This window comes from Periplaneta americana, chromosome 12 (genome assembly GCF_040183065.1).
Source record: "Periplaneta americana isolate PAMFEO1 chromosome 12, P.americana_PAMFEO1_priV1, whole genome shotgun sequence".
NCBI lineage: Eukaryota > Metazoa > Arthropoda > Insecta > Blattodea > Blattidae > Periplaneta > Periplaneta americana.
In genome coordinates, this window is record NC_091128.1 from 65333867 (window position 1) to 66487299 (window position 1153433).

The window sequence follows — 1153433 nt, forward strand, 5'->3', positions numbered from 1 at the left end:
GGTACAGTTGGTCTCGGTGACTGTCGCAGATACGAGTGTTGAGAAATGTAATTCAAGTTCACGTGCACCGTTTCGTAATGTATCTGGTTGTATAATTAGCATATATTACAGTTCTTTATGTATTGAATAATTATAAAGGTACAGTATTACATTATTAATGATAGTATTTTAAGTTTAAAAATGGTGAATTGTGCTGTAGCGGACTGTTCGAATGACTCTCGTCACACTCACGAAATAATTTATCACTGTTTTCCGAAATATGTGCTTTTAACCAAAGAGTGGGAAAGCAAGTGTCATAGGCAGGACCAAGTGAATATTAAGTGTGCACGTATCTGTAGTGATCATTTCGAAAGTGTGACTGATTATGAAGATGATATGAAGAACAGGCTTTTGGGGGTAAAAGAAAGAAAAATATTGAAGAAAAGTGCGGTCCCATCTCTAAATATTCCAAGTTCCAAGGCTGCAAGTGACTCAAACCAAGACGATAGATATCAGAAGAGAAATATTCGAAAAGCTGCTCTTAATCACCTTCAGACATTGAATCCAAAGAAGTCGAGATTAGAACCTAGTACCGGCAGCTCTGAATACGTAAATATTGCACAGGGATCTGAAGAAAGGATTGTAGTGTCTGAAGTGCATTGTCTGAAGTGTGATGAACGCGGAAAACAAATTGATTTACTGAACAAAAAGGTAAATATTTTAGAATACAGTGTTAAAACTTGCAGTCAAACAATAAAATACTGAAAAACAAGGTTAGGAGATTAATGAGAAAAAAAGTAACTGTTCCTTATAGTATAAAGACAGAGCACAAATCTAGAATTATCAGTAAGAAGTGTTGTATTTTTCTTCGAGATATGGAAAATATTTTTACAGAAAATCAAATTCGGGCTGTAATTTATCAGAAGAAAAAAATTATTTGGTCTTCAGAGGATATATCTAGAGCAATTGTAATATGGGCAATTTCCAAAAATTCTTTCGATTTTTGGAGAGAAAGAATAGGTATTCCTCTTCCTTCTCCAGCGACTTTAAAGAGATGGTGCTCTGGATTCCAATGTTGCCCTGGAATTTTGCATAATGTTTTGCAGCTCATGTCCGACAATTCTGAAAATATTGCATCTTTGAGAAATCATGTGTCCTTAGTTTCGATGAGATGAGCATCGGCAGCCGCCTAAATTACCATCCTGGCATGGATAAGGTGTTTGGACCTCATTCTAAGGTTCAAGTAGTACTTGCTAGAGGATTGACAGCACCTTGTAAACAACCTGTGTACTATAATTTCGACACAACTATGAATAAGAAATTGCTGTTTGACATAATTGTACATATAGATAGAACTGGGATACTTGTATCAGCTATTGTTTCTGATTTGGGTGGGTGCAATTTGTTGTGGAAAGAGTTGGCAATATCACAAAAAACTCGACCTTCTGAAGCTCTGAGAAACCATTTGCTTGACACTGGATTAGTACTTAAAGATGGGACAGTTATAAATAAAAACTTGCTGATCGGAGTTCTAAATAAAGATGGAAAGGAAGTGAAATTATGTTACAAACTTAAGCCTGAGTTGCTCTTCCTTAAAGGAAATGAGAGACAAAAGGTTGGCCCGGCTAAAACTCTTTTCTCAAGAACAATTGCCAAAGCAATATCCTCTTTAACTGGAAATGAAAAGGAATCAGAATTTTTCAACTAATAGATTCATTCTGCGATATAATGAACAGCAATAGTCCCCATTCTTCATCATCTCATCCAATGAAGACCGCCTTTGATTTAAATTCTTGCATGTCAGTGCAGTTGCAAGTGCTTAGTGACGTGAAAGATGCAATATTTCATATGAGAGTTTTGGGTAAAAAACACTTACTGCCTTTCCAAAAGAGGATATTGGTGTCAATTAATTCCTTGCTGGGTCTACATGAAGATATTAAACGTAATGGATTGACATACATAATGACTTGCCACCTAACTCAGGATGTACTAGAAAGTTTCTTCAGCCGAATTAGAGGTCTCGGGCATTTTCACGACCATCCAACTCCAACAGACTTCATTTTCAGACTGATATGCCTCCTACTTTCTAACAAACTTCCCCTTCCATCTAATAAAACTAACGTTACTGAAGATAAGGATTATCAACTAAAACCATACTTAACAGCAGACAAGTTGCAATCTGCCTTCGGGATTGATGAGGTGAATATTATTGCCACTGAAAATAATGCAACATTGAATTCTTTACTCTCCGATGAAGATGATGAATTAAGGCCTATGGAAGGAATAGAAGATGCAAACCAAGAAGATCTGAAAAGCTGGGCAGAAAGTGAAGGTCTGAACTACATAGCACATAAAGTTAAAGAAAAAGATTCATCTTTAGGCCAGAAAACAAAAAACTTGGGCGGTGAAAACAACACTTGGGTGGGGATTTTGTATTACGGTGGATTAACTGAACCTTCCGAAGAGTGGAAAAAACTATACAAATGTTTGAAGTTGAGTTTAAAACCATGCACGGGAACTCCATTGACAAAGAGGAACAAGTGATACAACGTTTTAAAACATTGCTAGAAACTAAGTTTTGAAACGTGTGCTCCGAGGCTATCAAACTATATGCACGTGTGAGAACATTTGCCACCAATATGCATCCTTAACTATTACTTAGCAAAAGGTAAACATTTGTTCCATTATTTCCGTCTAATGTATTTAACTGATTATTTAAAACCCTTTCATTTCATGCACTTCCACCAGGAGTGAAATTATTGGTTATCGAAATAATAATAATAATAATAATAATAATAATAATAATAATAATAACAACAACAACATATAGTCATTCAGAGTTTTCTGTCCAAAGGCAGATCTTTCACTGCAAACCCAGCATTATCCAATTTCCCCTATTTTCCGCCTTCTTAGTCTCTTCCCTGTATCTTAATGCTATCATCTGATGTTTTCTTCTACCTCGAACTATTTTTCCTTTCAGTAAGCAGTTTCTTCTTAGCCAACGACTTAGACAATTTCGTTTTCTCTTCCTGATTAGTTTCAGCATTATTCTTCTTCATCCACTCTTTCTAGCACAGCTTCATTTCTTATTTTGTCTGTCCATTTAATACGCTCCATTACAGATATAATATAATATTCATTCCTTGATAGATTTTTGCCCAAGGGCAGGTTTTTAGGTGCAAACCCAGCAGTCACATATGTTTATAATATACTATAATTATAATATAATATAATATAATATAATATAATATAATATAATATTTAACAATATTAATATAATAATAGTCTAATTATCATTATCGTCATTGATGTGATGTTTTGGGGCATAGTTTCATTCCACAAATCCCATAGGCCTACTATTTTGAAATCTTGTCCATGTATGAATGAAGCCTCTCCTCGACCTGGGATATAACATTTAATCAGCAAGGAAACGTGACACGTGAAAGGAGATAAAAGTCTATTATAAAATATTTAAGAAAGAAGCTATAGCTCAACAGGCAGACGTAACCAAGACATCAGTTTGAAGAGCGACGAAATTGTTAAAATTGAAGTCTTTAAAGACAACTAGCGTTGATAAAATATTGAATTAAACAGGTCATGTGCCTAGGGTTCAATTTTCTAACTTGTTATTGGGGGTGTTCACGATGGTTGATTTTGTATTTGGTCGATAATTCCAGCACTCATTCTAACGGAGTTTTACGTTCTATTTGTGAGCGAAGGACTTTCTGTGTACCGTGATGACGTCACAGCGGCTGGGAGGACAGCATCACTTTCCGACTCGCTATGAGCCAGCCCTTCCTTCTATAGCCCTGGCATCACAGGGCCTTCGTATACTGGGGTGTGTTTGCAGTCGATTTCTGAACAATATAGGGAAGGGGTGGAAGTTACATAACTACTGTGCGGATTGAATAGGCAATAATATACATAAATAGATAAAACATATGAGTTTTTTAATTAAGTGCATGATTAATTAGAACATTAGACTGAAAGTCTACGTAGTTTGACAACAGCGCATTGCCGATTTACATAGTACGAATACAAACACGCGCTCGGTCTGAATATCAGCGTTCCGTCCCTTGGTCACCGCAGTAGGGCAATATTTTATGTGATTTGCAAGAAAAAAGTCCATTTTATTAAAAATCTGTAAAAGGATAAAACATTGCTTATTAGTTCCTCTAGTGATAAGAGTCAGTAGAATTTTTCAAGCTTTTAAAATCTACACAGTTATAACTAAACCGCGGGAGTGCGGGCCCTTTACCGTCAAGTTAAGTATGACTGGAGCGTTCCGTGGCGAGTGTAATGAACTCTCAGGTAAGCAACTCATTGTGCGTGCTTCAGAAGTACAGTCTTGAGTATATGAATTGCATACATACAATAATCATACATTTCGTACTTATGTAATTGATACGATGTCGACGGAATTTTGCAGTCCGTGCGCCAGACAAGTTAAATGCACCATGTTGGAATACCGCTCTTTAAGTTGTTTTGCTGCCTTAATAATATATGGAGCTGCATCAGTGACAAAAAGAAATACATTATTATATTTAAACCTTTCCGGCCATAAAAGACGCACAGCCTTATAAAAAAACTTGGACAATAGTTACATGGTTTACATTTTCCAGTTTCTCTGGAGTTAGCACAAATTTTTTTCCCTATACAGTTCTCGGAAAGTATACCGACCACCACATTTAACACATATTTACCACTGACGTCTGTAGACTCATCAACTGAAACCCATATATTTTCTGATCGTTCACGCTTTCTCGAATTTGGCAATCGTATTCTGGTACGAAATTGGTAAATATTTTTTATGTATTGTTGCTTCTCCTGGAATATGTTGATTTGTGTATTTTTCCAGAAATGATCTAAAGTGGGGATTGTCTAAAGTTCTGAATGGATTGTTTGTGTGTACCAACATGTCACATAAGTCTATATATTGAATCGTGACCGACTATTTGAACTCGATTAGTTCTTGTTTGAATTGCGTTCAACATTTTCCTTGTGTGATTTATTATTACAGTGTCTTTTAAATAGTACTTCTTAGTTCGTAATAATCTGAAATTACACATGACACATACAACACTTTCTCCTTCTATAATACTGTATATCGCGTCCGAATTGTTCCACTAAATTATTTACTATTGTACTTCGTTAACGAGTTGTTTTAGGCATTGTTATATGTGTCATTTCACACACGCAACTCTTCAGTATGACAGCTAAACACACTCTGAATGTTTCGGGTTCGATGCACGGAACAGTACGGCGAAAGGCGAGAGAGACTTACGTCATACTCTATACCAGTCTGCATAGTTAACTGCAATCGCCGTGTTAGGGCCCGCACTCCCGCGGTCTAGTTATAATACTTTACTCTGTGGGCCTATTTATTTGAGTTACAGTGCAGAGATGTTGGTAAAAGTATCGAAATTGCGTGTCTTTCTTTGAGAATTTTTATTTTGTTGCATTTACACAAGTAAATACGTATTGTTATTATCTCCTTGTTATCTACCCTTCTTAGCTTGTTCGTTGACACTGATCTACCCTCGAGTTACAATTTGTCATCACGGCATGAATTAAACTTCTGTTTGATGAAGCGGCATTTGACACAAGAATAGAGTAAAATATCTCCATTGTCTTTAAACATATAAATAAACACGAGAAGAAAGAGAAAATATTTTCTATGCATAATATTGGAAATACGCCACATTTAAGGACCTATTGAGTATTTAATTTTAATTGAGCTGGCATAATATATTGCTATATGTTTAAAATATGTATTCCAAAATCTTGAAGTATGTCCACTTTTCCACACATGCAACAATCTCATCATTATCATCATCCATCATAATCATCTTCACCACCACCATAATCATCATCATCATCATCATCATCATTATTACCATCCCTATCATCAATGTTATCATTGCCAGCTTCATCAGCATCGCCATCATCCACCATTCTGGAGAATAAGTTATGGTGCGCATAGTTAAATTTTCGTTCATTTGTAACTAATTCCTTTTTGTTAGAAAAAGGCTTCTTCATCGCTATGGTTTCTCCCTGAGATCATTCCTGTCCCGCAGTGAATGGTCAGACATGTAGATGATTCATAATTGTTGTTCCTAAAAAGATTGTTTCTTCTAAAACTCGTTTGTCTCCAATTCCACGAATTTTTCAGTGATCTTTCATAATACAAAAATATTGTAACTCAGTGTACAAAGTCTTGTAACGTTTATATTGGTATACATATACTTTGTAAACCGTATTTAGGTAGTTCCAGATAAACAATGTGCGCATGTGCAGTAGGCAATATATAGGAACACATGTTTAAACCTTCTTGCCTACCTACAAGACGATTCTCGATTATAATCTTTGCATTCTTAACTATCAAAATACAAATTATAATTATAATGTTTATACATGTTTTTCACAAAAATCGCTGCATCTAACAGTTACAATAGGAGTTCACTTCCGCCCTCACATAAGCCCGCCATCGGTCGCTATCATGAGCAAGATTAATCCAGTCTCTACCATCATATCCCACTTCCCTCAAATCTATTTTAATATTATCCCCCCATCTATGTCTGCCTCTCCAAAGGTCTTATTCCTTCCGGAATCCCAAGTAACACTCTATATCCATTTCTGGATTCGCCCATACGTGCTACATGTCCTGTCCATCTCAAAAGTCTGGATTTAATGTTCCTAATTATTTCAGGTGAAGAATGCAATGCGTGCAGTTCTGCGTTGTGTAACTTTCTCCATTCTCCTGTAACTTCATCCCTCTTAGCCCCAAATATTTTCCTAAGAATCTTATTCTCAAACACCCTTAACCTCTGTTCCTCTCTCAAAGTGAGAGTCCAAGTTTCACAACCATACAGAACAACCGGTAATATAACTGTTTTATAAATTCTAACTTTCAGATTTTTTGGCAGCAGACTAGATGACAAAAGCTTCTCAACCGAATAATAAGAGGCATTTAACATATTTATTCTTTATTTAATTTCCTCCCGAGTGTCTTTATATTTGTTACTGTTGTTCTCAAGATATTTGAATTTTTCCACCTCTTCGAAGCATAAATCTCCAATTTTTATATTTCCATTTCGTACAATATTCTGGTCACGAAACATAGGCCTTAATCATCTTTCCCTATCATTCGGAAATTCATGGAATGATATTGTTCCTCCACTCTTTTTTCTATTCGAAGTACACAATGGTACACAACAATACGTCATTTTGAATCACATCACAATAAACTCACATACCAGTAGAAAGAAGCACAATATTACTAAGTATAATCGTACAAGAAACCATACACACATTCCTCATCGAACCTTGGCAGACAGTGCCATCTGGCGGGAATTTCATATATATTCGATTACAGCTTTAACACAGAGATCAAGATGAATTGTCAAGGTCTGTAAAGGAGAAGCGAAGCGAGCATGAAGTCGGCTGTGGTACTCTACACAAATTTAACTTGCCTGCCGCTGGAGCGCTATTGTCGTGCCAGTTGTCAAATGTTGGCATGTTTTATACGTATGAGTTGCGCGACTGTATGTATTAGACTGTGGGATATAAGAAGTGAGGGATAGCGGAAGTGCAGGGAGTAGAATGACGCTTGCCCTGTTAGAGGGTGGCTTACTGGTAGGAACTTAACAGACGGGAAGCGGTACGGGCCATTGTCAGCTATTGAAGCTCTTCAGTCTTGGCCCCCGATACGAGGACTATTGAGAACAACTTTCGATTACTGATGCTCGGCAGACCAATAGCCCTCGATTCGATGACCGCCGAAGAGAGTTAAAGTTGCTCTCTGCTAAAGAGTTCCACTGAAAATGGCCCCCGATCGGTGTCCACAGAGAAGGGTCTTAAAGAAAACTGGTGGCCAAGGAAAGCGTGATTTAACAGGAGGGAATTGAAGGCGGATACATTGTAAAAAAGACTATCGAAGTGTTGAGGTGATCACTGGTGACCTGTTTTACTACTTCCAGTAGATTCCATATTTCGTTTTTCAGGTCTTCGATTCTTGAGGTTTCCTGATGCCTCGCAAACTCTCCCAAAATCACTATAAGTATTGCTCTGAGTCCTGGGACAATGTATGTTGTTTGCAAACTCAGTAACACGTATGCCTGCACAGAAGTAAGCAGCCACATTAAACACAATTAACAGCGCTTTTCACACGCTTATTGCATTTTTACAGGAAAGCAGAGGAGAGGGGAATCAATCTCATGTCGCAGATAATGAATGCTACGAAGCAGGCGGAAAAGAATATATGGAATAAAAGACTAAAAGAGACAGACGACATCTCACAAAAACGAAGGCTGAGGCGAAAGCTTGAAACAACAGAGGCAGAGGTGAAAGAACGTAACAAGGTGTGCTGAGGTAAACGACCGCAACAACGAAGGCTGTGGCAAATACAAGCAACAACGGAGGCTGAGGAGAAATCACGTACAACGAGTGGTGAGACGAAAGACTGCAACAACGTAGGCTGTCAGAAATGCACAGTATAACGGAGGCTAAGGCAACATTTCGAAACAAAGGAGGCTGAAGCAAACACAAACAATAACAGAGACTGAGATGAAAACACATCACAAAGATGCTGAGGCGAAAGCTCGCAACAATGGACGTTTAAGCAAACACAAGCAACAACAGAGACTGAGACGAAAACACATCACAATTGTGCTGAGGCGAAATCTCGCAACAATGAGGTTTAAGCAAACGCAAGCAACAACAGAGACTGAGATGAAAGCACATCACAATGGTGCTGAGGCGAAAGCTCGCAACAATGAGGTTTAAGCAAACGCAAGCAAGAACAGAGACTGAGGCGAAAGCACATCACAATGGTGCTTAGGCGAAAGCTCGCAACAATGAGGTTTAAGCAAACGCAAGCAACAACAGAGACTGAGGCGAAAGCACATCACAATGGTGCTGAGGCGAAAGCTCGCAAAAATGGACGTTTAAGCAAACACAAGCAACAACAGAGACTGAGACGAAAGCACATCACAATGGTGCTGAGGCGAAAGCTCGCAACAATGGAAGTTTAAGCAAACACAAGCAACAACAGAGACTGAGGCGAAAATACATCACAATGGTGCTGAGGCGAAAGCTCGCAACAATGGAGGTTTAAGCAAACCCAAGCAACAACACAGGCTGAGGCGAAAGTATGTCACTAATGGTGTTAAGGAGAAAGCGCGGCACAATGGAGGCAGATGTAAAAGCTCGCAACAAGGGATGCTGAGGCAAAAACTCACAACAACGGAAGCCGGGACGAAAGTTCGCGACAATGGTGGCTGAGACAGAAGTTCACAACTAAGGGCGCAAAAAAAAAGCTCGCAGCAACAGGGGCTGAGGGAAAAGCTCGCAACAACGGGGTCTGAGGTAAAAGGTCGCAACAATAGAGGCTGAGGCGAAGGCTCGTAATAACAAAGACAGAGGCAAAAGCTCACAAAAACGGAGGTTGTAGCAAACGCAAGCAACAACGGAGGCAGAGGTGAAAGTACGGTAGAGTGGATGATGAGGCGAAAGAGCGGCAAAATAGAGGCTGAGACTAAGCTCGTAACAACGGAGTCTGAGGCGAAAGATCGCAAAAAAGGAAGTTAAGGCGAAAGAAAGCAACAACGGTTGTTGAGGCGAAAAGGTCACAACAACGGGAGTTGAGGAAAAAGCTCGTAACAATGGTTGCTGAGGCTAAACGTCGCAACATCAGGGTTCAGGGGAAAGCACGCAAGATCTCGCAAGAACGGGGGCTGAGGCAAAAGCGCTCAACACAAAGGCTGACGCAAACGCAAGAAACGAGATTTGAGGAGAAAGCATGTTAAAACGAGTGATGAGATAAAAGTTCGCAACAACAGAGTCTGACACAAACGTACGCAACAACAGAGGCTGAGGCAAAGGCTGGAAACAGCAGAGACTGAGGTAAACGCAAGCAAAAACGGAGGCTGAGGTGAAAATAAGTCACAACTGTTCCTGAGATGAAAGCTCGCAACGAGAGATGGGGCAAAGCTCGCAATAACGAAGGCTGAAACAAACGCAATCAACAACCTAGGCTGAGACGAAAGTGCGTCACAATGGATGCTCAGGCGAAAGAGCGGCACAATGAAGGCTGAGGAAAAACCTCGCAACAACGGACGCTGAGACGAAAGCTTGCAACAACGGAGTTTCAGGCAAAAGCTCATAACAGAGGAGACTAAGACAAACGCAATGAACAACGGAGGTTGAGGCGAAGAAAGTCATATAAGACTTCTCAGGCGAAACGGAGGTTGAGGCAAAATCCCGCAACGGAGGCTCTTTCAAAACTTACAACAAACGAGGCAGATGCGAAAGCTCGCAACGACAGTCTCCAAGGTGAAAGCTCGCAGCAATGGACACTGGAGCAACAGGTCGCAATAAGAGGCGCTGAAGCAAAAGTGCGCAACAACGGAAACTCAGGCGAAAACATGCAACAACGGAGGATGAGGTGAAAGCACGTCACAGTATGGACTGAGGCTATAACACGGCACAACACCGACTCAGTTAAAAGCACGCCACAACTGGGGCTGAGCGAAAGTACTCCACAACTAATATTGAGGTGAAAACATGACAAATCTAAGTCTAAGGCGAAAGAACATCAGAACGGAATCTGGGACAAAAACACGACAAAACGGAGGGGAGGAGGAAGCACGCTACAATGGAGACTAAAGTGAAAGAACAGCAACAACGGAAACTCAGGCGAACACACGTTACAACGTATACTGAAGCGAAAACATGCAACAACGGAGGATGAGGTGAAAGCACGTCACAGTATGGACTGAGGCTATAACACGGCACAACACCGACTCAGTTAAAAGCACGCCACAACTGGGGCTGAGCGAAAGAACTCCACAACTAATATTGAGGTGAAAACATGACAAATCTAAGTCTAAGGCGAAAGAACATCAGAACGGAATCTGGGACAAAAAACACGACAAAACGGAGGGGAGGAGGAAGCACGCTACAATGGAGACTAAAGTGAAAGAACGGCAACAACGGAATCTCAAGCGAACACACGTTACAACGCATACTGAAGCGAAAACATGCAACAACGGAGGATGAGGTGGAAGCACGTCACAGTATGGACTGAGGCTATGACACGGCACAACACAGACTCGGTTAAAAGCACGCCACAACTGGGACTGAGCGAAAGCACTCCACAACTAATATTGAGGTGAAAACATGACAAATCTAAGTCTCAGGCGAAAGAACATCATAACGGAATCTGGGACAAAAACACGACAAAACGGAGGGGAGGAGGAAGCACGCTACAATGGAGACTAAAGTGAAAGAACGGCAGAAGGGAGGCTGATGTGAAATCACGTCACAAGGGTGGCTACGGCGAACAAAAGGTAGAATGGAGGCTGTGGCGAAAACACGCCATCACTGGGGAGTGGATAAAGCAAATATACGTCACAACGGGGGCTGAGAGTAAAAGAAAGAGATTAGGTGATGGCGAAAACATGTTATAAAGAAGAGTAAAGCTACACAACCCTAGGGCGAAGGCAAGTCACAAATGAGGTTGTGGAGAAAGCGCTCACAACGCTTGCTGAGGGCTGTGGCGGAAGAACACCAAGATGGCGGCTGATGGAAAGCACACGACAATTGAGGCTGAGGCTAAAGCACAACACAGCAGAGGCTGAGGCGAACGCAAGTCACAATAATGACTTAGTCGAAAGGACGGCAAAATTGAGACTGAGGCGACAGCGCGTAGAAACTTTGGCGGAGACGAAAGCATGTCATGACAATTGTTGAGGCAAATGCACGGCTCAACGTTTTGTATGACTAATGCACATAAAACCGTAGACTGAGGTGAAAGCAAGGCACAATATGGATAGGGGCGAAAGCAGGAGAAAACGGGGCCAGGTGAAAGCACGAAAATACGGAGCCTGAGGCTAAAGTACGTCACAACGGGAATGAGGTGAATGCACGCTAGAAAGGAGACTGAGCCGAAAGTATGCAAAACAAAGTTTGAGACGAGAGCACTTCACAATGGAGGCTGAGGTGAGAGCATGTGACAAGCGGGAGTAAGACGATAGTACGTCGCAACAGAGCGAAGGCAAAAATCATTGCAACGGAGCAATGCGATAGCACGTTACGAAAGGGGTTGACGGGGACTCACATCACTACGGAGGCTGAGACGGAGGCACATCAAAACGAAGACTAATGAGAAAGTACCCCACAAGAGAGGTTAAAGAGTAAACACATCACGACAGAGGCAATCTGAAGGAAAAGTACGTTACAAAGTGGGCTCAAACGAGAGCACGTCAAATGGAGGCTGAGGCAAAGTCACGCCAATGTGAGTTCTGATATAAGAGCACGACAAGCGAAAGCACACAACGGAAGCTGAGGCGAATGTAGTCCACAATTGGAGCTGAGACAACAACTCATCATAACAGAGGTTGAGGCGGGAGCACACCATAAAGTGAGTTGAGGTGAAAGCACAACTGTATGGAGGCTGAGGCGAAAAGACCCCACAATGGGGACTGAGGCGCAAGCACTCGAAAACGGAGGCTGATATGAAAATGTTTCACAACGACGGCTAAGAAGCAAGCACTCAATAATGGATGCTGAGGAGAAATCATACTTCGGAACGGTGGCTGAGGCGAAACTGCACCAGAACGGAGGTTGAGACGAAATCACGGCACAACGGAGGCCGATCGAAATAACGTCACAACTGGGGCTGAGAAGGAAGCATGGAAGAACGAAGGGTGAAGCGAAAGTACATCACAAGGGATGAAATGAAATAACGTCACAACGGAAGCTGAGGCGATTGCACGTGAAAACTGGAGGTGAAGCGAAAACAGGTCAGAACGAAGGCTCAGGTGGAAGATCGCCACAACTACGGATGAAGCAAAACACGTCAGAATGGATACTGAGGCGTAAGGACGTCCCAATGGAGGTTGAGGCGAAAGCACGAACACTGATGGCTAAGGATAAATCACGTCGCAACGAGATCTGACTAGAACGTATGTCAAAATGAGGATTGAGGAGAAAGATTGCCCCAAAGGAGGCGGAGACGAAAGTACGAGAGAACGGACTGTGAGGCGAAAGCACATCAAAACTGATGCTGGGACTAAAGCATACCACAGCGGAAGATAAATTGAAACCAAGTCACAAAACAGGCTGAATCGAAACACGTAACAAAGGAGGGTGAGGCAAAACGAGATCTCAGGCGAAACCATACCACAACAATAGCGGAGATGAAAACAAGCGCGGAGGCGGGGAAGATAGCGCGCCAAAACAGAGGATGAGACGAAAGCACGTCAAAACTGAGGCTGGAACTAGAGCATAGCACTGCGGAGGATGAGGTGAAAACACATCACATTGGAGGGTCAGGCGAAAGCACGACAAAATGGAAAGCGAGGCGAAATCGCGTCAGAAGAGGCTCATGCGAAAGCATATCACAACGGAATCAGTGAGGATAGCACGTTAAAAGCGAATATGAGGCGAGAAAACTCCACAACGGACGCTGAGGCGATACACGTCACAACGGAGGCTAAGGAGAAAGGGCGTCGGAAAGGAGGCAGAGGCGAAAGCACTCCGCAACGATGGCTGAGACAAAAGCACACCTCAAGGTGAAACACGTGACAATGGAGACTGAGGTGAAAGTATTACACAACGAAGGCATAGTGATAGCACTTCACAATGAAGACTGTGGGGATAGCACAGAACAAAGGAGGGCGAGACAAAAGCACCATCGGAGACTGAGAATAGAGGACGTCACTACTGAGGCTGAGGCGTAAGCACGCCACGATTTTGGCTGAGGCCGACGCACGCCATTACAATGGCTAAGGCGAACGTACGCTACAACGGGGCTGAAGCGAACTCACGTCACAACAGTAGCTAATTCTGGAGAACTTCACGACGGAGGCCGAGCGAAAATAGTCAACAACGCAGGCTGAGACATCTCAAAAGAGGTTGAGGGGAATGCATGCCACAACGTATTCTGAAGCGAGAGCGCATTTCAAAAGAGGCTGAGGGGAACGCGTGCCACAACGGATTCTGAATCTAAAGCACACCTCAAAAGAGGCTGAGAGGAACGTATGCCACAACTGCTTCTGAAGAAAAAGCACGTCAAAACGGAGGGTGAGATGATAGCATGTCACGACGGAGGTTGAGGAGAAAATTCGCCGCAACGGAGGGTGAAGCTACAGCACGCCACAATAAAGATTGAAACGGGAGCTCTTCAAGTCTATGAGAAACGTGTTGTTAAATTGCAATTACTGTACCGGTCCTCGTACAAAGTACATTGATACAAATTTATAACAGATAGCGATGTATGACTGTTTTGTTTTCAATCGGAGACTATTATGCGTTTAAATCAAGTATTAAAGTAATATTCCTTTCCTTAATCACGAGCTGTTATTTGTTTACTATAATTTATTATTATTATTATTATTATTAATATTATTATTATTATTATTATTATTATTATTATTATTCAAGCATAGTAAAGAGTATTATAATTTAATACGAGTAGAATAAACATTTTTAGTTACTGTTAATTTAGTTTATATCTCTAGTTACTGCTTATTTTATTAGTTACGTACAGTTTATTTACAATCACACAAGCAGTGGTACTACTGATAAGATAGAAAGAAGCATGACCTTCCACCACCGCGCCGCTATGTACAGCACAACTGTACAGCCCTAGTGCACGTCACCACAGAGTACTGCAGATACCTCAGCTATTCAGCTGTGTTCCCGTACGGGTAGGTATGTTTCAGTTCTGTATTGTCAAAGCGAGGAGTATTCCTTTCCAGCCCTGCTCTATTACAGTGAAATATTAACTGCCTTACTAAAATTGTATTGCACTAAATTAAATTTAATAAAGATAAAACATAAGCATAAAAGAATAAATATAGAAAACTACAAAAGAAACAAGAAAAAGACAAAAAGAAAATAGTGGAGGTGTACAGATCGCCACATTATTATTATTATTATTATTATTATTATTATTATTATTTACTGCTCGATAGTCATTTATATTATCATTATATTCCTATTTTCTTAAATCTCATATACAGACCACTAAGTTTGAGGGAGAAGGGCACTTCGCCTCTTTCTCGTTAGAGAGAAATGTGTAGCGAGAAAAATCAAAGATTGAAAACATGGATTCAAACGGACGTCCAAACACTGGAAGAGAGTCACGTCCGATGCGAAAACCTCGAACGAGTTTCTAGCTTTATCAAAGATGTTTGACATTTATTCTTTATGACGATTGAATGTAGAAAAAGATGAAGTAATAACACAGGTGGCGGTACATGTATTGGATTGTTTGTTTTTTTTTTTTTTTTGTCATTGAGGAAAGATGGCTGATAATAATTGCAGCGAGAAACTTGTCGAACTTATACGATGTCACCGATGAATATGAATCATAGAAGACCCTTTCAGGACGAGGAAAAGTTGGTTGAGATGTACAGCGAAGTAACAGCCGCCAACATTCGGTCTAGGGCAGCGTTGTCAGACACAGCCTAAACGGAGCGGAGCGCTCCACTATAACTCGTTGCGTGCTCCGGTGCTTCCACAGACATAAGCAAGTTCACGCTCCGACTGGACGTCTCTAGCTCCACAACCGGTTTCGGAGCTTACAACTCTGACACTACTGATCTAGGGGCAGAAGAAATCGGCGGATTTGGCGAACTCCTACTTCTCTACCCCGCCTCCTACACCCCTCAGAAGCTGCTTGGTGTATGGTCCTATCCCAAATAACTTTCTCCTCAATTCATACTTTTTCACTACAGGAAAACATAGAAAATAAATGAAATAATAACGTGATTTGTAGTAATTACAAATAGGGCCTACGTTCTTTACTCAATATTATCATTATGATATTTCGCAAGTTAAGCCATTTCACAAATATAATGAAGTGTCATTTAAACCTGATACAAATCAGATTTTTAGCATTACACAAATATTTTGTATTTATGTATTTTCAGAATATTGTGTTGAAATATTGAACACTAAATAATGTTTATGCAATATACTTACCAACTTTATAAATCACGATAAAATTAAAATTAAAATACAAAATATAAATTGGGCACTCAGCACTATTCTGATTCTATGCGGCGAGTTTCAATCGTCTTGTTTCTACGTCTCTATTATTGAACTCCATCAACAATTCAATACAAGAAGTGTTGAAATAGCATATATTTAATGAAAAAGTCGGCCTCGGTAGCGTACGTGGTATAGCGCTGGCCTTTAATGCTCGAGGTTGCGGGTTCGATCCCGGCCTAGGTCGATGATATTTAAGTGTGTTTAAATGCGACAGGCTCATGTCAGTAGATTTACTGGCATGTAAAAGAACTTCTACGGGAAAAAATTCCGGCACATCGGCGACGCTGATATAACTTCTGTAGTTGCGTGCGTTGTTAAATAAACCATAATTTAAATTTTTCAATGAAAAAATGTCGATAAAAAGTCGGCAGTCACAGTTATATCTACATAATTTAATGTATTATTGACAAGTTATTAAATAATATTTCATTTTATGATACTAATAATATTTTATTCCAAAACGTAATGTATTTTACCTAATTATAACTAACACTGGAGCTCCTGAAAATTTAGCAGTCAAGAATATGTAGCGACTACAATAGGCCTATAATACTTCATTTGACAAAGATATAATTAGCGTACAAATTAAGAAATTTACCTTATTCCGTGAACAATTTCTAAAAAAACTAAATTAACTTAATAATGGTCTTCAACAATCTAAATAATGAAAAAATGTTCCATTGTTAATGTCTTAAATAAACAACTTACTGTAGTATAAAATACAATGTTTTCTTTTTAATCCAATGCCACTAGGTTGTCATTTGACATTTCTCGTCTCTCCTGACAATGACTTATTTGTAATCCACTTCTGAGGTTGGGGCACTGGAAGGCGGAGTTACGCTGCTCTGATGATATTATGATAGGATGATTATGAAGTGCCAGGAGAGGTTTTAAAGATATAATTTTATTATGATGGGCGCATTAAGTACTGTACAGTATATTGAAGCTTTCGTCCGAACACTTAGTTTTCTATTCGAATTTCACTCTATTATTTTAATTATAGGCCTTGTAGTGGTATTATTGCTAAATATATATTGCAATAAAGGAACAGACAAAAAAAGGAATGGCAAGCCATAATCATTTTGACAAACCAGAAGAATAAGGGAAAATTTTTATACTGTAGGCCTAAGTAAAATTTAACAGTTCGAAATTGAAAAACTACTAAAGAAGAGCGAGTCACGAAGATATGTAAAGCACTTATTGTACTTATAGTAGTATATTTTCAAACCAGATATTACTGTTATGATTGCCAGTCCGTAAACATCCATATTCAATCTAGTGCTATTTGTAAGACATTCTGAAAATACATTCGTAACTTGTAAAATAAACAAAATTATATAAGTACTTCGGAAATGTGAGACAGTAAATTTCTTGAGGATCAGAAATACTCCAGTAAATCTTTCATCACAATATCAGACAATGAAAGGGGCCCAAATCTATTTGTTTTAAAAATTAACTTTTTTCTATAATAATGTACTACTTGAAAAGACGTATCTATTGAGTGGAAGAGAGTCCCTCAAACAAATTGGAAGCATGCTACGAGAATAATATAATGTCATTAAAAACCCCGGAAAAAACCTCAACCAGGTAACTTGCCGCGACCGGGAATCGAACCCGGGCAACCTGGTTTCGCAGCCAGACGCGCTGACCGTTAGTCCACAGGTGTGGACAAGTGATTGTTTAGTTAAATGAGGTTAGAATACGATAGATAACCAGGAAAGGGAAGGGTAAATAGAAAAAGAATGAGGGAAACAGAGGTGAGTGACGTAATAGAAAATTGACCAGGGTCATTTATATGTAATAGCCGGATGTTTAAAAAGCATAAGCAGAAAATTATGTATCCAAGGGAGTGATGGCACTGTATGCAGAAATGTGAAGGGCCATCACGACCGATGTAAACTGGTGGAATAAATATATCATTTATCATATCATATTTATAAAAGAATATCGTGATGGAAAGAATAATAATAATAATAATAATAATATAATAATAATAATCACCATCATAATAATAACAATAATAAATAAGAAAACGAATAATAAATAATAGTATTGATAATAATAATAATAATAATAATAATAATAATAATAATAATAATATTAATTATTATTATTATTATTATTATTATTATTATTATTATTACTATTATTATTATTATGTAGCCAACCTCTTGCAGATGAACTATCAGCTGGTTGTTCTGGTTGCTTGTTATCTTGTCTCACATTATGCGACGAATCATCACTGAAGAGTCACTAGTTTGACCTCTGCTAGGAACGTAGTCTGAGTCTTTATCAGCGTTGTCTGTACCTTTATTTTCATATAATTCGTCGATTTCGTCAATTTCACACAGATTACGGAGATCTTCATATTCTGATTCGTTATCAAACATAGTCATCATCACAATTTCTTATTGTCTCCAGAGGCTGCCATTGCGAAACTGAATTTTCGCCGACTTAAACAGCGCGCACTTGTCAAAACAACACACACTCAGAGAGCAATATTTTATTTTTAGATACCGTCAAAGGACCTGCCGAAGAGCCATAAACCACTCGTAGAAGTCGAAATGAAATCTGCTGTAAACTTTGCTGCAACAATAGAAATTTGAACCGCTTCTGGTGTGTAGCACTGCCGATCTGAAACTTGGCACCCGTCAAAATGACGGGCAATGGTGTTTCTAGTAGTAATTGCTTGTAACATTTTTCTGAAAGATCATAAAAGTTCAATACTTTCAGGAATCATTCATCACAAAGATAAAATAAAAGTCGTAAATCGTGGAAGTCGTAGGATGAAAAACTTTCGATTAAAAATAAAAGTCGTAAATCGTGGAAGTCGTAGGATGAAAAACTTTCGATTAATAATTATTTAAACCCGTGGTACCCGGCAGAATGACGGGTCCGGTCCTCCTAGTGTACTGTGTAACACAAAAAGAAATCGAAATGCAAGATTATCATTCAATTCTTTAATTTTATGAAACACTATAAGCGCCTACGATAAAAGAATATGAAGTGAATACCATGGAAAATGAAATATTTTTCTACTTTAGACGCAGATGTTTTATGAACTTGGGATAGTAATAAAAAATCAAAATTATTGGCAGCACTAAAATCAGTGAAATACACTTATACCTTGCTGAACTTACGGAAATAGGGTTATCCCATTCCCTTGTTCAGTATGGCACTTCACGTCTGATACCAAGGATATTTTTATCGTTATATAATAATTTAACTAGATTTGAACTAACAAACTGCAAAATTATTATCATGATGATGATATTAGCCTTGCATTCAATTGTCAGTAACATGGTTTTATACACATAAAATTAGGGAAACGTAATATTTGCCTTATGCCATGTAAGTAAAATGTACGGATCATTTCTGTAGCGTTATTATTTTTATTTTTATGGAGATGTCCACCGGAGTAGTGGACGAAACGTTTGGTTGTAACACCGACAGACCACGGCCCTCTAGCCCGGAAAATACGCATCCTATCAACGCCGGCCGTGAAAGCCTACATTCAGGCCCGATGCAGACTAGCGTCATAAAGACGCGTGTCCATTGGTTGACGCTGCGTCCCTGTGTCCACCCGTCCACACGTAGCGTCATAATGACGCATATTGTTCCGACTTTTGGAGTCTTTCAGAGATCCATGATGGAAGTGTACAGAAGAAAACGTGCTGTTTTTGCGTATTTAGTTTACAAAAACTAGTTGAAGCGCACAGAGAGGCGGTTTTGGGAACATCCATTGGTTGCCAAACGATTCCTTCAAGGTACTTTTACGACAATGTTCGCAGAATTGAGAGAAGATGATACAAAATTCTTCAATTATTTTCGAATGAGTATTAAATCATTAGATGAACTGGCATGTAAGATAAGTGACCTGATCAAAAGTGAAGATACTGTGATGAGACTAGCAATCCCTCCCTTAGAAATGTAAATTTTAAGGCAAGTTCACTCATTCAAAGTATATTGATATTGAAAATGAAATATGTTTAGTTTGGTATTATTAGGTTATATTTTCTAAGTTTTAAAGTATAAGTTTTAAAAGTATAAAAGTGAACTTTAGGGAAGACTTAAATAACTGACAAACAACGATATTGATTAGCTATCTAGCATTTGAATACATAATCTATCACTGAAACATTACAAAAAATAATACAATTACACTGCACTTACATGAACAACAATTAGGTCTAAGGAAACTGAAACAAGTCTACAGACTCTGTGGAGTCTTCTAGTGAGTGTGTTGAAATGTTGCTCATCGCAGGAGAACATTGAACAGAGAGGATACTGCCAGGGTACACGTGGCTGGTTTTGGGAAGGAAAATGCTGCTCCTGAGGAACATTGTGCTGTGTATGGGTTGCGGTATGAATAACAGACAGTCTTATTTTCTTGGGAAAGTCCAAAACTCCACTCCTAAAATCCAATTTTTGTTCAACATTAAAAGTACTAACGATTGCAATCAGAGACTAAAAAAAATACCTATCATCGTTAGGCTTAGGAGCAGGAACATTAGGGATTGGAGTCTTCATGAAATATATCATAGTATCCTCCAAATCCCTTCATCGCTTTGCTGGACTCTCAGAGAGGAAAGGTGTGTTAGCTGAGACATTGCTCACTTGAAACATCTGGGAATTTTTTAACCGCTTCAATAAATAATTCTACGTCGATTTCGCTGTCCATACTAAGCCGATAGACGCACGTGTGAATTGAACAACAGTCAACAATGAAGTGCCAGAACGCAGCAGCCAGCGGTGACGCTGCGTTTTGGCAGAACCCGCAACTAGAAAATTAACGCTGCGTCACCGCCGTCTATCTTTACCTGACGCTGCGTCCCGGGGACCACGTTTGTATGGGTCACTTTAGAACAATGTACTTCTAAACCGCGCATCAATGGGACAGCGTCCTTTTAACGCTAGTCTGCATCGGGCCTAAGATTACAATAAAAACATTGATGGCTTAGAAAATGTAGATGTAATATTTAAATTTAACTACAATAGTATTAGTACAAGACATAGAATGTAAAGACAAGAGAAACATTAAAAACAATTTAACAGTGTTCTAAACTGTGTCACGTGTTGATATCAGTTCACAAAAGGTATTCAAAATGGCTCCTATTCCATATCAAACAATGCATAACTCTGTCTTGAAAATTACTAATGTTTTCAGCAACACTGTTCGGTTGATCTGTCAATCGGTCATATAACCGCAGCTTTGAAATGCAATGAATAGAATATTATGTAACTTAATCCTTGGGCTGTTGACTACCTAAGGAAGTATGCGATGTGATCAGCACATTTACAGGAAAGACAATAAATACTAATAATTCTCTCAAGAGTGACCATACAGTAGCTCACGCTTCACATTCTTTACTTCGTGATGAGATACATAAAAAGATAGTCGAAATGTTAGTAGACACACGTTAAACTCATCGCAGTTCAACAGTTTGCTATAGCAACCATGGCTACCTCGAAAGTAAGTTTCAATTTATACTCACAAGGATGTAAAAGATAACACATAATCCTGGTTCAGACTTAAATACTCACTTCTTTATTTGTTTTTGAGTTTCCTTGACAGTAATATTTTCCATTTTCATTTGTTTTCATTTCAGTAGTTTGACCAAATTCGAAGCGTATAAATTTTATGTAAGTGTAATTATGACCTTAAATTAATTAGTGGAGATTTTTGTACCAGAACGTTAGTTATATAAAATTGTATACAATTGCACAAATATGGCAACTAATACTATTGAATAATTTCTATACAGTTACTCATTCACATGTTAATTTAAACATACAATAAATAGCAATGCAAGCTAAATATATCTGTACTGTACTGTTCAGAACGGTCATTCATCACAAGAAAAAACATAAAATTTCAATGTTAAATAAGCAATCAATGCTCATTTTCAATGTATTCACTTGTGACATGAGATTATGTTCATACAGAAGTAGTAATATTCTATTTAACGACACATTCAGCAGCAGAATTAGTTCAACGTCGAAAGTGAATATGGGCGAGAAATGGCTGATGAACATTTCCTCGAGCCATCTAACAAAGACAGGTTTTTTTTTTTTACGTACTGTAAGTCTACTACTTGGGGCACACATTTTTACTGTCTTAGTGAAGAAGACTAAGAGTTTTTTCGCCCTTCAAAATGCATCGTCCTCGGCCGATTTCGAGCCCTTGAAAACGTTCCTACAATATCTCACATTTCTGGTTAATGAGTTTCGAAAAATAATATTTTTCCAGTAAATGATATAAGGTGTAACTAAAAAGTATTGTTTCACATCTCATTAGTTCCTTTAATCAAACACGTCGAACTAAAAGTTCTAGGCCCCTCTCAGGAATCTTAACTCGTTAATTATTAATGTGTTCCATTACGATATAAATATGATCAGACATTCATATACTGAAGACAATAATTTTCACATCCACAAGAAAAAGATAAGTTCATAAGTTTTCGGACGATCATGCCTTTTTTTCCCTACTTAGGCCTATGATTGCTGTTTACATGCTTCGTAAGTTGACAATACCTCACGTTCTCTGGTTGTTATAGAAACAAAAAAAAAAAATCAGCGCTGTTATAATCACTTACATCACTAAACTACTATGCGGTAAGTAGAAACAAATGAAGGCTTTATTTATAAAAATACACATTTTCATATCTTCTTTTAGACTTTTCCGGTATTAACTTAAATCATCCTATCCGCCATGCTTCTTCAATCTCTTCATTCAGTAAATCATCAATCAATTATTTTTCCATAATCATTAAATGATTACAAAACGTCTAAACTCTTATATTGATCAGATTAATACAAATTTCATTACCAGATAAAACAATGACTATTTACACTGAAACAACATAACCTACATACTGTCTTGGCAACGACGTTTAAAAATTTTCTTATAGGACAAATTTTTACTTATGAAACAAATTTATGCCATATCCAAAATTAAAAATAAATTGATTTAAATGACGATTGTCCAAAAAATATTACTCAATAAACATGCGTTAAGTGCGTAACAGAATCTAAGAAACTGAATAAACAAGAATTGTTGTTTTTTTTTTTTCAAATTGTTTTTTTCGATTCTGTTATAATGCACTTACTACACTTGTACTGCAATATAGCTATTATTTACTTTTCCAGAAAACTATTTTGTAGAAGTAAATAAATATTCATGAGTTGTTTCCCTTTTATTTTTTTCACAAAGATTGCTGTTGTCTTCATCGCGATCTGTGCTCTGTCTTTTGCTGATATTCATCACGAAGAACCTCATCATGTAAGTAGTATGTAATTATAAGTAGCTCTAATTACATCAGTAAGACTTATGTAATTGAAAAAGAGAAATCCTTATTCGTCTAATTTTATTTGTTTCAATAGCATCATCCAAAGTACGAGTTCAAGTACGGAGTGAAGGATCCACACACTCACGACATCAAGGAACAAGCTGAGAAACGAGATGGCCACAAAGTCGAGGGTCACTACATGTTGGTGGAACCTGACGGAACTATCCGTACTGTACACTACAACGCCGACAAACACACCGGATTCCACGCTCATGTGCACAGAGCAGGTCACGCCATTCACCCCATCCATCACGAGAACAAGATGGAAACCCACCACCACAAATCTGAAGAAGCCAGCTCTGATCACAAAGCATCCAGCTACAGCAACTTACATCTACACTAATCATGTAATTTTTCCCACGCGCAAAATTTCTGTAATGTCTCTAAGAGTACCGATAAAGCAATTTTTACTTATAATTTCATAAGCCATAAATCTCAGTTCCGCCACTCTTCCAATTCTTTGTTTGTTATTTTTTTGGAATGTGTCTGGAGGAGATTTGTATATAGGCTAATAAAGGAGATCCAAAATAAATTTCGATACATGTTTCGTCTTGTCACTTAATTGTATAATATTCAGTTTCATAGTATGTATTCCTATTTTATTTCTTTCTTTTTTTATTTATTTATTACATGTAAATATAGTAGGCCTACGTATCAAGATTTGCAACCAAAGATGAAGATTTTATAGTGCATATTATATATATATATATATATATATATATATATACATATATATATATATATATATATATATATATATATATATATATATACACACACACACACGATATCTTAGGCCATTTCGAGTGAAAAAGTTCACATGAACATAGGTTCGTTTTCGAACGATGGCGGAGCTAGATGCATTTTTTTGGGGTAAAACGTCTCGCCCCAATGTGAATCATACGTTACCAAATGCTGCTGACGTGAGACGAGGCGTGAGACAAGGTCAAGGTCGCAATGAATGACGTAACATTGGAATCTGCATTGTGAAGGATGTAGATAAGAGGAAGAAACCTGGCGGTGGGGCATTACAAATGTCCAATCGCCTGCCCTTGTCTGATGTAATGACACAGAACCCGCAGATAACATAAATAGCCAACACTATCATCAATTCATAGCAGTCCAGTCAACTACCTACAGTACAGTAGTTATACAGGTACAGTTATCGGAAGTGTTAAGTTGTGTTTTTCAAGATGCCTTATAAATTTTCGACTACAGAATACGCCGATATCGTGTATGTTTATGGTTTGTGTGATGGAAGTTCCTTGCGTGCCGTCGCTGAATGTGAACGACGCTTTCCGAACAGAAGGGTACTATATCGAAGAGCACTTACTGTATGTGGGGTTGGATGAAAGACTTGTTATAGCAAAGGAAGGAGGAAACAAGAGAGGAGCTAATCGACCGTATTTTGCAAGCAGCATAGAGAACAATTACGTGCAACTCTCCCGCGCGATGAGCGCCTGAGCGCAACAGTGCATTGAAGCAGAAGGAGGTACCTTTGAAAATGTGCGAAAACATCGACCCCGACGTCTAGAATATTAGGTATGATTGCATACATGAATATAAACTTTAAATTTGTCCGTTATCTGTCTCTAAAAGCGAGTTAGTATAATGGAATTTTAGAAGTTTTTGTGAAATCAAAGAGCCATATCTCCGTAACCGTTCGAAAACGGACCTATATCCATATGAACTCTTTGACTTAGAATGACTTCAGAATTCACATCCTAAATTTTTTGCCTTTCCTCGTGAATCACTCTGTATATAAGCCTATGCATAGGCTATGTAAGGGATGAATGCATATTTCAGCTTTTTATAGGCAAACAGACAGATACACAGATAGGCAGGCAGACAGACAAGACAGACAGAAAGACAGGCAGACAGGCAGGCTGGCAGGCAGGCAGATAGGCAGATAGGTAGGTAGGTAGGTAGGTAGATAGGTAGATAGATAGATAGATAGATAGATAGATAGATAGATAGATAGATAGATAGATAGATAGATAGATAGATAGATAGATAGATAGATAGATAGATAGATAGATAGATAGATAGATAGATAGATAGATTAAAATGTACACAATAATAATAATAATAATGATAATAATAATAATAATAATAATAATAATAATAATAATAATACATGAGTTTATATAGTAGAATACATTTTGCTATTAGCTGTTAATTTAACACGAATTACGCAATAAAGTCATAAACAGAGATTTGAATAAAGAATACACAAAAATGAACGCTGCGGTAAACATATGATCATTAAATTAGAAGAAAATGCTACAGTACTTACATAATAACATTAAAAACACTATTGAAGTAAGTGTACGCAATAAAACTAAGAAACAAAAAAATAAAAATAAACACAGTGGAATACATTGTATTAAATATTTGCAACGCATTAGGTCTGACAACTCATCGTAAGATATATTCTAATTTATATTTAAAAGAAATCAAAGTTCGGCAGCCCTTGACTTCAGGCGGCAGAGAATTCCAGTGACGAGAAGTAGCAACAGTGAAAGATGAGGAATATAGAGATGATGTGTAAAATGGAATTTCTAGCGTGTTATGGTGTTGTGACCGAGTATTTAAGTTATGATAGTGAGAAAGATTGTGGTATAGAACAAATAAGTAATAGGGGGCAGAGGTGTGCAATGGAATGAAATGGAATTTATTTGAGGGGCATAGACGGCTCAGCACTGCGACCTATTGAGATCTATTGCGCTAACCCTCGATATGGAATGAGTTGCCACAGATCCCCTACGTGCATCGCCCTAAACATATGACTCCATTAACGACCGGTCCCTACAGCCGACAGAATCCATATACCATTCCCGCTTCGGCAAGTTTCCCCAAGGAGTTTCGCCTCGGACCGACAGGGGGACCTTGGGGAAACGACTTGATTACTGTAATGGAAATGTCTCAAATTATATAATTTTATTTTTCGCAGTTTTCTACAAGTGAAATAAGTTTTCCGTCTGCTATTTTGGCGCGACATTGAACATGGCACAACATAATAGGGATATCTTATGCGAAGTTTTACCGTTAGATGGCAGGAGCGTTCCGTGCGGCACAACGTGTTGTCATATGTCATATGCTACAGTTGATTACGTTCTCCTGCTTGTGCGTTTCAAATTATATTTATAATTATTTTGTATAACCTAGTATATTTTAATATAATTCAGTATTTTCTTACATCATAATTTAATTTAATTTACAATAAATAATAGCGTAAACTTGCATAATACTGAGCGATTCCCCTTATGACATGAATGGAGAAATCTGCAGTATGCAGAATATAGATACGAGTAAATTGAATATTCATGAACCTAAACAAGAACTTCGAGAACGAAGTGCAGGAAAAAAAAAATAAATAAAAACTTTGTCGAAGGTGAATATTACCTCTTTAATCATTAGTATTGTAAAAACAGGATATGCAGTCACCAATGTGTTTTTTTTTTATAGGGAAGGGACTATCGAGATTGAATTCCTCGTATTTTTTCTATAATTGCAGGAAGATAAAATGCAATGTTTGCTAAGATGATATAATATTATCGCAGTATTATCACGATTACTCCTGTGTTTTGTAGGTTAAGAACATACAGTTTTCAATACTATGTAGGATGAATTTGTAATAAAAATATGGTTTTAATAATTAGTCTACAGCACATCAAAAACATTATTCACTAAATGGATTTCACTATGGATCGTCCTGGATAATAAACATCCCGGTTAATCGAGAGTTTACTGCAGGCGTAAAATGCTGGCGTAAACTTCGGAGACTTCTAAAAGTACTGCATATAATCTAAGCTAACATAGCTTGCTGTCGAGGTTGCGTATGCTTTTATTAATTTTTCTTTCCCCTCCTCCAAAATGAAACTGTGGCCAGCAATTCCTTACTTGAAGTAGTTATTTTTGTTTAATAGCTAGCACTTTCGAGGCGCAATTTAATTAGTTAAATTTTTTAAGGCTTTGTGCATATATTAAGAATATTTCGGGACCTGAATGAAGACAAAAGACTTTCTCTGGTTTTGAAACATAGGAACACAATAAAAATTTGGCATTTTGAGTTGTTTTTAAGAGTATTTAATGTATTAATACACTACGTAAATCCTCAATGTTTATATACCGGAAAACAAATGCATACGCAAAGCGCATCCCTCAAAGTACATGCGCGTTATCTGTTGGTGCTAGTTCAGGATATCCCTATAGGAACAGTTGACCAATTAAAATTGATTTATTACAGAAGGTCATGATCGCACGCATCGGAAAAGTTGCTCATAGAAAAAAAGTGGACGGATTTGTCGAAGGCTCTGCCATCTCACAACTTGGATGATCCTGCCCCGAGTGTCTCGTCCGGTACATGGACATTGATGAATGGACGCATAAAACGTCTTTGTACGGACGTCAGAAGATTTGTTCAATCAAGGACGTTCTAAAACAAAATCATAACCAACCAGCCAACCATAACCAATACAAAGTTGGAAGAAATCTTGTTTGATCTGTAAATAGAGTGCTTACAATTCGTACTTAGCTTCTAATTATATAAAAGAAAATGTGGTAATTAGGATAGGTTATTTGGGCCACACACATTCCTACAGAAAGTATCTCTTTCCTGACAATTGAGGTCACCTCCTTCATGTATTGTATCCACGGAAATTCGCATTCATATTTGGGGTGAAGGTAATCGTAGTGTAAGTTCATTGTATTACAGATTTTTCAAGAAGTAGACAAAACTATTACTTCTGTCCCTAGCCTGTAAAGATTTTTCCCTCTGTTTCAGGTTACAAATGATGGAAGTATGTGTGGATAATGTAGAATCTGCTCTCAATGCCTATCATGGAGGAGCATCTCGATTAGAGTTGTGTGTAGCTTTGAGTGAGGGGGGTTTAACCCCCACTCCTGGATTGCTGAGAATGATTAAGTCAATTGTTACAATACCAGTGTTTGTAATGTTGCGGCCCCGTGGTGGCGATGACTTCGTATATTCATGTCAGGAAGTTGAGGTTATGAAATATGATGCAAGTATACTCAAAGAGTCGGGTGCAGATGGATTTGTGTTTGGTGCACTTACTCCATGTGGTGAAATAGACAAGAATGCATGCAGAGAAATCCTGGACATCGTATCACCTTTGCCCACTACATTCCATCGAGCATTTGATATATGTCATGATATCCAGGCATCATTGGCCACGATATTGGAGCTAGGATTTTCTCGAATATTGACTAGTGGACAGGAGTTAACTGCAGAGAAGGGAATACCGGTTTTAAAGAAATTAATTCTGGATGCGAATGAACGGATCACTATTATGCCTGGAGCTGGAATTACAAAATCCAATGTTGCAGATATCCTTAGACAGACAGGGGCCAGGGAATTCCATGCATCAGCCAAGGTTGCAAAGAAATCTACTGGTTCGTCCAAAAGATGCACCATGGGATTTAACAGCAATAAGGACAGTGTGTTTATCACATCAGTGGAGCTGGTTAGGGAAATGGTCAACATAGCCAATGAAATAAGGAAAAGCAGCAAATGGGAGATAAATGTGTGATTCAGAATGTGTGCTTATGTGTATGTACATTTGGAAATTTCTATTTATACTTAAACGTACTGTAGAGTTCTACATTTTTAAATATTTCATTTCATTCTTGCATTCCGTAGGTATATAAAAAAATAGATGTTAAGTAATACATAGGCCTAGTAAGCAATTAATTCAATATACAAGAAAATAGATCTGTTGCGAACAAGTGGATAATTCACACAGTGCAGCAGTACTGACTATGCTCGCCACTAGTCGCTGGGCTGTACCAAGCTATGTTAAAAGAGAAACGAAATGTTGCTTGTAAAATGCATGATTATATTTAAGAATTCACTGAACTAGTCAATTGCAAAATTTATAGAGTATAGCGGGAAATTTTTAATCACCATAAGAAAATGCACATTTTCGAAGATATCATAACACGTTATCATAGCAAAATGAAGGAGAAATATGATGTGGTCCAAGGAATATCGGTTAAATCGACTAATTTGAGAAACGAATATATTATTTCAAAGGGATAATGGACGTAACATTCACTTGTGTCATTTTTGCGCAATGCACTTGTCACTAATATATCCCTCGCCTAACTCTATATAACCTTGTCACTGGCAGTGGGCTTACTTATCACTAATATATCTCCTTATCAAACCCTATCTAACCTTGTCGCAAACAGTAGTGCTATCTCTCAGTAATATTGAAAACATTAACGAGAGAGAGAGACAGACAGACAGAAGACAAATTTCTGCTTGCAACAATGCCACAGGTAAACGTTATGCCCAAATGTTGGCGACATCATGTACTTAGTTGCAACAAATACCTTACTATAGTAAGGTATTTGGTTGCAATTTGCTCCCATCATAATGGCATGGTTGGAAGCTGCTGTAACCTAATTCTCCACTTAGCAATTAGTTCAATAGAAGGTAGGCCTCTAAGTCTAGAGAAATTTTGTTAAATCTATTTTAACCTAATTTCTCTTGGTCCTTCAAAGCTTTAAGATAATTATGTAGGTAGGTCTACTGCATTGAAGAACATAATGGGCCTTCATGAATACAACAGCTGAGGCTAACAAAGGGTAGATGGAGATCTGATTTGTGTTTTGTATTATAACTACGAATGTTTTGATTAGTACTAAATCTATCGTTGGTTTTTTTTTAAATAAAATATCACTTGAGACAATGTATTCACAAGCTAGGCCTAAGATCAGTATTTCTAAATTTTGGAAAACCTTTCTACATGGTATCACCTGTCATTATTACGCCTTCATTTAATGAAACAAAACTATGTTTAGCTTGAGATGAGTTGCTCCAGAATATTAATCCATAGGCCTATTTCATTATAGAATGAAAATATGCCTTAAGAGTGTTTATATTGCAAATAATGGCTGGGTCGCTGTCTAAGAAGGAACTGCCTACTGAAAAATGCACTGGTAGGAATGAACAGGATAAAAGTTCGGAACAGGAAGATATGAAATTGTAAAATACATGGGTTATATATGAGAAAAGAGAGAAGATTGAAAAAAGTTGGGTTTGCAATGAAGGACCTACCCTGGGACAGAAAACTATATATCAATGAATAAATGCATATTGCCAGTAGAACATAAGAATCTTAACATATAACTGGCAGAGCTCAATTTAGAAGTAATATAATCTATGCATGCTTTCTAATCAAGAATCTTTGTGCTTTAAATTCTTTTTGATAAGTCCCATTTAATGTAATGTTATAGGAAAACTAAGAGCACTTATGTATGTATGTATATATGTGTGTAACCCATCATTCTGATGCCAGAACATATGAAGTACCGGTACCCCCTGACAGAGATTTCACTACTTACAAGGAATTTAATTACACTTATTTGCCGACATGAGCAGAGGAACAAGTAGTAAGCTCATCACCTCAAACTCCACAGAAGAGAGCACTATTAGCTGTGTCTAAATTTGATTACACTGATTTTATTAAGTGCTACTTTATATGTGCTAAACCATTCATTCATTCATTGTATTTAACACTGTGTTAGAAGTGTTTATAAAATGATCATATTGTTTACATTTGTATTATCTACAGGTATGATTACCTGGGATGAATTGTTTATGGTGGAGGCTAAATCATTGCCGGTATCAGTAATATAATATTGCCAAACTTGGTGAGAATATCTGTGATTGATTTTCAGAATAAATTATTATGATATTCAATTCACAGTAGGCTGTGGCAGAAACATTTTAGAAATATCATTAACGCACTTTCAGTTTATAGATATGTGTTTCAATTTATTAAGGTATAGAAATTGAGGTTAAGAAAACATTTTAGTGGCTATAGAAGAACAACAATAATAATAAGAGAATAAGGTTCTTGGAAAATATTTGGGGCTAAAAGGGATGAAGTTACAGGAGAATGAAGAAAGTTACACAACGCAGAACTGCATGCATTGTATTCTTCACCTGACATAATTAGGAATATTAAATCCAGACGTTTGAGGTGGGCAGGGCATTTAGCACGCATAGCTCGACCAAGTTAAGTCTGCGAGCCGAGAGGGGAAGTTGGAGACAGTTCTGTAGTGAAAGGAGGCGGTAACGAGAGGAGACCAGTACAGTCTCATATCACAGCAAAGTTTTCCTGCTGCGCTTCAGTTCATAGAGCGATAACAATTTAAGACGCTTTGAAATAGACTGTACTTCTACTTCTGCTTGACAGTGAGGTTTGGCGTTCTGATTGGCAGGCGTGAGCATAGGAGAGAAAGTTGCTTGAGGGGGGAGGCTGAGAAGACAGTGTAACTGCTGCCTTTATCTGAAGGACAAAAAAATGCGTGCGCTCCGTAGTATATTTTAAACGATGTGCACATGTTGAAATCTGAGCATCAAGTGACCTATGTGGCAACTGTGTTTTGTCTCTACATTCCATCTCGATATCCTCACTCGCAGACTTGACTTGACAAGCTGTATGGGCAAATCCAGAAATGCATATAGAGTGTTAGCTGGGAGGCCAGAGAGAAAAAGACCTTTGGGGAGGCCAAGACGTAGATGGGAGGATAATATTAAAATGGATTTGAGGGAGGTGGGATATGATGATAGAGACTGGATTAATCTTGCACAGGATAGGGACCGATGGCGGGTTTATGAGAGGGCGGCAATGAACTTGCGGGTTTCTTAAAAGCCATTTGTAAGTAAGTAAGTAGAAGAATAACAAATTAAGATAGCATGGCAGCATTGTGTGATTGTTAAACAGATTGAAAATTACAATCCTCATAGAAAAGAAAGTTCAATGACCCTGTTAACTTTTGGAGGTACTGTAATTAGAACAAATACAGAAGAACAGAAATTTATAACTTGCAGAAGATATTGTTCCAGATCGCTGAAGGGACTACAGTAGTGTCTTAAGAGACAGCAGTTACATTATTAAATTTCTTATAAAATGGACTGCAGTTTGAATAAAAGTGGAATTATAATGTATGGAGAAATGTACAATTTATGTTCTCACTTGTTTATCACCATCATCGACATGCAAGTATTGGGCCTCATTGGCCCATTACAGTCTCCAGTCATCTTTTAGGCCTTTCAGGAAGTTGACAACCTCTTGGTGTATATAATAAGATTAATTTGGGAAATCTAAAGTTGTTCATTCTATAATCATTGAATTCTATAATCATGAATGCATTGTAGAATTGGTTCAACTTTCAGCTCCTGGAGGATGTCTTCATTTCTTCAGTGGTCTAAAAGTTTATATCCTGCTGTCTGTCTCATGAAATGCATTTCAGCAGATGTCAGTCATCCTTCATCTTGTTTATGCCTAACAGTATTATTACTCCTGGAGTGCCTTACTGTCTCTCCTTCAGCATAGAGCCTAAGAAAGCAGATAAATTACATACAAAACAGTTAAACACATTTTTATTTCGGATTTTTTCGTACTTAAACGAACCTGATCTCTACATGAACTGAAATTGTGCAGATTAAGTAGAAAATTTTGCACAGACTTTCATACAGCATACAAATGGGATTTATAATTAAGTCAGTTTTATTATGAAATCGAAAAGAATTACAACAAGAATTACAACTGGGTGACATACCATTATTCATATTTTACAACAGGCCTACATAGTACATAGGTGCTTGAAATTTAGAAATGGGAAATTTATATAAGCCTATAAGTTGACATGATACCGAAGATGATTTTCGTGTTAATAGTGATATAACACCAATTTTGCAATTTTCTCTATTACTACTAGAGGAAGCACATAGAAAGCTTGCCCAGTTGACTGATGTGCAGAGAACGATATTCGGTCCTCTTGTCGCCATGCTCGTTACAGGGCTGCTATGAATCACCTAATGCTGATTACAGGGTGCATTCGAAAGCGCGGTCTTGAGCTATTCGTATCGTGGAGTGTATTGTGCAGAGCGGGTAGAAGCCAGCGTGTGCATTATATTTTCTGCGTTTTATCCCTGATATCAGTAGTTTTGTGTAGTTCAAAGTGTGTTTGTTAAATAACAGAGTTCTATATAACATTCTATGTACTTAACAATGTCCCTGTTTCGCTCTAAATTAGGAAGTGCTAATAAAACGTTACATAGTCAAACTAGGGAATTATTTATAACGTTTATAAATTTATGAAGAACGAAACAGGCTCCGCTTGTAACATAAGGAGTATACACAGATTAAAATAAACTGACCATAGTACCCTAGTTATCGGAACATTTTAATAAAATCACATAGTATTAGTGTTTTATTACAACGTCAAATATAAATTATTACATGATTACATATTTCTTATAACATCTTTGTCATTTCATGCAGTGATTTTATGTGTAAAAAAATTCGTGCTTCTGTATTTTCAACAATGTTATGTTATTAGTTACTCTGCAACAAGGTTTAGGTTACGTTTCATGCGCTGTGATAAATCTCACTCGAAACATCAAGCCAGCAGACGACTGAGAACTGACAGTCGAATCGAAACGAGGTCGAGTGCACCCGAACATTTCTGAAAGTTCGCGCAGCTTTCCGTGGCAAGCTCTTCTTGTGTCACCTCTACCACTACTGCTATTGCTACTGCTTTACATTTGTGACATTTAGCATCCAATGCAGTGATATAGCCAAATAGAGTACATTGCATTGTACTGATTCTATCAAGGCTTCTTTGGCAAGCATACTTTCTGTAAATAAGGAATGTGACTGAATGAAAGCTTAGCAGTGACAAACTAACATGAAGTTGTGGATTCCTACTACCACGCAGTTGGTTCACCAGCACTTTAAAATACATGTTTTGAAGACCACAGTGCTTAAAATCAATATTAGGTTTGTAGTAAATTTACCTTCAACTATTGTTTTAATCATCTTCAATATCAACACCACCGCCATCACTGCCATATCTATTTTCACTGACACTGCCACTGCTGTTTTCAGCCTTGCAACTCTTGATGTTACTTTAGTCTCCATTACCATCACTATCATCACTGCCACTGACACATTACAACCAAACATTTAATTGTCTATAAAGGGACTGTATGCCTCATTAGTGATTAAATAGATTAAGAATAGTGTTTTTTAATCACATCACTTACATCTAATTCTTTGGCTGACTGAATGGTTTTTAGTCATTATAGTCGTTAGAAAAACTTTGATTCTTACATTGATATACCTGTTGTGGTTTTAATTAAATTGTGAATGTTTAGAAAATATAATAAATTAATATTGATGTAGACCCTTTTGTTTGATGTAGATTGAATCAACTGTTGGTGAAAATAATTTATGCCAGTAGCACACTTACTGTACACTATTTAATTTTCTGTGCTTTGAGTCCAATGCAACGATAGGATGGAAGCAACATTGGATGCTTGAGGGTAATGTTATGTTTAAATTCTTGAGAATACGATTGCTGTTTTGTGCTAGTAATGTAACATGAGTAATTAAAAATGAGATAAAAATAATTGTAGTACTGTGATAATTAAGCATGTTAGGCATTCCACAGGATCGGATGTTATACTTACAGAGCTTTTTTTATGAATAAATTATAATATTTGAATAACAGTTTCAATTCTGAAATGTATGGATAACAACCATTAACAATTTTCCTTTCCAATAATCCTTTGGTGCTGATAACATAATGCATTAAAGATAATATTTTATTGTGCTTCAAAATTTGTTTGAGGTGTAACAAATTCTGGATACTCTTATGAAAGACTGCCTTTTATAACAGATCTTCTGTGAGGTTTTTAAAAATTATGTGGTTTTTGATGAAGATAATATAATGATGTTTGATTCCCTAAAATGATTTTTTTGCTGCAAACTTTAGTTTTCGTGTTATCCCTATTCAGTGCTTTTGCTTCAGTAAAGTCTCATTTTACAAACCTATGGATTAACAATTGGCTCTCTTCTGACAAACGAAAAATTTTACAGTCTGTACAAAAGCAACCAAATGACCTGGAAATGTACAAAAACTTTCCCAGACATGTTCAAACATTTTTAACAAGAGCCAGAACAGGTCACATTGTCACTCAATTGTACCTACACTGATTTCACATTTCTGATAATCCTACTTGTCATTGGTGTAATAATCATGATGAAGATCTGGAACACATTCTTCTATACTGTCTATCCATAAACCACAAAAGAAGTAAATTAAAATCATCAGTACCAGTTGCAGAAGACACAGCCCTGCAGTATATATTGACTACACCCCAACTCTGGCTACTAGCAACAGGCATCTATAATGAACACCAAACAAAATACCCCTCATTTCTCGTGAAAAACAACAACTGAATAGACTATAGTGTACTTTATGTTGTCGGCAAACAGCTGGATACATTAAGAAGATTGATTGATTTAGTTTTCGTGCAGTAAATTGAAGAGTGTGTTCTCCAAATTCATTCAGTCCATTTGTATGAAATGACTAGGCTAGTTTTTTTTTTATCACTGGCCTAGGACTGAGCGAGTTTTCAAGTGACATGCACAATAACACAAACTTTTAAGACAAGGATTGGCTTTGTTTGTGAAGAAAAGAACCTTAAAATATAATGATAGAGGCCTCAGACATCATAAATCTTTAAAATGACCAAATGGACTGAGCAAGTTTTGGTATCATACTCAACAATTGAATAGCAACTCAGAACAAGTTTTAATTCGAATTATAACGTTGTTTTCGTTGTTACTAATCAAGGCACACTTTGGTAAACTTTCGTAAGTGTATAAAAATAACAGTTCCTGGAATCACTGATAACAGTTTAACGAAACTGTGAGAACAAGGAACTTCAACCATGGCAAATTTGCGAATCGTCAGTTTTGCATCTTTACCACAGAAACTTTCGCCGGATTATTACGGAGACTGATCACAGTAAATTTGCGAACGTATTATTATCAGATACATTTTAATTCAAGCAGGTTGGTAGTAGTATGCAACACGATAGTAACTTACTTTTTTTTTTTCTAATTAGGGAAGGCATCCACGGGATGAAGTTACAGGAGAATGGAGAAAGTTACACAACACAGAACTGCACGCATTGCATTTTTCACCTGACATAATTAGGAACTTGAAATCCAGACGTTTGAGATGGGCAGGGCATGTAGCACGTATGGGCGAATCCAGAAATGCATATAGTGTGTTAGTTGGGAGACCGGAGGGAAAAAGACCTTTAGGGAGGCCGAGACGTAGATGGGAGGTTAATATTAAAATGGATTTGAGGGAGGTGGGGTGTGATGATAGAGACTGGATTAATCTTGCACAGGATAGGGACCAATGGCGGGCTTATGTGAGGGCGGCAATGAACCTTCGGGTTCCTTAAAAGCCATTTGTAAGTAAGTAAGGGAAGGCATCCAGTTCACATTTTTTGCTCTAATTAGAGCAAGAAATCTTTTTATATTTGTTGTTCTGTGAGAAAGAAGGTAAACACATAAGGAACCCATGTGTTTCAAACTACCTTACATAATGTAATACCGTATTTTCTAGAATTAAAACGACCAGTACATTCTCTGAGATGTGTTTAATTATTTTGATTCGTGACTTCATAGGCAACAATTGCATTATTAATTTTTATGTCATTGTCATTCGAAATTGTGTATTGTCGCGATAGTCGTGATTGCTAATAATAAGAAAAGACTGAAGGGGGAAGAATATTTAACGTCTAAAGGAAAAACAGTACCTGCCAGACCAATGAACCATGCTCCTTTTTTAAACTGTCCGAATCACCAATGCTTTACCATTATTATGCCAGAGAAAAGAGAGCAGATTTACGAAGAATTTCTTGAGTTAGAAAACCTGGAACAACAGCTTCAGTTTGTTTTGAAAAATATTACACTTAATACTACAGCAAAAAAGACTACTGGTGGACCCTCAAAGAGGAAGAGCACTAAAGTTTATACTCTTAATTGCTATGGCGAAAATAAAGCTGTTTGTAGGGAATTCTTTCTGGCCACATTGAATATAACAGAAGGTCTTATAAGAGGTGCATTCAACAAACTTACACCATCAGGGTTTCTGCAAAAGGGTAAAAGAGGGAGAAAGCCATCTCCTCAAAAACATAATAATGATGATGAACAGTTCATTATAACTCATATTCTGTCCTTCCCATCCATGGAGTCACATTACTGTCGCAAGGCATCAGAGAACAAGTATCTAGATTCTTCACTCAACGTATCAACTATGCACAGCATGTACGAATCAAAGTGTGAGGAAGCTGGAAAGAAACCAGTTGGAAGGGAAAAGCACCGGCAAAGTTTTCTGGGATACAAGCTGCGTTTCTATAAGCTAAACAAAGAACTATGCAAGCGAAGTGTGGCACACAAAGAAATGTTACCTGAGACAAGCCAAAATTATGACGAAACACCTTACCTGAAGCATTTGGTAGGCAAAGAAGCTGCTCGTGTACACAGGAATGAAAACAAGGAAGCTGCCAAAAATGATTCTAAAGTAATCTCATTCAACTTTGATTTAAAACTGGTTTTTAAAACTCCCAAAGGAGCAGCTGGACCATTTTTCTATGTGAGAAAACTTGCCGTATACAATCTCTCCTTTTACAGTCTTAGGAATCAAGACGTGAACTGTTTTACTTGGGATGAGACAGAGGGTAGTATAGAAATCTCCACTTGCATCTACAGTGATGAGAACAGCTCGCGCAAATCCACGACCTTACAAAGTGTCAACCCTTCTGCATGACGATTTTGAAGACTTCAATAGCACCAAGTAATATTTTCAGTGGCTTAATTCCTCAAATGCAAGAGACAAAGTAAATTTCCGTGATGCAGTTTGGCTACAGTATCGAAAGAGACAAAAGATACAGTCTTCATAAAAGCTGACTATACAGCTCAGGACTTTCAAGAATTGACACTTGTGAGGAGAAAGGGCTGTCCACATTCATCACAATCTGTACATCCATACTCCACCAGATTCAACATCTCTGCTGCGAAGAAAAGAGATCTGATAAAATTATGCACAGATTTGCTCATTCCAAGAAATTGTCATGCCTTCTACGCAAATTTACCATCATCATCTGATGACTGTGATGTCTTACCTGTACCTGATGCGTTGGAAGAATCTCACTCTGACGAGTGATTGTGTTTTCCACTACAACTTAAGACATTTTCATGCCACATAAAAATATTTTTTGCACTTGTAATAATATTGTGTTATTGTTTTGGTTAAGAGTGAAATGTGTGTTGAATTTAAAGCTTTTATGTTTTTAATAGCTTTAATAAACGCAACAGTCTTAAAACAGATTCGCAAATTTACTATTACATGTACAGGTAACAATTGTATCTAAAACATCATTTGTCTCATTAGTAAAGTTGCGAATTTGCTTTTTAGGTGTAAGCACTCAAAATTGGTTATACAGTACTAAGAGATATCATTATAAAGAGGTCGAAAAAATAGTTTGCCTTGCATTGGTTTCAACTGAATAGCTATAAAACCTGATTTTTAATATGCAGTTAAAAGTGTTTTTTGTCCATACTGTAAAATTGTAATTTTGCAGTTTCGCAACTTTACCATTGGAACGACGATATGGTCTGCCTATAAACCACCAACTAGGAAAGTACTTTCTGATAAACTTTTGAATGAAGAATATGATGAAGTTAATAAAACCACCATCAGTGCCGACAAGTACTTCGTTTTCATCATAGATGGTTGGAAATATAAATCTAACAACAAGAAAAAAATATTGTAAATATTTCTCAAAAATTCATATGGATGTAGTGACAAACTTGAAAATGTTTTTTCTTGATACTTTTGACATGTCAGGTTCGTTAGAAATGGTTGAAGCACTCTGTAATGTGATCAATGAGTCAAGAAAGCTACTAAAGAAAGATACAATATGATTGACTGTTCATGGTACAGTTTCAAACAATGCCTGTAACATGATAGAAATGGGTAAAGATTATAGCATGTGGCATTTTGCTTGCATTGTCCATAACTGAAATCTTCTAGGTAAGGATCTTCTCCTAAAGGTCTTTCAAGCATCCTGATACTTGCATAGTAATAAATAAATAACTTTTTGTTTTTGTATTAAACAAAGAGCGGGGACTCGCATACAATTCATTCCCATTAATGTCATCATCATCATCATCATCTTCCTAACAAGTATTAGGCCAAGTGGCCTGTTACGGTCTCAAACTAGAATTTTCAGTCCATCTCTTCTTTGGACGGCCTAGAGATCTTTTGCCATATGGATGGTAATGAAACAGTGCTTTTGGAATTCTGTATCGATTCATTTGTTCGAGATGACCCTTCCACTGAAGTTGATATTTGCTGATGAACTGCATAATAGGTTCTATTTGAAGTTCTTGCATTATGTCCTCATTTTTTTTATGATCCCAGCGAGTATATCCAGCTGTTGCTCTCATAAACCTCATCTCACTTGCTGTTATTCTACTGACATATTTATTCTTCACAGTCCACGCTTCACTACCATAGCTTAATACTGGCTGTGCTAAGGTTTTATACAAGCCTATTCTTGTGTGTCTTTGTACTAGTGAAGATTTCATGATTTTATTAATGATCCCCATTGTTTTATTATATTTACATATTTTTTCAGCAATATCTACTTCATCATAAGGTGATAGTGTATAGCCAAGGTAAGTGAAGGTATTTACTCTTTCTATTATTTTATTATTCAAACAGATTTTGCTTGGTACAGGGAATTTCCCACAAAATGACATGATTTTCGATTTTTCAATATTAATTTCCATGTTATATTTTTCACTGACTATATTTAAATTGTGTACTGAATATTGTAAATCATCTTCAGTTGATGCCATGAGAACTAAATCATCAGCGAAAAGTAAAGCATCAAGCTGCAAATTTCGATTAATTGGAATAAATCCATGGCATGTCTGTCGCCAATCTTGAATGATTCTATTTATATATATATAATAAACAGAAGTGGTGAAAGCCCACAGCCTTGTCGTACTCCACTATAAATGGGTTGCCACTGTGAAAGTTTGTTACTTCGAATTGCTATGATGGTTGTTTTATATATATTGTAAATATTTTGTATAATCTGTTGAGGTACTTGATCATCTGCCAAAATCTGAAGTAATTTATTCCGATTAACTTTATCAAAAGCCTTTTTAAAGTCAATTAATGTATAAACAACTAAATAAACTAAAATCATTAGTATTTCGTCTAATGGCATTAGACTCATTGTGCACTAGCTTCTTATAATGCTGATTGAATTGTATGTATGCGGTATGTGGGGAGTCCATGTGAGGCTTTAAATAAATGAATTATAATGAAATACTATCCATATTTAATTGTTGAGTTATTTGAACTTTTTTCATTGCTAATTTTAAAAAAATTGTAGCACAATATTTCGAAGAGATCCACTCTTCGAAATGTTGTGCTACAATTTTTGAAAATTAGCAATGAAAAAAGTCCAACTCAACCATTAAACTATTCACCATTGCTCTCTCCTCCTTCACGTAGATCAATACTACTCATATTTTTTCGTTAAATGTCCCACTTTTCCCTTCAGAATTGTCTATATTTTCTTCTTGAGTTGGTGGGCGCCCACAAAAAGAATTTTACTGTTTGGAAAAAATAATTACAATTGTTCATTTTTGGGATATATTTGTTAAACAATAAGAGAATGCAGAACCTTGAGGTAATCCAAATGATGACCTTCTCTTATGGTCGTTGTGGAATTGAAGAGTGTATTTTCAAAGTGACGTAAAATCCAGTTTTTAAAAAATTCGAGCTAACATAGTTCTCGCATTCTAATAGGGTACAGCAGGGCTATTCCGCTCATTTCAACTTTTTGCCTTATAAAGTGACATAGAACCTTTTTTAAAAAATCTGTCAATGTGATACAATTAACTGTACTTTAATCAAGAATAAATTCCAATATGTAAAAAGTGGAAATTCGTTTACACAATCAATGTATTAAACAAACATCTCCAGAGTGCAGAAGTCACAATATGTAAAAATAGCGAGGCTATTCCGCTCAGTCAAGGGGCTATTCCGCCCAGTACATTTCAATGTCAAAATCACAAGTATTTACCACAAGTAATCATTTTTCGTCCTTTTACACCCACACACACTTCGTGAAAGCAAGTGGCACATTTCTAGCACTTTATCCATTCTCCCTTTTTGACCGATTCTGACGAATAAATTTCAGGCCGCAAAATCCACAAGGAGTGTTCTCATTATCATCTCCAATTTTAATAAGCTATAAGTCATCACCCGATTCATTTAATTGACGACGCTTCTTACTTGCATTGTCCTTGCTTCCTTTCACCATTTTTAGCCTACTTTTGTCCTTCGTTGCTTCGTAGTTTGCATCTGAAGTCAAATGTCTTGGTTCTGTTACTTTTTTTTACTTCTTTTTGGACATTCTTTTTGCTGGACTCGGAATGATTGTATTGAAAGGAGAAGTCTTCTGCTGGACGACGACGCAAGAGGATCCTGATGAAGGGGACTCAGGATTCAGCTGGGAAAATTGAGGATTCTCTGCAACTGAACATGATGACACACTGGAAGTTTCTGCCTGGAAATCAACTGAGGGAAGAAATTTTTCTTCGGGAACAGCTAAAGGGTTTAAAGGGAACAATCCAGTGTATTTAAATCCTTTAACACCATTTCCAACGATGGCAGCTTTACTCCATGCTGTGGAAACAGTTCTCCAAAGTTAAACTTGTTGATTGTGCCTTCTAGTGTCGAATGCATGTAATTTGTTGCAGCATGATAGTAGAAAACTTTCAATGGCTTGAAAACTGATCTGTCCAGCTGCTGATGAGTTCAGAGTGATATCACTATTCCTCTTCATAAACCTGGTAAACCAGTCTCTACCTGCAATCATTTTTTCCATGTCCCAGGGATGCATTATGTTATTCATCGTTGCATAAGTAAATGCTGCCGGCGAATATGTTCTGATGTGCAGCCAAAACCCCTTGCAGCTAAGTCTTTCAATCTAGTAGTGAAATCACACTCTTCTTCTGGACTAAATGCAGTTGGATGATCAGCTGGTCTATAAGGTTTCTTTTCTTCCATTAGAAAATCAAATTTTCAAATGTTTACTCGATCTTTAAATGTGGAATAAGGAAGTTTAAACAATGCAGCAGCTCCTCTCACACTTACGGTTCCGCTTAAAATAGTTTTTACTGCTAGATTCATATCTTCCTCGGACCATGTGGCGCTTGAATTTGTTCTTTTGTATGTACGGACCATCTGAAATGAACTAATAAAATATATTGTCTAGTATTTAGCATTAAAACACCAATTAAGCTAATTATTTTAGTGAGCGGAAATAGCCCCGCATTTACTAGGCGAAATAGTCCCAAAAGCAGACATTTCGAAAGACGCGCCAAATTAATACCTTTGTGAACAAAGCCAGCAATATTTGTGACTACACACACTGCATAACCTGTGCTCTTATAATAGTAACAATAAGTGTTAAAAATTCGCATTATTGTGCATGGTACATCTTAATTTGTAAGGTTGTATTCTTTAACTATGCAAAAAATTAATCACAGTTCGCTTACCTCTAGACTTTGTTCTTCTGTTCTCCCAACAATGGAACACAAAACACTTTTACTATAGACATGTACAGCGGCCAAGAGACAGAGGCTCATACTAAACGCAAAACAACCTTGACTCTGTGCGGAGGTCACGCGCTGTTGCAACAGTTCTTATTTTGGGCGGATTAGCCCCGTGAGTGGAAAAGCCCCGCTGTACCCTAGGTCTGTTAATATCGTACTAACAAACTGTGTTTTCAAAACGGTGTAAATCTCGTCTACTTATGACTTTGAAAGTTTGTGTTTATTTCCAAAATGTCATTATTGCTCCACTCTTTTATTTCCAATCTGCCTTATTTCCACTTGGCCAATAGGAGTGCTGCTTTTCTTAGTTGAGTGCATGCTGTATGTGGAATCCAGTGTTTGTATCGCTAAATATTGAGAATTACGGCAACTTTTGATGTGCTGGGTACTGATTGGGCCTTTTGAATTGGAAATACACCGTAAAATGCCATATTAAGTCAAAGATGGGCTTCAAAATCTCTCATTGAAGATCAAAATGAAGTTCGATGTAGGCAGGTGTGTTCCAAGCTTTTAGGCATGTGCAAGCATTGTCTACTGAAAAGAGGGAAAAAGTGGTCTCCATGAATGTGGTTGAATTGTCATTGGGTAACAAACTGAAAATGGAAAAAATAAATTATGTTCGATGACTCCTTTCCAAACTAGGTGTAGGACCAGATCACCCCTCTATGATTTTCTATAAAAAGATATTCAGTTTTGAAAGTACTGATGATAGCATGGAATCAGATTAATATTTTGATATTTTTTCACACTTGTTGTAAGATGTGTCACTATGTCAATTATATTTAGAAATAAAGCAGTACAGAAGTTTGAAAATTTTTACTTCTGTGATATTTATTACTAAATTAGTTTCATGTAGGGACATTTTCGCACATTTCAAAAATGATATTTCTCAGTTTACAATAATGTTTATCTAAAATAATAATCAGTATTTTATAATAAATTTACACACTATTTTCCATAATTTAAATTACGGAAAATATTACATATTATTTTAGTGCCAAAGTGTCCTAACTCCACAAGTCATGAACCCAGTTCCCGCCCTTACTAGCATCCACGATTTTTGTGACACAGTTATCACCAAATACATGCAGACCATAAAGCCATATGCTTAACTTCACAGATGTACATATCGTAAATATGAAGGGCCTATTTAAAAAGAGCGGTTTTCTGAAGTTTCTTTTTTGTTGGATGTAAGTCACTTTGGAAATACATTCTTCAATTTGTGTTGGAATTAATTTATTTATATTGGTCATTTGTTAATGACAAGAGTTTGAATACCGGTAGTCAATTTTTGTTATTCATGTCTAATAAAATCTGACTTAGTATAGTATCAATTGTGGTTACCATTGAAGTTTCATGTTTCATACATGCATGATGGCTCAATACTAGAATGTATTCCAGTTCACCTGTGTCATTCCAACAATTCTTCATCACCATCCATTATGAGTGTAATGTAGATACACCATCTGTAGTGATCGATAGTCTCTGACGAACAAAGTGTTTACACTTCTCGGCACTAGCAACATCTGTGAGCCTGCTGGTGGAGTCAGGGTGAATAATAACTTGTTTCACAGCCTCTAACTGTGAGTTCTGAAGAAGGTCGATAACAGACCGAAACATGTTAACCAGGTACAATAGAATTTAACACGAGAAAGACATATAATACACATTCAAAACTGACTATAAGTTGAACAAAATTAATCAACTACAAAATCAAGCTCTTAAATTGATTACAGGGGCTGTTGAAACAACACCAAGGCAATCAGTGCCATACAAATCTTAACTCAAAGCAAAAATATACAAGAGTTGCAAGAACAAGCATTAATTCAGTGGTGTATACTGGTTAAAGGGTTTGGGCTACCACTGACCCTATTATTACACAAAATATATTTTAAAATCCCTATAATAAAATTCCTTACATATTTATGTGAATTCCAGACGTCTTGATTGGGACGAAAATACGTTGATGACTTCGTCATTGAAATTACAGTTGGGCCACTTGCAAAGTTTCTGTAGAAATGACTTTTCAATGGACATCAGTGCCAAGCCGGATACACGTTCTTGTATCACTCTGTTTTTCTTTTACGTCCATGGACAAATTTAACTCAGGAGTTGGTCTTTCCATTTTCACAATTTCAACTTTCTCGTTGTTATGTACGACGGTTAAAAGGCCCTTTTAATAAACCTTTCATTACACAGTCATTTTCAACACAAACCTCTCCAGAAACTTGTTCTGCCATATTTTTCACAATATCACTTAATTGGGAAATTAAAAACTTAATAATTCACAATTAATATAACTCTTAGACACTCGAACAAATCACAGATTTAAAATAATGCACTGCAAGAACACAATCACATTCAGAGCTAGCGTACTAAGCGTATTGCTGCTTCGCGCCTGCGAAGAAACCGATCACGAGAGCGGCAACTCACGGCCTACACTGCACGATAGAAACAGTAGTGAGCGGGGGAGGGGGGGGGCAGTTGTGCGAAGGACAGCGTGCGCGAAACAGTCACAGGTACCTCACGTAGCAAGCGGTTTCTCCAGCTTGACAACTTGTTTCTTTTCGAGAGCAGAGAGCGCATATAAATCTAACAATTACTTTAATTTTAATTACTATGGTAAAACTAATAATACAAAATTATTACATTATGTTATATTATAAACTTATTCTTTTGTAATTTCCTTGGGCTACCGCCGGTAGCCCCGGTAGTCCGCAAAATACGCCCCTGCATTAATTCAATATGAGAAATTAATAAAACTACCAAATAACAACTGGAAGAATTTGAGATTTGAAAACAAACTGAAAACAAAGAAGTTTTATAAACATTATACAAGATATTAAAAACTACAGATTCTATTTGCAAAGTACCGGTAATATTTTTATTCCAAAAATACTCCTTCAAATATTACAAATAGATTACAATTTACACCTATTCGAAGAATTTAAAAAATCAGAAACAGATATTGACAAAATGAAACTTTTAGCCTTAGAAACTATCGAAACAAGATACCCTCATAATAAATGGCTTCATGGCTACTATATAGATGGCTCCCTCAAGTCAAGTAAAATATAAATAACAACAGGAGCAGGATGAACTTATCCACTTTTCTCATTTTATCCCAATCTGGGACGTAATACTACAAATTTTAATGGCAAATAACCGCAATTCACACATCCTTAACAAACCTTCTATATAGAATAAACAAATTTCAGGATGCCGTTATACTGTCAGATTCTTAAGCAGTTCTACTAGCCATTGCGAGTCTTTACTCACCAAAATCACAACAAATACAAGAATGCAGAAAAATGCTATACCATCTAAGAACATTAAAAGGAAATATTATACTTCAGTGGATTCCATTACATTGTGGTTTTATTGGGAATGAATCACTGACTTTTTGGCTAAGAAAGGCACAGAAATTGTACAAAAAACTCAATGAAGTTTATCCTACCATTATGTAAAACTGCTAATTAAGGGAAAATTTCAGTCAATGTCTATACAAAACTGCAAAAACAATGCTGAAGGTAAGAAATGAAAAATTCTTATATTTAATCGAGGAATTGTTCCTCAATTACCACGAAAATCTGCAGTTGTAATGTATCAATTAATTACTGGCCATAACTATCTGGCAGAACATCTACACAGGATTAGAATACTTAACTTTCCCTTTTGTGTGTTATGCAATTCTAATGAACCCATGACCTTAGAAAATTTAGGAAGATGTAGAACCCTAAAAAAAGAAGATTCAATACCTCAAAAATACTGGAGAGCAAGAGGACTGACTAATGGCTTTGTTACAACAACAACTTGTTAAGGATTGTGTCATTGTGCCGGTGGACAAAAAAAAAAAATACAAGAAATAATAGGTTGTAGATTATACTGTAACCTTTACAGAAAGTTGCTTGTTAGGTAAAAGACCTTCACATTCCAGATGAAAAGCTATTCTTGTAGCCATAATATTCTCAGAAATCTTTTATTGGAATTTTAAAAAATCGCTCCAGTATGATGAGAATGTATTTTGAAACACTATTTTCGTTATGTTAGAAGCCATTTAGTTAAGAACTATTGTTGGAAGGTGTACTGTATAGTAATTGCATAAGAGATTTCATGTGACCTAACAGTTGATTTGTTATTGACTTTTGTAAAATACCTATCAGAGATTTCTTGAAATTGAATTTTTACTGTAATAGGGTTATTAACATATGAACAGTTTTCAGCTTTAAATTGCCCTAGCACTTCCAGTGCTATTAATTTTTTAGGAAAATATACATATTGTAAATGTGTATTTCGGTGTATCGGAGTGATGTTGTTTAGTTAACTGCCTGAAGACAGGTTGGACAGTAGGGTAACCAGACGAAATTTTTCACATGTAATATTACAAAACTTAATATTGTAATAGTTAAAAATTTTGAAATAACAATGAAAATAAAAACAGGTAAGTTTCTGAAGTCCTGGAAAAATTCCTGTATTTTCCATGTTAATTTATTTCAGTTATACATTTTTCGTTTATACGTTTTCTCACTTATAAGATCATATTTTAAACCCCAAGAGGTACAAAACTTCATTTATACGTTCTAATTAAATTTTTCTCGAAATTAGGTGTGCTGTGAAAATGTAAAAACGGAAAAATACATATTTACTCCACCAAATATAATATGCACACCATTTTTTCCCCTAAAATCTCCCCACCCCCTCCCAAAAAAAACTGGCGAATATAATACACACCTGTGCTAAAAATCACTCAAGATTAAAATAAATATTATCAAGACAGGTTATAAAGGCACTCCTTTACCTCTAGCTGTGCTATACATCACATTCATCCTCATTTGCAGTATCAGAACTAGAAGTTCCAGTCAACAGGTCAGGGTTGGTGGTGTCAGAACATTGATTGACAATGACTAACTTCACACTACTCTTTCGTCAGTAATTATTGGTAAATTCTTCTGGTTTAATTAAAGACGCACAATTCTTAAGAGTTGTATTCATAAAATTTCATAATAAAAGAAATAACCTTATTAAGTCATTCTTGTAGTTTAAATTTTATTCTTACTAGTGGCCAAGTTCATTAGAAGTTCAAATAAAAATATTTCAGATTTATTTTCAATGAAGAATACCAGACATTTTGAAAGTTATTTGCTTCCATAATAATGAAAAATACACGCTCTGAATAGTTTTTTATGCAAAATACTTTTTTTTTAACTTATCCATCTTCAGTTAATGAGTTTCAATGTGAAAACGCAAGTAACAATACCAAGACGATCAGTGGATTTTTCATATGGGAGTAAAGCAGTAACTATTTCAAGTCATTGCGGTTGTAGATGAGAGTTAAGAAAATGTCAAGCTTACCATGATTTCGAACAATAGACATAGCATCTGATTGGGAGACTGCAAAATCTTGTACACCTCTTATTTTATCAGTAAATAATACATTTTGGTCTTTCCTTAGGAACTGTAATTTTTGCACTTCATCCAGACAATACTGGTCTAGCAAATATTGCTGGATTAACTTATGTGACTGTGAATGTGAGAAACAGCTACGAACAGCAATCTGAAATGATACAAACTGAAGTAAAGTCTTTCTAGAGGGCTTGTTTTGCTGGCATATGTCACTGTGTTACAATTGTAATTTATCAGGGAAGAGGAGGGGATATATTTAATCAGATCACAGTGAGGGCTTAATTTGGTCTTCCTTGTCTGCCATGCACAACATAACGGTACTTTGGTGGCTCACCATCTTCGGATACAAAAACACCTGCAGTGGCCTCTGCAGTAAGTTTATTGTATCACCGTTGATCTAACCCAGTATGATCAACGAAACTTAAATCTACAGGTCGCACGTTTTCTTCATTTGCCAATATTTGTCCTGCATTTTTGTAGAAAATAGCATAAAGATTGTTAGCAACAATATCTGAAAACGTTTGGAATGTATTATAGAGGATTTCACATTAAGAAAAAAAAACATTGAGCATATGGGGCTATTCCATCAAATGACTAATTGCCATAGAAACGTCTGCCTACCACATAGCTTGTACAATGTATTGGGCAAGGCCCATGAAATCAATTTTTTTTATATATATATTTTTTTTAATGTGGAATCCTCTATAGGTACCTGTAAGTGCTGGACATCATTTTGGCCATGTAAAACATTAGCATATGTTGAATCAATTATGTATAATTGGCCATAATCATCATCATCATCATTGGCTCGACAACCCATTGAGGGTCCTAGCCTTCCTCAGTATTTTATTCCAGCCATCTCTACTTCTGGCCTTGATTGTGAAGTCCTTATTACATTTGCCAGGTCTTGTCCATAAGGCAGTCCAGCATTCATTTTTACTTTGGAATTCGTAACAGTGGGTTTTTCTGGGATGGGGTTGTCAGCCCTAAGCCCAATCATCCAGCAATCCTGGGTGGCCGATGATTTTCTGTTAGGGTTTACTCCCTTAGCTGATAGTTCCCAATTATAACGTCAGAGGCTCGCTTTTTCGTCCTTGTATGCTTAGCTGTAAAATGTTTCCAGGCGTCACTATGAGGAAGTACATACATATGGCTTGGTAGGAATAAATGTCATTTCTCAAGCTTTTGAATAGCTCACAACAATTGGCGATAAGCTCGTAATGAATTGTTAATGGCGGAAGATCAGAGATGTAAGTTATTTATGTATTATCCTATATATTTTCAGCAGTATAGGCTGTTGTGAGGAATCTATTGCTGAAATGCGGAAAATGAGGCGACTGCTATATCAAAGTTGTAGAATCTTATATGCGCCCTTAATAGAATTGTTCATTGTAAATCATTAGCAGTTTCAGTGTTTCGTTTGTTGCTGCTTGCAGGAAATAAAGTAACTCAGCAAGAAGTGAAATGGCATGCTATTCTCCCTACAACAAAATTATATACAGTGAAACCTCTCCTTACGGACACCCCCAAGATACGGACACTCATCATATACGGACGGATTTTTATGTCCCAACTGAAATAATATAGAAATAATGATGAATTCAACTCTCATTTACGGACACTCTCAGACAGCTGTTTCACAGTCTTAAAGCTTGTTACCTTCTCACTGCAGACAGAACTTGAATTTCAAGACATAATGTGTTACAAAAATGTAAAATTTAGTTTTGAGAACTGTATAGAAATTCTTTAACATGAAAGAAGACAATAAGGGTCTCGTAGGCTACCGCTAGCGAGCCGGCTACCCCTTGTTAGCTGGAAGCGGTGGATAAACAAAATCATAAAATTTAACCTGTCTGATGGGTCCACGGTTTTCGCGATCGTGAAATTGTATTCAACACATGATAAGGTTAATAGGATTATTCTCTTCACTTCAATCAGTTGTACTGTTTCGAGAGACGTGGCACCTGAACATAAAGGTTAAGTTGAAAACTGTAAATTACAATACTGCATAACTGTAGACCTAGAATAAAATTGCCTTGCACAGTACTGTATTTTCCTTTTTCGGTCTTATCTACTGTAGTTCAAAGTTGCAAAGAATTTACTGTAGTACAGTAGACTGTATTTAGAATTAAACTACAGTAATACATTTCATTTAAAGCGTGAAGGGATACATAATGAATATTATAAATTTACTGTTGGAATGGGGAGCCACCTTCCCAATTAAGAACACCTCCCAGATGCTGACAGATTGTTATGTCCCTTCGATGTCCATTAATGAGAGGTTTCACTGTACTTGGCAGTGATCACAAATCTTATCAATTAAACCAAAGGAATATGAAATTAATTTTGATGTAGTTTAAAGACGCAGCTAAAATAGGAAGCATGACTCAATTACTAATGCCTTTTCCATAGTACTATACTAGTAGCTAGAAAAAATGAGAGAATCACACGTATAAATATCTACACTACACTGCCATTAAATATTGTACATGAAAAAGACCCACACCACACCATTTTAAAAATACCAGTATTTCATTTTTAATGACAATATTGTTATCTTAAGCTCTGTAGCATCATCATCATCATCATCATCATCATCATCATCATCATCATCATCATCATCATCATCATCATCATCATCATCATCATCATCACCATCTCCATATGCTTCCCAGTTAGGGCTGGGCAATATTTGAAATACATTTGTATTTTGTAATTTGTAAAGATTTTCGAAAGTATTTTGTATTTAAATACATAAAATTGATGTATTTTGTATTTCAAATACTCGATATACTTTCTTCTTCTTCTTCTTCTTCTTCTTCTTCTTCTTCTTCTTCTTCTTCTTCAAGTTTTGGATTTGGATTTGAAGAATGAACTTTTGTCTTATTTGCCTATCCATTTCAGATACTAGTTTCCTTGCCACAACTGATTTCCTTAATGCCATAAAGAAATCTCCAACAGCATTAAGGATCCATCTCCCAACACTTGCTAAATGTTCAGCATTATGGAATGTGTCTAGGAGACCCAAATCCTCAGAAATTATATCAGATTTCTTGAAATATTCATTAAAGTTTCCTTTGGCCAACTCGATGGAATTCTCTTTATGACTCAATCTCTCAAATATTGCAATTCAAACATGGGATTGCCAACCTTCAAAGATGTTGAGTTTCAGTACCTTGAAGAATATTGTGCAGATCTGAAACCCATTGCCGTAGCCCTTGATTTAATGAAAAATGAGAAGATATGCTATTTATGGTCAACTTTTGCCCACATTAATTTCCCTCAAAAATAGATTAAATATTCTGTTATCTAGTAATCTACGCCATCTATTTGCAAGTAACTTCAATCCTAATAAGTTCGCTTTCATCAAAATTTAAAGGTCCACACCTGTAGAGTAATGGTTAGTGCTTCTGGCCGTGAAACCAGGTGGCCTGGGTTCGATTCCCAGTTGGGGCAAGTTACCTGATTGAGATTTTTTCCGGAGTTTTCCCTCAACCTAATATGAGCAAATGCTGGGTAACTTTTGGTGCTGGACCCTGGACTCATTTCACCAGCATTATCACCTTCATCTCATTCAGACGCTAAATAACCTGAGATGTTGATAAAGCATCGTAAAATAACCTACTAAAAATAAAAAAATAAATCCAGATTAAAAGCGATGTTTGATCTGACTCCAGAAGCAAATTGAGCTATTATGGCAGCTTGCTTTCGCCCATAATTTAAGATAAGAAGGCTACCTGACACTGCCTCCCCAAATGATAAGAAGAGGATACAGAATATGTGTGTGAAATCAGCTGGGCAGTTCTCTGCTACACCTTTGGTCAGTTCAGACGATGAAAACAATTTTTATGTTTTCAACTCAATTACACAAGACTTTGGAAAGCAAAAAGAAAATAATTTGTCTACTGCGGAGTATGAGCTCATAAAACTCTTCAATGGCAAAGGGACAACCCTGTGCAATCTAGAGAATTACCCAACAGTGAAACAAGCTTTTATAAAGTACAAGACAAGTTTGTGTTCCTCTGCGCCTGTAGAAAGACTGTTCTATTTTGTAGGATTCATTCATTCACCAACAAGGGGATCCTTATCTGATGAACTTTTTGAGAAACTGTTTTTTTTTTTAAGGGAGCAGTAATTATTCATATGAAGCATAATTTCATTGCTGACTGGAAAAAGGAAGAATGTTCAGTTACAGTATTTATATAAAACTTCGAGATAAAAATACTTTTAATGTTAATATAATCTTTTTAGATTTTCAGTGATATTCTTATTTTTTTTATATATTTTATCGAGTATTTGAAATACAAATGTATTTTGGTTAATTTTTTAAAAGTATTTTGTATTTGTATTTCAAATACTATTCTTTGAAGTATTTTGTATTTGTATTTGAAATACTGGATGTCAGTATTTTGCCCAGCCCTGTTCCCAGTAGCAGTTTTGAGTTGTTGAATCTTTCTGTCTTTCTTCTGTTAGAGCAGAGGAATATTGTCCTCATCCATGATTGTGTCCATGTTTTGCATAGAATACCGGTACAGTGTGGAGATGTAAATATGGATAGTTTATACAGGTGGGCTGCCAAACAATCATTAGTTTATGTAGCTGTGCTGCCAAACAATCATTTCCTGCATGCAATCGAAAGAAGGCGATAGCTTCACTGCATTGGGACTGAGAAATGACGACAGTGTTGTTATGCAAATGTTTATTGAGTAGAACATGACTACCAGCCTAAATTATACATTTTGGATGTCGCCAAAATTAAATATGAACTTCAAGGGATCCGTGACATTGAAAAGGTTGGGAACCACCAGTCTGAAATAACTGTTACAGTCTACAAAAGTGTTCTTCCTGCATTCCAGTGATCTTATCCCTCTTGATTTGTACTTCAGATTTTCCCTACAAAATCTTGCTTTGGACATTCTGTTAATATGTTGAAGCTAGTTATTTTGATATTTATGCATGTATTTCAGCATTGGTTTAATTTCATATTTATGTAAAATGCTATTTCTTTTGTGATCACACCTACCCAGCTAATGAGCATATATGAACTTAATCGTCCACACCTGTGGAGTAACAGTCAGCGCGTCTGGCCGCGAAACCAGGTGGCCCGGGTTCGAATCCCGGTCGGGGCAAGTTACCTGGTTGAGGTTTTTTCCGGGGTTTTCCCTCAACCCAATACGAGCAAATGCCGGGTAACTTTCGGTGCTGGACCCCCGGACTCATTTCACCGGCATTATCACCTTCATATCATTCAGACGCTAAATAACCTAGATGCTGATACAGCGTTGTAAAATAACCCAATAAAATAAATGAACTTAATCTCTCTTTCTAAATAAATTATATTTATAGTAACATTGTTAAAGTTTGTAACAGTATATCATCTTATAGATAAAATTGAATTGAACAATTAAATTAATGCTTGGAATGTGATATGTTTGAACTGTTGACATCGTTTAATACGATCACATAAACAGTGGTAACTTTATTATGAATGTGACATCTTTGTATTTTAATTACAGGACAGTATCATTAATAAAATCATTAATTATGTTCACAATATCCCCAGAGTCTCAGCCTGCTGATGCCACCATCAGGAGCTATTGTAACACGTATGTATGTGAATGGACCTTTTGTATGCAGATCCTGTTCCATGTAGAAATGTTGCTTGTGGGGCGACAGCTGTAACAAAAAATACATATGTTTAAAGTTACCCCAGGAATGACTAGACATACCGGTATATATTAGATATATTACGGAGATAAGTGACAGCTATTCCATAACTGGTATAGAGCGGTCTCATGGATCTTAATATTCCAACATATATGCATACCATGTATTCATTCAAAACTTTCCACCTTTAATAATTTTAGATGTGCATGGTGTCCGATTTTGAAGAAAAATACGTCGATTTAGTTTTCGAGGGAGAAGTTCAAAACCATTACTAATTGAATTTTCTGAATTGATATTAGACCGTATTATGAAGATACTGTGCTATTACTATGTGTATTAGAAAACAATGTAAGATCTTTGAGTATTTATAAGTAGGCCGTGAATTTTTTCTTGTTATTCTGTTTCTGCTATAATTTGTTATAAATGATTTGTATTCTTGTATTCATTTTAACCTCTGTAATAGTATTATCGTTATTCATTAAATGATATGTTGAAGTACACATGCACTAAGAAAATAAGAGCAGTTCACTGTGCAGATTCGAAAAGGTTACCACATTTAACGCAACTATGCTGAGGGTTTCTATAGTTAATAACAAAGTTGAATGAGTACATTTTGCAGTTGATTTGACCTAGGAAGAAAACAAACATACATATACACACATACACAGACATACATAATATAAATGAATAGATCCTTGTTCTTATTCCAGAGCCACCACTGATCAGTGAACATTTTCGCGTTTAAAAAGCAGGCCCATATTACGCATGGGCCCAGACCCAGGGTAGTAAATTCTTAGGGATGACAAAATTTTGAAAAAATAAAAAAAAAAATGAGTTGAGAATAAATGTTCAATATTTTCCTACTTCGAGATGCCTGCTTTAGATGGTATCATATGTTGATTTGTTGCTACATGCCCCCCCCCCTTTTTTTCTTTTTACAATTTGACTACTATATGACATGTGATATTTGCGTAAGTTAGTTGAAGGGGGGGGGGGGTGTAAAATTTTTTCAGGCCCGTAGGCATAATATTACCTAAATACGGGACTGATAAAATGTGTTGGTATGAAATTCAGGAACAGAAACAAGTGTCGAATGGCATCCTGGTACTAGCCTGCACTAGCTCATGTGTTTCATTCTACTGTAATTCAAATTATTATTTTTCACTCTAACAACAATGTATCACTAAGCCTCAAGGCATTTACTCTATGTATTGTATCATGGTACTCTTTGTCAATGGCATATTGTAATGGTTACAGGAAGAAATAAATAAATAAATAAATAAATACTGATTATCAGTGGCGGCTCCTGAGTTATTAAATTGTAGGTTCACAATGGTAGGCCTATATGAATAATTATTCATTAATTATTATGAGAAGACTACTGTTTAAATGTTGTCCTTTTTTAATATAGCTTTAATTGCCGATAATTTAAGACAAATATTTACAAAATACTGGATTGAAAAGATCTGACACTAAATTTAAATAATAAATATGAAGATTACTACAGGGAAAAATCAAATTATTGTAGTAGCAATGAACAAAAGCTTGTAAGTTTCTGAAAACGTATTTTATAACTTGTTTTCTGTGAGTACCGGTAACTGCAGAAGGTGGATTGCGCCACTCATATTCCTGTAATCTGATCTTAAGTAATCTGCAATTTTATTTTAAGACAATCCTTTTTCAGAAGTTCATAAACACCTATATTACTTCTTCACATTCTAGGGATGAGTGAGAATATAAGAGAAAGATAGTGAAGGATAGATGGCAATTCAGTTAAAGCAGAAGAATAGGAAGTAATCAAGAAATACTTGGCAAATGAATGTATAAACTGTTAACCATAACACCTCTGAAACCTCCATTAATAATAATCAACAACAAGATAGCCCTACTGGAAGTTATATTATGCAAGAATGGGAAACAAAACTTTCTGACATACTATTAGATGGAACTAAAGATGATCTCGAAAGATTAACTGCTGATATGCTAACATTTTTTGTTAATCAAATAGCTAGGACCTGTTCACTCAGCAATTCGATACTTTAACTATCTTAAATCTAATAAACACAAAAGCTTGCATACTTATAAATCTTGTTGTAATCCACAAAGGACAACAAAGAGACAATGGGAAAAAAATAAAAGAAAATATGAGTTTGAGGTCGCTCAATACAATTTCTACAATCATAGATGCCGAGTTGCCCGAAAAATCTTCACAGAATCAAATAAGCAGTCATGAAAAATCCCATTTTCTTCCATTACAGAACATTTCACTAAAACACTTAGCAAAGGAAATAATCTACCTTCTTTTTCTGAGGAACCTTCTTATCATGACTTTCCTGAAGATATTATAATTAGTGAAGATGAAGTTCATAAGGCACTCTTTGGTATTAAAGTCGACACAGCTCCTGGTCCTGACAAAGTTATGGTTCGAGTCTTCAGACATCTCAAAACTATAAAATTTCTCATTTTGCTATCCAATGCCATGGTTAAATTTAATTACATACCTTAACAACTGAAAATGGCACGAACAATACTTATTTATAAAGAAGGTGATGCAAATAACATTAAGGAGTGGCAACCTATCACTATTTTTTCAGTGATTAGAAGAATTTTTGAACCACGTAGGACCAAGCAGATGCAAGAAGGAGAACCTACGACCTAGACTTAGGGACGAGAAACCAGGTCTCCACATGTACGCAGCGCCCCCCCCCCCTTCATCCGGACATCGGGCACGGTATCAAGGTCACTCTTTCGGACCTTATGAGGGCCAGTATTTAATATGAATACTCCCCTTCATACAGACCTCAACCGGATTGGACAACATAGGACCAATCAGATGCCAGAAGGAGAACCTACGACCTATCACAGCAAGTACTCCCCCCATCGAGGCTACTATATATATAAGAGCTGGCAGACTATTTCCTTATCCAACAACTGCTCTGAAGATGGCCACAACACAGCGGTCGAAACGTCAGCCAATAACACCAAGACAACGCGGTAGAAGCCCTGAAGCTTATCCACACACCAATTTATATCTTTGTTATACTTCGGTCATATTTACCAGTTAATATTTTACGTCCCATGTATTTAGCTTTATTTCAATCCATTCTCCAATATGGAATTTTAGGATGGGGAAATGCTTGTAATTCTAATCTCACTCCACTAATACTTATTCAGAAAAGAATAATTAAAATATGCCTTAATAAACCAATTGATTACTCATCCGAGCTTTTGTTCACTGATTTTAATGTTTTGAAAATTAAACATATTTATTATATTGCCTTATTAAACTTTATACATAAAAATCGTAATAAATTCAAATTGTATCATCATAAATATGGAACTAAAAGATCCGATTTTATACGACTAGAGGAACCAAAGTGTTTCACAAGCACAGCTCTTAGCCATGGTACCTACTTTGGTCCAAGGTTATATAATAAAATAATTGAAAAATACCCGAATTTAGAAAATTTTAGTTTCAGAAATTTCAAAAATAGCACTAGTAATATAATTGTTAAAGAATATATGTTGATTTAATATGTGTATGTATTTGTATGATTTAAATTGTTAAAATTGAAATTGTATTTTTAAAGTTGATTTATTCTTATAATTTTTTTTTTTCTTGACCGACTTTGTGTCAAATAATTATCTTTGTTTGTATTAAGTATGTTCAAAGATAAACCACACATGTTGGGCCAATTATACAGTGTTCATAGATTTGATAGGAAACGTAAAAAATTATATATTACAGTTATATGAACTTTAATAAATATAATATAATTATTAAAAAAATTAGTAAAAGTCAGACATGTTTCGGAGATGCTTCTCCATCTTCAGTGACTCCAGTCTCCTTTAAGCCAAGCAACAACGCGGTTCGATCACCTGAACCAGCCGTCGCACAGTGGTTCATTTTCTCAATTTCTTGGCCAAAACCTCTAGAGATGTTTGAATTAATTTGAACGTAAGAAAGTTGAAACAAATCGTAAAAGTAACATAATTAAGAATTAAATATCGAGTAAATTCACATAAATAGCTTTAGTAAATGCTATTCGGCGTGGATGATCATTTCATTGCTTCTTAGAGAATTCAAAGTTATAGTTTATATTATCTATATACATAAATCTATATATAATGTGTGTATAGTACAGTAATTTTTTCACTTGCTAGCATCATAGTCTGCGGAGATAAGGGAGTCATCTTCATCAGGGGCCTGAGTGGACACACCTAAATGTGTAGATGCATCTGGAGCTGACAGAAGTGATATTACATCTGCAGACAAATGCTTCAGTTTCTTCCTTGGGACTTTCAAGATTCTTTATGAAGTATAGTCCGATAATGCCTGCAAATCAGTTTCAGCAGACTTTTCTGTTATTTGAATGGCATTGGTATCGGGATAGCATGTCTTTTGTGCTTCTAGCACCGTTCTGTATTGCTGGAAAATGTAGGCGATGGATTTTTAGTCTCGGAACTAATCAGGTTATAATGGAATTTTGTTAATTTAACTTCAACTAGAATGGACAATGCTTTTACTCCAGATAAAGATATACAACGCTCTGAACTTAATTTATAAGCTTTTCTGCATGTTGACGTACTGATTTATGTTGAAAATTATACATCTTTTATTGCAGCAGCAGTAGTAACAATATCTCCTGCTTCACGAAGACTCATTTCTGTGGCATATGTGAGTTCTGAAGGACCTATGTTTTGTCTTAATCCCTGTGCTTTTCGTCTTTTATACCGTTCACCACTTTACTAAATTCTAGTAATGGATGCTCGACTCTCTTTTGCGTTTCAGTAATGCATATTGGAAAACTCGTAGATTTTCAAGCCATTTCTTAATGTGGTAGGAATCTTTCAACTATCCTATTTGACCGTTGCCACCTGGTTCTAAAATTATACATACTAGGTTCAAAAAGTTCCCGGAATTTGCTACTATCATAGAAACAACGTACCTTAAACACTATTCTACAGCATTCCCTTCAAAATAGTTGCCTTCCGCAACAACAAACTTTTGCCAACGCGTGTAGAGTTCCTGGAAGCAGGCTGGAAGCCATTTTGTGAAACCCGTCTTAGTGCTCTCGTCGCGTTTGCGATAACCTCTTCAGAATTGAATCTCCGTCCTTTCAGATGACTTTTCAGACGGGGAAACAGAAAGTAATCAGGTGGTGAGAGATCAGGAGAGTATGGTGGGTGATCCAAAGCAGTTATGTTGTGCCTGGCAAGAAAATTCTTTACAATAATTGCGCGATGAGCAGGTGCATTGTCATTCATAAGGAAACAGTTGTTTTCTACCCACTTTTCTGGACGTTTCCTTCTCACTGCGTCCCGGAGGCGACGGAGGATTTCTACGTACAATTCTTTCGTTACAGTACGACCTTCTGGAGTGAACTCATGGTGGATGAGACCCTGAGAGTCGAAGAAAACTTCCAACATAACTTTGCCTTTGTAAGTGTCCCTAGGAAATTTTTGCTTCCGAGGAGATGTTTTCGATTTCCACTCAGATGACTGTCGTTTAGGGACTGGGTCGTACAAGTAGCACCAAGTTTCATCATCAGAAATAATTTTGTTTAAGAAATCACCATCTTCATCAGCCATACTGATCATGTCCCCAGCAAGAGTCATTCTTGTTTCTTTCTGTTCTGCCGACAACATTTTCGGAACTAACTTCTGAGACACGTAATGCATGTTGAGATGCTTGTGAAGAACATTGTGTACACTTCCGACTGATATTCCGACCTTTGCTGCTATCTCTTTTATGGTTTTACGTCGGTCGTCCCTCACAACATTACGCACACGCTGAGCGATTGCTTCATTTGTTGCAGTTGTTGGTCGGCCGCTGCGTACGTCATCTTTGATGCTATCGCGGCCACCAGAAAAGCGTTTATGCCAGGCATACACTTGAGCTGCTTCGCCATATGCTTCTTCCAACAATCTTAATGTCTCTGCAGGAGTTTTGTGTATCAAAACACAGAACTTGATGTTTGTACGTTGCTCTGTGGACATAATTACAAAATGCGACGAACAAACAAAACACTATGATAAACAATTGCCTACAACTCAAAACCAACTATCGCCATTATCAACACACTTAAAGAAAATGACATCATGAATGTTACCAACAAAACAAATGTATAATATCCCTTGTTATATATTAATACGAAAAATGGTAGTAAAATTCCGGGAACTTTTTGAACCTAGTAGTATATTTAATGTTTTAACACATTCTTTAGTTCTTCGGATGATGTTGCAGGGGAATCGGTTATGATTCTAATGCGTTCTCTTAAATAATCATACTTTTCTTCAAAATTAGATGATGAACGTTCCTGTAGTATAGTAAACAATCCACGCCTAGTGAGGTTTATGTGATGACTTTCATATCCTGAAAGGAATTACAGAAATAATTCAAATTTTAATCACATTATGAAGGATTAATATATGACAACAATTTTTGTGGAAACGTATTTCATAGGTAAACAAAATGAAATAATCCACAAGAAAGCTAGAGGTTTACCTATTCTTCGACATTGGAACCAAGTCTCTCGACATATTTCTCCCATCGTATCACTTTTCAGTACACCTCGTTCATAAAACTCCGTTTTTTGGGCATATAGCCACCTGCGCACGACCGATTTAACTTCTTCATCTGAACCGAAGCGTTGTCCTCCTAGGAATTTCTTCAATGGCCCGAAGAGGTGAAAATCAGACGGTGCAAGGTCTGGACTGTAGGATAGATGATTGCCCCCTTAATGATGCCTCTGACATTGAGTGGTGTTGCAGCGGTCACCAGTCAGCCGGAACGTGCTTCGTCAGCGGACTTCTTCGAAGAACCTGCACCACCTGGAGATATTGCTATGGTCCAGACAATCAAATGTCATACACCTCCAATATTTCCCTGAGGATTTCACTCGAATTTTTTGTTTTTCTCAAAAAAACGGACCACACCTCGCTGCCCTTCACAAGTGAAAGATGGTAGAAAAGTGTCATTTTTATTAGTAGTTACAGCTTGTTTCGCCAGGGTGACATCCAATCGATTCATTACTGTATGTAATGCAAGCTTCAAACTAACTATCTGCCAAATTTGAACGTCCTAACCAAAATAGTATTCCGTTAAATAATTGTTCTGTGTTACCTTCCGATCCTTCCTTGCATTACAACGCAAAGACGCTGTGCGCACTTCAAAACTAAATTCGAGCTAGTGGGCCCAGTGGCAGTTGGGGGCAGACTTTCTTTATTGGTACATGAAAAGCATCCACATAGGTATGATTTGTAATGAGAAACTTGACAGGACCTCACAGGACCGATAACTTTTAACCTCCGTGAATCTGCCGCTTTCACATTTTCAACCACAATAAACGTGACTATATTATTTAATATCTAAATGCCGTTAGTTAATTAGGTAATAAATTAAAACTATGTTCAAATGTTCTACATACCTCCAGGAATCGAATCCATGCTTCAGATTTTAGTTTCACACTTGTACCACTTATTTATGACACTTCAAAAACGACCTTTCTTTCACCACGCAAACTCAGCAACTGCATTGTCCAAGAGAGACGCATTTTCAGCCATGTATTTACAAGCACAGGACTGGAGAGGGGAGATAAGATATACGATGTCTAAATGCCCTGTCCTTCCTCTTCAACTTAAGACAACAAACAATCCTCCCCTGTATGTTTCAGTTTTGGAGTTTTGGCCAGGAATTCGGGAAAATGAACCACTGTGCGTCGTAGTAAAGTCACTGAGGATGGAGAAGCATCTCCGAAACATGTCTGACTTTTACTAATTTTTTAAATAATTATATTATATTTATTAGTGTTCATATAACTGTTATATGTAATTTTTTACGTTTCCTGTTAAATATATGTTTAGATAACTCCCTAAGGACGAGTTTTTACTCCTTCAGGGAAGAATTAAGACTGTATTTTTGTACATGTTATTTTACTAACAATAAACAACAATTTAATAATTAACAGACAAGTGAAAGCTAGTATATTAATAATTCAGTTCAGTGGGACGAATGTACAAGGTGCAGCAAAGGAATCGGACGGTTTTAGAAGGCCGTTTACTGAGCAACATGTGGGGTTATGGATATTGATCGATAGTCGTTTGTTAGCATTTTTGATGCCATTTTGTGTAATCATGGAAGTATGGAGCTCGGAGCATTGTGCTTTCATTATCGAAACATTTTTCAAGAATGGTGAAAACCCAGCATGCTTTTCATCTCCAATTTAATGTTAACCGCCATTGAGCCGTTTCTGCTCACAATATCATATTGAGATGGATACAAAACTTTCGATTATCAGCATCAGCTTGCAAGAAGAAACCACCAGGACACGTTCGAAATGTACGAATGCCAGATAACAATGAACGAGTAAGAGTGGCTTTTACGATGAGTCCACATCGATCAGCTAGACGGCAGGTTATAGCACTGTGACTTTCAGAACGTTCTATGCGCCGAATATTGCATTCAGATCTTAAATTTCATCCATATAAACTTATGATTGCTCAGCAATTGAATGAGGGAGACTATGTCTAAAGCAGGACATTCGCCGAAAGAATGGTGGAAATTTTGGCTGACGAAGTTGTTATGTTCATGAGTGACGAGGCACATTTCCATTTAAATGGTTATGTTAATATGCAGAACTTTAGATACTGGGCCCCTGAAAATCCTAACGAACTACACGAGTGTCCGCTTCACTGTGCAAAGGTTACAGTTTGGTGTGCTGTGTCTAGATACTACATCATAGGCCCGTATTTTTTTTTTTTTTTTTTTTTTTTAGAAGAACGGAACAGTGTGACAGTGAATAGTCAACACTACGTCGAAATGCTGAGGACATTTTCTTCAACCAGAACTGCGTAGGCGTCTGCTTGGGATTGATAGACAAATTGTATGATTTCAGCAAGATGGTGCCATGGCTCATACTGCAGAAAATTCAATGACAGTTCTGTGCCGCATGTTTCCAGGGCACATCATTTCTCGGCGTGACAACATTCCCTGACCCCTCCGCTCGCCTGACCTTACTTTCTGCAACTACTTTTTGTAGGGTTACCTGAAGTCCAAAGTGTATGTAAACATGCCCCAAACAACTGATGACCTGAAGATTGCCATTGCCCAGGAAATCATTTCGGTGAAATTACAAATAACGGAATTATGCTATCAGTGCTTAAAAATTCAGTAAAAATGTTACAACTTAACACTTTGAGGGGGGGGGGGTTTGAACCCGATGGACTCCCCCCCCCCCCCCGTCTGTGCTCCCTTGACCACCAGTACTGATCACTATAGTAACATAATATGTACAGGACAAAAATAAATGACCTGGCCATTGAAAATTGCAATCAATTTGTCTGCCAACCATATACGTATTAAATGTGTCACTATTATTGTGGTCTAGAGATAGTGAGCGAGACTTGTGCTCTAAGGCTGCAAATGATTCAAATCCCACTTGGTTGAGTATTTTCCAAAGTTTTCCCAACTTTAATACAAAGGTCTGTTATCTGACTAATCTTGCTAAAATGCCATCTCGCTATCACCTATTCAATCAATATAATCACACAATTCATACAATGTTATTAAACAACATACTAAAAAAAAATATTAAATGTACACCTGTCTTACCAAGTAATGCTGATATAGGGTGTTGTTAGACATGTTTTTATATTGTAAACTACTTCCCATTTGTAATACAGTATTTATTCCTGAGTAATTTCTGAAAATGAGATGCAATGTTTCTTCGTTTTAATACTACACTACTGTCAGTGACTCAGGAGAAGACGAGAGTGGACTGAGGAGGAAGGGATGTGAACAGATAACATACGACAACACGTGCAATATTTGTACTGCAGTAAGCGGAAACATTAGGTCTCCTTCTGTTCAACTTAGCTTAAATTTCCATATGCATTGTTACTCATGTTTCCTGCACGAATAATAACCTGGGTACTGGAATGCTTATCTGAGCGATGTTTATAATAATCAACAGCGATAGTCAAGAAGGTCACATTCTTTCCGCTCGTCTTCTCCTGAGTAACGAACAGTACCTACTTCAATCACACAACTGCCAGAGAGGAGTACTTCAATCAATAAACTCAAATGTCAGTAAGTCTGTATGTGGTAATATACCGGTACCTTCTGAAGTGGGAGAAGAGTCTTCCATGATCTGGCACTCCAGTCCGTATTTGGTAGTTCTGTGGTTCCCTCGATATGTATAGAATCTGGAAAATTTCCTTTGAAGTGATTAGTATCAACTTCTATGCGTGTAATAGTACCATTGTGACCGAGTCGAAACACAGCCCACTCACAGCCCGGTACTTGGAGAATTCCATTTTCATCAGCTGTAATTAAAATTATTGTACATCTTGATTAGTCAGCTATGGAAAGGGAAAGGTGTCACATTTTATTCCCACTGGAAGAAAGGGAATGCATGGATTTCCAACAAGAAGGGTCTCCCCTGCAGCCAATGGACTGAAGCGATCAAAATGAGCTGCAACGTTATTCCAGTCAGAACCCTTGGTACTGCCCATTGCAGAAGATGCGATGAGCAAGAAACCTTAGCCATGTACTGGATTTTTGCCGGAAGGGAGAATTACTGAGAATTGACTGTCATAATAAAATTCGCTCCATGATTGCCAATGAACTTCGCTGGACTGATAAGTATGAGGTGTACGAGGAAATTGGGTGGCTTTCTGCTGACGGTTTAACTTGAAGAGCAGATATCATTATTATAGACCGAAAAAAAAATTTTGGACTCATTCTCGATCCCACAGTCCATTTTGAGAACAGCGAGGAACAACCTAGAGAAGTCTGCAAAGAAAAACGGGCAATTTATCTGCCATGCTGCAGCGATTTGGGGACCAAATATTACATCAAGACATGGGACATTATAGGAATTATGATTGGGGCTAGAGGCACAATCCCACGGGAGTCCTTAGAAGTCTTCCGAAAATTAAAAGTTCCTGACAGCACCCTGGACATGATATCCTCCACTGCACTGAAGTTATCGATTTGCTTAATTAATCATCACTTATATTCTTTATAAAATGTAATTTGTCTTGTAGCCTACCTAACTAGGGTTTCTATTAAAGAAAAAATTGAATTAAATATAAATATTCATTTAGAATTTATTAGGAGGCCAATTATTAAACCTGGTTGGGATGCCTATCAAATATATATATATATATATATATATATATATATATATATATATATATATATATATATATCTGTGTTTCTATCAATCGTCTCTAAACACACACCTTCATTTCAAACAGCAGAAATAACTGAAATGCTCTCTCAATTAATATCACTCAATAAAAGAATTGTATTCCAATGGATACCGTCCCATTGTGGAATCCTGGGAAACGAGAATGCGGATGCTTTAGCAAAGAAGGGCAGCACTGCTACTTACAGACCTGTTACTAAATCTACGTATTACTCTGTGAAGAGATTTATTAAATCTACATACTTAGACTTCAACAAACAAAATTTGATAACACAATCCCAAGGGAAAAAATGGAACTTTTCTGCATCAAAATCCACAGTTAATTCCCGATTTACCACGAAAATCGTCTGTAGCTGCATTTAGATTGGCAACAGGCCATGTTTGTTTGGCTAAACACTTGCATAGAATTGGAATATATCAGTCCCCTAACTGCCCATTGTGCAACTCAAACCAAGAAATGGATTCGGAACACCTCAAAATCTGTGCTTCATTGGCTGGTCATGATAATATCTTTGAAAAATATTGGAGTGCAAGAGGTCAAATGACTTTATTGTCAAACGCCTGGCATTAGAAAACAACAACATATATCTCTGTGTGTATGTATGTATGTATGTATGTATGTATGTATGTACACACACACACAGTCGAAACCAGTTATAATGGCTCTGAAGGGACCTCCCATTTATGGTTATTATAGCTGATAGTCGCACAAACCAAACTTTTATTTTTTTTTGCTAAACATTTCATATCTGTAAATTTTAGGTTGCACACTTACATAGTTAATGAACAGAATAGAGTTAAAACCTAAAAAAACGCAACAGAAATACAGTATTTACAATACAGTATTTGTGGAGAGGGACTAAAGAGGAATTTTTCTTCTAATGTATATACAATATGTACAGCAATAATATGCCAGCAAAATATAAAAACCTGTAATAAGTGAGGAAAGAAGTAGCAGCAATGTAAATTGTTCAATAATGTAGTACATACAAGGTCTTGGCTAATGAATGAGCTAAAATGTTGAGCATGTTTTAAACTTACTGTAAGTGCTGTATAGTGTAATAGTCATGAATGACACATCCTCGGTCCAGTTACTGTATTACAAAAATTACGTAATTAACAGTTCAAAAATGGAAATACAGTACTCCATATATAAATTATACGAAGGCCTGCACTTTCTCCTATTTTTATTTTTAAAATGTACAAATGTGATGTACTGTACCTTACACATTAGAAAAATCTAACACACATAATCACAAAACATCAATAACGAATACACTATTCCATTCTGCTATTTAGAAAAAATAACACATTATTGGAGTTTAATTTTGTGGTTTTCTACAATCACAGTGTTGTTCAGTTTTTTTTTTTAACCAGTTGCTTTAACTTTAAAATGCAATACAATAATGCACACTACTGTATACTGTCCTACTTAAAGTAATCAGTTGTCTTTGTTTGCTTTTTGCACTTAAGATGTGTGTAGGCCTACGCATTTTGTATTTGATGATGCATTCGTTTTAACACCTCATTATTGTCATTCATATTAAACTCTTCTTTGAAAATAAGACATTTTTGTAAAGTTATCTCTGCACTGAGAGCTTCGTTAAGTGATGGCACAACAAACTGTTCTTCTTGTTCGTTTTTATTTTCGTCAATCTTGTGTTAGCTTTGAATGTCAGCTACAATTTCTTCTTCACTCTATTTCCACACATATTACATATTCATGCTTCGTAGTGTAGTGTGTTATAAGCCTAATTCTGGTCGGATGAGATCTATAATATAATCTACTGATTTTATGAAAGTAAATGATCAGATATTTCAACCAACAACCATTTAGCTGATGGAGTGCCGCGAAAAGCCCAAATATGAAAATAAATTTGATACCGTAAAGTGGGGTGACTTTGAACGCCGAGGTGACTTTGAACAGTAATTTAGCGCCTTTCTAAATTAAATGCTGTACCCTATTGCGATAAAACTGAACTAGTTTATTGACAACTTAAACAGTTTTATCGCAATTGGGTACAGCATTTAATTTAGAAAGGTGCTAAATTACTGTTCAAAGTCACCTTGGCGTTCAAAGTCACCCCACTTTACGGTAACTTCAGTATTTAACATCGAAAAATTTAGGTATTACCTGATGTCTACAAATGAAGCCGAGTTATGTAAAACTGTAATTATTTTATCATGCAGGAGAGAATTAACTATCAAAATGCTATAGTCCCTGGCCTCCTACCGGAGTTGAGTTGAAAAAAATCTTGTATTTTTTTATATGTGACATAAAGACAGGCAAACAAAGATTAAACAAGATTTATCAAATAATGCTATTCTAGGCATTGTGTGCAAAATGATATCACCTTCTAATATACATGGCCTGTCAAGTCGTCGAGCCGTCTCCCATCCATCTCCCATGTTGATACCTCGACCTGATCGTATGATATTTCTTGGGTGGCCATAATGAGCATCACTATAGCCTACACACACACCACCATTGGCCATAGCAATAAGATCAATCAACTGAAAAGGAAATAAAAATACCGTAACACATTAGCTGATCTTCAGTGTTCATACTGATGAACAACATACTCTCTGTAATTGCGCAATAGAGACTCCAAATGAGGTTAGACAAATTAACGGGGAACAGAATGCTGTTTTTAAATGTAGTGAACTAGATTTAGTGTAATATATCCAAAGTGTTTAGTTACCGTAAAGTGGGGTGACTTTGAACGCCGAGGTGACTTTGAACAGTAATTTAGCACCCTTCTAAATTAAATGCTGTACCCTATTTCGAAAAAACTGAACTAATTTATTGACAACTAAAACAGTTTTTTCGCTGGGTACAGCATTTGATTTAGAAAGGAGCTAAATTACTGTTCAAAGTCACCTCAGCATTCAAAGTCACCCCACTTTACGGTATTTGTTTGAAATTTAAAGTTCACATCTCCATTATAATTGTTTTCGATTCTCTATACTTCGCTGTGTAGTGTGAAAAGAAAGTAGGTTACTATGGCAGTGGAAAAATTGTTTTCTAGAATTTCACGGAAATACACGTTTTCAGCAGCTGCAATATCGAAACAGTCTATAGTGGCATGCTGTCTGTCTGTTTACAGCAATTTCTCCTAAACTATTGGATGGATTTAGTTCATATCTACGAGTCACCACATCCAGGAATGTTGTAGATGAATGAATTATAATCATTTTATTAAAAAATAATAAGCCTGTATTTTAAATCAAACAGATAAAATGGCCATGAACTCTAACTTTATCCAAACAATCTTATTATTAGGCCTACGTAAAGATTACTTTTTGGTTTTCCTTGTATAATAGCAGTTGATTTAATATACTATGTCAACATATATGTCGAACATGGAGTAAGGCCACAAAGGGAAAAACATTGGAGGAGGGGGATTCGATCCTGTGCTATGGATTGAACTTCAGCGTAGCTCAGTGGTTAGAGCGCTTGGTATGTAGAATTAAGGACCTGAGTTCGATCCCCAGCGCCGTCAAGATCTCTTAAGAAACCGTGGATAATTGATTTAAAGGCGCACATTGTAAGGGATATATGAGACTAGGCCACACATAGGCCTATTCATTAATAATTTTTATGCTCGACCATGCCAAAATGTAGTAATTATACACCTGGTAGCAGTCCTTTAATGCATGTCATTAAAGTACACCTACTCATTAAAGTACAGGTGTTCAGCCAATGACAACTCAGCTTACAGGTGTTCAGCTTTGTACCGTTATAAAACCGCAAGTATCGATTATTCTCGGATATGCAATCGAAAGAGAATTAGCGAAAAGTCACGGAGGCTGGAAATCCAATACTGTCGCAGAAGGTTATGTTCTGTTACTATAATAATTAGCGTTAATTGTAAATAATATTAAAATAAATTCAATTTGTCATCTCGTTTTTCAATGTCGAATTCAATAATCAAGATTATAATATTATCAAGTTTAACGGGATTACGTCAAGGTCAATGACATTATTGTTCCTCGGAAAAAATCAATACTTTCGCGTCTGCGCACATCTCACAATTCACGACCTAGAACAAGGTCACTTCAGATCTTGTCAGATACAAATAAAATGTATACATCTGAATAATTTCAAGTTAGAAATATGGTCGAGCATAAAAAGTCGTATGAAACTCGCCTATAATGGTACCTAATTAAGAAGCTCGTATGAAAATTATGAAACTCGCTTGCACTCGTTTCATAAACATCCATACTCGATTCTTAATTACTATCATTATAGGCTCGTTGCATAATGTACTATTAATTTATGCTCAGACTTAAGTGATTTTGTTTGTAAAAGGCCATTAAGATCAGATGTTAGATTTTAACAATTCTCTATTTTTGTCAATTGAAATTTCATCAGTAAAATCAATGCCAAGGTATCAATACGTTCTTTTTTTATCTGTTACTGAATCAATTTTTGAACCCTGTTAAGTTGTAATTTTTCCCTGTGTCAACTTTCCTTTCCTTACTACTATAGCTTTACTTTTTGAAGGATTAATTGTTAAACCCAACTCTGCGAGACTGCTCTCTGCCAAATTAAGTATTGCATAATTTTCTTGTTTACTGATTAAAGTTATGTCATCAGCAAAAGCTAATGCAGATAAAGACGGCAGATTTTCTGCTAATTTGTGATTTCATGATCATTGATGTTTTGCAACACGTAATTTATAGCCAAATTGAATAACAATTGTGATAACAGTGAGCTTTGTATTATTCTACATTTAATAGGTATGGATTTGGTGGTCTTCAAATTAGCCTGTATTATTATTGATGGAAAATTATATATTTATTTTAATGAATTTTAAGAATAGCTATTACTGACTTAATCATGGTTGCTTCCCCTGCTTTGGAATAATGAATTGCAAATTTGGAAGCTATGTTATGCCACTGCGTCTGTCCCCTACACTTTTCAACTTCTATATCGACGAAGTCACTAGAGCCTGGTATGAAGACATATCAAAGTTTTTACCAAACAGTTATGCAGTAAACTGCCTGTTATTTGCTGACGATATAGCTATTATCACAAATTCAGAAGACAATTGAAGAGGCAGATTTCAAACTGGCCTAAGTCAAAATGACAAGTTATGAGAAAATGACAAAAATTGATGAAACAAACTTCCTACCCCTAGTGGCTGCATATTTTATTTAATTATGTAGTTGAATTTATTTCGATGTTTCTGTGAAGTATTTACAGTTACTCTGCTTGCTATATAGATTTAATGAACTTAGTGTTTTTGAAATGGATCTAAGTCAAGCCGTAGGAGAGTCTGGAAAATAAACTTACACAGGTATAGGCCTATGTGCTTGCAAATAATAAATTAAAACGTGAATGTCTAAAACATTTTAAGATGTACCAAATTTTGTCTGATTCTTTGCTTTCACATTTCCACATAAGCCATAGTTTCTTAACATTGAACTTGGGGGAGTGAGAAAGATAGCTTCTTGCACTATTTTCCCCTGCCATAATAGCTTTCCCAACACATATGCGATAAATACAATGTTCGAATCCAAGACGTGCACATTCCTTGTAGTTTACCTGCTACTCCTGCATCTTTCTGGTCTACTGTGACTTTGATTCATTAAATACCGGTACCGGTACCAACACAAAGCATTCATTTTCTTCCATCTGACTTGGGTGAACAATGATATCCTATTCAGACGTTGTTTTGTAACTGTAGATTTATTTTTTTTTATATTTTTTGCTATCATTTGTCAAATTACTGGCATTATAACTATGTGTTTCTTGATGAGAAAGTTTTTTTTCCTGTATCTGAAACTGAAAAGTTTCTCACAGCGATTAAAAGTACACCAGTCAAACTCATTTCATATTCTCTTACGTACCAGTACTCTTCAAGACTTTAAAACAACATCACTGTATTCTTCAATATTAATTTCATTCATATTTTGCGGATATCATGTGCGCCGTAGCTAACAGTGTAAGTGACATTAGTTTCATGTATAGTCTGTATTGCGTGTAGCACATGCATGCCGACTTAGGTCAGTTTGGAAACAATAAACAAAATACCGGTACTTAGGACAGTTTGGAATAAATTTGATATTTCTCACTGCATTTAATGTATGATTTATAGCATTATAAAATATATGTTTTAAGTTACACAACACAGAGCTGCACGCATTGTATACTTCACCTGACATAATTAGGACCATAAAATCCAGACGTTTGAGATGGGCAGGACATGTAGCATGTATGGGCGAATCCAGAAATGCATATAGAGTGTTAGTTGGGAGGCCGGAGGGCAAAAGACCTTTGGGGAGGCCGAGACGTAGATGGGAAGATAATATTAAAATGGATTTGAGGGAGGTAGGATATATGGTAGAGACTGGATTAATCTTGCTCAGGATAGAGACCAATGGCGGGCTTATGTGAGGGCGGCAATGAACCTCCTGGTTCCTTAAAAGCCAGTAAGTAAGTAAGTAAGTGAGCAAAATATATGTTTATGTCCCTTTGATAGAAGGTAAATAATAATTCTGAAGCTACTTTCAGTAAAAAAAAAAAAAAAAATCGACAACGAACTGTAAACCCAATAATAAACAAGCAATGAGCTCACATTAGAAGATGATATATTGGGATGCCACTCCACATAGCTGTGTAGGCCTAATTTCGACAGATGAGTTTGCAAATCTACAATTCAGCCGTTCAGAGCAAAAGTGGTGTAAGTCAAAATTAGGTAATGAGGTTTAAAGTAAAAATTCTGTAAAATACAGCGCAAAGTAGCAATTAATGTGTCCTTCTTGCTGTCCACTGACTACTAATAATTTAAATAAATTGAATATTAATTGTTACTTTGCGCTGTATTTTACAGAATGTTTACTTTAACCCTCATTACCTATTTTTGACTTCTGCTCTGAACGGCTCAATTAATGGAAATCACATTGAGCATCTTCTGTAGTGTTGATGAACAAGTAACCTTACTAATATCTTGAAAGATATTAATTTTAAGACCCATGTTTATTAGACTCCTCCTAGTTTTCATGAATACTACCTACCATCTCTCATAACAACGAATGCTTTTCTTTAATTCCCTGAATAACTGAGATTGACAAAGAATTTAAATAACTTCGATTTACAATGTAAATTTCACAGTTACTCCACTCGTACCATTTAATAGTCACTCTTAATGTAAGGTTGACTAAAAGTAAAGAATGGTTCAACATTATTGCAATAGATATATTTAATATTTGAAGACTTCGGGGGTAAATAATAATAACCCACATATACAAATTGCATACCGTACATCTTAAATTTTACTGCAAACACAATAGGACTACCGTATTTTTCAAGCAGCATAATCCAATCTTTGTTAACATAGTTAAATAATTATTTAACAAAATCAAAGTTAATGTGGCTTATAGAATGCTAACAACCAGAAAACTGTCAATCTCACTTTTGAGGGTTATCACTATTTATCCCCTAGGGCTTCAATTGTTCTATTTATACTTGAATACAGTAAAGAAGTTGCAAGTTAATCAGTGAGATATGTTTAACAGAAGGCCGAGCAATGGCCATTCCGTTAGCTTAATGAGATTCAAATTAATTTAAAAAATGATTGGTTGATTGGCAAACTTACTCGTGTTAAATTACATAAGCAACTGTGGCTTACAGCTGTTTCGGTGCTTTCACACCATCCTCAGAGCCTACTAGCCTCAGAGCCTAATTAAAAAAAAATTGGCTTATTGCTAATCTATTGTATAATATTAATGACTTTTTTTAATTCAATACCTACCTAACATTGTAGGTATTCTAATGTATTTATCTATGTATATTTTGACTTTACTTTGTTTATATCTCCAGAAAACTACAGTTGTTCTTGACAAAATTAATTGATGGACAGCCCCACTGCCAGTAAAAGGTTAGGTGAAGTTTGATGAGGAAACAGATTAGTGACAAGTGCTTCACATAAAAATATCACGCATGAATGTCAGGCTCATTATCTCTGTTTCTTTTTCATTCAATATCAGTAGGATAATTTACCAGGTAATGATCCACGTGAAATATAATAATTTTACTCAAAACCTTGGGTCTTTATTTGAATAAAAGGAAATAAATGAAATGGAATGGTGATTTATCCGAAATTGGCTTTTAACAAATTTTTAAAAATTAATTTTATTTCATAATTTGTTATGGCTCACCTTATCTGGACTCACGTCTTTCCAATTTGGTCTTGCTTCGCCATAAAGTCTGAATCTGGCAATTCCTCCATCAGGGTATATGTTCAGACGAACATGCGTCCAAGATTCCTTGTTGTCAACTGCATGAAAATTGTGGCGAGTGTCTTGGTATCCACCACAGAGTGATGTCATAGGAATTATTTCTTTCCAGTTCTGTTACAGAAGAATTTTATTTTGCATTGGTACGTTTGCTTTATTGTTATTACATATATTAGGTATAAAAGAAAGAAACAGATCAGTAAGCAAATGAATGAATGAGTAAATGAATAAATAAATAAATAAATAGGTAAGTAAATAAACAAACAAACGATTAAATTAATAAGTAACTGAACAAATCAATGAATGAGCAAATGAGCGAGTGAATAAATCACAGAAAGGAGCAAAGAAACTAATAATAATAATAATAATAATAATAATAATAATAATAATAATAATAATAATAATAATTTATTGTCAGAACAAAGATACATATTGGTTTTTTTATATAAAAACACTCTAACACCCCCAGAAAGAGTAAGTTACATACTCGTGCTTAGGGGGTAATCGACATAATGTTAAAACATTTTATTAAATACATAAAGAGTCTGGCAGCCGGGTAGCTCAGTTGGTAGAGCAGCTGGCTATGGACTGGAAGGTCCGAGGTTCGATCCCAGGTGGTGACAGGAATTTTTTCTCGTTGCCAAACTTTCAGAACGGCCCCAAGGTTCACTCAGCCTTCTATAAAATTGAGTACAAGGTCTTTCCCGGGGGTTAAAGGCGGTCAGAGCATGGTGCCGACCACACCATCTCATTCTAGTGCCGAGATCATGGAAAGCATGGGGCTCTACCTCCATGCACCCCAAGTGCCTTCATGGCATGTTACGGGGATACCTTTTTTTACCATAAATAGTCTAAATAAATCACGATGTTTGTTCCTAATCCATGCACAGTGTTCAAGCTATATGCCTTACACTGTTCATTGAAGAGGTGGATTCCAAAGTTTTTTTTTTTAAGGTAGCTTCGAATTATATATGCTGCATATATTTTGTAATGCAATAAATCATTCATTACATGCAGTGAGAAATATCAAATTTATTCCAAACTGTCCTAAGTATTCTGTTTATTGCTTCCGAACTGACCTAAGTTGGCAGCATGCATGCGCTACATTCAGTATGGATTGTACACAAAACTACTAGTATTTCATGAATCAAGGTCACAGTAGACTAGAAAACAGAGGGGGTAGCAGGAAAACTACAAGGAATGTGCACTTCTTAGATTCGATCATTCCATTTATTTTGAAACTTAAATGTTGAGGCAATCATTATGATCGAGAAAAATAGTACAAAAAGCTATCTTCCCTCCCCGAGTTCAGTGTTATGAAACTGTGGCTTATGTGTAAATGTGAAAAGAATGATACAGGACATAAAATCTTCTTCTTCTCAAAATATTTAAAACTGTTTTTGTCACGTTTTGATTTATTCTTTGCAAGTCCATACAGTACGAGTATACCTGTGTAAGTTTATTTTCCATTTTGAATCCAGCTGTAGTTAATAAAAAGTGGGTGCTTCTGCAAAAGGACAACGGACAATCATTTACTGCTCCAAGAATAGAAGAAAACCAAGAGTTAGAAGCATTTGGAACTCGCATTCGGCGTTCATCTCGAAATACACATTTAAATTATAGTCCGTTTTGGTTCATACTTTTCTTACAGAATAATTTTGGCAGACGGTATCATGCTTATTGTACTATGATATTAATTTATGCCCTTCTTTAGATAGGTTTCTTCATTCGTAATTGTTCAAGATTATGGTGTCTGAATAAACTATTTCTGAATTTTTTACTAAATTATTGAATCCGGTACGGTACCTAGATTTAAATATTACTCATAAATGCCACACAAATTGTAAGACTGCAACTTACTTCTGAACCAAGTTTAGACAATATCTTCAGCATTTCAGGAGTAGCAGCTCCACCCAGCTTGCTTTCTCGGTGAGGAATATGAGCTTCTTCTGAAAATAAACTAATTGTACATTTTCTTAAAACTGTTATAAAAAACTTCACATTTTACACTCTAAAATGTATCATATTGCATGAGAAACCACAGACATACAGAGCAGACTGCAATATTCTGTGCAGGCTCCCGAACAGATCATGGTTCACAAGCTGCATCATGGCGAGTGTTCAGCCAAATGTTGCAGACTGGTCTTTATAATGCAGTGACTGATGCAGGACTAATATGTTTGTACGATATGCTACACTAGCACGTCACTTTTGTTTCAAATGATTTATCCGCACATGGTCCTTCTTTATTTCTCACGTATGAATTAATAATAATATATTAATTTGATGCTGTGATTTAATTTTGCTCGTTAAAAATTTTCGTAAATGCTGACAGAATGAAGATGATGTAGAAGGTGTAACAAAATGAGGAAATGCATTGAAGAGACTCATTGTTGTACAAGTGGGGTTAGAAAATGGGTTTCTGCCAGGAGCACAGTTGGTTCACAGAGCTGGCAGATAAACGGGAGACTACCATGGATGGGTGAATTCAAGAAATTGATGATCTTCGAGGAAAAGGGTGTAACATAAAATTATTGAAATATGTGACTTAGGTCGAAAAAGTAATTTTGAAGCATTCATTTATAACCATAAATTATTAATAATTGATTAAATGACGATCTTACTCGTGTTAATTATGTAAGCATGTGCGGCTTACAGCTGTTTCGGTGCTTCTTGACACCATCTTCAGAGCCTTCTGTGTCTCGGCGTCATCTCAACTTCGCTGCCTGTTGTGTGGGTGCGTTCGTGTGATGAAGAGTTGTGTCAAATAGTGTGTGTGTTCTGAAATTGATGTGTGTGTTGCGTATTTGGTTAGGGTGTGTTTTAGTGTGTCTGTAGTGTACGAAAGATTCAATGTGGATTATCGGGGGCATAAATTATTGCATTCAATAAACTTCTATCCCTGAATAAACTTCTATCCCTGATTAGTCAAATGGTTCTGCTAGTAAATATAGGTCCAATAAAAAAATATGCCCTGAAATTATTTTTGTTTTTCCCGGAAAAATGAAGTGTAATTTTTTTGGTTACATTCTTATTCCAGAAAGATCTTCTATTTAAAAAAAATGTATTCAGAATCAAGTTCTGCCCAATTTGCTTGAAGAATCTGTCTTTGTAATGGACAACGTCCTGTACCACTACAAACAATTAGACAAACCATCTACCAAGTATGCCGTTAGAAGAGATATGGTCTCTTGGTTGCAAAGAGGGGTGGATTATAATGCCACTATAAGCAGGAGTGACCTTCAGGATTTATTAATACCGGTAGTCTGTTATACACAATATGTACTATTTGTAGCCATTTTTTATTTGTTCTGGATGCCTGGCTCGGGACCTCACAGAGTGAGGGTGACTGTGGAGTATTGGTGATGATCACGGTAAGGGAAAATGGGAGAACTCCGAAAAATCCTCACCCCCCTCTTTGTCTACCACAAATTCCTCCGTGATCCAAATGGGAATCAAAACCGGGTGCTACAGTTGAAAGCAGAGAGGCAAACCACTTTGCCATGGGCGAGATGAGCCTTGATAAGCCCTAGACAGACGAATACCGACTAGAGAAGCTTTTTCTAAGCACACGGTCATAGAGTTCTTAATTTACCTCCTTACAACTACGACCTCATTGCAACTGAGTTGATCTGGGATAAGGTGAAACACTACATTTGAGCACACAATGTGATTGGAGACATTACTATGTCTAACTTATAAATTTTGACAATGAAAAGCTTTGCTGTGATAGAGGATTGGAGTGGGTACTGCAGACATAGGCCTACCCATAGAAGGTCAGACGAATGAATGATGTCATTGGCGAAATAATTAATGAGTAATTTTGAACAACGATGATGATGATGATGATGATGATGATGATCATGATGACGACGATAATGACAATGACGATGGTAGTAACGGCGATATGGATTGTGGCTAATTATAAATTATAGTAATTAAATTGAAATAAGCTGCAAAATATTTCTATAAGAATATGTATTGGTACATAATAGTCTAAGTAATGTGTGTTGTTGTTTAGTCAACAGTCTGAAGACAGATCTGAACCTTAAAAGTGATACAAAAAGGTCACCACTTATGAGGCAATTAAGCCAGGAGATAATGGGTAGGGTGGCCAGTTCCTTTCCCCCTCCGTTGCATACATCACTGATTAGTAACATATTACACTAATCAGACTTCAGATGCGTACAAACAATTGTTCTTCCTCTGACACATATCGCCATGATGATGATGATGATGATGATGATGATGATGATGATGATGATGATGGCAATAATGGTGATATGGATTGTGCCTAATTATAAATTATAGTAATTAAATTGAAATAAGCTGCAAAATATTGCTATAAGAATAAGTACTGGTACTGATAATAGATATACATATCAGCTAGAACCTCAATCAGAGAACAGTAATGTATATAATATATAGAAATAGATGTAGTACTCTGCCATTGCCTACTCCCAGCCAGTATAAGAGAAGTGGAGGGTACACACGACTATATTTCAGAGAGGTGGAGGGTACATACGACTATATTTAAATGTTTAGGCCTACTCATTTCGTTATAATGGAAAATGTCGTTTTAACAAATTTCTAGGAATCCTGTCATCATTTTCGTTATAATGAAAGTTCGTTATACTGTAATATTGATCAATGCTACTTTTTACACATATGTCCTAACTGTATGTTTTACTTTGGAAAAAAGTCTAATTTTTTCTGAACTGAACATTTTATGATACTGGTAATTGATTCTTCTAGATAATTTACAATACAATTGCCCTTTTTGTCATATCCTCTAGCAATTTTTTTTGTCCAGCCAAAAATAGCATAAATCTTTAGCAACATTTACAGCTTCGGCAAGAGACTTTTGTTTTACTATCATTGTCACTGCAGGGTTCTCTACTGTAAAGGAACTTCGTTCAGTCGCTGACATTATGAAATTAAGTATCTTGTCACTTCTTCATCACACCATCTTCTTCTTGCATTACATTACTGACAATGTCCTCTTTTGTAACCTCCTTTTCAACAATCACTCCATTGTCGATATCAATGAAATCTTCTGGTTTCACGTCTGTAGGTGTGTTATTCTTCTTACATATCTGTCTCCAGAATTCTGGGTCCAGCTCTTCAATGTCTTCTTCAATCACTGACAAAATTCCGGACTTCCGCCAGCAATTCATTATAACCACTGAGGACAAGTTTCTTCATGCTGAAGTGAAATTTCCATGGCTTCCAAAATTGATATGTTGATGTTACCACCTCGTTGTAATGATCATATATAAATAGAGTCCAAGGGAAAAAGGGGGATGTCCACTGTCAGGCAAAATTCATATTTCCATTCGCTTATATACTTCATATGAAGTGTATTCATTCTACACTTAGAAAAGGGGAAGAAAGTTCTCAGTTACGAATAGCTGCTGGTTAAATTGTCAGTATTATATTTGGAATGATAGAGTTTCAAATTTTAAAACTGATTTCCTGAGAATTGTTTAAAAGTGGACATCCCCCTTTTTTCCCCTGGACTCTTTTATATTGTATCATAAGGGGAAAATTTTTATTTTCGTTGTGAAATTTTCGTTATATTGACGTTCATATTATTGAAATAATTTAATATGAAACCTTATGCAGGTAAGGAAGGGGAATACAATTTTTTTCGTTGTACTGACAAATTCGTTTAATTGGTGTTCGTTAAAACGACATTTGACTGTACAACGAAATCATCTTCTTCTCTGAAAAAGGAAGTATCGTGACAAGATACTTAATTTCATAATGTCAGTGACTGAACCAAGTTCCTTTACAGTAGAGAACCCTGCAGTGAAAAGACCAAAGTTTTCTGAAGAGTCCGTTTTCTGAGGGAGGAACATCCATGCTATGCCATTACATTGACGAGTGCATGCCACACTGAGAGTTCGAAAGATAATATAGGTACCTATGTAGTGAAAATAGTATGCACAATGTGTCCAGCTTATACATTTAGCATTACAAACATTTTATAACTTTCGTTCTATGAGATTCTGATCGAAAATATTTGTATGAATGATGATATCTACGACAATGTATGAAAATCATACCACAAGCACACCATGGCTTTCCATATCAATGACAACAATGATCAAAGCCATCATACAGTTCATTTGTGACCTAGACATGATGCTGCTGAATACTTGGTTGGAGGTCGATTACAGGCTAGACATCTGCTGCCACTGGTTGTGCACATATCGAAATTCCTTGAAAGTAATATAAAATGCAAGAGTTGCTGTATCAGACATCAGTTGTTTTAAATTAAATTATTATGGTCAGCCTACTTTGAAACATGTGCTCTCCTATTATGTTGAACTTTTATATGTATCTATTGCATTACCGCTGAGTTATCTCATTCGGTTTGAAGTTATTGTTTAGGAGACAATTGAAATTTATTGTTTAGTGAATCTGAAAGATTTGAAATGGAGAGAGATGTGCAAAATAAGCTTCTGCAAAAGATAATGTAATAAAGTTCTGAGGAAATGAATCCCTATATATATATATATATGTATAATCTTTCAGATTCACTAAACAATAAATTTCAATTGTCTCCTAAACAATAATTTCAAACCAAGCGAGGTGACTCAGCGGTAATGCAATAGATTCGCATTTGGGAGATCCTTGTTTCTTGTAGATTCTCATGGTTTCTCTCAGTCACAAAGACAGATGTCGGATTGAAAATTTACATACCTACCGTGATTTCTCATTACCTTAATCACCATTATCATAATAGGCCTAATTAATAAAATTGAAATCAGTTAAATGAATACAAACTCTATTTATATAACATAGGCCAATAGAAACAAAATATCAATAAAATTGTCTGATATACTGGTAACCGAAGATTTTACATACACGATATAACCTAGATGTTGAAGTGTGTATAAATAAACTTAAATAAATAAAAAAAAATAATTTTAATTGTGTCCAAAACAATATTCACGGCCTTCTTAATTATTAAATAAATTGTATTAACGAAACCGGAACCAATATTATCTCCATCTATACCTGTTTTTTTTCAAAGATGGGACCGAGCCCCTACCACGCCGTAGCGGAGAAGTGAGAAATATGTTCCCAAATTGAAGTAGCAGAAATCCGCCATTTGTTTGGTAGAAAACGCGCGAGATTTCGAAACCGCTATTTAAATATGTGTATTGCGTATCCTAAAGCAAAATGTTTTTGTGTAAAGGAACAATACTTCCTTTGCGAGATACCTTTAATACCGTGTTTCTGCTGTCAGCAGAGTTGCTAGGTTTTCTGCGAGGGAAATCGGAATATCAGAAGCTAACTTAAGACAGTAGTCTTATCAACATTTTACCATAAAATTTATAGCAGTTTTCTGCAAAATAGTGTTTGCGTGCTTTTTAATGTAATAGGCCCATTCCCCTCCGTGATAAACACTAAAGTACAAAGGACATACAGTACAATGAACATTATAATTTTTTCTTTTATTAACCACGAATATGTTTTAACCATTTGCTACTAAATTAACTTTGTAACCGTTACTGCAACAGTTTCACTATCTGACGATGAATCCATGTTTAAACATAGTTTACTAAATTTTAAAACACAGCAATTGTTTACACGATATCAAAACGCTATCTTTTTTGCCACTCAAAGCACTCAAAGTACACAATATTTAATAATTGTGAGAGCAGCGACCAGGGACCGAAACGGATTAATCAACAATGCGGTAGAACTAGGAGAAGTAGGTATTATTTTGCGAGTTTAGTTGCCTTACGGCAATCAGCTGGGCTACCTCACAGAATTACTAAATATCCGTGGTAACTTCTATGTTTACAATGTTACCATTTGAATCAATATATAGGCCTAAATAAAAATATCGGATAATAGGAAATACTGACATAATTTGTTTAAATAATAATCTGTAAAATCGGGTTTTTTTTTGTCAATCCCGACTCGCTTTAATCGGGACTCAACCAGGAAATTGGGAGAATCCCGCCTAAATTGGGATACCCGGAAAGCCTGGCTGTCAGACTTGTATCATTTTCGTAGGAACTCTGAATGCGATTATTCATAACCACGGTTAATAAAAGAATTAATGTCAACTTTTAAATTCAATCTATAGGTTAAACTGCTGCATGAAGTCAAAAAGCATTATTATTATTATTATTATTATTATTATTATTATTATTATTATTATTATTATTATTATTAGTAGTAGTAGTAGTAGTAGTAGTAGTAGTAATAGCAACAGCAGCAGCAGTAGTAGCATAAGAAAATGTTTAATTAATTCGTAAATAAGATAAGAATTACTTTCAATCAGTTATATTAAAAAAATGTTATAACTTATGCAGTTTCTGTAGCTTTAAATTCGGTGAATAATTATTCATGTATGCACTGAAAAAAGAACTGTTTGAAGAAAATGAATGATATGGAGTAGATGAAGGACACAATGTATATGGTAATAGCATAGTTTGAAAGGTAAAAACTATCTTCGAAATGAGTTGAACATACTGAATGATTCATTGTAGGGTAGAAAATCTCTCTGAGGATTGCACCTATCCACTTTCGGTTAAGAGAATCTTTACTCAGAGGAAACTTGAAGTATAAAGAGTCACATGACAAGTACAATAATTTGTCTTCTATGACATAATCTGGAGAAAAAATCGTCTTAGAAATGAAGGATTAACTAATCAGTGAAATATAACATTCCTTCCTACTTTATCTTTACATCCGTGTGCATTACTGCAATTAAAAGCAGCGCACGAAAGAACTATGCTTATTCAGCTCTAACAAACAAATGGCCGCCCGCCGGCTGTTCAATTTGGGAGCATAACACTAGCACCAGTGAGCGGTCTAGCGGTTATTTAGTAAGTCTATGGATGGGACATGACAGGAGCGTTGCGATCGGAAAAACAACTGAATGTCACATAGCATGGTAGGTCTGTCTGTTGCTATGATAACAACAATTGAGTTGCCAAACTTGCCGTTTCCACGTGGCGAGTACTTAATAGCTCTCTTGGCCACATTTATTGTGCACACAATGTTAGCATTGGTATGTTTCGTCTTTGATTTTCTATCGATTTTTGTATTATTTTCTTACCTTCACGTCAATTGTCAATGCATGCTTTAACGTCAGCCATACTAACGTCAATTGCTAGCTTCCATAAGCTGGCAGCGTGGTAGACCATATTGGCAACATAGCACTGTAGTTCAAAGTTCGGCCGCTTAACTGTCATGTCCCAGGTATAACCACAGTTTCAGTCATCTGTTTTCAGTATTCTCTTACGCTTATCTCTTCAAAATTAATTATACCATTTATTTGAATAAGAAATAAGAAAATGCGACATAGCATGAAACAAAAAAACTGTACCTACATAAAACTACGAAAGTGCTTATACCATACTCGTTTCGACACTCTGCTTCACTTTATGGGTAGGCCATAAACAACTTGCTCGTTCGGTAGAGTATCACTTTCTGTAGTAGTCACATAACTAACTATGGAGCGTGCACATATTGTTAGTGCTTTGATTTATTTAATGGAGTTCAAAATGTAATGAAAAGGAATTAATATCACTACATTTGCAAATGACTGTGGTTGCGCAAACCTGGAAACTGGTAAGAGGTATCAATGTCTACGAACTCACCTTCTGGAGAAAGATGAGCAGCTTGCAAGGAGAAACGCGGAGCGTAGTTTCCCGTGAAGAATGCTGTGTCCAATAGTATTCCATATAGCACACCTGGAACACCTGTTTATTTCTCATATTTACAAATAGGCTGACCAAATTATTATAGTCCAACAGGCGACATCGGCAATTTCAAGAAAAACCACAAACACTTATCTAGTCACTATCCGTTGAGATGTTCCAGAAATTACATGTAACAATAGATACAATATTATATAACTTTGCACACTAAAATTGTAGAGTATCTTAACTTTCTGAATTAAATGAATAAACACACATGAACTCTGGGTAATGTACCCAACACGTAGTTCTAATGTTCACCGCCTACGACTTTTTTTTTTTTTAAGTACCAGATCTCTTGGACCCTTGCCTTTTACAAAAATATGATTTTATAAATTGAAATGTAAATAGGTTTTGTTAAAGAGAATTGATTACTAAGACCGTCAAAGACGGAAGTATTTGTTTGAATTTATGTTATGTCTCTTAGTAAAGGGTTGGCATGATGAAGTAGCTTGTTCAACCTACGACGTTGGACGCTAATCATCTTATTTCAGCCCCCCGCCCCAGATGGTGCTGACCGCAGTTTCGCAGTGCTTAAAAATAAACCGCAGCCTGTCTTTTACAAATGAATCTTATTTCAACAATGAATAAATTTGAATATGTTTCGAATCGTTAAAGAGTATGCCGTATATAATTATGTCGAATGGTGATAGGTAGAAGATAGTATTTTTTGTGGGCCGATTTCTTCGACTTAGGTAGGTAGTGAACAGTAGTAACTCGAGTTTCGTAAATCACAACTACAAAATGAGTGAATTTGAACCGCGTAAAGAATTGAGTGGATCACAGGATAGAAAGAATGCTAAAGCAAAGCAAGAAAAAAATAGGGTGGTAATTGGAAAGTGTAAAAAGTTTCTTGCTACAGCATTGTTCAACAACAGAAAAAAATGAGGACCCCGACGCTGCTGCAGAACTAACGCAAACGAGTGAATGTAGACAGTGTAGTGATACCTACGGGTGACAGTAACAGTAAGTGTGACGATACCAATAATGACAGTGCATGTGATTTAAAAGGATATGAGAATAATGAGCTTATTAAACCAAATAATGATCCCGCTACTTAAATGGATTATAAACGATGCAACGCGAGACTACATTGTAAGGCATGAAGTAACACAAAATACTGATGAAAATTTTGAGTGCACAAGGCCACAGAAGGCCTACTCGGATACCGCCAGAAATCTATTGCGATCACTATTCAGCCGAACTTTAATTATTAATGGTGAAACGCGGTCTAGGTCGTGGTTAGTGTTTTCTAAAAGTAAATGCTCAGTTTATTTTGCTTCATGTAGGCTCTTCGGATAGACATCTGCTTTAGCAGCAGAAGGTTATAATGACTGGAAAAACGCAAACCAGTGTATGAAATAACACGAAAATTCCTAAGAACATACATGTGCAATCACAACAATGTTGGCTAGAAAAAATACGGCAGAAAGAATTGATAGGGCTTTGCTACTTCAAATAGAAAAAGAAATTATGTATGGGGGGGTTATAAAGCATATAGTAGCAACAGTAAAATCTCTAGCTATACGTGGTTTACCGTTTAGAAGCACAGATGAAACACTTGAACAATGCCGTTAGAACTGATTGCGCAGTTCGACACATTTCTCTCTGAGCATATAATGGTAGTGGCACAACATCGTATTTGTCTCACAAATTTGAGATGAGTTCATTAAAATAACGTTCCTGAAGATGGTAAATTTTATAATGAATGAAATAAAATCAGCTAAGTATTTCTCTATAATTAGATTGCACATACAGACCAATTCAGATCATCATTCGGTATTGAATGTAGGTTTGTGAAATTTCTGCCTAACTGTGGTCATAAGGCTGAAAACCTAACAACAGCCTTGATAGACACTTTGAATGATCTTGGTCTAGATATTAAAAATTGCCGTGGTCAGTCTTACGATAACGCTAGTAATATCTCAGGCATATACTCAAGTTCTTGAAACGCGAATTAAAGAGTTAAATCCCCTCGCTGTGTATGTTCCTTGCTCAGCTCATTCTCTCAATCTTGTTGGTTCTTCTGCTGTGGGATATTGTACTTTGGTGTTATTCAGGAGCTATAAAAATACTCAAATCTAAATATGCCATTTTTTCAAAACGTTCAAGGGGAATTCAAACCCGGTAACCCCCACTTGCGTACGCCCCTAGAGTTGGGTCACTGGCTGAGAAGAAACTATCTGCTGAAGGATGCACTGGAAGGAATGGTGAACTGGAGAAGAGTTCGGGTCAGAAGAAGATATCAGATGATAAAAGACATTAAAGTATATGAATCATATGCGGAGACAAAGAGGAAGGCAAAAAATAGGAAAGACTGGAGAATGCTGGATTTGCAGTGAAAGATTTCCCTTGAACAGGAAACTATGTATGAATGAATGAATGAATGAATGAATGAATGAATACTAAAACATACATTTTTTTTTTTTCAAATACCTAGTCTAATAATAGCCCAGTCATGGCCAGGAATTCTCTTGCGTCTGGTCTCCCAGCCGTCCATCCATTTCCCACACTCTGTGAACTCTCCCTCATGCCATTCTGGTTCTTCAGCCTGCAACAGTCACATGAGACATTCAGCATGTAAAATGAATAGAAATGAAATTAGGAATTAGGAGATATTTTATTTATAAACGGGTCATCACGCTAACAATCCGTATTCTACAGTTTTAACTTGAAACACTATCCTGCCCAGAATCGTAATACACCGTGTTCACAAGGTCCGTGAAATATTACAAACAGGTGTGTTTTCATAGCGAGTTGTAGTTGGTAGAGGCCTGATGGCCTTATCTCTACTAGGTTAAATAAATAAATATATACTACTATATTACATAGACATGCGCTTGAATGCTTATAAAATGAAAGCAGAATTTACCGAATTTTGATTTCTAATGCCATTTGTCGAAATCTCGCTGACGGCTACCTGCGGCTCCACGTACACACAAGTTCAAGATAGGGTAGATACAACCTGAGAAAGTATTTTAAATCCTTCAATTAGCTTGTAGTGAGTCCGTGGTGAGCGTGCAAAAAGCGTTTCGTGTTCTTCGTCATGTTCCACAGGAAGATGTACTGCCTCTTCGTTGAAGAACAGTTACTGGAATATCATTTTTGGACATGTTACACTTGCGGCTCATGTCAAACTAGCTACTGACAGCAGAAACTTCATCTTACAGCGCAAATCATCACGCACTCACACGCTGGCCACCCATGTCACCAGACTTGACCCCATGTGGCTTCTTCATGTGAACGTATGTAAAAGAAAAAGTTTACATATCGGGTCTGCGACGCCGCACCACAACTGCCATCGCCAGAATCATCCCTGGTAGGCCTATGTTGAGTCGGGTATGGAGTGAAATGACTGTAAGATATGTGTAGCATGTTACCAAATTTGGACACATTGAAAATTTTTAAGATGTGAACACATAATTCGGTGAGTACACCTTTCATTTCGTGGGCGTTTGTAATGTTTCGCGGACTTTGTGGACATGGTGTAATATTTTCTCTTCCTTGTTCTTCCTTTCTTCTTTCGTTCATTCATACAACTGTTTGGACGTTCTTTGTTCCACAACTTTAATTAGCTAGGTATTCTAGCATCCTATTTTCAATTCTACGTATGATACTTTCGTTAGCACTAATTTTCTTTTTAATTCCTTAATTTATTATACATTCTAATCTTGAGATTCTAGCACTCGCACTTCTACTGCTAGTAAATTAACGAGTGATTTATATAGAACTGACACATTTCTTTCTTTATTTATTCCAAAATGAATGACGCTAGCCACAATTTGTTATACCTCAAATGTAGAGTATCTTTGGGAGATTACTAACCTCTATAGCAAATGTTGAAAATTCCTTATTTATTCGGCTGGAAATTCACTTAATGACCAGTTTTTAACGTCAAATTAAGCAGGAGTTTTGATTCCCTGTCACGAGATGCGCAGATGTTTATTCTTTATTCCTTATTATTGGCAGCTGTTTTCGTCATTTTGTTTTAGTCACTGAAAATGCAGTACACATTAAATCAACGGCTCTTTCTTGTGAAGCAATAATGGATTACGAATTCAATTACAGCTACTCAAAGAGCATACCAGAGGGAATTTGGTGTTCGTAACCCCCCCCCCCCTCCGAAGAAACACAATACTGGGAGTGGTAAACAAATTGAAAACAATTGGATCTCTAAAAGAATAATAATTTTAATGACAATAAATATACAGAATAAAGAATAAGCATCTGCGTATCTCGTGACAGGAAATCAAAACTCCTGCTTAATTTAACGTTAAAAACTGGTAATTAAGTGAATTTCCAGCCGAATAAATAACGAATTTTCAATATTTGCTATAGAGGTTAGTAATCTCCCAAAGATACTCTACATTTTGAGATATAACAAATTGTGGCTAGCAACATTCGTTTTGAAATAAAGAAAGGAAGAAATGTGTCAGTTCTATATAAATCACTCTGTATAATAGGCGTATGAAATTTTTGAGTGGGACAGGATTGTTTCTAAGCATTGCAGCATAAGCCGGCTCATGTATTTCTCTCCAGTCACCAAGTTCGGAAAACATGTATCTCTTTGGTGATGGTGTGCCGTGCCTCAAACTGAGTCGTCTATTCCCCACTCTGGACTTGGCGCGTTCGTACCTGTATGTATATTATCTCTGACTTATCTAGAATCCACTACCCTGATTGTGAATCATCTACCAACCTGATGTACTGCGCTGAATATTAAGCAACTGCAAGATTTATAGAACTCAGTTTCAAGAAACTGTGGTTATTACATAGCGAATCACTGCAAATTTTCCTCCAGGAGGCCCATTTAAGGGGTTAGGTACAGCTTACAGCAGTAAAATTGTGAAAATATTCAACATTTTCCCTCCATTACTGTGCCTTGTACAATAATGAAAATTTGTATATGCAAAACACTGTCCTTCTGCTATATGAAAAAATTATTTTTACGATTAAAAAAAAAATTAATTATAATTTTTCTCCTCACTGTACAGTGATGAAGCGTTTTCCACATAACTAAAAAAACTATCAAATATTCTGTGATGAAATTTTTTGTGTGTAATTATGCATGTCATATCTGCAATATGATGCAAGATCACTTCTCTACCTTTGATAGATTGTCTGATAAAAAATAAATTCATTTATAAAATGGTCAAATATCAGTATTTTCTTCTAACACAAAAAAACATTGTTTAGTAAGGAATGTAGTTTAAAGAGCATGATATTGTAAACATAAGTTTCAGCAATAAAATAAAAGAGCGAGAACATGAAAAATTTAACAAGTTTATGAGTTATGAGGGAAACGCTTCATCACTGCACAGTAAACTGCCACCATTTTGAATTTTGAAAAAAAAAAATGTAAATATTTTTTTAAAATCATAATAGTACATTATGCAACGAGCCTATAATGATAGTAATTAAGAATCGAGTATGGATATTTATGAAACGAGCGCAAGCGAGTTTCATAATTTTCATACGAGCTTCTTAATTACCATTATAGGCGAGTTTCATACGACTTTTTATGCTCGACCATATTTATAACTTGAAATTACCGGTATTCAGATGTATACATTTTATTTGTAACTGACAAGATCGGAAGTGACCTTGTTCTAGATCGTGAATTGTGAGATGTGCGCAGACGCGAAAGTATTGATTTTTTCCGAGGAACAATAATGTCATTGACCTTGACGTAGTCCCGTTAAACTTGATGATATTATAATATTATAACCTTGATTATTGAATTCGACATTGAAAAACGAGATGACAAATTGAATTTATTTGAATATGATTTACAATTAACGCTAATTATTATAGTAACAGAACATAACCTTCTGCGACAGTATTGGATTTCCAGCCTCCGTGACTTTTCGCTAATTCTCTTTCGATTGCATATCCGAGAATAATCGATACTTGCGGTTTTATAACGGTACAAAGCTGACTTGTCATTGGCTGAACACATGTAAGCTGAGTTGTCATTGGCTGAAGACCTGTACTTTAATGAGTAGGTGTACTTTAATGACATGCATTAAAGGACTGCTACCAGATGTATAATTAGTACATTTCGGCATGGTCGAGCATAAAAATATTTTTTTCATACAGCAGAAGGACAGTGTTTTACACATATAAATTTTCATTATTGTACAAGATATAGTAATGGAGGAAACAAATGTTGAATATTTCCAAAAAATTTACTGCTGTAAGCTGTACCTAGCTCCTTAACGAAAATAATTGACAAGATACAAGGAAGTTGTCAGTTAATATAATAACACTGAACTATCTCTACAAGTTTAGTCTGCAATGTAACAGCGCTGCGTATTTCACAAAGTTTCAGCATGTTCCGAGATAGAGTGAAATTGTTGCTACATTGCCAAATGGAGTCTATCAGCGATAACTGTTACAAACTACGTGCTGTATTGGAATTCCTTGTTGCGGTAGAAGAATCAGTGTTGAATACTCGCAATCGTTCCTGTTAAGTCTACTGGAGGTTTGCAATTGACAGGAGCGCCGTTGGTCACTGGGTAAAAATATTGAAAGCTTCAGTGCTGATGCTGTCATTCGTGAAGACCTACGCATTACAAGCAGAAAACTGGCGCCCAAGCTTTCAGTCAGCAAAGAACGTGTGGAAGCAATTATCTATTCTCTCCGGTAGGCCTATTCAAAGATGTGTGCGAGATGGATTTCAAGACGTCTCACAGTCGAACACAAGTCTGAGAAAACAGAGATTAATTTGTTGTGATTCTTTGGCACGTTTTGAAGCTGCAGTAGTAGCCTTTTTTTATCAAAATCGTGATAGGTGATGAAATCCTGATCCATAAGTTTGAGCAGGGAACATCCATCGAATGACATCATCCTCAGTCTTCCCGAAAGAAAAAAAATTATATTAATTCCTTCATCTATAAAAGTCATTACCACTGCCTTTGTTTTTGTTGTAATTGTCGTTACCATCATGAGAAAACCTCGTAACTCCACTTTTTAAAACAGATTTTTATGTAATCTATATTGAAACACAGCAACTAATCGACTACGTGAATTTAATTACTGTAGATTGATTTGTAAGTCATTTATGATGAAAAACGGAAAACTCGTAACTCCTACATAGATTTCATGTGTGTGAAAAACTCGCAAATCCGCTAGGCAGCTATGATATTGTTGTTTCGATGGCGGGTTACAAATAAATGAATATGATTGGTTATTCGAAACCAATCGCATTCTGCTCCAATGAATTTCACATATTTCTTAATTTGATTGGCCTAGCTGTTGCACAGTTCAGAGAAAATTGTCTAATTATTTTCCTTTCGCTCAAAGTTTCATTCATAGTTGACACTCGCTGTTTCCGTGCAGGCTGGCATTTTACAAGAAAGGTGAATACAGTATTAGTTTTTAGTTATCATTTTATTCTGGCACGTCTTTAAAGAATGCAATTTAATAACTGCTGTATTCTTATGTCTTTCAAAACACACAAACACACACACAAATCAAAGTGTTTATTTCGGAAATCGACATACATACAATATAGACCTACATTTGGTTTTAATTTAGGATGTCGTGTGCTGAGAGAATTATTGTGGAAATGGTGTTACGAGAAGACATTCTACTGGAATTACCTATTAATTCTCGCAACCTTTTTACATACGCCTGTAAATTGGCAGAATGAAGTTCTATTCATTCAGTATTCTAGATAATGCTTCTATTACACTCTCTAAATTAGTTTGTATATGTATATGTTTTCTTTTTACATATTTACTGTATTTGTAATTGAATTTTGAATATTTGGACTGGGAGTCACAAAAGATCCCAGCTAGGGTGTGCGCTGCTTCCCGTTTTATTTCGTTTTGTTCATCTGAAGTTATTTAATTTAAATGCTGTTATGTCTAGCTCCAGGTGTTGCTACAATATGCAGCTGGTACTTAAATCTATTGTTGTAACGAACGCTGCTTCAATAACGTTCTGTGCTGGATACAGTTTCAGTCATAAGGAATACTTCATTGTATTCAATAAAAGAGAAAAATAACACGACAATAATATAAATAAATATAATACAAAAAGCTTGTATTATATTTATATTTTATTTTATTGTCGTGCTGTTTTTCAATATTGATCATCTTGTCTCGCAGTGGGATAAATTTATGTAAACACTTTTGGAGATTACTTTTGAAGTACTAAATGTTCTATTATACTTTTTGGCATCTGAGCCGTTTTCATTTGACTGCCCCTCATACGATGTCCTTAAATCCGAGAAAAAATTTAAAGACAGATGTCACTACAAGCATTCAGAGAAGCTAGTGCGCGTTCACTGTTGGAGTGTGATAAATTCTTTGAGGAAGCCCGAGAACGAATATTTTCAAAGTTCTGGGAAATTAACCCTGGCGAAGAGAAAGTGTATGTAAATACGTGTGAATGTTTATGCCATCTAGTAATACAAAAAGACGTCCACACCTGTGGAGTAACGGTTAGTGCGTCTGGCCGCAAAACCAGATGGCCCGGGTTCGATTCTCGGTCGGGGCAAGTTACCTGGTTGAGGTTTTTTCCGGGATTTTCCCTCAACCCAATATGAACAAATGGTGGGTAACTTTCCGTGCTGGACCCCGGACTTATTTCACCGGCATTATCACCTTTATCTCATTCAGACGCTAAATAACCTAAGGGCTAAGATGTTGATAAAGCGTCGTGAAATAACCTACTAAAATAAAAAAAAATACAAAAAGACTTAGAGGAAGGAAACAAGAAGACGAGAGCATTCTCATTTTTATTATTTAATGCTAGAAGACAAAAGATTACGTGTGTGTAAACAAATGTTAAAATTAAATTGTTCTGTTTAACGACGCTCACAACTGCCGAGGTTATATCAACGTCGCCTGTGTGCCGGAATTTTGTTCCGCAGGAGTTCTTTTACATGCCACTAAATCTAGTGATATGAGCCTGTCGCATTTAAGCATGCTTAAATGTCATCGACCTGGGCCGGGATTGAGCCCGCAACCTCGGGCACATAAACCCAGCGCTATACCGTCTTCGCCACCCAGGGAGACTGTAAATAAATGTTTCTGAACACTTTAAGCATAGGTGAATGGACAGCTTTGTCATGGAAAAAGAAACAAACATAAATTGTTTATGTTGAAGAAGAAGGAGAAGACGAATCCAGTAAATAAGATGTAGAAGGAAGAGAAACTATGCAGCCCATACAATCCAGAATTACTTTGTTTCAAGAAAAGAAGAATCATGTGATGATGTTTTTTAAAGAATTGCCCCATGGAGTCCCATTCTTGTAGGGCTAGGACATCTAAACTCTACCTAGAACCTGTATGAAATTCTAAGAAACATGTTTACAATTTCTACTACAATAACTGTTGCAATTAAAGAAACAATGAACTGGTGTCCTTAACATTGGTTTTGAATATTTATGATGACATGAACCTGGACATTGTGGAGCTTCTTTCAGGAAAAGGACGCCACTTTAACCAGAAAGACAGAATGTTCGATGAAACATCTCCAATAGCTGTCTCAATTTTATTTTCAATATTACTGGGAATATATTAGTCCTAATAGAGCTATAATATTATTTAAAATTTCATTATTCCGTGATCCAACACTACTCCGGTATCAATATTAAAAAAGATGCCTACTTCGTATAGCCCGCCACGCTACTGAAAATAATTAATGAGTTAGGTTCGCAGATATACGCAACCAAGCAAATAATATTTCACACAGGTGATGATGTTGGAATATAAATATGTATTTGTTTTGACAGCATACTGCAGTTCGTATTTTATAACTCAATTTAAAGTCAGGATTTCTGAAAAAAAAAAATGTAAATATCCTTCATACAAAATGAAAGCCGTATTGGGGATTCTAATTTAGTAATTTAACTGAATTACACATTATATTGAAGCACATACCTGGATTTACAAATTCCACGTGAAAGAGAAAAAATAATACAATTCACTGGCACTTAATGTGGCTTTCAACGATGCGCTCTCTATTGCGAATGAGAAGTGTGGATTCAACACTCTGAAAATAGTAGGCCTAATGTTTACGCTACCCTAAAACAATAAATATCCGGAAGATATATCGCGCAGTGTCTTTACAAGATACCTCGTACAGTGAGAGACATATATTCATAAAATATATAGTGAAATCAACAAGTCGAAAAATGAATTTTGTCCAGATAGACCCTACTGAGAGGTTCGTTTTGAATATACACTTAAGGTGTTCGAGTCAAAAAAGACCCGATTAGTTTTGCGTTCCTAATAAGTTATTCTTATAAAGAAGTCATTCTATTTTTATTTCTATATTGAAATTACATGCTCTATTTGTATTGTTGAAATTAACAATTATTATCCTTAGTTTTCTCTCATAGGGAATACAGAATGTTAAAATTTAAATTATGATGATCACACAATGCATTGTTTACAATTTATTACATGCAGCTTTACACGTGTATGTAAAATGATCCTTACACGTGAATTTATTACATTTAACACACTTCACTGAACTTGTGCTGTCTGTTTTTGCGCAAAGATGACATCTTCCCCTCTTCTTGCTTCCCGTGCAATATTCATTCGACGACGAAGGAACGGATGCATTTGGTGCTTGCATTCTTTCTGCAGCGTCTCTTGCAGCCTTACCTCTAGGAAGATAAGAACTCTCTTTATTTTTTCTTCAATGAGCAACTTACCGAGTGTTGCAAGGAAGCGTCTCCTTTTCTGTGGGGTATTTGGTTTCCATTCGGGATATATTGCCTTGAATAACGCATAAATGAGTTGTATGCAGAAATGTCAATTATATTCGAGAATAAAACAATAGGCCACCTCTTTGTCTTTCGTTTTACTGTATAGTTGACTACCATTTGGCCAATGTGTCCATAGCTTCTTTAGTATTGTTATAGTCCAAAATAATTTGAGATTTTCTTTTTGTGCCTTCACTGACTGTCTCATCATTGTGCAGAGTACTCTGTAGAACAACACATTTATTTTCTTTAGGAATGTATAATGCAAGCGTCGTGTCCTTTGTAAAAGCAAACGTTGGCGTGTAATTTGGGAGTCCCTTTGTTTCCAGTAATTTTTATAGAATGGAAGGCCTGTTTTCCGCATTTTTCCATAGTGATGATTCTCTTCAACAGCATTTGTCCCAATTCATAGGTGGTGAAAAAGATGTCACAAGTGGTTATATTCTTTCAGGTCACAAGATAAATACAGCACAACTCTTAGATCTTGATTCTTTTCAGAGACACTACCTGGTATTCTTCCAGTATATGGCTGAATATTCCATACATAATTAGTATCATTGTCACAGAATACCCAGAATTTTATACCGTATTTTGCCGGTTTAATCGGCATATACTGGCGAAATGGACAGTTTCCCCGAAATGCAATAAGTTGCTCGTTTACTGTGATGAACATTTTTGGACTACCTGGTATTCTTCCAGTATATGGCTGAATATTCCATACATAATTAGTATCATTGTCACAGAATACCCAGAATTTTATACCGTATTTTGTCGGTTTAATCGGCATATACTGGCGAAATGGACAGTTTCCCCGAAATGCAATAAGTTGCTCGTTTACTGTGATGAACATATTGAGATTGAATAATTTGGGCAATATCTGTACCCATTTCTCCCACAAGTCTCTAATATGTGTAAATTTTTCTTGTTAGCGTCTTCTTATTCGAGTTTCACGGTCATCAAATCGAATAACCCATGATATCATGAATTTCTTTAGTGACATCGTAGCTCTGAAAAAGGACGTCCTTTATATTCATTCCATAAACTCTCAGTAGAAACACTGTGTGGCTTATAGACTCCTGCTAGTAGTAATAGATCTATGTAAGCGTCTAAATCGACAGTATCCAGATTTCTCCATTCATTTCCATAGACATGTTTTCCTTCAGCATTAGAATGGTTCAATATAATATTTTCAATAAGTGGAGGGAAATACAATTTGAATGCAGAATATTCATTTGTGACGCGAGAAGTAGCATACCTTGTTGGACCTGATGGGAGGTGGATCACATTATGTGCAGCATGTTGTCCCAACTGAAGCACAGGTTCCGTTTTCCACTGAATTGATTTATCCTTCGAAAGCATGACACTGACACTGTTTTCTCTATGTTCTGAAATATTGTCTGTTTCTTCTCCTGAGGAAAATGGACTCTCTTCATTTTCCGAAGCAACCTCATCATTATCTGAAATGTCCACTAGTTCTTAAAATTCGTCATCTTGTAAGTAAGCCATGTCTTTCACAAAATACTAACAAACACAAACTTTCACACACCAGAGAACTAAAAAACTGCATAGTACCGTAAATATTTCAAACTTGACAGGACGGAAAATAAAGACGTGTTGTGCTCATAACAACCATGACTTCTACAACTGTCTATCGCTTATTACAACAGAGATTAAAAGTACATTGTTGTCAATTTGAATTTCAATTGCATTTTTAGTTAAATAATTCAAATGAAACATGATAATTAACACAGAGTCTAAAAAGATCCGAACAGTTCGAATGTTATTATTTTTACTGTTGCAAAACTAATTATTTAAGAAAATTATTTATTTATTTTTTTTAATATTTGAGGAGAAAAATTCGCTCCGGCGCCGGGGATCGAACCCGGGTCCTTGGTTCTACGTACTAAGCGCTCTGACCACTGAGCTACGCCGAATTCAATCTATAGCACTGGATCGAACCCCTCTCCTTCAATGTTTCCCTTTGTGGCCTGACTCCAAGTTAGGCATATATGTTGACGTATATGTCCAATGTCAACTGCCATTATATTAGGAGCGCATTCAGCTGAGTGACTTGTTTGACCGGGATTCCGCACGTAAGTGCACAGTAATCTGTACAAACATATGCACTGCAGCTATGAGAATATTATATATTTTATCAATTTGTCATACAGAATAATATCTGTAATATTGACGATTTTATTAATATTTGAGGAGAAAAATTCGCTCCGGCGTCGGGGATCGAACCCGGGTCCTTGGTTCTACGTACCAAGCGCTCTGTCCACTGAGCTACGCCGAATTCAATCTACAGCACAGGATCGAACCCCTCTCCTTCAATGTTTCCCTTTGTGGCCTGACTCCAAATATTAATTGTCAATATTACAGATATTATTCTGCATGACAAATTGAGAAATATAATATTCTTTTTTTTTTGTCAGAATATAATTTGATAAAAGACAGATAATGTCCTAGGAGGAAATGTGTGCAAAGAAGATATTTAAAGAATTACTGCCTAAGAAATTTTTCATTGGGTCAAAAAAGACCCGAACACCTTACGAAGGTTAAGAAAATAAGTACACTATGCGACGTAAGGGCATGCAATGTCTTGCATTAGAAGAAAACCATCGCCTATATATGGACCAAATGGCACCATATGATGGACCGAAACATTAATTTATGTACCTATGAGCTGTTAGATTTGCATCTATGAAAATCAACTCCGTACAAGCATTCATACACACTCCGGCTCAAACCATCACTTCACTATCTCCAAATGGCGACGTCTTGGAAATACAGCATTGCGAAAATCGTTTCCCTCTCCTTCTCCAAATTCTTACGCGTCCTTCAGCTGAACGAAGATTGATTGATATCGTTTGTAAACAGAACACAGCTCCACTGTTCATTTCTCCAGGCTCTATGAACCTGTGCAAAACGCAATCTTTCGCCGCTATGCATCCTGAGTAATATGGGACCAGTTGCAGGTTTAGCTGATATAAGTCCACTTGCTTTCAAACTTCTTCTAACTGTTTTGGCCGATATTGGACGTCCATGCATGCCAACAAACCGTTGGGCTACCATCGTAGCTAGCAGGTTGCGCTCTCTAAGAACTGATAACACCATGTGCCTGTCTTCATTTTGAGTTGTGCATCGCGGACGACCCGGACCTGATTTACTGGTGTATTCTTGTGTCTCTAAAATGTTTTAGGGGATCCTGAATGGTACTTCTAGGCATATTCATGACATCTGCGATGTAACGTACACTGCGTCCATCATCATTTAGAGCAATGGGTACAGCAATATCTTCGGGTCGCATTCTTTAAAACGATAAAGTGTGACTACCAACTTACACTCAAAACACTGACAACATGTGAAAATTAAATAAATAGCGACAATAAAGAAAAAAGCACAGAAACAAATTCTGTAGTAACTGAGACTTTCTACAAATAAATGGTGTATCTTATTATAATGGCTAACTTACACGAATCAATGGTAATGAAATGATGGATTACATTGCATGGCCTACTAAAACTCTGACTAACATACATGTAATTTTTCTTTTTATAAAACAAGTGTCCAGGTTTTTTTTGTCCCTGACTATGTTATAGAAAAATAATTATATAGGCCCTAATTGTATTTCAGCTCACAAAATGTCTTCATTAAAGATTTTGTCAATAAATATGAAATAAAATGATTCTAATTCACAGCTATGATTTTCAGACAATATAAATTATGTCAGGAAACACAATAGAACCTACTTTTGTGATCCTTTAACATAATATATTATCTGATTGCTCCGTATTTATTCAGTATCCAACACTGTAGCGGAATTTTGGCAGGTAGCGGACTTCGTGTTTCTGGAGTTGGGTACACTGGAGACGAATATTTCCGATACATGAACTACATTATATTGAGCCTGTAGGTCATAGGAGAAGGTGTTGTTCTGTAGAAACTTATCACAGACATAGAAGTAATTAACGGGTTTAATCCCAAAAATGTAGTCCCAGCGTCATGTCCGGATCGATGGAATGACCCAAAACGATTGTTGTCTGCTTGAGCGCTCTCTCAGCAACGAGCCGCTAGTATAGTTTCGTTGTGTTCTCAGGCAGGGTTGTCAGATTGGGCGATTTATCGCAATTTAAGCTACATAAGAGGGGCAATCAGCGAGTAATAAAATTGTGAAGTCGCCGAGTCGCCCTTTATGCTATGTTGAAAGTCGTAATGGCAAAATTAGGCTACATTTTATTTTCTATTACATGTTTACAAGTATTATTTATTAGTTTTTTGGAACACTTAAAAGCGGGAGTCATTGTTGTTCACTGTTGACAGTATCTTTGCAACATGCTTCTAATTCTCTTCACTTTTGTATTCTGTGACTATATTTTCCATTGTGACGTCATAATTTCATTACGCAGCAAATACGCCATTATCGTTCGTTTGTTTTATATATTTTTATTGCGGTAGTTCATTATTATTTTGCTAGTGCTAACTAATAATGTTAATGGAATGGTTGAAAGACACGGCAAATATGAGAAATATTGTCGCAACTGCCTGGAAGAATTTTCCTGAATTTAAAAATGAGTTTAAAGCCTTCACGTATGTGGGTGTTATTTATTATTGACAAGATGGTTTTATAGAATTATCACCAATTGCATTGCGTCAAATTACAAATCCGAAAAATTAAAGCCGATATAACTTATTCCTAAATAATGGGCATTTCTTTCAACATACAAGAACCCCTCGCATTAAAATTAAGGCGACTTTAGGCTATATGCAAGTCGCAAATCGGCGACTAGTACTCACCACAATCTGGCAACCCTGTTCTGTGGTTCCGTTTATTACCAATATTAAACTTGTTGAAAAATTCAAATAAACCTTTGAGCAACAGTAATAAATATAAATGACACTCGGAAGGAAATTAAACGCTGAATAAATATGAGACATGCCTATTATTATTCGGTGAAAAGCTTTTGTCATCCAGTCTGCTCAAAAAAGGTGAAAGTTAGAATTTATAAAACAGTTATATTACCGGTTGTTCTGTATGGTTGTGAAACTTGAACTGTCACTTTGAGAGAGAAACAGAGTTTGAGTGTTTGAGAATAAGGTGCTTAGGAAACTATTTGGGGCTAAGAGGGATGAAGTTACAGAAGAATGGAGAAAGATACACAACGCAGAACTGCATGCATTTTATTCTTCACCTGACATAATGGAAAATTAAATCCAAACACTTGAAATGGGTAGGGCATGTAGCACGTATAGGTGAATCCAGAAATGCATATTAGTGTTAGTGTTAGTTGCGAGGCCGTAGGTGGGAGGATAATATTAAAATGGATTTGATGGAGGTGGGATATGATGGTAGGAGACTGGATTAATCTTGTTCAGGATAGGGACCGATGACGAGCTTATGTGAGGGCGGCAGTGAACCTCCGGGTTCTCTAAAAGCTATAAGTAAGTAAAACTTGTTGAAACCAAAATAAATATAAAAAAGTCGGTGTCATTTTAAAATACAGTTATAGGATTAACCAAAGTCCGTATTTAGCAGGAAGGTTTGTTCTGTAATAATAATAATAATAATAATAATAATAATAATAATAATAATAATAATAATAATAATAATAATACTCCACATGGTAAACACGAGCTATTACTACATGAGTTACTAATGTGTCCGTATTTTAGCTTTCCAAATTACGATAACCAGATATAGGACGTCACATTGACAGGACACATATCAGTGCACGATTATGATTCGAGTTGAATAATCAAAGCTACTCTTAATTATATATAGCGTTCTGATTTGCCATATATACTTGTACAACAAATACAATTGAACTAAGAAGGCGTGAGAATTAATCAATAAATTTTATTCTCACACAAACAACAAATTGGATTGGATGATTATATGGTGGAGGGAACTCACCTTCAGCAGGTTATCTGCAACGGCGAACCAGTCGTCAGTTGCAAAGAGCACCCTACCGCCGTTCTGAAATCAATTAAATGAATAGTGAAAGTATAAATCGTTATTATATTTATGGAAATATGGATAATTCAACTGTGTTCATAAATCAGTCGTAAAACATTTATTTTGTACATAGCTTTAGTATTTTTTTTCTTTTACAAATGAAACGATATCCAAGGTTACAGAGATCTTGTAAATTCGTTGCATTGAAATACGTGAACGAGTTTATAAACATTAGAAATACAACCACTGTTACAATTTTATTCGTGTACAGACAAGTTCATATTATTCTGTAATCATTGATAGGAAAGTGGTGCTAAACTTTTGAGTTTTGCAACATGCGATGAAGTAGAAACATGTGATGTTTAGAAGGTGCCTGTCGGCTCCAACATCAGGTAAAGGAATGATTTGCTGGATTCGTTACCAAGAGATACTCTCCATAATCAGCTCTTGGCGACGGATACAACAGGTAAGTTATTTTCTTGCCGTCTATGGTGATGAAGCAGATATGTAACTTCTAAAGTTTGGACAATGTTTACATATATAAATCTATGACACGGTGCAAAACATAAAACAATAAAGTGCATCATGGTCTTATCACGAAAGTCTTCAGATAAGAGAATACCGGTAGGCCTACTGCTTTTTAATTGAAACTTGCAATTTTTTGTGTACTGAACTACCATTATGTTTGAAATCTGAAATTGACTTTAGGTTTTAAAAAGCAAAAGGAGGGACAAAATTTGGCAAGGACAATTTACCACAAAATAATTTCACTTAGTTTTTTAATATGCTCTACAGAAACGTTACAACTGATTTTAGAATATCATGGATTTCAGTTTTCGAGTCAATTACTTTGGAATATGTATGATAAGACTTTCTTGTGTTAAATTCTAACGTACCTTGTTTACATGTTACATCACAGCCATAACAAAATTACAAAACATATCCACATATGCAGAACACATCACAAATGCTAATCACATCCACAGATACATCAACACAGACATGGAAATGCTACACATCCAACCAAAAAGCCAGAAACTAAACACACTAGAACAATATGAAATATACAGACACACGAAAACACATCCCAAAGAAATTCTCAACACACAACTCAATTTCAGAACACACACACACACACACACACACACACACACACACACACAAACACACTCTACATTACACCACACGAACACACCCTCACAGGAAACAAAACAAGAGGCACCAAGACCAACAACGACCAGTTCTGAGGATGACCCATAAAAGGTCGAAACACGTAAACAAGGTACGTTAGAATTTATCACAAGAAAGTCTTATCATACATATTCCGAAGTGATACAGTGTTAAAAGTTGTGTAATCAAGATGTATAATCAATTACTTTGTATATTAGATATTATGTAATTATTTTCATATTTAATTCAAATATCTACAGTCACGTGAAGCCAAATCTTTTGAAATAGTCTATTTAAGATCTGTACAAAAATTCGACCTTTTTGTTATTATACATCTTTTATTTTATTTATTTTTTTTTTACATCTTGATTACACAACTTTTAACACTGTATCACTTCGGAATATGTATGGTAAGACTTTCCTGTGATAAATTTCAACGTACCTCGTTAACATGTTTCGACCTGTTTATGGGTCATCTTCAGAACTGGTCGTTGTTGGTCTTTGACTCTACACTATACCACAGGAACACACTCTCACAGGAAACAGAACAAGTGGCGCCAAGACCAACAACGACCAGTTTTTGTCATTGATAGTTTCTGAGTTATATCAATTTATAACGAGCAGGGTGAAAAAAAAAAACAAAACAAAAAAAAAACAATTTTCTGGGAAAAACACAAATAAAGATTCACTTGACATCAACTTTTATTTGAAGGGACAACCAGTGTTTGTTGTGGGCTTACTATAGTTAACTTTTTACATTTTCTGCCTTAATTTTTAGCGGTTCCTAATACTTTTCGTCCTTGAAGTTTTAAACTGAGTTACAAGTCTATCGTTCTGTTTGTCCCGCGCCGTGGTATCGCGGTGTAAGGCATTATGTCTAGAATTAGCGTTACTGAATGAGCTCTGATTCGAGTCCTCAAGGGGAAAGAAATTTTCGGTAAGTGTATGGGACCTGTGCTCACCCAGCATCGTAATGCATATGGGGAGCTACGCTAGGTAGCAAAATTTGGTTAGGAAAGCCAACTAAAATGGCTGGGGGGATCATCGATACCTTCATTCTAGTTGGATGATTGTCCACTTCTGCTTCGGTATGTGGACATGAGGTCAACAGCAGGTTGGTCGGTCTGGGTCCTTAAAGGGATGTAGCGCCATGATTTATATTTTTCTTCTTCTACATCACGGAATTAGGCCTTAGGCCTGTTTCCACATCAAGAGATCGAGTCTCCCCACCTTGTCATCGGACGCCCAACATTCCTTCTACCTTTAGGTTGGTAGTGGAGTAAAATCAGTGGAAGCCTGTAGGGTGGCATTCTTTCTATGTGTTGTAGCCAATTAGATCTTAGACTTTGAATTCTTTCTGTCAGGTTAAAAATATTTAATTCTGTTCTGATCTCTTCATTATATTTCTTGTCTAATAATGTACAGCCTGCTACTGAACGTAAGAACTTCATTTCAGCTGCCTCTATTCTTCTTTTATTTGATCTGTTAAGTGTCCAATTTTCGCAGGCGTATGTCAGCATTGGTACTGCCATTGTTTTATAAAATGCTAACTGTGTGGATTTTAGTGTTTTATTTTTCAACGTTCTTCTTATTATTCCACACATGTTATAAAATATATTTTATGCTCGACCATGCCGAAATGTAGTAATTATACACCTGGTAGCAGCCCTTTAATGGACTTCATTATAGTACACCTATTCATTAAAGTTCAGGTGTTCCACCAATCAGAAAACACCATTGTAGCAATATGAAAGCGCAAGTATCGATTATTCTCGGATATGCAATCGAAAGACAACTAGCGAAACGTCACGGAGGCTGGAAATCCAATACTGTCGCAGAAGGTTATGTTCTGTTACTATAATAATTAGCGTTAATTGTAAATAATATTCAAATAAATTCAATTTGTCATCTCGTTTTTCAATGTCTAAATCAATTTCAATGTTAAATCAAGATTAATCTTTATTTTACTCTCTAGAATATATCAAGGTCAGTGACATTTGTTTCTAGGAAAAAATCAATCCTTTCTCGTCTGCGCACATCTCACAATTTACGAGTATTGCACAAGGTCAGTTCCGCTCCCCAGTCAGATAAGAATAACATGAATACTTATGATTAATTTCAAGTTAGAAATATGGTCGAGCATAAAAAGTCGTATGAAACTTGCCTATAATGGTAATTAAGACGCTCGTATGAAAATTATGTAATTCGCTTGCGCTCGTTTCATAAATATACTCGCGTCTTAATTACTACCATTATAGGCTCGTTGCATAATGTACTATAATTTTATGTTTATATCGTTCTTTTGACAGTAAGATACGTTGAATCCTAGATAATTGCAGTTATTTACCTATTCTATTAATTTGTTATTAATCATTATTTTACATCTTTTATGATTTGTACCTTCGAAAGCCATTGCTTTGGTTTTCTTCTCAGAAATACTCATATTATATTCACTTGCGAGTTCATTCAATCTATGAGCAGCAACTTGTAATTCGTCCTCAGTGTTACTAAAAATTACTTGATCTTTTGCGAACAGTATAGTGTTCAAGACTTCGTCATCAATTTTAAAATGTGTATTGAGTTGTTCTTGACATTGTCTAATGACATTGTCAATATATATACTAAACAGCGCAGGGGACAGTGGATAGCCCTTGTTTAACTCCTTCGTTAGTTTTTATTTGTTTATTACTGATGTAATCTGTTTTTATTTTTATCTGTGTTCCGAAGTATGGACTCTGAATTACTTTTATTAGGTGATCTGGAAATCCTCTTTTATACATTATTTCCCATAATTTCTTTAGTGACACTTTATCAAAAGCTTTCTTGTAGTCGATGAGAAGCATATACGTTGGAAGATTAAATTCTCGTCTTTTTTTTGGATAATTTGTTTTAATATGAATATGTTATCCGAGCATGAACGACCTTTTCGAAATCCATTTTGTTGTTCTGTCAGCACATATTGATTTATTATGTTTAGGCGGCGAGTTATTATTTTAGCGAATATTTTATATGCTGCGTTCAGCAAGCAAATGCCTCTGTAGTTCTGGCAATCGTTTCTCTCACCTTTTTTAAAGATTGGGCATACTATTCTTCTTCTCCATTCGTCTGGGATTGTACAAGTCTTCCAATAGATATTAATTAATTCTAAAAATCTCATAGTTCAGTGTTTATGCCATCTGATCCTGAGGATTTTTTATTTCAAGTGCATTATCTCATTCGTTCATTTTAATGGGATCAATTTCTGCTAACGTACAGTAGTTAATGTTGTGTTAATGTCTTCTTCACCCACCTTCGTCCTTAGGCTGCGATAAAATGTAATCCAATTTTCCTCTGTAATATTATTTATTTCTGCTGTGTCTCTTTCTGTTGAGTTCAAGTGTTTCATTATTTTATATGCTACGTCTTGCGTTCCATGACAATCTTGCTCGATAGTGTTTATACAGTATAGTTGTCCCAGCTTTCACGTTTCAACTTCCTTGTTTCTCTTTTCACTATAGCAATCTGTGTTTGTATTCTATTTTATCCTCATCAGAATTTGTCTGAAGGTACTTTAAATATGCCTGCTTCTTAAAATTTATAATTTGTTTTATTTCTTCATTCCAGTATTGCAGTCCTCTCCTCTTTCTTTTTATGGATATCTGAAACCTTCCGTATTTAAACACCAGTTCTACTGATTTTCAATAATTGCAGAAAAGTTACGAATTCTTGTCATTAATTAGTTTTCTATTAAGTTTAAAGATGAAGTTCCCAGTGTCAGCGAATAAAGCTGTAACAGCCGTACTACCTTCTTCGTCCACATATTTGTGCTTATTTTCTTCATCTGCCTAACAAAAAAATAAATCTAGAAATAGACTTCGCGCTGAAAGTAATCTGAGACTTCATTTAACTTCTTTGGTTCCTGAGTTTATAGCTTTGTGCCATCGAAAGCAACCACATCCTTCTCATTGGATTTCATATGAGGAGGTGAGTAAATCTATAATGAAAACTCAGGTTAAGAGAGGAGTTTAAAATATTGAAAATACCCTGCAACTTAAACCCATATGAAATTCTGTCATTACACAAAACATTTTAATTATATCGATGAAGTAATTTTCAGTGTATATTTAATATAATTTGACTTTAATGGTAGGAAAATACGCTTTGATATTAACTTAAGTATTTAATTTCATTTTTATGCTTTAAATGTAAAATAAAATGTGTACTAATTTGAACTTATGTAGACTAGTTTTAATATTTGAAGAATTGTTGCGTTATTTTTGGAGGGAAATGCTAAGGTAAGCCTATTAACCTACAGCAATTTTAAGTTAATTTAAGGTTGTTAAATATAATTTATGTTAATATGGGGTTCGCACAATTCAGATCTTTGTGACAGGGTTTGTTAGTCCAAAATGTTTGGGAACCACTGTTTTAGGCTAAGCTCATGTGATAGTTTTTTTAAGTTGGTTATTTAACGACGCTGTGTCAACTACGAGGTTATTTAGCGTCGATGAGATTGGGGATAGCGAGATGGTATTTGGCGAGATGAGGCCGAGGATTCGCCATAGATTACCTGGCATTCACCTACGGTTGGGGAAAACCTCGGAAAAAAGGCAATCAGCAGGGACGACACTTTGTCCCAGTTCGCCACGAGGTTCACTGGTACTGGTGTATAGAGTACCTGTGTTTACTAGTTGATTGCAGCAGTCCAGCGACAGCACGCGACTGTTTGCTGGTATAGATCGGCGGAACGAAAATGCAACTTTTCTACAGGTTACCACTGTCATATAGTATGTATGCGGGTAGCATAGACTATGCCTTGATTAGTTACATGTTTACAATATTATTTTCACATATTTACAACACCATATAAAACAATGAATTACACACAAGTATTTGCAATCGAGTTGCGTACATTATACTGATACAAACTGTAGTCCGTTACAATATATAACAATGTGCTTTTTTAAGTGTGAAAAAGTGAAATTCCTTCTGTTTTCACTAAAAATATGCTTGTACTGCGAGAAAGTTCGCTCAATATAGCGCGATGTTATACATAGGTGCATCTCAAAAAGATTAACAATAGTTGCACTGTTTATTTTTCTAGTATTTCCGATGTCAAAAAATTTTATTTCCTGGTTCACTGGAGAACATCACTACTACAGCAACGTGAGCTACTTACCGTCCCGCAGCATCCGATGTCTCATCTACAGATACAAATACTTTGTTACTACCTATAGCTGTTCGAATGGGTTCAGAGTTTTTTCGTATATGCAGACAATTAATAAGTTGTACCGCATTGATGTTATACTAGGCAGTATTCTAGACGTGTATTTTTCTATAAACCGTTTAAAATGTGGATTTCTGAGCTTGTGTATTGGAATATTCGCCGATACCATCACAACCATCTTGCCATTAAGTGAAAACAGCACCCGAAGTACTGTAGGAACTGTAGGTAAGCCACTACAATGCAAAACAAGCAGGTAGCAGCGGAGAGCATTACAGGTTCGAATCCTAAACAAATCAAACGTACGTTCGTTCTCCGGCGCAGCACACACAGGTTGCCCTTTCCTGTCACACTGCAATACCTTTGAACCCATGGCCTCCGTGACGTCAAAATAGGCAAGCAACAACCAACCTAAAATCCGTTCACTCTGGGACAAAGTGTCGTCCCTGGCAATCAGCCCAAGCGCGGATAGAACCCGCGCCCGAGCGTAATCAGACCGGAAGGCAAGCACCTTAACCGACTGTGCCACGCGGCTATGTGATCGTAAACCGTACACTCACGAAGGAGGAGAAATTAAAGAAATTTTCAGCACGTCATGAAAATTAATTTTAAAATATTATTACTTTAGAAATGTATAGGAAAATTTTTTTCTTTCGATTTTAATAACAATAAGTGAAACACTTTCTCTCCTCCATTGTGAATTTGACTTCCCTGGGTATGGGCCTATGAGTGTAAGTCGTACATGCTCGAACATAAGTAATTAATTTAATTTAGTCTAATAAAGAATCTACGAAAATATCAGTGGTTATGAACTATTTACTTTATAAATCACATTGACTATTTATATACGTAAGAAGCTAACTCAATGGCGGTTTTATCGAATAAGCTGAGTTTTAGTTAATGAAACTGAGTTGGTTATTAATTACTTCCTACACAGGCCAAAATCACATTGACTATTCGTATACACAAAAAAAGCTAACTCAGTAGCGATTCTATCGGATAAACAAAATTATAAAATAATTTAAAGGAACTGGTTAGTAACTGCTTGCAGTATAACACATTGACTGTTAATATACGTGAGATACTAACCCAGTGGAAGTTCTGACGGGTAAGCCGGGAATCCGGACTCAGGGAAAACAGTCTTTTTAACTCAATATTTCTTTAAAATAAACTGTTAGCCTATCTGCACTAAAATATTTCTAGTATGTAGATTACGATATGTTATTTTATTAACAAGAAATAGTCTTCATTACTTAATTTATCTTCCCTTCAGGCATTCGACCTCTGGAAATGGGAATGACTTTGTATAGTAGCATCTGCATCATCACGGATGACCTGTGGTGCACTCTTACGGACGAATCAAATGAACCGTACTCCTACTACTAAACAGTTCTGCTGTATTGATAGCATTTTTGAACATTAATATGAATCCACTTTGAACTTGCATGAATGAGTACGATAAAGGCGTATTATGGGTTAATAATCCCTCATATTACGAGCTGATAATTGTGAATTTTAAGAAATAATTATATCTCTATTACAATAATTAATTCTGTCATTTTATTTCCTTTGATCAGCAAAATGAATGCCATATTTTGACTGACATTTTGAATCTGGTACATTTCTCAAGCTAAAAACTTATTTTCGTCTTCTTGATCTCTATTTTCTATTTCTTTCTACTTTTAATTAAAATTCCGTAAAAAATATGCAACAAACACGTGTCTAAGTAAATCAACATCGAGGGCATGTATACTAAGCTGGAATATTTCTGTCATTTTCGTTTATATAATCAGGTTGCATGAGGCAGTAGAGGAAGTGGACAGCTTCAAAAACTGAGGTGCATTATGAGCAGTAACATGAGCTGTTACCAGGAAGTGAAAAGGAGGATAGCAATGGCAAGGGAAGCTTTTATATATAATTTATTCCAAGAAATAGTCTGCCCAGGCATTCTGGGTTGCCAAAAACACAGAATAACACACATAGAAGAATAATAACGATTACAGTAAATAGATGAGTCAAATTGAAATGTGAACTTAGAGCTTAAATTTAAGAATTAATACATCTGTACATATATTGTAACAATCACACACTAACGGACAGAAAGGGAGGGATTATGATATTCCGTATAAATGAGTCTTCTGCGGACCTCTGGAAAAAGAACTAAGAAAGAGACTAGTGAAGTGCTTTATGTGAGTGTGGCATTGTATGGGGCAGAAACATGGACATTACGGCGAAGTGGAGAGAAACGACTAGAAGCATTTGAAATGTGGATAGGGAGAAGAATGGAACGTGTGAAATGGACAGACAGAATAAAAAACGAAGCTGTGTTGTAAAGAGTGGGTGAAGAAAGAATGACGCTGAAAGTGATCAGGAAGAGGAAATGGAATTGATTGGGTCACTGGCTGAGAAGAAACTACCTATTAAAGGATGCACTGGAAGGAATGGTGAACGGGAGAAAAGTTCGGGGCAGAAGAAGATATCAGATGATAGATGAAATTAAGATATGTAGCTCATATACGGAGACAAAGAGGAAGACAGAAAATAGGAAAGATTGGAAAATGCTGGGTTTGCAGTGAAAAACCTGGTGCACTTCGGTATTTCCGTTTTAAATCGAAACCGAAGTGTGCTGCAATATCTTGTAAATTCAAATTTTAACTTTACTGTTAAATTAACTTACAATTTTTTTCTAGGTTTAATTTGTAATTCAGTAAATATAAAATAATATTCTTTGTTCTTAACTTCCATGATACATTGTCTAGATTTCATTAATCATGTAATCTTATCGTACTTTGATTTTTATTGTAATTGTAGTTGTAAATTTAATATTAATTGTAATTTTATTCTTCATATTGTAGTTGTAATCCCCTGGTAGCGGGACAGAGAAGGTCTGACGGCCTTATCTCTGCCAGGTTAAATAAATAAGTACTAAAATACTAAATACTAAAATTTTGGTGTGCTGTGAGACTCATGATAGCACTTATTATTATTTGTCGTTTAAAAGTGTAACAGTGTTACGGTTAATAGTGATTTAATATTTATAAACAGTGAAATAGTGCATTTAGTAGTGAACAATACTTAACATTTATAACTAGGCCTTAATGCATAGGATGAAGATAAATGGTTCTAAAGGTAAATCTATAACATCTTGTAAAATCCGAGAGGAAACTAGACTAAACTAGGAATTCAATGGTGTTGTAATTCCGCAAGAACAATGTTCTATATACCTAGGAATATATTTGAACTCCAAATTTCTTGGGGAGAGAAGGTTCATAATGTTACAGGTAAAGCATGGAGGGTACTTCACTTTATTATAAGCTTGAAAAAGGCTAGCCCCAAATCGAGGGAAATAGCATATCTAACGTTAGTGCGATCGTTAATGGAATACGGAAATACATGTTGGGATCCCTATAGAATATATCAGATAAATTCTTTAGAAAGAATCCAGTATAGGCCAGCTGAATTTGTTAAAGGTAAAAGAGGACACGGGAATGATAAGAAAAAGAACTTAAATGGGAAACATTGGAAAACAGACGTAGAAAAACTAGAATAATATCATTGTATAGAGCACATCTAGGTCAAAAAGCATGGGTAGACATAACGGCTCGGTTAGAAAAGCCAACGTACTATGGTAGGAACGTTCGTGATTAAAAAATCTAATGTAGAAAACAGAAAACGGATGTAGGTAAATTCTCTTTTTTAAATCGAATAATAAATGATTGGAATGACCTACCTGTAGCGGTCTTTGAGGGCTGTCCTCCCTTTAAAGAGATTAAAAAATAACTTAAGTTGTGTATAAAGTGTACATTAAAAAAAGAAAAAAAGAAAAGAGATACGTTATATTACTTAAGATAACAGGTATTTACTTAGCCTGACGAGTTATTCCCTTGGTTTGAATTATAAATTTATTTAAAATAGCTTGTAAGGAATCTTAGACTAGAATTTTTTAGTTTAATATAGTTCTGTTTATAAGTATGATCCTACGGAACAATAAGGGTGTAATTGTTTTCTTATTTGAACTCTTGGGTTAGTGAAGCGAGGTGATTCAGTGACGTTACGGTTCACAGTAGCAGTGAATAGTTTCGATCAGTGATAATTTATAGCGTCAATGAAATGTGTTCTGTAGTACCAGTGAAATGTGCTCTGTAATGTCAGTGAAATGTGTTCTATAGTGTCATGAAATGTATTCTGTAGTGCCAGTGAAATGTGCACTATAGTGTCAGTGAAATGTGTTCTACAGTATCAGTGAAATGTGTTCTATAATGTCAGTGAAATGTGTTCTAAAGTACCAGTGAAATGTTTCAAAGTGCAAGAGCAGTGAGTGAAGTGAAAGGATATCAGTACTAATGTGAAACTTATATAGGGCCTATACATATATATAGGTTGTAATGAAAAATTCACTTATTAATTACGTTATTTTTTGTATTATTATTAATTGTAATTATTGTGTATTAATTGTATTATGTATTAATTTTTATTGTGTTTAATTAAGTTACCACTGCCACCAGATGTATGCCCACTTGCAGTGTAAAATAAAGACATGCATACAAGTGTAATGGTTAGGATTTATAACGACACACTTAGCGACAATTCGTAACAGCAATGTCTTGTCAGTATGTAAATTCTCCGAACTTGATTTGTTATGTATGTATTTATTTACACTGCAAGTGGGCAAGCACCCGGTGGCAGTGGTATACACAATATAAACAATACACAATAAAATTACAATACACAATACAATTATATACACAATACAATAAGAATACACAATTAATAATAAAACATAAAGTAACCTAATTTTACAGTACAACCTACATATGTATAGGCTCTACATAAGTTTCAATAGTCTTTCACTTTACTCTCATCTCACTCACTGTAGTGGCACTATGACGCATTTCACTGACACTTTAGGACACATTTCACTGACACTATAACACATTTCACTGATGCTATAGAACACTTTTCATTGACACTAGAAATTATCACTGATCGGAACTATTCACTGCACTGTAAAACCATAACTTCACTGACTCACCTCGCTTCACTGATACAACAGTTCAAATAAGGCAAATAATTACACCCTTATGCATACTTATAAACAGAACTACATTTAAGCTAAATATTTCTAGTCTAAGACCCTCTTACACGCTATTTTTTAAATAATTTACAATTCAAACCAAGGGAACTCGTCAGGCTAAATAAATACATGTCACCTTAAAAAAATTAAATGTTAAATGTCACCTTCATTTTAATTTACACTTTATACACAACTTTTCAAGTTATTCTTGAATCTCGTTAAGGAAGGACAGCCAACAAAGACCGGTGCAGGTAGGTCATTCCAATCATTTATAGTTCTATTTAAAAATGAGAATTTACCTACATCCGTTTTCTGTTTCCTACATTTGATTTTAAAATCATGATCGTTCCTACCATAGTACGTTGGCTTTTCTAACCGAGCCGTTATGTCTACTCATGCTTTCTGACCTAGATGTGCTCTTTACAATGATGTTATTCTAGTTTTCCTACGTCTGTTTTCCAATGTTTCCCATTTAAGTTCTTTTTCATATCATTCCCGTGTCCTCTTTTACCTTTAACAAATTCAGCTGGCTTATACTGGATTCTTTCTAAAGAATTTATCTGATATTCTATAGGGATCCCAACATGTAGTTCCGTATTCCATTAACGGTCGCACTAATGTTAGATATGCTATTTCCCTCGATTTGGGGCTAGCCTTTCTCAAGATTCTCATAATAAAGTGAAGTGCCCTCCATGCTTTACCCATAACATTATCAACATGCTCTCCCCAAGAAAGTTTGGAGTTTAAATACACTCCTAGGTATTTACAACATTGTTGTTGCGGAATTACAACATCACTGAATTCGTAATTAAGACTAGTTTCCTCTCTGGTTTTACAAAATGTTATAGATTTACTTTTAGAACCATTTATTTTCATCCTATGCATTAACGCCCAGTTATAAATTTTATTCAAGTCTGTTTGAATAGTATCCACATCTGAATTATTTCTAATCTTTCTATAGATAATGCAGTCGTCTGCAAATAGCCTCACATTTGATGTAATTTTCTGGCAGAAGTCATTTACGTATATTATAAAGAGTAATGGCCCCAGAACGCTGCCCTGTGTCACCCCTGAACTTACATTTCCAATTTCCGATATTTCATGACCTACTCTAACTCTCTGGGTTCTGCCTTTTAAGAATTTTTGGATCCGTAGCACCACTCTTTTATCTATTCCTAGCCTACTTAACTTATCTATTAATATGTCATGTGGCACCAAATCAAGTGCTTTCGGAAAATCAATCACAACTGCATCGATTCTTCCGCATCTATCTACCTCTTCAGCTAGATCTTGAACCAGCGACGTAATTTGACTATCACATGAGAAGCCTTCCCTAAAACCATGCTGGCGGTTGTAAAACCAGTCTTTCGCATTTAGAACACGACGAATATAATCCGATATCAAATGCTCCATCACTTTACATACGACAGATGTAAGGGTAAACGGTCTGTAGTTTCCGACATCTAATTTATTTCCACCTTTATGTATGGGTACCACTATAGCTGATTCCCAGCTGATTATGTGTGCGATGAATATTTACTCCTAAGTCTCTTTCGCCTTTGATTAAAAAAGTGTACGAATTATATTTTGGATGTAAAGTTGGTGATCTGAACAAAAGGTTGGCACCCTGTGTGTGTCGTAGCAGATGTTCCCGATATTTGAGATGTTAGTTAAGTGCTACTCATCCAATTCCGTTTGATGTTCCGGTGGTATGAAGAGAATAGAAGGACAGTGTATCGGACTATTATTTCTGTGATTCTCTTCCGATTCCTAAATATCGTAAACTTCCCCTGGACGAGAGAGTAGGCCACAGTTTGATGCATCTTTGATTTATTTCTCGTTCAGCTAGTGCTTCAATATCCCTTATCCTTTGTAAGATCCGTGTGGATAAATTCATACTGTTAAAAATATCAGATTATTCGAGACAAATAATGTTAGCAACTTTATTCAGAAATTTTTAATGAACTGTCCTTCACTACAGCATTTCAATGATTTTGCGATTTCCAAAGCAAAATCATGACTTGCATAGACTTCCCTTTGATTTGTTTCGTTATATTTTAGTACCGGAACTATTACTTGACTTTAGTTATTTTTTGTTTGTTTTGTTCTAATTGCTTCGCCCCGTCCAGCCCTATGAAAATACAATTATTTTTATCCTTATTTTCTACTGTTTACATTTCCGTATGCAATTACAGTGGATATGTTCATGCTTATCTATGATTTCTTGATAATCTTATGACGTGTCATAATGTTGATTGATGTTTGATTTATAAGTGCCTATTAGAATTTTAGAATACAAGAGGCGTCTACATTGTTACCACGTGCACAACTAATACTGTTCCTCATATTCTTCCTTAAACGCACGATTCCGAACAGATGTTCAAGGTTTTGAGAAAGAAGCAACCTCAATCTAAGCAGGCAACCCGCCACTGATAGATACCTGTGTACTGGAGTTGTAGGGGTGTTGGACGGAAGGGAGGGGGTGAAGCAAAGACAGTGTACTGCGCTGCCTCTGCGACGTCACTGTTGTTAGTGATCACGATGACATTTTTGCCGATCTCTAACATTCAGGAGAGCAGGAATCGAGCGTACTCTGGGTTAGGTGGACAAATACTGGACAGGCGTTACTCTTAATATGAGACAAGAGGAGTTCAATGATGGTCATTTTTGCCGATTCCTGCTTTAGAGGCTTCTGGCCACGGAGTTAAAGTGTTGCGATACGTACATCGTTATTACGAACTTATAGCCTTAATGTTACTAGGTATGATAACTCAAAATTTTTGGGTAGACTATGCCTCAAAAGCCTCTTTAAGAGCTTGGCCACTGTGGCAATAGATCAGGTCTCCACTGATGACGACAACACGTTTTATAGACTGAAGACAATTAGCCTACAGACAGCAAAATACAGTGAAACCTCTCCTTACGGGCACCCCCAAGATACGGACACTCCTCATATACGGACAGATTTTTATGTCCCAAATGAAATAATATAGAAATACTGATAAATTTAACTCTCGTTTATGGACACTCTCAGACACGGACATGGACAGCTGTTTCACAGTCCTAAAGCTTGCTTTACCTCCTGACTGCGGACAGAACTTGGATTTCAAGACCTAATATGTTACAAAAATGGAAAATTTAGCTTTGAGTACTATACAAAAATTCCTTAACATGAAAGAAGACAATAAGGGTCTCGTAAGCTACCACTAGCCCAGCCGGCTACTCCTTCTTAGCTGGAAGCGGTGGATAAACAAAATCATAGAATTTAACCTGTCTGATGGGTCCAAGGTTTCCGCGATCGTGAATTGTATTCGACACATGATAGGTTTAGTAGGATTATTCCCTTCACTTCAATCAGTTGTTCTGTTTCGAGAGACATGGCACCTGAACGTAAAGGTTAAGTTGATAACTGTAGATTACGGTACTGCATAAGCGTAGACCTAGAATAAAACTGCATGGCACTACTGTATTTTCATTTTTCGGTCTTATCTACTGTAGTTAAAAGTTACAAAGAATTTACTGTAGTATACTGGATTTAGAATTAAACTATAGTAATACATATCATTTAAAGCGTGAAGGGATGAAATAATGCATATTATAAATTTACTGTTAGATTGCGGAGCCTCCCTCCCAATAAAGGACACCTCCCAGATGCGGACAGATTGTGACGTCCCTTCGATGTCCGTAAATGAGAGGTTTCACTGTAGCCACTAAGAATTTGTAGGCGTAATAAGGAAACAGTGATACATACGAACTGCACTATGGTCAACATAATCTCTCATTTCACAAAGAACTGCCCTCTTATGGATAATAGCAGTTTTTAAATTACGTTTCTTTGAGGTGTGAGAGTATTGCTGAGATCATCTCTGTAGATATCGTATGCCATAGTGGTTTATTTCATTATATATTTTTTTTATTGGTGTTCATATTAATACAGTGGTTGGTGCAGTGTGAAGCAAAGCTTCCTGTCACGTCGCTTAGAAGCATTTCAGGATAAGTGGACTCTTCCTTAGTCCATGTGTGCAGAGAAGACATACAATATGAAAATATTTGCTGAGATAAACAGTTTCTTAAGGGGTTAGGTACAGCTTACAGCAGTAAAATTTTGGAAACATTCAACATGTTTTTTCCTCCATTACTGTATCATGTATAATAATGAAAATTAGTATGTATAAAACACTGTCCTTCTGCTATATGAGAAAAATATTTTCGTGATTAAAAAAAATTATCTAAGTTTATATATATTTTTTTTAAACTCAAAATGTGGCAGTTCACTGTGCAGTCAGTGATGAAGCGTTTCCCTCGTAACTCATAAACTTGTTAACTTTTTCATGTTCTCTCTCTTTTATTTATTGCTAAAACTCATGTTTACAATATTATGCTCTTTTAACTACATTCCATAATAAATAATATTTTTTTTTACTTCGTGTTAGAAGAAAATACTGATATTTGACCATTTTTAAAATGAATTTATTTTTTTATCAGACAATCTATTAAATGTAGAGAAGTGATTTCTCGTCATATTACAGATATGTCATGCAAAAAATGTACACAAAAATTTTCATCAGAGAATATTGGATAGTTTTTGAGTTGCGAGGGAATCGCTTCATCACTGCGCAGTGAACTGCCACCACTTTTAATTTTGAAAAAAAAAATATATATATATATAATTTTTTTAAATCGTGAAAATATTTTTTTCATATAACAGAAAGATAGTGTTTTACACGTACTAATTTTCATTACTGCACAAGATAAAGTAATGGAGGAAAAAATGTTGAATATTTCCAAAATTTTACTTCTGTAAGCTGTACCTAACCCCATAAGCCATACATTTATGAGTCAATCTTTTCCTACTTCCATTTAATGTGTACTTTCCATCTTATCTCTCTCTAGGAGACCAGATAATTATATAGATTGCAACCAAAGCTTATCTATCCTGTAAACATTACGATAAAATCTTCAAAGAACTTTTGAAATTGATTGAATTTTTTTATCATATTCACTGCTTCACTAGCAATCATTTTGTATTTCTATGAGATTCATGTTATACAATATAGAAAGGATTGGTCGTTTGGATTAAGAGCTTTTGAATGTTTCAAAACAATGACCAAGTAATGTAGACAACATTGTTGTTTGTTTACTGAACTATCCGAAGACAGGTTTCAACCTCACAAGTGACACCAGTAAGGCATCACTCACGAGGCAACTAAACCAAAAGACGATGGGTCAGGGTGACCAGTTAACATTACGATAATGCTGTTCCACCACAGAACGAATGCATATTCCATCAAAAATCAGGAACGATTGAAGCAAATAACACTGGAAAATAGTTTCACTTGCAGTTTTAACTGAATTTAGCAAGTGAAACTATAAAAAAAAATCATCATTTTTTATTCAAAAGTCCAGTGAGTTTCTAGCAAAATGAATTACCGAGATTTGTTTGTCAAGCTGGTGTTATCTTAATTTAAAAGTCTGAACAAAATCGACACAATACTTCTACACACCACTCCCTAACCTTAAATTATACAAATTTAATTTATACAGTTAGTCTTTTTTTCAACAGTGACAAAATTACTACGCTGCACATTCTCGACTTAATGTTAAACGATATATTGTTGTGGCAAAATAAATACTTATTATTATGACAATACAAAAACACATTCAAATAAAAATTATTTATTTATTTATTTATTTATTTATTTATTTATTTATTTATTTATTTATTTATTTATTTATTTATTTATTTATTTATTTATTTATTTATTTATTTTTGTTAAGTTTATTTAAACACGCTTTAACATCTGTGGTCATATCGCATGTGTAGGATCTTTGGGTAAATCAGTAGGCTTTGCTTTTTACTACTGTTGTCTTCCTGAGTAGCGTAGTCGGTATAGGACTGGCCTTCTTCTGTACTCGAGGTTACGGGCTCGATCCCGGCCCAGATCGATGAAATTTAAGTGTGTTTGAATGCAACAGACTCATGTCAGTAGATTTACTGGTATGTAAAAGAACTCCTGCGGGTCAAAATTCCCGCACACCGGTGATTCTGATATAACCTCTGCAGTTCCGAGCGTCGTTAAATAAACCATAATTTAAAACATTTAATTTTTTAATGTTACTACTGTTGAGTTCCTGTTTCTATTGTCGTGTGTTATAGATGGCTGTGTTCATGTAACTGATCTTAGATTTTGATTAATGTTTATGGTATTGGTGACTGAGCCGGTGATGTAAATTTCCAATCCGACATTTGCCTTTGTGATCGAGGGAAATAATGAAAAACCCCAGTCAAATTGGACGGTCATGCAGTTTGAACCCGGAACCTCCCGAATGAAAGTGAAAGGCGGTCGGTCCTGAAATAATATATACCAATATAAAATTCAAGGTAACTTCAAGACATCAAACGCTAAAAAGCTGTAAGTTTATTTCAAATGACTTTTGAATTATCTTACGAGTAATACACATCTATAGCACAAGAAGTAAAGAAATTGCAGTTCCAAAAGAAAAGTTTAAATTGCACCAATAACAGTATTTGAAACTACAGTCGTTTCCAAAAATAGAAATTACTCTTCTGTGCACAAGATTAAGTTTTGTGTGTTTATATATTATGAACAAGTTTCACGTAGTGCAAAATGGAGAAATAAGATGCTATAATAATTAATTTATAATTTTTACTTATAATATTATATTTTATAGTAACTTAGTAGCAGTAGTGGTGGTAGTAGTAGTAGTGGTGGTAGTAGTAGTAGTAGTGGTGGTAGTAGTAGTAGTAGTAGTAGTAGTAGTGGTGCTGGTAGTAGTAGTGGTAGTGGTAGTGGTCGTGGTAGTGGTAGTGGTAGCCTTGTATTTAAGGAAACCTTCAACTGTTGAGGTTCTTCAGGCTGGAAATTGTACGTTGGCAAAAATATCCGATGAATTTTGCCTAGAGCCCAGGGTGTTCGAGAACAAGATGCTTAGGAAAATATTTGGGACTAAGAGGGATGAAGTTACCGGAGAATGGAAAATGTTACACAACGCAGAACTGCACGCATTGTATTCTTCACCTAACATTAAATCCAGACGTTTGAGATGTGCAGGGCATCTAGCACGTATAAGCGAATCCAGAAATGCATAATATAGAGTGTTAGTTGGGAGACCTGAGGGAAAAAGACTTTTAGGGAAACCGAGACGTCGATGGGAGGATAATATTAAAATGGTTTAGAGGGAGATGGGATATGATGGTAGAGACTGGATTAATCTTGCCCAGGATAGGGACTGATGACGGGCCATTTGTAAGTAACCTAAGTAAGCCCTGTATTAGCGATAGAGTTCTTTTGCGTAGCACGGAAACCACAGCTTTACTTCTCTCTCGGAGGAATCCGTGTTAATGATTTAAAATTCATCGCCCTCGGTCATTTTCAACCTTCGAAATTAGGACCCAACGCTTCTACTGTGCTCCAGCCACGAGAAAGTCTTTGCGGAATGAAACGGAACGGGGTAATGCTGTGAATGAATGTTGATGTCATAAGATGTCATAAGGTCACACACGGGGGTACTCGTATCTCAATTGGCTCGCTCTCACAGCATAAACAATAACATTGTTACACACATATTTATACTACCCTAGTTACAAAATTAGATCACTGTTAATCTCCTGGTCTTTTAATCCCTCCATATAGGAAATAACATATGCAGGAGAGCGCATAGTTTTTAAACTGACGTTATAACGATAATATTATCTATCTACTTCGTTCCAATAGATGACGCAATAGTAAGCACATTCCTTTCATGGTTGATCTGGTTGGAGAACAGTAATGGTAAGCCCAAGACGCCGAAGACGACAGCTTTTGGGGAAAAAAGATATGAATTGAGACATTGTATTAATGTTGCAGTATTGTAATAGCGTGTATGCAAAGCACGAAAGACTGAATTCTTAACACAGCTTACTATTCAGAGTTTTTAAATAGTACCGCTAGTGACCTGATATATTAGTACTTACCCTTTCTGAAACTAGATCGTTCAATTCTGTAAATTTGGGCTGTTGTTTGACAAATGTCGGCTTCCTCTCAGCCATTCTCGAAGGTGGAAATAAAACAATATGTTCAGACTGAAAGACACTTACTCCTGCATATCGAGTTTATCAACTAAATATGATCACTTGTAGTAGCTTTAAAAGTGAAGTTTAACACGAACTAAGCTTCGCACACGGTATGAAGCACTGTTTATATAGCGATATGCCGTTTATCTGGCAGCACTTTCTTGACTCAGTGCCAAGTAGTTTGACCTGTTTCTCAACGCTTTCGATATCAGCTGTTAGCTTCCCACTTTTAGTAGTAATGTAATCATGCATAATTATATCGCTTCTCTGTTTGCTATAAATAGTATACATTTTTAAGATATAAATAATGCAAAAAATATTCGTATACCTATGAAAATGAATTACTTTTAGGGTTGAGATAATACAAACGCATCAAAACAATTGCTTTGTATGTTGAGCACAGCTTTAAATTAAATCATTTCAATACACAAGACACGCAAAAAGCAAAATTGCAAGCGAATATTCCTTAGAAGTGTGTTTAAAGTACTGGAAGGTCCATTAATGTTCCAAATTTAATAAGATTCAGAACTGTACTGCCTGAAAAGAGATGTTTTTTAATCAACTGTACAATAGTGGCACAAAAAAAAACCGGATCGACCCTTGTAGTTGATTTCAGAGCCTTCTTCACTCCAGAGCACGATAGACTGGTAACTAAGATTTTCGTGGTTCGAATCCTGCCTGGGAAGGAAACTTTTTCTTGTTCCTTATTCAAATTTATTCCCAATACCTTTCGATTGCTGGTAAAATTCATGTTCTGAGAATAATAAGTTAACTAAATAGTAAAATATCACTGCAATCGAAAAGTATTGGGAATAAATTTGAATGGGGAACAAAAAAAGTTTCCTTCCCAGGCAAGATTCGAACCACGAAAGTCTTAGTTACCAATCTAGCGTGCTCTGGAGTGAACAAGGTTCTGACATCAGCTACAAGGGTCGGTCCGGTTTTTTTTTGCCACGACTGTACAAAGACAGGTCTGGACTTCAGAAGCGACACAAACAAGGCATCACTCGTGAGGGAACTTGGCCAGGAGATAATGATAGAGTGGCCAGTTACTTTCCCTCTCAATTACGTACATCTTGACTAGTAACATATTGCATAATCAGACTTCAGATATACTCGTATAGGCCTACAAACAATTTTTGTTCCTCTGACATATCATCAAGTGAGATGTGCTGCCTAATAATAGCCTAAATGTACATAAGAACTAGAACTTCAGTCAGAGGTGTGGAAAGAGATATGAATACATGATTTTATTAAGTTTTAAACAATGTCTAGCACAGAGATGCGAAACTCGCAAGTAGGGGTAAGATGTACAGTACTGTTACCCATCCCACTGTAGACGATAAAGTGAACATCAATTTGTTGACATCTATCATGGAAACAAAGAGCTGGCTATGGAATACAGAACATTATAATAATAAATAGATACAGTCGCATAAAATTATTATTCGTGTTGGACATGTTCTGATACATTTTAGGTTTCACCAGTTTGTCAATATCGGGCTGAATATCTGAACATAACATCAATTAACACACCAAAATCATTTAATCTGTTGTGTATTTAGCTTTTAGTGATATTCATCTTGGAAAATAACTGTTCGATCGGATAGCTGTATTATTCTGCAAGTCAGTTAATTCTAATTGCAGTTCAGATGGAGCTTCAATAGAAGCAAATGTGAGAGGGCAGGTAAACTGTTGCACCTCTTTGTCAATAGACGTAACTTCTGCAAATTTCTTTTCAAATTCCGTGATAAGAGTTCAAAGTATGGTTTTATAATTTTGTAAGGAATGGGCATGTTATTTTATGAAACTAATAAAAAGAAACAGTGGTTTGATGAAGATTGTTGCATGGTAGAGAAAGAAGGAAACAGGCAAAATTGAAATTCTTACAGGATCCAGTTGAGGTGAATAGAGATAATTATTTCAATATAAGACGGGAAGCAAATCGTACGCTTAGGAATAAAAAGAGAGAATACTTGAAGGAAAAACTGAATGAGGTAGAAACAAATAGTAAGAATAAAAACATTAGAGATTTATATAAGGGCATAAAGGAATTCAAGAATGGATATCAGGCAAGGGTAAACGTGATCAAGGATGAGAATGGTGACTTGCTTGCAGACGCTCATTCAATCCCAATCCTGAACAGATGGAAAAACTATTTTGGACAACTACTAAATATACATAGGCCAAATAGAAATGATCGGGACGAAATTGAAATACAAACTGCTGAACCATTTATACCCGAACCCACACTTTCTGAAGTCGAAATTGCGATAGAAAATCTGAAAAATTATAAGTCTCCAGGTATCGATCAAATTCCAGCAGAATTAATACAAGAGGGTGGAAGCGCATTATCTAACGAAATTTATAAGCTTGTACTTGCTATTTGGGAAAAGGAAATTGTACCAGAACAATGGAAGGAGTCCATTATCGTACCTACTCTATCTTTAAGAAGGGGGACAAGACTAACTGTAGTAACTTTCGAGGAATATCACTTTTGTTGACGTCGTACAAAATTTTGTCCAATATTCTTTTGAGAAGATTAACTCCATATGTAGAGGAAATTATTGGGGATCATCAATGTGGTTTTAGGCGTAATAGGTCAATTATTGATCAGATATTTTGTATTCGACAGATAATGGAGAAAAAATGGGAGTATAAGGATACAGTGCATCAGTTATTCATAGATTTCAAAAAGGCATATGACTCGGTTAAGAGAGAAGTTTTATATGATATTCTTATTGAATTTGGTATTCCCAAGAAACTAGTTCGATTAATTAAAATGTGTTTCAGTAAAACGTACAGCAGAGTTCGTATAGGTCAGTTTCTGTCAGATGCGTTTCCAATTCACTGTGGGCTAAAGCAAGGAGATGCACTATCACCTTTACTTTTTAACTTTGCTCTAGAGTATGCCATTAGGAAAGTCCAGGATAACAGAGAGGGTTTGGAATTGAGCGGGTTACATCAGCTGCTTGTCTATGCGGATGACGTGAATATGTTAGGAGAAAATCCACAAACGATTAGGGAAAACACGGTAATTTTACTATCAGGATGCATGTCTAAAGGAAGGAGTTATGTAAAGAGGTATGTTACAAAACCATTATTTACACTTGAAATTATCACATATTTCTCGATCCCTCTAAGCGGGACACAGTGTATTAATTATGTTTTGTTTATAGCAGTGTAGTAATTTTGTATCATAGTGGTTGAGTGGAAGAGAAAGCCGAATGGCCTTAACTCTGCAAGTTACTATTATTATTATTATTATTATTATTATTATTATTATTATTATTGTTATTATTATTATTGTTATTATTGTTATTATTATTATTATTATTATTATTATTACTAAATCTGTCAAAAATACAAGATCGCAGATCCATTCAGGTGGCCATTTCTTTTATCATCGTTCCCTAAAAAGATGCAAATATGTTAGGAAACACTACACAACAATTTTATTACCAATACCTGAAAGTACGTCATGCTCTCCATAGTTTATATGATGAGATTTGTTAAAATATATTTTTATATTAAAGTGAGAAACATAATTCAATTGCGTCGAGAAGATAAAACACCTCATTTTATCGTTATCAACGGCAAAAATATAGTCGTCCTCCTAATCACTATGAAACATGCGACATCAGTTTGAAGAACTCATATTAACTACCTCCGCCACTGATAGTGTATAGATACGTACTGCGATGTCTTGCATTACATTGGGACGGGCGGCCGTCGAGCGTTATGGAAAGAGTAAAAGAGGGGAAATTATTCGTCTCTGGAGTCACAGTATCGCATCCCTGATCTAGCACAATAAAAAAATATGGAAACAAATAAATAAATTTTATGAAGTGATGGCAATTCTTTGGCGACTCATGGAGGCGAAAATATAATATTAAATGAAATGAATAAAAAATAAATTCAGTCAGCAGAGGTGGAGTTCTTACATTAAAAAGCGTTCAGATGCACGAATAGAACTGGATAGATTAATTTAAATGAAAAAAAAAAACTGAAAAGTGAAATAGCATCTTTTCGGTAATAAATTAACAATGTTGAAGTTGGGTACAAGCCAATAAATCCGAACACACGAATTCGATGTGACAGGTTTAGCCGCGTCTGTGGCTCAGCATTAGAGCGCATTTTAATTTCAATTAACAAGGAAATGTAGGCCTACTTTTATTTACAATACGTAACACTGGACCTGTAAAATTAACACCAATGACATGATGCAAATTATTAAAGAGGAAAAATATTATATTTTGTATGAAATTCAGAAATTGTCCTTTATTGAGTGTACATACATTATAAACACAGTACAGGAGATGCTACGACCAACACAAGAGAAATTTAATGACATAGTCTGGATTTATTCAAGAAGTAAAAATATTACAAAAATTATAGTATTAATCAATCAATCAATTAATCAATTTATATTTAGCCAAATATTCAAAGAGTGCATGGGAACTCAGGATATGCAACTACAGATATACAATAAATATATTTAAATTGGTAAAATAAAGTTAAAAGATACCAATAGAAACATAAACAATTCTTGAATATGTATGTGTATGTATTTTTTATTTTAGTAGGTTATTTTACGACGCCGTATCAACATCTTAGGTTATTTAGCGTCTGAATGAGATGAAGATGGTAATGTCAGTAAAGTGAGTCCGGGGTCCATCACCAGTAGTTATCCATCATTTGCTCATATTGGGTTGAGGAAAAACCCCGGAAAAAACTTCAACCAGGTGACTTGCCCCGACCGGGACTCGAACCCGGACCACCTGGTTTCGCTGCCACACGCGCTAACCGTTACTCCACAGGTGTGGACTGTATGTACGTACGTACGTATGTATGTACGTATGTATGTATGTATGTATGTACGTATGTATGTATGTATGTATGTATGTATGTATGTATGTATGTATGTATGTATGTATGTATGTATGTATTCTACATGCTTTGACCGATATTTGCCGAAGTCTGCACATTAAACCTTCACAGCCAGGAGAAAAACATAGGCTACTGTAAAATTGGACAAATGGATGTTAAATTGTTTAAAAATAAAAATAAATACGATCAAATATGCGTATATAATATTTTATTTTATTGGGTTTTTTACGACGCTGTATCAACATCTAGATTATTTAGCGTCTGAATGATATGAAGGTGATAATGCCGGTGAAATGAGTCCGGGGTCCAGCACCGAAAGTTACCCAGCATTTGCTCGTATTGGTTTGAGGGAAAACTCCGGAATAAACCTCAACCAGGTAACTTGCCCCGACCGGGATTCGAACTCGGCTCACTTGGTTTCGCAGCCCGACGCGCTGACCGTTACTCCACAGGTGTGGACTCTATAATATTGAAACAGCCTCTTCTACTGTCAATAAATTGTTGTTAATTTCTGTTAAATTCAACATAGACTTTCAAGCGGCCGTGGAAAAAATAATTTCAAATTAAATAATTTCGAGGAGTACAAGCAAGGACTGAGAAATTACTCTGAGAAATTTTTGGAACGCATGAATGATTTTGCTGCTGAAAATTATCCTCAATCTTAAAGATCCGCTGTTCTACAGTTGGTTCCCAAACAAAATATCAACAACGTGAGTTGGTTCCCCATGTTCAAATATCATCAACGTGAGTTGGTTCCCCATGTTCAAATATCATCAACGTGAGTTGGTTCCCCATATTCAAATATCCAAAGCTGTGATTTTGTAGCAGGCTGTGTGGGACATGGATGTCAATCGATCATTTAGCAGAGTAGTTGTTATTGCCTATAACGCCACCTATAATCGATCACGACCCGTGACTCCATCTACGCTGTGTGGGACATGGATGTTAATCGATCATGTAGCAGAGTAGTTGTTATTGCCTATAACGCCATCTATAATCGATCATGACCCGTGACTCCATCTACGCTGTGTGGGACATGGATGTTAATCGATCATGTAGCAGAGTAGTTGTTATTGCCTATAACGCCATCTATAATCGATCATGACCCGTGACTCCATGTACGCTGTGTGGGACATGGATGTTAATCGATCATAAGTTACAGTGGCAGTGGAAGTACAGGACAGCTGTATTGCACTTAATTATGGATTTTACTACTATGCTCAGTGAAAAGGGGAAAAAACTCTTAGTGATCAGTGATTACAAGTTCGGTTTTCAGAAAACATTATCTGGTGGTGTGGAAAGATATACTTGTGTTAAAAGAGGGTGTATGTGTTTCGTGAAACTTTCTGATTCAGATATTATAATGGAATTCAACGTAGAACATAACCACGACACGTGTGACACAGCAACTTTAAATCGTCAAAAGTTTAGCAACCAAGTGAAACGAAAAGCTGTGCAGCACTTACACGAACGTCCATGGAAAATTATTTGCCTTAAGCTAATGGAAGAAGATGATTTTCAGACTCTGACTAACAGTGACATGTGTAAGGTAAGGAATAATGTATACCCCATCCGCTTAATTTTAAGACCGAAATTACCCCAATCTTTAGTTGAACTACATTTGACAATGTCTTCGTACGACCTCTGCACTAATAAAAACGAACAGTTTTTGTTTATAAATGATTCCGAAAGAAACATTATTGCTTTTTCCTGTAAACCGAATTTAGAAGCTTTAAAGGGAATGACCACTATTTTCGTTGATGGTACATTCAAGGCGTGTCCTAAATTATTCAAACAACTTTTTACAGTGCATGGTGTGACAGATAATCATTACGTACCTTTGGTGTTCTTGCTACAAGATCAACTTGAGACGTCATATACTTACGCCTTCAATTCAATTAAACAATATGTAAATCCAGTTGTTGTTTATGCCGACTTCGATAAAGCAATCCAAAGTGGAATTTCAAACGTATTCCCTAATGCCAAACTGAAAGGTTGTAGGTTCCATCTTGTACAATCTTGGTGGAGGAAAATTCAGTCCTTAGGTTTGAGTGCAGAATTTAAAAGTAAGGAATCTGAAATTGGTCAGCTTCTAAAAACTATATTCGGACTGCCTTTATTGGCTCCTCAAGAAGTTGAAGATTGTTTTGTTAATGACTTAATGGCTGTCAAACCTATAGACGATCGATTAGACCAGTTCTTTGATTACCTCCTCCATACTTATATTACACCAACAAGTGAGCATCCACCTCCAAGTCCACACCTGTGGAGTAACGGTAACTTTCGGTGCTGGACCCCGGACTCATTTCATTCAGACGCTAAATAACCTAGATGTTGATACAGCGTCGTAAAATAAAATATTAAATAAAAAAATTCCACCTCCAATATGGGCTGAGTTTACTTGTTCCTTAGAGCAAACAACCAACTGTTGTGAATCTTTTCACAGTAAAATTAATGCGTATTTTTGTGCTCCACACCCAAATATATTTGCACTTGCAGATGCTTTGAAGGAGGTTCAGTGCGATACTTACATTAAGCTTAGGAGTAAAAGTAAATGTAGGCCTAAGATAATGCAACAAAAGGAAACTTTTGTGAAAGATTGGATGGAAAAGCTTTCTGATGGCAGTGTAAGTAGATATGCATTCCTGCGACACGTTTGTTTCAAATTTTTACCAGTACAGAAATAAAATTGTGAAGTTATTCGACGCAGCGTGTCCGCCAAGCACAAAACATTTTTAACCTACCTACTACTGTAGACAGTAGTTGACAGTCCTAAGTCTGTATAAAATGGGAAGGGAAATGTTTTGTCTCTTGATCTAGCGCGGGAACCAATTGCAGTACACAGGAGAAATCAACCTGGAACCAACTAGAGTATAGCTCTGGGACGAACTGGGAACTAATTCACAGATTTGGGAACCAATTCCAGTACAGCCAAGTATAACGACAAGGTCATTTAACTCCTCCATTGTATACACAGACTAATGCATCATGATTATATTGGATCGTGAATACTTTCGATACCTCGATATTCTTAATACTCGGAAATATCGACAGCGATCGATATTTTCGGGGGAAGGTCTCGATACATGTTCGATAATAAATTTTAGATAGTTTTTTCGCCTGTTTCAGCAAAGGATTACACTTTCATCGTGGGATAATGTGGTATAGGCTATCCATTTCTGTTTCGAGTTTTATAGAAATGTTTATTTTCTACAATTCAAAAATAATTTGTAACAAGTTTTAAAATAATTCTCACCCTGGTAAACCAAAAATTTCAGTAGGCCTAACTCAAGTCGTCGTAAATTCCTTAGTAGCATGCGTAAGATAATTTCTAAGAAAATAAATTTATTATAAATATGTTCTAATATTGCCACCGTCCATCTAGAATGACTCTGGTGAAGTACAAAATCTGTGAATGAATTACTGATGTCTAATTAAATTGACAAGGTTCTGTATTAATGTCGTGCAAAGTTCGAACATAAGAGTGGATATCAAGATATTACAAACTTTGTCCTATTCCATAATCATCGAACAATACGTAGAAGTAAAGCATGTAAACTAAAATAACCGAATTTATTAAAAACCGATAAGAGGCCTTATGTTCGATGTTTGCTGCATCTCTGTAAGATAGAAACTCGCTTTGCGTTTGTTCAATCTTTGCTCTTATGTTCGGTGCCTTTCTCCTTGTTTCTCCTTTCCTGCTCCTTTATGCTTTATGGTAGGCCTACGTACACGTTGGAGCAACGATAAATGATGAGAGAAATGATCTAGCGACGCTTTGGTATTATCAAAGAATCAAGTGTTCATATCGGAGCAATGAGGTCGCGGGAAGCGACCATTTTGTTTTATCAGTAGAAGATATTCTATGCATCCACTTAATGAAAGAAGATATATAGGAAATATCAGCTGCTAAGTTCAAGGTTAATGTAACTTAAATACGTACAAAATTCAACCAGTTTCTCATCCCGAAGATAGTATAAATTCGTTGTGTTGTGATTGATTCTTGTGATCACATAACATATGACGAATGATCAATTTGTCAATATCCACAATAATTAATTTAATAAGCCGAAATAATAATAAATCGATTAATATTCGGATATATTGATAACCACCGCTATTTATACAGGTTAATATTATCTTAATCAGAGATCATATAAACGACAACAGCGAAGAAAATGGAACTTTGGTTTCTCGTCGCTTTTATCGTGCATCTTCGCTTTTATCGTTACTCCAATATGCACACTTCAATGACAATGCACGCTTCAATTCTCTGTGATATAGCATCGCTGCTGCTTTTATCGTTTATCGTCGCTCCAACGTGTACGTACCCTTAGCTGCATAAGGGCGTCAGAGACATACTGTATCTTGCGAAGTTACGCATAGTAATGAGTACAGGTAATGTATGTTGTTATGGATATGATTGAACATTCTCAAGAGTATACGTATAAGTAAATCAAAATATCTCTTTAAAAACGCATGTGTTCATAGTACCGTCAACTATTCTGCAATATTCAAACATGAGAGAGGAAACGTTACAAATGTCGTCTTATTCCATATAAAAAAACTGATTGCAAGATATGTGCTCAAATTGAAACATGAAAGGATTGGAGAGGAGGGCAGCAAATATTTTCATAACGTCGTCGAACAAACAATCTATGTATATCGATCTTCGCCACACACTACAAAATGAACAGAACATAGTGTCTGTCATGCACGACTATAATGTGCAGTTTATTTATTAACATGTTGAATATTGTTGTTTGCTGTTTAGTCAACTGTCCGAAGATAGGTTTGAACCTCATAAGTAACGTATGATGAAGGATGGGTAGAACGAAGGAAATAATAATAATAATAATAATAATAATAATAATACTAATAATAATGTAGATGACATTATTGAGGATCATCAGTGTGGTTTTAGGCGTAATAGATCAACTACTGATCAGATATTTTGTATTCGACAGATAATGGAGCAAACATGGGAGTATAAGGGTACAGTGCATCAGTTATTCATAATGGTTCTCTGACTGGAGATTACTATTCAACATTACCAAGACAGAAGCTAAAATCTTCTCTTTAAGGCCTATTCATAATCCACTCCTTTGGTTCTTCTAAATGAACAAGTTACATGGCTCTCTAGTCAAGAAGCTGTCAAATATTTGGGAATATTATTAGACACGAAACTTACATGGAATGCCCATATAACTCGCACTGTTACACTAACCTCTTCTAGAATTCGAAAATTATACCCTTTGGTTAATAGACGTTCACAAATTGGATTGGACTGTTCAATGCTACTCTACACCTCGCTTGTACGACCTCTTTTAACTTATGCAGCGCCATTGTGGGGGACAGCAAATAAGACACACATGCATCGCCTACAAGTTCTCCAGAACAAGTTCCTGCGTGTTGCAACAAATGCCCCCTGGTTTGTAAGAAATCAACAACTGCATCAAGAATTGGGAATTCTTCCACTAGAACAGTACATCCATTCAATGTCAAAATCTTTCTTCAACAAACTTCCTGGTGTTCCTGGAGCTGTGACATATAACATTGGAGCAAGATCTTGTCAGCCATCTAGACTTAAAAGGAAACTCCCTCAAGACATCCTTCTTAGTGATACTGACGACTCTTCATAAATTTAACACAGAAAATCATCATATTTTTATTCACATAATTTACAAAAATGTTTAATTAATTAATTAATTAAAATTAATTAGAGGAGCCTTTAGATCCAACCTCTGCATGATATTCTGCATGTGATATTCCATAATTTAACACTGGTCTGTATAGCAAGTTTGCTGGTCGAACAATATTAAACATAAAAAAAAATAAAAAATAAAGTTATTCATAGATTTAAAAAAGGCATATGACTCGGTTAAGAGAGAAGTTTTATGATATTCTTATTGAATTTGGTATTCCCAAGAAACTAGTTCGATTAATTAAATTGTGTCTCAGTGAAACGTACGTACGTACAGATCAGTTTCTGTCAGATGCGTTTCCAATTCACTGTAGGCTAAAGCAAGGAGATGCACTATCACCTTTACTTTTTAACTTTCCTCTAAAGTATGCCATTAGGAAAGTCCAGGGTAGCACAGTGGTTTGGAATTGAACGGGTTACATCAGCTTCTTGTCTATGCAGATGACGTGAATATGTTAGGACAGTGGTCCTCAACTCAGAGCACTGTGTTGTCATCAAGTCTTGCTCGCTCGCCCGCGGAAAGTCGTAACAGGGCAAGTAAGACGTTCAGCGTCGGGACCACAATATGAATTTACTGCATAGGTTTATGATTGTTTTCTGATGAAAAAAGATACGGGCTGAATAGAAATAACTAAATAAACTATCTTAAGCAATTTGAAAAAAAAAAAAAAAAACATTGCACCTATTTTCAACAAAGTTAGAAGTTAATACATTTATAATTATTTTTAGAAAAGTAAAACACATTTCATGTTAATTATTCGGGTAATGCATGACAATTACTGTAAATGTGTAAACTGCTTCTGTTAAGGAAAATGTTGAACAAAACACATAAAAACCCTAGGAATAGTAATACAGAAATTAACGCCATTCAGTCCACTCAACACTGGCAATAGCACTGATTTTTCGGGATTTGTTTAATTCTCTTTTCCCTCAGAAATTTCTCAACGTTTGGAACTATTGTTTGTATAGTGCATCATAATATGACAGCACATTTTAAGTTGTTATCCGATACTTGGCTTCCATGACATGGCTTGTTCATCTTCATCATAGGAAAAAATTTACTGTTCGCACAGATATGTGAATCCGAAAATGGATGTCTGTACAATCGGGGAAATTTAAGACATGGAAATTTCATATAAAAGTCAGATAACTTCTTTTGTTTTGGTATTTGTCCTTCAATTCACTATCGTAAAGTAAATCAATAAGTTCTAATTACAAATAATAATTGAAAATCAAATTGAAAATTTTCCTAATCTTTAAATCTCGAATCAAATTCCTGGCGCAGATCGTCATGGTTTGTGAATGTATTCTTCGAAATCCAAAGTCTTAAGAAACTAGTGTGCCTATATCGTTATTAATTTTGAAAACTGTGCTGTAACTTATCCTTTCAGTTAAGCTAACGTTCCATAATTAGAGGTGGTTTCATATTAAACGCCTTCACTCTGTCATATAACTGTGTAATAATATTGTTGTTACCTTGTAGAAAACAATTTAAAGCATTCAGATAATTCCATTAAGAAGGCAAGTTCACAAATCCATTTTTTTTTTCATTTTTCACTTATGATACAGACTTTTCTTCTTCCTCCGTGAACGATGATGTTTCCTCCCTCAGTTCAAAGAACCTATTCAATAATTTGCCACGACTTAGTTACCATACTTTACTATAATATGACAGATCGCCATACTCGCTATTGCATTCATCAAGAAAGACTTAAATTGACAATGAGCGAGACTTTTCGATATAATTGTGTTGGTGGTTTTTCCAACTGGGCTACTTCTATAACACCATTTTGATTTGTTTTGCACATGAATTCTGTTGGTGTATAATGCATTGAATAGAAATAACTTCATGGGATACATTAACGCTTTTCACTTCATCCCTTAGATTCCTTATTACACCCGTTTTACTTCCAACTATGGAAGGAGCAACATTGGTTGCCAAGGATATAAGTTTATTCCAAGGAAGTCCGAAATAATTTCTACAGCCTCTACATGAAAATTTCGGAACCAGTAGTAGTAGTATCCTCTATGAGAACAATATATAAGAGCTCTCCTTAATCTGAAGGTTTTCAATAGCGCCTCTTACAAATATCACCAGTTGGGGATTATCGCTTACATAAGTATTTTCATCTACCGCCAAAGAACAACAAATGACAGACCGACAAATAATTACTAGTTGCACCTGAACGTCCTCGGCTAGACCTCGGATGGGATGCATCACGGTGGAAGGAGACAAACTGATAGATTCAAACTCCTGCACTTGAGAAACGTTCTTCAGTTGTAATAAAACATTGTTCAAATTTTCAATCTTTAGAAGGTTTATAATATCGTACTATTACAAGTGAAATTTTATAACTGAGTCGCACAGCCGATTTACTAACATTGTGATCTTAAACAACTTCTAGCTCACTTTCCTTCAATTGTTGAATTAACACGCTCTTCTCTTCGTATCTGCCATATTCGTTACTGTGAGTTGTATAATGCATCTGTAAATTGTATTTCTTCACTGAGGCCTACGTTTTGAAGTGTTTTCTGCTCATCACATCTCTTATTTGAATGGATGGCAAGAACCGCCTCTGTTCACTACAACGCAACGTCACAAACCGGTCCTCTGCCCGGTACAGTAAGCACGCATCAGCCAAGCATTGCCCGTGCCCGTTCATACGCGAGTTGATGATCACTGTGTTAGGAGAAAATCCACAAACGATTAGGGAAAATACGGGAATTTTACTTGAAGCAAGTAAAGAGATAGGTTTGGAAGTAAATCCCGAAAAGACAAAGTATATGATTATGTCTCGGGACGAGAATATTGTACGAAATGGAAATATAAAAATTGGAAATTTATCCTTTGAAGAGGTGCAAAAATTCAAGTACCTGGGAGCAACAGTAACATATAAAAATGATACTCGGGAGGAAATTAAAAACATAAAATATGGGAAATGCCTGTTATTATTCGGTTGAGAAGCTTTTATCGTACAGTCTGCTGTCAAAAAATCTAAAAGTTAGAATTTATAAAACAGTTATATTACCGGTTGTTCTTTATGGTTGTGAAACTTGGACTCTCACTTTGAGAGAGGAACATAAGTTAAGGGTGTTTGAGAATAAGGTGCTTAGAAAATATATGGGGCTAAGAGGGATGAAGTTACAGGAGAATGGAGAAAGTTACACAACACAGAACTGCAGGCATTGTATTCTTCACCTGACATAATTAGGAACATTAAATGCAGACGTTTGAGATGGGCAGGGCATGTAGCACGTATGGGCGAATCCAGAAATGCATATAGTGTGTTAGTTGGGAGGCCGGAGGGAAAAAGACCTTTGGGGAGGCCGAGACGTAGATGGGAAGACAATATTAAAAGGATCTGAGGGAGGTGGGATATGATGATAGAGAGTGGATTAATTTTGCTCAGGATAGGAACCAATGGCGGGCTAATGTGAGGGCAGCAATGAACCTCCGGGTTCCTTAAAACCAGTAAGTAATAATAATAATAATAATAATAATAATAACAATAATAATAACAATAATAATAATAATAATAATAATAATAATAATAATAATCTCATAAGTAACAACAGTAACGCATCACGAGATAACTAGGCCAGGAGATAATAGGGTAGAATGGCCAGTTTCTTTCCCCCTCCAATACATACATCGCCGATTAGCTATATATTCCACTAATCAGACTTCAGATGCATACAAACAGTTATTCTTCCTCTGACACATATCGTCAAGTGAGATTAATTGCCTGATAATAGATCAGCCAGAACCTCAATCAGAGACAATGTTGGATATTATAAACTCAAATAATGTGTAGTATGGAAATAGATATTTCGTTTATAAACTGGTTAGATGTACGAGTATAGTGATGTGTAGACTAATGTGAAAATGAAACTATTATTTTTATGCAATTATGGAATTTATTTTAGATTTTTTCATATTTTTCAACTTTCATCATCTGTATACAGTAGCTACACATTTATTGATTGTCATTTATTAGAATATTATGTGAAGCATGTATTAATATTTTCTGTCGGTAGTACGCGTAGTAAACACTGTCATTTATTTAAAAGTGTTATTGTGATTTACTTATGCGTACATTCCTGTTGACGTTTAATCATAATTTTGCGTAATAAAAATTATTTGTAGCCTACTTACAACTATATAAAAGTTCACAAGATTTTTTCCAAATCCTTACGCAGCTAAAGCCTGCAGGTTTAAGCGAACGTGACATACCTCCTTCCGCAAAGGGAATTTCGGCATATTTGAACAGAATATAGCGCCTATAATGCACGGCGCTATTCCGTATAATAAAAAAAAAAAGACTTCTCTGAACATAGGAATTTCTTTTCTCCTTCTTAAATAACATGAGACAAGTGAAAATATTTTAGTGAAGTGTAAAAAATTGTAATGCTCTGGATTATATTAATTTTTTGCTTTGTTATGTTTTCAATTTTCAGTTTTAAAGTTGTATTGAGTATTAGGGATGGGATAAACTGTTCTTTTTAAGAAACAGTTTCGATTGTAACTGTTTCATGAACGAAACTGTTCCAAAATAACGGTTTCAAAGAAACAGTTTCATGTTTACAGCATCAATGCCAACTGTTCCAAGTATTCCAACTGTTTCAACCTCTCATCTGCTTCGAGAACATGTTTCAAACCCCTTGAATAGTCTATAAATCAGCTGTTCAGTGTATTATGACGACGAAAGTCATTTTTCGTAGGTTACTGTTAAGGGCACAATAAATAACTACAATCAAAATGAATCGATTTTAGTAAAAATAACGCATATAACCCTAGGAGAGTTTAATAACGATGACATTAGCCAATGATATTTTTCGCGGTATATTAATAATTAACACTTTGTTAGGGCACCTGAACATATTCTCCATCAATGGACAGCTAATAATTAGGAGATTTATTAGGGAATTTGATTCGTACAATTTAATTTCGCGATCCTACATAGGCTACTGTTGCACGGAGGCCGTGTGGAACATGGATAATATTATATCTACTTTCGATTGAAGGTCAAAATAGCGCTACACGTGGCCTTTGCAGACAACAAAGAAGAGGAAAACGGTTTAGAAATTGAATTGTTTATCTCTTGGAACCATGTGGAACGTTCAAGTGATCACTGTTGCAGTGTAACTCTCTTTGGAACAGTTGGAATAGGTTATATCATGAAACTGTTTCATATCGAAACAGTTTCAATTGTGAAACAGTTTCAAATAAACCACAGTCTACTATATACAGTCGCGAAGCTCAATATGTACTAAAAATGCAAACATGGGTAGTTGCCCACCACTAGGATCGCTACTATCGCCTCATCATCGCAGATCTCTCTCTCCTAGTAGACGACAAAATATGTTACACTTTAGTTGTGTTCTTTTGGAAAAATTAACACCTTCCTTCCATTATTGAAATATTAAATGCATAAAGTTAATTTATTATTTTAATGAGGTATATTAAATTCCACCATAAACTCGAAGATACCTGCAAGAAATAGGTTAATATTATTTTTGTTTGTGCAAAACGAACTGAAATTTACTATAAACGCTTCTCATTCAAGATTATAGCAATAATTAACTATGAAACCAATAAATATTAATTTGCATTTCCCTTTACAACAATAATAATGGAAATATGAATTAATGGAGTAACTTACTTGTACCGGTACTTGTAGTGTAGGCTTACGTAGTTAAAGTGGGATGAGGTTAAGCAATAATAATCACACCAGAATTGGAAATAAAGCGTGATCAATAAATTTTATTGTAACAGACTTTTTCTACGTCTCTAGTAAAGTAACAAATAAAAATAACAACAAAATTAACAGCTATAATTAAAAGCATATCCTTTGAAAAAAAAAGTAGGTCTAAGCAATAATAATCCCACCAGAATTGAAAATAAAACGTGATCAATAAATTTCGTTAAAACAAACTTAATTTTTCTACGTCTCTAGTAAAATATTATTATTCCAATTGTTGTATTTTAGCCATTAACATTTTCATTACAACCAATAACGAACATTTCACAAGCATCAATGTGAAATACGCAACGAGCTAGCACTCGATGGAAATACGACACAGTCCAAAGTCGACCGTGGACAGTCTATTGTTTCTAGTTGCTAACCGCTTGGAGCGCTTTATCACGAGATTTGCAAAAAATCACCTCAAGCTTCGCGACTGTGTATAGTAGACTGTGAATAAACTGTTCCAGCTATTTTTACCCATCTCTATTGAGTATCGAGAAATTGTGGTATCGACCCATCTCTAATAAAGATGATTATGATAATGATGATGATAATAATAATAATAATATACATTTAATGATACATATGTAGGGCTTTGTATGTTTTAGAACTATTAAATTAAATTACGATTGATATCAAATATAATCTTTGTTAAGAAACATTTAGTTGTCGTGAAATGAGAATAACTGTAACGTAGTTCTGTAACCTCTAATAAAATGTAAATTCAACTGCACGAGATTGTGTGAAATGAAAAGCAGGAACTATCCTCAGATTGATATGCACTCATTCTATGAAATGCGGAAAATAGAAACTATATATCACACATCCTCATCACAGTGAACTCAGCTTCCGGTCTCATTATTTAAGAATGAATCATTATTTGAGAGAACAAACCGAGAGAAATGTGAGTGACCTGATGATTTATTCTGCTCATTTGCCTTGATTTTCTGTGTTTTAAAAGTCTCTATTGTCTCATTATGCCAAGAATAAATAAGTAATGTAATGCTGCCAAGGCCTTCTGTGCCCGAGGTTGCGGGTTCGATCCCGGCCCAGGTCGATGGCATTTAAGTGTGCTTAAATGCGGCAGGCTCAAGTCAGTACATTTACTGACATGTAAAAGAACTCCTGCGGAACAAAATTCCGGCACACTGGCGACTCGGCAGTTCCGAGCGTCGTTAAATAAGCCATAACTTAATTTAATGCTGCAAAAAATCCAGTTGGATTACTCTACAAAAATATACAGAATGCTTCTTTTTCCATACATGACCATTTTTTTAACTTTAATGTACGCTGAATTTGAGTGAAATTTTAGACAAAATATACACTCTTGTTAGAAATATCAGTAGACAACAAACCAGAAGTAATACGCACACTTGGTTCAGTGCCATCCCTATGTTTCTTGTCTCTCTTAACTACATATCTCTGAAACGAACTAATATTAAACTCTTTTAATGCTAATGCAATTATTTTATCACTTATTAGTAGTGTTGTGGGATTTAATCATTTAATCTAAGGAGATTATTCTGTCAACATCTTGACGACACATATTTTTATGTTGAGCAGCAGGATTTGAAGGAAACAATAATAAAAACAGCTGATGAAGTGCATGGAAAACGACCGAAATTAAAAAGAAATATAGATTAAGAATAGGGGTTTATGGAATGAACATATAGCAAATATTATGAAAGATAAAAAAGAAGCTTCTCTAAAGCATCTTAATTCCGGAGATATAGTAGATAAAATAGAATACATTAGAAGAAGGGCTATCACGAAAAGGGAAGTTAAAAAATTAAAGCAAGAAAGCTGGGATAAATAGTAATATTGAATACGATATACATGGTGCACAAACTAATCCATATAAGATCATGAAATTCTTGAATAAAGGAGAAAAGAATGCATCGCAAATAAACATCATATCTGAAGAACTTGGATCGATTACTATAAAAACTGTGTTGTAATAATAATGACATTTTACACTATACAGCAAAAAAGAATGTATTGAACATTAAGATCATGTAACGTGGGAAGAATTTACTGAGGCCCTAAACAGTGTCAAAATCTTAGGACACCAGGATCAGATGGGATAAATTTGGAATTATTGAAATATTCATCAACTAAATTGAAACTTAGATTATTGGACATCTTGAATATATGTTGGTTACAGGCAAAAATTCCAGAAGAATGGAAAAAGACTATAGCAATCCACATATTTAAGACAGGACAAAGACAAGGCTGTGATAATTATAGAGGCATAAGTCTCCTCAATTCAGCTTACAGTGTATGTAAAGATAATAACTACAAGGTTCAACGTCATTTCAGAAGCATTGCTTCAGGAAGAGCAGCTTGGCTTTAGAAGGGGCCGTTCATGTGCAAACTGTGTGTTTATAGTGCAACAAATTATTGAGAAAAGAAGAGAGTTCAATTTGAAAACTCACATCTTATTTATTGATTTTATTAAAGCACTAGCCGTACCCGTGCGCTCCGCTGCACCCATTAGAAATAAATATAAAGTAATTACATAATTAAAATAGGACATTGATCCAGAGAACATTCGTGTTTGATAGAAGGATAACTCGTTTATTATGTTACTTAATTTAAATTGTATTAAAAATTAAAATGCGATCATTTTGAAGCTATTTTAATCTTACCTGTCCTCGATTCACTCAGAAGTTACTGTAATAACCAGGGAACGGATTTATATGGACTAAAAATATATGAAATATGTAAATATATATGTAGTTATTTTTACCAAAATATGGAATTAAATATGGATTTTTACCAAAATATGGAATTAAATATGGACTTAAAATTATAAAAAAATGACTATGTACGTTAAATATTGGTACATTTTAATCAAACTAAACAAAAAATATAATGGACGTACCTTATCTTCCAATGTAGTTTCAACAAAACACAATTTTTATTGTCTGTTACCATAACAATAGGTTACAAACATTTCTTTCAAGTGCTGAAAAGTGAATCTTCTTCTATTGTCTCTGAGGATAGATTTATACTGACTAAAAGAGCGTTCGACGTCACAAGAAGTAACTGGTACATAATTCAATTTCACAATGTCTGCTGGGGATAAGTCCAAGTTAATCTTCACTGTTGATTCACCACTCATCACAGCAACAACCTTTTGTAGTTCTTCATATCCAGGGTTTTTTGAAAGTACAGTGTCCACCTTAGCTTTTACTGCATCTGCAACTTTACCTCTACCACGATTCAGTTGTTCCACAGTACTATTTATAATTTCAAAACTTTCAGATAGTGAAAGGTGCCTATTTTGGAGACTTTTGAGCGTTTTTATGATGCATGAAAATGTATGCTGAATGTGAGCTAAGTCATTCTTCACACTTATGTCACAGGTAACTGTTTTCGCAGTATCAATTGAGACTGCATCTTCAGAGTCCAATGCAAGGAGAACATTGTTAATAGAGTCTATATGTTCGGCATAATATTCAACTGCTTCTAGCCATGTACCCCATCTAGTTAAAATTGGCTTTGGTGGCAATGGAATTTCAGGGTACATTTCTTTCAACACGTTAACTCTACTGGGAGCTTTGAGAAATACTTTTTTCACTGATGAAATCAACAAATCTACTTTAGGGAAATTGTCTCTGACCACTTCTGCCACACGATGAAATGCATGCGCCACACAAGTAAAATGAGTCAATTTAGGATATACAACAGATAATGCTTGTCCAGCTTTGACCATATAAGGGGCAGCATCGCTAATAAAGAATAACACATTATCGTACATAATACCCTTTGGCCACAGGATACCCATAGCTTCGTTGAACAGTTTAACTATAGTTTTGTTATTGCACTTTTCTAGAACATCACAATGTAAAAGAATTCGTTCAGAATATTGTTCACTTAACAAACCGATAACTACATTACCAACAAGTCTACCTTCTTTGTCGGGAGTCTCATCAATGGAAACCCAAATTGAACTATCTTTAATTTCATCTCTTATCTTCTGTATTGTCTCATCGTAGATGGATGGAGCATACGTCTTCCTAAGTGTTGACTCATCCGGGATTGTATGTTGAGTATATTTTTCAAGGAATTCCCTGAAGACCTTATTCTTTAGTTTGTAGAGAGGAATATCAGCAGAGATGAGAGAACGGCACAGGTCGATGTTAAACTCAGATCTTACATTCGATGTTGTTGGTTGTGTTAAAAGCAATTGTCTCTGCTTGGAATTTAGTTGTTTGTTGGCCTGATGTTTACTAGTTGTAATGTGTTGTTGCACCAGGAACTTTTGTGTAGATGATACTGCACACTGACACAAATTACAAAATAATATTTTATTGTCAGTTGATAAACCATCTTCTTTAAATTCTGAAATGTAACTTGTTAGTTTTGATTTTAAATTGACTGAATGACGTACTTTTGGCATATTTACCGTCTTTATAGTATGATTTACAAAACTGAACCTATGTGTACTCTGACTGGCATTTAACTGTTGAGCTGCACAACTGAAGTCTGTTAAAAATTTTAAATTAAATTAATACAGTTTTGTAACTTACTTTCCCATTGTTGATAGGACTGCTAATTTTCAAATAACTCTGATGTTAAAGGGATTACTGAACATGTGTTTAAATCTCTATTGTTGAAATGCATTTTTAAAAGTTAATGGAATTTTGTTTTGTTTTATTGTTAAACCTAATATAATATGGACTGTTTTATATGAAATATGGAAAATATATGGAAATTAACGAAAATATGTACTAAACTCTAAAATATGGAAAAATATGGAAAATAAAAGTAGGATTTTTCAACCCTACACATTGTGAAACATAAAGATAATGCAAAATATAAATTATATTAGCTTTATAAGTAAATATGTATTTACATATAAATCCTTTCCCTGGACTAATAACATTATAGCATTATGTCCATCTAGAGAATCTACACTTTCCAATGGTGAAGTAATAATTAATTATAATAATAGGAAATGCGCACAAGTGTGCAGAGTAGTTAGTCTATACTGAGTTCAGTCACGGTTTTGGCATTCTTCTTGCAGTTCAGAACGTGGTAATAATTAATTATACAAATCGGTTAATTAGCTTCCGATATTACTTCATACAAACACAGAAACATTCTCTGTAGGCTACCATATGTTTCATAGCTTTCGAGTGTTGTTGTACAAGGCCCCTTATAGACGAAGTTATTTGTTTTTTATTTTATTACACTGCCTTAGATGGCGTTGTTATTGTAATTTTGAAACTCATTTATCTCATTAAATATCAGTCCTATCAAAATTTTGCATGGAATAAAACTTGTCGGAAATTATTTTTAAAGAAACTTTTGTTATGTAATATTTTTCATGAAAATTAATAATAAATGATATATTTCGATTTATTTAATTCAGGCCCCCTTATAACCCCCCTTTTAAATAAAATATTTTGAATACCATATAGCCTAAATACTAAGTTACAACGAACTTAATTTATATTCCAATTTTCATATAAATCGGTTCAGCCATTATCGCGTGAAAAAGTAACAAACATCCAGACAGACAGACAGACAGACAGACAGACAGACAGACAGACAGACAGACATACAAACAAAAATTAAAAAAAGCGATTTTTGGCTTCAGGGCGGTTAATTATATATGTTAGGACCAATTATTTTTGGAAAATCGAAAATTACCAGAACAATTTCGGCTACAGATTTATTATTAATATAGATTTGATAAGGTACTTAGAAGTAAATTGTGGTCTATACTGGAAAACAGTGTATATCCTGGTCATCTTATTAGAGTTATTCAGAGGTTTTATGATGATATTAGTATTAGCATTAACAAAGACAATGTGGTAAGTTCTAAGTCCCTTCTCATAAATCAAGGAGTGAGACATGGCTGTCCACTGTTCCCTGCTCATTTTAATATATACGTTGACGCAGCTATACGAAAATAGCAGGAAATTTTAAATACGCATTTTAAATTATGTGCCACAATATTGAATACTATATTATTCGCTGATGATCAGGTTTTATTTGCTCAAACGGAGAATAAACTTCAAATGGCTTCTCAACAGTTATACAGGGACATCATTTTATTTTTAATTCAATTTTCATTGTACCTGAGTTTTTGAATGTACTTCACTCCCACCCCTTCTACTAATGAAGTTCCAACTGTCCTCCACACAGAATCAAGGCCGCATATAGTAAACAGCACTGAGTTAGTGAGTATAGTACGTTCCAGAAATATGTTCGCATTTTACAGTGACGAAAGAGCTTTCAATATTGAATAATATTTTCGCACAGGTACTGTCCGTTTGCCTACGTCGCATCCCGGTTTCCTCCACCTGCTTCTGTTCGCCCCTCTGTAAAAGCTAGGTTGTCTTAGCTCTTTTCTGAAAACATTAATTTCTGTTAGGAATTGGACGTTTACGTAATATTATATAACTGTTTAAAATAACTTAAATAAAAGGGCCTCGTTAAGTAATTAACTGTCACGTGATTCCCCCCCCCCCTTTCTACGATCCTGCGGCATAACCACTTGGACGGACAGTAGATAGCATGTCTGAGTAATTTTATCTATGCGGGCTGGGCAGAAGTGAAGATTAAATTTACAGTACGTAAGGTACTCTTTTATAGAGTAGGTACAGAATTATTTCAACATGAGTTACTAGTACGAAGGACGAAACTGGTAATGGGATAGATACAATAGTCTATAGTGCGATAATATACACAAAAGAACTGAATCCTGTATTGAAATGAACGGCCACCATTTTCAAAACTGTGTTTAAATAGCCATATTATGATTATTTTTCAATTGAACTTCATTATTCTCTATATTGTACGCTAATGTGCTGTAGATAGTATAATATACACTGCATAATGAATACGTTCGCATGAATAACTCAGTTCGTGAGTAAAAGCACTTATTCTTAATACAGTACCGTATTTTGATTAAACAAAAACCTAACGAAAATTACCGAACTAAAAGTCGCGATATTTCCTAGTTTATGTAAATGGATGAACTACTTTTCTTCCCTCCTATACCTAGTAAAGTGATTTGTTTGTGTTTTACGCCAGTAACATCGAACTACAATAGTGGAAGGGGATAGCAAACTGTGTTTCCGGTTCTTTAAAGGTATAGCCAGGTTAATATTAAAAATGTTAGTAAAAATAAAATGATGTCTCTGTATAAAATTGCATAATTTGTTCATATCAAGCAATACAAGTAAAGAAGGTAAGCAACCAGTCAGATCAAAAATAATTATAAATAATGAACCTATAGAACAAGTTTCTAATTTTAATTACCTTATATGTGTACAATATACAGAACTGTGAGAAACGAAACCCGAATCGACACACAGCTCAAGTTTTATAAAGTGATGGTTGTCCCAATGCTAATGTATGTTTTGAGAGAATTAGGCACTAAATAGTTCTGACAGAAGGAAAATTGAAACAAGTGAAAATGAAGAAGCGTTGCTGGTCTTACTTTGCTTGATCAAGTGAAAAATGATGGAATTAGGAATAGCCTTAATTTATTTAACCTAATGAAAATTTATTTAAAATAAATTAACTGGTATGATCACATAATGCGAATGAATTCTAATAGAATAAGTAAAAAGATTCTACATTATAAACCAGAAGGTCATAGAGATGTTGGTCATCATAAAACCAGACGGAGAGAGTCTCTCTGAGCCCGGATAGGTCTTCGGGCCTACTATGTAGAAGACGATGATATTCTCCAGGCGCTTCTTGACTTTCCGCCAGACATTTCGCTTATTCCTGTAGCTCTCGATTATAAATCTCATGCCTATTTCCTCCAACCCTCTGCGTGATCTACCTCCTTTGTTAATTTTACTTAGCTTGCACTTTTGTATATTTTTTTAAACATTCATTTGTACTGCAAATTATTGTTACGCTTGTAATTTAAGTATCATACTCAGTCTCTATACATTATTTACCAACTTTTATATTACTCGAAGACTGTTCGTAAATATCTAAAAACCCGACTGTAACCTTATTTATTATGTTTGTAACTTCGATTTATCAATTAGTTGTTGTTTAGTCAACTGTCCGAATACATGTCTGAACCTCACAAGTGATACCAACAAGGAACCACTTATGAGGCATCTAGACCAGGATATAATGGGATAGGGTGGCCAGTTTCTTTCTCCCTCCATTGCACACCTTGCCGATTAGCTACATATTACACCAGTCATGTCCATTGATGCCCACAGGAGCAAGCGTGCGCTTTAGGTCCCAGAAGAGCCTGAGCGCTTTACAGCGGAAAGGAAAGAGACAGACGAAAGAGGTGGTATATGCCGCTTGGTCGAGCTATATTCGGTGATGGCCAGCACAGAATAGATAAAGGGAAGAGAACTTATTAAAACTGTATCCATGTTAATTTTTAGATTTGCCTGAGAAGTATAAGTGCATTATAAGAATGTAAGATTTAATTTTAATGCCCATTTTTCACAAGTTTGATTTTTTTAATCAAAAGAAATATTTTCTCAACTTTTCGTATAGAAAAGTGAAATTTTCAGGTATAGGCCTATTTATTTAGTAGCCTTACAGAATGTTTTCGTAAATATAATATACCGTATATTCGTATTACTGAAGATAGTGTATTGAAAATTTTGAAAATATTCGCATGGGAATTGTTTGTAAGGAAATTAATTTTAACAAAGCAACTACTATTACATCATAAACAAAAGATACGTGCCCATGTGTTGTAAAAATGTCAGCTGTATAGCTTCAGCAGATTTCGAGAAAATAATTTAATATTCTGATGATAGGAAGTTGCTCACAAATATCACCTTAAAAGCATAATGCGATAAGAGTTTTGTTATGTAATATAGTTACACATAAAACAGATACAGTACCTAGATAACTTTGCTTTGTACTGTAATATTGTTTTGATTAGCTTATTGATTACTTTTGTAAGGCTAAAGATACCATCAATATAAATTCCAACTTATCATGTCATACTCAATCTCTTTCTTTGGAATATCACTTTATTCATGAATGATGAGTTTCATACACTTAATACAGTATAATATTATAGGCACTACTATGGAATTTAAGTGAATATTCCTTCTTAACTCTCTATTATGTTATTAAGATTTAAAACACAAGTGCAATATTAAGAAATCAGTGTTAGTACTTTTGTTTTACAGACAATGTAGATAATATTAAACAGAAAGAAAAATAACGACATAAAATTTCACGTTCCGTTTGAAGTTTGTGCACCACTGTTTTCTTAATCCAACAGGTTGCTTATTCATATACACAACCCTTCCTCTTTCCATACTTAGCGCTTGCTGCCCGCGCACGACGTCAAGGTCAGAAAAATGCGCTTGCTTTGACATCACTGTATTACACTGTATCAATTAGTATATTGTATTTAATTTACATTCCATGACCAAACACTGTATCTTTGTAATGACAATTTTATTAAACTACTTACTCTTAAAAAAAGTTCTTCCCAAAGAAAATTAGAAACTATCTGGCAAGGACACCGTCTAATCGTCTAATCTGCGACTCCTCTCATTGAAGGATAGATGACATTCAAAAATCGATCAGGCAGCTGAAAGCTATTAACATTATTACAAGGATTTACAATTGACTGTATAGCGAATATTAACTCCCATTACACAACTACATGAAATTATAACGACCTTCACCACGATATCAGCCTAATACAATAGCAAACGGAAATGTACAGAATAAACAATTGAAATGGATAAAAAAAAGTTTTCATAAAATAATGCTGACATATCGCGTGTAACAGAATCATATTATTGTGTGTTATAACAATATAGAAAAAGCTTGGAATGTGAAATGTATGACGTTCAGCTGGCTGTGATGGGGAGAGGGAGAATTTGTTCAAATGTATTCTTATTACTTCTTATATTTAGTATTTTGTTCGCATTGGTGTGATAGAACATTAGAAATCATTCCAATTCATTATTTCAAAGTGATCTCTTTCCTTACGAATACTGTCCTTCTCGTTTTGAATACCGTTGCGCTCTATTACACGTGTGTGTTCGACCCGTCGGTGAGCTTCGATCGGTATAATTGTTTTTACACAACTATCATCTAATTAACACAAAAATTATATTTTGTGAAATTCGTATACCTACAAACATAATTTAATTACGCGGCTCATATTAATATAGTCTATCACAGTACCTTAATTTGATGCCAATAATTCAGTGGTGTAAGAAAGTATTCACATTTCATCAACATTTTAATTACTTTGAGTGGAACAAACAGCTATGAAGACTACTGGTAGTTACACAGGAGTTTTAGTGTCGTAAATATTTTGTAATACAACAGGTAAGAACACTTTACATGTGTATTATTACATAAATATAGGACAATTTCTATATTACGGATATAGATATGTCTTGTAAGTACTGTATCACTTTCCTCACTAAATTCTGTTTTTTGTTTTTTTTACGTAACCAATTTTGAGGTATTATCTAGAAGTTGTTCACCGCTGTGGAGTAACGGTTATAATGCCTGACTATGAAACGAGTAGGGTCCTGGTTGAGACAAGTTACCTGGTTGACGTTTTTTCCGGGGCTTTCCCTCAAACCATTAAGAACAAAATCTGGGTAACTTTCGGTGCTGGATCTTGGATTCATTTCGCTGACATTATCACCTTCATTTTATTCAGATGCTACTTAAATATAGCGGTTCCCGTACAATTTCCCGAATCCACATTCCCGATATCCATTGTACCTAAAAATCGTTTTCCTGAAATCAGAATTCCTGAATCCGAATTCCCACCTGACATTTTCCCGATATCTTTCATTTATATTTTCCCAAAGGGCAATGTCCCGAATGGTACTGAAAATAACATACAAATTAAATGATGAGCAGAAATGTATTGCCAGATAGGATATTTTAATCTGTGGAAGTGGTATATTTGCTGTATTGAGATTTACAAAGCGAAATTATAACCAAGTGTCCTCAGGTAGTGAAGACGTTTATTGCTGACATTGTAGTTTGGGTAGTTCTGAACTTTAAGTATAATTTTGCTCGTCTTTGAAGATGGGACCAGTTTCTCTTCGGCTGTAGGCCTACCCGTACGCGTCTAACTATTTCGAATTCTAGAATCATGGTACGAGTGTCGCTCTTCAGGCAGTGCGGTGTGAAAGCTTGATCGCGTTTTCCGAAAACTACTTGCAGGCGACTGTGATTGATAACCTTCCGACAGATTGCTTGTACCATGTTCGTTGTTTATAGTAATATCATACTGATTCCACAAATTGCATCTCATATTGTAGGGGCGCAGCTTGCCTTCTGCCACGAGCTCGCATCCCAGAGATGTGTGTAACATCGAAGTAATCAAATATAGGAAGTAAATGGCCACAGAGGCTAGTGCCAGAAGCATATGGGTTTAGTTTTCAAATTACGGTATCATAAGCTCCTCCCGAGCTTTTTCTGCACCAGGCGCGTGTGTATGACGAGATTCAACAAGCTCTTTCAACACTGTCACATTGTGAGGGGGACAGACGTTATTCCTCTTCCAGGCCCTTGTTTGGAATGTACCTTATTAGATTAAAATACCAGTGAATTTTATCTCCTGCATCATTTTATCTCCATCTACAAATAAACCTAAACACCGAACAGAATTTCTTTGCAACTCGACCTGATATAATAATAGCTCTGTCATGCTGAATTTAAAAAGATTCAATTGTCAACGAATGCCATAACATATTTCAGGAATTTTTAGACATAATGGGGAAAGTGAATACGAAATGAATTTCGGGTACGTGGCTTCGGGAACTTGCATACGGGAAAATGAGGGGGAACGAAACATAGCACTTGGTAAAGAGTCGTAAAATTAACCAAGAATATCTAGAAGTATTAACTTAGTTATAAAACGAAAAAAAATTCCTAATCATATTTTACGAACACAGACTTACGCACACACACACACACACTCTGAAATGTTACTGCTTGCTATGTGTTTTACGACTGCTAACTCAGATGTCGAAGGCGCACCGGATGGTTTGTTAGTGCTGTGAAAGCAGTAAATGACAAGTATCAAGATTATAATAACATAACAATAAGTATAATTGACTGAACGATTGACAACATAACAACGTACAAATTAATTTATGTGTGATTAACAAGATGCGTGTGATACAATGAAAATATTAAAGGACTATAATAAAGATTCAAATCTGTAAGTAATGGCTGCCACTCCTACCAATGGTCTTCATATAATATGATTCTACCAATAATGTTCTCTTCCAATAGAATGACATATAATACGATCGCGGAAACTAATCTTTTAAATTAACCTAAACACATTACGCTAGCTTGGTTTGACAAGTTTCTAACTGCAAAAACCATTAATCTGAGAAAATTGAGTTTAAAGTTTCATTATACTATAACCTTTTTATTTATGAATATTTTTTAAATAATTTTATATAGGTTCTTAGATATCAATGGAAAGTAGTTTTAATTAGTTCTCTTTAAAAAAATTCTTTTTAAATCATAGAATCTGAGGTAGCGAAAATGCAGTTAGAACCTTGTCACTTTAAATTTGACGCTTCAGGAAAGTTACAAAGGTGTAAGTGCACATAGAACCTTCTCAAACTAACTTTTTAATCACTATTCAAAAAATGTGTTAGTTACAACTCCAGATTATAGGGACAAAAAATTAAAACACCGTAAATCTATGATGAAAAAAGAACATTATGGTATCAACTATAAAATAATATTGGATTGTGACGACTATTTAAAAAAAAAATGTATTTAGTCTATACTGAGTGGGTCGCTGAGTAGTAACTTGTCTTGCAGAGCCATGAAAGGGATAGCTGCTTTGATGTCCTTTTTCAAATCTGAGAGTTCAATCTTCTTATTTTGGATTTTTGGTTTGATATTCAAAATACGTATTGATGCTGTGGAACAGGCTTGAACACTCCTCTGTGTTCATTAAGATTGATATTAGCAACTTCTTTTGTTCATCTATCTCATGGGTTAATTTGTATTTGATTTCATGATAAGGCCTATGTTTTTGTGAACTTCACAGTAGCTAGTTGGGAGAATAGAACAGTCTTGTAGGCCCTAATTTAATAGCTTTACAGTTGGTGAAAATTCCTTGATATCTTCTGCTCTCATTTGTATTACCCGATAAGAGTTACGACGGTTCACCTGCTTTAATAGTCTAATTAGATCTATTGGAGAGTAGCAGACTGCAGAAAATAATAGGTTCTATGAAACTCTGCTTGTTTTTTGTGAGTATCTTTTGGCTACGTTTATATTTCCATATTTCCTGACATTTTTGGTATATTTACAGTTTCTTATGAAACAGATTTTCCTCTCCTCTACGATTCACATAGTCTACACCTTACCTTCCTGATGTGCTTTCTTCCGCATATTACATTTCCACGATACTGGTTTGGCCATAACCTTCCGTACATTCTTTTTCTTTGGTATATTTTGAAATGGTTCACGATTTGTATTAGTTTCAATTCCAACCGTACTCCTTTTTTCTAATTCATTTTCATCAACATCCGTTTTAAAACTGTTTGTTGTAATGATACTTTTATATTCTGCTGTTGCTGTCGCACAATAAATATTCACGTTCGATGGTTGAGGAATAGATCTTCACATAATGTAGGATATTTTAGTTTTTTACGTCATGATGTCTTTTTTACTTTCTTCCTGTAATGTTTAAAACAACATTATAAGTTACTTACTTTATAGGCCCACAGACTTTCTGAATTTTATGTTCCTGTCAGTCAAGAAGTAACACATTTATAACCGTAACAGAAAATAGTAATAAAAATAATTTATTGAGCTCACTGTGTATACAAAATTTTAAATAACACCATTATAATATTATGTGATATGGTAAAAAGGGCTCAAATTTTATTAAGGTTACTCTAAAAGGAAACTAATTCCGGAATGTGATATATATGACAACAATGTCTAATGGATAACTATGACACTCATACAAATTTAATTCTTGCGAATATTGTTAACTGGTTCGATTTTTTGGACATACTGTAGTTACAGAAATAATTCAATTTATTACTTAGCAGTATTTTCATCACTACTGGTTGGTCTCTGTAGAAGTAGGTGGGACGAAATCATCTGAATCACTGTTCGAGAAAATATCTTGCTCGGATTTATTTTCACTCATGACTGTATTATAAGATTCAATTTAACAGAACATAAATAAAGTCACTTCAGTAAATTACTTATACGAGTATCCAACAATGAGTAGATAGCCAAGAATGTTTCAGTAACAGGAATGCGCTTTTAAACCGCCAACACTGCAGAACAAAAGCATGAGCTACGGTTTTGTAGTTACAATCTTGTCAAATTAAAAAAAAATAACCAATTTCATTGCAGATAGAACTATGGCATAGTACTAATTTCTTTGTTTGACAACAGATAACAATAAAAGTCAGTTTCCTATAAAGATCTGATTGAATGAAAGGTTATGAATACACAATCTCAATTTCACCGATTTTGTCAGTTAGAACCTTGTCAAACCAAGCTCGCGATTAGTCATGCATATTAGCCTTTATTATGTTTCATCGATCTTGACTTCTCGGCGTAGAATGCCATAACCTGTAAATACAGCTGTGGCGGAACGGAGTACAAGTAGAACTCGTCCAATCCTGGTTCGAGTCTTGGAAGTCACGCCCCTACGGTTTCATTGAATGTTTGCCATTCCCTGTAGTGTCTCATAGGACAAGTTAAATAATTGGAAATTTAACATTTTGACATATTAAATTATTCTTAATATAGGCCTATGTCACATCACTCCATTGACGAATATCATGATATCATACATTATACGTTTTTAAAACAATGCAAAATGTTGTGTTGTGTCGCATTACAATTAAATCTTCTCTCAGCGTGTTGTCAACTGGACGGAAATTCCGTCGAAACTAACGGAATTTCAACATAGCAGACGGGAAAAGAATGGCTTTGACGGGTGACGGATTTTCTGGCGTAAATTACGATTTACATCACCTTTTGACTTTTTTTGCTGCTGTAATTTTTATTGTTTAATTTTTGGGGCATTTTACTTTTTCTTTGAACAGCCATGCCCGTTCCGTACCATGTTATTTCTATTTGAATCAAGATTATTAAGTAAACTGCGTTAAAATTTGCTTTGCATATAGATAGACTAAAGGGGTCTTGTTAATTTTATTTATTTTTGGCGGATTTTGACGGATTTCCAGGTGTTAGACTGACGGGGATACAATTAATGTGTTGGCAACACTGTTTGAGTCTCTTCTTATTAGTGACAACTTCATTCCTCTTGCGGTATAGCACGAACCTAGCAATAATAGACCGTGGTCTATTGTTGCTATTGTCACGCCTGCCCACTCGATGGCTTCTGACGATGTCGTGAGGTTGGACGTCCTCACCGATCCCTTGTGCCACAACCATAACGATCTTGTTTGTGTCCTCTGTCGCTTCCTCCGCCACGCCAAATATTCGCAAGCACTGTCGACGTTGATACTGCTCGAGATCGTCAATTTTATACTGAAGCGCCTCAGTTTTCTTGTCACGAGTCTCTAGTGTTGACTTGAGATCACTAATAACTTTGTTGTTGTCCTCAATCGTCTTTTTCAGCTTCGCTACATCTGCGTTGGTGACACTTTCCCTGATGAGGTTGGTAAGGACTTGCAGGGTTGCGGCATCTTGTACAAAGATTGTTTCACTGCACGCTTAACACTTTCCTCCAAATCATCGATTTTTATACTTTTTTTCTGCGACATTATGATTCAGATAGTACCATAACAGCAAAACACAAAATAATGAATGAGTATACAGGGTGTTTAAAAAATACGGGGCATAATTTCAGGTATGTATTTCCCACATGTAGACAATCAAAATAGTTCATTACAACATGTGTCCGGAAATGCTTTATTTCTGAGTTATGGCCTTCACAACATTGAAATTCACCGGAACATTTTTCTTTCCGCAGGTCGTTGCCGTCAAAGGAGACATTAAGAGGGCACTCTGACAGTTCATTCCGAGGCGAAGGTTACATTCAGTGTTGTACAGTTCACACGAGATGGCATAACAAGTTTCCACAATCAGCATGTATGGGCGTATGAAAACCCACGTGCAACTGTTCCATCTCATCACCAGGTGCGGTTCTCCCTCAGCATGTGGGCCGGTATCATTGGTGATCGATTAGTTGGACCCCATGTACTTGTAAACAGACTTACGGTGCAGGCGTACACAAACTTCCTGGAAAACACCATACCTCATGTTTTAGAAGACACTCCACTGATCAATCGTCAACACATTCACTTCTTGCATGAAGGCGCTCCTGCACACTTCAGTCGTACGGCTCGCCGGTACTTGGATCGAAGGTTTCCTGATCGATGGATAGGTAGAGGTGGCCCAATTGCTTGGCCTCCACGCTCACCTGATCTGAACCCTCTCGATTTCTACTTGTGGGGCCATTTAAAATCATTGATTTATTCGTCTCTGCCTGATTTGGAATCCCTTCGGAATCGAATTGTGGCATGTTCTGAGGACATACGCAATACTCCTGGAGTTTGGGATCGTGTTCGCAGGTCAATGAGACATCGACGTGAGGTCTGTATTCAAGCAGGAGGAGGACATTTTGAACATCTTCTGTAATGACAACGACCTGCGGAAAGAAAAACGTTCCGGTGAATTTCAATGTTGCGAAGGCCACAACTCGGGAATGAAGCATTTCCGGACACATGTTGTAATGAACTATTTTGATTGTCTACATGTGGGAAATACATACCTGAAATTATGCCCCGTATTTTGAAACACTCTGTATAACACTACTGACATTCAGAACACCTACGGTCTTACTAATAAAAACTCTATATACAGACGTTTGACTGTCTTATGCTTATACAATGAGTAGCTCGTTTATAAGTCGTGTGTAAATTCCTTACTAATAATCACTACATACGTCGTGTATAACAGTATAACTGTTACACAGCAACGTCATAGTTTCGTCATTACTTCGTTACGAAAGGTAATAGAATATCTGAGGTTCTCTACTGGATCCGGTAGAGCGCTCTAGTGTGGCGTGTTAAATATCGATTGTACAACTGGCTCTAATCGATTACCACACTACATTTTGGTCAAAGAGTACAAGCTACAGCAATATTATTCTAATAATTCAATGATCTTTGGTTTGTTCTTCTGTGGTTACAAGGTAAACATCATCATAAAATGACAGTTGATACGAACAGCTGTTAAAGGGGCGGCCATTTTTTCGCTATATACAACGCTTAAACAAGGGGTTTCGTGTATATAACTACTGCAAAGCAATTCCCATTGTATAGTTACAGCCTGTTTATACGTCCATAGCTTATTCACGGTTTATTAGTAACGTTTTCTGTCTCAACTCTGCATAAGTCTCGTATAAAAACTATACACGGTTTATTAGTAAGACTGCTAGTGTAGAGTTGTAAACCGGGAGTGTTCGTGATGCGTCTATACACTATCCGCCATGACAGTACATACTGCTAATCGCGATTAACGACTGTAGTTTGTCATTAGTATAACGAAGATAATAGAACGAGTAAATGGTATAAAAACTTGCCTCCTGAATGCTCTGCATAGCTGTAACTGTACAAGCAGAAGAAAAAACAGAGAGGATGGATCATATTCCAGGTAAATTTTGTTGAGTTAAATGCACAGTTTTGTTGATAAAGACTGTGTGATGTATCTTGTCTCACTGTGACAAGAGAGAGAAAGATGATTTGTCTTACTTCGTCTGTGTTGTTATGGCGATGGTGGGAGTGGAGCGATGCCGTCCATCCATCCAGTGGCGGAAGGGACTAGTTGATACATTCTGTAGCGCAAAATAAAATTACAAAATATCTCTCTTCGTACTGTGTAGTTCCGTCATTGAGCTTGTCTTTCAAGAAATTGAGTTCCGGTAGCCTGTACAATAACAAGGTTTTGAAAGGAATCCTGAAAATTTACAACCCTCCTATAATCTCCACCCTCATTATAGTATAGACTAGTAGCATTTGTTGCCTGCGATAACTTGTAACAAAATTCAGCATAGCCTACAATATGTACGGTATTTTTTTTTTCTTGTAGGTTCGCTTCGGTAAATGAAGATAAATAAATAGTGAAGAATATTTAATGTTAAATATATATTCTTCCGAGTGCTTTCGGAATGAACAAAATTGTGTCCTACTCTTTCTTTCTGCTCCTTATGTCTTTTCTGCTTAGAAAAAAGGATGAGCTATGTCTTACAAAAAGAATTTCGGAGAGAAATGATAAAGTAAATAAATGGTTCACAAGAAATTGACTTAAAACCAAATACGAGTAAAGCCAATATAATTTCATTTAAGACTTTGCTAAGGCCTAATAATTTATTTATTTACTTATTTATTTATTTATTTATTTATTTATTTATTTATTTATTTATTTACTTATATTTGATGTGCTGTACAACAGCCAGTGGCCAATTACAGTTCAGCACAAAGAATATAACAAAAACATCAGTAATGATATAAATTACAATAAAAGTACAATGAAGTGATTAAATAATGGCAATTAAATAAATGATAATTACAAATGAAATAATGGAATCATATAATGACATTGGATGGACGGAATAAAATGGATGACTAAAATACTTAAATAATGACAATTAAAAGTAATCGTAATTGAAAATGAATGGAATCATGTAAGTGAATAAACAACAAAATAATATAAACGGTAACGAAAATAATAATAATAATAATAATAATAATAATAATAATAATAATAATAATACAGTATTAGAACAGTTTTTCGATACTGGCATCCAAAATTCTGCAAAATTCTTGCGTGTTTTTGTTGACAGCACATTGAACTCGAAATAACATAAAATACATTGTATTGTAAAAAAAATGACTGTCTTTGCTCAAATTACAAGCTTACAGGTAAAAAGGACTGTTTAATTCAGTTGCTTCCATTCTACAATATCTTACGGAATAATAATTTGAAAAATTGCAGAAACTATAAAAAAAAAAAATCTGAATTATAATGTGTTCATTTTATAGGCAGTCTTGCTGGTCGAATTAAAAAAAACTTATGAATATTAACATTTCCTTCAATATTAGACATAAAAATATCAAAACTCCCCTCATATAGGCTATTCCTGCTGGAATGGTGTCCACAATACATAGGAATAAAAGTGTACAGTAAACTGTCTCCTGAAACAAAACAATTAAACGAGAAACAATTTAAAACAAAAGTTAAAAAAAAAACTGGAGAACAACTGGATAATACGCATGGTAGAGGAAAGCCGATTACGCTGGCCACTAGTCACCGGGCCGTACAGAGCCGTGTGAAACAAAAGACAATCGAAATGGTGGTAGTGAAAATTGCGACTATAATCTTAAATATTTGACTCCACTAGTGAAGTCCAAGGTTTACGGAGTATAACGGCGGTCTTTTGAAAACACTGAAAGAAAATGCAAATGTAGTAAGATCTTATAGTAGGTTATCAGAAAGAAATAAAGGGAAGAAAACGTGTTGTTCAAGGGTTCAAGGAATATAATTGAAATGAACGAAAATAAACTTGCGGTTAATTTTCGCTAAAGCGTTAAGGACGTAAGTATGACCGCGTTGCCGTTTTATTTTTGCTCCAGAGAAAATATCTCGTCATATAAATTTTCGTATTACATACGAGTAATAAGTAAATGAAACAGTTCATGTGTAAAGTTAGATTGGCTGTGAGATGATAACTGCGCATGCAGAAACTTGGTTAATAAGAACGTAAACCTTCGTATATGCAAGATCTATAACCGGAGAAAGTAGGAAATAAGAAAAATAACAGTATCCTATGCTAACTTCAATATATTTTAAAATATTGATAACGAACAACATAATCATTCTAATGAGAATATATTTCAAAACACTTTTAAAGAACAACATAATCATAACGAGAATCTATTTCAAAATATTAATCGGCCTTGTCACTGTCGGTGTGTCTAATTTAAACTAATACTGTATATGCATCTGCTCATCAAACCCTACCTAAACTTGTCGCTAACAGTCAGTAATGTTCAGAACGAAGGAAGTAGAGAGAGAGAGAAAAAATGTCTCCTCCTAACGACGCCACAGGTCAACGTCATGCCCTTATGTTGGCGACAATGTGCATTTAGTTCTATTGGGTCGTAATCGTAATGGCACAGTTGAAAGCTACGGTAGCTACTTCTCCAGTTCAGCGAAAACTGGTTATAATTATTGGACAGAGTATATTACTCACTGATTAAACATCTTGAAGGTGAAAATAATAATATTGAAACGTTGCTTTGTGTTAACTTTATAGCCATATGTTTGCTTGTGTCTCATTTACTAGTTACTAAATAAGTATTCTTAAGTCTTCCTTTTAGAATAGCTCAAGTGTTTTAAATTCAGCGTTAGCCTTAGATTAAATCTAGTATGTATGTTCTGTATATGAGTTACTGGCACGTAAATTCACCAGAATTCTTCCAGTTTACCTGAACTGATTTATATAAATGAAAGACAATCATTCGCTGCGACTTTTACTTACCACCACCTTTGTTTTGGTTCCTTAAAATATGGCTGATGCGCTTTCAATTACCTTCAAATATGGCTGTGCAACAGCCGATCTATAGACTCTATTCTAGCTGGTTGTGGAGCCAGAACTTTCACTCGCTACGAATGAGGATTTGCTTTATCAGAAGAATGTGTGTCAGCCAAGCTTCATCGCGCACTTAGACGATTCTGCGTGCCAGATGCTACACAGAGGCAGATACATTACTTGCGCTTACAACAGATTTTTGTCTCATCCCTCGAGAACTGCCACATTGACACGGGCATGTTGTATCACTCATGCTGCCTGTACCTTAAACTCTGGCGGTTGGGGAGTCACTTTCTCCGCCACGCCTCCTCGAACCGCAATACAAGCCTGTTCCTGTATTACAGGGATGCAGAAGTCACTGAATTCCTTGCGCCACTACTGTTATCATCGTTTGAGAATTGGTTTCTTCTATGGCCACAAAAGTTAATTTTAAAATAGAAGCAAGTAAAAGTTTAAAAAGTTTTCTGACTTGCAATTTCATAGAAGTTGTATTGTTTTTTCTTTGTAATGACGAAAGTGTAGAAGAACAGTGTCTTAAAGAGACTTTAACTTAAGTAATGACATATATCAAAATATAATTAATTATTTATTCCGTCTTATGGCTTAAGCATTAAATTACATATGAAAGAAAAACATATAAAAGAAAAGCATTGATGTGTTACATCTTATTTAGTCTTAATACTAACGTTTTCGCCCTTTGTAGGACATCTTCAGGTACGAGTTATAACAAATATCATCTAAAATCAATTACAAAAACTTGCTTTACTTTTGGAAATAACATAAATAAAGTAAAAATATTACATAGTGACAATATTAATCATAGACAATAACATTAAAAGATCATGTCAAAATGTTAAAAACAAATTTAAAACGACGTGAGTTTGCATAGCTATGAAATAAAACTGAATACGTGATGTTGGCATACAAAGTAGATCTCAATACATACTTTCAACAAGTTATAGGCAACAGTACAATATATTTAGGACCACCATGTATTGAGATCTATTTTGTATGCCAACATCACGTATTCAGTTTTATTTCATAGCTATGCAAACTCACGTCGTTTTAAATTTGTTTTTAACATTTTAACATGATCTTTTAATGTTATTGTGGATGATTAATATTGTCACTATGTCATATTTTTACTTTAGTTATGTCATTTCCAAATGTAAAGCAAGTTTTTGTAATTGATTTTAGATGATATTTGTTATAACTCGTACCTAAAGATGCCCTACAATGGGCGAAAACGTTAGTATTAAGACTAAATAAGATGTAACACATCAATGTTTTTCTTTCATGTGTAAATTAATGCTTAAGCCATAAGACGGAATAAATCATTAATTATATTTTGATACTAGCCGTACCCGTGCGCTCCGCTGCACCCGTTAGAAATAAATATAAAGTAATTACATAATTAAAATAGGACATTTGATCCAGGGAACATTCGTGTTTGATAGAAGGATAAATCGTTTAATATGTTACTTAATTTAAATTGCATCCAAATAATTAAAATGCGATCATTTTGGTCCAGAGACCACTCATTGGTGCAATGACAATTCCTTTAACATGTTTCTAATTTTTATTACATGCAACCATAGTTTAATGAACATTGACATCATTTAGATTTAATGTGTATACTTTATTTTACTTGTTATAGGTTTCCATTGAATTATGGTAATAACTTAATTTTAACCCTTGTTTTCTACGAATTCAGTAAATGGCGTTTGTCCCACTATGGTTCTAAACTCTTCAAATAACTTAAATTATATTATATAATATTACATTACATATATTATTATATTATATTATATTATATTATATTATATTATATTATATTATATCAGAAGTTACTGTAATAACATTATAGCATTATGTCCATCTAGAGAAACTACACTTTCCAATGGTGAAATAATAATTAATTATACAAATCGGTTAATTTAGCTTCCGATATTACTTCATACAAACACAGAAACATTCTCTGTAGGCTATCTTTCATAACTTTCGATTGTTGCTGTCCAAGGCCACTTATAGACGAAGTAATTTGTTTTTTATTTCATTATACGGCCTTAGATGACAGTTATTTTAATTTTAAAACTCATTTATCTCATTAAATATCAGTCCTATCAAACTTTTTCAAGGAATTAAACTTATTGCAAATTATTTTTAAAGAAACTTTTGTTATGTAACATTTTTCACAAAAATGAATAATAATAATAAGCGAGATATTTCGATTTATTTAATTCAGGCCCCCTTATAACCCGCCTTTTAAATAATGTATTTTGAATGCCATATAGCCTAAAATCTAAGTTACAACGAACTTAATTTATATTCCAATTTTCATCGAAATCCGTTCATCTATTATCGCGTGAAAAGGTAACAAACATACAGACAGATATACAAACAAACATTTCAAAAAAGCGATTTTCGGTTTCAGGGTGGTTAATTATATATGTTAGGACCAATTATTTTTTGAAAATCGAAAATTACCAGAAAAATTTCGGCTACAGATTTATTATTAGCAGGGAAAGGATTTATATGTAAATACATATTTACTTATAAAGCTAATATAATTTATATTTTGCATTATCTTTATGTTTCACAATGTGTAGGGTTGAAAAATCCTACTTTTATTTTCCATATTTTTCCATATTTTAGAGTTTAGTACATATTTTCGTTAATTTCCATATATTTTCCATATGTCATATAAAACAGTCCATATTATATTAGGTTTAACAATAAAACAAAACAAAATTCCATTAACTTTTAAAAATACATTTCAACAATAGAGATTTAAACACATGTTCAGTAATCCCTTTAACATCAGAGTTATTTGAAAATTAGCAGTCCTATCAACAATGGGAAAGTAAGTTACAAAACTGTATTAATTTAATTTAAAATTTTTAACAGACTTCAGTTGTGCAGCTCAACAGTTAAATGCCAGTCAGAGTACACATAGGTTCAGTTTTGTAAATCATACTATAAAGACGGTAAATATGCCAAAAGTACGTCATTCAGTCAATTTAAAATCAAAACTAACAAGTTACATTTCAGAATTTAAAGAAGATGGTTTATCAACTGACAATAAAATATTATTTTGTAATTTGTGTCAGTGTGCAGTATCATCTACACAAAAGTTCCTGGTGCAACAACACATTACAACTAGTAAACATCAGGCCAACAAACAACTAAATTCCAAGCAGAGACAATTGTTTTTAACACAACCAACAACATCGAATGTAAGATCTGAGTTTAACATCGACCTGTGCCGTTCTCTCATCTCTGCTGATATTCCTCTCTACAAACTAAAGAATAAGGTCTTCAGGGAATTCCTTGAAAAATATACTCAACATACAATCCCGGATGAGTCAACACTTAGGAAGACGTATGCTCCATCCATCTACGATGAGACAATACAGAAGATAAGAGATGAAATTAAAGATAGTTCAATTTGGGTTTCCATTGATGAGACTCCCGACAAAGAAGGTAGACTTGTTGGTAATGTAGTTATCGGTTTGTTAAGTGAACAATATTCTGAACGAATTCTTTTACATTGTGATGTTCTAGAAAAGTGCAATAACAAAACTATAGTTAAACTGTTCAACGAAGCTATGGGTATCCTGTGGCCAAAGGGTATTATGTACGATAATGTGTTATTCTTTATTAGCGATGCTGCCCCTTATATGGTCAAAGCTGGACAAGCATTATCTGTTGTATATCCTAAATTGACTCATTTTACTTGTGTGGCGCATGCATTTCATCGTGTGGCAGAAGTGGTCAGAGACAATTTCCCTAAAGTAGATTTGTTGATTTCATCAGTGAAAAAAGTATTTCTCAAAGCTCCCAGTAGAGTTAACGTGTTGAAAGAAATGTACCCTGAAATTCCATTGCCACCAAAGCCAATTTTAACTAGATGGGGTACATGGCTAGAAGCAGTTGAATATTATGCCGAACATATAGACTCTATTAACAATGTTCTCCTTGCATTGGACTCTGAAGATGCAGTCTCAATTGATACTGCGAAAACAGTTACCTGTGACATAAGTGTGAAGAATGACTTAGCTCACATTCAGCATACATTTTCATGCATCATAAAAACGCTCAAAAGTCTCCAAAATAGGCACCTTTCACTATCTGAAAGTTTTGAAATTATAAATAGTACTGTGGAACAACTGAATCGTGGTAGAGGTAAAGTTGCAGATGCAGTAAGAGCTAAGGTGGACACTGTACTTTCAAAAAACCCTGGATATGAAGAACTACAAAAGGTTGTTGCTGTGATGAGTGGTGAATCAACAGTGAAGATTAACTTGGACTTATCCCCAGCAGACATTGTGAAATTGAATTATGTACCAGTTACTTCTTGTGACGTCGAACGCTCTTTTAGTCAGTATAAATCTATCCTCAGAGACAATAGAAGAAGATTCACTTTTCAGCACTTGAAAGAAATGTTTGTAACCTATTGTTATGGTAACAGACAATAAAAATTGTGTTTTGTTGAAACTACATTGGAAGATAAGGTACGTCCATTATATTTTTTGTTTAGTTTGATTAAAATGTACCAATATTTAACGTACATAGTCATTTTTTTTATAATTTTAAGTCCATATTTAATTCCATATTTTGGTAAAAATCCATATTTAATTCCATATTTTGGTAAAAATAACTACATATATATTTACATATTTCATATATTTTTAGTCCATATAAATCCGTTCCCTGATTATTAGTATAGATATAGATATAGATATGTCATTAACACGAGGCTTAGCTATTTCCCAACATGAATTGTAAATTAACTAAAGTAATTGTAAATTAAACGGAGATAGAACAAACTCGACTATCTGATGCACAGATGTTGAGAATTGGTTTGTACTATCTCCATCTAAACGAGATTTTTTATTGCTGAAAATTATCAAAAGTATATTTTTGTCACATATTCAGTTTTCTTTATATGCCCATAACAGATTTATAATAATCACTGTAGGCTGCGGATTTATATACTCTAAAAATCGAGAAGATATGCATGCAAATATGCTAAAAAAATAAGAAATTATGCATTAAAACTTGAAAATATGCAGTCACAAGTATTTTATTTTACAAAAATAAAGTAATGACTCAATAAGTTTGCATTAACATTAAACTTCATTGCTTATTGATATTACAACAAATTACAATATATTTCTCCAAGTTTCAGTTGTAAATCTCTTTCGGTTATCAGCAAGTATGTTCTTATGAACAGAGAATGTTCTTTCAACTTCTCATGAATTTAGGGGACAATACTTAAAAGCTGCTATTTCTTTAGGTGTGTAATTCTGAACAGTCTGGGGCTCACCTTGTAGAATTCCACTAATCTTTTTCACTATTTCCAAACCTGAATTTCGTACTTCAGTTTTCTTCATCTTCTCTGTCAGAATTCTCCCCAGTGACCCTGGTAATTTATTGAAAGATGTTGTGACAGTGTTCAACAAACTCACTGCAGCAGTCAGGTGAAGACCACGTTCCTCAAGTTTGGTCGTTGTTTCAGAAAGTGTCTTCATGTGTGCACCTATGTACGAAAGTTCACTTTGAATTCCTGCATCATCTGCTGCCAATATTGCTGAATTAATACAGGCCGCATCTTCTGGATTCCGTAAATGAAGCACCTAAGAACAAACATATAATAAATTAATTATGAAGAAAGTAAGGACCATTGTAGGCCTGCCTCCTAGTATTAAAATCTAGTATTTCAATATATTCAAGAAATTTATTATTGAAATTCAATAAAAATAAAATCTAGTAAACAAGGAAAATGTAAACTAAATAAAGTGTAGTGCATAAAAACCCTCACTATTTAGTTTATTTATACAATTTATCTATTTAAATTATAGAAATGTATTTACAGTGAAACTTGGATCTATGTATCAATGAAAAACACAAATATTTAAACTTAAGTTAGATAACTGGAAGACCCGAAAATAGGTGGCACGAGACCGTAACAGATCCACAAGGGTCTAGTACATGATGGCGAATGATGATGATGATGATGATGATGATGAAATTAGATAACTCAGAATACCAACCTTCTTAATATCTTCAATATGCAAACAGTAGTAGAATGCAGCATTGATCCAGATTCCCCATCTAATTAATATAGGCTCTGGTGGAAGGAGAATTTCTGGTAGTTCTTCTTTGAATAGTGCAGTCCTTGCCGGAGCCTTTACAAACACCTTTTTAACCGAAGAAATCAAATTTTTAGCCTTAGGATGCTGTGAACGAATCTCTTAACAGCATGATTTAGGTCGTGGACAATGCAAGTAATGTGGATCATTTTGGGGTAGAAAACTTGAAGTGCCCCCGCTGCTTTCAGCATATATGCTGCACTGTCCGTTAAGAATGCCAAGAATCACTCTTCATGTTCTTTGGTTGGCCAGAGTAAACCTAAAAACAAATTAAAATTTACACTCAAGTCATTCTTTGATATCTGTATTTTCTTCAGTCATTTTCAGGATAATATACTTACGCAATGCATCTCTCACTGTCCTTGCAATGATAGTATAATTGTTTTTTTTTTCTAAAACAGTGCAGATAATCAGATGAGGAGATCCAGCGTCTATGCAGTCCATTTTCCCCACAACTACATTAGCTACATACCTCCCACAGGAGTCTGTAGTTTTATCCAGGAAACCCAAATAAGTGAATCTCCTATGTCGTTTCTAATTTCTTGGAGGACCTAAAATATAATTTACTTTTAATAGTTATGAAAACAACTATTTTAAAGTACACATCAATTACATAAATGTTTTAAGCAATTAACTTTAATAAACATTATTAAATGACTGAACTTACTTTTTCATACAGTGGATCCAAGTAATTCTTTCTCAATGTGGACTCGCCAGGAATTTACCTTTTAGTGTATTTCTGCAAAAATCCGCGAAATAATGGATTGTCCAGTTTCCTCCAATGAAGCCATCCACAGGACTCAATCTAAGGGAATAGATCTTGATACTATAATCCGGTTTGAGAGGGATGCCCTGCAGGCACAGCACGCTGATGAGAAGAGATCCATTTATGAGTCCTGCATTCCGTACCTAAGTAAGAAATATAACATTTCCACTAGTCAGTGGAGTGTTTCTGGTCTTTTGTTTGGTGCATGTGGCACAGTTCCTAAATTCACATAGAATATTTTAAAAGCACTCGGACTCCGATTTTTTTAAATTAAAACATTTTATTGAATATTCAATCTAAATATTACATTACCATTTATATTTGGACCATTAATGGTTCTGTTGGGTTTGCCTTTCTCTGGATTTTTTTACTTAACAATTCCTGTATTTAGGCCTAATCTTTTTTTTTGTCTTTCTAATCAGTAGTGCTTTTATTCTGGACCTTTATGGTCACCCTCATTAAGAACAGAATATTTTGTTAAAAAATAAAACCCCTGATCCAATTTAAATCCTGTCCAAATCAAACGTCGTAAATTTTATTTGGATATTTAACGACGCTGTATCAACTACTAGATTATTTAGCGTCGATGAGATTGGTGATATCGAGATGATGTCGAGGATTTGCTATAGATTACCTTGCATTTACGTTACAATTGGAGAAACCTCGGAAAAAACCCAATCAGGTAATCAGCCCAAGCGGGGATCGAACCCGCGCCCGAACGCAACTTCAGACCGGCAGGCAAGCGCCTTAACCGACTGAGCCACGCCGGTGGCTTAAACGTCGTAAATTTCAAGCGCAATAATTAATAATAAGTCCCTAATAGAAACAACAACAAGAACCAAATTTCTTGGCTAACAAATAGGCCTAGATTATTGTGTTAAATTGGAAAAATCATATGAAATAAATTACCCCTAAACTAAATTCAGCATGTTTTGCTATTAGATCTATGAAAGAGATAGTTAATATCAATATCTTAGAACAATATACTTTGCATACTCTCACTCGGTACTGAGTTTTGAAATAATATTCTAAGATAGTAACAGTATATTCCTACTACAGAAAAGAGTAGTTAGAATAATAGTAGGTGCCAAAATCTAGGGAATCGTGTAGGACTACTTTCAAAAAACTACAATAATAATAATCGTGGCTTGTCAGTATATTTTTTCATTAATAAACTTCTTGGTATATAATTGTAATTGTGAACACTTTGTAACTAATTCAAGAGTTCACAGCATAAATACTGGTAAAAATGACTTTCTTACTCCATGGGCAAGTCTATCGTGCTATCAAAAAGGAGTGCGCTATATTGCAGTAACGATTTTTAATGGCGCCCCTAAGGATATAAAAAAAAATTAACTCAAACCATAAGATTATTTAGGACTAAATTAAAGAAGTTCGTAAATTTCTCACGCCTTTTTATTTTATAGGTGGAATTATGAAATTCAACAACGCTACATGGATATGTCTGTCATATTAGTATCGATACTATTGCCTTGTATTATACTAGTATATTGTACAACACTTATACATATATTTCAACTAGACTGTGACTATAATTAAGACTTCCCCCCCCCCTCGTTGTTGGTAACGCTTTATGATTGTGCTGACTGATGGAGTTACTTGTCAACATTATGACGCTCAAATTTACGTTCAGATTACTACCCAGCGACAGTCCTGATATATTGTATTTTATAGTTTTTGAAGATTGGCTAATTAATATTTACCATCATACAAATTTCTAGACTCTAAAAATCCAGGCAATTTTCCTTCTTCAAGAAAAATTCACCGAAAGCTGATCCCGGGAATCGAACTCGGGATCTCCAGATCTAGAAGCCTAAAACTAGAGGCCTAGAATCCAGCACGCTGACCAACAGACCACGGAGGCAGTCCTTTGTAATACTACAAAGATTTTTTTCCAAAATTATAGTGTGTACGTAATGCTTAACCAATATAAGCCTAACGTCATACAAGGACAGCTATAGGATATAAATATATTGCAAATAGGAATTTAAGTAATTTTACATTTAATGCACATTGTAATATTGTGCTTCACCATTTACATGTTCTAGATCAATAAACTGTATTTGATCTATAAGTTGAAATAAATAAATAAATAAATAAATAAATAAACAAACAAACAAATAAATAAACAAAAATCAGACAAACAAATTTATATATATATATATATATATATATATATATATATATATAAAACGGGCTCTTGTTCTTGACCCTACTATCCGTTTCGAAAGAAACCTAAATCAGGCCACCGAAGTTGATATTGAGAAGAAGTCTATATATGAACCTTGTCTGCCGTATCTTTCTCAAAAGTACAACGTCCCTCTTAAACAATGGTCTGTCATTGGTTTGCTGTTTGGCAGTAGAGGTTCTATTACAAAATTCACATGGAATTATCTTAAGAAACTTCACATTCCTTTTGATTATGTAATGTCTATTCTTATAAATATTATCAAGGATTCTCTTCAAATCTCTATTTCAATTAATCAACTTATATTTGCCTTCACCAATTAACTTTCTTTTTTCTTTAATATATCACATCACATTATATTGTACATGTTTGTTGTATTCAGGACCCTTATGGTCACTCAAATTCTTTGAGCTGATGTCTATAAATTTAGAAATTTATTATATATATATATATATATATATATATATATAGACACACACATAAATTGAGGTGAAGTTTTCAATGCATTGGCCATCAGTTTCATGCCAGATGGCTATTTTATTATTTAATGTACTCATTCGTAATGTTTACAGAAAGCACCAGGATAACATCCTGGCATACATTGAAGAAAACAAAATTATTTGTTTTACCTTGGCCCTCCAACGTTACTTAGCCCGATTAGCACATACATCACGTTCTGTAATTAGCAGGGAACGGATTTATATGGACTAAAAATATATGAAATATGTAAATATATATGTAGTTATTTTTACCAAAATATGGAATTAAATATGGATTTTTACCAAAATATGGAATTAAATATGGACTTAAAATTATAAAAAAATGACTATGTACGTTAAATATTGGTACATTTTAATCAAACTAAACAAAAAATATAATGGACGTACCTTATCTTCCAATGTAGTTTCAACAAAACACAATTTTTATTGTCTGTTACCATAACAATAGGTTACAAACATTTCTTTCAAGTGCTGAAAAGTGAATCTTCTTCTATTGTCTCTGAGGATAGATTTATACTGACTAAAAGAGCGTTCGACGTCACAAGAAGTAACTGGTACATAATTCAATTTCACAATGTCTGCTGGGGATAAGTCCAAGTTAATCTTCACTGTTGATTCACCACTCATCACAGCAACAACCTTTTGTAGTTCTTCATATCCAGGGTTTTTTGAAAGTACAGTGTCCACCTTAGCTCTTACTGCATCTGCAACTTTACCTCTACCACGATTCAGTTGTTCCACAGTACTATTTATAATTTCAAAACTTTCAGATAGTGAAAGGTGCCTATTTTGGAGACTTTTGAGCGTTTTTATGATGCATGAAAATGTATGCTGAATGTGAGCTAAGTCATTCTTCACACTTATGTCACAGGTAACTGTTTTCGCAGTATCAATTGAGACTGCATCTTCAGAGTCCAATGCAAGGAGAACATTGTTAATAGAGTCTATATGTTCGGCATAATATTCAACTGCTTCTAGCCATGTACCCCATCTAGTTAAAATTGGCTTTGGTGGCAATGGAATTTCAGGGTACATTTCTTTCAACACGTTAACTCTACTGGGAGCTTTGAGAAATACTTTTTTCACTGATGAAATCAACAAATCTACTTTAGGGAAATTGTCTCTGACCACTTCTGCCACACGATGAAATGCATGCGCCACACAAGTAAAATGAGTCAATTTAGGATATACAACAGATAATGCTTGTCCAGCTTTGACCATATAAGGGGCAGCATCGCTAATAAAGAATAACACATTATCGTACATAATACCCTTTGGCCACAGGATACCCATAGCTTCGTTGAACAGTTTAACTATAGTTTTGTTATTGCACTTTTCTAGAACATCACAATGTAAAAGAATTCGTTCAGAATATTGTTCACTTAACAAACCGATAACTACATTACCAACAAGTCTACCTTCTTTGTCGGGAGTCTCATCAATGGAAACCCAAATTGAACTATCTTTAATTTCATCTCTTATCTTCTGTATTGTCTCATCGTAGATGGATGGAGCATACGTCTTCCTAAGTGTTGACTCATCCGGGATTGTATGTTGAGTATATTTTTCAAGGAATTCCCTGAAGACCTTATTCTTTAGTTTGTAGAGAGGAATATCAGCAGAGATGAGAGAACGGCACAGGTCGATGTTAAACTCAGATCTTACATTCGATGTTGTTGGTTGTGTTAAAAGCAATTGTCTCTGCTTGGAATTTAGTTGTTTGTTGGCCTGATGTTTACTAGTTGTAATGTGTTGTTGCACCAGGAACTTTTGTGTAGATGATACTGCACACTGACACAAATTACAAAATAATATTTTATTGTCAGTTGATAAACCATCTTCTTTAAATTCTGAAATGTAACTTGTTAGTTTTGATTTTAAATTGACTGAATGACGTACTTTTGGCATATTTACCGTCTTTATAGTATGATTTACAAAACTGAACCTATGTGTACTCTGACTGGCATTTAACTGTTGAGCTGCACAACTGAAGTCTGTTAAAAATTTTAAATTAAATTAATACAGTTTTGTAACTTACTTTCCCATTGTTGATAGGACTGCTAATTTTCAAATAACTCTGATGTTAAAGGGATTACTGAACATGTGTTTAAATCTCTATTGTTGAAATGCATTTTTAAAAGTTAATGGAATTTTGTTTTGTTTTATTGTTAAACCTAATATAATATGGACTGTTTTATATGAAATATGGAAAATATATGGAAATTAACGAAAATATGTACTAAACTCTAAAATATGGAAAAATATGGAAAATAAAAGTAGGATTTTTCAACCCTACACATTGTGAAACATAAAGATAATGCAAAATATAAATTATATTAGCTTTATAAGTAAATATGTATTTACATATAAATCCTTTCCCTGGTAATTAGTAACGACAAATCGAAACGTTTCTGGACATGGGATCCTATATCAGAGTTGATAATGATCCTTATCATACCAGAAACTTTCTCACAAAGTCACAGAATTAACCCAAAAATTTGAAAAGTTATCATTTTATGAATAGACCTAATACATTATTATTTTTCTCTTGTAAATCACGTTAGAAGGTTTACTTGCGATTAAATTTTATGATAATGATGACGATGATAATAATACTAGTTATTATTATTATTATTATTATTATTATTATTATTATTATTATTATTCAGCTCGTTAGTGCAATTAATATTATTTCTATCTTTCATTTGGGAGATCAGGGTTCGATGCCAGGAGTCGGAAATCCTGACTTGAGACTTTCGTGGTTTGCCAAATTTCTCCAGGCATATCCCAGAATAATACGAATTTCAAGGGCCACGACCCGACTTCCTTCCAATTCTCATTACCTCTTCATTATCACTTCTCGTGTATCACCTTCCCGCCTCCCAGCGATAGGCCTGCCAAATGTCCGACGTGATATCGAATTGGTATGAACAGGCAATAATAATAATAATAATAATAATAATAATAATAATAATAATAATAATAATAATATATTATAAACATAATATAAATATTATTATAAACATAATATAAATATTATTATTATTATTATTTTTTATCACTGATTGAGGTTCTAGATTACGTATCTAGGTTGATGCATAAGGTCGTAGAGTCTTTGTTAGCCATGACAACACTGGTTTGTCTGGAGATTGTTTATAGTTTGTCATTTGTTATTTCTTATTCGGAGTGTTGTGCTTATAATACGTCTTGAATTTTGTGGATTTAAGGAAAATTTGTGCTACTTGTGGGCTGAAGAAGATGGAGTGTCGAGTAGAAAGAAACAAACTTTCAACATATTTTCTGTTTGAGTTTAATATAGGAGCAAAGGCAGAGGAGGCAATTCGAAACATTTGTGCATTGTACGGGGAGAATGCCTCGGTGATAGTACTGCAAGAAAATGGTTTTGTCGTTTCAACACACAACACCCCATACAAAAGTTAGTGTAAAAAGAGAGAGAGAGCCTTGTGCACAGTGACAGCACGATAGACTGGTAACTAAGACTTTCGTGGTTCGAATCCTGCCTGGGAAGGAAACTTTTTTTTGTTCCTTATTCAAATTTATTCCCAATACTTTTCGATTGCAGCGATATTTTACTACTTAATTAAATTATTATTCCCAGAACATGAATTTTACCAGCTTATTTCCTAATGGCTTTCGAAATGGGCTACGTCAGCAGTCAAAACTATAATTTCAATAGATTACTCGCTATCTTGTGAATGCGGGCGTGGCATGCGCAGTGGCTCATTTCGGGGACTTTGAATATTCCGTCGGTCCGGTTTTTTTTGTCACTACTGTACATCTACAGAAGATGATATGCATCTGGTGGGATAAAGAAGGCTTCGTGTACTACGAAGTGTTTCCCAGGAATGTAACCACAATTGCTGACATTTATTGCCGACAATTCAGACGAGTTGCGGCCGCAAACGAAGAAAAACTACCAGAAAGACTGCATCAAGTACTTCTGCAATACACAATGCACGTTCACACTCTGCTAATATGACGAAAACAGCTATCCAGGAGCATAGTTAGATGATGATTCCATATTCCCTATATTCTCCTGATCTTGCGTCCTCAGATTTCCACCTTTTCCGTTCCCTATCCAACAATCTTCTAGGGAATAGCTTTGATAGAAAAGGTGCTTTACAAACTTGGCTTGACGATTTCTTTAACTGCAAACCAGCAGATTTCTTGCAAAAACTACTCCAGCGTTAGAAGAGAGTGATGGGATCCGGCGTTTTCGTCATATATTTTTTGACACGCAGAATTTTCGTCACACATTACATTTTCGACACAGGCTTCATCGTCCAACATTACATTTTCGACACAGGCCTCATCGTCAAACATTACATTTTCGACACAGGTCTCATCGTCAAACATTACATTTTTGACACAGGTCTCATCGTCAAACATTACATTTTTGACACAGGCCTCATCGTCACACATTACATTTTAGACACAGGCTTCATCGTCACACATTACATTTTAGACGCAGGCCTCATCGTCACACATTAAATTTTAGACACAGGCTTCATCGTCCAACATTACATTTTAGACACGGGCTTCATCGTCCAACATTACATTTTAGACACACGCCCTATCCGTTAGAATGCAGAGAAGTTATTAATTTTGTCTAAAACCAACCTCTGTAAAGGGGCAGTTTCCCTTACACAAACTTAATCAGAGTTTGTACACAAAAAATATGTACTACCTGTATGTTCTATACAAAGTTTCATAACAATCCATTAGAATGCAGAGAAGTTATTTATTTTGTCTAAAACCACCCTCTGTAAAGGGACAGTTCTCCTTATACAAACATAGACGCAGTTTGTACACAAAATATATGTGCTACCTGTATGCTCTGTACAAAGTTTTATAATAATCCGTTAGAATGCAGAGAAATTATTAATTTTGTCTAAAACAACCCTCTGTAAAGAGGCAGTTTCCCTTACACAAACATAATCAGAGTTTGTACACAAAAAATGTGTGCTACCTGTATGCTCTGTACAAAGTTTCATAATAATCCGTTAGAATGCAGAGAAGTCATTAATTTTGTCTAGAACAACCCTCTGTAAAGAGGCAGTTTCCCTTATACAAACATAATCAGAGTTTGAACACAAAAAATGTGTGCTACCTGTATGCTCTGTACAAAGTTTCGTAATAATCCGTTAGAATGCTGAGAAGTTATTAATTTTGTCTAAAACCAACCTCTGTAAAGGAGCACTTTCCCTTATACAAAAATAGACGCAGTTTGTACACAAAATATATGTGCTACCTGTATGCTCTGTACAAAGTTTCATAACAATCCGTTAGAATGCAGAGAAGTTATTAACTTTGTCTAAAACCACCCTCTGTAAAGGGGCAGTTCCCCTTACACAAACATAATAATTTGTACACAAAAAAATGTGCTACCTATAAGCTCTGTACAATGTTTCATAACAATCCGTTAGAATGCAGAGAAGTTATTAATTTTGTCTAAAACCACCCTCTGTAAAGGGGCAGTTCCCCTTACAGAAACATAATAAGAATTTGTACACACAAAAAAAAATGTGCTACCTATGAGCTCTGTACAATGTTTCATAACAATCCGTTAGAATGCAGAGATATTAATTGTGTCCAGCTAGATTTGTGTTTTCGCACACTGTGTATCGTAACGGTACTTGACTACAGTCGAAAAATATAAGTACCTGTAAAATCGAAATGAACGATAATTTTACTGAAAATGAGTGAATACCACCAAACTCTAATGTACCGGTATCTGCAAGACGAGAAATCGGATTAAGCAAACCTATTTTCTAAATTCTATTTAGCTTCTTAGACTGAGCTATCTTGCTGATATAGTTTTCGAACACTTTGAATAGTAGCTTGTATGGCCAAAATCTTAACATAATAACTGCCAGATATAAAATCGACGCATTTATAAGGAAACCTGATTTCTTGAAGACATCGCTTGAAAAGAAATTGATTCATTCCAGTGCGTTAAAACTCGTTGAAAATTTTGGTATGTACTCGTACTCTGTGATATGACAAATTCTGAGTGTGTTTTTGTGAACGTGCAATTAAGTTTGCACTGCTTTAAATAAAAGCTTTTTCAATATTTGCAGGAAAGAAAGAGAAATAATTATGACAATCACAGATGGATAGGCAATCTGTTTTTAGACAGTTACGTTCAATTGGCTTTAAGTCCAAAAAATGTTAAGGAAGGACTCACTGAAATATGTATGAACTGACGGAATGTTGAAATTGTACTTTTTCGCAGAGCAAAAACCAGTTTTGGCTCTAAAGACTGCAAGAATACTTCAAACTTGCAGAAGATAGTATTCGCAAATTCCTGTTCATGCAAAATAAGTTTATAGTCTATCACTGCCATCAAAACAAAAGAGAGAAATTGAAAATAACAGTTTGTGAATATAGAGTTCAGATTTGTTTAACGTTGTTTATATTTCTAAATGCAACATAAATTCATGATAATAAGGCATATTTTGTCTTATTTTGTAAATCATCTCGTGACCTCTCAACTCTTTGCATGATCCCCACTTTGGGAACCACTAAGGTAGAGCAATGAACTGAGGCTCACATTTGAATATTAAATTCCATCTTTTTTGTCTTATTAGTAGAGTCCGGATTTTCATGCACTATCAATATATTAAAATATGCATGCATTCATCCACTATTAAATGACAAAAATGAAGTGAAAAAAAAATTTAAAATATGCACTATCAAAATTTAGTTCTACATTACGTTTCATTTTTTTTAACAACGTACTGCAACTAATTTCTCAAAATTATGTTCACTTAAGCTCGTGTGTTTGTCTGAAGCACGTTCTTGAGCGCAGAAAATGATCTTTTTAAGTTATTAGAAGTGAAAGGTGCATATTTAAGCGAAGAAATTTGTGACAAAACGAGATCGAATTTGTAAGTCTTCTGCATTTCCGCATGATCATGATCCCATCGGGAATAGAACCCGTAACCTTCCGAGTTTGCATAACGCCTTAACCGCGACGCTATAGCGCTCCAATATACAAACGTATTTACGTCTTTATTACAACAAACACATTAAATTACATCACAGTTCGTCTTTAAAAATTTCTTCCCCTATGTTCCTTTAAATCTTTTCTTGCTGTTTTAACAGGAGCTATAGCAACACTACACAATTCGACACAAAAGTATACTAAATCGCAATTTGCAAGCTTCTTTCTTTCTTTCTTTCTTTCTTTCTTTCTTTTAATATTTCGACTTCCGGCTTGTAACGAGCGGGAGTTGGGGATTGGAAATTCCAGTGTAACAAAGGGAGTTTTAATGGAAAGTCCAAAGATTAGTTGTTAAGTAGAATGCCATAAACTATATTATTACCAATAGCTTTTTAATTGATTTTTTTTCTTAATAGACAGATAATGTCGAAATACAAGATTCTACGAAGCAACACTCATAATAGTTATTTATGCAACAAGTGGATAATCTTGATGATCATGGCATGAGTGAATGTTGACTATTTTCACGAGTATTATATAAGATTATCCACAAGTTGGTTACAGAACTTTATGGCATCTTAGCATTATAAATTGTAGGAAAGAATTTATGAAGGAAATTCAATTCGGGGTCACATAGCTGACAAATTGTGTTGTTCATATGTTCGTATCGATTAGTTACGCCTGGCCTTGAGTAAAGAGTAATGGATGACCTTGCAGGTTGTGTTACAAATGCTTCTTTATTTTTGTGAATATAGTTTCTCTGAACAACATAACTGTTTTATGTGATATTACAAATTGTTAAAGATTGGAAATAAATGATGTTTTACCTTCTGCCCTGGATTTCATTTCTTGTTACACGGCGCGTAGAAGATATTCAGACGAGATGCACGCATCGCGATTCAAGCGTTCCGGTATTACGTCATAATAGTGAATACGTCATTGTTTTTATACGCACTCGTGCGGGAAATATCAAGCTCCGCAACAAAAATTTAAACCAAGCTCCGTAACAAAAAAAAAACCCCTGTCAACCTTGTATCAAAGTGCGCAACTATCTCCCCTCATCAGTTCCCCCACTCTTTCACATCAATACTAAGCAAATTCCTTTCACACTTCAGAGTGAACAAATTAGTAATGTCAATATTGTGTACTCTTTTCTAGACTTAGGACTGGCAGCATATGGCTTTATGTCGATCAATGCTGGCGGTTTAAAAATTACTTATTGCTGATGTTAAAAACAATCAGAACAAAACCATCGTAAGTCTATGAAAATGTCCTTCCTTACTTTTTGTAATGATATAAAGCTGTAAGTAATGTAGCCTTGTTATGTGCTTGCTATGGTAGATCTGTTGTAGTTCTTTAGTTCTTGTAGATATTGTTTTCTATTTCCATATTTAAGGTTACAATTTGGTTTGTAAGTGCTATTGCCTTTCATTTTAACACCAACATCTACCTGTACAGCTCGAAGAGCTTGAATACATAGACTCTACAAATGTATTCAGATGTGGACTAATAAAATGCTTCTTGAAATGTGTATGGAAAGATTCACATGTATTTGTGATGCTGTCACTATTGAAAGATTCTGATGCCCATAATGAGGGAGGAAAAGCTGAATTTGTGTGGCTGAAAAGATTTCTGTCCTGAATAATTTTGAAGGTCTGTCGAACAAATCTTCTTCGCCGGCTTTGCGTTTCGCGGCATTTGTAATCATCTGACGGCGTACAGTTACATGTTTTTCATGGTTGTGGTTTCCTTCTGTATTTAAGAGAATGTCGCCTTCAACAGTTATCACTATTTTGGCATTACACATTTTCATTACGCACTATACAAAATGAACAGTCGCCAGCTGTGGAGTGACTGTGCCATAACTTGATCAGTGCTGCGCGCGCACACGGAAAATAGTACTAGAGCTAGCACAGTAGGGGAGGGAAAAATGATGGGGGTAGTTGTGACCGCGAAGCATATTTGCGGAGTTTGAATTTATATTATCGGAGCTGGATAACACCGACTCGTGCCATAATAAGGCGATTATGAACGATATTCGATGTAGTAACAACCTGTTTATAATGTAGTAGTAGTAGTAGTAGTAGTAGTAGTAGTAGTAGTAGTAGTAGTAGTAGTAGTAGTATTTATTTATTTATTAATTTAACCTGGTAGAGATAAGGCCGTCAGGCCTTCTCTGCCCCTCTACCAGGAGATTCCAACTATAATATGAACAATAAAATTACAATTAGTATTAAATTTACAATTACAATTACAAATAAAATTACAATTAGTATTAAATTTACAATTACTATTACAATAAAAATCAAAGAACGAAAAGATTACCTCACTAATTAAAGCCAGATAATTTGTCATAGAAAAACAAAGAATATTTTATATTTTCTGAATTACAAATTAAACCTAGAATAACAAAATTGTATAAATGCTAGGATGACATAAAATACATTACTATGCGAGTTAACATAAAAGGTCAAAAATGTAATATAAAAGTCTAAATGTGCTATTAAATCCAAAAACTTCGAAACATGAATCATGCATGAATTTACTCCCCCCTCCAAACATGTACATATGCATGGAAAATGAATGCTGATTTGAAATCGGTGTCATAAAAGCAATATACAGGGTGTTTAAAAATACGGGGCATAATTTCAGGTATGTATTTCCCACATGTTGACAATCAAAATAGTTCATTACAACATGTGTCCGGAAATGCTTCATTTCCGAGTTATGGCCTTCACAACATTGAAATTCACCGGAACGTTTTTCTTTCCGCAGGTCGTTGTTATTACAGAAGATGTTCAAAATGTTCACCTCCTGCTTGAATACAGACCTCACATCGATGTCTCATTGACCTGCGAACACGATCCCAAACTCCAGGAGTATTGCGTATGTCTCAGAACATGCCACAATTCGATTCCGAAGGGATTCCAAATCAGGCACCGGAGACGAATAAACCAATGATTTTAAATGGCCCACAAGTAGAAATCGAGAGGGTTCAGATCAGGTGAGCATGGAGGCCAAGCAATTGGGCCACCTCTACCTATCCATCGATCAGGAAACCTTCGATCCAAGTACCGGCGAGCCATACGACTGAAGTGTGCAGGAGCGCCATCATGCAAGAAGTGAATGTGTTGACGATTGATCAGTGGAGTGTCTTCTAAAACATGAGGTATGGTGTTTTCCAGGAAGTTTGTGTACGCCTGCCCCGTAAGTCTGTTTACAAGTACATGGGGTCCAACTAATCGATCACCAATGATACCGGCCCATATGTTGAGGGAGAACCGCACCTGGTGATGAGATGGAAGAGTTCCACGTGGGTTTTCATACGCCCATACATGCTGATTGTGGAAACTTGTTATGCTATCTCGTGTGAACTGTGCTTCATCTGTAAATAATACTAAGGCAGGAAAGTTCGGATTTACACCACACTGCTGCAAGAACCACTGACAGAACCTAACTCGTGCAGGGTAATCTGCTGGTGACAGGGCCTGTACACGTTGCAAATGATAAGGATACAATTGATACTCTTTCAACAGTCTCCAGACAGTCGTATGAGGAACATTGACTTGCAACGCTACCCTTCGTGTGCTGATAGAAGGGCTCATGTTCACAGCCTCCAGGATCTCCTCCTGTACTTCTGGAGTTGTAGATCTTAGTCTTCCCCTTCCCAAACCAGGAGAGTTAAATTTTCCATACTCGCACAGACGGTAATAGAGACGTACAAATGTCTTCCGATCTGGACATTGTCGCTGTGGGTACCTCTCTTGGTACAAACGACGAGCCAGCGCAGCATTTCCGTCCGCCTTACCGTACATGAAGTCTATCTCTGTCAGCTCTTGATTTGAATACATGTCGCACATTCTAACGCCTACACAACACTGAATGTAACCTTCGCCTCGGAATGAACTGTCAGAGTGCCCTCTTAATGTCTCCTTTGACGGCAACGACCTGCGGAAAGAAAAACGTTCCGGTGAATTTCAATGTTGTGAAGGCCATAACTCGGAAATAAAGCATTTCCGGACACATGTTGTAATGAACTATTTTGATTGTCTACATGTGGGAAATACATACCTGAAATTATGCCCGCATTTTTGAAACACCCTGTATATGCAAAGTTTGAGAAGCGTAACAAGCTTGTATAAAAACATACATTAGTCCTAACCTCCTCCTTACCAACTTACAATCAAATGCAATGTAGAAATAAGTCTGTCACAAACATGGGACTTTCTCTCACAATGCGGGCCTCTCTGACCGTATACTAAACAGGACAGAGGCCAACCGCGATATGACTGGACAAGTACAAAAGTAGGGACAAGCACCCATTCCGTGGAAAGAAGATAAATTTATTCCATTGCCCACGACGAAAATCGAGCCACAGGCCGCTTGGCTGGGAAGCACATGTGCTGTCCACAGACTCAAACCGGCGGATACCAATTATAATGACTGTAATTTTTAACAAATAAACCTTACTAACTTGTTTGTGTAAGTATAAATAGTTTGAGGTTTAACGAAATTGTTAATATTAACTTATGTTAAGATACTCATAGGGTGCTATTCATAGACATTTCGCTAGCCCCGCTACGAGCGTGCTAAACTAGCCCCGACTTGAATAATTTCAAGGGAAAAATTGTTCCGGGGCCGGGTATCGATCCCGGGACCTCTGGTTGAACGTACCAGCGCTCTTTCCAAATGAGCTACCCGGGAACTCCACCCGACTCCGTCTCAACTTTTCCCTTTATATCCACTCAACTCGCGTGGGCTGACGAAACGCCAGAGACCCACATCGAGTGCACACAAGCTCTGTGTGACTTTGCCAGAGTAGGGACGAATTATTCATATCGCTAACATTGGTTTATGAATAGGCCTATGAAAAACGTTAGTTTCGCTGATCATCCACCGGAAGCCCGCGCTAAAAATGTCTATGAATACGCCCCTTATTGTAAAAAAAAAAAAAAAAAAAAAAAAAAAACCTGTATCTAAGAAAGTATATGAAATGTAAACGTATCGTTTATAATATAAACCCTACTTGTTTGAGGCTTAACGAAATTAATGGTATCTAAAAATCCTCTCATTTATTTTAAATCCCTTTTCTAGAAAAGTGTGCAATGTAAACGTAAGGCTTATGATTCTTTTTAGAAAATTCGGACGCACGAATCTCTGCGAGTGTTTGTTTCGTACAACCATGACATGGAGAAAGATGGGATTCCGGCCCTGCGTGAAAGTGACCTGCATGCAGTGTAGAGCAGTATCACAGTGCTTGAATGGCTGACGCTGTACTGAATGAGGTAGAAACAATAGTGCAAGTAATGCTCTAACGAACTCATTCAATGATGAACTATATAGTCGGGAATCCCGTCTCCATTGTTGTTCGTTTCTCACCGTGAGTCAACACCGGCATAGATAATAGCCCCTTTACTTGTCTGGTTTACATCTCTTACGCTGTGAGTTTGCGTCATGTTAACACGTGACCGCGGAGTTCCAAACGTTTCTTTATTGGAACGACACGGTATCTTTGTGTTTACCTTCATAAAAAGATATTGTTTCATTCTGCCTTTTACATGTTTTTCGCGTTTATATTAGTCTTTATTAAACACAAAATCGTGTACAATTTTTTTTAGCCATTTCTTATTTGTTCTGGAGGCCTGGCTCGGGACCTCGCAGAGTGAAGATGATTGTGGAGTATTGGTGGAATGATGATGATAATGGTGAGGGAAAAAGGGAGAACCCCGAGAGAAACCCCTCGCGTCTGTTTTGTCTACCACAAATTCCTTCGCCACTCAGGTTGGGATCAAACCCGGACCGCCATGGTGGAAAGCAGAGAGGCTATCCACTCCGTCATTGTCTTAGCGTTTATTACATACTGTAGCCTAAATGGCAGATGCCTCCGAGTGGAAGAAACGATTTCACTCCTTCCAGTCAACAAGCAAAGCAAGCAGATGAGTACAAACACTACCCCTACCAGGATCATAGCCAGAATTTATATTCGAGGAGGGGGGCAGGGGGTCCGAAATTTTGTGTGTTAAAATAGAATATATAGGCTAAATTTTCTATTATTAATATATATGTCAGTATGAAACGAGTGAAAGCCACCGGCGTAGCTCAGTCGGCAGAGACGTTTTCCTTCTGATCCGGAGCTGCGCTCCGGCGTTGGTTCCATTCCCGCTTGGGCTGATTATCTCGTTGGGTTTTTCCGAGGTTTACCTCAACCGTAAGGTGAACATCAGGTAATCTATGGCGAATCAGCCTCATATCGCCAAATACTATTTCGCTAACAATGACGTAATAGTTACTTACATAGACGCACAGTCAAGCTGCTGTGCTGTACAACATTGAATCAGTTCGTGCATCGTCATCATTGTGGAAGTTGTGGCATTTAACACGTGGTTATCATAGTGATTGTGAGTGTATCCAGTGTATAATACACACTGTATATTTGATGAATCTATCATAATGGTGCATTCTTGTGCGGCTTATAACTGCACACATCGCTCCAAGAGAGGTCACAGCATCACTTTTCATGCATAAATACCTATATTTACCGTATCTAATAGTTTGACGTTCAATTGACGAAGGAAATAAATAGCATTTCCATGTAGATTGAATTAAACGGATAGTTGCACAAATAACATGAGTCCTGTTTTTATGAAAATTGAGTTAGTGCTGTACAGCATGCGGGTGTAGTAGATGCATATCTTGATGCATAAATAACACGAGTCCTTGTATTTCAAACGGGTAAGCTTGCACATTCATTTTCATTTCTTTGCATAAGCAACAGTCCTCGAATCACGTTATTTATGCAACAAATGGGAGATGACACAAAGTACCTTTGTTTATGGCGCTGGCATCACTTCACACTTTCTTTTTTTTATATTATCAAATGTTAGTGTTACAGCCTTGCTTGATGTGTCCAAATGATTAACAAAATACAAAATGTCAAAGAAGAGACCTGTTCATATTTAGAGCAAGGTTTTCAACTTCAATATTCAGTTTCATACACCCATATCTGGAGCATTTGTGAAAAACATGGGCCAAACAGTTGCCTTTCACTAGGTTTCTTCTCCTTCAGCTTTTCAAAGACACTGTAGTGTTTGTCATTATTAACTGAGGCATTGTCTACTAAGTATGAAGACATTTTTGCAGCATTCAACTTATTGTCTTTTTTTCATTATATCATGAGTTATTACTTCAGAAAACTCGTCATAAATATTTAAATGGCCTGTTTTCATCCCTCCTTCTAAACTGAAGTTCTTCAGTAAAATAGGGACACATTATGTTACCTTTGTCACTTGCATCAGTTGCCACTGAGAAATAATGTCTTATTAACAGATTCAGTTGCTTGGTTGAAAACTGAACCTGGGCTAAGACATTCTGAAAAATTGCTGCAATCTTGCTCCTTCCTAGGGTCATTTCTGTAGCTATCTTAGAATTGTGAAAAACCTTATTTAGTTTGACTATGCAATCCAAGCTCCGGAAAGACTGGTGGTGCTTAACAGAGTGATACACCAATGTTAATTCTGATGCTACTGTTTCATCAGCAAGAGTTGAAGTAGTTGACTTCAAATACGAATCAATGCATCAACTAGAAACTACGGAACGTCTGTTCAGTTTATGTTTTTGGCTCTGCAAGTAATGGGTTATGTCATTTTTACTTTTGCCTGAACAATCAACATCACTTACTTACTTATTTACTTACTTACTGGCTTTTAAGGAACCCGAAGGTTCATTGCCGCCCTCACATAAGCGCGCCATTGGTCCCTATCCTGAGCAAGATCAATCCAGTTTCTATCATCATATCCCACTTCCCTCAAATCCATTTTTTATATTATCTTCACATCTACGTCTCGGCCTCCCTAAAGGTCTTTTTCCCTCCGGCCTCCCAACTAACACTCTATATGCATTTCTGGATTCCCCCATACGTGCTACATGCCCTGCCCATCTCAAACGTCTGGATTTAATGTTCCTAATTATGTCAGGTGAAGAATACAATGCGTGCAGTTCTATGTTGTGCAACTTTCTCCATTCTCCTGTAACTTCACCCCTCTTAGCCCCTAATATTTTCCTAAGCACATTATTCTCAAACACCGTTAATCTCTGTTCCTCTCTCAAAGTGAGAGTCCAAGTTTTACAACCATACAGAACAACCAGCAATATAACTGTTTTATAAATTCTAACTTTCAGATTTTTCGACAGCAGACTGGATGATAAAAGTTTCTCAACCGAATAATAACAGGCATTTCCCATATTTATTGTGTTTAATTTCCTCCCGAGTATCATTTATATTTGTTACTGTTGCTCCCATATATTTGAACTTCTCCACCTCTTCAAAAGATAAATTTCCAATTTTTATAGTTCCATTTCGTACAATATTCTGGTCGTGAGACATAATCATATACCGTAAGTTATTTTGTCTTTTCGGGATTTACTTCCAAACCTCTCTCTTTACTTGCTTCAAGTAAAATTCCCGTGTTTTCCCTAATCGTTTGTGGATTTTCTCCTAACATATTCACGTCATCCGCATAGACAAGCAGCTGATGTAAGCCGTTCAATTCCAAACTTTCTGTGTTATCCTAGACTTTCCTAATGGCATATTCTAGAGCAAAGTTAAAAAGTAAAGGTGATAGTGCATCTCCTTGCTTTAGCCCACAGTGAATTAGAAACTTTGACGCAAGCGATTTTCACATCATGTTATTAAAAAAACACTTTCTTATAAATGTTATAAATATAACGTTATCGATCAATTAATTTCTCATTAAAGTTCAATTTCAATCAAATCCGGACAAAAGTGCGCCCGAACAGAGCCCAGTCTGGACACCCGGACAAAGCTAATAAAAAGTAACCTGTCCGGGTTAAATCCGGACGTCTCTCACCGTATTAATATGAATTTATATTAATTTTAGGTTTAAAAATCCTATCTTGTAATAACAATATGAGTCCACAAAATTAAAAAAAAATGCTTAAAAATAGCAATAAGAAATATCATCCTGAATTTTATGTTTAATCTAGCCCAACATGGAAGGTTAATATTACACCAATTGAAGACACACATGCATTCACAATTAAGGTGAAAATTTGTTTTATGTCTCTCCTGTACTTTTTTGGACTAATGTTGTTTACGCAACTATCGATTCAATTATTCTGTCAGCGTATGGCAAGACAATTTTACACTAAAACTATTTCGATTAACACATTGGTGATATGTTTAGATATAATAGTTAGGGGCTTTATAATGATAAAAAACGTATTATTTCCAGCTTTCCCATAAGAAGAAGAACTACTATCGCAATGCCTGTCTGTCATTAAAAGAGATAATTGTATTCCAACAAATCTGTGATCTGAACATTTCACAGAAGACTGATTCTGGAAATGACATGCAAAAAAAAAAAAATAAATAAATATTGAAAGATGATGCAGTTCTCTTTTTAATTTTCTGAAACACCATATATTATGAAAGTCCATTGTTGAAACGAGTTAAATTTACAAAGGCCGAATTACCGTTGACTTAAGTTTATTCTTTAGAAGTATATTTGGTAACATTCCTTTCTTCATGGCATAATATTATTTTCTAGATAGAAAAAACCCAACTGGATTCTGAATAGAAATACTGAAACCTCAGAACCAGATAATGTATCTGTTATTACCAACTGTTCACACATCACTGATACTATTATTTAGGAACACAATTATATGCTTAGTCCTAAGGAATGATTGAGATTAATAAGAGACGAATTGTAGAAAAAGAATGAACGGATTAGGAGTTTGAAAAAAAAGGAATCCAGCTTGTAAAATAAAATGTGACAGACGCGGAGTTGTAATATCTAATTTAAAAGCTTGACGAAAGAACTGAAGGAAAAAAAATCCGATTAAAGAAAATTTCCATGACAATGTAAACAACAATTTTTCAGATCTGATGCTTGATTTAATAGAGAGAGCAACAATATCCCACAATAACAATAATAATAATAATAATAATAATAATAATAATAATAATAATAGAATACATTATTATTAGTATTATTATCATCTTCATTATTATTAAATTATTAGTATTAATTATTAAATTATTAGTATTAATAAAACCTTTGGGGAGACCGAGACGTAGATGGGAAGATAATATTAAAATGGATTTGAGGGAGGTGGGATATAATAATAGAGACTAGCTTAATCTTGCTCAGGATAGGGACCAATGGCGGGCTTATGTAGGGCGGCAATGTACCTCCGGGTTCCTTAAAAGCCAGTAAGTGAGTAAGTATTAATAAAATTCCAATTTAATAAATTTTGAAGAAATATTTTGTGGATTCAATAGAGCACCCAACAAAATACAGTTTTTACTTTTTAAAGGATAAATAGTAATCCAATAGGCCTAATTTTTTCCCAGAACGCTGACTCCTGTCCGTGTATGCAATCACTTTGTTCGTCACAATAACAGTATTTCATGAATATCAAGAGACTTGCTAGTTTCGACGAAAATAATACAATGTACAGTTACAGAGTATGTACTGTTCTTCATTCCCAGTGACGGCATCAGGAGCAGAGCAGGAGGGTAAGCATGGGCTGCGAACTGTAAAAATGTGCGGCATAAATAATCTCAAATTTTCTCTCTCATGCACATGCGCGCGCACTATACATCTGTTTATTATTATTATTATTATTATTATTATTATTATTATTATTGTCATCCAGTCTGCTCTCAAAAAACCTGAAAATTAGAATTTATAAAACAGTAATTATATTACCGGTTGATCTGTATGGTTGTGAATCTTGGACTCTCACTCTGAGAGAGGAACAGAGATTAAGAGTGTTCGACAATAAGGTGCGTAGGAAAATATTTGGGGCTTAGGGGAATGAAGTTACAGGGGAATGGAAGTTGCACAACGTAGAACTACACGCATCTTATTCCTCACCTGACATAATTGGGAATATTAAATCCAGACGTTTGAGATGGGCAGGGCATGTAGCACGTATGGCCGACCTGGGTGGCGCAAGTGGCAGAGGTACGGCGTATCTCTGTCGCTTGGTCCGAAGGTTGTGGGTTCGAGTACTGCCTCTGGCATGAGTGTTGTGTATGTACTAGCTTAAGAAAACGGACAACAGGAAAAAGAGAACCAAAAAAAAAAAAAAAAAAAAATCCAGAAATTCATAGCTATAGAGTATTAATTGGAAGCCCGTAAGGAAAAAGACCTTCGGGGAGGCTGAGACGTAGATGGGAAGATAATATAAATATGGATTAGAGGGAGGTGGGATATGACTGTAGAGACTGGATTAATCTTGCTCAGGATATGGACCTATGACGGTCATATGTGAGGGCGTCAATGAACCTCCGGATTCCTTAACAGCCATTATTATTACTACTATGACTATTACTTACCTGGGAATGTCTGTTGAGTTTCTGAATGTCAATTACCATGGGCAGCGTCAAATTTGTCGATCAGGTCCTCAGTGTCTTTACGATATCCTGCCATACAGCAAGGACTGCGAGATCGCTGAGACGTTCATGGCCCATTTTGCTCCGCAAGTAAGTTTTAATGCGAAGTAAACACGAAAATGCACATTCAAAGCCAGCACTAGATGTTGATATTTCGATAGATATTATAGAACGTTGGTGAATTTCATAAACTGCCAATTTATATTCCCGAAGGAAATTAACAAATTGAATATATTGTTTCTAGTGACATGTTCATTGTCATGACGTTCAATTGTTTCAGGGATTAGATTCACTTCCGCTTGCATACTTTGTTCATTACATCTTTAATGATGTACTAAGGGACGCACGGAGTAGTTGTCTCACATTCAACAAATTCTCAAATCCGGCTTGGAAACACATAATACCTTTAATGATTGAGCTATGTTCAGAAAATCTATGTTCCAATTCATTTACCATTCTATCAAGAATTAGAAGCAAGGCATGCGCATAGTAACCATCTTCTGACTCGAGTTTCTGTTTATGACAACGTTGTATACAGGGTGCACAAAAATGCCGTCCAATAATCACAGGCCGTGATAAAGGTGATCAAGACAATTAAAATAAGGATAGGAACCAACCCTCTAACTCACAATTTTTACCCCATGCCAAATGGGGTAGGCCCTAATGAACGTAATGTATCTGAAAAGTAGAATGGTAGAAGCTATGCCCTGTTTGTGAGGGAAAATCTGTCCGTCCTTCTGGAAGATATCCCTTACGCGACACGATGTAACATGTGATTTCAGCACGATAATGCATCTCCCCACTATTCTAATGATTCCCACCAGGAGTTGAATAGACTATATCCAAGTCGATGGATAGGTCAAGGAGGGCCTTATTTTGGGCCCCCGAAGTCGCCATACCTGAATCTACTGGACTACTTCCTTTGGCCCTCAAGGAGCTCGTGTACAGGGTGATCTCGGAGGACGAGGAAGATCGCATCGCTCGCCTGCATGCGGCCGTTACTACCGTCATAGGAGATGAGGTGCGCAGGGCAACCCAGGGGGTTGTGCGTCGAGACAGGAGATGCCTTGAGATAGATGTGGGCATTTTGAGTATATTTTGATGAAGAGTCCAGTTGTACATACTGTATTATCGTATATATCATACTGTAGAACTAAAAATCACTATTAAACTGCTTGCATTGATTTCGATAGTTTTGGTAATGTGCCCCATTTGACCGACAGATTCTTTGCGTTATCTCCGAAAGTATGGATCGCGGAACGTTGCTTCCTACACTTAAATTAATCAATATAATGTACTCTATCCTACAGTGCTGTTATTGGACGGCATTTTTCGTACACCCTGTATAAACAAATTTTTCCAAGTGCTCAGGCAGACGGCGTGACCTTCCACGTCTCTGCTGTCTTGAATTCTATTTTCTTCTTTCAGTGAACAAGCTTCTAGCCAATTTTTCTCAAAATCCTACCTACAATTTTGTAGGATCTTAAAGGTGCATCTACACGGTTCAACTTTTCTTTCAACTTTACGCATTCAAGCAAAGAATGCAAAATTGATATTTAATATTAATTAATATATGGTATGTACAAATACCCATACTGTTGCATGGGTTGATAATCGAGAAATGTGTGCCCATGTGTGCATAGGATTTGAGGTCATTTGGGGCAGTTGACGGCTAACATTTCCTGGTTCTCGTACAGGCGTTACTTAATACGGAGCTACGTATGGAAAAGTGAGTGCCAAACATGCCATCCCCATCCGACAACAGTGTCTTGACACATGGTGCAAAATGTCGATTTAATTATTTACACTTTCTGGAAATAAATGTTATTTGTCAGATCGTTATTTGAGAACTCAAATAGTGTTCAATTTGATTTAACTCTCGTTACCACATTTCCAATGAATATTGGAATGGAATGCACTTTCGGAAGGGGGACACTATGACCCAACATTGCGACCTTTCAAGATCTATTGCGCTAACCTTCAAGCTAGGCGCATTTCCAAGCCACACCGGCTGACTACATTAATGTTCGCTGCGTACCTAGGTTTCGAACAGACACTTATCCCTAGGTCAGTCCTCTCCGTGGGTCGCAAGCCGGCGTTCTTGGAATGTTATGGAATAATGACGGAATAGAGAAAAGCTGACTGAATGTAGATACACAATATGGGGAAACGGGAGAACCCCGAGAAAAACCTCTAACTGCGACCTTTTCCGCCATTAAGTGTGATTTTTCAATGAAGAATGCCAGGTCTGACCGGAACTCGAACACGGACAGCCTGCGTGACAGGCTGAAGGTCTGACTACTCAGCCTTCGCAAGGGTTTCCAATGGATATTGCAATAGACGTGAATCAGTGAAGGCTACAGGAAATACAACACGAAGAGAGATACAGTCCGCACTTCAGGAGAAGATCCGAGCAAGGAATGAGAGTTTTTCCCCTTTTCTTACAACCAACTCACCAACATGGAACCGGCCGGCCAATGACTGAACCTTGTTTGTCCCAGGCGGCCAATGACTCCATCCCCATCCACCTGCTCCTTCAGAGGAGCTGAGTTACTAGTTGACCCTCTCCTCTTACCCCGCAAGGAGCATACCCCCTGGCAGCTATCTTCTCGTGAAATTTGGACAGTACGTTTAGTTGATCTCTGGCCCACTGGCCATGCGCCAAGCCAAAGCACAACCACAATACGCGCAAGCAGAAAAACAATAGAAATGCAACGAACTGGCGAATTGATGTCAATGCAGTGCTGAGCAGTGGGGTGGGCTATGGTGGGCTTCGAAGCCCAGTGCGATGGGCTAGGAAGCGGCCGCATCAGGCAATGTTGATTGGTCTTGGGTGTTCTGGGCTGCTGACGTGCGAGGACTGGCAGTGCTATACTGTGGGCTATTCTTTTTTTTTTAATAATACGTTATTTTACGACGCTTTATCAACATCTTAGGTTATTTAGCGTCTGAATGAGATGAAGGTGATAATGCCGGTGAAATGAGTCCGGGGTCCATCACCGAAAGTTTCCTAGCTTTTGCTCATATTGGGCTGAGGGAAGACCCCGGAAAAAACCACAACCAGGTAACTTGTCCCGACCAGGAATCGAACCCGAGCCACCTGGCTTCGCGCCAGATGCGCTAACCGTTGCTCCACAGGTGCGGACTGGACTATTCTGTCGTAGCCTACTCTGTTTTGAACTTCTGTACCTGAACGTACGTGTTCGTGCTGCGCTCTTATTGCACAGTTTAAGCATTAAATTGTTTCATAATCACGAATAAAAACCCCGACGCGACTACAATTTTAATGACCAGCAGCTTAAATACGCGGAATTTCCGGAGTGGTTTTCCAAACACGACGAAACAGACTGGATTTTTGTAGGTTAAATCACTTAAGTTTTACTGTAAAAAATTACTCGATGAAAGCAGTGAAGCATCATGCTAAATTCAAACTCTCTCGTAAAAAAATACACGCTGCTTACTCGCAGCCGTGGCGGAAAATGCGACTCACGAGCACATTGTGGGTCGCAGTGCATTACTCTCGCTTCCTACCTACAACCCCCACCCTCTTACTCACTGGAGTCAAACTCCGTTCCATTTGTATTTGTCTCGGACCTGCGAGGGGCGTATCGTCGCAATATCTCTCTCGAAACCATGTATCTCTATAAAAAACGAAAGTTTCAAGTAGGATGGGAGGATGCATTCTTTTGCTTACAATATGATGAAAATATTAAATGTATGATTTGTTCACAAATATTACTAGGAAAACGGTTGTATAACATAAAAGGGCATTATAAGTTACTACATGTTACTGATGACCATTAAAAGGTTAAGTGTTATTATTATTATTATTATCATCTCTGTACGTCGATTCTTTTACAGCAGATGTACGAATAATGCGGTTAGATTTTCAATTTAAACTCACAGATTTACAATGTGATGTTAAATGAAAGCTAGATGTAAGGACTTGACAGATATTGAACTTTTCAAATCTTTGGAAAAAAATAAATATTTGAAGCTTCGTTCTTTCGCTTGCTCTGTTGAAGTCATGTTCGCTGTAACTTACGTTTGTGAAAAATTATTTTCAACAATGAAAATAGTGAAAATCAAATTTAGATCACGACTGACAGACAAATACCTTCGTGATCAACTACGAATGGCAGTAAGTGACATAATTCCTGATTTTGAAACTTTGTCGCAGAGACATTCTGAAGACAGTTAATTTTAGGTTGTGATAATGTGTCCTATGTTTTCTTGTTCATTTCTTTCTTCGTTACACGTCCTAAACATTAACTTCCCCTTCGGTTGTCCGCTTCCCTCCATAGGTGCTATGCACGTTGCAGCTTACACAGTGGCTCGGCGCACCATGGCCTTTTCGCCACGGCTGCTCTACATTATTAAAATATTTTGTGCCATCGGGAACCAGCCAAGAAGAAAAAGTGTCTTAACAGAATTGATACGTACCACGAAGTAAGTCATCATCAAAGTTGTCTCTCTCAAAATTTCGGAAATTCACAATTCACTTCTTTCTCAGTACTTATTTCAATATTTTAAATTATTACCCAAAATTCACTGTGGATGTACTAAAACTGAAGCACTGGTTGAAAATATTCTGGCCACTCACTCACTTCAAGAAGTTCTAAAAACTGTCTACACCACTCCTATTTCAGTAGCATGTGATGGATCAAATAAACGGAATTTAAAGTTATTCCAGATCGCTATTTGGAACTTCGATATAGAAATGGGAACTGTATCAACCATTTTTGGATTTTGATGAAGACGCCGGTGAAACTTCAAGTGAGATAGCCAGTAGACTCAACGAATCCATCGATAATGTTGGTCTCACGAGATCGCAAGTAGTCTTTTTGTGCGGAAAACTGCTGTGTTAATTATTATGGGGAAAACCAGCCAGTATTGGTAAAGTAATGAAGAAAATGTTTAAGGTGCTAAATCTGATTGCCGATTTTTGTCACATGTACGTACATGTACATTGTTCTTAACTGTAACAAGGCTAGATAGGATACATATTATTACTCATTTTATTATTCTTACATGTATGATTAAATTATTTTATATTAAAAATTACGAAGAATATAATTGCCAATTACTGTTTTTTTACATAATATTAATTGTTCGATCCCAGGTGGTGACAGGATTTTTTCTCGTTGCCAAACTTTCAGAACGGTCCCAAGGTTCACTCAGCCTTCTATAAAATTGAGTACCGGGTCTTTCCCGGGGGTAAAAGGCGGTTAGAGCGTGGTGCCGACCACACCACCTCATTCTAGTGCCGAGGCCATGGAAAGCATGGGGCTCTACCTCCATGCCCCCCAAGTGCCTTCATGGCATGTTACGGGGATACCTTTTACCTTTTTTTTTATTAATTGTTCATTTTGTTTCTTATTCTAAGGTCATGGATCATTGGCAGAAAGATAAGTTTGGTTATTACCCGACTGTACATGTTTGTTTGTTTTGCTGGTTTGTTGACGTTGAGAGCTGCGTCACTACTGTTCATTCGGTGTATATATAGTCCAAGCTCACACAACTTAAGAGTTTCGGTACGAACTTCTTATCTCTACTAATCACTTTTAAGAAATTATTTTCTGCATTTACAGATGATTTTATGATTTGTGATAGTTACATTTTTCGTGGCATTTAAATTTTACTACACTATTTTTCCCTTTTCTAAATTATAATACTGGATATTAAATAATATAACATATAATTAATTAAATATGTAAAAGAACACAAGTATAATGGGATTAACTGAATGAAAGAACAAAGAGATAATAGAAAATATACAACAATGTTAAATTAAATTAAATAATAAAAATGAGAATTAATGGCCGATAATAATCAGTACAATATACTCTAATGCAGCGTTTCTCAAACTATGGTCCGCGGACCACCGAAAGTTACCCAGCATTTCCTCATATTGGGTTGAGAGAAAACCACGGAAAAAACCTCAATTAGGTAACTTGTCCCGACCGGGAATCAAACCCGGTCCACAAGTGTGGACATGATTGTGATTGAGCCGGGATAAAATCACACCATATATTAAGTATACAGAGAAATAATTTATTACAGTTGTATGAACACTTTTTAATTATTAAAATTAATATAATCAGTTAAAAACCAGACATGTTTCGGAGGAATGCTCCTCCATCTTCAGTGGCAATACCACGACGCTGGATCTGATGTTCGACCGCGTATCGTGGCTTAAAGGAGACTTATGAACATTGTTGAATTTGTCCTTACTTGTGTATATTCAAATCACACCATATTTTTGGCATGTTTTTCAAATACCCTTTACTTTTTATTGTATTCAAGAATTTTAACAGGAAAAATCTATTAAAAATTCAACTGTTACCACTTGGATGACACTGAATTTCTACCATCAAACTCTCTAACAAAATGTTCCATCCCAAAATACTACTAAATACTCAATTTTAACATTAAAAGTGGTATAAAATGCTATTGAAGTGCCTAATTTTAAATTTTAAATTTGCTAAATCTGTCATGTCTAGCAATGATTGTCATAGTCGGATAGGTGTTCTGCATGGAATTTATGAATTTGATGCCGGTCACTCTATCTCAGCCCTGACAGCTAGGTTCCATTCTCAGACACAGGCTATCAGCATCGGAAACCCGTACTACCCCCAAGATTTCACCATAGCCAATTTTTAACTTAGGTACAGTGACATCATTCGTGAGTCAGCTTTCCTCGCGTCTGTCATTGGGCGTGAACGTGTCGCCGCCAGCCGGTACCTACGGTCATTCGAGTATCTTGCCTGTTCAGCGGTATTCAATCAGTTACACTGAATGGATAAGCTTACAGTTACATGATTATAGCGTCTTCCCCCTTTGTGAGATAATAGGTAATGTTTCTCTACAGTCAGTGTGATTAATTCAGCAGTGTATAGGCCTACAGTCTTTGTGACGAGGACATCAAAATGCCGCGTAAAAAATATTCTTGACAATTGTTCCTGTACGATACCTTTATCAAAACTGAATCAGATGGTAGAACAATAAGACTATTTCGAGGGGTGAATTCCCTGGCGCTAATGTTCCGAATACAGAAACTGGTAAAAGATATGCGAAAAATATGACAGAGTCAGGAACATTACTTGAAATTAAGCGAAACGTGAAACTCCGGGCTTTAACTTAGCAGAAACTAAAGGACTTAAATGAACGATTAGAACACACACCAAAAAGTCACTTATTGTCCATGAGACTGGAGTGCCGAAATCGCCAGCGTGAAGTGCCACAACATAACTTAAATTAAAGCCGTATAGATAAAACCAACTCAGTATACCAGCTTTTTGTTAGAAAAAAAAGGGCAGTAGAGTACATATTTGTCGCTGATTTTGCGACCAGTAAACGGCAGTGTAGTTGTGGTCAGCGATTAAAGTGGAAACGGGCAAACGAACAGATAATCTCACTGTATTACAGATAGATGAATGAATTGAATTGAATTTCTGGAGGAAAGCACTACGACCTTTTAAGATATATTGCGCTAACACTCACGTTAGATGCATTCTCAAACCCACACTGGCTGACTACATGAGTGTACCAGTCTCGGTTAGAATGCGTGCTTAGATACAAGATCAACTAATAAGAATATAAACCGATGCACCATCAACTTCCCTTGGCTACGAAACCGCAGTTAGTTGCCGCGTGTTTATTTTGCCATTATTCCTCTTCGGAGCAATTCGTCATACTATTCAGGAGGCAGGACTAGTTGATTTTTCGAAGCTGTATTATAAAATATTGTATAAATAGTTGCAATTTGTATTTATTCGTATACATATAAACGTAGGCCTCTTTACTAGTTATAATTTCTTGAAATAAGTAGTTATAGAAAGGAAAGAAATAAAAAAAAAAGAGAAAGAGAGCACCAAATTTCAGCTGGAAGAAAACGTCGCTTGAATTTTTCGGGGTGCCGGATAAGTTAATTCTTAATACGTGCAATTTTTTCCTGTGGTTTATACGTGCTGTAGTAACATTTTTTATCCTATTACCTGTATTTGTTTATTCCTCAGGTGTTAAATACAGGAAAACCTTATAATATTGTTTGAAAACAGACTGTTAATGTTTAAAGTCGCCAAACCGTACGTAGTTCAAAGGTCGTTAGATTTCTTATTATTAATGGATGAAGTTTTATTTTTGTCGCTAGAGGATCCTGAAAAATCGCTAAATCGCTATTTAAGCAATATAAAATTTCCTCAATAATCCTTTTTGTGTCAACATTATTTAATGTCATATCCTCTAATAAATCACCTTCCATGCCTCCAAATGCTACGATCTGGAGCAGTTATTATTATTTTTTGTCTTTACCGAATCCAGTCACTCATAAGTGGGCAAAACTCTCTCGTACTACATGCCGTTATTGTAGTCACGGTATTCCGTCATATAGCATTAGAGCATACCGTATCAAGAAACACTCTATTATACTCCATTTGGATCCACTGTCACGGTTAGCTACTGAGCCGCTAGCACTCATCGGTTATAATAGTAAATTCTCATGGTTAGCGTGGGTTAATTAGTAACCAGCTTGGTGTCACAGGGAAACAACATAATGCTTGGTTAACTAATATCTATTACTTATCCTAACCGAGATTGGTGCACTCGGCCATTAGATTCGCTGCGTACTCAGGTTTCGATCAGACAACAGGCCAGCCCTCTCTGTGTGTCGCCAGCCTGATTTCGGGGAATGTTATGGAATTATGCCCTAATGGAGAAATGATGACGAAAAGATCTAGATGCCTAATATGGGGAAACGGGAAAACTTCGAGAAAAAACTCAACTACCACCTTCTCTGCCACAAGACAGTGTCACCAGCACATAGATTATTATACAGTATGGACACTTCGCGTCGGTACCTTCGAAGTAGCAGGACTGATTTCAATGACCTTCAAACCAATTTAAGCGTGAGATTCTGTTTTCTCCCTGGAGTTGGCACTGATATCACACCAGCTAGCAGTCGACACAGCGGAAATATAACACATACAATTAATATATCTAGGTACATTATGTATTCAAATAAAATAAATTTGACCGATGAAATAGTAAATCCGTTATTATCTGCAAGTCTAGACTCTAGAGTTCTAAATAATGAGAGTTGAGACGTTGACCCCATCAAAAATTAAAATATGTAATGATTTGATAGCCAGAGAGGGTTTGGAATTGAACGGGTTACATCAGCTGCTTGTCTATGCGGATGACGTGAATATATAAGGAGAAAATCCACAAACGATTAGGAAAAACACGGGAATTTTACTTGAAGCAAGTAAGGAGGTAGGTTTGGAAGTCAATCCCGAAAAGGCAAAGTCTATGATTATGTCTCCTGACCAGAATATTATACGGAATGGAAATATAAAAATTGGAAATTTATTCTTTGAAGAGGTGGAACAATTAAAATACTTGGGAACAACAGTAACAAATATAAATGATACTCGGGAGGATATTAAACACAGAATAAATATGCGAAATGCCTGTTATTATTCGGTTGAGAAGCTTTTATCTTCCAGTCTGCTGTCGAAAAATCTGAAAGTTAGAATTTATAAAACAGTTATATTACCGGTTGTTCTTTATGGTTGTGAAACTTGGACTCTCACTTTGAGAGAGGAACATAGGTTAAGGGTATTTGAGAATAAGGTGCTTAGGAAAATATTTGGGGCTAAGAGGGATGAAGTTACAGGAGAATAGAGAAGTTACACAACACAGAACTGCACGCGTTGTATTCTTCACCTGACATAATTAGGAACATTAAAGTCAGACGTTTGAGATGGGCAGGGCATGTAGCACGTATGGGTGAATTCAGAAATGCATATAGATTGTTAGTTGGGAGGCCGGAGGGAAAGAGACCTTTAGGGAGGCCGAGACGTAGATGGGAAGATAATATTAAAATGGATTTGAGGGAGGTGGGATATGATGATAGAAACTGGATTAATCTTGCTCAGGATAGGGACATACGGCGGGCTTATGTGAGAGCGGCAATGAACCTCCCGGTTCTTTAAAAGCCAGTAAGTAAGTAAGTAATGATTTGATAGCGCTGAAAATGAGAAAACAAAACTCCTATGAGAAGGAAAACCATATGCCTATACATTGTATACATATATTAAACGAATCTGATACATAATTTTGTAATGTATTATATTATTTCATAATGTAATTTATTCTTTTCTTTTTCTTTTTCATTCTTTTATTTTATTCCATAGATCTTACATGAGCAATGAAGCTTTAAGATGTGGAACATGTCAACATTTTACAATATTACAATTACAATTTTTACAAATTTTTATAGTTTTACAATTTAGTAATTTTCTACAATTTTTACAATGTTGTACAATTTTTTTTTTTTTTTTTTTTTTTTTTTTTTTTTTTTTTTTTTTTTTTTTTTTACATTTTGGCGAGATGTAGTGAGATGAAATGAGGTCCGAGGATTCGCCAAAATATTACCCGACATTTGCCTTTTCGGTGGGGGAAACCTCGGAAAAACCCAACCAGGTAATCAAATCAAAGGGGGTAATCAATCAAAGGTGTTGATGCCAAGGACTCGCCATAGACCATCCGGCTTCAGTCCCACGGCTGTGGAAAACCTCGGAAGAAACCAAAGTCCAAAGGGGGATCCAACCCAAGCCCGAACGCAGCTCCGGAACAGCAGCCCAGCGAGTCTGCCGACTGAGCTACATCGATGGCTCTACTAAAAGTATACAATACATAGCCAATCAGATTATTAAATTTACAAACGCAAACGATCATTCATAAGTTGAGCTATATTATAATACAAAACAATTTAATTAAATTTAAGGTATAAACAATTCAACCAGTTGTGATATACAGAAATTGATAATACATATCATGCAATACTTCAAATTACAAACACAAACAATTTATCAGTAGAGCTATATAGATTACTATTCAATTTAAAGCATATACAATTCATCGGCCAAAACTATACAAATATATACAATACAAAGTAGCATACTTTCATTAAGCTATACAAATTTGTGCAATTAATATCAAGTAGATTAATTCAATTTATAATCATAAACAATTCATCAGTTGAGCTATACATATTACCATTCAATTTACAGTAGGTCTATATACAATTCATCAGTACAGCTACACTGACTAGTAATCATTTTAAGAACATATACAATTCATCAGCCAAACTATACAAACATATACAATCAAATTAGTTCAATTTACAAACTTATTTTCGTTAAGCTATACAATTCATATGAAGTAGATTAATTCAATTTATAAGCTTAAACAATTCATCAGTTGACGTATACAGTACATACAATTCATCAGTTATGCTAAACAAAAAATACAATACATAGTAAACAGATTAAGTCAATATAAAAACATATTTTAGTTGAGCTATATAAAATTGTACATGTCATTTAAGTAGAATAATTCAATTCACAAGCATAAACAATTCATCAATTGTGTAGAAGGTATGAGTATGTAGAAATTTGGTTAATTCTTTTCTGAACCTTTTCTCGTTGTTCTTCAAATCTTTAAGATTATTAGGCAGTGCATTGAAGACTGTTATACATGAATAGCGAACTCCTTTTTTATAACAGCTTAGACTAACAGAGGGTAGATGAAGATCTGATTTATGTCTTGTATTAAAATGATGAATGTCTTGATTAGTACTGAATTTATCTTGGTTCTTAATATACAGCATCATTAGGGAAAGAATGTATTCACAAGGTAAAGTCAAGATTTCTAAGTTTCGGAAAATATTTTTACATGAGGTCCTTTTATGCACACCGGCCATTATTCTTATAGCTTTCTTTTGTAAAACAAAAACGTGTTTAGCTTCAGACGAGTTACCCCAGAATATTAATCCATATTTCATTACAGAGTGAAAATATGCAAAGTATGACATTTTAAGTAAGTTTATATCACCAATAGTAGATAAGGATCTTAATGCATAACAGGCAGAGCTCAATTTACGAGTAATACATTCTATATGCGTTTTCCAGTTCAAGTGATTATCCAATTCTAAACCAAGAAACTTTGTGCTTATAGATTCTTTGAGATGAGTTCCATTTAATCGAATACTGTAGGAAACCTGAGCACTATTGTGTGTACTAAATTTGACTGCACTGGTTTTATCAACATTAAGTGCTAGTTTATTTGCATGGAACCATTCATTCATTAGATTCAGCACTGTATTAGAAGTGTTTATAAAATGATCGTATTGTTTGCTTGAAATAATTACACTTGTATCATCTGCAAATAAAATTACTTTAGATAAATTGTTTATGGTCAAGGCTAAATCATTAATATAAACTAGAAACAACAATGGACCTAAAATTGACCCCTGCGGAACACCATGTTTAATATTTCTAAATTCTGAATAAGCAACTTTATGACTATTTGGTACATTTATTTCTACTTTTTGTTTTCTATTTGATAAGTACGATGTAAACCAACCCAACATCTCATCTTTAATACCATAAAACTTCAATTTTTTTACTAATATACTATGGTCTACACAATCAAATGCTTTAGCCAAGTCACAAAAAATCCCACCTACATGTAGTTTCGAATTTAATGAATTTAGTATTTCATCCACCAAACTAAAAGCAGCATTCTCTGTCGATTTTTGTTTTCTAAATCCAAACTGTTCTAAAACTAATATATTGTTGGACTCCAGGTAATGATATAATCTATTATACATAACTTTCTCAAACACTTTTGAAAATGTTGTTAATAATGATATGGGTCTGTAATTAGCAATAGTACATTTATCTCCCTTTTTGTATATTGGTTTTACTATTGAATATTTGAGTCTTTCTGGAAAAATACCACATTGCATTGACAAATTGCATAGATAGCTTAACGGATGGGATAATATTTCAGAACAAGCTTTCAGAACTTTACTTGGAATTTCATCATATCCAGAGGAATATTTTGTTTTTAGTTGTTTTATCACATGCATGATTTCTGCTGCGGTAGTGGGAATAAATTTGAGACCTAAAAACTCAGTGTTAAATGCATCAGTTAGGTAACCAAGTGCAGCATCTTCTGGACAATCTTGAATGTTTAAGTTCTGAATAATATTTATATAGAAGTCATTAAAATGATTTGCAATTGATTTTGGGTTATCTATTTTACTATCATTGATTTTAATGCAAGTAATATTTTCACTCTTTGAATATCGATTAGTTTCATTTTTAATAATATCCCAAATAGTTTTAATCTTATTATCTGAATTTTGTATTTTTTCATTCAGATACATTTTCTTTGCATCTTTTATAACTTTTGTCAAAGTTTTACAGTAATTCTTGTAGTAATTAAGAACATGAGGATCATCACTATTCCTACTCATTAAATATAGATTCCTTTTTCTAGCACATGATATTTTAATTCCTTGAGTTATCCACATGTTTTTACTTTTACATTTTTTCACCACCTTGACTGGAAAACATTCATTGAAATAATTCGTAAATGTAGTGAAAAATGCATTAAATTTAGTATTAATATCAATGGTATCGGTACTATATACATTTTCCCAAGATTCATTTTGTAGACATGTATTTAAATGATGAAGAGATTCAGCATTTATAATCCTTTTTTTTATTTTTAGATTATGGTACATAAGATCATTAAAAATTATTATTACAACTAGTTTATCACTGAGAAATAAGGAAAAGCTGTTAATTTGAATTTATTTGAAGCAAAGCGTTAGTGGGTTATGCAATAAGGCAGGCAATGTTTGGATCCTGTGTCTCAACTCTTACATTCATCATTATTATCTTAGCGTGTGCTCGATTACACTAACCTCTAGCGCTCGAAAGTGGAACTAAACGCCGGCGCACAGAGAAACAAAACAGGAAAATTCGCTCAGTGTCCATTCTTAGGTAATCCCTATTCGCTGGTGTCACTATGGTAAAAAATTCCAGGCCTGACCGGATCTCGAATCTAGACCGCCTGCGTGATAGGCTGGAAGTCTGATCACTCAGCAACAGGAGAACAGATAAATGAAATGAGGTGATTAGTAGAATGCTGATGAATGATAGAGGGAACGGGACTACCCTCTGCAAATGGATGACCAGCTTCCTAGCGTCTGAGCCCCAGGCGCGGAACTATCAAACTTTTATTATAAAAATAATATCACTGCTGTGTATCGTGGAAACATTATGGACCCTTAATCTAATGTAACAGCTTGTCTCTTAAACTTCAATTCAAGTTGGGCGTTAGACTAAAGTCAGCGTTTCTCAAACTTTTTTGAAGTGCGGACCACTTTTTAAGAGCAGTTCTGCGGACCACCTTACTCTTGTTCCCTTCGAAAGCAAATTTATAATTTTTGTAGCATATTTTAATACCATATACTTATATTTTTAAAAAATAATTAATTAATTAAAATTAATTTAATTCAATTAATTTTATATTAGTATTAACTAATTAAGTTAATGTTAATAGAAGAAAATTCATTTTGTTTTCTTTATAATTTAAGGTATTAGAGTTTGGATAATCTTTAACTAATTAACTAAAAAAATAAATAAATATTGGTACTCGCATTAATGAGATGGATGAGCCTTCCGATTCTTGCACAGTTGTTCTTTGTATGGATGTATGTTGGTACGCTTAAGTCGGAGATCGTCACATACTCGAGTCGATTTGTTTTTATTAGAGTTAGTGATGAAAACTCTTTCTCACACAGATACGTAGAAGCAAACTAAATTATAATCTCTAAAGCACCATTGTACAGTTCACTGTATTCTCTTTTCACTTGTGATGAGGTCCAGAAATTAACCATACCTTCCGCTTGGAATTTCATTTTAAGTCCGGTCTCATTCGGAGTTCAATTAACTGTTCTCTTTCACTCAATGAAAGTTTATTTTCAATATCGCAATGAAAGTGATCAGGAACCCATGAAAATTCGTCATATTTACTTCGAAAATAAGTTTAAAATTGTGACTTCAGAGTTGTACACGGATATCATTTTATTTTTACTTCAATTTTTATTGTAGCTGAGTTTTTGAATGTATTTCACTCCCACCCCTTCTACTAATGAAGTTCAACCGTCCTCCACACAGATACAAGACCGCATATACAATCATAGTAGCCTTACGGTCGTAGTAAACAGTACGTTCCAAAAATATGTTCGCGTTTTCCAGTGACGAAAGAGCTTTCAATATTGTATCATTTTCCATTTGCCTACGTCGCATCCCGATTTCCCGCGCCTGCTTCTATTCGCCTCTCTGTAAATGCTAGTGGCTGGGCTGTCTTAGCTCTTTTCTGAGAACATTAATTTCTGTTAGGAATTGGACGTCTGCTTAATATTATACCCATACAATTATTTAAAATAACTTAAATAAAAGGGCCTCGTTAAGTAATTAACTGTCACGTGATTTCCTCCCTTTCTAAGACGCTGCGACGTAACCACTTAGATGGACAGTAGATAGCATGTCTGAGTAATTTTATCTTTTCGGATCGGGCAGAAGTGAAGATTGAATTTACAGTACATGATGTCTCTTTTATAGAGTAGGTACAGAATTATTTCAACATGAGTTACTGATACGAAGTACGAACCTGGTAATTGGAATTACGTACAATAGTCTATAGTGCGATAATATGCACATTAGAACTGAAGCCTGTATCGAAATGAACGGCCATCATTTTCCAAAATGTGTTTAAATATCCATATTATGATTATTTTTCAATTTAACTTCATTCTCTATAGTGTACGCTAATGTGATGTAGACAGTATAATATACACTGCATAATGACTACGTCCGCATGGAAAGCTCAGTTCGTGAGTAAAAACACACATTGTTAATACTGTACTGTATTTTGATTAAACAAACTCCTAATGAAAATTATATGATGAAAGCGTAATGGAACGGAGAAAAATTCTCTCCGGCGCCGGGACTTGAACCCGGGTTTTCAGCTCTACGTGCTGATGCTTTATCCACTAAGCCACACCGGATACAACCCCGGCGTCGAACAGAATTGTCTCTGATTGAGTTCCAACTCTTGGGTTCCCTCTAGTGGCCGCCCTCTACACTACGTCGTAGATGTCTATGAACATAGGACCGAAGTCCACACATGTGCTGAGGTGCACTCGTTATGAGTGACTAGTTGGCCGGGATCCGACGGAATAAGCGCCATCTTAAATCACTTCGTGATTTACGCATATCATATATTATTTCAATGTACCGAAGTACATATGATATTTCCATGCAGATATTCTGCGTCATCATACGATGAAAGAGTAATGGAACGGAGAAAAATTCTCTCCGGCGCCGGGACTTGAACCCGGGTTTTCAGCTCTACGGCGCTTATTCCGTCGGATCCCGGCCAACTAGTCACTCATAACGAGTGCACCTCAGCACATGTGTGGACTTCGGTCCTATGTTCATAGACATCTATGACGTAGTGCAGAGGGCGGCCACTAGAGGGGACCCAAGAGTTGGAACTCAATCAGAGACAATTCTGTTCGACGCCGGGGTTGTATCCGGTGTGGCTTAGTGGATAAAGCATCAGCACGTAGAGCTGAAAACCCGTGTTCAAGTCCCGGCGCCGGAGAGAATTTTTCTCCGTTCCATTACTCTTTCATCGTATGATGACGCAGAATATCTGCATGGAAATATCATATGTACTTCGGTACATTGAAATAATATATAACTAATGAAAATGATCAAACTCAAAATCGCGATATTTCCTAGTTAACGTAAATGGATGAACTACTTTTCTTCCCTCCTATACATAGTAAAGTGATTTGTTTGTTTATTACGCCAGTATCATCGAACTCCAGTCGTGGAAGGAAGTAGCAAACGGTGTTTCCTGTTCTTAATCGTTGACCCAAAGGTATAGCCAGGTTAATATTAGAAATGTTAGTAAAAATAAAATGATGTCTCTGTATTATTGGTGTACGACATATAGTACGGTACGTGACCATTTCAATGTGCAGACTGGGTGTCGGCAAAACTATTAAGAAAGTCATAAATACATGAAAAGATTCGGTACTTTGGTCCTCTGTTATGAATTCGGGTGGTCCCAGGCTGGGTTACAGGCGCCAGATGAGCTATAGTGTGATGCGCAATTTGTTTGAATTATATTTTTTCTTCTGTCTTTTTTGAAGGACCACAAGGGCAGACTTCCGCGGACCATAGTTTTAGAAACGCTGGACTAAAGTATTGAAATTTAGGTCATAGCCTAGCGCCATAGGATTATGAACTTGACTTTCAATTGTAACAGGAACAGATTTCATCCTTTGAGTGACTGTACTATCCCGGAATAACACCTACATAATGTGTAAACAAGTCGAGGTTCATTAGCGTGCAGAACAGATACTGTACCTCTACGCAGCAAGGACGTTCCTGAATACAAACCTACTAACAACTAGCTTTATTGAAAATTCCACGGTTCCTCGCAGGCAATAAGTCAGCAGCACCAAGGCCAGTATTCACACAATGGGTAGTACAGCGCCGCGAGCGAGCCAGCGACCAACCACGCAGAGCCACTTTCATTTCTTGTAGCTTCTTCTCCTCTACCTTCACCTCCTTCCAAACCTTCGCTGCCGATACAGGGTCACACTCACTCTTACCGGTCTCCTAGCATCGCAAGTTTGTTTTTCATTTGTTTGTTACGAGAAAAAAAACTTTCTGTCGTATCAGAGGTCAGGGGTTGTGAATTGTGAAGTGTGCTTTACTTTTTGCGACTGTTGTGAAAAAGATAAACAAGTGTTCGTGGAAGTTAGACGTTGTGGTGACCTGTCTAATGCTTCAGTGATCTTGGAATACCTAATTGAGATGACGACGTCCATGACGGAGAGGCAGCGAGCGATGTTCAGCTGGAGCGCGAGTATCACGTGAGTACTCGACCCCCGGGGAAACCAATACGTAGCCGACAGCAAATACGTATATCGAAAATCAGAATACCTTAACGCCCGTGTTCTAATTGATAAGAGTTCACAAATGTGTATCACTAAATTTTATGGTGTGTTTGTAAACGAGCTATAGTAGGCCTAATCCAGTGTCCTGTCCACTGAAGTTAATAGATGTAAAAATCCTTTATAAGAAACAATAGGTTATTTTTACTAAAGATTATTATTTTATTGGTCCTACAGAATATATCTGTTATGGTAACAATTAATATTAGAGGAGAAAAATTCGCTCCGGCACCGGGGATCGAACCCGGGTCCTTGGTTCTACGTACCAAACACGCTCACCCTTGAGCTACGCCGAAGGACTCGAGTTTGATCACCGGCGCCGGAGCGAATTTTTCTCCTCTAATATTAATAGAGTTATGGCCAGGGTTGTAGTAGTCCCAAACTTTACAGTGCCGGAGCTCTTTATGTTTTTTTTTTAATTTTTGGGGAAGGGGAAGGTTTGGATGCAAAACAAAAATAAGACAAAGAAAGAAATGCTATAAAGTAAGACTCTAAGGAGAATGCAAGGTAACACCAATCAATATCTACTCCATATAGCTTCTGAAGCTCAAGTAAACCGAAATGGTTACTGTAAGGGTGATCATTCTGCGCAATGTAATAAGCTGATCTAAGTTTCGCTTTTGTTGCTTCACGGTGGGCTGCACTCGTTTATTCGCCAACATTTTCAATTGATTGCTTTTCAGATATACGAATAATTTTTTGTGCTATATTATGGGCACGGTATTTCTTGTGTTCAGTGATTTTTTCCGTAGTGACTTAAGCTGATCTGATCTCTTCGATCCGTAGTAATTTACTGAATATGAGCGCCATTCATTAGATACAGAAATACACTCTTTTTTTTTTTTTTTAATGCACCTGATGTAGTCACTTCATGACACACTTTACAGCCTAGCTTACATTGCTTACATTCAATCAACGGATAAACTTCTTTTCTTTCTTGACCACGTCATATTTTCTTCATTCCATACATTCGGCCACTCACTTTGCAGGCCCCGACTGTTTGGCTTTCGCTATTTTGAACATTATGACGTTGAATATTCTTCGCAGTCATACTGGAACTGTATTTTCTATAACAGTAGACTATCTCTGGTTGAATTACTAGGTTCATCAAGTAGAAGCGACAGGTTTGAGATATCAACAATATCAGGAGAGGAAGCACTTGTAACTCCACTAGTAACAGCAATGACACGAGAAAAGAAAGAAGTATTTTTTTTGTCTATGTTTATTTTGTACCATATTTACTGAAGAGCAATAGAAAAAAACAAAAGTTTCAAGCAGTCTTTAGTCACATTATAGGCAGTAAATTAATTGTTTAAAATTCACTTCGTAAAATAACTGGGAAATAAACACAACACATTTCGGTAAGTAACACCATAGACAATCTCCTGTATCGTACAGACGCGAAAACTAACGAAATACGATACGAAACGAAACGAAAGTGAATTAGGAATGTGATCATTTCGCGCAGGCGCACTAAAGTTTAGTTTGGTGGTTGTCCTGTCACTGATTCTTCCCCCATTTCTCACCACACACCCCGTCTACGCTCCTAGCGGTCTCACGACCCTCTACTTCCGAACTTGTTCCGATTTTCTAAAGGAAGCACAGAAAATATAATCATTAAATATTCTGACTTTAACTAAGATATCGTTAGCTGGGAAAGTATTGTGATATCAAAATAGAGATTTTAAAATTCCAAATCAGTGCCGGAGCGGCGCTCCGCTCCGCTCCACCTCCACTACATCCCTGGTTATGGCTGAAGATAAGTGATTGCTGCCGTCACTATATATTTAATGTGTCAAGACTGGTAGATTTCAATAATAATAATAATAATAATAATAATAATAATAATAATAATAATAATAATCCCTCTGACTGAGGTTCTGGCTGATATGTAGGCCTACATCTATTATCAGGCAGTACAACTCACTTGACAATATGTGTCAGAGAAAGAACAATTGTTTGTATGAATCTGTAGTTTGCCTAGTGTAATATGTAGCTAGCCGCGATGTATGCAATGGAAGGGGAAAGGAACTAGCCAACCTAGCCATTATCTCCTGGCGTAGTGGCCTCATAAGTGGTGTCTTCTTGGTATCACTTGCGAGGTTCAGAGCTGTCTTCGTAGAGTTGACTAAATAATAATAATAATAATAATAATAATAATAATAATAATAATAATTAGTACTGAAATCTCCCTCGATAGTGTCTAAAGTCAGAATGATGATTGTCACAACAACAAATTTAAAGAAAGCAGGTTTTAATAGATGTAAAGATAAAAGAAGTTAGCAATAATACGAGTATATTGGTAATAAATATGTGAACACTTGTTATGCCAAAATCTAGATGAGGTCACTTGCTCATCTGCGATCCGTGCAGTGAAGTCTGTTTCAGAATCCATATGATTTTTCATTCTGTTATTTAACGACGCCGCTTTAAATAGGGCCACTAGGCTATTTAGCGTCGATGAATTGCTGATAGTGATATGATATTTGGTGAAATGAGGCCGAGGATTCGTCAGGGATTACCTTACATTAGCTTTACCGTTGGGGAGAACTTCGGAAGAAAATCAACCGGATAATCAGCCCAAGCGGGAATCGAACCCACGCCCGAGCGCATTGCTATATAAGGAAGCTAACGCGCTACAGCCTGACTTACACCGGCAGCTTCAGATGATGATGGTCATAATAATACAGGGACATCATTTTATTTTTACTAACATTTTTAATATTAACCTGGCTATACCTTTGGATTAATGGTTCAGAGCCGGAAACACCGTTTGCTACCCCCTTCCACGATTGAAGTTCGATGATTCTGGCGTAAAATACAAACAAATCACTTTACTAAGTATAGGAGGGAAGAAAAGTAGTTCATCCATTTACGTAAACTAGGAGATATCGCAATTTTGAGTTTGATAATCTTCATTAGGTTTTTGTTTAATCAAAATACAGTACAGTTTTAACAATACGTGTTTTTACTCACGAACTGAGTTATCCATGCGAACGTATTCATTATGCAGTGTATATTATACTGTCTATAGCATATTAGCGTACAATATAGAGAATGAAGTTAAATTGGAAAATAATCATAATATGGATATTTAAACACATTTTTGTAAATGGTGGCCGTTCAATTAGATACAGGCTTCAGTTCTTTTGTGCATATTATCGCACTATAGACTATTGCATCTAATTCCAATTACCAGTTTCGTCCTTCGTACTAGTAACTCATGTTGAAATAATTCTATATAAAAGAATACCTTACGTACTGTAAATTCAATCTTCACCTCTGTCCGACCCGCACAGATAACATTACTCAGACATGCTATTTACTGTCCGTCCAAGTGGTTATGTCGCAGGATCGTAGAAAGGGGGGAAATCACGTGACAGTTAATTACTTTTATTCAAGTTATTTTAAACAGTTGCGGGTGAGGGAAATCGGGATGCGACGTAGGCAAACGGACGACAGTACCTGTGCGAAAATATGATTCAATATTGAAAGCTCTTTCGTCAATGGAAAACGCGAACATATTTCTGGAACGTACTATGCTGACTAACTCAATACTGTTTGTGTTTACTACGACTTTAAGGCGACTTTGACTGTATACACTTGGTTCTGTGAGGAGAACAGTTGGAAGTTTACTAGCAGAAAGGGTGGAAGTGAAGTACATTAAAAAACTCAGGAACCATAAAAATTTAAGTAAAACTAAAATGATGTCCCTGTAGAAGTAATTAGTGTTTTAGCCTATTTAACGAAACTTTTAAATGCAGAGATTACTTAGCGTCGAAATTCAATGCAGGGGAGAAAAGGCCGACAAGTTTTGCGTGAGACGGGATTCCTTTACGTTCCATAGATCTAGGACACGGGATTGGCAGCTGAATTCCCTCCTGAAAGAAGTTATGCTTAGGATTTATTGCCTTTTAAAATCCCTTTCTTCTGCGGTTTGATCCAGCGGACCTCGGATCCAACAGCCCACATTGTAGCCGCTAAACCACCAGTATAGTGCAGGGCTATAGAAGGATAGCCCTGAGTATAGTGAGGGTCACATAAGAACAGTTCCTAAACAGCAAATATTGCCGTCTTGTCAGTGTTGCCAACTGTTACCAGATATCACACGATCCTACGTACTAAATTACTTATGTACTTACCGTACTTTATGTTGGAAGGTTATTCTAAACAATTCAATATTTTGTAACATATTTTCATAGGCAAACTATACGAGAAAGGGATCAACATGTCAAGTATTTTGTCTGGCAAATACGAAATTCATTGGTTTGACTAAACAATTGGCTCAGGAAACCTAACCTAAAAATGTATTTTGTTTGACCACATGAAATTATTAGTACTAACTTCGAAAACTTACCTGACTATAGTCTTGAATTATAACCATAACGCAACACATAAAATAACTAATATGTATTAATATTAATAGCCTACTGATATTAATTAATTATTAGTATGTTCAAATTTCACTGGCGGCCGGGTAGCTCAGTTGATAGAGCAGCTGGCTACGGACTGGAAGGTCCGGGGATCGATCCCAGGTGGTGACAGGATTTTTTCTCGTTGCCAAACTTTCAGAACGGTTCACTCAGCCTCCTATAAAACTGAGTACCGGGTCTTTCCCGGGGGTAAAAGGCGGTCAGAGCGTGGTGCCGACCATACCACCTCATTCTAGTGCCGAGGTCATGGAAAGCATGGGGCTCTACCTCCATGCCCCCCAAGTGCCTTCATGGCATGTTACGGGGATACCTTTACCATTTTTACCTTCTTCAAATTTCACTAGCTTCCAGTTACCGGCTCAGAAATATAGTACAATTTTAATTTCATGGAACTCCAGTAGCGAGAAATATTGTCGATATTTGTCTCAGCTGCCAACATACCAGTTACAAAATCACTACCATTTGTAGTAGACTATTTATTAGTATCGAAATTGGAAACGAAGTTGGCAAAAGAAAATTCAACCTGCAAACTAGAAAATCACCACAATCCCACAATCCACTAGCATATGTAATAATAGGGGAAAATGGTTAGGTTTCACCCTTAGGGTTTGAAGTAAGCTGATCCGGACTATACGACACGATAATAATACACAGTGAGATAGGTAGCTTTGAACCTAGATCACATCCTTTAATCTGTATTCACAAGATCATTACATTGATGTACATGTAGAATAAAAAATTGAGTTGATATAAGTTCTTACAGTATGTATTGGGGCACGGGGTAGCGTCGCGGTCACGGTGTAACGCTCCAAAGCGGAATGTCAGGGGTTCGATTTCCGATGGTAACATGGATTTTTCCCGTGGATCCAATTCTTCAGACCGCTCTACAGCCATTGGACTTCACTCACTCTCTAACAGAAATGAGTACCAGAGTGATTCCTTGGGGTTAAAGACACCACCATGTTCGGCTGACATCCCTACTGATACGCAATGGCGATAGTCTCATTAGGTGTGGTGGGAGCCTTAACATCCCGCCACCCTAAAGGCCTTTCGGGATAGGTGGCTATATTCGTCTGTATTATGTTTAAAATGATGGTACTGAAAAATAACTGTCAGAATATTAGAGATAGCGAAGTATAATTAATGAAATAACACTTCGTTTGATAACATTATTATTATTATTATTATTATTATTATCACTATTATCATTATTATTACAAAAAAAATCGCGCATTTTTTGCAAGCAGTTTGGTCTAGGACAAACTCTTGTTATTGAAGTATCTCTGTCTGCAGTGAAGGGATCCATAAAAATTCTAAGAAGCCATCTTTACGCTTAAATAGACTGACCTCTTTCCTATGGCGATCTGCTCACTTAAGTTGGGTACTGCAACTAGTGCTGAATAGATGACAGCGATCATCTCATAACAAATAGATACTATGAAGATTTGCTGTTTCTTCTCTAATTAATGACGATTTGTTTAACCGTTTTCAATTATTTATACTGTATTATTCTGTTATTTCTTTTTCTTCTTCACTGTTTTCTTTTTTTTTTAATTATAATTGTTTACCTACCATTTATTTATTAAAAAATACAATTTTATGGTAAGCTTTGTCTTGTAGCAGTCTCCACTTTGAAAAAACTGAGTAAATAAGGGTCGTATTCATATACATTCTTAGCGCGGGCTTCCGGTGGATGATCAGCGAACTAACGTTTTTCGTATTCATAAACCAGTGTTAGCGATATGATATGATATGAATCCCGTACAAGTCGATAGCCGGGGCTAGTTTAGCACGCTCGTAGCGCGGGCTAGCGAAATGTTTATGAATAGCACCCTAAAAGCTTATTCAAAACAATACCATACACTATTGTAATCGCTATTTCTACAGCTTAATTCAATACGATTACAGTTAATGCTAACAAGGAATCATCATTATTATGGACCGTACTTTGTCCCATGACGCTACAAGATTAAGTACTACTGCAGTTTCAGTATTGTGGATGGTGCGCGTGCATCTAGCAAGCGAAGTACTTGACTGACGGCTCACGCGACTCTTGTTTCGTAAAGTTAAGTGGAACAACACATGGATCACTTTAACAATAATATTATACCTATTTACAATTTATATTATTTACACTATGTACATTAATGATTAATCTTGCACAGGATAGGGACCGATGGCGGGCTTATGTGAGGGTGGCAATGAACTTCCGGGTTCTTTAAAAGCCATTTGTAAGTAATAATTATAGACTGCAATAAATGGGCCTGATACAGTATATATGTGAATGTAGGATTTAGGTCTTCTTTTTAACTAACTTCTTTGCTGATTATTTTAACTACGTTGTGCAGGTGTCCAGTAATAGGAGTATACTATTTTGGAGCTTAATTGAGGGGTTGGGTGCAAGAAAGGCACTTCTCTCAAATGCAAGTTATGAGGAAATTGATGTTGAAAATTCAAACCGTAATAATGTTATCTATGCACGCCTTTACATTTTGGGTACTCCTCATCTCTATGATCACAGTATTGAACTACAACTTGGTGATAATATGCATAACAGATCAGAGAACACACTAAAGCGTTTTACTCAAAAAGGCCACATCCTCTAAAATGCCCTCAATTATGGAAGTGCTGAACATTCTTTCGATGACTTCCTGTAGTGTTTTGAAATAGGTGTCGTTCCTGTAGCTGGTGTTATGACTGGCGTGACGCGTTTCACTTATTATTATTATTATTATTATTATTATTATTATTATTATTATTCCACAATAGATTCTCGTACAAAAATACATCTTCATTTGAAGGAGTTTTAACTTTGTATGTATTGACATAGCTGCTGTTGAAAGTGAAATTTGATCACGTTAGTCATCCATGTCTAGCCGGTCATAACAATCCCAATGACTTACTTATACATGCTCTGACTGCTGTTGTGGAATGACGGAGTTGATGCACAAGCCAAAATTGGCTAGAGAGAGTAAATGGTACAATTTCTATCTGCTATGTTTTCACTACGCAATGTCTCATAAGCATTTATTCGAATTAAATACGTAAAAACTATTTGTTATCCCTAAAGCTCATTTAATATAAATATTTTGATTTAAAAATGACAGTACGAAGCTAAAATATCGCTGAACCCAAGTGGAATTTGTGTTGGAAGTACAAAGCAGATGATAATTGGACAGACTTTCTTAGTGTCTTTTTCTCCCAATCATTATATCACCAATTTTATTATTTTCCTTCATGGTCTCGTTCTCGCTGTCCTTTAAGAACGTGTCCGGCCTTACCAGACAGGTACAGCACGTAGTGAGAGAGACAGATGGAAGATAGATACATACAGTAGGTGGGTAGGTTAACAACAGTTAAACACAATGAGAATAAAAAATGAGCTAAGAAATGATGTTGCAGAGTCATTATGTTTTTGTTATATATTTCCTACTTCCTCCTACTCGTGAATAGTAAAGCCAGGGCCGTCGTAGAGGCCGCTCAAGACTTTATATAGAGACTATAATGAAACAGTCGTATTCGTAATTCGTGTTACAATTTCACTTCGTAACAAAATTTAACTTTTTTTTTTCTTTTTTTTTTTTTTTGCGCTGGGCATGTGATACATGTTTTCTATATAATTTGAGCCTCTTGAATACGAATATGACAATAAAAACAGTTGTTGGTTACGGTTTACGGTTTTACGGTTTTTGACAAATTTTCGAATTTATATCTATTCGGAATATGTATGGTAAGACTTTCCTGTGTTAAATTTCAACGTACCTCGTTTACATGTTTCGATCTATTTATGGGTCATCTTCAGAACTGGTCGTTGTTGGTCTTGGCGCCACTTGTTCTGTTTCCTGTGAGGGTGTGTTCCTGTGGTATAGTGTAGAGTCAAAGAGCGTGTGTGTTTTGAAGTTGAGTTGTGTGTTGAGAATTTCGTTGGGGTGTGTTTTTGTGTGTCTGTATATTTCATATTGTTCTAGTGTGTTTAGTTTCTGGCTTTTTGGTTGGATGTGTAGTATTTCCATGTCTGTGTTGATGTCTCTGTGGGTGTGGTTAGCATTTGTGATGTGTTTTGCATATGTGGAGGTGTTTTGTAATTTTGCTATGGCTGTTGTGTGTTCTTTGTAACGTGTTTGAAACGATCTGCCTGTCTATCCTATGTAGAAGTTGTTGCAGGTGTTACATTTGAGTTTGTATACGCCTGTGTGGTTGTATTTGTTTGTTTGTTTGTGTTGTTTGTGTGTTGAGATGTTTTTTTAGAGTGTTATTTGTTCTGTATGCGATGTTGTAATTTAATTTCTTGAATGAGGTTGCAATTTTGTGTGTTTTTGTTTTCGTATGTTAGTGTGATGTATTTTTTGTGTTCTTGTGTTTGTGTTGTATTCTTATGTTTTTGTGATTATGTTTTGCGCCAAGACCAACAACGACCAGTTCTGAAGATGACCCATAAATAGGTCGAAACATGTAAACGAGGTACGTTGAAATTTAACACAGGAAAGTCTTACCATACATATTCCGAAGTGATGCAGTGTTAAAAGTTGTGTAATCAAGATGCATTATATCTATTCATAATACTGCTTTATATAATGACAATAAGGTTAAATATTCACTGTTCAGAAGATTACAGCTTTCTTTTTCTGCATTTTCTTTTACACTGGGCGTCAGCTACATCACGAGCTAAAGTCCAACAATCGCCTGCTAGTATATTAGTACTCCACTGTCCTTGGTATCTTTTTTCCTTAGTTGAAATTTCTTGATGAAAGCGCTCAAGATGAGAATGAAGGAAGTGAATTTTACAACCCATAGTTTCATATGCCAACAGTAAATTTTTCACTAGGTCTTCTTAGCTCTCACTCCTGCGGTTACCCGGAAAATTTAATATAACCTCCTTGATTGCAATCCAGGCGGCTCTCTCTTTTCCTTTCAACAAAGATTCAAAGTTCTTCATTATTTGTCTAATTTCTGGTCCGTTGAAAACTCCCTCTTTTATTTTCGAGTCACTAATAGCAGGAAATTTTTCCTGGATATGTTTAAATGCTTCAGTTTTATGATTCATACCTTTAACAAAATTCTTTATTAACCCTAGCTTAATGTGCGAAGGGAGTAAAATTACTTTACTTCGAAGTACAAGGAGTTGATGTATAATATTTTTCTTCCCTGGCTCTAGTGATTATCGTTTTATTTTATAATGCTTATCTCGAGCGCGACTGTCCCATTCGCACAGAAAGCAGCGAAATTTTGTTTAGCCTAATTGCATTCCAAGAAGCAATGCTACAACCTTCAAATCCGCACATATAAACCATTCGTACTATGTATATTACCATTACAGCACACTTTAAAGAAATACATGCCTTACACAGAATACTAACACCACGGAAATTTCCTGGTAAACTGAAGCGATTTCATCGGCGAACCTGTTTCTTCCTCTCCAAATGGAACTAAAAAGGGCAATAAAATAATTTTCGCTTTTAGAAGTGGTTTTGACAGGGTGGTCTGTTGCAAAATATAAACTACAGTAATGTAATTAAAACCCACAGTGAAAAAATACACATCTCAAGTAAAATCAGGTATTCTCGAGCGAATACATACCCTGAATCTGTTTCACTCCCTCCAAATAGACTCGTAAAAGAGCAATAAAATAATTTCCGTTTCTACAAGTGGTTCTAACATGGTGGCCTACTTGTACTAATATTGTTTTCACATAATGGGTCGCCATATTTGTAAAACACACGAAATACGGTGATTTTTTAAATAAAATGCATAGAAAATTAATTATATTGTGCATCTCGAAAACCCGAACTGATGAAACATTTTGCTTGTTATTTTTTAATTCAGAAGGTCGAAATTAGTAAGAATTTGTTAGTTTTTTGTCTGACGCAAAATGACTGTTGATCAATGTTTCTTTGCCCTATTATATAAATTCATCGTACTGTTAAATTTCATTCATGGAAATCACTATTAAATTCAATCGACTCTTTTATTGTAAGTAACATTGCAGTAAAGTATTTTATCTTATTTTTTACCTGATGTAAGATAAATTCCAGATGAAAATTAGTACGTAAAGTTATGTTTAAAAATAGGCCGCCTAAGTTTGTTCAGCCCTTCGGCGCTTTTGACGAGGTTCAATACTGAAATTAATAAACAGCGCATGAATTCAACAATTAATGCACGAAGAAAGAAAAATTGGCGAACTTTCTATAGCGCCGGTACTAACTGCCTTCGGGGTAGTAAATGGTAATGATTTTCTGCAGAGATGCAGGAACAAAGAAAACATTGGGAGGCTCAGTAACTGAAAATTGAAATTTAAAAAAATTATAAGAGTTATCCGTCAAAACACATTACATTTTATATAGAGTGCACTGCATATGGTGACTTCGGCAACGAAGAATGTGCTTTAAAACTCCATCAATATCTCTATACCGCAGAAATAAAATTACATAAATGTAATGAAAATGTGCTGAAAAGGATTGCACTGGTTATTCACTGAATGACCTGGATCGATTTCCATAGTACAGATAGCCCATCCGTATGTTAAAATCGGCAGCACTTTGAAGACAACAACCGCCAGGATCGCCACCCGTCCGCCGTAAACGAACACGAGATGGCAGTACAGTCACTAATGCAACTCAAATGGGAATTATGACGCGACTCCTTATGTAACAACTAGATGGCAGCATAGTAAACCTGACAAAACTTGTTAACTTCAAAGCTTATAAGGCAGAGCTGTCTGGGTATATATGATCTAGGCCATAGTACAGTTGCTCTGGAGGAACATATTGTATATAGAAAATCAGAAACAAACAGTGAGAAGGTAAACTGCTTATAAGGTAGAGAAACAGAACAAAGAAAAACAAGCCTCATAACATAGGCCTATTCTTCAAAACTCAGTTTGATGAAGAACAAGCTATTGAAATAAACATCAAGAAATCTACAGTTAATCGTCTGCTTCAAATTGAAAACGCATCAGTTCTACATTATGATCTGCTTACTTCCTTTAAGACGATGTAGGAAACTTATTTCAGAAGCGAATGTTTGCCTGCGGATTTCCTTGTGCATTATGAATTCGTCAGCCACATCATCAAGATTCATTTCATTAGCAAGATGTTGATATATCCCCCTTCAGGATAATGCAAAAACGTAACATGGACGCACTTAAGATACATCTAAGTTTAAGCCTACACGTAACAAAATAGTGTTAAATGTTCACTGTAAAACATTCAAAATTGCAATCTTTGAACAGAAAGTAATGCTTAATTACCTTATTTATTGAATTATCATATGTTGATGACAAGTTAAAGTTGCTACGGCATTGAGACGTGTTTGTTCCATTGTTCAGGTACATTGCTGGTATAACTTCAGACACCTTAGCGAGGAAAATGATCTCTCTGCCCTACATGTAGTGGTTGGTATTGTCGAAAATAATCGAATGAACTTGACGAGTTCCGGTAACATAGAAGATGGTCTGTGGATAAGCTTCGGGGTTTCTACCGCGTTGTCTTGGTGTTGGTGGCTGACGTTTCGACCGCTGTGTTGTAGTCATCTTCAGAGCAGTTGGATAAGGAAATAGTCTGCGAGCTCATGTCGTAGCTCCTATGATAATAAATCAAACGCACTGTAATTCAGCAAATAATTGAGCGGCAAATAACGTCCTCGTGTGCTTTCTGCGAACGCCAACGAAAGAGTCAAAATGGCGGGTGATTATATTAAGTATTTATCGAGCCTTAAGTAATGAAAAACGTCTTCATCAGCAAATCACAAGACGCACGTTTAAATGTAGCCAACCTGCAACGCGATTGGCTGCCGGAAATTAGAGCGACGGGACTATAGTATCAGTGCTGATGCTGCTACAATACTGATGATGATGATGATGATGATGATGATGATGATGCCTCTACTGTTATTGTTGTTGATGTAAATGAAGACGTTCTTGTAGACATAATATTGTTAATTCACAAAAATTTTTTGTGCTACAGAAAAAATGCAATGTTCATGTAATTTATTATTACTATAAACCCATCAGTTTTCATAGCTTGGATATTACTTTTCAACTGGTAAAGATCACAAATCACGTCATCTGCCAACCGCTTGATAAATGCTCTTCATCTTTCACCTCTACTTATTTTCGTCTTTATTCTGGTTCTTTACGTTTATATTTACATTCGGAGGACAAATATGATGACTGAGCTGTGAGTTTAGGTGTTTTCCTAGACACTACAAGAAATCTACCGTCACTTCGAAGCTGCTCCATCTTCTCGCATAATGTTGTACCCAAGTGATTGGTGCACATGACAGTGGTAGCACTGCACAGTGGGCCAGAATTCAAATCTAGCAGGAAAATATTGAATTTTTTTTATGTTTTAAATGACGTTTTCTCGCTATATAGTCTCGAAGTACTAAAACTGATCTTCATAAATCTGTATGCCATCAATTTATACCGAGCGAAATGGCAACAGGGCTGGCTGCTAAAAGTCGCTAAGTGTAAGAACCCGAGCGCCAGACGGTTTATGGCGGTAGTGATGTGAGGGTGATCTGTGTGTTGTTGATGTGGAGAAAAGTGTCTTTCTCTGATGGAAGTTTTAACAGAAGGTTCGTACTTCCTATTTCCATTATTCATACTTTAATTGTATACGTGAAATATTACCAGGGATGGGTTAAACATAGCTTTAAAATATTGCGGAATTATGTCTTTACTTCATTTTAAATTAGAGATACAAAAAATGTTGCACCAGGTGTCACCTTAAAATCTACATCAGATTATAAAGCAATCCTTACAGTTTATTACAAAAGTTAAGATTTGCTTGCGTTTGCTTGCCTTTTCCTTATATTTGCGTTTGCTTGCCTTTTCCTTATATTTGCGTTTTTATTTCAGAGGTAGATCCCCATATCCAGTCCACTGTGACTCGGATGGACTTAAACGAGGTGTTGACTACTAAAAAAGGGTCTACTCAAACTCTCACTGATTTCGTAGTGACAAAATTAGAAATACAACATTGTTCCAAGGATATTATACGGTGTGTCGAAAAAGTTGTGCGCACATTTAGAAGTAATTCAGAAAAACGCTTGAAACAGTGCTCCAGGAAAAAGGACAGGTTTTTGCGTAAAGATTCGGAATGGTTAGTGAAATCAATGGACCACAGACATCCTCCTCCCTTCCCTCTACTTTTCCCACATGCCTGGCCGATTACTCCAGTCTCTTTCTTCTCTCCATTAATAAATTATTGTCAATATTTTAGTAAAACCTGAAACTTTTAAAAGGGGAATTAAATACACTGTAAATTCACAGGACTAACGGCTTCAAAACTGGATACCTGGTTCAAATAAAGTGCACTGGTACAAAATTTAATTGGAGGCATGAGATAATTACTCTGCTTGCCATTAAAATTTCACTTTAATTTATGTGTCCCCAATTTAAAAAAAAGGACATCAAATTTCCCCAAAGAGTTCTACAGTAAGTAAAAACTCGCCAAATGTCCAAGGATTTAATTCTATCCGTTTCAGGAGTAGGTAGACCTCAAAAATTGTTTGAAGAAGGTGGCATGAAAACAAGAGTTAAACATGTAGGGTACGGTCTCTGAAAGATAAGCGTTCTCAAAGTGAATTAGTTCTAGCTACTCAATTGTCTTTGCGGGGTTCAGGGAAAAGAGATGCAACATACGTTCTACAACAAATCACCACAAATTACTCCAAAAAGAGCATCAAAGTATACGATAGCCTATAATAAGTCTCCAACTTTACCAAGACCATATACACCAGAGAAAGCATTACAATTTTTAATATATAACGTCACCAAACGTAAATACAATGTGCAGTGTTACCTATAGGTTTGCCCAAGCCCAAGAAGCTAACATTAAAGTATTAGAAAGTACTGTGAAGATTATTCAAGAAAATTTTCACGAATTCAAACAATGTAGGATATCTTAAATCATCTTCTTGTAACTCCTGATCCTATCATATCAAGTATTTATCCGTTTTAAGAAAATAAGAATTCCTTTCCCGTTGAAGTGCGACAAATATTGAAGGAACCCCATACTTACAGTACAAGTGAAGACGTGCGTGTGACAAGAGGGAAGGATGATGAAGCGGACGAAGAGCAGCTGCAGCTGGAAGAGGAGGAGAAAGAGAAAGAGGAAGGAAGATAAGGAGGACGATAATGCAGACGATGACTCCTCCTATTAGAGAATATTGGAAACTATAAGTTCACGAAAAGAACAAGTGATATAATTAAGTACCTAGTAGGCTCCATGAAAATAATTATTCAAACTCGCACTCATAGCTCATTACTACGGATAACAATTCCATACTGGCTTATTATTATTCCATAAGCTCTTAGAAATCATTATTTAGTAAAACAGAATCCTTCAAAATTATATTCCATACTTATTTAATTTTTCCCGCTAGATTTGAATTCTGGCCCACTGTGCACTGGGCTGAACATTGTCCCTGTGATTGGAACGTAACCATTGTTGCCTTCTTCTGTGGGAGTCTTTTGGATAAGAAAACACATAACCGTCGGTTGCAGTGTTATAGTTTGACCTATAGCAAGGAACACAGCACTTTCGAGGAATGGTCATAATTTAATGAAAATAACTACGGTAGTGTTCACATAGCACATTTTCTTAAGAACTAATTAACACTACAAAGTATCAACATTCATAAATTTTGCGACCGTTTACTGTTAAATCAGTAATCACTAATCTTAACGCATTGGTTTCATTCAAACTGAAGTCGCCCTGGGTGGCGCAGGCGGTATAGCGCTAGCCTTCTGTGCCCGAGGTTGCGGGTTCGATCCCGACCTAAGTCGATGGCATTTAAGTGTGCTTAATAAAACATGGTTTAATTAAAATTTAAATTTCAAACTGAATCAGCGCAACGTAACTGCCTAAGAAGATGACGTCATTCTATGTTTACAACGCTGCTTCTCCCCGTCTTCGACTAATGCAACAACTCTTGCTGCATCAGTGACACTTAATAACATTTACACGAAGCACAATGCAGTTACAGTTTATCAAGCTTTAAATTCTGTGCAAGATGCTTCTCTTGCTTGTGAAACTTTCAAAAGATATCACTAAGATAATCTGCGGTTTACACTCTGAAACCGTAGTATTTTGTTTTCTCCTTTGAACATTGTTGTCAGAACATCCATTGTTGAATTAAGATATGACAAATTAATTACTACAATGTGATATGAAGATAAATTCATGCTTCATAAACAATCTTAAAGCCTCGTTCACACTTTTCAAGTAACTTGAATTCAAGTCACTTGAAAAGACGAACTTGAAAAGTTTGAACTATGTTTCAAGTTGACTTGAAATCAATTAACGGCTTGGATTCAAGTTTCAAGTGAAGTTGGATCCCTTTCTACTTTTTACTTGACTTGAAAGGACACTTGAAAAGCGTGAACGTCACTTGATAATTTGAATTCAAAGAGAAAAGAGCGGGAATTTAAATTAACAGCTGTTTTAAGAGCGTTAAATTAACAGCTGATTGTTTTTCAGTGCTACTGGGAACGTAAAAATAATAGGAAACAGCAGTAAGTGAAATAATGACCAAATATTTCAGTTTCTGAAGTTGTATAAAATTCACGAAGGTCTGGGGATTATAGAAACTGCAAAGTTTCGTAATAGAAATGCAAAGGAAGCTGCAAAGAAAGGAAGAGTTCATTTAAGAATTGAACAGCAGAGATTTTAACGTGGACACAGATGAGATAACCTATGAAAAATAATAAAAAACCATTAAACTGTTGATAGAAAAGAAGTGAGGTAGATATGAGGGATTAAGAAGAGAAGAGCGTTGCTTGAAGGGATGACATTTATCGCCGAAACTGGCATGGTTCAATGTGGTTGATAGATTTTTGTGGGGGAACTGTAACAGCTTCAAGATAATCATTTTCAATTATGGTAAATCAGACTCGCTTATATTATATTACATTTGCGATAAGAATTATTAAATCTACTTGAAGATTTCACTCATTCTATTTGTAATGGTCAATGGTCGTGTATTTCTCTTACTAATCTAATTCCTAACCCATACTGAACAACGCGTTTTCCATTTCTTCAATGTATTTATCATTTCCCTGGCACGGAGACTTGCTACTACAGAAATTCCTAATTGCACAACATCCATGGACGCCATTTTATCCTACTTGAAAACAAAATAACTTGAATGTGTCTGAACGGCGACTTGAATTCAGGTACTTGAAATCACGTGACTTGAATTCAAGTTACTTGAAAAATGTGAACGACGCTTAAGGATAATGTAGAATTTTCAAGTGTCTCGTTTATTTTACCTCTCAGTGTAGGTGAAATATGAAAAATAATGAATTTCTAAACTGAAATTAATAAATGTGATTCTGGTACCCTATACAGGAATATGAAGGCCATCATTACATAAATATGAAACAAGTTGATGACAATAAATTTCATATTCGTATTCATATTACGTTTTTGTAATCGGTTTAAGATAAAAAAACTGCATTTCAGTAGATTATCAAAATGCTAACGTATGAAAAGTTAGGGTATGTACAATCACATAAGAATTCCTCTATTTCACGCTTTGACTTCGCAGCTCGTCGTCGTGTTGATTCTGTTGTCCGTCCCACCACATTTTAGCAGCAACGCACACACATCACGGAACTTCAAACAGGGCACAATCCTCAGAGGAATGGAAGTCCTTGTAGTTCCGATTTAAAGACCGTATGTCCACACCTGTGGAGTAACGGTCAGCGCGTCTGGCCGCGAAACCAGGTGGCCCGGGTTCGATTCCCGGTCGGGACAAGTTACCTGGTTGAGGTTTTCCCTCAACCCAATATGAGCAAATGCTGGGTAGCTTTCGGTGTTGGACCCCGGACTCATTTCACCGGAATTATCACCTTCATTTCATTCAGACGCTAAATAACCTAAGATGTTGATAAAGCGTCGTAAAATAACCTACTAAAATAAAAAAGACCGTAGTTTATTATTGAAAGTGTGAGTTTTCCTAAATAATTTTTGGAGAACTCAAATTTATTATTAATATCGTTTCTCGGTTCTAAGATTTAAATCTTTTCGAATGTAAAATTCACTGAGTTTTTCTGTTTGATAGGCTATATCAATCCTATGTAGCAAAGGACTACTGACTAGCCTAAGTAGAGGATAGCATAGTTGTTAATTGTTACAGTATTTAGACTCGAAAATAACTGAATACACAGCCTGAACAAAAACATTTGCAGTAAACAACATGAGACATGCATATTAATAACCTGACATCCACTAAGAAATATGTATTCATGACGTCATTTCATGGACGTTATGATGGTTTCGAAAAAATATATGTTGCAATCTGCTAGTGATGACAAACTGCTTTTCTCGATATTTAGAAACACGTTGAAGAGCGTGAATATGAGAACGAAAGGACGATGCCATTATATATGCTTGACTTTCTTCAAGGCACAATCTCCTGACGCGGTCACGGCTACATGGATACTTAATACTGCTTAAGTTTTAAGCAAATTCATACAAAGAATAATTACAATGTGTAATATTACTTCTGTTGAATTTTTCAGCTAACCCTACAGTTGATTTTGACACTGTGCCTAAGATCGTTCTTTGAGCAATAGACGAGACTCGTACATAATAAAATCCACCCGATATTTATCGAAGTCGTCGAGCTGGGTCTTAGCTGTCCTAGGAGTTTCAGTATTAGGAGAGCTGAAAATGACGGTGAAATGTACTCTTCAGGGTGTATGTATTATTCTTCGCATCGTACTAACTTGAACGTTTGCTGTTTACTTTACATGTTTCTGGATTGTACTATGCTTGATATTTCTCACTTCCCTCTTTCCCTTTGCTCTATAAATGTGTATTTGTATATACCAAGTCGCTTCTTTTGTTTGACTACTCTTGTCTCAGAGGAATGTGGAATTATTTCTCCACTAGCCGTACCCGTGCGCTCCGCTGCACCCGTTAGAAATAAATATAAAGTAATTATATGATTAAAATAGGACATTTGATCCAGGGAACATTCGTGTTTGATACAAGGATAAATCGTTTAATATGTTACTTAATTTAAATTGTATTTAAATAATTAAAATGCGATCATTTTGGTCCAGAGACCACTCATTTGGTGCAATGACAATTCCTTTAACATGTTTCTTAACTTTTATTACACGCAACCATAGTTTAATGAACATTGACATAATTTAGATTTAATGTGTATACTTTATTTTACTTGCTATATGTTTCCATTGAATTATGGTAATAACTTAATTTTAACCCTTGTTTTCTACATATTCAGTAAATGGCGCTTGGCCCACTAAGGTTCTCAACCCTTCAAATAACTTAAATTATATTATATTATATTATATTATATTATATTATATTATATTATATTATATTATATTAAACTTTTACAATAGCGCAACATAATCTGCTTGAGTCATTACCCAATTTTTTTGCATTGCATTTAATGCATATGTATTTTATGTATTTTAACACGATTCAATTGAGCATAGTTAAAATGTGGATTATAAAATAATGGAATGCTAAGCTAACATATTATTACTGCATACTAAATCAATACACTCTCGTTATTCGTTAATTCTCTGAGATAAACATTATTTTAAGAAATATAGGAAACGAATATACAGAATAGCCTATTAAGTTTTCTGTGCATAAGAAGCTATTTTAATCTTACCTGTTCTCAATTCACTCAGACGTTACTGTAATAACATTATAGCATTATGTCCATCTAGAGAAACTTCACTTTTCAATGGTGAAATAATAATTAATTATACAAATCGGTTAATTTAGCTTCCGATATTACTTCATACAAACACAGAAACATTCTCTGTAGGCTATGTTTCATAGCTTTCGATTGTTGTTGTCCAAGGCCTCTTATAGACGAAGTCATTTGTTTTTTATTTCATTACACCGCCTTAGATGGCAGTTATTTTAATTTTAAAACTCATTTATTTCATTAAATATCAGTCCTATCAAAATTTTTCAAATAATAAAACTTATCGGAAATAATGTTTAAAGAAACTTTTGTTATGTAACATTTTTCACAAAAATCAATAATAAGCGAGATATTTCGATTTACTTAATTCAGGCCCCCTTATAACCCCCCTTTTAAATAATGTATTTTGAATGCCATATAGCCTAAAATCTAAGTTACAACGAACTTAATTGATATTCCAATTTTCATCGAAATCCGTTCAGGTAACAAACATCTAGACAGACAGACATACAAACAAAAATTAAAAAAAAAAGCTATGTTCTGTTTCAGGGTGGTTAATTATATATGTTAGGACCAATTATTTTTAAAAATCGAAAATTACCAGAAAAATTTCGGCTACAGATTTATTATTAGTATAGATATAAATAGTTTATTTGTAGCTAATTAATAAAGCACAAAAACACTACAGTGAAGCTCCACAAATAGACACTCACTCTCGTATACTTCACGATACAAGGTAAGTCAACACACCCTGTCCAGCGCTGCACAGGGCTAACCGGTTGAACCAGTGCAGTAGTGTGCAGATACTCGTACACGTTGGCAGCAAGGCAGGGAACAGAAAATGTGTACCTATATTGAAGCAGAAGTTACAAATATTGGAAAGGTTTTAAAAAGGTGAATCAATCAGAGCCATCGCTCAAGAATTTGACATTTCGATCAGAACAGTGATAAAACAAAATTCATCTAAATACGAGCCATTTTGTAGTGATTATAAGAAGCTTTGTTATTATCAGTTAATTGTATGATGAAAACACAGCTTATTTTGTGTAATTTCCTAAATTTAATCAATAAGGATGATTTATGTTCTCTCTTGAAGGGTATACACCATTTTAAAATAATTTAATACGCAAACACAACTATTACAAGAAATGCTCAATAAGTTTTTGTAGCTTTATTCTTTTCAGCTCTAAGCAACAATAATAATCCAGGTTGGCAGGCGACGATAGAAAAGATAAGATGCGAAAACAAATGAATGAGGTGTATAAACAATTGAATACTCTTTCATATTTAAGTATAAGAATATAGGGGTGCCGTTTGAAACTTCAAAGGGGGAGGGGTGGGTGGGAAGTGAAATCTAAAATGCAATTAAGCCTGGTTTAAGACTTCCCCTTCAATATCTAAATTTACGTGTTTTTTGTAAAAAAATTGAATTTAATTTAATTAACTAGTTATGTAGAGTGGGAAGTTTTGAAATGAAAACCCTGTATGTAGATACATTTAGAGAGTATTTCCTCCGGATGTTTGTTTTATGTTTCAGATGTATCACGTACAGTATATATTATACTTAATCACGGATTTGTTTTGTTATATATTTTGCATATACTTCAATATATTATTTAAAATTATGTACGTTAATTATTTATGTTTCGGTCCGCACGCCATAAAAACATTGTACAGCCCTTACGTTTACCAATGTCCGCAGTACCCTGTAGAAAGACAAAGTTCGAACCTCGTCTCGCACATGGACCATTGCTGTGTCTATTTGTGGAGTTCCACTGTATATCCAATTAATCTTCATAAAGCAATGACAGAATGAGCAGAAATCGGTGTCACAAGGAAGACTAACACTTTCTCCTTATAGCTACGCTGTGTCTTGCGCAATGCAGTTCATTATGTTGTTTCTATTGACATACTTGCTTATAGCTTATTTTCTACAACTATCATTTATTCTCCATTGAAGTAAGATATTTCATTTTCTGTATTACACACTTAAGGTGCACTTAATAGCCTATATATATTTCACCTAGGAGTTTAAAAGGACAATAGAGATGCCTTCAGCAGAATTAATATGGTTTCTTGTGCCCTAACGGTAGCCATGTTTATTAGCACCAGTCAGGAGGCAGTTGCATCAGAACAGATTGAGTGATGAGTAAAGAAGCTTGAGTTGGTTACGAATTGGAGTGTTTCAAAAGGAAATAATGAGTATCTGTTGTGTAGGTGTAATAATAATAGAATATTACCGGAATTGAAAGAGGGGAGTTGCCTTTCGCACAATAGCGTAACTAAGAAAGCAAGGACTCCTCCCACACCGCAAAAATTTCCATTGGGCCTCTTATCATATCCATCCAAGCCCAAAGTTGTCGTATTGCTGTGTTAACAGTGTATCTTTCGCAATTACACTCATGCCAAATTATTTCGGTGGTCAATTTGAACTCACCAAATAGTAATAACGGTCTGGTGTCACAATTTTCCAAAGCACCGTTGCTTCGTCGACAGGAAATAACTCGCGACTTGTCTAACGTCAAATTTCCTGATTCTTCACTTTCAATAGCGAGAACAGAAATGAACCCAGTCTCATCTGCAACGTTGTACTACGCAGGTTAAGTCTTTACGAGTTTCAGCTTACTGAATGAGCGCTCGCCAGTTGCTGTAGTGACTGGTAAAGTAAGGAAAAGTTGTAGAACTTTATACGGATAAGAACACTGCTGACAATAAAGTTTTATTTTTGCCTATTTTGCCTTTTTCCTCTTTGCTGCCTTACTTACTTACGGACTTTTAAGGAACCCGGAGGTTCATTGCCGCCCTCACATAAGCCCACCATTGGTCCCTATCCTGAGCAAGACCAATCCAGTTTCTATCATCATATCCCACCTCCCTCAAATCCAATTTAATATTATCTTCCCATCTACGTCTCGGCCTTCCCAAAGGTCTTTTTCCCTCCGGCCTCCCAACTAATACTCTATATGTATTTCTGGATTCACCCATACGTGCTACATGCCCTGCCCATCTCAAACATCTGGATTTAATGTTCCTAATTATGTCAGGTGAAGAATACAATGCGTGCAGTTCTGTGTTGTGTAACTTTCTCCATTCTCCTGTAACTTCATCCCTTTTAGCTCCAAATATTTTCTTAAGAATTTTATTCTCAAACACCCTTAATCTGTGTTCCTCTCTCAAAGTGAGAGTCCAAGTTTCACAACCATAAAGAACAACCGGTAATATAACTGTTTTATAAATTCTAACTTTCAGATTTTTTGACAGCAGACTGGATGATAGAAGCTTCTCAACCGAATAATAACAGGCATTCCCCATATTTATTCAGTGTTTAATTTCCTCCCGAGTATCATTTATATTTGTTACTGTTGCTCCCAGATATTTGAACTTCTCCACCTCTTCAAAAGATAAATTTCCAATTTTTATATTTCTATTTCGTACAATATTCTTGTCACGAGACATAATCATATAGCCTACTTTGTCTTTTCGGGATTTACTTCCAAACCTATCGCTTTACTTTCTTCAAGTGAAATTCTCGTATTTTTCCTAATCGTTTGTGGATTTTCTCCTAACATATACACGTCATCCGCATAGACAAGCAGCTGACGTAACCCTCTCTGTTATCCTGGACTTTCCTAATGGCATATTCTAGAGCAAAGTTAAAAAGTAAAGGTGATAGTGCATCTCCTTGCTTTAGCCCACAGTGAATTCGAAACGCATCTGACAGAAACTGACCCATACGGACTCTGCTGTTCGTTTCATTGAGACACATTTTAATTAATCGAACTAGTTTCTTGGGAATACCAAATTCAATAAGAATATTATATAAAACTTCTCTCTTAACCGAGTCATATGTCTATTTCGTATTATTATGCCTTTTCTGCTTTTTTTTTTGTAACTATTTTCTTTTGCATTTTTTCTGCAATAAAATTGTAGTGTAGTGCTTGTTTGGCAGGAATTATAAGTAATTGCTTGTTTCAACGCAGCTGTTGTAAATATGGTTTAATGGATTTAATTTTATAAAGGAAATGTACTAACACTGTGTTCATGTTTAAGTAGGTCGCTATCTGACCGTCGTAAATTTTTATTGAGATGCCGATTTAAAACATTATTGAGGAAGAATCTGGTGGCATCCTTTGTTACACTTAAGAAATGGATAGGCTCTCCTTTCACAATATGTTCATTGTTAATACGAGTACAAAAATATTGAGAAGAAAAGCCAGTTGTTAATAAATGTCTTGCAGTTATTCAGTTCACTATTTGAAACCATGTCGAAGACAAGTGAGCATTTGTATACCAAAGTGACGACGTTTGTTGAAGAGTTTGGAAGTCAGCAGATGGAACAATATTTTACTGTGCATAGTGTGTGAAAAGTCTGTAACCACGAGAAGTATTTTGTGACATAACATACTATTGCAACAGCTAAAGATGTTTCTGCTGTAGTGAAGAGCCTAACTAGAAGAAAGTGTGTACTCTAACTTCGGCTTTAACGAATAAGCAAACAGTTTTTTCAATAGATTAAAATTTGTGTAAAACATTTCTAGAAGCAGGGATCCCTTTTTGGAAATTGGAAAACAAATCTTTGAGCACATTTTTGGAGAAAAGCACTGAACCCATACTTACAAAAAATTATGTGCTTGATTGTTATAAAGACGTGATTGAAAACATTTGACATCGTGTTGGGGGAAGAAAATATGGGTCTCCATCGACGAGACAACGGATGTAGTTGACAGGCATATAGCCAACATAAACATCGGAACCATGGACTGTACAGATGATGAAGAGGGCTGTACTTCATTCCTTATAATTTCTGAGGAACTGAAAAATACCAATAACATAATAACTCAGTCATTTATTACAGCCTTGAATATGCTTTTCCGGAGGAAATTCGATATAATGATGTTCTCCTACTTCTTACAGACGGCGTATCATACATGGAAAAACTGCTAGAAATAAAAAAAAATGTTTTTCCAACAATTGGCTTGTACATTGCTTTCATCGTGTTGCTGAGGAGGTGCGCAGTTTCGTCTCTAATACCAAGAAGATTTTCCTTTAAGCTCCATACCGTGTCCAGACATTCAAAGAGCTCGACCAGATCTACACAACCAATCCTAACGGAATGGGGAACGTGGATTATTGCTGTTTCGGATTATGCAACGAACTTCAAGACAGTGGACGAAGTTATCAATTCATTTTCTCAAGATAATTCTGTTTCTATTCGTCATGCCAAAGACTTTTCAGTGCAGCGGAAATTCAAAACGACCTCGCCTTTATCGCTGCCCTTTATGCAAAGTTAGCTGTTATTATCAGTCTTGAAGAAAGAAAACTACCGTTGAGTACATCTCGAAGATTGTGGAAGAGGCAGTAAAATTGATCCAGGCAGTTTTAGGCAAGATAGGAAATGCAATGAGTGACGACTGCAATAGAGTAATGTTTGCCGATCCAGACATAAAAACAATAAAAAGGATAGCCAAGATTCTCATTGGTCAAAATGGAGATGGATCCTTTGATCATTGCTTGTTTCAAGTATGTTCCAATTACCACAGTGGACGTTGAACGTTCTTTTTCTGTTCTGAAAACTGAATTATCTGACAAACGACAGAATATCAATTTGATAATTTGAAAAAAAAAAAAAAGCCTTGTGGTTATATGCAACAAATGATAAACGGCATTAAAAGAGTGAATCCAGTATTCTTGTGATTTTTGGTTGCTAATAATATTGTTGTTAAAAAATGTAAATGGTTGTTTTCACTGCCTATATTATATTAGCATTTTATAGCAATATATATTTAGGTACATGATTATACATTTAATCAATGGTATCGTGAAAACGAAATAATTTGAGATAAAGTGTAACAGTATTCTAGGACGGAAATTCACGTGTCCCTAATACGAACGATCTTCAGAACTCATTCAACATCATTATACACATAAGGATACAATTTGAAGATTTGTGTGCGGATAAATTATATTAAAAAAGAAAGTAAAAGTTTAAAATATGACCTGTCAATAATAGGTTTAAAATGCAAAATTAAGTTTCAAATATAGCGATAAATATTCCTATTCCACAACTTGATAACCTTCCAGTTTGTCGCTAAGGGACACAAACTAGATGGATCACAACAGCAGAGGCAGATTACTACGTTGTAAGTCAATATTTACCTGCCTCTGCGGTGGCTGAGTGGTCAGAAATTCAGCTGTCACGCAGGCGGTCCGAGTTGGAGTCCCGGTCAGACCTAGAATTTTTTATTGAAAAATCCATAGTGGCATTTGTGGCGGACAAGGTCGCAGTTGGAGTTTTTCTCGGAGTTCTTCCTTTTCCCCATATTAGTTAGGCATCTACATCATTCGGTCAACATTTCTCCATTTCGTCATCATTCCATAGCATTCCCCGAACGCCGTCTGGCGACGTAAGGAGAGGACTAGCCTATGGACGAGTGGAGTTGCCTGCTCGAAACTTGAGTACCCAACGAACCTTTGTGTAGTCAGCCGGTGTGGGTTTGGAAATGTGCCTAGTTTAAGGGTTAGTCCAATAGATCATGAAAGGTCGCAGTGCTGGATTGTGGTGCTCCCTCAAGAAATTCCATTCCATTTCAAGTCAATATTTAATTAGATCAATGTACTGTATATCTACTATGACCTATGTATTGTACTGTTTGTCAATAGTGATTCAATACAGTAACGACCTCAGAAGGTTTATATAAGATGTGCAGATTTCTATGTGAGGACGTGAAGGGATCGTTGAGAGTTAGGCCAACCACGTGTGCAGTAATTGCGTGAGATAAATACCACTCAAATGCACGTAAATCCTACGATTGTGCCTTACAGTTCGGATTAGCAGTTAACTTTTTGTATGTAAGCTTTCCTTCATAATGAGTACGAATTTCAAAGGGAGATGTCATCACAGCGACAGAAATGCGCTTCAAAGAATGAACAACTGAATATATAATCCATCCTTATATACCTAAAAATGCAGAGAAAAAACTCGCAGAATCACGTTAATATAATGAATCGAACAAGAATCCCTAGACAAATCCTGCATTATTACACTTCATGGCAGAATATCTATAGGACGACCGGCTAAACGATGGATTGAGCTCGCAACAGAGCATATGGTCTAAACCAATAGTGGGCATTCCTGCGGCATTGCCGCAGTGACGTCAGACCTCAGCGAAGCATCAAACTTATCCCCTATCTTCCCCTTCCCCCACTCCATGAAAATACTGCGCGTGTATGTGGCGGATTATACTGGACTGCTGTACTTCGGAGCTTCATTAGTGACACAATGTCTTTCGCAGAATCATATGAATCGAGAGGATATCACACGTACAAGAAAGGCGGTTCTTTCATTTCTCATATTTAGGATTAGTTACAAAGAATAAATATGGGAAATGCGTGTTATTATTCGGTTGAGAAGCTTTTATCATCCAGTCTGCTGTCAAAAAATCTGAAAGTTAGAATTTATAAAACAGTTATAGGCTATTACCGGTTCTTCTGTATGGTTGTGAAACTTGGACTCTCACTCTGAGAGAGAAACATAGGTTAAGGGTGTTTGAGAATAAGGTGCTTAGGAAAATATTTGGGGCTAAGCGGGATGAAGTTACAGGAGAATGGAGAAAGTTACACAACGCAGAACTGCATGCACTGTATTCTTCACCTGACATAATTAGGAACATTAAATCCAGACGTTTGAGATGGGCAGGGCATGTAGCACGTATGGGCGAATCCAGAAATGCATATAGAGTGTTAGTTGCGAGACCGGAGGGGAAAAGACGTTTAGGGAGGCCGAGACGTAGATGGGAGGATAATATTAAAATGGATTTGAGGGAGGTGGGATATGATGATAGAGACTGGATTAATCTTGCACAGGATAGGGACCGATGGCGGGCTTATGTGAGGGCGGCAATGAACCTTCGGGTTCCTTAAAAGCCATTTGTAAGTAAGTAAGTAAGGATTAGTTACTAATATTCAGGACGCGAACTTAAATATGTACATTCTTAAAATAGATCACCTGTTATACGAGTTCAAAGAACACAGATTCAGTGATTTTCAAAGGATGGAGAAGGATTTCAACATTTTTGCCACCCCTTTTCATGTTTAAATTGAAAATGTTATCTTAGTATTGCAGTTAGAGGTACTGGATTTGCAGAATGATGGCTTCTTGAAAGCAGAATGTGAAGGTCAACTGGGTGCTAAAATTTTTTAAAAGATGTCCAGTACTACATATCCACTGCTTAGACAGTTTGCTTAAAAATAATGAGTACCGTCATTTCCCATAACTATGGTCCTGGAACATAATTATTGTCCACGATACAACTATTCAAATTTTATACTACATAACGTAGTACCTCGTTTATCTATAGGTATTCTGGCTGTACTGTAGTTTGAAGTCAAGTCACTGCAGCTATCTACGAACGGTCTATGTTACTTCTACAATGATTTTTGAATGGTTGTATCGTGTACCATAGTTGTGTTCCAGGACCATAGTTATGGGAAATGACGGTATGTATTCATCAACCTACCAGTGCGAACAGCTATTTTCTAAAATGAAATTTATAAAGTCCAGCCACAGATCCCGCTTAAGCGATGCTCATCTCCTTGCGCAACTGAAAATAGCATGCACAGATATAAATCCCAATTTCCAAGTAATTGCATTGATAAATGATTAATTAAATATCACGTGAATGGACTATTCTAATTGCATATATTAGGTAGGAGTGTAGTGGCGCAACTGTCTGTAAATCCGTCACTGCACTGTAGAGTGCAACCCCTCCCACAGTATGTAGTTGCCATTTAAATCCTGTCTTGTGTGTTGCGTTCATTTTGCTCGCCACTGGTCTAAACAAAGCCTACATAGCACCGCGTGATGGTGATGATGATGTTGGTGATGATGATGAAGGTTATTATTATTATTATTATTATTATTATTATTATTATTATTATTATTATTATTACCGAAGGAATGGTGAACTGTCAGAAAAGAAAACGGGAGTACGCAGAAACCTTTGGCCAAGCAAAGTTTTTTTTTTCATTAGAAATTTGATTCTCCTGGATTCGGATCTGAGTTATCAGAATGCAAAGCCGAGCACTAACCGTTAGGCTAACAGCGCGCCCAGATTTGCAACGATTAACGACTGTTAATAACTTAAGCGTTTAGCTTAGAATAATCACCGCTCAATCACTTCACATTCCAAACTCTGTACCCCAGTATTTGCAGTCTATCTGCCAAAAAAAATGATCCTCAAACACCATAAATAGATTAATTATAATTGCTAAACTGAGTGGTCGGAAATATATATCTGTTACTAGTTGAGAGCCTGCAACGATCACTATTAGGGCATTTAGAGGGCATATTTCTCAGGGAATTCTTTGTTTGCTATTCGTCCTCTTCATCCTTATGGTGACCTACTTCTGTTGCTTTGTAATTCGCTGCACTGTTAGATGAGCAATATGAGGTCAGCACAACTCCAGCCGGGCTACACCGGACGTCACACTGACGTGCATTGAAGTGCCGAACGTGCTTTCCATGAAACGTCAAAGCTTCGCGTCTTGTTATTCCGTACCACGCCTAGGAAATACCATGTCCGGAGCTTTCAGATTACTTGTGCAGAAGTTCTTTAAGTATTCTCAGAACGAATTGCTGAGCCAAATGCATTGTGATAAGTATTCTTTTTACTGCCTTATCGTACAAGGAGAAAGCATTCAGAGGCTTCACGTCATACTTTTATCGGCATTCTTATACCTAGAAACATAATTGTTTCCAGCAGCCCTGATACCGAAAAATTTGTTTCGAGCAATGCGGTCTGTCTGCTTGTGTAGGGACAATGATTCCTCTTAAATTATTGGACAGACTTTCATCGCATTCAGTATCCACGAATCAATTCAACGGGAATAGTGCACTCTCAATATAATCATTTTTACATAAAAATTAATGCATGTTCGTTGGAATGGAAAACACATATAATTAATTTACTTGAAATCGACTCTAACGATTTGCGATTATATGAGTAATTTAATTTGCTACATACTAGTAAGATGAAGCAATAAGGATAATGGGTAATAAGAGTAAAGCTTAAGTACTTTCTCAAGGTTTATACTTATGAGTATGAGCACTTCCTGTGATTATATACTCGTAACCACTAGAACATACCTACTCATTTTCGTAAGGATAAAGACATTCTACCTAACGTGAATATATACTAATCTCTACAGCCTTCTTGTTTAAAAGTTAGTATATACTCGTGTTACCTATCCTCTTTGACCACATTGCACTGTGATGCTCAGTTTTTTTTATAGACTTTCACATGCTATCGGCTGTAGTGGTTTGTGTTTTGCTTTTTGTAAATTTTGATGATGGATAAATAAATAAATGAAATATATTTAATTAATTAATTAAATAAATAAATAATTAACAATTAAATAAATTAAATTAATGAATAAATTAAATAATTAAATAAATAAAATATGTAAATTAATTAAATAAGTAAATAAATAAAATATGTAAATTAATTAAATAAGTAAATAAATAAAAGAAATTTAATAATTAATTTAATTAATTAATTAAATAAATAAGTTAATAAATAAATACATTAAATAAATAGATATACTAAATAAATAATTAAATAAATGAATAAATAAATTAATTAAATAAATAAGTAAATAAAATAAATAAATGAAATAAGTAAATTAAATAAATAAATTAATTGAATAAATTAAATAAGTAAATAAATAAATGAATAAATAAATAAATAAACATGAAAGAGAGAGTGAATCAGATAAGTGACGTTAATAAAACAGGAAACAAGAAAATAGTACTGGGAAATAGTCATTACGGGATGTTGGATAGAGGTTACAATCCATTTCTAGAATTCCAGTTATGCTAATTCTATTATTGCATTCTGCAATTCAAATTTTACAAAATAAATTGTAATTGCTAATTATATTTAACAATACAATTTAACCTTATAATTTGATAGCCATTCATATTTTTATAGGTTATGTTTTTTATTAATAACAAATACGTGTTTAACCTTTTCCACATTTACTTTTGTGAAGCGTTAAAGGGTTCTGAAGTTCACGTCTTTTTCTATATTTTTCCATGAGGCACTACATCGTTCATAAATTCTGCCATTTCCTTTATTCAACTTTAAACTGAACACAAATCAACAAATACTCAGAATTGAGCCTGCTACAAACCATACTCAGAATAACATGAGAATGAACTTATAAATATGAGAATATACTAGCTTTTATTCTTATCAATCATGAGTATATATTCTGTACAAGATGGATGCTTGAGTGTATTCTACTATGCTTCCATGTTATAAGTATGTAATCAAAAATGAGTAGGTACTCAAATGTTTTTATTCTTATTAACAAGAGTATTTACTAAAAAAAAACCCAGTATATACTATATACTCATGTTTATTCTTACCACGGATAGTCTTTCATTTTGTTAAGTTTACTTATACACCCTTTAACATCTGTAGTCATATCGCGTGTGTAGGATATTTGGGTAGCTATATCAGTAGACCGTTTTTACAATTTGTTTAGTTCCTGTTTCTATTACTGTGTGTTATAGATGGCTTATGTTCGTGTAGGCTACCTAACTGATTTGAGATTTTTTAAATATTTATGATATTACTGATTCAGGCTGTGATGAAATTTACAATCCGGAATTTGTATTTGTGATTGAAGGAAACCATGAAAAACTCAATTCAGATTGACAGACCATGGAGTTTTAAACCGAGGTCTCCCTCGGTATAATTTGTAGCCATCATGTTCCCAAAAAATCTTATATCAGAAGAATTAATTATATTATTTATATTACTGTGCCTCCTATCTAAAACTCTTCAGATAAAAAACTTTAGACTAAAGGATTTTTATCCTAATTTCTTTCTAAAATTTACGTAATTCTGTTACGCAAATATAATTATCAAAACATACTTTAGTTTCCTCTAAAGTATTAATTACTCGTTATATCTACATAATTATAACCGCAACTGAGAACTTCTTCATATATATATTTTTTTCAGAACTATATGAACGCTAGTCGTCATAAATATAACAAGGAAAAGACACCAAAATGCAATAATTAAATTTGCATCCGAAAGGTCGGGAAAAGAAACATTTAGGCCTAAGTACCAAGCATACAGTCAGAATTCGTTCCCTGCCGAAAAGCTAGGCAAATGGAATTTGAGTCACCTTTGCATTGGAGGAATAGCGACCTGCACATCTCAGTCTTTTGTAAACGTCTATTCTACTTTGTATCAGACTTGGAATCCACAAATTATTTTGAAACGAGTAATTTATTCCCGAGTAACGCAATCAGAATCACATTGCGAAAGAGTAGCCTAATGCATTTTCATATGTTTATCTATTTAATGCCGTCTTTCGTTAAAGCAAACTAATAATAGGAGCGATTGTGGAATCATCCATTCATCTATTTAAGCCGTAAAATTTATAAAGTAAGGCACATTTATTTTTTGAATTATGAAGATTGCAGTGCGCCGTTGCGGCTTCCCAACCAACTTATGCGTGGTTCGATTCCCGGCGTGGACAATAGAAGATATATCTTCCGTCCACGAGACTAGGTGTTTGTTCCTTGCCATGTGCTGTCCTGTGTTGTCTCAACGGTGGCCCTTCGTTATGCTGACCACACAAGGATGTTCCGCAATGTGAGTCTATCAAATGTTGGTCCATAGCTATATACCCTGCCCTACACCGAACACTGCTTGTGACATCACAGGAAAAATAATAAAAGAAAGGAGACACACAAACATTTATATCAAAAGTGAACTTGCAATTTGCCTGCAATTAATCCAATCTAGGTCCGCTAGAAATGCCACCGAATAGCTAGCTGTGCCTGCACGTGATGCTAATGGTCGTCTGAACAAAACCTGCATATTAATTCAATACATGCATATTTTCTTTAAATGGATTACGGTATAGATTGTATATTCTATTGTCATTAATATTATATACAAAAAGTATTTTTGAAAGAGAAAAAAGCTTTTAATCACAGTACCGGTGTCATACTTGGTAAGACTTCGTTTCTTCGTTTCACAGTTATTTTACCAATATTTCTCAATGGCGAAATAATCCTTAAAAAATTGAAATAATTTTGTGATTGAAAACAACTATAGATGAAGAGGCGAGACCTGGCGTGTGAGCTGTGCGACAAGGAAAAAAATTAACAGTCAGAAGGAGAATTTGTTTCATGATGATTAATATTATACAAGTCTTCAGTCATGGAAGCTGATCTCTGATTAAAGCCTATCTTCCGCCTCCATATCCATTGGTGATACAGCAACGGTACGTGGTAAGGTCACAGGATAGGTCTTGCTTCCTCTACTGTACTTGGAAAGAAGTTTCGAGAGATGTTTGCAATTCATGATTTTTCTCATGAACATAGCCATGAATGTATTTTTTTTTATGTAGATTTGTTTTAGTAGTTAACAGTTTGAACAGTAAAGTAAGCTCAAACAGAGAGCGAAACTCGTTATCCTTGGAATTTACTTCGTTTGTAGGTGAGAAGGTTGTCTTTTTAGGTGGGTAACAAACAGGCCTTTGAAAGTGCTTGAAAGAACGACCTACGTTAGACGGGGAGTTCAAGGGTACCTGAAGACAAAAACTTCATAACATTCAGTAGATTGATTTCTGGAGTTTAGAGTTGAAACACTCTGAATGACACTTAATAAATCTCTGACAATCCAAAGATGCAAGCTCCTCGTCCCTGCCTCTAATGAATCTGTGTGTTGTGGACTAGTGGCAGTGCTTAGCGATTGGCTATAGCACTCTTCATGAATTGTGTTCCTTTCGACTTTCCTTTCAGATTATTAATGGAGAAAAATTCGCTCTGGCGCAGGGGATCGAACCTGGGTCCTCGGTTCTACGCACCGAGCGCTCTAACCACTGAGCTACGCCAAAGCTCAATCCACAGCACCGGATCGAATCTTTCTCCTTTGGTGTTTTCCCTCAGTGGTCTTACTCCATGTTCGATATATAGGCTACTAGTGGCTTGTGCAGCAATTGCTGCAAACTAAGTCCATAAAAAGTTCAAATAAAAATTGTTCAGATTTATTTTCAATGAAGAATACCAGACATTTTTGTTTCCATAATAGTGAAAGATACTCTCTCTGAATGTTTTTTTTTTTTTTTTTTGCCAAATACTTTTCCTTGAACCTATCCGTCTTCAGTTCTTGAGTTTCAATGCGAAATCGCTAGTAACAATGTCAGGATGATCAGTGGGTTTTTCATGTGGGAGTAATGCAGCAGCTATTTCGGGTCATTGCGGATTGTATGTGAAAGTTAATAAAATGTAAGGTTTGTCATGCTTTGAACAAAAGACTTAGCATCTAGGTATAGCTGCTGCATGTTTCGTGAACTACCCTGAAATGTAGAGGGCAGAATCACTTTTTCCCCACTAAGAGATCTTGCTGAGGTGATCAAGAGACTACAAAATCTTGTAGGCCTCTTATTTTATCAATAAGTAATACCTTTTGATCTTTTCTTATGAATTGTAATTTTTGCGCTTCTTCCAGACAATACTGATCTATCAAATACTGCTGGATTAATTTGTGTAACAATGAATGTTATTTCGTATATTTTCTGTAATATAGGCTGCTGTGAGGAATTTATTGCTGAGCTGTGGAAAATGAGGCGAATGATATGTCAAGAGTTGTAGAATGTTATATGCGCCCTAAATAAAATTGTCCGTCGTAAATCGTTAGCAGTTTCAGTGTTTCATTTGTTGCTGGTTGCGGGAAATAAACTTATTCATCACGGTAGCAAGAAGTGAAATGGCATGCTATTTTCCCTACAACAAAATATGCTTGGCCTAATCAATTAAACCAAAGAAATATGAAATTAATTTTGATGTAGTTTAAAGACGCAGCTAAAATAGGAAGCATGACTCAATTACTACCAAGGAAAGTTAGAGAATCAGACATATAAATATCTATATCACACTGCCATTACATATATGAAAAGGACCCACACCACTTGATTAATAATTGTAAAAGTTTTTCATTTTAATAACAATATTGTTGCCTTACGTAAGTTTGATAGTTTTCAATAACATAAGTTTATATAGGCCTATAGCCGTTACTCAGTAAATTATAGAAATGAAGATCTAATATAAAATATTCATTCTCTGCGTCTACTTACATAAAGCCCCAAAAGGTTTCACTTTCATATATCAGTATAGCATTAAGTGTTGCATTAACTATAATAATATTTCATTTTTAATAGTAATAATGTCATCAAACATTCTTAAGTTTTGTAGTTCTTAATATCCAATACACAGCTGTACTCGGAAAACTACAGACCAGAGAAATAGCCTTCGTGTAATAGCCTATTGTTTATTGTAGTGTGTTTTGTTTTATTCTGAAATGCAACACGGCCGACTTGATGCTCGCTTCGCTTAAGGAAGCGAACATCAAGTCGGCCGTGAATGCAATTAATTAGTTCTCAAAACTGACGAAAGATGGATTTTGGAAAAAAGGAAAATGATGTAGGAAAATTGACATTTCACTGAAAACTACTATTTTTCCGAAAAACTTTGGGTTCCAAGCTTCAAAATGAGGGGTCATTTATTAAAATCCGTTCAACCGTTTTCCCGTAATTTCCATTACCAGTATGTTGACACATATGAAGTGACATCAACAACTTTTTCCTTGCATTTTTTTCTATGTCCTGATTGTACCTATGCAGTGTAAAATATTCCCATGGCAACTAAACTTACCATTAAGCAAAGTCAGCATGGCATAGTCAAAAAACAAGGTACAATGAAAATGTAAGGAAAAAGTTTTTGATATCACTGTATTAAGTCAAATGTCATCAGTCATACAAGGACCGCACTCATTTGAGTGACTTAGTGACTGGGATTCCTCAGTATACATATGCACTATTGACAAATAATCTATGTAAATATTATTTTTTTTGGTCCTACAGAATTATCTGTTACGGTTACCACAGTAGGTCTATATGTCAACAGTGCATATACTGTGACATCCCGGCCACCAAATCACACAAATTAGTGTGCACCTTGTATGATGATACCAAAGGAGAAAGATTCGATCCGGTGTTGTGGATTGAGCCTCGGCGTAGCTCAGTGGTTAGAACGCTCGGCGCGTAAAATAGAGGACCAGGGTTCGCTCCCCGGTGTCGGAGCGAATTTTTCTCCATTGATAATCAATGATAGCTATAACAGATAATTCTGTAGAACCAAAAAATTAATCTTGACTATCCCGAAATTCAGTGTTATCTAAGTCCTTTCAGCGTAGGTGGGTGACGAATAGCCAACAAGTCTGGAGTTCACATCCATGTTCCATCATTCCAAGAGGCAAGAGCTCCTTCCAGGACTTAGAGATCGCGATACATTTATTTATAGATTTCTTTTCCTTTTCTTTCTGTCCTGTCACTGTCATAAGTTAATATTGTGCAGTTATGAATCTCTTTATCAAGTAATTTTTTTTTTTTTTCGTTTTCCATTTTCATTTACTGCAATTAAAAACTTCATACAGTTTGTTTATGTTCGTTTAGAAAAAGAAAATCGTGTCAAATGATTATGCGTCCTATGTTCCTAATTCGTACAAATAATTTTATAATCATGAACCGATCTCAAAAAAACCAACTGTGCATGATTATGAGGAGTTTAGTTGCAAAATCAGATACATCACTAAAACATAATTTTTCAATATGAAGGAAAAACGTTTACAAAGAACCAAGGATTTGCAACCAATACTATTCTTTCATCACACAAATCCATGTGATGTGTCTGGCTTTGGCGCATAACAGTGCTATAGCAGTTGTAGAATCATATGAACATCAACTCATTTTCGAAAAAAAGTGATGTATCTGAGTTTGCAACTACACGCCTCATATATCAGTCAGTGGTGCCTCAAAATCTTGATGTATTTCCTTGTACATAAAAAGAGATGTTGCGAGAGATTATTTAACTTGGCTGACGACTAAGAAATACATACATTTTTTATTTTACTGCATTACACTGAACAGTATTTAATTTTATATTAAAGAACAAAAAATTGTCTACTGGATTGGTTAGGTATCGTAATACATAAATATCGATATTTTATAAGTGTATTTGTTACTAACGATATCAGTTAAAATGTTGGACGTTTTGTCTATTCTTTTACTTTACTTAGGATATACTTGTATACTCTAACAATGTAGGCTAAACTGTTTATTATTAAATTTGTATATCATTTAAGCTATAATTGATAGGTCATTAGTGTAAACTGACGTTCTTGTCTTCTTGCTTTAGAAAGCTAATTGCAATAATACTGTAAGTATACAACTGCGTACAAGTTCCTCCTTATAGTTTTTTCTTTTAAAACGCGGCGTAGGTGACCATTTACTTGCACAAACTATAGAAACGACGTACCGTATATTGTATTTTACTTACGGACCAAGTGTGCTAGGTCAAAATAAATACCCGAAGGTAGGTGGAAGTTTACAACTGAAAGACGGTTAATGATGCGAGTAATGTTATTTCTTGGAATTGAATACTTTTCTTAATCCACATGCACCTGACATTGCCCATTAAATGTTTGTGAAACTGTCAAAGAACAGCTTTCAGTGGCTTATCAGTTCACTTTCAAAGATTGTGTGTGATATTTGGTTATTTAGTGTATTCAGTGTTGAATATTTGTGAACTTCAGTTGCAAGTATGGCTTATGAACCGTTGCGTGGGAAACTTAGTGAAAGTTTCTAATTTCAATTAAACAATTGTGAAAAGGTGACGGAGAGGAAAACAGTTTTTTTAAGAAATGCGTAAAATCGTTTGGTTATAGTGAAAGTAGTCTTCAATATCATCTTAAACATGTCCATCCCTTCCACGTGGATCTACGTCTACTATGTTGCTAATGCCAGTTCATTTTGTCAGTCAACTTTGGAGTATCTAATAATGAAGCCTGTATGCGATATAGGCCTACATAAATGAAATTAAATTTTTTATAAATACGTGTCCTTTTGTTAATAGGATATGGCATTACTATAAAATCATAGGCCTATTAGATTTTTAAAATCTATAAACACTGTTCAAAATCGATTAAAACGCGATTAGCCGTTCGATTAATCGATTAAATGCATCCGATCACATTTTTAGTCGATCGACAGCTCTACTGTTTATCGCTGCGCCCCTTTCGTAATATATTGTCCATGTCGTAGATTACCGCATCACAACTTCAGGCAGAATGTCGACCATCTCTTGACCGTCCCGAATTTCGACGCTGAATTTCTTCTGCACTTGGAAGTGTCGTAAAATTAAATACAGTGAAACTTCCCTTAACAGACACTTCCCAATAGCGGACTCCTCTCAATAGCGGACATTTTAAAATTCCCCTGCAAAATAACATTGGCTCTTATGATAAAATTCTTCCAAATAGCGGATATTCTCAATAACGGACGCGGACACTGAAATGTATCTCCCAACAACAATTAAAACTTCCAAATAACGGACAGCGTGAAAGAAAAAAAGAAAAATACGGTTGTAAATTAAGCGAAATTCTAACGGAATTCTTTGTAACAATCATTATGGTCCATTTGAACGTTCTTGTACTTATTGAAGGTAAGCAGCACAGTTGTTAGTTGTGATACTGTACGTGAGCAGTCCGTACTTTCTTAGTTTGTCAAGTTGAGTGTTCGGAAGTACAGTCACATTAAATGTGTCACAAAAACGTAAACGTTTGTCACCAAATGAGAAAGTGGATATTGTAAAGCATAATGAGAAGGAGAAATTATGTGTTCGTGAGCTGGCCACAAAGTTTAATGTGAGAAAAACTCAGGTTAGTGAAATTTTGAAAAACAAGGATGTTATTTTAAAATCATACACTGAGAATGCAATTCTAGATTTCTTTGTGTAAGGTGAAGTGGTACAGTGACTGTTGTTGATTTCATTTACAAAATATTTACTGGTACGATTTCTCTCTGGATGAATACTGTAAACAATCTCACTGTCTACTGTACTATACTGTAAAATATAGTGTTGAATATGTATGAGAAATTTTAATATAGACCTACTGTATACATACTAACGATTTTCTAATTAGCGGACACTTCTCAATAGCGGACATTTAATTTTTCCCCGGCAGTGTCCGCTATTGGGAAGTTTCACTGTACTATTATTATTACCACCCCATACTACTACTATAATCACTAATAAAACTATGAGTACTAATATTACTATTACTGCTACTAGTACATTACGGAAATAATTTTTACATGAAAACTTTCAAGCGGCTCTATAAAACAGATGTAAAAAAAAACATCAAGATGGAGCTGTTAGGTTGAGATAGTACGTATAATATCCTCATTAAGATTTAATTCATGGAATAGACGTACAGTATTTCATACGTCGTATTTAAAAGTCTTTGAAAGTCCCTAATTCTCTATTAATGACACGTTACCTAAGTCCTCAAGTATTTCTGGGAAAGTGTAATATTGAAATGTATTTATTTTTTCTTGTAACACCTACAACGGATGAAAGTAGCCACAACAGGCACCAGTATGTGGTAACTCAATAACGATGCTTTATTTGTTCCTTGAGCAAACTCTGTGAAATATTTCAGTATTTGTTATTTTGATTTGACTCACACTTTGTACTTGAAATAATTAGTTGTAATTAGCTATGATTTGACGAACACAGACGAAGTACGCCTAAAGCATCGTTTATAAATATTTACCTACCTAAGGACATATATTGCGTTTCCACTGATGAAAGGCGGTAGGTAATGTTTAATTTAATATTTTAAATGCAAATTAATTTTTTAAGCTTTCCATTGTGCTTGTAATTCGCAGTTGCTAAGTGAACGATGTGTGCCAAGTGAACAAACACGAAGCGTTTCTGATGGGTTTTTCTGCCAACAAATCGGTGTTAAACTCTCTGCGTCACACTCGACTCAACTTTTTCTTTCAGCTGAAGTAATAATGTGATAATGTATACTTTTGTCAATATCATATGCAGCTCAAGCTTTCCAAGTTCGCCGCAGGGCTACCTATAGGGATATCCTGAACTAGCACCAATAGATAGCGCGCGTGTACTTTGAGGGATGCGCTTTGCGTGTGCATTTGTTTTCCGGTATGTAAACATTGAGGATTTACTTAGTGTATTAGTACATTAAATACTCTTAAAAAAAACCTCAAAATGTCAAATTTTTGTCGTATTTCTATATGTAAAAACCAGGGAAAGCCTTTTGTCTTCATTCAGGTCCCGAAATATTCTGAATATATGCTTTAAACCTTAAAAATTTAACTAATTAAATTGCGCCTCGAAAGTGCTAGCTATTAAATAAAAGTAACTACTTCAAGTAAGGAATTGCTGGCTACAGTTTCATTTTGGAAGAGGGAAAAGAAAAATTAATGAAAACATACGCAACCTCGACAGCAAGCTATGTGAGCTTAGATTATATTCAGTACTTCTTGGAGTCTCCGAAGTTTACGCCAGCATTTTACGCCTGCAGTATACTCTCGATTAACTGGGATGTTTATTATCCAAGACGATCCATAGTGAAATCTATTTCGTGAATAATATTTTAATGTGCTGTAGACTAATTATTAAAACTATGTTTTACTTCAAATTTTCAAAATCGTCCTCCATAATATTCAAAACTGCATGTTCTTAACCTACAAAACACAGGAATAATCGTGATACTACTGCGATCATATTATATTATCTTATCAAACATTGCATTTGATCTTTCTGCAACTAGAGAAAAAAATAGGAGGAATTCAATCTCGATAGTCCCTTCCCTATAAAAAAACACATTGGTGGCTGCAAATCCTGTTTTTAGCGTACGGTACTTACAATACTAATGATTGAAGAGGTAATATTCACCTTCGACAAAGTTCCTGCATTATTTATTTATTTTTTATTCGTGCACCTCGTTCTCAAAGTTCTCATTTAGGTTCATGAATATTCAATTTACTCGTAACTATATTCTGCATATTGCAGATTTCCCCATCCGTCTCTTAAGGAGAATCGCCCAGTATTATACAAGTTCACGCTATTATTTATTGTAAATTAAATTAAATTATGAGGTAAGAAATTACTGAATTACATTAAATTATACTAGGTTATACAAAATAATTATAAATATAATTTTGACACGCACAGAAAACCAACAAATGGGAGAACTATAGCATATGACATAATATAGCCCTACAACATGTTGTGCCGCATGGAACGCTCCTGCCATCTAACGGTAAAACTTCGCATAAGATATCCCTATTGAACGTGTATTGTGCAAGGTCTTCAACAGAATATATAAAATTTTACGTTTTTGAGCAATAGGCTTATTTACATGCGTTTTGGAGATAATGAGATTATGTTTGAGGTGTGGCTCAGTAAGAACAGGGATTCTTGTGCACCTTGTTGCCATAAATTACTCATGCTCAGTCCTTAAAACGCCTCTTTATTACGTTTCCGTTTCTTGTAGGAATGTAGAACTTGCAAATACGTTACTTCCCTTGAAACAGGAAGTTTAATGTGAGTTGTCCCTTTTTATCACAGTTCTAATATTTGGTCGTGGTTATATAATACGCAGGCTTGACAATTAATAGAGAATTTAGTTGCGAGTTCAAATTCCGCCTCTGAGCGTTAAATTGTTACTGTGTTACTTCAGACGAAGACCTCCCTAAGTGCTGATTTCACATCGAGAAATTCCAGTTATGCGGGTGTCCACTGTAAAAGATGAAGTTGCCTGAAAGAAGAGAAGTCGTTTCTCGTGTTTTATCGGTGAAATTTTATTTTCAATAATACAGTACCGATAGTTTTTTTTTAATAAATTAAGTAATGAATATGTATTTCATCATCATCATCATCATCATCATCATCATCATCATCATCATCATCATCATCATCATCATCATCATTACAACCTCGGCAGGTAACAGAGTGATTTGTATAAAACTAACACATTGCTTTCTTTATTTATTTCAACAAGGATGATGCTAACCACAATTTGTTATACTAAAGTATAGAATGTATTTGGAGATTATTAACCTCTCTATAAAATGCTGAAAATATTCTCCCTCCTGCTCAAGGCACAAGTCAACACGTAAAGATAAACCAATAAGGATAAATGAGTGACCTCTTGCCGTTTGTTTCGGGCATTCAGTGTGCAAAATCCTGGCATATTGTCCATCACACGTTCAGATCTTCACAGAAGAATAATGGTTCCATTTTTTATGTAATAAATTACGCAAAATTATATATATATATATATGTTATACTTCGTTTTTATCGTCGGCCTGGTTGGCGCAGTTGGTATAGCGCTGGTCTTCTATGCCCGAGGTTGCGGGTTCGATTCCGGGCCAGGTCTATGCCATTTAAGTGTGCTTAAATGCGACAGGCTCGTGTCAGTAGATTTACTGCCATGTAAAAGAACTCCTGCGGGACAAATTTCCGGTACTTCCGGCGACGCTAATATAACCTCGGCAGTTGCGAGCGTCGTTAAATAAAACGTAACATTAACATTATCATTTTTACCTCCCTGTTAATATTCTAAGATTAATTTATTTATCCTTTTGTAATCTGTATTACGTTATGGCGTTGTTGGTTGGGACAGTGTTTCTAAATCGGTAAGAAAGCCGCTGGATTTACTACAAAAGAGAATAATCAAAATTTGTCTGAAAAAGTCTATTGATTACCCTACTAAACTTCTTTATTTGGATTCTAACGTTTCTAAATTGGGGCAGATATATAAATATATATTATTAACTTTCTTGCATAAGAACAAGAAAAATTTCAACACATATTGACATAATTATAACATGAGAAGAAACATATTATTTCATTTTACAGAATCCGAAAGTTCTACGGCTGTTGGTATGAAACATGGCTTCAACTATGGCTTAAAACTATACAACAAATCAATTTCTCAGTACCCTGTTTTAGCTAATATAAGTCCGATTAAATTTAAACTTAAAATTAAAGAAATTATTGAGGGAACTTAACATAGAGTTAGATTGCTAAATATTAGTGTTATTTACTCGTGAATATTTGTTATAAACTTTTTCGCAATTGTTATTCTTCTTTATCATATAATCTCTTGTTTTTATAATCTGTGCTACTTTATTGCTTATATTAATTGTTGATTTTGTCTTCTTCTTCTTTCTGCTTATCTGCAGTGCGGTTTTGAACTCCCGACCACGGGCGTTTGCTCATACGGGGGCAAATTCTTTAATTTATATTTTTGTTTTTTGTATATAATAGATTTTTAATGTATCTTTGTTTCTATTTCATTTAATATGTATTTTTGTGGTTTTCCTATTGTAATAAATGTATATTTAAATACAATATTTAAAATAAAAAATTAATTTTAAATTTTCGCGGCTAAGTCAACTCACAGAATACACACTTTTGAGCCGAGCACCTGTGCACCCAGCGAAAATCGGAGTTTGGTGCACAATCTCCGCACAGAGAACGGTGGGACCAATTTTTTTTTCGACCAGACTGTGAGCATTGCAGAATACCGTCAAATTTTCATGCAGTTTGTTGAGCAACTGAACGATGTAGAGCTGGGTCAAGGATATTAGGCGCCACATTCCATACATCAAACGAATGGAGCTAATTGAAAGTTTCTTTCACGACCGGATAATTTCCATCGACATCTCCGCATTTGACAACATTGGACTTCTTCCTATAGGGTTACTTAAAGGACAGAATTTATGTCACATGCTCCCAGGCATTGGACCATTTGAAACAGAGAATTATACACGACGAGTTTTTTTAGTAGGTCATTTAACGACGCTGTATCAACTACTCAGTTATTTAGAATCAATGGGATTGGTGATAGTGAGATGTTATTTGGCGAAATGAGGCCGAGAATTTGCCATAGATAATCTGACATCCGCCTCACAGTTGGGAAAAACCTCGGAAGAAACCCAACCAGGTAATCAGCCCAAGCGGGAATTGAATCGACGCCCGAGCGCAACTCCGTACTGACAGGCAAGTGCCTCAGCCGACTTAGCTACGCCAGTGGCTCCGTGTTTTCTTCATCGTATACAAGTCTAAATATTTTTCTAGAAACTCCTCAGATGGAATCTTAAGTCCCTCATACAATGCATTAAGGTTCCTGGTAGTATTATATTTCTTATCTTTCTCACTATTACGTTCACCATACTGGAAGCTCTTTACATCGAGGCTGTCGTTACGAGAATTTTTTCCAATAGTTGGGTACGTTGAAAAAATTATCATTGTCCCATTTGTCTTCTGGTTTCCCAATATCGAACCAATTCAGAAATGTTGCATAACAATGGGTAAAGACTACGGTGACTTCTGTACATTTCCTCCTGTTTATCACACACTGTGCAGTAGGATTCGGGTAAGATGCCGATCCGATGGAGGTGCTTCGCCAAACAGTCGTGACCAACATTCAGGCGAAAGGCTGCTACAGCATTCTTTCTGGGCTGATCGGGTACACTGGAGAGTTCTCGTTACGAGAATGACAAGAAGTATTTCACAGAGATTTTGTAACTCGCAGTACCCCACGTCAGCTTACACGTTTTTTGTCAATGGACTTTCATCTGCTTTGGGTGTTCCTTTATCAAGCATGGACTTGATAAAAATATTGAAGGAATTTATTTCTGCGAGTACATCTTTCACACTAAGTTGCCACAACTATTTCTCACTTCGGTGTCTTGTAAGTCTAGAATGTGTGAAAATGCCTTGCAGATATCGTGATGCCAATTGATTTGCCTTTTCGAATCTCTCTTCGATTTCTTTGATTACACTCTCACGTTATTCCTTCATTCTTTTGAATGTTTTCTTCGCTTCTTAACCAGCAATTAGTTACACTTCAGGTCCGAACTTCTCTATTACTTCGCACCGAACTATTCGCAGGTCACTATTGAGGTATCTACACTGTTTTCCAATATCCTTCAAGTGCAATTTTGTTGTAAATAATTACGGGAATGACTTTTGGCCAGTCCTTTTTCAAAGCATTGCTAAGGTATGAGAATGTTCTAAAGTATGAGAATCACATGCCAGATGATTAGGAAAGTCACTTTTTTTTTATTTCCAGGGAGATGCAAGATCTGTCCCTTCCTTGTGAATGTGCTCAGAAGTCATTAAATTGATTTCAAGTTTCTCAAGATAGCATTCACTATTATGTAGTGGCACAAATATCTCACTTCAATACATTCTGGAATCTTGATAATTGAATCGTTCATTACTGCTTGAATTTCACGCAAAATATTTTCCTTCTTAGGTGGTCTGCTAAACAGTTTGTAAATTTCTTTCAAAACAGAGAAAACCTTTTGACATTTTGGTGCTTATTCCTGCAGGAAGTTGATCACAGGGACAAGATGTGTGCTTTTCAGTGTATGCAGAGAACTTCTTTGTTTGCCTTTTCTGAAAGCTTCTATCTCATGCCTCCGATATTCCCAGCCATATTGGAAGCATCATCAAATCTAAAGCAATGAAATTGTCATCATATAAATCAAGATTAATCAGTTCGTTGCCAATAACGTCTGGAATAGTTTTTGCCTTTCCATTAGGGATTTTGATTATTGCTAAGCACCTACTTTTATACTTGGGCTATATCTTCCAGCGACATAAAGTAGTTTCCTGTCTAAATTTATTTGAAATTTGATCTAACCTCAAAGCAAGGAGGATAATATGAACACATTATTTCATAAAGTGATATTTCCATTTTGTTTCATTGCGACTCGGTGTTTCTGACGTATTTGTATAATATGAAACATCCTGTTGTCAAGGGCACACGTAGAAGAGTGCAGATTTTTATCATATATTTATAATTTCACAGGGACTTTGACAGTATCCAAGTTAATTAAGGAAATACGTAAATGTAAATGAGAGCTTGAAAATGTTTCTACTGTATGTAAAGCAATCATAAGTAACTGCTTGATAACAAGATAGAGAGGCTTGGCAGAGCCGTGGTGAGGTCAGTATCTCATAATAATGAGCTAACTCAGTGTTTTTCAAACAATTTGAAAGTAAGAAGTAAATTAAAGAATTCTGCAGAGAAACATAAACTACTAAGCTGCCATGACATGCACTTCCATAAAAATTGATAGCCTACTGATAAAGTCTCAAGTAGGGGAAAGTAGCCATCGATGCACGACCTAACGATTTCTTATTTTATCTAACAAAGGCAGTGCCTTGAAATTCCGCTCATAGGCTTGAAGTATTACATAACTGATAAAGTAGGATAAAATAAAGTTTCAGGGCTGTATCCTATTTATATCTGTTTACGGATTAGCTCATTTAAAATTCGGCTATTGGTTCAATGAAGGCGACAGGGTTCTATGCATGGACCACCATGTTCCCATGAATGGACCAAAAGAAAAATTTTAAGAATATCTAAAAATAATATTAACAAAAGAAAAATAATAACAATGAAGAAACATAGAATTGATTAATGAATGTTGAACTTACTTTTAATCCAATTGTAATCGTATTTTGAAACTGAAAATCATGAAAAATATAGTCCTTGTCATTTCAATATTTTAAAGTTTTAGGCTATTTCAAATTAGCTAATATAGTAGTTAAAAATATTAGCATACAACCTTAAATATTATAATGATGTGATTTTACATATAAAATTATTTTCTGGAGTCTGAGATTATTCTTATATATACCTACATACAAATGGCTTTTAAGGAACCCGAAGGTTCATTGCCGCCCTCACATAAGCCCGCCATCGGTCCCTATCCTGTGCAAGATTAATCCAGTCCCTATCATCATATCCCACCTCCCTCAAATCCATTTTAATATTATCCTCCCATCTACGTCTCGACCTCCCCAAAAGTCTTTTTCTCTCCGGTCTCCCAACTAACACTCTATATGCATTCCTGGATTCGCCCATACGTGCTACATTCTTATACTGTAGATAAAATAGTCTTCCTTTTCCAGACACACACGGCACACAAAGTATTTCTTTTGACTTCGCCTAACATTTGTACAAGCTTCATGTACCCATTTCCTGCAAGACATAATATATGTACACTGAATCATATTTTCCTCGATGGTTTCTTCACATATGAAACAAAACCAGGAGTCCTGGTTTTGATTAGTTTCCATGAATGATCCATTTTAAAATGCAGTCCATTCATGGGAACTCCAGCTGGTCCATCCATAGCGACTTCGCCATTTTATAATGACACTTCAAGAGGCTGAAGAGGTTATATAACATTTATGAATATACAACTAAAAAAGAAGCAGGCAGAACACTGCTTCCAGCTATATATGTCATTTCATTACTTAATGCCATTAAGCCAATCTACTCTGTGCTTAAAGTTACTTTAAAATTATAGTGAAAATAACAAAAACGTATCTGAGCTTCTTGTTCAGCCCACATGATTGCTGCCGCCACCAAAGACAACTCAGGAGTGACATACACAGGGGAGAACTTTGAGGTGACGTTTCACGCATACGCAGTCAATATAACCAATAATATGGCAACGGCCCATTGAAAGCAACGGTTCATCGATGGCTACTCTACCCTACATGACTTGATTTAATTGATGTATTCAAAGTCATTCAGTTAACATGACTTGCTATGTATTCACGAATAAAATTGATACTGACTATAAGAATGTCACATTGCGTCCCACAACAGCACATTTCAGCAACCACTAGTAGTCCGTAGAACATACGAGGAACTCGAGAATATTTGATCGAAGGAGCCAGATTGCAGGTGAAGGTGGAATAAGCTGTCCCGCATTTAGGCCATTGATATGGCCCATTGTACTACCTGCAAATTTTTATGTAAATTTTCGCAGCAGCTCTCTAATTCGGGAATGGGGGAAAAGTTATTTTAGGTAGCGTAACTCTTCGACTTCCTTTCTGAATGAAGCCATGCTGTAGTATATTCTATAGATTTGTATCGGCCTTAGAAGCCATTGCGCTCAATTGGGATGCAACCCGCAAAACTTGGATCCAAATGGCAAGCGTCGCAATGGAGGACGACTGAGTACTGAAATAATAGACTATTTTGTTCTTCATTCTGTCAGAGCATTATGAACTTCGTATGTAATAATGAATTGCATTGTCGCGAATAACGCATAATGAGAAAAAATTAATGTAAGATATGGCTTTTGAAGTACCTACTTTAATGGTTCTGTGAAGATAAGGACATGGACGTGATCAACTTAAATATGTTTTTTACACAAAACAAAATCAAACTCGTGCAATATACAGTAGCCTATATCCTTTTCTGAATCTAAGTTATTGTGTGATATTTTTTCATGTATGTGTTACGCATACAATTTGTGGTTTTTCGCATTAGCAATAAATACGAACTGTCACTAATACATGTCACATTTAGTATTTTCATTTTCCGCAAGTTATAGGTAAATAACTAAATTTAGTACATTTCAATTTGCAACAAAATGCAAATTTGCTTGAAAATGCGATGTAAATTTTTGCGAAATAAACGATAAATTGTAAAGGAAAAGGTTTATTTGAATAAATTTGTGATTTTCTACCCAAAAATATGTAGTTTTTAATTTTTGCAATGATAATAATTCTATGAAAAATTTTATTTTAAATTATGGTTTATTGAACGACGCTCGCAACTGCTGAGGTTATATCAGCGTCGCTGGTGTGCCGGAATTTTGTCCCGCACGAGTTCTTTTACATGCCAGTAAATCTACTGACATGAGCCTGTCGCATTTAAGCACACTTAAATGTCATCGACTGGGCCGCGATCGAACCACCCGCAGCCTCAAGTATTCAAGCATAGAAGGCTAGCGCTGTACCGATGACGCTACCCAGCCCGACTAATAATTCTATGAATAGCAGTTGTGTGTGGAAAGATAGGTACATGTTTAGTTTGCTGAAACTTCAAGTCAATTATTTCAGTAAAATTTGGTAAATTGATTACTATGTTAGAGGTATCGTCTTATCCAATCATGCCCAGTGCTGGCAATTCTAGCTTTTAAACGGGGTGCAAGAATGACGTAGAATATCTTATAAGCGTGTGCCTGCCAGTGGCGTAGCATGAAATTTTGAGCAGGGGAAGCTAACTCAAGTTGTCTTTCATGCAATATGAGAAAACGTATTACAAAAATATAGTCTTAAAATAAATAGTAGTCAATTTCAGGTCAGCAGTCGAAGATTGGTTGGAACATCGTAAGTAACACCAATAAGGCATGACCTCAAATGATACGTAGTAAAATATGATTTTACGGTTCACACATATCTCTTAACAAATAGACACGTATACGTGTAACATTAGCTCACTCCTTGTCATACTTAGAGAAATCACAATATTAGTATCATTACGTAAGTATGCGTCTGTCTTTTGGTTGTGTCCTTCATTGACAGCAAGGGAGTCGGTAATTTGTTTTTTAGATCACACTTTTGTTCGTAAGTCAGTCTTGATAATAGAATTGTCCTAACAATTCAAGTAAATTGGTGTCAGGAACTGTTATTTCAATCATTATTTATTATATCAACCACAGTGCACACTAACACTTCAACTGAACACAACTGAAGAAAAGGGATAACTCGGAAACTACTTATTTTAAATGTTAAAGCTAGCTTCTTGCGAGCCTTGCGACTAGGGTAGTTTAGTTAGAAAGGGATGTAAAATTTGCGGGGTGGATTACACAGAAGAAACCAGTCTGCTTGGAAGCTGGTGTGTGTAGGCTTCTTGTTTACTGCTGCATCACAAATCATCCTGAGCTGCCGCATCACAATATTTAACGCGTAAATATAAATTCTATTAAAATTAATAAATAATTTTCTCCATAAACTGCAGGTTTATTATGAAATTATTATTAACTGGGGAAGCTAAGCTTTTTAGCTTACATTGACGCTACGCCACTGATGCCTGCATGCGATTCTGAGATGCTATGTCACTGTCGCACCTCGTTTAAAGGTTAGAATTTCTCGCTCTGGTCATGACTTTTATCCATATGGATTGACTTTTAGTATTACGTTCAGATTTGAAAAGGGTGTCAATGGACTGCTTCCAGCACATATAGACGATATTATGGATGAATGTGTTAAAGAAAATACTAAAGCTGAGGTTATGTTACAGTCTAAGTCTTGCATGCAAAACTGTCTAGCAAAACTTTACTTACACACTGTACTATGAACAAGACAAGCGTTTACTTCAAGAAAATGAGCAAGCCCTTTAATCTGAAATTGCAGGGCAAAATATTACGTTTGTTAACAGTCACTTCTAAGCGTTAAATATTTATTATTATAGTTTGACACCAGGTGAATTTCTGGAGAGGGAATTGAACCCTCTCATATGAAGCTGTGTTTAAACATAAAAAATGACAAAAACATTGACTGAGTTCAAATGTTAATGGCTAAATTTCTCCATAATACTCCGGTAATACCTTAGTTACATACTAGATGGCGTTTGAGGCAATGAGCTTACCACTTGTTCCTCTGCCCCTGTAGGAAAATAAGTGTAACATCTTTATTTGTTAAGTTTATTTATACATGCTTTAACATAATTATGTGGTCAAATCGCGTGTGCAGAATGTTTGGGAGTATCAGAAGGCCGTTATTATATATATATATATATATATATATATATATATATATATATATATATATATTTTTACTATAGTTGAGTTCCTGTTTTTATTGTCGTGTTTTATATATGGCTTGTATTCATGTAACTAATTTTAGATTTACATTAATTTTGAAGTGATAATGAATCATGATATGGAAACTTCCAATGCGACATTTGCCTTTGTGACTAAAGGAAACCATAAAAAACAGTCAGGTTTACCGAACACTGGGTTTGAACGCGGTATCTCCCGAATGCGACTCTAAAATGTTATCGTCTCAGTTACTCGGTAACTTCCTTTCTCGCAAACTTACGTATAAACTGTCCTCGATTGCGCTGCTTGTACCTCAGTAGGCAATGTGTGCTACATTTTGATCAGAAAGGAAAAACAGCAAACGAAGAACAATAAGTAAAACAGAAGACTGTAGCGATTTACATTTGTCTGTTCCATTTGGTAATATGAACAATAGCCAATGGCATAACTCAGGCGTTTGCCTGCTGATCCGGAGATTGTGTTCGAGCATGGGTTAGATTCCTTCTTGGATTTACTCGTGTTGTGTTTTTTTTTTCCGAGGTTTACCCCAACCATAAAGCGAATGTCAAGTAATCCATGAGGAATGTTTTTAGACAATATGACTGAAATATAAAGTATTTTGAATGTACTTTGCGTAAAGTTTCCTTAACATGTAATATGAAATCTCGCTCAAGGTAGTGACATTGTTATAAATACGTAATTCGTCCGCTCTTAGTGAACTAGTTATATCATACATCAATATGTTCTTACTCATTTTCATGGTAGAATTTCATGTAAATACCGTTTGTAGATAAATAGACGTGACTATGTTCAGGCACTAAAAGGAATGAAGTAACGGTTTTCTTATGGTTTAAAATTACGTTATTATCATATATCTGAATGTAAATGAAGAGACAGAACTAACTAGTCATCTTAATTCTTTCATTGCGTCGGTTACAGCCGGGATTCGAATTAATATAATATATTATTCAGATACAGAAATGTGTTCTGTAAATTACTATTTCTGGAAAAATGTGATAATATGGAAATACGTTTTTAAACTCAAGTTGTACACAATAGTTCAGTGACCCTAGGGATCAGCTGGGAATTTTACGTAATAATTATGATTTGATTTTTGTGCAATCTTCTACGTTCGCAACACAGTTTAATAATTAATCCGTCATTTAACAGCCACTCATTAAACTAGAGTCTGACCAGCTTGCTCTGTGAGCTGTGCAATGGACCATAAGTATGCTAACTTTCGTTTTCTCCGCTTTCCCATAAATTGCATCTGACTGTTGTTACAATCATATTTTCGATTTTCAATATTTTTTTTTTTTTAGTATAAAGCACCGTATATACAATTTTGTTACTGTGATTCCAATGTCACGTAATCGGAGCTTCCGCCATTTAACCATGCATGAGTGATTACATTTGACGAAAGCATCAAACTGTATCTTCAAATATCATAGACCACTGACGTGTCCTAGGGTAGATAACCAACGGCATTTTTGCTCCGACGCGTGGGTCCGAATCGCGCCAATGCTCATTACTTGTATGTATGTATTTATTCATACTGCAATGGGTATATACCCGGTGGGAGTGGTAACTAATTACACTCAATAATGACAATAATAAACTTATTAATTAAAATACAATAATAATAATACTAATAATTAATACTAACAATAATTTATAATAATAATAATAATAATAATAATAATAATAATAATAGCGAAAATCCTAAATTAAATGAAACGATCACTTAAAATAACATTTGAAATAAATCTAATTTGTATCTTAAAACTAAGATGGAACTAAAACCCACGAGTATGATATGTTCATATCTGCACAAGTACCTTTCAACATTACACTCATTTCGCTGTCAACTCACTCACTGCACTGGAACTACGACACATTTAACTGATTCTATCCTGATTTCACTAACACTTCAAAAACATTTCACTGTTCAAATACTTTGCACTGCCACTATAAACTATAAAGCTTCACTGACAAGAATACGTTTCATTACACTACACACTTCACTGACACAACACACTTCACTGACACAACATAATTCTTCACTGATACAACACTTCAATAACAACATATCATTTATACCCTTTAAATACTGTGTATAATTGCTGTCTATTAGTAAAGTCCTTAAGCCTATTTTTAAATACATTTTTGGTTGTTGGTAAAGCCTTTAGTAAGTCTGCAGGTAAAGCATTCCAGTCCCTGATAGTACGATTGAGAAAAGAAAACTTTCCAGTGTCCGTTCTCTGCCTTCTTTCCCTCAATTTATAAGAGTGGTCGTTCCTTGAAGAGTAATTTGGCGGCTGCAACCTATTTTTATTTCTCTCCAGGCAGGCTCACCTATGTATGTTTTGAACAGTCCGCATAATCGAATTCGCGTTCTCCTGTCCGTGAGTGTGTCCCATTTTAATGGTGAATTTTTCCGACAACATTTGAGAGCCCGTTTTTTAATCTTTTCCAGTGTCTTAATATGTTCTAATCCCAACATGCAGCACCATATTCCAATACTGGACGTACTAGTGATGTATATGCAATCTCTTTGGATTTATCAGAGCCTTTTCTTAGTACCCTCATCACAAAGTGTAACGCTCTCCATGCTTTTCCCGCTGTGTCTGTAACGTGTTCCCCCCAGCCGAGATCGCTGCTAAATGTTATTCCGAGGTATTTACATTGCTTGGTTTGATTTATTTCGGCTTTTTCCCCAACTGTAAAACAAATATTTGAACTCATCTCTCCAAATATCATTTCGCCATCATCAATTCCATCAGCGCTAGATAACGGCTCAGTTGATAAAGTACTGTTAAATAACCGGTTAAATCATCATCATCATCATCATCATCAGCAGCAGCAGCAGCAACAGACTTTAAAATATTGGGATCTTTTGCACTTATCAGCTTCTCTTTCTTTAGGATTATGAATCAATATTTAATGTGCACAAATTGCGAGACTTTCTTAGCATGTGGTCAGCATGACGTTTAAGATAGAATAAGCTAAACATAAGAAATTGGACACACATCCAGTGGTATATAACTTCACTTTTTAACTGGGATTCGAAGCCGGATATATGAGATTGTGTACCAGCGGTGCCCACTTGGAACCCGTGGGTGAATTTCCCCTTAAACCAGTAGTGTCAGAGTTGTAAGCTCCGAAACCGGTTGTGGTGCTAGAGACGTCCAGTCGGAGCGTGAACTTGCTTATGTCTGTGGAAGCACCGGAGCACGCAACGAGTTATAGTGGAGCGCTCCGCTCCGTTTAGGCTGTGTTTGACAACGCTGCCTTAAACCGTAGTTTCGTCCGTCCCACCGCACAAGACAACTAGTGAGCTGCACTCATGATCGTATTTCTAAATGAAAAAAAAGTGATGAACGTAAATGAGTGGCAGTCTCGTCTTCAGCATCAAGACATAACTTTTATATTGAATGGGAAGAAGAATACTTCTGCATTGTAGATTACAATAGCAGGCCTATTAAGTGTCTTATATGCAATAAACATTTATTACGTGTCTCCCGTTATAACATTGCAGAAGTCCGCCGGTATGGATTAATGGTTATCACGCCTGACAGCGAAACTCTCGAGCCCGGGTTCAAATCCTGGTTAAGACAAGTTACCTGGTTGAGGTTTTTTTCCGGGATTTTCCCTCAGTCCATTAAGAGCAAATGCTGGGTGACCTTCGGTACTGGACCCTGGACTCATCTCGCTAGTATTATCACCTTCATCTCACTCAGACGCTAGATAACCATAGCAGGTGATAAAGCGTAGTAGGAAAACTAGAATAACATCATCGTATAGCTAGAGCACATCTAGGTCAGAAAGCATAACGGCTCGGTTAGAGAAGCCAATGTACTATGGTAGGAACGATCATGACTTTAAAATCAAATGTAGGAAACAGAAAACGGATGTAGGTGATTCCTCATTTTTAAATCGAACTATAAATGATTGGAATTACCTACGTGCAGCGGTCTTTGAGGGCTGTCCTTCCTTAAGGAGATTCAAAAATAACTAAAAAAAGTTGTGTATAAAGTGTAAATTAAAAAAAAAAAGAGATACGTTACATTACTTAAGATGACATGTATTTACTTAGCCTGACGAGTTATTTCCTTGGTTTGAATTGTAAATTAGTTTAAAATAGCATGTAAGGGGGTGTTAGACTAGAAATGTTTAGTTTAATGTAGTTCTGTCTATACGTATGATTCTACGGAACAATAAGGGTGTAACTGTTTGTCTTATTTGAACTGTTGTATCAATGAAGCGAGGTGAGTTAGTGACGTTATGGTTTGCAGTGGCAGTGAATAGTTTCGATCAGTGATAACTTATAATGTGAATTAAATATGTTCTGTAGTGTCAATGAAATGTGTTCTATAGTGTCAGTGAAACGTGTTCTAAAGTGTCAATGAAATGAGTCATAGTGCCAGTGCAGTGAGTGAGATGAGAGTGAAGTGAAAAATTATTATCAGTACCGGTAAAAATGTGAAACTTATGTAGGACCTATACATATGTAGGTTGTAATGGGAAATTAGGTTCACTTATTAATCAGGTTATTTCATGTATGTATGTATGTATGTATGTATGTATGTATGTATGTATGTATGTATGTATGTATGTATGTATGTATGTATGTATGTGTGTGTGTATGTATTCTTTCTTTCTTTACCTTAGTTTAACCTCTCCCTTTTAGGTTCATTTATACGACCCACGCCGCACGGGCCATACAGCCCAGGGACCTGTCGGGAGACGATTTAATGTATTGGATCACATACATACAGTAGAACTTGGTTATAACGACATGCAAGGGACCTTAAAAATTATGTTGTTATAAACGAGTGTCGTAGTAACCGAGATTCACATTATGAATCTAGTGAGGTGGAAAATGAAAAATAACAAACTTAATTAGACTTATTTTGGATTTATTTATTGACTTTTAAGCCTACTATGAACATAATAAAATACACGTAGGCCTACAATTATAAATACTGTATTCTGTATTAAAACAGTTTGTTCAGTACTCACCAAACTACTTTACTCACGAAACTAGTTTACATAGAAGTGAAGTAATCAGTCATTTTACTCTGTTGTCTTCTACTTGCCCAATACACACTTTCTAGGGCTAAATTACGTTCTATGTTCACAATTTCAGTTGCAATTTCACTATTCCCTTCCCTAGCTTCATAGAACATCTTCATAATTCTAATGACTTCTAAAGCGTCACTCACTTCTTTTAGTGGCGATACCGCGTTAAAATGCGTGTACTTAGTGAAAACTTCCTGTCGAAACTGATCTAATACAGCATGAATTCAGGGAGGCTACAATGGGGTGGGGAATCTGTCTGCATTCCAGAGGTCTATGACAGAAGGAGACTGTAAAGAATTTGTCAGGGTCAGATTTCAACAAAATATTTCTTAAAATACTTTGGTTCTTAGAAAATCTTATTCCAACTGAGGTTGAAAATTACGTTATATGCGAGGTAGACGCATATGCGTTTGTCGTATTAAGCAAGATAGGGAAGCATATGTCTTATGGGGAATTAGTTGGGACCACAGAATATTTGACGTTATAGGCGAGGTGTCTCACAAAACGAGGTCGCTATAAGCAAGTTCTACTGTACTTTTTTGACCACAGAAGGACATGGAGGGCCTCCCCGGATGAGGGATCAGCTCAATGCCAGGGCCACCTCCGATAAACATTTTAAGACAGTACACAGCATTCACTCACGCATATGAAAGGATTAAGGGAAGGATCGCCATCCATGGCCGGACTTTCAAGAGGTACAATCCCGGCATTTGCCTGGAAATAACAGAGGAAACCATGAAAAACCCCAGTTAGGACTGCCGGCCCCTGGGATCGAACCCATGTATTATTATTAACTGTAATGATTGTGCATTTTTTAAAATATTGTGTATTAATTGTATTGTGTATTAATTTTTATTGTGTGTAATTAAGTTATCATTGACACCGGGTGTTTGCCCACTTACATTGTAAATAAATACATATATGCAATGTAAAGTATCCAATTAAAGAAAAAGCATTGGAAAGCATTTCAATAAATACCACCATAATGACTATGGTAAAAATATTCTTACAGGTATGTAAACAATAACGTTAAACTGTAAATTGCTAGTGTCTGCATTATGAGGTTAATCTACTTCGTAATAGTTGTATTATTGTTCAGAATTATTTATTTTCAGGCGAAGCCAGATCACAGAAACTTAATTTTAAAACACAAGATTATTATGGTCTTAATATTGAGAGTGTTGTCGAGCTTTCCTACTGAATTGCGAAACTTATTGGAAAACTATATTATGAAGCCATTTAATAAAGGAGTCTGCTTGATATAGGTCGCGCCAGGGATTTTGGCAGATGGATTTTCTTAATGTGAACTGGAGAGCGAGTTCCACACCGCTGCAAGATCGGCTGTTATCTCTGTCGCAGTGGAATGGGTAGGACATAAGAGTAAACATGCACGCCCGAGTATTTATGCATTCTGGACAGTCACCTCCAAAAACTAAACAAATATTACAGTAGTCTATATGTGTCTTTGGTATTCCCAAGAAACTTGTTCGATTAATTAAAATGTGTCTCAATGAAACTTACAGCAGAGTCCGTATAGGCCAGTTTCTATCTGATGCTTTTCCAATTCACTGCGGGCTAAAGCAAGGAGATGCACTATCACCTTTACTTTTTAACTTCGCTCTAGAATATGCCATTAGGAAAGTTCAGGATAACAGAGAGGGTTTGGAATTGAACGGATTACATCAGCTTTTTGTCTATGCGGATGACTTGGATATGTTAGGAAAAACTCCACGAACGATTAGGGAAAACAGGGAAATTTTACTTGAAGCAAATAAAGCGATAGGTATGCCCTAATTTAGTAGATATGTTTAAATGTGCAAGTCTTTCGCGAAACACTATAACAAGCGTATCGAATAATTGGGTGTGATTTGGAAAATCAATTATTATCTTTTCATAAATCAAGAATGACAACTGCAACCCGCAGATCCCCCACTGAAAGAAATTAGTGGAGACGTTTTTAAACATAAAACGTGCATGGACGCGTCGTTCTCTTGCAGTGAGTAGGAGGAGGTGAGTCCACCCTCTCCTCTTCTGACAGTGTTTGTTCGCCCATGTTGTATACTATCATTAAAAGTACAGCTGAGACAAATATATATAGATCATTATTATGTTACTGCTAGTGTGATGAATAGATTATTGTGCATAATCACGGTGCAAGTAGACTGAATTTTAGCGAAGATCCTGGATTGACCTTCTACAAGGAATTACAATCAACGCCAGCAGCTAGGGAAGACCATGATGAACCCAATGCGAACTGTAATTGTGTTGATCTTGAACCTCCTGTAGAGCATGTGTAGAAATTCCCCAAAAGAACAGAATATTGGTTAAAGTCTGGAAAGGACTTTCTTTGTTACTCATTTTAAAAATGTATCCAAAATTAGTTCTGTATTCTTCTGAAAATTTCAGCAGCAGTAATTTTGTATTGTATGAAAATAATATGTATAATTTACAATGATAACAACTATCTGTGTATTTTTATTGGTAATCATAAAATTAGATCTTTATTCATGTAAAAATTTCAGCAGGCAAACTTAAAAAAATTATATTTTTCAGTAATTTTGTAAAATATGAAAATAATAATGTGTATAATTTGAATATAATTTGAACTGATAACCGTATTCTTTGTTCAATATTTTACAATACTAGTAAGTTCAAAATTAATATCTACTCACATCACGATTAAGTGCAAAATAAGTTATAGGCCTACACGCGTTTATTGGTTAGAAAAATATACATGACTTATGCACGTCTTATTATGTGTGAAACTATACCACCGTTTAACATATCTATAAGCACTTTTGTTAATGAAACTCTAAAAGTTTAAAATATAAACGATAAGTGCCTACTTATGGTCCCGCGCCGTGGCGTAGTGGTCTAAGGCATCCTGCCTAGGACTCGCTTTACGGAATGCGCGCTGGTTCGAGTCTTCATGGGGGAAGAAATTTCCTCATGAAATTTCGGCCAGAGTATGGGACTGGTGCCTATCCAGCATCGTGATGCACTTGGGAAGCTACGATAGGTAGCGAAATCCGGTTGCGAAAGCCAGCTATAACGGCTGGGAGGATCATCGTGCTAACCACACGATACCTCCATTCTGGTTGTATGATCGTCCACCTCTGCTTCGGTATGTGGGCGTATGGCCAGCAGCCCGCTGGTCGGTCTAGGCCCTTCATGGGCTGTAGCGCCACTGATTATTATTATTACGTACAGTACTTATGAAGTTACTGCAGGTTCAAAATAAGAAAGAAAATATATGATGCGTTATAGTGTCGAATCAATTGTAGGAGTACTTGCAAACACTTTTGTGCGAGTTCGTGCGTATTTGCTTGGTTTCCGCACAAAACCAATCCGCGGAAAGTCTAAAATTCCACATTCAGTATTCCCAACCTAACACACATAACAATTTCCCTCTTCTTACCGCTTAAGTGACATATTGATTTTACTGCTTTAGGCTTTTAACATATTATTTTTAGAGACGTTCAATATAGTAATAATTATAAATTGGAAACTTACCACTGCAATTTCACCTAAATTGCATTATTAATTATTGTTTTTAAATATTTGCAAAAATTAAGTAAACTCTACAACTTCACTAAAGTTACTGCATTCGTGAAGTAACATTAAGGAAGCCGTGAAAAAATCAACAAGATTCCAGACTCATCATAGACTGGGGGAAAAAAAGACAGACGTATATCACGGCCTGCTGGAGTATAGTATATACAGAAAACATTTTAAAGCAACAATGTTGAAGATATATATTTTTGTTTTGCTAATTTGCCGTCATTGAACAGAAACCAACTAATTAGAAATTCCTCTTTCAGGTATGTAATAAACGATCTTCGCACAAAATAATGTACGATACACGAGCGGTATGTTTTCTTTCAATTCTCGGAAATTAAAAAAGCTCAACTACGTTTCGCTTTTTCAAACTTTTCCTCGAACGTGAAAACTTCAACATACCGCTCTTGTAACGCATATTACTATTTTAAAACAAGACAACGTAAATTTCCTTCAATTGTTAACTCCGTTTGTGTACTAGAAAAATGTCAGTTTCATGTATGATTAAGTGCCTCTGGTGTTCTGTCTAGTACAATACATCAGGCGTGATCGCCCCAAAATCGAATATTCGGTCTGATGTTCAACTTAACCGGTCATATCTAAACCGGTTGTAAGAGGTATTTTGCAACTCTCTGTCTCACACAGCGACAGAGCGGATATTGGTCAACATGTAGAATGCGATTTAATGCGCCTCTGAAAAACTCTCACCTAAATTATTTGTCCTCTGCGGGTTTTCCAAGCCCAAGCAAGGGATTGATGTAACGCTGTGTTGACCTTCCCAGTCGAAGTAGTGGCTCGCTGCTAGGTCACGGCTGAGCTAACAGGCCGCGGAGAGAAATTGAAAGTACACGTTGAATTGCAGGAGGGAGAGAAGCTGTATTCCAGGTCAAGTGTCTGTCTTCTCTTTGTTACCGTCACGGCATTGGGCCTCCCTTTCTCTTTAGGAAATACAGAATGTAATTGCAAAAACTTAGTGCAAGTTATCGCAGGATATAAGATTTAGAATTCAGAATTATGGGAATAAAACCGCATGCTTGTGCAGTGCCATGAAAAACAATGTTGGCATATAATGTGCCTTCATGTAGATAGCGTGAGTTGCAATAAATGCGTACTTTTGCCAAAAAATATGTCTCCTTTCAGACAGCCGGCGAACGTTTGTGCCGACAAGCATCTTCATGCTTTATGTCATCAAGTGGAACCGACAAGCCTGCGGTGTTTGGTCAAAACATGGTAACTTCAAACCTGTATTGAGATATAAGCATTTTTATTTTCACTTTTCCTATACAAATAATAATTCTAGTTTACATACAAATATCAATGAACATAACATAAGATTAGATGGAGATATCAGGGCTATACCAAACGAAACAAACGAAAGAGAACTGTTTCTATAGAGCTGCACTTTCAGCTAAAAAAAGCCAAATATTCTGACCAAACACCACAGAATTAACAGAGCATTTTTTTTTCTTATTTTAAAATCGATTATTTAATGGCGCTGTATCAATTGCGCGATTATTTGGCATCAATCTAATTGGTGATGGTGAATTGGTATTTTGACGAGATAAGTCCAAGAATTCTCCATGCGATTCATTCATTCATTCATTCATTCATTCATTCATTCATTCATTCATTCATTCATTCATTCATTCATTCAGTGTTCTGCCCAAGAACAGGTCTTTCACTGCAAATCCACCTTTCTCCAATCTTTCCTATTTTCTGCCTTCTTCTTTACCTCCTCATTATGATCTATATATCTTAATGTCGTCTATCATCTGATATCTTCTGCCCCTAATTTTTCTTCCGTTCACCATTCCTTTCAGTGCATTTTTCAGTAGGCAGATTCTTCTCAAGTAGTGACCCAACCATTTCCTTTTCCTTTTCCTGATCAGTTTCAGCATCATTCTTTCTTCACCCAATCTTTCCAACACAATTTCATTTCTTATTCTGTCTGTTCATTTTACACGCTCCGTTTTTCTCAATGTCCACATTTCAAATGCTTCTATTCGCTTCTCTTCACTTCGTCGTAATGTCCATGTTTCTGCCTCATACAATGCCACACTCCATACAAAGCACTTCACTAGTCTCTGATTACCAAACACTATCTGCTTACAGTTAGGAAGAATCTAAAAAAAAAAAAAAAAAAAAAAAAAAAAAAAAAAAAAAAAAAAAAAAAACAGGTACCTACTGTTCTCCAACCAGGAGATAAACCGTGAGAGGAATGTGCTTACTATTGTGTCATCTATTGGAGCGAAGTAGTTAGATAATATTAGAGTTATAACGTCAGTTTAAAAATCATGCGCTCTCCTGCATATGTTATTTCCTGTATGGAGGCATTAACAGACCAGGAGATTAACCGCGCTCTAATTTTGTAACTAGGGTAGTATAAAAATGTGTATATCAGTGTTATTGTTTGTGCTGTGAGAGCTAGCCAATAGAGATACAAGTACCCACGTGTGTGACCTTATGGCATCCTATGACATCAACATTCATTCACAGCATCACCCCGCTCCCTCTCATTCCCTGGAGACTTTCTCGTGGTTGGAGTACAGTAGGGCTAATGACCCAATCGGAACTGGAATCCACTCCCGAGCGTAGCTTATAAAGAAGGGCCCAGCTCGCTCCGCGGCCATCCGCTTGTTATTTTTTGCAACTGGCGTCGATGAATTCATTGGAATGAGAGTTTAATTATAAATTGATCTGAGATAATGGTTCATGCTGATGTCTCCAGACGTGCTCATTTCTTTCTGGGCTCTGTGAACTCCAACAATGCACGTCTGACGAGGGAAAACCTTAACAAATTGAGATATACCGATGAAGCGAAGTCTGATTTTGACATGGTGGAGCTACGGTGGTAAATTTTGTCTGGCAGAATTCTTGTATCTGTCCTTAATCTACGAAACCAGATTTGAATTTAGGGCATTCATATTATATATACCCAATATATATATATATATATATATATATATATATATATACACAGTATATACAGTATATATAGGTGGAAAGATAAAAAAGCACGAAAAAATGTTTTTTTATAGACCAGTGTTGTTATTATTATTATTATTATTATTATTATTTTAATCAGCACCACAATCATCGTTGTCATCTAAGTCTGGTCTTAGTAGCAATATTATGTTTCTGAAATAGTCGAACAGAGAGTCTTCCTTTAGGTATTCTGTTTTAAGACCTAGTCTCATTGGTATAATAATTATACAATATTGGTATATAATTATAAAATTATTTTAATTAATAATCAAGTCTGTTATTGAACCAATTGAAAATGCTTAATTTTGACCTCATGTCGTTATTTCAAGAGTGGTCGACATTTCGCTACCAACCAATTTCTCCAAGAAATTTCTATTCGTTTCTGTTGCTGCCTTGTAACAATTTTCTCACAGTTTTCATTTTATAACCAATCTGAGTTCTTGATTTTCCATACAGTATTCCTTTCATCGAGTCATGGACAGAAAAAATTAATAACTTTTTTATCCCATTGTGCGTTCTGTAGGCCTATATGTTTCAAGGCTTTATAACATGATAATAGCTAAATTCCCAAACATACTATTTGCTAATGCTTCTTATTTTAAAAACTCAATTTAAAAATTGCTGTTTAGAGAGAAAATTTAAAGATCAATTCTTGTGATATCTGTGTTTTTCTTCTTCTTTTCCTTTTTTTTTTTACTCTTATTTACTAAAATGTCTTAACATTATGTGGAATGCCCCTGAGCACCAATATGTAACTTACTCTTTCTGGGGGGGGGGTGATAGAGTTTTTATATGAAAAGCAATATGTCTCTCCGCTCTGGCAATAAAGTATTATTATTATTATTATTATTATTATTATTAGTATTATTATTATTATTATTATTATTATTATTATTATTATTATTATTATTATTCTATGTGATGATTCTCCAAGTCAGACAGGTGACATGGGTGACGTTCATTAATCCGATTCTAGTAGGTGGACCATTTTACCTCAGCCCTGACCGAGCCAGGTCCTATCCTCAGGCAAGTACCTGCCTGATAAGAACCAGGGCCCTGAGCCCCAAGCCCTTCTATATCATTATTCGAAACCCTTGTTACCCCCTCCCCAAGATCTGTTTCCAGCCTATGCTTCACAATTGCAGGTTATAAATGAAATTAGGAGATGGACAGTGTTAATAAAATGAAAGGAGGAACGGGAGTACCTCGAGAAAAATATTGCAACGTCGGCTTTATCGACTAGATATTCAATAACGATATAACAGAGGATCGAACCTGGTCTGCCTGGTTGTAAGACCAGCACACTACTGTACTCCAACCACGAGAAAGTCTCTACGGAATGAGACGAAGCGGGGTAATGCTGTGAATGAATGTTGATGTTATAAGGACACACACGTGGGTACTCGTGTCTCTATTGGCTAGCTCTCACAGGACAAACCATAGCATTCATACACACATATTTGTACTACACTGGTTACAAAATTATATCACTGTTAATCTCCTGGTCTTTTAATCACTCCATACAGGAAATAACATATGCAGGAGAGCGCATGGTTTTTAAACTGACGTTATAACGGTAATATTATCTATCTACTTCGCTCCAATAGATGACGCAATAGTAAGCACATTCCTTTCACGGTTAATCTCCTGGTTGGAGAACAGTAGCGTTTGAGCCATAGAGCATAGATATTTAAAGAATGCTTCCTCATTTGATGCATCAATAATATATTTTTTGCACGATAGTGTGTTTTCTCGTCGTTACAGCAAACGGCCGTCACGACTGAAAGTTGATTTTACTAAATTCAGAGTTGCCAATCTTGTTAAGTATGGTGAAATATTACAAATAACTGCTCTAGAGTTGTAGTGAAAACCACTGCCTTCTATGTATGCTACAATCCTACAATGCATGTAAAATTCATACTCAAAAGGCAGTGTTAATTAATATACATTAACTTATACGAAACAAATCACTGCATTTGAAATGTAGCCTACTGAACTTTATTTAAACAATTCAAACTTCACTTAACAAAAAAAAATAATAATAATAATAATAAAATAAAAAGTAATAATTATTCCAATTGGACAGGAAATATTACAAGTACCTGAATCATTTTTACTTCTTCAGATTGAAATTGATGGTGAAGTTTGTACGTTGACCAGACTGCTAAACTTCAGTCAGCTGTTCATAGTGTAATGTGCGTACTGTTTATTAAGATTTTTTAAAGTATTATTTTCAAAATATATAGTATCGTGCAAAAAAATCTGTACAATACACGTTTGTGAAGTGCATTACAAAATCTCGGAAGTTGAAAAACTCTCTCTGTTCGTTTTTCAAACTTTTCCTCGATTTTGTTAAAAGTACTTTCCAACCTTGTATCGTAATATACTATTATAATGCAATTTAATTAAATTTCCGGTACAGAGAATAATATAAAGACGTTAATGAGAGGAAATTTTAAACAAATACACTTTTGCGTAATATTTAACATGCCACCCAAGGTCTCCGCAAAAAAAATAAAGTAAACTCATTTCTTTCCTAACACATCGCATACTGCAATAAAGTATGGATATTATTTGTTGATACAATATCAGCACACATCTTACAAAAGAACTGTTACAAACTGTCTCCGTTTATATAACAACAAACCACTTTCACATGATGTGAAAATACCAAAAGTATGTCAAGGCTCTTGGCAGTTCCTTTAAAATTTGTGGTAGAGAAAGCCTTGCTGAGTAAGATTATCTTGATTACTCCATTTTGTGTCCCTAATTCACTATTGCTTTATTATTTGTATATCTTCTTGTTGACGTCGAATAACATTTATTATAGTAATTGGTCATTAAATACGAAACAATTTCAGACTCAAGTAGCAAGCATGAATGTATATACTGAATACCGTGGATGAGGTCACTGTCCCGGGACGTTATTCCTTGTGGTATTATAAGCCTGCTTCGACAATAAATTTAATATAGCACTGATTTCTATTAATGGTCATAGCACGCAACGATTAACCGACACAGTACGGCACGGATGTCAAAGCAGCTGCATTGCGTGCTCTCAAGAATCAGCACATAAGGCATATGTACACCTTTACATACAAAAAAGTTTGTTTTGCATAATTTTGCTCTGTAAAATTTTTTATACAATTGAGAATGATACCAGAAAGAGAATAAAGTGAACAGATCCCTTGAAATTATACGATAAAAGAGTAATGGGAGAAAAATTCTCTCCGGCGCCGGGATTTGAATCCGGGTTTTCAGCTCTACGTGCTGATGCTTTATCCACTAAGCCACACCGGATACAACTCTGACGCCGGTTAGAATCGTCTCAGATTAAGCTCCAACTCTTGGGTTCCCTCTAGCCGCCCTCTGCACTACGTCATAGATGTCTATGAACGCAGGACCGAAGTCCACACATGTGCTGAGGTGCACTCGATATGAGTGACTAGTTAGCCGGGATCCGACGGAATGAGCGCCGTCTTAAATCACGAAGTGATTTACGCACGTAGAGCTGAAAACTCGGGTTCAAATCCCGGCGCCGGAGAGAATTTTTCTCCGTTCCATTACTCTTTCATCGTATGATGACGCAAAATATCTGCATGGAAATATCATATGTACTTCGGTACATTAAAATAATATACCTTAAAATTATGTCTAAATTGTTATAAAAATTATTTTGTTTATAATTTTGACATACAGTAGAACCCCGATTATGAGATACCATATTAACCGATTGACGGATTATCCGACTGACTTTCGCTCACTCTTTTTTCTTCTATAGAAACATATGAAGTACTACTGCACGTTATATTAGTACGTATTTTTTCTATAGAGTGTTATTACAAGGCTTTACACTTCCAGTTTGGTCTACTGTTCCAGTTGCCGTACTATACAACTTCTATATAAAATGTATTCCATGAGTGTCAAAAGAAAACTTTTGTGATAAGTATCGAAAAATGCATATAAATGAGTGGTTTGAGGAAAGAGAAACTGTGGCTCATCTAGCATCAGAATACGGAACTGATGTTACAACTGTGTGCGATTTAATAAAAATCAAGGATAAAGTGTCTAGAGTATGTAAACCTACATGAGACCTCTACTATTCTTATCTTTCTACTTACAGCCATTACAAGATGTTTCCTTGCCCCTTAAAAACACGTCCTTGACAATCGAACTTAAATTAGTGAACTTCTGATCCACTCCCTAACGTGTTAAACACAAGACTACGGAGGAAATTAGGATACTTAAAGAATTATTCACTTCATTTTACGAAAATATTTTATGGTGCGGATTATCCGATTTTTTCGATTAATCGTTCAGTCCACCCCCTTCATTATCACGGATAATAGAGGTTCTACTGTACAACTTGAAACATGATATCTCATGCAGTTTTTAAGATAGAGCCATATTTTTTTGACTGTGTTATAGCTAAAACTATTCTTTAGTGCCTGACATAGAGCTATTCTTTATTTTCATTTACATTAATTAAATATTAGCATATATATAACTTATACTAATATTTTATGTTGCATAAATCATGTAAACATCCAAAGATAATTTTAATTATTAACTATATTAATGTTATTTTACACATTGTCAGGCACTAGGGGACATTTCAAGCTTCAAAATGACACCAATATCTTCTTGATATCACCATATTTGGCTGAGATATCATGTTTAAAAGAATTAAATATTCTAAAATTACTACTTACAGGAAATGAGCCACAAACTTTTAGAGCCTAGAAGACTCAATCATCACATGTCACCCCTTAAGCAGCTTCATGTCTGTCCAGTTTCAGCTTCTTTCTGCCTCTCAAATACCTCCTCCTTGTTTTAACTTCAGGTGTTGAATGTTTTTTTTTTTGGCATGTTTGTCCTTATTTTCCATTGATGCAACAAATCCTGCGATGGTTCGGGTTAGCACAACATCTTGATTGATGGATATGAGTGCTCTCCGTTCGGATTATCCTGTTGTGAAAACCTACCCTTCAATGTAGAATTATAGAGAGAACTTACTGTATGATACACTCTTAAAGAGAGGTAGGAAATGGTGGACTCTTCATCGACCTTAGTTTAGTATTTCTTTATAGAACCTCCATAAGAACTTCCTGTAGTCATTAGTGCTGCAATGCTTGATTGTAGTAGTAGTAGTAGTAGTAGTAGCAGTAGCAGTAGCAGTAGCAGAAGGTCCTTTCACTACCTGGTGGTGGAGCATAGGACACCAATGAGAGATCTCCATCGGACACGAATGGCAGCAATAGCCTTGACCTCATTCCACACTCTTCCGGTGTTCTCAACCTCTTCTCCCACAGATCAGTTTCTTTAATCATCTTTAATTTAAGAGAATGTAGGTGATTGGCCCTAATTCCCCGAGTATTCTGGCAGGGTTTGGATACCTGCACGCTTGCTTCGTTGGTCTGCAAGCAGTGTTTAGGCATTTCCTCCTAAATACAGTTAAGTGTTATGGTTATACCGCCAATACTCGGTCGCCAGAACCTCGTTAGTCGTAAAAAGGGCCCAGAAGGTGAGGTTGGCAATTGGGAAAGAGAGGCTATAACTTGCGCTTCATTCCTCCTTGGGCCCAAATGCTTGATTGTGCATTTCGGTATTCTTCCATCCGTCGTTTAGTTCATTCCACTGTAATATCTGCAATGCTTGGGAAAAGTGGCATAAGTCAATTTTCACAATATTTCTTTTATTAGTTTATTGACAACTTAAGGAACATCTGCACGCTTGGGAAAAGATAGTAAATATTTCTCCCGTTAGAATAATGCACACAGGAAAAAATCAAATTGACATAAACCAGTGTGATCTAATAGTGCTTGAGAAAAGTGCTTCAAGTCTACGTTAATCATTTTTCTCATGTTTCTTTTGATTCAATTGCTCACCTGAGTGTTCCATGGTGACATAATTACCCAGCAGTCTCGTAATTGTTTTTGAATAGTCTGGTGATTAGAAAGAGAATTGTACATATATTAGAGAGCTACAGAATAGAGCTTACAACCAATCAGAGAGCATTCGACAAGGTACAGCATCCAACCGAATGTTCGAATTTTAACCGGCTGCAACTAATGTTTTGCAGGCTAGACAGAACACTGACATTTTATGAGTACACAAACGGAGTAACAATTGAAGAAAATTTACCACGTGTAATTTAAAAAATGTATTTCTTAATATAGGCCTACAATTGATTGCATACTTTATTACACTTAAGGCCCATTCACAATGAAAATGAAACATAACGTAAGCAATAACTTAAGAATGTAAACGTTACGGTAAAATCACATCATTCATGATGGGGACATTACCATAACCGCAAAGATACTTGGTAACCATGGAAACATAACAACGACGCCATTTCCTCATATTCTTTCGTATACTTCAGCGCTCCACGACTGTGTACTGTTTGCAAATCACATAAGCATAAGCATGAAAGTTTGGAGTTCGCAAACTTTCATGTTAACGTCTAACGGCAATGTTAATATCATTGTGAATGATCCCACTTGATATCCTGGCCGCAATGTTCTGTGTTTATGTTAGGTTATGTTTAATTTTCATTGTGAATGGGCCTTTATCTTCGTAACAGATGAACAAATGGACACCAGTAACAACAAAGAAATAAGTGTAATGCATAATATGGAATCTGGTGCGTAAAGAAATGCAAGAATGGAACAAAATACATAGAAGAGAAAATACGAGTAAGTACATATGTACATTCTATTGTAACGTTTACACTTTAAACTCAAAATGCAAACCTCTAAAACAGTAGTTGTTAATGCCTTTTATGCTCGACCATGCCGAAATGTAGTAATTATACACCTGGTAGCAGTCCTTTAATGCATGTCATTAAAGTACAGGTGTTTTCAGCCAATGACAACTCAGCTTACAGGTGTTCAGCCAATGGCAAGTCAGCTTTGTACCGTTATAAAACCGCAAGTATCGATTATTCTCGGATATGCAATCGAAAGAGAATTAGCGAAAAGTCACGGAGGCTGGAAATCCAATACTGTCGCAGAAGGTTATGTTCTGTTACTATAATAATAAGCGTTAATTTTAAATAATATTCAAATAAATTCAATTTGTCATCTCGTTTTTCAATGTCGAATTCAATAATCAAGGTTATATTAAGTTTAACGGGATTACATCAAGGTCAGTGACATTATTGTTTCTCGGAAAAAATCAATACTTTCGCGTCTGCGCACATCTCACAATTCACGACCTAGAACAAGGTCACTTTCGATCTTGTCAGATACAAATAAAATGTATACATCTGAATAATTTCAAGTTAGAAATATGGTCGAGCACAAAAAAGTCGTATGAAACTCGCCTATAATGGTAATTAAGAAGCTCATATGAAAATTATGAAACTCGCTTGCGCTCGTTTCATAAACATCCATACTCGCTTCTTAATTATTATCATTATAGGCTCGTTGCATAATGTGCTATTAATTATCTAAGCAGATGCATTATTTCATTAATAAACCATAATTAAGAAGATATGTTTTGCTTTTGACGATACCAACTGTAATACCTGAATGAATGAATGAATGAATTAATTAATTAATTAATAGATTAATGAATGATTAAACCGATCAGTGAATCAATGAATCATTCAATGAATCCATGGATGAATCAACCAAGGAGTCGATGGATGGATGGATGGATGGATTGATTGATTGATTGATGATTGATTGATTGTGGTGACAGCAGAAGAATTATTAATTAAATGGTAGGCATACACAATGATAATCGCGTCCTTGCAAGGGCTCTTGGAACTACTACATGGCGCAATGTGGTCTGCCTTTGTCGTCCACCCACAAAGAGAGAAACATCTCGAATATTTGATAAACCGTACATGAGACATTCCGCGAAACGGAAGAGTTTTGCATACTGACTACAGCACCAGGTGTTCAATAGCAATATATAATTTATATTTTTCGTAACCGGTTGTGGACAACTCTAGTGTATACATTTCTTTAATTATATAAGAGTCCAGAGTTCGTGTGCTATAATTCCATGTTATATTAAATACTTAAATCAAATGTTGAGTTCTTGATCGATAACATTGTTTCTGTTCAGTTGTTGTTAAAAATTCTGTATTAATAGTAATGTAAACTCCAGTAAGAAGACTACTGTAATGTTATTGGACTAGTCAAAGAGACATATGTCTGTGCTCCAAATGACGTAAGACATGTATTTTGACATTAACAATATTAATTTTCAGATTTTTATTATTATAATGTAAGTACACTCATGATCAAAATAAACAGTGAAGAGAAATAAAAGAAATAAGCCTTTATGTATTCTTAGGACAGTTTTTGCCATCTTCTGTAAAATTAACATTTTTGACTTGTGCCACTTTTCCCGAGCACTACAGATATTTGCTTCAACTTCAGCCCCGAAGCCGAGACGAGTGTAATCTCTCACTACGCGTTGCACATCGAGCATTACATATTTCTCTTTTTCGCAGCGTGAATAGCTATTATTACCATTACTATTGTGTGAATGAAAATTCTATGTAAAAAACATTTTTTTCAAAATGAGTTTTCTCCATCTCAGTATTGTTTTCTTGAAGTGGAAATATCCGGTCTGCTCGGACCAACGCTTCCTTTTTAACATCATATTAAGATGGGAGAGTCGACCTGGTTGGAGAGTTGGTATAGCGCTGGCCTTCTATGCCTAAGGTTGCGAGTTCGATCCCGGGCGAGGTCGATGGCATTTAAGTGTGCTTAAATGCGACAGGCTCATGTCAGTATGTTTACTGGAATGTAAAAGAACTCCTGCGGGACAAAATTCCGGCACATCCGGCGACGCTGATATGACCTCTGCAGTTGCGAGCGTCGTTAAATAAAACATAACATTTAACATTTAAGATGGGAGAAAATTTGTTTTGTTACATTATCGTTGCAGAATTGAATTTAGCTTTCATATAATGTAGAAAAAAATGCTACACGTTCAAATCTTCGAGAATGGAAAATTCACGTTCCCGAAACGTGCTCCTTTATATTGTTGTTGTTGTTGTTGTTGTTGGCTAGCCTGTCCTGCCCTCTGGCAGTTCTTATCCTAGGCTATATGCTATATATAATTTAATATTCCATTGTAGGTTATAGATCAGGTCTGGGCGTACGTAACTCGATTGAGTTACTGCAGACCACTCGTTAACTTCCCACACCTTCCCCGGCTGAGACAGTGTTTTGTGCAGTACGAGTAGACAGGAAAGTCAGTGACGGATTTATGAGGCGGGCATAATACCTTTTACGAACTTTCGGCTCTTGCTGGTCGCATAAATTTCATCACTGATGCACAGAGCCTTTCTCTGCGTTTGTTTATAAGGCAGTGTAAGAAAAACGGACATGGGCGGGGATTTCGCCGTCCCTTTCACTTCCCCTCTTATGCCCATGGCTGAAATAGATATTTCCCTGGGCACGAAATTACAATTAAACTATGAAAGAAAGATCATTTTCCATAACAACATTTTATCAAATTTCATATTAACAGGAATTATCCACCGAAACTGAACGAAATAGAGACAAAATATTTGAGTGGTCTAATAGCAAACTGATCAATCTCCAATTTTGTATGTTTTGAGATACTAGCCAAAAACTGTGTTGAGTATAGTGGATACTTTTTCTGATCCTTGGAAATGTTATTTTTGCTTGTTAAAAGATATTTTAAACCTAAATACAGAGCTACAGGCAAATGTATTGCTCACTTGAAAATTAAGTTTAAATTTTGAGGATTGCCGTTTTTGCTGCTTAATAATGGAGATTTCCACTTTGCTGTGACAATGAGAACTTCAAAAATGTTTTACTACAATATCCGTTACAATTTTCAATTATTGAATATGTTTAACTCATTCCTAACACTTCGATATGTTTTTTTTCTTCACACCACTACGTCGTCAATTTTTCCATTTGCTCTGTCGAACAGTAATCTGCATTAGGAAGTCTATCTTCGGCTTCAGTTTCTGAGAACAGATTATTGTAGTACTGGAGGCAGTTAATACTGGACCAGTTTTCTCCGTAATGCTTAATCAATAAATTTGTTATATCTTTCTTTTTTTTTTTTTTTTTGCACCTTTAATAATTTTTATTACCTGAGATACAAGTGCATTCACTCCTTTGTTTTTCTCATTAACTGAGACGAAAGTTCCTATATCAATTTTGTATTGTGGTTCACCTCTTACCAAGGCACTAATATCTATTTTAGTTTTCTTTATGGAAAATTTGGAAATGACATGATGCAGTTCCTGGAGACACTGATACTTCCATCTTTGATAATGTTCAAAATGTTTATTATAGGCCTAATATTTATCACAGTCCTGATTTATTATAATATTTATTATAATTCACAAAAAAGCAGAAACATAAATATCATGCATCTACCAATTGGCGCCATAAATCAATTGACTCCTATAACAAGGTACTGATACCACTCCATGGTAGATTGTGTTAGGGAATGCCGTCCTTGCTTCATAATACTACTGGAGACTGCCACGTTTGCCATGTAAATTTTAAAGGTTAATTCTGCAGTGCTTGAAAAAAGTGACACAAGTCAGTTTCCACAAACCTTTTTTGATAATTTATTGACAACTTACGGAACATCTGCTCGCTTGGAAAAAATACCTACGTATTCCTCCCATTACAATAATTCATACAGAAAAAAATCAAATCGACATAAACCAGTGTAAGTTGTCAATAAATTATCAAAAAAGGTTTGTGGAAACTGACTTATGTCACTTTTCCCAAGCACTGCAGAATTAAAAGGGGAGAAAATCAGATTGGCACATAACCACTCAAGATTTTAATAGAAAACGCATTCAACTTTCATTGTGTACTATTAGCTCAATTTTCATCAAAAGTGGAGATTGCCGGGTTTGCTATTAGATCCCTCATTTAATGGATATGAAAAGTAATGAACAGAAAGGGGAGAGACGAGAGATTATGAAGTACAGTACCTATATGTGGATTTTTATTTATTTTAGTAGGTTATTTTACGACGCTTTATCAACAGCTTAAGTTATATTGCGTCTGAATGAGATGAAGGTGATAATGCCGGTGAAATGTGTCCGGGGTCCAGCACCGATAGTTACCCAGCATTTGCGCGTAATGAGTTTAGGGAAAACCCCAGAAAAGCCTCAACCAGATAACTTGCCCCGACCGGGAATCGAACCCGGGCCACCTGGTTTCGTGGCCAGACATGCTAACCGTTACTCCACAGGACCTATATGTGGGTAAAAGCGAAGCTATGGACATATATTTTGTGGACGAAATACTTATTATGAGTTTATTTCATTAAACGGAATGACCGTGGATGTGAAGAACTGGTCAAATTGTCTGCTGAACGTATTGCTTTTCCGTATCGTGCTGACATAGACAATTTATTCCATATAGATCTACTGTACAGTAAAACCTTGGATTACAAGCATAATTCGTTTCGAAAACGTGCGATTTTCTCCATAAAAAATGCAAACTCAGGTTAATTCTTTTCACAGTCTTTTATTCATACAAAATACAGTATAATTTTGGTGAAATTCAATACAATAGTGCAACACAAATCATTTTAATGTATTTTGTTTTTTGAGTGTCTTTCACCTGTTTTACTACTTACTAAACTTCTTGAACATTAAAAAAAAAATATTTTCACTATCACTAACGGAATCACTTGTGACTGCTTGACTGACTGGAATCTTTTGCTTTGACTAAGAATCTATCCAATGACACCTGCTTTTGCCTCGTTTTGAGGATTTTGCGGAAATGTGACATTGCGTTGTCGTTAAACAGATTTATCACACGCACTGCTACATCCTTATCAGGGTGGTGAATTTGAACAAAATTTTGTACTGCTTCTCACTTTGTACACACCTCTTTAATTCATTTGAAGCGAGGAATTCGTCCTCTCTTTTCTCCTCTTCCTCCTCAGACGTGATCTTCGCAGCTTCTCCGTGCTTCACAACACTGTGGATGCCACTCCTCTTCTTAAAGTTATCAAACCACCCCCTACTCGCCTTGAAGGTTAGGTCTTCTGTCGACGTATCTGGCAGTTTACTTACGAGGTCGTTGTACAGGGCTTTTGCCTTCTCGCAGATGAAGTTCTCGGTCACAGTATCACCCGCTAGTTGTTTCTCATTTATCCACTCGAGAAGCATCTTTTCTACATCTTCCAAAACAGGTGGCCGTTGCTTGGATATCCTCGTCACCCCTCTTGCCGTATCTAGTTTCTTTATTTCTTCTTTCTTCTTTAATATTGTGCAAATCGTCGAAGTAGATTTGTTGTAATACTTCGCAAGGGCGACCACTCGCATTCCCCGTTCGTACTTCTCGATGATTTCCTTCTTAACTTCCACTCTAATGGTATTTTTCATACCATACTTCTTTTCAATTTTTCTCTTTGGCGGAGCCATTCTATAAGTAGAGGAGTATGGGTACAGTGAGACACAAAATATTAAGACATATGTATGCAAGTGATAATTGAAGTATTTTTAAAATCAAGTGCAATAGAAATAGACATTAAAACATAGAGAATAATAATACGTAAACAAAAATGTTAATAGATAAAGAACATAATATACAATAAGTGTTTGTCAAAAAATGCAAATGTCTCACTGTTCCCATTCAGGAGGGTACAGTGAGACACCACAGTGTCTATTAACAGACATTGAAATGATTTACAGTTATTTCAAAAGAAAACAAAAACTTGCTGTCTCTTTATCTTGACATGTTCTGTAGGCTTATTTAGAATCATTTTGATGTCTGACTTCGAAACCATTGACACATCTGGAACATTTGGAAAAGTGAATTTTCCATGACATTCCAAACTTTTGTGAAAAAATGAAATGAATTTTTGGTGACAACAAAGCTTATGATATAAGAATTTAATGTAATTCTTTATTATTTTTTAGCATTTTCTTAAATTTTGTGAATAATTTTTTATTTATGAAACTATTAAAATGTAATGTATCCATTATTTTAAGCTACAGTTCCTAAATTGGTTACTGGTATGTTCATTTTTAATGTTAGTTACTGGTAAATGTAATATAATTACAGTTTGATTTTGCAAATCATTGGTAAATGGGAAGAGTGAGACGTCTCAGTGTACTCTTCAATGGCATGTCTCACTGTTCCCTTTACGCATAGTTAGTTAAAAAATGACGCCATCACTTCAAAATTAAAACAAGAAAGACGAAACTTTGCCAAAAAGTCCCCATTAACACAACTTTCCATAATTGAAGCGTCGGCTGGAACAACGTTGTAAGTTACAAAATTTTCATTCGGCGTGTTTCCGTGTAATAATGTTGTATGTCATGTTACCTTGCCATACTCTTTGGCTTGCAAAACATAATCTCAAATACCATAGTATTAAGTAACAAAACATTCATATTTATATCTCATTTGTATATTCAATATAACCTTCATTAAACAGAAGCCAAAATTTTACTTCTAGAGTGAAAAATTACGAATTATTTTTTCATCACTCACCTTTATATCTAGAATCAAATCGAGTATGAAAATACTGTTACTTTACTCATGCAACATACAACTCCACTGTTACCAACATCTCAACATCAAAATTTAGCATCTAATAAAAAATGTCTCACTGTTCTCCCTGTCTCACTGTACCCACTTCTCCCCTACGGATACTTAACAATGTCACTACAAATGAACACAGTGCACAGATTATAAAAAAAAGACACTTCAAGCAAATTCAGTACACGCAGTTACAAAAAGCAGTGACAGCAAACGTGCCGACTTTGTATCCGAATGAAGCAGGTTCGCTCCTCATTGACTGAGACAGAGAACGCGACGATATCCCACGGTCCCGCTGAGCTGTGCGGTTGAATGAAAGTCGTGATCACGTGACGCACGGCAAGCGAAGCAAGTTACAGTACTACGTATACAAATCGTGCTGCTCGTATTACATGACGTCGCTCGTTTATCAAACAAAAATCTCCTCATTGTTCGCTCGTTTTGCAAAACACTCGCAAACCAAGTTACTCGTAGGGCCTATATATGGGTTATAATAGAAAATCAGATTAACTTATTAATAGAGACGAGAATTCCATGCAAATGCATGTTGTATAGGAACATAGAACATAGCTCAAACTTAGTACTTATCCATTTCATTACTTTCCGGTTACAAATATGTGTACTTTTTCCGTGCATATTTGCATGTTTTGGCCTTCTTGGGGATAAAAAATATGCATAATGCATATTTAAGCAATTGTTAGCTTAATAATGCATATAATATACATTATATTCGTTTAAATGCATGTTTTAAGGGTTTTGAGTGGACATCTCAGTTTCTCGATTTTTATGTCCCTTATTTTAGCTTCAGAAATCAGGAATGAAGAAGAAAAAAGCTAAATAACAGAAAAATGAAATAAAATGTTAAGATTTTCACAATAAGATATTAGAGGACCTTTTCCTGGACGGAAGTTCACTTTTACAATACTTTACCGAGGACCCTTTATACATTGCGTGTCATAAATGGATTTATTACGGTGGATATTTTGAGAATAGAAGAGAGGAAACATAGGGGGTTCAAGGAAAATGCCAATAAATAATCTAGGTCAAAAGCACCGTCTTTAAGGGAGGTTGTAAATTTTCTCCCTTTTCCAGTACTAATAGCAATTTACATTCTTTTAAAATTGGAATCATTCGCTAAACTGTGTTTGCAATGTGTGAACCTCGTAAGTGGTTAATGTGTTTGTTTATTCTATTTGCGTTTGTTAATGTGGTTCTAATATACTCCCAATTAAAGATTCCAAAAGTGTACTCTTTGCACAGGGGATTAAAGGAAAGGATTTTTTTTAGATCAGATGGGGATGTTGTATATCGCGATTGTTGCAGTAAAGAGTTTAAGCAATGCTATTCTGTTTCCGAATATTTTATATGACAGTTGTTCTTTGTAAAAAATTACAAAACTTATTTAAAATAATTAATTAAATTACGATGTCCGTTTTCAAATCGTATCTAGGTAACCATAAGGTCTATTATAATTTCAGATGAAATGTAGTAAAAAATTCAATTCCACCAGCTTGTCGCATCTGCTTCACATATTGCAAGAATGCAAGAAAGGAAAGAGTCTGCAAAGAATTCCATAGATCCCTCAGTTATGCCCGTGGGAAAGTGGATGTATTGGCGAAAACTAACTGGACAGGGTCATAAATGCTAACCCGGACGACGGATTATTTTGTTGAGTGAAGGTTATTTGTGGCAAATAATTGAATGAAAAATTTGACCTGACACTGTCATAAATATGTTGATTCAAGTTTAAACCCATAGAGGTCACATTCTCTATCTACAAAAACACATTAACTTACAAGCGCAGGAACATCGCAGAAACCAATTTAGAAATGTTGTTAGGTCGTTAACTATTAAAAGAAAATTGAAGTGAAATAACATTTGGGACAAACATGAAAGTGCATATGTCTTCATAAACCTATTGATTTTCCATCTCAAGAATTGTTTTTAGACTTTAATGTACTTAACGCAAGGCAAGTTCATTATATTGTATTAATAAAATTCATACATAAAAATCGAAATAATTTTGAATTGTATTCTCATAGTTATGGAACAAAAAGTATGAATTCTTTAAGATTGTTTGAACCAAATTCCAACACTGTTACAGTATTTAATCATAGTAGTAATTTAGGCCCAAGAATATATAACAAATTTATATTTAAATATCCTAATCTTGTCAATTTTAATAGTTCTAATATTAAATTTAAAAACTCATGTATTGATTTTATAAAAATTGAAAATTTTTAAATTTAAATTTATATATTCTAATTGCATAGTAGACATAAGACAAATTATATTGTATACTTATTAATTTCAATTCAGGAATCCGCCCCTGAGCACGAGTTCTACTCTTTCAGGGGCGAGCTAAAGTTTTTCTGTATATATTATATTTTATGTTACAATTGTTAGCAAAATAAATAAATAATAAATAATAAAAATAATAATATTTTAATATATTTTTCGCTTGATCGTGCATATTTCATAGTTTGATAGTGCATGAATGCATGCATATTTTGGGATTTTATAGTGCATGAAACTCTCGTCTTTACTTACTAATTAGGTTATTTTATATATTTATTATTAATGTAATTATTGTGTATTATTTGTATTTTTGTATTATTTTTATTGTGTTTAATTAAGTTACCACTGCCACCGGGTGTTTGCCCACATGCAGTGTAAATAAACACATACAATCCAAGGTTTTACTATACCTGAAAGATTAATTAACTTAATTATTTATCAAATATTGTTACTAAATTCTACATAAGATCAATACTAATGATGACAAAATGAAATACAGCTGGAAAGATTAGCTCTTAATAATATTTGGAGGGGACGCCACAGAAACAATTCCCTACTTTATATTCCCCACAAGAACCGATGTCAGTCATTATCCATGGATTTTTTTAACGGGTGAATAGTGTGGTTAAAATTTTTCATAATGAAGAGCTGAGTTCTTGGAATATACGAGGCGCATCCAGAAAGTAAGTTTCCCTATTTTTTTTTTAAAGAACACACACTTTCAGGAAAACATTTATTGACAACAGGTACAGCAATGTTTCAGCTATTTTTCAACATAGCCACCATCAGAATTGAGACACTTGTCGTATCGTGGGATCAACTTTTGTATCCCTCTGTCGTAGAACTCTGCCGGCTGTGAATGGAACCAGCGTGTGACAGACGTCTTCAACTCTTCGTCGTTGCTAAAACGCTCACCGGAGGACAGGAATTTCTTGAAGTGCAAGAAAACGTGAAACTCGCTGGGAACAAGTCAGTACTGTAGGGTGGATGATGAAACAACTCCCAGTGACAATCTCATGCAACAAGGATCGCGATATCTGCGGAAAATGGCTGCTCAGCTCCGTAATCGTAAAACGACGGTTCTCCATGATGTACTGCCGCACCAGCTCAACACGATCATCATTGATAAGGGACGGTCGCCCACTGCGCTCTTCATCATGGACACTTTGACGACCTTCGGAAAACTGCCTACACCAGCGACGCACCATCTGCTTACTCATGATGTTCGGCCCATAGACCTGACAGAGCTGCCGATGAATTTCAATTGGCGCAATGCATTGTGCATTAAAGAACTTTATCACCGACCGAACCTCGCAGGCGGCGGGAGAAGGAATAAGAGCTTCCATTTCGGACCACTGCTGCCACGCTACTGGCACCAGGCGGGACCTGTCCGGCTGGTATATGACTGATACGTCATAGACCTGTTACGCATGCGCAATTGACACGGCTAATTACGTGTACTTTCAAGGGAGAAAAATCGGGAAACTTACTTTCTGGATACGCCTCGTATGATGCTAATCATTATGATATTGCGTTTTAAATTATTTCACTCGATTCAAAGTAGAGTCCTTCTTTTGAAGCACGAATTTTTTAAAATAATATTCTATGCCAATGATGTCAAAGCAAGCGCATTTTTCTGACCTTGACGTCGTGCGCGGGCAGCAAGCGCTAAGTATGGAAGGAGGAAGGGTTGTGTATATAAATAACCAACCTATTGGATTAAGAAAACAGTGGTGCACAAACTTCAAACGGAACGTGAAATTTTATGTCGTTATTTTTATATAGCTTCTTTCTGTTTGATATTATCTATATTGTTTGTAAAATAAAAGTACTAACACTGATTTCTTAATATTGCACTTGTGTTTTAAATCTTAATAATATAATAGAGAGTTAAGAAGGAATATTCACTTAAATTCCATAGTAGTTTAATATTATACTGTATTAAGTGGATGAAACACATCATTCATAAAGAAAGTGATATTCCAAAGAAAGAGATTGAGTATGACATGATAAGTTGGAATTTATATTTATGGTATCTTTAGCCTTACAAAAGTAATCAATAAACTAATCAAAACAGTATTACAGTACAAAGCAAAGTTACCCAGGTACTGTATCTGTTTTAAGTGCAACTAATATTACATAACAAAACTCTTATCGCATTATGCTTTTAAGGTGATATTTGTGAGCAACTTCCTATCATCAGAATATTAAATTATTTTCTCGAAATCTGCTGAAGCTATACAGCTGACATTTTTACAACACATGGGCACGTATCTTTTGCTTATGATGTAACAGTAGTTGCTTTGTTAATTCATTTCCTTACAAACAATTTCCATGCGAATATTTTCAAAATTTTCAATACACTATCTTCAGTAATACGTATATACGGTAGACTATATTAGATTTACGAAAACATTCTGTAAGGCTACTAAATAAATAGGCCTATATCTGAAAATTTCACTTTTCTATACGAAAAGATGAGAAAATATTTCTTTTGAATAAAAAAATCAAACTTGTGAAAAATGGGCATTAAAATTAAAATTTACATTCTTATAATGCACTTATACTTCGCAGGCAAATCTAAAAATTAACATGGATACAGTTTTAATAAGTTCTCTTCCCCTTATCTATTGAATCAGCGCTGGCCATCCCTGAATATAGCTCGACCAAGCAGCATATACTACCTCTTTCGTCTGTCTCTTTCCTTTCCGCTGTAAAGCGCTCAGGCTCTCCTGGGCTCTAAAGCGCGCGCTTGCTGCTGTGGGCATCAATTGACATGCCTGTTCTATGGAGATGCAATAGTGAAAAATATTTTTATACTCGTATTTAGCTCCTCGATGGGATTTGATGTAGGCTGCACCATTATGCAGAGCCTGCCTCCTGACTTCACAGCGTCCTCGTTGCCAAAAACCGATGCGACGTTAGCCGATGAACTTTTTCCGTCTTGAAGTCGCATACTATCTTAACTTGCAGTAGAATCTCGAAGCCTATTCTTGGGTGTATGCCTCGCATCATGTAAAAATGTTCATACAGCACAGAAAAGCACTTGTCTGATTTCGAAATTTTAACACGTTCGTCATATGTAAACACATTCTTCGAAATAAAAAAAAAAGTAAACTGCCTCAGCTCACAATAAAAGTGAGGGGAAATAAGGAGTGGTCGGCGGCAGATGGCTTCGCTGTGCAGAAACCACAATGAACAGGTTTACATGCGCAGGAACTATTCCGGGTAGCCGAAGATCGTGACGTTTAAACATCGTGATCGCCAACTTTCATTAAGAATACGGCATTATCAGAAGAAAAAGAAGCTGCATTTACTCGTAAATTCATCAGACGTGTAAACATTGCTCGCATGCATCTTATCTTTAATTTTTCCGCGGAAATATAGATTGAATGAATTTTAATCTTGAGACCAAGGAGGCCGTAATACTCGACCAATCACAGGATAATAGAATTTTCCCTTAACTTGTGTATAAAAAAACATTCATTGATTCTAGTTCACGTTAACACTTTGTTTAAAACTTAAAATTGTATTAGTCGACACGTTAAAAGTGTTAAAATTTAAAATGGGATATGTACCTTAGACAGGCGGCCCGCTTCGACTCCGGTACTGCGTCATCTTCACTGTCCTACGAACTACTACAGTAGGACACTGAAGATGACGCAGCACCGGCGTCGAAACGGACCGTCTGTCGAAGGTACATAGCCTATTTTAAATTTTAACACTTTTAACGTATCGACTAATACAATTTTAAGTTAAAAAAACATTAACTGTGTGAGACTGAGTTGACCTGCACTGACTAGATCTGATTTCTCTTTTACACTTTGGAGAACGAAATCAATATATCATTAACAAATTTTTGATAATTCACAGCATTCTTATACAGGGACATCATTTTATTTTTACTTCAATTTTTTTTGTACCTGCGTTTTTTTAATGTACTTCACTCCCACCCCCTCTACTAGTAAACTTCCAACCCTCCACCACACAGAACCGAGGCCGCGTATGCAGTGCTGAGTTAGTGAGTATAGTACGTTCCAGAAATATGTTCGCGTTTTCCAGTGACGAAAGATCTTTCAATATTGAATCATATTTTCGCACAGGTACTGTCGTCCGTTTGCCTACGTCGCATCTCGGTTTCCCCCACCTGCTTCTGTTCGCCCCTCTGTAAAGTCCAGTAGCTGGGCTGTCTTAGCTCTTTTCTGAAAACATTAATTTCTGTTAGGAATTGGACGTCTTCTTAATATTATACAACTGTAATAAATAAAAGGGCCTCGTTGAGTAATTAACTGTCACGTGATTTCCCACCTCCCCTTTCTACGACCCTGCGACAAAACCATTTGAACGGACAGTAGATAGCATTTCTGAGTAATTCTATCTTTTCGGATCGGGCAGAAGTGAAGATTAAATTTACAGTACGTAAGGTACTCTTTTATAGAGCAGGTATAGAATTATTTCAATATGAGTTACTCGTACGAAGGACGAAACTGGTAATTGGAATTAGGTACAATAGTCTGTAGTGCGATAATATGCACAAAATAACTGAAGCCTGTATCGAAATGAACGGCCACCATTTTCTAAAATGTGTTTAAATATCCATATTATGATTATTTTTTTCTATTTAACTTCATTCTCTATATTGTACGCTAATGTGCTGTAACAGTACAATATACACTTCATGATTAATACGTCCGAATGGATAGCTCAATTCGTGAGTAAAAACACTAAGTGTTAATACAGTACTATACTTTGATTAAACAAAAACCTAATGAAAATTATCAAACTTAAAATTGCGATATTTCCTAGTTTACATAAATGGATGAACTACTTTTCTTCCCTCCTATACTTAGTAACGTGATTTGTATTTTACGCCAGCATCAACGAACTCCAGTCTTGGAATGGGGAGCAAGCGGTGTTTCCGGTTCTAGACCTTTAATCCAAAGATATAGGCAGGTCAATATTAAAAATGTTAGTAAAAATAAAATGATGTCCCTGTACAATACCTGTCCGATTGTTCTGCGCGCACTGATTACATACACAGGATTCCGATTTCGACATGTAGAAGGGAATATCGTGTTGTTAATAGGTTTATTTGAGGTTATCTGTCATTATTTTCAAAGATTTGCCTTTTTAAGAGTAAAAGTAGGTTTTTAATATATTATTTTGTTAGCTATAATGTTTATATATATTCTTAAACCGTGGTGTCTCGAATTATTTTTGTATTTTTCAAATTTGTCATTGTAGTTTCACAACACTTCTAAAGCGTCCTGTAAGATTTCATTTCAATTGATTCCATTTTGACAGATCATTTGAAGGTAAACATCACAAGGAAACCTGACTCACTACATTAGGGGATCAACGTATCTCGCCGCACAAACAGAGGAGCAGAGCCGTATAATTCATGCAGTGCAGGCGTGATATATGAAGGACTACTTGCGAAACAATTAGAAAGTGTAAGTGAAAGGGGTGTTCGACTCTGGAATGCAGTTGATAGTGTCTCCACTCTTTGGCTTGCAAGTCAGATAATGCAATGTTCCTCATCCTTTTCTGTAAGGTACCCCTTAAAGGCTGGTTCACAATAAACCGGGAACGGGAACGACAACGAGAACGAGAACGGAAAGAATGTTAAAATAAATGTATTCAAATGTGAGCATTCACCGAAAAAGTGAACTTTCGCGAAAATGTGATAATATAGTATTTAGTAAAACTTCGTGTACCCTCGCAATGCCATCTTCAACGGAAAACATAAACGCAAAAACATTTTACTGGGCAATGATATGTATGCAAAACTATTCTTACTTTTCGTGGGAATTTTCTAGCTTTTAAAAGCCCCCATGTACAGTACAGTATAGCAGGGCACTTAATGATGGAGAATAGGAGAGGCCGGCTCATTGTTCAAGGATTTATTGTAAACACATGCTACGCGTGATTTAAATCTTTGAAGCAAGTTCTCAGATTCAAGTATTTCCGTCATTCCTTTTGTTTTCCTTTCTTGTCTGCTGTGTCGAAAGATATTTCTGTGTGCCTCTTTCGGTTATTTAACGCTTCCGAAATCTGACATATCGAAGAATCCTTTGCTGCCGCAACTCGTTCTTGTGCGTCCTGAATGTTTGTTATGAATCTTTGGGAACATAATTCGACACAATTCATACCTAATACGTGAAATTGTCTGGCGTTGTGGAGTGAAGGTTAGCACGCGTGACCTACAACAAGCGGACCCGGGTTCAAATCTTGGTTGGGGCAAATTACCTGGTTGAGGTTTTTTTCCGCAGTTTTCCTAGCAAATGTTGGGTAACTTTCGGCGTTGGACCCTGGACTCATTTTGCTGTCATTATCATCTTCATTTCATTCAGATGCTATATAACTATAGCAGTTGAAAAAGCGTCGTAAAATAACCAATAAAAGAAACAAAGTGTTTTTTTATTTAATTATAAATAGGAAAAGTGCTTCAATAATAATTATTGTTATGTAAAAACAACCCAAATTAAGTTTAGATTTTTGCTGAAACACTGTACAGTGTTAAAAATGGAGGTCTTACGAAAATGTAAGGATAGTTATGAAGATAAAAGTTTGCTTAATGGGAAACGTGACGCTTTTTCGTGAAATAATGTTATTCAATCTTAGTCTAACTGCACTTACAGCAACAATTAAGGTATATTCTGGGTGTAAACGATTTCGTACCTTACGTTTAATATCAGTCATATGTGAAGCCTGCACTTCCGCAAATATATTGAGACAAAGAGGATAAGGTCCGTCAAAATGTTGCACTGGCAACACACAGTCTTAATCTCTAATCAGTATAATGCATTATCAACGTCATGGACAAAAATTGTATCGCTTCAGTCTCTCCACGTACTCTCGGGGGTACGCCTACCACTGGTTGAGAAACATCTAGATCAGAGGTCTCCAAAAAGCGTATCGTCATTTGTGCTCTCGATTCTGCCCGCCGAACACAGTGTGCTGTAAGGCTAGAGAAGGGGAGAGACTCGTACCTCAACAGACGGGAGCGATCAATGGGGGATCGCGGCAACGGTCTGCTTATGTTTACAAATAATATCATCAAAAGAATAAGAAATATCATACGTTTGTATATTATTTTGACAGACTATGAAGCTGGAGCCCCGTCTGTTGCTATAGACACAAACCATTGCAAATTCAACCTCTTCTGTTCTATGGTGCCTTTCAGTGCCTGGAAAAGATCTTCTCCAGTTGTATTTTGTAATTTCATCTAGAAGACATTCGGACACAGTAAAATGTTCATTAACTCCTCGGATGAAAATGGCTAGGTGAGCTTTGTCATTTCTATCTGTGCTTTCGTCCAATGCAAGTGAGTAAGCTACAAACTGGTTAATTGTGGTTTCGACTTCAGATTCAATTACATTCACAATCTTGAAATCCCTTCTCTGAACTGTAATTATTGGAAACAATTTAATTTTCTTAAACTTTGACTTTGTTCTGGACACAGTATTTTAGTAACGTCCTGTATGCATTATTTTACAAATGATGCTTCTGTAAAGGGCTTCATTGGTTTTCCAATGTTCCAAGCTAGAACATAGCTAGCAAGAAGCTTTTTCTGTTTAAGACTGAGGACACGTGTGTGATTTGTTTTTGTATTTTCTTGTTTTATATTTATCAAAATATTTGTGGGCCTACGCATTTCACCCAAAATGAAATGAAAAACATATGTTTGTCATGCGGAACTGAGTGTAAACGTATTGTAATATACTGATTATTGCGTATAACCAGTTATACAGATAGACCCAAAATAGGTTATTTTCACATGTCCAACATGCCTGTAATTGTATGATATTCTTTCTGGAGAGTCTAGTATTGTCGTCGCATGTTGAATTTTAACACACCCTTAAGAATGTTTGAACAAATTAAGCATTTCACATTCTCCCCACTAACACAAAAAAATTTCTCTTCCTATTCATCCTTGAATGTACTACGTCCATGATTAGAAGACATTGTGAAACGGTGGAACACTCCGATCAACACAATGATAATAGCAGTCCGCCACTGCTCTTCGTTTGTGCATAAACATTGAGTACAGTACAGGTGGGGATGGGTGAGGCGGAGCGCGCTCATTACGTACCGGCTTCGGTTCCGTTCAGGGGCTTACTCGCGAGTAGGCTTTTGGAGACGTCTGATCTAGATAGTGCACCAGCATTGATGCCGGCGTGAGAGCTCTGTGGACGGATACTTTGATAAGGCTTCTGTTCCGTACCTGCAAGCAGAATTCTTTAGTCGATGATAAAAGAAACTTGAGATAAGACTCTGGGAGTTAAAGAGTTCTGATTTTACATTCCTATCATGGAAGGATACGTACGACGTACGTACGTAGATTAATTCGAAAAATCTCTCTCGTAACGCGTGTGCACTGATATGTTGCAATTGACTGATCTACAAAATTCTCGACTTCCTGTATGATGAAACAAATACAAACAAAAGCTGAAAATATTCATTTCAAGGTCAGGCAGTTAGGGGTGCCCCTGGAAAATAATATTCTTCAATGTTGCAAGCGGTTAAAAATGGATATCCTACACTGACTGTACAGACAAAACTGATTGAATGGAATTTAATCTGATTCATATACCCACGATACTCTTTAAGTATAGCAGCAGCAGCAGTTTAATTTACAAAACTTACCACAAGAGTGGCCTGCCTAAAATGACAAAGTACACTTACTTACTTACTTACTGGTTTTTAAGGAACCCGGAGGTTCATTGCCGCCCTCACATAAGCCCGCCATTGGTCCCTATCCTGAGCAAGATTAATCCAGTCTCTACCATCATATCCCGCCTCCCTCAAATCCATTTTAATATCATCTTCCCATCTACTTCTCGACCTACCTAAAGGTCTTTTTCCCACCGGCCTCCCAACTAACACTGTATATGCATTTCTGGATTCGTCCGTACGTGCTACATGGCCTGCCCATCTCAAACGTCTGGATGTAATGTTCCTAATTATGTCAGGTGAAGAATACAATGCGTGCAGCTCTGCGTTGTGTAACTTTCTCCATTCTCCTGTAACTTCATCCGTCTTCGCCCCAAATATTTTCCTAAGAACCTTATTCTCAAACACCCTTAATCTCTGTTCCGCTCTCAAAATGAGAGTCCAACTTTCACAGTCATACAGAACAACCGGTAATATAACTGTTTTATAAATTCTAACTTTCAGATTTTTTGACAGCAGACTAGATAACAAAAGCTTCTGAACCGAATAATAACAGACATTTCCCATATTTATTCTGCGTTTAATTTCCTCCCGAGTGCCATTTATATTTTTTACTGTTGCTCCAAGATATTTGAATTTTTTCACCTATTCGAAGGATAAATCTCCAATTTTTTAATAGTTCCATTTCGTACAATATTCTCGTCACGAGATATAATCATATACTTAGTCTTTTCGGGATTTACTTCCAACACTATTGCTTTACTTGCTTCAAGCAGAATTTCCGCGTTTTCCCTAATTGTTTGAGGATTTTCTCCTAACATATTCACGACATCCGCATAGACAAGATGCTGAAGTAACCCGTTCAATTCCAAACCCTCTGTGTTATTCTGAACTTTCCTGATGGCATATTCTAGAGCGAAGTTAAATAGTAATGGTGATAGTGCATCTCCCTGCTTTAGCCTACAGTGAATTGGAAAAGCATCAGATAGAAACTGGCCTATACGAACTCTGCTGTAAGTTTCACTAAGACACATTTTAATTAATCGAACTAGTTTACCTAACAAAATGTAATAATATTAAATAATTAAAAATGAGCATAAACATGAATTTATATATATATATATATATATATATATATATATATATATATATAACTGCAATTATGTGCTCTTCCTCTGTAGTTAAATACTGTCAGCCATGGGCATCGGTATCTCATTTGAGGATGGTGTGAACGGATCTTAACAGCATTTATCGTTCTGTGTTCTTATTCCCCTTTCCTCCCTAACCATAGTTCTTTACCAACTTTTAGGCGTGGGCAGATGATATATTCGATATCAGTGGTGGAATCGTTGTTTATCGAATAGTGTGTACGAGTTAAAAACTACTGTAACATGTATAATGGAAGAAGGACTTCTTTGGAAGTTTAGAACATGTTATACATTTTATGTTATAATAAAAAGTCCTATTGGACACTAGTATATTTAATATATGATATTACTACTTATGGCATAAAAAGAACATGCTTAATTAAAACGTACGAGAAATTAAAATATTGTTTGTACGCAACCTAATACCTTCGAAGGAAATTTATCAACATGACATTTGTGTAGAATGCTAAATATGATTATTTGAAGTTATTTTTGAGTCCAGAATGTGCAAATCTATTAAATGACCTTAAGGAACCCCATAATATTCCAGGGAATAAATGTAGACAACATGATGGAATATTATTGGTTAGTTATGTAATAATTTCTCCTGAACTCACTCGTGATCTAAAACAGTTCAGAGATGGAGAAAGAGTAAGAAGCTGTACGATTAAAGCTGCCAAATTAATCTGTCCAAGCAAAATAAAAAACTTCGAGAGTAGGCCTATTACGTTTTCAGATCCGTTCCTAACAATCCGCCACTGACCGCCTAAGCGATTACGATTATAGTGACGCAGTTACATTTTATACTTCCCATAATGTCCATGGCTGTTATATATGTTCACAATTACTGCCTGTTCTTCTCTCTGAACTCTTTTCAACTTGTCTCTTTTTCTTGCCATTTTTAAAATGCAGTTCTTACTTCTTCAGACGGAGTTAGGCCTTGGTTGTTTTGAACCGATGCACAGTGGGGTATTTGCATAACAAAATTGGCCAAAATTATTATTGTGTTCCAATCACATTTAACTGGGATAATATATGAAATTATGGTGTAATAAGGGGATTATGGCACTTGTAGAGAAATACAATATGTATTTTATGCTATTTATTGGTTTATCCAAATTCTTTATTTATTACTTGAGTCGCAGAAACTTCGAGGTTATATTGCGGCTAATGTGATTCCATATACAAACAGATCACAATCACAGAAAGAGTAACCCAATGTAATGATGTCGGGTGACCTCGGTGGCCAATAAATGACTCCACCGCGACCGATCCAACGTCCAGGATGCGTTCCATTGATATTACTACAACCTAATGTCGTTTTGGTTGGGTTTGCATATGAGTGCTGATGAAGGAATGAGATTGACGCCCGTGATTTTCAAACAGGTGTATGTCAGATTATGTTAAGGACAAGGCATTTGTTCTTAGAAACTCGTTTGTTTAGAATCACCAATATTATCATCCCTCACACAATATACTTTTCCTCCTGACTCACCCTGTATAATTAATATGCTAATATAATTTGCAAATAAGTTAACACTGATTATTTAATGTATGTAATTATGCAAGTATTTAAGATACTGATATAAAAACATGCAGGTGGTTTTTATGTCATATATATTTTAAACTTATTTTTGTAGCTGAGAATTTAGATCACTTTCACTTTATCAGATACTTTATTAATGATATTATTCTCATGATTTCTCATCAGAAGGCTCTTCAGCTTCACTTGCAGTTACTTCTTCATTTTGATCAGCAGAAATCATATAGAAGGTAGTAGAATTTTTGTGACTTACATTAAAATGGTTTCGTTCTCTTCCTCGGGGTTAGTATCATACTTGTGAGCAGAGAATCTGAGTTAAGCAGCAGCCTGTTAATTATATCTAGGTTACATGATTCTCTAGAAAACTTCCTGGCATAATATTCTGGTGGTAGGAACGGAAGTGCTTATTCCTTGCTTCAGCTGCTACTTCCTCTGACAGTTGCCCAATTCTTGAAAGAGCATTTTCAATTATAGTTGGGCCGTGAATTAAAATCTTGTGCATTGGGGGGTCATTGGATATCACGAATAGGCCTACAGCTAAACGTACAGTTTTGTTGTATCCGTGGTGTAAGCAGCGAATTTTTAATATCAACTTTATGACCCAATATATTTTGTAATACTTTTTTTTTTGTTGGCGATATAGTGACAACGTAGAATCTCAAAGGAAATTTTAATCTGTTTGAAAGAGTTTTTGCGTATTTATCGTGACTGACTGACCGTATCTTATAGTACAAATAATTATAATGTTTTAAATTACTGTATTTAGAACCTTAGGATACTCCAACTATTTTCATATTTACTTCAAGGAAAGACCAAAATAAGGTATACTTCCTCGTAAAGTCAGCGAGCCACATATAAATCGGGAAGAAACCTTTCACGTCTTACAATTTTTTTCACAATTCGATGGGGAACCTACACTTCCGTAAGTAATGCTGTTGTGTTGCACTCCAGGGGAGAGGGTGTCTGGATATGCAGTGCGGTCTGTGGTAATTTGTAATAGGTTCTCGGATAGCTCAACATAAAGAATATCTTTAATATCCGCGGAAACATCTATACAGATAGAAGGAAACTTGAGGAGCGACAAATAGCTGAATATTAATTTTGACTCTAGATTTCTCAGTTAGGAGAGGGTGCTTTCATGTGCAGTTAATCTACAAGGAAAGCTTCTCGTATGAATGAAGCCGCTTAGCAAAATGACTGAGTGTATAGTTCAATAGTTGTTCGACTTCGGTCAGGTTTGAACCCCCAAACTTCGGATCTTATAACAAGCATTGTGTGCTTTGTAACCACGCGAAAACATGTGATAATTATGCTATTTTAGTGAGAAGAATTTTTCTATGAAGATCAAAGCAACCACAGAAAACTGAACCCCGAATAACTTCATTGACAATCTAGTAATCTAGAATTACTGTCACGTATCTACTTCGTAGTCTATGTTTCCTTAAGGTGACAGCTGATGTAAGCACCATTATCGAAAAATATGCCTACTGTCTGATCTCTATAGAAACATTCGCTGATTAATGATCAGTAATTTCCTCATGCTTAACTTGAAGTACATTTAACTATGGGAAATTGTGTTTCTTTGTAAGTTAATGGTAGAATGAATTCAAAATACTTGTGGGAAATCACCCAACTCGATTCTCCGTGCAGCTGACTCTGATTAATGAAGAAAGGCAGTATGGTTATGTAATGTCGTTAAGAGAGTTTTTTTTTTTTTTCCTATTTTATGAAAATTATTCTAAGCACCATTGTACATCACTTACATAATAACGCTAATATTTAGTTCGGAAGGAAATACAATTATTAAAATTCCGTCGGAAGTATAGTTACATTTATTAGAGAGAAGTTATCCTGTTCCTATTTAACAAGAAGTCACTTCTCTTTATTCAATATTGAAGGTGAATTACGCAATTTTATTATTCTTTTAAAACAAATATTCAGTAAACTGCGCCAGGAAAAGAAAAGAAAAAAAAAAAAGCAATACTGTCAATCTTTTCGTTTGTCCTCATTTTCAATCCGTAAGTCATTTTTCACATAGTTTTAGCTTCTAGTACTAAATATTTCTGCCACATAATTACGGAGCAAAACTTTCTTTCCTCTTTTAAAACACAAAATGGTAGTTTAAGTAAAACAGTATGTTAGCTTCCTTGTACCTCCGAAAGTAAGATATGAATCTTTTACTGATTTTATATAACTGGTCTTTCGTTGTGCCTAGGATGGTGGCGTAGGTGGCTATAAGTCTAGCGGAGTGGATCGATTCCCGCAAGGGTATGTATGTATGTATGTATGTATGTATGTATGTATGTATGTATGTATGTATGTATGCGTATGTATGTATATATGTATGTATGTAGTCCACCGTTGTGGCTGAGGGGTTAGCGAGTCTAAATCCGAACCCAGCGGTCCCGGGTTCGATTCCCGGTGAGGACGAGTTGCCTGGGTGAGGTTCTTTCGGCGTTTTTCCCTCACTCCTATGGATGAATATCAGGTAACTTTATCAGGCGATTGGAACCCCATTCCTCCCCCATCATCCTTTCCTCATCATCCCGTTTCTGATTTTCAGATCACTGTACCAGCGGCCTCCCGAAGCTGCTGATTCTCTCGACCGGCCTCCGTGGAATGTAGTTCAGCGATGTTGGATGGCTTCTGCAATGGCACCCGAGACGGACCCCCTGGGGGAGAAGTTTCGCCTCGGATCGTGGGGGAATTTGCCGAAGCAGGAATGATATATGGATTCTGTCGGCTGTAGGGACCGGTCGTTAAGGGAGTCATGTGGTTAGGGCGGTGTGCGTAGGGGATCTGTGGATGCAACTCACTCCATGTCGAGGGTTAGCGCAATAGATCTCAATAGGTCGCAATGCTGGACCGTCCGTGCCCCCCTCAGTTAAATTCCATTCCATTCCATGTATGTATGTGTCGGTATGTATGTATGCATGTAATGTTATAATTATTAGCTAAATAAATAAATAAATAAATAAATAAATAAATAAATAAATAAATAAATGTATGTTGGATTCTTTATTTATTGATATTTGTGTCTCATATATCAGTATGGTCCATTACATTGAAGTAATAGTACATAGTGGTTACATAAATTTATAGTACTGTACTTTACATGAGATTTACAATTTGATTAAGGGCTTCAATGGTTGTAGAATCAGTTATTGCTTAAATACACTTTTTATTTGTAATATCTGCCTAGTTTAGGTTACGATGATTGTTTAGCAATATCGTTTTATTTATTTTGAGTATTATTAGAGTTTGCTAAATCTATAGATTTTACATATTTTGTGAAGCTTTTTAAATACTTTCTTTGTGAACTGATCAAATGCTGGAGGCCAGGTTTGACTTGTGCACATTACATCAGCTCGTAGGATTCTTCTTTCATTTTCTAGTTACATTTTAATATATTGTGATTGATTATCTGTTATTCTCGTAATCTGCAAGTGCACATTGGAGCTGGAATAATCTTGAATCTGTGGAGGTGCGACTTGGTCAAACCAAGACCTTCACCATACAAGTAAATTCGACCCCGATAGGCAACTTTAATCTTTCTTTTAACTGACGGGAAGAGTCGTTTGGTTATTAGCCTACTCTTTTTGTTGAGTTAGTCCACTGTCTTTACCATTTTATTGAGCTCTTCTCCTCTTAATATTGTATCTCTCGGTATTTTATAACAAACTATTTCCTCTTCTACTTCTTTGGCGGCTTGCTTAGCAGGACGGTCAGCCATTTCATTCCCCAGTATTCCGACATGGGTCTTCACCCACCTAAAGTGCACTATCCATTGCTGTCCCTCCAGTTCCTTTAATTCTTCCCTTATATAGACTGTTCTATGATTGGTGTTTATTCCTGTTCTGCAAACCATCCAATATTATTTTGCTATCGGTGTTAACCACTGCCATCTTTTCTGCTTCTTTTGTTATTTCCAGACTTTGAATGTACTCTAATACCTCTAGGATCGCTATCTGTTGTGTCTGATTGTTAGAACTTCTTCATGCAGTTTGTATTCAGATCAACGGATGACCATGTTATTCTTGATTATTACCGGAGCAGCTCCAATCTTCCTCCGATTTTGCTTTCATGCGTAAATATATCTATTATGTTAGCCATTTCCTTTGTAGGCGCTCTTGTGAGTGATTCTTCAGCTGGGTGTGACCAGTGAATCACCTCCAGAGGTGCATCATATTTGATGTTATTGTGGATGATTCTATAAGTTATTACATTTTCTTCTATGATTAGGCCAATTGGAAGAATTCCTATCATTACACATGAGGCGTCATATGCCAGTGTTCTGAATGCCTTGGCTGTTTGTATGTTAATTAGTCTCTGAACACGTTGATATTTCCTTAAGTTGTGTTGTTAATGTCTTGTCCCATATCGGTGCACCACATTGGTTCAATTTCACCCTCGTAGATGGTCTTTAATAATCGATGTTCTAGATCCCATTTCAACATACATCCATATCCAAAATTATTTACTTTTTATTATTTTGTTTACATTTTCCGAATATACAAAATAAACTTTAATTCAATTTTGAAATTAAATTAAACAATTGAGTAAGGGACAAACTAGAAATTAGCAACAAAACTAAAGGATGCGAAATACTCCCTACAGCTCTACACGAAATAAAATATTTCTTCCAACGATTTAGATTCTGGAAAAGTCCCCGTAACACTTATAGCGTTCCCTCGTTGAATGACAATACTAATTCTTTGGTGGAGGAAAGCCGTAGAGCGAGAGTCACCGTTAAGTGCTGATAAATACTTGCCGATATCAGAAGTTAACAACTTCGCCTCGGAACACCATGGGCCCATAGATTCTACGGCGAAAACGACAAAATTATATCTATCCAGAAGATCGAGATACTTATTGCGTTTAATTGTAACAGCAGATGCAGCGGCTGACCCAGCGAGTTTGGAAGTTTTGGGCAAATAAGAAGAAGCGAAGGTGTTATAACAAGTGGCATCCCATAAAAGTGATTTGCCTTTGGACCATGGTGTTAAAGTTAAGCCATCTGGACGTTTGCCATCGGAACGATTTATGCCAATGGGTTCTAGAATGGTAGGAAAACCAGCGGAAATTAGGGCCCTTTTAATGATGTTGTTAATCATGACATGAATTTCATGTTGAAGGTATACCGATAAGCTATCACAATTTGACTATAATTTTTGCTTATCATACAATTAAATGATTAAATTAATTAGTCATATTTTTCATTAACGTTTTCGGTACGTAAATTGTACCATCTTCAGATGTATGTATGCACAAAAACACTGATCATTTAAGTCTACGATACATGTACCCATAGGCTTGGTTAACAATTAGCATCATATACATACATCTGAAGATGGTACAATTTACGTACCGAAAACGTTAATGAAAAATATAACTAATTAATTTAATCATTTAATTGTATGATAAGCAAAGGCGGAATACACACACATAATTATAGTCAAAATAATCATGACATGTTTCAACATGTTTGTTATGGGAGTGCATTTCTCTGTGATGTAGCCTACATGCTTACCAAAATTTAATCTGCTATCGAAATAGATTTACCTAGGTATTTTAGTTCGGACACTTTCTCCAGATCAGGCCTGGGCGCTATTAACTCGATTGAGTCAGTGCAGATCACCCCTTAACTCCCCACTCCACATTCCTCGGCCGAGACAGTTATGATTTGGTACGGTACCAGCGGGCAGGAAGATGAGTGATGGATTGTATCAGCCTTTTAAGAACTTTCGGCTCTCGCTAGGCGCCTAAAAATTCATCACTGATGCACGAAGCCTTACTCTGCATTTGTTTATAAGGCGATGTAAGCGAAAAGGACATGGGCGAGGGTTTCGCAGACCATTTCACTTCCCCTCTTACGTCCAGGGCTGCTCCAGATGTTTATTGTTTAGGTAGAAGTTTAGTGTTCTGTGATCTCATGATCTTTTCTTTGACATCAATCATATTTTGGACTTGTTTTCATTGAATAGCGTTTTGTTCTCGCTTGCCCATTTTTCAGTTTCCTACAAGTCTGCGTTGGCATAATTATTTACATCCACCGTAGTTTTTCTTAGGTTAGGACCATTGAGTCGTCCGCGAAAACAATGACTGTTGTACAATAAGTGAAGTCCAAATTGAGCAGCGAATTATACAGTATATTCCAGAATCCTGGACCGCTGCAAGAAACTTGTGAACACTTCGTTGTCATAGGTCTGTGTATTTTAAAAGTGTTAGTTCCTAGAGCAGCAATTCTATTGCTAAAGTAGCTTTGTGCGAAATTAAAAAGTTCTTAGGACATTTCAGTTCTTTAAGATTCTGTAGAATGTCTGGCCACCAAGCCTCATCAAATGCTCCTCGGACGTTAAAGCTAAAGTCTGCAATAGTTATATTTTCACTAAGTTTTCTTGAATGATCTCCTAAGCCGCCATCACTGTTCTCTTTCTCAGATATGAAACAGTATTGATTTCTTTTCAAAACCAGCAGTACTAGTATGCACATGATGCAGGATTTTGTTAGTCATTCATTTGTCTAGTACTTTACTCGCCACATTCAGGAAGCTGACAGGTCGATATTTTGACTCGTCTTTAATCTCTTCTTTGTCATGCTATGTTGGATTTCTTCCATTGATGTGGAAAACATCCTTCTTTGAAGCATAGGCTCTATATTGTAGAGCTATACCTCAGTCAGAAATGATGAAAAAGCTTTGAAAACTTGAAGGAGTATCTCGCTTGTCAGTCCATCTTCCCTGGGTGCCTTTTTAATTAAATTGTTTTAAGGTAGGTACATAATATTTCTTCACAAGTGAAGAGTTTATCATTTCCAGTATCTAAGGACTCCTTTGTTAACTCTCTACTTATTCGTTTGTGACTTCACTGTTGTTTATCTTCTCGTCTTCGGGAGCGAGAGCATTTAACATGTGACTTATCGTGTTTTCTACATTCTCGGTGAAGATTCCGTATTATGTTTCGAGATATGTCGGCCAAGTCGTGCTTCTTGGTTTCCCAGACGCGATTTAATAAAATTGTATCTCGTGGATTGGCCCTTCAATTGAGGAGCAGTATTTTTGCCAGGATTTAAATTCTTCTTTTTCCATTCTGATTAGTATAATCGATTTCCTTCCATGTATTGATTTTGGCTCGCTCCTTACTTCCTTATTGTTCCGAATTCGTTGGTATCTTCGTCGTAGGGCATTTTGTTTCCCGTAGTAGGCCTATTTGTAGTTCTGTGGACCACTTGAAGCGGTTCTATATGTCATTTGTTTTTTACCTCTTGAGTTTCTAAAAGCTATATTGCATGCGGTTGTTATAAACTAGAAACAATCCTGTATTAATGTTTCAGTTTTGTATTGTTTACTTTTTTCTTATAATCTCGTCCACGCCTGAAATACGCCTGAAAATGTCTGAGAATCACACGCGCTGACCACTGAGCCACAGCTGTGAAACAGAAGTCTTAAGATAAGTAAATTATGCAGAACTAAATAAATTACATGCAATATTCCGCAGACAAAGATTACTTTTGAATAAAAGGAATTCTCACTCTCTACCACGCTTTAATTCTATTACGCAACAGTGAACGCATTCCACCTATCATATCGACCCACTACCCTGTCAAATATTAAACTGCACCGGACCGTGACATTCAATACTTCGTTGTATCTCACTGACCTTGAATTTCCAGACGGCGTTTTTTACAGCAATAACAAACATGTCTCAAACTCTGTGTTCATTTTACTCCCATGGAGCATTACTAGCTGAAAAGGTTGTGTCCATTCCGTAGAACCGGGTTCAGGTCCGGAATATCAAAGTGGAATTTGTGATGGACAAGAAAGGTTAGAAGTCAGGCTTTTTAAGGGCTAGATTCTTTTTTTTCGGCATTTCTCCATTATTCATTGTGATCAATATGATGTAATCATGCAATATTGACCCATATGCAGCGTGCATCATATGATGGAAAAATATTCACAATCTCAGTGCGGATTTTAATTGTAATTCATTTTGGTTAGTTTTATAATTTGGGTTTCATTTATTAATGTTTATTAACATTAATATAATTATAATTCTTAAAAATATGTTTTATTGGTATGTCATTATGAACTAAAATTATACAACTTATTTTGCATAGTATCTTTGAACATAAGTAACGAGAAAACAAATCTTCAACGACTGAATTTACATTTTCGGAGGTATTACAGACATGGCGCAGGAAGTTTCTTAATGGTCACCAGATCTACGACAATGTTGGCCTATACTCTCTACCATTCACCCTTGTGCTACCCTTGATTTCGATTTCCCTCACGTTCATCCCGGTCTGCTCGAACCCCAGTTATTCTTTCTAACCTTTTTGCTGCCGAAAATTCGCGAATTAATTAGGTTGGTCCCGCATCGCTAGAGATTACCCGTTTCCCCGCTCTCTTCGCCGAAAAGTCGCGAAACTCTGCTTTGATGATTCCTCGCCTCACGAGACCTAACCTAAGAAAATGTATTTTGTTTGACTACATGAAATTATTAGTACTAACTCCGAAAACTTACCTGACTATAGTCTTGAATTATAACCACAACGCAACACATAAAATAACTATTACGTATTAATATTAATACTGATATTAATTAATTATTAGTATGTTCATATTTCACTAGCTTCCAGTAACCGGCTCAGAAATCTAGTACAATTTTAATTTCATGGAATTCAAGTACCAAGAAATATTGTTGATATTTGTCTCAGCTGCCAATATACCAGTTACAAAATCACTACCATTTGTAATATTTGTTAATATCGAAATTGGAAACGAAGTTGGCAAAAGAAAATTCAACCTGCAAACTATAAAATCACCACAATCCACTAGCATATGTAGTAATGGGGGAAAAATGGTTAGGTTACGGCAGGCATGCCAATTGATGCCCACAGGAGCAAGCGCGCGCTTTAGAGCCCAGGAGAGCCTGAGCGCTTTACAGCGGAAAGGAAAGAGACAGACGAAAGAGGTGGTATATGCCGCTTGGTCGAGCTGTATTCAGGGATGGCCAGCACTGATTCAATAGATAAAGGGAAGAGGATGTATTAAAACTGTATCCATGTTAATTTTTAGATTTGCCTGAGAAGTATAAGTGCATTATAAGAATGTAAGTTTTAATTTTAATGCCCATTTTTCACAAGTTTGATTTTTTTATTCAAAAGAATTCTCATCTTTTCGTATAGAAAAGTGAAATTTTCAGATATAGGCCTATTTATTTAATAGCCTTACAGAATGTTTTCGTAAATCTAATATACCGTGCATACGTATTACTGAAGATAATGTATTGAAAATTTCGAAAATATTCGCTTGGAAATTGTTTGTAAGGAAATGAATTAACAAAGCAACTACTGTTACATCATAAGCAAAAGATACGTGCCCATGTGTTGTAAAAATGTCAGCTGTATAGCTTCAGCAGATTTCGAGAAAATAATTTAATATTCTGATGATAGGAAGTTGCTCACAAATATCACCTTAAAAGCATAATGCGATAAGAGTTTTGTTATGTAATATTAGTTACACTTAAAACAGATACAGTACCTGGGTAACTTTGCTTTGTACTGTAATATTGTTTTGATTAGTTTATTGATTACTTTTGTAAGGCTAAAGATACCATCAGTATAAATTCCAACTTATCATGTCATACTCAATCTCTTTCTTTGGAATACCACTTTCTTTATGAATGATGTGTTTCGTCCACTTAATACAGTATAATATTATACTACTATGGAATTTAGGTGAATATTCCTCCTTAACTCTCTATTATGTTATTAAGATTTAAAATACAAGTGCAATATTAAGAAATCAGTGTTAGTACTTTTGTTTTACAGATAATATAGATAATATTAAACAGAAAGAAGCCATATAAAAATAACGATATAAAATTTCACATTACGTTTGAAGTTTGTGCACCACTGTTTTCTTAATCCAACAGGTTGCTTATTCATACACACAGCCCTTCCTCTTTCCATACTTAGCGCTTGCTGCCCGCGCACGACGTCAAGGTCAGGAAAATGCTCTTGCTTTGACATCACTGGGTTACGGTATGAAGTAAGGTGACCTGGACTATAGCCTGTTCTCGCTGTCGAAAAGTCGCGAAACTAGCATCTTTAGTTCTCTCGATTGCGAGAACTAACCTCTAACCCAGATTCCATCTCTCTGACGATTTCCTCTTCAGGCACCACCTTTACCTCTGTCTTCTTTCGCAGGAATCCTACCACACTGCCGTTGTAACTTCCCACATCGAAGTGTCAGGACGAAGTTCAAAATTAAACATTTCTGTTGTTATATCTGTTTCAATAAATATTTCCATGAAATTGTGCTTTTTTCTATAAACGGCCCCAGGGAAAATCACTTTCTGGACGGCCTCGTAATTTTGGTCGAGTGGCCAAAATTTGTATAAGCACTTCTTTTGACATTATTAACATGATGGAAGAAAAAAATTTAACTGCCGTATCTGCCCCCATCAGAACGTTTGCTTGTAAGACTATTGTGTGTCCATCCCTAGTCACGTTGTGCGTGATGCCTAAAACAATTTATAAATGGCTGAGTCAGACACTCTGTATGTTAGTGAAGTGCTGCCAGCATTATCTTTAGAAAAACACTGAGGTTATGAAACTCAAACTGAGAAATATTAAATGTACTGACTTCAACAGTGACCATGTTACAAACATTTGGCTGGTACACGTGTCCAGATACAGCAATGTGGGAATAGAAATGTCTCGTTACCCGTTATTGTTCGTAATAGTTGACAATAAATATGGGGAATCGAATCAGCTTCTCTCACATGCAGGTACATTGGTATTTCTGTTGCATAGAAGGACTTCAATACTAGGTCGTTAATATTTTCCCGAAAATTCAACGGATTGCACTGGTAACAGATTGATATCTACAAGACGTGTTTGTACATTCTCTGTCTAGTAGTTAATGGTCAGTGTAATATAGCGTATTTAGTATTAATTGCTACTGATTTGTTGAGAAGATTTACTATACAATAGACCAGCCTGTGACTCACGAGCACATTGTGGCTCGCAATGATAGCTGTGCATTGCTCTTGCTTCCTACCTCCCACAACCCCCACCCTCTCACTCACTGGAGTCAAATTCCGTTCCATTTGTATTTGTCTTTGACCTGCGAGTGGCGTATCGTCGCAATGTCTCTCTCGAAACCATGTACCTCTACAAAAACGAAAGTTTCAAGTAGGATGGAAGGACGCATTTTTTTGCTGCCAATATGATGCGAATATTAAATGTATGATTTGTTCACAAGTATTACGAGGAAAACGGCTGTATAACATAGAACGGCATTATACTACATGTCACTGATGAAATATTAAAAGGTTGTGTTGTTATTATTATTATTATTATTATTATTATTATTATTATTATTATCTCCGTACTTCGTACGTCAATCCTTTTTCAGCAGATGTACGAATAATACGGTTAGATCTTCAATTTAAACTCACAGATTTACAGTATGATGTTAAATGAAAGCTAAATGTAAGAACTTGATAAATGTTGAACTTTTCAAATCTTTGCAAATAAATAAATAAATAAATAAATAAATAAATAAATAAATAAATAAATAAATAAATAAATAAATAAATAAATAAATATCCGAAGCTTCTTTCTTTCGCTTGCTCTGTTGAATCCATGTTCGCTACAACTTACGTTTGTGGAAAAATTATTTTCAACAATGAAAATAGTAAAAACCAAATTTAGATCACGACTGACAGACGAATATCTTCGTGATCAACTACGACTGGCAGTAAGTGACATAATTCCTGATTTTGAAACTCTGTCGCAGAGACATTCCGAAGACAGTTAATTTTAGGTTGTGATAATGTATCCTATGTTTCTTCATTACACGTACTAAACATTAGTTTGTAGCCTTGTACTATATAAAATTATATTTAAGTGCTTGAGATAAGGAAGATGAAAATTCGTTACTAATTCAGACAGTTGCTTCACTTCCCCTCCGGGTGTCCGTCTCCCTCTATAGGTGCTATGCACGTTGCAGGTTACACAGTGGCTCGGCGCACGATCACATTTTCGCCACGACTGCAATAGACACACAAAATATGCGTTCGCCTGGTGTCATTATGAATTATAACTTTCTTAGACACGCCCCTGAAAGTGTGTAGCACTCAAACTGAAATATCCTGCATATCCTGAGGTGATTCAAGTCATCGCCCTCAAACTCCCTCTCCTTCATAATGTTGCACCCCTCTTGCGTGACTTTGGAGTTGTTCATATCTCATTCTTAAAACGCGGAAGTCTTGAGTAGCTGCGCATTACGAGGACCGAGATCCGCGCAGGCAACTTTATCCTCAGTAGCGCGCCGTCCCGCCCCTGGCACCGTCGCGTAGTAGTCTTTCAGTGCGCCTCATGTGTAGTAAATTAGACCCACAACTTTATATATCGAATACGTAGTGTAGATACTGACTCTTATGAATATCATTTATCCTTATTGTCGTTTGCCTAAATAACTTCGCTGGACGTAGTGACTTCAGAAATTGTTCTACAGTTTACAGCTCTTCAAAAGAAATTGTGCCTATTTTGAGCGCTCGTTTGTACATCAACTGGAGTGTGTTGCTTCCAATTGCCTTGTCTTTATTACTAAGAATCTTAAATTAGTTGAGTGGATATGTGAGTATTATATTGCAGTGTAGGCCTGCATACTAGCTTTACCTGATCTATACTTTCAACAGGCTTTTATGCGTGCAGTTTTATTTCACTCGTTAGAAATGAAGAGGATCTGATACGTCTCAGTGACTCCAGAACGTGAGGGCAACGCGGCGTTCTATTATTATTAGACACATACCATATTGAACTACGTTTGAATAGGTTCTCTAATTTTTTATTCAAGTGTGTACAGTAGTGGCAAAAAAATCGGACCGACCCTTGTAGCTGATTTCAGAGCCTTGTTCACTCCAGAGCCACGATATACTGGTACAGGCCAGTTACTTTATGGTGACAGTTCTGGCCTGGCGACGCAGTGATTTGGGCGAGTTCACTGCTTGTTCGAAGGGGTGTTCATTTTAGTCTTCCCCTGGCTGCGTTAGCGGTCACATCTCTGGAGCATTAGTGTGGACGTACTACACCACCACCTCTTGTTTATTGCAATTTAGTGTGTTTGTTACGTACATTTCATTTAGTTACTTAAATAATTGTAGTGCTTCTGTTTTGTGTTGTTTAGTGTGTAGTATTTATTGTCTAGATTCACTGCTATTTTCTGTTTGTGAAAATGCTGCCTGTTAGAAGCAAACTGAAAGGTCGGGTATTGCATTCGCAGTCGCGAGAAGTCGTGAGCAACGTGTGGCGCTTTATGAAGATAGCGTCGGAAGAAAAACCGTAACAAATGTTGAAAAACTTCTAGCAGAGGTTACCGCCGTGTCTGAGAGCAGTGTTAGCCAAATAATAAGGGAGACTAAAGACATTGATTCCTAGGTTTCAGCTTCCTTTAGTGCTCCAAGTAAAGAAAGATATCAATCGGCTCCAAAATCAACTGTGGACATCTTTAATGAAGCTGTCGTAAGACGAACCATAGCTTGAGTTCTATATTTCACAGAAACAGCGGCCCACACTTAAAAAAAAAATATGTATTATTGAAATTGAGAGACTATCGACTTTGAGGAAAGTTATTTTAAAATTAGGATTTCACTGGGAAATAAAAACACAAAATAATCGACAAATTCTGGTGGAGCATCACAGCATTAGGGCCAAAATGTGCAGAATTTGGGGAAAATAAAAAAGTACAGAGAAGAAGGCCGCCCCATCATTTACATGGACTATGATGATGATGATGATGATGTTGATGATGATGATGATGATAAAGGTAACAGTGAAGCACTTACGAACATTACCGGTATTTCCGTATGAGTATATTTCATTGTTATTTAGTGATTAACTGTTAAATATAATGATTCGATTGCTGCTCATTGTATTTCCACATTAGTTTACTTCTTTTGTGTTTATTAGTGACTATTGTTCCGGAATATGAAGTGAACACAGTGACAGGAGCTCAAAATTATGCAGACGCCGCAACGTGCGAGAGAGCAACGTGAGACTTCATTTCTAATATGACTGTATTTCCCTCCCTCCATCCACAAATCGCTCGCTTCGGCTCGGATCGGTCTCCCTCCCACATTCGAACCTTCTCCTCTCTCGCGTCGACGAGCTGTCACCATAAAGTAACTGGGCTGTAACTAAGACTTTCCAATCCTGCCTGGGAAGGAAACTGTTTTTGTTCCTTATTCAAATTTATTCCCAGTACTTTTCGATTGCAGTGATATTTTACTACTTAATTAACTTATTATTCCCAGAACATAAATTTTACCAGCTTATTTTCTAACGGCTTTCGAAATGGTCTACGTCAGCAGTCGAAACTACAACAATTTCAATAGATTACTCGCTATCTTGTGAATGCGGGCGTGGCATGCGCAGTGGCTCATTTCGGGGACTTTGATTATTCCGTCGGTCCGGTTTTATTTGCCACTACTCTACATATATAGCTACTTTCGTGTCATTGGAGGCATTGTGTTAATAGAACGTAATAGAATATATATTTTTTACTTGGTAATTTAACGACAATGTATCAACTACGGTACTGAGTTATTTTGCATCGATGGAATTGGTGATAACTACATGAGGCCGAGGATTCGCTATAGACTACCTGACATTCGCCTCACTCTTGGAGAAAATCTCGAGAAAAACCCAGCCAGGTAATAAGCCCAAACGGGAATCGAACTCAAGCTCGACCGCAGCTCCGGTTCAGCAAGCAAACGCGCTAAAGCCTGAGCTACGCCAGTGGCTAATATAAATTTGCATACTATTCATATACAAGTAACACAGGTACTGATAAATCTCGACTGAACCTAGCAAGAGTGAACACTACCAAATCGTGCAGTTACAGCAAACGGTGGTCTGCTTATGACGCGTGTATTTTTAATTGGCTTATTTTACGACGTTTTATCAATTGTAATGGTTATCTATCATCTGAGTGAGATGAAGGTGGTAATGGCAGCGAAATGAGTCCAAGGTCCAGCGCCGAAAGTTACCTAGCATTTGCTCTTAATGGGTCGAGGGGAAACCTCGGAAAAAACCTCAACCAGGTAACTTGTCTCAAGCAGGATTTCAACCCAGGCCCTCTCGTTTAACAATTGGGCATGCCAAACGTTAACTAACCGTTATTCTACGGCGTTGGACATGACGCGTGTTTTCGCAGGAACAAATAATAATGGTCGTTATTAAACATGAATGTGTATCTCTTTAATTCAATTTTTAATTGTTGTAGAGACCTAGCCAGGGACCTCGTAGAATGAGGGTGTTTGTTGGGTATTTGTAGAACGATTATGATAATGGCGAGGAAAAACGGGAGAATCCAGAGAAAATCCCCTCCAGTAGCCTTGTTCACCACAAATTTCTTCGTGACCCATATGGGGATCGAACTCAGATCGCCACGAGGCCTATACGAGATTTCGCAGGAACTAGGAGGCCACCATATTTTCATTCTTCAAAAGATTCTCGCAAATTATGAACATATTCTAGAGAGAGTTATTTATGTTTAAAAAATTAATTTTGTAACATTTAGAATAATATTTGCACAAAAAATTTCTAAAATTTACACAGTTTATGATGAACTATTAAACTATTAGAGTACCGGTAGTAGGCTAAGTCTATGAAGATACATGCCCTAATCATATTATTATATTTAATATTCATATGTAATTGAATTTCACCAGCACCGGAATAAATAAGAGATTGCAAATGATTATTGCACAAATAATTTATTTTAAAAGACTATATGCGACAAGGTCTCGCGCCGTGGCGTTGTGGTCTAAGGCATCCTGCCTAGGATTCGCGTTACGGGATGCGCGCTGGTTCGAGTCCTCATGGGGGAAGAAATTTTCTCATGAAATTTCGACCAGTGCATGGGACCAGTGCCCACCCAGCATCATGATGCACTTGGGGAGCTACGATAGGTAGCGAAATCCGGTTGCGAAAGCCAGCTATAACGGCTGGGGGGATCATCGTGCTAACCACACGATACCTCCATTCTGGTTGGATGATCGTCCACCTCTGCTTCGGCATGTGGGCGTGAGGCCAGCAGCCGGCTGGTCGGTATGGGTCCTTCACGGACTGGAGCGACACGGATTATTATTTTTTATGCGACAAGGTAAATAATACTTCCATTTTATCGTAGGCAGTTCGTGCGATATGGCCATTAAGATAAAGAATTCACACTGAAAAGCAGGCAAGTGAGAATGCTGGTTAGAGTTCCTACTGAAACATAGCAAACGCTGAGGAGGTAAATTAGCTTTTGTTTTACAAAACAAACTTCACCATTTTATTCGCTTCTGGCCAGTCCCACTTAGGGAATGAAAATTGGATGTAGTTCATTACATGTGATAGTTTTTTCTGAATTTTAACTTTCGTCAATTAATACTTTCCATCAGTTATGTAATATATACATATATACAGTATATATATATATATATATATATATATATATATATATATATATATACTTTTTACAGCACTTATGTATTATTAAATCAAAATAACCGTAAGAGCGATAAAATTGGCACAAATGACCATTCTGCTATACACTTTTTGTCATAGAAGACTTCATATTCAATTTTATTAGCACACATGATAGAATAGAACCAGTCGCGTACCAACAATTACACCCCTGATCCCAAAATCATTTTTTGGTTGCCTTGCCTCTTTAACAAAGAGACACATCAAGCTGCCCTTTTTATAACAGAGTTGTAAGACGAGGAAGAAAGGGAACTAAAAAAATTGCTTTAAAATAAAAGTCAGAATGTAAGGCCCCCCCCCTAATAAGGCATGTCTCACTTTGCTACTCAGCATAATTCATTGCAACGAATATAGCCATAGTTTATGTGCCCTAGGTTGCGGGTTCGATCCCGGCCCAGATCGATGGCTATATTCAATTCCGGAATTTTGTCCTGCAGGACTTCTTTTTCATGCCAGTAAATCTACTGTCATGAGCCTGTCGCATTTAAGCACATTTAAATGTCATCGACCTGGGCCAGGATTGAACCCGGAACTCGAGCACAGAAGACCTCTCATTACATTTCTCGGCATTATTTTCCTTTGATATTGGCAGCAACACTGTGTCCGTAAAATGTTCAGGCCATTCACCTTCCTCATACATTTCGTTGCATAATGACAGAATTTTCCCATTTGTATACATATATTCACTATATATTAGCTGTCGTCAGCAAGTCAAAAGAAGGATAGCAATGGCGAAGAAGTTTTTAATAGAAAATGATGATTTTCTGCGGACCTTTGGAAAAATAACTTTGTATTGAAAATTTCATTGAATGCTGCTGAAACATGACATTGGGACGAAGTGAAAATAAAGGAGAATTTGAAACGAGGTTATGGAGATAAAGGAAGCGTATGAAATAGAGAGACGGGATAAGAAATTAAGGTGTCCTACAAAGAGTGGATGAAGAAAGAATAATGCTGAAAATGATCAGGAAGGGAAAAGAAAGTTGGCTGGGTCACTGGCTGAGAAGAAACTATCTACTGAAGGATGCACTGGAAGGAATGGTGAACGAGATAAAAATTTGGGGCAGAAGAAGATATCAGATGATTGGAGGTTTATGGGTTTGCAGTGAAGGACTTGCCATTTGGTTGGAAAACAATTAATGAATTACTACATACATACATACATAAATATACAGAATGTCCCATTTACCTTGTGCATCTGAAATAACTTTCAAGTATGGACTGTACTTGAATATATATATATATATATATATATATATATATATATATATATATAATAAATTTCTAAATTTATAGACATCAGCTCAAAGAATTTGAGTGACCACAAGGGCCCTGAATACAATAAACATGTACAATATAATGTGATGTTATACATTAAAGAAAAAAGAAAGATAGTTGGTGAAGGCAAATATAAGTTCATTAATTAAATAGAGATGATGATGTAATATTTGAAGAGAATCCTTGATAATATTTATAAGAATAGACATTGCATAATCAAAAGGAATGTGAAGTTCCTTAAGATAATTCCATGTGAATTTTGTAATAGAACCTCTACTGCCAAACAGCAAACCAATGACGGACCATTGTTTAAGAGGGACGTTGTACTTTTGAGAAAGATAAGGCAGACAAGGTTCATATATAGACTTTTTCTCTATATCAACTTCGGTGGCCTGATTTAGGTTTCTTTCGAAACGGATAGTAGGGTCAAGAACAAGAGCCCGTTTTAAACGTCCGTTGATAGCAATAATGTCTGCCCGTCTAAAAGAACCATCTGATGATACACAATGCACTTCCTCATGAATCTCCCAATTTAAAGTTTTTAACGATGTCGCCAAAGCATGTCGTACACGATGATGTCTAGCATTGATCAGCAGCTCGCCTTTGGGGCATTGTCCAAGCACGTGTCCAAGTGTTTCAAGTGATGACGGCAGCGGGTTGTGCTTAGAGTTCTGCCCGGTATTGCGCGAACCGCCGAAATACACAATTCCCGCCGACTGCGTCATGTTGTCCACAGAATATATTCTGGTCGGTGGCTTGATCGTTTTGGACCGGAACAGTGGCCTGCGCGTTCTCTGAACCTTTCGCCACGACCTCTCCTTTGGGGAACGATAAAGAACATTGTATACCAGAACATCTCCACAACATGAGAAGATATGCAGCCACCGGCGTATCTCGGTTGGCTAAGGCTCTTACCTGCCGATCCGAAGTTGCGCTCGGGCGCGGGTTCGATTTCCGCTTGGGCTGATTACCTGGTTGGATTTTCCCGAGGACTTCCCCAAACATAAAGCAAATGTCAGGTAATCTATGGCGAACCCTCGGCCTCATCTTGCCAAATATCTTCTCGCTGTCACCAATCCCATCGACGCTAAATAACCTCGTAGTTGATACAGCGTCGTTAAATAACGGAGTAAAAAATGAGAAGACATGCAGGAACATATAATACAGACTTGTGCGTCTATTCAGCCGACAACAATTCAGTTAGCAATACAGTCTTCCAGGAAACGCCTTCGATTGTGTCTTGATGTGAATGGTCACCACTTGGAACATCTTCTGTGACTGTAAAGCAGGTACTATGTTGATAAAGTGTCAGGTTTCAGTTCTGTTATTTGGACGGACATTATAGGTACGATTTCTTAGTATTAATCTGGAACAATTAAACGGAAAGGAAGGTCATTACGGTAGTTTTATTGTTGCTTAGAGCGACATTTGATTTGATATCATTTATGGTTGGCAATTTACAGTACAGAATGCTGTGTACAAGCCTTCCTGCTCATTTAGAATTATTACTTTCGAAGTACGTTATTTCTTGACACAGAAAGATCTAAAGATATATTTTTGAATTCGTCTGAAAGAGTGTAATTAATGTAAAATGAAAGAAATTATGTGATGTTTTCTGAAAAAAAAAAAATGATAATGTCACTTTTATCTTATGCAAAGAAGCAGTTACATGAAAATAATCTTCATACTTATTTTAGCCCCTTGTTGTAAAATAACTTCCAAACAAATATTTTCACTACCAGATAAATGGCACACTCTGTATATACCCATACATATGTATATATATGTACACTTAACAATGAAATATTTCCATACAAACCACTTAATATAAACGTTTTGGAAACATGCCGTCGGAAATTTTCATCTCTTTATCAAACTTATACAGGCGGAAATCACGAACGGCAGTCACTTCATTAATAAATTGCTCACATCCTGAGTAATTGGCTTTGATGCTCTTCTCAAAATAATCTTAAACTATGCGAGTAAAAATATTGTGATTTAGTTATTTTGTATAATGATTAACGATTTTTGTATGAGCAAATTTTAGAATAATCCGAAATGTTTGTTTTTGTTTCTCACTTAATGCTTTTTTTTAGAATTTAGGATTGTTAATACTCACGTTAAAACTGCATCTGCACTCCGGGAAGATGGTGGTAGTCGGTGATCCTATAGAAGTGGCCACAATAAATTAATTATTGTTGCTGGTGGACATTTTCTCCTCTCCCTCTTCCGGCTTGCATTCTTTTCAGCCGAATGGTGGCTGTTGGAAATCAAGACCTGACATTGTGGAGGGACGACACAATTTATGAATACAAGTGCTAATGCAATTTCCATGTTTAAGGATGCAGGCAGTGGTAAAACGATTTCGTTCATAGCACTGACATTTCTCTCACAGTCGCTTGTTGAGATGGAAATTGCAGCAGCGACTTTGAAAAGAGGATTTAGGTCTTCAGGAACTTTCTTGCCTTCATCAAATTTATAAACACGTGAACCACGAGTGCCAGTCATTTCATCCAATCGAAACAACTCGCATAACCAAATAATTTGATTGTCTCCATATTGTATGTCTGCTTTACCAAATTTCCCTATTGGCAAGTTGTGAGTGTTGAGAACTCTGATATTTTCAATTAAATCTCATTGACTGCGTGGTTTTTTTTCAACGTGACGTGTATTTTAAGAGCTAGATGTTATCATGCGATATTCCAAATTATTTGCTAGATTCCTGAATTTCTGGAAAGCACTGAAGGCTTTCATTGCAGAATGACTGTCAGAAATTAGTACTCCTTGATACTGTTTTTAATCAATCACGTCGAATGTACTTGTTATTTAGCTTCTGGATCAGAAGCCGTAAGATCCTGCAATTACTCTAATTGTAATTTTTGTGGCTTTGTGAACTTGTATGAGTGATATGTCACTGTTTTGCAATGCCATTGGCAGCTGTCCGATTTCATCCAAACATCCGATCCATTGCGTTTAAGCTCTTGATGAAATACACTTTTTAAAGCCTCAGTATTTTGCTCTCTCTGGTCACTTGTGGAATCATTTGAGCATCTATTGAGGTGTTAATAGATTGCGGGTTAGTTATTTATAGCCGCAGTATTAATGTACTACTAGTATTTGATGCCACTCATCGTACTGATAACATTCTTCCAATATTAAGTTTCCAGTGAAATTGCTGCCTGCTCAAACCCATTTGATTTTTTGCTAACCGGTGATACAAGGGAGTATGCCTGTAGTTTATATAAAAATATGTACAAATGCCTGAAAACTCTTAAGAACACTCCAGACACTTGCCGACAATATAATTTTATTACACATGCCCCATCAGATGCAGATTTCTGCGTTGGACCTCGGGCTCATTTCGCCATCATAATTACATTTTCCCTCTTTCATCATCGTCTCCGTTCATTTCCCATATTCGGGCTTGCGTCCGATATAGAGTCGGACTCCGTGGTATGTGGTCATTAGGTGCTGGAGATAGTGCTATATAGCCTTGACTCTCCCCTGGACTCATGGTAATCCGTAGGACCAGGATTGAGGGACCGCGCGGAAAGGCAAAAAATTCTCTAGACCATAGGGAAGTTCGGAGGAGGCCCGCAAGGGGGAATCTGTAGCGCAGGAGGCCTTACCGCATGCAAATCATTCCGTTTCAGGTAGTATAATGGGCCCTCCAAGCGGCAGTCTCCATTCCGTGCCCCTACCCTCAAAGTGGGACTAATAGAATAGATACCGTAATCTATATTATAATAAATATAAACATATGCTTACATTTTCTTACACATAAATCAGTGTCCTCGTATTCTGGAGTTCTGAGTTGCTTTCACGCGGATATTTTAACTAGTAATTGATTTTTCACTGCACGAAGTCAAAATGTCTCACATCTCCGCTACGCTCTTCGGTGCATTACTTTCTAATTTAAAACTCTCTGGTGTTGTGTTCTCTTTCTACAGCGAGAAATGTGGTATCTTGCACTAGAATATAAGTGAATAATTCAAGATTTCGTTTTCAATTTCCGTTTTATCAGCGCCTGGAACAGTTAAGTGTTTCATTGGAGAGTCCGGCTGCATTATAGAATCGCTTGCCGTGATCATGGATAACAAAGCTGCCTACGAAATTTCGAAAGGGGAAGAGAATGTTGCATATGAAATTTCGGAAGAGGAAGGGAATGTTGCCTATGAAATTTCGGAAGAGGAAGGGAATGTTGCGTATGAAATTTCCGAGGAGAAAAACGAAATCGAATCATTTCGCAACAATAACTCTCCTGTCCAGTCTCATCCGGAGCCCCTGTTGGTCAGGTACGTTGCATGCCAAAATCTTACACTACCTTCTTAAATTCTATTAGGAAGAGGATAAGTGAATGCTTAAGTTCAACGGCGAGATGAACATAATATTAAATTGAAAATTCGTCATTACTTCATTAGAACCTTCATACAATTGTTAGTTTTCTTAAAAGAAGCAGAATAGTAAGCCTACTCGTGAAATACCAAGCCAGATTAGAACATTCGTGAACAAAAATTATGTCATGTTTGTCCGAAATATATATATATATATATACATATACATACATACATAATATGTTCAATTTTTATATCTCACAGATATGGTATCAAAATTTGGAGCGAGTCTTGATGGGAGTCCACCTGTATATAGGCAACAATTTCGCACGACTCGACTGTCCACAAGTAGCATATTGCAGGTCTTTTCTTTTACTGCATATGCGCAGTGTGTTGTAAGCGGAACTCAGCCTATAGGGTAAACGTTGGTAATTTCATGGCAGTGGTTATTTCGTGACGCTTTTTCTTTGCTCTGTCGTGAACTAGCCAATGGTGTTACGAAATTCAAATTTCCGCCAAGGGATTGCATATGTTGTCCGGTTTTTCAGAAACATACAGCTACGTTTTGTGTGACTATTGTAGCTGCTTCAGTGAGCTTTTATGTTTGGAGAGAGCAAGTTAACGTCGACTTCTCAGTCGTACAAATTTTGTGGATGTTTGTAATTACATTACAGGCTTATTACTAAAGGTAAGCATATGATATTTGGTACAACGATTTATTATATCTTAATGAAATTTTAGGAAATGTTTTTGAAATTTTAGATACAGCTGTAGTCGCCATATAGGCTTAGCTTTACTGATAGAAATCTTAGCTGTTTGAGGCGAAATTTTGTTGAGCATTAAGCGTTACATTTTATACTATTTTAAAAACTGTATTACAATACGAATTGTAGAAATCTGAAGATAAGATGTGATAACGAAAAAGAAAAGAGGGACGCAATGGGTTCAGTGTAGCTTCTGTTTGATTTGTTATCATGCTAAGTGCCAATGATAAGTGCTAGTTGATTTACTTGCAAGAATTGTGACAGAAGATGAAATATGGCTCCACCATTTTGGACTGGAGTCAGAGGCAGACAATGGAGTGGCATCATGCAAATTCACCAAAGAAATAGAAATTCAAAAGTGCACCTTCGGCAGGAAAAGTTATGGCTACTGTGTTTTTCGATTCAGAAGGACTCTTGCTTATGGACATCATGCCACACGGAACAACCATTAATTCTGACGCGTATGTGGCAACTCTCAAGAAACTTCAAGCTCGACTGAGTCGTGTTCGACAACATCGGGAGAAGCAGGATGTTCTGCTATTGCACGACAACGTACAGCCATAATATGTAAGTCACAAGAGCACAGACCAGATCAGAAAATTCGGATAGACAACACTGAAACATCCGCCTTACAGTCCTGAACTGGAACTGTGCGATTACCATCTCTTTGGTAACGCGGAACGAGGTTACAAGATGACTCCCTTATGCACGCTGCTAAAGAGTGGCTGAGACGTGTTGGTCCAGACTTTTACCGTGCTGGTCTACAGGCCCTCGTTCCTAGGTTACCTAAGGCAGTTGAAAGGGACGGGGATTATGTGGAAAAGTGACATTTTGTTCCCGAAGAATGTATCTACATTCCATGAAAATAGCAAAGCTGTAGGATAAAAATATAATTTTTAAACAAATGTTATGCATTACTTTTGGAGTTACCCTAGTAATATAGGCTATAGTACAGTCTGTAATAAAAGTGTTCATCCTTTCAGGCCAAAGAAGATCCATTTTCGATTTCAATGTTTACTTTGATTTAATTCTTATTATGTGTTGATATGTATTTCTATGTTTTCTTGCTATGAATATTAGACGGAATTACTATGTTTGAAGTCTTGTAACAATAAATGAGAATTTCATTTGACTTTAATGAATTTTTCCACATTTCTTCTACCTCTTACGAAATTATCAATGTAATATCACGCAATTACCAAGGTTACCACGAAATAACCAACCTTTTAGCTTAAGTTGTAAAAGTGATTTTTGGCACTTGTTCAAGAACGTGTCCAATCTTTTATGTCTTCAGATTTGTACAGAAAATTATCGTCTTTTAGATGAAAAAATCGGAATAAGGATAAATTTACACATTTGCATTTTAAATTAATTTTCATGAAATTATCAGAAAATTACCAATGTTTACCCTACAATAAGAGAGCTCCAAAATTTATTTCCGTATCTGTACGTCTTTTCTCATTTTATATAAAGTGTGTTCCTGAATCGACGTTCACTTCTTGAAGTTATATCTTGTAGTTATGTATAGCACGCCTGTAATGTTGGTTGCATGTTACAAGGGTTTAATGGGTGATATTCAGTTACGATTTGTGGCTCTTTCAGTGTAGTGTTATGTGTTCGTCAAAATAAGTTGTGAAAAATACGACTAATGACATGTTGTTAAATTTTGTCGAATTTAATGAATGCGGTGCTTGCAACAGGCAATGCAAATGGTTTCTTACTATATTGACAGTCCATAGAATTACTAATGTCACATCCCTAATGTTTAATCTTTATTCTAATTCTATCTCGTAAAAATTAATTAATTTGAAAAGTTGCACCCGCCTCGGTTTTCCGCTTATTTCCAGTATGTTGCGATGAGACTGGTTACCGATTGAAGAGCCAGTGTCATGGGGTCTGAATGTGGAGGTATCTGTGGTGGTTTAATTTGGAGTTCTAGTAAACCGGGTATGTGTCGTGTGTGTTCTCTGTTTGCGTAGTTTAGTACGGTAAGATTTTTCCTGATTGTCCTGATAAAAAGTAAAATAGTAGGGATGTGACAATACCATGTAAAGCCCCTATACGCGATAAAAATTAAAAGTGGGTTTCACAGTAACTTGACACTGTATTAATGTTTTGACAAAACAAAGTCATATTTTATTGTCTTAATAAGCTTACTGTACTATTGCCGATACATTATATTAGTAAATTAATATGCATTTTTCGTTGGACCTTCCGTCTCTCGCTCTACTTTCACTTTACATTCAGGTTAGTAAACAATGGCGTACCATTACGTATAACACAGACCTCAATATTTTCGTTATTTTTCCCTCGAGTTCGGTTTACTTTCCCTCGGTGCGTATGCAGTGGTAAAGACGCCGCTCTGTATCCAGGTGTACCCGCCATAGATTCTGTGGTGTCACAATACGACAAGCAGCGATGATTCGTCTTCGGAGGACCGCAATGTTTTGTGGCCTGTTGCTGTAGACCTGTACTTTTACATGTCCCCATAGATAAAATATACGGGTATGAGTTCCGGTGAACGAGAGGGCCAGCATACAGGCCCTCCGCGGCCAATCCACCTTCGCGGATAGGTAAGATGGCGAAAAGCTTGTACCACGAGATATTACGATGTACCGAAGTACATATGATATTTCAGTACAGAAATTCTGCGTCATATATGATGATGGAAGAGTGGAACAGATAAAAAGTCTCTCCGGTACCGGGATTTGAACCCGGGTTTTAGCTCTACGTGCTGACGCTCTATCCACTAAGCCACTGTTACACTCCTCCATTATCATATGATGACGCAGAATTTCTGCACTGAAATATCATATGTACTTCGGTACCTCATAATATGATATGCGGAAAATAATCACTTTGTGATTTAGACGGCGCTTATTCCGTCGGATCCCGGCCATTTAGTCACTCATAACGAGTGCACCTCTGCACATGTATGGACATTGTGCCAACTGTCACACATCTATGACGTAGTGCATGAGGGTAGGCCACTAGAGGGAACCCAAGAGGTGGAACTTTAACTGAGAATATTCGATCCGATATCGAGATGGGAATCCGGTGTGGCTTAGTGGATAGAGCGTCACACGTAGAGCTGAAAACCCTGGTTCAAATCCCGGTGCCGGAGAGAATTTTTCTCTGTTTCACTCTTCCATCATCATATGTTGATGCAGAATTTCTTCACTGAAATATGATATGTACTTCGTAATATATGATATTCGGAAAATAATCACTTTGTGATTTAGACGACCTTTATTCCGTTGTGTGGACATTGTGTCAACTGTCATATATCTATGACGCAGTGTATGAGGGTAGGCCACTAGAGGGAACCCAAGAGGTGGAACTTAAACTGAGAGTATTCGATGCGACATCGAGCTGGGAATTCGGTGTGGCTTAGTGGATAGAGCGTTAGCACGTAGATCTGAAAAGCCGGGTTCAAATTCCGGTGCCGGAGAGAATTTTTCTCTGTTCCACTCTTCCATCATTATCTGTACTATGAGGTCATAATATGCCAGTGCGCCATCCATCTGTAGCCAGTGATGTGTTGCCAGCTGCAGCGGAACATCCTCTGAAAGATCACCGCCCATTAGACGAATGTGCAGGAAATCCAAGAAACGTTCTCCATTGAGATCGCCTTCCAGAAAGTCTGATCCAATAATATTGTACTGTATGATTCCCTGAAATACCACACCATAAATTCATTTTACATAGAATCTGAGTAAGATGCTCACGGAACCATCGAGGATTGCGATCTGCCCAGTACACCATGTTGTGCCGGTTTACGGCGCCAGTATTGGTGAAGATACTTTCACCTGACCAAAGAACTTGTGCGGATGAAAGACAGCGTATCATCGCATTGCAGTAGGTAATTCTGGTTTGAAAGTCATTTTCTGCTAACGTTTGAACCAAATTAACTTTGTGTGAGTGCCACTTCTGTCTTTGGAGTATTCGGTGAATGGAAGTCTTGCTGATTCCTAAATGGACTGCCGCTTGTCTGATGCTCACGTGGGAGTTTTCGTGAAATTCAGGTAGAATATTTTCCTGGCGCCCATCACCAATCCTAGGCGGATTGGTGCACGGACTGGTCGTAGAGTTCCGTACATCTTCAGTCTCACAATAGTGCAAACGACGTCAAGGCAAACGACCAACGTCGCGGAAACCGTTGTCGAGATATAGGTTCGTGCAGTAGAAAGATTTCCTCCGACCTCACCAACTATTTCTACCGTCGCTGTGTATTCTTCGTCTGTGTACGTCTTCATTACGTTATTGTTATAAGACGCTCTCGTACTAGAGTACCATCGCTTTTAAACCGGACGGGAATTTTCTTGGAACGTATTCTTCTAGACTGGTGGTTCCCAAATTGGGGGTCGTATAAAGAACTGAGTAGTGTCGCGAGGTTATTTATAAAATGAAACAAAAAACGCCTTATTAACACATACTTATTGCGTGTTCAAAAAAAAATGAACAATATTCAACATAATAAAAAAGTTTCATTATTTATAAGGCAAATTCAGCTAATTTCACAGTACGTCTAATTTCGCAGTATCTCATATATTAATTAATTGTGCAGTTGTCCGCGTTTGTTTGAGCTTACAAAAATACGGATAAATGCCAGAACCTGTCGGGGATGTTTCATGAAGGAAGATCCTATTGCAACGCATTCTCGCGAAAGTTATACAACTATCTGCTTTAATAGGTGTGTGTTTGCTCAGATAGAGTGAGTAAATTTGCAGTGTTGTGTTTCTGGACGTTTTATCGTCGAGATATTCAGAACTGTAAGTATGAAACAGTGATTAATGAATTGTCCACATTCTTATGATTAATTTGAACCCTTGCTTGTTGTTTTATCTGAAATAGTTTGTTCGTAATGTGCTTTTCCCGGTAGATTCGAACTTCTTTTAAGAAGCGTTATGGGCTAAGTATGCGCCAGGCAGAAAATCTGTCCTACCATAGAGTAACAGCCTCAACTCGCTCGAATTTGAACGATTTTTATGATGTGCTATGGAGTGTGTATGAGAAGGCAGAACTGAGTAACAAGCCTAATCTCATTTGGAATTTAGATGAAACAGAGTTTTTATTGGTGACCAAACCTAACAAAATTGTGTCCCCAAAAGGAGCAAAGTCTCTCTACCTTCAAACAATGGCAGAGAAAGGAGAAACAACAATAATTGTCTTAACAGCGGAAACGGATTCGGATTAGGCCTAATTAGTTCTCATAATATTTTTTTCTATCTGTAGCATAATTAAATGTTTAATGCAGATATGTGTTAGATACATTTATTAATTTACAATTGATATGCAAGCTTTTTCCTGTTACTAATGTTAATAATTCAAGCCTAGTTGTTCTATATTTATTGCCTAGTTTGCTAATGTGTGTTCAGTTCATGTGTGTAAACATGTACTGATGTTTAGATTACATTAAAACATGTTTTGAGCTAAAAAGAGTATTCTTGAAAATTTCACAAGTATTACTGCGAAATTACCCGAGCAGTGCTGCGAAGTTACAAGAGTTCCTGAAACACACATATGATCTCATGTTTTAGATGGAGCTATTTCCCTGTTGGAATACACTTAAAAAATAAATTTTTTATACTAACCAATACAATTATATCTAGTGATTGACTGCTGCATGAAGGAAATTTTTTCAAGCATTTTTGGTTATAATCATAGACAGAAAACCTTAATCCTGCGAAATTAGCCGAGTTTGCCTTACCTACACTAAAGTAAAAAATAATTTTATTAATACGATGAATGTGCCTCTTGTTCCGAGAGTATCTTTCCAATTTGGACTCTGTATTCGATACACACATAATGATATCACTTTCAAGTTCAATGAGATTTCTCGCTTTTGTTTTGATAGTAATCATAGACGAAGGTTTGTGGGGTTAAGCACCCTACCAGTTCCGTAGGGAAGATCGCATACAGAAGACTCGCCCAAAGTCGGTCGCACATTAAAAAAGTTTGGGAACCACTGTTCTAGAATAATACGACAATGTTACTCGAAACTCCTAGAAATAGGACATAATTAAGTAGGTATATACGACTGGATCACTGGCTGAGAAGAAACTGCCTACTGAAGAATGCACTGGAAGGAATAGCAAACAGGAGAAGAGACAGAACAGAAGAAATACCATATGTCTATCACCTGGTTTCTTTTTCCGTCCCGAACTCTCCTCCCGTTCACCATTCCTTCTAGTGCATCCGTCAGTATTAAATTCCATTAATTTGAAAGTTACTATACATTAATATAAGAAGTTTGAAATTGTAACGTTCAATTTATCACTTGGCAAACGCTCGGAAGCACAGTAATTTAATTAATTATTCATTGAGTGTTCTTGTATTTCCCGGTTTAATGCAAGAAAATGTGTGTAATTGAAGCGGTAGTGCCAATACAAGTTTTTTTCAACATATCATGAAATACTTTAATCTTTGAATCGTAAGATACATGCCGCTTTTAATTTAGTGAATTTAAAATAAATTAAAAGGAAGTACAACCATCTTGTTTATTTTTTTTTATTTTATTGGGTTATTTTACGACGCTGTATCAACATCTAGGTTATTTAGCGTCTGAATGAAATGAAGGTGATAATGCCGGTGAAATGAGTCCGGGTTCCAACACCGAAATTACCCAGCATTTGTTCATATTGGGTTGAGGGAAAACCCCGAAAAAACCTCAACCAGGTAACTTGCCCCGACCGGGATTCGAACCCGGGCTACCTGGTTTCGCGCCCAGACGCACTGACCATTACTCCACAGGTGTGGACACCATCTTATCAGATAACGTTGTATGTGAACATTCTTACTAGCTCACTGCTTCTGATCATGAAATGTATTGCAGCTGGAGATGTGATACTTGAAACCGCAAAAGTTATATTAAATTTTTCCTCGCGCAACCTGCGTTGACTATTGGGTAGGTACACGTCCAGGTATGTTGAATTGTATCAGGTTTGGGGTGAATTGAGAAACACGTCCTTTAAACTCTATGTGTTTACGAGTATATACAGCGACTCTTTCAATTGCAGTCTCGTCCATCAGTGACTGTGTGGTGTGGTATTCGAGATGATACTCTTCTTGGTTCGTACATTCTTCGTGAAACAATGAATTCGGTGAAGTACGTGCACATGCAAGAAAATTTTGTTCATCTCATTCTTACAACCTGGGATGATGTGAACAATGTCCATTTTATGCAAGATGACGCGTCACCCCATTTTGCATTGCTTTCACGAGAATGGCTTGGCAATACTTTTCCAGGCCGCGTCATCGGACGTAGCGGAAATGTTGAGTGGCCACCAAGAAACCCAGACTTGACCCCCTTGGATTTCTTTCTCTGAGGGTACTTGAAAGAGAAAGTGTATGCCAGAAAACCATGTGATTTGGACACTTTGAAAACAGTAATTAGGGAGGAGTGTGTGCGCGTGCCAAGAGATATGTTCCAACGTGTTGTCGGGGACATTGGACCCCGTCTGCAACAGTGTGTTACTAACGCTGGTGCCTACGTTGGAATATGAAATGGCAACGTCCATAGTACATTATATAATTGAAAACAACCGTATAACTTCATTATTGACAGGTCTATAGTGTAAAGAAAATAGGACATAATTGTGGATCACTCTGTAAATAGAATATTAATAAAACTATATATATAAAATTATGTATATAGGCTATATAGATATATAGAATAATTAATAAAACAATCAATAAATCATCATATGACTGTGAGATAAGATACCCGCCGTAATCTGAAATAGTTAATATTGAAGTAGTCTTACTTATTTACGATAACAAAAATAAATGCTTAGGGATTTAACATTTTCCATGACATTTGTACATGAGTTCGTTCATCAACTCATATTTTGAAACGAATATGTACTTCCATGTTAAAATATAAAAGTAAATGTAGCAATATTTCCTGAGACTGTAAGAAATAAGTGAATTTTTTAGGCTGTTTTCAATTATAGTATTATTATAGTTGGTTTCATTGTACAGTTGAATAATATACATTTTATGTTGTTTTTTTTATTTTCTTACGACTTATTAAACAATCATACGCAGAATTAACGGTCATATTTGTTAGTGATATATGATTTTGTTACATAGTTACATAGTACTGAATTTTTGTTGCTCAAATTTATGTAAGCTTATAAGGAATACAACATACAATGAGTGAAAGAAGTATTTTGAGATACAAATTTCACTGGCCCATTTTCTGCTCTTCTTTCCATATGGATGTTACATTTATATTTTTTTTATGTTCACTTAGACAATACCTTGTAGCCTATATTTTCTGTCTTCTTAACTCGCAATACTTTTACTTCATCACGCAAGATTTTGCATTCAAATTTCCGTAGAGTTTTCACCTCAGATGTTTGAAGAATTTATGTACATACTTGTTTATGGCGACGCGACGATAGGCCTAATGTAGCAATGATAGAAAAAAATAATTTAAGAGTTTGAAGTAGCCAGTAGCACCATCTCTTATCTGCAATTTTCAAGAGAAATCTAACAGGATCCGTAGGATGTTGAACCCGAACTCCTTTCATGAGAACCTATCAGCCAACTGTGCTCGGCATACTTGATAGAGGGATATTAAGATTAAACAATGTTATGCTGTTTAATGTGATATTGCAGTAACAACACGCGAAAGATTATAATGTATAAGATTATTCACTTTCAGAAACTGTGACGACTGATGTGCAGTACATGCACTTCAACTTAAAATTGAAACTTCTGCTGATTTCTTCATAACGTACACAGAATTGAATAGGTTAAGTTGTATTTTCTTTTATTTCTTCATTATGCGAGCTACTTAAGCAGAAAATATAATCATGTTGCAAAAAACTGACTTCGAGATTTTCAAGAAAATGCTTTTAATATCTATGGAAAAAGTAAACAAAAATCTTTCGACTTGCTTCCCCACTCTATCCGTTGATGTACAATCTTTCCTTACATGTTACTGAACAGATTGATTACATACACAACACACTCCAGTTGGCGCCGGCATAGTACAGGCGATAGCGCATTTGCCTGCTGATCAGGAGGTGCGCCTGAGCATGGATTCGAATCCCTCTTAGCCCCATTACCTACTTGGATTTTTTCCGATGTTTTCGCAACTCTAAGGCGAATGTCTACGTGATTCATGTCGAATCATCGGCCTCATCTCTCTATCATCAAATTACTTTCACGTTAAATAATCTAGTAGTTTATTCAACGTTGTTAAATAACTGGCCAAAAGTCTTTTCTGCAGCAACACTAACAACGGCTATATTAATTTTCTTTATCTTTTGTTCTATCCTGAGCTCAGTACCTGTTCGGATACGAAACATCTACCATGTATTGGTCGGGAAGGCTCTCATCCTAATGTGGGAGTGATGAGTAAAAATGCGCAGATATTAGAAACAATAGGTCTTTAAAACTGTCAGGTTCAAAGCTATAGGCCTACTTGTCATTAGCAGAATCATTATTATTCAGTGGGAAGTTAAATTTACTTGCAACGAAATAAGGCAAATCTACCTCAGTTTTATTTGAGCAGACATGTGCTTCCGGTATCCATATTGGCTGAAGACATTATTATACCATAATGGATAAGCAGTGAGATAAAAGTACAGTGTAATTGGAAACTAATACAATGACAGAACAATTTATTCCAACTTTTCACGGAAGCAAAAGTAGGCTACGTAATGAACAATCCTGTCATTGAAAAAACAGATTTTGGAAATTCCTGAATCTGTACTCGTATGTACATTTTTAAACATTTTTGTTCCTAAAATTTATTAAACAGAATTTTTTGTATTGAATGTAATGTTGTTGATCGATTAATATATTTATATTTATATTTTAATATATTTAACCGATTAACTATTTGAATTTATCGATTAATCGAGTTTTGATCGATTTGAAAAAGTGTTTTAATATACTGTAATACACTTATTGTTAAATTTAACTTGTGTTCGGTAACAAGCATAAGTATTAAATGTTATATATCTGTATATATTGTATCGTTATATTACAAAACAACTATTTTAATTAGGCTACTTACGAAAATATTTATTATGAGGCTTATAATTTATTGTGTCAATTTCTCCGGGAAGTTTTGAGACAAACATAAATAACAAAAAGTATGAAGACTCACCCAGTTAATACTGCTTCATCTATGATTTTAAAGATGTGAGTGCATTCACATGCTCCGAATTAAGTGCCTCTCTACGTTTAATAACAATGTTTCCTGCATCGCTAAACACGAAAAAAAAAAACTTTTTTTTCTGTCAAATACTTCTCCAAGATCGTGCACTTTAAATCCAAGCGTTTCACCGAGTTTACCTCTCAATTTCTCATATGACATAATAGAGTTTACACTTTTCACAAACCACAGAAAACTGATTTTTTTTCTTTATCAAACCAAACACACAACCTTCATATACAAACTCAGTACAGAAACTGCAACTGCAAAATTGCAGCTGTCGAAACAGAAGACTGGCCCCTATTGTAATCGAATTACCAGATTTTAGAAAGAGAAGAAGGTAGTTACACTCTCACTTGCACACAGTGTAGATATGGCTATTTTATAAGGGATGAGGGGGACGAATCCCAGAAGTATGTATTTCATATGCAAGGAAGATGAGCTGACAACAAGGTGGAAGTTTTCTTGGAAAACCATGAAACTTAATAAGAGATTCGCATTGTGTTTCAACTTTCAATACAGGTAGACTAGGTCACTGTCCTCATATCTCCATCTGTTTCTGAAATGTCTGTGCAAAACTTTTCCCTGAGCTACCTGGTTTACAGTTAGAAAATAACAGTAATTTTGTGCCTTTAAGTAAGCAATTTCCGAGAGAGAAATATTGTCGGAATTTTTAGTATGAGTTTGTATTAACAAAATAATAATTAATATCAACTACAACCGATTCATTTTAATCGACTCGATTATTCGATTAAATATTTTTGCTCGATTAATCTTACAACAGAAATTCATCGATTAATCGGTTAAATCCCACAACACTAATTAAATGTGTACGAAGAGCGAGATTGTTTGCGCCAGATCATGTATTCAACCTTTCGCAGTTACTTATCAGCTCCATCGCAAGGAGAAGCGACTCTACGTCTGTCGGTCAGCGTCTTTACGAGAGTCTTTCTACCTATTTTTCCTGATGATGGAACAGAAACGTTGTATATTTCCGTACATGGAAAACTGTGTAAAGACACTAATAATCTTGAACTATATTAAAGTCAATGAAATTCTTAAATCGTACATTCTATAACACTATTTATTTACAAAATATGCGCATAATAATAACAATAACAATGTAACTTAGTAATATAACAATAAAAGTAATACAGTAATACCCCCCAACCCAAACCGGATAAACTCGTAGCCTATATCGTTCAACCCGGGCAGGTGTTCTTAAGAAATGAAATTTTATACAGACAATTTTAAACTACTCGTAATTTCTATATTCACGCTAGGCAAGGTTTATCTTACGTTTTGCATATGAGTATTGTAGTTTTTATTTTACAGCTGCGATGAACGACATCGCACCCTCTACATTGGTAAAACTATCAAGATAATTTTCTGCGACAGCAAAAAGTTGTGGATGGTATAAATGAGGCTGGATACTCTGATGTTGCATCTCAAGACGACAGTGTGATAGGCTATCCGATTACCGAAAATGAATTTAATTGAAATTAAACAGTGCTTGAATTGTGTGATAAATTTTGTTCAACAAAGTAAATTTCTGTAAACTACTACAACATCGGGCATTTGAAGGAGATGTGTGACAAATCACAAGAGAAAATAGAGAGTTCTCTAACCACAGAAAGAAAAGATTTATAACTCGTAATGTCAACACAAATATTGTACACTTAGCGGCAAAAAGAATGGGCCGGCCGACAATTTCTAAGTTCCAGAGACATAACATTGCGCATGCTCGTCTCGTCAAAGCCATACATAATTATGAGCAGACAGCGGATTTTCGGTCCCGATACTGAACGTTAGATGTACAGTTGTCAAAAGAAAAAGTGGCCGCTCTCTAGACATAAAGTTCCCTTCGGGTATCTCCACTACAATTCGGAGACAGGCGATGTTACATGTTGTTGGACCTCGTGGCCTGATATCTACAGTCAGAATGAAAGTTCTTGCGTGTTAATGTGTAGCGTAGTGGTAGCGTTTCGGGCAAGTGTTCGTAAGGTCGTACGTTCGAACACAACTTCATGCTTTTTATGTTTTTTTTTCTTTTTTTTTTTTTTAGGAGATAGAGACAATATAATTGCTCATGTTCATTTCATGACTGTTCTAGTAATTAACATCAGGCTCATGAATGTATTATGCCATTACTTTGTCATTATTTATTATGACATTATGGCTGCAAATGGAAAGAAAGATTATATTCTCAACAAAAATATCTTTCGTGGCATAAACTAAACAAACTTACAGGCGTCTGCCTTAAAAAATTAAATCAATCAAAAGTTAAAAAAAAAAACAAAAACAGGCAAAAAACAAAAAGCCACGATTCAATATTTAGTCCATCTTCCTCCCATCTCTATCACATCTTGCAGTCGAGTGGGCATGGAATCGACTAGTGTTTTCAAATACCGACTGTTCTCAGCCATGGCATCCCAGGCATCCTGGACGAGCTTCCACAAATCATCAGGGCGTCTTGGAGGGAGATTGGGCAAATTTTTTCACATATGCTTCTTTACTTGTGCCCACATATTCTCCAAAGGGTTCAAGTCCGGAGAGCGACGAGGCCAGTCTATCATTTCGATGTCTCCTCGCAAACCAGTCCCGAATCAATTGAGATGTGTGAACTGGATCATTATCCTGCTGAAACTGAAGAATTCCAGCAGGATATAAAAACCTAGCATGAAGAACCTTATAGCTTTCCAGCAACCGTTGACATTTGTGCTGGTTAAATTTCCCGCGAATATAATGGATTGTGCCCACTCCACGATGAGAAATCCACCCCCAACATGACACAGATACTCTAACACTGCGGGTACGAATGGCAGCGTATCTGTGGTCGAATTGGGTACGAAATACAAGAGTGGGTCCTTCCTTTGTAGTATAAAAGGTGACTTCTTCAGAAAAGATTACTCTTTTCCAATCCCGATCACCATTTCCCACTGCAAAGACTAAACGCTCCTCTATATGCCCTTCCTTATGAACGTCCCTAGGAATAGCAAGTCGAGATCTCGAATTGGCGGCCCTTAAACGATTTCTCACGGTCTGATCCTGGCAAGGGAAATTAACAACTGCCTTCAAAGTAGAAGCGGTATGAAAGGGATTGCTTTCAAGCCCTGTCACTAATCTGGCGTCCTGTTGTGGTGTTGAAATTTTCCTTCTCCCACTCCAGCTTTTCGGCAAAAAATTGCCGAGCGTTGATAATTTTGCACCCATCTCCGGGCTATCCTTTCTGAAACGTTGAAATGCCTACTTATCTCGGATGCCGAAAAATCAAGATGAATCACAGCCCGTATTATACTTTCTTTCGTTCCTGCACCTCTTTGTGGAGTCATGTCAGTCAAAGTCGCAGGCAGAAATGGCGTCGTGGTTTCCTCAGACAATTAGCCTCTACCTAGGTCTTAAAATAACAGCAAAACATTCATTATATTAAAAATATATATTCTTCAATTAGGAAATAATATTATAAATACTTGTTAGAGTCTTATTAATAACTATATCATTTTCAAACATAAAGTCCACAAAGTTAAGAAGAATATAATTATTTTATAATCTCAACCTCATTTTCATAATTTGTTTTCGAAAGATCTGCCGAGAAATACCATACGATTATCAAATACTGAACTGATGTCCTTTGAATCTCTACTGCTCTCTGACATGAAAGAGAAGAACACCTTCTCCGATAGGGTTACATAACATTTTGTGTCATCGGAGCTGCGCAGTATTTCACATTCAAATAACTCATCAACTTTAAGAAATCCTATAGGATTTAATAATTTATGATAAAGCAGTATACCTATAGCACCCTACTTTTTAGGATTTAAACGTTATGGTTTGCATATTTTAACGAATTCGACAATAATCCTGGGAACAAATGGCTTAATCACGTAACGACAATATAGTGAACTACGTATTAGTATTTGTCAAAGTCTTTTCATTTTAGGAGTACTTGCAATAACATGAAACCAGAATCTATTAAACTGATAAGCTATATAAGGACAAAGTAAACTGAGTAAAATGTATTCGTCAGTTAAATGTTATCAGATTATTAATTGTTTTTCTTTTTTTCTTTACAGGTAAGTGTCCGTTTAATCAACATCTCGATCCGGTACGACTTCGACGTAGAATTGACTGCGTGCAGGTAGAGAATATATGGTTGACCTTCCTCATGAATGTATGTACACAAAGGTCGGCATTTCGTGACTCGCGAGTCAACCGCTTAATACACAAGCAGGGCGGAGGGCAAGGCATGATCTCCCTCCCCTTAGCCATCACTTGTTCATTCAACGGTAATCAGTCTGAGTATCCTCCCCTCCTATCTTCCTCTTTGCTGTGTATTGCAAGCTGCATTTTATATGACACAATCTTTGCCAGTCACTGACGTACAGTAATGTATTGCAGGAATTTCTGCTAAATACTTGTGCACTAGTTTACCACTTTTTCATCATTAGCCTATTTATTCGAATCAGTGAGGAAAAACGGAGGGAAATAAAAGTTGCACGAGTGCGTATTCTTCCAGGTATTCTTCCTGTATTGGAGGGTTAATCATAATACCGTCGTTTACAAGCAAAACACATTAAGTTAAAAAAAAAAATTTACTTCTTAGAAAAATACATATATAGGCTAATGTACACTTAGCGGCAAAAAGAATGGGCCGGCCGACAATTTCTGAGTTCCAGAGACATAACATTGCGCATGCTCGTCTCGTCAAAGCCGTAGTTCACCAGGTAACACATAATTAAACCATTTAAATTTGCTGTATTTTGTTTAAGAGTCTAAAATATGTAATAAAATCGAATGGCGGGTTGATCAGGGCCCTTGAAGAGTGAAATAATAATAAAATGGATAAATACAAAATCAACCGGAGCGAATGTGAACAGGAAAACCACGTATTATGCCGAAGCGATATTAACAGTCACAGTAGCGTAAGTCGTTACGGCATTAGTCTATTGAACAAATTGGTAGTAGTAACTCAAGGTTCGAATCTCCGCCAATATTACTTTTTTATTACAAATTTGCCATCATATGTGTCTCGCAAAGCTATAATTATGTGGCGATATCTCCTAGAATGTGCCCAAACTCTAACAAATAATAAACCTCCCTCTCTCTTTCAAGCAATACTGCTATCTGTTAATACAACGTTCTGTCTCATCATTACGCTTGAAGATGGCACAGAAACAATAACTCATTGCCCTGGTTCGTATAGGTTATTCTGCGTATGCTACTCTCCGACAGGACTTTGATTGGAGAAATGTCATTTTCTCCGACGAGGTAATTGTCTCCAATAGCAATGATAGTACTGCCCTAGTTTATTGTATGAATGACCACCGATACGCTTCGCGTGAGGGTCGCGTGTTGGGGGTGGATGTCATACGATGGGGCAGGACTTCTGGAACGCATCCACGGGCGGTTTACGGCAGAAGTCTACGAACACATTTTGGCAAATGTAATGATCCCTTCCGCCCGAAAACGATTTTCAGAAGGAGCACTTTTCTTCCAGCAGGATAATCATCCGATACACACCGCAAACCGGATTCAAAGATGGTTTACGAGGAGACGTGATGTCGACTCCGTCGACTGGCCTCCAAATTCACCAGATATCAATCCGATTCAAAATTTGTGGGCTGCAGTCAAAAGGATCCTACGCTCTAATTGGGCAGAAGAACCACCCGTTCGGACAGATGAGGAATTGTGGGAGAGAATTCTTAATGCGTGGGAGGAGACGGCCAAGAATTTAGATCTGTTCCATAATGTTGTGGACTCCATGCCGCGCAGAATGAGGGCAGTTGTTGACGCAGGTGGTTTGTGGACGAGATACTAGTCCCCACCACAGGCCTTGTTTTGTTAATATATTAAAATTTGTTTTTTTTTGTTAATTTAATTATTTATGTGTGTTTGATATGCGTCCGGTTTTTTAGGGCGTGAAACAAGTATTTTTGTTTATACAGACCAGGTCTCACCTATTAATAGCCCACAGGTGATGGGTAATAATATTTTTACAAGGCAGGCATAACGAAGTTTGTTAACAAATGCCATTTCACATTTAAACTAATAAATTAAGTAAAAGTTAAAATAAAAAATAATAATTTACCTTACCGGGAGGTGAACTCACAACCCCTGGTACAGATATCAAACTTCTTACCACTGGGCCACACACTGTTCGTAAGGTTTATTACATTATAGACGGACGACTTTCAATGAAGAGACACCACAGCAATGCCTTGCAGTGGGTTACGTTTACACGAGTGAACCGCGCGATAGAACTTGGCATTTCTATCGACCAAGAGTCGGCCCATTCTTTTTGCCGCTAAGTGTAAGTCAGTTGCAGAGAGGTCATTGAATTCATTGCTACGCTCCCCCCGTAAGCCAAGGGACAAGACGTCTGTAGGGACCAAAATCCGCTGTCTGCTTATAAGGCGATCTAATATTTTATTATATTGTAATTGTTTTTATTTACGAATTTTCCTCTCTTTTATCTATATTATGAAGCGGGCTTTGGCTAATCCGAACAATTCTGAGCTCCAATTTTTCCAAATTAACGGGACTTTACCGTAATAATGATAGTAAGATAATGATATTCATTCATTCATTCATTCATTCATAGCGTCCTGCCCAAGGACAAGTCTTTTACTGCAAACCAACATTATTCATTCTTTCCTATTTTCTGCCTTCCTCTTAGTCTCCACATATGATCCATATATTTTAATGTCGTCTATCATCATCATCATTATCATCATCATCATCTTCTTCTTCTTCTTCTTCTTCTTCTTCTTCTTCTTCTTCTTCAGTATTTTGCGTTTTAAAAATATTAATATTAATATTAATATTAAATATTTAATCTAGAAACGCATATGGCATTCATTGACTTTAAAAAGGCTTTTGATAAAGTTAATCGGAATAAATTACTTCAGATTTTGGCAGATGATCAAGTGCCTCAACAGATTATACAAAATATTTACAATATTTATATAAAACAACCATCATAGCAATTCGAAGCAACAATAGACTTTCACAGTGGCGACCCATTTATAGTGGAGTACGACAAGGCTGTGGCCTTTCACCACTTCTGTTTATTATATATATAAATAAAATCATTCAAGATTGGCGACAGACACGCCATGGATTTATTCCAATTAATCGAAATTTGAAGCTTGATGCTTTACTTTTCGCTGATGATTTAGTTCTCATGGCATCAACTGAAGATGATTTACAATATTCAGTACACAATTTAAATATGGTCAGTGAAAAATATAACATGGAAATTAATATTGAAAAATCGAAAATCATGTCATTTTGTGGGAAATTCCCAGTACCAAATAAAATCTGTTTGAATAATAAAATAATAGAAAGAGTAAATACCTTCACTTACCTTATCTATACACTATAACCTTATGATGAAGTAGATATTGCTGAAAAAATATGTAAATATAATAAAACAATGGGGATCATTAATAAAATCATGAAACCTTCACTAGTACAAAGACACACAAGAATAGGCTTGTATAAAACCTTAGCACAGCCAGTATTAAGCTATGGTAGTGAAGCGTGGACTGTGAAGAATAAAGATGTCAGTAGAATAACAGCAAGTGAGATGAGGTTCACGAGAGCAACAGCTGGATATACTCGCTGGGATCATAAAAAAAATCAGGACATAATGCAATAACTTCAAGTACAACCCATTATACAGTTCATCAGCAAATATCAACTTCAGTGGAAGGGTCATCTCGAACGAATGAATCGCTGCAGAATTCCAAAAGCACTGTTTCATTACCATCCGCATGGAAAAAGATCTCTGGGTCGTCCGAAGAAGAGATGGACTGAAAATTCTAGTTTGAGACCGTAACAGGCCACTTGGCCTAATACTTGTTAGGAAGATGATGATGATGATGATGATGATGATGATGAAAAATATTAGGCCTATGTGAAAGCACGAAGCTCCGTCATAGTATTAATCAAGCATAAATAGTGGTGAGATTATTGTAAACTGATGAGAATTTGTTGTTCATGTTGAGAATTTGCAAATCCTTGGGTGAATGGTTTGTTCGTTTATTTTTGAGGTTTGAGGCAAAAAATTGAATTATTTAGTTGTATTAGTTCAGGTTTACGAATCTATTATTGTCGTTATTGTGACATTCTGATAGGCCTTGTTTGATGTTAGCTTTCAATTTGTGCAGCTCGGAAATCTATTTCGTTCGGTATTGAACAGGAAGATTTTTACATGCAGAATAACCTTTACATGGAGTCAATGACTTCACATTTTCATTAGTTGGATGTCGCTCTCAGAATTTTTTCCGTCTATAGTCCATCGTCCTTGTCCCGAGGTAAGTATGATAATGTCCAAAGTAGGCCCTACCCATTCCGACACCCAGAATTTGTTAATTACAGAGAAAGTGAAAATAATAATAGGAGAATTACGTGTTAATTTACTACATGGTAATATCCAAGTTTGATACAAGATTGAGGTTCCGTCAATGTATTGATCTTCCAACTAAATTCGTGCCAATCGTTTAAATAGCCTACTATGTTAATATTTCACCATGTCATTTCCACACTAAAATAGGACAGAAGAATATTAAATTACATCTACAACTTGAGGAAGTTAACCGAAATTAGTAGGTATGGGATAGTGAACTCTGTCCTATGAAAATTTAACGATCAAGCATCGTTAGACAGGGAATTGTGAGATCGGACATGGGCGAAGTCGTGTCAATTGAGAGCTAGGTTAACAACTAACATTACGATTTTGAAGTTATTGCACTAATTCAAGAGTAGTGCCTTCAAAATGAACATCTTAGAAGACAACTGCTTTATTGCAGAAGTGTAATGTGTTTTTATTAATACATTGGAGATGAGTCCTAAATCCGATGTAACTTTGTTCATTCCTGTAATAAACGGTCGATACTTGTATAATGACAGTTGATTTAATATAAAATGTCAACATACATGTCGAACTTGGAGTCAGGCCACAAAGGGAAAAACACTGGAGGAGAGGGATTCGATCCGGTGTTGTGGATTGAACTTCGGCGTAGCTCAATGGTTAGCGCTTGGTACGTAGAGCTAAAGACCCGGGTTCGATCCCCGTCGCCGGAGCGAATTTTTCTCTTCTAATGAGCGTATTCCGAATCTCACCGGTGAGCAATCCGATGGCATCACGATGTTCCGAATTCCACCGATGACGTCATTGATGCTCCACCGGTGTCGCACCGGTGCCATCAACTTGCAGAGGTGGTGGCAGTCTCCATCAGCCGCCATCAGTGAATCTGATTGGTTCTTGTATAGGGCGGGAATTAGCAGACGAATGACATCGTGCACTGTTGTGTCATGGCGGTGTGTTCTGCTTTAGTTCTGCTGTATTGTTTGTAATGAGCACAACGTAAAAACAATATGTTAATGGCTTATGAGCGAACATGTCAGCGGACCAGTTATTACTATCGGTTCAAGAAATAAGTTGTTTATGATCTCTTTTCTTTGAACGAGATTGCAGTACGGAAATTTCGCAAAATTTTGCTAGCGTAGCACAGATAACCACTTACACAGTTGCCATGACAGCATCGATTCTTCCAGCAGTTTTGTTCCTTATTTTCGTTGCAACGTGACGTCATTGATGCCACCGGACCGGTGAGATTCGGAATACGCTGAATGTCAGTTGTCACCATAAGAGATGTATTCTGTAGGACCAAAAAATTAATCTTTACGTAGATGGAAGTTATCTAAGCACAGTTTATACTTCCCTTATTAGACTTCTTTACCCACACACATTCAATTCTAATTATGCCATCTAAACTAAATAACTCCACTGTTGAAAATTGAAATTAGCAGTTTATCTGTTCTAATCTTATCTAATCTAACCTGACTGCAATGTTCTGCAGTGTACTCTATCTGCTCTCTCATGACCTTGACCATTGTGGTCCATGGTTATCAGGTTTGACATTAGGTCCCGGATTTAAATCTGGTCGAGGAAGATGGATTTTCAAAGGTTATAAAAGTTGTTAAATCGTTTTCTTGGGATAGGGAGTAAATATGGAGGTCATATGTCGTATATTTATGGCACTTAAAAAAACTCTGTCCCTCACTGAGAGTGCTCCAAGAGAAATTTACTGCTCATTTCTCTCCCACGTTAAAATGTTGAGAGGCCCATATGAATGGCATGCGTGGGGTTCTCCCACTCTCCACCTGCAAACCAAATAGCATCAGATAACTACCAATGTCACACCAGTACAGTCAATAACCTTGAATATGGTCGACAAACAGGAAATAGTTTACGATTTACAAAGGACTCCAATTCCGAGTACAGAAATATTTTTCTGTACTGATATCACAGAAACCGAAGTAAGTCCGGCAAGAAAGCGTATTACCTCTAAAGCTGAAGGTGTGGATAATATTAGTATTACATTTTTGAAGAAAATATTGGGCGTAATACTGTCGACATTAACACATAGGCCTATATATATATTCAATGCCTCGCTCATAAACTCTACCTACCCGAACCTCTGAAACAAGCCTTTATCCGTCCTATCACCAAAATTAAAACCTCGTTATGGGCAAATAATTTCCGTCCTATTAGTATCTTACTTGCTCTATCAAAAGCTCTGGAACGTATTGTTTGCAAACAACTAATGAACTACTAACCGAACATGCCTTACTTGACGAATATCAATCCGGACTCAGAAATGGATATAGTATTACTACAGCACTATTACAAATTAATGCGGATATGCGTGAAGCAACAGATGAACCTAAATTAACACTACTGACATTACTCGACTTCAATAAAGCATTTGATATAATAGACACAGAACTACTGTTATTTAAATTAAGACTTCAGAATCTTTCTGAAACTTCCGTTGCTTGGTTTGAATCCCACCTTCACGAACGTCAACAATGTGTCATTCCAAGCAATTATTATCCTTCGAAATTACCTGTCGTGAAGTCTGGAATTCCCCAAGGATTGGTGCTCGGTGTTTTACCCTTCATGATTTATATTAATAACATAACTGAAATAATAGACCTAAAGCACTGCAGTTACCATATAAAGAGTACAGGGGAAAAACAATCAGTCACAATTATTCTCTTAAGGGTGATGTCGTCTTCTAATTCAGTGTATTACTGCAAAATTTATTGCTATTCCAAATGAAAGAGTAGGAAATTATAACTCTGACCGTGGTGATAATTCTCCTTTACCAGTTTTTATAAGAAAAAAATTAAAGTTTGCACTAATATACTGGATTAGATGATGATCAGCGATAAGAAGTTCGTACCGAAACTGTTTTAAGGTGTGTAATCTTGGACTATATATCTACCGAATGAACAGTAGTGACATAACTCTCAACGTCAACAAACCAGCAAAACAAACATGTACAGTCGAATAGTAACCAAACTTATCTTTGTGCCAATGATCCATGGCCTTAGAATAAGAAAGAAAATAGACAATTAACAATGTATAGAAAAGAAAAACAATAATTGACAATTTCATTCTTCGTAATTTTCAATATAAAATAATTTACCCATACCCACATATAAAAATAACAAACAAATACGTAATAATATATATTGAGTCTTGTTACCATTAATAATAATAATAATAATAATAATAATAATAATAATAATAATAGTAATGCATACTTTCCAACACTAGTTCGATTAATTAAAATGTGTCTCAGTGAAACGTACAGCAGAGTTCGTATAGGTCAGTTTCTGTCAGATGCGTTTCCAATTCACTGTGGGCTAAAACAAGGAGATGCAGTATCACCTTTACTTTTTAATTTTGCTCTAGAGTGTGCCATTAGGAAAGTCCAGGATAACAGAGAGTGTTTGGAATTGAACGGGTTACATCAGCTGCTTGTCTATGCGGATGACGTGACTGTGTTAGGAGAAAATCCACAAACGATTAGGGAAAACACGGAAATTTCACTGGAAGCAAGTAAAGAGATAGGTTTGGAAGTAAATCCCGAAAAGACAAAGTATATGATTATGTCTCCTGACGGGAATATTGTACCAAATGGAAATATGAAAATTAGAAATTTATCTTTTGAAGAGGTGCAGAAGTTCAAATATCTTGGAGCAACAGTAACAAATATAAATGATACTCGGGAGGAAATTAAACACAGAATAAATATGGGAAATGCCTGTTATTATACGGTTGAGAAGCTTTTATCATTCAGTCTGCTGTCAAAGAATCTGAAAGTTAGAATTTATAAAACAGTTATATTACCGGTTGTTCTTTATGATTGTGAATCTTGGACTCTCACTTTGAGAGAGGAACATAGGTTAAGAGTGTTTGAGAATAAGGTGCTTAGTAAAATATTTGGGGCTAAGAGGGATGAAGTTACAGGAGAATGGAGAAAGTTACACAACACAGAACTGCACGCATTGTATTCTTTACCTGACATAATTAGGAACATTAAATCCAGACGTTTGAGATGGGCAGGGCATGTAGCACGTATGGGCGAATCTAGAAATGCATATAGAGTGTTAGTTGGGAGGCCGGAGAGAAAAGGACCTTTAGGGAGGCCGAGACGTAGATGGGAAAATAATATTAAAATGGGTTTGAGGGAGGTGGGATATGATGATAGAGAATGGATTAATCTTGCTCAGGATAAGAACCAATGGCGGGCTTAGGCTATGTGAGAGCGGCAGTGAAACTCCGGGTTCCTTAAAAGCCCGTAAGTAAGTAAGTAATGCATACTTTCAGTTTATCAAAATTATAATTTTATTTGTTCAGAAAAATTATATTTGTACTCTGAAAATGTTCGTTCTACGTCACACGGCGTTAACTGGAGCAAATATGAAGTATGACATAGTAATCTTTACTGTATCACCAAGTGAACAACAGATTTGTGAATCTGATAGTGCATTTCGAATGTTACATCGCATTAATCCCATAATTCGTACCAAGAACACTTTTCAGTTTTGCTTTAATGACTGTTGGGACTTCGGCGGATTTATATATATATATATATATATATATATATAGATTTGAAGCGTCCAATTCCAAATCTGTCTAAATCCATTTAAGAAAAAAATTGAGATAATGGCAGTTTCGTCATCTACCTAAATGTCTCTAGCAATTTTCTAATGAATGTTGTGCCTAAATTCCCTCTTTCCTTCCATAAATAAGCTTCAAATCTGACGAACACTGCAAACAATTATCAGTTTTTGGCATTTCCTGAAAATTGTTAAGAATGGATGTAGACAATTTTGGAATTGGAGGCTTCATATATATATTTGAACAATAATTAATTATTCTTCCACATCTCTCGGCTTCAGTCATTTCTGTATATTATGTATATTTTTAGTCAAATTTTGAAGTAGAATGTTTCTCTTGATTGATGTAGTCCCCATACAAAGTAAAATATTCATATAAATATTTCGTACCACAGTGTCCCTGACATAATATTCGTTATTTACATTACGTATAGGTCCTACACATTACATAATTTTCAGGTAATATACAGGGTGTATCAAAATGTAAGGTCAATCCTTAAGGAGGTGATTCAGGACCTTATTTGCAATAAAAAATCTTAATGTACTTTTTCAATATTCATCCCCGTTTCCGAGTTACACGAATATCACGTACCGTATCTGTCCCCATTTGATTCCACATCTAATGGACCTGTCTGCTTGAGAGAAGGTAGGCTAATTGTCAGTTGTCTAGAGCAGATGCTCAAAATGTCTCCCTTTCGCACGAACATATGCTTCAGCACGCCGTGTGACCTCTCGCTGCACATTGTGGTGTATCTCCATTACAGCCATGTTAATCTTTGCAACGAGCTCCTCCCTGCTTGCTACCTCCGTTTGGTACACTTTCTCCTTCATGCAGCCCCAGAGAATGAAGTCCAATGGTATTAGGTCTGGGAACCGGGCTGGCCAGGCAATGGGAGCACCCCTTCCAATCCATCTACCTCGAAAATGGTGATCTAATCATTGGCATACTGCAAGTCTGAAATGTGCTGGAGCATCGTCTAGTTGATACCATAGTTGCCTGACCATACGGAGATAGCAAGCAGGGAAGATCTCGTTGCAAAGATTAACACGGCTGCAATGGAGATACATCGGCACGGATTGGATAATGGATAATGTGCAGCGAGAGGTCAGACGACGTACTGAAGCGTGTGTTAGTGCAAGAGGGGGACATTTTGATTATCTGCTCTAGACAACTGACAATTAGCCTACCTTCTCTCAAGCAGACAGGTCTATTAGGTGTGGAATCAAATGGGGATAGATACGGTACGTGATATTCGTGTAACTCGGAAACGGGGATGAATTTTGAAAAAGTGTATTAGGATTCTTTTTGTTGCAAATAAAGTCCTTAATCAACCCCGTAAGACTTGACCTGACCTTTTGATACACCCTGTATTTCTGCACTTGCTGATAGGCTTGTATGATTACCAGTAAATCTTGAAGTATTGCATTCAACTTCGTATGATTGGAAAATTTAAATTCTGTCATGTTAAAAACCGCTCACTAAACTGCACAATTACACTGCAAATGTTAGCACGTGTTAAAACTGCTTCTCCAGAGTGCATATTGCTGTAATGTAGTTACGAAAGTCATCCATCTACGTATACTTGAAGATCTATTGTGAGTTGTTTATGTCATCAGAGTATAGTATACACAGAAAACAACTAGCGTAATGGAGCCGAGATTATCTATATGCGTGGCTGCACACAACCTAAAATCTTTGTTTTGGTACGAACTTCCTACCTTTAATGATGACATCATCCTTATGAGAATTGTGACTTTCATTGTTTTTCTGCTATACTCTTCATATGTATGCTGACGGTTTCCAGATTTATTTGTATTCTCATCTGACGAAACTAGTGACGCAGTAAATAAAGTAAACGAAGACTGGAATTCGATTTCACTATGGGTACACATATTTGGACTAAGGTTAAATTCAGATTAATCGCATGCAATCGTAATGAGACATAATCCTCTATTAATATTTGATGAGAAACATTCGCTCCGGCGCCGGGGATCGAACCCGGGTCCTTGCCATTATATTAGGAGCGCACTCAGTTGAGTGACTTGTTTGGCCGGGATTCCGCAGTTCACATTGGACATATACGTCAACATATATGCCTAACTTGGAGTCAGGCCAAAAGGGAAACATTCAAGGAGGAAGGTTCGGTCCGGTGCTGTGGACTGAATTCGGCGTAGCTCAGTGGTCAGAGCGCTTGGTACGTAGAACCAAGGACCCGGGTTCGATCCCCGGCGCTGGAGCGAATTTTTCTCCTCAAATATAAATTGTCAATATTACAGATATTATTCTGTAGGACAAATTAATAAAAATATCTTTAATATTCTCATAGCTGCAGTGCATATTTCTGTACAGATGACTGTGCACTTAACTGCGGAATCCCGGCCAAACAAGTCACTCAACTGAGTGCGCTCCTAATATAATGGCAGCTGGCATTGGACATATACGTCAACATATATGCCTAACTTGGAGTCAGGCCAAAAGGGAAACATTCAAGGAGGAAGGTTCGGTCCGGTGCTGTGGATTGAATTCGGCGTAGCTCAGTTGTCAGAGCGCTTGGTACGTAGAATCAAGGACCGGATTCGATCCCCGGCGCCGGAGCGAATTTTTCTCCTCAAATATTAATTGTCAATATTACAGATATTATTCTGTAGGACAAATTAATAAACATATCTTTAATATAATCCTCTATGTATCACTCTTGATAGTAGTAGGCCTACTATACCACATAAAATTAAATGAGATTTTTATTACAAAAAATGAAAGAGTTAAAAACCTGATATTTTTATGGATAGCAATCTGAATTGAAACACTAAGGTAACACACGCTTCCAAAAAGTATTTTCCCTACTTCACTCCTTGTATCATATGAAAGACTTTCCACCATTTAGTCTAAAAATAATCTTATTCAGACGCTTGTAATGATGCCCCATTTCGATTATATTATTGTGAGTGCTTACTAACTAACTTCTCACTCTCAGTTGAGAGACTACAACGTGTTCATAATGTGTGCATACGATTCATCTGGAATACTCGTAAATTTAACCATATAACGCCTTCCCTCCAATTACTTTGATTTGTGCAAAGGAACGAAGAACAATACATTCACTGTCTCTTCTATTTTAGAATCATGCATACTTCTACTCCAAATTATCTGATTTCGCGCTTTCAATTTCTTACAGATCTTCGAAACCAGCATCAAGCACTTCTTTCTCTCCCTCTTAACAGAACTTCTTTATAGGCCTACTCATCCTCCTACACTGTAGAAATACTTCGCCTCTGGAATTCGTTACCCAGTGACGTCAGGGATTGCCGGATACTATGACAATTCAAAATTAAATTGGAAACAATTTGTCTTGCTCCATAGTTTTTAAGTATTTCTAGATGTGTTTTAAGTTCGTTAATTAACTAAGATATAGGCCTAGCTAATTACGATAATTAATCATTCATTTAAAGTTTGTGTCACTGTAACCCTATATAGGCCTATATTTTTGTGTGGCTTTACTTTGTTTATAGAGTGATTTTTTTCTATTATTGTATTTGTATTTCTGGTGGTGTGGGAAGAAAGGCCTAATGACCTTAACTACACCAGAATAAATAAATAAATAAATGAATAAATAAATAAATAAATGAATAAATAAATAAATAATGTCTATCCTATGTCCATATTTGGACTTCTTTCAACCCGACGTTAGACGAACGCATCCATCTAAGACAATATGGAATATCACATAGGCAAAGGAAGAACATTCATAGACTATTCTGGGGGAGACTCGAATCGACAGCCATGTCTTCCATGGTAAGGTAAACGTTAAAACAGCGCTGCTTAGCCGTTTCGTGCACATCGGTAGTCAAATACAAATCAGCACTCGAAGGGGGCAAATACGTCACACACCCAGTAAAATACTGCTGTAAGTCGAAAATCACGTATAACTTTTGTAAATTATAAATTATATCCAATGCTGTTTTACTAGTTGAAAGTATGAAATTATAATAATAAAATAATAAATTATGAAAGATTTTGGTAGCTATTCATTAAAATATTTTGTGCGAGATCGTGCGTATTTGCTTGTTTTCCGCACAGAACCAATACGTGGTAAGTGTGAAATACCACATTCAGTATTCCCAACGTAACACACATAACAATTTCCCCTCTTCTTACCGCTTAAGCGCGACATTCATTTTACTGCTTTAGGCTTTTAACATATTATTTTTAGAGACGTTTAACATAGTAATAATTATAAATTGGAAACTTACCACTGCAATTTCACCTAAATTGCAATGTTAATTATTGTTTTTAAATATTTGCAAAAATTAAGTAAAGTCTACTACTCCACGAAACTTATTGCATTCCTGATACAAGTAACATTAAGGAAGCCGTGAAAAAATCAACAAGATTCCAGATGTCGATGTTATTACTGCAATATGTTATATAAATAATATTGTTAAAATATTAAGATGAAAAATAAATCATTACATAACCTTGCCGTTTGTTTTAAGTTCGCATTTATAGACTGGGGGGAAAAAAAAAGACAGACGTATATCACGGCCTGCTGGAGTATAGTAAACACAGAAAACATTTTATAGCAACAATGTTGAAGAAAGATATTTTGGTTTTCCGAAGTTGGCGTCATTAAACAGAAACCAAGATGGAGATTTCATTGCAACTAATTAGAAATTCATCTTTCAGGTATGTAATAAACGATCTTCGCACAAAATAATGTACGATACACGAGCGGTATGTTTGTTTTCATGTTTTCGGAAATTAAAAAAGCTCAACTGCGTTTCGCTTTTCCAATCTTTTCCTCGACCATGAAAACGTCAACATACCGCTCTTGTAATGTATATTACTATTACAGCAGTGTTTTACTAGGAAATAGCATAATATCTTTACAAATCACAATTTACGAGTTGCGACACTATTTTACTGGGAGTGCGACATATTAAGTGCCATTCGGTCCTTGTTCGTGTTTACAATAGAAATCCTTTGACTAGGTACTTCTAATGTTTGAACACAGAAGTACATACGTACGATTAAATTATGCTCAATGCTCCTGCCAGTTCAGTAAGGTTGAATCAATGTTTGTGATGTTGGACACTAATGATTTTATCTTCAGAGTCATCGAGACTTGTTCCAGCGGAATAACGCTTGAAGAAGCCGTAAGAGTACGTTTCCTCGCTTGAGAGAGTTGGTTCATCACTTCGATACTAGATGGCAGAAGACATATCGTCTCGACTATGTAATGTAGGAACGCACCGCTTGACGTCACATGTAACAACCTACATAAAATTAGTGTATCTGTTAGCAATCAGTTCTCTATGTAAAAATAATTTTTAAATTAAGAAAACATTTTTATGTCCACTCATAAAACATTGATTTCTATTTATATCTGTACAGTATAACCTCTGATTGAGGATCTGGCTGGCAGTATATCTCACTAACTTGTCGATTATGTTCCAGAAAAGGAACAATATTGCTGGATATATGTCAAGTCTGATTATTAGCCAGAGATGAAAACGAGGTGGGTGTCACTTTTGAGATTTCAAACAGTCTTCGGACTGTTAACTAAATATACATAGGCCCACACATATAAATTATGAACATTATTGTAAAACTAATTATTTATAAATATTAACGGAAATTCAGGTTTCAGTCATCCTTGATATCTTTCGAACTTCCCTGCTTAATCCTCGGAAGGACTTTCTGGGCAAACAGTTTTTACGAGAAAACAGTTGCGGGAAAACTGAAAAGACAAAACATGTAGGCCTACACAGCAACTAACGCTTCATTGAGTGGAGATGCGAAGTAAGGACAGCAATAGATAGAGTTTTTTTTCAAGCATTTTATAACAATTTTCATTTCAACTTTTTAATTTACAACTAATACCGAATAAAGAGTATGTATCACAATCCAAAAAGTATTATATATTGTACCTTTCAAATTTCATGGACGGAAGGTTTTGACCGTAAGATAAGTATGCCCATCGCTTGGCACTACTTCATTTATTAAAAGAGAGAGAGTAGGAACGATTAAAGAGGTACACGCCTGACAAAATATCTACCTGCCATTCTATGTAAATATATTTCAAAAAACTATTTTAAAAATAATTGTACAATCATAAACGTTAACACTACATATTTTATGTTCCGATTTGTTGAATACAGCAAAGCCATGTGAAGCAGTTGTCCTTGTGGTCAAACGGGTTCTCTGAGGTAAATGCTAAGATATTCCAAAGTTTTTGTAGCATCTACTTTACTGAGGCCCTCTGAATGCTAGTTTAGGTTCTCAAGAATGTTAAGATGTAGTCTTGAAGCCGTGAAGACTTTATCTTTCACGATATTATATGTTGTTATGTTTGAGATGAGAGCAGACTTGTTATCGCTAGAGGGAATAGTTTGTTAGATTCAAAATCCCAGGGAAGAAAATGCTATTTCAATACCTAGAACGAACATTTTTAATAGAAGAATTATTTTACGACTAATAACGGAAAATGTTGCTGTTATTTCAAGAGAATTTCCCATGGCAATATAATTATTGTAATAATAGTGCACATATTCTTCGATAATGAAAATGTAAGTTATGACCTTGTGTACAGAAGCTGTGCAGAAGCAATGACGAGAAACGAGCTACGTGCATTTCTTCAAGGCGGTTACGCACATCTATTAAGTTTTATATGTGTATATAAACAATTAGGGATGCGTCCATATAATGCAATAGTGGCAAAAAAAGAAAAAAAAAAACCGGACCGACCCTTGTAGTTGATTTCAGAGTCTTGTTCACTCACAGTACGATAGACTGGTAACTAAGACTTTCGTGGTTCGAATTCTGCCTGGGAAGGAAACTTTTTTTTTTTGTTCCTTATTGAAATTTATTCCCACTGCTTTTCGATTGCAGCGATATTTTACTACTTAATTAACTTATTATTCCCAGAACATGAATTTTACCAGAAATCGAAAAGTATTGGGAATAAATTTGAATAAGGAACAAAAAAAAGTTTCCTTCCCAGGCAGGATTCGAAACACTAAAGTCTTAGTTACAAACTCTATTGTGCTCTGGAGTGAACAAGGCTCTGAAATCACCTACAAGGGTCGGTCCGGTTTTTTTTGCCACTACTATACATGTTCTATTATGACTTATCTCAGATGCTTCCATATCCACACTGATTAACCATAGAAACTTAAACTTGTTAGATGTTTAATTTCGATAATGCTCGTTTTTAAGTTTCACGATCTAGGCCTCAAGTCGTTTCACATAGGTATTCACCGAAATATGTTTCATCGTCCCTAATAATTATGAAATATTTTTTTATCATACTATCTGCTTCTTGATCTAATTTACTGTGCAAAAATTAATAAATAGAATTTGACAGTCTATTAACCGAAAACATACTAATCTGTAAGAGAAAGCATACTCAGACAAGCAGTGACCAGAGCATCGGTATGAAGGCAACCAGATATCTTTTGTTTTGATTTTTAGTACTCTGACGCTCGGGATTAAGTTAAGTCACTTGAAATTTAACGGTCAGTCACCGGCAGATATCTGCACATTAGGGTTAAGGCATGAATGAACAGTTTATCATTGGCGTTGCAAATGCTATACTGTAATCAAAATATTCTTTGGCTGTTTTTTCGGACAATGTCACAATTCGACAAATTCATTAATATGCTATCAAGATCATGTAACACAAGACGCTTGGGAGTATTCCCTATCAACATCTGCCTAATCGCTGTATATTTTTGTAATATAAGATGACGATATGACAGACCCCAAATCTTTCCTAAGAAATGTGTGATATGTTGTTCAGTGCTGGTGCCGTGAAGTGATTCTTCACATTTTTATCAAAACAGGTAACACAGGGGCTTTCTCCGGGAAGCTCCGGTTCCCCTGTGGCATCCCAACAAATCTTTATAATCATCCCATCGCGGGTGTAGTGTAGACCAGCCTCCTATTGCCCACACCGGGGAATAACTCTATCCGCAAATTGGTCTACATAACTAGCTTCATATGGGTGAATAATTCAAGTACCCGCCATTGGTTAACAAATGTTTTTTCTTACTAATTTGTTTAACAATAAAGCCAGCAAAGTATACAATCACATTTTCAAAATATTCTGACATTGAGAATAATGTAAGAATGAGGGATTTGTAAATATTGCCTACAGCTGAAAGTTCAAAAGAGCCATATCTTCTCTGATTCTCAAAAGACTGAGGATCATTATTAGAAATAATCGTTTGTGTTCCCAAAACATGGTGTAGTGCTAACCTCCGCGAGAGTGTTCAAATTTGTACAGCACACTAGCGAAAATTTTGTGTCTAGATATACAGAGTGTTTCAGAAATAAATACCGAATTTTTTAGGGATGATAAGTTAGGTCTGGTTATTCATTTTAAGAATAGGAACCTGGTGTCCCTGATGAGTCGCTTTTATTCTACGGCAGCCGTGTCGAAAATGTGACTCACGAGCACATTGTGGCTGGCAATGATAGTTATGCGCTTCCTACCTCCCACAACCCCCATCCTCTTACTCACTGGATTCAAACTCCGTTCCATTTGTATTTGTCTCTGACCTGCGAGTGGCGTATCGTCGCAATGTCTCCCTCGAAACCATGAACCTCTACAAAAACGAAAGTTTTAAGTAGGATGGAAGGACGCATTTTTTTGCTGCCAATATGAGGAGAATATTAAGTGTATGATTTGTTCACAAGTATTACGAGGAAAACGGTTGTATAACATAAAACGGCATTATGCTACATGTTACTGATGAAACATTAAAAGGTTAAATATTATTATTATTATTATTATTATTATTATTATTATTATTATTATCATCAATCATCATCTCTGTACGTCGATTATTTTCAGCAGATGTACGTATAATGCGGTTAGATCTTCAATTTAAACTCACAGATTTACAATGTGATATCAAATGAAAGCTAGATGTAAGGACTTGACAAATGTTGAACTTTTCAAATCTTTGCCAAAAAATAAATATCCGAAGCTTCGTTCTTTCGCTTGCTCTTTTGAAGCCATGTTCGCTACAACTTACGTTTGTGAAAAATTATTTTCAAGAATGAAAATAGTAAAAACCAAATTTAGATCACGACTGACAGACAAATACCTTCGTGATCAACTATGACTGGCAGTAAGTGACATAATTCCTGATTTTGAAACTCTGTCGCAGATACATTCTGAAGACAGTTAATTTTAGGTTGTGATAATTTGTCCTATGTTTTATTGTTCATTTCTTTCTTTGTTACACGTATTAAACATTAGTTTGTAGCCTTGTACTGTATAAAATTATATTTAAGTGGTTGACGTAAGGAAAATGAAAATCCGTTAATACATCGGACAGTTGCTTGACTTCCCCTTCGGGTGTCCGCCCCCCTCCATAGATGCTATGCACGTTACACGTTACACAGTGGCTCGGCGCACGATCGCATTTTCGCCACGGCTGTTCTACGGGATACCGAAGTTGGCATAACGTACCCTGGGGGATAGGCAGCCAGAGGCGCTTTGGAATGAAAAAGAGAACAATACGTACAGAGTTGGCTACTTTTTAACATCCCACAATGGTATGGGGTTCGAAGCACAGGATGTCTGCTTTGGTTAAGAAGAGAACACATGAGAGGTGAAGCTCAGTTTTATTCAGTTTACATGAATGTTTCCGTTTTCGTGAACAAAGTCAGTATCATGAACGCTCCAGTACAACAGCGGAATACTTTTTATCCCTGTTGTTGTTTAGTCAACTGTCCGAAGACAGGTCTGAACCTCACAAGTGATACCAAGAAGCAGTGGCGGCTGATTGACAGAGGAACTGAGGCCGGGCCTCAGTCACTTGGCTTAACTGAAATCAAATTTTGTGTTTTTATATAATATATTAGTTATTTGAATGAAGCATATATCGCTGTAGAAGTATTTGAAAACTTTGTAGTGTATATAGACCTGTTTTGCAGTAACATTTGTTCCTGAGGCCAGGATCGCTCGTGCCGAGTCTGGCTTCTGCATTTCGTATGTTTTCGGAGGCTTTGAGGTTGGGCTTGAAAAGCTGTAGCTGAGACACAATTCGTCTGGCCTCGTGACCTGGTCAACTTTCACTCCTACCATCCATGGACCGGTCTTAAGGGTAAAAGGGTGGGGATAGCGGTTGTGACTTGTCTTCCTAAATAGGCCATAAATAACATAAAAATTCCCGCTCTTTGGCAGGCAGAGACCCACACTGTTCTCTCTCCTTATGTCTCAGTTTATGACTTAAGCGAGGGTGTTGTACTGTTGTACTTCGTAGTACAGTAGTGAGTGTGGTTCATTGTTGTTATGCGTTTCGGGAAAATATAAACACAAATGCGAGAAATAATGATTATATAGTTAATTCATTGTTAGAGTGTCCTTTTTCGAGAAGCAATAATATTGACAGAAAGGAAGTTTTAAAATAATGAGATAGCTTACCGAGATACCTACGATATCGCTGACAATTTTTCTGACAGATAATCTTAAACGCGAGTTTCTATTGCATCATTGTATGGGAAACATAAATGGTTAAGTGGTAATGTAGTGCAAAATAAAGGAGAATTTCAACATATACTTCTTCAGCTGAGGATAATATGTGTTGTTTCATCACACTCAAACAATCACTGAAACGAACTCACAGCTTAACTTATTTGGTGAGTGACATTATTACTTACTTACTTACTGGCTTTTAAGGAACCCGGAGGTTCATTGCCGCCCTCACATAAGCCCGCCATTGGTCCCTATCCTGAGCAAGATCAATCCAGTCTCTACCATCATATCCCACCTCCCTCAAATCCATTTTAATATTATCTTCCCATCTACGTCTCGACCTCCCTAAAGGTCTTTTTCCCTCCGGCCTCCCAGCTAACACTCTATACGCATTTCTGGATTCGCCCATACGTGCTACATGCCCTGCCCATCTCAGACGTCTGGATTTAATGTTCCTAATTATGTCAGTTGAAGAATACAATGCATGCAGTTCTGTGTTGTGTAACTTTTTCCATTCTCCTGTAACTTCATCCCTCTTAGTCCCAAATATTTTCCTAAGCACCTTATTCTCAAACACCCTTAACCTATGTTCTTCTCTCAAAGTGAGAGTCCAAGTTTCACAACCATACAGAACAACCGGTATTATAACTGTTTTATAAATTCTAACTTTCAGATTTTTCGACAGCAGACTGGATGATAAAAGTTTCTCAACCGAATAATAACAGGCATTTCCCATATTTATTCTGTGTTTAATTTCCTCCCGAGTATCATTTATATTTGTTACTGTTGCTCCCAGATATTTGAACTTCTCCACCACTTCAAAAGATAAATTTCCAATTTTTATATTTCCATTTCGTACAATATTCTCGTCACGAGACATAATCATATACTTTGTCTTTTGGGGATTTACTTCCAAACCTATCTCTTTACTTGCTTCCAGTAAAATTCCCGTGTTTTCCCTAATCGTTTGTGGATTTTCTCCTAACATATTCACGTCATCCGCATAGACAAGAAGCTGATGTAACCCGTTCAATTCCAAACCCTCTCTGTTATCCTGGACTTTCCTAATGGCATACTCTAGAGTGACATTATTATTTTTCATTAATAATAATAATAATAATAATAATAATACAGTAATAATGATATTAATAATACAGCAATAATAATTAATATCATGAATAAACATTTCCTATCGGAGGCACTTAAACTATGTAGTTGCATCTGGCCTCATCCAGAATTTCGATCACCGGCCGCTACTGCCAAGAAGGCACCACTTATGAAGCAACTAGGCCAGGAGGTAATGGAATAGGGTGGCCAGTTCCTTTCCCCCTCCATTGCATACATCGCCAACTAGCTACATATTACACTAGTCAGACTTCAGTTCCATATAAACAATTATTTTTCCTCTGGCATATATCATCAAGTGAGATGTACAACCTGACAATTTAGTTATCAGCCAGAACCTCAGAGGATATTTATCCTTGTGTAGTCATAAGATTCCGAATGTTATGGAAAATGTCAACAGCTTGAACTAGAGGCAAGTGTTACAGAACAGACAACAACTAATTCAATGAAGTAAACGGTAATATTTTGTGGGCGTCAAAATATTCGTCGTTAGACGACATTTGGCATACGTTCATTTTATATAAAATATGTAATTATCCTAAAATATGTAGTAATGTGCGAAAATGTCAAAATATATAGTATTAAAATTAAATATAATGATCTTTATAGCCTAATTCGCCAACATTTTCAGTTTTTAGACATACATATGAAGCTAAAAATTTCTAATCACATAAAAATCCGGACCTTAGTTATGACTTAAATAACCTGCATCCTTTACCTGGAGTATCTTATTTAATTGCGAGCTGTGATAGCTTAGAAATCTTTTAAGTATAGTTTTCCTTTTTGAATTTTCGCGATGTACAGTACTTAAAGCCAATGAACGTTCTCTACAGACTAAATGAAATTTCTTTCTTCATCGTTTTCCTGTACACTTACTCGTACACATATACAGTATAAGTTACATACAATATTTATATAACTTTCTACAAGGAAATATTTCTTTTTCCTTTCTTCTTCTTCAAAACACATATAAAGTCAGTTGACCCATTCCGGAACCAAGAGATACATTTATTGGAACTGCTCGAGGGGGCCATGATAGGTTTCCCTGCCGTGGTAGACAATAAAACCGCATCCTTTTTACATAATCATGTAATTACTGTTATTACTATTGGATTTCTTTCAGAATTCATTCAGTTTCTTAATCGGAGTAATATATATTCACTTCTTAATCTGTCTTATAATGAGACTTCCGATAGAAATACGAAAAACCTCGTCTCTCATGTCTCAACTCCCCTTACAGCTAGATTTCGTAATATCCAGATTTCACTACCGGAATGCAGAGCAGTTTGTGAAATAGCATTATGCTTATTAGTACTAAGGCCATTAACGTATAATACCATTACACTTGTAACAAAATAACTAATTCATATGCTTATAATAGTAGCTTTCATTTGCAGACTGTTGTTAATGGCCAATGATAACTACAGGTTACAAATTAAAACTATGATTTACGGCAAATATTATTCTGCGCATATTTAGAAATTAGTCAGTCCTAATCTCTCAATGTTTTTATTGTTTGATTTCACATTTTATAGCCTTTAATATCAATGATTAACTGGAATTGAACTTCAGTAAAAGCTATGATAAAATAATGACGGGGCTTATTGATACAGGTGCAGAAGATCTCGTAATGAGATTTATGTCTAGAACATCAGGTTGTTACGGTCTGTGGAATCTGAATCATTGTGGGTGATTACACTTTTTTACTTCACCGTAACAATTTTCGAGTTTCAGGAATTCGATTTGATACCTTAAGTACAAAATTATAGAAAAGACACTTCTGCGAATTAATTTACAGAAAGTGACAAAACTATTTCGTAAGACTTGTTGCAATTGCTATTTCTGAGGTAGTAGGAGGAAAATGGTTGTTTGAAAGTTTACTATTGACTTTATAGGCTACTGTTGCTCTCTCTGGGCTTCGACAAAGTCAAGCGTTCTTCTTTTTTACGTAGAAGCATTTTAGTTCTGTCTGTTTTTTTTTTAATTTCAAGATAATTAATTCATCATTCTACTTAGAGTGCGTATGACATCTCGTCGTTCTCTGGGATTGTAGTTCATTGTTAACGTAGGGAGTATCTTTGTTGGCATTCTTAAAATGTTTGAATAACATCCCTCGTTTGTTTTATATTCTCTGTATTAAGTGTTGCTTATTAATACATTCAGTTATATTAGTTATTAATCAGGGAAAGGATTTATATGTAAATACATATTTACTTATAAAGCTAATATAATTTATATTTTGCATTATCTTTATGTTTCACAATGTGTAGGGTTGAAAAATCCTACTTTTATTTTCCATATTTTTCCATATTTTAGAGTTTAGTACATATTTTCGTTAATTTCCATATATTTTCCATATTTCATATAAAACAGTCCATATTATATTAGGTTTAACAATAAAACAAAACAAAATTCCATTAACTTTTAAAAATACATTTCAACAATAGAGATTTAAACACATGTTCAGTAATCCCTTTAACATCAGAGTTATTTGAAAATTAGCAGTCCTATCAACAATGGGAAAGTAAGTTACAAAACTGTATTAATTTAATTTAAAATTTTTAACAGACTTCAGTTGTGCAGCTCAACAGTTAAATGCCAGTCAGAGTACACATAGGTTCAGTTTTGTAAATCATACTATAAAGACGGTAAATATGCCAAAAGTACGTCATTCAGTCAATTTAAAATCAAAACTAACAAGTTACATTTCAGAATTTAAAGAAGATGGTTTATCAACTGACAATAAAATATTATTTTGTAATTTGTGTCAGTGTGCAGTATCATCTACACAAAAGTTCCTGGTGCAACAACACATTACAACTAGTAAACATCAGGCCAACAAACAACTAAATTCCAAGCAGAGACAATTGTTTTTAACACAACCAACAACATCGAATGTAAGATCTGAGTTTAACATCGACCTGTGCCGTTCTCTCATCTCTGCTGATATTCCTCTCTACAAACTAAAGAATAAGGTCTTCAGGGAATTCCTTGAAAAATATACTCAACATACAATCCCGGATGAGTCAACACTTAGGAAGACGTATGCTCCATCCATCTACGATGAGACAATACAGAAGATAAGAGATGAAATTAAAGATAGTTCAATTTGGGTTTCCATTGATGAGACTCCCGACAAAGAAGGTAGACTTGTTGGTAATGTAGTTATCGGTTTGTTAAGTGAACAATATTCTGAACGAATTCTTTTACATTGTGATGTTCTAGAAAAGTGCAATAACAAAACTATAGTTAAACTGTTCAACGAAGCTATGGGTATCCTGTGGCCAAAGGGTATTATGTACGATAATGTGTTATTCTTTATTAGCGATGCTGCCCCTTATATGGTCAAAGCTGGACAAGCATTATCTGTTGTATATCCTAAATTGACTCATTTTACTTGTGTGGCGCATGCATTTCATCGTGTGGCAGAAGTGGTCAGAGACAATTTCCCTAAAGTAGATTTGTTGATTTCATCAGTGAAAAAAGTATTTCTCAAAGCTCCCAGTAGAGTTAACGTGTTGAAAGAAATGTACCCTGAAATTCCATTGCCACCAAAGCCAATTTTAACTAGATGGGGTACATGGCTAGAAGCAGTTGAATATTATGCCGAACATATAGACTCTATTAACAATGTTCTCCTTGCATTGGACTCTGAAGATGCAGTCTCAATTGATACTGCGAAAACAGTTACCTGTGACATAAGTGTGAAGAATGACTTAGCTCACATTCAGCATACATTTTCATGCATCATAAAAACGCTCAAAAGTCTCCAAAATAGGCACCTTTCACTATCTGAAAGTTTTGAAATTATAAATAGTACTGTGGAACAACTGAATCGTGGTAGAGGTAAAGTTGCAGATGCAGTAAGAGCTAAGGTGGACACTGTACTTTCAAAAAACCCTGGATATGAAGAACTACAAAAGGTTGTTGCTGTGATGAGTGGTGAATCAACAGTGAAGATTAACTTGGACTTATCCCCAGCAGACATTGTGAAATTGAATTATGTACCAGTTACTTCTTGTGACGTCGAACGCTCTTTTAGTCAGTATAAATCTATCCTCAGAGACAATAGAAGAAGATTCACTTTTCAGCACTTGAAAGAAATGTTTGTAACCTATTGTTATGGTAACAGACAATAAAAATTGTGTTTTGTTGAAACTACATTGGAAGATAAGGTACGTCCATTATATTTTTTGTTTAGTTTGATTAAAATGTACCAATATTTAACGTACATAGTCATTTTTTTATAATTTTAAGTCCATATTTAATTCCATATTTTGGTAAAAATCCATATTTAATTCCATATTTTGGTAAAAATAACTACATATATATTTACATATTTCATATATTTTTAGTCCATATAAATCCGTTCCCTGGTTATTATATTATATTACTTATTATATTATTTGATCTAGAAGAGTGTATCCAAACTCACCTATGCTGGTTTTATTTAATTTTATTTTATATGTTCGATTCAATTTGTAACTGAAGTTACTTAGGCCAGATTGTTATAGTTATCATCTTTGAGAATTGTTACGCGTGCTTTTCAAGTAATTTATATCTTCCTATGTATTTTCAAACATAGATGCACTATACTGAGGTGCAATATACGTAGGGGAGAGTGGGGCAAGACGGGGGATTTAGTGTTTGGAGGCTTATAATTAAAAGAAAAACACGTTGAATTAACCTCAGAAAGATATATGTGTATTGTTAGACTTTTAAGTACAAAATTAAGAACAACTTAACGGTACATTTTGCTTAGATAATTTAAAAAAATATTTTTCTAAGGAGTGGTAAAATTTCATCTTTCCCCACCAGATGGAGTAAGGTGGGGTTATTCTTGGCACAGTGCACAAAGATGAACGATCTCATCGTCTTCATCCATCTCGCCTACACAAGAACTGTGAGCCCATTTGTGACACTTCCAACATTGGCTCCATCCTTCAGCCGACTCGGAGTACAAATATCAGCAATATAGGCATTCAGCATCAGAAGTATCAGATGAAGAAGAAGATGAATGTGATCTTTGGCTCTTGCGTTTAGTTCCCAGGCTCAGATCAACTGATTTCTTAAGTGTACTTTTGCGATTAATTTGCTTTTCTTTTGTGGCTAGGCCTACAGTGGGCGTAGGAGTAAAAATAGTGTTTTTCTGCACCTTGTCCTTCTTTCGTCATTCTCTCTGAGCCTTTATGTCGATTTCTATTTGCAATTCATTTTTATATGTTGAGCTTACATCCACAGGCTGTAACACACCTCTTCAACCAAGAAAAAATATTTCGGTCTGCATCCATCCAATTCGGCGGTATTCAGCCTTTGCTCCGGGTAGGAAGTCTTTCATCAGTTGATTATTTGAACGGACTCGAGGGAATTTAAAATTAGGTGGCATGCATGTCCCCACGGCATTAAAACATAGGCTACTTCAATAGTGAACGTGTTCCTTCTCTCTGCGGTTGTCACGACTCCAGCTTGCTTCCTACCCTTTAAAAAAAGTGTTTTAACTACGGTATGTTTTGGCACAATCGTAACTCCTTTTAATCACAGTTGTATATTCTGTGAGACTTTAAAGAAGTCTGCTGTTTTTTTTGATAACCCATTTCTCCCGCACAACTGAATCAACGAAAAAGTTCATTGATTCTGGTGACCATTTCTCTCTATTTGTCTTCTGTTTGTAGGTTCTAACCACCCCAATCTATCTGTAAAGAAAAGTAATCGCCTTTGAGAAATATATTGTAAACATGGAGCAAGATGAGGTATTGCCCCAACATGCCCCTTCGCAAAAACTCGTCTTACCTTATCCTCGCCATTTTAAATCAACCCTGCCGATACTAAGTTAAGGTTTAGTAAATATTAATTGTTACACTGGTGAACACATCTATAAAATCTACAATTTCAAGTACTACATGACTTTAAAAAAGAAATGAAAAATAATTACCTCAGCACCACTTGAATATCCACGTAAATATATAATACCCAGACGTAAAACCACAGAACTTCGAATTCATATCATCTGACTGCATTCAAGTAGCTGAAAATGGCTGCTAATCAGGGGCGGCCGGTACTTATGTGCTCATGTGCTACAGCATATAATAGAAGTAAGAGAGAAAAATATGTTTTGTTTTAAAAACCTCAAAAATATTTCTTTAATTGAAATAGTCACAGTATGTTTCCATTCCATATTATTAAAGCATTGGAATCGTCCTCCTTGACACGTTTCATCATTCACCCTCCATTGTAGTGCGAGATGTGCTAAGCACAGGAAAGATGTCGACATGGAGAAATGCGCGTGGTTTAGTTATCCTTTTCACTTCCCCGCAAGCACCGAAAACCTCTTCAAACTGCTGTCCCTTCTGTGCTCACCAAAGATAGCCAGAACAGAATAGCCAACTTATGTATTTAGTACCTAAAACTTCATTTATTAAAAATGTATTGAAATATGAAACATTTATTTTTCTATTAGAAATGTCATTTTTACCCATCCTTTTCAATTCTTCCAGTTCATAAACTTAGACATATATCCAGGTCGATGGCATTAAGTGTGCTTAAATGCGACAGGCTCATGTGAGTAGATTTACTGGTATGTAAAAGAACTCCTGCGAGACAAAATTCCGGCACACGGGCGACGCTGATATAAGCTCGGCAGTTGCGAGCGTCGTTAAATAAAACATAGCATTTTTCAATACTAAGGTGATAGAAAAGTTGGCTAACAGGAAGGAGAATGGACTTTAATTCTGGTTATTAGGATGAGTGCTGTTATTATTATTATTATTATTATTATTATTATTGTTGTTGTTGTTGTTGTAGCACATACGTTTAAAAAGTCACGAACCGCCACTGCTGCTAATGCTGTCAACTTCGTTATCTTTGTCAACTCTAATCTGTCCCAACAGGTAGCACTACCAATTGGGCCTATGGCTTGAATACCTCATCTTTCCCCGCTACCCCGACATGCTCCACCCTCCCCTACTTTTTTTTATTGGTTTTGAACATCACTTCGTCACAATTCCAACTCATCATGTCTCCATACAGTTCCAATAGCTGACAACTAAATTCTATATCTCTAAGAAGAAACGAATATCCGTACTTTTTAGACCGTTGCTCCAGTCGAGATGCCATTTTAACTGGTAGCTACTACCGGATTGATAGTGGAAAGTATCACTGACAGTAACGGTGTTGCCAATTGATTGAAATGACTACTTTCTAAACATATTCCACCAGTGTGGTTTCAATTTTTAGTGTCACTAGAGCCATGTAAACTTATTTTTGGATCGTTCATCGTACCTTTTCGAAGTTCACGGCACTGATAATCTTCAAAATAAATCACCTTCGACATTGATAGACTCGGGGATGAAGTGATGTTACACAAATGAAGTACCTATTTTGTAACAAATTGCGTAGGCAGGGTCATACTCATAAAATAATAGCTCACGTCAGATTGGAAGAATCGCATTCAAATGAACTAGAAGGAAACGGCGTAGCTCAATCTCCGGGATGTCCCGGGCGGCCGAGGCTCTCGTTGACTTCCTCTCGTTACGTAAGACGCGGCAACTGGCCCATTCCTCACTTTCACTAACCTCGAAGAAAGCGCTCGGCCTGCTCGTAATTGCATGCCCTTGCAGCCGGCAGCTCTCGTGCATCAGCGGCAGACGAAGGAGTAACGTACTGCGTCTGTCTCGGAAGAATGATTATTATTTATTCTGTGGTTCCGTTGTGTAACACGAGCGCAGTTCTGTGGAAATGTTCTATAATTTCACTCTTCAGCAGTTACAGCATGGCATAGCAAATTATTTCCATAATCCCTCTTACTGAAGTAATCCGTCACGACATGAAATGTAAATTATAGTGCATATAACATCATCATCATCATCATCATCATCATCATCATTGCCGTCGTCGTTATTGTCGTCGTCATCTTCCTCTTTGTCGTCTTCCGTCTTTCGTTTCTTTTTCGTAAGATATTTTGCGAGACAGAATCAAATGAAGTACCTATTTACAGCAGTATTCTACCGTCACAATAAATGGCAATATTAGGCAAAGTACTGGTAATATAAGAATTTATTTTTCCTTCTTATGAGCTCATCGGCGGCTTCGTTGTGGTATACGGAAACTCTGGATCTCATGATTAAGACAACTGTAAGTTTATTAGGTAAACTAAGAAGAAGAAAGCAACATAAGTAAATAAATCAGTAAATAAAGTAATAAAAGAAGTAAATTTATTAAAAAGGAATAAAAATAAATCTAGATATTACATGAGACACAAAATAAAAGGGAGACAATACCATTTGTTGTACACTGCCATGGAGTAGCCATTATCACATCTGATCGTAAAATGAGCGGGCCCGTGTTCAAATCCTAGTTAGGATAGTTTACCTGGTTGAGGTTTTCTCTGAGGTTTTCCCTCAACCAATTGAAGCAGAATTGCACAATAATTTTCGGCGTTGGACCTCGGGCTCATTTCGCCACCATTAATTACAATTCGCCTCTTTCATCATCATCATCATCATCATCATCATCATCATCATCATCATCATCATCATCATCATCTCCGTTTCTTTCCTAGATTTCGGGCTTGTTCCGATGTAGAATCGGCTGCCACCGAACTTGGACCCCGTGGATGCGTGGTCATTCGTTGCTGGTGGTAGTGCTCGTGGGACAGTGGTGAGGCTACGTGGAAAGGTAAAGGGATCGTGTATAGTCTTAGAAAAAATTTTTGTCGCACAGATACTTTATAAGTCCCAGAAATGAGGCAGTGCATATGATCAAACATACAACGGAACAAAACTAATTTTGTTTCCTCAACTAGCCTTTCTCTTGTGAATCAGGTCGCTCGTCCTCTGATCATGCGCACTGCCTCCTTTCTGACACTTATAAAGTATATCTGTGCGACAAAACTTTATCCTAAGACTGTACGAGTAGGCTGTAGGGGAGTAGGGAAGTTCGGAAGCAGCCCGCAGGGGGATCTATAGCGCGCGGGCCCTTGGAGCATGCCGACCATTCCATACCGGGTAGCACAATGGGTCCACTGGAGCGGCCTGCGTGCGAAACAGAGATAATTACTATAAATGAATATTCAAATGTCTCATTTTGTTTTCACAGAATATTTTCTCAAATAATTTTCCATTCAATGACGAAGAAAAGTGCTGGACAAGGATGTGGACTATTACGAATTTTATATGCCTTATACACAGGATGTAACTGCACTGTACTGACAAACTTTAAGGACGAGTTTGGATGAAATATCTTAATGTTTTACATACGAAACTGATGGGCAGTGAAGCTTCATTACCATATTATTGGAAAGAGTAATGGGTCGTATTAATGGCCAATAGAACAATGTAACTTCACTATTGTGTATTTAATTATCACAAGGCACGTTATTTCCAGTAGATGTTGAAAATTCTGACCACGAACATAGCGATAAAATAGGCCTATACAGTGTCACAACGTGACTGTCGTACTAGCTCTAGTGTCCCAATTGTGACTAGCACCTCTCCTTAAGTTGCAGTTTTACGAGCAGCAAGGTGAACCTAGCTTTTAATAGGCAACTGTTGTAGTCTTACGTCAAACTTTTGTTATATTCCCATAAAAGAAATCCTCCACCACCGATCCATTGACATTAAAAATGTTCATTGATGTGATTCCTAAACATAAAGCTATAAGGCATGTGGTAATCATAACGTTGTTGTAAGACAAGTGTGTATACATTAAGAGGTACTGTATACTATTTAACAAATCCTATTCACCTCCCCAGGATATTTTGTTGTCGCACCAGAAATAAATTTCAACAAAATCCTAAGATCAGTATGCCCTCTAGCTTTAAATTCTAAACACTGATATAATTAGTACATCTGTTTCCTCCCATACAATGGAAATACAACTTTCTGCCCCACTTGCGGACTGACATACGTAAGTTCAAGCTAATATTCATCGTATTAACTTGTACGCATAGTGTGGTTAAAATTGTACTGCCACATACGTAATTATGTCCTTATGGAGTTGTTAAAATTTGTATTGTCACATAAGTAATAATGCGTTGTTGAAATATTAACTTCTGAACATGCTAAAACATTCGGAATGGGATAGTTAGCTGTAAATAAATGCATTTGGAGTATTACAATAACCGACTGCAGAGACATACTCTGAGGTAGATGAATATATTAGATAGATCACCTTTCTCGAAGTCATCGATGAAGGACTTCAGTTTACTGACCTTCCTAATAAATCGACAACTTAATTTTTGCGGACTCCTTCGTAGAAGAATGTACAGAGTGATTTATATAGAACTGACACATTTCTTTCTTTAATTATTCTGTTGGAAATTCATTCAATGACCCAATTTTAGCACCAAATTAAGCAGAATGTTCTGGAGTTTCGATTCCTTGTAACTAGATGCGCAGATGTTTATGTTTTATTCCTATTGTTGGCAGCACTGACCCAATTTTAGCACCAAATTAAGCAGAACGTACTAGAGTTTCGATTCCTTGTCACTAGATGCGCAGATGCTTATGGTTTATTCCTATTGTTGGCAGCTGTTTTCGACATTTTGTGTCAACGTGAAAATGCAGAACACATTAAATCAACATCTCTTCCTTGTGAAGCAATACTGGATTACGAATTCAATTACAGCTACTCAAAGGGCATACCAGAGAGAATTTGGTGTTCGCAATCCTCCCAAAAGAAACACAATACTGGGACTGGTAAACAAATTGAAAACAACTGGATCTCTGGTGAGTGAAAAGAGCAAGCCGTTCGTCTAGGCTTCCCACGGTTGTTGTTGACGTAAGAGCACGACTGGAGCAGTCACCCAAAAAATCATTAAGACGTTTGTCGCAGGAGACAGGGTACACCTATTCAATGTGTCAGAGAGCTGCGAAAAGTGCAGGTCTAAAACCATATAGGGTTACGGTTGTTCATCAGCTACAGGAACCAGATAAGGATAAAAGATTGAATTATTGTCGTTGGTTTCAGACGTTCATTATGCAAAATCCTGCCATATTGTCCATCACATGGTTCACAGATGAAGCACGGTTCCATTTATCCGGTTATGTGAACTCACAGAACTCACGCTATTGGGCCATCGAAAATCCACATGTCATCCATGAAGCACCTATGCACCCGGTTAAAATCGGAGTTTGGTGCGCAATATCCGCACAGAGAATAGTGGGGCCAATTTTTTTAACCAGACTGTGAACACTGCAGAGTACCGACTGATTTTCATGGAGTTTGTTGAGCAACTGGACGATGTAGAGCTGAGTCAAGGATATTTTCAGCAAGATGGCGCTATATGCCATACATCAAATGAATCCATGGAACTAATTGCAAGTTTCTTTGACGACCGAATAATTTCCAGGAACCTGTGGCCACCGAGATCTCCGGATTTAACAACGCCGGATTTCTTTCTATGGGGTTACTTAAAAGACAGGGTTTACGCCACACGTCCCCAGACATTGGACGATCTGAAGCACAACATCACACAGGAGATTCAAGCAATTGACAACAGAGTCCTCCAACGAGTGGCCAGTAACATGGAACGACGCGTTGAGTTGTGCCTTATGCAGGATGGAGGACATTTTCAACATTTGCTATAGAGGTAAATAATCTCCCAAAATTCCTCTACATTTTAGGTATAATAAGTTGTCGCTAACACAATTTGTTTTGAAACATTTAATGAAAGAAATGTGTCAGTTCTATATAAATCACTCTGTATATTATTTTTGTCTTTGTGTCCGCCGAAATCTTCTTTAATCATTCTGTAAAACTACAAATATATGTATGGACTACATTAAGGTAATGAATTGATCTTTGCATGAAAACATGTGTAAGCCTTCGTAGTTTTATCCGTAGAAGCACATTTTTTACCCATTAACTGGTGGAAGTATTTTAATCTTGAACTATATAAATTGCATTATTAATTAAAATTAAAAATTAATAATTAAATTATAATTAATAATATAATAATTGAAATTAATAATCAAATTATTATAATAAATTAATAATTAAAATATGCCTTAATAAACCAATTGATTACTCATCCGAGCTTTTGTTCACTGATTTTAATGTTTTGAAAATTAAACAGATTTATTAAACTTCGTACATAAAAATCGTAATAAATTCAAATTGTATCATCATAAATATGGAACTAAAAGATCCGATTTTATACGACTAGAAGAACCGAAGTGTTTCACAAGCACAGCTCTTAGCCATGGTACCTACTTTGGTCCAAGGTTATATAATAAAATAATTGAAAAATACCCAAATTTGGAAAATTTTAGTATCAGAAATTTAAAAAATAGCGTTAGGAATTTAATTGTTAAAGAATATAAGTTGATTTAATATGTGTATGTATTTGTATGATTTAAATTGTTAAAATTGAAATTGTATTTTTAAAGTTAATTTATTCTTATAATTTTTTTTTCTTGACCCACTTTGTATCAAATAATTATCTTTGTTTGTGTTAAGTATGTGTTAGATAACTCCCTGAGCACGAGTTTTTACTCCTTCAGGGAAGAATTAAGACTATTTTTGTAGGCCTACATGTTATTTTACTAACACTAAACAACAACAACAATAAACAATTACAAAATGTAACTAGTTTATGGCAGAAATTAAATGTTTACAATTGAAGCGATGCAACTCACAGAATATCGGTGACACTGTAGTCCACAGGTCGGCGAATGTAGCGCATTTAGAACTTGTAGTACACGACTCCTCAACCCCCACACTCTAGTTCACCTGTACCACCGGTAGGGTTTGTTGATGTGCTTCAATTACTCGCGTAGTTACCAGCGGCGGCTTAATAAGAAATAATGTTTCTTTCAAAGGCAATAAGTGAATAGAAGAAGGTGAGGAAATATTATTTCCGTAGGGATAGGGAAGAACATTTTTGTGAGGGCGATGAAGGAAAGAACATGAGATGCTTGCTGTGCCTAAAAGTGTTACTGGCTTGCTAAATATAAGAAGTGTGCAACTGCATCGTGCGCATAGTTATATTAAATGTAGGCCCGGTTTCTTCAACCTTTGTTATAATGCACCTAACATAGCGTTAATTAACTGTAAGTTAAAAGTATGAATCGCTGTTAAAAATATTGCGTTTCTTCGACTTTACATTTCACATTTTAACATTCTGTTTGTTAACTCTCTGTTAGGACCAGAGATTCTAGAGTTTAACCATAACCTATAACCAAGTATAGGCTCACTTCTGTTTTCTGAACTCTGACAATTGCGATTCTCGCTTGTTTCCGTTGTTTGATTCAAAGAGAATAGAAGTCTTTCTATTCTCTCAGGTTTGATTTCTGCTTCTTTCCTCGTCGTATCACAATAGCGTGGAGCGGCGTATTGGTATTACTATTATGAAATGGAGAACACTGGAACAAAAAGAAATCTTGGGACTAATTTCTCTTCTGTCGAAAGAAACCTTCTGCTGGAAATTATTTCCCAGTATAAACCAATTAATGAGAATAAACAAACAAACGGATCTAAGTTGAAAGCGAAAAGTGAGATTTGGCAGAAAATAGCCTATACCTTTGTATGAACTTCTGGTCTGTCAAATCACAGAAATCATCCGCTCTGTTTATGTATTCATGAATATCATTTTCTAAATAATGCAGCTATATAAGTTCAGCATCTAACGCACCAGCCATATTGGATATTTCTATGCTAACAGAGAATTAAATGATTTAACTGCATGAAATTGGGCAGTTAAATTAACATAGGTTTTAACAGCCTGTTAGTACTAACAGTAGTTAAAGAAATGCTTCAACTGTTAAGTTTACAGTTAAAATGGAATAACACACTGTTATAATTTAACAAAGGTTGAAGAAACCGGGCCTAAGAGTTTTAACTTTTTAAGGTTAAATTAATTAAAATCAATTTCAATAACTTTCTCTTAAACATGCAGCTCTTATATATATATATTACGCACCTATACATACTAATTTCGACATAAATTTGATTATAACGATAATATAAGTTCCAGACTTCCTCTCTTGACAACAACTGAGCAGGAATTCATGAAATACAACATTTATGAAGCGAGATTTGATGTTGTGTGGGAAATTGTTAAAGCAAAAAACCGTAAACGCAAGGAGAACTTATTAAAACTACCTAATTAAAATAGCACAACGTGTATGTAAGCGAGAAAATACGAATTTTTTAATAGATCACCATCATTATTAAAAATTATATGCTACAATTTCTGGTGAGCTCTTTATTTTAAAATATTCTTTGTTTGCATAAATTTGAGTTTTTAATCCCTATTGTTTATAATTTAAATAAACTAGTTCCGTTTTGATTAAGGATATCAATGAGTGCTGTGATCACTGTAGAACGGCTAAATGTAGCCTATAAACTGATTTAAAGTCATACCAGAGGAACTTGAATATGGAAATTGTTTTCTTCAACTGATTGTTCTCTCAAGGACGGATAGATTTATGCCGAGCAAAGGGAAATCTTGACATCGATCATAGCAAAGCTCAATATTATTCCCTAATAGGATTATGATGAAATAGAGATCTTGATACGGGGTTGATCAATTTATAGAATTCTCCAGCCAGAACTTTTTTAAGTCTACGGACTCTATGAATTACTTTCTCTCTTTGTGGAGTTCTTCTCAAACTTATATTCCCATCATCTCTCTTGCTTCCGGCCAGGAAGAGTGGGAATGGTCGCACACGTCATTACAAGGAAAGTAATTACTGATATAATTAAACTGCTTCTGAGGGCATCAATTATGAGGTTTCCTACCTCAATATAAGTAAACACATTTTTGTTTTACATTTTTCCTACCAGAACTTAAATTAATAATTCGATACGTGTTCTGCAAATATTATTGAAATTAGAAATTATGAGTAGTTTACATTGATTATCATGGAAAATATCAGCTCGTTTTAAGAAATATCTTAAAGAAAAGAATGAATTTATTATGACATGTATTCACGAGAATAAACTAGGATGGCTGGAATATACGCTACCCTGTCTTCAAGTTTTTGTCTTATTATAATATTGTATTCGTCACCGTGAAGAACAGAGGTCGTCTTGGTCACTTCAAATTCTGAGTTTTTTTATGATTTGAGACTTTCATGGCGATCAAGGCAGTACAAGTCTTTGCACCATGTCTTAGATTTAGAGACATCCAACGTTTCGGAGCTACATGTCGGATTCATCACCAGGAAAGGTTGGAAGAGCGCAAGTGGGTAAACCATCTGTGGAATCCGTTACTAGGCTACGCTATTCTCCAAGACTATATGTCCAGTGTAATGCGGGATGCTGTTAAATAGCTATAATGTGTACACAGGATCTTGTAACTTATTTTGTTGTTTATTGAGATTCATAAAAAAATGTTCTATTTGCATTTAACGTGAGCTTATTGCCTGTTAATCGTTGTGCAGGTCTTTCATATGTTTTATTATTTTTTTTTGCTGCAGTCAAGGAGTACAATGCTGGTGTCATCAGCAAATAATACTGTTCTGGCTTTGGGAAGATCATTTGTATAAAGAAGAAATAATACTGGACCGAGAATTGACCCCAGTTACTTAGGTATGGTGTAAACCGTTCTCCTGTCGACTCCTTATACAAAAATTCTGTCGTTTCATAATTAATATTTCATAACGAATCACATCAAATGCTTTACTAAGGCATGAACTACACTGGCGACATTTTGCTAGCGAAATGTTCTGCACGTGCTGTTGATTTGCAGCAGCGTCTTAGCTATATTGTTGGGTCGATTCGCGAACGACTAATTATAAAGAATCGTAAGTTTACAAGAATTAGTCCTGTAATAACAGAATTTAAAGGAATAATATTTAAGCAGTGATCTACGAGACGGTTTCGGCTAACTTCAATAAAAAAATACACGAAGGGGAAAGTCAAATCGGTATAAATCTTCATTGCCAACAGAATTCTTTTCATCATACTGTCGTCATTTTATTAAACAAATTAATAATAATAATAATAATAATAATAATAATAATAATAATAATTTATTTTAGCTGGCAGAGTTAAGGCCGTAAGGCCTTCTCTTCCACTCAACCAGCAAAAAGTGTATATACATATGCATGAACTTACAAAGAATCCAACAATTTGATTTAGATGAGAGTTACATGTATACAAAAGTTATTTACAAATTAAACAACAAATTACTATGAACTATTAATTAAACACTGAAATAAACTGTGTAGCAGAATTAAACTAAAATACATAGAATGTTAATATATTTCAAATAATATTAGATAATAGAAAGAGATTATTACGAGACAATTAAAATACAGCACAATCAGGATGATGTCTAAAGAAAAAAGTAACAATGTAGTCAGTGATAGTTTAAATCAGTATGATTGGAGTGAAATACTAATAAGGTTATCTTTTAAGCTGTTCTTAAAGGTGTTTATTGTCTTGCAGCCCCTAATACTTTGTGACAAGGAATTCCATTGACGCGAGGTGGATATTGTAAAAGATGATGAATAACAAGATGTTCTATGAAGAGGTATACTTAGCGTGCCACAGATAAGTGATCTGGTATTTACGTCGTGGTTAGAGTATAGATAAGAGAAACGAGACGAAAGGTAATTTGGTGTTGAAGTGTGCAGAATTCGAAAGAGTAAAGACAAAGAGTGTAAAGTTCTACGTTCTTTAAGTCGGAACCACGAGAGACTTGCGAAGGACGGTGATATGTGATTATACCGTCGGATGTTGCACACGTATCTGACGCACATATTCTGAGCTCGCTGTAACTTGACTGACAATTCAGAACTTAGGTCACTTAACAAAACGTCACAATAATCGAAGTGCGGCGTTACTAGGGTTTGCACTAGGGTAAGTTTTAGTTGCTGGGGCAAGAAGTTTCTCAAGCGACTCAAACAGTGAATGGAGGAACAGATTTTTTTTATCGTTTCTTTAACTTGAAAATTCCAACTTAGATTATTATCAAAAAAGAAGCCAAGATTTTTTTACGACAGATGAATAAGGGATTAGCGTGTTGTTAAGGGTAACAACTGAAAGATTACTGTTATTAAGGGAGTTAACTAAACGCTTATGTCCAATAATTATGGCTTGAGTCTTACTTGGATTAAGTGCGAGTCCGAAATTGGCCGCCCAAGTGGAGACAGTGGCTAGGTCACAATTTAACTTGTCAATCGATTCATTGATCGTATTGGGTCTGGAATGTATGTAAAGTTGTAGGTCGTCGGCATAGAGGTGATATCGGCAATACTGTAAGTTATTTGATACGTCATTAATGTAGACAGAGAAAAGTAGTGGTCCTAATACGGAGCCCTGCGGCACTCCCGCCTTTGTGCATCTCCATTGGGAGAATTGATTATCAAGTAGAGGAATTGCTATTTTTATGTGATATATATGATTTTTTTTTCATTTTGACGCTCCCAAATATTAATAATACAATTAACTAAGTATTAATAATGTGCCGTAAAACTATGCTACTACAGTCCTAGAGCTAAAAAAATAGTCCATATTTTGGACATAATGTGTCAGTCTTTATGATTGTTAGTACACGTTCATTCATAGTCTACCTTAAAAGATCAGAGATTTAATTAATAAGTACTGCAATAAATCTCTTCCATTTATTGTTGAGGAACCGCTTTTTAGGCTATGATTCAGTAGCTTTACGATAATTAAAACTCTATTTTTATGCTTTTGAAGACATTCTGTAAATCAGAAAGGTTATTTTATTTAAATAGGAATCACATAAATATTCTCATAAATTAGCCTATTATTGTATACTTCAGTACAGAATTGAATTATTCTCAAACGATGTGTCTTGGCGTTGAATTTTGTCTCTTAAAATGTTAGCGAGTACATCAAAGGCAGTAACTGATACCCTATTATAATTAAAAATCTGCCTTCTAAGTTCTGAAAGTAAATTATGGAAATGGCCATCTTGATTTCTGTTTTGTAAAATTGGATGTATCCAAAACTTCCTAATTTTTCTACACGTCTTCCTTCTCTTAAAAAGAAGAAACAATAACAAAGCTTCTTCCATTTTTGAATCTTACGTACACCACTTTTAACACTTGAATATAATTAATTGATGAACTAGTGGACTTACTCGTGTTAAATATGTAATATTTGTCCGGCTTACAGCTGTTTCAGTGCATCACGCACCATCATCAGAGCCTACTAGATCGCGGCGTCATCTCGAACTTCTCTGCCTGTTAGGAGGGTGTGTTTTATTGTTATCCAACACATTCCAACAATAAAACACACCCTCCTAACAGGCAGAGAAGTTCGAGATGACGCCGCGATCTAGTAGGCTCTGATGATGGTGCGTGATGCACTGAAACAGCTGTAAGCCGGACGAATATTACATATTTAACACGAGTAAGTCCACTAGTTCATCAATTAAAGCTTCTTCTTCACATTCATACCGATAATTAAATTTTTTGCAGTCGAAATGGACGACACGATGCGGTAAGCACAACTGCAAATGCTGTTGGGTTGGATGGCAGCATACAGTCAAAAATAAGTCGGAAAAATTGCAACCCAACCTCGACTGCAAAATATCGCTAGTGTATTTCAGGCCTAAGGTCTAAAAAATTCCGACTACTTACTCTTTGTTGTCTTTATCGTTTAGAATAGATTCTGGTCCACTGCTGTGAAGTAGGTCTAATGGTTAGTATGCCTGACCGTGTAACGAGCGGGCCCAGGTTCAAATCCTGGTTGGGACAATTTACCTGGCTGAGGTTTTTCCGGGGTTTTCCATCAACCAATTAAGATCAAATTCTGGGTAACTTTCGGCGCTGGACCTGGATTCATTTCGCTATCATCTTCGTCTCACTCAGTTGATTCAGACGCTTGATAACCTTAGCAGTTTATAACCAATTAAAAGAAGAATGGATTTCGTAAACATTTTTAATTGGCTATTTTACAACGCTTTATGAACTGCGAGAGTTATGTAGCATCTGAGTGGAATAAAGTTGATGATGCCGGCGATATGAGTCAGGGTCCACCGCCGAATGTTACCCAGGATTCTGTGAAGTTGAGAATGACATTGTTATTTCCTTTACCTTCATGGAAACCAACTTGTGAAGTACAAATTGCGTCACTACCGTACGTTCAAGGAATGGTACTAATCGGTTATAAATAACTTTTTCAAGTATTTTGGAAAATACCGATGGAAGGACAAATAATTGGTCTATAGTTTGCAGTGCATTGTTTCTTTACATAATTTTTGGAGATTTGACGGACTTTTGATACTTTAAATTTTTTAGGAAATTTATTTGAGGTCAAGGATGAATATATGAGCTAGTGGAGTTATCAGAAGAGAGGCACGACTTTTTATAATTATATCGGGTAATTAATCAATTTCCACAAGCCAAATTATTTTTCTGACTCTTAATAAAATTATTTTCTGTACTTCTTCCTGAGATACTAGGATTAGGAAGATAATGAAGTTTATGTTTTTGATAAATTTGAAAAAAAGATTTATTTAACAATTCAGAAACAATTTAGGAATATTGTTAATTGTGTGATTCTTGTTTAGTAATACAATATTATTGTTTGTGTTGTCTGAGTTTCTCCTTGTCTCTGTTTTTTACCATTTCCCTAACAGCTTTTCCTCGGGCATTTGCGATAGAGTCTCTTTTGAATTTAAATTTTGTCTCATAAATAACATTCTTCATATTATCAATTGTTATGTATGGTTGTGAAATTGGACTCTCAGGTTCAGGGTGTTCGAGAATAAGGTGCTTAGGACAATATTTGGGGCTAAGAGGATGAAATTACAGGACAATGGAGAAAGCTAAGTACACAACGGAGAACTGCACGCATTGCATTTTTCACCTAACACAATGAGGAACATTAAATTCAGATGTTTGAGATGGGCAGAGCATATAGCACGTATGGGTAAATCTAGAAATGCACATAGAGTGTTAGTTGGAAGACTTGAGGGGAAAAGAACTTTGGGGAGGCCGAGATGTAGCTGGGAGGATAATGGATTTGAGGGAGGAGGGATATGATTGTAGACACTGGATTAATGTGCTCAGGATAGGGACCGATGGCGGGCTTATGTGAGGGCGGCAATGAACCTCCGGGTTCCTTAAAAGGCATTTGTAAGTAAGTGAATAACTTTCTTCAGTATATAAGGTCTATGATCTATAGTATTGTTTTAGGTTATCATTGAAATTTGACAGAGTTGATACAGTTATCTTTTCCTTATGCAAGATGTAATTATTTCTCTTGTTATCTATTTTTTTGTGTTCATACATACATTGGATTTTTTTTTACTGGAAATGCTATGTTGAAATAATGTTACGAAGTTTATGAATTCTACGACTATCACGTCAACTTCTGATTTATTTATTACATTAAACAAATTTTCTTCTCCGAATTTTCTTTTAAAATACTGCATATTTTCCGCATTAAATGACCTATTATAGTTTACCATTTTATTAATTCTGAATTCCAGATTTTCATATACTTGTATATGAAAGGAAAACTGCACTGTGGTCTCAGATCCCTATCTTTAATTTCTCTGATGTATACGAAAAGCGGTCTCTGTCAACAAAATTATTTGATCAAAGACATCATTTCTCCCTGTGATATGAAGGGTATTGTCAGTTTGCAGTAAGTATTTAAGTTCGATAACCCTCTGACTTACGCATATTTTTTTCTGTTTAGATCTTGTCTTAGGTATATCTTTAACTTTCTGTTGTACTAACATTATATGATCATGTATTTCCTTTTTATCCTCTCGTAGTCCACACCTGTGGAGTAACGGTCAGCGCGTCTGGCCGCGAAACTAGGTAGCCCGGGTTCGATTCCCGGTCGGGGCAAGTTGCCTGATTGAGGTTTTTTCCGAGGTTTTCCCTCAACCCTATATGAGAAAATGCTGGGTAACTTTCGGTGTTGGACCCCGGACTCATTTCACCGCCATTATCACCATCTCATTCAGACGCTAAATAACCTAGATTTTGATAAAGCGTCGTAAAATAACCTACTAAAATAAAAAAAAACCTCTGGTTGGGTGGAAGAGAAGGCCTCACGGTCTTAACTCTGCCAGGAAAAATAAAGCATTATTATTATTATTATTATTATTATTATTATTATTATTATTATTATTATTACCGTATGAGAACTGAGATCGTTACAGATTACGTCGCACTCGAGGAAGTTTATCCTTTCGAACTATCCTACTGCATATTTACGTTCTCTGTTATAGTTCAGAAGGCTCTACGCATGGCACATTAAAAGAAACGTTTGTTAATAAAGTTCAAAGACAAATACTTCATAAAGCAAAAGTCTGGATACAACAAACAAATAGGACTGAAGTTTCTGAAATACATTCGCTCAGATCAGTACTGTAGTAGGTGATTCATCTGTAGGCCAAGGAAGAAACGAAACATTATCGAAACGGGATAAGCATCAAAGACGTCATGGAAATAATGAATAAAACAAAACAGCTCGGAAGCAGTATGTGTTCAGAATTCCTGAAGACCCTACCAAATGAACTGCTTAAATGACGACCTCATAAGCTCTGAATGAGCAATGAATGATTAATGATAGAAAAGGCATAGTCTACGGCCTCATTAATATGATGAGGATGACAATTTTATCTGGAATTTGGGAGGTAGGAGGAAAAGATCAAGCAATGAATTGTAAATATTTTGAGGAAGAGGGCGAATATTGTCGTTTCACCATCATGTGTTGCTTAACTCCGAGTGCAGAAGTCTTATTCAGTCATGACATAGTGCTTTGTTCGGACCTGATTCGTCATCTACGTCACTGCAGCTTCTCACTGCATCCCCTCTTAACAATAAGAGTTCTGTTCCCATTGTCACATAGAATGCTCTCCGGTGACGTCACTACTGCAGCCTGGACCACAGAACTACTTTCACTATTGCGTTGCTTGGTTTTTATGTGTGTCGGCATTCTTGGCAGTGAAATGGCCAGTGGCAGAGAGATATGGCGCATCTCAACTCATACGGGCTGTTGAATACCACGCTGTTATCTCGTCAGGATATATAAAGTATTAAGAAGACCAGTATTAACATATGGTGCTGAGACTTTGACATTATCGACATCTGATGAAAGGCAACTTGGCATATTTGAAAGGATGATCTTCAGGCAGATATTTTTGGGTCAGTGGAGAAAATGGGGTCTGGAGAAGGCGATATAACCATGAATTATATAAGTTATACAATGAACCAGACAGTGTTAAATGTATGAAAAAAAAAAAAACAGAAGGCTGGAGTGGGCAGGAGATGTACTTCGTGCCAATGACAAAATGATGAAGAGGATATTTAAGGCAATGCCAGAAGGGACCAGGAAAGTTGGAAGACCTAAGTTAAGATGAGAAGAAGGAGTGAGAGAGGATGTAAAGATAATTAGAATTAATAACTGGAGGAGTTCGGCACTAAATAGGGAAGAATGGGCAAAACCTCTTCAGAAAGCCAAGACCCACAAAGGGCTGTCATGCCAGTGATGATCTGTAATATTACTCACAATATTCTACGTTTACGGCAATTACCGAAAAATTCCTATTGAGTTGGCATATGGAACTAAAATATTCGTTAGGTTCAATAAGTTGTGACTCAGGTTTAAATATCTCAAGCTATAAATACAGCAGAGTCAGGGCCGTTTCCGGCAGGAAAATGAACATTTATTTCTCGTCTATGAACTCGATGTATGTTCTTGCTCTTGCTCTTGTATATATAAAAAGTTAGCTTAAGTCGTGCGCAATACTGAACACACGAGTGCAGAGAAAAACAAGAAAAAGAAAATGATGATGTTGATAATGACAGTGATCATGTTTCAGACATCTTGAATTGGCAAATTGATCTGAATTTCAGGACCGAACAGTATTTTCTATTATTATGAAAAGATTAAAATGAAAATAGCTAATGTGAATTAACAGAAAACGTCCTCATTGGGGCAGATAAAAAATTAATTCTTTTTTCTTCCATCATGTTAATAATGTCAAAATAAGTGCTTATATAAATGTTGGTCACTCGAGCGCAATTGTTGATGGACGTCCAGAAAGTAAGTTTCCTTGGGCCTTCGCATTATTAACATGGTGAAATAAAAAAAAATTATCTTGTAAGACGTTTGTGGAGCTGACGTAACTACTGTCCATCCGCGTAGTTATGTTCCAAGGTCGTCGAAACGAGAGAAATCACGTGACAGTTACTTAACGGGGTCCTTATCTTTAAATTATTTCACACAATAATTGTGTTACGTAGACTTCCAATTCCGTACATCAAATATTTTCAGGAAAGAGCCTAACAACCCAGTCACTAGCATTTACAGAGGGGCTAGCAGCAAAGGGTGAGGGAAACCGGAATGCGTCATAACCACTGGGACGGACAGTACTTATTGCATGTGTAGTTTAACAAACCTTTGCCTGTGGTGTTAATAAAGCAGATGTTTTCATAACATATGTATCAGCCCTTGAATTGTCACAATTCTCTGTGTTTTAAATTGGTTATTTTACGACGCTGTATCAACTGCTATGATTATCTAGCGTCGGAGTGAGTTGAAAGTGATAATGCCAGGGAAATGAGTCCAGGTTTCAACGCCGAAAATTACCCAGGATTTACTCCTAATGGGTTGAGGGAAAACCCCGAAAAAAACCTCAACCAGGTAACTTATTCCAGCAAGGATTTGAATCCGGGCTCGCTATTTGCACGGTCAGGCATGCTAACCGTTACTACACAGCGGTAGACAATTCTCTGTGGTCTCTGCTTTGCAAGCCATATGAGGAAAGTAGAGCTATGTGTCCTATGACGTAGATCTGCATTACTGAAAAGAACCCTGTCCTTGAAATAGGACCGTAGGCAAAATTTATCGGCCACTTCTCATACACGTTTAATATCGACGATGAACAACTTCTGCAATTAAAGGCGTTGTTAAACAAAACACTGTTACAGTTGCCTTGTATTATTCGATGAAAACCACACTAGAACCAATGCACAAATATATAGGCCTCTTTATTACTTTTTTTTTGTAGCATTTAGTTACGAATGTGCATAAATAATAACATACTAAAAATATGTCATTATCACAAATTTGAAGATGTGAATAAACATAAAAGATACGATTCATATTTAAGTTATTGGAAAGATTGTATCTGTCCATCTTCCAATGTCTACTCAACTCTAAGAAAATTAGCGTTTAAATAATTATGAGGAATACATAGTGTATAGCAGTGGTCGGCAAAGATGACGTCATATGAAATACAGCCCATAAAACACAGCAACGGGGAAAGTGGAAGGAGGGAGGTATAAGAGGAGAAGTCGCGGAACAACTTTACTATGCAAGTTTTGCGTGCGCAGAAACGAACAGTGAACATGTTCAAACTAATGAAAATCATAATTACGTTTATGCCAATTATATATATATATATATATATACTTTTTTATTGGTTATTTAACGACGCTGTATCAACTACGAGGTTATTTAGCGTCGATGGAATTGGTGATAGCGATATGATATTTGGCGAGATGAGGCCGAGGATTCGCCATAGATTATCTGATATTTACCTTACGATTGGGGAAAATCTCGGAAAAAACCCAACCAGGTAATCAGCCCAAGCGGGAATCGAACCCGCGCCCGACCTCAACTTCGGATCGGCAGGCAAGTGCCTTAACCGACCGAGCTACGTCGATGGCTCTATATATATATATATATATATATATATATATATATATATATATGTGTGTGTGTGTGTGTGTGTGTGTGTGTGTGTGTGTGTGTGTGTGTTCATTTCTAATTAATTTTTGTATAATTTCATTTTTTCTGTTATTTTACACACAATTTAAATAATAAGATGGATGTGTATGCTAATTAACTCATTAAAATTTGGAGTCAAGCTACATGTAGCGAATTGTAACTGAGCAACGAGATGTTCGTGTGTCTAGTTTTTTTTTTTATTTTACAACTTATTTTGTCGTGTTTACTCGAATGTAGCGTAATTTTGAATAATCAAGTGATGACTAAGGGGAGGGAGATCATTGCTTACCTCTCCACCCTGCTTGTGTGCTCGGCGAGACAAGAAATGCGGACCATTGATGTATAGTGTTTGTTTGAATATACTGATTTGGCATAGTATTCTCTCATCTGCAGCGAAACCTTCATGGCTTGTAAGGTTAATAATAATAATAATAATAATAATAATAATAATAATAATAATAATAACAATTATTATTATTATTATTATTATTATTATTATTATTATTATTATTATTATTATTATTATGGCAGATTAATAATACATAGTCTTACTGATAAACCGTGTATAGTTTTTATACGAGACTTATGCAGAGTTGAGACAGAAAACGTTACTAATAAAAGCGTGAATAAGCTATGGACGTATAAACAGGCTGTAACTATACAATGGGAATTGCTTTGCAGTAGTTATATACACGAAACCCCTTGTTTAAGCGTTGTATATAGCAAAAAAGTGGCCGCCCCTCTAACAGCTGTTCGTATCGACTGTCATTTTATGATGATGGTTACCTTGTAACCACAGAAGAACAAACCAAAGATCATAGAATTATTAGAATAATATTGCTGTACCTTGTATTCTTTGACCAAAATGTAGTGTGGTAATCGATTAGAGCCAGTTGTACTATCGATATTTAACACGCCACACTAGAGCGCTCTACCGGATGCAATAGAGAACCTCAGATATTCTATTACCTTGCGTAACGAAGTAATGACGAAACTATGTCGTAGCTTTGTAACAGTTATACTGTTATACACGACGTATGTAGTGATTATTAGTAAGGAATTTACACACGACTTATAAACGAGCTACTCATTGTATAAGTATAAGACAGTTAAACGTCTGTATATAGAGTTGTTATTAGTAAGACCGATAGTGTGTAGTAGCCAGTAATAGGGCCTAGACACAATTCATTTATAAGAAGTTCTGCTTCTGAAAAATATATTTAAAAGACCGTATGATGCAGCCTGATTTAGTCGTATTATACTGCTGAGTTCTCTTCTATTACACTTTTCAGACAAGAGAGATGATAACGATTAACTTACAAATATGAGAGAAAACAATCATTATCCAAAGAAGATTTTTTTTTAAGAATTCGTTTCATTCCGTAACACTAAACAATACGGGAGACTCGGTTAATTCCGCAATATTAAGAAGTAAATATATAATATTTTTATCAAAATGTTTATTGAAAAATATTATCAATTTATGTAGACATGGACGAAACCTTTCATTACCAAATGAGATAAAGAGATCTATTAAGATGCAATTATATTTACTTGTACATACATTAGAGTTGAAAAAGAACAACTCGGGTAATTCCGCAACAGTCCACATTAGGACTTGGCTAATTCCGCAGTAGTAAATAATTATGAAATATATTATGTGAGTAACACAGAAGGAACAAGTTATATGTAACAATGCTCACTTTCTTCACAGCTGTGTAGCAAAACACGAAAAACAGCTAACTTTGGATGTTTCACTGTATTGCCGACAGAGGTGTCGACCAATATCCTTAATTTTTTTCTATAGCACTGCAGAGGACATGCCTCCTGTTGACAGCCTCTCAAAACTTACGTTCACGCTGTTGTAAAGCCGAGGTAAAATCATATATGCACTACTGCGGAATTATCCGTACTGCGGAATTAACCGAGTTTCCCCTACTGCAAAAAAAATACGAAATAAGAAGTGAAGCTATGATAGAGTAACTGAAGAAAGAATAATTCTGAAATTGATCAGGAAGCGAAAAAGAAATTGACTGAGTCACTGGCTAAGAAGAAACTGCCTACTGAAGAATGTACTGGAAAGAATGATGAACGGGAAAAAAATTCGAGAAAGAGGAAGATAACATTTTAGATACATGGATCATATGCGGAGACGAAGAGGAAGAAATAAAATAGGGAAGCTTTAAGAATGCTGGATTTGCAGTGAAGAACGTACCCTTCCGCAGGAAAACTTTGAATACTGCAAACATTTTCTTCAGTCGATTGAAACAATGATATGAATAAATTTTGTTTCTCTTTTCTATTACTTAACCGACGAACTGAAACGTCAAACAATAAGCATGAATTGTTTCTGAGAACTTACATTATCGTTTGCACTAGTCAACTACCTACAATATCCGGGGCTTTGTTAAGTTTCTTATTCTACAGAGTCTACTTGAATTGAGTAAAGTATTGCACAGTAATAATTCTTAGTACTTCATTGACAGATCGTACAAATACACCCGGCTTCCTAGAAATCATTTTGGCTCACCTCCAAGTCGAAGCAGGGCACAACCGACACTTTGGAATTTCTGAATGCAGACGAAGGGGAAACAGCGTGGATTCAGAGTCGTCTGTGATCTGCAAGGTGACTTAAGAAAGTAGAGGAAAAAAATACCAGCTTGATATGAGATTAGAGACTTTTTAACAAAAGAACAAATCATATAAAGCAGAGGTCGGTAATACTCGTATGATGACAGGGGTTGTGACGTCATTGAATGCAACACGCTATACTCAAGGAACAGCAGAGAGTGGCGGAATATAAAAATGTCGCATTCTTTAAGCTTTGCTAAAGTGTTCATAATTTATAATATCTGTCGTCGACATGCGAAAGGGGACACGTCCAAAATAACAAAGTGTTGGGGGGAAAAAAAAAAAAAAAAAATGTTCATGAATCCTGAATGTATGTTTCCATAGTGATCTAATTAGGAAAAATACTACTAGGTTCAAAAAGTTCCCGGAATTTTACTACCATTTTTCGTATTAATATATAACAAGGGATATTATACATTTGTTTTGTTGGTAACATTCATGATGTCATTTTCTTTAAGTGTGTTGATAATGGCGATAGTTGGTTTTGAGTTGTAGGCAATTGTTTATCATAGTGTTTTGTTTGTTCGTCGCATTTTGTAATTATGTCCACAGAGCAACGTACAAACATCAAGTTCTGTGTTTTGATACACAAAACTCCTGCAGAGACATTAAGATTGTTGGAAGAAGCATATGGCGAAGCAGCTCAAGTGTATGCCTGGCATAAACGCTTTTCTGGTGGCCGCGATAGCATCAAAGATGACGTACGCAGCGGCCGACCAACAACTGCAACAAATGAAGCAATCGCTCAGCGTGTGCGTAATGTTGTGAGGGACGACCGACGTAAAACCATAAAAGAGATAGCAGCAAAGGTCGGAATATCAGTCGGAAGTGTACACAATGTTCTTCACAAGCATCTCAACATGCATTACATGTCTCAGAAGTTAGTTCCGAAAATGTTGTCGGCAGAACAGAAAGAAACAAGAATGACTCTTGCTGGGGACATGATCAGTATGGCTGATGAAGATGGTGATTTCTTAAACAAAATTATTGCTGGTGATGAAACTTGGTACTACTTGTACGACCCAGTCCCTAAACGGCAGTCATCTGAGTGGAAATCGAAAACATCTCCTCGGAAGCAAAAATTTCCTAGGGACACTTCCAAAGGCAAAGTTATGTTGGAAGTTTTCTTCGACTCTCAGGGTCTCATCCACCATGAGTTCATTCCAGAAGGTCGTACTGTAACGAAAGAATTGTACGTAGAAATCTTCCGTCGCCTCCTGGACGCAGTGAGAAGGAAACGTCCAGAAAAGTGGGTAGAAAACAACTGGTTCCTTATGCATGACAATGCACCTGCTCATCGCGCAATTATTGTAAAGAATTTTCTTGCCAGGCACAACATAACTGCTTTGGATCACCCACCATACTCTCCTGATCTCTCACCACCTGATTACTTCCTGTTTCCCCGTCTGAAAAGTCATCTGAAAGGACGGAGATTCAATGCTGAAGAGGTTATCGCAAACGCGACGAGAGCACTAAGACGGGTTTCACAAAATGGCTTCCAGCCTGCTTCCAGGAACTCTACACGCGTTGGCAAAAGTGTGTTGTTGCGGAAGGCAACTATTTTGAAGGGAATACTGTGGAATAGTGTTTAAGGTACGTTGTTTCTATGATAATAGCAAATTCCGGGAACTTTTTGAACCTAGTATGTATATGAACAATTTAATTTGTTAACTTAAGTTAGTTATAGTTTTTGCGATTTTTAAACGCTTTGTGATTTTGTACATGTCCCATTTTGCAAATCGGCGACAGATATAATATGAATATTTACGTTGAAGAACAATGTTCTTTAATTTTACCTGAACTTTTATCCTCCCACCTTGTCATTTCTCAAACGGCTACTTATAATGGAACAAGTAAGTTTTCATCTTTTAAGCGGAATCTTTATCTATATTTTACAATTTGAAGTTTTGAATAGGATTGTTCACAAATATATATTGAGGCAAACAGAGCTACTGTGATATCGTCGGGCAATCAATCCACCTGTGAAGTTTTCGTGTAGGAAGTCACGAACATCTGAGTGCGAATTGTGCCGGCACACCATCTTGCTGAAACCATATCCGATCCATAACTCCAGTTCCGGTCAGTTGCGATATTAACCAAGTTCAAAACATTTCCAGTTAGGCCCTTCAAAAAATATCATCCAATTTATAACTTTCAACATCATAACTAGACAGCGGGAAAAAAGTCATTCGGATATGAAGGTAACTACAACGCGACTAATTTGTCTCTTCAGAGAGTTGTTATTTACGTAAGAACAGTAGGTACACTAGGTTATTTTACGACGCTCTATCAACAGCTTAGGTTATTTAGCGTCTGAGTGAGATGAAGGTGATAATGCCGGTGAAATGAGTCCGGGGTCCAGCACCGAAAGTTACCCAACATTTTCTCATATTGGGTTGAGGGAAAACCCCGGAAAAAACCTCAACCAGGTAACTTGCCCCGACCGGGAATCGAACCCGGGCCACCTGGTTTCGCGGCCAGACGCGCTAACCGTTACTCCACAGGTGTGGACCCGGAGGAAATCTAATTGACACACGGAATAATCACTGAATATTGGATGTACGTTGATATATCTATTGTAATGGCATATTTTGTGTACTTTCCTATGAACCCTTTAAAGTGAGATTGTTAAGCGTTTTGAATGGAATATTGCAACTTATCATCATTCGATACAAATCATGGCAAAAGTCATATTTCATATTGAGGCGGAATTTGAACTTGAACCCTTATTTTCTTCTAACATACGAGCAACAGTTTTCTGTGTTTCTGTGTATGACAGTGATGTTCTATCGATTGTTTTGTTATCTTTTTTAATGCACACATACATAACTGACACTTAATTGTTTCATCAGTATCACTACTAAAAATGTGGACACCATATTCGTGTATTAAAGAATATATTCTACATATTTTAACATCTGTCTTCGGCATTATGATCACTTCACTGAACACAAATGAAGAATATGTTTACGTATCTCAATATTCTCTCTTCACGTACGGAAGAGAACGCAGAGTGGCAGTTGTTTTAGGTGTTCGCGTGATGCTCTCTGCGGACGGTACCTGTTGTACCTACTTGGGATGCCTGCACACCTCATGCCATAGTCTATACGAGCTATTCCATCTCAAATCGACCGAAATATAGAGAAAATTGACCTTACATTTCTAAATACAATGAAACTTTTTTTTTACGTAGGGAACTGTGATGCAATGCTTTGTGCAAAGTTTGAGGCATCAGAACTTCATACTGTTTAAATTTAAAATATTTAAATTTATCGTATTTTCATAAAATTTGCAACTTTAAACTGTTGTAGCTCCGAAACCCTTTCACCCAATGATCAAAATCATGGTTTATTTAGATGCTGAGAAATTAAAGTCTATATTGACATATAAACTGATTTTCTTACTTTTTGTGGAAATGGAGAAATTTAGAGTTTTCCTCATTAAGACGTCTTTGCCAAGGAAAAAATATTTTTAAAATATATGGTTAGATTCCGCATTGAAAGTACAAATAAAGAAAATAAATAGTACGCGCGTGAACTAACCAGCTGACTGTGAGACGGGAGCTAGCCGAGACAAGCAAGGTCAGGAGACAAATACGTGATGTTTCGTCTAGTAGCACATAGCTGGGCTAGCTTTATCACAAGTTTTCATAAACAGAGGAGTAAAATGACTCCCAACGCCAGCTTATCTTCAGCTCTCGGACATTGCGTGCGGTACTGCGCCGTTCAAGTCTAAGCGTGTGAAAATAATGTATTTAATACCCTCGAAACTTATTGCCGTACCACTAAGCAAACAATGCCGAATTCCTGTTAATAATGCAAGGTTTTTTCTCTATATTTTTTTTACATTTTTACAAATTAGCAAAAACCCTAAAAGTAAGTAAAATCAGATTATCTGTCTCTCTGTGTACAATAAATTAAGGATTACTTCTTAACATAACCTACCAAATGTCAGCTTCAAAATGAGCTCTCGTTCAATGTTCTGCAGTAAACGGTTCCAGAGTTGTGAGCGCTGAAAGAAGCTTGTTTTTATAAAATACGCTAAATTTGTCGCTCAATAATGCTAAAACCGTATGACTTTCGATAGTATATTTTTGAAAATGCACTCTCCTCAGCACCTTGTATAAATAGGGAAAAAATTAGAGTATAAAAAATGCGAGGTTTTTTACAATCGATTTCATATGGAATAGCCCATACGTACAATATTTGTAAGCCGTAAACATAACTTTTATTTGACTTTTTTTTCCGCTGTCTAATCATAACATAATGTGGATTGTATTCCTACTCCAATGTGGCGTATGACGTCCCTCTGCTCATAAAAGTACAATGTGTTTTGCTGTGCTGCGGTAAATCGCACAATCATCTGTAAATATGACATGTCCTCGAGATAAAGCTGTATGAAACAGCTGAAGCAATGAATCACATTTCGCTACTTTTATTCTGTCAGCGTCGCTTACTCTATTGACAAAATCAGGTCGAAAACAATAACAATAAGCCTTCCTTCATTTGACAACTCATTGTTGAACGTGCTTTCGGCATGCTTTGGCTCATTGTGCGTCCTGTATATGCGATGATTGTCCAAGTCCTAGAGGTGGCCTGGGCACCATTTGTGAATCCGATGCCGACAATCGGGCAATCCTGCCTTAATCCTGATAAAGGCAGGTTGCATCCTCAGACGAGTATTGGTAAGCCGAAATGTCCGGAAATTGCAAGCCTTTCCCATATCAGCATCGTAAATAAGGGTGCGTCAGAAAGAACGGATGGATTTCAAACTATCGATACGCAACGAGGAGAGAGATATAGTGAGGGGGACCACGACTGTTGGGTCAGCCATAGAATGCAGTTTCAGTTGAGAATATGGTGTTGGTCTGTTGTACAACGTGCTTTCATCGTAGAGACATTTTTGAAAAATGAAGAGTCTGTGATCGCCACTCAGCATTTCGACATCGGATGTCACGCTAGGATTCCAACTCGGAATACAATTTTGCGGTGGGTGGCTTCATTTCGTATCACAGGTTCAACATTAAAGAAGAAATCACCTGGACGAAATTCTATTGCACTGAGATTGTCCGAGGCTATGGTAAGATCTCGCGCCTTGCGACTTCTTTCTTTGGGACCATTTGAAGGCGTAAGCTTGTAAACATCGATCACATACACTGGACGAACTGAAGACAGCGATTCGCGAAGAAATCGTGGCAATTGCACCAGCTATGACTGTGAAAGTGATGGCGAACATCAGAAAACGCCTCGATGCCTGTATTGAAAGCCAAGGACATCATATGGATAATGTTGTTTTCCATAAATAAACTGCATGTATTGGTGAATATGTTGATAACAATAAATTTTTGATTTGATGAATCTTTACAATTTTCTTGCCATGTGAAATCCATCCGTTCTTTCTGACGCACCCTGTACAACTGTTCCCAATGCTCCACCCCAGTTTACTTTTAACTATTGAAATTTATAAGCGAAATGGGAGGGAAGTGAAGAGTGTTGGTGGAAACGCATATAGCTACACCGAAAAAACAGTGCAACGTCTGCTTTGTCCACCGGAAATTCGTCTCGACCTGGCCGGAGATCGAACCCAGACCACCTGAATGGAAAGCTAGCGCGCTATTGGATGAGTGGAACAGAGAAAAATTCTCTCCGGCACCGGGATTTGAACCCGGGTTTTCAGCTCTATGTGCTGACGCTCTATCCACTAAGCCACACCGGATTCCCATCCCGATGTCCGATTGAATCCTCTCAGTTTAAGTTCCACCTTTTGGGTTCCCTCTAGTTGCCTACCCTCATGCATTGCGTCATAGATGTATGACAGTGGCACAATGTCCACACATGTGCAGAGGTGCACTCGTTATGAGTGACTAAGTGGCCTGGATCCGACGGAATAAGCGCCGTCTTAAATCACTATGTGATTATTTTTCGCATATCATAATTATTATGATGTACCGAAGTACATTGTGCCACTTTCATACTGTGAGGATTCAATCCTCCGTCGGGATGGGAATCCGGTGTGGCCTAGTGGATAGAGCGTGAGCACATGCTGTAGAGCTGAAAACCCGGGTTCAAATCCCGGTGCCGGAGAGAATTTTTCTCTGTTCCACTCTTCCATCATCATATGATGACGCAGAATTTCTGCACGGAAATATCATATGTACTTCGGGACATCATAATGATACAGCACGCTATTGCTTGAGCTACTCGAATACGACTCAAAATTGTGGTGCTCGCTTCCGTGTTGATTTACGAGGTGATTGCTGGTGGATTCGGGAACTCCAGCACATGAATCTCTTAAATGATTGACCACTTCGAGGTTTGCCTTTGACTCTGTTACAACTAAAGGCCCACTCTCCCTAGCTAACATTTTTTTTCTATTGATGGAACTTCCGGAATCTCAGTTGGAATGTGTCACAATTTGTTGCGTTTTCTACATGGTGTGCGATTTTTCGTGGATCCAAACATTAGCAACTAAGAACTCTATAGTAAAAAAACTGCCGCCTTACGATCGCTGAATGGAATGAAATGGAATTTCGGGAGGTGAGGCACTATGAACCAGCACTGCGACCTTTCGTGATCTGTTGCGCTAACCCTCAAGCTAGGCGCATTCCCAAACCTACATATACCTTGACCAAAACTACTTCCGACTTGACAACTTACAGAGAAGGAGGAGCAGTGTTGTCATGTTGCCCATCTTTCGTGTAAGCGAGCGCGCTGCCGATAGAGTGCAGTAATGAACGGCTGACATGAACACATATTTTTAACCAATTTGTTGAACACTAGGCATTAAAATTGGCGTACATTATTATTTTTATTAGTCTATTATTATAAGTAGTAGTAGTGGTAGTAGTCTTCAATGTAATACCGTTAGAAAAGCGTCGAAAGGACTGTAAACTGTAAAAACTGGTTTAAATTTAATACGAAGCCTTTACTGTTATGAGCGCCGGTATTCTTCAATGTAATATTGTTAGAAAGACGTTGAAAAAATTGTAAACTGTAAAAATATTTATGATTAAAAATCTACACGGCCTTTTTCTTTTCCTATATCGATAACAGCGCTCTTATTAATTTTAACACAAGCAGCAGTTCTCATTACGACTTGCGCCAAAGGTAAATGAGGCCCGCCATTATCTTTTTCCCTCTCAAAATACTCTCTTACATTACACACCATCTCTCGATTGACTCTTTAACGAAGCACCTTGTCCAATATTCTTTGTTCTCCGTCTGTCTTTCCTTCCTTCCGACATTGCACAAGTCACCTGTTTAGAAAATCTCGCAGAAACTAGAAAACGTACACTAGCCACACACTCCACCAATGACAACGAAGATAATACGTGTAATATAATTTAAACACAATAATTATCGAGGCACTAAACAATAATACAACTAAACAGCATTTTTAATTCACACAAAGCACGCGCTAACCAGCCAACTCAAAGTCATTCCGGGCACTGTATTCATCACTAGTCCGTGGTATTCACACCTGAAACTTGTAAACAAAGACACGGCAACACCGTCCCTTTACCGTGGTTACGCGTCTCTCGTGATTGGTTGATTTGAATGGTTGCCATGGCAACATGCTAAAGGCGTCATTTGTCAGGTCGGAAGTAGTTTTGGACCGACCATAGGCTGAGTACATTAAGGTTCGCTGAGTACCCAGGTTTCGTCTCTAGGCCAGCACCTTGCGTGCGTCGCCAGCCGGCGTTCGGGCAATGCTATGGTATGTTGACGAAATAATGTAGATGCCTAAAATATGTGGAAACGGGCGAACTCCGAGTAAACCCTCCACCTTGTCCGCCGCAAGTGTCACTGTGGATTTTTCAATGAAAAATCCCAGGCCTGACCGGGATTCGAACCCGGTCCGTCTGCGTGACAGGCTGAAGGTCTGATCACCGCAAGGGACTCTTAAAGCCTTGATTTTTTTTTTAACCTCGCATGTGTTGGTTCAGAAAATCCAAGGCTTAAGCCTTGCAGCGCCATTCCGAAGACGGTACGCAGCGCCGGTCTCGCACCTCGCATGCGTCTGTTTTTAAAACCCAAGCCTTTAGTTAGGCCTATATTACTGGCACGATGTTACATCATCAGTGACTACTACAAACTGTTTGTTTTGTTCTTATTCTTGTCATAACATGCTGTCACCAGATGGTAATCCAGGTATTTATAAGTTATATTAATGATAACATCTATGCAAGTCATGGTAGTACGTTCATGGCACACTTCGTAGAACACTCACACAATTCATGAAAATACTGTGCAGGTCTAGAAATTTGAAGCTGGTGTCAATAATTATGTTGCATAGAATCGTCGTTGAGTAGAGCCAGTGGACAAGTGTTTGAGGAGGAAGTTACAGCCGGTCTGAAGAAAGTGAAAGTGCAGGAAGTATCGCTGCTACTATCACTGGCATACAGTTCACACGAAAACATAGGACTGCTGCCTATACTTCCAAACGTTTTTAATTCTTACTCTTGTGCTGTAGAATTGGAATGCAATTTGTGTTTGCTAGTAGATGAAAGTAGCCAGTGATTGTAACGTTGATATATCTGCAGATAATACAAAGACAATGATTTTATATATTTATATAAGTAATGTGAGAGAATCCTTCACTCTACAAAAGCTATTAGTTAAGGAGTAACCAAATTATTAATCTGTTAAATAGTTAAGTAAACAAGTGAAACGATAAATTGAATAATAATAGTAAAGTATTTAGGAATAGTAAATATATTGAATAGTGAAATTATTATTATTATTATTATTATTATTATTATTATTCCATGTATTGTGGGGTCCCTATCACCACGGCATGGCGCGTCCTCAGGTTGCGGATCGAGGAGACGGCCTCCAGATATGGAGGGTAGCTGTGAATATATTGAATAAGCAGTCGCGGACAGCCGATGAGGGGTAGTCCTCCAGCTTGAGGGTTGGGCGAAGGGCTAACAACCCATCACCGTAAAAAACAGCTTGTTACGAAACCTCAAAATAAGCCTCGGAATGGGACTGATTCTCTGGCACGACCACAGCAAAGGAATAAGGTTATGAGATTTGCTACTTAGAATGTTACAAGTCCATATAGAACAGGAGGAGTAACATTAGTAGCAAAAGAACTAACTAGATATAGAATAGACTTCGTGGGAGCAGAGGAGGTTAGGTTAGATGGAAATGACATATCACAAATAGGAGATTACTTGTATTATGGGGAAGGAAACGATAATCACCAATTAGGAACAGGATTCTTTATCCATAAAAGAATGAATCAGCAGTAAAAAAGGTCGAATTTATGAGTGATAGGTTATCGTATTTAGTACTTAAGGGTAGATGGTGCGATATCGTAGTCATAAATGTTCACGCCCCTACAAAAGAGAAAGACGACCATATAAAGGATAGCTTCTATGAGAAATTGGAACACTTTTGAGGAGTTACCTAGATATCACATGAAAATTTTATTGGGAGATTTCAATGCTGAAGTAGGACAGGAGGATATTTTTAAACCGACTATTGGAAAAGAGAGCCTACACGTAATTAGTTATGATAATGGAGTTAGGTTAGTCAACTTTGCCACATCAAAAAATTTAATTGTCAAAAGTACAACATTCCCCCATAAGGATACATATAAATATACTTCGACTTCTCCACATGGATTGACACATAACCAGATAGATCACATCTTGATAGATAAAAGAAGACATACTAGTACAGTAGACATTCGAACCTTCAGGGGGGCAGACTGTAATTCTGACCATTCTTTGGTAATTGGAGAACAAACAGAAAGACTATTTATATTTGATATGGGAATGACAAATTTAAACTGGACTGCATCAAATTCGCCATGTCCAGACAAGATTGATGAGAAATAAATAAATAAATAAATAAATAAATAAATAAATAAATTTATATAATTCAAATTGTTCATAAAGGTGGTGTTATATGTAGATTAATTGACCATACAATTTATGGTATAATAATTATGTTTTAATGTCGTTATTTAGTGTACCTATATATTTATTCATGCATTGCGGTTACCTACCATTCTAGCTGTTGGAACCGAGATCCGCGGTCGAGAGCTATGGATTATAAAGGATGGTAAAATCTATAGTAACTGTTTCCGTAAGGAAAGTAAATTTAGGAGGCCCATATCGTAGATTTGCAGCAAGTAAAAGTTTCCTTTTTTAAATAGAAACCAATTTAATGGTCATTTCTTGGTCATGTTGTTAAATAAAATGCGATTACTGTCCTAATCAAACAAACTATTTCTATACTACGATGGCTAATGACAACCACGGACAGAAGTGAGTATTTTTAACCACAGTAATGTGATCGTGGTTTTTGAAGTTATGAACAGAGAATTGACAGCCAATTCAGTTTTTACCGGTTTCGTTTGGATTCAGTATATCATTCTGCATATGAGTCTCAGAAAATTGAAGTGGGATTTGTAGTTGATAAAGATGATGTTTGAGAAAATTTTTTCTCGATACTTCATTTTGTCATTAAAATTTTTCACCAATTCTCCACTATCCCTCATTATCACCGCTCCATAAGAACGCATGTACCTCGGAGTAACCGCTGCACATTATCCCCCAGCACATATATTTATTTCTATTAAGTCACATTAGATGGAACAGATTACGGAATGAATATAACTTACTGTAATTCTAAAGTATAATCGAATTAGACGAAATGAGATTGTTAAGAAACTTTTATGAATGATCACATACGAAGTGATAGAATTAGAGAGCAACTCAATATATTCAACTTAAACAATAGGATCTTATAAAACAAATAAAACTGATTCCATCACTGACGACAAACTAAAAACCAAGTAATACACTATCACCCAAAGGAAGACATAGGAAGACGCAGACGTCGCTGGGACGCTGACCTGTGAGACGAAACAGATCTAAGTGAACTGTCTTGGTAGTTGATGATGGTGATGATTTTTAAAGAATGAATTAGTATGTTTGTGACATAGTGATAGTTCAGCTTCTGGAATCTGCATTATATCGATGTCGATCATCTCAAATAAAAAGTAGGCCTATTTTCCATAGACATAAAGCTCGAAGTTTTACTGTGATTCGTAATGCTATAGAGGTGAGGCAGTGACTCAAGACATATCCATGCGCGGTTTCTGACATTAAGATCAGCTCTACATTTGCTGTTGTGGAACTAATCTTTCAAGAAAAAACATAAAAAGAAAGTAGATGTTGTGTTATATAACGGTTGAGTAAGTGAAGTGAGTGTTAAACTCGTGGTTGGACTGTGCTCCAGTGGGTTTTTCCTGTGCTACTGTGTATGATTAAACACAGAGATGCATTCCAGAAGATGAAAACAGTGACTTATAATAATAAATTATAATTAGGCCGCGGACCTTTAGGAAAAACCTTATTATTCTATTGATTAAGTGTAACTTTGGGATTTGGTATTTATACGTTTCATGAACATTCATGCGCAAAAATGCTATTTGAAAGTACCTACAACATCCTATTTTGACGTATATACCTATTTTTTATCTATTTCAAACTAGAGAGCGAAATTTTAATCCCCATCCGTTTGTGAAATTCCATTTAAAGAAATCTAAGTTCTAGTTGTAAGAACTATAACAATTGACTTCTCTCTCTCTCTTTTATATATATATATATATATATATATATATATATATATATACATAGGCTACACACCCTACAGTTCCAGTACCATTATAAATAAACATTGCTCAGACACGAAATGACATAGAGCAATACAGTTTTTTGCAACATGTTCTACATCTCTCAAAGTTTTGTTTTCACCCTTTTCGCAGATTTTAATTAAACAACAATGACGACACCAATGGAGAAGACCCAATGTATGTGGAGGTATGCTGAATGTAAATCACCAATAACCGTTGAGTGACAATTCCGCCGGCAATGGGAAGAAATCCTTCATCCAAATCCACTATAATGAGAGGGTCACGAACTTTCAACAGACTGGTAGTGTTAAGAAGTTGCCGCGGAGTGGACGCCCAGTTTTGACTCAACTGTCGACAATGTGGGTAGTTTGCAACTTAGGCTCGAAGATGTAGCCGCTTATGGAGGTCCTTATGAATGGTTGATTTGGGTATGTGCAGTTCCCGTGAAGCAGGACGGATCGACTTCTGAGGGCTGCGTTGAAGTGCAATTTGCACATTGTCGACGGTTTGTTGATTCACAACTGATCGTCCATTCCTTATCAAGTCCTTAACACTACCAGTCTGTTGAAAGTTCCTGGCCCCATCTCATTATGGTGGATTTGGATGGAAGATTTGTTCGATATTGCCGGCGGAATTGTTGCTGAACGGTTATTGGTGACTTACACTCAGCGTACCACCACACATGTTGGGCCTTCTCCACTGGTGTCGTCATTGTCGTTTAATTAATATCTGCAAAAAGAATGAAAACAAAACCTTACGAATTTCATCTTATTTTGAATATTCCGATAAGCTAATTATAATATAATGAAATTTCAACTGAACCGTCTATGCTTATCTTGTATTATAAATATAATTTTATTAATTAGTTACATTAACGTTTTCGGTACTGGGGTGTACCATCATCAGATGTATACGTGATACTATATGTAAACCTAGCCAATGGATGCATGTGTTGTAGTCTTGAATAATATGTATGTATGAACATAAAATGTTATACCCATGATCAATTGTAGTAGTTATATAAATACAATAAAACACTTATATGCTATTAATTAGATAAAACAGGCAATTAAAATCAATTATTTAAAACAGTGATCATTGCTGCTATGGCGTTCGACGTTATCTAGAATTACATTATATTATAAATTAATATTTGTTGTTGTGATAGTTCAAATGGGACAATCAGTTTTTAAGATCATCATTACGTTGATTTGTTGCACTATAATGTTAAGTATGTGTAAAATTAAGCCTTGAAATTTCCTTTCGTAATGGGTTATTTAACTTATTGTTCGTTGTTGTACACACACATGATACTGAAGCACTTGTAAAATTAAAACATGGCGTGGAGTGCACTTACAATATGAGTCTCTGCGCGTAAATTAACTATTTTACCTTGCAATGTTTTGAAGTTACAATTTTCTTTGAATGTTGGTTGTCACTTCCCGGATTCCAGTCTAATTGATTTTAATTGCTTGTTTTATCTAATTAATAGCATTTTTATAAGTGTTTTATTGTATTTATATAACTACTACAATTGATCATGGGTAGTCTATAACATTGTATGTTCATACATACATATTATTCAAGACTACAACACTTGCATCCATTGGCTAGGTTTACATATAGTATCACGTATAACTTACATCTGATGATGGTACACTCCAGTACCGAAAACGTTAATGTAACTAATTAATAAAATTATATTTATAATACAAGATAAGCATAGACGGTTCAGTTGAAATGTCATTATATTAAAACCTTAGGAGATAGAGAACATGTTGAAAAAAAATCGTATTGCTCTAGAGCATGTGGTTTATTAGCAATGTTTAATTATAATGGTACTGGAACTTTATGGACACGGTGTATATATACATCTACAGTATATGTGTGGAGGAGGCTTATATTATTGACTGTTTGAACTCTTTACTGACAACAATGGGCGCAACCAACAATAATTTAAATACGCTAAGGACTTACAATTCAGCATCCAACTGTATGTGACAGTCTTTTCTTTAGTTGAGTTCAGTTTTCAAGTCCGTGCAGTGGTGACAATGCCAAAAGTAGCGAATTACAACGCAAGCCGTATGAGGCACTGGCTTAAAGAATTACCGAACTTTTCGACAGATGGAAAAATTATATTCTGCCAAGCATGTAACTAGGAGGTTAGTTGTTATGTTCCATTTTCTTCGTAGTTATTCTTTTACTTTATTTCACAGCTACGATTTTCTTTTCACGACATTATTAGATGAATGCGTTAGGCAAATATCAAGCAGATGATATTACTTTCAAATTATCTTAATTCATTTTTAAAAACGTACTCAACGGATATACTATAAATACATTTGAATATATTTCTAATCAAATTGAGCAGCTATGTATGCAGCATTTAATACGTACAGCTTTAATGGTACGTGGAAATCACGTCGTGAGTTCAAATATCGCCAAGATGTTTATTCGTTGTTAATGTAATATTATAAAATGTGTTGTGTTGTATTAGTGAAGGCCAGGAACCAGGATAAATACAAATAATAGAATTTCACCATGTGCGCGTTTGATATAGGTCGAAAATAGTCTAAAAATGTGGATCAAGGGCATGAAAACCTAAGATATTTACATTGTCGATAGCATACGAGAATGCAACACTTTGTGTAATGTACACCGTGGTTACAAAGTATTGGACAATTTCAGAAGGCTATATTTTCACCAATATTGAACATAAATACATGATCTTATCGCCATTTTAAAGAGGGAAGTTTGAAGTATTATACTCACCTTAGATATACTCTATGTGAGCCCACGTGTAATACGGCAGACGTCCAGGCGGTGATCCAATTCTTGCCAAACCCTCTCAAGTATGTGTTGTGTGACGTTCTTGATTGCTGTGTTAATGCGCCTTCTCAATTCGGCCAACGTCGCTGGAAGTGAAGGTATGGAAACATTGTCCTTGACGAAAGCACACAGAAAGAAATCACAATACTGAAATCCGGTGAGCGGGGTGGCTATGTGCAGAAGGTGCTGTCTGCATCCGTTGCGCGACCAATTCATCGTCCTGATAGATGTTGGCAGATAATAAAAGTTATTTTTTTCTTCCACCATGTTAATAATGTCAAAACATGTGCTTATTGAAATTTTGGCCACTCGAGCGCAATTAGGAGGGCTGAGAAGAAAATACGTTTTCGTGAGGCAGTTTACAGAAAGAAAACAATTAAATGCAACGATTTATTGGAACATATACAGAAATTGTTGAGCTATGTTCCAACATATTCCCCAGCGGAATTGAGACAATTGTCGTACTGTGCCTTGTGTCGTAGAATTCTGCCGCCTGGGATCGGAACCAGTGTGACAATCATCTGCACCTCTCTGTTGATCCCACGGTATAACAAATGTTTCAAACTGGATGGGGAATATGTTGAAAAATAGCTAAAATTGCTCTATATTTATGCCAATAAATCTTTCCATGAAATTGTGTTTTCTTTCTGTAAACAGCCCCATGGAAACTTACTTTCTGGACAGCTCTCGTCATTTAGCTCGAGTGACCAAAATTTGTATAAGCACTTGTGTTGACATTATTAACAACGGTGGAAGGAAAAAATCAAATTTTTTCTTTGCCCCTCATAAGAATGTTTGCTTGTTAGCCAAGCAACTTCAGATCTAGGCTCTTGGGACAGGAATGTAACACATCATTAAAGTGATTCTAATGTGATATTGTTGGCACAAGGGATTTGTTGAAATAACAGAATAGTCTTACCTCTGAAGGCAATTACTGTATCACATACTGTATTACCTTCCTCGAAGAAGCGCACACTCTCAGCAACGGAGAATGGTTCGCTATGTTGTACCAGGATCCAAGCAGGCTCAGAGCGCGGTAACAATGATATTCATATCTTGTGAAGAACCTGAGGTAACGTAAGACGATCTGGAGTAGGCACTTCACGTTCGATACGCATGGCGTAATTTAGATCCTTTTGCAAATCCTAACGTCAAAATTACATGTTTTATTTCAAAGTTCCGCTTAACGTATTCTTTACGAACCGCCGCATTGTCCTTGTACTTACAATACATATAATGAAGTACCTACCATTCTTTCTCGGTGACAAAACGAACAAATAGTCATCTGTCCAATATTTATACTCGAGATTATCATGGTCAATTTTCCTCTTTTTTCTCCCTTTCTTTCTCTCTCTCGTGTAGCCTATGAAGGAGGGACCCGAAGGCTTGCACTGCAGCATAAGACTTATTCTTACTGAGCGACATTCATTATAAATAAGTAAAGAGGGGCATCATACTAACTATTCCGTTTCGCTTTGTGATTACTAATCTTTCAACTGAAATAGGTTTGGAATGAATGGGGCCGTCTATTGCTTATATTATAATGTAGTATTAATGTATTATATTTTATTTGATGATCGTTTTCGGCATATTTATGCCATCTTGAGATCTTAAAAAAGTTGTCTATATACATGCTTAATATTATGCACATTGGTTGAATGCAATACATAACTAACAAACAACGAAAACATAATTACACTATTTTTACGGCGATCTGTTGATTGTACAATGTCACTTCATAATATGTTAAAACACAAACACTGGATGAATGGAACAGATTAAAACAGATCTATAAAACATGAGCATTACACATTAGCAGATAACACTTGATAAAATTCATATAAGACGAATGTCGGTATTGTCATTCACTTTGTTAACATGATCTGATAAAACAAATAAAACAATTAGATATCTGTGCTTGTGGTGAATTATGTTGTGAAGTTTTCTGGCGTTAACAGTCAAATTGGAGTACTATGATGTTAATATTAGATATCAGCTTGCTATGGACGTATAATAACAGTTTTTCAAGTTGTCACTTCTCGAAGTTCAGTTAGCCGGACATGGTGCAATAGTTGGTGTTGCTATGATGGTGTGTTCGGTCCTGTGGCTCGGCTCTCCATCATCTTTATGACAAAACTCTTAAAAATGCTGTTATGTTCTCTGGACTAAAACATTTATTATTCCCATCGCAGAAAACAATTATATCCGAATGAAAATAGTGTTAAATGAATATCTTCTTATTGTTATGTAAGGCTATCTTAAATAGACGTAATCATTTGTTTTCATTTCATTAGACCTATTAGTCTGGGGCGGCGCTGATAAAACACATTGTTATTATGAAACTCGTGTATCTCGTTAAATATAATAATAATAATAATAATAATAATAATAATAATAATAATAATAATAACAATAACAATAATGGTAATAATAATAATACTTCTTTATTTATACTGGCAGAGTTAAGGCCATAGGGCCTTCTCTTACACCCTACCAGGTCACGAAGTATTCAAGCAGTTAAAATTTAACGTTCTCTTACACCCTACCAGGTCACAAAGTATTCAAGCAGTTAAAATTTAACAAAAAAGTTACAGAACAGAATACTAACATAGTACAAAGAGAAATAATAATAGCATAATAAAATCGACACTAAACAACATCAAATTAATACCATAATAGAAAGAAAAAGAAAGTAAAATACATTGGAATATAGCAAAAGCAACTCATTTAGCACGAATGGTTAATATGGAAAACGTAAGGAAGAATATAACAAAATAGAATATAATAAAATAATAAAAAAGAAAAAAAGAAAGAAAATTAAATAAAATTCACAATAAAAGGCTATGATAATAAATTCGTCAGCTGATAAAGGGAACAAAAAGGGGAAGGGAAGGAAAATAAATATATAGCCTATATTTTTACATAACTATCGCAGAGAAAAGGGCTTGTAACTGAAAGGAATCTGAGTTGAAAAAGTGAAATTTTAATTTATTTTTGAAACTAGACAATGTCCGACAGTCTCTGACATGTTGTGGTAGAGAGTTCCAGAGATGAGCTGCAGAGACGGTGAAAGATGAAGAGTAGAAGGATGTTCTGTGTTTAGGAATGGAGAGTGTGATATGGTGTTGTGAGCGAGTATCTATTTCGTGATATGAGGACAAATGTTGAAAACGAATAGCTAAGTAGCTAGGGTTAGAGTTTTGAAGAATATTGAAGAGTAAAGTGAGGAGTGAATACTTCTTCGCTCTTTGAGACGAACCCAGGACAGCATATTTACAGTGAAGGTGTGATACGGTCAGATCTACGGACGTTGCAAATAAATCGAACACATGCATTATGAACACGATGTAGTCTGTCTGTCAATTTCATGTTAAGGTCAGTGTAGAGAGTGTCACATTAATCAAAATGAAGTATCAAGAGCGAATGCACTAAATTCTTCTTGAGAAGCAACGGAAGGAAATTTCGAATTCTTTTTAGTGCGTGAATTTTCATAAAAATTATTTTACATATGTGTGTGATTTGAGTATTCCAACTTAAGTTATTGTCCATATAAATTCCTAGATTTTTTACTCTCTATCACTGTAAGGGATAATAGTTTCATTCATCAATCCTATCAAAATTTTACGTACAATAAAACCCATTGAAAGGTGTTTTAAAGAAGCTTTTATATGTAAAATTTTTCACAAAAAATCAATAATATGCGAGATATTTCGATTTATTTAATTCAGGCCCCCTTATAACCTCCCTTTTAAATGAAGTATTTTGAATGCTATATAGACTAAAATCTAAGTTAGAACGAACTTAATTTATATTCCAATTTTCATAGAAATCGGTTAAGCCATTATCGCGTGAAAAGGTAACAAACATCCAGAGAGACAGACAGACAGACAGACAGAGATACAAATAAAAATTTCAAAAATGCTATTTTTGGTCTCGGGATAGTTAATTATACATGTTAAGATTAATTATTTTTGGAAAAGCGAAAATTACCGGACAATTTCTGGTTACAGATTTATTATTAATAGTCTATAGATTACTTGATATGTCAAACATTTATTGAAAGCATTTGTTTATTTATTTATTTATTTATTTATTTATTTATTTATTTATGTCTATAACAGGGCAAAGCCCCAATTACAATATACAGTACAGATTTGTTAAAAAAAAAACACAGCATTGTTTACACTTATATAATATTTCATTCCATTTGCGAAGATATGTTGTCCTAATAATTTAAATCTGTAGCAATGGATTTTTGTGTACAGTTAACACATCTAGTTTATAAATAAATGTTATAATAGGGTACAGAAGGCGCACATACATTTTTAGAGAAGTCATAGTTATATTAATATAAACATTGAGCTTTTAAGGTTTAAACAGAATTCCTATATTACGTATAAACATTTATGTTCATGTCATAGATTACAATGATATCCATGTAAAAAGAATAAGCAGATAATATCGTCCCTCTTGTGCAAAACTTGGAGGGGATGCAAAACCGCATTAAATAAACACAGAAACATTTTGTTCCCACTTTATTGGATTAGTCTGATCGAGGTGGCACTGTCTTATAAAACACATAAACACATTGTTACTTTATTAGTTATCAATATAGAAAGAATCAAGCGGGTCAACTCATAGCAATGTTTATACACATACAGACTCCAGTAAACCCTAAAATTACAACAAAAGTTTATGAAAACGTAGCTAATTATCTAACCAATGACACCAAGAAACTTCAAACATGCCAGAAATAGAATGCAGGTACAATATAATCTAATGAAAACTTAAAACTATGCAATGTAATGATAATAATCAATTCTACTACAACAAAATATTGATTTCAATTCACCTATATACGTATAAATCACAACAGTTGTTAAACAAACGTATAATTTAGAAATACAAATTGTGTGTGGAGAGTTCCATCTAAAATTAAAAAATGTCTCATTGATAACGTATACCTAAAAAAATTAGTGTTCACGAAAAATATAAAATGGTGTAAGCAATAATCAATCAAACTTCACAAAATAAGGAATGAAGATCAAGACTCACCTTTATGACCGTTTCCTACTTACAATAGTTAGCAGTATCGGCGACTTAATTGAAACCACCTTCTTCATTGCTGACAATGTAATGAAATTCGTGAGCATTACTTACTATATTTATTTGTCTGCAGCCATACCGTGGTGGCATTGAAAATAGTATATAGACAATATGGAATCATAGCCTGAACACGTATCGCTGGCATTCGGCTTTTTGTTTTTTTTTTTTTTGTTTTTTTTTTTTTTTTTTTTTTAATGCAAGTGCAATAAAACTTCACTCTCAGATCCATAGGATATTATGGTGTCAATTATAAAGTTAACAATTTCTCGTGGATAGATTTAAACATTTATATATTTCCATCATAGAATATTATGTGCGTATAAAAATAGTGTTAAATGAATAGCGTCCGTTTGTTGCTGTGTAAGGCCCTTTATAGATGAAGTCATTTGTTTTCATTTCATTACAGCCTGTTTGAGGCGACAATGACATAAAAAGCACTGTTATTTTAAAACTCATTTATCTCATTAAATATCAGTCCTATCAAAATTTTTTGTAGAATAAAACTTATCGGAAATCATTTTTAAAGAAACTTTCGTTATGTAACTTTTTTCACGAAAATCAATAATAACAGAGATATTTCGATTCATTTAATTCAGGCCTCCTTATAACACCTCTTTTAAATAACGCATTTTAAACGCCATATAGCCTAAAATCTAAGATAGAACGAACTTAATTTATATTCCAATTTTAATATAAATCGGTTCAGCCATTACCGCGTGAAAAGATAACAAACATCGAGACAGACAGATAGACAGACATACAAACAAAAATTCCAAAAAAAAGAAGAGATTTTTGGTTTCAGAATGATTAATTATATATGTTAACACCAATTATTTTTGGAAAAGCGAAAATTACCAGAAAAATTTCGGTTACCGATTTATTATTAGTATAGATAAGGAATTATCAGATGAAATGAAATAGAAACAGAATTGAAACTGCCGAAACATCTGAATAATACAAAATGCTTAGAGACTTGCATCTTACAAAAATTAGTAGGCCTGCAGAATTGTTAGGATCGCGATTGAAAAAAGATTACTTTCTCCCGTACTACATTTTCGTGGTACAGACATAGAAGGGGCAGAGATTATACCTTTCTTTTCTAAAACTGGTGAACTTGTTTTCCGCAACAACATAGGGTATAATTAATTGGCCTTGAATACAATCCTGCTGATTGGAGATTTTTTGTAGATAGTTCTATATGAAGTCTTAAACCAGCTCTAGTTAATAATGGTAATTTACTTCCTTCTATGCCGTTTCAATATTCTGTCCGCTTAAAAGAAACAACTTGAACGACAACTTGAAATTAGACAAGCTTAAATGTGAACATCTTGTGGCTAGTAATATATCCAATGACTATAAAATATTTTAAGAAATTCTCCTTGGTCAGCAAAATGGTTTCACTAAGTTCCTCTGTTTCTTTTGTAAATGGAATAGTAGATAACGTTCTCAACACTGGGAAACAAGAGATCGACTTCCAAAATCAGATTTTGTACAAAAGGGAGAAAGTTCCTGTGCATCCATACTATATTTTTTAGTCGGTTATGGAACGACTCTGCATTAACTACTCGGTTATTTTGAGTCGATGGAATTGATGATAGCGAGATGTTATTTGGCGAGATGAGGCCGAGGATTCGCCCCTTTACTGGTAAGACGTTATGTGTGTGTTTTGTTGACCTGACGTGGACTTTTCTATTGTAGATTTTGTCAAAAGATGATGTTTGAAAAAATTCAAGACGCTTACTCACATACTCTGGATGATTGGTTGATAAATGCCTTTCAAGCTTTGATGTTTTCATGCTTGCGTTGGCTAACGCACTGAGGTATTGGATTCTCTTCAGTACCCGAAAACAGAAAGCCATCATAGTCATATTTACGGAAACAAGGTTTTTTTTCGCTTTTTCACGTTGCCTTTACAACCAGAACTTGACTATGGCTCACCAACATTAAATTACTTGGAGCACTGGATATGTAAGGTTCCCCGTCATTATTTGGCTGCTCTCTTTTACGCAACGATTCAGTCTTAAATCACCTTTCCATATTGACACAAAATCACAAGTACAAGAAAGTCAACAAGAGCCTATTGAGGAAAAATTTAATTTTATTAGCAGTAAAGTTTTATTCTCTATTATTAGAATTAAATTTCAAGCTGACTAAAATTTATTGTTGACTTTTGTCAATTAGAATTACATAATATAAATACACTGCTACCGATCTCAATTAAATTAAAAAGCGCGAATGGACCTATACCTTTCACTGTTGCAATTGTGCTGTATTAGTTTTGTTTTCAGTCCCGCAGACAGATTCACTACTCCCATGTTCCCTGCAAGCTGAGAAATTAATTGAATATTGATAATGATACGAATAACTTTTCAAAAAGTTTCTTAAAATGTTTACTAGGCCTAACGGGTCGTTTCGCGACCCACCAAAACATCGCCAGCGAGCCACAAGTGTGTAGCGATCCATAGTTTGGGAACCGCTGAAGTAGTGATATGAGTAAGGCTGATATATGACTCAAGAAAGGAAATCTGATCTACGCTCTTTGCTACAGCGTTTTAACCATGATAAAGGGCAAAATGTACCTCGAAATTGAGGTTTAATTTAGTCTGGTTTCTATTACGCTTCTTAGGACTTGTCTGATCTCTGCTATGGTTTTCATCTAATTTTGTGTTTTTGGAAATTACTTTATTTCATCTAATTTTGTGTTTTTGGAAATTACTTTATTTCGCGTAACTACATCATCTGAATGATTAGGATTTTTTATGTACCGGTACTCTAATTTTTGTTCTCTGAATCATAACTAAACATTTGTCGGGTCATATGTGGCCAATGGCCCTTCTATTGGGTGTCATTCGACAGTATGTCTCTGGAATCGGTCAGTATGGAATTCTTTGGTGAAGTATGGCCTCCCATGATACGCAGGCTATTTCCTGCAGCTAGAAGTTTCCTCCTCAAATTCGGAGAGCCCTGACTGCTTAAGTCTGGTTTATAAAGCAAACATAAAATGCAATACCTTCATTTACTTATAGATATTGTTGTTGCAAATTATGCCTCAAAATTTCGTAAAAGGTTGCAGTCCACGCAGCAAAGATCATCTTTGAAAAATGAGCCTCTCGACCTCGGTATTCTATAGCAAGTACTACGTCCAAACTTTCAAGATTTTTAAAATTTTTTATTGGGTTATTTTACGAAGCTGTATCAACATCTCAGGTTATTTAGAGTCTGAATGAAATGAAAGTGATAATGCCGGTGAAATGAGTCCGGGGTCCATCACCGAAAGTAGTTCCAAGTTGCTGCCAAAGACTTCGCTATTGCGAAAGCATACTTACTACACCTGTAACAAGTTTGGTCAATTTGATCATAGTACTGTACCTATTTCTTGGACGTAAAGCTGCAAGCCATGAGTTCTTTCTGTTGATTCAATCCTTCCGGCATCATTACGGCCCTGGGGTTCACTCTGCCTTTAACAGAAATGAGTACCAATGGTATTTTCCTAAGGGAAAAGTGGTGGGCACATAGGACTGACATCCCTACTGCCATTAGTGCCGATTGTCTAACCTCCCGCCAACCTGTGGACCTAAATAGCTTGTGATGGGCACTATTTTACCTTTCGCTGTATTACAAAACTAGAACTTTCAATAGTAATGTAATTTCAATAAGATTAAAATGAACTTACTTTTTATTTTCTTCTTTGCATACAAAATTATTCTTTCTCATTCAGTGTCAATTTGATATGTTTACTTGAAAGCAAATAACACACTCCTTTTTCGCTCTCTCGATGTTCTTCAGGTTGATGAATGAAATTCATAATAATACTAATGAAGGGTGTGTGGAACCTAATACTGATGAAAGAAAATTTGAGTGAGACTAACCGAGGCCGAAAAAATTTGAGATTCCCTACTGATGGTGTTAGAAAATAGTAATAATTATGTTTCTAATACCATTCTTATTGCTCTAATCTCTAATGTATACTTATTGTTTTTGCATTATTACGAAAGAAATAAACATCTTAAGAAAGGAATACATCATTCTATGGCTTTGGTCACAGTGGATGCGTTTTCTGGCGAACTATCAATTCTGATGAACACTTGAAAACAAACAACAGAATATTTCTGGGAGTTGTTAAACTAAACTTCTTCTGCCCGTATTCTTCTGCGGATGCTTTGTTTCTTCGTCCGAATTCTGCAAATTACTGAAATGAACTTTGAAAAATTAATCAATTTGATATATCTGTCGTCGATTTACAAATGAGGACACGTCCAAAATAACGAAGTGTTGGACAATTGAAAAAACTATAAGTTAACAAATTGAAATGTTCATATATTTTTATGATTACGTCACTATAGGTACATACATTCAGGATCCATGAACATTTTAATTTTTTATGTTTGTGATAGTTTTTTTGCGATTTCTCTGCACTTTGTCATTTTGGACATACCGTATCCCCTTTTGCAAATGGACAACAGATATGATATAATTAATTCATTCATTCATTCATAATGTTCTGCCCAAGGGCAGATTTTTCACTGCAAACTCAGCTTTCTCAAATCTTTCTCTTTTCTGCCTTCCTATAAGTCTCCGCAAGCGATCCATGGATCTTAAGGTTGTCTATCATTTCATATCTTCTTCTGCTTCGAACTTTTCTACCGTTCACCATTCTTCCCGGCGTATCCTTCAGTAGGCAGTTTCTTCTTAGCTAGTGACCCAGCCAATTCCTTTTTCTCTTCCTAATCAGTTGCATCGTTGTTCTTTCACTCATTTCCAACTGGCCAACCTGTGACGAAGCGTTTTTCCTTTCTCGGAGCAGAGCAAATGGAGCACGTGAGTGAGGGCAATGTTGTGTCTCCATCCCTTCCACTGCCACTCCTCCTACTTTGCTCTTTTTTCATTTATTTTTTATTTTATTAGGTTATTTTACGACGCTTTATCAACAGCTTAGGTTATTTAGCGTCTGAATGAGATGAAGGTGATAATGCCGGTGAAATGGGTCCGGGGTCCAACACCGAAAGTTACCCAGCATTTGCTCATATTGGGTTGAGAGAAAACCCCGGAAAAAACCTCAACCAGGTAACTTGCCCCGACCGGGAATCGAACCCGGGCCACCTGGTTTCGCGGCTAGACGCTCTAACCGTTACTCCACAGGTGTGGACTACTTTACTCTTACAGCTATATTTCCCCTCTCAAGAAAATCGAGAGCAGAGACGTGTGACGTCACAGTCAGCAATATAAATGTCTGATATAATATGAGGAAAAAAAAATACCACAACAGAGACGCATTTAAAGCAGTGGGAAAAAAATAGTCAAAAAATGGTTCCTAGTCGACTTCTGTAAATTTTTTGGCCTGCATAAAATTATTTTAAGAGATCTAACAATTGCAAACTCAAAGGATCAATAGCTATTTTCAGCATCATACGGTACATATGGACCATGACTTTAATTCACACCTTCTTGACGTTACTTCGTATATTATTATGTGTTTCAATCTATTTCAATTTGTTGTTTTTCACTCTATAACACAAATATGTTTCATTATTCCTCAAGGCATTTAATCTATATATTTTATTGTATCATGGTACTTTTTGTCAATGGCAACCTGTAGTGGTTACTGGAAGGAATAAATACACATGTACAGTACATTTAAATTATATAATTTAGAATGTCAGATAATGATTTATGTTATAGTGTATGATTCATGTGATACGAAATATCGTTGTAGCATTAATAGGGTAAATGAACAACGCCTAAAACCTGCACATTCCGCATCAGACCACATTATGCGATGGTCTGTGCATTCTTCCCCTACCTGGAGGGAGTAAATCGGCTTGGAGGGGCGCGTGACAGGGTTCTACCTCACAGGACACTTGAATGAATTAAACTTAAAACTGCAAGAGAAAGGATTTCCAACATTAATGACGTGGTGAAAGCATTTGAACTGATCATTTAATTATAGAAAACACAAATAAAATATCTTATTATTATTCATTTTCCCAATTTTCTGTGACTAAATGCAGGAATGGACGTTCAGAAATACATAAACATTTTGAATAGCTTGAAAAATTAGCTCGATAATAGATTCCATGTCGTGGAGGCACTGAAATTAAAATTGGTCTTTTTCACTACGCTATACCCTGCAAAGCCTTTCTCCCGATTTTCAACTGGGATTAATCGCAATGTAATTCATAACTTTAAAAAAACATAAGTAATGATAGGTCTGAATTTTACAAGGCTTTTAACCGAGCACGTTACCAACAATGTTATAGATTTGCAGCAGAAATTATTTCTATATTTTCCAGGACTTATATTTCTGAACAATTTTCTTTCCTGATAAAGCAAATAAATCGGGATCGAAAGCTCGACTTTGAGACAAAAAATCTCTTCTCTACAGTCAGACTTTCTACAGCTAATAAAATTGTGCCACATATTGAGAAAATAATATCTTCGAAAGTATAAACTGTGCCTGATAACGAAGCATCTTCACCCAAATAAATACTGCGTTCTAAATATGTAATGTCTGTTTCCACAATACCTTCAAATTTACAGCAACAAAATTGTTAGACATTAAATTTTACATTTTTCTAAGAAAATAATGTTAATTTTAGTTCAATTAGTAATTAAAAATTTTCTGTTTTGTTCATTGTTATTAAAGTAATGTGTAATTTAAGAAATATGATTCTGCGGTTAATTAATTTTAGACTCCATATTTTCTCAATGTGTACTTTTATAGTACATTTTTATTATGTAAATTTAAATACTAAGCTTAATTTCTATTAATTTTAAAGGCATGATGGGACCGATAAGCTAATATACTATTAGTGACAATTAAAATTTATTTCATGTGCCGTCTATGCTTATCCTTATTTAACAAGTATATTGGTTATACAATATTTTATTACATAATATATCAATTGAACGTTTTCGGCTCTATGGAGCCATCATCAGAAAACAAGTAAGCCCATATGTATGATATAAGTACACAGTATATTGTCGTACAAGTAAACTCAATTAATATTAATTAACATGCTTCTGTGTAAAATCGATGTTTGTATGGCAATAATTACATTATAAATGCAAAGCGGCTATGTAGGCCGTATTAGAGTATATATTTGTATTTATAATGTAATTATTGCCATACAATCATCGATTTTACACAGAAGCATGTTAATTAATATTAATTGAGTTTACTTGTACGGCAATATACTGTGTACTTATATCATACATATGGGCTTACTTGTTTTCTGATGATGGCTCCATAGAGCCGAAAACGTTCAATTGATATATTATGTAATAAAATATTGCATAACCAATATACTTGTTAAATAAGGGTAAGCATAGACGGCACATGAAATAAATTTTAATTGTCACTAATATTAATTTATAATGCCATAGAGCATGAAAATGATTTAAGTATAAATATTTCACAATGTACGTTATGTGAATGGGTGTATATTTCCTTTAAAATTTATGTACTAATGGTCCCAATAATGCTTGACAAACGATGAAAGAGTATTAATTTAAAATAATCTTATTATTAACGCTAAATTAAAATACTGTGTTCAATTTTTGTTTTGAGATCACAGCAATATTAAAGTTTATATTTTTTTCAATTGTTGTATAAATATTTTATATAAATATTGACAATAATTATTTTCTTTGCGTTTGCTAAGTGTTCAATTTATTTCGAAACTTGAAGCGCAGAATAGACTGTTGAACACCCCTGCAGCTAGGAAGTCAGAGAACACCGTGTAAGCAATCTGCACAAACTGGAGTTCCCGCGCACATAGCTGCACATTCAGTGTCTCATTTCTGGCATGACCAGGTTACATGAATTTAACTAATATAATGTTCATTTTAAAATTTTGTACTGAACTTAATTCCAACTATAGGACAGAAAAAATAGCTTTTCCATGTTTCTCTCACTGCACTCGCTGTAACGACTGTCGAGTCTTGACACACATTCATGTTGTTCTGTTTTGTTCAATAAATTATGAAATTGCACAGAATACAGACACGGTGTACTATTGAGTACGTTTGCAGTTCTGTTTCTAAATCTACATTTCACGACTAAGTGAACTCTGGACACGCTAATTGAAAATTCATTTCTTCGTCTGTAAGATCCCGTCTGGAGTCAGTTATGGTTTTAATAAGTATGGCTTCATATCATCTAAGGGAAAGGGAAATCTGTGGAAGGAATGTTTTCCTAGTTGCCATATTAAAAGTATGACCGTTTGAGCATTTATAAACGGAATTAAGGCCTTCAGTCATAGTTAATGTCGTCACAGGTATGACTCGCTACGGATAACTAATCGTACTTGTTGGTTGTGCGATATATATATATATATATATATATATATATATGGTCACAGGTTGTAACTCATCGCACTCTTCTATTCATCACACGTGCTTATTTATCATTACCGAAGCAGAGGAAATCAGGCGAACATACTATTAGAAACAATTAATACCAAACATTAATTTGGTAGTACTGCGGTGATCAAGGATTTTGTGTAATGCATGTTTTTATTAATTTTAGAAGAAATTTCTTGCTAGGTTGTGAGCGGCCGCTCGAAGATTGATCCGAATTTTATGGCCTTCATTGCAATATTTATACCTCTGATTATTCGATATATCCTATTGTCGAAGTTTATGTACTTTTTTCCTTCGTTTGTGAATAGAGTTGCAATTACCGCATCTCAGATCGCTAAATTGTGTCATTTCTTTGTGTTCGATGTTTCGTGAATATAAATGCCTGAAGTATAACTTTTTTAGACCCCATCAGTTGTTATGAACAGCATATTTCCATAACTGTGACTACGTACTACAATAAAGCTACGGGATATAGTTGCTATTGTCCCATTTTCATGAACAACAAATTTCCATATCTGTGACTACGTACTACAATGAAGCCACGGGATATAGTTGCCATTGTACCATTCTCATGAATAACAGATTTTCGTAACTGTAACTATGTACTGCAATGAAGCCACGGGGTATAGTTGCCATCGTACCACTCTCATGAATAGGAGATTTCCATAACTATGGCTACGTACTACAATGAAATCAAGGGATATAGTTGCCATTGTACCATTCTAAGTACTACAATGAAGCCACGGGATATAGCTGCATTGTACCATTCTCATGAACAGGAGATTTCCATAACTATGGCTACGTACTACAATGAAATCACGGGATATAGTTGCCATTGTACCATTCTAAGTACTACAATGAAGCCACGGGATATAGTTGCATTGTACCATTCTCATGAACAGGAGATTTTCTTAACTATGGCTATGTACTACAATAAAGCCACGGGATATAGTTGCCATTGTACCATTCTAAATACTACAATGAAGCCACGGAATATAGTTGCATTGTACCATTCTCATGAACAGGAGACTTTCATAACTATGGCTACGTACTACAATGAAATCAAGGGATATAGTTGCCATTGTACCATTCTATGTACTACAATGAAGCCACGGGATATAGTTGCATTGTACCATTCTCATGAACAGCAGATTTCCATAACTATGGCTACGTACTACAATGAAATCAAGGGATATAGTTGCATTGTACCATTCTCATGAACAGGAGATTTTCATAACTATGGCTACGTACCACAATGAAATCACGGGATATAGTTGCATTGTACCATTCTCATGAATAGGAGATTTTCATAACTATGGCTACGTACTACAATGAAATCACGGGATATAGTTGCATTGTACCATTCTCATGAACAGGATATTTTCATAACTATGGCTCGTACTACAATGAAATCACGGGATATAGTTGCATTGTACCATTCTCATGAACAGGAGATTTCCATAACTATGACTACGTACTACAATGAAATCACGGGATATAGTTGCCATTGTACCATTCTCATGAACAGCAGATTTCTATAACTGTGACTACGTACTACACTGAAATCACGGGATATAGTTGCATTGTACCATTCTCATGAACAGCAGATTTCCATAACTATGACTGCGTACTAAAATGAAATCACGGGATATAGTTGCCATTGTACCATTCTCATGAAAGCAGATTTCCATAACTATGGCTACGTACTACAATGAAATCACGGGATATAGTTGCATTGTACCATTCTCATGAACAGCAGATTTTCATAACTATGACTACGTACTACAATGAAATCACGGGATATAGTTGCCATTGTACCATTCTCATGGACAGCAGATTTATATAACTGTGACTGCGTACTACAATGAAATCACGGGATATAGTTACCATTGTCCCATTGTTATGAACAGCAGATTTCCATAAATGTGATTGCGTACTACAAAATAATAACTTCTCTCTTAGCTAGAAAATTTTCACAAAATGCAGCATATTAGTTATAAGTACCATATTTGTATTGTGTACGAAGTCTGGTTACGTTTGGATAAAACAAAACTACCCCTTTATAGAGGTGGAGCTGTAGAAAATAATAATTTTTCTCCAATCTAGGAAATTTTTACAAAATACAATATATTAGTTACAAGTACCATACTAGTTGTTTTGTTTACAAAGTCTAATTACATTTGGATAAGGAAAACTATTACCCGTTTATAGAGGATGAAGGTATGGAAAAATAACTTGTCTTCTCTCTAGCAAATTTTCACAAAATACAGTACAGTATGTTAGTTGCAAATACCATACTCGTTTTGTGTACTAAGTCTGGTTACGTTTTTATAAGGAAAACTATCCCATTATAGCGGTGAATCTATAGAAAAATAATAATAATATCTCTGCAATTTAACAATTTGTCATGAAACTTTGTAAACTCGTAGCATACTTGTTTTGTGTGCGAAGTGTGGTTACATTTGGATAAGGAAAACTACCCTTTATGGCGGTGATTGATTGGTATGCTTCGGTTACTTTCGTTGTCCTTCGAGGACTTGTGGCAGCCATATATTTTCACAAAAAAAAAAAAAACTTTTTCTCTCTTACTTTTTTTTCAGAGTTTATGAAATTGGTGAACGACATTTCTTACAGTTATGGAGAGAAATTCCTTCCACCTTGAAAACAGTTCTCCAAGTTAAGTTTTTTAATAACGAAAGATAATAACGAGTCATTGGTCTCGATGCTATCACTTAACGCTTCAAAGAGTACTCGTCACGTAAGATAGCGCCTCTGTAAAAATTAAATTTACACTTCATTAGCACCTAGTAGCACGACCTGACTTAAAAACTTAAATTTACAATATGTCCTTAATATGGTGTCCTAAAAATTACAATTCTCACTGTTGCCCTTCATGTTTAAAAGTTTACACAAGCAATTATTAAGTTAAAATTATAACAAAATGAATGTCTACAATAAAATATTTTAAAGCTATATATTTTTTCATTTTATTTTTACTAACATTTCTAATATTAACCTGGCTATACCTTTGGATCAACGGTTGCTACCCCCTTCCACGACTGGATTTCGATGATACTGGCGATCACTTTACTAGGTATATGAGGGAAGAAAAGTACGTAGTTCATCCATTTACGTAAACTAGGAAATATCACGCTTTTGAGTTTGATAATTGTCATTAGGTTTTTGTTTAATCAAAATACAGCACAGTATTAACAATGACTGCTTTTACTCACGAACTGAGCTGTCCATGCGGACGTATTCCTGTTGAAATAATTCTTTACCTACTCTATAAAAGAGTACCTTACGTACTGTAAATTCAATCTTCACTTCTGCTCGATCCGAAAAGATAAAATTACTCAGATGCTATCTACTATCCGTCCAAGTGGTTATGTCGTAGGATCGTAGAAAGGGGGGAAATCAATCACATGATAGTTAATTACTTAACGAGGCCCTTTTATGTAAGTTATTTTAAACAGCTGTATGGATATAATATTACGTAGACGTCCAATTCCTAAAAGAAATTAATGTTCTCAGAAAAGAGCTAAGATAGCCCAGCCACTAGCCTTTACAGAGAGGCGAATAGAAGGTGGTGGGGTAAACCGGAATGCGACGTGGGCAAATGGACGACAGTACCTGTGTGAAAATGATGCAATATTGAAATCTCTTTCGTCATTGGAAAACGCGAACATATTTCTGGAACGTACTGTTTACAATGACCGTAAGGCTACTATGATTGTATATGCGGTCTTGGTTCTGTGTAGAGGACGGTTGAACTTCATTAATATAAGGGGTGGGAGTGAAGTACATTAAAAAAACTCGGGTGCAATAAAAATTGAAGTAAAAATAAAATGATGACTCTGTACATGCCTTCGCATCTCCAACTTTAGTTTCCATTTCAGAAGTCTACCTTCTACTCACAAACAAACAATTTACAACCATTTACTATTTCGCTTTATTACCGACTGGACGAAATCCGACAGAGTCAGTTCCGATACGCTTAACTTCTGGAGCTAGATTAAATATAGACAAGACCTTTCCAGGAGTATCAAACATACTGTGACATACCGTAAGTATTACTTGAGACCTCTGATGTCTGAAATTGTGAGAATATTTATTGTACTTAATGTTTTAAATTTTTTCAGCTAGATTTGCCATCCGTCCCACTGTGGATTGTCATGAACAGCAAATCTTCATGACTGTGTCCATGTACCTACTACATACAATGAAGTCATAGGACATACTTTCCACTGTCCAATTAATTTGTCTTATGGTTTTCTATCATGAACTAGGAGAATAAGTTTAAAAATCAGTTAAATGCTTCACCATTCGGTGTATGTAACTGTTTTCTGCTGCCACTCATAAGTGGATGACACATAAGCCATTGCCAGGAGAGAAGACCAAAATGTTGAAAGAAAATCTAGTGACACTGGAAATATATATGACAGCATCCAGTCCTCTTGAGTGTACATAATAGAGTAATTATCATTGTTGTTGCATGCTAAACCATGTTACACATTTTCGGCTTTAATTCGAAGGTAAGTTAACAAGCTAAATATTTAATCTCTGGAGTTAGTATCGGAGTAGAATTTGATAATTTGTCAAGTAGTCAACACATCTCTTTCACAAACATTTTAAGGAAGGAGTAGATATTTTCGGAACAGTTAATAGCGAGCCACGATACATTCCGTAGGAGACCCAGAAACCCGGAAATTGTTGTCTAATTAGCACACATAGACATGTTCCTGCTTCTCTGTCGTACTGGTAGGGACCTGAAACCGGTCCCCATGACTGCATAAAACACAGTTTCCACATCAACAATCGGAGTAACGATATCTTTTTATGAATATTTTCCTCATGTTATGCACGGAATCCAAAACCTTCCTAACCACACTCAAGGACTGTAATTTTTTTTCAACTTGGATGACGTCTAGATATGTTATGTAAAGGACAGCTCGCTATGTTTCATTTACGAAATTTTATGCACCAACAAAAGGTTTGGGTTTTAAACAACAAGCATAAACACGTGGAAGGTTTAGGACTGTGTATATTTCGGATAAGTGTAGGAAAATTATTCTTGGCCATGAACTAAAACATACTTAGGAAAATTTTGTATGCTTTAATATTTTATCTCTTGTTTTGAATTGTATGTTTACTTAGTGAACTTAAAATCTACTGAAGTACAGTGGTCCACACTGAAAATGGAACGCCTGAAAAGTTAAGTATCTTTATACACATGAACAAGAGAATTGTTAAAAGAAGCAAAGTCAGCGAATGAACATTTAGATCTTTGTAAAGATGCGTTGCAAACAGTCTAGGAATAGCAGTCAACATACCGTGTTGGAATCCATTACACCAGTGGTTCCCAAAGTGGGAGTCGGGAAAAGAGCTGAGGATGTTGCGAGATTATTTAAGAATAAAACCAAAAAAACGATTTATTAACACAAATTTACGTTGCATTTAGAAACATGAATATAAACAACGTAGAACATAAAAATAAAAATAAGGATTTTAAGTAAGTATAAAGTAAAAATAATTAGTGCAATAAATGTGTTGTTTATTTTTTGAGAAAGTAGATTCTGAAGTCTGAGCTCTGTATTCACAAACATTTTCTACTTCTTGTTTTTGTTTTGATGGTAACTATTGACTAGAAACCTATTTTACATGAAAACGAATTTGCAAATACTATAAAAAAATTAAGAACTGCTTTTGCAAGCTCGACGAATTCTTGCATTCTTATGATGCAAAACTGGTCTACGCCTTTTGGAATTACTGCTAGTTGAAGGTAATTGCCACAAGCCCGACTAAGTATCCATCTGTGACTCGTAATTCTTTTGCTTTTTTTTTTTCAGAAAATATTAAAGCAAACCGTTGTTTAAAATTTTTCAAATTTAATTGTATATCCACAAAAACATACCCAGTATTTGTTGTATCGTACGGTACATAGCTAAATTTTCAACCATTTTTATAACGCACTGGAATTAATCAAATTATTTTTGTCAAGTGATGTCTACCAGAAAATCTAGTTTCCTTATAAATTCGTCTATTTTGTCTCTGACTTTTATTGTTAACATTTTGGCCTTGCAAGCTAGTCTTCAAAGTGTGTAAGTTAAGTGTTCACGGAAAATATAAGCAAGGTAGGCTTGTCTAAGAAGCCAAAGAGAATCTTTAAATAAATTAGATTGGCATATTCCGATTTCTTGCCTTGAAAGTGCATTAGATGAGTAAACATATTACGGTTTTCAATTTTAGAGAAATTTGTATTTTTCGATTGGGGTTAAGTGCCGAAATGGTAGTGGAGGATGGTCGCAAACGAATGTCTCGCCCAAAAGTTGGTCGCTTCTTCAAAACGTTTGTGAACCACTGCATTACACTACACTATTACACCTATCATTTTCACAAATTTTCGAATACGCTATTTTTTCTCCGTTGTTCATTGTGTTATATTTTAAGGAATTTATTAAAACACAATTGGCTTCTTTAGAGACATCATTATGTAAAAATAACGGGCTAAACTGAACTTCTCCTTGATTACTTGCATTTCTGCATTAAGGCGAACACATGTGTCTATGCGTTGCCATGTGTGAAAGAGTAATGGTTAAATGGGTTGTCGTCTACACCTGTGGAGTAACGGTCAGTGCGTCTGGCCGCGAAACCAGGTGGCCCGGGTTCGATTCCCGGTCGGGGCAAGTTACCTGGTTGAGGTTTTTCCGGGGTTTTCCCTCAGCCCAAGATGAGCAAATGCTGGGTAACTTTCGGTGCTGGACCCCGGACTCATTTCACCGGCATTATCACCTTCATCTCATTCAGACGCTAAATAACCTAAGCTGTTGATAAAGCGTCGTAAAATAACCTACTAAAATAAAATAAAATGGTTGTCATACAGTAACTAGGCCTCCCACTCCAAACAGATATTGGTTTGTGTACTTTATGACGTCCCTTAATGGTTTCTGCTTTTCACTTGTGGTTTTTATTTTATTGGGTTATTTTACGACGCTGTATCAACATCTTGGTTATTTAGCGTCTGAATGATATGAAGGTGATAATGCCGGTGAAATGAGTCCGGGGTCCAGCACCGAAAGTTACCCAGCATTTGCTCGTATTGGGTTGAGGGAAAACTCCGGAAAAAACCTCAACAAGGTAACTTGCCCCGACCGGGATTCGAACCCGGGCCACCTGGTTTCACAGTCAGACGCACTGACCGTTACTCCACAGGTGTGGACTTCACTTGTGGTAGGGAAGATGATTAACGTTTCATTGCAGAACAAACATGAGGAATGAGAAAGAAAAATAAGGGGATAGCTATAGAAATAACGATAGTTTATCGACTGTATGTTGATTTAAAAAAAAATTAAAATACCCATGTTTTTATTTAATAGGGGATTGTGGATACAGGAGGAGAAACGTAACCAATATTATGAATATAATTAGTAATAAAAGATCTCTACTTTAAAGTCTTAAAATGTGTCATAACTAGACTTCGTGGAATTGCCACGAGAATCGTAAGGTTTACTACGCACGCAGTATAGACTGTATGAGAAGGGGACGTGCAACGGATGGAGTATGCCTCTAATGTAAACACTGAGCAGTATACTGCGGTTACAATAAAACCTGTATCCTGCATTCAAGAAATATAATGAATGATCATTGAAGTAGGAAATGTCTAAACATATAAATATACACAATTATTTTGTAGTGAGATATATTAACTCTTAAAATTTAATGTAGGAATATACTCACATCATCCTTGAATATGTGCATTGCAGTGAAGAGTTACGTACATTTTGAGCGACTGCAAAGTGAACCTCCTCCGATGGTCACTCAAACAGTTTTTATATTGGCAAATGTACGTTCAACATCACACGATGTAATAGGTGCATATTTGAAGAACGGGAAGTCACTACTTTTTAGTACACCAACTTCAGACGTCTTATCGTGACCTGATAGTACATAATTTATAATACGAAGTTGTGAATAGGCAGAATTATTAGCAATAACGTTTCTCAACTTATATTTTACTTTTTCTGAAATTAGTAAATTGTTATTTTGGATAACGGTTTGTGATACTTTTTACAATATATTAAGGGATTCTGAGAGTTGTAATTTAGACGATTCTAACAGGGTGATGCTTTTGGACACAATTTTAAAATTAGAATCAATGAACAGAATATCTTCCAATAGCTGTTCAGAACGCAGCTGCAACAGCGGAACTGTCTGTGCTATACAATGCATCAATTATCTCCATTATTTTGCCGTAATATTCTGCATAATAATTAACAGCATCAACCACGTTTTCCAACGGTTCAAGACTGGCTGCGGGGGTAAGGGTATTCCAGCGGCAATTGTTTGGAACAGCAACACTCTCATTGTAGTATGTTTGATTTAATACTTGTCTGCACTGAACAACCACAGTAATGCAAAAACAAGTGCTTACTTAGGTATACATTAGCTGTAGTTCCTCTATCTATTTGGACCGGTCACAACTCTTAATATGAACTGCTTATAATACGAGACCGGGCGGTCGCTCACCTCTTCTATACTACCGTACATCGGCAACCTGATTGCATGCTGCGTGAGGCAATTCAACGAAGTCTAGTCATAACCCTTCCTTTATACATCTATTTTTATTCAAAGTGTCATACATAACCTAATGCAACAATAAACTATCAATTTTAAAAACTAATTAATGCAAGTGAAACAATATGGATATATTTATGGATCTATCTATTATTCCCCCTTTACGGGAGAGCACAGACGGGATAGTCTTCGCACGCAGGCCGCTTCGGGTGGGCTCATTGTACTGCCCGGAATGGAATGGTATGCATGCCATAAGGCCCTCCGCCTCCCCTATAGCCTACATGACTTTACCTTTCCACGTAGGCATCACCGCGGTTCAACCCCATATTTATGTGTACGATATGTGAAGGGACTGAAAAATAAATACAATTAGACCTATTTCAGTGCAAATAGTAGGATAGTCGGTTTATATATTTTACAATATATGCAATGAAGGAGGAAAGAAACTTGCCACCTTACCACATTATCTCCAGTCTTAGTTGCCTCATGAGCGATGCCTTTTTGGTGTCACTTATGAGGTTCAGACCTATCTTCGGGCAGTTGACTAAAGTTTGTGATATAAAACAAATTAGATGCAGGAGTCAATGCGACGACGTTAATAATTTAATGTAGCTGAAAGTGTTTGAAGTAGATATACAGGCTGGAAGTGAAATAATCCTGCAGATTGAAAGGGATGATAAGGTACACTCAATGAATAGAAAATCTATATTACGTTTTGTGATTAAATGCACGGTTAATCGGAAAATTAAGTTGGAAGTTTCAGCAGTCTGGCAACATCGCGCTAACATAATACAGATGCAAGAAGTCAAGGAATTCAGGTATCTCTCCCTAGGTGAACTACATCCCATCTTCCTCTCGGCCTACAATGTTGCAAGTTGGTCATGCATAATTTTAGTTCTACAGACACTCGTCATCTGTGTTAAAGGATTGGACCCAGGGTTGCCAGATAAAGGAGAAGCAGCTGTCGTACCAACTTATGAAAAAAATAGTACTTGAGCATAAAATCTTCGTACATTCATCATTTTACTATTTTTATAGGTAGCGCGCACAAATGTATTTCACATAACACCCAAGAAAGTAGTTCACAGGCATATATATATATATATATATATATTAGGATATATATATATATATATATATATATATATATATATATTAGACTATATATAATTAGGAATATCACTATTTATTGTTCACATCCACAATGACTTTCAACATTCAAACAAATCAGCATCCATTTCTTCATCCAATAAAAAATAGCCTATTACTAATTTATAGTTTATATCCACAATGACACTTAGCATTCAAATTATCATTTCTTCGTCGACACTGTCATCTCCGTAAAGCATACATGATGACGCTTGATCGGAAACAACATTATTATATTGAAAGCTAGCAGAAACTTTACCTTTGACTGGCGCGACGGCAGATATTTAATATCAAGGAATGCGGCAGCTGATGATTAGGCCTACATCAAATTAATTCACCTGCAATCGACTCAAACCCGATACCGCTAAAATATCGGGGCGTTTAGACATCTTAATTCTACTACGGTACTATTTCAATGATGAAATCCTTCCACTGTTGAACATACAATGAAGTTAGCAGATTTCTGAACTTGTAGGCTATTACTGTATTTTATATAACCGTATCTCGTACAATTAGTCAAAATATTCGTATGCGTACGAGTCTAGGATAACAGAGAGGGTTTGGAATTGAACGGGTTACATCAGCTTCTTGTCTATGCGGATGACGTGAATATGTTAGGAGAAAATCCACAAACGATTAGGGAAAACACGGGAATTTTACTGGAAGCAAGTAAAGAGATAGGTTTGGAAGTAAATCCCGAAAAGACAAAGTATATGATTATGTCTCGTGACCAGAATATTGTACGAAATGGAAATATAAAAATTGGAAATTTATCTTTTGAAGAGGTGGAGAAGTTCAAATATCTGGGAACAACAGTAACAAATATAAATGATACTCGGGAGGAAATTAAACACAGAATAAATGTGGGAAATGCCCGTTATTATTCGGTTGAGAAACTTTTATCATCCAGTCTGCTGTCGAAAAATCTGAAAGTTAGAATTTATAAAACAGTTATATTACCGGTTGTTCTGTATGGTTGTGAAACTTGGACTCTCACTTTCAGAGAGGAACAGAGACTACGGGTTTTTGAGAATAAGATTCTTAGGATAATATCTGGGGCTAAGAGGGATGAAGTTACAGGAGAATGGAGAAAGTTACACAACACAACTGCACGCATTGTATTCTTCACCTGACATAATTAGAAACATTAAATCCAGACGTTTGAGATGGGCAGGGCATGTAGCACGTATGGGCGAATCCAGAAATGCATATAGAGTGTTAGTTGGGAGGCCGGAGGGAAAAAGACCTTTAGGGAGGCCGAGACATAGATGGGAAGATAATATTAAAATGGATTTGAGGGAGGTGGGATATGATGATAGAGAATAGATTAATTTTGCTGAGGATAGGGACCAATGGCGGGCTTATGTGAGGGCGGCAATGAACCTCCGGGTTCCTTAAAAGCCAGTAAGTAAGTAAGTAAGTAAGTAAGTAAGTAAGTAAGTAAGTAAGCAAGTAAGTAAGTATGCGTACGACTATTTTCGTACGTATGGCAACCCTGATTGGATCCTTCATCCCGTTCGGCATAGATTGTATTTGTAAGGATAGTGAGTCATCATTAGACATTTTCAGGCTGTGGGGTTCCCTGTAAGTCAAGTTTTCCCCATGACACAGGGGCATCGCTTCACATAACACAGATTAAACGCATGGCAAGAATCCAAGGACCGTTCTCAATGAAAGGAACATGAATTTCCTTCCTTAACGGAAATCGATGCCTGAAACTCTGTATTTGTACTGGAAAACTACGGACTGAATTGATGTTTTATTGGATAGTTAGTATTGTCTAGATTATATATCAACAATTGACTCGATATTTACCTGTACTTGATATCAAGACACATTATCACTAGTTACAGTAGCATGCATATTATCCCTTTATTTGCGCTCCTGTTGAGTAATTTATAATTACATCCTTGAGAGAAACTACTACAGTCATTGGTAGGTAGATGTGACATTGAAATAAAAACTGTCCTATGAAATTTACATATGTAATTATTTTAATAGGCAAAAACGATGCGGAGTGAGACCTTGAAACTGTTGATACTCCACAACACGTGAAAATCTAAACGACATGATTGATAGGAAGTTGTACTTATTTCTTCATCATACAATGGGGAAATGATTTTCACGAGGACAAAGGCAGACATTACAAACGTTTAAATGATGTCTTCACAACCTATGACTTCTCTATCGCTGTCGCGCAACGGATTTTCTTTGCTTTATTATATTTATATTGTATATCCAATTATGAAAACATGTATTCTTTGTATGGAAGCCGCTAATTGGAAATCGAATTGGCTGAAAGAGCTGGAACGAGAAATAAACAGATTAGGTCTAAATTGGCTATGGAGAGAACTAGGGTCTATAAACACGAAAACGATTGGAAGAATAGTGAAAGAGACGGCAAACGAAATTTCGAGGCAAGATATTTTTAGTAATATTAAAGACCTAGGATCACTGAAATACTATAGGGAGGTTAAACAGTTTTGGGAACAGGAAGAATATATTAGACTAAATTCAAGGGAAGAGAGAACAGGAATGGCATGGTGGAGATTAGGTATCTGGAGGCTCAAGAATAAGAGAGGGAACGTAGAGAAGGATAAATGTGCTTTGTATGGACTAGCGGAAGACGCAATGCATATTGCGTTAAAGTGTCAGGTAACGAATGATTTCAGACACAGTTGGATGGATCAAAAATTTCTACAAATAAACGCTATAGTTGCTTATAAAAAATGAATGGTCCCCATAATGCCAGCAGTCTGCATAAATTAGGAAAATTTCTTTTTAGAGTTAAAATTAGATGGGAAGAGAAAGTCAAAGTTCTAACGGATATGGAATTATAAATGTTGAGTAGTCGGACACGATAGGAAACTACGAAAAGTAGTCAATGAAGTTAACAGAATAATTTTTAAGAGATTGAGTATAGACGTGAAAAAGCTAAAGTAAGAGTTTTAAATATAAGAGCTATACTTATTATTAGTTTATTATTATTATTACTATTATTATTATTATTATTATTATTATTATTATTATTATTATTATTATTAGGGTGTACAGAGGATACTTATAGGTTCAATATGTAGTTGTTCTTGTAATGTTTGTGTAGAGAGTGATGGAGGATTAAGAACTGGAACACATCTAATCCGCCATGACGTGAACAAAGATTGATGAAATAAAAAAAATAAAAAATAAAAATAAATAAAAATATTATATATCAAAGACCAGCTTGGCGTGAAGCTGTGAGAAGTTGGTTTCCAGGACATGCGACGGGTAGGCTGTTCGACCTAATTCGACAGTTTTGACGTTCGAGGTATCGGGAAACAAACTTATTGCTCAGAACTCACAACTGTAGAAACATGATTGTACTGGAGAAAATTCCAACACCGTATTTCATCAGCTGAATATGACGGTGGTGGCACTTCGCTGAATGCAGAAATAATAATGCAGTTTAATGTATTCTGACATATTTTATAGGGTTAAAACATTCTAATTCATTTATTGATTTGTTTCTCCTCATCAAGGAATATGCACAAATTCGATGTGTTCGGGTAAAGGGGGTGAAATCATTTTTTGTGCAAATGGAGTCTTGTTCCCCAGGTGAATACACAGTTAAATTCTAAAAGTGGGTGTGCAAAAACAAAAGAATACTAGTAATTGTTGTTGATGTTTAGTCAGCTGTCCGAAGACAGGTCTGAACCTCATAAGTGACACCAAGAAGACACCACTTACGAGGCAACTAGGCCAGAAGATAATGGGATAGGGTGGCCAGTTCCTTTCCCCCCTCCATTACATACATCGCCGACTAGCTACATATTACACTAGTCAGATGTATACAATCAATTGTTCTTCCTCTGACACATATCGTCAAGTGAGATGTACTGTCTGTTAATAGATGTACTGTACATATCACCCAGAACCTCAGTCAGAGGATATTAGTATTTGATGTGTTTTATTTGTGTAGAAAATTATATGCAATAAGGGTCCTAAGTTTAATTTTCGTTTGAATCGATGATTGCAAAAAGCACATGAGTCGCCAATTCTTAAATTTACAGGAGAAGCAATAAACTAATTTGTATTCATATTGCTGCTTCGAGGATAACCTGCTCAGTCTATGTAGCCTAATACAAATAACCATTCGTATTAGATGAGTTCATTGTAGTTAATGTATTTCACTAATGTAGAGAGAAATTTGAATTAATAAGTTTGTGACTCATGTGGTTTTTGCACTAATCAATTGAACTGAATATTTGCTTTTAAATAAACATTGCCTTTTTAATGCATACTAAAGTATTTGACATAGCAAAACTAAAGTTATATACTTAATGTAATTTGTTAATGTAATTATTATTATATTATAATGAATACAAATCTCAAACATTAAGAAATCTGTGGTTTTTTTAGTCCTTATTGGCAGAAATATGTGTTTTTTTTAGTCCTTATTGGCAGAAATCTGTGTTCAAACTTGATCAGTACCTTCTCATAATATTTTATCACCCTCCTCTTCTTCTTCATCATCTACCGACGGCCATTGTTTTAGGTCGTAATACCATGGCTGGAACTCATGAGGGATGTATGAGACAAGTTTTTCAATATCTTGAAGTTTGGACTTCTTGATGGGTACCTTTCCTAACGGATTTGATTTCCCGACAGCAAAAATGGTATTGGGCTTATTGAACTTTAAAGTATGTGAAGATATGCCATCGATATAGCGTTGTACAACAACAGTGTCCTTGTTCTCTGCTTCATATTTGAAGGTCATAAACTCAGATGGTGCAAATGAAATCTTCGAATGTCTTGGAACTTCTTTTCCATGTGATTAATTGGAAAGACATCTCCGCTTATAATGAATGAGCTGGCCAACAGGCTTTGAAGTCGAATATATCTTCAGCTGCCAGATTTTCAACTGAAAGTTTTGTGCATGTTCCTTCAATGATTGTTTTGTATTCTCCAGGAACGTAGATCCTATCATGCTTCTTCACTTCTTCCTGATGACATCGAAATCTCTGTCATTAGGCAGGAATGAATGTCCACGTTGTGGAAAGTAGTGAATTATTTCATCAATCTTTCAGTATGAGTTAGAGAGAGAAAGAATCTGATGACAGTATGATTCTTGTTCTGCCCTTGGCAACCGTCTGAAAAAAAAAAAAAAACATGCAGAATTCGTACTGTTTCAGGCACACATGTTTCTATGTATTTCAGAACCATTGAACACACCTCATTTGCACCCTTCTTGGCTTCTCCTTCATGGTATTTGAAGAATTTAGAATCATCAGTCTTCAGATTATGAATTCCAAAACAGTAAACTCATAATTGCCTCAAACAGAAGACATCTGGGAGTGGCAGATGCGGAAGAGGCATATTTTGCATGAAGTCGAAAGTTATCGCCGTAGTGTCATCCCTTTCCTTGCAAATGTTTGAAACTTCTGTAAGTACTGGCAACGTGATGGCTGAAAAAGTTTGCTATTAAATCGCTGCAAGTTCATAATACTCGTTGAGTACAAAAACAGCATGAGTAATTGGCTCATGTGCCTTTGGTCTCACTTACCTATATGAGAGCTTGATATTCTAGCAAAGACTAATCAGACTCATGCGCCTTTTACACCATATGTGTAACTACCTTCTACGAGTAGGATTTCGACTTTAACTCAATTTCGTAAAAATGTTGACTCGTGTTGTTTTTGCAATCATCAATTCATTTATCTCAAAACTCATTTTATGACTTATCTCCCTTTACCCAAACACTACGGCATTTTATTACTCGTTAATATTTACAAGCGAATCGCCTAAAATCAAACTGCACTTTATAGAAATATTTGATTTTTCAAGCAAGACGAAAAACTAATGCAGGTTGACTCCAAACGGTAATTTTACTACTAAAGTTAAGTCAGTTAAATTCCATTTGACTCCAAACGAGCAGTTTATCACATTCCCTGCAAAATTCTGCACTGAAACATATATATACACACATACCGGGCTTGACTTCTATGTTCTTCTATAAATCAGAAGGTCACAGAGGACATTCAAATTGTATATCACAATTTGTGTAAAAGAACAAAAAATATGGCGACTAAGCAAATAGGCCTACCAACGGACATAAGGATTCCATTTGTGCGTAAGGGATTTCCATGTCTCCATGTCATCTCCAGTCTTTAACTTATACTTATTAAATATAAATACACTCCTCAGCTATAGGGGATTGGGATTAATCATATGCATGAACTGGGAATGTTACACGTTAATTATCTAAAATGCGTCTAGAATATAGATACTTAAAATTCATAATTACCTTATGTATACATTTTCATGCATTCACATTTTTTCTTATATCCGTATGTATATACACAAGGACATAAATGTGAATTCTATCCCTTCCAGATTTTGTAAGCTTGCTAATGAATAAAATAGCTGTGTATGAGGTTTTATCAACAGTAATGACACTAGAGGATTCGATTTATCTAGAGAAAATCAAAACTCAAGTGGGATTTAATTGACTATAACACGATTAGAAGAAAGTATGTAAAGATTAGAAGAAATAAAGTACTCTAATACAATAAAATATTAATTGACTTACTAAAATTCTATTTCATTAGTGTTAGCTTCACCAAAACGTTTGAACGGAGCCGCCATTTCCAGTTGACTATCTATGCGATAAACAAATGACAATCGCAAAGCATGTTTTGTAGTACCGTAAAGAATTTACAGTTTGAAATATTGAAAAAAAAAAAAAAACAAAACAAAACAAAACAAATAGGTCTAGTAGGTAGATGGTAAAAACAAAGAAAGTGTATAAAGATTAGAAAAAATAAAGAACTATAATACAATAAAATAGATATTAATTGACTTATTAAAATTCTATTTCACTAATGTTAGCTTCACCAAAACGTTTGAACAGAGCCGCCATTTTCAATTGACTATCTATGCGGGAAACAAATGACGATCGCTAGGCATGTTTCATAGTACGGTAAAGCATTTGAAGTTTGAAATGTTGGCAAACAAAAAAACAAATCTAGGGAAGTGATAAAAACAAACAAATGCTAGGAAAAATGATAAAACAGGCAAATGCTAGGGAAGTGATAAAATTGTAGCGATTGACAACCATGATTGGTTGAAACACGTCCTTTCGTATCGTTTTATTGGTCAAAAGTAGTAGGCCTATGACGTAGTTAAAAGTGTAATAATCCGAAAGATTCTATTGTTCCCCGCTATTTTCTTTCCAATTTATTCAATACACCAATATTGACCCTCTGCGGTGGCTGAATGGTCAGATCTTCAGACTGTCACGCAGGCGGTCCGGGTTCGATTCCCGCTCAGATCTGGGAAAAATCCATAGTGACACTTGTGGCGGACAAGGTCGCAGTTGGGGATTTTCCCGTTTTTCCCCAAATTAGACATTTACATCATTCCGTCATCATTTCTCCACTTCGTTATCATTCCGTAGCGTTCTCCGAACGCCGGCCGGCGACGCATGAAGGGTGCTGGCCTGGGGACGAGTGGGGTTGCCTGCTCGAAATGTGAGCACATAGATAACCTTAGTGTGGTCGGCCGGTGTGGGTTTGGGAATGCGTCACCAGAGGGCTAGCGCAATAGATCTGGGCCATAGCGCCTCCCTCCGTCAAATTCAATTCAATTCAATTCAATTCAATACACCAATTCATAAAAATGCAAGTTGCAAGAGGAGAAAAATGCAACTCGGCTGGCATGTTATCTTCTCATTATCCCATAATGGTATCCGCAGTCAAAAACTTAAATAACTTAATAATAATACGAGTAATAATAACAATAATAATAATCATAATAATAATAATAATATTATTATTATTATTATAATTATTATTATTATTATTACAAAAGTTTTCGTTGGTGGAAAAGTCATTTTAAATTATTCTGCTATTTTACAATTCATTTGTACCCAATTTTTTTAATATCTTTTTCAAAATGATCAATGTATCTCAATGATGTCATGATTAACCTCGTGTTCTTTCCGTCTGGTATTCTCGTCACATGTTCAAATCAATTATGGTATCTTTATTAAATTTTAATGCCATATCTCGATTTTACGCAGTCTTTTTTATTCCTTAATTTCTAGTCGATCGAGCTCTTGATGCTTCCAAATAATGTTACCATTTTGAACACTCTTACTTTGTTTTTTTGAAATCTATACTACACGACTTGGGTACTATATCATATAACTCGGTATAAGAATGTATAATACGCCACTTTGACATTTTGAAAGATACTCTGTAGATAAGGAGATCGTCAAAGATTACGTGCTACATTTTAGTACAGTACTAGAAGACTCAATCTACGTGATTTTTAATCTGTAAACCTATATAGAGTATAAACCTGGTGTGATGAAGCTTGTGATTGAATAGCACAGTGATTTCAACTGATGCCCATAGGAGCAAGCTCGCGCTTTAGAGCCCAGGAGAGCCTGAGCGCTTTACATCGGAAAGTAAAGAGACAGACGAAAGAGGTAGTCTATGCCGCTTGGTTGAGCTACATACAGGGATGGCCAGCACTGATTCAATGGATAAAGGGAAGAGAACTTATTAAAACTGTATCTATGTTAATTTTTAGATTTGTCTGAGAAGTATAAGTGCATTATAAGAATGTAAGTTTTAATTTTAATGCTCATTTTTCACAATGTTGCTTTTTTATTCAAAATGAATATTTTCTCAACTTTTTTACAGAAAAGTGAAATCTTCAGATATGTTTGTTTAGTAGCCTTACAGGTACTAAAACAATGTTTTCGTAAATCTAATATATCGTAAATACGTATTACTAAAGATAGTGTATTAAAATGTTTGAAAATATTCGCATGGAAAATGTTTGTAAGGAAATGAATTAACAAACCAAATACTGTTACATCACAAACAAAAGATATGTGCATATATGTTGGTAAAACGTGAGCTCTATAGCTTCAGAACATTTCGAGATAATTTAATATTCTGATGATAGGAAGTTGCTCACCAGTATCACCTAAAAGCATAATGCGATAAGAGTTTTATTATGTAATATTAGTTACAGTTAAAACATATACGTAGGCAACTTTGCTTTGTACTATAATATTGAATTGATTACTTTTATAAGGCTAAAGATACCATCAATATCAATTTCAACTTATGTCATATTCAGTGTCTTTCTTTGGGATAACACTTTTTTTATGAATGATGTGTGTAATTCACTTAGTACAGTATAGTTGTAGTTATTATGGAATTTGTGTGAATATTCCTTATTTACTCTTTATTATGTTATTAACGTTTAAAACACAACTGCAATATTAGGCTAAGAAATAGGTGTTAGTACTTCTGTTTTACACACAATATAGAAAATAACAAATATAAAGAAGCCATGTAAAAATAACGACATAAAATTTCACGTTCCGTTTGAAGTTTGTGCACCACTGTTTTCTTAATCCAACAGGCTGCTTATTCCTCCTAGCATACCTAGCGCTTGATGTCCGCGCACGACGTCAAGGTCAGAAAAATGCGCTTGCTTTGACATCACTGAAATAGGACTTTGATTTGGATGAGAGCGGAGGCACTATTACTGAATGTTATATTTCATAATACTGTATTTTCAGAGTTGTATGTTGTTATCCGAAGTACCTTAAACATTTACTTCAATATGACCACAATGATGAGCAATTTCTTTTTTCTGTCCGGAATTATTTCACGCGAAGTCCAACTCGATTTGACAGATGTTATAGTGTATGTGGATGACTTCCTTCGTCAAGATTGTCAAGAAGATTAATAGCTATTTCCCAATTCCCTCTATAGAATTGAAGGCTGTTTCCCCTTCCCCTCTGCCGCAGCCCTACCTGTCACGTGTCGTGAAGGCCATGCGCGTGTGAGGCAGACAAGCTTCTGGGAGCAAGGTTGATAGCCTTGATCTCTCGATGACTCTACACATGCTCTCGTTTTTATTTGTTCACATATTACCTGTTGCTCTTGTCATTCGATGCTTCGGTACATCATCGATTTATCATAATCTTTAGTAGTAGTAGTAGTAGTAGACAACAGTATTTCCATACTTATTTACTTTACTTACTTACGGCTTTTAAGGAACCCGCAGGTTCATTGTCGCCCTCACATAAGCCCGCAATCGATCCCTATCCTGTGTAAGATTAATCCAGTCTCTCTCATCATATCCCACCTCCCTCAAATCCATTTTAATATTATTCTCAGGGGCGAATCTAGCTACTTGGCGCCTCTATGCAGAGAAAAATATTTCCGCCTCTCATTTCGACATGAATGTACCATCAAGTAACCAATATCATCAATACCATACCTGAATAATAATAATAATAATAATAATAATAATAATAATAAATACATGCATATTGAACTCACCAAAGTCAAGTCAGCGAATGAGCGGTCTAGGTTGAAAATTTGTCGATCACATCTTCATAGTCTAGTTGCTGTGTAATGTCATAATTCATGGAGAGGACGGCAATGCTGCTGACTCGATCTTGCGACATGGATGGTCGTAATTAATTCTTGAGTCTTTTGGGGAGTGAAAAAGAGCGATCCGCCGAACAACTTTATTGGTAGCAGCGGTTGACAAGAATATCCGTAATGCAATTGAATCGGTTGTCTGAAAAACTACACATATCCTTCGCTTTAGCTATGGACATGTGTAGTTTCTCAAACAACCGATTCAATTTATATATTAGGAAAGAGTTCTTGAATGTGATTTTCAAGCAACACTCTATAGGCCAACAATGTACTTAAGGAGGATACTTTTATTTCGTTGCTCTTAATAGGTATATTTGCTTTAAAATGAATAATCTCATCACTAAAAAATTCTTCCAAGTCGTCTTTGTAATGCTCTTGCAATTTTCTAGCACATTTTAATAGTTCAGTGGTCTCGTCCAGCCATATTACTTAAGAACTCAAATCTGCTATAAAACTTTTCCAATGATTTTTTCCTTTTCTCCTATTTATATATATATATATATATATATATATATATCAGTCTGTCTCTAACAGCCAGAAATATAGTCACCCGAAAATCTTCTTTTCCTTCAAAAGTAGTATCAAACTCGGCTGTTTCGTCCACTTTCAGTTTTTTTACAACTGTAAACAAAGTGGCCGCACTCGTGAACAGCGAATATTTTCTAAATCCACTTCAGATCACGATGATATTACATGATGCATGCGCTTGTAGAAGCAGTTTTAGAACTATGGAGTCGATCGATATCTGCGTCTCGTAGAGCAGTGGTATAGTGCTCACTTAGTGATGACAAGGTTGTGAGTTTAAGCAATCTTCAAGTTATAGTTTTATTATATTACCGTTCTTTAGCGATATAAATAATGTTCAAGTTATCATTTGTATTCTGCTATCTTTCTTTAGCGACATAAATAATATTCAAGTTATCATTTGTATTCTGCTATCTTTCTTTAGCGATATAAATAATATTTAAGTTATTCGTTATTTAGCGATATAGGTAAATGATATTCAAGTTATCATTTATGTTCTGTTACCGTTCTTTAACGATACAAATAATACAAATTTAATATTAGATTTGGAACAATACAGTTGCATAATACTAGTGTTAGTTGTTTCTTTTTATATTATTACATTATACTACCCTGAAACACAATAAAATTGAAAGGAATAGCGAGGATTTGAACCCGAGATATTAACATCTAAATTCCGACGTTCTTCCGACTGATCTACGAAGGCACAAATAGAGAAGCATATACGAAAAAAATTGGCCCAATCCCCCTCCAAGACGTCCTGATCATTTGTGGAAGCTCGTCCAGGATGCATGGGATGCCATGGCTGAGAACAGTCGCTATTTGAAAATACTAGTCTATTCCATGCCACTCTACTGCAAGATGTGATCGAGATGGGATGAAAAAAAAATGTAATGTTTTATTTAACGACGCTCGCAACTGCAGAGGTTATATCAGCGACGCCGGATGTGCCGGAATTTTGTCCCGCAGGAGTTCTTTTACATGCCAGTAAATCTACTGACATGAGCTTGTCACATTTAAGCACACTTAAATGCCATCGACCTGGCCCGGGATCGAACCCACAACCTTGGGCATAGAAGGCCAGCGCTATACCAACTTGCCAACCAGGGCGACGAGATGGGATGAAGATGGACAAAATATTGAATCGTGGCTTCTTTTTTTAAAATGTTTAATTGTTTGAATTCTCTAAGGCAGACGCTAGTAAGTTTGTTTTGTTTATGTTACGAAAGATATTTTTGTTGAGAGTAAAATCTTTCTTTCTTTCTTTCTTTCTTTCTTTCTTTCTTTCTTTCTTTCTTTCCATTTGAAGCCATAATGTCATAATAGATTATGATAAAGTCATGGCATAATACATTCATGAGCCTGATGTTAATTACTAAAACAGTCATAAAACAGACATGAGCAATTCTATTTTCTCTGTCTGTTAAAAAACAAAAAAAGAAACCTAAGCACTGGGTTGTTTTCGAACGCAACAATACCAGCCCGGAACGCTGCCATTACACTCTAACAGTAACACGCAGAACATATTAATTATAACCAGGGAAAGGATTTATATGTAAATACATATTTACTTATAAAGCTAATATAATTTATATTTTGCATTATCTTTATGTTTCACAATGTGTAGGGTTGAAAAATCCTACTTTTATTTTCCATATTTTTCCATATTTTAGAGTTTAGTACATATTTTCGTTAATTTCCATATATTTTCCATATTTCATATAAAACAGTCCATATTATATTAGGTTTAACAATAAAACAAAACAAAATTCCATTAACTTTTAAAAATACATTTCAACAATAGAGATTTAAACACATGTTCAGTAATCCCTTTAACATCAGAGTTATTTGAAAATTAGCAGTCCTATCAACAATGGGAAAGTAAGTTACAAAACTGTATTAATTTAATTTAAAATTTTTAACAGACTTCAGTTGTGCAGCTCAACAGTTAAATGCCAGTCAGAGTACACATAGGTTCAGTTTTGTAAATCATACTATAAAGACGGTAAATATGCCAAAAGTACGTCATTCAGTCAATTTAAAATCAAAACTAACAAGTTACATTTCAGAATTTAAAGAAGATGGTTTATCAACTGACAATAAAATATTATTTTGTAATTTGTGTCAGTGTGCAGTATCATCTACACAAAAGTTCCTGGTGCAACAACACATTACAACTAGTAAACATCAGGCCAACAAACAACTAAATTCCAAGCAGAGACAATTGTTTTTAACACAACCAACAACATCGAATGTAAGATCTGAGTTTAACATCGACCTGTGCCGTTCTCTCATCTCTGCTGATATTCCTCTCTACAAACTAAAGAATAAGGTCTTCAGGGAATTCCTTGAAAAATATACTCAACATACAATCCCGGATGAGTCAACACTTAGGAAGACGTATGCTCCATCCATCTACGATGAGACAATACAGAAGATAAGAGATGAAATTAAAGATAGTTCAATTTGGGTTTCCATTGATGAGACTCCCGACAAAGAAGGTAGACTTGTTGGTAATGTAGTTATCGGTTTGTTAAGTGAACAATATTCTGAACGAATTCTTTTACATTGTGATGTTCTAGAAAAGTGCAATAACAAAACTATAGTTAAACTGTTCAACGAAGCTATGGGTATCCTGTGGCCAAAGGGTATTATGTACGATAATGTGTTATTCTTTATTAGCGATGCTGCCCCTTATATGGTCAAAGCTGGACAAGCATTATCTGTTGTATATCCTAAATTGACTCATTTTACTTGTGTGGCGCATGCATTTCATCGTGTGGCAGAAGTGGTCAGAGACAATTTCCCTAAAGTAGATTTGTTGATTTCATCAGTGAAAAAAGTATTTCTCAAAGCTCCCAGTAGAGTTAACGTGTTGAAAGAAATGTACCCTGAAATTCCATTGCCACCAAAGCCAATTTTAACTAGATGGGGTACATGGCTAGAAGCAGTTGAATATTATGCCGAACATATAGACTCTATTAACAATGTTCTCCTTGCATTGGACTCTGAAGATGCAGTCTCAATTGATACTGCGAAAACAGTTACCTGTGACATAAGTGTGAAGAATGACTTAGCTCACATTCAGCATACATTTTCATGCATCATAAAAACGCTCAAAAGTCTCCAAAATAGGCACCTTTCACTATCTGAAAGTTTTGAAATTATAAATAGTACTGTGGAACAACTGAATCGTGGTAGAGGTAAAGTTGCAGATGCAGTAAGAGCTAAGGTGGACACTGTACTTTCAAAAAACCCTGGATATGAAGAACTACAAAAGGTTGTTGCTGTGATGAGTGGTGAATCAACAGTGAAGATTAACTTGGACTTATCCCCAGCAGACATTGTGAAATTGAATTATGTACCAGTTACTTCTTGTGACGTCGAACGCTCTTTTAGTCAGTATAAATCTATCCTCAGAGACAATAGAAGAAGATTCACTTTTCAGCACTTGAAAGAAATGTTTGTAACCTATTGTTATGGTAACAGACAATAAAAATTGTGTTTTGTTGAAACTACATTGGAAGATAAGGTACGTCCATTATATTTTTTGTTTAGTTTGATTAAAATGTACCAATATTTAACGTACATAGTCATTTTTTTATAATTTTAAGTCCATATTTAATTCCATATTTTGGTAAAAATCCATATTTAATTCCATATTTTGGTAAAAATAACTACATATATATTTACATATTTCATATATTTTTAGTCCATATAAATCCGTTCCCTGATTATAACTGTAGATATCAGGCAATGTGGACCAACAACATGTAACATCTCCTGTCTCCGAATTGTAGCGAGATACCCGAAGGGAACTTAGCTTCTAGAGAGCGGCCACTTTTTCTTTCGACAGCTGTACATATTTATCTTGCTCTTTTCGATGTCAGCGTTTTCATAATATGTGTCATACATAGAATAATTCTCTCGAACGTACACGTTTATTACAGTCCCAATATCGATATCAACACTTTGCAACAATTTAATTCTAGCATTAAATCATTCCAAGATCGCTGACCAAATGTTGTCATTACCGCAGTTTCCAGACTTTGTAGACTACTCCACATTCCAGTCGCCTCGCACCTTAGTGAAGTCTTTTGAGATCCGTCATTTAGAATAACTTCCAAATCTGGTAAGCTATTATTTCTGCCCAATTTACATTGAGACTGTAGCAGGCATCATGACGACCTGACCAGCGTGTTTCTGAAGGCCGTTTTACGGAGACTGGACTATTTAATTGTGATTGCAAAACACTACTATCTATATTGAACACCAGACGTCACGGTGAATTCTGATGAATATTATGGAGAGGAAGATACAGGCGGTTTACTTGATAATCTTTTAGGTGAAAGGCAGAAGAATTATCTAACTGTGATGAAGATAGTGATGTGACAAAGAAAGTTAGAAGAAATAAGAAAATTTAAAGAAAAATTTTACTTTGAAGAATCGAAAGAGGTCTGAGTCTAAGAATGAAGATGAGATGAGGACAAATAGTTCAATTTCGTGCTCCCACAAAATACAGAAGGAAAGCGTAACCAAGAAGAAAACAATCAAACTGACACGAAAACCAACTTCATAGGTACATGATCAACATCCCCCTTCTAACAATACAGCAGCATTTTTCCTGAAGCTGACTACACGTTTTAGAGAGGAAAATAGCCTACAGAATTATTTGAAGTATTCTTTGACTGTAACGTTATTGATTTTTTTTTTGTAACAGAAACCCAACGTTATGCTTTATTTCTAAATGTACAAGGTTTGCAAATAACAGCTGAAGAAATGAAGTCCTTAATAGGAATTCTTCTCTTGAATGGCTACAGTTTTGTACCTAGCAGATATTACCAGTAAAGTGCTCTGGACACGCAATGAATTAGTTTACAATTGCATGTGGTGTGATCGATTTGAAAAAATTGTGCTATTTGTCCATTGTGCCGATAATACTAAATTTTAGATCGGCCAAACAAAATGTGTAAGCTCCGACCTCTGGTAAATCTGATAAAGGAGAGATTTATGAAAAATTACATTCTGGCATAATGTATGAATTTTGATGAATGTATGATTCCCTATAGACGTCATCCTGCAAACATTTCATCAGGAGAAAGTTTCGGCTTCAATTATGGTGCCTAAACATTGTTTATGGGTATATCTAATATCTTTTGAAATGTACCAAGGAAGAGGGTAAGTGCAAATGATCACTTTGAATTTGATTATATTAAATGTGCAGCACTTATCGTTGAAATGCTCGACAATTTGCCACATGATATGAAGAGCCTACCCTTCCGACTGTACATACTTTGATAACCTGCGAGGACTGGCTGGCTGGCTGGCTGGCTGTCCTCGTGTACTCAAGCAATGCATTAAGAGTGAAGTGGGACTCTGTAAAATGTTTTGAAAAATGATATATAAATCTTAGGAAGTGCAACTAAACCAAGGAGCATTGAGGTGCGAACCCTTGGTATTTGTAAAAGCTTGCTCCATTGCCCTGTTATTATCATACAAGAAATAAAATAATAAAAGATATTGAATGGTGTAGCCTAGTGATGTTTTTCTGTCATTCCAATGAATAAAACTTAAAATGATGAAATGTGAAGACAAGAAATCTTGCTCCCGTATCTGCCTAGCAGTATCGTATGAAAGTAGATGATTTTAAACAAAACCGAGTTTAATTACATAATAAGGACGTAAGTTTGAACAAATGTTGAAAAAGTTACAAAAATCGCCACATGTCAGAAAACCAGGCAGATTAGGGTTAATTTACTATGCCAATATTCGACGGCATTGTTAAGCCTTTCTTCCTCACTCAAGACTGCTTCCTACACATTCCATAACCATGTTTACGGTGTTGTAATTGTAGATGGGAAACACAAAATGTATGTATTCTAAAATGATCGAAAAGTTATGGACATAAAAGGTGAGGACAAAATGTATGGTTGGACGTAAATTGTATGGACGAATCGGTTGTGGACAAGAAAACATGGACGAAAGTGAGTGGATGAAAGGTAATGGACGAAATAAATTGTGGACAAAAGGTAATGGACGAAAGCCCCGCAAACCTTTTGTTTTCTAGCAAATCTCTTCTATTTAACACACAAATTTTGGAATTATGTGTCTCATCTTCTTTTCTATAATTCTAGTATTTTTACTGCAATCTTCTTACATTTCAAAGAAATCTCTATTTTAAGCGTAGGATCTCACGTGATAGTGAGTTGTAATTTATTTCTCTAGAAGGATTGTTTAAAGTTTTAAGGCTGTGTGATTTGTTTTCTGGCAAACATGATGAGATACGTGATGAGAAGAGTGGGTATAGAGTGAGTTTTCTTGTAACGCATTATTTTTACAATTCGTCATTTTTATTTCATCATTATTTAATTATCTTTTTGTCCCCATCTTAGCTATTCTCTCAGCCTCTGCATAAACGGATCGTTAAATAAAGAATTAGCATTAAATATACGCATGACTATACTTTAGAATTACGAGTTGGTTGCGAAAAACACACACATACACACACAAATACATACATTGCGCAATTCTATCCTTTGCTGCAGTTGAGGCACTAGCTTTCCTAGCTGGAAACCTAGCGGAGCTGGGTTCGGTTCCTGCTATGAAAATAGAATAGGCCACATATATCCCTCCTACAATACAATGGATATGTTTCTTGCCATCTGTTTATTTAAACTGTCGTCGTTCTCGGCGGTTTGGTGGTTGGATCAGAGGTTCGCGGGATCGAATACAGCTCAGGACGCTGCATTATTTAGGAGGATCAAATCCTTGTATGACTCTCTGGGAAGGAAATGAAGTTGAGCAACTATATAGCAGATGCACGGCGCGTAAAAGAATCCTGTCATTGATATACGACTTCAGCTAAATATATCAGCCATTTCTCGCCGGCGCGGCGTTGGATTTCGACGTTGAGTAACCTCTGCAGTTGTACGCTTCTTTAAATAAAATACCAGTCGTACTACTAATTCAAACCGTAGCCTTACATCATGCCCTCTACGTGATCAGAAACTTCTGCTATTTGTAAATATTGCTTGTTTATAGTTCTTACACAAATGAGGACAAAACGAGTCAAAGAACACACTTCTTGAAAACGTGATGATGATGGCGATGATGAGGACGACGACGATGATAATAATAATAATAATAATAATAATTATTATTATTATTATTATTACCTGCAGGTAGAAGAAATGTCGGCAGGCCACGGATGAGATGGTCGGATCAGTTTTCTCGAAGACGGTACGAGCCACAAGGCTTATGCCGTGATGAAGATGATGATGATGGTTATTATTATTATTATTATTATTATTATTACTATTATTCTTATTATTAATATTATAGTGTAGATAATTTTTCCATTTTCTTTATGTTGAATAAATTATTACAAAGGTTTTATCTTTCCATTTTAATAACGGAACTCGAGTACACTAAGCTTGTCTTTTGGGCTTCCGAGACATTTTTAGTGTGACTAAATTTTTTTCATGAAATCTTCGTGAGTTTCAACAGCTCTATATTTCAAATGTAAAGCACAAATAAATGTGCAATATGTCGTGCATTCTAACAAAGATTTTTGCTAGAAGTCAAAATCGACTGGTAATTATGCCTATAAAATACTGTAATTCCAAAGTTAAATGTTTATACAAGTTAATCTTCTTATGTAGGCCTAAGAAGCTTAAAAAATGATTCATAAAATAAAGTAGTGGCTCTTGTATGTAACAGTGATGAAGTTATATTGCTTGGCCTGATCTGCTACTTTATCACTATTAATACAAGTCCTAAAATAGAACTTATTGTATGTAATAGTTTAGGATGTATACTTATTTGACTATTTCGTTTATATGACGTCATTCCATTTTCGACCAATGAAGTGTAATGAAATTTTGAATTCCAACCAATCACACTTTGCGATCATTTTTGCAGCTAGATTTATCGCTATCAATTTATCGCATGGACGTTCTTTTGTTTAGTCGTTGTAGCCAACTGTTTCCCCGTAAATTGATGATCATGAATACATTAAGATGCAACTACACGGTTAAACTGTTCTTTCAACTTTAAAGCAATGAATGCAAGATTGATATTTAATATTAATTAATATATTTACGCAGTGAAGACGACGTTCAAAACTGCGCACCATGTAGACACAAAATCTTCATGCATCTTAATTGAACGTACTTTTTAAACTTGATTCTTTCAATATTCTTCCCAGATTGCACGCATAGCCGATTGGAATATTGAACTGTGTAGATCCAGTTTTAGTTCCGTTACACACTACAGCGAGAATGCGTTTGTCGAGCTATAAAAAATGCTTTCCTGTAGCACGAGTAAAGGTCGATATAAGGCACAGCTGACATTGGTCCTGCTCCCACAGGTAACTTAACCTGTAATTGTAGCCTATAAAATTTGTATTTTGTGAATGAAATTAAACAGTTAATAGAAAGTCAGATGTTCAAATTTATGTAACATCATCGCATATCAAACCCAAAGACCTTGTATAGTAATATATACAAGATCTTTGATCAAACTGCCTTCCGTATGGAGTAATAAAATTCGTGTTTTAATTATCTATACAGAGATGGCTTCACTGTGTAGCAACATGTCTCGCTGTGAATACATAAGTATTGCTATACAATTATTCATTTAATTAATGTATTAATCAGGTTATTTTAATTATATTATAAAATTGTATATTAAACTACGATTTCAGCAAATAACGCAAATGTGTTTATGTTATAATAATAAGAGAAAAGTGCAGTGCATGTAATTAACATTGTTAAACCTGTATTTCGCTTTTCGCAATTGGCATTACTGAATAATAACATCGAATTTCTTTATTGCAGTAATCGATATTCATCTGTTTCAAATTCACAATGCCTGAATAGGTTAAGTATTCGTAAATATATAATTATTAACATTTTGTGATCGAATTTTAGGGATATATTATTCAAATTTTTGTTTTATTCACGAAATAGTCCTAATAAATGTCACTCGAGGTCTGAGATTTCCCAGATAAATCTCAGACCTCTCGTGACATTACTACAGATAACTTTTGCTTGGCTAAAATCATTATTTCAGGATTTTATCAAATGCGGATATTGTCATGCAGGTTGCTAATCAAGCAGATCTACAATGAAACAGGTGGACAGACGAAGTAATTGACTGACTGCAAAAATTACAGTGAAGTAAATGAATTTATGCCAGGATAGAATAATGTACCGGTATGTATGTTTAGTCAACAGTCTGAAGACTGGTAGGAACCTCGTCAGTGACATCAATAAGGAATTACTCATAAGGAAACTAAGCCAGGATATAATGGGTTAGAGTGGCAAGTTCCTTTCTCCTTCCATTGCATAGAACGTTGGCTAGTAACATATAACTAAATTAAATTCTTACTATCACAACTTATAATATTCTTTTGGTATTCATTATTAGCAAACTTCGTACTTTCGACAACTTGGTCACTTAGAGAGCACTATTCATATACTACAAACTACAGCATCTAGTTTATCGAATATGACGTAAGCATTTCCATGACAACCGAATGATGTCAATGTTATTTTCGTTCCACAAAATCCTTTAATTTTTTCCATGCATATTAGGTCAAATATAGACGTTACGCGTTAAAAATGTGAGAAATGAATTTTAGTTAACATTAAAAGAGAATAGCCTATTCTTATAATTTTAGTGGGTCATTACATCACTACATTTTGTTATTTATTTTCTATGGTAAATGAACAAGAACGGGTGACTGCGCAGCAACCCCAGTTGTAATGTGGTACGTGGAAATAAAATAATTAATTTTGGTGTAAATTAATTAAATTACGAATTTAGAAAGGAGATGTACCTACGAGTACTTACTTACTTACTGGCTTTTAAGGAACCCGGAAGTTCATTGTCGCTCTCACATAAGCCCGCCATCGGTCCCTATCCTGAGCAAGTTTAATCCAGTCTCTATCATCATATCCCACCTCCCTCAAATCCATTTTAATATTGTCTTCCCATCTACGTCTCGGTCTCCCCAAAGGTCGTTTTCCCCTCCGGCCTCTCAACTAACACTCTATATGCATTTCTGGATTCGCTCATACGTGCTACATGCCCTGCCCATCTCAAACGTCTGGATTTAATGTTCCTAATTACGTATGTCGGGTGAAGAATACAATGCGTGGAGTTCTGTGTTGTGTAACTTCTACTGTAACTTCATCCTTCTTAGCCCCAAATATTTTCCTAAGCACCTTATTCTCAGACATCCTTAACCTATGTTCCTCTCTCAAAGTGAGAGTCCAAGTTTCACAACCATAAAGAATAACCGGTAATATAACTGTTTTATAAATTCTAACTTTCAGATTATTTGACAACAGACTGGATGATAAAAGCTTCTGAACCGAATAATAACAGGCATTTCCCATATTTATTCTGTGTTTAATTTCCTCCCGAATATCACTCATTCCGAGGCTTATTTGAAGGTTTCGTAACAAGCTGTTTTTTACGATAATGGGTTGTTAGCCCATCGCCCAACCCCCAAGCCGGAGGACCATCCCTCATCGGCAGTCCGCGACTGGTTATTCAATATATTCACAGCTACCCTCCAAATCTGGAGGCCGTCTCCTCGATCCGCAACCTGAGGACGCGCCATGCCGTGGTGATAGGGACCCATGATACATTATGTACCTACCTAGAAAAAACAATTACAGCACGGTTGGAGAAGTTTCTGTAGACAGAAATATTTCTGAAGCAATATAGGGGAATATATGAATGAGTTTCTGAAAACAAAACTAAATAAATTAGGGCGGAATTGTAGAGAAGGCCAGGCAAGTCTCTTTTCCAATCACCAAGATCATTTAAAATACTGCTGCATAATCATTTATTTGTATCTACACAAAATGCGATTTGTCAGAAAACTGCAGTCAGACAACAAATCACGTCGACAGAAATTTCTGCATAAATGTAGTATCTTATCAACATTAAATATTTATTTCTTTCAAACATCTTGTTCTTGGAGAAGCCACATTCCACCTGTGAGGGCCAGTCATCAGTGGTAGTGTTTGGATTTCAACACTCAAAATAGACACTTTAAACTTGAACACATCCGAAATAACCTGAAATTGAACGTCTTGTGTGGTTTGATGGACGAGACTTTCTTCTTCTGGAAAGGAACAGTAGTGGCGCCGCGTACTTTGACGTGCTGGGACAGTTCATTTATCTTCAAATAACGTATCTGTAACCTAACGTATTCTATGAATGAGATGGGACTCCCCATATTGGAGTCTGCCAGTTCGAATCTCTTTAGATCAACTTTCTGGTCAACACCTTCATCCAGTATCACGCACTGGATTTATTTTTGTTGACCGTGTGTACGTGTCCAAAGTGCTTAACCTTCCGACTTTACGAGCTCGCATCTGTTATATTATTGCTATGATAATAATTAACATACTGGAAAGTTCATGGCACGAAATTTATTTAGAATGGATGTTATCAGTGCCGTTAAAAGGTTTTATGTAGAGATATAAGCCAATAAAAACCAATATGAAATATATTATACAATCCGCAGTATTCGATGGCAATAAAGATGTCAGACAAACTGTTACTCCCAATTGAATTAGGACATTTTGTGCAGTTAGCCGGCATGCCATCTGCCGCTAGTTATACATAATATATTTATATTTTTTTCATCCGCGAAATACTGTAGTGTTAACACATTGAACACATTAGTTAAATTCCCACAATTTTACATAATCAAACTGTTACTCCCAATTGAATTAGGACACTTTGTGCAGTTAACCGGCATGCCATCTGCCGCTAGTTATACATAATATATTTATATTTTTTTCCATCCACGAAATACTGTAGTGTTAACACATTGAACACATTAGTTAAATTCCCGCAATTTTACATCATACTATTTGAGTGGTGGGGTGTGATTTGAAGACCCCTGTTTTTTTTTTTTTTTTTTGGTGTAACAGGTTTGTTGCTGGTCCCGACTGTGACCATAATTCTAAATTACAGCTCCGAGAAATCACAATCTCCGTCCGATATGTGACTCATAGCAATGGCGACCGTTGTACGTACGTGTATTTGACAGCTCCTGAGTCCAGACAACTGCAAGTCATAAGATTAACTAGAAGGACAACATAACTGGATCGAATTAATTTTCGTTCCACTCAAAAAGTTAACTTCGACAACACTTTGATGCTCACGCTACAATGCGCTCGCTATACTCTTCCACGAGTGATTCACTTAATCATTCAATAGACATTCTTGGACGAAAATTCGCACCCACACATCGCGATAACACAGCTCAGAGCATGTTTGTTTTATACTCGCCTCCTTAATTAGTAGCCCTGTTGTTGATATACATAGCTACTGTATATAAATTCACAGAAGAGCGATAAACATAAGCAACTGTCGGATCGTAGTGAGAAACATACACAATCGCCTAGAATCATTGAAATACAAAATTCACACTGTGACAAAATCACTGTTATCTGTCACAGTTCGGACCTATAACGGAAAAACGCTATCACACCCCACCTCTATATAATTCTCGAGAAAAATGGTTAACACGACAGAGTTACGTTCGAAGTGCATTTCACGATATTTATAATATTTGTTTTATTTCTTCTCTAAGATGGAAGTGGTTTTCTTAGTTTAATTTTGTTCCCTGTTTCTCTTAAGCAGACACCTGGCAGTATCGTAATCAATATTTTCTTCCTGATATCGGTGAATGTGAATTGGTGTTCAAGCTTGACTGCTCGATTATCTACCGAATGTTTTACGAATTATTGTAGGCTGTGTACTGTTTTTAAGTGCTCGCAGTACTTCACGAAGTAGAACAGATTGTTGCAGCGATGACACTTTTGTAAAACATGAAATAATAGTTCGTGGAGAAGATAGATAATAATTTATAACACATAGTATCTTTCTTAAAAATATATCACCTCCAGAATAACGAGCGGCCGTTGAATTTCCAAGATCCACTTTTGTGCACGCACAGTTTCGAGAATTTGCAAATCAAGTAAGGACTTGTGCAAGATAAAAATGTGCCCTTATTCAGGTCTTTAAAGGTGCTGATGACTGTGATAATTCGTAACGTGCCGTCTTGTTGAAAATGAACACTTTTCGAAAAATTACTACGACAAAGAATTTTCTAATTTATATTGTATTATTGAAGTATCTCAAAGCTAACAAATTTCTTGCACTGTTTACAAACACCATGCTTCATTTTAATCATGATCCAAAATTCATTAATCATTTCGTACAATTTTAAGACGTGAAGGAGACGACGTGAATGATTTAAAACATTGGAGGCCAATTAGGTACTATTTACTCCGTCATCCGAAGAGTCATTGAAAGAGCCCTTGATACTAAGTTTCTAACTTATATTGTTTTAAATGATCATGAAAGAGGTTTTATTAATATACAGTGTCTGGAACTCATACAATGCATCCTTAACAAATGGCTGTCTTCAATCATCTAAGCTTAATAAGAAGGACGTGTTTTTGGACTTGTCTAAAGCCTTTGATTCTGTTGACTACGAACATATTCTTCGATCCCTTCAAATATCTGGCGTGCCACAGAACCTTTTCAGACTTATTGGTTTCCTATTAACTAATAATGCAATTCAAATAGAAACAAACCACACAGAAACCAAACCAAGAGGCGTAAAACCAGGCGTTGCTCAAGGATCTCCGTTGTCTCCAATAATAAAATTTTCAATTTGGCTCTGAATTGCGTTCTAGAAAATGTAACAAATCATGAAATTGGTAAACAATATGGTTTTACACTTTTCAATGATTTGGCTCTCGTTGGAAGAGATGAAGAGTCAATAACAACTCTCATTGATTTGGCTGAAGGTAAATTAGACGAACAAGGCCTTGAAATTAACGCTATTAAAAGCAGGTGTATAATTCTCAAAAATGGTATTTTAACTAAAGAAGCTCTTATTGCACTTCACGGATCAACTACACATAGGCTAGTACAGGAATAATTGGATTCTTGGGAGTTGATTTTCGCGACAAAATTTACTTAGATAAAAAGAAAATTATAACAAATTTAACACGTGATCTTAACGATCTTACGCAAACTCCATTACTAAAACCTGGTCAAAAATTGAAGATTATGAATATGTATGAGTTGGGCTCATCTACCCTTTGCAATGTGCTCCACTTAATCAGCTCCTAACAGCTTCCTTAAAGATCTAGATAAGGTAATTCTAAGTGCTGTCAAAGAAATTATATTTGTACCTGATGATACACCTAACGACATGCTATATGCTTCTAAAAAGTATGTGGCCTAGGCATTTTAACATCTGTAAACGAATCTCACAAGTCAGTGATGATTATTTCCTTTGATCAAGAATCTTGAAGAGGAGAGGAAAACTGCTCTCGAACGCATGAAAATGCCTGAAACAAGCGTAATACCTCGAACTACTGGAAGATATTTACGGGATGAATTGCGAAAGAGAACGTTTGAGTCTTGATGTCAGTTACCTCATAAGGGGAAGGTGTAGTCATCTACGAAGAATGTCCAAGAGCCAATTCATTGGTCAGCATAAAAAGAATTTGCCATCTTCGTAACACATTAAAGCAATCAAGATGTCCTGCTACCTTACTGCAGTACGCCCGTTCCTGGAAGGGCGTTCAACACGACCCGTTACAGTCAACCTGGCTGTAAAGAGACAGAAACCTTCGGCCACGTGTTGGGCTTTTGTCGTAAAGGAGAGTTATTGCGTAACTACAGGCATTATAGCGTCTTCTTGTCTTCTTCGGAAGAAGGGTTGGGAAGTTCATGAAGAGGACCACTGCACTTCTGAAGATGACTCTCACAGAAAAGCGGATATAATAGAATTAAACAGGCAACACCAAAAGGTCCAACTATACGCATGGAGAGAAATCTCAACCAAGCTCATCAGGTTGATCGTGAAAAGAGGAACATTTATGAGTCTTATATTCCGTACCTTAGTGCCAAGTATAATATCTCTCTCTTCAATTGTTCAGTAACAGATTTAATTTTTGGTCATCGTGGTTATTTACGAAAATTTACATAGGCCTATAATTTTTTTAATAACTATCAATACCAACTTTTAAATAAAAAAATCAGCATCCAAATTCTTAAAGATCCCCTGCAGATTATAGACTTTCATTTATACTATTCAGAAGGTCTTAATTAAGAATATGCCATATGCTCATTTTAACTGAAATCTTTCATTTATAGTTAAGTTTAATTTTAATGATTATCTTTTTAGATTTTATTTGATAATTAATATCAACGGTGCTTAATTATTACAATTTATTTTTATAAGAATATTAATCTTTAATTCATTATATTATTGCTCTTAATTTCCGTATCCTCGTCATCCTTAATTAAGACCAGACGATTATTTTTTTTTCTAACTTAAATGTATCATTCATGAAATATTGTTATGAAGTGTACAAAAACTAATAGACCTATAAACAATAATTGAAACGAAAGCATACCAATGTAAATTATACAAGAGAGTAATTTTATTAATATAACAATATGAACCTAAACAGGAGTATTTAATAATATTTACTTAGCGCAAAGTTATAAGAGTCGGTTAGAGTCATAACTAACATGCTCCAAAAAAAAATGAAAATTAAGATACCGTTAAATTCCCATGCGGTTATCTGCGTAGAACACGATTCAGAGGTTAATTTTTCACATTTCTTACATGACGCTTATGTAAACAGGCGACAAACTTCCCGGTTTCTGTCAAAAGTCTCATTATCCACTGGATCTTGTGAGTTCTGTTGTATAGCGCTTCTCGACCAATCATCGATCAGTATTTCCCTCCCGCTTCTCCACTTCTAGTTGTGTAGAATAGGGTTGTGGATGAGTATCTTGCCTGTGTCTTGTCTTGTTTTATAAATATCAGTGAATTTAGCGGCTGTAATTGAGCATTTTGTAAGCGTAATATTATGAAAGAGAACGTATTACCAGTTCGAGAGAGAGGACGAGCACGGAAATGTGTAGCAGCTGCAGAAATAACGAAAAGAAACCAGGCCAAATTAGCAAGGTTAATATTCGTTTCTGATTCTGCTTGGCTCATATTGATGTATTGGTAAATTAAGCAGAGCCTAGTCTTTTATCAAAATTATAATATATTCAAGTTCTACATGTACAGTATATCATTGGTGGTGCCGTGAATAATAATCAACTAGACAATACTGAACATATGTGCGAATTGATGGAAGCAGATTTTAGTCTTGTGATATAAAGGAACGTTGTAACGAAAATTTGAGTTTCAATAAAATTTACAATCAGTATTTCTTTTATAGGTTGTAAATTGAGGGATCAACTCAAATAAGGGGAGAACCAGCTTTTCTAAGAAAATATAGTTTTCTCGTCTCTAGAATGTTGTGTCATAATTCCAATAACTCTGGCAATATCTTAGCCCACTGGAATTTAAATTTTCACAATAAATTCTCAGACTGTTCTAAGAATACTTAATTTCCCTATTCCAAGATTTGTAACTTATCCTTCTCTCTGATTGGACCCCTCAATTTATATTGTACTACTGTATATTATTTTGTAAAATGTACTCAAATGAAAAATTTAATAATTGGACACCTATTCTTTTACGGTGAATTTTAAAATATGCTTGAGTTAGTCTTTTTGTGTAATATTTTAATTTGTTACCGTCAAATCCCACATGATCTCAGCTGGTCCCTTTCTAAACTGAGATGTTCCAAACGGAGGACTCTCAGAACACTCATGATCAAAAGGTTATTGTCAAAACTCGTATGATTCATAATTTAAAGCTAAATAACTTTTACGCCTGTATAAATAAATACGGTTACAAATCTGAATAGTAGTTTTTAATCATTGCTCTTTCATTTATTAACCTTCATTGTGAAGTAGCCTAAATGGACTCCAAGTATTACAAATGTGTTTTCCCTCATTTGTTAAAATTTTCATTTTTGGAACATGTGAATAATGACTCTAACCGACTCATAAGCGGAATGAAATAGGTAACAACTGTCGTCAGATCCTAACCTCGTTCCTTTCTTCATTGAAGTGAAATCAGAAAGCGGTGTTCATGTGTCACAATACTTTGAAAATTGCAGACTTGCAGCCAGATATTAATTCATAACTACTGCGGACTCCGCTCAACACCGAAGGGGATTTGACATATTTGTACTATAAGAGAAAGCTCTTCGTTTTTGTTGGAGGTTGTAACTGCGTAATTATTTCAATAAAGGTTAATTTGTGTTAAAATCATGTCGTAAATAGACACTGATTAAAGTTTCTTGTTATTTTATCACAGAAAATATCACAAGCGTGATATTTAATAAAAGTGGTTCATGAATACAAACAATAAACAAATAATTACTAAAATAAAGGTATAACACATAGTTACTATTTGCTTACAACGTATTATATTTCATTCGTAAATAAAGAATGATAATATTTATTTACAAATACGACTAGAGCCTTCTAGTGTCCACTAGTGTTACTACACATGCATACATAAATAGGTCTTTTCAATGATGAAATTTGTTTAAACAAAAGCCGCCCTAAATAAGAGTTCGATAGATCGGCCTACTAATCAATTCATAAAGAATAATAAGTAAACAAAACAATTTTGTGACATTTGGAAAGAAAAAGAAAAAAAACATTAAGATAAGAAAACGTAGGAAATCATTTACAATAAAAATTTTGTTGGGTACAAATGATTACTAATTATAGCTAAGGATTATTTTAACATGTGAGATCCTATGGCATCAATCGTTGCATCAGAAATTTTATATTGTTTAAGTTGATTTAAAGTTTCACGTGGGATCGTGCCACGGGCACCGAACATGAGCCCAAAAACTGTCCAATGTGTAATGTGGTATTGTGCTCCAAGATGCTGACAACAAGGCTCATATATGACTTGTTTTTCACGACACACCTCTTGTGGCTGTTGCTCATGCATCTCAAAACGGATTGTGGGATCAAGAATGACACCCTTATCCTTCTGCCGATCAATTATGATGATATCAGTCCGTCTAGTAGAGCCATCAGAAGAGACGCAACCAACCTCCTCATAAACATTTAATTTTCAACATAATTAAGTTTCGTCTGCAACTTTTTATGTATCTGTACCTCCTTTCCTCTGATTTTACGGAAGTATGGAAATCCTTAACCCTTAAATTGACAATGTAACCTATAGGATACAACCGGTTAACAGGCCATATATACTATAATTGTAATAGAACAATAGAAAAAAAATTGGTAGGAAAATTAAAATTTCACAATACTATAATATTGTACAACATATAAAAGTATGGACATTGCGATAGTTGTTTTCTTTACGGTCCGATAAGGTTTAATAAACTAGTGTGAGAAATGAAGCTTTGCCAAGTTAAGGGTTAAGAAGAACCATGGTGCACTATTCAAATTGTACATAGGCGAAAGATCATGAGCCTATTATCTCGGTACCAGGTCATACAATGAATGGAAAAGAAGGCCTATGATTAATGCAGAGCGTTCGCTGCGGATCTGGGCCAAATCGCAGTCTGCTGATGCCACGCCACCTCAAGACCGTGCTATGCGCGTGTATGTCGCTCAGTTTAGTTCCGTAGTTGCCTTAGGGATGTCAAAGCGCCTGCACTCTGTGCTCTCAGGAACCCGCATAACATTTTTTTAAGAACGATGATTGCACTTATTCTTGCTGAAAAGTGAATCTTGTTGGATTTGTATTGCTTGTAGTATGAGCACGCAGTGCAGGCGCTTTGACATCCGTGCTTAAGCGAACGGTGTGCAGTGTGCAAGTGTCTTGACGATCAAGACGTGTCGTTGTTTATAGCGTTAGTCTTTCAAATGTAATTTCAGCATGTTTGCATTAATTTAGAGTGTTGCACCATTAAAATGCCACCGAAAAGTTAACACTAGAACAAAAAATTTTTATGTATGACGTCATGTGAAAACCGACTTATATTCAGACGTGAGTTGATAATTTAAAGAGAAATCCCCTTATATTCCAGTTCTAAGTAGAGAAACAGGCAAATTTATTTCTAATTTAAGGGAAATTGGAATAGCTAAGCGCTAGAATTTCTGAGCCAAAACGGAGGGTTCGAAAAAAAAAAACAATAACTCGATGAAATAGGTACGTCATTGAAACGATCTGTAAAGAAGAATAACAATATTTTAATAAACATTCCCCAACAACCAGAACTGTTAATACAATAGTGTTCAAATCTAATAAAACAAACATAAACGAATCGCCGCTCAGTTATGACTCGTACACCCGCAGTGTTGCTCAGGATGGCTTGATCTTGGCTGGGTCTGCCTTCTTCTTGGAGCTCTTCGCTCTCGTCTTGAAGATCGCAGAGTCGAGGTGGTTATACGGCATGTCACACCAGTCCACGCTCTGTGTGAGTGTGTTATTCACATCAGATTGGAGCAGATGCGGTGCGATCAACACGAACATTTGCTCAGCCCACGGTGTTAGGTCCATGGGCGTGAATTTGAACTGCCACTGGGGGAGACCCTGGTGTACCAGCATCATGCGGAAGTACTGCGTGAAGTCTGCAGCCAGGTAGTGCCACTCGAAACTTCATGTCCAGCAGCCAGATCTTGGGGTCCTCTCGTTTTAGATCGGATTCGCACTCGCTCTTGTCCATGTACACCAGACACAGCTTTCCGATGCCTTGGCAAGCGTCCAGTTCGAAGTAAGTACAGCTACCAAAATTTTAACACTGCAACTAGTTCACCGCTGTGAAGTAATGATCAGTACGTTTGGCCGTAAAATGAGCAGGCCCGGTTCGAATACTATTTGGGTTTTTTTCCGGGATTTCCCCTCGACCAAATGAAGCAGAATTGCTGGGTAACTTACAGCGTTGGACGTCGGTCTCATTCCGCCGTCATTAATTCACATATCATCATCATCATCATCATCCATACCATAGTCCGGGTTCAGTTCACGATGCAGCGTGCTGTACTTATATAAGAAGGCGGCCAATCGGCTACCGAATCATTCACGGAATAGGAGTGGTAAACACAATAAGCCTCAAGCTGCTGTGTAAGTAAGAGAAGGAAAACAACTGAAATTTTATAGAATGGCTATAATCCATGAATGTTATTATTACTGACGCACGAACATTTGGGAAAGTCGATAAATTTATGTCGGACCATAGGATCTGTGCCCCTTCAGAGCTGTCGTCGTTCTTGGAAAAGTTAACGTCTGTACTCACTCCATTCCACCCGCTTTCCTCCCACCACGTTAAACAGCAGGCCACGAACCTCGCCGAATAGGGATGTTGCAAAATTTCCGTCAAACGGTGTCATAAATAACTGGTCCTCCATGCTACAATATTATTTCTTTCAATCAAAATACATCTTGTATTTCTATATTTTTAAACCTAAATCCCATGTCTCGAATCACTTTCCGTAATTTTTCTCTCCAACGTTGGAAATTATTACTTCTCACGCAAGCTTCAGTAATTTCTTCAATGTTGAAACTTCTTTCTAAACGGTATAAAATTCTTGTATCTTTCTTCTTAAAATACATAGGTTCATATCATCTACAATAATTGAAAGTTCCCTTGGTCTGTTCTTCTCTGGTGATTCTAGCTTTTCATCTCCTGCACAGACTCCCTCTCTCCTGATTTTCTTTATTAGGAGTTCTGACTTGTTTATATAAATTACATAAAATGTTGTATTATTAGTATTAGTTAAGTAAGTAATTTTAATACATAATCAATTGAAATAAAATAAGCCTCACCTGTGATAGCAGCTGCTCTTTTCGTTGCCTGATTTATAGGAAACAGATATTGACCTGTTTGTTTCTTTTCATCGCAAAATGCTATTACGTACTTGCTTAATAATATTTCTTTCGCCACTTCGTGCTACAGTATTCATGTAGAGTTGACAACACTGGACTGCAAGTGCAAATATTGTAAACTGTCCCGCAAGAAGGCCAAAATTGTGAATAGTGGGGGAGAGAAAGGGAGAGAGATAGGAATGCAGGGAGAGAAATGAATTACCGAGGCTGAGAAGGAATTAGGGTTCAGTTCGCATATCTTACGGGGGCACAGATCCGATGGTCCGACTACAGAACTTCGTTGCCAGTATTGTTGGTTCACATCTAATAGTAACACTAGCGCAACGAGGGGGGTTTTGGGGGTTACCCCCACCCCAGAAAGAAAACAAACGAAATGCTGTTGAAGCTCTACAACATTATGGTAATGACTTACTTCCAGTAATACACAACCCGTTCATAATAATGACAACTCTTCCTGTAACTACTCGTACTTCTGAAAGGTAGGCTAATTCTCATCACTAAGAAGACGTAGACCAATCTTAGGGTTAGCATAGCGGAGGAGCGCCTTATATTATGAGAATATTTCTATGAATGAAAATGATGTGCTCAAGGAACTATCTAAGAAACGTAGAAGATTAAAATACACTGTGATCGGCTTAAAAATATATTAAAATAAATATGGCCATCGGTCATTTCGTCGCACTTCAATTTTTTTGTTTCAACACATAAATATTTTTCATTTCGTCGCTTGGCAACACTGTAATGAAAAATTAAATCTGTGTTCACCTATTTTTGGTATACGATGCTTCTCAAGTACTGTATACAGGATATCTAGAAGTATAACGTTTATACTAATGCAAGATGAAGAGTTTCTTACGTGTTCGAGAATTCGACCGCTCTTATTTCGAGCACCTTATCGACTTTTTCTGGACCGTATTACAAGTTTAAAATGGAAATTCTGTCATAAATAACGCCAGAACTCTATCAAACAACCAGACCTGTGTAAGTTATCTTGATACTTCTTTAGTTGCATAAAATACGATTTCGTCACGTTTCGAAACAAAAGTAACTAGACACACAGCACTTTGGTATGGTTGCTCATGTTTGTTTGTCCACGGTGTTTGTGATCTGAAGATAAACACACAAATATGACATAACACTTGCAGGCAACTTTGATGTAGTAACACAAATAAAACAATCATACGTTTTATTAACATAATATTGCGTTTATATGGTATGAATTCAGTTTAAGTAACATAATGTTATAGACTAGTTCTTGTACTTTTATGGCCGTGAGATACTGTATGTGATGAACTAAATTTCTGTATATAGGCTACTGATTTGTCCATAATGCTTTTCACGCGACTTAGTTCATACGTCTCTTCTTCTTCGTGGCTACAATATTTTATCTGGGTGCATGTAATATTTAAATTACCATAACTAACAGTAACTGAGTCTTAACTTCACAAATAGGCAATGTTGCTTAGGCGCGAATGGCTCCTGCTGTTCTGAACGGGTAAGAAGCTGGAACTCTCACCAACTAAGTCTTATGAAAAGGGATATACTGCTCATGTTCCTTAGCTAATTTCGCTCCGCGATGTTTTTTTTTTCTTTCTTAGCTTCTTCTAATCATCACAATATTCTTCTTCTTAAGATATGTAATTCAGTTCATGTACGTCAAAATCATCATTAACCAAAGCGTAAAAAAAATGTCTCTTTCCTGTGAAACTTCTTTGTGCTTAAAAATAACTAGCTGTTAAATGTTATGCAAAGTAGGAATAAACATGTTAATTTTATTTAAGCATTTGAGTATTTATTTTTTTTGAAACAATAAACAAATTAATGATCAGAGTCAGAACCGTTGGATGACGCGACATTCATGGAACGTCTGTTTATCAGAAGGAGTCACAGAACTTTTTGAATAAACACTTCAATAAAAAAAAAAGTATGTTTAGTCAGAGATGCGAAAACTGGTTAGGACCTCATAAATGACACCAATAAGCCATCACTCTTGAGGCCTCTAAAGAGTAGATAATGGGGTAGAGTGACCCGTTCCCTCTCTCCTCCATTGCATATATCGCTGACTAGTAACATATTACACTAATCAGATTTCAAATGTATACAAAATTGTTCTTCTTTTATACTTATCGTCAAGTGAGATGTAAAAAGTGTTATGTTTTATTTAACGACGCTCGCAACTGCCGAGGTTATATCAGCGTCGCCGGTGTGCCGGAATTTTTGTCCCGCAGGAGTTGTTTTACATACCAGTAAATCTACAGACATGAGCCTGTCGTATTTAAGCATACTTAAATACAATCGAACTGGTCCGGGAACGATCGTAATCTCTGGTATAGAAGGCCAGCGCTATACCAACTGAGCCAATCAGGGTGAGATGTAGGCCTACTGCCTGATAATAGATGCCTTGGTGCCTTGGTGGGGATGCGTTTATGATCGGTAATGTTAAGCTTATGTCAAATATGGTGTGCATTCTGAAATTTAGTTGTGTCTTGAGGATGTGTTGTGTATGGTTTTGTATATAGGATATATAGGCCTGTCGTTTTGTTCTAGTGCGTTCACTTTATGTATCATTGCACTTAATTTTTTTTCGTAATTAATATCATCTATACTTTTGAAATAACTGCTATCCACTAAGTTTATAAAGGTTTATTTATTTTCTCTTTAATTCTGAGTTCATGTCACGACTGTTCTGCTGAAAATGGTATGCACTTTGTTCATACATTGAATAACCATTTCTGCTGCCATTATTGGTCACTCCGCAGACATGTGTACTGTACTTCCGACGTGTTCCTAGAGTGACCAGATTCGCAAAGATAAAAAAGAGAATACAAAGCTTCAAAAAGGAGGAAATTGTTCGAAAAATGAGGGCAGAAAATATACTTAGATTTAGGCGGAGGTCTATATTATACTTTAAATTACGTCAATATTTATTTTATTACAAAATATTTGCAGTACAGATTTAAAGCTTATATCATACTTAAAAGTACATTAATATTTATTTTATTACAAAATAATTATGAAAAAAATCTTAATAATAATGATTTTGCAGTTACGAAGCTACATATGAGGTTTTTCATGGTTTCCTCAGTTATTTCCAGGCAAATGCTGGGATTGTACCTCTTGAAAGTCCGGCCATGGACGGCGTTCCTTCCCTTAATCCTTTCATATGTGTGAGTGAATGCTGTGTAATGTCTTAAATGTTTGTGTTGTATCGGAGGTGGCCCTGGCATTGAGCTGATCCCTCGTCCGGGGAAGCCCTCCATGTACTTGTGTGGTCGAAAAAGTATGTATGTGATCCACAGTTTCATTCGTCTTCCGACAGGTCGCGGCCCTGTAAGGCCGTGTGGCGTGGGTCGTGTAAATGAACCTAAAAGGGAGAGGTTAAACTCAGGGAAAGAAAGAAAGAGAGAGAAAGAAAGAAGCTACATATGAAAGTTAAGGAAATTAATAATAATTATTAATGAGGACAGAAAATATCTATTTACATTCGCACCTCGATTTCTCGATTTACTAGCTACCTCTGAGCAATGACCATAACAAGGAGGAGTAAAGAGAGTTATGATCGTTGGCAAAGAGTATATTCCGTCGATGCTGCTGCCACCTACAGGCAAATTACTTGAAAAATGCGTCGAATCAAAATATCAGGCATACAAGTTACGAAAAGGACATTTCTTGTTTTTTTTTTTAAATCTGCCCGGATCCTGGACAAAGGCCTAAAAAGAAGGGCATGTTCGGACAAAAAGACAACGTCTAGCCACCCTACGTTTTCTCATCTACCAGTCGTCCGACGATATGATCACATATCACCGTCCTTCGCAAGTCTTTCGTGGCTCCGACTTAAAGAACGCAGAACTTTACACTCTTTGTCTTTACTCTTTCGAATTCTGCACACCTCAACACCAAATTGCCTTTCGTGTCGTTTCTCTTATCTATACTCTAACCACGACGTAAATACCAGATCACTTATCTGTGGCACGCTAAGTATACCTCTCCTTAGAACATCTTGTTATTCATCATCTTTTACAGTATCCACCTCGCGTCAATGGAATTCCTTGTCACAAAGTATTAGGGCTGCAAGACAATAAACACCTTTAAAAACAGCTTAAAAGATAACCTTATTAGCATTTCACACCAATCATACTGATTTAAACTATCACTGACTACAATGTAACTTCTTTCTTTAGACATCATCCTGATAGTGCTGTATTTTCAAAATTGTCTCATAATAATCTCTTTCTGTTATCTAATTTTATTTGAAATATATTTTAACATTCTATGTATTTTAGCTTAATTCTGCTACACAGTTTATTTCAGTGTTTAATTAATAGTTCATAGTATTTTGTTGTTTAATTCGTAAATAACTCTTGTATACATGTAACTCTCATCTAAATAAAATTGTTGAATTCTTTGTAAGTTCATGCATATGTATATATACTTTTTGCTGGTTGCGTGGAAGAGAAGGCCTTACGGCCTTAACTCTGCCAGCTAAAATAAATTATTATTATTATTATTATTATTATTATTATTATTATTATTATTATTATTATTATTATTATTATTATATAGTATATATCAGTGTTAGAGCTCATGAGTACCTTTTCATACATCTAGTGTAGTCTGCTGACAAGTTCACCGTGCACAACTATAGATTCGCATCAGTATCTACATCATTGTTTATAGTGGAAGTGAGAAAAAATCCTAATAATTATGATCGAGGACACCACTGTAAAACATAATCATGTTGGCCTCCTCCGAGGTTTTAAACTTGGGACTACCGAAATGCGAGTCTGTTATTCGACCACTGGTATATTTAGCTCAACGATCATTAGGTTTCTTAATGTGCTTGCTATTTTAATTTATAATGTGTGTTGAAACTTAATACGTAAGTTTTTTGAAGTGGATTTGTCAACACTAAGGTGTTGTCAAATACAATTTAAAAAGTGTGTACATTACTGGTGACGAAGGTGAGACTCTCCCTGGCGAGAAAATGACTTTACAGGCGAGGTGTAGAACTCTTGAGAACAGTCAAGGCGTATTGCTTATGACGCAATGATCTTCGAAAAGGAGAAAATTCAGACTATCGAATATTCACACAGAAGCTAATTATTCGGCGGTCTGTTTAAATTGAAATAAAAGTAATGTTTGTACGAAAAGAAGAAAAGGAGAGGAACCCAGGCAACACCCAAACGACGGAAAGTTACTCTTATAATATAATGCAGACGAGGAGAATCATGCATCTTTAGCCGAAGATTGTATGTGTGCGTGTGTGCGCGTTTTTTCCCCCCTTGCTGCAACATTCCCCATTACAAAAGTAATATTACATGTTTTAGTTTTCTTTTAGCTGTATGTTCTATCTTAGCAGGGGTGGTTAAAGTTTATTCACTTTCGAAGTTGGAAGTGATTGATTTATTTAATGTTGGTAGTGTTTTTTTAATCCTTCTCTAATTTATGGATATATATTGTTACTTTGTTACTTTTATATGAAGTTATAAGATATCTTGGCATTACTTTTAATGATGAAATAAAATTTAATGCGGCGCAACTAATTGAAAAACTGACAAAAAATATTAATCAGCTGGTCACTTCACCCTTACTCATGCCTGATCAAAAGATAAATATATTAAATCAATATATCTGGCCTCAGTTGGTTTACCCCTTCCAATGTGCTCCTTTAAAAGATCTTAAAGTGAAATTTCTATCTGATATTGACCAATTAATTCGCAGCGCTGTTAAGGAAATAATTAACATTCCTACTGACACCCCGGATGCTATGTTGTATGCACAAGAAGATTGCGAGGTTTAGGAGTAATTGAAGCCCAGTGGGAAGCTTACCTTCAGCACTTAAATATTTGTCAAAGACTTTTACACGTTGACAACCCTCATGTAGCAGCCACTCGAAATCTTCCAAACGAAATTGAACATTGCATCAAACAATTACCAATTACCTTTGATTGCTCTGAACGTTTTTCTTCTCAAAAACTAAGAAAAGCATTGCGTGAAGATTCTTTTCATCAATGGAGCAAATTGAAAAGTAAAGGTTAGGGAGTTGTTTTCTATTCTCACTGGAAGAAAGGTAATTCGTGGATCTCAACCAAAAAGGGACTTTCGAGCAGTCAGTGGACGCAAGCCATTAAGATGAACTGTAATACAATACCTGTACGTACTCTCCTTGGTAGAACTCTTGACTCAACCCGTTGCAGAAGATGCGACGAGCAAGAAACGCTTCCTCACATCTTGGGTTTCTGCCATCATGGAGAATTGCTCCGAATCAACAGACATAATACGGTTCGTTCTCTCATCGCAGCTTCAATCCGTCAGAATGCTTCCTATGAGGTTTGTGAGGAGGTTGGTTGCGTCCCTTCTGATGGCTCTACTAGACGGGCTATCATCATAATTGATCGGCAGAAGGATAAGGGTGTCATTCTTGATCCCACAATCCGTTTTGAGATGCACGAGCAACAGCCACAAGAGGTGTGTCGTGAAATACAAGTCATCTATGAGCCTTGTTGTCAGCATCTTGGAGCACAATACCACATTACACATTGGACAGTTTTTGGGCTCATGTTCGGTGACCGTGGCACGATCCCACGTGAAACTTTAAATCAACTTAAACAATACAAAATTTCTGATGCAACGATTGATGCCATAGGATCTCACGTGTTAAAATCATCCTTAGCTATAATTAGTAATCATTTGTTCCCAACAAAATTTTTATTGTAAATGATTTCCTACGTTTTCTTATCTTAATGTTTTTTCTTTTTCTTTTCAAGTGTCACAGAATTGTTTTGTTTACTTATTATTCTTTATGAATTGATTAGTAGGCCGATCTATGGAACCCTTATTTAGGGCGGCTTTTGTTTATACGAATTATTATTATATATATGTATGTCTAATCCCCCCCAAAAAATAAAAGTAAAACTAAAACATATTTACATTAGTTATCATTTTATATATATATATATATATATATATATATATATATATATATATATATATATATATATATATACTGTATAATACTTATATGCAAGTGTGATATTGAGTTCTTCTGTATGTATGTATGTATGTATGTATGTATGTATGTATGTATGTATGTATGTACGTACGCACGCACGCACGCACGTATGTATGTATGTGTGTATATTTTTAATTAAATAACATGCTCCATTACAGAGTAATACTAGATGTTTTTAGGATTTTCCCTTTCCTATGATAAATATACATTTGGAATTGTAATTGTGAATACGCCCAATTTAGTCTACTTTGCCTATTTACAATGATCATACCTAAGCAAAATACAGAATTATTATAAATACATACCTAAAAAAATTAATAAAGAAAAGCTATAGATGCATAATATGAATATATTACAATTGTGAGTATTTAAAAGAAAAAAGACAAATGGTTAAGGCGAGGTATAAATATTTACATTTTATAAAAGGTTGAATGATAAGTACGTATATATAACCCAACAATAGATGCATTCCTACAATTGTTCAGTCTATTGAGTTGATGAAAGTGATGTGTGTGTGTGTGTGCGCGCGCGTGTGTGTATGTAGCTATGTGTGAGCACATATGTGCTTGTGAGCATGTTTATTGTTGGCTTATATATGCTACAATATATGTAATACTTAATGTACTCTTTTTACGACTTTTTTCCAATTATATCATTAGGCAGACTTTTTATGAGTATTCACGAAATGATCACCAGGACCTCGAACCGTCGGCTGAAGTATAACAACGTATTATATCGTTAATAAAAAAAAACTGTCCTATAGGCATAATTTGGACATCTTGAAGGTTGTAGTTTAAAAACACAGGAGGTAAATAGTAAGTAATGTGAGAAAAAATGATAAACAGAAGAAGTATGAAGTACTGCAGGATTAGAATTAAGAATGTACCTGACGTTTATGGTACACTACCTCATTAAGTGGAAGTCGGGTGTTATGCAAACAGTACATGACAGAGTTCAGCCGGTTTCACGTGCTCTTATTTCAGATGACGTTGCTAAACGTTGCAATCTATGGCACTTAGTTACACAATTCTGTGCACGGTATTCTTCATCAGTTCTCTCTCTTTTCCGAGCACTGCACGATTCTCAAGTCCAGGTGTTTTCTGTTATGCAATAGAGACAATATCTTCTTGACTTTTATTTCAGATCATTAAATTTCTTTGACTATGTTTTGTAAAATAAATCTAGCCTTACTTCGTATTGATTACGTGCTCACATTCTTGTTATTTGGTGTAGGCCTAATTGATAATAAATTACATTATATAATTAGATAATTGAGATAAATCCTATAACCTATCTAATACTTTGCCCTTTTCTCCTGTGTCGATTTCCGTTGTAATTCACTGACTGGCTCACAGGGAGCGTTTTTATTCGTCTAATCTGAACCATGTCGTCGACGATAATACGATGACTCCAACACAAACGAAATGAAATTGAGAACGAAGATAACCATCATCTGCCATAAAGGATTGAATTCTTTTGGCCCCTTTGACTCTCGCTCTTGTCATATATTTGTTTTGTAAATATGTACGTATTCTTTACGGTTTTACTCGCACTTAATTATGCACATAACTGGACATAAGATTAAAAAATATTTTATGTATAATTTATAATTGCAACAAATAATATTGTAGTGATATATTTTTCCCCTTATAAATTCTATATTCAATTTATTCAAACTTTACTTTTATGTGGTATTAGTTATTATGAGTAAATTGGCTTTTATATTAAACATGAACTTACTATTATACTGTATAGCACTTATTGGGTCGTTGTGCACCTTACGAGTATGTCTGCGGGGATTGTTCTAAGTCCAAAGGGTAGTCTGTGTGCCATTTGTGAATCTGCAACACAATTCAGTCACTGGGAACTTGCTTCGAAGAAATATTTTGTAATTAATTGGTTTTAATTTTTTTAATTAGGTATTTGATTTCTAATTTTGAGCCATTTCTTGTAATACCTCCTTATTGCCAATTGTTGTTACTAAATAATTGATTTAAATCGTAAATTTTAAGTAATCTCTTAGTATAGCAATTTATTGCTTCTCAAATAATGTGTTTAATAGCTATTTTATTTTTATTTGTATATATTTCTTCCTATAACCATTAAAGGTTGCCATTGATAAAGAGTACCATGATACAATAAATATAGAGAAATGTATTGAGGCTTTATGAAACATATTTTTGTTGATACAGTGAAAAATAACAAATTGAAATAGATTGAAACACAAAATAATATACGAAGTAATGTCAAGAAGATGTGAAAAAGTCATGGTCCATGTATATAATGCCTGAAAAGAGCTATTGATCCTTTGCGTGTTTGTTTTTAAAATAATGTGTTTAATCTGTAACTACAGTCAGTGTATTGTTATTAGTATCTCTTTGTTGTTACCTATTGCTTTAAAAAGAATGTGTTTAACATGTAATTTTAAGTCAAATTTTCTACTATTCCTTTACTGTTTACATTTGTTTTTAAATCTTTTGTATTGCCCCTACTATTATATATTCCCCCTTCAAGAATTTCGTTATTCGTTAGTTGTAAGTCATTACTTGTCTTATTATTTGTTCCTGGAAAACGTATGTAACTTGTAACCGTAAATCATTCTTGTAATATCCCTTTATTACTCTTAACTGTATTAATTTGAAAGTGAAAGTCAAACTTTGTTATATTAATGTACTATTAATTATCTTTTTAGTTCGTGTATTTACTCTGAAACGGTTAGACATTCATGTATATCTTTTGCATTGATTATTCCTCAAACATCTCATTAATCTTTAACAGGATCAATTTTTCATTAAGGTGCATTCTTCTACATACGGTAATTCATGTGAATTGTAACTGTGACCACTATTTTATATTATAACTTTACTATTGTTTATTGGTTTTAAAATATGTATTTTGATGCCAACTATAACTCTAATATACCTCAGGGTGAAATAGGGCTTATTAAATTGGATAATAAAAAAAATACAGTCGGGCTACCCGAAACTAGAAGCAGAAGCCATTATCCCTCTTGTGGCTCGAAAAAAAAAATTACGGAAGTTTGTTTTATAAAATTCTGGACAAAGTAGAGCAACAAATGAACACAAGATTTCACAACTACAATAAATTGACATTTTTCATCTCGTTGGACAGAACAAAATACGCCACACATTCAAAACATTTCCAAATGAGGCATTTCAAAATCTGATGCAAGCGTATGGTCACTATTTCGATGAAGTTTGATCGAAAATTGGATTAAGACACTTCCTTCAGAACTAAGTAACAAGTCCCTCATAATACCTACTCCTCTTTACGTCCACAAACATTGGAAACGCCATGCCTCAACTCTTGACATTGATTTCACCTGCCACAACCGTTTCCTTAGAAAGACAGTTTTCTACTTTCAAGAGGATAAAAAATTATTCCAGAAATCGAACAGGACAACTACCACATATCAAATATTGAACTGATCCTTTGAATCTCAACTTCTCTCTGTCATGAAAGAGAAAAACACCTTCTCTGATAGAGTTACATAACATTTTGTGTCACCGGAGCTGCGCAGTATTTCACGTTCAAATAACTCATTAACTTTAAGAAATCCTATAGGATTTAATGATTTATGGTAAAGCAGTATACCTATAGCATCCTACTTTTTAGGATTTATGGTTTGCATATTTTCACGAATTCGACAAGAATCCTGGGAACAAATGGCTTAATCACATAGGGCCGTATTCATAGACATTTTTAGCGCGGGCTTTCGGTGGACTATCAGCGTTTTTCGTTAGCGATAGGATACGATTTGAATTCTGTACTAGTAACCAGTGGATAGCCGGGGCTAGCTTAGTACGCTCGTAGCGCGTGCTGCGAAATGTCTATGAATAGCACCCATAAAGACGATATAGTGGACTACGTATTATTATTTATCAAAGTCTTTTCATTTTAGGAGTACTAGCAATAACATGAAACCAGAATCTATTAAACTGATAAACTACATAAGGACAAAGTAAACTGAGTAAAATGTATTTGTCAGTTAAGGTATGTATTAACGTTTTGGAGGAAAATCTACATTTTTTAACCAACCTTTTTAAGATATTTATCAGACAACATATGAAAGTAGACTAACATAACCATATATCAGAAACTTCAATTTCACTTTTTGATTCCTTAAAAAAATAATTAATTAAAAATTATTCTATTTCTTCAAAATGCCATATATTTTCTAAAAATTACTCAATTTTGAAATTTCTTTCACTGAGTTATTGCTGTTTATGCGTACAATGTTCTGTACTAGGCTTTTGCAGCAAACATTATTACAAAGAAAATTTTAGTCATAAAAACGCCATTTCAAACGTTAATACATACCTTAAATGTTATCCGATTATTAATTGTTTTTCTTTTTTTCTTTACAGGTAAGTGTCCGTTTAATCAACATCACGATCCGGTACGACTTCGACGTAGAATTGACTGCGTGCAGGTAGAGAATAAATGGTTGACCTTCCTCATGAATGTATGTACACAAAGGTCGGCATTTCGTTACTCGCGAGTCAACCCCTTAGTACACAAGCAGGGCAGAGGGTAAGGCATGGTCTCCCTCCCCTTAGCCATCACTTGATCATTCAACGGTAATCAGTCTGAGTATCCTCCCCTCCTATCTTCCTCTTTGCTGTGTATTGCAGGCTGTATTTTATATGACACAATCTTTGCCGATCACTGATGTACAGTAATGTATTGCAGAAATTTCTGCTAAGTACTTGTGCACTAGTTTACCACTTTTTCATCATTAACCTATTTATTCGAATCAGTGAGGAAAAACGGAGGGAAATAAAAGTTGGACGAAAGCGTATTCTTCCAAGTATTGGAGGGTTAATCATAATACCGTCGCTTACAAGCAAAACACATTAAATTAAAAAAAAAATACTTCTGAGAAAAATACATATATAGGCTAATGTACATAATGTATGTGTATAAACTTAGAGTTTGAAAATTAAATACACATAAAGAGAAACAACTTACTAAAAATAATATTTTGAGGGTTCATTTTTGTCAACAAATTTCAAACGCCTTTATCTCAGAAATAATATTTTTTTACTTAATGTGTTTTGCTTGTAAGCTTGTAATAGGCTAAATCATAGCTATGGAATAACGGAGTAAGCAAGACTACTCGCAAGCCTGTATACAGCAGAAATAGTAATATGCGTTACAAGAGCGGTATGTTGAAGTTTTCATGTTCGAGGAAAAGTTTGAAAAAGCGAAACGTAGTTGATCTTTTTTAATTTCCAAGAATTGAAAGAAAACATACCGCTCGTGTATCGTACATTATTTTGTGCGAAGATCGTTTATTACATACCTGAAAGAGGAATTTCTAATTAGTTGCAATGAAATCTCCATCTTGGTTTATGTTCAGTGACGGCAAATTTGCAAAAAAAAAAAAAAAATCTATCTTCAACATTGTTGCTTTAAAATGTTTTCTGTGTTTACTATACTCCAGCAGGCCGTGATATACGTCTGTCTTTTTTTTCCCCCCAGTCTATAAATGCGAACTTAAAACAAACGGTAAGGTTATGTAATGATTTATTTTTCATTTTAATATTTTAACAATACTATTTATATAACATATTGCAGTAATAACATCGGGAAGTTTAATTTTGCCGATCAAAGTAGCCGCCATGATGAGTCTGGAATCTTGTTGATTTCTTCACGGCTTCCTTAATGTTACTTGCATCACGAATGCAGTAACTTTAGTGGAGTTGTAGAGTTTACTTAATTTTTGCAAATATTTAAAAACATTAATTAACAGTGCAATTTAGGTGAAATTGCAGTGGTAAGTTTCCAATTTATAATTATTACTATATTGAACGTCTCTAAAAATAATATGTTAAAAGCCTAAAGCAATAAAATCAATATGTCACTTAATCGGTAAGAAGAGGGAAATTGTTATGTGTGTTAGGTTGGGAATACTGAATGTGGAATTTTAGACTTTCCGCGGATTGGTTTTGTGCGGAAACCAAGCAAATACGCACGATCTCGCACAAAAGTAACCAAACAGTGGTGGTAAGCAAAACTACTAGGAACTCTGGTGTACATATCCTCAAAGATACTGTAGGCCTAATGAAACAGTGACAATACAGTAGATTAATAGTGCGAGCAAGATTACTCGAAAAGCAGACACAGCTTAAAAATAATTAAACGTGGTAGAAATATTACCGGTTCTTCTGTATGGTGGTGAAACTTGGACACTCACTTTGAGCGAGGAACAAAGGTTATGGGTGTTTCAGAATAAGGTGCTTAGGAAAATATTTGGGGCTGAGAGGGGTCAAGTTACAGGAGAATGGAGAAGGTTACATAACGATTAACTGCATGCATTTTATTCTTCACGTGACATAATTAGGAACATTAAATCCAGACGTTTGAGATGGGCAGGGCATGTAGTACATATGGGCGAATCCAGGAATAAATATAGAGTATTAGTTGGGAGGCAGGAGGAATTAAAACCTTTGGAGAGACTGACACGTAGATGGGAGGATAATATTAAAATGGATTTGAGGGAGGTGGGATATGATGATAGAGACTGGATTAATCTTACTCAGACTAGGGTCCGATGTCGGGTTTATGTGAGGGCGGCAATGAACTTCCGGGTTCCTTAAAAGCCACAAGTGTGTATGTATGTATTTATTCACACTGCAAATGGGTATATACCCGGTGGCAGTGGTAACTAATTACACTGAATAATGCCAATTAATAATAAACACAACTAATAAAAAACAATAATAATAATAATAATAATAATAATAATAATAATAATAATAATAACAAGGAGCATCCTAAAATTAAAATGAAGCATGGCCACTTAAAATAACATTTAAAGAAAATCTAATTTGCATCTTAACCCTAAGCTCGAACTAAGACCCACGAGTCTGACAGGTTCATATCTGCACAAGTACCTTTCGGCACTACACTTATTTCGCTGTCAACTCACTCACTGCACTGATTCTACCTGATTTCACTAACACTTCTAACCATTTCACTGTTCGAATACTTTGCACAGCCACTTCACTGACACCAACACACTTCACTTACACAATAGACTTCACTGACACTACACACTTCACTGACACAACACACTTCCTCACTGATAGAACACTTCAAATAACGATATATCAATTACACCCTTTAACTAGTGTGTATAATATACTACCGGCTATTAGTAAAGTCCTTAAGCCTATTTTAAATACATTTTAAGTAAGTAAATAATAGATTAAAAGGGTGCGAAAACATGTACACAGCCGGGAAGGAAATGAAATAGTTGTATAAATATATTAACAGTTCGAACAATATTACTCGAAAACATGTACACAGCTAAAAGAAACACTGAAATAGTCGTAATAGATTAGTAGGAGGAACAATACTACTCGAATACAAGTACACAGCAGCAGAAATTGTGCAACAATATTGGTACTGGTAAGCCTGTACACAATCACAGAAATAATGGAGCAATCTGAACACAGTTCAGAATAATTAAATTGTGGGGGCACTGTAAAGCGGGTCACAGAATTAATGAAATAGTGCTAGTAATTGATTACTAGAGTAAGCAACACTGCCAGAAACGAGTACACAGTCGCGGAGATAAAGAAATAATTGTATTATAGGTCAATAATCTAAGCAAAATTACTTCGAAAATCTGTACACAACCGCTTTTTCACCACAAACTTCACACAGTTCCAAAATCAAATTCTACTCTCTGACAGAGCTGCGTTATCAAGGATTTTATCTTGGCTTGGTTCGGATTCATACAATTCCTTTGTCTCTTGGGTGTCTTATGCTTCATACAGTTTTTGGATTATAGCTAAAAGTGATTTTTATTTAAGATTTTATTATTATTTATTTTAAATTTAAATATACAGAATAAAGAATATATAATCACAAACAAACAAGAGAATACAAATATAATATAAACAATATTAAAAAAAGGAGATAAAGTAGTATTAACAAAATTTGAGACCGAATGAGCAGCGCTCGTGTTCGGTCCCAGTTCAGATATATTAATAGGCCTATAAGAGAATATAAAATAAAATAAAATAGGAAATAGAATGAAATTACAGTTACAGAAATTATATAATACAATATTAATATAAGGGAAATATAGAAAATAAAAAAATAATAATAAAAATAAGTAAGTAAAATAAAATAGGAACTAAAATTTGAATTACAGTTTAAATTACAGCGGCAATGGAATTATATAATATAATATTAACACTAGAGAAGAATAATATCGCACGTGAAAAGTAGGACTATATATATATATATATATATATATATATATATACACATATACATATATTTTTTTTTTTTCAAAATTATAGAATACAAATATAATATAGGTTAATTCATACACATAAGCTATGAATTTATTTAATCAAATTGAAGATATTAACACGTTTCTAATTTTCTTGTTATATGTCAGTGAGTTACATGTAATTTAGTTAAAGCATTGTACAACCGAGGACCAAAATTAATGCTATGCTTTAGACCAGCAGATGTGAGACATTTAGGTTCTACTAATGTTGAATTAATATTTCGTCTTGTGTCATAATTATGTGTCTGTAATACAAACTTATTACGATTTTTATGATAAAATTTTAACAGCGTATACTTATAAATTTGTTCAATATTAAATACATTAAATTCAGAATAAATTAATTTAGTTGGATAATCGAAACGTTTCTTCAAACAAATTTTAATTATTAGTTTTTATAGTAAGTTTAACGGACTAAGATTAATTTTTGTACTTCCACCCCAAACAATTATACCATATTGAATGATAGACTGAATAATGGCCAAATAAACATTTCGTAGAACTTTAATGGGTGAATAGCATCAAAGATTAACGAATTTATAAATTGTTTTACGAAGCCTCTTACAAAGATAAGTAATGTGACGAGGCCATTTTAAATTCTGATCAATAATGATACCCAGATATTTGACATACGTGGCTTCTTTCAATGGTGGATATTTACAACTTTTGGGATCTAAACAATTTTCACTGTGTATATTTTCTATCCATATTTTTAATTACTTGCCTCAATTATACAATAAATATTCAATTCTCACATTACTTCATCATTCATCAATTCGTAGAGTTTAGCGCATCCTGTTACTGATCTAAGATGCGTCATGCTTACGCTTGTAATTTTTCTTGTCGACGACCCACTTTTCATCAACATAATTTAAAGCAAGCACAGCAATTACTTTCTACAACTTCAATTGTACTCACTTTCTTATTCCATTACGTAAATTTTAAGAAAATATACAACATATTTATATACCGTACTTACAGTTTCGTTCGCAGAGTTCATCAGTATTAGCTGTTGGTTTGTTTTTATCTGCATTCACTCAGTAGGGATCAAGACTGTGAAGTTAGATTATACCGCATTATATATATTGCCAACACGGTGAATACTGATGAGTTCCATTTTGCGACAGTAAAAATATTATGTGCAGGAAGCGAGTGCGATAGGTATTGCAGTAAATTTCGTCCACCTTACTTACTTACAAATGGCTTTTAAGGAACCCTCAGATTCATTGTCGCCCTTACATCAGGTCGCCATAGGTCCCTATCCTTTGCAAGATTAATCCAGTCTCTATCATCATATCCTACATACCTCAAATCCATTTTAATATTATCTTCCCATCTACGTCTCGGCCTCCCCAAAAGTCTTTTTCCCTCCGGTTTCTCAACTAACATTCTATATGCATTTCTGGATTCGTCCATAAGTGCTACATGCCCTGCCCATCTCAAACGTCTGCATTTAATATTCCTAATTATGTCAGGTGAAGAATACAATGCGTGCAGTTCTGCGTAGTGTACCTTTCTCCATTCTCCTGTAACTTCATCCCTCTTAGCCCCAAATATTTTCCTAAGAAGAACCTTATTCTCAAACACCCTTAATCTCTGTTCCTCTCTCAAAGTGAGGGTCCAAATTTCACAACCATACAGGAAAATCGGTAATATACAGTAACTGTTTTATAAGTTCTAACTTTCAGATTTGTTGACAACAGACTAGATAATGAAAGCTTTTCAACAGAATAATAACAAGCATTTCCCATATTTATTCTGTGTTTAATTTTCTCCCGAGTGTCATTTGTATTTGTTGCTGTTGCTCCAAGATATTCTAATTTTTCCACCTATTCGAAGGATAAATCTCCAATTTTTATATTTCCATTTCGTACAATATTCTGGTCACGAGATATAACCATATACTTTGTCTTTTCGGGATTTACTTCCAAACCTATCGCTTTACTTGCTTCAAGTGTAATTTCCGTGTTTTCCGTAATCGTTTGTAGATTTTCTTCTAACATATTGACGTCATCCGCATAGACAAGAAGCTGATGTAACCCGTTCAATTCCAAACCCCCTCCGTTATCCTGAAGTTTCCTAATGGCATATTTTAGAGCGAAGTTGAAAAGTAAAGATGATAGTGCATCTCCTTGCTTTAGCTCGCAGTGAATTGGAAAAACATGAGATAGAAACTGGCCTATACGGACTCTGCTGTAAGTTTCACTGAGACACATTTTAATTATTCGAACTAGTTTCTTGGGAATACTAAATTCAATAAGAATATTATATAAAACTTCTCTCTTACCGAGTCATATGCCTTTTTGAAGTCTATGAGTAACTGATGTACTCTAACCTTATACTTCCATATTTTGTCCAATATCTGTTGAATACAAGAAATCTGATCAATAGTCGATCTATTACGCCAAAACTGTTCTGATGATTCCCAATAATTTCATCTATGTACGAAGTAATCTTCTCAAAAGAATATTGGACAGAATTTTGTACGACGTCAACAAAAGTGATATTCCTCGAAAATTACCACAGGTAGTCTTGTCCCCCTCCTTAAAAATAGGTACAATTATGGACTCCTTCCATTGTTCTGGTACAATTTCCTTTTCCCAAATAGCAAGTACAAGTTTATAAATTTCGCTAGATAATGCGCTTCTACCCTCTTGTATTAATCCTGCTGGAAATTTTGTCGTCCAAAGTTGTATAAATATAACTATGCTAGTAACATTATTGTAGCAAGGTCTTTCTCGCACGAATTCCATTATTTCGTACATTGAATCATCAACTGAAGTGTACGAGAATTGTTTCCTTTGTTCTGCAGCACTATTTTTTATTTTCAATCTACGAAGGAAGTGGAACAAGACATGCATTACAATCAGTCCACGTATTGTATATACAATCTCTGAGACTAGTGAAACCTCTAAAAACAGATGTTACATGCAATCTGTAATGGTCACTAGATATTTGTCATTCTCCGTTCACCAACGGATCTCGCCAACTGGATTGATAGTCGCACGAATATTGACCAGAGAAATCATACTTGCGGTTCGTCAACCCTATTTAGTATGAGCTTAGCTCGTATGATATTCTGTGTTAAATTTATGAATGAGATGAAATTATATAAATGGTGGAAAGGAAATATGAATGGAAGAGTATTGATGGAGTAAAATTATTTGAATAGTTGAAGTACCGATAAACGAAAAAACCTTTCAAAAAATCTTCATGCGGCGGATTGTAATTATAGGCATGTATCGTCGTCAGTTAATGCTGAGGATCAAATGAACTTCGTGAAACAATGACTCCCACATATTAGCATTGACCAACCAATTGAAAAAAAATTACAAATCACTCTTAGTTTCATTCGGAGTGGATTTTCAAAATATTTTAAGGCAGATATTTAAGTCATATTACTGTCAATAGAAATAAGGAAGAGAAGCAAATAATAGAAAGTGAGTTACTCTGACTTTTCTATTATCCAATATATGTTTCAGTCTGTTGAGTTAACATCTTAATGAGTCATTCAATTTCTGATGAGTCATGTCGAGGAAGTTACATGATTTATTGTATATTCATGACGCAATTCTTGTGGCATATAATTTACTTCTGGCTTCCTATTTCTTCATGTATAATGAAGACTATAATCCAAAAAAAAAAAAAAAATACTCATAATGATCAACATTATCAGAAGCTCAAATTTTCGTAACAATGCGAGAGGAAAGTAATTTTACGTTATTGTGCGTTATTTTACCGGCATTTATTTAGGTACTTTCATGAATTATTATTGTCACTTTAAATAAATGAACGTTGAAATAAAGGAAAAAAAAAACTGAAATTGTAATCTTCCCGAGCTCACGAGTTAAATAAGTAATGAAATGCGGTAGCTGTTACGTGGCTCAAATGGAAAGGAAAGTATAACTAATTTCGGAAGACTAGGGTCAGAGAGTCTGTTCTCTTCGAGTGGTGCATCAAGACGGTGCTGGAGAAGATATTCTCGCGGTATTCCCGTTTCTTTTACCATCAGTTCACAATATTTCTATTCACTATCAATATACCATGAAACGGATTGGCAGTATCGTAGTAACACTGCGATGTGGTCCAGATCCAGTGATCGGTAGCGTATGGAACGAATAACCTATCCATCGGTAGCACTCATGGACTTGTCCCAATGAATTACTGATAATCACGCATATATATGGAAAGAGCAAAATGTAGCAGCTTATATAAACTTATAATTAGACGGTGGATGCGGGATGACTTATCGTTGAATGTAGGTGCACATTTACTATATGTTCCATTTTTTTTCAATCAGACTATTGGCTCAACAGGTTTTAAACGTAAAAAGACGACGTCAACTTGCTACTGTATCTCTGTACAGTCAGAAGGAAAAGAAAAATAACGTACTGTAGCAGTGTAGCACATACCTTGCAAGTTCATCATTGATGCAATTACCAGCGTTGCAGTAAACGACGATATATTCTCGTAAGTTGTCGAAGCTGAATCGTCTTCGCCTATGGCTTAAACAGTTTTTGTATCGAGAGAATTTCTGAAGAAAAACTCTAAAATGGGGATCATTCAATTTCTTTAGAGGAATATTTGCACTGAGCATCATGTTGCACGTGTCGTTTAGACCCGCACAACTAAATGATGATGATGACGATGATGATGATGATGATGATGATGATGATGGTTCCTCAGATTTCATTTCAACGCATTTCCTGTGCGATGTACTGTTGCAATGATTCTCTATAGCCTGAGTTGTTGTGGTTTATATTTCAATTTTAGATACATTACACACGATATTGTCTTCGTTAATACATAAAATGTCACTCTCATATTTCTTAATTGCATTTCGTATCTCTAAGCGAATTTAACATTTTGACTTCGACATTATGAATGGATCAGCACTACACTATTCAACTCGTACTAAATACTTGAGCAGGATAACACAACTGCACACATTGCGTTGCAATGTCGACCGGGGTTCCTTCGTTACGTATGCTATTGTACTCGCCAGGTACACAAAAGACGGACGGCGCGGCACGTGCCATATATTCCGATAAGAAACAACTTCACTTTTCCATAAATCATCCCGCATCCACTGTCTACTTATAAGGTAAAGGTTCCAAATATGAGACCCATTTTATTAAACTCTGATATCTACGGAACTAAGAGTTCAAAATAATAACTGAAATGTCTTTACAACTAATAAGTTATTAATCTTTCATATATTTTAGTTCAAAATAACACAAACAATTAATTTTGAAAGTTATTTGAATAGAAGTTGAACTTTGCAAATCTTAATATTCTAAAGTGTTGCTTCTAATATGAGACCCTTCAATTTTTCCTCTTCTTTACGCACTGAGGGCACACAAATGTTTTGTCACTAGCTCCACAGTACTCGTGAGCCCAGCGATAACACACAGTGCACTGTACCCACTGTTCCCCATGCACATCAGCTGAAAACATCCTGCCACAAAATAAACACTCTGCGTCGTTGTCTTCACCATCAGAAGAGTCTGAGTATTTTGGGTCAGATTCTTCTTCGCTGGTTTCTTCTTGGTCTGGTCACGTCGCCTTCTTTTTCTTTCTGGCCGCACCGTTTCCCTTTCCATTTACAGCTCCATCTCCTGATTTCTTCTTTCCTCTGATCTTTACCTGACTTTCGAGCAGAGAAGCTTTGTATGGAGAGGAGGTAACCACACTTGCAGAACCTCTTCTACTTGATGATGCTGCTGGTTGGATACGTGGTAGAGGTCTGATGTCAGATGGAGCCACCCCAGCTTGACATACTGTAGATTCTACAGCATCATCTGTATTAGGTGGTGTAGTGCCATTTTCTTCTTGAAGTGGTTCATCTCTATGGGCAGGGAAATCCTGATCTCTAAAAATGTTTTTATTTAAAGGATAGAGACCTGTTTTCTGAAAGCATTAACAGATGTTTCCATGGTTGCAGCTCTGTTGTAGGCTGTACAAAATAGTCCTGCGACCACAAATGGAGTGACACCTCTGTCAGGGTGATTTCGCAACCAAGTTTCAATTTCTGCTGCACAGTAGGTCTTCAGAGGCTTCATAAAGCAAACATTGAGGGATTGCATTCGGTGGGAACTATGCGGTGGCAAGCAAATTATGATTATGTGATTTTCCCTAGCCTTGTTGATCAAATCAATGTTCCTCGTATGGGAGTAATGTCCATCAAGCACAAGGAGGACAGGATCTTCAGCAGTTGGTTTAGTGAAGTTAATAAAATGATCAAACCACATTGTAAACAAATCTGCCTGTATCCACCCGCTAGGATGGCAACCCCAAATGGCCCCAGCTGGTGCACCGTCCATTAATTCCATTTTCATATTCTTCCTAGGCCACACAATAAGCGGAGGCACATAGGTTCCCACTGCATTCGATCGTTGTCAGTGCTCCTCTTTCACCAGAAGTCAACGTCGCTTTCTGCTTCTTACCTTTCAGTGACAAAACTTTTTCTGTTTTGTGTTGGACAACGGTAATGTCAGTTTCAACTACGTTGAATAGACGATGCGGCTGACCACTAATTTTGAGAAATTCAGCCTCGTACAAATTAAAGAATGTAGCTACGCTCTCAGGGTTGAAACCCTTCACTCGAGCTTGGGAAATACCTTGCGGGACCCGAACGCACAATTGCGGGTGACGCCTCAGAAAACCTGCTAGCCACTTTTTCCCTGCTGATCCTGTTTTCTCAGAAAAAGGATGCTTAATTCCATTTCTAATAGTCAGCTGGACTGCCATTATTTTTACATCTGTTCTCCTTAACCCATAAAATCTGTTATCCATCTCCAAACAATATAAATAAAGCTCTCTTTCTAATGTTTCTCCTAATACCGGTTTACGGCCCATTGAGACATTGACCAAATCGTCAATAGGTTTATCCTTCGCTCTAACATATCTTTCAAGCGTGCCCTTAGGGACACCAAATTGTCTAACTGCCAGTTTGTACCCCAGTTCTCCAGCTCGTACACATTTCGCTGCACGGGCCATTTTTTCCTTATCCCACGTTTTCCTTCTCTTAGAGTTAGATTCATTCTGCATCTAAAATGAATATTAAATATGTTGAATTAAAATTAAATTATTAATATTTATAATTAAAATACCTTGTTAAATAATATTAAAAGTATGAGTTTGGAATTTCAACAATGTAATTTACATTTTTATTAGCATTAATGTATTTTATATTATTCATTTGAAACTAAAATTAATATAATAATTATTTCAATTATCATAATTTTAATTGATTGGTGTTAAATTTATATTAATATTTAGTAACTCTGTAAATTTAGTAATGGGATTAATTCTAACTTATTATTTCACCAAACAATAAGTAAATATATTTACCAATTTTAACAGTTTGATTAAAAATGCAATTAACTTACATTTAATTGTTATAACTGTTTAATATTTATTAAACTCCATGATTTTATTAAAAATACTCTACTTTTAGCAACAAACGCAATGCTAATTAAATTTGCAATAATTTTATTAATGTTTCAAAAGCATTTTAAAGACACAAGTTGGCCTGCAAAATTTGCACAAAGGTCTCCTAATATGAGACAGGTCTCATATTTGGGAACCCCTGGTATCTCATAATAGGAGAACCTAGCAGACATTACTAAATAGTCCTCTGGGGATAACGAATATGGTAGAATATTTTTTTTCACTGACTAGTTTGTACAGTATTGTTATATAAATAAAATACCATGCAACAATTAAGAAATAAACATACCTTTTCTTGAAATAATTACTTGCTAAATGATTCTTCTGAAAAATTTTGCACTAGCTATATTACAATAACTTCACTCAACACGTGTCAGCAGTCCAGAACTTAATGGCGGCTTCACAGATACTCATTCGCATAGAGAACACCTATTTTCATCAAATTCCACCAGAATACAGCACATACTGGACGAGAAAATGAAGGGTCTCATATTAGGAGAGGTCTCATAATCGGAGCCTTTACCTTAATGTACGTAGTGCTTTTTGTATCACAGTTTTACTCCTGGTTGAGTGTTAGAGAAGGTCGTATGGCCTTAAATCTGCCAGGATAAATAAACGATTATTATTATTATTATTATTATTATTATTGTTATTATTATTATTATTATTATTATTATTATTATTATATGTTGCAAGTATTTTGAAAAGGAACTTATATTTCTGTAAATGTCTTTATTAGATGTATATATGACTATGTGACCATAGGATTATGTTGTACAGTACCATGCTACGTATGGTACTTCCCTTATTATGCTACACTCTTAATTATACATAATTAACACAAGCTTATTATATCCTTTTTTTTTTTAGTTTGAGTCTGTGAGTGGGTAGGCTTACATGCTGGATAGGAATAGGCGCAGTGCTGTACTGGGTGTTCAGTTCAAAATGTGTCATGGCTCGTTGTATGTCGTCATGTGGCTATCCGATGAGCCTAGAGAATTCAATCTTCCTACACTTCCGCAAAGGCGTATTACCTAAATACGAGAGAAGTTGCCTAGCAAGTACGGCGTTCATTCTGAAGATTACTTACCGATACGTACGGTAACGCCAGTAGTGCCAAGAATGTGAAATGTTTGGAAACACGTACTGAAGAGAGTTTTTTTTCTTACTGTCGGGATATGGGGAGAGGGTTAAGACGATTACTTACGTATTTGTTGACATTAACTTGGACGGTCAACATGGACACAGAGTATTTTGATTTGTGTTGTGTAATGTTGCCGTACGCAATCGATGATAACAAATACCCTGCGTACGACTTTCCCGCGCAAAACACAGTTCGAAAGAGGTTATGGTAGCACACAGACTTTACAGACCGCCATCTGTTGCTACGACATTCAAGTTATACCGTACACGTTCTCAAGTTCAGATTGAACGCCTTGATTAACTTCTCTGACATAAAAGCTGAAACTCGCTTCAAATCGCTGACTCACAACAGTGACGCCATGACACACTTTGAAATGAACACCCAGTAGTTGGATCGGAACGCAGGTGCAGTAAAAATAAAATAAGGATCCCAGTAATTCAATAGACATTGGAAATATTAAAAAATAATTCTGAGGGACTAAGAGCCAAGATGACTCATGGGCTTCCAACTAACCCACACTAGCATAACTACTACTAGTGCCGCTAATACTACTTATACTACTACTATTATTACTAAGTCGAAATATTACAAATACGTCATTTTGAGTCGAGAAATACCGGAACAAATTGAGAGAACTTGACAATATGTCACGATCATGTTAATAATCCATGGATTCTAAATATAAGGACATAATTTTATTTTTACTTCAATTTTTATTGTACCTGAGTTTTTGAATGTACTTCACTCCCACCCCTTCTACTAATGAAGTTCAACCGTCCTCCACACAGATCCAAGAACGCATATACAGTCATAGTAGCCTTACGGCAGTGGTTGCCAAACACCATGAAATTGTGACGTAATGAAATGCAACCCGCACACCACTATCGCAGGGAGGGGGTGGAGTGGGTATCTCCTCAGGTAATGCAGTGAATAACAGTGCAGAGACGGACTATGACCAAAAAACGAAAGGAATATAATATTCTTCTACTTATTAACTATACACACTTTTTTCCATGTTAATTTTTTATCCTCCTATTAATTATTTTTGTATTATTAATAAAATAACATAAATTTATTTTCTTATTTAACATAGAAAGTACGTGTACTTTACATCAGCAGTAATTTGAAATTAAAACGTTGAAGTATTTTACTCCGATTAAGACATAGAAGCCAATACTTTTTATTGTTTGTTTATTAATGAAATATACAAATTACACTACATACGTCGAAAAAGAAAGTGGAAGTATTTTACCCCGATTAAGACATAGAAGCATTACTTTTTATTGTTCGCGTATTATTCAAGTTACAGGTAAGGGCGTGGTAGTCTTCATAACAAGAAAAATAATGACAACGTACATTGTTCTTTTATACTTAATTTAAAATTTTACAACAAATTAATTATCTCATATTTTTGTCATCTGCACAAAATAAATACTTTTCCTTCCATGCTCCTTAAAATTAAGTTTTTACTTACTATCTGTTTTCGAAAAGACATCGAAACATATTATCCTACACACTTGTAACATTACATGCGTACGTCCGCTGCTGATAAATGTCTTACTTATATCGAAGTGATGGCTGTAAACAGAGGGTGGGGATATGATGTCATGGTTACGCTTGAGTGGAGACAGGGGCATGTGTCGCGACACAGCTTTTGGCGATCACTGCCTTATGGTCATAGTGAACAGTATGTTCCAAAAATATGTTCTCGTTTTCCAGTGACGAAAGATCTTTCAATATTGCATCATTTTCCATTTGCCTACGTCGCATCTCGGTTTCCGCCACCTGGTTCTATTCGCCTCTCTGTAAATGCTACTGGCTGGGCTGTCTTAGCTCTTTTCTGAGAACATTAATTTCTGTTAGGAATTGGACGTCTACGTAATATTATACCCATACAATTGTAAAATAACTTAAGTAATTAACTGTCACGTGATTTCGTCCCTTTCTACGACGCTGCGACGTAACCACTTTGACGGACAGTATATAGCATGTCTGAGTAATTTTATCTGTTCGGACCGGGTAGAAGTGAAGATTGAATTTACAGTACGTAAGGTCTCTTTTATAGAGTAGGTACAGAATTATTTCAACATGAATTACTGATACGAAGTACCGAACCTGGTAATTGGAATTACGTACAATAGTCTATAGTGCGATAATGTGCCTGTATCGAAATGAACGGCCACCAGTTTCAAAAATGTGTTTAAATATCCATATTATGATTATTTTTCAATTTAACTTCATTCTCTATAGTGTACGCTAATGTGCTGTAGACAGTATAATGTACACTGTATAATGAATACGTCCGCATGGAAAGCTCAGTTCGTGGATAAAAACACTCATTGTTAATACTGTACTGTATGTATTTTGATTAAACAAAAGCATAAAGAAAATGATCAAACTCAAAATCGCGATATTTCCTACTTTACGTAAATGGATGAACTACTTTTCTTCCCTCCTATACCTAGTAAAGTGATTTGTTTGTATATTACGCCAGTATCATCGAACTCCAGTCGTGGAAGGGGGTAGCAAACTGTGTTTCCGGTTCTTAATCGTTGATCCAAAGGTATTGACAGGTTAATATTAGAAATGTTAGTAAAAATAAAATGATGTCCCTGTTTAAGTTACGGTCACAATTTTTACCAAGGATAGCTGTGTGAGGATATTGGTATCTAATAAAAATTACTAATTTAATGAATATAACAACTAAGCTCTACATGGTCACTAAATTTTACGTAGTAGCCCACACTTCTTCTTCCGTAACTGGTATTGTTTGTGAACGTTCGTTCGTGGTTAGCGTTGTCCAAAACCACATTCATTCATTCATAGTGTTTTGCCTAACGGCAGTCCTTCACTGCAAACCCAGCTTTCTCCAGTCTTTCCTATTTTCTGCCTTCCTCTTTGTTTCCTCGTATGATTCATATAGGCTATCTCAATGTTGTCTATCATCTGATATCTTCTTCTGCCCCGAACTCTTCTCCCGCTCACCATTCCTTCCAGTGCATCCTTCAGTAGACAATTTATTCTCAATTAGTGACCCAGTCAATTCCTTTTCCTCTTTCTGATCAGTTTCAACATCATTCTTTCTTCATTCACTCTTTCCAACACAGCTTCGTTTCTTATTCTGTCTGTCCATTTCACACTCTCCATCATTTTCCATATCCACATTTCAACTACTTCTAGTCACTTCTCTTCATTTCGTCGTAATGTCGCTGTTTTTGCCCCATGTAATGCTACACTCCACCCAAAGCACTTCACTAGTCTCCTTCTCAGTTCTTTTTCCAGAGGTCCGCAGAAGATGCTCCTTTTCTATTAAAAGTTTCCTTTGTCATAGCTATCCTCCTTTTGACTTCCTGGCTGCAGCTCATGTTACTGCTTATAGTACATCCCAAGTATTTGATGCTGTCCACTTGTTCTACTGCATCTTTTCAAATTCGCAAGTTTACCGTCTTTACTTTTTTCCTATGACCATGGTCTTCGTTTTGTTGGCATGTATCTTCATTCCACACTGCTCACAGCTCTCATTTAGCTTCAGTAGCATATCTCTTAGTTAGTAGCATCTCCTCTTCTGCTAACAACACCATATCATCAACAAAACTACATGGTCTCTTAATTTTCATATGTGAATTTGTTAATAAATTGTAGAATTTGATTACGGCATAGTTCCTAATGTATAAAGTTGATTAAAACGTTACTGGCGAAAGAAACTGAAAACATAGCCAATCATAAGCAAAGAAGAAAATATGATCTCTATAGAACAACACTTATCAAATTTATGCAAATCTAGCTTTCAGGTAAAGCTCCCTGTAAAGCAGACTTTAAAAATTTCAAGGGAAAAATTCGTTAGTGTAAATTCCTTTCATTGAGCACAGGAATTTAATTTCAGCTCCTATAGTTTAACTTTTATTCCCCTTCCTTGTGTTTCACCATTTTCACGTGATAGCCTCTCAAAATAGAACGTTTTTGGTCTTTAGACAAGGTTGCCCTTTATCTTCTTCCCTGTTGAACATCTACTTGGAGGATTTGGTGAAAAACTGTTCTCAAAACATGGGAGGAGTAAAAGTAGGAGGAAGAAGAATAAAGTGCATAAGATTTGCTGATGATATAGAATTGTTAGCAGAAGAGGAGATGATACTAACTAAGATATATGTTACTGAAGATACATGACAGCTGTGAGCAGTATGCAATGAAGATATGTGCAAACAAGACAAGAAGGTAAACTTGCGAATTCTAAATGAGGCAGTAGAGCAAGTGAACAGCTTCACATACTTGGGATGTCCTACAAGCAGTATCATGAGCTGCAGCTAGGAAGTCAAAAGGAGGATAGCAATGGCAAAAGAAGTTTTAATAGAAAAAGGAGCATCTTCTGCGGACCTCTGGAAAAAAAAAAAAAAACTAAGGAAGATATTAGTGAAGTGCTTTGTTTGGAGTGTGCCATTGTATAGGGGCAGAAACGTGAAACGAAGTGAAGAGAAACGAACAACCATTTGAAATGTGGATATGGAGAAGAATGGAGTGTGTGAAGTGGACAGACAATAATAAATGGAGTTGTGTTGGAAAGAGTGGGTAAAGAAAGAATGATGCTGAAACTGATCACAAAGAGAAAAAGGAATTGCATGGGTCACTTGCTGAGAAGAAACTGCCTACTGAAGGATGCACTGAAAGGAATGGTGAACGGGAGAAAAGTTCGGAACAGACGAAGATATCAGATGAAAGACGACATTAAGATATGTGGATCATGTGGTAACTAAGAGGAAGGCAGAAAATAGGAAAGATTGGAGAATGCTGGATTTGCAGTAAAAGACCTGCCCATGGGCAAAACTCTTCTGTATGTATGTATGTATGTATGTATGTATGTATGTATGTATGTACGTACGTACGTACGTACATATGTATGTATTTTATTTTAGTAGGTTATTTTACGACGCTTTATCAACATCTTAGGTTATTTAGCGTCTGAATGAGATGAAGGTGATAATGCCGGTGAAATGAGTTCGGGGTCCAGTACCGAAAGTTACCCAGCATTTGCTCCTATTGGGTTGAGGGAAAACCCCGGAAAAAACCTCAACCAGGTATCTTGTCCCGACCAGGAATCGAACCCTGGCCACCTGGTTTCGCGGCAAGACGCGCTAGCCGTTACTGCATAGGTGTGGACTGTATGTATGTATGTATGTATTTTTTATTTTAGTAGGTTATTTTACGACGCTTTATCAACAGCTTAGGTTATTTAGCGTCTGAATGAGATGAAGGTGATAATGCCGGTGAAATGAGTTCGGGGTCCAACACCGGAAGTTACCCAGCATTTGCTCATATTGGTTTGAGGGAAAACCCTGGGAAAAAACCTGAACCAGGTAACTTTCCCCAACTGGGAATCGAATCGAACCCGGGCCACCTGATTTCGCGGCCAGACGTGCTAACCGTTACTCCACAGGCGTGTACTGTATGTATGTATATATGTATGTATATATGTATGTATGTGTGTATGTATGTATGTGTGTATGTATGTATGTATGTATGTATGTATGTATGTATGTATGTATGTATGTATGTATGTACAGTATGTATGATACCAGTGTTCGAAAAAAAAAATTTCAGACATTTAGGATGTGACAGTAAATTTTATTTTATTTTTTTAAATGACACCCTATATTAAAATATACATATACCGAATCTCTATTAAATTTTACATCAGAATGCGTAGAAATTTTACCCATTCACTTGTTTAATGCTTTTTAACTAACGGTATTTATTAAACTTTTTTCGTGAACTTCGAACTTGAGACAAATAAGTATGAAAAATCATGTTGAGTAGGCCATACAACCAAAAAACACTATGACTAACCGAACTTAACCACAGATGCTCATATGAGAATCATTCACAGCCAAACAATGTCCCAGTCTGTCACGAAAATAGTCTATTATAGATATGAGATGGAACAGATCGTTATAAAAGTGTGAGAAAGACAATGGATCGTTTCCGTGATAGACTGGGACATTGTTTGGCTGTCAATGATTCTCATTTTGAGCATCTCTTGTCAGGTTTGGTTAGTGATTACTCACCATAATTTTACATACCCATTTGTCTCAAGTTTGAAGTCCATGAAATACTTTCTACACAGTCATATGTAAAATGTAATGGAGATTCGGAATATATACATTTTAACATAGTCTGCCGAGTTAGCTCTGTGGTAGCGTGTCTGCCTCAGACTAGCCGGCTCTGGTTCGATTCCCGGTGGGGTCAGAAATTTGCATGTAAAATTTCTACCTCGGGACTAGGAGAGACGGCGGTGAGGAACTTTTAATCACTAGATTGTGCATCAATATGCCTGGGTTAAATTCTAAATCTTTCCGCAGTGCATATGAAGACAAGGCATAATTATGTCACTGTTGATAGTGATTCGTCCATCGGACGGGGACGTTAAACCTGGCGGCCTCCTTGGTACTATTCGACAGGAGTAGGCTACGTGCCGGCACCAGGTTTCCTTTTCTCCCTTCCGTCATCATCATCATCACTCATTCCAGACACTACACTTACACTCACCCTAGTACATGATGTAACTCTTCACAAATACACATCACGTACAGTGTGGCCCGCCGAAGTGGTGTACAACTAGAAAATGGGTCAAAGTCCTGCCATCTATCCGGAATATGCGGAACCCGAATGACGTAAAGTGAAGTGGGTAGGCATTGGATACATACATACATTTTAATATTGGGTGCCATTTAAAAATGAAGTTTACTGTCGCACACAGTATGTCTGAATAACGTTTTTCGAACACTGGTATCATATTGAATGATTTTATCTCCAACAGCTTTCATATAAAGTTTTTTTTTTTTGTGAAATTAAAATGTAAGAATTTATTCACAATATTCCATACTTACTGTTCACTCTGTATATAAAGCACTATATTGTAACAAAGTTGACAGTTAATATATCCACACAGAATTTCTGTAAGTGTAAATTCTTGTAGTAAAAAAGGAGTACAGAAGAATACGAAGCCAGGAAGAGGCAAAGAAGAAATTACTCTCTTATAGGGCAAATACATTTCATTACAGTCTATTTTCACAAAAAGGTTCTCTTTAAGCATGTGAAACTTCCTTTATTTCGATATTATGTTATCTGAAGTAACGTAATAATTTTCAGAAATGAAAGAACAAAATTAGGCTATTGTGATTGAGATTGTTGAGAAGAGACAAGCTCTCAGGCATGCCCCATTCTGGGATTCTACACTGTTAGTTCGAAGAGGTTACTAGTGAAATAATGACTGTGGAAGACTATCTCCATGTGAAGTGCACTTTCTGAATGCTGAATGGATGACGGGCAAGCTGGGAGTTGAATTATAAACCTCTGTTACGTAAGAAGTGAGCATCTTGTTCCGGTTTTCTGGTTGTGCGTCCTGTTTTACAGCTTTCATTCTTAATTTCCCTTCCATGCGAGACATTTCCGCACCTCCTACCTGGGGTTCGTTAGATAACGGTCACATCGGGATTCCAGTTCCTTGCATTGAGTGAGTCGTAGAGAGTTGTATTATTGTTATAATTAGACTTCGAAATTGAGGTCCCATTCGGAGCCATAACTGAAAATAGAGTATTTGCTGGAAGTGGGGAAGAGGCTAAGGCTTGTTTACTTTTTCCGTCTTCTATCCACCGTGCTGTCAGTTTAGGTATGCTTGACGTTGAAGGTTTCGTACGTACTAGCACTGAAGCTGGGACATTTGGAACAATGTAAAGTAATTGCGATGTCGAAAAAGAAATGCAATTGTAAATTTTTTTTTAATATACGCCATTAACTTTCTTCTATCATCATCATCATCATCATCATCATCATCATCATCATCATCATCATCATCCAAACAAATATAAGGCTCGAGGCCTGTTACGGCCTCATTGAGTCGTTCTTGGTTCACTATTTTTTTTCGACGGCTCAAAGATCTCTTTCCCTGGGGACGATATTGAATCATGGCGTTTGGAATTCTATTATGATTCATTCGTTGGACATGGTTTTCCTACTGCTAACTTTCTTCCATAAGAAAATAAAATAAAAACTTACAAGGAGAGGCAAAATGCATCACAACTGCTGGCAAAAAAAGTGTGACTTTGATTATGGACTAAAAATTGATAACATGATTTTGATATATATGTAAATTATTAAGAAATTAAACATGTATGAATTGAAATCAAAAATGAAAGAGATACAGTATGCAGGATACGTAATAGAAATTAGGATTAGTATATGCCTAATATTTTAAATAAATATCTTGTGATTTGGTGATACTTCTGTTATTTGTTTGATTTTAGGGGAGAATGGTCCACCTTGAGACAGGAAAATTTGTTAATTTTTTTTACATTAATGTTTGCAGTGGATATTGACATTTATCTTTGAAAATTGTTCGAGCATTATTATATTTTATAATTTATATTAAAAATTTGTGCTAATGATAATGATTTTCAGATTGCAAGCTGATTTGTACAAAGTGGCAAAATGTCTCGTAGTGGACCATGGTGTTCCACCTTGAGACAGTGACAGTTCCACAATGAGACACTATTTTCTGATAGATTAATATAATTATGATATCAAAGAAGTGACATATATATGACTTCTACAAACATTAGATGAGTATATATAGGCTACAGACTCAGTTTATGTGTGAGAGAGTCATTGGATGTTACCAGCAAACTCGATGCTGCCTTTTTGTCTGACCACAAGTTGATGGGTTTGGCAAAATCATTGTAATTTCAGTTTTATTAATAATTGCTTCATCTGGCACTTCTGGAAAAATGAAACTGTTTCCTATTTTAGCACTTCTCCTTGGAAATGAATTATTGTAATTCTTAGTGCTACGAGAGAGCACTTTTCCAATATGAAATAAATTTTTCTCATTAACTTGAAATTTTACAAGAACAAAGTCATTCATATCTGCTTCTTGGGTTGTTGGTCCATTGGTGATAGAGAATGTTCAATTTCGAAGTCACTTCCAGAAGATGAATGGTCAGAATTTGCTACATCTATCTCTTCAGAAGGATCAGATATCTTCTGTACAGCTTTTTTTCTTCTTCATTACATTCTTCTTTTTCTGTTTTAATTCTTTCTCTGTCTCCTTTCCAGCTCTTGTTGTTATGGAAGTTTTCTTAAGATAGCATGCCTGTGTCTGGAATAACGATCACATCTAACTGCTGCCCTATAAATGCTGATGTTTTTTTCTAGAACAAGTTTTACAGCACATTTCACACTTTCGACTGTCAAGGACCTTTATGTATTTTAATTTTACGATTTTTAGCCGTTTCGGAAATATCAAATACGTAATTATACTTACATTTACCGTATTAACGTGGTCCACAATGAGACAGCAATTTAGTAGTGTCTCACTCTGCCCCACATTACTTCCTACAATGTAACAGGTCGTAGTAAATTTCCTAAGACAATTTAGGTGCTTCTAATTACGGTAATTTGTAGTAAATGAATATGTACTTGACCTGAAATAAATGACATTTTTCTTACCTGACTGAACAGACAACTAGACATTTCACTTGCTGAGGCAAAAAATTTACATACATACTGGAAAATGGCGAAATGTTTACTGAGACGAATATGTCGAAGGAGATAGATTTGATATCTTAAAAACTACTGTTTAGTGGTTCATGTAGGCTGCCACAAGTGTGAGGCACTTGTCGGCTAAACCATTCATATTTTATAGGGAATGTCTCATTGTGGACCACTCTCCCCTGCTCTATTTTATTGTCAAGTTAACCTACAAAACTTTCATTTTTATTTCTTACTGATATTAAGTTCTTAATAAATACAATATTTGATTGTTTCATTTTAAATATATAGTAATATTATATTTGTTTCTTCGTAACAATTTATTAAGCTATGGAATCCTACTGTATGCTCAATTTTCCCTCCGACCAAGATTTTTACTCATACGGGACTGAAATTTATAGCAAACAGAACATAATATTGTTTGTAAATGTTTATAAAATTGTTGTGTCTTTTATAGTAATGTTATTATTTTGAAACAAGTTAATTTCTGTGATTTATACTTTACAATTCAAGGGATGAGAGCCATAGTGGGCCAAGCATTATTTTCATAAATCTGAGAAAAATTGAGGTAAAGTTAAATACATAAAATAATTCGTTGAATGCATATTAATAAGTAATTATTAATTTAATATATAAAAAGATATTGATGAAATTATATATATGACATAAAAAGGAAAAACATATATTTTGTCCTAATTATAACATCATGAAATTACACATATTTCAAAGTCTTGGAGTTGGCCCACTATGGCACTACATTTATCTTGTCTAAAAATTTGATAGTGGGCCATCTCCAAAAGCTGTCTCAGTGCTACTTTTCCATTTTAAATAGGTTCGACGTCATATAGATGGGTTCTATTCGCACACTCCATATTTGAAGGGAAGATTTAGTTTATGGAGAGTAAGTAATATATCAGTTCGTAATAATTAAAGTAGGTATTTCAATTAAGAACATTATTTAATAAGACCTCCACAACTGAATATATTGTAACAGTTGACATTGTCTCATATTTAAGAGTACTGTATATGAACGAACACGAAATGTAATAATAATAATATATATTTTATCAAAAGAGTTTCACTAGAACTACTATTTTTCCTGCATAATCTTAATATTTGCATATCACATACAAATTCCCCCAACTAATATTTCATACCTTACGTGTCATTGGACGTCAGCAAAATGAACTAATACATAACTTGTAACAAAAATTATATTTATCTCTGTCACAGGTAAACAACAGGATAGGCACCGTCGCTGAAGAAGCCCCAAATTGCATTCAAATACAGAAAGAGTTTACTGAGATCAGTAATATGAGGTGGTGAAGTTCCTTTGCTTTACGAAATTATGTCAGAAAAAATAACAGAACTGTAGCCTTTATAAACGTATCATGAAGAAACACCGAACACTAAAAAAACAGAAACTAGTCTGATCTCTTCTAAAAAATTACATAATAATTTCTGTGACTAACGCTTACTGCAGGCCTATGTTGAAAATATCTCTTCTGCCTACAGTTATTTTTTTCAGCTCAGATAACTAATAAATTAAGCTCTTGCTCTGTGATAGAAGTTTCGATATCTTATTTTAAATATAATGATCGATAAAACTTGATAGGTATGCAATGAATGCACTTATTTTCCTCTTCGCATAGCTGTATGGTAATTTAGATGATTATTACAGAACCGCGCCTGACTCGCGGATAATTATTATATTCGAAACTAGAGCGGTATTGTACGACAAACGCAATACTCACAATTTAACTCTTACTTTCACCGGTACCGTTTGTAAACTCATTACGTGAATGAACCGCTGACATGAACAGTGTTTTGTCTAGTTTCTATGACTAAAATCTCCGTTGCATTTCAGCTCGAATAAATCCTAACAGCCTGCCATAAAGAAAATAGAAAAAAAAAAAAAAAAAGAAGAGATTAATACATTTGACAGAGTCCATATATTTCAAATAAATACATTTGTCAAAGAGAATCCATGTCATTCACAATAATAGCCCACACTAATTTATTATTATTATTATTATTATTATTATTATTATTATTATTATTATTATTATTATTATTATGATCATCATCATCATCATTCAGACTCCAAAATTTACAACATTTACAAATAACTCTATTGGACCTAATGTATGTTAGGGTTGTATTTAAAATTACTTATAAACTAAGCATAATATATAACAAATCACATAATTTTTACAATCTTTTAAAAATATGACAAGTGTAACTGAGAAAATGTTTACAACAGCAAGGCTTAACAAATATTTTAAAAGAGGAGGACAGTAGAGAAGCAGCTATAGAACTAACACGCATAGCTATGCAGAAATTTAATGAGATAGGCCTCGAAGTAAACCCAAGAAAATGTGTTGGCATTCGTACTGAGAAAGGAGAACTTGTAGAAGAACCCTTGGAACTAGATGTTAATTGTCGGATAAGAGTATTGAAACACGGAGAATCAATTAAGTATCTCGGCATCACGTTTAATGATTCCCTCAATTTTGACTCTGAAGGTACAATTCAGAATCTACACAAAAAACTCGATTTACTGGCTTCTACACCCTTATTGAAATGTGAACAAAAATTTCTGGTTTTAAACACATCTATTTGGACATCGTTGATTTATCCCTTCCAGACCGCGGAGCCGAACAAAATCCCAATTAAGTTTCTTCAAGACAGTAATAAACTTATCAGAAGTGCCCTCAAACAAATTCTACAGCTCCCAACGGATACGCCAGACCATATGATTTATTCAGATATGAAATGTAAAGGTCTTGGTCTCTTCAAAGCAGAGTGGGAAGCCCATCTTCAGCACGCCAATACTTGTCGCGTCCTCGCACTGTCAGCCAATCCCTACGTCTTAGCCACTCGAAAGCTCTTTACTGAAAGCACCGAATGCGTCAAATCTCTGCAGTTAACCGAGACATCCGATGTAATTAAAGACCCACGAACCAGTTTGTATGACGCTCGACGTATGAGGAAAAAAACTGCGAGAAAAGGAATTAGAGTCATTAGCTAACCTACCTCAGAAAGGTCGTGGCGTAGAGCTATACAGCGAGTTTATTCCGGCGAATTCCCGGATACGACATCGTGAAGGCCTAACCTCTAGCGAGTGGCGCGAAGCTATTAAAATGTCTGCACACGTGTCTTCCGTACGTTCCCTTCTGGGCAGGACTCGGGACAACATCCTCTGTCGGCGATGCCACAGAGAGCCAGAAACACCTGCATATGTCCTGGGCTCTTGTCCGCACGGTGAAGTACTCCGTAACTCACGACACCACAGAATTCGTTCGATGATCGCCGAACATTTTAGATCAATAAAATTTCAAGTGTTCGAAGAAGTTCACGGACTGGCAGACAATGGCAGTACAAGAAGAATAGAAATGATTGCCATCCCACCCAATAACAACAATGGCTACATCATCGATCCCACCGTTAGATTTGAAAAACAAAAGAGCCAACCTGAAGATGTAAATAGGGGAAAAAAAACGACATCTATGTACGTACCGTTCCATATTTCATGGACAAATACGGTCTACGACAGATTGAAGTAATAGGCCTTATGGCTGGAGCGCGCGGAACTATTCCCGGTTTCTTCTTCCAGACCTGGCAACGTTTCGGCCTACAGAGGAAGGCAATTGATGATATCGTTCTTGCAGCTCTGAGAGGATCAATATTTATACTCCGAAACCATCTCTACGGTCAACAGTGATCTTCAAATAATTAATTAGTACCTAATTATTTATTCAGTCATTTCTTGTCATTGTTGTAAGACTCCATTAAACTTAAACATATGTATATTATTTATACTTTCAACTGCCTATTGCACAATATGCTCTGTCTTTGTGGCAGCCTGTTAATACAGGGAGCTGTTATCGCTTAGATAAATGAATAAATGTTACATTCATATAAATCATCATCATGATCAAGTATATATTGTAAATTCGAGTACATTTTTTTTGCGCCCAAAGTTTATTACACTTTTATTTTGTTCCTCTATGCTATTCTGTCTTCCCAGTATATATTATCTTCTAAATCTTTTCCTCTCAGCCACCTCCTAATATCACCCATTAAGGTGGTTGTGGCACGATCTCTCTTTCCTCTTCCAAGTGGCAACCAATCTAGAATCTTTCTCGGTAGCCGCTGATCTGACATTCGTCGATCATTCTCATACCATCTAAGTGCTTTTATCTCACGAAATATAAAATTAAATTTCCAACTTTAATTTATTTTCTTAATGCCTCATAATTTCTAATTTTTTCGATTTAGAATATTTTTAGAATGTGATGTTAATTTATATCTTTCTGTCCACAAAATTAGGCACTCAAATAGAAGATGATGAACAGTGTATAATGCTTCGTTACATTTGCACAGATAATCATTTTCGTTGTTATATGAAATCTTTGAAAATAGAAACCAAATTTACCATGACCTGACAGAAATTGATTAACAATGTAGTTTGGTGTCAGTAATTTAAATTATATTTAAACCCAACTGAAAACGTGGGGGAAAACAGTTATTTTGTTAATGACTCCGATGTACTATCTCTCCAATGGTCACCCCACTTCTTTATCATGTTCCTTCTTCGTTGTTGTTTCACGAATGAGAAAGGACACTTGGAATAGGCACAGTCTAACCTAGAGGATACTGCTTCCTTGGCAAGCTGGTCAGCCCTTTCGTTGCCGGTGGTTCCAGTGTGCCCTCGTATCCATGTCAAGACGTGTTCTGAGTGATTCCTAATGGTAGTTCTAATGCTGAGATTGGATTTAAGTTGAATTTGTCATTTTATCGAACTAAGCGCTGCTTGTGAGTCACTTAACACTTTCTCAGATTAATATCCTACACTAATTTATTATTATTGAATCTCCAGTGACTGAATGACTATGTGTGTGACGAAATGCGTGTCTTGTGACTATGACTCACTCTTTGGCGCCAATGTGTTTTATTTATTGGAATACACCACGTTACTGTAGTTTTCTTCTTTGTTTTTGCGACGGTCGTATGTGTATGTCGCTGGATTAATGGAGAAACATTGAAATGAAGACAGGATAAGATGAAAGATGAACTTATAGTCCAATATCGTATTTATCTATAACAAATTAAACCTCTGTTCCCCTGAATTTGAAGTCGGTTCTCCGATAAGGAAAGCAGATATACTGACTATTCTGTTAATGGTGCGCCATGACTCTACATTTTGTTAAGTAAAAGTTGACCTACTGAACACTGTTTACTGTGTTGCGAGTGTTTGTTTCAGTGCCCTGCAGACAAATTACATGAGGTATAAATTTTAATTACTAGGAATAGAGTTTCACATGACCATGGAACTGTCTGTTTTCATATATTATGACAAGTAATTGCTAACACAAAACGTTTCAAGGAAGGATTTTATTACATTTATGCCTTTCCCTTCGAAGATATGAAAACAACATGATCTCGAGAATCCTAGTTAATTCAAAATATAGAATACTTTTATTTTATTTCAGGAAACTGCACAAGTCGTAAGAATACTGATATTTCATTTCAATCAAACGAAATGTTGCAATACCAAGTTAGTTAACATTAAGAAATTAGAAATATGAAGAATGAAAAGTATACTTAATGTCTCTGTTTCATTATGTTATACATATTATGGGTTTTCTGTCTCTAAATTCTCTGATAAAATCTTTACTTAGGTCAAATATTATCTTTGCCACGAGTTGCAAAAAATTACGCGAACTTTGAAATCAGTTTGAAAAGTGACACCCAACGTATCTGTTATAGCATAGCATACGAACAGAAGTTTGTTATTTTAAATGCGGAGTATTATAAGAAAATCCGTGGAAGAAGTGTCGTGTACCTTCAGTCCACTAGTTAACGTTTTGCCCAACATATGGCAGTAAGATGATCGAACTCATGTATATCACTTTGTCCCTCAATATATACAACATTTAGGTATGCTCAGTGCACTTACTTCACCTTTCGTAAATTTGTTACTTAGATCACTGCGGTTCTAAAAGTCTCAATTCTGCCACAAAAATTATCATCACTATTAAAAACATTACCAAATTAGTACTCTATAATTTTCCCTTAAGTATTGCAGAACTTTCGGTTTCGCAGAAAAACCTTTGTTCATTATCAATCGGTCAACCAATCAAGTAATTTTCAGTAATTTGGTAAAATTAAATACAATAGAAAATGACAATGTCCACAATTAACAAAAATTAACACCAAAAATGTCCGCTGTGGAGCAATGGTTAGCTTGCCTGGTTGGGACAAGTTAGCCGGTTGAGGTTTTTTCCGGGTTTTCCCTCCACCCATTAAGACCAAATACTGGGTAACTTTCGGCACTGGACCCTGGACTCACTTCGCTGACAACGACATCGCGTAACAGTGTAATAATGGCGAATATTGAAGAAAATAGTCAAGCAGTAGTAAACCTTGAAGGAAACATTGAAGAGATCTTCAAGAAGTTGGAAACTCTACAGAAGGAAAACGACCTAATGAAAAGTAAGATGAAATATCTAGAAGAAGATCAGAGGCGAAAGAACTTAATACTTTTTGGAATCGAGGAAAAGAAGAAGGAACAGGCATTGAAGACATACGAGACTGTAATGAAAGTGTGCTGAGATTGGTTCAGGATTGATGTGAGTGATGGACAAATAAAAGAAGCGTACAGGCTCGGGAAAAATGTAAATAGATCTATTTTAGTTTTAATTCTCAAGTATATTGGCAAAAGAAAAAAATTTGAACAAACTAAAGTACTTAAAAAACTCAAATATTAGACTGGAACATGATTTAGAATATGAAGTAAGATGCAGGAGAAGAATATTGATTCCTTTTATGAAGGCTGCAAGGAAAAAGGTCATTTCGCTAGATTAGGCTATACGGAGACAAATTAAAGGTAAATGGGGAGATGTTTGACGTGGAAATCGGTTTGGAAAATTTTAACCATACAGAGATAGGGACAATAAAAGAGGAGATAAGGAACATTATAGTAAAACATACAATGGGAGAACTATTTGGAAAACTAGTAAATGGAGAGGTCGTCACATAAGAAAGAATAGCAAGCGATGGAATGAATCACTCAGCGAATCACATGAACAGGAAGAGAGACCAGCGATCAGAGTAATGCATAGCGCAGCAACATCAGCTGACGAGGATGTCAACAAGCGATTAAAGAAGAAACAGACTTGCACTAAAATAATGATGACGGCATCAGGTGTACAGGGGAGAACAGAAGAACGGCATACAGGAACTGAGAACAGCAAAAAGAGTTCAGTGAATCCAGTTGGAAGAACAAATATGGGTCAGCAATTACAAAAGGGATCGAGAGATGAAGAAGAAACTAGATAAGAAGTCAAGATTCTGCAAGAACTGGAAGGGATGGAGTAACATTTGCGACACCGAATAGAGGTAGATCAGTGGGAAGAAGTAAGGGACAGAAAAGTTGTAACTTAAGAGGTTGGTGCATGAGTGACAAAACATAGGAAAGTGATAAAGTGGAAATGGTGATGGTAACAGAAAAGACGGTAAGGCAAGGGAATAACAGTGAAAAAGGAAAAGATACAAATAATAACCAGGGAGTGATAATATGAAAGTAGTGATACAACTACAGTATAATAAAGAAAGTGGGAATAGAAATGTAATGAAACTGTAGAAACTACTTCGCCTGAAAATATACAGATTAGATTAATGGGAATAAGTGGTCAGTGAACGTTAGTGATTCAAGTGAATAGGTAAGTTGACAACTATGGAAGAGTTCAACTTAATATAAACAATGTTGGGAACAATTAATAAGGAATTAAGAGAAGTGATTGTTTAGTTAAATGGGATTAGTAAGAATAAGATAGATAACTGGGAACAGGAGGAGTAAGTAGAAAAAGAAGGGAGGGAACGAGAGGTGAGAGATGTGATAGAAAAGTGATCAGGGTCATTTATATGTAGGCCTAATAGCGGATGTTTAAAAAAGCGTAAGCAGAATATCTATCCAAGGGAATGATGCACTGTATGCAGAAAATATATCATATCATATGATATATCATATCATATCATGTCATATCATATCATATCATGTTATATATTTTTAAGAATTAAGGAGAGACAGTCCTGTTTAATAATTCTGTAAGTGGGTGTGCAATTAAATCTTTAATTTTAATTAACTTTAATTAAATCTTTAATTAAATTAAACATTCTTCAGAAAGTTGGAAGATGAGTGATAGATATCCAAACTATTCGAAGATTTAAATTGTAAAACTAAGTTAACTATGTAATTAGGATTCACAAATTGCCAGTTGAAATTTGCTTTTTGTTTGTTATTCATTTTCGATAACAATTATTCGTTAGCTGTCATTTGACCAATTTTGGAATATCAATCATGGCGTAAGCCATCCTCCAAAAGATTTCTCTTGAATGTAATATAAAAGATGTCCTTACATTGTACTTGGTTTGTTTTAATTTATTTTTATAAATGTTATTGATTTCTAATAGCACTCAGAATAGGATTTAAATTTAGTTTCAGTTTGTTAGACCAAAAATCTCAAGGTCTTAAGTTCATTTGTGAACCATTTTAAATTATCACAGGTCTTCATGTTACTAACTTGAATGCGTTTAGTATCCTTGATAAAACATAAATTAAATAGTGTCGTAAAATATTTAAAAAAATGCTTAAAAACATCATATACGTAGGTTCAAATTCAATAAGTAATTTTCCCAAATTATTATTCCTAGACAACTAAGAAAGACAAAAATAATTAGTAAAATAAAAGCAATAAATAAACCAAAAAGTCCTTAAACGCAATAGTAGTTTACAGTATAGAGGAGTAAAATTAGATTTTAACTGCGAGTGGAAAGTTTAGCGCCCGAGGCGAAGCAACTCTGCATCGGGCTCCCCTCCATTGCATACATCGCCGATTAGCTACATGTTACACTGATCAGACTTCAGATGTATACAAACTCTGACACATATCGTCAAGTGAGATGTAGTTTTCTGCCTGATATTATAGTACTTATCAGCCAGAACCTCAGAGATATATAAGGTAAAAAACAATTAATTTGACTATTGCACTTTCGCTATGTCACACTACTTTTGACCAATAAAACGGTACTAAAGGACGTGTTTCAACCAATCATGGCTGTTTACAGCTACAATTTTATCACTTCCCTAGCATGTTTGTTTTTATCACTTCCCTAGCATTTGTTTGCTTTTACCACTTCCCTAACATTATTTCTTTGTTTGCCAACATTTGAAAATGCAAATTCTTTACCTACTATAAAGCATGCTTTGCGATCGTCATTTGTTTCCCGCATAGTCAACTGAAAGTGGCGGCTCCACTCAAACGTTTTGGTGAAGCTAACATTAGTGAAATAGAATTTTAGTAAGTCAATTGAAAGGCTCAGAGCCAAAGGCGACTAACCCAAAATTACAAAATGAGTAAATAAGAGTTGATATTAAGAGGATCCTGACAAAAATGATTGGTTTCACAATTTATTTTAATTGGTCTACATTGAATAAATACAAAAGAATATCATGAATCTATAACAAAGATGTATAGTTTTGAATAAATAATTAATAATCAACAATACAAAATTGTGGGTTGGTCGCCTTTTGCTCTGATCCCTTCAATTAATACCTATTTTATTGTATTAGACTACTTTACTTTTCTAATCTTTAATCGTGTAATAGTAAATTAAATCCCACTCGAGTTTTGATGATTTCTAGATATATCAAAACCTATATTGAGATTACTGTTGATAATATAATTGTGCCTGTGTCCCCCCCCCCAGAAAGTAGCTTCTCAAATCTGGACTAAATATTTGATATACACAGTGATATCATTTTAAAGTTCAAGGAGATTTGTTGCTTTTGTTTTGATGGCAATCATAGACGAGAGCTTATTTTGCATAATTTTTATTTTTTAAGTTGCTTATTTAACGACGCTGTATCAAATACGAGGTTATTTAGCGTCGATGAGATTGATGATAGCGAGATGGTATTTGGTGAGATGAGGTCGAGAATTCGCCATAGATTACCTGGAATTCACCTTACGGTTGGGGAAAACTTCGGAAAAAACCCAACCAGGTAATCAGCCCAAACGGGAGTCGAACCCGCGCCCGAGCGCAACTTCAGACCGGCAGGCAAGCGCCTTAACCGGCTGAGCCACGCCGGTGTCTTTATTTTGCATAAATACGAGGTTGCAAATGTTATAAAAAAAAACTTCAGAACTTCTTTCGTAAGTTCGATAGATAACTGGCCTATGTTCTTCGTAAACAGAATTCACGCCCGAAGTGTGTCGTGCCTTCAAGAAGTTTGGGAACCACTGCTCTACTCCGATTTTCTATGTGTATTATTTAAGTAGGCCTACCAGTATGGATTAAATTTTTCATCCTGTACCTATGCAAATATAATCAGATAGGCCTGTAAATATCATTGCACATTTTACCTATTTCCACAACAAAATCTTCGCAGCATTTTATGTACTTCCTGTTCAGTTGTCGTCAGTGGACGAAAGCATGAGGCGACCACTTGTAGTCTTTGGATTATTTTACATTCTGTACTCATCGTGTGCTCATCCTTAGTTGGACGGTAGAGCGTCGGCTTTTCACGCCACAATCCCCAGATCAATGCCAGGTAGTATGAGGAAAAACACGGTATATGGCGAATACTTTAATTCAGATATAACTCCAACAGGCTTCCTCATCGATCAATTATTGTGACATTACAAATTGTTCCGATGAATTATTTGGCTAGAGTGCTGAATTCAAGAACGAGTTGAGGAAATAAATGAGCGTAAGGTATATAGATCTACCCACACGTTAACATAGGTAGTACTTTGTTATTGATACTAGGTCCTGATGAAATTTCTGATGGATGATTAGACATCCATAAAGGACGCAGTATCATGCTACTTGAAAGGGCAGGGTGCTAGTTATACGTAGTCTACTAGTGGTGTTTGATAGCGACAAACATTCATAAACGATACAGCATCATATTACTCGTGTTTACACGGTAATTGGAATAGCATTACAACACACATGAAATTTTATTTTATTTTAAATCCACCACCAACAGAAGCAGGCTTCCAATTACAGGTGGCTTACACAGATGTATACACAAAATACATAATAAGAGAGAAAAAAATAACAAAACAAACAACACAAACAAAAGAAAGAAAATACATAATAGTAATAGATGATAGAATATTATAATATTACAGTTAATATAATGCCAAATGTCAATATAATGATGCAAAAATATTTTAAAACTTGAGTAAAAACATTATAATACACTTCTTCATATGTTAAATATCTAAGGAAATACAATGCTTTTTAATATTGTATGAAATTTTTCAATTGTTAAACTGAAATCCAATTGAGAACCACAGTTTAAAGACAGAGAGTTGTAAGTATTACACATAACAAACAATGGAGAGTTCTTCAAGAAAACAGCCTAAAAATGTCCCGTTAAAGGCAAAGTCCTCCTCCTATAGAGGGAGAGCTCTATTTGTCTCACGCGGTGAGCTACTCCGCGTCTAAAACACATCGGGTCATACGAGTATTCATTCAGCACGGCGGTCGACTCACAGCTGCATTACACATTACACGTAACATCACAGTGCGATACTCGTACTATGGATAGGCCTATACGACACGGCGATGAACTCACAAGTGAATTGACATTGTTCTTTGTGCCATAACCACAAGTCACATTGGCATCTAGTGATGCGACTACACATTTTGGGTGCCATACGATACATGACATGCGGCATCTCGTAATACCATCGATTGATTTTGACAAAAAAGAATTTTTGCCAAAACTTACGCCCCAACCCTCGTATATATATTCAGTGTGTCCGCAAAAACATTCCGGGGTTATAAACTGCTATAGCGTCGCTGTCAGTTGTCGGATTTATACGAAACTGATATCATTAGAAAGAGAAACTCACAAATTGTTGTGTGCTCCACGTGTCACGCTGCAGACATCAAGACGATATTCCCATTCATGCCCCACACGTTCCAACATATCTATAGGGATGGACTCGATGGCGGCAGTGATACGAAGTTGGAGCTCTGCAGATTTTGGGGTAGTGGAGGTATATAGACAAGAATATTTATGTGACCCCATAAAAAGAAGTCACAGACGGTCAAGTCAGGCGACCTCGGAGGCCAGCTACAGAAGAATCTTGGTTCCCAGCGCGCCCAATCCTTCTTCCTGCTAGTTGTTGATTTAGAACATTCCATACATCAAGATGCCAATGAGGAGGTGCTCCATCTTGTTGAAAAAGATATTAGTTGCCTTCGGCTTCCAATTGTGGAAACAGCCTCTCAGGAAGCATATCAAGATAACTCATACCGGTGACAGTGCTCTCTTGAAAGAAAAATGGGCCATACACTTTTCGTTTCAAAACGCCACAAAACACAATTAGCTTAGAGGAGTCATGTTCAACCTCCAAAATAAAATTTGGATTCTCACTTCCCCAAATCCTAACATTGTGCTTGTTTACTTTTCCATTGACGTGAAACGTTGCCTCGTCGCTAAAAACGAATTTGGCTGAAAGGTCTTCATCATCTGCCATTAGTTCAATAAATTTTCACCGTGTCATTTTGCATGGTCATCAGGTTTCAACTTATGTACTAATATTGCCGTTTGTAGGGGTGAAATCGCAGACGAAAACATAGGACCTTGGAAATGGTAGATTTAGAAATGTTTAACTGCAAACTAGCTCTACGCACAGACTTCCGAGGACTATGTACAAACGCCTCCCGCACCTGTTCTACAATTTCCGCACTGACAGGCCGTTTCCCTAAATGGCCTTTCCTTTTATCACATACTCATCCATGCTCTACAAAATCTCTACACCATTTCAGAATCGTGTTGTCGCTAGGTGCCTCATGAAGAAAATTCCGTCTGAAAGCACGCTGTATTCTTACTACACTCCGAGTACTATGATATTCCAATACAAACCAACCACGTTCCTGTAGATTCGCCATAACCTAAGTAACCCTCTAAATGCTGCAGAATTCACACAGACTTGAACATTTAACATTCAGATCATTTAACACAATTTGTTTATATCCAACAATGCCTTAATGACAAGCTAAATAGCGGAAACGGCCTTTTTTTTTTCTTTCTTCTTGTGCTGTCATCTGTTGTTTCGGTCAATTATCAATTATGATTTTCCATTCTTTGAGCTGTTCTTTCTAATGACACTGGTATGAATTTCGTAAAACACATAGTGACAGAATTATAGCAGTTTATAACCCCGGAATGTTTTTGCGAACGCACTATATATATATATATAATAATATTTTGGGTATTTGACCAATTATAGAAGCCGCAAATGCATACGTTTAAAAAGATAAACCGATAAACCGTGAACAAAATGAAACATGATGCTGAAAAAAAGACAAAGATTGAAGAAGGTTGAAAATTTCACCTGCGTTTTTATTTGTCGAAATGTTGGCTGTGTAATTTCATAAGAAAGGGCAGTTCCTACACTTCGTGAAATATTAACAGAATTTGAAAAGGTGTATGAAGGTTCTTAATGAGAAACAACCTAAGGGAATTATTGGAAAACATAGGATTCCGTTTCCAGATACTTAACAAGAAACAGATGAATGTAGAGTCAGCGAGGATATTTCCAGACAATGAGTCTAGAAAACCGGCAGGCCATAGAATTAATTATCTTTTAGGACGAGAGTTGGTTATGACACACACGGCGTCCCAAGAAAGATTGGGACAATGGAAGTTGCTCGTGTGCTTTCAATGCACCAGTTTATCGTGGGATACGAATAAAATTACGGTATTACATGCCAGTAGTAGTGAATGTCTGGTTCCAAATTGTTTGGTTCTTGCATCTAGGAATATAGGTGACTCTAAAGCAGATTCACATGACGAAATTAATTCTGTAATTTTCGACGACCCTATAAATTATATTAGAAAGTTCTGTTGACTACTTCGTGTGTAATTTCTCTTGAAAAAAAGTGTCTTTCAATATAAATAAGCTGCATAAATATATAATTTCAGGCGGTTCTTTCTAGAACTTGCCTTATCCACTATTAAGTAATTTTTCAGGAAAAGCGAAAAATGCATAATTCCTGTAAGCTTGAGTCAGACTTCCTGAATATTTTAGTAACAGTTCAAACCAAGATCAAGAGGACTACCAAGCAGGAAAATATAAATATTATCAACAGAACCCTAGTTATTCAACTTTATATTTCAGATAAGACTAGTTTTGAGGCAACACAAGAGGAAATAAGTCGTATTAATTTACATAACTTCATTGAAAATGCCACTAATAAAGCAAAAATTAAAACGTCTTGACCCTTTTTTTTAGCCTTATGAATATTCTACCTTGAAAATCACAAGGTGTAAGTCATATTATTTTACATAAATTTATTCAGAACACAAGAAGAAAAAATTAACACATTTTGGCTTATTTAACCCCAATCAATATTGGGGCTTGCAGACCACAATTTATTTTACGTGGTTTTTTATTTTTCAGAACACTATGTAAACAACATACATTTGAAAAAAAGATAGTAACTTAAGTTATGGTAATACAGTACAAAATATAGGTAATATTCTTCAATTACTCAAATCCATAAAATAATATAAATAATTTTGTGACAATACCATAGAAACACTCTAAAACACAAGTTTGAAAAACAATAAAAAGCATTACTATAACAGAGAATTAATGAAAATTACAAGCATCCAAGTCGAAACGGTTTATGTTATACCCAAATTATCTCCAACCCCCTATACAATTGTTAGGCTCATAATCTGTATATCTGAATTACTCTTTTACATCTGATTCCTCCTCTTCACAATCTAAAAAAAAAAAAAGAAAAAAACAACAACAATTTTCTCTCCTTTAAGGTAAATTTGCAGATTAACGGTTATGAAAAAGTTCCTATGAAAGATAAGCTACTCATTCTTTTCCCTCTGTACCCCAAAATCATTTTCTAGTAAATTATTCACATTTAAATCCTTCACTTTGGCAGATTTTAGAACTACTTCTGGCAATTCTACAGAACGCCTGTTCATGTCTTGCAGACTATTTTTCTTTCATTTTTTTTTTTTTTTTCATTACCGATTTCCCCACACCGATGTCTGTAATACAGTGATGTTATCCCCTAACTATCACACTTTCCTGTGCACCTATACTAATAACTAGACAGTGGATGCGGGATGACTGAAGGAAAAGTGAAGTAGTTTCGTATCAGAGTATATGGCACGTGCCGCGCCGTCCGTCTTTTGTGTACCTGGCAAGTACAGCAGCGTACAAAACGAATGAACCCCGATCTGTTCATAGTAACACTGCAACGCAATGTGTGCAGTTGTGTTATCCTGCTCAAGTATATAGTACGCGTTGAATATGTAGTGCTGATCCATTCATAATGTCGAAGGCAAAACATTCAATTCGCTCAGAGATACTAAATGCAATTACGAAGTATGAGAGTGACATTTTATGTATTAACGAAGACTATATCGTGTGTAATGTATGTAAAATTGAAATAAAAACCAGAACAACTCAGGCTATAGAGAAACATTGCAACAGTACATCGCACAGGAAATGCGTTGAAATGAAATCTGAGGAACCATCATCATCATCATCATCATCATCATCATCATTTAGTTATTCGGGTCTAACGACACGTGCAATATGATGCTCAGTACAAATATTCCTCTAAAGAAATTGAGTGATCTCAATTTTAGAGGTTTTCTTCAGAAATTCTCTCGATACAAAAACTGTTTAAGCGATAGGAGAAGACGATTCAGCTTCGACAACTTTCGTCGTTTACTGCAACGCTGGTAATTGCATCAATGATGACGAGGGCTGAACCTTGCAAGGTATGTACTAAAGTACGTTATTTTTCTTTTCCTTCTTACTGTACGGAGATACAGTAGCATGTTGACGCCGTCTGTTTACGTTTAAAACCTGTTCAGCCAATGGTCTCAATGAAAGAAATGTAACATATAGTAAAAGTGCACTTACATTCAACGATAAGTCATCCCGCATCCACTGTCTACTAATAACTAATAAGGAATCGTTTCGCAGGTGAAAATTTGAAATGCCACGATGCAAGGTTTTATCAGCATATTCTCAGCAGCCAATTTTCATTTATCCTAAATTGAAGATTTTAACATCTTTGAAAAATAATTCCTCATTTGATGTATTGCTTCCTTACCTCCTTTTCCTTCTGATTCATTTTCCAGGAATCTGGATCCCTTGTCCGTGCGTCATCCTCCTTTACCTTTGACATTAGGAGTAATATTCTGTTATCCTCTAAAATAATATTAATTATGAACTGGTAGATATATTACTGATTCAGTTCCCAATCATATTACACGAAAAGGCTTTCAAATAAGAACAATGATTGTGATCCACCGTAGACGTAGACACAAACTGCGAAAAAAATGTGATGTCATATCATGTGCCGAAAAGTCTCTTATTTAGTGGTTGATTGTACCCGCATTAGGCGAGTTATGAAATTACAAATAGGGTAAACATTGGTAATTTCGTGATAATTTCATGAAAACCAATTTAAAATGCAAGTGTGTAAATATATCCTTATTCCGATTTTTTCATCTAAAAGACGATAACTTGCTGTACAAACCTGGAGACATAAAAGATTGGATACGTTCTTGAATATGTGCCAAAAACCACTTTTACAACTTAAGCTGAAAGGTTGGTTATTTCGTGATAACTTTGGTAATTTCGTGATATTGCATTGATAATTTCGTGAGAGGTAGAAGAATTGTGGAAAAATTCATTAAAGTCAAATGAAATTCTCATTTATTGTTACAAGACTTCAAACACGGCAATTCCGTCTAATATTCATACCAAGAAAACACAGAAATACATATCAACACATAATAAGAATGAAATCAAAGTAAAAATTGAAAGTGAAAAGGGATCTTCTTTGCCCTGAAAGGGTGAACACTTTTATTACGGACTTTAATATAGCCTATATTACTAGGGTAACTCCAAAAGTAATGCATAACGTTTGTTTAAAAATTATATTTTTATCCTACAGCTTTGCTATTTTCACAGAATGTAGATGCATCCTTCAGGAACAAAATGTCACTTTTCCACATAATCCCCCTCCCTTTCAACTGTCTTACGTAACCTAGGAACGAAGGCTTGTAGACCAGCACGGTAAAAGTCTGGACCAACACGTTTGAGCCACTCTTTAGCAGCGTGCACAAGGGAGTCATCTTCTAACCTCGTTCCGCGAAGGGATCCTTCGGTTTACCAAAGAGATGGTAATCGCACGGTGCCAGTTCAGGACTGTAAGGCGGATGTTTCAGTGTTGTCTATCCGAATTTTCTGATCTGATCTGTGGTCTTGTGACTGACATATGGCCGTGCGTTGTCGTGAAATATCAGAACATCCTGCTTCTCCCGATGTCGTCGAACACGACTCAGTCGAACTAGAAGTTTCTTGAGATTTGCAACATACCCGTCAGAATTAATGGTGGTTCCGTGTGGTATGATGTCCACAAGCAAGAGTCCTTCTGAATCAAAAAACACAGTAGCCATAACGTTTCCTGCTGAAGGTGTACTTTTGAATTTCTATTTCTTTGGTGAATTTGCATGATGCCACTCCATTGTCTGCCTCTGTCTCCGGTCCAAAATGGTGGAGCCATGTTCCATCTTCTGTCACAATTCTTACAAGTCATCTAGCACTTATCATTGACACTTAGCATGATAACAAATCAAACAGAAGCTATACTGTACCCATTGCGTCTCAGTTTTCTTTTTTGTTATCACATCTTGTCTTCAGATTTCTAAAATTTCTATTGTAATAAATTTTATACTATTTTAAAAATTGTAACACTTAATGCTCAACAAAATTTCGCATCAAACAGCTAAGATTTCTATCAGTAAATTTAAGCCTATATGGCGACTACAGAAGTTTCTAAAATTCCAAAAACATTTCCTAAAATTTCATGAAGATGCAATAAATCTTTGTACCAAATATCATATGCTTTCCTTTAGTAATAAGCCTGTAATGTAATTACAAACATCCACAAAATTTGTACGCCTGAGAAGTCGACGCAAACTTGCTCTCTCCGAACATAAAATCTCACTGAAGCAACTACAATAGTCACACAAAGCTTAGTTGTATGTTTCTGGAAACTGGACAACATATGCAATCCCTTGGCGGAAATTTGAATCTCGTAACAGTCTTGGTTAGTTCACAAAAGAGCAAAGAAAAAGTATCACGAAATAACCACTGCCACGAAATTATCAATGTTTACCCTACGATGGATAAGGTAAGTTACGGAATAACAGTATAATTTTCATTACAGATTCCTAATGGAAAAAAGAAGATTTAACACAATTGCTTACGATAGAATTATTACACATCTAACAAAGAAAACCAGGGTACCACTAATTTGGTTAAGGCAAGTTTTGGAAAGAACCGCCTCGTTTTATCCTTTTATTATGTACTAATTATTTATTCAGCCTTCTCCTTCTTCTTTACTTTCCCGAAGGGCATGACACAGCCTCGAACTGGCGTTATAGACCCTGAAGTGCTGACGTCAATCGCAACTGGTTTCAATCTGTAATTTGTAACTTATTTATTTTTTCCTTGCCAGTGTGTTCACCCTATCGTGACGTCAAACTCGGCATAACAACTCCAACTCTATGCTTTTATTAACTTGTTCTTCAGATGTTTCAACTTTGATGAGCACGATGCCGTTGTTGTTCTGCGGTGTCAACAATGAAGATCTTGACTCTTTCTTCCGAATAATTTAATTGCTTATTTGAGAGACACATATCACATTAATCAACTGTTGTCTCGTCTCGTGCGAATTATATACCAATCAGTACGGACACTGTGTAGATAAAAGCAGGTTTTAACTACCATTCACGCAATGCAATGAGAACCGATTACACGTGTCAACAAATTTAAGCTTTATTTTCATAACATTAATGAAACACGCTGATGTTACATAATTCGCACGTACTGAGACTACAAAATTCGTAATACGTCACGTTTTGTACTGTAAACATGCTCTTTTGTTTGAAAAAAAAAAACAAGCGTTCTTATCCACAAATTATATTGATATCATTTCTTGTATGTAAATCCCCAAAGGCAACTACGGTATGATGAAAACTGTTAAATTAAACAAAACTGGCTATTAAAACGTTTAAAGGTGCAAATAAATTAACATAAAGCCTCTATCACATGCTTCATAAAATAGTAAAAAATATATTAAAACTTACTTAAGTTTTCATCATAAGAACTGGAATCTTCCCCTTTCAAAAACCACGAATAATGGTCCCACTTACTTACAAATAGCTTTTAGAGAACCAGGAGGTTCATTGCGGCCCTCACTTAAGTCCGCCATCGGTCCCTATCCTGAGCAAGATTAATCCAGTCCCTAGCATCATATCCCTCCACCTCAAATACATTTTAATATTATACTCCCATCTACGTCTCTGCCACCTCAAAGGTTTTTATCCCCCCGATCTTCCAACTAACACTCTGTATGCATTTCTGGATTTTTCCCTTGAAATTATTCAAAATCTGCTTCACAGGGAGCTTCACCTGAAAGACTAGATTTGCATACCTTATTCTCAGTTACCCTTAACCTCTGTTCTCCCGACGGGAGAGGGGGCTTACACCTCAGACCGTTGAGGAGACGGGAGAGAGAGGGGCTTATAACTCAGGCTGTTAGAGAGGGGAAATGTGGAAAGGCTGTTGGCGTGGAATGGTACAGGGATTTGGAAGGATGGCGGGACTGGAAGTCAGGGTGTTAGCAGTTAGGTCGGTTCGACGTAGGGAGGTCGGTGGGCTTGCAACTCATCACAGGGGCGCATAATAAACCTTAGGTCGCGGTGCATAGGGATGTTCCTCTCACTCCGTCATAGAGATAGAGAGAAAAAAAGTAAGCAGATATTTAGTTGCTATCTCATTTTCTTAGGATAGGTCAGACTTATTCGAAAGAGTAAAATGTACATGTTTTGTGCACACTCAGTTTCTTTATGGATTTAGATCAGCATTAGCTACTATTTTGAGTAGAAAAGGGCGCTCATGCAGTGACAATATTTTTAGTATAAAAAAAATTAGAGAAACGACGAGAAGTCAATCTAGAAACGCACGTAGCTTTCGTTGACTTCGATAAAGCTTTTGATTGTGTAGAACGATCCAAATTATGAAAAATAATGTACAATAAAGGTTATCCTCTGCATTTGATAGAAATAATAAAATGCCTCTACACAGATACAAAGATAATAATAAACACAGGAACATTGAAAACAGAAGAAATAAGAAAAATCAAGGACTCAGACAAGGTTGTAGCCTATCACCTAGTCTCTTCAACATATATCTAGATGACTTAATTAAAGAATGAAAAATGGAGGTGAATCCAGCTATAAAGATTAGTAAAGATACATTTTTAAATGTTCTAATGTTTGCCGATGATGTAACATTAATACAAGATAGTGAAGAAAAAATTGCAATATGCCATTCACAAACTACACCTACTAGGAAAAGAAAACTATAATTTGAGCATATCAACTCATAAAACTAAAGTAATGGCCCATAGTGGTAAATTTCCAATTCGTACAAAAATAATAGTTGATAATAAGCCCATAGAACAAGTATCTCATTTTGATTATTTAGGTTGTAATATAACTTATGATGTAGATAGAGATATTGACAACAAAATAAGCAAATTCCAGTGGACATGCGGAACAATAAATAGAACACTAACAAATAAAACCAGAAAGGAAACAAAACTAAAGTTCTATAAAACTATGGCGGTGCCCGTGTTGACATATGGAAGCGAATCATGGATAATTAAAGAACGAGATAAAAGTAAATTACAGGCTGCAGAGATGAGGTTTCTTCGCAGAGTAAAGGGATGTACAAGAAGGGATCGGATAAGAAATGAGGATATACTTAAGGAATTAGATATATACAACATAAACGAAAAAGTTGAAGATTATAAAGACAAGTGGAAAGAACACCTGTCTCGAATGGATAATGAAAGAATTCCAGCACTGATACAACAGTACCAACCTAAAGGCAAAAGAGATGTCGGACGTCCTAGGAAGAGGTGGAACTGAATAAAATGTGAATACGGAACAGGCACTAAGCCTAAACCACGAAGTGAAGATGATGATGATGATGATTTTTAAAACTGATTGGATAATAATGCTTAATATCCTGCCTAACCTTATCTTTTTACTAATACCGGGTATTTTACTGTTCGTCATTCACCCAAATGGAGCTAGTTGTGTAAATCAATTTACGGACAGAGTCGTTGCCCAGCGTGCACCATAAGAGGGTGGTCTACACTACATCCACGTTGAGATGAGATGATGATGAAGAACTGTTGGGATGCCACAGGGGAACCCTTGTGTTACCTGGGCCATGGACTTGCCCATCACAAGTTATAAATCGGAGGTACGTCGGGGATCGAACCCAGGACCACGTGATTATAATTCCAACGCTCTAGTCACTAGACTACCGTGGAAGCACTTCTATCTTGCCTAACTAGAAAATTATGTATTCTTACTAATACTGTTCAGTTCATTAAATATTGTAAATATTTAGGTGTAAATTTGTCGCAAATTCTTAGGAAATACAAAATAGAAGAAAATTTGTTTTTCCTAAACAGAAACGAAGACATATGGATTAATTTTAGCGTTGCCACCTTACCTTGAAAAAGAAGTGGGGAGAGATGCATCGAATGGCTTGTGGTAGAAATATGTGATTTGCGGCATGTAAAAGCCCTTGAGGCATGATAGGTGCCTCTCGTCAAAATTAATACTGAATTGTCGCCCAAAGATAAATTTTGACCCAGTTACAAGACAGTTTTGTTAAATAATACGATACCAAATATCACGAGCATTTGTAATTATAATATATTGACTATTCTTAGTGTTGTGTGATTTGTTCCACAGTGATGGATTATTGTATGATACGAGAAGGAAGTCTGGAGGTAGTTACATAAAGAATAAATCATGCACGCACACATACATTTGAACATCATTATATATTCTCACTACATAATTACGTACGTACTCTTATTAAACGCTATATGGTATACAGATGGTGTAAGTATATTTTCTCAAATTTGAATGTTATAAGTGTTTGAAACACATTTAAATCTATTAATTGTTGAGAGAGTGAATATCCATCAGTAATTTGTAATCCGCCTCTGCACAACGCTTTCGCACTGTAAACTGGCAGTAGTACCACAGTCTACTATATACAGTCACGAAGCTTGAGTTTTGAGGGTGCTAGAAACAATAGACTGTGACGGTACTATTTTGCATTGCCTGTAATGAGGCGATGTTAGCGATCCTAGTGGTGAGCAACTATCTAATGTTTGCATATTTACTACGTATTGAGCTTCGTGACTGTATATACTGGACTGTGGTAGTACTGTATTTCGTGAGCGAGGGCCGTTCTCCGCTGTTCCACGAAGCGTTTAGTAGCCCGGCGCTGCTAGTAGATGGTTTTACTGCATATTGAGCCCGGTTCAGACGGTGCGTGTTTCTGTGATGGATTCCCAAGGTGGCTGCGCTGATGGCTAGCCTGCGTGCTCACTTGCTGGAAGTAATGCGCTCTGGTGGCTGCTTTGGTGGCTAGGTTTCTGGATTTCGAGGGTAGGTTCCTTGCTATTTTTCGTGATGGTTTGCAGGCTGGAACCAAAGATGATGATATAGTATCACCACTGAAACCATGTTGCCATGTTCATTGTTTTCCAACTAAACCTGTTTTTTCTATATTCTTTAGTTTCTAAGAAACAGCAATTAAATATCGGACTTTGGCTGTTTTTCACTTATGGCTTAAGTACCTTATTACGACATTTACTACTGTTAATGTAGGACTTCAGTTGTTTTCAACTCACAGTTTAGTTTCTTTTTGACCATGAGTGTTGGCAACAGATGAAACAGTAGATGATTTTCCAATTTGAACTGTGGAAAGAGCCAGCTCCGTGAGAACAACAACCATCACGTAGCCAACACTGGATCCCGCATTGTATCCACCACGGCACCCAACTTGCTAGCCAGCAAGGGAACAGCAAGAAAACAAGCACCGTCTGAACCGGGCTTTATACTGTCCACCAAGATAGATTCTCGAGCAGGTCAGTCTTTTACCACATAACATTATGCTGTTGTTCGACTGTCTCGTAAACTTAAGAAATAATAGAACTTAGTAAACCCCGTCTGCAATCTAAACAACAAAGATATTACAGTTAGTAAAAAGTCACACAGAGTTAGTGTGCACTCAGTGATGGTTGCTTGACGGTTGTCAGCCCACTTTGAAGTCTGTGGATATAGAGGGATATATTGGATCGGTGTGTAGTAGAGTTCCTGGGTAGCTCAGTTGGTAGAGCGTTGGTACGTTTAACCAAAGGTCCCGGGTTCGATACTCGGCGACAAAACAATTTTTCCCTTGAAATTATTCAAATCAAGTTCACAGGGAGTTATACCTGAAAGCCTGATTTGCACAATACACGTCACTGTTCGTTAACAGAAAACCACAATTTAAGTCACACACAGAGTTAAGCCTGGTTCAGACGGTGCTAGTTTCTATGATGGATTCCAAGGTGACTGCTCTGATGGCTGCCCTGCGTGCTCACTTGCTGACTCCCGTGTTGGCTACGGTGACGGTAGTAGTTCACACGGAGCTGGCTCTTTTCACAGTTCAAATTGGAAAATCATCTGCTGTTTCATCTGTTGCCAACACTCATGGTCAAAAAGAAACTATACCGTAAGTGGAAAACAACTAAAATCCTACATTAACAGTAGTAAATGTTGTAATAAAGTAAGTAAGCCATAAGTGCAAAACAGCTAAAGTCCGATAGTTATTTGTTGTTTCTTAGAAACTAAAGAATATAGAAAAAAACAGGTTTAGTTGGAAATCAACGAACATGGCGTCATGGTTTCAGTGGTGATATTATATCATCAGCTTTGGTTCCAGCCTGCGAACCATCACGAAAAATAGCAAGGAACCTACCCTCGAAATCCAGCAAGCTAGCCATCAAAAGAGCCACCAGAGCGCATTACTTCCGGCAAGTGAGCACGCAGGCTACCCATCACCGCAGCCACCTTGGAATCCATCACAGAAACACGCACCGTCTGAACCTGGCTTTAGTGTACACTCAGTATTGGTTGCTTGACGGTTGTTAGCCCACTTTGAGGTCTGTGGATATAGAGGGATAAATTGGATCGGTGTCTGGTAGAGTTCCCGAGTAGCTCAGCTGGTAGAGCGTTGGTACGTTTAATCAAAGTTCCCGGTTGGATACCCGGCCCCGGAACAATATTTTCCACGAAATTATTCAACAAAGATATTACTTTGAAATCACCACAAATGAGCCAACCAGCGTTGTTCCTTATAATTTATTGTTTTAGTAACAATCGTCACATTTTCACCATAGCCACTTCATTTGAATGGAAAGTTTTATATTCGTGTCCCACTTTTGATGTCTCTATCAATAGTCTCCATTCTTCTGGACTGTATTGAATTTATAATTCATCCATCAACTTGTTCCCATTTTCGTAGCACAAACAGAATATTCCATTGAAAAATAACTTATCAGCTTATCGCTTCGTATATGAGCGCCAAAATCTTATATATTTTGCTAATAAGTTCCACTGCTGCAATTTAAAAGCTAATAGTTCCACCTATTGTTTGGAAAGAATTCAATCTCTAAATAGCTTGTTAAGGTCTGAGTGCCGTATCAGATGTGGTTTGTTATCATGTGGGAATAAAGATGTAATCAGCAGATGCTGAAGGATAGCCTGCTGAATAGAAGTTCTAATATAGCCAACCATTATACCATTATTTTATCCATAGTTTTACTTGAACATCCTCCTGTTTTAGTAATGCAGAAGAGTAACCAAAGATTGTTAGGTTTTCGCCAAACCACTGGAATAATAGAAGACTCATTGTCGTTTTCCCCCTCAACTACTCTATTAACACGGTACATAACGTGTGGCGACCAACCTTCATTCTGTTCACCTACACGACAATCGAAGTAGGAAATAAGATATACGCCATTTTTACTTTTTCTGCTATTGATTCGGGTTCTAATATTAAAGTACCGATAGGCTATAAATTGATCATAAACATAACAAAACTATTTACAGAATTTTGAGACAATCGACTTTTCTGATCTATTGTTGCACATTGCAAATTAATAGTAACAAACACGCACCTTACACAATCAATGCTAACTGCTAAAATGTTCATTTCCTGTCTCAAAAGATAATAACAACTTCATTTTCCTTTCCCATTATCGGTGATCTCTGTGCAGCCGCATGATGAGTAGGCCTAATAAAACAAAAAACACCTTGGATGGTAACACTCATCCGACCTATGAAAAGCCGTATTTTAAAATAAGGAAAGTGCTATATAATTGTGTTAAAGAAAGGAGTCGGGTTCGTTGTATGTCGGTTTTAAGACTTTTATGCTATTCACTGTCTATGATATGAGAATACGAGTATTTTCAAGAACGTAAAAGTGGGGAAAGAGAGTTTTAGTTAACCAAGGACCAAAGTGACAACAACTGGTAAAAACTATCCGACGTATTTGGAATATTATGCTCCAAAGTCAAGAATACGCTTAGAAGAAAGTGTGAATTCTCTCCTAGATATGACTGACGTAATGCAAAAGAATACGGTATGTAAAATCCATGAAACCGTAACCAGATACAAACTACATTATGAAGATTCAGACCTGGACATGTCAGATGAATAAAAATAATATTAATGAACTAGAAATTTTCCATATTTGTACTAAAGCTGTACTGATTACACTTCTTAATTTACTTAAAAAATCAGTGTAATAAAAATGGTCTGAGACAAAGGAATTAGTGACAAGATAACATTTTCTTCGCTACGAATTTTACTTGTATTGGCAGAAATTTATCCATATGATATTGTGGCGGCAGGCCGGAATATTCTGGCCGCGTAGGGGAATTGCGCACGGGAAGGAAGGTGCGGGTAGACGAGACTCAAGCTTCGGCGGGCGTTGTGGCGCGGCGCGGAACAAGGAGAAAGAAGACTACGGGACAGCGCGGCGGAGAAACGTCTGGAAACAGATTATTGTGGAAGTTCAGAAATTTCGCGACGCAGAACATTCTAGACGTTCGTGGTAAATAAATAAGACCGTGAGTTGGCGACGGAAGTTAGTTAATTAGTCAGCTGCGACAGAGCTAGTTAGTCTTGAACAGCGGAGACGTATCCAGAGGATCTGAGTTCGAGGTGCAGTGAACTTGAGTGAGTCCGTAACTGTGGCAGCGTCCAGACGAGTGCGGCGCATCCGGAAGTCTTGTGTTCGAAGTGCAGTGAACTGTATCTGGAAGTCTTGGGTTCGAGGTGCAGTGAACTTGAGTAGGTGCGCAACTATGGCAGCGCCCAGGCGAGTGCGACGTATCCGGAAGTCTTGGGTTCGACGTGCAGTGAACTTTAGTGAATGAGCTAGAGGAACTAGTCAAGGCTAACGAACTGTGAACTGAGAACTGACAGTTTTGTTATGTACATAGTGCTTTGTGAACATTAGTTGAAATTCGGAGTACTTTGTTGTTCTTCTCAATAATACACGTGAATTGTCATTGTCGTTCTGTGGAGTGCAATAACGATTACTGTGTTGCAGTGTTGAGTGGAATACCCATTGTTGACGGGTGTGTGGTTAAAGTTAGAAATATTGTTGTATAAAAGTTACAATATGATATAATAGTTATTAGTCAAATAACATCTATCTTGTTATGGTGTACCTTCACATTACTGTATTTAGGAAACACCATAACTCATCATTACATTATCTGCCATCTCATTACGTTTTCTCATCATCTACTTATCTCTCCTCCGTTCTTATTGTTAAAATAATGAATTTTTCTACTTAACAGATCAAACACCACTTTTGTTCTCAACTATCACCTCCTTTACTGAAACTCACTGAAACAAAACACATTACATTAACACTATTGTGCTTGACTCTTTACTACATTCACACTATTTCCCTTAAATCTTTACTATATTAACACTATTTCCCTTAAATCTTTACTATATTAACAATATTTCCCTTTACTCTTGTTACATTTATGGCCAATTGCAGAAACTTTAATCATATATCATATAGGATATATGTCTTACATACAAACTCTGATTACGTTGGTATAGGGGGAAATATCCCTTACAGAGGGCGGTGCAATTAGACAAAGTTAGTAACTTTCTCCTATCTAACTACACAGTAGTTACATTTAGGATATATTCTTATTACCTATGTCGTCACACTCATCCCTTTCTTATCTCATGTACTAGTATACCCATTTTTTTCCCTTAGTTCATCCCTTAACACTTTCCATATCTCTGGATCAATATTTTCAGAACTATTCACTTCTACCATATTTCTGTCTTTATTGTTATTGGTATTATCTTCAACATTGTTACTAATTTTTTCCATTTTGTTTGTACTGTACTCACAATTTCTGGACTTCCTTCTTCACTTATACTTGAGGAATCTTGTCTTCCACTCAACACGCCCTTTTTACCCGCCTTAGTCCCCTCTTTAACGTGTTCCGATTCGTTTATCAGCTTCTGATCTCCACGCATCTCTTTCCTAGCACTCTTGCACCCATGTTCCTTATGTCACTCTTGTTATTCTTCTTCGTGTGTGTCGCTCTTATTGCTGATGTTCTCAACAGAGTCATACGCGTCATACCTCGAGTCTTGTTTCTGCTTGCAAACTTGTTTGCATTTCTTCGTTCAATAACCTTTGGTGTAATTCCAGTCATTCAAGCCTCATCTCCCGTTTCCATAATATGTTCTGAAACAACCTTTTATCTAGCCTCAGAAGCTGTCAATATTTTTTTCATCCATTCTTCTTCCTCTCCACCGATTAAATTTATGTTTCCTTCTATTGATTGCTTAACTAATTCTTTCTTCTGTACCACTGTCTTGTTCTTACTCATCACTCTGGTCTGTTCGCTGTATTCTTGTCTACTTTTCGTGTAGACTGTATTCCGAATTCTGGATGATCTTCATTTTCCAAACAATACTCCAATTGTAAAATTTTCCATTTACTTTCAACTTATTTTCATACTTACTTACTTACTTACTTACTTACTGGCTTTCAAGGAACCCTGAGGTTCATTGCCACCCTCACATAAGTCCGCCATTGGTCCCTATCCTGAGCAAGATTAATCCAGCCTCTATCATCATATCTCACCTTCCTCAAATCCATTTTAATATTATCTTCCCATCTACGTCTCGGCCTCCCTAAAGGTTTTTTTCCCTCCGGCCTCCCAACTAACACTCTATATGCATTTCTGGATTCGCCCATACGTGCTACATGCCCTGCCCATCTCAAACGTCTGGATTTAATGTTCCTAATTATGTCAGGTGAAGAATACAATGCGTGCAGTTCTGCGTTGTGTAACTTTCTCCATTCTCATGTAACTTCATCCCTCTTAGCCACAAATATTTTCCTAAGTACCTTATTCTCAAACACCCTTAACTTATGTTCCTCTCTCAAAGTGAGAGTCCAAGTTTCACAACCATAAAGAACAACCGGTAATATAAATGTTTTATAAATTCCAACTTTCAAATTTTTTGACAGCAGACTGGATGATAAAAGTTTCTCAACCGAATAATAACAGGCATTTCCCATATTTATTCTGTGTTTAATTTCTTCCCGAGTATCATTTATATTTGTTACTGTTGCTCCCAGATATTTGAATTTCTCCACTTCTTCAAAAGATAAATTTCCAATTTTTATATTTCCATTTCGTACAATATTCTCGTCACGAGACATAATCATATACTTTGTCTTTTCGGGATTTACTTCCAAACCTATCGCTTTACTTGCTTCAAGTAAAATTTCCGTGTTTTCCCTAATCGTTTGTGGATTTTCTCCTAACATATTCACGTCATCCGTATAGACAGGCAGCTGATGTAACCCGTTCAATTCCAAACCCTCTCTGTTATCTTGGACTTTCCTAATGGCATACTCTAGAGCAAAGTTAAAAAGTAAAGGAGACAGTGCATCTCTTTGCTTCAGCCCACAGTGAATTGGAAACGCATCTGCCCATGGGCAGATCTTATACTGCAAATCCAGCATTCTCCAATCTTTCCTATTTTCTGCCTTCCTCTTAGTTACCACATATGATCCACATATCTTAATGTCGTCTTTCATCTGATATCTTCGTTTGTTCCGAATTGTAGAATTTGATTACGGCATAGTTCCTAATGTATAAAGTTAAATGAGTATGTTGAAGTGATTAAATAAGAGAGAAGTTCGTATATGTCCAGTGTCCGGTGCTGTGGATTGAATTCACGTAGCTCAGTGGTCAGAGCGCTTGGTACGTAGAACCAAGGACCCGGGTTCGATCCCCGGCGCCGGAGCGAATTTTTCTCCCCAAATATTAATTGTCAATATCACAGATATTATTCTGTAGGACAAATTAATAAAATTAATTTATAATATACTCATAGCTGCAGGGCATATATTTGTACAGATTGCTGTGCACGTAACTGCGGAATCCCGGCCAAACAAGTCACTCAGTTAAGTGCGCTCCTAATATAATGGCAGTTGACACTGGACATATACGTCAACATATATGCCTAACTTGGTGTCAGGCCACAAAGGGAAACATTGAAGGAGGATGATTCGGTCCGGTGCTGTGGATTGAATTCGGCGTAGCTCAATGGTCAGAGGCTTGGTACGTAGAACCAAGGACCCGGGTTCGATCCCCGGCGCCGGAGCGAATTTTTCTCCTCAAATATTAATTGTAAATGATCCCTGGTATAGTCAGTCTCGTCTTCTAAATTGAGACATTCATCCTGCCTGTGTTTGTCCGTACTTTGCTAAGACATTATGAGTATGACAAATATCGGGATGGGCCCTGAGATATCGGCCACGGACCTACTATACAGTCTTAGAAAAAAGTTTTGTCGCACATATATAAGGACTTATAAAGTTAAGTCTCAGAAAGGAGACAGTGGGCATGACCAGAGAAGAAGCGACCTGGTTCACAAGAGAAGGACAAGAGAAATTAGTTTTGTTTCGTTCTATATCTCATCATGAGTACTCCCTCCTTTCTTGGACTTATAAAGTATCTGTACGACAAACTTTTTTCTAAGACTGTACATATTCTCCCATAAAAGAAAGTACCTCCATTTCCCTAATTTTAAAGGTTCACTTTCTGAGAATAATAATAATAATAATAATAATAATAATAGTAATAATTTATTATTATTTATGTATTTGTTTGTTTATTCTAGCGAAGTCAAGGTCATCAGGCATTCTCTTCCACTTAGCCAGAAACAAAAGAAGCAGTAATACAAGTTAATGATTTCAGACTAATATTTAAGGAACACTAAAAAATGATATAGACCCTAGTCATACAAGCACAAATTGAGTAAAATAATGCAAACATACTAAATAATAATTACAAAAGAAGTTACACTCAATGAATATGCAAGTGGTAAGTGAACAAATATTATGAATTACAAGAATTACAAATTCAAATCTAAATTATAACTATACAACACTGAAGAAAATTACATATATACACACATACACACAAAGGAGAATTAAACATGAATGAGGAAGAAAGAAGACATTTTCAGAAAAATGAGTAAAATATGTACTAAAAAATTTGTAGGATTACAATGTATATTTATAATTCAGTGATAAAATACATACTATATCCATGATAAGATAAAGGAACGGGAAAATTAAATCTGAAGCTAGGAGTTACGTGGCTTAGTACTTGTCACGTGTTTAAATAATTTACTTTTAAATTGCAGTATCGTTCGACAGTTCCTGAGGGAGCTGGATAGGGAGTTTCAATGGGGAATGGAGTCTTGGCGTTATCTTCCTTCGCAAGTTTCTTACAGAGCTGTGGTCCAACTTCCAGCCCACGCAGAGTTCTAGTGAGGATTTTCATATTCATCACTGGCTGTTTCCTTCTACGCATTTTAGCTGAAATTATACCTGTGTGCACTGCAGAACGTACAGCGTTATAATTTGATATTTGAAGCAGTGATTTTTCTAATGGAACGGAAACGAACTTGTTCCGTAAAATACCCACGACTTTCAGTTCATCAACTTACTTCCGAGAACGCTTAATGTCACACGCTGTTATGTAACAGTTTCCTGCAAGTTCCTCTATTAGAAAGTTAATTGTTTCGTGTCGTGACGTTTAGGCTACATTTGAATTCTTGTTTCCCACTGCCATCTGTTTTTTATAAACAATTACGTATTTGCTTCGAATGTTTAATATGGTAAGGCAATGGTGTCTATTTTGCATACCTGCACCATAAACCCCATGGTTGTTATGAAAGTGCAGTGTTCGTTCGGCAGAGAGATAATAAATTTATGTTAATAAAAGGGTTACATCTTTTCTAAATCGGGATATAGTTTCCTAAAAATCAGATATTTTTTCAAAGAATTGAGTCATTACCAAATTTAAGAGTTTATTATGTTATGTATCGTAGACTGTCTATTCTAAGTCCTATCAATGCTAGTTTACCGCATTAAGTTACTGGAGTTTCAAGACTTCGAGATGTAATTAGTTAATTCAGGGATTTTTCACTGGCAATGTTAAAATGGTTTTCTACGGGGATGTCATATTCAAAGAATGATCGAAGTATATTTTTATTTCGGTTTTGTTCACAAATGTTTCGAGATTTTTCCGGAAATCCATGTTTACAATATATTTGATATTTTGGCGACTTTCGGCATTGCATTTGTCTGTTTCTCCTATAGCACTGGGCGTATGCCGTCTTTACTTAGAAGGTATCTAAAAATTTTCGTTCGGAAATTATGCTCATGGATTAGGCCTATATCTATTTTACGAAGTAAAAAGATACTTTATTTAAAAGTTTAAAGTGCGAATTAATAAAAATTACTTTAACGATATTCTCATTTGTTGTTTAAATCATTGACAAATTTACAACAAATATATTAGTTTAAGATGTTTTCGGTACGCTCTATTTCCTATTTACTTCTGAAAACAGAAGCTCAACTTTGTGTAACTAGTACGCTAAATATTAGGAGCGCAATGGCGATTAATACCGTGGTTAAAGTACAGGTATTGATCGAATAAAGACTAACTTTATAAATTCTTTCTGGCGTTCAGTGGTGATTAAATAGTTGCTTCCGGAACACTATTCTGTTTTCAGTAACAAAAGGATTTTCACCGAAGCACCATGTGTTTGTGCTCTCCCAGCCACCCCGTCGCTTTTCAGCCTTGTTTCATAACTCTGTACTTTCTTTCCTCACCGATTCTTCTCTTTCTTACGTTTTGAGTACGTAAAGATAACGTCTATAATATGGGGGAAAAAATGCGAAAATTAATAATGATAGTAGGGGAGAGTGGTCCACCTTGAGACAGCAAAAAATTTGTTAATTTTTTTTACATTAACATTTGCAGTGGATATTGACATTTATCTATGAACAATGTTTGATCATTATTACATTTTATAATTTATCTTAAAAATTTGTGCTAATGATAATGATTTTCAGATTACAAGCTAATTTGTACAAAGTGGCAAAATGTCTCGTAGTGGACCATGGTGTTCCACCTTGAGACAGTGACAGTTCCACAATGAGACACTATTTTCTGATGAATTAATATAATTATGATATCAAAGAAGTGACATATATATATATATATATATATATATATATATATATATATAACTTCTACAAACACGAGATGAGTATATATATGCTACATAGTTTATGTGTGAGGGAGTCATTGAATGTTACCAGCAAACTCGATGCTGCCTTTTTGTCTGACCACAAGTTGGTGGCTTTGGCAAAATCATTGTAATTTCAGTTTTATTAACCATTGCTTCATCTGGCACTTCTGAAAAAATGAAACCGTTCCCTATTTTTAGCACTTTTCCTTGGAAATGAAACATTGTAATTCTTAGTGCTACGAGAGAGCACTTTTCCAACATAAAATAAATTTTTCTCATTAACATGAAATTTTAAAAGAACAAAGTCATTCATATCTGCTTATTGGGTTGTTGGTCCTTTGGTGACAGAGAATGTTCAACTTCGAAGTCACTTCCAGAAGATGAATGGTCAGAATTTGCTACATCTATCTCTTCAGAGGGATCAGATATCTTCTGTGAAACTTTTTTTCTTCTTCATTACATTCTTTTTCTGTTTTAATTCTTTCTCTGTCTCTTTTCCAGCTCTTGTTTTTATGGGAGTTTCCTGTGTCTGGAATGACAATCATTTGTAACTGCTGCCCTATAAATGCTGATGTTTTTTCTAGAACAAGTTTTACAGCACATTTCACACTTTCGACTGTCAAGGACCCTTTATGCATTTTAATTTTACGATTTTCAGCTGTTTCTGAAACATCAAATTCGTAATTATACATAGTTTTACCGTATTAACGTGGTCCACAATGAGACAGCAATTTAGTAGTGTCTCACTCTGCCCCACATTACTTCTTGCAATGTAACAGGTCGTAGTAAACTTCCTAAGACAAGTTAGGTGCTTCTAATTACGGTAATTTGTAGTAAATGAATATGTACTTGACCTGAAATAAATCTCATTTGTCTTATCTAACTGAACAGACAACTAGACACTTCAATTGCTGAGGTAAAATATTTACATACACACTGGAAAATGGCGAAGTGTTTGCTAAGACGAGTATGTCGAAGGTGATCGAGTCGATATCTTCAAAACTGCTGCCTAGTAGTTAATGTAGGCTGCCACAAGTTGAGATATTTGTCGGCTAAACCAATCATATTTTATAGGGGATGTCTCATTGTGGAACATGTCTCATTGTGGACCAATCTCCCCTATACCACTGCAACTAAACGACATCTGTGAGTAGTACAGGATGAAGATAAATGCAAACAAAAAGAAGGTAATGGTTATCGGAAGAAAAATAAAGAAGGTAAATTTGTGGTTGGAGCACATGCCAAGAATTTCCGTTTGGTTCAGGAAGAAACATGGCAATATGTTCCGCGCATTCTATTATTTCCACTTTCTTTCCGTGTTGTAGCTGGACCAATGGGCTCATTTAGCTGGACATTCGCGATAGTGAGGCTTTGTGTGTTTTGTTTGTGTTTCTGTGTGTTTATAGTTTCAACGATTCTTAATAAAAATGGCATCTGTAAGTAGTGAGATGTGTGTAACTGAAAGAAGAAAGGGAGTAAAATGTGTTATTTATATACACTTGAGAGAATAAAGGAATGTAGAATGAAAAGTCAAACTTACGTAAATTACGAGGGAGAGTAAAAAATTAATCTTAATAATTGTTTTATTAATTGAATATGTACAATAAGACTACAAGCACTTTATCACTTTTCTACATAGTCCCCACTACGTTCAATGCAAGTGTTCCTGTTATGCTATGTTGAGAAGTGATGAAGTGTTTGTAGTCTTATTGTACATATTCAATTAATAAAACAATTATTAAGGTTATACTTTTTTACTCTCCCTCGTAGAAAGGTGACACAGACCGAAAGAACGAGGTTATGATCGCAGACAAGCAACATGTATTATTGCGTCATTACTGAGCTAACAGTTTTTAATACAATTTTAAATATAATATATGGGTTTATTACTGTCAAAGTTACTTATCAAGAACAATCATTCAAGTCATTAAATTATGACATAAGGTGATACATAGTGAAAGACGAACGTTTTCGTCATAAGTACGGCATCTTCAGGTCTCATGGCGACGGAAACACATGATGAACACTTATATCTCTGGTATGTAAGCAATCATTGGAGAATTTGTCTGGACAAACAAAGTTAAAATGATAACCAATACAAACATATATGGTTATGGACGCATGCGTGACAACAAAATCTAAAATAACCAAGTCCACAGCAGTAAAAATGATAAACAATATGTTGGTGGTTAAAATGTTCAATAATATAAAATAATTAGGCAGTCTTCAAATGCGTGTGGTCATGGATTACAATGTAGTGGAAGATACTGTGCTATACAACTCGCTCGTGTTGCTATGTAATAAGCGGTGTAGGAATTCAAAGTCCTGTAATCACAATATAGGAAAATGTAACTTTAAAAATTGAAAGTTAAAAAGTGAATGTTGACTATGAAATGGTGAATTTTAATATTTACACGAAATTAGATGTGAGAAGTGTTGACCTAGCCGCAATCTCGCAGCAACACGACTGAGCTTTACTGAAGGCGTAGACTTTAAAGAAAACTAAATACCAGGCCTAATGTATCATCAAGAATTTATTTCTTTACAATTTTGTAAAGCGGGTTATTTAAATTAGACAATTGCTCATTAAGTAAATGCGTGTTATTATTATAATGTGTATATAGTACAGTAATCCTCAGTGGTGTTCATGTATTTATTATTATTAACTGTTTTTAAAAATTACAGGGTGTCACCTATATTCGTGAGTTCATGGTTGTGATTAATTAAATGTGTAGCAAACTTAGATTTGTTCCTATTGTGCTTAAAGTCTGCTACATGCTCACTAGGCTATAACGTGTCCGAAAATGTATTTTAGTTTTTCCTATGTACTTACTGGAACAATTTTTACAATGTAATAAATATATTCCATTATTAGAAAATTTGTTATGGTTTTGCAGACTATTAGAAATAATGTTATTAACTTTATTATTTGTCCTGAAAGCTATGTTATTTTTTCTTTTTCAAAGAAATTACTTAATTTGTAAGAAATATTGCCGAAGAATATCATGGGTTTCCAAATATTTCTCTTATTCTTTTGCTCAATTCCTATTAGTGTGGTATTTGCTTTAGTTTCTGTTTTGAGTTTATTTTTTCGTTTTCGAATCAAATTGCTTATAATATTCTTTTCCTAAACAGTTGTTTGTGATAATTGTAAGCTGTACTTATATTCTATTTTATAATCCTTATTATTTAACGATATATTAAGCAAACGGTCAATTAAAAAACAGAAGTTGCAAATTTTATACGTATACGGGTGATTGGAGTTGAACTGAATAGAATGGCTTGTAGTGGTGGGTTTTCTAAAAATGTTGTAACGTAAAGTACAGTCCGTATTTCACGAGAAGATCCGAGCAAGGAATGTGAGCTTTTCCCCCACTCTTATAACCTATCCCTGACACGGTACCGGCCGGCCATTGACTGAGCCTTGTTTGTAACACCCGGCCAATGACATCACTCCCATCCACCTGCTCCTTCAAGAACGCGGAGTTACTGGCTTACTCATTCCTCTTACCCCGCAAGGACTATACCCCCCTCGCAGGGATCCTCTAGTGAAATGTGGACAGTAGAGCCCTTTGAAGTAATGTTTAAGTCTATAAAATGTATTAGCCTATTGTGTCCGGCTTCACAAGTATGCAAGTTATTAAAACTATCCAAGATTTTATCGTGTATTGCATTATTATTGTTATAAAAAAGTCAGAGTATCGTCAACATATCGGGCGTAAAACTATATTAAACTGTGCAATGAAATCAGGTATCGTGTTTACTTTCCAAGTCCTGTAAAAAGACTTCAAGTAAGAGACCAGAGAGTGCGTCACCCGTTGCTAAGCTCTTTGTTTGCTGATATATCTTATCGTGGAAGGAAAAATAATTTTGCTTTAATGTGACCAAAAGTACATTCACAATTTGCTTTATAATGTTATCATCGGTGTTTATTTCTTTCATTTTATCCTTTATGATATGTATAGTTTCACTAATGGGTATGTTGAAATAAAAACTTTCAACTTTGGTGTGCTTGTTTGGCTTTACTGATTTTAGAGCATTGATAAGATGTAGAGAGTTATTTAGGGTATATCTATGTCCAAGTTGTATTGCTTTTTTCAAAAAGGTATGCAAAATTTGTTATTAATTTTATGATTAGAGGCTTTGATACTCTTAACCACAGGTCTCATCGAAAGTTCACTTTCATGAGTTTTAGGGAGAGTTTTCAAAACTGGGATAGGATACAGAGATTTTGTACTATGTATTTATATGTGGTATTATGTGGAATAATTTCCGTAGCTGACTTAATTACATGTTTTATTTGTTTCTGGAAGGTCTCAGTGGGATCATTTTTAAGTTCAGGAATATCGCTTTTCTTCATTAAAACTATAGCATTGTTCTTATCCGCTTTAACTTGTACGATATTATTCACTTTTAACTTTCTTCGCAGTTTTTTAATTTTGTTGAGGTCAGATTTAGCTTGTCGAATTTGTGTTTTAGTCGTAGGGTTATTAATATAATTCTCAATTATCTTGGCTGTTATGTTATCTCAAATATTCTTTACTTTGGTGTGTGCTATTTCGAATTGTAGACTCAGTTTCAATGCTTATATCATCAAGAAATAACCGGTATCTAACATAATAACATTGTTAATCTCACAAACCTTGAGATTACACAAGAAGGAACACAAATTTTGAATAAGGGATACAAACACAATTATGTCATACATGATGTTAGTAGGGTCATTGATGATATAATCAAAAACATTCGTATTTCACTACGTATTCCTTATGTCATAGGCTAATTTAATGACTTGAATGATTATTCTTGATAAGTACTTTGACGGTAATAAACCCATACATATTTAAATTGTATTAATTGATCTTATCGGACCCAACATGCCTTTGAAATTGCTAATAGTTTTTGTTATACGATTCATATTATTAATAGCTCTGCTCCATTGTTGCAGATGCAAAAGAAAATGCTTGACTAGTCAAATTAGCTGTGACATCTAAGTTCCTGAGTTTTGGGACAAATAATGAGCAAAATGGTTATTTGCAGAACCAAATGGAAGTGTGTGCCGACGCAACAAAACGTCCAAGGTTATCGGAAGACAACGCAGGTTTAAAGCGAAAACCTAAAGATCATACATACAAATATTGGTTGTCTGGCTCTGCAGGCAGTATTCAAGTATGTAAGTCTGCATATTTATCTGCCTGGAGTGTATCTGATGACAGAATTCGAAGACTAACAGGCCTGTTAGCTTCCGGTAAATTACCAAAAGTTTGGAAAACTTCAATCTGCCATTGCGGTACCTGCTGTTGTGATAGTATTAGGTGTTAAAGTCTACATGAACTGTTTCTCTGCTAATGAAGTACATTACATACATGAAGAGTACAAATAATTGGCATCGTATCAATGTGAAAAAATTGTGGACATTTTTTTATTCGGAACGGTCACAATTGAAAGTTACATATTAGTTTTATTGGAAATTATTCAATGGAAATTATAATTTAAAATTTGGTCATCCTCAAGTAAATATATGGTGTTTGTATGATCAATTTGTGAACAACTGACAGTGAAAATAGAAAATTATAGCTTAAATGACAACGCAAAACGTGTAGCAGTAATTGAACAGATAGTTCACAAAAGAAGAGCTGACATTTTTTTTTAGACAATGTGAAGATTATGTGCCGAGAACGTGAACATGTTGCTGGAATTTGCATTGATGACATGCAAAACTTGATGCTCCCAGTTATTCATATTCAAGAGACATTTTATTTGCGCCAGCTTATTTTTAATGTCTTCAAGATACATAGTTTAAAATTCAGCAAGGCCATATTCTATTCATACGATGAAAGAATAGCTAAAAAGAACCCCAATCGAGTCTGTCCATTCATCCTCAATTAGATCGGTGAATATGTTACCAGAGACATTTGACATTTCTATATTTTCTCCGATGGCTTCGCTGCAAACAATGAAAATCACTTTGTCATTCGGCTGATGTTCACATTGGTAGCGACAGGAAGATTTGATTCAGTACACCAATATTTTCATATCAGAGAGCACAGCTTCTTGCCTTGCGACAGAGACTTCTGTGTAGTAAAGAAAATTTTGAGGAAAACTGACAAATTATCGTGAAATCACAAGGAAGAAAAGTACCGAGAGAGATGAAACAGAATTTTTTAATATTGGAATTCATGGAGTTTTCCTGTAGTAAACATTCTTCCGGTGCGGTCAAACCTCGAAATTTCGGTGATGGATTGCAGGAACATACTTTCCGACTTGCAGAATTAGACCCCATTCTAGATTTTCCATTAAAACCAACTTTTCCTTCTGAAGTGTCAATGCTTAGTGACAAGAGGATGGCCGATTTGAAAAAAACTTTGAGACTTACCTATCTCACTCAACAGAAATTCAAACATTTCATGGCAATTTGTACTCAAGATCCACTTATGTGAATAAAGGAAAGTAACTGAGACTTCTTTGAACTGAATTTGAAAGTTATACTCGTTTGTTAATAAAATGTGCTGCCTTATACAAATTGTAATTCCATTTGCTGTACAAACACCTTATGTTGAACAGTTTTAATACACAATATCCAAGGGAGAAAAAACTGCAGGATACCTGAAACCTTGCATAAAACATGTGATTTCTATCTAGTTTACCTATATTCAAGAGGGTTCCCTTTTGATATTTCTTGTGAAGACTGACTGGCAATTTTTTTTCTTCTGAAAAATCACAGTGATTGGACGTGAGGAGTCTCTCCATCAAGAGATTCATTTATTTTACGACCTGTCTAATAAATAACTTTAGCAGAAAGATTAAGATGAAGGCCAAACAGAAAGCCTCAATGACTATCAAAGTTTATTATTACAGGTAATTCATATTCGCAACTTTATGTTGCTATGATATATTGCTAATCTGCATATCTAAATTAAAACTAGAAATTTCCGATAATGCAAGTATATTATGAGTAATACAACGTTACAGTTTGTAATAGCTCATCACGCGAACGGCTAGAATGTCAGATTTTAAATCTAAAGGCCATAATTCAAATCGCGGCAAGTGCAAGTGAATGTTGTGGCATTTTTTAGCAAACTTGTACGGGAGTCTCTCGTTTTCCCGCCATCATGCCACATATTATTACCCAATACTCAATAGAATTGTATATACAAGACGCCTGTAAATTGTAGTAGTGCATAATATCGCATCTGTAAAGCCAGGCCTAGTTGCTGCAGAGGCTTACGAAGTAGACCGTAACATGTGACGAGAAAACAGCGTTTTGATGACTATCAGAGTTTGTTTTATGAATCTATAACCCATAGCCACCATCACACTGCTAAAAGTTGTTCTCTCGCGTTAAATGGATGACACGAGGAAAAAATGATAAATGGGGAAACATACATGATTACGCGATTTCGATTTTTTTTTAAGAAATTTCGGTACTAATGAATTATAGTATATAGAATTGTATTAGTGGGTTGTGCAGCTGAAGCTGCAATGTTATACACTGACTTGTCCAATAGGTAAACAATGAGTTTATATTATATTTACTTTTAGGCTTAATAATTCGATCAGGAAGAACCCACTTCACTAATATTCTGTGAATTCATTCTTAGTCTGATAGCATATCGCAATGCGAAATGTTTGATATTATGCAGAGGGCTCTGAATATTTGAATATGGATTGTTATACACTGAAGTAAAGGCGCATTTGAATCTTAATAATCTTAAAAATATCAGTAATTGTTTACTACATATAAAGAAATAACATCATTAGCACCATATTTTGGTGAAGTAGAATCATACTGGGAATAAATTCAACATGTAGCAGTGAATCTGGTCTTGAATTTCGAAATACTGTTACCATTATCGGGAATCTGAGTTCGGCATAATCAGAATAAAGCAAATTAATTCTCTAAGTTCTAAGTTCAAAGGGAACTAAACCATTACGATGTTTTCTCTGCCACTAAATGTTGTACCTGACAATGATCACAAACGTTATCCATTGGGCCTAAGGTATGAGAGAAAATGTCATTTTATCTATTATCACAGTGTACGTATAGCTTAACTGTTCTTTATTGGCACCATCCACTGTAAGTAAAAACATACGACGACGAAAATATTGATTCCTCACAATTACATTACGGTACACTCGTCGCGTCTCAGAGAAATGTTAAATGTTATGTTTTATTTAACGACGCTTGCAACTGCAGAGGTTATATCAGCGTCGCCGGATGTACCGGAATTTTGTCTCGCAGGAGTTCTTTTATATGCCAGTAAATCTACTGACATGAGCCTGTCGCATTCAAGCACACTTAAATGCCATCGACCTGGCCCGGGATCGAACCCGCAACCTTGGGCCGTCTCCGAGATCTGCTTATAGTAAGCATACCTATGCTTTATCAACTTATCAATATAACACAATGTAACAAACTTGTTGTTTTCACTTCATCTATCGATGCTCTACCAGACCTGTTAAACAAAATTTTGTCACGTATACAATCTTGGTAGTCTATTGTAGAATATCATTTTCCGGAGCTGTTGATTTCTATCGTCAAAATCACGTTTCATATGCTTGGAACTGCTATATGGATACTACTTGATGGAAAAACTACATGTAATCGAAATTGATTCGTCAAAGAATATCAGAATTCCAGGTTGAGAGTCAATATGTAATCTTTAAGTTTAGTGGATATATACGCAAAAACATTTAAGAGAATATGTTCATGAAAAAAGTAATATGAAAATATATTAAATTGTTCACATAAACAGAACTCGCCGAACAAATTAATGAGCCACCGGCGTAGCTCAGACGGTACCGTATCTGTTTGCTGGTCCGGGGTTGCATTCGGGCGGTGTTCGTTTCCCGCTTGGGCTCATAACCTGTTTGGGTTTTCCGAGGTTTTCCCCAAACGTAAGACGAATGTCAAGTACGCTACGGCGAATCCTCGATCTCATCTCGCCAAATACCATTTGGCTATTACTAATTCCATCAATGTTAAATAACCCATTAGTTGGTACAGCGTCATTAAATAAGCAAGTAAAAGAAAAGAAAAAAATATTACTGCATGGCTTCCTGCATTAAACATATATATATATATATATATATATATATATATATATATATATATATATAATTCTAGCAGTTAAAAACCCGTGAGCTTATAACGAACAAAGCCCTTAGTTCAGAGACCCGAAGTCAGCACCCTGTCACGGATTACAAAAAAAGAGCTTGTCCAGAATTCTTACCGAAATTGTAGCTGAATGGGGAAGTTGTTTGAAGTTTTATTAATTTTTCCACAATCGAATCATGGGAACGTAAGCTTTCAAATGAGTGGCAAACCATCACAATCGAAGTTTTCATGAGCTCACAATTTCGTTAACCCTTTCTAACCCAAATTAAATTTACAAGCAATCCATGTTGAAACAAATAGCCGTATTAGGACCAATTCAGTGACCAAGTTACGGGAGTGGCAACATTTGAAACAAAACTATATTGATGAAAATGTATTGAAATAGAAGTTATCCAGCAAAATTTACCTTCATATGTAACACACAAGTATATAAATGCTATAAAGTTAATTTTTGCCATATGGTATCTATAGGTAAGAAAGGGTTAACGGGAATCGGGGTTAAAGAATTGAATATATACTTGTATATAGAGTGAACCGTAAGTATCGTCATTACTTTCAGGGGCTATTCTTTGAGATATTACAAACAAAGCAGTTTAATACAATTTTGGTCGTTTTTGCTTCCTTTTTCGAGAAAAATAATTTTTATATGAAACATTTCATAGCGTATTTTGGAAAGCTACTGAATTAATTGTCAATTTGCTTAGACAATTTAAGAGAACCGTGTATTATGATAATAAATGATGGAATAAATTTTAGTTTTATCCTTTAAAATGTGCAGTAATTTGATCTGAACAAATGGAACTTTTCGTTCTGAAAAGAAATGTTAAAATATTACATTTATCTGGATCAGATTTCTGCATATTTAAAGGACAAAACTAAAATTCTTTCAATAATTCATTATCATAATTATCATTATCATAATACCGTGCTCTCCTAAATAGACTGAGCATATTGGGAATTAAATAAATGGCTTTCCCAAAACACGTTATAAAATGCTTCATATAAAAGAATTTTTTATCTCGAAAAGAAAACAAAAAATGAGAAAACTACTTTTGTTCGAAATTATCTCAAATAATAACCCCTTAAATTAATTACATTAGTTACGGTTCACTCTGTATAGGGCCTATACTATACAGGGTCCTTTGAAGCACTCACATCGCCTCTTTTTATTTAAAACTACATGACAGTGAAAAAAAAATCGTTACTAAACCAAAAATGACCGTTTGAATCGATTCCATTTTCCAGGACAAACCGGAAGTAGGAGTTACTGGGGTCAACTTTGAATTTTAAAGTAAGAAATTAGGTCGTGTAAGATATCTTTAGATAGGACTTTTAAAAAGAAACAACTTAAAAAAAATTCTTTCCTAACTTTTATTTTTTATTCACAATAAAAGAACTATAGTAATATATAAATATGAGGAATACTCATTCTCACACAACAGTTTTCATAAGTGCTCAAAATGTCCATCACTCTGTGCTAAACAACGCTGTGATCTCTTTCTTACATCCTGAAAGTCACGCTGTTATATAATGAGAAAAGACCGAGCTGGATTTATTTGAGTCTGTCATCATTCAACATCTGTTCATATGCCGACACTGCTCTATTGGAGATTGTTCAGTGTCAGGATGCAAGAATAGTTCTGGCCCTATTCTACAATAATACATTACAAAATACTGTACATTATAAAGTATGTGTGTGTGTATCCAATGCCCACCCACTTCACTTGCGTGATTCGGGTTCCGCATATTGCGGATAGATGGCAGAACTGTGACCCATTTTCTAGTTGTACACCACTTCGGCGGATCACACTGTACATTATGTATATCTGTGGAGAGTTACGTCGTATACTAGGGTGAGTGTATGTGTAAGTGTAGTGTCTGGAATGAGTGATGATGATGATGAAGATGAAAAGGAGAGAAGGGAAAACCCGGTGCCGGCACGTAGCCCACTCCTGTCGAATAGCACCAAGAGGGCCGCCAGGCTTAACGTCCTCATCCGACGGACGGATCACTATCGACAATGACATATGCCTTCTCTTCATATCCATGCGGAGAGATTTGGAATTTAACCCAGGCATATTGGTGCACAATCTAGTGATTAGAAGTTGTGCACCGCCATCTCTCCTAGTCCCGAGATAGAAATTTTACATGAACATTTCTGGCCCCGCCGGGAATCGAACCCGGGTCGGCATTATAAAGTATGGGGTTGTATCTTTTTGTTTCTCAAAATTAAGTAAAACACCATACATCATTAGTAAATGTGTACAAGTGATGTCATAATAATGATGACTTGTATACAATGTTATGTTTATCTTCCTCAATTTTAATATCGTCTGCTTAGAATGTAAACCTGCTAAGTATCAAAAAGGAAATTTTACAAGGGAAGCAAAACACTGAGTTTAAATTAACTCTGAAACTACGACCAAATCCAAAGTACAGGTGTTATTTGTACATGTACTTCGGATTTGGTAATAAAGTTTCAGAGTTAATTTAAACTCAGTTTTTTGCTCCCCTTGTAAAATGTTCTATTTGGTAGTTAGCAGGTTTACATTCTAAGTCGACAGTATCGTATTTAAGGAACTGTGAAAAAAGCAATGTTACTAAAATATTTTTTCTTAACTTTGTTTTTAATTTTATATTACCTTGTAATTCTGATAGTTTACATCGTGATGTAAGTCATACATCACGGTTTACACCGTATTTTTAATAATGTAATGTGAGAATTTTTTTTGTTTCTCAAAGCAATCCTAGATTTTAGTTCAAAATGAGTTGTAGGTGACGTTTCACAGTAGAGACATGTAGGTTCAGTCCATGGTGCTCCTCTAGATCATCCCTAATTTGTCGAGCCGATTTTCGTGAATCAGCAACCGACTGCTTACAAAGCATTCCGTCCTCACTCACTGTTGTTTTTCGAGGACGACCAGATCTTGGCCGTCGACTCCACACACTTGTGAGTTGTGATATTCCAAAATCTTTAGCAACGCTGGACTGCGATTTTCCCTTCTTCAAAGCGTTTAAAACAGCTTGTCTCACATCCACAGAGCATTCCTTTTGTTTTGGCATTTTTGCAGTTGCCTGTACAAATAAACAAGCACTATCTTAAACACCTATATTTACTGCATACCATGCCACCAAATCAAACCACAATAGTAATATACGTTACAAGAGCGGTATGTTGACGTTTTCATGTTCGAGGAAAAGATTGAAAAAGCGAAACGTAGTTGAGCTTTTTTAATTTCCGAGAACATGAAAACAAACATACCGCTCGTGTATCGTACATTATTTTGTGCGAAGATCGTTTATACATACCTGAAAGACGAATTTCTAATTAGTTGCAATGAAATCTCCATCTTGGTTTCTGTTTAATGACGGCAACTTCGGAAAACCAAAATATCTTTCTTGAACATTGTTGCTATAAAATGTTTTCTGTGTTTACTATACTCCAGCAGGCCGTGATATAAGTCTGTCTTTTTTTCCCCCAGTCTATGAATGCGAACTTAAAACAAACGGTAAGGTTATGCAATGATTTATTTTTCATTTTAATATTTTAACAATATTATTTATATAACATATTGCAGTAATAACATCGGCATCTGGAATCTTGTTGATTTTTTCAAGGCTTCCTTAATGTTACTTGTATCAGGAATGCAATAAGTTTCGTGGAGTAGTAGACTTTACTTAATTTTTGCAAATATTTAAAAACAATAATTAACAGTGCAATTTAGGTGAAATTGCAGTGGTAAGTTTCCAATTTATAATTATTACTATGTTAAACGTCTCTAAAAATAATATGTTAAAAGCCTAAAGCAGTAAAATGAATGTGGCGCTTAAGCGGTAAGAAGAGGGAAATTGTTATGTGTGTTACGTTGGGAATACTGAATGTGGTATTTCACACTTACCGCGTATTGGTTCTGTGCGGAAAACAAGCAAATACGCACGATCTCGCACAAAACACTTATGAGCTAATGGAATATACACTTTATAATGCTATTCTATGAACTTTCCTGTTTCCTAGATACGTAACCACAGCAACTTAACGCTACTCATAGAACGACAAAGCTGTGTGTTTTGCGTTGTTGGATTCAAACAGTACTGACAACATAAAAACCTTAACTACAAATACTTTGCGATATATAGCCTATAGTCGACGTGGTTGGCGAGTTGGTATAGCGCTGGCCTTCTATGCCCAAAGTTGCGGGTTCGATCCCGGGACAGGTCGATGACATTTAAGTGTGCTTAAATGCGACAGGCTCATGTCAGTAGATTTACTGACATGTAAAAGAACTCCTGCGGGACAAAATTCCGGCACATCCGGCGATGCTGATATAACCTTTGCAGTTGCGAGCGTCGTTAAATAAAACAAATTATTAAAAAACAAATTATTATGTGTATGTATGTATGTATATATATATATATATATATATATATATATATATATATATATACTACCGGTCAGAAGTTTTCGATCAACTATGAAAACAACTATATACTTTATTTCAATGTACAAATATATCGGAAAAACTGAATAGATCATCAAAATAAATATTTTATCTCTCTAGCATTATGATATGATAGAATATTCAAAACGAAATACCTGTTTGAACCACAAATCCATCATAGTTGTGATAGTTGATCGAAAACTTTTGACCGGTAAGCTAGTATATACACACTTATTTACAGCCATTTAAACATGTAAATGTAGTAGACATTGTCAAATACAAGATAAATAGGACCTGTATAATTGCAACAATAATTATACATTCTTCATATTGAGGTAAAATAGTCTTCAATATTATATATTTATTTATTCATTAACTTGTTTTTACTTTTTTCCCTAATAAGTTTGAAGCTTAAAAATCTAATAATATTTTGTGAAACATAAAATAATTTTTTAAAAATATCTATAACGCTGCTTACTCCTTTTCTTGAATAATTGTTATGCTTAGTTGAATAGTTTTGCACTGACTAAATGTATTGAACTCATCCATTAAGGAACTTAAAATATACAAAGACGGTTCAGTTAAATTTAAAAAGAAAGTGTTGTCGAAACACTACATAAATGAACCTCTAAACATGTGTCTTTTGCATCTTTATCATATGTAACCGTGTAAAGGAAAAGACATCTAGACATTCCCCGATGTCAGAATCTCTGTACTGCATGAATGGAATTGTAATATCGCAGGATTTCCCCGAATACAAATACAGTAGGCCTACTTGTCTTTTATTTTTCAGAGAAGTAAACTATGAATGGCGGAAAGTAAGTCGCTGAACTTGGCACTCAAGTTTCGAGACATTTCAAACTTTTTTATGACGTGACATTTTACGTTTATCATACCAATAATTATTACAAACATATGTTTGGAGATCCCTTTTATCAGTTTTGTCATCTTTGGCACCATTCACCAACAATAATTACTTAAAATCAGCTAGAATCACACTACTTGTGTAATTTGGCTACGTTTCAGACAAAAAACAAACGCAGAACAAAGCACATAGTTTCCCTGGGAAAAATACAGAATGGACGCATCAAAGATATGATGATATTAGAGGATAAATAAGTAGAAAGTGCAGTTGATCGAAAACCACATTTTTAGTGTCTGACTTAAGTTCATAATACCTGGTGGTTACCACACTCTCCACTGGAGCTGAAGTTCGAGGATTCAAGCTCCTGAGGCTGCCCCAAGTGCTCGCAAATGTCTCGTGTCATCGCCAATAGTTTTTAATTCTGGTGGGATTTTATTAAATTTCGTGTGAAAGTAACGCTATTGAGTTATCATCAATTTTGTGGAATGAAATTCTAACACAAAAACGCTCGTTCAACTCCTGTGGCCATTTCTGTAACTGCAGCTCCTTTGGCAGCAGATGGCAGAGGTACGTCATGCCGCACACTTGGCACTTCAAATGGAGCTTGAAGAGTAGTTTCTGTTATAGCCGGTGCGTTCAATTAATATCCAGACAGGAGGCTTTGTGCTGGTTATATTTCTTTGTACGCATCAGTACTTGTACAGTAATATCCAGAGATGTTGTCACATTTTCGTGCGAAAGATAATTCTTGGTTACAAATTGTTATACCTCCATCCACAATAAATACATTTTAAGTTATAAGATTACCTTTAATTAAAACTGAAACGAAAATTACTAACCTTTTTTTGTTGTTATCAATCAACTCCAGATACAACATTGGTTTTTACTGCACGTGGAGTAGATATGAAAACGTCAATACAATATTACAATTTTGCTAACACATCATTGACAGACATATGTTACAGCTTCTTGTGATTGGAGCGGAATCTGAACAGGACTAATCAATAAACAAACTCTTATATCTTATTCTTCAAAAGAAAGCGCCCTCTGTGACATCGGCTATTAAACGGACATCGATACTATATATGATATCTTGCAATCGTAGCGTGGTTTGATCATAAAATCAATTATGAAATCAGAGAATTCATTTAGATAATACATTGTGTCTTTTTCGCATACAATATCAGTAAATTACTACATTTTTATATACTTCACACTGTACAATTTTCTCTATTCCAATTTCACAGGTGCTTTCATTGTTTCGTGAACATGCCTGAATTACCTTTTGGGGTGAAATAATATCTGAGCTGTTTTGACTAATCTGCAAGTTTCAATTTTTATAGAATTTTTGTCCATTTCTTGCAATATGTCATAACTTTGTCATAAACTAAATTTATTTTCAAATCATTTCTATCATTTCATTTAAATGTTATCCATTTTTTTTTCATTTGAAACACTTAAAATATTTACAGTCATTGATTGTAATGTGTAGGAACTCGTAAAGCAAGTAGGTCTACTCATTTGTTTTAAAGATTTGTAGTGGTACTTACATTTTTTTCATTTTTAATTCCAGACTTCAATTAGATCTAAAGTATCTAAATGCTTTCTACTTAATGTGAAAATCAGAAGTAGATATTCCGGACGTGAGATAGCCATGGCGACTAAAAATTTTTATATGACTCCTGAGTTTTCTTATTGAGTTCAAAATTTTTTTAAGAATTCGATTTCTTTTATGTCACTACGAATAATACATATGTTAACAAAAGTGGTTGTAGGAAGAAATTCGGATGTGATTTTTAAATTAATATCGTTACATTTGGTACGCATCTCAAGATATTGTCCTACATTGTTTCAGAATGTCTCTGAGAGCGTGTGTTTGCATTGCATAGATATTCAATATTGTTTAATATATTTCAATAAATGCATCTTTGTCTTAGCTCGAATGGTTTTTTCATTGCATGTGTGGGCAAAATGTGGTGGCTCCTCAAAATAAAAGGGCTGGCTCCTGATAATTTTTTTATTTTGTCTATCCCTGGTAAAAATTATCTTGTATTGAATGTAAGCTGCCTTTAAATAATACTTTATTATCGTTGTTATTAAATTCAAGTGGTATTTTGTATATGAGTATTATTCCTGTTGTTCACCGACTTAAACACACAAGCACGCGAATAAACACAATGTAAAAACACAATACCGGAGCATGAGGGAACAAAGGAACACAGCTGAATTGTTGACTGGCATCTTGCCCTCCATATCAAGCCAACATAGAATGATCGATGTACACCTAACATGTATTCAAAGTAACCAAACGCAGGAGTCTAGTAATAATGCAGTTTTAAATACTTGCTTTTAACATTTTTTTTCTAAAATGTAACAATTCCTATGATGATTGATCGGTGGAGCGGAGAGAAATTCTTTCTGGCACCGGGATTCGAACCCGGGTTTTCAACTCTACGTGCTGACGCTGTATCCATTAAGCCAAACCGGATTCCAATTCCGATGCCGGATTGAATCCTCTCAGTTTGAGCATATCATAACGCAGAATTTCTGCATGGAAATATCATATGTACTTCGGTACATCGCTATAATAGCCTTTGATATGCGTATATAATCACTTAGTGTTTTAAGACGGCGCTCATTCCGTCGGATCCCGGCCACTTAGTCACTCGTAATGAGTGCACCTCTGGACATTAGTGTGTTGGACATTGTGCCACGGTCACACGTCTGTGACACAGTGCATGAGGGTTGGTCATTAAAGGGAAACTAAGAGGTGGAGCTTAAACTGAGAGGATTCAAGCCGGCATTGGAATTGGAATCCGGTGTGGCTTACAAGGAGAGGACACGCTCTGTAAATCACCGAATTAAATAAGATTGTGTGAGATGAAAGTACAAGACGTACTGTTTAAAGTCATGCCTGGTATGGGTGGCCAATGACCCCTCGTTATGGAAATATTGGCTATTGTTTGTGACATACTTCCGTTAGGTGCGTAATAGGGAAGCATTAGACTGTGTAAAAGCGTAGTTTATATGGTTGGATGTTGAGTTGTTATCCAGGCAACCTGAGTTCGAATCTTAACTGGCCCTATATTTTTTTTCTTTTAATAATGATTAATAGTGTGATCACAGTTATCTATTTACATATATCATATTTCTCAATGTATTGAACGCTTCATCATGTTTTAAACAAATTACTAATTAACTAACATTGTATTGTAAAGGATAAACAAGGAAATATTGCTCACGTAGGCAGGTCACTGGTGTCTGTTCTATTTCTATTCCACTTCATTTTGTACATGATTCATTACGATAAATGTCATAAAAACACAAAAAACATATATATTTCCTGCACCATGCACAGCAAATGAAAGAAGGTTGTACTATGTAGTTGAGACGTCAGCTTTCCTGATGAAGAATGTGTTACACATATATTTCCGAATTTAGAAGTGAGTTTATCTATTTGACGTTGCACTCTTGGGCCAAATTGTCCTTTTGGTTCTAATAATAATAATAATAATAATAATAATAATAATAATAATAATAATAATAATAATAATAATAATAATAATATCAAGTTTAAAAAATGAGAAGACATTAGGATTCGAACTGGGGTTGCCTGGATAACAACAAAAAAAAAAAATCGAAAAAAAATCGAAAGAGAATTGGGAGGACAAATTTAAAAGGTATGCAAAACGCGTCCTTGCAAGGGGTTGGGGGCTGTACAAAACTAAGTATGTGAGCTCCAAGCCTGTTGGCCACTAGTCTCACTCCGGGTTACGCTGCTCCACTGAAGGAGCTCTAGAAAATTTTGAAGGGGGAGCCGAAATTGGACGTAACCTCTTAGGTACCACATACGCGATGGGGACTGAGATTTGATCAAGTGATCACGCAACGGCGCGAGGAGGAGATGGCTGGTGTTTGCCGTTAGGATGGCGAGACGCTGTCATCTGTTGTTCGATGACAAAGCATGTGAAGGCCGTCGGAAGAAGCGCCGTGAAATCTAAATCTGCAATTTGAGAGGTCCCTGTCCTTTCAAATTGCGACTAATTGAGTGACCGCGTATATTTAAAAGACAATTTATAGGTTCTGAACTAGGGCATACGTCGTTTATATTAAAGGGGGATATATATGGGGAAGGGCATATAGGTCCGTGGCCCATTTCTTATAGGGCTCATCCCGACATTTGTCTTACGCCTTAGGAAAACCACGAAATACCTTAGGCAGGATGAGTTGTCTCATATATAAGAGACTAGCCAATTTGGCTATTATGTAGGAGGTGATTGTTGTCATGAGCCTTGTTGAATCGTCTCAATTTTGAGACCAGCCATTTGGCTATATGATGGCTCAATTACGAAGAGGGGGGAGAGATGTAATTGTTAATTAATTTAGAGTAATTAGGGAGATTCATGGGAATATGAGTGCAGGTAACAACTCAGCATCCAACCATATGAGCTACGCTGTTACGTAGTTTAACGCTTCCCTATTAGGTACCTAACGGAAGTATGTTACAAACAATAGCCAATATTTCCAAAACGAAGGGTCATTGGCCACCCATACCAGGTATGACTTTAAACAGTACATCTCACACAATCTTATTTAATTGGGTGATAAACAGAGCGTGTCCTCTCCTTGTTAGTGGATAAAGCGGCAGCATGTAGACCTGAAAACTCGGGTTTGAATCCCGATGCCAGAGAGAATTTTTTCCGCTCTACCGATCCTTCATCATAGGATAAAGCAGAATTCCTGCATGGAAATATCATATGTACTTCGATATAAATTCTTGCCTGTTATTATCTACATGCTTTTTCTTTCTCTAAAATACATATTGAAAGTCTGGTATACTTTACATATTGAGATTATAACAAGGTTTGTGTAATTTATTCCACATTGCCTAGACATAAGTACTGGGTGTTCAGTTCAAAATGTGTCTTGGCTCGCTGTATGCCGTCATGTGGCTAGCTGATGAGCCTAGGGAATTCAATCTTCCTACACTTCCGCAGCTCAGGTGTATAATCTAAGAGGCAGAGAAGTTGGCTAGCAAGTACGGCGTTCATTCTGAAGAGTACGTGCCGATACGTACGGTAACGCCGGTAGTGGCAGGAATGTGAACTGTTTGGAAATACGTACTGTCGGGATATGGGGAGAGGGTTAAGACGATTACTTACGTATTTGTTGACATTAACTTCGACGGTCAACATGGACACGGAGCATTTGATTTGTGTTGTGGAATGTTACCGTACGCAACCGATGATAACAAATACCCTGCGTACGACTTGCCGGCGCAAAACACAGTTCGAAAGAGGTTATGGTAGCACACAGACCGTACAGACCGCCATCTGTTGCTACGACGTTCAAGTTATACCGTACACGTTCTCAAGTTCAGATTGAAGAACGCCTTAAATAATAGGCAAATTCTCTGACATATAAACTGAAACTCGCTTCAAATCGGTGACCCAACAACAGTGACGTCATGACACACTTTGAAATGAACACCCAGTATATTGTTTCGTTATTTACCAGTCAACTCACAGTAGTAATGTAAAATGTAACACGCACACTCATAATAGCGTTATCATCGATTACATGTATTTGTTACACATGGTAATGTAATGTATATTTTGGTTCGCCCTATTATAGAATAAAAACAAGCTGTCGATTGACAACCTATGTCGACATAACAGACTCGCCAAGCAACTCGTCTCATTAACTCTTGGTACAAGGCTGTTGTGTTTCTTTGGCGACGAAATGAGAGATGTAGTAATTGCATTGGAGAATTTTGCACAAGAACTTGTACCCACTTGCGTCATGCGTGCAAGCAGGACCTTGAAAAAGAGACTGCTATTGAGAACATGCCAGTGCTTCTAAAACTTATTAGTTCATGGAAAATATGTCCAGCAATTAAATTTCCTTCTTTGGCTGTAGAACGTAAGGTAAATGCATCAATAGTTAACATCTTAAGGAACAAAAATTAATAAATTACATTGCTGACGAGTCTATTTCTTAATTTAACAAAGTATTATGATTCTTGAGTGTTTTATTGTTGGGTATTGAAATGAGAAATTATGTACTATTATATTCTAGCGCCAATAAAAATGATAACGTGAATTGCAATACTTGTTTACTTCCGGAATATAGTCATTTCACTTAACCTTTGATATTTCACTTAACATTTTATATCTGTACGTTTTTTGTAGTTGGTTATTTAACGACGCTGTCTCAACTACTAGATTATTTAGCGTCGAGAGAATTGGTGATACATGGTATTTGGCCAGATGAGGCTGAGAACTCGCCTTAGATTACTTGAAATCCGCCTTACGGTTGGGGAAAACCTCTGAAAAACCCTACTAGGTAATCAGCCCTAGCGGGAATCGAACTCACGCCCGAACGCAACTCCGGATCAAAAGGTAAGTACCTCTACCAACTGATCTACGCTGATAGCCTATATCTGTATGTTACGAAACACGTTTTCGCTATGCAATCTCTTTTATCTTGCAACGTTCTTATATTCTTCCTGTGTATTGTAGTTTATGTGTCCATTCACAGCCTCCTTCATTTATCAAGCCGTCGAAGTTGTACCAATATACAGAAAAGAATTTCGATCAGATTATAATAACTATCGCCCAATATCTACACTAATGTTTGAGGAATTTGCAACACCAAGAAGGATACATGTGACTGAAATGAAATTGATACCACAGATTAGGTACATGACAATACACAAATGATTAGAATTACAGAACTGGACCTGGTCTGTGACCGTGAGATTTCATTATGGTATGAAGCCTCCATGCGCTGCAATCAGAGCCTCCAAGGCCCGATTGTATAAAACTCCCTGACTAAAGATCGACTTTGATCGAAGATCGAAAAGTGAACCGAGTTCAGACACTTCTTCTATTGTATAAAACTTTTCTGCGATCAAATTACCATGGTTCAAATGCAATCTAAGTTCACGTAAAAAGGATTTGGCAACATCGCATAAACAGGTGAAATACGTGATGCGCGGACCATGTTATACAGGTTTGTTCAGTGTTGCCAATCTAGCGACTTTAACTCTTTTTCAACAATAATTTCTTTTAACTTTTATATTGCTTAAATAGGGATTTAGTGACCTTTTTAGCACCCCATAGTGACAAAATTTAATCTTTCTTTGTCGATAATAAGAAATCTAGCGACTTTACAACTACTTTTTGGCGACTTTCCGTATTACACTCTGTTGGAGACACTGGTTTTTTTGTGCAATGTAAATAATGGCGGACAATAAGAAGAAGGTTGACTGTTCTCCAAGTTGTTATCATGTTATGGTGTTTGATACTGCTAAACATAATAAAGCTTTATAAAACGACAATTTTCGTTTAGTAATACAGTTAATTGAACATTTATGAATGTACCTATCATATCCATTAATAATTAATGGTTGTTATAGACATAATATAATTATAGGTTATGTTATTTGATACTGCTGAATCTGATAGAGCCTTATAAAATATAAGAATGTTTGTGTATTAAGGCAAGAAATTGAAAGAAATATATATAAATGTACCTAACATATCTATTAATATTAATAATAATGGATATTTTATTTGCACAATCTGTCACTCGTATATTTCAAACAGAAAAGAAATAACTGAACTTGGATCATTTAACTTAATCGGAGAAATTTCTTCAGTCAAAGTTGACTTTAGTTTGAGACAAATTAGACTTTATACAACACAAAATTCCAAGTTCAGCTGAAACAAGGATCAATTTAACCTCTGATCTAAGATTAAATGGTTTATACAATCGGCCCTAAGCGTCGTGGCATGGAATCAAAGAGGGCCTGGATATGTTCCTGGGGAATCTCCCTCCACGCAATTTGTGTGCGAGTCCACAAAGCGTCAAGAGTGGTTGCTGGAGGACCATGACGAACAAGTTGCCGAACAACCATATCCCAGACATGTTCGATGGGCGACATGTCTGGCGAACGTGCAGGCCAGGGAAGCAGTAAATACCTGTCGTTCTTCGAAGAAGGCTTTCACTGTCCTCGCCACATGTGGCTGGGCATTCTCCTGCTGAAAAATATGGCATATGGAGTTGCCTGAAGAAGGGGCAGTACCTAGGGCTCTACAACTTTCCTAATGTAGCAGTTGCTGTTCAGATTGCCCTGAATAAGTAGGAGACAAGATCGCCTAATGTATCCAATGGCGTCCCAAATCACCAAAATAGGCGTTTGTCCGCTGTGCCGCTCAACAATGCAGGCTCTCAGATTGAGTTCACCACGGTAGCGTCTAACACGTATGGGGCAATTATTGTAGGGCAAGTTGAAGCGGGACTCGTCCGAAAACATTACATTTTGCCACTCAGCACGTCAGTGACGGCGTTCATGTGCCCATTGCAGTTTGAGGTGTTGGTGGTTTCTGGACAATGGAAGCCGACGCAATGGCATGCGAGCCACTAGACCAGCCCTCAAAAGACGGCGACGAACCGTTGACGCAGACGGTCTGCACCCGTTACAGTACTACAACGTCGACTGAACACTGTACGAGCCGAAATGTCAAGGTATGACAAACCTTCCCGGAGACCAACCATTCTGCACCATTCGCTATATCCACGGCAGAAGTAGTCATCTGTATATCTATGCAGACGACACTGCCCTCTTGGCGATGGGCAAAACCTACACGGGTTTTGAATGTACGGCCTCGGAGGTAGTTAGAAATGAGGCGTACCATTCCATCTGGGACTCCCATGCCCAGTAACTTAACGAGGAGTCCCTCATGCCAAACCTTGTCGAATGCTCGCTCGATGTCCAGGTAAGCTGCAGCTACGACACGCAGCTTACCTGGACAGAAAGTCTGGACATTCTGGATAGAAAGTCGTAGGTTTCAGTAAGAGCGAGGCTTGAAGACATACCACCACCACCACCCACACTTTTCGGACAAGAAATGCAGTGGATGAACCAAATTAAATATTTAGGGATCATTATGAACTCTCATCTCACCTTCCGAGATCACATCCAATCCCTTCTTCGTAAGGCCAACGGGCTGATAGTTAGACACTATCCCATTCTGGCGGCCTTAACTCCTGACAACCTGGGGGTGGGACTTACCATGTATAAGGGCCTCATTCGCTCTGTCATTACCTATGCCGCACCCGCATGGGGGTTTGCGGCAGTGTCCCATCTCCGTAAACTCCAAGTTATCCAAAACCTGGTGATTCGACTCATTACTCATCTCCCCCGAGTCGCCTCGAGAAGGAAGTTCCATGATGAACTAGACTTGCCAACCATTGACGAGTTCATTGCTCGACTGGCTAGGAACCTGTATGCGGAAGCTCGTGCTAACCCCAACCCGCTCATATCTGGCCTCGGCCAGTATGATCCTAGGTTACGGCGTAGACACCAGACAGGTCCATTAGCTATACTCTTGAGACAGGAGGACAGGGAGGCAGGCGTTACTCTCAGGTTTTGGTAGTCACGACTAACTCCATGAGACTCCTTGGATAGTGCAACCGCTTTGAAATGACCTTGTCTTAACTGGGCTAAACAAAATCCCTCCCTGACAATATCTTCATTTGTTGATCGATGGAACTATCATAGAACCAATTGGCTAGCATATATCCATCGATTCATAGAGTCATTCAACCTAAGAGCCAGCTGGCTAGTCTCTGAAATTGAGACAACTCGTCCTGCCTAAGGTTTTTCCGTGGTTTTCCTAAGGCGCTAAGACAAATGTCGGGATGAGCCCTAAAGGAAATGGGCCACGGACCTGCATTCATATCCCCATGACCCCTTACTTACTCTAAATTAATCAGTAATTACATCTATCATAAATACATAAATCAATCGACCTATTACCTAAAAGCTAAATTGGCTAGTCTCTTATATTGAGACAACTCCTCCGGCCTAAGGTATTTCCGTGGTTTTCCTAAGGCGTTAAGACAAATGTCGGGATGAGCCCTAAGAGAAATGGGCCACGGACCTATATGCCCTTCCCCATAAATTCTCCTTTTTTCTAACAAACAATGCCCTAGTTCAGAGTCTATAAAATTACGAAATACATGTGCAACGGCACTCATGTAGTCGCAAAGCGAAATGACAGGGAATCTTTCAATTTGCAGATTCAGAATTCACGGCGTCTCTCCTGGCGGTCTTCACCTGCATTGTCATCGAACAACAGACGACAGAGTCTTCTCGACTCCTCCTGCACTGCGAAATGACATAGTTCATTTCAATGTGCAGATTTACACCAGCCATCTCCTCCTCGTCCCGTCCCGTGATCATATTGATCACATTTCCGTCCCTCTCGCGTATGTGGTACCTAAGAGGTTACGTCCATTTCGGTTTTCCCCTTCAAAATTTTCTAGAGCTCCTTCAGTGGAGAAGCGTAACCCGGAGTGAGACTAGTGGCCAACAGGCTTGGAGCTCACATATTTAGTTTCTTGCAGCCCCGAATCCCTTGCAAGGACGCGTTTTGCGTACCTTTTAAATTTGTCCTCCCAATTCTCCTCTCTTTTTCGATTTCGATTCCAGACACTACTTCCCTGAAGATGGCTGCAGAGATAGCAGTTGAAAGCTTGGTACATTCCAAAATTTTAACTCGGCTGATATCCCGCGAAAACATATTAGCAGATTTTTTGTATTCGATAAATATTGGAGAAAAAAATGGAAGTATAAGAGTACAGTACATCAGTTATTCATAGGTTTGAAAAAGGCATATGACTCATTTAGGATAGACGTTTTATATAACATTCTTATTGAATTTTGTATTCCCAAGAAACTAGTTCGATTAATTAAAATGTGCCTCAGTGAAACTTACAGCAGAGTCCGTACAGGCCAGCTTCTGTCTGATGCGTTTCCAATTCACTGTGGGCTAAAGCAGGGAGATGCATTATCACCTTTACTTTTTAACTTCGCTCTAGAATATGCTATTAGGAAAGTTCAGAATAACAGAGAGGCATTGGAATTGAACGGGTTACATCGGCTTCTTCTCTATGCGAATGACGTGACTATGTTAGGAGAAGATTCACAAACGATGAGGGAAAACACGGAAATTTTAATTGAAGCAAGTAAAGCGATAGGTTTGGAAGTAAAGAGACAAAGTATATGATTATGTCTCGTGACCAGAATATTGTCCGAAATGGAAATATAAAAATTTGTGATTTATCCTTCGAAGAGGTGGAAAAATTCATATATCTTGGAGCAAAGGTAACAAATATAAAATACACTTGGGAGGAAATTAAACGCAGAATAAATATGGGAAATGCGTGTTATTATTTGGTTGAGAAGCTTTTGTCATCTAGTCTGCAGTCAAAATATCTTAAAGTCAGAATTTATAAAACACTTATATTACCTGTTGTTATGTATGATTGTGATACTTGGACTCTCACTTTGAGAAAGGAACAGAGATTAAGGGTGTTTGAGAATAAGGTTCTTAGAAAAATATTTGGGGCTAAGAGGGATGAAGTTACAGGAGAATGGAGAAAGTTACACAACGCAGAACTGCACGCACTGTATTCTTCACCTGACATAATTAGGAACATTAAATCAAGACGTTTGAGATGGGCAGGGCATGTAGCACATATGAGCGAATCCAAAAAATGTATATAGAGTGTTAATTGGGAGGTCGGAGGGAATAAGACCTTTGAGGAGCCCGAGACGTAGATGGGAGGATAATAATAAAATGGATTTGAGGGAGATGGGATATGATGATATAGACTGGATTAATCTTGCACAGGATAGGGACCGATGGCGGGCTTATGTGAGGGCGGCAATGAACCTCCGGGTTCCTTAAAAGCCATTTGTAAGCATGTACATTCAGACATTTCAGATGGACAGGACATGTAGCACGTATGTGTGATTCCAGAAATCCATATACTGTAACTTACGGTGTTAGTTGGAAGACCTGAGGGAAAAATACTTTGGGGAGGCCGAGACGTAGGTGGGAGGATAATATTAAAATGGATTTCAGAGAGGACAGATATGATTATAGGGTCTGGATTAATCTTGCTCAGGATAGAGACGATGGTGGGCTTTTGGATGGCGGCAATGAACTCACGCTTCTCTAAAAGCCATTTGTAAGTAAGTATTCATTGCATTACAAAGGTTGTTTTTTATTTGCACATATTCTTGAAAATGTTCCGTTTTCTCATTTTATATATAACTAGCTTCTAGTTTTAATAAACTTGTTAAACTTTTCGGAAATCTTGGAAACTCAACTTTAGACAATGAAAAGGAATTGTCTTTACTAAGGTTTCCTCCTCCATAAAGATGTATCTTTACATAGCGTCACTTAAATGAATCGATGAACTTCTTAGCCAAATATCTGCCGGGGTTAATTTAAAATACCTGTAGATCAGTCATCGAAAAGAAAAGATTACACCATGTGACTTACGTTCAACTGTTTCTAATTGATATATATATATATATTTTTTTTTTTAAACAAAAATACATTCACAACATTTCATGGCGTGTGTTTCATCAATGTCATTCCATCAGCAGTGGTGGTAATCAGGCTTTGTAGACAAACCTAGAGCAAAACAAGTGACGATAAATTAGTATTTTTTTTATTGTATCATGAGATGTGAATTAACTGTCTGATCTGCCAACTCTGAAATGGTTACAAATAAATAAAACTGACAAAGGACTTTCTTGCTCTAAATGTCGCCCGGAATCAATTTCTCACCGGTTGACCTTACCTTTTGATCATCCTGTGTATATATAAATGTTTAGGTGTGCTCACTGGGAAGCAAGCTACATAGTTGACAATGTGGAAAACACGGAATTTCTAAGTTAATGTCTGCAACTTTTAGTGACTGTCCTTGAGCTTTATTTTAATGCGGTCATTACTAATGCTGGTCGCATGAAATTGCAGTTGCTTAAAATCGAAAGGCATGTTAGTGGGTATAATAGAAATAAGTTGGATAAAACATCTCCTTTCGTTTTGATAGTTAATATTGTCACTTCTATTATGTTTTGCATGATTTTTTTCACACCAATTTCTGTTCCAGTGCATAAGTGTGGTGGGTCAATATTTCACAATAGTATAGTATTGGTGATTCAATATTAATTATTGGACTGCGTAAAGATACTTATTGAAAGAATTTTCTAGATTTTGGTCTTCATTATACATCAACATTATTTAATTTCGTCCACACCTGTGGAGTAACGGTTGGCACGTCTAGCCGCGAAACCAGGTGCCCCGGGTTCGATTCCCGGTTGGGACAAGTTACCTGGTTGAGGGTTTTTCTGGGGTTTTCCTTCAACACAATATGAGCAAATGCTGGGTAACTTTCGGTGTTGGACCCCGGACTCGTTTCACGGGCATTATCACCTTCATCTCATTCAGACACTAAATAACCTTAGATGTTGACAAAGCGTCGTAAAATAACCTACTAAAAAAATAAATAATTATTTAATTTCGTGTTATTTTCTCCACGCCCTCGTTAAAGGCGTTGTTGAATACAACAGACAATAATAAAGAACAATTGACTGTAGAACATTGCATTTTAATATTATACATGAATGTTTTATCGTATTTATTTTTTATCCTTTTAATTAATTTAACGTACTTTTGTCCGATTTTAATGTAACCTACGTTCTTCTCCTGGTTATGAGGGTTAAATGTGCAAACTTCGGCAAATATCGGTCAAAACATATGGATTTGTATACAGTACATACATACATACATACATGCATGCATGCATACATGCATACATACATACATACATACATACATACATACATACATACATACATACATACATACATACATACATACATACATACATACATACATACATACATACATACATACATACAAAGTCACTTTGACTTTTATATATAAGGAGATATGTAGTACCATATATATAATGTTTAGAATATTTAAAATACATTAAAATGAATTGTATAGACATGAAAATGTCTCATTGACAACTCAGAACTATATCAGCATGTGGGTCACCATGTAAAGCAACGTCTTGGTCGTGCCGGAAAGACCTCAGTGATCTTGGTCGGAGACAACGTCACAAGGAATAGCCTGCGCAATAGAGGACGAGTTTTTGCAACCAAAGGGTTCCACATGTAAATATTCCCGCACTCATTGTTATGTGCAGCGTGAGACATGATGCATGTCCATGAATAAACAATAACCGAGACATTTATGGTGACGTATAAAACAGAGGCTTGCAGGCAGGTTGGCTTTGAGAACCGGAGCGCGATGAATCCTTGCACATCGGCCCTATGCACATCTTATACAGCATATTATGCTACTAATCTTCCAGTACGACAGGTGGAATGGGTGGCATTCGTGAACCCGATACTAATAGGAGGACCATCCTTACTCTGCCCTGAGAGAGACAGGTCCCATCTCCAGAAGATTACCTGATAAACCCTAGGGCCCGAGCCAGGTTCCATTCCGAAACGAGTGGCCTACCTGACAAATTCCAGAGTTTAGAGCCCCATGTCCTTAAATCCTATATCAGGACTTCAGACTAATTTTAACAATTGAACGTGAAGTGTGGGAAGATGGAGTCTTAGTGGAATGAAATAGGGAAACGGAGTACTCCGAGAGAAACATCTACAACATCATTAACAATTCATAGTTTTTTGCCCAATGGCAGGTCTTTCACTGGAAACAAAGCATTCTCCAAACTTTCCCATTATCTGTCTTCTTCTTAATCTCCACATACGACCTCTAGAAAAAAGAACTAAGGAAAAGGCTAGTGAAGAGCTTTTGTGCTGAGTGTGACACTGTATGTGACAAAAACATGGACATTACGACGAAATGAAGAGAAATGACCAGAAGCACTTGTAATGTGGATATGGAGAAGACTGAAATGTGTGGAATGGACAGACAGAATAAGAAATGAAGCTGTCCTAGAAAAAGTGGGTGAAGAAAGAGTAATGATGAAATTGCTCAGAAAAAGAAAAAGACATTAACTGGCTAATAAGAAACTGCCTACTGAAGGATGCACTGGAAGGAATGGTGAACTGGAAAAAGTTCGGGCAGAAGAATATATCAAATGACAGAGAACATTAATAGAAGCGAAGATTGGAGAAAAATTGTGATTGAGGCCAAAAACCTTCGCTACAGTGATTGATTGGTTGATTAATACAGGTGCGAAGAAGAAGTTGGAAAATAGGAAGGATTGGAGAATGCTGGTTCGCAGTGAAAGATCTCTCCTTGGGCGGAAAAGTATGAATAGGTGAATATATGTAGTCTAATTTACTCATTGGTTTGCAATTTATTATTTTTGGAATGAAAGCTAATATAATTTTATCTGTATTGAAAATTCTCAGGCTGATTGTTTTTATTGCTCTGTCTCTCTACTTTTACTATTAAAGAGAAGAGATAATTTTATTATACGCTGGTGGTCAATGCTTCAGTTTTTTTTTTCGAAGCTCAGTGGGCAGAGCGCTGGCTTACAACGAATTCGGACTCGAGTTTAAATCACTTCGATGAAGCTGCATTTGTGGTGGACTATGCCGAGATTGTGAGGGTTTCTTTTCGAGGTGCTTTCGTCTTCCCTTTTCATTCCACAATTGGACCGCATGCTACAGAAAAGAACCAACCCACATATATAATGAGGAATATCATTATAGAATTGGTTCTCCTTCAACTCAAACCAATCTGCTGTCGCCAAAAGTCACTCCATAGCAATTTTCTCTGCATGCTCCGTCAAACCCCATCCAACCAACATTCTTCTGGTCTATCTCTTCCTCTTGTTCCTTCCGCTGTTCAATTCAGTATCTTCTCAGTATATTCCAACAACCAAGACTCTATATCGTTTTAAAGTATTCTTTCCGGCTTCGTAAGTTTGAGTCTCTTAGCAATTAAACATTTGAACGCAGAATGAGGAGCTGGTCCATCCCTACAACCTCCAACCTGGAGGACCGGATAATTTTTGATGAAGAATTTCTTCCTCTAGCCTTTAGTGGTCCAACAATGAGCTACAAGGCAGCAGTTGCTAGTTTTGGTCCGTCCTGGGTATTTCATTTCCCCGGTACCACCCATATTTGGGAGCCACTCTCCTATTCGCCAACTGGAGAGGCGCCCGATGGGAGACTAGCAACCTCACATGGGGAGGAAAGTATATACCTAATATATAATATCGCAATAGTGAAATAATTCCAAGGATCCATATTTCAGTCATTCATCTATCACGTCCTATACATTATGCTTTTGGTTTAATATGGAGTTATATTAGGCTAATTGTGAATTTATTACCTACGTTTGACTTTAAAATTCATTCATTCATTCATTCATTCATTCATTCATTCATTCATTCATTCATTCATTCATTCATTCATTCATTCATTCATTTAAGCTGGTGGAGTTGAGGCCATCAGGCCTTCTCTACCATACCACTAGAATGCAAATATACATATAAAAACATAAATAGAGAGAGAATAAGGAAATAAGAAATAGAAATAAAGTGGATTTTTCTTAATTTAGTTATCATGTAGGTAGGTTCCTTTCTGCAAAACGTGGTCCAATTGCACTTTTAATATCATATTCGTTTCGAAAAACGTGGTCACTAATGTTTGTGCGGCGCTAAAGCAGCCGTCCGTCATAGTGGATTTTCTTTGGGGTTTGTCCAAAAATCAATCAGATGGCGGTAGTGCTGGATTGTAGACGACTCACAGAGGAACCGGGCCCCATGACTAAATGAATCTTTGAGGTACGGCAGGTCCTGAACAAAGGTATGCTATTTAGGACTTTTCAGTTGGAAAGGAATGTGTGCTGCAGCGGAGTGTGCAGCTGGCTTAGTTGGATGCACAAAAATCCTACCTGGGCTGAAGTGCTTAGGAACGCTCTGTAATTTTCAATTACAGTACTCGCTTCCTCTTCCACCGCGCCGATGAAGAGGTTTTACCAAGAGAATGACACTGGATTCTATCTAAAACTAACTTCCTCGCTTGTTCCCAGTTCACACCACAGTCATGGAGGGAGGTTCTGATGTATAATTATCAATAACAAGCAAATAAATAATAAAACTTTCGCTTTATACTTAATAGTCCCACGCCATAGCCACTCAGTCTAATGCCTTACACTAGTGAAATGGAATGAGCACTGGTTTAAGTCCACAACAGGGAAGGCATTTTCTCATGAAATTTTGGCCGATTTATTGGATGCGTCCACTCAGCATCGTGATCAATTTTGGGACGTACTGTGAGTAGCGAAAATCAGTACCAGACTTGGCAATTAACGTTCCACAAACAACTCGCATTATGAGTTCGAAGGGGCTATTATAAATACTGCCGTGTTGCCCACACCAACAGTATCTTGCAGTTTTATGCATTGAGGCTAATTTCATTATTATGCCGAAACATTTCAGGTAGATGGGCTACAGGAATAGTATAATGATAATGAAGTTCGTTGAGTAAAAAATGATTTACTTGTATTACTGGCTTTAGCTTTTGTCTCCGTCGCTGACGTCGATTCGACGATTTGAAGGAAGAAGCCTGCCATGGAATGTTAAGCGTTTTTGATTGCTTCAACTTAAATTATGTTTCAGGCAGAAGAGCTCAGGGAATGAACAGTGCAAAGTCTCCCAGCTAACCACTTATCCTCTGGATCTAAATGACTTCACAATACCTAGTCAACATCATACCATTAACCCATTTCAGCAGGTAGTTGGCAGGCACCATCCCAGTTTCTATTCAGCTTTAAAAACAGATTCTGAAACAATGGTATGAAAGTTCAGAATGTGTAGGAACGTAGGCCTGTGAAAGCAATGCAAAAAAGAAATGTACAGCTGTTTAGGAGAGGATTAAACCATAGTATTATAATATCAAACGCACAAAATAAGAGGAGTGTCGATAGATTACCTTCGCCACTTTTGACAGAATTTCACTTTGTAGAGCCTCATTGTGCAAACTTGAAACTCCATTGATTATTATAAAGCCCATTTACTTATATACGATTTTTATTGATATTTAAAATTATTTGCAATTCGGAATCATTGAGCTTCGAATGAAATGTTTTCGTAATTTGGTTTTTGGAACATTTAAATTAGGATTACCACTATTTTGGGAAAAATAGATTCGTCAAAACGTACAGCAATCGATTACTATTCCTATTTCTTCATTATTTAGTGTTATTTTCGTCTTGCGTTGAATTAGTTGTGCGTTGACTGTAGGAAAAATATTTCCCCAGAGAAGATATAGCTGTCCGTGACCCGGAGGTTGGATCATTTGCCTAAATGTTATTAATAACAATGGCGAATGTTTAATATAATTTGTCAACACAACTCTTTGATTATTGCTTTTGCGAGGTACTCGAAAATTCTACAGTTTTTGTGGTTCCATTTTCAAGATATTTTTCTCCTTCATTTCCTAACACAAAGTATCTGGTTTTCTACATTATAAAATCCCTTCTCATTACTTTTCAGTTTTCTTGATATATACCTGATATCAGATTCATTTCAACCATAAGAATCTCATCGATAGCGAATGTTACCGTATATAGTACGTCATCACCAATCAATACAATCAATATACTCATCTTGTAGCATTTTTCTTTTCCAGGGATTTATTATCGCTTTAGATAGATTTTAAACAAAGCCGGAGGGAGTGAACGTTCGTGACGAAGATGTTTTGTCTCTGTCAATTCTTCTGAGATATTTTCACAAAACCTATTCTACTTTTTCAATTTTCGTACAGCATTATTGGATACTATTTATATTTACTCTCTGTGGATACTGCTTCGTTCTATACTAATCCATTACTTATTTAGTGGGATGGTGTTTCCACCTATTAGAATAATGAACTGTCCTCCACATTTCATCTTCTTTTCGACTGGTAGTTTCATTATGAAGACCCCATATATGCGGTATCTTCTCGTTTTATACCATTTTGTTTTTATTCTGTTACATAATTTTTCAGTCTAAATTGTATTATTCTCCCGTAAAGTCTGACATATATTAATGACAATAATGCCTCGATAGTTTTGACACTCAGACCTTTTTACTCATTTGTAAATGGAAGTAGTAAATGCGTATTTTCATTCACGGGAAACTGTATCTACTTTCAGGCACTTATTAAATACCTATGTCGTTCTTTATTTCAAGTCACTTGGCTCCTCTTTGTTAGGTACTGGAAAATTCCAAGGACCGAGTGATTCAGTACTTCTCTTGGTTTGAGAACTTTCACTTCTTTGGCGTCAAGTTCTCCTATGAACTACTGTATTTTTATTTTAGTAGGTTATTTTACGACGCTTTATCAACAGCTTAGGTTATTTAGCGTCTGAATGAGATGAAGGTGATAATGCCAGTGAAATGAGTCCAGGGTCCAGCACCGAAAGTTACCCAGCATTTGCTCATATTGGGTTGAGGGAAAACCCCGGAAAAAACCTCAACCAGGTAACTTGCCCCTACCGGGAATCGAACCCGGGCCACCTGGTTGAACTACTGTATGAAGAGATTTTTAATAAAATAGCTTTGGGGGGGGGCAATCTATTAAAATTGTGAACACCGTCCTTTGAAAAGGCAAGATCACTAAGAAGGCTAAAACCATGATCTTCAAAACATCAAAAGTATCGTCCAGAGTATGTGTACATATGGATCGGAAACATAGGTGCTCACCAAAACATTATATTTGAAATGACTCCCTTTGGAAATAGAATTCTGAAGTAAGAGTAATGCATGGCGTAGTACAGTACAGCACGGCGTAGTATAGTACTGAAAGGCGTAATACTGTAGTGTACAGCATAGTACAGTATTGCACAGCATAGTACAGTACTGTACAGTTGTCAAAAAAAAAAAAAGTGGCCGCACTCGTGAACAGCGAATATTTTCAAAGTCCACTTCGGGTCGCGGCGATGTTACACGATGCATGTGCTTGTACAAGCAGTTCCGGAACTATGAAACTCTTCCATATCTGCGCCTCGTAGACCAGCGGTAGAGTGCTTGTTTAATGATTCAAAGGTCGTGGGTTCGGGTCTTCTTCAAGTTTTCATTTTATTTTTTAATCGTTCTTTAGCGATGTAAATGATATTCAAATTATCATTTATATCCAGTTATCGTTCTTTATGGATATCACGTTATTTATATTTTGTTATCGTTCTTTAGAGATATGAATAAAATTCAAGTCATCATTTGTATTCTGTTATCGTTTTATAACGATATGAATAATAATTATTATTGTATCTCCAATGGGAGTTAGCCCTATTTTGCATATGTATGTTAGGGCTATAGTTTTATACACAAAAAACATAAGCATAAAGAGAAATGGAAAAGAAAATTAAATTAGCTTACGCGATGTAAACAAAACATAAACAATCCGTAAATTAGGCATTGCGATTGCAAAACAAATATCAGGTATCAATTTGAAACATACAAAAACATTAACAACACACATACGTAACACTTCTATAACACAAATATGCAGCTTTCCGTACCATACAACATAAATTAATACACAATAGTCACACAAACACAATCAAACTATAATTACGACATTGCGACGACATCAAGCATCCCATAACTGACTCACATACATAACAAATCAAGCATCCGTTGCAACAGATACACTTCAACATAGTAACCACACTTTTAAAAGTTACAAATTTGGCTCCTAGAAGAATAAATAGGACACTGTTACTAATTACTATTCTTCTACAATTTCTTAAATACATCTGTAATAAATCTGTGAAATTCCGATATGAATAATAATAATATTCACGATTTTTATATTGTTATCGTTCTTTAGCGATATAAATAATATTCAAGTTATCATTTATATTCTGTTTTCCTTCATTAGCATTATAAAATAATATTAAAGTTATTTATATTGTTATTGTTCTTTCGCAATATAAATAATCTGTATTTTATGTAAGTAATTATTATAACACAAATAACCATCTTTCTTTGTAAAACAGGTTATTTTATTTAGATAATTAAGTACGTATTATATAATATCTTATATTAATTAAACAAACCGATATTTATCATTTATATTCTGTTATCGTTCTTTAGTGATACTGTATAAATAATATTCAAGTTATTTATATTGTAATCGTTCTTTAGCGATATAAATAACATAAATTTAATATTAGGTTTGGAAAAATCCAGTTGCATAATACTGGTATTAGTTTTTCTTTTTGTATTATTACATTATACTATCTTGAACCACAATAAAATGAAAAGGAGTAACGTGGAATTGAACCTGAGACGTTGACATCTAAATTCCGACATTCGTCCGCTGAGCTACGAGGGCAAAAGTGTGGAAACATTTTCGGAAAAATCAGCCCAGTCACACTCTAAGATTTTCTGATGATTCGTAGAAGCTAGTCCAGGATGCGGGGGGCAAAGGCTAATTGAGATTTCCCGGTCTCTGATCGGGTCAAACATCCTGATAGAATTAATATTTAACCCTTGCCGTGACTTTCGGTGAAGTCCGGAGGGCAAAATTAGTCAAATCCACTCTCCTCATCTCCACGCTTGGGCCCCCTGGAGTTTAATAAGATGCGAAAGAGATAATGGTGTGCGGAAAGCAACGGGATGTTACCGCATTTAGGCCTATCCTTCCCAAGAAAAACTGCAAACATGAACAAAGGAAGCTTTTAATAGAAGAAGAAGGATCTTCTGCGGACCTCTGGAAAAAGAACTAAGGAAGAGACTAGTGAAGTGCTTTGTGTGGAGTGTGTGAAAGAACATGGACATTACGACGAATTTAAGATAAACGAATTGAAGCATTTGAAATGTGGATGTGGAGAAGAACGGTGCGTGTGAAGTGGACAGACAGAATAAGAAATAAAATTGTGTTTGAAAAAGTGAGTGAAGAAAGAATGATGCTGAAACTGATTAGAAAGAGAAAAAGGAATTGGTTGGGTCTCTGGTTGAAAAGAATAATAGACGACATTAGGATATGTGTATCATATGCGGAGACTAAGAGGAAGGCAGAAAATAGGAAAGATTGGAGATTGCTGGGTTTGCAATGAAAGACGTGCCCATGGACAGAACACTTATGTATATTCAGAATGCCTGGAATATATTGTCTAAGAACAGTCGCTATTTGCAAAGACTAGTCAATTCATGCCCACTCGACTGCAAGATGATCGAGATAAGAGGAAGATAGACTAAATATTGAATTGTGGCTTTTTGTTTTGTTTTTTGAACGCTTAATTGTTTGAATGTTTTAAGGCCGACGCCAGTAAATTTGGTTTGTTTATGCCACGAAAGATATTTTATTGAGAATAAAATCTTTTTTCTTTCCATTTGCAGCCACAATATCATAATGATAAAGTCATGGCATAATATATTAATGAACCTGATGTTAATTACTAAAATAATCGTAAAAGAGAAAGGAGCCATTATGTATAGTTTGTCTCTCTCAAAAACAGAACAAAAAAGAACATAAAAAGCACGAGTTTGTAGTCGAACGCAGGACCTCATGAATAAGAGGCCTGAACGCTACCATTATGCTATCGAATAACACACAGTATACTTCAATTATAACTGTAGATATCAGGCAACGTGGTCCAACAACATGTAACATCGCCTGTCTCCGAATTGTAGCGAAGATACCCGAAGGGAACTTTGTTTCAGGAGAGCGGCCACTTTTTCTTTTGACAGCTGTACAGCGTAGTACAGTACTGCAACAGGTACAGCAATGTGTCATCTATTTTTAAACATAGCCACCATCAGAATTGAGACACTTGTCGTATCGTGGGATAAACTTTTGTATCCCTCTGTCGTAGAACTCTGTCGCCTGTGAATGGAACCGGTGTGTGACAGACATCTTCAGCTCTTCGTCGTTGCCAAAACGCTTACCGGAGGACAGGAATTTCTTGAGGTGCAAGAAAACAACTCCCAGCCAAATTCCGTCAAAACAGCTGCTGTGCGCGGAGCCGTATGTGGACGAGCATTGTCATGGAGGAGCACAAGACCTGCAGTAAGCATTCCACGCCTCTTGTTTTGAATGGCACGTCGCAATTTTCGCAGTGTTTCACAGTAACGGCCAGCGTTCACTGTTTCACCTCTTGGAAGGAAGTCAATGAGCAGAGTGCCCTTCCTGTCCCAGAACACCTTGCACATTACTTTCCGTACCGACAGCGTCTGTCTGAATTTCGTCCTGACCGGAGATCCACTATGCCGCCAATGCATTGACTACTGCTTGGTTTCCGGGATGTGAAGTGCGAAATCCAAGTCTCATCGCCCGTGACGATCCTGTCGAGGAACTCGTCGCCGTTATCGTGATACCGTTGCAGAAATGTCAGTGCTGCTCGTAAACGTTGCATTTTGTGTTCGGGTGTCAGGTTTTCGGCACCCACCTGGCACACACTTTTTTTAACAGCAGGTGCTTAGTGACAATCTCATGCAACAAGGATCGCGATATCTGCGGAAAATGGCTGCTCAGCTCCGTAATCGTGAAGCGACGGTTCTCCATGATGCACTGCCGGACCAGCTCAACACAATCATCATTGATGAGGGACGGTCGCCTACTGCGCTCTTCATCATGGACACTTTGACGACCTTCGGAAAACTGCTGCCTACACCAGCGACGCACCATCTGCTTATTTATGATGTTCGGCCCATAGACCTGACAGAGCTGCCGATTAATTTCAATTGGCGCAATGCTTTGTGCATTAAAGAACTTTATCACCGACCGAACCTCGCAGGCGGCGGGAGAAGGAATAAGAGCTTCCATTTCGGACCACTGCTGCCACGCTACTGGCACCAGGCGGGACCTGTCCGGCTGGCATATGATTGATACGTCATAGATCTGTTACGCATGCGCAATTGACACGGCTAATTACGTTTACTTTCAAGGGGAAAAAATCGGGAAACTTACTTTCTGGATGCGCCTCGTACATACGTACGTACATACATACATAGGTACATACATATATACGTTACTCTTGTTCATCCATTTATTCAGTTACTTTTAGTAGGTTATTTTACGATGGTATATCAACATCTTGGGTTATTTAGCGTCTGAATGAGATGAAGGTGATATTGCCGGTGAAATGAGTCCGGGGTTTACCACCGAAAGTTACCCAGCATTTGCTCATATTTGGTTGAGAGAAAACCCCGCAAAAAATCTCAACCAGGTAACTTACCCGACCGGGAATCGAACCCGGGCCACCTGATTTCGCGGCCAGACGCGCTAACCGTTACTTTACAGGTGTGCACTTATTTCAGTTATCAACTTGCGTGTATTTGTATTAGTTTCTTCTTTTCTTTCTTCCTATTTCTATTTGACCTTTCGTCCTGCACCTCAGTCTTTCAGCATACAAATACAATTCACTATCTCAATTTACCAATCACAGTGTCACAAACTGACTCTCTTCTTTCAGCGACCACAATAACAAAGTCTTTGCATATCGAGTCTCAGTGCAGTCGCACTCACACGTCGAAGTCAAGAACATATAATTAAATTAATATTTGACGAGGAGAAAGTGTATCGCTCAACTTGCCATACTTATGCTGTCCTGTCGAGGCTCGCTGAGAAAATTTCGTTGTCTGTTCTTTGCTATAGGATGCTGCAACACTTTGTTAATATCTGTATGCGTTATATATACAAGTGAAACTGCCCATTGCAGATTTGGAAAAATATTTAGACGTTATTATGTAACAAAATGTCGGCTGACAGAGTTGGTGGGTATGTGTTAAATGAAAATACCTTATGTTGTTGTTTTACAGAATCTTCTTAATTTAATAATTGAAGAGCGAGAATGATATACCCTAAGTGACACAGACAAGATATAGCAGGAAAGCATATTGAAAGTTGAGAGTCCAATGCTATTAGGTGCATTTTCATACTTTCTTCAGCATTTTTTCAGTAAATGTTATAATATTTTACTAGTATCTTCCCCATATGTATAAGAAATGAATGCGCACAAGAAACTATTTTTGTTAAAAGTATGGGCGAATCCAGAAATGCATATAGAGTGTTAGTTGGGAGCCCGGAGGGAAAAAGACCTTTAGGGAGACCGAGACGTAGATGGGAGGATAATATTAAAATGGATTTGAAGAAAGTGGGATATGATGAATAGAGAATGGATTAATCTTGCTCAGGATAGGGACCAATGGCGGGCTTATGTGAGGGCGGCAATGAACCTCCGAGTTGCTTAAATGCCAGTAAGTAAGTGTCTTTGACTATCTCATTCTCACCCCTTCATATCATTATTAAAAGGAAACTTGTTTTTCAAATTTAACAGACGAATTTTTATGGAAGGTACTAGTTTCAGCATAGAAAGTTATGTGCATTAGGGAGGACCTTAAATATGTGGCCGAAAAACATTCTGAACTCCCTATACTTGTTCATTTAGTGAGATAATAATTTCTTTAAAATACTGCGTTAATCTGACAATAGCAAGACGTGCCACAATCGCCCTCAAATATTGTTTTTTTTTTCATTCGTTTGTACCATTCCATGTTTTATTGACTATACTTTCTTTGGTTTTCATTCATGCCTTCTCATTCAGTCTAGACAACTTCAATAGAGGGAGCTCGAACATATACGCACACATTCATACAAAGTGGCGTAATGAAAAAAACAGTATAAGCTAAAAGCGAAAAGGTTTTTTGAGTGAATCAGCTTTTTATTATAGGGAAATAAAAGTGGGACTAATTTATTTATTTATTTACTTACAGTGGAACCTCTATTATCCGTGGTAATGAAGGGGGTGGGCTGAACGGTTAATCGAAAATATCGGATAATCCGTACCATAAAAGTTTATCGTAAATTTAGTGAACAATATTTACACTTTCGTAATTCCTTTCGTAGTTTTGCAGGTGTTGCGTTTAATATGCTAGATAGTGGATCAGAAGTTCACTAATTGAAGTCTGATTATCAACGACGGGTTTTTAAGGGGCAAGGAAACTCTTTGTAATGGCTGTCTGTGAAAAGATTTCAGCATTGGAGATCTCGTGTTATAGATTTACGTACTTTCTACACTCCAATCTCGTATGCTGATGCGAGATGAGCCACGGTTTATCTTTCCCCAACCACTCAATTATTTACACTTTTTTTTTTCGATTCTTAGCACAATAAGTGTTCGTTTGATACCCGTAGAAAATATTTCATATAGAAGTTATACAATACGCCAATTCGAACAATAGACCATACTGTGTAAGGGAAAAGGCTTGTAATAACCCTGTCTAGAAAGAAAAATAACGTGCTAATACAATGTGCAATACTTCATATATTTCTGCAGCAAAAAAAGCGAGAGAAACACAGACGGTTAATCCAGCAATCGGTTAATAGGGTGACGGAAAATCGAGATTCTACTGTATTTATTTATTTATCTATCTATCTATTCATTTATTTATTTATTTACATTAAGATCTTTGATAAAGTATATTATTACAATGTACCGAAGTACATATGATATTTCCGTGCGTCCACGCCTGTGGAGTAACGGTCAGCGCGTCTGGCCGCGAAACCAGGTGGCCCGGGTTCGAATCCTGGTCGGGGCAAGTTACCTGGTTGACGTTTTTCCGGGGTTTTCCCTCAACCCAATACGAGCAAATGCTGGGTAACTTTCGGTTCTGGACCCCGGATTCATTTCACCGGCATTACCACCTTCATTTCACTCAGACGCTAAATAACCTGAGATGTTGATACAGCGTCGTAAAACAACCCAATAAAATAGTAGAGTTGAAAACCCGGGTTCGAATTCCGGTGCCGGAGAGAATTTTTCTCCGCTCCACCCCATCCTTCATCATTTGATAAAGTAGAGTTCTTTACGTCTAAATATCGACATCTATATTTGGAAACTACTGAAGAATTAGCTGCTTTTCCTCTTTATTTTAGTCTATATTCGATTGTATTCTTGCATGTTTAACTTTACGTTCTGCAACATAATTAAATACATCCAGTCTGTTTACTTTTTCTAAACCTTCCTTGAAATTGTCATCGCTTTCGCAGAGTGAAAGATTATTTTCAGTGAATGATATTAAAATTGAAAATCTTTCGAAAAATGTCTTTGTCTCCTTAGGTACAAATATTTCAAACGCTCTGTCAAGAAAAGTATTCACTTATTTTGGATGGGAGATTACCTACTTAGAAGGTTCGTCCGGACTTTCAGTAGCATTCGGGTTTCTACCATCAGTTTTATAGTCTCTGTTGGAATGTTAGTATCAAAAAAAAAAAAAGCGAATGTTGTATTTCAGATGCTCATGATGTTCATGATGAAATTGCATCTTTTTTCTAGTAAGCCAGAAACATAGCTGCTTTAGTATTTATGTGTTATGTGATAAACTGAGTGTTTTAAGACATAGTTGTTAAGGCATTTTTTTTTTGCATTTTTTGCCTGAGTTGAAACATTTTTAGGCATTTTCATTTAATTTTGACCATAAATCCCCATTATTAATGTAAAATGATGTCTATTACCTTTTATATTTTCTTTACATATTTTGTCCATTAATACTCCTTAATTTGTATAATATTTTAATGGTTTTTCTACACAAATATTGTCATTTTAACGTAGTACACCCCACGTAATGGATCAGTCCAACCACCCCTTCAATATAGACTCCTCTATACCTGCTAATTCCAGATAAGAGTGGGCTTGTGGTAGACTACACGAAAACTAAAAGTAAAGTAAATCCATGGTGCTACAGCCCATGAAGGGCCAAGATCGACCAGCCGACTGCTGACCTCACGTCCACATGCCGACGCAGAGGTGAACGATCATACATGGAAACTATATCAGATAAAATAATTAATTAAAGTGTACTACTTAGAAAAAAAAATTATGTAAAATTTAATTTAATTACTAGTCTAAATATTAAATAGTACAACCTCTTTTCTTACTAAGGCAATTATTGCGACATTTTTAAGGGCATTTTTTAAAGATTTTTAGGTCATAAATGCATTGTTTTTAGGACATTTCTTCATGATTTATGGGTCAGCAAAATCCTAGCCCTATTCATTACCATAGATGAGTACAACATTTCTGCATATCCACATCGCTAATAGTTTCGTTCATAGTTCTGTATGCATATAGGTAGGCTATAGCTCACGAACAAATTCCAAATTTTGGCAAGAAGCTTCTGCAGCAACTGGTGATCGAATCCATGCCTTAATGCACAGACAACAAAGAAATATACACACGTCACGAATGCCTATAGCTTCAGCAGGCGATAAAGGGACCTCATGAGGAACAAACTTACTGTATTTTTCCTTCCCCATTCATCTAGCATCATAAAATGCTCGGGGAGATCTGAATGATATTCCTCGTGGAAGAATTCTGTCGAGGAAAAATCATAAGCTCTAGAACAGTGGTCGTCAGCACTCGCTGAAATGTGCAATGGGTACGCGGTGCCGTCCCGTGTGCAATGTCGTGCAACAGGGAGAGATAGAGAGCACACCCGCTAGCAGCTACGAGAGCACTATAGTGCACTGCGTTTTCCGCGGGTAAGAGAGGCTAGCCCCAGCGTGCTCTGTGCTGACGACCCCTGCTCTAGAAGTTCTAGATAATTCTCTCTCAGTTGCTGCTCTTGCAGACATTATGTTGCGAACTGAATTAGCTCATTATTCGGTACCTAATCCTTCTTCTATAAATGCATCGCTGATGTCAGGACTGAAATTTTATTTAATTAATTTAGATCAGGACTTCTGTAATTTTTAAATAGAGTAATATCTGAACCGATTGATTTTGTAATCGAAGCGAATACGTCTCTCAAAACTATTTCATGAATGTGATGTCTACAAGGTAAATATAAGATATCTCTGTCTAACCTTTCTTAAAGAATAACGCAAGCGTCTTGTAAACGTCCAAATTTCGAGGGTGTTGTGTCGCAAAAAATGCTTGCATTTTAGCCACATATTCTTCTAATATCTTGAACACTGCATCAACCTGCTCTTTTTCCACTACTATACCTGAAAAAATACTGTGTATCCCCAGAAGTTGCTCCACGTTCCCTCTGGTTATTATTACTACCAGTCTCTCTCAAGTACATGTATTTATGTCATTTTTATATTTGCTATTGTTCTTATATTGGTTGAGTGCAAGAGAAGGCTTTATGGCCCTCTGCCAGTAGAAATAAATAAATACATAAATAAATAAATAAATAAATAAATAAATAAATAAATAAATAAATAAATAAATAAGTAAATAAATAGATAAATAAATAAATAAATAAGTAAATAAATAGATAAATAAATAAATAAATAAGTAAGTAGATAAATAAATAGATAAATAAATAAATAAGTAAATAAGTAAATAAATATATAAATAAATAAATAAGTAAATAAATAGATAAATAGATAGATAAATAAATAAATAAATAAGTAAATAAATAAATAAGTAAATAAGTAAGTAAATAAATAAATAGACAAATAAGTAAATAAGTAATTAAATAAATAAATAGATAAATAAATAAGTAAATAAGTAAGTAAATAAATAAGTGAATAAGTAAATAAATAAATAAATAGATAAATAAATAAATAGATAAGTAAATAAATAAATAAGTAAATAAATAGATAAATAAATAAATACGTAAATAAATAAATAGATAAATAAATAAATAAATAAGTAAATAAATAAATAGATAAATAAATAAATAAGTAAATAAGTAAGTAAATGAATAAATAGATAAATAAATAGATAAATAAATAAATAAAGAAATAAGTAAATAAATAAATAAATATTTGGTTCGTGTCTGAGCGCTGATAGAAGTTTTCCATCCGAGTGCACCTAATTCACTTTCAAAAAATTTATTTCGCAACTCTGAATCAAGTTCATTATACAGATGCTAGAGACAACGACGTATCGAGGTTCGATTAATAATAATCAAACCATTCATATCACGATTAAGCGTCTCTGCATTCGCTTATATAATGTGAAAAGGATCTCGGTCACTCACTTTACATTACTGTCGAATGCTGAGACAAGTTTTTGTGTAGTCACTTGTTTCTGTACTCTTTGTTCCACAGTTTCTAGCACATTGCTACTGTTGCCACCACAAGGATGGTCTAAATTAAGTCGGGCATATTACTTGGTCTGGTAAGTACGCCTAATTGGCTGGCTGTATGAAATGAAAATGGTTGCAAAGAAATGACGTCTTCTAAAATTATATATATTCATGTGAAGGGTGCGGCAAAACATCTTTCCTAATTTTTAAAGATTAAATAAAGAACAGATGGATCAAAATAAGGAAATTGTATTAATATGAATTGTATCTAAACAGTGGGAAATTTAGGTTTACATGCGTTGCCATAGCGATATCAAATGACATGCGCAAAACAACAAGAATTGAGTAGGACACTGAATACACGGAATTGACATTCAATTAGTGCAAATTTTAATCTGTAACGAATTCCAACTACGCCGTGGACGGGTGAAAAACGTGCTTACGCTGTGGTATCGTTTCTGGTAAGTGGTAATTCCGTTGTCGCTGCTCAGATGATTCCCGGACGCTTAATTTCTTCACGTGGGGACGTCCTCTGGCCAGCACGATCACCAGACCTTGCACCCTGCGATTTTTTCTATGAGGGCATCTTAAGGCTGAGGTGTTCAAACATCGGCCGAAGACTTTGCCAGACCTAAGAAATGCAATACAGGAAGAAATTGGTCTTATTCCTCAAGAAATGCTAGTTAGAGTGATTCAGAATTTCCGAAGTCGCATTCAACAATGCATTGATAGTGAAGGACACCACTTGAGAGACACGTTATTCAAAAAATGAAAAATTCCCACTGTTAAGATACCATTCATATTAATAAAGTTTCCTTATTTTGATCCATCTGTTTTTTATTTAAACTTTAAATTAGGGAGGATGTTTTGCCGCAGCCTTTATCTCAAAGCACATGCATTTAATTTATTTTCGTGTTATATTTTTTTTAGTAAATAAAATTGGGATATGAACTGTTATTTTTAGCACAAATGTGGTTATTATTATTGCTATTATTATTATTATTATTATTATTATTTATATTTCATATCAAGGACTGGGATGCTTTACCTGCAGACTTACTAAAGGCTTTACCAATAACCAAAAATGTATTTAATAATAGACTTAAGAATTTTACTAATAGACGATAGTATATTATACACACTAACACACTATTTAAAGGGTTTAATTGATGTTTCGTTATTTGAAGTATTATTTCAGTGAAGAAGTGTGAAATGTGTTGTGTCAGTGAAGCGTGTTGTCTAAGTGTAGTGTGTTTGTGTCAATGAAGTTTTATAGTTTGTAGTGGTAGTGCAAAGTATTTGAACAATGAAATGTTTTTTAAGTGTTAGTGAAATCAGCATAGTATCAGTGAAACGTGTCGTAGTTCCATTGCAGTGAGTGAGTTGACAGCGAAATAAGTATAGTGCTGAAAAAGGTACTTGTGCATGTATGAACATATCATACTTGTGGTTTTAGTTCGAAACTTAGGGTTAAGATACAAACCAGATTTACTTTAAATGTTGTTTTAAGTTTTCGTGCTTCATTTAATTTAGGATGCTCATTATTATTATTATTATTATTATTATTATTATTATTATTATTATTATTATTTTGTATTTGTTATTATTTGTGTTTATTATTAATTGTCATTATTGAGTGTAATTGGTTATCACTGCCACCGGGTATTTACCCATTTGCAGTGTGAATAAATACACAGACATACATAAACATAATGTCTCGCAGTAAACGTTCTATACAGTTTTCTACAGCAGCTGAGACCATTGGTGCTTCGTCAATGACAATAAAAGATGCTTCACGTAAAACTGTTGCTTTTTTTCAGAGTTAGCCTTACTGGAAGACTCTGACGAGGATGTTACATGAACGGGATAATTCTGTACCTCAGAGCGAAATGGATGGAAATCACAAAAATATAACTTTTCAGGAAAGCAAAACCCCAAAGCAAGTAAATGAAGAGCATTATTCCTTCCATCCTTTGATATCTGGATTTAAAGAGAATACGGATTTTGTACACTTCCATCTTTCTATAGCTGATTGAGGAAGAAATATTGATCAAACTGATGTGATTATGTCAAAATCAGTAAAACTGGACTTCCAATCTTTTCGCTCTGAGATACAGAATTGATGGAGTGTAGTTCCTTCATCCAGGAGTAGAGCAGGTATACAATTCAAAGCAGATGCCAATGCGATATGACCCTCGCCCAAAAAGAAACTCAAAGGACATGAATGAACGAAAGTCTTGCTACATCCTCCTGGGGCTTCTAAGAAGAATATATATTCCAAAGTGGTGTACTCTATAGTAGAACCCCGATTATCCGTCACTCTATTAACTAATTGTCGGATTATCCGACTACGTTTCTCTCACTTTTTTTCTTTTGCTACAGAAACATATGAAATACTACTGTACGATATATTAGTATTGGTACGTATTTTTCTAGAAAGTGTTATTACAAAGCCTTGACACTTACACAGTGTAGTATACTATTCGAGTCGCCGCGCCGTACTGTACAACTTCTGTATAAATATTCTATGACCGTTGTGTTAAGAACCGAAAAAAGTGCAAATAATTGAGTGGTTTGGGAAAAGAGAAAAACTGTGGCTCCTCTCGCATCAAAATACAAGTTTGGTGTTACAATTGTGCGCGATTTAATAAAAATCAACAAAAAATTGTGTAAAGTATATAAATCTACAACACGACACCTGTACTATTCCTATCTTTCCGCTGACAGCTATTATTAAGGAATTTCCTAGCCCCTTAAAAATCCGTCGTTGGCAACCAGACTTATATGAGTGAACTTCTGATTCACTACCTGGCGTGTTAAACACATTATCACGGAGGAAATTAAGGAAGTACAAGTTATTCACTTAATTTACGAAAATGTTTTATGGTACGGATTATCCCATTTTTTCAGTTAACCGTTCAGTCCACACCCTTCGTTACCATGGATAATAGAGGTTCTATTGTATTTCAAAAAATTCTTGGCCGCCGTGATCGTTCAATAATAGGTATTGATCACTTGCTCATCGTCACTTATAAATTCTTGGAAAACATCTGTCATGTCCATGTGTATAGCGGGAAATACCATCTTGCACTGTTGAGCCTTGAACTGCAGTTTAAACGGCAGAATATTGCCGATCAAGTTAAACTCAAGTTAACTCAGGATTAACTGGTAGTTAGGGTTTATAATACGAAGGAGAACGAAAAAATTCAGTTTAAACTGAACGTAAGGCCTCAACGTCGTTTATAATACCGACCATCAAATCTGTTATACTTTGCTCAAAAACATGACGGTCTCTCTTCCTGGAATTGGTAAACCCTCATAAACCCCCATCCTCTCCTCAACCCTTAGCGCACTGCAGAAATACAGTATGACAATGACTTCAAGAATTGGCAACTCACTATTTATCCCTTGCACGTTCCTACAGTTAAGTGGTGAAAGGTGTGAGGGAAGGCTGTCATAATTTGGAGCAATGTATATTATTTGTTTCTCCAGCTATGGCGCTATATTACTATTTACTACTAATTTTTTCTCTTAATTTACATTGTTGTAGATATTAACACCACGAATAGTCTCCTCATTCACCTCGTATACAGGCTCGTTAAGCAGCAAAGTACTGGGTACTGGAAGACTGACTCCCTTGCACTCGAAACAATTAGCTCTCAGAATGTGATCTTTATGTTGTAAAGCCGCACTTTTAGCTACATATCCATGGAGCCTTTTCATATCTTCCATCATAGGAATTTTTAAATTCATTCACGTTGGCTCACATAAGTAGAAAACATTTTTCGCAGTTGATGCGGCATGTGCGTGCTCAGCATTTCCTTCTAGAAATTGTGCCTCTTAGTATCTTCCTGAAGTGGTCCACGTACAAGTGTTGTTTTTATGTTTGATAAGTTATACTATTGTAGCTGCACATATCTACAAAAGATGTAGCCCTAGCTCTATTAACATGAAACAGTAACATGCGAATGTGAATTCGGTTATAGTCGTTTTGAGCAACATCGTAGATAAAGAGTAGCATAGTGGTTAGCTTTACTAGCAGAATTATTTAATATGATTATGAAAGCAGTGAATGTACAAATGGAGTAGTATTAGTGTGACTTATAGAGTTGAGAGAGAATTTAATTTTATAAGAAATAGTTGCATGAAAAATGTATTAGAATAGCGGAAGTGCTTATAATAGCCTATCATTTTGTAAGTTTGTTTGTATTTGTATTTATTGGAGATGGCGGATTAAGAATTGGATTGGATCTAATTCGCTATGACCGTGTTTATGAATGATAAAAATCCCATAAATCCATAATCCATATAGGAAACTAGAAGAGTCAATCGAAGAAGAAGAATAAAAGTACAGTAATAAAAGTACGTCTGCTCATAGTTTAAAAATTATTTTTCACATACTTGGCAATATACTGTACCACTTCTTCATTAGTAGGTAAACATGTATCCCCCTCTCCCTGTCCGTCCCGGTCCGTAGGGCCACATCTCTGTAAGTATCGTGATTTGCTGTCTGGTGCCATCTATCGACTCAGCTACACAATACTCAGTTCCGACGGAGTATGTTACGAAACTCTTGAAAGAATCTCCCTTCCCCCGAGAGTTTTGTAGCCTCATTAGATCGATGATATCTGTATACAAGCCACGGTATTACATCCTGCTGCAGCCTCCATTGACTTGAAGATCGCATTCTGCAGTTATCGCGAAATTTGATGCTATCTATCGATTCAACTACTCATCACCAGGCTTCGAGACTTTGGACCCGATACAATAAGTTTACTATGCATGCACTTTAGGTTGTTGACTCGCTGCAGGTAGATAGAGATGTGTTGACGTAACAACGTTGCTGTTTAGAGTAGGGTACGGTAGTATGGGAAAACACACATATGTGCACTCTTAAAGTAAATATACATTGGCCTACACAATGATAATGTCAAAAGAATGTGAAAAACATTTATTCTCCGTCTTTTATAAGCATTTGTGTTTAATTATACACAGTGTTAATGGTGGAAATGAGCATGTAGCAATTTTAATTTTTTCATTTATCTTATTGGTCGTCTTTAGGAAATGCAGTTACAGTACCGAATTGCAATGTACCTACTACAAGATACATTCTCAGTGTCTCAAACGTAAATCTTTTTCGGTTATCTGCCAAAGTTTGTACTGTAGAAAGCTGCGCTCTACGTCGCATGACGTGATAGGAGCAAAACGAAAAAAGCTAACATCATTGCAGTCTCTAAGAGACAGTTCTTTATTCTCGGGTGACTCTATGTCCACTAATTTGCTGTTTATGTTACACAATGTTCCATATCCGTTATTTTTGCATAAAATTTATTTCCTCTTCTATTTTACACGTTCTGTAACCGGTGTACTTGATGTCTCATTAATTCTCTGCATCAGTTTCTAAATTAATTTGAGGGCTTCCGGAATCTCTTGCTCTGACTTTTATAACCGTGTAATAGTTTCAGACACAGTTTGTATGAAAACCAAATTATTCGTCAGAACCTTCAAATCCAGAGGGTTTTCCTTTGCGTATTTGTTGGCATTCATTCTACAGTACCCCCACCCATTGTACGCTTTACCACTATACTCAGTACGCCGTTATGCTGATTTCCCACTGAACTGCTCTATTGGGTCCGAAGTCTCGAAGCCTACTCATCACCCAGCTCCGATGGACTCCTCTGCGAAAGGTCCTCCGTCCCCCTAGAACTTCTGCAGCTTTTTCAGGTCGTATGAAGTCACTTTATTACATCCTGCTGGATTCTCTGTCGACCTGAAACTATTGAAAGATGATAGATGAAGCTTAAACTAATGAAGGGGAAATGAGTCCGAGGTCCAACGCCGAAAGTTGGTTGAGGGGAAAAACTTCGGGAAAAAAAACTCGAAATAGGTTATTTGTCTCAACTAAGATTTCAACCCGGGCCCGCACATTACATAGTCAGACATGCTAACCGCTACTCCACAGCGATGGAACAATAAAGGATTGCCGAGGCTACTACCATGACCAAAAGTAGACGTTTTCTAAACAGTTTCGGCTTTTCTGAACACTGTGAAATAATTTTTTTACCCGCTTTTCAAAATTGTACAGAAATAATTCCGGTTTATCCACTAGGTTTGCCAGGTACATAGTTTTCTTTATTTGCTAGGTGCATCTCTCTGTAAAGCTCAGTCGTGTTGCTGCATCATTGGAATCAGGTCAGCCTCTCCTCAACTATTTTGTAAGTACCTTTAACCACGCTTTCAAAATTAATATTCTCTTCTTAGTTCTCAATTTAATAAATTCTCTTACATTACCCCAGTATACTTTTACAGGGCTTTGATTTCATACATCCATAAAACAGCAGCACGAGCGACCTACATACTGTAGCAAGTTTCTTTATTGTAGAAACTTCTTCTGCCTGTATTTGAAGATTGTTATGCTTTTATTCTACTTCTTTGTACACTTATCAATTAGTACAGTGTTAATTACGTATTCTATGTTCTTCACAGTGTTAAATTCATGCCACATGTATATTTTTAATGGCTTATGTTCAAACTGCCTACCACACCTGTTTTTAAACTTTTTAACGATTGTTTCACCTGAATATTTTAAGTGTTCATCATGCGTTATTGTGTTCTCCTTTAATATGACCTGAAGATGCTATGGTTATGGTGAAAACGTTTGTCAAAAACTTTTATACACCATTTCATATAATATCATAATTGTTCAACGTGTGTACTATTGATAAGTAATTTGACTGTAATAAACCTACACATATTTCATATTTAACTATGAAATAAAGTTACTTTAACACATTATTATTATTATTATTATTATTATTATTATTATTATTATTATTATTATTATTATTATTATTATTATTATTATTAAGTCTTATAAGCTATGAAAGCTCTCGGCTTCAAGTTTACAATATAGTGCCATTGCATCCTGTCTTGACAAACAATTTTTCAACTTTGTCACATGTATGAGGTAAAATAAATTTATCGGACGTTTCATGGCCTACAATATCCGTGTTCAATTTTGAATGGAGTTTCACCACGTCATAGGTTTGTTTATCTAGCCCAGGCATGTCAATTGATGCCCATAGGAACAAGCGCGCGCTTTAGAGCTCAAGAAAGCCTGAGCGCTTTACAGCGGAAAGGAAAGAGACAGTATATGCCGCTTGGTCGAGCTATATTCAGGGATGGCCAGCACTGATTCAGTAGATAAAGGGAAGAGAACTTATTAAAACTGTATCCATGTTAATTTTTAGATTTGTCTGAGAAGTATAAGTGTACTATAAGATTGTCATTTTTAATTTTAATGCTCATTTTTTACAAGTTTGAGTTTCTTATTCAAAAGAAATATTTTCTCAACTTCGTTTTATAGAAAAATGAAATTTTCAGATATAGGCCTATTTATTTAGTAGACTTAATATTACTGAAGATAGTGTATTGAAATTTTTGAAAATATTCGCATGGAAATTGTTTGTAAGGAAATGAATTAACAAAGCAACTACTGTTACATCATAAACAAAAAATACGTGCCCATGTGTTGTAAAAATGTCAGCTCTATAGCTTCAGCATATTTCGAGAAAATAATTTAATATTCCGATGATAGGAAGTTGCTCACCAATATCACCTTAAAAGCATAATGCGATAAGAGTTTTGTTATAGAATGTTAGTTACCCTTAAAACATATACAAGATCTAGGTAACTTTGTTTTGTACTGTAATATTGTTTCGATTGGTTTATTGATTACTTTTATAAGGCTAAAGGTACCACCAATATCAATTCCAACTTATGTCATACTCAATCTCTTTTTTTTGGGATATCACTTTCTTTATCTATGATATGTTTCATCCATTTAGTACAGTATAGTTGTACTACTATGAAATTTATGTGAATATTCCTTCTTAACTCATTATAATATTATTAACATTTAAAACACAACTGCAATATTAAGAAATTGGTATTAGTGCTTTCGTTTTACAGACAATATAGATAATATCAAACAGAAAGAAGCCATATAAAAATAATGACATAAAATTTCATGTTCCGTCTGAAGTTTGCACAACACTGTTTTCTTAATCCAACAGGCTGCTTATTCATATACACAACCCCTCCTCTTTCCATACTTAGCGCTTGATGCCCTCGCACGACGTCAAGGTCAGAAAATTGCGCTTGCTTTTCCATCACTGACCTAGCCTAACCAAAGACAGACGATTTTACTGATGTAATAATTTGTCGTACTTTCGAAAGTCTGAGTTTCGCCACAACGGATATTTTCCTAACATTTTAGATCTAGTCTCTGCTTCACTTTTCTTCGCGTAAAGAAATTTATTCCAAAAACAAATGTTACATTAATCCGAATAGTTGGCGTGCTTGTAAAACCTTGTAACTGTATTTGAAAACATTGAATAGAAGAACAAAATAACTTCTATTTCTTTTTATACTTCAGCTAACAACTGTTATGCATTTATTTATAAAATATAGAAACATCTGAAGATTTACGAAATGTTATCAGCAGACGCACTTTGAAATTACACACAATTTGAACAGTCGGAAAAAAATTGGACTCACGAGGTTTTAGAAAGAAGTCCACGATAATTATTCCTAAATTGTTTCTTGAAACATAAGGTTTGGACGTGACAATGAATTAATCATAAAGAAATTACCGAGATTAGTTGTGAGCTAGGATGTTGAACTTCAAGCAGAACGGTAAGCAAGCACAACCCCATCCATTGCGATGTCTGTAGGAGATTGTGTGGAGTTACAACCGTGTGGCGTGTGGAAAGGCAATCCACTCCGTCCTCCAGAGAATCGCAATCAAAGTCAGTTCCCATAATTTGTTCATGTGCAATTGGTTATGGTTCGTATACTTTCCTATGTTACTCAACAATGCTATAAATGAAATTTATATACTCGTAACTGTCTTATAACTCAAGTGACGCAAATGTTTCCCAATAATGGACCGTTTTCATTTTATATAAGACAAAGCAATCTCTTATACGATGTGCAACACGTAACATAATAATAATAATAATAATAATAATAATAATAATAATAATAATAATAATAATAATAATAATAGCTGCTTGTCTATGCGGATGACGTGAATATATTAGGAGAAAATCCACAAACGATTAGGGAAAACACGGGAATTTTACTTGAAGCAAATAAAGATTAGGTTTGGAAGTCAATCCCGAAAAGACAAAGTATATGATTATGTCTCGTGACAAGAATATTGTACGAAATGTAAATATAAAAATTGGAATTTTATCTTTTGAAGAGGCGGAAAAATTCAAATACCTGAGAGCAACAGTAACAAATATAAATGATACTCGGGAGGAAATTAAACACAGAATAAATATTGGAAATGCCTGTTATTATTCGGTTATCCAGTCTGCTGTCAAAAAATCTGAAAGTTAGAATTTATAAAACAGTTATATTACCGGTTGTTCTTTATGGTTGTGAAATTTGGACTCTCACTTTGTGAGAGGAACATAGGTTAGGCCTAAGGGTGTTTGAGAATAAGGTGGTTAGGAAAATATTTGGGGCTAAGAGGGATGAAGTTGCAGGAGAATGGAGAAAGTTACACAACATAGAACTGTACGCATTGTATTCTTCACCTGATGTAATTAGGAACATTAAATCCAGACGTTCGAGATGGGCAGGGCATGTAGCACGTATGAGCGAATCCAGAAATACATATAGAGTGTTAGTTGGGACGCCGGAGGGAAAAAGACTTTTGAGGAGGCCGAGACGTAGATGGGAAGATAATATTAAGGGATTAATGGATTTGAGGGAGGTGGGATATGATGATAGAGAATGGATTAATCTTGCTCAGGGTAGGGACCAATGGCGGGCTTATGTGAGGGGGGGCAATGAACCTCCGGGTTCCTTAAAAGCCAGTAAGTATTATTATTATTATTATTATTATTATTATTATTATTATTATTATTATTGGTGTACGCATAACTGTTCAATTTGTTCCTTTCCTTATAATGATACATCAGGCCACGTTCTCCTTTCCATTAATTCTTCACCAAAATGTGTTTTGCACAATTATTACGATAATCTGTTACCATATTAATAAGTTAATGCAGCGACATGAAAAATTTTGAATACAAGTCTGGAGACAAATTAAATCGGAAAATAACTAGATCAATTGTCTTATACCAAGTCCAAGTGTCTGGACATTAAGTTTAATAAATAATAATATATTCCCGGACGAATAGCGGGAATTTAGACGATCAGTGAACTTCATTATACCTAAGTATAATAGGAACAACGTAATATTTCTACTCATTGTGCTAGATCGAAAAAAGTCACAGTTTTTCCTAAGAAAAATCTTTACGTGCCAATGTCAGTCAACAGAAATCGGCTGCGTTCGTCCCAAGTCACGTGACTCGTCCGTGTTTCGATGTTGATACCCCTCAGTTGCCTTTTGCGCAGATATACACGCTATCTATATTATACTAATTTTATGGTCTGTACCTCCTTTTCAATTCAATCAAACACAAAATAATATAATCTAGAGAATGATCTGGGAAACTTCAATTCCCCATCCGAAATTTCAGGTTATTCACCTGTTATTGATGTCCAGTGGCGGATCTAGATGCTTAAGACTTATTCGCAGAAACTCCTATATTTCGCATTTTATCGCGGATTAGAAAACCACCGTAAGGTATGCAATTTCCTGTCTAAGGCACAATTACGTGATTACGTAGCATTTGGAAACTTTTCGCATTTATCGCGACTGCGAAAATCTACCATCTCTAATAATTAACAACAAATATTCTTGGGGTCAAAAGACTCCAGAGAAGTACCACGAAATTATGTAGACCAGCTAAGTTGTGAGGGTTAATACGTTGTAAAATTTCAACTAAATTCGCTTTATTATTATCTATCTTTATCGCCATCTGAGACAGTTTCGCAATGACCTCTAACTCCACTAGATCTTGAAAGGATAAGTTGAGTTCTTTCAGTTTGAAAAATATATCTGTAATATAAGATAATGTGGCCAACCAAATTCTCATCTGTACAAGTACCTACATATTGAATAGACTTACTGATGTATATTATTCAAAATATATACCAAATTTACAGTTTTTTAATACTACTGAAATTCATAAAAAGGAAGTAAAAAATATACCAAACTGCACAAGTAATTCATACTTATACAATTATTTTCTTCATTTTTTGGACAAAAAAGTATTTTTTTTGCCCATTTCTTTAGAGCATGAAAAATAATGCTTCCAAAAAAATCAGTATGCCGAAATAAGATATTGAAAATTTTTACCCTTCAATTGAAGCATTAATAGCAAAAACCGAACAAGTCCAAAATACAGCATTAATTTTTCAGAAAACGAAAAGTATTCTCCCTAACGTTTCTCATACAATACAGTTAATAAATCTGACCTATTTTATATAGTTATTTTATATATCTACGAACTTAGGGGGGGAAAAAATTGGGCATAGGTCTATTCACTTCTTATAGAAAATTTTATATGTAGGCTACACACATTAAATGAAGAAAAGCATATGAAATTATTCATATTGTCATCTGTTTCAACATACAAATAAATACTTTTTAAGTGTTTTATTAAATTAAAAACGTAATGTTGGAATTATTTTCTGATTGTTATGTTTATATTTTTATCTTTCTAAATTTGTGTCCTTCAGTTTTTAAATTCTTAGAACGTCAGGTACTATAATGAATCCTATAGATTCAAAATCCCGAGGGAATTTTCAACCTAATAATGACTTTTAACACACCTTTTGCTTTAAATTTAGTGGCTTTTTTAATTCAAACTATATAAATCATTAGAATTCATTCTCAGCAAGCAGTACGTGGGCTTAATTCAGTTCTGAACAATATTATGGTCTTTAGGGGGTTTTGAATCTAGAGGTTTCATATCAAATACCGAAAAATAATTGTTCTAATATCACTACAAATTATGATCACAAGCAAACATTCTGATGGAGGCAAATAAAATAGTGATTTTTTTTTTCTTTCATCATGTCAATAATGTCAAAAGTAGTGCTTATACAAATTTTGGCTACTCTACCGCAATTACGATGGCCGTAAAAAATAAGTTCGCCAGGGGCCGTTAACAGAAAAAAACACAATTTGATCGGAAAAATTTATTGGAACAGACACAGGAATTGTTGAGCTATTTTTCAACATATTCCCCACCAGAATTGAGATATTTGTCATATCATGGGCTCGACAGAGAGGTGCAGACGGCTGTCAGACGCTGGTTTCGATCCCAGACGGCTGACTTCTACGACACAAGGATACAAAAATTGATCCTATAGTATGACAAATATCTCAAATTCCAGTGAGGGATATGTTGACAAATAGCGCAACAATTGCTGTATCTGTTTCAATAAATATTTCCATGCAATTTTGCTATTTTTCTGTAAATGGCCCCAGGGAAAATCACTTTCTGGAAGGCCTCGTAATTGCGGTCGAGTGGCCAAAATTTGTATAAGCACTTCTTTTGACCTCATTAACATGGTGAAAGAAAAAAAAAAACTCTTTTATCTGCCTCTATCAGAATGTTTGCTTGTCAGTCAAAGTTAAAGGTGAAGAACATATAAATTATGTTGGAAAACTGATTCCAAGACATGTGAAAACAGATAATAATAATAATAATAATAATAATAATAATAATAATAATAATAATATAATACTAGGTACGGTAGCTTGTTGACTATTTTCAGCCTGTTGTGGGCTATCTTCAGAACTGAGTGGTCCTGGTTTTCGCGCCTTCTGTTTGCGTTTCCTGTGGGGGTGTGTTTGTGTAGTGTAATGGGGAGTCAAACAGGAAACGCAAACAGAAGGCATGAAAACATGTACTACCCAGTTCTGAAGATAGCCCACAACAGCCTGAAACTAGTCAACAAGGTACCGTACCTAGTATTTAACACTCGAAAGCGATCAACTACATATCCCGAGACGATATAGTATTAAAAGGTGTGTAATCAAGATGTACAGTATGTTTCTATTTATTAAATTAATTGCAAATAAATTATTCTCTTTGTTTCAGGTAAGTGGAATAATCGCATCATGGATTTGTATTTACCAGGAGTCATTCAAAGAGGTTTGAGGGAAGTATAAACATATATTAAATCCATCATTCGAGTATGCTAATCAGTACATATTCTTGAGCTCCTAAATTTACTAAAATGAATACTCCATTGACTATATCTTCTAAGCAGGGATGTGAAGTATACGCATTATATATACATTTATTGTAAGCATACAATAACGACTCCCCGCAATCGTGGACTGCCAGCAATGGACAGAGTACATACAAAAGCATAGAAGTTACATAATAATGATTATTGCTAATTCATATGAGGTTTAAACCTGGGCCCCCTAAAGAACATAATACAGTTTATTAGGTGTAGCGCGTGTACATTACGGTTGAGAGCGTAGTTCACAACGTTGTTATTTAGTCAACTGTCCGAAGACAGGTCTGAACCTCATCAGTAGACTTCGTGGAATTGTCACGAGAATCGAAAGGTTTACTGCGCACGCGGTATAGACTGTACGAGAAGGGGGCGTACAAAGGATGGAGTATGTCTCTGATATAAACACTGAGCAGTATACTGCGGTTACAATAAAACCTGTACCATGCATTCAAGAAATATAATGAATGATCATTGAAGTAGGAAATGTCAAACATGTAAATACACAATTATTTTATAGTGAGATATATTAACTCAAAATTTAATGTAAGATACTCACATCATCCTCGAATATGTGCATTGCAGTGAAAAGTTACGTACATTTTGAGCGACTGCAAAGTAACCTCCTCCGATAGTCACTTAAATAGTTTTTAATTTGGGAAAATGTACGTTCAACATCACGCGATGTAGTAGGTGCATATTTGAGGAACGGGAAGTCACTACTTTTTAGTACACCAACTTCAGACGTCTTGTCGTGACCTGATGGTACATCATTTACAGTACGAAGTTGTGAATAGGCAGAATTTTTAGCAATAATGTTTCTGAACTTACATTTCATTTTTTTCTGAAATTAGTGAATTGTTATTTTGGATAACGGTTTGTGATACTTTATCCACTATATTAAGGGCTTCTGAGAGTTGTAGTTTAGACGATTCTAACAGGATGATGGTTTTGGACACGATTTTAAAATTAGAATCATTGAACAGAATATATTCCAATAGCTGTTAAGAAGGCAATGATTTTACAGCTGCAACAGCGGAACTGTCTGTGCTATCCAATGCATCAATTACCTCCATTATTTTGCCGTATTGTTCTGCATAATAATTAACAGCATCCAACCACGTTCCCCAACGGGTCAAGACTGGCTGCGGGGTAAGGGTATTCCAGGGAAAATTATTTGGAACAGCAACACTCTCATCGTAGTATGTTTGATTGAATTCTTGTCTGCACTGGACAAATGTTAAGCTTTGACTATTCCAACCACAGTAATGCAAAAACAAGTGCTCACTTAGGTATACATTAGCTGTAGCCTCTCCATCTATTTGGACGGGTCACAACTCTTAACATGAACTGCTTATACTACGAGACCGGGCGGTCGCTCACCTCCTCTATACTACCGTACATCGGCAACCTGATTGCATACTGCGTGTGGCAATTCAACGAAGTCTACTCATCAGTGACACCAATAAGGTATCACTCATGAGGCAAATAAGCCAGGAGACAATGGAGTAGGTTGACCAGTTTCTTTCCCACTCCATTGCAAATATCTCGCTTCACAACATTACGAACTTTAAATCTTCCAGTCTTTTCTAATTATACCTAAAGGAGGCAAATAGTCTCCTAATTATCTACGCGCAGAACATATCTGCAAGTATAGATTTTTCCTACGGCGGTTGTCAAAAATGCCTGCGCTTAAATTCGTTTTGTCTTCTTTAAAGGTTTCTGTAATTGGACATAATATACATTGCTTCCCACACCACAGCGAGGTAACCAGAAATAACTGATATCAGACGGTATGAGGCATTATTAAAAAAACAGTCCCAGTCATTTTAATGAAATTGAGTTAAGGGCACGTTTGCTACTATTTGAAATGTTTATAGACTCCAAAAACGACCCATGTTAAGTGCAATAGCCACAAAGACAAACATCAATATTGTACGAAAACACCTGATATGTGTTGTTCTTTTTATTCTATATTGTTCTCCTGAAAAATATCAATTCTGACAAGGGGTATTTTTGTACTAATGTCTAGTATCAATACTATTTTATAGTGAATAGACTGTAGTTCCTTATAAGACTAGTCTCATTATTGTAAATGTAACAGTTACATACATGCATGCATGCATGCATACATACATACATACATACATACATACATACATACATACATACATACATACATACATACATACATACATACATACATACATACATACATATAAATGCAGCATATATTTCGAGAGAAATAAGTAAATGCCAAAAACAAAATCAACTGATCTTCAAATTAGATTGTAAACTTTGAATTGTTATAGATGATTGTAAATAATTGTAATATTATAAGAGAGCTCAGTGCATGTAGTATTACTCAGTGTAATGGAACATGCCGTTTTTAATAAATACAAAAAACATACATACATACATACATACATACATATAAATGCAGCATATATTTCGAGAGAAATAAGTAAATGCCAAAAACAAAATCAACTGATCTTCAAATTAGATTGTAAACTTTGAATTGTTATAGATGATTGTAAATAATTGTAATATTACAAGAGAGCTCAGTGCATGTAGTATTACTCAGTGTAATGGAACATGCCGTTTTTAATAAATACAAAAAAACATACATACATACATACATACATACATACATACATACACACATACATACATACATACATACATACATACATACATACATACATACATACATACATACATACATACTTACATATGTAGGCGGTCAGCGCGTCTGGCCGCGAAACCAGGTGGCCCGGGTTCGATTCCCGGTTGGGACAAGTTACTTGGTTGAGGTTTTTTCCGGGGTTTTCCCTCAACCCAAGATGAGCAAATGCTGGGTAACTTTCGGTGCTGGACCCCGGATTCATTTCACCGGCATTATTACCTTCATCTCATTCAGACGCTAAATAACCTAAGCGTCGTAAAATAACCTACTAAAGTAAAGTAAGTACATACGTAGGTACATAGGCCTACATGCATATGTATGTTGAAAACTCGTGTCGCGCCATTTTGGGTTGTTTATCCAATTTATCCTAGAAGCGCTTGTCGTCTAGGATTGATGTTAGTGCTTATCACACATACTATTGGAATCGAATTTACTGATTCAACGTGGCATAGAACAATATAATTTTCAGAGCTGCAATACTTAGAACGGCTTCCTTTAGAGGGGTGAAAGAACTCTTTTCGCGAATAAAGAGGTCTCTGTGTAACATTTCCGACTGTCATTTCCGACTGTCATTTCCCTCTCAAGATTCCTTCTTCGCTCAAATAGATGCATGTTAGACTGCAGCAATCTGAGATACTCGAATACAAATAACAGCCGGATGTTGCTATATTTCTCAAGACTTCCAGAATGTCGGTAAAACTTGAAAAGCACTTGATATCCAACCACAAACAAGAAACTAAGGTTAGTCTACTAGATGTTTGGCCAGATCCTACAAAGAGTACTAAATAGATGGCTTAACAGCCAATATTAACGAAGAAGTTCTCAAGGGAAGAGAATACTAGAAATTTTAAATTCCTTATGTTTTCATTGAAACTTACAATTTTTGTGTGCTGAACAACCGTACGACTAAAATCTAAATTTGAGTATTAGGTTTTTAAAAAAATCAAAAAGGGGTTCAAATTTGGCAATTAGTTTGCCATTTGTAACTATTTGCAAAAATTGTTATACGGTAACTCAGTTAGTTTATTAAATATTTGAGAAGTTCTTTTACTCTTAGATTCACAAAACGATTTACTACAAAATGGCTTTACTTGATTTTTAATATGATTTACAGAAACATTATAACTGATTTAGAATGGCATGGATTTCAGTTTTCGTGTCCACTACTTAGCATTTTATTAATTAGTTTCATATTCAATTTAAATATCCAAATTCTGCAGAGGCCAAATCTTTTTAAATAGTCTGTTTAAGATGTGTACAAAATTTGAATTTCCTATCATTAATATTTTTTGAGTTAGTCTATATCAATTTATAGTGAGCACGATGACCAAAAAAAAAGCAGTTTACGGAAAACAAATCTAGAATCACTTGATATATACTTTCAATTGCAGGGAGAGGCAATGATTGTCCTGGGCTTACTATATTTACTATCATTTTACATTTTCTGCCTCATTTTTTGAGCAGTTCCTCACAGTTTTCATATGATAAACATCCAAATAGATGAGACAGCAGAGTATTACCAAGTCGTCAAAAGAAGCAGAAACCAACATGACCACGAGAACAGGAATCAGATTGACCATGATATGGAGTTAAAACATTGGCAGTATCCAGCTGACCACGTAAAAATCAGAGAAGGAAAAGAGGACAACGAATATAATACAATTAAAATCTTCACAGATGGGAGCAAAGGTGAACTCGGTGTTGAAGCAGGAATACCTATATTCAAAGAAGGCAACCTCGAGGAAGCGCTAAAATACAGGCTGAATGGCAAATGTTCCAACAATCAGGCTGAACAACTAGCCATATTAAAAGCTATTCAACATGTACAGACTCTGGAAAGTCAACAGCAAGCAATTTCAATATTTACAGACAGCAGGATAACATTAGACTCCCTTAGAAACCAAACAAATCATACGCATCTTATAGAAGAAATCAGTAGAGAAGTAAAGGAAGCGGAGAGGAAGAACTGGAAAATAGAATTCAACTGGATTAAGGCCCACGCTGGACACGAGGGGAATGAATTAGCAGATCAACTTGCGAAGGAGGCAGCACGCTCCGAGAATATTCAAGAGAGCTACAGCAAGACACCAAAAAGTGCAGTGAAAGGTGAAATACACAATATCAGTTTAGTGAAGTGGCAAAACAAATGGGACCACACAGCAAAAGGACAAATCACAAAATCTTTCTTCCCAAATATAAACGATCGGTTAAAATTGAAATTAACATAACCCCAAACTTCACAACTATAATAACAGGGAACGGAAATATAAAATCTTATCTACGTAAATATAAAATTATAGATAGCCCATTATGTCCATGCAACAATGACGAACAAACGATATAGATAGATCATTTGTTATACAATTGTAAATTATTTGAGAGCGAAAGAGATATTCTGAAAGCGGCAGTTCTAAAGACTGAAAACTGGCCAGTGAATGAAGACAAACTAGTGCACAAATACCATAAGAACTTGATCAAATTTACGAACGGTCTTACTAATAAAAACTCTATATACAGACGTTTAACTGTCTTATACTTATACAGTGAGTAGCTCGTTTATAAGTCGTTTGTAAATTCCTTACTAATAATCACTACATACGTCGTGTATAACAGTATAACTGTTACACAGCTACGTCATAGTTTCGTCATTACTTCGTTACGAAAGGTAATAGAATATCAGAGGTTCTCTACTGCATCCGGTAGAGCGCTCTAGTGTGGCGTGTTAAATATCGATAGTACAACTGGCTCTAATCGATTACCACACTACATTTTGGTCAAAGAGTACAAGCTACAGCAATATTATTCTAATAATTCTATGATCTTTGGTTTGTTCTTCTGTGGTTACAAGGCATCATCATAAAATGACAGTCGATACGAACTGCTGTTAAAGGGGCGGCCATTTTTTCCCTATATACAACGCTTAAACAAGGGATTTCGTGTATATAACTACTGCAAAGCAATTCCCATTGTATAGTTACAGCCTGTTTATACGTCCATAGCTTATTCACGGTTTATTAGTAACGTTTTCTGTGTCAACTCTGCATAAGTCTCGTATAAAAACTATACACGGTTTATTAGTAAGACTATAACAATATACAATTTGACAAATTACAATGAAAGAAAAGTACATAATTCATCCATCTATGTTGCTTATAAAGTAACTCTTAGAACAATATAAAGTAATTATATGAACATAGTTTAAGGTAAACCAATGCATGTAGTATTACTCCACAGTAATGGAGCATGCAGTCTGTTAAAAAAAAAAATTACAAATCCTGTTTGCTAATCCTTCCCATGATGTGTAACGAACTATAATAGCCTATATGTACAAATGCACTACAAAACAGAAAACTGCACTAACTGCAATCAATATAATACACACCACTTACATATTATTTCAAATTCAAATTTTCAAATTTATTTACAATTTACATTTGAATTGAATACATATGAATAGATACCCGAAATGAGCATATGCTCGTGCTCGGATGTGTTTTTAGACAATATGATAACTATTTCTATCAAGCTGTAACAACCACATTTCTACACTTTAGATCAAAACAATTTTCAAGCATGTTTGACATAAAGCAGTGGATCCCCCTTTTGTGGATCGCCAAGAAGAAGACCGATTACCGTCAGAGACGCCCTGTCGGCGGTCAGTCAGATACGATTCCATCCAGCTCATAGTACTGTCGGAATGATGTATAGTCTTTAAATTGGCTAAGAGCAATTCGATATCCACAGAATTAAAAGCATTACTCAGGTCGAGGAGGCATCAAGCCGTCTCCTCTCCTCTGTACATTGCATTTCGAATACCTTCAGTTACATTAAGTACGGCCGTAACTGTGCTATGGCCTGATCTGAATCCTGATTGAAGTCTGTCTAAAAGTGCACATTCGTTCAGATAGTCCGTCAGGATTAAAATCATAAAATATATTTGGGTATTACAGTAAAATCTCAAGAAAGTATATTCTTTGTTTGAATATCAGCCAAGATTATAAATAACGTACACCATAAACCTTCTGTTAACACAACGTGGATGCGAAGTGTAAAATATACCATGATAATTAATTTAATTTATTTGCAAATGTAATGGTGGAAAAATAGGATCCTTCTAGACTTTTATTCGATTTAGCAATAGTTTCGATATGAAATTATGCTATAAATTAATCATTATTGGCATATTGGGTTTATATTTTATATTTGAAAGGGTTTTCGGGCACATATTTAGGAGTATTTGCCGAAGTGCAGTAGCTGCAACACAAATTACCAAAACACGTGACCACACGAAACGTGCAGCACAGTTTAAAACCGGTATATGTAATTCTCCTTCTTATGAAAGATGTAAAGAGAAGGGAGAACCTACGTCACATGCAAGTCTGCAAAAACTGACGAGGCGTAGTTGCCTTAGGAATTGACGACTAGAATTAGGAAAAACAAAAAAACAAGGACTTTAGAGAACCTTCATCAGGAGCTCAGTTTTGACGTCATGCACACTTTGCAGAGAAGGATATAGACAATGATTCTAGGTTGATTGTAGAATTTTCTCAATAGAATTAGGGCAAAATACTTTACTCACGCAATGAACCTCTTTTTTGATCATTGAAAATATAGGTTTTGCTGGTTTTTCTAAAGCTAGTCCTCAGGAACCATATGTTTGACCTTAGATTGTTAGTTAGGATTTATTATACTACACTCTTTTAAAATATAGATTATCAGTATAGTAAGCAACCTATTTCTTCCTCATCTATAGATTGACAAATCGAACTGAAACCCTGACCCTGAAACCTTAGTACGTGAGCGCTGGCTGTCTTGGGGAGGAGCAAGTGAAGAAGCATGAGGGTAAGGGAGAGAGCACTATGCACTATGTACTTGCAGGTCCACTCACAGTTTGTCAAACCTGCTAACAAAAGCATTAAAAGGTTGACTAATTGCCTGCAATGCTAGCATAATGGAACCTTCCTAGCCAACAGTCGAGGCAAAAATGAAGAATCCGTTATTATGGTAATACTGGAGAGTGGTTCTTCTATTGGTCGCGATGCCCACACATATGCCCTCTCAGATATTTAGGTGGTGATTGGTGACTGAATGACGAGGAGCGAGGGAGAAAGAAGAAAGAAAGAGAGAGAGATTCCAGAAGTTGGCGTGTTTTACGGGGTTTCTCTTGAAGTTGTCAAACTATATATCCATTTTTTTCACCACCACTGCTACGAGTTACTACTATTACGACGACGACTACTACTACTACTACTACTACTACTACTACTACTACTACTACTACTACTGCTAATAATAATAATAATAATAATACTGAACAACTAAATTTTACGAAACTCATACCCCAATATTAAATTAGCCCTTTCTTATATATTTCATGGTTCTAAACACAAAATATGACAATGGTAATCAAAAATTTGAGTACGGTTTATAATACAATAATAGATTTAATTTATTTTACCTTATGAAGTCCAGGATAACAGAGAGGGTTACATCAGCTGCTTGTCTATGCGGATGACGTGAATATGTTAGGAGAAAATCCACAAACGATTAGGGAAAACACTGGAATTTTACTGGAAGCAAGCAAAGAGATAGGTTTGGAAGTAAATCCCGAAAAGACAAAGTATATGATTATGTCTCGTGACCAGAATATTGAACGAAATGGAAAAATAAAAATTGGAAATTTAACTTTTGAAGAGGTGGAAAAATTCAAATATCTGGAAGCAACAGTAACAAATATAAATGATACTCGGGAGGAAATTAAACACAGAATAAATATGGGAAATGCCTGTTATTATTCGGTTGAGAAACTTTTATCATCGAAAAATCTGAAAGTTATAATTTATAAAACAGTTATATTACCGGTTATTCTGTATGGTTGTGAAATTTGGACTCTCACTCTGAGAGAGGAACAGAGATTAAGGGTGTTTGAGAATAAGGTTCTTAGGAAAATATTTGTGGCTAAGAGGGATGAAGTTACAAGAGAATGGAGAAAGTTACACAACACAGAACTGCACGCATTGTATTCTTCACCTGACATACCGTAATTAGGAACATTAAATCCAGACGTTTGAGATGGGCAGGGCATGTACACGTATGGGCGAATCCAGAAATGCATATAGAGTGTTAGTTGGGAGGCCGGAGAGAAAAAGACCTTTAGGGAGGCCGAGACGTAGATGGGAAGATAATATTAAAATGGATTTGAGGGAGGTGGGATATGATGATAGAGAATGGATTAATTTTGCTCAGGATAGGGACCAGTGGCGGGCTTATGTGAGGCGGCAATGAACCTCCGGGTTCCTTAAAAGCCAGTAAGTAAGTAAGTAAGTAAGTATGAAGTTAAGACCGTAAAAGCCACATTTATTTCTGTAAGTCCTTGTTGATCGAAAAATATATATTAGAGAATACTATTAATATACACTACCGGTCAAAAGTTTTCGATCAGCTATGAAAACAACTATATACTTTATTTCAATGTACAAACACATCGGAAAAACTAAATAGACCAACAAAATAAATATTTTCTCTCTCTAGCATTAGGCCTATGATATGATAGAATATTCAAAACGAAATCCCTGTTTGAACCACAAATCCATAGTTGTGATAGGTGATCGAAACCAATACTAACTGCATACTCATGCATTCCGCATCTCCTTGATAGCTGATATGCACCATGTCTAATGTCTCATATGACCTCCTCATGCTATTTAGTGTCTAGTGCTACTGTTCCGTATACTGACATACGCAACTTCAGGCACATAAACTGTAGCGCATCACTAGAATTCTCTCCATTCTATAACTAAAAGGACTTAAAGAAATATACAAGAAACACTGTTATTAAATGTACAAATTTCTTGTAAGAACTGCAATGTAATGACATTCCTAGGACAACCTTAAGTGAGATATAGAATTCTAATTATTGAAGACATATTTCAACAAGTCAACGTAACCAGGTATGTAGAGTATCATAATACTGTATATCGGAAGAAGAGTTAAAAGGCATTTAGATTAAGTTTAATAGAAGTTGGACATTTTAAACAGGGCTGGGCAGCAAGAGCGGATTCTACTCTCTCACGGGGAGCCATATGATTTCTCTTTATCCCCTTTCTTCCCCGCCGAACACCGCGCAGCGTTGATTTAGTGACGGATGAATATTAAGCGTCCCCGTTTAGAGTCTGGATGCGCTCCCGATGCCCAGCCTCTTTTTTAAGTTAAGCTTGAAACTAAATAATAGATAGATAGATAGCTTTATTGATATTGTTCACAAAAGTACAAAACTTAATAATTTAACAAAAGATCTATATACAAATGTAGTTCTACATAATAAATATACAATTTCCTAAACTAATTAATCTATCGCAAATCTCAATACTTTTATTGGTTCAAACTTGCACTTACGTCTTGTTTTAGTGCATGTTTAAACCAATCGTGATAATCCTTAAGACTTTAAACCTTAATTATTTGCTCCTTTTTCAAAAATCTAATTGTAATATTTAGGTCTTATTTTACATAATAATTTATTATTCCAATTAGATGATCAGATGTCGACATACTGTAAGTTATGAACCTGAAATAGCTGAATCGGTACATTCCATAACTAAATAATAGACTAGGAACTAGAATACACTGATGAGTCTTACACTGATATTTACAGACTTAATTTGCACTAGAAGGAAACAAAATGAAGACAAATTAGCTTCACTTTGTGGAACGATATGAGTAAAAGGAACATTGCATTCATGCAGGAGATTTAGGGAACTCCGATATTGGATTAAGTCAATAAATATAAATTAAACTAACTAAAACAATTTGACGAATGAGTAAGTAAATAATCCCTAAGAAATATTATTTTATAAGCCAAGAAGGACGAAAAAATTGACAAGATATTTGAAGGAACAGCAGACGATATTCGTTTGGACACCGGGGCAGTACAAATAGTTCTAATACGTAAAAGAGAAATGTGATGACAAATGTGAATCATACATACAACAGATTCTTTTTTGTGTATTAGTCAGTTTCTAAACTTCTATTTATTAATGGACTGAAATAGCCGTCATTTAGTTAAATCATACAATAACAATCTTTTCGACTACCTGGTAGTCATCCCTAGGTGAAAGAAGAGTACATGATTACATAGTGAACACATTGATCTTAATAAGTAATGACATGTTTACTACCAACTATATTTGTAATTAAAATTAAAAGTTAAATTTAAAAACAATTAAATATAAGATTAGACATCTGTATAAAAGTTGTATATCAATATAGAAAGATTTGATCTTACACGTTAACACCCAACACCCAATATGGTAGTGACAAATAATACAATTGTATATTACATTAATATTTTCTTTGCAATGTTTTGGATGGTGTAACATATTTCGTTGCAACTAATATTATATTGTTATGAAGAGCTTAATTTACAATGGTGTGATGTACTGTATGTACAGTATAAGAAGCTAGATCGATCGTTCCAAGTTCATGAGTATTTTTGCCGATGTAAGTTGCGGTGTGAAATGCTGTGGTGCGGTCAAGCTCTACTTTGTTTAGGTAGCCTATAGCACTCATGGCCGTGTGCACCATTCTCGATCATCTAGCCCGTTTATCAGCAATCACGGAAACATGGTTAAATTTTGACAATGATCAAGTTACAGGTGCGGTGCACCGACATTTTCCCTCGATCAACTCAGTACCGTCAGCTGATGGTACGCTCACTTGAAAAGAATCATCTGAGCGCTAGGTTACCGCGTATAAAACAGCGAACGAACGCACTCTGTCAATTATCGCTTCGTTTTTGTTTGTAGGACTGTTTCAAAAATCCTCGCAGTTTTCAAATAACAAGTTTCAATGATCATGGAAGAAAAAAAGAAAAGAGCACCCAACTTCTCACAGTTCGAAGTGGGAATTCTTTTAGAACTCGTCAGCATTTCTTCATCCATATTAGAGAATAAAAGTACTGACGGAAGTTCTCTAAGAGAAAAACAGGCTACCTGGTTGGATTTAACCTCACAATTCAACATGAGTTATACTTACGTGTTTACATAATTCCCCATAATTTGTAACGTAATTTATACAATGGTTATTTCATATTATTGATAATAATTGGGAAAATTTCAGTATACGAATACCTCACTGACAATAATCTTGAAATAGGCTACTAAAAAGAGCAGATTTTTATGTGTTTGTCGAATGCTCATCATCTTGCTTACGAAAAGACACATTTCAGTGCTAATAATTTATTTGGGAAAATTTCAGTATACGGATACTTCGCTAACAATTATTTTTAAATAATAATTTTAAAAAAAGCAATTCGTCTGTGTATGTCGAATACGCTTCGTCATGCATACGAAAAGGAAGTTTTTAGTGCAATTTATTTTGTGTGCACAAGGTTGGAATTTTGGAGTAAGAGGGAAAGGAAAGTATCCTTGTTCTGAATTTTATCCATTTATTTTGTGTTCACAAGGTTGGAATTTTGGAGTAAGAGAGAAAGGAAGATATCCGTGTAATTTCTCTTAATTCAAGCGTAAATAGCCTAATTGTCCAAAACGTCATGTAGGTCCTAATAGTTTCAAACGGCAAATCTATAGCTAATAAGTGATAATCTCGCATTCTACAAAATGGTCATTTAGTTTTACTATATTATTACCGGCATAGAATAACTACTTTATTACTATGTTAACAAAATTGGACAGTTAGGCCTAAATAATATTTTGTCCTCAAGTAAAGTCCCGATCTTCCAAAGCAGAAACATATATAAATAGTATATTTTGAGAAAAAAAAAACATTTTTATTATTCATCTACAAACTTACTCTTTCTACAATAACACCAATTCTGTTATTTCCGCATTGATTTGCGTGTTGAAGATACATCATTTCATCTTCAATTCCATCAAGTACGTCAAATCGTGCCGCCATTTTGGTTTTCTCGACTTGACCATGTTCAATCCAAGATAATCGGTCCCACACCCGTGATCAAATTTGATCATCATCAACTCGCTTGTTTAACTTTGATCGAGATTGATACTCCGCAAATTGGCGTTGAAGATGGTCAAGTGCCGACTTAACCATCGTCAAATTTTAATCGAGAATGGTGCACACGGGCATCAGTCTATAAACGTATATGTTTATTAATTGACTAAAATAGTCATCATTTAGTTCAATCATTGTATTGTATTGTATTGTATTGTATTGTATTTATTAACATTCCATGGTATTCATACATTGCTTACAGCTAGAATATGGAACAAGTCAAAAAACTTTATACTATTATAAAGTCTTAATTTATAGTCACAATCTGGATGAAATATATACAGACGAGATTTACAGTATACTGCAGTCTACTACTACAACACATAGTTTTAGTATCAATTTCATAAAGTGTTATTGAAGGTCATGAAATCACTTACAGAATAGAAGGCGTGAGAAATTAGGTACTTCTTTAATTTGGCCCTAAATAATTTTATGTTTTGAGTTTCATTTCTTACAGCGGTAGGGAGGCTATTAAGAACTTTTACTGCCATAAAAACGCACCCCTTTTTGATAGCACGGTAGACTTGCCGATGGAATATGAAAGTCATTTTTTGACGTGTATTTATGCTATGAACTGTTGAATTAGTTATAAAGTTTTCACGATTACAAACGAAGAAGATTATTAATAAAAAGATATACTGACAAGCCATGGGCATTATTTGTAGTTTTTTGGCACCTATTATTATTCTAATTACTCTTTTTTGTAATAGAAATATACTGTTACTATCTGTGGAATTTCCCGAGAATATTATTCCAAAACTCTTTACCGAGTGGAAGTATGCAAAGTATATATTATTTTTAAAGTATTGATATTTACTATCTTTTGCATAGATCTAATAGCAAAACAAGCTGAATTTAGTTTGGGGGTAATTTCTTTAATATGGTTTTTCCAATTTAACACATTATCGATTTTTAAGCCAAGAAATTTGGTTGTTGTTGTTTCTATAGACATATGGTAATGACAAACGTTTTCGGCTATCTGGTAGTCATCCTCAGGTCTAAGAAAAGTAGGCTACATGATTACATTGTGAACACATTGATCTTATCGCTTAAGAAGTAAATATCCGCAAAAGTTAAAAGTAGACAGTATAACTGATTATGTTAAATGTCAGAAAAAATATTTCAACACATACAAAGAATGGACCCACATCACATTCCAAAAATAGTTCTATACTACAAAGTTAGGGGCAAGAGAGACTTGGAAGACCACGGCAATGATGGAAAGACCAGGAACATTTTCAAGTTTTTACGAAACAGTCTTGGAGGACCTAATATTCTGATTGGTTCATGATGATTATGATGATGAATCAATAGATAAGTGTATAGACTGATTGTTATTCGAAAAATCGAAACTTATCGGAAAACATGTCACTAAAGTTAAATGTGAATTAGCTATATTTTGAAACGAACTGATACATCTTCATCATTACGGCATTCGGCCATGGCAGACTCACTTCTAGGGAAACATCTGAAGGAGCAAGACCGCCGCGCAATACAATACAGGACAAGTACTTTGCAAGAATCACATACGTAGTAGACCTACCTATGGAAAGAAAATAAAACTTGAAATCCCTGCCGAAAATCGAACCTGGAATCGCGGTACTTGTAGGTACAAACTCAACCGCTTCAGATAAAACGGAATACATGAATGTTTAACACTTGTACAGTAAATACATTTAGTGAGTAATCCAGTATAAAATCAGAAACTTTCTTTGTGATCAGTACCTACCGAGCGTGATTGTTAAACATGAAAATGAGATTTATATTTACGTGTATTTAATCGAATATGTGTTATAAACTTTTGCAAGGCCTCGTTTTTTATATTATTTGAGTCTTAATGAACTTTTCTTCTAATTTTAACATTCATGATCCTGTTACTAAGTTCTACTTCATAGATGATATTTCAGTCCTAGTTTAATATTCCTAAAAATTGTATCTCATTGTCCGTGTAGAGCAGTCTTGCCATGGTGACTAGTAATTTCGAGCGAGAGCTCTTTTATGGCCACTGCGCGCGCGTGGAACTCTTTTATCTGTAAACATTGCTAAAGGATGTACAGATCTTAGAACACAGCGCATCATGACGGAACGGAAGCGCTTAAAGCTTTCAAGGAAGAGTGGAAGATACAATATTTATGCTTCGGACATGGTGATGAAGTCCAGTGTTTGTTGTGTAAAAAATATATAATTTGCAAAAAAGCAACATAAAACGGCATTATGAGACGCAACTTGAAAAAAAATATAGGCATTATTCAGGAGAAGAGAGAAATAAATTGATTTCGGAATTGACATTTTTTTATTTTATTGGGTTATTTTACGACGCTGTATCAACATCTAGGTTATTTAGCGTCTGAATGATATGAAGGTGATAATGCCTGTGAAATGAGTCCGGGGTCCAGCACCGAAAGTTACCCAGCATTTGCTCGTATTGGGTTGAGGGAAAACCCCGGAAAAAACCTCAACGAGGTAACTTGCCCCGACCGGGATTCGAACCCGGGCCACCTGGTTTCGCAGCCAGACGCGCTGACCGTTACTCCACAGGTGTGGACCGGAATTGACATCGAAGGTAAATTAATTTACATTTGGGTCTGTAGATTGCATAGATTCCTTTTATTTCTTTATTTTAAATGTATTGTTGATGTTTTATTCGTTGCTTGTTTCTGGATATATACTTTTATTAGACTACGTGTTTCTTTAATTTAGAAATAATATTTTATCTTTGATTGCACTTTAACTTATACTACGAGTATTACTAAGCTCAAAAAGCTAATTCACTTTTATTCCAATAACAATTTTCAGGATTTTGAGCAAATATGAACTAAACATTTTGAAAACTTTGATGCAAGGAGTTTTTTTAGTAACGTCAATATAAAATATACTCAAAAATATAATTTCAAAACTATTAGACCTAATTGCACCAAATTTTGTACAGATGATATTATTATAGATTTGTTTGTATAGTTTAAATTTCACAAATTTTGGCCGAAAAATCATACATATCCCCTTAAATGATTGACCCCAAAAATTACGATGGCTCTCAATATCTTAATTTAATCAATTTGTTTTTTCGTGTTACGTGCATCTCACAAATCGCTCTAAGAAAACTCATTACATAATCACGACTGGAGAGTAAGGACTACATTTTACAATCACACAATCAATATACTCTATTTCAATCAATATTGTCATTATTTTTTCAACAAATACTCAAAAGTACTTGGAGATCACACACGTCGAGCAGGTAGATCCTATTAGTTTCTCCTAACCAATGAAGTGAAGTATTTACATAATAAATAATTGCTTTTAACAAGAAAATGGTTTACATATAATTAACTTTTCCTATTTCTCTTTTTGTTCCTAAAAAACCCTTCCCGTTGCGATTCGTTTATATATGTACATGTATATTAAATAACTTAGTAATTAGCCCTATTACATAGCCAGAAATGTAGTAACGCAAGTTATTGTAATAATTGCTACCATTATTTGCTGCATGTGCATGTACATCCCTGATGTCTACGTTATGACGCTATGTAATGGATGCGCTATGCGCTCGTGATCAAGGTCGAGCTCTTCTACCATGATTGGGAGCTAATATCGTCTCATCCCTGGTGTAGAGAGTCAGCCGTTTAGTCAGGTATTCTTCGATATGTGTCGCTACTGCCAATCTGAAGCAAACTCGCCGAAAACTGTTAAGAAGACAGGTTGAAACATCATAACTGACGCCAATAAGGCACCACTCATAAGGCAACTAAACCAGGAGATCCTGGAGTAGGATAGCTAGTTCCTTTCCTCTTCCCTTGCATACTTTGCTGATTAGTTACATGTTACACTAATCAGACTTCAGATGTATACAAATAATTGTTTTTCCTCTGACACATTTCATCAAGTGAGATGTACTGCGTAAATAGATGTACAGATACGGAATTAAAATTTGGAGCGAGTCTTGATGGGAGTCACCTATAATATAATAATAATAATAATAATAATAATAATAATAATAATAATAATCCGTGGCGCTATAGCCCGTGAAGGGCCTAGACCGACCAGCCGACTTCTGGCCTCACGCCAACATGCCGAAGCAGAGGTGGACGATCATCCAACCAGAATGGAGGTATCGTGTGGTTAGCACGATGATCCCCCCAGCCGTTATAGCTGGCATTCGCAACCGGATTTCGCTACCTATCGTAGCTCCCCAAGTGCATCACGATGCTGGGTGGGCACCGATCCCATACAATGGCCGAAATTTCATGAGAAAATTTCTTCCCGCATGAGGACTCGAACCAGCGCGCATTCCGTAACGCGAGTCCTAGGCAGGATGCCTTAGACCACGACGCCACGGCGCGGGCCGGAGTCACCTATATGTAGGCATAAATTTCTTATGACTATCCACAAGTACTATATATACACAGGGGTTCTTGTTTACTGCACATGTTGTAAGCGAAATCATCTATTAATTCGAGAAAAATTCGTTCCGGCACTGGGAATCGAACCCGGGACCTCTCAGCTCTGCGCGCTCTTTCCAATTGAGCTATTCTCGGGACACGATCCACGGTACCGGCCGAACTCTTCTCATTGTAATGAGAGGTCCCGGGTTCGATTCCCGGTGCCGGAACAACTTTTTCTCGAATTAATTAATTAATCGATATGCACATTGACTACTTCATAGTAGTCGTGATAATATTTAAAAAAAATGAGGATGGCGAGACCTCATATATATGAATATGTGATGTATTGTAAGCGAAACTTATACAATAAGGGAGCTCCACATTTTATTTCTGTAGCTCTACATATCAGCCAGAACCTCAATCAGAGGTAACATTTAGAATTAATAAATGTATTGTTTCATAAAATAAACAGAAGACTATGTCCTTATTCCTTAAATGCGATGTGGAAAAATTCAACTACGTTTGGATATAAGGGTCACAGAATTTATTGACGATTCAGAGGTTATGCGGTGTCCATCCAACATATTATAGCCTAGCCAAGGACGCCTTGAGCCCGCACTTGTCAAGGTTAGTTAGTTGGGCCAGAAAAACTACTCATGTACGTCACATAGTGCATAGGTGAAACTGTGTTGCTATAAAAAGCGTACAGAGTTATCACCTTGATCTGGAGGGGGGAGTTCATTTGCATAATGTATAGTCATTAATAGTCTGTCAGTAATTTACAGCAAAAACCAATAGAATTAAAGCCTTGTAATAAAAGTAACATTAACTCGTGTGTAAAAACAATGTGCGATTACAACATTACATATTGGATATTGTTTCAGATGACTCTTAAACTTAACCTCTGATTGAAATAGAATAACATAAAAATGAGTGAGGATGTTATAGCTCAAGAATGTTGTTTATGAAGATTTAGGATAACGTGTTGAGATGCAGACTCATCTCAAATAATACTACAAGCTATATTTTAATATACGTACCGGTAGTCAGATATATCCACTTGCCATGTGTGTTTTTCCTGTATATACGATAATAATCAGTATAGATTGCATATATTTTCTCATTACGTTACTACAGTTACTCTTGAATGAAAAAAACAGGACAAACTGATTCAAAAAGTAGGACAAAAGTAGGACGAAAGAATTCGTAGATGTCCAATTCCTTAGGAATTTTCTAGATTCAAAAGTCAAATTTAAGCTGCAAAATTAATATTACTCGTTAATTTGCGTAAGCATATATTAAATAATTATGTAGGGTAAACATTGGTAATTTCGTGGCAGTGGTTATTTCGTGATACTTTTTCTGTGCCCTTTCGTGAACTAACCAATGGTGTTACGAGATTCAAATTTCCGCCAAGGGATTGCATATGTTGTCCAGTTTCCAGAAACATACAGCTACGCTTTGTGTGAATATTGTAGCTGCTTCAGTGAGCTTTTATGTTTGGATAGAGCAAGTTAACGTCGACTTCTCAGGCGTACAAATTTTGTGGATGTTTGTAATTCCATTACGGGCTTATTACTAAAGGTAAGCATATGATATTTGGTACAAACATTTATTATATCTTAATGAAATTTTAGGAAATGTTTTTGGAATTTTAGATACAGCTGTAGTCGCTATATAGGCTTAGCTTTACTGATAGAAATCTTAGCTGTTTGAGGTGAAATTTTGTTGAGCATTAAACGTTACATTTTAAAAACTGTATTACAATACGAATTTTAGAAATCTGAAGATAAGATGTGATAACAAAAAAGAAAAGGGGGACGCAATGGGTTCAGTGTAGCTTCTGTTTGATTTGTTATCATGCTAAGTGTCAATGATAAGTGCTAGATGACTTACTTGCAAGAATTGTGACAGAAGATGAAACATGGCTCCACCATTTTGGACCGGAGACAGAGGCAGACAATGGAGTGGCATCATGCAAATTCACCAAAGAAACAGAAATTTAAAAGTGCACCTTCGGCAGGAAAAGTTATGGCTACTGTGTTTTTCGATTCAGAAGGACTCTTGCTTGTGGACATCATGCCACACGGAACCACCATTAATTCTGACGCGTATGTAGTAACTCTCAAGAAACTTCAAGCTCAACTAAGTCGTGTTCGATGACATCGGGAGAAGCAGGATGTTCTGCTATTGCACGACAACGCACAGCCATATGTCAGTCACAAGGCCACAGACCAGATCAGAAAATTCGGATAGACAATACTGAAACATCCGCCTTACAGTCCTGAACTGGCACCGTGCGATTATCATCTCTTTGGTAAACTGAAGGATCCCTTCGCGGAACGAGGTTAGAAGATGACTCCCTTATGCACGCTGCTAAAGAGTGGCTCAGACGTGTTGGTTCAGACTTTTACCGTGCTGGTCTACAGGCCCTCGTTCCTAGGTTACTTAAGGCAGTTGAAAGGGACGGGGATTATGTGGAAAAGTGATATTTTGTTCCTAAAGGATGTATCTACATTCTGTGAAAATAGCAAAGCTGTAGGATAAAAATATAATTTTTAAACAAATGTTATGCATTACTTTTGGAGTTACCATAGTAATATAGGCTATACTAAAAGTCCGTAATAAAAGTGTTCACCCTCTCAGGGAAAAGAAGATCCCCTTTCAATTTCAATTTTTACTCTTGTTTCATTCTTATTATGTGTTGATATGTATTTCTATGTTTTCTTGCTATGAATATTAGACGGAATTACTATGTTTGAAGTTTTGTAACAATAAATGAGAATTTCATTTGACTTTAATGAATTTTTCCACAATTCTTCTATCTCTCACGAAATTATCAATGTAATATCACGGAATTACCAAGTTTATCACGAAATAACTAACCTTTTAGCTTAAGTTGTAAAAGTGGTTTTTGGCACTTGTTCAAGAACGCGACCAATCTTTTATGTCTCCAGATTTGTACAGCAAATGATCGTCTTTAGATGAAAAAATCGGAATAAGGATATATTTACACATTTGCATTTTAAATTAATTTTCATGAAAGTATCACGAAATTACCAATGTTTACCCTATGCAATGAGCGTAAATCATTAAAATACAGTTTAAGCAAAAAAAAAAAAAATCAATTGCAATACAACTTAAATTTTAGTGCCAGAACTGTATACAGAAACATAAAAAATACCTAACTTTTTAAACCAGATTTTTACATGTAGGCCTAATTACAAAACTACTTCACTGACAATATATTTGCTGACATGACTGAAACAATGGCCTTCACTACACTCCGAAGAATAATTTAGCATGTTTACAGTTTTACTGATACTGATTTTAAGGTGAAAAATTAAAACTGAAATTGGCTGAAACTCTTGTTAGTGACGGTGCCGCAGAACATGTTAGATACTGTTTATGCACGCTGATTGACTGATTTTATTAACAAAGCGTGGTCGGCCATGTTTTTATTCGTGGCTTTATTCTAACGGGAATATTGACCAGTTACGTTAAGACTTGGACCACTATTGTATCGTTGAAATGAGTTCAGTCTCTGAATAAAATATTTGGACGAAAAACTGAAGTTTTATTCGCAGTTCAGAATTATATTTTGAAATGTAATTATCATTGAAAATGAGATGATTGGGACATTTTCATAAAAATATTTTAACAGATCTTGACAACAGACCTTGAAAATAAGGGGATGTCGTGCTAAATACGGACGTTTGGTAACCCAATATATTACTCAAGAAGGAAAATTATGAAAAGCTGTAAATGCAAGTTTTCTGTGTAAGAAATCAATTTCACATCCCAGCCAGTAATGAACAGCAGGACATCTCAGATGCCTCATTGCTTAAGCGCGATCTCATCATTGCATGACCTCAGGTTCGATCCCCGATGCTGCACATTGGTCTAATTCTTACTTTTACGGGGACATTTCAACCTGCTCAAATTGTAAAACACTGACTTAGAAATATAGCCAGATAGTAGCTCAGCACTTCTATGTGTCTGTTAACAGAACCAGCGGAAATGGAAAACGATAACAACACGTTTAAAACAGGGCAAAATATACACAGCCCTCCGTCGCTGATTGCCAGCGCTTTCGGTAGGTTGTTTGTGTTCTCATATAGCGAGTGTTTACTGTGGTATATTGTGATTATTTGAGTGTTAGCATAGCTGCTGGATGTTCAGGTAAGCTATGTACCATTTTTATCAACATCCTTTTATTCTATCAGTATAAAAGAATTCATTTTTGAATGAAGAGAGGAAATGAATCTCAGTAAGTTTAGAACTAAATTCAACAGGATGAGACAAAACTAACTCCTCTTTCTTTCGGGCTAAAAATTGTTTAGCATTGTTCATTACACCCATATCTATGTAATAAGATCTCTCGCAATGTGCGTGGGTTGCTAGGTACTAGTCAAACAGTGATGCGAATGGACATGTTTGAATTTCTTTCCAACCGATGTCTTCTTTCTCGAGCAAATACTGTTGTTGTAAAAAAGCAAATGGTGGACTTGATAACATAAAAAGTGCCGGAAATTATGGACGAGGGGAGTTCCAGTAAAATGTCCTTTTCTTACAAAATCTTAAATCGTTGGAGTGAAAACTGCAGAAATAAGCAAAGTTTTTTAAACGTAATTTCGAGTGGCTTAAAGAAGAAATAAATGTGGAAAGCCATCACCAACCACCTACAGGAAGAAAGAGGACTTCCATGCATCGAGCGAAAGAACGAAGAGAAGACGAACGAAAAATTTAGTAGGTAGCCACAGTCCTGAGGAAAGTGCATTTGCTACTCAAATTAGTTTCAATATAAAAGGGAAACGAAATGTTGCACATGTAATTAAAATATATCATTATAAATTGTTAAAACCTAGTGTTTTGAAAGAAACTAAGGATATAAACAAGAGATTCGCACGTTCAGCGAAAAACAAGAATATTCCGTGTTTATCAAGAATATCTGGCATTCAGTCCTATACAAAGAGCTAAAATAGTAAAATAAATCAAATTAGTACATTTGTTAAAAGTATAATTACAATGTAAATTAAATAAAAAATAAAACATTAAGCTTTTTGTGCTTCAAAAAAACGAATGTCCCCGTAATAGTGAAGAATAGACCACTGTGTGCTGAGAGGAATGATACTTAAGATGGAATAGAGAAGGGACAGGGTTGTCTATTCTTTCAACAGCACAAATTTCATTCCACTAAGAGCCTCCATTCCAACCTAGTCTTTCGTCCATATTATTTCATTAAATAAATTTGGCTTCAGGGAGAATGTACGAGTTTCGGTGATGCCGAGTAGAAGCGATAGCCAATTACTTCCCTATAAGTGCTCATTCCTAGGACAACCTGGCTCAACCCCTGGTGATTTCTGCTGGTGGATTAGGGATGTGACTAATACTGTGAGAGACAAAAAGTTGCGTCCCTTGAGGAGGGATGACTGATGTATAGGGTCCGGATTTTTATGTAGTTACATATTATATTCCTTTCAATCTAACTGTATATAAATATCAAATCTTTGCGAATCTTGCAATTACCATTAATATATTAAAATTTGATACTACATATTTTTGCATATTTACCCCACATTACATATTATGGCTTGGTATTACATAAATCTACATATTTTAGGATTTTATTCATTTTTACTTCTTTAAAAGGAAAAAGAAAACTTCTGCGGGAGAAGTTTACAATTTGAAATATATAGATTTAAAAAGCTGTTTTACCTACCCGAGAAAGAATATATTTCGAGACGAAACATAACATCTTAGTTCCAGGAAGTAGAAGAGGCACTCACCCCTTACTCACCCCTCACTGTAAATATGAGTGAACAAAAGGCAACTTTCCACTGTAAATATGAGTGAACAAAAGGCAATCTTCCACTGTAAATATGAGTGAATAAAAGGCAACTTTCCACTGTAAATATGAGTGAACAAAAGGCAATCTTCCACTTTAAATATGAGTGAACAAAAGGCAATCTTCCACTGTAAATATGAGTGAACAAAATGCAACTTTCCACTGTAAATATGAGTGAACAAAAGGCAATCTTCCACTGTAAATATGAGTGAACAAAAGGCAATCTTCCACTGTAAATATGAGTGAACAAAAGGCAACTTTCCACTGTAAATATGAGTGAACAAAATGCAATCTTCCACTGTAAATATGAGTGAACAAAATGCAACTTTCCACTGTAAATATGAGTGAACAAAAGGCAATCTTCCACTGTAAATATGAGTGAACAAAAGGCAACTTTCCACTGTAAATATGAGTGAACAAAAGGCAACCTTTCTCATACAACTACTTTGTATGTAAAAATCAAGAAAGGAATAATCTCATACGCATAAGCGGACGACATAGTAGTAGGGTCTAAAGACCTTACAAAGTTACAAGAAACAGTAAACATCATGGTAAAATGGTGCAATAGAAACAAATTTGATATAAATGTGAACAAGACAGAATTGATGATATTCAGAAACGGTGGAAGAGCACCAAAAACAGTAGAAATCGTCATTAAGAACAGAAAATTAAAAATTGTACCAGACTATAAATATTTAAGCTTAACAATATAAACCAGCGCAGATATTGATATTAAATACTTTCATGATTTTACATATTTCGGTACCATATTCAGCCTATTTTTATTACATAAATATGTACATAATTCACACCTTGATATTACATAAAAATCCGGTCCCTGTGATGTAGGCTGATGTAGACCTCTGACAAGAGAAATTTGCTGTGTACCCTTTTGATATCTGTGAAATTCCACAGGTTATGTCGGACGAGTATGGGAGTCGCAGTGTTCGGGTAGCGATGTGTGTTTCGTAGTGAACAATAGGGGTGTGTCTGTGTCCATATCATCTCTAGTGCATGGTCTACATACAGATGGACATTCGCTAACACACACACGAGCATGCTCGTGCTACTGTAGAAGACGCCATTGCCTTAAGAAAATGAACATTGAGCATCATATTATCAGCGAATGTGTGATGGCAACAGCAGTTCAACACATAAACTTGTAGGAAAAATACAAGTAGATACATTATAGTGTTGTAAAATGTCGTTTGCCTTCAATAGTGTAATGTCAACCGTGAAAACAAAAGTGAAACCTGGTTTGTTTAATTGCTGACTCAAATCGAAGGTCACATCTTCTACAAAGTTGATTGACAAACAAATACATGTTTTTCTATTATAAAGAATACGAGAGTTTTCACGGATAAATGACTGGTAGCTACTTAATATGAACAAAATTTCTGTCCAGTAGTTTAGAATAAATTGCTGTACACAGATGAGCGCACGGATAGATACACAAACCAAACAATAAAAATCACTGGTAGTACATTTTTGCTGCATCGCAATACATTATCTGTACTTACACTTACTTGCTGCAATGGCAGATTAATAGCAGATAATTATAGAACGACAAGTTAAATTGAACCGCAGACCAGACGTAAATTATTGTTTCCTGTAGATGTCTGACTTTAATTATTCAGCAATTCTACGACATTTCAAATGAGACAGATGCCAACGAATACTCGGTCCCATCTTTCTTACGACTCCGCTCTATTCGGTGACTCACATAGTCGCCTCACCATCATTGTGTAGTACGTTTTATTTAAAATATTCATTGTATTATTGCAGACATAACCTATCCGAGAAAAACTAGTCTTTTTGCACTATAAGAAGTGGAAGATGATCCTTTTCTTTATTGCAAAAAGGCACTGTCTGGTTAAAACACACGTATTTACTTTTATTATTTATTAAGAAAGTTGATACTGAGAGAAAAACAATGAAAACAACCAGGTTTATCTAATATGTCTGGGGCACTGTTTATTTGCAATTATAAAATAGCATGTTGCAGGTGATGGCGTAACAGCAGCCCTGACGTCGATGCTGCGCATGTAGAAAAGGAACACTAAACAGTACTGGAGCAGGAACACTAAACTGTGCTTGTCATAGTTTTCATTTTTAATTAATATTTCTAAGGAATGGCCAGAATTAAATCATACCTGTTCGAACCCAGAAGGAATCTAGTGTACAAATGCCAGAAGTCATTATATCCATTGCTCTACAGGATGTTTCCGAGGTAGTGTTACAAACTTTCAGGGATGATGGGGAAGTGCACATATATCAATTTGAGATAAGGAACCATGGTCTGGAAATGACCGAGTCAAAAGTTACAAGCAAAAATAGTTGTGTGGAAATGAAATAATTCTGTACCTCTGTGCACCTTATTTACGTGTATTTATCTGTACATCTTACACATACTGGATTCATCTGGCGTTGTTTACGTTGTCTACTTACAGTATTCCATTCAGTGCACTGTCTGAGGGGTGGGGACAGGAAACTACACTAAAGCAATGCAGACAGCGTAATGCGTAACGGACATGGTCGGTCCTGATATGCACGTCTGTAGACAGCAGTGTATGTGTACAAGTTGCAGTGTCCAGTCGATCAGTCCTAGTGAAATGGAGGCGTACACGAGAGCGGAATATTCAAACCTGATTTCGAATACGGATGAGCCAATGCAAACAGTGGACAAGCTCACAGATTGTATCGGGACAAGTACCCACGTAGGAGACATCCGGCCCATACCATCTTTCCACGACTGTTCCAAATGTTAAAGGAAGGACGGCACGTGGTGCCAAATTACAATTCCATTTCCACACAACTATTTTTGCTTATAACTTTCGACTCAGTCATTTCCGGACTAGGATTCCTTATCTCAAATTGATGCATGTGCCCTTCGCCAACATCCTGAAAGTTTGTAACACCAGCCCGGAAACACCTGGATATGTTATGTATTTGCCGCTAAAATCAGGGCTGTCATATTGGCCATCACCAGCTATGGAAAGTCTGTTTTTACTTTCCATAATCTAAACCTGTTCGTCCCTTTTTCGTCTGCACACTCTTCTAATTAAAGGACGGATATATGTTTTTAGTAATATATAATACGGACTAGAGCAGTGGTATTCAATCTGTGGCACGCCTGTTTTCTCAAGAGGTACGTATTCATTTGATCCATTGACTACGCATGCAAAAATGCTGACATATCCTATTGGATTTGTGGGCTAAGACATCCTGTCTAGGACTCGCGTTACGGAATGCGCGTCAGTCCGAGTCCTCACGAGGAAGAAATTTTCTCATGAAATCTCGGTCAGTGTATAGGACCGGTGCCCACCCAGCATCTTGTTGCACTTTGGAAACTACGATAGGTAGCGAAATCTGGTTACGAGAGCCAGCTATAACGGCTGGGGGATCATCGTGCTAACCACACGATACCTCCATTCCGGTTGGATGACAGTCCACATCTGCTTCGGCATGTGGACGTGAGGCCAGCAGCCGGCTGGTCTGTCATGTTTCTTTATGGAATATCGTGCCTCGGATTATTTTATTAGATATGTTGATAAGTGTTGCAGTTTATATATTTTTATTGCGTTTTGTTATTGCTCATATAACTACAATGCAGTTTGGAATACGAAAGTTAAAAAAAAAAAATGTATTTTGGGGGTACCTAGCAAAAAAGGTTGAACACCACTGGACAACAGTGTCCCAGAATTGCTAAATTTATTGTTTCACTAAAACGTTTGAAAAGTAGAAACCCCTTCCATTCACATAATGAATGTAGCTAATCTTACCTCTGCGGTGACTGAATGATCAGACCTTCAGACTGTCACACAGACAGCTCGGTTCGATTCCCGGTCAGGTCTGGAATTTGTTCATTGAAAAAATCCATAGTGACACTTGTGACGAACAAGGTCGCATTTGGGGTTTTTCTCTGAGTTCTCCCGTTTTTTCCAAAATTAGACATTTATATCATTCCGTCACCATTTCTCCATTTCGTTATCATTCCGTAGCGTTCCCCGAACGCGGCCGGCGACGCGTGGAGGGGGGTTGGCCTAGGAACGAGTGGGGTTGCCTGCTCGAAACCTGAACCAGAGAACCTTAGTGTGGTCGGCCGGTGTGGGTTTGGGAATGCGTCACCAGAGGGCTAGCACAATAGATCTGAACAAGGTCGCAGTGCTGGGCCATAGTGCCCCCTCCATTAAATTCAATTCAATTCAAATCTCACAGACATTGAAGATTGTCCATTCAAGTTTTCTTGTGAACACCAAATATTTCTGTGACCTTCTGTGTACTCAGTTTCAGTACTAGACCCTAAACATGATGTCTTGCTTGAAAGTTTCACAGTTTACTTCATTTCATATAAAACCAAAAAGGTATAAGAGACATTCTCATATTACAAAAAGCTTTTTATATTTTTCACTCTTTCATTTTCGACAAACACATCGGTTTTTATTTCTACTTCGATTTTACCACTGTCACTGTCCGATAGTGCAGCCTAAATTATTTATTCTGTAATGCCATTGTTTCATTATAGTTCTCACTTTCAATTTGAAAATGTATATAGCCACCGGCGTAGCTCAGTCGGCCAAGGCGTTTGCCTGCCGATCCAGAGTTGCACTCGGACGCGGTTTCGATTCCCTCTTGGGCTGATTATCTGGTTGGGTTTTTCCGAGGTTTTCTCCAACCGTAAGGCAAATGTCAGGTAATCTATGGCGAATCCTCGGTCTCATCTCGCCAAATATCATCTCGCTATCAGAAATCCCATCGTCGCTAAATAACCTCGTAGTTTGTACAGCGTCGTTAAATAACCAAGTAAAAAAATGTGTATATATATATATATCATGTCACATTTCACACTGTATACAGATTTCTGAAAAATTGGTATAAAGTTGTGTTTCTTCGTTGTTTAATTCTTCTTCCTGATATTCATCTGGCTGAATGTCTTTTACGAAATTTTTGCAACTAACTTCACAACACTGAAAACTGGTAGAGTACTTGCTTCCAATTCCTGTATTGCTTTCTCGTGCTACTTTTTTCTTAGACAAGCAGTATCTTTTTACTTCCTTTTTGAATTACGAATCTATAATTATTATTATTTCTGGCTCCTTAAATACACAGGGAGAATTGCATTAGTTTTTTTTTAATTCTGCGTTCTTTAGTTTGAAGTAAACTGGATTTTTAGCGGTAGGATTTTTCATTCTCATCTCCAGTGAAATAAACACAGCGTACATGTGCACACTTGTGTGGAATGATCCTATTCAATCACTCATTATATAATTCCGGAGATTTTTCTCTATTCGCAAATTTATAAAGGCTTATAATAGCATTTTTCTGATAATGTTGAGAACGAATAGTAGACCTACAACCAAAAATACTACAAATCGTCATAATTATTGCAACAAACAAACAAATGCAATCTAACTACAGGCGCGAGGGCTCAGCTGACGTCATCGCCAGTGTCAAACGAATGTTCACAAAAGGATTCCTACAGAACGAATCGACCTACAACCCACAACAGTCGAATTTTATTTGCAGTTTTCTATGAGAGTATAATCTCTTTAATTTTAAAAATATGAAATTCAACCAGACAGGACCTTTAAGAATTTAAGCTTCCTTGCACTGATATACTTTAAACCAGTGGTTCCCAATTTTTTCGACTCGCGAACCCCTTTCACAAATATCTGAATTGAACGAATCCCATATTAATATAACTTAAATAATATTTAACAACAATAAATTAACTTAAATGTTCTGTAGTTACTGTAAATAGGCATACTTTAGGATTCCCTTCCACGCAACACGCTTAAAATATTTAAATTAGTTAGGTTTAAATAATTATACACTAAATTTATTTTACATATAAAACATTGAAACCGAAATTAAATAGCCAGGTTGCGTCCTATACAAGTATCCTGACGTGTCCCAGGGACCCGGGGTCTCACGCCCTTCCTGATCAGCCGACGATGTCAGGTGGGTCATCCTATCTCAGCTCCTGATAAGCCCCAGGGATCGGAGCCCCAAGCTCTTCCTGTATCAGCATCATAAGGTATCTGGGGGTATTAAGGCCCAGCATGTTATAAGGCCCACTACCTAGTTTTGCCATTAGTTATACACTTTTGCAAAAGAGAGCAACGGCTCTTAAGACCTATTTCTTCTTGCATTCTAGTGAGGTACAAAGAAATCAGATTCTCGTTCTTGTTTGTAGCTGACTGGTGGCAACAGGTTATGTGTGATTATTTCTGCTTTCATTATAAAATTCTGCAATATTTATGTTGATATTTAATCGTTTTACTGTGTGTTATTAATATAATATTAAATGTACGTTATTGCGTAAACATTAATAAGTTTGGGGCTACCGTGAAACTTTCGCTAATGAGCATATGAACACTCCATAAATTAAAATTGGCGCGAAGTAACAGGGCAGGAAATAAGGCCCATGAAATAAATACGTGGAAACGCCCACAAGTTCATAGAAGTTCCTGAACTATAAAGTTCAAGCTCTGAAGCACAATCTTTTTTGCAAGAAATGAAACAAACGAAAGACTGACAATTCCTAATACAGAAAGAGCATTGGATGAAGCATCAACTTCAGGATTTGTGAACCTCTTGTGAATGTTGGGTGCACGATGAATGTGTAGGTCTCACTGAGGAAAAAACTGAAGACTTTGTATGCCCAAATTGTGTTCACTACTTATATTCTTTATTATGGGCCTTATTATCTGTCATAGCAGGATATAAGGCCCAGTGACATGATGTTAATTTTCATTGCTCACAGCATTTATGTGTCTGTTTGAATAGTTATTTGAAGTAAAATATTATAGGATAAATATAAAAGTATGCTATTCCATTATTTAGAAATTGCTAAACGTCTCCATTTCAAAAAAAGAACGTTTTATTCCTTAGGTGGGCTTTATTATCTCCGGTTACCTTACTACCCCCAAACTCCACCCCATATTTTTTTACTATTGCAGATGAGAGATGAAAATGGGGGAGTGTGTTGGTGGAATGAGAGGGAAACGGGGAGTACTCCGAGAAGAACTCTCTGCAAAGTCGAGGATCGGACCCGGCCGTCTGGATGGAAGACCAGTGCGCTGTCACCTCAGCCACAGACGCCGCAAGGCAATTCCACAACTATATTCACAAGAGCTTTCCATCTTCTATGGTGCATACATTCCTTGAAATGTATTTAACTGTTGAAGTTATAAAATTACATCTAGAAATAGTTTGTTCATAAGTGCGTAATTTTAACAATTTTGGAACAAAATGATTAAAACATACCTGGGAAAATGTGAAAAACCATAAGGCTATATTTGACAGATGCCGGCTAGCTTTATCAAACTTGAGACATATGTAGACATTTTTTGTATTGAATATTGCACTAAACAACAATTAAGCTGATTATTCTATTAAGTTCCTCATATTATAATACTGTCATCCTCTGAGGAGTTTAGTGCTGAGAGGAATGCGGTTCCGACTAGCCTAGCGCGGTACTGGAGTGGGAGGGAACAGTGACAGGGCCAGTCTGGAAGGAAGTACAATCATACTGAAAACATTTCACTCGTATATAGAGTACCTAACACGTGCACACAGTCACACTACTACAAACTGAAGACTGCATATTTTTGGACGATTAATACTTTCGACTCCGCTCGGCTCGGCTTGGCTGTATCAACAAAAGAATCTACCTGCAACCATCCCCCCCGCACCGATGGCAAGAATACCTCAGGTCCCAGCACTAACCTCGTCGCAGGAAGACAGTAGTCGTGCTTACACACATTCATAAATATGTAACTATCTACAATAGCTCGTAAAATCGATTTTATCAACAGTAATCTCACTAGAGGTTTTGATTCATCTAGAGAAAATCAAAACTCGAGTGGGATTTAATTGACTATTACACGATTAGAAGAAAGTAGGCTATATAAATATTAGAAGTAACAAAGTGTACAATAAATTATTAATTGGCTTACGAAAATACAACTGTCTTCAAATGTATTATTGTACCATCTCAACATTACGCTAGATGGCAGTAGTGTTTTCTTGTTACCGGTATCAGTTGTGCCAACTATGGAATCATCATGGAACTCTGTAGACTGTTACTAGTCAAGAAGGCTTTGTTGATTCAGTTTCATTTTTATTAAAACATTTGCATTCCATTTCAATCATCCTGATCCCAGTAATCAACGTCACTTGACAGATGATTTTCAATAAATCTTAGTATTAAACAATCTCTGTTACGTGACTATCCATAATATATAGCAGAAGCTATAACAAACATAACCTAAATAATATAAACAAGTGTTAGAAAAGTTTTAATTAGGGATGATGAAATAAACAAGAAACGTTTTAATTAACGATGATGAAATAAAAAATAAACATGGATAATTTTAAAACAAACAATTATTGAAAGTACAATTTTCAAATTTGAATGTTTTGGTGGTTCAGTTGATGTTATATTGGACGTGTGCGTAAAAGAAGTGAACTCGTTGGTGTACATGGTGTATCCCTCAACTCATTCAGGATTTCCGAATGGCGCTCTTCATATATGACCAGTGATCTTTATTAATTCTTGTTCTTGAATGCCAAAATGCGAATCATATTTGAAAGTGATGTGCATCGACTGGAGTGGTTTGTAATTTTCTGTTTTTTGACGGCCAGACCAGTGCAGTTTGAAATGTTGGCAAACAAAGAAACAAATGCTAGGGTAGTCATAAAAATAAACAAATGCTAGGGACGCGATAAAATTAAACAAATGCTAGGGACGCGATAAAATTGTGCGATAAGCGGCCATGATTTGTTGAAAGACGTCCTTTCGTACCGTTTTATTGGTCAAAAGTAGTATGACGTAGTAAGAGTGTAATAATCACCGAAAACTAATCAGGTGTAGATAGTGTAATAAAAGTTCCAAATGAAGATTGTAAAAACTTGATTATTTTTTTTTAATATTATTATTCACAATTTTCACAGCTGTGCAGACCTAATTACTAAAATAATCACCAGCATAGCTCGGGTGGCAGCGTGTTTGCCTGCTGATCCGGAGCTGCGCGCTTGTGAGTTCAGTTCCCGTTTGGGTTGAATAGAATGTTTTTTCGGATTCTTTTCCTAACTTTAAGGTGAATGTCAGGTTATCGGTTATCCTTTGTTGCATCTTCGGCCTCATCTCGCCAAATACCATTTCACTGTAACCAATTACATCGACGCTAAATAGACTAGTACAGTAATTGACAGTTTGACACAGCGTCGATAATGCACTAAAAATAATTACTGAAGTAATGAACTTATGTTGATGTGGGTGTAGCAATAAATTCTTCGTTTCTTTAGGGAAATCTCTCCAAACCATTGTCAGTGAATGAGTACGAGGATATACTGAAGAAAAATGATTCCAGGTAAATTTAGGTTTTTGTTATTTGTGTAAAAGTAACAAATACGAAATGTATTTAATCGTGTATTTCATAGTTTCAGACAACACTGAGATAAATTTTCCATTGTAATTCACAACATATGATAGGTTAGTTCTTAATATACACGCATTTTAATTTTATTCTTGCGTAATGACCTTGGTTTTAGGTATTTCAATTGATTATTCAAGAAGCAAGAAGACATTTTTCCGTGACCTACTTCAATGATTGCCTAATGTATTTGTTCAAGTTAATAATTTGCGTAATTATTCAAGTCGTCTTAGACTTGATATATGACGGGCATTTCTGTTACTTGGAGTAGAGTTAAAAAAAACGATACCTATGTCTCGAAATAAAAAATAAATTATTTAATACAATTTCTCATGCGAACGAACATTACCTTGAAGCCACCAGTAACAAATAAATAAAAAAGGAAGAGTTTCACGTTTTATATTTCGGATGTTCGGCAGTAAAAACCGCTGTAATACTATGGTATCAAATAAATGATATATAATTGATCGCTCCCAGCGATCTGGGTTGCCATGTTTGCTTCTTAAACCAAGATACAGAAGAGGAGGTAAGGCATGTCCTGTGACCTTATCATGTGCCGGGGCTATAACATCAATGGGTATGGAGGGGGAAGATAGGTTTTAGTCTGAGATGAACTTCCGTGTTGGTGGATTCGTATAATATTAACAATCACGAAACGAATTCTCTTTATGATAGCTCATTCTTTCCCCTCTCGCACAGCTCGGATACAAGGGTACTTGGCTGAAGGCAATGGTTTTCCAGGCGGAGAGAATCCTATGTGTGGCTTCTAGCGGATGAGCAAACAATTTGATTTACTGTACCTATCTTGAAGACTCATTTCGTTATGAAAAAAAAAAAAAAAACAAAATAAATATTCTACAACCACATTCGCTTTTACTCAAGCCTCAACGGCACATACGTAACTAGATTAACGATTGACGACATTTTATAATGGACAGAAGATGTCATACTCTTGTATGAATTCCTCGATTTAAGATCTTGCTAGCCCACGGTATAGCCCTACTATATCTGTGGACGTATGGAGCTTTTTTGTACACGGATGTGTTTTGTTTGTAACAATTACGAGTCAATTTCTCTTGGACTTCGCACAGAAATATCATAAGTTGTATTATAAATAGCTACATTATTTTAAGTTTCCAAGGAAGGATAGCACAAGTTAATGGTTTATTCATAATTAACTTTAACTAATTTCTTCTTAAATATTTACTTTAGTTTTAAATATTATCATAAAAGAGAATGTTTCTTATGGCCCTAAATATATTTTAGGTCTATACGGAACATTGCCAATTACAAGAATATGCTTTAATTTTAAAATTTCTTTACATAATAGATTACAGAATTATATTTTTAGATTTTTTACATTTACTTAATTTACTGCGTAAATAGGCAATATCGAAAATACATTTCACAGGATCACACCCTAATTTATGTAAATCCCGAAAAGACGAAGTAAATGATTGTAACCAGACCATAGTACGAAATGGAAATATAAAAATCGGAAATTTATCCTTTGAGGAGGTGGAAAAATTCAAATATTTTGGAGAAATATAAATTATATTCGGGAGGAAATATATGGGAAATGTCTGTTATTATTCGGCTGAGAAGCTTTTCTCATCCAGTCTGCTCTCAAAAAGCTGAACGTTGGAATTTACAAAAGACTTTGAGGAAAGTTATTTTAAAATTAGCATTTCATTGGGGGGGGGGGGACATAAAGTAATCGGCAAATTCTGGTGGAGCATCTCAGCATTAGGGCCAAAATTTGCAGTATTTGAGGAAAATAAAGAAGTACAGAGAAGAAGGCCGCCCCATCATTTACATGGATGATGATGATGATGATGATGATGATGATGATGATGATGATGATGATGATGATGATAAAGGTAACAGTTAAGCACTTATGAACATTACTGATATTTCCGCATGAGTATATTTCATTGTTAATTAGTGATTAACTGTTAAATATAGTGATTCGATTGCTGCTCATTGTATTTCCACATTAGTTTACTTCTACTCGTATAGTGTTTATTATTGTTCCGAACTGCTGCTCATTGTATTTACACATTAGTGTTTATTAGTGACTATTGTTCCGGAGTATGAAGTGAACACAGTGACAGGAGCTCAAAATTATGCAGACGCCGCAACGTGCGAGAGAGCAACATGAGACTTCATTTTTACACGTACTCGATCTCAGATCACCTGCAGATTGAGTAGGTCTATACCTCATCATAATATTTCCCGATGCTTCTCATCATTCATCGTTTCATTTGCTTGTCATTGGAACTGCCTATCTCATAAAGGGCTGACAGACATTAACTACTTTCAGAAGCCGGTTGTCAGATAGTCTTTTTGCCTCTAGAATTTGTTCTTTCACAAATATAATTTTTGTAATAGGTATATAATTTTTATTTTTAATGTATGAACTATTTTCTATTACATTAATCATTCCTTTGATTCACACTGTTTTATTTAAAACTAAATTGTAATTGTTTGACTCTTAGAATAGAGCTATATATATCTTGATTTTGGTCTTATTGTTATTATTATTATTGTTATTATCCCTGTATTGATATTATTTTAATATTTGCTGTGTTCTCATAGTGGTTCAGTGAGTTGGAAGGCCTTATGGTCTTAACTCTGCCAGTAAAAATAAATAAATAAAGTTGAAAATCTAGAATAAGAATAACAATATAATTATTATATTTAATAATATTATTACTTTATGTTATAGTTATTAAGGGAGGAAATGGGTGAAAATTTAGTCGGTTTTCGAGAAAAAACATTTTCGATCTGTACAAAAATAATAAATAATTATTTGCCTTTCATTTCAATTTTATCAACAGTAATTTCACTAGATGTTTTGATTTATCTAGAGAAAATCAAAACTCGAGTGGGATTTAATTGACTATTACACGATTAGAAGAAAGTATATAAAGATTAGAAGTGACGAAGTACTCCAATACAATAAAATATTAATTGACTTACGAAAATACAACTGTCTTCAAATGTATTATTGTACCATCTCAACATTACAAATATTACGCTAGATGCATGCTAGATGGCAGTAGTGAGCAATGCCTTCGCGCCGAGAAGTTCTCGATCTATTATACACGATGGCAATGTTACTAGTCAAGAAGGCTTTGTTGATTCAGTTTCATTTTTATTAAAATGCAACATTCCACTTCAATTATCCGAATCCCAGTAGTCAACGTCACTTGGCAGATGATTTTCAATAAATCTTAATATTAAACAATCTCTCATACGTGACTATCCATAATATCATATAGCAGAAGCTATAACATAACCTAACTAATATACACAAGTGTTAGAAAAGTTTTAATTGACGACGATGACATAAAAAATAAACATGAATAATTTTAAAAAGAATAATTATTGAATGCACAATTTTCAAATTTGAATCTGGTTGGTGGTTCAATTGATCTTATATTGGACGTGTGCGTAATAGAAGTGGAACTCGTTGATTTAGGCCTACATGGTGTATTCAACTTATTCAGAATTCCCGAATGAATAATTTTAAAAGGAATAATTATTGAATGTACAATTTTCAAATTTGAATGTGGTTGGTGGTTCAATTGATGTTATATTGGACGTGTGCGTAATAGAAGTAGAACTCGTTGATTTAGGCCTACATGGTGAATTCAACTTATTTAGGATTTCCGAATGGTGCTCTTCATTTATTTGTAAATCGGATTTCAGAAGATGCATAGGTATGATCAGTGATTTTTATTAATTCTTGTTCATGAATGCCAATGCGAATCATATTTGAAACTGCTGTGCATCAACTGGAGTGGTTTGTAATTATATATATATATATATATATATATATATATATATATATATATATATATTTATATATATATATATTTTGGCGTCCAGACCAGCGCAGTTTCAAATGTGGGCAAACAAAGAAACAAATGCTAGGGACGCGATAAAATTAAACAAATGCTAGGGACGCGATAAAATTGTGCGATAAGCAGCCATGATTGGTTCAAATACGTCCTTTCGTACCGTTTTATTGGTCAAAAGTAGTATGACGTAGTAAGAGTGTAATAGTCAACAGTAATCTCACTAGAGGTTTTCATTTATCTAGAGAAAATCAACACTCGATTCAGATTTAATTGACTTAAGTGAAATTGGGAGAGGAGTACGTCAAGGATGTCCTTTATCACCTACCCTGTTCAACATCTACTTCGAGGATTTAGTGAAGAACTATTCTCAGAACATGGAAGGAGTAACAGCAGGAGGAAGAAGAATAAACTGGATAAGATTTGCTAATGATATGGCGTTGTTAGCAGAAGAGGAAATGATACTAAAAATATGCTACTGGAGCTAAATGACAGCTGTGAGCAGTATGGGATGAAGATAAATGCAAATAAGACGAAGAGCATGGTCATAGAAAGAAGAATACAGAAGATAAACTTGCGAATTCTAAATGAGGCAGTAGAGCAAGTGGACATTTTCAAATACTTGGGGTGTATTATAAGCTGTAACATGAGATGCTGCCAGGAAGTCAAAAGGAGGATAGCAATGGCCAAGGTAGCTTTTAATAGAAAAAAGAGCATTTTCTGCGGACCTCTTGAAAAAGAACTAAGGAAGAGACTAGTGAAGTGCTTTGTATGGAGTGTGGCATTGTATGGTGCAGAAACATTGATATTATGACGAAGTGAAGAGAAGGGAATAGAAGCTTTTGAAATGTGGATATGGAGAAGAATGGAACGTGTGAAGTGGACAGACAGAATAAGAAATGAAGCTGTGTTGGAAAGAGTAGTGAAGAAAGAATAATTCTGAAACTGATCAGGAAGAGGAAAAAGAATTGGATGGATCACTGGCTGAGAAGAAACTGCCTACTGAAGGATGCACTTTAAGGAATGGTGAACGGGAAAAGAGTTCGGGGTAGAACAAGGTATCAGATCATATTATGAGGAAACTAAGAGGAATGCAGGAAATAGGAAAGATTGGAGAAAGCTGGGTTTGCAGTGAAAGACCTGCCCTTGGACAGAACACTAAATGAAATGAACACTATTAGAAGAAAGCATATAAGGATTAGAAGAAATAAAGTACTCTAATACAATAACGTATTAATTGACTTAATAAAATTCTATTTCACTAATGTTAGCTTCACCGAAACATTTCAATGGAGCCGCATTTTCAGTTGACTGCCTATGATATAAACAAATGAAGATCGCAAAGCATGTTTTATAGTACCGTAAAGAATTTGCTGTTTGAAATGTTGGCAGACAAAGAAACAAATGGTAGGGAGGTGATAAAAACAAAAGAAAGTATATAAAGATTAGAAGAAATAAAATACTCTGATGCAATAAAAATAGATATTAATTGACTTACTAAAATTCTATTTCACTAATGTTACCTTTACCAAAACGTTTGAACTGAGCCGCCAATTTCAGTCGACAATCTATGCGGGAAACAAATGACGATAGAAAAACAGTTTTATAATAATGTAAAGAATTTGCAGTTTGAAATGTTGGCAAACAAAGAAACATATGCTAGGGAAGCGATGAAACCAAACAAATGCTAAGGAAGTGATAAAATTGTACGATAAGCAACTGTGATTTGTTGAAAGGCGTCCTTTCGTACCATTTTATTGGTCAAAAGTAGTATGACGTAGTAAAAGTGTAATAGTCGACATACTAGTCCTCAAAATCCATGCTTTAGTTATGTATTTCACAATTACAAACAGGTTCTCGTGACTGAAAATCGATATTTTAAAGACACCTACTTCTTTTTCTTCTGCATTTAGGCTACTCACATTCAAATAATAGAGACTCGCAACAAATTTCGTGCTAAGAATTTGAAATGTTTACTTTATGTTCTGAAAAGTCAGGTTATGAAAACTATACAGCAGTGGTCATCAGCACAGTGCACCCTCGAGCTAGCGTCTCTTACCCGCGGATAAGACATTGCACTATCGTGCACCCGTGGCTACTGACGGTATGCTTTCTCTCTCTCCCTTCTACACGACGGTGCATATTCCGAAACCTCCTTGCGTTTTATCCATTTCAGCGTAAGCTGACGATCACTGCTATAGTCTCTATTGGATGAAGCAAATATTTAAAAAATAAAATAAGTTATGCAGACACTAAAGTAATTATTTTTTAACTGATATTCAGGTCTGTAATACATTCGAAATTCGAATTTTGGCTTTGCTGTTAAATTATATAGCTGTCAAAGATTCTTTATTAATTCATTATTAGGCCTATCACTTTAATAAAGAGGTAGTTTTTTAAAACATATTTAATTCCATAGCATATAAATTAAAGGTCTGGAAAATTGTACAGCATTTTTAACACGCATATAATTTAACAACATTGACAAAATTTTAATTTTGAATGTATGAGTAACCTGAAAGGAATGTAATTCAAACAGTTTAAAATGTTTATTTTATTTTTTAGTGTCTGAATAGTGTATTTTATTTTTATAATTTTGAAAATATTGACTTCACCGTCACTCTAAAGAAAAGACTCTGTTGTCTTGTTAACCATATTTTTCAGAAATCAAGAAAAAATTTAAACTTCTTGACATTAGATCTGTTGGCCCCAATACTATGGATGTGAGTAAATGCATAAAAGTAAAACGCGTAAATGGCTTTAAAATATCCATTTTCAGTTACGAAAACCTATTTGTAATTGTGAAGTATAACTGAAGCGTAGATTTTGAGGATGATGATGTTGATAAAATTTTCACTAACATATAAATGAAAGATTGTTGATTATATTTTTCCAATAGAAACTATTTTTTTTTCGGACATGACCAAAATTGCACACATCTCCTCCTCCCTCAGAGTATACTTTCCACAGATCCATACTACCCTCACATTGCACACAGCCTCCTCCTGTGTAGCGCAATGTGTATCGAGTTGAGCAAGTATAGTTACAAGCGAATACAATAGAAAAATATCATTCTAAAAATATTTGTTTACAAAATATCATTAAAAATAGGAGAAAGCACAAAGAACATACAAAATCATATTGTACAATTATTAAGATCACCAAATTGTGAAAATAATTAGGAAAAGCCATGTCAATAATAATAATAATAATAATAATAATAATAATAATAATAATAATAATAATAATAATAATAATAATAATAATGTATATATTTATTCACACTGCAAATGGGTATATACCCGTTGGCAATGGTAACTAATTACACTCAATAATGAGAATTAATAAATACAACTAAAAACAATAATAATAATAATAATAATAATAACAATAATAATAACAAGGAGCATCCTAAATTAAAATGAACCATGGTCACTTAAAATAACATTTAAAATAAATCTAATTTGTATCTTAACCCTAAGCTCGAACTAAGACCTACGAGTCTGACAGGTTAATAATATCAGTAATATTATTATTATTATTATTATTATTATTATTATTATTATTATTATTATTATTATTCTGTCTGGCTTTTAATAACTACTTTATTCATGCACAAATAATTTTACTTCTGAATAGAACTCACAATTTAGACCAATGAATCTGTATACACTCAGGATTTTTTTTAAGTTTTTTTACGTTTACATACTTACAATTTTTCGTCACTTTATCACTGAAATTAAGAATAAAATGTTATCAATCATGAATTTTCTACTACGCTTAACATTGTCAAAGCAATCTTGTGTCATTGAACTGTTTAGAAATGCCGTCACTCTTCAAAGGGTAAAAGGGAGATTTGCTTTCAATAAAACTCTTTCAGCAGAAATATTGTTACATTTATCTCTTTTCAAAGACAATATAAGTTACTCGTACATACACTTTCCTCCACCAGAATTTGATCCAGCTACCGAAGCTTACCCTATCTAGTGCTAAATATGTCTGAAAACTGGACTATCTCTTTCATCCGAGGACAAAGAATTCCCCATTAACTCAGAGCTTATAAAAATTTAGGAATTCATGCTGGTTACAGGAATCGCCGACAAAGTGTTCACTGCCTTTAAAATAATTGAAGGGTTCAGAGCATAGTGGGCCAAGCGCCATTTATTAAAAACGGAGAAAGCAAGGGTTAAAGTTAAGTGATTACCATAGTTCAATGAATATTGACATATCATTTAGTTTTAATGTGTATACTTTATATTACTTGCTACATATTTCCATTGGATTATGGTAATAACTTTATTTTAACCCTTGTTTTCTACGGTTTTAATAAATGGCGCTTGGCACACTATGGTTCTCAACCCTTCAATTATTACTACTCATATGACTACTGCTGAGCCTGAGAGGTGATTAAGGGAAGGCATAGGTGAAATTACTAAATCTTATAGTTTTCAATCTATTGAGTTGAAATGTTTATCACATGCTACTTTCATATGTCAGTTACATTGTGCAAAATCTCTTTTATCTAGCTGTGATGGTTTTGGAGATATTGTAATTTTAATCAATTTAATTAATTAATATATAAATGGTTCCACACTTCGAAAATGAAAGAAAATCACGTTGAAAAAAATTCCTGCCATTTATTTCATCTTAGTAAGGAAACATGTCACATAATTTTATTCTGGTGTCCTTGGTCTTTGAGAAAAAAAAATAATTTTGGGTACAATTTTTTTTTTTTTTTTTTTTTTTCCACTTTTTATAGTTAAGGAATGGTGTCACACCTATTTTGCAGGGACAAGATATTGCGAGTTCCTTTTCCTTTTCTTCATGGCAGAGTTTCTTCTCGTTGATGATTAAAGAAGGAAGTTAGCATTATAGATACTAATGGAATTGGTGTTACGATGCTGCAGCTGGTTATACATAACATCCACATGAGGCATGATCTGACGGAAAAATTCTATCCAAAAGTTGAAGTCCTGATCGTTCAACACACGAGAAACCCTGTATTTGCTTGCACAGTGGAATGATTTCTGCCAATTTTAAATTTTTCAAACCATTCTGTCGGAATCCCTTTAATTTCAAAAACGATATTAACTAATCGACTATTAAAATTCCATATTATGTTTGATCCTCCAGGTATTCGTTTACAAACACAATCCAGTACAACTAAACGTGAGGATGACTTAGTAACAAAAATGAAGACACAGTGGCAAGACTGCTGAAAAAAATAGGAGCTTGTGATTGCTGCCCTTTCTTAGAATTAGATCTAGCTGATGTGCATAGCAATGCACAAAATTTGCATATTAGTATGATTGTTTAATAGCAATTCTCTGCACACTTCTCTTCTCCCCCTCATTATGTTCGCTTCGTTGAATGTTTGGGCGTGAGTTTTTCCTCACTAGCAAACATCACGGGCTGCACCAGCGTTGCCAACCTTCAAACACAAAATTATGGAATTGTAGTAAAAAAAGTATTGGATTTTCCACAAAATTATCGCAAACATACAACAACAACAATAATAATAATAATAATAATAATAATACACAAACATATACATACATACAAACATATATACATATATACACATACATACATACATACATACATACATACATACATACATACATACGTGTTCTCTTCAGGGATAGATCTCTCGCTGAAAACCCAGCATTCGGTAATCTTTCCTATTTTCTGCCTTCCTCTTAGTTTCCGCATATGATCCATACATTTTAATATCGTCTATCATCTGATATCTTCTTCTACCCCGTTCACCATTCCTTCCAGTGCATCCTTCAGTAGGCAGTTTCTTCTCAGCCAGTGACCCAGTCAATTCCTTTTTCTCTTTCTGATCAGTTTCAGAATCTTTCTTTCTTCACCCACTCTTTCCAACACAACTTCATTTCTTATTCTGTCTGCCCACTTCACACGCTCCATTCTTCTCCATATCCACATTTCAAATGCTTCTAGTCGTTTCTCTCCACTTCGTCGTAATGTACATGTTTCTGCCTCATACAATGCCACACTCCGTACAAAGCAGTTCACTAGTCTCTTCCTTAGTTATTTTTCCAGAGGTCTACAGAAGATGCTCCTTTTAATAATAATAATAATAATAATAATAATAATAATAATAATAATAAAGTCGTACTATGAAACGTTTATACAATACTAAATAAACTTTCAATCATTTCTCCCACAGAAGAAGTAAGACTTAACATCTACGAACAGGCTATTGTGATTAGCTGTTTAGCAAACTATGATTCAAGCTTACTACTGACTGGGGAAGAATCAGGGTTCTCCCCTGAATGTCTTGACTGAAAGGGGAACAGATTTAAAACTTTTATTCAGAGATTACCAAAAGAGTAAAATAAACTAAAATGTGTTTCATTAATGTGATAATTTCTTTCTATGGAAAGCAAACTGGAATGAATTCAGAGGAATGATATGACTAATAAAAATTATCGCATAATCATATAAATGTTATCGCATATATCACATCGGGTTAAAAATATCGCATACCGCGATATGATTGACATGAAGAGCTGAACTGAATGCAGACGATGCAGACATTGTAGACCAGTGGTCGTCAGCACTCGCTGAAATGCATAAAGTGCAAGGAGTGTAACGAAAAATGATCCGTCGTGCAGAAGGGATAGGGAGACAGCATACCCGCCAGCAGCCACGGTTGCACGCTAGTGCAATGTCTTATCCACGGGTAAGAGACGCTAGCCCGAGGGTGCACTGTGCTGATGACCGCTGTTGTAGACCCTGGCTTCCCAAATTTACAAGTCTTCTTTCCCACTTCTTTCTCTCAAATTATGCGCCCATATGCTACGGAAGGGAACAGTCCGAACCGTATATAGCTTGACAGTGTTGTAGATGAACGCAACTCTGTACATGACAGTGTTACAGCAGAATGCAAATAGAATAAAATGTACCACTCATGAGGGAACTAAGAGATAATCTAGTAGAGTGGCAAGTGCCCTTCCCTCTCCATTGCATAAATCGCTGACTAGTAATACAGGGACATCATTTTATTTTTACTTCAATTTTTATTGAACCTGAGTGTTTTAATGTACTTCACTCCCACCCCTTCTAATAATGAAGTTCAACCGTCCTCCACACAGATCCAAGACCGCATATACAGTCATACTGAATGTTCATTTCAAAGTGTGTCATAACGTCACTGTTGATGAGTCAGCGATTTGACGCGAGTTTCAGCTTTTATGTCAGAGAAGTTGCCTATTATTCAAGGCGTTCAATCTGAACTTGAGAACGTGTACGGTATAACTTGAAAGTCGTAGCAACGGATGGCGGTCTGTACGGTCTGTGTGCTACCATAACCTCTTTCAAACTATGTTTTGCGCGGCCAAGTCGTACGCAGGGTATTTGTTATCATCGTTTGCGTATGGCAACATTCCACAACACAAATCAAATGCTCCGCGTCCATGGTGACCGTCGAAATTATTGTCAACAAATACGTAAGTAATCGTCTTAACTCTCTCCCCATATCTCGACAGTAAGAAAAAAACTCACCTCAGTACATGTTTCGAAACAGTTGACATTCCTGCCACTACCAGCGTCACCGTACGTATCGGTAAGTAGTCTACTCTTCTGAATGAACGCCGTACTTGCTAGGCAACTTCTCTAACACGTAGGTAATACACCTCTGCGGAAGTGTAGGAAGATTGAATTCTCTAGGCTCATCGACTAGCCACATGACGGCATACAGACACATGAACACCCAGTAGTAGCCTTACGATCATAGTAAACAGAACGTTCCAAAAATATGTTCGAGTTTTCCAGTGACGAAAGACCTTTCAATATTGCATCATTTTCGCAAAGGTACTGTCGTCCATTTACCTACGTCGCATTCCGGTTTTCCCCACCTGCTTCTGTTCGCTTCTCTGTAAAGGCTAGTGGCTGGGCTGTCTTAGCTCTTTTCTGAGAACATCAATTTCTGTTAGGAATTGGACGTCTACGTAATATTATAATACAACTGTTTAAAATAAGTTAAATAAAAGGGCCTCGTTAAGTAATTAACTGTCACGTGATTTCCCCCCTTTCTACGATCCTGCGACATAACCACTTGGACGGACAATAGATAGCATGTAATTTTATCTTTTCGGATCGAGCAGAAGTGAAGATTGAATTTACAGTACGTAAGGTACTCTTTTACAGAGTAGGTACAGAATTATTTCAACATGAGTTACTAGTACGAAGGACGAAACTAGTAGTTGGAATTACACACATTAGAACTGAAGCCTGTATCGAAATGAACGGCCACCATTTTAAAAAATCTGTTTAAATATCCATATTATGATTATTTTTCAATTTAACTTCATTCTCTATAGTGTACAGTGTACACTAATGTGCTGTAGACAGTATAATATACACTTCATAATGAATACGTCCGCATGGACAGCTCAGTTCGTGAGTAAAAACACTCATTGTTAATACTGTACTGTATTTTATTTAAACAAAAACCTAATTAAAATTATAAAACTCAAAAGCGTGATATTTCCTAATTTACGTAAATGGATGAACTACTTTTCTTCCCTCCTATACTTAGCAAAGTGATTTGTTTGTATATTACGCTAGTATCATCGAACTCCAGTCGTGGAAGGGGGTAGCAAACGGTGTTCCCGGTTTTCAACCGTTGATCCAAAGGTATAGCCAGGTTAATATTAGAAATGTTAGTAAAAATAAAATGATGTCCCTGTATATTTCATTAATTAGACTTTACATGTATGCAAGCAATATTGTTTTCTCTCTGACACACATTAGAGCTCTTCACGGATTCCGGCCAAGCACACGTGCCAGGCTCGGGTTGAAATTTACTTATGCTTGTCGGCTTCGGGCCGGGCTTGGGCCTTAAAGAAACGCAAGCAATTTTTTTTTCGCGAATTATATCTTGATTGAAAATAATACGAAGACTTTAATGCTTGCACGATTAGATGTTCACCCGACACTCGTCCAGAACAGTTGACTACCGGTATCGTAAGTCAGTGGTTCCCAACTTTTTTTGACTGACGACATACTTTACTGAACGCTCACGATATCGCGACACACTTATTTGTTTTTAATAATAATAATAATAGTAATAATATAATAATAATAATAATAATAATAATAATAATAATCCATGTATTGTGGGTCCCTATCACCACGGCATGGCGCGTCCTCAGGTTGCAGATCGAGGAGACGCCTCCAATATGGAGGGTAGCTGTGAATATATTGAATAAGCAGTCGCGGACAGCCGATGAGGGATGATCCTCCAGCTTGGGGGTTGGGAGAAGGGCTAACGACCCATCACCGTAAAACTGCTGAGCCATTTGTACCCGAACCCACACTTTCTGAAGTCGAAATTGCGATAAAAAATTATAAGTCTTCAGGTATCGATCAAATTCCAGCAGAATTAATACAAGAGGGTGGAAGCGCATTATCTAACGAAATTTATAAGCTTGTACTTGCTATTTGGGAAAAGGAAATTATACCAGAACAATGGACGGAGTCCACAATCGTACCTGTCTTTAAGAAGGGGGACAAGACTAACTGTAACTTAGCAACTTTCGAGGAATATCATTTTTGTTGACGTCGTACAAAATTTTGTCCATTATTCTTTTGAGAAGATTAACTCCATATGTAGATGAAATTATTGGGGACCATCAGTGTGGTTTTAGGCGTAATAGATCAAGTATTGATCGGATATTTTGTATTCGACAGATAATGGAGAAAAAATGGCAGTATAAGGGTACACTGCATCAGTTATTCATAGATTTCAAAAAGGCATATGACTCGGTTAGGAGAGAAGTTTTATATGATATTCTTATTGAATTTGGTATTCCCAAGAAACTAGTTCGATTAATTAAAATGTGTCTCAGTGAAACGTACAGCAGGGTCCGTATAGGTCAATTTCTGTGAGATGCGTTTCCAATTCACTGTGGGCTAAAGCAAGGAGATGCACTATCTCGTTTGCTTTTTAACTTTGCTCTAGAGTATGCCATTAGGAAAGTCCAGCATAACAGAGAGTGTTTGGAATTAAACGGGTTTCATCAGCTGCTTGTTTATGCGGATGACGTAAATATATTAAGAGAAAATTCACAAACGATTAGGGAAAACACGGGAATTTTATTGGAAGCAAGTAAAGAGATAGGTTCGGAAGTAAATCCTGAAAAGACAAAGTGTTTGATTATGTCTCGTGACGAGAATATTGTACGAAATGGAAATATAAAAATTGGAAATTTATCTTTTGAAGAGGTAGAAAAATTGAAAAACCTGGGAGCAACAGTAACAAATATAAATGATACTCGGGAGGAAATTAAACGCAGAATAAATATGGGAAATGCCTCTTATTATTCGGTTGAGAAGCTTTTATCATCCAGTCTGCTGTCAAAAAATCTGAAAGTTAGAATTTATAAAACAGTTATATTACCGGTTGTTCTTTATGGTTGTGAAACTGGGACTCTCACTTTCAGAGAGGAACATAGGTTAAGGGTAGTTTGAGAATAAGGTGCTTAGGAAAATATTTGGGGCTAAGAGGGATGAAGTTACAGGAGAATGGAGAAAGTTATACAACGCAGAACTGGACGCATTGTATTCTTCACCTGACATAATTAGGAACATTAAATCCAGACATTTGAGATGGGGAGGGCATGTACCACGTATGGGCTAATCCAGAAATGCATATAGAGTGTTAGTTGGGAGAGCGGAAGGAAAAAGACCTTTGGTGAGGCCGAGACGTAGGTGGGAAGATAATATTAAAATGAATTTGAGTTAGGTGAGATATGATGATAGAGACTGGATTAATCTTGCTCAGGATAGTGACCAATGGCGGGCTTATGTGAGGGCGGCAATGAACCTCTGGATTCCTTAAAAGCCAGTAAGTAATAATAATAAAATAATAATAATAATAATAATAATATAATAACAACCAGTGTTTTTCCTCTGGAGAAAAAGGTGGTGGAACTCTGTGTAAAATATTTTATAGCGGACGGGTGATTACCGTTCATTGCACGGGAATGTTGTCGTCTTTAACCTTCTTTTCGTCCAACTAAGACTTTCAAGGTCCAAGTGGAATTCAAAGAAAAAGTAGCCTATATTAAAAACATAATTATTCACAAATATTTAGGTTTCATAATGAAAAGGCAACAAAAGGGTGCCGGAACGCCGTTCCAGCGCGTTCCGCCAGAAAAAAGCACTGATAACTTCTATGTAGTGTCGGACATCCAGTGTTGTAGATAGGTCGATGTTATTACGCAATCTAAAATTCTAAGAAACGAGAAGGAACTTGAGTGGCATTAGAAAAAAACAAAGGTATGTGTCAAAAATCCCAACCTAACTATACCGATACTAGATGTCTGATAAAAGTTTTTTTTATCGTTTTTGAAAACTCATCTATTTAAATGAAGTTTGAGCTTGGTGGGTTACACAAAGTTTCTCTATACGTGGCGTGGCCTTATGGGTTGACAGGTCAACACGTAAATAATAATCTTCAAGATGCAGCAGTCTATTCCTTCGTTTAGACTTCACTATTTTCATGGTATAAAATGCTGATGACGTTGAAAACGGCAGTTCTAAATTTCTTTTTGGTTTATTGGGCACCATCGACGGATTGGCAAAACATAAGACACTCTGGATTTTGTTTATATTCATCTCCACGCCGCATAAAACCATATTGCACGTATTCATCACTATATTTACGAAACGTAGTTATTGTTTAGTTCGACTTCGTATTTCGTAACGAAATTCTTAGGCCCGGCCCGATCTCAACCAGACCCGAATCTGACCCGAAACCCGAAAACTAGAAGATAAAGCAGAGGCCAGAGGTCACAGGGTTCAGGAACCGCTGCGAGATGTATCACTCCAATAGGAGCATGAGAAAGAGTGATCTCCCATTCTCCCAGGTAAAAGAAATAATAAATGCATTGCATTAAATTGTTAACAATAAAGAACCAAGAGTTACTCATATCATAAGGATTTGGAGAAGGTAAAAATTCTTCATAAAAGGACGAAATAGTAATATGCGTTACAAGAGCGGTATGTTGACGTTTTCATGTTGAGGAAAAGATTGAAAAAGCGAAACGTAGTTGAGCTTTTTTAATTTCCGAGAACATGAAAACAAACATACCGCTCGTGTATCGTACATTATTTTGTGCGAAGATCGTTTATTACATACCTGAAAGAGGAATTTCTAATTAGTTGCAATGAAATCTCCATCTTGGTTTCTGTTCAATGACGGCAACGTTGGAAAATAAATATATCTATCTTCAACATTGTTCCTATAAAATGTTTTCTGTGTTTATATACTGCAGCAGGCCGTGATATACGTCTGTCTTTTTTTCCCCCCAGTCTATAAATGCGAACTTAAAACAAACGGTAAGGTTATGTAATGATTTATTTTTCATTTTAATACTTTAAGAAAATTATTCATTTCTGCACATTAAAATTATAACAAAATTATTTATTTCTGCACATTAAAATTAATTGTCACATTTGTGCAGTTATTCAGAGTCACTGGAGCACCACCACCAGTTTTTTCTATTGTGAAACTTTTTTGCATGAATATTGATTTTCCAGTTTCCGTCGAAGTTGAAGCATTAGCACTATAGATGGCAGCATTTGTTGCAGAGTTTACTTAATTTTTGCAAATATTTAAAAACAATAATTAACAGTGCAATTTAGGTGAAATTGCAGTGGTAAGTTTCCAATTTATAATTATTACGATATTGAACGTCTTTAAAAATAATATGTTAAAAGCCTAAAGCAGTAAAATGAATATGACGCTTAAGCGGTAAGGATAGGGAAATTGTTATGTGTGTTTCGTTGGGAATACTGAATGTGGTATTTCACACTTAACCGCATATTGGTTTTGTGCGGAAAGCAAGCAAATGCGCACGATCTCGCACAATAGTAATATACGTTACAAGAGCGGTATGTTGACGTTTTCATGTTCGAGGAAAAGATTGAAAAAGTGAAACGTAGTTGAGCTTTTTTAATTTCCGAGAACATGAAAACAAACATACCGCTCGTGTATCGTACATTATTTTGTGCGAAGATCGTTTATTACATACCTGAAAGACGAATTTCTGATTATTTGCAATGAAATCTCCATCTTGGTTTCTGTTTAATGACGGCAACTTTAGAAAACAAAAATATCTATACTCCAGCAGGCCGTGATATACGTCTGTCTTTTTTTCCCCCAGTCTATAAATGCGAACTTAAAACAAACGGTAAGGTTATGTAATGATTTATTTTTCATTTTAATATTTTAACAATATTATTTATATAACATATTGCAGTAATAACATCGGCATCTGGAGTCCTGTTGATTTTTTCACGGCTTCCTTAATGTTACTTGTATCAGGAATGCAATAGCTTTCGTGGAGTAGAAGACTTTACTCAATTTTTGCAAATATTTAAAAACAATAATTAACAGTGCAATTTAGGTGAAATTGCAGTGGTAAGTTTCCAATTTATAATTATTACTATGTTAAACGTCTCTAAAAATAATATGTTAAAAGCCTAAAGCAGTAAAATGAATGTCGCGCTTAAGCGGTAAGAAGAGGGAATACTGAATGTGGTATTTCACACTTACCGCGTATTGGTTCTGTGCGGAAAACAAGCAAATACGCATGATCTCGCACAAAATATGTATTTTCGTAAACTTCCCCAGTCTCCTTATAACCATTTACAACAAACACTTCATCAGACGTACGTAATTTAATTACGAACGCCACATGCTTGGCCCTTCGGTATCCAGCACCGTCATACGTGATGTTGAGAACGGGCGCGGCCTTCTCTCAGTTTTATTTGAAATGCTGGAAAACTAACGCACGTCATAAGACGTTCTTGTGATGAAATCTAACTCAAGGAATAGTGGTCGAAGGAGTTTCATTGGCGCGGAGTGGGGGTAACTTGCAGACAACGCAAGGTAGATCTGTGTGTGGTTGCGGACCTGCTGCCAGTCTTCGCCATGCTGTCTTGCAGATGAGTATTATTGTCTCGTGCATTTCTGAGTGAACGACCAAGCCCTGTCTGGAGCGTGAAGAAGACGTGACTGAGATCATCGACCGTCCTGCTGTAAGAAGACGATATTTCAGAGATAGGACAAGCCTGGTTTGAAAGTCGGAAGAAAGGAAAAGTTGGAATTATAACTTCTTACAGCTTGAACGTATCAGAACTTCGTGCTTATATTAACGAAACTTTAGAAACGCATGTGACGTGACACATATTCGAACTGCTACACGTTCTCGCTAGTTTACTCACGAGTGTTAGTTTGTATGATTTCAGCAAGATTTTAGTTTATTTATCATTGCGTGTGTGCCATCCAAAGAAGGTTACGTTGCGTCTTGTTCTTATTTGTTTTCCTTGTTTAAGTTATGTGAAGACGTTTTGTAATAGCCTCTACCACATCATACTAAAGAGAAAGCTGTCTACCACGTAATATTACTCTGGCGGGCAGACAACGTCATACCAGCTGCTACCATTTGGTCTCTTCAGTATCGCTGGCTATACTTGCATTGACAGCATATTGTCGTTTATTGGTATAAATTCGTGATTATTCTATATTTTGTGACGCTAGTTCACGAATCTGTGACAGTCTGAAAAAAACAAAAGGACATCAATATATATCAGTTATATCGAGAATACCCAGAATTTCGATAAATGTGGGATTAGTTATCTTTAAATTACAAGTGATAATTCGGGAATAGCCATTAACGAACTGTGAAGTCTGTCTACTACTTGTAAGAAGTGAATTGTGTCTGTGCCTGTGATTGATATTGTTAACACTAATGACAAGCAATTTGAGATAACGCCGCCTACCTCCGTCACTACTTTGCTACCTGTATAGATCACGGATAATAACAACGCTACTGACGAGTCATCACTATGCTGTTGACGTAAGTACTAAACATTTTAACACATTTCATAAATTAGTTTGAGTAAGAGTATTCAGCTATGAAGGGAATATGCACAATCATTCGCTACAACACGACCGTTAAAATTATTGTGTATTGTAAAAATGCTTTGAGAGAAATTTTGATAGTATATAACTAATAAAACAAGTGTATTCTTTTAAGTATTCTATCATTTATTTTTTCTTTTCACTTACGGACATACAAAGCGTTCTCTCATCGTAATAATTTATATAATCTATTAAATTCCTTTTCATAAGTTCATCTTAGTAGATATGTAGTAGTATTTGTCACTGGTTGAAAAATTAATTGAAATGTATGCATATATTTGGTGATATACGAGTTTGTTCTCAGGGCCCCTATTGCCTAGATGATGTTTACTATATAATTACCAAATAAGTTCTATCATTTGTGTCGTATACTATTTTTAGACAGCCGTTCGTGCTGATATAGAGACAATTCCTATGACTTCTCCACTGCTGAAGTCTCTCGCATTGTAATAGTGAAACTTTAAAAATTAATACAATGAGGTGGTATAGCTTAGTAGTAGAGAATTCGACTGCAGATCGAGAGGTCCCTGGTTCAAAGTCAGATACCACTATTTTTATAAGTAACTTAAAAATAATGATTAATAAATTATTTCATACAAATATCAATAAAATTATTGTTAAAGCAATTTATTTAATTTTATACGTTAATCAAAAAGTCATTTTTTAAAGTAGGCCTGTTATTGTTCGAACCGATCGATCGATTGCGATTGCTGCCCTGTGTCATCTGGTGAGAAACATTTGACAATCGGAGGAAACAGTTGCAAGTTAATGTTAGAAGTTTTTTTCGCATTAGCGTTGAAAGTATTTTTCCCCACGCTACCACGTCTGCCTATCGTTAAAAGCTCTACTTTTAAGAATGACTATCTGAAAAAAAAAATAATGGCTCAGAGCTAGCGCGTCTGTCTTCCATCTTGGCGGCTCGGGTTCAATATCCGGCAAGGTCGTGATGGAATTTGTGTGAACAAAGCGGACATAGCAGAGGATTTTTCTTGGGCTACTCCCATGTTCATCCATCATTCCATCAAGTTTTGGGGACGGGTTTCCGATGCTCTACGGCCTTACTGCTTATGAGGTACCGGTACTTGTTTGAGGATAAGACCTGGTACTTTTTTTAGGGCTGAGGCAATATGACCCACCTGTCAGTATCAGATTCACTGGCCGCCCGGTTCACCTGTCGTATTTGGACAATTATTGCATATTGCATATAAAGCTCACAATAGGCCAAAGTGAATCTATGTATGGATGAGGAGGCGGGACCTGGAATGTGGCTGTGCGAGAGAGGAAAGAATGAGATATCAGAAAGAGGGTTTGTTTCGTGATGGTTAATATTAAACGAATCTACGAAATCGGAAGTTCATCTCAAGCTAAAAGCTATCTTCCCTCTCCATACCCATTGGTGATATATCTACGAGTCGGCTTGGGTGGCGTACTCTGTATAGCGTTGGCCTTATATGTTCGAGGTTGCGAGTTCGATCCCGGCTCAGGTCGATGGCATTTAATCTTGGAATGTAGGTTTTCACGGCCGGCGTCATCCTACTGATGATTTAAATGCGACAGGTTCATTTCAGTAGATTTACTGGCATGTGAAAGAACTCCCGGGACGAAATTCCGGCACGCTGGCGACGCTGATATAACCTCGGCAGTTGCGAGCATCGTTAAATGAAAAATAATTAAAAAATATATATATATCCACAGTACTGTTCGCGCAACTTATCTGGGCATCTAAAAGAGCGGGGTAGCGGGGTGTAGCGAGGTTGCTTGTAGCGGTAGCGTGGCAGGAGAGGGAAGGAGAGGGGCAGCGAGAGAGCACTAGGGAACCCAAGTGCCTAGATAAGTTGCGCGGACAATACATGATAAGGTCACAAGACAGTTCTTGCCTCCTCTACTGTACGAGGTTGCATCCTGGGTCCGGCCAAGAGTGGCTCTTCATCTCAGGCTATAGTTATTTTAGTAAATTCTGTAAAATCATTTCTCCCGGAAAATTTTTTTGGTAATATAGGACCGGTTTCTCTCGAAGACTGAAGTTATTTTATTTCCTGTTTGAAAGTCACGATTCCGAAAATAACGGTTTAGTAAAAATAAGCTATATCGATTTTTTTTACTGAATTTCAACTGGGCACAGTGTGGACTTCTGCGCCCAAGAAGATTCATTTTGAGAAATACAGCAATTGCTTATAATGGTTTGTTACAGTTCAAAACTACTTTAGACAATAGTTTCAAAATTATGTGGTGAACCACTTAGTATACTATATAATAAAATGACGTACCTATAGTATCGTTTAAAAGGTACAGCATGTAATTGCGTGTGTAGTATTGCTGATTGATTTTTGGTCTGCATGTTCTCGTAGTAATAACCACTCTGATCGTTAGTAGCCATAGAACAAGAGATGGTAGTATCACAGTCTAGTATATACAGTCGCGAAGCTCAATACGTAGTAAATATGCAAACAGTAGATAGTTGCTCACCACTAGGATCGCTAATATCGCCTCATTACAGGCAATGCAAAATAGTACCGTCACAGTCTATTGTTTCTAGCACCCTCAAAACTCAAGCTTCGTGACTGTATATAATAGACTGTGGTAGTATTGTGGGAGTTGCGGGTTCGAATCGCAGTCTTTTTTTTCTTTTCTACGTCTATAGTACAGTGAAGGTGTTTCTTGGATATTGAGGACACAGCAAGGAAACCAATAGATAGATACTGTATTTTATAACAGTGCCTCTGTCATATATGCGAAATGTTATCATTGGATGACAATTGTAAAAATTGAATTCTATTCTATTATCTAGTTTTCAGTCGTGTCGGTAGCTCATCTCTGAATAATGTGTGTGAATGTGAAAGACACTTAAAAATAAAGAGCGGGAAGGCAATAGCATCGGTAGGTTAATGTTTTCAATTAAGTGTGTAGGGCGGCTTTCTAAGCCTACAGTTGCGACTCTTCGACAGAGAAAGTTCAAGCAGACTGCGTTATTTTGATGCTGTAGAGCAGGTATGCTCAAAATTGTAAAAGCGCCGATTACACGGATGATGCTGCACTGCATAGCACACATGATGTACGAACTGGGCTCCGCAACTACATTGCAGCACCGCCTGTGGCATCGCTCTGTTACTCTTACAAATATGGATAATAAACTGAATTTGAAAAAGGAAAGAATATACACTGTAATATTCAGTTATTACATTGTGTATGATATTTAATATAGTTATGATATTATTATTATTATTATTATTATTATTATTATTATTATTATTATTATTATTATTATATCATAGAGAATGTTATTTTCATATTCCACAATATATTGCTGTCTGTTCAACATGTGGATTCTTTTCTGCAAGTAATCGGAAATCTATTTTCAACGAATTCACTCAATGCGCAGCTGGCTCAGAAGATGCTCATCTGTTAATCGGGATCTATGTTTGGATTTAACAACTTTCGTTCTCTAAAATAATTCTTCGCACACATGTCGAGGCGAAGGTAGCTAACATAGTCATCTTGGGATATTTCGTTTTGTTAATTTTTTAATACTTCTATGCTTGTCAAGTCATATTCTCTGCATTTAGTTCTGAATTCTACGTTACTTTGTAAATGAATCAACTCGTCCTGTAACTGCACTCTCACGGATTGTACTAAATTTACTATGAAAAGATTAACAAAAAGATTAATATAACTTTCCATACGTCTAAAATCACTAAATCTGTGTTCTGTGAATTCAAATTTGAGTTGTTCCAGTACAGAGATATAATTAACTATATTTTGTTCAGGCAACATACTGTACATCTCTTTACAAGTTCACCATCCATGAAGGGTTTTAGTGTCTTAGCTAATTCCCAACACACTACATAACTTGCTCCTAAACATAGACTCTACATTCTTCGACGCTCTTCAATGTTTGGCCTTTCTTTAAGTGCTTTCAATTCTTGAAACTGTAGTGCTTCTGAAAAATTATTTTATCATAACATGTATTTCTGTTGAAATAAAATCACCACAATAATAATAATAATAATAATAATAATAATAATAATAATAATAATAGTAACAGTAATAATAATAACAACGTTGGTATATGAATACATATTACAGAAAACAGCTTCCCTGTCACTTCGACATGTTCTGGATGGCAGAGCGTATAATGTAATTTTATGTTGCTCAGTAGTATTCCTGACAGTACCTTACAACATACTAAACACTTTACTGAACGTAAAACAATTAATAGTCTTTCTCCCACACTGTACGAAATGTTCGTTTGCTTACAGAAGATTTTGACTGTGTCATTGTCCCGCACTGTTCGTACGTTACTAAGTATTTGAACTGCCTTCCGCAGTCATCCGTCGAGTTTCGAACGAGGAACAGCACGCTCAACATTCGAAGGTTGCGATTACAGAACGTAATCGGGAGTCAGAGAATGAGCATACCTGCTGTACAGGCTAAATGATCATTATCCTTCAGGAAAGCGTGGCCTGGGCATCAAATTCTAAATGCGAAATCAGCAACATAGAAAGGTACATGTAAATAGTATGAAACAAGAGTTCAAAGAAACCGCACATGCTGCTTCTCAGTGAAGAGACTGTCGCTTTTTCCTAGAGAGATACAAAAGCCAGTTGCGTAGTAGTGAAGGAGTGTGAGAGGAGAGTTTCCTGAATTACGTTTTTAATCTTATGGTACTAAAAGCAACTAATTTGTTACTTTAAATTGTTATGCTAAATAACCATCAGATGTTTCACAGAATTTTGAGATATAGCTTAAAGCAGACGTTGGATTATTTTTTCGAAAGAATGAATGATACAAATAGTTACAAAATCCGGAAATGTCTTAATATTATATCATGAGAAAGTGTAGCCTACGCCAAATGTTTGTAGGTACCTGCATTTTGTCCGGGTCCCACCCCGGACGTGAGTTTTGTATATTTTCAACATATATTTTTTTCATTTTTTCTCAGCAAATATCAAAGATATCTGCATGAAATTTTTATGTAGATTTAAGTACAATATGTAAATAAATATTGAGAAGTGCATTCAAGTTGGAAAAGTAGTTTGATCACAATAAAAATGTTAATTTTCAATAAAAATTAAATAAAATTAAGAACAATGTCGCATTCAAGTACCAATATGTCTCGATATATTAATCACATAGGAGAATTTGTCATTTCATTGTATCAAGAATGAGGAGGAAATTATAATATGCCTAAAAATTACTAATACTAAGATCATTATAATATGGAAAATTAATTTAAAAATTTATTAAATTTTTTAATTTGTAATTATGATATTTCATTAATTAATTTTTCATGTATATTCATCTCAATAGTAATAACTTTTAGGCATTTTATAATTTTCTCCGCATTCTTGATTCAAGGAAATGATAAATTCTCCTATATGATTAATACATCCAGAGATATTGATACTTGAATGCGACATTGTTTTTAATTTAATTTTATTTTTTTAAATTTTTATTGTGATCAAACTACTTTCTCAACTTCAATATACTTTTCAATATTTATTCACTGTACTATTTTAAATCTACATAAAATTTCATGCAGATATCGTCGATATTTCCAAAGGAAAAAATTGAAAGTATATATGTTGAAAATCTAGAAAACTCACGTCCAAGTCTCATTAACATTAGTTCTGTGGAACTAAAAAGAAATATTTTCAAACTGACAAGATTGGAACAATGAACAATATACCTATTGTGTCTCATTCTATAAATTTCTTGTAGGTTACTGTACCTCGCTGTTAGTATATTTCTGAGAAGGACAGGAAGATCAAAATCATCATAAGTCTCGTGTTATGTTATGATGTATGTGAACAGAGTTAAATCTTCAGCAATGTGGAGTGGAACATTCCTGATAAGACACTATATTTTCTGTTTCGTATTAAAAAAATGATTAGATTACGGTAAAACAGAATAAATAATGGAAATTATTCAATTTTATAGGTATATTTTTTATCATTGTACGTATTATGCTGCATATAGCAAATTTAAAGTAACGCTATATTGAGTGACTATTTGCGAAATTTTCACGACCACATGTAGGCCTACTGTATTTCTTTAGCAATGTCACTATATCCAGGCTGTCAGAATTCTTTACTTTTTAGAATTCTCTACGCCAATAATATAATAAGTCAATAACACAAATTAATGAAGAGTGTTTTCAATTTATATCAAGTCTAATCTGAACTCTCAACTAAAAACCTGATGCGATGAGCAACCGAGGTAAGTAGGTATTGAAAACTGTCTAATAACCACCACGAGGTTCTCGTAGTAGCCTACAGTAAATCACTCTTGAGCAGATATAACTTCTTAAAGACTATAACATAATACATTCATTCTAGGCCACCGGCGTAGCTCAGTCTGTTAAGGCGCTTGCCTGCCGATCGGAAGTTGCGTTGGGGCGCGGGTTCGATCCCCGCTTGGGCTGATTACCTGGTTGGGTTTTTTCCGAGGTTTTCCCCAACCGTAATGTGAATACAAGGTAATCTATGGCGATTCCTCGGCCTCATCTCGCCAAATATCATCTCGCTATCACCAATCTCATCGACGCTAAATAACCTAGTAGTTGATACAGCGTCGTTAAATAACCAACTAAAATAAAATACATTCATTCTTCAAAGTAATTCATGAATTTACCTTCAAATTCCAACATTTTAAATTTAGAATAATTATCGACTCAACATAGTATTTATTAGTTCTATAGATAATGTCATTTCTAATGCAAATTTGGAGGTATGATGTGCATGTCGTTTAATTTTTTATTGTTTTTCACAAGGAGAATTCAAGAATAAGATTAGCTTGATTTTGGACCGTCTTAATCGCCGGGAAAGATCCGGAAATCAATCTTACAGAAGGCTGGGTAGACTTCGGGGCTGTACTAACGAGAATGCTCCCGTCGTGACCACTTGGGATTGAACCCCGGACCTTTCAGTCTCTAGTCAGTTGCAGTAGCAACTGAGCTACCGACCGGCACTTATTACTTTTAATTATTATATTTTATGTTTATTTCTTGATTAATTAATTGATTAGATACTTAATTTGAAGTTCGTCCTCAGAAAAATATGTGTGGGCCAATTCAGATAAAAGACACGTGAAATAGTAATATGCGTTACAAGAGCGGTATATTGAAGTTTTCATGTTCGAGGAAAAGTTTGAAAAAGCGAAACGTAGTTGAGCTTTTTTAATTTCCGAGAATTGAAAGAAAACATACCGCTCGTGTATCGTACATTATTTTGTGCGAAGATCGTTTATTACATACCTGAAAGAGGAATTTCTAATTAATTGCAATGAAATCTCCATCTTGGTTTCTGTTCAATGACGGCAAATTTTCAAAACAAAAATATTTATCTTCAACATTGTTGCTTTAAAATGTTTTCTGTGTTTACTATACTCTAGCAGGCCGTGATATACGTCTGTCTTTTTTTTTTCCCCCAGTTTATGATGAGTCTGGAATCTTGTTGATTTTTTCACGGCTTCCTTAATGTTACTTGCATCACGAATGCAGTAACTTTAGTGGAGTTGTAGAGTTTACTTAATTTTTGCAAATATTTAAAAACAATAATTAACAGTGCAATTTAGGTGAAATTGCAGTGGTAAGTTTCCAATTTATAATTATTACTATATTGAACGTCTCTAAAATAATATGTTAAAAGCCTAATGCAGTAAAATCAATATGTCACTTAAGCGGTAAGAAGAGGGAAATTGTTATGTCTGTTAGGTTGGGAATACTGAATGTGGAATTTTAGAGTTTCCGCGGATTGGTTTTGTGCAGAAACCAAGCAAATACGCACGATCTCGCACAAACGATTTTTTCGGTACGGTGGACCTAATACATGTATAGTATAGCTAGAAGGATGTTTCTAAATCGATTTGTATTATAATGTTACAATACTTAATTTTTACAGTTAATATAGCCTAATCAAAAGTAAAATTGAGGAACGTGAAAGTTACGTAGCGTAACCGTTTCTATGTTCCAATTAAGTGTAAGTCTTAATAAAGAATATTCTGTTACATCACACTCCTTGATATGTGCTGGTTAGTAAGCAGCTGAAGTCCCCACGTACAAGCCATGAAAACGCGGCGAGGCAGGAGTGTTGAACTTTCTTCTGAAGTGACCTCGGCGATTGAAGGAAGTTGGTGCTGCTGCAACGAGAAAGAGTTTTGCAAAGGAATCTTACTAGAGGACCGCATGGGTGTCAGAGCCGTTCGAAAGTTACAATCGCGAAGTAACATAACAGTTTAAGTACGTAGTTACTGAAGATAGAATTTCTCGATTATACATCTTGATTACACACCTTTTAACACTGTATCACTTCGGAATTTGTATGATAAGACTTTCTTGTGTTAAATTCAAGAAATTAAATTACAACATCGCATACAGAACAAATAACACTCTACAAAAAACATCTCAACACACAAACAACACAAACAAACAAATGCAACCACACAGGCGTATACAAACTCAAAACCTGCAACAACTTCTACATAGGGCAGACAGGCAGATCATTTCAAACACGTTACAAAGAACACATTCCAGCCATAACAAAATTACAAAACACCTCCACATATGCAGAACACATCACAAATGCTAACCACACCCACAGAGACATCAACACAGACATGGAAATACTACACATCCAACCAAAAAGCCAGAAACTAAACACACTAGAACAATATTAAATATACAGACACGCGAAAACACACCCCAACGAAATTCTCAACACACAATTCAATTTCAGAACACACTCTCATTGACTCTACATTATACCACACGAACACATTCTCACAGGAAACAAAACAAGATGCACCAAGACCAACAACGACCAGTTCTGAGGATGACCCATAAATAGATCGAAACATGTAAACAAGGTACAGTTACCCTTAAAAGGAATGAGACGACTCTTGGTCGTCGGAAGTTGAAGTTCTACGGCGTGGTTCACTCGATATCGACGTAACAATAAGTACCATGCAAATACAACAAGAATTGTTACAAGGACCACAACAAGGACAAGGACCAGAATAAGGATCACGCAGAAGATAGCCATTTAAGGCCAAGATTTCACAACATAGCTCGTCACAAAATATCATTGCTTCTCTGTACTGAATGGCAAATGCCTGCTATGGGATCTACATTCTGGACTGCTGCTGTTACTGTCTTGTCTCGGTAGCTCATATAGTAGCGTGTCGGTTCAACTGTATAACCGAAACGTGTCGTGTTCGATCCCAGGTAAAACTTTTTTTAATTGAGGTGTAATTAATTTGTTCAGAGTTCCTCGACTGTCTAATTTGTCGTAAAATACGGAATAATTTATGCCCAATTTCTGGGTCTTACAAGTGGGCTGAACCTCGTCAAAAAAATCTTACTTGGAAGTTAAAAGTATTCTCTCGGAACTTTTCCGTAAAAGTAAATTAAATTCACTCCTTGAAACTGGAAACCTTAGTCGTAGAATAATTTTCCCACCAGCATACAAGCTGACGTAGCACAATCATTGATATAAGTTTTGTACACAGAATTAGACTGAATTTCTGTTCGACAGAATCTATAATCAATGGCTTGTCTGAACATGATAAACAAATCCTAAGTGTTTCCAATGTCACTGAACAATTTCAAAATATTAATTTAATAACTAAAAAAGGGTCGTAAGTGCTGTATCTAGTGATTATTTACATTTATATCTACAAAATGAATCTTGGAAAAGCGTATATGATACTGGTACTACGATATTAAGAGTAAATGTTTTGTATTTTTCACTTAATTTCAGAACCACTTCAGTGGATGTTCTTCACTCAATGTTATGAAAAAATTCAAAAGTAAAAAAATGTAGATAAGACAGGGACTTAAAAATCTCATGCATTAAAAAGAAGAATCTATATGTAATGAGTTGCAATGTAATGATCCTCATGTTCTTAAATACTACAAGAAGTGCAGTGTAATTTATAAAAAATTATGAAAGATGGAAATAGCATACATTTTAATAGAAAAGTACAAAATTCAGATAATGCAGTTAAAGCTAATCGGAATATTATTAAAGTTAAACTTGTAGATATCCTAAGAAATAAAATATTTTTTCATTAAAACCAGTGATTATAAAGTAGAGGATCCCAAATCTATTGCAAATTCTTTTAACGTCTTATAGTATATAGTACAGAAATATTATTGACAACTTAAACATTCAAGATTTTACAAAATACACTGCAATTGGTTACTTAACAGATGCATTTAATAATTAGTATTAATATATGTAATTAGTCAATAACTGCAACAGTGCTTTTTCATTCAATCATAACATGAATAAAATTGAATGCACATTAAATTAAACACTATTGCAAACACGTGGATAAAATAGTTAAAATCAACTGAAGGAGTGAGAATGAAATAATCCAAAGCCACACTTTTAATAAAAATTGTTTTGTACGAGTGGTGTAAATGAATTCATTCGATTAACGTTTATAATATTATAACTTGTAATTTTGTATTGTCTGTGATCATTAACACTTAATCTGAGGAGTTTGTAAAACTCTATGTCAACGTTACTTAGCTATTTCAACGTTATTTATACAAAAAAAAAACGTTGATGTAGACTAAGAATCGAACTCGCTCTCTTCTACACAACATGCAAAAGTCTTAGCGTCTGAGCTATTGAAATGACACGAAAGCTTGCCTTTCTGTGCGGAGTGTCGATCTAGTCATGAAGGTCCATTGTCGATTTAACTACACGGATTATGTATATGTTTACCTTTTATTTACGTAATATTATCATATTTTTTGCAATTTTTGAAGTGAATTTCGGAACGATGCTAGGAACAAACCAAATAGCCTGCATTTAAGTAACTCAATATTCGTTATCTTGTGTATCAGTGCTCTGGTTTCCGATCATGCGCAGTGTCTTACATCCGAGACTTAGGAATTTTCAATCGACTCATTCTTTTCCAGGGAAACTTTACGTTAGAATTTAACACAAGAAAGTTTTATCATACAAATTCCGTAGAATTTCTCATGGGGTGTTCATGACAAAATAAGTAGGTGATTGCAAATTCATAGAGTATGACTTGCCTAATAACAAGCATATTTAATTTCTAAAAACTTAATAGTAGCTAGTAGGTGTGAATATAGAAGATACATCTGCGATACATTTGAAATAAATAACACAATATATAATTTCACAACAAAAATCCTGTAATTCTCCGTTTCTGCATTCAATAAAATTACTAAATGTTTTCCCTTTAAAATACTGTAAAGAGTGAGTAGCGACATCAAATAGATTATGTTTCCTAGAAATGTTTTCAGCACACTAAGTATCTGCGATGAGTTGATGGCATTCCATTGCATACTCGTATCAATAAATATTTCTTTGAAATTTGCATTATTCTTTCATGCGAAATCAATTTACTTAAACCAATAGTCCGTTCTATGTACCTTACTATGAGCAAACTTACTAATAACCTTCTAATTGAAATATGGAAATTCAGGGTTAAGTTCTTTCTTATAGAAGGTATTACTAATGCTGAGTCTTCCTGTAGTCATCGTTTTTCCAAGAAAAAGTATTTATTTCCTTCGGTGTAGACAAGCGGCCCGTGTGGCGTGGGTCGTATAAATGAACCTAAAAAGGAGAGGTTAAACTAAGGTAAAGAAAGAAAGAAGTGTAGACAAGCAACGATTATTGTCTGAAGATGTCTTAGGGATCGTAATGAACAGTTTTAATACGGCTTTAAGTAAACTGTAATATTGGTTTATTTCTAGAACTTAAATAAAATTACAGCCCAGACACAATGGTGATAGATTAACACGGAGCGCTGAAATGCGATAAGAATCGCACGTTACAATGACTATGTAAACTTTACAATGAAAAGGTTGCTAAGAACTAACTGAAGTTATAACCTGAGACCAAGTTAACGCAAAGCCCTGTTTGGCCGGGACAGTTTCGGTTTTCAGAGTCGTGTCCCTTTGTCCCCTCCAGATTCGGCCGGGACGCTTGGATGTTCCGGTTTTTGCAAGTCAAATGAAATAACCAATGATTTCAGATTGTAAATGAAATTGCTTAACTTTCAACACTAGTGAATAGTTATGAAGTGTAGGCAAGGTTAGCACGTTAGCATTAGGTTGAATCTTCTTCTTCTTCTTCTTCTTCTTCTTCTTCTTCTTCTCATTATACTAGGCCTGCAGCCTGTTCCATCCAGAAATTAGTAGTCTCTTCATCTCTTTTTCGGTTTTCCAGGCGATCTCTTTCCCTCCATAGGTAAACTGTCCTTTGCTACGCGTACAATTCTAGCCAATGCCATGCGGGATACATGTTGGTTCCATTCGTCAATCCACGCAGTTACCTGTTGCTTGGATATTTAACTGTCTTCTAATCTCTTCACTTTTAACCTTGTCCCTTCTAGTTTAATGCACGATTTCTCTTAAAATACTCATCTCATTTGTCTCTAAAATCCGTTTCATTCTAGAAGTATCCCATCTTGTCTCAGAAGCATAGGTCGATACTGGGCTATTAATGCTTTATAGATTCTTGTCTTAGTATCATTATTTAAGTATTTATTTTTTCAAATAATATCATCCATGTAGCCCACTATTCTCGCTGCTTTATTGGCCTGATGTACGACTTCATTCTGCAGTGCTTCCCAACTGGTTATGTCAACACCTAGATATGTTATTGCCATTACTTGTTTAATCATTTTCTTTTCTAAGTCTAACTTAATGTTAAGCGCAGTTTACTTATAATCATTAATTTGGTTTTCGTTAGTGATATTTTCATATTGTACTTTCGGCAACCAAGACAGAATCTATATAATAATCTCTGCAAGTCATCCTCAGTATCCGCCATCAAAACAACAACATCAGCGTAGCATACTACACTAAGGTTTTTATCACCCATTCTGTATCCGTCTTTAGGTCTGATGTATTTTATGATTTTTCATTATTAAATTGAACAGCAGTGGACTTAAGGAATCTCCTGACGGACTCCTCTTCTGATTGGTATTTGTTTTTTGACAATTTCTCGTCCACTTTTATCCTGTTAAAATTACTTGTCATAATTTCTTCTTCACTTTATTATTGTCATTATTAAGTGTAATTAGTTACCACTGCCACCGGGTATATACCCATTGCAGTGTGAATAAATACATTCATACCAGTAAAAATGTCACTAATAAGTAAAATCAACCCATTCGCCACATTATTCTCTTTTAAGATATTTAAAACATCTTTTAAGTTGCAGCTTATTAAAAACCTTTCCGAGGTCAATAAAATATAAAAATGCAGATTTATTGTATTCAATAGCTTTTTCTATTACCTGTTTAATTATAAAAATAGCATTTATACAAGATCTACACCTCCGAAATCCTTGTTGTTCATCTTGGAGACAAATTATTTCTGATAGCGTTTGATGGATTAATTTTGTTGTAATTTTCAATACAGTATTAAGTAAATTTATTGGTCTGTAATTTTCTGGTTTCTGTTTATCTCCCTTCTTGAAAACTGGAATCAAGATGCTAGTTTTCCAGTCTTCTGGCACTTTACTTTTTTTTTTTTTTTAATATTTGTGTAATTAATTTTATTATTTCTGATATAAGTTTATTCCCCACATATTTTATCATTTCATTAGTTATACTGTCCTCTCCTGGATATTTCCTATTCCTACGTTTCTTAATACTTGTCATAATTTCTTCTTCAGCGACTTCGAATATCATTTTAGGAGCATTACTATCAATATTATATACATAATGATTTTCTATATTATAGAGGTTTGTAAGATAATAGACCCGTGTACTTTCTTCAATTTTATTTGATATTACAAAATGCTTTACTTCCAATCTTTGATTCCTTATTGTTCTCCATATCTGTCGTTGAGTCATGGGTGAAAAAAGTCGTGTCATGACGTACCATTTCATGACATAACAATATTTCGCGCATTTCAAGTGAACCCAATTACACTAGTAAAATTCTATCTTGTTAGATATGCCACTCATGCATTCAATAATATAATATGACATTGCTTGATCGGTTTCAGAATCATAAGATTATTCGCCTTTTCATGACTCCTAAGTTGATACTCCTGTAAGTGTGGAAGCATAGAAGAAGCAAGAAGCAGTTATGGCCGCATGTAGAATAATATTTGTACATTATCGGAAAAATTACCTAGAGGGAGGGACTCTTGCGGTAGTTACTCATTTGGTCCCAACGTCGACTCTTACCTAAGGTAGAGGCATTAGAATGGAAGGATAATGTTGATTGCAGCGATGGCAAGTGGAAGTAGCTATTTGACGTAAGAGTGGCTTTCTGTTTTATGTATAAGTTTAAAGGTTTTAATGATGTGTGTAATAAATTTTTCTCGCGCTGAAAGTATTTAATTTCATCGAATGATATTCTTGAGCCTATCCTTGAGTACATCATTATTAATAAATAGGAAATATAGCAACATAGGAAATACATTTAGTGATTGGGAGAGCAAAATGAGAAGTGTGACAAGTGAAAGTAACGAACTGAGAGGGACGATATCAACAAAATTAAACAGAATCACCAGTGAGGAGCAACGTAAGAAAGAGAAGAGTAGTGACATAGTGATCGGAAGAGCGAAATGAGGAGTGTATGGGAAGAAACAATGAGGAAAGGTGTTTGGTGCGGTAGACGAGACAGAGAATTGGATTCTGGGAGAAGTAGGAAAATTAACTGAAGCAAATATTTGTGACACTGGGAATAGCATATTAAGTGCTTTGAAAGAGACTGAGAATATTGAGAGCAGAATACTAAGTGGTTGTGGAAGTGGCGATGAAAGAGACTGAGAATATTGGGAGTAGAACACTAAGTGGTTGTGGAAGTGGCGATGAAAGAGACTGTGAATATTGGGAGTAGAACACTAAGTGGTTGTGGAAGTGGCGATGAAAGAGACTGAGAATATTGGGAGTAGAACACTAAGTGGTTGTGGAAGTGGCGATGAAAGAGACTGAGAATACTGAGAGTAGAATACTAAGTGGTTGTGGAAGTGGCGATGAAAGAGACTAAGAATATTGAGAGCAGAATACTAAGTGGTTGTGGAAGTGGCGATGAAAGAGACTGAGAATATTGGGAGTAGAACACTAAGTGGTTGTGGAAGTGGCGATGAAAGAGACTGAGAATACTGAGAGTAGAATACTAAGTGGTTGTGGAAGTGGCGATGAAAGAGACTGAGAATATTGAGAGTAGAATACTAAGTGGTTGTGGAAGTGGCGATGAAAGAGGCTGAGAATACTGAGAGCAGAATACTAAGTGGTTGTGGAAGTGGCGATGAAAGAGACTGAGAATACTGAGAGCAGAATACTAAGTGGTTGTGGAAGTGGCGATGAAAGAGGCTGAGAATATTGAGAGCAGAATACTAAGTGGTTGTGGAAGTGGCGATGAAAGAGACTGAGAATATTGAGAGCAGAATACTAAGTGGTTGTGGAAGTGGCGATGAAAGAGACTGAGAATATTGAGAGCAGAATACTAAGTGGTTGTGGAAGTGGCGATGAAAGACACTGAGAATACTGAGAGCAGAATACTAAGTGGTTGTGGAAGTGGCGATGAAAGAGACTGAGAATACTGAGAGCAGAATACTAAGTGGTTGTGGAAGTGGCGATGAAAGAGGCTGAGAATATTGAGAGCAGAATACTAAGTGGTTGTGGAAGTGGCGATGAAAGAGACTGAGAATATTGAGAGCAGAATAGTAAGTGGTTGTGGAAGTGGCGATGAAAGAGACTGAGAATACTGAGAGCAGAATGCTAAGTGGTTGTGGAAGTGGCGATGAAAGAGACTGAGAATATTGAGAGTAGAATACTAAGTGGTTGTGGAAGTGGCGATGAAAGAGACTGAGAATATTGAGAGCAGAATACTAAGTGGTTGTGGAAGTGGCGATGAAAGAGACTGAGAATACTGAGAGCAGAATGCTAAGTGGTTGTGGAAGTGGCGATGAAAGAGACTGAGAATACTGAGAGCAGAATGCTAAGTGGTTGTGGAAGTGGCGATGAAAGAGACTGAGAATACTGAGAGTAAAATTCTAAGTGGTTGTGGAAGTGGCGATGAAAGAGACTGAGAATACTGAGAGCAGAATACTAAGTGGTTGTGGAAGTGGCGATGAAAGAGACTGAGAATACTGAGAGCAGAATACAAAGTGGTTGTGGAAGTGGCGATGAAAGAGGGTGAGAAAAGTGACAGAATAAATAAAGAGAATAAAGTGACAAGTGAGAGAAGTAAGTACAAATAATAATGCAAGGTGGACATTGGGACAAGGTACTAAAGAAGATAGGTACATAATAGTAAGCAAGGAGGGAATGATAAAAAAGATAAGAGAGGAAGGATAAAGAGGAACGGGTGAATAAATTAAACAATACAAAAATATTTAAAAGCTAAAGATGAAGTGGTTACTAGAATAAACATCTACGACAGTAAGTTATAGATACTGAATATGAATGATAGGAAGTGGGAGATAAAACTGTAGTAGAGCAGACAGTATAGAATAATATTAGGATAAGAACTGAAGTAGAGAGTGTAGATAATATTTAAAGGTTAAGGGATGGGAGTATAACGGACTAATTAAGGAGAAAATAGAAAGGTAAATTATCAAATGATAGATGAAGGAGAATACCACTAGATTGGAATAGCGGTAAAGGTGGAGAACTATAAGAGAAGATGTTTTAATGTAGTATGAGAATTGAATAAGGAAGTATTAAAATGAAACCAATATAATAGTAGGCTATATTACCATACAAGTTTGGGAAGTGCTTTTTACAAAATCAGAAAGAATAGTTATTAATATCTACAATAAGTAGATAGAACATAACAGAACAGAACATGTAATACAGAATAATACATCAGAGTACCGAATATAATTACTACAATAGAAATAGATATAAAATAATACATCAATATAAAAAGAGGATACAGTAATATTAACAGAATTTGAGGACCGAATGAGCAGGGCTCGAGGAAATGTTTTAAAAACGAGCAGAGCGAATTTTTCAATTTCGAAATTTTGTAATGCACTTCACAAACGTGTACTACATTCTTTGCACGATCATATTATTTTTTTTAAATTGCAAATACAATATATTTTGCATAGAAAATTTAGAGCAATATTATTCCAAAGCCTTCGCAAACTGCACTGTAATGGTAACTAAGCAACAATAAATGCACTGTAATGGTTCTATTTCAGTATAGTTTTATATTATGAAGAATGGTTTCCCTAGTAACAAGTTTCTGTGTGAGAATTATAACTTTCAAGGTCTAACAACAGTAGCTGTAAATACAACAAACACACGATCGTGCACTGTTACATTGGCACCATGTACAGAAATGTAAGGGTCACCACTATATGGAGCAACTGTGGATAATAAATATCCATATTCATATTCAGTAACTAGGAAATACTTTAAATTAGCATTTTGTAACGTATATTATGCTTTCTCTGCATTTATAGCCTTAGTAAGTTAAAGACAAAATTGGTATAGGTCTGACAAAGAATCAAACCAGCAACATTCAACGTGTCAATTGTCAGCTAACACCCTGATATATTTTAAATAGTTACCATAACCCTATCATATTATAATGTTGGAAACGATATGAATGACATTTTAAAGCAGAACTGTCATCTGTGAATGGATACTTGCCCACCTTCAACTTTTTAAATGGACAGCAGACCTTTCCATGGCCTTCCGAACTCCAGCAGGTAACTGGATGCAGTAGGCCTACATAACAACGGTTGTGTTTCCAATGTCACATTGTGTACTGTTTACTAAGTCTACAGTTGTAATTCAGTAATGTTGTTTAGAATTCATGCTCTGTTAAGCGTTTTTCAAATCTGCACTCCTGGTAAGAAATAAAACTCTTGAGTTCAAATTCTCCCACATCACTGTATTAGATGATACGAGTATAGTATTGAAATCGACACCGGGACATGATAAGAAAGCGTGGCAATGGATGTCACAAGGGTTACACACATTTTTTCATTCGTTTTGCAACGATTCATTTTCTTTATCTTATTGTGAATCATATACCTATTTATAGTTTATTTTGTTCAACCATTATTCAAAATACATAATATAGACTAAGTGAAATAATTTAATATGCGTCCAAGAAAGAACATGTAGTTTCTTTTTCTGGATTGCACACATGAGACATTTACAATTCCAAAGTATATAGGCTATGAAACCAAATGCATGCGTGTGCCGTAGCTTACAGTAAGAATTTTACCGTGGGGGTAAGTGAGCTTGCTAGCTATAAGTGAAAGCATAGCGTGGGAGGATAACTTCCCAGTCCAATTTTTTTCTTCCCCTGACTCGCAGGTAGGTTTTACGAGACAAAGAATGGCCTATAAAACGTTTTGCCTTTCATTTATACATTGTATCATATTAGTAATATACTTCCATGTAATTAAATTCGCACAAGTGTACTGCACATAAAATACTTGTACGTGTATTTTGATCTCCACTGATATTGTTTTTATATACACTTAAGTCGGCATTTAAAAGCAATGCAAATGTTAAAATTAAGTTAATTGTTTTTAATGAGACAATGAGTAAATTTCTATCATTTAGACTTTGTTTCAGTGGCTCCCCCAAACGTAAAATACGGGTTTAAAACTAATCGGTGCGGTGTTATTCTCTAAAAATTAAGGGATTTGTAGTTCTCCTTTACCTGTCTGTGTCTGGAGAGGATACAACTATGATTAAAGTGAAAATAATTTCTGTATTTAATAATTAATTTATCTCAGAAAAGGTTTTCTTTGGCACTGACTCCAACATCTAATTTTAAAGTTAATTTTATGCAACACGAAATGATCACGAAGAAGATTATCTGCCGAACCTTGAAGTGGATCGTCGTTGTGTACTTTTTATTTAAAATGAAGACCCGATAATTGTTACTACAATTTATTATATTTGAATCATTCTCGGGTAAATTGAGTCCTAGGTACTGAACATGATGAAAATGAGGCCGATGGTTTAGGATAAATCGCTATACACTGGCAGTAGCATGCACAGAACAACTTCCTCCGTATCAGGGATGTTACAACTTGTACTTTTCTTGAAAATCTCGATATATTTCATATAATAAGAAATTAGAGCAACTTTTCTTAATTCAACGCTAAAGGCTAACTCATATCCGGGTAGTGATTAGCACACTTAGCTCTCTTACTACTCGTTTACATAAGAGTGAACGTTGATGCACAATTTAACAGAGCAGATTGGTACACATTAACAGTGCGTAACTTTGTACAACTAATATCAACCATAAAAGTTTAACATGGAAGAAGTGATTCATACTTGAAGATCTGAGTAGGAGAAAAGTACGAGTATATGAGTGACACATTGGATAAATGGAAGGCACTCACTGGACATCAACGATTAATCCAAGGAAACTTGTAACAGAGATACCTACGACAGAAAACATTATTTCAGGAAGAATCCTGAAAACACAATAGATATTCTACAAATATTTATGTTGCCAATAAAGTTAAACAAATTTAATCCTTTGGTCTTCCGACCACTTCATCTTGCCGAATCAATGCTGGCTCAGTTTTCTGTATTAACTCGACAACTGTACTGAACCAGACCTGTTTACACAAGGAGAATAAGTGGTGAACTCCATCTCCAAATGAAATATTCGGTAGTGGTACAAGGAGAGTGGTGAAGTTATTATCCAGAAGTGTTAAGTACTCCACTGTTGATCTTCTCAACTACTATTATTACGGTGCCTGCAAAGACTAAACTACCGGCGCACAGTGAGGTATTTGCAGTGAAAAGTTGGCCAAATTTCCATTTTGCAAAATTTACCACTTCTCAACAACAACGCATGCCTATTACAATAAAGGGTCTACGAACTAAAATACAATGATATATTTGTGCCAGAGCTACGTGCCACGCTGAGCTATGAGTTTAAATTTAGCATTTCCTTAGAATCTCGTGTTATCTCTCGACGTGTTTGGAGTTTGCTCTACACAAACAGTTGTACTTTTTTATTTGAAATATACGAAGGTTTTGTTGTGGATATTTCAGAACGCGGTATGTTAATGACCCCTACATTACTTTTTTACAATAAATAATACTAAATTTTGATATATATATATATATATATATATATATATATATATGAGGCATAGAAATGCCAGAAATGTTTTGCTAGTTTGACTATTTCGTTATACTTCTAAGTTTTTCTAAGTGCTGAAGTTCACTTCAAATTAAAGTACACTTATCTGAGAAGATACCCCATACAAATGAATAGTCCACTGCAAGAATGATGGATGTCATTTGGAATACATTTTGCAGGAGAAGCAATTGAAAGTTTGAAATGCTTAGCGCTCATAGCTTAACTGTGATTTTCCGATCATTACTGGACAATGACTATCAGTGTTAATGCCATATAACTCTCTATGTACATTCTATATGTCTTAAGCTATGCATTGACAGTCTTGGTTCATTTTCGACAAGAAAGTGACATCCATCATTCTTGCAGTGGACTCTTCAAATGTAATCGCAGAATGCCGCATATGTATTTTTTTATAATTTTTTTCTCCAAGAAGTGGAATTTTCTGAAAAATACAAAAATGCAAATATTGATTAACTTTATTCCAGGCCCTCAGGTGCCACAATCACATGTCGAAACTATATTTACACTTTAATTGACGCCTCAGGGGGAGCAAATTTTGACAAAAAACTTGAATATATGGAAAAATATCTTCTTGATAAATATTGTAGGGATGACTATCAACAAAAAGATTTTAAGCATACACTATATTTGATAAAGCATCAATTCAAGGTTAGTTGGCTAGCAGTACATAAAAAGTCCATATAAAAATACAACCAATGTCTCAATGAAACAATTACTTTTGCCTGCATCTACAGGAAGTTTGAACAATTGTTGAGTTAAAATGTAATGTGACTATGTATTTAGTTATTTGTTTGTTTGCTTCTTCCTTTGTTTAAATGTTTATTTGTTTATTTATTTATAATCAAATAAATAACAAAATAAATAAATACAGTCACATTGCACATTCCCAATCGTTTATATCAGACACAGCCTTAGTTTTCATAGCTTGGTCAACATTTTCTTCTCATGTTAACCGACAATATCTTTACACCACATTGGTGCTGATTACCTTGCAGTTTTATGCCGCTTGTAAAGGCGCTAAATGCTAAGTCGAGTTGGGAAAACTTCAAACGTAAGTGCAACTAATGACTTCTGTTTTAAAATATATTGCTTTATAAATTGTTTATTAAAAACTCCAATTGAAATTTTACCACCGAAATGTCGTCCCGAATGCGAGATCTCTGTATGACAACTAGTGCTTTGAGATTTCCCGATCCCAAGTCTCTTCAATATATATATATATATGGATGAAATAATACGCCTTTGGTGTTAGGAGTACAAATTAGGAATTCAAATTTCAAGTTCCATAAGACTAAACACAGTTCTTTTCGCGTACGACCAAGTATTTTATTTTTATTTATTGGGTTATTTTACGACGCTGTATCAACATCTAGGTTATTTAGCGTCTGAATGATATGAAGGTGATAATGCCGGTGAAATGAGTCCGGGGTCCAGCACCGAAAGTTACCCAGCATTTGCTCGTATTGGGTTGAGGGAAAACCCCGTCAAAACCTCAACCAGGTAACTTGCCCCGACCGAGATTCGAACCCGGGCCACCTGGTTTCACAGCCAGACGCGCTGACCGTTACTCCACAGGTGTGGACCACGACCAAGTATTAGTTGCAAACTCCGAAGACAATTTACAAATGGGTATATTTAAACTAAATAAAATCATAGAAGAACATGGCATGAAGATTTCACCGGGGGGGGGGGGGGAAATAATGGCATTTGAAGGTACAAACCCAATCCGAAGCAAAATTGTTGTTGAAAAGGTGATTTTAGAACAAATAAATTCATTTTCATACTTACATACATACATACTCATTCATATCATACGAAGGAGAGAATGATGTAAGCAGAAAAATTAACAAATTTTTACAAATATTAGGACTGCTAAACCATACCCTAAAACCAAGTTTAGTACAGAAACATTCCAGAATAACGCTATATAAAACCCTTGCACTACCAAATCTCCTTTATGTAAGCGAAATTTGGGTTCTGAAACAAAGAGATATCAGCAGATTAAGAGCAGCTGAAATGACATACCCGAGACGAACTTCAGGATACACACTTCTGGACCACAAGAGGAACGACGATATACTGCAGGAACTCAACATGCAACCATTAGAAGAAAAAATTACAGAATACAGAAACAGATAGCTTGAACACATTTCTCGTATGGAAGCTGACCAGACACTCCAAGAAATGCTAAAATACCACCCTCAAGGACGACGACGACCTGGACGTCCACAGAAACGTCTATTGGATCCTGTATAGCTGGAACCGAAACAGGCCAACAATGGCCTAATTTCGTGCCTGGAATATGATGATGATGATTCATGATGATGATGATGATGATGATGATGATGATGTATAGGATGTCCCAGAACTTCGTAGATCGCTGCAACATGCAATAGAACGCAATGGAGCACATTTTCAGTAATTGTTCCGAAATTCATGTAAGATCCTCTCCATTTCTGTTAAGTACTTGTTCACAAGTTACGTCACACATTATTTGCCTGACTGTAGTGACATGATACGGCCATAGCTGGCCGAGAGACGCCAAGAGTACGGTCCCTTAGGTTTGGCTCGCTGTGTATAAACTATCCTTACAGACTGCACATCCCATTACCTGAAGTTTCTAATCTCACGTACAGTATTACGGAAAAAGGTAAAGTGCTATTGATTGCAAAATTGACTAGATACGTAGTAAATGTAGCCTACACGCCTTTTACGTAACAGTTCTCTATTGCCATATGGGGCGTTCATTATGCAGAAGCTACGCTATTAAAGAGTAATTCAAACAGAGTAAATTATGTTCCTAGTATAAAGTGTAGAAAATTACCTCTGCTTTAATATTGAATCTCGACGAAAATTTAAACATAGTTAACTGAGATTAATAATTCAGTCTCGACGAAAATTTAAACATAGTTAATTGAGATTGATAATTCAGTAAGTTTTTCTTACTATCGACATGTCATCTTTATTGATGACGGTATGTATCCTATGTGTTCTTTCTTTTAGGTTTTCCTTACTGTAGAAATTCAGTTCCCTAATTTGCATACTATGACCGTCGCTGTGGCTCAGTGGATAGCGCGTACGCTTCCCAATTAATCAGCCAGTGATTCGAGTCCCGGCGTGGGCGAAGATTCATTTCCATTACACTGTACTGTGTATTTGCCCCTTGCCATTTTCTTGTTCTGTAACTGCTCCACGGTGGCCCTGCAACGTGCTGACCATAAGGTCATGGAGTCTGGTCCCGGTTCAAGATAGGGCCTATATCTTCCCCTACACCACATTCACTTGTAAATCGCTACAAAAGGCGGGAGTGAAGCAAGATAAAGAAAGAAACTTTGGATACGACATCAGAGATTTATGAGTGCCTGTATTAATATTTTGCGTTTCCTTTAAAACGTTTTGTGGGTTTTATATCCTCTTTTAGAATAAGCTTAAAAATAAAGTATTCTCATAAATATATAATTCTTCTCAGAAGAATTATATATTATTCATATATATAAAAACTGAAGTTAGAATATGCCATTAGGAAAGTTCAGGAAAGCAGAGAGAGTTTGGAACTGGACGGGTTACATCTGCTGCTTATTTATGCGGCTGACGTGAATATATTAGGAGAAAATCCACAAACTATTATTATGGAAAGCACGGGAATATTACTTAAAGCAAGTAAGGAGATAGGTTTGGAAGTAAACCCCGAAAAAAAAAAACAAAGTATATGATTATGTCTCGTGACCAGAACATAGTACGAAATGGAAATATAAAAATTAAAAATTTACCCTTTGAAAAGGTGGAAAAATTAAAGTACCTTGGAGCAACAGTAACAAATATAAATGACAACTCGAGAGGAAAATAAACGCAGAATAAATATGGGAAATGCATGTTATTGCTCGGTTGAGAATCTTTTATCATCCAGTCAATTCTCAAAGAGTCTGAAAGTTAGAATTTATAAAACAATTATATTACCGGTTGTTCTGTATGGTTGTGAATCTTGAACTCTTCACTTTGAGAGAGGAACAGAGGTTAACGATAGAATAACTCTTCTCGGGTTCTCCCTGAAGAAGATGGCAGAGCTAGCCGTCGAAAGTTTGGGAGCAAATCTCCAACTCACCTGGCTGAGAACCCAAGAAGAGTTATTCTACATCAAACGCCGGGAAAGCCTCAAGTATACAGAGGTTAACGATATTCAAAAGTAAGATGCTTAGGAAAATATTTGGGGCTAAGGGGGTTGAAATTACAGGAGAATGGAGAAAATTACACAATGCAGAACTGCACGCATTGTATTCTTCACCTAACATAATTATGAACATTAAATCCAGACGTTTGAAATGGGCAGGGCATGTAGCACATATGGGTGAGTCTAGAAATGCATATAGAGTGTTAGTTGGAAGACCTGAGGGGAAAAGACCTTTGGGAAGACCAAGGCGTAGATGGGAGGATAATATGAAAATGGATTTGAGGGAAGTGGGATATAATGGTAGGGACGGGATTAATCTTTCTCAGGATAGGGACTGATGGCGGTCCTATGTGAGGGCGGCAATGAACTTCGGGTTCCTTAAAAGTCATTTGTATGTAAGTAAGTTAGTAAGTAAACTGAAGTAATAAACTACTATAGGCCTTTATACGGTGCCAGGTCTTTGGGTTTGCATCGTCAATGCCTTTAAATATAGTACACGGAGCAAATACCCTAAAATTTCGCACTATATTGATCACGGTGAAAGTCCTCATAATATTACAATAAATTGTATGTCCCTCTATTGAATAAAAATGTTATAGTTGTGTGTTCCAAATGCAACCAAGCACACGATTTTTAAAGTTACGCTTCTTATGTTCATGTTTTATTATTTTTTTAATGTAACCAGCACGTGACTAAATAAACTTCTACTCTTCATACTTCAGAAGTTCCAGCAGTACATTGTTGACATTGTCATGCAGTAGATGATTGTTACGTGAGGAAACGACGCTGAAACTCGACCTCAAACACGACAGAGACAGTGGAGAAAAATGATAGTGCAGACAGAACTGAACTCACTAGCGTCAGTTTAAATGTAAGGATACGTTTTGAATTCACTTGAAGAAGTGTAGTGCATACATTCGGCTCTATCCATTTAATTTCATAAAATTCTAGTTTGCAGTGAGATTATTTCCTTTCTGTCCCGCAGTCAACAATTCTTAGATCGCTGATTATGGCTAATAGGTTTAGGCCTATTCATTTGTACGTACACATTCTTGCCACTGTCATAAGAAGTTTCCGATCACATTGCGAATTTCTTATTGTAAATTGACCCTGCCTTCTGCAAAACACTGCATCGTCTGTTACCTACGTGGGGATTAATATTTGAGGAGAAAAATTCGCTCCGACGCCGGGGATCGAACCCGGGTCCTTGGTTGTACGTACCAAGCGCTCTGACCACTGAGCTACGCCGAATTCAATATTACAGACAATTCTGTATGACGAATTAATAAAAAAAATCTATAATATTCTCATAGCTAGCAGTGCATATGTCTGTACAGATTACTGTGCACTTAACTGCGGAATCCCGGCCAAATAAGTCACTCAGCTGAGTGCGCTCCTAGTATAATGGCAGTTGATATTGGACATATACGTCAACATATATGCCTAACATGGAGTCAGGCCATAAAGGGAAACATTGAAGGAGGAGAATTCGATCCGGTGCTGTGGATTGAATTCGGCGTAGTTCAGTGGTCAGAGCGCTTGGTACGCAGAACCAAGGACCCGGGTTCGATCCCAGACGCCGGAGCGAATTTTTCTCCTCAAATATTAATTGTCAATATTACAAATATTATTCTGTATGACAAATTAATAAAAAAAAATCTATAATACGTGGAGATTGCTTTTATAAACGCTGCCTTCGATATTTCTCAATATTTATACTTCGCAGAGGCTGAGACCAGAGCTACGCAGTGATTTTAGTAAAAGGATAGTAATTTTATGTTTATACATTACTGTATTGATCTAAATATATGTTCTTGCAAAATAAACAAAATCGAATGAAAATAAAGGCCACTATGCTACGGAAACATATAGTGGTCGACCTTTTTTCTTTTTAAATTGCCTGCCAAACCGTACAGTTGTCAGCATAAATTCAATATGCATATAAAGCATAATCATGTAATTAAAACTAATCCTAATGTTGTGATATACAAGAATATGCATAATAATCACGTTTTAAAAAGTTGAATAGCTACATTTATATAGGCCTAAGTAAATACCTGTTGATTGAAAAAAAATATATATATAATATACAAACATACATACGTAAGTGTTCTGCCCTAGGGTAGGCCTTTCACTACAAACCCAGTATTCTCCAATCTCTCCTATTTTCTGCCTTCGTCTTAGTCTCCGCATATGATCCATATATCTTAATGTCGTCTATCATCTGATACCTTCTTTTGCACCGAACTCTTCTCCCGTTCACCATTCCTTCCAGTGCATCATCCATCAGTAGGAAATTTCTTCTCAGCCAGTGACCCAACCAATTCCTTTTCTTCTTCCTGATTAGTTTCAGCATCGTTCTTTCTTCACCCACTCTTTCCAGCACAGCTTCATTTCTTATTCTGTCTGTCCAGTTCACACGCTTCACTCTTCTCTATTTCTTCTCTTTCTCTTCTTCTTCATTTCAAATGCTTCTAGTCGCTTCTCTTCACTTCGTCGTAATGTCCATGTTTCTGTCCCATACAATGCTACACTTCACACAAAGTACTTCACTAATCTCTTCCTTAGTTCTTTTTTTTTTAATTTATTGAGTATACCTGAACGAATAAATCTTATATCTGGGGGCTATAAAATAACAGATACATATAGCCTACTGTATGTTGTACAATATAATTTAACAAATCAAGAAAATACAATCTGTGAAAAAAATACAATATGACAATAATTCTTTGGTGAGCGGACAAAAAAAATTAAGTCACTCTATGCAAAATTTACAAAGATTTAAACAACTGCTCTAAATCCGAAAAGTGACATGTTTCGACTATTTCATGATTTTCTTTATTGTTGACGCCACTGGTTTAGACTTTCTGTTTTAGGAAACGGGTTTAATGAAGGAATATAAAATTACATTTTGTGATATAACATTTTAATGACTTAAGCCCTTTTGCCCGCCCACCGGAGAATTAAGAAAAGAAAATAAATAAGAACAGTAAGGTATCAGTAACATTAAAGTTTAGAAAGAAAGAAGAAAAAGTTTGAAACCATTCAATAAATAAACCAACCGAGAATTAAAATAAATAATCTTCCCTAAAATGTGTTTTTTTTTTTTTTTTTACATTTCTTAAAACACTGGAAATTTGGTAAAACTTTGTATTCTGAAGGAAGTTCGTTATAAGTTGTTATTAGAAAATGCTTAATCGCTTTCGTACCATAAGTTACTGAGCCATGCTGAGAAAAGAAAAATACATTTTCTTTTGTCTTGAAGAATAAGTATGTATTATATATTTTTATTAAACTGAAATATAATATTGCTATATATTTAATTGTTAATAACTTTATACATGAAAATATCAACACCTAATTTGATAATTAATTCAACTGGTAGAACGAAAGAAAATTTATATAGATATTTAATTGGAGTCAAATAATGAAAACCTAACAGGTTTCTTAAAGCTCTATTTTAAATAATTTGTAAAGGTCTCAAAGCAGTCTTCTTGTTATGTCCTCAAATAAATGACGTATACATTAAATGAAGGGCTGAGAGCCATAGTGGGCCAAGTGCCATTTTCATGAAAGTAAGAAAACTTGAGGTGAAGTTAAATAAAATAATTAATTGAATACATATTAATAAGTAATTATGAATTTAATATACCGTATAAAAAAACTATTGTTGAAATTATGTATGACATAAAAGGGAAAAAACATACACTACCGGTCAAAAGTTTTCGATCACCTATCACAACTATGGATTTGTGGTTAAAACAGGGATTTCGTTTTGAATATTCTATCATATCATAATGCTAGAGAGACAAAATATTTATTTTGTTGGTCTATTTGGTTATTCCGATGTGTTTGTACATTGAAATAAAGTATGTAGGTGTTTTCATAACTGATCGAAAACTTTTTACCGGTAGTGTATATTTTGCCCTAATTATAACATAATGAAATTACACGTATTCCAAAGTGTTGAAATTGGCCCAATATGGCACTACATTTATCTTATCAAAACAAAAATGTGCTAGTGAGCCACCTCCAAACGCTGTCTCAGTGCCTACTTTTACGTTTCTAAATTTTGGAAAAACTGCTTCTAGCTTATTTAGAGAATAACGAAATTTAATTTTTATTGGTTCAGCTGATTCGCATCTCGGCCATTTAATTTTCATCCATTGGACTTTGTTACATTCTGTAGTGTCTTTACACGCCAAAAAATTGCATCTGGCAATATCTTTGATATAAAGGAAGTCTGACTGTTCCATTTTATTTACAACAAAGCCTTTTTTTTCTACAGTGTTGCCATAACCCCACATAATCGTCTACGATAAAGAGATTTTTGGCTTTGCGTTTATCTGACTCAATAGGGCTGAAGTCCCTGTCATCAGGGAGGAAAGATGCCCAAATTCTAGAAATTTATGGTCTATTTCTTAAACTGTGAATGATGGACAATGAGGCTCAAAATGAAGTTAGGCTTATGTACTAGTTTCAATTTTGTCCTCCACACGTTATTTGATTATACTATTAAGTGGTTTGCTCCAGTATTTACAGTTTTAAGCTATGACAATAGATATGACCCCAATTCAGATCCCCCTCTGAGCAGTGTTTTCTCTCCACAAATAGCCTAACATCATGTTCACAGTTATGCACTCCAACGTTTCATATGCAAATTGAAGAACATCGTTTTGCATATCCGGATATTAGTGTCATTGTAAAAATAAAAATTAATGTTTACCATAGGTACACATAGGCTACTTTCGTAGAGATAACAATTTAAACTTGTTTTCTGTTTTGCCTTTTTTTTAAATGTAATTTTATAAATTGAATGAAAATTAATTTATTAATAATTCATTTTTTCATTTCATTATAAATTAATAGGCCTACATGCTCTAACGTAGTTAGGCAAAATTGTACAGTACACCACTAAATTAATGAAATTTTAATACATCTTGATTACACGACTTTTAACACTATATCACTTCGGAATATGTATTATATGTCTCAGATACAAGGTTTTCATATTAAAAGAGACAATTATTTGAATAGGTACCTTGTTTATGAATATACTGCAAGTATTATTTTTGAGGTTATGGTACGTACCTTTTTTAATAAAATATACGCGTGAATGCTGTTCATGACTATATTCTATATCAGCATATCCTCTCTGCCTCTTTATATTCATTATAGGAACCAATCTCGCAAGATCTGGATTTGCTGGTCAAAATTACTTATTGACGAGAATGTATCTTGCGTATGTGTGCTCGATCATTTTCATTATCCAAACGTTCGACACATCATAACCTACATTTGCAGTCTTTGTCAGTGTACATTTTCGCAGACACAGGATTTCCACTTGCATTTACATACTCTTGACCACTATTTATTTTTTTTTTCGTACATTCTTTTCTCACTCATCACAGTTTTCCACACGCTTCCTAGATTTCACCTTACTTGAGTTATTTTCTTTCACTTCTACATCAAGTCACGTGGCAAGAAGCAGCAACTTTCATTAGACGTTTGGACATAGCCCACTCTGCTTCTCAAAAGAACTGGCATTTGCTTGAGAGAGTATTTTTATTGCTTTAATTATTTCATATCTTGAGATATTTGGTCCAAATGACTCTATCTGTTGAGTAAGTTACGTGAGTCAGCAGGCAATCAAAACATGAGATAAGCTTCAAAATTCTGAAAATGGATTTGGCCCACTATGGCTCTCAGCCCTTCAATTCTGATAACACGAAATAGACCTAATGCACATAAGTTGACACGTAATAATTCAAATAAACAAGGAATAAAACAGGACTAAGACGTAGTTGTTCCAAAAAAAGTCAGTAGTATTAGACTACGGCTTTTAATGTAATGTGCTAACAACACTTGCTGTATAAATGCATTTTAAGGGAGTTTTATGTTGTGTATGATGGTTTGTTCAATGTCGTCTTATGATGCTCCATTCGACTCTATAGCCTGGGTTCCTGTGCTTATCATACGAACGAACCTGATCTCTGAACGTAGGAAAAAGAAGAGAAGGAGAGGGATAGGAAAATTACGTAAAGAAAAATTAGAAAGAGGAATAGATGTAACTATAAGAAATGAGCAGGTGTACGAAGAAAAGAAGTATGGAAAATAGCAGACGACCGAAAAAAAAATAAGAGAAGAAAATGAGGATGAAATCTAAAACGGAAAATGAGCAGAATAAGGAAAAGGGTTATATGACGAAAAAGGCGGAAGCTAGAGAAGGAAAGAACGAAATGAAAAGGAAAAGGAGGAAATAAACAGAATATGAAAGTGAGGGGGGAAAAGAGGACAAGAAAAGTAGGAAGAGAAGAAGGTTGAGGGGGGGAAAAAAAAGAAGAATGGGCAGTAGCAGAAAAATTACATTGAATGAAATACAGTCAGAAGAAATTTAGTGATGAAATAAAAAGGGGTGAAAGGAATATGAGGAAAATATGAAGAATGAAGAGTAAAAACTATAATGGTTCTCTTTTTATCTTGGTGCATGTAATATTTAAATTATGACCGCTAACTGAGACTCAATCTTAACATTACAACTAGGAATGTTGCTTGAGCGGGAATGGCTCATGTTGTTCTGGGCGGCTAAAAAGTCGCGCTCTCCATGAACTAAGTCGTGTGAAAAGGGATATAGGAAATGAAGAATGACAATGGTGTAGACTAGTGATCTGCAATGTTCGAACTTGAGAGAGGCAACCAAGACATTAAAAACTGTGTCTTATTTAATATGAAGAACTAATCGCTAGATCTGTGTTAAAATCCTTAAGCGGTTAAAACATGAGTGGAAGACAGCGAATATTTTATAACGAGGTGGAACAAACACGAGAGGCCTCTTTCTGCAGAGCGAACGTCGGCGAATATCGAACTTCACCATACTCGAAAACTTGAGCCGAACATAGCGCCTGCAATGCACGACACCAGTGTAGACACTATAGACCAGGCCTGCACAAGGTTTGCGCTCTCCGAGCCGGCTCACAGCTCATGAGCGGAATGCAGGTATTAGCTGCGCTCTGTATAAGGGTGGATTGGAAAATAAAAACAAAAGGAAGTACTATTACGAGTGCTTATGAAATGAATTCCCGTTTAGTGTTTGCAAAACTATCTTGGACTATTATTAATTAATAAAGAAATATTTATTTTACAGATGTAATAGAAATTCTATAGCTACTTAAATGTACAATTTCAGTTTGTTATATTTTTATTTATCAGTACATCACAACGAGGTTTTATGCTGTTGGCAGCTGAAAGGAACAGTAGCCTATTGTTCATAATGAAACATCAGTTGCAGATGTTCGATGTCTGCCTTTATTAAAGTTGATTATAGAAAACAGTTGCTCACAAATATAAATGTTGAGCCAAACATAGCAATAATTTTCACAGCCAGCCTGTGTAGTCGTGGATATTATTGCTAATGTTTAGTCTTGTAAAACTCAACTAGGCTAGTAGTATTATTCAAACGATCTTTAGCCCTTAGGTCACATTGAAGATCAATAAGTTCGAGCTGTAAATCGTTAAATGTTAAATGTTATGTTCCGTCTTTTAGATTCCTCCATACTGCACTGTAGCAGTAGGTAAGCAACGTGAAACAGTTACTGAGAATAGGCCTACACACTGCACTCCACAAGATAACTGAGTGGTCGTTTCCCTCTCCTCTACCTATAGCAAGTCTATGTCATTCTGACGTATCTTCCTCTCCGTTTCGGCGAGCGATAAACACCGCTCTCCCGCTCCGAAGGAGCGCGCGCGCTCGTTGAGCGCTGTTTGTGCAGGCCTGCTATAGAATAAAAATTAGAATGGAGGTAAGGGAAGTAGAAGACCAGAGAAGCGAGGAAAGATATTTGAACCGTGAAACGAGATGAAAGAAAGCGTTCGTAATAGGGAAGATATTGAAAACGAGGACAAGAAGAGTAGACGAGGGTGAAAGGAAAGAAGAAAAAGAATGAGTAGGAGATTGTGAAGACGAAATGGGATAACTAGAAGAAAGTAACTCCGACAAGAAGAGAAGCATCAAGGTGATGGAGGGGAGGAAGAAGAGAGAGGGAAATAAAATGGAGGAGAGGAGGAGGATAGAAATGAAAACAAGTTTCTGTGGATATGTGTATAAGTTAAGAATATAGGCATAGTTTACTGTATGTAAGTGAATGTCCTCAGTCTTGCTCTTGTCAGAAATAAAATTTAATAATATATTCGGAGGCGTGACGTCTGGCTACATTGTGCTCGCGCGACGGAGCGAGCCAACCGCACTTTCCCTTTCTTACGACTAGCGTGCAGTGTGAGTTCCATACTGCGGCTGCTCTTGGATCCATTGCGTAATTATGAGTTAAGCGAAAGTGACAAGTATTTTAATTGATCCGATCGTTAAGCGAATTAGGTTTGCGCTACTTTTCTACCAGCAGAGATTTAAGAAAATAAACGAAGGATTTAAATGAAGGGATTCCAAATAAAATTATATTTTGTACGTAAAGAGTGAGAAAAAACGAGTGATGTGAAGCCATAATATATTACAGCTGACGTCATCTCAGTACATTTCGGGCAAACTGCAGCATTCGTGTGGTAGGGCTAGCAAGGGAAACTGCAGCATCAATAGTCGAGGCGATTCGGACGACTCTCATGACATGTGTTGTAATAGAAATAGAAATTGGCTCTATGTCAAGCTACCATTGCTGTTAACGGAGAAGTGTTCATGTATAAAACCAGGAGTTTTGATATGTCAAAAATCCATTAAAAAATAAAGATATAATGTTACTTACTTTAAAGAGTCTTAACTACAATATAGATAAGCGCCTCGCATTAATGAGCGACAAATGTAATTTTGAAGAATGATCACTATATAAAACGACTGAACTCAAATATTTTCAGTAAGAAACATAAACAAACCTTGTCACGCAATATGTAACTTATATTTTATTATACCTACCCTCCGATTAAACACTACCACAGAAATTAATGTGACGGAAGAATATCGATATAATAAAAAACTGACAAGCAGCAACTGGATCTGATGGGGGCAGATAAAAAAGTTAATTTTTTTTCTTCCACCGTGTTAATAATGTCAAAAGAAGTGCTTATACAAATTTTGGCCACTCGACCGCAATTACGAGGCCGTCCAGAAAGTGATTTTCCCTGGGGCCGTTTATAGAAAAAAAAAGCACAATTTCATGGAAAGATTTACTGTACTCCAACCACGAGAAAGTCTTTGGGGAATGAGACGAAGCGGGATGATGCTGTGAATGAATGTTCATGTCATAAGGTCACACACGTGGGTACTCGTATCTCTATTGTCTAGCTCTCACAGCACAAACAATAACATTGATGCACACATATTGATACTACCCTAGTTATAAAATTAGATCACTGTTAATCTCCTGGTCTTTTTTTTTATCTCTCCATACAGGAAATAACATATGCAGGGGAGCGCATGGTTTTTAAACTGACGTTATAACGGTAATATTATCTATCTACTTCGTTCCAATAGATGACGCAATAGTAAGCACATTCCTTTCACGGTTGATCTCCTGGTTGGAGAACAGTATTGAAACAGATACAGCAATTGTTGCGCTATTTGCCAACATATCCCCCACTGGAAATGAGACAATTGTCATACCATGAGATCAATTTTTGTGTCGTAGAAGTCAGCCGCCTCAGACCGGAACCAGCGTTTGACTGCGTCTGCACCTCTCTCTGTCGATCCCACAATATGAGAAATGTCTCAATTCCCATGAAAAATATGTTGAAAAATAGCTCAACAAGCTGTGTCCGTTCCAATAAATTTGTCCAATGAAATTGTGTTTTTTCTTTCTGTTAACGGCCCCAGGCGAATTAATTTTTTACGGCCCTCGTAATTGCGTCGAGTGTCCAAAATTTGTATAAGCACTTCTTTTGACATTATTAACACGGTGGAAGAAAAAAATTAACTTTTTTTATCTGCCCCCATCAGAACGTTTGCTTGTGAGTAAATTTTGTTCCAATTTTGAATTTACGATCATGTTCTACTAGTACAATCATATACAGAGTGAACCGTCGTTAATTTAAAAGGTTTATTCTTTGAGATATTTCAAATAAAAAGTTTTAATATAATTTTGCCCATTTTTACGTCCTTTTGGAAAAAAAAAATGAAACATTTCATACAGTATTTTGGAAAAATTACTATTCAGCTAATTCCCGGTATGTTCAGTTAATTTAAGACATCAGTGTATTATGAAGATGAATGATTCAAAGAATTTTAGTTTTGTTTTTTTTAATGCGCAGAAATTTGATCTCACAAATGTAACTTTTCGTACTACAAAATAATTTAAAACTTGTTGCACTCTGACAACCCTGTAAAGGTTATTGAATACTCGACAGATGCAGCTCGCGTAATGCGAGAGATGGATGAGACAAAGAGAAATGTAAACATAGCACACACAATTGATTTTAAGGGAAATTTGATTTCCTGTAATGTAAGTTCATCGGTTACTACTTTAAAAATTGAAGTTGAAGGGAACTATTTCCAATTGGCTGAAGAAAATTCTTGTGGTACGATAAACGGAGATTTTTTTAATCATTAATTAGATTTGCATAACGTAAAACAAGCTTTTCATGTTGTCCGTGTTTACCGAATATTTAATTAAAATTAAATTGGAGAGTTTAAAAATAATATTTTTAATTTAGTTCGTTTAACGTAAAATAAGCATATCGTATTTTTATTTTTTCCTTTAGAGTTTTAAATATTTTAAAAGTTAGTTTTTATAACGCGACACAAGCGTCATTCTTGTTTACGTTACGTTCTCTAGAATATTCAATTGAAATGGGAGAGCAGAAATGTCTTAATCTTTTTAATTTATTTTGAAATAAGCGTATCTTATTGTCTGCATTCTCTGAAGATTTAATTAAAATTAGGTTGTACAGTTTATTTAAAATTTTCCAAGATTTTATTTAACGTGAAATGAACAATGTCCATTCTCTGCTCTCTAACACAGATCACACACAAAAATTAAACGTATTAACATCTATAGTTTTTCTTACAACTTTAAAAACAATGTACGTGGCAATGACCTTCAACTTGCCTGTTCAAAACAAGACAGGTGAAGGAGTTGTTCAGAGCAACACAACCTTATGTGCACTCCCTGCTGATTACATAGCGTTGCGATATCTCGTAATTCATGTATTTAAAATGCACATTTTTCTGGAAAACTATACAAAATGCAGCAAAATGGCATTTGACCTTTTTGTCACCCTTTACTAAAGGAATCATCCATCAGAATTAATGACATTACACAGAAGAAAGCTACAAAAATTAATAAAGTTGTTATTCTACTTTCCTGATTGGCTTCAAATGATGGTTGAACTGACAGAAACATTGCTTGCTAAAAGATGAAAACAAAATTCTTTACATTTTTAATTAAAAAATGCTTATCTAATTTCTGAAATATATTTTTATAGTAAGTTATAAATAAAAGCAGTCACAACTAGAACTTTCTGTATTTTAACCAATATTATTATTATTATTATTATTATTATTATTATTATTATTATTATTATTACACTCGAGGAAATTAAACGCAGAATAAATATCGGAAATGCCTGTTAATACGAGGTTGAGAAGCTTTTGTCATCTAGTCTGCTTTCAAAATAGCTGAGTATTAGAATTTATGAAACAGTTATATTACCGGTTGTTCTGTATGGTTGTGAAACTTGAGACTCTCACTTTGAGAGAGGAACAGAGATTAAGGTTGTTCGAGAATAAGGTGCTTAGAAAAATATTTGGAACTAAGAGGAATGAAGTTACAGGAGAATGGAGGAAGTTACACAACGCAGAACTGTACGCATTGTGTTCATCACCTAACATAATTAGGAACATTAAATCCACACTTTTGAGATGGGAAGAAAATGTCGCACGTATGGATAAATTCAAAAATGCATATTGAGTATTAGTGAAAGATCTTCGGCGAGACCGAGACGTAGAGGAAAGGATAATATTAAAATAGATTTTCGGGAGATAGGATATGATGGTAAAGACTGGATTAATCTTACTCAGGATAGGGACCGATGGCGGGCTTATTTGAGGACGGCAATGAACCTCCGGGTTTCTTTTAAAATCCACTGTATTATTACTACTATTATTATTATTATTATTATTATTATTATTATTATTATTATTATTATTATATCCAGGACATTTCTCTTTCAGTGGAAAACCAGCTTTCTCCAAACTTTTCTGTTTTCTGCCTCCCTCTTAGTCTCTGCGTATGATCCATATGTCTTAATGTCGTCTATTATCTGGTATCTTCTTCTGCTCCGAACTCCCATTCACTATTCCTTCCAGTGCATCCTTCAGTAAGCAATTTCTTCTCAGCCAGTGACCTAACCAATTCCTTTTGTTCTTTCTGATCAGTTTTAGCACCATTCTTTCTTCACTCAATCTTTTCAACACAGCTTCATTTCTTATTCTGTTTATCCATTTCACACTCTCCATTCTTCCCCATATCCAACATTTGAAGTGCTTCTAGTCGCTTCTCTTCACTTCGTTGTAATGTCCATGTTTCTGCCTCATAAAATGTCACACTACACACAAAGCACTTCACTAGTCTCTTCCTTATTTCTTTTTCCAGAGTTCCACAGAAGATGGTCCTTATTCTATTAAAAGCTTCATTTGCCATTGCTATCCTCCTTTCACCTCCTGGAAGCAGCTTATGTTACTGCTTATAGTAGGCCTACACCCCAAGTATTTGAAGCTGTCCACTCGTTCCACTGCCGCATTTCAAATTCGCACGTTTACTTTCTTTATTTTGTTTCCAACCATGGTCTTTGTTTTGTTTGCATTTACAGTATCTTCATTCAGTACTGCTCACAGATGTCATTTAGCTCCAGTAACATATCCCTTAATATCATCTCCTTTTCTGCTAACAACGCCATATCATCAGGCAATATTGTTCACTTCATTCTTCTACCTCTTACTATCACACCTCCCAAGTTTTAAAAACAATTTGTCACTAAATCCTCCAAGTAGATGTTGAACAGGTGGGTGATAAACAGCATTCTTCTCGTGCTCCTTTACTTATTCTGCTCCTCTCATTATGAAAAAGTTATTATTGTTATTATTATTATTATTACTCATTGTATTATTCATTGTAAAACAAATTGTAAACTATCTTGCTTTAAATTGTTAGATCCTATACGTAACTCTAGTGATTTTTTAAGTCTTCAAACTTGGGTTTGAAAAAGTTCACGATTTGAATTTGTCTTCCAAGTAGCATATATTATGATGTACCGAAGTATTGTCGGACCATCGGATCTGTGCCCCGTCAGATATGCGAACTGAACCCTAATTCCTTCTCAGCCTCAGTAATTCATTTCTCTCCCTGCATTCCTATCTCTCTCTTTTCTATCTCTCTCCCTTTCTGTCCCCCACTATTCACAATTTTGAGCCTTCTTGCGGGACAGTTTATGTGCACTTGCAGTCCAGTGTTGCCAACTCAACATGAATACTGCAGCATGGAGTCACAGTCTTAGACTGTGACGGAATGGTGAAAAAATATTATTAAGCAAGTAATAGCATTTTGCAATGAAGAGAACAAACAGGTCATCTCTTTCCTATAAATAAGGGAATGATAAAAGCAACTGCGATCACTGGTGAGACTTATTTTATTTCAATTGATTACGTATTAAAATTACTTACTTAACTAATACTAATATAATATGTTATGTAATTTATATAGGCTGGTCATAGCGCCTAATAAAGAGAATCAGAAGAGAGGGAGTCTGTGACCAAGAGAACCTTTAATTCTTGTAGATCATATAAACCGATGTATATTTTAAGAAAAAAGATACAAGAATTTAATACCTTGCAGACAGAAGTTCCGACATTGAAGAAATTACTGAAGGTTGCGAGAGAAGCAATAATTTCCAAGGTTGGAGAGAAACACTACGGAAACTGATTCGAGACATGCGATTTAGGTTTAAAAAATGTAGAAATACAAGCTGTATTTTGATTGGAAGAAATGATATTGTAGCATGGAGGACCAGTTATTTATGACAACGTTTGACGGAAGTTTGGCAACATCCCTATTCGGCAAGTTTCGTGGTCTGCTGTTTGACGTGGTGGGAGGAAAGCGGGTGTAATGGAGTGAGTACAGGCGTTAACGTTTTCAAGAACGACGACAGCGCTGAAGGGGCACAGATCCGATGGTCCGACAATACATATGATATTGGATATTGTGTCACTGTCACACATCTGTGACGTAGTGCTTGAGGGTTTGGCCACTATAGGGAACCTAAGAGATGGGACTTAAGCTGAGACGATTTAATCCAGCATGGCATTGGAATGAGAATCCAGTGTGGCTTAGTGGATAGAGCGTAAGCACGTAGAGCTGAAAACCCGGGTTTAAATCCCAGTGCTGGAGAGAATTTTTCTCCGTTCCACCCATCATTCCAAATAACAGTTATAGCTAAGAAACTGAAATCTCTTTTGGATAAAATCAGTTTGTACTGTTTAATATCACATTATTTTTGGATAATACAACAAAAACTGAACAAGAAAATTGTTTCCAATAAAGTGACTCACAGGTAATTCTATACCACTAAAAATTTAATATTCACGCGTATGAAGTCAGTTGTATAGACCAATTATTCACCTACAGAGTCGTTGCTCAGCGTGCGTCGTAGGAGGTTGGTCTACGCTACAGCAACGATAAGAAGAAGAAGAAGAAGAAGAAGAAGAAGAAGAAGAAGAAGATGAAGATGATGATGATGGTGAAGGAAATTTGTTGGAATGCCACAGGGAAACCTGAGCTTCCGAAGAAAATTCCTGTGTTACCTGGACCACGGGTTTGTCCAACACAAGTTATAAATCAGGGATACACCGGGGATCGAACCCAGGTCGACAGGATTATAAGTCCAGCGCTCTAGCCACTATACGACCATGGTGACTATTTATTTAAATGTAGCATCATTAATTTTTACTGTGTTGCGTGCGTGTGTGTGTGTGTGTTAAATTTTCAGTACCCATTATATTCTCTATTACTTAAGAAAAGTTTAATGTCCGAGCAGTTTCTTGGCTTTTGGGATACTGAAACTCTGTATTTGCTTTAAAATGTGGAAAACGTTTCTCTGTAATACCACAATATTTTGCTCTTAATACTTAGTAAAATGAGAAATTAAGGAGACTATTACACTCTTACTACGTCATACTACTTTTGACCAATAAAACGGTACGAAAGGACGCATTTCAACCAATCATGGCTGCTTATCGCACAATCTTATCGCGTCCCTAGCATTTGTTTAATTTTATCGCGTCCCTAGCATTTGTTTAAATTTATCGCGTCCCTAGCATTTGTTTCTTTGTTTGCCAACATTTTAAAATGCGCTGGTCTGGACGTCAAAAAAAATATATATATATATATATAAAATTGCAAACCACTCCAGTTGATGCACAGCAGTTTCAAATATGACTCGCATTGGCATTCAAGAACAAGAATTAATAAAAATCACTGATCATACCTATGCATCTTCTGAAATCCGATTTACAAACAAATGAAGAGCACCATTCGGAAATCCTGAAAAAGTTGAATACACCATGTAGGCCTAAATCAACGAGTTCCACTTCTATTACGCACACGTCCACTATAACATCAATTGCACCATCAACCACATTCAAATTTGAAAACTGTACATTGAATAATTATTCCTTTTAAAATTATTCATTCGGAAATTCTGAATAAGTTGAATACACCATGTAGGCCTAAATCAACGAGTTCCACTTCTATTACGCACACGGCCAATATAACATCAATTGCACCATCAACCACATTCAAATTTGAAAACTGTACATTCAATAATTATTCCTTTTAAAATTATTCATGTTTATTTTTTATGTCATCGTCGTTAATTAAAACTTTTCTAACACTTGTGTATATTAGTTAGGTTATGTTATAGCTTCTGCTGGGCCTATATGATATTATGGATAGTCACGTATCAGAGATTGTTTAATATTAAGATTTATTGAAAATCATCTGTCAAGTGACGTTGACTACTGGGATTCGGATAATTGAAGTGGAATGTTGCATTTTAATAAAAATGAAACTGAATCAACAAAGTCTTCTTGACTAGTAACATTGCCATCATGTATAATAGATCGAGAATTTCTCGACGACAAGGCATTGCTCACTACTGCCATCTAGCATGCATCTAGCGTAATATTTGTAATGTTGAGATGGTACAATAATACATTTGAAGACAGTTGTATTTTCGTAAGTCAATTAATATTTTATTGTATTGGAGTACTTCGTTACTTCTAATCTTTATATACTTTCTTCTAATCGTGTAATAGTCAATTAAATCCCACTCGAGTTTTGATTTTCTCTAGATAAATCAAAACGTCTAGTGAGATTACTGTTGATAAAATTGAAATGAAATCGATTACAGAAATCTTGTAATTGTAATTTTTAAAACATTCCCAAACTTAAGATAACGGGAATTTTTAATTTACTACCTATTGCGAATGTAAAATAATTTAAATGTACGAAATCTCACAGAAAAATCGAATGAACAACGCTTATTGCTGTATATTGCGTGTCTGAAATGTAGGTACTTCTTTGTACGATACTGAGATTTTATCGTTTTGTTTTCTACTTTTTTGCTGACAGATGTAGATGAATAAACATGTTGAAAATCCTGAAGTTGACTCGGAATATTTCACTGTAAATTGCCCTATACGCTTTCGAAATAAATGTATATATAGCTCGTACACTCGATGAGTCGTCATAAACTTGCCTTCACAAGAAACAAACTTTCAGGATGTATACAGAGGTAAAGACACAACATTCAGTCATTCGGATTAATTGTGTAATGATGACACATTTCTTAACGTGACAACTACTCGTATGTTAGGAAAGAGCTGTGTTGCACCCTTGCACACATACATGAGTTTAAAGATGCCTACTTAACAGCATGATAGAGTGTCTCGAGTTATTTTATGTTGTTATGTTGTAAAATAACGTGTCTATAACGTACTGACTTTTAATCATTTGCAATTATCAACGAATTTAGATTGAATTGGATATTATTTGTACATGAGTAAGTGGTCTGTCTGTCTTGTGCATTTATGTGTCTGTGTATGTGTGTAGAAGTTAATTTATTATTGTTGAATTTAAGTCTCGTCTTCTTCAAGAGTTTATAACACTGTTAAGCCCATATTAGAGCATTTCTGAACATACCATCAGAGGTAGCAACTTGGTTTAACGCTGCAGAGGCTACGTTCAGTTTAGATTGGAATCTATTGGGCTTGACTACTTCGTCGACTTTGATTATGATCAAAATGTGAGGAAAATGTCAGATATCCTATAGGCCTACTGTACTGATTCGTGTCTCGTCTCACTGAAATATCATCTTCTCGCTATCGCCAGTTCATTTGATGCTAGATAATCGCGCAGTTGATAGAGCGTCGTTAAATACCCGAATGAAAAGACTAGATACTACGATATGACACAACAAATTTTCAATTTGGCAAAAACAATAATTTATCTGCAATAAGTTATTAAATAGGGGTATGATTTTATGGTGATTAAAATGATTTGATGTCTGTGAATATTTCGTAAAAAAAAAAAAAAAAAAAAAAACAAGCAATTTCTTACATATTTTGCACCCTGAAGAAACTTAACATTTCTTTTACAATAAGCACGCTACTGAACAACGGGAGAAGCGTCAAATTGAGCTAGAATTTTCAGTGGAACATGGGGATTGAGGCCTCATCTATCATGACCCATGGTCTGTGTCATCGAAAATCCGCGGGGGGCTCTTTTGTCTTCGTGCAGTGAGTGTAGCATGAGCTGAAATGTTTTAAAATTGCCTGTCCTGCACAATTTGCTCAGAGGCGCTTGTCCCGTTGTTTGGCATTATTATTATTGTTATTATTATTATTATTATTATTATTATTATTATTATTATTATTATTATTATTATTATTATTATTATTATTATTATTGAAACAATCCCTTTGAAAACTAACAGAACATTGTTTGCATTAGTCGACCTGGTTGGCGAGTTGGTATAGCGCTGGCCTTCTATGCCCAAGGTTTCGGGTTCGAACCCGGGCCAGGTCGATGACATTTAAGTGTGCTTAAATGCGACAGGCTCATATCAGTATATTTACTGGCATGTAAAAGAACTCCTGCGGGACAAAATTCCGGCACATCCGGCGACGCTGATATAACCTCTGCATTTGCGAGCATCGTTAAATAAAACATGACATTTAACATTTGTTTGCATTATTAATTTAATTATTCATATTTCAATTTCGTTCCACAGTGAATGGACGGCATTTCTTTATCACACGAAGGCAGTTAGACTGTTGTTACAGTGACTGGAACTGTTGTCTGCTTGCTCTGCTCCCTGGAAGTAGTCCTTGAAACTATGCGTACATCGTTGCCAGATAACTTGCCACACGTGTGATATCCTGAACGAACAAATATGTAGAAATGTCCATATATATTTTATAACGAAGAAAGTTTTCACTTTTTATTTGGAAGAAAGTCATTTTTCTTCCGAATTCTCATGAAACCTATTTTTTGTTGAAAATATCGTCATTATGAAGTAAGTAATTCCGTGAAAAAAATGTTATGTTTTATTTAACGACACTCGCAACTGCAGAGGTTATATCAGCGTCGCCGGATGTGCCGGAATTTTGTCCCGCAGGAGTTCTTTTACATGCCAGTAAATCTACTGACATGAGCCTGTCACATTTAAGCACACTTAAATGCCATCGACCTGGCCCGGGATCGAACCCGCAACCTTGGGCCATAGAAGGCCAGCGCTATATCAACTTGCCAACCAGGTCGACAATTCCGTGAATTTATATCAATTAGATACTCTAAAATTCGTAGATATATTTGACTTCATCTCGGACTTTCATTCAGGGATTTGCATTTCCCATGCATAAAATTAAGTTTTTAACACATTTCGGATATATCGTTAATACCGGTACTAAAAATCATATTCCTAGTTATTTTCATCACATATAACAATAGTCTACACCTGTGGAGTAACGGTTAGCGCGTCTGGCCGCGAAACCAGGTTGCCCGAGTTCGATTTCCAGTCGGGGCAAGTTACCTGGTTGAGGTTTTTTCCGGGATTTTCCCTCAACCCAATATGAGCAAATGCTGAGTAACTTTCGGTGTTGGATCCCGGACTCAATTCACCGGCATTATCACCTTCATCTCATTCAGACGCTAAATTCCTAAGATGTTGATAAAACGTCGTAAAATAACCTACTAAAATAAAATTTAAAAAAATATATAACAATATTAACTGAGAGAATGTGTAATTTTTTGCCAGGAAATATAGAAAAGTTGCTTCTTGTATTTTATTGTAACTATTGTTGAATCCAAACAATGTAAGAAGTATTTTTTTTGTTACCTCATTTATGCATTGAGGTAAAGTATTGATGATGCTGAAAAACTGTTTGATTATGCAGATTTTTACTTTATTTAGTAGCATATTAAATATAAACAAAATTATTAATATCTAAAGGTTTATTTTGTACTTCAATTTAAAGAAAATTAGAATTTAACACAAGAAAGTCATACAATACATATTCCGAAGAGATACAGTGTTAAAAGTTGTGTAATAAAGAAGTATATTCTTTTAAGTTTTAATAACAATATTTTATTAAGCTGTTAATTATTGATAAAGCGTCGTAAAATAACCTACTAAAATAAAATGAAAAGTATAATAATATTAACTGAGAGAATGTGTAACTTTTTCCAGGAGATATAGAAAAGTTGCTTCTTATATTTTATTGTAACTATTGTTGAATCCAACCAATGTAGGAAGTATTTTAGTGTAAAAATTGAGTTACCTAATTTATGCATTCAGGTAAGGCTTTGATGATGCTGGAAAAACTATTTAATTATGCATATTTTTACTTTATTTAGTAGCATATTAAATATAACAAAATTATTAGTATCTAACGGTTTATTTTGTGCTTTAATTTAAAGAAAATAATTGTTCTTTTAAGTTTTAATAACAATAATTTATTAAGCTGTTAATTGCATAAATAAATAAATAAATATGAATAAATAAAATGTACAATTTTTAATGCAAAACTGATTATATTTTTTCTCATAGTATGAGCTTAAAGTAGTATTAAGTAGACGCAGATTAGTTAAATCAGAGTATATACCTGCTAATTCAATGATAGTATTCTACATAGAGCTCTCATGAAATATAAAAGAAAACTTAAACCGAAGTTACTTAAAGAGTTGTGAACCAAAAATACAGTTTTCAAACACCATTTCCTTTGTATTGTTATTAGTCTTCATTTTCATTTTCATTGTTGATTGTAAGGAAACCGCATGTGAGCATCTAAATTTTCTTTTGTCGGGGAGGTTCTACGAAAGTCCAAAATCCAGTTGATTCAGAAACTTCTTCCTACCAAGCCGAAGCATTCATTGCCAGTTGACTTGAGATTGGCATCTTTCTTCCAAAAAGAAAATACTGACAAAGACTTTTTCGTCAATGCTCAAAATTACTCGATACGTGGAAGACTCCTCTAATGATTCATAATTTTTTGAGAAACTTTAAGTTTGCGAGGCAACTGCTTTAGGATCTAGAAATTGTATGGCTTCCAAAAGTCTGCAGTAACGTGTCCACCATTCAGGTATCTAGGGCCTTTAGAATTTCTTGCATATCACGTACCGTGGGCAAAATTAGCTACACTTCAGTTGATTCGATGTCATCAGATTCTAGAACTTTAATCTGTTTGCAAAGGCAATTGTAGCAATTGATGAAGTTGCGTCTTCAACTAATTTCTTGAGGTTCACTCAGACAGCACTGTCTTCGCCATCATCGTCGATGACCCAGCGTTTTAATGCCCCATAGTTGTGATGCCCTAGCGAGTAATAACAGGAACTGGAGGTAAATTACGGAGTAAATCCTTTTCCGTTAAACAATCTATCAGTGTTTCTCTCCTAGCTGGGGTCTTAGCTAAAGCCAACTTCATATGCTAACAACTGTCAGCAAGTTTAAATTCAGATGTAGTTTGTTGAGCACAAAGGTGAAGAACATGCGCCCTTCACATTGAAAGAAGCCTGCTACGAACTACAGACAAGTGCACAGCGGCAGCTCTCATCTAAGGAACATCGTCAGATATTAAGACAACTACATTACAGTATTTTTTATGAATCCTAATCCTTTCCATAGCATCAAGAATTTCTACAATTGCATTTGAATTTCGCAGTTCAATTAAATTATTTACTTCCAAATGGCTTTTAGAAAACCCGGAGGTTCATTGCCGTTTCACATAAGCTTACCATCGGTCCCTATCCTGAGCAAGATTAATCCATAATTTCAAGAGAAAAACTGTTCCGGGGCCTGGTATCGAATTCGGGACCTTTGGATAAGCGCACCAACGCTCTACCAACTGAGCTACCCAGGAACCCTACCAGATATCGATTCAATTTTTCCTTTTATATCCGCATACCTCAAAGAGGGCTGATAAACCGTCAAACATACTACATTGAATGCACACAAACTCTGTGTGACCTGAATTGTGGTTTTCTGTTAATGAACAGTGACGTGTATTATGCAAATCTAGCTATTATTTTGTCTTTACCATCATTTTATCATGTTCGGAGAGAATGGCCGAAGTCTTTCTCAGAGGAGGTTGAAGGTAAGTGAATGAACAGACCGGAAGTACCAAAAGAATGGGTAATCAAGTCCTTAATAGTCACTAGATTCAGTTGACAATCTCAGTGTACCAACGGGACTCACCAGTTGACGAAAATTACCTGCTCACACATAGCACGTACTATATTGGCGAATCGATAGTACGTAAGTTATAATTATGAGACAATTAGTATAACCCATCTGTTAGAAAAGGAAGTGAATTATGTGCGAATAGTGACGAAGTGTAACGCACACGTGTGCGACAATTTTTCTCTTCGTCACTATTTTTGCGTAAAATTATTCGCGAGATAAGCTCGGAGAGTTATAGTACATTCATTATTTTTCTTTCAAGCTATCTTCATTTCTGTTGGCTTCATGAAACCAAATCCCAAGTGCCTCTTTCTAGTGCTTTACAGTGATACAAAATGTGATGTGCCATTTCATCATACGCGTTAGACCATTTCTATCTCGTGCACAGTGCCCTGCTAGAAGATTAGCAATCCTCTTTTGTTCATTTCTTTCTAGGTTCACGAGACCCAAAAGTTACCTCAGTTGTAGTTCTGCGGAAATTGCACACGTTAGTTTGGGATAAAAAATCCTTTTTCCATAGTTGGTGCTCACTATGACAACACTTGCAATGGACGAGCAGCAAAGTGTTTTATAGAATCATGTCAGGCTATGTAATTAACTAGTGGACTTACTCGTGTTAATTATAAGTCTGTGAGGCTTACAGCTGTTTCGGTGCATCATCACACCATCTTCAGAGCCTACTAGCTGTAAGCCGCAAAGACTTACATAATTAACACGAGTTAGTCCACTAGTTAATCAATTACTTATATTCAAGTGTTAAAAGTAATGTACGCAAGATTCAAAATAGATCAGGCTATGTTTTCATTTGTGTTTCTTCGTATTATGATAGTTTAGTACCGGTAAGTTGTATTTCGATATCAATAAAATTTCATAATTATAATATAATTAATTGTACGTAATACAACTAAATTTAAATTGAATATGCCGTGTCCACCTGTGAAAAATTGAATTTAAATTATTGCTTAACTCAATTATATAGCATTAGTATGTTTGCCTGGTGAATTTGTAAAATTTGTGAAGGAAATGAGGGAAATCAATTTTAAGGCAAAATAATTGTGCTTAACGACGAATTCCTATTCTTTTTTAATAATAATAATAATAATAATAATAATAATAATAATAATAATAATAATAAAGTCGTGCAGTACAAAGCATACAGTGAATACAATATTTTTAGGTACACACAGTAAGGAAAATTATGATTATGTATAGCTCAAGTTATCACATTATAGATATACCATTATCGGGAAATATGAAAACAAAAAGATAAAATAAGTTAAATATCATTAGAACATAAAAAAATGTGAAGATGTGGAAATATGCAATACAACACTTGTCATAATAGTAAGTTAGTTTGGCAACTCGTCATAAGATAATTTTCTAACTTGGATTTGAAAGACTTCAATGTTCGGCAGCCCTTGACTTCAGGCGGCAGAGAGTTCCAGTGACGAGAGGTAGCAACAGTGAAAGATGAGTAATACAGAGATGATGTGTGAAGTGGAATTTCTAGCGTGTTATCGTATTGTGATCGAGTATTAATATTATGATAGCGAGAGAGAGTACGAAAACGAGTGAATAAATAAATAACAGGGAAGGAAGCATTACACATATTTTATCGAGTAGAATGTTTTAAACCTTTAGTCCTAATTAAAGAAGATTCAATAATCTAGTATCAAGTTATAAGCAAAAATAAATGAAATTCGGTCTGCCTGCAGTAATTATTTCCCTTAGAATAGATATTGTTTGTGCGATGAGACGCAAATAAAAAAAATAGTAGATAAATTTGGCCAAAATAAAAATTTAATAATAATAATAATAATAATAATAATAATAATAATAATAATAATAATAATAGTAGGCTACTAATAATAGTTTACTTATTTATACTGGCAGAGTTAAGGCCTTAGGGCCTTCTCTTATACTCTACCAGGTCATAAAGTATGCAAGCAGTGAAAATTTAACAAAATTTAAGGAACAGTATACTAACTTACTCGTATTACAAAAAAATAATAATATCATAACAAAATCGACACTAATCAACATTAAACTTATTAGAAAAAAATAATAGCACAACAAAATCGACACTAAATAACATGAAAATAATACCATAATAAATATGAAAATGAAAATAAAATTCAGATCTAAAGATTGGAATATAATAATAGCATCTCAGTACAAATAGTTAATGGGGAAAATGTAAGGAAGAATATAACAAAAATGAATGTAATAAAATATTATTAAAAAAAGAAACAATACAAAAATTAAACAAAATCCGCTATAAAAAGGGTACGATAATTAAATTCATCTGGAGATAAAGAGAACAAAAAAAAGGGGAGAAGGAACGGAAATATATATATTTTTTACAAAACTATCTCAGAGAAAATGGCTTATAATTGAAAGGAATCTGAACTGAAAAAGTGCAATTTTAGTTTATTTTTGAAACTTTATAATGTCCGACAGTCTCTGACATGTTCTGATAATTCTACGCCATCATTTGAAGTTCAAACATAGGCTTATGATTTAATTGGAAATATTCTTCCAGCTGAGAGTAAGAGCCTTCATTTCTTACAGCTATATTTCATTTCAGACGCTGACCAATTGTGTATTAGCGTCTGAATGAAATGAAGGTGATGAGTCCGGGTTCCAGCACCGATAGTTACGCAGCATTTGCTCATATTGGGTTGAGGGAAAACCCCGGAAAAAACCTCAACCAAGTAACGTGTCCCGATCGGGATAGTATCAATCCTAAAAGTAGAGTTGATAGAACAACTCCAGGACGTATTGCATGATAATAACGGTTGAATTCGTAGTTTTAAATACAACTTTGAAAATGATACAGGAGCAAAACGACTTACAACAAATAAAAAGCTATTATTCACTAAGTAATTACAAAACTGTATTTAGATTTGTCAATATTTAATTCTAAGAAGTGCAGCGAAGCGCACGGGTATGGCTAGTATTATATAAAACTTCTTTCTTAACCGAGTCATATGCCTTTTTAAATTCTATGACTAACTGATGTACTGTAGCCTACTCCCATTTTTATCCATTATTATTATTATTATTATTATTATTATTATTATTATTATTATTATTATTATTATGTATGATTGGTTTCCAATATGCTTGTTTTGGCATTTAACCCATTAACTGTCGAGCCCTTCAACATTTGGGTGGGATGCATCCATATCAACTTCGCTGTCACATAAGGTAGGCCCTACAGTTAGCTGAGGGTAAGATGGCGATATTGGGGAGGTGTTTCTCAAGGTCATGACCTATGAGTAGTCTGAAGGTGGCAACTGATGAATTTCTTAGAGCTTGCGGTATGAGATTGTAGTTCTATAATTTTTGCCATTTCTTGTTCTCAGATACATGTTTCAGACTGTTTTCATTAGCGTAGTGCCTGACTTTTGTGTATATTATCCTTTTGACAGATGCATATGGTGTTGATTTAGTTTAATCTGAGAGATAGAAGCTTCATTTTTGGCATTACCTGCTAAGCCGCAGTGTTGTTATTGTTACTGGCACATTTTAATGAAGGTAAACTACATCTAACATTAACAATAATAATGGCCGTATAAATATGTTTATACATCTTGATTACACAACTTTTAACACTGTATCACTTCGGAATATGTATGGTGAGACTTCCCTGTGTTAAATTTCAACGTACCTCGTTTACATGTTTCGATCTATTTATGGGTCATCTTCAGAACTGGTCGTTGTTGGTCTTGGCGCCACTTGTTCTGTTTCCTGTGATGGTGTGTTCCTGTGATATAGTGTAAGAGTCAAAGAGTGTATGTGTTTTGAAGTTGAGTTTGTGTTGAGAGTTTCGTTAGGGTGTGTTTTTGTGTGTCTGTATATTTCATATTGTTCTAGTGTGTTTAGTTTCTGGCTTTTTGGTTGGACGTGTAGTATATCCATGTCCGTGTTGGTGTCTCTGTGGATGTGGTTAGCATTTGTGATGTGTTCTGCATATGTGGAGGTGTTTTGTAATTTTGTTATGGCTGCGATGTGTTCTTTGTAACGTGTTTGAAAGGATCTGCCTGTCTGTCCTATGTAGAAATAGATGTATGTAGAAGAACACAAACACAAGAACACAAAAAATACATCACACTAACATACAAAAAGAAAAACACACACAAAATTGCAACCTCATTCAAGAAATTAAATTACAACATTGCATACAGAACAAATAACACTCTACAAAAACATCTCAACACACAAACAACACAAACAAACAAACAAATACAACCACACAGGCGTATACAAACTCAAATGTAACTCCTGCAACAACTTCTATATAGGACAGACAGGCAGATCGTCTCAAACACGTTACAAAGAACACATCACAGCCATAACAAAATTACAAAACACCTCCACATATGCAGAATACATCACAAATGCTAACCACATCCACAGAGACACCAACACGGACATGGATATACTACACGTCCAACCAAAAAGCCAGAAACTAAACACACTAGAACAATATGAAATATACAGACACACAAAAACACACCCGAACAAAATTCTCAACACACAACTCAACTTCAAAACACACACACTCTTTGAGTCTACACTATACCACAGGAACACACCCTCACAGGAAACAGAACAAGTGGCGCCAAGACCAACAACGACCAGTTCTGAAGATGACCCATAAATAGATCGAAACATGTACACGAGGTACGTTGAAATTTAACACAGGAAAGTCTTACCATACATATTCCGAAATATTTTTATTTATTTTGCGAACCTAGTGAGTGCGAAAGTTAATACTTCATTGTGTGTATTCACTTACATGATGTGTGAACACAGATTGTAATACTACTTCGAAATGTAAGCTATTGCAATTTTATTGAAATGATTTGCAAGTAAATGTGTTAATATATATGTTACGCATCTACGAAGAGAGAGAGAGATATCTTGCAACGCCGCGCTGAGATGTGAGTGGCGGAGACGTATGAACCAAGTCGCGTGAGAACCATTATAGTGAACACTGTAATCGGTGCCGGTCGGAGACGCGCGTGTTCTTACTTTGTAGAGTTCGGAGGCAAAGCTTTCTCTGCTTGCGCAATCATCATCAGCTGCGGAAGAGGGAATAATACGTCTTCAATCTTCGAAGTGACAATTTGCCCATTTCGACGACAGTCATCAGGCCATCACCTTAAGTCGAATAACATGTCGAATCCTTTACGTGGTGAATGAAAGTGAAGGTTGCAACCAACTGACCTCGTTATAGGCGTGAGGAAGGACAGACAAACAACACCTATCGGCATAATAACAGTTCATTCTGAAACATCAAAACAAAATTCCACATTCGCCGCTTCTTGTGCATTATAATGAGGAAATGTTAAATGGAAATGAAATAAAAAAACTTGCAGCGAAGATAAGTTATGGTAAAGGCTATGCATCCTTCATCCAAAATATAAACAGCCAGTTCCAGGTCCAGCTCTCAAATAAGTTCACAATCTCCAAACATAAAATTATGGAATTGTAATCTAAAAATTATCGGATTTTTTACAAAATTATCCAAAATATACAATATTAATAATAATTTCATACTATCAAAACTTTACGCAATACTAAAACTTTCATTCACTTCTCGCACAGAAGAAGCATCAAGGGCAGTTACGAACACGCTATTGCAAACTATGACGCAAACTTACTACTGTCTGGGGAAGAATTCGAGCTCTCCTCTGATAATCTTGACGGAAAGCAGGACATATTTCAAACTATATTCAGCGAGTACCAAAAGAATAGAATAACTCAAATGAGTTCCATTAATATGAAAATTCCAAGCGAGTGCCATGCAGCCAATCAACCAGCTCCTTGACACTCGATTAACCTGCGAGAATCTGATTATACTTATAGTAGGCCTAAATAGCATAGTGCTCTAAAATTAATAACCGATATTTTTTTTCTTCTATGTTCATTTGTTTATCCTACGTTCATTTTTTTACCATGTTGAAAACCTATACTCACATGTGTATGTAACCTCAAATGTTTGCTTTTCTTTATAATTCATATTTTGTTTTATTCCTACCATCTTTGATTCAGTCGGCCTCGGTAGCGTAGTCGGTATGGCGCTGGCCTTCTGTGCTCGAGGTTGCGGGGTCGATCCCGGTCAAGGTCGATGGCATTTAAGTGTGCTTAAATGCGACAGGCTCATGTCAGTAGATTTACTGGCATGTAAAAGAACTCCTGCGAGATAAAATTCCGACACACCGGCGATGCTGATATAACTCTGCAGTTGCGAGCGTAGTTAAATACACCATAATTTAAATTACATTTTTTTTTTGGTTCATTCAATAACGACAGAGGAAACATGTATTCTCCTATTGATTAATGGCGGTTGCTATAACCTGATATGTTCAGTTGTTTTTAAATAAATTAAATGAGTAGTTCAATATCAAAGACGGACATCTGTCGTCTCCATAGTTTTGATCTAGAGGCAATTTTTTAATTCAAAGTGTTCTTTGTAATACTTAACACAATTTATTTTATAAATATAGTGTTAGAGTTTGCATATGGTTTCACTATACCTGGAAAGAGCATGAACAATTGTGTAAAAAACCACTGCTATCTAAATTTCGATTGAGGTCAGATGTCCGTCTTTGATATTAAGCTACTCAAATGTCATCTGTCATTATATATTTTAAGCTTCTTTTCTTCCAAAACAACGCCAGTCCTTGCCCAAACGTTTGTGTTATTGTGTATGTCACTTGAAAACTCGCTCAGTCCGTATACCGGTGGATAAAAAAAAATAGACCAGTCCTTTCATAAAAATGGACTTAACGCGTTTTGGGATCACACTCTTCAGTTGTTAGTTTAAAATAACAATGACATTTTTAGTCATGTCAGAAGAACGTGAACACACAGTAGAAACAACTTAAATGGAATATCTAACACGCACAGGAGATATTATATTATTACAGATTTAATGAAGAATTAAAGCTCAACTAAATAATACAACAGAATGGAACAAAAAACAAAATGCAGATTTATTGAACTCAAAATTTATTTCTGTATTCAATAAAAAAAACAGATATATTACAATCGAAGAAGGTGAATGCACAGAGATGTTCGAAAGGACAGCTAAAATGTTCGGAACAGAATACAAAGACTACAGAACCGAAAATCGCTGTCCAGACAATATTCCCACAGAAATTATGAAGTTAGGAGGCGAAGCCATGATACTGTACTTGATGCGAATTTTTAATATATCAACAAATAATTGTATTATTCCAAATGATTGGAAATCGGCTATGATAATCCCCATATATAAAGGAAGAGACAAAAGTATTGCGAACAATTACAGACCTGTCAGTCTCACATCAGTTATCTGCAAATTAATGGAACATCTAATAACACAGCCACCTGCGTGGCTCAGTCAGTTAAGGTGCTTGCCTGCCGGTCTGAAGTTGCGTTCGGGTGCGGGTTCGATCCCCGCTAGGGCTGATTACCTGGTTGAGTTTTTTCCGAGGTTTTCCCCAACCGTAATGTGAATGCAAGGTAATCTATGGCGAATCCTCGGCCTCATCTCGCCAAATATCATCTCGCTATCACCAATCTAATCGACGCTAAATAACCTAGTAGTTCATACAGCGTCGTTAAATAATAAACTAAAATAAAAAATCTAATAGCACAATATATTCGCAACATTTTAGAAAATAACGAATGGTTAAACAAAAATCAACACGGCTTGAAACCAGGATACTTTTGCGAAAGTCAAATCACATCCTTAATATAAGATTTATCCGATGAAGTTGATAGGGGATGAAGAATAGATGAACATCTATTGCTAAAGCCTTCGACGTAGTGCCTCACGAAAAACGTTTAGAGAATCTAGGCAGGCTCCAATAGGCAATCGAGTAGTTAAATTATAAAACAGGATACAAAAGGTCAGCCTAGGAAAAGAAATGTCGGAACTAGGAAATGCAACTTCAGTAGTTCCTCCAGGGGCGGTTCTTGCACCTCTGTTGTTTCTTATATATATATATATATATATATATATATATATAAACGATTTAAGTAGTAATACTACTTATCAGGTAAGGTTATTCGCGGACTACTGTATAATATAGACAAATTAGTTGAGTGACAGATCCGATATCTCCGCCTTACAAAACGATCTTAACGTTATTGAAACCGGACGACAGAGAATAAAATGAAAATCAATGTGAGTACAAGTAAGTCAGTATCCTTCTCTAGAACGCATAATGAAATTTGTCTCAACTGTCAACTGAATGGTACACCTGTGTCAGAAGTGAACATTTGTAAATACCTAGGTATACAGGGTGTTTTCGGGCTTGTGTTACAAACTTTCAGGGATAATGGCGAAGGACACAAGAACCCTGATCGGAAATGACTGAGTCGAAAGTTATAAGCAAAAATAGTTGTGTGGAAATAGAATTGTAATTTGGCACCACATGCCTTCCTTCCCTTAACCTTTGGAACAGTCGTGGAAAGATGATATGGGCCGGATATCTCCTACGTGGGTACGAGGCCCGATACAGTCTGTGAGCTTGTCTACTGTTCCCATTGACTCGTCCGTATTCGAAAATCAGATCTGCATATTCCGCTCTCGTGTACTCCGCCATTTCACTAGGACTGAACGACTGGACACTGCAACTTGTACACATACACTGCTGTCTACAGACGTGCATATCAGGACCGACCATGTCCGTTACACATTACGCTATCTGCATTGCTTTAATGTAGTTTTCTGTCCCCATCCCTCAGATAGCGCACTGAATGGAATACTCTAAGTAGACAACGTAAACAACGTCAGATGAATACAGTATATGCACGATGTACAGATAAATACACATAAATAAGGTGTAAAGAGGAATAAAATTATTTCATTTCCACACAACTATTTTTGCTTGTAATTTTCGACTCGGTCATTTCCGGACCAGGGTTCCTTATCTCAAATTGATACATGTGCCCTTCCCCATCATCCCTGAAAGTTTGTAATACTAGCCCGGAAACACCCTGTATGTTGAAGTAACAAATTGGGTTGGGAGGAACGAGTCACTAATACGAGACGAAAAGCCTGAAAAGCACTATTTCTCTGTGCGTATTCTTAGGCTTATCCACAGTCAAAAGACTTGGCGTACAAAATAATTGAATGGTAGGTTGAAATCCGTACAAACAAAACCAAATTAATTCAATAGAAAAGATCCAACGCAGGGCAGCAAAATATATCAAAATGGGGAAGGGACATTTCGAATAGATGGTAAAAGACTCAGGGTAGGAATTTCTGAAATCAAGGCGACGAAAAGCCAGGCTGAGCGCATTTTTCAAGGCACAAATGGGACACAAAGCACGGACCGACATCAATACTAGATTAGTGACACCATCATACTTAGGGAGACCTGATCATATTAGGAAGGTTAAATGGAGAAAAGAAAGAACAGACGTGGCAAAATTTTCCTTTATTACCCGCAAAATAGTAGACTGGAACAGTTTACCTGCAGCAATCTTTCAAGGTGGTCCTCTCAAAATCAACACATTTAAGGAAAGGTTGAAAAGATTAGGCTGAAAATTTGATTGTAGGTGCAGTCTAATAATAATAATAATAATAATAATAATAATAATAATAATAATAATAATAATAATAATAATAATAATAATAATAATTTATTCTTGCAAAGTTAAGGCCATCAGTTTAGCCAGAAACGCATAAAGAAAGAAAGAAAGTTTATCTAAGTTGTGATGTGTGATTAATTAAGGTGATAATGTAATTAAGGTGACCTGTAATTACATAAGTTGACAATAGTAAAAATAGTTGGGTTTCAGTGGCGGCTCGTGATCATTTTTGTTGGTGGGGCCAGATATTTCACAAATTTTGCGATATGCGTTAAATAATGCATCAAGATTTTTTATTTCATTTTAGTTAATTGTTTCTACTTAAAATAATATAGCTAAAACTACCGCCTACATAATAACGCTAATTAAACATTAAACTCACCAATTTGAAGAATTATATATAAAGAAGATGTGCTCGTTTGTCCTTCTTTCTGGCAAACTTTTAGATGACCCTGTTCTTAAGTTCGGAATTTGATGGAGATTCTCCTTAAGAATAGAACAGAAAGCCAGCCTATCTTGACCCATGGTGTTTCTGAGAAATGTTTTTATCCTGTTTAATGTGCTGAAACTCCGTTCTGACTCAGCTTTTGAAACAGGTGTTGATCCTAAGGGCTTTTCCCACTTCAGAGAATGAATCTTCAAAGGACAAATCCATAAAAACTGAACAAATCACACACAGAGGAAATGTATTTAAATGTATCATTTTGATAGATCACTGGTAGTTCATTAATAAATTTTTCTTTCGAAATTAAAGGACAGTAATTTTTACGAAAATATTAGCCAAGTTGGTGGGGAACTTATCTCTATATGAAGCAAATTTCTTCGGATCAAGTATATTAAAGCTGCTAAATATATGTGATTGGTTGATAATGATATCGCATATTTCTTTGGCATCTGCCGACAGGATTACTTGCCTACTTGGAGGAAACGAACATTCTTCTTCATCATCATCGACATTTATTTCATATCTGTTAGTGTTCTCTCTTATTTCAATTACAGCTAATTCAAAATGTTGTAATGCGTCAGATATTCTCAATCTATTTGCAGTTTGCATCTGTATTATTTTGCATAATACTTATATCAACATGTTTCATTAAATCATAAAAGAAATTTAGAAAAACAAATATTCATTATTATTTAACAAGTTTTTTAGGACAAAAACTTCTATCACTGCTATATCATTCCATTCATTTGAGTCATCTCCCTCTTCAATCCTTTCAAAGCATTTCAGTAGCTCCGCTTTATTTCCCTTAACGGAGGATACAACTCGGGACTGAAAGTTCCATCATATTGCTGAAATGGTTGGTATGCGTTTACTGCACACAGATCGCTGTAGGTCGCTGCGTTAGGTGAAGTGGAGAAGAATGCTATGAATCCAGTAACATTTGCAAAAAAAAACAACTTCACTGATTTAATGCTTTTTGAACATGTATTCTTTGTAACTAAATGAAGTTGGTGGGCGTAGCAGTGAACAAATTTCGCATAAGGAAATGTTTTCTGCATCAAAGTCTGGACCCCAACCTGGTTTTCACTCATTACTGCAGCACCATCATATGCTTGAGCTATGAGTTTATTTTCTAAATTGGAAGGTTGTAGACTTTGTTTTAAAGCCTGGCTCAGAACGTTAGCCGTGCCATTGTTCACAGAACAAAAAATATCTGCGACAGTTGCTTCCGTCCGTCAGGCGGGCCAGCTTGGACGGGCCCCAGCGAAGCATATATACTCGTAACGGTAACTTCGTAACACTTCGTGAATGTCCGTCGGTAGCGAATGTGACATTGCACGCCGCGCACCATGGCAGTTGAGCGCTAAAGTGATTCAAGTTGTGGAACCCTTTGACGAGGCCCCAAGTTCACAATATTTAGTGTCATACAACCTTTGACGGTTTACTAACACACATCGCGTAATGTGATGAAATTTATTGAAACAATTATGAATTCAGTACTCTGTCTGAACAAAATTTACGTATTTTAAATGTGAAAAAAATTATGGGGGACGAAATATTGGTGCGGTAAGGCCCCGGTGGTCCCTAAGGACTAGCCGCCTCTGTTGGATTTAATAGAAATAGTAAGTTAGGTATAGTTTTGCTTACAGTAAGCGTTATTTATAGCTCAGTCTTTATTTAAAATCCTAGTTTTATAGCATTCATTTATTTATACTTAGAATTAATTTTACGTTTATATTAGACTATCTATGTTGTTTATTGCTGCGATTATTGTAATTTTATTGCTGTAATTATTTTAATGTTATTGTATATTATATATCACTGCCACCGGGTGTTTACTCAATTGCATGTTAATAAATAGGCCTGTATACAATACAGAGGAAATTGACTGAATCCGTTAATGAAATGGAAGAGCATTGAATGCCAAATACAGCCTACAAATAAAAGAATCGTTGCGCTTTGGTAGACCAAACTTTCATTAGACCGGAACAAGCTTTAGGGGCTTAAATATAATTATAGGCTCAATCTGTGGAAGCTTATGTTGATGAACTTCCTTGACTATAGCCATTGAGTAATGATTTGTTGAATGCTTCCAGGTTGAGCCATAGTATGCGGACGTACTTTTTCACATACTAAAATTCAATTTAAGATGGAAGTTGAAGGCGCATTAAATGGAGCTTTCGTCCCTCAACCAGCTGTTATGGCTGAGACAAATTGAGGACACATACTGGATGTCAAGTTGGCCACTACATAAAGTATTTGCGGAAATTAGTGCTCAACTTTTCTAAATGATCCTCCACTGTCTTTAGTAACACTTTTTTATCATTCTCTTTCGGCGGAAGACTCTGAATAAATTCACATATCGTGAGATACATCTCAAAGCAGTTTTCTTTTAATTTGTTATTCCGTAACTGTATTTTCTTACGAAAAGCGTTGATCCTTTCACTCAAATCAAATATTTTTGTATTATTTCCCTCAAGTTGACGATTAAATGAATACGTTTTTCGTATATGTCTACAAAGTAGGACAGCTTCATTAAAAATAACTTGTTGTAGAATTCTTCCGCATACTTGTATGTATGTATGTATGTATTTATTTATTTACACTGCAAGTGGGCATGCACCCGGTGGCAGTGGTATACACAATATAAAAAATACACAATAAAGAAATGATAAGCAATACACAATAAATTTACAATACACAATAGGCCTACAATTTTATACACAATACAATAAGAATACACAATATAATTTAACGCAATAATAATAAAAACATTACAACCTACATTATTATGTATAGGCCCTACATAAGTTTCAATAGTCTTTCACTTTACTCTCATCTCACTCACTGTAGTGGCACTATGACGCATTTCACTGACACTTTAGCACACATTTCACTGACACTATAGAACACATTTCATTGACGCTATAAATTATCACTGATCGGAACTATTCACTGCACTGTAAAACCATAACTTCACTGACTCACCTCGCTTCACTGATAGGCTACAACAGTTCAAATAAGTCAAATAATTACACCCTTATGTATACTGTACTTATAAACAGAACTACATTTAAACTAAACATTTCTAGTCTAAGACCCTCTTAACGCTATTTTAAAATAATTTACAATTCAAACCAAGGAAGTAACTCGTCAGGCTAAATAAATACATGTCACCTTAAAAAAATTAAATGTTAAATGTCGCCTTAATTTTAACTTGCACTTTATACACAACTTTTTAAATTATTCTTGAATCTCCTTAAGGAAGGACAGCCCTCTAAGACCGCTGCAGGTAGGTCATTCCAATCATTTATAGTTCTATTTAAGAATGAGAATTTACCTACATCCGTTTTCTGTTTCCTACATTTGATTTTAAAATCATGATCGTTCCTACCATAGTACGTTGGCTTTTCTAACCGAGCCGTTATGTCTACCCATGCTTTCTTATATAGACTCTCCTCGCCCAAAACTATCGCTCAGTTCGTAGCTTGAACACCTTACCGCGAGACAACCATCTGGATGAAGAATAAAACAAAAATTATTTATGTTCAGCTCCCATATCTTTACAAAGAGCAGCGAAAATACTTGATTTTAGAAGTCTGGTTTTTGTATAATTAACTAAATCAATAACTACTGTCAAAACAATATTTAGCTCAGGACTTAGTGATCTCGATGCTAAAGCTTCCCTATGAATCATGCAGTGTGTCCAGATTACTTCTGGAGATTCCTTCTCCACAAGTGCTTGTAAACTGTTATACCTATATTTATAGGCTATCTATATTGAGCTCCATCGGTGCAGATTCCAATACAATCTTTTCGCTGCAAGTTTGCGCTGCTCGATAGCAGTTTCTCTTCTTTCTACGGGTTTGCAAAATAGTAAGTCTTCAACTATTGCAGCACTGACAGAATCTAATATAGCAAATCAAATGGCTATCGTTACTACTGTCTGTTGCTTCATCAAGTTGTATGGCAAATCATTTTCCAACTAACTCAGATTCAAGCTGTTGCTGAATATTCACAGATTTATCGTTCATTCGTCGTCAAATTGTACTGTTTGACAGAGGAATATTCTTAAGTTGTTTAGCATAGCTTACACCAAAAATTGTTTCTGCTATGTCTATGGCAGCTGGTAGAATGAGTTGCTCTTCAGTAATATGTGGCTTTTTATGTTTGGCTATTTTATAAGCCACTTTGTACGATGTCAATAAAAGCTCTCTCATTTACTATGAGAACTTTGTGGATATTTGACTTCTATTTCTGTAAAGATCTGTGTTTCTCTGCAAAAAAAAAAAAAAAAATCACAGGGCTTATCGTTATATTCTTTGTGCAGGGTTTCTAAATGCCTTTTCAATTTATTGGTTTTAATGCCATCTGCATCCAAAATCTTGAAACAAATCGCATACTGAGATTTTACTTCGGCACTTATTACAGTGCTTTTAAAACCGAAGTATGCTTGGTCATATTTTCGTGTTCTTGATTTTATAATAGGGTTAGCACTGTTAGTGGGCATTTTTGATGAAGTAGAAGCTTCTTCGTCCTCACGGTTACGTTCGACTCCAATTAAAAATCTGTCCATATACACTACACACGTAAACTAGCGTTGGAACTCCAAGTGACAAACTCAAAACACAGTCGCAGTGGAACAACTAACAAGTCACTCGCAGACGCGCTGCTTTTGTAGTCGCATATTTTCAATCGAGAAAGTTCGAGACTCATCGGTATCTGCCGCGAAAATTCAGGTAACAGGAAATGACGTCATAATCCTGCGCGACTGCACTACGATTATAAGATTAAATTACCTTAGGGATAACAGCGTAATCTTTTTTGAGAGTTCTTATTGATAAATGGGTTTGCGACCTACGGCAGCGATACCCATTGTTGCCAATCGAGTTTAAATTCCCGCTTATTGGGTTATTCTCATCTATCTTTCTGTATTATATTATATTATATTATATGGGGGGAGGGACATGCAAAAATATTCAAGGCAAATAAGGGGGGCGCGAAATACGAAAGTTTGAGATCAGCTGCTCTGGTGTGAAGTATGAGGCATCCGAGTGCAAAAACATTCACTAAGCTTATAGTCTCGAAACCTCTTGCGGAAGATAAAGAAAAGAAATTAAAGCATATATATTTTAAACATTCGGTAGTTCGGACACGAGGTTATTGATTGTTTCATTTGTGCAATATGACATCAAATAAAGCAATCTAAATTGTCTTAATAGAATTAAGCTTACCATACGTCCCGTAAAAAAAGGGTCAGTTCCCTTTTTGGCTAGGTGCCCGACTTCCCCGGCATTTTTGTCGAGACGCGCAATCCAGTATTTTAATCAAACTTTATTTCATGATGTAAAAATCAATAATTCCTCTAACTGATGTTTACTTCATAAATTAATGTTGACATTTTTGCTTAGATTTGTATAAATGTTTGCAAATGTTTGATTTTGAAATCAGCAAACATGAATGAGGTATTAATGGAGGGTGTTGTTAGACAAAACATGAGGGCACAGTAGGCCTACTATCAAGTGACATAAATAACTAACACGAATAAATACTACTTAAGACAACAGTGTTCTTTCTTTTGTTAACTTCCTTGTTTCATTTTTACTTAATATATTTTTCAGTAACTTCTATTACAATATCTTTACAAAAACCTTCGACAGTAAAAATATCCCGTATATTCGTGAGACATTTATGATAGACAAACAGAATATTACCCATGATCAGTGTTATCAACTCGGAGGACTGAAAACCCGCTAACATCCCCTCCAAAAACCGCAGAATCTAAATAAAAACCGCCAGATTTTTAAATGTACCGGTACCTTAAATAATTGAGTAAATACTAATGTAACATGTAAATATGCTTCGTAATAAATTAACGGAAAATATCACAACTCCCAAACGCATGCGCGCACACAGACACACACGCATACATTAGTGGCATTAAAGGCCTATCTATAAACTTCATTTACTGTAAGAATGGAAGAGCCATTCTCCGCATGGAAATCAGTTTCTTGGGTATAGCTACCATAGAGCTGCAAAATAGCGCTTATAACCGGTTTAGATTCATCAGGTTCTAGAACATCCGTCAAGGTCGGGTAATCGACCGAATATTCGAGTTTAACCGGTTACCCCTTATGTTCTGCAGATAGACAGAACGCAAGGTGCACTTCATCATACATGAAACCGACATTTTCTGAGTACACAAACGGAGTAACAATAATTGTTCTTCAATTATTGAAGAAAATTTACTTTGTCTTGTTGAAAAAAGTGTTTGCTTGATATACTGTAGGTCTACAATTATTGATTGGACACTTTAATACACTTATCTTCATAACTAATAGTCTATATAAATTAACAAATTGACACTGGTAACAACAAAGGAAATAAGTGTAACGCAGGATATGAAATAAATCTGGTGCGTAAAGAAATGCAAAAATAAAGTACATTACAATTACTTATTAAAGAGAATAGCAAATAAGTACATAGGCCTACATTATAGTGTAGTATTAACTTTTAAACTTTAAAAAACTAGTTGTTAATATATAATGAATTACTCTAAAGAGCTGCATTATTATTTCAGTAATAAATCATTTTTAAGAAGATACAGTGTTATTAACAAAAAGAAAAGTACTCTGAAGCGCGAATGCTTGTACTTTCACGAAGCATGTCTTTGCCTTTGAAGGTACCCAACTGTAATACCTGGACTGGATGAATGAATGAATCAGTGAATCTATGAATGAATCGACTAATGAATCAATGAATGAATGAATCAATCGATACATGAATGAATCAATGAATCGATGTGTGGAGGAATAAATGACTTGATGGATGGATGAATGGATGAAGGATGAATCGATAGATGATTGATTGATTGAATATACTGAGAGAGGAAGAATAAATTATCAATTAAATGGTAGCCCTATACCCCTTGCAAGGGGTCTTTTAACTGCTGCATGGCTCAATGTGGTCTGCCTTTGCCGTCCACCCGCAAAGAGTGAGAAACAACTCGAATATTCGATAAACCGAACCTGAGACACCCCTCGAGATGGGAGAACTTTGCATACTGATTATAGCTCCAGGCGTTCAATAGCAATATATAATTTATATTTTTCGTAACCGGTTGTGCACGACTCTAATAGCTACATTCTGTAGAAGGTTTTTGTTGAAAATATGCTGTCTTAGTAAGTTGTCCATCCGGAAGTTGATAGTCATGACAACACTTTCCTAAGTCCAATCCGAACAGTGAAAACTGAATTTAACATAATATATATCCCATACTATTACTTGTTAAGAGGAGAGCAAACTGCGATAACAATTCACAGAACCCGAGCAAATTTCTCCCCCCCCCCCCGCTCCTCCGGACTTACTGCTGCAGCAGTAATAAATTAATCATGCAAATCTAGCTTTCAGGTGTAGCTCCCTGTGAAGTAGACTTTAATAATTTCAAGGGAAAATTATCTCCTGGGCCGGGTACCACATTCCACATCACACAGAGTTTGTGTGCACTCTATTGGGTTTCTGGCATCTTGTCAGCCCACTCGAGTTATGTGGATATAAAGCAGGCGTCGTCAACCGATCGCACAGTCGTGCTGGATGGAGCTGCAGAGTGCACAAGTCTACACGCGAATCAGTTGCTGTGCAGGAGAGGGGAGGGGATGATAGTTGAAACCGGCTCAGTGGCGGTCTAACAATACAGTCATTCAAGCGTTGTCCGCATCCCTTATACTCTTATAGCCTATTGGTTATGCACCATTCCATGTGTTTCTGTTTGAAATATGCGTAATAAAATTTATCCTATAACTTAAAGAATTTGAAACATGCAATCATTAATTTCTTCTGGAAAATTAGTAAACAAACAGAGCACATTAAATATGCCGAAATCAGCCAAAGAATATACTGAGTTTAACGACCCATTTTGTTCCTAAAGCTAGAAACAATTTCTTCAATTTTATGTTTAACATAAATTATTCCTTCTTTCAACAACCGTAAACTAAATTATTACATGAAAATAAAGGCCACAAATATTTACAATTAATAAAAATTAATAAACTATATTCAATACTTATTCTCCATTAAACTACAGCCTATATAAGAGAATTGTTTTCCTGTACAGTATATCTAACAAACATTTTTCCTTTCTAGAAACATAGTAAGTGCCAAATGAGCTTATTAAACGTACTTTAAGATAACGAATTGAAAAAATCAGTTACTTTTGTGCCGATAGAGTTAGGGAAAGAATGTGTAATGTTTAGTTTATTATTATTATTATTATTATTATTATTGTTATTATTATTATTATTATTATTATTATCAGTGGTTTTTTTTTCTGGAAAAAAGTTTACCGGAACTCTATCACCCGATCACATTATACAACAAAAACGTAGGCTTAAAAATATTAGGCCTACATACCTTATATTACAATAAGTTCCAAACGGAGCTCATCGATTTTAAGCATAACGGAAATTTTGCGAGTTCGAGCTATAGTTTCAGGATCAATAACGGAAGATGGCAGCACTAGATTGCATGAGTTACTTTTGAAGCAACGACAATAATGAGAAAATGTAAACTCTTGGACTCGGCAGTGGCGGCAATTTTAATTTTAAATTTCACTTATAAAATATATCTCGTTGGAATTTGTAATGGCAAAAAGTTTACCGGAACGCGTTCCGGCTGAAAAAAGCGCTGATTATTATTATTACTATTATTATTATTATTATACACATTAGTTATTAGTATTTTTTGGATGAGAGTGGTTCGTTCTTCTCCCTTATATTTTTCATAATCATTTGAGTGATAGGACGAATAATATCGTTGTAGGTTGAAATTCCTTCCGTTATTCAGAACTTTACCACAAACCAAACACGTGGGAACTCCCGACTTTTCAGCAAATAGAAATGACTCTTCCCATAATAACAAATTCAGTGGCGTGGATGGCCTATTGGACATCCCTTTTTCTGACATTTCTGTTCCGCCACTGTATACTACAGAGAACGAAGTAGTCCGTGCGCCTGCACAGACATCGCTACACAGCAGGCGAGGCGCTGCACGTATAACTAGCGCTACGGTCAGTTGAGGACGCCTGATATAAAAGGAAAAATTGAGACGATGTCGGGTGAAGTTCCTGGGTAGTTCAGTAGAGCGTTGGTGCGCTAAGCCAAAGGTTCCTGGATCGATACCCGTCCCCGGAAATATTTTCCCCTTGAAATTATTCAATAAATTAATCAGTTCAGGACTCTCCAAAGCGGGAAATCTGAATCGTTTAATTACTTTTTTATTTAAACCGCTGTCTGTTCAATTTTACCGCGGTGAGGAATCGAAAACCAGATTTAGCGGGAAACCGCTGACATTGGCAACGCTGCCCATTATGCCATAACTCATCAGTTTCTCGATGCAGATTCAGTAACTAGTGATAATAGAAACTTTCTACAGTTATTTAAGTAAAATAATTGTAAAGATATGTATTAATAAGCTGATTGATAACTCTTGAGATTATAGTCAACAACACGCTTGTCATTAGCCTTCTTCGCTAGCCCTGGTGCGCGGAACGGTCAGGGTGCAAAGCTTACGCTTTGTAAGGAAACAGTTGCAGACTACCACCTCGATATAGGTTAACGGTGGTTTGTTAGCGCGATGTCACATTACCGTTTGTAGATTCCAATCGTCATCTTAGCCCCACGTCATGGAAATGCCGCCGGTCTAATTTCAGTTTAAATATCTCATGGGTGAACTTGTTAATAGGAATGTATGAAAGCCCGAATATGTAGGTATTGTTTGTCGTCAATTGTCGTAAATCAGTGCGTTGAAATGACGACTTGAATTTACTTAGCACAGAAAACATGAAGGTAACTAATGGAGAGGAATTTAGAGTTTTTAAACTGCTCGTACTGTTGACTGTTCGGTATATCCCAGATCATATACTGTATATAACAGATTGCTCAGTCTTATAAGCTTTGACGAAAGCAACTTTTATCAATTTCGCTATGCTGCCATCTAGCTACTGCATAAGAAGTCACGTTATAACTCTCATTTCAATTGCATGGAGCAATTGTACTTCCATTTAACGGTTGTTCTCAATCGACGGTGGCGATCCTGGTGGTTGTTCTCTTCCAAATGTTGCCGATTTTAACATGGGTATGGCCAATTTGTTATATATGTGATCAGGGGGTATATGAAGCTTCCTCCCTGAAACGGAGCCAGTAAATAATGGAATTCAACTGAAATATTTATAGCTAAAGTAGGTCTACCATTGACGTCCAGTTGTCTTTAGTGTGTTACGGTAAAATTGTGACATTTACCAAAGTCTCCATCTACGAGAGTCTTTCCGAAAGCAATGACTACTATTTATTTTCACGAAAACTACAAAGATACAGAGAGAAGTTTATTATACAGGGACATCATTTTATTTTTACTAACATTTTCAATATTAACCTAACTATACTTTTAGAATAACGATTGAGAACCGGAAAAACTGTCTGCTACCCCCTTCCACGACCGAAGTTTGACGACACTAGTGTAAAATACAATACAAATAACTTTACTAGGCATAGGAGGGAAGAAAAGTAGTGCATCCATTTATGTAAAGTAGGAAATATTACGATTTTGAGTTTGATCATTTTCGTCGGGTTTTTATTTAATCAAAATACAGTACAGTATTAAGAGTAAGTATTTTTACTCACTAATTTTAACTATCCAATCGGACGTATTTATTATGCAATGCATACTATACTTTCTACAGCACATTAGCATACAATATTTACAGTGCATTTAAATTTTAAAAATAATCAAAATAAGGATATTTAAACAAATTATTGAAAATGGTGGTCGTTTCATTTCGATACAGTCTTCAAATCTTTTGTGCATATTATGAAAAACGTTTTCAAGCATATCTTCTGAAATTGAATGTGTGGTTCTTGAATGTAATTATTTAATTCTTCTATTGTTGTAGGATGTTTTAGCAAACATAACTGTTTCACAGTAACCCCAAAGAAATAATGCAAAGCACTCAAATCAGGCGACATGGGGGAGGCATAATCCTACGCCTTTTGAAATAATTCTGTACATACTCTATAATGGTGTACGTTACGTATTGTCAATTCAATCTTCACTTCTGCCCGATCCGCATTGATAAATTTACTCAGATATGCTATCTACTGCCCGTCCATGTGGTTATGTAGGAGGGTCTTAGAAAGGAGGGAAATCAAGTGACAATTCCTTACGTAACTATGCCCTTTTATTTAAATTATTTTAAATAGTTGTATAATATTAGGTAGAGTCCAATTCCTAACAGCAAATGTTTTCAGAAAAGAGCTAAGATAGCTCAGCCACTAGCCTTTACAGAGGAGCCAGCAGAAACGGGTGGAGGAAACCGGGATGCGACGTAACTAAACGGACGCACAGTACCTGTGCGAAAATATGATTCAATAGTGAATGAATGCTCTTTCTTCACTGAAAAATGTGATCATATTTCTGAAACATGCTATACTCACTCACTCTGTACTGTTTATTTTGTCCGTAAGACGACTTTGCGGCTTTGGTTGTATGTGGAAGTTTGCTACTAGAAGGAGTGGGAGTGAAGTACATTCAAAAACTCAGGTACAATAAAAATTGAAGTAAAAATAAAATGATGTCCCTGTATTTACTCTCTGGATAGCCATTTTAAATCCGCCCCACTATCGTCAAGATTCTCAAGGGAGAGCCCGGGTTGTTCCCAGTCATTAGTAAGCTTGCATCACTGTTTCCCAATCAGTTAATCGCAGTAGTCTGTTCATAGCTGCCGCTGTGCTTCTGTACAAGAAGTGATTGAAAGTTCATTTAGTGTTGTGTAAAGTTTTGATAATATGATAGTATTATTAATATTATATGTTTGCTATAATTATATGAAAAAAAATGCATTATTTTTTTAGACAATTCAATTATTTTGTGTTTAAAGATTGGCAACACTGGTTTACGGTTGCATATCGCCGTTGGTTTTTATGAAACATCCTGTGTGACTGTACAGAGCATAACTTTTGAGGAAGAAAAAAATAATTAAATATCAATAGGCCTAAAGAAGAATATTAGATAATTCAGTAAAGAATGTTCTTGCTCTTATAGAGTCGAGGGAAAACCTCGGAAAAAACCTCAACCAGATAACTTGTCCCAATCAGGATTTGAACTCGAGCCCGCTCGTTTCACGGTCAGGCATGCTAACCCTTACTGCACAGCGGTGACTCAACTGATTCTCACGAAAAAAAAATGACGAAAGAATATCCGACCACAATGACACCAAACGTAACCAGCATTCATTACAATAACTAATGATATTATCGCCGTGCTCTCATGCATAGCATTCGGCAGGTCTTTGAAATTTAATTGCATTATTGTTTTCAATTTCTTATGTCGCCTCCCCAATCACTCGTCTCAATTTCAATATTGCAACCAATAAGCTGCTTCCATTATTAAATGACACCTACTTGTCTAATCCACGTGGACTAAAAGCGAGGTTGCAATGTCTTGTGCTGAGGACGAACATTAAGGTATGAGATTAAAAATTATTATTAAAGAGTTATTATTAAGAGTTAAGAATGTCAACGTACTCGTATATGAAATAATAATAATAATAATAATAATAATAATAATAATAATAATAATAGCCATTTCGCAATATAACAAACTAGTTCTTATTCTTATCGAGGAAGCAGACGTGACAACATGACGCATAGAGTGAAACCTACAGAGCAACAATTCGTCGGTAAAATTACGTTTTAAAAGCACACCGCACGTTATTGTATGATGCAGGCATGTTAACCTTGAGAGCGAGGCGATAATATGTAAACGAATACAATATGTTTGTATGTGAGAAAAACGATATAAAAGTGCTTAAAAGCACAATTTCTCATTTAAATTCAATCGGTTAAAATGAACTGATACTAAATGTTTAAACAAAACATATTCTTGTTGTAGTCTCAGCATATTAGGGAAACTTTAGTCATGAATAAAAATATGAATGAGATATGGATGAGGAAGCGAGACCTTGGCATGTGATCTGTGCGAGAGAGTAAAGAAAGAGCTGTCAGAAAGAGAGTTTGTTTAATGATGTTAATATTATATGAAAATACCGACACGGAAGTTCATCTCAGTCAGGCTAATACCTATCTTCCCCCTTCTTCCTTCCTATTGGTGATACAGCTACAGCACATGATAAAGTCACAATAGGTATTGTGTCTTCTACTTATGAGTCGGTTAGAGTCATAACTCATATGCTCCAAAAAATGAAAAATTGAGATACCGTTATATTCCTATGCGGTTATCTGCGTAGAATACGATTCAGAGGTTAATTTTTCACATTTCTTACATGATGCTTGTGTAAACGGGCGACAAACTTCCCGGTTTCTGTCAAAAGTCTCATGATCCACTGGATCTTGTGAGTTCTGTTGTATAGCTCTTCTCGACCAATCACCGATCAGTATTTCCCTCCCGCTTCTCCACTTCTTGTTGTGTAGAACAGGGTTGTGAATGAGTATCTTGCATGTGCCTTGTTATTTTTATGAATATCAGTGAATTTAGCGGCTGTAATTGAGCATTTTGTAAGCGTAATATTATGAAAGAGAACGTATTACCGGTTGGAGAGAGAGGACGAGCACGAAAATATAGGCTATAGCAGCTCCAGAAATAACAAAAAGAAACCAGGCCAAATTAGCAAGGTTAATATTTTTTTTCTGATTCTGCTTGGCTCCTACTGATGCATTGGTAAATTAAGCAGGGTCGAGTGTTTTTATCACAATTATAATATATTCAAGTTCTACATGTATGTCATTGATGGTGCCGTGAATAATATTGGACAATACTGAACATATGTGCGAATTAATAGAAGCAGATATTAATCTTGTGATATAATGGAACGTAGTAACGAAAGTTTGAATTTGATAAAATTTATGATCAGTATTTCTTTTGTAGGTTGTAAATTGAGGGGTCGACGCAAATAAGGGGAGAACCCGCTGTTCTAAGAAAATTTAGTTTTATCTCGTCTCTAGAATGTTGTGTCATAATTGCAATAACTTTGGCAATGGCTTAGCCCACTGGAATTGAAATTCCCACCATAAATTCTCAGACTGTTCTGAGGATACATCCTTCTCTCTGACTGGACCCCTCAATTTATATTGTACTATATTATTTTGTAAAATGTATTCATCTGAAGAATTTAATAATTAGCAACCTATTCTTTTACATTAAACTTAAAAATATGCTTGAGGTAATGTTCTCGTGTAATATTTTAATTTGTTACTGTCAAATCCCACATGATCCCAACTGGTCACTTTCTAAACTCTCATGTTCCAAACGGAGCATGTGCAGATGTCAACTTAGAGCTATCGTCGCTCTTATTGAAGTTCATTTTCGAGAATGTTTACACACACACACGCGCACGCACGCACACACACACGGGTCACCTGAATTTTGTTTCTGTGTCTGTACTCTTTGGAATATAGAAATATTCATTTTCCCATTGCCCTTTAAACTGGTATTTTCCGAATGACATTGCGTTGAATTACACCACTAGACATTGAATAGAAAACCGCTCTACACTATCATGTGAATGACCCGTGGGGTTGGTGGAAGCGATGGGCGCTCAGTTTTGCTTCCTTGTTAAGTAGTCATGCAACTTGTTGTGCATCCATGGATGCAAGTTTTACTAGTGGTGCTGATAAAGTAGTGTATTTTGAACTAGAGGTAAAATAGTACCAAATGAATCAGCAATTAAATATTGTCAGAAAAGAAAATAATGTATATCCCAATAAAGTGTTTATATAACAAAAGTAAATACGTTCCGTATACATTCCAATTTACGTATGCTTACAACATAATATGGCAGTCCAATACGGGCGATGCGCGAATAATGACGTCATACTTTACGTCATAAAATCTTGCCTGATCTGTAAAATGATGTTAAGATTTATCAAATATAATTACACATAGGCACGTATATATTAGACAATAAAACAGTAAAGTTAAAAAAAATCATTTCGTTTAATAAGCTGATTTATGAGTGATATTCTTTCTTAAGACTGAACTAAAATAATAGACTAATATGTCACGTCATCATTATCCTCCGTCTCGAGCATTTTTGTTTTCATTTTGTTACTTCGGCGTTTGATTTTTGTGCATTTTTTTAACAGATTGGATTGTATTTATAGATTTGTTGTGATCACTAAACAACTAATGAGTAATGAGTAACGATTGTACAACACGCATCCAGTTTATGTCATTATACTGTAGAGTACGTATAGAATGAAGGCGAATGGATCATTGAGTGGCACTCGAAGATGTTTGGACCGTTTATTCAACAAGCTGTTCCGTTATTTCTATACACAAGTAACGCTACTTTTCAGCTGTAGTTTGAAGTTCAATAGTCAGATCCTTCATGAACTCCACGCTGTAAACAATTCACTTTCACACTACAACAAGAAGAAGTCATACACAATCTGTAGTGGGGAAATGTTCGTAAGTGTCCATTTACGATATGATGCGTAGAAGTCACCGGCGTAGTTCAGTCGGCTTGCCTGCCGATCCGGATTTTCGCTCAGGCGCGGGTTCGATCCTCAATTAAGCCGATTACGTTGTTGGTTTTTTTCCGAGGTTTCCCCCAAAATGCGTCTCGTACATTTAGCCTACTTATTCCAAACCGACTGAAATCAGAACGCTCAAAGGTTTTCTGCTACTGAACTTATCATTCAGCAGTGCGACTCAGTAGTACTGTAGTTTACAAACCACCGCACAAAAATTTATCGCCTTTATAAAACGGTGAAGACATCCGTAGGTGCGTGGTCTAAGGCCCTATGCTTTTCATCTCCCTATTAAAGCCTGTGTGATGTATCTTGTCTCACTATGAAAGAGAGAGAAAGGAGATATGTCTTACTTCGTCTGTGTTGTTATGGCGATGGGGGGAGTGGAGCGATGCCGTCCACCCATCCAGTGGCGGAAGGGACTAGTTGATAAATTCTGTAATACAAAATAAAATAAAATATCTCTCTTCGTACTGTGTAGTTCCGTCATTGAGCTTGTCTTTCAAGAAACTGAGTGCCGGTAACCTGTACAATAACAAGGTTTTGAAAGGAATCCTGAAAATTTACAACTCTCCTATAATCTTCACCCTCATTTGAAGGGACTTGGTTTTATTGCTACTGAGACAAGATAAACCAAACCAGGTATAGTCCCCTTTCAATGGAGGGCACGGACTGGGACTGTCCTCGCACGCAGGCCGCTCGGGTGGGGCCATTGTATTACCTGGGCTGGAATGGTATGCATGCCCTAAGGCCCCCGCGCTACAGATCCCCTGCGCGCCGCCTCCGAACTCCCCTACAGCCTACGTAGACGTCACATCTGCCCCTCTTCCCCGGTTTCACGACTTACCGTGAGCCCAGGAGAGACTCCACGGTGCATAGCACTACCACAAGCAACGAATGACCACATATCAACGGGGTCGAAGTTCACTGGCAGCCCGCAGCCGACTCTACATAGGAGCAAGCCCGAAAGAAACGGAGATGATGACGGAAAGAGGTCCAACACCGAAAGTGACCCAGCAATTCTGTTTCAATTGGTTGAGGGAAAATCTCGAAGAAACCTTAACCAGGTACGTTGTCTCAACCAGGATTTGAACCCTGGCCCGCTCTTTTCAGGGTCAGACGCACTAACCGTTACTCTACAGCGGTGAACGCAGGGTGCTATACCTACGTCTAACGTTACATAATGCACGCTAGTTCGAATCCTCATGGGGGAAGAATTTTCCCATGAAAATTTGACCAGTACATGGGAACGGTGCCCACACAGCATCGTAATGAATTTTGGGAGCTATAGTGAGTACCGAAATGCGATTTTCGCTAGCCAACTGATTGGTGGGGGGGAGGAGATCATCTTGCTGACTACACGTTACTCCCGTACTGCTTGGATGATATTTGAACCCTGCTAAGGCATGTGGACGTGAGACTAGCAGTCGACTGGTAGACCTTTGGTCTCCATAGACCGTCGAATCACGGATTTAGTTTAATTTAAATGGCTAACGGCAAAACTTGAGCTTCAACGCTGATGCCGCTCTATCGAACACATTCTCTTGTTTTCTTTCATACCAGTACCAGTTACAGCAGAAGGCCTGCATGTAAGCTTAACGGCAAAAGGAATGGGTTGACTCTTCGTCGATAGAAACGCTGTTCTATTACGCGGTTCACTCGTGTAAACGCACTGCACTTCAAGGCATTGCTGTGGTGTCTTTTCATTGAAAGTTGTCCTTCTACAATGTCGGCAACCCAACGAGCCTTGTGTGGCCCAGGGGTAAAATGTCTGACATCCGTGCCAGACGTTGTGAGTTCGCCTCCCGGTACGGTAAAATTAATTCTTTATGTTACTGTTTAATTAATTTATTAGTTTAAATGTGAAATGGCATTTGTTCATAAACTTCTTTAAGCATGCCTTGTAAAAATATTATTGTTCCTCATCTGTGGACTATTAATAGGCGAGACCTGGCTTGTATAAACAAAAATACTTGTTTCACATCCTGAAAATTGGACGCATATCAAACAAATAAATAAAAAACAAAAATCATTAAATAAATAAAAAAACAAACAATTTGTTAATATATTAACATAAAATACTTGTGGTAGGGATTAGTATCTCGTCCACAAACCACTTGCATCAACTGCTCTCATTCTGCGCGGCATGGAGTCCACAAGATTATGGAACAGGTTTAAATTCATGGCCACCTCCAAAGCGTCTAGAACTCTGTCCCACAATTCGTCAGCCGTCCGAATGGGTGGTTGTTCTGCCCAATTAGAGCATAGGATTCGTTTCACTGTAGTCGACAAATTTTCAATCGGATTCACATCAGGTGATTTTGGAGGCCAGTCGACCAGGTCGAGATCAGGTCTTCTCGTAAACAATCTTTTAATCTGGTTGGCGGCGTGTACTGTATGATTATCCTGCTGGAAGAAAAGTGTTCGTTCTGGATATCGTTCTCGGGCGAAAGAGGTCATTACATTTGCCAAAATGTATTCGTACACTTTTGCCGTAAATCGACCGTGGATACGTTCCAGAAGTTCTGCCCCATCGTATGACATCCACCCTCAACACGCAACGCTCACGCGACTCGACCTGTTAAGTCGTCTCACGAAGCGTTCATAACTTTTCTTCAATCGAAGTCCTATCGGAGAGTAGCATACGCTAGACGGTTCACGGCATCCTCCATCGTCAAATGTTCTTTCTTCACAGCTCGACGACACCGTATGCCACGCTCTCTAAAACGTCACCTCAAGGGTGTGTGTGGAACCTGGAAAGTTGGACGCCATCTTGAGTTGAAAGGCAGTTCTAAAGGGGTGGTTCTTAACTTCTCTGAATAATGTGGCGTTCTCTTCCCTTGTAGATATGCGCGGCCGCGCAGGAATGGGACGATTCACAACTTCACCATTCTCGATAAAAAAAATTTAGTCTACCGCTTAACAGTTGACAATGGGACACTAATTTCTCTGGCCGCCATCGACGCAGAATATCCTACACGAACCAGAGCAATGACTTGTTGACTAAGTTGTTTCTATCTGCCATTGTCAAGCGTAATGACAAGACAGAACATTTTATTAACAGACAGAATTATTGCTTGGAAGAGAGAGGGAGGTTTATCATCTATTAGAGTTTGCGCATATTCTAAGCGATATCGCTACATAAATATAGCTTTGCGAGACATATACAGTATGATGGAAAAATTGTAAGTAAAAAAAGATGATTGTGGGAGATTCGAACCTTCAGCTATTACTATTAACTCGTTCAATAGACCAATGCCGTAACGACTTACGCTACTGAGATTGTTAATATCCTTATGGCGTAATACGTGGTTTTCCTGTTCATATTGGCTTCGGTTGATTTTGTATTTATTAATTTTAGTGTTATTTCACTCTTCAGAGACCCTGATGTATCTAGAATCAACCCTCCATTCGATTTTATAACTTATTTTAGACTCTTAAACAAAATATAGCAAATTTAAATGGTTTAATTGTGTGTTACCTGGTGAATTACGGCTTTGACGAGACGAGCATGCGCAATGTTATGTATCTGGAACTTAGACATTGTCGGCGGCCAATTCTTTTTACCTTTAAGTGTACACTCATGGAAAGACAAACTGGACGACTGTGAAACATAACAGCCATGCTGTACAGCTCTACAGAAATTTTTCATCATACTATTTCTATGATTTCACTCTTTTCTCTCCAACTGCTTTAGAACGAACCTATCCTTGTTCTGCCGTTATCTGTCTCTAATTTGTAAAATTATAAACTACCATATACTGGAGCTGAGTGGCAGCTGTGAGCAGTATGGAATTAATATAAATGCCAACAAGACGAAGACCATGGTCATAGGAAGAAAACTAAGAAGGTACACTTGCGAATTATAAATGAGATAGTAGAGCAAGTGGACAGCTTCACATATTTGGCAGAGTAATGTACGGTAACCCACAGTTCAGCACTGCCATTCCACACGTCTCAGCAGCCCAGCTCACCCAAGACCAACAATGCTTGACGCGGCCGCTTCCTAGCCCGCTGCACTAGCCTTCCAAGCCCAACGTAGCCCACCGCACTGCTCAGCACTGCACTGACATCAACCCACCATTTGGTTGCATTCTACTGCTTTTCCGCTTGCGCGCATTGGTTGTGCTTTCGCTTCGCGTGTGGCATGAGCATACAGTTCTCTGCATGCCGGACAACATACAGAATTAAATTATTTCCCACTGTTTTCTAACACATTTTTAAAAACTGTCCTAATGGTACTTTTTTAATTTACATCCGACTCCGTTGTTTTAAACGATCTAGCAGAAATTTTATCGTTCACTACTTTTTCTCTAGAGAGACTGTATTTTATAATATATGCTTTCATGACCAGTGTCTGTGATGAAGATTTTCCGCGCTGAGATACCGTGGTCTATCATTCTACCAGTGTATCAGTAGACCACGGCATCTCAGCCCGGAAAACATTAATCACAGAGACTGTATTTTCTTTGCGATTCACCATTACTTGGACTCATCTTGAAAAACAGAAATCAAAAACTAAAACAAAAACGTTTGAAACAGTAGCCCACGCAAACACGATTAATAAGTAACTGAAGAAGCGGAGACTTGGGCTCGATACCTTGATACGAGCCCACCGCACAAAACCGCTAAGCAAGCAGCCCGTTCGGCCAGTGCGATGACGTCACGAGCTTGTTCCGTGCGAGACTGTGAAGCCCAGTTTGGTGCAGTGCGGAAGCAGCACATGGGCTGGGCCGTTTTGCAGGTCTCTGATACTTAGGGTGTACTATAAGCAGTAACATGAGCTGCTGCCAAGAAGTCAAAAGGAGAATAGCAATGGCAAAGGAAACCCTTAATAAAAAAAAGGAGCATCTTCTGCGGACCGCTGGAGAAAGAACTAAGGAAGAGACTTGTGAAGTTCTTTGTGTGGAGTGTAACATTGCATGGAGCAGAAACATAGACATTACGACGAAGTGAAGAGAAGCATTTGAAATGTGGATATGGACAAGGATGGAGCGTGTAAAGTGGATAGACAGAATAAGAAACGAACCTATGTTGGAACGAGTGGATGTAGATAGAATGATGCTGAAACTGACCAGAAAGAGGAAAAGGAATTGGCTAGGTCACTGGTTGAGAAGCAACTGCCTTCTGAAGGATGCACTGGAGGAATTGGTGAACGGGAGAGGAGTTCGGGGCAGAAGAAGATATCAGATGATACACGACATTAAGATATATGGATCATATTAGGAGACAAAGAGGGAAGCAGAAAATAGGAAAGGCTGGAGAATGCTGGGTTTGCAGTGAAAGACCTGTCCTTGGGCAGAACTCTATGAATGAATGAATACGAATTCAACAACAAACAAGTTTCCAGGTGCCACGATGTTCATTGCGCATACATGTGAAAAGAGCATTATCCCCGAAATGTGCCACCATGTTCGGTCTTCGCTTATTGCTTGATTTTTTTAAGTTTGTATTTTCACGTGATGTTAGTAGTTTTATTTCACTGTCGCTGTCGTAACGTTTTGCTCAAGTTAATCACTATAGGAAATTAATATTCACTTAAATGATAATATAATCAAAAAGATGATAAACTACTGTACTTGGAAATGACAATACCATTTTTACAGTAACTAATAGCTTTGACAGTGTTTTCCTATCGGATGATACTGTCTGCATCTCGTGGAGTATTGGCTGTGAAACGTGTTCTCGATGTTAAAATTCTATGAGGATAATGAGCTATATTTTGTCTTTCGGTCAGTAAGTAAATTTACGTAACCCCCCTTTTTTTTACACATTTTATTCTTACTCCATCATTAACGTTTTTTTTATAGTATTGACGTTATGCAAAAATTCCATTTATGAAACATATGAAAAAGACTATGCGTTTTATTAATGCTAACTAGACAATTATGATTGAATTTATGACTTTTATTTAGGTAAAATATTCTCCATGTTTCAGTGTACCCGCGCAAGAATAAGAATTGAAAACAAAAGACGGTCCATACGTGGCGTATTCAGTTTTATTTAAGGTATTTATGCTAGCAGACGCTTATTAGATAATATCGGTTAATGTTGTCTGTCATTTGGTATCGTCTTCTACCCCGAATTTTCATTGGATAATCTTGGACAATGATAGAATTTCCTTCTTGTCTTCACTAATCCTTTGGGGATTACATCAGTTCCTGTTGCTTTCCTACACTTTATTTCTCTAAGCGCTAGCTCGACTTTTTCCCTTAGTATATAATAGTAATATGCGTTACAAGAGCGGTATGTTGATGTTTTCATGTTCGAGGAAAAGATTGAAAAAGCGAAACGTAGTTGAGCTTTTTTAATTTCCGAGAACATGAAAACAAACATACCGCTCGTGTATCGTACATTATTTTGTGCGAAGATCGTTTATTACATACCTGAAAGGGGAATTTCTAATTAGTTGCAATGAAATCTCCATCTTGGTTTCTGTTCAATGACGGCAACTTTTAAAAACTAAAATATCTATCTTCAACATTGTTGCTATAAAATGTTTTCTGTGTTTACTATATTCCAGCAGGCCGTGATATACGTCTGTCTTTTTTTTCCCCCCAGTCTATAAATGCGAACTTAAAACAAACGGTAAGGTTATGTAATGATTTATTTTTCATTTTAATATTTTAAAAATATTATTTATATAACATATTGCAGTAATAACATCGGCATCTGGAGTCTTGTTGATTTTTTCACGGCTTCCTTAATGTTACTTGTATCAGGAATGCAATAAGTTTCGTGGAGTAGTAGACTTTACTTAATTATTGCAAATATTTAAAAACAGTAATTAACAGTGCAATTTAGGTGAAATTGCAATGGTAAATTTCCAATTTATAATTATTACTATGTTAAACGTCTCTAAAAATAATATGTTAAAAGCCTAAAGCAGTAAAATGAATGTCGCGCTTAAGCGGTAAGAAGAGGGAAATTGTTATGTGTGTTACGTTGGGAATACTGAATGTGGTATTTCACACTTACCGCGTATTGGTTTTGTGCGGAAAGCAAGCAAATACGCACGATCTCGCACAAAATGTTTTTCCGTGCTCTGATACGGCTGCTTCATTTTACAAGGAATGGCCACCCTACCCCATTATCTCCAGCCTCATGAGTGATACCTAATTGTCTTCGGACAGTTAACTAAACATCATTAACTTCCTCTTCCAAAAGCAGCAAACAGGCGCGAGATCTACTGTGCACAACCTGCGTGCAACAACTGATTTACGCGAACTCCCAGCTTGAGAAACCACAAGCCTCGTACGTCATTCCAAAGATGGTACTCAGCGTCGGCCTCGCACCTTGCAAGCCTTAAGAATGCGTGGATGAAAGCTTGAACTGCACTTCCTGTTCAACTATCGGTCGTTTCACTAGAAAGATTTTGTGAAGGTCACGTGTTTTCCTATTTATCTAAAGACAACACAGGCAAATAGAAATAGGGGAAACACTCTGTATTTGCGGAAGATTAATTTTCGATTCCTTTTCGGGAATCTAACTCGAATTCGCTGTTGCTGGATGTAGACCTACGAGTAATATCACTTGCATCACGGCAGAGACATACCGAGAAATGATTAGTTTATTCATGTTCCGACGGTCTCCACGGTAGAGTTTGAATGTAATTGAAGAATATGCAGGAAAAGAACAATCTATTGATACTTGATGTTGACTTGTGTGGGAATAAGTCTTGATTCCAAACAATATCTTTAAGAATAGCGTGGGAATAAACTCTTCAGAATGTTACGGTTGGCTAGGTTCCTCCTGGTCTTGTCTTCCATTACGATTAAATAGTTATATTGGTGCCTATTATTCAAGGCTTTTCTTAAATTCGCGTCAAATAGGATAGACAATATGGCATGTTTCTCATATTTTGTACGTTTCGTGGTAATATCGCGTTATCTTGGTAATTATCTTGTTCCTTCTTATTTCTAAACTGAACAAGTCACTATTGTGATAGGTTTGTTTTGGAATCTTTACATTGTTGTGGATCATTTCACAGACTGAACCATAAACAGAAAATAAAATAAAAGCTAGTTTTGTGGGTGACTATTTTGTCTAAATATAATTTTCATTCCATTTACAGGGGAGGCTGAATGGAATGTATCTTTACGCCTACCAATTCACTTATTCTACAGCGGAAAAAGGAATGAGATGAGTAAAATCCGAAGGTTGACTTTACAACCTGAAGATGTCACCCACACGAGTTCGTCATGTCGAATTGCTGTTGACTAAGTTTCAATGCCACTTTGTGCCATTTTTTAATGTAATAATATACAGCAATATGAAATGAGAAGGGTAAAGGGAAATGAAACTTGTTGGTATAATAGAATGTGTTGATATAAGGTAAAATCCGGAACTAAACTCTTCCTCCGATCTTATTCATGCGCGTTGACACGGAGATCGTATCGGAGTTGACATGCTCTAGCTCCGACTTACGTACGTACGTACTATACAGTATTATATTATCCGAACAACAAGAGATTTATAGAATCTGTGAACACATCATATAACATTATCGTAGAACTAGCGTGAACTTTGAGCATGCGAGACCCGTAAAGTATGGCAGTTATGTCCTTAATAGATTTTATAGTCCTTTCATTGCCAATTAGGCAAGAAAACACCGATCATGTTAACCGAACGCAATTTTCCTCGCTTTCCCTTCGTTAATCTTATATCGATAGCCAAGAGGCTGCGCATGTGTTCTTTATTGTTTGTAGAAACGTTGACTGAAAGAATCACTTTCAATATTGTCAGCACTCGGGCTTGAATTGATAAAATAACGGTAACTTGCTGGGTTGAACAAGAAAGTAGACTATATCCAACAAAATTTCAGTGTTACGGGGTGTGAAAAGCGATCCACATAATTTCGTGTTCGCAAAAATTGAAGAGCTTCCATAAATAACGAACTCCATAAAAAAAAAATAAAATAAAGACAGGACCACACTGAGCCTGCAGCACCTCTACCAGTGAGCTGGTCTGTGATTATAGCGTCGCTTCTGTTTCTCTCTTTGTTTTGTTTATTCATTTGTCTTTCTGTTTCTCTCTTTGTTCCTTTTATTTACTTGTCTTTCTGTTTCTTTTATTGTTCCGTTTATTCACTTGTCTTTCTGTTTATCTTTTTGTTCCGTCCATTCACTTGTCTTTCTGTTTCTCTCTTTGTTCTGTTTATTTACTTGTCTTTCTGTTTCTTTTATTGTTCCGTTTATTCACTTGTGTTTCTGTTTCTCTCTTTGTTCCGTCCATTCACTCGTCTTTCTGTTTCTCTCTTTGTTCCGTTTATTTACTTGTTTCTCTGTTTATTTCTTTGTTTGTTTATTCACTTGTCTTTCTATTTATCTTTTTGTTCCGTCCATTCACTTGTCTTTCTGTTTCTCTCTTTGTTCCGTCCATTCACTTGTGTTTCTGTTTCTCTCTTTGTTCCGTCCATTCACTTGTCTTTCTGTTTCTTTTATTGTTCCGTTTATTCACTTGTGTTTCTGTTTCTCTCTTTGTTCCGTCCATTCACTCGTCTTTCTGTTTCTCTCTTTGTTCCGTTTATTTACTTGTTTCTCTGTTTATTTCTTTGTTTGTTTATTCACTTGTCTTTCTATTTATCTTTTTGTTCCGTCCATTCACTTGTCTTTCTGTTTCTCTCTTTGTTCCGTCCATTCACTTGCCTTTCTGTTTATCTTTTTGTTCCGTCCATTCACTTGTCTTTCTGTTTCTCTCTTTGTTCCGTCCATTCACTCGTCTTTCTGTTTCTCTCTTTGTTCCGTTTATTTACTTGTTTCTCTGTTTATTTCTTTGTTTGTTTATTCACTTGTCTTTCTATTTATCTTTTTGTTCCGTCCATTCACTTGTCTTTCTGTTTCTCTCTTTGTTCCGTCCATTCACTTGCCTTTCTGTTTATCTTTTTGTTCCGTCCATTCACTTGTATTTCTGTTTCTCTCTTTGTTCCGTCCATTCACTTGTCTTTCTGTTTATCTTTTTGTTCCGTCCATTCACTTGTCTTTCTGTTTCTCTCTTTGTTCCGTCCATTCACTTGTCTTTCTGTTTCTCTCTTTGTCCGTCCATTCACTTGTCTTTCTGGTTCTCTCTTTGTTCCGTCCATTCACTTGTCTTTCTGTTTCTCTCTTTGTTCCGTCCATTCACTTGTCTTTCAGTTTCTCTCTTTGTTCCGTTTATTCACTTGTCTTTCTGTTTCTTTCTTTATTCCGTTTATTCACTTGTCTTTCTGTTTCTCTCTTTGTTCCGTCCATTCACTTGTCTTTCTGTTTCTCTCTTTGTTCCGTCCATTCACTTGTCTTTCTGTTTCTCTCTTTGTTCCGTTTATTTACTTGTATTTCTTGTTATATCTTTATACCGTTTATTCACTTCTCTTTCTATTTCTCTATTTGTTCTGTTTATTCACTTGACTTTCTGTTTCTCTCTTTGTTTCATTTATTCTCTTGACTTTCTGGTTCTCTTTTTGTTCCTTTTTTTACTTGTCTTTCTGTTTCTCTCTTTGTTTCGTTTATTTACCTTTCTTTCTGTTTATCTTTATGTTCCCTTTATTCACTTGTCTCTTTCTCTCTTTCTTCCGTTATTCTGTTGTCTGTTGCGCCATTTCTTCTGTTTTTCTCTTGTCTCTCTGTATCTCTCTTTCTTCATTCCGTGAGCTGTCGTTTTGATGACCTCTCTGTTTGCTTCTACTTGTTATGCCGCTTTTTCTGTTTCTCTTTTCTCCTACTTCTCTTTTCTTCTGTTTCTTTTATCTTTCTAAATATCTTTGTTATGTCGTCTTGTTCTTTTATTCTTCTTCCAATCACTCGTCTAAATAATATTTCTCTCTGGTTAGTTGCATTCGGAAATTGAACTTTTACCCCATAATATGAAAATGAAGGTTATTCCTAAGACTTAACTTACCTTTTCTTGTCCTGGAATGAAACGTATTGTTATGAGCGGATATCTTTGTTGTAATGCAAACACTGTTTTTCAGGCCCAGTGCAGATGTGGGGCCAGGTTCCTCAAATTTCTTTCTTTAATTTTTTTTCTGAAATTTTTTGTCATTTTCTTTGCACCAATCTTCCGTTTTGATAATATCGCTGTCTCACTAAATAAACAGTAGTTCAGATTTTAAAATGTCGTTGAAACAAAATTTTCTTTCCGTGAGTGATAGTTTTACATAATAAACAGACCTGCAATTTATTATTGTATAATTTGCAGTTAATTGTCCATTATATCAGAATGGAGTTCGCCTACATTCTCATTCGTCTGACACACGTCGAAAAATACGAATAAATTCATCTCTCTTCGCGAAAATATTACATTGTCTCGGCAAGAAATGAATCGGTTTGTTTTGAAAGGGCGTAAGTCAGGAAAATAAATTTGTGGGAAATTGAAAAAATCTATGTTAGAGGAGAACTGGTTGGAAATATATAATTCCGGACATGTGGGCTGATAGTCTAGGTTACAGTTGTTGGTTTTTAAAGTAATTATACGCATTATGCGGATACTTACGGTTTTATTGAGATTTAAAATATTAAAAAAGACGCCGTTTAAAAAAATGAATTTTATAACAAGTAAATCAAATAAAATACTTAATATGTTCGTGTTATCCTTGAATTACTTTACTGGAAATCATATACAATCAACGAACAGAATGTGTAATAGAAATAAATTAAAAAAAAATAGGAAAATATCATGAATGATGAAGAGAAATCAGTACTTGGAATGTACTGTTTTCCAGTTACAGTATGTTGCATTACTGTCCGTAGACCAGCTGAAAAGTTCTTCATAAACTGCCGTATGCTCACTTGAGATGTAGGGCCTACTGCTTCATTTTTTCCAAGTCTTGCACTTCTTTCTGTTTTATTGGCACTTTTTCCTCCTGGGGACACTGGGATCGTTGATGGAGGAACAGGTTCTCGTAGAAATGCCATGAAGAATGTGTGGCTTACTAATTCATTCATACATACTACTAGATACTTCAATGTATCCAACTCTGTTATGTGTATACTCAAAGAGGAATAGGTATCACATTGCAAAATTGAGTATCTCATTTTTGTTTGTTCTTTCTCTCTTCAGAAACAGCAGTATTTTTGTAATATTTCTTCTGCTTTCAGCTGTTCACACTCAGTCACCACTTCCAATTGAAGAGTTTTAAAACGATGCATGTCATTGACTACTGAACAATTATGCAAAATTGTCATTTTAACTTGCCTCTACTAAGCCAACGAACAGTGTTATTGGCGCCATTTCTAGCAAAAACGATGGCTTTATCAATGTACTCTCCAAACTACGATAAAAATTAAAATGTCAAAAAATGAAGGCTTACGCCCTTTTAAAAAATTAAATTCAAATACATTAAATCTTTGTCACATTTTGGTAGCAGCCTATAGTAGTTCTTTTGTAATTAAAACCCTAAACATTTTAGTGTAATTCGAAGTAATACAGTAAGTTAAGTAAGTTGCTACTTACCTGTGATTTAATACACTTTGAAAGTAAAATATTTAATTCTGCTTTCAGATTTCTCATTATAAGGACCATAGAAAAGACATGACACTAAAAAAATAATATTAAGTTATCACGGAAATGCAATAAATAATTACTGTAAATAATTACTAAATTAGTACACGAATAAATGCAACAAAAAAATAAAATACATTTGTAGAATTTTTTTTCCATTAATAAGAATATGAAATGATTAGCCTAGAAATGTCCCGTTAAGGGCAAAGGCCTCCTCCTATAGAGGGAGAGTCCTATTTGTCTCACGCGGTGAGCTACTCCGCGTAAGAATAAGAATATATACTTAATTTTTTTTTCCATAGCATTGATAGCTATGGACACATCATGGGTTAGGAGACACTCTCTTCTTGGCTCACTATTCTTCTTTTTCTTTCTATTGTCCACAGTTTTCCTGCATGTTAATATTCCAACCTTTTAATACGGTGTATTTGTCTAATGCATATTGTTTTTTATGTATAGATTAAATTGTAATGGGCTTTATAAATACATATGTATGTGCCTAATGCTGAATTGCAAGAAAACATTTATAGGTTCGTTAAACGCTATTGGTCTTATAACTGTTCATTTAGCGTCAGTAAGCGTTGCAAGAACGATCTTTAAAGCTATTCGTTAAAGCACTCTGTAAACTATAGGTCGAAAATTGGAGCTGTAAACTGTTAACGAATCGTTAGCCGCCATATTGTATGTATATTTGTATCTGACAGTTTTAAGTAATTTCGTGGATATGTTATCATCAGAAACAGGTAAGTAAAATGTAATATACATATCACAATGAACTCGAGATTCATGTGTGTATAGGAAAAGTTTTGTGAATACAAAAATTCTATTACTATTATAGAACCGTCTGATGTAGAGGTTATGTTGATAATGGTACAACCTCTACCAAGACCAAGAATACTGAGAGACAGATCGAATCCTCTACAAGAATACGATAATATTGATTTTAAGGTTAGATTTAGATTATCGAAAGACACATTCATGGTTCTCTTGCATGAAATAGGGTATCATATTGGAAAACAAATCGCATGCAGTAAGACAGTATTAGCAAGTAACAGTTGTTGATTGCCTTGCGCTATTACGCAATAGGAGCGTTTCAGAATGTGATGGTGGATCATATTAACGTTTATAAATCTACAGTTTGTAGAGTAATAAGATGTGTGACTGCATTGCAAGAATGAGAGAACAATACATTACGATACCTCAAGGAAATTCTGTACAAACAGTATTTCTTCTCAATTTGCAGTTTTCCCAAAGCCTTAGTGGACACTTGAATGACATGTACCGGAACAGGAAGGGTTACTTCTCTATTAATCTGTACCAAGAATCGTTGCATGTTGGCCTGGGTCAGTATTTGATGCCTGTCTTCTACGTGCAAAGTTCGAAAACAGTGACTATCCAAAAACACAATATTACCATAGCGACACACACGTATAATAAGGGAATTATTTGCGCCGGCTACGTTGGCTCTATCGTTTTGAATCTTATCGTTAAATATCACACTTGCAACGACCTATAATTTAAAGACTGAAATAGGTAAATAAACAATATTTGAGGCGGAATCATATGATGAAATATCATCATCATCATCATCAACAACAATACGATTTGGGCCCATTGGCCCGTTTCGTCTCCATAGCAATATTAAAATTGGTCTTTCCAGCGTTTTCTAGGGCGTCCGATTCGTCTTCTCCCTTGGGGTTTATAATGGTGTAGTCGGTATGGAATGCGAGTTGGTTCCATCCTACATATATGTTCATGCCATTTATTCCTATATTCTGTGATAGTTTCTGTAATATTTGGCATATTTAGTTCCTGTCGTATGTCTTCATTTCGCTTGTGGTCCAATAAGCTATATCCTGCTATTGGCCTTAGCAGTCTCATTTCAGCTGCTTCTATTCTCTTCATTTGTTGAGTTGTCATACACCATGTTTCGGATCCATAGGTTAATGTTGGAATCGCCATTGTTTTGTAAAATTTTAAAATTGTGTCAGTCCTAACTTTCTTCTTTAGTGTTCTTTTTATCGTGCCAATTAACTGCTGGAATTTAGAGAGCTTCCTATCTATGTCGTTAATTTGTTCATATGATATCATGCAGCCTAGGTAATTAAAACAGTTCACTTGTTCTATGATTTCATTATTAATAATTATTTTTGTTCTTAATGGCGTTGTTCCCTTAAAACCCATCACTTTAGTCTTTTTAGTAGATATCTGAAGATCATATTCTTTGGCGATGCAGTTCAGTTTAAATAAAGCTCGTTGGAGGTCATCTTCTGTAGTTGTAAATATAGCCTGATCATCAGCAAACAATATTGTATTTAGAGGTGTATTGGTTCGGTTAAAAATATGATGATGATACTGTTAATCGTCAAAAATTATGGGAAGTATTGAGATCTAAAGGAATACCAGATCATCTAATAAGGGTAATACAAGGCTTATATAGTAACACTAAAATTAGAATTAAACTAAAGAATGATGAAATAATTTCCAAAATTAAACGTTGAAAAACGGGAGAGATCAGTTTTAAAACCTTGAAGACGAAATAATAGAAGAAGACTAATCCCTAAGAAGAAGAAGAAGAAGAAGAAGAAGAAGAAGAAGATTAAATGCATGTGTTGAATTCTGTTTTCTCTCTTTACTTTCTTCTTTTTCTTTCCACTTTTTCCTTCTTTCTCTCTGTCCCCTTTGTTTTAATTTTCGTATCTTTCTTACCTCTTTCTTTCTGCTTTAATTCCTTTCTGTTTTTAAATTTGATTTTTATTTCCATGTTCCTACCCTTTTTTTACTGGGCGGTATAGTGGTTGCGTGTTTTTATTTCACCTTACTCGCTCGCCATATAGGTCTACTGGCGGAGGTCAGTAGGATCGAAGTATTATACCTATTAACAGCGATGAACAATCTAGAGTCAAGGTGAAATTACAAAATAGAAAATTGCGTCTAATCAGTTACTTACACCGGCCCTCTGGACACAGATATGAGATATGAATCGTACCTGGCTAATAGTACCAATATACAAGTTAATTTTCTATAATCTATCTGAATTCGAAAAGCGCGCTTTTTATCTTGGAAGGGAATTCTCGTGAATCCAGAAGATTAAATGTAGCCTACAACCTTGATTTCTAGGACAGTCTTGTAAGAAATATGTGCTTGTACCTCACATGTAAGTTAACAATAATAATACTGGGAACTTCTGATTGAGCGATAATTCCAGGAGAACATAAATAATGTTCTCTTATTGTGTCTCTCGTAGCTGAATATTTGAAGAGTTCGCATGTTAGCAAGAACGATGGCAATGACTTTAAATGAAATCTCACTGCCAGCTGAAAGAAAATTGACAATGTAGGCTTAAATACGTCTTCTATTAAAATTGTTTCTTAGGCATAGTTAGCCTTCAATATAGACGAATTTACGTAAGAAAAACATAAATAGCGTATCGCAGCCGTGGCGAAAATGTGACTCACGTGCACATTGTGGCTCGCAAAATGATAGCTATGCATTTCTCTTGCTTCCTACCTCCTCCAACCCCCTCTCTCTCACTCACTGGAGTCAAACTCCGTTCCATTTTTATTTGTCTCTGACCTGCGAGTGGCGTATCGTCGCAATGTCTCTCTCGAAACCATGTACCTCTACAAAAACGAAAGTTTAAAGTAGGATGGGAGGACGCATTTTTTTGCTGCGAATATGATGAGAATATTAAATGTATGATTTGTTCACAAGCATTACGAGGAAAACTGTTGTATAACATAAAAAGGCGTTATACTACATGTTAATCATGAAACATTAAAAGGTTGTGTTGTTATTATTATTATTATTATTATTATTATTATTATTATTATTATTATTATTATTATTTCATCTCCATATAGAGTGTTATTTGGGAAGTCGTAAGGAAAAAGACCTTTGGGGAGGCCGAGACGTAGATGGAAGGATAATATTAAAATGGATTTGAGGGAGGTGGGATATGATGATAGAGAATGGATTAATCTTGCTCAGGATACGGACCAATGGCGGGCATATGTGAGGGCGGCAATGAACCTCGGGGTTCCTTAAAAGCCAGTAAGTATTACATCATCTCTGTACGTCGATCCTTTTTCAGCAGATGTACGAATAAAGCGGTTAGATCTTCAATTTAAACTCACAGATTTACAATGTGATGTTAAATGAAAGCTAGATGTAAGGACTTGACAAATGTTGAACTTTTAAAATCTTTGCCAAAATAAATAAATAAATATCCAAAGCTTCGTTCTTTCGCTTGCTGTGTTGAGCCATGTTCGCTATAACTTACGTTTGTGAAAAATTATTTTCAACAATGAAAATAGTAAAAACCAAATTTAGGTCACGACTGACAGACAAATACCTTCGTGATCAACTACGACTGGCAGTAAGCGACATAATTCCTGATTCTGAAACTCTGTCGCAGAGACATTCTGAAGACAGTTAATTTTAGGTTGTGATAATGTGTTCTATGTTTTCTTATTTGTTTCTTTCTTCGTTACACGTACTAAACATTACTTTGTAACCTTATACTGTATAAAGTTATATTTAAATGGTTGACGTAAGGAAAATGAAAATCCGTTAATAAGTCAGACAGTTGCTTCACTTCCCCTTCGGATGTCCGCCTCCCTCCATTAGGTGCTATGCACGTTGCAGGTTACACAGTGGCTCGGCGCACGATCACATTTTCGCCACGGCTGGAGTATAGTTTCTAATATTAGGCTATCATTCAAATGGCATACATTCATTCTACTTCTAGATTCCCAGTATCTACTTACTTAATGTGTTTTGTGTTAAAGCAGAACAGGGCATTAGATAGTTTCTTTCCGGTATCTCATGTTGACCACACAGCGTGCATAGTGGGCTTGGTATTATACCCATGTTATTCAGATGAGTCATTGCCGGTGAAGAGGCGGAATTCTGCAACGGCTACTCACCTGGGAGAATCTGAGATAGCCTACATTTAATGGTTTTACTCTATTCTTTTGGTTCCTAATATTTAACTATCGAATTTTGAACCGTAATAATCCAAGTAAACCCTATCGAAAAATTATATAGAGAATGGACGGCACTGACTTTAAGGAATGAAGATAGCGTTGATGATGATGACGATGATGACCTCTTTTCAGCCTCAGTTTGGCTATCAGCGATCTTTGATTTGTATCTCCTCCGATTTGTTCCTGCATTCATTGACGGATTCATTAATTTCCCTGGTCTGATTCCGTTACTCGATTCCGTCACTTGGATTTCTCTAGTGACTCTTTGATAAAGACGTATTTATATAAAAAGATGAACAAACAAAAAGTAGTGAGTAATCATTGTGTTCCAGTTAAAATCAAGATAATTAAATATTCCAAGATTCGTGTTTTTTGAGACTATCTCTTGTCAGATCCATCTGCTGTTGCACTTTGACCAAAAGTAGGGCTAAAAATTAACCTCTTACTGTGAAATTGTTGCTTAATAGAATACAAAGTTCAATAAAAGCCTGTTTATTATTAGTTAAGATTCTATAGTTTTATACTACATTTTTTATTGGGACTGTTAAATATGGGACTTTACTGCAGTCAAGTTTCCACGAATAATGTCCAAGTTCCCTTAAGAATGCATATGTGTAAAGAAAGTTTAATATTTTTTACCGAAAAATGTCAAAACAAAATCTCTAGTCACTACATATGAAAATGTATTACTTTTCTTTATCTGTAATTTTCATAAATATTATACTTACACATACTGCTGAAAGCGGAATTATATTATTAAAACTCCTTGACTGTGGCTCTTTCATTCATTTCACCGGTATCTATATTGTTTCACTTTATAGCAGCTGGGCACGCGATGAGAATTCCATGGCGTCAATCTGTAAGACTCATTTTAGAATAATTGATATAGTATATAGAGTGAAGGCATCTAAGTGTTACAGTTACGAAATAGACAGCACAGCTACTTTCAGTTTATTCTTTCCACACGGCATGAATGTACGTGGAGTCATGGATGTAGAGCCCCATGTTTCACGACTCTTTGTATGAAAACAAAATTATTTTCTGCTATTTTTTAATGACGTATTGGGAACATTTTAACAAAATTTTGCTGAATGGAAGTGCTAAATCTATTTAAACTTCAAAAAGAAGAAGAAAAGATTAAATGTAAATGGATACACTCGAATATCTCTTTTCCTACGTCGCTAGGTGAACAAAGAGAGGTTAGGGATGGATATTAAGATATTGCACAGTTCCCTGATGTAATTGGGGCCCTGGATGATCACTGAACATTGTACAAGTAGATTTCGTGCCGTTTTACTCCACATTTCTCTTAGTAACTTTTCTCGTAACTGTAATTTTTAACAAGTTTGTCTATATTTGGCACAAATGATGACGTACAAAGTCTTAGAAGATATACCAAGTGATCGTCGCCTATCCTATTTCGATACTGGATTTTAATGTAATTAATTTCAAAAAGGTTTGCTCCCAAATGTATGTAAATCTGAAGATTGCCATTACATTTGTTGCAAACACACGCAACCGTGGAAATCTGTTATAGGGCAGTGATTTAAATAGTTCCCAGCCTTCTTTGTTAGAATATTTAATTGTAGTAGAATTTTTTAATTGAAGTAGTTCCATTTGGAGATTATGTAGAGCCTCGCTGCAGGGGAAATTCATAGGGTTGTTAAACAGGCGAATTTTCCAGTTTATCATTTTCAGATCGGCAAATTGTGATTAAAAAATTGTATATACTTGCTGTATAATAGTAAAGATATTTTTCTAGCAAACTAACAAATATTTAGAACAAATGAGACACTTTACTTGGTCGTTCTCTTTGACACAAAAATATTGCAATTCGTATGATTCGTGAAATAAATATCTGGACGTCTTTGGATAAGCCATTGAAAATTACAATAACTCACTGCGAATGAACTAATGTGAAGTCATATTAAGTGACGGACAGCTGGCAAGTCCTTTCCTCTCAAGTCAAGGAGGTGGGGGTGCTCATAGCTCAAATGCCACTAGCACGTACGAGTTAATTGTAACGGTAAAATTGTTAAAATGTGTATATTTAAATATGAGCATTCACAATTAACGAAAAGCTTGCCGGAGCCCGGGATCGGGAACGGAGAGTTGTCCAAGTTTCAACTTCGGCGTTCACGTTTCCGATCACAGCCCACTAGATTCATTCCATTGCCATCTAAAAGCTATTTTGTCGTCGTATATTTTGCAGCAAGAAGACCGTGACATAACCTATGCATTATTTTGTTCTGTGCTTTACATCATGGAGCAAGTTTTATTTGACGAGATTCTAATATTGAGTGTTGAGGAAAATCCTCATGTTTACGATAAGCGGCGCCTCGTATAAAGATGAGAAATAGTTGCATCTTTGAACACCGATCGTAAGTGAATCATATTTTATTACTGTATTGGTTGTATTACACACTACATATTCATGCTTCAATTCAATAACTTCTGTTGTGTTCATTTTTGTTCTATTACAAATGTTTCTTCTCTAATTATTTTACGTCATGGTAGACTTAAAATAGGTTGTGATAATAAAGATGCATGGGCATATTTATAGTACCGTACCTAATGAAATGTTTCAGTTGAAATTTCGAAGTTGGTTAACCTGTATTTATGTTGGCTGCCTTGTACTCATGAAAGAACGCTATTGATCAATTATACACAAATGACATCAGAATGCGTAATATCGACTTTACATATCGTTATTGACATGCATATCGATATACATAGTCGTCTACGTTCTCGGTTTATTGTGAATCAAAAATTTTCATATTCACGTCCTCTGCTTCTCGTTTTCATTCTGGTTCTCGTTCCCGGTTTTTTGTGAACCAGCCTTTACAGTTGAATTTTGCTGATATATAATAGGCCTATATTTAAATCTAATAACTAAGTCTATCAATACTTCAAACTCACATTGGGATATAATTTCATTTTTGCATTTTATTTTCTATTTCGTACGATTTTAACCTAACAGCATTGAAAAACAAAGCAATAAAACCGCAAACATAACAGCGCCAAAGGCAAAGAAATTCAACGCGAAAATATAGGATTCGTACGGACGATAACTTACAAGCCAGAGCCATAAAATGTCACATCGCTTTTTCTACGTGTTACAATTTCGTAGTACACGACAGAGCCATAAAATGTTACATAACTTTTTTTACGTGTTACATTCCGGTGATGATTAACCTGAAATAGGGGTTTTGTCGAAAATTATTTAATGTGCTTTTATGTGAATACTTGAAATATGTATGTATATACAGTAAAATAATTTCAAAATATGTGTTGCGTTTCGATGTAGAACGAAGTAAGTGCAGTCGTTTTTAGACATTGACTATTATCTTTACATAGGTACGGATGCTTTCCTCTAGTAATTTTGTAGAAACAGTTTACCGTCACAGACTTTACCCTGGTTAAATGAGGTGTCAGTTAATCATATTTAAGTAACAGGTGGTTATGGATGGTGCACAGAAATTACATTTTATCCACGGTTACTGCTTAATCATTGTTTCGTAACCTATGATTATTACGTTTTTAATCGAAGTTGTTGCACTTCGCCACGTGTCTTGCTATCCAATGACGCACTACACTCGAAATATGGCTAAAATGAAAATAAACAAATTTATAATTATAATTATATGCAAAATGCTAAAGTCACGTCGCTCTTATTTCCGGCAACCAATCACGTTGCAGGTCGGCTACATTTAAACGTGTGCGTCTTGTCATTCGCTATTGATGATGTAATGAATTTCCTAAGGCTCGATAAATACTTAATATAATCGCCCGCCATTTTGGCTCTTTCGTTGGCGTTCGCAGAAATCACACGAGGACGTTATTTGCCGCTCAATTATTTGCTCAATTACAGTGCGTTTGATTTATTATCATAGGAGCTACGACATGATAATGTTTAACGGTGAAGCAAATAGATTCCTCATCTGGTAGCTCGGCAACGAAAGAACAAAAATGGCGAACGATACTACCTACCTAGACTTTATAGAGCCTTCACTTCCTAAGACGTAAGCAAAGGGGAGGAGTCACACCGGAAATAACAGCGACACGATTATAGATGAGATGTTAGGATTTGGAAAGTAATTTCTTATTTCTAATCTTGCATTCTCTTCAAACATTATGAAGTAGTTTTTAGATGGCCGCCTAGTTTCTGTAACATACTTCTATCTTACATGTTTAATTATACAAATGTTTATTTGCGTGTTCTTTAATTTATGTATTTACTTACTTATTAATTTATTTATTTACTTACTTATTTCTTCAATTATCTATTAATTTCTGTGCGCAATGAAATCGTAAAACATTACAAAAATTCATTGACACCAATACGGCATCACTCATGAGGCAACTAAGTCAGGAGATAATGGGGTAGGATGGTCAGTTCCTTTCCTCCTCCATTGCATACATCGCTAACTAAATAGTGACATTTTACACTAATCAGATTTCAGATGCATACAAACTACTGTTCTTCCTTTGACACATATCAAGTGAGATGTACTGCCTGATAATAGATGTACGTACATATCAGCCAGAATCTCAATCAGAGGTTCACTTGAAGTATCAGTCGTATTAGAACGAGGAGAGTGAGCGAGCCTAGTGAAAGTTTCAGAGGGGTCAGTGAATTACGTAACTTCTCCAGCAGTATCCACACTTGGGAGAATCGTTGTCCTTGAGTTTCTGCACGTGTCCAGATTTCTAACAGCCCCTCGCTACAATCGCTACATCAACCTTCTGAATCTTATTTAGCTTCTGCTTTCCAATATAAATGAGTGGTAAAGAAGCTTACCGATAGGTGTCATATTACCACGAAATAGTTATTGCGCCCAGAATATCGTTATAATTAGTCTATGTTATTTCTAACTATGAGTAATGTGTGAACAAAACGTGAAAAAAAAAAGCCGCTGTATTTGTTCACATAGTTTCATGACAGAATCCTGCTTAACTTATGGCTTAGTAATGAGGCCTTGCCGAGAGCAGCCTAAATCACGTGCTCATTATTATTGTTTTAGTCTGGAAATTGTAGTAATTACGTCTCTAACTTAAAAATATTAATTCTTCGGCACTTTGCAGAAGTGCTCTTACATCAGATTCCAATTTCATGCACACCAAATGCGCCAAAAGATTTATTTCGGGTCATTTTCATGGACTAATATGGTAATTAATGAACACTAATTGACAATCAGTTTTTGTGGATTAATATCATAATTATTGAACATTTAATGGAAATGCATTACAGTATTCATTACTTTCAACAAATTGCTCAAAATTGAAAATGCTATTAAGCTCTGGAAGTCGTTGCTTGCTTCAATTATGAACTTAATTGAGGTCCAATATACGTAGAACTACGTATAAGAAAAGAGCGATTTGAAAGCTTCCGGAATTTCACACGTACAATAAATTATTATTATTATTATTATTATTATTATTATTATTATTATTATTATTATTATTATTATTATTATTATTATTATTGAACTTTCCCCCATGAGCTGCTTGTTGGCCCCCCGGTTCAGAATAAATGAATTATAGCGTAAAATTACATAGAGTTAAAAGTTCATAATAGAGTTTAATCTTCTTCCACACTGTACTGTAATGGCCGATAACAAGCTGTGGAACCTTCATTGATTGTTCTCAAAACCCGTTCTGAGCATTACAAACCTTTTACGTGAATTGGTTCTTACGTCTCCGCCACTCATAACACAATGCGGCGTTGCAAGACCTCCCTCTCTCGCGTAGTAGCGTAAGGGATATTATTATTATTATTATTATTATTATTATTATTATTATTATTAGACCCTATTATTATTATCTTTTTCATCATCATCATCATCATCACACTATGTTCAGTTGAGAATCATTTCATTATAATTGCAACAGCTTATATTCCGTAACGTTCAGCGCGTCCGGCCGCGAAACCAGGTGGCCCGGGTTCGAATCCCGGTCGGGGCAAGTCACCTGGTTGAGGTTTTTTCCGGGGTTTTCCCTCAACCCAATACGAGCAAATGCTGGGTAACTTTCGGTGCTGGACCCCGGACTCATTTCACCGGGATTATCACCTTCATTTCATTCAGACGCTAAATAACCTAGATGTTGATACAGCGTCGTAAAATAATCCAATAAAAAAATTATATTCCGTAGTAGTTAATACAATCTGTGTTTTCTCTGCGTATAAGTGAAGACAAAATTTAAGTAAGACAATTTATTACCTTTTGTGCTTACTAGGTTCCCAAAATAAATACAAATATTTTGCTTATGGCATTATTATTATTATTATTATTATTATTATTATTATTATTATTATTATTATTATTATTATTATTGTTATTATTGTTCTCTCCAAGTTCCTTAAAGTTTGATGTAGTTTACCTTCATAATAATTAATGTACCAACAACAATAGACTAATAACATTATTAATAGCAAATAATAATAATAGTAGCCCTAGTGGTTGTGGTGGTGGTAGTAGCAGTAGTAGTAGCAGCAGCATAGTAGTAGTAGTCGTGGTGGTGGTAAAACAGCTTGAAAAACAAAAGTTATAATTGCCAAGAAGAACAATAAATTAGAACAGACATAAAACCAATTCTTAAACCGGAATTGGAGATAATAAAAGTGTCACCCTTAATTGCATAATTTTACTTCTTCATTATAGATTATTGCAAAATAACTATCCTATGTAGATATTTGTATTTGACATATGTGAATCAAGTAAAAATAAAGTAGGCAGGAGTTTGGTTTGCATATTCTCCTAAAGTGATTCACTAATAGTAATATAGTCACTAAACGTAAACGCCAAAAATTATATAAAACTATACACACACACACACACACACACACACACACACACACTAGTTGTTATAGTTAGCACAAGGAACTGTAATATCCACACGATCCAACAAGACCAGGAACCAAGCAACCTATTTAACTTCACAGCTCTTACAAGACTGAATCCTGATATAGTGGTACGTAATGTCAGGAATATGGCTGTGAAACGTTATGGACTCAAATGTTGCTTCCATCAGCTGTTAATGAATGAGACTCAAAAGTGACATTAAAACAAATACACTCACTGTTAAGATTAAAACTGGGCTAGGAGGAGTATAAAGTAGCTAAAAATATGTATGGGAGTTTCACCAGCATGTGCAGGAACTAATGCTCTATCTATACAAACGTTCATCTCTCTCAAGGTTACAATATTTTGTCTGGACGCATGTAACGTTTAAATTGCCCACTAAATGCGAAGCAGTCTGGGCAGCTACGAGGCTACGGTCTCTATGAACTACTGTAAATCCTGTGAAAAGCGGTATAAATATTGCACTCCTACCATAATTCTAGTTTGAAAGTAAATCGCTTAGGGCCGTATTCATAGACGTTCTTAGCGCTGGCTTTCAGTGGATGATAAGCGAACTAACGTTTTTCGTATTCGTAAACCAGTGTTAGCGATATGACATGATGTGAATCCTGTACAAGTAACCAGTCGATAGCCGGGGCTAGTTTAGCACGCTCGTAGCGAAATATCTATGAATAGCACCCTAAAATTCTGAATTTTGTCAGGTTAAGCTTATAGGCCTAGTTTATCTGCGCTTTCACACTGTTCTGCTAACAACGTTTTCGAGACTGACAACTTTTAATAACATAACCCCATCTAACTAAAATTATAATCACTCGCAGATTTTAAGTCATTTTTGAAATGCACGATTAGTATAAATCTGAGGTTCTTGTTTCTGGCACAAGATGGCCTATGTAATCAATAATTAATGCAGAACACACCAAGTATAAGAGAATTAATTGCAGTTAATAGGGATCAGCTCGATTTAGAGATCACCTCCTAAAGTGAGGATTTACCGCCACTTACGGAGCTTATTTCCGAAGACACTCTGAGCAAAAAATGTCCTAATCTCAATATTTTCAGAGCTACAATAATTTGAAGTTGTTTGTAAAATACCATTATTCTTTAGTTTTAAGAGTAAAAGAATATTACAGATAAAGAATGAACTATTCAGGAGCATCATTTCTTTAATTAGCTAGTATTCTGAAGCTAAAAATGTGTTGAGAATTCCATAGTTGCTTCGTACAATTTTTTTTTTTCCGATTTTTAACTACATAATTACATTTGCTTATGCATTTATCACAACAATTATAACAAATCACGCCGCTCTTGCAAATTCTTCAAGACTGTACATTAGGATGTATAATTAAACTACAAAGAATCAAATTCCTAAAGTCGTATGATTAGTAACAATTTTTTAGATAAGTGCGTAAGAATGATGTAATTTTTAGTTAAAAATTAAAAAACAAAATCTGTACAAAGCAATTAACAACACATTTTTAGCTACAGAACACTAGCCAATTAAAGAAATTATACTTCTGAATAGTTCATTCTCTATTTGTAATATTTTTTTATCCTTACAACTAAAGAAGAATGGTATTTAACTAACAATTAAAATTAGTGTAACTCTGGAAATATTTAGATTAGGACACATGTTTAGATGCTCAGAATGTCTCATTGGTCAGTTTTCTGGCGTTGCTATGGTAGCGGATGCTGATTATCGCCTTGTTTACTCAAGTTATTGACGAAATGAAACATTTAACTGAGTGGAATTGAGGACCTAATATTCTAAATGTGGTAAGTGCCAAAAACAACTTTTGTGCGAGATCGTGCGTATTTGCTTATTTTCCGCACAGAACCAATACGCGGTACGTGTGAAATACCACATTCAGTATTCCCAACGTAACACACATAACAATTCCCCTCTTCTTACCGCTTAAGCGCGAAATTCATTTTACTGCTTTAGGCTTTTAACATATTATTTTTAGAGACGTTTAACATAGTAATAATTATAAATTGGAAACTTACCACTGCAGTTTCACCTAAATTGCAATGTTAATTATTGTTTTTAAATATTTGCAAAAATTAAGTAAAGTCTACTACTCCACGAAACTTATTGCATTCTTGATACAAGTAACATTAAGGAAGCCGTGAAAAAATGAACAAGATTCCAGATGCGGATGTTATTACTACAATATGTTATATAAATAATATTGTTAAAATATTAAAATGAAAAATAAATCATTACATAACCTTACCGTTTGTTTTAAGTTCGCATTTATAGACTGGGGGAAAAAAAAGACAGACGTATATCACGGCCTGCTGGAGTATAGTAAACACAGAAAACATTTTACAGCAACAATTTTGAAGAAAGATATTTTGGTGTTCCGAAGTTGGCGTCATTAAACAGAAACCAACATGGAGATTTAATTGCAACTAATTAGAAATTCGTCTTTCAGGTATGTAATAAACGATCTTCGCACAAAATAATGTACGATACACGAGCGGTATGTTTGTTTTCATGTTCGAGGAAAAGATTGAAAAAGCGAAACGTAGTTGAGCTTTTTCAATCTTTTCCTCGACCATGAAAACGTCAACATATCGTTCTTGTAACGTATATTACTATTTGAGATATGATGAAAAACATTGCGAAATGGATGTTGAGATACCTACAACACCGTCTTTTGGCGCACGAATGTGTCACTTACAGTTGAGCTACGACAAAGACAATTTAGTATGATATTCTCATATGGATGTTTCTTCCTTAGAGTGAATAAAATGATATTTTAAAAATTGGTACTTAATAGATTTAGAATAATGTTAGGTCTTCAATTGTACCATGGTATGATTCTAATATGACAAAGAATATCTCTACAAAAGTAGGTAGACAATTCGAAAATCTCGCTTAAAACAGTAGGCCTACATCAAATAATTAGAAGTTAAGGCAGCAACACTTCTTCTTCGTCGTCGTCTTCTTCTTCGTCTTCTTCTTCTTCTTCTTCTTCTTCTTCTTCTTCACTTCAAGGATTAGGCGAATCGCCTGTTCCGAATTCACAATGATTCCCTCCATCTCTTCCTAGGTCTTCCTACATCCCTTAGTCCTCTTGGTTTATATTGATATGCTACTTTGGGCAATCTTGTTTCTTCCATTCTCTGGACACGCTGTTCCCAACCGATGCGGTGTTGTTGAATTCTATCATTAATTGATTATATTTCTAATTCTCTTCTAATTTCCTCATTTCTTATGTCGTCTAATTTGTGCAACCTTTGGCCCTTCTTAGAAAGTTCATTTCTACACTTTGTATTCTACTCGAGTTCTTCTTATTTATTACCCAGGATCGCTGCCATACAGAAGCATCGGTAACGCCATTGTCTTGTAAAACGTCAATCTTGTATGTTTCCTTGTTTTCTGTCTTATTGTTCTATGAATGGTGTCGCATATCATTTGGAATTTTGATAATCTGTTATCAATATCATTTCCTGTCCCATATCCAGAAGACAGTTCACAACCTAGATAATTAAAATTTAACACTTGTGGTAGAGGTTTATTTTCTAATATTATTTTCGAACCTTATGGGCGATTTTCCTAAAAAGGCCATTATTTTTGTCTTTTCTGTAGAAATTTTAAAATCGTACTCTTTACTTATTTCATTTAAACAATGTAGAGAGAATTGTAAGTCGTCTTCTGTGGTTTGTATTATAACAGCATCATCAGCATACAATAAAATGTTTAAATTTGTTACATTATTTAATCTTATTCCCTTCGTAATAATTTTTTTCCAGTTTTGCACTAGGTCGTTAACACTTTGTAACCTCAGTCAGTGGCGGTCTTGTGTTCTGTGATGAGTTCTGGTTCCGTCTTTGGGTATGTTGTAAAGCCCGTGTATATGTGTGGTCAGGCCAATATAAAGATATTTTTGCAGACGTTTGATAAATTTAGTGGAGGTTCTGTAATACTCTGGGCCGGTATTACGTACAATTGTGCAGACCTTGTAATTTTCCCCAGCAACTGAATGTTATCTTGTATTTTGAGGACATTATAGAGTCTAGAAGACCTGCCTGCTGCCATTCCATTATGTTCTACATTAATGTTTGCTTACGACAATGCTAAAGCGCATACTGTGGCTATGATGAAAAATTTCCTAAATGGGAATGAATTGAAATTATGCATTGGCCCTCGGTCAGTCCTGACCTGAACCGCATTGAACACTTGAACATTAGATAGAAAACTCAGGAACTGACGTAGAGCTTCACAAAACCTGTAGGCACTTGGAGATTTCGTAAAGGAGGAATGGGAGATTTATTTCCCAACAAACAGAGAAACTGATTGAGAGTATGCCATGCTATGGTCAAAAGTCATGGGAGCCTTATACGATACTAGATCTCTGTATGGGATCTTTTGGTTTTATAAGTTAGGCCTAAGACAAGATTTAATTGTTTACTTAGTGGCATTTTATGTGAAATTGTTTACTGGCAATGAAATTAATTATTAATTAATTTTTATTTACACAATATTAAATAGTTTTCTAAATAATTTAATGTATTTCTTAAAATATAATAAATATAATACCTCTACATTTATTTAATAAAAGTACAGGGTGATTCACGAGGATTTACCGTCCTTTACGGAGCTTATTTCTGAAGACATTTTGAGCAAAAAATGTCATATAAAATAGTTCCTATTCTCAATATTTTCAGAGTTATACTAATTTAAAGTTGCTTGTAAAATACGTTTTTTCTTTAGTTTGAAAGTAAAAGAATAATGCAAATAGAGAATAAACCATTCAGAAGTATCATTCAGTAATTATGCCAATTGCCAATTATTGGCAAGTATTATGAATAACAATAGAAGTTTTATCAGGATCCGTCTGTGCTTATCTATCTAACAAATATTATTAGTTTACAATATTTGTCACATTTATTTAGTTTTTAACGTTTTCCTACCTTCAGTGTCTACAGGGATGTCTCCACAGTATTTACGATATTGATTCACCATATTTTAGTCAGATCTAGACATCACTACAGATGAACCAACCTGTTTCAATTGCAACTGCATCGCACATGTTTTAATTTAATTTTAGTATTTAATAACTTTTAATAACTTTGATTATGGCTCACATAGCCCTGTTTTTAATACAGTAATGTTTTCAATTCATTGTATGTTCACCTACTTCTACAGAGATTTATTTTAATTGGTTTATTTATTTGTATCACATACACATGTACTACTTCCATGTATATAGGCATAAACTTTTCTGAAGATGGCTTAATTAAGCCGAAAACGTTAAAAACTTAATAAATGTGACAAATATTGGAAACTAATAATATTTGTTAAATAGATATGCACAGACGGATCCTGACAAAACTCCTATTGTTATTGTATCAGCTTATCGGCCCTCATCATGCATTTCAAATAAGTATTATGAAGCTAAAAATGTGCTGTGAACTCCTTAGTTGCTTCGTACAGACATCTTTTTCTATTTTTAACTAGAAAATTACATTATTCTTACGCACTTATCACAACAATTACTACAAATCACACCACTTCCACCGACTTAATTATTTTCAGTTCAATTTTGCATCCTAATTTACACTCTTGGAGAGTTTACAACACATTTTAAAAAATATCGCCGTCCGCTTGAGTACACTTGGCCGCATGCTTGTGAACGGCACTTGTCGCTCTACGTAACTGCATACGGCTATCTTTGATTTCCGTAGCGCTCGCACTGGCTGCTGACTGCACGCTGACCAAGATCACGCGTTCACAGCAATGCGTTCCAACAATGAAACGTAACTCTGTAAATATTGACAATAGGACCCATGTTTATATGGCAGTTTTTGCTCAGAATGTCTTCGGAAATAAGCTCCGTAAAGGACGGTAAATCCTCATGAATCACCCTGTATATTTTTGTAATTCATAGTGTTCCTGTAATTATTTTGTGTGGTGTATTATGAGCTAGGCTATTATGATGAATATTGAGTGAGCTCTACAATTTTAAAGACGTCTTTACTAGTGTCGTGCAATATTCGAACATGAGAGGGGATATCTAGATACTACAAACTTCGCCCTACTCCATAGGCATCCCAACAGTACGTGGAAGTGAAGCATGTAAACTAAAAGAACCGAGTCCATTGAAAACCGGTGTGAGGCCTTATGTTCGGTTCATGTTTACCGAATCTTTGTAGAACTGAAGCCACCTTTGCGTTTGTTCAATCTTTCCCCTTCCTTGCATATATTCAGTGCCTTTCTTCTTAGTTCCTCCTCTCCCTGCGCCTTTACGCTTTAGCTGCATAAGGATATCAGGCACATATCTTGCGAAGTTACAAATAGTAATGTATAGTTAATTTTTCTTGTTATTAATATAATTAAACATTCACATAAATGTACGGATGAACAAATCAAACAAAATATATTTACAAAACTCATATGTTCAAATTACCGATTAGTATGTGCAAAGTTCAAACATCAGAGAAGAAACTAAAACATTGCAAACTTCGTCTTATTCCATATGAAGAAACTAATCATAAGATATGTGCTAAAATCCTTAAGTGGTTTAAAATAGTGTCCTGCAAAGGTCGAACATGAGAGAGGTAACCAAGACATTACAAACTTCGTCTTATTTTATATGAAAACTAATCACAACGTCTATACTAAAACATGAAGGTGGAAGTGGAGGACAGCGAATATTTTATAACAAAGTGGAACAAACATAACAGGCCTTCTTCTGCAGAGCGAACATCGACGAATGTAGAACTTCGTCATACTCGACTAACTTGAATCGAACTTAGTGCCTGTAATGCTTCCATCATCCGTATAGTCACACAAATATTGCTACCGAGCAACTGTGATTTATTTGAATATGTTGTGAAGAATGTAATTATAGCTATTTTCTTTCGATAATTGGTATAATAACAACTGTAATTTATTTTGAAAACATAATGTGATGTAGCCTACCTATATGTACGTATAGCCTATTTCTGTCGAAGTTTAATCATATGTTTTTAATAAAAATTACCTGTCCTTAGATCTAAATAAAACTTCACAAGATTTGTTTTAAAATCCTTACTCAACTAATATCACGAAGGGTTGAGAGAGGAGTGTAGGAGAGGCCAGTGAACTTAAAGGGCATAGATCATACAAGGGACAAGACCGAGCGAGCGAGACAGATCCGCTTCTTCAAAGCAGACCTCGGTTCTTGTCACACTCGGCAAACTTGACCTGAACATAGAGCATGAAATGCATGACAATAATCTACGCTACTTTAAGAAAAATTTATGTTAAGTTCATAATGTATATATCGTAGTAAAAGAACGTAACAATTTTCATGATAATAATATTAATAATAATAATAATAATAATTATTATTATTATTATTATTATTATTATTATTATTATTATTATTATTATTATTTAATACTTTACACTTGAGCTACATTAGGCATTGCAGCCCGAAAGAGCAGAAGCTCGTGCTCGGGCGCAGTTCAGATCAGTTATACAAAATAACTTATATCACAAAATTAAGAGAGTTCATTGAGCACAATAACATTAATAAATGGTAAAATAATACAGCATGTAATAATAGGGTCTATATACAAATAGACAATACAAAAGTACATAATATTAGAGTATCAATTTTTAACTCAATTAGCTTAAACAATTAAATAATTAATCTGATTTGTTTCTTAAATCTATGTGAGTTAAATGTACTTAGCTCAGGGTAAGCTCTAATTAATTCATTATATATTTTGGGTCCAAAACTTCTGCTGTGTTTTAATCCGGCAGTTGTGTGGCATTTCGGAATATTTAGAAAGAAACTGTAATTTTTTCTGGTATGATATTCGTGAGGATCAAATTTAAATTTATTGTGGTTTTTATGGAAGTAAATCAGCAATGTTTGTTTGTAAAATATGAGTATGTAAGTTTTTATTTTTTGTGCCCAGTATTAACAGTTTTAATTGCGATATCCATGCTTGTTCGCATTCTAGCAAAGATCACATGTTAGATCTACAACAATAAATTAACGACGCGCAAGGATTCTGTTTCTGGTGTCAGAAAATCATTAGAAATGTTACATTTTCATTCCCTAAAGACGTTCTGAGATATAGTCACATGTAAAATGAGATGAATCCGATATAATATTTGTTGTTGTTTAGTCAAATGTCCGAACACAGGTTTCAACCTCACAAGTGACACCAATAAGGCATTATTGATCGTGAGGTGATACCTCAACAATAAAAGTAAAAAAAAAATGGAATTCAAACAATAGAAACGCTTACATTCGGTAGATAGGGTTCTGAAAAATAGAAAATTACAAAATTAAATCGGCGTTTTGGTGGGATATGTCTTCATATTGTTAACGCTCAGAAAATTGTAATCGGATTCACACCAGTTACGGTTCCACTTTTTCACATGTTTGTTATGTAAGAAATAAATATTGTTACTTTGGTGATCCATCTATACGCTTTTATTCACATCAATTTATGAACTACCTGTAGAGATCACGACCCTAGACAGGTAGACTAATGCTCGTATATTTTGCGATGAGAGATTTTAACGATTGTTTAAGTGATAACAGTACGATATTAGGTCAGATTTGTCTTCATTTCATGCTAATTTTCCTCTGATCAATCAGGAGACAAAGAAACCTGAATTGTATAATAAGGGCAAGAAGGACCTGGACACATTGGATCAAAGATATCATCTTTAATGCAACACAAAGACAAGAGATTGTCCCTTGCAGTTTATTTACGACATTTTAAACATCGCCATTATCAATTTCTGAATGATCTATACAGAAAATATGACTCGGAAAAATGAGGATGTTATGTCCAGGAAGCTATTACATTTTTAACTGCGTGAATAATTGGTGAAACCGTGACAGCGTTTCAGGAAAATTTAGCCACTGAAGAAGAAGAGGAAGAGGAAGAAGAAGAAGAAGAAGTAGGAAGAAAAGTTGTGTTCAGTACTTCAGAAATACGGAAAAGTACTCTGTGCTCAGTGTTCCTGCAAAGAGGAGGCAAATCACTCAATAGTATTGCAAACAATGCAGAAAACAATTTCATAAAGAACATAGGACTTTACTGTGTGTTAAGTGTAACTAGGGAAAGAGGTGACTTAATATTAGTAGTATACTCAAGTAGCCTAACTCATATAACATTAATTCCATTAAAAATTAATGTTCAGCATGTTCCACAATTTTTTTATCATTTGATGAAATTATGTTCTATGATATGGTATGATATGATATATGATATGATATGGTATGGTATGATATGATATGGTATGATATGATATATGATATGGTATGGTATGATATGATATATGATATGATATATGATATGATATGGTATGATATGATACGATATGATATGATATATGATATGATATGGTATGGTATGGCATGGCATGGCATGACATGATATATGATATGATATATAATATGATATGATATATGATATGATATGATATGATATGATATGATATATGATATGATATATGATATGATATATGATATGATATGATATGATATGATATGATATGATATGATGCGATACGATATACGATATGATATGATAATAAATTTAGCTTCCCTTATGAAAAGGTTGCCAGACCTGACAAAGCGTATTACATATAATTTGGAAACACACCTAAAACCTGCAGAAAAGTATATTCTATTATCCACGTGCTAAAAAGGATAAATGTTCATCTTCCCTCTTGCTTAAATAAGTCCCTTGTGCAGACGCTTGTATTTCCCTATTTTGACTATGCTGACATTTTACTGACTGACCTTTCCAGCGACAACAAAACGAAACTTCAACGTGCTCATAACTTGTGTGTACGTTTTGTAAGCAATGTTCGTAAATTTGGTCATATTACCCCATCCCTGGAAACAATAGGTTGGCTTAAACTAGATAAGAAAAGAAATTTACATTCACTTCTCCTTCTCTTCGAAATCTTGAACTCTTCTATTCCTTCGTACCTGTCGTCTCGCTTCACATGCCTTTCTTCCCATCACAATCTGAACACACGCTCTCGCCATGAAACAATACTAACAATACGATCCCATCGCACCTCCTCATACTCAGCCTCTTTCACAATAGCCCTGCCAAGACTCTGGAATTCGTTACCTGCTAGCATCAGGGACTGTCGAAATAAAATTGAATTCAAACGCAAACTTACTAGGCACTTGGTCAGTAATTGAGACTCGTTCAGACATGGTTTCTTGTAAATAGTTCTCTTACTCTATCACAAAATTTTTCAATATCCGGTAATTTCATTGCTATAGATTTTTGTTATTGTAGGTTTAATTTGTAATTTGTAATTCAGTAAATACAAAAATATTCTTTGTTCTTAACTTCTATGATAAAATGTCTAGCTTTCATTAATCAGGTAATCTTGTCGTACTTTAATTTTTATTGTAATTGTAATTGTAAATTTAATATTAATTGTAATCTTATTGTTCATGTTATAGTTGTAATCCCCTGGTAGAGGGGCAAAGAAGGCCTGACGGCCTTATCTCTACCAGGTTAAATAAATAAATACTACTAATACTAAATACTAAAAGGTAAAATGATATACATTCGAAACTGTTAGGGAATCGAATATACAAAATGTCAGAAAAATGTACACCTAAGTAGCGTTTGTGCTCATTTACAGTTAAGAAAGGGGGAAAAAATATCATCAGATAGATTAGAATGATTTGAATGCCATATACCGCGAGAAAAATAATATGATATGATATGATATATTTATTAATCTATCATATATCTGAAGACAGACCTGTTACAATTCTAAATTATGTTATAATATGAGTACTGTACATACGGTACTGTATTTCAAATTATTCATTGCGAATTGAAACAGTTTTAAACAGATATTTCATGTGGAAGGTTTTTAATTATTGATATATTGATTTTAATTTAACTGCATGTTTCTCAGTTCCAATGCTGGTTGGATAGATTCTTTTGTAGAATGTTCCCCGAAGATTTGTTGTGAATCAATGCTCCACCGAGACTGAAATTTTGAGCCCATTGTGAATACGGCGTTAACCATTGGAAGTTCCTACAGGCTTGGTATTCAAATGAAGTGGATTTCCGATATTTGTGCGTAAGGATATTGTTCGTATGTTTGTAATGCGAGTCACTACCATTATAACATAACACAAAAGGCTCTTAATTATTGAGTAGCCTTGTATAGCTCCATAATGAGACGCGTGTCCTTGAACATGTTGACAATACGCGATGAATTCAGCGTAACTATAACCTCACCTTCCTCCAGAAAAATGTTACAAGTGCGTGAGCACCTACGGCCTTATACATTCCATTGCATCAAAATGACATCGACATTAGACGTAACGTCTCGAGATTAATCAAATATGCCGGCTGGATGCAATGGAATTTAACAGATTTCAAAAATTGAAATTACGTCAACTTTAATTACTTTCACAAGGTGCACTCTTATGAGTAAATAGGAATGAGCATTGCGCAGTTGTGTAGCCTAATTAACAATCTTCAGGATGAATTATTGCCACTGAACATTTCAACATACAATTTCTTTCAAAGAATGGCATACTTTGTGGGGAGGCAAATGCGATTTTTCACTCCGACACCAAATACGAGTATACTGTACATACAAATATGTAATGTGCCCTCAGCTTGCACGCCAAGCAGTGTATATAATACATTCAACATCCACACCAAAGATACAAAATATATTTCTATTAATAATTATCATCCTTAGAACAAAAGTTGACCGAGTGGGCTAGCGGCGTGGTAGAGGGCTGGCCTTGCATTCGGAAGGTCCGGGGTTCGATCCCAGGGGCCGGCAATCCTAACTGAGGTTTTTCATTGTTTCCTCAGTTATTTACAGGCAAATGCTGGGATTGTACCTCTTGAAAGTCCGGCCATGGACGGCGATCCTTCCCTTAATCCTTTCATATGTGTGAGTGAATGCTGTCTTAAATGTCTTAAATGTTTGTGTTGTATCAGAGGTGGCCCTAGCACTGAGCTGATCCCTCGTCCGGGGAGGCCCTCCATGTCCTTGTGTAGTCAAAAAAGTATGTATGTGATCCATAGATTAATTCCTCTCCCGACAGGTCGCGGCCCTGTAAGGCCCGTGTGGCGTGGGTCGTGTAAATGAACCTAAAAGGGAGAGGTTAAACTAAGGGAAAGAAAGAAAGAAAGAAAGAAAGAAAGAAAGAAAGAAAGAAAGAAAGAGAACAAAAGTTGGCGTAGCTCAAGCGGTAGCGCTTTGTTGATCCGGAGCTGCGATCAGGCGTGGGTTTGATTCCCACTTGGGCTGATAACCTGGTTGGGTTTTTCCAAACCTTCAAGCGAATATCAGATATATATATATATATATATATATATATATATATATATATATATATATATATATACATACATATATACATACATATAATGTACATAAGTGTTCTGCCCATGGACAGGTCTTTCACTGCAAATCCAGCATTCTCCAATCTATCCTATTTGCTTCCTTCCTCTTAGTCTCAACATATGATCCCCATACTTTAATGTCGTCTATCATCTGATTTCTTCTGCCCCGAACTATTCTCCCGTTCACTATTCCTTCCAGTGTATCCGTCAGTAGGCAGTTTATTCTCAGCCAGTGACCCAACAAGTTCCTTTTTCTCACTGTGATCAGTTTCAGCATAATTCTTTCTTCACCCACTCTTTCCAACACAATTTATTCTGGGTTTCTACTTCACACGCTCCATTCTTCTCCATATCCACATTTCAAATTCTTCTATTCGTTTCTTTTCATTCGTCGTAATGTTCATGTTTCTGTCTCATACAATGCCACACTCCACACAAAGCACTTCACTAGTCTCTTCCTTAGTTATTTTTTCAGAGATTCGCAGAAGATGCTCATTTTTCTATTAAAAGCTTCCTTTGCCATTGGTATCCTTCTTTAGGCTTCCTAGCTGCAGCTTATAACCTATGACAAATCGTCGATTTGATCTCGCCAAATACCATCTTTCTATCACCAATTTCATCGACGCTAAAAAAATCCAGCAGTTGATATTGCGTCGTTAAATAACCAAGTAAAAAAGGGCAGAAATTAGTAAGAACTTGTAATTGAATAAAATATAGGACATTAGTCCTGAGAGTATAGTATACTATACTTCATACATAATTATGATATAAATTGTATGTGCAGAGACACGAAATGTAGTATAATATACTGTGCCTGCATTTGTACCCTAACTGTAACCTGCAGAATTTTTTCAGCATTTTTCCTCATGTCAGTGACTTTTTTTAAGTGTATAGTTATATTGAACTTTAAAAATTAAACAACAAATGTCCCAGGTCTCACAAGGATAAATACATATAAGTAGATTGATTATATAATACGATGAACAAAAATGTTCAGTTGTAAATGACAATGTTTCCTAAGATATAATTTTTTAAACAAGTTTTAGAGCCAAATGATGTACCTAAATAAAACTAACGACCTGAAAATGGAAGATTAATTGACATTTATATAGTAACATACGAATTTGAGAATGTAGAACGAAGAAAATATGATGAAAATAAGACTAATCGTAACAGATTAAATTCTTCCGAAAAACAGCTGTTAAACTGTAAAGAGTATTACGAAATCATGAAGGCTCCAGGTTACTCTAATTTTTTAGACATTGTAAAATATTCAGCTACTTTACGCATAAATAAAAGTCGAAAATTGTATATTAGGTCAATAAAAATTGTTACTGATCATGGTAATGAAGAATCAACGAACCTTGGAAGAAGCTGACAGAATAATTTAATTTCCATGGGTGAAAGTACTTAGTGACTTCCGATGTCGGTGGTACAGTTCTCATAGTAGAAAGAGTTTAACTAGTCTTCCATCCAGCAACGTTCTCAACGTATCTGTGAGAAAACGAGAAGTAACTGAGGAATGTGTGATTTCTAATATTTTCACGATGCTTTTCTGAAGACACCGATTAAAACATTAATATAGCGGGCCATATGTAAATAAATATATTTTCAGTGATCTATATAGTTAATATTGTTTTGGTTTATATTTTATATTAAATACATTAGTTCTATGTTTGCTTTTTATTTATCTTTGTTGTTATAGTACGTAAACTATCTCTCTATAGCATCACTCTAGTTGCTCTTGGCTTTAATTACAATAAATAAGAATAAATGAAAAAAAATTAAAAAAATTGCTTGTAAAGATCTATGCCAGTGATAGATTAGGGATGAAATGAAAGCTGAATAATACTATTTCATTTTAGATTTCTACATTTTCCTTCCATTTTGTTATGTTATAAGATATAATTAGATTTCTACTTTTTCCTTTCATTTTGTTATGCTATAAGATATAATGTAACATATAGAAAAGTTACATAACATGACAACTGAAAGCCTGTCCCTCTACTGGTACTATTAAACTTTGTTACAGTGAATTGCACTTCATCTTTCACTGAATGATATTTACATAGTACTTAAAACACACAAAAATGCATTAATAGCTCGTTAGTGAAAATGTTTACTGATCTTCTTTAATGCTAGTTTTGCGGGATTTTTGGGCCCCTTCCTTCATTACTAATCGTTCAATATTGTGCACTATGATCTGGGCAACGCATGAACAGAGGAAACTTTGTAGATTGTAGTCAGATGTATTTCTGAGGTGAGATTTATTTATTTTCATTAATGAAAATAACTATCCGCATACTACATGCATGTGAATCCGAACATGCACAGATGCGGGAAGCTTGTTGATGAATCCTGAGAAATCTGACCTATGGTAATTTTAAATAAAAACACACAAACTTGCTACTACTTTTATATTTCATCTTCAATTCACTGTAAATCTGTAATTTCTAGCTGAAGCTCAGCAGTAGCACCATCTAAAACAACAGTGGATGGGTCTATGACAAAGATGGGGAAAAAGAACGTAACAGTAGCCTTACTTTCCAAACAGTTCCCAGAAAAGAACATCTCCAAACAAGAACAGCAAGTCGAAACACTGTGTTCCGAAATAACAGTAGGAGTGCTTGATGGACTGTTCCTCAAGGGAACTGGAATACCGGTACTGTATAATATACCTTCCAACCATCTTATCTGGAACACTCCAGAAACTTTCTCAGAGGTCACAACAGTTCTAGTCAAAGTGTTCTCCTTATAGATGCGCAGTAGTTCCTTCACAAGTGAGCATGATGGGGAGATCGAGATAATTTTAACTCCAATGAATTTTTCAGGGCGCGTTTCAGTATTAAACAATCAGTCTGATTGGTCAATCAGCTTTATTTACATTGTTTGCTATTAATACAGAAACAAGAAAAAATAAAATTTCAAATTGTAAGATTATGGAGGTTATTATTATTTCAATATTAAACAATCAGTCTGATTGGCCAATCAGCTTTATTTACATTGTTTGCTATTAATATAGCAACAAGAAAAAATAAAATTTCAAATTGTAAGATTGTGTAGGTTATTATTATTATTATTATTATTATTATTATTATTATTATTATTATTATTCCAAAGTTATTGTTTTATTATCCAATAAAGAAAAAATATATAAATTTATATATAGCAATGTATTCTGTTATAAATTTTGTTTATTATGGTAACATAATAGAGATGTGCACGGGCCGAAATTATTAGACCCGGCTCGACCCAAAACCCGATATTAGCTTAATTATTACCACCATCCGAAAACCGAGATTAGCTTAGAAAGACACGGAAAAGTACAGAATAAAAACAGTGGACGTAGAAACAATATGACATACTTAAACTTATTTATTTTGCTACTGTCAGCAGACTAACAGATAAAGCAGAGGCCAGGAGCCACAGGAGTCAAGAACAGACTATAAGAATAATTAATCTCCTAGTCCAGGTATGCACATTCTGACTCCCGATTACGTTCTGTAATCACAACCTTCCAATGTAGAGCGTGCTGTTCCTCGTTCGAAGCTCGACGGATGACTGCAGAAGGCAGTTCAAGTACTTAGTAAACGCATGAACAGTGCGGGACAATGACGCAGTCAAAACCTTCTGTAAGCAAACGATCATTCCGTACAGTGTGGGAGGAAGACTATTTTTGTTGTACGTTCGGTGAAAACGGAAAGTGATTACTATATTGTAAGGTACTGTCAGGAATACTACTGAGCAACATAAAACTACATTATAGGTTCTGCTACCCAGAACATGCCGAAGTGACAGAGAAGCTATTTTCTGTAATATAGCCTATTTTCATATACCAACGTTATTATTATTATTATTATTATTATTATTATTATTATTATTGTCATTATTAGACCTATTATTATTACTATTATTATTGTTATTGTGGTGATTTCATTCCAGCAGAAATAGATATTTTGATAAAATAATTTTTCAGGGGTGCAACGTGCACTACAGCTTCAAGAATTGAAAGCACTTCATGAAAGGCCAAACACTGAAGAGAGTCGAACAATTCAGAGTCTATGTTTAGGAGCAAGTTAGCCTATGTAGTATGTTGGGAATTAGCTAAGGCACTAAAACCCTCCACGAATGGTGAACTTGTAAAGAGATGTATGGTGTCTGAACAAAATATAGTTAATTATGTCTCTGTACTGCAACAATTCAAATGTGAATTCACAGAACATAGATTTAGTGATTTTAGACGTATGGAGAGTGATATTAGTATTTTTGTTAGTCTTTTCATAAATTTAGTACAATCCGTGAGAGTGCAGTTCCAGGACGAGTTAATTGATTTACTAAGTAACGTAGAATTCAGAACTAAATGCAGAGAATATGACTTGACAAGCGTAGAATTATTTAAAAATGAACAAAAGTAAATATTACAATATGAGGTTATTCGTTGCCACTATGTTAGCTGCCTTCGCCTCGACGTATATGTGCGAACAATTATTTTCGAGAATGAAGGTTACTAAATCCAAACATACAGTAAGTCCCGATTAACAGATGAGCATCTTTAGCGCATTGCAGTAAATTCGTTGGAAATAGATTCCCGATTACTTGCAGAAAAGAATGCAGATGTTGAATAGACCGCAAAGTAGACTATATGGTGGAATATGAAAATGATATTATCTATGATATTATTATACAGTATCATAACTATATTAAATATAATAAATAATGTAATAACTGAATATTGCACTGTATGCTCTTTCCTTTTACAAATTCAGTTTATTATCCATATTTGTAAGAGTGTAAGAACTATGCCACGGGCGGTGCTGCAATGTAGTTGTGGAGCCCAGTCCGTACACTGTGTGTGTTATGCAGTGCAGCATCATCCGTGTAATCGGGGCTTTTACAATTTGAGCATACCTGTCCTAGTCTTGCAGGTAAAACAAATAATAATAATCTATGTTGTGTGTCTACGACAGAGTAGAAAAGAGACAAGTGCCATTACGAAATCCGAAGTCGAACTAAACAAGAACTTACGATACCGGTAGTCTATTGTTCTGGATGGCTGCCGGGTGAACATCAATCGAACATACATTAAAATCGTCGTATTATTTTTTTTAATTAGTACGTAATTATTTGCTTTTCTTTGAGGTCCGAGCCCAGCCCGAACCCGACATGCATAAATGGATATTTCAACCCGAGCTCGGCCCGGGCTTAGGCCCTCGAGCTTGACTCGAGCCCGTGTAGATCTCTAACATAACAGTGAAAATGTAATCCAACTTCCCTCAATGTTTATTATAAATAGAATTATGAAGCTTTAATAGAGATTAATATCACATAGTAGTAGCCTAATATACTTTATTTAACAGAAGGAATTATCAAACTACTGCGACGTTTTATAGTTAGAATAAATTACTCCACTTACACATAACAGCTGCATGGTTCAAATTATTGCAATATGGTCTGGGATTTTGAAAACGGGACTAGTTCTTAAATAATAAAATATTTTGGTGATTATTACGTTGTATCAGACGCTTGCTGTTATTTCGTGACTGTTCTTTGGAAGTAGTACTTTCTTGGGACCGAAACACTCGAAACAGTTCAGAAAAAAGAACAACTTTTCTCATCATTGTCTATGAAAATCTTGAAATCTGACTCCATACGGGCTTTTCCATCTCAAATCGACCGAAATATAGAGAAAATTTACCTTGCAATTTTTAAATACAGTGAAACTTTTTTTGTACGTAGAGAACTGTGATACACTGCTTTGTGCAAAGTTTGAGGTATCAGAACTTCATAGTGTTTAAATTAAAAATATTTAAATTTATCGTATTTTCATAAAATTAGCAACTTTAAACTGTTGTGGCTCCGAAACTCTTTCATCCAATGATAAAAATCAGGATTTATTTTGATGCTGAGAAATTAAAGTTTATATTAACATGTAAACAGTTTTTCTTACTTTTTATGGAAATGGAGAAATTTAGATTTTTCTTCATTAAGACGCCTTTGACAACGAAGAAATATTTTTAAAATATATGGTTAGATTCGGCATTGAAAGTACAAATAAACACATTTTTTTTTTACTGGTGTACCGTTGATAAGAAAGTATTGAAAATATCAAATAAAGAAAATAAATAGTACGCGGGTGAAGTAACCAGCTGACTGTGAGGCGGGAGCTAGCCGAGACAAGCAAGGCCAGGAGACAAACACGTGACGTTTCGTCTAGTAGCGCATAGCTGGGCTAGCTTTATCACAAGTTTTCATAAACACAGGAGTAAAATGACGCCCAATGCTCGCTTATCTTCAGCTCTCGGCCAGTGCGTGCGGTACTGCGCCGTTCAAGTCTAGGCGTGTGAAAATAATTTATTTAATACCCTCGAAACTTATTGCCGAGCCACTAAGCAAACAATGCCGAAGTCCATCTTAATAATGCAAGGTTTTTTCTCAATATTTTTTATATTTTTACATATTGACAAGAAGCCTAAAAGTAAGTAAAATCAGATTATCTGTCTCTCTGTATACAATAAAAATAAGGATTACTTCTTAACATAACCACCAAATGTCAGCTTCAAAATGAGCTCCCGTTCAATGTTCTGCAGTAAATGGTTCCAGAGTTTTGAGCGCTGAAAGAGGCTTGTTTTTATAAAAAAAAAACTCTAAATTTGTCGCTCAATAATACGAAAACCGTTTGATTTTCGATAGTATATTTTTGAAAAATGCACTGTCCTCAGCACCTTGTATAAATAGGGAAAAATTAGAGTATTAAAAAATGCGAGGTTTTTACTCATCATTTTCATATGGAATAGCCCATACGTTCAAGCCTCGAAATCATGAATGAAATTTCACCCGAAGCAGATGATGACCGTTGAGACATACTGTTGAAGACTCTAATCTTGGGACCTGACAGGAATGCGACTCGACTCTACAGTTCGCGATAGTGACACCTATTAGTAATGCTAGCCTGCTACCAGCTGTCTAAAAATTGTGTTACCTACCTCATAGTGGAAGCTGTTGAGGAAGTCCCATGTCAGCGTCACATTCAGATGCGGTGTCACTGTTCTCACTACCCCTACTGCTATCACCGTCATCAGTATTAATAATATTGTCACTATCACTACCTCTGTCGTAAGCTCCTTTAAATTTATAATAATTAGGCTTGTAATGTTGGGCACCGATAGGATACGTTATGGTGGTTTCAAGTTGGCTATCCGCTTACCAGTCAGTACTCTAGCACGCATAAACAGTGTACCTGCTGAATAATAATCCCCAAGGTTGAAGATTGTCAGGCGCATATTTTTTCAGCGGAATTTGGTGAGTGTTTTGAATTGAATTACGGGAATATTATATGTAAATTGTGCATATATGTATGTATTTATTTACACTGCAAATGGGCATATACCCGGTGGCAGTGGTAACTAATTACACTCAATGACAATTAATAATAAACACAATTAATAATACAGATATACGAGGTTACAAGCGATATTATATACAGAGGTATTGTAGCACAAGGAAATCAAGGAGTAAACTCAAACCCACGAATAATTCTACAGTATGATAGTTCTTCTGCAGATAACGAAAGGTGCGTAAAAATATATCTTTGTAATGCTATGTAGCATACGTTTACTTTTAGAGTTGTCCAGATTTGTTTATATGCACCTTGTTATTCGTGTAATTGATTGCAGAACCAAGTCAGTGTCCTCATACTAGCTCAAATCCCTGGCCTATGTACATGCTGCAGTCAACTTGTATAATCGATCTCAAATATTACAAGCGTAATAATTTCATTAATCACATATGATAGGAGTTCATCTTTTTCCCAGTATTGTTTTTCTATATTTTCAATGTGTCTACAGAATTCTACTCAGTCTTCATTTGTCACAAGAGAAAGTGCAGTTTTTGTCACTTGCATTAATTTCTGTAAATTTAAATCGCCCAGACATTATTGTCCCTGACAATACGTTTCACTTTAATTCAAACCAATTCAATTGGACTCAACTCGCACATGTAAGGCGGCAATCTAAAAACTTTGTGGTTATGTTGTTCCAAAATGTTGTCAATTCTGTAATTTTTTTGCTTTGGCTTCAGACATAGAATAAGGTTATAGAGGTCGTTCTTTCTCATATTTTCAACACAGTTCACTTCTTTCTTGCGAAGCCAAGAGATCATGTCTGTCTTTACTGCATATGCTGATGGCGGTTTGTTGATCTGGAGACAGTGATACGGAACGTTGTTGAGAACAATAACTGATTGAGGAGGAAGATTGGATATCAACTTTTGTATTACCCATCTTTCAAAATTTTTGGCGTTCATCTGACCGTGGTAATCTGCCGTTGCACTTCCGGCTTCATAATATGAAGTGTTGCATTAGGAAGGAAGCCATTAATTCTTCCTACATGTACCACGATCAATCTTTGTTCAGAGTTTACATTCGTGTGGACATTTACACTCTCATTTCGAAATGTCCTATTGCTATTCACCAAGGTCACGTCTATATAAGAAACTGATTGTCCCTTGCTCCGGAATTCATTTGCACCAGATACTATACCTCGATCTCCAGTCTACGATGGGTGAAATTATTTTCAGAACGTCTTGTAATATTGAACACGTGCAATGATGATACACAAGCTTCAGTACGTTATCTGTTGTTTTCGATTCCCCGCTTACCCTCACTTCCGCATACCTCAAGTTCCAAGATTGGAGTCTTCAACACCTACTACTTTTATTAAACATTCAAGCAATATCCAGGCCGTTGTAATCTTACACTTGACACTTGTTATTTGGATTGGCAACCCTTTCTACGAAAAAATTGAAGAATGTTGTGCGGTAGCCTCCTGAACCAATCAGAATGTAGCATTTTCGATCAGGTACTCATGTTGCCGCGTGTAGTGCTGCTGTGTTGCCGATTTGGTTATGTTATGTAGTGTTACTATCACGTGCGTAATTTGTATTTTAGTGTTAGTATAAAATTATAAATAATTTGTAGGGCTGGTGTGAAATGTCGCAAAAAGAAGACGTCATTAAGAATGGTAACTCTCAAAATGAAAATACTTGCGTAAATAGTCAGGCGTCAGAATTTGTGCGAATGACTAGGCGGTTTTACGAACAAGAGAAGGAATTTGTCCGTATATATGGGCGTCCCTCAACGGACTTCAAAAGATTTAGGCCACTCTGAGAGGATAGCAATAAAAAACTGAGTTACATAATAATTACTATTTCAATTAACGGAGCAGAATAACAAACTCCGTGTAAGTTAATTCAGCTGTTGTGTAAAAAGTGGTCATTGTGGCAACGTCGCATCTCTCGCTACCAACATTACGGTAAGCTGTCAGGTGCAAGGTTACAACGACCAGGGTATAGCTTCTGCCAAGAGTCGCTACTGAACAGGAGATAGGGTTGCATAATGCCGAGGATGAAGTAACGCCTCTTGCCCTGCCCGGGAGCAGTGTTGAGTGCCGCCCGCTATCGGCCGAGTTCATGACCACTGGTCTACAGTGTATGTATGTACAGTAGCCTATGTATGTATGTAATAATAATAATAATAATAATAATAATAATAATAATAATAATAATAATAATAATAATAATTATTATTATTATTATTATTATTATTATTATTATTATTATTATTATTATTATTATTAGACCGAAAAAGGAATGAAGATATTTTAGAACAATTAGAAGTAGAGTCAGTAGAAGAAAAAATCACCAGATACAAATTCAATTGGCTAGATCATGTAAGAAGAATGGAAAATTCAAGAGTCCCAAAAATTATGATGCAATATAAACCTAGAGGACATCGTCGACCAGGAAGACCGTTAAGAAGACTGCTAGATGGGGCCGAAACAGGTCTACAGAGGCCTAATTCGTGAAGGATGATGATGATGATTATTATTATTATTATTTATACTGGCAGAGTTAAGGCCATAGGGCCTTCTCTTACACTCTACCAGGTCACAAAGTATACAAGCAGTTAACATTTAACAAAAAGTTAAAGAACAGAATACTAACATATTACAAAAAAATAATAACAGCATAATAAAATCGACACTAAACAACATGAAAATAATACCATAATAAAAAAAGAAAGTAAAATACATTGGAATATAGTGAAAGCAACTCATTTAGTACAAATGGTTAATATGGAAAAACGTAAGGAAGAATATATCGAAATGGAATGTAATAAAATAATAAAAAAGAAAAGAAATACGAAAATTAAATAAAATTTACGATAAAAAGGGTATGATAATAAATTCATCGGCTGATAAAGAGAACAAAAAGGGGAAAAGAAGGAAAAAGAAATATATAGCCTATATTTTTACAAAACTATGGCAGAGAAAAGGGCTTATAACTGAAATGAATCTAATTGAAAAAGTGCAATTTTAATTTATTTTTGAAACTAGACAATGTCCGACAGTCTCTGACATGTTGTGGTAGAGAGTTCCAGAGATGAGCTGCAGAGACGGCGAAAGATGAAGAGTAGAAGGATGTTCTGTGTTTAGGAATGGAGAGTGTGATATGGTGTTGTGAGCGAGTATCTATTTCGTGATATGAGGACAAATGTTGAAAACGAGAAGCTAGGTAGGTAGGGTTAGAGGTTTGTAGAATATTGAAGAGCAAAGTGAGAGAGTGAATAGTTCTTCGCTCTTTGAGACGGACCCAGGACAGCATATTTAGTGAAGGTGTGATACGGTCAGATCTACGGACGTTGCAAATAAATCGAACACATGCATTATGTATGTATGTATGTATGTATGTATGTATGTATGTATGTATGTATGTATGTATGCATGCATGTATGCATGCATGTATGTATGCATGCATGTATGTATGCATGCATGTATGCATGCATGTATGTATGCATGCATGTATGTATGCATGTATGTATGCATGCATGTATATATGCATGTATGTATGTATGTACCATACTGTTTTTGTGAAGTATCGATATGCATAAGTTAATCTTATTTTTTGGATTACATATTACATAAAATATGCGGAATATTTTTAACAAACGGCTCCACCAGACTCATCTATGAAGAAACTAAGTCCAACGAGAACACTAGCTGGAATAGTTATGGTCTCTTAGGGTGCTATTCATAGACATTTCGCTAGCCCGCGCTACGAGCGTGCTAAACATGATTCATATCATATATCGCTAACACTGGTTTATGAATACGAAAAACGTTAGTTCGCTGATCATCCACCGAAAGCCCGCGCTAAGAATGTCTATGAATACGGCCCTAAGAAATTATCTGTAGCGTTTCAAACAATGAGGTTGGGAGATAGTAGGCCTATGCACAATATTCCAGAAATCGTCTGTTAGAAACTTCGGCTGTTATTTTCGAACGGGGCGTTCCAGTAGTCTGCTTTTTCTTGGAATTGTTCCGAAAGTGCGTACAGTAGGTATGTATGTTATTTTTCTCCATTTCGAAATCACATCAGTGTGTGTTTCAAGCAGCATTCAGTTGGTTTATTCCGTGTTTAGGTTTGTTTTCACTGAAAGTGTTTATCCTTCGTCCGTACTAATTATTAGCATACATATATACAGCAAGTTGGTTATAATTACGGCGTTGAAGTGGAATTCGGTGTGCTACTTCTGTGTGAATTGCAGACATGCTGCAAGACGATGAGAGTGGAGGCGATGGTGGTGGTATATGACGTGTTAACATTAGTACGTCTTGTTGTTGTTGAGGATGGCAAAGTGGTCTGATTAGTTTAGATATCGCGTCTAGTTTTGGCTTGATTGTTATTATGGAGATCACATTTTCCCATGTCACTCTAATAATATTCTAGAAATTTGTTTATGGATATCTTCTTGCATTCAGAATGGTGTGGTTCCTACACAAGTTCATTAATTGCAGTGTTTCATGTTGCGTCCATTCCGTGTTGATCACGTGAATTCGTAAAAAGATCGGACCACGACCGAGCACTAGTGACACCGAGCGCAAATACCCAGCTAATGCGCGCTCAGCTGCAGCTGTTCACAGAGTGAATGGAGCCCAACGGAATGCAGTCCATGACGTAATCTTGAAGACCATCTTCTCTAACGAAATTTTGAAAAAAAATCAGCATTAATTTTTATTGATCCAATTGAGAGAAACTAACTTGTAACATCTTATGTGGGTCACCTTGTGTGTATGTACACATAGTGTTTCAAATTATCACTTTCATATGATGGCTATTATATTAAGTATGTTTCAATGATAAAATAGCCAGTCTGGTGGAGCTCCGCCATTAGAAAACTTCAGTTACGTATAGGCCTAACACTTTCATGTGATCATCATAAAATAAGTATTAATGAGAAATTTACATGATACACTTCATTCGATATGCAAATAAATAAGCAAGAATAAAACCCATTGAGCAAATTGCAAAACAAAAACTGGACTTAAAGATTATATACAATAAAAAAAAAAAAGAAGTAAAACCCGAATTTCAAAATCTCATGTTCAAAATTTTCACGTGATATCTAAATAACTGTCCACACCTAAGGAGTAACGGCTAGCGCGTCTGGTCGCGAAACCAGGTGGCCCGGGTTCGAATCCCGATCGGGGCAAGTTGCCTGGTTGAGGTTTTTCCGGAGTTTTCCCTCAACCCAATATGAGCAAATGCTGGGTAACTTTTGGTGCTGGACCCCGGATTTATTTCACCGGCATTATCACCTTCGTTCCATTCAGACGCTAAATAGCCTGAGATGTTGATACAGCGTCGTAAAATAAGCTACTTAATAAATAAATAAATAAATAAATAATCTAGATAAGTGATTAACAGTGTGTTCCAATTCTTCATAGAAACTATCCTTTATATGAATGTCTTTCTCTTCTGTAAGTTCGTGAGCATTTCTAACTATGATATCGCACCATCTAGCCTACCATTAAGTACTACATACGATAACCTGTCACTGATAAATTCGACCTTTTTTACTGCTGATTTTATTCTTTTATGAACAAAGAATCCTGTTCCTATTATTACTCATTATTATTATTATTATTATTATTATTATTATTATTATTATTATTATTATTATTATTTCTCTGTGATTTGGAGTCTAAAACTGGAGTATATTATTCGATTTTCCGGCTAGAAAAAAATATATATAACTAGTCGGATAATGTATACAATGAAGGGGGGAAAGGAATTGGTCATCCTACCCCATTATCTCCTGGCCTAGTTGCTTTATAAGTGGCGTCTTCTTGGTATCACTTGTGAGATTCAACCTGTCTTCGGACAGTTGACTAAACAATATATATATATATATATATATATATATATATATATATATATATATATAATTTTCGTAGGAAATATTTTAAGCTGTCTCTTTTATATGGCCTTGACTCAATGGATGGCCTTTTCATGTTGCTTGTCACTAATGAATTACCAATAATTAATTTATTGCAAAATTACTAGCACTTTACGTAGTATGTCCGAAAAGTCACTGCACTGTGAAACTGAACTTGCACGTATAATTATAATTCCTACGTGATAGACTATATTGAAAATGTTGCCCATTTCCCTCTGTGCGCGTTCGATGCGCCATAGTCATTCGTTAACCGTCATGTCCCCTTCTGCGCCGTGTTATTCAGTTGTCAGGCAATTCGTGACGTATCAATTGCTTATTCGTCTTGGGATAAGAAAATTGGTGTTGACGTTGGAACAACGAGTGATTTTGGTTGAACATGTTCTCCATAAGAACAAGCCACATCGACGAAGAGCAACAAAAGTTCGCCACGGCATTTCCTGGTGCAGTAGTCTCACACCGTAATGCGATTCTTATGCTGGGTTGCAAGAAACCTGTTCCATAAATTGCTATTCTCTTGTTAAGTAACGGACCTTTAAACTATTCCGGTCTTTAAAGTATAGGTAACATAGTAACATGCATGTTATTAATCGGTTGTGAAACTTGGACTCTCACTTTGAGAGAGGAACAGAGATTCAGGGTGTTTCAGAATAAGATTCTTAGGAAAATATTTTGAGGCTAAGAGGGATGAAGTTACAGGAGAATGGAGAAAGTTACACGACACAGAACTGCACGCATTGTATTCTTCACCTGACATAATTAGGAACATTAAATCCAGACGTTTGAGATGGGCAGGGGATGTAGCACGTATGGGCGAATCCAGAAATGCATATAGAGTGTTAGTTGGGAGGCCGGAGGGAAAAAGACCTTTGGGGAGGCCGAGACGTAGATGGGAAGATAATATTAAAATGGATTTGAGGGAGGTGGGATATGATGGTAGAGAATGGATTAATTTTGCTCAGGATAGGGACCAATGGCGGGCTTATGTGAGGGTGGCAATGAACCTCCGGGTTCCTTAAAAGCCAGTAAGTAAGTAAGTAAAGTATAGGTCGTTGCAAATGTGATATTTAACGATCTGTTAGCTATTCCATCTTTAAACGAAAAAGTTTCAAAACGACAGAGCCATCGTAGCCGGCGCAAATAATTCGCTAATTATACGTGCGTGTCGCTATGGTAATATTGTGTTTTTTGATAGTCATTCTTTTCAAACTTCGCACAAGACAGGCATCAAATACTGATCCAGGCCAACATGCAACGATTCTTGGTACAGATTGATAGAGAAGTAACCCTACCTGTTTCGGTACATCTCATTCAAGTGTCATATGGCTACAGTCTGTGCACCAATAACGCTGGAAAAATTGCAAATTGAGAAGAAATCCTGTTTTACTGTTTGTACAGAATTTCCTTGAGGCATAGTAATGTATTGCTCTCTCATTCTTGCAATGCAGTCACACAGCTTATTATTCTACAAACTGTAGATTTATAAACATGAATATGATCCACTATCACATTCTGAAACGCTCCTATTGCGTAATAGCGCAAGGCAATTTACTGCGTGCGATTTGTTTTCCAATATAATGCCCTATATCATGCAAGAGAGCCATGAATGTGTCTTTCGATAATCTACATCTAACCTTAAAATCAATATTATCATATTCTTCTAGAGAATTCGATCTGTCTCTCAATATTCTTGGTCTTGGTAGATGTTGTACCATATCAAACATAACCTCTAGGTCAAACAATTCTATAATAGTAATAAAATTGTTTTATTCACAAAACTTTTCCTATACACACATGAATCTCGAGTTCACTGTGATATGCATATTACATTTCACTTACTTCTGATGATAAGATATCTACGAAATTACTTAATACTGTCAGATACAAAAACAATAAATATACGACAATATGGCGGCTGACGATTCGTTAACATCTACAGTACATCACATGAGAAATCTAGAAGAGGAGAAGAAAACATCTCTCACACGCCTGAAGATTGCTCCAAACAGCGTCACTCCTCAAACTAAAGGAAAATATCTCAGAAAACAATCATTCCAGTCATGGTGCCAGCTCCCACATAAAGGCAAAGGTGTTTGTACATTTGAAGAATGCCCCAAAGTCAACTCCTGGATCTCCTCTAAAAAGTGTCTTTCGTCCTCGGAATACATCGATGCCATCAAGATGTCTTGCAACGTCACCGCAGTGAGATCTGTCCCTGGCAGAACCTTCAGTACTACCCGTTGTCGCCATCCCGGCTGCAGCGAGACTGAAACACTTGGCCACGTACTGGGGTTCTGTAAGAAGGGAGAGCTACTGCGTAACAACAGACACCATCGTGCCCGTACAGCAATTGCCAACCTGCTAAGAAACAGAGGATGGGAAGTACATGAGGAGATTCATTGCGTGTATGAAGATGATTCTCATAGAAGAGTCGATATAATTGCCACCCAGAAAGCGATGGTCTTAGACTCTACGATTTGCTTTGAACGAGACACAAATCAAGCACTGCAGATTAATGATGACAAGCGAGCTAAATATGTACCTTGTCTTCCATACCTCAGTGAAAAATATGGCATTTCGCTTTACAACTGGGATGTTGCAGGCTTACTATTTGGAGCGAGGGGTTGTTTACCAAAATTTACATGTAATATTCTTAAATCCTTTAAAATACCCTTTTATGAGTTTCAGAAGATTGTAATGGGAATTCTGAAGGCCTCTCTTCAAATTTTACACTATCATCTATATATTAACTCGTAAATTTTTGTTTTAATGTACAAATCTAATCCATATTTTGCCCGTTTCATTTCCCATTATCTTTTATGTTTGTTAATTCCGGATCCCAGTCCTCACTTGAGGACGGATGATTTTAAATCTTAGTAGCTTCGATTTTCGACCTATAGTTTACAGAGTGATTTAACGAACCAATAGCTTTAAAGGTCGTTCTTGCAACGCTTACTGACGCTAAATGAACAATTATAGGACCAATAGTGTTTAACGAACCTATAAATGCTTTCTTGCAACCCAGCATTAGTCTCGTAAGGAAATATCAAGAAACTGGCAGTGTTCACGATGCTAACCGTCCTAGTAGGCCACCTACAATTGCAAAGATCGTGGTTGATACTGAGGAGTCCAAAGAAGTCCGTCAGGCGGCTGTCACAATGTAATGTGGCCAAGAATACTATGCGCGATTTTCTGAGAAAGAGGTTACGTTTCTATCCGTACAGAGTGTCTGCGTTGTACCAGCTGAACGATAGAGACCACGAGGCTCGTGTTCAGTACTGCTGGAGGTTTAAGAACTTCCTGTCTGAAGAATATGACAACGTTCTGGACGTGACTCTCTTTACAGATGAAGCGTGGTTCTATCTGAGCGGGGTCGTTAACAGCCAGACAACTCGCTTGTGGAGTACGAAAATCTCCACGAATTTAAGGCACTCTCTCTCTCTCCACGACCAAAAAGTTGGTGCTTGGTGTGGTATGACTAGGAAGCGCGTAATATACTTCATTTTCTACGATGAAACCATTACCGCAGAACGGTACCGTGGCCAGCTTATACACCCATTCATATCACAACTGACGGAACGTGAAATCTACGAATGTTGTTTACAGCAAGACGGTGCAACAGTTCACATCGGAAGGGCTACACTAAATGCTCTTGACGAATTTTTCGGCAATCGTATCATCTTCAGGGCGCGTTGGCCTTCCCGATTACCGGATCTGACACCGCCAGACTTTTTTCTTCATATACCTGAAAGGAAAGTATACGAAGATGATCCGCTTACACTTTCAGAACTAAGGAATGCTAAAACAGCCAACATCCAACAAATCAACCAAGAAACCCTGGGAAAAGTCTTCGCTAACATGCAGAGGCGTATGTAAGAATGTCTAGACGTCAATGGACGGCTTTTTCAACATATCCTGTAGGAACTATAAGTTAAGTTTCACTGCACAGCTACTTTTCGGGCATACTGTACTTCTTTCATGACGGGACTAGTGAAGGTGATCATCACAGAACAACAAACTAATAGAAGTGAACGGCGCATGTTACGACAGGGCAGCAGAGAACAAAAGGTAGCTCTCCTGGTGGTCTGGCTGTGAAACTTAACATTTGAAAATTTGAGCGCGATATTGTTGGTTTTGTTGATCAAATTATAAACATTGTTAAAGATGAATGTTATTATTTAAGTGTGTTTGTTATTTAATTAAGATAATAAGTAAAAATTCCAACAGAACATGTATAAATAAAATATTAGTTGTTAATCAGTCAATCAATCAAACTCCTGTATCTCCTCATGAGGAGCATAGGGTATTCACAAAGTGCCTCCATCGGACCCTATTTGTAGCCAACTTCTTCACTTCGCTCCATGTTTTCCCCTCCCTAGCAATTTCCTCAAACACTGTTCTCTTCCATGTATTTTTTGGCCTTCCTCTTGTTCTACTACCCGGGAGTTCCAATCCAAAGCCATTCTTTCTACTGCTCCATCTTCTTTCCTGATTGTGTGCCCTGTTCAATTCCACTTTCGTCTTTTGATTTCTATTGTGATTTCTTTCTGATTTGTTATCTTCCATAGTTCTGAGTTTGTGATTATATCTAGCCATCTATTTTTTTTTAATTCTTCGTAAACATCTATTAACAAATGTTTGCAGTTTATTTTGTATAATTTTACTTGTTTTCCATGTCTCACAGCCATATAATAAGACTGATTTCACATTACTGTTAAAGATTTTAATTTTTGTAGATCTAGATATTAAATCTTTATTATTAGTTGTTAATGTTTCACTTATTTTCTTAATTAAATAACATAAACGTACAAACGACTCACAAAACAGTCATCAGGCTCTCGTCTCAAAAAAATATGGCGGCTGGTTTGTTGTCCTGTGTGGCTTTCTGTTGTCTACGAGATATATCTCGTATACAACGATGTTTTCCACTAGCATCCAACCAGAAAATTCCATTGAAACGTTTAGCACTTCTGGTGATGGGGCAACAAAACAACGGCCTGCAAATCTTGCTACCGGAAACTCCTCTCTCATTTTCACTCCCCAGGTAATCATGCGTTAAAAATGATTATTATTTCTGGTATATTTCTATAACCTCTGTCATAATTGAACCAGTCCTCCATTCTGATCACTTTACGAGGACAAAATAATTACGTACAGGGTAACCAACGAACGGACCTGTTAATTATCTCCATGTAAAAACTGCCGTTCCTTATTTTGATTTTACAAGAATCGTGTATCTTGTTGACGGCTTTGATTCTCAGTGTGAATATTTCACTCATTTTCACTCCTAGGCGGGGCGAGATTTTCGTGTCAGACAAATGCTTCAACTTAAAAGGGAACTCTGGAAACTCCCTTTGTGAGATTCTCTACTCTTGGAAGTCGTCTGGAATCACTATTTAAGAAGTCAAAATATCATCTCATGGTAATAATAAAATTGTTTTATATAAAAATTAAATAACTTAAAAGAGGTTTGTCCATATTAGTCTACTCAGAGATTATGTAACAGTTATTATTGTCATCGATCGGATCACTTTAATGTATGTGAATCTGTCACACTGAGATATAACTACAGGTAGGATGTTCGTACCAAAACATAGATTTCAGGTTGTGTGCAGTCACGTATATAGATCACCTCACTAGTTGTCTGCTGTGTATTTTTATTTTAGTTGGTTATTTAACGACGTTATGTCAACTACGAGGTTATTTAGCGTCGATGAGATTGGTGATAGTGAGATGGTATTTGGCGAGATGAAGCCGAGGATTCGCCATAGATTACCTCGCATTCACCTTACGGTTGGGGAAAACCTCGGGGAAAAAACCCAACCAGGTAATCAGCCCAAGCGGGGATCGAACCCGTGCCCGAACGCAACTTCAGATCGGCAGGCAAGCGCCTTATGCGACTGAGCCACGCCGGTGGCTTCTGCTGTGTATGCTATACACTTTTCATATAAACAACTAATAGTATCTCCGCAACTGTGGATGGATGACTTTCGCAACTGCATTACAGCAATATGCACAGTAGAGAAACAGTTTCATTACGAACTAATGTTTGCAGCGGAGTTGTGCAGTTTAGTGAGCGGTTTTTAACATGGCAGAATTTAAATCTTCCAATCACACGAAGTTGAATGCAAAACTTCAAGATCTACTGGTAATCATACAAGTCTATCAGCAAATGGACTTACATATTACGTGGAAATTACGTAATGTGTGTATATATAATAAGTCGTTCCATGAAAATATCAACCTCCATGTCCATTTTAGAAACTATTCAAACCGCATCATGTGATATGTCTATAAAATCCTCAAACGCTCTGTTTTTCGGATATGAATACCGTTTTTGCATGGAAAATGAATATTGAAGTAAATTTAAAGAATTGTAGTGGAAGTAATTTATATTGTGAAAGTTGACAAAAATGCGTTAAGTTTAATTGATAATATAATACTTAGGAATTATGGTTTAATAACGAGACCAATTTCGAAAGTAACTTTAAAACTTTCCTTGTCGTTAGAGTGCCCGTTTGATTAAAAAATCTTATGGACTGCAATTTCAGTCGTTGATATCTAAAGGTTATTCTACTGCGTCAAGTCCAAAACGAAATTGACGTTTTTTTCTCTGTAGAAAGTTAACCGTTGGACTTTTTGTCTTTAAACTTTACTTACAAAATTTAATTCGTCATCAAAAACTATATAAGCGATTTTTTTAAGTCCAATAAGAGTAGTGGGTGTTGCAGGTGAAATGAATACAAATTCTTATTGGTTATTCATCAACGAATACAGTACTGTACTTGCATTTCCTGCCCGCCCCGAGACTTCTGTATGCGCTTCTAGTACCACAGTGGGTTTCGACAGTTCCGTCTCACAAACGGCACAATTCTCAAATAGAAAAAGAAGAGTTCATTCATTTAAAATCAGTGATCAATATGGATGTCCTAATCAATAAAATATTCTGTTTTCCTTTAACAAAAGTATCACTACAAGATACAGAACCAATTCCTATTCAAATGGCAAACCCATTTCTTAGTGCCCGTATAGGGGCGTGTCTAATTGACCTACGTAAGCAGTCGAACTATAGGATGTCGAACTTGATTTCTGTCGAACTTAAGAGCTTCCACTGTATTTTTGTGAATTGATTGAAAGTGTGTCATGTCCGGAACAAAAATTCTGCATTGATTTTCAAAACAGAGTAACTGTGTCGTACTTACGTATTTATTTCAATGAAGTAATATAAATAGAATCATGTTAATGCTTCAATAATATCACACTTCTCACCTTCCCCTATCCACCACTTGTTCATTCAAGGTATGCAATGTAAATATGAAAGGATCAATAACGGACTGGGTTGTTTCCAACATGTCATTATCGAAATCGGTAAACAAATCCAAAGAACCTTACATTTAAAGAGGAATGGGAGAAGATATGCATTTGTTGTGAGTTAATTATACATCCATCATGAGTAATGCGTAATATTTAAACTCATATGAAAGAACAGAAAAAGATATCAAATGAAAGAAAAATGTAAAAGAAACCAATATACGGTGGATTAAAATAAATTGAACTGATTTTTGCCTTAGTTTAGTCCACTGTCCGTCTCTGAGCACTGAAACATTGAACATTTTTAGCTTAAATATAGCTTATCCCGTGTCGATACTTATGTTAATTCGGAATATTAGCTCTTTAAAGAAGAAAAACAATAAAGGTAGCACGAATTGGTATCTTAAGCGAGATCGTAGGTATTGAAAAAGTTGCTGCCCAAAGTCATCATTCACTGGTTTGTGACAAAACAACAATCTTTGCATTTAAGGAGAATTCGTAATTGTGCTAATGCTTAAAATGTAGTGATTCAGAGGTTTGGCGGAAAACTACACAATTCAATACCAAAATAAGATACTAAGTGCGCATTGGTGTCAGGATCAAATTTCATATTTCACGGGTGTAGCGTGGTTAAATGATAGAAAATAAATTACGCCATAGTATCGGATTATTTAGAAAATAAATTACGCCATAGAGTCATTCCATGTCAAATCGAACACCTACGAAACATGATAACTTAATATTTGCTCCAATTTTTTTTTATATATTCTATTGATGAAATTAAATAACCCATGTGTAATTTTTTCGGACTGACACAATTATTTAGTCATTTATTAAATGTTACTTTTTCCGTAAATTAGGATGCAACGTATTATGAAAATGGTTATACTAAAGATTCTATAAATCATAGAAATTTCGTATTTATATCATTTTAAAGTGCAATAATTGCAGTATTATACTGTATACTAATTTTTAGTGTTCAATCAAAATATAAAATGGGCCCCTTTTAGGGGGTTATATTTTTAAAATACGTTTTTATATATCAGGGACGTACTTCTAAAAAGGGAAATGTTTTACGTAGAACTGCGTTGGTTTTAGAATGCTATTCGAAAAAGAAGTCGCTGTGCAAATAATTTACTGATGGTGTGTTCGGGTCGGAAGGCTCGGATTGAGTGAGACCGCGCGCCGGAGCATCCAGCTGCGATAGCCGCAGCGAGAGTGAGTAATACATTATCAGTGGTGCGGTGTTACTTTACGTAAATAAACAGATAACCTCTAGTTCTAAAAGCACGTAATGTCCCTTCAACACTTAGCAGTTTCCCTTTCATTTATCTAACAATAATTCCTAAGTCTTTCGGAGTAGGTATCGTGTTATGTTGTGTGCATGTCAAATCTAACACCTGTATACGAAACGTGACCATTTAGTATTTGCTTAAATCTTCTAAAATATGTTGTGCAGATCAAAATAAGAAGTCTGTAATTTTTTCTGGGATTATACTTTAATATTTTGGTATTTATACTCTTTTAATTAATGACAAATTCATGCACGACGCAGTATGAAAATGCTCATTGTCAAGATTCTATGCATCATAGACGTTGAGTGTTGGTGTCATTTGAAATGGGAACAAATGGAATATTATATTAATTGATTATTTGTGGGGATGTTTTAGAGGGTCACTTTTATAACAATTATTTTTTTTAAAAGCTTATCGTACTTTAAAAATGCAAAAAGAAAGTATAATCTATTATATTTTACATAGAACTACGCTGATTTCAGGTTGCTTTCGAATAGGAAATAAATTTTAAAATAATATAGGCCTATTGAAGATGTGTGAGAGCTTAGTGATGATTGAGAATCGCCAATAAAGAAGACAAAATTATCTAAAAAAATATCCAAAACAAAGAAATGCAGAACGTTACAGATACACTTAAACATAAAATATTTCATATCACAGAAGACACAACTTCAGTTGAAAATTCAAATAATTTCGATATAATACAGTAATTGATAAACTTATTTCATGAAACAGACGACAGAAATCTCAAAATACATATATTAACAATTTTTGAAAGTTGGTCCTACAGTAAAATTCAACAACATTTAAATATCACCACTGACATGATATGAATTTCTAAATAAGTAGGAGCAGAAAAGGGGATTTTGGTTACTCCTAATCCTAAATCGAGAAAAAGTTTGGTAAAATTTGTAGTAGAGAAGTTTGTTCAACTTTATAATTCTGATGATGTGAGGAGGGTTATGGCTGGCAAAAAGAATTGTGTTTCAGTTAAAGAAGATGGAAAGAGAAAAGATTAATACTATGTAGACTAATCTTAAGAAAACTTACCAGTTTTTCAAAGAGCAATATCCGTATATCAAAATACGATTTTCAAAAATTTTCAAACTCTGACCAAAGGAATGTGTACTCCCTGGAACAAGTGGCACGCACTCAGTTTGCGTCTATGTTCATCATAAAAATGTTAAATTAATGCTTGATGGAATTAATAATATCATTTATAATATTCCTTTACAATTTTTACCATTAGCGAATACAAATAACTTGGCTATATTTTCTACTCAAGGTACCAACAAGCAAAAGTGGTACGAGGTATCTTACAACTTCATTCTTTTGTTCCACTGACACAATCTCAGGCCATAATAAAGAACTATTCACTTCAAAGTGAGAGTAAAGTGGTGGACATTAAATAGAATTGGTTGTAGGTGATTAGTTTTAAAAGTGTAGTGTTGTGTAAACTGTAGTTATCATTCTTACAAGTGTATATTTTACAAAAACAATATTTAAACACAGTACTATATTACATAAATTACGTGAAAGAGTGATATTCTGACCGTAAAGAAGAGAAATAGAATAGGAGATGAAGCTTTCGTTTGAGTTGTTGTACGCTACATCTTTCAAACAAACGAATTGTGTTAGAAAAAATCCAGGATACAACACTTTGTGTACAATCGTTAAAGTACTCGCAGAAGAAAGTTTTAAAACAGCGCAGATACAAAAACAATTAACACCTGGTGATCCGTCACTCTGCAAACCTGCGGTCAGCGCGGATGTGAAAAGAAGCTTCTCAATGTATAACAATGTCTTTGTCGACAACCGCCAGTCGTTCATATTCCAGAATCTTCGGATGTACACACACTGTCAGCTATTGCAAAGGAGAGGAGAGATTTTAATTTTGAAGTACGATTTTTACTACTCATGTATAGAACTGTTTATTTTTAGGTTATTTTTTTTTTAGCATTGTAGGTCATTTTCTAACATATTTTGAGTAATTTTATAGGTCAGTTTTAGGGTTTATTTAGGTCATCAAAATCCGCTCCCTGATTATAATTCATTCAAAACAAGGCAGGAGTGTTGATGTTTACATATCAGCAAAATATATCATACGTGTTTGCGATATTTCTTTCTACAGTTTGTTAAATATCACAATGGAAATTGAAAATCGTCTCATACTCTTCGCCTGTGAGCGTAGAATTTTATTTCTCTTTTGCATATAGTAGACGAAGCACCACAGTCACTTGAGTCCTTTCAAGGGATTTTTTACGGTAGGCTAAGTAGGCTACTATTGTTCAGTACACAGAACACAACATCAGTCTACGTCTGCATCCGAAAAGAAACTAAATCTATCTTCGTTTACAGAGGAACTTCAGAACAAAATATTTTTGTTTTTTTGAGGCTGCATAAAATCTCGGTTCAGGTGCTATTCATAGACAATTCGCTAGCCCGCGTTACGGGCGTGCTAAACTAGCCCCGGCTATCGACTGATTACTTATACTGGATTCATATCATATCATATCGCTAACACTGATTTATGAATACGAAAAACGTTAGTTCACTGATCATCCACCCGAAGCCCGCGCTAAGAATGTCTATGAATACGGCCCTAAGCGAATAACACGCGAGTAAATTGACATAGGAATTCCGTTCTTGTACAGTCAACTTCAGCTTTTTTAGTTCTATCGCATGACATAGATTAAAATTCAACCCTGGGTGCGCGCAAGAATAAATGGAATACGCGACGCATCAGCGAGATTTCGCGATGATTTAATTAGGTAAGAGCTCTTCACTATAATTATTGGACAGTCTGCATAAACCGTCTTGAACTAGTTCCACCTCATAGACCTTCTTATTCTGAAAGACGTTTTAAAGATAAACTCACACACAACAATACAACATGGGACAGTGATGCAATATCACGACAGGGCCGTCACAAGCTGTTCTCCTGATTCAGTTTTTTGTGGAAGTTAGCAGCAGTGTCATGAAAGTGCTGGTGCCGTGGTGTCGCATATAAAATATACTGAATATGGGACACTGTAACAGTGCCATTAGAAACTGTTTCCACGATGACACTATTGCGACATTTACTTTCATGACAGCAATGTCGCTACATCAGTGCCATCGTGAGAATGATCCTGAAGGTAATAGGAAACAAATCAACTTTTTAAAATTATATAAAGTCCAAACCGGTAGGAAAGTTTAAAATATTTAACCTAATAAATGTGGATGTGAAAGAAGCAGTGAGAACAGTAGCTATAGGCCTAATGAAGTGTTTCCGGGCGAGGACAATCAGCAGCAATGCTGCAATTTATTTGTTACTTCCGTTGTACCAATATTATTAAGTAGTCTACCTTATAGAATCATATTGATATACTTATTATTTGGCAAAATCCAAGCATTTATTCTGCATGATACTGAAAACCAGTCCATTTTTAACTCGTGGAAGAAACTCCCGAATCTACAAGAAAGGTAATAAAACACACAGAACATCAAATTAAAAACTTGATTCCGACAACGATACAAATATTTATAACCAACGCATTTCGACAGAAAACAAGGTTTCTATGACTGTGGTGGATAGAAAAATTTGCAATTCAGTCACAATTTCTTAATCTCAAGTTTGCTATGTAGGCTTATTGGCATGTGTGAATAAACCATAATTGAAATAACATTAGTTCATTATGAAATAAATTATTTTAATTATATACAGAGTGGCCCACATTAAGTGTTACAAGCTAATATCTCTTAAATGGATCATTATAATTAAATGCTGACTTTTTCTGCAGTTTTCGAAGGAGTGAGTCTTCATGAAAGTTTCATGGACAACATTTCAGCGTGCCCCAAAATGGAGTCTCGGGGGAGTAACTTCTGAATTTTAATTGCAACGATGATATAACTTTGAGATATTTTGATTGTTCTAAATAAATTAAGCAACTTTTGTTTAAAACATTTTTTTTTCTATACTGCAATTCTTAAATGATATAGGGTGTTTAAAACGAGACATATCCGATACAAATAAATAATAATAAACCATGCTACAACTTTACATAATTTTATTAATTGCTCAAAATAACCTTAATTAATACATAGTAATTTTTAAATAAAAAAATATCAGTTTCATTTATTTCAGTATTATGATGTTTCAATAAAAGTTGTTTAGTTGATTGAGAACAAAAATATTTTAAAAAATCCATTGTTTCATTTTAAAATCTGAAAATGCACCTCGTAAATATTGCCTATAACACAGTTTGGAAGACCTCTTTCCCCAGTAAAATTTAGAAGACAAAGCATTCGGTTTTATCCATTCATTTAAGAGATATTAACTTGTAACACTTTATGTGGGCCACCCTGTATAATATACGGAATAAACAATAAGTATGGAATATATTACTAATAACTTCTTATATTTTAATTTTACAAAAAAAAAAAAAAAAACAAGTTCTATACAATATAATACCAGTGTTCGGAAAAAGAGTTATTCAGGTATAAGTACAGTGTGTGACAATAAACTTTTTTAAGGAAGCCTATATTAAAATTTACATATATTTTGAATATCCATTACATTTTACGTATGAATGTGTAAAATTATACCCATTCACCTGTTTCATGTCTTTTAACTACTTATCGAACTTGTTTCGTGAACTTCAAACTTGAGTATGTAAAATAATGTTGAGTAGACTATAAAACTGAACAAAACACCATGACTAACCAAATTTTCCTATTTTTTTATTTACAATTATTATATATTTTGTTCGTTGATTGTGTATGATTTCAAGTAAGTAATCCAAGAATAGCACGAGAATATCTGTATCTTATTTGATTTTACTTGTTATAAAATGGATTTTTTTAAAGGCGGCTTTTTTCATATTGTAAATATCAATAAAACCAAAACCAACAACGGAACCTAGATTATCAACCTACATGTCCGGAATTAACTATTTTAGGTATCCTGTAAAATAGTATTTTTCAATTTACTTTTCCTGGCTTATGCCTATCCAAAACATACCGATTCAATTATACTTTAGGCAAAACGTAAATGCTTCTTGGCATCCCATCGCCGTTGAAGCCTGAAATCTTAGGGTGCTATTCATAGACATTTCCCTAGCCCACGCTACGAGCGTGCTAAACTAGCCCCGGCTATCGACTGGTTACTTGTACAGGATTCATATCATATCATATCGCTAACACTGGTTTATGAATACGAAAAACGTTAGTTCGCTGATCATCCACCGGAAGCCCGCGCTAAGAATGTCTATGAATACGGCCCTTATACTTTAGTAGCCTATAGCATAAACTTACTTCTTTAAGAAAATATGTAATGACTTTTATGCTTCCGTCAATTGAGACTTGCATTGAATTAAAAATAAGAGACTAGGCCTATATAATTATGTTAATATTTTTGTTGCAGGGAAGCAAATACAATGTCTGAACGTTCGGACACGACACCGTCTCCCGACGTTCTGGCGGCGCCCAGACCCCTGCAGACGCAACAGTCGACACTCTGGACCAGACGCCAGCAAGCCGTGTGCGTGCGCCACGCCTTCAAACAGTACGGATCCAAGAAGAACCCCAACCATGTGCTCAGCAACCTCAACATGACTGTTGCGAAGGGAACCATGTAAGTAATCCTGTTTATATGCCTACTGTATATCCGGAATTATCGGCAGAGGGTGATGCCTACTGTAGACTTTACGAAATGTTGAAACTTGGAGATGAAGTGTGCCGTAACTAATTTTGAGCAGTACGTAGTTTCTTGTTTTTAATCATGCATACTGACTATCATAACCAGGGATGGGCAACTCGTGCTCCTAAAGTGCTAAAAAAACCTTGAAAGAGAGAAAGACAGACGGAGCCAGCCGCAGCAGTTACAAGTTGTTTGTAGTTTCGCTGCAAAAGCCACGGTGCGCTCTGGCGGCTCATGCAGGTGATCGTGATATCTACTCCATGATTTGAATTTAAGAATGAAGCATGCTACAATAATTATAGTAATTTTAGACAGACTATACCTGAACACATAACAAAATTATATCATTTTCTAGCTTTGTAAACTAGTTTAGTACTGGAAACACAAACTGAATACAACCTTTTCAAGATACAACAAATATAGTTGCAACACTTATTTATTATTACACTATTTGTTAATATTTCTTATTATATGTCTTATTTGAAACGTAGAACGCGAGAATTTACAAGTCTTTATATATTAAAGAGTATACCTCTGTTCTCAGAAATGTAAAAATCTGTATTCGCAAACAAACGCAAATTCAAGGAAGTATTTTTTAAATGTCACGGCAGATGAAATAAACTTACTTCTAAGCTCTTTCTGTACATTGAGACTTTTTACACTTCTTTCTTGTATTAAAATCTGACTCAAACACATACAGTATATATGGAAGCAAAGAGTATATTTGAAAATTCTGACTTAGGGAGCATTGCGAATAGTTCGATTCCTGATTTCGCTGGAATCTGAGTGGCGTGCTGTTCTGTAGATTTATCAATTCAAGGTATAAACTTTCAGGATCTTCTATCGGCTGTAAGCCAAAAGAATTTCAGAAAAATCTCGATTCCTTGTCAATTGTCACTGTTTCTCCAAACTTACCAGTGAATTCTGCTGTAGGTCTTGAAGTAGGGTCTTATGCTTGATAAGAAGATTTTCTTATCACTCTTCAAGATAGTTTATAGTCAAAGAAAGTGAAGTTGTGTATGTTCTACATGATACTCCACATTTCAAATTTATCCATAAATGCTCTTAGCCAGTCGATCATATGTCGTGCACTTCTGTAACTTGCACGCACAACGTTCTAACGATATTTGATATCCGTCTCACCTTGTTGAGATCCCATTTTTACCTTTAGCTATTCTAAAGCAGATCTAGACAGTATTTCTTTACTAAAACCTTCACTGTGTTTATTTGCAACTTAAATGTCATGCGTAAGAAAGTTAATAGAACATAATACAAGCTTTACCTCCCTTCTTAATAAAATAACCTTTCTCTTTCAACTCATCACTAAAGGGAAATGATCTGGGGATTATATTGTTTTTCATTTAAAACGAGCCGCCACTTACTGCAGACGCGAGCAAACTTGTTTACAGACAGTAAAGTACAGAGTCCGTTATACCTGTACTGAGGTTGTGTTCACACTTCGAGAGCACGAGTTGCCCACCCATGATCATAACATTTTACATACCTGTGCGTGCATATGAAATGGGACCAGAATTGAGTTACTGCATGATATTGATTTAGCATGTGTAGTGAAATAATTAGTGGATTAAATAAGTATATAAATTACACGAAGGCCGTCAAAAGCTTATCATAAACAAAGTTTATTTCACTACATAGTCAAGCTTTTGACGGCCATCGTGTAATTTATATAGGCCTACTTAGACATCGGCTTATCTGACCACTCAACATGTCACTTAATTGGATTTAAAAAATATAAAAATTGTAAAATTCAAGCCTTACTTTTATTAAAGAAAAAACCTACTTTCCAGTATAGATGTTTTGAAATTTATTTTATTTAAACAAACCCCCTCGTCCGCAAGGACAGTGCTCCGAAAAGACGATGTCCCTTGTGAATGAATTTCATAATCTTTATGTTCATTTCAAATAAAGATCAATTTACTTTTCAATAAAATTATGTTTCGTGTACGTCAATCCCGAATAACTTTACTTTATAATACAAAATATAAACAAAATTCAACCGCTGGTTTAGGAGAAATATCTGTATGTAGAGGGACAGACAGAGAGACAGACAGACGGCAGGCAAAACATTTTTTCGGAATGAATTTGCTGAAAACGTATATTGCCTTCAAAATCTGGAAATCAATTTTTTGCACCATTAAAATACTTCTTTCATATAATGACAACATTGTTCCATTTGGCAACGTTCCATATTAACAAAAAGATCTCGAAGCAAATCACGTGAGTCGGTTTAGAATAAATTTTAGTTTATCGTTATTTTAAAAATATCAAACTATGTTTATATAACTAGATGCAAATTTACTTACTAAATTAAGTATTTGAATTTGTTATATGAAATTAATTCCGACTACTTTTTTTTTAACCAATGCCATGAAATCGTTGCTGTGTGAAATTAGGCGTACGGTTTGGTAACAAAGAATTTAAAATGTTAAAAATGTATATTTCCGTGACAATACCTTACGTGTATTTCTGCAGTTTCACAATACTTAGAGGAACTTTGAAAATGTTTACGATGTGCACAGTGAAAAACGACTCGAATGCGGTTTATATAATTGATTTCTTCTTCTTCTTCTGGCTGGCAAGTGTCAGGCCACAAGGCCTGTTACGGTCTCACATAAACTTTTCACGCCATCTCTTAGCAGGACGAACCACAGATCTTTGGCCATGTGGTACATAATTATAAAGTGCCTTTGGGAGTCTACTATTACTCATTCTTTCCAAATGATGTTTCCAATTAGACTGATATTGAATAATGTAATCTAAAACCGGTTGAGTTTTTAGTTCCTTCAAATTTTCACAATTTCTTTTCAGATCCCATTTAGTGTAGCCCGCTGTTCTTCGCATGAATCGCATTTCACAAGTCATTATTCTGCTTTTATCTGCTTTCCTAAGTGTCCATGCTTCGCTGCCATAGCTGAGCATCGGTCGTGCCAATGTGTTGTAGAGACGTATGCGGGTGTGTTTCTGAACCAAGGATGGTTTCATCACACTATTTGTAATGCCCATAGCTCTGGTGTATTTATTAATTAATTTTCTGTGATATGTCCAATTCTTCAAAAATGGAAAGAAATATAAAGAGAAATTGTTGAAAATTACTTTTTCAGAATCCTCAATACGGGAAAAGTGGCTTTGAGCTTTGTCTATCTGTACGTCTATTAAACTATTGGATCCATTATTTTGTTTGTATTTAGTAGCCTATCTACGAATGTGTTGTTCGATAATGATGCACATGAAATGTAACAATCAGTAAGAGCTTACGATCCGCTACTTGAAATTAGCTATATAGAACGGAAATTTACTCCAAATTAAATGTAATATTCTATTGTTTATGAAAAAGAAACAAGTGAATCTGTATACTTCGTGATATTCTACGATTACTCACATTTGTGAGATTCTGCATACCGACCTGGTTAATTCTGTTTCGTTATTCTCGGAAAGGTTCTCGAAGCAGTTCAGGTTGTTTGGTGCAATTGCACATTTCTCATAAAAGTTCCACACGAGTTCAATTGCTTTCAGATCAGGAGTGCGTGTTGGCCATTCCATTCTGCTTACTCTCGCCTCATTCAAACATTGGTTCACATATCTCGCGATTTCTGGGCGGGCATTGTGGTTCATTAACAAACCATCATACCGAGAAATGATACAAAATGTACCACTTCTTTTTCTCTAGGATTTCTTCGCTGTACTTGGCAGCAGTCAGTTAACCTCCCTCGATGAACATTCAATGTGGGCATTACAAGAAATGCAAGCCCACACCATCATAGATCTACTTTGGTACTTAACTAACTCCAGAACTGAAAGTGTGTGGTGCATACCTTCATTCTAATATTCTCCAAACTATTTTGTCTCCATTTGGTGAGTGCAGATGAAATGAATCCACATTTTGACTGTCAAAGAAGAATCGTGCAACAGAGTCTGGAAATGGTAGTCTCTGGCTGATTTGCTGGGATGCAAATTCGTTTCCACCAATTAATAACGATTTGCTCAATAACATTAACTTGCAACATTTCTTGTAGAGAATTTCTTATCTCGACTGTAGTAGAGTGCCAGTGTCTAAGAATGGCAAGCACAATAAAATGATCAATGTATTCTGATTTGGACCTCTTTCTGTATGACTGAGGTTTGCTTACAAACCCACCAGTTTCCCTGTACTGTTGTACAAAAATGTGCGGATTATCCCGAGAGTTCTTGTAACATATCAGTGGTTACAGCCATTCTCTGTCAGAGCCATTGCCACAGCTACATCCACTGGATTGAGAGCCATGGTTTTTGTTGTAAAACTTCAAGAAGAGACTAAAATTACGCTCTCTTAACAAAATAATATAATCCGCCTTGAATACGAAAATGATGACAATGAATATGAGCGAGTTGATATCTACAAAAATGCAAATTTTTTCCTTCCCTTTCTGACTAAAAGTTCTTTATTGCTAGTAATTGTAGAAATGCCCAGTATTGCCGCTTTCTCCATTTTAAATAAATTAAGATAATAGTTTATAATGTCATTAAGGTCATTTCAATATAATAAACGACCCTTTGTGTTGGATGTTGTAGAAATAAAATATGAAACATTCCACGTCAAATCGAATAAAATCACATGATAATTGACCTTAGGGTCTCCGATGTTTCTGAAACTCTGCCAGTGTATTCTAATGGATAAAATATAAGGCAAGCATACTTTCGTTTGTCAGAGAAGAATATATTTCAGTGAGTATCAAATTTATCAAAATTTCACGCATCTCTTCACTTAAAACTAAGCTCATCTCCGGTTATATTCATCGGAGAGAATTGCCGTACATGTCAATTTAAAGGTTAAATGAAGCCCTTTTTTATATAGAATTTACTTTATGAAGTTAAAAATAAAATTTGAGGCAATTTTATGCATTTTACTTTTATAAAATTATATATTAACCTAAAGCCAATGTTCTAAAATTATTTAACAAATATAGTTTAATTCCCTCACATCCATTGCGTAACGCTACAAAATTATAGGATGGTGTTCCAAGTAGTTCTATCAGAATTAAATTCCCTACCAGGTCAGATGCGCCGCGTTCAAGTGTGAGCAGGACCTGGGATACATCAGTGGGTCAGGCTACGTCCTTGAAGCGACGATCACGTAATAACGAGCAGTTAACACTTGTAATTAAATTACATTATTTCACACGAACACAAGAAATAAATTATTCAGGACTATCATTTACTTATAACTTTTCAAAGGCTTTTAAGGAACCTGCAGGTTCATTGCCGCCCTCACATAAGCCCGCCATCGGTCCCTATTCTGTGCAAGATTAATCCACTCTCTAATCATCATATCCCACCTCCCTCAAATCCATTTTAATATTATCTTCCCATCTACGTCTCGGCCTCTCCAAAGATCGTTTTTCCTCCGGCCTCCCAACTAACACTCTATATGCATTTCTGGATTCGCCCATACATGCTACATGCCCTGTCCATCTCAAACGTCTGGATTTAATGTTCCTAATTATGTCAGGTGAAGAATACAATGCGTGCAGTTCTGCGTTGTGTAACTTTCTCCATTCTCCTGTAACTTCATCCTTCTTAACCACAAATATTTTTCTAAGAAACTTATTCTCAAACACCCTTAACCTCTGTTCCTCTCTCAAAGTGAGAGTCCAAGTTTCACAACCATAAAGAACAACCGGTAATATAACTGTTTTATAAATTCTAACTTTCAGATTTTTTGACAGCAGACTAGATGACAAAAGCTTCTCAACCGAATAATAACACGCATTTCCCACGTTTATTCTGTGTTTAATTTCCTCCCGAGTGTCATTTATATTTGTTACTGTTGCTCCAAGATATTTGAATTTTTCCACCTCTTCGAAGGATAAATCCCCAATTTTTATATTTCCATTTTGTACACGAGACGTAATCATATACTTCGTATTTTCGGGGTTTACTTTCAAACCTATCGCTTTACTTGCTTCAAGTAAAATTTCCGTGTTTTGCCTAATCGTTTGTGAGTTTTTTCCTAACATATTCACATCATCCTCATAGACAAGAAGCTGATGTAACCCGTTCAATTCCAAACCCTCTCTGTTATCCTGAACTTTCCTAATGGCATATTCTAGAGCGAAGTTAAGAAGTAAAGGTGATAGCAGGACTATCATTACATATCAATATAATAATATAAAGAAGACTCACGTTATATACATATATAATGAAGTAGAACACAGTGCATTAATCTTTATGAAGCGAACAAGCTTCCCTCCATTTTCAAAAGAGTCTCTGCTGTTTGGTTAGGAGCTCTGTTTTTTTAAAGTGGGAGTAAGGAATGCAACTTTAATATGCCAGGTATTGGTTTTGTTTTCTCGTATCGAGAATTTAGAACTGCACTATGTTTTATGTGCTATTTCCGTATAAAAATGGAAATACATGTTTTTAATATTTTTTGAGCCCAGAGAAATAATTTTTCAGTTGTTGTGATTGGATCCTGACTTATTTGGAGACTTGCCTTCGCCGCAAATCTTTTAGTGGCACCCCAATGCCATTACATGGTCCCTTTCCATGAGATATCACGAAAAAAAAAAATGCCATTCAGCGCTAATATCGAAATCATCTTCATGGAAACATAGGTTTGAAAAAATGTTTACATTTTTATATTGCGCGCTGGCTCCGTCGGAAAAATAAATTATTTCATTAACGTTTGCTATTTCGTTTTTCACATATTCCATTAATTCAGTTTGAAAAAAATGGACAGTATTTATGTGTTCTATAATATTATTTTCTTGGTAATACGAGTATATAACACCCTAAACAGAATCTTATTACAACCGCATAATTTTCATGCGAAGTCACCAATTACAATACATTCTCCTGACGTCAATTGGTCTTTTCGTTCTTTTAGAAACAAAGATCGCTGTTTGGCTAAATGTATGAGGCAATAAGGCTAACAGTTTAACAGATAATTTATCTAAGAAATCCTCAAAGGACGACTGCAATATTTCCAAGTTTGTGCGGTCAACTGTTACCCATTGTTAGAAGTAATGTGATTTATATCTTCTGCATCATTTCTTTTTAGGTATTTAATTAGATTTTTAGTTCTTGGACAGGTAGCACATTTCATTAAATAGCAATCTGATGATGTAGGATTATAGACTATTTGCGTTATACAATCATAATAATTACTAATTACCATAGATGAACTCTTTGAACTTTTTGATAATGTAGAAATATGGGAACCATCAATCATTAGCTTTACATTCTCATGTTAAGCACATACGCAAACAGAATGTGTCCCGTGGGCTCCAGGAAGTACGCATTGCCTTGGTCTCAACTGCGCAAATTAAAAAAAAACTAACTTTCAAATTAGGGTATTTTCTTAAGTTTATTTCAGATTGCTCAACATTAATCGTTTCTGTTTATGGATTCTTTTTACCATTTTTCTTGAATGTAATAGGCCTATAATTCTTTTTGCCCGCCATTACTCTACTGACATCATCATAACTGTAAAAAACTCTATCACTTTTTCTACAATAGACGCTTCTAAACTCTTACCGGATTTCATTTGAGGAGTGGCCAAAATTCCCTTTTCCGCAGCTAATGGTTTAACAACTCTTATCATTTGTGTAGGCGCTTGAAAATGTTCTCTAATTTTAGAATAAGATCAACTTTCGAAAATTGCCAAGATTTGGACTTTAAAATTTCTTTCATCAGTAGCATGAAATGAGTCAATAAACTTTTATACTATATTTTAACTGTCATGACTTTTGTCGTCTTCTTCTTCTTATTCTTCTTCGTTGTCCGAAGTAGAATCGCTTTCAATGTGAAATAGGTATTTTATCGTTAAGTGTACTTTTCATTTTTCGTAATTTTTGACGCGGATAACTTTTTTGAGTGAGTTTCCTTTTCTTAATGGGACATTCCTCTAATGATAACAAGCTTTCATTGACAATAGATAAGTGGGCCTTTTCCTCAGCTTCTTTTACAGAAACCGTAGTAGCAGACGAATTTGTTCAATGGTTGAGTTGTTTGGACTTTTTCCATTGTTAATTTTAAAAAATTGTAGCACAACGTTTCGAAGAGTGGATCTCTCTCTCTTCGTCGTCAGGTGAAAACCTACTGTGGGAATCGTTACAAACAGCTAGCCTATCTGACTGATCGACGATCGTAAGGTCGGTGCGAAATATAAAGACGGAACACGCGATGTCATAAGCTGTTGTAACATGAAGTATAGAGAATGAAAAGAAGTATAAAAAAAAAAAAGAATTCCGTAATTGTGACTAAACTAATATATAGAATAATAACACCAAAACAAGGAATAATATGCACTAATAAATCAAGAGTGGAAATAGTGAAGAAATTACCCCACATCACAGCAAACCGCCACACCTCTATGGTCTTCCCAAGGTTCATAAGTAGAATGTGCCACTCAGACACATAGTGAGTTCTATAGGCTGTCCCTGTCACGCTCTAGCCGGCTTCCTACGCAAGAATCTTTTACAGCTCGCCGGGAAGATGTTCTCTTTCGTGAAAAATGTTAGACATTTTGTTGACATAATAAGGGATATCTGTGTAGACAGCGACGACACCCTCGTCACCTTTGACGTAGTAAGCTTGTTCACAAATGTTCCAGTAGTTGAAGCAATCTTCATTGTAAAAATAAAACTAGAATCTGACAACATCTCTTCTTCCATACAACTATCCATAGAATCCACAATAGAACTGTTGGAAATCTGTCTTAAGACGACCTATTTCACATTCAACAACAGGGTTTCCTAACAGAACGAGGGCATGGCTATGGGTTCCATCTTCTCCCCTCCCATCAGCAACATCTACATGGAGCATTTCGAGGAAATGGCCTTATCACTGTGGCTCCGATATGTGGATGACACTTTCAAAATCTGGTCTCATGGTGCCCTGCTACTAGATGGGTTCTTAAAACATCTGAACTCGCTGCGCCCTCCTATCCAGTTCACGATGGAAGTGGAACAGAACAAGTGCATTCCATTTCTAGATCTACTGGTCACAAGGGATAAGAGAAATTAGCTACCACAGTATACCGGAAGTCCACACACACGGGGAAGTACCTTCATTTTGAGTACAATCATCCTACACACATAAAAAGAGGGATCACATCCACCCTCCACAACAGGGAGGTAAAGACGTAGTAAAGAATCCGACTTTCAAGATGAAGTACAGTCTCTCACCAACACATTTGTATCCAATGGTTACCCCTACAAATTCATCAATAGGACCATCAACAATAACCGAAAAAACAAGGACATTATTTCTTCTCCCCCTGAACCCCTGAGTATCATTATAAGTCCATATGTCAAGGGCACTTCCGAAAAATTCAAGAAAATTTCTAAGAACTATAATATCAGAACGGTATTCAAATCAGAGAATACATTCCGCCAAGTCTTGTCCAACAACAAATCAAAGTCAGATCCCCCGGACACCAGAGACTGCATTTATAACATTCCTTGTGAATGCGGTTGTGTGTATGTAGGGGAGACTAGCAGACCCCTGTCCATTGGCATCAAAGAACAAAAGTACAACTTTAAACAATGCCTCATAGACAAATCCAGAATAGCCCAACATAGCTTTGAATCTGGTCACAGAATAAAGTGGGAAAACACCTCCATCTTACAAACCGAGCGTTCTCTGGTTCAGAGGAAGTACAAGGAAGCCGCACATATGAGTTTTTTGGATAACGCTATTAGCCAACCCAGTCTCATTCTTCCGGACATATGGCTATCTATAGTCGAATAGGACTTCAAAAAAAAAAAAAAAATGCATGAAGTTACATCACTAGATAGCACTAGTAGTTTGTTTCCGCCACCACTAGATGGCAATAGCAGGTTAATTGATGGCACTTAGTTATTACTCTCTTCCACCACTAGATGGCAGTAGTTAATTGTTTCCCCGCTCATTAATTTATTTCCTAATGTTTCATCATTTCACTATTTCCACTCTTGATTATTAGTGCCTATTATTCCTTGTCTTTGGTGTTATTATTCAATATATATTAGTTTAGTTACAATCGCGGATTTTTTCTTTTTATTCTTCTTTTCATTTTCTATATTTCATGTTAAAACAGCTTATACATCGCGTGTTCCGTCTTTATATTTCGCACTGACCTTACTGATCGTGGATCAGTCGTTTCGTAACGATCCCCACAGTAGGTTTTCATCTGGCGAAGAGAGAGATCCACTCTTCGAAGCGTTGTGTTATAATTTTTTAATTAGCGATGGAAAAAGTCCAAATAACTCAACCATTGAACTGTTCACCGTTGCTCTTCCTCACTTCATTCAGATCAAGATGAATTTGTGTCACTACTTTCTGAACTTTCATGGGATTTGGGTTCACGAAGTTTTTGAGAACTAGTCCCCGGCACACAGCTCACTAGTTACATGCTCAGGGTTAGGAGGTTTTGAAATTTTTCAGTTGTGACGACAAAATTACGTTCTCCAACTGCAATCTCACTAACATAGCATTTTTCACACGGTCGCGGCGCAAAGATTTTTGTGCGAGATCGTGCGTATTTGCTTGCTTTCCGCACAAAACCAATATGCGGTAAGTGTGAAATACTACATTCAGTATTCCCAACGTAACACACATAACAGTTTCCCTATTCTTACCGCTTAAGCGTCATATTCATTTTACTGCTTTAGGCTTTTAACATATTAATTTTAAAGACGTTCAATATAGTAATAATTATAAATTGGAAACTTACCACTGCAATTTCACCTAAACTGCACTGTTAATTATTGTTTTTAAATATTTTCAAAAATTAAGTAAACTCTACAACACCACAAAAGTTACTGCATTTGTAATGCAAGTAACATTAAGGAAGCCGTGAAAAAATCAACAAGATTCCAGACTCATCATAGACTGGGGGAAAAAAAAGACAGACGTATATCACGGCCTGCTGGAGTATAGTAAACACAGAAAACATTTTATAGGAACAATGTTTGTTTTCCAAAGTTGCCGTCATTGAACAGAAACCAAGATGGAGATTTCATTGCAACTAATTAGAAATTCCTCTTTCAGGTATGTAATAAACGATCTTTGCACAAAATAATGTACGATACACGAGCGGTATGTTTGTTTTCATGTTCGAGGAAAACGTCAACATACCGCTCTTGCAACGCATATTACTATTTTTTATATATGCGTTATTTTTTTTTTTTCGTTGAATGCATTAAAATACGCATTATACTCGTGTCTTTCTGCGTCACTCATGACGCACGGTATTGAATTCACAAAGTATTCCGTAAAAACCCGACTAATGACATTTAAACTAAACAGATTGTTCTCAGTGGACGACACAATGTCATGAAAGACTGGGGTTTATTAGTTTCTTCACTCCCTTCTTCCAAGAGAAACGTAAATATACCTTTACAGTGCTATAAATTAATCAGTAGACATTCCACTCCCTTCTGTGCCGGGTCACGTAACGTAAACAGTTGCTGGGCGATAAGCCTAACCAAGTGACTGCGCGTTACTTCTGGAGCGATGTATCTCATATAAACATTTATTTCACATACTTGTAAAAGAAATCTCACTTTGAAACTTGGGTGGCCGTTACAACTGACATCAAGAAATATGCTAGTATTTTTCATACATTTTTAACATATTGGGTTAACTTAATAGTTCCTAAATTAATATTAAAATCATGTTAAATTCAGTTATCTTTAATTTCAATTACATTTGAAAATATATAGTTTGAAAGCCCACATTTTAAGTTTTAAAGTGAGCTGTGAATTAAATCTGTACGATGTACAGATTCGGAGATGCATGTGTTTGTAGACCACCATAACCGGCGAAAGTCTATAAATTTGACTGCGAATAGTTTTGTAAGAAGTTATGTTACATCAAAATTAACACCGTGAGGTTACTTCCTTTTATGTAGGAAATGCATAAAACAAGTTTGAACTTATTATTAAATTGTAGTGTTTTTTAAGTGTTCCATTTTACGTAGGATAACTCATATACCATTTTAGAATATACTGTAATTGAAGACTTCCCGGGATAAAGGGAGTAACTTCAACTTCTTGAAATAGATTATTTAGATGAAAAAAGTAATTTTGAAGCATTTATTTACAAAAATAAATTATTGAATTCAATGGCTGAATAAAACTGTATATTTCATTAGTCAAATGGTTGTGATAGTAAATATAGACCTAAAGAAATAGGCCTCTGAAGTTAGTTTCCTTTCTCCTGAAACATGAATTACTGATTTGTTGGTTACATCCATATTCCGGGAAGGTCTTCAATTATAAATTATATATTTTTGTGAAATTAAGAAAACCAAAGTTTTTCTTCTTATTTTCATGAATAATAAATTAATGAATATAGGGCTAGGTAGCTTATATATTGGTCCTACTACAAAATAATGGGAACGTAATTTGCATCATGATAAAAAAAACTGAATAGTTTCGATACTCCTAAAATGTCTAATACGTAAGTACAGTATGTATTTTTTTATGACCCCGACAATTTAAAAATAAAGTTCCAAATAAAAAATTTATTTTTTTATTTTTATTAGGTTATTTTACGACGCTTTATCAACAGCTTAGGTTAATAAAAAATTATACTAATATTCCTAAAAACATTGATCTGAACAATAATTGTCATATGTATTATTTCAAATTAAAATCTTTCTGAAGAGAGATCTTGGAATTGACATTACGCATGTATTATATTTCTGAGTTGAAAGCAACGTAAAAATTGACGTTTAGAAGACATAGCAAGAAATGCAATAAGTTTCGCGAATTAATTTACGTTTCCACACACTTCATGCACTACATTAACATTGTGACTAAGCGAAAACTCCGTATCACTTTCATCTACACAGTTCCCTGAAATACTTACTTACGACACAAGTGTTAAAAATGGCATTTTACATTGTGAATAGGGATATTCGCGAAATCACATCGCAGGTCGAGTGGTGCAAACTCTCCGAATATGGGCAGCTAAGTGAAATATACACGGTGTAACAAACGATTCTGGTAAATATCACAAAATAACGGTAACACTCCGAAAAATTCAGCCATTTAGCCACAGTCCGAGTTCCTACCAATCTTGTCCTTCAACCACTCCCTTATTTTTCCTTTTGTTTGAGGTGACACTTTGCTTGGTCGGCCTGATCGTTTAGCATCAGAAACAGAACCATCCGTTTGATTCTTCCAATTTAAAACAGTTGTTGGTGACATTTTCAATAACCTGGCAGTATCACGTGGGCTACTAATCTTCCAGTCTTGACCAAGGCTTGAACCTGAGACCGAGCATGCTCCGTTTTGTTGGTGCCATGGTGACCTGAGTGATTAAAAATAAGTGTCAGTAGCGTTTATTAAAATTACGCATGAAAAATTACATTTAATTGGTTTACTATCCGGAAAGTATAGAAAAATAAAGATGTAACAGTAATTCCTGGTACGTACCAGAAACTTTTGTTACATTTTTGTGTTGTGAATAATTAATATTGAAAGAAGATGACACTTAATTTCAATCATATAAGATAATTTATTGATTAAAGAATGTAAAACAATACTCACCAGAATTAAAATCACAATATTGAAAGAAGATGCCACTTAATTTCAATCATATAAGATAATTTATTGATTAAAGAATATAAAATAATACTCACCAGAATTAAAATCATAAATTACAAGAAAAATTTATGACCTCGTAATTTACACTACCTAATTTTACTACAAATTAACTTACACTGTTAAGATATTGAACACCTGTCTTCAACAATGTGACATTTCCCGCCAAATTATTAATAAAGAATTGGATCACACCACAATCAAGTAGTACCAACTCCTGCATCATAAAATTTGGTCATCATTCCTCGGAAAATGGGAACTAAACAAGAGAATAATTTTAACAAACTGTACCAGAAACTTTTGTTACACTCTGTAGTTTACCAGCTTAAGATAGCAATGTCCTGGAAAGTAATCATGAGCAATTCGTAAAACACAGTTCTACTGACAGGAGCAATTTTATTTGTTACAGCTAAATTTGTATAACGAGACTGTTTCCTTATCTAAAGTAAATTTCATTTCTTTCGGATGAATGCAGACGGTTATTAGAACTTTAAAATATATAGGCATAATGTTATGTAGTAACGAGTGGGCCCGGGTTCAAGTCCTGGTGGGACAAGTTACCTGGTTGAGGTTTTACCGAGGTTTTCCCTCAAACACCTGATGCCGCCACCGAACTTGGACCCCGTGGCGTGTGGTCATTAGTTGCTGGTGGTGGTCCTATGTAAGTTACGCTCTCCCCTGGACTCGTGGTAGCTAGGAGGGACTGCGTTGATGCCTACATGAAAAGCTAAAAGAGATTCTGTAGGCCAAAGGAGGAGTCTAGGCGACATTCAGAGGAATCTGTAGTGCGGGGTACCTTAGGGTATGCACATCATTCCATTCGGGATAGTGCAGTGGACCCACTCAAGTGGCCTGAGGGACTAATAGAATAGAACATCATTTCTAAAGTTAGTTTGCTGTTCTTGCAATAACATAAATTACAAATTCACAAGTTTGTACCTGGAAACCATTTGAATATCATGAATCTCATATTCTTTATTATGAACACTCTGTAGAACTAATATTTGGGAAAGATTCTTAAGACTTCCTCTCAGTGTCTCTTTGTTAGGTGTATTTGCTGAATATTAAGTTTTAAGAGGAATGTTGTTACGTGAAAAAAAAAAAAAAAAAAAAAAAAAAAAAACCCTCATTTTTGCTAGTGTGAGTCACCATAGAGGCGTGGGTATTGTCAATATTTAAAATGTTATTCCTATCAACAACTGCGTATTTAAACCGTGTATATTTATCTAGGAGAAGTAAATACGTTTTGTATTTGCGAGTCCGTGGAACTCGTTATTTAACACATCAGTTATCACGTAGTTCATATATCCTTTGATAGTGTTTTTAATCGGTTATTTTACGAAGCTTTATCAACTGCTATATTTATCTAGCGTCTGAGTGAGATGAAGGCGATAATGCCGGCGAAATGAATCTAGGGTCTGGCGTCGAAAATAATTACCCAGCATTTGCTCTTAAAGTGGTTGAGGGGAAACCCCGGAAAAACCTCAACCAGGTAAATTTTCCCAACCAGGATTTGAACCCGGTTCCGTACGTTTCACGATCAGGCATGCTAACCTTTACTCCACAACGGTGGCCCACAGTGTTTTCCTCAAGGTCAAGTTTTTCTCTGCAAATCCAGCATTCTTCAATATTCCCTATTTTTCGCTTTCCTCTTGACCATCGCATGCAATCCATTTATCTTAAATGTTGTTATCATCTGATATATCTTCTGCCCAGAACTCTTCTCCCGTTCACCATTCCTTCCATTGCATCCTTCAGTAGCCAGCGTCCCCTCAGCCAGTGGCCCAGCTAATTTCTTTTTCTCTCCCTCATCATTTTCAGCATTATTCTTTCTTCACCCATTCTTTCTAGTACAGCTTCATTTCTTATTCTGTTTGTCTATTTCACACGCTCCATTCTTCTTCATATCCACATTTCAAATGCTTGTAATAGTTTCTCTTCACTTCGTCGTAATGTCCATTTCTCCCGCATACAACACAACACTCCACACAAAGCACTGCACTAATCTCTTTGTCAGTTCTACTTCCAGAGGTCCGCAGAAGATGTTCCCTTTTCTATTAAAAGCTTCCTTTACCATTGCTGTCCTCATTTTGACTTACTGGCAGCAACTTACGTTACTATTTATAGTAGGCCTACATCCCAAGTATTCGAGGCTGTCCACTTGTTCTACTGCCTCGTTTCGAATTCGCACGTTTACCTTCTTTGTTTTTCTCCAGATAACCATGGTCTTCGTCTTGTTTGCATTTATCTTCATCCCATACTGCTCACAGCTGTTATTTAACTCCGGTAGCATATCGCTTAGTATCATATCCTCTTCTGCTAGCAACGCCATATCACCAGCAAATCTTATGCACTTAATTTTCTCCCTGTTACTAGCGCCCTTCCTGTGTTAAAAACAGTTCTCTTTGCTAAATCCTCCAAATAGATGTTGAACAGGATAGATGATAAAGGAAATCTTTGACGTATTCCTGTCCCTATTCTTTCCCCTCTGACATTTATTGAAATTGCCTCGTTGTTTCATATAAAGAATACTTAATTGCTTCCTATCTTTAAGTAAGAAATACTTACATTTTATACGATAAGAAATCAAATCTTGATATAAACATTACAATACTACTCTAAACTGTAAAATTTAACCGAATTAAATAAATTAATCGTGAAATGTTTTATATTTTGTACGCATATATCGCTACATACGTCTCAGGCGTAAGGCTGTAAGCCGGGAGGTCGCGGATCCGATTCCCTATGGGGTCATGAATTTTCTACATTAGTTTTAATACTTAATACATAGTCTGAAATGAAATTACTGCCTCCAAAGTTTGAATGTTTTTAGGGTATTTTTAGCATGCTGAAATCAAATTCGAAGCCAGGAAGTTCCTATCACGTACCATTTTTTGTTACTTTTATTTTCTTATAATTATACTAGCCGTACCCACGCGCTTCGCTGCACTTGTTATAAATAAATATCATTGACTTAAGTCTGTTATATTTCCAAATACAGCTTTGTTATAGTTAGTGAATAATTAATTTATTATCAATTATAAATCGTTTGCTCCTGAATTACTTTCAAAGTTGTATTTAGAACTATGAATGTAACTGTTATTACCATGCGATAGGTTCTGGAGTTGTTCGATTAATTCTACTTTTAAGCTTGGTACTATGTTAGACCTAACAGCGTCTGAAATAGAATATATTTGTAAGAACTGAAGGTTGTTACTCTCAGCTGGAAGAAGGCTTTGTCACCAACGATATCATTTGAAATAAGGTGTTGTATTGCCCTATATTATTAAAAAAGTGTGTTGATAACGGATGTACTACTATAAGTACCTACCTAAGTTTTTAATAAGTTGTGGTGGCTCTTAAATGTCAGGAAGAAAAACTTTTCCAGCAGCGCAGCGTATTCAAAACTAATTTACAAACATGTTAAACAGATTATTCTTGCAAGGAAAACGGATGATCCCTAGACCAAATAGTCGTATTTCAATTATGTAATTACTTCATAGTTTCGTCTGGTATTATATGACGTTAGGACTGAAATACCTATGTTGTTAATTGCTTTTATTGTAACATTCGACCATAACTGACCGAGTATATAAGATTTCACGCTCAAAGGGGTGGGAAATGACTGTTACGAATTTATAATTTATATATCAAATGATTAGGGAGTATTTTAAGTATCTTTAAATATGATGTTATGAATATATATATATATATATATATATATATATGAGCTGTTTTATCACAATTTTATCTCCTCAGTCACTACTGCCAACCATATCAATTCTATCGTTCAGATAAGATTTTAGTAATTCTAAAGCTTCGATAATTTGTTCATACTCTTCTTATCTCCTGCATTTAAATATACAAAATAAAAATATTTATGCATGTAAAAGAAAAACCTTCGAAATATACATTTATGCAAAATAAAGTTTTCTTTATTCGAACGTAAAAAATCATGATCGGCAAGGATGCACTTTTACTTTTTCAAAATGCCAAATCAATAAAAACATGCAATAGCATGAAGTTCCACGTTCTAATAATGATTATTAAATTTTAATGTAGTGTGAACTGAACAGTCGTACAGTCGTTTCAATAAGTTTTTATTTATTCTCATTAATTGATATCATTTTTTTTTTCATTTTTATTATTGGATATGTGGGAAATAGTTCAGGGATTATAATGATAGGTTTGAAACCTTTTTCATTAAAAATAATGTATTTATTAAACAACATTTGAAAAAAAAATATATCAGTGATTGACACAGACATATATAGTTTTTGGCAGTACAGTTATTGGCATAGATAATCTGTCATAATCTTAATCTTTCATATATATGCCAATTGTCAGATTTGCTATCTGCATAGTCCATATACTTATGACAGACATAAAATATCAGATTTTTCAGAATTGAACACTCGAGATCCATATTTTTAATGTTTTTTCGTGCATACAAAACACATTCCTTCTTTAACATGTGATTTAGGTTTTGAACTGCCTTGGGTAACAATGCATGATTTGGAGGTTGATGGTTATTGATGTTCTTCTTCCAAATTACTGTTTATTTGCTGTTGAATTTCCGAGATATCAGTGATAAACACCAAGTGGAGGTTCTGATTTTTTCTCAGCAGCTGGTTGTTCAAGCTTCTTTGTTGACAATTTTCTTTTTCTCTCTTGCGTTTTCTATCCATTTTAGCTTTCCCTTCTTCTGTTTTCTTTGCTTCCTTTGCTTGAAACAAATCCTTCCAAGATTTTCAGGTTACTACGAAAAGCGTTCCTTCTGTATTTCTTTAAAACTTTCTTTTAGGAATGTTTGGCCAGTATAAAACTTCTTGGAGGTCCGAAGCAACGTCTTTGCTCTGTTTCCTTACATTACTATTTGTCTTTTGGTCCTCTCCATGTGGTTCTTGGAGCTCTGAAATGCAATTTTCTATTTTTGTGTCGCCATTTACCTCATTTATGCTTAAGGGAAACTTTTTCAGTGATGAAATATGAATGATATCTAACTTTTCAATATTTTTAATTTGTACTTCTTCATTTTAACTATTTTAATTTTGTACTTCTTCATTTCCTGTACTTTATTTACTCTAAGCAGCGTTTCCCTTATACAGACCAATAAAGATCTTCTGTGTAAGGAACTCTTACTATTGTCTCAAATATTTGATATGAAAGATACTTTCTTGATTCTTGGGGTTCAGCATTTTTTTTTATCCAGACACTATGAAAAATCACTGCCATTAGAATTTTAACAGTACAGGACGTAGGCTTTCAGCCATTCAACAACTGCAGTTTCTAACTTTTATTTTGTTCATTGCTGCCTCTAGGATAGGAGCGACAAATTATTTTGTTAATATCTTCCCAGGGTTTTCCCAGTGCCATTCTAATACTGCAGGTCATCTTCAGTGACTTTGAATACAGCTACATCGACTGTCTGAATAATTCTTGTGGCATTAGAATATAGGGCTATGAAATGAATTTTCAGCTCTGAGCATAATACCACAATTCTTTGAAGCTTCCTTTTTTACATTCCATCACGAATGGTATTAAGGGCTGCCTGAAGGTCAACTGGATTGTAACCTCTTCGTTTCTCTCCCGTTTTACTTTTATTTTCACTGCCTCTGTTTCTATTCGTTGTTGAGCGACATGGATTGAAATAAATTACAAATTAACGTGAAACACCTGGCAGTGCCAATAACTGTCTTATCCTATCATAGGCACTCACAGAAGTAACATTGGCACCCATGCCAATTACTGTTAATTTTTAATAAAAATTCATGAGAAAAAAATATATAATGAAAACTAATGATTACGTGACAATGAAAAGATCATAATATTTCAAAAGTAAAAATTATTATTTTTATATTATAGTTATTGACACCTCTGTTATTCGCACTAACAATGGTCGAATGGTATGATTCTTTACTATAAATGGTGAGATACACATTCCTTACATCATTTGTTTGTATTAAAATCTTGTATGTTGTTTTTAATAGAGTCTAGAAAATAGAAAGTCAAACCAATTCCTTAACACTTATCTTAAGATATAGCCTATCAAATCAGAAGTCCGACACATTGAAGGATATGAAGCCACCAATACAGCAAGCAGCGTTGCAGGCGAGTGATTCAAGTATCAAGACATAAACAAATGATTAACTGTGCACGTGTCACCGATAGTGGCACCACATTATAATCAAATCCTTATTATAAGTCCCGGAAGCAAAACTGTGCCAATCACTTTGTCGGTGCCAATGACAATACAGATTACCCGTTAATTCAGTAAGTAACCTACTTTTAGACTCTTTTATTTGCATTTACTATATGGCGATATTTCCAACAGTGGAATGGGGAAACATGACACCCCTGAGCGCGACTACAAGGAGAACGATATTATTATAATACGAAAATATTTTCGTCTGTATAACAATGTTTATTGTACAGAGGTCTGGAATGCATGCTTGAGGATAGAATGGTCATAATTCATATCACCATTTAACCCAGGAAATTTCTAATGAGAGAAAGAAAATATTGCTTTAAACAGAAAAAAAAATGTGTGGTGACAGAGTGAAAAATTTGGATGCAATAACATTTGACTTAGTGTTTAGTTTTCTTCGGTATATTTTGCAAGTGCACTGTTACGAAAGTATCATCTTCCCATAAAAACACTGATATGATGATATAAGCTACTATCGTGCTATATGGATAAAGACTAAGAATATTCCTTAGGCAAGTCGTTTGTGTGTTACTTTCCTACAAAAGCACTGTCATGAAGATATACTATCGTGCTATATGAATGAAGGCAAGTAGTTTGTGTATTACCTTCCGACAAAAGCACTATCATGAAGAAATTTCATCATGCTATATGGATGAAGGCTAAGGCAAGTAGTTTGTATGTTGCCTTTCGACAAAAGAACTGTCATGAAGAAATACTATCTTGCTATATGGATGAAGACTAAGAATATTCCTTAGGCAGGTGGTTTGTATGTTACTTTCCGACAAAATCACTGTCATGAAGAAATACCATAATGTTATATGGAAGAGGACTAAGAATATTCCCTAGGCAAGCGGTTTGTGTGTTACTTTCCAACAAAAGACCTGTCATGAAGGTATGCTATCGTGCTATATGGAAGAAGACTAAGAATATTTCTTAGGCAAGTAGTTTGTGTATTACTTTCCGACAAAAGAACTATGCTGAAGAAATAATATCGCGCTCTATGGCTGAACGTTAAGAATATTCATTAGGCAAGTAGTAGGCCTATGTGTGTTACCGTCCGACAAAATAACTGGCATGAAGAAACACAAACGTGCTATATAAATGAAGGTTAAGAATATTCCTTAGACAAGTAGCTTGTGTTTTACTTTCCGACAATGGCACTGTCGTGAAGAAATACTATAATGTTATATGGATGAAGGCTAAGAATATTCCTTAGGTAAGACGTTTGTGTGTTACTTTCCGACAAAATCACTGTCATGAAGAAATACCATAGTGATATATGGATGAAGACTAAGAATATTCCCTAGACAAGTGGTTTGTGTGTTACTTTCCAACAAAAGTACTGTCATGAAGAAATACTATACTATTATACGGATGAAGACTGAGAATATTTCTTAGGCAAGAAGTTTGTGTTACTTTCCGATAAAAGTACTGTCACGAAGAAATATTATCGTACTATATGGATGAAGGCTAATAATATTCCTTAGACAAGTAGTTTGTGTGTTACTTTCCGACAAAAGCACTATCACGAAGAAATACTATCGTGCTATATGGATGAAAGTTAAGAATATTCAATAGGCAAGTAGTATGTGTGTTACTTTCCGACAAAAGCACTCTCATAAAGAAATACTATCGTGTTATATGGATGAAGGCTAAGAATATTCCTTAGGCAAGTAGTTTGTGTGTTACCTTCTGACAAAAGCCTATCATGAAGAAATTCCAACATGCTATATGGATGAAGGGTGAGAATATTCCTTAGGCAAGTAGTTTGTGTGTTACTTTCCAACAAAAGCACTGGCATGAAGAAATGCTATCGTGCTATATGGATGAAGACTAAGAATATTTCTTAGGCAAATAGTTTGTATGTTACTTTCCGACAAAAGCACTATCATAAAGAAATACTATCGTGCTATATGGATTAAAGTTAAGAATATACATTAGGCAAGTAGTATGTGTGTTACCGTCCGACAAAATCACTGTCATGAAGAAACACTATCGTGCTATATGCATGAAGGTTAAGAATATTCCTTAGACAAATAGTTTGTGTATTACTTTCCGCCGAGAGCACTGCCATTAAGAAATACAATCGAGCACTATTGATGAAGCCTAAGAATATTTCTTTGCCAATTAGTTTATGTGTTGCTTTCCCACAAAAGCACTTTAATGAAGAAATAGTATTGTGATATATGAATGAAGACTAAGAATATTCCTTAGGCAAGAAATTTGTCTGTTACTTTCCGATAAAAGCACTGTCGTGAAGAAATACTATCGTGCGATATGGATGAAGGCTAAGAATATTTTTAGGCAAGTAGTTTGTGTGTTACCTTCCGACAAAAGCACTATCATGAAGAAATTCCATAATGCTATATAGATGAAGAGTAAGAATATTCCTTAAGCAAGTAGTTTGTGTGTTACTTTCCGATAAAAGCACAGTCATGAAGAAATATTGTCTTGCTGTATGAAAGCTAAGAATATTTGTTAGGCAACTAGTTTATGTATTACTTTCCTACAAAAGCACTGTCATAAAGAAATACTATCGTGCTATATGAATGAAGGCTAAGAATATTTCTTAGGCAAGAAGTTTGTGTGTTACTTTCCGATAAAAGCACTGTCATAAAGAAATACTATCGTGCTATATGAATGAAGCAAAGAATATTTCTTAGGCAAGAAGTTTGTGTGTTACTTTACGGTAAAAGCACTGTCATAAAGAAATACTATCGTGCTATATGAATGAAGGCTAAGAATATTTCTTAGGCAAGAAATTTGTGTGTTACTTTCCGATAAAAGCACTGCCATGAAGAAATATTATCGTGCTACATGAATGAAGGCTAAGAATATTTCTTAGGCAAGAAGTTTGTGTGTTACTTTCCGATAAAAGCACTGTCATGAAGAAATATTATCGTGCTATATGAATGAAGGATAACAATATTTCTTAGGCAAGAAATTTGTGTGTTACTTTCCGATAAAAGCACTGCCATGAAGAAATATTATCGTGCTATATGAATGAAGGCTAAGAATATTTCTTAGGCAAGAAGTTTGTGTGTTACTTTACGATGAAAGCACTGCCATGAAGAAATATTATCGTGCTATATGAATGAAGGATAAGAATATTTCTTAGGCAAGAAGTTTGTGTGTTACTTTACGATAAAAACACTGTCATGAAGAAATATTATCGTGCTATATGAATGAAGGATAAGAATATTTCCTAGGCAAGAAGTTTGTGTTTTACTTTACGATAAAATCACTGCCATCAAGAAATATTATCGTGCTATATGAATGAAGGATAAGAATATTTCTTAGGCAAGAAGTTTGTGTGTTACTTTCCTACAAAAGCACTGTCATAAAGAAACACTATCGTGCTATATGAATGAAGGCTAAGAATATTTCTTACGCAAGACGTTTGTGTGTTACTTTACGATAAAAGCACTATCATGAAGAAATATTATCGTGCTATATGAATGAAGGATAAGAATATTTCTTAGGCAAGAAATTTGTGTGATACTTTCCGATAAAAGCACTGTCATGAAGAAATACTATCCTGCTATATGGATGAAGGTTAAGAATATTTTTAGGCAAGTAGTTTGTGTGTTACATTCCGACAAAAGCACTATCATGAAGAAATTCCATCATGCTATATGGATGAAGGCTAAGGAAAGTAGTTTGCATGTTACCTTTCGACAAAAGCACTGTCATGAAGAAATGCTATCGTGCTATATGGATGAAGTCTAAGGATATTCCTTAGGCAAGTAGGTTGTGTGTTACTTTCCGACAAAATCACTGACATGAAAAAATACTATCGGTACAACTTAGGCATGTAGTCTGCGCATTAATTTCTCAGTTTGGTGATGCCACGGTAAAATTTTGTGTTCGAATAATATTCTTCTCCATGCTACCAATTAACTATTTCTTCATTGTGGTTTCTTCATTACCTTCGTTATACATACAGTGAGAGAGAAATAATAGAAAATCACGCAACACTTGAATTGATTGCATGTTGAGTTAATTATAAGGAACAGCAGAAATCGTGCTTGACGTAAGAAGACGTTTTAAAATAAATGGAGTCATTACGAGATTTAAATAAGAGAAATGTTGACTTGTACTTCTCTTTTTCTATGCTGTTATAATATGGTACGCTAGTGTTAAGAGTTGTTTGTGTATTCTAACGACAATCATAAACGTATGATGTGCAGAAAATTTCTTTCTTTCTTTCTTTCTTTCTTTCTTTCTTTCTTTCTTTCTTTCTTTCTTTCTCTTCCCTTGCATTACCAGTGTCTTCTGCCGTGGTATAGACGTGAACAAGTTTCGTAGATGAGAATTAAGAAATTATTAATTACGCGCTATCTATTGTAAAAATTCGACGGTGTTTGGTTAAATGGGTTAAGCTGTTTTTTTTTTTTTTTTTTGTAGAGTTTTGTTTCCCAGTTGAATACATAAGTTAAAGTCTACAAGTGGGTATGCAAATAAATATATATATATATATATATATATATATATATATATATATATAATAGTGGCATTTGATTTGTTTTATTTATTCACAAATTTTTTGCAATAATGGTCCGCAGTTTAATTTTCATTTATCTTAAAACTCATTTTTATGACTTATCTCCCTTTACCCAAACGTCATTGACTTGTTCTGATATGTTTCGAAAGTCTTACGAGGGCGATTACAAGGCACATTGCAAGACTTGTAAAATACCGTAATCCGCACCTGAGAAGGAAACGGGCGTGTGTCCATTTTTATAGATTTTTAGGAAAACCATAAACTGTTTCTAATTACGTATGACTGTATATTGCTCGTGACATGTTAGGGCTGTGATTTTTAGATATGTTATTTAGGCATCGGTATCATTGTGTATGTGGGATTATGTTAAATTTGATTTATGAGTTATGTCTAATATCAACTATTTGAATATAACTAAAAGTGGACATACGTTTTTTTTTTTTTTCACAATTTTTTCCGGAGTATTCCTTGTTTTATATTTGATTTTCTCGACGATATAAAGTGTCTGGAGCTTTAAAATGTACTTATTCAGTCCAACACACAATGCATATTATATAAAAATTGACTGTATAGATCACTGTTGAGAAAAACATTTTCAGTAAATCATGAAGATAAGGCAAAAAAAAAAAAAAAAATGAAACAAACAAAATTTTTTAGTGTGGTCTTATACAAACTAATAAAGCAATATTACTTATCTGGGTGACATTCACTTTCAGTTTTGTCATGTGGAATAGCTCTGTAAAATGCAACATAACTTTCTGGAATCCATTTCCACACTATTTAAAAGTCCGTATATTTTGCAGAGCTTTGGCTCTAGTACCAGAGTGGGATTTCCGCTACTAACTGGAGAACGATCCTAAGATGAAGCGAAAACTTTCAAAACGTGACATGTTCATTTTCAGAAAATGCTACAAATATGTGACTCCATAATGAACGAAGATTTTTCTATGGTCAAATTGTATATGAATGTGTAGAGGATAAATAATCTTTAATATTGTGGCACCCGTCTGGAATGTTCTGGTCGCGTCAGGGGGTTGCGCGCGCATCTAGTGAGAAGGAAGGCGCGGGGAAACAGAAACTCCAGCTTCGGTAGGAGCTATAGCGCGGTAAGGAGCAAGGGGAGGAGAACTTCGGTGACGGCGCGGAGTGGGGAGAGCAAAGGAAGCATCGAGAAGCAGATTTATCCCGGAGATTCTTAAAGGCACCCGAATCGAAGACTCCAGAACATGTGGTTAATAAATAACGCCGTGAGTGCCGACAGAAGTGTGGCCAGTCATCAGTCAGTCTTCGGAAGTCAGCCCACAAATGAGTCTTCGAGCGGGCAAGGAAGTCAGTCTTCGAGAGCATGTGGAAGACCGGCGTTCAACGTGTGGTGGACCGCAACTGGCGAGACTCGAGTTCGACGTGTCGTGGACCATAGCCGTAAGACCGGGGTTCGACGTGCAGTGAACTTGAGTGAGTCGGTGATTGTGACAGTGTCCACCAGGCGAGTGCGACGTAGTTCGGAAGACCTGAGTTCGATGGCCAGTGAACTTAAACAGTGAGCTAGAAGAACTAACCAAGGCGAGCGAACTGTGAACTGAGAACTGATAGTTTTGTTCTGCACATAGTGCATTATGAACATTAATTGAAATTACGAGTACATTGTTGTTCTTCTCAATAATACACGTCGTATATTGTCATTGTCGTCGTGTGGAGTGCAATAACGACTATTGTGTTGCTGTGTTGAGTGAAATACCCATTGTTGTAGGGTGAATTGTTAGGGATAAAAGTCACATTATTATCGGGTGCGTGGTGGTAAAAGTAGAAATAAAAGTTACAATATTTCACCACAGTAAATATTTTGTTCATTTCAAAGATGTAAACTTTTGACATCTGAAGTGTATTTTCTGAAAAATGGACATACCAGGATTTTAAAGTTTGCTCCTCAGGTGACTTAAATCAACTTCTTGAAATGGTGTCCTCGGAAAATGATGCCAAGTTTTACATAATTAAGAAATTATTAATTACGCGCTATCTATTGTAATAATATTAGACGATGAACAACCGCAAAAAAAGAATTTACCATTACGGAAAAAATCTTTGAAATCTTCAGTCTGCATTTCATGCACTGTTAAGAGTTGCTTTACTTGACACATTCGTTTCACGAGGAACAGCAATTTCCAAGTTAGAAAGTTCATATAATGTTTCGTTCTATAACACTGAATAAATCCTATCGATTTCCATTTATGTATTACCTTTCTGAAGGCATTTGAGATGGATGTCCATAAGATTTGGAAGCTGTGAAAGAAGACAGGTATACAAATTTCAAATTAATTTACTGTATTTAATACATTAGATTTCAGCTACATTAGGCATTGCAGCCCGAAAGAGCAGAAGCTCGTTCTTGGGCGCAGTTCAGTTCAGTTATATAAAATATTTTACAAAATTGATGAGAGTTCATTGAGCACAATAACATTAATATATATAGTAAAATACAGACAGCATGTAATAATATATACAAATATAAAAAATACTAAAGTGCATGAGTAATACATTTCAATTTTAAACTCAATTATCTTAAGAAAATACAAAACAATTTAATAATTAATCTAATTTGTTTCCTAAATCTATGTGTGTTAAGTGTACTTAGTTCAGGATAAGCTCTAATTAATGCAGTATATATTCTGGGTCCAAAATTTCTGCTGTGTTTTAATCAAGCAGTTGTGTGGCATTTTGGGGGTGTTTAAAAATAAACTGTAGTTTTGTCTCGTACAGTATTCATGAGGATCAAATTTAAAATTATTGTGATTTCTATGGAAGTAAATCAGCAATGTTTGTTTATAAATTTGTTCTAAATTTGAAACACCAAATTCCTGAAAAATTAATTTTGATGGGTAATCTAAAGACATAAGTACATTTCGAGTTTGGCCAGTGCACCTGTCAATGATTAACACCTCAGTGTGCTCTTTGAAATGGAATCCAGTCCATTTCAGTAAACAAGACGTTATCTCATTCCCTCCTCTTTCAGAAACACTTCTGTCCCATAATATGCAGTATTCTTCATTACATGATGCATCATATAGCACCTCTTGTTCCTGGAAAGTGAATTCACAGCTTAGACGGGAGAAAATATCCTCTTCATTTATTTTGCAGGTTTATTTCCTTGAGCTACGTATTCAATATTCTGAAAATATATCACTTTAATTTCACGACAGTGGTTATAATAAATAGGTATTTATATTCAACAATAAAATAATGTGTTTTATTTACTTCCACAAAAGTTTAAAAAAGATTAACAAAAATAAATTATTGTGATCGTATTTCCAATGATTTTATTTTAAATAATTGTAAATCCACAAAACATTATAACAAGTTATTTATAATCTATACTAATAATAAATCTGTAACCGACATTTTTCTGGTAATTTTCGATTTTCCAAAAATAATTTGTGTCAACATGTTTAATTGATCATCTTGAAACCAAAAATAGCTTTTTTTTTTTTAATTTTTGTTTGTATGTATGTATGTATGTATGTATGTATGTATGTATGTATGTATGTATGTATGTATGTCTGTCTGTCTGTCTGTCTGTCTGTCTGTCTGTCTGTCTGTCTGTCTGTCTGTCTGTTACCTTTTCACGCGATAATGGCTGAATGGATTTCGATGAAAATTGGAATATAAATTAAGTTCGTTGTAACTTAGATTTTAGGCTATATGGCATTCAAAATACTTTATTTAAAAGAAGGGTTATAAGGGTGCCTTAATTAAATAAATCGAAATATCTCGCTTATTATTGATTTTTGTGAAAAATGTTACATAACAAAAGTTTCTTAAAAAATGATTTCCGATAAATTTTATTCCACGCAAAATGTTGATAGAATTGATATTTAAGAATATACAAGAACTTTAAAATAACAATACAATACATTTTCACCGCCGCATCAGATTATAGCGTCGTTATTCCGTAACTCCTATATGCAAAATATAAAATTTTTCAGTAGGAAGAAAAAACAGATTTATTCATTCTATGGCAGTAGTACATAGGAGATCGTGAATTCTTACATTTTCGAAAGAAAAAAATATAATTACATATAGGATATTGTATTATTTGCTGTATCACTATTTAAGTTATTTAATAGAGCAAAAATCTGAAAATCGATTGCCATGTAGGGGTTATGCAAGAACGACGACGATGGCTATAATGAAATGAAAACAAATGACTCCGTCTATTTAAGGCGGCCTTGACGTTTATCAATATTAGTATACAGAGAATATTTGTGTGTTTGTATGAAGTATTCTCAGAAGCTAAATAACGGATTTGAATAATTCCTTCACTATTTGAAATTTTTAGTTTCTCTAGCTGGATGTTATGCTACATGTGATGACTGAGGTAAGATGAAAATAGATCTTTACGTACAGAAAACTTGATATTCTGTCGAAATATTGTATAACTTGATTATTGCAACTTTATTTGGTCCACATAAAATACTCTAATTTTATATACTTAAGTTTCTTTTTGTTCACAGAACATAATAGTTTTGTCATCAAGATGAGTATTTTTACTGGACCAAAAATACGGCCCATAATAAATAAGCATTTCACCATAGAGCCAACTGGAGCTGAGTTATTTTAAAAGGTGTCACGAAATGGCGTTCCTGCACCCATAATTTACACATATTCGTTTCCTGTGTTTCTTAAAATAATATTTATGTAGATTACCTCATTTCTTTATTTGCATAAACAATGATATACAACCGAGCGAGTTGGCTCAGGCGGTAGCATTTGAGACATGCATTCGGGAGGTCCTAGGTTCAAACCAATCTGACTGGGGTTTTTCATGAGTTCCCTTATTCATAAAGGCAAATGTCAAATTGGAAAGATACATGCCATGATTCATCACCGCCTCAATTACCAATACTAAAACATTAATTAAAGTCTATGATCAGTTACATGAACACAAACCATCTACAACGCACAATAGAAACAGGAACTCAACAAGAGTAAAAACGGTCTACTGATATACCCACACATTTTAAACACGGGACATGACCACAAATGTTAAGGCGTGAATAAAATAAACTTAACAAAAAAATTATGCACAGTAAGGTTAACATAAAAATTATCTTCGTACACAAGCAACTTTATTAATTTGGAGTGGTTTATTAAAGAATGCATTCAAGATTAGTTTAGTAAAATGTTAAACGAATTATCCTTGGACCAAAAACGGATGTTCTCTGAACCAAATGATCATATTTTGATTATTTGCATGTAATAACAATTAAGAAACATGTTAAAGAAATTATCATTTCACCAAATGAGTGGTCTCTGGACCAGATTGATCGCATTTTAATTATTTAAATACAATTTAAATTAAGTAACATATTAAACGATTTATCTTTATATTAAACAAGAATATTTCCTGGACCAGATATCCTATTTTAATTATGTAATTACTTTATATTTATATCTAACGAGTGCAGCGGAGCGCGCGGGTACGGGCAGTAATTAATAATAACAAAACCGGGAACGTGTGAGAAACATTCGGGAGGTGTTTCCGGGTTCAAACCCCGTGGCCGACCAATCTGAGTTAGGTTTCTCTCAGTCACGAAGACAAATTCCGGATTAAAAGTTTACATACCACGATTCATCACCGCCTTAATCACTAATATCATATACATTTATGCGAAATCTAAATCATTTACATGAACACAGGCCACATAATATAACACACGGCAATAGAAACAGAAACTCAACAATAGTTGCAGCAGCATTGTGAAACAATTAATAAGGAAATAACATCAGATTTATAATGATGGATAGTTTGATATCATGATCTGTGCATATATAGGTTGTTATGACAATTATGCATTAAATAAATAAATAAATAAATAAATAAATAAATAAATAAATAAATAAATGTATACTTTTTTTCCAACTTGTCTTTCGACATTTCTGGTCTTCTCTCCTGACGGTGGCTTAGATGTAAGCCACTCCTGAGATTGGGGCGCTTGGAAGGCGGAGTTATATTACCTCAATGATGTGATAGAATGATCATGACTGACTACTGCTAAGAGCTGACGAGTTGGAGAGCGGGGCTTGAGGAAAGGGACGCTGTTATCGCTGCGAATCCCGCTGCAAGTGGTACAGATGGCGCCAACATTTTTGGTGTGTGTCCTAGAGTATAGTGCCCAGTTTGTGAGCATGTTGCTAGTGCAGCTGAGAATAGTACCCTTGCTATACACGTCACATCAGCCATTTGTCAAACACAGTTGTCAGATTGACTGCGACAAAGGTAAAACACTCGTACTTAACGTTCCTATTACTTATTTCACACGCCAGAAACGGTGACGCGGACTGTACTATGCATTGAACTGTATTAATCATTCACAAAAGTTATGCTCTTGCTCTTGCACAGTCATATTATGAATCCATGTGTTGGGTTACTAATATTGTTTCATTTTAATTACAGTGTTGATAAAGATTGTGTTTTATTAGTCCATGTGTTGCGGTTATTAATATTGTTTCATTTTCATTACAATGTTTATAAAGATTGTGTTTTATTCGTCCATGTGTTGCGGTTGTTGATATTGTTTAATTTTCATTACAGTGTTTATAAACATTGTGTTTTATTCGTCAAAATAACTAAGTTAATGGTAATATTAGTAGTCATATAGCTAATTTCGCTTAGGTATACAGTATTTTATAATGGAACCACAGGGGAAAAAAGGAAAAACAATACACGTGAGGCCCGGGAAACTATTATAAGGGTTATGCTGTTCTCCAACCAGGAGATCAACCGTGAAAGGAATGTGCTTACTATTGCGTCATCTATTGGAGTGAAGTAGATTGATAATATTACCGCTATAATGTCAGTTTGAAAACCATGCGCTCTCCTGCATATGTTATTTCCTGTATGGAGGGATTAAAAGATCAGGAGATTAACAGTGATCTAATTTTGTAACTAGGGTAATATAAAAATGTGTGTATCAGTGTTATTGTTTGTGCTGTGAGAGCTAGCCAGTAGAGATACTAGTACCCACGTGTGTGACCTTATGACATCTTATGACATCAACATTCATTCACAACATTACCCCGCTGCGTTTCATCCCGCAGAGACGTTCTCGTGATTGGAGAACAGTACTTGGTTGTGATGAGGAAGTACGACAAGGGAAACTTAGCCACAAGTGAAACAAGCAAATTTACGAATACAGTATCTCATTACACTGGTATTTCAGTCAGTTCAAGAATTCGTAGAGAAGGTGCTGATGCTGGTGAGACTTCCATTTCTACTCCAGGGAAGCACAGAAAACGCCAATAGGAAAAAAATGTTCTTTTGGGCGATTTTGATAAGAGGGTAATTCGAGATACCATTAGTAAATTTGTACACAATTTTTTTTGCAGATTCAATTCTTAAATTGTCGAATTCCTGAATAAAGTAACGGAAAAAAAATTAAATTTAAGTACTTAAATGCTTTGAGAATAACTTACAACTTAATTTATTGCTAATAGTTAACGGTTAAAAATTTTTTTCGCATTAAAATGTTAAATTAGAAACGTGACTAATATTTTCAGGACACGTAGTACTACGATGCATGCGATAGAAATGTTATGATTCTAGTATTACGTCACGCATTCCTTCCGCTCTTCTTCTCGTCAGCTCTTAGCAGTATGTGGCGCGAGGAGATAGACTTGAATCTAAACTTAACCTAAATTCCAGACGGTGGACTACTAAGGAATATTTTCCTTTTTTTTTAAGGAAAAATTCCTGTGCTCTATATGTAGGCCAACATCTAATGTTAGGCAGTACATCTCACTTGACGATATGTGTCAGAGAAAAACAATTTCTTTGTATGCATCTGAAGTCTGACTAGTGTGATATGTAGCTATTCGGCGATGTATGCAATGGAGGGGGAAAGGAACTGGCCACCTTACCCCATTATCTCCTGACCTAGTTGCCTCTTGGTATCACTTATGAGGTTCAGACCTGTCTTCGGACAGTTGACTAAACAACAACAATCGAGAATCGAACCCGAGACCACACCAACCGCAGCCTGAAACTCTCACCAGTAGACCATGAGGCTGGCCATGCACTAATATTATTGCACCGGCAAATCTTTGAATAACATTAACTTTATGGCACAAGTTATGCCGTCATAATAGAGGTCATGACTCATGACTTTTTAGTTCGCATTGTAATATTTTACGGCTCTGGTACAATAATGTGGCATATTATGAACGATTTTCACTAACGTTAAAGACTGTTTATAATGCTGGAGTACAAAAAATAAACTTATAAAATAATTTAAAATAACATTATGATGTAATTACTAAATACGAGTACCTTCTGCTTCACAAACTTGTTGTTCAGATAGTTGTACCAACATCTAACCCACTTGAAAAACACATTGTTTTAACAGAAATAATTTCTAAAGCAAGTGATCTTCTCTTCAATATTGACGTCTCACTGAAGCGTTTCGATTTTCGATTGTCGAAGGCACGAACAGACATGGTGGAAAGATGAGAGATTTAAATACCTGGATAAGTAAATTCGCGGTGTCTCGGTTTCCGTCAGAGGTCTGCATTGGACGTTTTCGCTCGAGCGCCAAGTAGTTCATAGCATACTCCGATAGGTTGCACACATGCATGATGGATAAAATTGTCACGAGCGATAAATCCTCGAACGGTATAAGCCGAGCGTTAGGCATTCGTTCTTGTTACAGTGATGAACTGTGTAGTAATATTATAGATGTTTATCATTACAAAACTTTGCAGTGTTTAACTAACCTCTCCATAGTACAACTACAAAACTTGCTTTAAAATGTAATATAAATGTTATAGGTAATTTTTTTTTTTTCAAAACAGGAGTGATTTTGTTTTTGCCACATCTGATAGATGTTACTGGATGTAAATGTAATTATTATAAACGGAGGACACAATCACGATAATGCAAGAACTGTATCAAGTTTTCTAGTAATAATGATAATAATAATAATAATAATAATAATAATAATAATAATAATAATAATATCTAATAATTAGTGTATCAATCTTTACGTCTGTAACAGTTGTGCAGCATGATTATTCGTTTTATTATATTTTCTGTGACGTTATCTCTGTACTAATATTGTTATTAATCTACTGCTATATCAATAATATTTTGTAAAGCGTTTCTACATTGTCGCAGTATATAGACGGAACACTATGTATGGACCTATCATATTATATATGTGGTAAATCAAATATTGAATAATTACTAATTAGGAATAATAACTGTATATCGAAGTTTTTCATGCGATTTTATTTATAACTTCATGTTCCTGTTTTGGTACGTTCCATTGACTGTTCCATTAAACATTTGTCATAAACGTAGAAAATAAAGCCTTATTTTTACCGTGTGAGCAAAACATATGTGTATCTTATCTGTCGCCTTCCATACAAGATAAGACATGTCGGTGAGATGACCTTGTACTGTGCTTCTATTTATTACAAGCGTATCACGACCAATCGTATCTCACTCGAGGGTGCGACACTCGACCGAGTTCAAGCGAGCGATTTAACTCCAATGCAGCACTCTGGTTTCCATGCAGGAAGACGTCTGGCCGCGCATGCGTATTTTCACTTAACTCCCACTCTTGTCGCAACCTTACCAAAATACACACCAGTGCAAGGTGCTATGAGTTGTATATTTTTAATATAGGCCTCGGTTTACGTGCATGCTCTTTTATCACTTATCTTTTATGAAAGTATAGAAGGTACCGTGTGACATAAAATTCATTTGCCAAATGAGGGGGGAAAAAAATTAAATGATAAATGTAAACCATGGCAAAGGCAACAACAACCACGATAAAGACCACGACCACGTTAAGGATTATGACAAAGATAACAAGGACCACGACAAAGACAACAAAATAGACTAAAAGGACCGCGACAAAGACAACAAAAGAGACAAAAAGGACCGCGACAAAGACAACAAGGACAACGACAACAAGGATCATGTTAAGGACTATGACAAAGACAAAAAAGGACCACGGTAAGGACCATGGAATGTCAGTTACAAGAACAACGTCAAGGACCACAAGGATCACGATAAGGAGCACGGTAGGACTACGACAAAGATCACGGTAAGGATCCCGACGTGGACCACGACAAGGACCACTATGATAAGGACCATGATAAAGACGACAAGGACCGCTTTAAGAAAAATCATAATAAGGCTCACGATAAAGATCGCGAAATGAACCAACACGACAAGGATTACGATAAAGATCACGACTTGGACCACAACAAGCACCATTGCCCCGTGGTGTGTTCTTATTGAGATCATTGTCGTGGTCTATGTCGCGGTCCTTATTGTTTACATCATTGTCCTTTTCGTGAACCTTATCGTAAGGCTTGTCGTAGTTCTGTCGTGGCTATCGTGATCTCAATCTTGGTCCTTGTTCTAATCCTTATCGTAGTTTTCATCGTGATCCTTGTGGTGGCCCCATCTCGTGATCCTTATCGTGGTCCTTGTCGTCATTTTTATTTCTGTCACGGTCCTATATTTATTGTTTCAAAATAATATTGTTTTTCCCAGTTAGCATGTAACTTTCGTGTCACATAGTAGTAAATCAGTAAATCGAGATCTTAAAAAGCTGTACTGACAGCTGACCGATCACAGAGCTACTACTCAAGCTTTCATATTCGAGCGCCTTCATTTTGAGGTGACCTGTACGTGTTTCAAAGCCTCTACTTTATTAAAAAAATAACCAGTGTGCTATGGCCTTTTAGCACATTAAGAATAGCAGTTAATGGAAAAATGTCAGAGCAATCTGTAGATATGCGCCACGAACGTATACTTTTATGTAATAAAACTGACAAAAACTTACGAATTTTTACTTCTTGAGGACTTGGCCTTGGTAAACTGAGAACCAATACTACTTAAAGAGGCTCCAACGAATCAGCCTTGGGACGTTATGGCGGGCAGAAACCCGTCCTCTATGGTCTCCTTATTGTTAATATTAGCTTACGTCCAACCTAGCATTTCTTCATTTCAGTGAGACAGCGATAATGGGAGTGACGCAAGTTCTGGCCAGCGGGCTTACACTGCCTGGTTGAGTGAATTCCACTAATATACTGTACAGTATTTTTTGCTCCTTCATCCATATTTATTTTCATAGGCGTTGTTGTACTCTGTCTTTTGGTCAAATAATTATGAGTAATATAGCCGTATAATTACGGATATACGTATACAGTAGTCCACCGTCAACCAACTCGCAAGCACGCCGTGTTACTTCTGTGCGCACGGTGCTCACGATGCAGGATCTTTGTCGGTGCGGAACGTACCGCAGTGGCGGCCTGCTGGTCTCTGTAATCTGTAGTTGAGTTTACCATTACACTATAGATCAGTGATGTCAAAGAAAGCGCATTTTTTTTTACCTTGACGTCGTGCGCGGGCAGCAAGCGCTAAGTATGGAAAGAGGAAGGGTTGTGTATATGAATAAGCAACCTGTTGGATTAAGAAAACAGTGGTGCACAAACTTCAAACGGAACGTGAAATTTTATGTCGTTATTTTTATATGGCTTCTTTCTGTTTAATATTATCTATATTGTCTGTAAAACAAACGTACTAACACTGATTTCTTAATATTGCACCTGTGTTTTAAATCTTGATAACATAATAGAGAGTTAAGAAAGAATATTCACTTAAATTCCATAGTAGTATAATATTATACTGTATTAAGTGGATGAAACACATCATTCATAAAGAAAGTGATATTCCAAAGAAAGAGATTGAGTATGATATGAAAAGTTGGAATTTATATTGATGGTATCTTTAGCCTTACAAAAGTAATCAATAAACTAATCAAAACAATATTACAGTATGAAGCAAAGTTACCTAGGTACTGTATCTGTTTTAAGTGTAACTAATATTACATAACAAAACTCTTATCGCATTATGCTTTTAAGGTGATATTTGTGAGCAACTTCCTATCATCAGAATATTTAATTATTTTCTCGAAATCTGCTGAAGCTAAACAGCTGAAATTTTTACAACACATGGGCACGTATCTTTTACTTATGATGTAACAGTAGTTGGTTTGTTAATTCATTTCCTTACAAACAATTTCCATGCGAATATTTTCAAAATTTTCAATACACTATCTTCAGTAATAGGTATATACGGTATATTAGATTTACGAAAACATTCTGCAAGGCTACTAAATAAATAGGCCTATACCTGAAAATTTCACTTTTCTATACGTGAAGTTGAGAAAATGTTTCTTTTGAATAAAAAAATCAAACTTGTGAAAAATGAGCATCAAAATTAAAACTTACATTCTTATAATGCACTTATACTTCTCAGGCAAATCTAAAAATGAACATGGATACAATTTTAATAAGTTCTCTTCCCTTTATCTATTGAATCAGTGCTGGCCATCCCTGAATATAGCTCGACCAAGCGGCATATACCACCTCTTTTGTCTGTCTCATTCCTTTCAGCTGTAAAGCGCTCAGGCTCTCCTGGGCTCTAAAGCGCACGCTTGCTCCTGTGGGCATCAATTGACATGCCTGCTATAGATGATCGGATAGTAAAGAGGAATATATCATGCGCTTTGATAAACACTGTTCATTATTCCTCTTGTGACAACACTAAATTAGATTATAGAAATACAAATAATACATTGACCCAACATAACTAAATACAATTTAATTGTAGCATATACTTGCAATATCTTTTTAAGTGTAGTTATATAAGAACGAAACAATAGATTGTCAGTGAAAGTTAGCAATTTACAAATGAAACTCCTACATGCTGTATTTTATACACTGAGTATGTTGAAAAATGTAAACAAAATATATTGACAAATACAACGATAATACTGGAAAGATGGTTTCAAGTTAAAGTGATATAAATTGTGCAATGGATACATGTCTCAGTTAAGAGTCTGACACTTTCAGGTTTACTCAGTACACGCTCTTGCTTCTTGACATCTTTTGGTTTATACGATATGAACTATATTTGGGCATAATGAAACACAACTCTGAACCTTAATGCACACTTTAAGTTATGATCACTGAGGTTGGTTCTCTCATAGCCTTTGTTACGTTTCATAGCTGAAAATAAATCTTCACACACATAGGCCGAAGCAAACATTGAAATTAAACATGCCTCACGCCTATGGAGACGAGGGAATCTTGACTTAGGAATTTGGCTGTAAAAGTCTAGCAAACTACGTCTGTTCCTGTAACTATCAGCCAACTCAATGCCACATTTCAAGTTGATTAGCTCCAGTTGGACATCTTTGGGAGTATCATCAATATTTATGCCAAACGATGTAGCAAATAGATCGAAAACCATTTTTAGGTGATTCAAATCTTGAAATCTGTCTTCAAAGTCATTCATAAGAAAACAACTGGAGATTTTCAACATAACAGTCCATCTCTAAGAAATCAGAGTCCCGGACCACACTGCCAACCTGAGAAAATGACCGGGATCGCCATTGGACAGTTGGCAGCATATTTTTGAAAGCTTGAATACCACAGAACATAATTATCTGTGATCAATTTGTATTTTCCAGCTCTGCAACAAGTTCTCCACTCATTTCCAGAAACAAATTTATCTCTTCCAATAATTCGAAAAATCTACACATAACTACGTTTGCTACATTGGACGTCCGTATAACACTAGGACGTTCAGTTTCCAGTGCCTATACTCTGTTTTAACATCTTGTTTCAGGATCCACGACTCGTCAGTAAAACAGCGTTAGCACTACAATAATAATGTTTTAGTTACGTTTCTAGTCTTCAATGTTCTTTGTGTTTCAAGTAGAGTTCCACATTCGTCTTATTATATACATACATACATTCATACATACATACATACATACCTACATAGCCTAAGTGTTCTGCCCATGGGCAGGTCTTTCACTACAAACCCAGCATTCTGTCTTCTTCTTAGTCTCCGCATATGATCCATATATCTTAATGCCATCTATCATCTGATATCTTCTTCTGCCCCGAACTCTTCTCCCGTTCACCATTCTTTGTCTTATATTTTAAAATCTCAATGGCGTATTAGGTGAAATTCTTGAAGATTATATCAAGGACATCATGCCAGAATGACGTATAAACAAAAGAGTAATTTTACATTGGAGCCATATAGGTTAAATATGGAATGATTTTTTCCTGTCGTTGTCTACTATCAAGGTACTTTCTTTGATTCTTTTTCATGTCCATTGTAACTCTCAAACTACTGTTTTCAAACATAAATAGGTTCCATTAGAATATTTCAACAATGAAAAATTTTTATACGCCTTTCTGATGTGATTCTTTCGATATGTTACGATAGTATACTATTTTTATTCGCAAATGTACATAACTAATTTAAAACATTTTATGTGTTTCGTATGCGCTTATGATTGCTCCATAGCGTACTTCTTCCTCTCCCACAATTGATTTTTAAGGAATTATGTACTTACAATAAATCTGTCAACGTTGCCCGAGGCTTTGTGATGGCCCGATTCGCTTCTCTCTCCTCATGACCCACATATTGCGCGCAAGATGGTCACAGAGTTATGTAATCGCTTCACTTTCTTGTTATATCACACGGAGAAAGGTGAAAGGGAAAGTGAGACGATCGTACACGGTGGTTCACGCATGAGAAGCACCATCTTCAAGTGCTTGAGACATGGAAGTGAAGGTTACGTAGTACTGGCTCGCTCATAACGCTTCAGTTATGTAACCTCGAGTTCCGTTGTTTCAAAAGTGATTTCCAGTACAAATCAGAGTTCCGGTTAGCAAAAGTAGACAAAACGAAAATTCGCCATTGACATCCGATTGCCTCAGTTTATAATTATTCAAAACTATGATAGGCTATACAAAAACTAAAATTTCAAATTTCTTTTGGATTCCATCGTCCATCGTCAAGTGGATTAAGCTCAATTTTATTGATAACTTTAACAAAGTTTACTACTATTTCCTGCATCTTTTTCGCCTTCCAATGACGAATGTAAGCCAAAAATTAGGACTTCTCCGATTCAACCAGCTATCCAGAAGCTTCTTAAGGGAACTTTCTTCTTATCTTGTTTCTTTTTGCTGTTGATTTAGCACTTGGTTGGAAATGTTTATGTCATCACGTGCTATAATCATTTATTCCTGTAAGCGGACAATTTAGTTATCAGAGACATCATCAGTGAAGAAGAGATCTAATTTACGAAAAGTTACCGTCATCTACATATAGACCTCAGGATGTTAACTAGTAGACTATGTGGAAAACTTTTGAGAAATTGATAGAGGACCTAAAAAGTAAGCAAAAATTTCATATAACTCTAAGTATCGTCTTATTTTTTCATTAGAGGGAATTTTTAATTGATATAACTTATGTTTACTTCTTACAACTTTATTTTTACAATTTTATTTACAAAGTTCATGCATAATTATGCAGATAGTGTTCAAAATGGCCACCATGAGTTCTAATACAGATTCTAAGCTCCTCATCGTGTCTTACTGTTGGGAGCTGGCGTGTTTGCTAGCGAAAGATGAAGTGGTGTAAGCTACATAATATGTAGGCCTTCAGATATTATGAAAACATGGATAAATATGGAATAAAGGTTTGACATAATGAAAATATGATGACAAAGAAAGATATACAGAATATAAATATATATTTCATCCCAATGACGGTTATTTGAATTTGCTTCAATCACCCAAGCGTTCTCCTCTAGGACTGACGCAGCGTAACTATCATATGTTTGCCGTCATAGCGCTGCTCCCGTTGCATCATGGGAAGCGATCTATATTGCGTCGCATGATTATTAATTATGCAACGGTGGAATGCCGGTAGAGAAAACAGGACCCGCGAAAACCTACCAACAAGCACCGTCCTTGTTCACCATAAATAGCGCTTAGACGCGAAGGGATTTGAACCCGGGTTAGCAGAGTTTCCACGCTCTAGTGATTGCACTAAAGCCACGTTTCCACTATTGCAACTGCGCAGGAATAATGAGAGGCAAACAACAGTTGCCAGTTAAAACTGCAGATTCTCTTGCGCACATCTCGTTTCTATGTGCGCACATATTCATTTTGGATAAGCAAATATCACAAAGGAAGGGATGAAACTAGAATCGTGATTGAGGAAGTGAGCTGGACGAAAAATCACTTATTTTTTTATTTACGCGGACGTCAAGATCAGATTTTGAAATTAAATTACAATTGATTGGACAAGAAAGAATTTTTTTTCCGTGAAGCAGTTTCAGCAGTTACCAGACTGGCCATGTGTGTAAGGTTTTCAGTCACTGGTGACAGCGTTCCAAATTTAAGATTCACTTTCAAATTATTAGATCCTACTATTTCACAATATAAAAGAAGTTTTCCGACGATTGTGAAGGCTCTTTAAGCTACGTAAAAGTAAGATTTTTTAAATTTTTATTATGTCACTAAATTAATTTATTGTGAAACATACCAAAAAACAAAAATAAATAAGGCAATAGGAAGAAAAGTATTTTTTTCTGCAAACAAGCACCTTTTTTTCGGGAGCATAATAATTATCTGGTTAACATTATTTATGATTAATTGGGTTATCGGGACAGAGTATAAACGTAACGGTAGGGACAGGAGAGCAAATAATCCATTCCTTAGGCCTACTTACTTATGGCTTTTAAAGAAATATTTATTCATATATAATTATATTCCCTTATGTATTTCTTAGATCACTTATTTATTTATTTGTTTATTTATTCAATTATTTATTTATTTGTTTATTTATTCAATTATTTATTTATTTATTCATTTATTTAATTACTTAATTATTCAATTATTTATTTATTTATTCATTCATTTATTCGCTTATTTATTCAATCACTTATTTATTTATTTATTTATTATTTATTTATTTATTTATTCATCCACGTATTCATTCACTTATTCCTTCACTTACATATTCACTCACTTATTCACTCATTTATTTTTAATTTTACTTGAAGCAAGTACAGATAGAGGTTTGGAAGTAAATCCCGAAAAGACAGTGTATATGATTATGTCTCGTGTCCAGAACATTTTACGAAATAGGAATATAAAAACTGAAAATATATCCTTCGAAAAGATGGAAAAATTCAAATATCTTGGAGCAAGAGTAACAAATACAAATGACACTCGAGAGGAAATTAAACGCAGAATAAATATGGGAAATGTCTGTAATTATTCGATGAGAAGTTTTTGCCATCCAGTCTGCTTTCAAAAAAGCTGAAAGTTATAATTTAGAAAGTAGTTATATTACCGGTTGTTCTGTATAGTTGTGAAACTTGGACTATCACTTTGAGAGAGGAACATAGGTTAAGAGTGTTCGAGAATAAGGTGCTTAGGAAAATATTTGGCAGTAAGAGGGATGAAGTTACAGGAGAATGGAGATAGTTATGCAACGCAGAACTGCACGCATTGTATTCTTCACCTGACATAATTAGGAACATTAAATCCAGACGTTTGAGATGGGCAGGGCATGTAGCACGTATGGGCGAATCAAGAAATGCATATAGTGTTAGTTGGGAGGCCGGAGGAAAAAATACCTTTGGGGAGGCCGAGACGTAGATGGGAGGTTAATATTAAAATGAATTTGAGGGAGATGAGATATGATGGTAGAGACTGGATTAATCTTGCTCAGGATAGGGACCGATGGCGGACTTATGTCAGGGCAACAATGAACCTCAGAGTTCCTTAAAAGCCATAAGTAGGCCTAGATAATAGATTATTTGCTCTCCTGTCCCTACCGTTACGTATTACACTCTGTCCCGATAATCCAATTAATCATAAATAATGTTAATCAGATAATTATTATGCTCCTGAAAGAAAGGTGCTTGTTTGCAGAAAAAAATAATTTTGTTCTATTGCCTTATTTATTTCTGGTTTTTTGGTATGTTTCACAATAAATTAATTTAGTGACATAATAATAATTAAAAAATCTTACTTTTACGTGAGTTTAGAGAGCCTTCACAATCGTCGGAAAACTTCTTTTATATTGTGAAATAGTAGGATCTAATAATTTGAAAGTGAATCTTAAATTTGGAACGCTGTAACCAGTGACTGAAAACCTTACACACATGGCCAGTCTGGTAACTGCTGAAACTGCTTCACGGAAAAAAATATTCTTTCTTGTCCAATCAATTGTAATTTAATTTCAAAATCTGATCTTGACGTCCGCGTAAATAAAAAAAAAAAAGTGATTTTTCGTCCAGCTCTCTTCCTCAATCACGATTCTAGTTTCATTCCTTCCTTTGTGATATTTGCTTATTTAAAATGAATATGTGCGCAAATAGAAACGAGATGTGTGCAAGAGAATCTGCAGTTTTAACTGGCAACTGTTGTTTGCCTCTCATTATTGCTGCGCAGTTGCAAAAGTGGGAACGCGGCTTAAGATTTACAATTTTATTCTAAAATGTTCAGATGTTGGTTGCTCTTTAGGCTACTATTGTAAGGAAAATTTGAATACGAATCCAATAGTAGGGAAAGTGTTTCTTTCTAAAGAGAACATTAGATCAGAGCTAACGTGTAGTATTTTCCGTTAATTTACACGTGGAAAATTCGAAAGAGGCAAAGGTAATATTTTTGACGCGTCAACACTGCACTGAACACTTGTAGCGCATAGACAATGCAGTTTCTCTATTAACCTTTCAGTAATTCTTCCTAAAATTTTTTTGCTCGCAGGCACTTATATCCAGGAACGTAAATGAAAATCTTAAATACGGTGTTAAATTAATTTTAATTATTTTGTGTTTTACTTATTGCGACGAGAAAATTTACGCAAAAATATCAATCTGAATATAACGAGCCCACTAGGCTATAAACCAGCGGTCATAAGCACAGTGCATCCTCGGACTAGCGTCTGTTACCCGCAAGCATTCTAATGCACCCGTGGCTGCTGGCAGGTATGCGGTATTCCAGTGGCGGAAATTACGTAACTTAGTGAAATTCAGCAATAACAGTTAATGAAGCACACAATGATCACGTATGCATTCAAATAAGCATATTATATATAATTAATAAATACTCAGCATGTTCATTTATAACGTCAATAACTTCAAAATATAACTATCTTCTGAAATTGAGGGGCCTAGTAAAAGAAGACGACAAGTCACAAATTCTGATATGTTTAATATCTTATTATTTCACTAGAATTTTTACCTTTTAGCTGAGCCCAAGACTAAATAATATGAACGATTAGAACCGGAAGTAGATTGATCCAAGGAATTAATATGAATGATTTTTCGAAAATTTCGTAATTTAGTATCTTCCGAAATTAGATTTCTAGATATACACGAATACAATTTATTTTAGAGTTGAAAGTCCCCGAAAAAAAAATGGAGATAGTAATATGAAATCTCGATAGGTTTGAAGTGGAATAGGCCTTGTGCTAAGGCACGAAAATGAAACAAGATAGCTTCACTCCACATAATAATAATAATAATAATAATAATAATAATAATAATAATAATAATAATAATAATAATAATAATAATAATAAATTACTTATGGCTTTTAGGGAACCCGGAGGTTCATTTCCGCCATCACATAAGCCCGCCATCGGTCCCTATCCTGAGCAAGATTAATCCAGTCCATACCGTCATATCCCACCTCTCTCAAATCCATTTTAATATTATTCTCCAATTTACGTCTCGGCCTCCCCAACTAACACTCTATATGCATTTCTGGATTCGCCCATACGTGCTGCATGCCCTGCTCATCTCAAAAGTCTGGATTAATAATAATAATAATAATAATAGTAGTAGTAGTAGTAGTAGTAGTAGTATAGTAGTAGTATAGTAGTAGTAGTAGTATAGTAGTAGTAGTAGTAGTAGTAGTAGTATAGTAGTAGTAGTAGTAGTGTAGTAGTAGTAGTAGTAGTGTAGTAGTATAGTAGTAGTAGTAGTAGTATAGTAGTAGTAGTATAGTAGTAGTAGTAGTGTAGTAGTATAGTAGTGGTAGTGGTAGTGGTGGTAGTAGTAGTAGTAGTAGTAGTAGTAGTAGTGTAGTAGTGGTATAGTAGTGGTATAGTGGTATAGTAGTGGTATAGTGGTATAGTAGTGGTATAGTGGTGGTATAGTGGTGGTATAGTGGTGGTATAGTGGTTTAGTGGTATTATAGTGGTAGTATAGTGGTATAGTGGTAGTATAGTGGTAGTATAGTGGTAGTATAGTGGTAGTATAGTGGTAGTATAGTAGTAGTAGTAGTAGTAGTAGTATAGTATAGTAGTATAGTAGTAGTAGTAGTGTAGTAGTATAGTAGTAGTAGTAGTGTAGTAGTATAGTATAGTAGTAGTAGTAGTAGTAGTAGTGTAGTAGTATAGTATAGTGGTATAGTAGTAGTAGTAGTGTAGTAGTATAGTATAGTAGTATAGTAGTAGTATAGTAGTAGTAGTAGTACCAATAATAAATATAAAGACTACTATGATATGCTTTTCATTTTTATGAATTTCAAAATATGTCATAATAGTGTTTAATCAGCATAAGTACTGTATTATTTATGTAATGGAACTATTTTTGTTAAATTTCAAAACTCACGATTAACTCGTAAACTTTAAATAATGTAAACATTACGAAAACAAATTTGAAATCAGCGTGATGATTTATATGAGAATACGCAGTTCTAACAGACAAAAGTCACTCTGCATACGGAAGTCCACCAGGCGAAAATGCCCCTTTTTTAACTCGCGGTAACTCGGAAACTAATAAAGATTTTGAATAGCAACCACTTTTAAAACTAATTTTCATTCTTTCCAAAAAATTTTCTCGTTTTGATCCCCATCTGAAATGAAAAATAAACAAGTTTACTGATTTCCAACTTTTGAGGGTATCAATGTATATTTTGAACAGGTCACTTCCAAGTTAGGATTTCTTCCCCACTTTCCAGTGAAGATTTTGATTTCGAATTTTTTTTTCCATGCCTTCCTTAGACATTTATATATGGATCCTAAAAATTATATCGCGATTGATTGATTGATTGATTGATTGATTGATTGATTATCGTAGGAGCTACGACATTATAATGTTTAATGGTGCTGCAAATATAGTTCTCGTCTGCTAGCTACAGACTACCATCCACTGACCGTCCCCACCAGCTAAGGAAGTTTTCTCCTTCTCCTTTCTGCACCGCCGTGCTTATTTCGATATACTCCTTATCCGGTACCCATTTCAGCGAGTGCTAACGACCACTGTTATAAATCATTTGAGAAAGTATACATTGTTAATGATAATGGTCAGGTAACTGTAATATTAACATGCTGATGTTATTAGTTATTACAGTGGGTGATAAGATTATATAGTTCTTTCACCTCGATCGTGGTCATGTGTTTCAGATACGGACTGCTTGGAGCCAGTGGCTGTGGAAAGACAACTTTGCTCAGTTGCATTGTTGGAAGGCGTCGTCTTAACACAGGAGAGATCTATGTGCTAGGAGGCAAACCGGGTACCAAGGGCAGCGGCGTTCCAGGCAGAAGAGTTGGTTATATGCCTCAGGTATGTTAGCATCACAGAGTTCATAATTCTGAAAACATTATTTTCGTATGCATGTGTAGAGTAAACAGAACCCTTTGTATTTTATTACTGTAACATTATTTCTAAGGATACGTACACGTTGGAGCAACGATAAACGATAAAAGAAACGATCTAGCGACGCTTTGGTATTATCAAAGAATCAAGTGTTCATATCGGAGCGACGAGGACGCGGGAAGCGAACATTTTGATTTATCAGTAGAAGATATTCTATGCATCCACTTAATAAAAGAAGATTATAGGAAATATCAGCTGCTAAGTTCAAGGTTAATATAACTTAAATACGTACAAAATTAGACCAGTTTCTCATCCCAAAGATAGTATAAATTCGTTGTGTTGTGATTGGTTCTTGTGATCATGTAACATATGACAAATAAATACACAACTGATCAATTTGCCAATATCTACAATAATTAATTTAATATGCCGAAATAATAATAAATCGATTAATATTCGGATATATTGACAACCACCGGTAATTATACAGATTAATATTATCTTAATCAGAGATCATATGAACGACAAGAGCGTAGAAAATGGAACTTATCTTTTTCGTCACTTTTATCGTGTATCTTCGCTTTTATCGTTACTCCAATATGCACACCTCAATAACAATGCATGCTTCAATTCTCCCTGATATAGCATCGCTGCTTCTTTTGTCGTTTATCGTCGCTTCAACGTGTACGTACCCTTATGTGTTTAACATTAACTAACATAGTACAAGTTGTCTGTGATATTCCTAATTAGACATTCCCTTTATAAGGGACGTGTAAGTAAAAATGAAATGGTTTATCGCTTAAACTCGTAATTTCTTTTGTCTCAAGATAGAGAAAGTCTATAATATTTTAATGTTGGAAGTCGTCAATGAAGTATGTTCAAGAGCTGTCTGATCGACCAAGAATTTTCTTTCTTTATCTTGTAGCAGTTACTATTTTCTGAAAGCACTGTCGTCTTAGAATAAGATACCTTCAAAACTGTAATCCCGAAAAAAAATTGGCTAGGATAAATCATTTTTGTTCTTAACGGGGTTCATCGTAATCTGAAAACGCAATTTTTAATGAAACCCGTACACGTTACAGGGTTTGCAGAGCGGATCCCAAAATGTCTAAGTTATGAATACATAGTTTTAAAATGATTTTTCTTAAAGTTTCCGCTGCTAGATTTGATTATGTATCAGTTGTTTCTCTTACGCGAGTAGTATCAGAGAAGTTAAATATTATGGACTTGGGAGGTAACATCAAACAGTGGTATAATAGTCAGAAATATTTGTTAGCAATCCTTCTTTGAAAGTATTCTGCATTCTATTGAGTGGACTTGCACGTATCAGAGATACATAGACAAAGTCAAAAGGAAAACAAATTAACTAACTAAAATACTATATCAACGCTAGTTTCCATGAATTCATTTATATCATAAAAAGAGTTTTTAACTAGTTACGAATAACATACCTAAATATATTAAAATTACAATATTTACACTATAAGTAAGTTTATTAAACATAGAAATGCAATAGATGCAAACCATTGCTTAAACTTGGCTAATCTAACCCTAGGAGTCACAAGGTGATAATTATATCTTGTATGAAAATGATGAATCTCACTATGTAGATAACTTTAAATTTGATTTAATTTTAATCAAACAATGGAAAATATATAAATTAACAACAGTTATTTTTTTCAGAAGTAAATAAAGGTCTCCAGTGAGCATTAAAATCAGAATCGATCAAAATTCATATTGTCTCTTTTGGGGGGGGGGGAAACTTGATCAATTTTATGACAATTTCTCCACTAACAATACCATAAGTAATTGTACTGTCTAAAAAAGAAAAATATGAGGTTTTAAGAAATTCTTTACGTACACGGTATCTTCTCCTTAATAAATAGATTACTCTTATGATGAAGGATCGGTGGAGCGGAGAAAAATTCTCTCCGGCACCGGGATTCGAACCCGGGTTTTAGCTTACTTGCTGACGCTCTACCCACTAAGCCATACCGGATTCCAATTTCAATGCTATATTGAATCCTCTCAGTTTAAGCTCCACCTCTTAGTTTCCCTTTAGTGGCCAACCCTCATGCACTGTCACAGATGTGTGACAGTGGCACAATGTCCAACACACTAATGTGCAGAGGTGCACTCATTACGGATGACTAAGTGGCCGGGATCCGACGGAATGAGCGCCGTCTTAAATCACCGCTCCACCGATCCTTCATCATATGATGGCGCAGAATTTCTGCATGGAAATATCATATGCGCTTTGGCACATCGCTATAATAGATTACTCTTGACAATCTAATACACAGGTCGTTAATATGTCGCAGGGTCGTCGAAATGGGGTGGGGGGAAATTACGTGAAAATTACTTATTTATCGGGACTCTTTTCTTTAAAATGTTTTAAATAGTTGAATAATATCACGTAGAATTATAATTCTATACAGCAAATATTTTCAGGAAAAAGGCCTTTACAGAGGGACGAGCAGAAACGGGTGGGGGAAACCGAGATGCGACATAACTATTCGGTCGGACAGTACCTTCGTGACATATTTCCTGTAGCCTTCACTGATTCACGTCTATTGTAATATTCATTGGAAACTCTTGCAAGGTCTAAGTCAGGTATGCTCAAAATTGTAAAAGCGCCGATTACACGGATGATGCTGCACTGCATAACACACACAGTATAGGAACTGGGCTCCACAACTACCTTGCAGCACCGCCCGTGGCATCGCTCTCACTGTCTTACAAATACGGATAATAAACTGAATTTGAAAAAGGAAATATTCAGTTACTACATTATTTATTATATTTTATACAGTTATGATACTATTATAACATAGATAATGTTATTTTCGTATTCCACATTCAACATGTGTAGGCATATTCTTTTATGCAAGTAATTGGAAATCTATTTCCAACGAATTTACTGCAATGCACAAAAGATTCTCATCTGTTAATCGGGATCAGTGTTTGGATTTTTGGATTCAGCAACCTTCATTCTCGAAAATAATTGTTTGCACACATATTTCGAGTGACAGCGAATAAGCTCATATTGGGATATTGCGTTTATTTCATTTTTGAATACTTCTATGCTTGGCATGTCATATTCTCCACATTTAGTTCTGAATTCTACGTGACTTTGTAAATCAATTAACTCGTTATGGAACTGCACTCTCACAGATTGTACTAAATTTACTATGACAGGATTAACAAAAAGATTAATATTACTTTCCATACGCCTAAAATCATTAAATCCATGTTCTGTGAATTCACATTTGAGCTGTTCCAGTAGTGAGATGTAATTAACTATATTTTGTTCAGACAACATAGAATTCTTTACAAGTTCACAAGGCTTTTTAGTGCCTTAGCTAATTTCCAACATAATACATAACTTGCTCCTAAACGTAGACTCTGAATTGTTCGACTCTCTTCAATGTTTGGCGTATGATGAAGTGCTTTCAATTCTTGAAACTGTAATGCACGTTGCACCCCTGAAAAAATATTTTATCATAACATGTATTTCTGTTGGAATAAAATCACCACAATAACAATAATTGTACTAGTAATAATAATAATAATAATAATAATAATAATAATAATAATAATAATAATAATAATAATAATAATGTTGATATATGAATACATATTACAGAAAACAGCTTCCCTGTCACTTCGGCATGTTCTGGATGGCAGAGCGTATAATGTTTTATGTTGCTCAGTAGTATTCCTGACAATACCTTACAACATAGTAAACAGTTTACGTTTTCACAACAAAAATAGTCTTCCTCCCACACTGTAACGGAATGATCGTTTGCTTACTAAATGTTCTGACTGTGTCATTGTCCCGCAATGTTCGTACGTTTACTAAGTACTTGAACTGCCTTCCGCAGTCATCCGTCGAGCTTGGAACGAGGAACAGCACGCTCTACATTCGAAGGTTGCGATTACAGAACGTAATCGGGAGTCAAAGAATGAGCATACCTGGTCTAAGTAGTCAGATCTTCAGCCTGTCACGCAGCCTGTCCGGGTTCCAGTTCCGATCAGACTTGAGATTTTTCATTGAAAATTCACACTTGTGGCGGACTAGGTCGCAGTTGGGGTTTTTCTCGAGGTTTTCTCTTTTCGCCATATCAGCCATCTACATTCCGTCAACATTTCTCCACTCCGTCACCATTCCATAACATTCCTCGAACACCGGCTGGCGACGCACGGATAGGACTGACCTAAGGACGAGTGAGGTTGTCTGTTCGAAATCTGGGTACCCAGCGAACCTTAGTGTAGTCAGCCGGTGTGGGTTTGGGAATGCGGGTTAGCGCAATATATCTTGAAAGATCGCAGTGCTGGGTCATAGTGCCCCTCTCGAAAGTCAATTCCATTTCATTCCAATAGTGATTTGGAATTTGGCAACAGGAATTAAAAATCAAATTGAACACTATTTGAGTTCTCCAATAGCGATCTCACAAATAAATTTTATTTCCAAAAAGTGTAAACAATTAAATCGATATTTTGCGCCGTGTGTCGGGACACTGTTGTCGAATGGGGGATGGCATGTTTGGCACTCACTTTTTCATACGTAACTCCAGAATTTTTAACGTCTGTGCAAGAACCAGAAAGCATTCGCCGTCAACTGTCCCAAATGACCTCAAATCCCATGCACACATTTCTCGGTTATCAACTACTGGGACGGTATGGATACACATTTCCCATAGTTACTTCTAGTTTTGTGATTTATAACGCATAAATGACGGGAAATATATGAAGGACCAGTAAAAAACCCATTCCATGAGCATAGGCTACATTTCGCCGCATACCGGGTAACATACAAAGTTAGACTATTTTCCACTGCTCTCTAGAACACAAATTTAAAAACTGTCCTAATGATACTTTCTAAGTTTCCATCCGACTCTGTTGTTTTAAACTCTCTAGCAGCGATTTTTTCCTTCACTACTTTCTCTCTAGTCAAACTGTATTTTAGAATGTAGGGTTTGAGGCCGATATCTGTGATGGAGGTTTTCAGGGCTGAGATGCCATGGTCTACCAATCTACCAGTAGATCACGACATCTCAACTCAGAAAACCTTTATGACAGAGACTGTATTTTCTTTTCGATGTACTATTATTTGGACTCCTTGAAAATCAGAAATCAAAAACTAAAATAAAAACGTTTGAAACCGTTGCTGGTCGTTGATCGAACCGCACACGCAAGCACAATCTCGCGCAAACTCAATCAATAAGTAAGTGATAGCAGAAGAGACTTGGGCTCGATGCCTTAATACCAGCCCACCGCACAAAATCGCTTCGCAAGAAGTCCAGCCCGGCCCGTGCTGTGACGTCACGGGCTTGTTCCGTGCGAGACTGTGAAGCCCAGTGCGGTCCAGTGCGGAAGCAGCCCATGGGCTGGGCCATTGTGCAGGTCTCAGGGTGAGGATTCCTGAATGCTTCTGCAACCAGAGCTGAATTCTGCTCAGAAGTAGACACACACGTCTTCTTCCAGAACCTGGACGACGGTGTTCAACTCCTTCCCTGGATAATTGCTCCCACCTGTGGGCTGTAGAAACAGACACGCCGATCCTCCTTACAGCCTGGGCAATCGAATAATCGGCACTATTAACAAGAGTAGGGGTGATTTCCTTGTGCTTACGTCCTTGTGTGTGCGATCAGCCATGGTAGAACTCAATATGATGACAGAAAACAAAATACAGGCATGTGCTTCTCCTTATTTGCGCGCGCATCCATCTACGACTACTAACAATACTGCAATGAAGTAAAACTGATCGAAACGCATTATGATATTATATATTTTGTATTAGGAAATAAGGTTGATGCTATGAAGCAATGAGGTTGAAAACAAAATGTTTATTGAAAGTCATTATTTAATGAAATAGTGAAATGTTACAAAAATCGCATCAAGGAGGAATCGAATCTACGTACTCTTCGCTCGTTAGCGATCAGCATTCCGTACTTTATCACTAAGCTAACGCTAAACATAGCCATACAATTGAGTTCATACGTTATATCGCAGGTTAGGCCAACTACATGTCAAAAGTAGATTTCAATCTACTGTGAATTGGGCGCACGGCCGAGTAAGACTTAGACGAAATCTGACTTCAAGAGTCTTCCTTTTTCTTTGTCTTGGGGTGTACATCAGCGAAAATCTCGAAATAAAATTTTTTGCAGCATCGCAATGCTATTAAATTCAATAGATAACTTAATATCATCACAATACTTAATTGCATAGAATATAGGAGACAGATAATGTAGACCATCATGTAAAGCAGAGATATGGAAATACTAAACTCGTGAGACAGTTTTACTATGAATTAGAAACACATAGCTCGTCCAATTAGTGAAGAATAGAAGGAAAAAAAGTAAAAAAAAAAAAATACATTAACTTTTCAGTTTGTATAATGCCACAGAGAACATCAACACTAACATCTAACAAAGATTACATACTAATCTCTCTCATTTCTTAATTCATAATGTATTATTAGGGTAAGGGAGCCAATTGCCGGATAGGTCCTATTTCCGAACACTCCTAGCGGTGTGTTATTCTGTGCTTATAGAGAATCCTTTACGCGTTCATTTACCTAGTTCATAGAAAGCAGTAACATTCTCGGGCTGATAATGACACACAGGAGTGAGATTGTGTATGAAATCCGAGCTCCAGATAGCGGAAAGTAAGCAAAAGTTATTAGAATATCTTTATATTTCGTCCTGTTAGAATATTGAGCGGTAAATGGTTATCTGTAAATAAGATAAAATTGTTTTGCAAAGTGTTTATTATGTTTTCAATCCGAAGGTTTGATGTGGTGTCAATTTCTTTTTTAACGCTGAGGGCACGTTTTCTCGGGAATTTGGCATAATTAGTGCAATGTTCCTATTTACTGAAGGAGTATATGTATATTTCTAATTCCGGACAGAAACATAAAAAAGATCATAATTTTATGCATGTTATTTTAAGAGAAAATATTGGAAGACAAATTATCAAACGACTTCTGAATGGAATATGCCATTTCATTGATGTTACTGAAGCCAAGAGTTCCTTTTCTTGGAAGGCAGGACAATATGGTATGAGGATGATATGAAAGAAGCAATGAAAGAATATAGGAAAGGTTAATATACAAGATCATCTTGTGCCTATCAGGTCAAGTTGTCATGAACAGAATATTTTGGACGGCGTCAGTCCTTGCAAACTAGAGCCATTGACTTTCTTTCAAGAAAGAAATACCGGTATGTTTCTCGGAAGAGATTTTCAACCCAAACAAATGTTAGAAAAATAGGCAGAGTTTTCTGAATATGGTCACAAATTCAACAGTGAAGCAAGATGTATAGGTAGGAAATTTATAGCCTAAGTGGATTTTTAAAAAGAACAAAAGCTTTCCAATTAAGACTTCTGAGACACTTATTCTACATAGAGGAAAGGGTTTGCCAGAATTTTACACTTCATCACACAGTGTACTCGTACATGAAAACGACAATCCAGTGGTCTTGAATCTCCTCAATCTTTCTTTAGGCTGAAAATTCATCATTCAGATTGTTTTTCTCAAAATTGTGAATGTCTCATATTAACCGAATTCTCAGAAGTTAAGTATTTAGGCATTACAACCGACCAGCACTTACGATGGAACAAACATATTACATATTTATGCAATAGATTACGTAAAACAATTTATATCTTTGTTATACTTCGGTCATATTTACCAATTAATATTTTACGTCTCATTTATTTAGCTTTATTTCAATCCATTCTCCAGTATGGAATTTTAAGGTGGGGACGTGCATGTATTTCTGATCTCACTCCACTAATAATTATTCAGAAAAGAATTATTAAAATATGCCTTAATAAATCAATTGATTACTCATCTGAGCTTTTGTTTACTGATTTTAATGTTTTGAAAATTAAACAGATTTATTATATTGCCTTATTAATCTTCATACATAAAAATCGTAATAAATTCAAATTGTATCAACATAAATATGGAACTAAAAGATCCGATTTTATACGACTAGAGGAACCAAAGCATTTCACAAGCACAGCTCTGAGCCATGGTACCTACTTTGGTTCAAGGTTATACAATAAAATAATTGATAAATACCCAAATTTGGAAAGTTTTAGTATCAGAAATGAAAAAAAATAGCGTTACGAATTTAATTTTTAAAGAATATATATTGATTTAATATGTATATGTATTTCTATGACTTAAATTGTTAAAATTGAAATTGTATTTTTAAATTTAATTTATTCCTGTAACTTTTTTTCCTGACCCAGTTTGTGTCAAAAAATTATCTTTGTGTTTATCTTTGTGTTTAGATATCTCCCTGAGCACGAGTTTTTTTACTCCTTCAGGGAAGAACTAAGATTGTATTTTTGTCCATGTTATTTTACTAACAATAAACAATAAACAATTCAACAAATCGGAAAACATTTACAATGTGGAGAAAACTGAACACTACAGTATAGGGTATAGTCAATGACCTTAGTGAACGCTGTAACAGAATGTTGCAATTAGCCGAAGGTAGGTATATCCCTTAGACAAGGCCGTGGGTATGTGAACTAAGACCCTCCTCAGTAGACAAGGTGACACTATGCCTATTATTTATAGCCTTATACAGTGCGATCCAAAAGTCCCTCCGCAGCTCCATGAGTTATAGTAGTCCTGTAGACAGCTGGTACATAATCTTGTAGAAAGTTGACACTTCCCCATTAATTCCGGTTTGATAACTTCACATCCCCAGTCAATCATATGCTTAGCGGTCAGTGCTGCCACTTGAATTCTCTGCCCAGTGGATTCTCGGCTGCACCGTGGCTACAGAAGCACTGCGGAGAGACTTCTCGCTCGCACTGTATATCTGCAGTGCTCGGGAAAAGTGACATAAGTCAGTTTCCACAAACCTTTTTTGATAATTTATTGACAACTTACGGAACATCTGCTCGCTTGGAAAAAAATACATAAGTATTTCTCCCATTACAATAATTCATACAGAAAAAAAATCAAATCGACATAAACCAGTGGAAACTGACTTATGTCACTTTTCCCAAGCACTGCAGATATGGCAATGAAGAAACATCATAGAACAACCAGTCCCTTAGACGGAAGATAAATTCCAATCATTTTATTGCACTACGTAACAGAGTTTGACAATTTAAATACTTTGGAACATATTGTCCGGAAATAGGACACGTGCAAAAAACGTTTTTCCTAGAATACGTACACATGTTCCTATTCTAGGACATTTGCAAGACAAATTTCAAAACAAAATGAAAATTATTTTAAATAATATTCGAATTAAAATAGTTCCAATGTTAGTCATGTAAAGTATGTAATGCGTTTTATTTACCTGAAACAGTTATACAGGGTATATAATAAGTGGAATTCTCTGAACTATCCGGAAATAGGTCCCATTTACCCTATATTAGTTGCTACTTATATCAAGTTGAAACCACTTAAAATGTACTAGACCAGTGTTTCTCAAACTTTATTGAAGTGGGGACCACTTTTTTTTTAAATCACAAAAGATCCGCGGACCACCTTACTCTTGTTCCCTTCGAAAGCAAATTTATCATTTTGTTGCATCTTTTAATATTAGTATACTTATATTTTAAAACAGAACTAATTAATTAAAATTAATTTAATATTAATTTAATTCATTTAATTTTATATTAGTATTAACTAATGAAGTTAATATTAATAGAAAAAAATCATTTTCGCTTTTTAATAAATCAAGGCTATTAGAGTTTGAATAATCTTTAACTTATTAACCAAACAAAATATATAAATGTTGGTACTCACATTAATGAGATAGATAAATGTGCCGATTTTTGTACAGTTGTTCTATATCTGGATGTTTACTGGTAAGCTTAAGTTGGAGATCTTGACATACATCGAGTCGATTTTGGTACTTTGTTTTTATTAGAGTTAGTGATGAAAACCCTTTCTCACGCAGACGTGAAAGCAAACTGAATTATAATCTATAAAACACCATTGTACAGTTCACTATATTCTCTTTTCACTTGTGATGAGGTCCAGAAATTAACCATACCTTCCGCTTGGAATTTCATTTTAAGTTCGGTATCATTCGAGAGTTCAATTAGCTGTTCTCTTTCACTCAATGAAAGTTTGTTAGTTTCAATATCGCAATGAAAGGGATCACGAACCCATGAAAATTCGTCATATTTACTTGGAAAATAAGTTTCAAATTGTGACCTCAGAGTTTCGAGATGCGAACATAAGTCATTGCATAATTATTTTCCAATAATGAAGTCATTTTCAATCAAAAAAGACTCTAAGGTTTTACGGAACTGACCACAAACCAAGTTTTCTCTCGGACACCTTTATTTTCTCATGCGCATTGAGAACAGTCAAAGAATTACCTTGTAGAGAGAGATTTAGTGTTGAGAACACATCTGAAAGATATGCCAATGTACTTAGCCACATGTCATCAGCTGATGTACAGGGAAAAGATGGCAAGAAGAAAGACCACGTTTAGAGTGCTTTAAATCTGTCTTTTGTTGCTGAGAGTAGAGTGGGAAGTCAGTAAACGGGTAGGGTTATAAATTTCATAAAATGTCAGTACTGGGAGAAAAAGTGAAAGGCGATTGCCATGTATCATTTCCAAACTCTGAGATTTTCAGCTATAGTGTGATATGCAATTTGTTTCAATTTCATTTTTTCTTCTGTTCTTTTTGAAGGACCACAAAGGCAGACCTCGAGGACTACAGGTAGTATGCGGACCATAGTTTGAGAAATGCCTTACTAGGCCTACTATTCCTTTTTCGTTATCTTCTTCTTATTCCTTAGCGATATTTGACCCTGAGATCAATTCATAGGGTGCATCTTTTCGGTTCATAAAACTGTATACTTCTAGAATGGCCCATTCTCAAAACGTTCCCTGTTATCATTAAAGGAAATAATCTAATATGAATTGCTCTTTATTTTTTTATAAAAACATGCTTATTCTTAGCATTTAGTGCAATAATAATATATGTGTAGCCAAATAGTGGATATATTATTTTGTGCGAGATCGTGCGTATTTGCTTGTTTTCCGCACAGAACCAATACGCGGTAAGTGTGAAATACCACATTCAGTATTCCCAACGTAACACACATAACAATTTCCCTCTTCTTACCGCTTAAGCGCGACATTCATTTTACTGCTTTAGGCTTTTAACATATTATTTTTAGAGACGTTTAACATAGTAATAATTATAAATTGGAAACTTACCACTGCAATTTCACCTAAATTGCAATGTTAATTATTGTTTTTAAATATTTGCAAAAATTAAGTAAAGTCTACTACTCCACGAAAGCTATTGTATTCCTGATACAAGTAACATTAAGGAAGCCGTGAAAAAATCAACAAGATTCCAGATGCCGATGTTATTACTGCAATATGTTATATAAATAATATTGTTAAAATATTAAAATGAAAAAATAAATCATTACATAACCTTACCGTTTGTTTTAAGTTCGCATTTATAGACTGGGGGGAAAAAAAGACAGACGTATATCACGGCCTGCTGGAGTATAGATATTTTTGTTTTCTAAAGTTGCCGTCATTAAACAGAAACCAAGATGGAGATTTCATTGCAACTAATTAGAAATTCGTCTTTCAGATATGTAATAAACGATCTTCGCACAAAATAATGTACGATACACGAGCGGTATGTTTGTTTTCATGTTCTCGGAAATTAAAAAAGCTCAACTACGTTTCGCTTTTTCAATCTTTTCCTCGAACATGAAAACGTCAACATACCGCTCTTGTAACGTATATTACTATTTCATAATTTACTTTTTATTATTATTATAGATTTGATGGTGAGAGAACATTAAGGATTGGAAAGTATGGAGGAATAGTGTAAACGAGGCCAGGGCTGACCAAGGAGTTGAAGGAAGAACACCAAATAATAATAATAACTTATTACTTTACAGGAAATAGCATTGTATGGCGAATTCTCCATTCGAGAAACAATGATGTACTTCGGCTGGATCTTTAGTATGGGAACGTCTGAAATTAACGAACGACTGCAGTTTCTGCTGAATTTCCTCGATCTACCCAGTGAGAACAGACTCGTGAAGAATCTCAGGTATGTTAACCTGTTTAATACGTAAACGTGGTTTATTCCAGTTATCAACAACACAAAATAGTCATGTTTCCCATATAAATAGTTGTAGGTTTTTTTTTTCTTTGTTTGTCGAGTAAAGAACAATCTTTAAATCTCAACACTGTCTCTGAATAAGAAATGTGACTTTTCAATTAAGCGTTCAGTTGCGATGTTAACGAGTTTATTAATTAAAAATCAGTAGAATTTAGCGTTACTTGATTCCCAGTGGAATGACGTTTCATTAATTTCTATTTGCGAAAAAAAGAAATGGTTTCTTTCATACTAACTCATATTAATCTTTTCAGTAGCATTACAAATGAAGACTTCTGTACAGTATTTTAGGTGTAGCAATGCTTACCAATGTCCACAATTCAGCCTAGTCCAGACAGAAATAGCTAATTAACCTATCTCAGTTAAAAAGAACCAATTAAGTCTATCTCAGTTAAAAATAGCAAATTATTTTGTTGACAAGTGATTGAAATTCGACACCAACCAAATTCTATATTCATGAAAATGCCACCGACTTCCGTAGTAAATATTAAGGCTGGTTCACAATAAACCGGAAATGAAAACGACAACGAGAACGAGAACGGAAATAATGTTAAAAAATAAGTGTATTTAAATGTGAGCGTTCACAATAGTTAATTGTGAATGCTCACATTTAACTACATTTATTTTAACAATATTTCCGTTCCCGTTCTCGTTGTCGTTTTCATTCCCGGTTTATTGTGAACCAGCCTTAAACCGGGAACGTAAACGACAACGAGAACGAGAAGGGATTTTTTAAAATAAATGTATTTAAATTTGAGCATTCCCAATTAATGAGAAGCTTGCCGGGCCCCGGGAACGGGAACGGAGAGTTTTCGTTTCCGATCACAGCCTACTAGATTCATTCTGTTATCATCAGAAAGCTATTTGATCGTCATATATTTTGTAGCAAGGAGGCCGTGACATAATATCTTATCCATTCATTGGTTGTAACCACTGCCTGCTGGATCACATCCTATGGCTGCTTATACTGCCTGCCCAATCAACGGTTATGCGCAAACAGCCGCTAGGTGGCAGGTAATTACATTGCGTATACTAATAATGGTAATAGCGGTGGGCACTGCTGACATCTAGCTGTAAAATAACTTTGATTGAGCAGGCAGTTTACGCAGCTATAGGATGCGATCCAGCAGGCAGTGGTTGTAACTAACCCAGAAATTCAGTAAAATCACTTCCATATATGCTACGTGTATATGTGTCCCGACTACCGCGTGAATTGAATTCTTAAATATTTCTTGTCTTAAATTTCGAACTTGGTTAACCTGTGTTTATGTTGGCTGACAGTACTCATGAGAGAATATTATTGGCCAAGCATACACAAGTAACATCAGAATGCGTAATATCGACTTTATATATCGATATGCATAGCCGTTTCCGTTCTCGGTTTATTGTGAATAAAAAAGTTTCACGTTCACGTTCTCCGCTTCCCGTTCCCGTTCTCGTTCCCGATTTATTGTGGACCAACCTTTACAGAAACAGAGAAGCGACAGGGCATGTTTTCTTCTTTCCAAATAGAAAATGTAATGCATTTCAGTTCATGTGCAACAGAATGTTGCAGGTATTCTTTTTTACTTAGCTCTTCAAAAATAAATCTACGATTTTATTTGCGAAATTTTAAAATAGATCGTAAGTTACGAGAATAAGTTTTCGTATTCTTTTACAGTGGCGGACAACAGCGTCGAGTTTCATTTGCTGTTGCCCTTATGCACGATCCCGAGTTATTGATCCTAGACGAACCAACAGTAGGAGTGGACCCATTGTTGCGACAGAGTATTTGGAATCATCTCGTACAGATAACCAAAGATGGAAATAAAACAGTAATAATTACCACACATTATATAGAAGAGGCAAGGCAAGCACACACAGTAAGTAAACGGTAAACGTTGCAAAGACATTTACAAGTCACATATTCATTATATATGAGGTCTCGCCTACCTCATTGAATATTACACGACTACTATGAAGTAGCCAATGTGTATTATCATCATTTAATTCGAGAAAAATTCGTTCCGGCACCGGGAATCGAACCCGGGACCTCTCAGCTCTGCACGCTGAGTGCTCTTTCCAACTGAGCTATGCCGGGACACGATCCACGGTGCCGGCCGAACTCCTCTCGTAATGTTTTATGGCCTTACTACCTGCACTTTAGACAATGTAAGTCATACATGCAGGAGCGCATATTTAAATGACTTTATGGCCATATTCAACCTCAGTTTGTGACAACTGCTAACTGCTAATACATCACATATTCATGTATCACAGAATGAGAACTATTTATTTAATTGACTAGGTTCATTATCTTCTTTATGTTTGCGTAATTGAGAGTTCCCATTTTTATCATCATGAGCTTACTCCGTAATGACACGTTTCAGAATTTATCACATAGTTTCCCGTGAAAACTAACAGAGTTTTTAGTACGGTAATTAATATTTCTCCTGGTGAATATGTAATTCTATATTCTGGGCTATGTAAGTAAACTGTGCATGAAGCTGTTTCACTTTGGATGTTCTGTAAAAATACATGCGGCATATTAAATTAATGATATGAGAATAACTTACTAGTACATAAGTCCTTATAATGTACCATGTTGTGTAATAATTGTCCTTTTATATCTCCATTCATGTTTATCTACTGTATTATTTGATTAGAAATTTAACTTATTATTTGTATACTTAAAATATATACAATTAAATTGAAGCGAGACAAAATAGAAACATGATGTAGAAGGTGAAATTTTTTCCTTTACATGCCAAGAAGGTGCATGGTAAACGGTGGTAAAGCTCCATGTTTACCTTACCTCGACATTAGAATGAGGTTCGCTCCGACTGCCTTTTACCCTCAAGGGAAGATCCGATACTAAATTTGACAGGAAACTTCCGGGGCCGTGGTAATAAGAAAAATATTGCTATCATCCGAGAATGAAGCACAGACCCTGCAGTCCGTAGGAAATTTTTCTACCAACGTAAAAATTATGTATCCTATACAAAACATAAAAACTTCTTCTATTATAAAGGTTTTTTCTATAAATTAGTTACGAGTACTGAAGATTTTCAATTCTCCCCTAAAATCTGAGTTGATTGTTGTCTTATCTTTCTACACGTATTTAACATGACGTGTCCCCATCATAATAATAGCTGTGACTATCACAATGAAGACTAGAAAGATTAAGATGAATAATGTTATACTGTATATTAAAACAAAAACAATGAATAAGGTGTTCATTTTTAATTTTCAGATTGGCCTAATGCGAAGTGGTAAGTTATTGGCAGAAGAGTCTCCACATGTGCTCCTGTCTATGTACGGGTGCCAATCACTAGAAGAAGTTTTTCTTAAGCTCAGTCGCAAACAGGGTAGCAATGCGAACATTCCTGAGTTGAATATCTCAAATAACATATCGCTGGTGAGTAGACTAGAGTAATTTTTTTGTGGTAAAATTAATAAGTTAATTATTAGACGAGCTTTATCGGATACCAAATATATCCTTTAACGTTATCCCATTTACTGGTATTCATAAAGTCAACTAGACTGGTAAAATTGATTGTAACCATGATGTGACAATGAATGTTATTTATTTATTTACTTACTTACTTATTTAATTTATTTATTTTATTTATTTATTTATTTATTTACTTACTTACTTATTTATTTACTTATTTATTTACTTATTTAATGCAGGGCTGTAGAGTTTATCTTTAGCCGTGATAATGGCAACATGCAATAGTGTGAGACAAGCAAACAAATATACAAACAAACAGTGAGAAGAGTACAAAAATAGTTCATCTCAGCAAGAATTATGGAATTTGGATGGCCATCATCATCTCTCTTGCTTCCCAGTACTTCTCTACCAGTGCTGTTGAGGACAGATTGGGACAATCCATTAGATGGTCGGCGTTCATTACGATGTTCTGGTTGTAGAGTGGGCAGTTAGGGTTCTGGAGTAAACCAATGCGGCATAGATGTTTACCCAAGCAATCATGTCCAGTTGCTAATCGGAATTTGGCAACTGCTTCTCTCTTTGGCCAATCTGGTACCGAAGTGACATTGTCTTTCCATTCAGAGGTGCTTATGTTATCTTGCAGAGATTTTTTGTAAGTTTCCTTTACCTTCTGTCGTATGATGGTTGGTGCTCGACTGTAGGGTACTTCACAAACATAGGGCAGGATTTTAGTGCCTTTTTTGCAAGAGAATCAGCTATTTCATTCCCGGGGATACCACAATGGGATGGTATCCACTGGATGAAATGGCAACCAACAGTATGAATCATAGAAACCGTCCTTCTAGGGACGACGTCCTCAAAATAGCACAATGGAATTGTGGAGGACTAACACAAAGTAAAAGAACAATGAATGTTATAATTAACAGAATATCGCACTGGGACTTCCCATTCGACAGGGATGTTCATCGACTTGCAACAAGTATCTACAGTGCTTGGGAAAAGTGGCATAAGTCAATTTCCACAAACATTTTTTATTAATTTATTGACAACTTACGGAACATCTGCTCGCTTGGGAAAAGAGACATAAGTGTTTCTCCCATTACAATAATTAATACAGAAGAAAATCAAAGCGACATAAACCAGTGTAAAGACAGTTTTTTTTCCTTCTCCTGTAAAATTAACATTTTTGACTTGTGCCACTTTTCCAGAGCACCACAGGTATAATCTAAGGGTAAATACCGTTTCACCCACCAGCACTACAGTCAGCCCTATCAAAGTAAAGTTTCAAATACGGAATTCCAGAATTAAAGTTTCGAACGCGTAATCGTTAATATTTATGAACAAAATCTGATGAAAAGTTCCCAGCGTTACCTTTAACTATCTTTCGGCATAATGACCACCATTTGTTTACGCTGGGTACGAGTTTTTATATTCCGATATCACAGAAGTCGGACGCTTGTTGACGTAACCATTCAATAACTTCGCTTTCCACTTTTTTTTTTTTTCCGTGAAACTTGAAACTTCTTGCCAGCCAGACGTTCTTTAAATGCAGGAAGTAATTTGAATTAGCTTGTAGCTGGGCCCGGACTGTGAGCACAGGGGTCTAGTTCGAAGTATTAGACTCAAGTGATTTGTTGCTCGTTATGCCGTGAAGTAAGCAAAGACCGCGTGTCGCCTGTCAGTACCTCTCGTCTCTATTCTGAATTGCACATGTAGAACTTCCAGTAGTTCATAATTTGTTGCTCTCTATGCCGTGAAGTAAGCAAAGGCCGCGTGTCGCCTGTCAGTACCTCTCGTCTCTATTCTGAATTGCACATGTAGAACTTCCAGTAGTTCATAATTTGTTGCTCTCTATGCCGTGAAGTAAGCAAAGGCCGCGTGTCGCCTGTCAGTACCTCTCGTCTCTATTCTGAATTGCACATGTAGAACTTCCAGTAGTTCATAATTTGTTGCTCTCTATGCCGTGAAGTAAGCAAAGGCCGCGTGTCGCCTGTCAGTACCTCTCGTCTCTATTCTGAATTGCACATGTAAAACTTCCAGTAGTTCATAATTTGTCACAGTGTGTATGGTAGATCTATGAAGTATAAATTATCAATCAGTAGTACACCTCTTTTCGGTCCGAGGAAATAGTCAACATTTGGCGATATTTTTCATTGATACTCGTTTTAAACTACCATGCAACATAAGCACGTTGCTGAGAACTACTGCTAAAGGTGCGTTTTCATTGGATATATTTATATGAGCTATTCCATCTCAAATCGACCGAAATATAGAGAAAATTGACCTTACAATTTCTAAATACAATGAAACTTTTTTTTTGTACGTAGAGAACTGTGATACAATGCTTTGTGCAAAGTCTGAGGCATCAGAACTTCATAGTGTTTAAATTTAAAATATTTAAATGTATCATATTTTCATAAAATTAGCATCTTTAAACTGTTGTAGCTCCGAAACCCTTTCACCCAATGATCAAAATCATGGTTTATTTTGATGCTGAGAAATTAAAGTTTATATTGACATATAACCAGATTTTCTTACTTTTTATGGAAATGGAGAAATTTAGATTTTTCCTCATTAAGACGCCTTTGGCTAGGAAAAAATATTTTAAAAATACATAGTTAGATTCTGCTTTGAAAGTACAAATAAACACATATTTTTACTGATGGTATGTTGATAAGAAAGTATTGAAAATATCAAATAAAGAAAATAAATAGTATGCGCGTGAACTAACCAGCTGACTGTGAGACGGGAGGTAGCCGAGACAAGCAAGGCCAGGAGACAAACACGTGATGTGTCGTCTAGCAGTCATGGCTGTGCTAGCTTTATCGCAGGTTTTCATAAACACAGGAGTAAAATGACGCCCAACGCTCGCTTATCTTCAGCTCTCGGCCAGTGCGTGCGGTACTGCGCCGTTCAAGTCTAGGCGTGTGAAAATAATATATTTAATACCCTCGAAACTTATTGCCGTACCACTAAGCAAACAATGCCGAATCCCTCTTCATAATGCAAGGTTTTTTTCTCAATATTTTTTTATATTTTTACAAATGGCCAAAAAGCCTAAAAGCAAGTAAAATCAGATTATCTGTCTCTCTGTGTACAATAAAAACAAGGATTACTTCTTAACATAATCTACCAAATGTCAGCTTCAAAATAAGCTCTCGTTCAATGTTCTGCAGTAAATGGTTCCAGAGTTCTGAGCGCTGAAAGAGGCTTGTTTTTATAAAATACGCTAAATTTGTCGCTCAGTAATACGAAAACCGTTTGACTTTCGATTGTATATTTTTGAAAATGCACTCCCCACAGCACCTTGTATAAGTAGGGAAAAAATTAGAGTATAAAAAATGCGAGGTTTTTTACTGATCGATTTCATATGGAATAGCCCATATATAGACCTATATGACATTTTCTTTCATACAGATCTTTCCCATACAAAACAATGAAGAGAGTTTACATTGTGTAAGACACATTTTCATTTTTTACTAATTCCAAGTTGTACTGTGATGTTAAGTTCTGAATCTTTTTCTCTACTTCCCTGATATCTGTATTCAAAATTGAAAGAAATTTCACGCAGAGAAACTCTTTACTGATGTTTCTGACTCTGAAATCCCTATTTAAATGATCCCAGAGACATCTCACTTCCATATCTCCAATTAAACTTAAAGTTGTGCTGACTAGAGACCGGATTCTTATGTAAATGTGTTTTGTACCAACATAGACTCCCCTGAGTTTATTCAAAATTGTGAATATCCTTCCTGGTATTTAAACCAAATTTTATTTCGCATAAAAACCCATATTTTCTCATTTATTTTATATTTGAATAAATATTTAAAAAGATTTAATCATAAACACATAATTCTCACTTTCTTCTCTAGTACCGTATATATTTTTTCTGTCACCACGCCACAAAGTTGTTAATTTGTATACAATTTTCTTTAAAATATCATCATGTAAATTTGAAATAAAAGATGAAGTCCCCATCATGTTTCTTTCAGTGAAAATTGTTAATTAACAATTATTCTACTAAACCATTTACTAGTAACAGAGTGTGAGTGTAGGCTATGTACTGGGTGTTCATTTCAAAGTGTGTCATGACGTCACTGTTGTGAGTCAGCGATTTGAAGCGAGTTTCAGCTTTTATGTCAGAGAAGTTAATCAAGGCGTTCAATCTGAACTTGAGAACGTGTACGGTATAACGTGAACGTCGTAGCAACAGATGGCGGTCTGTACTGTCTGTGTACTACCATAACCTCTTTCGAACTGTTTTGCGCAGGCAAGTCGAACACAGGGTATTTGTTATCATTGGTTGCGTACGGCAACATTTCACAATACAAATCAAATGCTCCGTGTCCATGTTGGCCGTCGAAGTTAATGTCAACAAATACGTAAGTTATCGTCTTAACCCTCTCCCCATATCCCGACAGTAAGAAAAAACCCACCTCAGTACATGTTTCCAAACAGTTCACATTCCTGCCACTTCCGGCGTTACCATACATATCGGTAAGTACTCTTAGAATGAACGCCGTACTTGGTAGGCAACTTCTCTGACACATAGGTAATATACCTCTGCGAAAGTGTAGGAAGATTGAATTCTCTAGGCTCATCGACTAGCCACATGACGGCATATAGCGAGCCATGACACACTTTGAACTGAACACCCAGTGGAGGTGTTTCTGCCAGCTGTAAGTTGTGATACTGCTGTCAATAAAATGTTCAGTAGCTTACGAAGCTTGGAACATTCAGCGGAGGTGAAATGCATAATGTGAAATCGAGTACAAGTTCGCGGCTTATCGATGTGTTAATGACTTTAGTTAATATTTACCACCGATAGGAAGGTGTTATTTTGCAAACCGCATGGTAAAACGGTAAAAGTCAATCTGCGTTCTCAGATAAATCGACATATATTACAGTATGGCTGAAAACTAGCACACTGATACTGCTTCACACGTGTGTTCATGACAAGTTCTAATTAGTAAATCTTTAAACTAACGGTAATCAAAATGTTCCTAATAGTACTTAGATTTGTGCAAATTATTTGTTGCAACCGATATCCTACTTAATTAAATAATTTAATTATTAAATAACACGGAAGTTAATAGGTTCCTTAGTAAATATATTGACATTGAGGCACCTGACGAATCAACATTAAGAAATAACTATCCCAAAATGCTATAAAGGAACTCTATAAAAAAATTGGATCATGTTGTGAAAATGAAAAAAAAAATGGTTCAGTACCTATTGACAAAACCACCAATTCTAGTGATAGGAAAATAGGAAACTTTCTCGGTATCTTAGAAATTAATGAAAATGCTTGCAAACATTCAAATTTGCTAATGTGTGAAGGACTGTCTGAAGCAAATCATATCACAATTGCTAGGCTCAGTGGCGGTTTCTCGGGGGAGGGAAAGGAGGAACGTCCTCCTCACATTTTCTTCTTTTGAAAGTAAATACCAAATAAAATATGTGCCTTGAAATTCGAGGAAGATTCGATAATTTTTAAGTTCACAGCTATAAGAAAAACTAGGTTGATCGAGTTTTAAACGACACGCGCTAATGTGCTGTAGAAAACTGTGAGAAAGATGCGAGATTATTTGTGTAGAGGAAAGGCACTCCATTCTTCCTCTACTGCAGTTAACACACATAGACAACAGCGCACTAGCGGCCAGGGAAAGAAGCAGAGTTTTAAAGCAAGTAAATGAACGGAGAGGGAGGAGATCCTCCTCTGAATCAGTCATGGACGGGAAATAGAAACCGACTGGTCGTGCAGCAAGCTCGCTAACGCTGCCACCTAACGATGTTGCATTCAACCGGACTATATCACATCTAGGAGGAGACATAACAAAAACAGTTTTAACACAACGCTATGAAAGACACCATGTAAACTTTTTTTTAAATTATAAATCAAAAATATTATTCATTGCACTTTATATAGGCCTCTATTCATGGTTTGAAACTTTCGTGGATATTTGAAAGTTAAAGTCGGGTTTATGTAAAACAAAGAGGAAGTAGTTTTATGTAGTTGGCCCCTGAAATTCACTTCTATTCATTGTTTACTAGACAGGGCAACAGCCAAGTTGTCAGTTTTGTACAAATATATTTGAAACTGAAAGTAGGTACTCCAAACTACATAATTTTTAACATAAAAAAATTAATCGGCCACCGGCAGCTTTGAACAATAATGATAGTATGACTTTACAAGAACTGACATTCTTCAAAAGCATGTGATACTGAACTTGTAAAATGTACATGTGGCAACACAGACCACGTGGGTGGGTGCAGTGTTCTCGCTTTCCTCAGATTATTTCCCATTCCCATTTCCATTTCCGTAAAACGGTTCCGGTTACGAGTTAGTAGCTAGTCTCTTCCAACACGTGTGATGCTGTAGTATGCTCGAAAAATGCTACGAAGTTGTGAATTTCCTTGTAATTGTTAATTTGTGCAATTATTCAACAATGAATGGAAGTGAAAACATAATATATTTTGGACAATTTAGGAAACTCAGTTTACAAGAACAGATTATTGCTATACAGAAGGGAAGGCCAACCCAACACTACTTGGTCTTACATGTATGCATGTAGGCTAATTTGTAGCATGTTTCAGTCAAGAAGGTGTCATTTAGTGCTGTTAACTTCTTTCCTCCTCTTAAGAAATATGCAGGAGCCGCCACTGGCTAGGCTCTTCAATGAAGCTATGCAACTACTATGGCTAAAGGATCTGAAATATGACAACTCGACCCTCCCAAGTACTAACATTGTAACTCACGTTTTTACATTTTTCAGGAGATGAAAATGAAGTTTTAAAATGATCGTGTACATTAGTGTATACAAAAATGTAGAGTAACAATAAGATTTTATATACAATTGGGAAGGTTTAGAGCTATACAATGATAGTACTGGGAGGAAAAGAAACAATTTAAGACCATATTAACTAGGACAACTCAAAACCATAAAAAAATTGAGTTACAATGTTAGTACTTGGGAGGGTCGAACTTATTGTTGATCGTTAGAGACGGTGCTGGATAGACCTTTCAAAACAATGATACATCTGGCATGTGGGGTTCGTGCTCTGCATAGGTTATGACAGAAATAATCCGAATCCTGTGAACAAGCGTGGATAGGTTAGTGTCAAATGGGAAAAAGTGTTCGTTAAAGCGCCTTCAACAATATTGGTCTCTCTAAATATGAAAATCCCGAAGTTCCTCTTCCTCCTCTGCCGTAGTAACATGCTGGGTTTGGTCAGCGCGTCTGGCCGCGAAACCAGGTGGCCCGGGTTCGAATCCCGGTCGGGACAAGTTACCTGGTTGAGGTTTTTTCCGGGGTTTTCCCTCAACCCAATACGAGCAAATGCTGGGTAACTTTCGGTGCTGGACACCGGACTCATTTCACCGGCATTATATCACCTTCATATCATTCAGACGCTAAATAACCTAGATGTTGATACAGCGTCGTAAAATAACACAATAAAATAAAAAAAACGTGCTGGGTTAGGACTACGTGGCTAAATACCGTAATATATTGAGGTTCTTATCCTCCGATTGAGATTCTGGCTGATATATCAGTAGTGGTAAAAAACCGGACCAACGGAATAATCGAAGTCCCCGAAATGAGCCACTGCGCATGCCACGCCCGCATTCACAAGATAGCGAGTAATCTATTGAAATTGTTGTAGTTTCGATTGCTGACGTAGCCCATTTCGAAAGCCGTTAGAAAGTAAGCTGGTAAAATTCATATTCTGGGAATAACAAGTTAATTAAGTAGTAAAATATCGCTACAATCGAAAAGTATTGGGAATAAATTTGAATAAGAAACAAAAAAAAGTTTCCTTCCCAAGCAGGATTCGAACCACGAAAGTCTTAGTTACCAGTCTATCGTACTGTCACTGTGAACAAGGCTCTGAAATCAGTTAAAAGGGTCGATCCGTTTTTTTTTTGCCACTACTGTACATCTAATATCAGGCAGTACATCTCATTTGACTTGTTTCAGAGGAAGAACAATTTAAGGACTTAGGGCAACATAGTGATAAGCCACACTCAAATTTTACAGGAAAACAACTCTTAAGGACTTAAGAGTTGTTTTAAGAGTTGTTTTCCTGTTAAATTTGATTGTGGCTTATCACTATGTTGCCCCAATCTCTCCAATTATTTGTATGCATCTAAAGTCTGACTAGTGTAATATGTAACTAGTCGGCGATGTATGCAATGGAGGGGGAAAGGAACTGGCTTAGTTGCCTCATAAGTGGTGCCTTATTAGTATCACTTGTAAGGTTCGGACCTATTTTCGGACAGTTGACTAAACAACAACTGTGCTGAGCATTTTGAAATGTTTGCGATTGTTGTAAATAATTTGGACAGAAACGATGCATCTTCGACTGAATTGCTTTAAGATTTGCTGAAAGAAGATTGTTTAAAAAGTAATTTGGAATTCATATCCGCAAATCTAAGCTTTTTGTATGACACAATAGGCCTAAAGAACTAGGAACCTGCTTTGCGAAACGGCCAGGGAGGTACAGGCCGTTGAAGGGAAAGTGAACTCATTACCACGTTCAAAAGTACATGTTAAAAAACAAAATTCAAATTATTTAAAAACACAGTGGTTATAAAACAATGTAAAACTGCTCAAGTTGTGGAGGTACAAATACTGGGTGTTCATTTCAAAGTGTGTCATGGCGTCACTGTTGTGAGTCAGCGATTTGAAGCGAGTTTCAGCTTTTATGTCAGAGAAGTTAATCAAGGCGTTCAATCTGAACTTGAGAACGTGTACGGTATAACTTGAATGTCGTAGCAACAGATGGCGGTCTGTAAAGTCTGTGTGCTACCATAACCTCTTTCGAACTGTGTTTTGCGCGGGCAAGTCGTACGCAGGGTATTTGTTATCATCGATTGCGTACGGCAACATTCCACAACACAAATCAAAATGCTCTGTGTCCATGTTGACCGTCCAAGTTAATGTCAACAAATACGTAAGTAATCGTCTTAACCCTCTCCCCATATCCGGACAGTAAGATAAAAAAAACTCTCTTCAGTACGTGTTTCCAAACATTTCACATTCTTGCCACTACTGGCGTTACCGTACGTATCGGTAAGTAATCTTCAGAATGAACGCCGTACTTGCTAGGCAACTTCTCTCGCATTTAGGTAATACGCCTTTGCGGAAGTGTAGGAAGATTGAATTCTCTAGGCTCATCGGATAGCCACATGACGACATACAACGAGCCATGACACATTTTGAACTGAACACCCAGTAGATGTTGTGAGTGTATGTATGTTTGTAATCTTCCGCTCTTCATACATATAGGCCTATGCAAGGCGTTCTATGACGTGGAACGAATATTTTCACAGTACAAGGCATTGCTCAGATACAGTCGACATGAATTTACTTTCGAGAATTTGGAGATAACATTTGTTATATACTGTAACCCTAATGAAATTACCAGCAACTAATTTTTGGTTACTACTGATGAGTATTACAAGTTTAATTTTCATTTTTATAAAATAAGAGGTACTTGAGTCAAAGTTTGACTGAACACTGGAAAGGGTACACAGTGGATATAAAACAATATAAAACTTCCACATGAAATATAAATAATATACATTTATAGCACAATATGTAATACCATGATATGTAATAGATAGCTTCGATATCCTCGTGGTAATCACCTGTCTTTTTTCTTTAATGAAATGCCCATAATGCACCTTCCACGAACCCATTAACAGAACCCTCATGACAAACGATGATTCGACCTCCTTTTCCGATTGGTATACGCAGAGTTTAGGATGTAGTGTCGTCGGTCCATATTTTAGAAACTCCGTGATTTGCATTTACCCACGTTTCATCAGTAAAAATCACGTTTTCGAAGTCCACTGCCATCATTTGTCCCAGGAATCTGCAATGTCATAAAACAATGTCTTATCGCTCCATTAACACATTCCGGTCATTGTACTTCTTGTACTTAAATTTAATTCCCCTATGAAGAGTTGTTAACGAAGTTTTCCCACCCTTAAAGACACCTGCTTTGTTAAGGGTTTTCATAAGGTTATTCCTTGTTGGAATTTCCCCTCGAGCATAATATTGATAGATAATGATTGCGTATGGCCTCGTGGTCAAAGCTGTCTATGTTTGTGATTGGCGATAGGTTTTCACGTTTTCTGTTCTTTCCTGGGGTTCTCAGTTTATTTTCTTCTTTGCCGGGCTGTCCGTACTACTCTGTCGTTATTTGAGAAACCGTGCACTTGTTCACACCACACGCATCAGCTGTTCTTTGCACCACTTGCGTTAAAGGCAATAGGCTAAACTACCCTGATTTTCACGTTCATTTTCGAAATAAACTCTAACGCTAAGAATCATTTCACTGCTATGCGAATTGATAGTCTTCCGACTCCTCCGCGGCATTATGATGCTCAAAATTCAGCAATAATACCGATTAGGGATATCTTATGCGAAGTTTTACCTCTAGATGGCAGGAGCTTTCCATGCGGCGCAACATGTTGTAGGGCTAAGTTATGTTCGTTGCTTACGGTTATGTTATATGCTATAATTGATTACGTTTTCCCGCTTATTGGTTTTCTGTGCGTGTCAAAATTATATTTACAATTATTTTGTATAACCTAGTGTAATTTAATATAATTCAATATTTTCTTACCTCATAATTTAATTTAATTTACAATAAATAATAACGTAAACCTGTATAATATTGAGCGATTCCCCGAGATAGGTGGGGAAATCTGCAGTATGCAGAATATAGATACGAGTAAATTGGATGTTCATGAACCTAAACGAGAACTTTGAGAACGAGGTGCACGAATAAAAAAAATAGGAACGATGTCGAAGGTGAATATTGCCCTCTTTAATCATTAATATTTAAGAACCGTACGCTAAAAACAGGATATGCAGCCACCAATGTAGTTTTCTTTTTATAGGGAAGGGACTATCGAGATTGAATTCCTTGTATTTTTTTCTGTAGTTGCAGAAAGATCAAATGCAATTTTTAATAGTAAGATATAATATGATCGCAGTAGTATCACGATTAGTCGTGCGATTTGTAGGTTAAGGACATGCAGTTTTCAATATTATGTAGTTGACTCTTCCTACAAAATATTATGCTATGTGCTATATGTCAAAAGTTGCTATTTATGTTGATTCATTTTAATAATCTTTTTTGCAGGCATCTCTGCACTGGGGTCGCAAAGATGAGCCAGTGTATGTTACAGATGAGAGTGGAGTTGTTGGCCTTAATTTTCATCAGTCTAAAGAAGTACTTATCACTGACTCGTCAAACGGACTCAACCATTATGATGTAAGCAAATACTGAATGCTTGTCTATTTATTTATGTATGTTGTTGGTAGGTAGCAAAGTAAAAAATTTTGTTTTCATTGTATAAGGATTGATAAAAGGCGTTATTATTGTTGTAACTAATATTACTCATTGATTTACCTCACTCTATTTTAATTACCTCGTTATTTGTTTTACAGCTAATTGAAAAATAATCTTAGATATTCACTATTTAAATGCTGTCTTGTGATCATGCTTAGTATAATTATTACAATTTTATAAGTAATATCGAGAGCTACAATTTTGATTATAGTCAGTTATTACAATAAGATAAGTGTTCAAATTTATAATGCTCGCATTGTCCATGTAAGTGGTTTGGGGTTCGATTCCCACTGCACGCATTGGAAGAAATTTATCTTCCCTCTGCGATATTAGCGAACGAACGAACGACGAACGAATGCATTCGCTGATTGAAATCGGAACGTGTGTACGTCGTAGCAAAGGCAAACCAATCGTTTGGTTTGCCTTCGGAAGTGATCCGTCGCTTGTCGGTACATTAAAGGAAGTTGGTATTCGTTGTGGACGAGATTTGCCACTAACTTGTAGTTCGTAGCAGAACGCAGCGCTTAGTTCAATTTCACCAACAGTATGTCGAAACTGGAGTGGACGGAAGACGCTGTTATAAATCTTATTAATGCATATAGGGAGCAGGAAACTTTATGGAATCCCAAGCATCCTACTTACCACAATAAAGTAAGAAAACATGATGTTTGGGAAGCTATTGGAAAGATGTTCAGCTGTAAAGTAGGCGAGTCAAACACGTGCAAAATTTTAAAATTTTTTTGTTTATTTATTTTCAGTGGATACATATTTTTGTTTATTGTAGGGAGCAGAAGTCAAAAATAAAACTGAGTCCCTACTGACATCATTCCGGAGGGAAAGACAGAAGTCCAAAAAAAGATCTGGAATGGGGAGTGATGAAGTGTACGAGTCAACTTGGTTCGCGTATAAACATATGTCGTTCCTTTTGGACAAATTGTTGCCCAGAAAAAAAACAAAGCTCCAACCTTGTGCACACAAAATAAATTATTGGCACTGAAAAGTGCCTTTTCGTAAGCATGATGCGCATTCGACAAACACAGACAAATCTCTCTTTTTAGTATTTTAAGATAATAATTATTGTCAGTGAGGTATCCGTATATTGAAACTTTTCCCTGTCTTGCAATCGTACCTTAATAAAATCTTCCAGTTCCTCAATTATAGCTGTACATACTTCTGGAACAATCCTGGTAATCAGCTGTTTCGACACTTTGGATAAATAGGTACATTAAACTTGTATACGAATCCCCTGGAGCAAGATATCGAAGTGTTAATGCTAGCCTTTCCTGAATAGGTAGGCTATTGCTTCTCGTCAGCCTGTGTCTTTCTTGGAAATTTTGGGCCCTATTTTGCACAGTAATATTTCGAAGTCTGTTTCTGAAATGCGACAGAAGTTGTGAAATTGTACCGATTCCATTCGACGTAAATCATGAAGCAAGTCAGTGCCTCTATATTGATTGTGACTTTCGTACAGTGGCGTCTGCTACCATCGCCTTTTGTTTTTTAACTTTCTTTTTATTAAACTGCCTATAATAACAACGGCTGCACTTGCTATAATTATATTTTCGTCTGCCATTATTGCGGATAATTAGCGAACGTGAATGTTTTCTGACCATATGCTGATGATTTGTACGTTGCTCCAAACACCGAACGAACAACGAAATTTCGCTTCAGCATTCGTTCGTTGTTCGTTCGCTAAGTGTGTATGCACCTTTTAGATGGTTGTCCATTGTCTTGTGATTGTCCTTAACGTCTCTGCGGTGGCCGTGCATTGTGCCAATCCAGAGAGGCCCACAATATGTAGATATCTAGTGTTGATTCAGAGAATACCTTCCCTCCCCTACATCGCAATTGTCTGTCAGTCAGTACTACAGAGGACATAAAAGAAATAAAGAAAGATACACACGAAACAACTGTTTCTCCAATAGAGATACGACACAGTGTTTCTCATTACAATGAAATTAAGATGAGAATGATCTTTCGACTCCCTTACTTCTTAAGATGTTTCAATTGTTACCTCCTTAAGAAAGAGAGGAATTAATTCAATTGCTGATCAGAAGAAGGAAGAATGTCCAAATACCCTTTGATTTTAGAAGATTTGAAAAAAACTCTCTGCCTGAAAACTACTGCTCTGATGATTTTGCAGTGTCTTACAAATATTTAGAACATGTCATTATAGGTATGATGGTAGTCAGACTGCATTTTCATAATATGTGTGAAATTATTGCACTAAAAAAAATCTGTAATTTTTTTTCTTCCAATTATATAATTTTTTATTACACTGTTCATAAACTTTGCAATGAAAACATTTCGTCGGTTTACAAGAAAAACACATTAAATCAAAAATATTACTTCTGAAGAAAAGGCGCATGTATTGTACATAATGAATGTATACAGGGTGATTCAGACCACCTGTAACAGTAATTTATTTCGGAAACTATTGCATTAAAATTTTCGAGACAAAAATATTTATTACTAAACCACATGTGAACTTTCACTTGAGCTTCATTTCCTCACTCAGCCCTAACAGGAAGTAGGTTCAGTGGCGTATTATTTTAAAATTTCAAATGGGAGTCGGGGTCAAATATGGTACCACTTGATAGAGCTCTTCAAAACAAATAATTTTCATAGGAAACGTTTTTATTAATTCCTACTCTTTCAATGAGAAGATGTACGGAAAGGCAATGGGTGATTCGGACCATCCGTAAGGCATTTCTTTCGGAAACTAGTGCATTAAAATTTTCGAGACAAAAATATTTATTACTAAACCACATGTGAACTTTCACTTGAGCTTCATTTCCTCATTCAGCCCTAACAGGAAGTAGGGTCAGTGGCGTATTATTTTAAAATTTCAAATGGGAGTCGGGGTCAAATATGGTACCACTTGATAGAGCTCTTCAAAACAAATAATTTTCATAGGAAACGTTTTTATTAATTCCTACTCTTTCAATGAGAAGATGTACGGAAAGGCAATGGGTGATTCGGACCAACCGTAAGGCATTTCTTTCGGAAACTAGTGCATTAAAATTTTCGAGACAAAAATATTTATAACTATGACATATGTGAACTTTCACCTGAGCTTGATTTTATCAATCAGCCCTAATAGGAAGAAGGGTCAGTGGCGTATCACTTTAAAATTTCAAGTGGAAGTCGGGTAAAAATACGGTACCATTTGATAGAGCTCTTCAAAACAAACTTTCATAGGAAACGTTTTTATTAATTTCTACACTTTCAATGAGAAAACGTACGAAAAGATCAATATTGATGGCATTCGAAACTAATATAAGCTTAATAAAATCACAAATTAAAATGTTAACACAATCAAGTCTCGTTTTTTATGTAATCTAAACAACTTAATACTTCATCAATGATTATATGTGTTAAAAGACTGTATTCAAGAATGAACAATAGGATCAATCAATCTTCTTAATGTATCCAGCTGTTTGCTGACAACATAAAGTCCACTACAGTCCACTGTGGTCTATTCAGGTTTTGTTTTTCATGAGAAATGAGGGGTACGGTATTTTGATTGGTGTCCATTATACAGAGTGGGCGAAAATTCACGCACCATAGGGATTATTCTACTATATGTTCAATATGAGAACTGTTCACGTCAAAATATGTCTGTAAACGGTCAGCCATATTCCATAGAACATTGGTCACCAAGTTTGGTGTCACAGCATGGCACTCTGCTACAATTCGCTTTCGCAGATGGTCTTCATCCCTGATCTTTACCGCGTAGACTTTTGCCTTCAGGTAGCCTCATACAGAAAAATCCATTGGATTTAAATCCTGGGATCGAGGAGCCCATTCCACTTGTCCTCTAAGGCCAATCCACTGTGGGAAGTTGTTGTCCAGCCAAGTCCGTACTTGAATGGCATAATGTGGTGGTGCACCATCCTGCATGAACCAATCAGGTTGTGAACCAATGATATCAAAATCGGGCAATAACAAATCTCCCAACATTGTCAAGGAAGTATCACTGTCGACATTTCCATGAAAAAAGTATGGACCAATGATACGGTTCCACAGAACACACCAACCATTACACGAGCAGCTCCTTGTTATTTGTTGCTGATAAACCAATGTGTCAGACCAGTAACGTAAATTTTGTCTGTTAACCTTACCATTCACATAAAAATTTGCTTCATCTGAAAACAACATAACAGAGGAGAATAAGTTCTACACGCTCTTCAGTCATCAACATTGTTTATCTGAAACATGTAAACGAAGAATAAGTCAAATCACTATGGTGCGTGTCTTTTGGCCCACCCTGTAGATGCCTGTTGCTAGTAGCCAGAGTTGGGGTGTAGTCAATATATACTGCAGGGCTGAGTCTTCTGCAACTGGTACTGATGATTTTAATTTACTTCTTTTGTGGCTTATGGATGGACAGTATAGAAGAATGTGTTCCAGAGCTTCATCATAATTAATACATCACAGACAAGTAGGATTATCGGAAATGTGAAATCGGTGTAGGTACAATTGTGTGACAATGTGACCTGTTCTGGCTCTTGTTAAAAATGTCTGAACATGTCTGGGCAAGTTTTTGTACATTTTCAGGTCATTTGGTTTCTTATGTATGGACTGTAAAATTTTTCCTTTGTCAGAAGAGAGCCAATTGTTGAGTTACAGGTTTATAAAATGAGACTTTACTGAAGCAAAGGCATTGGATAGAGATATCACTTTAAGAGGTCTTGGTTGCAAATATGTTGCCTGTTTTGCAATATTATCGACTTTCTCATTTCCAGGTATACCACAATGACTAGGTAGGCCTATCCATTGAAATGTTATTTTCTTTTGGAGTTTTTTTTTTAGTTTACTTTGTTGTTTCTGAATTGGAATTTTCTATATGCGTATAGGTTTAGTACATACCGTATTTGATTATATTAAATATAGCCCCCTTGGAGTCGGTAAGTATGCAAATAGATTTTTCAGAACTTTGAATAACACACTGAAGAGCAGCATCAATAGCTAGCAATCCAGTGTCGAGACTGGAGTAGGATGAACATGATATGAAGTAATTTTCTTGATATTTTGGAATATAATACCCTGCTCCTGATGTCCCATCATTAGGGTTTAGAGATCCATCTGTATAAATTTGAAGGTGATTCTTATATGTGCTGCAGAGTAGTTCCATGGCATCTAACTTAAGAATGTATGGAGGATAATTTTTGGAATGATTTCCTGGAATTTGTATGCTATGTTCTGGAATCACCCATTTCCATGGAGAAATTTCTTTCACAACTGGAGTTTTAGTGAGTGTGTCTATGATATAGATTGGTATTTCTGCTTTGTTTACTTTATAGAAATTACACAGAATATTCACTGGCAGTTTGAAGAACATCTGAGATCTGGATGAGGCCAAATCCATGTTCACTGTATTTTTAAGATTACTATTCCAATGGATAAAATGAATGTCACATTATTTCAATGCAGTAGAGAAGCAAATTCTCACTTCCAGTGTTCTAGACGGATTATGTTTGTTGTCAAGTGTATTGAATGGTTTGAGTGTAGTTTAAAGCTTTTAAAATAAGTTACTTTTTCTTGGTAGACGTCTCATAAACTTGATTGACTTTAGCCTATATTTTGCAAGTTCTGTACCTATAATGTCTGTGTTTATTGATCAGATGAATGGCAAAGGAGCAAAGACAGGGAAAGGAGAGACAAAGATAGAGTGTGATGACTGTGCTGATTGTTGTCAGCTGACAACGGCAGGGAAGATGAGAGCTCTACTACAGAAAAATTTTCTGCGTATGTGGAGAAATGTTGGGTAAGTTTCATTCAGTTTTCGACACATTTGAATTGCCAAACTAACACATCATGTGTCAGGTGTTTTGTAAGACTATAGGTGCCATACCGAAATATAGTTTTGTGCGAGATCGTGCGTATTTGCTTGGTTTCCACACAAAACCAATCCACGGAAAGTGTGAAATTCCACATTCAGTATTCCCAACCTAACACAGACAACAATTTCCCTCTTCTTACCGCTTAAGTGACATATTGATTTTACTGCTTTAGGCTTTTAACATATTATTTTTAGAGATGTTTAACATGGTAATAATTATAAATTGGAAACTTACCACTGCAATTTCACCTAAATTGCACTGTTAATTATTGTTCTTAAATATTTGCAAAAATTAAGTAAACTCTAGAACTCCACTAAAGTTACTGCATTCGTGATGCAAGTAACATTAAGGAAGCCGTGAAAAAATCAACAAGATTCCAGATGCCGATGTTATTACTGCAATATGTTATATAAATAATATTGTTAAAATATTGAAATGAAAAATAAATCATTACATAATCTTACCGTTTGTTTTAAGTTCGCATTTATAGACTGGGGGGGGGGGGGGGAGACACGTATATCACGGCCTGCTGGAATATAGTAAACACAGAAAAATTTAAAGCAACAATGTTGAAGATAGATATTTTTGTTTTGCAAATTTGCCGTCATTGAACAGAAACCAAGATGGAGATTTCATTGCAACTAATTAGAAATTCCCCTTTCAGGTATGTAATAAACGATCTTCGCACAAAATAATGTACGATACACGAGCGGTATGTTTTCTTTCAATTCTCGGAAATTAAAAAAGCTCAACTACGTTTCGCTTTTTCAAACTTTTCCTCGAACATGAAAACTTCAACATACCGCTCTTGTAACGCATATTACTATTATCAGATGGTAGTCCATTTGTTTGCTCTATTGTATCCTGTGGAAGTTTCCTAAAATATATTTGTATTGACATATTAATGGAATATACAATTATATAGAATCAAACCCAAGTTACCGACATACTTATCGAACCATGCTTTTTGATGGGTGGTGCATTGGGGTGAAAGAAAAGTTTAGTACAAACACTTGGTTGGGCTAAAAGAGTGTGATATCAACACAGAACATCTAAGAAAGTCGAGGGTATGATGAGGCCACTGCCATGAGTGACTTAATTATTCACTTCGTGCTCACCATGGCATGTTCTCACGCTACCGATAGGAGCATTACAAGTGCTTTCAGTCAGAATATAGGACTATAGGCTGCCAACACTCAAAGACGCTAAATGATAAATATCACTAAGGCATCACTAAAATCGCCTGCAGAAGTGAAAGCACAGAAACTTAGATTGAGAATGAAAAATTGTTTACATTTTATTGGAAATGCACAATAAAAATCTGTTCGGGGGGGGGGGGGGGAGGTTCAAGACCTTCATAGGTGTGCCACTGGGTAAGTGAAATGTTCTGACATAGAAACTGTATTTAAATAGAAATTGTTTTAGTAATAATATATGTCAACTTTTGCTTAAAATTATTATATTATGAACTCAGTATGGATTTCAAGTAGGTTCTCTTTAGAAAGTTGATTTTCGCGATTTTCATCAACACATAGGCTACTAATATCCATAATACACTGCGTATTTCGAAATTGTCATCGAAATGAAAGTCATGCTTAGAATAACTTCGAGGGAAAAATTGTTCCAGGGCCGGGTATCGAACCTGGGGCCTTTGGTTAAACGTAGCAACGCTCTCCCAACTGAGCTACCTGGGAACTCTACCAGACACCGATCCAATTTTTCCCTCTATATCCACAGACCTCAAAGTGGGCTGACAACTGTCAAGCAACCAACATTGAGTGCACACTAACTCTGTGTGACTTAAATTGTGATTCCGGGTTCGATACCCGGCCCCGGAACAATTTTTCCCTCGAAATTATTCAAATCAACTTTACAGCTTGAAAGCTTGATTTGCAAAGTCATGCTTAGTATTTCATCTACCTGCCTATCTGTCTATCTGTCTTCTTGCATAGCAACATCTCCTGAATTATTTGACGAATTGTATTTATATGTTATACCTATGATTTCAAAATAGTTAACGCAAAATATATTTTTATATAAACATAATAAATTAATCTTTGCTTTAAAATTAACACAAAATGGAAAATATTCACAAAAATGATTCTGACTATTTGGCAAAAAAATCTAGAGAAGAATAAAGAAGTGTATATAGTATTTGTGGACATAGAAAAGGCGTTTGACAGAGTGAATTGGAACAAACTGATGGGGATTCTAAAGAAAATAGATGTGAATTGGAAAGAGAGAAGACTGTTCAGTAATCTTTATAAATATGAACAACAAATCAAAAGTCTGGATAGGAGAAGAAATGTCAGAAGGAATTGAAATTGAGAGAGGAGTACGTCAAAGATGCCTTTTATCACCTAATCTGTTCAACATCTACTTAGAGGGATCAGTGAAGCACTGTTTTCAAAACAAGGGAGGAGTGATAGTAAGAGGAGGAAGAATGAAGTGTATCCTATAAGATTTGCTGATGGTATGACGTTATTAGCAGAAGAGGAGATGATACTAACGGATATGCTACTGTGAGCAGTACTGGATGAAGATAAATGCAAATAAGATAAAAACCATGGTCATAGGAAGAAAAAATAAAAATGGTAAACTTGCGAATTCTAAATGTGGCAATAGAGCAAGTGGACAGCTTCAAATACTTGGGATGTACTATAAGCAGTAACATGAGCTGCAGCCAGGAAGTCAAAAGGAGGATAGCAATGGCAAAGGAAGCTTATAACAGAAAAGGAGCATCTTCTGCGGACCTCTGGAGAAAGAACTAAGGAATAGACTAGTGAAGTGCTTTGTGTGGAGTGTGGAATTGTATGGGGCAGAAACATGCACATTACGACGAAATGAAAAGAAGCGTCTAGAAGCATTTGAAATGTGGATGTGGAGAAGATTGGAACGTGTGAAGTGAACAGACAGAATAAGAAATGAAGTTGTGTTGGAATAAGTGGGTGAAGAAAAAATGATGCTGAAACTGATCAGAGAGAGAAAAAGGAATTGGTTGAGTCATTGGCTGAGAAGAAACTATCTAGTGAAGAATGCACTGGATGGAATGGTGAACTGGAGAAGAGTTTGGGGCAGAAGAAGATATCAGATGATTAGATGACATTAAGATATGTGGATCATATGCGGAGACTAATAGGAAGGCAGAAAATAGGAAAGATTTGAGAAAGCTGGATTTGCAGTGAAAGATTTGCGCATGGGCAGAACACTTATGTATGTGTGCATGTATGTATGTATGTATGTATGTATGTATGTATGTATGTATGTATGTATGTATTATGTTTGTTTCTGTCTATTGAAACATTAAGTAAGTGGCGTTGCAGAAATTTAATGACAAATTTCCGGTATCAATTGTTCTCCTTAGCCAAAAAAACACGTCGAAATTAATTTGCACTATGAAGGCATTAACTTAGAAAGAGTAAACCAAGAAAAATACCTTGAAGTTGTGTTTGATGATAAACTAACTTAGAAAAAACACATGGAATATGTCTGCGATAAAACAACCCTAAGATTTAAATTACTAAAAAGGCTAGCAGATACTACAATATATCTATCAAACCAGTACTAAAGTATTGTGGTGAAGTAATTACTCATAACGTTGTCCACATCCAATAAAGAGAAACTATGTTTAATAATTGGTGCAATGAAAACAACTCCAATAGAATATGTATTACAAGCTACAATTGTAGAGATACTGTAAATATCTTGAAAACTCTAACTGGATTTATACAAGAAGTTAATAAGTTAATTGATTACACAACTTTTAACACTATATTACTTCGGAATATATAGGCCTACTGTATTTCTTTCGCATGTTAAATATTAGGTACAGTACCTTTTTGACTAGTTTCAGCCTGTTGTGGGCTATCCTCAGAATTGCTGTACTGGTACCTAATATTTAACACGCGAAAGTAATACACAACATATTCCGAAATTAAAAAAAAATTGGGAATACCAACGCAGAAGGAAGTCTGATTACTTGCAACAATTCTACGGGGAATACAAAGATCAATTACTGTCTGAACCTCGACGAAAATTACAGCAAGATAAATGACTCTCTACAGTCGCAAAATCCATCACACTATAAACTTTAAATCTAAAATGCCCAACACAAAACAGGACACATATATACACAGATGGTTCCCTTTCAGACAATGATGAAGGTCTGGAACAGGAGGTACTGGTATATGTCAGTTCTTCTTCTACAAAAGTGGTGGAAGATACATCACAAACTTTGATGAAGAGGTAGATGCTATTTACACAGCTGTACAAAACATATTCTGTTGGCTACAATTAGTTAATATAAGAAATGTAAAAACATTGTTATACTCTCTGATTCTCAAGCAGCAAAAACTAAAAAAAACCACCAATATACAATAGTTTCCATACGAATCAATCGAACACGTCATAGAAAGAAAAGTTCAAACAAATCATGCACATAAAATAGTATGGGACAACAAGGACTCTAAATGGATAAATATAAGTCACAATCCTAACACAGTTCCAGAGTTATCACGAAAAGTAACAGTTGCTACACACCAACAAATATGCAATAAAATTTCAATGGATTCACTCCTACTGTGGTATAATTGGGAATGAGATAGCTGATACTCTAACAAAAAAAGGAACACAAATAGTAGTAACTCCAAATCACAGAATACCATTCAATTAAGCTAAACTCTACATAAATAGGAAATTCAAAGATGAGGTAAGGTAGACATCACCAAACAACAAGCGAAAGCAAGAAGTGGAATTCACTACTAATCTCCAAGGACATCCCACATCAACCACGCAGAGAAACAGTTGCAGCAGTCCGTGTTCGTACTGATTCTGATCTTTTAGCTGCTTATCTTTATCAGATCTCCATTTTTACATCACCTTTTGTGCGAAGACAGTGATAGTGTTACGGACTGGACTCACATTCAAAAGTTTAATGCATTAAAAGACTTTCATTATAAGTCAACAGGTGAACTCTACTGGGAAGTACGTAGACGAATGGCTTTGTGTCAAGTGTCCAGGCAATGAATAAATGAATGAATGAATGAATGAATGAATGAATGAATGAATGAATGAATGAATGAATGACATATTTCACCTTGTCAGCAGTCATGACTGTCTGAGTAGCCACTTGCATAAAATTGGTTTGTCTGCATCACCAAGCTGTCCACTGTGTGAAGGAGAAGAGAATATGGATTAGAAACATCTGAAATCCTGCAGAGTTTTGAGGATACACGCAGAGATTGTTTCCAAATATTGGGACGCAAGAAGGAAAATGATTTCATTGTCAAATCCTGAGCATTAGATTCATACTTACATAAAATGATAAGCCTACCTATATTAAAGTTTATTTCTCTTTAAACAAGAGGACTTTTCTATCCACTTTAGATATTTTACTTCAACTGGCAATTTTATTCTCATTTGAAAATTTATAATATTGTAAATAAATATAAGTAAAAATGTATTTAATTAAAATTTACATTACCGGTAGTTATGTTTTAAGGGCAGGTATGGGAAAAACTATTTTATAATGGTGACTAAAAAACTATCTTTAATGTAGCCATTTTGAATGTCCTATGACATGATAGTCCTACACATATTAAGGTTCATTTCTCTTTAAACAAGAGGCCTTTTGTATTTACTTTAGAGTTGTTTATTTCAACTAGCAATTTTATTCTCGTTTGAAAAATTTGTAAAAAATAAAATATTCAACGAGGATAACAAATCATATATGCCAACATATAACTATTCAGCGTCTCCTAATTGGGCCTACTAATTAATTGTTCATTAGCTGAATGTAACTTGTACTACCGTACTGCAATATACTTACACAATAGACCTATCTCTTGCGACTAGTACTGTATTAAAACTGAGGGGTATTAGTGTTTGCCATATTTCTTATGTAGCTTAGCTGAAGGAAGCCTCCATACTGGTGGAGTCAGTGGTATATTTCTAAATAAAAAAGTGTCCTGGCTCTGTGATTTCGGTAGTACTGGCAGTATTTGTCTTCGTCGTCATTGTTTCATAATCATAACTATTTCTGCAGGAATACTTATGGAATGTCAGACAAAAATTCAAAGGTTCGAATCTAGATATAGAGGTTTTTAGGTCTGCAGAGTAGACATCCCTATGAAAATGTTTAAATACGAATAAAACATGGCTTTTTGTAAATGTTAAATTTGACGATAATATGAAAATCATAAAAGTGCCTGACCTCCAAAAATAGTACACTGGCACTGCCAGGGCCCGCCAGGCCTGAAATACACTGCTGGGTACAATGTAGTTATAAGACACAAAATAAATCGCTTACTTTTATTACTGGTACCGGTACCGTAGTTGTTTTTGTTTTTTTTTTGTTTTTTTTTTTTTTTTGGTTATGATTAAGTTAGTGTTAATATTCTTTATTTACTGGGCACCAGAAAAATAAATCATTTTATTGATTTTTCCTCATTCTTATTTTATATAATTCGCAGTATACAGAAATTAATTTGCTTCTATACAAGATATAAACAGTAATGTGTATAAATAACTTATTAGAATAGCATTGTTTAGGCAGTAAAAACTATACATCTAAATAGCTGTGAATTCTTCCACTTCTTTAATTTATTTATAGTCTTGGTATTATTTTTGAAAATATTCTAATAGCTATTGTTACATTATTTCAGAGTGATGTTGTTCATCTTTGCCTTGCCAGTGATGCAAGTAATTCTCTTCTGCCTTGCTATCGGACGAGATCCTACAGGGCTTCGGATTGCAATTGTGAACCATGAACTGAATTCTACTGGAGGAATGTGTGAATATAACACAGGTTGCAGTTTTAAGATGCTGAGTTGTCGATACTTACAAAATCTAAAAAACACCACAATAGTTAAGGTAACTATAAATGTTTATAAATACACTAATTTTTAATGTACCTAACATATTATAATATAGCCTATTTATTATGTTGTTAAAATAGGTACCGATAAGTACTGGTAATATAAACATTATGGTACCAGTACAGAGGCCTACTTAATGTTCAGTATTTCAGTGTATTAGAACTGATGTAATCATACTTTCAAACTCTAGACTTTTGCCTCTTATTTATCAATTTCTCAAATTCTAAACAATATTACCGGTACTACACATTATGTGATTCAAACTACTCAATTTCAAAATATTTGTGCGTTAATATTTCAGTTATCATTAACAAATTATGTAAATTTACTGCAATTTTATCAGTATAGACATATAATACCGGTAGACCTACAAAAATATTTTCATCTGAATCAGATGATTTAATTAAAGTAATGTTTGAACTGCCATTCTCTTAACTTCCAGTTTGCACAGAGACATTTTGAGCTATTTTAAACACGTTTTATTTACTATGTTTTGTTAAACTAGTTTCACTATTCTGTGTGCATCTCTGAAGAGATCTACCAGTATAGGCTATTATTAGTACTACATGGACCTATAATATATGATAGATCATGTGTAATAGATTAGGGCATTGGTTCCCAAACATTTTTGATCGCGGATCTCTTTCGACTCGAAAAAAGATTCACAGATCCTCAAATTAAATTTAATCAATCGCTAGATTAATATAGATATAAATTTAATATGCCTCCATATTTATAGTCTGTACCTACCTATTTAACATCGACACTATGTCTACAACTACATTAATTATCATGCATAGCCATGACTTTATAAACATGTAGCAGTATTAAACTCCGTGTATTTTTTTCAGTAATTACATGCATAATTATTATAAAAAAACAATACCTTGAAATTGCTAATGTGAAGAATGGTGGTTTTTCCTCCTCTCACAAATTTTTTCAAGTTGGTTTACATCTTACTTATGGGCAGAAAATAGAAATAAGAAATAAAATAGGTAAGCCTAACTTACATAAAATAGTTCCAATGTTACTTATTCAGAATTAGGAATACCAGTATTAAACTACTACTACCGTACATGAAATTCCTCAGGGATCAATTTTAGGTCCATGTTGTTTTAATTAATAATAATAATAATAATAATTATAATAATAATAATTATAATAATAATAATAACAATAATAATATTTAGTTGTCAGAAACTAGTATACAAACCCTAGATATGACATCGTCAGGTTAGAGAATATATGAACGCATGCATGATTTAGCTTCAATCACAAATAATTTACACCAAGTAGCCTTATTGCAGGCGACACAAGTGCAATTCATCTCAAGTGAAAAATTTGATCAATTTATAAATGCTTCTAATAAAGTGTTTGTCTTTTTTTCATTCTATTCTGTTTATTATAAAAAATAGGTTTTATTCTATGTTACCAATACTAACAATGTACCTACATGGATTATCAACTAATGTTCCTAACACGTCCCTTTCTACCAGCACTTCTTCAACTCTTTTAAGTTCTTCATTGTGGTTATATTATTAATTCAGTGATCATGTCACAAAGAAAATGGAATTAGAAGAAATAGAGTCTACAATGCAGCATGTGGTGAAGGACGTGTTACGAGACATGTTGAAAGACACTGGAGTGGTACAAGCAATTGCCAACTCTGTAAAGGACGCGGTAACTAGTGCTGTAGTGGTGGAGCTCCAGAGAAGCCTGGACTTTAATAAAGACTTAATAAATGAACTAAAAGCTGCTCTGGAGCGAAGAGACGCTCGTATTAGTGACCTAGAGTGTAAAATTGATGATATCGAACAATATCAGCGTCGCCAGTGCCTGCACATATTTGGGGTGGAAGAAAGTCAAAGTGAAGATACAGACATGGTAGCAATAGAAGTGGCGAAGGTGGGCGTGGACCTGGTTCTGTCTGATATAGACAGAAGTCATCGGATCGGGAGGAAGGAAAGCAGAAGACCCAGGTCCATAATCGTGAAGTTCACGACTTACCGGGAGAGAGAGTGAGGTCTTTCGAAGTAAAAGGCTTCTAAAAAACTCGGGAATTACCATACACAAAGACCTCACAGAGACTCGTCACAGTTTATTACAGGAGGCCATATCAAAATTTGGGATAACTAATGTGTCATCATTGTGAAGGAAAGAGAGTCAAAAAGAAGAATGACTCGTCTGGCCGATCTGCACAAGTAGTGAGTCAATGGCAACTGTTCATAATTTGATTATTCCGTAATTAGTTTATAGAGTATTACCGGTATAGTATAGAATATAGTAGTATAATTACACCATTATTTTAATATTTAGACTGATACAGTTTTCTTAGTTATTTCTTTTTAGCTAGGTTGGCATCATTGCCTCTCACAATAGTTTAAACCAAACTCCGGTAGACCCAAAGACTGAAGGCAAGATCAATGCAGGAACAAACCTCCCCTACCCTACATCCCCAGTGCAACCTGTCCATATAACTTCTCCACCTCCCTTAACCCCTTCTAATCCTACCTTACAGCTGTTGAAGCAATTTTTCTCACTCCAGCCCACGTCTCTGAAAATAGTACATATAAATGTTCAAAGTCTGTTATCTCATTATGAAGAAGTATCTTCAATTGTCTCTAACCAAGACCTTCATTGTATTCTCGTCAGTGAATCATGGCTTAAGCGCTCTCTCCCGTCCTCTCTTGTCCATTTAAATCCTTACACTCTATGCAGAAATAAGCGAGTGGGTGGAGTATGCGCTTGTATTAGGAATGACCTGAAGCCAAAAGTTCTTCTGAAATCCCAAGGTGATGCTGTACATCCCGAATGCATATTCATCGAAATACAAGCAAGCCTACAGAAATGTCTTGTAGCCGTTGTTTATAAGCCCACCAAGGCAGGCCATTTATCGGACCTAGAAAGTCGACTAACTAATCTTTTACCACAATATGAACACGTTCTGTGATTTCAACACCAATCTTCTAGCTCCTAAATCAAATGGGACTAAACAACTGTGTAACATGTTGGAAGCGATTAACTTAAAAATTCTTCCCCTTAACCCCACCCATCACACAGCTACTACTGAAACTCTAATAGATTTAATTATTACAAACAATCTTGACAGAATTGTAACATCAGGGCAGTTGCCTGTTCCTGAAATTTCTGCACACGGGACTTAATATTCGCAGAGTATTCTCTTCATTGTTCAAAATCTGCAGTGAAATCCATTACATACAGAGATCTAAAACATGTCGACAATTATCAATTAATTTCCGACGCCATGGAATTGCCATGGCATACAATATTTCACTTAGTCACTGTTGATAAAAAATTGACTGCTTTTAATAACATGGTGATATAATTATTTGATATAAACATGCACCATTGAGGAAAAAACATGCCACTCACCGTCCTGCTCCATGGATGACTGACAACATACATATCCTCATGGTAAAGCTGCCTACAGGAATTATGGACACAATAAATCTGAGGAAAATTTTTACAGCTATAAAAAAATTAGGAACAGAACAATGCAAAGTATTAGAAATGCCAAACGCTATCATGCTCTCAGTCTCGTCGATCCTTCCATTTCCCCACAGTGTTTTTGTAAGCATTTACGTGACATGGGAATAGGAAGTAAAACTACAGAAACTGAAATCCCAAACATATCACTTGATAAACTCAATCACTATTTTACTTCACCACCCACCTCACAACCTGATAAACAACAAAAACTTAACACTATGAATACTCTCTTAGCCATTCCTCTTTCTACTCGAGAAAAATTTTCTTCTCTAATATTACAGACACCTAGGTTAGGCAGGCTCTTAAAAACACTAGATCTACAGCGCAAGGCTGTGATAACGTAAGCAGTGTTTTTATTAATAAAATAATCGATATCGTACTTCCTGTGATAATATTTGTTGCTGGTCCTTCTACAGTTCCAGACACGCTTATCTTCTGCATCAGTGCCGTAAATACGAGGTTTTATCTTCGTGATTCCCTTAACAACCTCTTCTCGCGTTATTTGGTTTCCAAATTATCAATATGTAGTTTTCAATATTAATCTTCCCCAACCTAACATTTTTCACGTACTTATTTTTCAGATTGCAAGACTTTATATGTTGCGAACATTGCGTCCTCCTTTCAATGCATGAAGCTGTATAATCCACTTCCATTCCTTTTAATGTCAACATGTACCAGCACACTAGAAACTGATATTTTGTAAATGCAGTCTTCATGCTACAATTTTGTTACGTAATTTTCAATCATATTGTATTGGTATTTTAAGACTATACATATCAAGATGCTGTTAAATGCTGCCCTTTCTCCATGCACACTTTCCCTCTTATGTAGATCCCATGATTAATCATTTCTTCAATAAGTAATTTTATTGCTTTAAACATAGATTTTATTGTTAATGTTAACCCATTTTATCCCTTTTAACTTGTGATTTTTATGCACCTTTGCTTTCCATTATTCCGTTCTACTTCACATAATATCTTCACTGTTTGTTTGTAACATAAAGTACTCTGTAGATCTATTTATTGATCTGATGATGATTCATTGGAACCGAAAACGTTCATCTTTTATCTAAATAACAGCATCTTTGTGTTCATCACATTTGTGAATTGATAAATTTGAAGGTCTTTACAATAAAAACTTTGAGCAACATATTTTTGTTTTACAAAAGAAAGCCCTATGAATAATGGCAAGTGGGCATGAAAAGAGGAGAGCCTGTGAGGAGATTTTCTAGAATTTAGATATCTTTAACTTAACTTGTGAGTACATTCTTTCCCTGATGACGTTTTATGTTAAAAAGCAAGATATGTACTATAAGTACTAATCAGAACATTCATAATTTTAATACAAGAGTTGACCTGGATACCGTAGTCAGTATAGCGCTGGTCTTCTGTGCTCGAGGTTGCAGGTTCGATCCCGGCCCTGATCGATGGCATTCAAGTGTGTTTAAATGTGACAGGTTCATGTCAGTAGATTTACTGGCATGTAAAAGAACTTCTGCAGGACAAAATTCTGGCACATAGGCGATGCTGATATAACCTCAGCAGTTGCAAGCATCGTTAAATAAATCATAATTTAAAATTTAATACAAGACACAAATCAGAGCTCCATTTATTCTATATTAGTCTCAGCTGTTACAAAAAAGGAGTTCACTATTCATGTACCGGTATCACAGTTGTCAATGCATGCCAAATTGTTTTAAAGGTTTGAAGGGCCAAGAGGAAATGTTTAGAAAAGAATTACCATAACAAAATGTCTCCATATTCATACCTTCTACTGAACTATTGAATCGGAAATAAAACATTTATTCGGATTCAGTGATATCCTACCTGTAATGGCTAACATTTGAACTGCTAGGAATTGCATGAAATTATTGTAAATTTAATTGATATACTTACTGTGTATTAATAGTTATGTATTGTAAATTTTTGTATAATTTTTACTTGTTCCATAGCTCAAAGCTACAATGGTCATGTAATATCTGTGAAATACAATTATTAATTCACAGGAACGTTTTGTTTCAAGTGGATACAGATTAACTATAATAGCTGTTCACTAAAAGTCTCATTGATTAGTCAGGACAATTTCAACAATAATACACCGAAATTATTTGGGTTTGCTTGGAATTTAATTACACTAGGTAACTTGAAAGGAATAAAATTTATGTGGTGACAATAATAATGTTGATAATGGTAGCCATGTTGATGGCTGTAGGTAATTAATTATGGTACGTAATTGCAGGAATATTATTCAACACCAGATAGTGCTCTGAGTGCTGTGAAAAGAGGTGATGCTTGGGGAGTCCTCTATTTCACAGAGAACTTCACAGATGCATTGGTGGCTAGGATGGCTCTTGGTAAGGATTCAGATGAGGAAACTCTGGACCAGAGTGAAATCAGAGTCTGGCTTGACATGTCTAGTAAGTAAAGTTTCATAAATATTACCATTAATAAAATCTCATATAATATAGGCCTAAATGAGTTTTGTTTTAATTTTTTTAATTATATCTATAAATATTAGCTTCATTTATAATAAAACTGATACATAATTCGTCCTTCATCATAAAATTACAATACTAATTCTTTGGACATACAATAACCTGTCATAATATACTAATGCAGTGAATCAGTAGACTTACTCTTGATTGTCTCAGTTAGGTAAGATGTTTCAAGGACTATATCATATTATTATAAACACTTATTGTTAGATTTAAGAGAACAAGCTACTAGCTTCATCCTGAATATATGAAGTTATCATGAGGACTCATATACATTTCATTATTGAAATTAAAGGGAAGGAAAAATGTGTCACTTTGTTTTCCATAATTTTGGCAATTTAAATTCCAATAACACAATTTAAATACCCCTGCATGAGAAAGGCGTGGTGCTTTTCGTACCTTAAAGTGACGAGTTTTTCTTCTGGCGAAAACTTGTGTCAGTTTCTTCTATTTCCTTCTTGATGAATTGTAACATTGGTCGAAAGATTTCACACCCATTCTTGTATAGCTGAAAAACTTATCATTGTGTTTGCGTAAATAATAGTAGAGCATATGGAATTCACATTTTGTGGAATGGTTCAAGAACATGGGATGTATCCAATATCGTCAATTTTGTTTATTGTGATGCCGAACATGATAGAAATAGAAATGAAATATTTTACCGTAGGCCTACTCATTTTGTTATTCACACTATAATCGAACATATCCATATCCAAACATTACTCACTTTTTCTTTATTACTTCCAGTAGTAGAAGAGGGTTTATTTGCATATAGTTTACATTTTTGACTGCCTCAATTTCCACAAACACATTAGCCTAAGAAATCACACTAAGCATATCAGTATTTTTTGTAACTTATTCCTGTGCCATAATTGGACCTGACACTCGATTTCTTGCCCTAACACTGACAAATCATTTTCACATTATTTCTTTAATATCTTCGTTTGAAATTTTTATTAGTTGTCTTTTTATTTTTCCATTAACATTGTTTTCTCCATAGCTTTAAAATGCCCTGAACATCTTCATGATCTGCTTAATAGCCAATTTATTTCGTCCACTTGCATGAATCACTTTTACTCTCGTGTTAAGATCAAGCACAACTCTTGTCTTTGAAGACATAATGACAACTGCTAGATTAAAATAAGTAAGGTAGCTGCAGAGCCGTTATTGAGTAAAATTTCTGGAAGAGACAAATAAATAAATTTTAATACAGGTGTCATGGATGAATACTGCATGTAGTGCTGTGCTGTACTGCTAAAATTTTAAATTCAAAATGACTGGCCTTCATTAGCACGGGAACTGGGAAGAACAGACATACGTAACAATCAAGAGACAATTACTGTACAGTACAAATTATGTAAGGAAGCAACAAAGGAGACAGAAAATGTACTTGGCTTCTCATTTCAACTGCTATTAGAATAACGAAAGAGAACAGCTAAACACCTGCTTGAAGTTGTAGGTGGTAATCGACCACAAAATATTCCAAGTGAAATGAAACTATGCTTGAATACAATGGTTCATTTCTGGTACGCTGAAACTAAATTTCTGTTGAAAGTACAGGTTGCCTAAAATTTTTCTCAAATGAAACACTTCGGAATAATTGGAAATTTTCCTTATGAATGGGCTACTTATTTTGATTTCTATTTCCACGTTCTATACACACGCATACGCACGCACGCACAGACACACACACAATTGAAGATCTATCTTTCCAAAGGGTCTAAGTACCAAAAACAAGTTTCTGAGATATTGATGAAAAACTCACTGCCAAATGCTTGATGAGATACCTCCTACCATAGGCGGAGAGAGAAACGTTTTCTTGGGGAGGGGGGTGCAAACCAAAACCATAGAATCCCCATATAATGGAGTTATGGGAACATCATAGCTTGACCTTGGTACAGTATATTTATTGTTATTTATTTATTCATTTGTTGTTGAACATAAGAGGCAAAGCCCAATTACAATGTTTACGACTAACAAATTAATTTATAAAACATAAACAAGGAAAAGGAAACATACACTGATTAAAAACTGAAACAAAATAGAAATAAGAGAAATAAAAAAGTAGACATTGAAATAAGATGTGAAAGTAGCTTCAAATTAACTAATAACAATATTCTGTAAAATATGATAACAAATAATTCTGTATCTAGAGAAATTCATATTGAAAATATCAATATTCGGATGAGGATGTAATTTATTGTATAACTGTAACATTTGGAAAACTAGGGAATTTTTGTGGGATTCAGTATTTGTCCTTGGTATGTAAAATAAATGTCGAAATTTCGTTTTAAGCTTAGGTGCATATAATGTTATATAATAAAATAAACCAACACAGTCCAACTTATTGTTAATAATTTTATAAAGAAAGTTTAATGATTGACAATTTCGTCTAATTTGCAAACTAGTAAAATGGAAATGTTGAAGCATTGCAGCATAACTCTCATAGGTAGGATAATCATTATAAAGTCTGTAATATAACCATTTTAGAAATTTATTTTGAATTTTTTCTAGTAACAGAATATATTTGTTATATCATATAATAAAAGTATTTTCGGAGGGCATGTTTCTTACAGTGTTACAGCCACATCCGCGATGTTTAGGGCTTGTACTGTAGGTCTACTACAAATTATAATAGGGCATAACTTAAAACAATCTCCCTCTTTTTCTCTCTCGTACAGAAACACATGCATACATCAATAAAACTACGTAACAGTGCTAACAAAAACTATTTTATATGAAGCTTACCTTCCTGAAGATATCGTATGAAATGTAAACTCTAATTATTTTATTTAATCTCGTCTTTAAGTTTACACATTATACTTTTCTTTTTTCTACATTGTTGTGCAGTATGTTATTCATACATCTCCAAGTGGTGGCCTGAACACCTGCAGACTTCTAACATATGTGTACAGGTTGTTACAAAAGAAACATTACAGTGCTTCCATTCCTCAAATGAGTTATAGAAATCCTTATACATTCAGAAATTTAAAATAAATATTATATAGTCCAGACACATGATCTGAAAACATTAATTCATCAATTTAAGCACAGAAACTTAATCATAAACAAAAGCAAAGAAGATCTTTTGAATTCAATATTTTCTAACGTTAATAGAAAAAAAAAAAGTTCAAATAAGTTTGGGGAGGGAATGGCTCCCCATAACTCCGCCTATGCCTCCAACACTATTTTACGAATCTGTGCTTACAGTTGAGCTACCACAGAGCCCATTTAGTATGATATGATCATATAAATATACCTCCCTTAGACTTACATTCGAAAAATTGGCACATACTCCCTTTGGAAAGTTAGATCTCTAATTACTGAAAAGAAACATATTACATTCCTTATCAGATGGACAACAAAATTGTCTAATAACATTTTGTTCCTTTGCAAGTGATTTAAAAATTACATTCTTTGTTAAAATTTTGATTGTGATTTTCAGGAAATTGTTTAAAAAGGAGTTTTTCTTTTTGCCGAGTACTGTTGAGTGCGCTGTTTATGATGATGTTTTTCTAGTAATTTAGTCATAAAAAGCACAAGTTTTGATTAATCGCCTAAAATGGAACTTCAGATTTCATTTGTTAACTATAGTACTGGTGAAATGACTGAAAATCCTGTAATATGTTGTAGTTCACATTATTCTGAAAACTCAAAATTTCATATAGATTATAGGTTGTATCAGAAACTTTACTTGACAAAATTTTCTCGTAATAACCCAATCTGTAACTCGTATGAATTCATGTATGTAATACACGAGCCTTTATATATAAAACAAAAAATATTTTCTACATGCTCTCTAGATAGGACTGAAAAGAACAGGATGTGAAAATATGGAGCTGTTTGAAATGGGACGTTTCATGACACTGTAACTTAATTGTTGAGAAGAAATTAGTGTTTTTTTTTTAATGTTAATAACTGACAGGCCTATGCATCTTTATGTTCATTTCCTTGAAGTTAATATTTAACTATGTTAATAATAAAAATAGCTACCAACGCCATCACATTTCTAATTATTTTATCTTACAGATCAACAAATTGGACTTATGTTAAATCGAGACCTCCAGTTATCATACAGAGATTTTGCCCAGGAATTGTTAAACTCTTGTGACGAGAATCCAAAATTGGCTGACATTCCAATTCAGGTAATATACATTTTATAAGCATTCCAAGTCCTGAATTATGCTATGTATATTTCATGTATTGTCCATGAACTCTGTTGCAAGAAGGTTCATTACTGTAGGTACCATTGGTCAAACTGCATCTGGACTGATGACTGTTGTAAGTTGGACTATTACGTAAAACAGAAGATGTGTCATAATGCAGTCATCATCTATCAAAGAATATCTATCCAGGAGTGTGTCACATTAATTTATACTTTTTATAACGTGCATATTTATTTTAAATATAACTTTGGTTTATTGAATTCTGTCCACAGTTGGCTGAGGCCGAACATTTTCATACTTTTCCTGCAGCCGCCACTAAATATGACGAATGAGTACTTTTTTCCGTAGCAACTTCATAATAGTTTCCTCAACTTTTTTTTTCAGGAAGAAAGTGGTTTCGTTCTAAACAGTTTATTACACATGACTTCTCTTAATAAGTACTGGTAATTTAATAGTTATCTAACAGCGATTATGACTTTAAATAGAAAAAATAGAAGCATACCAGTAATTGGTATAAAACACGATATCAAATCCAACTGTATTTACTGGTAACGTATTTATCAGTACTCACTAACAATTGAGGAGGTCAGTGCAACAGTGATCTAACTCTCCCCAATGCGAAAAATTAAATATTGACGCAATCTGTTGATTTTGACGTAAACTATCTTCCTACGAAATGGAAAAGATCAATTCACCATTATATAGCTTGTTACGAAGCATGTAATCTTTCCCCTAGAAAAATATCCTTTGTGTTTGAGTGCAACGTTGGTCCAATCCCAAACAGCCAATGAGAAGTCAGTACGTACCAAGTCACATGAATAGTTATGTAAATATTGTTAAAGGACTAAAGAGAAAAGATAAACACACTCTTCATCTACAACATATGAATTTGGCACAAAAATACTGCAAACCAAGGACGATAAATCCAAATAAAGCTAAGGATATTTGTGACCTTTCGAAATATGTTCTGCTGTTCATCATCATTATAGTATAGTAGTGTGATTTCTGAAAGTAGGACTGGGGAAGCTCAAATAGAAAATGTGGTGGATGAAGAAGGCCTCTTTGACTTACCTGATTTTTAATAATTTATGAGAAAAATTCGCTCCGGCACCGGGGATCGAACCCGGGTCCTTGGTTGTACGTACCAAGCACTCTGACCACTGAGCTACGCCGAATTCAATCCACAGCACCGGACCGAACCTTCCTCCTTCGATGTTTTCCTTTGTGGTCTGACTCCAAGTTAGGCATATATATGTTGAATTTGGCGCTTGGTACATAGAACCAGGACCCTGGCTCGATCCTCGGCGCCAGACCGAATTTTTCTCCTAAAATATTTAGTGGCAACATTACAGATAAATTCTGTAGGACAAATTAATATATCTATAATATTCTCTTAGCTAGCAGTGCATAAAAACTGCGGATTCCCAGCCAACAAGTCACTCAGCTGAGTGCACTCCTAGTATAATTGCAGATGACATTGGATACACATCAACATATATATGCCTATTATGCATATTATGCTTTTTATATGTCAGATTGGAATCTATCCATACCCTAAAAATTTAGTACTGCTACATTCTGCTGCCTTCATTATGGTATTATTAACCCTTGAGAGGTCACGCGCGACCGTGCGCGCGAAATGTAACGAAATTGGTATTTTTCACTAATGTTTATTGATCGAAACACTTATAAAAATATTATTTCAGTGTTAATCTATTCATTACAATAATTGTTAAAGTGAAATAATTCAAAGAACTAAAAAAAAGAAAAGAAAAGAAAGAAATAAGATGGTCAAATCCTATATCATAATCTCTAAAGTGTCTATATGGAAAAGAACGTATATTTACAAATATTACACAACTTCATCACTACTGGAACTTTCTTCAGGATTAGCACAAGCAGTGCATGTTGACTGTGTATGTTCTGTATATAGCAGCGACACACACTGCATCTGTTCTTGGACTTACGATTTCTTTTCCACTCGCAGAGCTGACATCTTTCTGGACCCTCTTCTTCTTCGGATGCAGGTGATTTTCATTCTTCTACAGTTTCAGTAATTTCTCTAATATTTCTCCTCAGTTGACATGGCAGATTCGCAAGTTGCTGTCTTTCAAATAGATACTTTCTTCACAACTGTTTGCTGAGGGTTTGTAGGAATTTCCTTGGAATCATGTCAGACTGACCAAGATTATGTTTCAGTATAATGAAACTATTGATTCCTACTGTTCAGTAGCATGAAGAACAGAGTTAGAGGCCAGCGGTTACTGGTCCTTACTACCGAGTACTAGCCTTGTACTGATCCACCATGTCACTCCTCATGTTGAGTTATGAAACATCAACATGTAAGGCTTTGTAGACTCTCCAGAGTCTATGCCAATGTCATTGGTATGGTGCATTGTGGACAAGAGCAATACCACCTTCTTTTTCGGACAGTAGAACAGTAGAGATTTTTCTTTGGTGAACCCAAACATACTGCTGTTTTCCATAGAGAGGCCTTTTTATTTTTTCGCAGCATTCAAACCAATGTTAACTTACGAGTTGATAGAAGATCATATGCAAGTGCCACTGAATGAACCATTTGTCTGTGGTGACGTTTCTCCTGAATCCACTAATTGGCTGCACCATCCTGTTCACTACGCTTTTGGCAGAGTTATCAACTTGATAAGGCCCAGCCGGCTGCTTACTGGTGTAGACTTCCATTTTCAGAATATAAAAGGTTTTCGCATACGCTAGAGAGAATATCTTTATCCCATATATCTTGTCGGGTTTGTCTTTATAAATTGTCTCAAAGTGCACACTTTCCTCTAAAGAATTGTAACATTTCGTCGATCATGACATTAACAGTAAAATTATCAGACAACTTCTGAACAAAGGATCGAGTCGGAGCAAGCTTGTCAACTATTCTGCGCTCTTGCCAAGTATTTGAATCGTCAAATCTTAGGGCTGTGATCAGGAACTTAAAACTTCTCACATTCATACAATTTCTAAAATTAAGAACGCCTTTCCCATCATTAGACCAAAACTCAAACAGGATCAGATGAGCTGCTCTCAGTACTCCAGCCATAAAGAGAAGACCTGTGAAAGCTTCAATTTTAATTCTCTCAGTATTGTGCGCATCTCTAGAACGACTATAATTTGGTCGCATTTTTATATTTCTTTGATTAGTGAAGTTAACGATTTCATCAATGACAGCGTCAATAAAAGCTAATTTCCAGCACTCTAAGGAGTGGATACATTTCTTGCTACCAGTTTTACACCAGGCAAAAACCTTACTAAATTATGTTCAGCAATTCGTCTGTTACGTAGTGAGCAGTGCATATTCCAGCTTGTTACTTCATCTTTTTTTTAGTAGGTTATTTTACGACATTTTATCAACATCTTAGGTTATTTAGCGTCTGAATGAGATGAACGTGATAATACTGGTGAAATGAGTCTGAGGTCCAGCACCGAAAGTTACCCAGCATTTGCTCATAGTGGGTTGAGGGAAAACCCCGGAAAAAACCTCAACCATGTAACTTGCCCCAAACCGGGAATAGAACCCGAGCCACCTGGTTTCGCGGCCAGATGTGCTAACCATTACACCACAGGTGTGGACTACTCCATCTTTTCCTATATACACACTTACATTAGAAGACAGGTAGTGAGAATAAAATAGCACACCGAAATAAATGTATGTACTGTATACACGAAAAACCACAAATTTCAGAAGCTAAACAAAATTTATAAGCCAGGTTACAACTAAACTGGTTTATGTTATGAGTCGCACACGGTCAAAGCAACCAGGCCTACTGGCCAATATCAAAATGCATGACAACAATTACCACTTATTTTGGGCGAATCGAATGAAAGGTACCGAAGGAGTGAACAGTAGAACTCAAGTAACCTTGAAACAGGAGTTAAAAGTTTATCACTCATGGTCTTTTCGACCGTGTGCAATCTTTCAAGGGTTAAGTACTATGTGAATCTGATTAGATGGATATTGATTAAATGACATATAAACAGTTTATTTACGTTTAGTTTAAGCTTATTATTTGCTCGCTATTGTTCTAGTTTTGATGATTTTCCATTAATTTTTATTTGCAAGTTCTCTTCCCTAATACCACTTAAGTGTTATATTTGTGTCATCTGCAAATAAGAAAGTTTTTCCTTCAGTTATATTTAACGGGAGATCATTTACGTATAGAAGGAATGGTTGGGACCAAGAATTGAACCTTGAGGGACACCATGGGGCATAGCAACAGATTTTGATTTTACTGAGCCAATTTGTACAACCTGTTGTTCCCTATTGCTTAAATATGATACGAACCAGTTCCCTTTTAATCCTCTTATGCCAAATTGATGTAATTTCCAGATTAAAATTTCGTGATTAAATATGTCAAATGCTTGGCTAAAGTCCAGAAAAAGTCCAACAGTTTGTTCTTTATTGTTTTTGGCATTGAGGATTGATTCCATAAACGATATTATAGCATTATTGATTCCTTTACCTTTTCTAAAACCAAACTATGAATTTGACAGTATTTTATTACCGGTATATTCTAGGAATGAGGCTAATCTATTGTAGGCTACATAGTCTTTTTAAAGACTTTCGAGAACCTAGATAACTCTGTATAACAAATTTTAACTTTTTTTTTTTTTTTGCACTGGGCATGTGATACATGTTTTCTATATAATTTGAACATCCTGGATACGAATATGACAATAAAAAACAGTTCTTGGTTACGGTTTTTGAGAAATTTTCGAATTTATATCCATTCAAAATACTGCTTTATATAATGACAATAAGGTTAAATATTCATTGTTCAGAAGAATAGGGCTTTCTTTTTCTGCATCTTCTTTTATACTGGGCATTGGGTACATCACGAGCTGAAGTCCAAGAATAGTCTGCTAGCATATTGGTACTTCACTGTTCTTTGCATCTTTTTTCCATAGTTGAAATTTCTTGATGAAAGGACTCACCATGCTCATCACTGAAATCGCCACAATTCTCAGGGAAAAAGCCAAGATGGGAGTGAAGGAAGTAAATTTTGCACTAGTTCTTCATAGTTCTCACTTCTACGGTTACCCAGAAAATTTAATACAAGCTCCTTGAATGCAATCCAGGCGGCTTTCTCTTTTTCTTCCAACAAATATTCGAAGTGATTTTCCTTCATATATCTCTAATTTGGGTCCATTGAAAACTACCTCTTTTATTTTTGAGTCACTAATAGCAGGAAAATTTTCCTGGCTATGTTAAAAAATGCTTCAGTTTTATGGTTCATCTCTTTAACAAAATTCTTCATTAACCCTAACTTAATGTGTAAAGAGGATAAAATTACTTTACTTTGAGGTACAAGGGATTGCTGTATAATATTTTTCTTCCCTTGCTCTAGTGATGGTCGTTTTATTTAATAATGCTTGTCTTGAGCATTCACACAGAAAGCAGCAAAGTTTTGTGTACCCTAATTGCATTCCAAGAAGCAATGCTACAACCTTCAAATTCGCACATATAAATCACTCATACTTTGATTATCATCATTAAGGCACACTTTAAATAAATACAGTATGATGCTGAAACTGATCAGGAAGAGGAAAAAGAATTGGTTTATTTGTTTATTTATTTACTCTGGTAGAGTTAAGGCCATCAGGCTTTCTCTTCTACACCACCAGCAATTCAATACAACTACATACAAGAAAAATTATACTATAACGCAATTAATCTAATATAATAACGAGTGACAGAATGAATATGACATAAAAAAAACAACTGAACGTACAAGTAGAAACTGAAAATAATAAAAATTAGTATATCATTAAATGATCCAAAAAAGAAAAAACAAAAAGTAGAAACATATACAATAAATACAGACACAAAATAACAGTGACATTGGTTGGGTCACTGGCTGAGAAGAAAGTGCCTACTGAAGGATGCACTGGAATGAAAGGTAAATGGGAAAAGAGTTCGTGGCAGAAGAAGATATCATATGATACATGACATTAAGATATAATGGAGCATATGAGGAGACAAAGAGAACAGCAAAAAATAGGAAAGATTGGAGAAAGCTGGTTTTGCAGTGAAAGACCTGCCCTTGGGCAGAACACTGAATGAATGAATGAATGAATGAATGAATGAATGAGTGAATGAATGAGTGAATGAATGAATGAGTGAGTTAATGAATGAATGAATGAATGAAGAGATATGTAACCAAAGAAAACATATCACAGTCTTCTTGAAGCTACTAGAAAACAAAGGAGCCGACAGCTAACGAAGACTCTGGCTGCCGTCACACTGTCGCCTTTCTGTCAAAGAGCTAAGTATAGTCCTATCGCTCAATGGATCCCCAGTCATTTTCTTTTGTTGTCAAAATGACTTTGCCGTATGGTCCACCCCTGGAAATTAAGGGAAGCATATGGAAATTTCTATGTACATAGCTTTTTCACATTTTACATTAACTTCGCAAAGTGGGTAGTAGTCCTATTTTTATTTCTATACAACAGTGGCGGCTTTTCACCTTAGGACTACGTAGGGCACAAAAGACAGTGACATCTAGTTCGACGACTTTTACAATAATGATTTCGATTCCTGGAAGAGAACTTGCGCCCCTATATCATGTTATTTTTTGGCAAAGATTAAAGGGTGAAATTTGCCCTTAAAATAAACAGAGATCTCATAGACCCCTCCATAGTAATTACGTGACAATAAATGTCCACAGTACTTAAGAGTTAAGTAAATAGTGCGTACACTGGGGACAGAACAACTAGAGGCTTCAGTGACGTCACTACAGAAGAGCCCACACACAGCAGAATTGTTCGTTGCACTACAAACTGAAAACGTTGACCACTTACTTTCACTGATCCGCTGCGCTCTCACAATACAATAACTTCTGTCCAGAAAATGTTTTGCAGCTGAATGGTACTGTATCTGCTAGTGTGGAAGGAGGGGGTGGTCGGACCACTTACAAGTAACCGTCTTCAAGCTTCTAAATGTTCTGTCCCCGGTATAACTGTTACTTACTTACTTACTGGCTTCTAAGGAACCCGGAGGTTCATTGCCGCCCTCACATAAGCCCGCCATTGGTCCCTATCCTGAGCAAGATTAATCCAGTCTCTACCATCATATCCCACCTCCCTCAAATCCATTTTAATATTATCTTCCCACCTACGTCTCGGCCTCCCCAAAGGTCTTTTTCCCTCCGGCCTCCCAACTAACACTCTATATGCATTTCTGGATTCGCCCATACATGCTACATGTCCTGCCCATCTCAAACGTCTGGATTTTATGTTCCTAATTATGTCAGGTGAAGAATACAATTCGTGCAGCTCTGCGTTGTGTAACTTTCTCCATTCTCCTGTAACTTCATCCCTCTTAGCCCCAAATATTTTGCTAAGAACCTTATTCTCAAACACCCTTAATCTCTGTTCCTCTCTCAAAGTGAGAGTCCAAGTTTCACAACCATACAGAACAACCGGTAATGTAACTGTTTTATAAATTCTAACTTTCAGATTTTTTGACACAAGACTAGATGACAAAAGCTTCTCAACCGAATAATAACACACATTTCCCATATTTATTCTGCGTTTAATTTTCTCCCGAGTGTCATTTATATTGTTACTGTTGCTCCAAGATATTTCAATTTTTCCACCTCTTCGAAAGATAAATCTCCAATTTTTATATTTCCATTTCGTACAATATCCTGGTCACGAGACATAATCATATACCGGTACTTAGTCTTTTCGGGATTTACTTCCAACCCTATCACTTTACTTGCTTCAACTAGAATTTCCTCGTTTTCTCTAATCGTTTGTGGATTTTCCTCTAGCATATTCACGTCATCCGCATAGACAAGAAGCTGATGTAACCCATTCAACTCCAAACCCTGTCTATTATCCTGAACTTTCCTAATGGCATATTCTAGAGCGAAGTTAAAAAGTAAAGGTGATAGTGCATCTCCCTGCTTTAGCATAACTGTTATAAAATATTAAACAAATGAATCCATTCCTAATATTTAAGTCATGTTATATTACTCCTTTGTTCAAGTTTCGTCGATAAGCTAAAAAGAATTTATCCGTTTTGAATCTGTAAAAAACAATATTCCTCATTCTTGTTTATAACATATTATCCTTTCTGTTACAAGACTGAAGTAAATTATTTTATTAAATTGTGAAGTAACAAATGGTAAAATGTCATTTTTGCTTAGGATTAGCATTAGTTTTTGGAATTTTTTTACTAACTTGTCAATATTAGGTGTCATTGTTGGTATAGAACAAAATCAAAGCACACACTGAAATTATGATTAGAAATTTGGCTTCTGTGATGGGATTTAGTAATTTTCAGAAGAGAAAATAACTACTTACATATATATGGTCCCGAACATACATAACATTTGGGCAGCATGCCATATAAACTAGGAAACCCTTGTTGAAGAAATATATTACAAAACTCAATAAGGTTATGTTAATGTTTAAATGCATCTTTCAATTCTATGTAATTTTGTCAATTTATAATTTCAATTAAGTATTAAGCACTTATAATAAAATAATAGGAGAAATGCGCACGAACATGCATAAAGTTTTGGGCTATCACTCCTTGCTGTATTCATTTAGAGTCTTTGTCCTCTTTGCACATACAGAGAAGTGGTATCTTTCGCATTTCTTGTTACACAGTTTGCATACACACTTTTCATTTGGTTCTTGATAAAATGCTTCCATGCAGAGTTTATGATGAAAGCCATGTATGGCGAGCCTCGTGATTGCACTGCGCATTTCTTGGTTTGGGCCTGCCCAGTCTCGGTTCGTCATGGCATCTGTCATGTAGAACTCCAGTCGTATTTCTTCCCTTTTCCCTTCTCCTCCTCAGTAATTCTGCAGCTTGTGATGTAGATGGCAGAAGTAATCTGTACCTCAGTTCCTCTATAAGAAAGTCTTCCTAATGTATAAGCCAGTCAAGATGGAGTCGTTTTTGGTACTCCCAATTCCTTTTCAGGAATCTGGCTTTTACTTTTTCTAGCGTATCTAGATCCGTCAGTGTGAGGTAATCCCATATGAGTTCAATGTCATACATTAGTGTTGGTATGATTTTGGCATGGAATAACTACAGCACTGTTCCCAGGAAGATTCCGGTGGGGTTCTGTATTTCTAAATATCCCATATGGCTGCTGCTGTCCCCTCTCTGATGTGGATCCTGTAAGATGTTCCTGAAGATTGGAGTGTGATGCCCAGATACCGAAATGTGCTTACTGTTTTCAGTTCTTCTCCACAATATGTAATTTTATCGTGAGCTGCAATTCTTTCTCTTTTTCTGAAGACCATGCACATTGTTTTCTCTTTGTTTAGGTGGATTTCGTTTCCATCTGCCCATTCCCGTAGCCTGTTTATGGCTTTCTGGAGCTCTTCTCTGTTGTTTGATCCCAGCGCCATGTAGTCAGTGCATGCATATAGCACAACTGGAGAGTTAAGCACTAATAAACAATAGAAAATGGAATAGCAAAAATTGTGAAAATGTGGCTGAAGTTTTTTCATGTCCTGGAATCTAGATCCAAATTCCATATGAAGGTCCTTTAGTGCTTGCAAAATTTTTTCAAATATTTGTGGTTGAGTAGTTTGAAATACCAAAGTTAACTCTAGGGCTTCCTTTAATTGTTGGATGAGAGCAGTTCGCTCTTCTACCTCATATTGCTCGTGATCATTTTTGTGACAAGTGGAATAATGGCATTGTAGGTTAAATTCAATGAGTGAATGTATATATTTGTCTTTAAGCAATATACCTTTCGGTGAGGCGGCACTTCACATTATTAGTATACAGTGCCGACTCACCATTTTACACACCTCTCACACAAGTCATTTAGGACATTTAACTTACTTACTTACTTACTGACTTTTAAGGAACCCAGAGGTTCATTGCTGCCCTCACATAAGCCCGCCATTGGTCCCTATCCTGTGCAAGATTAATCCAGTCTCTACCATCATATCCTACCTCCCCCAAATCCATTTTAATATTATCTTCCCATCTATGTCTCGGCCTCCCCAAAGGTCTTTTGCCCTCCAGCCTCCCAACTAACACTCTATATGCATTTCTGGATTCGCCCATACGTGCTACATGTCCTGCCCATCTCAAACGTCTGGATTTTATGGTCCTAATTATGTCAGGTGAAGAATACAATGCGTGCAGCTCTGTGTTGTGTAACTTTCTCCATTCTCCTGTAACTTCATCCCTCTTAGCCCCAAATATTTTCCTAAGAACCTTATTCTCAAACACACTTAATCTCTGTTCCTCTCTCAAAGTGAGAGTCCAAGTTTCACAACCATACAGAACAACCGGTAATATAACTGTTTTATAAATTCTAACTTTCAGATTTTTTGACAGAAGACTAGATGATAAAAGCTTCTCAACCAAATAATAACAGGCATTTCCCATATTCTGCGTTTAATTTCCTCCCGAGTGTCATTTATGTTTGTTACTGTTGCTCCAAGATATTTGAATTTTTCCATCTCTTCGAAAGATAAATCTCCAATTTTTATAGTACATTACTTATTTTTAATTTATTATTGCAGTTTTTCCATAGACTTTCCTGTCTGTCATCAATTCTTCCACAAGTTTACTCCTAACCCATTGTTATACCAAAAATACTATAACCCCCCTCCTGTATGACACATTTCTCTTCACTCTACATCTCTAATTATTTGCACTTTTCACTACTCACTTTTCCACATTGCTACTTTTTAGGTCTTAATTTTCTTTTCTCACGACTTATTTCTGCTCCACACCATTTCCTTAAGTCATACTGTTTTTTCACCTTGTTTTCCCCTCTTCCTTCATCATTGCTCCCTGAACTATCTTCTACTTGCGTTACTCTACTTCTCGTCAGCCTCGATTTAGATATTAGTTCCTTCACCCACTTCAGAATTGCTCCCAACTGATGTTCACTATTTGCATTCGCTTGCATTGAGGTCTTATTCTGCTATGCTTGCTGACTACCAGTTCGTGTCACTTCTGGTTCTTCTTCAGTTGACGTCACTGCCTGCTTTCCGGAAATTTTCGCTGTTTGCATTTGTCTCGCATACACTCACCACACTTGTGTCACTAATCTCGCCTTTAGACATGATATTCTTGATTTTTTCTTTCAAAATTTTTCTGTTCCTTTCCTTTTCTTCTGAGCCTACAATCAGTTCCTTTAACATTACTAAGCACTCCTCTACACTAAAAACCAAATTGTTTATCTTAATTTTGTCCTTGATAAGTTTCGCGAATTGTCTATTTTTTCGTGCTGCTCTAAGAAAAGGGATTAAGACTCTTCTTCTACTTCTCATTTCGTAGCTCCAGTCGTTATCTATTCTGATCGTTGTGTTCCCTAGCATTCTTCTATTCTTCATAATCCTCTCCTTCGTAACCACACTCTTAAATTTTACTAATATTGGCCTAACTTGATCTGAATTTTGTATTTGCTTCTCTCTCCTACTCTAAATGCATCCTGTATACTTGTACATCGCTCACATCCATACCAAAACACTCCCAACACACACTCCTAATATCTTCTCATATGTATCGATACTCTGTTCTCTATCTTTTTCTTCTATCCCAAAAAATAACAAGGTTTTTCTCCTCTTTTCCTCCTCAAATTGATCCCATTTGCTTTCCAGAATTTCGTTTTCCAGTTGAATTTCTTCCATCTTCTTCCTTAGGTCTGCCATGCTCTCCTTCATTTCCATTATGTCTTGTTTCACTGCACTGTCCTCCATTTCACTATTACGCACACTTATTCACCGGTTTAATACAGGTCAACGCCTCTACTACACGTTACTATCCCCTGACTTGCACCGACTTCCTCTGCAACTTGCTTAAGACTGTAGGTTAAATTTCTTTCGATTATTTTGCATCTTTCCACAAACCAAGCATGTGGACATTCCTCCATGTTCTATAAACAAGTATGACTCCTCCCACAAAGCTGGATTGTTCGGAGGTGATGTCTTTCATGCATTCCCCCTTTGAACATATTCCTACTGACCAGCCATCACTGCGCTCTAAAGAGATGGCTAAATGCTGCACAGTATTCACTACTCAGCCAATGACTAGATGCTCTGAACCAGTGCTCAGGCCAGTTCATGATGGGTGTTCTTGGGGAATATGGCGATATCATTTGCCCTTGGTATCCCGTAATGTTGGTGGAATGCCTGGTTTGGATTTTTCAACTGCTTCTTAGAAAACATCTCTATTGTCTGGAATACCCAGTTCAGTGGTAGTTACAGGAATATTAATGGAGGAGAAAAAATCGTGCAGAATAGAAAAAAGTGAAGATTTTTATGAAATATGAAAAAATTACCAAAATATTATGAAACATGAAAGTTTTTGGCGTTAATTGAAGGATTCAGAACCATAGTGGGCCAAGCGCCATTTACTAAAACCGTAGAAAACAAGGGTTAAAATTAAGTTATTACCATAATTCAATGGAAATCATATAGCAAGTAATATAAAGTATACACATTAAAACTAAATGATACATCTATCACAGTCTAGTATATACAGTCACGAAGCTCAATACGTAGTAAATATGCAAACATTAGATAGTTGCTCACCACTAGGATCGCTAATATCGCCTCATTACAGGCAATGCAAAATAGTACCGTCACAGTCTATTGTTTCTAGCACCCTCAAAACTCAAGCTTCGTGACTGTATATAGTAGACTGTGTATCTATCTTCATTAAACTATGGTATTCACGTAACTTTAAACCTTGCTTTCTCCATTTTTAATAAATGGCGCTAGGCCCATTATGGCTCCTAATGCTTCAATTGCATTCTACATATTGTGAATTGTGAAAATACTTGTTCTTATACAGCTAGTAGATTTCATATTTTGCCTGTCTGTACACATATGTATAAATTTGTCCAAACCACATTCTGTTTTCCTCTCCTCATTCCCATTGTATGCTCCTTGTTCTTATTCTCCTTCACTATCATTTGCCATCATTGTCACTATCACCAACACCACACACATTATTTTATTTTATTTATGGTAAATGTTGTTGCAAAGATATATACCTACAATATTTCTGTTTTGCAGTTCAAAGAACCTGTCTACGGAAGCAATGAACCAAGCTTTACCGATTTCGTGGCTCCAGGAGTTATCCTCACGTATGTATAACAGGAACTAATAATGATTAAAATAAACACTCAACTGATTATTCAAGTATACTGGAATTTAATAGCATGTAATAAATATATAACTAGGAAGAGGATGGAAAATATTTAGAAGTGTGGTTCTACTCATAAGGCTTTCAAATGCTGTAAATGCTTAAAAAATACACGGTGCCTTTTGGAGATGACACAGTGTTCCTTTAATTCTTTGAATTGTCAGTGGCATTTAAATAATAGGATACTGAAAAATTTGCTGGCTCTTTTTTTTTTATTTACGAATATCACAAAATTGTCTTCGTTTCCATTTAAAATAGGTTCCAGAATAAAGTGGCAGCTCGTAATAAAATTTGTAGGTGTTTGCAGTTCATTTTAAATTTTACATTGTTAAAAGGTAGACTGAACCCCGACAGAAAGAAATAAGTAATGAAATATGACCAAGTGGGTTCCTTCCTTACAATCAACCAATCACACGACGTAATGCATAACCTAAGTTATCCAATTTTGTTTAAGTATCACACCAGAATTTCAGATCAAACATGAAGCAGTGAGCCTTCAATAATACAAAATCATTACCGGTACAATACAAAAATTATTAGATTAATTTGATAGTAAAGTTTTTGGTCTTCTGTGTGGACCTATGATATAGTGTCCAAGAATGTTCAGATGCTCCTGTAGATAGCTGCTATAGAGACGAGTAATGCATTGGATTATGATGATTCGAGACACAGTCTTTGTGAAATTGGGTAAAGCGGAGTTCACTTGGTGAATTGTAATCATTCTTGCTGTTGTTTTGCACCCGTTGGATTTTTGGAAAATGTGTTTTAGCAGCAAATTCCCAAGCTTCACAGGCATACAAGATGGCAGATCTGATGAACGTGTAGTAAAAGGTTTTCTTTTGTTTGAGTGACAGTTTTGAGTATGATGTAGTGAATAAAGTTGCAGGAGTTTAACGTCAGCTTTGGTTACAATAAAATCTATATTCTGCTTTAACGTGAGCCTTCTGCCTAAATATTTTACACTAACTCATAATTGATGTGGTTTCCAAATACACTGATTGTCTGAAGTATGGTACGGTAAGTATTATTGAGAACTTGGAAGTCTGACTACAATGAGAGAACATGCTCTACAATAATGATTTCTTTAGTGCATTCAGTTTTGGTATCTCGTGTTGGAATCATTATGAATAAATTTGTAGTGAAATATAGAAGAACTGATCATGATGATAGGCATCAGCGTGTAGCATTGTAAGCAACACAGTTTGTGACAATGAAGCTTTTGTTAAAATTTTTCAGTTAATTCCACTAAAATCTGTAATAAATTAGAAACAATTGGTAGGCGCAGGACTTTTCAAAAACATTGGATAAATTCATATGGTACTCGTAGATAGGCTACTGTATGACGAAAAAGAGGACAAGGTTTTTTGTTTGTTGCGTAAGCCTGTGTGTGATGACAACAAATTGTCTTCAAATACAGTTTCAACAAATAAGGATTCCTGTAATGTGTTCGTTAAAGATAGCTGGTCCATCCTAAGACGATTCAAATCTCACGAGAAAGGAAATTTGCATAGGTGTTCCATTAGTGCAGGTATGCCAAAACCCTGCACATTGTGCAGTAGTCTCTGTGCGATGTGCACTTTTTTTATTCCCCTATCTGGAGGGAGTGAATCGCCTTGGAGGGGAACGCAACAGGGCTATACAGACCTGCAACAGCATATCAGCTTTTCTTTCAGTAACACAGTTTCAGTACGGGTGCCGATTTGGCTGTGTCTGTGAATCAATTGCGATAAATTAAGTGAGGAGTTCACAGATAACGAAGAAGAGAAATTACGAATCATATAACATAATTGTTATAATGTTTTCTTCAGCTAACAATAATTATTTTAAAATGAAAGGCTTTCATCAGCCAATGTCGAGGTAATAGTCTTGTACAAGTTTAGATCAGATTAGTAAAGTTCTCAAAATATGATATTGCCAGCTCTTATTTTTAATCAGTACTCTCACAGAAAAACGAACTTGACAGTGGCGTTGTTTTGGAGTCTGTACTAACACAGCCATCAAAGGTTAGACGACTTACGATTTTCATTTCATAAGCTGGTAAGTGATGAGAATATAGTGAGGTTGTAAGGAGCGAAGAAAGCAACTATTTGCAAGGGGGAAAAATTTTCTGGAAAAATATGTAATGGCACATTTTCCATCTCACGTCACTATATTATGCTAATATACTTACATTAATAAACCTTTAAACCTGACATAAATAGAATATCGTCACTTCACAGCTTGTGAACAACACTTTTAATTTCTTTCAGTAACGTTTCCAACTTGTCGATACTTGCTCTCAACATTTTCCAAATAAACTATATGTGAATTTAAATTCTAAGCTTAATTTATATTATTTATTAATATTAATGTTAATTTATATTGACATACAGCAAGGAAATTATTTCAGTGTAAAAACTTCACAATGTCCTACTGAATGTAATTAATTGGGAGTATAATATTTTCTTCAACATTTGTACCAATGGTCCCAATAAATAATAATGCTCGACGAACAATGAAAGAGTAGGGTCCATTACTTTAAAATAATTAGTACCTACTACGTAAAATGAAATACTTGTTTGTTTTTTGTTGTTTCGAAATTACTGCAATATTGTTTTCTTCAAATACTATATAAAAATCATATTAATAAATTATGCTTTACAAACCCCTAGGTACTTTGTGAAGTATAACTGAGTAAGCCTAAAGTTTCTTGTATTGCAATTGTCAAGTATAGACACTGATAATAGCTGTGTTTTTTTCCTTCTGCTGAGTGTATTTATAATGTCCAAATGCCTATTTAATCCAACCCTAGAAGCGCAGAATAGATTATTGTACACCCCTCCAGCTAAGAAAGAGTAAGAGCAATGCTCGAATGATGCAGTCTGCACAGACCGGCGATCCACGCACAAAACTGCACATTTGCAGTCTGATTTCTGGCATGCCTGCATTAGTGCAAAGAAATCTATAGAAAAGGGGGTAAATGTTTTGTCATCAATTAGTCATTTCAAGTCAAAAGAAATGCAGGCTGTTACTATTTGTTTGAAAAAAATATTTACCTCAATATTATTCTTTGTTTACCAAGGTTTATAAGGCTTATAATTTTCACAATCTTCTTAAATTACGTTCCGGAGATGCACCTGAAATGAAATTATGGCTTAATCAGACGAGTTACAAATGGATGGCACATGACATAGTTCACGAAGTCTTAACATTGTTGAACTTGTCTGTTCAAAGAATTTTAATTCATAAAATAAATAAATTGAAGTGATTTCTTTTCGTTGATGTTAGACGAAATATGTGATATATCAGTTAAAGAGCAGATGTCTGTTTGTTTTCGTATTGTTGGCAAAAATGTCGATATCCATGAGTTGTTTCGCGGTTTTTATGAGCTTCCATTAACTGATTCAGATATTTTATTCAGAACTGTGATGGATAGCCTATATTCTTAAGGTATTCTGTTTCTATCTATAATTGTCGTGGGCAATGTTATAACAGTGCAAGAAATATGAGTGGTTGCTTGTTTGGATTACAGTCACGCATAAAAGAGGTTGAATCGAAGATTATTCATATTCACTGCCTGACTCATTCCCTAAATCTAGCTGTCCAAGATTCTTTTAATAATATTTCAGTAGTAAGAGATACTTTTTCAGTTCTCTAAGATTTGATTTTCTTTATTCTTGGATCATCAAAGAGACTAGAAAAATTCAAAGTTCATAAAAATTTTCTTCCGATTCTCATGATATTGGTGTAGGTCAGGGTCTAAGGCCACTCTGTCCAACGAGATGGTGCCTGTATGTTGTCTCCGTTATGATTAGATAATAACTATGAAGTTCTTCTCGAATTTTTTAAAGACATACAGAATGGAAAATCTGATGCTGGTAAGGGTTTTTAGAACATCTGCAAAAATTTGAAACTCTGTTTAATATTAAGATGCTAATTTTTATCTTTCAGAGAATAGAGAAATTTAATTCAGAGCTTCAACAATTTTCACTAAATTATCGCCTAACTTGTAGGCCTACTTCTATAGATACTATTTTGTCTTTTATAAAAGGAGTCAGAAATACTGATGCATTTTTATCACTTTGGAATTGAATTGAATTTAACAGAGGGGGGCACTATGGCCCAGCACTGCGTCCTGTTAAGGTCTATTGCGCTAGCCCTCTGGTGACGCATTCCCAAACCCACACCCGCTGACCACACTAAGGTTCCCTGTGTGCCCAGGTTTTGACCAGGCAACCCCACTCATCCCTAGGCTAGCACCCTCCATGCGTCACCAGCCGGCATTCGGAGAATGCTACGGAATGGAAAAATGGTGATGAGATGATGTAAATGCCTAATTTGGGGAAAAACAGGAGAACCCCAGGAAAAACCCCAACAGCGACCTTGTCCGCCACAAGTGTCACTATGGATTTTTTCAATGAAAAAATTCCAGACCTGACCAGGAATCGAACCTGGACCGCCTGCGAGACAGTCTGAAGGTTTGACCATTCAGCTACCGCAGAGCTGTCACTTTGGAAAGATACTAATGAGAAATCTCACACACTGCAATTAACTCCCCCTAAACTTTCACGGCCAAGAAAAAGTCATTAAAATTAGGAGGTGGCGAGACATGTAACTCCTCAGACATTCAGGAAAGGTTCCACGTTTTATATTATGAGGTAGTGGATCAAACAACAAGCTCGAAAACCCGATTTCCACCCAAAACAATGTCACATCTTGTAAAAATGGAACAGTTTTTACCAGGCTTAGAAGATAATAGTTATTTTATTTCTATATACGGTGACGATTTTGACGGTGTAAGACTCACTCTGCATAGAGACATCTTATTGGATGTAATAAAACAACACAATGTTATACTAAATAGTTTTGGAAATGTGATACAATATTTGAGCAGGGCAGATGATAAGTAGGCTATGTAGCTCTGAAGAACATGATACCAGAATATGTGAAACTATTAAAGTTACTTTTAACATTGCCTTACCCATCTGTACTGCAGAACGTTCATTTTCTGCGCTTAGAAGGCTGAAAATATAGACAAGATCCATTATGAATCAAGACCGGTTGAATCATATTGCATTATTGGATGTGCATTCTGATCTCGAGAGGGAACTTAACATCGATGGAATACTCGACGAGTTCATTAGTAAAACAGATATCAGGAGAAACTTTCCATTTTCTATAATCGTAGTTGAGTGCTTACATAATGTCCTTAAGTAATTATATCATATTTTAATGTTTAGGTGAGGGGTTTGGACTTTTTCCATTGCTGGTTGTCACAATCAGAAATTAAGACACAACATTTCGAAGGGTGGTTCTCCCTTCGTCTTCAGATGGAAGGAAGGAGAGAAGGGAAAAACTATTCTGTATTCTGTCATACAGAATAGCTGTACGTAATGATCCCAACAGTAGGTTTTTCCTTTCTCTCCTTTCTTCCACCCGAAGACGAAGGGAGAACCACCCTTCGAAACGTTGTGTCTTAATTTTTTATTGTGACAACCAGCAATGGAAAAAGTCCAAACCCCTCACCTAAACATTAATGATCCACCATTGCTTTCCAACCCCTCATTTATATCATATTTTGACAACAAAATGATATTACGAGTTTATAAATATAGGTAGTGCAGTTTGTAACATGACGTGGATCTCGGTTTTTAGATCTAGTTTAGGCATTGGGCGACCACTGTCTTTTATTTCTGTGAGCTCGAAGAGCTAAACACAACTTGCTTTAATTCTTCTACTTTATTTCGGCAGCATGTCCGTCGACATCACGAGCACTCAGAGAGCTAAGCACAACTTCTTTTAATCCAATTAACACTACCACGAGCACAGAGCTCAAACTGAATGGAGCCCAAAGTTATCCATGCATCACAGCTTGGTGCAGAACAGAGTGGGAGAAGTGTCGCTATCTTTGCCATGGCAGCCACTCGTAGCATTTGTAGTTTTGTTGCAGGAGAAACTGCACTATTGCACACAGTGTGTTGCTGCATTGGCCAATAATCAGGCGCCTATACAGAGTACTACATAGTTGCCATTGTTACTCTTTAAGAATCCGAATATACTTATCACGACAAAAATAACAGGGATGGAAAAGTCCTTGGGCCATAAGCACGGTTTGTCCTTGTGTATATGTTGTAAAGATTTTGTTTCACAGAAATTAACTTTGAGGGTATTGAAATTTGAATTTATTTTTTTTCCAGAATTGTGTTCTTTTTGGCTGTTGCACTGACTTCATCTGCATTAATTATTGAACGGATGGAAGGTTTATTGGATAGGAGTTGGGTAGCAGGTAAGAATTAAATATGCAGTACTCATTTTTAAAATGCATCTTTCATTTTAATATCCTGAATATTTTCACATAGATTACAAGTCTAGAGTTAGCATATTTTAAATGTTGAGAAATAATAATACACTGGCATATCATCATCATCATCATTATCATCATCGTTGTTGTTGTTATCGCCGTCATAATCGGTTCAACAGCCCATTGTGGACCCTGGTTTTCTTAAGTCTTTATTCCTAGTTTCATTGGATTACCAATACCTGCCAATCCTCCATGTCACCTCGTCCACTCTATCTCTCCTCTGCAATTATTATCTTCCTCGCCGCCTAGTACTTCCTGGTTCTGATATGACAACCTATAATCAGTAATAGATTGTACAGGGAATAAATAAATACAATACAATACAATACAGTACAATACAATACAATACAAGAATTCTTCTTGGCAGGATATTTTTAATTACTCATGTATTGTACCCTGTCCATCTAATGTGTCTCATTTTTATGTGTTACGACATTGATGCTTTAACAAATCTGACATAATTATGCATACAGTACAAAGTAGTACATTTTACTCCAGTTATCATTTTTACATACAAATTGATGTACACAGAATGTCCGTAACTTAATATGTAATATTTTAAGGAAATATTCCGTGTTCAATTCTGCATTTATTAGACCTAAACCTAACGGGACTAATTTACTAGATACACAAGTCTGAAGTTGGAACCTTTTGACGACAATTTGTCTGATAGTAGATGTTAGAGTAAGGTAATAATACCACAAGAAACATAAAAAGTGTCTGTCCTTTATTATGAAATTAACAAGCCTTGCAAAAATATATCTCTACCTCTAAATAGTGCTACATGAAAAAGATACAAATAATAACAGAAGAGCACACAGTCATACAGTGCTCTGAAAGTATATAATATTAAGTTTTACTCTTCTGATTAAGATTCTGGCTGATATGTAGGTACCCTCACTTGACGATATGTATATCATACATTGTGTATCATAAGATGGTTCTTTCAGACAGGCAGACATTATTGCTATTAACGGAAGCTTAAAACGGGCTCTTGTTCTTGACCCTACTATCCGTTTCGAAAGAAACCTAAATCAGGCGACCGAAGTTGACATTGAGAAGAAGTCCATATATGAACCTTGTCTGCCTTATCTTTCTCAAAAGTACAACGCCCCTCTTAAACAATGGTCTGTCATTGGTTTGCTGTTTGGCAGTAGAAGTTCTATTTCCAAATTCACATGGAATTATCTTAAGAAACTTCATATTCCTTTTGATTATGTAATGTCTGTCCTTATAAATATTATCAAGGATTCTCTTCAAATATTACATCATCATCTCTATTTCAATTAATCCACTTATATTTGCCTTCAACAATTAACTTTCTTTTTTCTTTAATGTATCACATCGCATTATATTGTACATGTTTATTGTATTCAGGACCCTTGTGGTCACTCAGATTCTTTGAGCTGATGTCTATAATTTAGAAAACATATAACAATTTTGTTCTGTCTCTGACACATATCGTCAAGTGAGATGTACTTCCTTATTATAGATTTACATATCAGCCAGAATCTCAATCAGAAGACATTCTGCTTAATTTAACTGTTTTCTCGAATAAATAGTGGACCTATTTAGAATAAGTAAAATATGATTAAGATGTATTTCATTACTTTTAATGGTACCTAATATTAAGACTGAGACTAAGAAGAAGGCGGAAAATATATAATCGTGAAAACTTTGTAACTAATTCAACAGTTCATAGCATAAATGCACGTCAAAAATTGACTTTCATACTCTATCGGCAAATATATTGTGCTATCAAAAATGAGTAAAAATTTTTAATAGCCCTCCCTGTGGATATAAAAAATGAAACTCAAAACATAAAATTATTTAGGGTCAAATTAAAGAAGTACCTAATTTCTTACGCCTTCTATTCTGTAAGTGAATTCATGACATTCAACAACGCTTCATGAAATTGATACTAAAACTTTGTGTTGTACTAGTAGATTATATTGTAAACCTCTTCTGTAGCCTATATATTTCAACTAAACTGTGACTATAAATTAAGACTTTATAGTAGTATTATGTTTTTGACGTGATTCATATTCTAGCTGTCAAGCAATGTACGAATACCATGGAATATTAATAAATATAATACAATACAATAGGACAGATTGGAAAATGCAGGTTTGCAGTGAAAGACATGCCATTGGACAGAAAATTATGAATGAATTAATATTAAAGTTCTATTCTGAATTCTTCACATTAGATACCATCAACTATTCTCCTACTTAAATAGTTGATTACCGATTTGAATCCTTTGAGTGGAAAACAATGTATGAGGTACCAGTACCCTTTCTTATGCAGTACAATTTCTTCTATATATTTTAACATGAGATGATACCTTATGCGTTTTAGGTTATTGAATATAACAATTTTACACACTCACTGGATGTTGTTCTCTTATTATAAAATCCAAGAGAAATATCTTTCGTTACATATTCTTCTCTTTCTCTCTATTTGCCCCTTAAATAGAAGGAGAACATATCAATATTATAATAGAAACTAAAACCTTATATTATATATTAAATAATCCAAAATAAAGTTAGCATATCCCAGTTAAGTTAAAGGTCAAGGTAAAGTTTCTCTATACATGCTGTTGAGGCATAGAAAAGGAAAAATAGATTCCACGCTTTTCTGGAATTTGGTGTTAGGAATAGGTGATGGATAAGGATCATTCTTTGCAGAGGCGTATACTGGTTAAAGGGTTTGGGCTACCGCTGACCCTATTATTACACAAAATATATCTAACAATTACTTTAATTTTAATTACTATGGTAAAACTAATAATACAAAATTATTACATTATGTTATATTATAAACTTTTTCTTTTGTAATTTCCTTGGGCTACCGCCGGTAGCCCCGGTAGCCCGCAAAATACGCCCCTGATCCTTTGGCAACCTTAGCACTCTTTCGAAAAAGTCTGATGCTCATTTTCATAGAAGGCTAAATGGATCTAGGAGCCAATCTGCCAGCTATGGGGAGATGAAAATATTCAACTCCTGCAGTTATCGAACCTATATTATTATAATAATTGCTCCTAAAGATTTTAATAATGTTAACTACCGGTATTTCTTCCCATTCTTTCCACCACCACTAGATCGCAATACAAATCGAATTTTCGAATAGGGCCTAACAATTTTAAATGATTGAAAAATAAAGAAATAATAATTAATAAACAGTAAAATAGCATATGCAATGCTACCTGAGATGTGGTAGTAGCACTTCTACATAACACCAGGATGAATCAAGGTGATATTTAATGTTAATATTTACATAAAATTATTAATCGTAGCCTATCTTGTAAACTTTATACATATGGTAGAGTGCAGACAAATTATCTGAAGAAAGCTTTTGAAGTGATATGTGGGACCAAAATAAAGATATTTGACTGAGTAAACAATGGATCGGAAGGTTTCTTTACAACACTACAACTGGTTAGTGTTTGGACAGTACAGTAATAGAGAGTGTTTCAAAAAGATTGTAAAAGTCCTTCGTAGGATTCTAGGGCATGGCATTTGGGAGTCCTTTGAAATAGGGAATGCATGTCTTCTGAATTTTCCTTTCTGAGCTGCGTCACTGTAGAAGTGCTAAACTCTGGAGGTAGGCAAAGTGCTTGAAATTAAAGACGTTTTTGGTGCCTGATGATTATGTTTATATACTATGGAACTCTGTCGTTGGAGAAACATTTTGTTAGACTTTGGTTTAAATGTTGCAAAGATCATTGCAGTGGATAATAAAGTAATCAATGGTGCAAGAACCCATACAGGGTCAATGCCGACCAGTCAACTGATGGCCTCAGCAGAGCTGAACGATTACCCAACTAGTACATAACAGGAGTAACATGTCTTCAGGACGATGATCTCCCAGCCATTATAGCAGATTTGCGAAATCTGATTTCAGTATCTAATTTTATGAGAAAATTCCTTCCTCATGAAGAATCAAACCAGCATGTATTCTGTAATGTGAATCCTAGCATGATGCCTTAGACCATGCGCGGGACTAAAGTAAGTAAGTAATAATAATAATAATAATAATAATAATAATAATAATAATAATAATAATAATAATAATACTTAGCTACCCTTATAACTTACAAAAGGAGACCAGTGTTTAAGTCCAAATTGATTCTGTGAGATTTTGTGGTAAGTAAAGTGACTGCAATACATTATTTCTACACTGTTCCCTTTATGCTATTGCTCCATTATCGAAGTGCATTATCTAATTATTTCTGAATAGCCTCTGAATTTGGAAGCAGGCGTTAAATAAAGAATTTCTATTATCTTTATGATGATGACTACGATGACAATGATGACCACCACAACCACTACCACTTCACAACTTAGGAGACACTCTTGTTTCTACCTCAATATATTTGTCTATGTTTATCTCTTTTTTCTGTCTTCTTATTTATTAACTATTAAGAGTAAGTGTTTTTCAATCTTTATACTTATTTGTTCCCACTTGTTTCTATTTTTTTTATCCAATTTATCTTTCATTATTCATATCCGTTTAAAGATACTAATACAGCCATATATTCATAGTTCTACAGTAAATTAGTGAGATCATGTCGTGATAAATAGAAAACAGTATTTTGTACATTTGACATTAGCAGAGAGAAAGTGAAATTTAACCTATACATTTGTTGCTTTCAGGAGTTACACCATTTGAGATTTTGTTCTCACATGTGATTACACAGTTTGTAGTGATGTGTGGTCAGACAGCACTGGTACTAATTTTCATGATCCTAGTGTTTGGTGTGGAATGTAAAGGAAATATTTTTGCGGCTGTGATTCTTACAATTCTGCAAGGACTCTGTGGCATGTGCTTTGGTAAGACAATTTGCATTCCTTTTTACAATTTTATTATGCAAACTGAAAACAGAAAAATATTGCAAAGCTATGATTAGTACAGCCTCTCTTAATCCCTTCAAATTTCATGACTGTAAGTGTTCTTTAGAAGAAAGTTCTAAGTCCACTGCTGTGGAGTAACGGTTAACATGCTTGACCGTGAAACGATTGGGCCTGAGTTCGAATCTTGATTGGGACAAGTTACCTGGTTGAAGTTTTTTCCGTGAATTAAATACTATTATAGTCACAATCATGCCATGGTATGAAAGAAAAATTTCACAACCTCGAGCGGGAATCGAACCTGCGACTTCCTGTTCTCCTGTTCATTAATATGTCACATCAACGGACGTATATACGTCACCCAAACATCGTAAGATGAAGATTACATTTTTTCCGTGGTTTTCCCTCAACTCATTAAAAACAAATGCTGGGTAACTTTCGGTGCTGGATCCTGGACCCATTTTACTGGCATTATCACCTTCATCTCACTCAGATGCTAAATAACCATAGCAGTTGATAAAGCGTTGTAAAATAACCGACTAAAAAGTTATAATATTCTAGATATCAAATGGTGTGTTTCATAGCTGGTTAATTTGTTTGGATTTTTTTCTTTAGACTTGTAACTTCAGACTCATGTAGTCGCATCCTTCTATGTTCTTTCTCATTTACAAGTCATTATGCTTCAATTAACTGAGAATACTACAAAACAATCAGATGATATAACATAAATAAATTATTAATTTAAGTACCGGTATACAATAAATAAGACTAGTATGCAAAGAAGACGTTACTGTATTTTATTGGTTTCTTAATTAATTACCGGTACTTATTTAAAGTGATAGAAATATAATAAGGTCTGCTTATGATGCTAGTATATTATAATTTTGAAGTGTAATTGTTAAATTTATTTTATGTACCAGTACCTATAGGCCTATGTTAATATCTCCATGTGATATAAGCTTCATATTGCTTACTGATAGTTCCATTAAAATAAAATAAAGGTATCCCCGTAACATGCCATGAAGGCATTTGGGGGGCATGGAGGTAGAGCCCCATGCTTTCCATGACCTCGGCACTAGAATGAGGTGATGTGGTCGGCATCACGCTCTCACTGCCTTTTACCCCCGGGAAAGACCCGGTACTCAATTTTATAGGAGGCTGAGTGAACCTCGGGGCCGTTCTGAAAGTTTGGCAACGAGAAAAAATCCTGTCACCACCTGGGATCAAACCCCAGACCTTTCAGTCCGTAGCCAGCTGCTCTACCAACTGAGCTACCCGGCCGCCCAATAGTTCCATTACATTATAATTATGTTACTTGTAATTGCAGGTTTTGTTATATCGGCATCATGTGAACTAGAAAGAAATGCCATCCAGCTGGCTCTGGGAAGCTTCTATCCTACTCTACTTTTGAGTGGTAAGTTTTTAAATTATACAAAATTACGCGATGTTATTATTTGACTCCTTGTCTTTCCTGACATATACTCCAGAAACAATGGATGTGTCCACACCTGTGGAGTAATGGTTAGCGCGTCTGCCCGTGAAACCAGGTGGCCCGGGTTCGATTCCCGGTCGGGGCAGGTTACCTGGTTGAGGTTTTTCCTGGGTTTTTCCTCAGCCCAATATGAGCAAATGCTGGGTAACTTTTGGTGCTGGACCCCAGACTCATTTCACCGGCATTATCACCTTCATCTCATTCAGACGCTAAATAACCTAAGATGTTGATAAAGCGTCGTAAAATAACCTACTAAAAACACAATAGATGTTCCTACATCGCAAAAGTCCAGGAATCACATATGCCACATTATTACTATATTATGGTCCAAAATAAATTGTACCGAATTTTAACAGTTGTGAATGTGGAAAAGTGATTGGTATCATGGTTAATTGTTACTTTAATTGCTCATAAAGAAGACCATGATAACCAGGAACTGTCATATTATTGGTGGATACGTGTTTGATTTTATGTTTGTTTCGAGAATTTCATTGTAATGTGTTTAAAATTTCCCCTTCCCCCTCCGACATCTCACTCACATGCTCACAATATAATAGCAGTAGACTATAATATAAAATCAGGACGAATAGAAGAAATAGTGTATGCACTCTGTGAGTTTACATGGATCTGCCGCAATGCGGCGCTGCTACCACTATGAGCGTGACTCGGAAGGAGTTCACAGTACTTGTTATGCTGAATGTAGTCCTTTTTAAAAGCAAATTTCTCCAATTTAACACGGCTATTCGTAACTTAAATATCTTTATAGTCCCTTATTCATAATTAATAGTCTCCTATCAGATAATACTTTTATGAATGTTCATAACAGAAAATACAATGTGATCTGAAACGTTGTGAAAGCAATTATAAGTCAGTATTTAAGTAATTAATCTTTTCGTAACAAGTTGCGAATTCAGGGACAGAAAATAAAACCTACAAAATGTTAGTATATAAAGAGTTGAATGATATTTTACGTGCTATAAATGAATTAAATTACTCACCATGATTAGTTGCCTGTTTCTAATTGTAGTATAACTTGTATAAGAATTTTAGCGAGAGTATCACCTGGAGTAGCGTTTCTGCTAGCGGAAATAGCAATTGGTTGAATCCAATCTTGCATAAATGGCATAAACATAAATATTAATGCACGATTTACTAATTGTTTCTTTTGGACATCAGTCGTGAGATCTCCGAAATCAACAAATTCGTCCACTTTAAGGGAATAATTATTACGATAAATTGAATTTCTTCTCTGAGTTTGACCTCATCGAATATTACAACTCCGTAACGTTTATTTTAATATGTTTCATCATTTCGGTAAATTAGGAAAAATGTGGGGTACAGCTCCTGGTTGTAATTTTCAACACACTCGCGGTATTTCTGTCTCATGACTTTTTATAATAAAACAGTCTGATTTTATAATCATGTATTCGCAAAAATGCACATCACAAATACGGTTATTTACCGAAAGCTGCCTATTTTTCCGCGGAATCGCTCTGGCCCATTTCCCAAACTCATCTTTTTCTTTGGGAGATGAAAAGAAATGTCTTGTTACACTATTTCTACTTTATTCCGATCTACAACCCGGAACAAAACAGTACAGCATTTTTTGTACCGGTAATTATTTTGTAAACCACCAACAACAAAGCATATGAACAACCCCTAGCAACTTTTGTAATTATTTTGTAAAACACCACACAATATTCTTTTGTCACTGGTTAATTCAAAGCACAACAAATTGAAGACATCTACATAACCCTCAACAACAAAGCATACTGGTGTTAACAATCTCTAGCAACTTTCATCATTAAACACGCGATAAATATATTTTCGAGGTGTCTGACTTCAGACAACCGATAGATCCTAGCAATCGAAGTGCCACTAGTTGTCAGGTCCGCCACCAACAATGCGAAAGCATAGAAGTGCGTACACTATTTCTTCTATTCGTCCCAGAATTATATTTCCAAAAATGATGTATAAATTGTTTAGAACTTTTCTTAATGTAGAGTTGTGTTTCCTTATTATGTTTAATGTATGGAACTTCTCTTTGCTACATTTAGCCAGTATATTGCTTGGTGTCTCTGCTTGCTCCTACACTGCTTCAGATAACACAACATGCGTAATCCTCGTGCCCAAAGGTCAAATGTAATCCCAGTGGATAGCGGAGACCTCCACCCCCGCTTCTTTAACTCTCTTTAGCTGTTCATATATGCATCGCAGGATGCAATATTATAGATTTCACCATTTTTCAGGATCCTCTTTCGAATGGTGTATAAATTGTTTGGAAGTTTTCTTAACTTTGAGTGATGTTTCCTTGTGAGATAAATAGAATTATTAATGATAACAGTAATATTTCACAGTTTGTATAACATTGAAGTTTGGGATGAGCCTCCCATAATATTATATTACTGACTTCTCCTCTATTGTAATATGTATGTATAAAAATATACTGGTATAGTATGTATGTATGTATGTATGTATATGTATATATAAATATATGTTATGTTTTATTTAACGACGCTCGCAACTGCAGAGGTTATATCAGCGTCGCCGGATGTGCCGGAATTTTGTCCCGCAGGAGTTCTTTTACATGCCAGTAAATCTACTGACATGAGCCTGTCGCATTTAAGCACACTTAAATGCCACCGACCTGGCCTGGGATCGAACCCGCAACCTTGGGCATAGGAGGCCAGCGCTATACCAACTTGCCAACCAGGTCGACCATATAAATATATATATATATATATATATATATATATATATATATATACACAGCATATGATTCAGCAATTGAGGGGTTTGCTGGAAGAAAGGCGGATAGACCTTTACACCCTTCTTCGGGAAAACAGGTTAAAATGTAGTGAATAATTCGAAAATTATAGTATCGGTAACGAAATTTTGTTTTGATTGTACTGTACATACCTGCAGGACAGGGCTGCGTGCGTGCGTGCGCGATTTATTCAGTCAGCCTACAAGTAGAGCTAGTGCTGCACGTTACCGCATACTTTCTGCATGTGTTTTCTCTTGGTAGAGACTAAGTAAATATATATAATTCAATTTAGTCAGTCCAGTTGTTTCCTTTGACTACTTTTTATGTTCATTATTGTCCTTGCTTTAAGAGTAAACAAACTTATGAAACTCATAGATTCAGACGGAAATATTTTATGTTCTATAAAGAGATTTGTTACAATATTCAGATTTTTGGGCTTATTGTTATCAGGATTATACAAAGAATACATTTTATTTATTTATGTTCACACAAAATGGAGATTTTCTTTTTCTGTTATATTCAGAGATTTTGCTTTGCGTACTTAATGTCTACTCAGTATATCTGAAATAATGGAAATTACTTTAGAAGTAGATAATAAATGTCATAAAATGTATCTTTGTTTCAATTCCGTGTGAAATTTAAATCTGAAATCTACATTAAATCCCCTAAGCAAATCATTATATGGATAAAGGGCGTATAGACCGAAGTTTTATATGGTACAAATATAAGGAAATTTAATAATATAAATTGCCTAAATGCTACAAAACATTTATACTCGCTAAGATTTTTAATTTAATGTATAAATTTGTTCACTATATGTATAACATTTTATTCAGGTGCGTTTTAAAATCTTAGATTGCCTGTATCTCACTTCACCATATTGACGTATACGCCCTTTTTCCGGCAAACCCCTCATACTTACTTACAACTTACAAATGGCTTTTAAGGAACCCGAAGGTTCATTGCCGCCCTCACATAAGCCCACCAGCGGTCCCTATCCTGTGCAAGATTAATCCAGTCTCTATCATCATACCCCACCTCCCTCAAATCCATTTTAATATTATCCTCCCATCTACGTCTCGGCCTCCCTAAAAGTCTTTTTCCCTCCGGTCTCACAACTAACACTCTATATGCATTTCTGGATTCGCCCATACGTGCTACATGCCCTGCCCATCTCAAATGTCTGGATTTAATGTTCCTAATTATGTCAGGTGAAGAATACAATGCGTGCAGTTCTGTGTTGTGTAACTTTCTCCATTCTCCTGTAACTTCATCCCACTTAGCCCCAAATATTTTCCTAAGCACCTTATTCTCAAACACCCTTAACCTATGTTCCTCTCTCAGAGTGAGAGTCCAAGTTTCACAACCATACAGAACAACCGGTAATATAACTGTTTTATAAATCTAACTTTCAGATTTTTGGACAGCAGACTGGATGATAAGAGCTTCTCAACTGAATAATAACACGCATTTCCCATATCTTATTGTAGGGAAACCCCTCAATTATATTAATATTAAAACTTGATTGAATTTTCAATATGTGATTTTTTCAGGTGTAATCTGGCCTATTGAAGGAATGCCATGTGTTCTGCGCTATATCAGTCTTGGGCTGCCCCTGACCATGGCAACCACATCACTCCGCTCCATGTTGTCCCGAGGATGGTCCATTATTGAGCCTGATGTCTATAATGGATATATTGCAACAATTATATGGATTGTTTTGTTCCTCAGTATAAGCATGCTTGTTCTCAAATTCAAGAGAGGTTAACACATTGTTTTCTTGCACACCACTGTGCCAAAAATACCTGACCTTAGCACAAAACCATAGAGTAGCGCTGCAAGAAGTGCCTCATGAACTGTGATCACTCGAAGGGTATGCCAATTCATTGACATTTGGGGCTGTCAAGTCTATTTACTGGAAATGACATTATTTTAAATTGTAGTTGGATCTGTGTGTGTTGTGTGTATTGCGTGTGTCTGTGTTCAATACATACATATATATGTAAAATGTGGTATGAATTGTGTACATGTATATGTATGTATAAATATATAGATGTATAATATATATATGTTACAGTGACAATGCTTCGTGCATTATTTCAATCAAGAAAGTGTCTCAGAAATGCTCAAATACCTAATGCAATGAGAAGCATTGTGGAAGTATTACGTTAATCGCTCGCTATACTTTAAATCTGGACAACTAATTTGAATTGTAATATTTTTAATTGTACTGTGTTATAATCTGCGGTAGTATTTTTCGAGTTGATTAGAGGTAGTTGTCTACAGTACCGGTACAGAACTGTATGTACTTCGTATGATCTTGTTTCAGTACCTTTTTAGCCAAAATAGCCTTAATTGAGGACCGTTTTCACAACATCTACAGAAAGTAAAATTTTCAGAAAACACATTTCATTGAATAACTATATAATTATACATTTTTCATTTAAAAAACAGTTACAGGCTATTCACACTTACTAGATACATCAAATAATTAATATAAGTTATATATATTTTCAAGGAGAACTCAAATGTAAATAAGTTACACTGAAAAGTACAAGTTTTTTTCAAAACTCTACATCTACAAAATTAACATTTATCATTTATCAAAACATTGTTTGTTTTATATGTTCTATACCTTCAAATTCTGAAATAACACTAGTAAATTGGCTCGCCAAGATATTCTGCTTCATTATTTTCTCGGTTGTGTTCAGGACATCCTTCAAGGGCCTTGGAGTAAAATACTTTTACTTCTTCTGAATATACATCAACAAATTTCATCAGTTTCCGTATATGCTCTGCATTTTTATCATTCACAAGATTTACTGTGCTCAATACTGGGGTATTATCCATTTCTTTGAAGTTTTTGACATTACTTTTCCTTACTTCAACAGTGATGGATGAGACGAAATATGTATTTTGGACCTGACAGATTACGTTCTTCTTATATTATATAAGTACTTTTGCATCTGCCATTTTAAAAGGCAGTTCCTTTTTTACCATTTTATTAGCAATAGATTTGAGATCATAAACATTCCAGTCCTTTGAGAGAACAAGACATGTGCCATGGTTGTTTAGGATCTCATGATATTTTGCTTTCTAAGATCCTTTTCTATAAAACCAAATACCCTATCAGGAAGCATGTAACTGTGTCCCCTGATTCAGGATAGAAATGAACAATCTTGTTGAAAGTTTTTGCCGTTTTGCAAAGTCGAAGAAGCATGCTTATAATGACTGAGTTCTTATTTTGCGATCCACAGGAATCGGAGAAAAATCTCAATGTTCAATTTGTGTGCTTTTCTTTGCGAATTTTGTTCTATAAATTTATTAGAAAATGTCTTACTGCTGAAGCTATTTCGTTTGCCCCACTCCCCATCTATGTTTCAAGCCAGGTATAGTGATACACATAATCTTTTTCTTCCGTATTTAAAATCATCACCGTGCAGTTGTAAAATCATATCTGTCTCGAATAAAATATTTCACCAATGGAGAGTTTTGGGAGAGGTTGGTTTTGCTGGCATAGTCAGTTCTGATCTTATTTTTTCATCCAAATCTGAAATAAGTTCTTCGGGGATTTCCAAATCCTAAGTTGAAAGAGTTGTAGAATACATGTTTATATTTCGACAGCATCTTAGAAGTCTTTCTTTAGTACGTTCTTGGCAAAATCGTTACCACATCTTACTAATGTTCAATTTCGGAGGTAAATAAGACCTTGAACATTTCATAAAGTACTACTTATGATATTTTGTTTGGATGTTCTCACCCAGCATCACAAGTGCATTAAGAAATGTTCGCTCATAGACTCATTATCGAATAATGAAATGTATTGATTTTAATTGAAACACTATAGCCAATCTTTTAAATGAAAAACATACATTTGAAAGAAGTGATACGAATATAATTTATTTAAAAATCAATAAGAGATGGACACACACCGTAGATGTTGAGTTTTGATAAAACTTAATTTTTGTAGATGTTGAGTTTTGCAGAATTTCTCAATATTGAAGTCCAGATTAGAACCGTAGAAATTGAGTTTTAGTAAGTTCTGATTAGCGCAATGTGTTCGTCTCATTGAGAAATACACGAATATATGTATAACTCAATTTCGAAAATTTTGTACATATTGAGTTTTGCAAAAACGATCCTCAATTTTAAAATGCAGGAGAGATTTTAAACATGAATTTACATTATTGTATTTAAACTTTATTTATACTCTGACTCTGATTTATTACTTCTTCACATGTAGGAAAGAGGAAGTGAAAATGAAAATAAAGTTCATTCTCTCTAATAAACAGGACAGGTAGGCATTATGTCTGTTTAAAATACAAGGTCATGGGAAAGTTGAAATTAATATTTAAATGAAATGAATGTAATATTTATGTTAAACAGTTAAAGTACTCCAGTGGACATCACATATGGCAGTGAGTAAAGTGAGAATATACTCAATATGCATAAGGATAATTGTTGTTGAACGACGTCACATTCATCCTTCATGCCCTTACAATCTTTACTGCTGTCATAATTTTCATTGCTCTCTTAATGCAAAGAGTTCTTGACTTATTGTTCAGCAGCAGTTACGACGGAGGAATTCTGAACTTCAGTCCCATCTATTGTATTTACCCAAATATAGTAAACACTATTTTATGACATCAGAATCTAATAACAAATATTGCTACATCGCTGATAGTCATTTTAAGATATATCTCGTGTGCCGGTACTTCGTGTTATGATCTATGTAGGCCTATTACAATCCATGTCAATTTTTATAGAAAGTGTAGCCTATCTGTTTGTAGTAAAAGTTACTGAATTTTGAATATTCGTAACATATAATAAACAAACTTTTAAATCATAATAAGATATTGTGATTTTTATTTTGCCTTTTTCTCTATAATTTTACGAAGCATAAAGCTTTAGTTTTTCTGAACAGACGCATTTAAAGAAAACATTTTAATGCTGAAAAATGTAGCTTTCGAGAGTTTCATAAATTACATGTTTACTAAACTTATATTAGCGAAAAAGTGGTTTTTGATAATGCAGTCTGTTCGCCATTTCTGTCTTTCTGGATACATACTTTTCTCTAAATTACTAGAACTTGCTTATACTCAATATCTACGAGATGCTCCATCTGGGATGCTACTCCAAAAACATTACTTGAAGCTTCTTTAGTTTTCGTAAGAAATAATGGAAAATGAAACACACAGATCGTATGACCACAGAAATGTTTGATTTGGAGTAGAGGAGACTGTTGTACCTTGAAACACTTTTCACAGTTTATTTTTTTTTAATTTTGGGAAATGAAATTATTTAAATGAAAAAGTGCTTGAAATATTTATTGAAGATTCCTTTACAACTTCCTGTTTCTATTTTCCTGTTTTATAGATCCATTAAGGATGGAAAAAATAAAATGAAGGGATATGTAATATGTTGAAAGGTACAATAGGTTCATGTACTTTGGAACATACCCTATTGTACTTTGGAACATATGGAATAGGTGGGAATATAGCTGTAAAAACTCATAACGATATTTAAAATGTATTTTCCATTATAAACCAGTGCAGGTTTCTCTGATTGAGATTTTATTTTCTGGAGGATCAATAACTGCTTTGTATGAGGATCCATTCACACTCCACCATCTTCAAATAGTGACCTCTCAGAAATACAGCATTGAGAAAATCGTTCTCCTCTCCTCCAATTCTTTCTCGTCCATGAGGTGAGCATAGATTGATGTGGACTCATCTGTAAACAAAACACAGCTTCGCTTTTCATTTCTCCAAGCTCATGTGCAAAACGCAATCTTTCGATGTGATCAATGGTGATATTCAAGAAGTTTAACAACCAGTTCCCTCATGTGTACCTATGTTAAACATATACGATATATCCCCATGTAATTCTAATATTACCTAGAAATAATTTAACATCCGAATATCACCACTGGATGTGATACATTATGAGAAATCTGGGATCAGTTGCAGGCTTAGTTGATATAAGTTCGCTTCCTTTCATCCTTCTTCTGTTTTGACCAAAATCGTGCATCCATGCATGTCAACAAACCGCTGGACTACAATCGTAGTTGGCAGGCTGCACTCTCTGAGAACTATGAACACCATGTGCCTGCCTTCATTTTGAATTGGTTTATTCTGGTCAGCCGTTTCGTACTCGCAGTAGGCGTCAGATAACGACATTGTACATCTCTCGTTTCATTGATATTGAAGTTTTGTATCGTTTGCATTTTTTCATTCTTCCTAGCGTGCTGCCTTGACGTACGCATATTTTCACGTTCATTGAACCTCCGTTTCACTGCGCCTTGATTCACCTGGCTTTGCTAGATTTCAGTCCAAAACTCTGGTTTGTCACAATTCTTTTCACAGTATTCGAGAACGTACACTTTATAATTGATTTTCAATTTATCTAATGCCTCAGACTAAGTCAGATCTTTCCTCTAGTTCACTTTTACACTTCACACGTCTTAGTTTGCACTTCCTTGTTTCTTTAACTATCACATAACTCCCTGAATTTTTATACAGTTTCATCTATTTTCTCGCACATCTTTTTTCAAAAACCTCCACGATTTCTGAACTTTGACCCTCTGCGCTCTTGTTGACAGTTGTCTTTAACTATCACATAACTCGCTGCATTTTCATACAAATTTCATCTATTTTCTCGCAAATCTTTTTTAGTTCCCTCTCAATATCACCCCTGGTTGCTGGACTTTGACCATATGCGCTCTCGTTGTCTGTTGTATTCTCGACTTCTTTCTTCTCTTCCCCGCAGTCCCTTTCGTAACTTGCACTCGGACCTGCACTCGCAAAGACTCCTTTCCTTATACTCTCCGTATTACCCTTCGATGATTCTCCTATTATTCCCAACCCTGGACTCCTCTCCTTCTCTTTCCTTCTTCTTACCTCTATTATCCGCTCACATGATTCATAGCCATCAGTAGCTCCCCCTTCTTCACTAGACTCATTCATCATTACACAACTTAAACCTTTCTTTATCTTATCATTCGCATATTTCTTTGCCGCTGTAGCCTTTATGCCACTCTTCTTAGAAGTGTACTTCTCCCTGTCTGCTAGCTTGGTGATCCGTTTTTTGCTCCCTAGTTCAATGTCTTCTTTCTGCGTGTGTCGCCTTCTTGCTTCGACTCCTGATTCATCATTTTTCGCCGCATGCTTCTCGTATTCTACATTAGCTCCAATGTTCTCTTCCGAAGTCAGTTGAACTGTTCGCTTGATTTCATTCTCTACTCCTGCTTTCGATTCCCGCTGTGCGTGTTTGTCAGTCTGCCTCTGATGTTTCTCTGCCACGTTATTTAATCCAAATTCCGGATGATTTATGTTCTTCTCACAAAACTCCAGGTCATAGTATCTCCCGTTGACTTTCAGTCTCCAGGTCATAGTATCTCCCGTTGACTTTCAGTCTGTCTTCATATATCTTAGCAAAATGTCCCTTATTTCTAGCAGCTTTCATGAACGGTATCAGTGATTTGCGTCTTCTTCTTGTTTCATAGTTTACGTCTTTTTCAACCCTTATTTTCGTCATTCTTAATTTTCTTAAGTTCCTTAAGATAATTTCTCTTGTTCTCATGCTTACGAAAGAAATTAAAATAGGTTTAAATCTTCCTCTCCCAATTCTATAAGTCTGTTCAACGTGGCCCACTCTCACATTGATACCAAAAATCTTATCGCACACGTTAATTACAGTCTCATATGTATCCAGTTCATATTCATGACCCTCTTCTTCCACCCCGAAGAATATTAAATTCTTCTTTCTTTGCTTATCTTCATAATATTTGATTTTCTCTTTCATTTACTCATTATCCCGTACCACAGTGGTTGCCAAACACCACGAAATTGTGACGTAATAGAAATGCAACCCGCACACCACTATCACAGGGAGAGAGGTGGAGTGGGTTCCCCTCAGGTAATGCAGTGAATAACAGTGCAGAGACGGACTGTAACCAAAAAAACAATATAATATTCTTATACTTATTAACTACACACACTTTTTTCAGTGTTAACTTTTTATCCTCTTATTCATTATTTTTGTATTATTAATAAAATAAAATATATTTTCTTATTTACCATAAAAAGAACGTGTACTTTACATCAGCAGATATTTGAAATTAGAAAAACATACCAGGCTGGTCACGAACTTCTAAATTACACTACATACTTAAAAAAAAAAGTCGAAGTATTTTACTCCGATTAAGACATAAGCCAATAATTTTTATTGTTTGTTCATTAATGAAATATTCAAATTACACTACATACTTAAAAAAACTCCGAAGTATTTTACCTTGATTAAGACATAGAAGCCGATACTTTTTGTTTGTTTATTAATAAAATATTCAAATTACACTACACACGTCGAAATACTTTACTCCGATTAAAACATAGAAGCCGATACTTTTTATTGTTTGTTTAATTAATGAAATATTAAAATTACATTACATAGCTATGTCGAAAAGAAAATGTCGAAGTATTTTACCCCTATTAAGACATAGAAGCCGATACTTTTATTGTTCATTTATTAATGAAATATTCAAATTACAGTTAAAGGCGTGATAGTCTTTATGACAAGAAGAATAATGACAACGTACATTGTTCTTTTATATTTCATTTAAAATTTTACAACAAATTAAGTATCTCATATTTTTGCCATCTGCACATGCTCCTTAAAATTAAGTTTTTACAAATTATCTGTTTTCTGTTTTGGAAAAGACAACGAAACATATTATCCTACACTTTTGTAACATTGCATGTGTACGTCCGCTGCTGAGTGGAGGCAGGGGCATGTGTCGCGATCACTGCCATACCAGATAATCAATCTTCGCACTGATGTTATCTATTCTGCACATCAAGCTTCCTGATGTTATATCCACTTGTTTCTTCGAGATTCCTGTACTGTTTGCATTTGTAGTCCTCCATTCCTAGCTTCATTTCTCCCCTTCTTTATCACTTCTCGCTGTAGCACTTTTTCCATTTTCTATTGTACCTTCTGCTCTATCAGTTGCTCATAGGTCAATGCCTCTCTACGCTGTTCAGTCTCCGCTCCTTCAGCACACGTCCTTACTCGCTAAAACTCGTTGATGACTGTCCATTATATGTGTATTAGATTTATATGCAACATTCGAAAATATGACCATATTTCACCATACTTGGAACAGCTGTCGTGGCTCCGACTTGAGAAAAACAGAAAACTACATTCACTCTCGCTGCTGTATCAAATCATGCACACTTCTTGTCCATCTTACCTGTCGTGTCGGTTTCAGTATCTCTCATCTCTTCACAAGTTTGGCACCAGCCTCAACAAGAAACTATTATTATTATTATTATTATACCTAAGCACAGAACATGCTGTTATTCTCAATCATTCACAATCTACATCTCTCGAATCTGCAATCTTCTTCCCGCTGATATTAGAACCTGTTGGATGGTATCAACTTTCAAAATTAAAATGTACAGTTACCTATTCAATAGGTATACTAAATTACATTCACTCTTAAATGTAATACTCGTAAGGAATAATTAATAATTTGGGTTTTTTTCAGACTAGTTTAATGAATTGATTTTATTTTCATATGTTGAATAGTGATTATATTTAAATATCTAAATAATTGTATATTTACTTCATTAATGTTAATCCTAAGTAATTATCGTTACATTTCTAATGTATTCAGATTAATTGGTAACTTACATAAGTTTCAATAACAGTATTTCACATTATTATTACTACTATTATTATTATTATTATTATTATTATTATTATTATTATTATTACTTTCATTTATGCACTCTTATTAATTGTATTCAATTCAATTCAATTTATTTGGCCATTAGACATACATTGAAATACATTGAAAAAACATATAAGTATATTTTAAAAAACACTAATAAAAGAAACAGTAAAATTTAAGTAATACAATGTAAATATGAAATAATTTGAAACTTTTAAATTGAAGAAAACTAACTAAATTGCAATTAAACTATATATCCTGTTGAGTGTAGGAGAAGACCTTAAGGTCTTAACTCTGCCAGGTAAAATAAAATAAGTTATTATTATTTTATATATTTTTCACGAAAGTAAAAAAAAATTAACACCAAAAAAAACCAGGCCCTGAACATAATTAAAAGTTTTCCTCGATGGGGAAAATGGCTATTTGAAATTGTTACCGACTATAACAGTGGATACTAGGACGCTCCGCCACTGCATATTGTACATACATATACACACCCACCCAGTCACCCCATACATATATACATATGTACATACATATATACATATGTACATACATATATACATAAATACATATAACCTCGGCAGTTGCGACCGTTGTTAAATAAGACATAATATTTAACATTATACATACATACATACATACATACATACATAGAGTAAACTCTGCTAATTTCGTGATATTTCTTCTTAAATTTACCACGAAACTATACCAGCGACAAATGTAATTCTGATAGTATAGCATAAATGGTAGAAGATGTACTATAACATAGATTTTGTTCACTGTGCTCTTGCAGTGACATGAGCGGTGTTTTTGAAAATTACTTGAGTTGTGAGATCTATAGCTTTCAATGTAAGTAGGCCTACTGACATTGTATACTTCTTGATGAAAATATATGCTTATCAATGTACTGTTTATACAACAGATTATTATCTTGGGAGGTTATTTTCTTAGCGTTTTTCTAATTTCACGAAGCCATTTTTTTCTCTGTAATTTTACTATCCTATAACAACACTCTCTGGTTGAAGAAAAATCAAATGCATTAAGTGTACAATACTTATGTATGTATTCACAGTATCTGTGATACATTGTGCATGTCGAGCTTGTTCCAGATGGCAGATAAACACAGGGTCAAATGTGGAAAGGGCATTGATTGTCTCTTAAGCAAAAGAAAACTGCCTTCAAGAAATTTTGTCTTTTTCTTGGCAAGTTCGATTTTTTATTTTATTTTATTGGGTTATTTTACGACGCTGTATCAACATCTAGGTTATTTAGCGTCTGAATGAAATGAAGGTGATAATGCCTGTGAAATGAGTCTGGGGTCCAGCCCGAAAATTACCCAGCATTTGCTCGTATTGGGTTGAGGGAAAACCCCGTCAAAACCTCAACCAGGTAACTTGCCCCGACCGGGATTCGAACCCGGGCCACTTGGTTTCGCGGCCAGACGCACTGACCGTTACTCCACAGGTGTAGACGGCAAGTTCGATGAGGACCATAAACGACTAAAATAGCAGTCAAGGGGTATGACATTTGCAATCTTTCAAGTGATTTAAAATAGGTATACAATGAAACAGCATCATCTTCAGGAGCCAAAAAAAAAAAAAAAAAAAAAAGATCTGTTCTTAAAGAAAAGCCGAATGATAAGCCTAATGATTTGATTGTGATCTTGCTCAAGAAATTTCGAAGACGACAAACATAGTGAAAGATGGATTCAGTGCTTCAGTTCTGATGAAACATGTCAAGACCTTTCAAAATACCGAAAGAGCTTTAATTGTTTGGATTGTAGGTATGAATCTGACTGAAGAAATAAAAATTTGATTGAATAAGCTTAAAATTTTGAATTTAAGGAGTGTCACGAAAATATCCTTGTATTATCACGAAATTATACCAACTCTTCTAGAATGCTAATTTTTTTTTCTTTATATATAGCCTATTGCTTATTTGTAACTATTGTTTAAATTTATTTGAGGTAAAAATGCTGACATGTAACTTCGTGAAATCTAATAGAGTACGTACATTAAAAACACTCATTCTTTAAAATATGAAGCTTAATTTTGCACCTTAGTATTAAGAAATTATCCAAGTCTGCCCTATACAGAATATTGGCTACTTTAACTAATTATAAGGACTAGTGTCAGATTAGATTTATGGTAATATATTCAGTGATATATGTATATAAACACATAATAATACACTTAGACTGATGTTAATAGTACATTATGCAACGAGCCTATAATGATAGTAATTAAGAAGCGAGTATGGATGTTTATGAAACGAGCGCAAGCGAGTTTCATAATTTTCATACGAGCTTCTTAATTAGCATTATAGGCGAGTTTCATACGACTTTTTATGCTCGACCATATTTCTAACTTGAAATTACAGTATTCAGATGTATACATTTTGTTTGTATCTGACAAGATCGGAAGTGACCTTGTTCTAGGTCGTGAATTGTGAGATGTGCGCAGACGCGAAAGTATTGATTTTTTCCGAGGAACAATAATGTCATTGACCTTGTGTAATCCCGTTAAACTTGGTATAACTTTGATTATTCAATTCGACATTGAAAAACGAGATGACAAATTGAATTTATTTGAATATTATTTACAATTAACGCTAATTTTTATAGTAACAGAACATAACCTTCTGCGACAATATTGGATTTCCAGCCTCCGTGACTTTTCGCTAATTCTCTTTCGATTGCATATCCGAGAATAATCGATACTTGCGGTTTTATAACGGTACAAAGCTGACTCGTTATTGGCTGAACACCTGTAAGCTGAGTTGTCATTGGCTGAAAACACCTGAACTTTAATGAGTAGGTGTACTTTAATGACATGCATTAAAGGACTGCTACCAGGTGTATAGTTACTACATTTCGGCATGGTCGAGCATAAAATAACTTATGTTGTTCTCAACTGTTAGTTTTTAATTTGTCAATTACACGAGTTCTTAATAAATTAATTTGTTTTATCATTGTTTTCAACGCATAGTAAAACATGAAACTAATTACAATTGTAATTAATAATAGAAAAAGTATGACGTCTAGAAGTAGATACTGGTACCAAGACAATTGAACTGCGGCGGATCGCATTTGCGGTGCACCGTGATGTTTGATGACGTACTCTGTCCAGTAGATTGCAGTGTGAAGAGGCGAATGAGGACGATCTCTGAACAGATGTGACAGCCTTTCAGCGTTTCTTTTGTAACTGAAACAGCAAGACGAATTACGTTTGAATAAATAATGCATTCTTCTCTTGAACATTAAGGTTAACGCTATTAACAATATTTAATTTTTGTACTTAATTGTAGCTTTGGTTGAACACAGTTATATCGACAGATGTTAATGCTCTTGTAAGGGGTTTGTCTCAAGCCCCTACAGTCTCGGCTGCACAGAACGAGGAAACCGGGGCAAACTGAACGATACGCTTGCCGCCATATTGTTGGAGAGCAGACGTGTAATAGCAGTATGTAAATCACGCAATTTAACGCTGTAATGATAAAAAATTGACAGATTATGGCCATTTTCGACGTTTAACGTAGAATTGGGACGAAGTATAAGTTACATATTCAAAGTTTCATTGATGCGTCAGAGCATCAAAGGTTAAAAAATACGTACGCAGCAATTGATAGAAAACATGCTCATACATCCATAAATAGGCCTACGCAATACACATTATAGAATGTATAATTTTACGATAATCAGCATATTGTTAGGTTTCAGAGAATCGAAAATTATATTAACATAGCTTACATTACTTTCAGATCACAAGACGTAAATACATGCACCTTGATTACATAAGTTCCTATTATAATAAAATTCTTAAGTGAAATAAATATATGATAATCAGTATAGACCTGTTGTTAAGTTTTAGAGAATCGAAAATTATATTACCGGTACATTTAGACCACAGAACAAAGTAATCTGACAAAATGTAATGCGCAAAGTAGCCAAATTACATTGCATTTATAAGCCATTCTTCAATTAATTAATTAATAATAAATTAATAAAGGGAATACTATCAATTATACAAAGTGCCAGTACCTAATACATTGCAATAGGTAACGTAAAGACCTAAAAACTAAACATAATCACCTGATGCAAGATAAAAAACATACTTTTTATGAGTGGATTTCTTTACATACAGCATTGTTATTTTAAGGGGACTCGCTACTGAGTTTTCGTCAATTTTGGTCAATGTTAAAAGTTAATTTTTTTTTTTTTTTACTGATGAACTGTGTTGACTAGGAACAAATCCATGCACCATTTCATTGTAGGTAGTCTTAGCATCATTTTAAAAGTTTAAGAAACAAATTATCTTTATATGAGACCCAGATACTTGTTTACAAAAAATTATAAACACTTTTTTATATTTTATTTTTTTCCGAGTACATTTTTCAACATAAAATTTTGAAAATAATTGTGCACTTGTAACTCATCAACATCTATTCGATTTTAAAATTTCAAAAACTTACAATCAAATTTGTGGAGATTAGAAATCTCAGTAGCGTGTCCCCTTAAATAAATAAAAAAAAATATATATATATATATATATATATATATATATATATATATATATATATATAGAATCATTGCTTGCGGAGTGATGGTACTTAATTTTTATGCACATAATATGTAATATCAATAAGATGGTATTCCTTACTTGTGATTTACATAATAAACAAACGTTATCTTTCCACTAATTGTATTTAACATCTGATGTGTAAGTCTAAATAATTTACTCAGTGGGATTTCTCTACAGTCTGATAACTTATACCTATACTAACAATTAAGTATTCTTTATTGTCGTAAACTACTGATTGATTTTTAATGATATTAATATTGTAACAACAGAGATAATATATCGTACTTTTTGCAAATGGCTTGGAAAATTAAACAGGGATGGTACAGTTTCATCTTTCAAAATTCTATTGCAATTACTTTCTGAAAATCTGTATCATTAAAATGTGTCGAACATAATTTTATATAATGTGAAGACACAAATTTATCTCTTTTAATAGCAACAAGCCACTTAGAACGTAGCTCGGGCTTGTTCAAAGAGAATCAAAGAGAACCTCTGATAGATTGCTGTCTAATTATACATTTTTTCAACTAGCGTATCTAAGATATACACAGGTTACAGTTTCACTGTAGCCTCCAGAATTCCGTTTTATTATTTTAAACTTGTGTACTTGTGAAAAGAAATTCCTGAGCCTCTAAGCCATGTGTTATTGCAGTTAGGCCTATACGGCGCACAGGAAAGCACTATTTTAAACTATTTACAAAGCACATCACTTCATATCAATTATAATAATATTTACAAAACATAAAATTTCATACTATTATCACATCAATTTACATCACTTTCACAGTGTTCACAAAAATCACCCGAGACAAAACAAAGCATAAACATGACAATATCGTGTTTACCGCTGTTTCTACAGTAATATGGCTGCGTAAACATGCGCAGACTGGTTTCAATTTTGGACAGAACATCAGCACTCCGTGTGGGTCTAGTATACTATATAATGTCTTTGATTTGTCTTTAGTGAATAAAACAAAATGTGTTGTGCAAATTAATCTCAGTAATGGAATTGGTTCATTAATGTTTGATCGAAACGCTGCAAGTGAAATTTTCATGATCACATTCTTTCGATTTCCTTTTCGTTCGCAAGTACACAAAATTCCTTTGCTATTTAGGCGAGTTGTTAGCGCAATAACAGGCGCAGCTCTTTAAGGTCGTAGCAAGTTTGCACTACACCTAAAAAATTTACGGATATTTTGGTTTAAAATAAAAGTTAAATTATTGTAGTCTAAGTACACGATTGGTATGATCAGCTGTAGTATAACTCATCCAACTATAATCGTTTGTAGGAGCCTCATTGTTGACTTGCCACAGTAAACGACCGTTTATGGAGACTGGCTTGATCTTTGGTATCTCTTCGGGGCGAGGGGATGAGAGGGGTGTTGTCCAGTGTGGATTGTAAGTTGTTGATAAACGAACAGGGAGGTAAACGAGCTTTGAAAATGGAAACAGATGGCATTTGCTCATGAGCATGGATGGGCAACACGTGCTCCTAAAGTGCTAAAAAACCTTGAAAGAGAGAAAGGCAGACGGAGCCAGCCGCAGCAGTTACAAGTTGTTTGTAGTTTCGCTGCAAAAGCCACGTGCGCTCTGGCGGCTCATGCAGGTGATCGTGATATCTGGCCCTTTAGTTTTCTTTGTTGATTTATTAAGATTATAATTTTTAAGAATATTACTTACTTGAAATGTGGCGTTCTCTAAATCATTTTCTGAGCTAGAAATGAGAACCTGGCCGTCAGCAAAAAGTAACGTATCTAATATTTGTTCTTGTATTTTAAAATGTGAATCTAAATTTGTCTGCCAATGAAATATGGCATCGTCAAGTTGGACTTTCAAGACAAATATCCGAACAAAAACGTCCATTGAGACATTTCGTCCATCCCAAAAGGGCCACACAATTTAGTCCTCTTAGAAACGTCCGTGACAAAACGTCCATGCCTAAAAAATGTCCAGATGGCCAGATGGTCTGATAACAAACGCCCATGAAAAAAAGGCTACACCTAATAAATGTCGAGATCTTAAAATCATCGAGATGATGAAAGGCTTTATATTACGATACATGATCTTATATAACAAGTATGAGACACGAGTATAAACAATGCAAAGAATAACAATGTAACGCTGATTCCTAGCACTACAAAATTCGCTAGTCACGAAAATTTATAACAATTATAAAACTTACAAAATTTATAAAATTGATGGCGGAAGTAATATACTTACTTACTTACTGGCTTTTAAGCAACCCGGAGGTTCATTGCCGCCCTCACATAAGCCCGCCATTGGTCCCTATCCTGTGCAAGATTAATCCAGTCTCTATCATCATATCCCACCTCCCTCAAATCCATTTTAATATTATCTTCCCATCTACGTCTCGGCCTCCCCAAAGGTCTTTTTCCCTCCGGCCTCCCAACTAACACTCTATATGCATTTATGGATACGCCCATACGTGCTACATGCCCTGCCCATTTGAAATCTCTGGATTTAATATTCCTAATTATGTTAGGTGAAGAATACAATGCGTGCAGTTCTGTGTTGTGTAACTTTCTCCATTCTCCTGTAACTTCATCCCGCTTAGCCCCAAATATTTTCCTAAGCGCCTTATTCTCAAACGCTCTTAACCTATGTTCCTCTCTCAAAGTGAGAGTCCAAGTTTCACAACCATAAAGGACAATCGGTAATATAACTGTTTTATAAATTCTAACTTTCAAATTTTTTGACAGCAGACTGGATGATAAAAGCTTCTCAACCGAATAATAACAGGCATTTCCCATTTCGGAAGCAATATACTCTCAAAAAAGTAAGCCAATACTACATTATAATAGGTATTGCTACAATTTTCATTCATATAATAAAGATAAGGAGTAGAAGACACTGGCGTTGCGAGGAAAGGTGTCTCTGCAGAGCCTGATGTACGACAAATGATAATTTAGAAAGCATTGTCGTCCTAATAGATGAAACTCAGAAGCATCAGCATAACTCTCATGTTGCAAAGCAAGTAAGAGTAACGGTTAATTCAGCGTTTCTCAAACTTTTTTGAAATGGGGACCACTTTTAAGTCGGAACAGTTCCGCGGACCACCTTACTTATCTTCGCTTAAGAAACAATACCGCGTAACTGACATTTTTGGTCAAAATTGTTTTTTTTGCACAGATGGTACCTCCACTGTCATCTGCATGCATTAACAAGCGCGGGAATTTGATTGCATGAATGGCCTGCGTACAACACCGCGCATCTGAAGTCACGAGAAGTCTGTAGGAAATACCGCGTATCTGACAACAGATAGGCTGTTATGTCTACTCCCTGCGCGCCAACAGTATGGAAGCTGGTTCTCGTTACTGGCTTGTAAAATTGTATAAACAGTGTGTAATATTCTGAGAAGATTAAAGAAGTGTTCAGTTTCAAATATTTTAAAAGATAAATATAATATTATTTCACTAATGTCAATTGAATGTTAGTTGAGCTGAATTCACGCGGAATCTTACTGCAAGTTCATTCACTGAAATATAGTACATTTAATATTTTAGTATTATATAGGCCTACATATGCAAGAAAAGAAATGGACAATGAATCAGACGACGGTCAGTTTAGCGAGAACGAAATCCTATCTGTGGTATGTTCTGCATTCGAGACGGGAGAAACTTCTGTGAACATTAACAAAGGTATGGCATAAGAAGTATCACAGTTATTAAACGTTTATTTTTCTTCAGTTACGGAATCATAACAGCAAACTTAATTTAAGTAATATAAATAATCATGAATAGGCCGCTAAAATAATTTGCGCTACATTCAGTGGTCCTGAGCCTGATTCTTACCATTTCCTCCGGTAGGAGGAAGATCTAAATTGATGATAATATTTACTACACATGTTTTTAATCCATTTATATCACATTTATAAACACTAGTAATCTCATCTTATTCATAGGTGTACTGCCTGATAATTCAAATGCAAAAGAAAACCGTCATGAAAATGGGCTGCTGCAGATCAGGCATTGTCCGCCCAGTGTTACCCGTATGGTTATGATCATATTATGCAGTCTGGTATGATTTAAAGCAACACTATTAAAATAATACCGCTAGAAACAGGATAGGACAGAAACTGAAGACAATATCCCGTCAATGAAGGATCTACACCAAATTTCGGATGCGTCTTCAGATGTAGACGACCCCGAGGAATTCGTGAGTGCTACTTATTCTACATCTTTACATTCATCAGAGAAAAGGAAAGAGAAGAATCTACAAGCGTTTCATGGAAATTTGACAGAAAAGAAAAAAAGAAGTTCAATGCCACACAAGGTAAGTGGAGGAAAATGAAAAATAGAAAACTTAGAATGGAAGATGAAGCTTATCTTAGATACAAGAGATCGAAAGATGGCAAAGTGACACATGATACGGAAAGAGATGCAAGGAATTTGGGGCCAGAGTGTAGTTATAAAATGTGCCAGAATTCGAAAGTAAGAGGCTGTAATTTAATTTCTAATGAGAGAAGACACATCTTTCAGGCATTCTGGAAAACAATGACTAGGGAACAGAGGACCGTTCACGTATAAAATCTTGTGAATTTCACTCCTACGAAAAGACCTGGCAGTACAAATTCTGAATCGAGAAGAAAGAGAACATTTGTCTACAATCTAAAAGTTGATGAGAAAAAAATTCAGGTTTGCAAAATGATGTTTCTGTGTACATTGGGAATTAAGAATTAACTGTGCGATATTGGTTAGCTAATAGTACTGATGGACTCCCTTCAGTAATAAAAAGTCATGTTCTCGTGCAAAAGCACAGAAAAAAAGAGGATTAGTAGCCTGCCTAAATTACCGTCACATTATTGTATGTAGAACTGATTGTGCCATAGTTTTTATGATAGTATTCCACACTTGGGTTACTCAAGGATTACTTTTTGTGGTTTCAGCATAGGCCTATAATTATTTCTTTATTGTGTTTAACGAAAATTATGCCTGAAAAATTATCACCATTATTATATTTGTATATGATTTTCTTTTTATTATTCGCAAGTCAGTCAAGTCCATTGATGATGATAATAATAATAATAATAATAATAATAATAATAATAATTATTATTATTATTATTATTATTTTATTATAAAATTATAATTGTCAGCAACGTTTTAGTAACAATTCTACTTATCTATTCAAATACGTAGTGTGAAAATAAAGTACCTAGTAACATATTATTATTATTATTATTATTATTATTATTATTATTACAACAATACACATTGAACTGTGTCTTCGTTTTTCCTTTCCCATAGTTTCAGCATTTGACTGACTAAGAATGCAGCAATCGTTGTCTGGAACGTAATCTAGTGCTGATTCAAGCTACAGCCTATCGACCTTGACCTCAAGTCAGATGGTAGGACAACAATTCAGATAACACATTAACAGATACAAGAGCACGAATAATATTTCCAGAAGGCAGTTTTAACGCAAAGAAAACGCTAGTCGGCATGTGTCTTGAAGCTGCTAAAGTTGTCTCACAATACCGCGTAACTAACAAAATGTAGTCAACGGCACAGTTTCAATACCGCGTAAGTGACATGGCTAAATGTCTACAGCCATGATCATCCATTATCACTTAGTTACTAATTAGTTAAGCTATTTCATAGCCATACACCACTTTTCAAGACTACTGCGTTATTTTTATGGGTTTTATTCGGTTTTTTCCTTCTCCTGTAAAATTTACATTTTGTCAGTTACGCGGTATTGGTTCTTAAGCGACGTTATGTTCCCTTCGAAAGTAAATTTATCATTTTTGTAACATATTTTAATATCAGTATACTTATATTTTAAAGTAGAATTAATTGATTAAAATTAATTTATTTCAATTAATTTTATATTAGTATTAACTAAATAAGTTTATGTTAATAGAAGAAAATTCATTTTCGTTCTTTTTTTTTTTTAATAATTCAAGTCTATTAGAGTCTGGATAATCTTTAACTCATAAATTAAAAAAAAAAGTAAATGTTGGTACTCACATTAATACTGTAATTCGACAGGTTTACTTTTTACACGTGTGTTTTATCTCTAAGTGCCTTTTCAATTTCACGAGTTTCATACACTTGTTCGAAAGCGCTTCGTAACAAACAACGCACCGAGGTTTTGGTTCACTCGGACTGCCACACCAAGCAAATCCAACTTCAAAATAACTCTTGTCTTATTTACGAAAGTATTTTTTCTTTGAACAGCTACCACTAGGACTAGATAGGCTAAGTTTTTAATGGCACTAGAATCACTGAATATCTTCACACACAGCTTCTGAACTATTAGCACTGCCTAAATGAAGCATTCCTTTCTTTACGAAGATGTATAATGAACACTATTTAACAGAGACGTAGACAACTACTAACGTGTAGCACATAAGAAGGATTTCAAACAAGTAACTGCTAACAGGCAAGCGACGAATCAACAATGCACAGAATGTTTTATAAGTTACTTGTGATTGACTGAAGAAAATATAATTAGAAAAGTATTGTAATTTGAATTTCTGGATCGGATTTTAAAACGGACGGAGTCTAAAATTTCTTACATCGTCATCTCGAAAAACAGAAATAAAAAAAATTAATGTAGAAACATGCCCGATTTTCAACAAGTAAAGATGCAATTTGGCATGTTCTATTATTGGTGTACGACGTACAGTACGTGACCATTTCAATGTGCAGACTGGGTGTCGGCAAAACTATTAAGAAAGTTATAAATGCATGAAAAGGTTCGGTACTTTGGTCCTCTGTTGTGAATTCGGTGGTCCCTGGCTGGGTTACAGGTGCGGCACCAGACCTTCCTTTGTTGCTGAGAGTAGAGTGAGAATTCGGTAGACAATTAGGGTAATAAAATTCATAAAATGTCAGTACTGGGAGAAAAAGTGAAAGACGGACGATTGCCATGTGTCATTTGCAAACTCTGAGATTTTGAGCTATAATGTGGTACGCAATTCGTTTGAATTTTATTTTTTCTTCTATCTTTTTTTGAAAGACCACAAGGGCAGACCTCGAGGACCACAGGTGGTCCGCGGACCAAAGTTTGAGAAACACTGGGTTAATGCTTTAAAACGTCGTGCTGAAGAAGAACCAAACGCAAATATTAGACAGGGTAATGGGTGATATTTACCAGAAAGAAATATGATAAAGAGGTTTATAAACAGGATTCAAAATAGACATCGACTTCCAAACCTCATTTCAATTATTGATATTGAAATTCCATAAGTATGAAAAGCAATTCCTTATTTATAATTATAGTGTTCACGATGAAGAGAGAACTCCGATACTTTCAACACATCAAAATATTAGATTTTTAAGTATGTGTTCCACATTATTCACCGAGGGCACATTCAAAACCGCGCCAACCTAGTTCACACAACTATTTAGTCTACATGGAATAGGCCTAGTACAAAGTTACCCAATGGCTCTAGTATTTGCATTAACTACAAAAAAGAGAGAGGATACTTTCAGCCAAATATATGAGGCAGTTATTGTATTCGCAGGGAGAGAAATTTTTAGATAAACCCGTCATCACGTATGCAAGATTTCGAGATGGCAAACATGAATGCGGTTAGGCAATTCTTCTCAAAAGCGCAAATAAAAGGTGCCTTTACCATTTCTCACAATGACTTTGTCGCAAAACTTCAATCTTTAGGCTTAACAGAGGAGTATATCACAGTTGAACGTAACACTCTTAAATGTACATCAATGCTGCTTGGCCTTCCATTCGTTCCTTGGAAGATGTAAATGAAGTCTTCGATTACATCGTTGAGGGTGCCGAAGAAAATTTAAATGCTCTCCTTGATTGTGAAGAGAGAGTGTACGTACGTGGTAGAGGTGGCAGAGGCAGAAGGCCAGCTGAAACTCCAAGATTCCCTCCTAAGATTTAGAATGTTTATTCTTCAGTTTTGAATGGGGAATATAAAAAAAAAACAATATAGTAGAAGGTTGGCATCGTCGAACATTAAAGTAAATAGAGAGGGCGTTCAATACTACTCTACCGGATGAACGTGACACCAAAATAACAGCTCTTTCAGATCAGCTGATCTCGGGCAAAACATTACATAGTATGTTGTATGGCATACGTACATGCAATTTATTACAATGATTGCGGATATGACAGCCTATCCTAGAATGTATTAATAAAAAAAGTTTTGGTAGATCCTAAATTAACAAGTGTCTTCTTTCATAATACAGCATGAAATAACTTAAAGATAACTAGAAGTTAGAAGTTACTGAAAATGCATTAAATAAGATTGAAACAAAGGCGTTGACACAAGAAATGAGAATATATATATTTTTTTAATGTTTAATCATGATAATTTCTTTACGCCACTTGACAGTAGGCCTACTTTGCACTTTTTTTGTCTGATAGTACCCTTCATTTGGGGGGATGAAAACACAGGTTATGTAACTTTTATTGATTTGAAAACTGTAATAATGTGAGAAAGTTGTCTTATATAAACATGAAATATAATAGCTTTGGTTTTGTGATTAACATCTTGAGGGCTCTACCGAGATTTTAGAATTATTCGTAAGTTCGGCAAGTCTATTTACGAGTAAAACTAGAATATAAGCCCACTGTGCCTTTATATAATACTTAAATTTACATATTAAAAAAATACAATTATGGAATCACATAAAAAGGAATAGGTCACAAACTGACAGATAGTTATACAAACAATAAGGGGGGAAAAACATGGTTTTTCGCTCTTTCGTATAAAATGAATGTTTGAAAAAAATATAACGAAAAATGTTAATCCATTATGTTTCAGAGTTTTAAAATTTTCTCGGTAATTATACGTACGTAACAATGAAACTGGATGTCTTGTAAATTGTAATAATTAAATCCTCACAATATGCCTTATAACTAAACATAAAATATAATAATAGTGTTAAAATGAAAACTTACAAATGAAGTCATGACACAAAAATTATTTATATAAAACTATAGGAAAATAATATTTCTACGTTATTTCACATAAATTGGATATTTGCGCTGGATTAAAAACTATATAAATAATAGTGTAGGCCTAACATTTTTTATTTTTATACATTGTATTCTGATCTTGGTATAACTGCTCTTGAATCAATTCATGTCCTTAAAAATCATCTATGTTTTTTTACCCATAGTGCAACTGAAAACTTCTGTCACAAGCTTCGTGCACCTCTCAACTGGCTCAGTGTGACAAGGCAATAAAGGAAACTCCAAAGCCGAAATTTCTGGATCATTGATCAATACTTCGATGCCATTTTGAAAATTGGTGGTGCTGTAATTTAATTTTCGGCTAAGATTAGCGCTGAGGTAGTTCCCTTTGTACTCAGTTTATACACCTTGCATATTCAAATCTGTGATAGGTTAGGTTTGGTTAGTTTATGCATTTGTTATGCCTTGCATATACGATCAACTACATATTCACAAAAAATCCCTTCTAAATTAAACGACTTTTACTTCTGATTTCACGGGAACTATCTCAACGCTAGTTTCGCCTAGATAACTGTTTCAGTTCATCCATAGACGCATAGCCAACGGGGGGGGGGGGAGAGGGCGCAATTATATGCCATTACCATTTCTACAATTTAATAGGACACTGTAGTTACTTTGTTGAAATAACTTGAAACGTATTGAAGATTCGATTGCAAAACTGAAACAGGAACACGAAACAAATAGGGTAATTTGGTTACTTGAAGTACGCCTAGGCCTATTTGTTCTTCTGTATTTGAATTCGTAAGTGTGATGATGCGCATTCGACAAACACAATCTGCTCTTTTTTTTTTAATATAAATTGCTGGCAGTGAGGAAATCGTATACGTACTGAAGTTTTCCGAAATAAACATAATTAAATAACGTTATCGCGCTTTAATACATTTCCAGTGAGGTTGTTAATATGCAACAAGTATAACCACCTGCGAAATATTATCCTTATTTCTCATTTTTTGTACAAAAATCAATCCAGAACACTCGTATTCCATTAGACATACATTGGCTCATGACAGTTGTTTCTATACCAATTACCGACAGAAAATAGCTATAATTACATTCTTAACATAATATTCAAATTAATCACAGTTGATCGGTCACAATATTTGTGTGACTATACTCTTAGCGACGTGCATTACAAGCACTACGTTTGATTCAAGTTAGTCGACATTCGTCAATGTTTTCTCTGCAAAAGAAGGCTGTCGTGTTGTTCCACCTTGTTATAAAAATATTCGTTGTCCTCCACTCTCACCTCCATGTTTAGCATAGATCTTGCTATTAGTTTTTCATATTAAATACGACGTAAGACGAAGTTTGTAATGTCTTGTTGTCTTTCTCATCTTCTAACATTGCAGGACACTATTTTAAACCGCTTAAGAATTTGAGCACATATCTTGCGATTAGTTTTTCATATGGAATAAGACGAAGTTTGCAATGTCTTGGTTTCCTCTCTCAATTGTGAATATTTATTCGTATTAATGGCAAGAAAAGTTACTTATACGCCCACTCATTACTATACTTGATATCCTTATGCAGCTAAAACATAAAGGCGAAGGGAAAAGAGGAACTAAGGAGAAAGGCACCGAACATAGGCTATGTAAGGAAAGGGGAAGATTGAACAAACGCAAAGGGACCTTCGTTTCTGCAGAGACTCGGGAAGATTTGGTGAAGAACTGTTTTCAGAACATGGGAGGAGTGATAGTGAGAGGAAGAAGACTAAAGTACATGTAAGTCTTAATGATATGGTGTTAGCAGAAGAGGAGACGATACTATGGGACATGCTACTGTAGCTAAATGACAGCTGTGAGAAGTATGGGTTGAAGATAAATGCAAACAAGACAAAAACCAAAGATTATTGGAAGAAAAATAATGAACGTAAACGTGCGAATTCTAAATGAAGCAGTAGAGCAAGTGGACAGCTTCAAATACTTAGGGTGTATTATAAGCAGTAACATGAGCTATTGTCAGGAAGTCAAAAGGAGGATAGCAATGGCCAATGGAGCTTTTAATAGAAAAAGGAGCATTTTCTGTGGACCTCTTGAAAAAGAACTAAGGAAGAGACTAATGAAGTGCTTTGTATGGAGTGTGGCATTGTATGTGGCAGAAACATGGACATTACGACGAAGTGAAGAGAAACGAATAGAAGATTTGAAATGTCGATATGGAGAGGAATGGAACGTGTGAAGCGGACAGAGAGAATAAGAAATGAAGCTGTGTTAGAAACAGGTTTGAAGAAAGAGTGATGCTGAAATTGCTCAGGAAGAGGAAAATAAATTTGCTAGGTCACTGCCTAAGAAAAACCTACCTACTTTAAGGATGCAATGGAAGGAATGATGAACGGAAGAAAAGTTGGAGGCAAAAGAAGATATCAGATGATTTATAACATTAAGATACATGGATCATATGCGGAGACTAAAAGGAAGGTAGAAAATAAGAAAGACTGGAAAATGCTGGGATGATTGTGTACTGAAATGTTACTTCTATTTGCTGCCTAACATAGTGTTGTTTTAAGCGTATGACTAACCTGGGATCGTGAAGAATTGTTTTCAGTGATCTCAATATATTTTCTTCTGTGATGGACTCATAATCCAATTGAACTGCTACTCCTTTCTTGACGCAGTTTTCGATGTTGAGGTACTGGTCAAAAGCCATAGGTATCCCAACCATGGGCACACCGAAAAAAACGGCCTCCTGTGTTCCGAACTGCCCGCCATGAGTTATAAAAACTCGTGTGTTGGGATGTCCTGAAAAGGAATTTATAATGAATTCGAACAAAGTAACGAAAATTATTAAATCGATTGCGAATCATTCAAGATAATTTCACTATGTGGTTTTCATACTGATAGTAATTAAATGCACAATGGAACACTTCATATTTATTATATGCTTCCCCTTGATTGTAATAGGCTTACAGACTGCCACCAATAGACTTCAAACGTGGTTAGTAGTCTTTAGTTTACCTATTTATATATAACCAAGCTCCTAATCGGACGAACGGAAAGGTTTTGTCTCGATTATTTCATCAGTTGAAAATATGTTTATATAATTATGAAGAAAGAGCCTCTCGTCATCATCAATGAAATAATTTGTTGAGATAGTCCTCTTTAGTGCAACACCAATCAATATCTATATCAATTAATCGGTCAACCAATTTAATAAATAAGTAAACCAGGTTATGTACAAAATTATTTTTACTCATTTCAGCTAGCCAAAGAGCGGTGAAGGCTATAAATTTCTGAAATAGAAGATGCAGAATTGCTAACGTTTAATAGGTACTGAAGGTTGGAAGAAAATTGCTAATGGAGTTTAAATAATAACACTAGTCTGCGATGAAATTCCTGCCTCCAAAGTTTTAATGTTTTTAGGGTATTTTTAGCATGCTGAAATCAAATTCAAAGCCAAAAAGTTCCTATCACATACCATTTTTTTGTTATTTTAATTTTTTTATAATATATTACGACAATTTATAAGGTAATTATTTAAACTGTAATACTTTAACATATGTAGGTTTAGTATGTTAGGATATGAAAACCAAATGTATTCAACATATTTTTAAGGTTTTTATATTGAAAACCAAGAACACTGGATGTTTCTTAGCAGATAGGGGGTGCAAGCACATAAGGAAGTTAGGGCGAAATAACGTGCAGCCTTGTCATTTTTTTATTTGTGAAAGATAGAAATGTCAGCCACTCCTTGGTGAGAAACTGAACTCAACTCGTCTAGTTTCCCTCACATTTCATTAGTCTGCGTTTCATCTGGAAACGAAACGAAATCAGTTTGAAGCTTTATTGTGGAGTAGAATGTTGAAAGTTTTTGGTTCAGTAAGAAAGTATTTACCATGTTGCTTCGAGGATGTCTAAATAATCCAGATCACATTTGTTATATAACTTATGTAGGATATACATATTGCCTAAGCAGAGGTGTAATATTACAGATTTTGTGAAAAAGTCATACCATGCTTATTTTGGAATCAAACTTGGACACCAAAGTAAAGCTTTGAAACCACACAAAGTTTGTAGAGTATGCACTGAAGAACTTCGTCATTTGAACAATTGGATAAGACCGTTGCTATCTTTTGGAGTACCTATGGTTTGGAGAGAGCAGTCGAACCATAGTAATGACTGCTACTTCCGTTCGTGTGATGTGAAGGGGTACGATTCTAAACATAACAATTAAATCGTGTATTCAGTTGTTCGGTCAGCCATTTTACCTGTGCCTAATGTACCAATCCCTGTGAGACCATAAAATCTTAAACAAACATCATTCTATTGGTACTGACAACGTAAAATAGGTTTTAAATAGTTTTTCTCCGAAGATGATAATCTTGTATATTGCAGTAATGTGAAAGAATTTATGCTAAAACTTGGACTTCCAAACTATGACCTAAGTGAATGGAGACTGTTCATTAATGCTTCCAAGCGAAGTTTAAAGGATTTCCTCCTTCATAACGGAAACATTTTTGGTTCAGTGCCCGTTGCCTATTCAGTGATCCTCAAAAAATCATACACAAATTTGCAACTGCTGTTATTGCGACTAGACTATAGGAACACAACTGGCAAGTTTGTGATGATTTCAAAGTTCTTACTGTGTTGCTGGGTCAACAATCTGATTTTACCAAATTTCCATGCATTCTTTGCCTGTGAGATAGTAGGGCACGAGTTGATCACTGGACTATGAAAGACTAGCCACCTCGACAAAATTTGTAAGTCGGTTGTAAGAATGTTGTGTGCCAAAGCCTTGTGAGTTCTTCTAAAGTTGTGCTGCAATCTCTCCACATCAAGCTTGGCTTAATGAAACAGCTTGTAAAAGCTTTAAGTAAGGAAGGAGGCTGTTTTAAGTACATATGTGAGAAATTTCCACTACTATCTGAAGTAAATTGAAAGAAGATATATATTTAATGGTCCTGACATAAGAAAACATGTCTGGTGCAGCATTTAAAAACAGTATGGATGAAAAGGAGAAATCAGCATGGATGTTGTTTTAAAATTTCTTGGCAACAAGGATCCTAATTACCGAAACATTGTGGCTAACATGCTTGAAGCATACAAGGAATTTGGTTGTAACATGAGTATCAAAATTTTCTGTTTTCTCAGCTAGATTATTTCGCCGAAAATCTAGGATTTTTCAGCTAAGACTAAGATGAACGATTTCACAAGGACCTGCAGGAATTCGAAAGACGGTACCAGGGACGCGGGAGCATCGGTATGCTTGGTGATTATTGTTGGATGTTAAAGCGTGAAATACCTGAAGAGAAACATAAAAGAAAGAGGAGCAGGAGACTTTCTCAACTAAGAAGCAAGTGGTGTAATTTTTTGGGTGATACATTGTGCTAATTTATACATCTAATAGTGAAGTAAACAAGACAAAACAAAGCAAAAACACTCTAGTGACATGTATGAACAACCATACACATAATTTCAGCAAGTTGTGTCTTTTAAATATTGTTTTTGAATTTGAAATAAAAAAGTGAAATGAAAGAGTTTGTGATGAAATTCACGTAATTATAAAATATATTTAAAGCGATTTTGCAAACAAACCTGACGTGATAGAAGCAAACGGATTGAAAATTCGGATTCAGCACATCGACATTATATAAAATCACATTACTTAGTTTAGGCAACAAACACAAAGTTGAAATTCGCAGGCTAGTGTAATTCAATAACGAACAATATTGAAAACCGATATCCATAATTCAAAACGAAGAATTTATCGCACATATTTTCTTACATGCAAATATTTCAAATGAAACACCATTATATATTTTCATTATTTTTTTCATATAAGATAATATTGTGCGCCATTTGGAATATTCTTGTTCCCTCGGGAGTGTGCGCGCCCATCTAGCGAGAAGGAAGACGTGGGGAAATGGAACTCGAGCTTCGGTAGGCGCTGTAGCGCGGCACGGAGCGAGGAGAAGGAAGACTATGGTGACTGCGCGGACCGGAGAGAGCGGGGAGGGGGGACATCTAGAAGCGTATCCCTCCCGAAGATTCGGAAAGCCACGCGAATCGAAGATTCGAGATGTTACGGTTTAGTAATAAAAGAGCGAGTAGTCTTCAGAGGAGTTAGTTAGTCTTCAGTCAGACTTCAAGTCTTGTCTTGGACAGCGGCGACGTATCCTGAAGATCCGAGTTCGACGTGCAGTGAACTTGAGTGGGTCCATAACTGTGGCAGCGTCCAGGCGAGTGCGGCGTATCCGGAAGACCTGAGTTCGATGTGCAGTGAACTTGAACAACGAGCTAGAAGAACTAGCCAAGGCGAACGAACTGTGAACTGAGAACTGACAGTTTTGTTCTGCACATAGTGTTTGTGAGCATTAGTTAAAATTAGGAGTACATTGTTGTTCTTCTTAATAATACCCGTGTATTGTCATTGTGGCTATGTGGACTACAATAAAGACTACTGTGTTGCTGTGTTGAGTGGAATACCCATTGTTGTAGGGTGAATCATTAAGAATATAAGTCGCATTGTTGACGGGTGTGTGGTCAAAAGTAGAATAAACTTTAAACTGGTGTCAGAAGTAGGATATAATGGACATAATGGAGAACCTACAGCAGATTCTGCAAGCCATCGCGGAACTGACAACGACATTAGTGAAGTAAAAGCAGACATGAAAAATGACCTTAGTGAAGTGAAAGGGACATGAACAACATGAACAGACACATTAGTGAAGTAAAAAATGACGTCACTACGCAAATTGGTAGCGTTTTGACGCACGTGGATGGAATTCTAACCATCGTGAAAGATGAACTTAGAGCCGATTTCGACAAACTAAACGAGAATTTCGCAACTGTAAATACAGCAGTGGCCGAACTAAGACAGGACGTAGACCATTTCGACGGCAAAATTCGCGCTCTTGAGCGTCAAGAGCAGAAGATTGAGTTGCTGGATAAAAATGCTGAGAAAAACAAGCACAAACTCGTGTTAATGGATCAACATGCTGAAGAAAACAAGCACATACTCGCGTTAGTGGATCGCCAGCCTAGAGAACAGGAGCAGATAAAATTGCCGAAGAAGTTCGACGGATCGTGGAAAAATGGCCAACAGGATTAAGGACCCCATATAATGGCCCTGTGGAATCAACTTCTCTAGCCAGATATTCGAATGTGAAGACGCCGAAGTTCGACGGTACGACGTCCTGGGCAATATTCCGATGCCAGTTCGAGGTTATCGCAGAGCAATGCGTGAACACCGGCAGAGAAAACTACTCAGCTGCTGGCCGCGATTCAGGGACATGCGCAAGAGATCCTTCACAGCGTCCCAGAAGAGGAAACAGCCACAAAGATAATGGAGGCCTTGGAGGGACGCTATGGTAACCATCAACTTGCGGCAGCATTTAGGACCCAACTGAAAACGAGGGTCCAACAGTCAAGCGAGTCAGTACAGGAATTTGTAATGGCGGTAGAAAACTGGCCCATAAGATCCTCATGGGCCTATCTCCTAGCTTCGTCGCTAGAGAAGGAGTCTACACCTTCGGCTGCGGAGTTCGCGAACCCGAGATCAGACAACAACTACTCTTGGGTGAGCATCGCACCATCAACGACGCTCTGGCGGCGGCCCTCAAGATGTGCAGTTGACGGCGAACGTCTCGGCATCGCACCGGATTCTCATTTGAGAACAATAATTTGGATTCAGAAAGAATAATCAACTGAGCAAGCTTCGTTTAATTTAACTGATACAATTTTGGAAGCAATCAATAAGAAATTAGTAGTAGGAGGAATATTTTGCGATCTCTCCAAAGCTTTCGATTGTATTAATCATAAAATACGACTTTAGAAATTAGAATACTATGTTATTAGAGGCATAGCATACCAGTGGTTTGAATCATATCTCCGAAACAGAAAACAAGAGTTGAAATCAACACATTCAGTGACACCTTTAAATCTATTTCAACATGGGGAAATGTCCATACAGGGGTCCCGCAAAGATCTCTGTTAGGGTCTCTTCTTTTTCTTATTTTTATAAATGATCTTGGCCCCTTAATAAAAGGAATAGGTTTTCCTATACTATTTGTAGGTGACACAAGTATCATAATTACAGACAGCAACTTTGCCACTTTCAAATATAAAACAGAAACACTTCTACTTAAAATTTATGACTGGTTTACAACCAATAAATTACAGTATCTTTAAACATTAATAAAACTAACATAATTCGATTTAAAACCTTTTCAAATTTAATCTCTGAAACATGAGACACAACTATCAACAATATACCTCTAATAGAAACATCAACAACCACATTTCTTGGTTTACATATTAATAATACATTAAACTATAAAAATCATATTAATGAAATAACCCCCAAACTTAGCTCAGTATGCTTCGCAATTAGGTCGTTACAACAATTTGTAAATAGGAATATCTTAAAGACAGTATATTTGCCTATATTCATTCCATTATGTTTTACGAAATAATGTTTTGGGGAAATTCTACAGATAGTACGAGTAAAAATATATTATTACAAATGAGAAATTAGAATAATAGTTGAAGCAAGGGCTAGAGAATCGCGTAGACCTTTTTTTTTTATTGAGAGTTTTGACTTTAACAAATCAGTATATAATATAGTCTACTCTTTAATAAATTTCCTCTAATGTAATAAACGAAATGTTCCAACTAATTCAGTCATACATACAGTAGTATAAATACCCGCAGAAAGAATGATTTTCATACGATCATCAAACTTATCATGCTATCAAAGGGAAGTACGTTATATGACAATAAAATTGTTCAGTAGTCTTCAAGACATTAAGTGTCATAATCAAAATCCTGCATTATTTAAGATAAAACTAAAAAATTACTTAATATCACACACTTTATATTCTGTAGATGAATTCTTGACATTAGTAGTGCAAATACTTTAATACTATTATGGTAAACATATTCCATTATATAATATGTTATTGTCATTAAGGTATTAATTCTGTGCATATTTCATATTTGAAATTTTTACATTTTAAACGTACGAATTGGACATGTTCTTTATTCTATGCTATAAAGCAACTGTAACAATATTATGAAACGAATAAATCTGTCTGTCTGTCCGTCCGTCCATCTATCAATTTTAATAATTGTTATATTACATCTGTGGATAATATTAAGTTTCTTGAAAATTTTGTCGACAACGCTTTACAATGGTAGGCCAATATTGATTTTATTAAAAAAAGCTAAATACAGTCAATTTTGCTATTTTTATAGCTTAGATCTATGTTGAATGTACATTCTCTCTTACCTATATATTATTCTTAATTTAACTATGATACCTTTTATGGTGAAATGCTGTAAATATTAGCAGGGTTCTTATTGCTCAGAAACGAGTCATTAGAACGATTTTGTTATTAAAATTACAAAACCTTGTAAATTTTTCTTTTCTTTTTAGGAATACAGAATATTGGTATTTCTTTGTATAGCCTATACTTCTATTTATAAATGTTTAATACTGTTTAATCATGATGAAACTGAATATAATAAAATATTACGAGTAAATTGTCATGATTACAATACACGTAATGCAGGATTGTAAGAACAGAGAGTCATATATAGAAGAAATATGATATGCCTCATTATTGTAGTACTTTATTATTTAATAAGTTAAAGTCTAGGGAGTTGGCCACGGTAATTGGCGGTGATTTAAACTGATTTCGTATTGGTGTACTGAATTAAGTTCAATTAATAATTGAGAAATTGAGAGTGACTTCAATTTGTGTTCCTAAGAAGTATTAATTACTTTTTAGTGTTTGCGTGTATTTAATTTTTAATAAGTAATTCATTATGGCGTGCGTTTGAGTGAAGTGTATACCTCAGCAGTATGTTTACAAATATTTATTGTTTATACTTGCTAGTATAATAACATATTATTGAGATATTTTTACATGCCAATAACGTTATACGTAATGATTATTCGTATTATTGGCAGTAATATTTTGTATATTGATAGTGATTTTGGTTTCCGAATGTGATGAAAGAGTGATGGAACGGAGAAAAATTCTCTCCGGCGCCGGGATTTGAACCCGGGTTTTCAGCTCTACGTGCTGATGCTTTATCCACTAAGCCACGCCGGATACAACCCCGACGCCGGTTAGAATCGTCTCAGATTAAGCTCCATCTCTTGGGTTTCCCTCTAGTGGCCGCCCTCTCCACTACGTCATAGATGTCTATGAACGCAGGACCGAAGTCCATACATGTGTTGAGGTGCACTCGAGTGAGTGACTGGTTGGCCGGGATCCGACGGTATGGGCGCCGTCTTAAATCACAAATATCATATATATTCCGAATGTGAATTAACATAGATGTTACAATTTTGGATCGTACTAATGGAACAGGACGTCTCTAAGGCCCGTATTCATCAACTTCAGTAATATTTGCTATTATTTCAGATTTCTAAAACTCTGGTAATACCATTATCTCGGATAACTCTCAGCTCTGTATTCACCACATAATTTATTATCCCAGTTTTCAAAAACTAAGTTTTCGTTTCAGACTGCATTTGATCGTTAATTTTTTCATAACGAAGCACGGAAAGCATAGACGGAAACAATTGACTAGAGTGGAACGCAGCCGGGAAGGCGGCGTGAAGACGGTTGCGCGATAGCATTCGCGCGCTTTGTGGTATGACGTGTTTTCCGTTGAGCCAAAAGAAGACAGCAGAAGCATGTGGTATCGGTTTACGAACAGTGCAAAGAATAACAAGCTACGGAAATAAAAATAATGCAGTGTTCAAATCGCCAGGGAAAAATCCTAAAAGAAAAAAACCAGTCACGGACGTGGATAACTTCGATAAACATGTACTGCGTACGACAATATTTGACGTGTATAAGAATGGTGAATATCCTACTGCATTAAAATTTGTTCGAAAAATGAAAGAAGCAGTGGGATTTAATGGCAGTAGGGATTCGATACTGCGGATTTTGAAACAAATGGGCTTCTTTTTTAAAAAATGCAATGACGGGAGGAAATTTCTTTTGGAAAGGATTGACATTGTTACAGCTAGAATAGCCTTCTTAAGAATAATTCATAAGATAAGAGAAGCCGGGAAGTCTTTGATATTCTACTTAGACGAGACCTGGATAAATCAGAATCATAGCAGGAGTGCCTGTTGGCAAATGAGTGATGGTTCTGGAGGACTACGGGTACCAATTGGTAAGGGTGACCGCCTCATTGTGTTGCATGTTGGTTCATCTGCTACTGGCTTCATCCCGCAGTGTAAATTTATATTCCGCTCAAAATCCAAGACATCAAATTCAGATTACCATAAAGATATGGACTATTCACTCTTTAAGAAATGGTTTGTGGAGAAATTATTGCCTAATATTTCACCCAATTCTACAATAGTAATGGACAACGCCAGTATTCATTCAGTTCAACTAGACCGAGCTTCATCCACCAATACCCGCAAAGCAGATATAATGTCTTGGCTTTCGAGGCACAATATTCCTCACACATCTTCCCAGAAAAGAGAAGAACTCCTCATGTTGGTAAAACTATTCAAGTCGAAGACAGTATCATATCAAATAGACAGCATTGCCAAACAACATGGCCATCAAGTGGTTCGCCTCCCCCCCTACCACTGCCATTACAATCCTATTGAATTAATTTGGGCACAAATGAAATCGTATGTTGCCGAGAAAAACAATACTTTTAAAATCGCCGACGTCGAGACATTGACACATGAGGCTATTGAAACCATATCAATTGAGGCTTAGGAAAACTGTGTACGGCACGCGGAAAAATTGCAAGAGAAAGATTATGCACGAGAGATTCGTAGGGATGATATAATGGAGCCCTTTATCATCAATCTTGAAGATAGTGACGAAGAAAGTGAAGACGATAATGCAGACGACGATGATACGGAAAACGATCTCAGAGATATTTCCGATTAATGTTCAGGTAATTGTCTACTTATTAATTTATTATAGTTTTTAATTTTGTATTTATTATTCCATGGTTTTTGTTTTGATTCTGTGTCTATTGTTAAATTAATTTATTTTTTTCTTGGTTGCATTATGAAATGAACACGTTTACGGATTCTCAATTTTAATATAAAGATAGCCTACATACAACTGCAAAAAGTACTTTAGTTTCGCAATTTAACACAGCTTTTGGTGTCGCGCTTCGTGCTGTTACGAGTAAGCAACTTGGCATCTCCGCATCTCATAGTTCTGTCTCTCTCTGCGCTGGCGAAAGTTCGAAACCGCCTTCCCGGCTGCGTTCCACTCTAACGCCATGGAAACTATAAATTCATGATAAAAATAAACAAGTTTACGAGTATATCTGCAGTGCTCGGGAAAAGTGACATAAGTCAGTTTCCGCAAACCTCTTTTGATAATTTATTGACAACTTACGGAACATCTGCTCGCTTGGAAAAAAATACATAAGTATTTCTCCCATTACAATACAGAAAAAAATCACATCGACATAAACCAGTGTAACTTGTCAATAAATTATCGAAAAAGGTTTGTATATGCGCGTGTGTGTGTATTTATAGCTCTAACTTATAGGTATATACTCGTACAATAAATAAATTGGGTAACTACATAGAGCAGCCGTGGCGAAAAGGCCATGGTGCGCCGAGCCACTGTGTAAGCTGCAACGTGCATAGCACCTATGGAGGGAGGCGGACAACCGAAGGGGAAGTTAATGTTTAGGACGTGTAACGAAGAAAGAAATGAACAAGAAAACATAGGACACATTACCACAACCTAAAATTAACTGTCTTCAGAATGTCTCTGCGACAAAGTTTCAAAATCAGGAATTATGTCACTTACTGCCAATCGTAGTTGATCACGAAGGTATTTGTCTGTCAGTCGTGATCTAAATTTGATTTTTACTATTTTCACTGTTGAAAATAATTTTTCACAAACGTAAGTTACAGCAAACATGGCTTCAACAGAGCAAGCGAAAGAACGAAGCTTCAAATATTTTTTTTTTTTTTTTTTTTCCAAAGATTTGAAAAGTTCAATATCTGTCAAGTCCTTACATCTAGCTTTCATTTAACGTCACATTGTAAATCTGTGAGTTTAAATTGAAAATCTAACCGCATTATTCGTACATTTGCTGTAAAAGAATCGACGTACAGAGATGATGATGATGATGATGATGATGATGATGATGATGATGATGACGACAATATTATTAATAATAACACTTAACCTTTTAATGTTTCATCAGTAACATGTAGTAACTTATAATGCCGTTTTATGTTATACAACCGTTTTCCTAGTAATATTTGTGAACAAATCATACATTTAATATTTTCATCATATTGTAAGCAAAAGAATGCATCCTCCCATCCTACTTGAAACTTTCGTTTTTTATAGAGGTACATGGTTTCGAGAGAGATATTGCGACGATACGCCACTCGCAGGTCCGAGACAAATACAAATAGAGCGGAGTTTGACTCCAGTGAGTAAGAGGGTGGGGGTTGTAGGTAGGAAGCTAGAGAAAAGCACTGCGAACCACAATGTGCTCGTGAGTCGCATTTTCGCCGCGGCTGACATAGAGGAAGCGAAAAGTTACCGCACTATGCAGAAGACGTCGGGGAACAGATTGTCCGCAATCCATTGCTCGACTCACCGGTCAGCTGTAGCAGCGCGGGCGGGCCAGGCGTTCAGTTTTAATACGGTAGGCCTAAAATTCCAAGTGGTGAGGATTGAGTGTATGGACAGCGGGAAGCGTGTGGATTGTTTAGTTGACGAGTGGAGTGTTTAGTGAGTGCACGTTATTCCGTAGTGTTGCATTACTACACTTGTTATTGAACATTATGTGTGTTCGCTGTCAGTATGGTGACGTATAGTATTGTACAAGGAATATTTCTAGTTGAGACATTTCTCCTAAAAAATAAATCGTATGACTGTACTGTTCGCAAATTTAATTTCTACATCAGTTTCGTGACGCTGCAATGCCTTCGAGACAATACATAACCAAGTTATTCAGAAAATGGCGAGAAACAGGGTTTGTTTCAAACAAAATGAGAGAACCTCAGAAGAGGGTATTAACAGAGTAGAAGATTGCAGATATTCAAGCAAGAATTGAAACCAGCCCGAGGAAATCTTCACGCTGATAGAATGAAATCAGACGAGTGATGTCTGAAATTTCAGAGGTGGAGATACAACGAGTGTTTCGGAATTTTTTTAACACGATGCAACGTTTGTGTCGAGAAAGCTGGACATCATTTTCAACAGCTGCTCTGATGAAAGGTAAGATTTTTTAACTTCATTCATTCCTTAGGTAACTCTAACTAATAATTTAGGTCTACCGTAATGAAACTGAACGCTCAGCCCGCATGCGCTGCTATAGCTGATCGGTGAGTCGAGCAATGGATTGCTTGCAATCTGTTCCCCGACGTCCCCTGTAAAGTGCGGTAATTTTTTGCTGCCCCTCTCTAGTATAAACAATAGGTATTGTAGAGTATTCAGCTTACCTATTTGTTGTAAATTCCAGCTTATGTTCTATCACTGATAAGACTGATGAAGCTGAAGTTTTAGATAATCTAAAATGTGTTACAAAATCTGAGTCATCGCAGCCCTGAAGTATGTGGCGTGTTCTTTTAGCCACCTAGACGTCGTATTTTGTACTCTTGGCCATATTCCTCAACACCGTCATTTTCCCTTTCATCAATTAAATATTCCAGTCGTTTACGCGCCATCTTGTTATTCCGATTATCTCAGTTTTTCCTATTTTATCGGCCAGCATTTCTCCGGTAAAATTTTAAACCGAGATAATCCCAATTAACCGAGATAATTTTGTTGGTGAATACAAATGTAGCTATTATCTAAGCTTTTGTAGCTAAAAACCGAGATAAAATTTTTACCGACGTTGGTTAAGATGCCGATCCAGAGTTGAGCTCGGGCACGGGTTCGATCCTCGCTGGGATTGATTATCTGGTTGGTTTTTTTCCGAGGTTTTCTATAGCGAATCTTCAACCTCATCTGGTCAAATACCATCTTAATATCACAACTCGCATCGACGCTAAACAACTTAGTAGTTGGTACAGCGTCGTTAAATAACCACGTAAAGAAACAGTACCATAACATAACTTAGTATAATGTTATAATATAGCGTCTGAAAACTACCTTCTCTATATAAAACAATAGGCCTACATTTATCATTATTGAGTCACTTTAAAATGAAAACAATGAATATATATCAAAATGTCAATTTGCCACTGCTCTTATATGGTACCGTGTCCAATAATTTTCCAAATAATAATTGAGGAAGTTATTTTAAAATTCACTAAACATAAATCGAAAACTATTACTTATTTTCTGTCACAAGAAATATCATCTCAGATTTAACTTACGCAATATTTCCATCTGTGGAAACCACTCGGATGTCTTAATGTTCTCGGGTAATCCAGTAATATTGGTCATTTTCCACAAAAATCGCTGCGGAAGTCTGGAGAAAGCATTAATGAACGCTTGCAGTTTGTCTGATGGAAATGTGTCACTTTGTATAATAGAGCCTAGGCAGAAGTAAATTACGCCATGTTTTGCGCCCTTAATGTATTCCTCCAAATACTGCAAAACAAGAAAAATATTTATAAAACAATTATTACTTGTTACAATTACTGCAAGATTGGAGTTTCAGAGGTAAAGGTTGGAGAGTGGCAGTAGATACTAAAGAGATAACATTGTGACAAAGCAGCTCTGTGTTTTCTTACCAATATTTAATAATATATAGGTCTATATATATCGTAGTATTAAAATTTAAGCCTACTTGTAGTCTCTAATCATTTAATAAATAAAATACGCATTCATAGCAGTCATTCCCCATGCAGTTTCGTTATAATATACTCAGCATTTCATTCACATCATAAACCGTCATATCGTAAAATAAGACAGAAAACCTTGGTTACTATGCCCGATCTTCTTCGTTGAACTTAAGTTATTCTTAATTAAGTATAATTTGTTTAATTTTAAGTCTAGTGTTATTTGTGAAGTTGAATTATTTAATTGTTACGTAAGTAATTGTATCTCCCTACATTTAAGTTACATGGAAAAATCAAGTTACTAAAATATCTAATCGAACTGTTGGATGCCAACACATTGAAACGACTTCCTGCAAGTGAATTTAATGGGATTGCTCCAGATCGACCCTCAATCTAACATATACCTTATACATAAAACCTTTTATGGCATATAGTTCAGAAGTATTGGTAACCTCAATTGAACAAATTAGAAACTGTATATAATCAGGCTATCCGTCTCATTACTGGTGGAATAAAGATTACACCAATTGATACAATGCGACTTCTCACAGAAAATGGTACATTCCAACCAACGATGGAGGAGAAAGCTCTACTTTCCTATGAGAAACTTGAATGAGACACTGCAGTGTGAAGAGAAATGAGATCACAGACCCCTAGCTAAGAAAGGCTGTCAAATTCTGCAGATGAAACACAAACCAACAACATTTCACACAGTATTATCCGTAAAAGTCCAGTGTTGCCAGGTCTTGAAAAAATATTTCCGGAGGTGTAATGAAAAAATCCGGAGATTTGTCCACAATTTCCGGAGCACTTTCGAAAATCACATAAAATGTTGTTATAACCTTCTATTACAATACATGAACCTATAATAAAAACATTTCTACTTTAATTTTTCTACTCACCAATTTGATTAGTAGTCACCACCTTCCTTATTAACTTAGCAGTCTCTTTCCTCTTCTCTTCCTCTGCTTTCTTATAGATGTCACTGTTCATGAGTCGAGTTAAGTCGGCGCTAACTTCAAAATCGTAGCACGATGCTGAGTTAGTGAACCTTTCAGTATGCTTGAGTCCGGAGTCCGTTAATTGTCTTGGTTGATAATCGATTTCTGGTTTTTGTTTTCATTCTATTTATAGTTGAAAATTCCCTCTCAACACTGGCGGAAGAATGTGGTAAACACAGAAGTGACAACATTAAGGACGATACTTTTGGAAACATAGGTTCCCCATCCCCCCTTTTTTCACTACTTACAGCCACCCAAATTCTGTTGGGGTTACACTTTTTACTTCTGCTTGAACTATATTTACATTTATAAAACTTGCAAAACGTATCTCACTCACCTTAACCGTTTCATTAAGTTTTGTTTTGACACTAATTCTCGGCATGTCACTAATTTTGATTTGTTTTTTAGTTCCAGCACATTTACTTAGGTGTTTTTTACCTGTCGCGTGTTTCTTGAGATCATTTTTCCCTGATGAAACGTTCAAATCACAATCACGTGCAAAACAATAAACATAGTAAGGTCCTTTCTTGCTTTTCTGTAACCACCCACAAAATACTGGGTTTTCCTCCCATTCGGTATTATATGAGCCGTTCAGAGCAGAAGTGGTGTAAGTCAGTTTTGACTTACACCACTTTTGCTCTCAACGGCTCAAATAAATAATATACAAAATACAATTCCTACTTTCTCTTTGTTTTCTCTCTCTCTCCCTCCCTATCTCTCTCTCTCTCTCAATCTCTGTGTTCTTCGTATATACATTTACAGGCAAAATATATATTCATGTCATTTAAATTTGTATAATAACGACCGAATCATTAGCCTAGTTTATATGAGCCGTTCAGAGCAAAAGAGGTGTAAGTCAAAACTGACTTACACCACTTTTGCTCTGAACGGCTCAAATAAATAATATATAAAATACAATTCCTACTTTCTCTTTGTTTTCTCTCTCTCTCCCTCCCTCTCTCTCTCTCTCTCTCAATCTCTGTGTTCTTCGTATATACATTTACAGGCAAAATATATATTCATGTCATTTAAATTTGTATAATAACGACCGAATCATTAGCCTAATTTATATGAGCCGTTCAGAGCAAAAGAGGTGTAAGTCAAAACTGACTTACACCACTTTTGCTCTGAACGGCTCAAATAAATAATATACAAAATACAATTCCTACTTTCTCTTTGTTTTCTCTCTCCCTCCCTCCCTCTCTCTCTCTCTCTCTCTCTCTCTCTCTCTCTCTCTCTCAATCTCTGTGTTCTTCGTATATACATTTACAGGCAAAATATATATTCATGTCATTTAAATTTGTATAATAACGACCGAATCATTAGCCTAGTTTATATGAGCCGTTCAGAGCAAAAGAGGTGTAAGTCAAAACTGACTTACACCACTTTTGCTCTGAACGGCTCAAATAAATAATATATAAAATACAATTCCTACTTTCTCTTTGTTTTCTCTCTCTCTCCCTCCCTCTCTCTCTCTCTCTCTCAATCTCTGTGTTCTTCGTATATACATTTACAGGCAAAATATATATTCATGTCATTTAAATTTGTATAATAACGACCGAATCATTAGCCTAATTTATATGAGCCGTTCAGAGCAAAAGAGGTGTAAGTCAAAACTGATTTACACCACTTTTGCTCTGAACGGCTCAAATAAATAATATACAAAATACAATTCCTACTTTCTCTTTGTTTTCTCTCTCCCTCCCTCCCTCTCTCTCTCTCTCTCTCTCTCTCAATCTCTGTGTTCTTCGTATATACATTTACAGGCAAAATATATATTCATGTCATTTAAATTTGTATAATAACGACCGAATAATTAGCCTAGTTTATATGAGCCGTTCAGAGCAAAAGAGGTGTAAGTCAAAACTGACTTACACCACTTTTGCTCTGAACGGCTCAAATAAATAATATATAAAATACAATTCCTACTTTCTCTTTGTTTTCTCTCTCTCTCCCTCCCTCTCTCTCTCTCTCTCTCAATCTCTGTGTTCTTCGTATATACATTTACAGGCAAAATATATATTCATGTCATTTAAATTTGTATAATAACGACCGAATCATTAGCCTAATTTATATGAGCCGTTCAGAGCAAAAGAGGTGTAAGTCAAAATTGACTTACACCACTTCTGCTCTGAACGGCTCATATGTTGTACTGTATGTGTATTTTATTCTTTTACTCTTACTTTCTGACATTACTGTAGCGTCGGAATCTGAACTCGAATCCATTAGTAACGACTTTTAAAATCACTGAAACCAATAATTAGAACATAAACCGAGTACCATTACGCCTACTCATTTGTCAAAATACAAACACTTGATAGAAAGTGAGTTTCACAGCACTGCGTGTAACAGTAAACCGCGAAACGTTTTGGTAGAAACTGATTTACTATAAATGAAAAATCTAGTGTACTACATACAGGTATTGTTGTAAGAGGTTACTTCTGATTGGATTATACGAATATGTCATGTCCCAGTCCTACCAGAATTTCTGCGATTTTATTTGTTGAAATTAATTCGTAGGTGGAGCTAGATTTTGCCCACAACCTCAAGAAGTGAGAGTTTATATCCTCAAAAATAATGTAAAAGCACGTTTACAAAAATACAACTACATATCGGAATCGAAACGTTTCTCCAGACCAGATGTGTTCGTTTTTATTCGTTACATATTTTATATTTAGGGAAGCATTAGTAGTCAAGTTATAAAATATTAACAAAACTTTAACTATACCCATGTGATGTTCATCTACCAATTTTAATGTATGCCAGAGATTGGTTTTTCTAAAAAGTAAATAATTTTCTACATTAGAAAATCCGGAGATTACAACTTTATTTCCTATTTTTCCGGGAAGTTAAAAAATTCCGAAGATATCCGGAAATTTCCGGAGACCTGGCAACACTACGTAAAACCATCACTCAAAGCTCTCAACTTCAGTTATCTACAAGAATCTCGGTAAAAGGTGGCGTAAAAGCATAGACCGTATCCTGGATTACCTGGGGATGTACCTATTGCAAAATGGCGTCTCCTCACAGGTCGTGAATACCTACTACATCATCTGCATCGCTTCGGAATTGCACCAAGCCCTGTATGCCTATTGTGTGACCAACAAGAAATCTGTGACAAAAACTATCTGATGCTCTGTCCTACTTTGTCGAAAAAACACCATAACTAGCAGATACTGGAAAGCCAAAAGTAAAATGAATCTATAATCACTCCTATGTTCATGTATTCGAATAAATAAATAAATATTAAATACTTAAAAAAAAAACTAGCCTAGGTGATAAACAGAATATTTCATTATACATATTAGCCTATTGGTTAAGAACTACATAAATGATGAAGTTGCATCAAGACTGAAATCTAAGTGTAGTGAAGTGGCATGTAGTGTAGTTTATAGTTTAACATCGACAAATGCGGTATAGTGAAGTGATAAAGTGTAGTGTGGGCCCATTGAAATGTTATAGTATGGTGAGGTTTCAGAGTGCAAATAACCTAAACTAATATACGTAAGTATGTGGACGCCAGCGATTTCGGCAGATGGATTTTCTTAATCTGAACACGAGGGCGAGTTACTCACCGCTGCAAGATCGGTTATCTCTGTCGTATTTTTTTAAGTAGGTTATTTTACGACGCTTTATCAACAGCTTAGGTTATTTAGCGTCTGAGTGAAATGAAGGTGATAATGCCGGTGAAATGAGTCCGGGGTCCAGCACCGATAGTTACCCAGCATTTGCTCGTAATGGGTTGAGGGAAAATCCCGGAAAAAACCTCAAGCAGGTAAATTGCCCCGACCGGAAATCGAACCCGGGCTACCTGGTTTCGAGGCCAGACGTGCTAACCGTTATTCCACAGGTGTGGAATGGGAGTACATCATTCAGGCCCGAGTATTCTAGTGGACTGTGGACGGTCATCTCCAAAAACTAAGCAAATATTACAGTAGTTATGATTATGTATGCATGCATATGAAATGGGACCAGTTCCCGGCACACCGTTTTCGAGATAATTTCAGTCCCCGCTGCATAATCTTTTCTTCGTTGCAATAAAGCAAAAAAACTATTGTATAATAGATTAACTGACTAATCACTTTAAATCTACTTAAACCCTGTGTGTAGGTTCCTATTAATCCTAAGTCAAAAGATAAGACGGAGTTTTATGACATACGAATAATAAGGGATGGGAAATGGCAGATAGTAATGATCGAAATAATTATAGTGTACTGATTTATTTTTTGAACCAGCAGACATGCAGCCTTTAAATTTGAAACAAAAGCTACTTTATAAAATTGGCTTAATCTAATCGTTAGACTATTCATCTCATCTCTCAGAATTGTTTCTAAAACGCATAAGGAACATAAAAAATTCAACGCCATGTACTCCCTTCAAATAATTTTTGAGGGTATTTTTATTCCCTAACGGAGCAGAGAGGAGAGAGAGAAAGGAGTTGACTTTTTTAAAAATTCACTCGATTATTTTGAACTAGCCGACGTAGAGACTTAAAATGTAAAATGAAGGTTACTCTCTACATGTCGTCCGATCTCGACGAAAGTCGATATCTGGGAATCTTTGGGTTCACAGAATACGGATATGGTATTATTTTGTCCGAATTTATCCCTAAAGTGATGTAGTGGGACAAAAATAGGTTGTATTTATATTAAAAGTTTCATTAAATACTGCATACTAGTCTTTAATAAACTTTGAAATTAAATATATATTATTTTAATGTACCGAAGTACATATGATATTTCCATGCAAATATTCTGCGTCATCATACGATGAAAGAGTAATGGAACGGAGAAAAATTCTCTCCGGCGCCGGGATTTGAACCCGGGTTTTCAGCTCTACGTGCTGATGCTTTATCCACTAAGCCACACCGGATACCACCCCGGCGTCGGACAGAATCGTCTCACTTTTAAGTTCCAACTCTTGAGTTCCCTCTAGTGGCCGCCCTCTGCACTACGCCATAGATGTCTATGAACGAAGGACTAAAGTCCACACACATGTGCTGAGGTGCACTCGTTATGAGTGACTAATTGGCCGGGATGTGACGGAATAAGCGCCGTCTTAAATCACAAGTGATTTATGCATATCATATATATTATCTTAATGTACCGAAGTACATATGATATTTCTATGCAGATATTCTGCGTCATCATACGATGAAAGAGTAATGGAATGGAGACGGCGCTTATTCTGTCGGATCCCGGCCAACTAGTCACTCATAACGAGTGCACCTCAGCACATGTGTGTGGACTTTAGTCCTTCGTTCATAGACATCTATGACGTAGTGCAGAGGGCGGCCACTAGAGGGAACCCAAGAGTTGGAACTTAAAACTGAGACGATTCTGTCCGACGCCGGGGTGGTATCCGGTGTGGCTTAGTGGATAAAGCATCAGCACGTAGAGCTGAAAACCCGAGTTCAAATCCCTGCGCCGGAGAGAATTTTTCTCCGTTCTATTACTCTTTCATCGTTTGAAATTAAAAATAAAATACAACAATAATGACAATGATAATGATAATAATAAATAGCATATTTTCGAAATTTTTCATCTCCCCAAATTTTAAGCATCATGTCTGTTTTTTTTTTTACAATATCTTTGCTATGTTCTCACATTTTTGTAGTTTTACCTTGTAAACGTAAGAGAAAAAAATAAAGTTGTTGCTATTCAAATTTTTATTTACAGAACGCAAAGAAACATTTTATTTTTATTCAAAAACTATTTTCTTTTTTTAAAAAATGCGAACATAACTTTGTTAAGTATACTCTAAAGAACATGCAGTAAAAATGTCAGTGTCCTAGGATAAAATGTGTAGAATTCTTAGCAATATGAATGCAGAAGTGGGCAAAAAAGTACGGGGAAATGCGTTTCAAAGTTTGTATGCATTTTAAACTTAATGACCGCCGCCTTTTTAAGATGGTGTAATTAAGACACAACCGCCGTAGGATTTTAAAATTTCGTCAGAGTGTAAAGTAGGCATCATAGCTTCATTTTCTATTAAAAACATTAAAAATATATTATGTTACCAAATATTATCAATTTTTCACTCGTCCCCTTCCTAGTGGTGATGAAGTTTAGGAGACAAAAAACGAAAAGGGAACTTCAAATCCTGGCCCTTTATTTGGGAAATAAGCGAAATTGCTGACACAGACTGTGAAGATGGTGAAAAAGTTACACATTTTATGCGTTCCGTAGTTGATAATGGGGGCGTCTTAATAAATAAGGATTCAAAACAGTTAACAGCAGATGCGACAGACAGTTGTAGGAATTACCACGGTAAAAAAATCATCCATCAAGCTCGACAACTATTAGGCTCACACTAAATAACACAATAATCGAGTCGACTACTTTATTCGTGAACTATTGCTCAGAGACCGTCTCATTGTCCAAGGATTACCATTCCTTGTAAAAACATGTTACGCTTGAATTTAATTAATTAATTAATTACATTCCCATAAGTTATTAATATATATTCATTAATCCTTTTGGAACATGAGGTTTCTTGCCTGATATGTCGAATGATCTTATTTCTGTGTCTCTTTCGGTTTAACATTCTTGAAATCAGACGCTCGAAGATTCCTGTCACTTCCGCAACTCGTTCTTGTACGTTCTGAGTGTTTGTTATGAATATTTGGCACACAGTTCTCGCTTCATTAAGTTATAAATATTAGCATAATTTTTTCACTCTGGCTATGCGATGTTCTTAATATTTTAATTTGAAAATTGTAGGAGACGTACTGTAAAATCATTGCGAACGAAAGTCGCTTGCGGCACGCTACAAATTATCCACTCGGACTGTACTGTGGTTCATTTTTATGTTTTATAACAATGATACTAGTGGAGGAAAACGTTATCGCCAACTCATTCATGAAGTACAACAAATAGCTCGTCAATTGGCACTGTCAGCAAGGTCATTCGCCAGAATCGGTGGTTTCAACTGCACATTGTATCTAAACTGAGTGAAATTGAATTTGAATCTATAAATGAGATATACAGGATCTTTCATAAGTAACGAGTCTATCGAAAAATTAACTACTTTAGATTTTTTTGAAATGATGTTCATCCTCAAGAGAAAGAATCCTTGATGAATCCCCAAAAAAGAAGTCCAGGGGAGTCAAATCAGGTGATCGCGGAAGCCCAACACATTGGGCCTGTGCGACCAATCCACCTGCCTGGAAATACTTCGCCTAGCAAGGCTCGAACATCACATGAATAATTGGGAGGAGCTACATCTAATTGGAAATGTGTTCCAGGAGTCAATATGTTCATTCTGTTCAACTCTGGAAGCACAAACAGTGTCAGCATGTCATAGTAATCCACGCCGGAAATTGAATTGTTCGGAAAAATGAAAGGACCGATAAAAAATTTTGCGATCAGGAGACACAACACATTTACCTTCTGGCTGTTTCTGTCATGCTCTCTGATTTCAGGCTTTTCCTGTCCCCAAATGCGAAAGTTCCATTTCTTCATTCGTCCTGATAAATGAAACGTTGACTTATCGCTCCAAATTAGATTATTTCTTAGTTGAGGATCCATGACGAACATTTCCCCAAAGACATGACAAAACATAATCCGTTTTTCTGCGATTCGTCATGATGGACTTCTTGAACGAACACAATTTACTTGACGAGTATCAGACAGGCTTCAGAACTAGACATAGCACAAATACAGCATTACTTAAAGTTACGGAAGACGTACGGGAAGCCTCCGACAAACAAAAATTGACCATTTTGACACTTCTTGACTTCAGCAAAACTTTGACTCAGTTGATATAAATCTGTTACTATGCAAGCTCCGAGTCTTTAATCTATCAGAAAATTCAGTATCGTGGTTTATCTCCTACCCCCAAGTACGCCAATATTGTGTGCGGGTCTGTGATCGTTTTTCTTCCTGGCGTACTGTGGGTGACGGTGTACCACAGGGTTCAGTTCTTGGACCTCTACTTTTTACGATCTACATAAATGACATATCACAATATATTAAACACTGTAGATATATATTTGCTGACGACTTACAAAAATATATCTCTGCACCTACAGCGGCACTAAATTACGCAATGTATGAAGTAAATAATGACAATTATTTCATGGATGAAAAAATTCGGACTGAAATTGAACTCAGAGAAATCACAGGCAATTATGAAGGGACATCAACGACTTTTAAGTAAATTAAATAGAGGTGACTTATCTCCTATTAAAATGAATGAAACTATTACCCTTACAGTGAAGAGTAAAAAATCTAGGAATTTATATGGACAAAAACGTAAGTTGGAATACTCAAATCACACGCACATGTAAAATAATTTTTATTTTTATGAAAATTCACATACTAAAAAGAATTCGAAATTTCCTTCCGTTGGTTCTCAAGAAGAATATAGTGCAGTCGCTCTTGATGCCTCATTTTGATTACTGTGATCCTCTCTACACTGACCTTAACATGAGACTGACAGACAGACTACAAGTGTTCATAATGCATGTGTTCGATTTAATTGCAACGCCCGTAGATCTGACCGTATTACACCTTCACTAATTATGCTGTCCTGGGCCCAACTTGCGGCAGCTCTATAGAAGGGAAACACAACACGATTTGAATTAGGTCACACAAAAACTAAGCCAATTGTTCTAAAGAAAGAAGTCATGTAAGTATCTTTTCTGTCGCCAGCTTTATATAAGTTAGCAACAGATCATATTTTAAAATAGTTATGCGAACAAAATATATATCAACTTTTAGATTTGAACTTTTACCAGGACTGCCTCCATTAACTGTTGTCGAAGATACTGTAATTATTGGTAAAAATGGATTTTTCGCCATTTAATAGAAAAGAATTGTTTTCAAAGATTTACAGATGTTGGACTAAAATGAAATCGTAATATATCCGTAATTATTAATATTTCGAAAGGTAAGCTTGTCGGACACAATGTCAGTATATATTCTGGTTTTGAAATTAAATCTATTGCTACAAACGACTTAATTCGCTATCTGGGAGTGAACTTCTCTGAAGAAATTGTTTTCAATCCTCAGTAAACATTGAAAGATGTAAATAATAAACTTGAATCTCTTACCTCCTCACCTTTCCTTCATGCAGACATACCTCCATCTGCTCTTCATTGATATATTAATTTCAAACCATCCCTTCTGAACTTATACCAAAAAGTTCTTGGACGATGCACTGAAAGAGGTACTCAACCTGCCTATAGACATCCCTGATACAATGGTCTATAGTCCAAGGAAGTATAAAGAAAGAACTAAGAATTTTTCGAACAAAATGGGAAACACTATTACAACAAATTAATGTCCTTCGATATTTACACAAATCTCAAAATCCATATGTCATACAAACAAGTCAGTTCATATAGAGAGCATTAAATGTGAGCAATTCCTGAACATTATTTCAGAAGATGCCTTATTTCACAAGAATGAACATTTTTTTAATGCTACAAAGATTCGTAACCTTCTGAGAAACAGAGAATTTGATATTCGATATCGTCATCACAGAAAGGGAAAGTCGTAGTTTTGTTTAAACACTATCCTGTTGCAAACAAATGGATTTGCAAACATGAATGACTCTACAACACTGAAAGGCGCGATGAAATTAAAATGATTGGAAATGTTGCATTACGTGCTGTGCCGGAAAGATCTCAGAACAAACTTTGGAGGCATTGCCACAACGAGGTTGAAACTCTTGCACACGTTCTGGGATCCTGTCCGCAAGGCAAAGTTCTGCGAAATGCTAGACATCACCAAGTACGATCAATTATAGCTACTGTCCTTAAAGATGCCGATTACAACACCTTTGAAGAAGTAACTTACATTGTCTCTCCATCACTGGCAGCACACAACGCATAGATATAATAGCTTTCAAGGAATCTACAAGATCTGCATTCATAATTGATCCAACTGTGCATTTAGAAACGAATGAGGAACTGCCGGCAGAAGTGGATAAAAAAAGAATATCTACAATCCCTCCATTCCTTATTACCTCCAAAACTACCGGCTAAAAGAGATTGAAGGAATCGAACTACTGGTTGGAGCAAGAGGTACCGCTACTCTCCTCATGAAAGATGTGTTTAAGAGGCTTACATTACATCTATTACTTCGATTGTAAACTAGCTGCATTATTTAAGAAGATTGGATTACCTACATTTATTATTCCGATTGCAATCTAGCTGTATTGAAGGGATCAATTGCTCTACTAAACCATTACCTACATTCGAAATGAAACTAAGTTCATTAGCACTCTTTACTTTTCGTGATAAAGTAATTATCTCTCTCTGTCTCTCTCTAAAACTAGGCATATCTCTACTAATTTAAAAATGTATTTGTAGGAGTTTCATTTGTCAAAACAAAATCAATGGTTCAATGAACATTTACATGCTTTAGTATTCGTTGTCCCTTACGGCAGCTCACGAATGGTGAGAAGCAGAATTAACTTTTTTCTCGTTATTTTCAGACATATTTAACGTATTATTTGACACACATAAAATCTCTTTTTATTTGTGATTACTTCTAATTTTATTACGCAATGACACATGCACTTTTGAGTTTAGGAAATAATCTAGTACTATACTTTTTAGGTATATACAGTTTACTGGGTTAATAATAATCATATTTCCGTACTATACAATACTTACTGTAGATAAGTTTCCGTTACTTTGTATATGTAGTCCGCCCACTTCCACAAAAGCCGGAACTGTAGGTCTGGGGGTGTTAAGAGAAAAATGGCTATTCACTAACACAAGGCTTGTGTTCCTCTTGATCTCGGATAGTGAAGGTACGTCAGGTCCTAGATGTTTTCGTGTCAGTTCTTCGGTTATTAATTCTGTTAAAATGTAATGCCCAAGTTTGGCAGCTTCAATGAATACAGTATTGACAAGTCTTTGCCAGAAACTCATACGGTCAGAGAACGGCAGAAAGTAATTGGGAATATACGCCGGATGATCGACGTTACCTATACGATCGGCTCCCCATGGCAAAGATACACTCGTTACAATACTTATCACTGGAGCTTTGAAGAGATGTGAGAAGCCAAGGAAACAGTCTGCTCCAAAAAGGTGAGTTATGATGAGATCAAACTGAATGTCGCTCGCAATAAGTTTCTGTAAGTTTGGGGATTCATAAACTTTGCTACACATTTCTACTTGGTATTGCCAAAACATGTATAGCACTTTAAAATAGCCTAGATCAGAAACTTCTCTCACAGAAATTTGCTCTATTTCTGAAGGTAACGATCCTCGAAGACTTATGTCGGTGTAGTTGGCAACCGGCGTCTTGAGAGGATAATGTCCGACCATGGTGATGTCATGTCCACGGGATGCAAGAGCTTTGAGCAAAGTTTGGATCATGGTGTAATGACTTTTTCCATTGAAGCTCATAAGTGCCAATATCCTCGCCGCTTGTATTTGCTCAACAGGGAATGAAGCGAGGAACACACAAAAGACAAGCGTGCATAAACACCGCATCTTAAAAAAAGAGCAGAAAAGACCACATTATATCCTGAAGCAAGAGATTCATAAGAAAAATTCTTTAATTTATCACATATTTTCATTGCAATAATGAACTTATTACATATTAAGAACAAAAAAAATTAATTAAAAGTTAATCAGTTTTAGGCTTATATAAGTGTTAAAAGAGTGTAATTTAGGATGAATAACTAAAATATTCTTAAAAGTAAGATTGATATTCAACTACAAAACATAACGAAATGTAACTGCTATAAAATCTTCCCTCAAATTCTAAGTAGCCTGCCACTCATCATGTGACCACAGTCTAGTATATACAGTCACGATTGATGAGAGTACTAGGAACAATAGACTGCCGGTATTATTTCGCATTGTATATGATGAGGCGATAGTAGCGACCCTAGTGGTTAGCAACTATCTATGGATGCTTATTTCCTACGGTGCGTATTGAGCTTCGTGACTGTATATACTAGACTGTGATGTGACTGTATCGTAAGAAGGCTGCCTAGAACATCGGTTTTTAATGCCATACACCCATATTCAAATTCCAGCTACTCTAATTGAAATTCATGATGAACAAAAGCGGGGATTAGGTCATCTATGTCCTGGAAATTCTCGTTTCCTACATCAGAATTCCATCAATTCTCAATTAATAACCACACGGAGAATAGAGTGGGTCATAAAACTAGTAAGTTTGTGCTCAATGGTGATATTATTATTATTATTATTATTATTATTATTATTATTATTATTATTATTATTACTGCTACTACTACTACTACTACTGCTACTAATATTTATGTGCTTATAACTGCATCCAGTAAAATTCGTAAGTGAATTTAAACTTTATTTGTATTATTGACTGCTGAAGAAAGTGTGTAAATAATGGGAATATTTTTTTTACTCAACTAAAATAATAATAATAATAATAATAATAATAATAATAATAATAATAATAATAATAATAACGTAAATACGCATAATTTGGTTAACTGAAAAACAGATAATGTTTTGTTTTGTATCATAAAATAAGAGAAGGCATTATTGCGTAGTCTTCAATATGCAATCAGTTCAACAAGACGAATGCCAATATATTATCCTTCCCAAATCAAGACCCTCCAGTTAACTCTTGTAAATCACTTTCCAAGATACAGGTTTTAAAATTAGTCAGAAAACGACCATATGAAGAAATAACTGAAAATAATTCTTGTAATTAAGGTTTTTCACACCAAATAAAAACAAACAATTTCAGCTTCTAAAATAAATTCTAAATACCAGAGTACCGCCAATATTTCTCCACGAAGTAAAAAAAAACTACCAGCAGATAACATGCGATATAAATTTCATTGTTTTCAATGAATATTCCACACAATAGAACAAAGTCCTAAAAATTAACACTACTGCTGCTGCTCACTTTCGTTTGGTTAAAAAATTTTTAGAAGAATCATAGATCACTTATACTATTCATAATCCAGATACCAAGAGACTAGAAGTCGTTTTATGCAATGTTTCTCATTTTCTAATATAGGATGCGTCAGAAAGAACGGATGGATTTCAAAGGACAAGAAAATTGTAAGGATTCATCAAATCAAAAATTTATTGTTATCAAAAGATTCACCAATACATGCAGTTTATTTATGGTATACAACATCATCCATATAATGTCCTAGGCTTTCGATACAGGCATCGAGGGGTTTTCTGAAGTTCGCCGTCACTTTCACAGTCATAGGTGGTGGGATTGCGGCGATTTCTTCACGAATTGCCGTCTTCAGTTCGTCCAGTGTATGTGGTTACTTACGCCTTCAAATGGTCCCAAAGAAAGAACTCGCAGAGCGCGAGATCTTACCGTAACCTCGGACGATTTCAGTGCAATAGCATGTTTGCGGGCTGATCGTTGAGGTGGCAGGACAACCTACTCTCTGTCTCCACATTTGCAATTGTACACGCGCTCCGTGGTCGTCCAGGTGATTTCTTCTTTAATGTTGAACTGTGGTACGAAATGAAGCCACCCACCGCAAAATTGTATTCCGAGTTGGAATCCTAGTGTGACGTCCGATGTCGAAATGAGTCCTGAGTGGCGATCACAGACTCTTCATTTTTCAAACATGTCTCTGCGATGAAAGCACGTTGTACACCAGACCAACACCATGTTCTCAACTGAAACTGCATTCTCTCGCTGACCCAACAGTCGTGGTCCCCTTCACTCTATCCCTCCCCTCGCTGCGTTTCGATAGTTTGAAATCCATCCGTTCTTTCTGACGCATCCTGTAGATGCAATTTAAATATCTCAACCTGCCTATTATTAAAGTTACTAGGCTTTTCTATAGAGACAGAGAACCTATGCCGCTCTGCACAGTGGAATTGGAGAACAGTGAATAAGGTAAGAAGATTTTTGATAGAAAACAAATTCAACATGCTCTCATTGGTGCAGAATATCGCCGAAAACCTCGAAACATTCCTCCGTATACGAGACGTCAGCTTTATGGTCACACTAAAATCTTTTTGCCATCTCACACCACGCTGTGTGAAGTGTCCTCAAAATCATCACTTTTCTGAATGCACTAAACTAGAGAAGCCGAACTATCATTATGTATAAACTATGGATGAGTACTAAGTGTGCAAATTTTAAGGGTTGTAGTTATTATCTTGGCTTACAGAATAAGTCTGATCAAATCCTCCACAGCAAAACATCTCAACATCAACGCCAAACTTAAATTTGCAAAACTTTCCTAATTTTACAGCAAATTCTCCTTCTGCCTCGCCATCTTTACTTTCTTTGTCCACACTCTGTACCCATTAAAACAAATGTCACCAATACTTTAATTCAAGATACCTCTCCTGCTACAGATGTTATTGGAAACTTAATTCAATTTGTGATAACTTGCCTCAAACCATATCTATCAATGATTAAAGCGTTCCTCTCCCAACTTGTCACAGACCTTCTAAATAATGAATATTAATGCCAATAAAACGTTCTCTGAACGCAAATGGAATCAAAGTTAAGCGAGGAGCCTTCTTAGAATTTCTCTCTCGACATAATGTAGCTGTAGCGTGTTTTACTGAAACTCATCTTATTCACCCAGAGAAGTTCTTAGTTCCCGGTTACAATATGTATAGAACTGATCGTGTAGCTCCCGAAGTCTCTGGCGGTGTGGCAATTATAATTGGGAAAACTATACAGCATCACTCAATAATTCTGCCAGAACTGAATTGTTTTAAAGCCTGTGCAATTAAGGTATTGTGGCGCCACTTTGGAAGACCTGGTCGCGACGGGGAAGATGCGCACGCATCTAGTGCGAGTGCAGGTGCGGCGTGACGCGGAGCAGAGGGAGCAGGGGGGAACATCTAAAAACGTATCTCTCTGGAAGTTTCGCAAAGCCACGCGAACCGAAGATTCGAGAACGTGTGATTTAATAAAAAGGGCGAATGAGTAAGTCAGTGAGTTAGTCAGCTGTGAGAGATCTAGCTAGTCTTCGGGACTTGGAGCGAGATGAACCTGAGTTCGACGTGCAGTGAATTTGAGTAGGTCCGCAACTGTGGCAGCGTCCAAGCGAACGAACTGTGGACTGAGAACTGACAGCGTTGTTTTGTACATAGTGTTTTGTGATCATTAGTTGGAATTAGGAGTACATTGTTGTTCTCAATAATACACGTGAATTTTATTGTCATTGTCGTTCGGTCGAGTGCAATAACGATTACTGTGTTGCTGTGTTGAGTGGAATACCCATTGTTGACGGGCGTGTGATTAAAATTAGAATTAAAAGTCACACATTATTGAATAAAACTTACAGTATATTCACATTATCTTCCTCAACTTACTATAATTTTGACATATTAACCACTAAAAGTACGCTTCTATTCTCAAGATGTTGCTAATCATTTTTCTGATGCTACACCAACAATACTTTTAGGGAATATTAGTAAAGATCAAATATGGGGATGACGTGTAAACATATCTAATTGAAGACGTCTACTAACTATGCTATGTAGATGACTGAATTCACATACTATCGTCCTAACATATTACCCGATATATTAGACATATGTCTGCACAAATATATTTAGAACACCTCAAACATGCGTGTTTACATGAAATGGACTCCGATCATTTTCCTGTTCTGAGTTCATTTGACGACAACCCTATCTTCGCCCTCCTCTCAATCGACTTATCGAAGGTACTACAAACTGGAACTACTTTCAACTAAAACTAGATGATGGTCTGTGAATAATCTTCGGGGCTTCTACCGCGTTGTCTTGGTGTTGGTGGCTGACATTTCGACCGCTTTGTTGTGGTCATCTTCAGAGCAGTTGGATTAAGAAGATGACCACAACAAAACGGTCGAAACGTCAGCCACCAACACCAAGACAACGCGGTAGAAGCCCCGAAGATTATCCACAGACCATGTACAGCTGTCAAAAAAAAAAAAAAAAGTGGCTGCACTCGTGAACAGCGAATATTTTCAAAGTCCACTTCGGGTCGCGGCGATGTTACACGATGCATGTGCTTGTACAAGCAGTTCCCGAACTATGAAAGTGTTCCATATCTGCTCCTCGCAGACCAGCGGTAGAGTGCTTGTTTAATGATTCAAAGGTTCTGGGTTCGCGCCTGCTTCAAGTTTTCATTTTATTTTTTAATCGTTCTTTAGCGATGTAAATGATATTCAAATTATCATTTATATCCAGTTATCGTTCTTGATAGATATCACGTTATTTATATTTTGTTATCGTTCTTTAGAGATATGAATAAAATTCAAGTCATCATTTGTATTCTGTTATCGTTTTATAACGATATGAATAATAATTATTACTATTGTAGCTGCAGTATCTCCAATGGGGGTTAGCCCTATTTCACATATGTATGTTAGGGCTATAGTTTTATACACAAAAAACATAAGCATAAAGAGAAATAGAAAAGAAAATTAAATTAGCTTACGCGATGTAAACAAAACATAAACAATCCGTAAATTAGGCATTGCGATTGCAAAACAAATATCAGTTATCAATTTGAAACATACAAAAACATTAACAACACATATACGTAACACTTCTATAACACAAATATGCAGCTTTCCGTACCATACATCATAAATTAATACACAATAGTCACACAAACACAATCAAACTATAATTACGACATTGCGACGACATCAAGCATCCCATAACTGACTCACATATATAACAAATCAAGCATCCGTTGCAACACATACACTTCAACATAGTAACCACACTTTTAAAAGTTACAAATTTGGCTCCAAGAAGAATAAATAGGACACTGTTACTAATTACTATTCTTCTACAATTTCTTAAATACATCTGTAATAAATCTGTGAAATTCTGATATGAATAATATTCACGTTTTTTATATTGTTATCGTTCTTTAGCGATATAAATAATATTCAAATTATCATTTATATTGTTTTCCTTCATTAGCATTATAAAATAATATTCAAGTTATTTATATTGTTATTGTTCTTTCGCAATCTAAATAATCTGTAATTTATGTAAGTAATTATTATAACACAAATAAACATCTTTCTTTGTAAAATAGGTTATTTTATTTAGATAATTAAATACGTATTATATAATATCTTATATTAATTAAACAAACCGATATTTATCATTTATATTGTGTTATCGTTCTTTACTGATACTGTATAAATAATATTCAAGTTATTTATATTGTAATCGTTCTTTAGCGATATAAATAACATAAATTTAATATTAGGTTTGGAAAAATCCAGTTGCATAATACTGCTATTAGTTTTTCTTTTTGTATTATTACATTATACTATCTTGAACCACAATAAAATGAAAAGGAGTAACGAGGAATTGAACCTGAGACGTTGACATCTAAATTCCGACGTTCGTCCGCTGAGCTACGAGGGCAAAAGTGTGGAAACATTTTCGGAAAAATTGGCCCAATCACACTCTAAGATTTTCTGATGATTCGTAGAAGCTAGTCCAGGATGCGGGGGGCAAAGGCTAATTGAGATTTCCCGATCTCTGATAGGGTCAAACATCCTGATAGAATTAATATTTAACCCTTGCCGTGACTTTCGGTGAAGTCCGGAGGGCCCAATTAGTCAAATCCACTCTCCTCACATCCACGCTTGGGCCCCCTGGAATTTAATAAGATGCGAAAGAGATAGTGGTGTGCGAAAAGCAACGGGATGTTACCGCATTTATGCCTATCCTTCCCAAGAAAAACTGCAAACATGAACAAAGGAAGCTTTTAATAGAAGAAGTAGGATCTTCTGCGGACCTCTGGAAAAAGAACTAAGGAAGAGACTAGTGAAGTGCTTTGTGTGGAGTGTGGCATTGTATGGGGAAGGAACATGGACATTACGACGAAATGAAGAGAAACGAATTGAAGCATTTGAAATGTGGATGTGGAGAAGAACGGTGCGTGTGAAGTGGACAGATAGAATAAGAAATAAAATTATGTTTGAAAAAGTGAGTGAAGAAAGAATGATGCTGAAACTGATTAGAAAGAGAAAAAGAAATTGGTTGGGTCTCTGGTTGAAAAGAATAATAGACGACATTAGGATATGTGGATCATATGCGGAGACTAAGAGGAAGGCAGAAAATAGGAAAGATTGGAGATTGCTGGGTTTGCAATGGAAGACGTGCCCATGGACAGAACACTTATGTATGTATGTTCAGAATGCCTGGAATATCGTGTCTAAAAACAGTCGCTGTTTGCAAAGACTAGTCAATTCCATGCCCACTCGACTGAAAGATGATCGAGATAAGAGGAAGATAGACTAAATATTGAATTGTGGCTTTTTGTTTTGTTTTTTGAACGCTTAATTGTTTGAATGTTTTAAGGCCGACGCCAGTAAATTTGTTTTGTTTATGCCACGAAAGATATTTTTATTGAGAATAAAATATTTTTTCTTTCCATTTGCAACCACAATATCATAATGATAAAGTCATGGCATAATATATTAATGAACCTGATGTTAATTACTAAAATAATCGTAAAAGAGAAAGGAGCCATTATGTACTGTATAGTTTGTCTCTCTCAAAAACAAAACAAAAAAGAACATAAAAAGCACGTGGTTGTAGTCGAACGCAGGACTTCATGAATAAGAGGCCTGAACGCTACCATTATGCTATCGATAACACACAGAATACTTCAATTATAACTGTAGATATCAGGCAACGTGGTCCAACAACATGTAACATCGCCTGTCTCCGAATTGTAGCGAAGATACCCGAAGGGAACTTTGTTTCAGGAGAGCGGCCACTTTTTCTTTTGACAGCTGTACACCAGCTGCGGAAACCTACGCGAAAGCTAGATGATGTTTTGCAGTCTAATCACAATCACCGATGCTGATGCAGTAGTTCGTACTTTCACTGTTACTATTACATAATCTATTCCGTGAAGACGAGTAAATAAAAATGTTATGACGAAACATTCACCTCAAAAATAAAACGGCTTATAAAGGAAAAACATCAAACCCGTCGATTGTGTCAAAAGAAAACAAAGAACCATGGCAGCATCACCGTCTAAATCTATAACCGGAGAAATTAAAAAATTGTTGGACGAACACCGATTCATATCTTATCAATGCCATCTATCCAGTTTATCTCCAGAAGACTCCTCCCTTTGGAAAGAGACGAAGAGAGTGTTGTTAACAAATGTTGATTTATTTAACGACGCTCGCAACTGCAGAGGTTATATCAGCGTCGCCGGATGTGCCGGAATTTTGTCCCGCAGGAGTTCTTTTACATGCCAGTAAATCTACTGACATGAGCCTGTCGCATTTAAGCACACTTAAATGCCATCGACCTGGTCTGGGATCGAACCCGCAACCTTGGGCATAGAAGACCAGCGCTATACCAACCGAAGAGAGTGTTGAAAGAGCCATGTATAATCCCACCTTTACAATAAAACGTTTGTCAATATGCAAGTGAAGACGATTGTCAGTGTGAAAGTGACAATAAAAGCGTGAAATTTTCGCAGATACCTTTCAAGCCTCTATATTGACATAGTAGCAGCACCCTCAGTAGTGTTAGTCCCATCAATGATGATGAAAACCTCTTCAACACTTGGTATTATGAGTGCCTTATTAGGTCTACACAACCAATTTTTGCAGATATATTTTAGTAAATGTACTGTATCGAAAAGGAGGAATAACTGGTTACTAGGATTTACTGGGTTTGGAATGCAAGGTTTCAGACCACCACTACACAGAAGTTCAAATATTTTTCAATTTGCAGTGTGATTGTCTGACAGTAAGCACACTACGTACATAAAATCCTAGATCTTCCATCGTTTCCAATACTTCCAATGTTAGTTTACATAAAACATTGGCATCTAACTTTTTGATTGGAAAAGGCCTATAACATCTTTGTTATGTGAGTGTAAAGAGGATGACATGAAAGACTGCAAGGTACTTATTGTGTATAAGCTTCATAGTTTTATTTTAGATTTAACAACATTTTTTTCAGGGAGCGAATTTGCAAAGGTGGTAAATTGTGTATGATCAAGCATACTCAAAAGTTTCAAGTTTGAATTTTCAGTAAACTTTTGAATAATATTAATTCTGATAACTTACAGGATTTCATTGAACAATCGCCTATACACAATTTTCTTATTATCTCCAAGGATTTCTTCCAGCCGTGATCTTTCAGACTGAGGATAATTTTCAGCAGCAAAATCATCCATGCGTTTCCCAAACTCCTGAAAGTAATTTCTCAGTCCTTGCTTGTACTCCTCGAAATTATGAATTTTTGTTTTACAAAAAGCAACAGATGTTGCGTTTTGAAACAAAATATCAGAGTGTGGGAATATTGCAGCGAATAATATTAGCAGAAAATAAAATCAAAATTCTTCAGTAAACTTAACAGCTCTCGTGCACAAACGACAGTTTCGTGGTCCCATTCACAATCTTCATTATCCATTATTTATAATTGATTAACTGGATGAACGTACTCGTGTTAATTATGTAAGCATGTGCGGCTTACAGTTGTATCGGTGTTACTTGACACCATGTTCAGAGCCTTCTGTGTCTCGGCGCCATCTTAACTTCGCTGCCTGTTGTGTCGGTGCGTTCGTGTGATGAGTAAGTTCGTCCAGTTAATCAATTATTTATATTCAAGTGTTAAAAGTAGTGTACGCAAGATTCAAAATGGATCCATTATTCATTCAAATAAGCATTCCAACTTTGATGAATTAGAGAAAAAACTCGAAAATCCAAGCAATATTAATGAAGATTATAAAATTGGCAGACTGAGTTAAGACGAGGTTTAATAAAATTGTACGCGTAGCATACACAAGAATAGCTGACTTACAGTAGCTGCGAAATTTTGCATGTAAATCATTATGTTCTCCCGCAATCACATCCGTTTCATCGTAGGTTTGAGCAATAAGTTTATCATTGCAACCAAAATCAGAATGTTCAGGAGAGCATTTGCAGACTTAACATGCTGACGTTTATTCCTTTTTAAACTCTTTCAATGTCGCCATCTTCTGTTATAAATCGCAGAATTGAAGATACCTGCTACTTCATGCTATGTCAGTACTCTGATCCAGTATTAAAGCTACGAACAGTGCTTTATAATTCTCTTTTCTAATTTTATTATCCATGACTTCGGCCACTGAAAATATCAAATCACTCTGAATTTTTTTAATTGAAGGTGAAATAGTATGAAGGTTGGTTGGGAAATATGGTTGGGTAGGCATCATTGCTAAGTTTCGGAAATTTACGAGGAACAGGAATAGAATCATCAGTTATGACAGGAAAAATATTTTCCCTTATAATAAATCTAGATTCAAAATATTAGATGCAAAAAATTGTACTTTCCTTAACGTATAAATTGTCACGATGTAATTACTTACTTACTTGCTTTTAAGGAACCCGGAGGTTCATTGACGCCCTCACATAAGCCCGCTATAGGTCCCTATCCTGAGCAACATTAATCCATTCTCTATCATCATATTCCACTTCCCTCAAATACATTTTAATATTATCTTCCCTATCTTCCTGCCTCATAAGAATACCTTGCGGACCGTTCTGATTCTCCTCTCTAGACTCATATCGGTTGAAATAAGATATGACCGTGTTAGCGTTAGCACGAGCAGCCACGTACAAGTTCCTATAAAGTCGAGCGATAAATTCATCAGTTAACAAATTTAGCTCATCATAGAAGGTCTGTCTCGAGGTGACTATGATTCAAATGGTTCTGTAGAGTGACGAAGCTCTTCAGAGGCTTTTGAGGCTTACCCTACACAAAAGACTGAGTTATTATACCTAGCAACAGTATTTTAGTAATAACGATGTATCGTAACACTTGGTTTCACTCCCATCTTTCCAAATATTAAATTTATTGTTGGCAGTCATTCCAGCATGTTGAATTATTTTTTTTTAACGTTTAATTTTGGTCGACCAGCAAACTTGCTATACAGACCACTGTTGAATTATTTGCGAGAGGCTTATTGCATCAGCCTCCTCATAGACAGTGGCACTTGCAAACTTGTGGGAAAGCTGGGGAGAGGAGGGGCTATCGATTCGCTACTACAGCCTCGTAGGAAAGATGGCTAGCCTCTATACGTACCAAAGAGTTTGTAATACTTACTAGAGACACATACCCGTGAGTGGCAGGCAAGAAAAATGTCACAAATTGAACCGACTAGCATCCGCCATTAAAGGGAGTGTTTGCGGCGCGAAATTCTAAAACAGTACCACAATACACTGATGAGGCCTGGTGATAGACACTGTTTTAAACATCTTTTACAAAGGATGAGTCGTGATGAAATAAACATGAATGGCAGAGGAGCGCTATATTTATCAAAGTATTATAATGGCGATATTCTAAAAAATAAATTAAATTACCATATACACTCGGGATAAGTATGTGAAATATTGATAATGGCAATGTTAACATTAATTTTCAGTATTACTAGTATTGTTTTAAGGACACAATAATGGATATTTACTGTAATATTTAAAATGATCTATATTTCAGTCCTTTCATGCAAAGGAAGAGGAAGGTATATGGTGCTTAGAAAATATTTAGTGGTGAAATATGAGATCATAAAAATTCTGGAAACTGATTTAAAATATGAGAATAAATTTTATCATAAAACAATCTATTCATTGTGTAATTGATGACCACCAAGTTAGAGGTCAGTACAGACTTTTAATACAATTAGTAGCGGTAATAGTAGGCCTAGTAGTAGTGGTAATAATAGACCTAGTAGTAGTGGTAATAATAGGCCTAGTATTAGTGGTAGTAGTAGGCTTAGCTTTTGTGGTAATAGTAGGCCTAGTAGTAGTGGTAATAATAGACCTAGTAGTAGTGGTAATAATAGACCTAGTAGTAGTGGTAATAATAGGCCTAGTATTAGTGGTAGTAGTAGGCTTAGCTTTTGTGGTAATAATAGGCCTAGTAGTAGTGGTAATAATAGGCCTAGTAGTATTGGTAATAATAGGCCTAGTATTAGTGGTAGTAGTAGGCTTAGCTTTTGTGGTAATAGTAGGCCTAGTAGTAGTGGTAATAATAGACCTAGTAGTAGTGGTAATAATAGGCCTAGTATTAGTGATAGTAGTAGGCTTAGCTTTTGTGGTAATAGTAGGCCTAGTAGTAGTGGTAATAATAGGCCTAGTAGTATTGGTAATAATAGACTAGACCTAGTATTAGTGATAGTAGTAGGCTTAGCTTTTGTGGTAATAGTAGGCCTAGTAGTAGTGGTAATAATAGGCCTAGTAGTATCGGTAATAATAGGCCTAGTATTAGTGGTAGTAGTAGGCTTAGCTTTTATGGTAATAGTAGGCCTAGTAGTAGTGGTAATAATAGACCTAGTAGTAGTGGTAATAATAGGCCTAGTATTAGTGGTAGTAGTAGGCTTAGCTTTTGTGATAATAGTAGGCCTAGTAGTAGTGGTAATAATAGGCCTAGTAGTATTGGTAATAATAGGCCTAGTATTAGTGGTAGTAGTAGGCTTAGCTTTTGTGGTAATAGTAGGCCTAGTAGTAGTGGTAATAATAGGCCTAGTAGTATCGGTAATAATAGGCCTAGTATTAGTGGTAGTAGTAGGCTTAGCTTTTGTGGTAATAGTAGGCCTAGTAGTAGTGGTAATAATAGACCTAGTAGTAGTGGTAATAATAGGCCTAGTAGTATTGGTAATAGTATGCCTAGTTTTGGTGGTTTTAGTAGGCCTAATAGTAGTGAGACCTAGTCAGTGCTAGTGGTAATAATAGACCTAGTAGTAGTGGTAATAGTAGGCCTAGTAGCAGTGGTAATAATAGGCCTAGCTAGGCCATCAGCTATATTTTCACTAATTTCTTTGAATTTAATATAACCAAAAATTAGAAGTACATGCTGTACAAAACGGAAATTACATGATTAATTCATTTATTGTGAAACAAAACAGTTTTAGACAGATATAGTCTACGGATTTTCTTATGCACTCTGCTATTATAATCCACTGTAATGTGATGGCACCTAACCCTTACATACATTGTTGAAATCAGTCTTATAAACCTGATTAATGTGTTTCTGGAAAAACTTTTATCCAAGAAATATTCCGACATTCTGTAAACACATTCAAAGGAGGAACTGCAATTGGAACATTCTTCCAAATATTAAGAGATGCATGCTTTCCTGGGCATCCTACAATAGTAGCTATGTTCGAACAAATATTTGCGGGGCAGTATTTCACCATTTTCTTATTATTTCCCTTCAAGTGTACTTATATTTATTCGTACTCCTCAATAAGCATAAACTGATCGCACTCCCGGCGAAGCATCAACTCCCTTTAATGGCGGCCGAACAGCGGTTCAATTTTGTACGCGAAACTAGCGCCGTTGGTGTCTCTAGTTATATATTACAAACTCTTTGATACGTACACATGTGACGCACATTGACGTTCAACGACATATGACCCTACTAATCGATAGTGATCGATAATTTGTTGGTGTAAATGTGGATTCTTTAGTTATTACTCTTATGAATAGACGGGGAAGATAATAGTCACTGTTGCCAATTGTAGATAAATATACCCGCATTATAGAATTCAATTTATAATCCCACTATACTGATTGTAAAACAACACTGAGTTTAGCTGTAAACCGCTGACATTATAAATTGTGACAAAAATGTATGCTTAATATACATAATCATTTTCCCTGACACTTTATCACGGCCCCAATAATAGTGTCACCTATTAAGAACTAGCGAAACTCTTTCAAAGTGTGTCAATTTTTAATATATTTGGTTCTTATTAATCCCTTGGTTGGAAAGTTGGCTTACACGATCATAAAATCGTAGGTACGTTCGCTGATGTTCAAAGGTATCCGACCGACGATTTTATGATCGTGTAAGCGAATTTCCAACCACGGGACAAATCAGAACCAAAGACATAAAAAATTGTCAAACTTTGAAACAGTTCTGCTAATTCTCAATAGATGGCACCATTATTGGGACAGTTGAAAAGTGTGCAAGAAAATTATTCTGTAGATTAAGATATCTTTTTATTTATTTATTTATTGGTCGACCAGCAACCTTGCTATACAGACCACTGTTAAATTATGGAATATCACATACAGAATATCATGCTGAGTTTGGCTCTAAGGGCTCCTCTAAGTAATTTAAATTAGTTAATTAATCATTTTTGTGAATTATGAGAATAAAAATATGATAATGATTTTCTGTGTTAAATTTATGAAGAGTCGTCAGTATCGCTAAGAAAGATGTCTTGAGGAAGTTTCCTTTTAAGTCTAGATGGCTGACAAGATCTTGCTCCAATGTTATACAGTATGTCACAGCTCCAGGAACGTCAGGAAGTTTGTTGCAGAAGGATTTTGATATTGAATGGATGTACTGTTCTAGTAGAAGAATTCCCAATTCTTGATGCAGTTGTTGATTTCTTGCAAACCAGGGGGCATTTTTGCTGTTCGCAGGAACTTGTTCTGGAGAATTGTAGGCGATGCATGTGAGTCTTATTTGCTGTCCCCACCACTGGCGCTGCATATGTTAAAAGAGGTCGTACAAGCGAGGTGTAGAGTTAAGATATCTTTGAACTCAGTCTACACCAGCGAGATAGAAAGAGAAGACTATAGAGTGGCCATGTTGTCCTGTACAGCGCTCTTTGCGGTGCCACCGCGAAACACGGCAGATCTGAGCTAAGCGCCCACCTTTGTAAAAATTCGTCTGCTTACAATGTTGTTTAACGGAGGTAAGGAGTACAAAAAAACGAAGAAAAAACATGCCTGTTGTGTGTGCTGCATATAACTGCAATGTCAAAAGGAAAAAGACAACTGATATATCATATTTCATGTAAATTTTATGAAGTTAAGTCCATAGTTTTGTTAATTAGCAGCAAATTTTTTTCATGCATAAATGTGTAACAACGCCCGGCATAAACAAAATAAATGGTTCACTGGTAATGTGCTTAAACTAAATACGGATAAAACCAATACAATTCCGTTTCAGACCCAGTGAAAAACAAATAGCAATACAATATTAAAACTGTATTTCGTCACGGCATCCTTTATTTCTGCTCCTTCTGTCCTTACTGCTTATACAAGAAGACGATGAGCTGTAGCTTATAAGAAGTAGGCCTATTTCGAAGACAAATGATTAATAAAATAAATGGTTTACTAGTAATAAAGTTAAACTAAATACGGATAAAACCGCTACAATTCCCTTTCAAACCTAGTAATAGCAATCAAATATTAAAATTGTATTTCGACACTCGCATCCAAAATAACGCAAAACTCTGGGGTAGGTCGTATTGTTGTTAGTATTTTGACTGGAAGCAAGAATGGTACAACTGTATCCCCTTTTAAAAACACGTGCATTGTCAACATCTAAAAAAGTGACAATTTATAAATTGCTGATTAGATCAGTGCTTTTGTATGGTTCTACAATATGGAGATACGCACCTAAGACAACATTAGATCCCATTCGAGTTGTACAAAATAAAGTATTACGTGTAATTCATAACAGCGAGTGGTACACAAGAAACGAAGAGATACATCAAGATCTAAAAGTGGAAAGTATCCTAGTTATGATTAGGAGATTCACTGAAACATTTTATAAACAGGTACATTCCCACCAAAATGTGTATGTATCAAAACTAGGAACTTATAACCCTCAGTACTACACAAGACATCGTACACCTTTGTTCCTCTTCTCATAGTTATCTGTCAAATTTGTTTTCACGCTGTTCATCCTGGTTATGACGGGAGTGCAGCATCATAAATGAACTATCTCTCAGCAATAAGTAATAGTAATTAGGAACAGTCGGGAGATCACCCAAGATTTCGATACTGTATCCAAAAGTTGACGAATTAAAAAAAAAAAAAAATTCATATGTTTGGTTCTGACTTATCCCGTTGTTGGAAACTTCGCTTGCATGATCATAAAATCGTAGGTCGATAATCTTTGAACGTCAGTGTACACCAAGCCAACAAGTTAAGTCTGGTTCAGACGGTGAGTGTTTCTGTGATGGATTTCAAGGTGGCTGCGCTGATGGGTAGCATGCGTGCTCACTTGCCGGAAGTAATGCGCTCTGGTGGCTCCTTGGATGGCTATACTAAAAGCCAGGTTATGAACCGACGAAACAGGAAGTAGTTGGAAGGGCGAGAGGAAAGTGCGGGTTAGAGGGGTAGCCTGTGCAGTGATGACACGTTGAGTGTGGGGGGTGGAGGGGAGAACGAGAACAGAGCTTTTCATTGGACCTCGCGTGAAAACGTCGTCTGCTAACGAAAATCTGGCAACGGAATCACGGAGACAGTGTAGCCAGTTCATTTGCAGTACCACGTGCATTACGAGTCGCATTTCGTACCAGCGTCATTAGCTCGTGCTTTCTTAAAAACAGTAATTTTAATTACTAATATTGTAGATAGTGTTATCGAGAACTATATACAGTAGTTATTTTAAACATATCGGTGACAAACGCTGAACACGCTTTGAATCTCGCCCCACTATGTGGCAACAGAGCTCAGAAAGAGACCAACAGAACGTTGCTTCCGGTTTAGTCGGTTCATAACCTGGCTTTTAGTATAGCTTGCTGGATTTCGAGGGTAGGTTCTTTGCTATTTTTCGTGATGGTTTACAGGCTGGAACCAAAGATGATGATATAATATCACCACTGAAACCATGTCGCCATGTTCGTTGTTTTTCAACTAAACCTGTTTTTCTATATTCTTCAGTTTCTAAGAAACAACAATTAAATATCAGACGTTAGCTGTTTTGCACTTATGGCTTAATTACTTCATTACGACATTTACTACTGTTGCTGTAGGACTTTAGTTGTTTTCCACTCACGGTTTAGTTTCTTTTTGACCATGAGTGTTGGCAACAGATGAAACAGCAGATGATTTTCCAATTTGAACTGTGAAAAACTACCATCACCGTAGCCAACACGGGAGCCAGCAAGTGAGCACGCAGGGCAGCCATCAGCTCAGCCATCTTGGAATCCATCACAGAAACTAGCACCGTCTGAACCAGGCTTTAGATACTATAGAAAGGCCACAACGCCATATAGTTGAAGACAATTGAACATTAGTCCGCCATGTTTTTCTTAGTCAAAACAAAGGGGCGTGGCTCGGATGTTGTAGGAAGTGATTGTGATGAAGTTAGTATTATTGGGAATTGAGTTACATATTAAGACTATGTTAATAAGTAAAAAGTAAAATACACACAAAACTTCACGTTTTATAACAGCTGTAGGCCTATGTTTTATTAGTTTCACTAAATATAGCCCAGATATTAAACGACAAGCTATACTCAATGCAACTAAAGCAAAGCACCTCAACACAGATGAATGTAACGATCGTCCGCCATTAGCTTAAGCGCCCAAAACAAAGTGGGCGTGGCTATAAGTGTGACTGTGTGGTGACATCTGCTCTTTACGTTCTTTTTTTAGTTGTTTTTAACGACGCTGTATCCACTACTAGGTTATTTAGCATCGATGGTATTGATGATAGCAAGATGGTATTTGGCGAGATGAGGCCGAGGATTCGCCATAGATTACCTGACATTAGCCTTAAGATTAGGGATATCGAAAAAAAAACAACCAGGTAACCAGCCCAAGCGGAAATCGAACTCACTCCGAGCGCAACTCCGGATCGGCAGGCCTTAGTCGACTGAGCTAGGCTGATAGCTTTTTATATATTTCTATGGTCAGTTTAACAAGTTTAAAATGTGATTCTCGGGGGAATCTGGTGACTCATTTTCTAAAATGTTCCTATAGGCTAGTTGTAGAAAGATTGTAGAAGTGTTCAACTGTTGGATCACGTTGTTTTTCACACGATGTACGAGAGACCTTTGGATGATAATATGCCATTGTTCTCTATCAACATTTGTATAATGGCTTTTTCACTTAAGCGGCATATTTCTATAATGTTAGATAATGGTATGACGTAAGTCTGTTTACTATTTTGTTCACTGCTGGTACCATAAATTGAGTGTTTAGATTTATTACATCGTATTTTCTTAATGATTCAACTAAAAAGTCAGCAATGCATACAATCACATTTTCACAATATTCTGTCATTGAGAATGATGTAAGAATGAGGGAGCTGTAATGATTGACTGCAGTTGAAAGTTCTAAAGAGTCGTATCGACTCTGATTTTCAAAACACTGAGGATTATTATTACAGAGCGTTAGGAGTTTGGAAAATACCATTAGGTATATAGGCATCTCCTTAGCGGACGTCTCTCTTTGTAAAATAACTTAAATAAATTATTTGTGTATTTTCTAAAGTATATGAAGTAACATGCATCGCGAGAGTTGCAGATCCCTCGCTCGACAGTACACAGGGTACTCCGAAAGTGCCTAAGTCTGTATCCATATCGATTACAACTGATACAGGCACTGCAACCGAATGACAGACCTTTGCGTATGCAATTTGCTGTGGATATTCTTTCAAGAATTGATTATGATAACAATTTTCTGAACAAAGTGGCATTTTCGGATGAATCAACTTTCCATGTGTGCGGTAAGGTCAACACACATAATGTAAGAATCTGGGGCTCAACCAATCCACATATGGTAAGGGAGGTGATTCGTGACAGTCCCAAAGTCAATGTCTGTTGTTGTGTGATGGTTGACCGCATTATAGGCCCATTCTTTTTTGCAACAACTTACAAAGACATGTTGGAGCTGTATGCGATACCACAACTGTTTGAGCTTCAACCAACAGTCTTCTTTCAACAAGATGGTGCACCACCACATTGGGCTTTAGAAGTGAGAGGGACCCTGGACAACACATTCCCCGCACGTTGGATCGAAAGAGGAGGTCCAATTGCGTGGCCTCCCAGATCCCCAGACTTGACACCCCTGGACTTCTTTTTGTGGGGGTTTGTCAAAGACAAAGTCTATAGAACTCGTGTGATTGACCTTGATAATTTGAAGGCTAGAATAAGAGCTGCCATTGCCTCAGCTGACATCGATATGCTAAGGAGAGTATGGACAGAGTTGGAATTTCGCCTTGACGTTGTACGCGCCACCAGAGGTGCGCATGTTGAAGTGGATTAACAAAACAAAAACAGAAAAAAAATTGAAGTGGAGTAACAAAACAAAAACAGAAAAAACTTGAAGTGGATTAATAAAACAAAAACAGAAAAAAAAAACTTCAAGAGTTGTTGAATCATATAAACCATGGTTTGTTCCTCTATGTCAATTACAGACCGAATTACAACACATCAAAGTTGTAAAATACCTTTTGGGACACGTTGTATTATAGTGCAGGGGGGTGTACGTTATAAAAACGCCTATATACCTAATGGTATTTTCTAAACTTCGAATACTTTACAGAAAAAATCATTTGTGCTCCCCAATCATGGCGTCATGCGAACCAGCGCCAATTGTGTGTCTAGATATACATATAACTACGTCTTTGGTGTCAACGAGTTAGAAAGAGATTTCTAACTCGTTGTTTGGTGTACACCAACGAGTTAGAAAGAGATTATAGAGTGGGCATTGCGCCTCCAGGTTTGAAGAAAATTTAACGATCGTCCGCCATTAGCTTAAGCGCCAAAACAAAGTGGGCGTGGCGATAAGTAAGGTTGGAATCGTGAAGCTGTCTAAATTTAATTTGCATAAATCAGTTAAACTGAAGTGGAAAATCTAATGTTTCATCAAATACGTGCTAGTAACTCTTAATGTGAAATAAAGAACTTATGTACGCTAAATTTAAAACACTTCAGTTATTCCTAGAATTAAATCTTAAAAGAATAATCTGAGCAAAATTTGTCATGTACGCAAGACAAGAGTTCCAACAAATATACAGAAGAAAATGTTAATATTCCTAGATTTAATAAATGCGACCTTCAAGATCGCCTATAAAATCAACGAGTATGATTCGGATGATTTCATTAAATTGTTTTCTACACGTTACAAAAATATTTATTATAGTACAAGATATAGAATGAAGGTAGGCCCTAACTGTAGTGAACAATCTTTACCTCCAAGCTTGTAACTTCGGTAAAAACATGACCAAACACGCTTTCTGTTTTTTTTTTGTTACAATAGTGTATAATTATCGAAATATGAACGTGAGGTCAACAGCCGGCTGGTCTTTCTGGGTCCATCAAGGGCTATGGCACCACAGATTATTATTATTATTATTATTATTATTATTATTATTATATTTTTTTTCACATCGTATACGTAAAGATTGATATTCCAGTTGACTTTAGGCCTGTCACATTAAAATATTGAAAAGTTACAGTACTAGTTGTCTGTTTTCTGACCTTCTATTATCTTATCTGTCACTATTTCAAGGTGATTTGAAGCACTATATCATAAACAATTTTCACTCCAGTGTTCCTAATAATAAACACAAGACACTGACAACCTGTAGTGTCGCTGTAATGTTACAAAACAACTGTATAATAATAATAATAATAATAATAATAATAATAATAATAATAATAATAATAATAATAATTAGTGTACAATTGAGCACGCACATGCAATAATGGGGTAAGTAGTTACTAAATAGGCTACATTCATACTTTCCCCATTATTGCACATGGGTGCTCCATTATGTTCTTTCATGCCTTTCCAGTCAAAATTCTAACAACAATACGACCTACCCGAGAGTATTGCGGAATTTTGGATATGTCAAAATAAAACTTTAACATTTTATTGCTATTAGTTTTTAACTGGGTTTGAAACGTAATTGTAGTGGTTTTATCCGTATTTAGTTTAAGTCCATTACTAGTGAACCATTTATTTGGTTTATCGTTTGTCTTCGAAATAAGCCTACTTTTTGTACGCTACAACACATAATCTTCTTCTACAAGGAGGCGACAAGGACACAAGAAGTGTCGTGAACAAAAAAAGGCTATGCTAGAAGGGATACAATTTGTCTCATTTCATATTTATTACCCACTGTTTCACCAATTCCTTTTTTTTTTTTTTTTTTCAAAGAGAGACCGCAAGAAAAGAAAAATACTGTGGTACACACAGTATGTATGCCGGGCTTTGTTACACATTTACGCCTGAAAAAATGCTGCTAATTAACAAAACTATGGACTTCAAAAAATGTACCTGAAATATGATATATCAGTTGCCTTTTTCTTTTTCATATTGCAGTTATATACAGCACACACAACATGCATGTTTTGTTTTTTTTATTTTCGTAGCTCTTACTTCCTTATACACAACGTTGTAAGCAGACGAATTTTTACAACGGTAGACGATTATTTCATATCTGCCGTGTTTCTCGGTGGCACCGCAAAGGGCGCTGTACAGGACAACTTGGCCACTCTATAATCTTTTTCTAACTCGTTGGTGTACACTGACTTTCGAAGATTTCCGACCCTACTAATCGATAGTGATCGATAATTTGTTGGTGTAAATATGGATTCCTTAGGTATTACTTCGATGAATAAAAAGCGAAGGTAATAGTCACGGTTGCCAATCGTAGATAAATATACCAGTGTTATAAAATTCATTTTTTCATCCCACTTTACTGATTATAAAACAATACTGGGTTGAAAATCGCTGATATTGTCTATTGGAAGAATAATTTATGCTTTAAAAAGAATAATCACTTTCTCTGACACTTTTTAACGGCTCCCAATAATGGTGCCATCTATCGAAAACGAGGGGAACTCTTTCAAAATTTGTCAATTTTTCCTATCTTTTGATCTGATTTATCCTGTGGCTGGAAAGTTCGCTTAGACGATAATTAAACGGTAGGTCGGATACCTTTGAACGTCAATGTACCAGTGCATGTGTTATAAGCGCGACCGCCGTATCGTGTGTTTCACTGTGAATTAATAGTGGTTTTATTGTACATGGTACAGTCATTAAGTTCTAAGACTTGACGCCTGGAGGGTAGGCTCCCACAAGAATCTGGATGTATCACAAGATGCCGCATAACACGGTGTACATTTAAACAGAACCACATCCTGCCTCAAAATAGTCTCCGTTGGCCGTTATGCACGTTTGCCAACGTTGGTATAGCTGCTGGAAGCACCGTTGAAAGATGTTGGCTGGAAGGTCCCGTATGGCTTCTCTTGTGGCAGTCATGACCTCTTCGGAAGAATGAAATCTACGCCCACGTAGGGTTGCTTTCATGCGAGGAAAGAGAAAAAATCGCATGGTGCGAGATCAGGTGAGTACGGAGGGTGTGGAAGAACTGTCACCTGTTGTCTTGCAAGTTGCTCTTGGACAAGGACAGAGCGATGTGCAGGGGCGTTGTCATGTAGCAACAGCCAATTCTTTGTACACCATAGCTCAGGTCGCTTACGACGAATTGAATCTCGTAAACGGCCAAGGATCTCTTTGTAGCGGGCTTTGTTCACAGTTGCACCTTCTGGGATGAATTCCATGTGAACAATTCCATTTGAATAAAAAAACAGTTCAAGCATCACCTTGCCTTTTGACCTGTCTTGTCGCGGTTTTCTCTGTCGTGGTGATAACGGCGTTTTCGAGGTGGCGGATTGTCGTTTGAATTGCGGATCGTAAAGGAAACACCACTTTTCGTCTCCAGTTATTATCCGGTTGAGAAACGTCGGATCATCGTCAGCACTACTGATAAGGTCACCACAAATCGTCATGCGATCATCACGTTGGTCTTGTGACAGGATTCGTGGCACACTGTGCTGGGTAACACGAGACATGTTCACGTCATCAGACAGAATTTTGTAGCAAGTACCATGGCTGACCCCTACTGTTGTTGCGATATAGTCTACCGATTGGGAGCGGTTAGCACGCACCAACGTTGCAACTTCTTGGATCTTGCGTTCAGTTCGAATTGTTTGTGGCCGACCAGTACGCACATCATCTTCCAAACTGTCTCTTCCTTGCAAAAAACGTCGGTGCCACCTAAACACAACCTTGCGACTCACTGCGTCCTCACCGTAAACTTGCTGCATCATTTGAAACGTTTCGGCAACAGTTTTGCCTAATTTCCGGCAGGACTTGATGTTTGCCCGTTGCTCAAACTGTGACATCTCGGGTTCCGACGTGCGCATTCAAATCACCGTCACAACAAAGACCGTAGTTCTGCTTACAGTGCATGCACTCAACTGTCTCTTGTTGGGTCGAGAGACTAACTGACAAGGTATCATACCATGGCGCCACCTATGCGCTATAGTGCACCGCAACGCCACTATGCTCTCAGTATTAGAACTTAATGACTGTACCACGTATTTGTTACTAAACGTGGTGTGACGATTACTACAACCATGAATATAGATCCACAAAATTCCAGAAAAATGAAACGGAATGAAGATAATTGGAGAAAAACCAAATAAAACGCTTAAGAAATGCAGGGAAAGAATACATTTCTCCCAAAAAAAAAAAGTTGTTTCAAAACGACAGAAACTAGTTCAGTTAAGAAACAATATACTTCTCACATTCATTTGCTTAAACAAAAACGTCATGTCGAAATATCGTCGGTGAAGAAACAATACAGCTTAACTAACAAAATGCAAATTTTACAGGGCAAACAAAAAACGTAATTTTTTTTTAAATAATCACTTCCGCAAAGTGAAATTCGGCATGGTAAATAACGCTAAAAATGTGTACAGTATTCGAAAATAAAATTATATTGCAATTTTAAGTTATTTATGTTAGTTATATGATATTAGAAGGCTACCTGTGAAGATTTATGTCAGTTACGTGGTATTGCACTATATTAGTTTTCACTTAATTTTCAATGATAGAAAATTTTTAAAGTGAAGGAGTGTTACAATTAAAAGACGTAGGCAATGTTTTATTACTCTTAGTTTTATTTTTAATATTACTTAAGTTTTTTACAGAAAAATATTGTACTTTTTAAACAATATTTGGAAAGTTTTCCTGTAAAACAATCACCTTGAAAAAGATCAATAAGATGTAATTATAATTATGTGTGTTATTTTGTGAGATGTATTAATGAATTACAGTGTCGTTTTTAAGGAAATACACCTTGCTTATAAACAAAATCAAACATTACCAATGTTATCATACAATGCATGACAGTCCTTTGGCAAAACACTTTTTAGTTGCTGCAAGTTCCACGTTGACTTTTTAATTGTCAATGGTTGAGAATCTAATTTCTTGTAGGTCACTTCTGTACTTTGTTTTCTGGGACGCCTTGGCATTTCCTGCCAGGCTTCAGTGAAACGAAGCTTGAAAAAAATTGTACCATCAGGATGATATTGTATTACCCTCACAAGGGAAGTACCCCAGCTCGAACGGCTAAAACCGAGTGTAAATGCGTTTAAAATACAGAGTTGTGCTTGTTCTACCACCCATCAAGGTTATTTACCTGTAAAACTCCGCAGTCGTGTACAATCAATGATTGAAGAATAACGAATCTAATGACTACAGAAGCACAAATCGCTGAAGAAACAACACCGTGTAACATACAGTTATGACAAGGAGATCCACAAAATACATAAATGAGGTATTATGTGCCAATAAGCTACACGACATTTGCTTTAAATAATATAGCGACTATAGGGTATTTCAAAAGTCAGTTCAAGCATTAAACCGCTATAAATATTATAATATGAGATAGGGAAAAAAACAAAAACATCACAGTGTTGAACAAACAACGGGGTTTACAAAACATTGGGAAGATGTTCGCCGTTCTCTTGTTCAACGTACAGCTTTCTTTCTGCGACACCATGTACAGCATTTTGGAGATAATGTCTTGGAATATTGGCAATTTCTTGCGAGATGGCGTCTTTCAGTTGCAGTAGGGTTGTTGGATGTGTCAGGAAAACTCGTTCTTTAAGGTAACTCCACAACCAAAAGTCGGCCGGATTGAAACCTGGAGATCGCGGAGGTCATATTTTTGGAGTGAAAGTAAGTATTCACTTTGACTTGCAGTTCCTTTATTTGCTGGAGAGGACGTTCCAGAACTGTTGGAACTCCCATACCCATGTGCTGTTTCTTCTCCGCCATCAGACTCACAATCACTATTCCTATCCAATATGTCGGTATATACTTCTGATAATTCCCGGTAGTATTTTTGCATTATAATATCACGTAACATGCATGCAAATGGCTCATCGTCACTCCAATTACATCTTCATTATCCGGTATGTAAGTTCGACGTACCTTTTCGCGCAGCAGGTAAACAATCTTCATAGGATTAATTGACTTCAGCCCACTTATGTGTGCCGTTAGTACGTGCACTTCACTATTGAACACAACAATGGTCTCGCTCGTACTGTTTGTAGAGCTACGACGACATAGTGAGGCTAGTACGCTAACTTTCAGATGGCGTTAGCGGCCGCACACGTAGTTTTACAGATGAATGGCATTGATAGCTATTCGAACAGGTACAATATTATATTTTAAACGCGTTTCCAGTCGGTTTTAGCCGTTCGAGCTGGGGTACTTCCCTTGTCAGATCAGTTACAGTGGGATCATTAGTTCCTCTTCCTGGGCGAATTGAATCATAAATCAAAAATCTTCAGTGAGCATAATTTCTGAAGCAAGAATATTCTAAATGCTTAAGTAAATGTGGGTTTCTTTCTTGCTTGTCTTGTTATTGAAACATACTGGCTGGGCAGCGTTATATCTTTATTTTTAACTTGCATTCAATTGCATTGTGAACTGAGTCACACTCAATCTGAGACATGACAGCATTTCTATTTTAGTATGTACATCCATCAGAGTACATAATTACTGGCAAAGGATTTTCTTTTATGCAGTGAGTCAATGCATCTATGACACAACTGGCGAAAACCGATGCCACCAGTTCTGCCTGCGTTAGGAGTACATCATGCTCCAACACCAAACTGCCCTTTTCAGGGCTACAAAATACGTATTAAGACATATCCAACGACACACATTGCATTTCTACAATACGTTATGGCAGTGTCCTTAAACATAAATAGATTCATTTTCCCTTCTACCCCCAACTCGCCTCGGTAGCCGAGAGGTCTAAAGCGTGAACAAAAAGCGTGCGTTTAGGTTTAGTTACGAACTTTCTCGGATCGAATCTCCCCCCCCCCTGCGAAGTCGTAAGAAAAAAAAAAGAGAGAGACATGAAGCAAGGAACAGAGAAGGAGAGGCTGGAGAGAGAGAGAGAGAGAGGGGGGGAGAGAGAGGAGAGACGACAGGACGAAGTTCCTCTTTTGCTTCGTAGATGTCGTTACTCTTTTTGTTCCACTTTCCTACACTAGATGTCACCCCACCCTAAACCCCTATTTCCACTCTTTCCCGCTAGGTGTATAGTGAGCTTGTAGGGGAAAAGTGGAAAGGGGACGTGGGCGGAGCTTCGCGTTCGCCGTATTACGTTTTTCCCCTGTAATATAATTAATTTTCACTATGAACTAGAACAAGACACACTGCTAAAATTTGCAACTCTGGTTTATACATTCCGCATGGAGTATTGGAGCGGCCTTCAAAAGACTTGACGACAATGGACAGCGCGACATAATTAAAATTATTGAAACTACAAAGCTTCCGTCCTCTTTGACACCGCTAACCTACTAATTGAACGTGGCCACACAGTACCTGCTATTACGCAATAGTTGACATCAATGACGTCATTGATTAGAATCTTAGCACTAGATGTGAATGCTCTTTCAAATAATTGCTTGCACAATAGTGTTATTACCGCATATCGCACACGAAGCTTACCGACTAGCAACCATTTCAGTAACTCAATATATTATTTCCTTATTGCTTAGAAACTCGTGAAATTGGACAAATATATACTTTTGTAACATAATAATAATAATAATAATAATAATAATAATAATAATAATAATAATAATAATATGTTGTGTATGTCATATTTTGATGCCCGTGCGTCCTACTTAAAACCATTCAAATCTACCCGCGCCGACACCAGTCGCTGTTTCTTCTCTGTCTCTCAGAAAGCAGGTTGACTCGCTTTTCTGTCTCTTGTGAGGGAGAAAGCGAATATCGCGCGCCACGCTGGCAGTGAAAATTCCCCAAGCATGGATGACGTCAACCGCGTCCCAACCACCATGGTTCCGAGAGAGGTATAAATACAGCGGAGCCACGAGCCTGCCTAAGGTTTTTCCGTGGTTTTCCTAAGGCGCTAAGACAAATGTCGGGATGAGCCCTAAAAGAAATGTGCCACGGATCTGCACTCATATCCCCATTAATCTCCCTAATTACTTTAAATTAATTAACTAATTACATCTCTCCCCTCTCTTCGTAATTGAGCCATCATATAGCCAAATGGCTTGTCTCAAAATTGAGACGATTCAACAAGGCTCATGACAACAATCACCTCCTACATAATAGCCAAATTGGCTAGTCTCTTATACATGAAACAACTCATCTCGCCTAAGGTATTCAGTGGTTTTCCTCAGGCGTAAGACAAATATCGGGATGAGCCCTATAAGAAATGGGCCACGGATCTATATGCCCTTCCCCATATATATTCCACCCTTATTATAAACGATGTATGCCCTAGTTCAGATAATATAAATAGTCTATTAAATATACGAGGTCACTCAATAAGTCGCAAGTTGAAAGGACAGGGACCTCTCAAATTGCAGATTAGATTTCACGGCGCTTCTTCCGACGGCCTTCACATGCTTTGTCATCGAACAACAGATGACGGCGTCTTGCCATCCTAACGGCAAACACCAGCCAACTCCTCCTCGCCCCGTTCCATAATCACTTGATCAATCTCAGCCCCCCTCGCGTATGTGGTACCTAAGAGGTTACGTCCAATTTCGGCTTCCCCTTCAAAATTTTCTAGAGCTCCTTCAGAGGAGCAGCGTAACCCGGAGTGAGACTAGTGGCCAACAGGCTTGGAGCTCACATATTTAGTTTTGTACAGCCCCCAACCCCTTGCAAGGACGCGTTTTGCGTACCTTTTAAATTTTCCTCCCAATTCTCCTTCGATTTTTCGATTTTCGAGCCATTTCTTCCTCGTTCAGTCCCGTGATCACTTTGATCACACTTCCGTCTCCTGGCGTATGTGGTACCTAAGAGGTTACGTCCATTTTCGGTTTTTCCCCTTCAAAATTTTCTAGAGCTCCTTCAGTGGAGCAGCGTAACCCGGAGTGAGACAAGCGGCCAACAGGCTTGGAGCTCACATATTTAGTTTCTTACAGCCCTGAACTCCTTGCAAGGCGTACCTTTTAAATTTCTCCTCCCAATTCTCCTCTTTCAATTCAATTCAAGTCCAGACTCACTGGTTAGCTGGCTGGCAAAGGGGTAGCTCTACGCATCCTCCGTCACCAGCAGCAGTCATCCAACCAGCTTACGCCATGGTTTTCTTTTGTTCTGACGTGTCCATTTTCGGCCATCGCCTCGGGAACAGGGAGTCCCTCTGCGCCCTGTCTCCTGTGCTCTTCTCGCTGCATCTCTCTCACCCTTTACGTACTCTATAGTCATTAGGCTACTCTTCTTACCACACTACACATGTCCGCTTTCTTATTTTCCCTGCCCTTAACAGTTCATGCCCCGGCTTGTTCACCCCAAATCTTCTCCTAAACCCCCTCTAGTGTCGATAAGTCGCATAATACGCTTTGTTGATCCGTTGAACATTAGAGGTCACCATTTCTCCCCCTCTTGGAGTCTGTAAGTCGCATAGTGCACTCTGTTAATTCTCCGAATCCAAGGAGTGTGTTCTCGAACGTCGATAAGCCGCATAGTACGCTGTGTTAGATCCTTCAACCGAGAGAACTAACCGTCAACCCCATTCCATTCCTCTAGTTATCCTGCCTCCCTCCACAACGCACATGAGAGCAAGCCGATTTAACCCAGGCACTCCCGTTACCCATAACCTCCCTCTCACTCAAATCTTACTTTACTGTCACCAATCATAACTCTCCCTTCATAGAAGTCTCAAGACGAATTTCTAAATTATCAATTGCTATCACGGCTCCCCATTTTCCCTACCACAGAACTAGGAGGGAACCACAGTTATACTTTTATTGTTATTTCTGTAATAAACAAATGTTATTTTAAAAACAGTCTTTCCTTAAACTTCACCATAATTTCGTATCATTACCCCCCTCGAGCTACAGCCGCCTTGTCAAGTCACTCCCGTTTCCCCTTTCCACCTTGACTACACGTCAGAGAGAAACGACAAAGGAGACCGGCGTACGACAAATAATAATAATAATAATAATAATAATAATAATAATAATAATAATAATAAATAATACTAATAATTCCCTCTGATTGAGGTTCAGGCTGTTAAGTACATCTATTATCAGACAGTACATCTCACTTGACGATATGTGTCGGAGGAAGAACAATTGTTTGTAGGCATCTGAAGTCTGATTAGTGTAATACAGCTTGTCCAAGTCAAGTCTGCAAGTGGGGATATCAGGATGGAATGTAGAGGCAAAACACAGTTGCCACATAGGTCACTTGACGCTCAGATTTCAACGTGTGCACATCGTTTAAAATACACTACGGAGCGCACGCATTTTTTGTCCTTGTCTGCAGATAAAGGCAACAGTTACGCTGTCTCCCAGGCTCCCCCCCTCATGCAACTTTCTCTCCTACGCCCACGCTTGCCAATCAGAACGCCAAACCTCACTGTTAAGCAGAAGTAGAAGTACAGTCTATTTCAAAGCGTCTTAAAGTTTTACCGCTCTATGAACTGAAGCGCAGTAGGAAAACTTTGCTGTCATATGAGACTGTACTGGTCTCCTCTCGTTACCGCCTCTTTTCACTACAGAACTGCCTCCAACTTCCACTCTCGGCTCGCAGACTTAACTTGGTCGAGCTGTATGTAGTTAATCGGGAAAGGGAACTGGTTACTCTAACTCATTATCTCCTGGCCTAGTTGGCTCATAAGTGGTGTCTTCTTGGTATCATTTGTGAGGTTCAGACCTGTCTTTGGACAGTTGACTAAATAGTAATAATAATAGTAATAATAATAATAATAGTAATAGTAATAATAATAATTATTATTATTATTATTACTATTACTATTGTTATTATTATTATTATTATTATTATTATTATTATTATTATTATTACTATTTAGTCAACTGTCCAAAGACAGGTCTGAACCTCACAAATGATACCAAGAAGACACCACTTATGAGCCAACTAGGCCAGGAGATAATGGGTTAGAGTAATTATTATTATTATTATTATTATTATTATTATTATTATTATTATTATTATTATTAGGGAAAAGGTAATGCATACAATAAATAAATATATAAATAACACTGACTTTTTTGAGATGAAGAATCACGATCCTGTTTCCGAAATTAGTTGAAGGAAATAGCATTTGTATTCAGTTCCACGAACAAGCCATCAAAGTTCAGAATGGGAAGTTTTACTCTAGTATGAATTACTATGGCAGATTTTCTTAAATCAAAACGTATCGGTACTGTGATACAGTGATTTTAAAAGTGTGTTATCCACTTACAGATTAATTTATTATAATAAATTCTTCTATTACGGCAAATGAATATAACAAATCAAATCATTATTACGTAAAATAAGAGTTAAATCACATTGAAAACGGTGAAGAAAATAAATGCTTACATTCTCTAGCTTGCTTTCCAGGAAATGTTAGGCAGAGAACGCTCGGTGGTGTGCTGTTCGAAGTTTAGCGTAAGACTGAGAAACCAGGTAACTAACCAGTCGTGATAAGATTATGCACTTTTGAAATATAACATTTTATCGAACAACTCAATATTCAACAAACACCAACCCACATGATGACATTAATGGCTTCAGTGAATGTGGCCTTGAATATCATAAAGCATTAGGTACGTTGTTCAATGATTTTGTACAAATCGTCGGCCTACAGATGAAACACATTAAGTCGAAAATCATAGTTTTGAGATAAAGACGATTGAATAATTTGTTGATATGTAAACTGTATTTGCCGCTATATTTACGAATATTTCAACAAATTATCTTTGCCGGTATCACCATACATCTATATTAGTTATAATTTGCAGAAAAATTACTAATTGTTAATTATTTTGTATTATTTATATTAAATTAATGAGAGATGTTGATGACTTAATGTCTTTCTCTCCTGACAGTGGACACTTAGTGTGTTTCACCTGATTATTTTAGGCAGTGGACATCTAATTTCAACAGATACTGTTAACTCTCCTGTTTAATAATTATCAGCCACATGATTTAAGCCTTTTTGGCTCGTTCCGGTCTCATGAAGTATATAAATTTTAAAATTTCTCCTGTTTAATGAAAATGGAAATGCCCAATGTTTTAATGTTGGTTGGTTGGTTGGTTGGTTGGTTAGTTGGTTGTTTAAGGAAGCTGTATCAACTAGAAGGTTATTTAGCATCGATGAGATTGGATATAGCGAGACGGTATTTGGCGAGATGAGGCCGAGGATTCACCGTAGGTTACCTATCTTTCACCTTATGGTGTTATGTTTCAGTGTTACTTTTCCTCCAGTTACTGACATTTTATCCGAATATACAGTTTACGATATGTTCAGAATTAACAAAATTACCTAATACATTGACATAATTCAAATTGTTTTCATTCGAAAACTATTACAAAATCGGTAATTTATTGAGAGAGTGTAAAAGCTTCTCTTTCCAGAACCATTGGAAATAGAAAAGATTTAAGCAAGTTAAATTTAATTTAAATTATTTCAGCCACCAACACCAAGACAACGCGGTAGAAGCCCCAAAACTTATCCACAGACCATATACACCAGCTGCGGAAGCCTACGCGAAAACTTTGAATATGTTTATTTCGTCCTATTTTACGTTAAACGTCGAACATGGCCATAATCTGTCAATTTTAGATCATCACAGCGTTCAATTGCGTGATTTACGTACTGCTATTATGCGCCTGCTCTCCATCAACATGGCGGCAAGTGCAGCGTTCATTTTGCCCCGGTTTCCTTGAGCTGAGACTGTAGGAGCTTAATGTGTACTCTACACAGTTAACTTGCCTGCCGCTGGAGCGCTACTGTCGCATCAACTGTCGAGTGTTGGCAAAAAAAGTGTCGGAGTTGCGCGACTGTATGTATTAGACTGTGACTCAGATCAAGACTGTCTCCAATACTCAGACCTTAATACAGAAACAAAGATGGCCGCCGTTGCGGTCCAAACATTTCCATCCATATAGATGGTTCTGCCATATCCTTATGCCAAAAAGCTATATTTTTCGTATTTATTAAGTTGATGTACTAAATTTTGTCTTAAATAAACGCCCAGAGTTAATTTATGAGCTATGTTAGGTTCAATTTCAAAGGCGAGACATAAATATAAGTACGGTACGAGTAGAAACACATTGCTATAAAGTTATTAATTTTAACATGCAAACGCAGCCTGAAAATAGTTTTCAATAAGTTGAAAATCACACCCTGGGCTCCGTATAAGCTACTACAGTAAATGCAAATGTTCAGTAATAGTTCTTGGGCATACCCTAGATCATATATATATATATATATATATATATATATATATATATATATATATATATATATATATATACACCCAGATCGCTCTGCCTTATAGGCTTTAACGGTAACAACTTTTATCAGGTTTACTATGCTGCCATTTAGTTGTTACATACGGAGTCACGTCATCACTCCCATTAGAATTACATTAGAGACTGTACTGCCATCTCATGTTCGTTTACGGCGGACGGGTGGCGATCCTGGCGATTGTTCTCTTCAAAGTGCTACCGATTTAAACATACGGATGAGCAATCTGTTATATATGTGATCTTGGATCATATGTACAAAAGGATAACACATACTCAAAAGCTGCTGCTGCTGCTACTACTGCTACTACTACCACCACCATCACTATCACTATCACTACCACTACTACTACTACTACTACTACTACTACTACTACTACTAATAATAATAATAATAATAATAATAATAATAATAATAATAAATGAGTTTATATTTTATATTTTCAATAGAAGGATGTTGGCAATCTAGGGTCCTTAGCCTAATTCGTCCCGAATTTGAATTCTTTATGTTTTTTTTTTTCACTTTTAGGCTTAGGCCTAACTCTTCATGATTTCTTTTCACTTTTCTCGATAATTGGTTTGAAATGTTTTTCCCCCGTTCAACACCTTTGTATAGTTATTAATGATGGAATTTCTTCTATACTATCATCTTTCATATTCAAGAAAATAACATAGTCACCTCACAACAACAGTCATAAATGAAACCACACTTCTTTCCTGAAAATCACTTTGAAACTGATCAAAAGTGCTAATAATGTCCACAACTCTGTCAGATCTTCAGAGATAATGCAGTGAAAATTTTTATATTTTATCTTTGTAAGAACTAGTTCAAGATTCTCATACATTTCTTTAAGGTGTACCGAATGAACAACAAGCAACGAAGTATACTTATTGTCATTGTACAAAAGCACTGAGCACTGCCTTCCGACTTCTTTTGGAGGAATGGATCAAAAATCTCTAATCATCCACTTCGTACTGAACATTAAAATTTATACCAAACAAAGAATATCACTGCAGTATACTAAGGCACCCTCTTGTGAAAAATAGGAAGCAAACTCTTCTTCTCTACTCCTTTACAAGTGAAGAAATGTTCCTCGTGTCAGCAAATTCATTTCTTTTAATATGGACCATAAGATCTCAGCCTTATCCTTTGGTAATCCTAAATCTGTTATTAAATCATTGAGTTCAAACTGGTAAATTCTTCAGGGCTTTCACTTTCTACATCACATAGCCTTTTAGATTATGTTTCTGATGTTCATCAACAGGTTAGTACAAAAGCTTACATAAGAGCACTGGGTTATGGATGCAGCAAAATCTCCAGCATATTAATAATATAAAACCATAGACTTACTAAATGACCGCTAGACCGCTCACTGGCGCTAGTGTTATGCTCCCAAATTGAATAGCCGACGGGCGGCCATTTGTTTGGTTGAGCTGAATAAGTATGGTTCGTTCGTGTGCTGTTTTTAATTGCAGCAATGCTCACGAATGTAAAGATAAAGAAGGAAGGAATGTTATATTTCACTGATTAGTTAATCTTTAATTTCTACGACGATTTTTGCTCCGTATTATGTTACAGAAGATAAATTATTATACTTATAAGACTGTTTATGCTTCAAGTTTTCTCTGCGTAAAGATTCTCTTAACCGAAAGTGGATCGGTGTAGTCCGCAGAGATAATTTCTACCCTACAATGAATCATTCTGTGTGTTCAACTCATTTCGAAGATAGTCGTTACCTTTCAAACTACGTTATTACCATATACATTGTTATTGACCTTCATCCGCTCTGTACCTTTCATTTTCTTCAAACAGCTGTTGTTTCAGTGGATACATGAATAATTATATAAATTATAAAAAGTTAATTTTTTAATATGACTGATTTAAAATAACTTTTGTCTTAGTTGCGGATTAATGAAAATTTTCCTCTACTACTACTACTACTACTACTACTACTACTACTACTACTACTACTACTACTACTACTACTACTACTACTACTACTACTTCTACTTCTAATAATAATAATAATAATAATAATAATAATAGTAATAATAATGCTTTTTGATTTCATACAGCAGTTTAACCTACAGATTAAATTAAAAATTAGACATTAATTCTTTTATTAACTGTGGTTATGAATAGGCATTCACATTCAGAGTTCCTATCAAAATGATGCAAGCCTGACAGCCAGAATTACCTGGTATCCCAATTTAGGAGGGATTCTCCCAATTTCCTGGTTGAATCCCAATAAAGCGAGTCGGGATTGATAAAAATCCCCAGTTGAGAGATAATAAGCTAGAACGTAATTTAAACAAATTAGTCTGCATTTCCTATTATCCGATATTTTTATTTATATATTGACTCAAATGGTAGCACTGTAAACATGGAGGTAACCCAGCTGATTGTCATAAGGCAACTCTACTCGGAAGATAATAGGCTACTGTAGTTCCCCTAGTTCTACCGCATTGTTGATTAATCCGTTTCGGTATCTGGTTGCTGTACTCGCAATTAATAAACATTGTGTATTTTAGGTGCGTTGAGTGGCAAAAAAAGATAGCGTTTTGATATGGTATTTTACACTAATAACAGACATACAATTGCTGCGTTTTATAGTTTAGCAAACTATGTATAAACATGGATTCATAGTCAGATGTACTGTTACAGTACCGGTTCCGAAAAAAAAAGTTGCAATGTTAATTTAGTAGCGAATGGTTAAAATATATTCGTGGTTAATAAAAGAAAAATCGATTAGGTTATAGTATTCACTGTACTGTGTGTCTTTCGTATTTGAGTGTTTCTCAAGGAGGCGAATATTACATTAAAAACACGCGAACACTAATTTGCAAAAAACAACTATAAATCTTACGATAAAATGATGATAAGTCTAATGTCTTAAGTTAGCTTCTGATATCCCGATTTCCTTCGCAGAAAACCTAGCAACTCTGCTGACAGCAAAAACACATTATTAAAGGTAGGGTAAACCGGGGCAAAGTGAATAAGCTAAGAATAAACAATGCCACAGGCTATATTTTAGTGCTCCCGAACTAAAAATTTAATGACAATGGTTGTGACACATCTTGTCCACATATCTAAAAAACAGCAATTCGTTTCCTGTACCTACGGACAGTGATATGATTTGAGAAAGAAAATACAGTTAATTATTCGCTTTGCCCGGGTACCCGGGCAAAGCGAATAGTTACCCCGGGCAAAGTGAATATCCCTATACCATTTTCACATTTCTATTTAATTTTTATTCACTGGTAATAAAATTAAATCAACACATAATCACGATGTTAATGAGTCATATTAGACGATAAGAAATGTTATTACAGCCCTTTACAGCACGTTAGATTAGTACAAAATACAAATTTGAACAAGTCGACGTTTCACTGGCACTGAAGACTTGGATTTCTTCTGCTTTTCCTCCTGCCCATAAGTTACTTCTTTTTCAACGTTTTTAATCGGTATAGATGTAAGAATTTCAGAGTGCTGACATTTTCTCCGTTTACCTCGTATCTTTCGAGCATCCACTTTTGGCAGTTGTCTAAATCAAAAGAAGTGACTTGGGTTCTCCTGCTGACGATGTTGAGGGTTTTGGTGTAACCGGAACTGAAAATCTGAGTGTAATTGATGTATTGAATATTTCGTCAATCTCTGAAGATGCCGACATCACAGAGGTGGTTGATTCTGAGTGAGCATTAACTGTTTCTTCAGCCGCTGAAGAAGTTGGCACCGCAGAATTTGTTAAATCTCAGCCAACTGTCGTTTTTCTGATTTCTGTCCCAAGTGGACGATCTTTAAGTCATCTGGAGCAAAATCTTCATCAACAAACACATTATGGTTGTATGGCCAGATAGCAGAACCACTGATTGGAAGATTTTATTTCTTCATGTGCTTTCTTCATGGCTTCTTCAGACAATTTGGCTTGTTCCGTCTTCCTTTTGAAAAATTAAAACATCTAAAAACACATTACGATCTTTTCAAGTAAAAATTAAGATCAGTGTTACTGATTTATAATTTAATTATTGTGACTTAATGCCTCCACTATGTAGAATGTTCTAACACGCTTTATTACAATAGACAAATACATATAAAAATACAGCTAACACTTATGTAATCAAATAAAGGTGGCAGGGCAAAACGGATAAGTTATCCACTTTGCCCTATTCACTTTGCCCGCAGATGTCATTTCGCTTTTCATTTAAGGTTATACAAACATAAACGTCAATAATCTTCTTCGTAAGTACAGCACTTTAGTAGTAATCGTATCGCCTATATATTACTATCACATAACAAAAAGTTTCTGCAGCGTTGTATGTTGTATTTACGTTTATCTTACCTTGAAATATTTTAAGAAAACAGTCAATTTTCTTTAAACGCACGCTGAATCCTTCTCTCACTAGCTAGAATGACGACACGTTACTAGCAAAATCTGGTTGGGATTCTTCCCCAACATAGCAGAAAGCGCTACCTGTTGGCGTTTGGAAGAAATAGGCATTATTCTGTTTGCCCGGGTTATTCGTTTTGCCCAGGTCTCCCCTATATCGAAAAGGAAGTTTTGTTCCTGTAAATAAAAACATTTAGCTTTCGGATACGCAATATAACGCGTATTCAAATAGTGGTTTCGAAATCTCGCGCGCTTTCTTCCAAACAAATGCGGCTTTCCGCTGCTTCAATTTGGGAACATATTTCTCACTTCTCCACTATGGCGTGGTAGGGGCTGGTATAAAACATGAAATATAGTTTTGTGTAAAAGTGGTGCACGATGTTCCAAAAAATATATAAAGGCGAGAACTTTTTTTAAAAATAGTTTTTCGTCGCAGGCCTGTGTAATTTATCACTCTATCCAACTAGAAAACTACATTTGGAGAACTTGAAGTACTGTATTTGTTAACTTATTGTTGATATATTATTATAGCATCGAAGGTTTTAAAAATAATCCAAAAATGTAACCAATTTGTAGCTACAGAATTATTTTTAATAAAAATTATACATTGAATGTTTCTTACATTAATCATTCATATGCATAAATAAAAAATTGCAAGTACAAATTAAAAGGCAATAATCTATCTTCCTTAATATTGTTTAAAATTATGTTGCATAAGGGAGACCCGGGCAAAACGAATAACCCGGGCAAAACGAATAACCCGGGCAAAGAGACTAATGCCTATTTCTTAGAAACGCCAACAGGTAGCGCTTTCTACTATGTTGGGGAAGAATCCCTACCAGATTTTGCTGCTGGAACTGACTTGTCGTCATTCTAGCTAGTAAGAGAAGAAGTCAGCGTGTGTTTAAAGAAAATTGATTGTTTTCTTAAAATATTTCAAGGTAAGAGAAACATATGTACAACATACAGTACTGCAGAAACTCTTTGTTATGTGATAGTAATATATAGGCGATAGAATTAGTTCTAAAGTGCCGTACTTACGGAGAAGATTATTGACGTTTATGTTTGTATAACCTTAAATGAAAAGCGAAGTGGCGTCTGCGGGCAAAGTGAATAGGGCAAAGTGGATACCTTATCCACTATATAAGTGTCAGCTGTATTTTTGTATATATTTGTATATTGTAATAAAGCGTGTTAGATCATTTTACATAGTGGAGGCATTAAGTTACACTAATTAAATTATAAATCAGCAACACTGATCTTAATTTTTACTTAAAAAGGTCGTAATGTGTTTTCAGATGTTTTAATTTTTCAAGAGGAAGACGGAGCAAGCCAAATGGTCGGAAGAAGACATGAAGAAAGCACTTGAAGAAATAAAATCTTCCAATCATTGGTTCTGCTATCTGACCATACAATCATAATGTGTTTCTTGATGAAGAGTTTGCTCCAGATGAACTTACAGAACGCCCACTTGAGACAGAAATCAGCGAAACGACAGTTGGCTGAGATTTAACAAATTCTGCGGTGCCAGCTTCCTCAGCGGATGAAGAAACAGTTAATGCTCACTCAGAATCAACCACCTCTGTGATGTCGTCATCTTCAGAGATTGACGAAATATTCAATACATCAATTACACTCATTAACATCGTGTTTATGTGGTGATTTAATTTTATTATCACTGAATAGAAATTAGATAGAAAGTTGAAAATTTTATAGGGATATTTGAATAATTTACAGGGAGTTGTACCTGAAAGCTTGATTTGCGTTATAGTGATATTCACTTTGCCCGGGTTAATTATTTGCTTTGCCCGTGTACCCGGGCAAAGCAAATAACTATATTTTCTTTCTCAAATCATATCACTCTCCGTAGGTACGAGAAACGAATTGCTGTTTTGTAGATATGTGGACAACATATGACACAACCATTGTCATGAAGTTTTTAGTTCGGGAGCCCTAAAATATAGGCTGTGGCATTGTTTATTCTTAGCTTATCCGCTTTGCCCGTGTTTACCCTAATTACTTTGTGACTTATTTAATGACTGAAGTGAACGTGCAAGCACGTAACAGGCAGCACACTCTAAATCATGTTCATTCTTTTATTCAGTATGAATATATAACGAATAAGGAAAGAACACTCCACTTTCGTGGGGTAAGGAAGCCCAACGGATACTTGACAACCGGATCTAGTGTAAGTAATGGATTGCCTGTCATGCCTGTTTTCATTGACTAAACGACCGTCCCAATAACTTCGCTTAACTTTATCACATCAATTAACTTCAAGAGCAAGGTACTAGAGCCAATCGGCATAGTCATATATTTCCATTTTATTCTGTCACATATAGTTCCGCGGATTTTAAATTAATACTAGTGACTTGTGGAAAAAATGCTGCAAATTAATTCATAGGAAGTTCAAATAAATATGTTTAAGATTTATTTAAAGAGTACCGGACATTTTGAAAGTTATTTGCTTCAAGAAACATATTCCACAGAAGATGTAATATTCAAAGCAACGTACTAACTCGGTGAAGTATAACCCTGTCAAAAATCTCTCTTTTAAAACGCTTCCCTCCTAGTGGTATTTAATGCCAAGTATTTCTTTGAACACATCCATCTCCAGTTCTTTCAGTTTCAATACGAAAACACAAGTAACAATGTCGGGAAGGTCAGCATGCGGCAGTAAAGCAGTAGCTATTTCAGGTCATTGTGGATTGCAGGTGACAGTTAAGAAAATGCCAGGTTTGCCATGCTTTCGAACAATAGATATAGTATCTCGATATTTACAGTTGCTGCATGTTTCGTGAATTGTCTTGAAATGCATAGGACAGTATCACTATTTTTCCTGCTAAAAGATCTTGCTGAAGTGATCGGGGGACTACAAAATTTTATAATAATAATAATAATAATAATAATAATAATAATAATAATAATAATAACAATAATAATAATAATAATAACAATAATAGGCATAATAATAACAATAATAGGCATAATAATAATAATTAATTTTTCTTCTCGCACATTACTGATTCTGAAGTAAGAAGGGCTCTTAAAAGCATTAAATCTGAAGCACAAGGCACTGATAACATAAGCATAGTCTTTATCAATAAGTTAGTCGATGTCGTGCTTCCCGTAATAACCCATATTTTCAATTCTTCAATTATCACGTCTGCTTATCCGCAACTTTGGAAAACAGCTTTGGTACGCCCACTTCCTAAAGTAACTTCACCTATTTCTGCAAAAGACTATAAGCCAATCTCCATTCTTCCTGTTTTATCTAAAGCCCTGGAACGCATCATTCATAAGCAGTTGTCAGACTACCTAATAGAATTTAATCTTTTAGACCCTTTACAATCAGGATTCAGAAATGGCCATAGCACTTCTACTGCTTTGTTGAATGTTACTGAGGACATACGCGCAGCCATGGATAAACGACAGGCTACTGTACTAGTTTTATTGGACTATAGCAAAGCCTTTGTTTCTGTTGACTTCGATCTACTATTGACTAAACTACAAAAGCTACATCTTTCTGATAGTGCTATCACCTGGATGTACTCCTACCTTACTGGCCGCCAGCAGCGTGTCATATCTAATAACCGTTTCTCATCCTGGCGTACTGTACACACAGAAGTTCCTCAGGAATCAGTATTAGGTCCCTTGCTCTTCTCTATTTATATAAATAGAATTTCTAAATCATTTAAGCACTGCAGATACCAAATATATGCAGACGACATTCAATTGTATATTTCAGCCCGTCCTGATGCACTAAATGATAGCATTAATAGTCTTAATGAAGATCTTATTTCCATCTCTTCCTGGTCTCAACAATTTGGGTTTAACCTAAACGCATGTAAATCACAGGCTATTCTGTTCGCGAATCGTAGATTAATTCCTGATGTTAAGACCTGAATATTCTACCTGTGAAACTGAATAAAACAATCATCCCGTTTAGCTGTACCGTAAAAAATCTCTGAGTGCATTTCGAATCTAATTTCAATTGGGATACGCATATTAAATATACATGTAAGAAGGCATTCTCTATTCTCCATTCCTAAAAAGATTGTATCATTATCCATCTAAATTAAAACAGACACTGGTATAGACACTCATTCTACCTCACTTCGATTATTGTGACGTTTTGTTCACTGATCTCAGGACTGATTCCGCTCAGAAACTACAGCGTGTTCATAACGCGTGCGTCCGCTTTATTTGTAATGTTCGATACTATGATCACATCTCACTTCTTTCGAGAAGTTATCATGGCTTAGGTTACATGAGAGGAGAAATCTGCACTCACTTTCTCTCTTATATCGAATTATGCACACTTCATCCCCCTATTATTTATTCGCTCATTGTCATACTTTCTCTCGCTATCATAATATTAATACTCGATCACAACGCGATAACACGCTAGAAATTCCACTTCACACATCATCTCTGTATTACTTATCTTTCACTGTTGCTACCTCTCGTCACTGGAACTCTCTGCCGCCTGAAGTCAAGGGCTGCCGAACACTGAAATCTTTCAAATCCAAGTTATAAAACTATCTTATGACGAGTTGCCAAACTAACTTACTATTATGACAAGTGTTGTATTGCATGTTTCCACGTATTCACATTTTTTTAATGTTCTAGTGATATTTATTTAACTTATTTTATATTTTTGTTTTCATATTTTCCGATAATGGTATATCTATAATGTGATAAATTGAGCTATATATAATCATAATTTTCCTTACTGTGTGTACTTAAAAATATTGTATTCATTGTCTGCTTTGTACTGCACTGTTTTATTATTACTATTAGTATTATTATTATTATTATTAATCTTACTTTTTATCATTATTATTATTACTATTATTATTATTATTATTATTATTATTATTATTATCAATAATTTTCTTATTTTTTTTAATACTTTATACTTTGTATGTCTCATTTATTTTGACCTGCTGTTCACATTTTATTATGCTTTTTTCTTTCTTTCTGTATGTTATATATTATGTCTGATTTCTACTTACTTGTTGTTTACATTTTATTATTATTATTGTTTTGTGTGTACAATTGTAGTGTACTTTGTAAATTTGTAGTGTTTTTTGTAACGCAGTTTTACTCCTGGTTGAGTGTTAGAGAAGGCCGTATGGCCTTAACTCTGCCAGGTTAAATAAATCATTATTATTATTATTATTATTATTATTATTATTATTATTATTATTATTATTAATAGTACTACTTTCTCTGGCAGAGTTAAAGCCATCGACCTTCTCTTCCATTCAACCAAGATCAAAGCACATACCGGTTAACTTCAGAAAAAAAACTGAATATACATGAGTACAATCACAAAACTGAAGGAAGAGTAGGCCTACAATTTGTATAATCAGTGTAAGTTACACTGAAACAAAGACAATTAGGCCTACCTGGAAAGAAGTGGTAATGGAAACAACAAAGTAATAACTGTATATTAAAAAAATTTAGCTGCAAGAAAACTAATTCTGTACATTAAAAATATTTCTAAATAACCTAATTTTAAAGGACCGAGGAGTAAGACTACCACTGATTTCCAGCCTCTTATTTTATCAGTAAGTAATGCCTTAGGAATTGCAATCTTTGCGCTTCCACCCGACAATACTGGTCTACTAAATATTGGTGGACTAACTTGTGTGACTAATCAATGTGCTGAGAAAACGCTACGAACAGCAATCCGAAATGATACAAATTGAAGTAAGGTCATTCAAGTGAGCTTGTTTTGCTGGCGTAGTTTTCCCCCACCGTAATGTGAATACAAGGTAATCTCTGGCGAATCCTCGGCCTCATCTCGCCAAATATCATCTCGCTATCACCAATCTCATCGACGCTAAATAACCTAGTAGTTGATACAGCGTCGTTAAATAACCAACTAAAATAAATAAATTGCTGGCGTAGTGCACTGTGTTGCATTGTGATCTGATGATATATCCCCTTCTTTTCATTCGTCGCTGGTTGCGAGAAATATAATAACTCATCATGGCAGCAAGAAGTGAAATAGCCTGCTATTCTTCTCGTACAACAAAATGGTATGCTTGATAGCGATCAAAGATCTAATTGATTAAACCAAAGGAATATGAAATTAATTTTGATTATATTGATATAGACTTCCAGGTTTGGCTGCCTGTAAAGCTGGTTTGAATAATGTTAAGTAACGGGAAAGAAGTGGGTCGTAGGGTTCTTTGCGGAGAAGCAGATCCCACTGTATTTGAGAGGTAGTTATTATGTGGGATTTAGTTAGCTGTGAAAAGCAGGACTTTGAAATTAGCAAAGAATTAAATCCTTACTATATTCATCCAAATGTTTTAACTAATATTAATAACTGTAATAATTGTAATGTACATATTAATATTTCAGTCATCAGCACAAGAATGAATGAATTAATGAAATGACTGTGTCTGTTAGCCCTTAATAATATTCATGTAAATGTAACCAATGCTAATAAATGTGATAATTGCAATTGTTTCTATAAAATTCAGTTGTCGGCAGCGGAATGAATGAACGTACCTCTCGTTGCCTATAGAAACCAAAGTAGTGATGGTAAAATAGACTTCCTTCCTTAGAATCAAAGTAATCTATACTAATAATAAATCTGTAGCCGAAATTTTTCTGGTAATTTTCGATTTTCCAAAAATAATTGGTCCTAACATATATAATTAACCACCCTGAAACCGAAAATCGAAATTTTTCTGGTAATTTTCGATTTTCCAAAAATAATTGGTCCTAACATATATAATTAACCACCCTGAAACCGAAAATCGCTTTTTTGAAATTTTTGTTTGTATGTCTGTCTGTCTGTCTGTATGTTTGTTACCTTTTCACGCGATATTGGCTGAACCGATTTCGATGAAAATTGGAATATAAATTATGTTCGTTGTGACTTAGATTATAGGCTATATGGCATTCAAAATACGTTATTTAAAAGGGGGGTTATAAGGGGGTCTGAATTAAATAAATCGAAATATCTCGCTTATTATTGATTTTTGTGAAATATGTTACATAACAAACTTTTCTTTAAAAATGATTTCTGATAAGTTTTATTCTCTGAAAAATTTAGATAGGACTGATATTTAATGAGATAAATGAGTTTTAAAATTAAAATAACTGCCGTCTAAGGCGGTGTATTGAAATAAAAAACAAATGACTTCGTCTATAAGGGGCCTTGGACACAACAATCGAAAGCTATGAAACATAGCCTACAGACAATGTTTCTGTGTTTGTATGAAGTAATATCAGAAGCTAAATTAACCGATTTGTATAATTAATTATTATTTCATCATTGGAAAGTGTAGTTTCTCTGGTTGGACATAGTGCTATAATGTTATTACAATAACTTGTGAATGAATTGAGGACAGGTAAGATTAAAATAGCTTCTTATGCACAGAAAACTTGATAGGTTATTCTGTATATTCATTTCCTGTATTTCTTATAATAATGTTTATGAACATATTCATTTTTATCTCAGAGAATTAACGAACAACGAGAGTGTATTGATTTAGTATGCAGTAATAGTACGTTAGCTTAGCAATCCATTATTTTATAATTCAAATTTTAACTATGCTCAATTGAATAGTGTTAAAATACATAAAATACATATGCAATAAATGCAATGCAAAAAAATTGGGTAATGAGCCAAGCGGATTATGTTGCGCTGTTGTAAAAGTTGTTCCTCCTGAGATTCAAGAGCTCCCACAACAAATAAAAAACTTTCTAATTCGAGTACATCCGTTATCAACACACTTTTTCATAATATAATATAATATAAACATAATAATAGATCTGTAGCCAAAATTTTTCTGTTAATTTTCGCTTTTCCAAAAATAATTGGTAATAACAATTAAGAAACATGTTAAAGGAATTGTCATTGTACCAAATGAGTGGTCTCTGGATCAAAATGATCGCATTTTAATATTTTAAATACAATTTACATTAAGTAACATATTAAACGATTTAGCCTTGTATCAAACACGAATGTTCCCTGGAACAAATGTCCTATTTTAATTATGTAATTACTTTATATTTATTTCTAACGGGTGCAGCGGAGCGCACGGGTACGGCTAGTAAGTTGCAATATAGTAGTTACTAGAGTAGGAGTGGGTAAAAGTTCTTTTAAAACTCGGGATTCCTTTTTCTGTAAAATACTGCAGTTCGGAGTGTCTGAACTCTATACATTTGCACTAACCATTTCTCAGAATCTAGATTGGCCAGGTGCGCCGGTCATTTAACTTTGTTACACATTGAAAGCAGGCTATTAGCGAAGAGTTCGGGCGGAGTTGACCCTATCTTACAGGGCCTGAGAACTGGCGATTATAAACAAAAACGGCCATGCAAATCAAGATTTCAGGTATAACTCCCTGTAAAGTTGATTTGAATAATTTCCTGTCATTCATTCATTCATTCATTCATATAGTGCGGAGCTAATATGAAGACAGGACGTAAGAAAACAAAATCTAACTCTTGCAAATAATTTTTCAGTAGGGCATTTTTGAGACTATAAGAAATACCTGTTTTGTTTTCTACTTCATATATAATAATAATGAGAATTAAGCAAAATATGCATATACTTCATATATAATATGTAGTCGTTCTTTAGTCAACTGTCCGAAGACAGGTTTGAACTTTATAAATGTCGTCAATAAGATAACACTGATGAGGCAACGAAGTCAGGAGATAATAGGGTAGAGTGGTCAGTTCCTTCTCCACTTTCCAGAAATAAAATAATAAATAATATAAATTAATTATTGGCAAGTTTTTAGAAAACAAAGTTGCAGAGGGACTTCCATGGTGCATAGAATAGAATTTTCAAGACGATACATGACAGTAAGAATTACTCGCAGCAAAAATAAATAAAATAAAATTAGTTCAGACACATGTTTACAGTATTTTCAGAACCTGTTTGGTCCAACGTATCCAATACAATTAACCAGTTAATCAAAATTCTATCAAAACATTATAAAAGTTAAAGTTTTAAACCATACCCAGATTTTATTATTTATCTCAGGAACAAATTGCATATTATCTTTGCACTCATGCTTGTAAGAGTTAAGAAAGTCAGTGGCCTCAGTCAGTATTTTTAATCTCATGAAGATTCAATCTCCTACCATATCATCATTGGCCTTCCAAACTCTCTTTTAACTCTGAACTGATAGGTGAAATCTGTTTTGAGATGCAACTATTTTCCATTGTCAGAACATGAAATTTTTAGTTTTCTCTAAAACTCAGTGTTCAGTTTTATTCAATAATTAAATAACAAACGTAATTTATCTCCTGTCTTTCATTGAGTCTTCTACAAAAAAGCATATCCATTATGCGTCTTGGATCTTATATTTTGAATCTTCAATGTTTGTTACTTTTGTTTGGGTAGGACTTAAAGTCCAAATATTCTGTTGCATATTCTAGCATTGAGATTGCAAGAATGTTTGGAATTAAAAGTAAAATTTTGATATTTGTTTTCATCTGTGACCTTATACCCTCTAAAAAATAACTGCATTTTAAAGCTCCATCTTGCTGTGAAAAATCCAATTAACACACTCTTATTTTAAATACCTATATAACAATCATATATATATATACAACATCATTAACAGAATTTTGAGTAATTTCAATCATTTGGATTTTTTATAGCAACATGAAACTTTAGAGACGAATGTTTATCAAAACTTTAAATTTTGAATGTTTCCTTTTGAACTGGACCGTCGCAATTAACTTGGTTAGTTCTAATTATTTACTCGTGCGTAATATTACATACTAATTTATTTTGTATGTTTTCACTGCCGCACGCATTTTTTTTCCGACTAGTCTTCATAGAAACTTATTCTTTCTTCATCTGTTTTCCTTATTTCTTACATTTACTATCACTTATTTTCTAATCAGTATCACGATACAAAAGAAGTTTTAATGTTTACAAAAACCCTGAGAGCGAACGTGTTACCTAAATGGCACGGACATTCACAGAAAGTGTTGCTTGGTAACAGGACATAGTCCCTTAGGCCTATATCCGGAAATAGTGATGCTACTTGAGATTAGTTATGTCTCTGGACACGATTTGGGACTACTTTCAGGTCCCGTGGTTGTTGGCCCGTTGTATATTTAAATAAGTTCAAATAACACGAATTCGATTATGACAATGTTGAAAACGTGCAGAAGTGAATTTGTCTGGAGATAAATTAAAAATAGGTTTCAGCCGCCAAATTACTCTTAAGGAACAACCATTGAAAAAATTGAGGGAAAGAACGCGCAGGACGGCCATTTGAAAGAGAACTTTCCTCAATCAAGCTTTGAGGGACTGGATTGCTCTACGGGAAGACTTATTATAGACTTTTCGAATAACAACATGTGTTTCGAAAAATAACTCAAGACCGTTACCAATAGACGCTAATGTAATATACTCGCTCTCTGTAGGATTTATGCTTATACTGAGTACGCGGTGTGTAATAGTGTGTTGCAGGCCTAGTGAAAGTGCAGCGAGCTACAGAGCCTGTTCAGTAGCTTTAGTATGAGAGTAATGAAGGCAGATAATACAGATAAAGTTGAAAATATTATTCAAATTAGAAATATTAGAATTCGGAGAACGGTTAGAACTATATCGAAACTAGATAATTAGGTAAAATAACATCACCATTTAAATATTAACACAGCGAAGTTGTTATTTATCGAAGCTAATAAGAAGACAGGACGTGAGAAAACAAAATCTAACTTCTGAAAATAATTTTTCAGTCGGACATTTTTGAAACTATGAGAAATACATGGTTCGTTTTCCACTCCCTATATATGTAGCCTTTCTTTAGTCACTTGTCCGGAGACAGGTTTGAACCCTATAAGGGACACCAATGAGAAAACACTGATAATGCAACGAAGCTAGCAGATAATGGGTATACTGGACAGTTACTTTCCCCTTTGCCAGAGCTACAATAATAAATAATAGAATTTGTAATTATTGGCAAGTTTAAAAAAATATATATGTAGAGGATACTTACTGCTACAACGAATAGGCTACCTACTGCTACTACGACTAGGCTACCTACTGCTACTACTGCCACTACGACTAGGCTACCTACTGCTAATACGACTAGGCTACCTACTGCTACTACGACTAGGCTACCTACTGCTACTACGACTAGGCTACCTACTGCCACTACGACTAGGCTACCTACTGCTACTACGACTAGGCTACCTACTGCTACTACGACTAGGCTACCTACTGCTACTACGACTAGGCTACCTACTGCTACTACGACTAGGCTACCTACTGCTACTACGACTAGGCTACCTACTGCCACTACGACTAGGCTACCTACTGCTACTACGACTAGGCTACCTACTGCTACTACTGCCACTACGACTAGGCTACCTACTGCTAATACGACTAGGCTACCTACTGCCACTACGACTAGGCTACCTACTGCTACTACGACTAGGTTACCTACTGCTACTACGACTAGGCTACCTACTGCTACTACTGCCACTACGACTAGGCTACCTACTGCTACTACGACTAGGCTACCTACTGCTACTACTGTTACTACGACTAGGCTACCTACTGCTACTACGACTAGGCTACCTACTGCCACTACGACTAGGCTACCTACTGCTACTACGACTAGGCTACCTACTGCTACTACTGTTACTACGACTAGGCTACCTACTGCTACTACGAATAGGCTACCTACTGCTACTACGACTAGGCTACCTACTGCCACTACGACTAGGCTACCTACTGCTACTACGACTAGGCTACCTACTGCTACTACGACTAGGCTACCTACTGCTACTACTGCCACTACGACTAGGCTACCTACTGCCACTACGACTAGGCTACCTACTGCTACTACTGTTACTACGACTAGGCTACCTACTGCTACTACGAATAGGCTACCTACTGCTACTACGACTAGGCTACCTACTGCCACTACGACTAGGCTACCTACTGCTACTACTGTTACTACGACTAGGCTACCTACTGCTACTACGACTAGGCTACCTACTGCTACTACGACTAGGCTACCTACTGCTACTACGACTAGGCTACCTACTGCTACTACGACTAGGCTACCTACTGCTACTACGAATAGGCTACCTACTGCTACTACGAATAGGCTACCTACTGCTACTACGACTAGGCTACCTACTGCTACTACTGCCACTACGACTAGGCTACCTACTGCTACTACGACTAGGCTACCTACTGCTACTACGACTAGGCTACCTACTGCTGCTACGACTAGGCTACCTACTGCTACGACGACTAGGCTACCTACTGCTACTACGACTAGGCTACCTACTGCTACTACGACTAGGCTACCTACTGCTACTACTGTTACTACGACTAGGCTACCTACTGCTACTACGAATAGGCTACCTACTGCTACTACGACTAGGCTACCTACTGCCACTACGACTAGGCTACCTACTGCTACTACTGTTACTACGACTAGGCTACCTACTGCTACTACGACTAGGCTACCTACTGCTACTACGACTAGGCTACCTACTGCTACTACGACTAGGCTACCTACTGCTACTACGACTAGGCTACCTACTGCTACTACGAATAGGCTACCTACTGCTACTACGAATAGGCTACCTACTGCTACTACGACTAGGCTACCTACTGCTACTACTGCCACTACGACTAGGCTACCTACTGCTACTACGACTAGGCTACCTACTGCTACTACGACTAGGCTACCTACTGCTGCTACGACTAGGCTACCTACTGCTACTACGACTAGGCTACCTACTGCTACTACGACTAGGCTACCTACTACTACTACTACGACTAGGCTACCTACTGCTACTACGACTAGGCTACCTACTGCCACTACGACTAGGCTACCTACTGCCACTACGACTAGGCTACCTACTGCTACTACTGCCACTACGACTAGGCTACCTACTGCTACTACGACTAGGCTACCTACTGCTACTACTGTTACTACGACTAGGCTACCTACTGCTACTACGAATAGGCTACCTACTGCTACTACGACTAGGCTACCTACTGCTACTACGACTAGGCTACCTACTGCTACTACTGCCACTACGACTAGGCTACCTACTGCTACTACGACTAGGCTACCTACTGCTACTACGACTAGGCTACCTACTGCTACTACGACTAGGCTACCTACTGCCACTACGACTAGGCTACCTACTGCCGCTACGACTAGGCTACCTACTGCTACTACTGCCACTACGACTAGGCTACCTACTGCTACTACGACTAGGCTACCTACTGCTACTACTGTTACTACGACTAGGCTACCTACTGCTACTACGACTAGGCTACCTACTGCTACTACGACTAGGCTACCTACTGCTACTACGACTAGGCTACCTACTGCTACTACGACTAGGCTACCTACTGCTACTACGACTAGGCTACCTACTGCTACTACGACTAGGCTACCTACTGCTACTACGACTAGGCTACCTACTGCTACTACGACTAGGCTACCTACTGCTACTACGACTAGGCTACCTACTGCTACTACGACTAGGCTACCTACTGCCACTACGACTAGGCTACCTACTGCCACTACGACTAGGCTACCTACTGCTACTACTGCCACTACGACTAGGCTACCTACTGCTACTACGACTAGGCTACCTACTGCTACTACTGTTACTACGACTAGGCTACCTACTGCTACTACGAATAGGCTACCTACTGCTACTACGACTAGGCTACCTACTGCTACTACTGTTACTACGACTAGGCTACCTACTGCTACTACTGTTACTACGACTAGGCTACCTACTGCTACTACTGTTACTACGACTAGGCTACCTACTGCTACTACGAATAGGCTACCTACTGCTACTACGACTAGGCTACCTACTGCTACTACGACTAGGCTACCTACTGCTACTACGACTAGGCTACCTACTGCTACTACGACTAGGCTACCTACTGCTACCTACTGCTACTACGACTAGGCTACCTACTGCTACTACGACTAGGCTACCTACTGCTACTACTGCCACTACGACTAGGCTGCCTACTGCTACTACGACTAGGCTACCTACTACTGCTACTGCTACGACTAGGCTACCTACTGCTACTACGACTAGGCTACCTACTGCTACTACGATTAGGCTACCTACTGCTACTACGACTAGGCTACCTACTGCTACTACGACCAGGCTACCTACTGCTACTACGACTAGGCTACCTACTGCTACTACGACTAGGCTACCTACTGCTACTACGAATAGGCTACCTACTGCTACTACGACTAGGCTACCTACTGCTACTACGACTAGGCTACCTACTGCTACTACGACTAGGCTACCTACTGCTACTACGACTAGGCTACCTACTGCTACTACGACTAGGCTACCTACTGCCACTACGACTAGGCTACCTACTGCTACTACGACTAGGCTACCTACTGCTACTACGACTAGGCTACCTACTGCCACTACGACTAGGCTACCTACTGCTACTACGACTAGGTTACCTACTGCTACTACGACTAGGCTACCTACTGGTACTACGACTAGGCTACCTACTGCTACTACGACTAGGCTACCTACTGCTACTACGACTAGGTTACCTACTGCTACTACGACTAGGCTACCTACTGCTACTACGACTAGGCTACCTACTGCTACTACGACTAGGCTACCTACTGCCACTACGACTAGGCTACCTACTGCCACTACGACTAGGCTACCTACTGCTACTACGACTAGGCTACCTACTGCTACTACGACTAGGCTACCTACTGCTACTACGACTAGGCTACCTACTGCTACTACGACTAGGTTACCTACTGCTACTACGACTAGGCTACCTACTGCTACTACGACTAGTCTACCTACTGCTACTACGACTAGGCTACCTACTGCCACTACGACTAGGCTACCTACTGCTACTACGACTAGGCTACCTACTGCTACTACGACTAGGCTACCTACTGCTACTACGACTAGGCTACCTACTGCCACTACGACTAGGCTACCTACTGCTACTACGACTAGGCTACCTACTGCTACTACGACTAGGCTACCTACTGCTACTACGACTAGGCTACCTACTGCCACTACGACTAGGCTACCTACTGCTACTACGACTAGGCTACCTACTGCTACTACGACTAGGCTACCTACTGCTACTACGACTAGGCTACCTACTGCTACTACGACTAGGCTACCTACTGCTACTACGACTAGGCTACCTACTGCTACTACGACTAGGCTACCTACTGCTACTACGACTAGGCTACCTACTGCCACTACGACTAGGCTACCTACTGCCACTACGACTAGGCTACCTACTGCTACTACGACTAGGCTACCTACTGCTACTACGACTAGGCTACCTACTGCTACTACGACTAGGCTACCTACTGCTACTACGACTAGGGTACCTACTGCCACTACGACTAGGCTACCTACTGCTACTACGACTAGGCTACCTACTGCTACTACGACTAGGCTACCTACTGCTACTACTGCCACTACGACTAGGCTACCTACTGCTACTACGACTAGGCTACCTACTGCTACTACTGTTACTACGACTAGGCTACCTACTGCTACTACGAATAGGCTACCTACTGCTACTACGACTAGGTTACTTACTGCTACTACTGCCACTACGACTAGGCTACCTACTGCTACTACGACTAGGCTACCTACTGCTACTACTGTTACTACGACTAGGCTACCTACTGCTACTACGAATAGGCTACCTACTGCTACTACGACTAGGCTACCTTCTACTACTACGACTAGGCTACTTACTGCTACTACGACTATGCTACCTACTGCTATTACTGCTACTACGACTATGCTACCTACTGCTACTACGACTATGCTACCTACTGCTACTACGACTAGGCTACCTACTGCTACTACGAATAGGCTACCTACTGCTACTACGACTAGGTTACTTACTGCTACTACTGCCACTACGACTAGGCTACCTACTGCTACTACGACTAGGCTACCTACTGCTACTACTGTTACTACGACTAGGCTACCTACTGCTACTACGACTAGGCTACCTACTGCTACTACGACTAGGCTACCTACTGCCACTACGACTAGGCTACCTACTGCCGCTACGACTAGGCTACCTACTGCTACTACTGCCACTACGACTAGGCTACCTACTGCTACTACGACTATGCTACCTACTGCTACTACTGTTACTACGACTAGGCTACCTACTGCTACTACGACTAGGCTACCTACTGCTACTACGACTAGGCTACCTACTGCTACTACGACTAGGCTACCTACTGCTACTACGACTAGGCTACCTACTGCTACTACGACTAGGCTACCTACTGCTACTACGACTAGGCTACCTACTGCTACTACGACTAGGCTACCTACTGCTACTACGACTAGGCTACCTACTGCTACTACGACTAGGCTACCTACTGCTACTACGACTAGGCTACCTACTGCCACTACGACTAGGCTACCTACTGCCACTACGACTAGGCTACCTACTGCTACTACTGCCACTACGACTAGGCTACCTACTGCTACTACGACTAGGCTACCTACTGCTACTACTGTTACTACGACTAGGCTACCTACTGCTACTACGAATAGGCTACCTACTGCTACTACGACTAGGCTACCTACTGCTACTACTGTTACTACGACTAGGCTACCTACTGCTACTACTGTTACTACGACTAGGCTACCTACTGCTACTACTGTTACTACGACTAGGCTACCTACTGCTACTACGAATAGGCTACCTACTGCTACTACGACTAGGCTACCTACTGCTACTACGACTAGGCTACCTACTGCTACTACGACTAGGCTACCTACTGCTACTACGACTAGGCTACCTACTGCTACCTACTGCTACTACGACTAGGCTACCTACTGCTACTACGACTAGGCTACCTACTGCTACTACTGCCACTACGACTAGGCTGCCTACTGCTACTACGACTAGGCTACCTACTACTGCTACTGCTACGACTAGGCTACCTACTGCTACTACGACTAGGCTACCTACTGCTACTACGATTAGGCTACCTACTGCTACTACGACTAGGCTACCTACTGCTACTACGACCAGGCTACCTACTGCTACTACGACTAGGCTACCTACTGCTACTACGACTAGGCTACCTACTGCTACTACGAATAGGCTACCTACTGCTACTACGACTAGGCTACCTACTGCTACTACGACTAGGCTACCTACTGCTACTACGACTAGGCTACCTACTGCTACTACGACTAGGCTACCTACTGCTACTACGACTAGGCTACCTACTGCCACTACGACTAGGCTACCTACTGCTACTACGACTAGGCTACCTACTGCTACTACGACTAGGCTACCTACTGCCACTACGACTAGGCTACCTACTGCTACTACGACTAGGTTACCTACTGCTACTACGACTAGGCTACCTACTGGTACTACGACTAGGCTACCTACTGCTACTACGACTAGGCTACCTACTGCTACTACGACTAGGTTACCTACTGCTACTACGACTAGGCTACCTACTGCTACTACGACTAGGCTACCTACTGCTACTACGACTAGGCTACCTACTGCCACTACGACTAGGCTACCTACTGCCACTACGACTAGGCTACCTACTGCTACTACGACTAGGCTACCTACTGCTACTACGACTAGGCTACCTACTGCTACTACGACTAGGCTACCTACTGCTACTACGACTAGGTTACCTACTGCTACTACGACTAGGCTACCTACTGCTACTACGACTAGTCTACCTACTGCTACTACGACTAGGCTACCTACTGCCACTACGACTAGGCTACCTACTGCTACTACGACTAGGCTACCTACTGCTACTACGACTAGGCTACCTACTGCTACTACGACTAGGCTACCTACTGCCACTACGACTAGGCTACCTACTGCTACTACGACTAGGCTACCTACTGCTACTACGACTAGGCTACCTACTGCTACTACGACTAGGCTACCTACTGCCACTACGACTAGGCTACCTACTGCTACTACGACTAGGCTACCTACTGCTACTACGACTAGGCTACCTACTGCTACTACGACTAGGCTACCTACTGCTACTACGACTAGGCTACCTACTGCTACTACGACTAGGCTACCTACTGCTACTACGACTAGGCTACCTACTGCTACTACGACTAGGCTACCTACTGCCACTACGACTAGGCTACCTACTGCCACTACGACTAGGCTACCTACTGCTACTACGACTAGGCTACCTACTGCTACTACGACTAGGCTACCTACTGCTACTACGACTAGGCTACCTACTGCTACTACGACTAGGGTACCTACTGCCACTACGACTAGGCTACCTACTGCTACTACGACTAGGCTACCTACTGCTACTACGACTAGGCTACCTACTGCTACTACTGCCACTACGACTAGGCTACCTACTGCTACTACGACTAGGCTACCTACTGCTACTACTGTTACTACGACTAGGCTACCTACTGCTACTACGAATAGGCTACCTACTGCTACTACGACTAGGTTACTTACTGCTACTACTGCCACTACGACTAGGCTACCTACTGCTACTACGACTAGGCTACCTACTGCTACTACTGTTACTACGACTAGGCTACCTACTGCTACTACGAATAGGCTACCTACTGCTACTACGACTAGGCTACCTTCTACTACTACGACTAGGCTACTTACTGCTACTACGACTATGCTACCTACTGCTATTACTGCTACTACGACTATGCTACCTACTGCTACTACGACTATGCTACCTACTGCTACTACGACTAGGCTACCTACTGCTACTACTGCTACTACGAGTAGGCTACCTACTACTGCTACTGCTACGACTAGGCTACCTACTGCTACTACGACTAGGCTACCTACTGCTACTACGAATAGGCTACCTACTGCTACTACGAGTAGGCTACCTACTACTGCTACTGCTACGATTAGGCTACCTACTGCTACTACGAATAGGCTACCTACTGCTACTACGACTAGGCTACCTTCTACTACTACGACTAGGCTACTTACTGCTACTACTGCTACTACGACTAGGCTACCTACTGCTATTACTGCTACTACGACTATGCTACCTACTGCTACTACGACTAGGCTACCTACTGCTACTACGACTAGGCTACCTACTGCTACTACGACTAGGCTACCTACTGCTACTACGACTAGGCTACCTACTGCTACTACGACTAGGCTACCTACTGCCACTACGACTAGGCTACCTACTGCTACTACGACTAGGCTACCTACTGCTACTACTGCTACTACGAGTAGGCTACCTACTACTGCTACTGCTACGACTAGGCTACCTACTGCTACTACGACTAGGCTACCTACTACTACTACTACTGCTACTACGACTAGGCTACCTACTGCTGCTACTGCTACTACGACTAGGCTACCTACTACTGCTACTGCTACTGCTACTGCTACTACTACTACTACTACTACTACTACTACTACTACTAATAATAATAATAATAATAATAATAATAATAATAATAATAATATGTTTTTTTTATTTTATATAGCAGTTTTACAGATTAAATTAAAAAGTAGACATTAATTCTTTTATTGACCGTGGTTCAGAGTTCCTATGAAAATGATGCATGCCTGACAGCCAGAGTTGACGGTATCCCAAAATATGCGGGATTTCCCAATTTCCTGGTTGAATTCCGATAAAGCGAGTCGGGATTGATAAAAATCCTGATTTGAAATATAATACCCTAGAACGTAACTTAAACAAATTAGTCTGTATTTCCTATTATCTGGTATTTTTATTTATATATTGACTCAAATTGTAACATTGTAAACACAGTTTTAACCCGCGGAAATTTAGCAAGTCTATGCGGTAACCCAACTGATTGCCGTAAGGCAACTCTACTCACAAGAAAATAGTTCCCCTAGTTTTACCGCATTTTTTATTAATTCGTTTCGGTACCTATTTGCTGCTCTCGTAATTAATAAACATTGTGTATTTTAGGTGCGTTGAGTGGCAAAAAAAATAGCGTTTTGATATCGTATTTTACACCACTAACAGACACATACAATTGCTGCGTTTTATAGTTTAGTGAAATACTTTTAAACGTGGATTCATCGTCAGATGTACTGTTGCAGTACCGGTTTCGAAAAAGATAAGTTGTAAAGTTAATTTAGTAGCGAATGGTTAAAACATATTCGTGGATAAATTAAAAAACGATTAGCCTATAATATTCACTGTACTGTGTGTCCTTTTTATTTTAGTGTTATCAAGCAGGCGAATATTAGGCCTACATTAAAAGCATGCGAACACTACTTTCCAGAAAACAACTAGGTCTACTTATAAATCTTATGATAAAGTGATGATAAGTTTAATGTCTTAAGTTAGCTTCTGATATCCCGATTTCCCTCGCAGAAAACTTAGCAATTCTGCTGACACCAGAAACACGTTATTAAGGGTATATGGGAAAGAAAGTATTCTTCCTGTGAACAAAAACATTTAGCTTTCGGATATGCAATACAACACATATTCAAATAGTGGTTTCGAAATCCCGCGCGTTTTCTTCCAAACAAATGGCAGCATTCCGCTGCTTCAATTTGGGAACATATTTCTCTCTTCTCCGCTACGGCGTGGTAGGAGCTCGCACTGACCTTCATAATTCCCCTTCCCGTACCAGTAACAACCGAGCCCCTACCACGCCGTAGCGGAGAAGTGAAAAATATGTTCCGAGATTGAAGCAGCGGAAAGTCGCCATTTGTTTGGGAGAAAACGCTCGGGATTTCGAAACCGCTATTTGAATACACGTTGTATTGCGTATCCGAAAGCTAAATGTTTTTGTTTATAGGAACAATACTTCCTTTGCGAGATACCTTTAATACCGTGTTTCTGATGTCAGCAGAGTTGCTAGATTTCTGCGAGGGAATCGGGATATCAGAAGCTAACTTAAGACATTAAACTTATCATCACTTTATCATAAGATTTATAGCAGTTTTCTGTAAAGTAGTGTTTGCGTGCTTTTAATGTAGGCTAATAGGCCTATTCGCCTTCGTGAGAAACACTAAAATACGAAGGACACAGTACAGTGAACACTATAATAATTTGTTTCTTTTATTGACCACGAATATGTTTTAACCATTTGCTACTAAATTAGCTTTGCAACTTTTTTTTTTTTTTTTTTTTTTTTTTTTTTTTTTTTTTTTTTTTTTCGGAACCGGTACTGCAACAGTTTCAGTATCTGACGATGAATCCATGTTTGAACCTAGTTCACTAAATTATAAAACGCAGCAATTGTACGTGTCTGTTATTAGTGTAAAATACGATATCAAAACGTATCTTTTTTGCCACTCAACGCACTTAAAATACACAATGTTTGCTAATTGCGACAGCAGTGACTAGGGATCGAAGCGGATAAATCAACAATGCGGTAGAACTAGGGGAAGTATTATTTAGCGAGTTTAGTTGCCTTACGGCAATCAGCTGGTATACCTCATAGACTTACTAAATATCCGCGGGTTATCTCTGTGTTTACAATTTTACCATCTGAGTCAATATATAAATAAAAATATCGGATAATGGGAAATAGAAATAATTTAAATATTATGATCTAGACTAATATCTGTAAAATCGGGATTTTTGTCAATCCCGACTCGCTTTAATTGAGATTCAACAGGGAAATTGGGAGAATCCCGCCTAAATAGAGATACCCGGAAATCCTGGCTGTCAGACTTGCATAATTTTCATAGGAACTCTGAATGTTTGAAAGAGAACTTTCCTCAATCAAGCTTTGAGGGACCGGAACGCTCTACGGGAAGACTTATTATAGACTTTTCGAATAACAACAAGTGTTTCGAAAAATAACTCAAGACCTTTACCAATAGACGCTAATGTAACATACTCCCTATCTGTAGGGTTTATACTTATACTGAGTACGCGGTGTGTAATAGTGTGTTGCAGGCCTAGCGAAAGTGCAGCGAGCTACAGAGCTTGTTCAGTAGCTTTAGTACGTGAGTAATGAGGGCAGTTATTGTTTAGGCGTATAAAAGTAGGGTTCGCAACTGTAATGTTTGTAGTCATAAGTTATGAAACACGCTGTACCCGAGAGACATGATGTCATTTTGTGATAATGCGCATGCCTGGTAGGTCTCTTGCCTTGTCTAAGTACAGGCCAGTTACTTTATGGTGACAGCTCTGGCCTGGCGACGCAGTGGTTTGGGCGAGTTCACTGTTTGTTCGAAGGGGTGTTCATTTTAGTCTTCTCCTGGCTGCGTTAGCGGTCACATCTCGGGAGCGTTAGTGTGGGCGTACAGTCGCGCTAAGGACGTACTACACCACCACTGTCTTGTGTATTGCAATTTAGTGTGTTTGTTACGTACATTTCATTTAGTTACTTAAATAGTTGTAATGCTTCTGTTTTGTATTATTTAGTATGTAGTATTTATTGTCTAGATTCACTGCTATTTTCTGTTTGTGAAAATGCTGCCTGTTAGAAGCAAACTGAAAGGTCGGGTATTGCATTCGCAGTCGCGAGAAGTCGTGAGCAACGTGTAGCGCTTTATGAAGATAGCGTCGGAAGAAAAAACGTAACAAATGTTTAAAAACCTGTAGCAGAGGTTACCGCTGTCTGAAAGCTGTGTTAGCCAAATAATAAGGGAGAGTAAAGACATCGATAATCGGCGCCGAAATCAACTGTGGACAACTTTAATGAAGCTGTCATAAGACGAACCAATGCACGTGTTCTATATTTCACAGAAATAGCGGCCCACACTTAAAAAATATATATATATATAATTGAAATTGAAAGACTATCGACTTTCAGGGAGGTATCTCGACTTTAAGGAAAGTTATTTTCAAATTAGGATTTCATTGAAAAAAAAAACACAAAATAATCGCCAAATTGTGATAGAGAATCACAGCATTAGGGCCAAAAGTTTGCAGTATTTGAGGAAAATAAAGAAGTACAGAGAAGAAGGCCGCCCCATCATTCACATGGATGATGATGATGATGATGATGATGATGATGATGATGATGATGATGATGATGATGATGATGATGATGGTAAGGTAACAGTGAAGCACTGATGAACATTACCGGTTGTTGTGCGACCGTCACTTGGGTCGCACTGATTGCTAGCCGGATGGCTACTGCGTTCGTCTTCTGCTCATTCTCGTCAGGATTTCTGACACCACCATGTACATGACAATGGAAAACTACTTTTCGGGAATAGCTGGAGTTCTCAGGATACTATAGGGAACTACATGACTACTAAACCAAGTCTGTAATGATTGCGTTATTGTAACACTACTTGATTTATTCTATATTTACAAAAAAATATACAAGTTACTTACAGGGTATTTCATCAGATGACGCCATGCCGCTTCTGATCTCTCAAATTCACACTCTCTACCAGTCTTCTCCAACTACCCAACTGCCTGACGCGTCTCCTCTCCAACACTTTTTATGTTTCGGTACCCGTTTCCCGCCCGGGGTACCAACCACGTCATCCACCAAGTGAGATGGTCTTAAAACACTTTTGACTTCACGTACTTACAAATATCGTCTTAATCAATCATTTCTTACATTTAATTTTGATTTAGTGCATTATAGTGACAAGTCACTATAATGAAATTACGCGCAAGAAAAGAGTCCGAACAATGCGTGACATAATTTAACCAATTAAAATGCATGCTTTGTCCTACTGGACCAATGGGATTGTGCCAGCAACGATCTGAAGCGTAAGAATACTTTCGTTGTAGGCAGTGATTTTACCACACGCCCGACAAGACTGTCTATACCGCTGGCTAAGCATCTCAAGACCGTGTATTCCGCTGACACTGTTCCTGGTTCCAATTTAATACTCCACAGGGAAACGGAAATCATGCTACAGGGCGTTCTTTAGCCCTGGGGCATAACAATGCCCCCTTCTTTTCAAAAAGACGATGCCTCAATGGCACGTGCTTTTTCATGGAACTTGTCGTAAGGCTTAGTGATCGTGGGTTAGATTCTGTAACACATTCACACACACAAGCAACAGAGAAAGTTTACAGAGTGTTATCTCTTGCCAGGGTCTTTCTCTCTGCTCAGGCAGGCTTATGGGATATTTACTCCTCGCCAACGGCCTTCAAAGACACACCATTTATACTATGAATCTTGTGATCACTAAATTACAAGGCAAAGCGGAATCACTAATACGGTCCTCTCCAAAAAAAAAAAGCTTAGTTTATGCATTCTAATTGGTTTTGAATTTTCCGTGTTAAATTTTGAGTCAATCTATAATTTCGTGTTGGTTCGGTTCGTTTCGGTTTGTTGCATGGCGTCGGCTGTAACAGTTTTCAGCCCTTGGTACAACAGTAGATTTTGGGTACTACACTTTCCCCTTTTACAGTTAAATTTCACATTATCAATTACTATTAAGTTAACATAATATCTCTCTCTCACTCATTCTTGGTTCATTCGGGGCCCCGATATACACTCTTTTTCTCCTCACACATACCGCATACTGCATACACACACGCACACATATGTTTCATTGTAATTTACTCCATTCCCAAATTAAATGTTTCTCTTAAACCACTGAAGTCCTAACTCTGTGTTCTGTTGGAAGTCTTTTCGTACATACAGCACTTCCTAGTTCTGCTGACACATGAAGTTGAGTTCCGTGCTGTGCGGTGATAATGTTCCAGCTGGCGCGTGACGTCACCTGTCCGTCGTGGCTCCTGTTGCTTACACTGCGGTTCACGTTTCGCCACCGAAGGATATCTTGAATTCTCGAAGCCTAGGGCACATACAGTACATGAGTTCAAGTACCACAATGATTAAATTAAGATAATAGTTTACGCACTCACAAAAGAGTTTCAGTTACGACATCTCTAACTTCAACCTTCACATCATCTTTGCTTTTCTTTTTAATCATCACTTGAGATACGTTTGAATGTGACTATTTACATATCTGCGTTAGGCAGAGTAACCTTCAAAACTATATTAAATGATATTATATCTCTGTGTCAAATTAATTCTAAGCTTAGTGACATATCTTATCTCATTATTCAAAATGTTTCAAAATCTATATACATGTTACATAGCAGTTAACTCGAACAAAAAAATTATTTATGATACAGTTATTTCAAATTACACAAATACAAATAAATTTTACAAGTGCCATTTTCAGCTTTGGCATCTTCAGACGAGCTTTATGCTCTACTTAATATTATACAGTATACTTAGAGTTTTTCCTGGAATGAGCGACATCACGTCGAAGGTCGCTCAGATCCGATGACACAGGCTTCCTCAACTTCCTCTGGCTAGACAGTGCGGCTGAGAAGCTGAAAACATCATTACATGTGGGGAACGGAGAGTGTAAATCTCGTCCCCATATTTCATTAGGTCACTTCCTTATGACAACAATCACACAATCTGCTATCAAATAGGTTAATAAATGTTTCTATTTCGCAATCCATAGCGAGGTGAAGTTGGTTGGTTTCTCTGTTCGACTGTTTCATTACTCACACTGGGAGCATTAACTGAGTTTGGGTCGAACTCGTGGTCTGGTTCAGTAGAACTGTGTGCCTGGGGAGGATCGCGTAATCTCGCAAGAGGGATTTCGTCCTCGGACTCAAAGTCTTCATCTCTCCCTACTCTAGCTCTTAACTCGCTCAGTGGCATCTCATCTTCCGACGCCCACGCGTTTTCTGCTGTCGCTCCTGGCGTTTCACTATCTCTTCACCTTGGGGTTTGCTGTTCGATTCCGCTGTCAGGGGTTCTTCATAATTCTCCCAATAATGCGTGTACATACTTTCAGTATTACTTTCGGTAGGGTGACTGTCGTCATCCTGCTCATCAACTCTACCAGGGCACAACTTTAACCTATTCACATGAACTACCTGTGTTCTACCGTCTCGGTATCGAATGCGGTAATTGACTTCATTTAGTCTTTCTACTATCTCAACGGGGCCTGTCCACGGTTTAGCTAGTTTCTTTGTTACTCCTTTTTTCAACACCGTGCTGTGTATGAATAGTTTGTCTCCTACTTCGAATGTTTGTAGTCTCACATTTCGTCTCTTGTTGTACTGCCTCGCTTGCGTTGTCTTACTCTGCTTTAGTCGATCTCTAACCACTTTATAGGCCGTCTCTAGCTTCTTGGCTAGGCCAACTACAGGGTCGGAATCTATACTTTCTCTCGGAAATTTTGGACTGATATCGACTGGGAATGGCAGAGGCATTTCCCTGCCATACAAGAGAAAGAAAGGGGAGTAGCCGGTCACTGAGTGGGGTGTACTTCTGTACGCCATTTGTACAATGGCTATCCATTTATCCCAGTCTCTTTGGTCTTTACGCACAAAGTGAGACATCATGGCCGTGAACGTTTGATGACTACGTTCAACTAGTCCATTCTCCATGGGATGATACGGACTTGTCTGTATTTTCTTTATGCGTAGCAATTTGCAAACTTCCTCGAACAATGTGGACACAAAATTTCTGCCTTGATCAGTTAATACTTGTTTAGGGGTTCCATGACGAGCAATTATTTTCGTAACAAATTCTCTAGCTACAGTTTCTGCAGTTTGGTCAGGTATCGGAATAGCTTCACTCCACTTCGTGAAGGCATCCATGAAAGTCAATAGATAGACGTTTCCGGAAGTGGTTTTTGAAAATGGACCAAGGATGTCCATGCTAACTAATTCAAAGGGTTTCACCACTTCACCGAACTCCTGAAGAGGGGCTACAGGGTGTTTTCCTGTTTTTCTTTCGCAACATGACATGCAATTCGCAACGTAATTTTCCACGTCTGATCTCATACCTGGCCAATAGAAACGTCGACTTATTAGGTCATAGGTCCGCCTTTGACCTTGGTGTGCACCAATTGATGAATCATGATATGTCATTAGTATTGTCGATCTCATTGGTTTAGGTACTACCAAACAAGGTTCACGGTCGTTTTGGATTCGAAACAAAACACCATTGTCATCTCATTTAAACTGATTTGTGTCATTCAACCATTGCGCGTATTGTGGTTCGACAATCTGCAGATTTCGAACGGATTGAGGTCCCATCTCGTCGACCTTAACAAAGGGTACTTCATGAATTCTAGATAGGGCATCAGCGTTCTGATGTTTCTTTCCTGGTTTGTACTGAACCTGAAAATTAAATTCAGACAATCTGAGAGTCCATCGGAGTAGTCTCGAACTCGGCTCCTTGAGACTCATTAACCAACGAAGAGCTGCATGATCGGTCACTGCGGTGAACTCGTGACCGTATAGGTAACACCTAAAGTACTTTGTAGCCCATACTAGAGCTAATAGCTCACGTTCTGTGGTAGAATAGTTCCTTTCAGATTTCTGTAGTACTCGTGAGGCATATGCAATTGGATGCTCTTCTCCTCCTATCTTTTGAGATAAAACGGCTCATAGCGCAGTTCCTGATGCGTCTGTCGCTAGTATAAATGGTTTACTGAAATCGGGATATTTCAGGATCGGTTCACTACACAGTGCTTCTTTCAACGTCCTAAATGCATTTTCCTGTGTTATGGTCCAAACAAATGTAGCGTCCTTTCTTGTGAGATCTGATAAGGGTTTAGCAATTTCAGCAAAGTTAGCGACGTGTCTACGGTAATAGCCTGCTAGACCAAGGAATGATCGTATTTGTTTTGCTTTTTTCGGAACTGGAAATGTTTTTACTGCTTGAATTTTCTGTGGGTCGGGACGTACGCCTCTAGAGTCCACTACATGACCTAAGTACTCGATTTCGGGTACTGCAAAAGTACATTTTAGAGGATATGCTTTCAGATTCGCGTCTCTTAAACGCTGCAAAATTTCTTTCAATCTCTCTGCGTGTTCCTCTATTGTTGAACTGTAAACAACGACGTCATCAATATAAACAAATGCTGATACGCCTTTTAAGCCTGCTAAGACTCCATCCATTAGTCTTTGAAAAGTACTCGGGGCTCTTACTAGACCAAACGCCATTCGATTGTATTCAAACGTTCCCATCGGTGTACCGAAAGCAGTTTTCTCTTTATCTTTTTCCTCAATTTCGACTTGCCAAAAGCCGCTGAATAAATCAATTTTGCTGAAGTACTTAGTACCAGATAAACTTTCAAGTGTTTCTACGATATTAGGGAGTGGATATGAATCGCCATGAGTAACAGAATTTAAACCTCTAAAATCAGTACAGAATCGCATTTGCTCGCTTCCATCAGGTGATTTCTTTGGGACTAGCACTATGGGTGCGCTCCACGGGCTGGCAGACGGTCTGATTATGTTCTTATCTAGCATATCCTGTAACATGTCCTTGATTACCTCTTTATACTTGTGCGGCAACCTATAGGGTGTTTTCTTGATCGGTAGGGCATCTCCTACGTTAATCCTGTGTTTTACCTTACTGGTGCACCCTAATTCATTTTGTGTAGGATCTTGGAAAACATCTCTGTATTCGTGAAGAACTTCTCTTATTATTACTTGATCCGTTTCGCTCAAATGGTCTAAGCTGATAGATTCTACAATATTCTCTGAGTTTTCGCTTACTGCACTTACAACATTACGATGGGGACTTTTCGTCTGTTCTTGTGGTGAGGTATCACTAATTGGGTACTCAATTTCTCCTAATATTCGTCTCTTATGTACTCCTATTTCTTCTCCCGTACAATTTATGACTTTCACAGGGACTAACTGACTCTTATTTGGCTCGATTTCATTAAGGGTTCTAGCAACATATACACCATTTATTCCGAAGCTCGCCGGCTCGAGAATAATCGGAATTTTGTCTTCAAACGTCTTCGTATTTCTCTCATTGGAACCTACCCCTACCCTGGTGGTATTTCCATTGACTCGTCCTAAGAGCACTACTTCGCTTCTTGGCGGTATAATGGCTTCCTTGCTATTTCGAACAATCACGCCTCGAGATTTAGATTTAGGATTTGGGTCTGTCCTAAGACATTTTGACTTTTCCCTCTCACAGTGTCCTACTTGATGCGACGGACTCAAATTCTGCGTCTGCTGCGCTCGAGTCATTGACATATTTTGGGCGGCCGTCCCAACGTCAATTACGCCTATCTTTTCGTGACATGCGGATTCGTTTGTCAAATTTATAACCCAGCCTTCCTTCGTCTTCAACCTTCGGCTTCCTACATCGAGGATACAACTATGTTTCTGTAGAAAATCTAGACCTAGCAATCCACCTACTTCCGGGCCTGCATTTATTGGACACACTAGAAAACTATGCGGGATCCTTACCGCATTTGTAAATTCTAATTCGAGATCTTGGGTTCCCTTTACCTCAAGACTCTTCCCAGTAATACTTATTGCCCTTTTATCAGTATTATTAATCGGATTCCTTGCTAACCCTGGTCGGACGATTGATATGGTTGCCCCTGTATCTACTAACCACTTAATTACCTTCCCGTTTACCCTTGCTTTGGCTAGGAGTCCTGCCACGCGTATACCGGTAACGGGGGGAGTACAAGCGGATGGTTTATTTATTGCCTTGACGTTACGGGGTTTGGAGCCAAGGCATCCCCGTTTCCCTGGTTTGGTCTATCATATCTATTACGAAAACACTCTCTTGCTATATGACCCCTTTTTCTGCAAAAGTAACACACTATATTATCCCTGCGAAATCCATATGCAGCACCTCTATTTCTATTGGTGTATTGGTAGTGACTGTTTCTCTCAGCGTCTCTGCGCTGCTGGTGACGCGGGGTGGAAAGTGACTTTTCCTCACGGCAATTTTCAGTCATGTGCCCGTTGCGCTGACATTTGTGACAGAATTTATGCTCTGCTACTACGAATACGTCGCGATGACTTGTTCCCTCTCTCGCTTCGTTCGTCGCGGTGACGGCTAACTCTACAGCGTCTTTCATATTCTTCGGCCTTCCTAACCGAACATATTTTCCTACTTCCCCTCTTAACCCTGCTACGTATGCGGCTAACAATCGACGTTCCGCCTCGTCTGTAAGGACGCGTCATTCTAACGGGTCCCTTGTCTCTTTTAAGGTTTTTAAGCTGAGAGCTTTAACCATGCTTCTGTACTTTCTGTTTCCTTTTGTGTGGCTGTTTGTAGCTCGACATAATAGAAATTATCAGGCATTTTTCCCTTAAATCTCTCCACAAACGCGGCTCTAATGTCTGCGAAGTTGGCACCATCTTGAGTAAGATCTGGTCTACTTTGCAAAAAGTCGAATGCGGGTCCTGCCAATTTAAGTCTCAGTATGTATTTCTTATCTTCGTCACTTAAATTTCCTAATCGCGCAGCGGCGTCAATATTGTTGAAAAATTCATAAACCGGTAAGCTGTCTGGTAAACCTGTCCATTCTTTCAACGCGGTAGCTGGAGATAGATCTTTAGTTCTCCGCTGTGTTCGCAAAGCCTCTACTTCGCTTTGTAATCCAAGAATAGCTTGTTCGAGATTGTACGCCATTTTGTTGCACTAGAGGGAATCAGCCACTAACCGCCACACGCAAATTATTACGTAGCACCATATTACACACTACACATTATAGCACACACTTCTTGTAAAATACCTTAACTACTAAACACGTTATTATCAGCCTGAAATAAATAGACATTATTCAGTAGTTTCCCTTGTATCCTGATAGACAGCTGCATATTAAACAGAACGCGACTATAAGCAATTCGCGTCGTATCCCGCTTCTGAACATCATTTTTGTTGTGCGACCGTCACTTGGGTCGCACTGATTGCTAGCCGGATGGCTACTGCGTTCGTCTTCTGCTCATTCTCGTCAGGATTTCTGACACCACCATGTACATGACAATGGAAAACTACTTTTCGGGAATAGCTGGAGTTCTCAGGATACTATAGGGAACTACATGACTACTAAACCAAGTCTGTAATGATTGCGTTATTGTAACACTACTTGATTTATTCTATATTTACAAAAAAATATACAAGTTACTTACAGGGTATTTCATCAGATGACGCCATGCCGCTTTTGATCTCTCAAATTCACACTCTCTACCAGTCTTCTCCAACTACCCAACTGCCTGACGCGTCTCCTCTCTAACACTTTTTATGTTTCGGTACCCGTTTCCCGCCCGGGGTACCAACCACGTCATCCACCAAGTGAGATGGTCTTAAAACACTTTTGACTTCACGTACTTACAAATATCGTCTTAATCATTTCTTACATTTAATTTTGATTTAGTGTATTATAGTGACAAGTCACTATAATGAAATTACGCGCAAGAAAAGAGTCCGAACAATGCGTGACATAATTTAACCAATTAAAATGCATGCTTTGTCCTACTGGACCAATGGGATTGGGCCAGCAACGATCTGAAGTGTAAGAATACTTTCGTTGTAGGCAGTGATTTTACCACACGCCCGACAAGACTGTCTATACCGCTGGCTAAGCATAGACCGTGTATTCCGCTGACACTGTTCCTGGTTCCAATTTAATACTCCACAGGGAAACGGAAATCATGCTACAGGGCGTTCTTTAGCCCTGGGGCATAATACCGGTATTTCCGCATGAGTGTATTTCATTGTTAATTAGTGATTAACTGTTAAATATAATGATTCGATTGCTGCTCATTGTAGTTCCACATTAGTGTTTATTAGTGACTATTGTTCCGAGCTGCTGCTCATTGTATTTCCACATTAGTTTACTTCTTTAGTGTTTATTATTGTTCCGAACTCCTGCTCATTGTATTTCCATTAGTTTACTACTTTAGTGTTTATTAATGACTATTGTTCCGAACTCCTGCTCATTGTATTCCCATTAGTTCACTACTTTAGTGTTTATTAATGACTATTGTTCCGAACTCCTGCTCATTGTATTTCCATTAGTTTACCACTTTAGTGTTTATTAATGACTATTGTTCCGAACTGCTGCGCATTGTATTTCCACATTAGTTTACTTCTTTAGTGTTTATTATTGTTCCGAACTCCTGCTCATTGTATTTCCATTAGTTTACTACTTTAGTGTTTATTAATTACTATTGTTCCGAACTGCTGCTCATTGTATTTCCACATTAGTTTACTTCTTTAGTGTTTATTATTGTTCCGAACTCCTGCTCATTGTATTTCCATTAGTTTACTACTTTAGTGTTTATTAATGACTATTGTTCCGAACTGCTGCTCATTGTATTTCCACATTAGTTTACTTCTTTAGTGTTTATTATTGTTCCGAACTCCTGCTCATTGTATTTCCATTAGTTTACTACTTTAGTGTTTATTAATTACTATTGTTCCGAACTGCTGCTCATTGTATTTCCACATTAGTTTACTTCTTTAGTGTTTATTATTGTTCCGAACTCCTGCTTATTGTATTTCCATTAGTTTACTACTTTAGTGTTTATTAATGACTATTGTTCCGAACTGCTGCTCATTGTATTTCCACATTAGTTTACTTGTTTAGTGTTTATTATTGTTCCGAACTCCTGCTCATTGTATTTCTATTAGTTTACTACTTTAGTGTTTATTAATGACTATTGTTCCGAACTGCTGCTCATTGTATTTCCACATTAGTTTACTTGTTTAGTGTTTATTATTGTTCCGAACTCCTGCTTATTGTATTTCCATTAGTTTACTACTTTAGTGTTTATTAATGACTATTGTTCCGAACTGCTGCTCATTGTATTTCCACATTAGTTTACTTGTTTAGTGTTTATTATTGTTCCGAACTCCTGCTCATTGTATTTCTATTAGTTTACTACTTTAGTGTTTATTAATGACTATTGTTCCGAACTGCTGCTCATTGTATTTCCACATTAGTTTACTTGTTTAGTGTTTATTATTGTTCCGTACTCCTGCTCATTGTATTTCTATTAGTTTACTACTTTAGTGTTTATTAATGACTATTGTTCCGAGCTGCTGCGCATTGTATTTCCACATTAGTTTACTTCTTTAGTGTTTATTATTGTTCCGAACTGCTGCTCATTGTTTTTCCACATTAGTTTACTTCTTTAGTGTTTATTATTGTTCCGAACTGCTGCTCATTGTTTTTCCACATTAGTTTACTTCTTTAGTGTTTATTATTGTTCCGAACTCCTGCTCATTGTATTTCCATTAGTTTACTACTTTAGTGTTTATTAATTACTATTGTTCCGAACTGCTGCTCATTGTATTTCCACATTAGTTTACTTCTTTAGTGTTTATTATTGTTCCGAACTCCTGCTCATTGTATTTCCATTAGTTTACTACTTTAGTGTTTATTAATTACTATTGTTCCGAACTGCTGCTCATTGTATTTCCACATTAGTTTACTTCTTTAGTGTTTATTAGTGACTATTGTTCCGGGGTATGAAGTGAACACAGTGACAGGAGCTCAAAATTATGCAGACGCCGCAATGTGCGAGAGCAACGTGAGACTTCATTTCTAATATGACTGTATTTCTCTCCCTCCATTCATAAGACGCTCCCTCCGTCTCGGATCGGTCTACCTCCCACAGTCGAACCTTCTCCTCTCTCGCGTCGACGAGCTGTCACCATAAAGTAACTGGGCTGTAAGTGCGTTTTGTATAACCGTAAGTGGCTAGGTAGTACGATTCAGGGCATGAGCCTGTTTATGTGTTAAAGAATATTGTAGGTGAAATACGTTTATATTATTGTGTGTTTATCAAAATGAGTTGTAACCCGCATGCTATGGTACAGATACTGGTGAATGAAGTGACACAGAATTACCCAGCGCATCCAACATACATCGACAGGCGAATTGCTAGGGAATTGTTTATCATCCTGGAGAAATATGTCAGTGGCAGCATGGACATGTCGGAAGGACAGACATTGTGGTGTGAAAGTGATGGAACATCGGACACTTTATCTGAAGATGACGATGTGCTCGGTAGTCCAGCTCATAACACGGCCACCAGTTTCAGTTCCTATGAAACATCACCTCCCAAATTCAAACTGAAAAGTATCCACGAGCAGTTCTCTAAAATAACAATGCAAAGGATTTATGACAGTGTGAAGATTGGAAAGAAAAGCGTTGCAGCAACTGCCCGAAAATTCAAGACATGACCGGCAAAAGTGAGGCAAATTGTAAAGACTTTTAAGAGAGGTGGTACGATAGAAAACAGACATGCTCGCATTCGAGAGCATATGTACACCAAATTCAGGAATGCAGGTAATGTTGGAAACGCAATTCACTACTGGCATTTAAAGACTTGCGCGAAAGAAGCAGCTATTTTCATGGGCATTCCCAGATTTAAAGCCAGCAATTATTTCCTCCACCAGTTCAAACGCCGCTACAAAATAACATCACGCAAGATTACAATATTCATTTCTAGGCGGGATATTACTCTTGATACTGACGTGAGGACCACAACATTGGAGTTTGTGCGAGAGTTTACGGACTACGTTTCTGCTAATGCAATCGATGCCGACATGGTGTTGAATATGGATCAAAGTCGATTTGAATATGAAATTACGTCAAATAGAACATTATCAATGGCAGGGGAAAAGACAACTGAAGCAACTATTGAAAGCGTTGCGTCTACTATTCAGTCCTACACCATTCAAGGTCTTATTTCCATGTCAGGACGCCTTTCAAAGATATTGTACATCTATTTTCAGGAAGCGGGTGGTAAATTTGGCAAACGTAGTTGGACATTTTTGGGACATAAGAAATACATGTTTTGTTTTACACTCACTACAAGATGTAGTCGTTCTTTAGTCAACTGTACGAAGACAGGTTTTATCCTCATAAATGACGTCAATAAGACAACACTCATGAGGCAACTAAGCCAAGAAATAATGGTTGGGGTGTATATATATGTATGTGTGTATATACATATATAAAAGGGGCCTGTATGGTGCATAGAATAGCATTTTCAGGACGATAAATAACAGCAAAATTTACTAGAAACGCGTAGAAAGGAAATCAGTCCAGACATATGTTTACAGTATTTTCAAAACATGTTTCGCCCAACATATACAGTAAATGCAATTAAACAAAATTCTATCACAACATTATCAAATTTAATGCTTTATATCATACCCAAATTTTAAAATTTATTTAAGAAAGGAATTGCATATTATTCTCGAACAGATGCTGTTAAAATAGTTAAGAAAGAGTCAGTGGCCTCTGTCAGTATTTTCTATCTCATGGAGATTCAAACATCCACCATAACATCATTGGCCTTCTCAAATCTCTGTTAACTCAGAAGCGATATAGTGATATCTGTTTTGAGATACAACTATTTTCAATTGTCTAAACTTGAAATTTTTAATTTTTTCTATAGCTTAATTTTCTGTTTTATGCAATAATTGAAATAACAATCGCAATATTTCTCATGCATTCATAGCTTTTTGTACATAAATCTAATATTCGTTATGCGTCTGAAACCTTGTTTTCTCAAACTCCATTGTCTGTTCTTTTACTTGGGTGAGAGTTAAAAACCCGAAATTCTGTTGCATATTTTTCCATTGGGATCACAAAAATGTTTGGAATTTGAAGAAAAGTTCTGATATTTCTTTTCATGTACTCTTTAAATAACAGTCTTCAATTATGCGCATTGTTCAAAGCGTACAGACATGAGACTGGATGAGACAAAAAACAGGTTGCAGTCACGAAATTCATGTTCCAGGAACTATCATTAAAATAAATTGAGGGAAAGAACAAATTGAACGGACATTTGAAAGAGTTATTTCCTCAATCGTACTATGTGGGAGTGGAATGCTCTATCTGCAGGCTAAATTTATGGATTTCCAATTGACTCTAGCCACAAGTGGTTTCAAAAATAAATTTAAGTCCTTTACTAATAGATATTAATGTAACAAAATAGTCTCTATTTGTTGGATTGTTAGTTATACTGAGTGCGCAATGCGTAATATTGGAAGTGCAGTGAGTTTTGGAGTCCGTGTACATTGTATTCTAGTGCTCGTGAAAGAGCAGTGGGCTACAGAGCCTGTTCAGTAGGTTCTAGTACTCGAGTAATGAGAACAGTTAATTGTATACTGGGTAGAGAAAATACAGAGAATGTTAAAAATATAATTCATATTAGAATTAGAGCTATAATCAGGAGGACGATGAGATATACTATCGACATTAGGCACTCTGGTAAAATAACTTCACAATTTTAATATTAACAAGGTGAAATTGTCATTCATTCATTCATTCATTCATTCATTCATTCATTCATATATTCATACGTTCATTCATTCATTCATTCATTCATACATTCATTCGTTCATTCATTCACGCATTCATTCTTTGTTTCATTCATTCGTTCGTTCATTCATTCATTCACATGAAAACTTTAATTGTGAAAAGTATATATATATATATATATATATACATATACATATATATATAAGTCGTATGTAAAAATATGAACCACATAAGACTTCACTTGATCCTCATCAACAAATGTTCTGGAATTTCTGCAGCAAGCACAGCGCATGTCAAGGCATGGATATAAACGTCAGAATAGGATATCTAATATCATTTCATGCCAGATATTTGTCGGTCTTTTAAGATATTCAAATGATTTTTTCTCTCTAGCATAATATAATATTGAAATTTTTGACATAACGAGGTTGTTGTTCAACAACAACGATTTTGTAGTACAACATATATCATTACAGGAGTTTGATTAAGTTCTCTTAGTAGTTCGCTTGTCTGCTGTCCTTTACTTGTTGTGTTTCTGTAATTCTTTGGTTATTCTGTCAGAATACCTTGTCTTCATGTGTCGTTATTCTTCCTGTAATTACCACGTGGTAAGTAGTTAATAAATATTCATTCATTCATTCATTCATTCATTCATTCATTGGTTCTTTCATTGGACCATTCGTTGATTCATTCTTACATTCATATACACATTTCAAAGCTAATATGAAGGCGTGTCGTGAGAAAACAAAATCTATCTCTTGCAAATAATTTTTCAGTAGGACTTTTTGAGATTATAAGAAATGTACATTTTATTTTCCACTCCCTGTAAGATGTAGTCGTTCTTTAATACACTGTCCGAAGACAGGCTATAACCTCATAAGTGACGCCTATACGGAAACACTCATGAGACGACTACGTCATAAGCCAAGAAATAATCGTGAGGTGTCACTGTATATGCAAGAACTAGAATCATAAAGAAGAAATATTAAAATATTAGCAACATATTAGGAAAAATTTGCAGAGAGGCTTGAATGGTGAATAAAATAGAATTTTCAGTATGATACATGACGGCATAAATTAGTAAACACTAGTAGGATCGCAATCTATTCAGACACATGATTACAGCATTTTGAAAACATGTTTCCACAACATTATAAAACACATTATGCAACTAACCGAAATTCTATCACAACATTATCAAAGATAATGTTTTCAATCATACCCAAATTTTATTATTTATCTTAGAAACGAATTAGGTATTATTCTTGCACTTTCGCTTTTTAAGAAATAGGGTAGAGTCAGTGGCCTCAGTCTATTTTTAATCTCATGGAGATTCAAATGCGCTAATATATCATCATTGGCCTTCCCAACTCTCTGTTAACTCAGATGTGATATAGTGAAATCTGTTTTGAGATACAACGAATTCCTATTGCTTGAACATAAATTTATAATTTTCTCTATAGCTTATTGTTATAATTTATTCAACAATTGAAATAACAAACGTAATTTCTCTGATGTCTCATTGAATTTTATACATAAAAGAATATGCGTTATGCATCTGAAGCCTTATTTTTTAAGCTTCATTTTTCGTTCTTTCATTTGTCTGGGAGTTAATATCCAAAATTTTATTGCATGTTATAGCATTGGGATTGCAAGAATGTTTGCAATTTGAAGTAAAATTTTGATATTACTTTTCATGTATATTTACATAACACGAATTAAATTATGCGGAATGACCAAAGAGTACAGAGGTGAGAATGACTGGAGTAAATAAAAGTAGGTTCAGCCACTAAATTGCTCTTCAAGAAACGACCATTCAAATAAATTGATAAAACGAACACAGAGGACGTATTTTTTAAATAGTTCTTTCCTCAATCATGCCACGAGGGAGTGGAATGCTTTACCTGCAAGCTTATTATGTGCTTTTGTAATAGACCCTAACCACAAGTGTTTTCAAAAATAAACTTAAGACCTTTACTAATAGATGTTAATGTAACAAAATAGTGTCTACTTGTTGGATTTATAGTTATACTGAGTGCGCAGTGCGTAATATTAGAAGTGCAGTAAGTTTAAGAGGTTGCACAGTGTGTTGTAGTCCTAGTGATAGTGCAGTTACCTACAGAGGACGTTGAGTAGCTTTTAGTGCTGGAGTAATGAGTACAGTTAATGTGTTTACTTGTAAAGGGAAATACAAAAAAAAAATGAAAATTTTATTCATATTAGAATTGGAATTGTAATCTGGAGGATGATGGGAACTACATCGAAACTAGACACTCGGGTAAAATAATTGCACAATATAAATATCAACAAGGTGAAATTTATTTATTTATTTATTTATTTATTTATTTATTTATTTATTTATTTATTTATTTATTTATTTATTTATTTATTTCAAATATACAGAATAAAGAAATATAATTACAAAACAAACAAAGAGAAATACAAATAAAATAATACAAGCAATATAAAAAGAAGATACAGTAGTATTAACAAAATTTGAGACCGAATGAGCAGCGCTCGTGCTCGGTCGCAGTTCAGATATAATATTAAAATAAAAAATAATAATATAAATAAATAAGTAAAATAAAATAGGAACTAAAATATAATTACAGCGGCAATGGATTTATATAATATAATATTAACACTATAGAAGAATAATATCGCACGTGAAAAGTAGGACTAATATATATTTCAAAATTATAGAATACAAATATAATATAGGTTGATTAATTCATACACATAGGCTATAAATTTATTTAATCAAATTGAAGATATTAACACGTTTCTAATTTTCTTGTTATATGTTAGTGGGTTACATGTTAGAAGTTCTGGGTGTAATTTAGTTAAAGCATTGTACAACCGAGGGCCAAAATTAATGCTATGCTTTAGACCAGCAGATGTGAGACATTTAGGTTCTGCTAATGTTGAATTAATATTTCGTCTTGTGTCATAATTGTGTGTCTGTAATACAAACTTATTACGATTTTTATGATAAAATTTTAACAGCGTATACTTATAAATTTGTTCAATATTAAATACATTAAATTCAGAATAAATTAATTTAGTTGGATAATCGAAACGTTTCTTCAAACAAATTTTAATTATTCCTTTTTGTAGTAAATTTAACGGACTAAGATTAATTTTTGTACTTCCACCCCAAACAATTATACCATATTGAATGATAGACTGAATAATGGCCAAATAAACATTTCGTAGAACTCTAATTGGTAAGTAGCATCGAAGATTAACGAATTTATAAATTGTTTTACGAAGCCTCTTACAAAGATAAGTAATGTGATGAGGCCATTTTAAATTCTGATCAATAATGATACCCAGATATTTGACATACGTGGCTTCTTTCAAAGGTGGACATTTACAACTTTTGGGATCTAAACAATTTTCACTGTGTATTATTAGTCTATATTTATCGCTAAATTTTAAATTTTGAACACTGGCAGCTGTTAACGAAAAAGGAACTAAAGGTGATTTAGATATATTTAAAGAAAGGAAGTTGGAATTAAGCCATTTTTTTAACAATGTTAGCACCTATATTAGCATTTCTATATGCTTCCTGCCAAGAAAAACCACTGAAAATAACTACTGTATCATCCGCATATGAATATATAGATCCATTAAATTTTTCTAAATTTATATTTAGCAGATCATTAACATATTGTGACAGCGACGTGAGATTCGAACTCACGACCAGCGTCCCGCAAGAGAGCAGACCGCGCGGGCTTCACGGAGCACTGTGGTACGGCGAGCGGCGGGGAAAGGGGAAAGGGCCTACGCGGCGAGAGAGTGGAGAGAGAGTGCGCGCGCAACTGCTGCGTACGGAAAAGGGGAGACGGACCCTCCCGACTCTTCGAGAAGTCCGTCGAAGTGGAGATATCCAGATAATTCTCTGCACACCTGTAGAAATTTCTCGCAACTATGATTTCGCTATAAAAGAAGAAACGCCAGCGAACTCGAGCAGTTTTTCAGTTGATTAGTCAGCCAGTCAGTGACTAAGCCAGAGCAAGCAAGTCAGTCTTGTGTACCGGAGTTCGACTCGAGTGTGCGTCCGCGACTGTGTCAGCATCCGAATGCCTGAGTTCGAGTGCAGTGGACCGCAGTTGGAGGGACCTGAGTTCGAGTGCAGTGGACCGCAGTTGAAGGGACCTGAGTTCGAGTACAGTGAACTGTCTCTGAAGGTCTGTGGTTCGAGATACTGTGAATTCGAGTGACTGAGCTAGAAGAACTGTGAACTGAGAACTGATAGTTCTGATTTGTAAATAGTACTTTGTAAATATTAGTTAAGATTAACAGTTCATTGTTGTTCGTAATAGTCCAAGTAAATTGTCATTGTCGTCGGTGGAGTGCTATAACGAATACTGTGTTAAGTGAAAATCCAATTGTTGACGAGAGCGTTTAAGGCGAATTGTAGAAAGGAATTATTGTTGGAAAAATAAAATCCTATTGTTGAGTGGAAATAAAATTCACAATATATTAGAAATGAAATAGGTCCCAAAATTGTTCCTTGCGGTACACCTATATCAATATATTTGTATTCACTAAATTGATCTTCAATTTTGGTCATTTGCCTTCTGTTACTAAAATATGATTGGAATAATTTTAAAACTATACCTCTAACTCCAATAGTATGTAGTTTGTCCAAAAGTAAATTATGATTGATAGTGTCAAAAGCTTTCCGTAGATCCAAGAAAATACCCAAACATTTGTTTCCGATATCTAGTTCATTGATAATTTTTCCAGTAACATTAATAAGAGCATCATCAGTAGAAATATTATTGCGGAAACCAAACTGATTTTTAGAGAGGATTTTATGTTTTTCTAAATAATTTATTAATCTATTCTTTAAACATTTTTCAAGCAATTTGGAAAATGTTGGAAGTAAAGATGTAGGTCTATAGTTATTTAAATTATTTTTATCTCCAGATTTGTATATTGGAATTACTATGGCACATTTCAAAACATCTGGGAATATACCTTGCACAAAACATAAGTTAAAAATATGAACCATGGGTTTTAATATATATTTGATAATAATTTTGAAAGTATTATTCTTAATTCCATCTATACCAGGAGCAACATTATTTTTTAACTTCTTAACCAAACTAATACTTTCATCTTCAGTTACAGGGAAAAGAAACATGGAGGAAGCTAAATGTTCATCTTGTGTCTCATTTTGTAGAGAAGAGTTAAAATTTGACTTATTAATGTTAGAAGTAACTTCGTGTCCTATCTCTGAAAAATAATTATTAAATTCGTTTGCAATCTCTTTTCTGCAATTTAATATGTCACCCTTATCGTTTTTTAACTCCTTGATTGGCTGTTTATTTTGTACATTTACATCTGTAGCTTCATTTATAACTTGCCAGAATTTTTTAGGTTCATTTTTGTATCTATCAAATTTGGATTCATAATATTTAATTTTCGTTTTTCGAATGATAAGAGTTAACATATTTCTATATGCTCTGTAGTAATTTTTTAGTTGTACGTTACTTGGATTCTTTTTAACTTTTAAAGCAAGTTTGTCTCTTGTACGAATAGAATGAATAATGCCGGCCGTGATCCAGGGTTTTATTTTCTTGGATTTATTAGAAATTTTCTGATTACTGTTTATAATAGTATGTTTATCTGTATACTTTATGATTAAATTGTAGAAAATTTGAAAACAGGCATTGGCATCATTACAATTATAGACCGATTCCCAGGTTTCTTTTAGCAAATCTGTAATCAAATCAGGATAATTAATTTGTTGCATATTTTGTGATGAGAGAGTAACAGACGGCCTGGAATTGTATTCATTGTTAGACATTTTTAATAAACTAAAAACAATATAATGATCAGTAATAGCACTAGATAGAACGCCAGGTTATGAAGCTATAATTATTTTGAGTTTTTAGAAATATATGATCGATGCATGTGCCAGAAATTATTGAAGGCCTAGTGATGGCATTTAAATAATTTACAAAACCATATTCATGGAGAACATTAATATATTTACTGCCAATTAAATCTATACTATTTTCTAATATGTCTATGTTTATGTCTCCAGCAATAATATGGTTGCGACAACCTTCTAAATTGGATAAATACTGCTCTAAATTGTCTATGAAATCATTTTTATTGTTTTTAGGGGATCTATAAATGGCGGTGAAAAAATTTTCACTCTTATCAAGCTTAATCTTAAAATTAAGTGAATTACAGTGCTCAATTTCAGCTTCTATTACACTAATATCAATGCTATTTTTAAAGTATATTACTATTCCATCACATTTATTGTATTTATTAGCTTTTACCAATTTATTGTATCCATTAATATAATATCCAAACTCGTGACATAACCAAGTTTCCGTTAAAATGATAATGTCAAAATCAAATTGTTATCATTCATTCGTTCATTCATTCATTCATTCATTCATTCATTCATTCATTCATTCATAATAAATAAGTTAATAGTTCTTCAGTGAAATGTTTAATAGTGAAAAGTGTATAGCCTATCGACGTTGTTGAACAGCAACCTCGTATGTAAAAATATATCGTTATCTTTCTGTAAGTACCACGGAGTGACTGGTTAGTAATTGTTTATTCATTCATTGATTATTTCTTTCGTTCATTTGTTCGTACAATCTTCATTCATATATACATTACGAAGCTAATAAAAAGGCGCATCGTGAAAAAAGAAAATCTAACTGTTGGAAATCATTTTTCAGCACGACAGATTTGAGACTGTAAGTAATGCATGAATTGTTTTCCACTTCCTCTAAAATGTAGTCGTTCTTTAGTCAACTGTCGAAGTCAGGTTTTAACCTCATAAGTGACGCCAATAAGGCAACACTTATGAGGCAAATAAGACAAGAGAAAAAGAGTGGGGTGGCAAGTTACTTTCACGCCTTATATATATGCCAGAACTATGCTCATAAGGAAGAAATGTTTAATTATTTGCAATATTTGAAAAGAAAGCTGCGAAGGGGTTTGTGTGGTGCGTAGAGTATAATTTTGACATCAAAATTTAATGAGAACGCATAGAAACGAAATGACTACAGACATATTGTTACAGTGTTTTCAAAACATGTTTCGCTCACCATATACAATATATGCAATTAACCTAAATTCTATCACAATCTTATCAAAGGCAATGTTTTAAATCACACCGAAATTTTACTGTTGATCTCAAAATTAATTGGATATTACTCTTGCATTCATGCTTTTTAATAGTTAAGAAAGAGTCGGTGACCTCAGTGTGTATTTTTAATCTCATGGAGAATCAAAGGATTTCCTATATCATCATCGGCCTCCACAACTCTATGTTAACTCTGAACTGATATAGTGAAATCTGTTTTAAAATGCAACTGTTTTCCATTGTCAGAACACGAAAGTTTTAGTTCTGTCTAAATTATTCAGTAATGTAAATAACAAACGTAATTTTTCTGATATGTTCAATGAGTTTTACACATTAAAATAGTATTTCCATTATACGTCTTAAATCCAAGTTTTAAAATCTTCATTGTTATTTTTGTTTGGGTGGGAGTTAAAAATCCAAAATTCTGTTGGGATTGCAAGATGGTTTCGAATTTGAATTCATGTGTTGATATTTCTTTTCATATCTGTCTTTATATTCCCTGCAAATAGATGCATTTTAAAGCTGCAACTTGCATTGAAAATCCAATTAAGACACTCTAATTTGATACATATAATACATGATATAAAAGATCCATTAACACAATTTGGAGGAATTTGAATGATTTTCTTCCACAGCAATATGAAGCTTTAAAAATCGAGTTTATAAACAAATCTAAAGTGACTTTAAGTTTCTTTTTGCGTATTGAAAGTGCCCGTCGAAATTTCTTTGCTTAAATCCATTGATTTACGTAGGCTAATAGTTACATATTAGTATGTTTTGTATATTTTCACTGATGCACGAACTTCTTTCCGAACAGACTGCAGAGAACATTATCCTTTCCTTTATTTTGTTTTTTAATTCTTACATTCATTATCACTCATTTTGTAACAATATCACGATACAAAATAAGTTGTAATGTTTACAACAATTCTAAGAGCGAATAGGTTACTGTAAATGGCACAGACATTTACTGGCGGTAAAACTGAAAACGTTACTTGGTAACAACACATGACCCATTATGTCTATATCTGGAATCAGTGATGCTCCTTGAGGCTAGTTATGTCTTTAGACACGATTTGGAAGTGCTTCCAGGTCCAGTGTTAGTTGGGCCGTTGTATATATTTAAATAAGTTTAAATAACACGAATTCTATTATGTGCTATGTTCAAAACGTACAGAGGTGAGTCTGCCTTGAGCTAAATAAAAATATAAGTTCTTCTGCTTATTATTATTTGGTATTACAGCCCAAGTGGGCCTTAACCTATCTATGGTTCTCTTCCATCCTTCTCTATTTATCGCCAACTCCCTCCAGATCTATTCACATCCGCTCGTACAAAATTCCACCATCTTGTTCTCGGTCTTCCTCTTACTCTTGTTCCATGTGGGTTGTTATTGAAGACAACCTTCACTTTCCTTGTAGTTTCCATCCTTGTGACGTGTCCCAACCATCTCAATCTTTGACATCTTAAGTGCGTCTCCAAATCCGGTTCCTTATACAGTTCATATATCTCTTTATTATATCTCGCTCTCCATCCATCCACTGTTTCAATTGCTCCGAAGATTCTTCTTAAGATTTTCCTCACAAATATTGCTAGTTGTTTGCATGTTTTTTTTTATTTAGGACCCATGTTTCTGTACCATATGTTATAATGGATCTTATTAGAGTTTTGTAAATCTTAATTTTGATTTCTTTAGATATAATTTTATTTCTAACAAATGGTAAAAGTGAATAATATGCTCTGATAGACAGATTTATTCTTTGCAAATCTAGTCTTTCACGTAAAACTCTCTGTAAAGCAGGTTTGAATAATTTCAAGGGAAAAATTGTTCCGGGACCGGGTATCAATCCCGGGACCTCTGGTTGAACGTACCAGCGCTCTACCAACTGGGCTACCCAGGAACTCCACCCGAAACCGTCTCAACTTTCCCTTTATATCCACACAACTCGTGTGGGCTGACGAAACGCCAGAGACCCACATCGAGTGCACACAATCTCTGTGTGACTTGCAATTGTGTTTTTCTGTTAACGTACACAGTGACGTTTATACTATGCAGATCTAGTCTTTCAGGTGAAGCTCCCTGTAAGGCAGGTTTGAATAATTTCAAGGGAAAAATTGTTCCGGGGCCCGGTATCGATCCCGGGACCTCTAGTTGTACGTACCAGCGCTCTACCAACTTAGCTATCCAGGAACTCCACCCGAAACCGTCTCAACTTTCCACACAACTCGCGTGGGCTGACGAAATGCCAGAGACCCACATCGAGTGCACACAATCTCTGTGTGACTTGGAATTGTGGTTTTCTGTTAACGTATATAGTGACATATATACTATGCAAATCTAGTCTTTCAGGTAAAGCTCCCTGTAAAACATATTTGAATAATTTCAAGGGAAAAATTGTTCCGGGGCCGGGTATCGATCCCAGGAACTCTCGTTGAACGTACCAGCGCTCTACCAACTGAGCTACCCGAGAACTCAACCCGACACCGTCTGAAGAGTTGTTGAGGCGGTGTCGGGTGCTGGTACGTTGAACCAGAGGTTCCGGGATCGATACCCGTCCCCGAAACAATTTTTCTCCTGAAATTATTCAGATTTATTATTCTTTGTACCTCAATCCTTAGGTCATTATTTGCTGTCAATAATGACCCGAGATATGTAAATTCTTTCACCTTTTCAAACTTGTAAGTTCCAATATTAACTTTCTTCACTGATCGTTTTGTCTTTTGGTGATTGACATAAATTTGGATTTCTTTGTGTTTATTTTGAACGCTAACAAGGTTTCTTCAACATCTTGTATCCTTCTTCCGGTGCTGACCACATCATCCGCATAGCTTAAATTCTGTTGTCTCTTATTAAAAATGGTTCTATTAATTTGCACTTCTGATTTTATCATTCCAATGCGCAGGGCTATATTAAACAAGAGAGGGGCCAGCCCGTCTCCTTGCCTAGTTCCTTTCCCCTTTTTAAAATTTTGAATTGTAATCTTTCCTAATTTCACTGTTGCCTTTGGTTCAGATGACACAATTCTGCATACATTTATGAGTTTCTTTGGAAAACCGAGTTGATGCATTTGTCCCCATATTGTCTTAAGTTGCAGCCACCTAATGACTCTGCATGACCATTTCAATAAACTTAGGGAAAGAACACAGAGGACGGATATTTGAAAGAGATCCTACATCAATCATGCTTTCGGTGTGTGGAATGCACTACCTGGTCATTTATTATACCCTATGCTCTTCCATAACCATATTTTTTTTCTAGAATTAGGCTAATATATGCTACTAATAAATGCTAATATATGATGCTAATAATTATTGGATATGCAGTTATACTGAGTGCTCAGTGGTTCTAGTGGAAGTACAGTGGGTTATTTTGTGTGTGCGTGTGTGCGCGTGTGCGCGTGTGCGTGTGTGTACTCTTTTGAAAATTGTTTCTGTTTATTTTACTTACGTGAGGTTTCATTCTTGATACCCTAGCTTTGTACCCAGCGCGATGTGGGACCCGTCTTATTGTTCGTGAAGTTACTGGATTGTTAAAATATTCTCCTACTTGAGCTGCTAGTTCAGATGAAGTTGTTTTAGGGCTTTTCATAATTAGGTTCATTACATATCTCTCTTCTCTTGCAGAAGTTTCTCTGGACGTCCAATTCTTCGAATGCTTACTAACACTGTTTTACCTTTGAGCCTATTTGTTATACTTTGTACAGTAGATCGGCTCCTTCAAACTGTTTTTTCTGTCTTTGAATATAATTTTGAGGTGAGAGAATTATTCGCCTCTCCTCAACATACGTTTTCTTACTTCCCCCCCCCCCCAATTTCAAAAACGCAGTCCCTCTCCAGACAATAAGATCTTCTCTATGACCGTGCAGTACTCAACTGAGACAACTGAGTAGGAGTGTCTAACGTTCAGTAGTTCATAAATCCCTTTTAACTCGTAGTGTACGAGTAATTCTGTTGTGTCAAAAATCCTTGTAAACAAACACAAGTTCGTCTTATAACTTTATTGTGTAATGTAGAAAAAGTATTGTATTTGATTTATATAATACATAGGTACCATGATACCATATTTTACTATAAAACTGATCACTAATAAACATGATTGTGTGAAATAATAGATATTATACTTAAATCATGACGGTGTATGAATACTTTTGTCTATGTCTGTATATAATTTTGTTGACGCTATCATTCACACTCAGAAAACCACATATATTAAAATGAATGATACAGATAGACCTCACCGATCTAACAATAAACGTAAAAAAAACATGTGCAGTATATATAGGCATTGGTTTAAAATTGCAGAAATTGAACTATGACATGTTTGATTATTTTAAGAAGCGCTTCTTATTATTATAATAATAATAAATTTTAAATACCTTGACCAGTATCCCATTATGGGCATGAGTATTTTATCATTCTCGACGAGTGCCTCATTATGGGCACGAATATATGACAAAGCATTTTTAACCATACCTGTGACTGGTGTAGCTTAGCAGTCATAGAGAGCCCTAAGTCTCTGAAAATGGGAAGAAAAATGCTGTAGTGCGAACTTAACTTGTGTTTTCCACCGCGCGCAATTGACTTGAATCAAAAATTGACCACCGCGGGTAGTTAACCTATTTCAAGAAGTGACCACGCCCGCAGTTGACCACTTCAGAACAAGTAATAATTTGGATCTACGCGCAGTCGGCATCCTCCGACTTTCTGAGGCTTCATTGTTTGTTCTTTTATTTGGGTGGGAATTAAGAACCCAAAATTATGTTGCATATTGTAGCATTGGGATTGCAAGAATGTTTGAAATTTGAAGTAAAATTTTAATATTTCTTAGCATATATACTTTAAATAACACGAGTTCGATTATGCGCAATGTTCAAAGAGTACAGAAGTGAGACTGGATGGAGAGAAATAGAAACTAGGTTGTAGCAACCAATTGCTCTTCAAGGCACGACCATTAAAATACTTTAAGGAAAGAACATGCAGGACAGACATTTGAAAAAGTTCTTTCTTCTATCGTGCTATCAGAGACTGGAATGCTCTAACCGAAAAATACTGTAGGGTTTTACAATAGACTCTGACCACAAAAGTTGTGAAAAAATAAGCGAAATACATTCACTGATGTAAGGAAATAGCCTCTATTTGTTGGATTTGTAGTTATACTGAATGTGCATTCCGTAATATTGGATTTGAAGTGAATTTTAAAGTGTGTGCAGTGTGCTGCAAGCCTAGTGAAAGTGCAGTGAGCTACACAACCTGTTCAGTAGGTTTTAGCACTCGAGTAATGAGCACAGTTATTGTGTAGTGGGTAGAAAAAGTACACAGAATGCTGAAAATATTATTCATACTAGAATTAGAATTATAATCCAGAGGATGATGGGAACTACATCGAAACTAGACACTCAGGTAACATAACTTCACAATTTAAATATTAAGAAGGTGAAATAGTCATTCATTCATTCCTTCATTAAATAAATAAATTAGTATTTCTTCTGTGGTTTTATGCCAGACATTTGTTGTTTTTTTTCGGAGATATTCAAATGATCTTTTTCGCTCTCGCTACTGTAATATTTAAATTTTTGACATAAGAGGTTGATGTTCAACAACAACGATGTTGTATTGTGACATATCTCATTAGAGGCGTTTGATTTTATTCTCTTGGTAGTTTTCTTGTCGTCTGTCCTTGACTTGTTGTGTTTCTCTAACTCTTTATTTCATCTGTCAGAATGTCTTGCCTTCATAAGCTTATATCGTTATTCTTCCTGTAAATACAACTGGGTGAAAACCCATTTGTAGTTAATAAATATTCATTCACTCATTGATTCTTTTATTTCTTATATCAGTTCATTCGTTCACGCAGTCTTTCATTCATTCATACATTGCGAATCTTACAATGAAGGCGGGTCGTGTGAAAACAAAATCTAACTTTTGCAAATAATTTTTCACTCGGACTTTTAATACATGTTTTGTTGTCCCACCCTATATAGCCTATGTAGTCGTTCTTCAGTCAACTGTCCGCAGACAGTATTGAACCTTATAATTGACACCTATAAGAAAACACTGATAAGGCAAGGAAGCAGGAGATAATGCGTATGGTGACCAGTTACTTTCCCCCTATGTCGGAACTAGAACAATAAACAACAGAATTTTAAAATATTGGCAGAATTTTAGAAAGGAACTGCAGAGGGATTTTTATGGTGCGTAGAATAGAATTAACGGGATGGTCCAACGTGTCCAGTAGATAGAATAAACGAAAATTCTATCACAACATTATCAAAGCTAAAGGTTTAAATCATACCCAAATTTTACAGTTTATATAAGAAACGAATTGCACATTATTCTTGCACTCATTCTTTTTAAGAATTAAGAAAGAGTCATCAGCCTCAGACAGTATTTCTGATCTCATGCAGATTCAAGTGACATTCCACATCATCACTGACCTTCCCAAATCTCTGTTAACTCAAATATGATATAGTTACATCTGTTAAGGGTGCAACCAATTTTTCATTGTCTGAATATGAAATTTTTTATTTGTCTATAGCATGGTGTTAAATTTTATTCAATAATTCAAATAATGAACGTAATTTGATGTCTTCATTGAGTTTTCTACATAAAAGCATATCTGTTACGCGCCTTAAATCTTATTTTCAGAGGCTTTATTGCTTGTTCTTTTATTTTGGTGAGAGTTAATGACCCAAATTCTGTTGCATAATGTGGCATTCGGATTGCAAGATTGTTTGGAATTTGAAGTAAAATTTTGATATTTATTTGCATATATACTTTAAATAGCACGAGTTCTACTATGCGCAATGTTCACTGCGTACAGAGGTGCGACTGGCTGGAGACAAATTGCTTTTCAAAGACAAATTGAGGGAAAGAGCACACAGGACGGACACTTGAAAGAGTTGTTTCCTCAATCGTGCTTTCAGGGACTGGAATGCTCTACCTGCAGACATACTGTAGGCTTTTGCAACAGGCCTAACCGCAAGTGTTTTAAAAAATAAAGCATAAGACCTTCAATAATAGACGTTAATGTAACAAAATAGTCTCTATTTACTGAGTGTGCAGTGGGTAATAGTGGATTTGCAGTGTCTTTTGGAGTGTGTAACTGTGTGTTCTAGGACTAGTGAAAGTGCAGTGAGCTACAGAGCCTGTTCAGTAGGTTCTAGTACTCGAGTAATGAGTACTGTTAATGTGTAGAAGGTAGAGAATGTACAGAGAATGTTAACATATAATTCATATTAGAATTAGAAGTATAATCCGGAGGACGATGTGAACTACCATCGAAACTAGGCACTCAGGTAAAATAACTTCACAATTTAAATATTAACAAGGTGAAATTGTCATTCATTCATTCATTCATTCATTCATTCATTCATTCATTCGTTCGTTCGTTCGTTCGTTCGTTCATTTTGTACTTGTTCAGTGAAAACTTTAATAGTGAAAAGTGTAACTTATATCGACGTTGTTGAACAGCAATCACATACGTAAAAATATAAAGAAAATAAAATTTCACTTGACTCCATTAAAAATTCTCTATAATCTTCTGCAAGCATAGCGCATGTCATGGCATGGATATAAATATAAGAAAAAAACACTTAAATGTCATTTGAAGTCTGACATTTGTTAGTTTTAAAGAAATTCAAATGTTCTTTTTCGCTCTCGCCTACAGTAATATTGAAATATTTGACATACGAGGTTGGTGTTCAACAACAACTACATAATAGTACAACATAACTTTGATTACGTTCTCTTAGCAGTTCGCTTGTCTGCTGTCCTTGATTTGTTTTTCTGTAATTCTTTGGTTCTTCTGCCTTGTCTTCATATATCGTTATTCTCCGTGTAACTACCACGGGGTGAGTAGCTAATAAGTATTCATTCATTCATTGCTTCTTTCATTCGTTCATTAGTTAAATTCGTTCTTTCATTCACACATACATTTCGAAACTAATATGAAGGCGAGTCGAGAGAAAAAAAATTCTAAACTTGCAGATAATTTTTCAGTCTGACATTTTGAGACTATAAAAAATGCATGTTTTGTTTTCCACTCCCTGTCAGATGTAGTCGTTCTGTAGTCAACTGTCCGAAGACAGGTTTAAATATAACAGTAATATCAATTATGATAATCTATCGTTAGATATAAGTAATGAAACATGGTATACTGTAGTGAGTTGTAATGATCCCGATAATGGTATCGAAATTATTTACCAAATTTTAAATATGAATATTAAATGCACACAAATAAAACTACCGTACTAAAAAAGTTTCTAGTAAGCTTAGAAAATTAAACTATGGATTACAAATGGTACAGTTAAATCAATACGTACGAGAGACAAACTCGCAAGCAAATTAAGAAAAGAGCCATTTAATATTATTAAAAAAAAATTAAAAATTTCGTAACATATTATCTAATGTAATAAAGAGAACGAACGCTAATTATTTGTCTATCAAATTAGAAAAATATAGAAATAATACTAAAATGTTCTGGCAAACTGTGCGAGAAGCTGCAAATTTTGAAGTAAATAAAAAAAACAACAATTTAATGATATTGTTTCTGGAAATGGTTTAATCTTAAAAAACGTATTGCAACAGAATTTAACTCGTATTTTACAAACATTGGCTTGGATATTGTATCGTCTATAAAAATAACAGTTTTATTAGCAATGTAACTTCAGTAAATTTTTTATGTATCTTTACCCCGTAACAGTTGACGAAATAATCAATATAGCCAAAACTTTAAAAAATAATGTATCACCTGGTCCTGATAACATAAGTGTTAAAATACTTAATATGGTTATAAATTATATTTCCAAACCTCTAACTCATATTTTTAATTTACGTTTTCTAAATGGCAAATTCCCAAGTAAATAAAAAAATGCAATTGTGAAACCTATTTTTAAAATGGGAGACAAAAGAAATATGAACAATTATAGATCAATATCATTACTATCATGTATTTCAAAATTACTAGAAAAATGTATTAAAGTTCGATTAATTAAATCTTGATAAACATAATATATTAAGTGATAATCAATTTGGTTTTCAAAAAAATTCAGTACAGATAATGCAATATATCAAGTTACTAAAAAAAGTGTTAGATAATTTGATCAAGGTAACAAATGTGTTGGTATTTTTCTGGAGATAAGAAAAGCATTTGATACTGTGAAACATGATATCTTGATTGGGAAATTAGACTTATTAGGAATCAAAGGTACTCTAGTGCTTTAAACTTAATAAAATCGCATCTTAACGACAGAATTCAAATAACAAAAATTGGCAATTATTCAAGTGAACCTTCAATTATTAATATAGTTGTTCCCCAAGACACAGTTCTAGGCCCTATTCTATTTTTAATATTAATGACTTATTAAAAATTGACTTACAATAATACAATGGTGTTCATTATTCTTATGCAGATGAGACAGTTTTACTTTTAGGTGGAAAAACCTGGTGTGATGCATATAATAATTCAAATAATGAACTTAAATTAATAAAAAAATGGTTTGACATAAATTATCTTTCTATCAACGAAAATGAAACCATAATTATTCCATTCTCATTATCTGAAAAGTGTAACAAACCTCCTACATCTATATTAAGTATTAAATTACATAATTCTAATTGTTGTCTTATACAGTGTAAATGTCCGATTATTAAGGAGTTCTCTGAAGTAAAGTATTTACGCATAATTTTCGATAATCATTTAAAATGGAACCAACAAATTAATTACCTTTGTAATAAATTACGTAAAATAATATATTATTTTGTTTTATTGAGGAATTACTTGTCAATAAGTTTATTACGCACAATATATTTAATTTTATTTCAATTGGTAATTATGTATGGAATTATAGGATGAGGAGCTCATTTAAATCCAATTTTAATCCACTTTATTTATTACAGAAGAAAATAATTAAAATATGTCTTCATAAGCCTGTTGATTTTCCATCTGAAAAATTGTTTTTAGACTTCAATGTACTTAATGTAAGACAAATTTATTTTATTGTATTAATAAAATTCATACATAAAAATCGAAATAATTTTGAATTGTATTCTCATAGTTATGAAACAAAGGGTATGAATTCTTTAAAATTGTTTGAACCAAAATGCAACACTGTTACAGTATTTAATCATAGTAGTAATTTAGGCCCAAGAATATATAATAAATTTATATTTAAATATCCTAATCTTGTCAAGTTTAATAGTTCTAGTATTAAATTTAAAAACTTATGTATAGATTTTATAAAAATTGAAAAATTGTAAATTTAAATTTATATATTTTCATTGCATAGTAGACATAAGACAAATTTTATTGTATACTTATTAATTTCAATTCAGGAATACGCCCCTGAGCACGAGTTCTAATCATTCAGGGGCGGCTAAAGTTTTTCTGTATATATTATATTTTATGTTACAATTATTAGCAAAATAAATAATTAATAAATAAATAATAAATAAATACATAAATAAATTTCTACAGTCTGGCGTTATAAACAGTAATAAATGAAAAATTTCTAAGAAACGAAAATTGAAATATTAAGGTCGAAATATATTTTACATATTTTAATATTAACTCATTTTCAATTATGAATATTGAATTTGCAATACTTTCATTAACTTGACATTTTATTTACTTCTAAACTCATTTTCACTTTTCACCTTGGCAATATTTATTTATTTATATTTATTTATTTATTTATTTACTTATTTATTTATTTGTTTATTTCATTATTTGTTTATTTATTATGGCGTAGTTAAGGCCTTCTCTTCCACATCACCAGAAATACAAACAAAATAATAAAAAAATCAAACTATAAATAAAGTAAAACTAAACGAACATATGTATAGGTTACAGTCACACAAACTTTAAATGAATTAGCATTCTCTTGAAGTTCAGTAAAACAAAAACATCCCTCGGCCCACTTAACATTGTATCAATGTTCTACAGATATTACTTACATTTTATTTCTGTCGATCAGTGACTGTTAAATTTCAAGTGGCTTATCTTAGTCATGGGAGTCAACGTATTAAACAGCACTACAACATTTCTGTCGTTTGCTTTCTTCCCCCGCAAATGTGACGTTGTGCAGAGGCAGAGATAATATAATTATAAGATTTGTACATTGATCTGAAGCTGTGCATTTCACGTAATTTCATGTCTGTATGTGCTTTACACAGACAGCGGACGATAAACAGGGAATTCCCTTGTTTCCAATCTGAACCCGTTGAGGTGTCATCGAGAGCCAAGATTTATCTATCTGTCGTACCAAAGAATCACTATATTATATGTATATAATATTATAATTTAATTTATATTGAAAGATTCTTTACCTCTTGACCGCTATACGCCTATTTTTTTAATGTGACTTGAGAAACTACATCTCAGAAATTCACAATATATTATATTAATTATTATATTATACACAGAATACACATACAATATAAACTCGCAAGAAGTTACTTTTAATATAAAGACTAATATTCTGAGAGACGTATACCGGTTTTTTTTTTTTTTTAGAAATTAAGAGACTTATTTCCACAACTCTTAACATACTACATTGGCAATGTGATTATACAGTTAGAATTTCGCAGTAACACATTTTAGGACAGGAACAACAATATTTTGAAAGACGTATATTTTAGAATTAATACAGTGTTATTTTCAGGCGACTTACATTAAAAAAAATACTACATTAGCAATATGACAAAAGTATCAACGAATTGTTTCTTGATGTGAATAATTTTTTTCCTACTTCTTTGTATAATAATAAATTTCTATTAACAAAAGCCGCCCTAAATAAGAGTTCGATAGTTCGGCCTACAAATTAATTCATAAAGAATAATCATTAAAAACAATTGTTTGACAATTTGAAAGAAAAAAAACATTAAGATAAATGATACGAAAACATAGGAAATCATTTACAATAAAAGTTTCTTGAGCTTAATTTTAATATGGCCATTACAATTACAGCTAGTCGCATTGAAATTGCTGTTACTTAAAATTGAAAGGCATGTTAATGGGTATCATAGGAATGCGTGGGGTAAAAATATCTTTTCCTTTCGTTTTGTCAGTTAATATTGTCACTTCTATTACTACGTTTTGAATTAGTTTTTTTTCACTTTGTTCCATTGCATTATTTTGATGGGTCAATACTTCGCAATAGTACTATTGGTAACTAACTATTAAATATTAAATTATATGGTAGCAATCGTTGTGAAGTCAAGAATTCAGTTGGATAAAACACAGTCTGCTCACTACCTACAACTGCATCGAGAAATTCATAATACAGTCCCGGACTGCGTAAAGATACTTATTGCATGAATTATCTAGTTTTAGCCTTCATGATGTGTATCAGCAATGTTATTTAATTTCGTGTTATAATTTCCATGGTCTCGTGAGTGTCGATGTTGAACATAACAGACAATAATAAAGAACAAATGACTATAGAAGATCGCATTTTAGTATTATACATGAATGTTTGATCGTATTTAATTTTATTATTTTACTTTTTTAAATTAATTTAACGTTCATTTGCACAATTTTAATATAGCCTATGTTCTTCTCCGGGTTATGAAGGTTAAATGTACAAACTTTGGCAAATATAGGTCAAAGCGTTTAGATTTGTATTGAGTACATACATACATACATACATACATACATACATACATACATACATACATACATACATACATACACACACATACATACATACATACATAGCCACATTGGCTATATATATATATACATATATATATATATATATTTGCCTACATTGCAAAGCTAATATAAAGGCGCGTCGCGGGAAAACAAAATTTAACTCTTGCAAAAATATCTTCAGTACGACATGTTTGTGACTATAAGAAATTAATGTTTTGTTTACCACTCCATATAAGATTTATTCGTTCTTTTGTCAACTGTCCGAAGACAGGTTTTAGCCTCATAAGTAACGTGAATAAGGCAACACTCATGAGGCAACTAAGTAGATGTCCATATACAGGTTGTTTCCGGGTTAGTGTTACAAACTTTCAGGGATGATGGGGAAGGGACATATATCAATTTGAGATAATGAACCCTAGTTCGGATATGACTGATCAAAATTTATAAGCAAAAATAGTTGTGTGGAAATGGAATTGTCATTTCGCACCACGTGCCCTCCTTCCCTTAACCTTTGGAAATCTTGGAAAGATGGTATGGGCCGGATGTCTTCTACGTGGGCACTTGTCCCGATACAATCTGTGAGCTTGTCTACTGTTCCCATTGGCTCATCCGTATTCTAAAATCAAGTCTGCATATTCTACTCTCGTGTACCCTTCCATTTCACTAGGACTGATCAACTGGTCACTGCAACTTGTACACATACACTGATGTCTACAGACGTGCATATCAGGACCGACCATGTCCGTTACACATTACGCTATCTGCGTTGCTTTGAGGTAGTTTCCCGTCCCCACCCCTCAGACAGCGCACTGAATGCAATATTGCAAGTAGACAACGTAAACAGCGTCAGATGAATACAGTATATGTAAGATGTACAGATAAATACACATAAATAAGGTGTATAGAGGAATAAAATTATTTCATTTCCACACTATTATTCTTGCTTGTAACTTTCGAATCACACGTTTCCGGATCATAGAATAGAATTTTCAGGATGATACATGACTGCAAAAGTTAGTAAAGACGCATAGGAACGAAATCATTCCAGATACATGATTACAGTATTATCAAAATATGTTTCGTGCAACATATACAATATATGCAATTAACCAAAATTCTATTACAACATTATCAAAGTTTATAGTTTAAATCATACCCATATTTTATTACTTATCTCAGAAGCGAAATGCATATTATTCTTTCACTTTTGCTTTTTAAGAGTTAAGAAAGAATCTGTGGCCTCAGTCAGTATTTTTAATCTCATGGAGATTCAAAAGCTACACCATATCATCATTGGCCTTTCCAACTCTCTGTTAACTCAGAAGTGATATAGTGAAGTATGTTTTGAGATGCAACTATTTTCCATTGTCTGAACAGGAGATTTTTAATTTTTCCTATAGCTTAGTGTTCTATTTTATTCAATAACTGAAATAAAAAACGTAATTTGTCTGATGTCTTCACTGAATTGTCTACATAAAATAATGTTCGTTATGCATCTGAAACCTTGGTTTTTTATTTCTTATTCTTCACCTGACATAATTAGGAGCATTAAATAGAGACGTTTGAGATGGGCAGGGCATGTAGTACGTGTGGACAAATCCAAAAATGCATATTGAGTGTTAGTTGTGAGGCCGTAGGGGTAAAGACCTTTGGGGAGGCCGAAACGTAGATGGGAGGATAATATTAGGATAGATTTGAGAGATGTGGGATATGATAATAGAGATCGGATTAGTCTTGCTCAGGATAGACACCAATGGCGGGCTTATGTGAGGGCGGCAATGAAACTCCGGGTTCCTTAAAAGCTAGTAAGTAACTAACCTACGTTCATTATCATTCATTCTATAACAATATCACGATACAAAATGTGTAATGCTTACAAGAATTCTGGGAGCGAATATATTACTCTAAATGGCACAGACTGGTGGTAAAACTGAAAGCGTTGTTTGGTAACAGCACTTAGCCCATTAGGCCCATATCTGGAAACAATGGTGCTCCCTGAGACTAGTTATGTCTTCAGACACGAATTGTAACTGCTTTCATGTGCCGTGTATGTTGGCCCGTTGTATATTTTAACTAGTTTAAGTAATACGAGTTTGATTATGCGCAATTTTCAAAACGTGCAGAGATGAGTCTGCCTGGAGATAAATAAAAATATACGTTCAGCCGCCAATTTACTCTTCAAGGAACGACCATTCAATAAATTGATGAAAAGAACACAGAGGACGGTCATTTGAAAGAACTCTTTCCTCAATCATGCTATCAGGGATTGAATTGCTCCACCTACCGTGTTACTATAGACTTTTCCAATAACGAGTGTTTTCAAAATGTGTTTAAGGTCTTTAGTAATAGACGCAAATGTAACATATTGGATTTATAGTTATACAAAGTGCGCAGTGCGTAATAGTGGAAGTGCACTGAGTTATAGAGTGTGTACAGTGTGTTGTAGTGAGTGTGCAATAAGGTACACAGACTTGTCAATAAGTTTTAGTTCCCGAGTAATGTGTGCAGTTAATGTATAGTGATTACAGCACCGTAAGTAGAAAGAATGTTGATGTAATATTATTCATATTATAATTAGAATTCGAAGGATGATAACTACAACGAAACTAGGTAATCAAATGAAAAAATGTCATTATTTAAATCGTAACACAGTGAAGTTATTTATTTAATTATTCATTAATTCATCCGTATATTCAATCATCTATACTGATAATAAATCTGTAAGCGAAATTTTTCTGGTAATTTTCGATTTTCCAAAAATAATTGGTGTTAACATGTTCAATTAATCATCCTGAAACATAAAATCGCTTTTTTGAAATTTTTGTTTGTCTGCCTGTCTGTCTGTCTATCTGTCTGTCTGTCTGTCTGTCTGAATCTTTGTTACCTTTTCACGCGATAATAGCTGAACGGATTTCGATGAAAATTGGAACATAAGTTAAATTCGTTGTAATTTCGATTTTAGGTTGTATGGCATTCAAAATACTTTATTTAAAAGGGAGGTTATAAGGGGGCCTGAATTAAATAAACCGAAATATCTCGCTTATTATTGATGAATGTTCGTTCATCCGTTCATTAATTAATTAATTTATTTATTCATTCACTCATATAATGCAAATGTTAACAAAAACTCTGATAGCGAATAGGCAAATGTAAATTGCACAGACATTAACTGAAAGCTTTGCTAGGAAACAGCACATAGCTCTTTAGGCCTATATCTGGAAACTGTGATGCTCCCTTAGGCTAGGTATATTATTGGACATGATTTGGAACTACTTCCAGGTCCCGTGTTTGTTGGCACGTTGAATATTTAAAAAAGTTAAAATAACACGACTTCGACAATACGCAGTGTTGAAAACATACAGAGGTGAGTTTGTCTCGAGATAAATTATTAAAAATAGCTTTCAGCCGCCAAACTACTCTTAAAGGAACAACCACTGAAAAAATTGAGGAAAAGAACGCGCAGAACAGAAATTTGAAAGAGATCTTTCGTCAATCACGCTTTGAGGGACTCGATTGCTCTAGCGGGAGACTCATTATAGGTTTTTCGGCTAACAAGTGTTTTGATAAATAGGCTCAAGGTCTTTACTAATAGACGCTAATGTAACAATCGCTATTTGTAGGATTTATAGTTACACTCAGTACGCGGTGTGTACCTAATAGTGGAAGTGCAGGGAGTTTTAGAGTGTGTGCAGTGTGTTGTAGGATAAGTGAAAGTGCAGAGAACTACAGAGCCTGTTCAGTAACTTAGTACGTGAGTAATGAGGGTAGTTATTGTGTAGTGGGTAGAGAATGTACAGAGAATGTTGAAAATATTATTCAAATTAGAATTACAATTAGAATTCAGAGGATGGTTAGAAGTACATCGAAACTAGACAATCAGGTAAAATAACATTACCATTTAAATAGCTACAGTATTAACACAGTGAAGTTCTCATTCATCGAAGCTAATATGAAGATGGGACGTGTGTAAACAAAATCTAAGTTTTGCAAATAATTTTTAAGTAGGACATTTTTGAGACGAGAAGAAATACATGGTTTTCTTTCCACTCCCTATATATGTAGACGTTCTTTAGTCAACTGTCCAAAGGCAGGTTTGAACCTTATAAGTAACACCAACAAGACAACACTGATAAGGCAACGTAGCCAGGAGATAATGGATATGGTGGCCAGTCACTTTCCCCCTTGCCAGAGCAAGAATAATAAATAATAGAATTTTTAATTATTGGCAAGTTTTTTTTTTTAAATAAGCCGCAGAAGGACTTCTATGGTATATAGAATACATTTTTCAGTATGATACATAACACCAAAAATTAGTGAAAATACATAGAAACTAACTTAGTTCAGACACGAGATTACAGTATTTTATGAATATGTTAGGCCCAAGGTATCAAGTAGATACAATTAACGAAAATTCTATCACAATATTATGAAAGTTAAAGGTTTAAATCATATTAAATTGTATTATTCATATTAGAAACGAATTGCGTATTATTCTTGAAATTTTAATTTTGAGAGTTAAGAAAGAGTCAGTGGCCTCAGTCAGTATTTTTAATCTCATGCAGATTCAAATGACGTTCCATATCATCATTGGCCTTCCCAACTTTCTGTTAACTCAGAACTGATGTATTGAAATCTGTTAAAGGTGCAACTATTTTTCATTTTCCGAACATGATACTATTAATTTTGTCTACAGTTCAGTGTTAAATTTTATTCAATATTTCAAATAACAAACGTAATATGTCTGATGTCTTCATTGAGATTTCTGCATAAAAGCATATCCGTTATGCATATTAAAACTTATTTTCTGAGGCTTCATTCTTTTTCTTTTATTTGGGTGTGAGTTAAAATCCAAAATTCTGCCGCATATTGTACCATTGGGGTTGCAAGAATGTTTGGAATTTTGAAGTAAAATTTTTATGTATTTGCATATATTCTTTAAATAACACGAGTTCGATTATAGCCAATGTTCAAAGCTTACAGAGGTGGGACTGGATGGAGACAAATGGAAAATAAGTTGCAGTCACCAAATTGCTCCCCAAGGAACGACTATACAAGTAAATTCAGGGAAAGAGCACGCAGGACAGACACTTGAAAGAGTTCTTTCCTCAATCGTGCTCTCAGGCACTGGAATGCTCTACCTGCAGACTTACTGTATGCTTTTGCAATAGGCTCTAACCACAAGAGTTAAAAAAAGAATAAACTTAAGATCTTTACTAATAGACGTTAATGTAACAAAATATTCTCTATTTGTTGCATTTATAATTATAGTGATTGCGCTGTGCGAAATAATGGATTTGAATTGAGTTTTAGAGTGTGTGCAATGTGTTGTAAGGCTAGCGAAAGTGCAGTGAGCTACAGAGCCTGCTCAGTAGATTTTAGTACTCGAGCAATGAGAACAGTTAAAGTGTAGTGGGTGGAGAAAGTACAGAGAATGTTGTTAATATAACTCATATTTGAATTAGAATTATAATCCGGAGAATGACGAGAACTAACTTCACAATTCAAATATTAACAAGGTGAAATTGTAATTCATTCATATTAAATAAGTCAGTAGTACTTCAGAGAAGGTTTTAATAGTGAACAGTTTATATCGACGTTGTTGAAGAGCAACCTCGTATGTAAAAATATGAACAAAATAAGACTTCACTTCATTCTCATCAATTCTTTTTTCGAATCTTCTGCAAGCACAGCGCATGTCAAGTCACGGATACAAACATCAGAAGAAGAGACTTAAATATTCTGTTATGACAGACATTTGTTTGTTTTTCTTTTAAGATATTGAAATGTTTTTTGGCACTAACCTTCTGTAATATTGAAATTTTTGACATACGAGGTTGGAGATCAACAACGTTATATTAGTACAACATATCTCATTAGAGGCGTTTGATTATGTTCTCTTGGTAGTTCGCTTGTCTGCTGTCCTCGACTTGTTGTGTTTTTGTAATTCTTTAGTTTTTCTGTCGGAATGTCTTGTCTTCATACATTGTTATTTTTCGTGTAGTTAACACGAGATGAAAGCCAATTTGTAGTTCATTCATTCATTCATTCATTCATTCATTCATTCATTCATTCATTCATTCATTCATTCATTCATTCATTCATTCATTCATTCATTCATTCGTTTATCCTTTCATTCGTTTACTTATCCTTTCATTTATTCTTTCATACATTGCAAAGATAATGTGAAGGCGGATCATGAGAAAACACAATTTAACTCTTGCAGATAATTTTTCAGTAGAACATTTTTGGGACTATAAGCAATACATGTTTTGTTTTCCACTCCATATAAGATGTAGTCGTTTTTAGTCAAATGTCCGAAGGCAGGTTTTAACCTCATAAGTGACCTCAATAAGGAAACATTCATGAGTCAAGTAAGCTAAGAGATAATGGGTGGATGGCAAGTTATACAGGATGGAAGGTAACCTTTTACAATCCCACTTGGATATGATATCTCGAATTATGACAAACAAGAAAGTCTAATAATATTTTATTCCCAGAAGAGCGGTTTTCGAAAAAAAAATGGTATTTTGTAACTTGAAATAATTATGATTAAGTTTTTCATGAAGCTGCTCAAAATTGGATTTTATCTCATGTAGGATGATAGAGTAAGCTATGTATGGCCATATTATAGTAGTATTATATGGAAAATAACACATATTTCGAATAAATCGCGTGAGGAGTCGTGTAAACATTGCATGGGAACAGGAGTGTGACACGCTGGCAACACTGTTTCTTACGTACGCAAACCATGTGGTCGAGCGGACGATACGCGTACATTCACTTCGTCATTAGTTGCAGGCTATGTGCAGTTCGAAATAGTTGAAACACAACGAGATGCCACAGTTTTCTAATCGTGAGTATCTGGACATGTTATTAATTTAGGGCGAAACAGGTCACAATGCCGCTGCAGTGTTAGATAACTCGGATCAGTAATGTGAAAGTTGTAGATACGCAACTGGTGCATACTTTGAACAATGCCTTTAAAAGGCACTGTAGAGAATGGTGTACAAAATTTAACAGTGTACCCCACATTAAAGTGTATAATTTTCATTTAGGCTAGTTTCAAAGTTGTTTATTTCTTCCAAACATTGTATAGTAATTGAGTTGGAGTGACATCAACTGTGTGATTCTCAATATAAAATAATACTGTATTTAAAAGATTAATTTTGTTTTGTGCATTATTTTTCATTCTACTTCAGCCGTAGCGAAATTGTGATCGTGCGCCGAGCCACTGTGTAACCTGCAGCGTGCATAGCACCTATGGAGGGAGGCGGACACCCGAAGGGGGACTGAAACAACTGTCTGATTTATTAACGAGTTTTCATTTTCCTTCCGTCAAGCACTTAAATATAATTTTATACAGTATAAGGTTACAAACTAAAGTTTAGTACGAGTAACGAAGAAAGAAATGAGTAAGAAGACATAGGACACAATATCACGAAATAAAATTAATGGTCTTCAGAATGTCTCTGCTACAGAGTTTTAAAATCAGGAATTATATGTCACTTACAGCCAGTCGTAGTTCATCACGAAGGTGTTTAGTCTGTCAGTCGTGATCTAAATTTGGTTTTTACTATTTTCATTGTTCAAAATAATTTTTCACAAATGTAAGTTCTGGCGAACATGGCTTCAACAGAGCAAGCGAAAGAACGAAGCTTCGGATATTTATTTTTTGTCAAAAATTTGAAAAGTTCAACTTTAATTGTCAAGTTCTTACATCTAGCTTTCATCTAACATCACATTGTAAATCTGTGAGTTTAAATTGAAGATATAACCGCATTATTCTCACATCTACTAAAAAAGGATAGGCGTAAAGGGTTTTGCTTGCTTGCTTGCATTGCTTTGCTTGCTTTGCCTTGCTTGTTTTGCCTTGCTTGCTTTGCCTTGCTCAATTCCTTGCTTTGTCTTGCTCGCTTGCTTGCTTTGCCTTGCTCGCTTGCTCGCTAGCTTTGCCTTGCTCGCTTGCAAGCTTGCTCGCTTGCTCGCTTGCTTTGCCTTGCTCGCTTGCTTTGCCATGCTCGCTTGCTTTGCCTTGCTCGCTTGCTCTGCCTTGCTCGCTTGCTTTGCCTTGCTCGCTTGCTCGCTTGCTTTGCCTTGCTCGCTTGCTTTGCCTTGCTCGCTTGCTCGCTTGCTTTGCCTTGCTCGCTTGCTCGGTTACTTTGCCTTTCTCGCTTGCTCGCTTGCTTTGCCTTTCTCGCTTGCTCGCTTGCTTTGCCTTTCTCGCTTGCTCGGTTGCTTTGCCTTTCTCGCTTGCTCGCTTGCTTTGCCTTTCTCGCTTGCTCGCTTGCTTTGCCTTGCTCGCTTGCTCGCTTGCTTTGCCTTTCTCGCTTGCTCGCTTGCTTTGCCTTTCTCGCTTGCTCGCTTGCTTTGCCTTTCTCGCTTGCTCGGTTGCTGTGCCTTTCTCGCTTGCTCGCTTGCTTTGCCTTTCTCGCTTGCTCGCTTGCTTTGCCTTTCTCGCTTGCTCGCTTGCTTTGCCTTTCTCGCTTGCTCGCTTGCTTTGCCTTTCTCGCTTGCTTTGCCTTTCTCGCTTGCTTTGCCTTGCTCGCTTGCTCGGTTGCTTTGCCTTTCTCGCTTGCTCGCTTGCTTTGCCTTGCTCGCTTGCTCGCTTGCTCGCTTGCTTTGCCTTTCTCGCTTGCTCGGTTGCTTTGCCTTTCTCGCTTGCTCGCTTGCTTTGCCTTTCTCGCTTGCTCGCTTGCTCGCTTGCTTTGCCTTTCTCGCTTGCTCGCTTGCTTTGTCTTGCTCGCTTGCTCAGTTGCTTTGCCTTGCTCGCTTGCTCGGTTGCTTTGCCTTTCTCGCTTGCTCGCTTGCTTTGCCTTGCTCGCTTGCTCGGTTGCTTTGCCTTGCTCGCTTGCTTTGCCTTTCTCGCTTGCTCGCTTGCTTTGCCTTGCTCGCTTGCTCGGTTGCTTTGTCTTGCTCGCTTGCTCGCTTGCTTTGCCTTGCTCGCTTGCTCGCTTGCTTTGCCTTTCTCGCTTGCTCGGTTGCTTTGCCTTTCTCGCTTGCTCGCTTGCTTTGCCTTTCTCGCTTGCTCGCTTGCTTTGCCTTTCTCGCTTCCTCGGTTGCTTTGCCTTTCTCGCTTGCTCGCTTGCTTTGCCTTTCTCGCTTGCTCGCTTTGCTCGCTTGCTCGCTTGCTTTGCCTTTCTCGCTTGCTCGCTTGCTTTGCCTTTCTCGCTTGCTCGCTTGCTTTGCCTTTCTCGCTTGCTCGGTTGCTTTGCCTTTCTCGCTTGCTCGCTTGCTTTGCCTTTCTCGCTTGCTCGCTTGCTTTGCCTTTCTCGCTTGCTCGCTTGCTTTGCCTTTCTCGCTTGCTCGATTGCTTTGCCTTTCTCGCTTGCTCGCTTGCTTTGCCTTTCTCGCTTGCTCGCTTGCTTTGCCTTTCTCGCTTGCTCGCTTGCTTTGCCTTGCTCGCTTGCTCGGTTGCTTTGCCTTGCTCGCTTGCTCGCTTGCTTTGCCTTTCTCGCTTGCTCGCTTGCTTTGCCTTGCTCGCTTGCTCGCTTGCTTTGCCTTGCTCGCTTGCTTTGCCTTGCTCGGTTGCTCGCTCGCTTTGCCTTTCTCGCTTGTTCGCTTGCTTTGCCTTTCTCTCTTGCTCGCTTGCTTTGCCTTGCTCGCTTGCTCGCTTGCTTTGTCTTGTTCGCTTGCTCGCTTGCTTTGCCTTGCTCGGTTGCTCGCTCGCTTTGGCTTGCTCGCTTTGCCTTGTTCGCTTGCTTGCCTTGCCTTGCTTGCTCGCTTGCTTGCTTGCTTTGCCTTGCTTGCTCGCTTGCTTGCTTGTTTTGCCTTGCTTGCTAGCTTGCTTTGCCTTGCTTGTTTTGCCTCGCTTGCTAGCTTGCTTTGCCTTGCTTGCTTGCTTGCAAATGAATAAATACAGTGAAAGATAAACTAGCCCTCTCCTGAATGAGTAGGACTCATGCTCAGTAGGGGATTCCGATTCAGACAAAAATGAAATTAAAATTGAGAGTGAATACAGGTTAAATGGCGTTTAAAATGTTTGAACCCAAACTCTTTAATCCAATACAATTTTTTATGATTTTATTAATTTGGAGAGGATTCGTGGTTCAAATATTATTCGAATAAAATTTGTTTAATAATCTGGGACGTTGACTCAAGCTATGATAAAGAGCTGCATTGGTTTTACATTTTGGTTGATACAAACGCAGAGAATTAATATTTTTAATTCTATATTTATGTATATATCTTTCAAAGTTATTAAAATTTCTATGAAAATATTTTAATAAAATAAAATAATGCATTTGTTTAATGTTGAAACTTTGAAATGTTTAAACAACAATGCAATTGGATAATCTTTCTGCTTTTTTAAACAAATTTTTATTACTTCTTTCTGTAGTAAAATTAACGGGTAAAGCTATGGATTTATAAGTTCCACCCCAACCTATAATACCATATGAAATATAATTTGAAAGAGATCTTTCCTCAATCAAGTTTTGAGGGACCGGAACGCTCTACGGGAAGAATTGTCTTAGATTTTTCGAATAATAACAAGTGTTTCGAAAAATAACTCAAGACCTTTACCAATAAACGCTAATCTAACATAGGCCTACTCGCTATTTGTAGGAATTATACTTATACCAGAGCGTTTAGAATAGAAAGTGTGGTAACTGTGAAAGGGTCTAATGGGACTTTTAAACCCCCTAGCGTCGCCACGGCAACTGATCGAAACATTGGCGTGGCGATCGTTCTAAGACTGTAGTTTTCCTCTTAATACTGTGGACAGAGCAGGTAGAACTCGTTCTGCTATGGAATTAAAGAGATATTTCTTGCGGTGTTCGGGTGATTTTAATTGTGCCGTTTATGTGAGAGCGAGTAGTAATAAGCCTAATTGTTTTGTTCTTTATTCAAATCCGATCATAAAATCTGTAAGGAAGAGACGTTTCTTTTATCCACCCAAAGCCTAGACTATTTTTCAGAACTGGTGTAGAGCAATTCCACGAAGATAGAAAACTGTATGCTCGTTATTATATCTGTAATATCCATTTTTCTGAGGTTTTGATTGTAAGAGCCGATAAATTTATTATTGTCGGTAAAGAGGTAGGTCTTCCACGCAAGAACTGGCGACCAAAATCGTATGCCATAACATATATTTTCCCAAACTTGCCTCGATATATTATTAAAAAAAAAATTCAACCAAGTGCAAATCAATCCTTTCTCATAACAATGTACCCTTACCAAATACCATCTGGCTATGACCAATTCTATTGACGATAAATAACCACATAGTTGATTTTTTTGGTTGTTTACTTAACGACGCTGTATCAATTACTGGTTATTTAGCGTCGATGAGATTGGTGATAGCGAGATGAAGCCTAGATTACCTGGCATTCACCTTACGGTTGGGGAAAACCTCGGAAAAAACCCAACCAGGTAATCAGTCCAAGCGGGGATCGAACCCGCGCCCGATCGTAACTTCAGACCGGCAGGCTAGCGTCTTAACCGACTGAGCCACGCTGGTGGCTAGTAGTTGATACATCATTATTAAATATCCGAGTAAGAAAATAATTGGATGTGACACCCGAAAATCAGAAGAACACCTTAGTTAATCTTGCGCTTGTGTGCATTTATGTGCCATTACTCCACACCTGAATGCCCAAAATTATGTCCAGTTACATTGACCGTAATTCCTTGTAGCGAATGAACCCCAGATCAGCATTTCAGCTGTTTAGTGTGAGTTTTTGAAAATCGATACATTTTTTAGAGTCATAAACTGTGATGGGTTCGAGGGAAGTGAAAATACAAAAGAATTCACAAGGTGAATGAACGACCTTGCAGATACGCTGAACTCAAAGACTTCCCCCTCTGCCCTGTACGAAGGATCCTAGCATTACACGATTTTAGAAAAGATATTACACATAATTGGCAATACGAAGATCACGTTTGCCTAAGAAAGAACCCTTGAATTATTTAGAGTGACAATTCAGAGCACTCACGAAATATATTAATTCTTGTGGGATAGCAGATTTAAATATATTCTCACAGAAAAAATTTAACCAGGAACCTCTAGAGCGACGTTTTGGAATCAGAAAATGATTATCTTGTGACGATCACCATAGACTTTCTACATCTGAACATTTTTCAATCTATGTGCCAGTTCAAAAATGTGCTGTATTCAAGTGCTAATTGTGAACTCCTAATTGAATCCAAGCACCTAGCTTCTACTTCTTAATGTACATGTTTAATTATTAATTATATAAGCACTTTAGTCGTAATTAACGTAAAAGTTATTTCGGTAACAAAAGTACAGTATAATGTTACTTTGCGTCTAGGCGACAACATAATATAGTTTACAATTTTACTACATTTGTTTATTACGTTTTCACATCATAAGAGGTTTCTAATCGAGCATATGAGAAAGTAATAGATCTCATGGAAAAGTTGTTAATTTAATATTCTCCAATAAGTAGCATACAATTAGTTAATACAGTGCTACTAAATTGCTTTAATTTTACAAACACAAAATAACCTAGGCATTTCAAAAGATCAGAACTTACATTGGCATAGATATAATATCGAAGCTTAATGTATGAGTCTAAGTTGCACGTAATATTTCTTGTTCTCATGAATTACGTATAAACCAGATACAACTGCAATTAATGACTAAATAGTAGATAAAAACTATTGGTGAAAATAAGGTGTCTCCTTTATTATATTACATTCTTTCTTGTGTATAAAAAACTATAAGTTCTTGTCAATGCGTACTTTATAATGCCATAAAAATGTGCAATTTTGCGAAGCTGCACTTTTTTGTTGCGTATTTCTGGCTGAAGCCGGCACTATGTTCCATTTTTCGGTTAATCATTATATTTACTATTCAGGATTGTGTTACATAACTCACAATTTGTTAGTGTAGTAATATTACATTTTTAAACACGTAAAATATTGTAAGAAAGTACTATACAATACATTCTTATCTAATGGGTTATTTTTAAAAACCCTTTGCATTCGCTCGAATAGCGATCCTGACATAGCGGACGGAAAACAGAACTAGCGCCACTCGGCGACGAACAACTGAAGTAGAGGAAGTAACGTCACTTTCTCTTCTACCCGCTCTGCTTATACCGAGTACGCGGTGCGTAATAGTGTATTGCAAGCCTAGTGAAAGTGCAGCAAGCTACAGAGCCTGTTCAGTAGGTTCTAGTACTCGAGTAATGAGAACAGTTAACTGTATACTGGGTAGACAAAATGCAGAGAATGTTAAAAATATAATTCATATTAGAATTAGAGCTATAATCAGGAGGACGATGAGATATACTATCGACATTAGGCACTCTGGTAAAATAACTTCACAATATTAATATTAACGAGGTGAAATTGTCATTCATTCGTTTATTCATTCACGCATTCATTCATTCGTTCGTTCATTCATTCATATTAAATAAGTTAGTTCTTCAGTGAAAACTTTAATTGTGAAAAGTATATATATATATATATATATATATATATATATATACATATATATATATATATAAGTCGTATGTAAAAATATGAACCACATAAGACTTCACTTGATCCTCATCAACAAATGTTCTAGAATTTCTGCAAGCACAGCGCATGTCAAGGCATGGATATAAACGTCAGATTAGGATAGTTAAATATAATTTCATGTCAGATATTTGTCGGTCTTTTAAAGATATTCAAATGATTTTTTCTCTCTAGCATAATATAACATTGAAATATTTGACATAACGAGGTTGTTGTTCAACAACAACGATTTTGCAGTACAACATATCTCATTACAGGCGTTTGATTAAGTTCTCTTAGTAGTTCGCTTGTCTGCTGTCCTTTACTTGTTGTGTTTCTGTAATTCTTTGGTCATTCTGTCAGAATACCTTGTATTCATATGTCGTTATTCTTCCTGTAACTACCACGTGGTAAATTGTTAATAAATATTCATTCGTTCATTCATTCATTCATTCATTCATTCATTCATTCATTCATTGGATCATTCTTGATTCATTCTTACATTCATATACACATTTCAAAGCTAATATGAAGGCGAGTCGTGAGAAAACAAAATCTATCTCTTGCAAATAATTTTTCAGTAGGACTTTTTGAGATTATAAGAAATACACATTTTATTTTCCACTCCCTGTAAGATGTAGTCGTTCTTTAATACACTGTCCGAAGACAGTTGCCTATACGGCAACAATCATGAGACGACTATGTCATAAGCCAAGAAATAATCGTAATCATAAAGAAGAACTAGAATCATAAAGAAGAAATATTAAAATATTAGCAACATATTAGGAAAAATTTGCAGAGAGGCTGGAATGGTGCATAAAATAGAATTTTCAGTATGATATATGACGGCATAAATTAGAAAACACTAGTAGGATCGCAATCTATTCAGACACATAGTAACAGCATTTTCATAACGTGTTTCCCCAGCATTATAAAACATATGCAATTAACCGAAATTCTATCACAACATTATCAAAGATAATGTTTTCAATCATACCCAAATTTCATTATTTATCTTAGAAACGAATTAGGTATTATTCTTGCAATTTCGCTTTTTAAGAAATAGAGAAGAGTCAGTGGCCTCAGTCTATTTTTAATCTCATGGAGATTCAAATGGGCTAATATATCATCATTGGCCTTCCCAACTCCCTGTTAACTCAGATGTGATATAGTGAAATCTGTTTTGAGATACAACGAATTTCTATTGTTTGAACAGAAATTTATAATTTTCTCTATAGCTTATTGTTATAATTTATTCAACAATTGAAATAACAAACGTAATTTCTCTGATGTCTCATTGAATTTTATACATTAAAGAATATCCGTTGTGCATCCGAAGCCTTATTTCTTAAGCTTAATTTTTCGTTCTTTCATTTGTCTGGGAGTTAGTATCCAAAATTTTGTTGCATGTTGTAACATTGGGATTGCAAGAATGTTTGCAATTTGAAGTAAAATTTTGATATTTCTTTTCATGTATATTTACATAACACGAATTAAATTATGCGGAATGATCAAAGCGTGCAGAGGTGAGAATGACAGAAGTAAATAAAAAGTAGGTTGCAGCCACGAAATTGCTCTTCAAGAAACGACCATTCAAATAAATTGATAAAACGAACACAGAGGACGTATTTTTGAAATAGTTCTTTCCTCAATCTTGCCACGAGGGAGTGGAATGCTTTACCTGCAAGCTTATTATGTGCTTTTGTAATAGACCCTAACCACAAGTGTTTTCAAAAATAAACTTAAGACATTTACTAATAGATGTTAATGTAACAAAATAGTGCCTATTTATTTGATTTATAGTTATACTGAGTGCGCAGTGCGTAATATTAGAAGAGCATTAAGTTTAAGAGGTTGCACAGTGTGTTGTAGTCCTAGTGATAGTGCAGTTACTTACAGAGGACGTTGAGTAGCTTTTAGTGCTGGAGTAATGAGTACAGTTAATGTGTAGTGGGTAAGGAAAGTACAAAGAATATTGAAAATTTTATTCATATTAGAATTGGAATTGTAATCTGGAGGATGATGGGAACTACATCGAAACTAGACACTCAGGTAAAATAATTTCACAATATAAATATCAACAAGGTGAAATTGTTATCATTCATTCGTTCATTCATTCAATCATTCATAATAAATAAGTTAGTATTTCTTCAGTGAAATGTTTAATAGTGAATAGTGTATAGCCTATCGACGTTGTTGAACAGCAACCTCGTATGTAAAAATATATCGTTATCTTTCTGTAAGTACCACGGGTTGAGTGGTTAGTAACTGTTTATACATTCATTGATTATTTCTTTCGTTCATTCGTTTATCCGTTCATTTGTTCGTACAATCTTCATTCATATATACATTACGAAGCTAATAAAAAGGCGCATCGTGAAAAAAGAAAATCTAACTGTTGGAAATCATTTTTCAGCACGACAGATTTGAGACTGTAAGTAATGGATGATTAGTTTTCCACTTCCTCTAAAATGTAGTCGTTCTTTAGTCAACTGTCCGAAGTCAGGTTTTAACCTCATAAGTGACGCCAATAAGGCAACACTTATGAGGCAAATAAGACAAGAGAAAAAGAGTGTTGTGGCAAGTTACTTTCACGCCTTATATATATATGCCAGAACTAGACTCATAAGGAAGAAATGTTTCATTATTTGCAATATTTAAAAAGAAAGCTGCGAAGGGGTTTGTGTGGTGCGTAGAGTAGAATTTTGACATCAAAATTTAATGAGAACGCATAGAAACGAAATGACTACAGACATATTGTTACAGTGTTTTCAAAACATGTTTCGCTCACCATATACAGTATATGCAATTAACCTAAATTCTATCACAATCTTATCAAAGACAATGTTTTAAATCACACCGAAATTTTACTGTTGATCTCAAAATTAATTGGATATTACTCTTGCATTCATGCTTTTTAATAGTTAAGAAAGAGTCGGTGACCTCAGTGTGTATTTTTAATCTCATGGAGAATCAAAGGATTTCCTATATCATCATCGGCCTCCACAACTCTATGTTAACTCTGAACTGATATAGTGAAATCTGTTTTAAAATGCAACTGTTTTCCATTGTCAGAACACGAAAGTTTTAGTTACGTCTAAAACTTAGTGTTCAATATTATTCAGTAATTTAAATAACAAACATAATTTTTCTGATATGTTCAATGAGTTTTACACATTAAAATAGTATTTCCATTATACGTCTTAAATCCAAATTTTTAAATCTTCATTGTTATTTTTGTTTGGGTGGGAGTTAAAAATCCAAAATTCTGTTGGGATTGCAAAATGGTTTCGAATTTGAATTCATGTGTTGATATTTCTTTTCATATCTGTCTTTATATTCCCTGCAAATAGATGCATTTTAAAGCTGCAACTTGCATTGAAAATCCAATTAAGACACTCTAATTTGAAACATATAATATATGATATAAAACATCCATTAACACAATTTGGAGGAATTTGAATGATTTTCTTCCACAGCAATATGAAGCTTTAAAACTCGAGTTTATAAACAAATCTAAAGTAACTTTAAGTTTCTTTTTGCGTATTGAAAGTGACCGTCGAAATTTCTTTGCTTAAATCGATTGATTTACGTAGGCTAATAGTTACATATTAGTATGTTTTGTATATTTTCACTGATGCACGAACTTCTTTCCGAACAGACTGCAGAGAACATTATCCTTTCCTTTATTTTGTTTTTTATTTCTTACATTCATTATCACTCATTTTGTAACAATATCACGATACAAAATAAGTTGTAATGTTTACAACAATTCTAAGAGCGAATATGTTACTGTAAATGGCACAGACATTTACTGGCGGTAAAACTGAAAACGTTACTTGGTAACAACACATAGCCCATTATGTCTATATCTGGAATCAGTGATGCTCCTTGAGGCTAGTTATGTCTTTAGACACGATTTGGAAGTGCTTCCAGGTCCAGTGTTAGTTTGGCCGTTGTATATATTTAAATAAGTTTAAATAACACGAATTCTATTATGTGCTATGTTCAAAACGTACAGAGGTGAGTCTGCCTTGAGCTAAATTAAAATATAAGTTCTTCTACTTATTATTATTTGTTATTACAGCCCAAGTGGGCCTTAACCTTTCTATGGCTCTCTTCCATCCTTCCCTATTTATCGCCAACTCCCTCCAGATCTATTCACATCCGCTCGTACAAAATTCCACCATCTTGTTCTCGGTCTTCCTCTTAATCTTATTCCATGTGGGTTGTTATTGAAGACAACCTTCACTTTCCTTGTAGTTTCCATCCTTGTGACGTGTCCCAACCATCTCAATCTTTGACACCTTATGTGCGTCTCCAAATCCGGTTCCTTATACAGTTCATATATCTCTTTATTATATCTAGCTCTCCATCCATCCACTGTTTCAATTGTTCCGAAGATTCTTCTTAAGATTTTCCTCACAAATATTGCTAGTTGTTTGCATGTTTTTTTTTTTTTATTTAGGACCCATGTTTCTGTACCATATGTTATAATGGATCTTATTAGAGTTTTGTAAATCTTAATTTTGATTTCTTTAGATATAATTTTATTTCTAACAAATGGTAAAAGTGAATAATATGCTCTGATAGACAGATTTATTCTTTGCAAATCTAGTCTTTCACGTAAAACTCTCTGTAAAGCAGGTTTGAATAATTTCAAGGGAAAAATTGTTCCGGGGCCGGGTATCGATCCCGTGACCTCTGGTTGAACGTACCAGCGCTCTACCAACTGAGATACCCCGGAACTCCACCCGACACCGTCTCAACTTTCCCTTTATATCCACACAACTCGCGTGGGCTGACGAAACACTAGAGACCCACATTTAGTGCACACAATTTTTGTGTGACTTGGAATTGTGGTTTTCTATTAACGTACACAGTGACGTATATACTATGCAAATCTAGTCTTTCAGGTAAAGCTTCCTGTAAAACAGATTTGAATAATGTCAAGGAAAAAATTGTTCCGGGGCCGGGTATCCATCCCGGGACCTCTGGTTGAACGTACCAGCGCTCTACCAACTGGGCTACCCAGGAACTCCACCCGAAACCGTCTCAACTTTCCCTTTATATCCACACAACTCGCGTGGGCTGACGAAACACCAGAGACCCACATCGAGTGCACACAATCTCTGTGTGACTTGCAATTGTGTTTTTCTGTTAACGTACACAGTGACGTATATACTATGCAGATCTAGTCTTTCAGGTGAAGCTCCCTGTAAGGCAGGTTTGAATAATTTTAAGGGAAAAATTGTTCCGGGGCCCGGTATCGATCCCGGGACCTCTGGTTGTACGTACCAGCGCTCTACCAACTTAGCTATCCAGGAACTCCACCCGAAACCGTCTCAACTTTCCACACAACTCGCGTGGGCTGACGAAATGCCAGAGACCCACATCGAGTGCACACAATCTCTGTGTGACTTGGAATTGTGGCTTTCTGTTAACGTATACAGTGACATATATACTATGCAAATCTAGTCTTTCAGGTAAAGCTCCCTGTAAAACATATTTGAATAATTTCAAGGGAAAAATTGTTCCGGGGCCGGGTATCAATCCCAGGAACTCTCGTTGAACGTACCAGCGCTCTACCAACTGAGCTACCCGAGAACTCAACCCGACACCGTCTGAAGAGTTGTTGAGGCGGTGTCGGGTGCTGGTACGTTGAACCAGAGGTTCCGGGATCGATACCCGTCCCCGAAACAATTTTTCTCCTGAAATTATTCAGATTTATTATTCTTTGTACCTCAATCCTTAGGTCATTATTTCCTGTCAATAATGACCCGAGATATGTAAATTCTTTCACCTTTTCAAACTTGTAAGTTCCAATATTAACTTCCTTCACTTGATCGTTTTGTCTTTTGGTGATTGACATAAATTTGGATTTCTTTGTGTTTATTTTGAACGCTAACAAGGTTTCTTCAACATCTTGTATCCTTCTTCCGGTGCTGACCACATCATCCGCATAGCTTAAATTCTCTTGTCTCTTATTAAAAATGGTTCTATTAATTTGCACTTCTGATTTTATCATTCCAATGCGCAGGGCTATATTAAACAAGAGAGGGGCCAGCCCGTCTCCTTGCCTAGTTCCTTTCCCCTTTTTAAAATTTTCAATTGTATCTTTCCTAATTTCACTGTTGCCTTTGGTTCAGATGACACAATTCTGCATACATTTATGAGTTTCTTTGGAAAACCGAGTTGATGCATTTGTCCCCATATTGTCTTAAGTTGCAGCCACCTAATGACTCTGCATGACCATTTCAATAAACTTAGGGAAAGAACACAGAGGACGGATATTTAAAAGAGATCCTACATCAATCATGCTTTCGGGGTGTGGAATACACTACCTGGACATTTATTATACCCTATGCTCTTCCATAACCATATTTTTTTTCTAGAATTAGGCTAATGTATGCTACTAATAAATGCTAATATATGATGCTAACTAATTATTGGATATGCAGTTATACTAAGTGCTCAGTGGTTCTAGTGGAAGTACAGTGGGTTATAGTGTGTGTGCGCGTGTGCGTGTGTGTGTGCGTTTGCGTGTGCGTGTGTGTGTGCGTGTGCGCGTGCGTTTTTTTTAAGTAATTGTACAGTAAGCTACACAGACTGTTTTAGTACCGGAGTAATGAGTGCAGTTAATATGTAATGATTAGTCAGTACAGAAAGTGTTGAAAGTAATATTACAATTAGATTTCGGAGGATGATTAGAACTACATCGAAACTAAACGATCAGATAAAATAATATCACAATTTAAATATTAACAAATTCTCGTTGTTATTCATTGTTTCTTTCAACCACTCATTAATTAATTGATTAATTAATTCATGCACTTATACATTCATTTTAAATACCTTAATAGTTCTCCAGTGGTAACATTAAGAGTGAAGAGTATTTATCGACTATGTGAACAGCAACTTCGTATGTAAAAATATCAACGAAAGAAGATTTTACTTGATTGTCATAAAAGAAATTTTCTCAAGTCATCTGTAAACACATCGTAAGTATAAGGAATGATATAAACATATAACAAAAGACTTAAAATATCTTTTTATGGCAGACATTTGTTAGTTTCTTTTCAAAGATATCCAATTGTTTTGTCGTTGTATGAAAAATTCAAATTTTTTACATACGAGATTGATGTTCAACACCAACGATAAAGTAGTATAACATATCTCATTACAGGCGTTCAATTATATATTGTCTTGTTAGCTCTCTCAACTGCTGTCCTTGAGTTGTAAATTTTGTTGAATTCCTTAGTTCTGTTAGAATGTCTTTTCTTCATATATCCTTCTTTCGTTTGTTCGTTCCCTTAATATTTAGTTCGTTCTTTCGTTTACTAATTGATTAATTGATTCATATAGTGCGAAGTTAATACGAGGTCGGAAAGTAAGAAATTGAAATCTATCTCATTGGTAATAATTTTGCAGGAGGACATTTTTAGTAGGCTTATAGAAAATAAATGTTTTTGTTCGTTCCCTAAACATGTAGTTCATTTTTAGTCAACTGTCCGAAGACAGGTTTGAACTGACACCATTAAGACAACACTGATAGGGCAACGAAGCCACGAGATAATGGGATAGGGTGTCGAGTTCCTTGCTCCCTTTCCGAAACTAGGATAATAAATAACATAAATTAAATTAGTGGCAAGTTTTTAGAAAAAAGCTGCAGTGGGACTTCTATGGTGATAAAGTAGAATTTCCCGGATGATTCATAACAGTAAAAATGAGTAAAAATGCATAGAATTAAAATCAGTTCAGACACATGGTTACAGTATTTTCAGAAGATGTTTGGCCCAACGTGTCCAATATAATACACAATTAACCCAAATTCTAACACAACATTATCAAATTTAAAGTTTTAAATCCTACCCGAATTGTATTACTTATCTCAGAAACGAATTCCATATTATTCTCCTTCTCATGCTTTTAAGAGTTAAGACAGAGTCGGTGGCCTCAGTCAGTATTTTTATTCTCATGGAGATTCAAACATCCGGCATTTAACCATAGACCTTGCCAACTCTCTGTTAACTCACAAGCGGTATAGTGAAATCTGTTTTGAGATGCAACTATTTTCCATTGTCTGAACATGAAATTTTTAATTTTGTCTATAGCTTAGTGTTCTATTTTATTCAATAATTGGAATAACAAACGTAATATTTCTGAGGTCTTCATTGAGTTTTCTACATCAAAGAATATCCGTTGTGAGTCTGAAACTTTATTTTCTCTAGTTTCATTGTCTGTTTTTTATATGGGTGGGTGTTAAAATACAAAATTCTGTTCCATATTGTAGCATTGGAATTTCAGGAATATTTGGAATTTGAAGTAAGGTTTTGATATTTCTTTCCATATCTGTGTTTGTACTCCCTGCGATTAACTGCCTTTTAAAGATCCACCTTGCTGTGAAAAATCCAATTGACACACTCTAATTTGAAGTATACAGTATTTTATATCTAAAATATCATTGACACAATTTTGAGTAATTTCAATGATTTGGATTTTTCACAGCAACACGAAACTTTGCGACTGAAGTTTATAAAAACTTTAAATTTTGAGTCCTTTCTCTTTTGAAGTGGGCCGTCTATATTACCTAGTAGTTACATACAAATTTGTTTTGTACGTTTGCACTAAAGCACGAATTTTTTTCCGGACAGACAGCATAGAATGTTAGCTTTTCGTCATCTTTGTTTTACTTCTGATGTTCACTATCACCGATTTTGTAACAATATCACGATGCAGAAGGTGTAATGTTTACAAAAATTCTGAGAGCGAATATGTTACTGTAAATGACCCAGACGTTCACTGGTGGTAACTCTGAAAGCGTTGCCTTTTAACAGCATATAGGCCATTAGGTCTATATCTGGAAACAGTGATGCTCGCTGAGGCTAGTTATGTCTTGGGATACGATTTGGAACTACTTCAAAATCCCGTGGTTGTTGGCCCGTTGTATATTTAAATAAGTTTAAATAACACGAGTTCGATTATACTTAATATTCAAAACGTACAGAGGTGAGTCTGCCTAGAGATAAATAAAAAAATAGGCTGCAGCCGCTAATTTACTCTTCAAGGAACGACCATTAAAATAAATTGAGAGAAAGAACACAGAGGACGGACTTTGAAAGAGTTCTTTCCTCAATCATGCTATCAGGGACTTGAATGCTCCGCCTGCAGTGTTACTACAGACTTTTCCAATAACAAGTGTCTTAAAAATAGGTTTAAGACCTTTACTAATAGACGCAAATGTCACATAGTCACTATTTATTGGAGTTATATTGTGTGTGCAGTGTGTTTTAGTGAAAGAGCAGCAAGCTACAGTGTCTGTTCCATAAGTTTTAGTTCTCGAGTAATAAGTGCGGTTAAGGTGTAGCGATTAGAGTAACTACAGAGAATGTTGAAAATATTATTTATATTAGAATTAGAATTCGGAGGGTGATGATACCTACAACGAAACTAGATAATCAGGTGAAATAATGTCACAATTTAAATATTAACACTGTGAAGTTGTATATTCATTCATTCATTAATTAATTTATTCATTCATTATATTCATTCATTCATTGGTATATACATTCATTTTAAATAACGCACTAGTTGTGCAGTGATAAATCATTAAAAGTGAAAAGTATATAACGAGGATGCTGAACAGCAACATCGTATGTAAAAATTTATTATGAACGAAATAAACTTCACTTTTGATTGTCATCAAATAAATTTCCCCGAATCTTCTGAAAATACATCTCAAGTCAATTTATGGATATGAACATCAGAAGAAGAGTCTTAAATATCTTTTTATGTCAGACATTTATGCCTTTTTAAAGATACACAGATGTTTTTTTCGCTCTCCTCAAAATTGAAACGTTTCACCTAATAGGAGAACGAAATAGTACCACAACCTATCTCATTACAGGCGTTTGATTACATATTCTCGTGTTAGTTCTCTTATCTGCTATCCCTGGCTTGTTGTGCTTGATTAATTCTTCAGTTTTTCTGTCAAAATGTCTTGTCTTCATTTATCGTTGTTCTTGCTGTAACTACCACCGGATGGAAACCCATTTGTAGCTAAAAATATTCGTTCGTTCGTTCGTTAGTTAGTTAGATAGTTAGTACGTGCACTCGTTCATTAATTAATTAATTCATATAGTGCAAATGTTTACAAAAATTCTGATAGCGAATAGGTAAATGAAAATGGCACAGACATTCACGGCTGGTCAAAATGAAAGCGTTGCTTCGTAACAGCACATAACCCATTAGGCCTATATCTGGAAACAGTGATGCTTCCTGAGGCTAGTTATGTTTATGGACACGATTTGGATTTTGGAAGTACTTCCAGGTCCCGTGGTCGTTGGCCCGTTGTATATTTAAATAAGTTCAAATAACACGAGTTCGATTATGCACAATGTTGAAAACATACAGCGGTTTGTCTGGAGATAAATTAAAAATAGGTTTCAGCCACCAAATTACTCTTAAGGGACAACCATTGACAAAATTGAGGAAAAGGACGCTCAGGACAGCCATTTGTAAGAGAACTTTCCTCAATCAAGCTTTGAAGGACTGCAATGTTCTACGAGAAGACTTATTATAGGCTTTTCGTATAACAACAAGTGTTTCGAAAAATAGGCTCAAGACCTTTACCAATATACGCTAATGTAACATAATCGCTATTTGTAGGGTTTATACTGAGTACGGGGTATGTAATAGATTGTTGTAGGTCTATTGAAAGTGCAGTTAGCTACAGAGCCTGTTCAGTAGCTTTAGTATGCGAGTGATGAAGGCAGTTATTGTGTAGTGAGTAGAGAATGTACAGAGGATGTGGAAAATATTATTGAAATTATAATTATAATTAGAATTCGGAGGATAGTTGGAACTACATAGAAGCTAGACAATCAGGTACAATAATATCACCACTTAAAAATTAACACAGTGAAATTCTTATTTATCAAAGTTAATATGAAGAGAGGACGTGAGAAAACAAAATCTAAGTTTTGCAAATAATTTTCGGTCTAACTTTTTTGAGAGTGTAAGAAATACAAGTCTTGTTTTCCACCCCCTATATTATGTAGTCGTTCTTTATTCAACTGTCCGAAGACATTTTTGAATCTTATAATTGACATCTACAAGAAAACACTGATAAGGCAACGAAGGCAGGAGATAATGTGTATGGTGGCCAGTTACTTTCCCGCTTTGCCAGAAGCAGAAAAATAAAAAATAGAAATTTAAGTTATTGGCTAGTTTTTAGAAAAAGCCTGCAGAGAGATTTCTATGGCGCATAGAATAGAATTAACAGGATCGTAGAGAACACAAAAATTAGTGACAATGATTAGAAAATAAATTTGTTCAGACGTATAGTTACAGTATCTTCAGAAAGTGTTTGGCCCAACGTATCCAGTAGAAAGAATATACGAAAGTTTTATCACGACATTATCAAAGTTAAAGGTTTAAATCATACCCAAATTTTATTATGTATATAAGAAACGAAATGTATATTATTCTTGCACTAATGTTTTCTTAAGAGTTAAGAAAGAGTTAATGGCCTCAGTCAGTATTTTTCATCTCATGGAGATTCAAACATCCACCACATCATCATTGGCCTTCCGAACTCTCTGTTAACTCAGAAGCGATATAGTGAGATCATTTAAAGGTGCAATTATTTTTAATTATCTGAACATGATGTTTTTAATTTTGTCTATAACTTAGTGTTCAATTTTATTCAATAATTCAAATAACAAACGTAATTTGTCTGATGTCTTCATTAGTTCTCTACATAAAAGCATATCTGTCACGCGCCTTAAATCTTATTTTCCTGTGTACCGACTACGCGCGAAAAAGTTTACTGTTTGCCCAACTGCGCGAGAGCAGGTTCAGCATTACCTCAGGCGAGTGTTTTATTTGCGACTTGGTCATGCTTGCACAAAACTGGTGGTAGCACTGTTATCACTAGTCTGTTTTTGTGAGTAACAAAATTTTTGTTGACGGTACCTTCGAATACTGCTGTAAATGTTTTTGTCAGTTATTTACAATTCATGTTTCAAACAATGGTCAGTGCAGTCCCTTAGTATTATGTTTGTTGTCAATCAAAATAGCAGTTACGTACGAAAAAATATATTCACTCAAATCGTAAATGCGTGTGATATGAATATTAGGCTAAGTTGCAACCGTCAATCATACTTTCTGATATCGAAGTGGCTATACACAAAGAAATTAGCCAGGTGTGGCCATTTTCATCAATAGTAGATTGTAGATTTCATTTGACGCAGACCTGGTGGAGGAAAATTCAGGCGTTAGGGCTGTCTTCCGATTATAAAGAAAATAACACTGATACAGGTAAATGGCGACACTGGGTGTCTGGTTTGGCTTTTCTCTCTCTCTCGACAAAGTTGAGGATGCTTTTGTTGAAGAGTTAATAAGCATTAAACCCGACAGTGAAAATGTTACATGTTTTGCTGACTATTTCGCTTATATGACGTCATTCAATTTTCGACCAATGAAGTGTAATGAAATTTTGAATTCCAACCAATCACAGTCACACTTTGCGATAATTTTTGCAGCTAGATTTATCGCTATCAATTTATCGCATGGTCGTTCTTTTGCTTAGTCGTTGTCGCCAACTGTTTCCTCGTAAATTGATGATCATGAATAGAGAGAGCATTTGGTGTACGTAAACCGTTGAGTTAACTGCTACACGCACTATATCGTAATATATAAGGGAGCAAGGAAGGGAGAGGAGGGAATGGCATCGTGTCCCTACAATAACAAGGACTGGAGTACAGTTCCTGCAGCAAATTATTTATCTTTATTATTCAGTAATTTCACTTCAAAATATTAAATAACCTATTGTTTATATTGTGCATTTAATTACAACACACATAGTTCTGTATTACATGATATTAATGCACATAAGAACACTATATTGTATATAAATACAACAACATAGAAAACATAGTATTTTACTTTGCACTATTTTGCTCTTCTTCATGACTGCATTTGTACAGTGCACCACTCATTAAGATTTCAGAGGTGAACTTGGTACGATATTCCGTGAAGCGGCGTTTATACTGAGAAAAACTTCTTTCCACATCGCATGATGTGATCGGGGCGAACTGCAAATATGCTATGTTACTATTTCGATTTGTTTCGCTCCTTGATAGTTTGTCCCTAATATATCACACATAACGGAATAGCCTGTATTTTTTGCTGGGACATTTTCCAACATTTGTTGCACTCTTTCACAAATCCCCCCACCCGTTAAATGCTTCAATGACTGTGCTAGTTCTTCTACTAAGCTGATTGCTTCTTCTATGGTCAAACCAGAAGATTCTAACTGTTTTATAGTTTTAGACACACATTTAAAATTATCACAGATAAACAAAATATCATCACTTAATTGTGGAGAAATCATCATTTGTACAGTGAGAACTGCTTGACTCGCATTGGCATCAACTTGATTGATCACAGCGACATTGTTCTCATAATGTTCAGCATGATAATATATAACCGCGTCCAACCAAGTGCCCCACCTAGTGATACAGAGTTGTGGAGGCAAGGGAATCCCAGGCGCCATTTTATGAAATGTCTTTACCCGAGAAGGAGCTTTCAAAAATATTTTTTTTAATACTAGACACATACTTATCTACATCAATATAGTTCTTTCTAATTTCTTCCGCTGCGCGATGTAAGCCATGGACGACACACATTACATGTATCATTCTAGGAAAAGATTCTTGAAGTTTCTTCGCTGCTTTTATCATATAAGCTGCACCATCAGTTACGAAGAGAAGAACATTTTCTGCTTTCATTTCGTTAGACCACAAAAATCGCATTGATTTTTCAAACAGAGCTGCAATAGTAACATGATTTACTTTCTCTAGCTCTTCGGATGTCAATAGAAACTTTTTGCTCACACCTTCAGTTTGAAGTGCCCCAACAATAACATTAGCAACTAATCTGTTTGCAATATTTGTCGCTTCGTCCATAGATACCTACAATTTTTCATCTTTTAAGGTTTCTTTTTGCTAAATAACCCGTTCGTAGAGTAGATAGTCGGGGTAGTGTTTAGTGTTCTACCTGTATATTTTTGCAAAAATGATCTGACACATGGGTGTTTCAGTTTTTTAAATGGAATATTTGCCCTAACGAACTTGTGGCACAAGTCTTGGTAAAAATCACATTCCATACTTGAACTCGTGAGAGTAACTTCGACTTTCTTCGAATTCAACAACTTAAAACATTCCTTTCTCTTTTAGTTTTTGTACATGGTATCTCTTATTCCTCAGTAGATCGACTCTACATATCTTGCATGTAACTTTTTCACCATCCGTGGAAAAGTGTTGCGATTCGAACTCCTCAAGAAATAGCTGCAATTGTACATGCCGAGGCTTCTTTTCTTTCGGAATATCGTGAAATTTGTTACATTGTAAAGGCAAATAAACGTTTTGCACTCACGATAAACATATGTAGGGCAAATTAGAAGGATTGTGATAGGAAAAAAGTAAATACAGAAAATAGTGTAGAAGGACCAATAAAGAAGAATATAAAGAAGACAGGAAATTCAAATACCCCAGGAAATGCACAAGTATTCAAAACTCTCAGACAGCACGTGTAACATCAGAGAGCTCAGCGCGTACAATGATTGTATACCTTATATTATTTCAAGGAGTGCAGTTCGGTGTTCAAAGGAGCCACCGAACTACACTCCTTGAAATAAAATAAGGTATACCATGTAGGTAAGACCCCTTCCCCCACCTCGTAACGTAATCAAAGCTCTCGGTATAGTAAACTTGTGTCCACATAACGTACCCCATCTGCTCTCTTTGATCATGAATAAATTATGATGCAAATACACGGTTAAACTGTTCTTTCAACTTTAAAGCAATGAATGCAAGATTGATATTTAATATTAATTAATGCATTTACGCAGTGAACACAACGTTCAAAACGGCGCAACATTTAGACACAAAATCTTCATGCATCTTAATTAAACGTATCTTTTAAACTTGATTCTTTCAATATCCTTCTCAGATTGCACGCATACGCTATTGAAATATTGAACTGTGTAGATGCAGTTTTAGTTCCGATACACACTAGAGCGAGAATGCGTTTGTCGAGCTATAAAAAATGCTTTCCTATAGCACTGAGTAAGTCGAAATAAGCCACAGCTGACATTTTTCCTGCTCCCATAGGTAACAACCTATTTGTTAATGAAATTAAACAATTAATAGAAAGTCAGATGTTCAAATTTATGTAACATCATCGATTATCAAACTCAAACATCTACATCTTCATCTTCTAATTTCATGTGTATTGTAAGCTATCTGAAAAAAATTACATTCCTTCATTCAGATTTGATAAATGCGTTTTCAACAATTCTCCATTTAATTAATGTATTAATCAGGTTACTGTAATTATATTAGAAAATTGTAAATTAAACTGTGATTTCAGCAGATAATGAAAATGTATTTATGTTATAATAATAATAGAAAAGTACAGTACATGTAATTAACATTATTAAACCTGTATTTCGCTTTTCGCAGTTGGCATTACTAAATAATAACATCGAATTCCTTTATGGCAGTAATCGATATTCATCTATTTCAACTTAACAATGTCTGAATAGGTTAAGTATTCGTATATATACAATTATTAATATTTAGTGATCGAATTTTAGGGATATATTATTTACATTCTTATTTTATTCGCGAAATAGTCCTAACAAATATCACTCGAGGTCTGAGATTTCCCAGATATATCCACTCGCTTCGCTCGTGGATTTATCAGCAAATCTCAGACCTCTCGTGACATTACTACAGATTATTTGACAATGAACTTCACATCTTCAGAATGTGGGTTTCCGCCCCAAATTTGGGCTTCTAATACTATAAGTTCTGAAAGAACAACCAATGCTTGTGAGGCATCCCACAGGACTTTCGGCCTTAATTTTCACAGTTGCACATCCACATACAGTATACAGACATGGACAAAAATATTCGTTCAAAGGAGTTGAAGATAATATTTTGTTCATTTGTACAAACATATTCAAGACTGCACAAATTTCCGCAAACAAAATTATAGTCTTTACACCAATGTATAACATATATTAAACGTTTTAACGAAAATACACGATAATACAAAATAAAAATGCTTATTCTCACTGCACGGACTATATATGGCTGGACGTAAGTATTCATACATTTTAAATAATAAGAGTAAATTTGTATTGTTGCTTTGGATTCAATGGCGAGTTTGCATGCCTTTCTCGTATGTAATTTCTCTTAAATTATTTGGCATTGAATGGACCAGCTTTTTTTGTTGTTTTGATCCAATATTTCTCCACTCTTGCTGCAGAAGCTTTTTGAATTGCGACTTGCTTGTTACATGATGTTTTCTCATCCTGGACTCTTAACTCACTCCACAGATGCTCTAATGATTTGTATCCGGAGACAGTAGAGGTGTTTTCAATGTGTGAGGAGTTTTGTAAAGTAACCACCGACGAACAATGTCCACCATATGTTTGAGGTCATTGTCTTGAAAGTAGAAATCATTACCAAGATTTAGTTTTTCTGTGCTTTTTTTATATTTTCTATTAATATTTCAAATACTGGAATTTATCCATAATTCTCATCTATGAAAATCAACTTTTCTACGCCTGAAGTGGCCATATATCCTCATACCATACCACCACCATCTCCAGTCTTGTCATTGTACTCCGTGTTAGGTTGGTTTCAAACCAAAATAATCATTGTGGAAAATATTAAATTTGTTTTAATCGGTGAATGTTATATTCTCCCAAAACTTATTATTTTTTCTACATACTCTTTTGAAAATTGTTTCTGTTTATTTTGCTTACGTGAGGTTTCATTCTTGATACACAGCACGATGTAGGACCAGTCTTATTGTTCTTGAAGTTACTGGATTAATAAAATATTCTCCTACTTGAGCTGCTATTTCAGATGAAGTTGATTTAGGGCTTTTCTTAATTAGGTTCATTACATACCTCTCTTCTCTTGCAGAAAGTTTCTCTGGACGTCCAATTCTTCGATTGCTTACTAACACTGTTTTACCTTTGAGCCTATTTGTTATACTTTCGACAGTAGATCGGCTCCTTCAAACTGATTTTTCTGTCTCGGAATGTAATTTTGAGGTGAGAGAATTATTCGCCTCTCCTCAACATACGTTTTCTTACTTCCCCCCCCCCCCAATTTCAAAAACCCAGTCTCTCTCCAGACAGTAAGACCTTCTCTATGACCGTGCAGTACTCAACTGAGGCAACTAAGTAGGAGTACCTAACGTTCAGTAGTTCATATATCCCTTTTAACTCGCAGTGTACGAATAATTCTGTCGTGTCAAAAATCGTTGTAAACAAACTCAAGTTCGTCTTATAACTTTAATGTGTAATGTAGAAAAAGTATTGTATTTGAATTATATAATACATAGGTACTATCATACCATATTTTACTATAAAACTGATCACTAATAAACATGATTATGTGAAATAATAGATATTATACTTAAATCACGACGGTGTATGAATACTTTTGTCTATGTCTGTATATAATTTTGTTGACGCTATCATTCACACTCAGACAACCACATATATTAAAATGAATGATACAGATAGACCTCACCGATCTAACAATAAACGTAAAAAACCATGTGCAGTATATATAGGCATTGGTTTAAAATTGCAGAAATTGAACTATGACATGTTTGATTATTTTAAGAAGCGCTTCTTATTATTATTATAATAATAAATTTTAAATCCTTGACCAGTATCCCATTATGGGCATGAGTATTTTATCATTCTCGACGAGTGCCTCATTATGGGCACGAATATATGACAAAGCATTTTTAACCATACCTGTGACTGGTGTAGCTTAGCAGTCATAGAGAGCCCTAAGTCTCTGAAAATGGGAAGAAAAATGCTGTAGTGCGAACTTAACTTGTGTTTTCCACCGCGCGCAATTGACTTGAATCAAAAATTGACCACCGCGAGCAGTTGACCTGTTTCAAAAAGTGACAACGCTCGCAGTTGACCACTTCAGAGCGGGTAAAATTTTGGATCTACGCGCAGTCGGCATCCTCCGACTTTCTGAGGCTTCATTGTTTGTTCTTTTATTTGGGTGGGAATTAAGAACCCAAAATTATGTTGCATACCGTAGCATTGGGATTGCAAGAATGTTTGGAATTTAAAGTAAAATTTTAATATTTTATAGCATATATACTTTAAACAACACGAGTTCGATTATGCGCAATGTTCAAAGAGTACAGAAGTGAGACTGGATGGAGACAAATAGAAACTAGGTTGTAGCCACCAAATTGCTCTTCAAGACACGACATTAAAATACTTTAGGGAAAGAACATACAGGACAGACATTTGAAAAAGTTCTTTCTTCTATCGTGCTATCAGAAACTGGAATGCTCTAACCGCAGAATACTGTAGGGTTTTGCAATAGGCTCTGACCACAAAAGTTGTGAAAAATAAGCGAAATACATTCACTAATGTAAGGAAATAGTCTGTATTTGTTGGATTTGTAGTTATACTGAATGTGCATTCCGTAATATTGGATTTGAAGTGAGTTTTAAAGTGTGTGCAGTGTGTTGCAGGCCTAGTGAAAGTGCAGTGAGATACACAACCAGCTCAGTAGGTTTTAGTACTCGAGTAATGAGCACAATTATTGTGTAGTGGGTAGAAAAATACACAGAATGTTGAAAATATTATTCATATTAGAATTAGAATTATAATCCAGAGGATGATGGGAACTACATCGAAACTAGACACTCAGGTAAAATACCTTCATAATTTAAATGTTAAGTAGATGAAATTGTCATTAATTTATTCATTCATTAAGTAAATAAATTTGTAGTTCTTCTGTGAAAGAAATTAATAGTTAAAAGTGTATATCGACTATGTTGAACAGCAACCTCGTATGTAAAAATATGAACAAAACAAGACTTCACTTGATTCTCATCAAATACATTTTATCGAATCTTCTGCAATCACAGCGCATGTCAAGGCACGGACATAAACAAAAGAATATGAGATTTGAATATGCTTTTATGCCAGACATTTGTTGTTTTTTTTTTTTCGGAGATATTGAAATGATTTTTTTTCGCTCTCGCCTACTGTAATATTTAAATTTTTGACAAACGAGGTTGATGTTCAACAACAACGATGTTGTATTGTGACATATCTCATTAGTGGCGTTTGATTTTATTCCCTTGGTAGTTTTCTTGTTGTCTGTCCTTGACTCGTTGTGTTTCTGTAATTCTTTATTTCATCTGTCAGAATGTCTTGGCTTCATATAGCGTTATTCTTCCTGTAAATACAACTGGGTGAAAACCCATTTGTAGTTAATAAGTTTTCTTTCATTCATTGATTCTTTTATTCGTACATCAGTTCAATCGTTCACGCAGTCTTTAATTCATTCACACTTACTTACTTACAAATGGCTTTTTTTAAGGAACCCGAAAGTTCATTGCCGCCCTCACATAAGCCCGCCAGCGGTCCCTATCCTGTGCAAGATTAATCCAGTCTCTATCATCATACCCCACCTCCCTCAAATCCATTTTAATATTATCCTCCCATCTACGTCTCGGCCTCCCTAAAGGTCTTTTTCCCTCCGGTCTCCCAACTAATATTGTATATGCATTTCTGGATTCGCCCATACGTGCTACATGCCCTGCCCATCTCAAACGTCTGGATTTAATGTTCCTAATTATGTCTGGTGAAGAATACAATGCGTGCAGTTCTGTGTTGTGTAACTTTCTCCATTCTCCTGTAACTTCATCAAGCTTAGCCCCAAATATTTTCCTAAGCACCTTATTCTCAAACACCCTTAACAGAGTGAGAGTCCAAGTTTCACAATCATACAGAAGAACCGGTAATATAACTGTTCCTCTATCCGCAACCTGGGGACCTTTCATTCATTCATACATTGCGAATCTAACAATGAAGGCGGGTCGTGTGAAAACAAAATCTAAATTTTGCAAATAATTTTTCACTCGGACATTTAATACATGTTTTGTTGTCCCACCCTATATAGCCTATGTAGTCGTTCTTCAGTCAACTGTCCGCAGACAGGTTTGAACTTTAAAATTGACACCTATAAGAAAACACTGATAAGGCAACGAAGGCAGGAGATAATGCGTATGCTGACCAGTTACTTTCCCCCTTTGTTGTAACTAGAACAATATACAATAGAATTTTAAAATATTGGCAGAATTTTAGAAAGGAACTGCAGAGGGATTTTTATGGTGCGTAGAATAGAATTAAAGGGATGGTTCAACGTGTCCAGTAGATGGAATAAACGAAAATTCTATCACAACATTATCAAAGTTAAAGGTTTAAATCATACCCAAATTTTACAATTTATATAAGCAACGAATTGCACATTATTCTTGCACTCATTCTTTTTAAGAGTTAAGAAAGATTCATCAGCCTCAGACAGTATTTCTGTTCTCATGGAGATTCAAATGACGTACCACATCATCATTGACCTTCCCAAATCTCTGTTAACTCAAATATGATATAGTTACATCTGTTAAGGGTGCAACCATTTTTCATTGTCTGAATATGAATTTTTTTATTTTGTCTATAGCATGGTGTTAAATTTTATTCAATAATTCAAATAATGAACGTAATTTGATGTTTTCATTGAGTTTTCTACATAAAAGCATATCTGTTACGCGCCTTAAATCTTATTTTCTGAGGCTTTATTGCTTGTTCTTTTATTTGGGTGAGAGTTAATGACCCAAATTCTGTTGCATAATGTAGCATTCGGATTGCAAGATTGTTTGGAATTTGAAGTAAAATTTTGATATTTATTTGCATATATACTTTAAATAACACGAGTTCTACTATGCGCAATGTTCAATGCGTGCAGAGGTGCGACTGGCCGGAGACAAATTGCTTTTCAAAGATAAATTGAGGGAAAGAGCACACAGGACGGACACTTGAAAGAGTTGTTTCCTCAATCGTGCTTTCAGGGATTGGAATGCTCTACCTGCAGACATAATGTAGGCTTTTGCAACAGGCCTAACCGCAAGTGTTTTAATAAAAAAGCTTAAGACCTTCACTAATAGACGATAATGTAATAAAATAGTCTCTGCATGTTGGATTTATAGTTATACTGAGTGTGCAGTGGGTAATATTGGATTTGCAGTGTCTTTTGGAGTGTGTAACTGTGTGTTCTAGGACTAGTGAAAGTGCAGTGAGCTACAGAGCCTGTTCAGTAGGTTCTAGTACTCGAGTAATGAGTACAGTTAATGTGTAGAAGATAGAGAAAGTACAGAGAATGTTAACATATAATTCATATTAGAATTAGAACTACAATCCGGAGGACGATGAGAAGTACCATCGAAACTAGGCACTCAGGTAAAATAACTTCACAATTTAAATATTAACAAGGTGAAATTGTCATTCTTTCATTCATTCATTCATTCATTCATTCATTCATTCATTCATTCACTCACTCATTCATTCATTCATTCATTCATGCATTCATTCATTCATTCATTCATTCATTCATTCATTCATTCATTCATTCATTCATTCATTCATTCGTTCATTCGTTCGTTCGTTCATTTCGTACTTGTTCAGTGAAAACTTTAATAGTGAAAAATGTAATTTATATCGACGTTGTTGAACAGCAACCACATACGTAAAAATATGAAGAAAATAAAATTTCACTTAGTGCATGTCAAGGCATGGGTATAAATATAAGAAAAAGACACTTAAATGTCATTTGATGTCAGACATTTGTTAGTTTTAAAGAGATTCAAATGTTGTTTTTCGCTCTCGGTTACTGTAATATTGAAATACTAGTCGTACCTGTTCGCTCCTCTGCACTCGTTAGAAATAAATATAAAGTAATTACATAATTAAAATAGGACATTTGATCCAGGAAACATTCGTGTTTGATAGAAGGATAAATCGTTTAATAAGTTACTTAATTTAAATTTTATTTAAAATATTGAAATGCGATCATTTTGATCCAGAGACCACTCGTTTGGTGCAATGACAATTCCTTTAACATGTTTCTTAATTGTTATTACCGATTATTTTTTAAAAAAGCGAAAATTAACAGAAAAATTTTGGCTACAGATTTATTATTATGTATATATTATATTATATTATATTATATTATATTATATTATATTATATTATATTATATTATATTTGGGTCATTTTACGACGCTCTATCAACATCTAGGTTATTTAGCGTCTGAATGAAATGAAGGTGATAATGCCGGTGAAATGAGTCCAGGATCCAGCACCGAAAGTTACCCAGCATTTGCTCGTATTGGGTTGAGGGAAAACCCCGGAAAAAACCTCAACCAGATAACTTGTTCCGACCGGGATTCGAACCCGGGTCACCTGGTTTCGCGGCCAAACTGGCTCACCGTTACTCCACAGGTGTGGACATATTATATTATATTATATTATATTATATTATATTATATTATATTATATTATATTATATTATATTATTATATTATTAGCAAAATAAATAATAAATAAATAAATAAATAAATAAATAAATGTCTACAATCTGGCGTTATAAACGGTAATAAATGAAAAAAAAATTCTAAAAAACGAAAACTGAAATATCAAGGTCGAAATATATTTTATATATTTGAATATTAACTCATTTTCAATTGTGAATATTGAATTTTGCAATACTTTCATTAACTTGACATATTATTTACTTCTAAACTCATTTTCACTTTTCACCTTGGCAATATTTATTTATTTATATTTATTTACTTATTAATTAATTAATTAATTTATTTATTTATTTATTATGGCTTAGTTAAGGCCTTCTCTTCCACATCACCAGAAATACAAACAAAATAACAAAAAAAAATCAAACTATAAATAAAGTAAAACCAAACGAACATATGTATAGGTTACAGTCACACAAACTTTAAATGAATTAGCATTCTCTTGAAGTTCAGTAAAACAAAAACATCCCTCGGCCCACTTAGCATTGTATCAATGTTCTACAGATCTTACTTACATTTTATCTCTGTCGATCAGTGACTGTTAAATTTCAAGTGGCTTATCTTAGTCATGGGAGTCAACGTATTAAACAGCACTACAACCTTTCTGTCGTTTCCTTTCCTCCCCCGCAAATGAGACGTTGTGCAGAGGCACAGATAATATAATTATAATATTTGTACATTGATCTGAAGCTGTGCATTTCACGTAATTTCATGTCTGTATATGCTTTCATACAGACAGCTGACGATAGACTAGGAATTCCCTTGTTTCCAGTCTGAACCCGTTGAGGTGTCATCGAGAGCCAAGATTTATCTATCTGTCGTACCAAAGAATCACTATATTATATGTATATAATATTATAATTTAATTTATATTGGAAGATTTTTTACCCCTTGACCGCTATACGCCTATTTTTTTAATGTGACTTGAGAAACTACAACTCACAAATTCAGAACATATTATATTAATTATTATGTTATACACAGAATACACATACAATATAAACTCGCAAGAAGTTATTTTTTAACATAAAGACTAATATTCTGAGAGACGTATACCGGTTTTTTTTTTTTTAGAAATCAAGAGACTTATTTCCACAACTCTTAACATACTACATTGGCAACGTGACTATACAGTTAGAATTTCGCAGTAACTCATTTTCGGACATGAACAACAATATTTTGAAAGACGTATATTTTAGAATTAATACAGTTTTATTTTCAGGCGACTTACGTACATTCAAAAATTCTATATTAGCATTATGACAAAAGTATCAACGATTTGTTTCTTGATGTGAATAATTTTTTTCCTACTTCTTTGTATAATAATAAATTTCTATTAACAAAAGCCGCCCTAAATAAGAGTTCGATAGTTCGGCCTACTAATTAATTCATAAAGAATAATCATTAAAAACAATTGTGAGACAATTTAAAAAAAAAACATTAAGATAAATGATACGAAAACATAGGAAATCATTTACAATAAAAGTTTCTTGAGCTTAATTTAATATGGCCATTACATTTAAAGCTAGTCACACTGAAATTGCTGTTACTTAAAATTGAAAGGCATGTTAATGGGTATCATAGGAATGCGTGGGATAAAAACATCTTCTCCTTTCGTTTTGTCAGTTAATATTGTCACTTCTATTACTACGTTTTGAATTAGTTTTTTTTTCACACCAATTCTAGTTCCATTGCATTATTTTGATGGGTCAATACTTCGCAATAGTACTATTGGTAATTCACTATTAAATATTAAATCATATGGTAGCAATCGTTGTGAAGTCAAGAATTCAGTTGGATAAAACACAGTCTGCTCACTACCTACAACTGCATCGAGAAATTCATAATACTGTACTGTCCTGGACTGCGTAAAGATACTTATTGCATGAACTATCTAGTTTTAGCCTTCATGATGTGTATCAACAATGTTATTTAATTTCGTGTCATAATTTCCATGGCCTCGTGAGTGTCGATGTTGAATATAATAATAATAATAATAATAATAATAATAATAATAATAATAATAATAATAATAATAATAATTCGTGGCGCTACAGCCGGCTGCTGGCCTCACGCCCACATGCCGAAGCAGAGGTGGACGATCACCCAACCAGAATGGAGGTAACGTGTGGTTAGCACGATGATCCCCCCAGCCGTTATAGCTGGCATTCCCAACCGGATTTCGCTACCTATCGTAGCTCCCCAAGTGCATCGCGATGCTGGGTGGATACCGGTCCCATACACTGGCCGAAACTTCATGAGAAAATTTCTTCCCCCATGAGGACTCTAACCAGAGCGCATTCCGTAACGCGAGTCCTAGGCGGGATGCCTTAGACCGCGACGCCACGGCGCGGGACGATGTTGAATGTAACAGACAATAATAAAGAACAAATGACTATAGAAGATTGCATTTTAGTATTACACATGAAAGTTTGATCGTATTTAATTTTAATGTTTTACTTTTTTAATTGATTTAACGTCCATGTGCACAATTTTAATATAGCCTATGTTCTTCTCCGGGTTATGAAGGTTAAATGTACAAACTTTGGCAAATATCGGTCAAAGCGTGTAGATTTGTATTGAGTACATACATACATACATACATACATACATACATACATACATACATACATACATACATACATACATACATACATACATACATACATACATACATACACACACATACATGCATAGCCACATTGACTTATATATATATTTATTTATTTATGTATGTATGTATTTATTTATTTATTTTTTTATTTATTTATTTATTTATTTATTTATATATAGCCTATATTGCAAAGCTAATATAAAGACGCGTCGCGGGAAAACAAAATTTAAACTCTTGCAAACATATGTTCAGTAAGACATATTTGTGACTATAAGAAATTAATGTTTTGTTTACCACCCCATGTAAGATTTATTCGCTCTTTTGTCAACTGTCCGAAGACAGGTTTTAGCCTCATAAGTAACGTGAATAAGGCAACACTCATGAGACAACTAAGTAGAGTGTCCATATACAGGATGTTTCCGGGCTAGTGTTACAAAATTTCAGGGATGATAGGGAAGGGACATATATCAATTTGAGATAATGAACCCTGGTTCGGATATGACTGAGTCGAAATTTATAAGCAAAAATAGTTGTGTGGAAATGGAATTGTCATTTCGCACCACGTCCCTTCCTTCCCTTAACCTTTGGAAATCTTGGAAAGATGGTATGGGCCGGATGTCTTCTACGTGGGCACTTGTCCCGATACAGTCTGTGAGCTTGTCTACTGTTCCCATTGGCTCATCCGTATTCGAAAATCAAGTCTGCATATTCTGCTCTCGTGTACCCTTCCATTTCACTAGGACTGATCGACTGCACACTGCACATGTACACATACACTGATGTCTACAGACGTGCATATCAGGACCGATCATGTCCGTTACACATTACGCTATCTGCGTTGCTTTAAGGTAGTTTCCTGTCCCCACCCCTCAGACAGCGCACTGAATGCAATATTGTAAGTAGACAACGTAAACAGCGTCAGATGAATACAGTATATGTAAGATGTGCAGATAAATACACATAAATAAGTTGTATAGAGGAATAAAATTATTTCATTTCCACACAACTATTCTTGCTTGTAACTTTCGACTCACTCGTTTCCGGATGAGGGTTTCTTATCTCAAATTGAGACATGAGTCCTTTCCCATCATCCCTGAAACTTTGTAAAACTAATCCGGAAACACACTGTATATATATATATATATATATATATATATATATATATATATCAGTGGAATCATAAGAACTAAATATAAAATATTAACATTTTAGAAAAAAATTTGCGGAGGGGCTTGTGTTGTGCATAGAATAGAATTTTCAGGCTGATACATGACTGCAAAAGTTAGTGAAAACTCATAGGAACGAAATCACATGATTACAGTATTATCAAAATATGTTTCGTGCAACATATACAATATATGCAATTAACCGAAATTCTATTACAACATTATCAAAGTTAATATTTTAAATCATACCCACATTTTATTACTTATCTCAGAAACGAATTGCATATTATTCTTTCACTTTTGCGTTTTAAGAGTTAAGAAAGAGTCAGTGGCCTCAGTCAGTATTTTTAATCTCATGGAGATTCAAAAGCTTTGCCATATCATCATTGGCCTTTCCAACTCTCTGTGAAGTCTGCTTTGAGATGCAACTATTTTCCATTGTCTGAACAGGAGATTTTTCATTTTTCCTATAGCTTAGTGTTCTATTTTATTCAATAATTGAAACAACAAACGTAATTTGTCTGACGTCTTCACTGAGTTGTCTACATAAAAGAATGTTCGTTATGCATCTGAAAACTTGGTTTTTTATTTCTTATTCTTCACCTGACATAATTAGGAACATTAAATAGAGACGTTTGAGATGGGCAGGACATGTAGCACGTATGGGCAAATCCAAAAATGCATATAGAGTGTTAGTTGGGAGGCCGGAGGGAAAAAGACCTTTGGGGAGGCCGAAACATAGATGGGAGGATAATATTAGGATGGATTTGAGGGGTGTGTGATATGATAATAGAGATCGGATTAGTCTTGCTCAGGATAGAGATCAATGGCGGGCTTATGTGAGGGCGGCAATGAACCTCCGGGTTCCTTAAAAGCTAGTAAGTAAGTAAGTACGTTCATCATCACTCTTTCTATAACAATATCACGATACAAAATGTGTAATGTTTACAAGAATTCTGAGAGCGAATATGTTACTCTAAATGGCACAGACTGGTGGTAAAACTGAAAGCGTTGTTTGGTAACAGCACTTAGCCCATTAGGCCCATATCTGGAAACAATAATGCCCCCTGTGACTAGTTATGTCTTCAGGCACGAATTGTAACTACTTTCATGTGCCGTGTATGTTGGTCCGTTGTATATTTTAACAAGTTTAAGTAATACGAGTTTGATTATGCGCAATTTTCAGAACGTGCAGAGATGAGTCTGCCTGGAGATAAATAAAAAAATAGGTTGCAGCCGCCAATTTACTCTTCAAGGAACGACCATTCAAATAAATCGATGAAAAGAACACAGAGGACGGTCATTTGAAAGAATTCTTTCCTCAATCATGCTATCAGGGATTGAATTGCTCCACCTATCGTGTTACTATAGACTTTTCCAATAACGAGTGCTTTCAAAATGTGTTTAAGATCTTTAGTAATAGACGCAAATGTAACATATTGGATTAATAGTTATACAAAGTGCGCAGTGCGTAATAGTGGAAGTGCAATGAGTTATGGAGTGTGTACAGTGTGTTGTAGTGAGTGTGCAATAAGGTACACAGACTTGTCAATAAGTTTTAGTTCCCGAGTAAAGGCTGGTTCACAATAAACCGGGAACGAGAACCAGAATGAAAACGAGAAGCAGAGGACGTGAATATGAATATTTTTGATACACAATAAACCGAGAACGTAGACGACTATGCATATCGATATGTATGTCAATAACGATATATAAAGTCGATATTACGCATTCTGATGTTATTTGTGTATAATTGACCAATGGCATTCTCTGATGAGTATAAGGCCGCCAACATAAACTCAGGTTAACCAACTTTGAAATTTCAACTCAAACATTTCATTAGGTACGATACTATAAATATGCCCATGCATCTTTATTATCACAATCTATTTTAAGTCTATCATAACGTAAAATAATTAGAGAAGAAACATTTGCAATAGAACAAAAATGAACACAACAGTAGTTATTGAATTGAAGCGTGAATATGTAGTGTGTAATACAACCAGTGCAGCAATAAAATATGATTCGCTTCCGGTCGGTGTTCAAAGATGCAGCTATTGAAAGCCACGTATTCTCCTTCATTTTCTCATCTTTATACGAGGCGCGCCGCTTATCGTAAATGTGAGGATTTCAATATTAGAATCTCATCAAATAAAACTTGCTCCATGATGCACAGCACAGAATAAAATAATGCATAGGTCTTCTTGCTACAAAATATACGACGACAAAATAGCTTTTTGATGGCAATAGAATGAATCTAGTGGGCTGTGATCGGAAACGTGAACGCCAAAGTTCAAACTTGGCCAAATCTCCGTTCCCTATCTCGACCTTCGGCAAGCTTTTCGTTAATTGTGAATGCTCACATTTAAATGTATACATTTTAATAATTTTACCGTTTTCGTTTTCGTTCCGATTCTCGTTTCCGGTTTATTGTGAACCAGCCTTAATGTGTGCAGTTAATGTGTAGTGATTACAGCACCGCAAGTAAAAAAAATGTTGATGTAATATTATTCATATTATAATTAGAATTCGAAGGATGATAACTACAACGAAACTAGGTAATCAGATGAAATAATGTCACAATTTAAATCTTAACACAGTGAAGTTATTTATTTAATTATTCATTAATTCATTCGTATATTCAATCATCTATACTAATAATAAATCTGTAAGCGAAATTTTTCTGGTAATTTTCGATTTTCCAAAAATAATTGGTGTTAGCATGTTTAATTAATGATCCTGAAACCTAAAATCGCTTTTTTTAATTTTTGTTTGTATGTCTGTCTGTCTGTCTGTCTGTCTGTCTGGATGTTTGTTACCTTTTCACGCGATAATGGCTGAACGGATTTCGATGAAAATTGGAACATAAATTAAGTTCGTTGTAACTTAGATTTTAGGCTATATGACATTCAAAATACTTTATTTAAAAGGGGGGTTATAAGGGGGCCTGAATTAAATAAACAGAAATATTTCGCATATTATTGATGAATGTTCGTTCATCCATTCATTAATTAAATTATTCATTCATTCATTCATTCATTCATTCACATAATGCAAATGTTAACAAAAACTCTGATAGCAAATAGGCAAATGTAAATTGCACAGACATTAACTGAAAGCTTTGCTAGGACACAGCACATAGCTCTTTAGGCCTATATATGGAAACTGTGTTGCTACCTGAGACTAGGTATATTATTGGACATGATTTGGAACTACTTCCAGGTCCCGTGTTTGTTGGCCCGTTGTATATTTAAATAAGTTAAAATAAGACGAGTTCGACAAAGCACAATGTTGAAAACATACAGAGGTGAGTTTATCTCCAGATAAATTAAAAATAGATTTCAGCCGCCAAATTAATCTTAAAGGAACAACAACTGAAAAAGTTGAGGAAAAGAACGCGCAGAACAGAAATTTGAAAGAGATCTTTCGTCAGTCGTTCTCTCAGGGACTGGAATGCTCTACCTGTAGACTTACCGTATGCTTTTGCAATAGGCCCTAACCACAACAGTTAAAAAAAATAAACTTAATATCTTTACTAATAGACGTTAAAGTAAAAAAATATTCTCTATTTGTTGGATTTATAATTATACTGATTGCGCTGTGCTAAATAGTGTATTTGAATTGAGTTTTAGAGTGTGTGCAGTGTGTTGTAAGCCTAGTGAAAGTGCAGTGAGCTACAGAGCCTGCTCAGTAGATTTTAGTACTCGAGTAATCAGAACAGTTAAAGTGTAGTGGGTGGAGAAAGTACAGAGATTGTTGTTAATATAACTCATATTAGAATTAGAATTATAATCCGGAGAATGACGAGAACTAACTTCACAATTCAAATATTAACAAGGTGAAATTGTAATTCATTCATATTAAATAAGTCAGTAGTACTAAAGAGAAAATTTTAATACTGAAAAGTGAAACGTTTATATGGACGTTATTGAAGAGCAACCTAATATGTAAAAATATGAACAAAATAAGACTTCACTTCATTCTTATCAATTTTTTTCGAATCTTCTGCAAAGCACAGCGCATGTCAAGTCATGGATACAAACATCAGAAGAATAGACTTAAATATTCTGTTATGACAGACATTTGTTCGTTTTTCTTTTAATATATTGAAATGTTTTTCTTTGGCACTAGCCTTCCGTAATATTTAAATTTTTCACATACAAGGTTGGAGATCAATAACAACGATATATTAGTATAACATATCTCATTAGAGGCGTTTGAATATGTTCTGTTAGTAGTTCGCTTGTCTGCTGTCCTCGACTTGTTTTTCTGTAATTCTTTAGTTTTTCTGTCGGAATGTCTTGTCTTCATACATTGTTATTTTTCGTGTAACTACCACAAGGTGAAAGCCCATTTGTAGTCATTCATTCCTTCGTTTACTTATCCTTTCATTTATTTTTTCATACATTGCGAAGCTAATATGAAGGCGGATCTTGAGAAAACACAATTTAACTCTCGCAGATAATTTTCAGTAGAACATTTTTGGGACTATAAGCAATACATGTTTTGTTTTCCACTTCATGTAAGATGTAGTCGTTTCTTAGTCAAATGTCCGAAGGCAGGTTTTTACCTCATAAGTGACCTCAATAAGGAAACATTCATGAGTCAAGTAAGCTAAGAGATAATGGGTGGATGGCAAGTTATACAGGGTGGAAGGTAACCTTTTACAATCCTTCTTGGATATGATATCTCGAATTATGACAAACAAGAAAGTCTAATAATATTTTATTCCCAGAAGAGCGCTTTTCGAAAAAAGAATGGTATTTTGTAACTTGAAATAATTATGATTATGTTTTTCATGAAGCTGCTCAAAATTGGATTTTATCTCATGTAGGATGATAGAGTAAGCTATGTATGGCCATATTACACTAGTATTGTATGGGAAATAACACATATTTCGAATAAATCGCGTGAAGAGTCGTGTAAACATTGCATGGGAACAGGAGTGTGACACGCTGGCAACACTGTTTCTTACGTACGCAAACCATGTGGTCGAGCGGACGATACGCTTACATTCATTTTATTAGTTGCAGGCTATGTGCAGTTCGAAGCAGTTGAAACACAACGAGATGCCACAGTTTTCTAATCGTGAGTATCTGGACATGTTATTAATTTATGGCGAAACTGGTCACAATGCCGTTGCAGTGTTAGATAACTCGGATCAGTAATGTGAAAGTTGTAGACACGCAACTGGTGGATACTTTGAACAATACATTTAAAAGACACTGTAGAGAATGGTGTACAAAATTTAACAGTGTACCCCACATTAAAGTGTACAATTTTCATTTATTTTCAAAGTTGTTTACTTCTTCCAAACAATGTATTGTAATTTTATTGATTTGGAGTGCATCAACTGTGTGATCCTCAATGTAAAATCATACTGTATTTAAAGTACTAATTTTGTTTTATGTATAATTTTTCATTCTACTGCAGCCGTAGCGAAAATGTGATCGTGCGCCGAGCCACTCTGTAACCTGCAACGTACATAGCACCTATGGAGAGATGCGGACTTCCGAAGGGGGACTGAAACAACCTTCTGATTTATTAACGAATTTTCATTTTCCTTACGTCAAGAACTTAAATATAATTTTTTACAGTATAAGGTTACAAACTAATTTTTAGTGCGTGTAACGAAGAAAGAAATGAGTAAGCAGACATAGGACACACTATCACAACCTAAAACTAATTGTCTTCAGAATGTCTCTGCTACAGAGTTTTAAAATCAGGAATTATATGTCACTTACTGCCAGTCGCAGTTCATAACGAAGGTGTTTAGTCTGTCAGTCGTGATCTAAATTTGGTTTAGTATTTTCATTGTTGAAAATAATTTTTCACAAATGTAAGTTTTAGCGAACATGGCTTCAACAGAGCAAGCGAAAGAACGAAGCTTCAGATAATTATTTTTTGGCAAAGATTTGAAAAGTTCAACATTAATTGTCAAGTTCTTACATCTAGATTTCATCTAACATCACATTGTAAATCTGTGAGTATAAACTGAAGATCTAACCGCATTATTAGCACATCTACTAAAAAAGGATAGGCGTAAAGAGTTTTGCTTGCTTGCTTGCTTGCTTGCTTTGCTTTGCTTGCTTGGCCTTGCTTGCTTGCTTTGCCTTGCTTGCTTGGCCTTGCTTGATTGCTTTGCCTTTCTTGCTTGCTTTGCCTTGCTCGCTTACTTGCTTTGCCTTGCTCGCTTGCTCGCTTGCTCGCTTGCTTTGCCTTGCTCGCTTGCTTGCTTTGCCTTGCTCGCTTGTTCGCTTTTTTGCCTTGCTCGCTTGCTCGTTTGATTTGTCTTGCTCGCTTGCTTTGCCTTTCTCGCTTGCTCGCTTGCTTTGCTTTGCTCGCTTGCTTTGCCTTGCCCGCTTGCTCGCTTTTTTGCCTTGCTCACTTGCTCGTTTGATTTGTCTTGCTCGCTTGCTTTGCCTTGCTCGCTTGCTTTGCCTTGCTCGCTTGCACGCTTGTTTTGCCTTGCTCGCTTGCTTTGCCTTGCTCGCTTGCTCGCTCGCTTTGCCTTGATCGCTTTCTCCTTTTGCCTTGCTCGCTTGCTTGCTTGCTTTGCCTTGCTTGCTCGCTTGCTTGCTTTGCCTTGCTTGCTCGCTTACTTGCTTGCTTTGCCTTGCTTGCTCGCTTGCTTGCTTGCTTGCTTTGCCTTGCTCGCTTGCTTGCTTGCTTTGTCTTGCTCGCTTGCTTGCTTTGCCTTGCTCGCTTGCTTTGACTTGCTCGCTTGCTTTGACTTGCTCGCTTGCTCGCTTGCTTTGCCTTCCTCGCTTGCTCATTTGCTTTACCTTGCTCGCTTGCTTTGCCTTGCTCGCTTGCTCGCTTGCTTTGCCTTCCTCGCTTGCTCGCTTTCTTTGCCTTGCTCACTTGCTCGCTTGCTTTGCCTTGCTCGCTTGCTCGTTTGCTTTGTCTTGCTCGCTTGCTTTGCCTTGCTCGCCTGCTCGCTTTGCCTTGCTTGCTCCCTTGCTTGCTTGCTTTGCCTTGCTCGCTTGCTTGCTTGCTTTGCCTTGCTCGCTTGCTCGGCCTTGCTCGCTTGCTCGGCCTTGCTCGCTTGCTTTGCCTTGCTTGCTCGCTTGCTTTGTCTTGCTCGCTTGCTTTGCCTTGCTTGCTCGCTTGCTTTGTCTTGCTCGCTTCCTTTGCCTTGCTCGCTTGCTTTACCTTGCTTGCGCGCTTGCTTGCTTTGCCTTCCTCGCTTGCTTGCTTGCTTTGCCTTGCTTGCTTTGCCTTGCTCGCTTGCTCGCTTGCTCGCCTGCTCGCTTCTTTGCCTTGCTCGCTTGCTCGCTTTACCTTACTCGCTTGCTCGCTTTTCCTTGCTCGCTTGCCTTGCTTGCTCGCTCGCTTGCTTGCTTGCTTGCTTTGACTTGCTCGCTTGCTTTGCCTTGCTTACTCGCTTGCTCGCTTGCTTGCTTGCTTGCTTGCTTGCTTTGCCTTGCTTGCTCGCTTGCTTGCTTTGCCTTGCTTGCTTGCGTTGCCTTGCTTGCTTTGCTTTGCTTGCTTGCTTTGCCTTGCTTGCTTGCTTGCAAATCAATAAATACAGTGAAAGATAAACTAGCCCACTCCTGAATGAGTAAGACTCGTGCTCAGGAGGGGATTCCAATTCAGACAAAAATGAAATTAAAATTGATAGTGAATACAGATTAAATGGTGTTTAATATGTTTGAACCCAAACTCTTTAATCCAATACAATTTTTTATGTTTTTATTAATTTGGAGAGGATTCGTGGTTCAAATATTATTGGAATAAAATTTGTTTAATAATCTGGGACGTCGACTCAAGCTATGATAAAAAGCTGCATTGGTTTTACATTTTGGTTCATACAAACGCAGAGAATTAACATTTTTATTTCTTTATTTATGTACGAGTATATGCCTTTCAAAGTTATTAAAATTTCTATGAAAATATTTTAATAAAATAGAATAATGCATTTGTTTAATGTTGAAACTTTGAAATGTTTAAACAACAATGCAATTGGGTAATCTTTCTGCTTTTTTAAACAAATCTTTAATATTTCTTTCTGTAGTAAAATTAATGGATAAAGGTAGGATTTATAAGTTCCACTCCAACCTATAATACCATATGACATATAATTTGAAAGAGATCTTTTCTCAATCAAGTTTTGAGGGACCGGAACGCTCTACGGGAAGACTTATTATAGATTTTTCGAATTACAACAAGTGTTTCGAAAAATAACTCAAGACCTTTACCAATAAACGCTAATCTAACATACTCGCTATTTGTAGGATTTATACCTATACCAGAGCGTTTAGAATAGAAAGTGTGGTAACTCGGCAAGGGTCTAATGGGACTTTTAAACCCCCTAGTGTCGCCACGGCAACTGAGCGAAAAATTGGCGTGGCGATCGTTCTAAGACTGCATAATATTGTGGACAGAGCAGGTAGAACTCGTTCTGCTATGGAATTAAAGAGATATTTCTTGTGGTGTTCGGGTGATTTTTATTGTGCCGTTTATGTGAGAGAGTAGTAATAAGCCTAATTGTTTTCTTCTTTATGCAAATCCGATTACAAAATCTGTAAGGAAGTGACGTTTCTTTTATCCACCCAAAGCCTAGACTATTTTTCAGAACTGGTGTAGAGCAATTCCACGAAGATAGAAAACTGTATGCTCGTTATTATATCTGTAATATCCATTTTTCTGAGGTTTTGATTGTAAGAGCCGATAAATTTATTATTGTCGGTAAAGAGGTAGGACTTCCACGCAAGAACTAGCGACCAAAATCGTATGCCCTAAGACATATTTTCCCGAACTTGCCTCGATATCTTAAAAAAAAAAAAAAAAAAAGAAAAGAAGAGAAAATATTCAACCAAGTGGAAATCAATCCTTTCTCATATCAATGTACCCTTACCAAATACCATCTGGCTATGACCAATTCTATTGACGATAAATAATCAAATAGTTGATTTTTTTTAGTTGGTTACTTAACGACGCTGTATCAACTACTGGTTATTTAGCGTCGATGAGATTGGTGATAGCGAGTTGAAGCCGAGGATTCGCCATAGATTACCTGGCATTCACCTTACGGTTGGGGAAAACCTCGGAAAAAACCCAAACAGGTAATCAGCCCAAGCGGGGATCGAATCCGCGCCCGATCGCAACTTCAGACCGGCAAGCTAGCGTCTTAACCGACTGAGCCACGCTGTTGGCTAGTAGTTGATACATCATCATTAAATATCCGAGTAAGAAAATAATTGGATGTGACACCCGATAATCAGAAGAACACCTTAGTTAATCTTGCGCTTGTGTGCATTTATGTGCCATTACTCCACACCTGAATGCCCAAAATTATGTTTAGTTACATTGACCGTAATTCCTTGTAGCGAATGAACCCCAGATCAGCATTTCAGCTCTTTAGTGTGAGTTTTTGAAAATCGATACATTTTTTAGAGTCATAAACTGTGATGGGTTCGAGGGAAGTGAAAATACAAAAGAATTCACAAGGTGAATGAACGGCCTTGCAGATACGCTGAACTCAAAGACTTCCCCCTCTGCCCTGTACAAAGGATCCTAGCATTACACGATTTTAGAAAATATATTACACATAATTGGCAATACAAAGATCACGTTTGCCTAAGAAAGAACCCTTGAATTATTTAGAGTGACAATTCAGAGCACTCACGAAATATATTAATTCTTGTGGAATAGCAGATTTAAATATATTCTCACAGAAAAAATTTAACCAGGATCTTCTAGAGCGACATTTTGGAATCAGAAAGTGATTATCTTGTGATGATCACCATAGACCTTCTACATCTGAACATTTTTCAATCTATGTGCCAGTTCAAAAATCTGCTGTATTCAAGTGCTAATTGTGAACTCCTAATTGAATCCAAGCGCCTAGCTTCTACTTCATTAAATTTACATGTTTAATTATTAATAATATTTTTTTAATAATAGCACTTTAGTCGTAATTAACGTAAAAGTTATTTCGGTAACAAAAGTACAGTATAATGTTACTTTGCGTCTTGACGACAACATAATCTGGTTTACAATTTTACTACATTTGTTTATTACGTTTCCACATCATAAGAGGTTTCTAATCGAGCATATGAGAAAATAATAGATCTCATGGAAAAGTCGTTAATTTAATATTCTCCAATAAGTAGCATACAACTACTTAATACAGTGCTACTAAATTGTTTTAATTTTACAATCACAAAATAACCTAGGTATTTCAAAAGATCAGAACTTACATTGGCATAGATATAATATCGAAGCTTAATGTATGAGTCTAAGTTGCACTAATATTTCTTGTTCTCATGAATTACGTATAATCTAGATACAACTGCAATTAATGGCTAAATAGTAGATAAAAACTATTGGTGAAAATAAAGTGTCTCCTTTATTATATTACATTCTTTCTTGTGTAAAAAAAAACTATAATTTCATGTCAATGCGTACTTTATAATGCCATAAAAATGTGCAGTTTTGCGAAGCTGCACTTTTTTTTTTGCGTATTTCTGGCGTGTTCCATTTTTCGGTTAATCATTATATTTACTATTCAGGGTTGTGTTACATAACTCACAATTTGTTAATGTAGTAATATTACATTTTTAAACACGTAAAATATTGTAACTAAGTATTCTACAATACATTCTTATCTAACGAGTTATTTTTAAAAACCTTTTGCATTCGCTCGAATAGCGATCCTGACATTGCACACGGAAAACAGAACTAGCGCCACTCGGCGACGAACCATTGAAGTAGAGGAAGTAACGTCACTTTCTCTTCTACCCGCTCTGCTTATACCGAGTAGCGGTGTGTAATAGTGTATTGCAAGCCTAGTGAAAGTGCAGCGAGCTACAGAGCCTGTTCAGTAGCTTTAGTATGATACTAATGAGGGCAGTTATTGTTTAGTGGGTAGAGAAAGTACAGATAAAGTTGAAAAAATTCAAATTAGAAATATTAGAATTCGGAGGACGATTAGAATTACATCGAAACTAGATAATGACGTAAAATAACATCACCATCACAACAGTGAAGTTGTTATTTATCGAAGCTAATAAGAAGACAGGACGTAAGAAAACAAAATCTAACTTTAGAAAATAATTTTCCAGTCGGATATTTTTTAGACTATTAGAAATATATGGTTTGTTTTCCACTCCCTATATATGTAGCCTTTCTTTAGTCACCTGTCCGGAGACAGGTTTGAACCTTATAACGGACACAAATGAGTAAACACTGATAATACAACGAAGTCAGCAGAAAATGGGTAGGCCCATGCTGGACAGTTACTTCCCCCTTCGCCAGAACTAGAATAATAAATAATAGAATTTTTAATTATTGGCAAGTTTTTAGAAAAAAAAAAAGGTGCAGAGGAACAACTGTGGTGCGCAGTGTATATTTACAGGATGATACATAACACAAAAAATTAGTGAAAATGCATAGAAATTAAATTTGTTTAGACACATGGTTACAGTATTTTCAGGACATGGTTGGCCCAGCGTATCCAGTAGATACACTTAACGGAAATTCTATCAGAACATTGTGAAACTTAAAGGATTAAATCATACCCAAATTTTTATTATCGATATACGAAACGAATTGCATATTATTCTTGCAGTCAATTTTTTTAAGAGTTAAGGAATATTCAGTGGTCTCAGTCAGTATTTCTAATTCCTTGCAGATTCAAATGTTGTTCCATATCATCATTGCCCTTCCCAACTCTCTGTTAATTAAGACCTGATATAGTGAAACCTGTTAAAGATACAACTATTTTTCATTGTTTGAACATGAAATTTTTAATTTTCTCTATAGTTCAGTGTTAAATTTTATTCAATAATTCAAATAAGAAACATAAATTGTCTGATGCCTTCATTGAGTATCCTACATAAAAGCGTATCCGTTAATCGACTTAGATCTTATTTTCTGAAGCTTTATTGTTTGTTCTTTTATTTGGGTGGGAGATAAAAACCCCAAAATTCTGTTGCATATCGTGGCATTGGAATTACAAGAATGTTTGGAATTTGAAGTAAAATTTTAATACTTCTTTGCATATATGCTTTAAAAAACACGAGTTCGATTACGCGCAATGTTCAAAGCGTACAGAGGTGAGACTGGCTAGAGACGAATAAAAAATTAGTTTGCAGCCACCAAATTGCTCTTCAAGGAACGACCATTCAAATAAACTGAGGGAAAGAACACAGAGGACGTATATTTGAAATAGTTCTTTCTCAATCGTGCTATCAGGGACTGGAATGCTCTATATGCAGATTTACTGTAGGCTTTTGCAATAGACCCCAACAACAAGAGTTTTGAAAATAAGCTTAAGATCTTCACTAATAGACGTTAATGTAACAAAATAGCCAGTATTTGTTGAATTTATAGTTATACTGAGTGCGTAGAGCGTAATATTGGATTTGCAGTGAGTTCTGAAGTGTGTGCTCTGTGTTATAGGGCTAGTGAAAGTGCAGTGAGCTACAGAGCCTGTTCAGCAGGTTTTAGTACACGAGTAATGAGTGCAGTTAATATGTAATGGGTAGAGAAGGTACAGAGATTGTTGAAAATATAATTCATATTAGTGCTAGTAGTATAATCCGGAGGACGATGAGAAGTACCATCGAAAATAGGCACTCAGGTAAAATAACTTCACAATTTAAATATTAACAAGGAGAAATTGTTATTCATTCAGTCATTCATTCATATTAAATAAGTTCGCAGTTCTTCAGTGAAAACTTTAATAGTGAAAAGTGCATATCGACGTTGTTGAACAGCTACCTTGTATGCAAAATATGAACAAAATAAGACTTCACTTGATTCTCATCAACAATTTTTCTCGAGTCTTTTGCAAGCACAGTGCATGTCAAAACATGGATATAAACATGAGAAGATAATATTTAAATATCATTTTATGCGAGATATTTGTTGTTTTTTTTAAGATACTCAAATGTATTTTTTTCGCCCTAGATTACGACATTCATTACTAGGCGGGATGTTACTCTTGATACTGACGTGAGAACCACAGCATTGGAGTTTGTGCGAGAAGTTACGGACTACGTTTCTGCTAATGCAATCGATGCCGACATGGAGTTATATACGGGGCAGAGGAGTATGAAATTACGTCAAATAGAATACTATCAATGACAGGGGAAAAGAAAACTGAAGAATTGTTGAAAGCGTTGCATCTACTATTCAGTCCTACACCATTCAAGTCCTTATTTCCATGTCAAGACGCCTCGCAAAAAAATTGTGCATCTGTGTTCAGGAAGCGGGTGGTAAATTTGGCAAACGTGTTTCCGAAACATTACAACGTAACCAAACTCCAAATATAGAAAATGATTGCAGCACCAGTGGTAAGATGTCAACAGTTCTAGTGCTGTCCTAGATGCGTAAAGTACTGCAACCGGAACTAAAGGGAGCATCACTACTGCTGCTGAATTCATGGTCTGGTCAAACAGACACAGGTTTATCGACCAGAGGCTTCGGAAACAGAGATTTAAATTTACACACAAAAATCATACCACCTAAAATCACAAAGTACTGTCAGTCTCCACACGTCAATTTTTTTCGCCAGTACAAACTATTTGCGCGACGCATTAAGAGAATATCCGTCATGATGAGCGGAATGCCGTCAAGCTGCATGATAGGATCTTCATTTTCAAATTGCATTCCTTGAGTGCACCAAAGTATCAGTCTATGCTTCGCTATGCCTGGAAGGCGCCTGGATACGTGTCACAGGACATGCCACTTCCGTTCCGTAATGTGTTGGACATAAATTTTGCTGGTCTTGACATATGCAGCACTCGTGACTGTGATTGCAGTTCCGCCATTATTTGCTCGTGGTGTGAGATTGAACTTAGTTTGCAGCTCTGCCTTCTTACACCACATAACCATGAGGTAGAATGATGTACGTATATGACAGTTTACAAATCTATCTGTTGTATGTAATCTCGTCATTTACATGCATCATATTTCACAGCTAGATTATGTTAGACACTCTAGGACTACAAACATTACAGTTGCGAATCCTACTTTTATACGCCTTGTTTTAGGGGTAGCAAATGATTGCGAAATGCCACACTTCATACTAGTTATTTTGGCCTCGTGCTCGTTCAGCCCAGAAAGTTTTGTGGCGATTTTCGTTGGCAGGTCCGAAAGCAACCCTTGTTAGTAATTCGCTTGTCTGCTGCCCTTGACTTGTTTTGTTTCTGTAATTCTTTGGTTTTTCTGTCAGAATATCTTGTCTACATGTATCGTAATTCTTCCTGTAACTACCACGGGGTGAGTACTTAATAAATATTCATTCATTGATTGGTTTTTCATACGTTCATTCGTTTATCCGATCACTCGTTGATTCATCCTTTCATTCATTCATACATTACGAAACTAATATGAAGGCGCGTCATGTGGAAACAAAATCTAACACTTCCAAATAAATTTTAAGTTGGACATTTTTGGGACTATAAGAAATACATGTTTTGTTTTACACTCACTACAAGATGTAGTCGTTCTTTAATCAACTGTACGAAGACAGGTTTTATCCTCATAAATGACGCCAATAAGGCAACACTCATGAGGCAACTAAGCCAAGAAATAATGGTTGGGGTGTATATATGTATGTGTACATATACATATATATAAAAGAGTACTGTATGGTGCATAGAATAGCATTTTCAGGACGATAAATAAGAGCAAAATTTACTAGAAACGCGTAGAAAGGAAATCAGTCCAGACACATGGTTACAGTATTTTCAAAACATGTTTCGCCCAACATATGCAGTAAATGCAATTAAACAAAATTCTATCACAACATTACCAAATTTAATGCTTTGTATCATACCCAAATTTTAATAGTTATTTCACAAAAGAATTGCATATTATTCTCGAACAGATGCTTTCAAAATAATTAAGAAAGAGTCAGTGGCCTCTGTCAGTATTTTCAATCTCATGGAGATTCAAACATCCACCATATCATCATTGGCCTTCCCAAATCTCTGTTAACTCAGAAGCGATATAGTGATATCTGTTTTGAGATAGAACTATTTTCAATTGTCTGAACATGAAATTTTTTATTTTTTCTATAGCTTCATTTTCTGTTTTATGCAATAATTGAAATAACATTCGTAATTTTTCTCATGTCTTCATAGATTTTGGTACATAAAACTAGCATTTGTTTAATTTTATCGCGTCCCTAGCATTTGTTTCTTTGTTTGCCAACATTTGAAACTGCGCTGGTCTGGACGTCAAAAGATATATAATTACAAACCACTCCAGTCGATGCACAGTAGTTTCAAATATGACTCGCATTGGCATTCAAGAACAAGAATTAATAAAAATCACTGATCATACCTATGCATCTTCTGAAATCCGATTTACAAGTAAATGAAGAGCACCATTCGGAAATCCTGAATAAGTTGAATACACCATATTGGCCTAAATCAACGAGTTCCACTTCTATTACGCACACGTCCAATATAACATCAATTGAACCACCAACCACATTCAAATTTGAAAATTGTACATTCAATAATTATTCCTTTTTAAAATTATTCATTCGGAAATCCTGAATAAGTTGAATACACCATGTAGGCCTAAATCAACGAATTCTACTTCTATTACGCACACGTCCAATATAACATCAATTGAACCACCAACCACATTCAAATTTGAAAATTGTACATTCAATAATTATCCCTTTTGAAATTATTCATGTTTATTGTTTATGTCATCGTCGTTAATTAAAACTTTTCTAACACTTGTGTACAGTATATTAGTTAGGTTATGTTATAGCTTCTGCTATATGATATTATGGATAGTCACGTATCAGAGATTGTTTAATATTAAGATTTATTGAAAATCTTCTGTCAAGTGACGTTGATTACTGGGATTCGGATAATTGAAGTGGAATGCAACTGTCTTAATAAAAATGACACTGACTCAGCAAAGCCTCCTTGACTAGTAGCATTGCCATCGTGTATATATAGATCGAGAACTTCTCGACGAGAAGGCATTGCTCACTACTGCCATCTAGCATGCATCTAGCGTAATATTTGTAATGTTGAGATGGTACAGTAATACATTTGAAGACAGTTGTATTTTCGTAAGTCAAATAATATTTTATTGTATTGGAGTACTTCGTTACTTCTAATCTTTATATACTTTCTTCTAATCGTGTAATAGTCAATTAAATCCCACTCGAGTTTTGATTTTCTCTAGATATCTTAATATATAAAATTGAATGTGGGTATGTATGTATGTGTGTGTATGTTCTCTACCTAAATCTACACGCTTTGACCGATATGTGCCAAAGTTTGCACATTTAACCTTCATATCCAGGAGAAGAACATAGGCTACATTAAAATCGGACAAATGGAAGTTAAATTAATTAAAAGGATAAAGAAAATGAAAATAGATACTATCAAATATTAATGTGTAACATTAAATGCAATCTTCTACAGTCAATTGTTCTTTATTATTGTCTGTTGTATTCAACATCGACTTTCATGAGGCCATGGAAAAAGCAAAACGATATAAAATAACATTGTAGATACATCATGAAGGCCAAAATCTAGAAAATTCATACAATAAGTATCCTTATGCAGTAAAGAGCCGTATTATGTGTTTCTCGAGACAGTTGAAGATAGTGAGCAGACTGTCTTTTATCAAACTGAATTCTTAAATTCTTTGAAATCACAAGGATTGCAAACATATAATTTAATACTTAATATTGAATCAGTACTATTGCGAAATACTGATCGACAAGAATTATGCAATGGAACAGGAATTGGTGTGAAAGAAACTCATGCCAAACGTAATAGAAGTGACAGTATTAACTGGCAAAACGAAAGGAAAATATTTTTTATCCCACATATTCCTATGATAGCCAGTAACATGCCATTCGATTTTAAGCAACTGCCATTTCAGTACAACTAGCATTCGTAATGACCGTAGTAAAATAAAGGTCAAGGATAGTCGCTCAAAGTTGCAGGCACTCACTTAAAAACTCCGTGTTTTTCACATTGTAAATAAATTGCGTAGCTTGCTTTCGATTGAGCACACCTAAACATATATACACATTTATACAAGAGAGGGGAAAAACGAATTGTATGCATATCAATGATACTTTTGTCATGTTCCTAATGTAGTATGTCAATATACGTAAGCCTACTGAAAATAACACTATATTAATTCTAAAATACTTATCTTTCAAGATATTATTGTCCGTGTCCAATAATGTGTTATTGCGAAATTCTATCTGTGTAATCATGTTGCCAGTACAGAATGTTAAGCGTTGTGGAAAGAACATTCACATCATTTCTATAATATATGTCTTTCAGAATATTGTTAGTTATGTTAACTTCTTGCAAAATTATACTCTATCTACAGTCTGCATATAAAATAAAAAGTAATATATTTAATATGCTCTGAATTTGTTAGATGTAATATCTCGAGTCATATTTAAAAAGCCCGGGTATGATATAGGCGGACATACAGCTGTCAAGGGGTAAAAAATCTTCCAATATAAACTGAATTATATATGTGTATATATTGATTCTTTGGTACGACCGATAGACAGATAAGTTTCGGCTCACCCCAACGGATTCAGACTGGGAACAAGGGAATTCCCTAATTACCGTCAGCTCTCCGAAGTTCAAGTGAAAGCACATGTAGACATAAAATTACGTGAAATGTATGTCACCACAGCTTCAGATCAATGTATAGATCTTATAATTATTTTATCTCTGCCTCAGTACAACGTCACATTTGTGGTGGAGAGGAAAGGAGGCGGCAGAAAAATTATTTAATACGCTGACAGCCGCGACTAAGATAAGGAACTTGAAATTTAGCGGTAACTGACCGGCAGAGATGAAATGTAAGATCCGTAGAACATTGAGTCAACACTAAGGGGGCGTATAGAGATCGAAGGGTGTGTTTTTGTTTTGCTGAACTTCAAGACAATGTTAACTCATTTAAAGGTTGTGTGACTAGTCTGTATATATTTTCGTTGGGTTTTACTTTGTTTATACTGTAGTTTGATTTTTCTATTATTTTATTTGTATTTCTGGCGGTGTGGAAGAGAAGGCCTAATGGCCTTATCTACACCAGAATACATAAATAAACAAAACAAATAAATATATAGATTAAAAAAAAATTAAATGTGAAGCACATGATGAAATGTTTTCTCCTTGGTGCCTGATCTAAAACTGTTTTAAATTTAGTTAACCCTGGCAGGAATTTGGCTAAGAAGTTCATTAATTATTTAAGTGAAGTTAAGTAAAGATTCATCTTTATGGACGAGGAAAGATCAGTAAAGACAATTTGTTATGGTTGTCTATAGTTGGGTTTTCGAGATTTCCGAAAATTTAATAACCAGTTCAATTAAAAATAGAAGGAGAAAGGAAAACCCGCGCAACGCCGGGTACTTTCAGCTAGTCTTAATATATATGGTAAAAGTGAATGTGGGTATGTATGTTCTCTATACAAATCTACACGCTTTGACCGATATGTGCCAAAGTTTGCACATTTAACCTTCATAACCAGGAGAAAAACATAGGCTATATTAAAATTATAGAAATGGACGTTAAATTAATTAAAATATAAAAAATAGAAATAAATACGAGCAAACATGTAATATTAAAATGCTATCTTCTATAGTCAATTGTTTTTTTATTATTGTCTTTTGTATTCAACATCAACTTTCACAAGGCCATGGAAATTATAACACGAATAACATTGTTGGTAAACATCATGAAGGCTAAAACTAGATAATTCGTACAATAAATATCTTTACGCAGTCCATGACCGTATTATGAATTTCTTGATGCAGTTGTAGATAGTGAGCAGGCTATGTTTTATCCAACTGAATTCTAGAATTATTTCAAACTACAAGGATTGCTACCACATAATTTACTTAATATTGAATAACCAGACGTACTACTGCGAAATATTAACCCACCAAAATTATGCACCAACATGAATTGGTGTGAAGAACCCATGCGAAACGTAATAGAAGACGCAATATTAATTGGAAAAAACGAAAGGAGATGTTTTTATCTCACGTATTGCTATGATACCCATTCTATTTAATGCAATTGCAATTTCAGTGCGACTAGCATTTGTAATGACCATATTAAAATGAAGCTCAAGGGCAGTACCTCAAAGTTGCAGACATTTGCTTAAAAACTGCGTGTTTTTCACATGCTCGACTATATTTTATACAAAGGAGTGGAAAAAAAATTTACACATATCAAAAAGCAATTCAATGATATTTCTGTCATGTTGCTAATGTAGTATGTGAATGTACGTAAGCTAACTGAAAATAGCATTGTATTAATTCTAAAATATACGTCTCTCAAAATATTGTTGTTCACGTCCGAAAATATGTTACTGTGAAGTTCTATCTGTATAATCGCGTTGAAAATTTAGTATGTTATGCGTTGTGAAAATAACAACCTCTTAATTTCTAAAATACCGTCAAGCCTGTACGTCTCTCAGAATATTAGTCTTTATGTTAAAAAATGACTTATTGCAAGTTTATATTGTATCTGCATTCTGTGTATTAAATAAGAATTCATATAATATGTTCTGAATTTGTGAGATACAGTTTTCCAAGTCATATTTAAAAAAAAAACTGGATATAATGTAAGTGGGTGCACAGCGGTCAAGGGGTAAAAAAATCATCCAATATAAATTAAATTGTATATGTATCTATTGATTCGATGCTGAAACTGATCAGAAAGAGGAAAAGGAATCATATTATCGTTGGGTTTTACTTTGTTCATAGTTTGATTTTTCTGTTATTTTATTTGTATTTATGGTGGTGTCGAAGAGAAGGCCTAATGGCCTAAACTACACCAGAATAAATAAATAAAAACAAATATATAAATAAAACAAACCTTGAACATGATGACATGTTTTCTTTTCGGTGCCTGATTTACAACTGTATTAAATTAAGTTAACGCTGGCAGGCATTTCGCTAAGGAGTTCATCAATTCATGTAAGTGACGTTAAGTAAAGAATAAATCTTAGCTTAGTAAAGGCAATTCGTTTTGGTTGTCTATAGTTAGGTTTCCGAGATTTCCGAAAATGTAATAAGCACTTTAATTAAAAACAGAAGCAGAAAGGAAAACCCGTGCAACGCCGGGTACTTTTAGCTAGTGTGTGTGTATATAATATGAACCACATAAGATTTCACTTGATCCTCATCAACAAATGTTCTGGAATTTCTGCATGCACAGCGCATGTCAAGGCATGGATATAGGCCTAAACGTCAGAATAGGATACTTAAATATCAGATATTTGTTGGTCTTTTAAAGATATTCAAATGATTTTTTCTCTCTAGCATAATATAATATTGAAATTTTTGACATAACAAGGTTGTTGTTCAACAACAACGATTTTGTAGTACAACATATCTCATTACAGGAGTTTGATTAAGTTCTCTTAGTAGTTCGCTTGTCTGCTGCCCTTTACTTGTTGTGTTTCTGTAATTCTTTGGTCATTCTGTCAGAATACCTTGTCTTCATATGTCGTTATTCTTCCTGTAATTACCACGTGGTAAGTAGTTAATAAATATTCATTCCTTCATTCATTCATTGGTTCTTTCATTGGATCATTCGCTGATTCATTCTTACATTCATATACACATTTCAAAGCTAATATGAAGACGAGTCGTGAGAAAACAAAATCTGTCTCTTGCAAATAATTTTTCAGTACGACTTTTTGAGATTATGAGAAATGCACATTTTATTTTCCACTCCCTGTAAGATTTAGTCGTTCTTTAATACACTGTCCGAAGACAGGCTTTAACCTCATAAGTGACGCCTATACGGCAACACTCATGAGACGACTATGTCATAAGCCAAGAAATTATCGTGAGATGTCAATGTATATGCAAGAACTAGAATCATAAAGAAGAAATATTAAAATACTAGCCGTACCCGTGCGCTCCGCTGCACCCGTTAGAAATAAATATAAAGTAATTACATAATTAAAATAGGACGTTTGATCCAGGGAACATTCGTGTTTGATAGAAGGATAAATCGTTTAATATGTTACTTAATTTAAATTGCATCCAAATAATTAAAATGCGATCATTTTGGTCCAGAGACACTCATTCAGTGCAATGACAATTTCTTTAACCTGTTTCTTAATTTTTATTACATGCAACCATAGTTTAATGAAGATTGACATCATTTAGATTTAATGTGTATATTTTATTTTACTTGTTATAGGTTTCCATTGAATTATGTTAATAACTTAATTTTAACCCTTGTTTTCTACGTATTCAGTAAATGGTGCTTGGCTCACTATGGTTGTGAACCCTTCAAATAACTTAAATTATAATATTATATTATATTATATTATATTATATTATATTATATTATATTATATTATATTATATTATATTATATTATATTATATTATATTATATTATATCAGAAGTTACTGTAATAACATTATAGCATTATGTCCATCTAGAGAAACTACACTTTCCAATGGTGAAATAATAATTAATTATACAAATCGCTTAATTTAGCTTCCGATATTACTTCATACAAACACAGAAAGATTATCTGTAGGCTATCTTTCATAGCTTTCGATTGTTGCTGCCCAAGGCCCCTTATAGACGAAGTCATTTGTTCTTTAATTCATTACACGGCCTTAGATGGCAGTTATTTTAATGTTAAAACTCATTTATCTCATTAAATATCAGTCCTATCAAAAGTTTTCAAGGAATAAAACTTATCGCAAATTATTTTTTAAAAGAAACTTTTGTTATGTAACATTTTTCACAAAAATCAATAGTAAGCGAGATATTTCGATCTATTTAATTCAGCCCCCCTTATAACCCCACTTTTAAATAATGTATTTTGAATGCCATATAGCCTAAAATCTAAGTTACGACGAACTTAATGTATATTCCAATTTTCATCGAAATCGGTTCAGCCATTATCGCGTGAAAAGGTAACATACATACAGACAGACAGACAGACAGACAGACATACAAACAAAAATTAAAAAAAGCGATTTTCGGTTTCAGGGTGGTTAATTATATATGTTAGGACCAATTATTTTTGGAAAATCGAAAATTATCAGAAACATTTCGGCTACAGATTTATTATTAGTATAGATTAGCAACATTTTAGGAAAAATTTGCAGAGAGGCTTGAATGGTGTATAAAATAGAATTTTCAGTATGATACATGACGGCATAAATTAGTAAACACTAGTAGGATCGCAATCTATTCAGACACATAGTAACAGTATTTTCAAAACGTGTTTCCCCAACATTATAAAACATATGCAATAAACCGAAATTCTATCACAACATTATGAAAGATAATGTTTTCAACCATACCCAAATTTTATTCTTTATCTTACAAACGAATTAGATATTATTCTTGAACTTTCACTCTTTAAGAAATATGGAAGAGTCAGTGGCCTCAGTCTATTTTTAATCTCATGGAGATTCAAATGCGCTAATATATCATCATTGGCCTTCCCAACTCTCTGTTAACTCAGATGTGATATAATGAAATCTGTTTTGAGATACAACGAATTTCTATTGTTTGAACAGAAATTTATAATTTCTCTATAGCTTATTGTTATAATTTATTCAACAATTGAAATAACAAACGTAATTTCTCTGATGTCTCATTGAATTTTATACATTAAAGAATATCCGTTATGCATCTGAAGCCTTATTTCTTAAGCTTAATTTTTCGTTCTTTCATTTGTCTGGGAGTTAGTATCCAAAATTTTGTTGCATGTTGTAGCATTGGGATTGCAAGAATGTTTGCAATTTGAAGTAAAATTTTGATATTTCTTCTCATGTATATTTACATAACACGAATTAAATTATGCGGAATGATCAAAGCGTGCAGAGGTGAGAATGACAGAAGTAAATAAAAAGTAGGTTGCAGCCACCAAATTGCTCTTCAAGAAACGACCATTCAAATAAATTGATAAAACGAACACAGAGGACGTATTTTTGAATTAGTTCTTTCCTCAATCTTGCCACGAGAGAGTACAATGCTTTACCTGCAAGCTTATTATGTCCTTTGGGAATAGACCCTAACCACAAGTGTTTTCAGAAATAAACTTAAGACCTTTACTAATAGATGTTAATGTAACAAAATAGTGTCTACTTGTTGGATTTATAGTTATACTGAGTGCGCAGTGCGTAATATTGAAAGTACAGTATGTTTAAGAGATTGCACAGTGTGTTGTAGTTCTAGAGAAAGTGCAGTTACCTACAGAGGATGTTCAGTAGCTTTTAATGCTGGAGTAATGAGTACAGTTAATGTGTAGCGGGTAAGGAAAGTACAAAGAATGTTGAAAATTTTATTCATATTAGAATTGGAATTGTAATCTGGAGGATGATGGGAACTAGACACTCAGGTAAAAATAATTGCACAATTTAAATATCGACAAGGTGAAATTGTTATCATTCATTCATTCATTCAATCATTCATTCATTCATTCATTCATATTAAATAAGTTAGTAGTTCTTCAGTGGAATGTTTAATAGTGAAAAATGTATATCGACGTTGTTGAACAGCAACCTCGTATGTAAAAATGTATCATTATCTTTCTATAAGTACCACGGGGTGAGTAGTTAGTAACTATTTATTCATTCATTGATTCTTTCTTTCGTTCATTCGTTTATCTGTTCATTGGTTCGTACAATCTTCATTCATATATACATTGCGAAGCTAATATAAAGGCGCGTCGTGAAAAAAGAAAATCTAACTGTTGCAAATCATTTTTCAGCACGACAGTTTTGAGACTATAAGAAATGCATGATTTGCTTTCCACTTCCTCTAAGATGTAGTCGTTCTTTAGTCAACTGTCTGAAGCCATGTTTTAACCTCATAAGTGACGCCAATAAGGCAACACTTAGAGTAATTTGCCCTAATATGGAATACTTTTTACATTTTCCCCATTAACTCCATTACTATATGTAATTTTTGTACCAAAATTTATTATGATATTGATTGGTCCTTCATAAGCAGAGAGTAATTGTTTCATCTGCTTTAGTTTATTGGAAATATATTACATTTAATAAATGCAATGTACCGAGTAGTATTCTATATTAGGCATACCCTGTTCCTAAATTGGAATAGTGAATTTGCATTTTTATATAAAACAAGAAATATATTTAATTAGTAAGGAACATTTATTTCATGCAAAACATGGATATTTTTGGCAAATATGTATATTCTTTCTTATTTCATAAGATACTGAAAATATTTTTATTACAATATTGTCTTCCTTAAACTGCATACTTTGAAAGTTCCATTTTAACCCTTGTTATGGACTCAATGACTATTTACATTTCGTTCAGAAGAAGTTCTTTTTGGGATTTCCAGCACAGGATATGTGAGCCCAGTTCGTACAATTCTGACACTGCACCCAATCAGTTTTGCTCGCCTTCACAGTAGACACATTCAGTATCACATGCATCTGGTGGAACTAGAATCTTCGTGTTCAGTCTCTGACCCTACTTCATCAACTTCTGACGAAGATTCTTCAGTTTCTACGCCTTTAGATGTCTTCTTCGTCTCCCAAAGACCACGTCTGGCAATTCATTTGGGTGCTTTTGGAACTCCTTTGTCTTTTTCATCATTCATATTTTGCTTTCTTGTTTGAAGTTCATTTTTGTAGGGAGAACTCGTTAGGACTACTGTAGTTTCTCGTTTTGAACCAGAATTACTTGGTGCCTGATGAATTTTGAGAGAACACTTACGCCAGATGTTCTGTTTGTTGCTACAGAGACAATGTCTGTCACTTCAGTTGGGAAATCATACTCGTGAAATTTCTCTTTATCAAATGAGTAAATGCCAGTTTTTTCATACCCATTAATCACAGTTTCCACTGTGGCTGCTCTAGCATAAGCTTTTCCGAAGAGTTCTGAAACTTGAGAGTAAGTCACAATCCTTACAGGGTCCCTGTGATTAGCTAACCATGTCCGAATCTCCTGGCTGTAGTAAGTTTTCAGACGATACATGAATGCCATATGAGCAATGATAATAGTTTATTATTATTATTATTATTATTATTACTATTATTATTATTACTATTATTATTATTACCTATTATAATATACCATAAAATATTTTACGTCATGATTACGTATCATGCTTTCTAAATTAAAAATATTTCTTTCGTGACCGCAATATGAAATATTCCATATTAGGACACACGCTGATATTCCACATTAGGCTCATCTCAGCCATTTTACTTTCATGCTGTTTGACACGTAACAACTGAATAAATTCTTTGGGCATTTACTGTGATATTAGCCCATGTATACACATATAACTTGCCAAAAAATTATTATGGTCATGCTTATATTGCAATTGTAGCAAATATTTCAGTGTTGACTATTAAAATATTTTCTTGACGTTCAGATGAAAAACACGTAATTCTATTTCGCCAACGAGATTTTTTTTCAACTAGAACCAGATAAGCGCGATCAGGGCTCCCATTTCAGTAGTTCTTCATGGGTCTCAAAAGATGTCAGCAATTTACGGACATTTTATTTTAGTATTTCATATTAGGAACGTATTCCACATTGGAGCAACTTACTCTATGAGACAAATAAGCCAAGAGATAGAGGGTGGGGTGGCAAGTTACTTTCATTCTTGAGATATATATATATATAAGAAATTAATGTTTTGTTTTCCAGTCCCTATAAGATTTATTCGTTCTTTAGTCGACTGTCCGGAGATAGGTTTTAGTCTCGTAAGTTATGCCAATAAGGCGACAATCACGAGGTAACTAAGTGAAGAAATAATACGTGGGGCGTCTTTATATATATATATATATATATATATATATATACATACATACATACATAATCATAAGAAGTAAATATAAAATATTAGCAACATTTTAGTAAAAGGTTACGGAAGGCTTGTTTTGTGCATAGAATATCATTTTCAGGATCATACATGACTGCAAAAGTTAGTGAAGACGCATAGGATCACATGGTTACAGTATTATCAAAATATGTTTCGTCCAACATATACGATATATGCAATTAACCGAAATTCTATTACAACATCATCAAGGTTAATGTAATCAATCCTACCCAAATTTTATTACTTATCTCAGAAACAAAATGCATGTTATTTTTGCACTTTTGCTTTTTAAGAGTTAAGAAAGAGTCGGTGGCCTTAGTCAGTATTTTTAATCTCATGGAGATTCGAACAGGTTGCCATATCATCATTGGACTTCCCATCTCTCTGTTAACTCTGAGGCGAAATAGTGAAATCTGGTTTGAGATGCGACAATTTTCCATTGCCTGAACAGGGATATTTTAATTTTTTCTATAGCTTAGTGTTCTATTTTACTCAACAATTGAAATAACAAACGTAATTTTTCTGATGTGTTCATTGAGTTTTCTACATAAAGGAATATTCGTTATGCATCTGAAACCTTATTTTCTCGAGCTTCATTGTTTATTCTTTTATTTGGCTGGTAGTTAAAAATCAAAATTCTGTTGCATGTTGTAGCATTGAGATTGCAAGAATGTTTGGAATTTGAAGTAAAATGTTGATATTTATTTTCATGTATACTTTAAATAACACGTATTCGTATTTCTGCTACATAGTTTGTATTAAAGGGCCGTATTCATAGACATTTTAGCGCGGGCTTTCGGTAGTTGATCAGCGTTTTTCGTATTCATAAACCAGTGTTAGCGATAGGATATGATTTGACTTCTGTACTAGTAACCAGTGGATAGCCGGATCTAGCTTAGTACGCTCGTAGCGCGTGCTGCGAAATATCTATGAATAGTACCCTCAATGTTTAATTAATAGTTCATAGTATTTTATTGTTTAATTCGTAAATAACTCATGCATACATGTAACTCTTATCTAAATCAAATTGTTGAATTCTTTGTAAGTTCATACATATGTATGTATACGTTTTGCTGCTTGAGAGGAAGAGAACGCCTTACGGCCGTAACTCTGCCAGCTAAAATAAATCATTATTATTATTCAGTTATGCGCAATGATGAAAGCGTACAGTGGAGAGACAGGCTGGAGTCAATGAAAATAGGTTGAAGCCACCAAATTGCTCATCAAGGAACGACCATTAACTAAATTTATAGAAAGAACACAGAGGACATATATTTGAAATAGTTCTTTCCTCAATTGCAGTGGAAAACATAGAATTTATGTGGCTAACCGAAATGTTTTAAAACATACCGAAATTTTATTACCTATCTCAGAAACGAATTGCATATTATTCTTGCACATTTGATTTTTAAGATCTAGGAAAGAGCCAGTGGTCTCAGTCAGTATTTTAATCTCATGGAGATTGAAAGGGGTTGCCATATCATCATTGGTTTTCCCAACTCTCCGTTAACTCAGAAGTGATACAGTGAAATTTGTTTTGAGATGCAACTATTTTCCAGTGTCTGAACAGGAAATTTTAACTTTTTCTATAGCTTAATGTTCTATTTTATTGAATAATTTAAATAACAAACGTACCGGTAATTAATCTGATGTCTTCATTGAGTTTTCTAGATAAAAGAATATTCGTTATGCACCTGAAACCTTATTTTCTCAAGCTTTATTATTTGATCTTTTATTTGGCTGGTAGATAAAATCCAAAATTCTGTTGCATGTTGTAGCATTGGGATTGCAGGAATGTTTGGAATTAGACGTAAAATTTTGATATTTCGTTTCATGTATACTTTAAATAACACAAATTCAATTTCGAGCAATGATCAAAACGTGCAGTGGTGAGACTGGCTGGAGTAAATAAAAAATATGTTGCAGTCATAAAATTGCTCTTCAAGAAACGACCATTCAAGTAAATTGATAGAAAATCACAGAGGACGTATATTTGAAATAGTTCTTTCCTCAATCGTGCCAAGAGGAAGTGGAATGCTTTACCTGCGGCTTACTTTATGCCTTTGCAATAGGCCCTAACCACAAGTGTTTTCAAAAATAAACTTAAGATCTATACTATTGACGTTAATGTAACAAAATAGCGTCTACATGTTGGATTTATAGTTATATTGAGTGCGCAGTGCGTAATATTGGAAGTGCAGTGAGTTTTAGAGGGTACGCAGTGTGCTGTAGGCCTAGTGAAAGTGCAGTTATCTACAGAGGATGTTCAGTAGGATTTCGTACTGAAGTAATGAATACAGTATTAATATGTAGCGGGTAAGGAAATTAGAAAGAATGTTGAAAGTATATTTCATATTAGAATTGGAATTATAATTCGGAGGATGATAAGAACTACATTGAAACTAGACACGCAGGTAAAAACACATCACAATTTAAATATTAAGAAGGTGAAATTGTTATTCATTCATTCATTCATTATTCATTCATTATTTCATTAAATATCATAGTAGTTCTTCTGTGAAAAGTTTAATAGTGGGAAGTGTGTGTCGATGACTTTGAACAGCAAAATTGTATGTAAAAGTATGTATAATATAAAGCTTCACTTGATTCTCTTCAAAAAAATTTTCTCCAATCTTCCTCAAGCATAGCGAATGTCAAGACTTTGATATATAGATCAGAAGACGAGACTTAAATATCCTGTTGTGAGAGACATTGTTTGTTATTTTTAAAGATAATCAAATGTTTTTTCTTCGCTCTACCCTACTGTAATATTGAAATTTTTGGCATGCGACGTTGGTGACGATCAAAAACGATATAATAGTGTAACATATCTCATTACAAGCCTTTGATTATGTTCTCTTAGCAGTTCGCTTGCCTGCTGTCTTCGGGGTTTTATATTACTGTAATTCTTAATTTTTCTGTCCCAATATCTTTTCTTCATATATTGTTACTATTCCTGTAACTACCACTAGGTGAAAGCCCATGTGTAGTTAATAAGTATTTATTCATTCATTTACTCATTCATTTATTCTTTCATTCATTCATACGTTGTGGAGCATATTATATGAAGGCCAGTCATAAGAAAACAAAATCAAACTGTTGCAAATCATTTTTCAGCACGACAGATTTGAGACGATAAGAAACGAATGATTTGTTCTCCACTTCCTCTAAGATGTAGTCAACTGCCTGAAGTCAGGTTTTAACCTCATAAGTGACGCCAATAAGGCTACACTTATGAGGCAAATAAGACAAGAGATAAAGAGTGGGGTGGCAAGTTACTTTCACTCATATATATATGTATATATATATATATATATATATATATATATATATATATATATGCCAGAACTAGAACCATAAGGAATAAATGTTTAATTATTTGCAATATTTAAAGAAGGCTGCGAAGGGGTTTGTGTGATCCGTAAAATAGAATTTTGAGAATGATACATGACAGCAAAATTTAGTGAGAACGCATAGAAACGAAATGAGTACAGACATATTGTTACGGTGTTTTCAAAACATGTTTCGCCCACCATATACAATATATAAAATTAACCGAAATTCTATCACAATCTTATCAAAGTTAATGTTTTAAATCACACCGAAATTTTACTGTTGAACTCAAACTTAATTTGATATTACTCTTGCATTCATGCTTTTTCATAGTTAAGAAAGAGTCGGTGACCTCAGTGTGTATTTTTAATCTCATGGAGAATCAAAGAGGCTCACATATCATCATCGGTCTCCACAACTCTATGTTAACTCTGAACTGATATAGTGAAATCTGTTTTAAAATGCAACTGTTTTCCATTGTCAGAACACGAAAGTTTTAGTTCTGTCTAAAACTTAGTGTTCAATATTATTCAGTAATTTAAATAACAAACGTAATTTTTCTGATGTGTTCAATGAGTTTTAGACATTAAAATAGTATTTTTGTTATACGTCTTAAATCCAAGTTTTTAAAGCTGCATTGTTATTTTTCTTTGGGTGGGAGTTTAAAATAAAAAATTCTGTTACATATATAGCGTTGGGATTGCAAGATAGTTTGGAATTTGAATTCATGTGTTGATATTTCTTTTCATTTCTCTGTCTTTATATTCCCTGCAAATAGCTGCATTTTAAAGCTGCAACTTGCATTGAAATTCTAGTGAAGTCACTCTGATTTGAAACATATTGTATATGTTATAAAACATCTATTAATAGAATTTGGAGGAATTTGAATTATTTTATTCACAGCAATATGAAGTTTTAAAACTCGAGTTTGTAAAAAAAATCTAAAGTAACTTTAAGTTTCTTTTTGCGTTTTGAAGGTGGCCGTCGAAATTTCTTTGGTTAGATCGAATGATTTACGAAATATTTACATATTAATATGTTTTGTATATTTTCACTGACGCACGAACTTCTTTCCGAACAGACTGCATAGAACCTTATCCTTTCCTTTATTTTGTTTTTTTATTTCTTACGTTCATTATCACTCATTTTGTAACAATATCGCGATACAAATAAGTTGTAATGTTTACAACAATTCTAAGAGCGAATAGGTTACTGTAAATGGCACAGACATTCACTGGCGGAAAAACTGAAAACGTTGCTTGGTAACAGCATATAGCCCATTAGGTCTATATCTGGAATCAGTGATGCTCCTTGAGGCTAGTTATGTCTTTAGACACGATTTGGAAGTGCTTCCAGGTCCCATGTTAGATGGCCCATTGTATATATTTAAATAAGTTTAAATAACAAGAGTTCTATTATGTGCTATGTTCAAAACGTACAGAGGTGAGTCTGCCTTGAGCTAAATAAAAATATAAGTTCTTATTATTATTATTATTTGGCATTACTGCCCAAGTGGGCCTTAATCTCTCTATGGCTCTGTTCCATCCTTCTCTACTTATCGCCAACTCCCTCCAGATCTATTCACATCCGCTCGTACAAAATTCCACCATCTTGTTCTCGGTCTTCCTCTTAATCTTGTTCCATGTGGGTTGTTATTGAAGACAACCTTCACGTTTCTTGTAGTTTCCATCCTTGTGACGTGTCCCAACCATCTCAATCTTTGACATCTTATGTGCGTCTCCAAATCCGATTCCTTATACAGTTCGTATATCTCATTATATCTGGCTCTCCATCCATCCATTGTTTCAATTGCTCCGAAGATCCTTCTTTAGATTTTCCTCTCAAATATTGCTAGTTGTTTGCATGTATTTTTATTTAGCACTCATGTTTCTGTATCATATGTTACAATGGTTTTGTAAATCTTAATTTTGATTTCTTTAGATATTATTTTATTTTTAACAATTGGTAAAAGTGAATAATATCCCTGTTAGCCAGATTTATTCTTCTTTGTACCTCATTCCTTAGGTCATTATTTGCTGTCAATATTGACCCGAGATATGTAAATTCTTGCACCTTTTCAAACTTGTATGTTCCAATTTTAACTTCCTTCACTTGATCGTTTTGTCTTTTGGTGATTGACATAAATTGGATTTCTTTGTGTTTATTTTAAATCCCAGCTTCTGAGTTTCGTTATCCAACGTTAACAAGGCTTCTTCAACGTCTTGTATCCTTCTTCCGGTGATGACCACATCATCCGCATAGCCTAAAATCTGTTGTGTCTTATTAATAATGGTTCTATTAATTTGCACTTCTGATTTTATTATTGCAGTGTGTAGGGCTATATTAAACAAGAGAGGGGCCAGCCCGTCTCCTTGCCGCAATTTAAAATTTTCAATTGTAATCTTTCCTAATTTCACTGTTGCCTTTGGTTCAGATGACACAATTCTGCACACATTTATCAGTTTCTTTGGAAAACCGAGTTGATGCATGTATCCCCATATTGTCTTAATTTGTAACCACCAAATGACTTTGCAAGAAACGACCATTTAAATAAATTGAGGGAAAGAACACAGAGGACGGATATTTGAAAGAGATCCTACCTCAATCATGCTTTCGGGGTGTGGAATGCTCTACCTGGAGATTTATTATATCCTATGCTCTTCCATAACCATATTTTCTTTTAGAATTAGGCTAATATGTGCTGCTATTAAATGCTAATATATTGGATATGCAGTTATACTGAGTGATCAGTGGTTCTAGTGGAAGTACAGCGAGTTATAGTGTGTGTGCACAGTATAGAGAACATACAGTAAAGACACCTAAGCCATTTCGTGGGAACAAATTCTGAGTGCGCATGTCACGAAGCCGGGTGTATCATCTGAAACCTCCACCAGATGGATCTCCATCTACGACAGGCCTGGCATAATTTAATATTAACTGAAAACATTCATTACTCATCTTTTAACAATTTTAAAGACATGAGGCAAAGGAATGGCAATATAACCACAATAATAATTACTTCCGTATGCAATCATCATGAAAATATTCACTAATTGATGCTAACGTTCAAGTCACAGTTTGAGGCTTATGTTGGTAAATTGATCCAAGTACAACATAATACATCATGGCGTCCGTTGCGGTGAAGTGCGAGCATGAACGTCAACAATGGTTATAAGTATTTTGACTTCCTAGCGACATAATATTAATGGTAGATGATACATACCAGATTATTCGCTATACTGACCAATAAAATAAATAAATAAATACATATTTTACTAATATTTTGATAGTGGTTTGATACTAGCGAGATAGTTGGATTCATTGAGAACTAGACGTTACTGAGCTTGAATTTAGTACCAACAACATCAAAGGTGCCGACAAGAGTTGTCCCTACTGATTCTTCTTATACTGTGGTGTGTGTGTGTGTGTGCGTGTGTGTGTGTGTGTGCGTGTGTGTGTGTGCGTGTGTGTGTGTGCGTGTGTGTGTGCGTGTGTGTGTGTGTGTGGAGTGTTTTGAAGTAAGTGTACAATAAGCTACACAGACTGTTTAGTAAGCTTTAGTATCGGAGTAATGAGTGCAGTTAATATATAATGAGTACAGTCAGTACAGAAAATGCTGAAAGTATTATTCATATTAAAATTAGATTTCGGAGGATGATTAGAACTACATCGAAACTAAACAATCACATAAAATAATATCACAATTTAAATATTAACACATTCTCGTTGTTATTCATTGTTTCTTTCAATCACTCATTAATTAATTGATTAATTAATTCATGCACTTATACATTCATTTTAAATAACTTAATAGTTCTCCAGTGGTAACATTAACAGTGAAGAGTATATATCGACTATGTTGAACAGCAACTTCGTATGTAAAAATATCAACGAAAGAAGATTTTACTTGATTGTCATAAAAGAAATTTTCTCGAGTCATCTGTAAATACATCGTAAGTAAAAGGATTGATATAATCATATAACAAAAGACTTAAATATCTTTTTATGCCAGACATTAAATTCGTTAGTTTCTTTTCAAAGATATCCAATTGTTTTGTCGTTGTATGCAAAATTCAAATTTTTGACATACGAGATTGGTGTTCAACACCAACGATAAAGTATATGACATATCTCATTACAGGCGTTCAATTACACATTCTCTTGTTAGCTCTCTCAACTGCTGTCCTTGAGTTGTAAATTTTGTTGAATTCCTTAGATTTTTCTGTTAGAATGTCTTTTCTTCATATATCCTTCTTTCGTTCGTTCGTTCCCTTGATAGTTAGTTCGTTCTTTCGTTTACTAATTCATTAATTGATTCATATAGTACGAAGCTAATAGGAAGACGGAAAGTAAGAAAATGAAATCTCTCTCATTGCTAATAATTTTGCAGTTTGACACTTTTAGTATAGGAAATAAATGTTTTTATTCGTTCCCGATAGAAGTAGATCTTTTTTAGACAACAGTCCGAAGACAGATTTGAACTGACACCATTAAGACAACACTGATAGGGCAACGAAGCCTCGAGATATGTGATAGGGTGTCCAGTTCCTTTCTCCCTTTCCGAAACTAGAATAATAAATAATATAAATTAAATTATTGGCAAGTTTTTAGGAAAAAGCTGCAATGGGAATTCTATTGTGATAAAATAGAATTTTCAGGATGATACATAACAGTAATAATGAGTAAAAATGCATAGAATTAAAATCAGTTCAGACACATGGTTACAGTATTTTCAGAAGATGTTTGGCCCAACGTATCCAATATATACAATTAACCCAATTTCTAACACAACATTATCAAAGTTAAAGTTTAAATCCTACCCGAATTGTACTACTTATCTCAGAAACGAATTGGTTGGTTGGTTGGTTGGTTGGTTGGTTTGGTTGGTTGGTTGGTTGGTTGGTTGGGTTGGTTGGTTGGGTTGGTTGGTTTGGTTGGTTGGTTGGTTGGTTGGTTGGTTGGTTGGTTGGTTGGTTGGTTGGTTGGGTTGGTTGGGTTGGTTGGGTTGGTTTGGTTGGTTGGTTGGTTGGTTGGGTTGGTGGGTTGGTTGGTTGGGTTGGTTTGGTTGGTTGGTTTGGTTGGTTGGTTGGTTTGGTTGGTTGGTTGGTTGGTTGGTTGGTTGTGGTTGGTTGGTTGGTTGGTTGTGGTTGGTTGGTTGGTTGGTTGGTTGGTTGTGGTTGGTTGGTTGGTTGGTTGGTTGTGGTTGGTTGGTTGGTTGGTTGTGGTTGGTTGGTTGTGGTTGGTTGGTTGTGGTTGGTTGGTTTGGTTGGTTGGTTGGTTGGTTGGTTGGTCATAGCTCATTAGGCCTATATCTGGATACAGTGATGCTTCCTGAGGCTAGTTATGTCTATGGACACGATTTGGATTTTGGAACTACTTCCAGGTCCCGTGGTCGTTGGCCCGTTGTATATTTAAATAAGTTCAAATAACACGAGTTCGATTATGCACAATGTGGAAAACATACAGCGGTTTGTCTGGAGATAAATTAAAAATAGGTTTCAGCCTCCAAATTACTCTTAAGGAACAACCATTGAAAAAAATTGAGGAAAAGAACGCTCAGGAAGGCCATTTGAAAGAGAACTTTCCTCAATCAAGCTTTGAAGGACTGCAATGTTCTACGAGAAGACTTATTATAGGCTTTTCGTATAACAACAAGTGTTTCGAAAAATAGGCTCAAGACCTTTACCAATATACGCTAATGTAACATAATCGCTATTTGTAGGGTTTATACTGAGTACGGGATATGTAATAGATTGTTGTAGGTCTATTGAAAGTGCAGTTAGCTACAGAGCCTGTTCAGTAGCTTTAGTATGCGAGTGATGAGGGCAGTTATTGTGTAGTGAGTAGAGAATGTACAGAGGATGTGGAAAATATTATTGAAATTATAATTATAATTAGAATTCGGAGGATAGTTGGAACTACATAGAAGCTAGACACTCAGGTAAAATAATATCACCCTTTAAATATTAACAAAGTGAAATTCTTATTTATCAAAGCTAATATGAAGACAGGACGTGAGCAAACAAAATCTAAGTTTTGCAAATAATTTTCCGTCTGACTTTTTGAGAGTGCAAGAAATACAAGTCTTGTTTTCCAACCCCTATATTATGTAGTCGTTCTTTATTCAACTGTCCGAAGACAGGTTTGAACCTTATAATTGACACCTATAAGAAAACACTGATAAGGCAACGAAGGCAGGAGATAATGGGTATGGTGGCCAGTTCCTTTCGCGCTTTGCCAGAAGGAGAAATATAAAAAATAGAAATTTAATTTATTGGCAAGTTTTTAGAAAAAGCCTGCAGAGAGATTTCTATGGTGCATAGAATAGAATTAACAGGATGGTACATAACACAAAAATTAGTGACAATGATTAGAAAATAAATTTGTTCTGACGTACAGTAACAGTATTTTCAGAAAGTGTTTGGCCCAACGTATCCAGTAGAAACAATATACGAAAATTTTATCACGACATTATCAAAGTTAAAGGTTTAAATCATACCCAAATTTTATTATATATAAGAAACGAATTGTATATTATTCTTGCACTAATGTTTTTTTAAGAGTTAAGAAAGAGGTAATGGCCTCAGTCAGTATTTTTCTTCTCATGGAGATTCAAACATCCACCACATCATCATTGGCCTTCCCAAATCTCTGTTAACTCACAACTGATACAGTGAGATCAGTTAAAGGTGCAATTATTTTTCATTGTCTGAACATGAAATTTTTTATTTTGTCTATAACTTAGTGTTCAATTTTATTCAACAATTCAAATAACAAACGTAATTTGTCTGATGTCTTCATTAGTTTTCTACATAAAAGCATTTCTGTCACGCGCCTTAAATCTTATTTTCTTGTGTACCGACTACGCGCGAAAAAGTTTACTGTTTGCCCAACTGCGCGAGAGCAGGTTCAGCATTACCTCAGGCGAGTGTTTTATTTGCGACTTGGTAATGCTTGCACAAAACTGTTCGTAGCACTGTTATCATTAGTCTGTTTTTGTGAGTAACAAAATTTTTATTGACTGTACCTTCGACTACTGCTGTAAATTTTTTTATCAGTTATTTACAACTCATGTTTCAAACAATGGTCAGTACAGCCCCTTAGTATTATGTTTGTTGCCAATCAAAATAGCAGTTACGTGCGAAAAAATATATTCACTCAAATCGTAAATGCGTGTGATATGAATATTAAGCTAAGTTGTAACCGTCAATCATACTGTCTGATACCGAAGTGGCTATTCACAAAGAAATTAGTCAGGTGTGGCCATTTTCATCAATAGTAGGTTGTAGATTTCATTTGACGCAGACCTGGTGGAGGAAAATTCAGGTGTTAGGGCTGTCTTCCGATTATAAAGAAAATAACACTGATACAGGTAAATGGCGACACTGGGTGTCTGGTTTGGCTTTTCTCTCTCTCTCGGCAAAGTTGAGGATGCTTTTGTTGAAGATTTAATAAGCATTAAACCCGACAGTGAAAATGTTACATGTTTTGCTGACTATTTCGTTTATATGACGTCATTCAATTTTCGACCAATGAAGTGTAGTGAAATTTTGAATTCCAACCAATCACAGTCACACTTTGCGATAATTTTTGCAGCTAGATTTATCGCTATCAATTTATCGCATGGTCGTTCTTTTGCTTAGTCGTTGTCGCCAACTGTTTCCCCGTAAATTGATGATCATGAATAGAGAGAGCATTTGGTGTACGTAAACCGTTGAGTTAACTGCTACACGCACTATATCGTAATGTATTAGGGAGCAAGGAAGGGAGAGGAGGGAATGGCATCGTGTCGCTACAATAACAAGGACTGGAGTACAGTTCCTGCAGCAAATTATTTATCTTTATTATTCAGTAATTTCACTTCAAAATATTAAATAACCTATTGTTTATATTGTGCATTTAATTACAACACACATAGTTCTGTATTACATGATATTAATGCACATAAGAACACTATATTGTATATAAATACAACAACATAGAAAACATAGTATTTTACTTTGTACTACTTTGCTCTTCTTCATGACTGCATTTGTACAGTGCACGACTCATTAAGATTTCAGAGGTGAACTTGGTACGATATTCCGTGAAGCAGCGTTTATACTGAGAAAAACTTCTTTCCACATCGCATGATGTGATCGGTGCGAACTGCAAATATTTTATGTTACTATTTCGATTTGTTTCGCTCCTTGATAGTTTCTCCCTAATATATCACACATAACGGAATAGCCTGTATTTTTTGCTGGGACATTTTCCAACCTTTGTTGCACTATTTCACAATTCCCCCCCCCCCCGTTACCTGCTTCAGTGACTGTGCTAGTTCTTCTACTAAGCTGATTGCTTCTTCCATGGTCAAATCAGAAGATTCTGTTTTACAGTTTTAGACACACATTTAAAATTATCACAGATAAACAAAATATCATCACTTAATTGTGGAGAAATCATCATTTGTACAGTGAGAACTGCCTGGCTCGCATTGGCATCAACGTGATTGATCACAGCGACATTGATCTCATAATGTTCAGCATGATAATATATAACCGCGTCCAACCAAGTGCACCACCTAGTCATACAGAGTTGTGGAGGCAAGGGAATTCCAGGCGCCATTTTATGAAATGTCTTTACCCGAGAAGGAGCTTTCAAAAATATTTTTTAAATATTAGACACATACCTATCTACATCAGTATAGTTCTTTCTAATTTCTTCCGCCACGCGATGTAGGCCATGGACGACACACATTACATGTATCATTCTAGGAAAAGATTCTTGAAGTTTCTTCGCTGCTTTTATCATATAAGCTGCACCACCAGTTACGAAGAGAAGAACATTTTCTGCTTTCATTTCGTTAGACCACAATAATAGCATTGATTTTTCAAACAGAGCTGTAATAGAAACATGATTTACTTTCTCTAGCTCTTCGGATGTCAATAGAAACTTTTTGCCCACACCTTCAGTTTGAAGTGCCCCAACAATAACATTAGCAACGAATCTGTTTGCAATATTTGTCGCTTCGTCCATAGATACCTACAATTTTTCATCTTTTAAGGTTTCTGTATGTCGGAGTAGTGTTTTACCTGTATATTTTTGCAAAATTTATCTGACACATGGGTGTTTCAGTTTTTTAAATGGAATATTTGCCCTAACGAACTTGTGGCACAAGTCTTGGTAAAAATCACATTCCATACTTGAACTCGTGGGAGTAGCTTCGACTTTCTTCGAATTCAACAACTTAAAACATTCCTTTCTCTTTTAGAATTGTAGTGTTTTTGTACATGGTGTCTCTTATTCCTCAGTAGATCGACTCTACATGCCTCGCACGTAACTTTTTCACCATCCGTGGAAAAGTGTTGCGATTCGAACTCCTCAAGAAATAGCTGCAATTGTACATGTCGAGGCTTCTTTTCTTTCGGAATATCGTAAAATATGTTGTAATGTAAAGGCAAATAAATGTTTTGCACTTACGATAAACATATGTAATACAAATTAGAAGGATTGTGATAGGAAAAAAGTAAATACAGGAAATAGTGTAGAAAGACCAATAAAGAAGAACATAAAGAAGACAGGAAATTCAAATACCCCAGGAAATGCACAAGTATTCAAAACTCTCAGACAGCACGTGTAACATCAGAGAGCTCAGCGCGTACAATGACAGTACCTTGTAGGTAAGACCCCTTCCCCCACCTCGTGACGTAATCAAAGCTCTCGGTATAGTAAACTTATGTCCACATAACGTACCCCATCTGCTCTCTCTGATCATGAATACAATAAGACCCAACTACACGGTTAAACTGTTCTTTCAACTTTAAAGCAATGAATGCAAGATTGATATTTAATATTAATTAATGTATTTACGCAGTGAAGACGACGTTCAAAACGGCGCACCATGTAGACACAAAATCTTCATGCATCTTAATTAAACGTACCTTGTAAACTTGATTCTTTCAACATTTTTCTCAGATTTCACGCATACGCGATTGAAATATTGAACTGTGTATATGCAGTTTTAGTTCCGTTACACACTACAGCGAGAATGCTTTTGTCGAGCTATAAAAAATGCTTTCCTGTAGCACTGAGTAAGTCGAAATAAGCCACAGTTGACATTTTTCCTGCTCCCACAGGTAACTTAACCTATAATTGTAGCCTACAAAATTTGTATTTTGTTAATGAAATTAAACATTAATAGAAAGTCAGATGTTCAAATTTATGTAACATCATCGATTATCAAACCCAAACATCTACATCTCCATCTTCTAATTTCATGTCTATTGTAAGCTACCTGAAAAAATTACATTCTTTCATTCAGATTTGATAACTGCGTTTTCAACAATTCTTCATTTAATTAATATATTAATCAGGTTACTGTAATTATATTATAAAATTGTAAATTAAACTGTGATTTCAGCAGATAATGAAAATGTATTTATGTTATAATAATAAGAGAAAAGTACAGTACATGTAATTAACATTAGTAAACCTGTATTTCGCATTTCGCAGTTGGCATCACTGAATAATAACATCGAATTTCTATATTGCAGTAATCGATATTCATCTATTTCAACTTCACAATGTCTGAATAGGTTAAGTATTCGTAAATATACAATTATTAATATTTAGTGATCGAATTTTAGGGATATATTATTTACATTTTTATTTTATTCGCGAAATAGTCCTAACAAATATCACTCGTGGTCTGAGATTTCACAGAACTTCACATCTTCAGAATGTGGGTTTCCGCCCCAAATTTGGGCTTCTAATACTATAAGTTCTGAAAGAACAACCAATGCTTGTGAGGCATCCCACAGGACTTTCGGCCTTAATTTTCACAGTGCACATCCACATACAGTATTCAGTCATGGACAAAAATATTCGTTCAGAGGAGTTGAAGATAATATTTTGTTCATTTGTACAAACATATTTAAGATTGCACAAAATGCCGCAAACAAAATTATAGTCTTTACACCAATGTATAATATATATTAAAAATTTTAACGAAAATACAAGATAATACAAAACAAAAATGCTTATTCTCACTTCACGGACAATATATGGCTGGACGTAAGTATTCATAATTTTCAATAATAAGAGAAAATTTGTATTGTTGATTTGGATTCAATGGCGAGTTTGCATGCCTTTCTTGTATGTAATTTCTCTTAACCTATTTCGCATTGAATGGACCAGCTTATTTTGTTGTTTTGATCCAATGTTTCTCCACTCCTGCTGCAGAAGGTTTTTGAATTGCGACTTGCTTGTTACATGATCACTTTTCTCATCCTGGACTCTTAACTCACTCCACAGATGCTCTAATGATTTGTATTCGGAGACAGTAGAGGTGTTTTCAATGTGTGAGGAGTTTTGTAAAGTAACCACCGGCGAACAATGTCCACCATATGTTTGAGGTCATTGTCTTGAAAGTAGAAATCATTACCAAGATTTAGTTTTTCTGTGCTTTTTTTATATTTTCTATTAATATTTCAAATACTGGAATTTATCCATAATTCTCATCTATGAAAATCAACTTTTCTACGCCTGAAGTGGCCATATATCCTCATACCATAACACCACCATCTCCAGTCTTGTCGTTGTACTCCGTGTTAGGTTGGTTTCAAACCAAAATATGTCCATCATTGTGGAAAATATTAAATTTGTTTCAATCGGTGAATGTTATATTCTCCCAAAACTCATTTTTTCTACATACTCATTTGAAAATTGTTTCTGTTTATTTTGCTTACGTGAGGTTTCATTCTTGATACACAGCGCGATGTAGGACCCGTCTTATTGTTCTTGAAGTTACTGGAGTAATAAAATATTCTCCTACTTGAGCTGCTATATCAGATGAAGTTGATTTAGGGCTTTTCTTAATTAGGTTCATTACATACCTCTCTTCTCTTGCAGAAAGTTTCTCTGGACGTCCAATTCTTCGATTGCTTACTAACACTGTTTTACCTTTGAGCCTATTTGTTATACTTTCGACAGTAGATCGGCTCCTTCAAACTGATTTTTCTGTCTCGGAATGTAATTTTGAGGTGAGAGAATTATTCGCCTCTCCTCAACATACGTTTTCTTACTTCCCCCCCCCCCCAATTTCAAAAACCCAGTCTCTCTCCAGACAGTAAGACCTTCTCTATGACCGTGCAGTACTCAACTGAGACAACTAAGTAGGAGTACCTAACGTTCAGTAGTTCATATATCCCTTTTAACTCGCAGTGTACGAATAATTCTGTCGTGTCAAAAATCGTTGTAAACAAACTCAAGTTCGTCTTATAACTTTATTGTGTAATGTAGAAAAAGTATTGTATTTGATTTATATAATACATAGGTACCATGTTACCATATTTTACTATAAAACTGATCACTAATAAACATGATTATGTGAAATAATAGATATTATACTTAAATCATGACGGTGTATGAATACTTTTGTCTATGTCTGTATATAATTTTGTTGACGCTATCATTCAAACTCAGACAACCACATACATTAAAATAAATGATACAGATAGACCTCACCGATCTAACAATAAACGTAAAAAAAAACATGTGCAGTATATACAGGAATTGGTTTAAAATTGCAGAAATGGAACTATGACACGTTTGATTATTTTAAGAAGCGCTTCTTATTATTATCATAATAATAAATTTTAAATACCTTGACGAGTATCGCATTATGGGCATGAGTATTTTATTATTCTGGACGAGTGCCTCATTATGGGCACGAATATATGACGAAGCATTTTTAACCATACCTGTGACTGGTGTAGCTTAGCAGTCATAGAGAGCCCTAAGTCTCTGAAAATGGGAAGAAAAATGCTGTAGTGCCAACTTAACTTGTGTTGTCCACAGCGCAATTGACTTGAATCTAAAATTGACCACCGTGGGCAGTTAACCTATTTCAAGAAGTGACCGCGCATGCAGTTGACCACTTCACAGCAAGTAAAATTTTGGATCTACGCGCAGTCGGCATCCTCCGACTTTCTGAGGCTTCATTGTTTGTTCTTTTATTTGGGTGGGAATTAAGAACCCAAAATTATATTGCATATTGTAGCACTGGGATTGCAAGAATGTTTGGAATTTGAAGTAAAATTTTAATATTTCTTAGCATATATACTTTAAATAACACGAGTTCGATTATGTGCAATGTTCAAAGAGTACAGAAGTGAGACTGGATGGAGACAAATAGAAACTAGGTTGTAGCCACCAAATTGCTCTTCAAGGCACGACCATTAAAAAACTTTAGGGAAAGAACATACAGGACAGACATTTGAAAAAATTCTTTCTTCTATCGTGCTATCAGAGACTGGAATGCTCCAACCGCAGAATACTGTAGGGTTTTGCAATAGGCTCTGACCACAAAAGTTGTGAAAAATAAGCGAAATACATTCACTAATGTAAGGAAATAGTCTGTATTTGTTGGATTTGTAGTTATACTGAATGTGCATTCCGTAATATTGGATTTGAAGTGAGTTTTAAAGTGTGTGCAGTGTGCTGCAAGCCTAGTGAAAGTGCAGTGAGATACACAACCAGCTCAGTAGGTTTTAGTACTCGAGTAATGAGCACAATTATTGTGTAGTGGGTAGAAAAATACACAGAATGTTGAAAATATTATTCATATTAGAATTAGAATTATAATCCAGAGGATGATAGGAACTACATCGAAACTAGACACTCAGGTAAAATACCTTCATAATTTAAATGTTAAGTAGATGAAATTGTCATTAATTTATTCATTCATTAAGTAAATAAATTTGTAGTTCTTCTGTGAAAGAAATTAACAGTTAAAAGTGTATATCGACTATGTTGAACAGCAACCTCGTATGTAAAAATATGAACAAAACAAGATTTCACTTGATTCTCATCAAAGACATTTTATCGAATCTTCTGCAATCACAGCGCATGTCAAGGCACGGATATAAACAAAAGAATATGAGATTTGAATATGCTTTTATGCCAGACATTTGTTGTTTTTTTTTTTCGGAGATAATCAAATGATTTTTTTTCGCTCTCGCCTACTGTAATATTTAAATTTTTGACAAACGAGGTTGATGTTCAACAACAACGATGTTGTACTGTGACATATCTCATTAGTGGCGTTTGATTTTTTTCTCTTGGTAGTTTTCTTGTCGTCTGTCCTTGACTCGTTGTGTTTCTGTAATTCTTTATTTCATCTGTCAGAATGTCTTGCCTTCATATGTCGTTATTCTTCCTGTAAATACAACTGGGTGAAAACCCATTTGTAGTTAATAAGTTTTCTTTCATTCATTGATTCTTTAATTGGTACATCAGTTCAATCGTTCACGCAGTCTTTAATTCATTCACACTTACTTACTTACAAATGGCTTTTAAGGAACCCGAAAGTTCATTGCCGCCCTCACATAAGCCCGCCAGCGGTCCCTATCCTGTGCAAGATTAATCCAGTCTCTATCATCATACCCCACCTCCCTCAAATCCATTTTAATATTATCCTCCCATCTACGTCTCGGCCTCCCTAAAGGTCTTTTTCCCTCCGGTCTCCCAACTAATATTGTATATGCATTTCTGGATTCGCCCATACGTGCTACATGTCCTGCCCATCTCAAACGTCTGGATTTAATGTTCCTAATTATGTCTGGTGAAGAATACAATGCGTGCAGTTCTGTGTTGTGTAACTTTCTCCATTCTCCTGTAACTTCATCAAGCTTAGCCCCAAATATTTTCCTAAGCACCTTATTCTCAAACACCCTTAACAGAGTGAGAGTCCAAGTTTCACAACCATACAGAAGAACCGGTAATATAACTGTTCCTCTATCCGCAACCTGGGGACCTTTCATTCATTCATACATTGCGAATCTAACAATGAAGGCGGGTCGTGTGAAAACAAAATCTAAATTTTGCAAATAATTTTTCACTCGGACATTTAATACATGTTTTGTTGTCCCACCCTATATAGCCTATGTAGTCGTTCTTCAGTCAACTGTCCGCAGACAGGTTTGAACTTTATAATTGACACCTATAAGAAAACACTGATAAGTCAACGAAGGCAGAAGATAATGCGTATGCTGACCAGTTACTTTCCCCCTTTGTTGTAACTCGAACAATATACAATAGAATTTTAAAATATTGGCAGAATTTTAGGAAGGAACTGCAGAGGGATTTTTATGGTGCGTAGAATAGAATTAAAGGGATGGTTCAACGTGTCCAGTAGATGGAATAAACGAAAATTCTATCACAACATTATCAAAGTTAAAGGTTTAAATCATACCCAAATTTTACAATTTATATAAGCAACGAATTGCACATTATTCTTGCACTCATTCTTTTTAAGAGTTAAGAAAGATTCATCAGCCTCAGACAGTATTTCTGTTCTCATGGAGATTCAAATGACGTACCACATCATCATTGACCTTCCCAAATCTCTGTTAACTCAAATATGATATAGTTACATCTGTTAAGGGTGCAACCATTTTTCATTGTCTGAATATGAATTTTTTTATTTTGTCTATAGCATGGTGTTAAATTTTATTCAATAATTCAAATAATGAACGTAATTTGATGTTTTCATTGAGTTTTCTACATAAAAGCATATCTGTTACGCGCCTTAAATCTTATTTTCTGAGGCTTTATTGCTTGTTCTTTTATTTGGGTGAGAGTTAATGACCCAAATTCTGTTGCATAATGTAGCATTCGGATTGCAAAATTGTTTGGAATTTGAAGTAATATTTTGATATTTATTTGCATATATACTTTAAATAACACGAGTTCTACTATGCGCAATGTTCAATGCGTGCAGAGGTGCGACTGGCCGGAGACAAATTGCTTTTCAAAGATAAATTGAGGGAAAGAGCACACAGGACGGACACTTGAAAGAGTTGTTTCCTCAATCGTGCTTTCAGGGATTGGAATGCTCTACCTGCAGACATAATGTAGGCTTTTGCAACAGGCCTAACCGCAAGTGTTTTAATAAAAAAGCTTAAGACCTTCACTAATAGACGATAATGTAATAAAATAGTCTCTGCATGTTGGATTTATAGTTATACTGAGTGTGCAGTGGGTAATATTGGATTTGCAGTGTCTTTTGGAGTGTGTAACTGTGTGTTCTAGGACTAGTGAAAGTGCAGTGAGCTACAGAGCCTGTTCAGTAGGTTCTAGTACTCGAGTAATGAGTACAGTTAATGTGTAGAAGATAGAGAAAGTACAGAGAATGTTAACATATAATTCATATTAGAATTAGAACTATAATCCGGAGGACGATGAGAAGTACCAATGAAACTAGGCACTCAGGTAAAATAACTTCACAATTTAAATATTAACAAGGTGAAATTGTCATTCTTTCATTCATTCATTCATTCATTCATTCATTCATTCATTCATTCACTCATTCATTAATTCATTAATTCATTCATTCATTCATTCATTCATTCATTCATTCATTCATTCATTCATTCATTCATTCATTCGTTCATTCGTTCGTTCGTTCATTTCGTACTTGTTCAGTGAAAACTTTAATAGTGAAAAATGTAATTTATATCGACGTTGTTGAACAGCAACCACATACGTAAAAATATGAAGAAAATAAAATTTCACTTAGTGCATGTCAAGGCATGGATATAAATATAAGAAAAAGACACTTAAATGTCATTTGATGTCAGACATTTGTTAGTTTTAAAGAGATTCAAATGTTGTTTTTCGCTCTCGGTTACTGTAATATTGAAATACTAGCCGTACCTGTTCGCTCCTCTGCACTCGTTAGAAATAAATATAAAGTAATTACATAATTAAAATAGGACATTTGATCCAGGAAACATTCGTGTTTGATAGAAGGATAAATCGTTTAATAAGTTACTTAATTTAAATTTTATTTAAAATATTAAAATGCGATCATTTTGATCCAAAGACCACTCGTTTGGTGCAATGACAATTCCTTTAACATGTTTCTTAATTGTTATTACCGATTATTTTTTAAAAAAGCGAAAATTAACAGAAAAATTTTGGCTACAGATTTATTATTATGTTTATATTATATTATATTATATTATATTATATTATATTATATTTGGGTCATTTTACGACGCTGTATCAACATCTAGGTTATTTAGCGTCTGAATGAAATGAAGGTGATAATGCCGGTGAAATGAGTCCAGGATCCAGCACCGAAAATTACCCAGCATTTGCTCGTATTGGGTTGAGGGAAAACCCCGGAAAAAACCTCAACCAGATAACTTGGTCCGACCGGGATTCGAACCCGGGTCACCTGGTTTCGCGGCCAAACTGGCTGACCGTTACTCCACAGGTGTGGACATATTATATTATATTATATTATATTATATTATATTATATTATATTATATTATATTATATTATTAGCAAAATAAATAATAAATAAATAAATAAATGTCTACAATCTGGCGTTATAAACGGTAATAAATGAAAAAAAAATTCTAAAAAACGAAAACTGAAATATCAAGGTCGAAATATATTTTATATATTTGAATATTAACTCATTTTCAATTGTGAATGTTGAATTTTGCAATACTTTCATTAACTTGACATATTATTTACTTCTAAACTCATTTTCACTTTTCACCTTGGCAATATTTATTTATTTATATTTATTTACTTATTAATTTATTTATTTATTTATTTATTTATTTATTTATTTATTTATTTATTTATTTATTATGGCTTAGTTAAGGCCTTCTCTTCCACATCACCAGAAATACAAACAAAATAACAAAAAAAAAAAATCAAACTATAAATAAAGTAAAACCAAACGAACATATGTATAGGTTACAGTCACACAAACTTTAAATGAATTAGCATTCTCTTGAAGTTCAGTAAAACAAAAACATCCCTCGGCCCACTTAGCATTGTATCAATGTTCTACAGATCTTACTTACATTTTATCTCTGTCGATCAGTGACTGTTAAATTTCAAGTGGCTTATCTTAGTCATGGGAGTCAACGTATTAAACAGCACTACAACCTTTCTGTCGTTTCCTTTCCTCCCCCGCAAATGAGACGTTGTGCAGAGGCACAGATAATATAATTATAATATTTGTACATTGATCTAAAGCTGTGCATTTCACGTAATTTCATGTCTGTATATGCTTTCATACAGACAGCTGACGATAGATAGGAATTCCCTTGTTTCCAGTCTGAACCCGTTGAGGTGTCATCGAGAGCCAAGATTTATCTGTCTGTCGTACCAAAGAATCACTATATTATATGTATATAATATTATAATTTAATTTATATTGGAAGATTTTTTACCCCTTGATCGCTATATGCCTATTTTTTTAATGTGACTTGAGAAACTACAACTCACAAATTCAGAACATATTATATTAATTGTTATGTTATACACAGAATACACATACAATATAAACTCGCAAGAAGTTATTTTTTAACATAAAGACTAATATTCTGAGAGACGTATACCGGTTTTTTTTTAGAAATTAAGAGACTTATTTCCACAACTCTTAACATACTACATTGGCAACGTGATTATACAGTTAGAATTTCGCAGTAACACATTTTCGGACATGAACAACAATATTTTGAAAGACGTATATTTTAGAATTAATACAGTGTTATTTTCAGGCGACTTAACGTACATTCAAAAATTCTATATTAGCATTATGACAAAAGTATCAACGATTTGTTTCTTGATGTGAATAATTTTTTTCCTACTTCTTTGTATAATAATAAATTTCTATTAACAAAAGCAGCCCTAAATAAGAGTTCGATAGTTCGGCCTACTAATTAATTCATAAAGAATAATCATTAAAAACAATTGTGTGACAATTTGAAAAAAAAAAAAAACATTAAGATAAATGATACGAAAACATAGGAAATCATTTACAATAAAAGTTTCTTGAGCTTAATTTAATATGGCCATTACATTTAAAGCTAGTCACACTGAAATTGCTGTTACTTAAAATTGAAAGGCATGTTAATGGGTATCATAGGAATGCGTGGGGTAAAAACATCTTCTCCTTTCGTTTTGTCAGTTAATATTGTCACTTCTATTACTACGTTTTGAATTAGTTTTTTTTTTCACACCAATTCTAGTTCCATTGCATTATTTTGATGGGTCAATACTTCGCAATAGTACTATTGGTAATTCACTATTAAATATTAAATGATATGGTAGCAATCGTTGTGAAGTCAAGAATTCAGTTGGATAAAACACAGTCTGTTCACTACCTACAACTGCATCGAGAAATTCGTAATACTGTACTGTCCTGGACTGCGTAAAGATACTTATTGCATGAACTATCTAGTTTTAGCCTTCATGATGTGTATCAACAATGTTATTTAATTTCGTGTCATAATTTCCATGGCCTCGTGAGTGTCGATGTTGAATATAATAATAATAATAATAATAATAATAATAATAATAATAATAATAATAATAATAATAATAATAATAATAATAATAATTCGTGGCGCTACAGCCGGCTGCTGGCCTCACGCCCACATGCCGAAGCAGAGGTGGACGATCACCCAACCAGAATGGAGGTAACGTGTGGTTAGCACGATGATCCCCCCAGCCGTTATAGCTGGCATTCCCAACCGGATTTCGCTACCTATCGTAGCTCCCCAAGTGCATCACGATGCTGGGTGGATACCGGTCCCATACACTGGCCGAAACTTCATGAGAAAATTTCTTCCCCCATGAGGACTCGAACCAGCGCGCATTCCGTAACGCGAGTCCTAGGCGGGATGCCTTAGACCGCGACGCCACGGCGCGGGACGATGTTGAATGTAACAGACAATAATAAAGAACAAATGACTATAGCAGATAGTATTTTAGTATTACACATGAAAGTTTGATCATATTTAATATTAATTTTTTACTTTTTTAATTGATTTAACGTCCATGTGCAAAATTTTAATATAGCCTATGTTCTTCTCCGGGTTATGAAGGTTAAATGTACAAACTTTGGCAAATATCGGTCAAAGCGTGTAGATTTGTATTGAGTACATACATACATACATACATACATACATACATACATATACACACATACATGCATAGCCACATTGACTTATATATATATTTATTTATGTATGTATTTATTTATTTATTTATTTATTTATTTATTTATTTATTTATTTATTTATTTATTTATTTATTTATTTATTTATTTATTTATATATATATAGCCTATATTGCAAAGCTAATATAAAGACGCGTCGCGGGAAAACAAAATTTAACTCTTGCAAACATATGTTCAGTAAGACATATTTGTGACTATAAGAAATTAATGTTTTGTTTACCACCCCATGTAAGATTTATTCGCTCTTTTGTCAACTGTCCGAAGACAGGTTTTAGCCTCATAAGTAACGTGAATAAGGCAACACTCATGAGACAACTAAGTAGAGTGTCCATATACAGGATGTTTCCGGGCTAGTGTTACAAAATTTCAGGGATGATAGGGAAGGGACATATATCAATTTGAGATAATGAACCCTGGTTCGGATATGACTGAGTCGAAATTTATAAGCAAAAATAGTTGTGTGGAAATGGAATTGTCATTTCGCACCACGTCCCTTCCTTCCCTTAACCTTTGGAAATCTTGGAAAGATGGTATGGGCCGGATGTCTTCTACGTGGGCACTTGTCCCGATACAATCTGTGAGCTTGTCTACTGTTCCCATTGGCTCATCCGTATTCGAAAATCAAGTCTGCATATTCTGCTCTCGTGTACCCTTCCATTTCACTAGGACTGATCGACTGCACACTGCAACTTGTACACATACACTGATGTCTACAGACGTGCATATCAGGACCGACCATGTCCGTTACACATTACGCTATCTGCGTTGCTTTAAGGTAGTTTCCTGTCCCACCCCTCAGACAGCGCACTGAATGCAATATTGTAAGTAGACAACGTAAACAGCGTCAGATGAATACAGTATATGTAAGATGTACAGACAAATACACATAAATAAGGTGTATAGAGGAATAAAATTATTTCATTTCCACACAACTATTCTTGCTTGTAACTTTCGACTCACTCGTTTCCGGATGAGGGTTTCTTATCTCAAATTGAGACATGAGTCCTTTCCCATCATCCCTGAAACTTTGTAAAACTAATCCGGAAACACACTGTATATATATATATATATATATATATATATATATATATATATCAGTGGAATCATAAGAACTAAATATAAAATATTAACATTTTAGAAAAAAATTTGCGGAGGGGCTTGTGTTGTGCATAGAATAGAATTTTCAGGCTGATACATGACTGCAAAAGTTAGTGAAAACGCATAGGAACGAAATCACATGATTACAGTATTATCAAAATATGTTTCGTGCAACATATACGATATATGCAATTAACCGAAATTCTATTACAACATTATCAAAGTTAATATTTTAAACCATACCCATATTTTATTACTTATCTCAGAAACGAATTGCATATTATTCTTTCACTTTTGCGTTTTAAGAGTTAAGAAAGAGTCAGTGGCCTCAGTCAGTATTTTTAATCTCATGGAGATTCAAAAGCTTTGCCATATCATCATTGGCCTTTCCAACTCTCTGTGAAGTCTGCTTTGAGATGCAACTATTTTCCATTGTCTGAACAGGAGATTTTTCATTTTTCCTATAGCTTAGTGTTCTATTTTATTCAATAATTGAAACAACAAACGTAATTTGTCTGATGTCTTCACTGAGTTGTCTACATAAAAGAATGTTCGTTATGCATCTGAAAACTTGGTTTTTTATTTCTTATTCTTCACCTGACATAATTAGGAACATTAAATAGAGACGTTTGAGATGGGCAGGACATGTAGCACGTATGGGCAAATCCAAAAATGCATATAGAGTGTTAGTTGGGAGGCCGGAGGGAAAAAGACCTTTGGGGAGGACGAAACATAGATGGGAGGATAATATTAGGATGGATTTGAGGGGTGTGGGATATGATAATAGAGATCGGATTAGTCTTGCTCAGGATAGAGACCAATGGCGGGCTTATGTGAGGGCGGCAATGAACCTCCGGGTTCCTTAAAAGCTAGTAAGTAAGTAAGTACGTTCATCATCACTCATTCTATAACAATATCACGATACAAAATGTGTAATGTTTACAAGAATTCTGAGAGCGAATATGTTACTCTAAATGGCACAGACTGGTGGTAAAACTGAAAGCGTTGTTTGGTAACAGCACTTAGCCCATTAGGCCCATATTTGGAAACAATAATGCCCCCTGAGACTAGTTATGTCTTCAGGCACGAATTGTAACTACTTTCATGTGCCGTGTATGTTGGTCCGTTGTATATTTTAACAAGTTTAAGTAATACGAGTTTGATTATGCGCAATTTTCAAAACGTGCAGAGATGAGTCTGCCTGGAGATAAATAAAAAAATAGGTTGCAGCCGCCAATTTACTCTTCAAGGAACGACCATTCAAATAAATTGATGAAAAGAACACAGAGGACGGTCATTTGAAAGAATTCTTTCCTCAATCATGCTATCAAGGATTGAAATTCTCCACCTATCGTGTTACTATACACTTTTCCAATAACGAGTGCTTTCAAAATGTGTTTAAGATCTTTAGTAATAGACGCAAATGTAACATATTGGATTAATAGTTATACAAAGTGCGCAGTGCGTAATAGTGGAAGTGCAATGAGTTATGGAGTGTGCACAGTGTGTTGTTGTTGTTGTTTATTGACTTTACTGGCTTTGAGCCAGAGGCCGTTTTAGGGGTCTTATACGCGCAGGATGCCCTAGTGAGTGTGCAATAAGGTACACAGATTTGTCAATAAGTTTTAGTTCCCGAGTAAAGGCTGGTTCACAATAAACCGGGAACGAGAACCAGAATGAAAACAAGAAGCAGAGGACGTGAATATGAATATTTTTGATACACAATAAACCGAGAACGTAGACGACTATGCATATCCATATGTATGTCAATAACGATATGTAAAGTCGATATTACGCATTCTGATGTTATTTGTGTATAATTGACCAATGGCATTCTCTCATGAGTATAAGGCTGCCAACATAAACTCAGGTTAACAAACTTCGAAACTTCAACTGAAACATTTCATTAGGTACGGTACTAGAAATATGCCCATGCATCCTTATTATCACAACCTATTTTAAGTCTATCATAACGTAAAATAATTAGAGAAGAAACATTTGTAATTGAACAAAAATGAACACAACAGTAGTTATTGAATTGAAGCGTGAATATGTAGTGTGTAATACAACCAGTGCAGCAATAAAATATGATTCGCTTCCGATCGGTGTTCAAAGATGCAGCTATTGAAAGCCACGTATTCTCCTTCATTTTCTCATCTTTATACGAGGCGCGCCGCTTATCGTAAATGTGAGGATTTCAATATTAGAATCTCATCAAATAAAACTTGCTCCATGATGCACAGCACAGAATAAAATAATGCATAGGTCTTCTTGCTACAAAATATACGACGAAAAATAGCTTTTTGATGGCAATAGAATGAATCTAGTGGGCTGTGATCGGAAAAGTGAACGCCAAAGTTCAAACTTGGCCAAATCTCCGTTCCCTATCTCGACCTTCGGCAAGCTTTTCGTTAATTGTGAATGCTCACATTTAAATGTATACATTTTAATAATTTTACCGTTTTCGTTTTCGTTCCGATTCTCGTTTCCGGTTTATTGTGAACCAGCCTTAATGTGTGCAGTTAATGTGTAGTGATTACAGCACCGCAAGTAAAAAAAATGTTGATGTAATATTATTCATATTATAATTAGAATTCGAAGGATGATAACTACAACGAAACTAGGTAATCAGATGAAATAATGTCACAATTTAAATCTTAACACAGTGAAGTTATTTATTTAATTATTCATTAATTCATTCGTATATTCAATCATCTATACTAATAATAAATCTGTAAGCGAAATTTTTCTGGTAATTTTCGATTTTCCAAAAATAATTGGTGTTAGCATGTTTAATTAATGATCCTGAAACCTAAAATCGCTTTTATTTAATTTTTGTTTGTATGTCTGTCTGTCTGTCTGTCTGGATGTTTGTTACCTTTTCACGCGATAATGGCTGAAGGGATTTCAATGAAAATTGGAACATAAATTAAGTTCGTTGTAACTTAGATTTTAGGCTATATGACATTCAAAATACTTTATTTAAAAGGGGGGTTATAAGGGGGCCTGAATTAAATTAAAAGAAATATTTCGCATATTATTGATGAATGTTCGTTCATCCATTCATTAATTAAATTATTCATTCATTCATTCATTAATTAATTCATTCATTCATTAATTCATTCATTCATTCATTCATTCATTCATTCATTCATTCATTCATTCATTCATTCATTCATTCATTCATTCACATAATGCAAATGTTAACAAAAACTCTGATAGCAAATAGGCAAATGTAAATTGCACAGACATTAACTGAAAGCTTTGCTAGGACACAGCACATAGCTCTTTAGGCCTATATCTGGAAACTGTGTTGCTACCTAAGACTAGGTATATTATTGGACATGATTTGGAACTACTTCCAGGTCCCGTGTTTGTTGGCCCGTTGTATATTTAAATAAGTTAAAATAAGACGAGTTCGACAAAGCACAATGTTGAAAACATACAGAGGTGAGTTTATCTCCAGATAAATTAAAAATAGATTTCAGCCGCCAAATTAATCTTAAAGGAACAACCACTGAAAAAGTTGAGGAAAAGAACGCGCAGAACAGAAATTTGAAAGAGATCTTTCGTCAGTCGTTCTCTCAGGGACTGGAATGCTCTACCTGTAGACTTACCGTATGCTTTTGCAATAGGCCCTAACCACAACAGTTAAAAAAAATAAACTTAATATCTTTACTAATAGACGTTAATGTAAAAAAATATTCTCTATTTGTTGGATTTATAATTATACTGATTGCGCTGTGCTAAATAGTGTATTTGAATTGAGTTTTAGAGTGTGTGCAGTGTGTTGTAAGCCTAGTGAAAATGCAGTGAGCTACAGAGCCTGCTCAGTAGATTTTAGTACTCGAATAATCAGAACAGATAATGTGTATTGGGTGGAGAAAGTACAGAGAATGTTGTTAATATAACTCATATTAGAATTAGAATTATAATCCAGAGAATGACGAGAACTAACTTCACAATTCAAATATTAACAAGGTGAAATTGTAATTCATTCATATTAAATAAGTCAGTAGTACTAAAGAGAAAATTTTAATAGTGAAATGTGAAACGTTTATATCGATGTTATTGAAGAGCAACCTAATATGTAAAAATATGAACAAAATAAGACTTCACTTCATTCTTATCAATTTTTTTTTTTTTCGAATCTTCTGCAAAGAACAGCGCATGTCAAGTCATGGATACAAACATCAGAAGAATAGACTTAAATATTCTGTTATGACAGACATTAGTTTGTTTTTCTTTTAAGATATTGAAATGTTTTTTTGGCACTAGCCTTCCGTAATATTTAAATTTTTCACATACAAGGTTTGAGATCAACAACAACGATATATTAGTATAACATATCTCATTAGAGGCGTTTGATTATGTTCTCTTAGTAGTTCGCTTGTCTGCTGTACTCGACTTGTGTTTCTGTAATTCTTTAGTTTTTCTGTCGGAATGTCTTCTCTTCATACATTGTTATTTTTCGTGTACCTACCACAAGGTGAAAGCCCATTTGTAGTTATTCATTCATTCATTCATTCATTCCTTCATTCATTCATTCATTCATTCATTCATTCATTCATTCATTCATTCATTCATTCGTTTACTTATCCTTTCATTTATTCTTTCATATATTGCGCAGCTAATATGAAGGCGGATCTTGAGAAAACACAATTTAACTCTTGCAGATAATTTTCAGTAGATCATTTTTGGGACTATAAGCAATACATGTTTTGTTTTCCACTCCATATAAGATATAGTCATTTTTAGTCAAATGTCCGAAGGCAGGTTTTAACCTCATAAGTGACCCCAATAAGGAAACATTCATGAGTCAAGTAAGCTAAGAGATAATGGGTGGATGGCAAGTTATACAGGGTGGAAGGTAACCTTTTACAATCCTTCTTGGATATGATATCTCGAATAATGACAAACAAGAAAGTCTAATAATATTTTATTCCCAGAAGAGCGCTTTTCGAAAAAAAAATGGTATTTTGTAACTTGAAATAATTATGATTATGTTTTTCATTAAGCTACTCAAAATTGGATTTTATCTCATGTAGGATGATAGAGTAAGCTATGTATGGCCATATTGCACTAGTATTGTATGGAAAATAACACATATTTCGAATAAATCGCGTGAAGAGTCGTGTAAACATTGCATGGGAACAGAAGTGTGACACGCTAGCAACACTGTTTCTTACGTACGCAAACCATGTGGTCGAGCGGACGATACGCTTACATTCATTTCATTAGTTGCAGGCTATGTGCAGTTCGAAGCAGTTGAAACACAACGAGATGCCACAGTTTTCTAATCGTGAGTATCTGGACATGTTATTAATTTATGGCGAAACAGGTCACAATGCCGTTGCAGTGTTAGATAACTCGGATCAGTAATGTGAAAGTTGTAGACACGCAACTGGTGGATACTTTGAACAATACATTTAAAAGACACTGTAGAGAATGGTGTACAAAATTTAACAGCGTACCCCACATTAAAGTGTACAATTTTCATTTATTTTCAAAGTTGTTTACTTCTTCCAAACAATGTATTGTAATTTTATTGATTTGGAGTGCATCAACTTTGTGATCCTCAATGTAAAATCATACTGTATTTAAAGTACTAATTTTGTTTTATGTATAATTTTTCATTCTACTGCAGCCGTAGCGAAAATGTGATCGTGCGCCGAGCCACTCTGTAACCTGCAACGTACATAGCACCTATGGAGAGATGCGGACTTCCGAAGGGGGACTGAAACAACCTTCTGATTTATTAACGAATTTTCATTTTCCTTACGTCAAGAACTTAAATATAATTTTTTACAGTATAAGGTTACAAACTAATTTTTAGTGCGTGTAACGAAGAAAGAAATGAGTAAGCAGACATAGGACACATTATCACAACCTAAAACTAATTTTCTTCAGAATGTCTCCGCTACAGAGTTTTAAAATCAGGAATTATATGTCACTTACTGCCAGTCGCAGTTCATAACGAAGGTGTTTAGTCTGTCAGTCGTGATCTAAATTTGGTTTTTACTATTTTCATTGTTGAAAATAATTTTTCACAAATGTAAGTTTTAGCGAACATGGCTTCAACAGAGCAAGCGAAAGAACGAAGCTTCAGATAATTACTTTTTGGCAAAGATTTGAAAAGTTCAACATTAATTGTCAAGTTCTTACATCTAGATTTCATCTAACATCACATTGTAAATCTGTGAGTATAAACTGAAGATCTAACCGCATTATTAGCACATCTACTAAAAAAGGCTAGGCGTGGAGAGTTTTGCTTGCTTGCTTGCTTTGCTTTGCTTGCTTGGCCTTGCTTGCTTGCTTTGCCTTGCTTGCTTGGCCTTGCTTGATTGCTTTGCCTTTCTTGCTTGCTTTGCCTTGCTCGCTTACTTGCTTTGCCTTGCTCGCTTGCTCGCTTGCTTTGCCTTGTTCGCTTGCTTGCTTTGCCTTGCTCGCTTGTTCGCTTTTTTGCCTTGCTCGCTTGCTCGTTTGATTTGTCTTGCTCGCTTGCTTTGCCTTGCTCGCTTGCTTTGCCTTGCTCGCTTGCTCGCTTGCTCGCTTGCTTTGCCTTGCTCGCTTGCTTTGCTTTGCTCGCTTGCTTTGCCTTGCTCGCTTGCTCGCTTTTTTGCCTTGCTCACTTGCTCGTTTGATTTGTCTTGCTCGCTTGCTTTGCCTTGCTCACTTGCTTTGCCTTGCTCGCTTGCACGCTTGTTTTGCCTTGCTCGCTTGCTTGGCCTTGCTCGCTTTCTCGCTTGCTTTGCCTTGTTCGCTTGCTCGCTCGCTTTGCCTTGATCGCTTTCTCCTTTTGCCTTGCTCGCTTGCTTGCTTGCTTTGCCTTGCTTGCTCGCTTGCTTGCTTTGCCTTGCTTGCTCGCTTACTTGCTTGCTTTGCCTTGCTTGCTCGCTTCCTTGCTTGCTTGCTTTGCCTTGCTCGCTTGCTTGCTTGCTTGCTTTGTCTTGCTCGCTTGCTTGTTTGCTTTGCCTTGCTCGCTTGCTTTGACTTGCTCGCTTGCTTTGACTTGCTCGCTTGCTTTGACTTGCTCGCTTGCTTTGCCTTCCTCGCTTGCTCATTTGCTTTACCTTGCTCGCTTGCTTTGCCTTGCTCGCTTGCTCGCTTGCTTTGCCTTCCTCGCTTGCTCGCTTGCTCGCTTTCTTTGCCTTGCTCACTTGCTCGCTTGCTTTGCCTTGCTCGCTTGCTCGTTTGCTTTGTCTTGCTCGCTTGCTTTGCCTTGCTCGCCTGCTCGCTTTGCCTTGCTTGCTCCCTTGCTTGCTTGCTTTGCCTTGCTCGCTTGCTTGCTTGCTTTGCCTTGCTCGCTTGCTTTGCCTTGCTTGCTCGCTTGCTTTGTCTTGCTCGCTTGCTTTGTCTTGCTCGCTTGCTTTGCCTTGCTTGCTCGCTTGCTTTGTCTTGCTCGCTTCCTTTGCCTTGCTCGCTTGCTTTGCCTTGCTTGCGCGCTTGCTTGCTTTGCCTTCCTCGCTTGCTTGCTTGCTTTGCCTCGCTTGCTTTGCCTTGCTCGCTTACTTGTTTGCTTTGTCTTGCTCGCTTGCTTTGCCTTGCTCGCTTGCTCGCTTTGCCTTACTCGCTTGCTCGCTTTGCCTTGCTCGCTTGCCTTGCTTGCTCGCTTGCTTTGCCTTGCTTGCTCGCTTGCTCGCTTGCTCGCTTGCTCGCTTGCTCGCTTGCTCGCTTGCTTGCTTGCTTGCTTGCTTTGCCTTGCTTGCTCGCTTGCTTGCTTTGCCTTGCTTGCTTGCGTTGCCTTGCTTGCTTTGCTTTGCTTGCTTGCTTTGCCTTGCTTGCTTGCTTGCAAATCAATAAATACAGTGAAAGATAAACTAGCCCACTCCTGAATGAGTAAGACTCGTGCTCAGGAGGGGATTCCAATTCAGACAAAAATGAAATTAAAATTGATAGTGAATACAGATTAAATGGTGTTTAATATGTTTGAACCCAAACTCTTTAATCCAATACAATTTTTTATGTTTTTATTAATTTGGAGAGGATTCGTGGTTCAAATATTATTGGAATAAAATTTGTTTAATAATCTGGGACGTCGACTCAAGCTATGATAAAAAGCTGCATTGGTTTTACATTTTGGTTCATACAAACGCAGAGAATTAATATTTTTATTTCTTTATTTATGTATATGCCTTTCAAAGTTATTAAAATTTCTATGAAAATATTTTAATAAAATAAAATAATGCATTTGTTTAATGTTGAAACTTTGAAATGTTTAAACAACAATGCAATTGGGTAATCTTTCTGCTTTTTTAAACAAATCTTTAATATTTCTTTCTGTAGTAAAATTAATGGATAAAGGTAGGATTTATAAGTTCCACTCCAACCTATAATACCATATGACATATAATTTGAAAGAGATCTTTTCTCAATCAAGTTTTGAGGGACCGGAACGCTCTACGGGAAGACTTATTATAGATTTTTCGAATTACAACAAGTGTTTCGAAAAATAACTCAAGACCTTTACCAATAAACGCTAATCTAACATACTCGCTATTTGTAGGATTTATACTTATACCAGAGCGTTTAGAATAGAAAGTGTGGTAACTCGGCAAGGGTCTAATGGGACTTTTAAACCCCCTAGTGTCGCCACGGCAACTGAGCGAAAAATTGGCGTGGCGATCGTTCTAAGACTGCATAATCCTGTGGACAGAGCAGGTAGAACTCGTTCTGCTATGGAATTAAAGAGATATTTCTTGTGGTGTTCGGGTGATTTTAATTGTGCCGTTTATGTGAGAGAGTAGTAATAAGCCTAATTGTTTTCTTCTTTATGCAAATCCGATTACAAAATCTGTAAGGAAGTGACGTTTCTTTTATCCACCCAAAGCCTAGACTATTTTTCAGAACTCGTGTAGAGCAATTCCACGAAGATAGAAAACTGTATGCTCGTTATTATATCTGTAATATCCATTTTTCTGAGGTTTTGATTGTAAGAGCCGATAAATTTATTATTGTCGGTAAAGAGGTAGGACTTCCACGCAAGAACTAGCGACCAAAATCGTATGCCCTAAGACATATTTTCCCGAACTTGCCTCGATATCTTAAAAAAAAAAGAAAAGAAGAGAAAATATTCAACCAAATGGAAATCAATCCTTTCTCATATCAATGTACCCTTACCAAATACCATCTGGCTATGACCAATTCTATTGACGATAAATAATCAAATAGTTGATTTTTTTTAGTTGGTTACTTAACGACGCTGTATCAACTACTGGTTATTTAGCGTCGATGAGATTGGTGATAGCGAGTTGAAGCCGAGGATTCGCCATAGATTACCTGGCATTCACCTTACGGTTGGGGAAAACCTCGGAAAAAACCCAAACAGGTAATCAGCCCAAGCGGGGATCGAATCCGCGCCCGATCGCAACTTCAGACCGGCAAGCTAGCGTCTTAACCGACTGAGCCACGCTGTTGGCTAGTAGTTGATACATCATCATTAAATATCCGAGTAAGAAAATAATTGGATGTGACACCCGATAATCAGAAGAACACCTTAGTTAATCTTGCGCTTGTGTGCATTTATGTGCCATTACTCCACACCTGAATGCCCAAAATTATGTCCAGTTACATTGACCGTAATTCCTTGTAGCGAATGAACCCCAGATCAGCATTTCAGCTCTTTAATGTGAGTTTTTGAAAATCGATACATTTTTTAGAGTCCTAAACTGTGATGGGTTCGAGGGAAGTGAAAATACAAAAGAATTCACAAGGTGAATGAACGGCCTTGCAGATACGCTGAACTCAAAGACTTCCCCCTCTGCCCTGTACAAAGGATCCTAGCATTACACGATTTTAGAAAATATATTACACATAATTGGCAATACAAAGATCACGTTTGCCTAAGAAAGAACCCTTGAATTATTAGAGTGACAATTCAGAGCACTCACGAAATATATTAATTCTTGTGGAATAGCAGATTTAAATATATTCTCACAGAAAAAATTTAACCAGGATCCTCTAGAGCGACATTTTGGAATCAGAAAGTGATTATCTTGTGATGATCACCATAGACCTTCTACATCTGAACATTTTTCAATCTATGTGCCAGTTCAAAAATCTGCTGTATTCAAGTGCTAATTGTGAACTCCTAATTGAATCCAAGCACCTAGCTTCTACTTCATTAAATTTACATGTTTAATTATTAATAATATTTTTTTAATAATAGCACTTTAGTCGTAATTAACGTAAAAGTTATTTCGGTAACAAAAGAACAGTATAATGTTACTTTGCGTCTCGGCGACAACATAATCTGGTTTACAATTTTACTACATTTGTTTATTACGTTTCCACATCATAAGAGGTTTCTAATCGAGCATATGAGAAAATAATAGATCTCATGGAAAAGTCGTTAATTTAATATTCTCCAATAAGTAGCATACAACTACTTAATACAGTGCTACTAAATTGTTTTAATTTTACAATCACAAAATAACCTAGGCATTTCAAAAGATCAGAACTTACATTGGCATAGATATAATATCGAAGATTAATGTATGAGTCTAAGTTGCACTAATATTTCTTGTTCTCATGAATTACGTATAAACTAGATACAACTGCAATTAATGACTAAATAGTAGATAAAAACTATTGGTGAAAATAAAGTGTCTCCTTTATTATATTACATTCTTTCTTGTGTAAAAAAAACTATAATTTCATGTCAATGCGTACTTTATAATGCCATAAAAATGTGCAGTTTTGCGAAGCTGCACTTTTTTTTTTTGCGTATTTCTGGCGTGTTCCATTTTTCGGTTAATCATTATATTTACTATTCAGGGTTGTGTTACATAACTCACAATTTGTTAATGTAGTAATATTACATTTTTAAACACGTAAAATATTGTAACTAAGTATTCTACAATACATTCTTATCTAACGAGTTATTTTTAAAAACCTTTTGCATTCGCTCGAATAGCGATCCTGACATTGCAGACGGAAAACAGAACTAGCGCCACTCGGCGACGAACCATTGAAGTAGAGGAAGTAACGTCACTTTCTCTTCTACCCGCTCTGCTTATACCGAGTAGCGGTGTGTAATAGTGTATTGCAAGCCTAGTGAAAGTGCAGCGAGCTACAGAGCCTGTTCAGTAGCTTTAGTATGATACTAATGAGGGCAGTTATTGTTTAGTGGGTAGAGAAAGTACAGATAAAGTTGAAAAAATTCAAATTAGAAATATTAGAATTCGGAGGACGATTAGAATTACATCGAAACTAGATAATGACGTAAAATAACATCACCATCACAACAGTGAAGTTGTTATTTATCGAAGCTAATAAGAAGACAGGACGTGAGAAAACAAAATCTAACTTTAGAAAATAATTTTCCAGTCGGATATTTTTTAGACTATTAGAAATATATGGTTTGTTTTCCACTCCCTATATATGTAGCCTTTCTTTAGTCACCTGTCCGGAGACAGGTTTGAACCTTATAACGGACACAAATGAGTAAACACTGATAATACAACGAAGTCAGCAGAAAATGGGTAGGCCCATGCTGGACAGTTACTTCCCCCTTCGCCAGAACTAGAATAATAAATAATAGAATTTTTAATTATTGGCAAGTTTTTAGAAAAAAAAAAAGGTGCAGAGGAACAACTGTGGTGCGCAGTGTATATTTACAGGATGATACATAACACAAAAAATTAGTGAAAATGCATAGAAATTAAATTTGTTTAGACACATGGTTACAGTATTTTCAGGACATGGTTGGCCCAGCGTATCCAGTAGATACACTAAACGGAAATTCTATCAGAACATTGTGAAACTTAAAGGATTAAATCATAGCCAAATTTTATTATCGATATAAGAAACGAATTGCATATTATTCTTGCAGTCAATTTTTTTAAGAGTTAAGGAATATTCAGTGGTCTCAGTCAGTATTTCTAATTCCTTGCAGATTCAAATGTTGTTCCATATCATCATTGCCCTTCCCAACTCTCTGTTAATTAAGACCTGATATAGTGAAACCTGTTAAAGATACAACTATTTTTCATTGTTTGAACATGAAATTTTTAATTTTCTCTACAGTTCAGTGTTAAATTTTATTCAATAATTCAAATAAGAAACATAAATTGTCTGATGCCTTCATTGAGTTTCCTACATAAAAGCGTATCCGTTAATCGACTTAGATCTTATTTTCTGAAGCTTTATTGTTTGTTCTTTTATTTGGGTGGGAGATAAAAACCCCAAAATTCTGTTGCATATCGTGGCATTGGAATTACAAGAATGTTTGGAATTTGAAGTAAAATTTTAATACTTCTTTGCATATACACTTTAAAAAACACGAGTTCGATTACGCGCAATGTTCAAAGCGTACAGAGGTGAGACTGGCTAGAGACGAATAAAAAATTAGTTTGCAGCCACCAAATTGCTCTTCAAGGAACGACCATTCAAATAAACTGAGGGAAAGAACACAGAGGACGTATATTTGAAATAGTTCTTTCTCAATCGTGCTATCAGGGACTGGAATGCTCTATATGCAGATTTACTGTAGGCTTTTGCAATAGACCCCAACAACAAGAGTTTTGAAAATAAGCTTAAGATCTTCACTAATAGACGTTAATGTAACAAAATAGCCAGTATTTGTTGAATTTATAGTTATACTGAGTGCGTAGAGCGTAATATTGGATTTGCAGTGAGTTCTGAAGAGTGTGCTCTGTGTTATAGGGCTAGTGAAAGTGCAGTGAGCTACAGAGCCTGTTCAGCAGGTTTTAGTACGCGAGTAATGAGTGCAGTTAATATGTAATGGGTAGAGAAGGTACAGAGATTGTTGAAAATATAATTCATATTAGTGCTAGTAGTATAATCCGGAGGACGATGAGAAGTACCATCGAAAATAGGCACTCAGGTAAAATAACTTCACAATTTAAATATTAACAAGGAGAAATTGTTATTCATTCAGTCATTCATTCATATTAAATAAGTTCGCAGTTCTTCAGTGAAAACTTTAATAGTGAAAAGTGCATATCGACGTTGTTGAACAGCAACCTTGTATGCAAAATATGAACAAAATAAGACTTCACTTGATTCTCATCAACAATTTTTCTCGAGTCTTTTGCAAGCACAGTGCATGTCAAAACATGGATATAAACATGAGAAGATAATATTTAATTATCATTTTATGCGAGATATTTGTTGTTTTTTTTAAGATACTCAAATGTATTTTTTTCGCTCTAGATTACGACATTCATTACTAGGCGGGATGTTATTCTTGATACTGACGTGAGAACCACAGCATTGGAGTTTTTGCGAGAAGTTACGGACTACGTTTCTGCTAATGCAATCGATGCCGACATGGTGTTATATACGGAGCAGAGGAGTATGAAATTACGTCAAATAGAATACTATCAATGACAGGGGAAAAGAAAACTGAAGAATTGTTGAAAGCGTTGCATCTACTATTCAGTCCTACACCATTCAAGTCCTTATTTCCATGTCAAGACGCCTCGCAAAGAAATTGTGCATCTGTGTTCAGGAAGCGGGTGGTAAATTTGGCAAACGTGTTTCCGAAACATTACAACGTAACCAAACTCCAAATATAGAAAATGATTGCAGCACCAGTGGTAAGATGTCAACAGTTCTAGTGCTGTCCTAGATGCGCAAAGTACTGCAACCGGAACTAAAGGGAGCATCACTACTGCTGCTGAATTCATGGTCTGGTCAAACAGACACAGGTTTATCGACCAGAGGCTTCGGAAACAGAGATTTAAATTTACACACAAAAATCATACCACCTAAAATCACAAAGTACTGTCAGTCTCCACACGTCAATTTTTTTCGCCAGTACAAACTATTTGCGCGACGCATTAAGAGAATATCCGTCATGATGAGCGGAATGCCGTCAAGCTGCATGATAGTATCTTCATTTTCAAATTGCATTCCTTGAGTGCACCAAAGTATCAGTCTATGCTTCGCTATGCCTGGAAGGCGCCTGGATACGTGTCACAGGACATGCCACTTCCGTTCCGTAATGTGTTGGACATAAATTTTGCTGGTCTTGACATATGCAGCACTCGTGACTGTGATTGCAGTTCCGCCATTATTTTCTCATGGTGTGAGATTGAACTTAGTTTGCAGCACTGCCTTCTTACACCACATAACCATGAGGTAGAATGATGTACGTATATGACAGTTTACAAATCTATCTGTTGTATGTAATCTCGTCATTTACATGCATCATATTTCACAGCTAGATTATGTTAGACACTCTAGGACTACAAACATTACAGTTGCGAATCCTACTTTTATACGCCTTGTTTTAGGGGTAGCAAATGATTGCGAAATGCCACACTTCATACTAGTTATTTTGGCCTCGTGCTCGTTCAGCCCAGAAAGTTTTGTGGCGATTTTCGTTGGCAGGTCCGAAAGCAACCCTTGTTAGTAATTCGCTTGTCTGCTGCCCTTGACTTGTTTTGTTTCTGTAATTCTTTGGTTTTTCTGTCAGAATATCTTGTCTACATGTATCGTTATTCTTCCTGTAACTACCACGGGGTGAGTACTTAATAAATATTCATTCATTGATTGGTTTTTCATACGTTCATTCGTTTATCCGATCACTCGTTGATTCATCCTTTCATTCATTCATACATTACGAAACTAATATGAAGGCGCGTCATGTGGAAACAAAATCTAACACTTCCAAATAAATTTTAAGTTGGACATTTTTGGGACTATAAGAAATACATGTTTTGTTTTACACTCACTACAAGATGTAGTCGTTCTTTAATCAACTGTACGAAGACAGGTTTTATCCTCATAAATGACGCCAATAAGGCAACACTCATGAGGCAACTAAGCCAAGAAATAATGGTTGGGGTGTATATATGTATGTGTACATATACATATATATAAAAGAGTACTGTATGGTGCATAGAATAGCATTTTCAGGACGATAAATAAGAGCAAAATTTACTAGAAACGCGTAGAAAGGAAATCAGTCCAGACACATGGTTACAGTATTTTCAAAACATGTTTCGCCCAACATATGCAGTAAATGCAATTAAACAAAATTCTATCACAACATTACCAAATTTAATGCTTTGTATCATACCCAAATTTTAATAGTTATTTCACAAAAGAATTGCATATTATTCTCGAACAGATGCTTTCAAAATAATTAAGAAAGAGTCAGTGGCCTCTGTCAGTATTTTCAATCTCATGGAGATTCAAACATCCACCATATCATCATTGGCCTTCCCAAATCTCTGTTAACTCAGAAGCGATATAGTGATATCTGTTTTGAGATAGAACTATTTTCAATTGTCTGAACATGAAATTTTTTATTTTTTCTATAGCTTCATTTTCTGTTTTATGCAATAATTGAAATAACATTCGTAATTTTTCTCATGTCTTCATAGATTTTGGTACATAAAACTAGCATTTGTTTAATTTTATCGCGTCCCTAGAATTTGTTTCTTTGTTTGCCAACATTTGAAACTGCGCTGGTCTGGACGTCAAAAGATATATAATTACAAACCACTCCAGTCGATGCACAGTAGTTTCAAATATGACTCGCATTGGCATTCAAGAACAAGAATTAATAAAAATCACTGATCATACCTATGCATCTTCTGAAATCCGATTTACAAATAAATGAAGAGCACCATTCGGAAATCCTGAATAAGTTGAATACACCATATAGGCCTAAATCAACGAGTTCCACTTCTATTACGCACACGTCCAATATAACATCAATTGAACCACCAACCACATTCAAATTTGAAAATTGTACATTCAATAATTATTCCTTTTTAAAATTATTCATTCGGAAATCCTGAATAAGTTGAATACACCATGTAGGCCTAAATCAACGAATTCCACTTCTATTACGCACACGTCCAATATAACATCAATTGAACCACCAACCACATTCAAATTTGAAAATTGTACATTCAATAATTATCCCTTTTGAAATTATTCATGTTTATTGTTTATGTCATCGTCGTTAATTAAAACTTTTCTAACACTTGTGTACAGTATATTAGTTAGGTTATGTTATAGCTTCTGCTATATGATATTATGGATAGTCACGTATCAGAGATTGTTTAATATTAAGATTTATTGAAAATCTTCTGTCAAGTGACGTTGATTACTGGGATTCGGATAATTGAAGTGGAATGCAACTGTCTTAATAAAAATGACACTGACTCAGCAAAGCCTCCTTGACTAGTAGCATTGCCATCGTGTATATATAGATCGAGAACTTCTCGACGAGAAGGCATTGCTCACTACTGCCATCTAGCATGCATCTAGCGTAATATTTGTAATGTTGAGATGGTACAGTAATACATTTGAAGACAGTTGTATTTTCGTAAGTCAAATAATATTTTATTGTATTGGAGTACTTCGTTACTTCTAATCTTTATATACTTTCTTCTAATCGTGTAATAGTCAATTAAATCCCACTCGAGTTTTGATTTTCTCTAGATATCTTAATATATAAAATTGAATGTGGGTATGTATGTATGTGTGTGTATGTTCTCTACCTAAATCTACACGCTTTGACCGATATGTGCCAAAGTTTGCACATTTAACCTTCATATCCAGGAGAAGAACATAGGCTACATTAAAATCGGACAAATGGAAGTTAAATTAATTAAAAGGATAAAGAAAATGAAAATAGATACTATCAAATATTAATGTGTAACATTAAATGCAATCTTCTACAGTCAATTGTTGTTTATTATTGTCTGTTGTATTCAACATCGACTTTCATGAGGCCATGGAAAAAGCAAAACGATATAAAATAACATTGTAGATACATCATGAAGGCCAAAATCTAGAAAATTCATACAATAAGTATCCTTATGCAGTAAAGAGCCGTATTATGTGTTTCTCGAGACAGTTGAAGATAGTGAGCAGACTGTCTTTTATCAAACTGAATTCTTAAATTCTTTGAAATCACAAGGATTGCAAACATATAATTTAATACTTAATATTGAATCAGTACTATTGCGAAATACTGATCGACAAGAATTATGCAATGGAACAGGAATTGGTGTGAAAGAAACTCATGCCAAACGTAATAGAAGTGACAGTATTAACTAGCAAAACGAAAGGAAAATATTTTTTATCCCACATATTCCTATGATAGCCAGTAACATGCCATTCGATTTTAAGCAACTGCCATTTCAGTACAACTAGCATTCGTAATGACCGTAGTAAAATAAAGGTCAAGGATAGTCGCTCAAAGTTGCAGGCACTCACTTAAAAACTCCGTGTTTTTCACATTGTAAATAAATTGCGTAGCTTGCTTTCGATTGAGCACACCTAAACATATATACACATTTATACAAGAGAGGGGAAAAACGAATTGTATGCATATCAATGATACTTTTGTCATGTTCCTAATGTAGTATGTCAATATACGTAAGCCTACTGAAAATAACACTATATTAATTCTAAAATACTTATCTTTCAAGATATTATTGTCCGTGTCCAATAATGTGTTATTGCGAAATTCTATCTGTGTAATCATGTTGCCAGTACAGAATGTTAAGCGTTGTGGAAAGAACATTCACATCATTTCTATAATATATGTCTTTCAGAATATTGTTAGTTATGTTAACTTCTTGCAAAATTATACTCTATCTACAGTCTGCATATAAAATAAAAAGTAAAATATTTAATATGCTCTGAATTTGTTAGATGTAATATCTCGAGTCATATTTAAAAAGCCCGGGTATGATATAGGCGGACATACAGCTGTCAAGGGGTAAAAAATCTTCCAATATAAACTGAATTATATATGTGTATATATTGATTCTTTGGTAAGACCGATAGACAGATAAGTTTCGGCTCACCCCAACGGATTCAGACTGGGAACAAGGGAATTCCCTAATTACCGTCAGCTCTCCGAAGTTCAAGTGAAAGCACATGTAGACATAAAATTACGTGAAATGTATGTCACCACAGCTTCAGATCAATGTATAGATCTTATAATTATTTTATCTATGCCTCAGTACAACGTCACATTTGTGGTGGAGAGGAAAGGAGGCGGCAGAAAAATTATTTAATACGCTGACAGCCGCGACTAAGATAAGGAACTTGAAATTTAGCGGTAACTGACCGGCAGAGATGAAATGTAAGATCCGTAGAACATTGAGTCAACACTAAGGGGGCGTATAGAGATCGAAGGGTGTGTTTTTGTTTTGCTGAACTTCAAGACAATGTTAACTCATTTAAAGATTGTGTGACTAGTCTGTATATATTTTCGTTGGGTTTTACTTTGTTTATACTGTAGTTTGATTTTTCTATTATTTTATTTGTATTTCTGGCGGTGTGGAAGAGAAGGCCTAATGGCCTTATCTACACCAGAATACATAAATAAACAAAACAAATAAATATATAGATTAAAAAAAAATTAAATGTGAAGCACATGATGAAATGTTTTCTCCTTGGTGCCTGATCTAAAACTGTTTTAAATTTAGTTAACCCTGGCAGGAATTTGGCTAAGAAGTTCATTAATTATTTAAGTGAAGTTAAGTAAAGATTCATCTTTATGGACGAGGAAAGATCAGTAAAGACAATTTGTTATGGTTGTCTATAGTTGGGTTTTCGAGATTTCCGAAAATTTAATAACCAGTTCAATTAAAAATAGAAGGAGAAAGGAAAACCCGCGCAACGCCGGGTACTTTCAGCTAGTCTTAATATATATGGTAAAAGTGAATGTGGGTATGTATGTTCTCTATACAAATCTACACGCTTTGACCGATATGTGCCAAAGTTTGCACATTTAACCTTCATAACCAGGAGAAAAACATAGGCTATATTAAAATTATAGAAATGGACGTTAAATTAATTAAAATATAAAAAATGGAAATAAATACGAGCAAACATGTAATATTAAAATGCTATCTTCTATAGTCAATTGTTTTTTTATTATTGTCTTTTGTATTCAACATCAACTTTCACAAGGCCATGGAAATTATAACACGAATAACATTGTTGGTAAACATCATGAAGGCTAAAACTAGATAATTCGTACAATAAATATCTTTACGCAGTCCATGACCGTATTATGAATTTCTTGATGCAGTTGTAGATAGTGAGCAGGCTATGTTTTATCCAACTGAATTCTAGAATTCTTTCAAACTACAAGGATTGCTACCACATAATTTACTTAATATTGAATAACCAGACGTACTACTGCGAAATATTAACCCACCAAAATTATGCACCAACATGAATTGGTGTGAAGAACCCATGCGAAACGTAATAGAAGACGCAATATTAATTGGAAAAAACGAAAGGAGATGTTTTTATCTCACGTATTGCTATGATACCCATTCTATTTAATGCAATTGCAATTTCAGTGCGGCTAGCATTTGTAATGACCATATTAAAATGAAGCTCAAGGGCAGTACCTCAAAGTTGCAGACATTTGCTTAAAAACTGCGTGTTTTTCACATCCTCGACTATACGTATTTTGTACAAAGGAGTGGAAAAAAAATTACACATATCAAAAAGCAATTCAGTGATATTTCTGTCATGTTGCTAATGTAGTATGTGAATGTACGTAAGCTAACTGAAAATAGCATTGTATTAATTCTAAAATATACGTCTCTCAAAATATTGTTGTGTACGTCCGAAAATATGTTACTGTGAAATTCTATCTGTATAATCGCGTTGAAAATTTAGTATGTTATGCGTTGTGAAAATAACAACCCCTTAATTTCTAAAATACCGTCAAGCCTGTACGTCTCTCAGAATATTAGTCTTTATGTTAAAAAATGGCTTATTGCAAGTTTATATTGTATCTGCATTCTGTGTATTAAATAAGAATTCATATAATATGTTCTGAATTTGTGAGATATAGTTTTCCAAGTCATATTTAAAAAAAACTGGATATAATGTAAGTGGGTGCACAGCGGTCAAGGGGTAAAAAAATCATCCAATATAAATTAAATTGTATATGTATCTATTGATTCGATGCTGAAACTGATCAGAAAGAGGAAAAGGAATCATATTATCGTTGGGTTTTACTTTGTTCATAGTTTGATTTTTCTGTTATTTTATTTGTATTTATGGTGGTGTCGAAGAGAAGGCCTAATGGCCTAAACTACACCAGAATAAATAAATAAAAACAAATATATAAATAAAACAAACCTTGAACATGATGACATGTTTTCTTTTCGGTGCCTGATTTACAACTGTATTAAATTAAGTTAACGCTGGCAGGCATTTCACTAAGGAGTTCATCAATTCATGTAAGTGACGTTAAGTAAAGAATAAATCTTAGCTTAGTAAAGGCAATTCGTTTTGGTTGTCTATAGTTAGGTTTCCGAAATTTCCGAAAATGTAATAAGCACTTTAATTAAAAACAGAAGCAGAAAGGAAAACCCGTGCAACAACGGGTACTTTTAGCTAGTGTGTGTGTGTATATAATATGAACCACATAAGATTTCACTTGATCCTCATCAACAAATGTTCTGGAATTTCTGCAAGCACAGCGCATGTCAAGGCATGGATATAGGCCTAAACGTCAGAATAGGATACTTAAATATCAGATATTTGTTGGTCTTTTAAAGATATTCAAATGATTTTTTCTCTCTACCATAATATAATATTGAAATTTTTGACATAACAAGTTTGTTGTTCAACAACAAAGATTTTGTAGTACAACATATCTCATTACAGGAGTTTGATTAAGTTCTCTTAGTAGTTCGCTTGTCTGCTGTCCTTTACTTGTTGTGTTTCTGTAATCTTTGGTTATTCTGTCAGAATACCTTGTCTTCATATGTCGTTATTCTTCCTGTAATTACCACGTGGTAAGTTGTTAATAAATATTCATTCCTTCATTCATTCATTGGTTCTTTCATTGGATCATTCGTTGATTCATTCTTACATTCATACACAGATTTCAAAGCTAATATGAAGACGAGTCGTGAGAAAACAAAATCTATCTCTTGCAAATATTTTTTCAGTAGGACTTTTTGAGATTATGAGAAATGCACATTTTATTTTCCACTCTCTGTAAGATGTAGTCGTTCTTTAATACACTGTCCGAAGACAGGTTTTAACCTCATAAGTGACGCCTGTACGGAAACACTCATGAGACGACTATGTCATAAGCCAAGAAATAATCGTGAGGTGTCAATGTATATGAAAGAACTAGAATCATAAGGAAGAAATATTAAAATATTAGCAACATTTTAAGAAAAATTTGCAGAGGCTTGAATGGTGTATAAAATAGACTTTTCAGTATGATACATGACGGCATAAATTAGTAAACACTAGTAGGATCGCAATCTATTCAGACACATAGTAACAGTATTTTCAAAACGTTTTTCCCCAACATTATAAAACATATGCAATTAACCGAAATTCTATCACAACATTATCAAAGATAATGTTTTCAATCATACCCAAATTTTATTCTTTATCTTACAAACGAATTAGATATTATTCTTGAACTTTCACTCTTTAAGAAATATGGAAGAGTCAGTGGCCTCAGTCTATTTTTAATCTCATGGAGATTCAAATGGGCTAATATATCATCATTGGCCTTCCCAACTCTCTGTTAACTCAGATGTGATATAGTGAAATCTGTTTTGAGATACAACGAATTCCTATTGTTTGAACAGAAATTTATAATTTTGTCTATAGCTTATTGTTATAATTCATTCAATAATTGCAGTAACAAACGAAATTTCTCTGATGTCTCATTGAATTTTCTATATAAAAGAATATCCGTTATGCATCTGAAGCCTTATTTCTTAAGATTCATTTTTCGTTCTTTTATTTGGCTGGGAGTTAATATCCAAAATTTTGTTGCATGTTGTAGCATTGGGATTGGAAGTATGTTTGCAATTTGAAGTAAAATTTTGATATTTCTTTTCATGTATATTTTACATAAAACGAATTAAATTATGCGGAATGACCAAAGTGTACAGAGGTGAGAATGACTGGAGTAAATAAAAAGTAGGTTGCAGCCACCAAATTGCTTTTCAAGAAACGACCATTCAAATAAATTGATAAAACGAACACAGAGGACGTATTTTTGAAATAGTTCTTTCCTCAACCATGCCACGAGGGAGTGGAATGCTTTACCTGCAAGCTTATTATGTGCTTTTGTAATAGACCCTAACCACATGTGTTTTCAAAAATAAACTTAAGACCTTTAGTAATAGATGATAATGTAACAAAATAGTGCCTATTTATTTGATTTATAGTTATACTGAGTGCGCAGTGCGTAATATTAGAAGAGCATTAAGTTTAAGAGGTTGCACAGTGTGTTGTAGTCCTAGTGATAGTGCAGTTACCTACAGAGGACGTTGAGTAGCTTTTAGTGCTGGAGTAATGAGTACAGTTAATGTGTAGTGGGTAAGGAAAGTACAAAGAATATTGAAAATTTTATTCATATTAGAATTCGAATTGTAATCTGGAGGATGATGGGAACTACATCGAAACTAGACACTCAGGTAAAATAATTTCACAATATAAATATCAACAAGGTGAAATTGTTATCATTCATTCATTCATTCATAATAAATAAGTTAGTATTTCTTCAGTGAAATGTTTAATAGTGAATAGTGTATAGCCTATCGACGTTGTTGAACAGCAACCTCGTATGTAAAAATATATCGTTATCTTTCTGTAAGTACCACGGGTTGAGTGGTTAGTAACTGTTTATACATTCATTGATTATTTCTTTCGTTCATTCGTTTATCCGTTCATTTGTTCGTACAATCTTCATTCATATATACATTACGAAGCTAATAAAAAGGCGCATCGTGAAAAAAGAAAATCTAACTGTTGGAAATCATTTTTCAGCACGACAGATTTGAGACTGTAAGTAACGCATGATTTGTTTTCCACTTCCTCTAAAATGTAGTCGTTCTTTAGTCAACTGTCGAAGTCAGGTTTTAACCTCATAAGTGACGCCAATAAGGCAACACTTATGAGGCAAATAAGACAAGAGAAAAAGAGTGGGGTGGCAAGTTACTTTCACGCCTTATATATATGCCAGAACTAGACTCATAAGGAAGAAATGTTTAATTATTTGCAATATTTAAAAAGAAAGCTGCGAAGGGGTTTGTGTGGTGCGTAGAGTAGAATTTTGACATCAAAATTTAATGAGAACGCATAGAAACGAAATGACTACAGACATATTGTTACAGTGTTTTCAAAACATGTTTCGCTCACCATATGCAGTATATGCAATTAACCTAAATTCTATCACAATCTTATCAAAGGCAATGTTTTAAATCACACCGAAATTTTACTGTTGATCTCAAAATTAATTGGATATTAGTCTTGCATTCATGCTTTTTCATAGTTAAGAAAGAGTCGGTGACCTCAGTGTGTATTTTTAATCTCATGGAGAATCAAAGAGGCTCGCATATCATCATCGGTCTCCACAACTCTATGTTAACTCTGAACTGATATAGTGAAATCTGTTTTAAAAGCAACTGTTTTCCATTGTCAGAACACGAAAGTTTTAGTTCTGTCTAAATTATTCAGTAATGTAAATAACAAACGTAATTTTTCTGATATGTTCAATGAGTTTTACGCATTAAAATAGTATTTCCGTTATACGTCTTAAATCCAAGCTTTTAAAGTTTCATTGCTATTTTTCTTTGGGTGGGAGTTAAAAATCCAAAATTCTGTTGGGATTGCAAGATGGTTTGGAATCTGAATTCATGTGTTGATATTTCTTTTCATTTATCTGTCTTTATATTCCCTGCAAATAGCTGCATTTTAAAGCTGCAACTTGCATTGAAAATCGAAACATATAATATATGATATAAAACATCCATTAACAGAATTTGGAGGAATTTGAATGATTTTTTTTCACAACAATATGAAGCTTTAAAACCCGAGTTTGTAAACAAATTTAAAGTAACTTTAAGTTTCTTTTTGCGTTTTGAAGGTGGCCGTCGAAATTTCTTTGGTTAGATCGAATGATTTACGTAGGCTAATAGTTACATATTAATATGTTTTGTATATTTTCCATCCACTGCAGAGAACATTATCCTTTTCTTTATTATTTTGTTTTTTTTATTTCTTACATTCATTATCACTCATTTTGTAACAATATCACGATACAAAATAAGTTGTAATGTTTACAATAATTCTAAGAGCGAATAGGTTACTGTAAATGGCACAGACATTTACTGGCGGTAAAACTGAAAACGTTACTTGGTAACAACACATAGCCCATTAGCTCTATATCTGGAATCAGTGATGCTCCTTGAGGCTAGTTATGTCTTTAGACACGATTTGGAAGTGCTTCCAGGTCCCGTGTTAGTTGGGCCGTTGTATATATATAAATAAGTTTAAATAACAAGAGTTCTATTATGTGCTATGTTCAAAACGTACAGAGGTGAGTCTGCCTTGAGCTAAATAAAAATATAAGTTCTTCTACTTATTATTATTTGGTATTACAGCCCAAGTGGGCCTTAACCTTTCTATGGCTCTCTTCCAACCTTCTCTATCCATCTCCAACACCCTCCAATTCCTTATTCCAGATCTATTCAAATCCGCTCCTACAAAATTCCACCATCTTGTTTTCGATCTTCCTCTTAATCTTGTTCCATTTGGGTTGTTGTTGAAGACAACCTTCACTTTCCTTGTAATTTCCATCCTTGTGACGTGTCCCAACCATCTCAATCTTTGACATCTTATGTGCGTCTCCAAATCCGGTTCCTTATACAGTTCATACATCTCATTATTATATCTAACTCTCCATCCATCCACTGTTTCAAAGCTCCGAATATCCTTCTCAAGATTTTCCTCTCAAATATTGCTAGTTGTTTGCATGGTTTTTTTTTTATTTAGGATCCATGTTTCTGTACCATATGTTATAATGGATCTTATTAGGGTTTTGCAAATCTTAATTTTGATTTTTTTAGATATACGGTAATTTTATTTCTAACAAATGGTAAAAGTGAATAATGTGCCCTGTTAGCCAGATTTATTCTTTGCAAATCTAGTCTTTCAGGTAAAGTTCCCTGTAAAGCAAATTTGAATAATTTCAAGGGAAAAATTGTTCCGGGGCCGGGTATCGATCCCGGGACCTCTGGTTGAACGTACCAGCGCTCTTCCAACTGAGATACCCGGGAACTCCACACGACAGTCTCAACTTTCCCTTTATATCCACACAACTCGCGTGGGCTGACGAAACACCAGAGACCCACATCGAGTGCACACAATCTCTGTGTGACTTGGAATTGTGGTTTTCTGTTGACGTACACATTGACGTATGTACTATGCAAATCTATTCATTCAGGTAAAGCTCCCTGTAAAGCAGATTTGAATAATTTCAAGGAAAAAATTGTTCCGGAGCTGGGTATCGATCCCGTGACCTCTGGTTGAACGTACCAGCGCTCTACCAACTGAGCTACCCGGGAAGTCCACACGACACCGTCTCAACTTTCCCTTTATATCCACACAACTCGCGTGGGCTGACGAAACACCAGAGACCCACATCGAGTGCGAACAATCTCTATGTTACTTGGAATTGTGGCTTTCTTTTAACGTACACAGTGACGTATATACTATGCAAATCTAGTCTTTCAGGTAAAGCTCCCTGTAAAACAGAATTGAATAATTTCAAGGGAAAAATTGTTCCGGGGTCGGGTATACATCCCGGGACCTCTGGTTGAACGTACCAGCGCTCTACCAACTGAGGTATCCGGGAACTCCACACGACACCGTCTCAACTTTCCCTTTATATCCACACAACTCGCGTGGGCTGACGAAATACCAGAGACCCACATCGAGTGCACACAATCTCTGTGTGACTTTGGAATTGTGGTTTTCTGTTGACGTACACATTGACGTATGTACTATGCAAATCTAGTCATTCAGGTAAAGCTCCCTGTAAAGCAGATTTGAATAATTTCAAGGGAAAAATTGTTCCGGAGCTGGGTATCGATCCCGTGACCTCTGGTTGAACGTACCAGCGCTCTACCAACTGAGCTACCCGGGAAGTCCACACGACACCGTCTCAACTTTCCCTTTATATCCACACAACTCGCGTGGGCTGACGAAACGCCAGAGACCCACATCGAGTGCGAACAATCTCTATGTTACTTGGAATTGTGGCTTTCTTTTAACGTACACAGTGACGTATATAGTATGCAAATCTAGTCTTTCAGGTAAAGCTCCCTGTAAAACAGATTTGAATAATTTCAAGGGAAAAATTGTTCCGGGGCCGGGTATCGATCCCGGGACCTCTGGTTGAACGTACCAGCGCTCTACCAACTGAGCTACCCGGGAACTCCACCCGATACCTTCTCAACTTTCCCTTTATATCCACACAACTCGCGTGGGCTGACGAAACGCCAGAGACCCACATTGAGTGCACACAATCTCTGTGTGACTTAGAATTGTGACGTATATACTATGCAAATCTAGTCTTTCAGGTAAAGCTCCCTGTAAAACATATTTGAATAATTTGAAGGGAAAAATTGTTCCGGGGCCGGGTATCGATCCCGGGGTCTCTAGTTGAACGTACCAGCGCTCTACCAATTGAGCTACCCGGGAATTCTACCCGACACCGTCTCAAGAGTTGTTGAGGCGGTGTCGCGTACTGGTACGTTCAACGAGAGGTTCCGGGATCGATACCCGGCCCTGGAACAATTTTTCCTCTGTCATTATTCAGATTTATTATTCTTTGTACCTCAATCCTTAGGACAATATTTGCTGTCAATATTGACCCGAGATATGTAAATTCTTTCATCTTTTGAAACTTGTATGTTCCAATTTTAACTTCCTTCAATAGATCGTTTTGTCTTTTGGCGATTGACATAAATTTGGATTTCTTTGTGTTTATTTTGAATCCCAGTTTCTGAGTTTCGTTATCTAACGCTAACAAGGTTTCTTCAACATCTTGTATCCTTCTTCCGGTGTTGACCAAATCATCCGCATAGCCTAAATTCTGTTGTGTCTTATTAAAAATGGTTCTATTAATTTGCACTTCTGATTTCATTATTGCAATGTGTATATTAGACAACAGAGGGGCCAGCTCGTCTCCTTGCCTAGTTCCTTTCCCCAATTTAAAATTTTGAATTGTAATCTTTCCTAATTTCACTGTTGCCTTTGGTTCAGATGACACAATTCTGCATACATTTATGAGTTTCTTTGGAAAACCGAGTTGATGCATTTGTCCCCATATTGTCTTAAGTTGCAGCCACCTAATGAATCTGCATGACCATTTCAATAAATTGAGGGAAAGAACATTGAGGACGGATATTTGAAAGAGATCCTACATCAATCATGCTTTCGGGGTGTGGAATGCTCTACCTGGAGATTTATTATATCCTATGCTCTTCCATTACCATAATTTTTTTTTTAGAATTAGGCTAATATATGCTACTAATAAATGCTAATATATGATGCTAACTAATTATTGGATATGCAGTTATACTGAGTGCTCAGTGGTTCTAGTGGAAGTACAGTGGGTTATTGTGTGTGTGTGTGTGCGTGCGTGCGTGTGTTTTTTTAAGTAAGTGTACAGTAAGCTACACAGACTGTTTTAGTAAGTTTTAGTACCGGAGTAATGAGTGCAGTTAATATATAATGATTACAGTCAGTACAGAAAATGTTGGAAGTAATATTAAAATTAGATGATTAGAACTACATCGAAACTTAAACAATCAAATAAAATAATATCACAATTTAAATATTAACACATTCTCGTTGTTATTCATTGTTTCTTTCAACCACACATTAATTAATTGATTAAGTAATTCATGCACTTATACATTCATTTTAAATAACTTAATAGTTCTCCAGTGGTAACATTATCAGTGAAAAGTATATATAGACTATGTTGAACAGCAACTTCGTATGTAAAAATATCAACGAAAGAAGATTTTACTTGATTGTCATAAAAGAAATTTCCTCAAGTCATCTGTAAACACATCGTAAGTATAAGGATTGATATAAAAATATAACAAAAGACTTAAAATATCCTTTTATGCCAGACATTTGTTAGTTTCTTTTCAAATATATCCAATTGTTTTGTCGCTGTATGCAAAATTCAAATTTTTGACATACGAGATTGGTGTTCAACACCAATGATAAAGTATATGACATATCTCATTACAGGCGTTCAATTACACATTCTCTTGTTAGCTCTCTCAACTGCTGTCCTTGAGTTGTAAATTTTGTTGAATTCCTTAGTTTTTCTGTTAGAATGTCTTTTCTTCATATATCCTTCTTTCGTTCGTTCGTTCCCTTGATAGTTCGTCCTTTCGTTTACTAATTGATTAGTTGATTCATATAGTACGAAGCTAATACGAGGACGGAAAGTAAGAAAATGAAATCTATCTCATTGCTAATAATTTTGCAGTAGGACATTTTTAGTATTGGAAATAAATGTTTTTATTCGTTCCCGATACATGTAGCTCTTTTTTAGTGAACTGTCCGAAGACAGGTTTGAACTGACATCATTAAGACAACACTGATAGGATAACGAAGCCTCGAGATAATGGAATAGGTTGTCCAGTTCCTTTCTCCCTTTCCGAAACTAGAATAATAAATACCGTAATATAAATTAAATTATTGGAAATTTTTTAGAAAAAAGCTGCAGTGGGACTTCTATTGTGATAAAATAGAATTTTCAGGATGTTTGGCCCAACGTATACAATATAATACACAATTAACCCAAATTCTAACACAACATTATCAAAGTTAAAGTTTTAAATCCTATCCCAAATTGTATTGCTTATCTCAAAAACGATTTGCATATTATTCTCCCTCTGATGCTTTTAAGAGTTAAGAAAGAGTCGGTGGCCTCAGTCAGTATTTTTATTCGCATGAAGATTCATACATCCGGCATTTAACCATAGACCTTGCCAACTCTCTGTTAACTCAGAAGCGATATAGTGAAATCTGTTTTGAGATGTAACTATTTTTCATTGTATGAACATGAAATTTTTCAATTTTGTCTATAGCTTAGTGTTCTATTTTATTCAATAATTGGAATAACAAACGTAATATTTCTGATGTTTTCATTGAGTTTTCTACATCAAAGAATATCCGTTGTGAGTCTGAAATTTTATTTTCTCTAGTTTCAGTGCCTTTTTTTTATATGAATGGGTGTTAAAATCCAAAATTCTGTTGCATATTGTGGCATTGGGATTGCAGGAATATTTGGAATTTGAAGTAAGGTTTTGATATTTCTTTACATATCTGTGTTTGTATTCCCTGCAATTAACTGCCTTTTAAAGATTCATCTTGCTGTGAAAAAGCCGATTAACACACTCTAACTTGAAGTATGTGGTATTTTCTATGTAAAATATCATTGACACAATTTTTAGTAATTTCAATGATTTGGGTTTTTCACAGCAACACGAAACTTTGCAACTGAAGTTTATAAAAACCTTAAATTTTGAGTTCTTTCTCTTTTGAAGTGGGCCGTCTATATTATCTAGTAGTTACATACAAATTTGTTTTGTACGTTGTACTAAAGCAAGAATTTTTTCCGGACAGACAGCATAGAATGTTAGCTTTTCGTCAACTTTGTGTTACTTCTGATGTTCACTATCACCGATTTTGTAACAATATCACGATGGAAAAGGTGTAATGTTTACAAAAATTCTGAGAGCGAATATGTTACTGTAAATGACACAGACGTTCACTGGTGGTAAATCTGAAAGCGTTGCCTTTTAACAGCATATAGCCCATTAGGTCTATATCTGGAAACAGTGATGCTCCCTGAGGCTAGTTATGTCTTTGGACACGATTTGGAACTACTTCCAAATCCTGTGGTTGTTGGCCCGTTGTATATTTAAATAAGTTTAAATAACACGAGTTCGATTATACTTAATGTTCAAAACGTACAGAGGTGAGTCTGCCTAGAGATAAATAAAAAAATAGGCTGCAGCCGCTAATTTACTCTTCAAGGAACGACCATTAAAATAAATAGAGAGAAAGAACACAGAGGACGGATTTTGAAAGAGTTCTTTCCTCAATCATGCTATCAGGGACTTGAATGCTCCGCCTGCAGTGTTACTACAGACTTTTCCAATAACAAGTGTTTTAAAAATAGGTTTAAGACCTTTACTAATAGACGCAAATGTCACATAGTCACTATTTATTGGAGTTATATTGTGTGTGCAGTGTGTTTTAGTGAAAGAGGAGCAAGCTACAGTGTCTGTTCCATAAGTTTTAGTTCTCGAGTAATAAGTGCGGTTAAGGTGTAGCGATTAGAGTAACTACAGAGAATGTTGAAAATATTATTTATATTAGAATTAGAATTCGGAGGGTGATGATACCTTCGACGAAACTAGATAATCGGGTGAAATAATGTCACAATTTAAATATTAAAACTCTGAAGTTGTATATTCATTCATTCATTCATTCATTCATTCATTCATTCATTCCTTCATTATATTCATTCATTCATTGGTATATACATTCATTTTAAATAACGCACTAGTTGTGCAGTGATAAATCATTAAAAGTAAAAAGTATATAACGAGGATGCTGAACAGCAACATCGTATGTAAAATTTTATTATGAACGAAATAAACTTCACTTTTGATTGTCATCAAATAAATTTCTCCGAATCTTCTGAAAATACATCTCAAGTCAATTTATGGATATGAACATCAGAAGAAGAGTCTTAAATATCTTTTTATGTCAGACATTTGTGAGTTTTTAAAGATACACAGATGTTTTTTTCGCTCTCCTCAAAATTGAAACTTTTCACCTAATAGGAGAACGAAATAGTACCACATCATATCTCATTACAGGCGTTTGATTACATATTCTCATGTTAGTTCTCTTATCTGCTATCCCTGGCTTGTTGTGCTTGATTAATTCTTCAGTTTTTCTGTCAAAATGTCTTGTCTTCATTTATCGTTGTTCTTGCTGTAACTACCACCGACGGAAACCCATATGTAGCTAAAAACATTCATTCCTTCGTTCGTTAGTTAGTTAGTTAGTTAGTTATTTAGTTAGTTAGTTAGTTAGTTAGTTAGTTAGTTAGTTAGTTAGTTAGTTAGTTAGTTAGTTAGTTAGTTAGTTAGTTAGTTAGTTAGTTAGTTAGTTAGTTAGTTAGTTAGTTAGTTAGTTAGTTAGTAAGTTAGTACGTTCACTCGTTCATTAATTAATTAATTCATATAGTGCAAATGTTTACAAAAATTCTGATAGCGAATAGGTAAATGAAAATGGCACAGACATTCACGGCCGGTAAAAATGAAAGCGTTGCTTGGTAACAGCACATAGCCCATTAGGCCTATATCTGGAAACAGTGATGCTCCTTGAGGCTAGTTATGTCTATGGACACGATTTGGATTTTGGAACTACTTCCAGGTCCCGTGGTCGTTGGCCCGTTGTATATTTAAATAAGTTCAAATAACACGAGTTCGATTATGCACAATGTTGAAAACATACAGCGGTTTGTCTGGAGATAAATTAAAAATAGGTTTCAGCCACCAAATTACTCTTAAGGGACAACCATTGAAAAAATTGAGGAAAAGGACGCTCAGGACAGCCATTTGTAAGAGAACTTTCCTCAATCAAGCTTTGAAGGACTGCAGTGTTCTACGAGAAGGCTTATTATAGACTTTTCGTATAACAACAAGTGTTTCGAAAAATAGGCTCAAGACTTTTACCAATATACGCTAATGTAACATAATCGCTATTTGTAGGGTTTATACTGAGTACGCGGTATGTAATAGTTTGTTGTAGGTCTATTGAAAGTGCAGTGAGCTACAGAGCCTGTTCAGTAGCTTTAGTATGCGAGTGATGAGGGCAGTTATTGTGTAGTGAGTAGAGAATGTACAGAGAATGTGAAAAATATTATTTAAATTCTAATTAGAATTAGAATTCGGAGGATAGTTGGAACTACATAGAAGCTAGAAAAAAATAAAAGGTAAAATAATATCTTACAACTTACTTACTTACAAATGGCTTTTAAGGAACCCGAAGGTTCATTGCCGCCCTCATATAAGCCCGCCATCGGTCCCTATCCTGTGCAAGATTAAGCCAGTCTCTATCATCATATCCCACCTCCCTCAAATCCATTTTAATATTATCCTCCCAGCTACGTCTCGGCCTCCCTAAAGGTCTTTTTCCCTCCGGTCTCCCAACTAACACTCTATATGCATTTCTGGATTCGCCCATACGTGCTACATGCCCTGCCCATCTCAAACGTCTGGATTTCAAGTTCCTAATTATGTCAGGTGAAGAATACAATGTGTGCAGTTCTGTGTTGTGTAACTTTCTCCATTCTCCTGTAACTTCATCCCGCTTAGCCCCAAATATTTTCCTAAGCACCTTATTCTCAACCACCCTTAACCTATGTTCCTCTCTCAGAGTGAGAGTCCAAGTTTCACAGCCATATAGAAGAACCGGTAATATAACTGTTTTATAAATTCTAACTTTCAGATTTTTGGAGAGCAGACTGGATGATAAGAGCTTCTCAACCGAATAATAACACGCATTTCCCATATTTATTCTGCGTTTAATTTCCTCCCGAGTGTCATTTATATTTGTTACTGTTGCTCCAAGATATTTGAATTTTTCCACCTCTTCGAAGGATAAATCTCCAATATTTATATTTCCCCACCATTTAAATATTAACACAGTGAAATTCTTATTTATCAAAACTAATATGAAGACAGGACGTGAGAAAACAAAATCTAAGTTTTGTAAATAATATTCCGTTTGTTTTTTTTTTCTTTTTTTTTTTTTGAGAGTATAAGAAATACAAGTCTTGTTTTCCTCCCCCTATATTATGTAGTCGTTCTTTATTCAACTGTCCGAAGACAGGTTTGAACCTTATAAGTGACACCAATAAGAAAACACTGATAAGGCAACAAAGGCAGGAGATAATGGGTATGATGGCCAGTTACTTTCCCGCTTTACCGGAAGCAGAAAAATAAAAAATAGAAATTCAAATTATTGGCAAGTTTTTAGAAAAAGCCTGCAGAGAGACTTCTATGGTGCATAGAATAGAATTAACAGGATCGTACATAACACAAAAATTAGTGACAATGATTAGAAAATAAATTTGTTCAGACGTATAGTTACAGTATTTTGAGAAAGTGTTTGGCCCAACGTATCCAGTAGATAGAATATACGAAAATTTTATCACATTATCAAAGTTAATGTTTTAAATCATACCCAAATTTTGTTATATAAGAAACGAATTGTATATTATTCTTGCACTATTTTTTTAAGAGTTAAGAAAGAGTTAATGGCCTCAGTCAGTATTTTTCTTCTCATGGAGATTCAAACATCCACCACATCATCATTGGCCTTCCCAACTCTGTGTTAACTCACAACTGATATAGTGAGATCATTTAAAGGTGCAATTATTTTTCATTGTCTGAACATGAAATTTTTAATTTTGTCTATAACTTAGTGTTCAATTTTATTCACCAATTCAAATAACAAACGTAATTTGTCTGATGTCTTCATTAGTTTTCTACATAAAAGCATATCTGTCACGCGCCTTAAATCTTATTTTCTTGTGTACCGACTACGCGCGAAAAAGTTTACTGTTTGCCCAAATGCGCGAGAGCAGGTTCAGCATTACCTCAGGCGAGTGTTTTATTTGCGACTTGGTAATGCTGGCACAAAACTGTTCGTAGCACTGTTATCATTAGTCTGTTTTTGTGAGTAACAAAATTTTTGTTGACTGTACCTTCGACTACTGCTGTAAATTTTTTTATCAGTTATTTACAATTCATGTTTCAAACAATGGTCAGTACAGCCCCTTAGTATTATGTTTGTTGCCAATCAAAAAAGCATTTACGTGCGAAAAAATATATTCACTCAAATCGTAAATGCGTGTGATATGAATATTAAGTTAAGTTGTAACCGTCAATCATATTGTCTGATATCGAAGTGGCTATTCACAAAGAAATTAGTCAGGTGTGGCCATTTTCATCAATAGTAGGTTGTAGATTTCATTTGACGCAGACCTGGTGGAGGAAAATTCAGGTGTTAGGGCTGTCTTCCGATTATAAAGAAAATAACACTGATACAGGTAAATGGCGACACTGGGTGTCTGGTTTGGCTTTTCTCTCTCTCTCGACAAAGTTGAGGATGCCTTTGTTGAAGATTTAATAAGCATTAAACCCGTCAGTGAAAATGTTACATGTTTTGCTGACTATTTCGTTTATATGACGTCATTCAATTTTCGACCAATGAAGTGTAGTGAAATTTTGAATTCCAACCAATCACAGTCACACTTTGCGATAATTTTTGCAGCTAGATTTATCGCTATCAATTTATCGCATGGTCGTTCTTTTGCTTAGTCGTTGTCGCCAACTGTTTTCCCGTAAATTGATGATCATGAATTCATGAATTCAACTACACGGTTAAACTTTTCTTTCAAATTTAAAGCAATGAATGCAAGATTGATATTTAATATTAATTAATGTATTTACGCAGTGAAGACGACGTTCAAAACGGCGCACCATGTAGACACAAAATCTTCATGCATCTTAATTAAACGTACCTTTTGAACTTGATTCTTTCAATATTCTTCTCAGATTGCACGCATACGCGATTGAAATATTGAACTGTGTAGATGCAGTTTTAGTTCCGTTACACACTACAGCGAGAATACTTTTGTCGAGCTATAAAAAATGCTTTCCTGTAGCACTGAGTAATTCGAAATAAGCCACAGCTGACATTTTTCCTGCTCCCACAGGTAACTTAACCTATAATTGTAACCTATAAAATTTGTATTTTGTGAATGAAATTAAACAAGAGCGTTTTTGCAAAAGTCGATAGATGCAGAAATTTTTGAAAATGAGTTATATATGGATATCGTATGTTTTCTAGCTCCGGAATCGATCTATGAACTCATATTTAGCAAAACTTGATTCATACCTTGTGTATAGACTACCAAACCTTCCAGGTTTTTTCAAAACTCGATAGATGCTGTCACTTAGTTAAAGCAAAACTCGATAGATGCTGGAGTCCTTAGTTGAAATATGTGCAGGGTCAAATAAAATTTTTTTCAGCATAGTATTTCAGACAATTTAATTTTATTAGGATTGCCGGCAGAATTGGAATGCTATTATTTTGTCGCCTAGTGGTAAATCCTTGAGACGGAAGCTATTTGATCTTCCTCCCCAAACTAAAGCTTCACTGTTTAGGATTTCTCGCATAACTGTAAATTACTGAGGCGAAAACTATTTATCTATTTCTCCCACTCAACTTGACAGTGAAGTGGCGAATATGAAGTGTAATACTTTTCAAAGCAGTATTCATTCACGAGTGACTTTAGGCAAGCTTTAAGTAAGAGCGTTTTGCAATGTTGTGATATTCTAGATAGTTTCTGTGTGTGAATAATGGGTGCAGGAGATGAAATGATTATGATTCAAAAAGTAGTGGGTGGTAGGAAATCCAGAACTAAAGATCCTCGTACAAGGAAGCGTAAAACAAAGAAGCATGAACCGAATATAAAATGCTCTCATGGACTTGCAAACTCTTCCTCCAATCCAAAAGCTAAAGGAAGTAAGCAGTGTAAAGTGGCAGAGTTAACTTTTGGTAACATTAGTGCATTTCACAATAAATTTAAGATTTTATGCAAAATAAATCAAGACAAATTACTTATTAAGTTCATGACCATTACATCACCAAAGCATAGGGTGGTTAGTACCGAGTCTTCGAAAAGAAAACAAAGTGTGTCAATTAAATACAGTATCAGGAAGACAGAAGGACAGATAATCCATGTTTGTGCGTCAAGTTTCCAAGGCATAACTAGTTTCTTAAAGGACCGATTGTCTCTTCTGGTAAAATAGATTCTACTCTACAGGACAGTCACCAAGGGAAAATAGAGGAGGAAATACTGTTGGTAAGAAGCATGAGAATCTTACAATAACAGTTAAAATGACATGAAGGTGTATAAATGCAGAGAGAGCCACTATACTGTGGGAAAATCTAGCAGGAGATGTCTGCCTCCAGATTTCTCTATTTAAAAAAATGTGGACAAATTTCTGTGAAAAAGAAAAAAACTTGGGACCACTTGAGACTCACTCACTCTCGAAGTATAAACATATATCTGTCATTTAAAACTCCCCGTACTGATTCCTGCTCAACCTGCAAGATAGGCCTATTCCAAATAAAGGCAGAGACAGACTTGGTAAAAAAATTAAATCAGGACCCAATATAGATTACAAAAACTCCTTGGAGACAAGTTTTACAAAATTATGAAAGATGATAATCCAGTAGTAATAAAGATATGTTTCGACTTACAACAAAGTCAACCTCTACCGAAATTATCGGTGGGCGAAGTGTTCTACTGAATACAAGTATGGCTCTACAACCTCTGAGTTATGATACATTCAAAAGCACAAGAAATTAAGAATAGTTCATTCTATACTTGGTTGGAGACCCAGTCATCAAGGGGATGTAACTAAGTCGCATCTGCATTGCTAGAATTTTTATTTAATCTAGAAAAAAATCCGCAACTAATGCCCCTTCCACCAGTCATCTGTTTTCTTATTCTTGTGCCAGTCAGAACAAGAATAGCATTATGATGGCAACTCTCATGGCTTTTTTGGAACAAAACAATATTTTTACTCGCATTCTTCTTTCTTTCCGATACGCCGTCATAGCTATATGGCTCCAGATCGTGTTTTCGGAAGAATAGAAAAAAGACTAGGAGAATGGAAGACATATTGACCTCAATGACTACCACAAGATGCTAGAAAATCATAGCACAGTCAAGAATCTCAACAAGGACTGGAAAATCATGGACTTAAAATCGAGTGCTCAAAAGGTGTTAAGATTGACACTGACATTTAAGATAGCTCCGCAGAGAGTGATCACTTACAGTAAAACTTTGGGAAAACATCGCAATGTTTCTGTTACAGTGCAGAACACATATACAGCGTGTCCAGTGGCAGTGTGGTTGCTAAAATCAAGAATTAAAACATGCGGTAGTGTGTTAAACTCCCCTGCTCTTCCAGAAGTCAACATGGTGTCAAAAGTAAAAAAGAATGATGTTAAGAAACTCATGCAGTATTTAGAAGTAACAGGCGAGGCAAAGAACTTGTACACAACAGTTCTAGCAGATGTGTCCCATCAGACTTTAATGATAAAATTGTTATTTTGTGTTGATACTAATAATTTTCTTCAATTTTATTGTGTTGTAATGAGATTCATATGAAGATAGATTGCATCTATCGACTTTTGCAAAAATTCCTATTTTTTGTGCCTAAAACTGACAAGTAATAAAAAAAAGTGCTTATATTTTTCAAACCTACATTCATTGTCTCAGAACAAAGAATGCTTCCTATGAAAATTGTTGTTATAAAATAAATATTTGTATGTTTAAATTAAAATATGTATTTTCTGTAAAATCTTGATTTCTGCATCTATCGACTTTTGCAAAAACGCTCCTCATTATTAATAGAAAGTCAGATGTTCAAATTTATGTAACATCATCGATTATCAAACCCAAACATCTACATCTTCATCTTCTAATTTCATGTCTATTGTAAGCTACCTGAAAAAAATTACATTCCTTCATTCAAATTTGATAACTGCGTTTTCAACAATTCTTCATTTAATTAATATATTAATCAGGTTACTGTAATTATATTATAAAATTGTAAATTAAACTGTGATTTCAGCAGATAATGAAAATGTATTTATGTTATAATAATAAGAGAAAAGTGCAGTACGTGTAATTAACATTATTAAACCTGTATTTCGCTTTTCGCAGTTGGCATTACTGAATAATAACATCGAATTTCTTTATTGCAGTAATCGATATTCATCTATTTCAACTTCACAATGTCTGAATAGGTTAAGTATTCGTAAATATACAATTACTAATATTTAGTGATCGAATTTTAGGGATATATTATTTACATTTTTATTTTATTCGCGAAATAGTCCTAACAAATATCACTCGTGGTCTGAGATTTCACAGAACTTCACATCTTCAGAATGTGGGTTTCCGCCCCAAATTTGGGCTTCTAATACTATAAGTTCTGAAAGAACAACCAATGCTTGTGAGGCATCCCACAGGACTTTCGGCCTTAATTTTCACAGTGCACATCCACATACAGTATACAGACATGGACAAAAATATTCGTTCAGAGGAGTTGAAGATAATATTTTGTTCATTTGTACAAATATATTCAAGATTGCACAAAATGCCGCAAACAAAATTATAGTCTTTAAGCTTACACCAATGTATAATATATATTAAAAATTTTAACGAAAATACACGATAATGCAAAATAAAAATGCTTATTCTCACTGCACGGACAATATATGGCTGGACGTAAGTATTCATACATTTTCAATAATAAGAGAAAATTTGTATTGTTGATTTGGATTCAATAGCGAGTTTGCATGCCTTTCGTATATGTAATTTCTCTAACCTATTTGGCATTGAATGCACCAACTTTTTTTGTTGTTTTGATCCAATGTTTCTCCACTCTTGCTGCAGAAGGTTTTTGAATTGCGACTTGCTTGTTACATGACTCTTAACTCACTCCACAGATGCTCTAATGATTTGTATCCGGAGACAGTAGAGGTGTTTTCAATGTGTGAGGAGTTTTGTAAAGTAACCACCGACGAACAATGTCCACCATATGTTTGAGGTCATTGTCTTGAAAGTAGAAATCATTACCAAGATTTAGTTTTTCTGTGCTTTTTTTTTTTTTTTAGATTTTCTATTAAGATGTTCAAATACTGGAATTTATCCATAATTCTCACCTATGAAAATGATTTTGGATTCGAGGGAGGTGGGATATGATGGTAGAGACTGGATTAATCTTGCTCAGAATAGGGACCAATGGCGGGCTTATGTGAGGGCGGCAATGAACCTCCGGGTTTCTTAAAAGCCAGTAAGTAAGTATGAAAATCAACTTTCCTACACCTGAATTGGCCATATATCCTCATACCATAACACCACCACCTCCAGTCTTGTCATTGTACTCCGTGTTATGTTAGTTCCAAACCAAAATATGTCCATCATTGTGAAAAATATTAAATTTCTTATAATCGGTGAACGTTATATTCTCCCACAGACTTAGTGTGCACTCAATGTTGGTTGTTTGACGATTCTCAGCCCACTTTGAGGTCTGTGGATATAAAGGGAAAAATTGGATCGGTCTCTGGTAGAGTTCCCGGGTAGCTCAGTTGGCAGAGCGTTGGCACGTTTAATCAAGGGTCCCGGGTTCGATACCCGGCCCCGGAACAATTCTTCCCTCGAAATTATTCAAATCAATTTTATAGGATGTTATACCTGAAAGCTTGATTTGCAAAAACATCTTCTTTCGTTTTTCCAGTAAATATTGTCACTTCTATTACTACGTTCTTAATGAGTTTTTTCACACCAATTCTTGCTTCATTGCATAATTTTTGTGGGTCAGTATTTCACAATAGTACGTACTATTAGTGATTCAATATTAAGTATTAAATTACATGGTAGCAATCCTTCTGGTTTCAAAGAATTCAAGAATTCAGTTGGATAAAACAGTCTGCTCACTATGTACAACTGTATTGAGAAATTCATAATACGTTCCTGAGGTGAGTAAAAATATTTACTGGATGAATTATTATCTAGTTTTAGCTTTCATGATGTGTATCAACAATGTTATTTAATTTCGTGTTCTAATTTCCATGGCCTCGTGAAAGTCGATGTTTAATATAGCAGACAATAATAAAGAACAATTGACTGCAGAAAATTGCATTTTAATATTATACATTAATGTTTGATCACATATAATTTTATTTTTTTTATTAATTTAACGTCCATTTGCAGAATTTTGATGTAGCCTATGTTCTTCTCCTGGTTATGAAGGTTAAATGTGCAAACTTTCTCAAGGTATCGGTAAAAGCGTGTAGATTTGTATAGAGTAGGCCTACATACATACATACATATATACATGCATACATACATACATATATAGC

At 35.8% G+C, this 1153433-nt stretch overlaps 4 protein-coding genes and 3 non-coding genes across 12 annotated transcripts; 2 read left to right on the forward strand and 5 right to left on the reverse strand.

The window, feature by feature from the left end:
- The first annotated feature begins 27644 nt into the window (after nucleotides 1–27644).
- LOC138710501 (copper homeostasis protein cutC homolog) lies at nucleotides 27645–30107 on the forward strand. Its single transcript, XM_069841441.1, has 2 exons — nucleotides 27645–28084; nucleotides 28174–30107. The coding sequence occupies exon 2, from the start codon at nucleotides 28181–28183 to the stop codon at nucleotides 28937–28939; it is 759 nt and encodes a 252-aa protein (XP_069697542.1). The 5' UTR covers nucleotides 27645–28084; nucleotides 28174–28180; the 3' UTR covers nucleotides 28940–30107.
- Nucleotides 30108–53655: 23548 nt separating this feature from the next.
- LOC138710502 (allantoicase-like) lies at nucleotides 53656–119507 on the reverse strand. Of its 4 annotated transcripts, none has more exons than XM_069841445.1 (9): nucleotides 119291–119507; nucleotides 99827–99889; nucleotides 85626–85740; nucleotides 83091–83183; nucleotides 75322–75407; nucleotides 73384–73575; nucleotides 67572–67731; nucleotides 64125–64330; nucleotides 53656–54013 (listed from the first exon to the last, which is right to left on the reverse strand). In XM_069841445.1, the coding sequence occupies exons 1-9, from the start codon at nucleotides 119363–119365 to the stop codon at nucleotides 53876–53878; spliced, it is 1128 nt and encodes a 375-aa protein (XP_069697546.1). In that variant the 5' UTR covers nucleotides 119366–119507; the 3' UTR covers nucleotides 53656–53875. The 4 variants fall into 4 exon arrangements, with proteins under 4 accessions (XP_069697546.1, XP_069697545.1, XP_069697544.1 ...); XM_069841444.1 differs by having other exon boundaries at nucleotides 75322–75410; nucleotides 119291–119506; XM_069841443.1 differs by having other exon boundaries at nucleotides 83091–83192; nucleotides 119291–119506.
- An 82249-nt stretch (nucleotides 119508–201756) lies between these two features.
- On the forward strand, nucleotides 201757–884896 carry snu (ABC-type transporter snustorr). Of its 2 annotated transcripts, none has more exons than XM_069841446.1 (16): nucleotides 201757–202130; nucleotides 755516–755725; nucleotides 801403–801562; nucleotides 813519–813673; nucleotides 815403–815604; nucleotides 816975–817139; nucleotides 828333–828464; nucleotides 834170–834312; nucleotides 841051–841258; nucleotides 847012–847189; nucleotides 851297–851412; nucleotides 864466–864536; nucleotides 870772–870860; nucleotides 875591–875767; nucleotides 877113–877199; nucleotides 881598–884896. In XM_069841446.1, the coding sequence occupies exons 1-16, from the start codon at nucleotides 202072–202074 to the stop codon at nucleotides 881810–881812; spliced, it is 2367 nt and encodes a 788-aa protein (XP_069697547.1). In that variant the 5' UTR covers nucleotides 201757–202071; the 3' UTR covers nucleotides 881813–884896. The 2 variants fall into 2 exon arrangements, with proteins under 2 accessions (XP_069697547.1, XP_069697548.1); XM_069841447.1 differs by lacking the exon at nucleotides 201757–202130 and adding an exon at nucleotides 618895–619864.
- Nucleotides 381341–381412, reverse strand: TRNAY-AUA (transfer RNA tyrosine (anticodon AUA)). Its single transcript has one exon. It is a non-coding gene; the product is annotated as a tRNA-Tyr (tRNA).
- TRNAT-CGU (transfer RNA threonine (anticodon CGU)) lies at nucleotides 645383–645455 on the reverse strand. The gene has a single exon. It is a non-coding gene; the product is annotated as a tRNA-Thr (tRNA).
- TRNAC-GCA (transfer RNA cysteine (anticodon GCA)) lies at nucleotides 815747–815823 on the reverse strand. The gene has a single exon. It is a non-coding gene; the product is annotated as a tRNA-Cys (tRNA).
- Nucleotides 884897–885660: 764 nt separating the features above from the next.
- Nucleotides 885661–961477, reverse strand: LOC138710504 (UDP-glucosyltransferase 2-like). 2 transcript variants are annotated; one of them, XM_069841449.1, is made up of 6 exons: nucleotides 961409–961477; nucleotides 930661–931488; nucleotides 918628–918844; nucleotides 905855–906074; nucleotides 892900–892983; nucleotides 885661–885777 (listed from the first exon to the last, which is right to left on the reverse strand). In XM_069841449.1, the coding sequence occupies exons 2-6, from the start codon at nucleotides 931486–931488 to the stop codon at nucleotides 885774–885776; spliced, it is 1353 nt and encodes a 450-aa protein (XP_069697550.1). In that variant the 5' UTR covers nucleotides 961409–961477; the 3' UTR covers nucleotides 885661–885773. The 2 variants fall into 2 exon arrangements, with proteins under 2 accessions (XP_069697550.1, XP_069697549.1); XM_069841448.1 differs by lacking the exon at nucleotides 885661–885777 and having other exon boundaries at nucleotides 891552–892983.
- Nucleotides 961478–1153433: the final 191956 nt, after the last annotated feature.

What these genes read in the sequence shown, in the direction of transcription:
- LOC138710501 (XM_069841441.1), top strand. Translation starts at nt 28,181, where the DNA reads ATGATGGAAGTATGTGTGGATAATGTAGAATCTGCTCTCAATGCCTAT.
- LOC138710502 (XM_069841442.1), bottom strand. Translation starts at nt 119,365, where the DNA reads ATGGCTGAGAGGAAGCCGACATTTGTCAAACAACAGCCCAAATTTACA. An exon ending in CTGGGCTATTATTAGACTAG is followed by an intron (nt 83,193 to 85,625) that starts GTATTTGAAAAA and finishes AGAAATAAACAG; the next exon opens with GTGTTCCAGGTGTGCTATAT. An exon ending in TGCTCATCTTTCTCCAGAAG is followed by an intron (nt 75,411 to 83,090) that starts GTGAGTTCGTAG and finishes GTTTATTTTCAG; the next exon opens with AAGAAGCTCATATTCCTCAC.
- snu (XM_069841446.1), top strand. Translation starts at nt 202,072, where the DNA reads ATGACGACGTCCATGACGGAGAGGCAGCGAGCGATGTTCAGCTGGAGC. An exon ending in ACGGACTCAACCATTATGAT is followed by an intron (nt 828,465 to 834,169) that starts GTAAGCAAATAC and finishes TTTATTGATCAG; the next exon opens with ATGAATGGCAAAGGAGCAAA. An exon ending in TGGCTGACATTCCAATTCAG is followed by an intron (nt 851,413 to 864,465) that starts GTAATATACATT and finishes TCTGTTTTGCAG; the next exon opens with TTCAAAGAACCTGTCTACGG.
- LOC138710504 (XM_069841448.1), bottom strand. Translation starts at nt 931,488, where the DNA reads ATGCGGTGTTTATGCACGCTTGTCTTTTGTGTGTTCCTCGCTTCATTC. An exon ending in GTAACGGAAACTTATCTACA is followed by an intron (nt 918,845 to 930,660) that starts GTAAGTATTGTA and finishes CTTGTTTTGCAG; the next exon opens with TATTTGGAGGAATACATTAA. An exon ending in TCCACAGATGGAAATATTGC is followed by an intron (nt 906,075 to 918,627) that starts GTAAGTTAAATC and finishes ATTCCTTTTCAG; the next exon opens with GACATCCCAACACACGAGTT.